Consider the following 951956-nt stretch of genomic DNA (forward strand, 5'->3'; position numbering starts at 1 on the left):
ACTCCTATCTCCACTGCTCATGGCTCTCCTATCTCCACCGTTCACCTCATCCTCTTATCTCTACTGGTCACCTCACCCTTTTAGATTCACCGCTCACGGCTCTTCTGCCTCCACCGCTCATCACTCAAGACTTCCTCCTATCTCCACCGCTCACAGCTTCTATCGCCGCTCACTCTCTGGTTCCATCTCTAGCTATCAATCGAGATTCAATCCCCTCAGGCTCCGGAATCCCGCCAAGAGAGACGGTCTTGAAGCGACCGGAGCAAAATGACGACACTTCAGTCCCAGGCATACCTTGACGGCGCAAGACAACGAAGTCGCATGAAGATTTTTTATTTTTTTTTAGGTGTAGGTTTGTATTGTAATCCATTTTATGTTTAAACCGGTTTAGTTTGTTAACCAAATTTAATTGTAAACCAGATTTTATTTATAAACTAATTTTAATTATTTATTTTGCAAACCAATTCCATTTCTGTAATTGGTTTAATCTGAAAGTTTTTAGTTACATAATTTAAAACAAAATTTTCAAATACCACATTTAGGCATTGCATCGTTAATTATTGACATTTAGAAAGTGAAGCTAATTAGCAACATATGGGTACGTTGTTACTTAGCATCAGAAACAAATGTCGTAATTGATCAAAAAAAAAAAAAAAAAAAACAAATGTCGTAAATAAGTGGTATATTAGCGTCGACAGGTCGTCGGTTCAATATAGGATCCTCCTAAATGGACACCCACGAGGTCTCATTATGCCACACAGAGGTTTACAACAGGGAAATCCTTTATCCCCCTATTTATTTATTTTGTGCACTCAAGCGCTGATTGCAAATATTAGGAAGGCGGAGAGAAAAAAACAGTTAACAGGAATTAAGGTAGCCAGAGCATGTCCATCGGTCTCCCATCTGCTTTTTGCGGATAATAGTTTGTTCTTTTGCAAAGCTCAAAGGGAGGAATGTCATACTATTCTCAAGATTTTAAAGGAATACGAGGTGACTTCTGGTCAATTGATAAATTTTGAAAAGTTTTCAATTCAATTTGGACATAAGATCGAGGACTCGCTCAGGCAGAAGTTAAGAGATATTTGGGGTATACAGAATTTGGGAGGGATGAGATCTTATTTAGGATTACCAGAAAATCTTGGAGGTTCTAAGATTCGAGTTTTTAGTTTTGTGCAGGATCGTCTAAATAATAGGGTCAATGGCTGGACTTTTAAATTTTTCACGAAAGGAGGAAAGGAAGTGATCATCAAATCAGTGATTACGACACTGCCGAACCATACGATGTCTTGTTATCGTTTGCCTAAGGCAACTGCAAAAAAATTGACGAGTGCAGTAGCACAATTTTGGTGGAGTCCTGGGGGCAGTACAAGAGGGTTACATTGGAAATCATGGGACAAGGTATGTGTCAGCAAGGAAGATGGACGACTAGGTTTCAAGGATATAACTGATTTCAATACAGCTATGCTTGGTAAGCAGTTGTGGAGGCTAATAGAAAAGCCAAACACTTTATTTTCTCGAGTTTTCAAGGGTAGGTATTATAGGAACGCCTCACCCCTGGAACCGATTCGATCATACTCTCTGTCATACGGCTGGAGGAGTATTGTATCTGCTAGATCTCTGGTAAGCAAAGGACTAATCAAAAGGGTGGAAACAGGATCTTCTATATCTGTATGGAACGATCCTTGGCTCCCAACCACTCGCCCGAGACCAGCCAATAAAAATCAACACAATTTGTATCCAGACCTTACTGTGGATTCCCTTATTGATTCCACTTCGCGAAAATGGAATTCGCAGGTTATTCGTACTTTGGTAGACCCACAGGATGTGAAAATCATAGAGAGCATACCACTGAGCAGAAACCAGTTGGTTGATAGGGAAGGATGGCATTTCACAAATAATGAAAAATTTACGGTTAAATCAGGATATCAAGTAGAGAGGATTTACCCGGATAGGGAAAGATCACCAGTATTAATTAGACCTACAGTTGATGTTTTGAAGGCATTTTGTTGGAAACTAGGGTGCCTACCAAAAATAAAACATTTTCTTTGGCAATTGGTTTCAGGGTGTGTTGCAGTTAAGAAGAATTTGCAGGTGCGAGGGATCCAAGGAGATATATGTTATGCAAGATGTGGAGCGGATGAGGAGTCGATTAACCATGTGTTTTTTTAGTGTCCTCTAGCAATTCAGGTTTGGGCGCTGTCAAAGATACCAACAAATCCAATTATTTTCCCCAGCAAGCTCTATATTTACAAACATGGATCACCTTTTCTGGAGAGTTGTTCCACCGATGGAGGATCATCACTTTGCTTGGATACTTTGGTACATCTGGAAAGGAAGAAATAATAAAGTTTTTAGTAATCTGGATATGGACCCTAGGGACACTCTTAAGTTGGCAGAAACGGAATCCACACTCTGGGCAGAGGCACAGATTTTGAAGGACCAGAACACGGGAACACAGGTTCATGCATCTCTGCTGTCACTTCCTGGAAGATGGTGTTTTACTGATGGATCATGGAAAGAGGGGGATATGTTCTCTGGTCAGGGTTGGTTCAGTACTTTAGAAGGTTTTGAAAGTCTAATGGGAACCAGGAATGTAAGAGCTTCTTTAACTCCCTTGCATGCAGAGATGGAGGCGCTACTATGGGCTATGGAATGTATGAAGAATTTACGTCAATTCCAGGTTGCGTTTGCAACAGATTGTTCTCAATTGGTGAAGATGGTTTCGGAACCAGAAGAGTGACCAGCTTTTGCAAATTATTTGGAAGATATCAAGAGTCTGAAAGAGAGCTTCACACGATCAGAGATTATATATGTACCAAGAACGCAAAATACAAAGGCGGATAACCTAGCACGCAGTGTCAGGAAACAAACGTCTTTCGTCGTTCACATGGATCAATATCTTCCGGTGTGGTTTACAGAGTCAATATGAGTCTGTAATGTTGTCGACAAAAAAAAAAAAAAAAAAAAAGGACAAAAGAAACACGCATAGAAATCTGTCACTAATTAACGACATTTTAACGACACGCGATTAAGGACATTTATTAGGATGTTGTAAATGCGACTCAAATCATGGATAACGACATAAAAGGGACGTTTTTGACCGTCATTAACGATGTGTTTTCTTGTAGCGATGGTGGACCGGGGGAGATTCTTGTGGAATCTAATGGTACAAAGTAATGTTTTCGGTTATCATAATGAATAATTTGAACCTCATTTTTCATATATATTCAAATATTTAACTCTTTAATCTATGTTATGAAGAATATATCGGAAAAAAAAAAGAAAATAGTCAAGAAGAAGAATGTATTGAAGAAAATACTTTTTTTTTTCTGTGATCTATCAGTATGATGGTATCTGCATCAGGTATGTAACTTTTTGATGCAGTTACACTACTACAAAACTGAAGATACTCGTGGGTTGAAACAAAGATATTGTTATATATCATTTGATCTTACAATATTATTATGTTGACTCAATACTTAATTTTCATAATCATACATCTACTCAATACTTTTTTCTAAGAGGAAAAACTTACTATATTTCACATATATAACACAACCAACCAAAGAGATAGAAGAAGATGCATAGATATCAAAGATTTTTAAATCCTAATTCATGTTAACAAGCGTATGCGAGATGATAATAAAAAAAGGTCAACGGATAAACACTACAAGAAAACAGCGGTATTCTGACGGACATTCCGACGGAAAATGAAATTCTCAGAATATCCCGAGGAATTTCCGAGGAAACACAAAATTTGATTTCCTCGGAATTTCCTCGGAATATACCGACGGAATTCCGAGGAAATACTAATCCGTCGGAATATTCTTATGGAATACCGAGAAAAAACGTATTCCTCGGAAAAAATTGATGAATTCCGAGGATATATTATAGTCGTTAGAGAGCCGTTGGGGGATTTTTAAAATTCCGAGGAAATTCCGACGAACTAGCCGTTGGCGTCGGAATTCCGTCGGAATTTCCTCGGACTGTCGGTAGGATTTCAACTATAAATACAAGCACCCCTCTTCCTCTTCATTCACTCCATATCTTCATCCTCCCTATTACTCTCTTTACACACGAATTTGATTCATAAAAAACATGTCTTCTTCAAATTATTTTCGTTCTTGGATCGATCGACCTCATTTAAATCCTAACACGAGATTGCTTACGGAAGAATACCAACGAGGTATAACCGAATTCATGGGTTAGTTCACCGACAACCGGAAGCAAAAACAGGTATGTTAAGATGTCCTTGCTCTAATTGTAAAAATAGAAAGGTTATTAAAGAGTGGGATGTTTGGACACATCTATATTTGAGTGGGTTTACACGAAGTTACAAAATTTAGAATCATCATGGGGAAACTGATTATGAACATGGTAGTACTAGCGAACCTCAGCCAGCGGTTAGATTAGAAGAACCAATTAGAACGGATGTAGATTATGGTGTAGGTACTGAGCAGATGGTAAATAATCATTTTAGAGGGGAAGATTTACCCAATGCACAAGCTAAGAGATTTTATGATATGTTGGATGCTGGAAAGCAACCATTGTACGAAGGTTGCAGAGATGGTCATTCACCTTTATCATCTGCTACAAGATTGATGGGCATTAAAATAGATTATAATTTGGCTGAAGACTGTGTGGATGCGATTGCTGATTTTGTAAAAGGTATTGTACCCGAGGATAATGTAGCTCCTGGTTCATACTACGAGGTATATCGTATCAGGTAATAGATGTATGCAGCGACAACTGCATGATTTATTGGAGGGCGGATGAACAGCGGGTTACATGCAAATTTTGTGGAAAGCCTCGTTACAAAGATACGAGTGGAAGAGTTCCAGTGCCATATAAAAGGATGTGGTATTTGCCTTTGACGGAAAGGTTGCAGAGGTTGTATCTGTCTGCATGATTTATTGGAGGGCGGATGAACAGCGGGTTACATGCAAATTTTGTGGAAAGCCTCGTTACAAAGATACGAGTGGAAGAGTTCCAGTGCCATATAAAAGGATGTGGTATTTGCCTTTGACGGAAATGTTGCAGAGGTTGTATCTGTCTGAACGCACAGCGCAACCAATGAGATGGCATGCGGAGCACTCAACAGATGGTGAGATCAGACATCCTTCAGATGCAAAAGCGTGGAAGCATTTCCAATCAAAGTATCCCGACTTTGCGTATGAGAGAAGAAATGTCTACCTTGGATTATGTACTGATGGTTTCAGCCCGTTTGGCAAGAGTGGAAGACAGTATTCTCTATGGCCCGTCATTCTTACACCATACAACCTACCCCCAAACTTGTGCTTGCGACGATAGTTTTTGTTTCTCTCGATTCTCGTTCCCGGACCAGAGCATCCTAAGAGATCACTTGATGTGTTTCTTCAGCCACTAGTATATGAGTTGCAACAACTATGGGCTCAAGGTGCTGAAACATACGATGTTTCATGTAAAGAAAACTTTCAAATGTGGGCAGTACTAATGTGGACAATAAGTGATTTTACAGCATATGGTATGTTATCTGGATGGACAACGCATGGAAGGCTATCATGTCCATATTGTCAAGATAACACTGATGCTTTCCAACTAAAACACGGAAGGAAAACGTGTTGGTTTGACTGTCACTGGAGATTCCTACCACCTGATCATCCATATCGTAGGAGTAGAAATTTGTTTACGAAGAACAAGAGGGTGTTTGACAGTCCACCTCCGGAAATTTGTGGGAAGGATTTGAAGATACAACTAAGAGATTTTGGTGCAGAAAAGACGCCAGACGTCGGTGGACATGAGCGTTTTCCGGTAGATGCTGTTGGAGACCTACATAACTGGCACAAAAAAAGTATTTTCTGGGATCTGCCATACTGGGAGGATCATCTGCTAAGGCATAATTTAGATGTCATGCATATTGAGAAGAACTTTTTTGACAATCTCATGAACACGATCCTTAATGTTCAAGGTAAAACAAAGGATAATTTGAAGTCAAGACTGGATTTAGTCGATATATGTGCTCGTTCAGAACTTCATGTTGATGAGAATGGTAGGGCTCCTTTTCCCATATACCGACTTGATGCTGAGGGAAAAGATGCGTTCTTTGATTGAATTTCAAACGATGTGGAATTTCCAGACGGTTACGCATCAAATTTGCGTAACTGTATCGACAGAAAGAAAGGAAAGTTTACTTGCTTGAAAAGCCACGATTGCCATGTAATGATTCAGCGCCTCCTTCCGTTTGCCTTCAAGGAACTATTACCACGAAATGTTCATGAAGCAGTTGCAGGGATAAGTGGTTTCTTCCGCGATTTATGCACGAGATCAGTGACTCTTGAAGGTATTGAAAATTTGAAGACTAACATAGCCGTGATTCAGTGCAACCGTGAGAAGATATTTCCTCCCTCATTTTTTGATGTTATGGAGCATCTTGTTATTCACCTGGCAAGAGAATTCGAACTTGGTGGTCCTATGCAGTATAGATGGATGTATCTGTATGAGCGGTATATGTTCCATTTGAAGAAGATGGTGAAAAATTTAAGTAGGGTGGAAGGTTCTATAGTCGCACAGATGATCAATGAAGAAACTTCAAACTTTGCCGAGTTCTACTTTCCAGCAGAAGTTCAGACCAAAAACAGAAGACCTGCTCGGCATGATGATAGAGGCGAACGGGCAACATATCATGTTACGGTTCCAGACATTTTCACAGACGTTGGACGACTTAGCGGAAAACCAAAGGACCGTCGACTTACTGAGCAGCAGCGCAGTAATTTGCAAACATATTTGCTCACCAACTGCGAAGATGTTTTCTTCAATATGAGAGGTAATTAAATTAGCTTACAAATTTTTATTTTAATAAGTTGAAATTTAAATCTTAATTAATTACATTATTGTCATCATATGTGCAGGATTTTCATGGCAGAAAAGCGGTTCGAATATAGATACGCTACAGAGGACGAGCTAGAAGAAATGAAGCAGAGAGAATTTTCTGGATGGATGTTTACTTATGTGAGTGCTTTAAACAAATTAAAATATCATTTATCACATATTTATACTAATTCACATTTATTGATATAACATATATATGTGCTATTAATATAGGTGTCTGCTGGTTTGGCCAGAGGTGAAACATTTGACGATTGGATACGCGAGATAGTCGTTGGACCAAAATTTGTTGTGAAGTCATATTCGAGATTTTGTACTCGAGGATATGCATTCACAACTCAGAAGAGGAGACGTCCGAGTACGACTTATGATGTTGGCGTTTGTTCTGCATCAGGAGATGATGTATACTACGGACACATACGTGAGATTTTGGAAATCAAGGGCATGGTTGGATTGCGCTGTACTGTTTTCTATTGTGATTGGCACGACAACACTCTAGATCGAGGTGTGAGAACAGATGCATTTGGTGTTACATCAGTAAATTCGAGGCGAAAGCTGCAATATTATGATCTTTTCATTCTTGCTTCCCAGGCCGATCAGGTAATTAAATGTTAATTATTTAGAATGATTCATCATCATGTGTATTAATTTATAATTTTACTAATAATTTTTTAAATGTTACAGGTTTGTTATATCAAGTACCCCCGGGTAAGGAACATAGATGATCCATGGGTTACTGTTACAAGACTCAACCCGAGAGGCCGAGTTCAGGGATGTTCTGAGCTGGAAGACCCACTACAACCAAGCACATCCGGCAACTTAAGTGCAGCAGAAGATTTAGCTGGAGTTGGCCTTGTAGTCGATTTAACCGACTTCGGAGAGGAAGCCGTCGTTCACGTAGAGGATGAACCAGTGATTGGAGAGTTTCACCAAAATCCAGATTCAGATTCATCTGGTGATGATAACTCGGAAACAGACTAGCATCAATTTTTTTTTTAATAAATATTCCGACGGAATTCCGAGGAAGATAAGGGTTTCCTCGGAATTCCCTCGGAATATTCCGAGAAAACTCCGAGGAAATAGGGTTTTTAAACCGAAAACAACGTTTTGCGGTTTGAATAACACTATATAACCCTTATTAAGTGTCTTAGACTGGTTATGAAGTCAAAAATTTGTTTCTTACCCTATAATAAACACTTTTCCGATTGTATGAACGAAATCCCCACAACATAAGAGAAACACTTATACACTTTAATGAACGGTAAAGGGAATACTTTCAATTCGTTTTGAAATTTGTTATTTCATGGTTTATGATCATCTATACAAAAAATCCTCAATGTTATGCATTACAATTGTATAAGAAATGAATACGACAAAAAAATTGATGTTTTGAAACCCCAAACACTAGTTCCTCGGTATTTCCCCTAGGTTTTATAACCATGAGCCGCTTCTTCTTCCTTCGCGCGGCTTCTCTCTCCTCTCCGGCGATTTCCCCATGAATTCCGACGATATCTCCGGCGATCTCCCCATTCTCTTACACAAATCATGAAAGGACCCTATCCCACTCTCTTAGATTCTATTTGTTAGATTTTTGTGTAGATTTGATAGATTTTTGTTAGGGTGATTGGTTAGGATTGTGATTTGGTTGTATAATAGATTTAGAATTGTGATTTGGTTGAATAATTTGTTTTGTTGATTGAATTGATTTAGAATTTTTTATATTTTTTTATTTTTTTGTATTTATAAAATAGATTTTTGTATATAAATTCGTTTTTTGTGTATAAATTCGATTTTTGTATTTTACAAAACGCTTTTTGTATATAAATTCGATTTTTTGGATTTTACAAAACGTTTTTTGTATATAAATTTTATTTTTTGGATTTTACAAAACATTTTTAATATCTATAAAACTTTTTTTGTGATTAAAAACAATTATTTGGGATTTAAAATATATATATATATATATATATATATTATAAATTTCTATATTTATTAAACAATTTTAATATTATTAAAACTATTTTTGTAATTATTAAACTATTTTTTATTTATTAAAACTATTTTTTGTTTATTAGAACTATTTTTATATATTTATTAAACATTTTTAATATCTATAAAACTTTTTTTGTGATTAAAAACTATTATTTGGGATTTTTGTTTTTTTTTTAAAAATATATATATTTATATTATATAAATTTCTATATTTATTAAACATTTTTAATATCTATAAAACTTTTTTGTGATTAAAAACTATTATTTGGGATTTAAAAAAAAATAATTTATATATTTTTATATTTATTAAATATATTTTTTTTAATTTACAAGTCTCATGATGATCAGACCTGGCCTCGACAGCGTCGTGGTCGTGGTGGTACGGGGAGTCAGTCTCAGGATTCCAGCCATTTTCAGGATTCCCCTACGCCCCACAGCTCCTACCATATATCTCCCTCTGCTGCACCCGCTCCTGCTCCTCTCGCTCCCGCTGCTGCACCCGCTCCTGCGGGTCCTCCGGGAGTGATGAGTGTTGCGGAGTTGGTTCGACAGCCCGGTCGTGACCATCTTCCCTATCTCACTCCGTATCCACATGGACGGAGTCAAACATGGTAATTAAACATATTTTTTTTTCTTTAAAATTTGATTCATTATTAACCGTTTGTTTTTTTTATTAGGTTCAACCGATCCGGGAACGAGATCAACGCATGGATCCGCCGTATGATGTACTCGGCCCTCGACAGGGGACATCCGACTTTCACTCACTTCCCTACCGACAAACAGCATCTGTGGTTTCGTCAGTTTGCGGTAAGTATTCTAATTTTTTACTTATATTTTTAATTTTTAATATAAATTTTCTACTAATTGTGTTTTTTTTTCAGCAAGAGTTCAACTGGAATTCCGATGAGACGCTCTTTATCTATCACCACTTCGTCCATAAAGTTATGGACAACTATGGGAAGCAGATCCACGAGTGGAAGAAGAAGTGGGAAATCAACAATGTTTGTTTTTAATTTATTAAACAATTTTTTAAATTTATTAAATGATTTTTTAATTTATTTAACTATTTTCGTTTTTTTTTATTAAAAGGTCCCAAAGTCGATAAACAACACGGTCTGGACGGAGTTGTGTGCGCATTGGGATAAGGAAGAGACGAAAGAAACTTCTTCCACCAACTCCACCAACCGCAGGAGCGACCGTAAAGGGAAGGGCGTCTTCAAGCATAACTTGGGTGCTCAATCTATTGCCTCTCTGGGAGATCGCATGGTAAGTTCAGTCGCTTTTTCTTCAATTATTTAAATTTTGAAATTTTATTTTTTTTGTGCATTTCTTCTAATTTCTAATGTTTCTTTAATTTATGTTTTTTCAAGGCGGAAGAAAATGATGGCGAGCCGGTTGATGATCTCGCCCTAATGAAGAGGGCGTATACCAACAAGAAGACCGGCCAGATTGATGACGGTCTTGTGAGGGAAGTGGTCACCCTGGTCCAAACTCAGGTGCAGGACGAAGTGTCTCAGCTTCAAACCGAGGATGACACTTCGACGGCTTCGACCAACTTGTCCCGCTTTCGAATCAACGAAATCGTTGAATCCGTAAGTTCTTTTTTTTTTTAAGTTTAATTCATTTATTTCTTGATTTAAATTTGGCTATTTTCTATTTCAGACGGTTCCAAAGAAGAAGGGACGTTTGGTCGGTTTGGGTCGTCGCACCCGGTCGGTTCCTCCTTCTTCTGCACCACCGCCCTTTATTGATCCAGAAGTACTTACGGCTCAGTTGAAGGACAAGGATGATCGCATATCTTTGTTGGAGACCCAGATGGCGGTTCAATAGGCGGGGTATGAGGCACATAGGAGGTTGAACCAGCAAATGATGGAGATGATGCAGAGGATGTACCCGAACGAGGTGTTCCCGGACGTGCCAGACCCGTAGTTTTTTTTCTTTCTAAAACTCGGAATGTTTTATTTTTATTTGTACAACTTTGAATATTAACTAATATGATTTCAATTTTAATTTTAATTTTATATTTTAGAATTTAAATTTCAAAAAATTATTTTTTTAAAAAAAATATTTTTTTTTTAAATTCCGAGGAAATGAACCCTCGGAATATACCGAGGGACTAGTTCCTCGGAAAATTCTGAGGGTTCAAATTCCGAGGAAATGAACCCTCGGAATATACCGAGGGACCAGTTCCTCGGAATTTTCCGAGGGTTCAAATTCCGAGGAAATAAACCCTCGGAATATACCGAGGGACATGTTCCTCGGAATATACCGAGGGACCCTTGTTCCTCGGAATTTTCCGATGAAAATTCCGAGGAACATTTCGTCGGAACTTCCGAGGTAAATTCCGAGGACGTTCTCCCTCGGTATATTCCGAGGAGATTTCCGACGAACTGGTGGTCTTCGGAGTTTCCTCGAAAATTTGTTTCCTCGGAATTCCATCGGAAAATTCAGAGGGATTTCCGAGGAAAATGGAATTTTAGAGGAGTTATTTCCGAGGACTTGTTTTGTCGGTATGTCGTCGGAATAACGTTATTCCGACGACATACCGACGATTTTTTTCCTCAGTCGATGTTTTTTTGTAGTGAAAGTAGAAAAGGTAAATTTTAAAGTGTAAGAGTTGGTGAAAAACAACACTTTAGAATCGATGATTCCTACGATACGTTTTAGAAAATAAAATTTTTGATCGACTATTTAGCAAAAAAAAAAAAATAGATCGACTATATATACGGTCCATGTTAGTTTACTTTTGTTTGACCACAAGAAAACATGAAAGACTTAAAAAACAAGAGAAAAGAGACTGTGACAACTGACAACAATCAAAGGTGAGCAGCTACACTTTTGAATTTTGACGAACCCAAGTGAGGAATATGTAAATGAACCATACAAAATTGGCACAGAAACTTATTATAAAAGCTAACATGCGTGGTTATGAGTTATGAATAATAAATTCAGGGACTATGAATCCATATTCATAATGGTTATAGATTAAACTAATCAATAGACAAAACATTCCTTGCATACACCAGTTGGTACCCTATTGGGGGTGGGTTTTGTTCTTTCTAATAAAAGTAAATGTCTTGTTGGTAAAATAATCAGGCTGGGGTCCAATACGGCTGCCAAATTTGATTATTTGACATATCTCCGCAGCCTCGAATAAATTAAGTGTTTATTTTTTCTGATTTGTCTCCGAATACAATTATTGATTATTGTTTGTTTTCAACATCTTTCTGCATACAAGACCCGACTGGTTTAAACGCAACAGTTGCGGTTGCAGTTGTGGGAATTTACGGATGCGGATAATTGCAGTTCTAGCGGTTGCGGTTGCAGTATATGACTGGTTCTGCGGTTAAAAATTAATGCGTTTGTGGGATACTTATGACTGGTTAACTACCAAATACACCTGCAGTTAAATAATAAATTAACAATATTTACATTTTATATAATTATAAAAATATCAAAATCATAATAGTATAATAAATATGAAAATCATATTTAGAAAGTTATAGTTTTAAATTTTTAAAAAATTTAGAAAAAATTTTTATTTTAAAATTTTATAATATTAATTAAAATATAATAGATATATTCTATTATTTTATAATTCCAATTTAATTTTCTTATTGAATATTTTTATTTTTGTATTTATATGGTTTTTGAAAAAAAAAATTATCCTCCCGCAACCGCCCGCAACCGCAAACGCTAGTTAGAACCAGCTTTTGATTTTAAGAGGTTCGGAACGGTTTGAAACGATTTGTAGCGGTTTATATGATTGTTTTGAAGCGCTGACAACCGATACCAACCACAAAAACTGCGTTTGTAGGTGGTAGCGAGAAAATCAGTCATGACCTATATAAAAGGAAAAAGACTCATCTATATACATTTTTGTCATCAAGACTCGAGAGAATCAATTTATTTAACAATTCAGAATATTCCATTGCACAAAAGTCTACAAAAGCCTTATTATTCTCAATTATTGTGTGTTTGTCACTCATGTTCTTTTATCCATTAAAAAATATATCTCTATCAAGGACCATCAACTTGATTTATTTATAACATAATGCGTGTACTTATCTAATGGACGACACTACTTCTAGTCTATCTTACATTCTCATTCTATATTATTTACTTTAAAAACAACTACATGCAGTTACAAAGTTTAATCACATTAGAAGAATTCATAACCTATGAAAACACCATATATATATTTAAGGTTATCCATTTCGACTGACTATGTATATATTTGACTATGATCATCTAACATGTCTATACATTCCTTGTACTACTTGGGACATGTTAAACTTTGGATTTTGACTATTCAAAACTCCGGCTCACGTGTTCTTTCTGTATTTTATTAGACAACAGTTTTATAAATCTGAAGGAAATGTATCTAATTTGTACACGCTATATTACGGAATACTGAACACACACACATACACAGACTTGCAATTATCTTAAGACTCAAATGAATTTGATTCTGAACTTAGTGGAGTAGTTGGGGTAAAAGAGGAAAATCATTATAAAGGTAATAAAGTTGTTAAAAACGAAAAAAACGAGATAAATAATAATATTACAGACAAGAGTAACAAAGAACATAGAAAGAGGTAATGAAAGAAGAGAGGGGCCTACCTACACGATGGAGGATGTCTCCTTCCACCTTCTTCTCATTTTAACGACTTTTCAATTTTTTTTTCCTCAAAAATGGTCATTTTCATCAGCCTATATAATTACACTATCATCCTCTTATGTCATTCACCCTTCACAATTATCTTCGAACCCAATCATTCACCAAAGCTCTCTGTAGACCTTTTGATTTTCACCGTCGTTGTGTTAGCTCGTAAGAGAGAGATATGGGAAGTACTCCGGCTGAAGTACCCTGCGAGGATGTCGCCGATAACAGGTCCGGCGTAGGAGGTGGTATCTCCGACGTCTACGGCGAGGATTTAGCCACCTTGGACCAGCTCGTCACTCCTTGGGTTACCTCCGTGGCCAGGTCAGTGTCATTACTCTGTTTTGAACTTTGGTCTATGAGAATCGCTTGCTTTTAGGTTTCCTCTGTTTCTAACTAACTTCAGCTAAGTTAGTTTACTAAACTTGGGAGCCAAGAAAACTGTGGCTGATGTTTCTTGTGGTTGAAGTAAGGGAATGTATAAATAACTTATTGTGGGAAATGGAAAAATGTTTCAGTGGATACTCGTTGATGCGTGACCCAAGATACAACAAGGGACTTGCGTTCACTGATAAAGAGAGAGATGCTCATTACTTAACTGGTCTTCTTCCCCCTGTTGTCATTAGCCAGGAAGTTCAGGTGATTTTAGTGAGATTTAAATAAAGAAAAAATTCACTTCTGTTTAGCTTTGATTTTTGGTTTGTTTTGTGTGTTAACTAGTGGTTTTGTTGTTGTCTTGATTTGATTAGGAGAGGAAGCTGATGCATAATCTCCGTCAGTACACTGTTCCTCTTCAGCGTTACATGGCCCTCATGGATCTTCAGGTTATTCATTGCTCCTTCGAACTAAGTGAAATGTGTCCAAGATTTTTTCAGTTAGTCTTTGTCAACGGTGGCTCATGTATATGAATGTTTCAGGAAAGGAACGAGAGGTTGTTCTATAAGCTTTTGATTGATAACGTGGAGGAGCTGCTTCCAGTTGTGTACACACCAACAGTTGGTGAGGCTTGCCAGAAGTATGGTAGCATTTTCAGGAAGCCACAGGGTCTTTACATCAGCTTGAATGAGAAGTGTGTTTTCTTTAATCTCTCACTTCCATTTTGTTTCTTTAAAAAGTACTAAAAGTGAATGTATGCTCTTTTAGGGGAAAGATTCTTGAAGTGTTGAAGAACTGGCCTCAGAGAGGGATTCAAGTTATTGTTGTCACTGATGGTGAGCGCATTCTCGGTCTGGGAGATCTTGGTTGCCAGGGAATGGGAATTCCAGTGGGGAAGCTTTCTCTTTACACAGCTTTGGGAGGAATCCGTCCATCAGCAGTAAGCATCATCTAAAACAAAACCTACAACATTTTGTTTTTGTCTTTAAATTTGATACTAAATGCAAAATGTGGTTTCAAATATGCAGTGCCTTCCAATCACTATTGATGTGGGTACAAACAACCAGAAGTTGCTGGATGATGAATTCTACATTGGCCTTAAACAGAGAAGGGCAACTGGGCAGGTTCTTACCACTCTCTTCCCTATTTTTTGTTTTCTCTTGTTATAACTAATACAATGGTTTGTGATTCAGGAGTATGCAGACTTTCTACACGAGTTCATGTGCGCTGTGAAACAGAACTACGGAGAGAAAGTGTTGGTGCAGGTAGCCATATGATAAAAGAGATATTATTATTTTTTTTCATTTTTTTTTTAAGATGTCCTGATACATACTCTTTTTTTTTTCAGTTTGAAGATTTTGCAAACCACAATGCGTTTGACCTTCTGTCTAAGTACATGGATAGTCATCTTGTCTTTAATGACGATATCCAGGTAAAGATCATTTTCCTAAAAACTGATCTATTTTTGTTACATTTTGTTTTGAGGTGTTAGCTATCGAGAAACTTGCGTCTTGTGTTGCAGGGTACTGCATCCGTGGTGCTTGCTGGGCTTATTGCGGCTCAGAAAGTGCTTGGTAAAAGCCTTGCTGACCATACCTTCTTGTTCTTAGGTGCCGGAGAGGTGAGTTCAGGAATCATTAATACTCTAAAATATACAATTTTTTAAAAAAACACTCTAAAATATCTAAATTATCTTAATATATATAAAAAAATAATATATTTAACTAATTTTTGATATTTTCAGCTCCTACCTTGGTTTTTGGTTCGGTTTGATTTTTTTATAATCGTTGAGTGTGGATCGGATTTTAGTTTTTCTGTTCGGTTTGGGTAAAAACGCCCAAACCTATTCTAAAAGCTTATCATCTACCTTGCATATATGTTTTGCTGATTGGGTAACGCTTGTTCTTTGTAGGCTGGAACCGGTATAGCTGAGCTAATTGCTCTTAAAATTTCGAAAGAGGTTAGTAACTCTGAGAAGTTAATTATATTTTCTCTGTTTTCTGGCTTAATCATTTCTTTTTGTAGACCGGAGCTCCCATCGAGGAGACCAGGAAGAAGATTTGGCTCGTGGACTCCAAGGTATTGTTAACAACCACCAAGACCAATCTCATCCTCTTTAGCTTAAACCTGTTTTTTATCACTTATGTTTCTCTTTTGAACTTTATTTCCCAGGGACTTATCGTTAGCTCACGCAAAGAATCGCTTCAGCACTTCAAGCAGCCATGGGCGCATGAGTACGAACCTGTCAAGGACCTCATTGGTGCTGTGAATGTACGCAATGAACTTTTCTTTAAAAATCTCTTGATTTTAGTTTTTTTTTTTAATTTTTGTATTCACTCTTGGTTGATTTTTTTTTTTCAAACAGGCAATCAAACCAACTGTTCTCATTGGAACCTCTGGTGTGGGTCAAACTTTCACAAAGGAAGTGGTTGAGGCCATGGCTACCAACAACGAGGTTTCTCCTTGTCTTCTTCTTCACAGCTTTTCTCAACTAACACGCCATCTATTGCTATTGTTCTAATACCCGTCTTGGTGCTGGTTTATAGAAACCGTTGATTCTTGCTCTCTCAAACCCTACTTCTCAAGCTGAGTGTACCGCAGAACAGGCTTACACATGGACCGAGGTATATAATCTCTCTAATATGACATCGGAAAATGATTCATATCCTGGTTATAACAAAGCTTAATGTATGCTTAAAAATAGGGTCGTGCAATCTTTGGTAGTGGAAGCCCGTTTGATCCTGTTGAGTACAACGGCAAAACTTACTTGCCTGGCCAGGTCTGTGTTACTTCCATATTATTTTCTCTGTCACTTAATCTGAATGCTGACGTCAGAACCCTACTTCACTTCACAGGCAAACAACTGTTACATTTTCCCGGGTCTGGGACTTGGTTTGATCATGTCCGGTGCTATTCGTGTCCGTGATGACATGCTCCTCGCAGCTTGTAAGTATAAATTTGTGACGGAGTAAAAGATTCTCAGTGGAACTCTTTATTTAACTTCTCTCTCTCTCTCTCTCTCAACAGCTGAAGCATTGGCGGCTCAAGTCACTGAAGAGAACTTCGCCAACGGTCTGATCTACCCACCATTCTCAAACATCAGAGAGATATCTGCTAACATTGCCGCCAGTGTGGCAGCAACAACCTATGACCTCGGTTAGTTCCATTTATCTCTGCCTACTAATAAAACTGTCTTTAGTTCTTAACCTAAGTTCTTGAGTTGTATAAAAAAGTTGTTCGGATGATAAATTTTGTGGGGATATAGGATTGGCGTCGAACCTACCACGTGCAAAGGATCTGGTGAAGTTTGCCGAGAGCTGCATGTACAGCCCTGTCTACAGAAACTACCGTTAAAAAAAGAAGTGGTGTTGAAGAAACATGCAGATTCTTGTGCTATTCACAACCTTCTTGAGGCTTTTGTTTAAGTGTTGTTTGGTTGTATTCTACTTTCTTCTACACTATGATGTTTCGAGCACTCTCTCTCCTTTTGTCTTTGCTTCTTGTTTTGTGGAATAATAAATCCAATCTAAAAAGCTACGTTTTCACCCACACAACCAACGTGTCTAAATATGGGAACATGCTTTGTTGTCTCTTGGATTCTTTTGAAATAATTATTTGCACTGCAGTGTCACATAGTAAATAGTCATTTTCCACTAAATAAATAGATGAACCAAAAGATGTGAAAACCCCATTATGTTTCTATGCTAAGAACCAACCATGTGATATGTAAGTGAGGCATCAAATATTATAGCATTTTTTTGTAATCGACCAATTCATACAAACAAACATGTTCAGAAAATGTAAAAATCTTATTAAGAAGAGAACAAAATCACAGTTACTGGAAATAAAATAGAAAATCAGTCCAGTAAAAAACAGTTTCAACCCAACTTTGTTAAAACAAAATTCACTTGAATACACACCACAGAAGCCAAATGGGCTTAGTAGTCCTGAGCTTTAGCCTTAAAAAAGCCCATATAGCATTCGGTTGAAATTGGGTAAATAATTTTTATTCTCGGCAAAATCGGAACAAATGATAAGTTAGAGGGACGAATAGGTAAAGAATAAACACGTTTTCTTCGCATCTGGAACAAGCGAGAAGCTCTGATCCCTTAAATTAAATTTACACTTTTCTCGTCTTCTTCGTCAAAAATCCTCTTCGCCAAGCTATATCTTCTTTCCGATCAAAAAGTCAATCAAGGTATGTTCTTTCATAATCCAATCGAATGATCTCATTACAAACACGTTCTCCCGATGAGATTACTCTCCTCATGCTTTACTTAAAATTTAACTTGGGAATGTTTTTGTGAAATGTTTTCTGATTGCTCTGGGGTTTTTGATTCTCTTATATATACTTAATTTCTGCCTCTGATTGATTTGTTTGTCGGTTATAATGAATCTAGGTTTTGTACAAGCGGTTTTGGTTTCGAACTATATACAAATCTCAGTGTGGTTTTGTTCTTGTATTATGTCTTGAATTACGAAAGTAGCAGTCTTTGGTTTAGGGTTTCATGTTTTTTTTTTTTTTTTTTTTTTTTTGAGCTTACGTCCATGACGAACCTTTGCATTGACTTGTGAATGATTAGACTGTGTTGGAATGTGTGTGTACGAGAAAATAATAGCTTTTATTGTCTGTCTAGTGATCAGGTTACGCAGGAAGTGAGATTTGAGGTTTGAGAAGCGCAACAGAACAAGAAGGAACCTAAATCAGTTGAAACTGCAGCCAATGGCGCTTAACCCTCAGTTGATGCCCAATGGGATGCCTGTTCCCTTTGTTAATGAGATGTTTGTTCTCGTCCGAGACGGGGTTGAGTTTGAAGTCGACAAGATTCCTGGGTTCGTCTTTCCTTCTCATCTGCTCTATTGTTTTATTGATTGTGGGGTTTTGGCTTTATATTTACTCCGCACGAGTTTTCTTTTTTGCACTGGTTTGGATCTGTTCATCTAGCACACAATTGAAAGGTACCATAATTGAGTAGACACACACAAAGGTCATAAACACTTTACTGACGTTGTTCTGTGTTTGTTTGATACAGAGGACATGGAGGGCATGTTAAGGCCAAGGGAGTGATATACTTGTCTAATATTCGGATGGTCTTTGTTGCTACCAAGCCTGTTGAGAACTTTGTTGCTTTTGACATGCCTCTGGTACTCTCAATTGATCTTACTTCTTCTTATTCAGTTAATACATGGCACTAAGTATATTTCTATGAGTATAGTTAAAAAGGGCTTCATGTTACATACATAGGAGCGACTAGTAAAATCTCTAATGATATATACTCAGATCTGGCAAATAATGGACTATATGTTACTCTATTTTGTAGCTTTACATCCACGCCGAGAAATTCAATCAGCCAATCTTCCACTGCAACAATATATCTGGACAAGTCGAGCCTGTAAGTAAACAATCTTCATGTGGGATTTACATTTTTCCTTGTCAGAAAATTATCACATAGAACTTACACATCTCTTTGAGTATGTAATAAAAATTTACAGGTGGTACCAGAGAACGAGCACAGAGCGCTGTATTCAACACACAGTTTCAAGATCTTGTTCAAGGAAGGTGGTTGCGGGACGTTTGTTCCTCTCTTCTTGAATCTTATATCATCAGTGAGACAATACAACAGACAAATGCAGCAAGCAGCAGAAGCACCACGTGTTGATCCTCTTCAAGCCGCTCAGACCCCTGTTGATGAGATGATGAGACATGCGTAAGCCCCCTCCCTCTCTATCATACGAAGGCTTTGATAAAAAAAAAAAATGGCTGTTGTTTCTCAAAATCTTGTGTATTTGCAGGTACGTGGACCCAAACGATCCAACGAAGATATATCTGCAGCAGCCATCTGGGGAGTCTCAGTTGAGGCGGCGAGCTTACCATTCCAGTGCAGCGGAACATTGATGAGACATATACACCGAATCTACTACATGAGGGTGGTGCGATACACATAAGCAGCAACACATTAAGTGTTGCAAATAAGTTAAAAAGCGTTGTTGGTTTGTTGATCAAACATAAAAACTAAAACTACTTTGTGTAATGAGAAAGAAAAGACTTGTTGGTTATGTTGTATATGTGAAAATTTGGATTCTCGTAAAAGTGTTTCAAGGCTCAACTGAAAAAAAAAATCCCTAATTCTATTACAAGACACTTAACACAACAAGTTCGAGTTTGAAAATTAAACAATTAAAGTTGTTTTTGTCGTGCTTATATTTATATATATGTGTTTCAACTAAAATAACAAAGAGGAGAGGGGAGCGAAACATACAAAGGGATTCGAGCGAGCGAGGGAGCTAATCGTCCAAAGCTTTGACCTAACCCTAGTATCGGGGGCTCTGTGCCGTCGGAGCACCCTCTTTGAATCAGAAGCGAGTTCGTATTAGCTCACTTGAGTCTGTTTCTTTCTGGTTAGTGTTGTTCGGTCTTTGTTCTGTTTGTTCTTTAATCGAATCAAAGTTCCAGTTACTCGTAGGTTAAGTTTTTTTGTTATGTATTTCTGGTATTGTGATTCTTGTGCTGAGCTCAATCATTAGCGCGATAACCTTCGATTAGTTGATAAAATGTAATTTTGAAGTTGTGATTTGTGGAATGTTTGGTACTTCTATAGCTAACTAGGTTTTGTTGTGTTGTGTCTCTGAACTCTGATGATATGACCCTTCAACTGTTACCAGCATTATAATTGTGTTTGTAATAAAACTGATTGATTGATGATGTATTAGCTCGATTGGAATGAAGTCCTCTTCAGCTTCTTCCTCTTATGATCTTACTTCAGATCAAGATCATAATGAATAATAATAATAATACTCTTTTGACAGTGTTTTGCAGAAATAAATAAGAGTGATGAAGAAAACTAGGGAACATAGCCTACACCATATAGTCGATGATATCGGTGCTGCATTTGGAATGGGAGCTATTGGAGGTTCTGTGGTCCACTTCATAAAAGGAACACAAAGTTCCCCGAAAGGCCGTCGTTTCGTTGGGGGAGCACAAGCTGTGAGCATGAATGCTCCTCGTATAGGAGGTAGTTTTGCTGTGTTCGGAGGCCTTTTCTCTGCGTTTGACTACACGATGGTGTACATTAGGAAGAAGGAAGATCCGTGGAACTCTATCGTAGCAGGTGCTGCTACAGGAGGGTTTCTGTCAATGCGACAAGGGCTTGCTGCTGCTTCAAGATCAGCTCTTATGGGAGGGCTCTTGCTTGCTTTGATCAAAGGGGTCCATTAATGTTAAAACAATATTAGCTTATTGGATTGTGTTTATTGAGCTTTCTCTGCTCAATCTTGGAACCTATTTACTCTTTTGTTTAAATCATTCTACAGTAATTCATGTATTGGTGGTATATTATGCCAACTGTTTAAGTAGAAAGACCATTGTGACAAGGGAAGGCCAAAGAGTAAGATTGGCAATGAGTCTGTCAAAATATACACCAAAAACAACTGAAGTTAAGAGGAGTATTGAGGCAGATATAATAAATACAGCCCCAAAAGTAGTTTGATCTTTGGTTTCTTCTCACTTATTTACATACAAAACCTTAACAAGGATCTTCACCAATACGACCAACAGCGTTAAAAGAAATCTCCAAAAAAAAAAAGAAAAAAAAGGCAAAACAAAAAATGAAATTTAGCGAAATCTCTAGTTCCAAAACAAGAAAACAGACGTAATAAGATTAAACTTGTTATTCTGGTTCATCTCTTTGACCTCGAGGAACCGGGACCAAGCTGGGAAAACAAGTGCAATGCAAAGGCCAAGGATCAGCCACAGAATCTAAGTGGACTTTGCTGATCAACTTATTATCCCCCATAACATAGATCCAAGGTTTGCCAGTTTTATCCCAACAACACACGACAAGCCTTTCATTGTTGTCAATGAAGTAACTCGGCTGCTGATAGTAGGTGGCCTGTGCTAAACGGGGAAAGTTAGGAATTGAAAAATTCATCAAACGCATCCAACCCACACTTTTACCATCCTCAACGTTGACCTTGTTCTTAGTCACCCAAATCTCAATCTTCTTTGTTACCTTGCTTTGCTTTAACACCGAAAACCTATCTCCCTTAAAGACCCTAAGGACTAGAGCATCGAGAGGATGTCTCTTCCGACATGGGAGAGATCACAAAATCTGTAGAATCCTTCCCTCGAAAAATGGAAGGTTTCTAGGTGATACTTTGTCTCGTCAAAAGAAATAATCCAAAACAAATTTCCATTCATCAAGACACCACTTAGAGAATGTGACAGTGCAATTTGATTTTTTTCCTTGTTAGCACGTACCTGAGGCAAGGTCGTGGATTTTCCACTTGGTATAATTATACCAAATTGTCTTGTACGCTCTTTTCTCACCTTTACTATTCGTATGAGGATAACCTACGCCATGGAATCTAAATCTAGTTTCCCTAATCCATGTAATTTGTTTCAACCACGGGTTACAAACTGCGGCTCCTGTATCCGTGCTACATATCAAGAACTCGTCGCAATTAACCAGTTTTTGAGATTCCAAACCGGGAATATCCAATGATAACTCACGCACCACTATCTTGGGATCAATGCTTACCGAATAAATCTTTGATTTAGTTGTTAGGATGAATCGAAACGTGTCCTTGTGGTTGTATACGATCGTCTTGTCGTCCAATATAGCTTTCCATCGTTTGCAAACAACTGTGAAGCGCACAAGAGATTTTGGAGAGGCCCGAGATAGTATCTCTTCAATCAAATCCCATGGAAGTTTCTCCTCTCGCGGCGCTATCTCTGACTTTTGTTTTTTTGTCTTTGATTCCATTGTCTTTTTTAGGTTTCAACAGAATGCTCGTAAATATATATATATGATTGTAAGTAGTGTTATGAAGGCAAGTTTTAGTAACGTATTATTACTCAATCATAAAGTGTACTTATATATGAGAGAGTTATAAATAGATAAAACTAAAAACATAAATATGGAAAGTGTACAAATACAAGAAAAAGAAAATAGAGTTTCCTTTTCTCTAAAGCTTAAGCCGTCTCTATCTTCTTCATGCGGCCGCCTCTTTCTGTAGGGTTGGACCGTCTTTCTCTCTTGGTATTGAACCGGTTATAGACCGGACTGGTTATGGACATCTATCGTATAGTTTATAACATTCTCTCTTAGATGTCATAACCATACAGAGCTCGTAATATGTTTTGGATGTTGACTCGTTAAAATATAGATAATGATGTTCATAATCTTTGATTGCCAAAATATGGTAGAAGTCAATGAGACCGTACACAATTTCAAAAACCAAACTCGGACACAAAAAATCATAACTGATTTAAAAGATATTACACTTGATCCGCAAAATAAGTGAGTTATTCAACCAGTGCATGTGCTTTTAGACAGAGCCGGACTTGAACATATGTTTTCGAAACATATGAATGGGGCTCACCCTACCTTGAGGGGGCCCCCAATTTACAAAAAATGGTAGCCTGTTTTGTATTTATATTTAACATTATTATATTTATATTTTAATTTTTCCGGTTTGGACAAAAATAAAATCTTATATGTTTTGTAGCCTGTTTCTTTTGATTTAGTTAATTTTACTAAAATTCAAAAAAAGTTAAAACTACATTTTTCCCTTTGATCAGGCCACATTGTAAACACGTTGTATACTATATGGTAACACTGACCACTCTCTTTCTTTCCAACATTCCACGTCTTTGGCCATTGGACTGCTTGATGCTGTTCTTGACCTCTTTCTTTCTCCTTGACCAACGAGACCAATTCTTTTTTTCCCCAAACAGGATCTTCAGAGAACAAGTTTTGTTGCCCCTCTAATTATATCCATCAAATAAACTTGTTGTCCCTTGACAATCACAGTTCCTTCTCTTTTGTATCCCTAATTCGATTCACCTAAGAGTAGTAATAGAATTACAAGAGAAACAAAATAAAAACAAACTGGGGCTGGGCTGTTTTAATTTGTGCTCCGAAATATTACCTGACAAGACTTGGTCACGACTGCCAAAACAGCTGATAATCCTTACTATACAAAGAGCGGTCTTGTATCTCCAGGTTTGCTACATGCCGGTTTATGAGCTGCGACTGCATTATCTTACACACGACCAGTCCCGCTGGAAATATCCACCACTCACTTTCACCCCTGCATCCCCCCAAAACACATCATAAACCCAATAGACCAAAACGTAAGATTGACAAAAGTATTCCTTTGTAGTGATACTCACATGTTTATATTCCACGGCTGAAATGGGATTTTCTTGCTTGCTGATGATTCGCTGTTATAATGAACATATCCGCAGAGGAAAGCAACAAACTGTCACAGAACCAAAAAACTTGTCAAATAACGTTAAGACATGTAACATCTTCTAAAGAATCAACACCTACTGATATAACTGTTAAAATCCATCCTCATGTGACAGAAGTTCACATTTGCATTTGTAATCGAAACAAGTTATCAACAACAAAAGAACAAGAACAAAAAGAACTTACCACATTAACCAAGGACATGATATTCCACAAAGCGTAAACACGTGCTAAGCCAGCAGAGCGTCTGGGTCCATGACTGAATAAGGCATTGATCCCAGCGGGGAATGGCAAAAGCAAGCCGAGAGGTAATATAGACAAAGCCAAAAGTACATCCACCAACGAAATCGAATACAGCTGGAGCAGGGTGAGCAAGACTAGACTAAAATCTCCTAGAAGTATCATCGATATAACTAAGCCAACCATATCCTGTAATATCACAAAAAGATAACATAGGGAAGAGAAATTAAAATTATTGAAAAGTTGGACGGCACAACATATAATAAGACATTCATATTATAAGGATTTTGATTGGAGAGGTACCTGGTGACCCACAGGTTTCGTGTTGTGAACTAAGAAAGAGAGAAGGAAAAACATATCTCTCTTCTCTTTCAGACTCGGTAAGCTGTCAAGGTCGATTATTCCTCCGTAGTTCTTTCTTCGCGTTGTATTATCCTCAGCGTTTGTGTGGTTTTGATTGTAGAGCATAGTCTCTCTTAAATGTGCCGGAGAATTCTCTTTATGTACAGTCACACCGAAACTAAAGATTACAAGAATAAGACATCAAAACCCCGCATAACTAAAGATAAGTGTATAACGGAAACATGCTTAAGTGTGTGACATAAGCAAAAAACAACCTTAAACTTCTAAAGTGATCATCTTATTTATCTAGAATCCTCAAGTTCATATTTTATATTCAACTCAAGACAATACAGCGCATTCAGAAGAAAGAATGGTATCATGACTGTTGTCACTAAAATTGACCGTATGAAAGGATGTAATTTCTCATTTATTTACCGTGGCTGGATCTCAGTCCATGATGTTTCACTGACAGACTGAGGTGATGTTGGTTCACAATCCTCATCAGCATGAATCAAGAGACCGTATTGGTAGTAACCACAAGCTGTGGTCTGGAACCAGGCTAGATCAACCCGTATGCCATGTGTTTCCAGAGCAGGATTAGCATGAGTTTCTAACCATCTCAGAACAGAAAGAAACGTTGATCTCAGACGCCCACGGCGAACAAGGCGCAATTGAGCATTCACACCAGCCACCAGTCTGTACCAAGTAGTGGGAGGAACGAGCTGGGAAAAATAAACAATGACAAAAATCAGTACAACCTATAACATGGCAGCTAAAACTGCTTTTCGTTAACTAAGGAACCAACCTGACTCATCAGGCTAGTAAGAATGTTGTCATTTTGAAGTGAGAAAGGAGCCATGTAACTGCCATCACCACCAAACAATATGGGCATTGGAAACCTTTGGTGAATCCCAGGTGGAAGGTCTGTCCTTTTCTCATCCCCGCCAAGGAAGAAATCCAGATATGCAAGCATCAAATCGGGGGTGGCAGCGACCTAAATTTGGGGAAAAAGAGTATGAATACCAACGATTAAGACAACAAATCCTTGTAAAACGAATCAGAGATTCTGAAAAATCTGTAGTCCTGTTAAGCAGTTATGAGATCAAATAAATCCCACAAAAGTTACCTTCAGGCCCTCGTATAAAGCGCGGGAGCGACAGGAGCGCAAACAGGAATGATCATACTCTGAACGTACAAACTCACGCAATTTTTGCAACTTCAACTTCCGCCGCCATTGCTGCCATGACCACGCAAGCGGATATGCAACCACCGAAAGAATACTATATATTGCACCTTCCCACCATTGATATGCAGCTATAGAGTTGATTTCGTCGACAAACGTGTTAAATGCAGCCTCGTATCTAAAGAACCAAAACCAAGAAGGGCAACTTATTTAGATAACTATAGACAAAACAATGAAACACAATTCGCAATAAACCAGGCAATAAAGAAGAAACAACTAACACTATCTCTTTTATCTCTTCTGGGGGAATATGCGAGAGATGCCATGGCTCACTGAATGTATTAGGACCCATGAAGTACATTCTATGCACATGACTCTGTGATTGCTCTGCTCTATTTGTTTCCAACACCTGAAAAAAGGAACAGCATTATAATCAATAACACTGTATTATAAGGAATATTTTGCAGGTTCTTTTGCTCAGTTATGTCTGCTAGCCATATATTAGTTGCATCCCAGAAAATACATAAATCATTCTTCATTTGCTTCCAGAAAGTACGACAACCAAACAATTTTGGATCTAATGTTCGAAGACAAAGAAAATCATCTAACCTCATTCAGTGATTCAAGGAAAGGGAAGGAATGATCTATTTGAGAGCCATGATGCGTGGGTGCTGGGCCAGGTAAATCATCAACTCCAACAAATTTCATCCGTGCAACACTAAGTACAAGTGCTAATAGGATGAGGAGACCCATCAGAAGAAGACCAAACAACCAAGGCCCACCAAATGTGTAAATTAACTCCTCCAGAGCGGTGTAACAGTGTGGCATGTGATACCTTTCCGATATGCATCGATATGGACATGGTGTCTCAGAAACACCACCTGTTATTAAGCATAGAAATTCCAAGGTTTATAGTTGAGACATAAACATGTTCGGCACCGATTTACAGGCACAGAATGAGTAAGCAAAATTATTCATAACCGTGGGAAATAAAAAGTAAAAAGTTTAGGCTTGGTAGTTGAACGGGAAACAAAACTTATATCACCCAAAAATAGGAATTTTTTATAGCATATATGTAATATACAAGAGCTCCAGATTTATGCGAAAGGCTATTTATACCTCGAACTGGGACGTAGACAGCACGAGATGGAAGTTCATCAACGGGACAAGGAAGGCAAAGAGACCTGTCAGATCCAGTAACATTCTTGAATGTACCAGATGGACATTCCTGGAGAAAGAGTAGAATTGTGAATATAATGAGAACTACATTAATAATTCAATCGTAATAAGGGAACAAAAGACAAATAGAAAATTTCAGCCCTGATATTATAGAGCAGGAAAATGTTGAGCAAAGTTTTTCTAACCTTGCAAAATATACCGTGGAGTCCCTTTGGACAAGGCTTCCCAGTTATGGTGCCATTTTTACCGTGAAAACCATCATCTACTGCCGCTCCCCCCCTACAATTACAAAAAGAAACAGTGTGTTAATGCGACAGGCTGGAAAGCGATATCAAATAATAGCGTAGAAGTGTTAAATGCAGTCAATGACGGGAAAACATACTAATGCCATGGAAAACTGGTCAAAGATATGGGAATGCACAGGTATTTAGAGGACAGACCTTGCATGGATTATTCCTTTTACACTAGCAATAGGTTGGTATATGTCCCCAGTGGGAATGTTTGACCAATGAAAATGGATCCTCCCACCTCCGCCACCACCACCACCAGCAGGACTGCCTGACCCACCACCACTTGAGAGAAGAGACGACTCTCCCAAAATAAGATAACGCAGGAACAAAAGAACTGTTCCGCCAGAACCACCACCAGGTGCTACAACAGAACCATTTTCATCTCTGCTCGAACGTTTGACACTTTCTCCATCAGCCCTAATTGACCCTTCAAGTGATAAACCAGATAGAGGCTGCTCCATTGAACCAATCACTGACCAGATTCAAAGGCAAAGAAAGAACATGTTAAACGGTATCATCATGAATGCTAAAGCTTTCATGGCAACTACATGCATGCACAACAGTGTATGGCCTAAACCATGACAAGCTTCTACAATGTTAACTACCTATGAATCATAAACTTGTAACAAATAACAAAATACAATTCGCCAAATATATTCGACACACGAAATACGAATAGTCAGCAGTCTACATCATACATTTTGCATCAAATTCCTATGACAACACAGCCTAATCTCTCAAGTTTAATAGAACTCCAAAATCATCAAAATCTCAGACATTTCATACCTACAATACCACCACCAGAAGATGAATAGTCCGGGCTATAATCGCCACTTCCACTGCCAAGCTCGCAAGGGAGTTCTGCATTTCCATACGTAATTCCACCTTCAACACAACTGTTATTGTAACATACACGGCCACCTTTACCGCCATGCCCACCACCACTACCAAAGCCATTTCCAAGCAATTTACCTTCACCTACACCACCTCTACAACCTGTGATAACACAAAAAAATTGCATAAGTGTGATGCTAAAAACACACTAAAAAGTATAAGAACATATCTTCTTTCTCCCTATGAATGGGTAGCACCTAATATATTATAATTAGGGAGTAAGCCAAGGACATGCCCATACGAAATGTAGAGGATGCGCGATCAAAACAAAATCCAAAGGGAAAATAGTTATTGTTACCCATTCCACTGGCACTAATCTCTCCAGAAGGTTCAAGGGTTACTGTTTTTGCACGGTGGAAATGAACTACTGATCCTTTGATGAAACCTTCGACGATAATATCCTCAACGCGGCATATCTAGAAAGAAAGAAACGTTATCAGAATTTTCATGCTAGAGCATGCGAGTTTAAACACAGCAGAAATACCTGTAGCGTAAAGGATAGAGAAGAATTAACATTGCAATCCTCTGGAGGATGCAGTAGCTCATAGGGGCAATCTTGCCGATCACAATAGAGCTTTGGCGTACTGCAAAGAATGAGAGTTTAATTATTGTCAGCTGATATTATCTTCGAAGACTATGGAATCAAACTAAGCATAATAAGGCATTTCCCATAAACTTACACAGCATCTCGGGATGCATTCTGTAGAGGACCACGCAAAATAGATCCAGGCCCAACCTACAATTTTGAGGAAAAAAAAAGTCATTATCTCCTGAACTGCCACATCAAGCACCTTTTGACATTTATTATTTAAAAACTAATATGGCCTCTAAAGGAGACCGATTGTCAAACTATGCCTGTTTCATTGCATTTTCGTAGCTATAAACACCACCGACTATTTTTCATCAGCATAGAATAGTATCTGATGCAGGAATGTCATTAAAATAAGCACTAGGAATCCACTTACATAAATCTGGTAAAACAGTGACAAAACAAGCCGTTGTGCTTCAATCGAATCCCCTGGTCCAGTTAGGTTCAGGAGACCTTGTCCATGGACTCCAAGATTTGCATTTGACCGAATGACAGATGATTCCTAATTTAGATTGAGAGGTCAAACAAACAAATTAGATGAAACGGTTTGTCACAAATTATTTGAAGGAGGAAAACAATGATATGAATTTGTGAGTACCCTAAGAACGAATAAATTGCTAGCTTCGAGTATGGAAGTCGAAACAGTTGTATCTCCTCCTCCTCCATCTATATGCAATTCTGAATTCCACATCAAGAACATCTTGACAGTCATGCGTAAAGCCCCATAAACCTGGTACATTCCACAAAGAGTGACGAACAAATGATTTACATGAGAACCAAAATAGAATATGGAATATGAAGAATGGCCAGGCAAACCAAGAATTAAGCAGATAGTAGCACCACAGAAATAATCGTATCTAGCGCAGACGTAGCGCAGACAGACATGATGTTGTATCAGAATTTCTGAAAAGTGGAGAACAATGAATAGACTCACCTTGATAGTGGAATCACTCATTAAGAGTTCTTCGGCCAATAATTCAAATACTGATGTACCATAATGAGCCAATCCGAAGCTCAAAACACCTCCACACAACAAACTAATTTGCCCTTGAACCTGCATATTGAGTATTTGAGTACTATATCATTAACTGTACAAAATAATATGCTGAAAACTGGAAATCCCACTGAATACCTAGATTTTATATACAGAGGCAAGACTAAAATGTACAGAAAAGACACTAGAGTTGCAGAAAAAGGAAACAATATCATTTTATATGAGATCACAAATAGTCCTAGCATTACAACTGTGGAAGGTGATCAAATAGTTGACCTACAAAGCCCATGCACTGGAAATTCACTTTTGAAATACCTGAACACGACTCCATAGCAGAGGACAAGTTGCCCGTGCTTTATCCTGAATATAAACATTGGTCCAAAGAGGCTGGAAGGGGAATTCTAAGAGAAGCGTGTAAGTATCTGTCGTCAGATTGTAGTTGCTAACGAAAAGGCTTCGGGGAACAGCATCGTATAGAGTCCCAGCAGCACCTGAGTTATCTGGACATCCGATACTGTATCCGCCTGCATGTGGTTCATGAAATTGGTTCACATGATTGTCGATGTTAAGCAAGTACGGAAATACTCGCTGGAAACAAAGTAACTAAGTAAAGATCTGAATGTAAATTTTTGCTGTGATGATCTATCAGCTGAGAAAATGGAATTATAGCATGAAACCTATTGGTTCATATTTTAGGACCCAATAAAATTTTGCAACACACAAGTTCTTGAAATGTGGATATATTTACGATGGCCTGAAAAAAACAGTGACTTCCTAGGGAAGAAAATCTAACCATGCACAAAGATCTTTGGGTCATCATGCCTGCTAAAAATATTGACAGATACTCTTCCACCACCTCCACCACCGTAACCATTCCCACCACATGCACTAATCTGTCCAATTCCAGTCCTGCACTTCAAATAACAGCAAAGCAGAAGATGCTAACTGAGATCAATTTACCAAGAATCTGAGAATACAAAAGACATGAGGTGTTTCATGTGTACCATACAATAACAAACAGCAAATTTCAGAGAGTTATAAGCAAGATCGGAAATATTTAAAAATACATATGCCGTAAATAAGATGAATTCTTAATCACATCTCCTAATGAGAACAGAGACCCTATAAAGCACTGTCCTAGCATACAATATTCAACCATGAGAGGATCGTGCAACTCTGTTCATTCCTCAAAACTCAACTTGCGCTAGTGATTACGTTCTTAAGATAATCATCTGGACCAAGCAAGTAGTGCTTAATCTAATGCAAATCTTGCCTTCTCTGCTGACTAAAACGACTTAAAAATCCATGGAAAAACAGCATAGAATCGAAAGTACGTTACATCTTATATGCCGTGATGTAGATGCTGCCACCAGACCCACCACCACCTTTAGCTCCTCCATAACCTCCGTCCGCCAAAAGGCTCCCATTAACATCCAAAAACTGCGTAACATTCATCTTCACTCTCCCGCCACCACCTCCCCCATAATCAATCTCCCTACTCGTCGACCCACCTTTACTACCATAACTCCACGGCTCATCCAGAGTCGACCACGAGTACGCATCCCCTCCCCACACATCTTCCGCAAGCTTCTTAGTATCAGTCAAACAACAAGCCCCCCTCCCACCATGCCCTCCACCAGCACCGTCAATCCCCTGCGGCGTCCCGCTAGTCTGCGGCGGAGGGCTCCCAGCCAAACCCGTCGTGTTCACAGCCGATCCATCCGCAAAGCTAGCGTTACCAGCCGAAAGCTCAAAGGTTCCAGCAACAATCGTGGATTCAGCTCCCAGAGAGAAGTTCCCAGAGACATTGATAGCAATAGAGCACCCAGGGATCGAGCAGTGGAACTTAACCCCAGGTAAGATAATGAAATTACCTTTACCAGCTATATACACATCTTTAGTAAGATTCAGATCGGCGACGATCTTGCAGGTAGTATCCAAAAACCCAACGCCGCCGAGATCCTCGCTGCAGGACACCGAGGGCCCGTGCGGAGGCGGCGGCGGCGGAGCAGGAGGCGAGTAATCCTGGTGGAAAAGCAGCGACTCTGAATCCGAATCCGGGTCTGGACCCGAATCGAAACCCGGATTGGGCTCGACAATGGCGAATCGGTAGCTTGAGCTAGGGTTTACGGCAAAAACCGCAACAGCTACGAAGAAGAAGAGGAATTGAAATCGAGCCATCTAGTAGTTTCGTCAACAGTCATCACAGACGAAGTATAGTGAGGTTTTCGATTCGATCCCAATTCGGATCATTGAGCTTAGGGTTGACGCGTAATTGAAAACCCAGAGACCCAATTAAACACACGCGCCTATGCAGAATGTGTGTGCATGTGTATGTATAGTCGTCTTGCTCGAGAAGATTTGGAGAAAAAAGCGTATAAACCCCCACACCGAAAACTGCTCTTGTAGAGAGAGAAATGTTGATTTTTCCTTGCTCGGGTAGAGAGAGAAAGAGAGAGGGAAGAGAGAGCTCTTACAGGTTGGAACGGAGAGTAGTTACGTTCAGGTGCGTGCGGCCTCACCGTAGTCGCGAAGAAATCAGCTAAATCTTTCTTTTGGATATAGCAAATCGTATTTTGCCACGTCATTCCTTAGATTGGTCTCGAAGGTAAATGCTACTCTGTGTTGTGGTTCACATACAACTGGAAGTGTCAGGTGAATATTTATTTCACTAACTATCGAATAGGAGTGTGACGTCTGTCATATCACGTTTTATTTACTCTCTTTGCTGTGTAACTAACGGTGTTCAGATTGGGCTCGATAGGCCCTGATTCCTATGGAGTTTTATGGACACGTGCTAAGCTGGAGTGTGAGTGTTCAACTTTGAGAAACAGAAAAAGAAAGTCGTGTGAGTCAAAAAATAACAAATCTGGCTGGCCCAATACCAATAGAAAGCTAACGGCATTATCAATTCAAGACCCAATTTTTATTTAACAAATCCAGATTCACGTTTTTTATCAAAATATTTATATTGGTGTGTATGAACAACAGCTACAGCTTCAAAGTATATGAAAAATACAAATTTAACTTTAGTGATGAGGATATGTATTACATGGATCACATGGCTTATGGACATTCTACATGTTCAAAGTAAGAAATTGCGATCAGAAAAGACCAATTTGAATCTGTGGGATACATTCTAAAATGCAATGTGGCGTGACTCATCACAAGGCATCTCTGCTGCTGCGTACTACTCAGGGTGGTCGCAGGATCCGGGCTCGGTAAAACCGGACTATACATACAGTGCACAGCAACAACAAAAACCTGAAATCTCAGATGATTTCTTCTCCAGCCTCAGTAACCACAGTTACCAAACTAGAGGCTTTAAGCAGTGAATATGTCTGGGGTTATCAGGTTTAATTCTACATTCAAACTAGAAGTCAATGTTTGTCGTTCTTGCTCTCGATTGATGGGACAGTCCTATCGGTGGCTGATGTGCCCATTGTTGTTGTGGCAATTACTCTGCGTTTTAAATGAGTGAGAATTGTTTATGGTTTCTTGGTAAGAGTATGGTTTCAAACTTTCAATAGTGTCTTGTAGAACGTATAATCTCAATTTTTCATCGACTCTACAGAGAATATATCGTGTGTGATTCTTCTTCTTAGCTTTTTATAATTCAACTTTGTCATTATTTAATGAAACTGTATATCACATTGACCACGACTTTGGGAGGCTCACTCACTGGTCACAAATTCATAAAATATATTAATTAATCTTATCTACAAAAGGCGTACACTTTACGAAGAGAAAACAAAAAAAAAAAATGTCGGAAACCAAAATCAAGATGTCACTTACGCAGTGGCTACCCACTATCCTCACCGTTGTCTTCTTCTTCTGGAGCGTAGCTCTACCCTCACATGGAAGTTCACAAGTTGGATACGGCTACGTCGTTAGCTCAGTGGCCGTTGACTCAAACCAGAAAGTCTTGACGGCGAAGCTTGATCTGATCAAACCATCGTCCGTTTACGCACCAGACGTTCAAACGCTGAACCTTCATGTCAGGTCATATAAATAATCTCCTCTCTCTCTAATCTATCCACTGAACAGTATTGATTTGTATATTATAAGATATGTATTTACATTTACATATAATTATATGTCACAGCTTGGAGACAAGTGAGCGTTTGAGAATCAGAGTAACAGACTCAACTCAACAAAGATGGGAGATACCGGAAACCGTTATCCCTCGCACCGTAAACCACTCTCCTCGCCGTTACTTAACGGAAGAGAACAATACCTTGGAAGATCCATCATCGGACTTAGTTTTCACACTCCACAAAACGACGCCGTTCGGTTTCTCCGTCTCCAGACGCTCCTCCGGCGACGTCCTCTTCGACGCGTCGCCGGATCCATCGGATCCGAACACCTACTTCGTCTTCAAGGACCAGTTCCTCCAACTAACCTCCGCCTTACCGGAATCCCGATCGAATCTGTACGGTCTCGGAGAACACACGAAGCGATCGTTCAAGCTGATCCCGGGAGATACACTGACTCTGTGGAACGCTGACATCGGGAGCGAGAATGCGGATGTTAACCTCTACGGATCGCATCCGTTCTACATGGATGTGAGAGGATCTAACGGTCACGATGAAGCGGGGACGAGTCACGGCGTTCTCTTGCTGAACAGTAATGGGATGGATGTGAGGTATGATGGAAGTCGGATTACGTATAATGTGATCGGAGGTATCATCGATCTCTACGTGTTCGCCGGACCGTCGCCTGAGATGGTGATGAATCAGTATACAGAGTTTGTTGGACGACCTGCACCTATGCCTTATTGGTCATTTGGTAAAAGCTCTTTGCTCTCTGTGCATTTTTAAGATACAATGGTAGGGCTCTGAGGTCACAGGTTCGAACTCCTTTGAGAGAGATTTGATCTCCAAAAATAGTTTAATTACATGATTTGATCTACGGATCAAGAACTCTTCGTAGACACTAAAAGAAATTGAGATGTTGTTTTGCTTTGAAAATATTTCTATAAATACTTACTTTATTGGGGGTTTATTCTTTTTGGAAGGATTCCATCAGTGTCGGTATGGATACAACAATGTTTCAGACCTTGAATCCGTGGTTGATGGATATGCAAAAGCTGGAATACCTCTTGAAGTTATGTGGACAGACATTGATTACATGGATGGCTACCAAGACTTCACTTTGGACCCCGTGAACTTCCCTGAGGACAAGATGAAATCATTCGTGGATACACTTCACAAGAACGGTCAGAAGTACGTGCTGATCTTGGATCCAGGTATAAAGTTTAATACAGTTCTCTTAGAGTCTCTGAAAGTTTGGTTCAAGACATGAAAATTTTGGTTTGCTTGTTGTAGGCATTGGTGTGAATAGCTCCTCTTACGGGACGTTTACTAGAGGAATGGAAGCTGATGTGTTCATAAAACGAGATGGTGAGCCTTATCTCGGCGACGTTTGGCCTGGGAAAGTATATTACCCTGACTTCTTGAATCCAGCTGCTGCAACTTACTGGAGCAACGAAATCAAGTTGTTCCTGGAAACTCTCCCTTTGGATGGTCTGTGGCTTGACATGAACGAGTTGTCAAATTTCATAACTTCACCTCCATCCCCTGGATCTTCACTCGATGATCCTCCTTACCAGATTAACAACTTAGGGGGCAGAGCTTCTATCAATAAGAAGACAGTACCAGCAACAGCTATCCATTTTGGGAACGTTAGTGAATACGATGCGCATAATATGTATGGACTCTTGGAAGCTAAAGCCACTCACCAAGCTATGGAGGATATAACTGGAAAGAGACCGTTTCTTTTGTCGAGATCCACGTTCGTAAGCTCCGGGAAGTACACAGCTCATTGGACAGGAGATAACGCTGCGAAATGGGAGGACTTGGCTTACTCGATCCCGGGGATACTCAACTTTGGACTGTTTGGGATCCCAATGGTTGGAGCTGATATCTGTGGTTTCGCAGATGATACCACCGAGGAGCTATGTCGTCGATGGATTCAGGTAGAGTGATTTATTCATGTTCATGTTCTTACTGAGTTCAATGTTCTAACATTGGCTCTTAGCTTATCAGCTTGGAGCGTTTTACCCTTTTGCAAGAGATCATTCGTCCAAAGGTACTGCTAGACAAGAACTATACCTATGGGATTCGGTTGCTTCTTCCGCAAGAAAGGTTCTCGGCCTTCGTATGAGACTCCTCCCGCATCTCTACACACTAATGTACGAGGCTCACGTTAGCGGCGTCCCTATAGCGCGGCCACTCTTCTTCTCCTTCCCTAGAGACACCAACACCTATGAGATCAGTTCACAGTTCTTGATCGGTAAAAGCATAATGATATCTCCGGCGCTGGAGAAAGGGACAGTCTCCGTCGATGCATATTTCCCCGCAGGGAACTGGTTCGACATGTTTAACTATTCGTTTGCCGTCGGTGGAAGTTCCGGCAAGCGTGTTAGTCTTGATACTCCCGCTGATCACGTCAATGTTCATGTTCGAGAAGGTAGTGCTAGTGTTCCCGTTTTGATAAGGAAGTTGAGCTTGAACAGAACTTGGTATTAACTATTTGTAACAGGTAGCATTGTGGCTATGCAAGGAGAAGCAATGACAACTAGAGAAGCCAGAACGAAACCATTTGAGCTTCTAGTTGTAGCCAGCAAGCTTGAGAACATCTCGGGCCAACTGTTTCTAGATGATGGCGAAAACATACGGATGGGAGAGGAAGGAGGGAACCGTGACTGGACCCTGGTGAAGTTCCGCTGCTACGTAAACGGAAAATCCGTGGTGCTGAGATCAGAAGTGGTGAACCCAGAGTACGCGTCTAGGATGAAATGGAGCATCGGGAAAGTGACGTTCGTCGGGTTTGAGAACGTGGAGAGCGTGAAAACGTACGAGGTTAGGACAGGGGAGAGGTTGAGAGGGCCGAGAATCTCTCTTCTCAAGACGGTTGTGGACGATGATGATCCCAAGTTTATGAGTGTGGAGGTTTCTAGACTGTCGCTGCTTGTTGGGAAGAAGTTCGAGATGCGATTGAAATTGACTTAAAGAAAAGGTATCTATTTTATAAACCCAATAAGATGATAAATTTGTGGATGCTTAATGAATAAAAAGAGTAAAGATTTCGCAACGTTATTACATCAATCAAGTTCATAAACGTTGGAGAAAATTTTCAGACAAGAGGCTTCAGTTTGTTTCATAGACACTGTACTAATAGCAGCGCAAGTCAATCAAAGAGCTAAAGTAGTTACCTCTATCTTGCGAATCCAACATCAGCAAGATCATTCTCCAGAGCTTTCACCAGAGTTTCGAAGTGAGATTTGGTTACACTGGTCAAAGTAGTTAGTTTTGTCCGAAAACCCTTGAAGTCTTGTTTTGGAGCGTCTTCAGGATATTGAAACACCTCTGATTCCAACTCAACGCATTTGTGGAGCCTCTCCAGACCAGACTCAGCCTCTCCTTGCATATACTCGAAAAACTGTCTCTTTTCCTGTTCAGATTCAAGTAGATAGTACCCGTATGCATATGTCCATTTCAGCACCCTTCTGCATTCAATGATCTGAAGCCACGCATCTGTGATGAACCCGAGCTCAGTTTCTGGTATGCATTGTTTGTCACTAAGCTTCATAACATCCACTGATAGGAACTTCTGTAGATCCCCTATAGCTTTTTGCCTCGACATTTGATTACCTGCCCAGCGCTCATAATAATGAGTGTATTTCTCTAGCGAGTGCTTTGCCATCTCTCGCTTCATTTCAGCCTCATCATGCAGTCCTTGTCCCTTAGCCTTCGAATACCGGTTGCATGTATAAGGCCCGCCAGTGCCTTCCCCGTGTTCCGACCATGCGCCAAGGCAAAGCCAACAAAACTGATGTCTGCAAGGTGGTGTGCATGACATGTGCATGCATCCATGGTTCTTTTCAATTGGACGCTTGCACTTGGGACAAGGCTTGGAATTGTCGAGTATCCACTTGGTATTTTCAGCTTCAACGCTGTTCTTGCGTATCCATTGCGAAACCCTGTCACAATCCACAGGACGGTGAGCGTCTTCGGTGCAGTTCCAGCAGAAGCTATGCGAACACAAGCATGAAACATCGTAACTACTTCCGGTCCCGGTGGCAGAAAACTCAATGGCATGCTCACATCCTGGGGCAGGACACCACTTGGTCTTTTTGTTTTCTTCCACATAAGATCTAAGAAAATACCTATCATACTTGTCCTTGGCTTCAAAGGAAGCCAGTTTCTCGACCATGTCTGGACCAACAGCAACTGGACAAGATGGCTCAGGACATTTTTGCATCAAACATCCTGGGCCATCGTTGATGGCTATGCTGATGTAACTTGTCCAGCATGTAGAACAGAAAGCATGGCCACACAGAATCAGTACAATATCTATAGGAAAGAAGTAGTCAAAGCATATTCCACAAGCAACTTTTCCGCCTTTAGAATATGGAACAATAACAGATCCTCCTTCCAAGCCAGCACTTGTCCGAACTCTCCTCTCATCCGCAAACCATTCATCATTAACTTTACCAACATTCCAGTGATAGTGAAGAAGCAGAACACTAGCTTCGACCTTGCTTACGGAGAGTATCATGGAAACTTGTGCAATATCACTCTCCTGTTTTCTACGTATATCTTCTTCCTTGAGAACGACATAATTTATATCGGAGCGAGGCGAGGAGATCATCGAGGAATCGTCATCGTCATCCCCAAGGAAACCCGTGTCATCTTTATCATCATCATGATCAGCCCCGTCGTTGTAATCATCTGCACCGTCGCTGTAAAGATCTTCCTCTCCAGATTCCATATAGTAGTCATCGGAATCCATAATCCTCTTCCCTTAGTCGCTACGGCAGAGTATGGTGTTGATTGATATGCACATATACGTTTGTGTCAAAAGATATTATTCCATATTTTCCTATTTTTGTTTTACCATTTGCATAATGAATTTAGGAGGAGTCTTTGTGTCAGTTTTCTAAAATACAGTTGGTACGGTCATATACGGTGTATATGTTTTTAACTATACGGTAGAAACCAACTGCCCTTGGGCTAGTGGCACTTGAAAGATAACTCCAATACGGTGAACCCGCAGTTCAATCCCCGTTGATCACCAGAATTTAATATTGCACTTCTGGGGCCCACAGAATAGTCGGTTGACCTCGATCGCCGGACACTGTGGTAAAATCAAAAAAGAAACTATATGGTAGAATAATAGGATGATGGTTTAGATGGACACAAATAGAGCGTTTATACCGTGTTTATACGGCCGTTTATACCCTCACAATTTATAAACTATATTTTAAAGAAAATTTTAGTAAAAAATTATAATTTACTCATTTGATTTTTTTTATTTCATTTGATCGCACCAGTTTATTTTTTTTTCAATATTCCATAAATAGTTATAATGTATAATTTTAGTTATGTTTGCTATATATATTTTATTATTTACATATAACTTATATATTTATTTTATTTAATACTATAATATTTATTTAGAATATAACTATCGTATATACTACGTCTGTACCATACAGTAAACAACTGTCCGGTTAGCATATTTTAAAACACTGGTATTTACATATATCTTTCCTTTTGTTTTTTAACACATCCTTTTTCCTTTATTCTCTTTCTCTTATTTTTATTTTAGATAACATTCCATATTAATATATTCTAACAAGATTTTATGAAGCTTTTAAAACCTCAAGAGATTTCATTACCTTTTTTAATATTCCAGCTAATTATTGTAATAATTTAATTTAAGGGAATAATAATATTTTATCTTCTTAATAAAATATTAATATTATTTTATATAGTTTATTAGCATATTTGACCTCAATTGTTTTGCATTCATATCACGAGTCTTTTGCATTCGATTAGTTTTAAATTTTTAATTGCCCTCGTTTAACCCAAAAATTTTAAGAACATTTTTTTTTGTCACACACACGTTTAATTTAAAAAAACGTTAAAACCACATAATTCTAGATATTATAATCGCTTTATATATCAAACCAACCACGAGAGCAGACCAGCGGGTGAACTCCAGAAAAATCTTTACCCGACAACCGAAGTCGCACCCGAACCCGATCCGAAAAACTCGAACATAAATCCGAACCGAAGTAACAAAATATCCGAACAGGTATTAAGTTAGGAGAGATTGGATATCCGAACCCGAATAGATATCCGAAAATAACCAAACATATATATATTTACCTTTATATTTCTAGTTTACATCTCTTATTTTTTAAAAAATATTTATATTGATGTTACACATACTTTATGATCATAAGTATATATATAATTATGGAGAAAATTATTTGATATTCATTTAAAATGCATGTCAAATTTTTTGTTTCATGTATTAACAAAAGTTACATTCAAAATTTAAAAACAATACCCAAATTAATATCTCTTTGTTTTTAAATATTATCTCCACACCTATTAATCATCCAATCTATGAAAAATAAAAAAATCAATTAAGTGAAATCTATATTTTTAAATACAAGAAACTTAAAAAATGAAAAAAACTAATTTTTTTCTTTTAAAATCTATATATCCGAACCCGATTCAAAATAACCGAACCCGAACTAAAAATATCCAAACCCGACCCAAAGTATAGAAATTCTCGAACGGGTCCTCTATCCTCTATACCGAAATATCTCAAAAATCCGAAATATCCGATCCGAACCTAAATGGTTATCCGAACGCCCGGCCTACTCTGTCTTGTCGATTTGTCAAAGTCCGTCTTTCTCAAGGCTTCGAGACAGATTCGTAACTTCTCAGTGTTTTTCCTCTTAATCTTCACACTATTTGATTTTCTTTTTGCCTCTAAACTCGACACGTGGACTATCCGCCACTTAGTTTTCATCAAGTAGCTATTAGCTCAGGGTCCGCTTACGTTCTCAGATCAACTCTCCGACGGTTGCATAGGTGATCGCTCATTGCCTTTTTCCGGTGAAGTAATTAGCGATTGAATCAAAGCTACTTCAGTGACTAGCGACGAGATCTAAGTAAATTAGGATTGATAATAGTGTTCAAAGGATGCAGACTATCTCTAGGGTTCTACAAGAAGGTAAAGAGAACGGAATCTTGGTTAGGACAGGACAGTATAACTCGTTTAGACCCAAACTGCTTCTTCTCCTAGGTCTTTTTCTTGCTGTTGTTGTCACTATCTTCATCATTAGTGTCTCTACGATCAAGTACACTGAACTACAAAGTGTAGTAACCACGGTCACTTCCACCTTTGTCCCATGCCGTGAGGATGAGTCCAACAGTTTGATACAACCTCCTGGGGTTCTGATGCACAACATGAGCGATGAAGAGCTTCTTTGGCGTGCCTCTTTCTGGGCTCGGAGAAAAGGATATCCTTTTAAAAGGGTTCCAAAGATCGCGTTTATGTTCTTGACCAAAGGCCCCTTGCCACTTGCTTCGCTTTGGGAGAGGTTCTTGAAGGGTCACAAGGGGCTTTACTCTGTTTACGTTCATCCGGATCCGTCTTTTAATGCCAAGTTTCCAGCTGATTCTGTTTTCCACAAGAGGCAGATACCAAGTCAGGTACGGTTCTTATGAGTCTCTTTCTGTTGGTTGGTCGAGTGATTAGTTAGGACAGATCCTGAGATTTTGAGAGCTATAGACGGGTTTAATAAAGATTTCAATAGTTGAGGTATTCTGGGGCTGCGGTGAATGTTTCGTCAGGCTTGGCCCAGGACCCGATCACTTGGGATTACTAATCACATAGAGTATCAGAAAACGTTACTCTTGAATTAGACTTGTGTGTCTTTAGTAACTCTTGGTTATGTATTTGATTTGGTTGTAACTTGAATGTGTGTACATCAATGAGCAGGTTGCAGAATGGGGGAGAATGACCATGTGCGATGCAGAGAAGCGGCTCCTCGCCAACGCGCTTCTCGATATCTCCAACGAATGGTTTGTTCTAGTCTCAGAGTCGTGCATTCCACTCTACAACTTCACAACGATCTACACCTACTTAAGCCAATCAAAACACAGCTTCATCGGTGCTGTTGACGACCCTGGACCCTTCGGTCGAGGCCGGTACAACGAGAAGATGGAGCCTGAAGTTCCCATCACCAAATGGCGAAAAGGGCCACAATGGTTTGAGGTAGACCGGGACCTGGCAGCTACCATTGTCAAAGACACATTGTATCACCATAAATTCAGAGAGTTTTGTAGACCCGCTTGCTATTCAGACGAGCATTATTTCCCTACGATGCTGACTATTGAGAAACCGACGGCGTTGGCTAACAGGAGCGTGACGTGGACGGACTGGTCTAGAGGCGGGCCCCACCCGGCTACGTTTGGGAGATCGGATATTACAGAGGAGTTCTTTGGAAAGATCTTTGATGGAGAGAACTGCAGTTACAATGGTCGTAACACTTCCATGTGTTATCTTTTTGCGAGGAAGTTTGCTCCTAGTGCATTGGAGCCGCTGCTTCACATTGCTCCCAAGATTATGGGGTTTTGAGTTAGTATAGTAGTGTCTATGAACTGAAATCAAATAGAGATCATGATACGGATTATATGATAGATTATAAGCCAATATCATTTTATTTTGTTTGTTTACACAAGTTTGGAATAAACGAGATATTATAAGAGAGAGAGAACGTTGCACAACAGGATCTTATAACTTTCGACGTCAAAGGAAAACTATGTATAGCTCAATTTTGTTGGTTCCTAACGTTAAGCCTGATGCTTAAATTGGATAAGAAACTATAGGGTTAGGTCATAAGACTAGTAGTAATTTGGTTACCGACCAAGGTTTTTGTTTGAATACTGAAACACTACTACAGCACAAGTGGCAATGGGAACATAACACGGACACAGGTGTGTAAACACATTTTTAACACATTCACTCTCTTTTCCTTTATTTTCTTGTTGTTATTTTTTTTTTTAGATAAAATTCCATATTCAAATATTCTAATAAGATTTTATTAAATTTTATAGAACTCAAAGAAATTTTCATTACCATTTTTAATATTCTAACGAATTAGTTTAATCATTTTAGTATATGAAAAATTAATCTGAGCTTATTAAACATTCTGTGGTTTTAAGGGAATATTTATATTATATTTTATTTAATAAATATTAATATTATATATAAATGGTAAACAATACTAATATATTTTTCTTTTTGCACAGTTTTTTAAAGCTGATTATGATATTACAATTATAAATCATATTAAATAGATGATTCCATAACCGATAATATTATTTCTGAGGATTCATGTTTAAATGCATTATCTCAACCGTCTTATAAAAATTTGACCATGTTTATTTGCACAATGCTAAAAAAAGTCTGTAAGCATTCTCACCGATAATGTGTCTACTTGTTTAATAATCCGGAACTGGAAAAAAGAGAGCTTACCCACTGTTTAGTAGCCTGTTTGACCTCAATTGTTTTTGCATCAACATATCGCCACGAGTCTTCTGCATTCATTATTCGATTATTTTTAGTTGCCCTCGTTTAACTCAAAAACTTTATACTAGAGATTGATATACAGGCTCTTTATAATGTTCAAAGGCTGCAGACTATAGTGTTCAAATTGATACTTAAAGATTGATATAGAGGCTCTCTATAGTGTTCAAAGGATGCAGTCTATGGTTGTACAGTTGGAAGAAGGGAAAGAGAACGGAATCTCGGTTAGGACAGAACAGTATAAGTCATTTAGACCGCAACTGCTTCTTGTCCTAGGTCTTTTTCTTGCTGGTGTTGTTACTATCTTCATCGTTAGTACAAACAAGTATACTGGACTACAAAGTGTAGTAACCACAGTCACTTCAAGCTTTGTCCCACGCCGCGAGGAGGAGCCTGACGGTTTAAGTAAATGGATACAACCTCATGCGGTTCTGATGCATAACATGAGCGATGAAGAGCTTCTTTGGCGTGCCTCTTTCTGGCCTCGGAGAAAAGGATATCCTTTTAAAAGGGTTCCAAAGATTGCCTTCATGTTCTTGACTAGAGGCCCCTTGCCTCTTGCTTCGCTCTGGGAGAGGTTTTTTAAGGGTCACAATGGGCTTTACTCGGTTTATATTCATCCGCATCCATCTTTTACATCCAAGTTTCCAGCTGATTCTGTTTTCTACCAGAGGCAGATACCGAGTCAGGTCCGGTTCTTATGACACTCTTTCTGTTTCATAGTCGGTAAAGTTTTGTTAATGCTTTTTTAACATTTTAATAGTTAATGGCCTATAATTATTTTAATTTGTATTTATTAAAAATTATTTATAAAATTTAATAATATTTAAGTTTAAATATTTTGCTTCCAGTAACAATTATTTCTGGATCGGCCACTAATATCTACATCATTCCGCAGCTTGCAAAATGGGGGAGAATGACCATGTGCGAGGCGGAGAGGCGGCTTCTCGCCAACGCCCTCCTAGATATCTCCAACGAATGGTTTGTTCTAGTCTCCGAGTCATGCATCCATCTCTTCAACTTCACAACAATCTACACCTACTTAAGCCAATCAAAACACAGTTTCATGGATGCTTTCGATGACCCTGGACCCTTCCGTCGAGGCCGCTACAACGAGAGAATGGAGCCTGAAGTTCCCATCGCCAAATGGAGAAAAGGGTCTCAATGGTTTGAGGTCGACCGGGACCTGGCAGCTACCATCGTCAGAGACACGTTGTACCACCCGGCTACGTTCGGGGAATCAGACATTACAGAGAACTTTTTTCAAAAGATATTTGATGGTGTGAACTGCACTTACAATGGTCGTTTAACACTTCTATGTGTTATCTTTTTGCAAGGAAGTTTGCTCCTAGTGCTTTGGAGCCGTTGCTTCACATTTCTCCCAAGATTTTGGGATTTTAGAGATTTTACGCCAATATCATTTTATTTTGTTTATTTTTTTATACAAGTTTGGAAGTTAAAGCATGATGCTAAAGTCAGATAAGAAACTAAAAGTTTGGTCATAAAACCATATAGACAATAGGACAAATGCTGATAAGGCAGGCTCTTGTCTCCAACTCATCTCCTTATGTCTTATGATTCTTAGAAGTTAGTAGTAATTTGCTAACCGGCCAAGGTTTTGTTTGGTTTGAATGTGAATACTTAATACTCGGCAAAAGTGGCACTGTGGCAATGGGAACAGAAAACGGCCAGGTGTAGACGCACTTTTACACCTACGGAAACTTCTCGAACCCATCAAGAGCCTTGCCATTTGCCAACACTTCAACCATCTGTCTGTCTTTCTCTTAATAAAAAAATAATCCAATGGGAAAAAATCATTAAAGTTGTTTAAAAGATTTCAGCAGGCTAATGTTTATTTTATTGGAATGCAGAAAGGATACAATAATGCGGAATTTATTTATTCGTTATTGTTTACCACGTATATAACCTATGGCTTATAAGAATAGAGAGAAATTCAAGAGAGTCCACCAACTTATTGAAAGCTAATGAAGAAAGTAGTTTTTGTCCTTCTTCAAATTGATGTTCACCACCACACACAAAAAGGAAGAAAAATTTTCTATCCATTCAACTAATTTTCCGCAATTTTTTTCAAAAGGTAGAAAAATCAGAACGTATACGTTTTAAATGCTGTTTTACTTTGAACAAAAATGGCAATTATGGAAAATTCGTTATAAATATCCCAATCACAAAAATAGAATATTTAATCACCAAGTTTACAAAAATCCCTAAAATGTAATGAAAAATCAACATTGCTTGGAGAAATTAAGGACCGCCTATTCTTCTAGACATGTCTTCTACGTAATTAAAATGCTCTTTACCACTAAACCGTGTTACACCATCATCTTATTACAATGTGATTCCCACTCTCTCCAACAAATACATGTCTGCCTGCACATCTCGCACGTTTCCTTCACCGCGCCGCGTGACTTTTATAAAAAATGGACAGCGCATCATATTTTTTTTCACGCGCTAAACCACCATCACATTCTCACCGACCGTTGTGCTTTTAGATGCACGCGCCTGGGTGAGCGTTCAAAAGACGGCCCATATGTTTAAAACGACGCCGTAACATAGAGATGACGACCTGTCGAAATCCACGCTGGAAGAATATGAACCGTTGATCGTCATGATTCGCGGGACCCGCAGGTGGACCAGTTGTAATTATTGCAAGGATTTCTAATGCTGGAAAGTCCGGTTACCTAAACCCAGCTAAACCGGATATGCTCAGCCTCTTTATATACTACGCCTCATCACATTTGCTAATTTCACCAAAAAACCTTGAGAGCTTTAAAACATTTCGAATCAACAAAAACCCTAGCCTCCTCCTCTCTCTCTACAAATCTCTGAAATGGCGATCTCAAAGGCTTCCGTTGTTGCTCTCGTCGCGGTGATCGTCTCCGTCGTTGCTACCGTCGCTTCGGCTCAGTCTGAGTCTCCGGCTCCAAGCCCTACTTCTGGATCTGGTGCCTTCTCGCCGTCCATCGTGTCAGCTGGTGTTGCAGCCGTCGCGGCTCTTGTTTTCGGCTCTGCTCTTCGGATCTAAGTCTTTGCGATGGGTGATTCGTACAGAGTGGATTGTTTTTGAAAACTTTATAGCATTATTGGTGTGTATTCTTATACCTTCATATATATATATATATGAGGATGAGTATTTGTGTCTTTGTCATTTCTAGATGATTTTGCGATATTGTTCTTTTGATATAATATGATTTTATTATATTCTATTTATGGATGTTTCTCAGATTGTTCTTGTCCTTCTTCGCTTATCGAAATTTAACCAGAAATTTGATTATAATCTGTGGAGATAAAAGTGATGGCTACTTGGATTAATTTGAACCGAATAAGAATATGATATAAGCTAAACTGAAATACATAAATACAAGAACTGATAATAGAAGTTTATACAAGTACCGAACTAGAAGTTAGTAGTACATAAACCATGTGGTACGAAAATCATTACACACTACTTCCAATTGTAACGCTCCAATGTTCAATAGCTTGGTGCATGGTTCAGTTTTGCTTCGGGCTAATAACATCCGGTTTTTAAAATTCCATGTAGTTTCGGAATCAGTCAGAACTACAGTGCCCATTTAGATATAGTGATATATGAATCCGACATTGTTTTGAAATTTTGCGGATGATTTTGTAAGAAAAGCACATTTTGCGTGTAAAATCAATATGCAGAATGAGACTTTAGGCTACAGAAACGTGTGTTTTTTTTGTTCTCATTACAAAGACAAGACAGCAAAAGAAACCGTTATTAACGGATTCAACGTTTCCTTAATGGAATTGAGAAAAATTAGTTGTGAATTAATTTGATGATAGGAAAAGTTGAAGACTTTTTTTCATTGCAGCAAAATTAGAAAGTTCAAATCATTTTTTTTTTCAGACGGTGAAGAATAATAAACTGTTGATTAGTTGTACATTTAGCATTTGGATGTGATAAAGGAAAACTAAAACGCGTTGGGATTACTAATTAATGTTCTATAATTAGTTAATTACCTTAATGTTATAAATCCATGATATGGATATGTGGATTGCCATTAACCATCAGGGAGGTTTACATCTGACCCGACTATCCGGTCCGTCTACACCCGTCTCCGGTTTGTCTCATCCGTCCAAGACTAGTCAAGATGAAGACTCATTCAACCGGAGCATTTATGAGCTTTGACCAAGACTATATCTTTGTGGTCAATATGTAATAAATGTGTAGATACTCTCCTTGTTGTAAACTCTTATGAACCTCCACTATATATTGATAGTGAGAGCTAATGAGAAAGACACAACTTTCACAACAACACTTCTCTCATATTTCTAACACGTTATCAGCACGATTGTGCTCTCCACCTGAGAAATCTCTCTCAGCCGGCGATCCCCTTTCCGGCCAGCTCCTCCGGTGCTCAGCCTTTGCTCCACCGGCGCTCAGCCTCCGCTCCACCAGGCCAGCTCTCTCTCTCCGCCGGAAAACTCCTCTCTCTCTCAAATTCCGGCCAACTCTCACGGTGGTCCTCTCAGATTCTTGTGGTGAAAAAGGTAAACAAATCAAAACCTTGAAATCTAAAGAACACCATTATATCTGAAACAAATCTATGATCTATATGAATCCATAACTTATAAACAATCTATGGATTTAAAATATTGATCTTGTTTCTATGATCCATATGATCCATATGAAACTTGATTCTAAAAGTATCTTGAATCCATAAAACTTAAAATTCTCTAAAGGTTATATGTTTCTCTAAAAATTATAAACTTATCAAAATACCTAAAGATCTACATGAATCTTGTTAATAAAAACTTATGAATCATAAAATTATTAGAGAAAGCTTAAACCTTATGATTCAATCCTTTTGTTTGGCCATTTTACCAGATGTGATAAACATAAGTGTATAATCTGGCCAAAACAAAATTCCATCAATCCCTTGTTGTGCCATTTTCGGCCAGAACTCCTAAAATCAGTCAACCCATCAATAAAATCGAAATTAAAATCATTCATTGCATATCCTTGACTATTAATATTTATTTTGTAATTATCAAAGTTTTAAAAACCTTTTATGATTTTATAAATGCATAATCGATTTTATAAATGCTTGTTTGATTTTATTAAAAGCATATCTTTGACTGAAAATTATTTCTAAAGTTTTATAAGCCATAGTCTTTATATGTCACAAGGTAGAATAAAATCTGGTTGAAATCATTTGATCATATTGTTAATTAAACCAACCATGAACCGATTTCATATCATACTGAATTTTGATCACATAGTTTGCTAGTTAAAATAAAACTTGATCTAGTTTCATCCTTGAACTTGATTCTATGATTAAATTATGTACTGATCATTTGCATACCTGATAGCATCATTTAGTAAATCATTAGATCGAACTTGAATCATCCATGAACTGACCTTTGCATGCATCCAACTATCATATTGTTAAAACTGGACATAAGTATCACATAATTGAAACCAAACATACATGTTCGCATAGCTTTAGCAATGATGATACTAGTGCGTCTGAAGTGGTTCATGTTGTTTGCATCTAAATGATTCACACTATTTGCATATAGTTAGACAAAATCGGTTTCCATTTAAAATTTAGTACATTTGCTTTATTCAAAATTTATAAACCAAGTTTTAACCGATTTTGAAAATCTACTTTGGTTTACAAATATCTTGAACATTATAAAAGTTATTTGTCTTGTCCATGATGCATTTTTAAATCCATCCACATTGATTGACAAAATTTTTATCTTAATACATATAAAATATTTTCTGAAAATAAAATGCATAATAAATCATCAATCTCCTTGGCATATAAATTCAAGTCCTGAATTATATTATGAATCCTTACTCCTTTATGGATATTTGATTCAGATGTCGAAAATCAACAACCTTGAATATGCTTCCCTCAATCTCTCCGGAGATAATTACCTCCAATGGGAGCTTGATACCAAAATCCTCTTAAGGTCCAGAAACCTTGGTGATACTATCACTGAAGGCACTGAGCCATCAGACAAGGATAATTACAAGGCACTTGTTGTCATTCGCCATCACCTTGCTGAAGGTCTCAAGGACCAGTATCTCACAATTGAGAATCCTCTGGAACTTTGGACAGAGTTGAAAACCAGATTTAATCATCAGAAAACTGTGATATTGCCAAAAGCCCTTTATGATTGGAGAAACCTGAGAATCCAAGACTATAAGTCTGTGGAAGAATATAACTCGGCTTTGTTCAAAATAGTCTCAAAGTTGAAACTTTGTGGTGAGACTATTACTGATGCTGATATGTTGGAGAAAACATTCTCCACATTCCACACCAGCAATGTTGTGCTTCAGCAACAGTACCGAGAGAAGGGTTTCTCCACTTATGCTGCCTTAATCTCTTGTTTGTTGCTAGCTGAGCAAAACAATGAGTTGCTCATGATGAACAGTGAGCTAAGGCCTCCTGGTGCTAAAGCATTGCCTGAGGCACATGCGGCCGTAGAGCCAAAGGATGAGACTCCAAGAGAGTCATACCATGGTCGCATGAGAGGCCGTGGTAGATGGCAAGGTCGTAACCGTGGATTTCAACCACGTGGCCGTGGATTTCAACCACGAGACCATCTTGGTCGCAGCCGAGGCCGAGGCTACAGCCGAGGTCATCAAGCTAACCGTGGGTATAAGTTCGACTTCAAAACCCATGGCTCGAGCTCGACCAAATCTGCTTGCTATCGTTGTGGGATGACCAATCATTGGGCTAATAAATGCAAAACTCCCCAACACCTTGTTAAGCTCTACCAGGAGAGCATAAAAGGCAAGAACTCTGAGGCAAATTTCGTCCATTATGATAATGAGAATGATCTGGACCATGAGGATGATCAAGCCCATGGCAGAGATGATCATGAGGACTTTGAGACTTCAGACCTCCTTACAAGTGGCTGAATATGAAAATTTCGATATCATATTGCTTTTGTCTTTGCATTTTGAATTCTTGATTTGGCTTTATGTTCTATGACTTTGGCAATTCTATTTATGAAATAAAGTTTTTACTTTATATATATGCCTTATACAAAGTCGAAATTATTAAGAACATGAAAAAAAAAAAAAGCCATTAAAACATACTTTAAACCTTATGTAATATCTAAGGTGTTGACTCTTGTCTATTTTTCAGAAATGAAAGAAGACAAGAACCAGCTAGTAGTGGATAGTGGATCAAGTCACACTATATTAAAAGACAAAAGATATTTTGTTAACCTCATTTTAAAGAGTGCCAATATCAATACTATAGCAGGCACGGCCAGCCTTATTGAAGGCCATGGCCCGGCTCACTTAGTGATGCCTAAAGGCACGCATTTAGAAATTTCTAATGCATTATATTCTCCAAAATCAAAGAGAAATCTGTTAAGTTTCAAAGACATTCGCATGAATGATCTACATGTTGAAACTAGGGGCGAGGGAAAGAAAGAATTCCTCTTGATTTATGAAAATGCCCAAGGCCATAAGAAAGTCCTAGAGACTATCCCTGCTATATCAATAGGCCTCTATTGTGCCAATATAAAATCGAGTGAGGCTAACACTTCAATTCCTAATGAGTTCAGAGAAGCCTTTAAACAATGGCATGAAAGGCTTGGCCATCCTGGCAGATCCATGATGCGCAAAATAATCTCGAGCTCAACTGGCCATTCCTTGAAAGATAGGATAACTATCCCTATGAGCATTACATGTATTCCATGCTCACAAGAAAAATTAATACTAAATTATGAATGCACTGGAGAGGATAGAAACATGCTAACAGGAGTGGTGACAGTGGAAGAAGTGAGGAAAGTATTATTCTCCATGGCAGCGGACAAATCACCGGGTCCTGACGGGTATACAAGTGAGTTTTTTAAAGCTACATGGGCGATAACAGGAAGAGACTTTGTAGTTGCCGTGCAGTCTTTCTTTGATAAAGGATTTCTACCAAAAGGTATTAATTCAACGATTCTGGCGCTTATTCCGAAGAACACTGAAGCTGTAAGCATAAAAGACTACAGGCCTATTTCATGTTGTAATGTCATTTATAAGGTCATATCAAAGATTCTGGCAAACCGTATGAAAGAACTGCTTCCTCTATTTATATCTCTGAACCAGTCAGCTTTCGTCAAAGATAGACTGCTCATGGAGAATGTATTGCTTGCCTCTGAATTAGTGAAGAGTTATCACAAAGAGACTGTGACTGAGCGATGTGCAGTAAAGGTGGATATTTCAAAAGCATTTGATTCAGTGCAGTGGGATTTTATGCTGAAGGTTCTTGAAGCTATGAATCTACCTGAAAAGTTTATCCTTTGGATCAAAAGGTGTATTGAGATGGCATCTTTCTCTATTCAGATTAATGGCGAGTTGGCGGGATATTTCAATAGCAAGAGGGGTTTGCGTCAAGGCTGTGCACTATCTCCATACCTATTCGTGATAAGCATGCAAGTTTTGTCAAAGCTTCTTGATCAAGCTGCAAAGGAAAAGCAAATAGGTTACCACCCGTATTGTAAAGAGTTGAACCTGACTCACATTTGCTTTGCGGATGATGTATTGGTGTTCTCAGATGGAAAGAAGAGATCTATTGAAGGCATTTTGGCGGTTTTTAAAGAATTTGCGAGAATGTCGGGGCTTAATATCAGTTTAGAGAAGTCTACTATATATCTGGCTGGAGTTAAAGCAGAGGATAGTGCTTCTATACTGGATCAATTCCCTTTTGAAGCAGGCTCTCTTCCGGTAAGATATCTCGGTTTACCTCTATTAACTAAAAGAATGACGGTGCGAGACTATAGTCCTCTTATAGCTAGAATAAGAGCTCGGGTATCTTCCTGGACTGCAAGGCATCTCACCTTTGCGGGTCGTCTGCAGTTGATTGGTTCCGTCTTATATAGCATCATCAATTTCTGGATGGCAGCGTTCCGTTTGCCAAATATGTGTATACAGGAAATTAATAGTATATGCTCTGCGTTCCTCTGGTCTGGCCCGGCACTGTTAGCTCAGAAAGCAAAGATTGCATGGATAGACGTATGTAAACCGAAAGAAGAGGGAGGATTAGGTTTGAGAAATCTTTTGGAAGCAAATAGAGTCTCTTGTTTGAAGCTGATTGGGAGAATTTTGACTGCAAGATCATCTTTATGGGTGCAGTGGATTTGGAAGTATCTTATACGTAAAGGATCGTTCTGGAGTGTGAAGGAGAAGAGTAGTCTTGGATCATGGATGTGGAAGAAGTTATTACAGCTCAGACCGTTGGCTCTGCAGCTAACTAAAGTGGAGATTAACAGTGGTTCTACTACATTTTTTTGGTTTGAAAGATGGTCCCAATTGGGTAAATTGATTGAATTAACTGGAGAGAGAGGGTGTCTCATGCTTGGCATACCTATAAATTCTACAGTTGAGAGGGTTGTTCAGACATACAGAGCTAGGGATCACAGAGACCCTGTTTCCCGACAAATAGAGCAGGAAATTATGGCTTTGCGAAACCGAGGCCTTAATCAGATGGAAGATGTATGTCTGTGGAAAAGGGAGACAGGCTACTATAAGGAAGGTTTCCTCACGTCTCAAACATGGGAGATGATCAGAATTAAATCGCCAAGAGTGATGTGGCACAAAGGCATTTGGTTCCAGGAAGGTACTCCTAAATTCTCTTTCATAACATGGCTTGCAGTTCATGATAGGCTAGCAACGGGTGATAGGATTCTTCGCTGGAATCCTAGAGCCATATCATCCTGCTGGCTATGTAACTCGGCAACTGAATCTAGAGACCATTTATTCTTTGAGTGTCTTTACTCTAGAGAAGTTTGGTATGGAACTATTGGTGATTTGGCGGGCAATAGAAGTCTACATAGATGGTCTCAGATCATTCAGTTCTTGGCAAATGGTCTACATGAGAGAAATCTGACACTTCTACTGAGGTATAGCTTCCAAGTAGTGCTATATGCAGTTTGGCATGAGAGAAATGTGAGAAGGGTTGGTGAAACATCTCAGCCAGCAGCTTGTTTGATTGCAAGATTAGACAAGTTGGTTAGGAATAGAATCACATCATTGAGAAGGAAAAATGGTAGAAAGTATGAGAAGACCATGGAAGTGTGGTTTGGAAGAAGATAGAGTTTGAGTTTATGAAATTTTTAAAAAAAAAGTTTAATCTATAAGTCTTATGTATAGAAAAGGAAGCAGATTTTTCTGTAAACAGATTTTTTTGATTTGAATAAATTTAAAATTCTTTCAAAAAAAAAAAAGATATATGTGGACCAATACACCCACCTTGTGGGACATTTCGATATTTTATGGTCCTCATTGACGCATCGACCAGATGGTCGCATGTTTGTCTATTATCATCTAGAAACTTAGCATTGGCAAGACTATTGGCACATATCATAAGACTGCGAGCCCATTTTCCAGATTTTCCACTAAAGACTATACGTCTTGACAATGCAAGTGAATTTAGTTCCCAAGCTTTTAATGATTACTGTATGTCCATGGGGGTAAGTGTGGAACACTCCGTGGCACATGTACATACACAGAATGGATTGGCCGAATCCTTCATTAAAAGAATCCAGTTGATTGCTCGACCATTACTCATGAGGTCGAAGCTACCAGTATCAGCTTGGGGACATGCGGTATTACATGCTGCTGAATTAATACGCATAAGGCCATCCAGTGAACATAAATATTCTCCATCCCAATTACTCTCGGGTCATGAGCCAGACGTATCCCATATCAAAATATTTGGATGTTCTGTGTACATCCCTATTGCACCACCACAGAGAACAAAAATGGGACCTCAAAGGAGGATGGGAATATATGTTGGTTTTGATTCTCCAACCATTATTAAATATCTTGAGCCTACTACTGGAGATTTATTTAAGGCCAGATATGCTGATTGTCATTTTGATGAATCAGAGTACCCAACATTAGGGGGAGAAAATAACAAGCTGGGCAAAGAAATTGTATGGAATCAAACATCCTTATCATGGCAAGATCCTCGGACTCAATCATGTGATTTAGAGGTCCAGAAAATAATTCATATGCAAAAGCTAGCTAATCAATTGCTTGATTCCTTTGCTGACCCGAAAAGAGTGACTAAGTCCTATATACCAGCTTGTAATGCACCAATAAGTATTGATGTCCAAGATGGACACAATCAAGTGGCTACAGAGTCTAAAGCACGTCTTAAGCGTGGTAGACCAATTGGTTCCAAAGATAAAAGACCTCGGAAACTAAAAAAAGGTGCAAAAGAAACCGAGGTCATAGATTGTCCAGACAAGGCCGAAATGGCCATGCCTAAGGTACCAACCAATGAGACTCGGGACGCCGAGCCTCATGGTACTGAAGGTGCTAATGATGAGATCTCAATTAATTATTTAATGTCTGGGACAAGATGGAACCGGAATGATGTCGACATCAATGATATATTTGCATACCAAGTAGCCCTTGATGTTATGGACTTAGATGAGGATCATGAACCCACGTCTATACTAGAGTGCACTCAAAGATCAGATTGGCTCAAATGGAAAGAAGCCATAAACGTGGAGTTAGAATCTTTTAAGAAAAGGAATGTCTTTGGATCGATTATCCGGACACCTTATAATGTTAAACCAGTGGGATATAAGTGGGTATTTGTGAGGAAGAGAAATGAATATGGTGAAATTGTAAGATACAAAGCACGGCTTGTTGCACAAGGATTCTCACGAATACCAGGCATCGATTATGAGGAGACATACTCCCCTGTGGTGGATGCAACTACATTTCGATTTTTAATAAGTCTGGCCATCAAAGAAAATTTGGATATGCGGTTAATGGATGTTGTAACCGCATACCTTTATGGTCCACTGGATAACGAAATATATATGAGATTACCAGAGGGTGTTGAGCTCAAAGCTAATAAAGGTTCTCGAGAAGAACACTGCATAAGGCTGAAAAATCCTTATATGGACTTAAGCAAAGTGGTCGAATGTGGTATAATCGTTTAAGCGAATACCTTGCCAAAGTTGGCTATAAGAACGACCCTATCAGTCCATGTATCTTTATAAAGAAGTTTGCAAACAAAGGATTTGTTATCATAGCAGTGTATGTTGATGATTTGAACATCATTGGAACCCCTGGGGAAATCGCCCAAACAGTTGAATATCTCAAGAAAGAGTTTGAAATGAAAGACCTAGGTAAAACTAAAGTCTGTTTGGGGTTACAACTTGAGTACATAAAAGGAGGAATCCTTGTGCATCAAAAGGCATATACAGAAAAAGTACTCAAGAGATTTAACATGGACCAGGCTCACCCATTGACCAGCCCAATGGTCGTGAGGTCCCTTGGAGTGGACACTGACCCATTTCGTCCTAAGGACGAGAATGAGAATGTCCTGGGTCCAGAAGTGCCTTACCTCAGTGCCATAGGAGCGTTACTGTATTTGGCTAGCCACACTAGACCAGATATATGTTTTGCCGTGAGTCTCCTAGCCCGTTTTAGTTCATGTCCGACCCAAAGGCACTGGAATGGAATTAAACATATCCTACGTTACCTTCAAGGAACTAAGGATTTGGGTCTATTTTATACCAATGAAACCAAAGATGGTTTAGTAGGCTTTGCTGATGCAGGCTACTTATCTGATCCACACCATGCTCGGTCCAAAACCAGATATGTGTTCACTCATGGTGGTACTGCAATATCATGGCGTTCCATGAAACAAACTATAGCAGCCACATCATCAAATCACTCAGAAATCTTAGCCATGCATGAGGCAAGTCGTGAGTGTGTATGGTTGAGGTCTATGACTCAACACATCCGATCAGATAGTGGAATGGTCGAGGACAATGGTCCGACCATCATATATGAGGATAATGCAGCCTGCATTGCTCAACTCAAAGATGGGTATATCAAAGGTGACCGAACCAAACATATACTACCCAAGTTCTTCTTCACACATGAGTTGCAGAAAGCCAAGGAGGTCAGCGTCACTCAAATCCGGTCAAGTGAGAACTCAGCCGACCTCTTCACCAAGTCACTTCCCACCAGCACATTCAGGAAGCTCACGCAGCAGATTGGCATGCAGAGACTCAAGGACCTTCAGTGATGTCCAAATCAGAGGGAGTAATGTGTGTTGTACTCTTTTTCCTGTCCTTGGTTTCCCTTTTTACCACATTGGGTTTTGGGTTTTCCGGGAGAGGTTTTAATGAGGCAACGTTAGCACATTACAAGCCCGATATGGTTATGGCATCCAAGGGGGAGTGTTATAAATCCATGATATGGATATGTGGATTGCCATTAACCATCAGGGAGGTTTACATCTGACCCGACTATCCGGTCCGTCTACACCCGTCTCCGGTTTGTCTCATCCGTCCAAGACTAGTCAAGATGAAGACTCATTCAACCGGAGCATTTATGAGCTTTGACCAAGACTATATCTTTGTGGTCAATATGTAATAAATGTGTAGATACTCTCCTTGTTGTAAACCCTTATGAACCTCCACTATATATTGATAGTGAGAGCTAATGAGAAAGACACAACTTTCACAACAACACTTCTCTCATATTTCTAACACTTAAACAAATCAGCCAGGGCACAAAAATTACAAATGAAAAGAGGAAAAAGTAAAGGGTTCATTTGACGTAAATCATAAAACATCAGGGGTTAATATGCAAATTACCAATAAAGAAAAGAACCCTGAAGAAGATGGCGAGGGTTTTTGGCTTTAGCTCAAACTCCGCTGTAAACCTTTCCAAACTACAGATTTGGATCACTTCAGGGGCATTGGATCGAATTCCCCCTCTTTGCGGAGAAGATGCAATCGATTCGCAGCAGTACAAGGTTGCTCCACAGGAACCGTTTCTCAATCGCCAACACTCTTCCTCGTTTCACTTCGTCTTCTTCTCCAACCTTGCCTGCTAATGAATCGAGGAGTGTACGAGGGTTTGATTCTTCCCGTTCCACCAGAGCTTTTGATTCGCCAGCGAAGTATCTCATTAGTTCGTTGACAAAGGCTGTTTCTTTCTCTTCCGCACTACCTGTAAGCAAGCCACTTCTCTCATTTCAGCTAATCATGGTGTATTGATATTGTTATCGGTTTGTAGAAATGTGGAGGGTGATTAGTTGCCAATAGAGATCTATTTACCAAATGGGTTGTGTAAAAGGAAGAAACTTTGCTACTGGATTGGTCTTGCTGAACACTGATGAGTAGCAAATTTAGCTCAGATTGCTTATGTGTGGGGGGCTTTTGATCGCTATGGTAATCACAGAATAGAAAATGATGATCGTTAGGTGAAACTGAAAGTATAAATGTCTCAAGCATCATTGATTTTTGTTTGTTTTCTTATTTGCTGGTTCTCTTGGGTCTATCTCGATTGGTAGTATAGGTTATGTAGATGTAGAGGAACCAGTTTCGTGCTCTTGTTATTTCAATTCAAAGTTTTATGCTTTCACAAATTGTTCTGCTTTATAGCTTTCCTGGATGTTTGGGTCACACTGGCATTTAGTTTAGGCTTCTTTGCGTTTGCGACACTCTCTGACTGTCAATGGCGGCTGGCAAATGTTTGGCAGAAACATAACTTTATGTTGTCATCGAGATGCTTTTCTACCGTTGGAGATTCTGTTCAGTCTGTTCCTCAAGGATTCCCTGTGTCAGCTCCTGATGCGCCTCCGAGAATCAAGTTCAAGCGGCTTGATAAAACCGCCAAGCATATCATGCAGGTACAATTCAATCTTTAACGATTGGTCATTAATATATTAATCACTTCACGTTTACTGAAGTCACAACCTTCTGCAGATTGTAGACAAGGAGGCTGTGGAGGAAGTGAGAACTCGTAGAGAGATACCGGAGATAAGGCCCGGTTACATTGTTCAGCTTAAAGTGGTAACTACTATTGAAACTCGTAGAGAGATAACCAGATTGTATTCTCACAGGCTTTGTTTCTTTTAACTTCGTTGGTTTGAAACAGGAAGTGCCTGAGAACAAGAGACGTGTTTCAATCGTAAAGGGCATTGTCATTGCAAGGCGTAATGCTGGTCTTAACTCTACATTTAGGATTAGAAGGCTTGTGGCTGGAGTGGGAGTCGAATCCATGTTCCCTTTGTAAGTATCTAAACCTTTTGGCCTCCCTCTCTCTCTCTCTCTCTCTCTCTCTCTTGGGATAAAGGCAAAGATTGATTTACATTTCTAGAGCCTCATATAGCATGCACCAAAGGCTCATTTTATGAGAACAGATGCTGATATGTGAGTGGGGGTGTTTTGATGACAGGTATTCGCCAAACCTGAGGGAGATCAAGGTCCTGGACAAGAAGAGGGTAAGAAGAGCGAAACTTTATTACCTCAGAGACAAGATGAACGCTCTCAAGAAGCATTAGCACCTGAATAATCAATCATACAAAAGAGAGTACTCTACGCTCTTAAACAAAATCTTGAGTGTTTTTTTCTTTAGTGACAGACCTGGCTTTGAGTCACATATTGGACTGTGTAATGTAATGAATAATGATGGATCATTCAAGCTATTTGTTTCTTTAAGGTTCCAATAAATTGGCTTTTGAAGATGACAAAGTTTATTATGCTCTCAACTGTCAAAGCAACAAAGTTAGGCTCTAACTTCTTAGCATATATGTTTCCCAAATGAAACAACAAGCACAAATGTAGATATTTGCGTTTGAAACAACTCAGGGGAATAGTAAGGTATCTGGTAGTGGTAGTACTAATAGACCTCCTCCATGTTGCTATTTCTTCTTACCTTTGCTTCTGTCATTCTTCTTCTTCTCGTTGTGCTTGTGCTTGTCATTCTCATTCCTCCCTTGTGTCTCCTTGTCATTCTCACTCTTATTCTTACTCTTCCCCGGAAGCTCCATGGGAGCAATATCTGTCTCTGAACCTGAAACAACCAACAAGATGAAGAATAAGACTTGCAAAGAAGAAAGACTAGACACAGAATGCTCTATAGAGGATAACAAGAAGAAACTGAACCAACCTTTTAAGTAGATGGAGTTGTAATGGACCCCAACCAAATGGCTCAAGTAAACAACTCTCTCGAGCGTCAAAGACTTGGGAACAATCTCCATGGAAGGTACTTCTTTCTCTGACGTAATGACTACTATCTTCACCCCAAACTGCATAATCGCGAATACTTGTTCATTGAGCTAAAAACGAGCGAGAGAATAAAAAAACCAAAGTGAAGAGATTATTATATAGAAGTTAACCGTATCAGCAGCAGCCTGCAACGTAACGCTATCACCCCACACGCCGCTTTTGGACATGTTCTTGACATACTCGGAGTAGTCTTTGGGAAGATCGTTTGCTCTTTTTTTACTCGAGTCCATCTCAACAAACTCTCTATAAATTTTTGGACAAGTTTTAAGCTGAAACAATTCAATATAACATCATCATGAGATGTTAACAAATAAAAAAAAAATAACAATCTGCAAACTTGATTGATACCTGTTTAACTATTCTTTCTCGAACTTTCTCATGATACTCGGGGCACCTGAAGAGCTGATCAGCTAAGGAGCTAAACTGTAACATAATAATTAACAAACATTAACGATGTGATAAAGGAGGGATTAAGAAAACATTAATTAATTAGTATTTATTACCTGGCAATTTCCATCACTTTTGATCTTCGTCTCGATGAAACCTTCCCACTCTAACCTAACAATCCGGAAGAGTAATCAGTTAAAACACTGATGATTAAACAAGATTTGAAAAGAATAATCGATCGTTAGTTCGTTTACCTTGACTCGAGTCTTTTCTTGTGCTCGTTAGACATTGCTTACGTCTTTTCTCGGCGACGATCGATTAACAATACTGTGTCGCTGGCTCGAAGATCTCTCTCTCTCTCTAAACAATTTTTTCTCTCTCGATTGATATTTATAGATTTTCTATAATATATGAAGGAAAAGATGGGCTCGTTCAATTTTTTATGGTTAGGGTTGTTATGGGCCTAATGTTAACGGCCCTATTAATCAAAAGAATCTTTAGGCCCACTGGCTCGTCTATGCATAAATTACACACACACATGCGAATAATTTAACAAGAATCAGAAGAATCTTTTAGCTGATAAACTGGTAGATATAACAAAAAGGAGTCGGACAACAGAATTTTTATGTTTATTCAAGTTTCCACAAACAAACTTAAAAGTGCACTCTTTCACATGGCATCTCCACCATAAACGTTGCATTGAAACGTCCACGTTTTATTTAGCCCCAAGCTTTGGCATTGGTAAGAAGGGTTTTGATCACTTGTTCCACCAGTGCAAGAAATCCTTGCGCCTGTTGATTTTCTTCTGAAGCTGGAGTAGTCCATAGAGCAATGCCTCAGCGGTTGGAGGGCATCCAGGGACGTAGATGTCGACTGGCACGATTCTGTCACAGCCTCGAACCACTGAGTAGGAGTAGTGGTAGTATCCACCTCCGTTGGCGCAGCTTCCCATCGATATCACCCACCTTGGCTCCGGCATTTGGTCATAAACCCTATCATTGTTTCGAGATATTAGAAAACTAAGAACTTCTTTTAAACAGGATAAACAAGAACAGAAGCATTAAAACATTTGAACTGATCCACATATAAGACTTCTGCCAGATTCAAGACTTGATTTGTGTGTGGGTTGAAGAGAGAGTTTTATCCCTAAATACTAGTTCGATCACTAATAGATAATTCAGCATAAGAGCAAAGCCACACCAACATCAATCATCTATCAAATGCATCAAAAAGTTGCACGTCTCGGTGGTTGATGTTTTGAGAACCCGTGGTTACTTGTAGCTAGTAGATTGACTTGGTGTATATTCTATCTATAGTGTCTGGGGCCTAAAAGCATCATATTAGTATATAAGCTCAGCTGCCTACCATTTAAAAAAAAAAAACATAGACATACGTTTCTTGACAACAAGATTCTAATTTCAAGAAAATAGGCTCTGCAGCTGAATGAAAGCTTCATAACATCAAACAAGAAAAATAAGGAATCTTGTCAAAGTGTGTCGGCTATCAATTTTCCATTAACAACACACCTCGCAATAAAATGGAAATCAGGTCCCAATTACAACCAAGCAAGGAAGATTCTAAACAGTGAGCAGAAGGAGCTACATATAAGATCAAACAAAACAAAATAATAAACAATGAATCTCCAACCTCTAATTAGTAAGACCAACCCATGATCACATGTTTCCCCAAGCTAGATAATCTAAAATCCTTTTATCTCCCTCACAAAAGACAAGCACAGAGGTTACACGAAACGAGTTACATAACTCACTGCATAGTGCAGCAGCTACTCTTCATCTCTGTATACTGAAGGTATGGTCAGTCTTACAATCAATCATACAGTAACTCTCAATTTGACGCAAATCAAGCAGCACAATCAGAATACATGAACCCTAAATCGCCAGGAAAGAGATAATTCCAAAACCAAATCACTCAAATCACAATATCTCGAAACTCTAATTCTGACGAAAGAAGACGTACTTGCGAAGAGCAGGAGCCATCTTGTTAGTAAGCGTCCCGGCGACAATCATACAATCCGATTGACGAGGACTAGGCCTGAAGATGATACCGAATCGATCCAGATCGTAGCGAGCAGCACCCGTATGCATCATTTCCACGGCGCAGCACGCGAGGCCGAAGGTCATGGGCCAGATCGATCCCCTGCGAGCCCAGTTCATGAGGTCATCGACCTTCGAGATCACGAACTCCGCCGTCTTCGAGAGACCCGGCGGAGGAGGAGATGAGGTCGAAGGAGGACCTGGTCTGGTGTAGGAAGTCGGCGACGTCGATGGGGAGAGAGCGGGTAGGGACGTGTGGATGTGAGAGACCGCGGCGGCGGCGCGTTGAGATCGGAGGAGGAGAGGGAGGCGCGTGGCGGTGTTGCGCGTGATCATGGCCATTTGATTGTTGTCTCTCTGAGTTTTTTTTTTTTCCTCTCGTCGTGGAGTTGTGGTTAGTTACCAGGTGGATAAACTATTTATATTAATTATTACCATCCTTTTCATCTTCTTTTTAACTTTTTACAGTAATTTTTAATTGTTTTGGTTTAATTTTAAGACCATTAGATTATTAAATATTATTATATTCTTATCCATTTGCCAAAGAATTATTCTTGGGTTCACCAACCAATATGATTGTGTTATTTCATATTCGATATTTTTTTTAAAAAAAAAAAATATATTGTCAAATTATATTATGTTTTTAAAATTTAAAGATAAAAAGAAAAAAAAATATTAGTAATTACAAAAAAAAAAATTTAACTTCGTGAGAAAAACACTAAATCCCTAAATACTAATCCCTAAACCCTCGAGTGTTTTAGTGTTTAGTGATTTTGATTTAGAGTTTAGGATTTATTCAAGGGTTTAGAGTTTATCCAAGGGTTTAGGGTTTACTAAAGGGTTAGGGTTTAGGGATTATGATTTAAGATTTAGTGTTTTGCTAACGACGTCAAAAATATTTTTTTTTTAAATTCTTTTTGTAACTATTTTTTTTTTACTTTTTTTATTTTAAAAACATAATATAACTTGACAATATTTTATTTTTTTTTAAAAGATATCGAATTTGAAATAATGAAATAACGACCTGCAAAATCTTGTTCAATAGATTTAAGACCGTTAGATCAGATAAAAGCTTCTCTAAGGTATGCATATAGTTATTGGATATACTAGGTAATAGTGTAATTGATTCAGTTACTAGATAGTTTTGCTTGGTTCTCTAAACTATGGCTCATGAGAAATAGAGATCAAGAGGAAAACCAGCAGGTGCATGAACATGTTCTCCAGTTCAGGTATTACTTATCACGTTATCAGTTGGGTAATTAGTCAAGGTGAAGTAGTCAGAGATGCAGGCACACTGCTACAACTGGAAATGATTCAGAGTTTGAGATATAACAAGGAGCTTCGATAAGTTCAATTATTGGGCTTTTATTGTTTTTATCATTGCATTGCTCTGTCAATATTAATGGGCCTTCGTGTTCTCCTTTCTGAGCTTTTATCCCATTAATTGTATTTTCACAACTTCAGAGATATTGATGGAGTTTTGGTTGTGGCAAAATAGTTCAAATGGTAAAATGAGTAAAATTTTGTAAGTTGATGTAGCTTTTTGGCTGTGGAAACTGAAAAGGATACCTTGATATGGTTTTGATGACATGAGATTTCAAGATTGGTTCTATAATATTCGTCGTATGAAACCACTATTTACAACACAACAGTAACCCTTCTTTACGCAAGAAATAACAACACACACACAAGAAAAACTATCTCAGGAATATTCTAAAATTGTAGGATTCACTTCGAGAAGTACGAATGTTTTAATCTCAACTTCTTTAAACTTGAAGTAATGGAAGTGTCTACGGATGGACACGTGGTTAACATTTGCAACAACTTCCATGTAAGACAATAGCCATGATGTAATGAATTGGATTAAAAGCAAAGAAATGTCACTAGATAATGTAAGAAACAAAACTAATGTACGTAACTTTTGAATATGCCTTTTGGTGATATATTCTACACAATTTCACTACAAAACAGTATGCTTCTTTCAGCGTGTGGACGTATCTATATACTACTATTTACTACACAAATGTTGTCGGCGAAGATTTCGTGTAGAAGCATATGCATATCTACATAATGGGAAGATTCGTATATCAGATTGATGAGTGATGGTGGCGAGATGGAGACAGCAACAAAATTATTTATTTATTTAATATTAACCAAATCTTAAGCTAAGCTTTAAAGTTGAGTACTATGGCGTCACACGTGCCCTCATTAATCAGAAATTAGGGCAACAGTTACTGTTGGTCACTTGATTCATCAAACAACCACTGCATGGTTCTTAAATGAAATCGAAAGTCTCCCCTCTTTTAAAAAAATAAAAGCTGAAAACAACAATTCAATCATATGCAAGGAAACTGCCTGGCATTTTAGAAGGAAATTAAAAATAAGCATTTTTTTTTGTAATCAGTAGTGCGACCAATAGATCGAAATCAGAATACCCCATAAAATAAATAACCGACTTTTATACTTTTTTTTTTTTTTTTTTTTTTTTGAAGATTAACCGACTTTTATACTTTATTCCTTAATTTGTTATAAACTATTTCAAATCATTATTTCCACTACTCCTTCTGGCAGTTGAGAATGTTAAATTGTTAATCAAATAACAATATGTTATAATAGAATTGAACATGAACTCTAGAAAGAAGAAAAATGAACATACGCTGAAATACATGATTTCCAAGTCTCCTAGGTGATGATTACATCATCTGATGATAGGAACATACATATTAAAATGGTATCCTAAATGTAAAGATTAAGAAACATGTTTGGTGGGTTAATCATTAAAATATTTCCATGGCAAGCATAAGATAAAACAAAAGCTGGTGATAGATGCTAAGAATGCAATGACACTAACATGTAATTATTACTTAGAAAATAAAATATAGGTACATTAATTCGGTGACTAATGAGCTTTTCATTTTGAATTCGTCGCCCTTTTGATTTTGATATCTAAATATTAAATTAAACAAACTTTTAAATGTGACTTAAGTTGTTGCGTTGCAATCAATCATATAATTTGAAAATAAGAATACACTAGTATATAAAAAATGCCATAAGCACAACACAATGTGATTGAGAATCTTCCATCGAGTTTGTCATTACCACCATTCAAGTCAATACACGTTTGATAAATCAATGAACTTTAACTAGCACGATTAAAATAAATGAGTATTTATTACGCCGTAATAAAGATTGTGTGCTTGCTATATCAATTAGTCAATGTATATCCTACGTTTCCGAAAAAGTAAATAAATCAGTCAATCAAATGAAGTTGATTTAAGAGATACGGATTCTTCTATTAAAAATTTAAAATAATTTACTACGTTTTTACATGTTTAAAAGCTGGAATCCCAATAAATCTTAGGTTTTAAATATTTCCCTGATCATTAAAAACTGATTAAATGTCTTTGTTTGTTTTCTATTTTTATGTCATGGTCAACTTAATTATGATGCTCAGATATGGAAAATGAATTATAATAAAGAAAATTTGAAAATTGTGAAAATAAAAATTATAATTTTGACCAAAGGAAAATGAAATTTCAAAGTTTTAGCCGGATTTATAATTAAGCAAAAGGGACTTATGGTTTCACGCTCTCGTTGGGTGCAAATGACACATACCAACTCGACAAGAAAACGACATGTGTGTTCTCACTCTCCAATGCAATGGGCCCCGTTTTTTGCTATAGCAAAACCACACGGTGTTCATATTTCACAATAGGGAGAAAGAAGACTAAACATAAAAAGGAAAGACGACAAAAATAAGTTAAAATCCAACGGCTGAGGATTCATCATCCTGTCTCCTGGATACACCGTGTCCCGTCTAAAACCAATGTAAAGTCATAAAGTCAACAGTACGCGGACTTTTATTTCTAAAACCACGTTTCTTTATTTTCGCCCCTTTACTATTATATGAATCACTATTGCCCCTCCATTCGTAGAGAAAGTTTTTACTCTCTTCTTTTAACCTCACTCTTCATATTCATAAAGTTCTATTTAATTTTCTGATGAAAATATAAATAAGGTACACATACGGTGTCCATGAAAGCAACAGAAAATAAAGTATGAAAAAGAGGTCGCCGACATGTTTTGGGTTAATAGAGTAGAATAAAAAGTGCGTGGGATCAATTTGAACGATTAAGAAAATATAGGGGTGAAAATGTAAAATATAGAAGAGGAATAAAAAACTGTCGGTCCCTTAACCAAGGTTAAGTTGATCATGGTATCTAGTTAGTCCCCTGTGATTTTATATTTTTAAGCTGGTCCGTCATCCTACATTAAACCCGAGTCGACCGTCGGTGACTCAGTACGGGTCGCGCAACGAGTTTTCTGTTATTTTTAAAAAATATATTTTAAGTCACAAGTCTTCTATTTATAAACAGAAAAAACGAAGATAGCCATCGTTTTGGCGAGAGAGAGGAGAGAAGTTCATGGAAAGATAGATAAAACTCTCAGCTTATTTTTAAAATATACAGAGGAGAGAGATAGAGATAGAGAGAGAGAGGGAGATGGGGGATTCAAGCGGTTCTGTCTCCATTGATATGGAGGCAATGTCTCTTGGAGGACAGGTAAATGATCTTACGAGCTTATGTGTTCTGTTAAGAGCTTTTAGGATTCTGTTTGGTTTATGTTACGGGAAGAACAAGATAGGAGAAATGGTTCTTTATTGGTTTTTTTTCTTGCTTTCTGCATTCTTTGAGCTGCTTTATTTAAGTTATTATTTATCATTATTTATATGGATTTTATTTATTATTATTATTATTATCCCCTGCTTTGGTTTTGATTATGATAAGAGGTTTTAGCAAATTTCTGGAATCGTTTTGTAATAAAACAATGGCTGGGGAGATGTTTCATTATTGTTTGGAGCTGAAACTGGAATGATGCTTTTGTTGTGTCGGTAAAATATCGAAATGGAGTTGTCTGATCTTCTGGTTCGTTGATTCTGCTTTAGGTTTGGTCTTTTCATGTCTTTCTCCAATGCATGTCTCAGTTTATCTGGAACGTGTGTATATTTTGATCTACTAATCCATATATAATACAACACTTCTTGGATCACTTTTAAAAAATAATTCTAAGGATTGTATTTTTATTCTCATTGTTTTGGTTCTTATGGTAATTTTTTGTATGATCCCTTTTGATGTATCCGTATCTACTGGTTATGAGTATGCGATTTTAATGGGAAGCGTTGGTACTCATTTTTAAAATTATTTGTTTTTTTCTAAATCAAGTAAATAATATCACAAGAGGAATGAACGTTATAGGTGAAGGTGGTCCTAATCTATGCAATATTCATTTATTTCATGGAGTAATTGATTACTGAATTAAATTCTACTTTCACAGGAACACCTTGTGGAGACTACCTATGGCCCGGTATGTGTTGCCGTTTGTGGAGATCCTGATAAACCTGCTCTTATCACATATCCTGATGTTGCTCTTAATTGTAAGCACTATAATTCTTCATCTCTAGCTACTTATGTTCAGTTCTGCTTGTTTGTAATATTTTGAGTTGGTGCTTGATTGTAATATTTTGCGTTCGTCTTGATGCAGATATGTTCTCCTTTCAAGGGTTGTTGTTTTGTCCAGAAGCTAGTTCCTTGTTGCTCCACAACTTTTGCATTTATCACATCAGTCCTATTGGCCATGAGGTTGGTAACTCATGTTTAACTGCTATGACATTCCATTTTGTAAAATGCAATTCATATCCCTTATTACATCGATTTTTTCAAGAGTCATTGCAGTTGGGAGCTCCAGTGATCGGTGTTGATGCTCCTTTGCTCTCAGCTGATGACTTAGCAGACCAGATAGTCGAGGTTCTTAACTATTTCGGGTAAAAATTCACATAAGCTTTATTTGTGAGTGTTTAGTTTATTAAGCTGCTTATATTCTTGTTGTTTTTTTAAATTTTTTTTCTAATTTCCTTTTACTTTATTGCTTATTGGCTCTTATCCAGACTTGGTGCAGTAATGTGTATGGGTGTCACGGCAGGAGCTTACATTCTGACCTTATTTGCTGTAAGTACTTATGATCTGATAGTAAAAGTACATTTCTTACGCATATAATTTTTGATATCTAGTTTTTTAAATTTTCCTTGAAACTTTAATTCTAACAGATGAAGTACAGGCAGAGAGTTCTGGGATTAATACTCGTCTCTCCACTGTGCCAAGCGCCTTCTTGGTCTGAATGGTTGTGCAATAAGGTTTGTTTCTTCTCACAATGGCATCTTCGTTGGTGGTTACGAACTTGATTATCTAATTCTCATATCATATATTTTCATAATTTTATGCAGGTTATGTCTAATTTACTTTACTACTATGGCATGTGCGGAGTGGTTAAAGAATTGTTACTTAAACGGTACTTCAGCAAGGTATTATCTCAGTTCTCATGTACTAATACTATAAAGTTTCTTGTAAATATTTTTTTGCATTTGTATAATGCATCAGAAAAATAATATGATTTTGACATATGTTGTCATAGGAAGTTCGTGGTAATGCTCAAGTTCCAGAATCTGATATTGTTCAAGAATGCAGAAGAGTTAGTGAATACCTTTCTTCTCTTCTCCTTTGTTTTTCTTTGCAAGTCTCTGACATTTTTGGAAATTAAAATTTGAATGTTGTGTTCTCTCAACTATACAGTTGCTTTGCGAGCGGCAGAGTACAAATGTATGGAGATACCTTGAAGCAATCAACGGGTAGTTATCATCGTTCCTCACTATTGTTTTCATTAATAACCTGAAAAAATATCATCTTATATTTACACTGGTTTGGTGTTGTGTGAATAACAGGAGAGTGGATCTAAGCGAAGGGTTAAGGAAACTACAATGCAGAACTTTAATATTCATCGGCGAAAACTCAGCTTACCACTCTGAAGCCGTTCACATGACCACAAAGCTAGACAGACGATACGGCGCACTAGTCGAGGTACAAGGAAGCGGATCACTGGTGACAGAAGAACAGCCACAGGCGATGGTAATACCGATGGAATACTTTTTGATGGGATACGGTTTGTACCGTCCGACACAGAGCGTAAGCCCAAGAAGTCCTTTGAGTCCAACGAGAATCTCGCCCGAGCTTCTCTCCCCTGAAAACATGGGGTTGAAGCTCAAGCCTATTAAGACAAGACTCGCGCTATGACACTCTGCCTCCTCCTCTTGTGCTATAGAAATTATTGCAAACATATATATACATTACGTAAAAATAGACATTGGTTTGGAGTTTGAGATGCTCTTTGTGTTATGTGATTGAAGTTGTAGATATAGACAGGGATACAGATGTTTTATGTTTTTGAGAATTTTTGTGGTAGCTGTTGTTTGTTCTGTCTGTACATTCTGTTGAATAAATTATTTATGGAAAATATCCATTATATACAAAAATATACCTTTTTTTTTAATAGATTCTTTATCAGTTAATATTGGTAAATTGTAAATTTTTTTAAAAATTTTAGTTATGTTTATTAATTTTTAATTGATTAAAAATCGTAAAAATAATTAATTAACAAATTTTAATATGTGTGAAATTTTTAGTATATATATTTTTTGAAGCGGAGAAAATATTTATTAAATTTTATTATTACAAGACTTATATATAAGTATTACATTTGTCGGGAGATCAAATTTGGTCTTCCCTTCTCTTTCTCTCCCACAATCGATTCCTCTCGTCGAGCTTTTTGACAAGAATGGCGGACAAACCAAGCAAAGCACTTGTTCTGTACGGTGACGGCTTGGCTCGAGTCGTCGACTCGTCACATACTCACATTCATTCTCTCGCTTCCGTCGCTAGCTGCGGCTTCTTGAGCCTCCCTCATGCACCTCCAGGTCTCTCTCTCTCTCTTCCTTTCGTTGATTCGTCAAACAGTTTCGGTCATAATTGCTATAGTTTCTTCGGATTGTGTTGGCGATCCTTTGATTGGGAGTAGTGTCGATCAGAATTGAGCTGGATCAGACCTTGATTTTTATGAGTCACTTGTGATCCCTTTGATTAGAGATCCAGACCATTCTGATAAGGATGGCATTTTAGACTTTTCATGCATCATTTGAATCTTCTCTCGTGCTACATTGCCTGCGCTTTTTTGCTATTTTGCTACTGGAATATTTACACGCTCGTGTGTTATTCAATTGTTGCAGAAACTGAGAAGGAGAGGATAGTTCGAGAGTTCTCCCATTTGCTGGATGCTTCAGAAGCTTATTCTATTGTTGTGAGAGATACATACTTCTTTACTCTCTGTTATATCACCTTTTTTTTTTTTTTTATTGACAGATAATCAACAATACGAGTGTGTATATTGATTGACACATGTGTTTGCATTCTTGTATTCATGAGGCACTAGAGGTTAAACATCCTATAATTTGTTTGTTTTATTGTAACAGAGTGGCCTTAAAGCTAAGGGAAGTGAACATGAGATCTCTTCTTTGTCTCAAAGGTTTGACCTTTTCTCTCATCTCCATAGTTTTTTTTCTACTCTCTTCAATAATTAATTGTGAAGATGATGATGATGCAGGTTTATGGGACTCAAGGCTGCTTTGGTCACGGATAGTTCTACTCTGACTTCTTTCGGAAAACTGATTGGCTTACAACTCAGTGAAACATACCAAAAGAGTGATTCATCTCCTTCTGAAGCCACAGCAACTGAACTACTAAAGCTGCTTGGATTCGAAGGAGGAAAGTGCTTGGACGTGAGCCTGTACGACTCGGTTTTTGTGCATATAGATGGTGATAACGTTGGAATGATCGACTCTTTGATCGGTAGTATCATGAAAATGGCTCAGCCGGGTTCAGAGATTGCTCCTCGCTTGCATCTCTCCGTTGTTCTCAGCTATGGCTCTGTCACAGACAAAGATGCTTCACTTTTTCCTGTCAAGACTCCACAAGAAGGTTTTAACTCCGCGTTTGCAGGGCTTGTCCCGCGTCAGAGCTACACCATGCGTGGTGAAAAGACACGTGATGATGTTCGGTAAGAATTTTGATTAAGAACGTTTCTGAAAGTTAGTTAACTGTTTTTTGTTCACGGCTGAGTTTGGTTCAACCTACAGGGACTACTGCCCTATGTTGGTAGCTCAATGGCAAGATGGGGTGACTCGGAGAGACTTAGTTGATACATTATCATTCGAAGCTCTCAAAAAGGTATATATGGCTTCAACGTTATGCAAGTTCAGCTGTAATATATAGTACATGGCTTGTCTGAAGAGTTTTTTTTTGTTCTCTTTTTCTTCATTGTAGCTCTCTGGAAATCTAGTTATACCAGCTGATCGGTTCATCCATGAAGTTGCTTTCAAACTCTGGAAGGCCCCAAAATATGGAGCTTAAGCAAAAAAAAAAAAACAAATTAATAACATAACTCTTCCTGCTGTTGGAGTTGATTCTGTAATGATCTCAAAGTTGCCAAGTTTACATAAAGGGAAAGAAATAAAACATGTTTCTTTCTGAACTCTGCATCTTGTTATCTTGTTTTCATATACATATATGATCATTTAAACACGAAAAATTAAGAAAACTTAGAAAGAACACAATTGAGAAAAAATGGAATGTCCTATGATTTGTATATTGATTATGTAAATGAATAATTTACAAACTTTCAGATTTTTTGTTCCTTTCTGACAACTTTCTTATCTACTAAATTTGATCTAATTCAACTGATGTTCTTTTTTTTACCGGTGCAGCGAGATTTAAGTCATTCCGTGTAATCAACAATATTTAATGTAGTCAAATATATGTATGATCAATGATGGTAGTCCTTGCTACGGTGCAAAGCTTTGAGCTGTTGCGGTGACCATGGCGTCCACGGCTCGACCAGCTTCTCCACGGGCCTCGACAATTCTATAAACACTCCAAACGGATAATACAACTCGTATCCAATAAAATAAATCCCGTTACGTCTAACCGCGTATTCGCATATATGCCCGTCGCACAGAATCGCAGTCGTGGACAACGTGTCAATCTCAATATTCGCTGTTCCTAGCCTCGACCTGAACTCACATTTGTGGATCATCACGCCGTTACCGAACTTGGGGACTTTGAAGCTCCAATGATACTCTGTCGACGGGACCGATCTGTGCCACCCCATGTCTTTCTTTTTCGATGTGCAATGGTAGAAAACCGCTGGTTTTTTGAAGTGGTGCATTTCGTTTTTTATGACTATGGTGAAATCGACGTCTCCTCTTCCTGAGCCGGCTGAGTTGCACGTTAGGATGATTGCTTGAGAGACAAGGCACCATATTATTAGGGTTTTCATTTTTTTCTTTTTCTTTATAGCGGATTCTTGTTTTAGATCCTCCTTTCTCCCTCTCAGGTGTTGGTTGAATGTAAGGTAGAATGGAGACGAGACACTAGTTTTTATTGATGCGGTTTGACAATAATAGAAATGGGTGTGTAATTGTGATTTATAAGATAAAATGATTGTTTGTTATTAAATACTAATCTTGTTATGTTTGACTCAGTTGTTTATTATCAATTTGTTAGTTATCTGATTGACTCACCGAAACTCATTCTAGAAGCACAAAATGCATTTGCTAATTTAAGCTCTTAGATTCATAATTTGAAAAAAAAAGATTCATAATTTCAGTATTTTGGTACATGACATCCAGGCAGAATTAAAACGGTTTAATTATGATTCCTATTTTCTTTTTAAAAAAATCTTGGTGATATACTGATATTATGGAGGCAAGCAAAGAGTTTCAGAGTTGAAAGTATCAATGTGTCATCTTTTCAGTATCCATGAACCGACCTTGTCTAACAACTGATATTGCTAATTTCGAAACCTAGTAATGAGTTTTGATTTATCAAGAGACAATCTACAAGAATGTACAAGATATATTTACTATGACAAGTCTTGTATTTGTATTTAAGATTAAGAGATTTTTACAGAAGATCTGAAGAAGGTTCATCTGAAGACGGTCCACAGAAAGCTTCTGGTTCGAACGTTCTCGCGGTTTCGTCATTGTAGGCTCCTGGGATTGGCATCGAGGATCTATCCCTAGGATCCTTATACGTCTTGTAAGATGATGCAATCGGAGAATTACCAAGGTTCACGACAAGAATGAGCGATAACCCGAGGATAACTAACGTGTTTTTCAATCTGGTAAGGACTGGTTTCACCTAAGAGACCAAACCACACAAACATAAAAAAAAGATCATTCAAAACATCTCATAAACAATATTAATTTCTTTTTATGGATTTCTATGATCATAGCTTAGCTTTACCGAGAAAGAACCAAGAAGACGGTCACGTGCTAAGACTTGAGGTGTTTTCACCCATACCTGTAAAAACCAACACAAATGATGTCTTCTTCTACACAGAGCTCAACCAAAATAAAGAGAGAGACATGATCTTAACCTGACCATCATACCACCCAGTTTCTTCATCTGCAACGAGATAACGTTAAACCCAGATTCATTACAAGACAACAATGAAGAACACAATCGAAAAACTACTTCTTGAGCTAAATATATATATGCAAGAAGAGTTTTTTTTCATATTTTTCAGACATAATCATATGTTGTTTCGCTAACTTTCAGACAAGAGTTTAAAGTAAAACATACACTCGACGGTGGCGCTGAGGAGACGGTTTCCGACATAAGCCCAACCGAGATACATCCTCACGACAGCGAGCGTGACGACGAAGATCCCGCTGGAGCTTGCGGCGAGTATCCTCTTGACGGGCTCGTATTCGGGTCCGACGGATCCGAACCAGGAAACGGGCAACCCGACGAAAATTGCGAAAGAAGCTCCGGTGATGAAGAGCCTTGAAGAGTACTCGACTAGGTCTCCCGAGGCCCAGGAGAAAGGGAAAGAGGAGGAGAGGGATTGGTACTCGTTGATCGGCTGCTGTTCCGGCGGGACAGGACAATCGGTCTCCGGGAGAGACGGTGGAGGTTGGGGCTCGGAGTTTTCGGCGCCGAATTTGAGGAGAGAAGGGGGAGAGTGTAAGGGTAGTTTGGGGAATAAGCTGTGGTGGAGGAATCGGCGGTGGTGGCGAGACGGCGGTTTGAGGGAGGATGAGATTGGCGTGAAATGGCGGAGCACCGTCGCAGCAGCCATCGCAGCTTTTGTTTTTCTTTTTACTTACAAAAAATTTAATTTTTCAATTTCAAGTGTATGCTTCTCTCCTTTATTATATTGATGAGCTTTCAGAATTCAACTTCTCTTTTACTTAATAAAAAGATTAAAAAATGTGTTCAAATAATAGTTGCTGAATCTCACCATGCCACTCACTCAGAATCTGTTAGCAATGTTCAAGTGTGAGATTAAAGAAAATTTACATAAACATAAACAGATCAAACGTTTCTCCGTTTCTTTTGAAGGTCATATCTTCATCTTTTTTTTACACTTCATTTTAACTTTTACAAGAGTTAGCAGAGCTTAGGTAAAAAAAGCTCTTACAATAACCCCCACATGTTTTTTCTTACATTTACCAGATTTTGGGGGCAAATCACAAACCAAAAAGAAAAAAAAAAAGAACTCGGTAGGCTTACTTGTATTCTTTTCTTCCTTTTTTTCTTCTGTTCATTCTCCTAATTTTTGTTGTTACAAGTAACAACAACAATAATAATAGTACTAGTTACAAATGGGGTTGTAATAGGGATTTGTTTGTTTGTTTGTTTGTTGTTGAGCTCCCACTTCGATTGAACTCCACAAGCTTTTCCCTAAACCCCACAATCTTTCATCATCTGACCGTAAAAGAGCAAAAGCAAAAGGAAAAAAAAAATGGCACTCCTCCACCCATTTGGCTCTTTGAACCAGACCAGGTGATGTAACCAGCTTCTGTCTAAAAATATCTTTACATCAAACTTTCACTTGTGTTCCCTCTCTTGCTTTTGTTTAGACCCTGTAGCCGCTTCAGACTTCGCATCAGTTGCGTAAACGATGGCCGTAAATGCGGTTCCCTTCACACAAAATAAAATAAATAATCTCACACCTTATAGCTTACTCCACCCAAATGCATGCTAACAGATGATGATTCCAATCAAAACCTAAACACTGACCCATTTCTATGGAAATTTCTTTTACCACTCAAGCTAGCTGAACATAAGGTTCGGAGCTATCTTCAGAACATGGATTCATACTATCATACAGCTACTTGCTAGATTTTAAGGATTTTAGAGTGAGGAAGTGGACTTACGTTTGCCAACAATCACGGATTATCTGTGCAACGGTTGGATCAATATCATCTGTGATTTCAAGGCGACGATTTTGGAATCCCACAGCTCCAACGACTTGCATCGGGTTTAAACCTTTCCAGGGTATGCGTGATGTAGCTAGCTCCCACAATATAACACCAAAGCTGTACACGTCACATCTGCGCAAGCACACCACTCAATACTTCTGTACTAACATGTATATGATTCTCGTAAATAAAATTTCACTCACTTTTCATTAGCTGGTTCATTCCTCAACACTTCTGGAGCCATCCACTCGGGCTGCACAGCCATTAGCAGGGTATTTTATCTAGTAAGTTGCTACGTTTAACTTTGCCACAGAGATTTATGATTCAGAGAAATAAGGAATGGTTCCATTAGAGTTAGTAACTGACCGTTCCTGCAGTTGATTTTGAGGACAAATACGTGTGATGTTTCATGCGTGACAATCCAAAATCACAAACCTTCACGACCCAATTTTTATCAACAAGAAGGTTTGGAGATTTCAAATCCCTATGTACTACAGTTGGGTGGCTGGTGTGCAAGTAGTTCATCCCCTTTGCCTGCAATACAATCACATAGAGGGCAAGTATTTAGGTGAACTTTGGCAATATAGCAGTAACGCCTAGAGCCTTTTATTCAAACAATGAAACTCATGCTTACCACATCAAGTGCCATCCGCATTCGTCTCTTCTCATCAAGCTGATGATTTGGTCGATGGAGTAATCTATACAAACTCCCTCTGCATAGTATCATGAAAGTCTAACCCATTAGTTTATGTACAAAAGAGGACCAGAAATCAACTAGCAGTCCACGTGGTCCATTCAGGAATTTTAAAAAGAAGAGCATGAGGATTAACCTGGGTAGAAACTCTGTCAAAATGGAAAAATTTGGCGGCCGAGTAACTGCTCCCATGAAAAGAACAACATTTGGATGCCGCAACCTCAACATTATTTCAATCTATCAGAACAAAATAAAACATTTATGAGTAAATAGATTGCAAGTAACTCTACAGAAACATATATGTCTATGATTAAATGATCTGGAGTTACTTCAGATCTGAACTGTGTCAATGCATCACCAGAGAAATCTTGGTCCAGAAACTTCTTAACAGCCACTTCCTGAAATTAGAAACACAAATCAGTCCAAGAAATCCATGTGTAAGATAGCAATCCCCGGGTTTTAGAAAGCGCAGACTAAGCCTCATTTCTAAGAATTAGTGGATTAAGACTCCGAAACATAACTCACAGTTCCATTCCACTCTGCACGGTAAACTTCTCCATATGAACCTGCAATAAAAACAACACCGAGAAGGAGCACATTAGATCTTGTAATCCGGGATACTAAGGGCTAGTTTAGTAGACCAAACTGAAAATCATTGGTGTTTAGATTTTAGCTACAAGCATAAGGCTAGAAGACAATTCCTAAGTATCAAGGGTCATCAAAAGTTCCTCACGGATACCACTACAGGGTATAGAGAGTTTGTAAGCTTCTATGGAAATCTAATGTTTGATAGACCAAACCTTACCAACACCAATCCGCTCGCCAATCTGAAGATCTTCCCACATAATTTCCCATTTTGCAGCCTCGCCAAGAAATGGATTAATTCCTTGTTCATGACTGTCAGAAACAGAAGGCTCGCCATCAGCAGTGCCGATCTCCATCTTTTCCGGTGAAGAAACTTTACCCATATTATCCACATCAAAGTTTTTCTTCATTGAAAAATCGACCTCCCCTGAAGTACAAACAGCTGACAGTTGCAGTGCTGTGGGGTTCCTTTCAGATTCTCTCATTTGTTCAGCTAACTGATCTCCGACCTATTCAGCGTGGATGGAAATAAACAAAGACTTCAGATTTTTAAGATAAATCAAGTGTGCAGGTGGGAGAGAATTAAAAGAAACTTGTGCTAATTTAGTAAAAGGAAGTGTATCCTAAAATTACCTTTTCTGGGTTGCGTGGAACAGCAGAATTCATAGCATTGCTACTTTCTTGCCAGAAGTCTTGAAGAAAACTCTTCTCCCTCAAGTTCTGTGGATTAACATCCATAAACAAATCTGGGGGAGGTGATGCACCACTTTCTAACAAGACAGCATGTAATTTCTGCGCAAACTCAGGGTTCTTTGCTGCACTTATGACATACTTTGAGACATTCTTGACTTTTACTTTCTGTGCACAAGTCGGTTTCCCAGAAAACGGCGGCAAGTTTTCACCAGATATCTGCTGTGATTGCATTAGCTTTCCAAAATCATGCTCAAACCTCTCAGTCTGATGCTTTTCAACAGCACATCTGTCTCTGTTTTCTTCATGGCTTCCATTAAACAAGTTTGCCACAATACCAGAATATCTGGAATCTGTTTCCTCCAAAACTGAAAATGCTGGCGTTTCAATTTCTTTCTCAGGTACAGGGCAAGAATGTTGCAACGTGTCCAGATCATCAGGAAATACTCTCGTATCAGTGCCAGAAACTGGAAGAAAACTACTTGGAACTTCCGAAGGAATCAGAGCACCCGGAGCACCCATTAAATCAATAATGTATTCACTGCAATGTAAAGATTGAATTAGGGCTCTGCAAAATATCAGTACCATCACATAAAAACTGAGCCCAATATCAGGAAGCTAGAATCATAACATAAAAACCATCCCTTACTTTTAATCAAGTTGGACTACAACAGTCAATGAATACCTTTTGTTGTCTAGTTTAATCAAGTTCACAGCCCCATCGTCAGTTCCAGTGTAATAGCTGCCTTTTACCAGCATGCACGGGAGATCAATCCTATCAGCAAGCACCTAGAAAAAAAGAAAAGATAACTATTTAGCTTCACCCTGTATCCTATAGCAGTGATCAAAATAAAATAACTAAGACCAAAGCTAGTAACAAGTAAAAACAAGTTGTTATAACCTTGAATAGCAAAGCCCTGTGACGTGCAAGACCAAAATTAACTCGTCCAAGTGGAATAACAGTGGTGTTCAAAGAATTCCTGAGTTCATAGCTTCGATGCATCCACCTTCTCAATGCCTCATCCGCATTCTCAACTGGGCCACCCATCTGCTCTACAACAATATTTGCAATCTTCTGAGTCAAATCACTTGACACCTGACCACGAGCAAAGTCTGGACATTCCAAAGACAAAGCAAATGCTCTCCTCTCTAGCTCTTGAAGTTCAGGATCAAGCAACCGGTTCACCAAAACCACCTCATAATCAACATTGTCTGAAACAGAGATGCCTTGAAGATCCACGAGAAGTGGCATCTTCCCTTGTGAAAGAGAATTGGATGTAACCCCATACACATCGTAAAAACCATCCCTGACTTTCTGGTCATAGTTAATAACCTTATGTCCCTACAAAAAAAACAAGAAAAGTAAACACCAGCTTAAGTCCAAGCAGTAAGAGTGATCAACTACAGCAGAATCCTAACTTCTCTTAACCCTAAAGGCCTAAACTCCATTAGACAAAATTAATCTAATAATTAGTCAATGTACAGTATATAGTATGTCCCTACAAAATGGCATGATACACAGTGATCAATTACAGCAAAACCCTAATTTCTCTAAACCACCAGACTCTCTAGACAAATTAATCTAACAATTAGTCAATTTATATAGTGTATATACCCAATAGCGAAGCGACAAAAAGTCAACGGTGGAGTCAGCGTTAGTGACCGGAGCCTTAACGCCAAGGCTAATCCGCTTAGCTGCATCAAGCTGAGCCGTATCTGCATTCTCTCTCGGATCGGGATCAGAAACGCTGATCGCCATAGCTAGCTGGACTTGATACTCCTCCTCCATCAAACTAAAATCGATACCGTCCACAGCCGCCGCCAGATCACGCCCCGCAGGCTCAAACGGTTCCAGCCTCGGCAATGTCGCGGCGGCGTTACCGAAACCTGATGACGAAGAGACGGAGGGAGTGGAAGCTGGGCTAGGGCTAGAGCTACGAATAGAGGTGGGATCGATCATCGGTCGAGTCGATTCGTCTAGCCTGTGATGATGGTCTCCGAATCCGTTACTGCTACTTCCTCCGATGTGGAGCTTACGGAGAAGATGCTTCATCTTCGGCATCGATCGTCAACGAACGATGGACTGATCGAATCTCTCTTTCTCTCTCTAAAAAAATCCAGTTTATCTCTCTAGTCTTTTTCCGCTATTTTTGTTTTTTTTTTAAATAATTATTATCAATAAAATAAATGGATAAATATAACTCAGCTTAACGTGCGCCGACATCTGCGTAAAGTTAGCAAATTCTACTAACACGCGCACTATCACTCTTCCTCTTCACAAGTAATCTCCATTTGGTAAGAATAGCTTCTACTGGAGACTGTCACAATTATTCAAAAATATATTAAAAAAAATTATAATAATTATTCTGTGACTTCTTCTTGTATACCAAGGTTCTTTAAACTAATAAGAAAACAACATTTGATATATAATATAATATAATATATCTTCCAACTTCTAATCCCTCCAACCTCAAAAGAAGAGAAACTTTCCACAGCATTCTCCCAAAGAGCAAGTCTTCTCCTTTGTGTAGCTTTTATGCCAGATTCTGCCTTTTGAAAAGACTTTACCTTTCGAAAGGATCACCTGCCTCAGCAGGATACTCAGGTGCATCTACAGCTGCCTCAATCTTCTCCTTTAGATTGAACTTCTTGGCGATCATCGGCCTCACATCTTCAGCTCCTATTAAGCTTTCAAGAAACGGCAGCAAGTGGAGGAGCTCTTTATCTGAAGGGTCGTTAAACCAGCTCTCTATTGGCACACCGTTCTCCACTTGAAACCCAAATGCCTATATAAAATTACACACAAAGAATAACCACAGAGAAGATTCCTCATAAATATATACTAATGAGACTATGCAATATGATACCTGTGGGGAGTTATCGACGATGATGACACGAGACAAGTCACGTCCAAGGACGGACAAATCCTTAAGGTAGTTACCGTCAAAGAAAACACACGAGTCACGGTACACTCTATGGCGAAAGAGCTTCCTCTTGGGGTCAAGCACATTCAGAAGCTGCTCGGCGTAGATACTCTGGCTAGCTGTGAAAATAATGATCTCGAAAAGACGGGACACTCTCTCCATAAACTCTTGTAGGTGAGGACGGCACCGCACGTAGACCGTATGCTCTTCTTCGTTGAAATGCACAGGGAATGTGAAGTCCACCTCGTCACACGGTTCTAGAGTAGAGTGCACAAGCGTTTCTGTCGCAAATCAAACAAAAGATATAACAAACTCTTATATGGATCACATCAAGTGCTTGTTGAGTAGCGTTACCGTCGAGGTCAAGGACTAGAGAGATGGGAGGGCAGCTTCGGGTCTGTTTAGGAAGCAAGACGGGTCTGAAAGTAGGGACAACGGAGGACAAGTGGGGCAAGTTTTTGATGAAGAGATAAGGATCGAACTCGTCGAGCTCCTCCTCATCCTCTTCTTCGTCCTCCATGTTGCATACGGAGGTTATAAGAGAGTCTTGGCCACGCTCGTCGACGCACTCCAGCTTCGAGCTCGTCATCGCTAGATAAATAGCAGAAACCGAATCCAAGTTACAATTTGAATCAACGGGACTTGCATTTAGAGCAAGCAATCGATCATAACGGTTCTGTGCATCCAAATCTCGAGAAGAAGAGGAAGAAGCAGAGCCATCGTCTTCCATTACAACAACCTATTAACATCAACTGTATAAGTGTAGAAACTCTCTCACACTGACTCAAAGCCAAATGCAACTACCCCAATTGATTAACTTTCACATTCATACTCAACACACAATGCTCAAGAAGCAAGCTACAATTAGAGATCTAAAAGTCCAAACTTTCACATTCATTCTCAGCACACAATGCTCAAGTACTACACAATCTACAATTAGGGTTCTAAAAATCCCAACTTTCACATTCATACTCGACACACAATGCTGAGAACTACACAATCTACAATTAGAGTTCTAAGAATCCAAACTCTCAGATTCATACTCAACACTAGGTATGCTCAAGAACTACACAACTACAATTATAGTTCTAAAAGATCCAAACTTTTACAGTGAGGGGTTGTGTTATAGCACTAACCTGGTAAAGGAACTGTCTTTCGCCCAGTAGAAACCCACGAAACGAGATGAACCGGAGCTAGCTCAAATAGAAGGATAGGACTCTGGAGAAAGAAAAACAGATCTGGGATTAGAAAAGAGGAGCAAGCCCTAGATGAAATCACAAGTATAGAATAAAAAGGGTCAAAGATTTAAACTTTGGAGCCCAAAAGAGGCAAATTCGAAATCTCCCGCTCGTGGAAAGTGACAGAAATCAATATTCTATCCCACGGAACCGAACCGGAAACCCAAAACCCACGAAATCGAATTCAGGAATTTTATTGGGTTTTCTTACAGAAACAGAACAGGTAATACTAGAAGATACAAAAGGCTAGTTTAGTTTCTGTCTGAAAAAAAATAAAGCTTTGACTGAAAAAAACGACGATTAAATCGCAAAATTCTCAGCAACGAAGCTTCCACACTCAGATTCTATCCGAGAAGACTCGAGCTAAGAAGAAGAAACGGAGAGAGAACACACAAAAAAAAAACCCTAGAGACAGTGAAGCTGATCGGAGAAAGAAGAGTACCTCCGATCAAAACGATTTTTTTCTTTCTTCGTCTTCTTCTCTCTCTCTCTCTCCTTGCGAAATAAAAAGTAAAATATTTTCTGGTAATGAATGAGAGTCGATTATACGTAAGGGGTGAGAATTTGCAACTAAATGCCCTCGTACTTTTAAATATTTTTATTAGTAGCTTGATAGTTTTTTCATTACTCAATAAAACCCATGCATTTGGGGGGGAGTTGGCCGGGAAATGGTGACGGCTGACGGCATCGCCGGTTCAATGAGAGGAACCATGTCGTACTATTAGCTTTCTGGTTTTACTCTTACAGTTATGATTATTAAATTACTAATTATGACTTTTCTCTAAATAAAGAATATTTAAACTTTTAAAGTGTTTAAAGAATCTTTGTACAGTACAAGATTATTTTATTTGACTTAAATCTAGTATCAGAAACTCAGCTAGTCAAGTATTCTATTTAGTCGTATACTATTATATAGGATGGTCTTTACTCTTTAATTTCATTTTATTTGTTTCTATAAGTTGGATTACTGTAGAATAGAGGTATGTTGTTTCATGTCATGCATGTTTCTGCAGATTTGTTGCCGCATATAGACACTAGAAAAAGAAACATATAAACTAGGAATGCAGACGTTTTAACATCATCACTGAGAAGTGAGGTATAAATCCAGTCCAGTTTTTTTTTCTCTCAATCCTATCCAAAAATGGAAAATAAGTAAAGCAAATGAAAAGTGCACAAAAAAGAGTAAAGCAAATGGAAAAGATGTTGAAGGGCAATTCTGAAAAGAGAGGTAGACATAGGGCTGTTTGTTTATCCATCTGGATGGGCCATGTGGATGAAGATTAGAGTTTTGTTTGTTTAGGCACTAAAAGTGCAACCCATTCAGATGGATCATCCGGATGACTTTTGAAAATTTAGGCTTAATTTTAAAGTTCATTCAGCTGAACCAATTTGGATCATTTGAATGGAGATGGTTCATTTAAAATTGTATAATGTCTATTATACCCCTAATGTAATTCACAAATTACAAACCTAGACATAATATCATTTTTGACACAAACAAAAACTCATAAAACTACAAAAACACTTTTTCCCGTGCTAAAAACTATTTTTTCACGCCAAAACCCCAAAACGCATTTTCCCGCTAAAATTGCAAAAAATGTTTTCACGTCAAAAATGCAAAAACGTGTTTTTCCGCAAAAACTGAAAACATGTTTTCATGCCAAAATCACAAAAAAATGTTTTCACGCCAACACTCCCAAAATACATTTTTCCGTCAAAACACAAAAAAACATGTTTTCTCGCCAAAGTCGAAAACCGTGTTTTCCCGCCAAAATTGCAAAAACGTGTTTTCCCGCCAAAACCAAAAAATGTGTTTTCCCGCCAAAACCAAAAAACGTGTTTTCTCGCCAAAACAGAAAATTTGTATTTTCCCGCCAAAACCGAAAAATCTTGTTTTCCCGCGAAAACCGTAAAATGTGTTCCCACCAAAAACGCGTTTTCCCGCCAAAATCGCAAAAACGTGGTTCCCTCCAAAACCGCAAAAACGTGTTTTCTCACAAAAAATGTGTTTTCCCGCCAAAACCGCAAAAACTTGTTTTCTCGCCAAAACCAAAAAATTGTATTTTCCCGCCAAAACCGGAAAATATCGTTTTCCCGCCAGAACCGAAAAATCTTGTTTTCCGCCAAAACATAAAAAATGTGTTTTCTCGCTAAAACCGAAAAAACTTGTTTTCCCGCCCAAACCGCAAAAAGAAAACTCGTTAATTTTGAAATAATTCTAATGTAAATATATTAAACTAAATAATTAAATGTAATATAGTTAAAATTAATATTAAACATATGATTAAATCAACACAAGGATATTTTGGTAATTTTTTTACTAAACTCATTTGAATGGGAATGAAAATATAAAAAACAAACATAAGATCCATTTAGATGATTCATCTAGATGAGCTATATAGATGGACAAGCAAACAATCACAAAAATCTGAATGGATCATTTGAATAGATCATACAAATGAATCATTTGGATGGAGATGGCAAATGGTAAAACAAAGAGCCCCATACTAGAAAAAAAAGTTTTAGAAGCTTTAGCAAAACAGTAGAGTTTTTTTTTTCCTCGAGTATTTTCTTTTTCTCTGTAGTTCAGCTGCTTCTATATGGTTCCTCTCATTGAACCGGCAAGCTAATAGTACGACATGGTTCCTCTCATTGAACCGGCGCTGGCGTCAGCGCTGGTTTTCTCGAGTACTATTAACAGCAAACTTTGTTAGAGCATGATTAACCCGGGGTTTTTAGAGTGGGGTTCTTAGCGGAAGTTAAGAAATTGTTTCTTAACTTTTAAATAAAAAAGGTAAGAACCGGTTTTTAAAGTCTTTATTTAATAACCGGTTCTTAACTTTTTTATTTAAAAGTTAAAAAACAGTTTCTTAACTTTCGCTAAGAACTTCATCCGAAGAACCCCGGGTTAATCATGCTCTTAGGTTACTAAATAGATTTTGAACCATTATGACACCCAACACTGAGTTCTGTTCTTTAACATGACTGACATCGTTGTTCTGTGCAAACTTGACACGGATTTGGTATTTTGATTTAGCTTCTGAGTTTAGTTTTCAAGTCTTTTGTGTCTGAACAAGGGACTCACTTTGGACTAAGAATAACCAAAAGCAAAAAAAAAAAAAAACTCCCCACAAAATCACTGTCTTGTATTGAATTGTCTTTTTTTTTTTTCTTATTCATCAACTTATTGAAGGTTTCGGATACAACAGGGAATATATGAAAAATCTAACACAGCAAATAGCATTACAATAATGATTATGAACATCAATAAAGTAAAACTAAAATAGCGACAAGCAAATGATCAGAGGAAATCAAAGAGTTTATAGACCTTCAAAGAAACGCAAATGGTCTTCGAATGTCTCAGCGTGCCTGATCTTAGTGATCGACCCATCATCTTCAACCTGCAAAGGACAAACACATTCATCAATTGTCCTCCAAACAGAAAGAACTCTATTGTCTAACATTCACATCATGGAAGTTTCTAATAGGATCTTATAGATTGTTTTACCCAGTATTCCGGAGGACGCATCTTGAGATTGTAAGTGGAAGCCATGCTCATACAGTATGCACCAGCATCATGAACCACCAGACCAGCTCCCTGTAACAAATAACATTCACTCATTACATTCTACATTACTTGAGAACTTTCAAACATAGTCAGATCCTGATTCTCACCTTCGGAGGAGTAGGAAGCTCTCTATCTTTGCCCAAGAAATCAGCAGATTCACAAACAGGACCCACTACATCGAACTTGGAAACCTCTGCTTCAGGCGGTGTAGGAGAGACCAACTCAATATGCTTTTGTTGTTACAAGAAACAAGACCAAGAAGATGTTTAGCTACAACTCCAAGGGTGCTAAAAGCAATTTGTAGCATTTACCTGATATGCATCATAAAGACTAGGACGGATTAGCTCAGCCATACTTCCATCGATCACTATAAAGTTTTTAGTTCCATTCGTCTTCACTCCAGTCACATGGTTGACGAAACAGCACGTGTTTGCAATCAGCGACCTCCCTGGCTCTATTATTAGATTCAGTCCACGTGACAGAACAAGCTCTCTCACCTGGAAACACATCAAAGGATTGTAAAGTTTCTTACAATTCAAGACTCTTGAGATCAGATGAAGGAGAGAGTGTTCTTACGGTGTTGATGAGATCCATGGGTGTAGGAAGGATAGCTCCTGCATGGTAATAATCTATCCCTAAGCCACCACCAATGTTCAAGTAGCTAACTTCAAAGCCTTGACGCCTGATCTCATCAATGTATTCCACCATGAGAACCGCAGCATCTCTGAATATATCCACCTGGAATCAACACAACGTTCATCAGATTAACACACCAAAACATAACGTTCAACATTGATTATATTTATATAAATTTTATAAACACTAATTATTAATTTATATATATTGGAACCATATATTTACATTAAAATTTTTCTATCTTATTATTTTATCGAATTGTAACATATTTTAGTCTAGCTTGGGCCGACAAAAAATTATTAATTTATAGTGTTTATCTACTGTATAGCGAAAGCTACCTTTGTAATGGTAGAGCCTAGATGGCAATGAGCTCCAACAAGCTTGAGCTCATTAGGATGCGCCTTCACCTCGTCGAGAAACCACTGAAGCTTCTCGTTCCTGATACCAAACTTTGAGTTCTTGTTCCCGGTAGCTACGTATGGATGCACCTGACACATAATGTAACAGCTCACTCATATCCAATCTAAGTAGAACTATTATGTTAACGAGAAACTAGAACATAACCATACCTGAGGATCAACATCAGGATTGATACGCAGTAGAACATTGACCTGTTTACCGGAGATTCTTGAAGCTTCCACAATATTATCCAAGTCGAACTCACTATCCACGTTCACGAAAACACCTGCCTGAGCAGCTATAACTAAATCCTCCAACAGCTTCCCATTTCCATTGAAGATACACCTATTCATTATATATACCAAGAACATAGTCAACATGTAGTGTTCTACAAATCGGTATACGCAGCGCCTAGTCAGCAAATTTGATCTAAACCGAAACGATTATAACAGTCTAGGCGCCACCGAAACAATAATCTTCTATAAAACGCCTAACCACCACCAAGCCATTTCTTCTTGAACATTGTCAAGAACTAATACAACACCACTAGACAAAATCAAACAAAGCATATCAATCTTCTCATATTCTAACTCCATCAACCTACTGAATTCAAATTCTAAAAGCTCTCCAAATTGGCATTTGATTGTAGGAGTCAAGCTAAACAGACATTACATCAATGGGTTTAAGGAAAAAAAACATTACTTTGTGGGATCGAAACCAGCACGAAGAGCAAGCCTGAGCTCATTCCCACTAACAAGCACAGCACCACATCCCAAACTCCTCAAATGCTCCAGAATCTTGAGGTTGTTATTAGCCTTGATGGCGTAGCCAATGACGGAGCTCACACCTTCCAAGGCCTCTTTGTACGCCTCGACGTTCCTCGTGATCTGAGGCTTGCTGTACAAGTAAAAAGGTCTTCTCTCCACGCTCTCCATGATGTCCTCGACCTTGGTTCCCTCGCAGTAGAGGAACCCATCTGATGATTTCTTGAAACAGTGGTTGAAGGAAGACTGATCGCTTGATTCCTTCGTCACGGTTTTTACAGAGTTTGGGGATGATGCGGCGGCTTTGACGGAGAGGCGTTGCAGTGGCTTCAAGGTTGACTTGAGAGACAGGACCGGGATTCTGGAGAGGGGAGATCGGTTCGATTGGTATTGGTTTAGGTTTCTTCGGAGAGATGATGAAGGTTGGGAGAGGAGGTGAGTAGCTGACGCCATGGCTGGCAAGATTGTGAGCGTTTGGGATGAGACGGAACAGGTGGCGTTGAGACTAGGGTTTTGTCCGAGAATTATGTTAACACGTGCGAAGTGTGAATGGGTGGATCCTGTCGGATCCGGTTCAGACAGAACAGTAGTTTTACTTTTATCCAAAAGGGTAGATGCAAAAAGTTTAAAGCCCAATGGTTATTTAAAAGAAAAGGTCACATATAAGGCCCATACTATATTATTTTTGTTTATATGTATTTTAAAAAGGCTTATGTTAGTTTCGATTAAAAGCCCAATAAACAATACTTTGGAACACACACATAACTTGCACTTTTTCTTATATTTTTTTTTAGCAACTATTTTATTTATATAAAATATAGCATTACACATAAAATAACACAAATCCCTTATATATTAATTGAGGAACATTTGAAAAGATATAACTTCAATTTTGTATTAATTAAAAGAGGCCTCAATGCATAGGTGGCACTCAATTAGGTAGTCAATTACATTCAATTGAAAAATAAGTAGGTCCACATTCGATTTTTATATGTTGTTAGATACATAAGTTGGTCAAACTATATGATATAATGATATGATATGCTATTTGCTTTCCATAAATAAAACCGACGGAATTACCATAAATGACTAATATATATATATGACAATTAATGATTTTAATAATAAAGATTTGATAACAATTTATATCTCCTCCATCATTTTTTGTTTAATTTTATATTATTAAAATAAATTAAACAATCAAATTAGCTATAAAAGTAAAATTTATATTTTTTCGTATATGTTATATTTTGAATTTTTAAAAACAACAATAAATGACTAAAACTATTAAAATTATTATGTTAAAAATTAATGATCAATGGTTTAACATTTTTATTATAAGAAGATACACATGATTTTAAAACCATATGAGTAAAAAATATCATTTAATAATAAAATAAATATATATATATATATATATAGATTAAACACTATATACCATAAGATTACATAAATATTTTAATATTAAAACTTTCAATGAATTTGCAAGAACATTGGTAAATTATAAACTTATTAAAGATTCAGATTGAAAATTTTGTTATCGATGATTTAAATATTTTGTTATAAAACGATAAGAATGATCATAGAACCGTATGATTATAAATTCTTGTTTAATAAATAACTATATAAAATATACTATTCTTAGAAAAATAGGTTGGTCTATCTTAACTTATATTACACTTTTTATTAAATTAACTATCGAATTGATAAATAACTTACCAAAAATGTTTTGCACTTTCCTTAAATAAAAGCTACGAAATTACCTAATATGATTAACGTATATGTGAAAATTAATTATTATGAATAATAAATAATTGATAACAATTTTTGTAACTTAGTTCTTTTTTAATTTTATATTATTAAAAGATATTAAAAAATCACATTAAATATATAATAAAAACATTTATATTTTTTCTTATATGTTATATTTTGAATTTTTCAAAACGTCTATAAATTATTAGAAATTTGAAGATCTCCACTCTGAAAATTTTGTGATCAATAGATTATTTTTTTGTCATAATAAGTTACAAATGATCATAAAATTGAATTAATATGAACTTTTATTTAATATTATAAGAAGATACACATGATTTTAAAACCATATGAGTAAAAAATATCATTTAATAATAAAACATATATATATATATATATATATATATATATATATATATATATATATATATAGATTAAACTATATACCATAAGATTACATAAATATTTTAATATTAAAACTTTCAATGAATTTTCAAAAACATTTATAAATTATAAACTTATTAAAGATTTCACATTGAAAATTTTGTTATCGATGATTTAAATATTCAGTTATAAAACGATATGAATGATCATAGAACTGTATGATTATAAATTCTCATTTAATAAATGACTATATAAAATATACTATTCTTAGAAAAATAGGTTGATTCATCTTAACTTACATTATATTTTTATTAAACTAACTATCGAATTGATAAATAATCTACCAAATTTTTTTTGCACTTTCCTTAATTAGAAGCTACGAAATTACCTAATATGATTAACGTATATATGAAAATTAATTATTATGAATAATAAATATTTGATAACAATTTTGGTATCTTAGTTCTTTTTTTTTTTAATTTTATATTATTGAAAGATATTAAAAAACCACATTAAATATATAATAAAAACATTTATATTTTTTCTTATATGTTATATTTTGAATTTTTCAAAACGTCTATATATTATTAGAAATTTGAAGATTTCCACTCTGAAAATTTTGTGATCAATAGATTATTTTTTTTGTTATAAAAAGTTACAAATGATCATAAAATATAACGCATATGAATTTTTATCTAATAAATATTCAAACTAAATAATATATATATATATATATATATATATATATATATATATATATATATATATATATATATATATATAAATACTAATGATTTAAAGACAAGATTGGCTGATCAATTTTGTCGTCCACTTGAAATCTTTCAAAAGTATGTGAAAGACTAAAGTCAAAGTAAATATGGATTTAGAATAGTAGTTATATTTTACTAACCGAAATACCGAAAAAAACCGAAACCAACTCGATATCCGGATTGAACACCCTTAATCCAAATGAAACCAAACTATTGTTTCATTCTTCAAAATATAATAAAAATAATAACTTAATCCCGCGCAAGGCGTGGGTCTTATCCTAGTGCATATCTAAAATAAAAGACAATATTACAATACATAAAATAAAATTTGAAGAAGCTTTTTTTCTGAGCGTTCTTCATGCAATCTTCATGTTCGGATATCGATAATGCGATGAAACTTCAAACTTTTCTTCATTGTTTTTTTGTTGTATAACATTAGTCAACTTCCAATTTGGATCTATAGATATCCATCGATAATGAATTCAATATAATAATTCTATCGAAAGAAATATAAATTGAAAGGACCAATCTTCAACAATTCTAAGAACATCTCCATACAACAACAAAAAATATTAGTTCCTTATCTCTGACATACTCTTTCCACGGTGGTTTCCATGGCAATTGTTTCCAAAGTAAAGCGGTCAAGATAAGTTCTTTACTGGTTAAATCTGAATTCAATTTGTCATTGATCGTGGTCGTGAATCTCATGATATCCACTCCGGAGATGGAAACAACGAAGTGGAAAATAAGATAAATAACAACCAAATCATCGAGAGTAAATATGAACGTCTTCTCCATCATAGAGAAGAACAAAACACAAATAAAATTATAAGAAACGAAACTAGAATCAACATCTCTTGGAAAGAGATGCAGAAGAAACATAGGTTACGTGAAATCGCCTTGTAACGACTATGTGATTGTCTGCATATCTCCATACTTTTTTTTATATCTTATATATTTATCCATGTGATTACCGACCGCAATACTTTGAAATACACGCATAATTTACACATTTTCTTATATATTAATCCCTCCGTTTTATATTGTAAGTATTTTTAGAATTTTTTTTTTTGTTTCAACATGCAAGTAGTTTTCAAATTTTGAAGTAATTTTTACATTTATTGAATATAGTTTGATCAATCAAATTAAATAAACTTATTTTTGATTGGTTAAATTATATCTAATCTATTTATTATACAATATTTTTTTAAATTTTTGTGCTTTTAGCCGTATGATTACCGGCTATGTGATTGTCTGCATGTCTGTATGTCGATGACCATATGAAGCCTTTGTGATTTTTTATTACTTTTTTTTTTTGTAAAATGCTATAGCAAAAGAAACATTAAGATTTGTAATCAGGTAGACACTCGACGCTATAGACTTTTTTTCAGGTAGACACTCGACGGGTGATAGTTAGTGAAGAGTGGGAATATAGGGGAATTACTAACCATAGTCAAAGCTAATGGAGTTGTTTAATAATCTTGGGAATTGAAGGCACGAAAATAAAGGATTAACAAAAATGAAATCAGAGCAGTTATTGACTTTGGGGTTTACTCTCTGAACAGAAGAGATTAGTCTAATTATATATCACAACTTTCGGATCCCTAATCTATTAGTATTACTCTATACACTCGCTTAATTTTCTTTTCTTTCTTCTTGTAAACCCTACACTGACTTAAATTCAAACGTATTCAACTGCGTGCACTCTTTTTTATAAGAAAAACAAGAGTGAACGAACTGCTACTACTATTTGTCGGTGGATGATTATTTCCCTTATTTTCGTACATTGTTTTTTTATTACATTGATTATGTTACTCTTCTCTGTTCATCATTTGTTTTAGTTGATACATTATTTTCCAAACATTTCATACTAGTATTATCTACACTTTACTATTTAAAACTTGAAAAATTAAGCTGTGAATTTACATTGAACATTTTGTAAAGTAATTCACTAATTCATTGCAAATTACTATTTCATTAACACCCAATGAAGATTCCATAGACTTGTAATGGAAGTCATGAAGGAAACTTCACAGCAATGTAAGAAAAACTGAAAACCAAAAACAATAAAAAAAAATTCTACAATTAAATATATAAAAAAACTCAGTGTTATCACTCTCTCTCTCTCTCTCTCTCTCTCTATATCCTTCCCCACACTCTCTCCATCTTTTATGTACTCCTCAGATCTGACCAGAGGAGAAAGAACCAGAGAAAGAACATGACTGATCGAGTCTTCCCAGCTTCAAAGCCACCAACCGCCGCTAACGGAGCTCCAACTCCAACCGGTGGTGCCTTACCACCTCCTCCGTCTGTTAACGGTAACGGAACAGCTAACCAGAAACCTCAAATCTACATTCCGGCTAACCGCCTGGTTTACCGTCCACAGCCGTACAGCCGCCACCACCACCACCAAACTCGACCGAGCTGCCGGAGAGTCTGCTGCTGCTGCTGTTTCTGGTCCATCCTCATCCTCCTCGTCCTCGCTCTCATGGCCTCCATCGCCGCCACCGCCGTGTACGTCATCTACCACCCGCGCCCGCCGCTGTTCTCCGTCCCGTCGCTTCGTATCGGCCGCGTGAACCTCACCACCTCCTTGGACACTTCCGTCTCGCACCTCTCTTCCTTCTTCAACTTCACGCTGATCTCCGTGAACCCCAACCAGCACCTCACCTTCTCTTACGATCACTTCGCCGTCGCCGTTAAATCCGTTAAATCTAACGAGATGCTAGCGAACGGAACGGTTCCCGGTTTTTTCAGCGGCAACGGGAACAAGACGTCGTTTAGGAGCGTGATCGCGACGTCTACTTCGGCGCGTGAGCTGGATCCGGAGGAAGCGAGGCGTTTGAAGTCGGATCTGACGCGGACGCGCGTGGGGTTGGAGATCGAGATGCGGACGAAGGTGAAGATGCAGATGGGGAAGCTGAAGAGTGAAGGGGTTGAGATCAAAGTGACGTGTGGAGGGTTCGAAGGGACAGTGCCTAAAGGTAAAGTTCCGACCGTGGCGACTTCGAAACAGACTAAGTGTAAGTCTGATCTGAGTGTTAAGGTCTGGAAATGGTGTTTGTAATGGAATTTTATTATTTTTGGTTGTTTCTAAATTTGTGAAACTTTTGGAATGATCCAAAAGAAGATTTTTATTTCTCAGTTGTTCGTTAAAAGTTTGCAGAGGAGAGTCAGAGAGATGAGATAAGATAGTGTTGTTTAGTAGTGAAGGCCCGGAGAATTTACTCACGGCTTCTAAAATTTTCTTGGATTTTTTTGTTTTGTTTTGGGAGTGTCTTGTTTAAATTATAATGAAGACAAACATATACATAATAATAGGAATTGAGTTGAGTACTAAAAAGCTGGAGATGGCAGTGACTGTTGCATTAGATGAGAGGAGGGACTAACAGTGAGCATTGAAGTGAGATCATCATAGTATACAAACATTAACAGAACCTCAAAAATGTAAAAAGAAAGAGACAATATTGAATAACACAATGGAAAAAAAAAAGATGTGTTAAATGTTAGATGTTGAACTATGTGATCTCAGATAACATCACTCATTTAAGAGAACGTGCATCACCTGTCTCTCTTTACTTTTGGTTCCCTGATGCAATACACAAGATCAGCAGAAAGATCTTATTGCAGCTTATTAGTCCAAGGTGGGGATATAGATTCAGTGCATATACTATTTATCTAGCAGCTGCATGTTATATAATCAATGTAGGCTTCATTCAGGTACTATGTAGATTAACTTAAAAATCAGATTTCTATACTGCCATCAGAATTTGCGGCCTGAAAGATAAGAAGAGTTTACCAAACCATACATGCTTGTAAATGTTAACCAAGTAGTGTTTGTAAATGTTAACCGTGTAGTGTAGCCTAATGGTAAAGACTAACTTGGGGGTACAACTTAAATATGTATGGAATGGGTTCGAAGCTTGAGCTTCATCAGCCAGGTATATTAAATAAAATGTTTGAAAATGTTAAAAATGGTTCATTGAGGTAACTTTTGAACGAGTCACTTTACCATGTAAAACCAATAAATTAAGAAATTGACTAGATATTAACCCGGATATATATTATATTTTTAAATTAACATTTAAAATATGTTATAAAGATATATATATCTAATATCAATTTTATATATATATATAATTTTTATTTTGAAAATTTGTATTTGTTGAAATTTGTTTGATGATATTGTACAAATCAAATATTAATGAAGTATTTTTGTTTATTTATTAAAAATGCAACATCAATATTAATAGTTTAATTTTAAACATTAGTTTTATACGAATTAATAAAAAATTATTAGCTTCTTTGTTTAGAAATTTTTATTCTCGAAATGTTTTTATGTGAATAAATTAAATTATTTTTGTTATATTTTAAAATATTATTTTATTTAATATATTATATTTCAGTTTAATGTTTTTATTTTTACTAAAAATATCAAACATAAAATGTTACAACCAATAAAATATTATTTATTTTATTTTATATAAAAATTTAATTTGATAATTTAAAATGAATTGGGCTATACTATTTAATTTCAGAATTAGTTATTGAATATATAAAATATGGTTTATATTAAATATGATAAACAGTCAAATGATAATTACCTAATGACAATATATTTATCTTTTCTTAAAAATGTTAATGTTTAGATGTATATTGTTTTTGTTTGGAGAATATCATATATGAGTAATTTTAGGATGTTTAGTTAAATTTCTGTTGAATGGTCTAATATAGATTTGTGTATGGTAGATAAAAATAGAATAGAGTAGATACAGAAGTTAAATGTTAAAACTGAAGAAAAGTCGAGGCCCAAATCGAACAAAGATGGCCCAATACGATTTATCTTAATTACCAATTAAATTTAGAAGCCCAACAACAACACATGTCCTAAGCCTTTTTCACTTTTCTCTCTCTTCCGGTTTCCGACATCAGTTGCCTCGTGGGGGCAGCATAGAAAATTTAGAAATCAGATTCTCTCTTTAACTTTCTACACTTTGCTACCAAAGAACCTCGTTTTGGGCTTCTAGAAAGGGAATATCATCACAATCTATGGCGGAGAAGCTCGAGCCGGCGAAGGTTTTGTACTGCGGAGTTTGCTCTCTTCCCGCCGAATACTGCGAGTTCGGTCCCGATTTCGCGAGATGTAAGCCTTGGCTCATTGAAAACGCCCCTGACCTCTATCCTGATCTCCTCAAAGGTAAATTACCAAACCCTAATTTTTTAAATGTTCCGACCACTTGATTTCAGATTGTGTAATGACATATGTTGGTCTGTTCACTTTTGTCAAATCTTCTGGTAGCATTCGATAATCATGTCTTAATAAGATATCACGTGTTCACTTTCGTATGAATAATCTTGTTTTTGTATCTTCGATTTGTGTTACTAACATGTACATATGGTTATGACAATAACTTTAATCTGATTTTTGATATGGATTATACTATCAATTGTTATGTTACAGAAGCTAATGAGAAGGGAGTAGATAATGTTTCTGACAAGCTCCAGTCCGTGGGAATCTCTGGCGCTGATGGTGCACCCTCTTCTTCTCAGACTGGTATGTATCCCATTGATGCGTAATGCGTTACACATATTTGTTACTGAGCATTATTAGTATGTTGAATCCCAAATATGTAATGCTTAATGGCTGGAAGCCATCTGTAATGTTTTTCTTCTGCTGATGAATCTGTTAAAACATGAATGATACAATGTTTTTTAGCGTTACTGATTACTGTTGATGCATGTAGAAAGGATTCATCATTTTTTGTTTTTGAATTTAGGAGGGACATCCAAGAAGGAGGAAGTGAAACGCCTTCCTGGGGGAAAAGTTAAAAAGAAAGTAAGTAGCATTGTGTAGCCTTCCTCCTGCCTTTTTCTAGAATATTTAACGCACTACCACACTTTTGGATTAACTACATATTAGCGTTTTACTCAGCGAACCTATTTGTCTGGTTGTCTAATTATCTAATGCTTGAGGATTCTGTATAGGAGAGGCAAGAAGTTATTATTGAAAAGGTTGTCCGCAACAAGCGCAAGTGTATCACCATTGTGAAAGGACTAGAACTCTTTGGTGAGTTATTTGGGTGGATCATCTTAGTATTCTTTATTGGCTGAAACAAACCTCATTCTATTGACCCTTTAAAATTTGTTTCATCAGGGATAAAACTCAGTGACGCGTCTAAAAAGCTTGGGAAGAAGTTTGCTACCGGAGCATCAGTTGTCAAGGTATGCAGAATATGGATTTCAATTCAAAAATGAATAATAGGTTATGTGCTTAGATATAGCAGTAATCTTGTGATCAATGGGAACAAGTATGATCTAGGTTGTTGAGCAGCCTATCGTTTTGTAGAGTTACCTTTTGGATCTCTGATTTCAAAATATGCATATACAGAACTTTTGACACTTCACCGCATTTGAACCACTCTGTTTGCTTCCTTTTATGCTTAGGCTTTTCTATGTTTATTCGTTGCAGGGACCAACTGAGAAGGAGCAAATTGATGTTCAAGGAGATATAATCTATGACATCGTTGAATTCATTACAGACACTTGGCCCGACGTAACATAATCTATCCCTTTTTTTTTTGTTGTTTCTCTGCGTTCATTTGTATGAGTAGCTTCCTAATAACACTATTGACCGTTGCATTACCTATTTACAGGTACCTGAAAGATCTATTTTCTTCATTGAAGATGGGAAGAAGGTTCAGGCTGGTTGATGATTCACCCTTTGTCCTTGGAGTTTTTTTTGGCATGGAAGGTTCATGTAGACGAACTAGTTTCCGAGTCCTCCCATGTGTTTTTTCTTATTACCAAACGTCTCTGTTTCTCTTTGTGGATCTAAGCATTTCAAAACGATTTTTTTTAATCTTTCTAATTAATTTAGTGTATAAACATATTACCAGACTGCATTAGTAACTGACATGAAGATTTTATCAATGATAAGAACATTTTGATAATCTTAATGTGCTTAACTGATATACAAAACCAGACCACCTAAAAAGACTTAGCAGTCTGTATTGAACAAATACTTTTAAATTCGTGAAGTAATCGGAACAACTGATCTCATGGGGACTTGGTCACTTGTACTGACAACACCATCATTATCATCATCTTTCTTGAAGAATGATAAAACAGTAGAAGCAAGCTGATGCTGGTGAGAAGTGAACTCATGATCAGCTCCTTCAATAAGACAGAGTTTATGATTCTTTATGTACTTAGCGAATTCAGATGCTTCTGTTACAGACACGATCCTATCGTCTGAACCATGAACTGTCAACACCCTGGAGTTTTTATGAGAGAGTCATTAATTCAGCCATCATACTGAAAACCAAAAGAGACTAATCCTTATAGAGTTTCACCTGCAGTTTTCATGAATTGAGAGACAAGCTTCATGAGTATTGGTTGTTAGACGGTCCTTTAGACTCTCTTCGGTTACTCTATATTCAAACTTTCCTGCAACGAAAAACGGCAAGGAGTTTAAACTCCATGCTCATTGGTTATAACAATCATACAAAACTAAAAAACTGAAAAAGATTATACCCTTTCTGTTCCTAACATCGATGAACCCATTCTCTTTGATTCTCTTCATGTAGTCCTTACCAAGCCGCCCTTCTATCGCTCTCTCTAGAAAAAACCGTCCTGAGATGTTCACAACAATCTCCACAGCCTTGTACTTTGCTGCATACAAAAGCACCACATTCCCACCTGACAACAACAACAACAACAACAACAATAATGATTACCCTTCTCTTGAAATCTACAAACAAGAAATCCACCTTACTTACCTTTACTATGTCCGATTATTGCAGAGATTACACGGTTCTCCCCACGCAAGTGTTGGAGAACAGAGCGGAGATCTTCAGCTTCGCGGCGATAGTTACCATACTGAAACGATCCTTGGCTTTCCCTGAAGAAGCTCATGAACATGAGTAAAGCAAGCAACATACACTTCATAATCAAAAGAAGGTACACTTCATTCACCCACCCGTTGCCAGCGAAATCAAACCGGAAAGTAGTGATCTTTGCGCTTTCAAAGACATTGGCTATTGTCCTCATGGGGATACGATCCTAGAAGATTATTAAACAAACAAATCAAATTACAAACGATGAATAAGGACTGATGAGAATGCTACAAAAAGAAAAAAGAGCAAACCTTTGATGATTGAAAGCCATGGCAGATGACAACAGTCTCGGTTGAGCCTGTATCTTGCAAAACTCCAACGAGTTTCTCACCGTGACTGTTCTCTATCACAACTCTTCGGTGTTGATTCTCTTCAGACAAAACAAAAAGATCACACCCCATCACCAATAATGTTTCAAGCAGCTATAAACACAATAGAAACATTCGGAGATCTCTATGATCAATACAATCGAATTGCTTGTTCTGTGGTACAACTTAAAAGGGTCATGGATCGAGAAAAGAGAAGCTACCGGAGTTTTCGATTCGTTCGTTGTTAGATTGACTCCGGTGAGTCTCCGACATCGTTCCGCGGAGGAGAAACCTGGAAGCTTATGGCTCTCGTGGTGTGTGGCCCGCGTCCGTACAATCAGAATACCTCCGGGCGACTGAAGTTAATTGTTTGCCGATTAGTCTGAAAAATCACGCCGGTGTTTCGGACAAAGATATGTCTTTTTGTATTTACAATAAATAAATAAAATATTTACAAAAAAGTACCAATATTTTGAATTATTTTCATTTATTTTTTAAAAGATCATCAATCTGAATTTTCATTTATGTTGTCTGTGAGCTCCTAATATAGTAATCATACCCTTGTTTTGTAATTAACCATTAGTTGTTCCATTTATTTGAACTGTAATTAGCAACAGATAAAACCAGTTTATTTCTCCAAAACATATAGTATTACTAAGAAAATGAGTGCATGAATAATGCTGTCTCATAGTTCTAATTACAGATTTTAAGGCCTTAACTCTTAAGTGATTGGATACTGAAAGGAGAATTCTTTTAATATGTAAACAAAGACCCATAGACCAAGTTGATTAACAAAATACAGTATAATAAACTAAACCCTGCCTGCAGAAGTGTCCTCGATCATAGAAATGAACAATTAATGAATAATCCAAATACTCTTTCACTGCAAAGACTTTATTAACAAAGACTCATAAACCAAATTTATCACAATTAACAACTATATTCAGAGTTTCTTTTCTTTCCACGATATTTTGTTGTTAATGTCAACGCTAATGGCATTATAATGACAACCAAGTTTCATAACGACTCTATAATCATTTTCTTGGCAAGATCCCAAGGACACTTATATACAAGCCGCACATACATACATATCACACATCATTTTCGATTCAATTATTCCCGTACCGAAGTAATATTATCAATCAATGGCTGAAGATGGAAACGTCGAGAATCTTCCGGTTCAAAACCAAGTGCTTAACCGGACCTCCTTCCATTTCCAACCTCAGAGAAATTGGCTCAACGGTTATGATTAATTATTTATTTTGCATTACATTTTACATTGGAAGAAGCTATTAGTTTTGATAATGATATTGTGATGTGGGATTAAAGTAACTAACTGTTGTCTTTATCTTTTTTTATGTCGCTTCTAATCCTTGGATGCATCTTGGAATCTAAAGATCCAAACGGTAATTAAACCTAAACAAACTTTTAACTTGTGATAGAAGGAACCTCTTACATTTATTTATGTTAAAAATGTTGTTTCAGCGCCAATGTATTACAAAGGATTCTACCATCTGTTCTACCAGCACAACCCTTTGTCTCCCGTGTTCAGTAGGAGAATCATATGGGGCCACTCTGTTTCACAAGACATGGTCAACTGGATCAACGACATCAACAGCTGCTGGTCAGGATCCGCTACGATCCTCCCCGATGGCAAACCTGTGATCTTGTACACCGGAATCGACAACCAAGAGAGACGGGAAGACAGACGGCAAGTCACAGTTCTTGCTGTACCTAAAGATGCTTCCGACCCTTTGCTTCGTGAGTGGGAAAGCCAAAGCAAAACCCTGTCATGGATCCATCAGAGGACGTACTTCATTACTGTTTCCGTGACCCTACAACCGCATGGAAAGGTCAAGATGGGAGATGGAGAGTTCTCACAGGAGCTAAGGAGAGAGATACTCGAAGAGGAGTAGCCCTTTTGTACCACAGTACTGATGATTGTGAGCAATGGGAAAGGCATCCAGAACCTTTACTTGTAGCACAAGCCAACGAAATGTTGGAGTGCGTTGACTTTTTCCCGGTTAAGCTCACGGAAAAAGAAGGTGTAGATACTTCGGTGAACAATGCTAGTGTGAGGCATGTGTTGAAAGTTAGTTTTGAGGAAGAACTTGGAGGCAAAGATTGTTATGTACTTATGTTATTGGCTCATATTGTTCCGAGACTGATAGATTTGTGCCGGACTCAGAGCTCACTTACACACGTGCTGATCTGAGATATGATGATGGATGGTTTTACGCCTCCAAGTCGTTCTTTGATAGTGCTAAGAATAGGAGGATCAACTGGGGATGGGTTGTGGAGACTGATAGTAGAGAAGATGATATTGAGAAAGGATGGGCTGGCCTTCTGGTAAATATAAATATATAGTTTTATAGGTTTAATACTAGTGGTTAATAGAGATAATTATTGTCAATAAATTTTTGATGAATTGTTTTGTTTTTGGTTTTAGGCTCTTCCTAGGCAAATGTGGCTGGACACAAGTGGAAAGAGGCTGATGCAATGGCCAATCCAAGAGATCAATAATCTCCGGACTAGACAAGTTAGCTTCCATAACAGGCAACTCGAAGGCGGCTCGATGTTTGAAATCACAGGCATTACTGCAGCACAAGTAAGTTTTTGCTATGCTTATCTTATGATAGATTTGTGTATTTAGTTGATTTAGGAACTTCATGTAAAATTAGTTTTTTTTTTGTGTGTAAATTTCACTCATGGTCCTAAATCATTTATGTGAACATTAAGTAGTTTATTAGAATTTTAGTCGAAATAACAAGGCTCCTTATCATGTTTGAGCATATATATTTTTCATCTAAAATAATTTCTGATTTTTTTTATGAAAAAAAAAATCCAATTTATGATTTCAAATATTTGTTAAATTCTATATAAAATTAAATACTTTATCACACTGGGTTTAAGTAGTTCCTAATATCTGTGAATGAATAAAGTTTGTTAAATATTTTGAATCAGTGATCCAATAACACAAAAAACTGTATTGTGGATTAGCAAACCGTTCAATCAATAATATATACTGGTTTCTAGAATCAATCGGCTAGTATTTTACTTTGTTTTACACCATATATTTCTCTTGTTGTTATTAAAGGCAGACGTTGAAGTGACTTTTGACCTGCCTGTTCTGGAAGATAACCCCCGGATACGGGACTCAACGCACGTTGCTGATGCGGTTTTGTTCAATCGTGGCAACTCGCTTGGATGTGTTTGCGGGCCTTTTGGGTTGCTAGCATTAGCTTCCAATGATCTATCCGAACAAACTGCGATCTTCTTCAAGATTATTCGTCGCGGAAATGGATATTCGGTTATAATGGGCAGCGATGAGAATAGGTAACATTTCGACTTTAGCCTCTATATATTTAAAACAAGAAACCAAATGTTTCTTTCTCTTGTGTAAACTTAATGTTTTATTTTAACAAATGGTAATGTAGATCTTCGTTGAGAGACAACGTACACAAAATTCCGCATGGAACATTCCTAGACATTGATCCAAGACATGAGAAGATCTCATTAAGATGTTTGGTAAGATATATTTGGCCTTCTTTTCGATGCTATTTGTTATTTTTGGGTAAAATCAATGCTATTTGTTTTATTTTTACCCTAAGACTTTTCTTATCTAAAACAATTTCTACTTTGTTATATAGATCGATCACTCGATTATAGAGAGCTATGGAGCAGGAGGAAGAAATGTAATAACTTCTAGGGTTTATCCCAAATTGGCAATTGGTGAAGCAGCTAAGCTTTTCGCGTTTAATAATGGAAAGAAGGGTGTGACCATGTCGTCTCTGGATGCTTGGAGCATGAGAAATGCCCAAATCAATACAAATGCAATAATTATCACTAATAGTGATGATAATTAATAATAATAATATTTGGACTGCCCTAAAGATGATTAGTGTCTTTTCATGAACTCCTGAACTGTTTCGAGATTTATAATCCGTATTTTTAGAATGATATTATTGATATTTCATGAAATTTATCTTCTCGAGTTATATATTAAAATCATGCTCGTCAGCAAATTTCTCTTTCTATCAATCATTTTGCTGTAAGCAAAATGAAGTAAAATAGTTTAGAGAATAGTGACCAACGACCAAACAAATTAAAAGTACAGTATCCTATTAGCAGCTGTAAATGTTTCCACAAATTAAATTAAAAGAAAATGAAGGCAGGTAAAGAAAATTAATAATTTATGAGCTACTTGGTCCAAGTAATATACTTAACAAAGACCAAAAACTACAAACCTTAAATTTTGTAACAAAAGTTCAATTAACAAATACTTAAAAAAATTCTTCTTCTTTGCTTCAACCTTTGGAAAGATCGAAGAGGTACTAAACACTAATGGCACTATAAGTACAATGAAAGTTTCTCACAACTCTATAACGTTTTTGTTGACAAGATCAAATTAAAATATAAGAGAAAAGATCAACATGGAAGCTGCTTCTTGTGATGAACATGGAAACTTCCAGCCTTACCGAACTTCCTTCCATTTTCAAGCTCATAATAATTGGCTCAACGGTTATTATTCACTATGTTTTAATTCTTATCTGATTCTATGTGCAATAGTACTCTTACATATCTATTACCTAAACAAGAAAATTAATCTTTGTCTTTATTTTTTGTAACATTTGTTCATTGGTTTATAAACCTACGTTGCATCTTGGAATATAAAGATCCGAACGGTAAAAACTCCACTATACTTTTACTTGACTCACATATGGATGTTGAATCTGGATGCAACAAGACCCAAAATATTCTTGATATATTGTTTCAGGGCCATTGTACTACAAAGGATTCTACCATCTGTTCTACCAACACAACCCTTTGAATCCATTTTTCGGTGATATTATGGTATGGGGACACTCTGTTTCACAAGATTTAGTCAACTGGATCAAACTAGAACCAGCCCTTTCTCCCTCAGTTCCCTCTGACATCAACAGCTGCTGGTCAGGATCCACCACCATCCTCCCTGAAGGCAAACCTGTAATTTTGTACACCGGAAGCGACACCAATAAACATCAGGTCACAGTTCTTGCTGAGCCTAAGGATCCTTCCGACCCTTTGCTTCGTGAATGGGTAAAACCTAAAGGCAATCCTGTTATGGTTCCACCTAGTAACGTCCCGGTTGATTGTTTCCGTGACCCAACGACGGCGTGGCAAGGGCATGATGGGAAGTGGAGAGCGCTTGTAGGAGCTAAGGAGAAAGATAGTAACAAAGGAATGGCGATTTTGTACCACAGTGATGATTTTGTGCAATGGACAAAGTTTCTAGTGCCTTTACTTGAGTCACAAGTCACCGGAATGTGGGAGTGTGTGGACTTTTTCCCTGTTGCGGTCACTGGTAAAGAGGGTTTAGATACTTCGGTGAATAATTCTAGTGTGAGGCATGTGTTAAAGGCAAGTTATGGAGGCAATGATTGCTATGTCATTGGCACATACTCTTCAGAGACTGATGTATTTTCTGCGGATTCCGAGTTTACTAACACAGCTGAAGATCTGAGATATGATTATGGCAATCTGTTTGCGTCCAAGGCTTTCTTTGATAGTGCTAAGAATCGAAGGATCTCATGGGGATGGATTATGGAAAGAGATAGCAATGAAGATGATATTGTCAAAGGATGGGCTGGAATTATGGTAAAAAAATAACAGTTTAATTTCAATTTTTTAGTGTTTCAAGAAACTTCATGATGACCCTTTTTTTTCCTTAGGCTATTCCAAGGGAGATTTGGCTGGAAAAAAGTGGAAAGAAGCTGATGCAGTGGCCAGTTGAAGAAATCAACAATCTCAGAGCCAAAAATGTTAGCTTGGATAGCAAGCAACTCGAAGGCGGCTCCATCCTTGAGATATCTGGCATTACTGCTTCACAAGTGAGTTTTCTCACCATGTTTTGTTAGCATTCTCACATGAATTAGGTTAAATTATATAATCAAGTGCTAGTCATAAATCATTTTATTCATTAATTCATATATAATGTTCTGAGATGATATTTTGTTTTAACGAATTGTTTTTTTTTTTCTGTTCAAGGCCGACATAGAAGTAGCTTTTGATCTACCTGATCTAGAAAATGATACCGAGGCTTTGGATTCAGAGGAAGTTGATCAAGCGACTATAATCGATGGTTATAGCGCATCGGTTAAAGGTTTTTATGGACCTTTTGGATTGTTAGCATTGGCTAGCAATGATTTATCAGAGCACACTGCAATCTTCTTTAGAGTTATTCGTCGTGGGAATGGATATGCGGTTTTAATGTGCAGCGATGAGAGCAAGTAAAAAATATTGACTTTGATCATATAGCTCACTCATGTTTCTGACATTTTGTGATATATTTGATGTTTTTATTTTAATTATTTGTTATGTAGGTCTTCCTTGAGAGACAACATAGAAAAAGCTACCCTTGGAACATCCTTAGACATTGATCCAAGACATGAGAAGATATCATTAAGATGTTTGGTGAGTTGAATTTTATCTTTTTGCAAATATCATTTCTTTTGTATTTTCACCTTAACACATTTTACCTTTGTGATGAACTTTTTTTTATAAAAGAATGACAAATGTTTTTGGTTTGTAGATTGATCACTCGGTTATAGAGAGCTATGGGGGAGGAGGAAGAAGTGTGATAACATCTAGGGTTTATCCGAAAATGGCAATTGGTGAAGAAGCTAGGCTTTACGTGTTCAATCATGGAACAAAGGCTGTGACCATGTCATCTTTGGAAGCTTGGAGCATGAGAAAAGCCCAAATCAATTCAAACGAAACCTAATTAGCGAAATGTTTGTAATGACTGCAATATCCTATCTTTGGACAACCAAAATGAGCAAGATGTTTTATCATTTCTTATGACTGTTGAAATGTGTAAGATTTATGTGAGTAAAGAGATATTAAAGTGTGGATTTTATGTCACTTCTCAGAGTTGTGGTGGAGATGTGTCAAGATCATTAGAAAAGATAAACTGCATACATTAATCTATACACTAGTCTTTCAGTATACTTTAAATTGTGGCCATTGTAACTCATCAGCACTTATGTTGCCTTTAATCATTTCGTTTCTTTCGGTATACCACTTTCTAATCTTGTCGTTATTATATATAACGTTTGAGCATTACATCACCCGACCCTCATTGGTTATTGCCACTCTTTTTTTCAATTATTAAACACATCGATCGAAATCATGTGGTTACCAAAGTTGGTCTAGCTTTTCTCTTGCCTATATACTTTGATTGGTGATATGCCGTTGCTGCGGTTAGAGCACAAAAGCAACGACTGTATTAGAAAAACTAGAGTAACTATTGTCTGAGTTAAACAAAGAAGAGAAGAAATGATCATTAACTCATAAAAACGGTCGATGCTTCAAAATAAAAAGCAACTTGTTTTCCTTAAAGGCTGACCAAAACCCACCACTGAGGAGCTCCTAAATCTAAGGGTAGGTTTGTTTTTAGTTGAAATTTGAAATTTGTTGTTCAAAATAAAATATTGTTATCTGTAAATATAAAACATGGTTAACATTAGAAAATGTCACAATTAGAGAAAATTTAAACCCAAGATAAAAACATTTAACGCATAAACATAACTATCCTCTCAAAACTCCTATAAGCTTGGGTACATGGTGTTACCGACGAGATGATTCAGCTGCGAAATAACTTCTTAATTCGGTATGAGTAGTTGAGAGATACTATTTGTTACTACTAACTTTTGATGAATTTTATTCTTAATACAAAAATTAATTAATGAATTACCCAATAAATATGTGTGAGTTGCAAATCAATCAATCAAAAACCATAAAATAATGTAGCGCGCGGTATTGAAGAATCCGACGGCAGTGATTGTGCAATAATTGCGAGTGACACCTACTTTCAGAGCCTAAAGATTCTTGGGAGAGAATACATATACTCAATTACCCAAACTGTTCAAAGGAAAGATAGTAGTCAGATTCCGTGGTAATCAATGGATTCTAGAATATTCCCTCCACGTTAAATATCGTTTTAAAAAAAAACTTCATTACAAAATAAGTGTCGTTTTCGATTTTCAATGCAAAATTTATTAATTTTATGCAAAATTTATTTTTCTATTAGTTAAAATATGGTTAAGTGTATAGGTAATAGTATTTTTTAACATTATAAATGTCGTTTTAGGTTTCGGCACACGGATTAAGAAAACTTTATTAACTTCGAGGTCACTATTTAAATAAAGAACGGTCATCGATGACCTATTGTACTGCTAATGACTCCTTTTCACTTCAGTTTGCTTCCCTAGATTAACCCAAAAATGGCCAAATCAGTACTTTATGTTAATTAATCATCATAGATAATTGGAGTATTACTTGAAATATCATGATCAATCGGATTCTTCACATCAACACAATTTTCATATTTTCAACCCACATCAACATTATACAATTCAATACGGAAATTAAAGAAATATGGAAATAATTTACAAATCTGATAATTTATGATGAAATAAATCACACACGTGATAATCTAAAACAACATGAACTTAAGTGGTGAAAGATATTAAAAAAAATTACACAAGGGAAAACGAAAAGTACATTTTAATGTTTCAGAATCAAGAACAGAAAGAGTAGTAGATCATGAGATTTACAGTGGATATTATTACCAGATTTTCTTAAATAGTTATAAGTTAAACATACACAATTATTCCCACAAGGCTCCAACCTCGACGAGTCTAGGAATAAGATGACCACTAAGGTGAAGTGCCACAAGAGACTCAAACCCACCGACACAAGCACCACCGATGAAAAGCACCGGAGCGGCTTGAACGGCGAGGCAAGCGATCTCTTCCTCGTCGATCTCAATCACTGTTGGGTGGACTCCAACGGTTGATAGAAGCTTCTTCATGACGTGACACATGCAACATGAGGAGGATCTAGTGAATATGATGACCGGGTGCTCAGATATCAGCCGTTCGATCTTCGACTCTGACGTCTCCTCCTCATCGAAGGATAGGCTCGTGGAGGCGGTGGAGGAGGAGATGGGTGGTGGTGCTGGGGGAGGAAACGTCAGGTCTAGCGAAACGTTGTCGTTTGTGAAGTTCCGTAAACCTTGCATCGTCTTCATTTGGAGAGAGAGAAAGAGAGAGTGGGAGAGTTTGGTTGATGTCAACGCGAAATGAGGACCATAAATGGAGAGATTGGGTGTCACTATAATGACGTAACCATTAGCTAATTATTTATTATTTTATTTTATTTTTACTATTTTTTTTTAAATCATTAATCTTTGACCTTGAGGTCAGCTAGGTGACATCTAAACGTGAAACTAAATTCTATCAAGCAAAGTTGTACACAACTTATGGCTTGAAAATATCCTTTAGAAAAACTGTTCCCAAGTATATTAGAACATGATTATTGGGGGTTCTTAGGACGTAATTCTTAGCAGAATATAAGAACATGTTTTAACTTTTAATTAAAAAAATTAAGAACCGGTTCTTAAATAAGAGTTTTAAGAACTGGTTCTTAACTTTTTTAGTTAAAAATTAAGAGACGAATTCTTATATTCCAATAAGAATCTCACTCTAGGAACCTCCCAATAATCATGCTATAAGTATACATAGTTGTCTGATATATTAAAATTTAGACATATAATTTTGACTACAACAACATCTGTAAACATGTATATAAATACAATATTACAAATATTTAATAGAGGAAGAAAATAATATATATTTTATTTTGAGTTTTCCATGAAATCTGCCGTACGTGGTGAACGAGAGATTCGAAATATTTGTATATATAGCTTGGTATATACGCTATATGGGCAGCAGCATCATCGTCAGTCTTACGACATCTTGTTGTTTACTGCTTGAATCCCATGACGTAAAGAATGGTTTTACCAAATGCTCTAATAACGACAAAACACACATAAATTGAATATGATTCTCTGCTCCTGGCAACAAAAAGTTGTTATTATATACTTATTTCTTATTCAATATTTTTGTTGGCACATATAGGCTAGGACCATCTCCATGTTTAACTAATGACATCATTTGAATAATTGTTTAAACACACAAAAACTATTCGGGCTACACAAAAGCTAACTGATATCAGCACTTTAGATTTCATGAGGTAGTTGATGAGATATATATTGAATACTTATGGCACATGTCATTTTTCTACCTTACATGAAATACTTATTTTAAAAAAACACTGTAAAATTTTCGAACTTTCAGTACTGGTATAGTTAATTTATAGTATTTTTTTGTGTGCAACTTATTTATAGTATTATTTATTGTTCGACATTATAGTGATTGGTTTATTGCAAGTGTGAAAATAGCACGTTGAGTGGGACATGGATGGAGCGTGTAGCACACGGAGAGGATGCAAAGTACAAAATGGGAGAGTAGAATTAGTGGTCACATGGCAGATGGCACATATGTGATAAATAAATGATGCTGACGTCTTATATTTGTTTTAACTTTAGGTAAACTGGAGCCACTTGACGTCATCAGTATCAGATTGATCAGACTATGTCTCTGCTAACGTCGACAACGCTATCTTACCAATATATATATATATATATGTATTATACTTACATATTTGAAGGATAGATTGATTATGGTATCATAAAAAAAGTGTTGGTGAAGTTGATGATCATACGTATCATAATTATGTTGGTGAAGTAATTAGTGATGAATAATTCACACACATATCTATCGCCATTATGCCATTACTGACAACCTGAACGTGGAATTTGCTAATGTTATTTTATTTTTGATGAAATCTTGTATCTAACCAGACTGAGAAGATAGTATTGAGTACTATAGTCTCTGCTTTTTCCTAATCCTATGCAGCCATCAAGAGATAGTACTTTCACTTGATATCTCAAAATGAGGGGATATGTAAGCAGCCCGAGAGAGAATGAGAGTTCCAGTTTAGAAACTGCAACATGGAGATCTCCAAGCCCGGCGCAACAATTGAAATCTAACAATGTAGGTGTTTTGTGAAGAATCCCTATTGACATATGAACCAGAACCAGTGACGAATCCATAACGTTTTCTTACCGGGTGCACAATGCTATAATTAATGAGTATAAACTTATAAATTGTAATAGACATATATACGTTAATTTTTTTTTGTAAGAAATATACAAATTTTTAAATATATTATGGTTGCAGGTGCACCCCTAGTCTCTTTACCGGCTTCGCCACCGACCAGACCAATCTTTTACAATATATCAAGAGAAGCTTTTCAAAGGTTTTGGGAGATGAGAGAAGTATGCGAGTTTCTGCGATCTGAACAGATTGACTAAGGTCAAATGGTCAATCTATCTTAGCTTCTTCAAGGGCTGAGGTTGCTACAAAGAGAGCACAAAAGCATGTTTCTGTCTGTAATTATAATTATCCTACGTCCACGATCAAAGCAATTTGGATATTTCGCTGGTGTTAAAGCTCGTAGAATCTACTTCAACGTTGGTTCTAGTCTCGGGTTCAAATTGTATCTTGATTCTCATTGTTATTATGTTTTTCTTTTTAATTTGTAAGACATTTTTTTGTCAATCAACAAAAATCCAACATTTCAACTCACAAAAGAGTAATACGAGTTTTTATTTAATTATGTAAAAATATGTCTTAGTTAATATTCTTGTTTGAACAAACACAAATAAACTTTCTAGAAGACTTAATACGTTTGTTCATTTCAGCACAATGCCTCACACAATTACCGAAAAAAACAACTGGATCGATCGGGCCGTCAATTCGAAAGAGAAGTCGCATCAATTATTACTGCAAAATCCAATTGGAATATAGTCTTTTACACAAAGCTTTTAGTTGATGAGATTCCAAACTCAATGGTCGAAATACATAAGCAGTTGAGTCCTAACAGATATTGAGATGGTGACCTTGTGAGAAGTATCGGTCCAGGTCAAGCTCCCAAATTAATAGATGGAATTGGCTTTGTGAGTGGTGGATACCATGAAACTGAAGCTGAGTTGCTTGACAGATGAGGAAAAGATCAATATGTTGGGTGTGACAATGATTTTGACACCCAAAGGAGGCTGGATGTTGACTTTGTAGACTGAGTTGACAGCTCCAACATTGGTGAATGGTGACGGTCCTAATGACTGTCACATCTTCTTTGAGAAAATTGATGGTGATGGAAGGCAAGTTGAGGTCGAGCACGGACGGCAATAGACTAGGGAATTCATATTCCGTTCTGTTTGCTATGTTCTTGATGGATGTCTGGTCGTAACCGGAAGCACAGAAAAAGTGTAGATCGTCCTCTGCGCCTGCGTCGTAGACAAGACCATTATCTGCTGCTCTGTTAGGGTTCACCAACCATCCACCAAAATCAAACAGGTCAACCAAATTCCGTGACAATCCATCCGAAAAGATTGGTTCAATGTATGCGTCCGTTATAAAAGCTTTAGAAAATACATTATAAAATACAAGGTCGTGGATATAATCTAAAAAAGTATAACATTTTATCATTTTCTTGTAGTGTCAGGTGACCCCACTATTCTACAAGTGGGTCCACTCCTGACTAGAGCTGATGTATCGGGCTGCAATTACGATTTCATCAATGTTTAATATATGTTTAATGAATCAATTCTAACTAAAATCATGTATGTTGTTTGTCACTTTGTTTGATTAATGTGTATTTTTAAATTGCTCATTTTTGCTTATTTTTTAGATATATTATTTTTTTTATCTACTTATATCATTTTTTTTTATAATCTTTGAATGCTAAAAAACCTTATGACACGATTGGTAAACAACTCAAACAAAATAATAGTTGCTAAACTGATATTTTCGAGATTTGCTCACAATTTGCTCATGTTTTGCTTATTTTTATTTATATTATGTTTATTTTTCGCCGTACTTCGATCAGCTCTTGTCACTACATATTCAAATATCTCATAAGTTTAATAAGTTAAAATCAACAACTATATTTGTTTTCTTTGAAATGTTAATAAATAACTAGGAACTGAGGTATTTATAATAGTTATTACTTGAATTTTAATCAATTATAACTGTCATATATATATATATATATATATATATACAAATTAGCTAAAAACATATTTAAACTTAAAAAGATAATTTCTGTATATATTATGTTGTTATCCAAAAATAAAGTTTTTTTTATCATAGAGAACTAAAATTAAGAAATAGAAAAGGGTATAAAAACTAATTAAGTAAAAAGTAATCAACCTTTGTAATAATTTTTAATAATAGATTAATAATGAATATGTTAATATAGTAAAAAATATTCATGGCATGATTATATCTGCATCCGCAGATAAAACACCTAGTTGTTTCGTGCTTAAGTTACAAAAGAGAAGGAGGTGTTATTGGTTTATATATTTTGATTGATTTAGAAATCCATATAGTATTTATAAATCCAAGTAAAATATGCAAATCCGGAGGTTTTCCCTCGGATTTGAGTCTTTGTATTTTTAACTAAAAAATCCAAACAAATCCATTCAAATCTATTATTAAATAAAATATATTAGTAAATCCGTACGATTGAATAACACTTGATTTGATATAGAATTTATGAATCATTAAACCAATAACACATGATTTTAATACAGATTTGAAAATCATAGAACCAATAACACTAGATTTAGTTCGGATTTTCAAATCCATTAAAATACAACAACCAATAACCCCTACTTAATTTTCAGCGACCGCAGTTGTTTTAGAATTGAAATTAGGAAACATATACTCTTAACGAAAATTTTAATGTGAAGTATTAATTAAAGAACAGTTATGATTATCTTTAGTAGCCAATTTAATAGTTTAGATGGAAATATTTACTGAGATTACGTCGCTTATATATATTTATAAATGTGTAAATTAGTTGGAATTCTCAATTTACCCAAAACAATGTTGAAATTCAGTATTGATCTCTCTAAAATACATTAACGTAGAAGTTTTTTTAGTCAAACGGACCCTAAATAGATCGATTGTCCATGCAACTCTTAACTAATGGGCCTATTGCAAGTTTGCAACCATGGGTATGACCAAGCGATATCAGAGACTAATGGTAACGTGTGTTCGTAAATCGTAATAGTGATGTTTCTTATTTCGTTCGCTTTCTGGTCGTTCGGAAGGTTCAAAGTGACTGTAGTAGAAAAAAAATATTTTATCTTTTAAGAACTACTTAGAATTATTTTTTGATTTTCAAAAAGATTCTTTACATAAGTTAAAAAAATACTATTTTATATGAATTTTAATATATTTAGTTATGAAATTATATAATACGAAATTTAGTTTATAAAATATCTAAATCTAATTTTTTGTTTGTTAATCTTCGAGAACACTCACTCGTCAATTAAATGTAATTACGATATTGTAATGAGCTTCCTCCTCTACACAGTACACATCCACTCCTTTATGCCTACATGTACTGTTTTTTAAGTCCCCATTGAATGTGCCAGAACCCATTTCTTAGACCATGATTAACCCGAGGTTCTTATCGGAAATTAAGAAACTGTTTCTTAACTTTTAACTAAAAAGGCTAAGAGCCGGTTCTTAAAGTCCTTATTTAAGAACCGGTTCTTAGCTTTTTTAGTTAAAAGTTAAGAACCAGTTTCTTAACTTCCGCTAAGGACCCCATCCTAAGAACCTCGGGTTAATCATGCTCTTACGATCTATAAAAACAAGTTCTCTAGGTTTTGGAAGATGAAAGAAGACTGAGAGCGATCTGGTCAGAATAATAGTGATCATTGTATTTTTAGCTTCTTTAAACGCTGAGGTTGCTACAAAGAGCACAACGCCTGGTTCTTTATGTAACTATTTTTACCCTACTTCCACGTCCAAAGCAATTTGGATCTCGTTGCTGAATAAGCTGGTTGAATCTATTGCAACGTTGGTTCCAATCTTGGGGAAGGATTTAAGCTATGTTAAAAGTTACCAACTCAAAAGCTGTACCTTGGTTCTCATTATATATTTTTTAAATTTCTATACAACTATTTTGTTGATCTATAATTCAACATTTCAACCCAAAAGATAATAATCATAATGTAATGCTGTTTTTATGAAGTTTTCCTTACAAATTATATGGCTTAGTTAAAATTTTGAGTTGAACAAAGACAAATAAATTTTCTACAAGATTTTAAAAATTTGTTCGTTCGGACGACACAATGCCGCGCACATTCATGACAAAACCAATTGCATCTTCCTCATGAAGTTGATAGTCATATACAAACTCATCTTTTCTGTGGACATCAGTTTGAGGACTTTCCACCAAATTGGAAGGTGATTTCTCCTGTATTTAGATTTTTGCTATAATAGTTGATGCACCTATTAAAATCAAAAATAAATACAATCAATGCATTATTAGTAATTTTTTTTTTTTTTGAAAAATAAATACAATCAATGCATTATTAGTAAATATAAACTATTATATATGTATTCCAAGTAAATGAGAGTGAATAGAGAAAAATAGTAAATGGAAATAAGTTTACATGTAGAAATAATAATAAGAAACATGAAAAACAAATCTGTCTTCATTTCTTTTTGGAAACTTTGGTGTTTTATTTTATTTTTGTCTCTTGCTAGTTATGTTTGAGTTTTGGTGGTATACTACTATTAACTGAAGTCTTCATTTCGTGTTAAGTTACACAAGATTTAATGTTCACTTTTGTTTAAAAAATTGAAGTTAGAAATCATATATATACCACGTTATAATTGAATGTGAAAGTATTAACCATAGAACAGTTATAACTATCTTATACAATAAAGGAGGGTTGTCTCTCTCCTCCTTCCTCCACATCACAATCTAGCATGGGGCATTTTGAGCCACGTGGCACCTAAAAAAAATTAACTAAACCGATTTTTTTTTTCCTGCGTTCTTTTATTTGTCTTTGTCTCAAAACAGAATTTGGTTCATGAATTTTCTTAGGCCACAAAGATAGATCGGTCCATCGACGGCGATGCCAAGCGGTGGAAACGGAGTCGGTAACAGCGCAGGCACAAGCGGAGGTAGTCAGACGTTCAAGCCTTACCGTCACCTGAAAACCCTAGAAGGGCACACGGCGGCGATCTCGTGCGTGAAATACTCCAACGAGGGAAACCTTCTGGCATCCGCCTCCCTAGACAAGAGCATGATTCTATGGTCCGCAACGAACTACTCCCTGATCCATCGATACGAAGGACACTCGAGTGGTGTCTCCGATCTAGCATGGTCCTCCGATTCGCACTACACCTGCTCGGCCTCCGACGACTGCACGCTTCGAATCTGGGACGCTAGGGCTCCCTACGAGTGTCTCAAGGTGCTGAGAGGCCACACCAACTTCGTCTTCTGCGTTAACTTCAACCCTCCCTCGAATCTGATCGTGTCTGGTTCGTTCGATGAGACGATTCGGATCTGGGAGGTGAAGACGGGCAGGTGCGTGCGCGTCATTAAGGAGTTTATTCTCTACTTGAAGTATAAGTAGTATATTTGAAGTCTCTTCTTCTCATCATCTCACTCTTTTTTGTTTCAATCTGAAACATAGAACTAAGTTTCAGTCTAGCAGTTTTGGTTCTAAGAAGAAATTGTCGTGTGAAAACGAACTACTCCTCTGCAAAAATAAGAGGAATTCAAAATTGCATAACTGATGATAATTAAAAACTTTATCACTTACTCATTTGCTAAACAACTATAGGAACTCGTCTGAACCACTAACCAATGAACACCAGCGAATTTCCGGAAGCCATCTTTTAACTTTCGCTTCTTCATTTTTAAAATCGTTTTATACACAACATCGATCGTTGATGCAACTTCAAAAAAATTCTTAAGATAAGAAAAATCAAAAATCTTTCTTCAAAAAGAAGATAAGAAAAATCAATTTATAGGAAAGCACAAGCATCAGTTGTGGAAGAAATTAAACTATTTGGAATAATTTTGTAAACAACCACAACTCTGTTATGAGAGTGATTTTAGTGTTCATTTAAAGTTGATGTAATATGGAAAGTTGAGATCGTGCTGTAATGGTCAGGTAGTTTAAAGTTTTTTACTTTCTTTTTCATTCTACGTGGAGAACAAATAAACTGTTTTAATTTTTTAATTGTTTTTGTTTTATTATTTTTTTGATATAATTGGTCGAGTTGCAGAAAATATAGGAAATAAAAAGAAATCAATTGTTTTTTTTTAAGCTTTGCCAAGTGTCAGATTCTGATTGGTCAGACGACTTGCGATTTAGTCTTTGAAGTATTAAAACATACTTTATATTAGAAACCGCTGATAGATAGAGGCTACGCAACTGATTAAGACGTGTTTGTAATGGTTAATTTGCTATTTAATTAATAATAATAACAGTATAACTATACTAAAGCAGTAGATTCACATAATTTTACAATTATCCGTTTAAAAGCGCGTGAATAACAAAACAGAGCCAAGAGGAATCGGAATCAGAATCTTCAAAACCAAGAAGGTATCTGATGAGAGAATCTGAATCAGCATGTTGAATCAACAAAACAGAAGCTGCTGCAATTTGAGTATCAAAGAATCCATTTCACTTTTATAGTGTTTCTGAGTGTCATGACAAAACATCTGCGAGGAAAGAGGCTTTGATCAACAAAGATTGACTCTTTCCAGTTCGGTACCGGTTTGACCATATACATAGATCCTATATACATGTCCAAACCCAAAAATTGTTTTTGTGAAGCTAAGCGACCTTTGTTGTATATATTTTTGTTTCAAAGACTTGAGTGTAACGTTATTGATCCAAGCATCCCGTACTCTGTGTAATTCTGGTTCATATCATATAAACAAATAATTCTGGTTCATACCGTATAAACAAATGTTTTCCTTTAGTTTCACAGATTTTTTTTTTGTTTTTGTAAGTTATAATTAATCAATTTCCCTTTACTACGGTCTGAATTGTTGAACTTTGGAAGTGGTTAATTTTGTTTGATTTATATTGTTTTCTTGAATATTGAACTTTAAAGTTTTTCTTTTTTGAACTTTGCAAGTTATTAATTTTGTGTGATTTATATTGTTTTTGGATATTGTTACGGTTTGATTAAGTACATATAATTTTTTTTCTAAAATATCTTAATTAAATATATTTCATTTTTTAAAATAAAAGAAAAGAAATACATGGGGTAATGTATTAAATTTAGAAGCTAAAGGGATTTAATTCTAAGAGGATAAACAAATTTATTATCTCCCTTCAAACAAGAAAATAACAAAACAAACACATGCATTTACATTTTTTTCCTTTTGGAACATCAATTTTACTTTATATTTTAAATTCAAATATATTTACTTTGATGTAATTATTAGCTATTTATTCTATTTTTATTGAATCGGTTAGTAAAAACCACTTACACTCTAGCACTAACCACTATCAAATAGATCAAAAATACAATTATGAACTCATTAGAAAATATAATATACGAACCCGGCGCGTAGCGCCGGAATACCACTAGTCTTTAGTAAACTTAGTAAACCATTGAATACTAGATGGAAACTTTCACTAAAATTACGTATTTTATTTATTCTTAAATATGTTTAAACTAGAAGCCCAAAATATGTATAATTTTTTTTCTATTTTGGTGGTGTTTTTTTTGTAAGTTTGATTTACAGAGCGGATACTGACGGTCGGGAAGCTAACCCAGTTTGGAAGGCTTGATCCCCATGGGGTTTTTTGCCAAAACTAACCCACAACTTGATTTTAATCCCAAACCTATACCCAAACTTGAATCAAATGCAAAACTAACCTAAAAGCCTAATGAAATTACAGCTCAACCCCTTGTGACCAAACAAAAAAACAGAAGCCATTTTTACGAATATAGCCCCAGTAAATCATCTGAGTCGTCTGAGATGTTGGAAGTCGTCTGGACGACTGAAGTGTAAGTCGTCTGGTACCAGTTTATTTTAAAAATAATTTATAAATCTTGTAAAAAAATATTTTGATGCGTGAAAAATAAAAATCAAGTAATTATAAACAGTTTTAAGTGATATAAATTAAGATATGATAAAATTGATTTGTTTTGAAGATAGATGAGTGGAAGTAGTGAATCATGAAATACTTTGGTTTAGGAGTTTGGCAAACATATGTTGTAGTATTGTATGTATTGTTAGGGTTAGATTTTGGAAAACTAAAATGTTTTTTTTCAAAAATTAGTTTTCACCTATATGTGTTTATTTCTGTGTATAGTAAACACTTTTCAAGTTTGATTTGGTTTTATGAAGTGCTTAATTAGATAAATAAGTTTAGGGGTTATGTTTAGGGTGTGGACGACTTATATTTCAGTCGTCTGTTGAATAATTTACCCGGACGACGTATATTTCAGTCGTCCACATCGTACCGAACCTTTAATTTTACCAATGTACGTTTTAACCTAACCGGATCATTTTACTCGGACGACTTACATTTCAGTCGTCTGGTGAAGAAATTAAAACAGACGACTTACATGTAAGTCGTCCAAATATTCCCGCCTAAATTTTTTTTTAAAAATTATTTTCCCGCTTAAATAATTTAAACCAGACGACTTACTTGTAACTCGTCTGGAAAGTCTTCTATTTTAGTTTCCCGCTAAAAATATTTAATTTCCCACTAAAAATATTAAACTCTTCTAGACGACTTACATGTGAGTCGTCTGTTTTAATTTCTTCAACAGACGACTGAAATGTAAGTCGTCTAGGAAGTCGTCTGAGTCAAAAATATTTAACCTAATTGGATTTTTTGTCTCCCTATATAAAGAAAAAATTACACATTCTCTCTCCTCCTCTCAAATGGCTGCAACAAAAATGTAATGTTCATCATTCTAAAACTCTCCAACCTCTCTCTAATCTCTTTGACTTGAAAACACCAAACTTTATATGAATTTTTCAGTTTTGTCTCATGTATTTCTTACTAATCTATCTCTTTTGCAGGTTTTTAATCAAATGGTACTCATCTTCCACTGATTTAAAGGTAAATCTATTAATTTTAGATATGTATTTTTGTGTGTTCTATAAATGTAGATTTATCTAATTTTCCACTCATTTTCTCTATTTTTAAGTCATTTGAACGTTTTTGGATATGCAGGTTTTTCAGATCTGGATTAGATATGCAAGTTTTTCAGATCTGGAAGACTTTTGAGACGACTTACTTGTTAGTCGTCTGGAAGTCGTCTGGACTTCTTGGAAGTCTTCTGACAAAGTCGTCTGGACTTCCAGGAAGTCGTCTGGACTTCCAGGAAGTCGTCTGGACTTCCAGGAAGTCGTCTGGACTTCCAGGAAGTCGTCTGGACTTCCAGGAAGTCGTCTGGACTTCCAGGAAGTCGTCTGGATTTTTCTGAGCGTTTTGGTAAGTTCTTATATCTGATTTTTCTTCATTTGGTAACTTCTTGTTGTATAAAGTTCTTACTTTTTTCCCAAACTAAAACTCTCCAAACCCACTCTAATCTCTTTGACTTGAAAACACCAAACTTTATATGAATTTTTCAGTTTTGTCTCATGTCTTTCTTACTAATCTATCTTTTTTGCAGGTTTTTAATTAGATGGTACTCATCTTCCACTAATTTAAAGGTAGATCTATTATTTTTAGATATGTATTTTTGTGTGTTCTGTAAAGGTAGATTTATCTAATCTTCCACTCATTTTTCTGTTTTTAAGCCATTTGAACGTTTTTGAATATGCAGGTTTTTCAGATCTGGATTTAATATGCAGGTTTTTCAGATCTGGAAGACTTCTGGGACGACTTACTTGTTAGTCGTCTGGAAGTCGTCTGGAAGTCGTCTGAAAGTCGTCTGGAAGTCGTCTGGAAGTCGTCTGGAAGTCGTCTGGAAGTCGTCCGGAAGTCGTCTGAAAGTCGTCTGGACTTCCTAAAAGTCGTCTGGACTTCCTGTAAAGTCGTCTGGAAGTCGTCTGAACTTCCTGGAAGTCGTCTGGACTTCTTAGAAGTCGTCTGGACTTCTTAAAAGTCGTCTGGTCTTGTCTACTCAAGTGGAATCCAAGCTTGTCTTTGTAGAGGAATGATCTATAATAGTTTTGTTTGTGGTCTGTTTTGTGAATTGCATGTCTACTCTTTTAGTTGTGAATTTTTTGTAAAATCAGTAATAATGTTTTCCAAGATGTATTAAATGTGCTAACAATGTGTTTACACATTTACAAATCAATGAAATAATAGACTTCAGTAGCCTTTTTCTTATCTTTGGATCTCTCATATGCAATAATAAACTCCAATGGCCTTTTCTCATCTTAATAAACAAGAATGTTGGTAGCTTCATATTGATACAACATTTTAAGAAGCATTTAACCCTTCTTCCAACTCATAACAATAGTCATCATTATTGTCTATAACAATAATACTTAAGAGATAGAAACAAACAATAGTAACTAGTCAAAGCATATCATATTTTTTTATAAGTTTGCGTTGAAAAACTTAGTCAAATTTAGTAAAACTAAGGGAGAGAACATATTTTGTAAATATGAGTTTTACATATCTTGAAGTTACTTATCACTCTTAAAAATACAAGTTATTCAAAAACTAACGTAGAAGACTTAAAAACTAGCGGAGAAGACGCGAACGACTTCAATCTAAGTTGTCCAGACGACTAAACTATACGTCGTCTGGTCAACGCAGAGGTTATTTTTGCAATTGACTTTGAAATCTGTTATTTCGGACGACTGAAAAATAAGTCGTCTACTATTGTTTGGTTAAAAAAAAACTCCAAAAAAGCTAGACGACTTACATTTCAGTCGTCATAGGTTAGTTTTGCATTTGACTGAATTACTTCAGAAGTTTGACTTTTCTGGACGACTTACATTTCAGTCGTCTAGTGAAAATTAAAATAATAATATTTTTTTTAAAGTAGACGACTTACAGTTAAGTCGTCATAGGTTAGTTTTGCAATTGAAAAAAAAACTTCAAGATTTAATTATATACAGACGACTTATAATTCAGTCGTCCGCGAGACGACTGAAATGTAAGTCGTCCAGGATTTACGAGGTTTGACCAGAATCTCGGAAAAAAATCCTCGAAAACTTACAAGTAAGTCGTCTGGTGGATGACTGAATTATAAGTCGTCTGTGTATAATTAAATCTTGAAGTTTTTTTTTTCAATTGCAAAACTAACCTATGACTACTTAATTGTAAGTCGTTTACTTTTAAAAAAATATTATTATTTTAATTTTTGACAGACGACTGAAATGTAAGTCGTCTGGGGAAGTCAAACTTCTGTAATTATCCAGTCAAATGCAAAACTAACCTATGACGACTGAAATGTAAGTCGTCTAGGCTCTTTGGAAATTTTTTTGAAACCAAACAATAGTAGACGACTTAACTTTCAGTCGTCTCAGGTTACAGATTTCAAAGTCAATTGCAAAAATAACCTTTGCATTGACCAGACGACTTCCAGGTAAGTCGTCTACAGCCAGACGACTTCCAGTTAAGTCGTCTACAGCCAGACGACTTCTCAAGTAAGTCGTCTGACGAACAGATCTGGAAAAAAACTTGATGTCATACCTTAAATTGGTGAGATAAGTTCCTTAGCATACATAAGGCTTCTCCAAGCACACAGAATCACAAACGAAAGTCACCCACCCAGAATCGTTAGCTTCTATGACTCTATGAACCATAAAAATTTTAGAATCAAAATCTTGGGTTTTTTAGCTCATTGTGGAGAGAAAGTGAGAGATATGTTGTGTTTAGTTCACAAGAATGGAAAAAGAAGAAGGGTAAATCGATTTTGGGAGCATTAAGAGCTTCAAATTGGTTGTTCATGGTGGTTGTGGTATTGATGACAATGACAATCTTGTAATTACTTGAAGATGATGAGGGTGAAAGAGTAAAGATGTCATTTTCGAAAAAAAAAAAGAAAAAAGAAATTGATGGCATTTTCGTAAATTATATGAACTTGTGGGGTGAATAGGGCAAAACCAATTTTCAAAAAAAAAAAAAGGTTAGTTTTGTGTTTGACTTTAAGTTGTAGGTCAATTTTGCAAAAATCCCTCGTTTCAAATGCTAATTGCTTTTACATAACTTTGTCATGTTCTTACAATATATATTTTTGTTAATATAAAATACAAATGACAAGTGCAAATACATATTGGATTTAGCCAAGCAAAAAATGGTGTGACAATAGAAACCATAGACATAGAAAATAAAACAACAACAAAATCAAGACCTAACAACGTGTTTTGGCTATTATGCGAATTGATTATCATCAAAATGATGTGAACATAATTTTATGAAAACCAGCGACGGAGAAATTTATTCATCCCCGGATGTGATTAGTCAAACACACAAACTCAACCATAGCCAAGTCTAATGGCAAACCAGATTATAAAACAAGAATGGATCATATCTCATGAACTTGAAGCAACACAAGAGAGACCTGTCACAATCTACTTTAAGCAAGACTTTAGCAAATCAATAATCTTACCAAAGGGTCATCAAGTTTATGCAAGAGATTAATTCTCCATCTCAGGAAAATATATGTAAACTTATAATTTACGGCCATCACAATTACATAGAAGAATACAACACAAATAGATATATAAGATAGAGAACACAATTATAATTACTTGAGGAAATTAAAAATTAAAAATTAAAAAACAAGATAGAAACAACACTCAAAGCTCAAGTAAGAGATAAAAAGGTGAAATTTTTTTGATCACCACCAGCCATAAACGACCTGTGTGTACCTCTGCTTAAGCCATCTGAAACTTTTTCTAAAAGAGCCTTTGACTTTGCCTTCAACACTATACATCTTGTAGCTCGCGACCCTTTTCTTCCTCTGGAGCTCCGGGTCCGTTATACCCCAAGACTTCGACCTCGCTATCGATTTCTCCTTCTTGATATTGTAGATGTTGGTCTCCGTCGCGTACGAGGCGCTGTAGCTCCTGAAGTCGCCGGTTCCCGGACCGCCGCCGTGGTAAGGCTGGATCTGCATCCCTCCGTCTCCGTAGGCTCTTTGACGGTTGTAGTCTTCCATTGAAGAGCCGGCGAGAGAGAGTTGGAGAGAATCTTTTTTTTTTTACAGCTCAGAGAAGAATAATTGAAGAGACAAAAAGGGAGGGAGGAGAATAATAGTGTCACGCAACGCCGTTTCTTTTGAGCTGGTCTCAATTCCACTCTCGGACATTTATGTTTTTTTATCACTGTTTTTATTTTATTGTATTTTATTATAATGCGTATAGAAATAGCGATAAGAAAAAGCAAAAAAAAGAAACAAAATTATACAGATATTGAAAATTGGTAAGAAATAAGTTTTCTGGTAGTTGACCGTTGACTTCTGTATGTCAAGAAACGATCAATGGCAAGTTTTTGTGTAGTAATGTTCACGAATCCAAAATTAATTGGTGTGATGTTGGTATTCACATATTCGTGGGAACGTGACTACCAGCAAAAAATACAAAGGCCATCATTTCCCCACATGAACGTATATTTTATATTATACGTTATGGAGTATGTGGACTTGGGCTTGTGCTCAGCGGAAAAACCATGGAGAATATGAAACACCAAAATATCAGTAATTTGAGCCCAAGTCTACAGACTCCTTTGACATTTCTTGTCGACTACTTAACCGGGAAACGGATAAGCCCTATACCGAGGATCAAATCTCAAGCGAATCGAAATTTTAAATCTAGAAGAAGACATAAATGATGAAGATACCAACGTGGTTCTGTTGTCCACTTACGATGTGGGGTTTGGTCTGAAAATTCCTTTTGACCACGTGTCTCCTCAGGGTCTCTCACGTGATTCCCACGCCGAAAGTGAGAGAACCAGAGTATCGGTGGAATCTTAACAGTAGTAATATTACAATAAGGTAACTGTGGTCACTCATATATCTCTACTTTTTTTAATCGATCAAAAAGTACTAAATACACATCTGTATTACCACACACTCATATGTCAAAACTTTAATTAGTATTGTCATTTGTCCCACGAACATGCCTTTCTTGATCTCTAACACCAACACTAACGCAACACTTTATCCCCAAAAAAACGCCAAGGCTGAACTAGTTTTTTATGATTCGATACGGATGTATATATTGAATAATGTTACACAGTGTAGTTTGTCTAGTACACTACTGTACACAACAAATTGATAACTACCGCTCTTACTCTTTGACTAAATATGTGATTTAGAGTGAAGAAAGCAAAGAAAGAAGACTTAGATATGTGATTCACTGATCAGTGGTAAACTGGTAATCAATTTTGATTAAATAGATGAAGTGTTTAAAAAAAAAACAACTCTTATCTATTTTCTTTCCCACTCTATTAACGTCTCCATAGATTTTCCGTATTAGTCGAAGTGTCTAAATGCATTCGATGTTAACTCACTTTCACTTTTTGTTCGTCTAGCCTGTCTAAATGCATTAGTTGACTTCAACTCTCTTTTACTTGTAGTTCTTTTTAACCTTTTGTTGAGGCTTCGACTTCACGCAACACCGAATCAATAATGGATCCAAACTAGAAGTCAAAGTGAATATGTCCCTCAAAAATCGATTCCCTTATCGTTTAATATATACATTATTACATAGATTTGCCAATAGAGAGATATATATGAGTGTGACCCACACAGACGTAATTAATACTAGAATCAATTTTTGAGTGCATAAAAATTAAAACATTATAAACACAAGTTTATCTAATCGCTAGGTGACAAGTATAATGATATTTAAATAAAATTATTAAAATTGCATTAGAAAACCAGAAAGAAAGAAAAAATTATAAATTTATAGTCATTTTGTGTGTTTTGCCCATAAAGGAAAGTTGTTAAGGATTAGGACACACGTATGCGCACTTCCATATTCGGAATTACTAGTTTATTGTTTATTTTTCTAGTGGTAGATATTCTCCCTCTTAACTTGCAGAAACATTGCGCACCAATGCTGCAATGCAGCAGGTCAGGTGTCACATCACTACATGTTCGCATTCTCAGAAAATCTCATCTCACCGTGGCTTTTGAGATACAGAAAAAGGTAAAATGAGGTAACAATTTTTGTTTACGTAAAATAAGAAAGTATAGCCAAGACAAAAAGAGAGAAATAATTAAACAACTATGACAATAATAAAATAATCTTAGCAGAAGAAAATTAAGAAAATTTGAACTTAAAACTAATTAGCAATAAAATGACGTATATTATTTATATTATATAGTATTATCTTATGTATTTTATTATCAAATTATTAACATAGAAATCTTATAAAAATTATACAAACTATTTGGTTATATATGAAATTTATGTTTCGATGGAAGATTCTTGTAACTATATTAATATTAATTTTGATGGAATCAAAGACGAATTGGATGGAGGAAATTTTATTTTGAATAGAAAATATGCCTGCAGTTTTAAAATGTTTCTGGAAAAGCATGCATGGTTTAAGATGCTTTAGCGCCGTATTGAATATTTGGGTGTGGTTGATTTTTTTCATGATGAGGCCCTGTTGATTTGTAATTGGTCTGCCCAGTTGTTTATTCCATTGGATTGCATAAAAACGAAAAATATTATATGCTTTGCACTAAAATTCTCAAATTAATCTATTTTAATATGAGAGCCGAACGTCATCCAACGTTTTTTGTTTGACAAACCATCCAAATTTTATTCCAAAGTTATGGGACCATTAGTTATAAATGTGAATTATTAGTTTATCTTCTTCACATTAAACATTGTTATTCATTTTGGGATATTCCGTAAGTAACTTGCCACCAAGAGCATTTTTGTATTCTTTTGGTGTGTGCATATTTGTGGTATTATGATTATATGTTGACAATTAATTTCAGTATTGTAATATGTATAAATAATAAATAAATAACTGTATATATACGATATGCTAATGAGATGTACGCGTGAAATAGTGAATCTTTTTTAAAGGGGCAGAATTTTTATTTGATTACCAAAAGCAAAAGATGACTTTGAAAAATCAAGTAGTAAGTCGGCATCTTGATAGATAGATAACAATTCACGTGGTAATAAAATGGAACAATCTTTATCAATAATTAATGAGAGAGATTTTGAGTTATGTATCCCGTTCTCTCTCTTCCTTCGGCTATAAAAAGGCCCGGCAGGTCTCAGTTTCTTCCCACATCCAAAGATAGAAAGATGTAAGGTCTAGAGTCTTGCCTTAATTCCCTAATAAAACATATAACATATTAGAGTAGCTAGATTTATCGGTTGAATTGCTTGTTTTGGACAAGCTAATGACTTTCATGAGTCAAGTCACATGCGCATAGTATATCAAAGGTAAGAGGACGTGACAGAAGAGAGTGAGCACACATGGTGGCTTTCTTGCATGCGTTTTTAATTAGGGTTTTATGCTTGAAGCTATGTGTGCTTACTCTCTCTCTGTCACCTCTTCTCTCTCTTTCTCTCTCTAACATGATAAACCATAGCTGATAAAAGATCTCGATTTCGTTTGATTATCTTTAAGGTTTTGTACTTATACTATCATCAACTGGGTAAGACTAATTTGAAGCTCGAAATTTCTCATTAACAAAAAATAATAGTTTGCAACTCTGGTTTTAATTGTTAAGCTATTTTTTTCATTTATGTGTCAATTATTTTGTTTCATGATGATGCAGTTGGTCTTATACTAAGGCTTATAACTAGGTGCGGCCAATCAACTAGGGCATACACTCAAATATTACACAAAGAGAGATAGGACTACAGAAAGTTTGAGAACTTGTATGCCGGAACAAACGATCCGGACTGAGTTGCAAAAATTAACGGCATCAAAGTTGTACTTCATTTCTCATAAATACAGAACATTTGAAACATAAGAATACAGAATATTTGGATTGATTAGCTAAGTGGTTGGAGATATGAGATATAGTTTATAGCCTGTATAATGGCAATGATATCTATATAATAATTAGGGGCAGTCAAATGTTTTCCAGTATGTTTCGTATAAATAGTTAAATATGTATATAAAAGATCATGTATATATTGTAGCTCTTCAATAAAACTGTAAGCTCTTGTCATCACATCTCAAAGTTGATCTAGACTGTAGCTATTTCAGTTCTCCATCTTGTAAAATTGCTCTTCGATTTTCAACAACAAAGTTGTATTTTCAGTTCTGTTAAAACTTTATTTTTAAGATAAATATGTTATAACCATATACACTATTTCATGGTGATTAATTTTCATTTTGGATAGGAAAAAAATGTTGGGAAATACTTGTGTTATGCAGTTAGATGTATCATATGCCTCATCAAGCTGATTATTTGCGTCCAATGAATTCGATATTCCAATGTTATTCTTCGATTTTACATCAGAGTACACACTAAAACAAACAAAAAAACATCTGGATCCAAGTCTCAAAACTAGTGCATATAAATACAATCAACACAATAGTGAAGCAAGGTTCTCTCCAGAGACTTACACATCAGCTTTTTAGATTCAAATTAGAATGACATGTCATTAACTGAAAAAACTTGAAAGACTAATGAGAACATTTCACTTGCCCACATCATAATACACATAAACTTTATCTCCGGAAGAGTATTCTCGTCGATATCTTATTCTTCTTCGCCGAATCGAAAATCTTTTCTAAGAGGGTACCAACAGAAATATTCTTCTTCTCCGACACCAAATCGACGATTCCATCACAGATTGAACTGAGTTACGATACTTTTTTTGTAGGGTTCGAACTTGAAGCTGCACCTGATCATAAGTCGAATTTAATGGGGAACTACGAGGCAAAGCTAAAGATAACTAGGGTTCAATCTGAGAAACGGAAAAATATAAAACAACTAAAGTTGTGTATTACTGTCTCAGCAAGTGTATCCAGCTACAAATATCTCTCCTCTAGGTTATCATTAGTGATGGACCTAACTCACACCCAAAAGCTACCTCAAGAGTGGAGGATTGCCACATCACATAAATATTGTCCAAGGAACCAACACCCACACGATGTGGGATTCTAATAGCTCCTCTCGAGATGTGGGTGGGAAGCCACTTGTACAGACTACATAGGTAGAAAACTGTTTATGTGGGAAATCATATGTTGGGCTTTCACCATGGACTCTGATACGATATTAATGATGGACATAACTCACACCTAAAAGCTAGCTCAAGAGTGGAGAATTGCCACATGTCATATATATTGCCCAAGGAACCAACACCCACACGATGTGGGATGTTAATAATCATGAAGTAACACTTTCCTCGAGTTTAGCCCTTTTTCTAAAAAAAAAAAAAACACTTTCCTCAAGTTTCTGGCCCTCTAAAAGTAAAAGCACATCTCCAGATTCTGCCATTAATAAGCTCTGACACCAATTTTACCACTTCCTTATATTTCCTCACTTCTCGGAAAAAGCTTAGTGAAATCAGAATATGAACCTGAGAATTTCTCTGTTTCTACTAAACATCAAGATTTCGTTTAACGGAGAGGAGAAGATTGAAACCAGTTCAGAATTTGCCTGAGACAATCCATACATTGATCGGTTTGAAATCTCATTTAACTTCAGCTTGGGTTAAATCTGCCGGTAAAATCGCCAAAAACGTATCTTCTTCTGAATTTCTTCAACGTCAAAAGAAGAAGATGTCTCTGCTTTCATCGAGGTACAAAGCATTATAGGTCTTCTCTCTGTGTCTTCCCAGTCTCTTGATTGTGTATTACTATTTTCATATATCAATGTAAAATTCTTAATTTAAAGCTTTGTTAGATTTCAAGGAGGGTCGGGATGATGATGGCGACACTCTACGGAAGATTTCATTATGCACGATTTCAGAGAAACGTTTACCAAAAAAAAAATATATCTTATTATTTTTTCCGTGGGGACTTGGTAAGCTTGAGCAAATAACAAATATTATCAAGAAGCTAAGGTTTATGTTAGACCGTTCCAACAAGTGGTTGGAACCCATATTGTCCATGAGAAGGAAACTTTGTTTTTCTTTGGAATCTGCAGAGAAAAAATGCAGTGACGCATGTGACTTCGATTTCGAAGAGGATTAAGATGCTGATGAAGACATCAAGAGTTCTCTTCTCCAGACCTAATTGCATTTTGAGCTCCACTTTCTCTTTATTGTTTTATATGTGAAATGAGTTTGTTAAAACTGATGTTTATAGACTTATCCAAAACTGATGAACATCAAGTGATGCAAAGTTGCAAAAGAATTATGTCTCTTTATTCTAATATATCAGAAATCAGGTTGATGCTTAGTTTAGGAATGGATTTGTGTGATGACTATGTGTGCTTGATGAGAAAAGATGTTAATGGTTTCAACGTAAACATCTCAGCTAAGATTCACTTCAAGGGTAGGAAGATAGGAGAAGGAGTGCCTCTATAAATCTTTTGCCAAGTGCCTTACAAACACTGATGATATGAGTTTTTTGAAGATGTAGCTTATATACTAAATGATATTAAGGCCAGTAGATGAAGGGGCTAAAAACGGATTGTATTTTGACCGGAAAGAAGTTTAGTAAATCAGGGATAAGTCATATGCTTTGAACCTGATGATTCTAACAGTATTGTTTCCATTTTCATATTCGGAAAAGATTGATAATTCTGGTAGAAGTTAGCTCCATTTTAAACATGAACTATATAAACAAAATCAATTCGTGTTATAATATCTCGCGGCGTAGAGCGGGTTTCTACCTAGTATAGATAATAATTTATTGTCGTTCTTCGATTAATTTTCCCTCTTGTTTATTTTTTTCATGCCGTTATAAGAAAAAATTAAGAAAACTTTCAAGACTCGTGTGGTGTTGTCTCAGGGATCTGCAAGGGAATGTGACTGTCCTCTTCTTTTTTGTTCGGACTCTCGACTTGTTTTTCTTCGACTTGGGAGGCGACACCATTCTCTGATGCACTCGTTGCGTCGGTGCTGATGGTCTTTACTAGTTTGTTGGATGGTTCTGGAGAGGAAGAAGCGGCTAATATGCGACTTAGACCTTCGTACGCGCTCTTGGCATCCATAACGATACTGGCACCACCTGGATAACACCGGCCAAAGCATGTGGCGCAATGTGGAAAAACCACCTGTAACAACAACGAACCAAAAAAAGAGAGGGCAATGTTGAGTTAGACAGAGATTGGATTACTTCAAGTTAGACAAGTAAACTGTGGCTAATGACTTGTTACTTATTGATACAAGATTGAGATGAGATATGATGTGAAACTGTACCTCGACAAAAGCTCGGCAAAGTGAGAGGAAAAGATTGGATTCGTTGAGTCGAAGCATCCGAGTTGTGTTGTATCTAAGTAAGGAGTCAGACCCCGCTTGAAGCCCTTTGATCAATTCATGAGCAATAACATTCTTCAGACTTAGTGGGGCACACGGACGTAGTTCGTTCAAAGCAGCAGATACACCTGCCGACATAGACGGGATTATCAATTGCAATCAGACTGGGAAAAAAACATGCAAAAAGATTTACATTTATATGTCCAACATCTGTTATGATCCTAACACTTAACACGGTTACATCATCCATAATATTAGAAACTGATACTGTATAACTGTCACCGTTTGTGAAAACTGCAAGAGGCGGGTGCTCCATCAAGTATGATGGAGGTGTGACGTCATCTTTGCTATCGTCATTGAAACCAGTTGATGGGAAGCCAACAGATGGTAACGGAACCCATCGATGCGAATCCAAAACCAACTGAAAGTAAAACATCATGAAGTTGATAAACATGTGATTGATAGGAGTAGGTGTTTTGTGTCTGAGTTGAGCTAGAGAAAAAAAAAATGAAGTTTTTTGTTTACTCACCTGGAAATTCTCAACTGCTGTGTTCATGTTCTTGGAAAACAAGTTCAGAACCGCCCTGTAGGAAGTATGTAAGTTAAATACAGATGAGCTTATAAAGAAACAAGTAAAGATTAAGACAGAAAGACAGAAAGAAGTTGCTTTGATTTTTATACAATTTTGTATAGAAAATCTTAGAGAAAAGACACTAGTTTGTAAAAAAGGTTTTTCTTTTGAATTCAATTTAACATTCAATTCAAAAAAAAAAAAAAAGAAACAAAGAATATATATTATATAATAAGAAGAATCGTTACTTACTCTTCAAAAAGAGGAGGAAGCAGACCACGGAAGTCTAGCCCAACCCAACCAAGTCCCATAGCACAGTACTGTATTGTCATGAGAAGAAGGTATATGTCAATCAAAGTAGCACAGAGTACTCGAAATGGAGAATATGAGATGCAAAAGAACTCAACCATGCACTGATCCAGAATATTCGATAGAGATCCTCCTTCGGTAATCTTTGGGAGCATGACTTTCAGAGTCTTCAGGTGCGATGTTATTTGATGCATGGCCCAGCTAAACAGAAGTCCACCATCATAATTTTCTTCACTCCCCGATGTATCATCAGCAAAAATAGCTCGATATTGATTAACCACATCGAATAGGTGCATCCTATGGCAGTTTATCATGCCTTTTAAATACTCATATGCATTTTTCTGGTCAAGATCCTCAAGAATTCCAGTGAGCCATGCCTCACGGCATCTTAAGAACTGCACAAACAAGAAGAGTCATTCAGAAATGTAGGCATAGCTTCCAGCATACTACAGACAAAGGAATACAAATGTAATGGAAGGATGAATTCAGATGGTTATAACTTATGTCAACACAATTCACCTGTAACCGCATTTCATACTCGCCAAAGACTCCTATTCGGCGCAAGTAGCCAATAATTCGGAGACATTCTGGCAACTGAAATAGAGAGCAACAACAAAACATTGAGCCTCCTAGATTTCTAAACCTAACTATAGTTCACTGAAACGGAAACAAACTATATTCACATGAGACCTGTATATTGGAGCGTAGTTTCTGGAGAAGCTGTGAGAGAAGTGACTGAGTTGTTTGTCTAACCTCAGCTGCAAGTGCTTGGATAACGGGCAATCTTGACAATGACAGAAGATGAATTCTTAACATCTAAAGCTTCCTTAAGAAGCCAAAAAAAGTTGGATAACAAAAGAAAAACTCACTTGGGATGCATGGTTGCAAGTTTCGATACAAATGCTTCCAGGTCAAGAGCTTCATCAAAATTTCCATTTCTCACGCATCTGATAAAAACACATTTCAATTTGAGAACACTTGGAAGTTGCTTAATGTCAGGATAAAAATCACTTCTCTCATGAAAGGACATGAGAAGAAATTTTACTAGCTAGAGGTCTAGTATCTTACGTGTCCATAAGTTGAGGAATCTCAAGCAAGTCAAGAAGAGTGCTGTGATTTGCCAGCAAAGCTTGGTTCATCTTCCTCTTCACCAGAATATTCTCAGCAGACTCAATAAACTCTGTGCAACCAGACGTCAGTTTTGGGACTTCATTAATCTGCAGAAGTACAAATTTCCCACATAAAGATTCTGAGAAATTTAAAAAAAACATCTCCAAGGATGCTATGCAGATGGAAGCTCATGCTATATTCCTAATCCAATGATTCATTCACCTATCCTCAAGAAAAGTTAGCTTTCTGCTAGACTACATCACAAACAAGATCAATCTCACAACGCTGAGTCACTAAAGGACCTAATACAACATGGTTCTGCAACTTGACTAATACCAATCGATTTTCCTCACTCGAATTTAGATTCCAAAAACGATCCTTAGTAAGTACTCATCCAACATTAACCACAACAAATTCAAAACAAGGCAGAGATAATAACCAAAAGTGGATCAGTAGAACTCGATTCGAAATGGAACGAGAAGGTCTAACTCACCAGAGACTCGAGATGCTTATCGATGGAGGATACCTCCTGGCGGATCGCAAGCAAAGCATCAGCGGCGGTGATAAACGCGCGGTAGTTACCAACAGCAACCTCTTGCATTTGCCTCTGAATCCGCTCCGCGTCCACTCGAAGCAGCTCCGGCTCCTTCAAATTCAGTAACCGTTAATAATCAGAGATCCATTCGCACAGGGAGAAGATAATAGACGAGAATATAAGAGAGAGACCTTGTGGAGACGATCGAGAGTGAAGGAGAGGAGCTCGGACACGTACGGTTGCTGAGAGGCGGAAGCGAGGGAGAGAAGGCTCGCCGTCGCCTCCGGCGGAGACATCTCCACGACCTCCGTCGCCATTCAGAATGTTCTAGAAGAATGTGTACAGATCCCAGGATGAACACAGAAGGAGGAGATTTCAAGATTTTTCTCAGTTTGGATCTGAAATCAATCGCTCTTTCAATTTTTATTTTATTTATTTACTCTTGTTCTTTGTTTTTCACCGCGTTAACCAAAGGATTAAACGAACATTAATAAAATAATTATTTTGAATAAAGTAAAATTTAATCGGTGACATTTTTTTGTTCTTCACATCATTCGTACCCTCTCGTATATTTATGAAAATTTTATACAAGTCGATTTAAATATGTAATCGACGTAAAAATGGATTTGTCACATTTTGAACTGAACATAAGGCATTAAAAAAAAAATTGAAAATGTTTTACCGGCACTGTACATTTGTAAGAGATAAATGAGAAATATGGTTCTAGACTTAAAGTCGATAGCCTATGTCCCATGTCCGACTTGGTCATGGACACAATCAGCTAGATTAGGTCGTTGGAGTAGCTCGTTTTTCACATTCCTAATTTCAAATACTGCTCTGTTTTATTGGCGTCTGCTTTTGATGATCGACATAGCATCTGATGGAAAGGCAATCTTATATTACACCAAAAAATGAATGAACAATAGTATTTGAGTAGTATGTTACAAACTTACAAAAGAGTAGAGTCTTTTATACTAACTAAGCGTTATTAAGCAAAATAGAGAGACCAAATATAAAAAGAGAAATTAAGAAAGAGGAAGAAAGGAGAGAAGTGGCATTTGATGCCGTGTAGAAATAGAAATAAGGATATGGGTAAGGAGGCTGCTGCCCCTGTGACTGCCCCTTTGGGGACGGAGGCGGCGATGGCGATGATGGTGGTGAACCTTTTCCATTGGAAGAAAGCGGTGGAGGTGGCGGTGTGGACTCAAAATAGTAAAATCTTGGTGGTGGCGGTTGGATGACTGTGATTAACGGTGGAGGTGAACCCGGTTGTGGAGAACGTTTGCGAGGCGGTGGTGGTGTTGGTGGCGGAGAAGATAACGGCAATGAGGGAGGCGGAGGTGGCGGCAGTGGGGGAGAGGATGACGGTAATGAGGGAGACGGAGGTGGTGACGTGGAGGGTGGCGGTTTGGAGGGAGGAGGAGAGCAAATGGTGGGACAAGTGGAGCATTCACTGATGCAAAGAGGAGTGAGGACATCTATTTGGTCGGACGATGTTGATGCAACTTGTATGATCATGACCATCAGGGTGATGATAATGAGACCCATTTTGATGATGTAAAATTGGTTTTGGAGTGAAATGTTCATTGCTTAGTTAGTTGGTTGAACATATATAAACCACTTAGGTGGTTTGATACAAAGATGCTTTCTTGATAAATTGTGTTTTGCTGGAAAGTTAAACATTAGAGAATATTAAAAAGTTCAAAATGACAATGTATGTTAAGTTACGTCACATACTCTTTTTTAGGGTAAATATATAAGCATAATATTTAGAAATAGTTTTACAAATTTACAAATAATAGGTGATAACCCATATACAAATATTAATTTGTTTATTTTGACTATTACATACAAACATTGTGCTTGAAAAATCAAACTGATTATGTGGGATAATATGTTTCTGCTTAGATGACAACCATATGCTAAGAATATGATATTCCTTTCTCAATGTTTACTCAACAACCTATTTAACGCGAAATAATTCTAGAACCAAAAAGTGTCACACTCTCCACTTCCTTTTTTGTTCTGCCATTGTTCTTTTATACTTTGCTTTCAGAGTTGGCTTTGGATCAATTTCATTTCTATGATATCGGCATTGGATTGATTCTTTCAACTTTAATACATTATTTCTTATATTTTTATACTCTCTATCTCTTTACTCTGAGAACAAAGTTAAGTTGATATATATGTAGTCATAATTCGGTGATTTCATATGTTAGATCCCAAATTAACGTCTGGAGGTAATTGCAAATATACAATGACAATATATATTCATTATGTTCCCGATACAACCAACGATATTATTAGGAGCTAATTCGTGATATGTCACGAGAGTTGATCACTTAACATATTGTTTAAAAAATTTAATAGTACCTTTGGTCATATTAAAACTCCTTTACAGAAAAGCATAAGAGAGCTGATATCTTATTAACTCCTTTAACAGAAAAGAAAGAAAAGTTAGAAAACTGATACCTTAATTACTATGTGAAAGGGTTTATTTATAAGCAATTAAACATGCTCAATGGTTTTTGTCAAAAGACATTAGTTTCAATAACATATGCCCATACCTCCTATTTTATACTTTCAAATTTTTACGTTGTGTATATCTACCAAAATTATCTAACCCGATCAACTGAAGTAGCATCAAAGTATGTTGTTATTTGAATCACTATAACACAAAAGGCAAAAAAAAACACCTTAGTGGTTCATCTTACATTCCACATTACCTTAGTGATATCTCATTCAGCTATTACACAATCTTGCTTATAGTATGTATATTTTGCATCTTATACATGCTTCATATAGCATATGTGATCTAAATGTACAATACAATATGATAAATTGAAATTGGGTTACAAAAATGACAATAGTATGTATATTTTGTATCTTCTAAATTGGGCATGCTTTATCACATTTAGCTGGACATCTCTTATGAAGTTTATTTTCTATCTTTTAATCAAAAGGAAAATGAATGGTCATGTAAACTTATCTGTGTTATTAATTTTCTGAAAGGCAGGATGCCTACTATTGCAGTCTACGAAAATGGTGAGGAAACTAGTTAGGGTTTTGTTGTCTTTGAGAGAGTATGATTTGGCTGCATGCAGAGGGGTGATGAAATAACGGTACCATCGTTTATTGTCTTTCATCATACCTCTCATTGGACCACATGAATGTATCCATCTTGTTCACAAGAATGATTAACTTTGACACACCAAAAACGTTGGCAAGTAGAACATGTTCTCATGTCTGTCCAATCATCTCAACATTGGCTACATGTTTTAGGATGTGTTAGTTTGATTCACAAAGATTCATAAAAACTTTGATTTCCAACAGTGTTTCATTTTCCATTTTTTAATTTATTTCTTGTTCTATTGATACTTCATTTTTTCTTCATTTCTTCAAATTTTCAAGAATTGAACAGTATTTGTTCATTTTTCATTTTTTGAAAATAAACTTTTTTATTTACAGACTAATCTTTAAATTTAATTTGTTGTTGTCTGTACTTAAATAAATTATAATTGTCGATGTCACCTAATTAATTTCAAAGTTTATATTATTATTTTTTATCAAATTAGATGCTAATAACGAAAAACATGAAAATGTTAATTTCTAAAAAATTTATGTTTGATTTGGAAGAATTTTAAGCTATTTTTTTTGTTATGAAATGCTTTGGTTAATTACAAAAGAGAAATGTCTATTAAGTGTTTCTTTATAAAATTTTATATTTCTTTTTTATTTATTTACTTGTATCATTTAATAGTGTTTAACTTATAATAAATAGTAATTGTGTCATATTACTAATAAAACAAAATAATTGGGTTAATTTAATAAATATAAAAGTATAAGGTATTATTAATAATTAATCTTAAAGTGGTGATAGAATATATTTAGAATTTTTTTTTTTGAAGAATGAAACAAACCATTAGAAAATATGTTATTTCAGTTTTTGAAAATTTTCAAAGCAAAAAATGAAGTTAACCATTAGAAATGTCCTAATAGAAAAGTCTAAAAAAACTGATATCGTAATTACTGTGTGAGAGGGTTTCTTTATAAGCAATTACACTTGCTCTGTAGTTTTGTCAAAATGCATTAGTTTCAGTAACATATGCACATACCTCCTAGTATTTTATATTTTCAAACTTTTTACGTTGTGTGTGTATTTACCAAAACTATCTAAACCGGTCAAACTGAAGTAGCATCAAAGCATGTCGTTATTTGAATCAATATAACACAAAAGGCAAAAAAAAAAAACACCTTGGTGGTTCATCTCACATTTCACACTACCATAGTAATATCTCATTCAGCTATTACCCATTCTTGCTTATATAGTGTGTATATTTTGTATGTTCTACCTGCTTCATATACCATATGTGATCTAAAGGTACAATACAATATCCATAAACAAAAGAATCAAAGTGAGTTAAGCCTTATATCTTATAGAGGAGACACCAAAATAACATTTCCACAATCCTCTTTTCATAAGAAAGAAGTACCAGCGAGTCCATGATGCAATAGATTATGTGAGATAGCATCTCTTGCCTTCATTGCATTAACCGATCTCAATGCGTTTTCAGGCAAAACCTCATCATCAACCACTTCAACCATCAGCTCCCTCTCCATCTTCTCCCCTCTCATCTCACATATATTGTGAAGCACACAGCACGCTCCCAAAACCGTAGGCAAATCCTGAAGCTTCACTTCAGTCCGCTTCTGCAGACACGCCCACCTTCCTTTCAACCTCCCAAACGCTTCTTTAGCCACTCTCTGCACCTCACTCATCTTCTCGTTAAACGCGTGCTGCGTCCACGTCAAGTTCTGCTGCGTGTACGGAACCAACACCCAGTCTAACAACGGGTGACCAACCCCACCAGCGACCCATAACCCTTTCAAAAGACCTCCGTTGTTAGCTCTTTGATACAACAACGACTTCTCCAACACCTTATCATCAGACATCGACCCGGGCCATCCGATACACAAGTCGGTAAAAACACCCCTCGGGTTCACAACGGCTTGGATAGTGATCGAATACGAAGTCTTCTGGTTCCTCTCGGTATGTCTCTTATTAAAATAAGCAGCTACACTAATCTTAGGAGCTATGATCGGAACATGAGTAGTGTACATAGATCCAACAACGTTCGGAATACCAGACATGGCCTCGTACGTCTCTCTAATGCTTCTCAAAGACTCATCATCAGGCCACTGAAGATACTTAGGCATCAAAACATCTTTAATCGCTTTACATACCTCGAGAACAAGCTTGTGACAAGTCGAGATACCTAAACCGAACTTCTTCGAGACTAGACGTAGCGGCTCTCCGGTGGCTAACCTCCATATGCAGACCGCGACTCGCTGCCTCACGGGAATCGCGTTTCGTAACGCGGTGTCTTCTTTCGCGACCGCTGCGTTCAGCTCATCGCAGATTAGCTCAAACGTGGATTTGGACATTCGAAACGCTTTTTTGAAGTCTTCTTCCGGGTAGTCTGAACGGTTACATTCTTCCCACCACGCTCTGCTTCGGTCCTTAACCCATAACCGCCTCTGCTGACCCGTACCGATTGAACCGGATCCGGTTATCTCGCTGCTCTCCATCTCAGAACACTCTGTCGCAGCGGCAGAGACACAAGCGACGGCGCGTGAAGCGCGTGAGGCGCGTGGCTTCTTTGTTTTGATGTCTCCGTTTTCCTCGTAGTGAGCGTTGAGATCGGAGTAGTATTCCGACATGGTTCTTGCTCTTTTCCGGTAATTAGACTGGAGTTCGGACAATTCGCGGCGGGAAGCGGCGCTGCGAGCTTCCTGGTCCTGCTTCTCGTGCTCCTCCATCAAGAGCAATGAAGTGAAGAAGCCCTTGAGGTTGTTTTTCGTGTCGTGGGCCGGCGTCGTTTCTACATCGCCGTCGAAGACATTACAGACTGATTCTTCTTCTTCCTCCTCCTCCTCCTCGTCTCCGGCTTCGTTGCGGAAAACGGCGGCTTTCATTGATCACGTTTTAGTGAGGTTGCTTCGAGAAAAGGTATCTGCTTTGGATTGGAGGAGAAGATATCTTTCCTTTTGGTTCATAAATAGAAAATCTCGACGGATTTTGAGGTGAGACAGAACCATGTGGTACGAGTGTGAACACGCAAGTTGACTTTACTTGTCTTTTCCAGTATTTATTTTAATTATTTTTATTTTCTAGTACTCGTTTTATTCTTGTTTAGGCTTTAATTTAATTTATACATAAAATGCAGGACCAGTTTTTTCTACTTTACTAGAACAATTACAAAATTAAATTTTAAATAGTAGAAGTATTTTTTATAAATATATATTATTAATCAATCCGTAAATATCTGATTAATCAGATTCGGTTACAAGTTAGTTTTGAACAAAAATTTCTAAATCATTTAAAAAATAGTAGAAGTTATTGAACCAACACACATGTGATCTGTGAAGTTTCTCACAATTGCTTATTTGAGATACGGATTCTCAGTTTCTTCTTTTACATTATTTTTTAATGATGAAATACTATAAGAGAACTCACCATTCGAAATACTCTTTTGGGTGATTCGAATTTGGAAGCAAACTAGTATGTGAATACGTTTCTTTAAGTTGGCTAAATTGGGAAGCAAGCTACTTTGATCATGATCGAGCCAATAAAATACTTTTCAACTAGATTTGCGTGCTTCGTGCTATTCAAAGAGAATTATTGACCACGTTTTTACTCTATTCTTTTTAACACTAGTGTAGCATGCCTGATGAAGGACTCTAGACATCAATTTCCTATTGAATTTTTTGTCAAACTCAATAATTATTTTGGCAATTTATAAAATTTAAATGTAAAATGACAAATTAAACATTAATCACAGTAGGCTCTGGGTGAAATTTCTAAAGTGACGAATATAAAAGCACTAATTTTGGAAATTAATCTTAAAAATAACTGATATGTTTGAAGAATGATTTTGTGAATAGTGGTGATAAAAATAATTTAGTGAATATTTGTGTGTGTGTTTTTATACACCACATGAACCACCAAGTTATGTATGTGCTATTTAACATATAGACTAACTATAAAAGGTAGCTATAGTTATGAATTAAATATGTTTTGCTACTTTTTTTTTTTTTAATAACTCTGGTATCTGGACAGCCACATTCCCAACTATTCCCCGAAAGGAGTCTAGTGCCCCAACGGAAAGGATATTAAATCCGTTGTGGCCAAGGCTCGAACCCGGGTGGCGGACAGTACAGCTGTACCTCCACCTCCTTTACCACCAAGCTACGAGCGCTTGGTTACGTTCGGCTACTTGACAATGTGAACTAACATTTTTAAATGGTAGTCACAATTTTTATATTCTTACATACTAATATCTTCTACCTTATTTATGAATTGAAATAGTTTGTCTTTACATCATATTACTTTGTTTGTTATACACTTGTGGAGTAGATGTGAACACACATATCTCGTGAAGGAATCGAACATTCGCAATTTTTTTTTAATTTTTACATACTAATATCTTTTACGTTATTTATAAACTGAGATAGTTTGTGTTTACATCATATTACACTCGTGGAGTAGGTGTGAACACACATATCTTACGAAGGAACCGAATAATGTTTATTAAGATCTCAAAGGTATGAGAGGAAAGAGTGTGAACACGTAAAGGAAGTATCGGACACATTAGGTGGCCGATGCAGACTTTTGGTCCCACGCTTTTGTTTCTTTTTCCTTTTTGTGTTTACTTCAGTTCCCAAATGAAGGCACTAGTCATGAGGCCAATCTCCTAGTTTTTAGTTGTTTATTCATGCATCTTACATAGTGGCCTCTTCCCTTCACATGTTTGTTTAATCAGAAATCACACATCATTGTTTTTAATCATGAATCACACATGTTTTCTAATCTAAATAAAACAATAACGCAATTGACCATGCATTTTATTTAAATAACTCAATGTTTCGAAATTCGAACATAAGTAGTTCTTGTTAGTTTGCCCTTATCATGTGATTCGAGAAACAAAAGAGAAATTCTAAACTAATTTTCTTCAGTGGTTTTAGCCATCAACTTGTTCTATATCCTGATGCGTCGCTATGAGCACTACATGCATTTGAAATATACCTGCTATTCTCTACATCAGACTCGTAATTAGAAAGTTTTTTTAGGTAGATGATAAACAATAAAAATATCTGCATCGGATCTTTAAAAATGCAAAAAAAAGCAAGACATGTGACACGACATCTAATGCCTACATGCAGATGAATAGATGATCATCCAACTCACAGCCTCACAGACTTGCCATGTAGAATTGTAAGAAAAGTCTTAGAAGATTAACAAACTGGTTAGATTTATGATTTATCTAAGGGGCTAAATAGTCGTCTGGATTTCACTGTGACCTCCAACAAGAAAAATAATTTTAAAACGGAGAAACAACTTTTATTTAATCATAAACCACAACACTCAGGCTCTTACATTCCGATCACACTCAACCCGCAAATCAGACAAAACATTATCATGAAACAAACATTGCCATGAACAGAATGGAAATACGGAAACTTAACCAACTTGGACCTGAATAGTCTTTGGCTTCTTAGGCTCAGGAGGAGGAAGCTTCTGAACTGTCACCTTCAGTACACCATCATGACAAACAGCAGAGATCTTCTCCAAGTCAGCATTCTCAGGCAACTGAAACTTCCTCATGAACTTCCCCATTCTCCTCTCCATCCTCACATACTTCACACCCTCGTTCTCCTTGTTCTCTCTCTGCCTCTCCCCGCTCACCACAAGCACATTCTCGTTCTCCACCTGAACCTTGATATCCTCTCCTTTGATTCCAGGCATGTCCACCACGAAAACATATGAGCTAGGGTGCTCGATCACGTCAGCTGGTGTAGCCGCCATTGCCTTTGCGTCCCGCATGTAAGCTCTTGAAGGATTGTTGCGGCTCTTCTCGTTGTGCTCTTCGGGAACTTCTAGCATGTCTTCGAGGATTGAGACTATCGGAAACCTTACAAATTCCATTGTTCAAACTTCTTGTTTTGCTTTCTTGATGACTTGACTTTGATTCTTGCTTTTTGTTTTCGTTGATGGAGATTGTTTGAGATTCATGTCATTTAAATAGGGAGTGCAGAGATTTTTCTAGAGAGATGTAGACAGAGTGAACAGTTCGGTCTGATAATTTTCAGTTTGAAGTTCCAGAAGCGTCTTGATCGTTCTCTGAAATTGTAACACGTTTTAAACAAACGTGGGCCATCTCTAGCTATGTGGGCTTTTAAATCAGGCCTACTAAGGCCCATCGTTTACTCAAAATTGAAAAATTCAATTTATCCGGTTTGGTACAACTTTCGAATCATTGAACGAACCATAGTTGGAAAAACCTAACAAATTCCAATAAATTTTGCACAATTTGGGATAATTAAAACGATTTTTCAGGTATTAATCTTGTAAACTCATTTTAAACCGCACTGCGTGTTTCTAATTGAACGGGTTAAGTAATGATAAAAAAAAAACGGTCGAACCGGAACCGTACATTTGTAACACAACATTAGTTTGCTTTTTGTCATCTGTCTGAATCATCATAAACTAAAGTGAAAACGCAAAATGAAGTCAGCAGTTTCATCGTCACTCTTCTTCCATTCGAAGAATCTTTTAAAACCTAATCCTCTTTCTCGTCTCGAATCCGTTTGTCTCCCTAAACCATCACGAAGATCGATCGTGAAACTCCCATCGTCGTCAACATCAGGTTTAAGATCCATCTCCTCCTCCTCCTCCTCCTCCTCCATGGCATCCTCTTTCAAACCTGAACAAGCCAGAGTTCCCTCTGCTCTTCCCCTCCCAGCTCCTCCGTTGACCAAAGTTAGCTCCTTTTTAAAATTTCTTCTAGTTTTCGATTAAATTCGTGATCTGATTGATAAATTATGGAATTGTAGTTCAACATCGGATTGTGTCAGCTATCTGTGACGGCTGACAAATCAAGAAACATCTCTCACGCCAAAAACGCTATTGAAGAAGCTGCTTCCAAGGGAGCTAAGCTTGTTCTCTTGCCCGTAAGTTAAGAGAAAGTAGAAAGCTTTTAGTGATCTCTTCTTCTTCTCAAACGAGTTTTGTTTTCAGGAGATTTGGAACAGTCCGTATTCAAATGATAGTTTCCCGGTTTACGCGGAAGAGATTGATGCAGGTGGTGATGCTTCTCCTTCAACCGCAATGCTTTCCGAAGTTTCTAAACGTCTCAAGATCACTATCATTGGTGGCTCTATCCCCGAAAGAGTCGGGGATCGTTTGTATAACACTTGCTGTGTCTTTGGTTCTGATGGTGAGCTCAAAGCTAAGCATCGAAAGGTTAGAACTTTCATCTCAAAACTTCCTTGTTTAGGCAATATAATCTCTGTTAAAAGGATGCTAAAGCTCACTCCTAAAATATCAATTCATTAATACATAATCAGTAATAAGAATAATGTGTTAGTTTATTTATGTTCTGAACCGACTTATTCCTCATGGAGTCTTGAGCGAGCATGTTTATATTATCAGTTCTCAGAACATCTTGTTCTTGATTTTATTTGTACTTGTGCCGACAGATACATTTATTTGATATAGACATTCCCGGGAAGATCACTTTCATGGAATCAAAGACTCTCACTGCCGGAGAGACACCAACAATCGTTGACACAGGTTTCATTCTGGTTCTGCCAAATCTCTTTGTCATAAACAATCATGATGTATCTTTTATAAACTTATTATTCTAGCATCTAAAAAATAATTGACAATAAAATTTGGGGTACTCTTGGCTCAATAATGGTGAAATTATTCTTTTTCATATAAAGAAGAACTTGTTCCCATCACCTCTCACTTTCTAGTTTATAGTAAAAATCTCCAGTGCATTGCAGCGCCTGAGAGTACTGGTTTTGTTGATTGTTGCAGATGTGGGGCGTATTGGAATAGGCATCTGCTATGACATCCGATTCCAGGAGCTAGCTATGATATATGCTGCAAGAGGTGAACTCTCTTATATATTATATGCTTTATCCAAATGGTCTTTTTTCTCGACTCCCATTAAAGAACCTCATCATCATCATCATCTACTACATGCTTGTTCTATTACTTTCAGGGGCTCATTTGCTGTGCTATCCAGGAGCATTTAACATGACAACTGGACCTCTCCATTGGGAACTACTACAAAGAGCAAGGTACGTTTTCACAGTCTCCTACTTTATGAAAACTTGCTTGGGTGTAGTTTCACAAGGCTGACTCGATCTGTTTTGTTTCATTTCAGGGCTACGGATAATCAGGTACTTTCTTCTGCTCTCTCTGGGAGTTTTAAATTATTGGAGCATTTGATAGAACTACATATGCTGTGTATCCAGTTATATGTGGCGACATGCTCACCTGCCAGAGATTCAGGAGCTGGCTACACTGCTTGGGGACACTCTACACTCATTGGGCCTGTAAGCATACTAACCCTTTTCCATGCTGGTTGTTTGGTAATGAAGCTTCACTAAACTCGTAAACATCTGACAGTTTGGAGAAGTTCTAGCGACGACTGAGCATGAGGAAGCAATCATCATAGCAGAGATTGATCACTCTATTCTTGAACAACGAAGGTACTCCACAAGAAGAGTACCGCTAACTTTCTTGATTTTTTTTTTTTGGTTTATCCGCTAATTGAATCTCGGTTATGATTATGTTAGGACAAGTCTTCCACTGAATAAACAGCGGAGGGGAGATCTTTACCAGCTCGTAGACGTGCAGCGCCTGAACTCTAAATGAATGCAGCAGAGAGTGTGTGTACGTACATCTTGAGATGTTGTCTTTAGATTGTGAGTTTCTTGGTTACGTGCAACTTCTTAGAGGTTATTTCTCTGCAACTTTGTAGAGATGAAATAAATAAAAACTTGATGCTTGTGTTTAAATTAATCGAAATAAATGACTTGTTCTCAAAGTTATTATCATCTCCACCCCACTTGTCATGTCGACTATTGATCTAAGCTTATGTTGACTGTTCATAAACTTTAAATGCATATTGTGACCACCATATCGTCGTATATGATAATTCATTCATTCCTACCGAATTGCATAAAAAAAGAGACATGAAAACGATATTACATAAGACTTTGTCAGACTGTACATACTTTGAATTTTAGATGATCCGTGAACTGATGGTTGAATGATAAAATGACGGGACGATAGAATGTAGTTATAGCGAGGGAGCTTATAGAACATTCACAGTGTGGTTTCGTCTTTGGAGGAGACACGGCCCAAACCTATAGAGTAGAGTGGTCCATTCCTCTATAACCCGTCCGTGAAAGAACAAATGCCGTACGCATGGGGTGAGGAGGCCCACACGTGCGAGGGGTCCCATATGGGGAGAACAACAACAATGGTTCACGTGGCAGGTCACGTGTGGGAGCCCCACACAGACACCAGTTCAGAGAGGTTCACCGCGTGAATGAATGAATGAATCTTTCTTTTTCTTTTTTGTGTCAGTTCTTATTGTCTCTCCCTGAGCAACTCATTCTCTGACTCCCCCGTGCCATTATCTTTCCTTTTAATAGTATGTTTCTCACACTGTGTGTCTCACACATCCCTAAAACTTAACAGTTGTATCCATTAGCTGACAAAAAAAAAACAGTTGTATCCATCCTAACTAAGATTCATTTCCATTGAAAATTAGATTGCAAGGTTACTTTTATTTTGCAAATTGAGCATTCATACTTTTTCAACAGCATTCACCTACCATATTTTAATGTGGATAATGCCACAACAATGACATTGATACATTTATCAATTATCTATGTCACTGTAGTAAACTATATAACATTGTCTAGCAAACTTGATCATATAAAATGAAAAGAACATAGACCGAAGTGTGACAAAAATATAGGATGGAAACAAGAAGACATACAAGTGTTTTTAACAACAAAAGAAAGACACAAGTGTTGATGAAACGAGGAACAGCCAAGGAACAAGAAAGGAAGGAAGCATGTGAGAGAACTGAAAAAGACGCAAAACAGGTACAGTTCCTTAACCTGTCCTTGTCTAGACAACTCCAACCAATGAGCAATGTGGGTGTAGTAGAGAGTCCTATGCTTAAAGTTAAACACGCACATGATCGTTTAATTAAATCATTAAGAGCTTGCTAAATGAACACCGCACTAGCGTGGTCCATCTGGTTAAGTATACGTGAAGAACACGCGCCGAGATCGCCAGTTATATATAAGTCCTCTCCGTGTTCTCTCTCATTCGTCGTCTTCCTCTATAACATCCGACAAAGAAGAAGAAAAACACCAAAACAGTTAAGACGTTATCTCTTTCTTCTTTTGTCTTCTCCTTCAGAACAAATCATGCATAGATCCGAAGCACAGTCCAGAAACCCGTCATTCTCCTCCACTCTCCTCGATGAAATCTACAATTCCATCGATCCCAAAACCAAAAAGACTCAACCTTTTGTCGGCTCTGTTAAGAAACAGAGCATCAGCGTAACCAGATCAGTTCCTGACCGGAAACTCCACCAAGATCGGTTCTTTGGCTCTGCATCCTCTTCCTCTGATTCCAACTCAAGTATTTTCTCATCTTCCGATACCGAACCAAGTCATGGTACTAAGAAGATAACTTCTTCAAGGCCGTTATGTTTCGGCCCATCGAAGACAAAACAGAGTAAAACAGAGGACAAAGCTCTGTTTCACCAAAACAGAGCAACCCGAGTGTTTCACGACTACGATTACGCCTCAAGTAATCAAAAGAAGCTCAAAACTCCATCTTCACCTGGAGTACGAATCGTTAACTTCATCAATGCCTTGTTCAGCAAACAATCAACGGCGGTTAAGAGATATCCGAGGAATACGAGCTACGAAGAGACTGCATTCTCTAGAAAACCAACTGATTATTACTATCCATCTACGACGTGTTCTTCAGCTTCTTCCTTCTCCAGGTCTTGTTTGAACAAACGCTCCGAGAAATCATCCGACAGTACCAAGCCAAGCGTTAGATTCTCTCCGGTCAATGTGATCGTCCCTGAGATTGAAGAAGAAGACTATCTCAGCAGCGGCTATGTTAGAAAGTCGGTGAAGAAGAATGTGGAAGATGGAGTGAGGAGATCAGTGGAGGAGATTGCGAGAGAGTTTTTGAGAGATTACCACAAGAAACATGAAAACAGTTTGGTCAAGAATAATAATGATCTCGAGGATTATGAAGATGAAGATGATGATGTTGGAAGTGATTCGAGCTCGGATTTGTTTGAGCTGGATTTAGTTGGAACTCATCATCATAATCTGTACCAAGATGAACTTCCTGTGTATGAAACCACTTTTGCTGGTTTGATATTGTGAAGCTTTTGTTACTTTTTCTTTAGGTTTTTCGGTTTTATTTTAAAGTTTTTGTATCATGGTGATTGTTTCTCCACATCTGTGTTTGGTTTTTGTAACTATATGTTGTGTTATAAATTTTGTGCTTGTGAAACTATAATCGGATCATATTTCTTATAACTTCATTTTACCTTTTTTACTGTTCTGTTGACTATTTAAGGTAAGATAATACAGTATGTAATATGCCCTTTTAAAAAAGATAAATATATAATATTAAAAAATTAACTATTTCCCTTCACATTTAGACCAAAAAAAAAGCTTCAACTATTTCTAGTTTTCTACCTGACATAATGGTTAGGTTTAGATGTACAGTAGTTCAATATGCCTTTGTTCTGTTCATAAGCCAAAGATCGGGTATGATGGAACACTCTTATTGAGATCAAAAACATCTCAACTTTTACATGTATGTATTGAAACAAATGGCCATTGTAAAAGTAGAGAATTTTGAGTTTCAAGTCCGGTCCTGACCACAATCAAATGAAACATTAGTTTTGAATCTTCAAATATTTAAGAGTCAAATTTTAGCAACAAATGGCTAAAATATATTTAAGAATCAATATATATATATATATATATATATATATATATATAATCTCAAATTGATAGAAAAATATATTTTTAAAAATAAATTGTTATGGTCCCTAAAATTCTATCGCGGTCCAGTGACATTAACGAAAATGATCCGTTACGTGCACATATAAATGATTTGTGGAGGATATTATGATACTAGTAATTGTTAGTGGTTGATGATCTCAAAGCTACCAACTTACTCTTTTCCTATGTATCTATCACATGCTTTTTTTTTGTAAACTATCTATCACATGCTTTAAATCCAAATTTTCATCAATGCAAACACTTTTAGGTGATTTTAAGTTTAAGCCATTATGAAAATCTATTATGATGATCTTTTTTTCCCTTAGATCAAACGCGTGAAACCGAGATCATCGCTGGAGTAGTTGGAAATGAATTAATTAAGTCAGTATTTAAAAAATCTCACGTACTATGTAGTAAAAACTGTATAGTTATTTTAGTTACCTGGGAGACTTTCTATATAGTTTGAATATAAACTTCAACTTCAACTCTCCAACTATAAATAATCATGTATACTAAAGTAACACACGCATATATTTAAGATACATAAAGCGTGTCAATTCATAAAACATAGAATCGATGATATGTGAAAGTGTTTGTTATGTATAAAAAGAAAAAAAAAAGTCAAGAAATTCGATATCCAAATGAGAAGCAAAGGGTGATTTAAGCTGCTATCGTGAATGGACATATTAAAGTTTAATAAATTTGCAAAAAAATGAAGAAAGAAAGTGTAATTTTAAAATAAAGTGAAAGTGTTGTAACGATTGATGAACGTGAAGTACTGATGCTTCAATTGGAACAGAGAAAGTCGAGAGCTTTTGCTTTACTTCTCCTTTTTTCACTTTGATCATCTTTAAAAGTTTCGATTACAACCTTCCTCATTACTTCTCTCAACAACAAAAGCTAATTTACATAAATAAATATATATCACACGCACGGTTGCAGCTTCACTATCCACACTCCAAACATGCATGTCGCAGATTTACTTGTGTTTTGCTTCCTCATATTAAATATTCTTCGCCTCAAATACATGCATGGTTCTGTGTTGCCAGTGGGCTCATCATAACACTGTTGAGATTTTGCATGGCCCAGAGATGAACGGATTCTTGACAAGGCTTCCAAATTACAGTGCTGTATCAGCGATTCTGGTAATTCTAATATTAATTTAAGGTAAAACTATCCAAATCAAAGTAAAATATTTTATGGTAGATGTCCGAATTTTCAATTCACAATATATTCTAAAAATGTATTTCTTTAAATTTAGAAAGACTTAATTTATTTGATTACATACATTATAAAAATTGATTAAGATGACATCTAATATTCGTTTAGGTAGGCGCTAAATCATTTATAAGTGAAACCAATATTCTACTGTGATTTTGAAATATATTGGTCTAGACATCATTTAGGTGTTCGAATAGAAGATAATCTTTTACAAAGCATCTAATTATCATCTAACGATTTTTTTTTTTTTGAATATTGATTACACAAACAATTCGCTGGCCAATTTCATTTCCTATTAATGTTTAACACACTGCCATACATGTTTTTCTTCATAATTACTCATAAACGTAAATCCAAGTTGAAATGATCTAAATGAAATAAATGATTATATTTAATTAATTGATATATTTCGTATCTTATATTTTGTTTCCTTGTACCTTTCCCAAACGATTATGAAACATTCATTCTTTATTAAAAAAATCGCGCAACACAAGAAAATAAAAAGTTAAAAAAGCACACGAATAATAATAATAAGACAAAACTATTGTTTTGGATCGCCGTTCCAATAATAACATATATCAAAAGCATCAGTTACTTCGTTGAACCTGCATGGCCCATCTTTGCTTATATCCCAGAAACAGTAGATACAAGGAATACCCCTATGAACACCATCTCTGATATCATCGTATATATAAAAGTGTGTTGAGTGTCCTCGAGGCCATGTGAAATGACAGTAAAATACTGTCGTCCCCCAAATATTTGGTCTAAACGTAAATGACCAAGACTTATTCGGAGCTAGTATTTTGAGACCGAGATTGTCGTCTGGGGACTTACAGTGGAGGTTTAATATCGAACCATCACCGAGGCGATTTGTTATCCTCACTATTGATTTGAGAGTAGAGATATTTGGATGAACATCTGAAGCAATGGTTTCAGCTTGTAAGAGAGATATTTGGATGAGTAGAGATATTATCATTACCACAAGAACTTGTGTTCTTTGGATATTTGCCATTTCTTTAAGAATTGAATGTTGTGAATGATCTTTGTTTCTTTTGCATTGATATATATAACAACTCTTCGATGAGATGTACATGAGGACATTGATTCTGTTCCAATTTAGAATTGGTTGAATACATTGTATTGTGTTACAAAAAAACATTGTATTGAATCAAAGGAATATTCACGGTTTATTAGATTTTGAACAGGGTTTTCAAAGTGTATAAATTTTTTTTTTTGACCAAAAATTTATTGAATATAATTATAAATTTTGTACTTGTACTTTTACTTTGTATGCATAATTTATTTTAATAATATTATGTATGTTAAATATTAGAGTTTTGAGAAGAATTATGATGTGCATTAACATATTTGTGCGTTTAGAATACATTTAACTAGATCTTGACCCGCCCGACCGGACGGATATTTATTTTATGTTTTTAGTTTTTTTTTTTATATTAAATGATTTATTTGTAATATTTAAACATAAATTTATATTAAAAATTAATCTTTCCAGTTATAAATAAATTAAAATTAAAAGTTTAATAAAACATTCTGATATAAATTTTATCCTAGTTAAAATAATATAGAGGTGAGTCATAATTTTTTCCAATTCCAAAATCTTAGCATCCCTTAACATCAAAGAAAATAAATTTATAAATACATAAAATAAATAAACATATTTGGAACTATAATTTCTATTAAAATAAATTTGTTAAAGAAAAATAATTTTGCGATATTGTTGTTTATTTCTAGAGCTTGACCCGTGACCGTATAAATATTTGCTTTCACTTAAATTTTTTTCTTTGTACTAATGGTATAATATATATATATATATAGTTTCAAATTAAAATGAATTACATAATTGTTAATATAAAATTTTAAAACATAACAATTTTATTTATTACTTTGAATAATTATATTTTGTGATTTTAAATGTCTATTATATCACAATGTATCTTATAAAAAACCCAATATTATATGAATAAACTATTTTATATTTTATTTATATGTTATATAAATTGATTATGATGTGTAATTTTTTATTTTATTATTTATTACTAACAAATATTAAAGATATTTAATATGTTAATATGAAATATATTAGGAAATATTTTGGTTAAGATTTGATTAAGGAAATCTATTATTTAAATTAGGAAAATACATTAGGAAAAGACAAGTATACTTAAATTATTTAAGTTCAATAAATATCTCAATGGCATTCTAATATAAATAAATGGTAAAATTAAGGGGTATCTCTATTTTGTACTTCTCTTTTTTTTAATATAGATAGATGAAACAAATGATTGTTTATGTATGCTAACTGTTAGAATTTTGAGAAGAATTATGATGTGCATTAATAATCCTTATACATATTTGTGAGTTTTGAATACATTTACTGAAACAAAGTAATACTATTAATGGTTTATGGTTGAAAAATGAAAATCAATATTTACGCATTGTCCATTCAAAGCTGGATTAGTCTTATATTTACGCAAGGTTTGCAATATGGATTTCAATCTAACTTTAAACTTTGGTTCAATGTGTTCCGTTTATTTCTAAAAACTTTCTTTGCATCACAAGAAAATAATAATAATAATAAGAAAACCTATTCTTTCTGATCGCCGTTCCAATTATAACATATATCAAAGAGATTAGCATGTACATGCATGACAACATTAGATTTCGCTTCCAAAATATAATTGATTGAATACGTTTTTTGGTCAACTTGTTGAATACGTTTTTTTGAAGGGTTTTTAGTGATAAATCTCCTCAACTAAAGATTTTTTCGTAAAAAATCCCTCCAACTTATTATCTTCTAATTTAACCCCTCAAATTATATTCCGTTAGATTTTGTTACCTTCTTCCATCTATTGTTCTGTTATTTATGGACGTATATCGTTTACACACAAACGCATAGTTTCATTTTAGTGATAAATCCTCCCAATTAAATTTTTTTCATAGAAAATCCCCTTAACTTGTTATTTTGTAATTTAACCTCTCAAGTTCTATTATGTTAGATTTTGTTACCTCCATCTATTTTTCCATTATTTATAAACGTATACCGTTTACACACAAACGTAGAGTTTCATTTAAACTATACAACATGTTTTCTTTATTAAATGAAATATAGCAGACAGTGAATCTCAAAATCCCAAATCCAAAGTTAGGTATTTTAAAATAGCAATACAAAGACCATAAAAGACCATAAAACATTGAAAAAGACCATAAAACAGAACAATGATAAAGACAATGCTAATTTAGACAAAAATTAGTGTTATCTGCTCTTTATTTATGGTCTTTTTCAATGCTCTGTTTTTATTAGGGATGGGCAAGAAAAACCCAAACAGAACCGTATCAAATCGAACGAACCGAAACGAAAACGATTCAAACCAAACTAAACTAATTATGGTTTACTTTGGTTGAAATTTTTTTTCTAGAAACGAATTAACCAAACCAAACCGAATCTATAAAATAACCGAAGTGCCACTCCTACAACTTATAATATTTATATTAGGTTCAAAGATAATAATTTAAAATAATAAAATTACATCTTTATGTTTGGTTTCACATTTAAATACAAAAAATTAATGATATAGTGTCAAACGATGATTTATTTTATGTTTTACAAATTAAATTTTCATAACCAAACTAGAACAAAAATAAAAATCAACTCGACTAAACACGTTTAAAAAAGAAAACATGTTTTTTTAAGGTTTAAATGATACTTTGCGTTTGTGTGTAAACAGTATCTATTCATAAATAACATAACAATAGACCGAGGTAACAAAATCTAACATATTAGAACTTGAGGGGTTAAATTACAAGATAACAAGTTGAGGGGATTTTCTTCGAAAAATCTTTAGTTGGAGGGATTTATCACTAAAATGAAACTTTGCGTAAACGATATCCGTCCATAAATAACGGAACAATAGAAGGGGGGGGGGGGTAACAAAATCTAACGGAATAGAACTTGAGAGATTAAATTACAAGATAACAAGTTGGAGGTATTTTTTACGAAAAATATTTAGTTGAGAGGATTTATCACTAAAAACCCTTTTTCGAAACAAAGGAATATTCATGGTTTATGGTCAATATTAATATTAAAGTATTGTCAAATTAAAGTTGGATTACTCTTATTTAAGGTTTGCAATGGATTCCAGTTGTTCGGATATTTTTTCTAAAAAATGTTATTTAAAATAAACAGTATCTTATATATATAAAGTAGAGTTGTGTTCTGCACACAACCCTACACCTCATCTACTAGCATAGGGCAAATTAAGCCACGTGGCAGCTATAAAAACATCGAACTAAAGTTTTTGTTTCTTTATCTGTGCTGGGATTTTTATTACTACTTCCGATTGAACTTTTAGAAAACATTAGGTCAAGTCCATACTAACAAGAGACTTGTCTTCTTAGCCTTTGATGTTAAAACCGACGAGTTTCTTGAACTACTTCAATACAATCATCACTTGCAAAAGCCTCAGTTTCGGTTCTGAGAACTTCTCTGTTGCCAAAGATCTAAACCTCTCACCTTTGGTAAAGCAGCCTGCTCTAGCTAACCGGTACAACACGTTGGTGAACAGCTGCCTCAAAGCCAACAATCTTGATGCTCACTTTCTTAAAGGTATGCTTGAATACTTCCAATCTCAAAATCAGTTCCTAGGTTTACATCACATCCGCATAGCCTCCAAGAGTGGTCACCTCCAAGGAAGGTACGTTTATGGGGTTCTCCTCAGTGGCGGAGCGACAACTTGGTGAGGGTGGTCATATGACCCATATGAAATTGTATCAAAATAAATTTTTCCTTGTATTTTACAGAATAGTTACTAAAAATTTATCTTATTGACCCATATAGCATATATGTTTATTATGCATTTGACCCCTGTAAAAACCGAGCTGGCTCCGCCACTGGTTCTCCTCATGGCCATCGGCCACACTGAGAAAGAGGTGAAAATCATCAACAAAACTCACTGATGAGCAAGGTATTTCAGTGGTGGAAGATTGCCTGGCACATTTTCACCGCTCTCTGGAACGCACCCTTCTTCACATGAAGGATATCTATGTGAGTTCAGTTCTGAAGATGTGGCCAGATCTAAACTGCCACCCTCAAGAGGGAGCGGACAACACAGTCTGCTCCAACTGTTTCCACTTCTTTTTGCTGACTAAATTCTACAAGATGATGCTGGGTTTCAATGATCTCCTGGATTAAAGAACATGCAATACCCCAAACGTTCTTGATTAGCGTTTACACGTTCACGTTCTCCATTACCTTTTAATTTCTCATTTTGCATTTGTGGTATACCTTAAAGATTTATGTTGATCTTCAATTTGTAACCCTTGCTTTGTTCCACTTTCCATTTTAATTTTTTTACAAAAAACTTAAAAAATAATAGGAAAAAAAACCTTCATAGCTCCAACACACACTAAAACTATATTTTCTTCCCATGCCATGAAATATGAATGCTTATCACGATCGATTAAAAACTATAAGTTCCTTTTAGTATTAAAAAAAAAAGAATCACTTATGTTTTAGGAATTTTCTTATTAACAAATTCCATATTGCTGTACAATCAAATGCAAAAAAAAAACATAATTGCTTGACAAACAAGTTAATACTCACACAACTTTGCCTAATAAAAAACCACACATATCCAACAGACTTTTCCACATAGAAAGAAGACCTTAACCACAACGCACACAGCTAACTACTACATACAAGAACACAAGATTTTGATGTTTCAATCAAATAAAATATCTGAAACCGGCGCGTAGCGCCGGAATACCCGTAGTACAAAATAAAATCTGAATATAGTTAATTTTATATGATCTCGGTTCAAAGTTTAATCAAATCTACAATTAATTTTAAAAGAAATTCACGTTTTAAAAATCTAATAAAACCTGTATCCGACACTAGTAATTATAATATTTGTTTTTATTTACCTTTTCTTCATGGAAAAAATAATTTAAATAAAAATATCTAAAATAAAACAAAATATTTTAGGGTAGATGTCTAAGTTCTAAAATGTGTTTCTTTAAATTTGGATTTTTAATTTACTTGATTATACATGTTATAAAAATTGATTTAGACGGCATCTAGTCGTTCATATAGGCGCCAAATCGATCATAACGTACGAAATGAGTTTTCTACGATAATTTAAAAAAAAAAAACTGGTTAAAAAGACATTTAAAAGTCCAGGTAGACGCTAAGCGTCTAATTTATCATCTAACGGTTTTTTTGAATAATGATTACACAAACACACTGGCCAAATTTCATTTCATGTTGTTTAATACACTTCCATACATGTTTTTCTTCACAATTACAAACAAACATATATACAAATTGAAATGACTCAAATGATTATATTTAAATGGTATAGTTCGTATCTTGTATTTTATTTCTTTGTTTTTCCCAAACGATTATAAAACATTCATTCTTTACTAGAACTAGAGGCTGTGCCGGGCTACGCCGGGGTATTTATATATATATATATATAAAATTATCAGACGAACTTAAAACTATTTTAAGCCTTTTTCAAAAGATAAAAACTTAAAACTATTTTCTTTTGTATTGTTTTAAGAACAGTGATATGAAATTATCAAGGGAAAAAAAATTTTAGAGCAAAAAAATGATAAATATGTCCCTTTAGACTAATATCATATACTTTATGTCCCATTAAGCTAATTATTTTCAAAATGACAATAATACCCTTAAAATTGTAATTTTTAAATATAATAAATAATGAGTTTGTTTTTTTTTTGTTTTTTTTTTAAATGACTTTTTCAAAATATGAAAGTGAATATTCCCAAATATTTTGTTTCCATATTTTTAGGAACTGATTTCTTATCCGTAGAATACAACTAATATGTAGAAATCGGTTTCTACATGTTTTTAGAATTATAGTAATGTGTAGATTTTGATTTCTACATGTTTTAGATATACTGTAAATCCGTAGAAGTCAGTTTCTACGTGTTTTAGATTTATATTAATGTGTAGATTTTGATTTCTAAAGATTTTAGATCGGTAAATTAATCACGGAATGTGTATTCTAAATATTTTTAGAATACTCTTATTTACGTAGATCACGTATTCTAAACATTGTAGATCCAATGAAAAAAGTGGATTTTGTTTTCTACTTCGTAGAATGTCATTTCTACTTTATTTAGAACAAAAATCGAAATTTATGATTTAAACATTTTTAGAACTGAAAAAAACACCACTAAATTTATATAGGTATTTTATCAATAGTTACCATTTTTCCAAAAAAAAATTGTTTGTAAAACTATTTATTAAATTTATTTTCAAAAATATTAAATGGTATTATAAGTAAAACTGACACAAAATATATATTAGTCTAAAAGAACATAGTTATCATTATTTTTCTCTAAAAAAACAATTTTCCCAATTATTAATTGGAACAATTCATCCTGGAGCAGTGTTGTTACATGGTGAGGTCCTGGGTTCGAGACTCACCTTATTATCTGTAATATTAATATATATATATATATATATAAATAATGGTGAAAAGGTTGAATATATAATTAATTAAAAATTAATTGTTACTCACTCATTTTGTTTGTTTGGATTTTTTTTTTTGAATTTTTTAAATCTACAAATAGTTAAATTAGTTTTTAATTTAAAAATCAACTAATATCTATGTTTTTTTTACTAACAATCAAATGGAGGAGTTCTCTGTATCATAAGTTACTGACACTATGCAACCCACAGACTAATGTTATATGTACATTTTCTTCTTTTGTTATGAAAATTTAAGTATTTTTTTTCTAGTAAAAGTGATTCTGTTTTTAGAGTATATGCTTATTTAAATGATTTGCTAGATTGAAAATTTAAATTTGATTGATCTAAAATATGCGAGCTTTTGAAAAAGCACCAAATGTTTATCAATAAATAAAACATTGGGCCAACAGTTCTGTTGTTTGAAATAATTGTTTCTCTTATTTGTTTTAACTAATTAATTTTCAAGAATATGTTGATTAATAGAATTTTTTATTGAGAGTTTATAGTTGCACTTTCTAGCTTCATACAGTTATTATTTACTTTGCCAACCTATTAATCCTCTCTTACTTGTGCAAAAAAAAAAGATAACTGGAAACCAATCCGAATTGTGGAAATTCATTATGGTAAAGTCATTTGGGCTGTCACAAAAAAAAAACTGACACAAATGATCATCAGAAGCTAATAACTCAGATGCCTCCACATATTTCAGAAGCACTACTTTTTTCGGGCAGTATACCAGTAAGTCAGGGACTTGAGAGCCTTGTATGAGTTTGTTTCATTGATTCATGAACTCAAAAGAACAACCTGTCTTCTTTCACAGAGGTCAGCATTCTCGATACCAGCTTAAAGTGATCAGCTTCAATGGGATTATGCTAACATGGAAAACCTGGTTGCTTGTTGATCAGGGAAGAAGTTGAGCACCCATCTGATTACTTCTTTTTGGATGGTCTCTGCTAGTTCTATCAACACCTGAAGACTATTTGAAAAGGGAAAAGTTAACTGAAAGAGAGTTATGTATTCACCTTATTTGCTTTTTTGAACATAAACTTTGAGATCAACATTTGTCTTGGTCTTTCAGGCGAATCAAAATTGGAGATTTTATATTTCATCTGAAGAAGAATCTAACTCATCAGAAGGGTCCACTTCTGTAAACTGATTTCCTCCCCCCGTTGCTAATATATAGTCATATGTTTTCATCCTCTGCAAGTATTTAAACACTACCTGTTAAACAATAAATTTAAGCAGAGTAATTCTGCTAGCTTTAATTATGGCTTGGAGACTGTATAAGAATTACCTTTTTGATAAGAACCAGATAGAAGAGGAAAAATTTCCCCATGGCTGCTGAAACATAGGCTGCTAACCAAACCAACATAACCTGTAAAACACAAAATATTACAAACTTCATAAGGCAAGAGAAACTGCATTATATTTCGTGAGAAATAAGTAAGTGTGAAGAGCATACAGATATTGGAGCAAGAGACCATCTAGGAAACACTACATGAAGCCTTCTCTTGAGTTCAGTTTCCATCCCTTTCTTGGCCACAAAACTCCTGAAAAATATGGCAATGGCTGTTACACCTTCTAAAATTAGCTTTTGCAACAAAGGCCAATCAGTTCTGTCACGTGAATGAGCTATATAGGTAGGTGAGAAAGACAATACAAACCACGAGCAAGACGAAAACCATTAGAAGTATGAAAGTATTGTAGTTCCTTTTCCCAAGGCAGTTATTGAGCCACTGATTACACCAAACATCCAAAGAGAAAGCTTATGGATAAACAAAAAAACAAACAAAACAGTCTAGAGAAGTCCCAATTTTCTGAAAAAGGCAAACCTCTAAATCACAAATTGAGCAATAAAAGATCTCATCTTCCTCCTCATTAGGATCTGGTTTAACAACATCATCTTTCATAGTGAAATAGTCCCACATACACACACCAGTCAGTAGTCACTGCATTATAAGAAATAGTTGGGAAAAATTACTAATATATCGAAGACAACTGACGCTAACGGAATTGAATTAGGAATAGCATATCAAAGTATATATTCCAATCTATCTAACAAAAACAATCTAGAGAGATGGCAATATAGTTTCAGAAGCATTTCTTACAGGTGTTGTTTCCAGGACGAAAGGGAGCCTACCTGATAATCAGCAAGACCCATTAGTTAAGTTTCACATTTTCAGACATATTACCACTGCAGCGAAAGACGGTTCGGTGGATGCGTTTCAGACGTATTGAGACGGCGCTGAAGCAGCAGCGTTGGGATTCCAGCTCGCCAATTATATTCCTTCACCGTATTTCATGAAGTTTCGTACGGATCTTAACATCAAACCTAGAATCTGAACAAAGTGGCTTAAATTCAAATTCAGAAACATGATGATATCGAACGGAGAGTCTGATCCACTCGCGATGAGTTTCTTCAGAAATTTATTGTACGCCGAAATATCATTGAGATTGGTCTTCAATCAACCGATATTTGATTGCTTCTCTGCAACTTCCGATTCAAGCTTCTTTGTTGTATATGTTTTTCTGGTGAATTTTGATGAGGAGCAGAGATTTGTGGTGAAGGGGTTTATATAATGTAACAAACAAAAGGAGTCGGAACGATAACGTCTGTTCCGATATAAGGAGTAAAGAACAGAATTGAATGATCGAGATGGGTGATAAATTCAGATATACGTAACGGTTCCGACGAAGTGGAAGTGCCGGAGTCGATCTTTGCTTCAGTTGAATGGGAGAGGTGTGCTTGGAATGCGCAATATGTCAAATTATTTTGAGCCCATACGAATAGCCCAGTATTTTTCTTGTATCGATTGGAGCAAGTGTGATGTGGCAAAATAAAGTAATCCTATTGGCCGAATTAACAATCCGACGTGGATAGGTTAGAATCTCTCCATGTCGGGCTTTTAGTAGTGTTAGATTATTCATGCAACACAAGAAAAATAATAACAATAAGAAAACCTATTCTTTTCGATCGCCGTTCCAATAATAACATACATCAAAGGCATTAGTAGCTTGGTTGAACCTGCATGGCCCATCTTTGCTTATTCGGAGCAAGATTTTTGAAGACGAAATCAGTTCCTGACCGGAAACTTCACTAAGATCGGTTCTTTGGCTCTGTGTCGTCTTCTTCTGATTCCAACTCCAGTATCTTCTCATCTTCTGACACTCAACTAACTCAACGTTAAGAAGATAACTTCTTCAAGGCCGTTTAAGACAAAACAGAGAAAAACAGAGGATAAAGCTCTGTTTCAAGATTTTCTCCGGTAAATAATGTGATCGTCCCGAGAGCAGATCCTATGCCGAAGACGAAGACTACCTCAGCAACGGTTACATTAGAAAGACGGTAAAGAAGAATGTGGAAGATGGAGGTAAATGCATGATCGTCCCCGAGAGCAGCTCGTGAATGTACATATTAAAGCTTAATACAATTACAACAAGAAAAACAAATAAAGAAAAAGTGTAATTTTAAAATAAAGTGAAAGTGTTGTAACGATGGATGAACATGAAGCACTGATGCTTCAATGGGAACAGAGAAAGTCGAGAGCTTTTGCTTTACTTCTCTTATTCACTTTGATCATCTTTAAAAGTTTCGATTACAATCTTCATCATTACTTCTCTCAACAACAAAAGCTAATTTACATAAATAAATATATCTCACACGCACGGTTCCAGCTTTACTATCCAAACTCCTAACTATGCATGTCGCAGTTCCTACAGACTAATGTTTGTGTTTTGCCTCCTCATATTTATATTCTTCAACTCAAATACGTGCATGGTTCTGTGTGGCCAGTGGGCTCATTATAACACTGTTGAGATCTTGCATGGCCCAGAGATGAAGTGATTCTTAACAATGCTTCCAAATTCCAATGCTGTATCAACGACTCTGGTAATTCTTATATTAATTTAAGATAAAGCTATCCTAATCAAAGTAAAATATTTTATGGTAGATGTCCGAATTTTTATTCACAATATGTTCTAAAAATATAATTCTTTAAATTTAGAAAAAAACTTAATATATTTGATTGCACACATTATGAAAATCGATTAATATGACATCTATTCGTTTACGTAGCCGTTTGAAACAATTTTTTTAGAGCGATTTTTTAAAATTTGGTCTAGACATCATTTAGGTGTTCGACTAGAAGCTAATCTTTTACAAGCGTCTAATTATCATCTAACAATTTTTTTGAATATTGATTACACAAAACAATTTGCTGACCAATTTCATTTCCTATGGTTTAACACACTGCCATACATGTTTTTCTTCAAAATTACTCGTAAACGTCTCCAAGTTGAAATGATCTAAATGATTATATTTAATTGATATATTTCGTATCTTATACTTTAATTTCTTGTTTTCCCAAACGATTATGAAACATTCTTTCTTTATTAAAAAAAATTCGTCCAGCACAAGAAAATAAAAAGATAAAAAAACACAAAAAATAATAATAAGAAAAAACTATTGTTTTGGATCCCCGATCCAATAATAACATATATCAAAAGCATTAGTTGCTTCGTTGTGTTGGAACTCGTTTTTGACAAAGTGGTGTAGACCAATTTTCTGATGGATTTTTCGACGGAGACGTCTGTCGGAAAGACCGGAATTTGGACACGATGCAATCGTCACCGTGAACACTATGAGTTAGTGTATTTGGTTGTCAAAATCAGAGTTATGTTGAATGAGAAATGGGGGTCCAAAGTGATTGATATGCAAAGCTTATAAAGCTTTTTAATTTGGGTAAATATAAAATATTTAGCAAATGGTTCACTTTGGATATTTGGGTTAGAATTTGAATTTAAATGTGTTAATGAGACATTATGTCAATTAACTTATTTATTCTTATTCATAATAATTTTTATATATATGTTTATTTAAATATAAAAATTACAAACCCAAGCAAGTATATTGAAGTTTGTTGACTTGGTCAAAAACCATAATGTTACTTTGCAAAGTTGACGTACGTGAGTCATGGAGATCAATTCCATTTATCACAATTGATTCATACGTTTGCTGACTCCATTAATTTCATAACGTGTACTAATCTCTTTATGTTATAAATAAGAGAGCACTTGTGTAGTGTAAGACACACATAGAAAACGAATCAATCATTCACATGTCTTTTATCTTTCTCTTTGATTTTCTTTTGAGTCTGAGAATATACACAAAACTAATTTCGTCAGGTTTCTGATAGAACGACTCAAATCAGAAGATTTTTTGCAGTTGTATCTTGGGACTCATTACGTTATCGAACGGTCGCACTACGGGACGTATTTTGAGTTAAGAAAAGAGATAATATCTCGCCTCTGCAGTTGTATCATCCTTTGCTTAATCTTTTATAATTTTATCAAATTTATTCTTTACAATATTCAGTTCTCCGTAGTTTATATAATACGGTCCTATCACGTTGAACCTGCATGGCCCATCTTTGCTTATATCCCAGAAACAGTAGATACAAGGAATACCCCTGTGAACATCATCTCTAATATCTCGTAGTATATATAAAAGTGTGTTGAGTGTCCTCGAAGCCATATGAAATGACAATAAAATACTGCCGTCCCCCAAATATTTGGTCTAAACGTAAATGACCAAGATTTATTCGGAGCTAGAATTTTGAGACCGAGATTGTCGTCTGGGGACTTACAGTGGAGGTTTAATGTGGAACCATCACCGAGGCGATTTGTTATCCTCACTATTGATTTGAGTGTAGAGATATTTGAATGAACATCTGAAGCAATGGTTTCAGCTTGTAAGAGAGATATTCGGCTGAGTAAAGATATTATTATTACCACAAGAACTTGTGTTCTTTGGATATTTGCCATTTTTAAAAGAATTGAATGTTGTGAATCATGTTTGTTTCTTTTGCATTGGTATATATAACAATGAGATGTACATGAGGACATTGATTGTGTTCCAAATTATAATTGGTTGAATACATTGTATTGTGTTACAAAAAATAAAATATAACATTATATTGAAACAAAAGAATATTCACGGTTTACTAGATTTTGACCTCAGTTTTCAAAGTGAAAAAATATTTTTATTGACCGGAATTTTATTGAATATAATTATAAATGTTGTACATAATTTTTGTAATTTAAATTTGTATACATAATTAATTTTATGTATGATAAATGTTAGAGTTTTGAGAAAAATTATGATGTGCATTATAAAATATTTGTTAACTGTTAGTTTTGAGAAAAAAAATGATGTGCGTTAATAATCGTTATACATAATTGTGAGTTTTGAATACATTTATTGAAACAAAGTAATATTAATGGTTTCTGGTTCAAAAATGAAAATCAATATGCATTGTTCATTTATCAAAAAGTTGGATTAGTCTTATATTATAAGGTTTGCAATATGGATTCCAATCTAATTTTGGTTCAGTGTGTTCCGATTTATTTCTAAAAAAATTATGTTTATGAATAAATAGTATACAATGTAAAATCTGAATATGGTTAATTTACGCATAGTCCATTCAAAGTTGGATTAGTCTTATATTATAAGGTCTGCAATATGGATTAGAATCTAATTTTGGTTCAATGTGTTCCAATTTATTTCTAAAAATTATGTCTATGAATAAATCGTATACAATGTAAAATCTGAATATGGTTAATTTTGCATGTTCTCGGTTTAGAGTTTAATCAAACCTATCATTAATTTTCAAATAAATTCAAGTTGTTCATCTTCAGCTATAATTTTGTATATCTTTTCGACTAGGCATCTTCAGCTTGTTCATGTTCTCTATATCCTTAACCACCACTAGGTGACCAATGATGCGGATTCTGCTCCAACTAACTGATTGTTTCCACACAACAAACCAAATCAAGAACTCTCTCAGTGTTTGATCTAGAACAGTTTCAAATGAATGAAGGGTGGTAACTTACTCAGTGATTCTTTCTTTGAGATGTGCGGTCTTTGAGATTGGTGTTGAAAATGCGATAGAGAACTCCACTGTTTCACTCATATCAGGACTTCTGAAGTAGTTGCTTATCGGCTTCGTGGCTAAAAGTGCGTTAGGATAGTACACTTTATCGTTGTCAAGCTTCAAAAACACTGTAGACAACAGATTCATTTCTTCAACCAGCATGTGAAAATACATTTGGTCTTTTGGTTAGATCTGCATGGCCTATTCTGGTCTATATTCGACGTACAGTCGACACATGGATTACTCTTACGAACACCATCTTTGTAATCATTATAAATATTAAACGAATATCCTTCTCGAGCCCATATAAAACGACAATAAAAGAGGGTTGTTCCAAAAACATTTGGTCTAAAATCAAATGACCAAGAACTATCTGGTTGGAGAGTTCTGACACCAAAATCGTTATTCTTAAACTTACAGTAGAGGATTAGTGTTAAGCCACCACGTAGACGATTGCTAATTAATATAATTTGTTCTTTTATAAAAATAAATAATTGGTTCACTACATTAATGTATTGAAACAAAAGTATATTATTGCTTTATGGTTGAATATCAATATTTACGCATTGTCCATTTAAAGATGGGTTAGTCGTCTTATATAAGGCTTGCAAGGCGGATTTCAGTCTTATTTTGGTTCACTTTGTTCAGATTTTTTTTTCTAAAAAAGCATCCAAAGTAAATTATCACGGAATATGGATAATTTTGTATGATTTTACAGTTCAGAGTTTAATCAAATCTATCATCAATCGTCAAATAAATTGTAATAAAATAAAATAAACAATATATATGTAAATTACTTATTCCAATCATAACATTGTTTGACAAATCTATTGGTATCAGCTCTGCATGGATGACTACGGTTTATATTCCACCGACATAAGTAGCATGGAAAATCTCTACCATCACCATCTCTGTTATCATCATAGATATCAAACCAATGGGATTCTCCACCCCACTTAAAATTACAAAAAAAGAGTGTTGTTTTGAAAACAGCCGGTGAAAACTTGAATGACCAACTACTATCCGGTGCGAAAGTTTGGACACCGAGATCGTCATCCTTAGACTTACAATGGAGTGTTAGTGTTAAGCCACCACCAAGCTTATTGGTAATCTCCACCTTTCTCTCCCTATCAAAAATACTTTCCGCCCGTGACGCCGCCAAATGGACGAATATGGATATGACCATCACATAAACTTGCCATTTCTTCATTTCTGCTGTACCTTTTTAAGTTCAAAGTGTATTCTACGAATACTATTTGTAGTATAGTACTCATAAGAAGCCTTTGATGAGCCCATCTCGGTGTTGATTCTATTTTGGAAATTTTTAGGGTCAATAGTACAATGTATATTGATACAAAAGTCAAAGCTAATACCTAATCAAAACATACATATATATCACTTTACAGATTAACATATATGTAAAGATATTTCCCATAATTGTTTAATTCATGGTCTAGTGGATGTGCATCGCTAAAAATCTTATTATAAAAGATAAAATCATTGATAAAATCATGGATCTGCAAATTAAACTGACACTATGTCAAAACTATTGGTTAGAAATCTTGTAATATATGTGATTGTGCTACCAAATAAAAATGTACGTTTGTAAGAAACTCAAACAAAAAAATAAATTAAAAATTTATAGATACATATATTGGTTCAAAACTTTATACTCAGAAAAATTAAATTTAAAACTAATCCAAATGGAACCAGATTCAATAAGAATTTAAGAATTATATAGTTTTTATTTTATGTAAATAATTCTTTTAGATATTTAATGTAATATTGAAATTTTGTATTCAGTTAAAAAATTTCTTAATCCAATGATTTCATGTGTTTATTTTTTTCTATACTTTTATTTATTTTTTTATCGTTCATCAACTCAGTTCCATACATATTTTTCTTCACAATTACTCACAAACGTAAGTCCAAATTCATTATTTAAAAAGATACTGTACATTCTATTACCTTGTTTTGCCTAAACGATTTTGAAAAATTAATTATTTATTAAAAATTACTTAACTACTAATTCCTTTGCAACACCTGAATTTTTTTTATTCTTTTGGATCTCCATCTCAGTAATAAATTAATCAAAGGCAATATTTTTCTTCCTTGAAATTCTCAAAAATCACTAGGTGGTAAGTATACACTTTATATGAACTTATTTTTTCTGTTTAGGTCATGCAGACTAAGCGGACGACTAGAGAGACGCTTATACCGATTTTTAGAACACTGAACTTGTAGCCCATTTTTGCTAATGGTTGAATATCAATATTTGGGAATTGTCCATTTAAGTTGACTTAGTCATATACAAGGTTAGCAATATATATTTAATCTGATTTTGGTTCATTTTTCAGTTTTTTTTCTTTAGAAAATCTGTTTATAAATAAATTGTATCCAAATTAAAATCTAAGCGAATATGAATAATTGTGTATGATTTTTGTTAAGAGTTTTTTCAAATCTATCATTAATTTTCAAAAATATTTAAAAATATACTAAAATAAATAAAAATAAATAAATTAGGGCTTGACACAGATCAAATATCCGGATTTTTGAAAGTATTTGTGATTTGCTTCGTATGTTATGGATATCTAAAATTTTTATTTGGTTTGCTCTGGGAAACATATATCCGGAAAAACCGATATCCGAAAATTAATAGATATTTGCAGATATTTATGAATACTTATAGATATCTCATCCGTTTTGATTAATACAAATAATCTTAAAAAAATTGATACAAATTTGTTTGTATAATATTTTTTTGCATGATATATAAAAAAAATTAAAAGAAGTAATGTATCTACATATTTTGTAAATTTTTTTAAACTTAGTTAGCAATTCTAATAACACAAAACTTAAGAAAAAAATTATAATTGTCATAAACGTTTTCTCTTCTTTTTATGTACGTAATATTTTATATTAGTAATATTTTAAAGAGAATTTGTCAAATCATATGTTAGAATAATAATTATATAGTTTTATACATTTGAAACTTTAAATATAATCAAGATATACAAGTATTTATATATTGCCGGATCGGAGCGGATATCTGTTTCCCAAAATTTTAATATCTGTGTTTTGCTTCGATTTTAACGGATATTGATTTTTAGTATTTTCTTCGATTCGAAAGTTTACGGATATCCATAATTTTCAGATCGAATCGAAACGAATAATAAATCAAATCAAATTTAACAGATAACATGCCCAACCCTAATATAAATTACTTATTCCAATCATAACACAAATCAAATAAATTGGTCTTTTGGTTAAATCTGCATGGCCTATTCTGGTCTATATGCCACGTACAGTCGATGCATGGATTACCCTTACGAACACCCGTCTCTATAATCATCATAAATATCAAACGAATGTGTTTCTTGAGCCCACATAAAACGACAGAAAAAGAGTATTGTTCCAAAATATTTGGTCTAAAATGAAATGACCAAGAACTATCCGGTGCGAGAGTTTGGACACCGAGATCGTTATTCTTAGATTTACAATGGAGTATTAGTGTTAAGCCACCACTGAGACGATTGCTAATCTGCACCGTTGTTTTCATAAAAGCCCATTTTCCTCTATATGCCGGAGCGTCTACAACAACATCTTCCACTCGTGACGCTGCCAAATGAATGATCAGCGAGATGACCATTACATGAACCTGCGTTTTCTTCATATATTGTTGTTACCCCTTTTAAGTTAAGAGTGTTTTTTTTTTTTTTTTTTTTTTTGGTAACTCTGGTATCTGGGCAGCCACATTCCCAACTATCCCCTCGTAAGGGGTCCAGCGCCCCAACGGAAGAGATGTTAAATCCGTTGTGGCCAAGGCTCGAACCCGGGTGGCGGGCAGTACAGCTGTACCTCCTTTACCACCAAGCTACGAGCGCTTGGTTTAAGTTCAGAGTGTTTACTACGAATAATATTTTTTCAGTGGTAACGATGATGAGAAGTATTTGATGAGTCCACATCTCGTTGTTGATTCTGTTTTAAAAGAAAAAATAGTACAACGTGTATTGAAAACTGGAAGTTAATATCTAATCAAAACATGCATATTACGTTTACAGAATTTACATTACTTCGTTTATATATATGAAGATAATTTCCCATAATATGTAATCCCCTTACCATTTTAAGTTGTATCCTTTAAAAATTAGGATAATAAGAATATTTCTCCATAGATGAATATTATTTAAGAAATTTTCATCAATAGCTTGTATTTTAATTTATTTTCTTAAAAGCTGCTATGTTTGGAAAGTTTTCATTTATTAGAAGAATACTGTAGATTTGAGTTTATGATTTAGAAATTAAGATAACAAAAATATTTGTGGATAGTTGAGTATTATTTAAGAAATTTTCATCAATAGCTTGTATTTTAAATTATTTTCTTAAAAGCTACTATGTTAGGAAAGTTTTCATTTATTAGAAAAATACTGTAGATTTGAGTTTATGATTTACAAATTAGGATAACAAGAATATTTGTGATTTGGATTTTGTGATTAAGAAATTAGGATAACAAGAATATTTGTGGAAGGATGAGTATTATTTAAGAATTTTTCATCAATAGTTTGTATTTTTAATCATTTTTGTAAAAAGTGCTATTTTTGGAAAGTTTTCATTTTTTTGAGAAATATTGTAGATTTGGGTTTATGATATAGAAATTCAGATAACAAGAATATTTGTAGATATATGAGTATTGTTTAAGAATTTTTCATCAATATGTTGTATTTTTAAATAGTTTTTTTAAATACTGCTATTTTTGAAAAGTTTTCATGTTTTTGAGAAATATTGTAGATTTGGGTTTGTGATTTAGAAATTAAGATAACAAGAATATTTCCGGATAGATGAGTATTTTTTTAAGAATTTTTTTTATCTATATAATGTATTTTTAAATAATTTTCCTAAAAACTGCTATCTTTAGAAAGTTTCATTTTTTTGAAAAAATATTTTAGATTTGGGTTTTGTGATTTAGAAATTAGGATCACAAGAATATTTGTGGATAGATGAGTATTCTTTAAAAAATATTCATCAATAGATTGTGTTTTTAATCATTTTTTGTAAAAACTGTTATTTTGGAAAGTTTTCATTTTTTAGAGAAATATTGTAGATTTGAGTTTGTGATTTAGGTTGTATTTTAAATAATTTTCTTAAAAGCTGTTATTTTTAGAAAGTTTTCATTTATTAGAGAAATATTGTAGATTTTGGGTTTGTGATTTAAAAATTAGGATAACAAAAATATTTGTGGATACATGAGCATTCTTTAAGAATTTTTATCAATAGCTTGTATTTTAAATAATTTTCTTAAAAGCTGTTATTTTTGGAAAGTTTTCATTTTTAACAACAATATTTGTGGATATATCAGTATTGTTTAAGATTTTTTCATCAATAACTTGTATTTTAAATAATTTTCTTAAAAGGTGCTATTTTTGGAAAGTTTTCATTTTTTGAGAAATATTTGATTTGGGTTTATGATTAAGAAACTAGGTTAAAAGAATATTTGTGGATAGATGAGTATTCTTTCAGAATTTTTCATCAATAGGTTGTATTTTTAAATAATTTTTGTAAAAACTGATATTTTTGAAAAGTTTTCATTTTTTGAGAAACATTGTAAATTTGGATTTCTGATTTAGAAATTATGATAACAAGAATATATCTAGATAAATGAATATTCTTTAAGAATTTTTCATCAATAAGTTGTATTTTTGGATTGTTTTTATTTTTCAGAGAAAGTTTATAGATTTGAGTTTATGATTAAGAAATTAGGATAACAAGAATATTTGTGTATTGCTGAGTATTCTTTCGGAGTTTTTCGCGAATATGGTTTATTTTTAAATAATTTTCTTAAAAACTGCTATTTTTAGAAAGTTTTCATTTATTAGAATAATACAATAGATTTGAGTTTATGGTTTAGAAATTAGGATAACAAAAATAATTGTGGATTTTTGAGTACTTTTTTTATTTTTTCATCAATGGGTTGTACCTCTAAATAATTTTTTTTAAAACTGCTATTTTCGGAAAATATACATAGAGAAAATATTGTAGATTTGTGTTTCCGGTTTAGAAATTAAGATAACAAGAATATTTGTGGATAGTTGAGTATTATTTAAGAAATTTTCATCAATAGCTTGTATTTTTAAATAATTTTTGTAAAAACTACTATTTTTGGAAAGTTTTATTTTTTTTGAGAAATGTTGTAGATTTATGTTTGTGATTTAGAAATTAGGATAACAAGAATATTTCTGGATAGATGAGTATTCTTTAAGAAATTTTCATCAATATGTTGTATCTTTAATTAATTTTCTTAAAAACTGGTATTTTTGGAAAGTTTTCATTTATTAGAGAAATATTGTTGATTTGGGTTTTGTGATTTAGATATTAGGATAACAAGAATATTTGTGGATAGATGAGTATCCTTTAAGAATTTTTTATCAATAAGTTGTATTTTTAATCATTTTCGTAAAAATTGCTATTTTTGGAAAGTTTTCATTTTATTAGAAATATTGTAGATTTGGGTTTGCGATTTAGAAATTCGGATAACAAGAATATTTGTAGGTATATGAGTATTTTTTAAGAATTTTTCATCTATATGTTGTATTTTTAAATAATTTACCTAAAAACTTTTATCGTTGGAAAGTTTTGATTTTTTTAAAGAAATATTGTAGATTTGGGTTTTGTGATTTAGAAATTAGGATAACAAGAATATTTTCGGATATATGAGTATTCTTTAAGAAATTTTCATCAATAGGTTGTATTTTAATCATTTTTGTAAAAATGTTATTTTGGAAATTTTTCATTTTTTAGAAAAATCTTGTAAATTTGGGTTTGTGATTTAGGTTGTATTTTAAGTAATTTTCTTAAAAGCTTCTATTTTTAGAAAGTTTTCATTTACTAAAGAAATATTGTAGATTTTAGTTTTGTGATTAAGAAATTAGGATAACAAAAATATTTGTGAATAGATGAGTATTCTTTAAGATTTTTTTCTACAATAGATTGTATTTTAAATAATTTTCTTAAAAGCTGTTATTTTTTGCAAAGTTTTTCATTTTTTTTAGAAACATTGTAGATTTAGGTTTATGATTTAGAAATTAGGATAACAAGAATATTTGTGGATATATGAGTATTCTTTAAGAATTTTTCATCAATATGTTGTATTTTTAAATAAATTTCTTAAAAGATGCTATTTTTGAAAAGTTATCATTTATTAGAGAAATATTGTTGATTTGAGTTTTGTGTTTTAGAAATTAGGATACAAGAATATTTGTGGATAGTCGCGTATTCTTGAGAAACATTGTAGATTTGCTTTGTGATTTAGAAATTAGGATACCAAAAATATTTTTGGATAGTTGAGTATTCTTTCAGATTTTTTCATCAATTTGTTTTATTTTTAAATATTTTTCTTAAAAATTGGTATTTTTAGAAAATTTTCATTTTTAGAATAATATTGCAGATTTGGGTTTTGTGATTTAGAAATTAGAATAACAAGAACATTTGTGGATATATTAGTATTCTTTCAAATTTTTTCATCTATATGTTGTATTTTTAATTACTTTTCTTAAAAATTGCTATTTTTGGAAAAAAATTATTTTATAGAGAAATTTTGTATATTTGAGATTTTGATTTAGAAATTATGATAACATAAATATTTATGGATAAATGAGTATTCTTTCAAAATATTTCATCAACATGTTGTATTTTAAAATAATTTGCTTAAAAACTGATATTTTTAAAAGTTTTCATTTAGTAGAGAAATATTTTTGATTAGGGTTTTTGATTTAAAAATTAGGATAAAAAAAATATTTGTGGATAGAAGAGAATTCTTTCTGTTTTTTTCATCAATATGTTGTATTGTGAAATATTTTTCTTAAAACTGCTATTTTTGGAAAGTTTTCGTTTTTACAGAAATATTGTAAATTTGGGTATGTGATTTAGAAATTAGGATAAAAATAATTTTTGTAGATGGTTGAGTATTCTTTCAGAAATTTTCATCAATATGTTGCATTTTTAATTATTTTTCTTAAAACATACTATTTTTGGAATGTTTTCCTTTTTCGAGAAATATCGTAGATTTGGATTTGTGATATAGGAATTAGGATAACAAGTATTTTTGTGGATAGATAGATGGGTATTCTTTCGCAATTTTTCATCAATATATTGTATTTTTAAATATTTTTCTTAAAAAATCTATTATTGGAAAGTTTTCGTTTTTTAGAAAAATATTGTAGATTTGGGTTTGTGATTTTAAAATTAAGATAACATGAATATTTGTGGATGAATGAGTATTTTTTCAGGAAATTTTCATCAAAATGATGTATTTTTAAATAATTTTCTTAATAACTGATATTTTTGGAAAGTTTTCATCTTTTAGAGAAATATTGTAGATTTGGGTTTGTGATTTTAAAACGATATTTTTGGATGGATGAGTATTCTTTTAGGAAATTTTCATCAAAATGTTATTTTTTATATAATTTTCTTAAAAACTGCTATTTTTGGAAAGTTTTCATTTTTTTGAGAAATATTGTAGATTTGGGTTTGTCATTTAAAAATTAGGATAATAAGATTATTTGTGGATAGATGAGTATTCTTTCATATTTTTTTATCAATATGTTGTATTTTGAAATAATTTTCTTAAAACTGCTATTTTTGAAAAGTTTTATTTTTCACAGAAATATTGTAGATTTGGATATGTGATTTAGAAATTAGGATAAAAATAATTTTTATAGATAGATGAATATTCTTTCATAAATTTTCATCAATATATTGTATTTTTAATTAATTTTCATAAGCATACTATTTTTGGAAAGTTTTCCCTTTTTAGTGAGATATTAAAGAATTGAGTTTGTGATTTCCAAATTAGGATAACAAGTATTTTTTGGATAGATAGATGACTGTTCTTTTACAGTTTTTCATCAATATATTGTATTTTTAAATAATTTTCTTAAAAGTTGCTAATTTTGGAAAAATTTCATTTTTTTAGAGTAATATTCTAGATTTAGGTTTGTGATTTAGAAATTAAGATAAAACGAATATTTGTTATGGATGAGTATTCTTTGAGAAAATTTTCATCAAAATGTTGTATTTTTAAATAATTTTCGTAAAAACTGTTATTTTTGGAAAGCTTTCATTTTTTAAAGAAATATTGTAGATTTGAGTTTTAGATTTTTGAAATTGGTAGATACAAGGAATACCCCTATGAACACCATCTCTGATATCATCGTATATATAAAAGTGTGTTGAGTGTCCTCGAGGCCATGTGAAATGACAGTAAAATACTGTCGTCCCCCAAATATTTGGTCTAAACGTAAATGACCAAGACTTATTCGGAGCTAGAATTTTGAGACCGAGATTGTCGTCTGGGGACTTACAGTGGAGGTTTAATGTGGAACCATCACCGAGGCGATTTGTTATCCTCACTATTGATTTGAGAGTAGAGATATTTGGATGAACATATGAAGCAATGGTTTCAGCTTGTAAGAGAGCTATTTGGATGCGTAGAGATATTATCATTACCACAAGAACTTGTATTCTTTGGATATTTGCCATTTTTTAAGAACTGAATGTTGTGAATGATGTTTGTTTCTTTTGCATTGATATATATAACAAGCGTTCGATGAGATGTGCATGAGGACATTGATTTTGTTCCAAATCATAATGGGTTGAATACATTGTATTGTGTTACAAAAAAGAAGAAGAAAATAATATATAACTGTGTCACAAAAAAAAGATATATATATAACATTGTATTGAAACAAAGGAATATTCACAACTTACTAGATTTTAATCCAGGTTTTCAAAGTGAAAAATATTTTTTATCAACCGAATTTTGATTAAATTATTTCTAAATTTTGTACATAATTTTGTAATTTAAAATTTTATACATAATTAATTTTATGTAGGTTAAATGTTAGAGTTTTGAGAAGAATTATGATGTGCGTTATATATATTTGTGTGTTTTAAACATTTATTGAAACATAGGAATGTTGATGTATGTTAACTGTTAGTTTTGAGAAGAATTATGATGTGCGTTAATAATCGTTATACATATTTGTGAATTTTGAATAAATGTATTGAAACAGAGTAATATTATGGTTTCTGGTTGAAAAATGAAATCAATATTACCATTGTCCATTCAAAGTTGGATTAGTCTTATATTATTAGGTTTGCAATATGGATTTTAATCTAATTTTGGTTCGATGTGTTCCGATTTATTTCTAAAAATTATGTTTATGAATAAATACTATACAATGTAAAATCTGAATATGGTTAATTTTGTATGATCTCGGTTTAGAGTTTAATCAAATCTATCATTATTTTCAAATAAGTTCAAGTTGTAGAAATTTAAGTAAAATAATGAAAAAAGTATACATATGAAAATTACTTGCTCCAATTCTAACATAGGTCAAATACATTTGGTCTTTTGGTTAAATCTGCACGGCCTATTTCGGCCTATATTCCACGTACAATCGACGCATGGGTTACTCTTATGAACACCATCTCTCTAATCATTATAAATATCAAACGAATGTGCTTCTCGAGCCCACATTAAACGACAATAAAAGAGGGTTGTTCCAAAAATATTTGGTCTAAAATCAAATGACCAAGAACTATCCGGTGCGAGAGTTCTGACACGGAAATCGTTATTCTTAGACTTACAATAGAGGATTAGTGTTAAGCTACCACCTAGACGATTGCTAATATAATTTGTTCTTTTATAAAATATATACAATTGGTTCACTACATTGTCTTGAAACAAAAGTATATTAATGCTTTATGGTTGAATTTCAATATTTACGCATTGTTTATTTAAAGTTGGATTAGTCTTATATAAGGTTTGCAATATGGATTTCAGTCTTATTTTGGTTTACTTACTATTTGTTCGGATTTTTGTTTCTGAAAAAGCATCCAAAGTAAATTATCACCAAATATGGATAATTCGATATATCACCAAATATGGTTTCGGAAATGTAATAAAAAAAATATAGATATATATATGTAAATTACTTATTCCAATCATAACATTGGTCAAATCTATTGGTATTCTCGTCCAATCTGCATGGAAGACTACGGTTTATATTCCACCAACATAAGTAGCATGGATTATCAGTCACACGATCTCTGTCATCAACATAGATATCAAACCAATGGGATTCTCCACTCCAATTAAAATTACAAAAAAAGAGTGTTCCGCCGAAAAAAGCTGGTTTAAACTTGAATGACCAACTATTATTCGGTGCGAGAGTTTGGACACCGAGATCGTCATCCTTAGACTTACAATGGAGTGTTAGTTTTAAGCCGCCATCAAGCTTATTGGTAATCTTCACCGTTCTCTCCTCACCAAACATACTTTCCACCCGTGACGCCGCCAAATGGACGAATAGGAGTATGACCACCACGTAAACTTCCATCTTCATTTTTGCTATATTTTTTTTTAATTCAAAAGTGTATTATACGAATATTATTTATAGTGGTATTCAAAAGAAACCTTTGATGAGCACATCTTGTTGTTGATTCTGTTTGGATTTTTTAGGGTCAATAGTACAATGTATATTTAAACAAAAGTTAAAGCTAATATATAATCAAAACGTTACATATCACGTTACAGATTTTACATTACCATATATAAAGATATTTTTCCATAATTATGTAATTCATGTTTAGTGAATGTGCATTGCCAAATATCTTATCATAAAAGAAAAATCATTGATATCATATTGTAAAATTTGCAAGATATTTGTTTATCTTACAAAATATTGCATTTTAGTAATGATAACATGCAGCAAATATTGTGATTGTGATTTTCCAATAAATGTGTAACAAAACTGTAACGAATATTTGTTATTGCAAAAATGTTGCAATAATCATAGCAAATAACTATTGGCATAAATAGAAGTTGCAATCTTTTTGTTGCAATATGACAAAACTATTAACATTCGTTAGTCGTCGTCTTTTTGTATATATCTTATATTCTTTTAATCCTAGTGTAATATAATAATATATTTTTTTTTTGGTAGGTATATAATAATATATTTGATGTATGTTAACTGTTACTTTTGAGAAGAATTATGATGTGCATTAATAATCAGTATACCTATTTGTGAGTTTTGAATAAATTTATTGTAACAAAGTAATATTAGTTTTTGAAAAATGAAAATCAATATTTACGTGTCCATTCAAAGTTGGATTAGTCTTATATTATAAGGTTTGCAATATGGATTCCAATCTAATTTTGGTTCAATGTGTTCGATTTATTTCTAAAAATTATGTTTATGATTAATTAGTACACAATGTAAAATATGAATATGGTTAATTTTGTATGATCTCAGTTTACAGATTTTATATTACTGTCGTTTATAAATATACAGATATTTTCCTATAAATATGTAATCCCTCACCATTTTGGGGCTGCATCCTTTAAATCGCCAGCTAGTCTCTGGCATCGTATATGACAGCCATCTCAGAGATATCTTGTATATCATTCTGACGTTTAGTATAAAATCTTTCCTGATTTTGTTTTTTTAATCCACCACCAATAAATGATATGATCGCGTAGTGAATGCATTGCTAAAAAAGTTTAGAATATGTGTTGGATTAATTTCAGACGTCAAAACTATTGGTTAAAAATCTTTATAATATGTGGGGTGTTGTATACCTTATATCTAGTATGATTCATTAACATTAGTCATTAGTTAATCTTATATTCTTTAATCCTAGTGTAATCTAATAATAGTTTTTCCGTCCTTGGATAACAAATTATTGATAAACCACGTTAACTTTTTTTTTTTGTAATTCTTCTGTTTTGGTATTAACTAGAATTTAGCCCGCACATTCGTGCGGGTATTTATCATTTTATAAACTTTGAAATTATCATACAATTTGTGAATATATGATTTATATTTTAGTGTTATGTATTATATAACTATTAAATTTTATTGCTTAGGTTTCTTATTATTTTATTAATATATAGTGATTTATTTATATCTTTTACTCTTTTATTAATTGTTATTACATTTTCAAGTTTGGTACAATTAATATATAATTTTAAATAATCAAATTAAGAATCTTCTTCAACATATGATTTTTTTGAAAAATATATAGCTGTAGAAATAAATTTTTAACATATGTTAATAACTTTATTTTGGTACAAAATATTATGTAGTTAACTAATTTTAACCCGTTTAAAGGTAAATGATAATTTATTTATATGAAAGCTTTTCTAAAAAATAATTAAGTTAATACCAGTTTAATATATTTTTTCATATTTTTATATAATACTTGTATTTTAATATTAAATTTGTTAAAAATAGCATAGAATTTTTTTTGTTTTATAATAAAATTTAATTAATATTAATTTACATTATATCCTTAATTACGAAATTAATTAAACAATATTTAATTAAAAAATATTTTAAAAGCTTAATAAGATTTTGTTAGATTTTTCTCAACATATTTTGCTATAACTAAAAATAAAATTAAAATTTATAGTTAAAATTGATTTATTATTATATTTTTATTGATTATTATGTTATATTATGTTATTAATGAAATGAATCTATTGTGACTTTTTTAAGGTGGATAAAAATAGTACTTCTCTTTTAATGGAGAAGATGTATCCACTATAATAATGTGGTAATGTGAGTCTCTGACTGATGTGAAATAAAAATGTTGGAATACTGATTTCCTCTTCTATTATTATTAAAAAATAGTTTAGAACTTGCAGTATTGATTTCATCTTATAAACAAACTCTTTTTTTCAACGACTGATGTGAAATAAAAATGTTGAAATAAGTTAAGAACAACGTCCATTTCATTAAGAACTTGGAATACTGATTTCATCTTCTATTCTTAAAAAAAAATAGTTTAGAACTTGCAGTATTGATTTCATCTTATAATCTAACAGTCTAACATAAAACAATTCGCACAACATTTGATAATAATATCTAAGAAACGGTTTAGTAAAAAAAAAACCAAACCGGTGCTTTTAATTTTTGTCGGACTTGGTGAGATGAACATGTTGAGGAAGGAGACTATAATCGATGTGAAGATCGTCCAATATTTTCTTAATAGCCAAAGCCTGTTCGGACCTTCTGATATTCCTCTCACTGTATTCCTGAAACGTGATGGTGTGGTTGCTGTATAGAGCCATCTTCATCTTGTTCATGTTCTCTATCTCCTTAACCACCACCGTGTGTATAGGTGACCAATGATGCGGATTCTGCGCTCCAAGTAACTGATAGTTTTCCATACAAGCAAAACCAAATCAAGAACTCTTTCAAGATTTGATCAAGAACAGTATCAAACGAGTGAAGGGTGGTAACTTACTCAGCGATTCTTTCTTTGAGATTGGTGTTGAAAACGCTATAGAGAACTCCACTGTTTCACTCATATCTGAAATAGTTGCTTATCGGTTTCGTGGCTAAAACTGCGTTAGGATAGTACACTTTCTCGTTGTCAAGCTTCAAGAACACTGTAGATAACAGATTCATCTCTTCAACCAGCATCTGAAAAGATCGCAAAACTGTGAAGCCGAAGACATATAGTATACGAAAAAAATGTAATGGATTCTTTTGGTGGTGAGTGTTTTAACCGGGACACCATCGACAACGAAGCGATCACCAACATCATAAGGATGCATAACGAAGACAAATATAATGGATTCGAAGAGATTTTTGCAAGTGTTTCTGATAATAAAAGCCAGAGCCACCATTTGAGTGGAGAAGAAGAGCAAAACTTTAGTAGTTGCTACTTCAAGAAGCAGGAGCCAAATGACAAGGGTAACCACCATCAAGATCGCTGTTACAAGTTTGTTTAACTGCTTAACCGCTGTTTTTGTGTCGTTTAAGGAATGCGCTAGAGCTTTCCTGCTAGTGTACACCTTGACCTGATCATATAGCAACAACAACACGAGTGGTTGAACTCAAGAAATACAGACTCTCATTGGTAGTAGCCAGTCCAATATTTTTGAATGCCCTAAATAAATTTTCAACAATATACTTTTTACATTTTTACTTAATATAATATAAATTACATTAAAATTTTACAAACTAATTTAATACTATTGTCGACTGATTAAGCTAATTTCATGAAATTAACTGTACTGCAATGTTAGTCAATATTATCATAACATTTGACTATAATTGAGCATGTTAAAACAGATTTTCTATTTTAGAAATCATAACTATTTAATAATACACTTACTTAATATGTTTATTAATAATTTTTTTATAAACAATGTTAAAAATTCTTGCAAATATTACTACTATAAATATATTATAAATTCTATTTAAATACTAACAAAAAGTTTAATATGTAAAAAGTAAATAAAAATATACCCCTCAAATTATGTGTTTTAATCAATCACTTGCTCTCTGGCCCTGCCTTGGTAATAACTAATCTTTAAGAACAAAGTGTTTGGGGAGACTTACCACCCACTCTGTGAAAGCTTTTCTGGTGATTTTACCAGTCTCAGCAGCACCATCAAACAATGGATACACAAGATCAACCTCTTCCTTAATCATTTGATGATACTAATTGACGAATGCTTCTTCGATAGGGAAGGAGGAGATGGGTAATCCATTTTCGAGCTCACGTTCTTGATCAGATTCTTTCTGATTGCTCATGTTGAATTATTGCTCCGACAACTACATAGTTGGCTTCCATCTTCTCGATGGTTCCTCCAACATCAACGCTGCAGTTTCCACCGGTTCCATCTTTGGTGTCTATAGCCCCTCCGCTGTAAATGAACTACTCTCCCTCACCTTCCACATGGCCACTCAGAAAAGATACACAATGTTCATAATGTTGTTGATCTACTGCTGTGTGTTCCTTGCAGCTTTGGTCAGAAGAACAAATATGTATAGTAAACGCGTGACAACCTGGGCACAACTTGCTATATAGCAGCCAGCTGCTGTATGTATTCGAGCTCAGTCATCTTCGTTCTTACTCTAGGGAAAGACGTCTGCAATGTACGGCGAGTTTGTCCTCACGCAAGAGAACATTGAGATCCCCAGAGCCGGGAAAATATATTCTTTCAATGAAGGAAACTACCAGATGTGGGATGAGAGTCTGAGGAAGTACATTGATGAACTCAATTTGACCCTGGTCCAAGTGGGAAATCTTACTCGGCAAGGTACATTGGAAGTTTGGTCGGAGACTTTGTTGTACAGTGGGATTTACGGGTTCTGCCAAGAGCAAAAACGGAATGCTTAGGCTTTAGTATGAGTGTGTACCGAAGAGTTTCATGTTGAACAAGGTTGGGGAAAAGGTAACTCAAAACACATGCCATGTTTAGTTTATTACAGTAGCTTATATCCAAAGTTTGGGTGTCATCAGACAAAAAAAGTCATAGGGATTCCTGACAGATACATCAATGGGTTCCGCTTTACAATGGAGCCTAAGAAGAAGTGAAGATGCTGGAGAAGTGTACTTGGCTCGAGTCATGTACCAAACATAAGCCCTTAGACTTCTAATGTAAGCCATTTTCTGACTACATGGTACATCTGAAGTTCCCAGTATATGCATAACTGATGACAGTTCTATTTTGTTATCTATGTCAATACGTATCCGATGTTTTACTACAGAGCCAAAACCAAGTTAAATTTATACAGAAGCTTAGTACTAGGTAAGGAAAAGTCACGTGTTGTATTTCCAAGATTCATGATTTTTATTTCTGTAACTATTATTGTATTTTCGAGATCAATGAACTAACCCCGATTAGCCAAAACCAAGTTTTTTTTTTCTTCTAAAAAAGCATCAAAAGTAAATTTTATCATCGAATATGGATAATTATGTATGATTACAGTCCAGAGTAATCAAATCATGAATATTCAGAGAAATTCAGGTTTCAGAAATGTAATAAAAAAATATTCTATACTCATCATTCTAACTCAGAAATGTAATCGAATCTATACTATACTAAAAGGAGGATATAAGCTCATCTTAGAGTGTCCACGTAGGCACAAAAAATCGTCCAATCAGAGAGTCCGAAGTTGCCACGTCATCTCATTTATTTTTTCGCAAAAAATGAAAAACCAATGCAAAGGAAAGGATCGAACCCGGGTTAGAATGACATGAATATATGAGAGATACCACTAAGCCATTGAGACTTTCTTGGACACATATACAAGAATCACTAAATATGTAATCACACTCTTACGTACATTTACAATAATATGGATTCAACTTTCAAGACTCCAATACATTGTTTTGTAAGAAAAAATAAGTAAGTGACTAAGCTAATATATTCTTTGAAAGTGTGAGAACATTGACATATACCGCAAAGAAATAGATTTTTGTTTTCGTGACAAAGTTAAGAATTTTGTAAAAGTAATTTTAACATATAAATTTTCGTGACAAATATGAAAAAGCAAAGATTTTTGTACAATTTTGACAAAACAACTCAAAACATAGTTCTCTAAAGTCTTAATAAAATATTATTTAAGGGTGCAATAATTAAATATATCAATTCAATAAATTTTGTAATTTATAAACAAAACAATAACACAACAAATTTTGAAACATTTGTTTAACCTATCGATTTCTTTTCATGAGAATCCAACTAAATTCAATTTTGATTAAATTCAAATTGTAATAATGTATCTTTTTGAAGTTACAAAAAATAATGTTTTTTCTTTATTACACTTGCATTATATATAGATTTCATATACACAAATAAATATAATATAACAACATAAGCTTGCTTTCCCCGATTCATATGAAAACTTTTTAAGTTATCTACCAAAACAAATTAATTAAATAAATCAAATTGTTAGAATACAACAAATTAAAATATAATTTTATTTTAAATTAAATTATTTAAAAACTGATTTGATGGTAATTTTTATGACATATATATATTATGTGAAAGAAATATAAGCTTAATATGGAAAAAAATCTTAAATACAAAAAACTCTAAAATTAACAAAAAAAACTAATAAAAATTAAACTATGATATCAATTGAAAGCTTCTTAGAAAATATTAATAAAATATTTAAGCGATAATAAGACAAATTTGATTTTTTTTTTCAGCCAAAAGTTTATTATTAATTAGCATCAATTATATCAAAATATTTAAGAAATGATGGACTTAAATGATATATGAATAGTAGTACTTTGTAAAGCTAACTTAGATAACACATCTGCACATCATTTCCCGTCCTTTTTGATGTCTAAATTCAAAATTTTCAGAGCAGTTATTCCACAAAGAGATCGTATGAGAAATTATTTTGATATTCATATTTGTTTCTTGACTGTTAAGAAGATTGATAACCGTAAAAATGTCTCTTTCGAATATTATATGTCTATAATCGAATCCCCACCATGAGACAACTTTGTTTAAAAAGTAAATAATTTCATTTTTTATATTATATAATAAATATATATATATTATTTACTGATAATAAAAATATAGTTATTCATCTATCACAAATATCTATGCAAATATGTGAATCAAGTACAACAATCAAACAACATAACGATTTCCACAAAGAAAATTTAAAATAAATATATTTATGTTATGTAGTCTTATTGTATATTCTTTAAATAATGTAATACAATATTATACATTATTTTTTTAGAATTGAGAAATACATATATATCAGTTAGACAAATTAAGCGATAATTAGACAAATTTTTATTTTTTTGCTAGCCAAAAGTTTATTATTAATTAGCATCAGTTATTTCAAGATGTTTAAGAAATGATTGACAAAAAGATAGAATGGACATAAATGATATATGAACTATGAATAGTATTTTGTAAAGCTGACTTAGATAACACATCTACACATCCATTTTCAGTCCTTTTGATGCTTAAATTCAATTTATTCAGAGCAGTTATTCTACAAAGAGATCGTATGAGATTGTTTTGATATTCAGATTTGTTTCTTGACTGTTAAGAAGATTGATAACTGTAAAAATGTCTCATTCGAATATGATATGTCTATAACCGAGTCCCCAACATGAGACAAGTTTGTTTTAAAAGTAAATAATTTTATTTTTCTTATATTATATAATAAATATATATTCTTTACTGATAATAAAAATATAGTTATTCATCTATCACAAATAACTATGCAAATATGTGAGTCAAATAGAACAATCAAACAACATAATGATTTCCAAAAAGAAAATTTAAAAAATATATTTATATTCTGTAGTCTTATTTTATATTCTTTAAATAATGTAATACAATATTATACATTATTTTTTTAGAATTGAGAAATACATATAAAATCTTGTTAAAAAATCTAGTATGGATAATTACTCATCATTCTAACTCAGGGTCATCTCGAATTATTTATGGGTCCTGTTCAAAAATTATTAATGGTATATTTAATAATGTATTAAAGTAGTTTTAAAAATTTATAGCTTTATTTATTTATATATTTGACGTCTCTTTATTTAATTTATATATTTATTTTTAAAAATTCTTAATTTTTCTTTTATCTGTTAAACTGTTCCACTTTTTTCTTTTTTTTTTTGAAAAAGGGCATTAAACTGTTCCACTTGCACGTAACGTGCTGTTAGACGGCATTTTTCCAACCATAACATATATCTCTACCGGAACTGTCTTCAAGTCTGCATACCTCACTACGGTTTATATCCCACAAACAAATATGCCATAAGCATGGTTTATGACCATCACCATCTCTGTCATCATCATAGATATCAAACCAATGGGATTCTCCAGCCCACATAAACTTACAAAAAAAGAGTGTTGTGCCGAAAAACGATGTTTTAAACTTGAATGACCAACTACTATCCGGTGCGAGAGTTTGGACACCGAGATCGTCATCCTTAGACTTACAATGGAATGTTAGTGTTAAGCCACCACCAAGCTTATTGGTAATCTCCACCGTTCTCTTACTAGAAAAATCAAAAAGTTTATTGGTAATCTCCACCGTTCTCCCCTCGATAATAGTTTCCACTCGAGACGCCGCCAAATGGACGAATAGGGATATGACCACCACATAAACTTGCCATTTCTTCATTTTTGCTATACTTTTTTTTAAGTTCAAAGTGTCTTCTACGAATACTATCTGTAGTGGTACTCATAAGAAGCCTTTTTTGATGAACCCATCTCCTTGTTGATTCTATTTTGGTATTTTTAGGGTAAAATAGTACAATGTATATTGAATCAAAAGTCAAAGCTAATACCTAATCAAAACGTTACATATCACTTTACAGATTTACATCAACATATATTTAAAGATATTTTCCCATAATTGTTTAATTCATGGTCTACTGGATGTGCATCGCTAAAAATCTTATCATAAAAGAAACATCATTGATATTTTTTTTTGTTTTAGGTTTGCAAATTAAACTGACACTACGTCAAAACTATTGGTTAGAAATCTTGTAATATATTTCCTTCGTACCACTTTAAGTGGTGTTTAGAGAAAAAAATTTGTTTCAAAATGCGGAGTTTTTTCTTATTGATTGAATGAGTTTTATTTAATGATATTTTATGTAACCAAGATAAATTATATAGAAGTTTGTATTTTCTTAATCTATGTACAAAAACCTTAAAAACCAGTTAAAGTTGTACGGAGGGAATATGTGATTGTGCTGCCAAATAAAAATGTTGAGATATGTTTGTAAGAAACTCTAACAAAATAAATAAATTAAAATTTTATAGATACATATATTGGTTCAAAACTTTTTACTCAGATATATTAAATCTAAAACTAATCCAAATAGAACCAGATTCAATAAGAATTTAAGAACTAATCCCAATAGATCCGATCGATGATCCACACCTAACATGAAAACATGAATATGTAAGATCAGGAGCGGATCTACCTTATATAAGAGTGCAATTGCGCTCACCCACAATTTAGTGATCAATCTAATTTTGTTAAAGATCAATTTGTTGCATCCACAAAAGAATATGATTCCGCATCCATTGTTTATTTTTTGTTCCTTAAAATCAAAATTAGAGATGACTTTAAAATGGATATTTGATTACAAGAAGTATTTTGGTTGAGTCCATATGTATTAATGTCACACAGATATGTATAGTATACATCTGGGTTAGAAATGTAAATAAGTCAAAAATAATTTTTTAAACACTAGCTAAATTATTATATAATTTTTATTACAAATGATGGAGTATTTTTTCTTGAAAAAAAACTAAACTACAATCAATATATACAATATTACTGAATAATTTTTTGGATAATTTCACGACAAACTCTCTCTATAATACTCAGACCGACATATAGTTCTGCATGTACAACATTATCTATGGACATATTATTTGCAGGATGCGATCACAATAAGCGGCTCTGCATGCATCACTCTGAAACTTCCAATAAGCATGCATATAATATACAAGAAAATGTATCCTCTAGGAAACTAACCCCAAACATAGTAAAGAGACCAGAATGTTTCTATGGTAAAAAAATAATTAATATATGGATTAGAAATAGAGAACGCAAAAATATTTGATAAATAACTAAGTTTTAATAACATACTAGATTATGACTTGTCCTAAAAGGGCGGATATATTTTTTGTTTTATATTTTTTTAAAAATGGTAGGTATATTTTTGTTTTATATTTTTTTTTAAAAAATGGATTTATGTTTTAGTTATATTTGTGTTTTCCTTTGTACTGTATAGTATTTTTTTAAAAATGATTAATAAGAGATTTTTACAATTATATTAAACTGTATCTAAAGCCGGTTATAACCAGTTCAGGCACTGAAAAGGGATTACGTTTTTAGAAACAAATAATTAAGGATTAGACAGTCTTTTCAATTCGTCGTCTTCCCCTTGGCCCTGTAACCCTAAATATTCAGCCATTCTATTTTTTTCAAGATCTGTTTTTTAATTCTTTCATCAATTCTTTTTCGCTGTTCTTAAGTTTGTTAAATTCCACAAAACTATCAACCATTCATCGGCTTTAACACAAAACTAACATTATAAAAAGATTTATCAAAATTTCCAGTCAATCATTTTTACTCCGGTTAATCGGCAATAGAATCTCGTTTTAGAACAAAATCTTGCTGATTCTCTACACTGAGAGTATAAACCTTAAACTTTGCAGTTAATCTTCCTCGTTAACTGTTCAAATCAATTTCAAAATGAAATACAACAAAATTTATTTTGGAACAAAACATTTTAGAGAAATATCAATGAAAAATAAAATTTTAAAAGTTGGAAACGCAGAAAATTATAATCATAAAACTTTCTTTGCCATGTTTTTAAAATTCCAGGGTCAGTTTAGTTTGATCATAATCCTGTCATCGTTCTGGAATTAAGTGTCGTGGTCATAATTTTTGTTTGTTAGTGATAATTAATTGATGAAAATAAAAAGTGTTTGGAAAGAGAATGTGGTAACTGTTTTTGGTAGAAAAAAAATATAACGTGGCTTGAATTTGTTTTGATGTAAATAGATACAGTTATATATAAATCAGTAGATTGCATGGAAAAATAACAAATAACTAGATTTTGACCCGCGGCGGGTATATTTTTGTTTTAATTATTGTTTTAGAAATTTAAGTTTTATAATTTGTTTTTTTCTGTATTTGTATTTGTGTTTTTATTTGTAATCAAATTTGTGTATAAATTTTAAACAAAATCAATTTAATAAAATAATAGCAATTTAAAAGTTAACCAACATATACATGTTTCTTTGTAATCATATTTTTCTGTTTTATATTTTCATATTAGTTACCTAATATAATCAGTCAAGAATATTTCGTAATCAACTTGAAAATCAAAATGTTATATTCTATTAAACATTACATATATATATTCGAATGGTTTTAAAGTGTTAAATTTGAAAACCAATATCAAATCCAACCCGCACCAAAACCCGAAGAAAGTTTTTGAAAAATGTTTGATAAAAATAATTTTTAAAATATTATGTTAAATACATATATATATTTATCTATATACATATGGTTTAATATGTTTTTCACTAACTTTAAGTAAAATCACATTTAATAAAAAAAATTAATCGAATAATCTATTTAAAACCTGTTAAACCCGTCATCCTTAGAGTTTAGACTAAAAATTAAGCGAAGAACACCATGCATGGATGGATGCTGAGGTCCCATATTGACTATTATTAGATCTTTTATTTTTTATCGTTCATCAACACACTTCCATGTTTTCTTCACAATCACTCACAAATGTAAGTCCAAATTCATTATTCATTAAAATTAATTATTTAAAAATATATTTATATTTTATTACCTTTTTTTCCATAAACGATTATGAAAAATTCATTACTTATTAAAAAAATACTTAACTAATATTTTCCTTCGCAACACATGAAAAAAAAATCATTCTTCTGAATCTCCATCTCAATATTAGAAAAATTATATCGTTTAGATCCGATTTGCGGAATACGCAGATGCCTAGAGAGACGCGTAGACCAATTTTTAAAACACTAAACTTATGGCCAATTTTTGCTTATGGTTGAATGCCAATATTTGGGCATTGTCTATTTAAGTTGTGTTAGTCATATACAAGGTTAGCAATATAGATTTTAATCTGATTTTGGTTCATTTTCTCAGTTTTTTTTTCTCTAGAAAATCTGTTTATAAATAAATTGTATCCAAATTAAAACCTAATAGAGTATGAATAATTGTGTATGATTTCTGTCAAGAGTTTAGACAAATCTATCATTAATTTTCAAAGATATTTAAAAAATCAACTAAAATAAATAAAAATATATAAATTACTTATTCCAATCATAAACAAATCAAATAAATTGGTCTTTTGGTTAAATCTGCATGGCCTATTCTTGTCTGTATTCCACGTACAGTCGATGCATGGACTACCCTTACGAACACCATCTCTATAAAAAAAATTTTGTAAACTACACCACATCTATAATCATCATAAATATCCAACGAATGTGATTCTTGAGTCCACATAAAACGACGTCAGAAAATGAGTGTTGTTCCAAAAATATTTGGTCTAAAATAAAATGACCAAGAAACTATCCGGTGCGAGAGTTTGGACACCGAGATCGTTATTCTTAGATTTACAATGGAGTGTTAGTGTTAAGCCACCACCGAGGCGATTGCTGATCTGCCCCGTTGTTTTCATAAAAGCCCAATGACAACTACATGAACTTGCGTTTTCTTCATAGTTGCTACCCTTTTTAAGTTCAAAGTGTTTAATTACTACGAATAATATTTTTGATACTACGAATAATATTTTTGCAGTGGTAATGATAAGAAGTCTTTGATGAGTCCACATCTCGTTGTTGATTCTGTTTAACAAAAAAAATTGCTCAATAGTACAACGTATATTAAAACATGCATATTACATTTACAGATTTTACATTACTGTCGTATACATTTTTTTTTTCCTCAAATTGAAATTTATATATAAACGAAACCAACATAAATTGAATCTTCAGAAGTTCAAAGATGACATACCATCTGGATCACAAAAACCAATCAGAAGTTCAAAGATGACATTACTGTCGTTTACATATATTAAGATATTTTCCCATAAATATGTAGTCCCTCACCATTTTGGGGTTGTATCCTCTAAATCGCCAGCTACTCTGCTAGTCTCTGGCATCGTATATGACAGCCATCTCAAAGGTATCTTGTATATCATTCTAACGTCTAGTATAAAATCTTTACTGAAATTTTTTTTAATCCATCAACAATAAATGATATGATCGCGTAGTGAATGCATTGCTAAAAAAAAATTAGAATATGTGTTGGATTAATTCTACGTCAAAATTATTGGTTAAAAATCTTTATAATATGTGGGGTGTTGTATACCTTATATCTAGTATGATTCATTAACATTAGTTAATGTTATATTCTTTCAATCCTATTGTAATCTAGCAAGAGGTTCAAAGTATAGTTTTTCTGTCCTTGGACATAAGTTCATAAAGTTGTTCAAAAAAAAAACGGACATGAGTTCATAACAAATTGATAAACCATGTTAACTTTTTTTGTAGTTCTTTTTTTTTGTATTAATGTATCCATTATAATAATATAGTATGTGACTGATGTCAAATAAAAATATTGAAATAAGTTTGGAACAACGTCTATGATTTCATCTTCTATTCATAAAAAAAAAAAAAAAGTTTAGAACTTGCAATATTGATTTCATCTTATAATCTAACAGTCTAAGATAAACAATTCACCACAACATTTGATAAAAATAACTTAAAAACGGTTTGGTAAAAAAAACCAAACCGGTGTTTTTAATTTTTGTCGGACTTGGTGAGATGAACATGTTGAGGAAGGAGACTATAGTCAATGTGAAGATCCTCCAATATTTTCTTAATAGCCAAAGCCTGTTCGGTCCTTCTGATATTCCTCTCACTGTATTCCTGAAACGTGATGGTGTGGTTGCTGTATAGAGCCATCTTCAGCTTGTTCATGTTCTCTATCTCCTTAACCACCACCGTGTGTATAGGTGACCAATGATGCGGATTCTGCTCCAAGTAACTGATTGTTTTCCATAGAACAAAACCAAATCAAGAACTCTTTCAAGATTTGATCAAGAAGAGTTTCAAATGAGTGAAGGGTGGTAACTTACTCAGCGATTCTTTCTTTGAGATGTGCGATCTTGGAGATTGGTGTTGAAAACGCTATAGAGAACTCCACTGTTTCACTCATATCAGGACTTCTGAAGTAGTTGCTTATCGGTTTCGTGGCTAAAACTGCGTTAGGATAATACACTTTCTCGTTGTCAAGCTTCAAGAACACTGTAGATAACAGATTCATCTCTTCAACCAGCAACTGAAAAAATCGCAAAAATGTGAAGCCGAAGACATATGGAAAAAATGTAATGGATTCTTTTGGTGGTGAGTGTTTTTACCGGGACACCGTCGACAACGCAGCGATCACCAACATCATAAGGATGCATAACGAAGACAAAGATAATGGATTCGAAGAGATTTTTGCAAGTACTTCCGATTATAAAAGCTAGAGCCACCATTTGAGTGGAGAAGAAGAGCAAAACCTTGGTCGTTGCTACTTCTAGAAGCAGCAGCCAAATGATAAGGGTAACCACCATCAAGATCGCTGTCACAAGTTTGTTTAACTGCTTAACCGCCGTTTTTGTGTCGTTTAAGGAATGCGCTAGAGCTTTCCTGCTAGTGTACACCTTAACCTGATCATATAACAGCAACAACAACACAAGTGGTTAAACACAAGAAACACAGACTCTGATTCGTAATAACCAGTACCAGTCCATATTTCTGAATGTATTAAACAAATTTTCAACAATGTTCTTTTTTACGTTTTTTAAATATAACATAAATTACATTACAATTTCATATCCTAATTCAATTCTATTAATGACTGATTAAGATAATTGCATGATTAGTCAATACTTATCATTAACATTTGACTATAATTGAGCATGTTAATACAAAATTTTATATTTAAGAATCATATTTTTTAATAAAACACGTACTCAATATATTTATAAATTAAAAAAATTCCATAAGCAATATTAAAGTCCTACAAATATTACTATTATTATAAATGAATTATAAACTCTATTCACATAAATACTAACAAAAAAAATAATATGAAAAATAAATAAATATATATCCCTCAAGCTATATATAATCAATAACTTTGCCCTCTTGGTCCAGCCTTGGTAATAACTAATCTCTAAGAACAGAAAGCATGAAAGTGTTTAAGGAGACGTACCACCCATTCTGTGAAAGCTTTTCTGGTGATTTTACCAGTCTCAGCAGCACCATCAAACAAAGGAAACACAAGATCAACCTCTTCCTTAATCATGAACCTAAGCAAGTCTTCCTCCTCTATGAAACTAAAACAATAACCAAAAAAGCAGAGATCTCCATTAGAGAATGCACAGAGAAAAAAAGTATATGTATATTGGTTATTTACTCACTCGAAGCAAGGCTGAGCAACATTTCTAAAGACATGATAAGCAGCAGCCAAAGCCTCCATCTCACTAGTAATCTCCCCTCTATCACCTTTCTCTTTCCCATCGCCAAAAGCCGCCGTCTGATCCAACGTGTCAGAGATAGTAGACAGACCCGAAGTCCTAACCGCTTCCATCAAAACCCTCATCGTCCAAGCAGAGACTTTCTCACGCTTCATCTTGTGAACTTTCCCCATATCAATCACTTTCTTCTCCTTAACCTCTCCCTTCTTCACCACGCTAGCGAAACTCAAATGCCCTGTCCCCGGCTCCCGCCCCACCCTCTGGGCCTCCTCGATGAGCGGAGGCCCAGAGAGCGTCTGGAGGACGTACTGGTGGAACACGGAGTCTTGAATCCTATCGAAAAAGTTAACCACGTTGAAGTTCGCCGCGAGGATCTTTAATAAAAGAGTTTTTACCAGCCAGAGGAATGATCCGGTTAGAAGAGAGATGAGAGTTCTCGTGATAGCGGTGAGGATCTTGGTGGCCCCGGGGGAACGATCCACGTCGCGGTTGAAGAGGAACACCCACGCAACAAGAATCAAACTAAGCCATATAAAGACTTGAACGCTCTTCTTTAACCCGTGGACGAAGTAGAGCACTTTTCTTCTTAAGAGAAAGTTTGTTTCTATGAGGAAGACGACGAATCGCATGAACCAGTTCGTCACCAGCATCCCGCTGAACGTGACCATCACGAGCACGCACCATTTCCAAACTTCTAGCCCCCAGAAGGTGTGTTTCTTCAGGGAGTCGATGGTTAAGCTACAAACCAAAGAGGCTAAGACCGCTAAGAAGAAAGCTATCTCTATTAAAGTCAATAAGCTGATCTTTCTACGCATCTCTTTGCTCAGCTTCACCTTCTTGTAGATCTCTTCGTCTTCGTCCTTCTCCGCAGCCTCGACGGCTTTGCTTGGAGTGAGAGGTGTCGTTGAGCCGATGCTCCTTGTGGAGTTGTTGTTAGGAGAAGCTCTTCTGAAAGAGAAACGAGCGCCAAGCTGTTCTTTAACTTCCTCCTCTAGGTTGCTTGTGTCTACAGGACAAGGTGGTTCAACAAAACGGGATTTGGATTTGGAGTAAACCGACCTCGCAAAAGATTTTCTCTGAATTAAACCGGCGTTGCTCAGATTGGGAGATCTGGGAGGCTTGTGAGGGCTACCAGTAAGCTTAGAGATCTCAGGAGAAGAGGTTTTATTGATGGCAGAGTCTGGTGAAGCCATCTTTGATGAAAGCTCACCTGAGACGTTGATAACAACTTCTGTTTTTCCATTGCTACTCTTGCTTCCTGTCATTCCTACACTACTAGCATCCATTTGACAACAAACCGCTCTGAAAAATTCTACAAAAAGACAAGGATTAAGAACACTGTTGGGGTGATAAAAACCTTAAAGGCCAAGGGTTTAAGAAACTCTAAGCTCTTTCTTCTTAGTTAAAAAAAAACTTAAAATCTTCTAGCAGAGATGTGTAAGAAAGTAAGTGGATTTACACAGGAAGATTAATCTAGAGAAACTTACTAAATAAAGATCTAAACCCTCAAATAAACATATACAAATCTGTTACACCAAAAAAAAACATATAAAAATCTGTACTTACCAGTAGTGTTCTTCTTCTTGCTCAATCAGCTCATTCTTGAGAAGAAGGTCCCAGAGAAGAGCTGAAGATAAAGGGAGCTGTTAGGAGTTTCAGTACACACACAACTACCACTTTTAAAGAGAGAGAATTCAATTATTTCGAAAAAAGGAGAGAAGAAAGTCGATAATGACCTCAAAGAGAAGATGATAATAGCAACTGAACAAGAGAGGTCATGGCAAAAGTTTTGCCTGAGAAAATGGCTTAAACCCCAGAAGCCAACAAAAACAAAAAGCCAAATGTTTTAGTATGAAGCGATGAAAGATTAGAAAAAGGGAGGTTTGAGAAGACAGTACATGAACAGAACACTAATTAATAATTACCTCTAAAAGCCGGTCCAAAGAGTGAGTGAGAGAGATCTCGAGACTTTTCAAGCCTAATAACTTGATAAACTATTTACAGTAAATTGGAAACTGTGATTTAACATTCTTTTTATCATTGAAGATGCTAAGATGGTGGTGGAGTAAGTAGCAATGATAAAAGTATTTAGAATAGTAATTGCTAACTCCTGACAATATCGTTTACAGCAAAACTATAGTTCAATATTATTATATATGTATTGGGGTAAATGTCCACACACTTTAACTTTTTTCTTTTGTCAAAGTACTTAGATAACCTAAGTACTATTTATTATTAAATACTTTTCAGAACTCCTATGGTACTGCTAAGCTGACACACAAAAAGACAATGCTCTGTGCTAAAATGTCAAAAAATAAAATATGAATTTTGTAAAAAATTTATGTTTTCCACAATTTCAAACTTCGGGCAAGAAAATTCAAAACTGAAGTTGCCAACCGAAAAGTAATCAAAACTGAAGTTCCAAAAGGATTAATAAACTATAATTTCCAGCTTTCTAATTAAAACACAACTTTTATTTATTTATGGGGTTAAAAGACACCAAATAAACATAATGATTTTTTCGTTTGACTGTGACAAGTGTGGACAGTGGCCATACCACTCACTGTCTCAATCGATTAGCAGCAATTCCATTACATCTTGCTGGAGAGCTATTATTAGTCATTCCGGTAATTAACGCGCGTGCATGGCATGACTAATATCTATTATTACTACTATTACTATATAACTAATTGTACTTGGTGGCTGCTCTTTTCTTCATCATTGGTGTCTGGTCTCGTGGAAGATTATATATTGTTTAATTAATAAGCTTTATTTTTCAACATCTAAATAACGTGACTATTATCGTTATGGGTTAATTAAGTTTGACTAGTGAGGTTCATTCGAGACCATCCAAAGCCTAAAACGAGTACATCCAAAGTGTCGGCATCGTCGCTTTAACAAGATTTTTTTTTTTTTTGACAAGATTTAGAGACTCAAACCATTCCACATGATGATGTCTCGAGTAACCAGTTTTAGTGCCATTCATGGTCTTCTTCCTTTCCTTTTGTTCTTCATACGGTTCCCGGCTTCCCGTATGTTTCTTTAAGTCGTTTCCTTCACGTTTGCAAGACCAATGTTGGAGTTTAAGACCTTTGAGATAGCTCTCCGTGGTAGATACGTTGGGGATAAAATATTAGGAAATTTTGAAAAGATCCATTATGATTGAGCAAACAAGCAAGAAACTCGCTCTTGATAAAACTAGTAACCACAAACACATACCCATCGATCATCATCTTTATTATAGAAGCAACTTTCACCTTCAAAGAGAAGGAGGCACGTACTGTCTAGACAAACTAAACAGATCTTTACCCTCAAATGGCGATGTCCATTCTCTCCCATTCCCCACTAAAGCAGCTTCCTGCACTCCCATTGCCATGCCCATCGTTCTTGTCCTTCCATTCATGTTTGCTTCATATGGGGATGATGCCGCTACGTACTGTTGTTGGTTTGGTCTCGGACAAGCTAGGCCTCTGTCTAAACTCCAATCAATGTTGTTGTAATCCGAATATCCCGCTGATCCATCCGTGTTCCAGTCCACCCCAGATGAAGATGTTGATCCATACCCCGAGAAGAGCCCAAGAGAAGCAGCTGGTGCCACAGCATGCTGTGAAGAAGCAGAACCTCCTGCCGTTCTGTGACCGTTGTTCCCCTGGCCTTGATATTGTCGGTACTGAAGCTGCTGGTACATCAGATTTGAATTCAGATCACTAGGAGGCAGAGTTCTTGTGGGCAAGTAACCGTTAGATTGTGCCGCCTCAGATCTATTTGCAGAGTACCATTCGCTGCCTCCTGATACAGTAAAGGATGAATTCATGGTAGAGACAGGTAACTGAGTGCGTTGTTGTTGCTGGTGCATCGCCATAACTGGTTCCCTCTGCTGAAGTCTCTTGAATTGACTACCTTGAGCCGCCACATAATGCGTTTCTTCTCTTGGCCGTGGCAGTTGTGTCTGTTGATTTAACATGCGTTTCTTCTCTTCCATGGCAGCATTCTGTTGCATTTTCAACCACTGCAATTCCGTGTGAATTCTATCTACTCTTTCGTTTCCGGATTCTCCATTAACATAGCTGGATCCTCTGAGGTAACCGAGACTCTTTCGGTCTTCTTCTCCCCCTGCAGTATACATACCTGAGTTAGGTTGCAACTGGGCGGCTACTCTGTTTTGGCTTTCCTGCACAGAAGGGACTCCGCTAACGGACGCATTATCACTAACATCCTCTGCTTTTACTGAAGCAGTAGATTGCTCTTCCTTCTGTCTTCTTAACGATTCCTCTGCTTTCTCAATATCCCCTTCCGCTGTAACCACAGCCTTTTCTACATCCTGCTTTGCGCACTTATATTCCCTTTCCAACTCCAAGATTCTCCCCAGCTCTTGCGATATGTCAAGCTTCAAGCTCCCAGAGGCGGGATCTAGTTTCGTATCAGCTACACTCGCCCCACTAGCATCAAGCAGCCAATTAACAGACTCTTCTAGCTTCCCTTCATTCAACATCAGAGCGTAAGTCGCACGCTCATGAGAAATCCCCATCACTATGACCTGCACCTGCTGAACAAGGACTTCGAGTTTCCTCGACATCAGAAACTGACAGCACCGCTCATGCAACTCCTGAGCTCGCTTCTCCTTCTGCCGCTGGTGCTTTCTTTCGTTCTTCAGCCGCATCTTCTCTCGCTTATCGTTGTCAGCTGCTCCGGGAATGGCTTCTTGCTTTGCGGTAGCTGTCGTAGGTGGTACTTTCTCTTTGTGATCTTCCGAATCGCCTGACCAGCTACCGTTATTAGAGACGGAATCGCAGTCGGCTCCGGTTGAATCTGAATCATCAATGCTTCTGAAACGGCCGTTGTTGTGAAGCGATGAGGAAAGAGTTGACTCAACGGTCCCCAAAAGAAGATTGTAAGCACCACCAGTAGTTGCACCTATGGATCCAGAGGCTTGGCTTGGTGCCTTCTGTGAATCGTTCACGATCTTCTTGTCTCTTGATTTGGTCTTGGATACAGTAGACATCTTCTAAAACACAAAGTTAATCCTGCAATTCACAGAGAAAACAAGAATAGTCAATACATAGCAGTAATCTTCTCGTTGAACATCAAAGATCAATGAAGAGCATCAACCTAATAGCGAATATCGAAAACGCATAGATTCATCGGAAGAGCGAAACAAGAAATCAAACAACATTTCTATAAATACTTCCATCGAATATGGTTCAAAGAGCAAAATCTCGAGGCGGAGGATGATCTAAGCAGGCGAATCCGAACCATAAGTCATTGATTGAGCAACGAAGGGACGAAATTCGAGCGAATCAAGAAAACCTAAAGGCGATTCTGATGAATAATAATCTAAGTCGTGGTATAGATCAGTGACGAGAGGTTGCCAGAGAGAGAGAGAGAGAGAGAGGGAGGGAGGGAGAGAACCTGATTGATCTTGATCGGCGTCGTTGACGGAGATGCAGATCCGGAGAAAAAGAAGAAGCTGAGCTAAGGCGATGAGGATGAGGAACGAGAGGAGTGCGATGTTATTATGAGAATAATACCAAATGTCTCGGCGTTTCGATTCCCCCCAAATCGATTGTTACGAGGGAAAATAAACCAATTTTTTTTAACAGAGTGTATAGTAAATCATTTTTAACGATTCTGAGCCATTTGATTTATGTTCTTCTACATTTTCAGTTATTATTTTTTTCTTTTTCATGATCATTTCAAGTTGTACTTGTTTGATTTCAGTTGTCACAAACTGATTAATAAAACAAATTTACATTAAAATAAAGTGTAAATCTAAAAATACATACTTACGAAGTTATGATCATAACGAAGAAAGCAGAGTCTAGGTCTGGGACGGATCGGGTATCCGGACAATTTTAAAGTATCTGGATTCGGATTCTTATCCGGCGGATCCATAATTTTACTATCTTTATCCGGATCCGGGGTTTTCGGATATCAGGGTGTCAGATATTTTTCTAAAAATTGTAATATCCGGCAGATATCCGGATTTGGATCCTTAAAATAAATAAAAAATAATATTAATATATATATAAAGTATTAACAATAATTTTAAAAATATATATATTGTCTTTAATTATTTCTATGTATAATATCACAAAATTTACATAAAATTTATATATACTATTATAAAAATGAAAATATATTAAATAAAATTAATTTATATATATATATATATATTACTATTTTTGAAATATTTATTAATAAAACTTACGGATCTGGATATCCGGGCTTAAAAATTAAGATATCTGGATCCGGATCCGGCTTTGACGGATCCAACATTTTACTATCCGGATCCGGATTTGACCCCTTCGGATATCCGGATTTTCGGAACGGAGATCCGGATCTCGGATAAAAGTCCTAAGCCTAAGCAGAGGTGAGTATTGAGCATAAATTTCCTCTTCCGTGGTTATTTATACTTTACTGAGGCTGTTTTGTTTCAGCCAGTAGAAACAGTGAAAAAGATGGAACTTACCAACATTCAAATCATGCACATTCATCCAAGCTGTCACACCATGGGAAGGACCTCTATCTTGTGTCCTAACTTACATAGATTTATGCTTTTTTTTAACACAACATAGATTTATAATGTATATAAACTTACTATATAACTTAATTATTTTTAGACTGTAACTGGAAATAGATTTTATGAATGTTCGGAATGAAAGGAATTAGAAAAAATGGAATGTTAACATTGGAATGGTAGCAGTTATGGAATAACTTAAAATTAAATGAACTTTATCGTAGAAAATATTTTTCTAACATAAATGGTAATATTTTATAGGAATGGAATGTAATGACATTAACTGTAATTTTAATTAAATTATTAAGACTATTCTCGTTATACTAAGTAAATGCATCTGACAAAAATATAGTTGCTTCTTCTGATGATTTGTAAGTTTGATCACTACAGAGTGTTTAAATAAGAAAATATGTTGTTATTTTTAGTTTAAGGTTGTAACAAATCATAGAATCTACTAGAATTTTTAAATTTAAAATCATAACAAATCTACCATTTGACTGCAAAAAACTAAGTACCATCTAAACATAATTAAAAATATCTAATTTTGTTTCATTCCATCCATTCTTGTAACTTTTTTCTTCTGAATGATTTATTATTGTATTTCTTATGTTTCTATTTATCCCATAGGAATTATTGGAATATGATCTTTTTATTTTATTTTATGTAACTGGTAATTTTATTTTGGAATCAAATGGAATGACCCATTCCACATATTACAATTCCAAATTTTGTTGATCCAGTTACATCCTTAATGTGTATGTTGATTTGTTGACATAAAAAAACTACTATCTCTTAGTTGTTCACTTTGCTTTGTTTGATAACAGTAACTAATTCACTAAAATTTTTGTATAAGGAATTTCAAAAACACACTAATTTCCTTATTTTGTATAAGTTTCTGATTTAATTATTTTTAATATTTACTTGTAATTTACTTATTTTTTACTTTACTTTTCATGAACACATTTATATGTAATATATGCATCTATCTCGTCTCTAGATGTCTTTGTACGGCATTGAATTTAGCGATGTCAACTATCATTCTTCTGGTCACCTAATTACAACAACGTTATGAACCAAACATATGTCAACTGTGAACGTGCTATCATTGTCCTCCACTTTACCTCATTTAGATGTAGTTAGAAACCAGAACGTTTTTCTTCACTTTTACAAAGTGAATTTTCTTGGACAGAGTTAGATAAAAGGGTACTTTGTGTTGGGTCTTTTACATCTTTAAGCACTTTATACTTAAGGTGTACTATTGGACTTGCTTTTGTTTTTTCTCTCCCTAAAATGTCCTTTCTCACAGATAAAGATTTTCTTTCTAGTTAATGTTAAAGTGAGGGATTAATGAGTCGTTAGTTTCTTGTGGTCAAGAGATGGACGAGCATTATATAGTCATGGCAGGTGAATGGGTCTGTCGAGACGAAGGAAACTGGGATTTTGTCGTAGACAAAACGCAGATGTCTCGCAAGTTTCTTGTGGTCAAGAGATGGACAAGCATTCTACGGTTAATTACTTGTGGTCAAGAGATGGACGAGCATTGTATGGTCATGGCAGGTGAATGGATATGCCGAGACGAAAGAAACTGGGATTTTGTGGTAGACAAAACGCAGATGTCTCGCATGGTCCCGTTCCGTGATGGCATTACATTGAGCAAGTTGGAGCAAAACGTCATGAAGGAGTTCTGTTACGGCGAGAAGGTGGGGAGTGTAGCCTTAAGATGATATCTTAACGGCGGTGATTCTTGAAGATTGAAGCAAATTAAGGGTAGTTTGTGGCTTCATCTAGACGGAGGAAAGATGCATCGACGTTACATGTCCCGCAACGAGAGAAGGAAAGAATCGCAGATCTGAGATTAACTAGGCGGTAAAGAAGGTTTGATTCTTGAGTTGCGGCGGAAGCACATTAGGGTTCCGAAGAAGAGCGAGATAAGCTGGTGGATTATGGTGGGGATAAGTAAAAGAAATAAAATAAAAAGAAATATGAGTTAAAAAGGTAACTAAGCTAGTTTGTATTTTTGGAGGTAGTTGAGTCATTTGAATCTAACAAAGTACTGGATAATTGGGAAGTATCTCTAAGTGATATGGAAGAAGGAAAAAATATGTCTAAGTGTAAAAATTTCATTTTCTTGCGCACTCGGTTATATAAATGGACTCATTTGCTTGACAAACTGTCAAAAGAAACAAAATGGGCTTAATACAATTGCCAAAGCTAAACACTAGTTTCTTAATCATAATGTTGGTGTTTGTAGGTATTTTCGTGATGGTTCTGCTGGTTTTCGGGTTCTATTGGTTTACCTTGTCAGTGCAATTGTCTATATTGTTTGTGTAGTAAAAGATGGTGGTTTCATCTCTTGCATCAACAGTGTCAGTACCATGAATTGTCATGTTGTCATTACCGTACCTTGGAGTTGCATCACCACTTCCAAAATGGTTCCTGTTTTGGCACCACCAAGACTTAACCGTTCTCATACTGATTCAGTCATTCCTTCACCTACTCCCACTGGATTTAAACTACGGCTTTTGTTGTTACCAATATATTTGAGAGATTTATATGAAAAGCCGAACTGAAAAAGATAATATAAGATATATGAATGTCATATCAAAAAATATTTCAATGATGTTAAATGGAAAATATGACATTTTTGTATGTAGCCAGCTGGATTTTCATATTATTATCTGGTCATGATTTGCTCATAAAATAACTAATGACGATTTTCAATAAATTAAATTAGTTTTAATTGTGTCATACATGTCAAAATCCCACGAATTAGAACTTAGTTTTCCCACATATCAGATCTGATGAATAGATTTTTGCAACATGTCAACTTCAAGGTCAATTATATATTAAAATATATGACATGTGGAAGATAAGAAGAACATACAGTTCTGTAACAAATAGACATCCCTAGGATTAGCTCTCAACCTTTGTCTTAACTCCTAAACCTCTTTCTGTTTTACTTTAAATAACCAAGTTACAGACAAGCTTTGGTCCTAAACTTCCTCTCTATCAACAAAACCTATAACCCTTTGAACCCAAAGGCCAAAAACATTCTATTCATAGCCATTCACAACCAAAACACCTTAACTTCCTTGCTAATCAAGAAACACAAACCAGAGGAAGAAAACAAGAGAAAAAAAACACACAAAGAACACAACCTTTCTAATTCTCCTCCTCTCCCCCACCCTTTAATGCAACAATGGGGAATTGTTGCTCCGGACGGGACTCAGAAGATGGACACACACAAGACAAGGGCCTAACCGATTCAAACGCTGTTGGTCCAACCGCTGAACCTCCTGTAGCACAATCCAAACACGCCCCTCCTTCACCACCTCCCGCAACAAAACAAGGCCCTATAGGACCTGTCTTAGGTCGCCCCATGGAAGATGTAAAATCTTCATATTCTCTAGGCAAAGAGCTAGGCCGAGGGCAGTTTGGTGTCACGCACCTCTGCACGCAGAAGGCAACAGGTCAGCAGTTCGCTTGCAAGACCATTGCCAAAAGAAAGCTTGTGAACAAAGAAGACATAGAGGATGTAAGAAGGGAAGTGCAGATAATGCATCACATGACTGGTCAGCCAAACATTGTGGAGCTTAAAGGAGCTTACGAGGATAAGCATTCTGTGCATTTGGTCATGGAGCTTTGCGCTGGTGGAGAGTTGTTCGATAGGATTATTGCTAAAGGACATTACTCTGAGAGAGCAGCTGCTTCTTTGTTGCGAACAATTGTTCAGATTATTCATACTTGCCATTCAATGGGGGTTATCCACAGAGACTTGAAGCCTGAGAATTTTCTGTTGCTGAACAAAGATGAGAACTCTCCTCTCAAAGCCACTGACTTTGGGCTCTCCGTTTTTTACAAGCCAGGAGAGGTGTTTAAAGACATAGTGGGTAGTGCTTATTACATAGCACCAGAGGTTTTGAAAAGAAAGTATGGACCAGAAGCTGATATTTGGAGTATTGGTGTCATGTTGTATATCCTCTTGTGTGGTGTCCCACCCTTCTGGGCTGGTAAAGTTTTTATAAACATATCTAGATATGTTTATTTTTTTAATATATATATTCATGTGTTTTGATTACCTGATGATGATAGAATCGGAGAATGGAATATTCAACGCCATCCTAAAGAGTCATGTTGATTTCTCAAGTGATCCATGGCCATCCATCTCACCTCAGGCGAAGGATCTTGTTAAGAAGATGCTCAACTCTGATCCTAAGCAAAGACTAACTGCTGCTCAAGTTCTCAGTAAGCATAACTAATAACCACAAAGCATAACAGTCTTTCTCTCCATAACAATTAATGTTTTTCTCTCTTTTTTTTGTAAAGACCATCCATGGATTAAGGAGGATGGAGAAGCACCAGATGTTCCTCTTGACAACGCGGTGATGTCCAGGCTCAAGCAATTCAAAGCAATGAACAATTTCAAGAAAGTTGCGTTACGGGTGATAGCAGGTTGCTTATCAGAGGAAGAGATCATGGGGTTGAAAGAGATGTTTAAAGGTATGGACACTGACAGCAGTGGAACAATTACACTCGAGGAGCTAAGACAGGGACTAGCTAAGCAAGGTACAAGGTTGTCAGAATACGAAGTCCAGCAGTTAATGGAAGCTGTAAGTCCTTTTGCGTGCTAACTACAGTTTTAGATTTTGTGATATGCTGAGCAACAAGGAAGGAGGACTTACCACTGATTTTACTTTGATTCTACAGGCCGATGCTGATGGTAATGGAACAATAGACTATGGTGAGTTTATCGCAGCCACAATGCATATTAACAGACTTGACAGAGAAGAACATCTCTACTCAGCCTTCCAGCACTTTGACAAAGACAACAGCGGGTAAGCACTCAACACTTTTGTGATAATGGTTGCTGTGAAGTCAAATGTTCACTTCAAATAATGCTTGCTCTTCCCAGATATATCACAATGGAAGAGCTGGAGCAAGCCCTCCGGGAATTTGGGATGAGTGATGGCAGAGACATTAAAGAGATAATTTCAGAGGTTGATGGAGACAATGTAAGAAACAACAGCCCCCTTGAAACTGAAACAAAAGTATTTAACAATCTCGATATTAATAACCAAATTTCTGATGCAGGATGGTCGGATCAACTATGATGAGTTTGTGGCAATGATGAGAAAAGGAAACCCGGATCCTATCCCAAAGAAACGGCGTGAACTTTCATTTAAATGACCCAATTGTTGAAGTAGAGGAAGAGAGAAGATAGAAAGAGAGCAGATGAAGACAAAAGGCACATCGAAAGTTGCTAATCATTGAACTGGAGGAGAGATCTTTAAGGGTGGAGAAGGAAAACAAATTCATTAATTGGGGATTTGAGGGAGGTGTTTGATTTGTATGTACATTTTCTTTCTGGTTGTTTACTACTACAGCTTCTTAAAGGTGCCATGGGTTTCTCAATGTACTTAAAACTTCTTTTTCAATTCTCTTGTATGTGTTAGTGTTATTTGTTCTTTACTTCCTAGCAAGCCACCTGAAACCAGTCCTGAAAAAGATCAACAATGGTGTAAACCCAAAACCAAATCTACTTAGACCCTGGTGGCCAAAATAGCCTTGAGAAACTAATGTGTTGTGTTGCAGCAAAATCTAAGCAGATTGATATGAAACAACAGACAGTGTCGTTATCCAAGATCATTCATCAAAGCTACAAACTTTCATAACAGCAATAGCTATTTGAAGTCAAAAAGAGTTTCTTTTTCATTACTTTGTCGATATAAAGGACACGAGAGCAAACAACTTCAACATACAAACCAAATCCACCAAACACATACAGATAAGAAATCAAAGTTTCCCAATTAAAAACCCTAAATCGCAATACAACCATGATACCATCGAATCGAATCAAGGACACGTGTTTTACTTATCTTTGGTAGAGACACCATACTTCTCCTGCAACTTAGCAACCTCTTCTTCGTTCTTCTTCTGGTCGAACTTCTTGCTCATCTTCGCGTGCTGGTAGTAGAGCACGATCAGGTACCGATTCGCCACGTTGAAGCCCGAGAGATGGTCGACGGCGTTCTTAGCATCGTAGATATCCTCGTACACGACAAAGGCAGTTCCTTTCGTGTCCTTGTTGCATCCGATGCGAATCTGGCGAATCGCGCCGTACTTGCCGAAGATATCGTACATCTCCTCGCTCGTTATGTTGAAGGGGAGGTTACGGACGTAGAGCACGCGGTTCACCTCAGGTGGGAGCCTCGTGTTTTGCTTGCGGAGACTGATTGTCGTCATAGCTTCGCCGGAGATTTCGCTAAACCGTCGCCGAGAATAAAGAAATCTTCAATCAGTGAGGAAAACTCCATATAAGGGGATGGCTTTCTAAGCCCAATGGGCTTAACAATTATAAGCTTGATAGTAAAGGCCCACTGGAAAAAGGAAACATGAGTTGTATTCATATCCGGTATGAGTTCTAACCAAAACGAATTAATTCAATAGAACCGGTTCAATAACATGACTTGTAATAATGTTTTAGACGAAAAGGTTAAGAAGTTTCTCTTCGATCTTCATACCCAGTAGCTTGATTTGATGAGCTCTACGTCTTCTTCCTTTCAGGTAACCAGTTTTACTCTCAATGATGTTTCTAATTTCTAGTTAAGGTTGGCTTTTGCTTGGGTCTCACTTCGTTATCTGAATTTGAAAGTTGTTTAAAAAAAAAAAAAGAAATCTAAATTCGAGCTATGGAGGTTTGAAAAAAAAAACTGTGCGTCTTGATCGATCTCGTCATATATGGCTTATGCTATTTGAATTTTCTATGATTTGGGTTTAAAAACGTATACTTTCGTGTTTTGTGATGGTTCCTGTAGATTACTAAGCATTGAGCGCCAAGTTAAACTCTTTTAATGGTGATTATTTCATTTGTGTATCAAGTAACTGAATCTGCTGTGAATAATTTTATGGCAGATGGGTGAGCTTGTAGCTGACAAGCATGTTCGTTACATTCTCATGACAGAAAAGGTAACGTTTTATTTTCGTTATGATTATTGTAATTTACTCTTCTCACTTTTTAATTGGTGTGGGGATTATATATGTTAGAAGAAAGAGAGTTTTGACTCTGTGATGATGGATCATTTAAGGATGAACGGTGCATACTGGGGACTCACCACTCTAGCCTTACTTGAGAAGCTTGGCTCTGTTTCTGTAGATGAAGTTGTTTCATGGCTCATGACGTGCCAGCACGAATCTGGTGTGTACCATATAGTACTAATATATTTCTTTACCATACAGTTTGCATATCAGCTATTTTTAGTTACCACTAGAATAATAACGATAGAAAGGATATAATCTACCAAAAAAGATCTGTGGAGATCATTGGACTTGCTATAGGATTTCACATTTTTTTTTATCCCCAATCATAAGATATCGCTTCAGTATAAAGTTTACTAACGAGTGTTGCTTCTCTGAGCAGGTGGCTTTGCTGGCAACACTGGACATGATCCACATGTTTTGTACACACTAAGTGCTGTACAAATCTTGGCTCTCTTTGACAAACTAGACAATTCTCATATTATTATGCAATGAAAAATGCTCTGAAAAATTGCTTATATAGATATTATTATGGTTTCCTATATACAAAATTAGATATTGCTGGTTTACAGAATGAAGATGGATCTTTCTCAGGAGATATATGGGGAGAAGTAGATACGAGGTATTACTCTTCATGGCCATGTAGTCCCAAAGACATTTATATATCTCCTATTGTTGCTTTCACTATGATGAACTTTAACTGCAAGGCTATTTATGTAGGTTTTCGTACATCTCTATATGCTGTCTGTCAATATTGAAATGTCTTGACAAGAGCAATGTGAAGAAGGCTGTTGATTACATTGTTAGCTGCAAAAACCGTGACGGTGGTTTCGGGTGCACACCTGGAGCTGAATCACATGCAGCACAGAGTATGTTTATGCTATTTGAGTATTGGAAAGTTTCATGGTAGCAGGACGTTTATTGTTTGTTTTCGTTTCTTCTGTTCCTTGTAGTTTTCTGTTGCGTGGGTGCTCTTGCTATCACTGGGAGTCTTCACCATGTTGATATTGATAAGGACTTGCTTGGTTGGTGGTTGTGTGAGAGACAAGTCAAGTCTGGGGGTTTAAATGGAGAAACTACCTGATGTAGGCGTTAAAGCTTCTCTCTGATTATAAACATTTGTATACTTTCCTTAGTTCTTTACACACTTTTGATTGTTCTTTATTGCCAAGGTTTGCTATTCTTGGTGGGTGTTGTCGAGCCTAATCATGATAGATAGAGTTCACTGGATCAACAAAGCAAAGCTTGTCAAGTTCATCTTGGACTGTCAGGTTTGTCTCTCAACATTTTGTTGCTAATTTGATTTAAAAGCTCTCATCTTTCCTGATTTGATTAAGATATGGAGAACGGAGGCATCTCAGACCGACCAGAAGATGCTGTTGATATCTACCACACCTACTTAGGAGTTGCAGGTGATTACTAACTTAGTTATGTCTCTTTAAGCTCATCTTTATTGAATCAAATCTCATTTTCATCAAAAATTTGGTCCAGGGCTTTCCCTTCTTGAGTACCCTGGAGTCCAAGCAATTGATCCAGCCTACGCTTTACCTGTTGATGTCATCAACCGGATCATCATCAACAAATGAAGGCAGATAATTGCACTGATATAATTACTAATATGGTCAGTATGAAGGAAGATCCTCGATCACTAGCTTCAACAGCCGCTTCTGCAAGTTCTAGTTGAAGATCTGACTCCCTCAAGTGTTTCTCAAGCGATGCTAACTTCTCCAGAGTGAAACCTTTTTGCTCTGAAACTCTCCAACTCGTCTTGAAGGCTCCTTTTTGCTTTCTTGTAATGTTTTTGTATTTGGATTCTGTTTCCTCAGCCCTTGCTTCAGTCTTGGCTAATTTATCTTTCAGGTCCTCGATGATACGTTCAAGATAGTTGTTCCTAAAGAGAGTTAACTTTTTCACGTAATGTATAATTTTCAGTGTTCAACAAAATCAATTTTTTCCTCGGCTAGTTTTGCATTTCCGCTATCAAGCTTGTTGTGCAAGGCACATTCCTTAGCTTCTAAACGTTCATTGGAACAAGGATTCATTCCGAAAGAATAACAAGGATTCATATAGGCTTCTAGGTTCTGTAACGAGAGGTTATAGAGGTTCATATATATAACAAGGATTCATTCCGAAAGAACTAACAGTTTAGAAGTTGTGACATGAACAAGTGGAGAAAAGCAAGACAATGGGAATAATTCCAAGATAGAAGAGTAGAGGATGGGGTTCCAGAGAAGCGAGCTCCCTAATCTGTTCCCTGAAATGACTCTCATCTAGATTTCTTCCAGGTATATAAGGAGCTAAGATAAGCTTGAGATTAATTCGAAAATGTATGTAGTAGTTACTTCAATGGTTCTTGTTATGTTTATGGTTTTTGCTGTTCAACTGGTGGAGTAGATGAGAACGCAAAGTTTTTCTTTTCTGCGTGTTTAACAAGTTTTGGGTTGTTTTTGCGTGCATGCAGATTCTGAAGAACACAACAGGAAACAAGAGAGGAGGTGGTGGTTGTTGTCTTGTTTAAGCTTTCTGATTTCTGATTATTAATCTTCATTTTTACACTTTATTATCATTATGTATTTTCTTGAATCTCATATTTACTAAGATTCATTTCCTGCTACTTGCTCTTCTAGGGCCTCCTCTATTATTGTCGTTCTTGTAATTTTCTGTGTGAAAATATCAGGGAAGTTGGTATACGGAAAAAAACAACAGTCGATCCACGTTTTTTTTGCTCGTGATTTCAACTTCCTAGTCAGTGTATGTATACAAACCTTCTTTATAGTTTCTTCCTCCACATAACTCTCTGTAATACTTATCCTCTTTCCATCATACTCAATAATGGATTCTTCTTTGTTCCTCACCACTGTTGCTTCTGCAATAAGACTCTTAACTCATTTGGGTGTTTTCCTAACCACTGTTGCTGCTGCAATGGTGCTCTTAACTCTTTTGAGTGTTTTCCTCACCACTGTTGCTGCTGCAATAGGGGTCTTAACTCTTTTGAGAAAACTTAGATTCCATCAAGAAGATAACAGAGAAGAGGATTCTTCTTCTTCTTCTTCTTCTTCTTCTTCTTCTTCTTCTCCTTCTTCTTCTTCTTCAACAGTTCCTCCACCTTCTTCTTCTCGCATCTGGACGCATGATGTCTTTCCCAGCTTCCGCGGGGAAGATGTCCGCAAAGATTTTTTTAGTCATATTCAGATGGAGTTTCAAAGAAAAGGAATCACCCCATTCATTGATAATGAAATCAAAAGAGGAGCATCTATCGGTCCTGAGCTCATTAGTGCGATAAGGAGATCTAAGATTGCAATCATCTTGCTCTCTAGGAACTATGCCTCCTCAAAATGGTGTCTTGATGAACTGGTGGAGATTATCAAGTGCAGAGAAGAGTTGGGTCAAACTGTATTGGCTGTTTTCTACGAAGTGGATCCATCTGATGTGAAAAAGCTAGCAGGAGATTTTGGGAGAGTCTTTAGAAAAACTTGTGCTGGTAAAACAAATGAATGCATTGAGAGATGGAGACAAGCTTTGGCAAAAGTGTCCACAGTCGCTGGCTATCATTCAGGCAGCTGGTTAGTTCCTTTTTTAATTCCCACTTTCTCCATAAATTTTTTATACAAAAGACATCCCACAAATTCATACTTATTTATGAATGTGCATGAATTTTAGGGATAATGAAGCTGCCATGATCGAGAAAATCGCCACTGATATTTCGAAACGTCTGAATAATTTCACACCCTCAAATGATTTCGGCGGGTTAGTTGGGATGGAGCTCGTTTAAAAAAGATGGAACCATTGTTATGCCTAGACTCAGATGAGGTGAGGATGATTGGGATTTGGGGTCCTCCTGGGATTGGGAAGACCACAATCGCTAGAGTCGCATACAGCCAACTCTCTGACAGTTTTCAACTGAGTGTCTTTATGGATGATCTCAAAGCAAACTATACAAGACTGTGTTCTGATGACTACAGCGCAAAGTTGCAACTACAACAACAGTTTATGTCTCAGATAACAAACCATAAGGATATGGTGGTTTCTCATTTGGGAGTTGCCTCAAATAGGTTGAAGGACAAGAAAGTTCTTGTTGTTCTTGATGGCGTGGACCCGTCACTACAATTAGATGCGATAGCCAAAGAGCCTTGTTGGTTTGGTCCGGGGAGTCGGATTATAATCACAACACAAGATCAGAGACTCTTTAAAGCACATGGAGTCAACCTGATTTACAAGGTGGATTTTCCAACGGATGATGAGTCTCTCCAAATCTTTTGTACATATTCTTTTGGTCAAAAGTTTCCTAAAGATGGTTTTGAGGAGCTTGCTTTGGAAGTTACAAAACTTGCTGGTGAACTTCCTTTGGGGCTAAGGGTGATGGGTTCCTACTTTCGGGGAATGTCTAAGGAAGAGTGGATAACTGCGCTACCAAGATTAAGGACTAGTCTTGATGCTGATATTCGAAGCATTTTGAAGTTCAGCTATGATGCTTTAGATGATGAAGATAAAGATCTATTTCTTCATATAGCCTGCTTCTTCAACTCTGAATGGATTAACAAAGCGGAAGAGTATCTTGCAAAGAAATTTTTGGAAGTGAGGCAAAGACTTAAAGTCTTAGCTAAGAAATCTCTCATATCTATTGACTGGGGAGTTATAAGGATGCATAGTTTGCTAGAAAAACTGGGTAGAGAAATTGTTTGTAAACAATCTATTCATGAGCCTGGACAGCGCCAGTTTCTGTACGACAAAAGAGAGATTTCTGAAGTACTGACTGGTGATGCAACCGTAAGTGTCTTTCATTGCATTGCTCCCTGGAAATTTTAGTTTGTTTGATAACTGACAAACTCTAGTTTCTTGTTTGTTCCTTTATTTCAGGGTAGTACAAGTGTCATAGGCATAAAATTAGAGTACGGCAGAGAGGATGAAGAAATAGATATAAGTGAGAAAGCCTTTGAAGGAATGTCAAATCTCCAATTCTTAAAAGTCCACGGTTATCGCGATTCACTGCAATTAACTGGAGGTCTGAGCTATATATCTCATAAACTTCGATTACTACACTGGAAGTATTTTCCAGTGACATGTTTCCCTTGCACTGTAAACTTGGAGTTCCTTGTCGAACTAATCATGCCTCACAGCAAGCTTGAGAAGTTATGGGGAGGAATAAAAGTAAGTGGTTTTTATTTATTTCACTTTCTTTCAAATATAGTATTTGTATATTTTTGAGTTTGACAAATCTGGTATTGTCACACCCGTTTATGAAAGACCTGTTTGTTTCACCATCAAGTTTTGTTTGTTTAGAATTTAAATTACAAGTCTTATCGATGGTTCATCTGGATGAATTTTATAAATTTAGGTTTAATTTTTAAAATCAACTAGCTGAACCAAATTGAACCATTTGGACGGAGATGGTTGAGTCAAAATAGTATAATGTCTATTATATCTATAATATAATTCACAAATTAAACCTAATATCATTTTGTCACTTATGAAAAATTGACAAAACTGCAAAAATGATTTTTTCCGCCAAAACCGTCAAAACACATTTTTCCGTCAAGACCACAAAAACGCATTTTTCCGCCAAAACCGCAAAATATATTTATGTCAAAAACGCAAAAACATATTTTTCCACCAAAAACGCACAAACGCATCTTCCCGCTAAAACCAAAAAATCCATTTTCCGCCAAAATCACAAAAAAACGCATTTTTCCGCCAAAAACACAAAAATGCATTTTCCCGCCAAAAACATTAAAAAAAAAAATTCCCGCCAAAAACGCAAAAACACTTTTTCGCCAAAAGCCAAAACGTAAAAACGAATTTTCCCACCAAAAATACAAAAAAAAAACTTTTTCCACTAAAACCACAAAAACACATTTTTCCGCCACAACGTAAAATCATTTTTCCCGCCAAAATTGCAAAACGTATCTTCCTGCCAAAACCGCATAAAAATACATTTTCCCGCCAAAACCTACAAAAAAAAAACGCTTTTACCGCAAAAACGCATTGTCCCGCCAAAACCGCATAAACGATTTTTTCCCGCCATAAACGCAAAATATAGTTTTCCATCAAAAACTTAAAAAAACATTTTCTCGCCAAAATGGCAAAAATGCATTTTCCCCAGCCAAAACGTAAAAATGGATTTTCCCGCCAAAACCTGAAAAATATTTTTTTTCCGCCAAAACGCAAAAACACAAATACGTATTTTCCGCCAAAAAAACAGAAACACATTTTCTCGTTAAAATCGCAAAATCAATTTTCTTGCCAAAATCATGAATATGTATTTTCCGCTAAAACTGTAACATTATATTTTCCGTCAAAATCATATTTTAAAAAAATTATATTTTAGACTAGATAATAAAAGTTAATATATTTAAAATTAATATCAAACATATAATCAAAATAATGGTATTTTAGTAATTTATTTTTATTTTTATTTTTTTGTAAACTAAAATAAAGAGAACAAGATTAATTTATTTTAGTAATTTATTTACTAAACTCTTTTGCATGGAAATAAAAATAAAGAAACAACACATAAATATTTAGATGATTCATCTAGATGAATCTTTTGGATGGACAAACGAATAATCCTATAAAATCTGGATCGATCATATAAATAGATCAGTTGGATGGAGATAGAGATGGTGAAACAAAGGCCCCAATTTTTTGTTTTTGTTTAAAAGTTCTGTTTCATTACTAAAGTGTATAGAACAACAATGTTTTAATGTTTTTTTGTTATTTGTCTGTACAGTCGCTTCGAAGTCTCAAGAGGATGGATTTGAGTGATTCTGTAAACTTGAAGGAGCTTCCTGAACTATCAACTGCCACTAACCTTGAGAAAATGAATCTACGTAATTGCTCGAGTCTAATCAAACTCCCTTCCTTGAATGGAAATAGTCTGGAGGAATTAGATATCGGTGGATGCTCAAGTCTTGTGGAGTTTCCCTCCTTTATTGGGAATACCGTTAATCTCCAAATAATGGATCTTCGTTATTGCTCGAGTCTAATCAGTCTCCCTTCCCTGAGTGTTAATAGTCTGGAGAAACTAGAAATCAGTGGATGCTCAAGTCTTGTAGAATTTCCCTCCTGTACTGGGAATGCAGTTAATCTCCGAGAATTGGATCTTAGTAGTTTCCAAAATCTGTTGGAGCTCCCTTCCTATGTTGGGAATGCCACCAACTTGGAGAAGTTGGATCTTAGCAATTGCTTGAATCTGGTGGAACTTCCTCTCTCTCTTGGAAACCTTCAGAAGTTGCAGAGACTGATACTAAAAGGATGTAGTAAGCTAGAGGTTCTTCCCACAAACATCATCTTGGAATCTTTGAAGAAACTTGATCTTGCTGGATGCTCAAGTCTTGATCTCGCTGGATGCTCCATCATCGAAAATGCCGTCAATCTCCAAGAATTGGATATAAGTAGTCTACCACAATTGTCGGAGCTCCCTTCCTTTATTGGGAAGGCCACCAACTTAAAGAAGTTGGACCTTAGATTTTGTTCAAACCTGGTGGAACTTCCTCTCTCTCTTGGAAACCTTCAGAAGCTGCAGCGGCTGATATTAAAAGGATGCAGTAAGCTAGAGGTTCTTCCGGCCAAAATCAACTTGGAATCTTTGAATGTACTTAATCTTTCTGATTGCTCCAGGTTGACACGTTTTCCCCAGATCTCCACGAACATTATATGTCTCGACCTCATAGGAACTGCAATAGAACAAGTGCCTCCCTCGATCACGTCATGGCCTCGTCTTGAAGAGTTGAAGATGTCATACTTTGAAAACCTTCAGGAATTCCCTCATGCTCTTGAAAGAATCACAGAACTGTGCTTGACCGACACAGAGATACAAGAGCTTCCTCCGTGGGTCAAGAAAATGTCTAGTCTGAATAGGTTCGTGCTCATGGGATGCCGAAAGTTGGTATCAGTCCCACCGATTTCAGATTCCATCAGTTCCATAAATGCAAGTGACTGTGAGTCCCTGGAGATACTAGAGTGTTCCTTTCACAATTCAAAAGTTCGGCTCAACTTCGCCAACTGCTTCAAACTGAATCAAGAGGCGAGAGGCCTCATCATCAAGACAAATAGTAGATATGCAGTCTTACCAGGTGGAAAAGTGCCGGAATACTTCACTCACCGAGCTACTGGTGGAGGTCCATGTAAAAATGAAGCAATAAGAAACAAGATGGTGGGTTAAGGTCTCAAGACAATGGAGATACCACTACAAGGGACAAACATGCATGGTTGGTTAAGGTCTCAAGACAATGGAGATGCCACTACAAGGGACAAGCATGCATGGTGGGTTAAGGTCTCAAAACAATGGGTTATTAGTTTATCATATCTCATCTACCATTTACCATACTTGTAACCACTATATATATGAGATGTTCTCATAAGCAAATCAATCAAGTGAATAAGATTATCTTTCTTTACTCTCTCTCTCTCTTGTTCTTCACTATGTTCTTTAATTTCTAACATGGTATCAGAGCATCAAAGCTCTTGAACACCAAACTGCTTCCGCAAATCTATTCTATTCACCTTACTCTTTCACTTGTTTGGTTTACTTTCTTCAGAATCTCTTTCATTTTCTTTTACCCAATAGCAAGCAAAGATGGAGCAACACCAGCTAGTGAGGATTCCAGTCACCATGAAGGGTCCTAACTACATTACTTGGTCGAGATTGACCAGGACAGCTCTTGGAGGAAGAGGTCTATGGGAGCACATCACCACAAGTGAAACCCCAAGACAAATCACCCAAGGAGAAGATGGCAAGGAGGTTGTAGTGGTAGATGAAGGCAAATGGGGTCAGGAGGATCTCATGGTGCTGTCTATCTTGCAAGGCTCACTTGATACTCCTATCATGGAGTCTTACTCACACTGTGAGACTGCAAAGAAGCTATGGGATACCTTATACAAGGTATATGGCAACACTTCAAACCTCACCAGAATATTTGAGGTTAAGAGGGCAATCAACAACTTGCAGCAAGAGGAGATGGACTTCACCAAACACCTTGGAAAGTACAGCCAGTTGTGGTCTGAACTTGAGATGCTGAGACCAAGTACCACTGATCCTAGTACACTAGAAGAGAGGCGTGAGCAAGACAAGGTCTTTGGATTGCTTCTCACACTCAACCCAAGCTTCAATGATGTACTTAAACACATATTGAGAGCTAAAGAGCTTCCAAGCTATGATGATGTGTGTGCTCAACTTTGGAAGGAGCTAGGCTCAGATGGTCTCTTTGGTGGAAAAGAGGAGCTGTCTATGGCAAACAAAGCTGAGAAGATGGAGAGTGCTTCAGGCAACAAAGCACACTTCAAATCAAGAAGAGGAGGAGACAAGTCTGTGACTTGTGAGCACTGCAAGAATCTAGGCCACTCAAAAACCAATTGTTGGATCCTCCATCCTCACCTCAGACCTGCTTCAACCAACAGATACAACCAGGCCAAAGCACATGAAGCAAGAGCTCACGAAACCACAATATCAGGCTCCATGCACATAGGAGAAGATGGAAGAGCTATGATCTCAACCACCCACACTGGTGGATCCACATCCCATGCCATGTCTCAGCCATCCCCTGATGATGCCTTCATCCGCAAGTCAGACATTGAAGCGCTTATCAAGGCTATCAATGCAAACTCTGGTAACATCAGTGTCAATGCTTTAAATTCTATTCACAGTGCTTCACATACTACTAGACCTTTGATCATTGATTCTGGAGCTTCTCATCATATGATTAGGGATGCTAGACTGATTAGTGATGTTAAACCTGCTCTAGGGAGTGTAGTGATTGCTAATGGTGATAGAATTCCAATTGAAGGAGTAGGAAACTTGAAACTGTTTGATAAGGAGTCTCAAGCTTTTTATATGCCTACTTTCACATCCAACTTATTATCTGTCAAGAGAGCAACCAATGATTTAAATTGCAATGTTATTTTCAGTCCTAATGATGTGTGCTTTCAGGATATTAAGACCAGGAAGATGCTGGGAAAGGGTGTGAGCAAGGGAGAGCTTTACTTGCTTGAAAACACCAAGCTTTCAGATTTATCTTGTGCTTTCAATTCTGCTTCTGTGTTAGCTAGTGATGTTTTATGGCATGCTAGATTAGGTCATCCTCATTCTCGTGCATTAGGATTGATGTTACCTAATTATCTTTAAAGAATGGAAGTTGTGAGGCTTGTATTCTTGGTAAACATCAGAGATCTGTTTTCCTTAATTCTAAGACTATTTATGAAAATTGCTTTGATCTTGTGCACTCTGATGTTTGGACAGCACCTTGTGTGTCTAGGGAGAACCATAAATATTTTGTTACATTCATAGATGAAAAATCAAAATATACATGGATCACCTTGATTCAAACTAAAGATAGAGTTTTAGAAGCTTTTATTAACTTCCAAAACTATGTATCTAACCATTTCAATTCCAAGATCAAAATTTTTAGGTCTGATAATGGCGGGGAATACACAAGCACTGCTTTCAAACATCACTTAGCAAAACATGGCATAATCCATCAAACAAGTTGCCCATACACACCACAACAGAATGGAGTTGCTGAAAGGAAGAATCGCCATCTTATGGAGGTTGCAAGGAGCATGATGTTCCATACCAATGTTCCAAAGAGGTTCTGGGGAGATGCTGTGGTCTCAGCATGTTATTTGATCAACAGGATTCCCACCAAAGTCCTCCAAGATATCTCTCCCTTTCAGGTATTAAACAAAATAAAACCTCCAATTGATCACTTGCGTGTTTTTGGGTGTGTGTGCTATGTCTTGATACCAGGGGAACAAAGAAACAAGCTTGAAGCCAAGAGTGCCAAAGGCATGTTCATAGGATATACTCATGCGCAGAAGGGGTACAAGTGCTACATACCTGAATCAAGAAGAGTTATGGTCTCAAGGGATGTTAAGTTTGTGGAATCAAAGGGATACTATGATGAGAAGAATTGGGACAGTCTTCAGGATCTCCCACAAGGATCTTCAGATAGGGCAAACAACTTGAGAATCATTCTGGAAAACCTAGGCATCAGCCAGCCTCAAACAAGTGGCATACCGAGCACTTCACTTATACCTCCAGTTGTGGATGAAGCTGCATCAGTTGAAGAAGCAGTCCATCCTGATCATGAGGGGGGAAATCAACCTAATTTGCAAATCCATGAAGAAGCTATCATCCATGAGGAAGCTATCCATGAAGAAGCTATCCATGACGAAGCCATCCACGAGAAAGCTATCCAAGAAAAAGATATCCAAGAAGAAGTTGTTAATGATCAAGATGGAATGCAACAAGAAGTTCAACCATTAAGGAGGAGTACAAGGGTGAAGAAACCATCTCAGTGGATGGACACCAAAGTATACTTCAACAACAATGCAGTAGCTCATCCTATCCAAGCAACATGTTCTTTTGCGAGACTATCTGAAGAGCATGTAGTCTTCATCAGCAACCTGGATCAAGAGTATGTACCAAAGACTTATGAAGAAGCCATGAAGCATGAAGAATGGAGAGATTCAGTTGGGGATGAAGTTGGTGCCATGATCAAGAATGATACTTGGTATGAAATCGAGCTCCCCAAAGGAAAGAAAGCTGTTACAAGCCGTCTACTCTTCACCATCAAGTACCTTGCCAATGGGAAACCAGAAAGAAAGAAAACAAGGCTAGTTGCAAGAGGATACACCCAAGTCTATGGAGAAGACTATCTCGATACATTTGCACCAGTAGCTAAACTCCACACCATAAGGATTCTACTCTCATTGGCAGTAAACTTGGAATGGGATTTATGGCAGATGGATGTCAAGAATGCTTTTCTTCAAGGAGAGCTGGAGGATGAGGTTTACATGAGGCCACCTCCGGGTATGGAAGACATGGTCAAGCCAGGGAATGTCCTAAGGTTGAAGAAAGCAATCTATGGATTAAAACAGTCACCAAGAGCTTGGTACCACAAATTGAGTACAACTCTCAATGGAAGAGGGTTTGTAAAATCAGAAGCTGATCATACACTCTTCACACTCACAAGCAAGCAAGGAATTGTGGTGATTCTTATTTATGTAGATGATATTATCATCACAGGAAGTGACAAGGAAGGTATTATCTCAACCAAAGTATTTCTTAAGTCTACTTTTGATATTAAAGATTTGGGTGAGCTAAAGTACTTTCTAGGGATAGAAATATGCCGCTCTAAAGAGGGGCTTTTCTTATCTCAAAGGAAGTACACACTTGATCTTTTGAATGAGGCAGGAAAGCTTGGAGCGAGAGTAGCCAAGACTCCACTAGAAGATGGGTATAAGGTGCTGCGTGAGGGGGAGATTGAAGATAAGCCTTATGCTGACGTTAAACACTATAGAAGAATGGTAGGAAAGCTGATATACCTCACCATCACCAGGCCTGATGTATGCTTTGCAGTTAACCAAGTAAGCCAGAATATGCAAGCTCCCAAGATACACCATTGGAACATGGTTGAAAGGATCCTAAGATACCTAAGAGAGGCGCCAGGGCAAGGAGTGTGGATGGGATGCAACAAAAATACAGAGATAGTTGGGTATTGTGATGCTGATTGGGCAGGAGACAGAGTGGATAGGAGATCCACTACCGGTTATTGTACATTCATTGGAGGCAATCTTGTCACTTGGAAGAGCAAGAAACAGAAGATAGTGTCATGCTCAAGTGCTGAAGCTGAATATAGGGCAATGAGGAAGCTCACTAGTGAGTTGATTTGGATCAGAAACCTACTTCAAGACTTTGGTATAGAGACATCAACTCCAATCACCATGCATTGTGATAATCAAGCGGCAATACACATAGCCTCCAACAATGTGTTCCATGAGAGGACTAAACACATTGAGGTGGATTGTCATAAAGTTAGGCAAGCAGTGGAACAAAGGATCATCTTACCCTGCTATACAAGAAGTGAGGATCAACTAGCTGATATCTTCACCAAGGCTGCAAGCACCAAGGTTTGCGAGTTCATACATTCCAAGTTAGGACTCGTAGATTTTTCATCACACTGATCCTCTTAGTCATGAAGTGTTCTACTCTTTTTCCTTGGCTTGGTTTTTATCCCATGAGGTTTTTCCAAGCTAAAGGTTTTAATGAGGGAATGCTTCATGGTTTCCAAGCTTGACCAGTTCCTATGGTCAAGCTTGAGGGGGAGTGTAAAAATGAAGCAATAAGAAACAAGATGGTGGGTTAAGGTCTCAAGACAATGGAGATACCACTACAAGGGACAAACATGCATGGTTGGTTAAGGTCTCAAGACAATGGAGATGCCACTACAAGGGACAAGCATGCATGGTGGGTTAAGGTCTCAAAACAATGGGTTATTAGTTTATCATATCTCATCTACCATTTACCATACTTGTAACCACTATATATATGAGATGTTCTCATAAGCAAATCAATCAAGTGAATAAGATTATCTTTCTTTACTCTCTCTCTCTCTTGTTCTTCACTATGTTCTTTAATTTCTAACAGTCCATTGACAATCAAGTTGAATGAAAAGCCTCTTTCCAAATCCATGAGATTTATAGCATGCATCTTGCTGGTTGATAAAGGTGACCACGACGCTTGCTCTGAAAAGAAATCGACGGAAGTGTTTTGTCAGTATAATAATAGCATGCATATGCTACATCCGGCTTTAGCAGAGCATCTGTACATATTTCGAGTCAAAGCGGAGGTTACATCCAGCGAGCTTCTCTCTGACTTCAAGTTGAAAAGTGATGACGTTTGGAAGATTGGAGAATGTGGGCTAGTCCAAGACTTGGAGATCCCTTGATATTGATGAACACGATGTGAGCTTGAGGGGTGGTGACCATGGCGGATGTGAAACATACTCTAAAGTTAATTGGTCTTTCTGTTTATTGTTCTCTAGTGTATTCCTCTGTTTTTTTTGGATGTGGTGGTTTTTCCTGACAGAAGACAGACATGTTGCCTACGGTGTGCTTTCTCTCTCTCTCTCTCTCCCTCTCTCTCTCTCTTCTCATTGTTCATCTACTTAAGAATACATCCTTAACCATATATGCTTTTGTCATATAAATTCCCTGAGGATTGTTTACACAATGTACTTATAAAGGACTTCCATTGTGGCTTATGATTGTAACCAATTGATTTTCAAGTACTCTGAATGTTTATGATTCCTTTAACGCTTTTGATTATTTGTTCATATAACACTATCGTCCCTCTTTAAGCATTTTTTTTTAAGGCTATGGCATGGAAATTTTGAAAATTGTAATGTTAGAAATTAAGGATTTGAATGTTTTTGTTAAAGAGGTTGTTTTAAGATCATTTGCAATGACTTTGGTGCTTTATTAGGTCGAGGCTGGAAAGGGATGATCTTCAGAGGTTCTGGTACGTTCTTCTGAAAGAAAAGAGCTATGTGATGAGCTAGAACATGATGTTCCCAAAACCCTGAACGCGTTCCAAAGGTATTTACAACTCTTGTAGTTTTTGTCTTGAAAAGTTGATGGGTCCTAATGTGATCCTTTCCTAAACAAAATGGATGTATCTGAAACGCATATTTAGATGAGGAGAGATCATTGTGCGGCATAAAGCATGTGTTGATGGAGAGAAGATCAGCCGAACACTTGTTTGTTTGTTTGTACTGGTCTGTTGCTTGATACTGTCATGTTGCAGTTTGTTAGAGCGATGTGCACAATTTTTATTTAACTCATATGTTAATCTTTTTTTATCGTTGGAAACTTAATCCAATGTCTAACGATCAGAGAGCAAATAAAAAAGTTTTGTAGTAACTGTTGATATGTAACCTGAGCTGTAATCGCCCAGATAACTGTAGTAACTGTTGAAGTGCTGTTCCTCGGAACTTGGTTATCTGGAAGAACAATATTACTGACTTAAAACCAAGCTAATTTTACAGAACTAACAAATATCATTGGCTCCACTCTTACCTTAAGCAGCTGTTGTTTTTTTAGGTTCTTGGGACACGATGTAATGACTATGGTTCACCATTATGCTGTATATCCATGTAAGAAGATACCTCCCTCCCACCACGTTCCCTGTTTTAAAAAATATTGCAAATGTGTTAGGACCAGAGCAACAAGAATGGTCTCGATCATTATCATGAGCTATATATTAAACGAAAGAAGCACATCATTGAAGATTTAACTTATTAAGTTATTATCAATTAGTAAGAACTTACGACTTAAAATGCTCTATTAAACACAAGTCTATGTACATTGGATACAGATTAGTAAATGAAGATAATGTTAATCAATGGATTTCGATATGCAAATAATCGGAGAAAATAGGGTTGTTGTTTTAGATCAAAGCTTGGGTCAGTATTCAGTATTCATAATCGGAGAAAATAGGGTTGTGTTTAAGAGTGTTCCAATGCAAATTAACCGAACCAACTTATAATAATTTCAGTTCCATGGACGACCCGAGAAACTACCTGATGTAGGCGTTAAGCTTCTCTCTGATGATAAACATTTGTATACTTTCCTTAGGGCTTAACACACTTTTGACTCTGCTTCTTATTGCCAAGGTTTGCTACTCTTGGTGGGTCCTATTGAGTCTAATCATTATAGATAGAGTTCATATTAGACTGTCAGGTTTGTCTCTTCCAACATGTCAAGAGAAGTCGTATCATTGCTAATTTGATTTAAAGCTTTTATTTTCCTGATTTGTTTTAGGATTTGGAGAATGGAGGCATCTCAGACCGACCAGACGATGCTGTTGATATCTACCACACCTACTTTGGAGTGGCAGGTGATTACTAACTTAGTTAAATGTCTCTTTTAAGCCTTCTGTTTGCGCCATAAGAAAGTTATGAAGTCTTGCATTGCTGCTATCAAGCTTGTGCTATGACTTTCTTTATTTTACTATTTTTCTTACTAACAAGAAAAAAAATGTTTTGTGTTTTGTGTTGTCTTTTATTTATGCTTCCTGAATCTCATATTTACTAAGGAAGTTTCCTCTCTTGTCACTTGCTCTTGTAGGGCCTCCTCTATTATTGTCGGTTCTGTAATTTTCTGTGTGGAAATTTCAAAGGAATTAGGTATATGGTGAAAAAGCGACAGTCGATCCACGTTTTTTTTGCTCGTAATTCAACTTTCTAGTCAATGGAGTCAACGTTCTGTGTTCATGTATACAAACCTTCTTTATAGTTTCTTCCTGCTCTTGTAGGACCTCCTCTACTATTGTCCGGTTGTAATTTTCTGTGAGGAAATATCAAGGAAATAGTTAACCAGGGGGAGGAAATATCCTCTATTATTGCTACTAGTATAGTTTCAACATTCCTAGTCGACCTTCTGCGTTCAATGTACACACGGCATCGAAATAATTTCTTCCTCCACATAGCTCCCTTTAAAGCTCTGTGTTTATCCTAATAATTTATTCATCTACATAGCTCCTTTTAAAGCTCTGTGTTTATCCTAAAAACTTCTTCCTCTACATAGCTCCCTTTAAAGCTCTGTAATACTGATCCTCTTTTTTATCATATTAACCTTATGACAAAACGTAAATTCCATGAAGTGGATAACGGAGAAAATAATTATTTTTCTTCTTCTTCTTCACCTTCGTCTTCTTTGTCTCCTTCAAGAGTTCCTCCACCTTCTTCTTCTGTCATCTGGACGCATGATGTATTTCCTAGCTTCCGCGGGGAAGATGTGCGGAAACACTTTCTAAGTCACATTCAGATGGAGTTCGAAAGAAAAGGAATCACTCCGTTCGTTGATAATGAAATCAAAAGAGGAGAATCTATTGGTCCCGAGCTGATCAAGGCCATCAGAGGATCTAAGATTGCAATCATCTTGCTCTCTAGGAACTATGCCTCCTCAAAATGGTGTCTTGATGAACTTGTGGAGATTATGAAGTGCAGAGAAGAGTTGGGTCAAACTGTATTGGCTGTTTTCTACGAAGTGGATCCATCTGATGTGAAAAATCTAGCAGGAGATTTTGGGAGAGTCTTTAGAAAAACTTGTGCTGGTAAAACAAATGAATGCATTGAGAGATGGAGACAAGCTTTTGCAAAAGTTGCTACAATCGCTGGCTATCATTCAGGCAGCTGGTTAGTTCTTGTTTTACCACTTGGTCTTTGTAAACATACACATCCCACAAATTGAAATATGAATATGATTATTTAATGGATGCATTGAACTCTACCATTTTTAGGGATAATGAAGCGGCCATGATCGAGAAAATCACCACTGATATTTTGGACATGCTGAATAATTTCACACCATCAAATGATTTCAACGGCTTAGTTGGCATGGAAGCTCATTTGCAAAAGATGGAACCATTGTTATGCCTAGATTCGAATGAGGTGAGGATGATTGGGATTTGGGGTCCTCCTGGGATTGGGAAGACCACAATCGCTAGAGTTGCATTCAACCAATTCTCCAACAGTTTTCAACTGAGTGTCTTTATGGATGATCTCAAAGCAAACTATTCAAGACTGTGTTCCGATGACTACAGCTTAAAGTTGCAACTACAACAACAGTTTATGTCTCAGATAACAAACCATAAGGATATGGTGGTTTCTCATTTGGGAGTTGCCTCAAATAGGTTGAAGGACAAGAAAGTTCTTGTTGTTCTTGATGGCGTGGACCGGTCACTACAACTAGATGCGATAGCCAAAGAGCCTTGTTGGTTTGGTCCCGGGAGTCGGATCATAATCACAACACAAGATCAGAAAAATTTTAGAGCACATGGGATTAACCATATTTACAAGGTTGATTTTCCAACAAATGATGAGGCTCTTCAAATCTTTTGTACGTATTCTTTTGGTCAAAAGTTCCCTAAAGATGGTTTTGAGGAGCTTGCTTGGGAAGTTACACAACTTGCTGGTGAACTCCCTTTGGGGCTACGGGTTATGGGTTCCTACTGTCGTGGAATGTCCAAGCAAGAGTGGAAAAATTCGCTACCAAGATTAAGGACTAGCCTTGATGCTGATATTCGAAGCATTTTGAAGTTCAGCTACGATGCCTTAGATGATGAAGATAAAGATTTATTCCTTCATATAGCCTGCTTCTTCAACTATGAAAGGATTCACAAAGTGGAAGAGTATCTTGCAAAGAAGTTCTTGGAAGTGAGGCAAAGACTTAACGTCTTGGCTGAGAAATCTCTCATATGGATCGACGAATGGGGATATATAGAGATGCATGGTTTGCTAGAAAAACTAGGTAGAGAAATTGTTTGTAAACAATCTATTTATGAGCCTGGACAGCGCCAGTTTATGTATGACGAAAGAGAGATTTATGAAGTACTAACTGGTGCTGCAACAGTAAGAGTCTTTCATTGCATTATTCCCTGCAATTTTTTGTTTATTTGATAACTAACAACTCTAGTTTCTTGTTTGGTCATTTATTTCAGGGTAGTAAAAGTGTCATAGGCATAGATTTAGACTACAGCAGAGAGGGTAAAGAAATAGATATAACTGAGAAAGCCTTTGAAGGAATGTCAAATCTCCAATTCTTAAAAGTATATGGTGCTCCCGATACACTGCAATTAACTCGAGGTCTTAACTATTTGTCTCATAAACTTCGATTACTACACTGGAGTCATTTTCCAATGTCATGTTTTCCTTGCAATGCAAACTTGGAGTTCCTTGTCGAACTAATCATGATTGGCAGCAAGCTTGAGAAGTTATGGGAAGGAATTAAAGTAAGCTGTTTTTATTTATTTCACTTTGTTTCGATTCTACTTTTTTTTTTTTATGCTTAGAATCTATCATTTGTGCATTTTTAGCTATATAAAAAGAACTGGTCTTGCCACACCCGTCTATGTAGTTGTTTTTTTTTAAGTCTGATTCTTTTATGTTTCATTAAAGTGTATAAACAACCATGTTTTTGTTATTTGTCTGTACAGCCGCTTCGAAGTCTGAAATGGATGAATTTGAGTGGTTCTGTAAACTTGAAGGAGCTTCCTGATCTCTCAACTGCCACCAACCTTGAGAAATTGAATCTGAATGATTGCTCAAGCCTGGTGAAGCTCCCGCCCGCTATTGGGTATACAAATAATCTTGAGAAATTGTATCTTCGTCATTGCTCGAGTCTAATCAAACTCCCTTCTCTGAGTGGAAACAGTCTGGAGAAACTAGATATCAGTGGATGCTCAAGTCTTGTGGAGTTTCCCTCCTTTATTGGGAATGCAGTTAATCTCCGAGAATTGGATCTTAGTAGTTTTCAAAATCTGTTGGAGCTCCCTTCCTATGTTGGGAATGCCACCAACTTGGAGAATTTAAATCTTGGTCATTGCTCAAATCTGGTGGATCTTCCTCTCTCTCTTGGAAACCTTCAGAAGCTGAAAGAACTGAGATTAAAAGGATGCAGTAAGCTAGAGGTTCTCCCCACCAACATCAAATTGGAATCTTTGGATCTACTTGATCTCAGTGAGTGCTCAAGTCTTGATCTCGGTGGATGCTCCATTATCGGAAATGCTGTCGATCTCAGAACATTGGCCATTAACAATCTACCACAATTGTTGGATCTCCATTCCTTTATTGAGAATGCCATTAATCTCAAGAACTTAGAACTTAGTTTCTCAAATCTGGTAGAACTTCCTCTCTCTCTTGGAAACCTTCAGAAGTTGCAGCGGCTGATGTTAGTAGGTTGCAGTAAGCTAGAGGTTCTTCCCACCAGCATCAACTTGGAATCTTTGGATGAACTTAGTCTCTGTGATTGCTCCATGTTGAAAAGCTTTCCCCATATCTCCACAAACATTAGATATCTTAACCTCAAAGGAACTGCGATAGAACAAGTGCCTCCCTCTATCAGGTCATGGCCTCGTCTTAAAGTGTTTCAGATGTCATACTTTGAAAACCTCAAGGAATTCCCTCATGCTCTTGAAAGAATCACATGTCTGTCTTTGACCGACACAAAGATACAAGAGGTTCCTCCGTGGGTCAAGAAAATCTCTCGTCTAAGGGATTTCGAGCTCAATGGATGCCGAAAGTTGGTATCACTCCCGCCGATTTCAGAGTCCATCAATTCCATTGATGCAAGTGACTGTGAGTCCCTGGAGATGATAGAGTGCTCCTTTTCCAATCCACATGCTTGGTTCCACTTTTCCAACTGCTTGAAACTGAATCAAGAGGCGAGAGACCTCATCATCCAGACTAGTAGTAGATATGCAGTCTTACCAGGTGGACAAGTGCCTGAATACTTCACTCACCGAGCTACTGGTGGAGGTCCATTGACAATCAAGTTGAATGAAAAGCCTCTTTCCAAATCCATGAGATTTATAGCATGCATCTTGCTGGTTGATAAAGGTGACCACGACGCTTGCTCTGAAAAGAAATCGACGCAAGTGTTTGTTATGTATAAAAATAACAGTGAAGTTTTGTTTCCGGCTTTAGCAGAGCACCTGTACACATTCCGAATCGAAGCCGAGGTTACTTCAAGCGAGCTTCTCTTTGAGTTCAAGCTGAAAACGGATGACGTTTGGAAGATAGGAGAATGCGGACTAGTCCTAGACTTGTAAGTGGTCCCTTGATATTGATGTGAGCTTGAGCGGTGGTGACCATGGCGGATGTGAAACATACTCTAATGTTAATTGGTCTCTCTGTTTATTGTTCTCTAGCGTATTCCTCTGTTTTTTTTTATTTTGGGATGTGGTGGTTTTTCCCGACAGAACAGAGACATGTTATCTACTTTTTCTCTCTCTTCTCATTGTTCATTTAATTCAGAATCCATACTTTACCTACCATATATGATTTTGTCATATAATTCCCTGAGTACATTTTTACACAATGTACTTAATTGATAAAAGACTTTCATTGTGGCTTATGATTTGTAACCAATTGATTTTCTAGTACTCTGAATGTTTATGATTCCTTTTGATGATTTGTTCATATAACACTATTGTCCCTCTCTAAGCTTTTTTTTTTAAGGCTATGGGATGGAAATTTTGCTCAAAAAAAAAGGGATGGACATTTTGAAAATTATAATGCTAAGATTAAGGATTTGAATGTTTTTGTTAACGAGATTGTTATAAGATCATTTGCAATGACTTTGGTGCTTCATTAGGTCGAGGCTGGAAAGCTTCGGAGTCTAAAGTCAAGGGATGATCTTCAGAGGTTCTGGTACGTTCTTCTGAAAGAAAAGAGATATGTTGATGAGCTAGATCACATGATGTTTCCAAACCATGAACGCATTCCAAAGGTAAATACAATGCTGGCTTTTTCTCAACTCTTGAAGTTTTTGTTTTCAAAAGTTGATCATGGGTGCTATGAAATGAAGTGTGATCCTTTCCTCAACCAAATGGATGTATTTGAAACGCAAATTTAGATGAGGAGAGATCATTGGTGCGGCATAAAGCATGTGTTTGATGGAGAGAAGATGAGTGTTGTGTTGTGTTTAAGAGTATTCCAATGCAAATTAACCGAACCAACTTATAATAATTTCAGTTCCATGGACTATAACTTAACAAAAAGAAAATAGGGGGATTAAATCGAAAAATATTAAACACAATAACCCAAATTTTGCAATTATGTCCATTTTTTCATAAACCCTAATCCGACATTGAAGGTGGGTTTTAGTTCAGCTGTTCTGTCTTCCTTTCTGCCAAGTTTGTTATCGAGCCGAGTCCCTCTTCAATGGAGTCTCTACAGGGTATTGAAGCAGACTTCGAGTCGTATCTCAACAACGAACATGATCAACAGAGACCATCATCGGACGGCTGTAAACAAGTCCCGTGGCTGAACTGGGAAGAGTGGGACTCCGTCAGAGAGTCTCTCTTCTCTTCTTCTCCTGATCGATTCGCGTTTGCCCTGCAAAGGGTATGTGTAAAGCACTGACCTTTATATGAAATCGTTTATCAAAGCTTACTGCTTTAGACCCAAGGAGCTTAATTGAAGTTGAAAGTTTTGATTTTTATATGAAACTGTTTAGTAAAGCTTACTGCTTGAGACCCAAGGAGCTTAATTGAAGTTGAGATTTCTGTAAAGTTTTGATTTTTATATGAAAACGAGCTTAATGGAAGTTGAGATTCCTGTAAAGTTTTGATTTTTATATGAAACTGTTTATTAAAGCTTACTCCTTTGGACCCAACGAGGTTAATTGAAGTTAGAGATTCTTGAAACAGTTTTGATTTTTATATGAAACTGTGTGGTAAAGCTTACTCCTTTAGACCCTAGGAGCTTAATAGAAGTTGAGATTCCTGTAAAGTTTTAAACTTTATATGTTTTTGATCGAATTTATGTTGTGGGTGTTTCAGGTTGAGACATGGAGAAGTAGAGGGTCTATTCCAGGGCCTGTGGATGTTACTTGCACCCTTCTTGAAATCCAGCTCAAAGATGGCTTTATTGAGTTAGTCTCTATAATCTTTTCTGGTATCTTTCATAAAGCTTTTTGGATGTTTATTTATTTTCTGTTATTGTGATTGGAAAAAAAGGCGAGAGGAACAACCACCAGATGCATTGTATTCAGAGCATTTACTTCAGATGCTTTACACAATGGGAATACTCAGGTGACTATGAGTTTTTCCACTCTTCTTCTTGATATGTTTTGGTTTCATGGAACTTTTATTGTTTTGACTCACGTCTTTATATTTGAAGGCTTGTGAACTGTCTCATAGAGAAGACAAGAAAGAGAGACGAAGTTTCAATTGCGGTTGCAGCTAGAGCAATGGGTATCCCACGTAAATTGATCGATCTTCGTCATGGTAAGAATCTTTAAGGTTGCCTTTCCTTCGCTGTGTACTTTAACTTTTTGGATTCTGCTGCTTTGTGCTTATGCTTTGATTTGATTGTTCTGTTTGTAGAGGGTTCTCACCGTGAGCTCCCTTCTCTCCTTGTGCTCCGAGATGCTTCATATGAGGTAAAATTTCTTTACTTCCTAATTCTATTTTGGCGTTTTAGATTCAATAAAGGTCTTGATATCAAAAAGTCTGCTCAACTTTTTTTTTTGGAGTGGTGTAGTATTGAACAATTGATTTAGCATACTTCCTTGGTTCATTGTAGGCGCTTGAATGGTTGAAATCTTTTTATTGGGTTCCTCAAAAGGCACAGATTCCGTTGAAGAGAGATGGAACTGCTAGCATCAGAAGAGAAGTCAAATCCAAACTCAGGAAACTCTCTTTCTGCTTCCAACTTAAGCAGAATCCTCAATATGACTCCCCTTTGGTCAAAGAAAAATGTAAGACATCTGGATTTAATTCTCAGCTTCATCCCCTTTGTTTTCACATTGCATTTGTGTAATTTTGTGTGTTTCAGGTTCTAATAAAAGGACAAGGAAGATTGTGAGCAGCCTTGTTGAGCTATACCCTTCTTTCTCAGCAGAGATCTCATCTGTGCTACTTGAGTTCTTACTCAAGGCATTGGATTCTTCAAAGTCGGCAGAACTTGAGAATCAGTCTGGCCAAGATATCAGGGTCTTTCTAGATGTGTGGAAGCCTGTAATCATGGTGTTATCCAACAGAGAACCTGAGTTGCTTTTGACTCTACTCAAGTCAGTTATTGATATGATCCAAAATAATGAACAGAGAAGATATGAAACAGGTAACTATTGGTTTGTCCTAAATGGTTGTTGCCAGATTGTTTTTAAGCTTCTTAAGTTGCTTTGTTGTTTCTTTCAGATGTGAATCTTACAGATAAGTCAGCAGAAGAAGTTTCTCAAGCTGGGCAGCTCCCTGTCTTATTTGCATGGCTTGTGGGTCTTCTCACTGTGTCAAAGCATTTTCAGAGGAACAGTTCTGTTGAAGTGACACCACCAAGCACTTTCCTTATGGAACTTATACGCAAATGTTTGCTACTAGGAGCCTTGGGACATGAGCTGGTTTTGAAATCAGGTTGTGTGCTTGGGGATATTGTGGGAGGGCGTGTCTTGAAGGAGAAGCTCAAAAGCCTCCCTCTCGTGGATAAAAGCTCCACAAGTGTTCCATCGAAACAGACTTCTCCTACGATGCTCCTTGAGCAACAAGAGAAGAATCTAAGAAGTGCAGGCAAGAGACTTGAGTCTGTCAAACTTCAGCTCTCAAGGAAGAAAGGAAATGAGACGGAGAAAGCTAATAAGAGATGGAAAAAGGCGACAACATGGAGCACTTGTCCAATTGGTATGTTGCCTCGGATCATTGGATCTTCTGGACGTTTACCTCTTCTGGACAACCAGGATGCTCATATGATCTCAAAACAAGCACAAGGGAACAACAATGCCAAAAGAGTAGCAGAGTGCAGTACTCAGGAACTGGAGAACTCAGCATTCAAGAGAGCAAGGAAGAGTACAGAGGATCACAACTCAAATGAAGCGACATTGGAAGCACATGAGGAAGAAGCCGAGATGGATAAAGAACAGACGGATGAGGAAACTGAAAGTGAATCAGAAGGGAATCTGATGTTGGAGGATGAAGAGGAAGGCATAGGCTACCTTAGGATAGGTGATGTGTGGAAAAGAGTAAAAGATGGAGAGCAATTGGTGATGGCTTCTCAAGTTAAAATTTGTGTTTGATTGAAAATTTTTGGTAGTCTTCCAAGCATTTACTATAACCTTTATTTTTAATGTGACATCCTTTTTAAGAAAATAGTTTATATTATAGTTGATCAATTTTTACAATTATATAGTGGCATATACAGATAAGATAATAGTTAATAATTGAATTAACAGCTCTTTATTCAGCAACACTAATTGGATAACTAATTATTTTACATGAATAATAAACATTCAGAGTAGTGTTGATTTTATAGACAGAAAATAGATGGAATAAAAAAACTCCAGACCAAAATGTTACAAAGTGTCACCAAATCAAATGAAATACAAGTTCTGCTTCTTCTTCTTCTTAACAAATTTCACCACCTTCAACAAATGAATCCACCATTTTTGAAATTTTTAACCTGCAAAGAAAATCCTCTTGTTCAGTATCAAATACAAGCTGGACAAGAACGTTAAGCTAATTGAGCAAAGATGCTTACCTAATATATAGTCTACAGTGAGTTGAAAAGTGCTTCTAAACCTCTTCCGTGAGACCTACAGGATTGCAGAATACAAAAATTGGGAACTGTCTACCAATTTTAGCCAGCAACCCTTATAGCACCCATCTCATCAAGCTTTGAGCTCCTATGCTGCAACGAGACAAATCTGCTAATCAATAAATTTACCAAAGACGTACTATGGTTGGAACTTCAAGTCACTACCATTACCTTGTTTTTCTTGTGCCTATGAACGTCATTTAGATCCTCGTCCCCATCGTGTTTCCTTTTCTGAAATATCAGCGCACCATGTGATTTCCATCGGATCAAATAACAAACGATATACATAAAGAGCAGCCTAAGATCTGCTAAATTTTATGTCAAAGCAATATTTAACCAAGCTTCCCAACTCCAAAGCAAAAAACTTTCATAAGACCACTTTTCTATGGTAAGACAGACAGGTTCAACAAATAGACATGTCTTACCTTATCATGATGTTTCTTAGCGTGATCACCCGAATCGTGGTGGCCATTTTTTCCCTTTTTCCTGTCTCGGTCCTTGTCTTTATCTTTGCTTCTGTCTTTATGCCTGTGCTTGTGCTTCTTATGCTCTCTATCTTTGTCCTTATCCCTGTCCTTGTGTTTTTTATGTTTCCTGTCCTTATCTTTGGACTCACGTTTTGACTTTGGTGGAATTGTTGGAGCCCCCTTCTCTGCCTGAAAGAAAATAACAGTAATCATCTATAAAGGATATCCAGATGTAATTCACCTTATCAGGCAATGATTCTTAATTAACTAAAGAACTAGATGTTACAGGACACAGTCATTACTGACCCCATTTCCAAGTTTATGCAATTGCAAATATCGATTCTCGTATGGAGAAAAAAACTTAAAGGCACCAAGAGAGAGAGAGCAGATGCTTACTGGAGGCAATTCAACAGGAGTCATATCATTAAGTTGGAAAGCCTCCTTAAGCTTATCCATATCAAAAGGTTGGATGCGGGTATTATTACTCTCCCGGCTCTGTGACGTATTATTCTGAATAAGCTGGTCTAACTGCATTCCATCTCCTTTTCTGATCTCAGTGTCCCCAACCACATCATGAAGATAATGGGAATCTGACAGAGACGCGGAAAGCGATCTTTTGCAAAAGAAGTCATGGTATTGCAGTAGTTTGTACTGAGATATAAGATCCACTGCACCACACAACTCTCTCGGACCTGCACTTATATAACCAACCACCACCACATTGACCTCAACAGTGACATGATTGAAGAAGCTCCAAATTTGAAAACTAGTTTACCTCCAAAATTGGTACGTTCAGGTTCCATCTTCTTTATCGAACAGCTCTCAATTGCTCATGCATGATCACTCTGATATGTATGAAAAAAAATCAAAATGAGTGCGCCAAGATTAGTACACGAAAGCATTTGCAAATTTAGATTCTTTAATGCATAAACTAACAATACACATCACCAGCTCACATTGCATTAGTGACCGAAACTGTTAAACAGTCTCAACAACCCTAAGAGCTAAAAAATAATATCTGAATTTAGCATAAATTGCTAATCAAAACTCTCCCAAATCAACTGGAAACTAATAATCCTAGCTCGATAGTAAGCAAGTCAACAAGAAAGTTTCTTCCTTTTTGTGTTATTATTCTACGAAAGCTATCGATAACCTAAAGGTGATACCTTTATAGTTTGACAGAACGAAAATGATCAAAGGATTCGAATTCGAAAGGGAAACTAGACAAAACCCATCAATTAAACACAATCTCAGACTCAATTGAATACGAGAAAGAGACGGAGCTGAGAGAAACACGAATACGTACACGTTGGAACAAGCCCAGATCTCGTGGAGAAATCAATTCTAGCTACGGAGCTTGTATCTAAGCACCTCTGCGAATCCCAGAAGCGGGGAAACGGGAGAAAGTGGTTTGTCCGATTTCCCGCGCGAATTTGAGAAAGCAAAGGCAAAGTGATGGAGGAGGGAGAGAGGAGGAGGGACTACGTCTTCCTTAGGGTTTCAGAGTTTTCTCTCTGTTTCTTCTTAACCAATCGGGTAGCTATATCATTCTTTTTTGTTTTTTTTTGCTTCTCAATAATAAATAATATTCTGCCTTCTTTTATTTATTTTTATAAAATATTATGTATGGGCTTCACCGCCCTGGACTCGGCCCAGTTAGACTGTGACTCAATCTAGAAGCTCCATAACCGTGCACATTTTTATACGGTTGACACTAAATCGCTAACAACCATCAAAGGATTTGGATAACAATCTTCTACTGTTAAAACAATTTAACTGAACCTCTTGCGGTTTCTTTATTTGTGCTTTTAATTTAAGAAAATAAAGTAGTTTCATTAATTAGTATCTGAAATACATATGTACCACCATTGAGATATGCTTCAAAATTGATAACAAAATTAAGGTCATCAAACTACCATTGATTTGTGTCTTCTTATTTATGATCTTTGAAAAAAATATTCTTTTGGAAAAAAAAAGAAGGTTGATCCATGATTTAATAAAATAAAAAATTCGAAATTCAACAAATGTTTTTTTTTTTTGTCAAATGTGTTGATGTGTATATAGTCATTTCCTCCTAATTCGTAATAAAACAAAAAAAGGAGTTTAATATTCCACAAAGACAAGATGGAAAATGATAAAAGCAGATGTATATATAAATAAGAGGGGGACATTCAAGTGGGAAGTGGATTTTTTTTTCATGTGTGTGAGTGTAGATATGGGTGAGGAATAACACAATGACAAAAGGGAGTGAAGACAGACAACATCATTCTCCCCAAAGAAAGCCAAGTCTTAGAATCATCACTCCAATTCCCCTTTTTGGCCCCTTCTTCTTCCTTTTTGTATTTCTTTCTTCTTTGACCCTTCACTTAATTACTCTCTACATGCTTTTTGACACCCTCGTTACTCTCCCCCTAAGTTAACCACTACAAGTAAAAAGATTAACCACACTTAATTAATACCACTGATCAATTTAATCCAGCTAATATCTTTTGAAATGATCCAACCAAAGCTTAGTTAGAAAAAGAATAATGATAATTACAAAAACTCTAATTTTATTCTCTTTGTTATTTTTATAAAGGTATTGTTGGAGAAAAAGGAAAGGAGAGCAGCAAACTTTTGGAGCAAGTCATATGTTAAAAGCTCCCTAGCTTTTCTTCCATCACTTTCATTCTTCTCTTCTCATTCAATGAGACTTTCACAGAGAATTTAAGAGATCTTGATCAGAACTTTTGATTATTTCTTCCCTCTTATATTTTCTAAAAATCAATTCTAACACTCATCTCTCATAGTTATAGAGAAACTCTATATATCTTGAAGATGAGAAATAACTACTCCAGAAGAAAACCTAGGGAACACATCACTACTGTTGCCTTTATCATCCTTCTTCTTTTGTTTCTGTTTCTTTACGCTAAAGCTTCATCGTCCTCCTCTCCTGCTGGTATTCATCATCCCTCAACTCATGGAAGCTTAAAGAAACCTAGAGTTTTGGATCCAAAGCCTGATGATCTTAATGGCAATGCTGCGTTAAGAGGATCAAGAATATATACATATGAAGGTGGTGAGAATGTTTTTGAAGATGGAAAGAGAAGGGTCTTCACAGGTCCTAATCCTTTGCACAATTGATAAATATTTTTTTGCTTTTCCAAGTTTTGTGAATTTTTGTCTGAATAAAAATATATATGTGCAAACAAAACCCAAAACCTTATTTATTTACTTTTGTATTACACTGATATACATTATATCGTACGTGATCTGCCGTGATTTGTAACTCTTTCTATGTGGAGGAATGAGATTTCAAGACTGTTGTTGAACGAGTCTTTCAGAAATAGAAAATGCTGCTTATTTGTTCATCTCTCTCTCTATGATATTCATCTAATTAATATAAATACGTTTAGTTTATTACTGATACGCATGATTATCTCATCTTTCCTTTGAAAAGATTATGAAACTGGTGGAAATTTCGTGTGGTGCGAATATTTTTGATGATTATAAAATGAGCATCATTGTTGAGGCGAAAGGAAAAGAAAAGAACTAACATCATTGTTCAATTGAAATTATGATACAGCTAGTCTCTTACAGAGATGGATGTGAAAGATACAGACTACAATTCATGCTTAAACTATTAACTACAATGGGTCCCCAAAACTAATCAAATTATATTTCTGTTCAACGCAATAATTAAACACTATCACAGAATTAACCTCAGGTCAGGTGTAAGGAAAACCAAAAATACAAAATGTGAGCTTCATCTTTAAACAGAAACGACAGTTCTTAGATTCAACCTGAAACAGCTTGCTAGTATACAGTTAAAATTTAGTTACCACAAATCATACACGATGCTTTTTGCTATGACTTTACATTTTACTAGGTGTGGTTAATATGTAAGAAATAGGATGGGAGCTGTCGGAACAAGATATGACCGGAAATGAAGACAGAAAAAAACATATCTTACTACATTCTCATTGAAGACACTAGATGAAATGTAGGAACAAGAAATAGATTTTGAGAAATAAACATTTGAGTGTTACAAAAAAAAAAAAAAAAAAGAAAAAAAGAGAAATAAACATTTGTAGATAATACAAAATTAATTTTAAAAATCCCGATTAAGTAAATGGAGAATTTGAGAAAGACTTGCTGTTTCCACATAGGAAGAGAAATCATGTCTCAAACATCACTTTCTCTACCATATAAGATGAGAATCATAATTAGATGAACACGAGAAGAGATTTTTGACCACTCATACCTAATTGTGATAATCAAAAAGCAAAGAAAAAGAGAGTCGAAATATCTCCACGCAATCAAAACCTTTGGAAGCATATAGTAATTAAGACGTGAATTTAAGAATTTAATAAGTATCGCTTTGCAGCTTCTGGATTCAGCTCTTCATACACCTGAAACCAAAACACACATGATAAGAAAACGTCCTCGGTAATTAGTAGTGATCTGCAGAGAACGTCTTTAGTAGATGAAGTGTGAGTGTGTGAAACATACAAGTTTCTTGTGAAGTTTCTCGAAAGCCTTGCAAAATCTCTCTGCTTCAACCTCACCAACCTGCAACGATGTTAATTAAGGTTTCATAATCAGTTTAACAACCCGAATATAAATAGTGGAATCAAAGATGAACAAGAGTCAGTTCTGTCAGTAGAAGACTAGAAGTATCTAAGTTATAAACTTGGTTTACTAAACTATTAGCTACAACTCTAAAGACAAACAGTAGACTATAAATCTCCTTGCAACAACAGAAACGTTTGAAAAAGCCAGTGGTGATCATTTACCTTCTTCTCAGCAGCCGCTTTCAACTGATCCCAGAATGTATCTGTATAAAAATGTCAAGAAATTAGGACAGTCGATACAAAATCATGCCGAAAAAAAAAACGACAACTATGTGTTAAGCAAAAAAAAAAAACATGTATGGAATATGTTGAGATTTTGATTCGGCTAAAAAGGAGCAGGGATGGTTTCATTACATTGGTCAGATCACGTTAAAACCATATCCAAAGTAAGCTGAGGAAAACACAGATGACATACACAAAAATTACAAAAATAAAATGCTATAAATTGGATCAAATGTCTCTAAGGTAATCAGACAGGACAACTTTGCCAAATTATTAACGAATGAGTTCACCTCGTCTGTCTTGAAAACACACCAAAAGCTAACAAAGTAAGCAACTTGCAATATTCTTGATCCAATAATCCAAAAAAAAAAAAAAAAAACAAATCACATAGATTTCCTATTATCACCAATGAACTTTGTGAGAAGCTGATTTCCTGATTTCTTATCGCTTAATACAGTTAGACACATTTGAGTAACTGGGTATTAGAGTTGTTTCAAGTTAATTTACCTAACAAAAAAAAAAAATATCAGTTTCAGAGAGAAAGCGAAGAGATATTTGCTTTCCTTCATTAGAGAGAAAAAGAGGCATACCTTGATTAGTCTTCCGATCTTTCAAGTCTTCCGGCTCAACAACACTGGGTGCATCGTGCCATTCACTTACCTCCTGTAAAATGGTTCCAAGTTTCATCAAAATTACAAGCATTTAACACCTTAAATCAAATAAAGAAGAAAAAAAAAAGACCTCAGAAATGTACCTCTCGCTCAACAACTGAGAGTGAAGTTGATTGCTTTGAACTTGAAGAATCTAAATCAGCCTGCACCAGAACAAAAACAGACAATAGTTATGAATACATTCTAGCTACAATTGTAATTTTGCATTCAAACAATCTTAAGAACACTCTTATCACTATATCTACTCCCAATCTCAGGAACGTCAAAGATGTTTGACTACATGACTAGACTACTACTAAAGATCAGATTAAAAGACGGATACCAAGTTTGCTAGTAATAGCCCTTTTGAACCAACTAAATAAACTAACAGTGGCAATCAATCAACAAAAGAGATTGTCCAGAGAGAAGAGAGATTTTTACACGGTAGTCGCGAGAGCGCACGACGGGGTATAGTTGGAGACGGCTGCGAAACTCTTGCTCGTCCATCGCTTCCTTTTTCTCCTCCGATTCTCTCTCTCTTTTCAGGCTTTGGGAAATTTCATAAATAAGAAACTTAACATTGCAAGATCGTCCTTTTAATTTTAATCTGTTTTTAATTAGCCCACAATAATTACATAATTGACAATCAAACCCATGGCAGATTGCAAAAATCATACCGAACTAACCGAGCGACAAGCATAATAATAAACACTCACTTTTACACACAGACAATCACATGAAACTCAATAAAAACATATACGGGCGAGGACATAAGAACATGAAATGGTGACTGATAAAAACCGTTAATCTCAGCAGCATTTTCACTCGTTATATTCCACTTCTTCATCCTCCTCTATTAGAGTATAAAGTCGGTTAAGAGTCAATTAGATTGAACCGGTGGTTATGTGATATAAACCGGGTAGTATAAATATGTGAAGATACATTGTATACTGTACAAGATAATATACATTTTTACACTTTTGGATCGTAACAAACTCTGAATCATCTTCTTGAGCTCAAGCTCTAATATCCTCCTCTTCATACTCCCCTTCTTCATCTGCAGTTGCGTCTTGGTATTGCTGGTACTCCGACACCAAATCGTTCATGTTGCTCTCCGCTTCCGTAAACTCCATCTCGTCCATCCCTTCCCCCGTGTACCAATGCAAGAAAGCTTTCCTCCTGAACATGGCAGTAAACTGCTCGCTCACCCGCCTAAACATCTCTTGGATCGACGTGGAGTTTCCAACGAAAGTCGACGCCATGGAGAGACCTCGAGGCGCTATGTCACAGACGCTTGACTTCACGTTGTTCGGTATCCATTCCACGAAGTAGGATGAGTTTTTGTTCTGCACGTTTATCATCTGCTCCTCCACTTCCTTTGTGCTCATTTTGCCGCGGAACATAGCTGAGGCTGTTAAGTATCTGCCGTGGGCGCGGGTCTGCTGCGCACATCATGTTCTTTGAATCCCACATCTGTTGGGTTAGCTCAGGGACGGTGAGTGCTCGGTACTGCTGGGAGCCACGGGAGGTGAGACCATGAAAAAGTGGAGACGAGGGAAAGGGATGATGGGAGCGGCTTACAGCTAGGAGTAATAAGCTTAAGTGTTCTAAAACAGATGTCGTAGAGAGCTTCATTGTCCAGAACCATACACTCATCAGCATTTTCAACCAGCTAGTGAACTGAAAGCGTCGCATTGTATGGCTCCACCACTGTGTCTGAGACCTTAGGTGATGGGAAGACAGAGAAAGTAAGCATCATTCGATCAGGATACTCTTCCCTGATCTTAGATATCAGCAGCGTTCCCATTCCAGACCCAGTGCCTCCACCAAGCGAGTGACATCACACATTAGGTATTGATGAAAAATTCTGAAGTAATACTCAACTATCCAAAAATATTCTTGTTATCTTTATTTCTAAATCATAAACCCAAATCTATAATATTTCTCTATAAAATGAAAATCTGCCAAAAATAGCAGCTTTTAAGATAATTATATAAAATACAACATATTGATGAAAAAACTGAAAGAATACTCATATATCCACAAATATTCATTTTATCCTAATTTCTAAACATAAACCTAAATCTATAATATTTCTCGATAAAATGAAAATTTTCCAAAAATAGCAGTTTTAAGAAAATTATTTAAAAATACAGCATATTGATGAAAATTCTGAAAGAATACTCAACTATCCACAAATATTTTTTATATGCCAATTTATAAACCATAAACCCAAATGTACAATATTTGTCTAAAAAAATAGCAGTTTTTAAAAAAATTATTTAAAAATACAATATTGATGAAAAATTCTGAAAAAATACTCATCTTCCACAAATATTTTTTTTTATCCTAATTTTCAAATAACAAAGCCGAAATCTACAATATTTCGCTAATAAATAAAAACTTTCCAAAACTAGTAACTTTTAAGAAAATTATTTAAAATACAGCCTATTGATGCACATTCCTGAAAAAAATACTCAACTATCCACAAATATTATTGCTTTACTAATTTCTAAATCATAAACTCAAATCTACAATATTTCTCTATAAAATGAAAACTTTTCAAAAATAGCAGTTATTAACAAATATATTTAAAATTACAACATATTGATGAAAAATTCTGAAAGACTCGTCTATCCACAAATATTCTTTTTATCCTAATTTTTAAATCACAAAACCCAAATCTACTATATTTCTCTAATAAGTGAAAACTATCCAAAAATAACAGTTTTTAAGAAAATTATTTAAAAATAAAACATATTGATGAAAAATTCAAAAATAATACTCATCTCTCCACAAATATTCTCGTTATTCTAATTTCTAAATCACAAATCCCAAATCTAGAATACTTCTCTAATAAATGAAAACTTTCCAAAAATAGCAGATTGTAAGAAAATTATTTAAAACACACAACATAATGATGAAAAAAAGTGAAAGAATACTCAACTATCAGCAAATATTCTTGTTATTCTAATTTCTAAATCATAAACTCAAATCTACAATATTTCTCTAAAAAAATGTAAACTTTCCAAAAATAACAGTTTTAAAGAAAATTATTTAAAAATACAACATATTGACAAAATATTCTGAAAGAATACTTAACTATCCACAAATACTCTTGTTATCCTAATTTCTAAATCACAAAACCCAAATCAAGAGAATTTATCTAATAAATGAAAACTTTCCAAAAATATCAGTTTTTAAGAAAAAAATTATTTAAAAATAGAACATATTGATGAATAATTCTGAAAGACCACTCAACTATCCACAAATATTCTTGTTATCTTAATTTCTAAACCACAAACCAAAATCTACAATATTGTTTCTAAAAAAATGAAAACTTTCAAAAAATAATAGTTTGTAAGAACATTATTTAAAAATACAACATATTGATGAAAAATCTGAAAGAATACTCAACTATCCGCAAATATTCTTGTTATCCTAATTTCTAAATCATAAACTCAAATTAACAGTATTTCTCTAAAAAATGTAAACTTTCCAAAAATAGCAGTTTATAAAAAAAATATTTAAAAATACAACCTACAAATGAATTTTTTTGAAAGAACACTCAACTATCCACAAATATTCTTGTTATCATATGAAAGAACTCAAAACTACAATATTTCTCTATCAAATGAAAAGTTTCTAAAATAACAGTTTTTAAGAAAATTATTTAAAAATACAACATATTGATGAAATCTAAAATAATACTCAACTATTCACAAATATTCTTTTAATCTCAATTTCTAAATCACAAACCCTAAACTACAATATTTCTCTATAAAATGAAAATTTTCCAATAATAGCCGTTTTAAAGAAAATTATTTAAAATACAACTTATTGATGAAAATTTCTGAAATAATACTCAACAATCCACAAATATTCTTGTTATCTTAATTTCAAAACCACAAACTCAAATCTACAACATTTCTCTAAAAAATGTAATCTTTCCAAAAATATCAGTTTTTAAAAATATATTTTAAAAATACAACATATTGATGAATAATTCTGAAAGACTACCCAACTATCAACAAATATTCTTGTTATCTTAATTTCTAAACACAAACCCAAATCTACAATATTTCTCTTAAAAATGAAAACTTTCCAAAAACAGCAGTTTGTAAAAAAATTATTTAAATATAAAACATATTGATGAATAATTCTGAAACAATACTCAACTATCCATAAACATTCTTGTTATCTTAATTTCTAAACCAAAAACTCAAATATACAATATTTCTCTAAGAAAATGTAAACATTCTAAAAATAGCAATTTTTAAGAAAATTATTTAAAAATACAATCTATTGATGAAAACTTCTGAAAGAATACTCAACTACCCAAAAATATTTTTGTTATCATAATTTCTAAATTATAAACTCAAACCTACAATATTTATCTACAAAAATGAAAAATTTCCAAAAATAACAGTTTTTAAGAAAACTATTTGAAAATACAACATATTGATGAATAATTCTGAAAGATTACTCAACTATCCACAAATATTCTTGTTATCTTAATTTCTAAACCACAAACCCAAATCTACAATATTTCTCTAAAAAAATGTAAACTTTCCAAAAACAGCAGTAACATAACATATTGATGAAAAAATCTGAAAGAATACTCAACTATCCGCAAATATTCTTGTTATCCTAATTTCGAAATAAGAAACTCAAATCTTCAATATTTCTCTAAAATATGCAAACTTTCCAAAAATAGCAGTTTTTAAGAAAATTATTCAAAAATACAACATTGATGAATATTTCTGAAAGAATACTCATCTATCCACAAATATTCTTGTTATCTTAATTTTTAAACCACAAACTCAAATCTACTATATAGATGAAAAATTCTGAAAGAATACTCAACTATGCAAAAATATATTTGTTATCTTAATTTCTAAATCACAATCTCAAATCTACAATATTTCTCCAAATATTGTAATCTTTAAAAAAATAGCAGTTTCTAAGAAAATTATTTAAAAATACAACATATTGATGAAAAAATATGAAAGAATACTCAATTATCCCTAAATATTCTTGTTATCCTAATTTCTAAATCAAAAATTCAAATCTACAATATTTCTCTAAAAAAATGTAAACTTTCCAAAAATAGCAGTTTATAAGAAAATTAATTAAAAGTAAAACATATTGATGAATAATTCCGAAATAATACTCAATTATCCTCAAATATTCTTGTTACCCTAATTTCTAAACCACAAACCAAAATTTACAATATTTCTCTAAAAAAACTAAAAACTTTATAAAAATAGCAGTTTGCAAGAAAATTATTTAAAAATATAACATATTGATGAATAATTCTGAAAGACTACTTAACTATTCTTGTTATCTTAATTTCTCAACCAGAAACCCAAATCTACAATATTTTTCTAAAAAAATAAAAACTTTCCAAAAATAGCAGTTTGTAAGAAAATTATTCAAAGATACAACATATTGATGAAAAATCTGAAATAATACTCATCTATCCACAAATATTTTTGTTATCCTAATTCCTAAATCACAAACCCAAAACTACAATATTTCTAAATAAAATGAAAACTTTTCAAAAACAGTAGCTTTTAAGGAAATTATATAAAAATTCAACATAATGATAAAAAAACTGAAAGAATACTCATCTATCCACAAATATTCTTTTTATCCAAATTTCTAAATCACAAAACCTAAATCTACAATATTTCTCTAATAAATGAAAACTTTCCAAAAATAGCAAGTTTTAAGAAAATTATTTAAAAATACAACATATTGATGAATAATTCTGAAAGACTACCCAACTATTCACAAATATTCTTGTTATCTTAATTTCTAAACCACGAACCTAAATCTATAATATTTCTCTAAAAAAATGTAAACTTTCCAAAAATAGCAGTTTGTAAATAAATTAATTAAAAATACAACATATTGATGAATAATTCCGAAAGAATACTCAACTATCCTCAAATATTCTTGTTATCTTAATTTCTAAACCACAAACCAAAATCTAGCATATATCTCTAAAATACTAAAAACTTTCAAAAAATAGCAGTTTGTAAGAAAATTATTTAAAAATACAACATATTGATGAATAATTTTAAAAGACTACTCAACTATCCACAAATATTCTTGTTATCTTAATTTCTCAACCAGAAACCCAAATCTATAATATTTTTCTAAAAAATGAAACAATATCCATCTCTCCACAAATATTCTTATTATCCTAATTTCTAAATCACAAAACCCCAATCTACAATATTTCTCTTTGAAATGAAAACTTTCCAAAAATAGCAGTTTTAAGAAAATTATTTAAGAATACAACATATTGATTAAAATTTCTGAAAGAATACTCAACTATCCTCAGATATTCTTGTTATCTTAATTTCTAAACCACAAACGCAAATCAACAATATTTCTCTAAAAAAAAACTAAAAACTTTCCAAAAATAGCAGTTTGAAAGAAAATTATTTAAAAATACATCATATTGATGAATAATTCTAAAAGACTACTCAATTATCCACAAATATTCTTGTTATCTTAATTTATAAACCAGAAACCCCAAAATAGCAGTTTGTAAGAAAATTATCTATAGATACAACATATTGATGAAAAATTTGAAATAATACTCATCTATCCACAAATATTTTCGTTATCCTAATTTCTAAATCACAAACCCAAAACTACAATACTTCTCAAGAAAATGAAAACTTTTCAAAAATATCAGTTTTTAAGGAAATTATATAAAAAATTCAACATAGTGATGAAAAATATGACAGAATACTCACTTATCCACAAATATTCTTTTTATCCTAATTTCTACGTCACAAAACCCAAGTCTACAATATTTTTCTAATAAATGAAAACTTTCCAAAAATAGCAGGTTTTAAGAAAATTATTTTAAATTACAACTTATTGATGAAAATTTCGGAAAGACTACCCAACTATCCACAAATATTCATTTTATCCTAATTTCTACATCACAAAACCCAAGTCTACAATATTTCTCTAATAAATGAAAACTTTCCAAAAATAGCAGGTTTTAAGAAAATTATTTTAAAATACAACCTATTGATGAAAATTTCTGAAAGACTACCCAACTATCCACAAATATTCTTGTCATCTTAATTTCTTAACCACAAACCCAAATCTACAATATTTCTCTAAAAAACGTAAACTTTCCAAAATAGCAGTTTGTAAGAAAACTAATTAAAAATACAACATATTGATGAATAATTCTGAAAGAAAACTCAACTATCCACAAATATTCTTTTTATCCTAATTTTTAACTCATAAACTCAAATATACAATATTTCTCTAAAAATATGAAGACTTTCCAATAATAATATTTTTTTAAAAAAGTATTTAAAAATACAACATAATGATGAATAATTCCGAAAGAATACTCAACTATCCACAAATATTCCTGTTATCTTAATTTTTAAATCACAAGCCCAAATCTAAAATATTTCTCTAAAAATGTAATCTTTCTAAAAATAGCTGTTTTTAAGAAAATTATTAAAAAATACAACATATTGATGAAAAAATCTGAAAGAATACTCAACTATCCCCAACTTATTCTTGTTATCCTAATTTCTAATTTCTAAATCATAAACTCAAATCTACAATATTTCTCTAAAAAAATGTAAACTTTCCAAAAATAGCAGTTTGTAAGAAAATTAACTAAAAATACAACATATTGATGAACAATTTCGAGAGAATACTCAACTATCCTCAAATATTCTTGTTATCTTAATTTCTAAACCACAAACCCAAATCTACAATATTTCTCTAAAATACTAAAAACTTTCCAAAAATAGCAGTTTGTAAGAAAATTATTTAAAAATACAACATATTGATAAATAATTCTGAAATACTACTCAACTATCCACAAAATATTCTTGTTATCTTAATTTCTCAACCAGAAACCCAAATCTATAATATTTTCTGAAAAATGAAACAATACCTATCTCTCCACAAATATTCTTATTATCCTAATTTCTAAATCACAAAACTCCATTCTACAATATTTCTCTTTGAAATGAAAACTTTCCAAAAATAGCAGTTTTTAAGAAAATTATTTAAGAATACAACATATTGATGAAAAATTTTAAAAGAATACTCAACTATCCTCAGATATTCTTGTGATCTTAATTTCTAAACCACAAACCCAAATCTACAATATTTCTATAAAAAACTAAAAACTTTCCAAAAATAGCGGTTTTTAAGAAAATTATTTAAGAATACAACATATTGATGAATAATTCTGAAAGACTACTCAATTTTCCACAAATATTCTTGTTATCTTAATTTCTAAACCAGAAACCCAAAAATAGCAGTTTGTAAGAAAATTATTTATAAATACAACGTATTGATGAAAAATTTGAAATAATACTCATCTATCCACAAATATTTTTGTTATCCTAATTTCTAAATCACAAACCAAAAACTACAATATTTCTCAATAAAATGAAAACTTTCCAAAAATATTAGTTTTTAAGGAAATTATATAAAAATTCAACATAGTGATGAAAAAATATGACAGAATACTCATCTATCCACAAATATTCTTTTTATCCTAATTTCTACATCACAAAACCCAAATCTACAATATTTCTCTAATAAATGAAAACTTTCCAAAAATAGCAGGTTTTAACAAAATTATTTTAAAATACAACCTATTGATGAAAATTTCTGAAAGACTACCCAACTATCCACAAATATTCTATTTATCTTAATTTCTAAACCACAAATCATAATCTACAATATTTCTCTAAAAAAATGTAAACTTTCCAAAAATACCAGTTTTCAAAAAAATCAATTAAAAATACAACATATTGATGAATAATTCCGAAAGAATACTCAACTATCCTCAAATATTCTTGTTATCATAATTTCTAAATCATAAACTCAAACCTACAATATTTCCCTAAAAAACTGAAAACTTTCTAAAAATAGCAGTTTTCAAGAAAATTAATTTAAAATACAAGATACTAATGAAAAATTCTGAAAGAATACTCAAATATCGAAAATTATTTTTGTTATCATAATATCTAAATCATAAACGCAAACCTACAATATTTCTCTAAAAAACTGAAAACTTTCCTAAATATAATAGTTTTTTAAAAAATTAATTAAAAATGAAACATATTGATGAATAATTCCGAAAGAATACTCAACTATCCGTAAATATTCTTGTTATCTTAATTTCTAAATCACAATCTCAAATCTATAATATTTCTCCAAAAATTGTAATCTTTAAAAAAATAGCAGTTTCTAAGAAAATTATTTTAAAAATACAACATATTGATGAAAAAATATGAAAGAATACTCAACTATCCCTAAATATTCTTGTTATCCTAATTTCTAAAGCAAAAACTCAAATCTACAATATTTCTCTAAAAAAATGTAAACTTTCCAAAAATAGCAGGTTATAAGAAAATTAATTAAAAATAAAACATATTGATGAATAATTCGGAAATAATACTCAATTATCCTCAAATATACTTGTTACCCTAATTTCTAAACCACAAACCAAAATCTACAATATTTCTCTAAAAAAATTAAAAACTTTATAAAAATAGCAGTTTGTAAGAAAATTATTTAAAAATATAACATATTGATGAATAATTCCGAAAGAATACTCAACTATCCGAAAATATTCTTGTTATCTTAATTTCTAAATCACAAACCAAAATCTACAATATTTATCTAAAAAATGTAATATTTCCAAAAATAGCAGTTTTTAAGAAAATTATTTAAAACTACAACATATTGATAAAAAAAATCTGAAAGAATACTCAACTATCCCCAAATATTCTTGTTATCCTAATTTCTAAATCATAAACTCAAATCTACAATATTTCTCTTAAAAAATGTAAACTTTCCAAAAATAGCAGTTTGTAAGAAAATTAATTAAAAATATAACATATTGATGAATAATTCTGAAAGAATACTCAACTATCCTCAAATATTCTTGTTATCTTAATTTCTAAACCACAAACCCAAATCTACAATATTTCTCTAAAATACTAAAAACTTTCCAAAAATAGCAGTTTGTAAGAAAATTATTTAAAAATACAACATATTGATGAATAATTTTGAAAGACTACTTAACTATCCACAAATATTCTCGTTATCTTAATTTCTAAACCAAAAACTCAAACCTATAATATTTTTCAAAAAAAAATGAAACAATACTCATCTCTCTACAAATATCCTTGTTATCTAAATTTCTAAACCAGAAACCCAAATCTACAATAGTTGTTTGTAAGAAAATTATTTAAAGATACAACATATTGACGAAAAATCTGAAATATTCTTGTTATCCTTACTTCTAAATCACAAACCCAAAACTACAATATTTCTCAATAAAATGAAAACTTTCCAAAAATATAAGTTTTTAAGGAAATTATATTAAAATTCAACAAAGTGATGAAAAAATATGACAGAATACTCATCCAAAAATAAAAAATGAAAAAAAAATTAAACTTTCCGAAAATAGGAATTTTTAAGAAAATTATTTAAAATACAACCTATTGATAAAAAAACTCTGAAGAAATACTGATCTATCCACAATATTCTTGTTATCATTATTTCGAAATCATAAACTCAAATCTACAATATTTCTCCAAAAAGCTGTAAACTTTCCAAAAATAGCAGTTTGTAAGAAAATTAATTAAAAATACAATATATTGATGAATAATTCCGAAGGAATACTCAATTATCCTCAAATATTCTTGTTATCATAATTTCTAAGTCATAAACTGAAACCTACAATATTTCTCTAAAATACTAAAAACTTTCTAAAAATAGAAGTTTGTAAGAAAATTATTTAAAAATACATCATATTGATGAATAATCCCGAAAGAATACTCGACTATCCGTAAATATTCTTGTTATCTTAATTTCTAAATCACAAACTCAAATCTACAATATTTCTCTAAAAAATGTAATCTTTCCAAAAATAGCAGTTTTTAAGAAAATTATTTTAAATACAACATATTGATGAAAAAATCTGAAAGAATACTCAACTATCCCCAAATATTCTTGTTATCCTAATTTCTAAATCATAAACTCAAACCTACAACATTTCTCTAAAAAACTGAAAACTTTCCAAAAATAGCAGTTTTTTAAAAAATTATTTAAAAATATAATCAATTGATGAAAAGTTCCGAAAGACTACCCAACTATCCACAAATATTCTTGTTATCTTAATTTCTATATCACAAACCCAAATCAATAATATTTCTCTAAAAAAATGTAAACTTTCCAAAAATAGCAGTTTTTGAAAAAATATATTTAAAAATACAACATATAGATGAATAATTCTAAAAGAATACTTAACTATCCGCAAATATTCTTGTTATCTTAATTTCTAAATCACAAACCCAAATCTACAATGTTTCTCTAAAAAATGTAATCTTTCCAAAAATAGCAGTTTTTAAGAAAATTATTTTAAATACAACATATTGATAAAAAAATCTGAAAGAATACTCAACTATCCCCAAATATTCTTTTATCCTAATTCCTAAATCATAAACTCAAATATACAATATTTCCCTCAAAAAATGTAAACTTTCCAAAAATAGAATTTGTAAAAAAATTAATTAAAAATACAACATTTTGATGAATAATTCCGAAAGAGTACTTAACTATCCTCAAATATTCTTGTTATCATAATTTCTAAATTATAAACTCAAACCTACAATATTTCTCTATAAAACTGAAAACTTTCCAAAAATAACAGGTTTTAAGAAAATTATTTTAAAATACAATATATTGATGAAAAATTATGAAAGAATACTCAAATATCTAAAAAAATTTTTGCTATCGTAATTTCTAAATTATAAACTCAAACCTACAATATTTCTCTAAAAAACTGAAAACTTTCCAAAAATAACTGTTTTTAAGAAAATTATTTAAAAATACAACATATTGATGAATAATTCTGAAAGAATACTCAACTATCCACAAATATTCTTGTTATCCTAATTTTTAAATCATAAACTCAAATCTACATTATTTCTCTAAAAATATAAAAACTTTAAAAAAGTAGCAGTTTTTTAAAAAATTATTTGAAAATACAACATATTGATGAATAATTCCGAAAGAATACTCAACTATCCGCAAATATTCTTGTTATCTTAATTTCTAAATCGCAAACCCAAATCTACTATATTTCTCTAAAAAATGTAATCTTTCCAAAAATAGCACTTTTTAAGAAAATTATTTAAAAATACAAAATATTGATGAATTATTCTGAAAGAATACTCAACTATCCCCAAATATTTTTGTTATCCTAATTTCTAAATCATAAACTCAAATCTACAATATTTTTCTAAACAAATGAAAATTTTCCAAAAATAGCAGTTTGTAAGAAAATTATTTAAAGATACAACATCTTGATGAAAAACGTGAAATAATACTCATCTATCCACAAATATTCTTGTTATCCAAATTTCTAAATCACAAACCCAAAACTACAATATTTCTCTAAAATACTAAAAACTTTCCAAAAATAGCAATTTGTAAGAAAATTATTTAAAATTACAACTTATTGATCAATAAAATGAAAACTTTCCATAAATAGCAGTTTTAAAAGATATTATATAAAAATTCAACATAGTGATGAAAAAAATCTGAAAGAATACTCATCTATCCACAAATATTTTTGTTATTCTAATTTCTAAATCACAAAACCCAAATCTACAATATTTCTCAAATAAATGAAAACTTTCCAAAAATAGCAGGTTTTAAAAAAATTATTTTAAAATATAACCTATTGATGAATATTTTTGAAAGAATACTCAACAAATATTCTTGTTATCTTAATTTCTAAACCACAAACTCAAATCTACAATATTTATCTAAGAAAATGTAAACTTTCCAAAAATAGCAGTTTTAAAAAAATTATTTTAAAATACAACTTATTGATGAAAAACTCTGAAAGAATACTCAACTATCCACAAATATTCTTGTTATCGTAATTTCTAAATCGTAAACTCAAATCTACAATATTTCTCTATCAAATGAAAAGTTTCCAAAATAGCAGAATTTAAGAAAATTATTTAAAAATACAATTTATTGATGAAAAATTTTAAAACACTACTCATCAATCCACAAATATTCTTGTAATTCCAATGTCTAAATCAGAAACCTAAAACTACAATATTTGTCTATAAAATGAAAACTTTCCAAAAATAGATGTTTTAAAGAAAATTATTTAAAATACAACCTATTGATGAAAGTTTCTGAAATAATACTCAACTATCCACAAATATTCTTGTTATCTTAATTTCTAAACCACAAACTCAAATATACAATATTTCTCTTAAAAATGTAATCTTTCCAAAAAAAAAGCATGTTTTAAGAAAATTATTTTAAAATACAGCCTATTGATAAAATTTCTAAAAGAATACTCAACTATCCACAAATATTCTTGTTATCTTAATTTCTGAATCATAAACTCAAAACTACAATATTTCTCTATAAAATGAAAAGTTTCCAAAAATAACAGTTTTAAAGAAAATTAATTAAAAATACAACATATTGATGAAAAAAACTGAAAGAATACTCATCTCTCCATAGATATTCATATTATCATAATTTCTAAATCACAAAACCCCAATCTACAATATATCTCTTTGAAATGAAAACTATTCAAAAATAGCAGTTTTTAAGAAAATTATTTAAAAATACAACATATTGATGAAAATTTCTGGAAAAATACTCATCTATCCACAAATATTCTTGTTATCATAATTTCTAAATCATAAACTCAAATCTACAATATTTCTCTATCAAATGAAAAGTTTCAAAAATAGCAGAATTTAAGAAAAATATTTAAAAACATAACTTATTGATGAAAATTTCTTAAATACTACTCATCTATCCATTAATATTCTTGTAATCTCAATTTCTAAATCACAAAACAAAAACTACATTATTTGTCTATAAAATGAAAACTTACCAAAAATAGCCGTTTTAAAGAAAAATATTTAAAATACAACCTATTGATGAAAGTTTCTGAAATAATACTCAACTATCCACAAATATTCCTGTTATCTTAATTTCTGAACCACAAACTCAAATCTACAATATTTCTCTAAAAAATGTAATTTTTCAAAAATAGGAGTTTTTAAGAAAAAAATATTTAAAAATACAACATATTGATGAATAATTCTGAAAGACTACCCAACTATCCACAAATATTTTTGTTATCTTAATTTCTAAACCACAAACCCAAATCTACAATATTTCTCTAAAAAAATGTAAACTTTCCAAAAACAACAGTTTTTAAGAAAATTATTTAAAAATACAACATATTGATGAATAATTCCGAAAGAATACTCAACTATCCGCAAATATTCTTGTTATCTTAGTTTCTAAACCACAAACCCAAGTCTACAATATTTCTCTAAGAAATGAAAACTTTCTAATAATAGCAGTTTGTAAGAAAATTATTTAAAAATACAATATATTGATAAAAAATCTGAAAGAATACTCAACTATCCCCAAATATTCTTGTTATCCTCATTTCTAAATCATAAACTCAAATCTACAATATTTCTCTAAAAAAATGTAAACTTTCCAAAAATAGCAATTTTTAAGAAAATTATTTAAAATACAACCTATTGATAAAAAAAGTCTGAAGAAATACTGAACTGTCCACAATATTCTTGTTATCATAATTTCTAAATCATAAACTCAAATCTACGATATTTCTCCAAAAAATTGTAACCTTTCCAAAAATAGCAGTTTGTAAGAAAATTAATTAAAAATACAACATATTGATGAATTATTCTGAAGGAATACTCAATTATCCTCAAATATTTTTGTTATCATAATTTCTAAGTCATAAACTCAAACCTACAATATTTCTCTAAAAAACTGAAAACTTTCCAAAAATAGCAGTTTTTAAGACAAATTATTTAAAAATACAACATATTGATGAATAATTCCGAAAGAATATTCAACTATCCTCAAATATTCTTATTATCTTAATTTCTAAACCACAAACCCAAATTTACAATATTTCTCTAAAAAAATGAAAACTTTCCAATAATAGCAGTTTTTAAGAAAATTATTTTAAAATACAACATATTGATGAAAAATTCTGAAAGAATACTCAACTATCCAAAAATATTTTTGTTATCATAATTTCTAAATCATAAACTCAAATCTACAATATTTCTCTAAAAAACTGAACACTTTCCAAAAATAGCAGTTTTTAAGAAAATCATTTAAAAATACAATATATTGATGAATAATTATGAAATAATACTCAACTATCCACAAATATTCTTGTTATCCTAATTTTTAAATCATAAACTCAAATCTACAATACTTCTCTAAAAATATGAAAACTTTCCAAAATAGCAGTTTTTAAGAAAATTATTTAGTAATACAACATATTGATGAATAATTCCAAAACAATATTACAATATTTTTGTTATCTTAATTTCTAAACCAAACTCAAATCTACATTTTTTTCTCTAAAAAATCAAAACTTTACAATAATAGCAGTTTAGAATAAAATTATTTAAAAATACAACATATTGATGAAAAAATCTGAAAAATACTAAACTATCCCCATATATTCTTGTTATCCTAATTTCTAAATCATAAACTCAAATCTACAATATTTCTCTAAAAAACTGAAAATTTTCCAAAAATAGCAGTTTTTAAGAAAAAATTATTTAAAAATATAACATATTGATGAATAATTTTGAATGAATACTCAACTATCCACAAATATTCTTGTTATCCTAATTTTTAAATCATAAACTCAAATCTACAATATTTCTCTAAAAATATGAAAACTTTCCAAAAATATGAAAATTTTCTAAAAATAGCATTTTTTAAGAAAATTATTATAAAATACAAAATATTGATGAATAATTCCGAAAGAATACTCAACTATTCGCAAATATTCTTGTTATCTTAATTTCTAAACCACATACCTAAATCTACAATTTTTCTCTAAGAAATGAAAACTTTCCAATAATAACAGTTTGTAAGAAAATTATTTAAAAATATAATATATTGATGAAAAATCTGAAAGAATACTCAAACTATCCCCAAATATTCTTGTTATTCTCATTTATAAATCATAAACTCAAATCTACAATATTTCTCTAAAAAAATGTAAACTTTCCAAAATAGCAATTTTTAAGAAAATTATTTAAAAATACAACCTATTGATAAAAAAAACTCCGAAGAAATAATCAACTATCCACAAATATTCTTGTTATCTTAATTTGTAAATCACAACCTCAAATCTACAATATTTCTCTAAAAATCTAAAAACTTTCCAAAAATAGCAGTTTTTAAGAAATTTTTTTAATAGTACAACATATTGATGAATAATTCTGAAAGACTACTCAACTATCCACAAATATTCTTGTTATCTTTATTTCCAAACCACGAACTCATATCTACAATATTTCTCTAAAGAACTAAAAACTTTCCAAAAATAGCAGTTTCTTTAAAAAATATTTAAAAATAGAACATATTGATGAATAATTCTGAAAGATTACCCAACTATCCACAAATATTCTTGTTATCTTAATTTCTAAACCACAAACCCAAATCTACAATATTTTTCTAAAAAAATGAAAGTTTTCCAAAAATATCAGTTTGTAAGAAAATTATTTAAATATACAACATATTGATGAAAAATCTGAAATAATACTCATCTATCAAAAAATATTCTTGTTATCCTAATTTATGAATCACAAACCCAAAAATACAATATTTCTCTATAAAATGAAAACTTAAAAAATAGCAGTTCTTAAAGAAAATATATATAAAATTCAACATAGTGATGAAAAATCTAAAAGAATACTCATATATCCACAAATATTCTCTTTATCCTAATTTCTTAATCACAAAACCCAAATCTACAATATTTTTCTAATAAATGAAAACTTTCCAAAAATAGCAGGTTTTTAGAAAATTATTTAAAAATATAACCTATTGAAGAAAATTTCTGAAAGAATACTCAACTAATATTCTTGTTATCTTAATTTCTAAACCACAAACTCAAATTTACAATATTTCTCTAAGAAAATGTAAACTTTCCAAAAATAACAGTTTTAAGAAAATTATTTAAAAATACAACTTATTGATGAAAAACTCTGAAAGAATACTCAACTATCCACAAATATTCTTGTTATCCTAATTTCTAAATCCTAAACTCAAATCTACAATATTTCTCAATCAAATGAAAAGTTTTCAAAATAATAGATTTTAATAAAATTATTTAAAAATACAACTTATTGATGAAAAATTCTGAAATACTATTTATCTATCCACAAATATTCTTGTAATCCCAATTTCTAAATCACAAACCTAAAAATACAATTTTTGTCTATAAAATGAAAACTTTCTAAAAATAGTCGTTTTAAAGAAAATTATTTAAAATACAACCTATTGATGAAAATTTCAACGGCTGTGATTAAATCTATCTCTGAGAAGGTAGATGCCGTTGGATGGTGAGATATCAACGTTGCAGATGGGTGTTGGGTGAGATGTATACATAAATGTGGGGACTAGTTGTGTTATAAGTTGAATTGTGATTGTTGGTTTACTTCTCCCATATCAAAATTAATTTTGTAGTATGGCTTCTAGCCTGTGTTTGATTTTATTATCAGCTGTGTTTAATTTTATTGTCAGTGTTGTGTTGTCACACATCTCAGTTCCATAGATCTTAATTTTTATACGTCATTGTCTCCACGCATACGTTAAAATAGACGTTTTATAGGCTCCATATACATGTGGTCATACGACGAAAAAGGATGATGACATCTCAAGTCAAATATTATCAGATTCATTTCCTGTTTGGGACATATTTTGGTGTTGAATACTTGTTTTTTTCTTTTATCAGATTCATTGACTGGTTCTGATATGTTCAATTCTCATGATATAGTCTTTTTTTTTTGGTCAACTACTCTCATGATATAGTCATTGACTCATTTTGTTACCCAAAAAAATAGACATTGACTCATTTATCATTTTACCCACAAATTTATACATGAAATTAGTTATCCAATCTTCTATATTAAAATAGAAGTTACAACCTTGATTCATGTGTAATTTTTTTTTAAATGAACCTAATTGACATATTCATAGAAAGTCATGTTACATTTAATCTCTAATTTTATCATTTAAATTTTGGGCCTACCAGAAATTTTTATTGGGCTATCAATAATTAAATTTAAACAATAGATGATCCATTGGATTTATAGATATCATAAATTAAATAGATATAATTTAATGTTGTAATACTATACCTCCATATGTTAATTATTTAAATATTTGTCGATGTTAACTTTTAAAATTATACCGATTTTTTTTAAATAACAAAAATCATATTATCTAACGATGATTAATCTTTACTACCTTAAACCAATGAAAACAAATTTTAAACTATATAGTTTATTTTAAATATTAAACAAAAACTAAATGTTTAATTATTTACTCGATAATATAAATCTATGAAGCGAAAATTTTAATATTTTAAAAACTTTCTAAATTTGTGAAATGTTACAATATTTTTGAATATGACAATAAAAAAATATTTTACTAATATTTATATATATGGTTACGATTTTAATAATGAAATAATAATCCGAAAATATATATATAGAAGAAGATACAAATACATGTGAAAGTTTGAAACAATCTATTCAATGAAAAAAATATATCGTAAACTTATTATATTTTAAAAATTGATAGACACATATATATTATAATATATAGTAATTTAGAATTGAAAACAAAATGTTTATATAAAAATAAATGAAAACAAAAATCGGCGCGGCTGCGCGGATCGAGATCTAGTTTATTTTAAATCTTCAATTTTGCGGTAAGTATGAAAATAATCAGTAAACATAAATAACGTCAAATTTCAGATGATATATTTACAAAATTAGTTGAATTACAATAAATATTTGTAAACACAAGAGTCAAAAACATTAAATTTCAATATATTGTAATAAATAAGTAAAAGATCCAATAATTAAGGTTAAAGTTGATCGAAAAAAACACTTTTTTTTTTAACGCTGGAAAAAAAAACACCTTAAACCAATGATTAAATTAAAACTCCTTCTAAAAAAAAATAACAATAATAACAGCCCATATAGAAACGAAGTTAAATCTCAAATAAACTGCACTTTCTCTCCCATTTATATCTTCAAATGATTTGTTTCTAGTTTTCTCCCAACATATAAAATATCTGAATCACATTTCATTTAAAAAAGTTATTAAACAAGAAACCTGTGAATCCATGCATGGCTATGATGGGACTTGCCCAACACAAGAAGAACGTACGTTTTCTCATTCTTCTCCTCTTCTGCATGTCCATCATCATTCTCCTGCTTCTCGTCTCCGAGACCACACACTCTCTCACCAAACCAGGAACTAGTTTCCGACAGAACCCTCCTTTCACTTTCCTCATCAAAGTCCTCACCTTTAACCGCCTCCACTCTCTCTCCCGCTGTCTCAAATCTCTCTCCGCCGCCAAATACGGCGTCGCAGGCCACACAGGACGCGTTCACCTACACGTCTATATAGATCATTTCTCACTCGACCTGAATGATACAACGGTGGAAGATAGCTTGAGGAGCACGAAAGAGATCCTGGACTTTGTGGTTAAGTTCGAGTGGAGATATGGGGAGAAACTGGTTCATTACCGGACCGGTAACGCTGGCTTGCAGGGACAGTGGCTGGAGGCGTGGTGGCCGAGCTCAGATCATGAGTTTGCGTTTGTAGTTGAAGATGATCTTGAGGTTTCTCCGCTTTACTACTGGTTTCTTGAGCGCGTGATTCGTGACTACTACTATGATGCTTCTAATGTCAACCCTTCTATCTATGGAGCTTCGCTTCAGAGACCATGGCTCGTTCCAGGTACCATTTTCTTGTCTGTGATTAACAGGGTCAGGGTCCGTCCTGAGATTTTGAGGAATATAGACAATTTAATAATGGTTTATATAATTTTTCTTTATAAATTTGGGGGTTCATATAAATGTAATTTTTTCCAAATTTTGGGGACTATAGACCAATACTTCATCGGCCTAGGGCCGGCCCTGGTAGGGATTTGATGTGCTGGTTACTGGTTAGTGTTTGTCAGTTCTTAGAAATGTCTGAAACAGTCACTTATTGCTCTAGTGATTCAGTAGCTCAGGTTGTAGAGACATGAAGTAGGGATTCATGTGCTTATATGGTTAGTATTTGTCCGTTCCTAGAAATGTCTGAACTAGTCACTTACTGATGTAATAGTGATTCACAGCAGCTCAGGTTGTAGAGACAAGAAGTAGGGACTCATGTGCTCATGGTTACTGTTTGTCAGTTCCTAGAAATGTCTCTAAAATATTCACTTGTTAATGTAGTGATTCAGCAGCTCAGGTTATAATGGTAGGTTCTGAGTGAGTATCTAAACAATAAAAATAATAGAAAATGAAAAAAAAAATCAGAAAAGAGATGATGAGAAAAGTTCTTAAATGAGATGCTTTTTGAACCTTATAAGATACTCTTATTGACAATGTCACCTTGTCCTTCATTTGGCTATTTAAAAGAAAAAATATTTTAATACAATAAATAAGTTGTGTTAGAAATTAGAATAGTGATATTAATCTGCTGAGACCCCTTTGAGAAACTTTGGCGTTATGCTCTTAATCTTACAGAGACATGAATTACGCTTTCATGTGCTTATATGTTTAGTGTCTGTCAGCTACTATAACTGTCTCAAACAGTCACTCATTGATGTAGTGATCAAATGCAGGTGAAAATGGAAATAAACTACAAGTAGATCCCAAAACAAATATTTTCTTGTACCAATTGGTGGGAACTTGGGGACAGCTTAGCTTCTCTTTCCAAAACCATGGAAAGAGTTCAGACTATGGTACGACGAGCACAAATCAAAGGACCAGAAGCCTTACCTTAGTGGCATGGTATGTCTTCCTCATGGGTTTCACTAGCTATAAAATTCCAAGTTTTATGCCATTTTTATCTGTTTATGCTTGCTCAGGTGACAGATGAATGGTACCGGGCGTTAGAAGAACGAATATGGACACCATGGTTCATAAAGTTTGTCCACTCTCGTGGCTACTTCAACATCTACACCAACTTCCCAAACGAAAGTGCCTTAAGCGTCTCTCACAGGGATGCTGGTGTTAACAATAGAGAAACCGTTGGACCGGACTCTCAGCTACTGAACCAAAGCTTCATCGGCTCTGATTTTCTGAAACTCCAACCTTTGACCAACCTCAAGTGGTATGATTACTGTTTCAGTGAAGTAGTTCCTGGTATAATTGTGAGGAGCTTGAATGAACTTGAGGCCATTCTTCCTTCTTCTGTGCAGAGAGATAAAACTATAGTTCTTGTCAGTCTATTTGATGCAGAGAAGATGTTTATCAGGAACTTACTCTGTCATTTCGAGAACCTTGCCATATTTTTATAGGCTCTGGATCAGAGTTGTTCTATGATCTTGCAAGAAGGGGACATCCTGTGATTGATGCGGATATGTTTATAAAAAGCAAAGCTTCGTACACAGACTCGGTCAAGGAGGCTTATGTTGTTGAGAAATGCTTACAGCTTGGATACAGCACATGGGTGTTTTCGAGTAATGTGCTTTTGGTGGATAAAGGTCTCCTCCTTGACAGAATCAGATCAGAAGAATATGACTTCTATATAGGTGAAAGCTCTGGAGTTTTGATTGTTCAGTCTTCATTGGCCACTCAAAAGCTATGGAGCAATGAGCTTATGCCTAGCATTGTATCCTCTGCAACGAAGAATCCATCCCCGCAACATGGTCTAGATTTTATTCATCTAGTGAAAGAGCTACTGGAGCAAAAGGGGAAAAAGGTAAAGACTGTAGAGACGATGAGTATTGCAGAGAATATCAATGTCAGGAGCGTAAACCAGTGGTTGGAAGATGGTTTAGATGGCAAACCGGTGGTGTATTGGTCACATGAGGTTGATTCCAATACCATTCAGACAAAGCTTGTGGAGTTGGACTTGTGGCTCGTTGATGATGATCTCTCATGCAAGGCTGTGATCAGAGAATATAAACAGGTTTGGATATGTTGAATTACAACAAAGGAGAAAACCAGTTGGTGAACTCATAACAATCTTCTAACTGTAACTTTGTTTTACCATATCTCAAGTAAAAAAAAAGAAGGCATTTTCCGCAAAGGCAGCCAAGCAAGAGTTGCTGGAGGAATAATTGAATAAAATTGGTTTTCACAAAAGGGAGATCAACAACCCGTGATAAGTTATTGTCGCTTCAGAGAGGGAAGCAAGCAGTCGTAAACCGTTACTAGACGCTGTGTCACGGTTAGCTTGTACAATGTTTGCTGTTGTGGCCTTCCTAATTCGATCAGATCTTGTTTCACTCTGTTTATACAAACACATCAGTCAGCTCTGGCACACATAACCAAACACACAATAATCTAAAAGGAGGACATAACGACCGTGAATTAGCGTTTTGTATCATGAACACTTTTGGTTATTTTTTTTTAGCTAAACGTTTAATGGGATCAGAGTGAAAACTTACAAATCCCACTCCCCGATAGTCTTTGCAGGAATCTCAACAACCCGGTACAAACGCTCAAGGCTGTATATCAGCAAACCAAATACGGTTTCTGCATCCTTATCCTGCAACAGCATTAACAAACGTCCAGAAAATTTTCACATGGTTTCTTCAAAGAACCCATTCGTAGAATGATAATGATCAAAAATAAAATAGTGGACATCTTACACGTCCTTGTTCAACGTAGCTCTGATACTGCATAATTCTCTTCTCGATTTCAACGACAAGTAGCCTCCTGTGAATACGCGCAATTCTTCCGCGTCCTTGAGCTTTGCTATCCTATTCATACCAGTGAAATCAAACGGAATAAAGATAACAATGAGTCTCATAAATATAAAGTTGAACAACATATATGTATCATTATCAACTGGTTTGGCTTGATTTATCAATTTTTATCACCTGTTTAAGCCATGTCCGAAGCAATGCGAGCATACCAAGGCTAAGAAAGAATGCTGGTAACGCAGCTAGAATGGCAAAGTTTATCTCATTCGCTCGAAGTATCTGTTCCAGTTCAAGCATGGCTCTGCAGGAGAAGAATATTCAGTTATATACAAAATGATTAGGCGATCTGTATTACACAGTTAACTTAGAGCTACTGGTATTACGTTTCTATATCCAGTTTAAGCTTCTGGACCTGAAAAACAAAACAATGTTGATGTGATTAGAAGCTAACAAACAGTAATCTACAGCTTTATGCCAAATTTTGAAATTACCTGGATAAGCATACCCCGGGCAAGCTCTCCGCTAAGGAGGTTGTGAATAGGGTGCACAAGTTCCTTTTCATACCTGAAATTAGATGGAAAAATTCATTGTAAATGCAGTTTAATGTGCCTTTAGCTGCCTAAAAAGGATTAATGTTCAGACTTGTACCGGTGCATAACAACTTCAAGCATCTCCTGATCGGTTGCATTGTCTGATACCTTTTCAGCCGTGGCCTGCTCGCAGAAATTCCTCAGCATTCTACATAGCAAGTAGAAAATTAGGAGTGCAGCCAAAGACATTTTGGGTTCTGGTTACTTGACTCCCTATATTAGTGAATTCCATATAAATGTACCAATTGCTATAATGAAAAAGGAGCTATGCAGGAACATATAAAATAGCAAGCAAATAGAACCAGGGTAAAAAGTATCAAGAAGGAAATGAATATCAACCTATGCAGTGAGTCTTGCGTCAGCTGCACTTCTTCAGCTTCCATGACACCCTTGTGTCTTTTCCGGAAAGTATCAAAAAGCTCATCCCTAATGGCAAGCAGCTGCAAGATCAGGAGAGACTAATTCAGAAATTTCAAAGCTAACAAAATGCCAAGAAACAGACTAATAACTCGATCATCTTAACTTGCCACGCATCCATTTTGGATAAGAACCAAAAGGAGAGTTGCATTAGCCATCACATTTTACTTTATTTCTATTCCTTTAACAGAGTTTTACTCAACAAGCCATTTGGACCAAAATTTGAGAAAGGCTAAAAAAACAAACCGGTTGCTCAACGTGATCACTGAAGAAGCTCACGGTTGCTTCTTTTGCATCATGAATCCAATTCTCGATGTCAGAACTTCCCATCAAACTACTGTGACGTAGTAGCCATATAGAAAAGACAGAAAGTCCAACAGCACCACATGTATACCGGACCCAGTACAGGGTCATCCACCTTGGCTTTCGATGTTTGCCTACCTTTTTTTTAAAAAAAAGAAGGAAAATCTTAAAGAGTTGTTTTCAAATAAAGATATTCGTCATTACATGGCTGTGGCAACTATAAAATAAACTACATCCACACCTACCATAACTGATAAGTATGAGTTAAGTTTCTCCAAATTCTTATGAACCAGATTGATCGCATCCGTAAGTTCACAATCAGTCCACTGGGATCCCTCTTCGTTAACCTCCGGCAGTCGATCAAACACAAGAGGCATTGAGTAACTTCCATCAATAGAAGAATCAGACTGTAAATGTGATACAAGTCAGTAAAATCAAAGTAAAAATCAAGCAAGTAGAGAAACCAGGGTGTTTTACCTCACGCGCAGCATGTAAATGGCTGAAAGAGCCCTCCAAATTCAAAAACAATCGATCAACAACAACCAACAACGACGGCAGTGACTTCTTCGGATTCTTCAAAAGATCTTCACCACGCTTATCCAACTCAACATAAAGCTAAAGAAAACCCATTGAAAGTAGTGAGTCACAAGCACATAACTTCACAATGAAAATTTTTGATTGATGATAAACCTGAGCAAGAAAGGAAGCTAGTGAAGATCTCAACTCCATCAAAACCCTCGTCCTATTAAACATGTGAGACGAAGACGACTGACAAAGATGCTGCATAGCAGAATCCTCACTAAGACCTTTGCGGACGAGCTTCACACTCTCATCAACAAAAGCTACAGGTCCTCTCTCAAAAACCATGAAGTAAGCTTTCCGAGCATTAGAGCCCTGTAGTACTCAAAACGATCCCAAAAAACGTCGTTTTACAAACATAATCAAGTGAAAGACATGTATTGATTGATTTCACCTCAGCTCTAGATTGCCAAAACTCCAAACTCTTCTGGATATCATGCAAGTTCGAGAGAACGTCGGCCATTATCTCCTCCAACGCAACGTAAACACTAGACGTATCCGCCGAGATGTTGCTGAAGATAATCAAACAAAAGTCAAAAAAACAGTATCAGATTGCAACGATCAATCAGAGAAGATGAGATGAACCTTACGTAGAGGAGCATGGGAAGTCAGACGGCAGAGGAAGAGGAAAAGAGACATGTCGTTTCTTGGCGAAGGTTTGGCGATAGAGACTGGAGAATTTTCCGGGGAAAATGGAATTGGAAGTTGGAATCAAGGAGGCGACGCGATTCCAAAGGTCTCCTCCGATCGTCGACGGGGAGGACCCGTTCGCCGGAGGTTGAGAATCCATCAAAGTGGCAAACGTTGGAGATTTGACTTGGGAGGATGTTGAAAGATTGAATGACTTATTGGGCCGTTATTGGGCTAGGGTGACTTAAAATACTGGGCCAATATGTATGCCCTTTCGTTTCTTAGTATGATCGATTTTCACAAGTCTACAACTTCAAAAGCAGAGTCAAGAAGATGAGACATGGGTCTGCTGGTGTATTTGGACAACAGAACACTAAACCCAAGTGATGTCATCTGTAATGCAATGCGGTTAGCAAGGGAATGGCAGGAAGCACATACACACATAACAAAAGGCCAACACAGAAGGAACAACCTAGACGTTAACAATGGGACTGGGGCTATCTCTCTGATTACGAATGCAGCTTGGAGATCTCAAGATAGGATTGCAGGGTGCGGCTGGATCAGCAACGACCAGCGGACTGGAGAAACGAGAGAAGGCACCTCAACGGAACTCTTCCTCGCCTCACCCCTGATGGCCGAAGCACTAGCGGTACGGGAAGCACTTCTGCAAGCTAGGGCCCTTCATCTATCCAATATCTGTCTCAAATCAGATAATCAGGTGCTTATCAAAGCACTCATCTCGAAACAACATCCGGTGGAGCTCTACGGAATCAACTTGGATATCGAGAATATATCATCATCTTTCTTGTCTATTTCTTTTGTTTATGTCCCTCGAGAATCAAACTATGCTGCAGACGCTCTAGCGAAATCTGCCTTGTATCCGCAAACTCTATGCTTCGCATTTAATCTTATGAATGGAATGTTTTGGTTGTTCAAAAAAAAAGTAGATGAGACATGTTTAAACCATTTTTGTAACGAAAAAAATCAATTTATATGGTACTACATGTAATGTTAGTGAATAGATTTGACGTAACCAATGTCCAAAATCACATTCATCTAAAAAAAATGCTAATATGCTAATCCCGTGGAGTAAAATTTTAAATTATTCCCATTATTATGGTTATTCAGATTCTGAATCTGAGTTTCTTTGTTGTTAGGAGAATCCATCTCGTCACCAGGGCCGTGCCTAGGCTAATCAAGTATTTGCTTGAGGGCTAACAAGTTTTAAATTAATTTTGGGGCTAATTTTCAAAATAATTATGTAGCGGAGATGGTGTAAGCAGCTGTTAGCTAGTCTTCTTCAAATGCCCTGGTTCGAATGCCTAGTCTAATGTTTTGTTTATAGTTAGTACTTTTTAATAAACGAAAATAAAGAAAAACTAACTTTACTTATTAAAAAAGGAAAAAATTAAAAAGGAAATTGGTTAATGATCAGCATTAACTATATAGATTCCTAAAAAGAAAAATAAAACCAGTTACCAAAACCTAATCAATTGTTTTCCGATACTGACAAAAAAAATCGATTGTGTTTTAATTATTTTCTTAACTCTCAATTAACAAAGCCACAAAGTCTTTTGTTTCTCCAACATCATCTACGATTACACTGGGAGAGTTTTGTTAATCTATTACTTTCAATCTGTTAGTTTCATTCAGTCTCTTTATTTACTTATGGGGCCAATTTTTTTTTTCTTGCTTCTAGTTTGGCAAATGTCAGGCACGGCCCTTGATTACGCGTTTAAGCACACACCAATTAACCTAATGTGCCAACAATACCACAATCGAATGGTATATCATTGTAGCATTTTAGGATCGAATCCATAGGGAACTAATGATCTATAACACCAAGAATACACAAACCTTCCTAATCTAAGCAAACAAGAAGATAGATGATTTGTAACAAACTAATATCCTAGAAATATAGACAAGGTGATCTCAAATCCAATCAAGAAATAAGTGCAAGAATTCAATCAAATACTAAGGATGGATCCATGGTAAGGATAATTGATATAAAGTGATCAAGGTTCAATCTAAAGGTGGCAACATTCAATCAATCTATCAACCTTAGACCTAGACACAATCCTAAACAAACTCTATCTCTAGATGGATGTTCATTCACTAAGATAACTCAAGCATCAAATCTCTTTGGTTGAATATTATCTAAGCAATCATTAAAATCAAGTCTATTAGCCATCTTAACACCTTTAACAACAAATCTCTTTGGTAAAGAGTGTTAAAAGCTTAGGAGAGTTGGTTCAGACATTTCATCAAGCACCTTTCGGGTATGAAATGTCTAGAGCTCAATTTTAGAGAGGCCAACTCTAAAATAGCATTAAAATCACTCAACAAGCAAGAAATATGAAGGATCTACAATAAAACACCCTAAATCTACACTTAATCACCCTAATCTACCTTAACCCATGAATCCAAGGAGTGTCTACTCTCTAATCTCCATGAGAAACCTCAAACCCATGATGGATTCAAGGCTCATCATGTTTATGAGAAGGAGAAACAAGATATAATATGAAGAACATCCTTAGATTATGATATAAAGATTCAAGCTTTTTACAAAGGAGGCAATGTTCTTGAGAGAAAAATTGATATCTCCTCAGATTAGGTCTTAAAGGTGTTTATAGATGTCTAAAAACGAGCTGGGTTAACCCAACAAACCTGGGTTAACCCACAAAAACATAGATATTTTTCTCCATAGTGACCAGAAAAGGTCGCTACCAGAGGTCACTACGCTCTGTAGCGACTTGTCATGTCCGCTACGTGTGGCCGCTAGGATACTTGGGAAATTTTAGAAGTCTTGAACGCATAGCGACCTCGTAAAGTCGCTATGTCTGGCCGCTGTAGAAGGCGCTTCAAATATAGCGGCCTCTACATCCCGCTACACATGCCCGCTACGGTACTTATCTTCTGTAGCGACCAGCCTTTGCCGCTACGCCTGGCCGCTAGGATCCTTCAACGACTCATCTACATTTTTTGGGCATCAAAACACTCCTTGGGGCACAGAGTTCATCATGAAACTCCCTCCAACACCTGATAAGGACTAATGCATGGAAATGCAACCTAAACATATGTAAATGCTATTCCTAAAGACCAATGTGCACAAGAAAGGATAATTAAAACAATGTAAATATGCAAGATATCAACTCCCCCGAACTTGTTCTTTACTTGTCCTCAAGTAAACATTCAAGATCAATTAAACATGAGGGAATTGAAAATGGAAACACATAACCAAAAGAGACACTTTCTAGCCTTCAACCCAACATCCTAAAAGAAACATAGCAAATAGCATGAGCAACTCTCTAGTACACTCTAGTTTCTCAAGGCCTATTAAGACTCTTTTATCTCTACACAAGGCTCATTTTCATCCAACCAACAAGTTCCTTAGTCAACTCTCACATTCATTCACACACACACAAGGTGAATTCTTGCAAATGGATATTTGATCTCAATCATTTAGTTTGGTGAGAAAGAGTGGTCTAGTGTGAAGAAAAATGAGTTTCAATTGCATCATTTATAGTGGCTCACACTCAAGAATATGAGCAAGATCATTATGCAAAATTTATCTAAGAAAAGGAGCAATTCATGCATACAATGCTTGTTCTCATCATTCTACCCTTTTCTTAAGTAGCTTTAAGTTCTACAATTCCTTTCTTTCTTTCCTTTGATTTAACTAACTAGGGACCTGTTCTTTTGAATTTAAAATTTTAGACTTAGCTCTCTTCTTTTCTTTTCCCCCACTCAACTATTGTTTCTTTTTCCTTTTTTTTTTTATATTTGGGAGGGGGTTCTATTGATACTTTAGAGCTTTTCCTTTCTAACTTTCTTTGTCCCTAGGGGTTCCTTACCTTAAACACTCTTTTTGGTTCATCTCTTTCGCTCAATCTCTCTCATTCCCAAGATCAAAAGAATTTAAGCTTACAAACCCAAAAACAATCCTAGAGGCTAGCTCAAATGAAGTCCCAATGCTAGCCAAAGATTAGAACAACCCCATTGTCGCTCCTAATACTCTAAAGATTTTGCACATGACATGCTATCAATAAAAGACCTCACTCAAGCAAATTAATGTTGGCTTCAAAGAATGGTGAGGGTTAATGGGTATGAGAGTGCCATTTGGGTTAACAAAGATTGGTACAAGGAGAGAAAGATAACCCAAATGTGTATAATATCCACGATCAAATATGCAAATGCCCATATGCAAGAGATATTAAGTTCATTAAGCTTTAGTTCATTTGGAGTTGGTTTCAAAAACAATGTCAATCATCAAGCAAGCAACATGTTTCAAGAAGAGTTTTCAAGGCTCGAAGCTTACAAGCTTTTTCAAAAGATGCTTAAGCTACTTGATATATTTAGCTAGGATGTCAAATCGAGTTCTAGACATGTGTTCTTTACAAGGTTTCTCCCTATGCGTGAATGCAATCTAAATGCTTCTAGACTCAATCCTACAGATGCAAATGATGCAACTAAATGCTTCTTTTTGTGATTTTTGAATTTTTTTTTATTTTTTTTTATTTTTTAGGTATGCACAATGGAATGCATGAGACTCAATGACAAGTAGACAAAACAAAACACAATATGAGATAGTAGACTCTCCCCCAAACTTACTTCACACAGTCTCTTGTGTGAGAGTAAACTTGAAAGAGAGATCAAGGGAGAAATAAAAGATGAAAGAGCTAAGTATTTACAAGGGTGGAATGCACTTACTTGAAGTTGGCTGTCATGATAGAAGGGAAATGAGGAGGGAGGACTTGTTGTCGCTTTGGAATTTTCGACATGATCTTTGGGAATTTTTGAGAATTCCCCCAAACTTGTCCCTAAGCTTATTCAAACACACTAAAACAAGAAAAAGATATATAAAAATATATACAAAGGATACCATGGGACTTCCTCCCAAGTGAGCTTGTTTTAAGTCTCTAGCTTGACTTTGTGTGCTTGCTAATCATAAGTATCAAAAGGCTGAGCCAATGCACCTTTGGTCTTTCTCCTACAAGAATAAGAAACCAAGTGTGCAAAGAAACACACTACTGTCCATAGAAAATAGACAGATTTTTCCTCAAAGAGCTTCACTAAAGATATGACATGAGTTATGAAATGCTCCTTGAGGTTCAGATGATCATGAGAATCAAAAGCATTAGGTGGAAACACAAAATCAACTACAGGTTCAAACGAGGTTTTAACAAAGTAGTCAACTTTATCTCCATCAATCAAATAATACACAATGTTCACATTCTCATGATAGTTTTCAGCATGGGGGTTTTCTATCTCAAGCAAGAGCTTATCCACATCAAGTTCATCCCCTAAATCAGCAAGTTCAAGAAGAGGTCTAGAATTCTCAAGCAGCAAAAAATTGGACTCAAGATCAAATGAAGCACAAATATAGTTTTTGACAAAGCAAACTTCAATGTGATCTTTAGCAAGCTTTTCTACTCTCAATTCATCTAGTTTCCTAGTTTCACATATCAGATCAAGACATTCATTTATGAGCACAAGAGAATCAAGATCAGGGGCGTTATTCTCACCACAAGGCAAGCAAATTTCCTCAAGTTTAAGTTCTAAAGTGGAAATGCTTATACCTTCCAGCTGGGGTGGTGGAACCCAATACATTACCTCATCAAGGGCACAAGCAGCATCAAACTCATACTGGTTAACATCTCTTCCTTCAAACTCTGCTCTATCCCTAATAAGGTGTATCCGGACCATTTGTGCTAGGTGTCTTATTGGCTTGCCCCAATACTCTTTCGTTCTCTGAAGCCGGTGTAACTCCACTCTTTGATCTGGTGTGAGTATGCGTATATCAAAGGGTGGTGGCTTCACATATGGATGATCTTCAATGCGATCTTCAAATGTCTCTTCCTCTTCTTGTGACTTCTCAGAGTAGCTTGAAGCCATCTCTACAAATAACAAAAGCTAGAAGAAGAGGTTAGTAGCTATACAAAAGCAAAACAAAGCATAAGAAAATAAAGCTTAATCTCAAGAAAGTTTGAAATCTTAATGACAAATCTACTTAGTTCCCCGGCAACGGCGCCAAATTGATTACGCGTTTAAGCACACACCAATTAACCTAATGTGCCAACAATACCACAATCGAATGGTATGTCATTGTAGCATTTTAGGATCGAATCCACAGGGAACTAATGATCTATAACACCAAGAATACACAAACCTTCCTAATCTAAGCAAACAAGAAGATAGATGATTTGTAACAAACTAATATCCTAGAAATATAGACAAGGTGATCTTAAATCCAATCAAGAAATAAGTGCAAGAATTCAATCAAATACTAAGGATGGATCCATGGTAAGGATAATTGATATAAAGTGATCAAGGTTCAATCTAAAGGTGGCAACATTCAATCAATCTATCAACCTTAGACCTAGACACAGTCCTAAACAAACTCTATCTCTAGATGGATGTTCATTCACTAAGATAACTCAAGCATCAAATCTCTTTGGTTGAATATTATCTAAGCAATCATTAAAATCAAGTCTATTAGCCATCTTAACACCTTTAACAACAAATCTCTTTGGTAAAGAGTGTTAAAAGCTTAGGAGAGTTGGTTCAGACATTTCATCAAGCACCTTTCGGGTATGAAATGTCTAGAGCTCAATTTTAGAGAGGCCAACTCTAAAATAGCATTAAGATCACTCAACAAGCAAGAAATAAGAAGGATCTACACTAAAACACCCTAAATCTACACTTAATCACCCTAATCTACCTTAACCCATGAATCCAAGGAGTGTCTACTCTCTAATCTCCATGAGAAACCTCAAACCCATGATGGATTCAAGGCTCATCATGTTTATGAGAAGGAGAAACAAGATATAATATGAAGAACTTCCTTAGATTATGATATAAAGATTCAAGCTTTTTACAAAGGAGGCAATGTTCTTGAGAGAAAAATTGATATCTCCTCAGATTAGGTCTTAAAGGTGTTTATAGATGTCTAAAAACGAGCTGGGTTAACCCAACAAACCTGGGTTAACCCACAAAAACATAGATATTTTTCTCCGTAGTGACCAGAAAAGGTCGCTACCAGAGGTCACTACGCTGTGTAGCGACTTGTCATGCCCGCTACGTGTGGCCGCTAGGATACTTGGGAAATTTTAGAAGTCTTGAACGCATAGCGACCTCGTAAAGTCGCTATGTCTGGCCGCTGTAGAAGGCGCTTCAAATATAGCGGCCTCTACATCCCGCTACACATGCCCGCTACGGTACTTATCTTCTGTAGCGACCAGCCTTTGCCGCTACGCCTGGCCGCTAGGATCCTTCAACGACTCATCTACATTCTTTGGGCATCAAAACACTCCTTGGGGCACAGAGTTCATCATGAAACTCCCTCCAACACCTGATAAGGACTAATGCATGGAAATGCAACATAAACATGTGTAAATGCTATTCCAAAAGACCAATGTGCACAAGAAAGGATAATTAAAACAATGTAAATATGCAAGATATCAGCCCTGTTCATCACAAATCATTACTTGTGACATTAGAAAATTATAGATAGAAGTAATTAGTTCTTACATCTTTTCTTTTGATATTATAACAAAATGATGTTTACTCTTGTAATTAGTTTATAAATAGTTTTTAGAGCTTTTTCCAACTGTGAGTTGTATAGTGGGTATCTAATAATTTTAGAAAAAATACAAAAATTAGGAGAGAGAAGACACAAAGGTTCGGGGTAAAAATATTTTTCATATATTTCTAATATTCAAAATCATTTGCTTCTCATCTATTAGTCTATCTATTTAAAATAAATTAAATCTAATAATAACAACAGAATATCAAATTTTTAGAAACAAAAAGAGTTTCTCAGGTTGCTCTTACGTCTCTTGATTTAACGAACTGAAAAAACTACCGAGAGAATCATAGTTGATAGGTTTTTGATTAATAAAATATAAAGTATGTATAATAATAACACTAGTCGGGATAATAAGAAAAATTAAGTCGACTTGATGAATCCAACTTTACCAGTCTGGTAGTCATAAACGGTCATCCTCTTGCCTAGTATTTTATAGGCTCAAAAAATATATTTTAAAATGTTTATGAAAATATAATTAATATAAACCAACAAAAAATATCCAAAATTTTTATATACATTAATATTAGCAAATAGACAAAACTATAATAATAAAGTTAATATAAAATTATATAGGTGATGTGAATATCTTAATCATTTATATATGTTAATTTAAATATATAAAATGTAGATGTGAAATTTCAATTGATAAACTAATATAACAAATGTAAAAATACAATATTAATAAATATATTGATAAAAATATGAAAAAGCAAAAAATCAGCAAAATATAATGAAATTATAATAATAAATAAATTAAAAATATAAATTTCATAAAATAAATAGTATTTCAAACAGATTAAACGAAATAAATATCAATATTTATTATTAGTTAGTTAACTAATATAAATATAGAAGTAAAATATACTTGTTTAACTATTTGAGTAAAGTAAAAAATAAATGTCGGAACTCTTAAAATTTGTCATGTGAAAAATGATTGGGAGCATGCATCAACCTTTTTTTCTTTAAGGCATTGAGCACAGCTCTGAAAACAGTATGAAATGCTCGAATGTATGGTCTGCCTAGTACATAAAGACTTACCGGTGGACCACGAATGTATGTACTCCCCGAGTCCACAAGAACTTTGCATCCATTGGAACAAACTTTGGTGTCAATTTTGCCCACAAAAAGGAGTACAACTTGAAGATGTTATGTGGCCCTTCAGCTTCAAAGTAGGTATGGGCTCCTGTGAAGTGCTCTTGGTCTGTACCTCCAAAGACTATTTCCACACATTTACCAGAATCACTGTACCGTCGAAGCCATATCGAGAACACTTTCGTTGTAACTACCCCTTGCTCCATCATCGTTCTCCAGATGGGACGAGTTCCTGTAACGACGATTTGAATAGGCCTGAAAGTCCAAATATGCCATCCCATGGCCTTTCGTAAATCCGTCTACTTGGAGCTTCAGTTGCCTCGATGAACGGTTACTGCCTGATGCGTAACCCGCTGATCTCGGCCATTTTTTTGCTTATGGACCCCTTCAGAGAACTTGCTCCATATCTGATTTCTATTTTCCTCCCTATAAAACATTTATGAAAATATAATTTATATACATTAGTTTTAGCAAAGAGACAAAACTAGAATAGTAAAAATTTAATATAAAATTATATAGGTGATTGTGAATATCTTCATCATTTATATATGTTAATTTAAATATATTAAATGTAGATGCGAAATTTCAAGTGATAAACTAATATAACAAATGTAAGAATACAATATTAAAGAAAAATATTTGATAAAAATATGAAAAGAGCAAAAAATCATCAAATATACTAAAATTACAATAATGAATAAATTCAAAATATAAAATATCATAAAATAAATATTATGCAAAACAGATTAAACTAAATAAATATAAATAATAATTATTAATTAGTTAGTTTACTGAAAATATAGAAGTAAAATATACTTGGTTAAAAATTCACACACACAAAACCCCCAAATTATTTATATATATATATATATATATATATATATAACTATACGTACATAAAATTATACAATAATCATATTTACGGAAATTTATACAGCTTACCACCGATAGATGGTGTTCGCCATGTCGATGGAGGATATGTCCGGAAAGTCTTTTTTCTCTTGGCCTCCGTGGCCCATTTGACGCAGCTACTGCTGGCTACTCCTAGTGTCAAACAACACATGCTCAACCAGAATTCCTACCTTCATTTGCCTGAAGTAAGTTTAATCGTTATCATTTGTTAAAGACACATCGTCCTTGATCGACAAAGTTTTCGTTTAGAGGGGGATTCTCACTAAGGCTTGAGCTAGCAAAAAATTAAAATAAAAGAAAAAGATTACTAATACAAATGAAATAGTCATATATATTAATTTAGTTTATTTTTAATTATCTTAAACGTATTAAGAGACAAGGAAAAGAATAAGAACAACAACTATAAAAATATTCTACCAATAGTATATAGAGAAAAGTTCTCATCATTTAAAAAAAAAATTAAAATAAGAGAACGAATAGAAAAAAGTTCTCATTACATAACCTTTAAAAATCAGTTGAGGCTGAGAACTTCCAAGAATAGATGTCAGTCCACTAACATTTCAAATCATTTTAAAATTTTAAATCAAACTAGACAAATATAATATATTATCAATTTCTTGTTTTAGAAACGGTCACTATTTCTAACCAATAATCCTGCTCTAATTTTTTTTTGGGTGAAATCCTTCTCTAAACTTTAAGCTGGTTTCTCTCTTTCTTCTGTTTTAAAATTTGATTATGCTATGCTTGCAAATCAAGAGAGGAAATAGAAACGGAGATGGTAGAGGAGAGATGAACAATTAATATTTATTTTCTCATTTAAAAACTTTAACTGCAGACGGAAAAGTAAATTGAATTATATAAATTGTTCTTGTGATCTCATATATGATATAAATCGTGTATACCAACTTGGATGGTTTTTCCGTGAAATTGTTGCATGTTTCTACGTGGCATATTTATTTATCATTTCAAACTTTACTAGACATAGTAATTTTTTTCTTTTCTGAATCACTGTATTTTTATTTTAAAAGCAGGGTTAAGTTAGTTTGTTGAGTGTAAAGAAATGAAGATACAAACTGCTTAAAGCAATCAGAAATTAATGGCGATCGAGAGATGTACTCGAAATAATAAATGTTCATACAAGTAATTAATGTCCAGGATTAATAATGAAAGAAGTTAAGTGTAATTTAGTCGGATTAAAATCTAGTCGTAATTGCCACGCAGCATAATAATAGCAATAGTTTTATACTCTCTTGTAAGTAGTTTATAATAAGTTCATACATCTCTTGATTTAACAACCGAAAAGAAAATACAAGAGAAATATTGCCGATATTTCTTTTTTATTTTAATTTAATAAATTATAGAGTATACCACCAGAGGGTGGGAGATAATAAGAGAAATTATTTGGACTTGGCGAATCCGACTTTAACAGTTCCTGGAGTCTGGTAGTCCCAAACAGTATGAAATGCTCGAATGAATGGCGTGCCAAGTTGCCTACACAATCAAAAACCACAGAAATAATTTTAAAGAGTTTTTCTTTTTAAAAAAGACGAAGTTAAAGATATATACTAAAAAATTAAATATGAAAAACTTACCAGAAATCAGTTACTGCATCCGCGAATACACTCTTGCATTTCCCATTCTTTCTCTCAATGTACTAGGATATTTTATATAAAATAAGTAAAAAGAATAGTGAAAGGAAAAATAGTAGTAATATATACGTGTATTGTCTGGCGACTTACATCGCGTGGTATGAGGGTAAAAGTCTTTGCAGCTATTGTGAAACTTATAACTTCAGACAGCTTGTCATAATTAGAGCAGTCTGCTGCTACTCCGATTTGCTTATTAATCTTGACGATCAAATTCTAAGAATTACAATTACGGAGAAAAGGGTTAAAATTTAATTTAACAAATGAAATGATGAGAGATAATTAATTAAAAAAGAAAGACTTACCGGTGGACCACGAATGTATGTACTCCCCGAGTCCACAACAACTTTGCATCCCTTGGAGCAAACTTTTGTGTCAATTTTGCCCACAAAAAAGGAGTACATCATAAATTTGTTAAGCGGCCCTTCAGCATCAACGTAGGTATGAGCTCCCGTAAAGTGCTCTTGGTCTATACCTCCAAATACTATCTCCCCACCATCTTCAGCAGAATCACTGTACCGTCGAAGCCATATCGAGAACACTTTCTTTGTAACCAACCCTTCATCCATCATCGTTCTCCAGACGGGACGAGCTCCTGTGATGGTCGATTTCGATATGCCTGAAAGTCCAAATATGCCATCCCATGGCCTTTCGTAAATCCGTCTACCCGGAGCTTCAGTTGCCTCGATGAACGCTTGCTGCTTGATGCGTAACCCGCCTATCTCGACCGCATCGTTGCTCATGAACCCCTTCAGAGAACCTGTTCCGTATCTGATTTCTGCTTTCTTCCCTGTATATATATAATAGATAGGTTTAAAATTCACAGACACAAAACCCACCGATTATATATAACTATACATGCATAAAATATTACACGATAATCGTATTTACGGAATATTATACAGCTTACCATTGGGTTTATAAGTTTTTGATGCGCTTGATCTATACCTTTTGCTTCCCGGTTTAGGCCATTTTAAAGAAGGAACCCACAGGTCGAAACTCCCGGTGTCAAACAACACGTTGAAAGGCTGACCCGGAGTTCCTACCATAATTTGCCCGAAGTAAGTATTGTCATTAACATTTGTTAAAGTTACATCGTCCTTGCTCCACAAAGTTTTCGTACTTTTCAGTGGGATTCTCATCATGGCTTGACCTAGCAAAAGAAATGAATTATTTATACATGTGAAATATCATATACACACACATATATCAAATATTGTTTTAAGAAAAAACTACCTGTAGCATATCGAGAGACAAGGAAAAGAATAAGACCAGCAGCTATAATAAACCTTAAGCTAATAGTCATGGTTTCTCTCTTTCTTCTGTTTTTTTTTCTTTTCAAAATTTAACTATGCTATGCTGCAACTCAAGAGTTAAGACCGTATTTATAGAAACAGAAACCGAGAGGGGAGAGAGGATAGTTGAACACTTAGTATATTTTTCATTTGGAAATGTAGACCAAAAATTTTGCATGTTTGTACTTATAGAATAATATTATTTTATCCTATTTTTGTCTTTATTTATTTGACCAATTTTGTCTTTTTGTCATTTCTCTTATCAAAGATAATGAAACAAATAGTTTTACAAAACAAAAAATTACGAAAAATAGGAACAATTCAAAACAAAAACTCATGTCAATGTATTAGTATTTTGTCAAAAACTAAAACTTGTTCAATAAAAATTTAAAATTTTGTTCCACGCATTATAAATTTTATATTCTACAAAAATGACACAGAAAAAAATGAATATTTTGTTAGATAATATACTTATATTAGTATAAGTAATCTATATATCTCAAAGCTTTCATTTTTTTAATGTATTATATTCTTAACTTATCACTGTAAATTTGTAGGAATATGCAATCTACAAACATCTCAATGTTCTAAGATTAGTTAATTTTGAGTTCGAACCTCTTATCTTGTTTCTAGACTGAGTAGAATTTGTAATCCATGGATAATCATAACCAAATATCTTAAAATATGGAAAGTACACTTACCAAATATTTTGAAGATATATACAAATCTTTTCTATTTCCATATTTGAGTCATTTTTTGTTAACAAAAAAAAATTGAAAAACCACTTGTATAATCATGACCAAATATCATAAAATATGGAAATTATAGTTACCAAACATTTCGAAGATATATGCAAATCTTTCATATTCCATATTTTTAATCGATTTTCTTAACATTTTTTTTGAAATATCGATTCTATTTTTTTTTTAAATTATATAGTGGTATCCTGGTCCCCATAAAAGTGGGTGAAAACTAGCCATGTGTTAGTAGGCTATGTTTTCTGCCCACATATCTCATGTTTCTGGTAATGCTGAAATGTTAATTTCACAGTGGCCGGGACTTAAACCCGGATGGTTTCACCGTATTGGACTTTGACCTCAAATTAATCACCACCAAACCACAAGTCCTGGTTTGAAATATCAGTTCGTTCTAGCGTAAGAATCCCAATGATTTTAAGTTTTTAACACCATCTTCTTCTCTATTATGCATATCTATACAAGCATATCTATATGTCATGTGGTGCATGGGAACTGGGTGAAGCTACATGATGGGGATTTCTCGGTTGAGGGTATTGTTTTGGGTTAGGGTGTTTAAGGTAATGTTTTCGGTTTGAAAAATTGTGTTCCAACAGGAGGGTGTTGTGTTCAGGACATCAAAACATACTTGAGAAAAAAAAAAGATATTTTTAAGACCATGTCCCTAAACAGAGCATGCATTCGTTACAGGTCTCAACTAAGAAAGCTCGTTTATCTCAAAGCACATAAATTTCATCGCCAAAATGCTGATGGCGTTTACTCACAGACACATTCAACACATAAACCAACTAAATAAACTCACAATTGTAATTTAACAACCATAAACTTAAGATTTGATAACTAAGACGTTGCACATAGCACAAACCAAATCCAAGATGATGTATATGAGAAAATTATAGCAGGAAGATAAATATGTTTGAAATTGAGACTACAACAACCCATAGAGTAATCCAAAACTCATTTTAAATCTCCTAGAAAAAACGAAACAGAGAGAGCTGAATATATAGATAAAGCAGAAGGCAGATCGATCTTCTCATAGGTGAACATGGTAAATTTAACGCTCTCACTTGCAAAATAATTGAAAAGGTACACTAATAGAGTTGAGATTCCCAATCACATTTGTTTGAAATTTGGGACAGACCATTGAGCATTAGATAATTGAATGGACGAAAAGATACTTGGATGTGGTCTTTTAATTTCTTGTGTGCCAAGATTGAAGATAAGTATATCTTTTTCACTCCAAAAATGATCCAAAACAGAATCACAATAGTTATTATGATTGCCACTGAAATATATTGAATTTCCATCGATTTCTTGGATGGTGTTGGCATGCACGGTGATACCAAGATCCAAAATTATCGCTTCTTGCTCTCCCAAAGAATCAAATTTCTCCCACTCACTATTTGATGAATCCAACTTGTAGATGCGGAAGTACCAAACATCAGAATTGTACGAAACTATGCTCTTAACCCTCAGAACTTCACCAGTCACTCTGACTACAAGATTTTCATTCTTGATCCTACATATATGAGTATTAAAACACCACTTTCCCATATCATCATAGTTAACTTGCGTCTCAAAGATTTGTCGCGGAATGTCTTGAGAAAAATCCAAGACTTTGACATCACGAGACCAACTAGTATACAAATAAAGATTATGATCTTTGTATAGCATGTCAGCAAAAAAGTCAAAAATCTCAATTTGTTTCCAAAATTTATCACCTTTTCTGGAATATACCAAAAATCGGAGTTGGATTATCCACATAACCACATAATCTTTGGTTTTCTCGTCGAACCAGAATAAAACATAACTGTTGTTATCGAATCTTACAAGAAACATATCATTTTCAGTCTCCTCAATGTCAAGTTGAGATCGATCTTCTCACAGGTGAATATATTCAAAATGTATATTATATTGTATTGATGATCGTCTTGCATCAAGGGACAACTTCCATAAGTAGCCAAGCAATTACTATTTGCAAAGTTGACACCTAGATTTTGAATTCTATATAACTTGTCTTCTTTTTCCTTGGGATTAAACAAGAGGCAGTAATCTTTACCTTTTTCTGGAAATAGAATCAACCATGGGTTTTGATTGTTTGGTGAAGATTGTTTGGATGCATAGTGCCAAGATGAACAAACAGATTTAGCCCTTTGAAAATCTGCAAAACTAAGACGTTCAAAAACTAACTGCATGAGATCTGAAGGGAGCTTTGACCACATGCTTGGTTCCATCTCACCACAACTCACTACTTGATAAATTTTAGAAATTACAAAGCTCTATCTCTTTTTTTTTGGGTCATTACATTTGAGAGCTCCGTCTCTTTATATTACTTTGAGCATGTATACTACTCCAATCTATACAAAATGTAATATCTCACGGTAATCAATTTTTTTCAAAAGAAAAATATATTCTTTCTTAATTTAATAATATATTTGGAAATCATAATTTGGATGCATGTCCATAAGAAATGTGTAGACAGTAAGTAATTCTTTAATTTGTTTAAACAAGTAATTTTTATAAAGAAAAAAAATCCTAGTTTGATATTTGATTAAAAAGAAAGAAAATCAGGATGCCTGCATGCATATATTAAGTTTATAATTTAGAAGGAAAAAATATCAACATCATACGTAATATATAAGCGAATTACAAATATATATATATATATATATATATATATATATATATATAAATTGTTAAACAATTACAAACTGATTAAAATATTACTAAAATCAACGTTACTTCGGATTCGTTACTCTTCATGATCATCTCACTCATAAGATCAATGACTAAGAAATTTGTATAGATTAAACGAATAAACTCTTAACAAAGGATCTTCGACTTCAAAGATAAAGCAAGTTTTGTCATTCGACCATTAAAGCCCGGTGGGAAGATTCTGCGACTCTCAGATATATACAAAAATGATTTAGTATCTAATAATTTATTAGTAGATACTACCTCTTGCTGTACAGATTCTCAAGTAAGGAAGTTAGTGCATTTAGAGGTTGTGGCTTTTGATTTAAATTACAGAGATACAACCATCACTCACTTCCTTCCCAACCTAACCAAAATAGCCTCATGCTTTGCAGCTCCCCATTTGTCATGATTTAAGTGGTTCATCATAAATTTAAATAAATATATATTATATTAAATTATTATTATTTGTGGATTTAGATATTGATTTTAAGAACTTTACCAATATTACTATTTTAAACTTAAAAAAATTTAGAGCAATCATTGGTGGATATCTATATGGGTATCTCACTAATATTAATGTAATATTTTTAATATAATATAATTATGTTATTAAAATTTAAATGAAATAAGAGTTTAAACAATGAATATAAAGACAAGTGCTATAGATTTTTTTTGGGTTTCTTCATGAAAAAAAACTCGTCTCGTTCTATTTTACCTACTTTAATTATTTTTTGCTTGTTTAATAGAAAGAAACCCATTTTGATATCCTCCATAAAGATGTTCTTATAATTAGTTCTTACATCTCTTCTTTAATATTATAATAAAATGATGTTTATTCTTTTGTAGGTAGTTTATAGTTAGTTCTTACATCTCTTGATTTAACGAACTGAAAAAAAACTAATAGATAAAACATATTTGATACTTTTTAATTAATAAAATATATAGTATGTCTCATAATAACACAAGACGGAGATAATAAGAGAAATTAAGTCGACTTGGCGAATCCAAATTAACAGTTCCTAGAGTCTGGTAGTCTTAAATAGTCAGCGCCTAACATTTTAGAGGTTCAAAACAAACATTTTAAAATTTTACTATGAAATATAATAAATATATATACCAACAAAAATATATCCAAAATTGTATATACATTAAATTTAGCAAAGAGACAAAACTATAATAGTAAAAACTTAATATAAAATTATATAGGTGATTGTGAATATCTTCATCACTTATATATGTTATTAAAATATATACAATCTAGATAAAATATTTTAAGTGATAAAATAATATAAAAATGTAAAATATAATATTAAAAAAATATTTGATAAAATATGAAAAAAGCAAAAAATCATCAAAATATAATAAATTATGATAATAAATAAGTTTAAAATATAAAAGCAATAGTAATAGTTATACATCTCTTGATAATAAGTTCATACTTCTCTTGATTTAATGAACCGAAAAGAAACTACAAGAGAAATATTGCCAATTTTTCTTTTTATTTTAATTAATAATTTATAGAGTATGTATCATGATACCACCAGAGGGTAGGAGATAATAAGATAAATTATTTGGACTTGGCGAATCCGACTTTAATAGTTCCTGGAGTCTGGTAGTCCCAAACAGTATGAAATGCTCGAATTAATGGCGTGCCAAGTTGCCTACACAATCAAAAACACACATAAATAATTTTAGGGCATATTTGCCAAATAATCAAAAAATAAGAAAAATTAAAATTTTGGAGAAATAGTAGAGAGAGATTGGAAGAGAAAATAGGAGAGAGAAGATGTTTTTAGTTAGTTAGTGAATTTAAAATAATTTTGTGTATATTGGGGCAAATTTCTCATAATTTTAAAGATTTTCTTTTTAAAAAGACGAAGTAAAAGATATATACTAAAAGATATTAAAGATGAAAAACTTACCATAAATCAGTCGTACCATCCGGGAATACACTCTTGCATTTCCCATTCTTTCTCTCAATGTACTAGGATTTTTTTTATAGAAAATAAGTAAAGAAAATAGTGAAAGGAAAAATAAGAATATATATGTGTATTGTCTGGCGACTTACATCGCGTGGTGTGAGGGTAAAAGTCTTTGCGGCTATTGTGAAGCTTATAACTTCAGACAGCTTGTCATAATTAGAGCAGTCTGCTGCTATTCCGATTTGCTTATTAATTTTGACGATCAAATTCTAAGAATTACAATTATGGAGAAAAGGGTTAAAATTTAATTTAACAAATGAAATGATGAGAGATAATTAATTAAAACAGAAAGACTTACCGGTGGACCACGAATGTATGTACTCCCCGAGTCCACAAGAACTTTGCATCCCTTGGAGCAAACTTTCGTGTCAATTTTGCCCACAAAAAAGGAGTGCACCTTGAAGGTGTTATGCGGCCCTTCAGCATCAACGTAGGTATGAGCTCCGGTGAAGTGCTCTTGGTCTATACCTCCAAAGACTATTTCTCCACCGTTTTCACCAGAATCACTGTACCGTCGAAGCCATATCGAGAACACTTTGTTTGTAACCACCCCTTCATCCATCATCGTTCTCCAGATGGGACGAGCTCCTGTGATGGTTGATTTCGATAGGCCTGAAAGTCCAAATATGCCATCCCACGGCCTTTGGTAAATCCGTTTACCCCGGAGCTTCAGTTGCCTCGATGAACGCTTGCTGCTTGATGCGTAACCCGCCTATCTCGACCGCATCGTTGCTCATGAACCCCTTCAGAGAACCTGCTCCGTATCTGATTTCTTTTTTCGTCCCTGTATATATATAGCAGATAGATTTAAAATTCACAGGCACAAAACCCACCAATTATATATATAGCTATATACATGTATCATATTTATGGAAAATTATTCAGCTTACCATCGCGTTTGTAAGTCTTTGATGCGCTTGATCTATACTTTTTGCCTCGCGGTTTAGGCCATTCTAAAGAAGGAACCCACAGGTCGAAACTCCCGGTGTCAAACAACACGTTGAAAGGCTGACCCGGAGTTCCTACCATAATTTGCCCGAAGTAAGTATTGTCATTATCATTTGTTAAAGACACATCGTCCTTGTTCCACAAGGTTTTCGTTTTGAGTGGGATTCTCATTATGGCTTGACCTAGAAAAAGATAAAATAAAACAAAATGAATTATTTATACGTATGAAATAGTCATATACATATAGATATGGGATATATATCTAATCTAATCTAACAATACTAAAAGCAGGATATCAACCTCTCTAAACGCGTCCACGTGGATTGGAAATTCAGACCAATCAAATGCAAGTTTTATGACATGTCATTAGGTCAACACATTAACATACTGAACTTCAATTTTATTCGGCAAAATCGATTCCTTTTTTTTTCTTCTCAGTTTCTCTGCAAAACGTATTCTGAACTTTTGATTTCCTATCCAAGAGTCCGCTCATTGATTCCTCTTCCTTTCTTCTCTCCTTCTCTACAAAACCTTTACCATACCCAAGAGTCACTTTTTTTTTAAACTTCAGGCTTGTGAACTCTTATTCTCGAATTCGACTTTTGTGTGGTTCTCTTAGAAATCCTATTTCTGTATTTATGATTCTGGAAATTGGAATTTTGTTTTTCGTAGTTGTAAGATGGGGAACATATGAGAAAGCTGTTATAGGCGTTTCAGATAAAAAAAAAAAAGAAACAAGAGCTAAAGAAGGAGAATCACGATAAGTTACAAAGAGATTTACGGCAAAGATCAAATTGATGTGATCTCCTCTGAACTCTGATGGTATCATGGTAAAAATATTTGATTCAAAAGCACTAAAATTATAGTGTTTTGTTTTGTTTTGTCTCTAAACATGATATAAACGTCTAAACATGATATAAACATCTGATTTGTTCGACGTGATTTTGTGCATTTAACATCTGATTTTTTCGACGTGATTTTGTGCACTTATGATCCAGAGAGAGACATAAGGCTTGCTACAAGGTCTTGAATGGGGAAGGAAAAACCTCGAAAAACTGAAGGTTTCCGTTGGATCTCTTGCATTCTCTGAACCATTTGGTTGTTGTAAGGGAACTTATTGTTCATCTGTGCGTTTTCTTCTTCCAAAGGGTTTTGTTTTTGTTATCATACATTTTCACTTTCAATATTGTTATCATTTTTGAGTTTTAGCAGGGTAAGTATGATAATATGAAACTGAGGAAACTTCATGATAAAACCCACCGCGAGGAACATAGAATCAGAGGTGGAAAAATTAAAGAATGGACATTTGACAAAAAGTAAAACTGCTTCCCTTAATTCATCACATCTAGGATCAGACTGTTGCAATATATATCAGGATATATCGCGTTGCAGTGTTTATTATCTTTTATTGTTCCTGCTCATATATTTTTTTCTGGCCTTTTTTTCTTTATAGGAAGATATTTCCATTTGAAAACTATATACTTTTAATTAGTAAACTCTAAGTATGCTTCAAGATTTTCATGTCTTTTTAGTTTCTATTCTTGAGCGTTTAACCTTTTACTAACGATCTTTTGTTAAAACCCTTGATTTTAGTGGCAGCTTCAGTATGTTTCTGGAGGTAAGCACAGTTCATCATCATTCTAATGTATTTTGTGTCCATTTTTCCACGTCTCTAAAAGACCTAAAACTAAATCTCACTGAACCAACCTCATATCTTAACCTTTTTGGAGTTCTGTGTGATCATGATTTTGTGGTTTCTTTCTCACAGGTTAGCACATTGGGGTACTTTGCATCACATTACCGTGTTATGAGGTATGTGATATTTTTCTTTGTCTAATACTCTGTGATCTGCGGGAGTGGTTTCACTAATTCACCAACAACAAAATGCAGGAGGAAGCTTGACGAGATTTATGACTTGGTAACTGCTTTGATTTTTAGGGGGTTTCAGAGGCTTACAGAAGAAACCGGTAAGGAAGAAAATTTTAAAGTAGAAGTATGTTTATCAAATGATTTCATTGGTTTGGATTTCATTATCTATAGTGTATAGTCCCGGGAATAAACTACACATTCTTTTGTGGGTTTGGTGAGATGTGAAAATTATGAGTGGAGCTCAAGTTTCGGCCGTATGATGCTCTCTTAATTTTCTATACTTTTGTACTTCTTCTATGTATCAACATGCACTTAGAATTCACGTGTTGCATGGAGTTATGCCAGATGATGTTTCTCGGTAACTCAATTTTGCTGACCACTATTCAGCTTTTGGCTTAATTGATATGGTATGTACTCTCACATAGTAATTTGTGCTTCCCCTGAGCTATAAACCATACAAGAGTATGTTGCCAGCAATCCAGGTATTCCTCCCAGTTAATGGTTTCTTCACTTCTTTAAATTTGTAGCAATCTAGAGTTGATATATTGATGGTTTTGTTTTGGTAGTTGCTTGCGGCTGGAGGTGCAATGTATGTGGAAGTTTTCAACAGAGTGATTCAATTGGCTTACAACATCATAAAGAGGAATAAAGTCGGAGAAACTAACACTTACTTGGATGGAACCTACTATTGTTTCACTTAACCAAACTTGAATCCATTACTCCAGTAGAGACTGCTCTACTTCCCGTAACGACGTTATCCGAGAATTAGCATAGTTTAATAAGTATAAAATTGTTTTTGTTATAGCTGGATGAGTTAGATGCAACGATTTTTGAATTGTGACTTTATCATTATGCACATGTTACATTTCCTTTCTTCTTCTTTTTTGACTAATGCATGTCATATTTCTTGAGTCATGAGATTCTCTGTTTCTTTGAGGTTTATTTCTCTGTAAGATTCAACAAAGCTGCTCGGATTGTGGTATGTCTACATCTGTGTGACTTTCTTTGATTCAAGAGTTTTCAATTTGAATTCCAAGTTGTGTTTCCTTCTCTGAAGGGCAGAAGCTAGGTGCTTTTTTGACATCCACCAAACCAGGAATGAAATTCTTTTATTCGTATTTGTTTTTTTTTAAGTTTAATTATATGATTGATTCTACCCAAAAAAATAAATATGTGTATACACAACAGACTGCCCATGAATGAAAATATTACAATTGCTAACAAAATAAAATAAATAGATATTATGTATAACTAAAATATAAATAAGTTGAGTTTTTTTTGAGAAAAAAATAAATGAAGTTAAACCGTTTTTAGTAAAAACTCAAATATAAAAATATATGAGTAATGAATCACAACTAAAGTTTAATTAACTTTTCATTGAATTGCTTACCAGTCTATATATTTTCTGGTATTAACAAACAAGTTTACAATTTTGATACTTCCAAATTGTTGTGCAAGACAAAAAAAGAATAATTTAACATTTTTAATGATTTATATTTTCATAATCGTTCCACATATATATACTCTATATATATATATTCAAATATAAATGTCAAAATATTATAAACTTAATAAAATTATGCAAATAAATCTGAGTCGGAAGATAACTGGTAGAATAAATTTATGACCCTATTTACATATATGTCAGAAAACATCAACCAAAGCAATTTTTAATATTATCTACTTTGCCAAATAGTATATAATTTTAAGAAAATCAAAACGCATGCGCGGAAACGGACCAAGTACTTTTAAAAAGAAATTACATGTAGCGTATCGGGAGACAAGGAAAAGAGTAAGACCAGCAACTATAAACCTTAAGCTAATACTCATGGTTTCTCTCTTTCTTCTGTTTTTTTTTTTTTTTTGAATTTGATTATACTATGCTGCAACATCAAGAGCCAAGACGGTATTTATAGACCATGAAATATTTTTCATTTGGAAATATTTTTCAAATTGATCCAAATTGAAGAGTGTGTTGAATTTGATCCAAATTGTAATATTTTTCATGTGGAAATATTGACCAAAAATTTAGCATGTTTGTACTTATAAGATAATATCTTTTTGTTCTCTTTCTGTCTATATTTTTTTTTGACCAATTTTGTCTTTATTGTCCTTTGTATTTATCAAAATTAATGAAATAAAATAGTTCTACAAACCCCAAAAAATATGAAAATAGGAACAATTCAAAATATTCTCAATTGTAGTAGCATTTTGTTGGAAACTAAAACTTGTTAAATAAAATTTTCAAATTTTGTTATAGTAGATTTTATATTATACAGAAGATGACATTGTAAAAATTGAATTATACGTTTTGTTAGCTAATCTGTTTTTATTAGAATAAGTAATCTATAATTTTTTTATACTGTTTTTAACGCCTGTAATTCAATGTTCTAAGATTAGTCGATTTTGATTTAGAACCTCTTCTCTTATTTCTACACTGAGTAGAAATTGTAATCTATGGATAATCATTATCCTAAAATATGGAAAGTACCGTTATCTAATATTTTGAAGATATATGAAGATCTTTTCTATTTCCATATTTGAGTAAGATCAATTTTCTTAGCAAAAAAAAATGATAAATCACTTGTATAATCATGACCAAATATCATAATATATGAAATGTACAGTTACCAAATATTTTGAAGATATATACAAATCTTTCATATTTTCATATTTGAGTACAATCAATTCTTAATAAAAAATTGTAAATCACTTATACAATCATGACTTTAGGTCTTGATTGGTAAAGCATTAACGTTAGCAGTATGCTATAGAAGCAATATGCTGCAGGAACTGTATGTTTTTGCTAAAATGTTTAGTAGGATGATTGGTAGAGCAGTATGAGTATGATATTTAAAATTATTATAAAAATTAGTATATAATATATGTATTTAAATGAATATATTTATAATATATATATATATATTAACATATAAAATTAAAAAGATATATAATTAATTTATTTTATTTAATAACTTAAAAATTATGTTTATATCAAAAAATATTATTTTAAAATAAATTTTATAATTAAAATATTAATTTTTAAAAATAATTTTTCATATTTAAAATAAATTAATTTATAGAAATTAAATTTATTTTAAATGTAGAATACTATTTAAAAAAATAAATTATTGTAAATTAATTTTAAAAATCAAAAATTTATTTTTTGGATATAAAAATAATTCTATGATATTATTAAATAAAATAAATAAATTAATTATATATTTTATTTAATTTTATAAATTATAAATGCAAATGATTTTCTAAATGCTTCATATGAGAACATTAGCTAGAGATCATTTTAAGAGCATAGCATTTAGTAGATGCTTCTTTAAATGTTTTTCTAACAATTGGTGATTGGATAATGTAGAGCATAATGCTAATGCTAATGCTCTACCGATCAAAGCCTAAATATCCAAAAATATGAAAAATATAGTTACCAAACATTTTGAATTTAAGATATATGCAAATTTTTTTTATTTTCATATTTGAGTACAATCAATTTTCTTATTACTATTTTTTTTTTGGAAAGATCACTTTTTCTTCATTCTAGCGTACTAATCCCATTGATTTTAAGTTTTTAACACACTCTTCTTTTTTTTAATGATACATATCTATGCGTCATGTGGTGCATGAGCACGGGTGAATCAACAAGACGAGGATTCTCCATTGAGAGTATTATTTTGGGTTAGGATGTCGTGTTTAGAGTCTAGATTTAGAGAATCAGAGTGTTCATTCAGGCCGGGTTTAAGAAACTATTTTCGGGTTTAGCGAACTGTTTTCGGTTTGAAAATTGTGTTCAAACAGAAGGTATTGTGTTTAAGCCAAGGCATCAATTGAAAATCTATTGGTTATTCAAAAAAGTAAAAATATACTGCTATTCAAAAAAAATTATTTACCAACCATAAACAAAAGATTTGATAACGAAGACTGTGCATATAGCACAAACCAAATCCAAGATGATGTATATGAGAATATTATAGCAGGAAGATAAGTGTGTTGGGGTTGAGACTACAACAACCCATATAGTAATCCAAAACTCATTTTTAATCTCCTAGAAAAACGAAACAGAGAGAGCTGAATATAGAGATAAAAACGAAAGGCAGATCAATCTTCTCACAGGTGAACATGGTAAATTTAACGCTCTCACTTGCAAAATAATTGAGAAGGTACACTAATAGAGTTGAGATTCCCAATCACATTTGTTTGAAATTTGGGACAAACCATCGAGCATTAGATAATTGAATGGACGAAAAGATACTTGGATGTGGTCTTTCAATTTCTTGTGTGCCAAAATTGAAGATAAGTATATCTTTTTTACTCCAAAAATGACCCAAATCAGAATCACAATAGTTATTATGATTGCCGCTGAAATATATTGAGTTTCCATCGACTCCTTGGATGGTGTTGGCAAGCGTAACGGTGATACCAAGATCCAAAAATATTGCTTCTTCCTCTCCCAAAGAATCAAGTTTCTCCCACTCGCTATTTGATGAATTCATCTTGTAGATACGGAAGTACCAAACGTCAGAATTGCACGAAACTATGCTCTTAACCCTCAGAACTTCACCAGTCACTCTCACTACAAGATTTTCAGTCTTGATCTTCCTACATACATGAAGAGGAGCATCATAGTAGAAAACATCCTCTGGCTTTCTCGAATAATCATAGTTAACTTGTGTCTCAAATACTTGTCGCGGGATAAGTTGTGAAAAATCCAAGACTTTGACATCACGAGAGCTAGTATACAAGTAAAGTCTATGATCTTTGTATACCATGTCAAAATTAAAGTTGAAAAGCTCAATTCGTTTCCAATATTTATCACCTTTTCTGGAATAAACCAAAAAACGGGCTTGGATTATCCATATAACCACGTAATCTTTGGTTTTCTCGTCAAACCAGAATAGAACATCTCTGTTGTCTTGTAATCTTACAAGAAACATATCATCTTCAGTCTCCACAATGCGAAGTTGAGACTTCATGGAAGGCAGATCGATCTTCTCACAGGTGAATATATTCAAAATGTATAATATATTGTATTGATGATCGTCTTGCATCAAGAGCCAACTTCCATAAGTAGCCAAACAATTACTATTTGCAAAGTTGACACCTAGATTTTAAATTCTATATAACTTGTCTTCTTTTTCCTCGGGATCAAACGAGAGGCAGTAATCTTTACCTTTTTCTGGAAATAGAATCAACCAAGGGTTTTGATTGTTTGGTGAAGATTGTTTGGATGCATAGCGCCAAGATGAACAAACAGATTTAGCCCTTTGAAAATCTGCAAAACCAAGACGTTCAAAAATCAACAGAATGAGATCTGAAGGAAGCTTGGACCACAAGCTTGGTTCCATCTCACCACAACTCACTACTTGAGACATTTTAGAAATTACAAAGCTCTATCCCTCTTTTTTTTTGGGTCATTACATTTGAGAGCTCCATCTCTTTATATTACTTTGAGCATGTACTACTCCAATCTATACAAAATGTAATATCTCACGGTAATCAATATTTTTCAGAAGAAAAATATATTCTTTCTTAATTTAATAATATATTTGGAAATCATAATTTGGATGCATGTTCCATAAGAAATGTGTAGACAGTAAGTAATTCTTTAATTTGTTTAAATAAGTCAATTTTCATAAAGAAACAAATCCTAGTTTGATATTTGATTAAGAAAAAGAAAAATCAGGATGCATGCATGCATATATTAAGTTTATAATTTAGAAGGAAAAAATATGTTCATAACTTTTGACCTTAATTTTGATTTTAAATAAATAGATAATATCTGAACCTAATTAACTACATATTTGTTATATTGACCGTATACAACTCAAATTTCCCAACTGTAAAAGAAGATCTTGTAGGTGTGTGATTCTTGTCTTTTTTTTTTGAAGTAAGTTTTCCGAGCATTTAGAGCCCTATAGTTCAAGACGATACAAAAAACGCCGTTTTACTACATAATCAAGTGAAAAAGACAAGGAACATTGTTGTGTTGATTGATTGATTCACCTCAGCTCTAGATTGCCAAAACCCCAAACTCTTTTGGATATCATGCAAGTTGGAGAGAACGTCAGCCATTATCTCCTCCAACGCAAGGTAAACCCTAGACGTATCGGCCGAGATGTTGCTGAAGATAATCAAACAATGTATGCTCACAGAGTCAAACACAGTGTTCTAAAAAGCGGTCTAGGTTAACAAAACAATAAGCAATTCCTAAAAAAACAGTCTAGAGGCTCAAAAATCCGGTTAGGCGCCAGCTTAATCAATAATCCTATATAAACCCCTAACTAGTGTCTAACTATTTCTTGAACATTGTTCAAATATAATCAAACAATGTATGCTCATAAAGTGAAAATCAGTCAAGACGCTCAAAAATTCGGTCTAGCTAGGCACCAGCTTAATCAATAATCCTATATAAACGCTTAACTAGTGCCTAACTATTTCTTGAAGATTGGTCAAATATAATCAATAAACACGAAACACCAGTGTCAGAGGAGATGAAGCTTACGTAGACGAGCATGGGAAGTCAGACGGTAGAGGAAGAGGAAAAGAGATATGTCGTTTCTTGGTGAAAGTTTTGCGATAGAGATTGGAGAATTTTCCTGGTAAAATGGAATTGGAAGTAGGAATCAAGGAAGGTAACTGGAATAGAAAGGAACTAGGTCTCCGATCGTCGACGGGGAGGACCCGGTCGCCGGAGGTTGAGAATCAAAGGGTATACTGGGTAATATGTATACCCTTTGGTTTCTTAAGATTTTTTTGTTTGCTTTTAATGGATTAGTTACCCTTTGCGTATCACAAGTATGATCGATTTTCAAAAATTTCTACGTGTATGGACACTACAACTTCAAAAGCAGATTCAAGAAGATGAGACATGTTTAAAGCATTTTTCTAACGTAAAAATTTAATTTAAATGGTACTACATGCAATATTAGTGAATAGATTTGACATCACCACTGTCCAAAATCACAGACATCTATAAAAAAAAAGTTTGCTAATAAGCTAATCCCACGGAGTAAATTATTAAATTATTACTACTAGGTGATTTTTCTGTGCTCATGCACGGATATAAATATTTCTAAAGTAAATATACTATAATAATTTATTGCTATTTACTTTTAGTTTTAAATTAATTTTTAATTTGTATGCATCATTTATATTAATAATATTATATTACTTTAATTATACATATGATTATATATATGTTATATCTAATCGATTTTGTTGTTTACAGTCGATTTAGTTACTCATTTGGGTAAATTGGATTGCATTTCTGAATTCAAATGCAATATTTTTTATTCTAAATATATTAAAATTTTGATTAATTTCTTATTTGCATTTAGGTGGTTGTTGTCTTAGATATGTAAATATATTTTATAAAGATTATGTATAACTTAAGATATATTGTGCTTATAATAAAAAAAAAATAAACAAAAGTGTCTTATTCCATATTACATAAATTAATATAATGATAATATTCTGAAATCTCATGCATATATCTAAATTTTACAAAAGAACTAAATTGTAACATTTGGTTAATATTTTATTTCCATTTTTAATATGTTCTGAGTTGTCCTATGATTTATATTTATAAAATAAATTATCATTCTTATAAAATTATATATTCTTATCGTAGTTAAATCTATGACTTTAGATATAAGTTGTATTATAGAGATTATTATTGTTTTCAGATTCTGAATCTGAGTTTCAGTGTTGTTAAGAGAATCCATCTCATCACAAACCATTACTTGAGACATTGGAGCATGCCCAACGGAGATATTTAGATGGGATTCTCAAAATTTATAAATACTAAAATAATTTTAAAAAGTGAGAGAGTGGCAAACAAAGTTCTCGAAATAAGATTATTTAGAACCCCTTTAGAAACTATCTAGTCATTTGTCGTGATTCATCATCAAAAACAAAATAAATTTAAATAAAAATAATTATTATATTGAATTATTATTATTATTATCTGTGGATTTAGATACTGATTTTGTGAATTTTACCCATAAGGTTGCTTTTAGAAACATAGAGAAAGAAGTTTAGAGCATCATTAGTAGTAAGATATCCGTATGACATAAATATAAATATAAATATAATATTTTTAATATGACATAAATATGTTACTAAGTTTTAAACAAAAAAAAGAGTTTAAACCACTAATATCAAGACAAATGCTTTCAATTTTTTCTGGGTCTCTTCATGAAGAAACTCATCTCACTCTATTTCATCTACTTTAATTATTTTTTTGTTTGTTTAATGGGGAGAAACCCGTTGAGATATCCTCGATAAGAATGTTCTTATAATTAGTTCTTATATCTCTTCTTTAATATTACAATAAAATATTTATTTTATAATATTTATATTTTAAATTTATTTATTATCGTAACTTTATTATATTTTGATGAATTTTTGCTGATTGTTTTTCATATTTTTATCAAAAAAAAATTAATATTGTATTTTTACATTTTTTGTATTAGTTTATCACTTGTAGTTTTACCAAGTATATTTTACCAAGCATAACATCTTCAAGATTAACTCTTTTTTTGTGGGTAAAATTGACACGAAAGTTTGCTCCAAGGGATGAAAAGTTCTTGTGGACTCGGGGAGTACATATTCTTTGTAATTGTAATTCTTAGAATTTGATCCTCAAGATTAATAAGCAAATCGGACTAGCAGCAGACTGCTCTAATTATGACAAGCTGTCTGAAGTTATAAGCTTCACAATAGCCGCAAAGACTTTACCCTCACACCACGTGATGTAAGTCGTCAGACAATACACATATATATTATTATTTTTTTCTTTTCACTATTCTTTTTAGTTATTTTCTATCAAAAAATTCCTAGTACATTGAGAGAAAGAACGGGAAATGCAAGAGTGTATTCGCGGATGGTATGACTGATTTATGGTAATTTTGATAGTCCAAAAATTAAATTGCTAGGAAATGTTATATTATATAGTATATTCGTTATAGACAATTCATTTATCAAATTAAAATTGTTATATATTTTTCCCTTAAATAAAACCTATGAAATTACCTAATGTAATTAAGATATATATGACAATTACCTAATTGTGATCAAAGTTTAAATTTTATCTATAATAAGATACAATGATTATAAAATCATATGAATAAATAATTTTATTTTAATAGGTGTTTATGTTAAAATATATATATATATATATATATCATATCGTTTAAATTAAACTATACATCATATGAAAATACATACTTATATTTGATATATGCGTTGAACATATATTGAAAAGTTAATACTTTAATTTTGAAATCTTCATTGTTTTTTTCTTAAATGATTATGAATTATTGAGATCACTAAATTAACATTCCACATTAAAAAAAATTCTTGGTGTAAAATTTTGTTACACAAAAATATAAATAATCATAAAATCTTATGAGCTGAAACCTCATTTAATAAATATCCATATTAAAATATACTATATATCTATGTTAATTTCATTTAAATTCGATCAAGAATATAATTTTTTTATTTTATGATATTTATATTTTAAATTTATTTATTATCGTAATTTTATTATATTTTGATAATATTTTGCTGATTTTTTTCATTTTGTATCAAATATTTTTTTAACATTGTATTTTTACATTTGTTATATTAGTGATGACACGTGGCTACAAAAAATGTTATAATGCTCCATGATTAATATATAGGGGATGATAGAAGTAATTAATTTCCAGGTTTAATAATGAAAGAAGTTAAGTGTAATTTAGTCGGATTAAACTCTAGTTGTAATTGCCATGCCGCATATAATAGCAGTAGTTATACTCTCTTGTAAGTAGTTTATAATAAGTTCATATATTTCTTGATTTAACGAACCGAAAAAAACTACAAGAGAAATATAGCCGATATTTCTTTTTATTTTAGTTAATAATTTATAGAGTGCATATCATAATACCACAAAAAGGTAGGAGATAATAAGAGAAATTATTTGGACTTGGCGAATCCGACTTTAACAATTCCTGGAGTCTGGTAGTCCCAAACAGTATGAAATGCTCGAATGAATGGCGTGCCAAGTTGCCTACACAATCAAAAACCGCAGAAATAATTTTAAAGATTTTTTTTAAAAAAATAAGAAGTTAAAGATATATAATAAAAAGTTTAAAGATGAAAAACTTACCATAAATCACTCTTAGCATCCGCGAATACACTCTTGCATTTCCCATTCTTTCTCTCAATGTACTAGGAATTTTTTGATAGAAAATAAATAAAGAAGAATAGTGAAAGGAAAAATAATAATAATAATAATAATAATAATATATGTGTATTGTCTGGCGTCTTACATCACGTGGTGTGAGGGTAAAAGTCTTTGCTGCAATTGTGAAGCTTATAACTTCAGACAGCTTGTCATAATTAGAGCAGTCTGCTGCTATTCCGATTTGCTTATTAATCTTGACGATCAAATTCTAAGAATTACAATTATGGAGAAAAGAGTTAAAATTTAATTTAACAAATGAAATGATGAGAGATAATTAATTAAAACAGAAAGACTTACCGGTGGACCACGAATGTATGTACTCCCCGAGTCCACAAGAACTTTGCATCCCTTGGAGCAAACTTTCGTGTCAATTTTGCCCACAAGAAAGGAGTTAATCTTGAAGGTGTTATGCGGCCCTTCCGCATCAACGTAGGTATGAGCTCCGGTGAAGTGCTCTTGGTCTATACCTCCAAAGACTATTTCTCCACCGTTTTCACCAGAATCACTGTACCGTCGAAGCCATATCGAGAACACTTTCTTTGTAACTACCCCTTCATCCATCATCGTTCTCCAGATGGGACGAGCTCCTGTGATGGTCGATTTCGATAGGCCGGAAAGTCCAAATATGCCATCCCACGGCCTTTCGTAAATCCGTCTACCTGGAGCTTCAGTTGCCTCGATGAACGCTTGCTGTTTGATGCGTAACCCGCCTATCTCGACCGCATCGTTGCTCATGAACCCCTTCAGAGAACCTGATCCGTATCTGATTTCTTTTTTCGTCCCTGTATATATATAGCAGATAGGTTTAAAATTCACAGACACAAAACCCACCGATTATATATAACTATACATGCATAAAATATTACCATTGGGTTTATAAGTTTTTGATGCGCTTGATCTATACCTTTTGCTTCCCGGTTTAGGCCATTTTAAAGAAGGAACCCACAGGTCGAAACTCCCGGTGTCAAACAACACGTTGAAAGGCTGACCCGGAGTTCCTACCGTAATTTGCCCGAAGTAAGTATTGTCATTATCATTTGTCAAAGACACATCGTCCTTGTTCCACAAGGTTTTCGTTTTGAGTGGGATTCTCATTATGGCTTGACCTAGAAAAAGATAAAATAAAACAAAATGAATTATTTATACGTATGAAATAGTCATATACATATATATATATATATGGGATATATATCTAGTACTTTTAAAATGAAATTACATGTAGCGTATCGGGAGACAAGGAAAAGAATAAGACCAGCAACTATAAACCTTAAGCTAATACTCATGGTTTCTCTCTTTCTTCTGTTTTTTTTTTTGAATTTGATTATACTATGCTGCAACTCAAGAGCCAAGACGGTATTTATAGACCATGAAATATTTTTCATTTGGAAATATTTTTCAAATTGATCCAAATTGAAGAATGTTGAATTTGATCCAAATTGTAATATTTTTCATGTGGAAATATTGACCAAAAATTTAGCATGTTTGTACTTATAAGATAATATCATTTTGTTCTATTTCTGTCTATATATTTTTTTGACCAATTTTGTCTTTATTGTCCTTTGTATTTATCAAAATTAATGAAATAAAATAGTTCTACAAACCCCCAAAAATATGAAAATATGAACAATTTAAAATATTCTCATCATTGTAGTAGCATTTTGTCGGAAACTAAAACTTGTTAAATAAAAATTTCAAATTTTGTTATAGTAGATTTTATATAATACAGAAAATGACATTTTGTAAAAATTGAATTCTACGTTTTGCTAGCTAATCTGTTTTTATTAGAATAAGTAATCTATAGATTTTTTTTTTACCGTTTTTAACGCTTGTAATTCAATGTTCTAAGATTAGTTGATTTTGATTTAGAACCTCTTTGTCTTATTTCTACACCGAGTAGAAATTGTAATATATGGATAATATTTATCCTAAAATATGGAAAGTACCGTTATCTAATATTTTGAAGATATATGAAAATATTTTCTATTTCCATATTTGAGTAAGATCAATTTTCTTAACAAAAAAAATTGAAAAATCACTTGTATAATCTTGACCAAATATCCTAATATATGGAATGTACAGTTACCAAATATTTTGAAGATATATACAAATCTTTCCTATTTTCATATTTGAGTACAATCAATTCTTAATAAAAAAATTGTAAATCCTTTATACAATCATGACTAAATATCCTAAAATATGAAAAGTATAGTTACCAAACATTTTGAATTTAAGATATATGCAAATCTTTTTTATTTTCATATTTGAGTACAACCAATTTTCTTATTACTATTTATTGGAAAAATCACTTTTTCTTCATTCTAGCATAATAATCCCATTGATTTTAAGTTTTTAACACACTCTTCTTCTTTTTTAATGATGCACTAGGTGATTTTTCCGCGCTCATGCACGTGTACAAATATTTATAAAATAAATATACTATAATAATAGATTGTTATTTATTTTAAATTTTAAATTAATTTATAATTTGTATGCATAATTTATATTAATAATATTATATTACTTAATTAGACATATAATTTTAGATATGTTATATCTAGTTGATTTTGTTGTTTTTATAGTCGATTTAGTTTTCATTTTGGTATATTAGATTGCATCTATTTCTCTGAATTTAATTAAATATATTAAAAATATGATTAATTTTCTTATTTGCATTTATTTTAAGTATATTACGTAAAGATATATAAATATATTTGAGGAAAATTATGTATAACTTAAGATATATTGTGCTTAGAATGAAATATAAAATAAACTATAATATATGTAACTTAATATATGTAAACTATAATATACGTAAATTAATATAACGATAATATTCTACAGTCTCATGCATATATATAAATTTTACAAAAGAACTAAATTATAACAGTTGGTTAATATATTTTTTTTTATATATGTTTTGAGTCATCTTCTAATTTACATTTATAAAGTAAATTATTATTATAAAATTATATATTTTTATTGTAGTTAAATTTATGATTTTAGATATAAGTTGTAGTGTTGTTAAGAGAATCCATCTCATCACAAATCATTACTTGAGACATTGGAGCATGCCCAACGGAGATATTTAGATGGGATTCTCAAAATTTATAAATACTAAAATAATTTTAAAAAGTGAGAGAGTGACAAACAAAGTTCTGGAAATAAGATTATTTAGAACCCCTTTAGAAAACTATCTAGTCATTTGTCGTGATTCATCATCAAAAACAAAATAAATTTAAATAAAAATAATTATTATATTGAATTATTATTATTATTATCTGTGGATTTAGATACTGATTCTGTGAATTTTACCCATAAGGTTGCTTTTAGAAACATAGAGAAAGAAGTTTAGAGCATCATTAGTGGTAAGATATCCATATGACATAAATATGAATATAAATATAATATTTTTAATATGACATAGATATGTTACTAAGTTTTAAACAAAAAAAGAGTTTAAACCACTAATATCAAGACAAATGCTTTCAATTTTTCTGGGTCTCTTCGTGAAGAAACTCATCTCACTCTATTTCTTCTACTTTAATTATTTTTTGTTTGTTTAATGGGGAGAAACCCGTTGAGATATCCTCGATAAGAATGCTCTTATAATTAGTTCTTATATCTTTCTTTAATATTACAATAAAATATTTATTTTAAGATATTTATATTTTAAATTTATTTATTATCGTAATTTTATTATATTTTGATGATTTTTTGCTGATTTTTGCTGAATTGTTTTTCATATTTTTATCAAAAGAAAATTAATATTGTATTTTTACATTTTTTATATTTGTTTATCACTTGTAGTTTTACCAAGTATATTTTACCAAGCATAACATCTTCAAGATTAACTCCTTTTTGTGGGCAAAATTGACACGAAAGTTTGCTCCAAGGGATGAAAAGTTCTTGTGGACTCGGGGAGTACATATTCTTTGTAATTGTAATTCTTAGAATTTGATCCTCAAGATTAATAAGCAAATCGGACTAGCAGCAGACTGCTCTAATTATGACAAGCTGTCTGGAGTTATAAGCTTCACAATAGCCGGAAAGACTTTACCCTTACACCACGTGATGTAAGTCGTCAGACAATACACATATATATTATTATTTTTTTCCTTTCACTATTCTTTCTAGTTATTTTCTATCAAAAAAGAATGGGAAATGCAAGAGTGTATTCGCTGATGGTATGACTGATTTATGGTAATTTTGTTAGTCCAAAAATTAAATTGCTAGGGAATGTTATATTATATAGTATATTCGTTATAGACAATTCATTTATCAAATTAAAATCATTATATATTTTTTCCTTAAATAAAACCTATAGAATTACCTAATGTGATTAAGATATATATGACAATTACCTAATTGTGATCAAAGTTTAAATTTTATCTATAATAAGATACAATGATTATAAAATCATATGAATAAATAATTTTATTTTAATAGGTGTTTATGTTAAAATATATATATATATATCATATCGTTTAAATTAAACTATACATCATATGAAAATACGTACTTATATTTTGATATCTGCGTTGAACATATATTGAAAAGTTAATATTTTAATTTTGAAATCTTCATTGTTTTTTCTTAAATGATTTGAAATTATTGAAACCACTAAATTAACATTCCACATTAAAAAAAAAATTCTTGGTGTAAAATTTTGTTACACAAATATATAAATAATCATAAAATCATATGAATAGAAACCTCATTTAATAAATATCCATATTAAAATATACTATATATCTATGTTAATTTCATTTAAATTCGATCAAGAATATAAATTTTTTTTTACGATATTTTTTAAAATAATTTTTATATAAACTCACCATGCGAAAAACACGTGTCTTATCCTAATTTCATACTGTTTGGGACTACCAGACTCCAGGAACCGTTAAAGTCGGATTCGCCAAGTCCAAATAATTTATCTTATTATCTCCTACTCTCTGGTGGCATTATGATATATACTCTATAAATTATCATCTAGTCATTTATTATTTTGAATATATCTCTTGATCTCCACTAATTTCTGATTTCTATAACCGGTTTATCTTCATTTCTTTACTCTCAACAAACTAACTTAACCCTGCTTTTTAAATAAAATACTGTGATTCAGAAAAGAAAAAAAAATTTACTATGTATAGAAAGTTTGAAATGATAAATTAATATGCCACGTAGAAACATGCAACAATTTCAAGGGAAAACCATCCAAGTTGGTATACACAATCTCTTTATATCATACACGAGAATCAAAAGAACAATTTCTATAGTTCAACTCACTTTTCTGTTTGCAGTTAGAAAAAGTTTTGAAACGAGAAAATAAATATTAATTGTTCACCTCTCCTCTACCATCTCCGCTTCCATTTCTATAAATCTGGTCTTCACTCTTGAGTTGCAAGCATACATAATCAAATTTCAAAACAGAAGAAAGAGAGGAACCATGAGTGTTCTTAAGGTTTAGAGCAGGATGATTGGTTAGAAAAAAAACCCATAGATGGGTTCCTTCGTTAAAATGGCCTAAAACGAGAAGCAATAAGTATGATTCAAGCGCATCAAGCACTTACAGAGACGGTGGTAAGCTGTATAAATTTCCGTAAATAGGATTATTGTCTAATTTTATGTATATATATACTGTATATATAATTTGTGGCTTTTGTGTGTGTGAATTTTTAACCAAGTATATCTACACTATTAAAGCAGGATCCTATTGTCATAATTACCTTAGGGGCATGTTTCCTTCAGTAACATTGCATGTTTCATTAAGGGCAATTAAGTAATATTAATAACAAATCTATATTGGGTCATTATTTTTGGATCCAGCCCAAATCAAATTTCTCTTGGGCCATTTGGGCCTATTAAAAAATCAGATTCAATTCTCACTTTTTTTTTTCCCTTTGGACCATTGAGTCCAAGTTCAAATAATATTTTTTCAACTATTCTTAATTATTATTTTTTTCTTTTCTTAATATAATTTAAGCATTCATAAAAATAATTGAATTTTTTTATTGAAAAATATAAATCTTTATTAAAAGTATACAATTTTTTAATTAAAATATTAACCCCATAATAAAATTAATTTATCAGAGTTATACCAACTTAATTCATTGAAAAAATAAAGTTTAATTTTTTTAACATAAATAGTCATTTAAAATGAAATACGATAAATAAAGATAAAATTTTTAAGTCTTTTATAAAATAAAACACAAATATATGAAAATGTGACATTTACTAAATATTTGTCAATTGAAAAAAAAAACAAAAATAAACCCGCGCTTTGAAAGCGCGGATCAAAATCTAGTCTATACTATTAAAGCAAGATCCTATTTTTAAAATTTTGGATTCTACCCTTAGATTTTCATCATATTTACATTAAATTACTTAATATTTAGATCATTTAAAAATTGTAGTCTTTCGATCATTTAATACTTAACAAAAGCGATTTTATAACATATATATACACAATCATATCTAATTTTAAACTTATTGAATGTTCTCAAATCTAGGTTAAAAATTATTGTGAATAATTATTTGATTTTGTTTGACCTATGTGGAAGCCGGTTCACTTTCACAATGTTAATTTTCACGTGTATCATTTTTTTTACTAACTTTTCTCTTATGGTTTTTAACTAAATTTACATTGTTTTGAACCCACTAAGCATGACAACCGTAGAAACTAAGATTTTTATATATGAATTACATTGATTTAATTTTCCTTTTTTCAAAAAAAAAATCTAAACATTGTTTTCAAATTTTTAGATATGAATTAAATATTTCTTACGAAAAATACAATACAAATATATTTTCTAAAAATTAAATGATTTTGGTCACTCAAAATAAACCCAAACCGGTCTAAATAGATGATTAATACAATTACATGAATCTAAATGAATAAAATTACTAAGAAGTTAAAATTAAAAACGGTCGAGATGTAAATGTGTTCGCCAAAAATGAGACGGGTTTAAATAAGGTGGATCTACCATTTTATCATTCTTAACAAAACATTTGGTCAATTTCTATTAAATTTTTACAATGTATAATATTCCGCGCTTTTGAATCGCATGTCTAAATCTTGTTTTACTTTTATATTTACAGTAATTAACTAATTAATAATAATTATATATATTTCTTTGGTTAAATCTGCTTTACATAATATTTATTTTATGATATTTATATTTTAAATTTATTTATTATCGTAATTTTATTATATTTTGATAATATTTTGCTGATTTTTTTTAATTTTTTTATCGAATTTTTTTTAATATTGTATTTTTACATTTGTTATATTAGTGATGACACGTGGCTACGAAAAATGTTATAATGCTCCATGATTAATATATAGGGGATGATAGAAGTAATTAATTTCCAGGTTTAATAATGAAACTAGATTTTGACCTGCGCTTTCAAAGCGCGGGATTATCTTATTTGAAATATATTTTATCGATCACGTTTTTACCTATTAGCAGTTTTTCATCAAAGAGTTTCAGATAAAACGCTTTGAAAATCGACCAAATTAAGATATAACTCATCATTCATGAAATTGGACCGAGTAACGACTGTTGCTTGATTGAATGAAATCTCGTAGATATGGTTTGTTGTGCGATATGCTCCTCCAGCAGGCCTGACTTGGAAGTTTCTGATGTTGCGCCATACTCCAACCAGAAGAAGTCTTCCTTTACTCTCAAAGTAAGTCTTTTTGCAGCTTGCATGAATTTTATGCCCCTTGTACATGTTACAATTAAATAAATTAGAAATATTAACATCAATTAATATCAATGCTCAAATTACACAATTTTTATATAAAAAACTCTATTCTATTGAAAAAGTTTGGATTTCTTACATTCTCATCAGCCAATACGAATTCCAAGGTTTCCCCTCCCCCCCCCCCCCCCCCAGCAGGCCTGACTTGGAAGTTTCTGATGTTGCGCCATACTCCAACCAAGAAGAAGTCTTCCTTTACTCTCAAAGTAAGTCTTTTTGCAGCTTGCATGAATTTTATGCCCCTTGTACATGTTACAATTAAATAAATTAGAAATATTAACATCAATTAATATCAATGCTCAAATTACACAATTTTTATATAAAAAACTCTATTCTATTGAAAAAGTTTGGATTTCTTACATTCTCATCAGCCAATACGAATTCCAAGGTTTCCCCTCCCCCCCCCCCCGTGATTGATGTTCAAGTCGCTGATGGCGGTGATTTGTTGTTTAGAATCATTTGCTGTGTTGTTGAGCGCTTTAGAAGCCATTCTTTTGGTTTTGCGGTATGAGTGTTTTAGGAAGAGGCGTGGGTATTTATAATAGGAAGAGGTTATAGGAAGAGTAGATTAGGTTATTTGAAAACTTGTAGGCTACTCTAAATATTTGCGAGATCTTTATCGTTAATAGTACTAAATGCAGTGACCAGAAATTTTTAAAATATATTCTGTGAGTAAGTTACACGCAATCTAGATTATAGAAAGATATTTTGAACTTTGAATGTAGCCAATTGTGTATCTTCATTTTCTAAATTTGGTTGTACATTTATTTGCACCGTGATTGTAGGCGCTACATACCTTCCACCTTTTTAATCGGAAAATCTTATAGGGAATATTATGTTGTTAAAATTATAGTTAGAATAGATATAGTATCGATACTCTATATTATGAAAAAAAATCAGTTATTTTAAAATAAATCGTATCTATTAGATATGGGATTGGTTAATTTTTAAAATAATTGATTTCTCATAGATATATATATACATTTAACAAATATTAAATATGTTTTTTATAATATGGAATAAACTAACCATTAGGTTATGTTTTTAAAATCTTTTTCTGTAAAAAACATGAGAATGCGTATGAATACGTTCGGGTATAAGGTTTGAAAAATATTATTAGTAAAAATAAGTCATATTTTTATTTGCACACGTGAGTTGTTCGGAAGTTATTTTCATCTTTTAAGCCTTTTCATTTTAGGGTATAGGGTTTGAGAAAAGATGAAGATGGTTTCATGTTATAGGACATTGATGATGTTTTAAAAAATAAGGATTATTCAGGTATGCATACGGTTTGGGCCTTTATAGTATGCATTCGGCTTGGGCCTTAAGTCATTGACGATTTTTTTAAAAAAAAATAAAAGGGAATGACATTTGGTGGTAAATAACTTGAAAAGCCAGGGGCAGAATCCTATTAGGGATTTTGCTTTAATAGTATAGATAGGTTAAGTGTAATTTAGTCGGATTAAACTCTAGTCGTAATTGCCATGCCGCATATAATAGCAGTAGTTATACTCTCTTGTAAGTATTTTATAATAAGTTCATACATTTCTTGATTTAACGAACCGAAAAAACTACAAGAGAAGTATAGCCCATATTTCTTTTTGTTTTAGTTAATAATTTATAGAGTACATATCATAATACCACAAACAGGTAGGAGATAATAAGAGAAATTATTTGGACTTGGCGAATCCGACTTTAACAATTCCCGGAGTCTGGTAGTTCCAAACAGTATGAAATGCTCGAATGAATGGCGTGCCAAGTTGCCTACACAATCAAAAACCGCAGAAATAATTTTAAAGATTTTTTTTTTAAAAAATAAGAAGTTAAAGATATATAATAAAAAGTTTAAAGATGAAAAAATTACCATAAATCAGTCGTAGCATCCGCGAATACACTCTTGCATTTCCCATTCTTTCTCTCAATGTACTAGGAATTTTTTGATAGAAAATAAATAAAGAAGAATAGTGAAAGAAATAATAATAATAATAATAATAATAATAATAATATATATATATGTGTATTGTCTAGCGTCTTACATCACGTGGTGTGAGGGTAAAAGTTTTTGCGGCTATTGTGAAGCTTATAACTTCAGACAGCTTGTCATAATTAGAGCAGTCTGCTGCTATTCCGATTTGCTTATTAATCTTGACGATCAAATTCTAAGAATTACAATTATGGAGAAAAGGGTTAAAATTTAATTTAACAAATGAAATGATGAGAGATAATTAATTAAAACAGAAAGACTTACCGGTGGACCACGAATGTATGTACTCCCCGAGTCCACAAGAACTTTGCATCCCTTGGAGCAAACTTTCGTGTCAATTTTGCCCACAAAAAAGGAGTTAATCTTGAAGGTGTTATGCGGCCCTTCCGCATCAACGTAGGTATGAGCTCCGGTGAAGTGCTCTTGGTCTATACCTCCAAAGACTATTTCTCCACCGTTTTCACCAGAATCACTGTACCGTCGAAGCCATATCGAGAACACTTTCTTTGTAACTACCCCTTCATCCATCATCGTTCTCCAGATGGGACGAGCTCCTGTGATGGCCGATTTCGATAGGCCGGAAAGTCCAAATATGCCATCCCACGGCCTTTCGTAAATCCGTCTACCTGGAGCTTCAGTTGCCTCGATGAACGCTTGCTGTTTGATGCGTAACCCGCCTATCTCGACCGCATCGTTGCTCATGAACCCCTTCAGAGAACCTGATCCGTATCTGATTTCTTTTTTCGTCCCTGTATATGTATATATATATAGCAGATATGTTTAAAATTCACAGACACAAAACCCACCAATTATATATATATAGCTATATACATGTATCATATTTATGGAAAATTATTCAGCTTACCATCGCGTTTGTAAGTCTTTGATGCGCTTGATCTATACTTTTTGCTTCCCGGTTTAGGCCATATTGAAGAAGGAACCCACAGGTCGAAACTCCCGGTGTCAAACAACACGTTGAAAGGCTGACCCGGAGTTCCTACCATAATTTGCCCGAAGTAAGTATTGTCATTATCATTTGTCAAAGACACATCGTCCTTGTTCCACAAGGTTTTCGTTTTGAGTGGGATTCTCATTATGGCTTGACCTAGAAAAAGATAAAATAAAACAAAATGAATTATTTATACATATGAAATAGTCATATACATATATATAGAAGTGATATATATCTAATACTTTTAAAATGAAATTACATGTAGCGTATCAGGAGACAAGGAAAAGAATAAGACCAGCAACTATAAACCTTAAGCTAATACTCATGGTTTCTCTCTTTCTTCTGTTTTTTTTTTTTTTGAATTTGATTATACTATGCTGCAACTCAAGAGCCAAGACGGTATTTATAGACCATGAAATATTTTTCATTTGGAATTTTTTTCAGATTGATCCAAATTGAATTGCGTGTGTTGAATTTGATCCAAATTGTAATATTTTTCATGTGGAAATATTGACCAAAAATTCAGCATGTTTGTACTTATAAGATAATATCATTTTGTTCTATTTCTGTCTATATATTTTTTTGACCAATTTTGTCTTTATTGTCCTTTGTATTTATCAAAATTAATGAAATAAAATAGTTCTACAAACCCCCAAAAATATGAAAATAGGAACAATTCAAAATATTCTCATCATTGTAAGTAGCATTTTGTCGGAAACTTAAACTTGTTAAATAAAAATTTCAAACTTTGTTATAGTAGATTTTATATTATACAGAAAATGACATTGTAAAAATTAAATTCTACGTTTTTTTAGCTAATCTGATTTTATTAGAATAAGTAATCTCTAGATTTTTTTTTTACTTTTTTTAACGCTTGTAATTCAATGTTCTAAGATTAGTTGATTTTAATTTAGAACCTCTTGTCTTATTTCTACACCGAGTAGAAATTGTAATCTATGGATAATCATTATCCGAAAATATGAAAAGTACCGTTATCTAATCACTTGTATAATCATGACCAAATATCCTAATATATGGAATGTACAGTTACCAAATATTTTGAAGATATATACAAATCTTTCCTATTTTCATATTTGAGTACAATCAATTCTTAATAAAAAATTTTAAATCACTTATACAATCATGACTAAATATCCTAAAATATGAAAAGTATAGTTACCAAACATTTTGAATTTAAGATATATGCAAATCTTTTTTATTTTCATATTTGAGTACAATCAATTTTCGTATTACAATTTTTTGAAAAAATCGCTTTTCTTCATTCTAGTGAAATAATCCCATTGATTTTAAGTTTTTAACACACTCTTCTTCTTTTTTTAATGATGTACTATGTGATTTTCCCGCACTCATGCACAGGTATAAATATTTATAAAATAAATATACTATAATAATAGATTTTCTTTTTAATTTTAAATCAATTTATAATTTGTATGCATAATTTAAATTAATAATACTATATTACATTAATTAGACATATGATTTTAGATATGTTATATCTAGTCGGTTTAGTTGTTTTTATTGTCGATTTAGTTATCATTTGGGTATATTATATTGCATCTATTTGTATGGATTCAATTATAATATTTTTATTTTAAATATATTAAAATTATGATTAATTTCCTTATTTGCATTTATTTTAAGTATATTAGATTGCATCTGCTTTTAATTTACGTAAAGATATATAAATATATTTGAGCAAAATTATGTATAACTTAAAATATATTATGCTTAGCATGAAATATAAAATAAACTTTAATATATGTAACTTAATATATGTAAACTATGATATACGTAAATTAATATAACGATAATATTCTACAGTCTCATGCATATATATACATTTTACAAAAGAACTAAATTATAACAGTTAGTAAATATTTTATTTTATTTTTAATATGTTTTGAGTCATCATATAATTTACATTTATAAAATAAATTATTATTATAAAATTATATATTCTTATTGTAGTTAAGTTTATGATTTTAGATATAAGTTGGAGTAGTCGAGTCACTCATGTTGTGAGTATATTGAGTTAAATATATTCTTTCAAATTCAAACTGAAATATAATTATTTTTATTATAATTATGTAAAATTAAATTAATTTTATTTATCGTTTAAATGTGCATGTAGTTTCATAATATTTATCAAATTATATGTTTATGTTTTTTAAAACGAAATATCAAAAAATAAAGCGATGATCAATATGAATTTACATACATAAGTAACTAATACAATTTTGGAAGCTCATTAACATATATCAATATTTATAATAATTAAAATATTTTATAAACTATAATTAATTTTATGTCATACATTTATTAAATGGTAAACTCAAATTTATTTTAAATAAAAATGAGAATTCAGATTTGCTCTGATATTGTAATTATATCATATTAACTTCCTCAAACATAAAATTTAAAACCAAATTGAATATCATGAAAACAAATAATTTTAATAATGATAAAATATAATACATCTACCTCGTTAAAGCATATAGTGTTATGTTATTTTAAAATATTTTTTAATTATTTGATCAAAAGATATTTATTGTTGATTTTTTTTAATATCACTTAAAAATAAGCAGTTTAAAAAAATTGTGTGATTATACTTTAAAAATCATATTATATAAGTAAAACATAATTGATAAAAAATTTTACAGTAATTGAATGATATTATTGTCAACTAAATATATGAAAAATAAATTAAATATTTTAATAATACTAATTATAAACTATTTTTTGTCAACTAAACATATATCAGTTTATTTTACTTAATTATTTTATGTAATCATTTAAGAAAATAGATAGATATATAAAAATTATTTCTATTACTTTGAAAATATATATTTTTTGTATTGTTCAAAATTACGTTTTAAAATAAATATTAATGTCAAGATTATGTGTGTGAATGTTGTTTTATGAAATCACATTATATGCAATTATATTTTTTCATCTAACAAAATATAGATATAAAGAAATATTTTATTACTTCAAAAGTATATTTTATGTTATTTAAAAATATTTTTAAATGGAATATTTCTATTTTGTGAATTTTCTTTTTTAATGAAATCTTATTATATATACATATATTTTCGTTTTTTAATTTATTTTTTTAATTTTATTAATGTTTCCTTTTTATTATATATGTGATTTGGAAAATTTAAAACATGAAACTAAATAAAAAATTCAATAATAGTATTTAAATGTAATATTGTTAATATAAAATACAAGAAAAATAAATAATAAGTAAATATAGTATAAAAGAAATAAAAAAATATTACATTAAATATATATCGTAATATTATCATTGATAAAAAACCAAGAAATTTAGAATAAATAAATATAAAAATAAGAAAAATAAACATTAAGTAAATATACAATATAAAAAATGAAAAAAGTAAATTAAATATATATCTGAAAAATGTATAGTTAAATAAATAAAAGTGAATTTACATTATAAAAATATTAAATTAAAAATCAATTATAATGTTATAATAATTAAATATTAAATATAAAAAACAAAATTATAAGTAAATATACAATATAAAAAATACAAAAAATACATTAAACCTCGGTTCGAAAATATATAATAATATAAATAATAATTAAATATATAATATAAGAAATATTACATTAAATATCTATCGTAATATTAAAATTTGATATAAAACAAAACAATTAGATAAGTAAATATACAATATAAAAAATTAAAAAAACTACATTAAACGTCTATCAGAAAATGTATAGTTTAACATTTTATTATTTTCAAATATTTTTGTAAGTAAATATACAATATAAGAAAAATAAGCATATAATATAAGATCATATTTTTATCACATTAAACATCTATCATAATATTATCATTTGATATAAAAACAAGAAAATTAGAATAAGTAAATATACTGTATAAGAAAAAAAAGGTAAAATACAATTAAGAAATGAAAAGACTAAATTAAACATATCTCTGAAAAAAAATATAGTAAAATAAATAATAAGTAAATATACAATATAAGAAATACAAATATTATATTAAACATCTACCGTAATATTAGAATAAGTAAATATACAATATAAAGAAAAATGCACAATAAGTAAATATACAATATGAGAACTGAAAAAACTAAATTAAACATCTGTCTGAAAAAAGTATAGTAAAATAAATAATTAGTAAATATAGACTATAAGACAAAAAATATTAGTATAAAAATAAATAATAAGTAATATTATTATGATATTTTATTTTTATTCTAATATTCTAATAGATATATATAGTATATAAGAAAAAATAAATAATAAGTAAATAGTATATAAAAAATAAAATATTATATTAAATATATATAGTAATATTATGATTGATATAAAAGCAAGAAATTTAGAATAAATAAGTATACAAAATAAGAGAAGATAAACAATAAGTAAATATACAATATAAAAAATAGAAAAACTAAATTAAACATTTATCTGAGTTAAACATTTATTAAAGAGTAAAAATACATCTATGCTATAAGGTTAAATAAACTAGACTTAGGGTTTAGAGTTATGGGGTGGAGTTTTGTGGATATGATTTCAAATTTTGAAAAATAAAAAAAGAAATATTAAAATTTTCAAAATAAAATGGGTTATTTTGGTCATTTTTTTATTGATGACTATTTTGTGACAAAAACTTAAAAACGACTATTTGAAAGAATTTCCCTACAAATTAAGAAAAATTAAATAATAAGTAAATATATGATATAAAAAATGGAAAACTATATGAAACATCTATATGAAAAAATGTGTAGTTTTCTGTTTTTTCTAAAGAAATAACTATTCACACAAACATACAATTTAGAATTTTGTTGTTATTCAGAATACAACATCCAAATGAATAGCTATATAGTTAACATTTAAAAATCAAAATAGCTCCGCGCGTAGCGCGGATTAACTCATAGTTCATTAAAAGTATCAACGTAATCAACCGTCGTGAGAGTTAACGTGAGCGCGACACATAAAAAACTGACTTCTCAAATAATATTATAGAGATATCTATGCGTCATGTGGTGCATGAGCACGGGTGAATCAACAAGACGAGGATTCTCCGTTGAGGGTATTATTTTGGGTTAGGATGTCGTGTTTAGAGTCTAGATTTGGAGAATTAGAGATTTCATTCAGGCCGGGTTTAAGAAACTATTTTCGGGTTTAGCGAACTGTTTTCGGTTTGAAAATTGTGTTCAAACAGAAGGTATTGTGTTTAAGCCAAGGCATCAATTCAAAATCTATTGGTTATTCAAAACAGTAAAAATATACTGGTTATTCAAAAATAATAATTTACCAACCATAAACAAAAGATTTGATAACGAAGACGCTGCACATAGCACAAACCAAATCCAAGATGATGTATATGAGAAAATTATAGCAGGAAGATAAATATGTTTGGAGTTGAGACTACAACAACCCATAGAGTAATCCAAAACTCGTTTTTAATCTCCTAGAAAAAACGAAACAGAGAGAGCTGAATATAGAGATAAAGCAGAAGGCAGATCGATCTTCTCATAGGTGAACATGGTAAATTTAACGCTCACTTGCAAAATAATTGAAAAGGTACACTAATAGAGTTGAGATTCCCAATCACATTTGTTTGAAATTTGGGACAAACCATCGAGCATTAGATAATTGAATGGACGAAAAGATACTTGGATGTGGTCTTTCAATTTCTTGTGTGCCAAAATTGAAGATAAGTATATCTTTTTTACTCCAAAAATGACCCAAATCAGAATCACAATAGTTATTATGATTGCCGCTGAAATATATTGAGTTTCCATTGACTCCTTCGATGGTGTTGGCAAGCGTAACGGTGATACCAAGATCCAAAAATATTGCTTCTTCCTCTTCCAAAGAATCAAGTTTCTCCCACTCGCTATTTGATGAATTCATCTTGTAGATGCGGAAGTACCAAACGTCAGAATTGCACAAAACTATGCTCTTAACCCTCAGAACTTCACCAGTCACTCTGACTACAAGATTTTCAGTCTTGATCTTCCTACATACATGAAGAGGAGCATCATAGTAGAAAACATCCTCTGGTTTTTTCGAATAATCATAGTTAACTTGCGTCTCGAATACTTGTCGCGGGATATCTTGTGAAAAATCCAAGACTTTGACATCACGAGAGCTAGTATACAAGTAGAGTCTATGATCTGTGTATACCATGTCAAAATTAAAGTTGAAAAGCTCAATTCGTTTCCAATATTTATCACCTTTTCTGGAATAAACCAAAAAACGGGCTTGGATTATCCATATAATCACATAATCTTTGGTTTTCTCGTCAAACCAGAATAGAACATCTCTGTTGTCTTGTAATCTTACAAGAAACATATCATCTTCAGTCTCTACAATTCTAAGTTGAGACTTCATGGAAGGCAGATCGATCTTCTCACAGGTGAATATATTCAAAATGTATAATATATTGTATTGATGATCGTCTTGCATCAAGAGCCAACTTCCATAAGTAGCCAAACAATTACTATTTGCAAAGTTGACCCCTAGATTTTGAATTCTATATAACTTGTCATCCTTTTCCTCGGAATCAAACAAGAGGCAGCAATCTTTACCTTCTTCTGGAAATAGAATCAACCAAGGGTTTTGATTGTTTGGTGAAGTTTGTTTGGATGCATAGTGCCAAGATGAACAAACAGATTTAGCCCTTTGAAAATCTGCAAAACCAAGATGTTCTAAAACCAACTGCATGAGATCTGAAGGAAGTTTGGACCACCTGCTTGGTTCCATCTCACCACAACTCACTACTTGGGACATTTTAGAAACTAGGAAAGATCTACCTATCTCTCCTTTTTTTTGGGTCATTACATTTGAGAGCTCCATCTCTTTATATAACTTTAAGCATGCACTACTCCAATCTATAAAAAGATGTAATATCTCACGGTAATCAATTTTATGAAAAGCAAAATTTAATTCTTTCTCGATTTAATAATATACTTGGAAATCATAAATTGGATGCATGTCCACAAGAAATGTGTAGATAGTAATTTTTAATTTGTTTAATTAAGTAAATTTTCATAAAGAAAAAATTGTAATTTAATATTTTGATAAAAAAATCACGGATGCATTATGTAAGATATACATCCATATATTAAGTTTATAATTTAGAAGGAAAAAATATTTTCATAACTTTTGACTTTCATTTTGATTTTAAAAAAAATAGATAATCTGATATCTGAACCTAATTAACTACACAATTTGGTCATACAACTCAAATTTTCCAACTGTAAAAGAAAGATCTTGTAGGTGTGTGATTGGATTCGTTACTCTTCATGATCATCTTTACCATTACCACTCAATCCTCATTCCATACGATCAATTTTCACATCATTAACCAATAGTACATCTCACTCATCAAATCAATGACAAAGAAATTTGTTATATTGACCGTATACAACTCAATCCCAACTGTAAAAGAAGATCTTGTAGGTGTGTGATTCTTGTCTTTTTTTTAGATTTGAGATTATATGTGGATAGTCTGACGTATACCGCAAAAAGTATCAACATCTATACTATTATTTGAAAAGTGATTTGACTTATTTGTCATGTTTTCCATGATTTTAGTATATTTTGATTATTATCATATTTTCAATAATTTTAGTTAATAATTTTTTTTATTTGTTATATTTTAATTATCTTAATTGAATCATTAGTTTGAATAATGGATCTATATTATTATTTAAAGCTTAAAAATCATAATCTATATAAATATTTGATATTATTTTATTTATTGTAAACTAAATGCTTAATGTCTGATTTTGCTGATTATATAATATTTGACGTTAAGTTTATATGGGAAATCTGCTTTAAACTATTACAAAAGTTTAACCATGCTAAGGGACATAATATAATGATACCTTTGATTTTGTATTGGTGGATGTTAGCGTCAGTAGATACATGTATATATGTATTTTCTGTTCATTGATGGACATAATGAAACCTTTGATTTTGCAATACATATTGATATTCATTGACTATTTTGAAACCCTTGATTTTTCAATACGTATTGACATGTTCTTGACTCTTGAAATTTAATAGTTAGTTATACTATTATATTATAAAGTTTTGAAATATTGATTGTTTTCTAATAATATACGGTGAGAAGATAGATCAGAAATTAAAGAGGAATATTGCTGATGGCACTAAAAGAAAATTTGCTAATCCCCTATATCCCCTATATATTATTTGTGAAACATTACAACTTCTTTTTGTAGTCACATGTCATCACTAGGATCATTCTTAGAATTACTAGAGAAATAGGTTGGTCCATCTAATTATATAATAAACTTTTTATTAAACTAACCATAAATTCATTATTAATGTCAATTATTATTTTCTTAAATAAAGATTACGGAATTGCCTAATGTGGGTAAAGTATATATGACAATTAATGATTTTAAATAAAAAAGATCTGATAAAAAAATGTATCTTCTATCAAATTTGTTTAATTTAAAACTATTAAAATAACTTTAAAAAAAACAAAATAACCATATTATAAAAATTTAGATTTTTCTGTATATTTTATATTTTGAATTTTAAAAAATGACTATAAATTACTAAAATTGTTAAAAGTCTCACATTCAAATTTTGCGATCCATGGTTTAAAATTTTTGTTATGACAAAATACAAATGATTACAAAATCATATAAGTAAAAGTCTAATTTAATTAATCATTAAGATTTAAAATATATATGTATATATATATCATTCTAAATTAAACTATAAACCATATTGAATAAATAAATATTTTAGTTTCAAAATTTACTTTGAATAATTTTTTTGATAAAAGTTTTGAACCAACATTGATAATTTTTTTTAAATTATCAATTACTAAAATTATTAGTCCCACAATGAAAATTTTGTTATCAGTAATTTAAAGTTTTTTCTATTAAAGATACACATGATAAAAAAAACATATGAGTAGAAAACACCATTAAAAAAAAATAAACATTAATATTAAAAATATACTATGTATGTTAATATCATTTAAATTTAATTACATATCCTATCAAATTTTTTTAAAAAAATGTTTGTATTAATAAAATTGATTTATACATTCGCACTAATTTTATTATATATGTAATAGTTACTGACTTTTAATCATTTAATATATATTTATTATTTCATAATATGTAAAAACATATAATACATAAAATAATTTATATATATATATAACTTTTATCCCGCGCAAGGTGCGGTTCTTAATCTAGTGTTTACTATATCCAGTGAATTGAATGAAAGTGATTGGATGACTAATTGACCATCAAAAATTTTCATATTGACATGTTGAAGAAAGTTATAGGTTAACGTTTCATGATTTTAAAATAATGTGGAAATCCAATATTTTTTTTTGTAACTTAAATCCAATACTTCTTTAAACCCTATTTAGTGAATCATGATTATATTTAAGTTGTTTGAAAACATATTTCTCATTCACGGGATATAAGGATATACACATTGGATTAGGTTTAGTTATATTTTATGCTCAATTATTAATTTTAATAAATAGTTTTAGTAACTTAGCTGATAATTTATTCTTATCTTCAAAGTAATAAAAAAATTGTGACAATATTATCATAGTTAAATTTATATTATATTTAGTGTAATAATATTAAAATATTATATATATGTTTACATTTGGTTTAGTAATATTAAATCGGTTCTAATTTTAGTATATATATCATATAAGATAGAATGAATCATCTATCTTTTAAGATAAATTTATTAGGATAATCAAAATCACTCATTTTGATAATTTTTGACAAAAGTTGGCAAATATTCGAAAATATTTATAAATTATTTACGAAGTGATTTTTTTGCTCTCCTGTTGAAAGTTAGAGCAAAAAAATATCCAAAAATATTTTACATCATAATATTTTAAAAATAAATATAAATCCACATATATAGTTTTATGTATATATATGAATGTTTTCAAGTTGTTTTATATTTTATTAAAACAGAAAAAAAATTATCCTATATAAAGACTTATTAATACATCTATTTACAAATATTTGTAAGATTATTAAATCCGTAAGTACGGACAAATCACCTAGTATATATATATTACAAACTGATTAAAATATTGCTAAAATCTACATTACTTTGGATTCGTTACTCTTCATGATCATCTTTACCATTACCACTCGATCCTCATTCCATATTATCAATTTTCACATCATAAACCAATACTACATCTCACTCATCAAAATCAATGACAAAGAAATTTGTAAAGATTAAACGAATTAACTCTTAACAAAGGATCTTCGACGACAAAAGATAAAGCAAGTTTTGTCGTTCGACCATTATTAGATACTACAACTTGCTGTACAGATTCTCAAGTAAGGAAGTTAGTGCATTTAGAGGTCGTGATTTGATTTTAATTACATAGATACAACCAATCACTCACTTCCTTCCCAACCTAACCAAAAGAGCCTCGTGCTTCGCAGCTGCAACTACTTCTGCAGCTTTGTTTGCAGCTTCACGCTTCATAGCCCTCTTGGCGCGCCTGCCAGTTGCAGCACTGTTGTTAGTCTTCTCCTCCTTTGCCTCACGCGAGGAAGAAGAGGAGCCGGACTCAGAGCCAGAGGCTTGGCCACCTCGGTGGTGCTTATGTTGGGCCTGGGCCTGGGCCGGCCTTGCTTCTTGGCGGCCTGACCTGACGAATCCATTGTCGCCCCACCTCCTGTTCCCTAAACGAAGATTCGAACCGTGCAGATAAAACTCGTCGAGGTCGTCATCTTCGTCTTCCTCTTCATACTCTGGTGGAATATACTCAGGTGGAATGTCGAAGTCGTAGTTGTCATTGCCGTTGTATGAAACCCGCTCCACTGCTTCCAGTGGAAGAAACCAAGATGCTCTTAGGAGGAGGCAGACGCTCTCCTCGAACATGAAATCTTCAACGCTGCAGTGAAACATAACAGACAAAACTAGTTAGAAAGGACAAGCAAGTAGAGTCACGCTAAACAATGGTGCAAAATATAAATAAAGATTGAAAATTTTTTTTGTACCTTCCATCAAGAGTGCGGTGGACATTGAGAAAATCAAATGGGTGCTTACATTGTGGGCAGGTTGGTTTCTCTTTGTAACTTGCCCAACGGAGTATGCATGTCACACTATATATGAATACAAAAAAATGAATCATATCTCTTAAAAATGAAATGAAAATGTACATAAAAGCAATAAGACGTTACCAGTAAGCATGTTCACAGCCTTTGACCATAGCAGTTTCTTGGAGAGGTATTGTATCCAAACATATTGCACAGCATCCGCCATGGTTCCCGAAACTCAGCTCGTTGCTCACTATTTCAATCTTCTTTTCATCCTAAACAACACACAGAAAACTACATCTTCAATCAACCTCGTCAAGGTATAATAATGAGAGAGAGTCAAGTCAACATCATCCTAAACTTAAGGAGTTGCCTAGGATTGTAATAAGAAATGGAAAAGAAACCAAATTCGGACACAAGTAAACCAAATTCGGACACAAGTAACAGATTCAACATCAGGCAAGAAAAACATTTAATCCAACCAAAGATCCGAAATTTAAACTAAACCACGTACATTAAGCACAAATCAGAACCAAAACTCACGAACCCATTAATCAATTCTAAGAGCACATATAGATCAATTCGGACAGCAAAACACACGGATTGACCGAGTCAACGCAAAAGATAAACGCAGATAGATTGAATCAATCAGGGATAATACGAGAACAAAAACCTGATCTTTAAGAGACAAAGCTTCCACTTGCGTCTCAACAACGATCTGGATCGAGGAACTCATGGCGGCGAAAGGTAAGAAAATAAAAAAGAAGAAGAAAATTGGATCCGATCCCCCAGAATCTGAGAACGAAAGATTAGATGATAAGAAGAAAAAAAAAATGATTCCTTTTGAAATCTATTCACACGAACAAAAAAACTAATCGAGTAATCTGACGAAGAAGAAGAGTCTATAAAGCTCAGAGATAGATAGAAAGAGAGGAAAGTGATAATATGAGAATGATTCGAAGACCTAAAAGGAGAGCAAAGAACAGAGGAATCGGGAGGAACCGCCGCGGACAAAGACCACCGCTTCTCCACCAGATATCGAGCGGTGTTAAGAAAAAACAAAACCTAGCGGCTAGCGCTTTTATTTATTTCTTTAATTTATATGAGGTTGAACGTCATAAAAATCGTGGACTGGATATTTTATTTATATATACGACAAAAATGATTTATTTATATATTTCTACATTTCAACAAAATCCATGTTGTAGTATTAAAAGGCATTTATTTGGATTCGAAATAACCAAAATGTTATGAAAATAGTCAGAAGAGATTAAAAGTTGCTCAAAACAAGAGCATTGTTGCATATAGTTGAAAGAGTATTTGCAAAATAAGGAAGGGGAAGCTAATCATACATTAACAAGGTTTAAACTGGTTCATACAAAGTACTTCAAATTTGTTTTTGTAAAACTGGTTATAAGAATCAACTAACAAAGGAGTGTGACTGGTCCAAAGTGTTTGATGCACTCATACAAAATAAGGATTCAAAATTAAACGAGGGCATAGTTTATTATTATTCAAGTTAATATACATAAAATATCTCTTTAAACATTGGTATCATCAGCTCAAGCTTGGCCACAAGGAGCTGAGTCTTGTTGCCAGCTTTGCACTCTTATAGTCTTCCCGCAGTTGTATAAACCTGTCAACACATAACATTCCAAAATGCCATTAACAAACATTGCTTTCTCTACTCTGCTCTCTCGTTTTAACTTTTTCAAGTTCTATCTTAATGTTATTCCTTTCTCCTCTTACCTTTGCGCGTCTTTGCGAATGCTTGGACTACCCTCGAACAAAGTAGCCAGACTTTCTGGAGCAACGATGAATACGTTCGCCATTCTACACTCACACAAGTTGTTACTATAATTATTCTAAGAAATTTTAAGTGACTGAATAAATAAGAATCAAGAATGTTATTACATTCCCAGAAGCTCAAATTTCTCCTCCACAGATGGAACACTGAATCTCTTTACAAAATCTCCATACTCGTTTATGTCACGCTTCAGCCGCAGTCCTCCACTATTCACACCACACACAAAACAGAACCAAGGTTCATTCACACAAAACCACTGTTTTTTTTTTTACTTTTTACTTTTTGCAATGGAAGGGATATGTTAGTTAGTGCGGATAGAGTTTGATCAGAAAAAAATTCTATACCAAATTTGGCATGTTTATCTCTGTTTGGTTTATACCTGGGATTGAATGTGAACTTCTGCCAGTGAGTTAGTAGTAGTTTGTCTAGCCTGTTTCCCTGAAAATAACAAAGAAAATTCACTTCAAATCCTCACCCTTCTCAATATAAAGCATCGAGTCATATGATGCAGAAAACAATTTTGAAGCAGCAACATTCGGGGATCAGATCATTCAGTTGTAATAATGCTAAACTACCACCAATCAGGTGAAAAGGTACTAGTATATGGCAAAATCAAAGACAGCGAACCGAAATCATTAGGGAGAGTACGCTTTTCGAATAAACAAAATAGTAAAGCAAAAGGCTTAATAAGATCTTTGGTGATACAAATCATACCAGTTCAGTCAGGAAGGCTTGCTTATTAAGACCTTCCAAAGCAGTGAAGGCTGACTCAAGTACCCGGGAGAGATAAGCCACGACTCTACACACAAATGAGTGGAGTTAGATATCAAAGTACCAAGTTCATTGGAAATGATATTAAAAAGAGCATGGCGTTGAGAGATAATCAATAGATGTCATATAAAATGGTTTCGTAAACTACAAAGTATACTAGGAACAAGTACACTTCTGGCTTTTCACACGGGGAAAAAAGTGATAAGACTCCATGACCATTAGAGGAAGGTAGAGTTTGAGATTGACCAACCTTATGCAGGCATTTGTTGGGCGGTGATCAGGAGAAAATCCATCATCAGGTGATTTATAATCGGTAGCCATCTGCTCAGCTGAAAGCAGTCTTTCAACCTAATAAAAAGACATGATTAAGAATGACTCTTGACCTGTTCAGCATATATCCTCAAGGATCTCTGCTTGTAGATTACACACCCAAAAAAACAACTAACCTCAGATATCACAGTTTCAATGCACTGTTGGAGTCCTTTGTAAGCAGCAACCTCTGCTTTAGACAAAGCAGTTGACATTTCTTCACATGAAGCAGCATGTGCACCATCCACTGGTAGGAGAAGCCGAGAAATAGAATTCGCAAAATACTGGAAAAAAAACAAATTTATATGATTCGAATAGGGTGCCAAAATATAGAATTTCAATAGCAAAAGACTAAACTATTGAATATTTCTATTAAATAATTGAAACAAACTGATAACCATAAAACGTACCTGCTGGACTATAGCAACACTGCTACCACAACGTTGCACAGCAACCATGAAGGCTTTAAAGCTACTTTCACCAGCAGCAGCTGCTGCTTCTGCCTGAGAAATAATCAAAAGGAATTATAAGTAGCTCTTCCTAACAACTGGAATAATGAAGACTTTAAATAGTGGGAAAGAGTGAGTAATTACAGCAGAAGCAGCTGCTGCGGCCACTCTTCTGCTAAGTGTGCCCAAAACAAATCTCTCCCTCAGTCCTGCAGCTTCAGACAGGCCATCCCTTGCCCGTTCAAGTCCCTCAGTTATGTATACACTCACCTGCAAGAACTCATAATGTATTAGCATAATGTATATGAGTGATTCTAGAATCTTATTGAACAGCATACCTGATCTAGCAGGCAAGTAAATATGGCTTTAGCATTGGCTGCAAGTGTGGCTGGCTGCACAAAGAAAATATTATATAGTATATCAGATAATTTTGCCAAAATCAATATTTTATAACTATTTGTTCGTCAATGTCCTAATTATTCTCATTAATTGTTAACTTGAGTCACCTGAGATGACAACAGCGTGCATCTGGATATTGCTTCTTCACTCCATCTAACAAACTCCGTCACAACGGTGACTGCTATCTGCTGCTGAGAAGATGATATTGAAGCACCCTTAGAGCGTCCTATTGTCCCAGATGATTCCGAGCCTTGCTGACTCTCAGCACGTAATTCTTCCATCTGTAGAGAAACACACACATATCTAATCACTTAACACTAATAAACAAAATAAAAAACTGACTTCAATGAGAAATTGAAAAAAAAAATCTTATTAAACCTTTGCTTGATACAGTTGTTTTAAGGAGGCACGTTCATGCTCAGGGTATTCATCCTTGTGCGATGAAAACAAGGACTCTGTCAAATCTGCACACTTAAAATAAAGACTCTTAGCACCAACGAAACAAAATTCTATCACTCAGAATAACAAGAGGGACCAAAATGACCTTCAACATCCAGGTCACCGCATCCAACAGCTCGGAGGTCTTTAGCTAGTTCTTGGGTTTTCTCATATGCAACCGCAAACATTCTAAGATACTGAAGACAAAAACCAAGAGTTAACTTTCTTATCCCATTTATACTAGGCAGAAAGACAAGAAAAAAGATAAGAAGGTAATCTACACACTAGTAATAGCCCGCCTTCTTGCACAGGTGGTGGACTCGAAAGAGAGGGCTTCACCAAAATTTTGTCAAGAATTCCTGTGACACGCTGCTCGAGAACTCTCTGCGTAAAATAAAAGAGGAGTTGGTATAGCTGGGGGTCACACTACGGTGTACAATTCATCAGTTCCCGTTTACCTGAACTAAGATCGCCATAACTTCATTTGGAGCGGGGAAAACAGCTGTAATGGTCGCTGCTTCTTTGCGTACAGTGTCTACAAATGAGAAGTAACAAAAGATATGAATCAGCATAGTAAGCATGTTTCAAGTATTGCATCTAGATCACATGGCAATCCTTCAGACCTGTGATTTGTTTGTATAACGAAGAAAGTCCACGGGCTACATTGCTAGGACTAGGCTGAGAACCGTCGTCACCAAGCACCAACCTAATGTCTGAATTCATGACTTCCACATCAATAAACATTGGACGTGTTGCCACATAATGTTGCATAGCACTTGTACCCCTGTTAAACTGAAAATCAAGAAGAAGAAAACTAAATATCAAAACCAGTATGTACCCCTGGATAAAGTAAAGGTGCATGCTTTTGGATAAAGTAATTCACCTGTGACAAAATCTTAGCACACTCTGACATGGTGGATAAATCTCTCCGCTGTGATGCAGCATCAAAACGAGATAAAAGCCTGTTTTCCAATTCTACAACATTGGATTCAAATGTCACAAAAGGTTAAATTTGAGAATAAACTAAATCCTCTTCACTCATAATGAATATTCAAACAACACAGCATAAACAAAATAGTTTACCATTACAGTAATCCTGAAGATTAGCAACTGCAACTTCCAGTCCTCTGCCAGGGGTTGCATTGCCTGCAGCACCTTGCCTTCCAATGTCTTCCTCAGCAAAGGATCCTGATATTGACAAGGCAAGAGCATCAAAATAAATTATAGCCTTCTTTAACTGTAAAACTTTCAAAAATAGAATATAGCAATCACATCATACGTAGTTTCTGAGCGATAGAAGCAGCCTCAGCTACACGGCTATCATCAGAAAACAAAGCGGAAAGCTCCATAAGATCCCCTGGACTGCCGTTGAACTCCATCAGGTACTGTATTTGTTAAACAATGATTAACTTTAAGCATCCATCTAACTAATTAACCAACCTTTCAACATAGAAGCGGTCTTCTTACCTTTATAAGCTCTATCGTCTGGCTAGCAGTTTCCCGCTGAGCATCTGCACTCTGAGATATGAAGCATGGGTCAATATTGGTATACATCACCAAATAGTTCGTTAAATGGAGGACTAACTTTACCTGCAAATGATCTCCTATTTTTGCAGCGGTCTGTCCAACACTAGAAATACGACCGTCCAGCCTTGCAAAGCTCTCAAACAAACCATCCACACCTTTCTCTATCTAAAAGGACAATCCTTTTAATCCAATTCAAAAAATATAATGAAAGAAGAAGTGTTTGTTCTAACAAACCTCAGTCAATGTCTTCCGGTGTTTGGCATCTTGGGTTGAAACTTCCTTCTTTAGTGTATTAAGCCTTCCATCAACCTTTCAAAAACATGTTAACAAAAGCTTAAATTTTCAGAAGGATGGAAAGAAAGAAAGAAACCAATTACACACAAACTCACCTGCTTACGAAGATCAATCAACTCCTTGCAAGAATCTTTGAAGAGAGACAAGAGACCATCTACTTCAGGGAAAAAAGGAGCAGAAGACATCTGAGAGAACCTGGACGCATCAGACTGCCCCCCGCGTAAATGCCCGTTTGCCAAACCATCAATGTTGCCGTGACCATCACCTGAATCTGCTTCTTCTTCCAGGAAAGAAGGCAAAAGATCGTTCACCAGGTTCCCAAATAACGCATCAAATGAAAAGTCACCCTGCGAGAGTGGTAACCAATAAAAATCAGAATCCTTTTAATGATTCAAAACATAAAGCAACACAAAAGGTGAAGCCTTTACCTTGAAATCTTCAATGTCGAGTATTACAGGAGCAGAGGATGATGATCTGGGACCTCTTGCTCCTCTCGTACCTTCTGTCATCTGATGAAATTAGAAAGAAAAAAAAAAATGAAAATTGAAGAATAAGTCTGAGAGAGAGAGATCATATGAACGAACATTCAAGCATTGACGTCTAACAAAAAACGACTGAAGCATCAAAGTCAGAACATTTAAATAACTTTCTCAGAAGAATGCTACAAAGTCAGAAACTTAGGACGACCCATCTCGCTGATAACGATGCGGGAGAGGAAAGTTTAATAGGGAGGAACTTACCGAGGGTGAAGAGCGAGATCTAGCCGGCGGAGACCGGTAGCTTTAGGGGGAGAGAAAGACGGAGAGAGAGATAGAGAGAGAGAGACGGTCAGCTTTGGCGGAGTTCTTCACAACTTCGACATTGTAATGAGCTGTTAATTTATCATTAGTAGCAGGTTATTTTTTTAACCCCCCGGTTTAAAGTTGTTGTTTCAGGTTTAGATTTTTTTTGTTTAAGCGCATCTACAGATTTGCTTTTTACTACTGACTGTAAACAGAAACGCCAAAATCCAAACGCAATTCTTTTTGCTAAGTAAAAATTCAACTTTTTGTGAAATTTATCATTTGTAAACGTTTAATTTTGAAAAATTACTTAAAATACAATTTAATTGAAAACACTTTAGCATTTGAATTATAGTTTAATGATTATTCTAGTTTATATGGGATTGGGTTTATAAAATTAAAATTCTTCTAAATATTCATTAAGAAATACTCATTCCCGTTCCATTAAGATAGATTTTTTAGAAAAAAAATTATTCCACAAAAAAGTATTTTTTGTGTTTTCTATAAAAAATTGTAAATTTCGAAAAAATTAGTTGACTTTATTGAATTATTATTGGTTAAAAAATTATTAAAAATTGGAAATTACAGAAAAAATACATTTATTATGGTAGTTTAATGTGTTTTTTTAATATGTGTGAAAATACTTAAAAGTCTATCTTTGTAAAACAGAGGAAATACAAAACAAATATATTATATAATTATATTTAAAGTTCAATGATTAAAATCTAAGGTTTGATATTTATAAGTGGAACTTAAATAAAATTTTTAAAATGTAAGGTAATTTGATATTTTATTTAATTAATAAATACTATTTTATAAAAATAAATTTGGGATGCTATTTTGTGATAAAAATAAAAATATATTTTTGAAATTTGCCCTATATAAAATATACTAGAAAAATAATTCAGAGAAATTATATTTTTTATCATGCAATTTTTAAATTATCATAGCTTAATTATAAATGATTTATCAATGAAAGGTAAATAAGGCCAAAAATAAAAACATATCACACACACTTTGACCAGAGAATTCGTTAATAAGCGTTACTCTGTAAAGAGATCTCTCTCTTTCTACTTTCCTTCTTCCCCGAAGAGAGAGAAACAAAGAAAAGAAGAGAGAGAATCTCTATCCGTCCCTCTCTCTCTCTCTCTCTCTCCTGCACGTTATAAGCGTTCTCCTCTTTATCGCCATCCCCTTTCATACTTTAGCCAATGAGTTCGCTTCGCTTCGTTGGTTCATCATAGATTCGCTCTCCCCGTTTCCGTTAAGCGAAAGCAAAGCTCACCACCACATCGAAATGGAGTTGGTGGGGAAAGTCGTTAGGAAAGAGATCGAAGGGGTTGGGCTTTGCTCCGGGACGGTTCGATCTCGCGACGATTCGTCTGGATTCTTCGAGATCGTTTACGAGAATGGCGCTACGGAGATCTCGGATTCAGCTGAGGTTGCTGCTCTCGTTGGTTTGAGAGGGAATGTTGATTTGAATCGTGGTCCTGTGGAAACCCTAGGTATGGATTTGAATAGGGGGTTTGATGTCACTACGGGATTGGATTTGAATTTGAATGAGGGTTTAGGTTTGGTTGATGTGAGTATCGATTATGAGGAGGATTGTGGTGGTAAAAAGAGGGGCTTTATTGATCTGAACATGGATGCGAGCTGTGATTTGGAGAGGGAGGGAGGATTTGATTTGAACCTTGAGGTTAATGTGGAGAACACCAAGGATGGAGGTGACATAGTTCAAGAAACCAACATGCAGGTTGAAAATGGTTTCGAGGAGGCTGGAGAATGTAAAGAAGTTCATGTTTCTGAAGTGTCCAGCGTTCAGCTTTTGGAGGAGATAGGGAAGCAGAACGGTGTTTCTCTGCAGGATCTCAATACTCCCAATTCTAATGGGGCTCCTGAGCATGATGGTAAGACTGTTGATAAGTCTCTCTCTGATAGGGAAATGTCGAATGAATACACAAGTGGTAGGAGGAAAAGAAGAAAAGGCTCGGAGAATCCAGAGTTCACGAGTCAGCCTCGGTTGAGAAGAAGCGCTCGTAGACTGTCAGCTCGATCCACTCTCAGCAGCACTGTTTCAGCTTGCTTAGCTGATGAGGTATCCCCTTCTCCGTCAGTTAGTAGTCTGACAGACGAGAAAGCTTGGATCGTTGATGAAAAACCTGAGAATGTGTCTGTGCTTCCGCCAAAGCCACAGTTACCTCCATCCTCGCATATTTTGAATTTAGATGGTCTTCCCGTACTTAATGTCTTCACTGCTTACTCGTGCCTGAGGTCCTTCAGCACTTTGCTGTTTCTGAGTCCCTTTGAGTTGAAGGATTTTGTGGAAGCGCTGAGGTCCATGTCTCCTAGTCTATTACTTGATAGCATCCATGTTTCGGTCTTGCAACTATTAAGAAAACGTTTGAAACAACTCGTTAATGAAGGTGACCGATCTGCGTCTGCTTGCCTGAGGTATGGTTAATAGTTTCTGTCTTGAGTCATGAATACTTTACTTTTACTACTGTTTTATGGACATAAGCTTCTCCGGTTTTGGTTCTCATCTTCTGATCGTGTGTTAAATGCAGGAGTCTTGATTGGGATACGTTGGATGTGGTTAATTATCCCCTTTTTGTGCTCGAATACCTGCTGTTTTCTTGGTCTGAGGACAAACCCGGAGTGGATCTAACTCGATTTAACTATTTGAGAAATGAGTATTTCAGACAGCCCATGAATCTGAAAATTGAGATACTTAGCCGTTTGTGTGATGATATGACCGATGCTGAAGTTGTGAGATCAGAGCTTGATAAAAGATCTTTTGCAGCTGAGTCTGAAATGGAAACTGACAGGAAGACAAATTCAGAAGTGAGACGCAGAAAGCGAACTATGACGGAGCTGGCAGATGATCTTTCTTTGAACGATGAGGTCATTGATTTCTCGTTTGACCGGAACAGTGACTACTGTTGTCTTTGTAAAATTGATGGGAACTTACTTTGCTGTGATGGTTGTCCGGCTGCCTATCATTCTAAGTGTGTCGGTGTTGCCAGTGACCTTTTGCCTGAGGGTGACTGGTACTGTCCTGAATGTGCATTCGATCGGCTTGTACCAGGATTAAAGCCTGAAAAGCAAATTCGAGGAGCAGAGTTTATAGATATTGATCCCCATGGCCGAAGATACTACAGCAGTTGTGGCTACTTATTGGTGTAAGTTTCTTCTTTTTTTTGATCCTGTTGTTCTAAGAAGGGTTAGTGCATGATCTCAGTGGAATCATTTTAGTAGAGTCACCGCTAGATATTTTTGCTTAGTAAATAAATATACCTTTGTAATGATAGTTTAAATTTTTGCCGTCTTACCTTACCTCAGTGGTACAACTTTGTGATGATGTCTTGCGAGCACTGTAGACACATGTTGATTATATGCCAGAGCTCGTAAGTGAAGGTTTTAGCTTTAAAAACAACCCCTATTTAGCCTTAACTAAACCACGTAGGATTAACTAGAATATGCATATAACATGATAAAACTGTCATTCCTGTAAATATTCCAGTAAGTTGAGCTGCATGTTTCGACATTTGAATTGGTTTTTTTTTTGTTATTTAGGCTCTAACTGGTAACCATTAAAGGAATTTGAGTTCCTGTAAATATTTACCCTTCGTTTGGAATTTCATGTTTTTTACCCTCGATGTATGACGATATGGAATGTTTCTTATCATCTACTTCTAGGAACTTCTTTCCTATGCTGATTGTAGGAACTGCTATGTCTATTCATATGTTGGCTGATGTTGTCCACTATGAATTTGCAGAATCGATACAGACGGCCCAGGCTCAGTGAACTACTACCATGTGAATGATGTGATCCTTGTATTGGAGCAGCTCAAGTCATGCGGTAGTTTCTATCTTGGCGTAATAAATGCAATTAAAAAGCACTGGAATATCCCTGTTGGGCTGAAAAGGACCATCAGCGGTGTGAATTCGCAAATGTCCGTATGCTTGGATAAGTCAGCCAAAGGAATGGTTTCTTCTATTGATGGGTCTAAGGCTTCTTTACCAGCTCCAGAAAAACAGCCAACGTCTGGAGATAAGAAAAGGCTGGACGAAACATCTAGCAATGGAGGTCCACATAATCATTGTCATAGGACTCGTCGGAAAGTATTAAATTCAGCTACTGGACTAGATGTCCATAGTTTGAGTTCCGAAGGCTCTGCTGAAACTGTACAAAATGGATTGGATGTCATGAAGGAGCCAAATTTGAATATCCATGCATCTTCCCATGATTTGGCTAGAATAAACACAAGGAAAGGAATTAAACAGAATGTGCAGAGCGAAACAGGCTACCGAAACCAGTACATATTTGCTCAGATGACTACAGCAATTTCTGAAGAGCTGGCGCGTAAGTCAGTTAGCCGTACCAATGATATGCGATCTGATGAAGAGATAACTTCTACCCAGGTGAAGACTATATTGATGAAGACCACTAAATTTCAATGGCGAAACATCCAAGACCTCTACCTAGATGCATGGAAAGAAAAATGTGGGTGGTGTCATTCTTGCAAATCTGAGGATGCCGGGAGTGAGACAGATTGTTTGTTTAACATGAGTCTCGGGGCTTTACGGAGTCCTTCGGAAACTGAAGTTGCTAACAGTCAATCCATTGATAAGAAAAGTCATCTTATGGCTATCATTTGCCAAATGTTATCCATGGAAAGTCGATTGCAAGGTCTTTTGGTGGGTCCATGGTTGAATCCACAGCACTCCAGAATTTGGCGTGAACACATTCTGAGCGCATCAAGTATATCAAATTTGAGACATTTATTAGTTGAAGTAAGTTTTTCTCAAGCTTTCATTTTGCAATGGCAATGTTTCTAAGTTGAATCATTTTTTGGCGAAAGTCAAATCTTATTCATTAAATCCCGGGGCGTGCCCCAACTTTTTGGTTCCTAATGATTTTTTTGTGAACTACCTCTGCAGTTAGAGGCAAATTTGCATCATCGTGTTCTTTCACTTCAGTGGCTAAACCATGTCGATTCTTCCGTAGAAATGGGCTCCTCTAGGCATATCATTGCTTCGGCATCAAAGACTGCTAAAAGGCGGGGGACATTGTTGGAGTCGGGTGTTAACCCTACTGCAAAGAAAAATGGTGCACTGGCCATGTGCTGGTGGAGAGGCGGCCGAATTTCACGGGAACTATTCAACTGGAAGGTTTTACCTCGCTCTTTGGTCTCGAAGGCTGCTAGACAAGGTTTATATTTTCTCTTTTGTTCTTGGTTTCACGTTTGTTTTTCTACTGTGTTTAACTTTTCTTTTGTTCTTTTCACTTCCATTTAGATTTTACATTTTCCATGCACTCTGCACTATGCAGGTGGAAGTATGAGTATTCCAGGAATACTGTATCCTGAGAATTCAGAGCCCGCTAAGAGAAGCCGACGTGTTGCCTGGGAAGCTGCGGTTGACTCATCTACGACTACAGAGCAGCTCGGTTTTCAGGTAATATTAACTTGGGCAAACTGAATGTAAATCTTGTTTCGCTGCTATTGGCAAGCAATAAGGGTTAATTGGTAATGCACGTTCTGACAAGAATTTCGGTTTCCATTTGCCCTACGCATGAGTGTTGATGGTCAAACTAACGAGATCTTTAAGTTTTTTTGTCTACTCTAACTGTCAAATTGCGGTGAAGTAGATTTAATTTTAGTGTTTGTCATCCACATTTTATTTCACTGTTCTATACACTTATCACTTGTCTTGTTCCATATCTCGATAAATATCTCTCTACTTGTGGGATGAGCCTTGGACGACTTTCAGCTAACAGTTCAGTGATTTATAGGTGAGGACACTCCATTCTTACATAAACTGGGATGATATCGAAAACAGTCATCTTCTTCCTGCATCAGACAAAGAGTCCAAAAAATCTGCCAGGCTGTTCAAAAAAGCAATTGTCCGTAGGAAGGGCGTAGAGGAAGAAACTGTGAAATATCTCCTTGACTTCGGCAAGAGGAGAAATATTCCGGATGTTGTGTTGAAGAATGGTCGCATGATTGAAGAATCCTCGAGTGAAAGAAAAAAGTTCTGGCTGAATGAATCATATGTGCCTTTACATCTTCTGAAAGGGTTTGAAGAGAAAAAAGCTGTACGTAAAGCTAGTAAGCCGGGAGGCTCCTTCAGGCCCTCTGAGATAGACAAAGCAAGGAAAATGTCCTCAGAGAGAAAAGGATTCTCATACCTATTTGAAAGAGCAGAAAGACCTGAGGCCTCTTTGTGTGAGCAATGTAAGAAAGATGTGCTTTTGAGGTATGTACTATCACAACCCTTTTTGCTTTCAAAGGTCCGTGTCTTGATTAGCGTAGCAATCTTATCTTGACTAAGCTTGAAAAGGATTGTCGCTTGGACTCTGCGTAGAACCTGATAGCATGGCATTTGATCTACAAAACATATATTTTAGTTTTTTTTGTTTGTTTGTTGGGTTCTTTCTTAACTGCCTTTTAATGGTGTTTGTTTTCCTTCATTGACAGTGATGCTGCGTGCTGCCACATCTGCAAAGGTGAGTCTCTTTTGCTGTTTTTTCTTCTTAAAGAGTTTTTTTTTTTCGTTGCAAAAGCTATGATAGGTAATAAGAACCTAGCCCTTACATAACACAAACAAACTCCACAAAACTATCTTGAATTGAAAGGGGTAGACACAAGAAATAATTAAACATTTTGGATGTATTGACCTGCGGTACAGCCGCTTTAACCAGTTCACTAACCAATGTGATCCCCCTTAAGACCATAGAATTGTTAGTAGTTAGACTCAATCCTAATCAAGAGTTAGCTCCTAACATGATGTTTCAGAAAATATTTATTTAGTGAGAGCTTGTTATTGACATTACCTATTTCAGGATTATTTCACAAAAAGCATATCAGGAAAGCGGATAAAGAAGGCAACTACATCTGCCTTGCATGCAGAAGTGAAGTGCTAGCAAAAGAACAACCCATCGTACGTAAAAGAGGGCGGCCCCCAGGGAGTTTCCGTAAAAAAATTGGAGTTCAGACACAAAAACGTAAAAAGGTCATCATACCTGCTCGCAAATCAGTTCGGCTAAAGAAGACTAAAAAAACGTCACTGGCAGAGAGAATTTCTGTTAGGTCAAAGAATCGTAAAAAGGTTGTTGCAAACAAACCATTGCGACGTTCGGGCAGGAGACCGAAGCATGTTATTCGGCTGCAGGATGAAAGTCCAGTTCCTGGAGGGAGTAAGAAACGGAAACTGGAAACCAAAAGAGGCAGAGGCAGGCCTAAGAAAATGAAACAAGAGATTTCCATAAGAAGTAAGAGAACAGAAAGGAGCTTTAGCTATTGGTTGGATGGACTCCGCTTATCAAGAAAGCCTGATGATGAACGGGTCAGTAAGTTCTCGAGAGATGGATGTTCAAAACCCTTGAAGAACTCGGATTCTGATCAAGTTCAACGTCAGTGTCGTTTATGCGGCTCGATGGACTCTGAATCCGGATCAACATTCATCGCTTGCGAACTCTGTGAAAGTAAATCCATTTTTCTAACCTTCTTTTGGTTCACCATGATTAAAATTGCAGGAGTTGGTTTCCTTTTCTCTCAGCCTTATTTTTTCTCTTTTTGTCTGTAATGTTTGTTAGAATGGTACCATGGAGATGCATGTGGGATTAACGAGAAGAACTCAAGTATGGTGATTGGATTCCGGTGTCATCTCTGTCGAGAAAAGCCTTCTCCTACCTGTCCACATGAGAGATCTACTACATCCCCTGTCCCATCCTAAGCTGTGAATTTGTTAAAGGCTGGTAGAGTATTATTAAGCTGGGGATCAAGTTAGAAGAATCAGAGTTAGAGAATCAAAACAGAGGAGCAAAATGTTTGGTGGTAGTATGAAGTTATGTTTGGCTTGTTGGGGATGCAACTTGGATGAGTAGGTACTAAAGTGAAGTGGTCGACTTAGAATTAGATTGAACAAAAAAAAAGGGGATTCAAGAACCAGAGTTAATTTTAACATTAATTTCGTTTTTCTTTTCAGACTGGAGGGAGTTAGTAAACATGTGACTGTATGTAAAGAATATGTTGAATCCATTTTCTACCAAAATCCATTGGTAGTGGTGTTTGTTACCAAGTGTAATTTGTACCCTTGTGTCTTCATCACAAATGCAATTTACTTCTGCTCCCATTAGCGTTATCATTGGTGTGCATGTTGGTTCTTCTCTCACCTTATATAGCCTATAGACCATGTTGGTCATGTGCTTGAGATCATTAGCTAACTGTGGAGGTTATCTCAACTCTTTAACTTGATTTTCTTCTTAAACTCTATGTATAGGCGACAGACAAGATGCGGTGAACAACTCAAATTTACCTTTTTGAAACCTGTGATTTTGTTTGATTGAGACACCATTCAAATCTGTGTTATTGCACTGAACCAAACATGTTCAATGCTGATAGGCGGCCAAACTTCATCAAATAGAAAATTTTATTGATCATCAGACATTGGATCTAACTAACAATTTCAACCATTTTCATAAGTTATAATCCAGAATAATCTATAACACTACCAGTAAACATAGAAGCATCCTAGTCTTGGACTCTTGAGAAACAAAACAGAAAATGAGATTGTCACTTGGTCGACGTGAGCTGCCTGAGATTGTACTTTGCCAGCTCCTTGTACTTCTCTACCACCCCAATTAAGCATACTGTCTGCAAATTGCAACACAAAATCCCAAAACCAAACCAGTTTGTTAATGCAAAAACTCAAGACATTAACACTTATCCTTGTTCTCACCTTAACAATTTCAACTACGATCGACATCTCCGGATTGCTCAGATCAACTTTGTGAGGGGCAGGTACAGATTTCGCCACCGTGTTTATTATTTTCATCCTATCAACGCCTGTGTTTGCACGCGCTCCATACAACACAGCAAACTGCAATAATAGTGAAAGAGAGAGGATAAGCCTCTCAGAATCCAGGAAGGGATACACAATAATGGTGGTAATAGTATTATTACTTTCCGAGGGTTATCAGTCTCAACGGGAAAATACTGTTCTACAAGAGGCTTGATGGCCCTTGAGATCTCTTCCTCTGAAGGATAACACGACACTTCAATTGGCACAAGTCTTAGGATGAACCTAAGCGTTACAAGATATATATTAGCAAAACAAAAGCATAGCAGTTATGAAAATGATTGGTACGATGGAGTTTTTAAAAAGTGAGATCAAACCTTGACATATGCTTGTTAGTTGCAGCAGCAGAAGTCAATCCATGCTGTACAATATCTTTAGGACTTGGGTCACCATCTCTTCTTTTCATTTGGATGAAGGCAATACCGTTGCAACCAGGGTCTAACTTCATAAACCGTCTCTGTCATAATATGGATAATAAGACACATAGGATCCACAAAGAGATATAAACATACACTTGAAGAAACTCATAGATAGTAGCTTTACCTTACTCTTGTCTCCAAGCTCTTTTAGCTCAGCATCAATCAGCTTATCAATAGACTTCTCTGCATTTCCACTTACTTTTGTTGATTCACTTGCTTCTTCCGTGCACGTCTTCTTCCTTGGAGGTTCTTCGACACTGTTCTGATCTTTCACTTCATCTTCTTGGTTCTTTTCAGTCTTATTTTCTTCCAGTTGTTTGACTTCAAATGAACCTTCGCTTGCTATTTCTTGATTATTACCGCCTTCAATCACTTCGTTCTTATCCCCATCCCCTTTGGTTTCCTCTTCCTCACCATTATCATCCTCATCTTCCTCTTCATCGTCGCTATAGGAAAATGTAACCTTTTTGTTTACTGGGTTCTCAAGCAACCCAGAAGAGTTTACTTTCAAGCCAGTTCCAAGCATTAGCTCCTCAAAAAACTATAACACGTTACAATTAGTAAACACTTCAATAAAAAAATCACATTTAGTAAACACTTCAATTAAGCACAACAGGAACAGTTAGTAGGAGATTAAATCAATTAAAGGGGAAAAAGAGATAAACTTTACGGAATCTATGACGTTAATAGCTTCCTGAGAAGCTTGGTATTCGCGTCCGCCATCGCAGGAGATGAAGAAGCCTTGTACCCCTGGCTTCAAAGGGTAAGCTCCCTTCTTCTTCGCTGGTCTCTGCAACAACGATCAAGGAGAATTAGCTGCAGATTCGTAGAATAACGTAAATTGGGAGCATAAGAAAGAGAATGAGATACAGAAGGAATACATTTTGAGGGAGATAACGCTGCTTTCTCTTCTTGCTCTGGTCGCCGGTAGTCATCGTCGGAGACGGAGAAAGGAATTTTTTTTATTGAGTTTCAGACAAAACACAGTGAGTGGACAAGCAAACGTTAACTTAGGTCATGCCGGTTGGGGCCTATTGGGCTTTGTCTCGGCCCATTGGAATAAAACCTCTACGTTGCTCTTTTTTTTTTCCCAAAAATATTTCATTTTCAGGCTTTAATTCAAATACATGATTAATTAGTAGGGGTTATTGGTTGTTATATTTTAATGGATTTGAAAATCCGAACTAAATCTAGTGTTATTGGTTTCTATGATTTTAAAATCTGTATTAAAATCATGTGTTATTGGTTTAATGATTCATAAATTTTATATCAAATCAAGTGTTATTCAATCGTACGAATTTACTAATATATTTGATTTTATAATGGATTTGAATGGATTTGTTTGGATTTTTTAGTTAAAAATACAAAACTCAAATCCGAGGGAAAACCTTCGGATTTGTATATTTTACTTGGATTTATAAATACTATATGAATTTCTAAATCAATCAAAATATATAAACCAATAACACTTTTAAACTTTTGATTCTTGATTTTTTGGTATAAAAAATTAATACAGAAATGATTTTTACATAGGGCATATATTAAAGTATTTTTTTCGTAATTAAAAAAGTAGTAAAATCGTTTGTTATAAACTCAATTCTACGAGTTGATCTTAAACTATATCAAACGATCATTCAAAGTGTTACACAGACTGTTATTTGGCTATAACTTCGATAATCATCGGTATTACAAAAAAAAAGAACACTTAAACTTCCACACGCCTGCGGATTATTTAAAATGGATGCTAATAGTAATGGGCTAATGGCTCACGGCGAGCCTTAGAGTAATCCTCTTTCCCAAAGAGCAGCTTTCATCTCTTTCAATGACTGTTCCATATCATCACATATCTTGTGAGGATCTGGAATGATTGTAGGATCAACAGCTAACGAGATTGTCATCTTCCCCGCATAGCTCATGAAATGCATCAACAATGCCTATCAACACACAGAAACACATGTGTGGGACGGAAAAAATAACGATTTATTTAAGCTATATACGTACAATTTATTTAGTTTATGCAACGAAGAAGAAGTAAAGAAGCTACATACTTGTGAGTGTCCGTAACCGCTTGTAGCAATGTAAGTGATTGGATTGCCATCGAAACTGATTTCTTCCTTGGGACCAATAACGTTCGAGAGACTTGTTGTTGTGTTGATCACTGTTCTATTGAACAGTTTTGCTGCTACCTAGAGTGACAAAGAGCTGTGTTATATTTTCATGACAGTTACGAACAAATCTTTTAATGATCAAAGATCACTTTATTTTACCTTAGCTCCGAACGATTTTTGGCAGATTTTGATCATCATATACGCTAGATGGGCATGATAAGAATGCTTCTTTCGATCCATCATGGATTTGGATAACTTTAGATAAACCAACGGATCAGATTGTAAACCGATGGAGAAGGGCAAAACAATATAGCTGAAGTAATTGCCCCATCTGCATTTTGAATCTTTGACCATCATATCTGCCAAAGGCTTTATACAACAACAACAACAACAAAATATATGAAGTGTACATTAAACATATTGTTTGTTGACATATAAAGAGTTTAGATTAAATTTGAGGTGTTTGTCTCTAACCTTGAACCCTATTTCTGACCTCAAATTAACCGTACAGCCTGCACGAAATCGTATTCCATCTGGAAGATTGTTCGGATATGCTATCAATACTCCATCCTCCTCATTCTTATTGTCTAGTTTGTCAAGAAGCAAGATATACATTAGATGTAGATCCAACATGCAGATTCTCTTTATTGTATCATAATAAAATTATGCTTAGGATATTATACGGCAAGCAAATTGTTACAACTCCTAATAAAACATATAATATATATTGAAGTTAACGTTTATACCATATCGTCGGTTCAAATAGCTAGAAAGAGAGGCTTGTGTAATTCCGACCAGAACATCGTTGATAGTCTAGCAGCACACAAAAGAGGAAATAAATATCCACTGAAATAAAATCAAAGAGAAACCCTCAAATTATAGTTATGAATTACATAAAGTGTAACGTACCATATTCATAGTGTTCTTTATAAGTTTAATGTCATCCAAAGAGACAGTTCTGTGATAAAATCTCTTTGGATTACTCCCGACATCTGCGCCGCCTTTGAGATGTGTTTTTGTATCCTTCAAAAACAATAGAGTAGCAAAAAGCAGCAACATATCCACAATTGTATTCCAAATCAGCGTCATTGTAGAACCAATGGTGAACATCGACCTTAACAACCATCCTTTGTTTTTATGTCTTTCACGCCGTTTCAACGAAGGAATAGTAGTTGAAACTCTGTTGGGGTTTGGTGTTTTATGTGTACATGCGAGCAAGAGGGACACCATGGACGTTCCATCTCCCAACGTGTGGTGAGTTCTCACAACACCGACTGCTTCACCATCTGAGGTTTTGACGTTAAGGATGTGAATGTCCCATAATGGTCTTGATCTATCCAGAGGATTCATCGTTAGACGTGAAGTATAGTCATCGATGAAGCCTTCCCCATCTTCACCTATCTCTTCTGGATCTATGTATGGTACAACTACATGGTCTTTTACATTGACTTCCGTCTCGATCCATTTTGCACCATCACTAGACTGTGAAGTTAAAGGCAAATGTAGACAAAACACTTTTAAATCCTACATAGAATTTAGGTACGATCTGTGCATATATCAGTCTAAAAGAACAGAACAACAAGAAAAGCTACGAGAAATCTAAACCGATAAAGCAATATATAAACCAGATGATACTCAAATTATCAGAAACAGGCTTATTGAAGTGAAACAATAGTCTTGAACCCCTCAAAATCTCAAAAATAACCATGCTTGGCTACGTAATAAACGTGTCTATATTGTACGTCGACCGCTGGTTCCAAGATATGTAGATATGCATAAGTGTGTACCAGTTTGCTGGAGAAACGAGGATGCTTGTAGACATTATGATTCAAGGCATCAAGGACGACGCCAAGTTTGATCTTGGTTTTGAACCCTATCATGGTGACGGCACAGTAGTCTATGCCTCGCGACTGGAATACGCGAGCCATCGGGCTGAGGGGCTCCTCTTCCTCCTCTCTCATTCTCTCTTTCCTCATTGATGTATGTTTCTTTGCTCATGTCTTCAGTGTTATTTAAGGAGAACGTAAATTTTTAGTGGTACAATTGGTGGGGAAGAAAAATGTTGTTTTTTTTCTCACAACTATACGATTACATTTTTTTAATGTTAGTATAGATTTAATGTTAATACTTTGATTGACGAGAAACATCATCCAATAAAATAGTTTCATTCAATTCTGTTTGGTATGTCACTGGACTCAAAAGCTCAACTTGTGCCATGAGAAACAAAATTTAGTATGATCATGTGCATGTGTCTTATCATCTTATTAAATGGTGATATGGAGCGTGGTTGCGAAAAGTCACCCAAAATGGTGCCGCTGCTGCTTTGCACATTCAAACATATCTACATGTTCATCTATTTAATACATTGGTTTGCTAAAAACTGCCACCAGTGTCGTTGGAAAAGAGTAATATTTCATTTGGGGAACTATCAATAACTCTGCCTGCAATTGGCAAGGATTTTTTGTCCACCACCTAGAATTGGAAATTAAATACCAGTAAAATTGGTTACGGAAGCGACAACGATTTCAGGTGTCTGATTATGTAAGTTGTGAACGACTTTGTAATACATCAAAGGTTTGTTTTTAATTAAGCTAAGGTATCATGAGTTTATGGAATGGTCCAGAGTAATTAGCGCAATCCACATATAGTCATTCTCTCCAGGTATTTCAAAAAAAGAAAAGACATATCAAAAGTTTACCATAAAATTTTATTAATCTGCATATTAGAGTTTTAATTCAATTTTGTGTAATATCTATACATATATAATACAATAGTTCACATGATTTAATTGTTAGATCACAATTATATTTCACACATTAGAATCTACATGGCTTATGTATGATTTGTATGTACACTTTAAAATCTTTGTCATTTTCTAAACACTTTTTTCATTGTTTAACAACTATGACCGGTCCCCTTGGTATTACTCTGCACTTCTGCAGACATGTATTTATATAAACATATACTCCCTCCGTTTTTTTATATTTGACGTTTTAGAGGAATTCTTTTGTTCCAAATTATTTGACGTTTTTAATTTTCTATGTAAAATTTATTACTAATTAATGTTAGATGACCAATGATATTATAGTTTCTATTTTATTATTGGTTAAATTGTGGTTAGATAAACAATTAATGATGTTTTGTTTAGAAAATTAAATATTTCTTAATTTATGTGCACAATCCTAAAGCGTCGTATATAAAAAACGGAGGGAGTATATTTTTGGTCTAAAATGCTATAAACATTTCTATCGGTAGATTTCAGCAACTATCTTAATGAATATTGTATAATAAATCAAATGAAATAATAATTATAAAAAAGACGAGATGTTAAATGAAAAATATGAGAATCCATAAAATACTTTTATAACAGCTGTTTTCTTATAAAAAGTTTAAATTGATTTATAATACAAACTTTAGAAATATGATAAAACAAGATTAAAATATTAGTACGATCATATAAAATGAGATATACACGCTTTAAATGCTCACAAGCCTTTAGAGTAACCGTCTTTCCCACAGAACAGCTTTCATCGCTTTCAATGACTGTTCCATATCATCACATAACTTGTGAGGATTCGGTATGATTGTAGGATCAACCGCTAACGAGATCATCATCTTCCCCGCATAGCTTATGTAATGTACCAATAATGCCTATCAAACACAAATACATAAGTTTAGGAATAGCAAAAGTTGCCTATCATTTGATTAAATCATGCAACAACCCAAAAAAAAAAAGAATAACTACGTACTTGTGAGTGTCCGTAAGAGCTAAAAGCGATATAAGCGATAGGATGGCCACGGAAACTGATTTCATTTGGGACCAACGACGTTTGAAACACATGCAGTTAAATTCTTCACGGGTTCATTGAATAATGTTGCTGCTGCCTAATAACAGAATGTGGACAATGTATTTTGATGCTGTCATATGGATATTATATCATGGATGACATTGTATGTATAAATTTAAAATTTTAATTCTGTAAGTTGTAAACGATTTTGTAACCTAAAAAAAATTGCACATAATTTTTCTTTTTTGCTAACAAAAATTGCACATAATTTAAACCTGCATATTTAGAGTTTGTATTTCTTTTCAATGCCGTTGATATAATATCTATACGTATAATACAATAGTTTTCACGTTATTTGCAAATATATTTCACATATTAGAAGATCAGGCTGTTGTATGAATTGCATGTAATCTCAGACATTTCGTAACACTTTTTGTTGTTCAATAACTATGACCGGCCGACCTTGACATTACTCTGCAGACATGTGTATATGTATATTTGTAATAAAATCTGAAAATAATTAAAGAAAAAATAGAGATAAGAGATGAAAGCCTCAAATGATTTTTTTTTAAATTATTATATGCTTTTACGACACATGTATTTCTATAAAAAAATTAAATTTCATTTATAATTTTTAATTTAAATAATATAATAAAACTAGATTAAAATACAGATTCATTCGTATAAATGAGATATACACGCTTTAATTTAAATGCCCACAACTCACGATTCAGAAAGAGCAGCTTTCATTGACTTGAGTGACCGTTCCATATCATCACATATCTTGTGAGGATCCGGTATGATTGTAGGATCAACCGCTAACGAGATTATCATCTTCCCCGCATAACTTACGTAATGTACCAACAACGGCTATCAAACACAAATACGCAGAAAACAAGTTCATAAAAAACAGCCTATCCTTTGATTATTAAATTATGCAATAACCAACAAAAAAAAAACTACGTACTTGTGAATGTCCGTAAGAGCTTAAAGCGATATAAGTGATAGGATGGCCACGGAAACTGATTTCCTCCATGGGACCAACGATGTTTGAAACGCATGTAGTTAAATTCTTCACGGGTCGGTTCAATATTGTTGCTGCTGCCTAATATAATAACAATATTGCGATACATTGTTATTATTGTCCGGATAATAGCAAGCAAATCTCTAGTTAATTAAGTTCATTAGTCACCTTATTTACCTTAGTTCCAAACACTTTTATGGTGATTTTGATACTAAAATACACTAGTAAAGCGTGATAAGAATGCTTCTTTCGAGCCATCATGGATTTAGATAGTTTTAGATAGACCAATGGATCGGTTTGTAAACCCATGTGAAAAGGCAAGATGATAAAGCCGAAGTAGTTTCCCCATCTGCATTTAGAATCCTTGGCCATCATATCTGCCAAAGGCTTTTATACATAACATATTGCTTGTCATTTTTCGTTATTAGCCAAAGAGAGAACCTGCATCAGCCTCTTCTAGCTTAGGTTTCTTGATTCTCACATCAGCCTCATTTTCCACTTTTTGTTTTATTTCTTGTTCTATTGGTACTTCATTTTTTTCTTTCATTTCTTGAAATTTTGAAGAATTGAGCACTGCTTGTTCAGTTTTCATTTTTTTTGAAACGAAACTGTTTATTTACAAACTAATCCTTAACTTTAATTTGTTATTATTTTGTATTTACATAAATTATGTGTCTACGTCACCTAATTAATTTCAAATTTTATATTATTATTTTTTATTGGTTAATTAACGGTTCACTAACTCCGTTTAACTCAACTAGTCATGATAAAGCATCAATTTATCATGACTAGCAATTTAAGGCCTCGACTAAGTTCGATGAAGTCAATTTTAATATGTTGTTAGTTCGATTAACAAAGGGATTAAACGGGGTTATATGCCGTTATTATCTCTGTTAAACACCAAACGACGTCGTTCTAAAATTAGAAAACCCCAAAATCGAAATCCCTAAATCTAAACCGAAATCGAAATCCCTTAATTCTCATAAATTCAAATCGAAATCAGACACTTTCTCTTGAAGAATGATAAGGTAAAGTGGTGTGTTTAACTCTCAGAAAACCCCCAAATCGAAATCACTAACTCCGTTTAACTCCACTCATATTTAAGCACTAAAATTAAAGTTCAGATGTTTTATTTGAATTTTTTGATAATTCAGGTTGGATAAAGCACTAATTGTAGTTCAGATAGGAATAGTCACGATGGCAATATTACAGAGTGAAATACGCACTTTTCTCCGGCTTAATATATAAAGTCACAGAACCTTCTATTTTTCTTTGGTACATCAGAGACACTTGTGGGTTTATTAACCATATGAGTAACCCAAAGCAAAGATAAATAATAGCAGAAAAGAAAGTTATCATATAGATTTGTCTTTCTTTTAAGTATATCCAACGCATCCGATTGTTAATAGTACACCACACGCGTTTACCATGTTATCATCACTCCTACATTCTTTCTCTTCTCCATATATATAACTTGGCTATACATAATACATCATCCTACTTCCTTGTGTATGCCTTTTTTAATTTGTCTGCACAAATCCAAAACCAAGAAAAAGTTATGAGCATCAGCAATAAACACTGTGTATGAACTCATTCCCGGCTTCTGTAATATCGATGATCAAAGATGCTTACCGTTATTACATACACACTCCAGTAGCCTCATCTTATCCATAAGAAAAAAAATCAACCTGAGACCAAATTAAAAGGGTTTGTTATATATCCATATATAGCTTGAAAGAAAATCGGGAGAATTAATTAGAGAGAGTGCACTGACCCTTGGCATTTATAAGGTGAAATAGCCTACTGCATCAGGCTACTGGTAGTGGCTGGTGGTTCATGGTCATTTCCGTTACCAGAGGAGACGGAGACTCCATCTTTTGCACTAGTATCGGAAGAATCATCGGTGGCTGTTGCAGAAGGGAAGAGGTTACTAGGAAAAACAAGCTCTATAGTGCTTCCAATGTCAGGTTCACTCTCATTGTTCCTTACTTTTGCACCGTTTGAATCCTTATCGTGGTTAATACGCCTTGGGCCGGTTACTGGGTAAGAATGCACCACCGTGGCGTCATCAACTACTGCCACAACACAAAGCAACAACAATAAAGAGACTGAATGCTTCTTCCATTCAAAACTAAGAGTGTTCACACTTCACCAACCTTCAAAAGCATCACTATTGAGTTCAGATTGAATATCAGGGCTTAGGTTGCTGGCAGATGGAAAACAACCAGGAGACCCCACAGAGAAGCTGCGGTGATGATTCAGCACTACACTATTCTTGAACTCAGGAAGCTGCAAATTAATGAGGCGTCTTCTTTCAAACTCAATAGCTCTCTCCAGATCAGCTTGCTCCATTTTCCTTCTCATCATCTCCCGTCTCTGATAGAACATCTTCGAATCTACCACATAGAAACGAAACAAGTTAGTTAACAACAAATGCAAAAATTAACAACAAACAAAGGATACTAACCAAGTTGGAAGTCAGACTGCTCTCTAGGATCAAGCCCAGATGGACTGGAACATGGGGAGTAGTTCCCAAGCTCAATCTGCTGTTGTAGCAGATGATGATGTTTCCTGTGATCATTTCATTTACAATAAATGACACATTGAAACACAGAGAAGAAAGACAACAAAGGGAAAAAAGCAACATACTTGTCCAACGCTTTGCCTTTTTCTTTGTAAGGTTTGACAAGTACACGTGAGTCGCAAATGAAATGGGGATTCCCTCTAGCTAGTACAACCTTCACAGTCTCAGGATGGGCAAATGAAACAAAGCCAAACATACGCTTTTGTTGGTATGGGATCCGCACATCTTGCACTGTTCCGAAAAGGCTTCATACACACAAAAAAAAATAACAAGTCCATAATGACTGTTTAATCTGATTCTTCCATATAAACCTACAAGAAGCATAATCTTCATCCAACACTAGTTGAACAGAGATGGTTAACCTGAAGTAAGCTGCAACGTCCTCATCCTTAAACGTGCTCTCAGCCGGGAACGTCAAGTAGATCTGTCTTGCCACAGAGTTTGACAGATCATTAAAATGCGTTGCCATTAGCTCCATCCTCTCAAGCCTCCCTGGGCTGCTGCTCCAATACCTTTCATCACCAATACGCAGTCCACCATCTCTGCATCAAAGGAGAAAGAAAGCACAAAGCTCAATACTTTAAAATAAACTAAACCAAAAAATTACCCAAAAATCTCAAACATAGTTCTATTATTACCTATGAGCATGTTGATGCAGAAGAAAGTCTGTTCTTTTCTCGCATGGGAACTGTTGAGCCCTATTCAAGATCTGAGAAGAAGCAAGCCTCTGACGCTGATAAGCCATTTTCAACCTCATCATCTCCTCTTGCCTCATAAAGTCTTCAACTTTCCTCGGAGAATCAGTGGCAATGTCATTACCATCGACGTTATCAGCGGAGAAACTCCTCCTGTGGAGATGGGTTTCTCCGTTATCGATAGGATCAGCAACATCCTCTGTTTTCTCACATGAATCGTCGAGAAACGAAAGGCAATCGTTTAGCTGCTGATCATCCAGCAAATCAGTAGCAGAGTCTCCGTTGATTGACCAGGGAGAGGTGGAAGAAGGAGACGACGGGGAGTTTCGTCGGAAACCCATGAACCCATTAGAGTGAGAGAGCCCTCCTCCTCCTACTCCTCTTCCGTTGATAGGTGGTCGAGAGATAGGGTAAGGAGACGGGGGAGTAGAAGGTGCAGATAAGTTGTTCGATAAAAGTCCTAACTGAGTTTTCACCTTCGAGATAATGGAGTGAAGGACTGATTCAGGTCCAAGAGCGAGATGCATCAGGGCTTTCTCGGAGAAATCTTGTAAGAGAAGGTATCCGATGATCTTCGTAGCGTAGTCTGGCTCCAAGCTTCTGATTTTCGTTAAAAGCAAAGCTGTCGGGTCGCCGGAATCCATGGCTTCTCCGACCAAGTAAAGCAATCAACTTTGGATGCTGCTCTTAGTGTTTCTAACGAGAAGAAGAGAAAGATCAGAGCTTTTGAAGCAAAATTGAGAATCTTCCCTACTCTTCGCTCGCTTCTTGTTTTGATTTTTTTTTTTTTTGAAACACAGTTCAGTCTCACTTCTATCTTTTATCGCTCCAGTTGGTGGTCTCTCCTCACTGGAAAGACCACTTGGGGAAATGTTTGTTCTTTTAATATTATTCAAACTTTCTAGGAAACCGTAATTTCCTTCAATTCAAATTTGATTTTGTAGTAGTATTTTGTTACACAGACTGTGTTTTTAGTTTAGTAAAAGATGGATTGTCTTCTTAATTCTTATGTTGAGATTTGTGTCATTAGTATAGGTTTGACAATCTATAGACTAATTAGGTCGGATTTATTTTAAGTCTTCTAGATGGAAAATAAAATTATAAAAAAAACAAATAATTTGCTGTCAGGAAATAAATCCACATTATACACCTCAGCATATTATATTCATGTTTTGTCAACATTTTTATTCTAGTTAAATGCAAATAAGGAATTTAAGATTGCAAAGATCTTTATTCGGTACTTGCATTCCTTATTTTCATTAGTTGAATTTAGTAATTACGAGGGCTTCATAAAGAAAATTGTGTTGCGCCTTTTCTCAACGATGAAAATATATATTGTTGTAAAGGGAATAAAGGGGATAATTAAGAAAAAGGAATGATTTTAAAAAAAATTATGAGAAAATCTACAGGTACTGTTAAATCATTGCCAACTTTTTAGACAGCCTTTTCAGTCACAGGCAGTGTATATTACAGCTGCTCCGTAAGATTTCTTTTGTTGATAACTGTGTGATGTGATATTATTGACGGTCGTGATTAACGGAACAAGAAAATAATGCACCTCTTTCTGTCTCCACGATTGTTGTGGTGGTGCTTTGTTTTTTCTGAGTCTATGTTATAGGTTCTAACATGGTAAATGGTAATGACAGTAAAAGCATTTGCTAGCAATACGAGAGATTAGTTCCCAACAGTTAAGCTGCTTTTCTAAGTATGGCATTAGAATCATCATCATATCACACTGAACCACAAAGTAAAAGTACTACATAATGTATAATTGTATATGTTATAAAAGTATCTAAGTTAGACCTACACACTCACATGGATCCAGGAAGGACATATGCACTAGCATACGACTCCATGGATTAATCATAGAGAGATGAAGCCATAAAATATGAGACAAAAGAGTCCTTCGAAAGTTCAACCTTTATGCACATGACCATACATAACTTTTTCAGTTTTTATATTTCCATTTTACGATAATTTCAAAAATATTTTATGACTTTTCTTGTTTCGTCTCCAAATGAAGTAAGAAATTATCCTCAAAATCAGATTTAAAATATGAAGGGAAGCCAAAAGTGGAACTCAAAACGCTACCTTGATATATCATGTGTACCGAAACAGCATGCTTAGCCAATGAAAGAAGACATCAACCAGCAATGTTGGTAGAGTCAGTGAGACCAAGAAGCAGTATACAGAATCCAATCAATTGGATACTATATAACTTTTTTTTTTGGACTAGAGAAGGAAGACTCCTTATAATGTGAAACCAACTTCTATTTAAATAAAACCATTACAAGTCCACCTGATATTACAATCCCTACATGAATATAACAAGAATGATAAACAAACAAACACCTGATATTGAACAACAAAGAGTGTGTGTGTGTGTACCTGTCATTAAATTGTCAGAGAGCAGAAACAGTTTTGAGACTACAGCTGCAAACACAAATTCAAAGAAGGAAATGGAACCAATAATCACTTAGAGGCATCCCCAAAACTCCATTTTTCTCAAGACCACAAATGTCAATGTTTCATTTAAAGCATTATGTTGTACTATAAAGTGATGATCGAGAGGATCTGAAACAAGTGAGGAAGAGGGTTAAGTCATGAGTATAGAGTAATACTATATGTTAATCATCATTTCCCATAAAACCTACAATCTGCACAAACATCATTTTCATTTTGGCAAGAAAAATGAAAGTAGTAATATTTGATTTATTCTTGGACATTGTAAATGCATTAAGTGGTCGAAATATTCAGACTTTTAAATTAGTCGTCTGGATTGAGTATTATGATGATATATCGTGTTACAGAATAGTATGTATACTAGATTAAGATCCGCGCCTTGCGCGGAATAAACATTATATATATAAATTATTTTATGTATTATATGTTCTTACATATTATGAAATAATAAATATATATTGAATAATTAAAAGTCAGTAACTATTACATATATAATTAAATTGGTGCGACCGTATAAATCAATTTTATTAATCCGAACATTTTAAAAAAAAAAATTTGATAGGATATGTAATTAAATTTAAATGATATTAACATACACAATATATTTTTAATATTAATGTCTATTTTATTTTTTTATTTTTTAAAAATGATGTTTTCTACTTATATGTTTTTTTTATCATATGTATTTTTAATAGCAAAAACTTTAAATTACTAATAACAAAATTTTCATTGTGGGATCAATAATTTTAGTAATTGATAATTTAAAAAAAATTATCAATGTTAGTTCAAAACTTTTATCAAAAAAAATTATTCAAAGTAAATTTTGAAACTAAAATATTTATTTATTCAATATGGTTTATAGTTTAATTTAGAATGATATATATACATATATATTTTAAATCTTAATGATTAATTAAATTAGACTTTTACTTATATGATTTTGTAATCATTTGTATTTTGTCATAACAAAAATTTTAAACCATGGATCGCAAAATTTGAATGTGAGACTTTTAACAGTTTTGGTAATTTATAGTCATTTTTTAAAATTCAAAATATAAAATGTACAGAAAAATCTAAATTTTTATAATATGGTTATTGTGTTTTTTTAAAAATTATTTTAATAGTTTTAAATTAAACAAATTTGATAGAGGATACATTTTTTTTATCAGATCTTTATTATTCAAAATCATTAATTGTCATATATACTTTACCCACATTAGGCAATTCCGTAATCTTTATTTAAGGAAATAATAAATGACATTAATAATGAATTTATGGTTAGTTTAATAAAAAGCTTATTATATAATTAGATGGACCAACCTATTTCTCTAATAATTCTAAGAATCATCCTAGTGATGACACGTGGGTACAAAAAGAAGTTGTAATGTTTCACAAATAATATATAGGGGATAAATACTATTTCTATTATGACTTCAAACTAAAGACACCAAAACTTTCTCTTATTAGCCTATTCACTAATTTCTTTGTTCAACCACCCTAAACCTCTACTCTCAAGTCTCAACCTTAAAATCTCCTTCATCAACTTTTGCTATTAGAAATCTCGATACAATGTCGTCTCCAAGTTACCACACAAACATCTTCTGCAAGTATCTCGTGATCTTATGCGTGATCGCAATCTTCTTCATTCTCGTCTTTTATGACCAAACCTACATCAATTCATTCGACAGTAACATATCCACCATAAAATGTCAAGAGGGGCTCTTACAGCCTAAGGGGACAACTACGAACTTGAGCCACTTGATGTTTGTGTTGGTAGGGAGCTCATGTACGTGGAAGAATCGCAGAACTTACACAGAATCATGGTGGAGACCAAACGTCACACGAGGAAATCTCTTTTTGGACGTGGAGCCGTCGAAGGAGTTCCAGCCTTGGTCTCCGACCTTACCGCCGTTTAAAGTCAACGAAGACCTCAAGAAACTGAGAATCTACCCGAAGCTTGCAAACCCAGTTCACGTTCGTATCTATAGATCTATTCTCGACACTTATTACAAGCTCAAACAAAACGATGGTGTGAGATGGTACGTCATTTAATTTAATATATTATACTCACTACTTAAATCTTCTTACCAAATTGAGATATATTTCTATTTTAGGATATTCAACTCTGAATTTTATACAATCACAAATTTTTATATTCAATATCAGGTTGATTAAACAATAATTTTCTGTTACACAAATAAATTTTTTTTTACTGAATTAAGAGTAATGTTACAAATTTAGTTAAATTATTATATAAACATATTCGAACAAATATTAGTCAAATAAATTTGAACATTTGTTTTTACATCCCATTTTTTTTTTAAAAACTTTTCTTTTTCAATCTTTATCAGAAAACTTGTGATCTTAAAACTCTAAAAAACTTATCATCTAACTTCAATCTTGTCCAAAATAGGTATGTGATGGGTGATGACGATAGTCTTTTATTCGTAGACAACATAGTGGATGTGTTATCGAAATACGACCACACCAAAAAACATTACATTGGAACGTTTTCGGAGACGATAAAATCAAATGTTCGCTTCTCTTTTGACATGGCATACGGAGGAGCAGGATATGCTCTAAGTTATCCTCTGGTGGAAGCTTTGGTGGCAAAACTAGATGAATGTATTGAAAGGTATCATTTTATTTGGGCAGGTGACCAATTACAAAGCTTTTGTTTAGCTGATATGGGCGTCGATGTTATACACGAGAAAGGATTTCATCAGGTAGTAACAAATAATTCATCCGTTAGTTTTAGTTTTTTTTTGTTTAACGTGATAATTTTTACGTTTTATGCATTAAGAAACAATGGTAAATGGACAATTCTCTCAGATAGTCATTTTAAGTTTTTTTCACAAAAATAGCTTTCAGAAAAGAAAATGACCAAATAGCTCATTTTTGTTTTGGAAATTTTAATTTTTTTTTAATTTGAAACTATATCCCTAAAACTCCACCCTTTAACTCTAAACCCTAAGTCTAGATTAATTAATCATAGGGTAAAAACATATTTTTACCCTTTAATAAAATTTATTTTAGTCATTTTTTCCTTGATTGCTATTTTTGTGACAAAAACTTAAAAATGTGCTATTTTTGTGACAAAAACTTAAAAATGACTATCATAAGAAATTTTTCATGGTTAAATTGTAAATTTCAAAAAATAAGTTTTCTTATAAATTAAAATTTTGGAAAACAGTTAGTTATAAAAAATGCTATATTTGTAATCTAAATTAATATGTTTTTAATATATATGAAAACACCAAAACATATATTTTTTGTATGGTTTTCACAAGAAAATGTATCTGACGAAAGAATGTGACAGATTGATCTACTCGGTGACTTGTCCGGTTTACTCTCGTCCCACCCAACGCCTCCTCTTCTCAGCCTCCACCACTTTGAGAGCGTTGCACCAATTTTCCCAAACATGAGCCGTCCTGGTTCAGTCCTTCACATCATGAAAGCGGCAAACGTGGACCAATCACGGATGCTACAACAGTCTATTTGCCACGTTAGAGCTAGTAACTGGACCTTCTCGGTCTCGTGGGGATACTCAGCTCATATCTACGAGAACATATTCCCACGAAGCTACTTGAAGCGTCCTATTGAAACATTCCGTCCCTGGCTCCGAGGACGGCCTCCGTTTTACATGTTTAACACGAGACCGGTTTCTAGAGATCCATGTGAAGCTCCTCACTGGTTCTTCTTCGATTCGGTTGAAGAAGAGAAGGAAAGAGTTGTTACTTCCTACACAAGGAAGTTTCCTAGAAACATGACTTCTTGTTCTTTCTCTGGTAATATATCTGCTGATCCTCTCGCTTTGATCAGAGTCTTCTCTCCCAAAACTCCCAAAGAGGTTCGCTCATATTATGAGAATATGCATTTTTACAAATTATGGCAATTAATACAGTTTGATTGTTGTGTTTCTAGGAGAGAAAAGTGGAATGTTGCGACGTGGAATATGATGGTGCAGATGTTGCAACCATGAGGCTTAGAGATTGTAGATAAATCAAAGACGTTTCAAACCCCAAATGCATAATGTTTTTTTTTTACATGCTTTGTGAAAATAGCATAGGTTTTGCATGGAATCGTCGAAACAATTGCGAGTGAAGACACATGTAGTTTCGTATAACATTAAGTCAGAAAGCAGATCACGTTCTTTCTTCTGCTTCTAACTCATCAATGAGATTTCTGTATCCCTATGAGACGCGCATAATCCACCCATCTGGGACAACAACAATAAAACAAAGAACATGTGAGGGAGTAAAAAATTTGCTACGACAGGGAGGGAGCAAGAACCAAGACTTGGTGTGCTTACAATAGAGAGCCCAGGAATGTGTTGCCTGTTCTAACAGCGAAACACATAGCACTGAGCGCAAGTTTGTGTTGGTGTAGCATTGGCTCCAGGAAACGTTGTTCTATCACACCAGCTACTACTTGGTACCTGTTTTATTGCCAAAACCATACCTCATCACTCTAAATGCTAAAACTGCAGTATGTGTTTGTTAGAAAGAATTAAACACAGACAGTACCTTAGGTTGGCAGAAACCGCCATATAGACACCATATGCAACGCTTGTGGAGACTATTGGAACAGTCTCGACTTCCCCTTCAGAAGTCTTGTCCACGGCTCCTTTTGCTTTTATAAATGCGTTTGTAACAGCAGTGCCAACCTAACCAATTTACACAGATTCAGTTAAGTCAGTGCAGAAACAAAACGTGAAGCAACAGACAACAGGTTTTGTGATGTGAACAGAAACTAGAAAATGTTCTCGCTCACCAGCGATGACGTGGTACCTACGGCAAACAGCTTAGCACCATTGCGCTACGCAACATATACAAACGAATATTAATTATCCAGAAACTGAGATCATAACGGAAGAAATTGACAAGAAAGAACAACCACACACCGCTATAGCACCAAGCCTTTGCAAGAGAGAGTACGAGGTTCCAGAGATAGCAATCTGCAGCAAACATGTTGGATAGTTAGAACAGAGAGAGCTTATCCTGCATGTCCCAAACAATCATTTTACAAAAGAGTGATACCTGGAAGGCGTTATCAGGGCAGTTGTGGAAAAACTTGGATATACCACCAGCAGTAAGTGCGAGAGGTGGTCTAAGAGACACCGTAGGAGCAGGTAGATAAACTAACATGAAATCAGCAATGATAGCCATCACCTGATCAAAAAAAAAAAGGAAAAAAGAAGCAAAAATGACAGTGAGTCCACTTATCCACACACACAAAAAAAAATCAAGATCCAAAAACATATAGTAACAGCAGATCGCAATAAACAGAAGTGACAAAACTTACGAGTATCTCTACTTGCCATATAGTTCAAAGAGCTTTCACTTACAAAGTGGCATAGCAGAAAAGGTTGACCGTTAATTTAAAAAACAAAAAACAAAAAACAAAAAGAAGCCAGAGATATTAAAAGTTGAAAACAAATGAGACTATTGTACAGTTCAACATTTGGTTCTGACCTCAGAGACAAAGCAAATCTAAACTGGTTTGTCAATGTCATGGAAAAAACTAATGGTGAAAAATGGGAGACCCCATCACACAAGTCACAACCACAAACTACACAACCTTTCCTCTACCTGAATGGGTCATCTAAAAGAATACTATTCTCATCCATCTCTCCTACCATCTAACAAAAATTCCTAACAATAAGTTTTTAGACTTGTTACAAAAAAAAAAAAAAAAAAAAGTTTTCAGACCATTCCTGTGATCTGACAGGAACACTATAGTAAAAAAGCCACCACTAAAAAAAAGAGGCAAGAGAAAAATGATTACCACATCGGCAAAGACAACTTCAAGTTCATTGAAGAAGTTTTCTCTACGCCGTTCATACTCAGCAGCAGTCTGTAAACAAAAAAATATCAAAAATACATATATTAGCTAAAATTAAAACACTTTCCATCTCCAGAAATCACTAAAAGTCTAAAAGTTCCAAACTTTCTAATGGATAAGACAGCAATTACCTTGGTGAAGACACCAACACCACACTCCATGGCGAGTTTAGCCAAGAAGAGATCATCAGCCAACAACCTCTCCCTAAACCCAGCAAACTGCATCAGCCACCTCATCACAGCCGACCTCTGAAGCTCGAGGAACCTCGTGATAACCGAACCAGGAATCCGACCAGACTCAATAGCAGCCGCTAGATCCTTGGGAAGACTCTCCAGTTCGGTTCCAGACTCCGCCAATAGCATCATCGCCTCGCTCCTGTTCCTATCCCTATCCTCACCGTCACCGTCTCCATCGCCGCTTCCACCACCACCATCCCCTCCTCCGTTGTTGTTGTCAGAGCCGCCGTTGTCGATAGAGGCGGAGAAAACAGGGGAAATAGTGACGCGGCGGTGGAAAGAGATGGCCTTTGCGGAGATAACGCCGGTGAAGTAGGAGGAGGAAGGGAGTCTAGGAGAGAAAGCTAGGTGGGGCCGTGTGAGATTGGATTCAGAGATTGGAACAGTGAAGAAACATGAGGTCATTGCCATTGATGCGACTCCTCCCTCTCTCTGTTAAAGTCGTCTCCTTTAGTTCAGGGGAGGCGGTAGATAGATTGAGAGCAGTGGAGAGAATCAGTGGAAAGGAAGATTCTTTCTTTCAAGGGTTTTTGTTTTGGTGGGGCCCTCACTATAGATTCCAACTAGCGCGTGTTTCTCACGGTAGATTCACATCTCGTTATCTTGGTCATGTCTAAAGAGAATAAAGACCAGAAGCTTCAGTTTTGAACAAAAGAAAAGAAAAAAAAGACAAGAAACTTCAGTTCTGTAATAACAGTGTCGGCTCAACGATTCAACAAACGTTTGTATTTTCCAAAAGAATATAAACAAAGACCTACTGACTATTCCCCTGTCTCTCGTCTCCGAATCTAACACCTTAACATAACTCGTCTCTCTTTGTACATTGTAATATGAGACTCTGACAAGAACAACTAAGCAACACACAACACCTAAAAGCCAAGAATGATTTGCCAGTTTGGGGGCAATGGATTATATAAGCCAAAGCGTGTCCCTCCCTCTATCTCTGAGCTTTGGTTAACTATGCTGCACGTGAAGAATTCAGGGTCTCGTTGGAGTTTGTCTCAACTGGTTCAGAGCCTGGCGAGTTGGTTGCTGAACCCCTTTCTCTTTTTCTTTCTCTCTCAGCTGCTGCTTCAGCCTCAGTTTTCTTGGCAAACCGGCCTCCACTAGCCCTTGCCCTTCTCATTGCATGCTTGTGTCTTGACTCATGAAGATATGGCTGTCACATAAAGACGCCACAAGTTAACCGAGGGACAATTATAGATTCTACATACAGAGTGACCTTCACTTTTAATGGGTACCTTTTTGTTGATAACTTTCCTTTCTAGCTCGGCCTTGGCGCGTGCTTTTCTTCGCCTTAGAATTCCCTGGTACTGTTTCGCATTCACATAAACAGGCTCTTGTGTCATGTCCAGCGGTAGTGCTGTTCTTTCACCAGGCATTCCAAGATATGGACGAAAACCCTGCTTAAACAAATGCAACAAACAGAGTCATATGATCGAAGTCACTCAACTCATCAAGATTTTTTTAAGGATCATTAAGATGAGTTTAAAAATATATCACTAACTCTAACAAACAGAACTACTGAATCCAGAATCATCCCAGACAGCAAACAAGATCACCACAAAGGGTGATTAATGGCAAGAGCATACATCAAATAAACACTGCACCACCATATGGAACCATTGTAAAGATTGAGAGATGTTTCGACAAAGATACCAATTGCTGATGTCCATATGCTTCCACCATTCCCCCATAATACGGATCCTGATACGGATTTGGGACACAAGCCTACAAAATGTAGATTGAGTTTATCATACATATTAAGAGCTGAAACAAGACTAAGAGGAAAGCACATACAATGTAGTGTCCAACAAGCTCTGGTGGTTGTACAAGTTGCTGGTGATCATGCATGTTACCCACAGAAGCCGCCGGATCATTCCCTTCCACTCCATGGTTATCTACTGAAATTAATGAGAGACGCTATTATACATACAGAAAAAATGATGTCGCCTAGTAACCACTTAACAAGTAACTGTAATCCACACGCATCCCAAGAGATCAGGCATCAAAACGATACTGCATTAGAAGAATGACTATGTCTACTCACAAAAACCAAGAAGAAGAAGACAAACCTGAAGGGGACGAAGTTGCAGCTTGTGTATCCTTCCAAGCGCCATCGTCTCCAGACGCTGAGTGAACATCGTTTGATTCTAAAGACGAGGACTTTGAAGGAACTACGGAAGGTATCTTATGAGGAACGACGCCAAAAGAGTTATTCTTCTTCCACCAAGGCTCTGCATACATCATTGGCTGCTGACCAGGATGCTGATTGACTTCCACTTCATTCCCACTTCCCGATTCTGATTGCATCTCTTCAAAACAAAGTTAACAACCAATTCAACACCGAATCAAAGAAAGTAAAATTCATCAATTTAAAAGAGTATAAGCTTTTTGTGTTATTAAGCATTGCACTAACATAAGCTCTTATTATTAATATGTTCAAGCAATTATTTGATGGCACGTGTCTCTGTTTAATTTTCTGAATCTTCATATTCAGAGATAAAATTCAAAAAATACACAAAATAGAGAAGACAAAAGCAGCATACCCAGAGGATATTCACGAGGAAGTTTTTTTGCAATCGTCTTCGTGTTCCTATGATGATGACTTAAGACCCTGAAAGTTATGCAATCGATGGAGCTCAGCGTGAGACAAAACAAAAAGAATCAGAATTTGAACAGAGCCAGAGAAGAACTTGGAGAAGAGAAGTGATTCCGGAGCACCCGACAGTTGTGTAAGACGAATACGATTGGGCAGAAGAAACCCTAATTTTTGGGGAATTTTTGTTTTCCAAAATTGTTTTTTCTTTGTATTTTTTAGTAAGTGTATAAATTTAGAAGAAGAAAAAAAAAACATTTGGTCTCGTGGCGCCCTATTGAAGATGCCAGCTGGCGCAGATCTGGGACGTTACCGTATCTCATTTTCTTAAATTTGTTTTCGGGAAAAAAAAAAGTAAATTAATATGAGAAATGTGGGTCAAAATGACACGCAATTGATCGGCTGGGACGTGGAAAATGTAGGGACCACCCACGGTTTCATTTTTGGAAAATACTAAAATTATTCTGTTCTTTTTTACTCTTTTCACAAGTGATTTATATTTGTTATCTGTCGAATTAAAGAGGATGAGGTCAATCATATTGTCTGCAAATACGTAATCTAACTCACTGAAACAAGTACAAATCAGTCATAAACTTACAAGATCATATGATTATTAATCTGTGTGCATAAAATTGAAATGGAAACGGAAGATCAATTGGTTAAAAATTATTAAAAATTAAAAATTACAGAAAACGATACATTAATATAGTGATTTAATGTATTTTCTTAATAGGTGTAAAAACACTAAAAATTATATTTTTGTAAAACCGAAAAAGTAGTATATATCAACGATAAGGTTTTGGGTCAAAACGAATAACCCAATCTAAAATTGACAGACTGATATCCCTGTTCGGGAACGCGCTAGGCGCTAGTGGGGCGGTCGGGTTGGGCCTAGCGCCTAAAGAGAAAATCGGGGATTAATCAGAAATTATGCGGGCGTAATTTTTAGACTGTTTACTATGTTATAAAACATGTTAATCTTTAATTGTGTATAACATTAATACATTTTCATGTTTAAAATTGTATAAAACATACAAATATAATATATAAACTTAATATAGTGTAATTTTCATCAAAATTATGAATATAAATGATATTTATAAAATTTTAGATCAAATAAATAAATAAAAATATTATTAAAAATAATTAAAAAAAAAAAAAAAAAAGATTAGGCGGTTAGGCGGCCGTCTAAGCGGCTAGGCGGTCTAGGCGGAGAAAATCGGATATCTGATTTTTTTAACCGATTTGGCATAAATCCGGGTGGAAGAGTGACGCGTAGCGCCCAGGCGGCCGCCTAGGCGGCCGATTTTTAGAACACGGACCGATATACAACCAATGTTCTAAGACTATCTCAAATGGAACTTTAGTTTTTCTTCTATAAATGACCTACATAGCAAATGTGTCTATTGGAATGGGTTTACTTATACAATAGCACAACTTCTGGGTCGGGTTAAGAGAGAATATAAAATATTAGTCGCCTCCGAAGCTTCTCCGCCAATGAATATCTCTCACCGGTGCAGCCCCTCCTCTTCCTCCTCATGAAAGGCGAGGTATCCTCCACCGCGTCGGTGCTTGGGTCACACACCGGCGTGAAGTCTCTGTCTCCCTCCATGGCGTTAACTGTAGCTGGCTCAACTTCTCCTCCTCTCCCGCCCTCTGAACCTCCAGATCCAGACATCGGCGTAGCTTTTCCGGTGGACCTCCTGACCTTCCAGTCCCTCCTGACCCCCACCGTCTCTCATCCTCCATGACCCCATGTTTCACCCCTGTCCCACATGTGCTTCACGGTTACTTCGAGCAACACTATCTCCAGATCTGAGCATGGCGTTCACAAAACTTGACAAATCTCTGGATATGAAACCACTGAAGCTGATTCTAACTCATCTGGCCCTAGTCTCTTCAATCCATCGTTATGAGCTCATGAGATCTAGAAGCGGGCCTTCCATCGGTTGGAAACCGGATCTACAATGAACAACTTCCAAGTACTCAAAAATCTCAGATTTAAATGGGAAGTCTCCTCAGCCACCGATATGTCCTTCTCAGAAGATGCCGCTGGAGCCCTTTAAAAAGCTGCAAGTCATAGTTATGCAGGCTCCTCCTCATCACCAAGCCGTTCCGGCGAGGAATGCCCAGAATGAACGTTTGCCAAACCCATCCTTATGGGCTTTGATTCTCCCTCTACAAGATGTGTATGTTGATGTGAATGTCTTGGAGGAAAATAGAATCGTCGCCAAGCTTGCCTCTCTCCAATACGCAACAAACCGAAGTCTCGAGGACTGGCTTTGATTGTTAAAATATTGGTGGTGATTGGCTCTGTGGATGGTATCCATTTCTCACCTATGCGCTTTCACTGTTCTTATCGACCGGATCTGGTACCATGTGTTTGTGCTCTTAGCTTTCGACCAGATTGGGATTCACGAAACTCAACCATCATCTCCATGCCGTTAACATCTTGCGTTGGTGGCTGTCTCTGCTATTCCGGGGAAGAGCCCGCTCTTCATGTCGCAGTCGTTGGATTTATTCCAAAAATGTATAGTCAAGTTCATCATCAGAGGTCAACCCCGACAAGAGTAATTATCAAGCCAATATCAACATCGTTCATCAATCAACCACCGAAGGCCAACAAAATCACAAGCTCAAGCGCTACATTGTTTCACAATCCGAAAAGACAAAAGCTTACTCCTACCAGCCCAGTAACTTTAACCATTATTGTTAAGTTTACTCAAACTTCCTCTCGTCAGGGCCGAGAGAGATCGTCATCCACTTCCTCCTTTCAGGAGAGAATCTTTTCACCACAGTCCCTCTTTGTAAGAGGTAATTCTCACCCGGTATCCAAAACGTGGACCATCGATGATGCTCTGGAACATCCACATCTCACTCAACGACAGCTTCTTTTGTGGCGTCGCCCCTAATTGCGGAAAATTTGGCAATGCAAAACGCCATGATCTCTGCTCACAGTTGTGGGATAAAGTCTCTCAGCTTAGAAGCTCTTTTTAAGAAGCTTCCGGTTTTTTACCTATGATTCAAACCGTTTAACCTATCCTTTTAATGCTTTAGTTTCTTTTAATGTAACAAGTGAGTTTCATTCTCTGGCACTAAGCTCTCTACTTGTAATCTTCAATTAAGCTTAATATAATCCTCTGATTCAAAAAAAAAAGGAATGGGTTTACTTTTCAAGCCCAAACGAACGTGATTTTATATCACATTTAGTGCCATGTTACAAATTCGCATCCTGTTTAACAATTTCAGCTCAAAAGTGTTGTTTTCTTATGTTTTTTTTTGTAAACTATTTACTTATTTTACGTTATCTATATATTTCGTTTTTTTTTCGCTGAAAAAAATAACTGCCAACTAACATTTCGATACAATATTCTTCAGATATTCGGCAATGTTTACAAATTTATGTTTTTATTTCATATTTTATTAAGGGATATATGGTTTACATTGACTAATCAATATCATTACATTTGGCCCGTCAAGCTATATAGCCCTTGTACGAGACAGTTATTCGAAATACAAAAGACTTTCTAACTTTTCAATATCTATCTATGACAATGTATATATATCAGTATTTGCATTTACGTGTGGCTATGAATCTCTCGAGTATAATTCCGCAACCGAAAAAAGTGACGTAAACAAAAAATCATGTGCTTTGTTTGAAGTTGAAGTGAAACGAAGGAACCTCAGTGCTCATCAACTGGTCAAGGTCCCAATATTCTTCCATTCTCATACTTTCCGGTACATTTTCAGCTCCATTAGTGTTCATGACCTCTAAGTGGTTGTTAATATCTGCCTTGTACCAGTCACCTTCTTGACACTCCAAAGGTGGAAAATAGATTTCCCCTTGTAACCCTGTGTTTACTCCATAGAAACCATCTGCATACTTGTTAAAATCGTCATTACAAGGGTGGCTGATCATGTGTGGTGCTGGGAATGGATTGTTGTTGGTTATTGGTGTGTTGGTGAAAGAGGGGTTGATGAATCCTTGTTCTTGTAAGGACATGAAGCTTCCTATAATATCCTTAAGCTCCAAAGAAGAGGTGGTATTATTAGACAAATCACTTGTGTCGGGTGATGAGGATGAATTGTTGACGAGGTTGGATGTATCGGACATCTTCTTTAGCCTTTTCTTTATTGTTGAGTTCCAAAAATTCTTGATCTCGTTGTCCGTCCGACCAGGCAACCGTGCTGCAATCTGAGACCATCTATGAAACCCAATAAGAAGAAAGAGAGGACAGTAGTTTAATGGGACGTACGATGCTATGTAAAATTGATACATGCATGGTTTGCATGGGAATTAGAAACTGATCTAAGTACATGAAAAGTGAAAACAAAGCACTACCACTACTAAAAATCACACAATAACTATATATAGTTTTAGAACTTTTACTTTTTCTCTAAACAAAGTGTCGTTGACATAGGTTTTGACAACAATGGAATTTATCTCTATTTAAAATTAACTAATAAGTATAAAAGATAAACATTATAAGTCCAGGAGTCAATTAGTTTATATATGCACAATAAAATCAAATAAAGTTTTTGTATGTATAAAAATGGTCGAAAATTTAGCAGAAGTATACAGTATAAAATATACAAAAATTTATGTTATGTCCAACGTAAAACATAAATTTTAAAATGTATCTTTAGAGAAAGTGACAGTAAAATAAAAAACCTTATAAATGTATAAATAGAAAATGAAAGTTGAAGTACCTAAAGAAGAGAAGAAAAGGTGCTAAAGAGAAGTCCCTTTCATTAAAAAACAAGGTTTTTTTTATAAGAAGCATTCTTAAGTCTTTGCACCCACGATTAACCATCTTTGACTACTCACATACTGACATAATTACATGTAATGTACTCATTCCTAGTTTGGTTTTTGCATCTATTTTCTAATGTTACTATTATTATGTCAACTTTCAATTGGGTCAATTTTCTTCACAAACAATCATTCATCCCTTTGAACAACAGTTATTGTGCCAATGAAATTTCAAACCAAACTCTATCCTTCATCATGAAGTTCGATTATACATTTCTACGATCTATAGAGATCATGTATCTTATATAGTCATATTCACAGGTGAGCAGTATACACATTGTTTATGTATAATCGAACTTTCACGTTGTATTAATTGGCTTTCTATGCGATTTTACTATTTACCCATTACCCCCCCCCCCCCCAAAAAAAAAAGTTAGACAATCTAAAAACAAGATTCACCTGAAAAATAATAGTATTCTTGAAGAATTTTATCCACCATGGCTAGCTTATTAATTTATTTAATTGTCAACAAACCAAAACGACGGTGAAAATATAAACCTGTTGCCGAGAATGGAATGAAAACGAATAATGAGTTCCTCTTCTTGAGGAGAGAAAGCACCACGTTTGAGGTCAGGACGAAGATAGTTGATCCAACGAAGACGGCAGCTCTTGCCACATCGTTGAAGACCTGCGTTTTTGGCTACATCGCTCCAACACCCTTGCCCACTGCTTATCATATATTGCATCAGCCTTGAGTCTTCTTCTGGAGACCATAACCCCTTCTTCATCTTCTTTACTTGATGAGTGGCTGCACTTGCTACCTCTGGTTTCCTCATTCTTGTTGAGTTAATTGTTCTCTTGTCTTTCTCAAGGCTCAGCTTATTGACGTGAACAAGTGAAGTTTGTTTTTATAATAGAGAGAGGAAATAGAGAAGACTTGATGAAGGGAGAATGATGATGATGATGAAAGGGATGGTTGTATGGTTTGCTTACAATTCTGGGAAGAAAAAACATTACACCAATTTTCTTCTTCCTCCTTTTCAATATTTATTCCTTATTTTAAACATTGATATATATATTATACTATTATATAATATATAGTGTGTTGCTTTGTTTTAAAACTTAACGAACACAGGCTCTTTTTCAAATTATTTATACATTTTGAGTCGATACAAATATTGTTTGTGGTAAATAAAATACACCAACAACAAATGTATGTTTGTAATTTCACCAAGTGAAGAAACGTTAGTTGATCGGTCATGGACGAAAACGGTTTTGAGAGAGACACAAAATACAAACATCAAGACGAAAAGAAGAAGTGATCTTCACTTGTTCTTTTTTTTAATATATTAACCATTTCCATTAGTTTCTTCATTTACAAGGTACATATTACAGACATGTCTAATCCGTTAACCTTAGTGTATATATAATACTATATAACATTAATATATATTCATCCATCAGAGCATAATATATTTTCTATTCAAGATGTCTTCATTGTCTTCATTTTCAAGGTAAGCAAATGTTACGTTATTTCAGTAAATTGTTTACGTATATAAGCATATTTTGATTTGTAATAAGTCGACGAGTGTCATAACCCTTTTAGTTTGTTTTATAATAGGCTTAGCCGAACAAAAGTTTTGCTTCGGCTTCACACAACTACCTCTCGCGCACCAACACGTATACTTGAAGAAATCGAATTATTGTTATGGAGAAAATATTATTACCTTTATCCATATTTTTATCTTTTCATTGATATGCCGACAAAAAAAATGAAAATCGGCCACCTCTCGATTTACACTCGTATATACATGAGTTATAGGCCGACAAAAAAATGTACATGATTTATTAGTATTAATATCTTTTGTCATCGATCCATACGGAAATAATATACATAACTTTTATATAATCATAAATAAATCATTCACATATAAATTATATAAAAGAAGTTAGAATACTGAATCTTGAACATGATTTCTAATGGAGAAGGCCAAAGTCTTAGGGAAGATATTCGTTTTTTTTTTTTCAAAATGCTACTTCTTAAGCGACAGGAATGCATATTAAACATAATTCTTATTTAAAAAGAAATAGATATTATAGTAGTATATTAACTAAACTTCAAATATATCGCTCCTAAAATGAAATGTATAAAATAACTTTATGCAGACGTCTCCTAACACTAACCCTAAACTGAAGCGTTAGTGTGACTCTAAACACAGAAAACACATAAAATAATCGCATAAAAATAACAATACAAGGGGGTGATTGGTAGCGGTTGTAGGTGATGTCCACGTCCCTATTTATTTCTACAGCACCAAATTCAGACTAATCAACCTTTAATTTTTTTTTTGAAACTACAGCTCTTGAAATAACCTATAACTGTACAAGTACTCTGCAGAGCCAAATATCCAAAACAATTTTTAGTGTTTTCCATAAAATTCTACAGCACTAAAATCTAAAGCCACAGCAAAAAAGTCTACAGATTTTTTTCTACAACAAAAATTTTAAACTTACAGCTATTACCAATCGGACCAACAGCTATTACCTACGGTAGCGTGAGGTTAATCACTGTGTACAAGTGTAGGGTCATGTGTATTAAACTCCTTTGAGACAAGAACGGAATGAAAACATCAAGTTTATTTATTTGAAACATTAATCATGCATATACAATTATATCATTTTCTAAATGAAGACAAAGTGGTTACTAACTAAGAAAGCAATTATCACCCATGAGAACAGAGCTCCAAATAAAGGAAATAAACAAAATACCATTGAATCAAAGCATTAGCTTAAACTTGAATCTTACTTTACATGGTGATGTATCTTAGCCTATAATTTTATATGTGTATTATATATTTGTTTTTAATAATAACGAAAAGATTACTATAAATAATTTTTCACTTCAGGGACCATCTTCTTACTAAAAAAATTCTAATTGGTTAATCATTATATATGCATTACATGAAATTTGTGGTGAACATTTTTGTTACACTTTGTCTCTGATTAGAATGTCTTTGAAGAAACACACATTGAAAATGGCCTTCATGCAATGTCAATTATATCACAATCGGACATTTCCACATCTACATTATCAGCAATTGTTATCTTTTAACCTAACCCATCCCGCCCTGTTGGATCGGTAGATAGTAGTTGTTGGTTAGAGTCACTTATAAAAGTGAATACCACAAAATGTCATAGAAGAAATTATAGATGTTAATTTTTCTTGGGATAATTCTATAGAATATGCTATTTTAGATGTTGTTAATTTTTTCTTTAGTTCTTTGTTTTTGTTGTTTAGACAATAGTTTTGCAACTATTTTCTAGGTTAGGAAGACTATACTCTTGCAATCCCCTGTTTTATATTTTAGTTATACGAATTGATCAAGAAAATATAAAATGTTCATTTTATTGTTTCTTTGATCCGCTAACATTGTTTTCTCTAAAGATAAAAGTCTTACATTCATGGTTGTGTGGTCAAATAGTAGACAAGATCAGGAATATGCTAAAAAAAATTTTCCGGGATTCAAACTTGGTCTGAAACAAAATCATAGTTATGTGATAGTTTGAATTTGAGTTTCCGTCCAAACTATTTATTTGATAATCTTGTAATAAGTGATTTGATTACTTATTAGTCGGAAGACATTCAAAATCCCAGTTAAGTACTGTGACGGTTTTTTTAGGCCTGAGCATAAAATCCGGAATCCGAAATCCGAACCGAACCCGAACCGAAAAACCCGACCTGTTATCTGACCCGAAACGTAAAAATATCTGAATGGGTCTTGTAGGGTGGTACAAAAAATATCCGAACCCGAAGTGTTATTAACCGAACCCGAACGGGTAACCCGAAAAATCCAAAATTAATAGTCAATATAAATATTTTGAAATATATATAAGTATTTCAATTATTAAATTCAATATTTGTGGTAATATTATATATAATAATAAATATTAAAATTCTAATAAATGCTTTAAGTACACAATTAGTTATAAATAAGTATTTTATAATTTGCTCATTGAAATAAAAAGTCTACTCTCTATAAGGTAATACATATTTTTTACAAATGATGTTTGTTTTCATGCTTGATTTAACATTTTATTGTTATTTTATCAATTTTATATGTGATAGATTAATTTTTATTTAATTTAGATGTTTTTCTTTATGTTTTACTTCAAAAATTTCGTTTTTTAACCGAACCGATATAACCCGAATCCGTACGATATATGATTACTTTATGGGTTTTATGATGCAATACAATTTTGAACCAAACTCAAAGTGTTATTATCCGAACCCGACCCGTACTAATAAAATTTTAGTATGGGACCTAGAAGCGTAAATCCGAAAACCCGAAAAACCCGACCCGAACGCCAACGGATACCCGAATGCCAACGGGTACCCGAACGCCCAGTCCTATTTTCAAAGAAAAATCTACTATTTAGTACTAAATGTGTTCCTATCAAACTAACTGATTCAGCCGATAGGATGTATTTTAAAAAGTCCTCCGATCAATCTTTTTTCATTCAAATGAAAATGATGGGCCTTACTAACAATCTAGTTATCAGATATTAAAGTTACACAAATTACTTGACTAGACTAGAGAGTGACTATCATTCACCCTAATGACTTGTACCTGCAAAGAACCTTACATCTCAAAACCCTATCTTGAACATAAAACCCAGGCATCACCATAACCTTAACCCATGCTGGTCCACGTGACGCTAACGATCTCTGCCTGTCTCTATCCGCACCCATATCTTCCATATAACTCGTCTCAAACTCTCTGTTCTCCTCAACCCTCAAGATCCCTAACGCTGGCTTGAACGAGAAGGCAAGCAAATGAAGCAGCCACACACATTTCGCAGCTACAAAGAACGCTTGAAGCATTTCTTCAGACCAAGGTCTTGTCCACTTCAACGTTGTAATGATCAAACTCATCTTCTCATCGCAGAAGCTGCTGAACTCTTCGCTGTAGTACTTTGTACCCTTCTTCAACACCTCGCTCCAGCTCAAGTTCCTCAAGGAAGCAAAAGACGAGAAGTTCGCTTGTCGTTCTTGTTCTTGATCAAGAAGTTTCGGTTTACCGTTCTTCTGGAAGACGCAGTTCTCGAAGTCTTGGTGTACTGATTGGCTTACGATGGCTTCTAAGTGGTACTGAATGGTCTTGGAGTGCTTAGAGGTGAATGATAAGTTGTGTGGTTGTAGGAGAGCGTTGATGTTACTAATCAGATTCGAGTCTTCTTCGTCTATCTCGGTAACTAACGTTTTCAAGAACTGCTTTATGGATAATCTTGATTCTGAGACAATCTGCAAGAACCCTTCAACCATCACATCTTCACTCACTGGCATCATCTCTGAGTTCTTTTCTCGTGACACTGCTTCTCTCAGAGCTTTCTTTAAACCGACACAGTAACTTTCCAAGTACTGAAGCTTTTCGTTGAACTCTCCCAATGAAGTTCTCATCTCTGAGACTTGTGTTAACGCAGCTTCTCTGCTTCTGTTTGCTTCCATCAGCTCTAACTTCCACTTCTCAATATCCGAACCAGAGTCCTTGAACACCTCTTCTGATATGTCTGTTCTATTAGGGTTCCTCTTTAACTTGGGGAACAACCAAGACATCACTCTGCCTCCACGGTTTCTTGGGTGAGAAGAAACAACAACGGAGTGCGAATCAGTCAAGGGAACAACAAGATTAGAGTTATTCAAGCTCATGGTGTCGAAGCCTCTTTGTTTGTACTCATTACAAGAAGAGACCGGGCCACAGTTGCTTCTAGCGGATGTACAAAAATGTAAAGGTGGGGATCTGAGAGCGTCTGACATGGTGTAAACATGAGACTGATGGTGGTGATGAGAATCTTGCTGAGGGGTTGAAGTGTTTCTTGAAGCTGAGGTTTTGTAGGAATCAGAGTGATAAGTGTGTCTCAAGTCAAGATCTTCATCTCCTTCCACTAAACCAACATCTGATTCATCCCAATGCTCAGATAGAGTGAGATTCTTGTGATAATATGTAGAGGCAGGCTCATCCTCATAGCTCTGTTTCAAGAACAGTAGAGAAGTTTAGCACAGAAAATGTGTAAAGTGGAAAACCAAGAGTAGGTTTAAATTACTTCAGTGGTTTAAATTACTAAATTGATTAACCAAATCACATAATGTATTTTGATATTTGTTTTGGAAAATGAATGTTATATGAAGTAACCAAAATCATGTAATGTATTTTGATATTTTTTTGGAAAATGAATGTTATGTGAAGCTCCAAATTGCATAAAGACATGTACAATAAATAAAGAAATATATAAGCTGACTGTTCAGAACAAATTGGATACTGAAATGCAATTAATTAGCAAGCCTAAACCGGATTAAACCAATAAATCTCGGGTTTGATGAAATTTACAAAAGAATGTCTTTTTTAAAAAAAATTCAACAAACCCAGTCCCATAATGTCTGGAACCAAATCAAGTTAGAGACAAGAAAATGTGAAGAAAACACATGGAACTCGAAGAAGAAACATAATGAGAGAGAGTAGAGAGAGAGTAGTTACAGGAGTGAAAACAGGATAGTCATGGGCAGAGAGGTTGGGGAGAGGACGAGAAGCTGAGCAAGAAGAAGGGTAAGTTGAGGATGGGCTTGACTTCTGCATAAAACCAGCTTGAAGTGACCTCACCTTCACTCCGTTTGCTATGGCTTCTTCTTTTTCTCTTCCCTTTTTCATTCTTGTTTCAGAAGAAGCCATGAAAGAAGAATAGAAGAGAGGTGGTGAATGTGAGCGTGCGAGGAAAGGGTGTGATGAGGATGATGTCTGTGAGAGAGAGAGAGAGAGAGAGAAAAAGCCGAAGAATGTTCCGTCTCTTTTCTCTATAAAGGACCTATAAAGAGAGCGCATGTGAAGGGCAGAGACTAAGTTCACGAAAATACCCCTTGTTTTCCTTTATTTTCATCTCCTCTTTTTTTTTTAGCATAGATTTGTTAGCATAAGATAGATTTGCCTGTGGGATTGATCATTTCTTAAGATTTGTTTTTTCCAATAATGTTGTAAAGTCAACGAGAAAATGGCAAGACACATAAGAGAAAAGTGTTGAACTGTTCATAATATAATGATGATAAAATCATTGTTAAATAAAATGTATGTTTGTTGGTTGTGTTCTACGATCGATCAGCTTTGAGCCTATTGTTTCTGTTGCTTATAAATCTTGTTATTAATACACAACACGAACTTTAGCATTTAAGAGCATTTCCATGAGTATCCTGTCCTCATTTTGGAACCCATTTAAGCAGAACTTATAATCTCGTGAATGTTACAAACTTACAACGCCTAGAAGCCTACTCCAGCTAGTAGATGCTACAGTTCACCTTCTACAGTTTCTGATGTTGATGAGCAATGTCTCTGCGCGATCAATAGCAGCGACGATTTCTGCAGAATCATCAATTTTTTTATTCAGAAATCCACTTATCATTTATTAACACCTTTCAGATATAATGCACAATGCCAGTTAGACCTTTCTACGACTCACAAAACAAGTCCATTTGCTTCACTGGTTCATTTTCTTAGCCCAACACTAATCCAAAATCATGGTCTCCATGAAAGACTAAGACTGAAGCAATTTTAATTAATACCTGAGTTCCAGCTACGATCATGCTGTTGAGAGGATGCGCAGCACAACCCGTGACAGATTCAGACAGTGAAACAAACTTGTTACTGTGATTACACTTGTCTCTCTTCTCGTCTCTCTGCGAATCCTCACTGCAACAAGATAGGAATGTATCCCATTAAGTTTAGATACAACATCACACATATGGGGAGTTTCCAAGAAATCCTTACTCGTAGTCAACGTGACAAGGGGACCTAGAGCTTGGATGAAAATCAAGAAAATGAATCCCTTTCTCGCTCATGGACCCAGCCACATAAATCTGGAATAAGAAACACGTAACTTTGTAAGCAAAAGCCAGATAAGGTCATAAAATATGAAGTTATGACAGTAAACGGTAGTACAAAGTGCAAAGCTTACAGATGATGTTGGCAGCCATGTTGGTTTCCGCAAGATCAAATCAGCTGAACTGTTGGAACCATCCCTAGTGAAACAAAAATTCAATATTACCAATCAAATATTCAAATCAGTTTAATCGCTTCTTGTTACAAGTTAAGCTGCAAGTTCCTGAGTTTGCTTATTAACTTACAACCAAGCTGGAGGAGGGCAATGTACATGAGTAACTTCAGATTTATAAATGTCAAGAACACCGGACCTGCAATGGAGAAATCACATCAGAAAAAAAAAAAGATATAAAAATGAAAACAGCGTTTTGTTTACCGAGGCGAAATGAGTTGTTGATGAGAGAGTGACGTACCAACCATCGTCAAGGTGAAATGCCAGTTGATGAGGAGCAGATGGGTTTACATTGATGGAATGGATTTCCTTGGGGACGATTTCTGACTGTGCCTGCAAACGGATTCAAATTCTTACAAGAAAATACCAAAGAAGCCTCAAACGTCGCTGGAATGATGGCACAAGAGAGAGATGCAAAACAAAGAACTTACCTTAAGAGATGCAATCTTCTGTAGCATCGGTGCAAGATGTAAAGATGCTAAAGGCAAGTGGCTCATCTGAACGTGACACCAATATCAGAACGAGATGATAAAATACATTTTTAGCAGAACCACGAGAATAAAGGTATCATTCATGCAGAGTTTGTTACAGATAAATTATATCCCGTGGAAGACTTACATCTTTGCGGCTCTGAAAAGCAGTAGAGTTTGTTCCTCCACGAAGGTCCCAAATATGAATGATTCCTTCTTTACCAGCTCCAAAAATAGTCTACATGGCAAATGAAAGAAACATAGTCACTAGGACGAAACAAAACTTTGGGGCCTAACTAAATCTGATACCAAAAGCTTACTGCGGTTTTATGATTACCTGATTATCAACGTGTATCTGAATACTCTTGAGCGAATCATATCTGTTTGTTGAAAGTTCAATGCATGGAGACACGCCTGCTCTTCTATCCCACACATGAACTGTACCAAGCGTATCTGGAGAAAATATTCTGCATAATGAACAACAAGTTAAGAAAAAAATGATGAAGAAAGAAGCTAAAACAGACGCTATAATAGTTTTGCATCCAGAGATGAGCCATTGTACAAACCTTGAATCTCCATTGCTAGTAATTGCAACATCAGATAAACCACTAGAAGTTTTGCGGCCAATAATCGAGAGCTTCTGTCTAGTTTGTAATTCCTGAATCAAATTTAGAAACATAACTCAAATATGTGTGGAAGGATATGAATATTTAACAGAAGTAGCCTACGTAGAACAGACTAAGACTTGATGAACCATGGCCATGTGTACTTTCCATAAAAAAAAATTCCTGGATCTTATAATCGTGATGGGAATCATCAGACATTATTTCCTATATTCGCTATTTTCTTGAAACCATACTGGAAAAGGAAATTTTGCTATGCCTAAGAAAGAAAAAACAGAGATACGTATGCCTAATTCGTGATGACGTTGTCTCAGGAGTTGTAACAATGTATAGCTAAATCCATGCAATCTCAAAATCAGATGTTTCAAAGCATACCTCAGTTGGTTTGGGAGACATGTAACTGATGTCGAAGATAGAGACTTTATCACGTTTCCTCGATGTGCAAGCTACCTAAATAGGAATTATAATTGCTCACTAAAACATGTTTTAGAATGATGTTTGTGAGAAGGAATTGTTAGAAGTCCATACCTCATTCTGGTTTGTGGGATTCCATCTAGCCACATTGAATTCCCTACCCGGAGGGAAAGACAAATGAACAACATGCTTACTCTCATCTTCCACAGAACCTGTTAATGACAATGACTCAGCAAAATTAGCTCAGGATTTAAAATATGTGATGATGTACAAAGGTACAGACACTTGAATAAGAAGCATAATATAAGGAAACAAATAATAGCTTAACTAAAAATTGGAAACCGTTTTCGAATGAAGACAAAATTTTCGAATGAAGAGCAGTGTTTGAAGAATCATAATCACCTGGGGGAAGCTTACTGTGGCAATATAGAGAGTCAAAATCATGGACGGTCAAGCATCCTGATCTTGTAACAGAGACTATATATATTCCCTGAAAAACAATACCTTTTACCTTTACAAACGGAAACAAGAGAAACCAAAGAAGTATACAAACACAAGGACTTGACACAAGACACAAAAGTTAATTGGTGGAGAGAGGTAAACCTGGCTGTCAAACTCAAGCCCAGCAACGCCTCCCCTGGAAGTGATTCAATTTTACAAAATCACTCAGTTAAAAAAAAAAATCAAAATTGTAAAATATTAGAAACAAAAGAGAGAGACTAACGTTGAGGAGGAATCTATGCCGTGTAGGATCTCGCTAATCTGAAAATTTACAAAAAATTTAGCTCTCGGTCAAAAAACACACTGAGAGGGAAAAAAAAAAAAAAAAAAAAACTTAAATACAAAATCGTACGTACATGGGTATGACACGGTCCCTCGTTCAGGTGATAAAGGTGTGGAAATTTCCCAATCTTCTCCACCACACAAAAACACAAAATCGAATTAGCCTTTTTAAAAACTGTAAATTCAAATGAGAGATGGAGAGAGAGAGAGAGTAGACCTCGGAGTAGGAATGAGCAAGGAGAGTGTACAATTCGTGTCGGTAGTGTGATTCCAATCGTCCGTTCAATTCGATTAGAGATCGCTTCCATGGTCGCCGCCTTCTAAGGATCGATCAATCAATCACCATAAGAAGATGACGGATGAAGAAAGAAGAAGCCCAAGTAGATCAGATCGAATTACCTTTTTACAGTTGTGGGTTTTGGCGGCGACGGCTCTCTCGGAACCAAGAATTTCTCCATTGCTTCGTTGATGAATTGGGATTGTCCTTAATTTTCCCGCCTTTTCCCTGAGAAGCGGATTCCCCCCCAGATTTAAAGTTGGATGTTCGCACCCGCCCCGCATTTATCAAGTGGGCCTAGTGGGCCACGTATAATAAAAACGGACCCTGTTAAATTATATAATGATACAAGTGCAACATAAGTTTTAAATGGTAAGTTAATTGCATAGAATAAAATATAAGATTTTTTTTTCCCTGTAGAGTTTCTCACTTTATCTAATTGGTAAATAAAATATACAAGGTAGTTACTAGTAAGTAATTTCATTATTTCAATATAAATATATTTTCAAGTAAGTAATTTCAACATAAAAAAAAATCGACTCTCTAATCGTTGGACATGTTGTGATGTGTTTGTTTTTTCAGTGTTCTCACCCAAATTCAAATCAGGTAGATGACATCATGTTTCTTTTTCTTGGAGTGATTGAGCAGAAACTCTGATGTTTTTCATAACCTCTTGAAGAATTTATTTTCAAACTCAATGAGCCCAATTCAAAACTCAGTTTTGAGAGAGTTACTGATAATGAAGTCATCATCCTGAAAATAAATAATTATGGAATATATCATACATTTAGCTACATACATAACATGTTCTTTTCTCTCTCGGAAATGGCAAATGATACTACCAAATTTACTAAACCCATCTCTTACTTGAACCAAAGGAAGCTCTTGGGACAACCTGAACTGGCCTTCTATGTTTCTTTGAATCACCACTAGAAGAAGAAGCCCGTCTCACACTTGGAGAAGAATAAGAAACTGAAACAGGCTTCTGAATAGGCGATGGACTAACTACTGAAGGCGGCTCCACAGCTTTCACAAGTGAGACCAATGATTTATCTGGCGCTGACTTTTGGGATTGTCCCAAAGCTGAGGGCTTTTCCTTGATGGAATCAACTGGAACATCCTCCAACACAGTTCTTCGAGGTGTGTTTGCAGGAGTTTCCGAATCAGAGGCTGAAGAAGCTGTGGAAACATCCATATCATAAAGAAGATTGTCCAGTCTCATTGGGAATTCACGGGTGCTCGGGATTGCAGCTGAACAAGACCACCTCCGTGGCCTAGTGAGCTGTGAAACCTACACATTTGACAATGAATGGACGGTAATATCTTTAATGCTGAAGTTGTTACAAGGAACACTTTAGAATGAAAGATTGAAACTTTTAAGTCAGTTTCTCACCTTTTCTTCTAACACTAGTACGTCCCTCTTGAGCTTCTTGATAATTGTCTTCTTCCTGCGAATAATCTCTTCAAGCTCTGTTTCTCGCTGTTATAGAGATAACATAAACATGTTTATCCATGTCATAAGGAGAAAAAACAAAGGGCCTTTTGGAAAGAAAGAAAAAAGGTCTTACTTTTGAACCAGCTTTGTTGGTTAACTGAAGAAATGAAGTTAGGTCCTTTATCGTTTCATCTTTCTCTTGACACTCCTTTCTGAGAGAAAGCATGTCTTGGTCGAGTGAAAGATTATCAAACTGCAATAAACATTTCAAACAAATGATCTTCATTTGCAACAACAAAAAAAAAAAAAAAAAAAAAAAAGATCCACCACAAAGATTGATTCAGCAAGTCACATACATGCATTTCTGCAGCAGTAGTGTCACTAGAACACCAATCTGACAAGTAAGACATACGCCTCTCCTCTGGCTCAGCGTCAATCACCATACCTGCGGGAGCTTTATCCTAAACAGCAAAAACAATAAAGTCATACATAGATAGCTCAGTGACTTCCATTGAAACGCAAGAGTATACACACACACACACACACACACACCTGAAGAGAAGGTGAGGAGTGATGATGTTGATCACATAGCCAGCAACCACACTCTACAATTTTTTTAACATTCTCAGATCCAAACTTCTCTCTGAAAGCTGACTGTAAATCATCATCAAGATCTACCACCTTGGATCCATTCCCAGACTGATCCTTGGTATGATTTAGCTGTTTACACAAAGCATCAAGCTTCTGTTGCATGCCTGAAAGAAGCTGGTCCTGAAACAAATCCACACCATTTGTTACGGTAAGAGTCTCTCTCCTAAGAGTTTAACTGAGATCTAATTAATGAGATCTCTCATGAGTTAAAAACATTGAGATCTAAACAGATGAACACGAGATTTGTGTAACGGAAACACTTATGAAGGCAAATTCAAAAACAAATAACGTAAAATTAAAAAAAAAAAATTCATGATCCGAGATTAACGCTCTATTTTAACTGAGAGATATAAAAAGAAGGATTACGAACCCTGAGATCAACCGAGTTCTGGAGCTGAGCAATCACACCGTTCTTCTTCGACTCGGCGGCGGCCACGCCGATAACCGCCACAATCAGGAACCTCTGGTACGGTGTAAAGAGCTCCCACGCGAGAGCTTCCTCTCGGCTCAGTCCACCGCCGCCGATGGATCGCGCCGAGCTGGCTTCATCGAGCAAACCCTGAAGAGATAGGTAAGCTAGGGGCGGAGACGATTGGAGTGGGCGCGTACGACGAGTGACGTGGCGTGAGAGGAGGAGACGAGCAGGAGGAGGCGGAGTGAGAGATGAGAAGGATGCGAGATGAACCGAAGCGGGCGGGATTGGGTAGGATCCAGGATCCGAATCGGATTCATCCATGGGATCGAGGTTGGTTACAGAGAACGTTTCGTCAAAGACGTTTTGGACTTTTTTGTGATTGATTTCAAAATTGGGAATTTTCCCTCCTTAGGGATTTACAGAAGGCGAAGAGACTGAAAGGGGTTAACGTTGGGCTTGACCAATCATCACTCATGGGCTTGTTCATGCATATGATTCAAGGGACTTGTAACATATACAAAGGTATACAAAAAAATGATCTAAATGTTAAACATTCATCTCTTTGATCCGTCACGGCACACATTGATATTTCGAAAGTTAAATGTTAAAAATAATAATTAAAAAAAGTAACTCGTGTATGATGATGTACGATGTATCATTTGCATACTCTAAAAAGCTAGAGACGTTGGGGTTGTTAACATTGACGTGTAGATAGTGCTCTTTTCTTGAAGCAACAAAAAAACTAAACCGTCATCAGTAATTTACCTTTAATTTTTAACCATTGGCTTTTCCAGCAAAAATAGTTGTAAAATTAAGAGCAACAACCATAAAAAAAAAATTAAGAAAATAAGTAACCATATGAGACTAATGGTTAGAATATAGCAAAAAACTAAACTGTCATCAGTGATTTACCTTTAACTTTTAACCATTGGCTTTCCCAGCAAAAATAGTTAGAAAATTAGGAGCAACAACCATAAAAAAAATAAGAAAGTAAGTAACCATACGAGACTAATGGTTAGACTATAGCACATATAACATGTATTAATTTTATTAATGCCCCTAAAAATTCACACACACATATTTCTATTTTTTTTTGGAAGAATTTCTAAAACGACGAATCGAAAGAGACAAAAAAATAATGAAAATGCAAGAATATTTTGTTTTTTTGGTAAAAAAGAATATTTTGTTTCATACTACATATCTAATAAATATAGTATAATATAATTAATATATGTATTTGTCACACGTTCACATGCTGAAAATGAGAAAATGGTTCATATTTGTGTTAAAATGTCACATCGAAAATTCTACTTTATTACATGGTTATTCACTTAATATTTTTCTCAATGTGGACATTTCTACCAATTAACCCAAGATAGTTCTAACTTTACGGATATATAATTCTTTGTCAAGATAAAGTGTTTTAATAATTTCTGGAGTTGTCCAAACAGAAAAAAAAAATTAAAGTTTTCTTGGTCATATCTATGCTCGTTTTAAGGGTTATCAGTATTGTAATGGGTTTGTTCGTAATCAAATTAATGGCTTGCCATTTGCAATATGTATATCTTTTATTTTGAATATCTCGTTCATGCTAAGCGTTTATCTTTGAATATTTGAAAAAACTTGAAAGGTTTTTTATTTTGCCAAAAAAAAACTTGAAAGGTTGCTGTATTTTATCACCCTTAATATTCATTCAGTTTATATGTTTTTTCTTAAAACAAATTGACATCTATCTTTTCATGAGAAATTCTCATTTTTATAATCCGACTGTTCATGTGGCAAAGAATTATATATCCGTAAAGTTAGAACTATAATCTAACTTGTGTTAGGGTTTAAAAACCCATGTTTTATCATTTTATGCTAACACTAATTCACCTTAGCCAACTTCCAGAATATTCACAAATTTATATGTATATGGATATATTATATTATATTAATTTATTTATAATACGACTGGAAAGATACTCATAAAGGCCAACACTCTTAATGAATAAATTTGTATAAATATTTGTAACAAGCAAAGTTATCAAATGGCCCGTACAGCTCAGTGGTAGAGCGTCAGTCTTGTAAACTGAAGGTCCGTAGTTAGATCCTTCGTGTGGACACTTTTTAAAAAGCGTTATTACTATTTTACGACTCTTGTTTGTCACAAAAACAGAGTACTGAACGCATAAGGATCCAGAAGCTTGAGCCATATTGTTCAAGAATAACTCGTTAATTTTGGGTAGAGCGCCAGTCTTGTAAACGTGTATGATGTATGATGTAATATGTATCATTTGCATACTCGAAAAAGCTAGAGACGTTGGGGTTGTTAACATTGACGTGTATATAATGCTCTTTTCTTGAAGCAACAAAAAACTAAACCGTCATCGGTGATTTACCTTAACTTTTAACCTTTGGCTTTCCCAACAAAGATTGACAACCTGATCCAATCACTGACGGCATCGAATACATTGAGCCCAGATGAAAATAACAAATATTGTTGGAATGTCCATAAGATTTCTCTTCTCAATTGACAAAATGACGAGTACATCTAACTAACCAGCCATCACTCTCCACAAGTACTACACAACAAGTCATTTCAGTGTATATCTTTTGGAGCATTTATTTATATCTAATACTCACGATTCTTTAGATCTACATACATGGAGTACATAACAATGCAAGTTTTATTCTTTTCAATAACATGCATTAACACAAACCACATGTCTTCTTCTCTTGAAACATATTTCAAAGTTGATTTGAGTAAAGATGCTTATGATTTATATTAGTAATTTTATCTTCACGTGTTTTTCTTCTTTTCAAAACGGGCTTCTTTGACATAGATTTGTTATTGTTTGCATGACATCCCGTTATATGTATCTCTCTCTAGGACTTGATAGAACGTCGGACACGTTACGCGTTGTAATCATCGAGGCAGCCTTCACAGGCCAGACTATGTATGTACAAGAGATATGTATTCCCTTTTTTATTTTTTAAAGAGATATGTATTCCTAAGAAGTAAAAAAAATCATTTGCTACTTGCATATTAGTATATATTTTTTGATTTTAAAACAAGAAAAGCTTTAAGTCACACAACAAATAAAGTGTAGCAAAAAAAAAATCGGCATCGTTGGGATCCATAGAATCGGTCGCTAAAAATTCTTCGGTTAAGTTAAAAAAGAAAGAGTTGATTACATAATAGAACACTTTTTCTTTTTCTCTTGCATTGAAAGACACTTTTTACATGGGAGACAGATTCTGGTGGGACCAACCTATTCTTTGGACAATAATACTCTGAAAGGGAAGAACGGGCGGTGAGGAATCAGTTGTTTTTCAAGTGAGTTTTTTTTCTTCTTTTCTTTGATCAATCTTTGAGGCATTTAAGTTTGTAGGTTTATAAATAAAAATATATTATTTATTACATTAAATTATATTTTTTCCTTTATATTTCAACATCCACTTTTGATATATTTTAAAATATTTTAATATTTATATAAAAATGTGTGGATGTGGACGATGGAAGTGTGGACGTAAAACATGTGGACATGGATGAAAAATATGCGAAAGAAAAAGACATGGACATGTTCTTGTGACTATGTGGATGGATGGTTGTGGACGGTTATTTGTGAACGAGTAGGCATAGACATAGATGATAGTGTGAACGCATAAGATGTAAACATGGATGAAAAATGTTAGAAAGAAAAATACATAAACTTGTTCATGTGGCTATGTGGGTGGATGTTTGCAGACGGCTAATGAAAATAATCAATAAAAAATCCAGTCAATCCTACAATTGTACGAGAGGTAAAGAGCTTCTATCATGCTCAACTTCATCAGAATCGAATCGGGAGCAGGAAGCTATTAAGTTTGACACATACCATCACCAGCAATTGTCAACAACATAGATAACTAAAGATAACCAAAGTCTAAAACTTTAGAGTAAATTCCTATTAACTATAGATAACCAAAGTGTGAGACTTTGACTAAATTTTTTTCACAACTTGGAGATCTTATAAAATGCAGTGCAACAACATGAATTTTGGAAATGGCCATCAACTATAGATTACTAATGTCCGGAGCTTTGACTAATAATATAACAACTTGGAGATGTTATAAAATGCAGAGTAACAACATGACATCTAGAAAAGTCTAGTAACTATGGATTACCAAAGTCTAAGACTTTACACCAGATAGTTCCTGATACAGAGCTCTATTATTTTGACCATGAAACCAATCACAAGAGCTCAATGTGATTTGATTTCTACATGAAGTACAAGTGACTTGCAAACATAGTAATAAAAAGGATGTTTTCAGATTATCATAGACAAAGATGTGTACTTCAAAATGTAAATTATAAACCCTAAAGAATCCAATTCGATCAGATCCAAATCAGAACTTACCTGCTGGTCGAAACAGATGCCGAGAACCTTCTTCTTCTTCATATCATCAAGTTTCTGACAAAGTGAGCAAGCTTGAAGATCCAAATCAGTGTCTGCGAAGACATCATGTGGGCTACCACTAATAACGAAACCACTTGTCGAGATCTTTTTCATCGGTCGATGACTCTGAAGCGATCCAATTGATGGCCGTCGTCGCCAAAGTGGAGACAAAGACATTGAAGTAGCTACCGTAAGCCACGAACTCGGAGTCGCAGTGGCGAGAAACAGGGCGAACCTCTTCTTCTTTTACTGCTCCACCATGTTTGATTCTCGGAGATAATTGAAAAAGAAATCAAATTTGACAATTGTGAACTCTCTCACTCTCTTAGCAAAGCTCTCATCACCTCAACATCAGAACTGATATAACCCTAATCTCGACGAGTGCCACACACCAGAAGAAACCCATTTTTATCTCCCATCCGATAACAACTTTGCTTCCCCAGCCTTCTCTTCCTTTCCTGTTTCTGATCTTTAGCTCTTAATATCCAAAATCAGATCTTTGTCGTTCCATTCTTCAGACAATTCTAGCTGAAATAAGTGAATTCTATTTCTGAGTTTTATTGAAAAACACCCTTTTTTTAGCTCTTATTATCTGATTTGAGATTGTTTGAGAGAAGAGATAAGAAAGACGGAGATGAGTTTGATTTCCAATCCAGAAAATGATATATTTTACATTTTGTTAAAACAAAAACATAAAAAGAGAATAAATATCTAGTTACTAAGATGAAGGGTATAAGAGACAAAGCACATGTAAAATGTGTGTCTTAGGCAAGAAGTGCCTTCTAGTATAATTGTAAAGTGAAAATGTGTTCTAAGATGTAATTTTTTCAAAAAGAAAAATAACTTGTGGCAAAAAGAAAAAAAGAACCTATTACTGTTAGAAATGAGTCACGTGTCACCCTATTCCAGTTACTTAAATACTATTGTTATATAAATCCAGCTGTCAAACAAATTAGTATATTAATTCGTGAACCTAGTATGTTAGTTTTCTTCAAAATTAAACAGTGTTAAATAAGTTTGAATAATACATCTCTACAGAATATTAAAAAGCTTTAGAATCTTAGTTATTTTTTCAGACAGTTAAACACAACAAAAGCATACATTTTCAAGTCAACATTTATTAATAGTATACAGTTTTTAAAATATATTTATTAATTATATACAGTTTTGGACATGGTGTTCCTTTTGTTTAGTGGTCCATTATTCTTCAACATCTCGAGAAAAACCAGAAACATCCCACTGATCTCTCATCGAAACAGAAACATTTCTTCCCTTTTACAGAGTCAAAATACAAACACACAAGGCAACGTAAGCGACAAAGCATCCGTGACCTCCTCCTCGATTCCTTTTATTGTTTTTTCTCGGAATTGTTATCCACATTACCCTCTTTTTTCTCCTTCACGTGATCATATTACATCTTTTGTTCTGTTTTCTTTTGTGGCAGACATTGCTTAAATCTTCAAAACTCTATTTGCTTTCTTACACTTTATATATATCCACTCTCATTACTCTCTTCTTCCAACTCTCTCTAACTGTTAATGTGTGTTTGAGTCTTTTCTTTCTCATTCTTGGAATCTGAATTTGTCATTCTTGGTTTTTGAGTTTGGTCTTTCTTTAAGACAAAAGAGATGAAGTCTAGTCTCACCATAACGATTGCTTTATTATTACTATACATAATCTCTGTTCTTTGTTTAGCAAAAGAGTGCACAAACACTCCTTCACAGCTCTCCTCACACACTTTCCGCAACGCGCTTCTCCAATCAAAGAACGAATCTCTAAAGACAGAGATGTTCTCTCATTACCATCTAACACCAACTGACGACACAGCTTGGTCTACTTTACTACCAAGAAAGATGTTGAGGGAAGAGGAAGATGAATACGGTTGGACTATGATGTACAGGAAAATCAAGAACTCGGATAACTTCCTCAAGGAAGTTTCTTTGCACGACGTTAGGCTGGACCCAAACACCTTCCACTGGGGAGCTCAGCAGACAAATCTCGAGTATCTGTTGATGTTGGATGTTGATAGTTTGGCCTGGAGCTTCCGTAAAGCAGCTGGTCTTGACGCTCCAGGAAGTTACTATGGAGGATGGGAGAGACCAGATAGTGAACTCCGTGGCCATTTCGTCGGTATAGAGCTACCTCACTTCCTCAATTTAGATACAGTTTCTTTAGTACAAGTTGTTCCTAGTATGCAAGAAAATAAGTTTATAGATTTGATGTCTGATTTTTTTTGTTTTGAAGGTCACTATCTGAGTGCAACAGCTTACATGTGGGCAAGTACTCATAACAACACTCTCAAGGAGAAGATGTCAGCTCTTGTCTCAGCTTTATCTACTTGCCAACAGAAACTTGGCACTGGTTATCTTTCTGCTTTCCCTTCCAGCTTTTTCGACCGGTTTGAAGCTATAACTCCTGTATGGGCTCCATACTACACCATTCACAAGGTGAATACTCATAACCTCCGATATAGATTGTAGATTAGACCAGAGGTCGTTAGCTCAACTGGAAATGACCCTTGGCCATTGTGTCAGAGGTCCCTAGTTCGAGTGACCAATAGGACGAAACTAATATTACATGTTCTGGTTTATTCAAAAAGAAAAAAGATTGTAGATTAGTATGCTTGTCAGCTTGTGTTTATACTGAAAGGTTTCAACTCTATGTCTTAATAGATTTTAGCTGGTCTAGTGGATCAATACAAGTTAGCTGGGAACACTCAAGCTCTGAAAATGGCAACATGGATGGGTGATTACTTCTACGGCCGTGTACGTAATGTGATAAAGACTTACAGTGTTGGAAGACATTGGCAATCACTAAACGAGGAGACTGGTGGCATGAATGATGTTCTCTATCAGATATACAGCATTACTGTGAGTTCAAACATCTTATAAGACTCTTAGATTTCTACATAGCTTTGTGTTCATATCATAGTTTTTTATTGGAATCTGCAGGGAGATTCCAAGTATTTGCTCCTGGCACATCTCTTTGACAAGCCTTGCTTTCTTGGAGTGCTTGCAGTTCAGGTAGTTTGTTTAACTTGATGGTTAGCTTGAATAAGTATGTGAATGGTAACATAACAGAGTTTCTTTTCAGGCTGATGATATAAGTGGATTCCACTCTAACACACATATTCCTATTGTGGTTGGATCTCAACTCCGGTATGAAATCACTGGTGATCCACTCCATAAGGTACTGAGGCATTATCAAAAAAAGTGTGAGACTTAATAAAGATAACATTTGTTTTTTTTTAATTATTATTTAATCTGTATTTTTCAGGAAATCTCAATGTTTTTTATGGATATAGTCAATGCTTCTCACAGCTATGCAACTGGTGGAACATCAGTCAATGAGTTCTGGTACTACTACTAACATTACTTAACTTTAGAGTTTGGTTTGTTTTAATATGACCTTAACATGATCTTGAGATGTTGTTTCCAGGCAAGATCCAAAGAGAATGGCTACTACGTTGCAAACTGAAAACGAGGAGTCATGTACAACTTATAACATGCTCAAGGTATGGTTTTAAAACTTGTTTTTTTTTTTAATGTTTGCTTCTCTTTATTATTTAGCTTAAGGTGGTAAGATATCAATTTTTCAGGTGTCTAGGAATCTGTTCAGGTGGACAAAAGAAGTTAGTTATGCAGACTATTATGAGCGTGCTTTGACAAACGGTGTGCTTGGGATTCAAAGAGGAACTGAGCCTGGACTGATGATATACATGCTCCCATTGGGTAGAGGTGTTTCTAAGGCCGTGACTTATCACGGTTGGGGTACACCTTATGATTCCTTCTGGTGTTGCTATGGCACTGGTAAAACTCTCTTTAACCATTGCTACATCGTTTTAGTTAGAAAAACAGATAAAATTTTGAGTGTTTTGTTTGTTTGTTTGTGTTTACAGGTATTGAATCTTTCTCAAAACTGGGAGACTCTATATATTTTCAAGAAGATGGGGAATCTCCAGCTCTATATGTCATACAGTATATATCAAGCTCACTTGATTGGAAGTCTACTGGTCTTACACTATCTCAGAGAGTTAAACCTGTTGTGTCATCGGATCCTTACATGCGTGTGACATTTACTTTCTCTTCTTCCAAAGGGGTAAGCTTCTGGCAGAAACTCAGATGCAACTGGTTCATGTGAATAGAGAGTCCGATGGATTTGATTTTCTTGCAGGGAATGGGGAAGGAGTCTACATTGAATCTAAGAATACCTATTTGGACTAACTCTGAAAGTGCTAAAGTATCTTTTAATGGACAACCTCTGAAAGTACCAGCTTCAGGTGATTTGAGCATTATGTATTTTTAACATATTTATCTATCATCAGAACCTAATAAAAGCTGAAACTGCTAGACTCCACTGTCCTTTATTTCTATTATAGTCTCTAGAAGGTGAAAATGAGAGATCACATTGGACCTGACTTTTGCTTTGCAGGTAACTTTCTATCAATCAAACAGAACTGGAAATCCGGAGATCAAGTAACCATGGAGCTACCGTTGAGTATCAGAACCGAAGCTATAAAAGGTGTAGTCACCATTCCTCCAACTTAAAATCAATTGGCGATAAATGGACTAGCTGAAATCCCTTATATATTACTAAGTCCCATTTTAAGTTTTCAATGTGTGATCTTTTCTCCAACATAAATCTTTTGAAATCACTGTCCTCACTCTGCCAAATTATAAGTGTATAAAAATAGGATACTAGATATACTGTATCATAGTGTATAAAAATTTGTATACAACTCTGTTCTGACAACAGAAACTTATTTCACCATTTTTTCCTTTTTATGGTGACTACTTCAGATGATCGGCCTGAGTACTCATCACTTCAAGCCATACTATATGGCCCCTACTTGTTAGCTGGACTCACAAGCAGGGACTGGAGCATCACAACTCAACCTAAAGATGGGAAATGGATAAGCTCTATACCTGAAACTCACAACACTCACCTTGTCACGCTCTCGCAACAATCTGGTAACCTATCTTACGTGTTGTCAAATAACAACCAAACCATCACGATGGAAGTATCACCCGAACCAGGGACACAAGCCGCTGTTGCAGCAACTTTCAGGCTCGTGACCGCTGATTCTAAAGGGAAGGTTTCGATTCCAGAGGAACTAATTGGAAGTGTGGTTATGATAGAACCGTTTGATTTCCCTGGGATGCTTGTGGCGCAAGCAACTGACAGTTCCCTTGCGGTTCAAGATTCTTCTTCTACAGACCAAGAAGCCTCGAGCTTTCGGTTAGTAGATGGAGTTGATGGGAATCCAGGAAGCGTTTCTTTGAGGCTAGAGAGCAAGAAGGGTTGTTTTGTGTACAGTGATGAAACCCTAAAGGGGGGAATGAAACTGAGGCTTAAATGTGATTCGGATGTGGCTGATGACAAGTTTAAACAGGCGGCAAGCTTTAGGTTAAGGAAGGGAATGAGTCAATACAATCCGATGAGTTTCGTGATGAGTGGAACACAGAGGAACTTTGTGTTATCACCATTGTTCAGCTTAAGAGATGAAACATACAATGTCTACTTCAGTGTACAAACTTGAAGAAAAAAATATTCAACAAAAAGAAACTCCTTAAGTACATTGGGAGGAAAATAAGAAAAAGTCTTATCAAATAGCTATCAGGGTTGTGTTTAGTCTGTTAGACCATCTGCAACCGTGAATTCGGTAAAGAATCCTTAAAAATTCATTTTTTTATTTTTTTTTATTATTATTTATTTTTCAACAAAAAAAAAAGATAACCAATGGCAAATCGCTACTTAACAGCGGAACCTGCAAACAGTGACAATATTTCTCACGGATTGATCTTTATATAAGGATAAGAAGAGGCTAATCCTTAATATAGTGTGGAACCCATCAAATTTTTTATAATTTTTTACCTAGGTTTTGGAGTTAAAAGGCTCCACTGCAGATTATGCAATTTGATCTACAAATGTATGTTGCAAGTTATTAATAAAAATAGATAAAAGGTTTTATAAATTGGCATGGTAATTTATTGCACATCTTATTGAATGTGAAACATTCTTACGAGAGCAGTGTAGGCTGCAGAAAGCATAGTCCCGTGCAATGAAATAAGCCGTAGACAAGAAAACAAACAAGTTCTCTACAACATTGATTCAACCAAGAGCTTTTGGTCTAGTGGTAATGGAACTCCAGCTGGAGTGCCTGCCCTGGGTTCGAGTCGCCTTGGCCACCTTCCCGCCTATAAACGTGCGTGTCCGGATAGAAGGCCTCGTAGGGATTAGTCTGGGCTTACCGCCTGGGAATCCCACGGTCATCAAAAAAAAAAAAAAAAAAAAATAGGAAAGGCGTGAAAATGGAAGTAGCAAATAGAAAATTAAGAAAAGTGAGAATGGTGAATAAAATAAAAGAAGAGGTCAAAAGGAGTAGGTCCACAAAAAGCAGCAAGATCTTAGCACTCACATGTCCCCATATATTCTATTTTTTTTACTGTACACTCTCTTCTTCATTCACTCTCACTCTGCTTCTCCATCTCAGTTTCAATATCTTCTATTTCTTCTAAACTTTCCATTCAAGAAGGGGAAATTATGCATTTCTGAATTAATCTCTCCGTTTTTCATTAGATCCCTACCCTGAGGTACATTACCTTACCATGTCAACATTTTTGTAAGTTGGTTTTTGTTTGTAGATATTATATTATGTGTAGTTGTATTGCTGTTTTGTTCAGTTGCTCAAGTAACAGCGACAGTGAAGACTAAAGACATGAACACAAAAACATTTCTTGTGGGGTTTACCTATGTCCATTTCTTGTGGGGTTTACCTATGTCCCTCAAAAATTAATTTCTTTTTTTTTGGGTCACATAGTGAATCTTCATATTCACTCTCTTTTAAAAAAAAAAAACTTTCTAGCTTTGCTCGGATCAGATTAAGTGAAAGGAAACAAGGGTCGCTTTTTATGTTATTGAAGAAAAAGCTAAATACAATTTTTTGGGAATATTTATTTGTAGGGAAATGTGTGTCAACTTTTATTGGTCTTGGTAGCTGCTTATTTGGTGAGAAAACTTCAACAAGAGTCCATATAATTAACATATTCTGTTTCTACCTTACTTCATTTTCCATTAACTAATACTTATATTATTCTCAGTAGAGTGTAGATCTCAGACTCCTTTCTAATTAACCTTACCTTGATTCCAGAGATATTTTATGTTACTAATATGTTGTCGCCATATTTGTGAACTGTTAAAATCTCTCTGATCCATTGTTTTTGCCTTCTTATCTTTTGTTTAACCAGAAGGTTTTCTTAAAGATAACAGAACCAAGCAGCTTCCCACTGAAACTGCCTCTCATTAGTTTCAAGATTCAGACAAGATGGAGAAACCAGGGCAAAATATAGACTTTGCACTCAAGGAGACTTCACCAAAGATTGGCGCAGGAGCCGTGACAGGTGATAAACTCTCCTGCACTTATGATTTGGTTGAGCAGATGCATTACCTCTACGTCCGGGTCGTGAAGGCGAAAGAGCTACCAGGAAAAGACGTGACCGGAAGCTGCGACCCTTACGTTGAAGTGAAGCTAGGCAACTACAGAGGAATGACCAAGCATTTTGAGAAGAAGTCGAATCCAGAGTGGAGGCAAGTGTTTGCGTTTTCAAAAGAGAGGATCCAAGCATCAATCCTGGAGGTTATAGTGAAAGACAAAAACGTTATGTTGGATGATTTCATCGGCGGAATCATGTTTGATCTCAACGAGATTCCTAAGCGAGTTCCTCCCGATAGCCCGTTGGCTCCTCAGTGGTACCGCTTGGAGGATCGACATGGGCGTAAGGTTAAAGGAGAGCTTATGTTAGCTGTTTGGATGGGAACACAAGCTGATGAAGCTTTCTCTGACGCTTGGCACTCGGATGCAGCCACGGTTGGACCGGAAGGTGTGACGAATATCCGGTCCAAAGTTTATCTTTCACCAAAGCTTTGGTATGTGAGAGTCAATGTCATCGAGGCTCAAGATTTGATACCTCATGATAAAACTAAGTTTTCTGAGGTTTACGTGAAGGCTATGCTGGGGAACCAGACTCTAAGAACTCGGGTTTCTCAGAACAAAACATTGAATCCTATGTGGAATGAAGATCTGATGTTCGTTGTTGCTGAGCCTTTTGAAGAGCCGTTGATTCTCGCTGTCGAAAACAGAGTTGCACCTAACAATGATGAAACGTTGGGACGGTGTGCGATCCCGTTGCAGAGTGTCCAGAGGAGGTTAGACCACAGGCCGCTTCACTCGAGGTGGTTCAACCTAGAGAAACATATAATGGTGGACGGAGAGAAGAAAGAGATCAAGTTCGCTAGCAGGATTCATCTAAGAATCTTTCTTGAAGGAGGATACCATGTTCTTGACGAATCGACTCACTACAGCAGCGACTTGAGACCAACGGCGAAACAGCTGTGGAAACCGAGCATTGGACTGCTTGAAGTAGGGATCATCAGCGCTCACGGACTGATGCCGATGAAGACTAAAGACGGTAAGGGGACAACAGATGCGTACTGTGTGGCTAAGTACGGGCAAAAATGGATCAGAACAAGAACTATTGTCGATAGTTTGATGCCTAAATGGAACGAGCAGTACACGTGGGAAGTGTTTGATACCTGCACTGTCATAACTTTTGGAGCATTCGACAACGGACACATACCAGGAGGAAGCGGAAAAGATACGAGAATCGGGAAAGTGAGGATCCGTCTCTCAACGCTTGAATCTGACCGCATCTACACACATTCATATCCACTCCTCGTCTTTCATCCTTCAGGGATCAAGAAAACTGGCGAAATACAGTTAGCCGTGCGGTTCACTTGCTTATCTGTCATCAACATGCTTCATATGTATTCTCAGCCGCTGCTACCCAAGATGCATTACATTCACCCGTTATCAGTTCTTCAGCTGGACAGCCTGAGATACCAGGCGATGAACATTGTCTCGGCGAGGCTGAACAGAGCAGAGCCGCCGCTTCGCAAGGAGGTTGTGGAGTACATGCTCGACGTGGACTCGCATATGTGGAGCATGAGGAGGAGTAAAGCTAACTTCTTCAGGATCATGAATGTTCTGAGCGGTCTCGTAGCTGTGACGAAATGGTTTGATCAGATCTGCCACTGGAGAAACCCAATAACCACAGTTCTCATTCACGTTCTATTCATAATCTTAGTTCTCTACCCGGAACTCATCCTCCCGACAGTGTTCTTGTACCTTTTCTTGATCGGGATATGGAACTTCCGGTGGAGACCGAGGCACCCTCCACACATGGACACACGGTTGTCTCACGCAGACGCTGTCCACCCCGACGAGCTAGATGAAGAGTTTGACACTTTCCCGACTTCCAGATCCCCTGCGATAGTACGGATGCGGTATGACCGGCTCAGGAGCATAGGAGGACGTGTTCAGACGGTGATAGGCGATCTAGCTACACAGGGAGAGCGGTTTTTATCGCTGCTGAGCTGGCGAGACCCGAGAGCAACCACGTTGTTTCTATTCTTCTGTCTCATAGCTGCTGTTGTGTTGTATGTTACACCGTTTCAGGTTGTGGCACTACTTACTGGGATCTATCTGCTGAGGCATCCAAGGTTCAGACACAAGCTCCCCTCTGTGCCGCTCAATCTCTTCAGGAGGCTACCTGCAAGATCTGACAGTCTAATATAGACTTCATATTATATTATTATCTACATCTGCTTTCACAAAACTGTTTGTTAACATTTTCATAAACTTGGGTGGTTTAATGCTTTGATTCAGTTTTTTTTTTATTTGATTTTTTAAGATATCAACTGCAAATCCAAATACATATCCAAAAATCCTCAAAATCTTTGGTTATGTGTTGCTTTTCTTCATTTGTAAATTCTGATTCCGCCTAACTTTTTGTCCAGTGAGTAAAAGTTTTTGCGCAGAATATAAACTCGGGGGTTCCATTTACTTCACACACGCATTTGCTCGAACCCTCGAGGTGCTGGATGGCCAACTCTAATGTTGTGGATCAGCTGCTGCAGCCATTGCCTTGCAGATGGATCATCCTGTAAAAAGAAGTAAGAAGATTAGCTATAACAGCCATGTCCCAATTTTACCAAAAGAACTGAGACAAGATAACAACTAAACTGATAGATAATAAATTGTTATTGGTTAATATGCTATCAAAGAGACATAAAACTTACACAGAGACAGCTGCTGAATGAGGGATCCCTTAGAAGATCTGGGAGGCAGTTTCTGAGTGCTTCGCAGGCCCTGAATTTAATCAATAATTGTATCGTGTAAGCAAGCACTAGTGTGTATATATTATGTTTTGAATGAAGGAAAGTAGGGATATATATTGGACTTTTGGTTGTCTGTCAAGCGGAGATAACAGCGTATGATGTGCTTTAACAGTCTAGGAGAAGGTCCTTCTGCAAGTGAAGTAACCATATTCCCCAATACTCGACCCAGAGCAAAGAACCTCTCCGCTGTGGTGCACATGTACTCAAGCCCGACATCGTCCAGCAAAACTTTCTGAACAATGAAGGTAGCAACCTGACATAACGGGCTCAAACCAAATCAATCAGAATCATTAGTTGCGGAAGCAATGGTTATACAAGTTATTTGTATAAAGCAACGATTATGGTAACTGAAACGAAACTTGATAAACATGTGTCAAGCATGTGAATATAAAGATAAACATCCAAGAGTAGACAAACTTACAGTCTTCGATAACTCGCTGCCCATTTCCATTGTCCGGAGGCACAATGGGACAATTTCAGTCTTAAGAAGGAACTTGATTACTTCTGTATCATCAACCTACAAAACCGAATGAACAAAGTTGCAACACCAATATCACAAAAAATACAATGATTAGGTGATGTCTTATTAACAGTATTCACTAAAAGGTCTTCACATGTTAAAATGGTTGTTTCTCAAACTGACAAAAAAAATATATTTACCAGGACAATGTGGTTTACGTAGTTAAACAGTTGCAGGCAAGCAGAAGGAAGGTTCCTGCCTTATGAGAATGAACACAGTTTTTATAACTAGAAATACCTTGACAAGTGCGCCAATAACCCCCAAGCTAGTCAGCCTCAGGTATTCAAAGGGTTTTGACTTGCTTGATGTGTTCAAGAAAGCGTACAGGTACAGTGGCATCTGAGCTGTAATTTGAAAAGCAATGGCCTTAAGCATATTTTAACCAAAAAAATCCTATCTAAAATTGTGTTCAATTAAAAAGAGACCGACAAGGTGGCCATTAAAACCAGTTTTGGTAGGAAAATTTCATCATCAGCTAATGTAATCTAAACATGTAGATCAGTAACAGAGAAACACCGGAAACGTTTTTAAATGAATTGGAAAAATTTGGCGAGTTGAAACACAGGCTTCCAACAAAACAATAAATCTACATATAGTCATACACACCGAGCAGGAAAATATTGTAATTATTTGCGGGGATAGGATTGTACCGTTAAGGAACAACATTCTCGTTTCGGGATGAGAAGCAACACACTGGATGTCAAAAAAAGAAGTGTGGAATCAATAGAAATTAGATTCATCTAAATTAAATGTCATTTCCCAAAACAAAGAGAAAGAGAGCAAGATTTTAACGCACCTGGAGAAGCGCAAGGGCATTGCAGACCCTGTTTGATTGAGCAGAAGTCATATTCGGAGGAGTCAAGAGACGGTAAACTGAGGTGATCTCCTGAAACAGTTGAAAATGAATACATAGAAATGAATCAAGACCCCTGAAGATAGAGGAGACTGTGCCCAATAAAGTACCTGTGTAAGAGCAGCAATGGTTCCAAAAGAATGCCACAGAAGCGGAGCCAGATCTTGAAAGATTTCTCTCCTCTAAAAAAATTGAAAGAAAAGCCCAAAAAAATAAATAAACAGGAGGTCGCATATGTTATATATGTTACTGGTAAACATGAATTTCAATGAAAAGAACATATAGATCAATATACGAAAATTAATATTTATAAGTTCAGCAAACATCAAAACCATTAAACTTCTTATAATCGTATCAGAGTCTCGACGATTATCATACAAATCGTTCACCGCACAAAAGAACATATACATCATCTGCCTAATGAGTTCAGCAAACATCAAAACCATTAAACTTTTCATAATCGTATTAGAGCCTCGACGATTAGCCTAAAAATCTCAAAGCACGTCTTATACAACTCGATTGCGAAAACGAAAAACCTAACGACGATTAAACTTCATAACAAAGCGAGTCCAATTGCATTAGAGTCTCGACGATTATCCCCTACAAATCTGAAAGCACGTCCTACACTCACCGCCACAATTCGATTACGAAAACGAAACAACCTAACGACGATCGAACTTCCTAACCCAAAGCAAGTCCAAATCACGTAGAGAGAAACGACGAAACGACCTTGGAGAGCTCGAGGAGAGCATTCTCCCTGAGGTTGGGATCGCAGATGTCGAGCACCAGCTGCTCCGCCGTCAAAAGCCTGCGATTGTTGCTGGAAGAAGAAGCTCCGGGGGAAGCGAGTGTAGGAGGAAGATTGGCCATAGCTTTCACCGTCTCCACGCGCCGCAACAGAATCGCTTACTGAATATGATAGCGGAGGGGGAACCCTTGTTTATATAGTAGGCCCGGGCGTGTTTGTCACGTGCCTCGCTTGGTCCGTTACGGCTTGTGTTATTTATTTGTTTATTTTTATTTTTATTTGCCGTTACGGCTTTGTTTAAATCTAAACGTTCCCCCGTTTTAAGGATATGTATATTGTGTAGAGAAATATATATGTGATCTTTAGCTTATATATCATTCACATGGAAAACACAATCTTAAAATATTTAGTATAAGCAAAAGGAAAAAGATTTGGAATATTTAAGGGTATAATATGTTTTTGTGTTCCCGCGTTAAATAGACTATTTTAACACTTTTAATTTAAATTGTCAAATAGATTCAGCAAAATATTTTTTTCTTTTACTTTTTTTTTACCAGAATGTCAATATAAATTCTTTGTCAAAAAAATCAATAAAATTTAACTTTATTTACCAAGTCCAAATAAATTACACTTTAAAAATAAGTTACACTATTTAAAACTATGTTACAAATTTTATTTAATCACATTCAATTTTATTATCTAGTTTATATATCATATTATATATATGTTTTGTGGACCTATTATATATTTATCATAAATCGCATTTAAATAAAAGATAGAGTTCTAATTAATGTTTTCAAAATTCGTGATTTACACTCAGATTTAGGATTCTGGTTTTGGCTCGTGAAAATAACCATCGAAGGTTTAGTTGTATTAGGTGTTAATAATTTTTGACCAATATATTAGGTAAGCAATTTTTTTGAAAATTGACCAGAATTTTAGGTACAATGTGTTTTAAGATTTCATAAGGACTTCCTACCACAAATCTTATCTTCTTGTATTCCACCTTAGATAAGAGGATAATAGCCTAATTATGGCTTTTAATTTATAGTTTAAAATACAAATTAAGGTTGTTTAAATTAAAATCAGATCTCATAGATATGGTTGTCATTTTCAGATGACAATATTTCTCAGCATCCACAAATATTTCGCCTACATATTTCTCAGAAGATGACAAAATGATTGGTACGATTCTTGATCAATTGAAATGTTATACACTAACGAAGTTCATCATTTAAAAACCTGAAATTAATTTAAGACTCGGACGAAAAAGTGAACGTAGAAGTGTTACAAACTACTAAGAATTATGTGAAACAGAAGATGTAGAAGCAATTAATCTACGGAGAAGTAAATGGAATGCGTTTATGATGAAGAGGGTCAGATCCAGGGCCGGCCTTGAGGGGGAGCCACTCAAGCCAAGGATTAGGGCATTCAAAATTAGTGGGGCATATTTAAAAAAAAAAAATTATTAGTATATACATAAAAGAAAAATCTGTAGATTATTTTGTTAAAATATTATCTATTGGGCATATTTAGTTATAATAAGATTTGTCAAACTTTTAAATATATTAGTAAATTTATATTTTAGATAATAGTTAAAACCTTAATTCTAAAATAGAAACGTAACAATTGAGACTGCTATGGTCGAAAAACTTGATTATAAGAGTTTAATGGATGATTTTGCAGGGAAAAATGCAAGAAGATCTATATTTCAGCAATAAGTGTTTTTATATCAATGTTTTTTATGAACATATTATGAAATTTGATTTTTTTTAATGAAAATTTAAGTTATTTTTTATACTGTTTTGTGATCTTGATAAAACATGTACGAGGGCATAGTTTTAAATTTTGATCGGGGCAATATAAAAGGTTGGTCCGGCACTGGTCAGATCCAGTAGGAACTTGTCTTTCTTCAACTTCATTAGCTGATCCAACAACACCAATCTCATTCTCCTGTCGTCCAAAATTTAATTAAATGATATTTATTTTGTCATCAAACTAAAACGAATACAAAGCTAGCTAAGCTAATGTTCATTCAGCTCAAAAGGTCGCTTAATAATCATTATGTTTTTCTACACGAAGAATATGATATAATTGGACATAAAGCATTAATACCTTCTTCATGGCTTTCATATCTTCTCTTTCTCCTAGCCAAAAGAACGCTAGAAAAACAAAAGATGAGTCGTCATATATATAGGAAGAACCAAGGATCGAGAAAACATTATATATCGATCGAGAGCGGCTTACATTTTGTAGAAGAAGAGTGAGCAAGTGAGCATGGAGAAAGAACGATGGAGAAGAAGATGATTGTGATGAGAACGCCTCCTTTGTATCTCATCGCCGCCATTTTCAAAAATGACAAACTCTCTTGTGGAAGCAAAAGAATGACGAGCTTCGCGTCAAGAGTTGTCGTGTAATAAGGTAGATGTAGAGCAGATGGGTAAATCCGTCATTTTCGTTATTCTTATAGGATGACGGGTGAGCTTTTAACCTGTACGGACACTGATTACCGTTTGCAGGCTGGACCGAGTCGGACAAATATCATTCTCGTACAAATGTCGTGGAGCTATAATCTGGCGCCACCTCGCTGCTTATTTGGCACTAAGTGTAGCCTTTTTCTTCTTTAATTAAATAAAAGAACGCAAAAAGCGTACGAGTCTAGTGGGCCTTCGTTAGAGCCCTATATGGGCCCATATTTAAACCTCGTTTATAATTCAAAACTAATAATTATCCAAAAAACCTTCAGGAATCGCAACCTCACACCTCAAAGAGGAGCTCAAGTAACCGAAGCTAAAGCTAATTAAATCTCACCGCCGTGAAGAACGGACGGCTAACGTTTGGTGAATACATTGGTTTGAGCATATAACGTTTGCTACCTCTCTCATCCTTGTAACAATGAGTTTTACAAGTCTATGCAACATTCTACATTTATATGAAGTCTTGGTGAATTTTACAATGCTCAAGACCTAATTTGCAGATCCAGTTACTGGAGTTATGTGGCACACAGAGGTCACTACAAATCATCTTCCTAAACAAAATACAATTTGCTTTTTAACCATACAAGTTTCCAAAATCTCCCTCATCGATTCACATTGCCACCACCATCTACACCTTTTGGCCAGACTTCATCTGCGTTAGTAGTGAACCTGAGAAGATTATAAGGCCCTGACTCAAATATTACCGCTTTCTCCGTCTGACATTTCTTCAAGCTTTGCAATTGCATCCACAAGAGCTTGCTCATGATCCTAACATTTCCAAGTAAAAACTATAGTCAGCTTCTCTTTTTGTGTAGTCAAAGACCAAAACTCAACAACACATTCATGAACAATGGTTCTTACTCTTAGCACTCTCTTTGCTTTCTCTACCTCTGCTGGGTTGGGGTTAACTGATCCAAAAACTTTTTCTATCTGTAACAAATATTATATAAAAATCAATACTTAGATGTGAACCTTCGTTCTCTAATAATCCAAAAAACTTGGATGAATACCTCTTTTATTAGTGTATCAGTGTGGAGTATTTCGATATCGCCTAAAGCTTTCTTCCCAATGCCATTCTGTGCCTTGTGCGGCTGTATCTTCATGTTTCCCCTACCTCTGCCTGTAGGACCACCACGAGGCATGGCCTTTGCACTTCCACGGCCTTGCCCAGGATGTCCTCCTTTACGAGAAACCCCAGAATCCTCACCTTCCCATCTGATATCTCCCGGAGATATCTATACAAAGAGCAATCAGAATCCAAGAATGAGACTGAGCTCTTTGAGAAAATATAGAATTTAGCACTAATGATACAATTATATTATTAATCAAATGAAGCAGTTCAATCATTATTCATTGACTATACTGAGTGGCAGTCAACAAAGTAAAAAAACTAATCAATCTCTTATTACTGATAGTGTAATAACTGACAAGCCTTTTCATTGACGAGTATTGCTGTAATAATAGTTATTACCTCTTTAAGATTTACCCATTCCCAAGTTTCATTCGGAGTGCTAATGTCATACACTAAAGCATGCCGCCCCTTTATCAATGTTCAAGGAAAATAAAATAAAATATCAGAAAGTGGAGTTTTGGCACTAAAACATTAAACATATATATAGGAATGAAAGATAAGATACCTCAATGGGGTTGTAGTTGGTAATAACGGCTTCATAGAAATGGTTGTCCTCAGGCCACTTTGTCCATACCTTCTTTCCAATCAACGGGTCATATGATCCTTCTTCACCTGGTTCATTGGTCAATGCACCTCCCTGGGGCCTCCCAGCAATGCCTGTAGCTGGGAACTGCATTGCCTTATCATTTGTTAGTCAATTAAAAATTTGAGAACAAGAGTCATCATCATAGTAACGAAAATTAGAGAGTCGCTCAGAACTGTGACTTACAGTCTTTGGCTTCTTGGTCTTTGGACCTGGTGGAGGAGGGCCTCCCCTTCTTAGCGCAGAAGAAGACGGTTGCATTGATGGGTGCAGAGCAGGAGATGGAGGGCCCATTGATTGTGATGTCTTTTGCTTCTTACGTGATCCTGAAACAGCTGGACTCGGAGCATTATCATGAACCATCTGAGGAACACTGTTACCCTTTCTCCATTCCCTTACATGATTTTAAATTAAACATCATTAGCTCTAAATATTTGCTGTCGATTAATTGAAGAAAAATATCAAAAAGCAGACCTTATTCGCCTGATCATTTCATCAGCGTTAACCCTTGATAACAGCTCTCTGTGTTCCTCATCAGACACTCGAAGTTCTTTTCTGAGCTCAGTGATCAAACTTTCTTTCTCCTGAATAATTTTTTTAATAGATGGTTAAGTTACATAAGCGTGGAGTTAGTAATGCAGAAGAGAAGTAGAATAATCACCCAAGTGATAGCATCAGACTGGGCTTTGAATGCACGGAGTATTGAGCTATAGGCTTCTTGCTCGATGAGATGAATTTGAGTTTCCATGTCACTGTGCACTCTTGATAAAGGAGCAGAGTTGAGAACCGAAGGCCTGCCGTTACCAGCAGGTCTCCCGCTTCTTTGATATCTACTTTGATGTGATGGAGGTAGGTCATCATCCGTACCTGAGTCCCAAAAGAAAAAACAACATATCAACCCAAAACATAGTAGATCAGTTTGTAAATCCAAATAATAATAAACTATTCTAACCAATGGAACACAATTACAATAAAAAGAACATCACATTGATGAGAACACAAACTAACACCAGCTTAGTTAAGAAACGGCTAGTCTAGAGAGAACATTCTTTGAAAGAAGACAAGACTCACCACTACTATCAGAAGGTCGGTAATCCATTTGTTGTTATTTCCCGGTGATGCTTCACAGGGAACCTAAAGAATCAAAACGTGGTATGAGAACCTGGTCTAGTTGCACCAAAGCACGACCTGCAAAACCAAGAAAAAAACAAAAAAAAAAATTAACTGATGAAAGAAGCTAAAACACTCGCTCTTCAACAAAACAAAACAAAAAACTTCACATTTTTAGATCAAAGCTGAGAATCCACAGTGTACGAAGAGTACTAACTTTCGTTGACAAAAGTCAACTACCAAACCTACACAAAAACTCAGTAGTGACAACACTCATAGAACAAACAATGTCACAGTTCTTCAACTCTAGCTCAGTAACCAAACATGACGAGATTCCAACTTCAGAAACTTTGTTACAAGCAAAATCCTAATCATGAAAGGAATCCACTTTTAGCTAAATTTCTGAAAAAAAAAATCTCCAATTCAAAAACTACACTTTCCTAAACCCTAATCGCGACGGAACAAATCTCAAATTGCACATTTATAGAATACAACATCAAAAAGCAAATACCTTTTTCGTGGGCGCTCTTTATATCTTCTCTCGAAAACTTGGCATCAACCAAAACTTTTCATAACTCTCGAAAGATCATAGATTTGATCGAAACATCACAAGATCGACTCAAGTAAGAAACTTTCCCACCGCCCAATTCAATTTCGGAAAACGTTAGATCTCCAGGAAGCTAATACTACGCAGCGGAATTGAGAATCACTGAACAAACCGTGAACAATTTTCCGAGAAATCTATGAGCCGCGGACGTGAAGCCGATCCCTAATTTTTTCCCCAGGTGATAGGTTGGTTTGAGTTACGCAAAACGACGGCAAAATTTGTCGTTTTTTGGTTTCACTTCTATCTCTTTCGGTTCTGTCTTAAAACCCGGTTTAAAAATAATTCAATATTATTTCTGTTTTATTTACCAACAAAAAAGACAACAAACGACAAAAAAAAAAAAGCAAGTGAACCGACATTGGTCTGAATCAGATAAAACCAAGGAAGCCGGTTCGGTCCGAAATTAAATTGTAACAAAACTTGGAATAGGAAAATCTGAAGAGTGGAGGAGGAGAGATGTCGTTGCGTGTGTGTCCGTCGTCTCTCTTCCATCTCCGACCACTTCATCTCTTCACTTCCTCTGCGAAATTCCCTTTTTACCCCTCTCTTCGCCGAGAGTTTCGATTTGCCCCTTCCCGATCTTCTTCTTCTTCTTCTTCGTTCCGTCTGATGGACTCTTCCGCGGCTTCCTCTCCGACGCCGGTAACTGCTTCGGAAACTGATTCCTTAGGGGAAGAGACGCAGAGTCAAACTGATGAAGGTGATAAGATCAAAAGGAAGCTCGAAGAGTTTAACTGGGACCACTCCTTTGTCAAGGAGTTGCCTGGTGATCCAAGAAGCGATGTTATCTCGCGTAAGGTAAATAATATTCTTGTGGTTGAGGTTAAAGGAGGAAACTTTATTTGATTTCATTCTTTGTCTGCGTCAATACTTGTTTTTATATGGTTTAAACTGGAATCAAGTTTGTATTTTTACGTGTTAGTTGAGTGGATTGTTCTCTGATGTGTTGATATAGCTCATTGTTGCTATTTATTCTGCTCACTGTTGTTATTTATTATTCTAATTAACTTGGCCATCAGGATTTTTGATTTGTTTATTGTAATTGGGCAGGTACTGCATGCTTGCTATTCAAAAGTTTCCCCATCAGTACAAGTAGATGATCCTCGGCTTGTATCATGGTCTGAATCTATTGCAGAGCTATTGGATCTACATCCTAAAGAGTGAGTTTGATTCTTCACATCTATGGTCAGACCAAATTCTTGAGTTCATTTCGTCTAATAGTTATATCACTTTTTGAATCTTTAGTTATAAGGAGTGTTATTTGTTGTTGTTTTTTTGTCTCCTTCTACTTGTGACTTTTGGTTTTAACTTTTTGAGAATATTCTGCTGGGAATTTTCAGATTTGAAAGGCTAGATTTCCCTCTCCTACTCTCTGGTGCTAAACCTTTGCCAGGAGCGTACGTAATCCTTACCCAATTTTTATTTTAGGTTCAACCTTTTTAAAACCGTTCTAATAGTCTTTGTCTACAGAATGCCTTATGCTCAATGCTACGGAGGCCACCAGTTCGGCAGGTGGGCTGGACAGCTAGGCGACGGTCGCGCCATTACCCTCGGAGAAGTTCTGAACTCCAAAGGCGAAAGATGGGAGCTTCAGCTCAAAGGCGCTGGTAGAACTCCTTACAGCCGTTTTTCAGATGGCCTCGCAGTGCTTCGTAGTAGCATCAGGGAGTTCCTCTGCAGTGAAGCCATGCATTGTCTTGGAATCCCCACCACTCGCGCCCTTTGTCTCCTCACGACAGGTCAAGGTGTCATTCGCGACATGTTTTATGAGTAATGTCCCAAAAAACCTTAACAAACATACATGCATGTCTAGGTGGTTTTGACTAAGCTCCTATCGTTTTTGCAGTGGCAATGCGAAGGAGGAACCTGGTGCTATCGTTTGCAGGGTTTCTCAGTCATTTATCCGCTTCGGCTCGTACCAAATACATGCTTCTAGAGGAAAAGAGGACCTTGAGATTGTTGGGAAGCTAGCAGACTATGCCATTAGACATCATTTCCCACGTATAGAGAAGAGCATGAACAGAAGTGATGGCTTATCTTTCAAAACCGGTGATGATGATGATGATTCTGTTTTGGATCTAACATCAAACAAGTATGCAGGTAACTTTCCTAACGAAGTGTTCATCAAAATGCTGCATGAGACGCCATTCAAATCACTGATGATACTAGGCTTGGGCGTTCAACGTCCAGTTTAGATTCGGTATTATACTCATAAGTCCCATTCAGGCTTTACTATTTTTCGGATCGGATTCGGTTTGTATCTTTTTCGGGTTCGTTTTGGATATAATCTTTTAAAAAATTTTAAAATTGACCAAAAACTCAAAATATAATTATTCAACAAATCTAATTAAAACTAGTTAAACTACCTAAACTAATTAATAAATATTTAAAATAAAAAATAAAACAAACTACAAAATATCTCTAAAATACTCTAGAATTTCTAAATTACTTTTAACATATTGAACTAATTCAGATTTTGGTTTGGTTTGGGTTGTCCCCAACCCCGAAAGTATTTACTTTTAAGTCCCGTTCCGATATTTTTGTATAACGGTTTGGTCGGATTTTGGGTTTGGTTAAGGTTCGGAAGTCTGTTTGGGGTAAAAGCGCTGATGCCTAGATGATATACTCTCGCTAGTAACCAATAGTTAGTTACATTAACGGTGAATATTGAACTAACTATTTTACTTCTTTAACTTATATTAGCATGGGTTGTTGAAGTTGCGGAGCGTACAGCTACCTTATTTGCAAGATGGCAAGGTGTAGGATTCACACATGGAGTGCTCAACACTGACAACATGAGCATTTTGGGTCAAACCATTGACTATGGCCCGTTTGGGTTCTTAGATGCTTTTGATCCAAGTTACACCCCAAACACAACAGACCTCCCTGGAAGAAGATACTGTTTTGCTAATCAGCCTGACATCGGCTTGTGGAATATTGCTCAATTTGCTGAGGCTCTGGCTGCTGCTCAGCTGATAAATGAAAAGGTGGCTAATTACGCCATGGAGAGGTAACTAAGTGCTATTCTTGGTTATATGCTAGGAGGCGGTTAAGTAAGGGACTTGTGATGTCAGGTACGGTGATAAGTTCATGGATGAGTATGAAGCCATAATGACAAAGAAGCTTGGTCTTTCGAAGTACAACAAGGAGATGATTAGTGAACTTCTGAACAACATGGCTGTTGATAAAGTCGATTACACAAACTTCTTCCGGCTTCTTTCGAATGTAAAAGCAAACCCCAGCACATCTGATGATGAGTTATTAAACCCCTTGAAAGCTGCGCTTTTGGACATTGGAAAGGAAAGAAAAGAAGAATGGATCAAATGGGTGCGAGGGTATATACATGAGGTATCACATTGTCTATTTCCTGTATCTAGCTTTCTGGTTGATGCAACTTCCTTGTTTATGTGTGTGCGGGTTTGAAACTGTAGGTGAGTGGTGGTGACACATCATCAGATGAAGAAAGAAAAGCAAGAATGGACTCAGTGAACCCAAAGTATATTTTAAGGAACTATCTTTGCCAAAGCGCAATAGATGCAGCTGAGCAAGGAGATTTCTCGGAGGTCAACAACTTGTTACGTCTCATGAAACGGCCTTACGATGAACAGCCAGGGATGGAGAAGTATGCTAGGTTGCCTCCAGCTTGGGCTTACAGGCCAGGCGTCTGCATGCTTTCTTGCTCCTCCTAGTTCCCCTTCATGCTACTTTCGTTTTGCCATTATAAAAAGGAAGAGGAAAACGAAGAACACTCCTATACATGTATGGTTGTAACGCAATGAATTGACATGAAAAATTTGGTATAGCTTCACTATATTGTTTTTACGTTGAATAAAGATTTGAGTACATATAGATAGATCTCAATTGACAAAGCTCAGGAAAAGGAGTGACAGAGAACAAATAGCTTATTTTATATCACCGGTCTAAAAATCGATTTGAATCGATCTTTAACAGAAACGATATTCTTAAAATCTTATTTAAATCAATTTAAATTAGTATGATTTTTAAAAAATTAAATAATAATGTAGTACAAATCTAGAAATTTATCTAATTTTTTTTTTGTTTTATATATATATATAAATCAATAATTCACTAAGGCTTGGTCGCTAATTCTTTATAAATTGTCTAATTAGTGCCTATCGATTTCTAGAACATTGTTTTATATGTATGTGTATGGATGTATTTTTAATTTATTTAGTGTATGGGGAAGTTTAATGACTTGCATGAGTTTAATAAAATAATAACCGTCAAGGGCCACGTCCTCTACATCACAATCGTGATGAAACCCCACTCTCTCCTACAAACACTCAAGAGTTCATCTTTGAAGCTTGTGAGATACATACGAACAGAGAAACAAACCATGTTTGGTTTTCTGTTTGGATGGCGAAAGGCCTCGAAGTGCAAGAGAGCGTTGAAGCAGCTTCAGCGTCGTCTAAACCTTCTCGAGAACAAGAAACACGCCATTTCTTCACACTTACGGCACGACATAGTCCAGTTACTCCGCATTGGCGAACGAGACCGTGCTCTTCGCCGCGCTCATGATCTCTTCCTCGATGAGAACCTCGTGTCGCTCTACCACTTGCTTCTCCAGTTCTCTGACGTCATCCTCCTCAACCTCTCTTACATTCGGAGGCATAGAGAACTTTCTGATGGCGTCAACGAAGCGGTTTCAACGCTTATCTTTGCCTCTGCGAGGTGTGGTGACTTGCCTGAGCTACGGACCTTGAGGGCTCTTTTTGGAGAGAGGTATGGGAAACTCCTTGTCTCAATGGCTCTATATCTTCTGCCTGGTAATCGTGTCAACCCTCAGGTTTGTCCCATGTCTTCTTCCTCTCTTCTCTTTATTTGTAAGAGCCTTGCAAGTACTAAACATACTTGCATTCTAGATTATAGAGAAACTCTCAAGAATCTCAGTATCTGATGACGCCAAGTCCAAGTTGTTGGCTGAGATAGCAGCGGAGTTCGGCCTCAGCCTACACGTTTTGGCACTCGAATACACTCCTGAATCTCACAAAGAGGTGAGTCTTTGAATCTTCTCTGCATCTTAATGTTGTTGGAGTTGAGAGTATATAATCTCGTACTTGTTTGGTGTGTGTGTGTTTGTGTGTGTGTCTGTAGGCTGAAAGCGAAGCAGAAGTGTATAAGTTCACTCTCACAGACGCGGACTTAGAGGTAAAACAAGAAGAGAGTCTTAGTAAACCATCAAGGGAAAAAATAAAAGTATGTGATGAGTATGATTGCATAGAGGAGCAAGTGGTGGGAAAAGATCAGAGGATATTCAGATTCATAGAGTCTAAAGAAGAGACAAGACAGAAAAAGAGGTCAAGGAGGAGATCAGCAAGAAGCAGTCCAATGGCCAAAGACGTGGAATGTTGGAGGTACTACAACATGGGAAACAAAAGGCGTCAAAAGAAAGGGAGTTGTCAGTGTTACCATATAGTATACAACGTGTTTACAATGCGGCCTGATCAAAAGGTAAAAGGAGAAAGAGGTTTAAAGGAAGCTAAGCATGTTCATCCTAAGCTTCCTGACTATGATCAGCTTGCTGCTCACTTCACTGCCCTTAGGAAACAACACCAACAACAAGTGCCTTGACCTTAACTCCTTGTTCTTAGTTTTGCTCTCTTACAAACAAAAAGTATAATCATTCTATTGGTAGGTTGATGGAAATGATTTTACAGTTTTTGATCTAATGCTAAGCTTATGACGCCTATGCATATTTTTACATCCAGTTCAACTCCTTGTTTCAAAAAGATTCGATAATAGACTAAAAAACTCTAAAAAAACATTTTGACTTGATAAAAGATTTTAAATATTGGTTAGAAATCAGTAAAAACCAAGATATATCAGTAAGTTGTTAGAGATAATGAAATATTTAGGCCTAAGTATTTTGTTTCTAAATGAATATTTATAAAATTTAGATGACTATTGTTTTTCTTTTAACATGCATACAATGTAATATTATACTTTTTATATAAGTATAATTTACAACACGAGCTCTCAGAATTATACGCTACAAAAGGTATAAAAGATTGAGAGTTTAATTAAAAGAAGAGTAGATTTGCATTTGGGTGAGGATATGCTCGAAATTTTCTGTAGATTTTTCGATGGCATGCGAGTGCACTCCTTCGTAGGTTGTGACTACAACTTCTTGGTCCGACGTTAATCTTTGCACTTGTTTCTTTACATTGCATCCTGCATATGTGCACCTATAGTAGCTCCTGCGCATATATTTAAACCATTAGTATATATAGTAGAAGAAAAAAAAACACTTCAGTTCTCCTAATAGCGAACTGCTTTTGAGTCATTAACAGTCAGATTTGTTCCCAAATTCACTTTTAGATAAATCTTTCATGTTAGGCACTGTTTTTTAGATAGACTAGAAAATAATGCATAGAAGATATTCAATCTATATGCAGATTAGCTAATATGTTACATCAATCAAGACTTGATGTGAATGATATGAAGATGTACTCTTGAGTTATTCACAAGAGCAATAAGTCATCAAAAATTTTATTCCTAGATGCACATTTAATTGATTTTCTACCAAAAGACTTTTATCTTAATCATTGGTTTTGACATAAAGAAAAATAGATCATTGATCTCGTTCTAGAACTAGTCAAATTATATGTGCAAGCTAGTTACAATCAGTCTACACTCGATCTAAATGAAATATGTACCTTAATTTGAGGTTTGTTCAAGATTGGCTTAACCACATATGTACAGTGTAACTTTTCTTTCTATGTCAAGAATATAAAGAAAAGGAGATGAATAAATAAGCTAATCATCAAGGGAAGAGTGAATATGAACCTAGGGAACGTGTTGTTCTTGACGGCCTTTTGACCATACTTTCTCCATCTATAACCATCATCAAGGATATCAACTTGGCTCCTTGTCTGAAACGCAAACCTTTGTTTCTTCCCCTTCTTTTTCACCTCCAAGCTTCTTGAAGAACCTTCTCTAACCTTCGAGGCCTCTTCTTCTCCTTGATGGAACTCAGATTTAGCAAGGTTTTGATGCGATGTCAGCGACAAAAACGGAGCGTAGGACGATCCATTTTGATATCCCTCCATATTCCTAACTAATTGTGGAATCGACCTAAATTCCAAAAGAAGAGAATATTTTTATGCCTTTCTTTGTTTGTTTGGTATTATATAGATCTTGTGTGAAAACAAGCATATAAATAATACTATAATCTATATTTTTTAGGAATTTTAAGGCAGACTGCCAAGTCAAAGACGAAGAGGCGGCCCGCTGTTAGTTGTAAAACCAGAACTAGAAGGGGCAGTGTCGTAGACGACACGTAAGAATCAAGCTTTATACGAAACTAATAATGACACTATTTGTTTTTTGACAAACAATAATGACACTATATTAACCCGTTAATCCATATTTTGTTACAAGATATACTTATACTCTATTCATCTGATGACAGCTAGCTTATATATCTAACTAGTTATTGTAAAAGGAAGGATACGAATCAGTTAGTATTCTGCTTTTTAAGATTTTCTGAAGTAGATGAAAAATCGATGCATGCACGTGCACGTACGAACATAGTTTTGTTTTATGAAGAACATAGAATTTTTACAAATGGACTGTGGAATATCATTACGAACGAAAGATACCCGTCGATTTTATCTCTAATGACGTCTTATTGGATCACGTTTTTCTTTTCGCCGAACGTCATCTGGTTTTATGTTTTTCCTTTTTCGAACGTCATGTTACATATTATTCGTATATAATAATAATAATAATAATAAAAAAATATATATTATCATGATTCATAATTGCTTTGATCAAGCAAAGTCTACTATGTTTGAATCAAATATATATATATAGAGAGAGAGAGAGAGAAAACTCGTTGATAATAATTGATGAACTGGCTCTTTTCCGAATTTTGAATACGAATTACTTTGTGGACCACCGAATTCTATTGACTAGTTACACGTGAAATAATCAGAATCGGTTCTTCGTTCCATGCTACAGATGATAAACAAAGGTTTTGATGTACATGGGAAGACATATAATATTGTTAATATCAGTTGTAAGGCGAATATACCATTATTGCTTGGTTTGTTGCATAAATATCGTGGATGTGTATCGATGGAGATTAATGAATATAACTTGTGACGTATATTGATTACTTTTTTGCGTTTTCTTGGCAAGATGATGAAAAGTCAATAATCCATGGTTTGATTTTTACATCAGTAAATAGTAAATACGCGTATTTACGTTGATTGGTCAAACTTTAATTAAACTCTTGTAGAAGATAAGCAAAAGAATTTAACTTGGCGCAGACGCGGTTGATAATACCTTGGCCTAGTATCTTCCGAGGTTGAACATGAGACCATTTCACAATTATTAATTAGTTTCAAATAGGAAAAAACAAAGTAGCTCACCATCCACTGTTGCTCGTCCATGCTTGTTTGACCAATTACAGTGCGAAGGAAAAAAATGAAAAAGAGGGACAATTATTAAGAAGGTAGATGATGTTTGAATATTATAAAAAAGAAAAGCTAAGAAAAATATTGCAAAACGCACGTTTTTCTCTACAATGTTTACTATCCATTTCTTGATGCTACTCCATGCTTTCTTGACCCATTATGATTTGGGCCTAAATTTATGGATCAAGGGATATTGGGTTTGAGAAGTAGAAGAAGAAAGTTTGGGCCTAGAGGAGCAAGGCATGGGGGTACTAAAGCCATTGGTGAGAATAAAGAAAAGGACGTGTACGGAGAGTGGTGTAGAAAGATGTTAAGGTTTGTGACTACTGACAAAGAGCATGTTCAAAAACGGGATTAAAGTACGGTATGGATTGGGAGCTACGTCGACTTAATTGCAGCCGACTAAAGGTTTGTTCTAAATCTTGGCTTAGATTCAGTTGCATTACTAAAAAGAGTAACATTACAAAAAGTAGACTAGATTATGTTATCCCACTATATTGAGAAAAAAGGTTTTGGTTGACAAAAACTGATGAATCTTTGTTTCGTAGTAGATCACAGCACTAAATGAAGTACTTTCTAGAGTACGCATTGATGATGTCCAGGCATTAATGACTGTAAACCTAATCTTTTTTTTTTTTGTAACACGTAAACCTAATCTAGCTTATAAGGATAAGGCAAAGACATAAACACGAGGATGCTAGAATATTGTATAGTCTATATAGAATATGATAGAATGAGACACTCTCTCATCACTTAAGAGGATGCCTTATTCAAAAGGAAAGATATTTGTTGGCCCACCCTTCCTCTGAAACAGTCTACCTAATCCACAGACTTTGTTCCTAAGCAAACGAAAAAACATTGAAGTCGCTGTACTACGCCTAGAGAGAGTAGAGCCTCACCAAACCAAATGCACAAGAAACTAAAGAGTTTGAAACTGCTAAACCTTGACTCCATTGCATAAACTTCTCATGTAATCTTTTTTTAAGCTCCATTCACAAAGACTTGAGCTATGACTTGAACATTTTAGCGAATTTAGTTCCCAATTTAGTCAACACAAAGAAAGCTAATAATGCCTGCATTTTTTTAAAAACCAAGAATATCAAACATAACAACGTAGTGATTGATATACTCTAGAGACATGAAAGAAAGAAAGAAAAAATTAAAGCATAGTGATTGGATTATCTCTTTTTTTTTCTTATGAAAAAACATCAGAAGAAAAAAATAAAGCACAGCTTTTGGTCTGATGGATGCTTTTACGCGTTCGGATTCCAAAGCCGCCAAAAACTGGAGTTAAGCAGACCCAACACGTCCGGTAGTACCTTCCTCGCTAATCCCTTTTGATCAGCCCCAGCGGCCGCCGGAATCTCCACCGTCGATTCCTCCTCCACATCTTGCGGCTCTCGTTCCACCACCTCAGCTTCACTCAACCTCCCCAACGAGTTATCTGGAGTCGACACGTGGCTCTCCGACACTGAACTTTCGGACACTAACTCGACCCGACGACCCGGTTTCTCTTTCTTCTTACCTCTCTTGGACTTGTTCCTCGAGACCGAGTTTTCGCCTTGATGATTCTCGAACGCCTCGATGACTTCGTGGATGAGCTCGCGGTTCGGAGACGAGTCCCAGCGGAGCCAGTAGCTAGTGTAGCAGTCGAAACACTCGCAGTCGAAGACGGGTGGCTTGTGGTGGTTCTTGCTGGATTTGTTCTTCTTCGTTGTCGTCGAGGCTCTCCCGCAGTTTCCTCTCGTGATCAAGTAAGCGAGAACCTCTCGGTCTTCGGTCGAGAGAACCGAGACTAGAACCAGAATCGTCGCTGGGAGAAGACTCAGCACAGAGAGAGACTCATCTTCGTTGAGGTAGCGAGAGGAGGAGGAGGAGGATGATGGTGGTTGAGTAGGAGGAGGAGATGGGTAGACTTTCCCTTTCTTCTTCATTTGCAATGACGAATTGTTTTTCTTGGGGGTAGACGAGAGGAGGATGGATGAACAGTCTTTTCTCTGCCTTAAACAAATGTGAGAGCTTTGTTTATTGTTTTTTTTATGTTTATTTTTATTCTTAAGATAAGGAGGAGGAGACAGAAAAGTATTATAGCGTTTTAATTTATTATTTATTTTGGACTCCAATTATACGGCCCACCTCACCTATCTTTTCTGCATCAGCCATTAGCAAGTTTTGCTTTTTTATTCTTTCGATGCTTTTGTCCTCTGTTTCGTCGCATCCTCTGGGTAGAGTTGAAAAATAAATAAATAAAATTACTACATTATGGTCTAGCATGCTGTATGCATATGAACATTAAACATAGATGTTAATAAGTTGATATTGAACCTCAAAAAGGAAAAAAAAAGTTGATATGGTAGTTATAAGTTCTTTGTTTCTTACTAATAAATATGTGAACTGTTTTTGCTTTCTTTTTTTTGTCAACGAACTGTTTTTGCTTTACCTTTCCAAGATTCTAAAAATAATTCATAGCTACTCGTAATGATTAGCTTGTCTGTTCAAATATTCTCTTTTATCTTTGGATGCACTTTTCACTTTTTTAAGATTCGGAGGGATTTGAGTTTCTTACATCTACCTGGACTTCATAGGCATAAAGGCCCATTTATCTATGGGCTTTCCAACACAAACCCATCATATTCTGATTTCTTAACATCGCGTTGGGCCATCATTATTTATTTCATCGTCTTATTGAACAACAAGTGCAAGTTTGCAACCATAGCCTACTGATGGGGTCCACAGCTCCTTTTTTGGGGAGTTAAATGCAACTATAACATAAAATATTTTAAAAGCACTTGCATTATACTTTTGAAATATTGATAGTCTTTTTTTTCTCAGTGCTTTAAAAATTTATGCTGGAAAAACTTGTCCTTGTCTTAAACTATTGGGACATAAAAAAAAAAAGAAGGTTTTACCCAGCTATTTTCAAGTGAAATAGTCACCTCAGATTTTCATATCAAATTCATATAAATGCAATAATATCATTTTATTTCAATTACAACATTAAATCCGGTCCTTTACTCCTTAGGTTATTATTACACACACGCCAATGGGAAAGCAAAGATTTATCATTTTCTAGCCGTTACAGGTGAAATAAAAAAAAAAACCGTTAACTTTAACGCGCGATTCATGACATTGTTCACGCCGTCCAAGACAAATCCGCACATGTGTTGCAGCTCTCCCCATCCCTGACACAACTCATACGTGTGAGCAAGCTCTCTCATTGGTCAAATCCCTTACAAAAGCTGATGTGGCTAACTCTAATTGGTAATCTACCAAAAAGGCTACATCATGTGTGCGCCAGCTAATAACGACAGCTAAGGGGACAAATTTAACAAATAAGGAAACGAGAGAGGATTAAAATCGAAATTTTTTATATTAAAATAAAATGACAATAATAAAAAAGGTAGGTTACTGTTTTCGAGTGGCGTGGTCCACCATAGCGCGGTCAAACCTCAGCCATTCGTTAGTCAGAGGACTTAAGTAATCCACTATGATTACGACACGTGTTACTCTCCCCTCCCGCGTTATAGTCATAACAGATCTGACCGTTAACTCCAACAAACGCATTTCTCTTACATCCCTTATCTAGCCGTTGAGACAAAGCGCTCTCTCTCTCTCTCTCCTAATCTGTAATAATGGGAAAGCTTCTTTGCGATTCAACGGCGACATTGCAATCTCCGTCACCGACCGTCCAATGGAGAGAACCCCCGACAGCCTCCGCACCTCTCGATGACGTGGATCTCGTCGACCAATCCACGGCAGCCGCAGCCGTCGAAGCGGTGGAGAAAACCATGTCCGCCGCCGCCGCCACGACCGCGTGGGACGAGGTCTACGGTCTCGAGGAGCAGCAAAGACGGCACCTTCAGCGTCTCCACGCGATGGGCGTGCTGTGGAAGCATCCCGGGAAAGGGCAAACCTCGTCGCCGCCCGTCGTTTTCCGCCTCTCTCACGGCGGAGAGGTTTCCTCCGACGGGAACTGCCTCTTCACCGCGTCGCAGAAGGCCATGGGGGCGTGCGGGATCGACGCTCGTGACCTACGGCGGAGGACCGTGAGGAGGTTTTTGGAGGATTACGGATCCGCGGGAGAGGTGGAGAAGGAGGCTATCGCGGAGGCGATTAGGCATATGTACTCGCCGGATCTGAAGAGTGGGTGGGGGATTCATATCGTTCAGGAGGAGAAGCTGCTCGCGAAAAAGGACGAGCGTGAGAGTCTAGATTCCGCCATTGAAGAACTCATGCAAATCGGAATGCAAAGGTACTTCCTTTTGGTTGTTTTCTTACAACAAGTTCAGATCTGGTTCTGTTGTCGGGACGTATAGAGGCTTATGAATGCATTTGTCTTATGTTTAAATTGTTTGCTTCATTGCAGAGAAACAGCTGCAGAGTCGATCTACAGAGAGAGGTGTCTACCGGTGAACGATGGGCCTAGTTGGGCCAAGTACATGTCGATATCAGGGTCATCAGAAGACGAGCATGATATCATCACCTTGCAGTACACGGAAGACGGTTTGTTATCCGTAGATGAGAACAGACAAGGGTATGCAGCTGCTTTTGGGGATGATATTGCTATTGAATGTCTCGCCACAGAGTTCAAACGAGAAATCTATGTGGTGAGTGAGTATATTAGTCGTATCAAAGTTTTTTTTTTGTGTTACTAAATTACATTAAAACTAAGGCTGTGTATTATAATGATAGGTGCAAGCGCATGGAGCAGATGGGATGGTGGAGGAAGAGAACTGTGTGTTCTTCCTTCCTCACAAGCCGAGAAGTGAGGTTATTGAGTCTCCACTCTTTCTATTCATGAAAGGGACAGGTATAATAATAAAGAAACACCATTTGATTCATTCTCAGATCTAATTTGAATTTGGTAATTGACGAAATCGTCTATGCTCGTTTTTTTAGGTTGGTGTGGTGGTGGAGCAGATCATTACGAGCCATTAATAGCAAACGCATCTCCGATGATATCTCACGAGAAAGTCGCCCTCGTTCTGTGATTTTTTAGCTTCTTGAAGAGCACAGTTTTGGAGGGTTTTTGATAGTTTTGTTGTTGTTGGTAGAAAGAGAATCATGATAGGGAGATTTGAATTTTGTGCAGGCTATTGGCCTGCGAGTTAAGCTTCTTCTTACCACATTTGTAGTAGTGTTTTGAGAGAGTATTCATTGTCATTGCCTTTGTCTTTTTTTTTTTTGTTGTAAGAGTTGAAGATGCTGTAAGTTTTTTCTGAGCAATTTTGATTTGACAGTTCCCAAAAAAAAAAGAGAGAATCTTTTTTGAGAAAACGTATAATATATTCGGACATCTCTTGTAATGAAATGGAACAAACAAAAAGAGAAAGTAAAAGTCCACTTGTGTGGGTGTTTGGTTGAATTGAATATTATTTTTGTGCAGACGGGACGCCCTTCACGTTGCCATACCCATTAACAGTAGTTGGTGTGTGAACCTTTGGGGGATCTCAAAAGGTTTCTTATTTGCAGAAATGCCCTTTCGATGTTTCTTATGTTCTTTAAATTTTCTTTAGCCTAAATCCTCCTTTATCTCTCTGTAGTACTAGTACGTTTGATGATGGCGTCGTTGTCTTCCTCCGTCACCTCCCGGTCATATCGTACCGGTTATTCTGCTTCTTTGTCACCGGTTAACGGTAACCGACATCGATCACTCTCCTTCCTATCTGCTTCTCCTCAAGGACTTAAAGCTCATGAGCTCTGTGTTAGATTCCAGAGGAAGTCTGGTCGTAGTTCTGTCTTTATGCAAGATGGTTAGTTTTTTTTTATTCTCTTCCTCCTTTATTGGATTTGATCAAGCCTTAAAAAAACAAGCTTATTAACTGCAAATTCAACTTGTGAAAAATTAAAACTTTTAATTCTTATGTTATCATTACTGTATAAATTGTATTTGTGAAAGATTGGAACTTTGAAGTCTCATGAAATCATTTAGATGTAACTTTAAAATCTTAAATGAAAATGTTCACATCAGTAGAAGGACTTGCTGTGACATTTATATTGGTTTTCTTAGGTGCAATAGTCACCAATTCAGATTCAACAGAGAGTAGTAAATCTTCTTTCAAGGGATTGAAAGATGAGGTGTTATCAGTTCTATCTGAAGAAGCAGCCAAGGTTGGATCAGAATCTGATGGTCAAAACCAGTCAACTGTTAGTATCACGGTGGTTGGAGCCTCTGGTGATCTTGCCAAGAAGAAGATTTTCCCTGCTCTTTTCGCTCTTTACTATGAAGACTGTCTTCCTGAGGTTGTATATCGTTACCTTCTTAACGTTTAATTCTCTGCTATTTTGGTTGACTGTGTCTTTGTGGTTTGCATACTAAAGCCTAATGTTGTTGTCACAGCATTTTACAATATACGGTTACTCTAGGAGTAAAATGACAGATGTTGAACTTAGAAACATGGTCAGCAAAACTCTCACCTGCAGGATTGATAAGAGGTGAGCAGTTCTAGCTCCATCTTCATGCTTCTTTTTAGTTGGAGATAGTTTGTTGAAGGTTATGGTTCCATCTGGATCTCAGGGCAAACTGTGGTGAGAAGATGGAAGAATTTCTCAAGAGATGTTTTTACCATTCTGGTCAATATGATTCTCAGGAACATTTTACTGAATTAGACAAGAAGCTCAAGGAACATGAGGTATGTTTGCATTTAGAAGATTGGAGTAGACTTGGTTCTGTTTATTAGGGATACTTAAATCCTTTCTCTCTCTTTCTGCAGGCTGGAAGAATCTCAAACCGCCTCTTTTACTTGTCTATCCCTCCAAATATATTTGTAGACGCTGTGAAATGTGCAAGCTCCTCAGCTTCATCTGTCAATGGCTGGACTAGAGTCATCGTAGAGAAACCTTTTGGCCGAGATTCTGAAACCTCTGCTGCTTTAACCAAATCTCTCAAGCAGTATTTGGAGGAAGATCAAATATTTAGGTAGGAGATACAAGATATTGCACTTTTAGCTTTCTTGTTGTGCTGATATGATTGATTACATTTGTGTTCTTCTTTACAGGATAGACCATTACTTAGGAAAGGAGCTAGTGGAGAACTTATCTGTTCTTAGATTCTCAAACCTTATATTTGAACCGTTATGGTCAAGGCAGTACATAAGGAACGTGCAGTTCATATTCTCTGAGGACTTTGGCACTGAAGGACGTGGAGGGTAAGTAAACTCATCAGTACTCTTAATATCTCTGATGTATTGGATTGAAAGCTTAATGTTTTTGATTCAGGTACTTTGACCACTACGGAATCATAAGAGATATAATGCAGAATCATCTCCTTCAAATCTTAGCACTCTTTGCCATGGAAACACCTGTTAGCTTAGACGCAGAGGACATCAGAAACGAAAAGGTTTGGTTCAAGAAAGAATGTTAGCCTCTTTTATAAGTTGTGTTTGATTCAAGAAAGAATGTTATGAAAGAGTATATACCAATCCAGGTTAAGGTTCTACGCTCAATGAGGCCAATTCAAATGGAAGATGTGGTGATAGGACAGTACAAGAGCCACACAAAGGGAGGAGTGACACATCCAGGCTACACCGATGATAAGACTGTACCAAAAGACAGTCTGACACCGACGTTTGCAGCCGCTGCTCTTTTCATTGATAATGCAAGATGGGACGGTGTGCCTTTTTTAATGAAAGCTGGTAAAGCACTACACACAAGGAGGTATGTGCATATATAACTTCAAACTTGTGAACCCTTTTGCTTATTGACTCTTTGACTCTTATTGATATGCACAGGGCAGAGATAAGGGTGCAGTTCAGGCATGTTCCGGGGAATTTGTATAACAGGAACACTGGTTGTGATCTTGATAAAGCTACAAACGAGCTTGTGATCCGTGTCCAACCGGATGAAGCAATCTATTTGAAGATAAACAACAAGGTCCCTGGTTTAGGAATGAGATTGGATCGCAGTAACTTGAATCTTCTGTATTCCGCAAGGTAAGTGAGTGTGACTTTAGAATTGAAAGATGAAGTTTTGCTCTAGTAATAACTGATCTTAACTTTTGAACTTTCCCCTTCCCCTCAGGTATTCAAAGGAGATACCAGATGCATATGAGAGGCTTCTGCTGGATGCAATAGAAGGAGAGAGAAGGTTGTTTATAAGAAGTGACGAGCTTGATGCAGCTTGGTCACTATTCACTCCTTTGCTTAAAGAGATTGAAGAGAAGAAGAGAATCCCTGAGTACTATCCTTATGGGAGTCGTGGTCCAGTCGGTGCTCATTATCTAGCTGCTAAGCACAAGGTTCAATGGGGTGACATGAGTCTTGACCAGTAAAAGAGTCTCATCAAAAGATTTGTTTGTGTTGTCATACAACTTTGCCTTCTAAGGATTGGGCTGTTGGCTCTGTACCATTAATAATAGCAGCATGAAGCTCTGTTTGATTCATTTGTTTCTTCTGTAGCTTCTGCGAGTGCTACTGTTTGCTTCATTAGCAAAACCTAAGTAGCTAAACCTCTCAAGTGATCACAAAGCAGGAACTGAAATTGATATTATTATAAAGGGACTTGTATCCATTTCACAAAAGAAAGCGTGTAAAAATTGCAAACGCATAATACAACTCAATCTCATTGTCACAAGGTTTTGGGGTTTTGGATGTTGTTACTTAAGCTTCAGACATTGGAAGTTGACCACAGTCTGCAATGACCACTTTCTTTCTGGGACGGTCTCCTCTATCTGTCTCTTGTTCCTCTATCAGCCTCACGACATCCATTCCTTCTATAACTTGCCCGAACACCACATGCCTCCCGTCCAACCATGAAGTCTGTTCATATTAATTTGATATAGACTCAACTTAGCATCAAAAACTTGGCTGGTTTTTCATTTCAATGTACATCCAATGTCATCGCTAGGTTGTATAATTGGGTTCTATATGATATAGAGGGAGGATATTTGCAAGTTTTACCTTAACAGTGCAGATGAAGAACTGACTTCCATTTGTATTAGGGCCAGCATTTGCCATACTCACAACTCCGGGTCCGACATGGGATACTGCAGTGTATATTTCACATCATTACTTTCATGAAATTTATAAAATGGAAGGTATGTGTTATATACTCATGTCAATAAAAATAGAATACGGAAAATGCATCACAACTGACAAGTTTAGATTGCAAGAGTGCACAAGAGATAAGAAATGCATCACAACTGACAAGTTTAGATTGCAAGAGTGCACAAGAGATAAGGATAGACTTACAATTGAAATTCTCATCCTTAAATGTCCGACCATATACACTTTTACCTCCAGTTCCCTGCTCAACAATTAGACTTCTATTTCATTATACTGAAACTAGTTACTAGAAGGAACATACAGTCATATAGAACCTCAGCGAACTTAGTATCCAAGAACAGTTCCCTAACCGCAACTATGATGTTCAGTCCAGATATTACTTATAGAGAAGAAGAAAAAAGGCCTATAAAAAGATTGTGAAGAGTGTTTCCTTCAAAAGATCAACCAAGTAGATAGATAGAAACACAAATGAAGCTATGAAAACAAAACTAGAGAAGCATGGATCCAGCAAGAAAAAACTCACATTGCCCTTGTCAAAGTCTCCACCCTGAATCATGAAATCTCGGATGACACGGTGGAATGTTGAGCCCTTGTAGCCAAACCCCTTCTCACCTGAGTGAGCAAAGATGATCAAACCTTGCCAACACTGACTATAAAAACCACAACTAGTACAACAAGGAACATACCTGTGCAAAGAGCACGGAAGTTCTCAACAGTTTGGGGAACATCATCACCAAACAAACCAATAACAATCCTCCCAGCCAATTTCCCAACTGGGTTCCCAACACTTATATCGAAATACACCTTATGCGTTATCTTCGATTGTGGCTCCGCTAAAGGCTATAAATACATACCAAAAACCAAGAAATCAAATCCAAAGGCCAAAGCTTTTCGCAAATCTAGTGACAACCCTAGAGTAATAAGCTCGAATTCAACTCAAAGCCAGTCTCTTTCTAATCAAATGACTCAATCCCACATGCACATTTTCTAAACAACAACCTCAGCACTGGATTGAACCGATAAGCAGCTGCGGCGGTTTCTCTTGGTGGAAGATGTATGGAGGAGGAGAGATGATGCGGTTAAAGACGGAAACTTGATGAAGTTGACGGTAGATTTGGTGTTCAATCGGAAAGTGGTGGAAGAGGGAGCGGAGGCGTTGATCGGAGAAAGTCTTCGTGGAGCAGCTGAGAAAGCCTTCGGATTTGACTATGTATGATGATGACAACAACAAAGAGGAGAGCGTGAGAGGAGTTACTAACACAAATTACGAAAACTTGAGAGAGAAAAAAGGGAAACGCACCAGAGTCATCGAGAAGGCCGCCATTGAGAGCTCAGTCTTGGTAAGGTGCTGATGAGTTTGTAAGGAAAGGAGAAATCAATCTGTTAATAAATATTATTGTCCACATAAATCACTGTTGGGCCCTTGCCTGATGACGTGGATTCTAATCATGAGTGGCCCAGTCCCGGCCCAAAAGGCAAAGCCGCAGAAGCTATCAATACACCAAATAAAAATAGTTGCTACCACATTATCTATCAAGTAATTCCAAAAGCTGAACTATATAACCAAATAAAAAAGGTTGCAAAAAAAATTAGTGAAACAAAACCAATTTTGGCTGGTCGAGATGATTTTGACATATGGTGTTTCACATTTGCTCCAAATACTGTACTTAGATCTGTAAGAAAAAATTAGTTATACAGATCCAAGTTTAACCCAACAGATTAAGATCCAAATCCGCAAATTATTGATTTGTGTTTTTTTTTCATTACTGGAATAGTGCTATTTGTCAATACCCTTGTCTTGGTTGATAAAAGGGTTTGGTTGGTTTCTTGTGATCCAAGTCTGCAAAACTTGCATCGTCAATAGTCCATCAAAACTTTCTTCCTCAAACCAAGTCTTTACCTTCAGCTGGAATTTACGCATTCATAAGTAAATCAATCACACGCATTAAGAAGTTTGTTGTCTATGTACTTTTTGAAATAGTGCCTCTTGCTTAAATGGTTTATTTCTTTCTTGGAATCCAAGTCTGCAAATCATGCATTGATATTAAGTTACTTCTCTCCACTCTCAGGAATATTTGAAATTCTGATAAATCCAAACTTGTGTACATATCTTGCCTCTCTATATACAATCTCTGAAGTGTTGTATGTGGCTTCAGTAGATCCAAGTTTCTAGTTTCTACAACATCCCTACACATTTTTACGTACAACTGTTATGGAAATACCCATTACACAATAGTATACCACAAGATCAACTTATCATGAATCAAAATCATCACTTAAACATACAAAGATTCAAATACATTTTGAAGATAATTTTGTGCCTTCAACCCTAGATAATTTTGAAGGAATTTAAAACATAAGACGTTAAATAAAATAAAAATTCCCAAACTTTTAAAAGAGAAAACAATAAGTAAAACAAAAAGTTTCCATGGTAGTCTCATATCAAGAACGGTTCTATGAACATAATCAAAATGGAACATAATAGAAGAAAATGAGAAGAAGCAAAAGGAACCAGATCATATGTCACACACTCATAGTTTTTTTCAAGTCCTCTTACGTGCCATAGAAGGTGGATTCCCATCAAACAAGTCATCAATATAAGTCTCAATATCTTCAGGCTGATACTTAACATACTTATCCGAATGCCTCCCAGAATCAATATGCTGCTTATACCTCCCAAAGAAAGACCTATAAGCCGGAATCACCAACGCCGCGATAGAAACCCTTAGCTCCGATTGCATCTGCTCATCACTCACAATCCAAGTACTCTGCGTCTTGTGAATCTCATCAAACATAGCATTGAACACCTTGAACCTCTCTTTCAAAACCGGTTTAGAAACTTTCCCATTCACCTGGATCCCTTCTTGGTTCATACATTGCAACACTTTCCCCCAAGTCTCTCTCTGGTAGCTCTTGTGGTACTGTCTAAGCTCCGTTGATCTCTTCCTCGTCCACGCTTGTCCCATCAAGTCCCTAATCTCTGTCGACCCTTTGATCTTTTGTAGAATGTATCTACCGTTGTTCATGAGGAATATGGATCGTAGTGCTGGATCTCTGTATAGTCTTGATTTGACTTCAAGATTTGCGTCAAGATGTTCCATCACTTTTATCATTTGTCTACCAAAGGCTGAGACTTTGTACTCCTCGTCGTCTTCTCTTTGGTTCCGTTTGGTCTCTTGTTCGGGTTCTGTTTGGAACACTTGGTCTAAAGTGTCTTTGTACTCGCAAGCGTACTTGAGGTAGTTCATGGTGTAACGAGTCAACGGGTGGACCGCTCCGCTCGGGACAGCGGTCCTCCCTTGATCGGTCTTGATCGAGTTCTCCAGCTCTCCGAATATAGTCACCGCCGCTTCTCCCAGCCTCGTCTGAGCCAGCTTAATCTCCTCGATGAGATCCGAGTCCGATTGCTCAACGGCAGGGACCAAGTCTCTCAGCGTTTCGTACATGTCAAGGAACTTGAAAAGCTTCTCGGAGGACCGTTTCGTGAGCACCACGGCACCCGAGAAATCAAGAAACCGGATCGTCACGGCGGAGACGAGCCCCGTGAAGAGGCGTTTGCGAGTCGCGGCGTGGTCCTCTGAGGAGAACACGGCGGTGCAGAGAGAAAGCTCGCCGGGGAAAAGCACGGTGGAGCAGCGGCGGACGATGGAGATCCAGCTGGCGATCTCTCCCTCGAGAGACTCCCAGGGGATTCTCTGCACGTCCTCCACGTTGATCCCTTCGAACCCGACCTCGCTCAGCTCCTCCTTGAACGCGTGGCGCCTCGACATCTCGTACGACATGCAGCACTCCGCTTCGTAGCCGGCGGAGATCATGGCTCCGGCGATCTTCTCCAAGGTGGAGATCGATTCCGGTGGAAAGTCCGGGAATGTTTCTTCCTCCTGCAAGACGCATCGGTCCGATTCGTGAGTCGAATCGGACGACACGTCAGCGTTGTTGTTTTTCTTATTCTTCTCTCTGGAACGATCGAGGAGGTGACGAAACTCTTCGTCGAGGAGGGACGCTGCACGGTTCTGAACCGAGCTCGCCCGGTTTAGCCACGAGGAAACCGGGGTTGAATCGAGCCGGAGCTCTCTCAATGTCATAACCGATTTTGAAATCCGGTTAACGGCGAGGATGAATGCAGAGTCCTCTGCTTCGTCACGGCCCAGACCGGAGGATTCCATTTTTGAGACCAAGGAATCGACCGTCTCCGGGAATGGCTCCACCGTTGGGGGAATCTCTCGTAGCGGATCCGTGGAGGAGGAGAGGGATTGGATGAAATCGTCTACGGCCTCCATTACCTGGGTGAGGCTGAGCTGGGAAGAGTCTGATTTGGGAGTCTCCGTCGCCAATTGTTGTTCCGATTCATCGGAATGCTGTGTGTTTTCGGATTTGTGGTGATCAAGAGTTTCGGATTCCATTGCGTGGTTTTCAGGTTTCTCCATTTTCGCCGGGAAAAATTACAAAACCTATCTAACTGTCCCAATTTTCTGTCTTTTTTTTCTTCGTGTTCTGTCTTTTTTTTCTCTTTCTTGGTTATATATTTTTACTCTAATTTTTGAGGTTCTTTTTTGGTAGGGATCTATTGTCCGTTGACCGAGCGGGGGAATGATTATGCGTCTCACGATCTCTCTTTTTTATATTTTGTTTGTAAATTTTGTCAACATGACCGAACTTGAGGTTTTCATTTTCAATGTTGGGATTGAGCAATTTTAGCTTAAATTTGGGCTAATTATTAATTTGTTTGAGAAGTATAGTGTAATTCAGGGCCGGGCCTTGCTCTCGAAGAAGCATATAACTTGAAAATGAGGCCCATGTTTTCTAATTTTAGCCAATTATCTTTGAACTTCCAAATCCCATTGCCAGGACATGACTATTGACTGACTACACAAAAGTGGACTCAATCCTCAACAGATTGGGCCTGTTTGTTTCTCCATCTGAATGGGTCATCTGGATGAAGATGAGAGTTTTGTTTGTTTAGGCACTAAAAGTGCAACTCATTCAGATGGATCATCCGGATGACTTTTGGAAATTTAGGCTTAATTTTAAAGTCCATTCAGCTGAACCAATTTGGATCATTTGAATGGAGATGGTTCATTCAAAATGGTATAATGTCTATTATACCCCTAATGTAATTTACAAATTACAAACCTAAACATAATATCATTTTTGTGACAAACGAAAACAGACAAAACTATAAAAACACTTTTTCCCGTGCTAAAAACTACTTTTTCACGCCAAAACCCCAAAACGCATTTTCCCGCTAAAATTGCAAAAAAATGTTTTCCCGTCAAAATTGCAAAAACGTGTTCTTCCGCAAAAACCGAAAATATGTTTTCATGCCAAAATCACAAAAAAAATGTTTTCACGCCAACACCCCAAAATACATTTTTCCGTCGAAACACAAAAAAAACACGTTTTCCCGCCAAAGTCGCAAACCGTGTTTTCCCGCCAAAATTGCAAAAACGTGTTTTCCCGCCAAAACCAAAAAATGTGTTTTCCCGCCAAAACCAAAAAACGTGTTTTCCCGCCAAAACCAAAAAACGTGTTTTCTTGCCAAAACCGAAAATTTGTATTTTCCCGCCAAAACCGAAAAATCTCGTTTTCCCGCGAAAATTGTAAAAATGTGTTCCCGCCAAAAACGCGTTTTTCCGCCAAAACCGCAAAACCGCGTTTTCCCGCCAAAATCGCAAAAACGCGTTTTCCCGCCAAAACCGCAAAAACGCGTTTTCCCGCCAAAACCGCAAAAACGCGTTTTCCCGCCAAAACCGCAAAAACGCGTTTTCCCGCCAAAACCGCAAAAACGCGTTTTCCTGCGGTTTCCCGCCAAAACCGCAAAATCATGTTTTCCCGCCAAAATCGCAAAAATGTGTTTTTCTCCAAAAACGCAAAAAATGTGTTTTCCCGCCAAAAACGTGTTTTCCCGACAAAACCGCAAAAACGTGTTTTCCCGACAAAACCGCAAAAACGTGTTTTCCCGACAAAACCGCAAAAACGTGTTTTCCCGCCAAAATCGCAAAAATGCATTTTCCCGCTAAAATCGCAAAAACGTGGTTCCCTCCATAACCGCAAAAACGTGTTTTCTCGCCAAAAACGTGTTTTCCCGCCAAAACCGCAAAAACTTGTTTTCTCGCCAAAACCAAAAATTTGTATTTTCCCGCCAAAATCGAAAAATATCGTTTTCCCGCCATAACCGAAAAATCTTGTTTTCCACCAAAACATAAAAAATGTGTTTTCTTGCTAAAACCGAAAAAACTTGTTTTTCCGCCCAAACCGCAAAAAGAAAACTCGTTAATTTTGAAATAATTCTAATGTAAATATATTAAACTAAATAATTAATTGTAATATAGTTAAAATTAATATTAAACATATGATTAAATCAATACAAAGATATTTTGGTAATTTCTTTACTAAACTCATTTGAATGGAAATGAAAATAATGAAACAAACATAAGATCCATTTAGATGATTCATCTAGATGAGCTATGTGTATGGACAAACAAACAATCACAAAAATCTGAATGAATCATTTGAATAGATCATACAAATGAATCATTTGGATGGAGATGGCAAATGGTGAAACAAACAGCCCCATTATAGAACAAATTATCAAATATAGTCTTTGATTGTTAACCTTACGGAATGGCGGAACACGCAAGTATTTTACCATTCATAAAAATGTTGCAAAATGAAAAAACGTAAAAACGCAAGCTTTCGTTACATGAAAGAAAATTTCATTAAGCGAAAAAGTGAGTTTTAGTTTATTATTGACAAAATCAACATTTTCATGCTATTAAATTATATGATAATATTATTTTTAAATTTAAAATAAATAGCAATAAATTTTGTAATAATAAATAGTTATGTTGTAAATAAAAACATACTATAATTGTTTTATAATATTATAAGATGTAAATATATTATTAAAAACATATTGAAAAATAAGTTAAATATTTGTAATACAAAGTAAAATATTTTAAATAGATTTTAGTTATTTTCAAAATTTGTAGTAATTAGTTTAGTTATTGATCTTTGTTTATTTCATTTAATAAGTTTTTTAATCAATCTAGTATGTATTCTGTTATTCCGCAAATTTAAAAAAATTTCCGCAGCTTAATTAATTTTTTCCACAACTTAACTAATTTTTTTACGGTTTCGTCATTAAACAATATTTACCGATCGGAACCATAGTTTTAACCATTTTTCTTGCCAAATATTACAACACGAATCCTTCAAATCTTTGTGCAAAAAAAAAAAAAAATCCTTCAAATCTACATTCCACCGTTTTTGCTATTTTTTGTAACATATTATTTGCTATCTTTTTATAACTAGTAGCAATGAAATCGATTAAAAAAATGTCGGTGATAGTGATACAAAAAAGTATGAAGTTGACAAAAAAACGTAATTCCGCTTTTTATCACAGTGGATAAAAAAAAGAAGAAACAAATCTGAGAAATATCTTGTCTTGACCCAGACAAATCACTGTAATATAAAATTAACTTATAAAAAGTATTAACGTGTTATATCAGTATTAACTTATAAAAAAGTATGAAGTTGACAAAAAAACGTAATATAAAATTAACTTATAAAAAGTATTAACGTGTTATATAAAATTAACTTATAAAAAAGTATGAAGTTGACAAAAAAACGTAATTCCAGTGATTTTATATAAAAAAACGGAATTGTTACGAAAGACAAAAGAAAAGATGACCCGCTTTCGTTGAAAATATAAAAAAATGTGGGGTCCGCTGTACTATTTGGACAGTAAATTTCTTTCCTTCAACAACACATCCTCTCTTCTTATCAGTATTATCTTCTTCGTACGGGTATAAAATTTTACTTTATTTAAATTCCTGCGATATAATAAAATTTCAGTTCTTTTTATAACACGTTATCAGCACGATCACTCTGCGATTCGGAAAAATTTATTTGTATCATTTATACCCTGTTATAATGGTCGGAATACCGCCTATATTATTTACTATTAATTTAATTTATTTATTGGTCGGCCGAGCCGCCTTATATTCTGTTTATTATTTCTTGGTCGGCCGAGACGCCTTATATCCTGTTTATTATTTATTGGTCGGCCGAACCGCCTTATATTCTGTTTGTTATTAATTGGTCGGCCGAGCCGCCGTATAATTTATTTATTACTCTGCATTGATCAGCTGAGCCGTCGCATGATTTGTTGTCATAACATAAATATTTCATTGCCATAATTTTTACTTTTATGAAATTTTATAGATTTGATTGACTGTTTAATACGATATTTTCAGACTGATTTTTAGTGCACTCGATTTAACCCCAACGGTCACAAACAAATTTTTTCAAAAATTTCCCCTTTCTCCAACGGTCATGAACAGTATTTTTCATCTATAAATACAACTCATTTTCACTCCATTTCATCATCCAAAACATTTCATCTTCCCTCAAAAAATTTCAAATCGCTCTCATCCGATTTTTCATTTCAAGAAAGATGATTCGCGCACTTTTGTTTTTATGTGCCATTTTTGTTTGTGTTTCTATTTATGGTTTATTCGTTGGAGAATTTACTCCGAGTGAATTTAAGATGAATATCGGTTTAATTTTCTTTACATCACTTCTCCTTGTAATTGCTTGCATGATTAATGTAAACGGTTTTTAAATTATGAAGGTCTAATAAAATTATTATTTTGTGTTTTAGAAATACAAATGGCAAACATCGAGAAACTCCAGTTCCCGGCCCTGAAAATAACTGGCGAAAATTACGTCGGGTGGGTCACAAACGTGAAACCATATCTGGTGATGAAAAAGATAACCGAAACAATTGTAATCGGTAACAAATCACCACCCGAGCATATAGCCGAAGCGATAATCTTCCTGAAGAAGCATTTAGATGAAAATCTAACGCACGACTATGCAAACGTCGAGGACCCAGCTGAACTGTGGCAAACTTTAAAAGAAAGGTTCGATAACTAGAGACAAATCAACCTCCCTCACGCTGTAGAAGAGTGGAAAAATCTGAGGTTCCAAGATTTTCAAAAGGTTGAGGATTACAATTCCGCTGTCCTGAGGATAGTTGCACTCCTGAAGTATTGTGGTAATCATGTCTCTGAGGCAGAAATGATGAATAAAACATATATCACTTTCCACAAACAGTTTCACTTCTTGCCCGAAATTTACAGAAAATGCAGGTACACGAGATTTTCTGAACTGATGGTTGCGCTCATGTTAGCTGAAAAGAACAATGAGCTTTTGATCAAAAACCACAATTCCCGACCTACGGGAGCCAAAGCATTCCCTGAAGTGAATGCTACGGCGATAGAAAATTCGGAAAGGAGAAACCAAGCCAATCGAGGTCATGGCCGCCGTTTCAACAACAAACGTGGAAAAACTTACAATCCCAAATGGAGGGGATCTAACAAGTGGGTTAGACCCGGGCAAGTTTCCAAGGGTAAAGAAACTCAAGAAGATACCACCCAGAAGCGTGAGACAGTGTGTTACAGATGTGGTTGTAAAGGACATTGGTCTCGTACCTGTCGTACTCCTTCACATCTCTGTAAGTTATATCAAGAGTCCACGAAAGGCAAAGCTAAAGAAGTGAACCTCACTAAAAACTTTGAAGGGACATCGTACCTCGATGCCTCCGACTTCGCCAATGAGCTGGACTAGATTACTCCTGAAGAGAGCCGAAATGCTTATAATAAGACTATTGAATAGTTTTCAATATTGTCATGTATAATTATTACATTTCCTGTTTTAAACAAATAATGGTGTTTTAACATCACCTTAATGTATAATTATTGTGTTTTTTCTTATATGAATGAATTTTATGTTTCCTTTTATATTTATGACAATTTCAGAAATTGATCAGAATGCTAATGGAGCAAAATCTAAGAAACGGATTCGTGAAATATGCATACCAGATAGTGGAACGACGCACACTATTCTGAGACAAAAGAGATATTTCTCTGATATAAAACCGACAAGAATTTTCGTCAATACAATATCAGGTCCTGCAGACATGATTGATGGAACTGGTAAAGCAAACTTTACGTTACCAAATGGAACAAAATTTTCCATAAATAATGCTATATATTCTCCAAGTTCTAAAAGGAATTTGTTGAGTTTCAAAGACATATATCTTCACGGATATGATACTCAGTCTGCAACTGAGGATGGAAAGAAATACATGTATGTAACTTCTGAAAAATGTGGCAAAAAACACATATTGGAAAAGTTTCCAGAACTTCCTTCAGGACTACATCTACTTATATCGATGAGATCAAATCAAATCTTGTAGTAAAACGAAACCCAGAAGAGTTCACAGTATGGCATGATCGCCTTGGCCATCCAGACACTACAATGATGCGTAAAATCATAGAAAGTTCACATGGTCATTCACTGAAAATCCATGAGATTTCTCAAGGGAATAAAATGACATGTGTTGCATGCTCTCTAGGAAAATTGATCGTAAGGCCATCGCCAACCAAAATCGATAAAGAATCACCAAAGTTCCTTGAAAGAATTCAAGGCGATATATGTGGACCTATACACCCACCTTGTGGACCATTCCACTATATTATGGTATTAATTGACGTATCCAGTAGATGGTCACACGTTTGTCTATTATCATCTCGAAATGTGGCATTTGCGAGATTTCTAACTCAGATAATCAAACTGCGAGCACAGTTTCCTGATTATACTATTAAAAGAGTTAGACTAGACAACGCTGGTGAATTCACATCCCAAGCATTCAATGACTATTGTATGGTAATGGGAATTGAAGTTGAACATTCGGTTTCTCATGTTCATACGCAAAATGGTTTGGCTGAATCTTTAATTAAGCGTCTGCAATTGATTGCAAGACCATTGATCATGAGATCAAAACTTCCAACCTCTGTATGGGGACATGTCATTTTGCATGCAGAAGCACTCATTCGGATCAGACCGAGTGCATACCATAAGTATTCCCCACTACAGTTAGCGTTTGGTCGAGAAACAAACATTTCCCACTTTAGAATCTTTGGTTGTGAGGTATATGTGCCTGTAGCACCACCACAACGTACAAAGATGGGACCACAAAGAAGATTGGAAATATATGTTGGTTTTGATTCCCCATCAATTATAAGATACCTAGAACCACAGACTGGTGACGTCTTTACAGCACGTTTTGCTGATTGTCATTTTGACGAAAATGTATTCCCAGTTCTAGGGGGAGAAAACAAAAATGTTGGAAGTGATATAAAATGGAGTGTACCATCATTGTTATATCTTGATCCTCCCACTAAAGAGTCAGAACTAGAAGTTCGACGAATTATGCATTTACAGAGTATAGCTAACCAGCTACCTGATGCATTTGTAGATACCAAGACGGTAACTAAATCTCATATACCAGCTGCAAATGCTCCTGCTCGTATCAAAATGCCAAATGAACAAGAAAAGGAGGATGACACACGAAAGCCAAAAACACGCCTGAAGCGTGGTAGACCTGTTGGTTCTAAGGATAAGAATCCTAGGAAACAGAAGAAAGCTGAAATATATGATGCACCCAAAATAGCAGAAAATATTTTGGAAGAAATAAATGATAAGGATTATGATGAATCAGAGCATCATGAATCAGAGCATCATGAATCGAAAGATAATCATGAGATTTCTATTAATTACATCCATAATAAAATGATATGGAATAGAAATGAACAAAATGACCTTGATGATGCTTTCTCATATATTGTGTCAAGTGAAATAAATGAAGAAATCGATGATCCAGAACCAAAATCTGTCTATGAATGTCAAAAGAGACATGATTGGGAACAATGGAAAAATGCAATACAAGCTGAACTTGATTCGCTTAATAAACGAAAAGTATTTGGATCTATTGTGCTCACACCTGCAGATGTGAGACCAGTTGGGTACAAATGGGTTTTCGTTCGAAAGCGAAATGAGAAAAATGAGATTACGAGATACAAAGCTCGTCTAGTGGCTCAAGGTTTTTCTCAAAGACCTGGAATCGATTATGAAGAAACATATTCTCCAGTTATGGATGCCATAACATTTAGATTCCTGATGAGTCTAGCAGCTGATAAAAATCTAGAGATGCGTCTCATGGATGTTGTTACAGCTTATCTATATGGATCATTAGATATTGATATCTACATGAAAGTTCCTGATGGATTTAAAATTCCAGAAGCATTAAGTTCCAAACCTAAAGAGTTATGTGCAATAAAATTGCAAAGATCATTATATGGGTTAAAGCAATCTGGACGTATGTGGTATAATCGTCTCAGTGATCATTTAACAAAAGAAGGATATGTGAATGATCCTATATGCCCATGTGTTTTCATCAAGAAAACAATATCCGGATTTGTAATAATCGCGGTATATGTTGATGATCTTAAGATTATCGGAACTCAAAAGGAAATACAAAAGGCATTAGACGATCTCAAGGGAGAATTTGAGATGAAAGATCTTGGACAGACACAATATTGTCTTGTCCTACAAATAGAACATTCACAAAATGGTATATTTGTGCATCAATCCACATACACTAAAAGAGTGTTGAAACGATTTAACATGGATAAATCAACTCCTCTTAGCACCCCAATGGTCGTTAGATCACTTAATATTGAAAGTGATCCATTTCGACCACCTGAGGAAAAAGAAGAGATACTTGGTCCGGAAGTACCATATCTAAGTGCAATTGGAGCACTGATGTACCTTGCAAATTGTACACGGCCTGATATATCATTTGCTGTGAATCTTTTGGCAAGATTCAGCTCATCCCCAACTCGAAGACATTGGAATGGGATTAAGCATGTTTTTCGTTATCTCCAAGGGACCATTGATTTAGGCTTGTTTTATCCTAAAAGTTCAAAAGGTCAAATGGTTGGTTTTGCAGATGCAGGATATCTTTCAGATCCACACAAAGCCCGATCGCAAACAGGATACGTTTTTACGATCGGAGGCACTGCTATATCTTGGCGTTCTCAGAAACAAACGCTCGTGGCTACTTCTTCAAATCATGCTGAGATCATTGCACTCCATGAAGCAAGTAGAGAATGTGTATGGCTAAGATCAATAAGCCGACACATCTGTTCAAGCAGTGGAATTGACGAAAATACAGTACCAACTATTTTATATGAAGATAATGCAGCATGTGTTGCTCAAACAAAGGACGGATATATCAAAAGCGATAGAACGAAGCATATTCATCCGAAGTTCTTCTCATACACTCAAGAGCTCGTGAAGAAGAAAGAGATTGAAGTAAGATATGTCCAATCATGCGACAATACAGCTGACCTCTTCACAAAATCACTTCCGACTTCGATATTCAGAAAACATGTTCGTAACATTGGAATGCGTCATCAGAAGGATCTATGACTGCTCATTCGAGGGGGAGCTTACGTAGTTGTACTCTTTTTACCTTACTATGGTTTTTCCCATTGGGTTTTCCTAAAAAGGTTTTTAACGAGGCAACAAAGACGTTAAGCGAGAGCGGATAATGACACCGGCCCCCAAGGGGGAGTGTTACGAAAGACAAAAGAAAAGATGAGCCGCTTTCGTTGAAAATATAAAAAGATGTGGGGCCCGGTGCACTATTTGCACAGTAAATTTCCTTCTATATATACGAACGTTTGCGTTCGTTTGTAAACATTGTAAACACACCATCCTTCTCCTTCAATAACACATCCTCTCTTCTTATCAATATTATCTTCTTCGTACGGGTATAAAATTTTACTTTATTTAAATTCCTGCGATATAATAAAATTCCAGTTCTTTTTATTTGAATTTTTTTGAGAGAAGATGAAATGTTTTTAACGAGGCAACAAAGACGTTAAGCGAGAGCGGATAGTGACACCGGCCCCCAAGGGGGAGTGTTACGAAAGACAAAAGAAAAGATGAGCCGCTTTCGTTGAAAATATAAAAAGATGTGGGGTCCGCTGCACTATTTGCACAGTAAATTTCCTTCTATATATACGAACGTTTGCGTTCATTTGTAAACACACCATCCTTCTCATTCAATAACACATCATTTCTTTTTATCAGTATTATCTTTTTCGTACGGATATAAAATTTTACTTTATTTAAATTCGTATGATATAATAAAATTCCAATTCTTTTTATAACACGTTATTAGTGATATAAAAAGAACTTTTTATATTACAGTGATTTGTCTGGGTCAAGACAAAAAAGTATGAAGTTGACAAAAAAACGTAATTCCGCTTATTATCACAGTGGAATTAACTTATAAAAAAGTATGAAGTTGACAAAAAACGTCAAATCTCATATTACAGTGATTTTATATTACAGTGATTTGTCAACTTATATAAAATTAACTTATAAAAAAGTATGAAGTTGACAAAAAAACGTCAAATCTTATATTACAGTGATTTTATATTACAGTGATTTGTCTGGGTCAAGACAAAAAAGTATGAAGTTGACAAAAAAACGTAATTCCGCTTTTTATCACAGTGGATAAAAAGAAGAAGAAACAAATCTGAAAATTATCTTGTCTTGACCCAGACAAATCACTGTAATATAAAATTAAATATTTGCAGAAATAAGTTTTTTTTTGGTCAATTAAAAAGGAAGTTTCGTTTCCTTGAATGGAAGATTATCTCCGTCAACAAGAAAAAAGTTATGAGGAAGAATTTACAGAGTCTCCGCAACACGCATCATTGTTAATTTTTGCAAATGGTTGACAAAGAAAAAAAAAAGACTTTTCTTTTGCGAATGGTAATAGCGTGACACTCGTGAACGACGAAAATAAGCTGCTTCATCTCTCTCTCTCCTTCCTCTTAACTTCCATTTCGAAATCTGAAACAGAGTTAGGAATCTCAATTCCCTTCCTTTCTTTCTGGGTATAGCCAAAGTTTCTGGCTTTTTCGTTCCTGTTCAAAGGGACTTTGCAAGTTTTTGATTACTATCCTTCATCCCTTGTGTCAAACTTTGAGTGGAAGGAGATGGGTTGTTTCTCGTGTTTTCATTCGAGTGAAGGAATCCAAGCCTCAGAAACAATCACAAACGATAGTGTCCAATAACTTCTCTACACTTCCTTCAGGTTTCTCTCATCTCTTTTACTCGTGTTACTTATCTTCAGTTTCACTTGTTTTGATCTGATTGGGAAGTCCCAAGTTCGTCCTCAGTGTAAAGTTTCTAGCTTTGTGGAGAAAGATAAAGATCACATGATCCTACTGAATCAGTATCAGAATCTTACATTTGTTTGTCTTTGGGTTGTGCCCTGAAGACATTGATATTTAATATAAGTTTTTGTGATTTTAGGGTGATTTTGTTCTTGGAGTTTATGTTTAGTATTAGACACTAGAAGACTCTGGATGGATGCCTTTTGGTGAATTGAATTGGTCTTAGTGATGTTTCAGGTGGGGAGAAGAAGCTTAGCTCAAAGAGCAATGTAAGGTCAAAAAGAGAGCTGCTACTTCCAAGAGATGGGCTTGAGCAAATTGCTGCTCATACATTTGCTTTCCGTGAGCTCGTTGCTGCAACTATGAACTTTCATCCTGACACTTTCTTAGGAGAAGGTGGATTCGGATGTGTCTACAAAGGAAGGCTTGAAAGCACCGGTCAGGTACATTTCTACATTTATGTTAGTTAGCTTGATGACATTGCAATGCATATCTCTGATCTACTTTTCTTTCATCTTTATCAGGTTGTTGCTGTTAAACAATTAGACCGGAATGGTTTGCAAGGGAACAGAGAGTTTCTTGTAGAAGTTCTCATGCTCAGCCTTCTTCATCATCCCAACTTAGTCAACCTTATTGGTTACTGTGCTGATGGAGATCAACGCCTCTTGGTCTATGAGTTTATGCCCTTGGGATCATTGGAAGATCACCTCCACGGTAATTAAATCTCCTGTATTTTTTTCCTAATCTTTAGACCCCAAAGATTCTTGGTGACCAGAGGTCGTTAGCTCAACTGGAAAGGATTCCAGACCACTGTCTGTGTTAGAGGTCCCCAGTTCGAATGATCGCTGGGACGAAACTAATATTACATATTGTGGTTACGGGCTTCGGCCCAAACCTCTTGATATTCAAAAATAAATTACTGGTGATCTCAGTCAAAGTCAAGTCTAACTTTAGCAGATTCTTTATTCATTTGTTTATACGTAGACTTATGTTGTAGTTGATGGTCTATTTGGCAGATCTTCCACCAGATAAGGAGGCATTGGATTGGAACACAAGAATGAAGATAGCTGCTGGTGCGGCCAAAGGTTTGGAGTTTCTACATGACAAAGCCAACCCTCCGGTTATCTACAGAGATTTCAAGTCGTCAAACATTCTACTGGGCGAAGGTTTCCACCCAAAGCTTTCTGATTTTGGACTGGCTAAACTAGGACCAACGGGAGACAAGTCTCACGTCTCCACTAGAGTCATGGGCACTTATGGATACTGTGCTCCAGAGTACGCGATGACCGGTCAGTTGACTGTAAAGTCAGATGTCTACAGCTTCGGTGTGGTGTTTCTGGAGCTCATTACTGGTAGAAAAGCAATAGATAGTGAGATGCCTCATGGAGAACAGAACCTAGTGGCTTGGGTAAATAACTAACTTCATCATCGTCAACTTACTTTTACTTCACTAACCCTCTGGTTATATTCATTCATTCAGTTTCTTATTCTGTTATTTTTTGGGTTTTAACAGGCTCGTCCAATGTTCAACGACAGGAGAAAGTTTATAAAACTGGCGGATCCTAAGTTAAAGGGGAGGTTTCCAACACGAGCACTGTATCAAGCATTATCTGTGGCTTCAATGTGCATCCAAGAGGAGGCAGCTACGCGTCCTCTTATAGCAGATGTGGTAACTGCATTGTCATATCTTGCAAACCAAGCTTATGATCCAAACAAGAATGAAAGAGGTGGGGGGAAGTTAATAACAAGGGACGATGAAGGAGGTGGTTCAGAGAAGGAGGATTCACCTAGAGAGACGGCTCGGATATTGAACCGAGACATTGATAGGGAGCGTGCGGTTGCAGAGGCTAAAATGTGGGGAGAGAGTTTGAGGGAGAAGCGAAGACAGAGTGAGCAAGGAACTTCAGAGAGCAACAGTACCGGTTAAAACCGGTTTGGGTCTTGATACTCTTTTTGGTCTTATTTATTTTGAAACATAGAAAGAAAAAAACATTGTGACGAAGAGTTGACAATGTACATTATCTATATGATGTAGGGTCAAAGTAGGTCTATTTAATACTAACAAAACTATAATTGAAGATTCTGGAGAGTTGATGTAGGGTCTTTTCTAGTTTTGTGATGTGTCAAATGTGGCATTTTTGACGTTTGGTCGATGATTAAATTGCAAAGATCCAAGAATCAAGATTAGTGTTTAGATAGACCTTTTTTCTTCCGAGTGTTATGTGGTGTGGCTAATGTCCACCGTCGCTTAGTTTTGGACAACGTGGGTCACATGCCCTCGCATTCTGACAATAATTTTAAGGATAGGCTATTGAGATTGTGAGAGTATGGTTGGTCTTATCAAAGTTTATGTCGGGACTTGTTTTTTAACCTTTGAGAGTGTCCTCTCTTGAAAAGGATTTTCTTATCTAACTTTTGCTTCTTTTTTTCTTTCTGTCAATCACGTTCTATTACCTCTAAAATGACTTAAACTAGCAATCTTGTATATGATTCTTTTATATTTTGTAGATTACGAATTACGGAAATTTACAATCTATAGTTATAACTTGTCATAAACCGCAACCATTCATTTGTTCTTTAACAATTTTTGTTATATTATCGGATTATATATGTCGTTAATGTCCAAAACATAACTTGATTAACAAATATTTGATCATGCTATTCTTTTTTTTGCAAATAAATGAGTCACTTATTAATGGGATATTAATAAATGACCCAAAAATCGTTACTTTGTTAATTCTCAAAATCATGGGATATTATGTCGTCAATGGTCTCCTTGTACAATTTGTTTACTAATTGACGATGACATCTTGAAGACAAATGTAATCATAAAAACATGGACAAACGGCTTATTAGTAGAAGTAATCTAGCTACTGAGGTTTGCTGCATCAAATTATGTAGAGCACTATAGTTTCAACTTTCAACTTACGAACAACAATTTTTTATTTGGCCGGCCAACGAGGCAAGAAAGAGAGATATATTTTTTTGCTTCTGACATATCAACACTTCAAACATATTCAAGACGGTAAGTCTTCATGTGGCATTTTCCATCTTCAATTGATGGCTCCTCTTGTTTGGATGGATCTTCATGATGAACGGCGTCAGAGAGTGGGTCCACCGTGATGTCAACTGGGTGCACTTCCGACACACCTAACTGACTAATTACGACAATAGTCTTAAGTTGTTGATCTAATGAATTTATCTTTTTCTCAGCATCTATTTTCACTCCTGAGTTTCTGTAAACTCCGTACAGAACCATTTGTAACATCCCTAGTATGAATCCCACCACGTTTGGAATCTACAAAATCATTATTAAAACGAAATCTCACGAACCTTCTCTAACAAAAAAATATACACTCTATGAAAATAAATGCTTACTGCTATGCATATGTCGTGGAGGAATGCGCCATAAGCGAACCACATAACGGCACTTATAGTGAGGAAGAGCGAGAGGGTGAAGGGCATGAATTCTACACTCTTTGTCTTTATCACACGAGCCTTTTCACACCAACAAGAAAATTTAAAATTATTTTTGCCCAAAATTTGTATACGTTTTGAAATAAGTTTGTGAAGTTAATTTAATAAAATGCTTTTACCACGATCATTAGAGGAGCAGCGAAAACAGAAACAGAAATGGCAACACAAATCCAGCCAATAATAGAGACTTGGAGGCTAGGGCTTTTAACCGCAAAATGTGTAACCATTAGGATCAACGAGAAGAAAGCAACGTTTATCGTGAAGAACAACTTCATAGCTGCGATCTGCAATGTATAAGAGATAGTTCAGAGCAATGATTCCTTATTATCCATGCTTATCTACATACTAAGAAAATTACCCGTTTTCCCCTGGTGGCATAAGCGAAAAATAAGGCGATGTATATAGTCTCCACGATACAGCCAAAAGAGTTGATGGTAATCAGGAGAAAAGCGTCTTGCTTAATCAATGCGTAATAGAGCCATAGCATGCAACTAAATAGCGACACTTGGTACGGTAGTGATTGGAAACTTTCCGTCGATTTATTCTTGTATATTCTATAAAACGTTGGCCTTCAAAAATTCACAACAAAAATCAGAGAAACATTTTCGTTGCTAATCATTCTCAAATAATTATTTTCTTACATAACCAATATCGATAGTATAATAGTATACAGAAATTGGTATGTACTTACAATGGAGCGAGGAATACACAGAAGGATATTGCGTTTCCTGTAATTTCGTGAAATATAACCAACAAAAAGAAATGAGTTGATTGTAGACATAAAAGACTTCTAGTTTTGTGGAGACATGAGTAAATGTAAATGAACCAATCGGAGTTCCCTAACCAACCTCAACGGGGAGTTGAATGGGTGCATTAACCTCACTACACGTACCGAGTATATTATATGGACAATATTGCGTGACGATTTCAATTTGTAAAGCTTTCGTATTGATTCATTTTTGGGTAGTTTGGGATTTAAATACAGGATTAGGAGATCATTAATGATTCCAAATTATGAATAAAAACTTGAAACAAAGTAAGAAATATATATACATATATAAGTAGGTGGTTCATGAATCATGATAAATTAACTTCCCATCAGTTAAATTTGGTTTCTTAATTAGTACCTTTCTGTTTAATTCACGTCTACTAATACAGTGCATGGAACCTTACACATTATTGTTGCTGCCGCAAGTTCTTTAGCAAAAAGAGAATAGCTGAGGAACAAACTAGGATTTAGCTTTGTGGATGTATCATTAAAACGTTACCTAAGATGCCGAAGATGATAGCGAGCAAATGGTGATTGATCATGATGCCCATTTTAAAGAGTCTCAGTCTTTTTGAAACCCTAAAGCTTTTCTATCCCTCTCACTCTTTCTTTTTCTCTCTCTAAGATGTTTCTTTTTATTTCATGGAGGAAACTAATGAGTCTCAGGTGGTTTATATATACCTCCAAATTACTATTCATGTAGTCGAAATATTTTAATTTTAATTTTTGAGTTATTTGAAGCGTGTGACGTGTAGAGTATAATAAAATAATAATAAGAATCGAAAAGGCAAACGAACTCAGACTGGTTGTATGACAAGTGGAAAAATTAGTAGGAAGCGTTGCATTTTCTCATTCACTAAACTCTGCTCCTTTTCTTCCCCACTCGCATCTCACATGCACATCTACACAATTTCATTTCCTTCACGGCTTCTTCTTTAATTAACTTTCAAAAATCAGATTACCATAGTAAGTTTGCACTTTATAGTTTATAACCATACATGAATATCACGGTGACCAAAAGTCTACCCAACTTCGACCAACATAGTGGAAATCATCACTAGATTACAATGCAATGCGAATATTTTCTTCTCATCTTTCTTTTCTAACTCACATATGATTTGATTTGGACGATCCAAAATATCCACCTCGCTATTTGATGAAATATATTAAATATAGACCTAACTTACCATAATATAGGATTGTAGGCTTCATCATTGGCTATGTTTTTCAAAATTGTTTATTGTGAATTAAGTGTTGAGCAAATCTTTTACATAATTCAAAAAATATACTCCTAACATAATAATAGCACACACATTTTTTTTCTTCTAAAATCGCATTAATTAAAAGATAAAATAACTAAAACTACTCCAAATTCAATGTTTTTAATTACTCTAACTCTACTTTATAAATACGAAATTATAAACTTTAATCACAAAACTAAAATATAAAATGAAATATATTTTCAACTTTTTAAACTAATGCTATTTTGTAAGAAAAAAAATCTTGAGTGCTATTTTAAATAAAAATGTATTTTAGTACTATTTTAAAGTATATTTCTCTTATTATTATCTTACATGTATTCTCTCTGTTGTCCAAAAAGTATGCATTCTCTTTATATAAATAGATGACGTAAATGAAACAGTGAGGGTACGTTTAATATGAACTAGAATTTGACAATTGTAAAGAAGTCTAGGTGAAATTGATCATCAAAGAACAAAAATATCTAAAAATTGTAGATGATGACTAAGTTAAACCAATGCAATTTATAGGTGAAAGCATCTACGCTCAGATAATAGACGCCGTTTTCTTTAACATTATGGTATTTTCAATGATTAGTTAAAGTTGAAAGAAAAGAAAAAATTCCATTTGCATTTTCTGATCATAATTGTTTAGAAGAACACGTTTTTAAGCCTTGTACACAGAGAAATCGATAAATCATGCATGTATTAGGCACAAATCTATGCGTCAAAAGGAGCGTCGCGCGTGAGAACAATTAATTAAGTTGATAAACAAAAAATGATGCGTTATGAAGAGGCGTAATTAATACTAATTGCATGAAAATGAAATTCTTGTGCATATCACGTGACCTCTCCAAGCGTTTCTTTATAGTTTGTAGACACCCTGGAGAGCTATAGAGCGCGTCATCATATGCTGGCTGGACACTTCTCCCTCACTGTGCTTTCGTGTCTTGGGTATATTTTATGTCTCTGCTATTCTTCTCCTTTTTAATTCACATTTTCAGGACTCGATCGTTTTTTATATTGAACTTAATTTAATCTGAGTTAACACTCAGTCTTTTTGGTTAATGACATTTGATTTTCAGCGTACTTAAAAAACAAATATTTCAAATAAGGATGCATGTATCTATCACTTTTGGTAACTGTCTAGCGTAGTAAGTAATATCCACCAGTAGTGAGAAACTGGTTGAATATACATCCTCTTCTTTCGTTTGTTTCAGTAATATGATAAAAGGAATCAGATTTTTATTTTTTATTTTTTGACTGAAGGAAACAAATTATTTCGGAAATTTTTTGAAGAAAATGCAAAACAGTTCTCCATTTTCAAGGAAATGACTGGTTGGTTGTAGGTATTTTCTTTAACTTCTAAAGTTACAACCAACAAATTAGAAAATGACGGTAAAACTCCCATATTTTTTTTTAATGCTAAAAGAAAGGTAAAACTCCTACTATATATTAAGCAATTTATGAGCTGTAGAAAAATATACAACTACAACAGATAAAATTTTATTGCACAAAATTTAGAAGTAAATCTCAATCAATCACCCCCTAAAGAAATAGACAAGAGACGAGTGAAATGGTAGGCGAATGATAACAATGAACATCGGTTTTGTTAAATCATTCTTGTTCTCATTCGTTCTTTGTTCTCCCTCTCTCTATATCTCTAAAAATTTTTGGGTCGTGAATTTACTAAAATATGAGAGGTGCCACTTTTGTGGTTCTCCTCCACCTTAGTTTTTCCATCACTTGTTTAATATTTTTATTGAAACATTTTTCTAGTTTATCTTACAATTGTTTTTATTGATTTGTACCTAATATGTTTTTGGTTCACGTACGTTCTCATGCTGTATTTGCATGCATTTTTGCAATCACATTCCCGGCCCCTAACTTCTCTATTTATTATCTATTTTCATACGATCATATAGACCTACATATAATCACGAACGTTCAAATACATAAAAGAAAAAGAACTTACATAAACGACATATGTTATTTTCACTGACATGTATTATTTCATTCAATAATATAGATTTATCCCAAACCGATTGTGTTTATTTTTCATTTTTATTTATATATGCGAGTTTTTATGTACAGTACATCTTACTATAAAAAAGTAGACGCGTTCCATCATCGTGTAACACCTGACATAAATATAAATCACAGAATTTGTAACATCTCAATTAACTAGAATTTTCATATATCAGTGACTGTTATTGTCATATCTATTTTAAATCTCCACACATTAACTTTACATTATGTTATTTGTTTTTCAATGTATATCCATCGGGGGTTTTAATGGAAAATAGAAACTGAAGAATTTCACAAAAACAATGGAAATTCTAGCCTGGATTTTTGCTTACTTGCCCCCAAATAAATAAAAAGCAAAAAACAAAAATACCATCGGCTGATCAGACCTCAATAATTCAATTAACCTAGGTGACCCACGTTAATAAATGATGCTGGCGTATAAATCTGTATATGTTGCTACCACATAAAGGAATAATGACAAGCATGTGGGTGAAATTAAATCTCCCCGATCCTATCGTTTTCTGATTTACTCGGTCCAGGGAAGTCTTTTATTACGTACAAATGAAGCGGTCGAACGGAGTCTAAAATTTTAGAGGGTCTATATTTTTTTTGTTTTAATAATAGTTATAAATTTAGAATCATATATTTATAAAAAAGTCAGAATAACTATATTTTAGTTTAATCTTCGTATTTGTAACCTATAAATATAAATTAAACTTCTTTATTTTGTTTATATAACCAACTAAAATGCAATAAATTAGAAAATAATTAGTATTTATATCAATTATATATTGGAAAGTAAGAAATAGTTGTTGATGTGTGTTTGGATATTCAATGGTAGTATAGAAAGTTAGTATTTTAATTTTATTATGTTTAGGAAATAATTATCAATTAGTGATTATAAATAGGGAGAACAAGATATATTTTCTTCACCGTTTTTTAAATAAAAAATAGCAAACACAAAAAAGAAAACAATTAGCTTACAACTTCTGCCGACAAGCAAAAAAAAGAGTACCTTACCTATTAAAAGAGTATATTATAGCTTTATGTCTAACTATTATCCAGATTTTGTTACTTTATTATATTTATAGATTATAATTTCTGATTGTGGATAATAAACGTAAAAAAAACTGAAAAAAAGCTAGAAGAGTGGATAGAAGAATGATCAAATTTGATGATTTGATCAATAACTTTGCATTGAAAAATGCCAAATGATCAAGTTCAATGATTTGATAATTATTTTGTATTAAAAACTAGAAAATAGTGTTATTTAGATATAAAATAATTAAATTGATGTATTTATTTTATATTATAATGATACTTTGTTAAAATATCTAAATTATTTCAAATTATTAAAAATTGTCTTTTTTTTTCCGGAACAGGGTATGTATAAAGTTTGAAACGGCCCTGACTCCGTTCATACGAATCTAGTTTTACCACACACGCATACATTAATATAACTAAGTCAATAATGGATACGTATCTCTGGTTTGTTGAAGAATTGATATATTAATGTTCACCAGATATATACTACTACTTCCTAATGATCGCTCTATTGAACCTATATTAACTTGTCGGTATAACAGAAGCTTCTATGTATTTAGTATTATCATGAACATGGATTCATTACGATCGCTTGATGATTAAATGAATCAGTATTAATCAGGATAACATAAGTTTGTATGTATCAGTATTAATTATGAACATAGGCTTAGTGGAGATAAGCCAATATTACTCACTGTTCAGGCGAATGACTTGCATAAACTATTTAAATGATTGTACACTGTAAAGTTTTTTAACATTTGGCCAAATTGATCAACCGTTAACGAAAAAAAAAACTAATCAACATATCACTTACGTGTATTAGGCTATTAACTAAGGGTATGAATGGTGACCAAAGAACGACGAGGAATAATGCATTCTCTAACGTTCCTAAAAAAATTTACCTTTCATAAGGAATAATTTTTCTTTCTCATTCCCTGTCATTTCTTTTTTTGTAAAAAAATAAAAAATAAAATTATTCCTTGTTAAATATGGGATGAAACAACATTTTCTTTCATTTATGTAATTTTATTCCTCACCGTTCATTTCCTATTCGTTCTTCTTGTTCCCAGAATCGCTCTTTAAATAGTCTTAAGAATGGTGTGTTTCTAAAGAAATTCCAATCGTACATATGAGTACATATGAATAATAAAAAACCTTAGAAAAAAAAGAATTCTGAAATGTTAGAAACCTAATGTGTTGTAAATTTGCATGTATAAAGTACGTATTTTGCCGTGTACTACATTAGTATATCAGTGACCAAACAGTATATCTTGATAAAATTTACAAAACTAGCCGATGAAGTATACTCATTGGTGGACAAGTATTTATGTAACCATAAGTGATGTGTAGATGTCTAGATGACATTAATACAATCAAACAGACATCCCTTCTGCCTGGAGGATGTTCAAGAACACATTTAATACTTTGAAAATGTACATTGGTAATTATGAAATTTTGGTCAGATAAATTAATTAAGGAGTAATAAAAGGGAGAAGAAAGCTAATGTACGTTGGTAGTGACTAATGACTGAAGATCGATTCTACTCCTGAAACTCCTTTTTTGTCGTTTTCTATGTTTTCATCTTCTCAAAAGGATCAATCATGTAGACCCATTTCTCAGGTTCCTATATTTGATAACAACCTCTTATTGAAAACCACCTTTTTATGGAAGTATGTAAATATAAGAAAATAAAGATAAGTTGCAATTTCCCTACTACAATTGTCGAAAACAAGTAAACCAATACGTGTATTTGTAATCGGATTGAACTTCAAATAAAATAATTATTATTATATTTTTTGTTTCTTAAGAATCGATGTTTTAGCTAGGAAGTAAATAAAATGTGTTTCAAAAAGAAGGAAGTAAATAAAATGGCAGGCAAGAGTATTACAATTCTAAGAAATTTAAAGTGAATATCTCAATCATAAAATATTAATAGTTTAATATATTTTTAAAAATTATTTTAAGATTTCGGAAAAAATATCTTATGGGGTTTTATTTTAAAATTCATATATTCTCTTATATTTATATTATTTTATTTATGAGATAAAATGTTTGTGTTACAGATTTAGACTGCAAAACAATGTGAAATTTATATTTATTCATCCCTAACAATCAGTATTATTTTGTTGAAGTATTTTATATAAACCTTTATTTAGGATATCAAATGTATATCGTAAATAAATACCGGCAGATAAATATATTTAAAATATTCGAGGTATTTAAGTATAATTATTTATTTTTTTATTTTTTTTGTTAACCGTAGGGATCCGGCGACCGAGGTCAACCGACTAATCCCACGAGACCCGCAGCAGCCACGTAATTTCCTCCCCAGGAATTAGCAGGGAGGGCCCGGGTGGCCAACACGAGTCGAACCTGCGGGGAGAGTATTGGATTTTCTTCCTCAACTACTACTAGGCCAACCTCGTTGGTTAAGTATAATTATTCTTTTCACAAGTAAAGATGACTTTAAACAGATTTTTAGAGGTTTGCATGAAATAGCTGTTTATTAACTCCTAGTCTGTCATCTCAATCATATTGTATGTGCTTTTGATGTATTCATTCAGCCTTTGGCACGTCTCTTTTTTTGCATATATATGTTGTGTAATTAGGCGATGGTGTCCATGAATATGTTGATTTTCAGATGACATTTTGAGATAAAAAATTCAGATGATCTTTCTAATTCTTTTGTTTCCCATTGGATATCTAGCTCCGCTACTTTTCAAGTGTGTATCTTCAACCCCTTATGAACTTTTATGCACCTACCACTCCGCCATAATTTCATTTTATCCATATTTTCTGTTTTCAATATAAATAATTCGACCAAGAAAATAAATAGTATTTACCTATATATGGATAAAATGAAATATGGCTGAGTGTCACCCTCGAGTCAAATTTGGAAATGACTACACAGACACAGAGATATAATGACTCAAAGTTTGAAGGGCCCGATAAATTTTGGGCTCTATAGAATTTCATTAGAACTTGATACATATGTTTCAGACACAAAGAAATGTTGATCAAGTGGTCAGAAGATTCCACACGTACCCCTTAGTTATTGTCTTTTGGAAACACCTAGAACTAGAAACATCTGAACTCTAATTACATCACCTTTATGCTATATCTTTACAATTACCAGACAAACTTCCTAAGCTCCTTTTTCCGCTTAATATCTCGAGTGTTGAAGTCTACCTAAATCTTAACTTGAACAAATATCTGCAACAAAATGATAAAATTATGTTTTGATCAGTATCTATATTATTTGATAGCAATAATAATTTTGAAATTCATTACGTGTGTTACCGTTCTGGCTATTAATATGCATAATTGGCAGGACCTCGTTTCTTTCAAGTTTGGTATATGCTTATTGTCAAATAGAGAGCCCAACAAGTCATAATGGGTACATCACTTGACCTAAAGTATTGTCTATTGATAACATCAAAACCTCAGCTTCCACACAATAATTCTCAAATATTTAATTAAGTACTACACCAAAGACCTCAAAAAAGGCCCAACCTAAACAACACACATTCCTCCTTTTTTATCTTTGTGTACGAATTATTACGGCCTCAAAAAATAAATATAAAACCCAAACTAAGATGGCTAAACCCAAAATGATGTTTGATTTATAGTGTGGTCATTTGACTCTCAAGCCGAAAGTAAGCCAGTATCCAAACCCAAATTAAATAAACCAAATTTACATACTACCAAACTAAAATAAATAATCTAAAATGATAAAATACATACCAATTGGATAAGCCAAACGAAACAGTATTGCTCTTATTTATGTAGATTTCCATTGAATTAAACTAGACCAAACCAAAAGAAAATCATATCACATTCAATTTTAAACTAAAATGTCAATCTCTACTGAGAATAAACATATAATCCCATTGTATTTTATTTTATTTTCAAGATTTGAGAGAGAGAAAAAAAGAAAGTAAAAAAGAAAAGGATGATGAAAGTATAACCTTTAATATGCAGGAACTTTTGTCTTTCAAGTTTGGAATAAGCATCAGAGAAACAACTTTTCTCCCTTCTCAAAAGCACAACTATTTTCTTTTCCCCTACAAAAGAAGAGAAAGTTGGCACACGGATTGGTAGCAACACACGTGAGAGAATTTTTTCTTAAAACATCTTTTGATAAGTTTATAAGTTGTTCAGTCACATGCCATAAAAAGCCATACATGTTCAAGGCCACACCAAAAACTCATGAAAAGTAATCAATTAAAACATATTTCAGGTTGCTTCACTTAAAAGGATTCTCTTTCCTTTAGTGGGTTTTTCTTCAACTTCCAAGCTCACATATATGACATAAGCAGCAGACTTGCTGTATATTTAGGTTTCGTATAGAAAACGAGTCTAAGTAAAAGTAACTTGTTTTTGGTTTCATACCTAAGTATTGAAGAAAGATGAGTAGATAACGGAAACAGTAGTATTTTATAAGAGCATAGTGACGTTATCCTGAATAGTATTTTGTGAGTAAATATATTTAGATATTTATGGTTAGTCACATATATCATAGGATTTGGATCCATCATGAAGACGAATTTTATATTTCGATTCTTAATCTATTATAACCATACATATTGATAGTCTACTATACATGATGCTTTGTGCAAAGAGTTGAATTAAAAATCAAAATTAAACTATTTTGGTCGAGAGGCTTTAGAGCATGAGTAGTGGGAGTAATTCTCATGATCTCTCAACATAAAAATGGTTAAAAAAGTAGAAAATAATGAAAGAGAAAGAGGAAATCAAAGGTACGATTCTTGAGGAGGAGACTTCTCTTAATAATTCATGACAATTGTCATGTTGTGAGTGGTTACAAATTTATTGTGTTTAAAATTTAATTACGTTATTCAATGACATTAATAAAATAAGTCAAGAGGCTCTTGTTAGAGATGCATCCGATGTGGATGCTGCGCTACATTGAAATATTATAATACTCCATTTGTTTTTATATGTAAGTAGTTTTAGCAAAATAAGTTTGTTTCACAATATAAGATGTTTACACAATCCAAAGCAACTTTTACACAATTCAAAGCAGCTTTTACATTTATTACGTATGTTGTGACCAATCTAATAATTCATGTTTTTTTATTATTGGTTAAATTTATGTATTAAATGTTATTTTTTCAAAAGTAACAATTTTCTTAATATCATCACTTTTAACTAAAACTATTTACATATAAAAACAGAGGGAGTATATAATAATCACAAGTTCTGAACTATGATATGCTCATATGCTCACTTTATACTATGTTGTTGTTCTATCAGAGTTTATTTGAAGGCATAATTCCAGGGTAATTGAAGAGAGTTTTGAAACTTTTCCATGTTTTGGTTAAAAAGCATATTTGAAACTAATTAATACTAGCTATATATATAGATCAAGAATATTAATAAAAGTTTCTTTATGCAAGGATGCAACTTTGAGTTTGACAAAGTGTAGCTTCAAAATGAAGAAACTGAGATCATTTCGATAGGATAAAAGCAAAACCTATCTCATCCTTAAATATAGAAAATAAATTATAGTCAGCTCCGATATCGATTATGAGTGATGACTTTGAATTTTCAGTATATTTATTTTATTTGTCAAGAAAAATGCATTATTCGATTCTAGAAACTAAAATGTTTTAATCCTTGCAGTTTTTCTTTTCTTGTTCCAAACAGTTAAAACTCAAATCATGTACTTTCTTCAATCCATTTATTTCCAACGGGGACGTGAAAATATAAAATCTCTTTCAAATTAGAATAGCGGTTTCTATATATATATATAACCATATAGATGTTACTAGCATACTTGGGTAGGCGTTATACTAAATTGGATCGGTCATAAATGGCATATGATTGCTGCTTGTACGTGTTTTATGCAGGGTTTATGAATCATTACATATTTTTTATTATTTTGCCTGAATCTCGAACCAAGCACGAAACTTTCCAAACAACTGGGCGGGCAATTAATTTTATACGACCATCATCACGCGTTTGACAAGTGAGTAAATTAATACTCCATATATCAATTTCTGAAAATAAGATTTTTTTTAAAAAAAATTATGCTATAAAAAAAATTTGTATACTTTTAAAGTATTTTTGTAAATTTTTTAAAAAAATATTAATTATGAATATTTGAATTGATTAACTGTAATTGGTTGATAGTTATTAAAAATGTAGAGTAAAAATAAAATAATAAATTTAATATGAACATTCGTTGTATTCTTAACAAACGTGAATACTCTAAAAACCCTATTTTTTAGAAACAGAAAAATTATACTTTACAATATATATTTTTTCCGTGAATGTATTGTTTATATAACTATGAAAGTTACATTGTTTATATAACTATGAAAGTTCTAGTAACTCGCTTTTTCGCTAAAACAATATAAGAGTTTCTATATAGTATTCAAATATTTTTTCAAGGACTAAATGTTGGCATGTATGATAGATTTCCTATCTAGAAATAGTTCATTTTTCATCGTATAGGTGATAAATATTACTTATAAAGCGAAGGGGAGAAACGTAAAGAAAAGAGAGATTGGATCTTCAACTATTAGAAAACTGAGTCTAGGACGAAACCAGATGCATGGAACATCTAGTTCAAGTAACTTGTAAGTATATTTGGGATTCAAAACCATTTAGTTATAGTTGCAACCTTTGACGTTTCTCACTTTCTCTCCTACATCCTTCTCTCCTACATCCCCACGCAAACTCCGTTGACGCTCTCACACGAATTTTCATATCACACATTTATTATTATACGGTAACGCCTAAACTAAATAGAAAAAATGTAATATCACAAAGTGAAATTCTTAATAACATGGTAAGAGAAAAAAAAACGAGAGCCGCAAAATTACTTACGAAATCCTAATTTGATTTTTCATTATGTAGACCATTGATGACCAAGTCGCAAGTGGAGTGCGTGTGCTCGCCTTTTTTTTGGTTGTAGGAACCCTCCTATATATATTTTCCCTATACTCCAACTTATTTTTTCAATAACATATATAAAAGTAAAAATATAGGAGGACAAGCAATACTAAAAAAAATATTTTATAAAACGTTTGAAAGCAATCATTTTGAATAAATTGAAACAAATTTGCGAATAAAATAGATTTATTATTGGGCATTTTGTCAATTTTGAAAGGGACCATTCATTGAATGTGATTAGAAAATTTGAGACAAAGAAGATTTGGGAAAATCAGGAGAGAGGGAGAGATGATAAGTGGTTTGGTTGCATTGCATTTTGTGTCTCCAATACTTCAGTCTGATGTGTTTGGCTGTCGTTTTGGAATCATATTTATCATAGTACCGGTCATCACTCATGTTTAAATCTATACTGCATGTTATTTACAGCGAACAAAAAACATATATGTAAATTTATTTAATTATTGATAAGCCTTTCTAAATGGTAGATACTTGAGACGTTGAGATCTGTTTTGCCATTTTTGTTTAACTTCATTCGAAAATAATAAACCATTCTAGAATTGAGTTTATATCCATTATAACTATAGTATAAATGAAGTTCAAAAAAGCAATAATATAAATTGCTAACCAATACCGATTTATTTGATATATACTATCGTTTCGAATTTAGAGATCAAAACTATAAGATTATCAACAATGGGTCTGATGGATAAATTAACAGCTTAAACCAATGTAAGGTAAGTGTTGAATTGAAAAAAATCATATGTAGATTCACAAGTATTGAATCCTTTCAACTAGTTAAAAGCAAATAAATTGGACTACACGCTTACACATTTTTTTATTATTATTGGTTATCTAGTTTTTGTTCTTTTTGTTTTCACCCAATAATTTAAATAATTATTTTATCGTAAAACATATTCTTAGAAAATAAAAACTATACCAGAATTTAACATTTTTAATGATCTATTAATAGAGACTGGTTTTATTTCATTTGGATATAGAATAAAAATATCAATTTTTTTTATAATTTATATTTTTATTAATATTAATTTTCTGAATTTAGTTATGTCATTGTATATTTGCTATAAAAATATTATTTTAATATCATTTTCTGAAAATAGTAAAGAATATAAATAAAAATAAAATAAAATATATTTAAACTATGTCATTTTTAATTATTTACTTTAATTACAATCAATTTTTGAATTAATATGTGGCTATTAAGTTATATAAATAAGAAATATAAATAAGAACATAAATTAGGGTGTTGAATTGTTTTACATAAAACCATTGCAGAAATAAAATTTGTATAAGTATTGAATTAATAGGTGGAAGAAAAAGAAGATGATGTGAATTGTGAAAATTGTAAATTAGGGTGTTGAATTCGTATAGCCATAGTACATGGTCTAATACGAGAATCAACTGTTGAATGAAACCAAGAACAGCACATGAAAATATATATTAAAAAAACAACAACATATAAAACAGGTAGAAAATGCTATGTACATATAAATACCTTATTATCCTGTCTCATATTTATATTAGATCGTCGAAAACGACTGGTGGTACAAAGCTATATATGTTATTCTATTCAAGTAAAACTAAAAGAGTGGAAGTTATCGTTTTAAGTTTTAATATAACAGCGACGATGGTATCTTTAATAACCATGTTTTGTGTTAGGCCTTGGTCTCAATAAAGAGGTAACTTGTAGTGGCAATAGTGAATATTATTATACCGACAATAACGTCACGCCTTTGTTATTTTAAAGATAACGTATATTTGGACGAAATCGATCATTTATCTTATTTAATTATAAAGAACAATGTCATGTGATCTAGCAAACAGGAAGGTTGACAACGGGATTGGAGGAACTTACAGCACACTGTCAGCTTCACGGACCCCTTGACATTGATTTTATTTTATTTATCTATATTAATATGAATTAGTTTTAATTATAAACCGCATTTGTAATAGTTATTTTGTTGCCGGTCCTTGATTTCTATCTAACGTACTTTCTACATATATATTATACATGGATATTGTTGTCTCACGTCTGTATGTATGCAGCGCAGGGTCCATACACCAATAATTTATCAAATTGGTGTTCCAATTTATATGCATACGTGTATATTTTGTTCTTTCAATTTGTAAGAAACCATTGACTTGTCTGGGGTATTTCATATGGTTATCAAATACCAGGAGTTCCGTAATTTCTTCTTTCGGTGGTGGTCTGAGTTGTCAATATTAAATAATAAGATTGATGTCTATCATTTGGCCAAGCGGTATATATGCTTTGCTAGTATTCAATTATGTAAAACTTTTTTTAAGACTAGACAGGATAGATCATATATTTCAATATACTGATAAATAAGAGCAACCACTTCGTAAAAATGGACTAACTAAATATATCAAAGTAATCCATAATCATTTATATTTTATATACATGATAATTATATAGAAAAACGTATATTATATATTTCGATGGACGAAAAGGAGAAATAATTGCCTTAGCGAAGAACATTAACCACAAATTCCAATCTCCACAACACGATAAAAACACATATATTAGTGACAATGGATTGCGTTAAGATATCCATATAAATTTGATATACATATATATATGTATATATGTATGTCGTCCATTATTACAGGTTTTTTAAGATATACCAAATCAGCCTAAGTAAGAACGCATCAGCTTATCTTCATTCTGCAAAGGGAACATCGGAAACAAATAGTCTATGCATGTTCGTGAATTAGGATGATGACGAATATCTAAAAATATACTGTGATTTACGTTACATTGTTATCTAGAGAAAGCATGCCAGCGAAAATTATGAATTTTCTAGGATATATATGGCATTTTTATCATCAGATATGACATGTTATAGAGTATGTTATATAATATATGATTGTAACTAAAATATTTGGATGAATATTGTTGGACTTGTATGTAACGTGTTGAACATTGTATAAAACATTATCGTAGTTCCAGAAGCCTTTGCCCAAAGTACTTTCATCGTAAAATATTAGTGGAATCTGTTATAATTTAGAATCTCAAAAGGGCTATGTATACGTGAAACCCAGAGGGCAATCTCTGGTTGTCAGCGTGACATAAGCTGACCTCATTATCGACTGGCCTGAACGGACCTGCCTTCGCAATTTAAAACCTTCTCGGACTCTCTCAAGCCGAAAGCACGCAATGAGGATGGTGCCCTTGCAGTGGCGGAGATATAAACAATTGCTATAGGGGGTCGTGAAAAACAAGTTTGATACATTTTACGCAAAAAAACAAGTTTGATAAATAAACTTATACTAGTATACAACCATAGATGGGAAAAACAAGAAGATAATGGGTGCATTTAAAATATTGAACACAAATTAATTTGATCTTGATATTTCACCAAATTTAAAGAAATTTAAACAAAATATAAAATATAGATTAATTTCATAGGGGCCTTCATTACCCTCGCCGCTGTGGCCTTGGATAGTACAACACCAAAAAGAATACGTCGTTCAAACCTAACCTAACAAGCAAATTAGAGAATTAATGGGCGACTTAATTAGGTTGGTTGATGTCTGACGTAAAAAATTATCACGTCCCCCCGTTACTTTGTTTGAGTGGATGATTACGCTATAATTTCTTAAAACGAATTAAAAATGGAGTTGTTGTTTTAATAAAGTAGTCCTTTTCAATTTGCATATACAATGATTTCTAGTAAAAAAATATGTTTGAAGAGTTTTCACTTTACAGATGAAAAGATACAAAAAGGTGAGGAGGTAGATACCGACTAGAAATAATAATAATTGAGAGACAAGAAAAATATAGTAATGAATATTAAAAAGAAAATATAGATTTTATGAAAATGCCGTCAAAAAGAGGAAGCAGGTTGAGTATGGTTTACGCCAGAAATAATAATAAAGAAAAGGAGTTGTTCGTATCGTCTTCTACCTTATAAAAACACACCATCCTTGTTTCCCTCTACCTACACCGCACTCTCTCTTCTTTTTCCTGTCTCTCTCCTCTGTTTGTATCCATGGATAAGACTAATCTCGCTAAGAATGGTGTTTTGAGACTGCCACCTGGTTTCAGGTTTCATCCTACTGATGAGGAGCTTGTAGTTCAGTATCTCAAGAGAAAAGTCTTTTCTTCTCCATTACCAGCTTCCATCATCCCTGATGTCGATGTTTGCAGAGCTGATCCTTGGGACTTACCTGGTTGGTTTTCTGCTATAACTCATTAATTAGTTTCCACTTATTTCTCGAACCAGCGACCTTAAACTTATGCAAGACCGGTTACGAGCACAACCGGATAAAACATTCACAGCCTCTAAATTTGTAAAGACCTATTATACATATGTTTAATGGTCTTCAAATTATCAAAATATTTGATTAAGATTAACATAAGTATATTTACAGCTTTTCAAATCTCAACTCAAAGCTTAAGACTTATGAAACCCTCTTTCTATTTTTTCTATATGCAGGCAACTTAGAAAAGGAGAGGTACTTCTTCAGCACAAGGGAAGCCAAGTACCCAAATGGGAACCGGTCCAATAGGGCAGCTGAGTCCGGTTATTGGAAAGCTACTGGTATTGATAAACGGGTTGTGACCTCTAGAGGAAACCAAATCGTTGGTTTAAAGAAAACTCTTGTCTTCTACAGAGGCAAGCCACCTCATGGCTCAAGAACCGATTGGATCATGCACGAATATCGGCTCTCTTCCTCTCCTCCGGTACAAATTTCTTTCTTTCAATTTCCCGGTTTATTCTCCGGTTATCTCCACACCATGTCGTTTCACCAAACTTATAAGTTATAATTCCCTTTTCTCTGCAGAGTTCTATAGGCCCCACTCAGAACTGGGTTCTTTGTCGTATCTTCCTTAAGAAGAGAGCCGGTGACAAGAACGAAGACGAGGGAGATAGCCGGAATCTTAGATATAATAATGACCAACTTGAAATAATTACAACAAACCAAACCGAAGATAAAACCAAACCAATCTTCTTCGACTTCATGAGAAAAGAAAGGACTACGGATTTGAACCTTTTGCCGAGCTCTCCTTCTTCCGGTCACGCTTCGAGTGGAGTCACGATGGAGATCTTCTCTTCTGATGAAGAGACCAGTAGTTGCAATAGTTTAAGAAGAAATCTTTAATTTAGTTTTAATGTTGACTATCTTATATAATAATTTTATATTAATACGACTCTCCTTTGGTATTTTCCATGTTACTTGAAAACGAATCTGTTTCTTGAACTAGTTGAATTTTATCAAAGTAACTAACCACCTTATTCAAGAACAATGCATTAACTTCATTCCCAACTAACATTTCAATTCTTCTCCCAGCGCGGTCCACTTATTGCAATAAATATATGTTTGCAAGTCATTGCACGTATGCACTTTACTTGGAGATTCTACCACAAACTGAAAATATATTTTCATTTTGGAAATAAGGAAAAAGAAGAAGACGCGATAGCTTATTTTACACGTTGGTTTGTTTTTACATTTTTTGCTCCATGAATGACAATCTCATGCCGAAAAGTAATTCAAGTAAAACTATAGCAATCCCCTATATATTATTTGAGAAGCATTACAACTTTTTTTTGTAGCCACATGTCATCACTAAGATGATTCTTAGAATCATTAGAGAAATATGTTGGTCAATCTAATTATATAATAAGGTTTTTATTAAACTAACAATAAATTCATCATTAATGTACTTTATAATTTCCTTAAATAAAATTTACGGAATTGCCTAATGTGACTAAAGTATATATGACAATTAATGATTTTGAATAATAAAGATTTGATAAAAAAAATAGTGTATCTTCTATCATATTTGTTTAATTTTAAATCATTAAATAAATTAAACAACCACAATAACCATATAATAAAAATTTAGATTTTTTATGTATATGTTATATTTTGAATTTTTACAAACGGCTATAAATTACTAAAACTGTTAAGAGTCTCACATTCAAATTTTATGATCCATGATTTAAAAATTTTGTTATGACAAAATACAAATGATTACAAAAATTATATAAGTAAAAAGTCTAATTTAATTAATTATTAAGATTAATATATATATATATATATATATATATCATTTTAAATTAAACTATAAACCATATAAAATATAATATTTTAGTTTCAAAATTTACTTTGAACAATTTTTTTGATAAAAGTTTTGAACGATCATTGACAACTTATTTTTTTTTAAATTATAAATTACTAAAACTATTAATCCCACAATGAAAATTTTGTTATCAGTATTTTAATTTTTTTTTACAAAAGATATAAATGATCAAAAAAATTATATGAGTAGAAATCATCATTTAATAGACATTAATATTAAAAATATACTAAAATATATTATCTATGTTAGTATCATTTAAATTTAATTACATATCCTATCAAATATAAAAAAAAAAATTTTGGATTAATAAAATTGATTTATATGTTTGCACCAATTTAATTATATATTTAATAGTTACTGAACTTTAATTATTTAATATATATTAATTATTTCATAATATGTAAAAATATTTAATACATAAAATAATTTATATATATAATGTTGATTCCGCGCAAGGCGCGGATCTTAACCTAGTCTCGTTATTATTAATGAAAAGGTATTAGCGTTAGTATTAGGAAAGTGGAAATTATTACGGTTGAAATTTATTTACTCTCTTTTGTCAAAAAAAAAAATAAATTATTTACTCTCTGCACGTGACCGTGAAACTATTGATATTTGTTTAGAGCATCTCCGATGTATACTTCTATATTTTCCCCTAAAATAGAGATATCTATTATAGATGTTAAAATGCTCCAATGTATGTCTTTATAATAGAGTTCCTCTATTTTAGAGAAAAATATAGAGGAAAGTTATTTTTTGCCTCTATTTTTAGAGGTAGAAATATCATATCTATATATTTTCTCCTATAAATAGAGAAACTCTATTATAAAGGCATATATTGAAACATTTTTACCTCTATAATAGAATTTCTCTATTTTAGGGAAAAATATAGAGATAGAAATAGGGGTGGGTTAGAGATGGTCTTAGGTGTATTTTTATTGATTGACGGCATTCGGTGTATTTATGCAGTGGAGTCACTGAGTGAGTGTATATGATTACATATATGCATGGAGGATTACAACTAAAAAGGGTAACAATGGCATGGAGAGGCTTGTCAAAGAGAGCTTTTTGTCAAAAGTGTCGAAACCGTAATTAGAGTGTCATGAGTATTTATCACTTTAATGTCAAAAAGGTCATAATTATTCGGTGGAAACGACACAATCGTAGATTTTTACTCATTCCAAATTGAGATCCTAAGAAGAAGAAAAAAACATTCGTTGTTTACAATGATGTGATTTGATTTCAAATAAGGTCCCCACTTATTGAAATTCTTTAACTTAGATTTAATCTTCTGTAACATTAAGATTTAACCATTCCGGAATTCTTTATATATATTAAAGGAAAAACATTTTTAAAATTTACTTAAAAAATTTATTGGCAAGAAATGTGGTGTGGTGACATGGCTTCACGAGAAGCTTTTATTTAAGAAAACGTTTAGGTGTCACGCAGAGAACGTTTCTCACCAAAACTGTGGATTCAATGCGTTCACACCAACATTCCTTTAAAAAAACTTCATACCATCTATACTTTTCTCAACGAACACTTTTACGTGATAAATCTTCAGCTTCAAGTTCGATTAGTTGATTTATCAATTCTCTCAACATAATCATAGCATCAATTAATATTCCTTATTTCTCTGTACGTTTCTGTTAAAAACGCTAACCCATCTGATATATCGCTATTAATTCGACAGATCCGTAGAGACGATAAAGCGATGAAACTTTAGTACGATGCCAAGTGTTAATGAAAAAAACATTTTCTCCATACCTGCTTTCATGCATTTAGCAGAGCACTCACGTTCTTGAGAACCGCCACTCATTGCTGAAAGAGGACGTTGAAAATCTATTTCTAGATAAATGTGTCGTATTCGGTTTTGTTATTGCTCGATGAGGTGATCTCTGTTTCGAAGAGACCGAATCAGTGTAAATCATCTCGGCTTAGTGTATTAGTCTTTTCGAGCAAGCAATATAAGCATGTGAGTGTCACCACCTTCGCCGCCATGAGAGTTCTGCATTAGACGACTTGAAGATGAGAAGAAACTTACAGGAACGAACCACCAGCAAGTCTCACGTGCTGGTCGCATCTGGAACAACATTTACAATTTAGAGGTCAAATAACTTTCAATTTCTTTTATTATGCAACTATGTTTTCGGAATTTAAATGAGCTATGCTTTTTTTATTTCACATAGTTATTGTTTTGCTTATAATATGTTATTGATCCACTTTTTCCGATTTTATGTGTTAAACCCCTAAGTCCATAACTACTACAACGTGATAGACGAAATATAAAAAATATATTTTCCAAAGCTTCTTCTCAAATTTGCAATCATCTTATATTAAAATTTAATATTAGTAAACTCATTATAAAAATCTCTGGCTTCACCCCTGATGATAATCATACCTTTAGTTCTATCTAACTATCGTTTAAAGTATATCTTATGTTATACATAATCATAATATATAATTTCAACATTAATATAGATATTTTATCCCGCGCAAAGCATGAATTACTATTGTTATGTATTTTACTGTGTACAAGTAGTTCATTTAATGTAAGGTCTATTAAGTTCAGGATTATTATAAGTTTCAAATTTAAAATTAATTGGCCATAAGTGCATTACACTATTTTTTAGATTAGTTAATTATTTTTTTAACTACCAACGTGAAATTTTTATTTTTTATTAACACTTTATATCACGTTAATTATAGAAATAATATTAATGGAGTGATCCAACATCGGAAAGTTATGATACCATGTTAAATTTAAATTTATTATAAATTTTGCATTTAAAATTAAAAATGAATTGAAATTTTTGTTTAATATATTAGTCAAAATTTCTGTAACTACTAATGTAAAACTTTAATTCAGTGATGAGGCAAGTAGGGCTATGAATAATTGTGATACATACTTTATTTACTAAATAACCTTATTGTTTTTGGCTCCATAACTCAACGTACGTATATCGATCAGCGTGACATTTGGCTCCACAATTCAACAAACCGTGTGCCAAAAAACTTGGTGCATTGTTTTGTGTGTTTAAAAAATATTTGAGCGTTTGACCAAAAAAAAAAAAAAAAAATTGAGCATATTGAATCCTACTTCACTTTCATATTAAATTATGTTTTAAATAATTTATTTCTATTCAATTATATATTTAATTCAAAATAAAAATATATTAAAAGATATATTATATTAATCTTTTTGTTACATCTTGTACTATTTAATAACATATTTGTTTTAAAAAAAAACTGTTTTGGAAAAACCAGTATAGAGTGATTTGTTGTAAACGAGAGAAAGTTTAGTACTTTTTTGTTAACATCGACTATTCAATCTTCTTGAAATTGTATTACTAGGACATATATAAAAAAGATAGAAACTCAAGATTATATATATTTTAAGTTCAAAAAGAAAAAGATTATATATATTTTTGATGATTATTTTCTTAACAAAAAGGAGAAACAATCCCTGTCGTCATAGGATTCTAACATGGAAGGACTACAAGGAAAGTTTACGCAGGAATAGATTCAAACAAAAAAAGTAGATAGAAAGTTATAACTAAATTTATGAGCAAAAGGAAGAAACACGCATAAGTAAGAGCTTCAAAGAATCAAAAATAAGAACAAGATTCCGCGAGGATAATATATTCGAAGAGTATCAAATCTCTCTCTATCTATCTAAGATTCCATTCCAATCTTCAAACCTACTCCAAACTGAAAAAAAAAACATTCTATGTGAGTTACTGAGTTGTGTGTTCGACAGCATATGTTAATGTTGTCTCCATCCAATTACTATGCCTTACGTAACTGAATTGGAAAGTTAGGTAACGGTCTGGTAAGTGTCCGACCTAGCTAGTGAGACACAAAACCTACCAAAGAAAACTGCGCAATTTTTTTTTTCAACTACGCAATTATATATTCGAATTAATGAAACAACCAAGTTAAAGGAAAGATACATTTATTAAGTCTTACATTCATCTCCACTATTTTTATTTCATATAAACCGATATTGTTTTTAAGACATAAATCTTTAAGAAAATATATTAAATTACCCCAATAACTAGGTTTTCAAGTAAACAAACATGGCCAGGTTACCCCAATAATATCTTAAATTTGCTAATTCACACGACTCGCATATTCGATATTAGTGGTGGTAAGCATATAGTTGCGAGTTCTTGTACTTGCAAGCAATCTTAATCATCTTACTGACTATCGATTGAGTCCAGGGGCGGATGCTGAAATCTTTCTGGTTGGGGGCACAATACAAAAAATTCCCAAAAAAGTACACAACCGGAGGCACTTTACCCTTCTGTTGACTAAAACTAAGAACATATGATCAAATTTACTTAAAACTATATATGAAAAACCAGAAAATAGTAGGGCGTATCATAAAGCCTCGGTCCTCCCCTGATTGAGTCATATTTATCAGTAACTTTTTTATAATGTTATGATATTTTAAGGATGGTTTTCATGTACCGTATGCCACAAGGAAACGTAGAGAATATTTTTCCCGACCCATAGAGAAAATATAGGTCGTACGCCATTATTGCTATTCGATAGTTGATAGTGGATTTGTTCAAATATTTTTGTTCGGTTTTCCCCACAAGTTACTTCTTTGACTCGGATTATGCGTAGTGATAATATATATTGGATTTGGCCCGCATTTTACACCGAATTTTGCAATATAATACTCTTTCATAACAAATACGATTCAACAATTAAACATTGTAAATTAAAAAGAGAATAAGTTTCATAAGAAAATAAAATAATAATAAGAGAATAAACATGTGTGGCGTAACGTATATATATACTCTAAGTGATATGAAATATATATATATATATATATATATATATATATATATATTCTAACTTGTTGTTATATCAAAATCATAGGGTATAAACAGTAACGGTAAAATCTGTCAAAAAATAATTATATTATTTCGCTAGAGTTCTATTTTTATTATATTAGAACAACATATATATAGAGAAAAAAGAACGTTGTATTAATAATTCTGTTAGCAAAACAATTATTTCTATAGCTAACATAACATTATTTTTCTATGAAAAATTCCATTGAATGGCTATGAAATTTTAATGATTTTATTTGGACAAAATAAAAAGAAATTCTACCATATGGAAAAAGTGATATCTCTTTCTTGAAGGACATAATCTTTTTAGTTAACTGGTTAGTGGTTGTCTAGTTTCCAAACTTATATAACCATTCAATTCCACTATAATTAAGTTTGTAGTTATCCAACCTATATTTTCATGAAAAAAAAAATTCCAATATGGTATTAATTTTGATATCTGATATATATTATATATGTGATATTTTTAGTCGTTCCTTTTTTAACACAAATACAGTAAGGCTGTAACTGGATGTTAATAAAAAGAATAAGTGGAATTACATGAATGATAATTAGTGGAATTGAATGGAATGGAATTAATATTCCATTTGTTCCAAAACTATTTTGATGTGGAATGGTTTTTCAAAAGAATGTTGATATTTTTTTTGGAATGAAAAGAAATAATATGAAATGAGATGGAATAGTCATTCCTTCTTTTCATTGCAATTGGTGAATATTTTATGAAATGAGAAAGAATTAAGTATTCAGAAAGTTTTTATTCCAAAAAAATGCATTCCAGTTGCATCCTAAGAGTGATATACAAATACAATAGTAGTCCGATAATGAGAGCCGACTTTCATCCCCCGTAGTTCGCAGTCACAATGACGATCGTGGTAGTGACATGTATATATATATATATATATGTTTATGTGCGGATATCTTACCCATATAATATCCGAACTCCATTTTAGTTCTTCGAGACGCAAGTTTCCCTGTTTGAAACACAACCCCGTTCTGGTTACAGACTTAAGAAGTAGAAGATCATAACATTTTGATAAAAAAAAAAAAAGAGAAGAAGATCAAAACATAAGTTATTCAGCTTAGCAAGAAGAATCAAAGTGCATCTCAAATTTACCTTTTTAGCGGTTTAATTAGATTATTAGAAAGTAAAACCCACACAAATACATGTGTATATTCATGAAAATAAAAATTAAGAAAATAAAAGAAGCAAGAGAAGGTAGAATCTGGAAAGAGTCGTATAATGGTGACTTGTTTTTGTGAAATTCAAATTTGCATAAAATTCCAAGTGGGCTGCGGCTTAGGAGACGTGGGAGATCCACACGCTTTCACAAATCATCATTGCACACACGCCCTTTTCACTCGTATTGCATAGTTATGTGTCACTTCCACCAACCAAATTCAATATATATGTATGTATATTTCCGCTTAGATTTACTTAACCGTAACCTTTGCCTTTAATGTTAACTTATAGCACTAAAAAGGAAAACATACCTACTCTAGCAGTTAATAACCAAATTGGTAATAGCAAATGTGCATAATAACAAACCAAAGCTGCACGCAAACAAAAAATACAAATACAAAACGTTGAAATTAAATGCTAATGCAGATGATTTAGCAGCTAAAGTTTTTCTTTATGCAAATATACATATGCAAAACGACAATTCTCTCGAATATCTATTTTTAAGTTTTTGTCACAAAATAGCCTTAATTTTTTTTTTATCAAAATAGTTTCTTTTTATTTTGAAATTTTTAATATTTATTTTTTATTTTTTTAAATTTAAAACTCTATCCCCAAAACTCCACTCCTTAACTCTAAACCCTAATTCTAGATTAGTTAACTATTTTTACCATTTAATAAAACTTATTTTGGTCATTTTTTTTTTTACTCGTTAATAAAACTTATTTTGGTCATTTTCTTTATTAAAGTTTATTTTTATGAAAATAAACTAAAAAGATTATCCTAAGGAATTTCTCTATGCAAAAGACAATCGCAAACGCAAATAAATAACAACAAATATATACTATCAAAAAAATAAAATCTATATTATAATGATTGAGTTTTTGCTCTCCCCTCAGCGCGCCACGTCGGTATTTTGTGGATCTCACTTTTAAAAAATGTGAAAAAGTGTCAAGTCCATGGCTCGAACCTGAGTTATTGAGATATAAACACCAACATTTATACTACTAAACTAAAAGATACTTTGTACATTGATGGCCGAAACTAATATATATTTATGAAAGTCGAAAACCCTTGCTTCTTCGGCTTTCTCTGTGGACCGGGCCTAGGGAAGAAAAATAATGTAGATTGTTTTTAATTGATTTTCTGATTCTTTGTTGAATAATATTATTTGCAGATTCTGTGATTCATGGGTTTATTCCCGCCGGACGTGCTAATCATTACATGACATCTTTGAAAGCCGGTTCCATTGTGTAAGTCGATCGTTTTGAGGTTGATAGGTGCTCAAGCATGTACAAGATAACTGATCATCCATTCCTCATTCGTTTCATCTCACCAAGTATTATTGATGAAGTCATCATGGATGCTCCTAAGATCAATCTCCAGTCATAATTAAACTGTTCGACAATTTCCAAGTGATTGCGAACACAAACCTAGAACTCCCAGGTATATTATCATATTCCATCTGGGTTTATATTATGTTTTGATATCATAATTGATATTTAAACTCGCAGATGTGGTTGGACAAATCCGTTATGTCCAGGGCTCTATCCGTAAGAAACAATCAACACACAATTCTCTTTATATTATTATCTATATTGTGCTAACATCAATAATCAAAAATATTTCCTACCCAAAATCTGTGGTCGTCTATTTATCTCTCTTACTTATCAAACTAATTTTACACAAACCTTTATTTTACAGCTTAAAAGAAACCACAACATCCCAAACAATCAAAACACCAAAAACTAGAATTCCAAAAAAGACAAATCATTAATGATCACCTCTCTTTTTTGTCTAATCTTAAAAATAAACTTCAAAACAAATATACCAAACCAATCACTTCAACTAAAAGTCAACGACACATACATCGAGTCAGGTAAGCAAATACAAACTACACGACCAACTATTTAACAATTTACAAGCTTACTTTCGCAACGAAAAAGACTGAAGACGACAACCAAGATCAGTGAAATTACCTAAACAAAAAAGCAGAGTAAGTTACGAACTCTGATAAATACAACTAACAATGATTTTTGTTTACATATTACCCATCAAATAAAAGAAAAACAAACACAACCAAACCAGAAGATACAAGAAAAAATCTCGACACACACAAAGGTGACAACAACATCTCCACCTGCTCACTCCTCTTGTCTTATAAAAGTAGCTTACATGCCCAATGTCAACAAGCCAATACTATTGTATTCTTATGAGAAATACATAAATTCGTTTAAAGACCATTAAGGCTCAAATACTCAGAACTGTCACTCATTTTATAGTTATTTATATAAATCTTCATGTATTTGTTTTAAATGTCCGGTAAGAGCAACACGTTTAAAAATAAAAAAGAAACATATAACAAATATAATAAGGATAATAAAAATTATAACTTAATACACAAAACATACACAACTAAACTTGAGAAAAAATATCCAGAAACAAAAGGTACTCTCAACAACTTTAATATAATTTATGTATTCTTAATAGTACAAGAAACAAATTAAAAAGACAAACAAACAATAAGTCTCAATGACACATCAAACAACACCACGAACTATATCAATCACATTACTAACACAGTTTAGTACTTCATAAGTGGAGAACATTGCATACATAATTCATCATCACAACTCTAACCCTATAACAATAAAAAAAATTGAAAAATAACTCAAAACGCAAAATTCACAACTACAATAACACCAGCAAATATTGAGATGAAACAAAAACTAGCGCGGGGACAATGCCCCTAGCAAGAAGATAAAGACGCACTCGTAAGCATATACTTGAACTTTACACGTTAAAGAGAAACTACGAAAGACAAACAAAAATACAAAGTGATATTTTCTAGGAAAAATCACAAATAAGAAAGGCTAAACATAATGTGATATAAAAGCTATTGAGCAATAAATCATAGACTTGGTTTGATCATTACTCTGGACTCTGGAGTAGCCAAAATTTTTGAGAGAAAACAATAGGCGAGATTTATTAACAAGATTAAGAACATTTTCACAAGAAACACTACGAAGGTGGAGAAAGTGCATATCAAAAGAACTATATAAATCTCTTGAATCCAATCCTTTTATTTTTTTTCTCCCAACCACCACACCATAATTAAACTACATAAAACAAGAAGGAACCTAGTTGGGTAAACAAACTCAAATAAACACAAGAGAATATATTTATAATTTTGTTTCATCAAATTTTCTTTATTTAGTTCAAGAGCCGGAATATCTTTATGGGTCTTGCCTGTTCCCATAAGACTTCTAACAAAGCATTAAAAGAAGAGAATGAGGTCAGTCATCAAAGACATGTTGCCTAGACTCTAAGCAAAACTATAGATGTGAAACTCCCCATATTCATTTCTTGATGACAACACAAACCTAAACCCCCATAATTAATTACTAAACATTTAATAATCATCATCAACCTTATCCTATTGTCTATTTTGACACCCTTTACGAAAAAAATAATCTGAAGTTGGTAATAAAACTGGTCGAAACTACTATGGGGAAGTATACGTGAACTAGGTCTCTAAATTGCATGCTCTAGTACCCTGTCTGAAGAGATTTCGGTCCAAAAGATCTGGAAGTTTTGGCAATATATTAAAATATAGGTAAAATACCCAAAAAAGAGTTTGATACTTTGTGCAGAGGTTGCGTGTGAAGAAGCAAAACCCCTTGTGAGGGAGTGACTCGAGGATCAGCTTCAGCTTTCTGAGACAAAATGATAAATAACAAATGGGTTTGATATAGGAGCAGTTTTACTCGCATCACATGTTCTGTTTTCCTCTTGTGGTCCTCTTCTTCTCCAAACTCTAAGCAAATCCTACACGTATCTTGAAAAGAACTGTCAATCATGGACCCCATCAAAGATTCAGTTGTATCTTCCTTAATTGACCTTTATTTGAGACATGATTAGACATTTATAACTAAGAACTAATCCCAAGACTTCGTCAAAGGGATTAAAATTCTTGCTATTGATAGACATCTAAATGGTCCCAAAGAACCTAACCAATTAAGCCACTTCACACTCTGAAGAGGCAACTATGACTGTTCCCTGATTCCAACAAAACAGAGGAGTATAAGAGCGTTTTTATCCCTAAACTCCATTAAGAATCTTTTTTTTTCCTGATTTAAAAAAAAATAAAAAATTAAAAAACGCATCAATACAGTGCAAAAAACACACAAGACACGTTTCTTATTTTGCACACATAACATACCGTTTTCTTCTGAACCGTGGGCCCTCTCCCCTAAGAGACGCTCAAAAGTGAGCGATAAAGATGCTCTAAGCTTTGAACACTGAAACCAGCAGACAAGGCATATGCTTGGTGACAACTACAGTTACATATCTGTATTGCACTAAAAATTTATCTGCCTTTCCACCTTTCACGCAACTCCCTATTTATCAGTTTACCAGTCTCCATTTTTAAAAAGAATGAACTTATTCAAGTTGCTAAAGGATTATTCACATGACTTGATGTTTCCCTAATCAAAGACCTATCAGATAAATGTTATGCTTTTGTAAACCCAAACAGAACAGGGAGCAAATTAATGACAACAAAGAGAAAACAAAACAAAAGCAGTGGCGTATTTTAAACATAAGTTGCTATTATCTACATGATCTCGATTGACTGGGAAGTATACCAGAATACTCACTGTCTAGGAGTTTAAGAAACACAACCAATATTACAATCTTGACATGTCTACACCATGACTATGAATCACATTTTGTTCAGTTTGGGACCATCTTTAGATAAAATCTTGGAAAAGACATAAATACATGAATAGTTATGTTTTTTAAAGAAAAAACTCTGGAAACAATAGTGATATTTATAAACTTCAATTGATTAAGATTTTTGCATATCAAACCCTGCTGATTTATCTAATAGATGAACTAAACATATATATTATCACTATTGTGATAATAGTGACATTATCAATTTAAGCAAATTCGAGGATCTCCACAAATGTTCTTGTGCCGTATGCCGTCTACTATATATTGAAGTTTTCCATTAAACTAAGTACTATGTTTAAGCAAAAAAAAAAAGTAAGTGCATGTGAGTGAGCCAAGGAGGAGAGGGAAGAAATGTGATGATTTTAGGGAGCCCATTTCACAAACCAGAGTAGAGCTTGAAAACCTTAAAGCAGAACAAGCCGGGCTACCGAGCAGCTTAGCTTAAAGTATGGCGGGCTCAAACGGGTCAGAACAGCCCATCACACCGTCATTACCTTTGTGTTCTTAAAGAGTGCAAAACATCTACGTGAAGAGTCTTGTTTCATAACGAAGAAGGGGCAAGAGTCGAGACATGGACTGTTCAATTGATGAATCACTAGACAATTGTATATACTCCGTTTAACACACATTTTATAGGGGTGATTCTTAATCTTTCAATTTAGTTCTGTACATGCAAGATGCAACAGAACGACTCACCTTCACATGCAATATTTAACAAGAAAAATAAAAAAGTGCATTTTATCAAGCAGGGAGTGCGAAGCTTGGTTGCTTCCACTGTGGCGGATTCATCACAGTCAGCAACCTGCATGACATATCAATCACGTGAATGGAACTACCTTTAATACAGAGGAAAAAACATAGAATCACAAGAGTTACAGGCATGAAAAGACGACAACATTTAATTTAACAAAGATCTACCATTAGCGATAATAGCTAAATCGGTGAACCACTTTAAATCTTTGTTTCTTTTGTTTATTATATTAATATGTTTTTCAGTTATCTTCTCATATCCCTTATAACATGAACAAATCAACTTCATCAATGTCCGCATCAGTGGACAGATCCAAGTACATGATCAATAGAAATAGATCACTAAATGCCGAATTGCAGATGCACATAGATGATGATTACGTGCAAACTTTATATATGTATGCCTGATGGTCGTGAGACCAGTAATGCCGCAATAGAGACACCTGAACGGAGCAGGAGTGTCCCGATATATCGTTTGATGGATCAGAGCACCCAACGGATCTCCATAGATAGCGTTCGGCGTCACGATTCCGTCCTGGTACAGGTTCTGTCCCACTTAATAGGGAACTCCGATCACTGTTTGTCCCTCTTTCGACATCCGTATTGGTTGGTACCGTCAATGCTCAAGATGAATCAAATACACAGCGAGAAGAAGTATTAAGAAGGTGTGAAGCTGATTCAACGCACTCTTTTTTGCTTCAGTGAGGAAGAAGACACGATTATATGCCTTCTCTGTAAAACAGATTTTTTGTTTGAATTAATTTAACATTTTTCAAAAAAAAAAATAATAATAAGGAAAACAAGCTTTGAATTTGCCGTCAAGAAGATAGACTCACATTTAATGGGCTTTATAATTAAGAACGTAAAACCAATATTGGGCTTAAAAGGTCCAATAGTTGATTCTTCTCTGTTGAATTCTAGGTCTCCTTCATATGTGTCCATCCATAACTCGACTAAAACAAACAAGCACTCCAAAACAAAACAAGATAAGAACATGTCTTTTTAGGCTTTGGGGGACGAACAAACTTTTGGGCTTACGTTTCTTTAAGCCCACCAAAAATTAAATACTTGGGCCAGACAAAACCATTTAGTTCCTCATACTTTTGTAATTTATTTAAATACGCATATTTTGTGAAAATTGCAAGAAAAAAAATCTTTACTTGTGAAATGGATTTTCTTCAAAATAAAAAATGCTTGTATAATATTGGGATTTAGTTGAGTATCTAAGGAAACTTTACTTACTCGAGCTTAAACGTCTCACATTGACACATTCCATGTAAAAGTGTTATATTTGTATTTGACATGTTAAAAATATCTAGACTGATATTAGTATATTACCTTCATTTATTTTTTCTACTTCGATTGTGTGTCAGTCTAATTGTGATACGTTTTTGAATTTTAGTTCTATTTATTGCTCAATATTTGAGTAGGAATTAGCACGTTTAAAGGTACGAATCTTGACACTAAAACAGAAAAGAAAAAAAGATATATATAGACCATCAATTTATTTCAACTTTTTAAAATGACACATTTAATGTGTTGAGACAAAAAAAATGTTTTTTTTTTTTGTTTTTACAATTAGTTTAGATGTGAGACTTTTTTTTTTTTTTTAACACAATTAGATGTGAGACTAAAGACCAAAAGAAGGGAAGTTGGTATGTGGAAGGTAGGCGAATTGGTTAGCTTGAAAAGTAATATCGACAGAAAAAACGTGAGATGCATGAATCAATTATCTTATTCACGGAATATAAGAGAAGCGTATTAACTTTATTAAGAGGGAGAGAGGCTGGGTCAAAACAGAATTGTTAGGAAACGAGAGAAAGCGACGAAAACCTTAAAGACTTATGGAGAAATGCACCTTGCCTGGTAGTGATGTCTTAACATTAACTACATCTCATCACGTGAAAGACATGCATCTCTGACTCTTTCTCTTTCGATTTTTTTATTCGTTATGTTTATTTATTTAACTTCTTTTGCTAAATTTTTCATTTATATTTATTTTCACAAGTCTCCGGACTGTATATGATACAAGCACGAAAAAAAGTTAATTTTTATAAGGTTTTTAGAAAATACAATATTGTAGTAGGGAACGTACAATGTCAGAAGCCATGGTGAACACTATGAGAAAAGACATGTTTAGTTTGGTCACCAAAGCTGTATTGTTCTATTTGCAGGTCTTCTGTAATGTAAATTCTAAATTCAAGTACATGTTGTACATTACAAGCAAATACGGAAAGAACATTGCCAAAGAAAAGCAGTTGTGCTCCTGTTTAATAAATAGAAAATTCATAAAAGAAAAGAAAGTAAAAAAAAAAAAAAATCAAATCCAAAAACATGCTTTAGAAACGTTATGGATCTTGAAGTCACAATAGAAAAACGTAAACCGTGCACACATCTAAGGTACACACTATTTATATAGGATTACTAGGAGTTTTCATGCGCCATGCGCAGAAATAATAATTTTTAACATAACATTTTTTATTTCAAAAAAAAATTTGATTTATATTTCAACATTATTAATTTATATTTTAACTTCAATAGTTATTAAAAATCAGTCTTTTTTTCAAAAAAAAAGTTATAAAAAATCATAAACATATTTTTGTAATCTTATTTCTTTTGATTTGGTATAACTATTTAAATTTGATTTTATTTAAATTTTAATAAAGATAAAATTAGATTTTATAAAAATAGTTTTAATTATATTATTGTGTTTAATGATTATTTATTTTAAATATATATATATATATATATATATATATATTTACATATTAATATAAATTCTAATAAATTTGAGACTTTGTTTGTTTTAGTTAAACTGAAAAATATTTTTTTTTAATTTAAATGATGAATATGAACAGATAAATTTAAATAATGTTTAAATATTTAACTATCAATTTTTTTTTGGATTAGTGTTACTTTATTTAGTTTATTTTTATTAATGTGAGATACATATATACATATATATTATTATTTTAATTGTGATATATGAATTATTAATATATTTAATAGGTTACCATATATAAATATTTATATGGAAAATTGACATTAAAGATGATATATGAGTTATTTTTATTATCATATTTAAAATCCCTGCAAAAAAATTTAAATTTTTATAAGGAAATTTTACATCTCACAATTAATACGATGCCATGTCACTATTTTCTAAAACCATGTCATCTATTTTAAGTGTCATGTCATTTTTTTTTCAGCGAGAATGATTATAGTGACGACATGTGTATAAATCACTTCGCAAATATAGTCTAGGGATGTCACATAATAACTGCTGCGATCCAATAGGAATTAAAGATATTTTCTTAGTTAAAACATTACCATTTTGATTGGACTTCTGCTATTTTCCGGGTGACTGATAAACAAATTCTAAAAATATTAAGTTGTTAGCATGTGTTTTGGTCATTAAAATAATCATTTTGTTTCAAAATACATGAAGAAGTTTTAGGATTGTGTACAATTATTAAGAAATTTATTTTTTAAATCTTAAAACTATCATTAAAATATAAATTAAAAGTTATTCAACCAATCACAAAACACACTATAAATAATCATTGATTACATAGTTTTTGATAAAATTAAAAAGTCCATTGATATATGAAAATATCATCTATTAACAAACATCAAAAATTTCCTAAAACATTACCTATTTATAAACGAAGGGAGTATTAGTTAAGAAAGAGGTTGGGGTCTAAAAAAAAATGGATTTGAATATAGGATAGAAAACAGAAAATAAACAAAAAAGAAAGTGGATGAGTAAGAGTTTTGCCTATTTGCCCTGAAAGGAAAGAGAAAACATGAACCTCGTGCGTTATACTATCTTACGGATACACATCATTTATTATTTTTAAAACTCACATGAAAAAATCTCTTTATCGTTACTTCTTCCTCTCGCGCCTCTTCGTCTACAAAAAAACATATCCTTCATTTTTCTCTTTCCTCTCCATCTCAGTTTTAGCTAGCAAGAACGATCAGATCAAAGATGTCTAGAGTTACCACAGAGCTAGACTTCTTCGGTCTCGAGAAGAAGCAGACCAACAACGTTCCAAAGCCTAAGTTCAAGAAATTTCTCGACCGTCGTCGCAGTTTCCGAGGTTCGTTTTACTTCTCTTTTCTCTTTATTTTTTGTCACGAACCATTTTATCGATTTTTATTTGGTATTATTATTTTTATTACAGATATTCAAGGTGCGATTTCTAAGATCAATCCGGAGATTATCAAATCGTTGTTAGCTTCTGGTGCTAACCATGCAGATTCATCGACTATATCTCCTTCGGTTCCGTCTACTCCAAAGGCAGATCATCCTCAGATCCCTATTTCTCCGGTCCAAGCGCCTCTCACCATGTTAGTTTCTTTCATTATTATTTTTGCCATCTTGGCGCAACCAGTAAGCAAACAAAATAATATTATAAAATTTTAATAACTCTTTTCAGGCAAACGGAACATAGCTCTGGAACTGTTCCTATGACCATCTTCTACAATGGAACCGTCTCCGTTTACCAAGTGTCTCCTAACCAGGCTGATGATATTCTGAAGGTTGTCATGGAAACAGCACCAAAGAAAGACAAATCGATTGTGAAAGATCATTCGGTAATTCCTCCGACCACCCTAAGGACAAAGCTCTTTGGCAAGAATCTAGAAGGAGGTTAGTAGAAATTAACAATGAGCCACCCGGTAGCTGATTCTTCTAGAGTATACTAGACATTAATTGCATGTAGAGGTTTGCATGTAGAAGTCAGACAGAAAAAATTGACCGGACCGATCCATTAACTATTGTTCAGGAACTAAAACAAAGTGTAAATATTTGTTTTCTGATAGGGAGGTGTGTTTTTGTTTTTTTTTTGTGTGTGTACAGATCTTCCCATCCAAAGGACAAGGTCACTGCAAAGGTTTCTTGAGAAGCGCAAGGAGAGGTAATTGTTCTCCTACCATCCAAGGGTCTAACTCTAACCCCCAAAAAATAACATTAAAAGATTTTTTCCTAATCCTTTTTTTTTAACGCTGATTTTTTCCTAATCCTTTATTTATAATTATTGCATTAAAACCATGAAAATGATTAGAATTCGAGCCTTTTTTTAGGTCATACAACTTTCAGATATGCCTCTGTTAGTTCAACAAAGTACATGCATGTAGTTATACGTAGATATCGGAGATTGTATACGAGGATATAAAAACGTGTAGATTATTTGTGGTTGTAATCAAAACGCGTTGACTTATAGTGTCTCTTTTCTTGTATACTTCCAAAAATTGTCAATTGACAAAATGATGAGGAAATGAGGAGAAATATCGAAAGAAACTGAGCATCTGTCGGTTTGTTTTATTCGTAACATACGGCCCAAGAAAGATATTGACGTGTTCTCAATAAGTTACGCTATATAACACGTTTTCACATTTTTCTTTTTCTTTTCTTTGTGTGTTGCAGATTAGTATCAATATCTCCTTACTTCCCCACATCAGGCTAAACGAAACTCTCATCTCTTTGTTGATTGGGACTTGAAACCAAATGTTCATTTCACCTTCCAATACATCAACGTTCGTTTTGCGTTTGGCTTCTCTCCATTCCCTTGGAATGACGACATCCTTTAAACGTTACTTTCTATGAATTAATATACAGTATGTTATATAAATATGTTTGTTAATTTCTTAAATGATTATTCTCTCTAGTGTCATTTACCTTTTGCGCTATACTTCCACTACGTTTGTTGTATTTTTAGTATTTTGAAAAGAAAATTAACACCCATCTTGACTCCTCATGAAGCTTCCGTTTGCGCATTAGAGAAAATGTGACTATAAACACCGTCTTCGATTAGGGCATCATTATCGGTAGGGATTTTTCGGGGTTCTTAAATTTTTTTTTTTTTTTTGTGATTTAAAAAAAATATATATATGAACTAATCGTGGGCCGCCACGCATCAGTGGGATCCGCAAACATTACAAAGACTAAATGAAAATGTCTCTTAATTAAGAAATTTCTCTCCTCGATTTTACAATTTTTGTGGTCTTCCCCTTAAAATTTCACCTAAGATACACCAATAATGTTGCTTTTATAAGTATATTTGTTTGGTTTAGTTCTTGTCCCTATATATGTATTATAATGGAAATAAGTTGAAGAAACACGTGAGTGTATGTTTGTTATTATAATACGAACGGTTGAGTCTTGCCGACTAATGTGACTTATTTGCTTAAAGTCTTTAGTCATAGCACGAGTTTGGTGGAATTATAAATAGGGAAGAGAAATAAGAGACAGATAAAGTGGGCGTTACAGTGTGTGCCTTCGTTTTAACCCATGGGTTTTAACCATTACCGCTTTAATTGAATAGTATCAATCACTATCGATCTAACATTAACAAAGCACGGCTTGTCCGGATTAAAGAAACAATAGCCCCCAGTTAATGTCGTCTTTACAGTTGAAATGAAAGTACCGTATCATCTTTTGTTATTAGAATTTCTGAAAATGACATCATGATCATCTATTGTACTAGCATATATATTTTGCATTCATTTAAATCATACCACCATTAATTGTACAATCAGATGATTTGCATCCGTATCCGTGTATATTTGAAGTGAAATCATGATCATTATCTAAGTACGTAGTCTTTTAATAACATAGCATATTCTGCATATTTAAAATGACATATTAAATGAAAATACAAACACACATTAGCACACACATTAGCTTTGTTATTTAGAATTTATGGAGGTGGTTAATTCTTGGAAGGCTAAGATCACACAGGGACTTGAATATTTAATTCTTTAAATAAGCACAAGATTGCGCGGGTTTTTGTTTTCATTTATTTTTATATAAATATTTTGTTTTCAATTCTAAATTGGTATATATTATAATATATATGTGTCTATCAATTTTTAAAATATAATAAGTTTACGGTATATTTTTTTATTGAATAGATTGTTTCAAACTTTCACATGTATTTGTATCTTCTTCTATATATATATTTTTGGATTATTATTTTATTATTAAAATCGTAACTATATATATAAAGATTGGTAAAATATTATTTTATTGTCATATTCAAAGATACTGTAGCATTTCAGAAATTTAGAAAGTTTTTAAAAAATTAAGCTTTTCGCTTTATAGATTTATATTATCGAGTAAATAATTAAACATTTACTTTTTGTTTAATTTTTAAAATAAATTATACAGTTTAAATTTTGTTTTCATTGGTTTAAGATAATAAAGATTAATCATTGTTAGATAATATGATTTTTGTTATTTAAAAATAAATATTTATAATTTTAAAAGTTAACATCGATAAATATTTAAATATCTGACATATGGAGTTATAGTATTACAACATTAAATTATATCTATTTAATTTATAGTATCTATAAATCCAATGTATCATCTATTGTTTAAATCCAATTATTAATAGCCCAATAAAAATTTCTGGTATGTCCAAAATTTAAATGATAAGAATATAAATTAAATGTAACCTGACTTTCTAGGAATATGTGCATTAGGTCTATTTTTAAAAAAAATCACACATAAATTAATGTTGTAACTTCTGTTTTAATATATAAGATTATTGAGATCTTTAAAAAAGTATTAATAATTTCGATATGGTTAAACTTATCCGGCTAATAATGCAACTGCGGATCACTGTTTTGATTTGATCTATGTATCAAAGATAACAATCGTAATCTGAGCTACTCATCAATAATTGTCATTACAGCTCCACTACATGACAATCAATAGGTGATATACAATAACTAAAGTCTAATACTAGGGCATTTTAACCTGGACCCGAAGATCCGAACCGGAACTAACCCAAAAATATCCGATCCGAAATCGGACCGAAAATTTACAAGTACCTTTTGGGTCTAGATTTTTTTTACCCGAAAAAACCGGAACCGAAAAAGAACTGACCTGAATAGACTCGGACTCGAATAGACTCGGACCCGAAAAAAACCGATCCGAATAGATCCGACCCGATAAAAACCGATTTGTACCCGACTTAAAAACATGTATATCTAAAACTATGATGTTTTTGTGTTATATTTTATATATATTATTTTATGATTTAGCTGAAATATCTTTTGTTAACAACATTTGTTATTATTTTTTAACATTTTTAAAGTAATATAAAGTTTTAAAATGTAAAATTTAGAGTTTTAAAATGTTTTATCTTAATTATTAATAGTTTCATTTAAGTCGTTTTGTAAAATTTTAGATATATATGACAAATATTCAACTAAAGTTGATAAAATTGAGTATATAATGTCCTTTTCAAATCCTAAATACCCGAACCCGACCCAGACCCGATATGGACCCGAAAAATTACGGGTATTTTATGGATATTTTAATTATAGACCCAAACCGACCCGGACCCAAGAAGAACCGATCCGAAGCCGAACCGAAAATTTCTAAGTACCTATTGGGTCTAAATATTTAGGACCCAAAAAGACCCGAAAAAAATCGGCCCGAATCCGACCCGAACGCCCAGGCCAATCTAATACATCTAAACTATTACAACTCCACTAGTTTAAATTGGATTCGATATAGATTTAAAGCGACAAGGCAAGTATCACCATTCATGAAACCGCTGATTTGTAGCATCAGCATTTGTTGATTAAACATATTTGGTTAAGTATACACTCTACAATGCAGAAGTATTCGATATCTAATATATTTTCCCCATCAATCTTCTTTGTTCAAACTTGGATTTTTTGAAGAATCTATAATTCCTTTTTAAACATTCATGATTTGAGTGAAAAAATTGATTCTATCGTTTCAACCAAATAATGAATCATGCTCATTAGCCAAGCTTTGTTCACTCTTTTAAACTCCTTTGGATATGGAACGATTTTTTTAGTACTACTATAGGGCACCAGGTCAGAATCAATTCAAATTACATCTTTGTGTAATATGTTCAGAAACATTTTGATCAAAATACATCAAAATCAATCAAGATTTCCAAATTCAATAGCGCCAGATTTATATTAAATCAAGTGTCAAAATACGGAATCTGAACTAAGCAGTCATGATACAGCAACAGTCCCAAGAGAATATTTAATTACTAACAAATTCACATTGGTTCAACTTTCACACTAGTTTGAGAAATACCATTACTAATTGTTATGCGTTTCTTTTGTACAAGAACAAATGATCACAAGATGTTACATTCCTAATTGGCATCGGTTGAAAACAATCCAATCTACTGAACCAGGAGATTAAATCCATTATAAATCAATTTAAGCAAGTAGCAAACGTTTTAAGCGGAAGTTTATGAAATTGCAAAAGAAGAAAAATCTATAGATTGGTGAATGGGAGCATCAGTTTTAAAAAGCTCGATTTACATAATCCGCATGGTTAATCGGAAGCACCGTTGTAGTGCATAAAAAAATCATCATCTGCTCCGATTCATTCAATCGAAATTAAAATATTAGATTTCGAAAAGTCGAAAGCAAAGACAGAACAAAACACTAGCAATAATCCATCCGACATGCAAACCTTAAATAGAGACATTTAAAACAGCAGATAGTCAAGAGACTGAAGATGAAAAAAACTAAAGAGAAGGAACTGCGAGATAGCGTCTGAAAGCTAAGATGGCTAAAATTTTATTTTATAGGCCACGACTCACAGAAACCCTAGTTTGCGCCGAACAGGGCTTTTAGTTATCGAATATAGTTTAGAAATATCGGATCACATATGTTTATACCCATGTCATATTGGGCCAGCCTAAAGTTCATGGGCTGATGCTTATCTATCTAATGGGCAACGAAGAGGATCCTACTTAGGCTTAGCATTTATATTTGAAACTCGTGTTCCGGGTTTTCAAATGGGCTTTTCATCTTTGAACTAGTAATTTCAGCTGAGAAGTGAGTCCATGTTTCAGCCGAAAGCCATCAAGGTTTTTACACACCTATATCATACTGTATCAATTGTAAACTTTTAAAGTCGCAACATCTTATAGGGAGTAAAATAATGTGTACACGAAAAGCAAGAGAATGTGCACATTTTAAAAAATAGCATGGAAGTGGATCATGATTGCAATTCTGGAAGGACAGTCTCTGCGTGACAGGTTCAGTGCGAAATAGCAACCGAAGAAATGTAATTTTAGATTATGGTTTTGTGTGTTTAGTTCGTTTCTTGTCCTTTTTATGTCTTCCAAATATTCTCACCGGTTATATATATGTATGTACACACTATTCATATGAAAAAAGTGATGCATGTTCGAACAACAAAACACTTTAGAAAAAAAAACGCAAAAGCATCAGTTTCAAGTAGATAGAAAGCATATGTTGTGAGCCATCAACAATCAAACAACAAAATTCTGAAGACGGCGTTTTGTTTTTTCATTGTTGTCAAATAACCATGATGAGAGTCTAATCCTTGAAAATTAGAATGCTGGAATATATATATATATATCAGCATTGTTCTTGCTATTATTAAATCTCATCTTCTGAACATAAAAATATACGTATATCTTTAGTTTTACTTTTATTTTCGTATCTTATCAGTGATTTTTGTCATTATTTAACCAGTTCCCATGACTTATAGCCAAATTGCTTATTTGAAATGTTTACTTATCTTGCTTTGCTATGTTTTGATTCTCAAGTTATTTAGGCCAACTTATATACACTCAGCATATATAATAACTAGAAATAAATGAATAGGGCATTTAGCTCTAACATATGTCAGAAACTGAATACTTAGTTTAGTGGTGTTTATGTATATATGAAAAACGAAAAATGAGAATCTCGCGTGGGCTGCAACTCAAAACCATATGAAAATACTTGGAATCGGGAGAAAGAGAAGTAGGTTGACGCAGAAATTTGATTTTGACCAATGAACGAGAGAATGATGATAATATTCTATGTCTGCACATGTATAGGTATGTCTCTATGTATTAAATTTGTAAAGGAGAATATTCGTTAAGACGTGAAGAGGAAGAGGTGGTTGTAGATAAAGGGGACATGCAATGCAGAAAGAGAGAGAAAGTCATGTTTCTTTTGCAACATTGGAATGATAACTCTTCCACTCACTCTTCACTATATGCCTCAGAATTTACTTGTCCCAATAAGCCTGCCTAAAGGCATCTTTCTTCCAGTATGCATGTCCATGTTTATACATTATACAACAAACATTCTAATTAAAAATTTACCAAGTGATACTGTTACGTGTATGGCTGGCTAGATATAGTTTTCTTTATATAAATGGACTACAACTCATACACAATTATACAATAAGTTAACATTTTAACTTTTACTTGTTCTAATGGAATATGGAATATGAATCTTGAGTCGAGAGAAACAAACATTGTGTAGTGATGAACTGATGATTTTATACAATTATATACTCGATTTAGTAATATGTTAGCAATAAAATTATGACGAAATCAGTATGTTATACCAATCCAGTGGAATAACAACCTATTTTGTATGCGGGACTACGATTCCGTCACGGGACTTATCACCTCTATTTCGGCCGGAGTCTGAACATGAAAGACTTTCATATTTGTGCTTATAAACCATCTAAGAAAAATTAGAGGAAAAACTAACCAACCATCGTGACTATGCTGCAAGAAATTTTTTGAGACAAAATGAAAATGTAAGTTGGGCTCAACTCCAAAAGATTTAAAAATCACATGCAAAGGTTTATGGAATGATAGATAGTCTGTTATCCCATTTATACTAGAAAAGAAATCGCCAAACAAGACATTTCAGTTAATAAGTATAGTGGCTATTCGTTAGAGAAGGTTATGTATATGTATTGGATACTAATATCAAAAGTCCACTGAAATATATTAAGTCTCCTGCTTGACAGGATCTTCAACAACAAGGTGCTGACTCCACTGGATCGCTTCAAGCTTGTTGATAAGACTCTCAGGAACATAATTTCTGCTCGAAAGACCAAGAAAAAGAGTTCAAGCATCTCATGGCCCTTTGGTTGGTTTAAACTAAGCGCCTTCTAAATAATTTTCAGTTTGTTAGCATGCATGTTTTTTCTCTGTTTTTGTCATGTCTAACAAAAGCTCGTTTATAAACTCTGAGCTTGTAAACCTATTCATTTATATGATATTCACAATTAAGCAAAAAAAAAAGTCCGAGTTAGCTAGTTATTCTTTCTACCATATTAAAAACTAACCCCACTCCAATAGATGTAAAATGCATTTTTACGTTGACAAAAACAAATGAACAAACCATACAAAAGTAAAATCGAAGCAAAAAGCCATTGTTGGTGTACTCACCTAAGCTCAAAGAATTTACATAATTCCATTTTTGGTTTCCTCTATAGTTAAAAAAACTTGGACATCATAAATTTGTTTCTAAAGACAAAAGGTATAAAACTTCTTAATGGAAAAAAAAACTTTTTATGGTTTGATTCAAAGGCTAAGTCATTTCATGCCCCATGCAGTCACTAGAGAGGCCACGCCTCTGGACCTTTTCACTTCCTCTTTTCCACCAAAAGCTGAGTCTCTCCCTCTATATGCATGGATGTATGTCCTTTTGATGGAGTATACTTTTTATGGACCATGCACTAATTAATGTTGACATCCAAGTGTGTCTTAGAACAAAATTTTAGGAGTTATGGTTGAACATAAGATCACCATCACGCTTGAGTGCTTCTTGGTGGAACCCACCATAAAACAAGAAAACGGAGTGTTTAAAACGCCTGACTAGGCGTCACTTAAACTGTTTCGCGGGTCCCATTGACACGTGGCGACCCGCGATTGGTTCGTTTTTAATTTTTAATATTTAATTTTTTTTAAACAGAGAAAAAACCAAAAATAAAAATAAAAAAAATTAAGCACCCCTAGGGTTAATGATGGTCTAACGGTGTAACATTGTCTAACGGTGTAACATGGTCACGGCTAAATAGCATGCTGGAATATGCATACCGGCGAGAATGGGAGCATTCAAAGACGTTAAGAGCATCATTATCCTAGAGACCATTAAGGGTCTCTTAATTTATTTTTTAATAGTATTTAAAGAGTAAATTTGGTTAAGAGACTATGTTAAGAACCTTGATCATTTTATGCCTCCATTGCAAGTTTCTTATATTAAGGTTCTTAAAAAAATTATTAAACATTTTTATTAAAATTAAAACAAAAATGCCATATCATGCAATTAGAACAAAAAAAAATTCATATTTTCAGTTCAAGAACCACAATTCCTCTTATAGACATGTCTAATTCATTCAAAGATTCGTACTTTGCATACATATGTTTGTATGTGTCTATATGTACCTGATTTGAAGAAGTGGTACCTGATTTGAAGAAGTGGCAGAATCACCATGGCTTGAATCAATAGGCTTCTCCATAGTAGCCATCACTATAACAAACAACCAGAGATTGAATCAATAGACTTCTCCATAGTAAACACTTTATATAAATTCCACAAAGAGAAGAGAAAGCAAAAACCTGTTCATAAAGGTCTTCTAGTTTATTCATGTGAAGCTTAAGCTGAGACACTTGAGAAAGAACAGAGTCCCATCTCCTAAGGTACCTCACGTGATCTTCAATCTTCACTTCATCATTCCCAACTAACTTTTTGAATTCATCACTCATCACTTCTCTTCTCACTTCATCCAAACAAACAATATGCCCACTCTCCACATAAGGCTCATACACTTTATAAATCGAGTTCACTACCTCCAAACTCCTTTAAGTTCAAGCCCTTTAGATGTTCTGAAAGATAGCATTATAACATCTGGGGCAACATCCTTGAGATCAACACTACCGTCTCCACACCAGTTGGCTGCGCCGTTCTCCAAGTCGGCGACGTAGTTTGTGTATTCCTTAAGCTTCCTTGGCCTTGAAAACCTCAACCCACCAACGTAACTCGCCGAACCCAAACCGAATGCATAGAAGGGTTTGTGTTTGCACTTGAACCCGTCTTTCGAGTAACTGCTGACTTCATAGTGCTCATAACCTGCACCACGGAGCATCGATGAGGCTGTTTTGTAAAACTCTGCTGATTGGGTTTCTGAAGGAAGAGGAGACTGGCCTGGAGTGTACCTAAACAAGTTCATACTATTCAGATTACAGAATTAAAATATAAAAGCAAATTTAGGCACACGTTTCCAAAACTTTGTGCCTTGTTCCACTTGCAGATCATACACAGAGACATGACCAGACTGAGATTTAATAGCTAATCTCAAACTCTCTTCGCACATCACCAAAGTCTGGTGAGGCAAAGAAGATATAAGATCCATACTCTTTGTAGTGTCTGGAACGTTTGATTCAAGGAGTTCTCTTTGCAGAACTGAAGCACAATCTTTATTACACTGAGATATAAAACACACAACAGAGCTCTGTTAATGAAACCAAGAATTAATACATCGCATCACAACAGATTCTTCTGGCTTTTATCAAGGCACTACATAAGAACCAAAGATATGAACATGTTGATCAATTTAGTTCAACACCTTTAAGCATGAGGTTTTCTAATATGTTTACCTCGGCGACATCTTGAGCTGCTGAGAACAAAGCATGATAGTCTGCTCTAACCAAGCGATCAATACAAGGAGTTTTCGATGGCAGCCCACCCAGGACAGCACATAGAGTAAGGTTGGGATGACATTGCAGCTTCGAGCATCGCAATGAGGTAACTGCAACTCAAACATTAAAGAAGATAACTTAATGGTTTTTTCTTATTCTAAAGATGATACATTTAAACAAATGTTACCTCAGGTTCTGGTTCAGGCGTAGATTTGAACGCTTAAGTGCGCTCTTGAGAGCAGGAGGAGCTGTGAGATTTGAGCGTTTAGTAAGATCAGTCAAAACAACATCAAAGTTTTGTTTTTTAAGTTCAAAGACGTAATCTTTATGGCATAAGAAGTTCAATAAAGTTACAGAATGAATCGAATTCAGATAGAATATATCATAAACTGAATTAATCTTACCTGAGACATTGGGTGCAGATTCTGCTGGTTTAGATCGCTTCAGGGAGCTCTTGAGAACCAGAGTCGGAGCTGGGGAGCGACTTTCATCTTTCGACTCGTTTGGATTTGAAGAATTCGAAAGCTCTTGCTGTTGAGAAGACGGAGGAGGTAGACCTTTGAAGATATTGTCCGTCATCTCTCCCTCTCTCTCTTCGATTCGTCGACGGTCGCGTGTGGGAAAGAGACTCAAAATCAATCGATCGAGAAAGAGAAAGAAACGGGGAGCGGAATGTCCAACACGTGGACATAAGACACGGCTCTTGTGGAGCTTAATTAAGAGACGTGCCTTCTGTAATTACATAATTTTCTTTTTTTTTTCATCTTAAAAACTTTAAAAACCCCCTTAAGCGACTGCGATAAGGCTGCTCTAACTGTCAAGGTGGAAGAGACGGTTAGTTTCCATATTTTATTAAATAGAAAACGTACTCGCATTAAATTGTTGGGGAGCACATGGTTCTTATTAGAAGTACAATTCGGTGAGAAACAATGTCTTGCAACGCACCACAAAGTCTGTATGTTTTGCTGTATGATCTGGGGAAATGAGCTTTTAACCGAAAACATCATCATTTTCGGTGCATGCCGAATTCCCCTTGGCGTTTATTTTTCGTATTTTTAATCACTGACTTAAATATTCGTAGTTTTTTCATTTATGAATAATTAATCATCATTCTTGGGATTATTAAAACACTTCATATCTAAATAATTGAAATTTGACAGGTCTAATGCAATCATGCCTCGCACTCCACTCGTCTCATTTTCTGGCTTTACTGAAAATCCCAGCTTTTATTTAACCCCAGAATTACCAAAACACATGTTTAAAAGGGTAACTTCTTAATCTATTTTAAAGAGTAAGACAACACAAGTAAGTAAAAATAAAAACAAACGTACGTAATATGCTATTTACAGTTTGACTCGGTCAACCCGTTGAATATTTTTTTTCCCTATTTAGAATATATGTAGATGGTCACTATACATAATACATGCCACCTTTTCTATTCGTAAAGTACAGCAGTGATTGCTATATCTTTTAGTTACAAGTTCAGCTGTTCAGGTATATACGGATTTAATTTTGAATGTTCAAGCTGTAACATTATATAACTTGTGTAGTATTTTCAGTTTTTTTTCTTTCATTTACAAAAGAATTACAAATGCCGAATTTTAACTAAAATCAAAAAGAGTTATATTGTTTTGTATAAAATAGAATAAGAGTAACTTAATTATTTCAGCTAGAATTTGTTTATTTTCTGATTTTTAATCTGCATAAATAATTATAGAACTAGCGAATTAGTGCGATTTAAAATTTACAGATATACATATATATACACGTTATGATATGCCATTGAGAAAGATGGTTTTGCATCTGCTGAACCATGTACGACGAATAAGACAGAGTTTGGCCTAATAATAAGATTTTTTGGGGGACAGCCAATAACATATATATAAGAAATTCGAAGATATAAATGGTAGCTGTCGAGTAATGCATGAGCATAGATATGTAATCTGTTGCATATACGTGATATAAGTTGTATTCTGTGTCTCGCATGATGTGTTAGATAAAAGAATACTAGTTGTAATGACAAGATACATTAGAGTATATACAACTATGGTTCTTCTCGTGTAGTATTTATATCTTATATACGTTGAATAACTGTGCGAAATATCTCAAAAATTTGTTGGCTTGATGACGTATGTAATATGCTGGTTTTATTTAATTTTATTATGTTATTGTGGATTAAGTCCTCCATGCAGCTAGGTTGGACCGATAAAAATTAAACGATAATATTAGAGGTTAGCATATGCCATATGATGCACATATATATATATATATTAACAAATTTATGGTGATTAGTAATTTGAGGTTTCGTCGTGTGGATGGAAGGCATTGTTCAATTCATTATATTAGATTTTAATCATAGTTTGTCCACACTTTTTAGGTTTACAAGTCTTTGAATCCTGATAATTATCTTCCAGTTTTTTTGTTTGTTTAACGCTACGTATATGTGATGAAGAGAAAAAGAAAATACGTATGTGTATAATAATTAACTAGATGATGACCCGCACACTTGTGCGGATTAATATATATCCAAGTAATTCAAATTTTAACATAATTTTTAATTTAAATTTAATTTATCTAATTAATTTCAAATATTAAATTAAGTAGAAGATATAATTTGCCTTATTTACTACAACATATATAATATTTTGATATTTACAAAATCTTTTATTTATTCTATCACCAAACTACACATATAAAAATATCATCATCATAATAATATAATAAAACTTTATTGATACTGTAAACTAACATAAAAATAAATCTATAAAACCTATGAAATCAATCCACTCTTCATCAAAAATTTAATTGTATTTTATATAAATTTTCTTTTGTCGGGGTTCGTAGTGACACCTATTAAAAAAATCTACAATGATTAAAAACAAATTTATATTTAACTAAAATTTTATAAACAAAAATGAATAATTATATATGTCTAATAAAAGCTGTTTTGTTAAAAAAAATATTGGCTAAAGATTGTATTTTGGATTCATATTTCTGATTGGTAAGATAATTTGATGATATAAAATAGAAGCAAACATCCTTTAAAAATGATGACAAAAAACATCCTTTAAAAATAATTAATACAAACATTAAACAATTTTATATAACTAAAGTAAACATAAGATGAAAAACTATAAAATTATTGCTAAAATTTGATAATATTCGTTAATAATAATTATCTCTGGATATAATGTGAATATTTATTAAATAATTACTAAAACGTTTTAAAACTAATAATTTAAAAAATATTTATCAAAAATAATGATTCAACCTAAATCATGAAATATGACAAAGAAGTTTTTAAAAAGAATAAAACATAAAATATAAGAAAAATATCCTAAAATCATAGAGAACACGATAAGTAAACAAAATTAAATTATCACCTAAAATTATTTATGACAAATAAATAAATTTATCATTATTAAGAATATGACAAATAAATAAATAATTTAAATATGAAAAGCATAAAAAACAAACAAAATTAAAATTATCAAAACATAACAAATAACTAAATTGCCTAAGATTATGGAAAACAAGATAAATAATCAATATGATAAATAATCAAAATTACATAAAATCATGAAAAATATGACAAATAAGCAAAATCTCACATAGAATTATTTATTACAAATAAATCAAATTATCAATTAAATTATTAAGAATATGAAAAAGAAATATATAATTTAAACTGTGGAAAGCATGGCAAATAAACAAAATTAAAATTATTAAAACATAAAAATAATTAAATTTCCTAAAATTATGGAAAATAAGATAAATAAATAATAAACAATGACATATAATCAAAATTAACTAAAATCATGGAAAATATGACAAGTAAGCAAATCACTTCATAAATAATAGTATAGATAACACCAAAATATATGTTTTCTTTTTGAAAATAAAAATTGCCTTCAAATAAAAATATATATACTGAGATTTTGACCTTATAAGTTATAAGAAGCTTTTCATATTAATGTCCATAACTCTATATAATTGCAGGATTGACCTCTCTCTCTCTCTCTCTCTCTCTCTCTCTCTCTTTCTTTCTCTCTGGAGCAATTTAATTTCCACAAGATTCCAAACAAAGAGAATTGATAGAAAGTGAGATTTGCAAAATTTTATTATCTTCCTCCTCTAATCCTCTCCTATTATTAAGGCGCATATACTCTATCCATCTATCTCTCTCTAACTAGCTTCATGGCTGCTTCGGTCTCCGACCATTCATTGACTTCTTGATCTCTGGTCTCCATCTAACAAGTAAGAAACCCTAATTTATTCTTCTCCTCCTTCTCCCCTCATGTTGAGATCATCAGAAACGCTTCGTCTCCCTCATCTCCTGCTGTCTTTGGCTATTCCGGTCATCAGATTCTGCCATGGTTCGTGATGCTGAATCCTCCACAACGCTTCTTCTTTCATGTGGGTTTTCTAGTAGTTTCGCTTTTATGAGGTTATTACAAAGGGCTCATCACTTCTCTGCCGTCTCTGAGGACGACGACAACGAAGACATTCGCTTAGGATCTGATCATCAAGTAAAAGATAAACATCACCAAGTTTGTAGGAGAGATCGTAGTTTCATGGCCGATCAAGAAGAGCCGAGGAGTACAACTTCTAGGTTAAGCTCCAAGGAAGACGACGACAACAACAAGAATAATACCATCAACAATGAAGCGGAAGATCATGAGATGAGACAAGAAGGGTGGCTCCGGTTAAGCACTGGCCACGAGGATGATGTTAAACTGAATATTGACCATGTGCAACAACATCAAACCGATCCAGCGGATAGGAGAGACTCTTTTCTAGAGCTTAATCTTTTCTCTGGCGGTTCAAATAGAGAAGAAGGAGTTGGTCTTACATCAATGTCATCTCTCTTACATCATCAGCATCAGCCAAGAGGGATGATGATTAATCCATTGATGTTCCCTACCAGGCCTGATCAGGAGATGATTGGTTCTTGGGCGGCTGCCTTTAAAACGCCTTTTGTCCCACAAAACCTAGTGCAACCATCATCATCATCTGCTTCTTTGATGCCGTTGCTAAGACCCTACTTTGGCCGCTCCAATTTTCAGCAGCAGTTAATAGGGAATAATAATAATAATCCGGATGCGTTGGCTGGTCCAAGCTCAAGTTTTCGAGTCATTGATCCTTCTAGACGACCCCATTCCGGCGTTTGGTTCCTCCTTCAAGCTTCTCAAAACCAGTAAGTGCTAAATGTTCACTTCCTAGACACTGTTATGTAAGGTCCATAATTTCTTGATCACACAACCAAAGTTTACTAGATTGGATTTTTTAGATTATTTCTTTTTGGTTGTAATCATAAGGTGTTCACAAGATTCTATATTTTTATATTTTAAGTTCTTGGTTTTATCTTTGGATAAACGTTTTAGGACAAGAGAACCATTCTTGCCTCAGATCCCCAAGAGCTACTTGCGAATCAAGTAAGTACTCGTTAATTATTAAAATTCTAGCACTCATTATTTCTTGGCTAACCAGCTAGGTAAATTAGTATACAAGAATGACAGATAAAAGGACGTGAGTTTTATCTAAACTTTATATATGGCTGATTAATTTTGGTGTTCTTGGATTGCGTAGGGACGGGAATATGACTGTTCGACTATTGAAAAAATATTTGGTGAATAAGTTGCGATTAGAGCACGAATCCCAGGTATTTTTTATTAATCTCATCAACTCTTTAATTTCTAGTATTTCTTTAACTCTAGTGTTCTAGATTCTATGAACACATTGCTTGCCGTAACTACAATCGTCTAAGTTGTTTTCAAAAAGAAAAAAAAATCTAAAACGTTACATAATTACTTTTTTGATAAAGGAAATTTATGTTACATAATTACTTTATAAAGCATAAAGATGATATGATAATAGTACGACAAAACATAAAACATATAGTAAAAGAAAAGAAGAAATCGTGGAGAGGGTACATTCATGGGGGTTGGTGTACTGAGGAACATGACAATAACATTGGAACTAGATTGCCTCAAAAGTGTCTCCATGTTAATTAGGTCACAAGTAGATGTCGTTGCTAGGTATAAGCCGTTTTGTTATTTCTTTGTTTTATATGCTTATTATCCATAAATTGATTTTCAACCTTTTTGAGTTTGTCTTACTTGCTCCTTTTTATAGTTTAGGGGTAATTGATTAACGGTCGGGCCACGAGTTAGTGCCTAGTGTGATCAACTTAATCGTCATGAAGTCAAGTGCACCAACCTACTAATTTATACACAAATAATAGTTTAATTTAGGAAACCGATTCCTTTATAAAAATATTTTGTGCTTGCGCTTTAAAATGTTTTGAGTACATTTTAAAACAGCATACTTTGGAAACTAGAAACCCGAACTTCCAAAAACAAAACGTGTTTTCGGTATATAGTTGGAAAGAAAAATTTGGCTCATCCGTTTCCTATACATATACCTTTTCTAGAACCAATTGTGAAACATTTTCAAAACACTGTTTCCTTATAATATAGGATACTGTAGGGATAAATCACATCTACAAAACTTTCATATGTATAAATCATCAGTTTATTGTTTTCGGATATATATAAACCAAAATAATAATCTCCATAGCTAGCTTGGTTTGGGTTGGAAATGCTCTTGCTAGTATTTTTAACCAGTTTGGAAAGATACTGATTATGACTCGTTAGAAAGACCAGTTCATGAAAACCAGATGTAGATATGCATACAGCATACCATCATATAATTACAAGAACATGACATATATATATTACATAAAACTTTTACTATAGCTATATCGCACGCTTCTTCTAGAGCTAGTTATTATCTCAAATGATGAATACAATAAAGTAAGTTCTTATCATATACAGACTTATTAAAATCTTACGAGTCGAATTCGTGAAACAAAGGGTGGCGTTCCGTTTATTTTTTGGTGAAAATAGATTTCTATCCCTAAAGTTACGTACGATGCTTCTCGTGCAAATTTTAATCATTGATATATGTGCATTTATGCGCTCGTTTCTCATAATACGCTATAACTTTTATGATTCCTGAATTAATAATTACAATTTCTATTGCCAAAGAATAATTACACACGCAAAACTTGAACTTCTTTTCTAGGCTAAGGGATCATTCAATAATTCAGTAACTATAATGTGCTTGAAAACGTCATTAATTGTGTGCTTAAATAATTAGCAGACGATGAAATATTGATTTTAATACGTGAGCCCTTTCTCTCTTTCTCGTATTTTTTTCCATTTCCTCCTTATATTTCCAAACATATTGAAAGCCACAGACAGATGAGTCTTTTGGACGCCGTCCGAAATTTTTTTTTTTGTTAAAGGGTTTACGCCGTCCGAAATTGCATGAGACTTTTAAATAAACATAAATAAAACCCAACCCTATACGGCTAATACGTGTGTATATCTTCTTAAAGAATTTGCGCTGATTTGATCCATGCATATATATATAACAATGCATATAAATTACTTAGAAATATATACAGTGTATATACCCATTTACATAAAACAAAATCCTTGAAAAGGAGAAGAAAACAGATTCAATTGAGATAATGATCTTCGATTGTTTAGAATATACGCCACGTTGGTGTAAGCATGTTTTCCTGCAACATTATTTAGAAGCTTAGAGGTCTATTAAACTTAATTAATCTAAACCTGATAAATTAAACTATAATATATAATATTTACGTCAACTCAATATTTAACATCTACTCAAATCACAAAATTTTATCTGTTTATTGCATTAAGCTACGCCATGAAGTATGAAATTTTTAATTCTCAAACAAAAAAGAAGTATGAGATGGGGGTATGCATATCTTTGTTTTCTAATTCGCATTAGTTACGATGTGTGACATGTCCATATCTTGATCAATAATAAAATTTTCATTGACAAGATGTGTTTATTTATTGTCCGTTTCTCCTGAACTATTCAAAAGGAATTGATAGCATAGAAATCAGTTTGAGTTACAATATTTTACAAATATTTTATATTAATTTTACAGTTTATAAAATTAGCTCATACGGCACATATAATTGTAATTTAACCATAAAATATCATATTAGTGCGTATATGAATAAATGCAAAAGGGAAACATCAGGCATCATATCAGTTCAGATATAGATCTAAAGACTTTTTATTTGAAATTTATTTAGGGATTGATTTGAATATTTTTAACCCGGAAATAGGGTTACGTCCACACGGTCATCATGGTTTATTCCTTTTTGGATGATCATTAATTTCTTTTGGGACAACAAGATGATCATTAATCAAAGTTGCAATTATATGCATTTCATATATGTGTGCGCGCGTGTATATATTTATATAAATATAAAAATAATATAATGATGTGAATGTGTGTATAATACTCCGATTTGAGTAGGGCATAGGTATCAAGAGTGCATAATAAATACTCCATGAATGTAATGATTAGCCAGCCATAATCTGACTTCGTGGAGGCATTGTCTTCCATTTTTGTCTCTCTCCCTCTTTTTAAGTTTCCTTTGACTTTTTAGACGTAAGAGAACAAAAAGCTTTAAAAGCAAAAAGTATTTCAGAAATTTCAAATTTCCTTTTGGCCCCGTGATTTTTTTTTGTCAACTACTCATCCTTCATTCCATAAAATAAATAAATAGACAATTCCTTATATTTGGTAAAAATATTAATTACCCCATGTTTCTCTCCTTTTCTGAATAATAAAATAACTTGAATATTTATTCCCACTTGTTATTTTATAAAAAAAATTAATCGTAATTCACTACAAATATAAAAATGTCCTAAAAAATATAGATCTGATTTATTTTCATGACGAGCTTTTAGTTAATACTCTATCTGTTTCAAAATACTTGATGTTTTAAATGAATACACAAGAATTAAAACATATATTTTTTCTTAAAAAGTAACATTAAAAATATAAAGTAAAACTAATTCAGCCAATTAATGTAAAAATATCAAAACATCAAGTGTTTTAAAATATTTTAAACTCTCCAAAACATCATCTATTTTAAAACGAAGGGAGTATAACACTTTCTTGGGTTAGAAACTTAGAATGCTGGTTACGTTATTTATTTATTTATATATTTTGTATATAGACTATGGTTCTACTCTTCTACCTTTGATATAGAAAACATCCCAAAACGAAAAAGCTTTTGATGGTCACTTATTATTATAAAATGTTTTATTTCTTTCCTTTTTTTGTTTATTATTCTAAAATGCTATAGCAGGAGATGCCTATAAATATGACTTAAAAATATTTTCACAGATTAAACGCATTTGTTCGTTCTACCACATACAGTAAACCGTCATGCTTATGTTAGAAGTGGCTCATCAACACCAACAGTATATTTCTCTCGCCTTGGTTTAGCTAATTAGTGTCTCGTGTAGGACCATTTCTTTACAAAACCCCTAATGAATTTGGTGCTTGAAAAGCCTTTTCCATATCAATCATATTCATATCCTCTTTAAGTGCTGCACTTTCTTAATTATTTCCTTATCATCCATCCACTGCAGCCTATCTAAATGTTAGATGTTTTCCTTTTGTTTCGAATCAACATGTGTCTTTATCAGCAAGACTTTGTTTAATTAAATTCTCCACTATATTTTCTTCTTCAATTCATTGGTATTGATCCGGGTACTTGTAAACTAAGAGCTGGATGTAATGAACCTCTAAATTTTCGTAGGCTGATGTTTGGTCCATGAATGCATCACTCCATGCTTATTGAGAATTTGCATTTTGTGGGAAAACTACTTACAAAATTTATATATTTGTCAGCATACCGTAGAAGTGTTTTTACAGTACTTTATGTTCTTGAATGAATGTATTACTAATTAATGGGTCAACCATAAATTTATGATAATCTATCTTTAAGTGTGAAAAAACTTATAACGCTGACCTTCGTCGTATGTAGTCCAAGATCTCTCGGCCTAGGATAGGATCAGTAAACTATTCACTTTCTCACGACTAGCTAGTTAACTATTTTGAAAATTACACAATTTTCCCGATTGGTTTTACACCTCACAAAAATCATGTTTTTCTCACATCACTTCCATTTGTACTAACATTTTATAGCCACATTCTCCCTTTTTATATATATTTTTAAAAAGCACATCATCTTTCTGTTGTTTTTTTTGACTGAACATATCATCTTTGTATAGTGATATAATCAATTCCGTTAAATTTATTAATATTTTTACAACTAAGCACTTTAATTTCCTTCAAGAAACTTAATATGCATCATAAAATATAAAGCACGTCTCGAAAAAGTCAATTCGAACGTCCAAAATCTTGGTACCATACGTTGTTAAATATATAGAGGCCAAGGTATATTCGTACGCTAGTAAATGTTTTTAAGCTGCAAGTTGGCATGCAACTTATATATAGGCATATATTGATGATAAATACATATTTTACGTCGGTAAAAAGTAATACATGAAGTCGCCCTCAACAACAGAATCATTGTTGCTGAAAGAAATTGCATTTAAAAAAGAAACACTAAAGGGCAGATAAGAAGCCATGAACATGATCTCCTTTAAGTTAGTGATGCGATGCATGCAAAACATTTAAATATATATGCATATCCGACTACGACTTTCATGGTCCCTATTTTATATTCAATTTTAAATTACGTTATTATTTATGCATGTAGGTCCTTTAATAACAAAATATAAATATTAAGATGTTGATATGTGAGATAACACCACTTTTTTTTTGTGCACAGAACACCACTTTCATATGCTAGTTGTTGTATAATACTAAACAAAGAATATGGTAATTATAATGAAATTATTATTATATATATAAATTCACACTAAGAAAAATAAACACAAAGTTTGTGACTTAATATGATTTGTGGATCGTAAACCTTAGTCATCAAAACGTAAGGAGAAGACGTGCACGAGATGATGGTAAAGTTTTCATGGGTTAGTTTATATTTTCTCGGCACAATATCCTTTTATACTATAACATCAATCTATTCTGCAACTACTTTTTCCTTTTTGGAATCTAGATTTTTTCATTTCACATGTACCAAAATATTATAAAAAGAAAGCTATATAGATATATATTACTAGAGAATGAGTTAGGATGATTTGGCACGGTGGAAAACATATTCTGGATCCAACGAGAAAACTTAGATTTAATGATTGATTTGCTTTGTGTACATTAGATTAATAACTTGAAACTCTCAGCTCTAGATTTTGACCAAAAATACTTTTAACCATGAGTTGAATACTGGACATTACGGCATAACATTAAAGTCTATTTGGAAAGTCACTGAAAATACATTACGGGTAGAAGAAAAAGGGTGGGCAACGAAATGATTAAGATTTTGGACATCGTGGGTGCCATTCGAATTTCAAAACTATTATCAAAGTTAATTACTTATATTGTGTGTATGTGTTGCATATTTTCTTGAACTTATTTCAAATAAGTGGTGGAGTCATTGTTGGTGTTGCTATTGTTTGAAAAGCAATTTGCGTTAGAAAATGAGGAATCTCTTTGAAGTAAAGTATAGATGACATAATTACAGCATTGCGTAGCCACCTTGACACTTGGCATTTTCCATCACTCTATCCGTCACCCCTACGAAGTAATGATCTCATTAAACCCAATATTTACTCTATTTTATCACACGTTCACATGCCCACCATATACTTATACACTAATACTATATACCTAAAAACAGTAGCTTTGTTCAATGTTTTTGCGGGTATCACTAATCACGTATTTAATTTTGATTGTGATAATAATACTATGATTATTCATACGACTAATAGGACATTTATTTTGTAAAATGGAGAGCAGGTAGAGATAAGATGCAGAGGGCAAGAACTGGAGCAAGTGTTGACACTACAACACGTGAGAGATACAATATGGAGAGGAAGCAGAGAAAGTTCTTCTACTATTTCACAAAACCTTACTTTGCTTCCAAATTCATCTACCTCTGATCATCTCATGGTCCTCCATTATGGTAGGAGTACTCTTTCTTAATTATATGTTTCTATAATACTTATTCTCTATTTTATTATAACACCTTATTATTCTCAAGAGAAATAACTGCCCACCCTTTCTTTCAACTCAACATCCCACCTTCTTCAACTGTTTTTCCCCTCTCTTCATTTTTTTCGGCGACTGCTTCGATTATTTATATCAGTGGTGAGATTTGTGGAATGAAAGAGTTATCTAATTCTTTAGGAGTATGCATGTCCCGGTTGGTGTTTTTATTGTTGTATCTTCTGGGGTTGTGAGTAACATTAACGCATGGAAAAAATGTATTCGTATTTATATACAATATTTTCATGCTATCGTTCTATTGTTAGCCCATAGCTGACTTCTTTTTGAAAAACAAGTGTTTGAAAAAAAAAAGCTGACTTCTTTTTGACATTATTGTTGGAGTTATTCTTGGGGGTGAACATCTAGGTTCACCAGCCAATAAAATTTTATTATTTTAAATTTGATATCTTTTAAAAATGAAACAAAATATTATCAAGTTATATTATGTTTTTTTTTTAAAAAGTAAAAAAAAAATAGCAGCAAAACACTAAACCCTAAATCCTAATCCCTAAACTCTAAACCCTTGGGTAAACTCTAAACTCTTGGGTAAACCCTAAACTCTTGGGTAAACCCTAAACTCTTGGGTAAACCCTAAACTCTTGGATAAATCCTAAACTCTAAATAAAAACATTAAACCCTAAAACTCTAAACCCTAAATTCTAAACCTTGAGTGTTTTAGTGTTTAGTGATTTTGATTTAGAGTTTAGTGATTTTGATTTAGAGTTTAAGATTTATCCTAGAGTTTAGAGTTTACCCAAAGGTTTAGGATTTAGGGTTTAGAGATTAGAGTTTAGGGTTTAATGTTTTGCTGACGACGTTAAAAATATTTTTTTTGTAATTACTACTATTTTTTATCTTTTTACCTTTTAATTTTAAAAAGATAATATAATTTGGCAATATTTTGTTTTTTTTTAAAAGATATTGAATATGAAATAACAAAATCTTATTAACTTAGGGGGTGAACCCAAAAATAATTCTTATTGTTGCTGCTTTTGTGTGTGTTTAGTTGTTTAACGTTTTGCCTGAAAATATGGGCCTTATTCAGAGTTATCATCGGCCCAAACAGGTATCAAACTGGCTAGTTATAAATTTCAGGCCCTCTGGGAAGCTTTAATGCTCTATGCTAACCAAAACCATAAATGGACCAATATCCAATATGGCCACATATTTTGATTAACTACATTTTAGTCCAAGCACTGCTCTGATTCTGTGCCTTTTACCAGCTGTGTGTATCAAGCTTAGGAACAATCTGCAACACACCAATTAACTTCTCAAGCGTTTAGTAACATGTAGATAGTAGAAAACCATGCATTAGGCTAAAAGCTGTGAATTTGTGTAAGCATGTGGACAAGCTCATCACTCGAAGGCCGGTCTGCTGGAAAGTCAGAAAGGCAGATGATGGTGATTCGTAATGCCATTAACATCTCATCTTCTTCCACTTCCTCTCCAAGAATACTCTTATCTAATGCTTCTCGTGCTTCCCCAGACTGCTGCAAATGCTTCAGCCACTGTCCTAAGCTGCCTCCACTTGCACCATCTACACAAAAAGGTTGTGTCGGGTCTCTTCCAGTTAAAAGAAGACCCAAGATCATCCCAAAGCTGAATATGTCGCTTTTGTCTGTATATCTGTCAAAAAGATATACATACCATATTAGCACGGCTGGTCATAGGCATAGTCAAGTGAAACATTGACCTATAATTTCAAAATTTTAAATAAAATTACATAAACATAAGCTTTCAAATTTTTATATATAAAAAATTAATAAAAACATTACTACTGCCTCCAAAATTTAGGGACCGGCCCTGCGTGTTAGTAAAGGAGAAGAACTAGGAGTGAACTCAAAGGCAAGCACCTGTTACTTTGTGAAGACTCAGGAGCAGAGTAGCAAGACAATCCTGTGTGTGAAGCAGCCATGATCTTGGCCAATCCGCAATCAGCAAGCCTCGGCTCAAACTCAGAGTCCAGCATCACATTTGTAGGTTTCAAGTTATAATGAAGAACTTGATGATCACAGCTGAAATGTAGATACTGAAGCCCTTGAACAATTCCAACAGCAACTCTTAGCCTAACTTCCCATCCTAGCTCTAGCTCTTTAGCCCTAACCTTAGTCATCACATCCTCAAGACTACCATTCGGCATGTAATCATAGACGAGAGAGAACTCATTGGATTCAGGAACATAAGCTCTTAGACTCATAAGGTTCATGTGCCTTAAGATAGCAAGAAGCTCAAGTTCCTTCTGCAACCTTCTCTTAACTGAGTTGCGACTAGTACTACTACCACTTGCTTCTGGTGAGCATAGTCTCTTAACTGCAACCACTAGACCATTATCAAGTACAACTTTGTGGTATTTACCGTTAGGGCCTGAGCCAAGCAACTGAATACCATTACCAAGGGCTCCATAAAGAGACTTGGGTGTAAGCTCAGGGGAAAAAACTACAGGACCTTTGAGAATTGGCGTTTGTTGCATGTATTTGACGATGCAACGGACCAAGAAAGCTAAGACTAAGGCAGAGACCAACCCGATTAAGATCCCTGAAGCGATGCTGAATACTATAACCTTGGAAGTGATACTGGACTGGAGTGGTGTAGATGAAGGTGGAGTTGTGGATAAGTGTTTCACTGTTCTCCGCCGACAACTTGCGCTTGTGTTTGTTCTTGAAGTGAAGACTAAGAAGAAGAATAAGAGGAGGAGATAGATAGTGTTGCTTCTTCTTCTTTGCTCCATTGCTGCGCTCAAGAGCCAGATCTGAAAAGCCCCAATAAGGTTTGTTTCTAGCACATCTATGGTTGAAAAGATGTAACAAACAAAACTAACCAAAACTGTTTCAGCTCACTAATCCAGCAACCAAACAAACGCACACTCAGACACTCTCTCTCTAGACTCTCTTTCCAAGGCACGGTATCTGTCTGTGACTCTTTATCTCATGACCAAATCTATCAACAGCCAAAAAAAAGAGAAAAATTGCGTTCCCGCCTTACAAGTGTGGGACCCCATTTATGTCAGAAGGTCAGGGTAAGTACGGGTCCCACCGCCACGTATGCGGATAAAAGGCAGCTCTCGTTGCTTTCATGAGTGACCGAAAGCAAGACATCGAGTTCCGAGAAGAGGGGTTTTTTGCCAAAAAGGAGAGTTCAACAGTTGGTTTAGATAAGCTACGTGAGATGAGAACCGTTGGATGTGAAGGAGGCTCGGGGATGTGCGCACTTTGTCTTAGCGTGTGAGATTATTACACAAAAGGTAGTTAATTCCCTTCGTCTCTGTCTGAGTATAATTTGCTTTCTCCTTCCATATAATATTCAAAAGCTTTTATGTGTAGTAGTGCTTTTATTCAATAGTGATCAAGTGCGAAGTCTTGTTTTCAGATTTGAACACAATTAAAATATATAACTTGGGACCGACGTCTCTGTAAACCTAACTGAGAAAAATAATTAGGGATTATAGCTATTGATCAAAAGACTCAAAAACTAGTAATATTGTGAATAAGTAGGCTGTAGGGGCAGATTCAATCATTTAAAAGAAAAAAACAAAACACAAAACTTTATAGCTAATAATGAATACTTTATGGTTAACACTTCTGCAGAAATGAACAATCCACAAGCTGAGGTTGCTATAGTCTTCTTACATCAAATACACACAACACAATCCACTATAACTTTCCAATAAGCAGCTTATATCCATCACAAAACATCAATACATAAACTTAATTTGGGGGGCTTAGCTTGCTCAGAGTCCAGTGTACATTAGGTTCTTTTAGTGTTGATTGGCTCTTAAAGCTCTGAAAGTAATGATGGGGAAACGTAGCTCCCAAGACTTCATGAGCTTATGTTATCTTTATCATCACTGTCTGTGATTGTAACCGTTTGCAGCTTCTGAAAGGAGAGCCAAGACTTCTGCATTAGTAAACTTCGACTCCGCAGCAATGTCAAGAGCTGTTTTTCCTTCTCCATTAACAGCTTCCGGGTCTGCTCCCCTGCAAAATATACACACACTTTGTGTTATTACCAAAAAGGATATAGCACAAGAAGATGTTATAAAGCGGTTCTTCTTAAGTCACCTCGTGAGAAGCAGTCTTGCTACTACCGCTTTGCCTCTGAGAATAGAACAGTGCAGCGGCGTTTGACCACTTGAATCTTTAGCGTTCACATTTGCACCGTACTGCAGCAAAAGCTCCACCATCCCAATGTCTGCCTTCTCACAAGCACAGTGAAGCAGAGAACAACCTCCTCCAGTTTCCTCAGGAGGAATACTCGAAGAACAACAGCCTGAAGAGGTTCTATCGAGTAACTCGTTTCTTAATCTGAGTAGCACGTCCTCGCGCGTTGGTGGCTTCTCCGGTATTAACATTACTCTTGAAAGCGTTAACGAAGAGGTGGAAGATGATTGGCCATCATACACTGAGTTCACATCCGCTTCACCGTTTACAATAAGCCTGTAAACTGCCTTCTTATCGTTGCCACTCACTGCATCCCACATCTGTTGTGCAACTGATTGTGGGAAGTCACAGTATCTCGATCTCCGAACAAAAAGCTTCTCAGCATACTGAGAAATGATACAACAGAAAGTTTTAATGCACTCCAACATAAGTATTCAAATAAAGGGTAAGAAGCTTAAAGAACCTTAGCTTGTATATACTTCTCCTTGATAGATATCATATCAGCATAGCTTGGTTTCCCAGTGACCATGACCCTTGATTTATCAGACCTGACAATTATTGTGTCTAGGTGATTAAAGGTTCTTATAGCTTTGGATGAGTGAGATGGTAAATATTTTAATTTATAAACATAGTTTTTTACCCTGTTAAGCCTGGCTCAACGTGGAAGGCGCTCCTTGAATGAAGCAACTCCTCCCAGACTGTGTTTGCAAATGTGTTTCCAAGAGCTTGGAACAAAGTTATAACGGAAGGCTCCCATACTTTCACGTCAAGTGTGAGTGATCTAACCTGTATTAACAGCCAAGTTCAGGTTAAGCTCTAACAATCTGAATTGCAAATGAACATCAAAGCTAAGTGTCACTTTCAAGATCCTGATGGACTTCTTCACTCTATATATGGACTAGTTACTATAGAACCAACATATAATTTTTTTTTTCATCAAAAGATCATTCTATTACTGGGCTGCGTAACCAGATCGGAATAGAACAACCAACAAAGGGTTCTATGAAAAGTGCGGTTCTAGCTAAAAAAATCTGCAGTTTCATTCTGTCCCCGAGGAGTATAGCATATCCTGAAATCTCGAAATCAACATATAACTAAGGGTTTTAGTGATTTACCTTAGATATATGCACACCAAGGTTTCTGTGAACACCAGAACATTCTATACAGACAAGAACCCCTAGATTTAAAGAAGCCCAGTCTGGTTCCGGAGCTCCACAATCTGCACATTTGTCATTCCCAGAGACTTTTTTCAGAACGTCAATGGGCTTCTCACCCTTTCTAATGGACCGTTGTGGCTGGAAGTTTCTTGATGGCCTTTCATTGTACCCCAAAAAGCTCCTCTCACATACAAACTCTTCAGTGTTAGGAATGTCATACTCAGAGCTTTCGTATGAGCTGCTTTCACTAGCGGACCGGTGGTGGCCACTTCCCATGGGACTACCAAAGAGACACTGAATTGCAGCGGAAGGGCAATCATCAAAAACTGCATTGGTCAATGCAAAGGGATTATAAAAATAACACTTACCCGTTCAGGGACCTGAGAGCTAAGTAGTGATGCAATAACTCCAGTGATCTTTTCTATCCAATCCATTTGGTCTAGTGCACTCTCAGCCTGCACTGACAAACATAAGTAAACACTGAGTGAAAACTATTCAAAGTTGAAGGTCTAAGGCAGTAACAAAAACTCTGAATCAAACCTGCAATGTGTAGTTTTTTGAAGGTGAAATGATCCTAAAGCAAAACCTCAGATCTGACTGATCAGCGTCGACTTTAATAGTTGAGGTAAGCAAGTTCACTGTATGACGAGCTACAGACTTCTCATCATGAACTCCACCATGATTATTAGACGAGAGCCACCTACTGAGAAGTCCAGACCCAAGCTCTGAGCTGTTTCTCTGTCCAGAAAGCTGGCTGCTAGCACCCTAAACATCAAATCAACTAACTCAGTGTCTGCAAATAATAGTTCAAGAAGATAAATACAAACTTACAGATGGTTTGCTACATTGCTTTCTGTAATAGTACAGCATTCCCCGGCTGTCAAGAACAAAAAACCGTCGTTTCCAGTCTCCTCTCAGGTTTGAAGAACGTTTAGAGAGATAACCTTGACGTATTGTTTGCACCTGAAGAACCAAAGAAGTGTTAATAGCACTCTTTTAAATATGTTCTCATTCATATATGTACAAAAAAATTTATCAACCTTTCCCCTTGCAGCAGATTGCATTACAGCGTCTATCATTTTGTGAGAGCTTCTACCAATGGCTTGTATGCCATCTCCATTTGGGGATCCATTGGAACCGTTTGAACCAAACCTGCTCTCTCGATCAACTTGTCTTTTGAACTCCTGCATCTTTTCGTCGAGTGCTGCTTGTTCATAGTTTGATCTTTCTCTAGACTGTTTTGCATAGGTCAAGACCTGCCAAAAAAAAGAGTTGAGGTATAGTTATAACTCACATGTGAAACATATATAATCTTAGAAGAGAATTATAGAATTAAACTGACCTGATTGATATATGGTTCCATCTGATGAAGTAACTCATAACCCTGAAAGCAGCCACATTCAGATTTTAAACAAACCTTTTTTAAAATTCTGAAGAAGCTAAGAAACTTACCTGTTTAAAGTACCTAAGATGTGCATCCATAGTTCCACTGACTGCTTCTAAAAATTCAAACCTTTTCTTAGCTTCAACATTTGAAAGAGTAGTCACCTGAGCATTAATTAGGGAAACAAAAGATTACTCCACCAGTAGCTTTAATATAGACTTAAAAAATGTATAATAAAAGATCAAACAAGAGAGTATTACAAGGTTGAACCGAGCTTGCTCAAACATAGACCTCGAAGTGTGAAGTTCCTGACAATGTCAATGTTAGTTATGACACAAAGGAATAAAAAAGTACATGGTATGCCAAAAAAAAATTTGGAATGCACCATACCTGTTCTAAAGCAGCAGCAACGTCACTTCTTGTACCTTTCCTCAACGAAAGAAACTTCTCACGGGCCTAAACCACAAAAAAAAGTTATCAGTTAATCTGTCCAGGTAAGCGAAGACCCACCCCACTGTCACGATAAGATATAAATTATCTTCTACAAATTTGATTCCTAGTAAGAGTTGGTGCTTAGAAAAGTAACATGAACAATTACAACCTAGGTTTTAGTCTTTCCAAACCATCGTATTAGTTCAAACCATGTCAACAGAGTGAGAATACGAAAAAAAAACTCTTGAGCAAACGTATACCTGATCATAGGTAAGACTAGCCTTGTCAAAGCGCTTCCGAGCTTCCTGTGGCAAAAATTATCTCTCAGGATTGCATATCCAAATATAACCTTGTCATGTTATCTATCCTTCCTTGAGAAAATGGAATAAGGAAAATCTAGACTAGCCACAATGTATAAGCAGTCCTAAGAAACTTAACCATTAGCTTTCTCATTGATTGGACCTTCTACAGTGCTAAACCAAACCAGAAATAAATAAACTGGCTATTAAACAAAATGCCTCTCGGCACACCTCGGGTCGGTACTACTACCTCAGTGATGCATAGTATTACTCAGAAAGTAAGTATCCAGCCAAGAAGAAAGCAAGCAGGTTGTACCTTAACCTCATGCAAGTCCATATTGGCAAATTGAAGTAATCTGTCATTCAGTATATGTTCCACCTGACAAAGAGAACTCATCAAAACGAATAACTGGAGTGATAAGACTTGATCTAATTTGCATATACAATGTCTTAAGCTAAAGCAGTCTATGTAGAGGCTATTTCTGCTGAATGAAAACAAAACTATCCTAAGCTGATACCACAGAGGTGTTATCAGAGAGAAGGCTGGAGGTGAGGAAACGGAGAGAATGTCAACAGTAACAAACTAGCATACCTGTGAGCGAAGAACCTCCTTATAAGTCCCAATCTCCCTCAACGCAATGGTAAATTTCGTCATTACAGGTCCTGGCACAGCAAGGTAGAGTCTATTATGAGAAGTGAATGCAAAAAGTATGTAGGCAAACAGACAAAACGCTACTGAGAGTTTTCAATAGGCTAAGTGAAGTCAGTCATAGATACCTCCAAAGGCCACACTAATAGGATCATTATGGCCTCCACCAAATGTTTCAAGCGCACTAGCAAAAGCAATGTCTCCATCATACGCCTCTCCTAACCCTTCCCTGAAAAAAAAAATGAAACACAACCTATACGTTACAAGATATATTCTCAAAGAAAACTCTGGATGTACATTTACAATGTGAATAGTTTAGAGCATACGTGTATTTCCGGCAGCCTTTGTAAAACTTGAGACTTCTTTCCCTCAATATTTCTGCACTCTCCTCCATGCTTTGTAACTGTTTCAGACAAAAGGATAAAGCACAAGACTAGAAGGAAAAGTACATAACACAAAGAAAACAGCAAAACACAATCCTATGGTGGACAACGCTGTAATTATACTCAAGTATTTGGAGAATTTGAGATAAACAAGGAACTTCCTTTACACTTAAAGTTGCAATCTTTTTTTACTTGTCCTCTAGAGTGTATATAGAGAAGAACTCTGACTAAATCAGTGAGTATGAGAATTGCTAGCTAAGTGTACACCTTTCTAATCTAGTGTTGGGGGGGGGTATAGGTGTCAGTCGGTGGACACTCAAAATTCCGGATAAATCTTGCCTAATATAACCACCAAACTCTAACCTGAGACGCTAAAGGACTCGAGAGATGAGGACAAAGGTGGAAAGAGACCAACAAGATAAGTAGAAACAAAACCTGTTTGCGGAACATGGGAGAGTCATCAAGCTTGGTGAAATGCATTCTGAGCTAATCTTTACTCCCTCTTCTTCTTCTTGTTCCAAACAAACATCAAAGGCAAGACCTTTATCTCTCACACCGACTCCATAAACGAAGTACAGACAGATAAGTGAAAAAAGAAAAAGAGATCTTCTTTCCCTCTTCCACCTAAGTTTCCAGAAATATCAATAAAAGGACCAAAGCACGATGATCTCTTCCCTAAGTCTCGAGCCTAGCTTGTTTTTTTTCTTACGGAACACTCAGTGAAATCAAGAAAAAACAGTGGAGAAGCGTGTCGGGAGATGAGAAGAGAGACAAAAGAAAAGAAAAGAAAAGAAAAGACTTCACCGTCTTCGTGAAAGTTTTTGTTACCGTAAAGACGGCGAACTATCTAGTTTAGTTACCGCCGGAGATAGATGAAGGTTGGTAAGAGACGGCGTCGTTTCAAGGAGGTTTAAGTTGAAAAGAAAGAGGACTGAGACTGTGCTTTTTTTCTGTAAACAGTGGTCTTCTTCTGAGAAAACAAAGACTGTGGATATACCCCACGCGCTTTGAGTCACGTAATGTAAGATAACTTGGTGCGTGTAGTTAACGCGATGCTTAACGGGGTGGATTAATTTAGAACGGGTGGTGGGACCCGTACCTCTTGTTGCTTCTCCATTACCTTTTGTTCTGGAGAGAGTGGGGGAATAAATGATTAAAATGATTTATTTAAATAATCTATAATATAAAATAAAACTCTTAGGATGGAAAAAAATTGTAAAAGCAAAAAGAAAAGAGGGATAATTTGGAAAAAAAGAACACCAAGATCTTTACCTTTTTTCTCTTATTTTGCAGACTTTACAGATTCAACATCCTACCGTATTGTTTAATCAAATTGTATGATCTCTTCTCCAGCTACCAGAAAAGTCAGAAAAATATTCGGTATTGAATTTCTCCGGACCCAGACAGGACACCTGCTTCTGGGTCCTCGCTAAGAGTCATCCCGGTTCCTTGCTACGAAGTATTCCGGGTCCGGTCCATGGGATCGTCCCCTTCCCCCGGGAAAAAAAAACTTCTGATAAAGAGAACTTTCCATATTTTCGAATATGGAAGAGTTTAACCTACTTCAACCGACTAAGGTCCGCCTTAAAAAAACCATATAAAAGGGACCTAAACCCTAAAGCAAGGAATCAACACTTCAAGACTTAGAAATTAGAGCTAGACGGCTAGAACTATGGTTCATACTCAATACTTTGTAGTTCCGGCGTGTTTACTCAATAAAACATCTCTTCAAATCTATTTCTCTCAAACTCATACGAAATCAATACAAATACTAAGTTTTATCCGTCATTCTGTGGTATTCACAAAGATCCTATACAAAAATCTCCTAACAGTATCTTTACTAGCCAAAATCGCCTTATATCTTCTTGTTCGCAACTGTGGTTTTACAGTGTTGTTCAACTCGGTTGTAAAAGGGTGTACTCCGTAACAATAATCAGATACCATTGTTTATCAGTAGATGAAAGCGTTTAGTTATCTTTAGGTACTTCAGAGTTAGACTAGTCGTGTTGAACGATATCGTTATGACCAACATGTTTAATATTTTGTAAAATGTCGTGATTTATTCTATCTGATTCTTGGTTTTCTTATCAGATTCTCGCATCATTGTATATCTCTCATATGATTTCCGACCTAGTATACTCTAATAAAAAGGACTCATTCGATATCTTTTTTTCCTTTTTAGCTGTCCCCTCTTTCGTCTCCTTTTTGACCTGAGACAGGCCTACTACGGCTCTCGTAAAATCTATTTTTTTATCCTACCTTAAAATATATTATAACCCACACAAATTCTTTCCGAGGATTTTAAAAAGGCCCAAACTAGGAAGTTCCATAATGTCAGGCCCAATTTGTAAAAGTCCATTAGATGAAACAGATGTCTGATCTTTCGGTTTGCTTAGATCTCATCCGTAATTATACCTCCCTTGGAAAATTAATGAGATGGAGGCATGGAGCTACGTACTTACGTAGTACCAAGTTGGTTACACACGGATATGAGATTAAAGCCCATCTAGCATCTTTAGCAGCATATGTAAAGATAGTTTTGATTCCCTTTTTTATTTTCTTCCACCAGTGTAGAGACAACGTAGTACAGTACTACCAAACTGGAAGCAATAATTTGCCTTTGAGACTGGTTGGTAGATTACGCTGAATAGCTATCTTGATAAATGGGGTTTCTTTAAAAAGATTCTGAACACATTCACACTCAAATCCGCCAAAAAAATTTTTTTGCCAAACAACTAGAAAAATAGACATATAATGTTAACATCTTCTAAAGTTTTAGGCGAGGCTGAGAGCATTTGACAGAGAATGAAAGAAAGATGGTTATACCAAATGGTCCTAAATATTTTATAAGAGCAGATGAGGCCTGACTTACAAAATATATTCGAACTCTCTGGCTGTTCAAAGAGATGTTATTGAAGAGTTCATTGACATTGAAAAATAAGGTATCCTCTTCTTACTTTCTTTCGATTCATGTCAACAAGTTTTTTACTCTTCGACTGCTGATAAATCATATCATGGGTACCATTTCATTTCTTCAAAGATTTTATTAAAACTCTTGTTGAGTCTTAAAAGGCTTTTACAAGCTTTCGGTACATATGTGAACATAAATCGTAGCACATTTATCCTTTTGTGAAATATGGTTATAGACAAATCCATGGGAAACTCTCACAAGTTAGATATTTTAGTCATTTTACTCACGTTTTCTTTAGTTTAAGTTTGGTGACTTGGTTCAGGTTATGCATATTAAACTAAAAAAATAGAGACTTATAGTAGAAGATGGAGACGACCTTACCTGACACAAGTCACCATACTAAACTGAAAGTCACTAAGAAATGATCTTTAACTCCCTGTTGCTAATTAAGAAATACCTTTCAACGCTGAAATTTACCTGGAAATTCGTTTTCTTTTTCCAGTGTGTTTCTAGGCAATATCCCTCTACACAAAGTCCACTAATATAAGGTTTTCTTTATTAAATAAATGTAAATTTAAGGTTTTAGTTGGAAGGTCAAAATCGTTTTTGTCGTTAGGAAAATGTAGTATATAAATCCCGAAGTAGTTTTGTTGGGAAGACGTAATTTTAAAAGTTACTAAAATATCTAGCTTTTTAACAAAATTATTATATGTTGATAAATGATCAAATGTTAATTTCTAAATATATTAACTTCAAACTAGTTAATAAATACTCCCTTCTTATACAAAAGATTGATGTTTTAACTTTTGCTTTTATATTTTTCAAAATTGGTGTTTTAACTTTAATTAATGTATCTGCTTTAAAAGTAAAATATAAATTAGAATCTAAAATATGAATGGTATAACTTTTTGAAAAGCAAGCAAAACTTGGAAAAAAAAACTAAAAATCAATAGATAATGTGTATTTATTTTTTGGGGAAATTAGACCTAATATACAAGAAAAAATCACAAATTCACTAACTAACCAAAGTCACCCCCTTTCTCCTTATTTCTCTTCCTATCTCTCCATACATTCTTACTAAAAATCTAATTTCTCATTATTTTTTTGGTTATTTCACAAATAATCCCTTTATTTTTTTCGTTAATATGTTTGCAATTTCTATAAGAACAATTTTTCTAATACATAGAGAGTATACAATTGGTGTTCTATAATTCTTTTGTATATTTTATTGAAATATTTATTAAAAATAAGTATGTCAAAAATATAATTTGAATTGAGAAAAAAAAACGGTCGTATACATTAGAACAAAAAGAGAATAGACTTGGTGGAATAGGAAAACAGATGTTATGTGATTTATAATTATAGAAAATAGAGAGGATAATAAAGTAAGAGAGGAAAAGACAAGAATTGTTTTCCTCTTTTGAGCTAAACACGCATTTGTATTATTAGTTTAAGATGATTTAACCATGTTCGAGTTGCTTAGTTAAAAATTAAAACATAGTACCACTGAACTGGATAAGACTACGAATGGAGCTAACGCGAGAACCACATAATATCAATAACATTACCAAATTGTATCGTACTATGCTACTGTGTTCTTGATTTTTATTTTTAACCTTTGTTTTGGTCTTGTGCATTTACACTAAATTTCCAAAACAAAAAAAAGTCCATTGAATCGAGTGAATCAAATCTGGAAACGAGAGAAGAGTCTGCTGCAGGTAAGTTTAAAAGTCTTGTGTTCAGTTGAAACTGTTCCAGTTTTAATCCTATGTGTTGTTCTTTAAGATTATTTTTTTCACTTTTTTAGTCTTAAAGAACTAATGTATCATCTTTCATTTTCACTAGTGAATATTTACAATTTAACAAAAAAGGTATACTTATCACACAAAAAAAACTATATGGTTTCCCATTAGTTATTACTATACTGAAACTTCGTCTGTAATTTCTAGTCGCCAACACTTTCGTCATGACTCACAAGAGTCGCAACTAAATAGTTTTTTATCGGTTGACAAACAAAAAAGACAAGAATTATATTGAACTCTCCATGTAGAGTCTTTCTGGTCCCTGTCTCTGTCTATGAATATTGTTTTCTTGAGCAAGAGTTTCAACTTAATGTGGAAGAATGTTTCGTGGCAGAAATTTCTTGTTGAATTTCCTTTTAATTTTCCACGTTTTCCTGACTCTATTGATCTTCTTCATATCTTACTCTATTAAAAGGGCGATATGCAGGCTCCTTAAGGGTGCCACGTCGGATCGGAAATTCCACCAATGATAGTGCAGCAAAGAGACATGTCATCTCTTAATAATTTCGTTTGGGCTTCGTGTTTGGTATAATTGATTTTGGGCTTCTGGTTTTAGATTTTTTCGATTATTAGGGCTTCGTCTTTCTTTCTCAATCATTCCTTCTTCCGACTTCGGTGATCTTGCCGTTCTTCTCTTCGACTTCCTCCTCTTCTCTTACTCTTCTCTCTGGATCCGTTTCATCCCATACTCTCTTTACTTCACGCTCTAATCAAACCTTGATTGATTTCATTGAATGGATTCTTTTCATCTTCCTCTCTATCTCTCTATTTATAAATCTTTTCACTTGAGTTATGTGTCGATCAAAATTGAAAATTCTCTCTCAAACAATCGTCGCGATGGAACCCAAAGGACACTCTCCGATCTCAAGCCTCCGCACTACCAACAAAAAGACCGTCGCATCTTCCGCGTCCACTAAGCCAAACGGGAAGTCCGTCGATTCCTCCGCCACTGCGATGAAGCGTAACGGGAAGTCTGCTGTTTCGTCTGCTATTCCGATGAAGTCAAACACTTCTGCCGCCGTCTCCTCCGCGCATGACGATAAAATGATGTTCTTCAGAGATGTGAAACTCGGCCCACAAGAGGTCGACTTGAGGTTCCGTCTGATTCATTACTGGGAGGCTCGAAATCCAAATACGAAAACTCTCATTGGACAGGAAATGCTCCTTATCGATGAAGAGGTTCGTCTTCAACTATTTTGCTACTCTTGATCCTTATTTATAATTGCTCGACATTGTTAGATTTCTATTGATCGTGAATTTGAAATCATCTATAGGGAGCTGTTATTCAAGGTTATGTTCCATCGGGACGGGTTGGGTCATATGAGCTGATATCGGGTTGTGTTTACAAACTGAAGAATTTTTTCGGCTCCAGAAACAAAACTCAGTATCGTGTTTCTGATCATAACGCAACCGTCACCTTCGCTTGGAATTCTGAGCTATCCGTTGTTGATAACCCCCCGGTTTCAATCCCTGAGGATAGGTTCAGGTTTCATAACTACGAGGAGTTCCAGGCTAATTGTGACCACAAAATTGATCTTTATGGTAATCTCTGTTTAACTACTCAAGTGTTTATACTTAAATCTTTAGGTTTTATATATTTACATCTACTGAATATACTACTATGAAATATTTTATCCTAGACTATGTTGGCCACATGAAGCTGGTGAATGGGCAGACTATCACTGATCATATTGTTCTCGACGAAGCCGGCATAGCAGAGAAGCGGCATCTTTGTGTTCATGTTCAGACACACGAGTAAGTCTGTCCAAATAGAGTTAGATTCTGTGTGAGTTATGGTTGACACATGGTTTTAATGTTATGCAGCGGGCCAGTAATGAAGCTCTATCTATGGGACAAAGCGGCATCGGACTTCTGTGAGAAATTCAAATCTTATGGAAGCACTCCAAGCGTTATTTTGGTCACCACAGTCAACCCTAAGCATCTTGGAGGTAACATTTACTTAGTAATGTATAGCTTAGGTGTGGTGATTCGAACTGAAATGTATTTGGACATTTTTATTGTTAAGTGAGCCAGATCTATAGTACGAAATTCTGTTTTAATGCTTTTGTGGCATCGTTAAGTATTTGGTTGGTAATAATCAAATCATGTGGTCTGATCAGGAACCCTTGCTCTGACTTCGATGGCATCATCTCGAGTGTTTATGGATACTGATGTTCAGCCTAGCAGGGATTACCTCGGGTGGTGAGCATTTTTTGTATTTATATTTTACAAGCGACCTCTGTTTGCCATTTCATGCGATTTGACCTTGCCATACTTTTCGCGCTTCCATTTTTCTCAGGTTGGGATCCAACTCGGAAATTGCTAACAAGATTAATGCAGAGGTTGTCACTAAGCCTGAGACAGCTACTCTTGAGGAACTCTTCTCCTACATAAAGCTGCCAACTGCTAAGGTACAAGATTTGTTCTGTTTCCAAATTAGTTGTCGTATGCTTCTGTATTGATATAGTTTTTTCTAATTTCCACTATGGTAGGTTGCTTGGTTTGAATGCACAGCAACTATAGATGATGTTATCCAGGGTTCGGCTTGGTATTATATTTCATGCGATGGGTGTAACAGCAAGGCGTTCAAAGGGCCTACCTCCCTGATTTGTAACAATAAGAAGTGTATGAAGAGTGAAGTCACGGGCGTTGCTCAGTAAGTGATGTCTACACAGTTTCATCTACTTTTTGCCTGCACTAATAAATTATCTTCTCTCATTGCAGATACCTAACCAGGATATCTGTTTATGATAAGAGTGAGCAAGCAGTTTTTGTCATTCTTGGTGATGCTGGCAAAGAGTTGACTGGAAAGCATGCTTCAGAATTAGTTGCCAGATACTTTGAGGTAATTAAGAATCTGTGTATATATAGCCCCATAATATTTGAACTCACATAAATTTTTCTTGAATGTTAGTCTAATGAGAGCGTGGAAGCTGACCATTGCGTGCCGGTACCGCAAGATTTGCTTGATACAATCGGGCAGACACACAGGTTCATAGTGAAAGTCTCCGATCATAACTTGAAAGGGAAGACACGGACCATAACCGTCACCAAGATACTTCCACCAGAAGCTCCACATCCTATAGAACCATTGGTCGAAGACGCTATTCCAGCTACGTCCGATGGTTTCTTGAAGACTGGAAGTGAAGTATCCGGTTCCTCCAGTGGGTTAGTGGATGCCGCTGGTGGTCGGGTTAGAAAAGCGTCTGAGGGTATTGAATCAGACGAAGCCAAGCGTTCCAAGAGTGGCTAATGCAGCTTCAGCTATCTTCATACGCAGTGACTGTTTTTTGCTGCAGTATGAGTTCGGTTTGATGTTTACGTAACGACTTTGCGTTTTTCTATTTCTATCTTCATACTTTCCGTTTTTTGGTCGGTCTTTATGTTTCTTTGAATACATTTTTCGTTAGTTGGATACACTCATCTCTTTAAACAATTTGGTTATCCTCATCTCTTTAAAGAATTTACTTGGCATTATTCCATACTACTACTCATATAATTCAGAGTTTATGATTAGAATTGGTCAACATCTACTTAAGATCAGAACAAGTGCTAACATTTTGACAGTCAGAACAGAACAAACTCCATCAATTAATACTCTTTTATGTAATACTCAATAAATTAATAAAACTCACCGGTCCCAAATTAGGCCGGCTAAATTTATCACGAATTGATAAATAATAAGATAATATTTTTAGAAAATTTTAACCAAATATATGGTCTCATCAAAATTATAAATTAGTGATTTACATATTTACATAATTTATATAAGTAGAACCTGTTATTAAATTATTTGATCTATATTCAAAAATAAAATATCTTTATATTTTATTATCACTTGATACATTTTTTATGGGCTTTACTAATATTATATCTAAGACCGCATTGTATGTTCTATTCAATATATATTATATATCGAATAATATAATATGATTGAGATAAATGTCTAATCTCAAAAAATAACAACCAATAACTATACAGTAAATCAAATATTTTATTTTTTTATAATTAGAGAATGGCCCGTTTTATGTGAAAAGCAATATAAAGTAGTGACAATAATTTCATGTATTTCCTTTGCATTGAGTAAAGCTTGTGGCTAAAGCCTATAATATTACATAAAACGGGCAAGATGGTAAATCAAATAATAATAATCAAGTTCTACTTCGCAGTCAAGGAATCTAACAAGTTCTAATAATCCTTAATACATACGCACTCATGTTCTACTTACAATACAAATTATAATTTAAAAGTATATTTCCTAAAAATCTACAAGTTTTGCAACTAAACATTCCAAATCAATCAGTTTTGCAACCAATCAACCAGCAAATGTTTCATTATCCAATGTGCTACATCTATAGAAATGCGTTTATGAAACTTAACAGCCTAGAACAAGAAAAAACTACATTATAATATTCAATGATATATAGTAAATGATATAAACTTTGTGACTTAATATAGCAATATAAAAAGCTATAGGACCGCATTTCATAATACCCAACCTATTTATTTAAAAATGATATACATATGAGCACAAAAAAATTTAACTTCAGCAAGAACAGAGTATAATTTAAACAAAATCATTATTATAATTTAAACAAAATATGATTATTAATCATTTTACAATATAATTTAAACATAATAATCTTCAGAGTTAAATTGCTCTCATTTTACAAATATTTAATATAAATTATTAATAATAATAAAATATTTCAAATCAAACACAAAATTAAAATAGCCCATATTTCTTAATATAAAAATTACTAATAATAAGAAAAAATTTCAAATGAACACAAAATTGAAATAGCCCATTTTCCGCGCGTAGCGCGGACAAAGACTCTAGTTTAATGTAATGACAGGTGCAAAACGTTGACTGTTGAATAATCAGTACTAAATAACTTGTCTAAATTATTTTAAATAATTAAAAATAATTTTGAAGTTCTAAAAGGGGAAAAATATATCGAACAAAATACACCAATTCAGAATTTGCAGGGGATATTTTCTGCATTTTTGTTATAGCAATTGCAGCCGCTGAAGCAGCTATTAGATTAGCTATAGTCTCGTCAATTTATCGTAACAGAAAATCAACTCGCATCAACCAATCGACCTTATTAAATAAGTAGCATAAATAACAACAAAAGAAAATTCAAAGATATAGAGATTTTATTTTAAAATATCCAGTAACTAAACGTTTTGACACATTGAGGATCAGTTTATACGAAGAGTTTATCAGAATATTTTTAATTTTAAAACATGAATGGTGTAAAAATGAAATCATATTTCAAAAAGTGAATGCATGAAAAACTTATGCACCAAAGATCTACATATTTTTCTATAAACTTGTAGCATTATTAATTTATTGCTCTCACAATCAAATCATATATTTTCCATGATTCAGTTTAGTTTAACAACGTTTTAAGATTCGTATCACTAGCGTTCTCACATACAATTACACAATTATTAAGCTATGCAAAAAAAAACAATTATTTCTTTCCTGATTCCTATTCTATATCATTACATTTCTCATATATTATACGTATATTATTATTCTACGTAGCACGGTTCACACGGTAAGGTCTGAGTCTAGTATTCAATCAAAATATCATCCAAACAATGTCTGCTTTCCAAACCGAATATTTAGTTATTTTATCGCTATATATATGACCAAGTATTCACTCTATATTCTCATCTGAATTAGAGAGAAGCAAGCATGAAGCCAATATCCAACAACAACGAGAGATGGGAGGAGAAGCTGAAAGATTTATCTTTCAACGTGAAGCAAATACAAGACAACCTTTTGGAGGAGATACTCACACCTAACCTAAAAACTGAGTACCTCCAACGTTTTCACATGGATAGGTTTGATAAAGAGCTTTTCAAGAAGAACGTACCCGTCGTGACCTATGAAGATATTAAGCCTTATATTGATCGTGTCGTCAATGGAGAGTCATCAGATGTCATATCAAACCGCCCTATTACCGGTTTCTTGCTAAGGTACATAAAGAACCTCTTTCTATTGATTAGTTCTTCTTTCTTATACAAAAAAAAAAACTAAACTCTTGATTTTGTATTTTTGAAGCTCGGGAACTTCAGGAGGTGCACAAAAGATGATGCCATGGAACCACAAGTACTTGGACAATTTAACATTCGCATACGATCTTCGTATGCACGTTATAACCAAGTAGGTCAATTTATTATTTTATTTTTTTTGGAACAGTAGGTCAATTTATTTATTTTCTTGTTTGGTTGGTGATAACAATTCTCTGTATTGATATTTGGTTATAACAAATCTCCTCTTTGTTATTTTTAGGCATGTGAAAGGTTTGGAGGAAGGAAAAGGGATGATGTTTCTCTTCACTAAACAAGAATCCATTACACCTTCTGGCTTGCCTGCTCGAGTCGCAACTAGCAGCTATTTCAAGAGCGACTATTTCAAGAACCGTCCATCTAACTGGTATTACTCGTACACAAGCCCTGATGAAGTCATATTATGTTCTAACAACACACAAAGTCTATACTGCCATTTGCTATGTGGCTTGGTCCAAAGAGACGAGGTTGTGAGAATGGGTTCCATCTTCGCCTCAGTCATGGTCCGAGCAATCAAGTTTCTTGAAACTTATTGGGAAGAGTTGTGTTCAAACATCAGATCAGGCCATCTCAGCGAGTGGATCACAGACCACGGTTGTCGAAGTTCGGTGTCTTTAGTCCTTGGAGGGCCACGTTTAGACCTAGCAGACACAATTGAAACAATATGCAACAAGAACTCTTGGGAAGGTATAGTCAAAAGACTCTGGCCAAACACCAAGTATATTGAAACCGTTGTTACTGGTTCGATGGGTCAGTACGTTCCAACGTTGAACTATTACTGCAGCGACTTGCCTCTCGTTTCAACAACTTACGGTTCTTCGGAGACCACGTTTGGGATCAATGTAGATCCTCTATGCAAACCTGAAGATGTTTCTTACGCTTTCATGCCTAACATGTCTTACTTTGAGTTCATAACAATGGATGGAGACAAGCGTGATGTGGTTGACCTTCAAGATGTAAAACTTGGGTGCACTTATGAACCAGTAGTCACCAACTTCTCCGGTGAGATTAATAAACATGACAAAATTCCATATATTTTACTTATATGGTTTAACTAAATATTTTGAATTTTTTTTTCCAGGATTGTATAGAATGAGAGTGGGAGATGTTCTTGTGGTGACTGGTTTCTACAACAACGCGCCTCAGTTTAAGTTTGTAAGAAGAGAGAACGTGGTCTTAAGCATCGATAGCGATAAAACCAATGAAGAAGATTTGTTTAAGGCGTTGAGTCAAGCGAAGCTCGTTCTGGAGTCATCTGATCTCATTCTGGTGGACTTCACCAGCTATGCTGACACCTCAACATTTCCGGGTCACTACGTGATTTACTTAGAAATAAAGGAAAAAGAGGGAGAGAACAAGAAGAATAATGTGGAGCTCAGTGAAGAGGTGTTCTCAAAGTGTTGTTCAGTGATGGAGGATTCGCTTGACAATGTTTACAAGAGATGTCGGTTCAAAGACGGTTCGGTCGGGCCACTGGAGATAAGAGTGGTGCGTCAAGGGATGTTCGATTCACTCATGGACTTCTTCATCTCACAAGGTGCTTCCATTGGTCAGTACAAGACTCCTAGATGCATTAAATCAGTAAAGGCCTTGGAATTTATGGAGGAGTGTGTGGTTGCCAGGTTCTTTAGTACTTGAAATTGTTGTTTCTTTGATTATAGGTCCAAGATTTACTTATAAATATGTTTGTTGGGGGATGTATAGAATGGTGTTGCGGTAGTATTGTATTTCTACATGTGCCTATGCTGTGTATTAGTTTGTCTGAATGGGAAGTGTCATAAAAAGTAAAAACAAAACAATATCGAAGGTGGAAATGGCTTTCAAGAGTAACAGGCTTTGTGCACACACAAAAAAAGAGTATCAGGCTTTAATAAAGCCCAATTATCTTTGTAATGAAACCCAAAGCCTTCTTTAACACTTAAAAGTAATCACAACCAAAGAGTAGACTTTAGAGGACAATCCGCTTAGTTTCGTTTTTTTTTTTTTTTAAACGTCTGAACTCAAATAAGAGGAAGTATCAAGAAACATAAGAGATAAGGGAAAAAGACAAAAACCAAAACAAGATAACAACTCAATCCGCTTAGTTTCGTTTCAGTTCAGTATTTTTTTTCGGATTTTTATATGTATTTGACGTTCTAGAGAATCATTAGAAATGTTTTAACCGAAAAAGAAATAAAATTGTTTGTAATTTGATTGGTTTTGGGTTCGGCTTGATGTCGTTACGGTTTGGTCAATATACTTTCTCTTTCGAAACTAAACAATATACATGACAAATACTCTAGTAACATTTCTATTTACTATAGATGCCTACATCTATATTTAATATGTATATTTAAGATAAAGTTTAATGAATTTTAATTTATTATGTTTAGTTTATTTTTGGGTATATGTTAAATTAATTCGACAGCTGAGTTGAAATTTTAAACTTATAGATAAAAGACAAATAGAAGTGTTTTTGTATCGGTTTGGTTTGATTTGTCCTTAGTTATTTTTACTCAGTTTTCTATTTATAAAACATCTTAAATATAATTTACGAATCAGTACGATAACATATGCACTAAATAGATATAAAATTTTAATAAATTTGTTGATCAAGAAAAAGTTTTGTAAAAAAAAATGTTTTGTAGATTTGATTGTATTTTTATTGGATGTGGCTCGGTAGTACTCGAAGGTATTTGGTTCAGCTTTGGTTGTTTCTTTCTTCTATATTTAAAATTTTAAATATTAATTAATAAATATTAATTTGACTTGATTGGATTTGACTATTTGAGTAATATCGAATTGTGTTAATCGTGGAGAAAGAAGAAGCGGATTTTGAGATTTCGACTGGGACGGGTTCCATTATATATAATTTAGTTATTTTACTTCATTTTCTCTACTGGCCATTTTTGGATTCACGAATCACGCCGCTTTTGTTCCTTTTCAAAAAAATAAAACTGCCTTTGTTTCTCTTTTACTTTGCGTCATCAACCTCGGATATGTTCTCTTTAACTTCACAAGGAAAACTACAAATATGCACATAGTAAGATCGAAATAGAATTCGAATTTCAGGTGGTTTTTGTTCATAACATTTGACTTATTGTGATATGGCTGAGCGATAATATCGTGATATCATTACAAAAATCAGTGATTTTAATGATGCTACATTTATGAAGAAATCATATACTACTAGCTGTTTTGCCCGCACTTGCGGGCTTAATAATTTTATAAAATTTTGTAAAGAAATATATTATCAATTCAAAAAAAAAATTGAATAAGTTATTTTCATGCTTTTTAAATATTTAATAATTAATTTAATATTAAATTTTATATATACGCTAAAGTTTTTTATTTTAATAAAATATCTATTATTATGTAAAATAATCTTCAAAACATTTATAAACACATAAAAATATACATAAAACTATATACATGAATTTATATTTATTTTAATATAATATAGTAAAAGATAGAAGATTTATGAGGTTTTAACCTTAAAACCCCTCAACTAAATTTTTTTTATATTGACATGTAATAAAAATTATCTAAAATTATTTTTTGAATAATATTAAGATATATTTTTTCTGTGTGTTTTTAGTTTAAAATTTTTAGTATTTAAATTTTTTATTAAAATATGTTTTCGGATAACAACAAAAAAATATAGGAATTATATTTTATTTTAAAATATATATTTCAGATTTTGGATAAGTTTTTTTTATTATTAATAATAACTTATCTAACCAAATAATTTTAAATTCGTTTTTATGTTTTAGTTAATTTATAGATTTTATTCATTAAGGGTATAAACGATATTAACCACTCTAACTTTTAACGTGAGAGCTCGATTCCAAAAATTTACTTCGCAAATAATATGATATTCAAAAAAAAATTGAATAAGTTATTTTCATGCTTTTTAAATATTTAATAATTAATTTAATATTAAATTTTATATATACGCTAAAGTTTTTTATTTTAATAAAATATCTATTATTATGTAAAATAATCTTCAAAACATTTATAAACACATAAAAATATACATAAAACTATATACATGAATTTATATTTATTTTAATATAATATAGTAAAAGATAGAAGATTTATGAGGTTTTAACCTTAAAACCCCTCAACTAAATTTTTTTTATATTGACATGTAATAAAAATTATCTAAAATTATTTTTTGAATAATATTAAGATATATTTTTTCTGTGTGTTTTTTGTTTTAAATTTTTAGTATTTAAATTTTTTATTAAAATATGTTTTCGGATAACAACAAAAAAATATAGGAATTATATTTTATTTTAAAATATATATTTCAGATTTTGGATAAGTTTTTTTTATTATTAATAATAACTTATCTAACCAAATAATTTTAAATTCGTTTTTATGTTTTAGTTAATTTATAGATTTTATTCATTAAGGGTATAAACGATATTAACCACTCTAACTTTTAACGTGAGAGCTCGATTCCAAAAATTTACTTCGCAAATAATATGATAGATCTCTATTTCTGCAGAGCAGTCGTTTCCATTGTGTTATGGCACAATGTCATCCCCCTCGTTTTCTCTTTATGTTTGAAAGCTGTAATGTGTGTTTCTCTTCTTTGTGCATTTTTGTACTCCCCTTTAATAATATAGATGAAAACCTTTTAAAAAAGAAAAAAATCAAATACTATAAACAGTTACCGGTAAAACAAACATAACAAATCATATATGTGTACCATATGTGAATATCCGCTCCAAAAAATTTCTTATACACTTTTTTGTAATATATTAGATTATATTCTCTCTGTTCTGAAATGTAACATGTTTTGGGTAGTATATACTTATTAAGAAAATTACTTTTTACCTAGAAAGTATCATTAAAATTATAAACTAAAAACTATTCAACCAATTACAAAATAGAAATATTAAATTTGATTGGCTACAGAATCTTATATATTGAAATATAAAATTATTCTAAACATCTTACATTTCAGAACAGAGGAAGTATATATTATATATCTTCTAGGTTTTGATAGCTTATTTATCAAATTAATTATTATACTATCAAAATTCACAAATAAAGAATTTGAATCTTTAACTTTAGTCTCATTTATATAATTTCCTTAAATTTTTAATTATTTTCCAACTAACTTTGAATTGAACATGGATAAAAACAAATATAAACAAAAAAAAAACCAGAATAATGACTAGTTCCGTTTTCATTCCAAATTTGTGCGTAACACTGCTCCAAAACATGCGAAGCTTAAGCTCCCAAGAATAAAGATTGAGAAAAAGAAAAAGAGAACTACGAACTCAAATGAACGAACGGTCCCACCCCGCACCATTCCAAAGATTTTATTTATTAATTATTATATCCTCTTTTCTTGTAGATCCTTCTCTTTAAAAACCCTCTATTTCTTGACCTCTTCTTAATTTCCTCATAATATCAATAGCCTAGAGTAAAGAAAACCCTTGATTGCTTCCAACTTGTTCATCACCAAGCCAAGCTCCATGTTCTAGTCGCTCCCTAGAATACTAAGCTTACAATCAATTTGTTCAAACTAGTTGGTTCCTTCCAAGGTCTTGTACACATACGTACCACAAACACGGGTTGTTCTTTCTGTGTGTGTGTGTGCGCGCGCGTGAATTGTAAAAGTGGATCGAAGGTATGGAAAGGGATTGGGTCCACCGGAAACGTCGGCGGCGGAGAACCCTTCTTGGAACGAGTCAGATGTCACCGCCATGATCTCCTCTCTAAGTCGTGCCATCGAGTATCCAACAGCCGACGGACACGACCCGGTCAAAGAAGAGCTTGATAAATCGGATCAACTACAACAAGACCAAGGTAATTAAGTAGTTACATATTAAATCCATATGTTTCTTCACCATATGTCTCTAATAACAGGTTAATCTTTTAGCTAGCTGATGTAACTTGTTAGAATATGTTAAGTAACTTAACTTGCTATTAATAACTCTTTCAATAGTTGCTTGCTTAATAATAAAATTAGGGGGAAAAAGGAATTGGTATGTTAGGCTCAAGTTCAGGTTCAAGTTCAATGCATCTGTCATTTAATTTACTTTCCGTAAAGAACTTTACTTCTGTCTTTGAATTGAACCACCGATCTGGTTACTACGTGTCTGTCTTTTTTTAATACATGTAGACTTCTTTTTTGTTTCTTTTGAAAGTACTAGTTAGATGATATTTTATCAACGTAGGCTTTTAACTCATCAAACATATATATAGTCTACATATGGCTTCTTACCTAACTAGATGTGAGTAATTTTAACCACGCACGGTTCTTTGATTCATTTCAATCAATTAGTACTAATTGTTGTCTTTGATCGATTATTTTTTATCAACTTTATGAGTGTCCTTTATTCTATATTTTGATTTATGTAAACACGATTAACTTGTGTTTAAGGTGAGTTTAACGACCAAAAATGTCATACGACTCATACTCAAAAGTAGTTATCAAAAGTCAAGTCTTAGTTTATATTTTTGTTGATTGATATTCACAACATCACATTTTGTTCTTTGAATTCTAAATTGTATTTATAGATGTGTCATGTCATCCTGTATGCACAATAATACAACTGAAACTAATCATTCATAGAAATAAAAACTCATGTATTCTTTCTAGTTTTTGATGCATTCTTTCATTAAATCGTCTTTTGTTCCTTTCAAGTTAATGAACATTTAAACTAATTTTTCTCAAATTATTTCCTTGCTGTAACTACAATTAAAATCACAGGTATACTATCTTCTCATGCATGTAGTGCACACATGCAGTATTATTATTATTATTATTATTATTATTATTATTTCTGTGTTACATGCAATAATAATTATTTTATTACAACGTTCTTCAAGATCAACCAAGAAAAAGACACTATAGAGGGGTAAGGCAGCGACCATGGGGAAAATGGGCGGCCGAGATCCGTGACCCAAAGAAAGCAGCCCGTGTATGGCTCGGAACTTTCGAGACAGCAGAAGACGCCGCTTTAGCCTACGACCGAGCCGCCCTCAAATTCAAAGGCACCAAGGCTAAACTCAACTTCCCTGAACGTGTTCAAGGCCCATCAACCACAAGCTATGTTGCATCTCAATCTGGCACTGATCATGCCCCAAGAGGAGGTAGTGAGTTAATGAACTCACCTCCTCAGCTTGGTCCATCATCTACTACTACCACTACTACCTCGTGGCCAGTGAATTATAACCAGGACATACTTCAGTACGCTCAGTTGCTTACAAGTAACAATGACGTTGATTTGTCTTACTACACGTCAAGTCTCTTCAGTCAGCAGCAGCAGCCTTTCTCAACGCCAGCTTCGTCTTCTTCTTCCTCCTTAGCTTTCCAACAAACGCAGCAGCAACAACAGCAGCAGCGTGAAGACGAGAAGAGCTATGGTTACCACTATTATAACTACCCAAGAGAATAATACAGTTATTATTGCCTGTCGAATAAGTTTTATAAATCTCTACTGTATTTTCATTTCGGTTTTTACTTCCGTAACCGACGTTGCACCAAAAATGAATGAACGAGACGCATGTGTATCGTTTTTTTTTTCGTTTTTTCTTCGTTTTTTCCTTAATTGTTAGTATGATTTGGATTTGTTGAAGTTCAATTTTGACACATGTAATTCCTAGAATTTAAATTCGGAGAAGGCATATACAATGTTGAAAACATATTTTATTTTATGGACATATTTTTAGATGATCAGTTAAAGACGATAATCTCAGAAAAAAACGATATATAGTTAGATCTATAGTTATATTAATAGTATATATAGTCTATGTCATTAAAATAAGAACCAAATATGTAAATAAACCTCTAAAAGAAAACAAGTATGCATGAGAACTGATAGTGTATTTTTATATAATGGTGTTCGAAGGAATTAGTTTTGTCCTAGGGTGGATTGCTAATCTAGAGGTAATTAGTCCAGGCGTTTAGACCACGAACGTATAACTTAGCTGAGAAACCGAGACATTAAGGTTTAGGAGGAGTTATTGGAACATGAATTTCTATGGAATTTGATGATTTTAATAGTTGAGAGGATTTTACAAGTTAACTAGATTTAACAAATTTTATCAAATACTTTTACATAGATTTTCATTACTTGTGTATAGAATTCTATTGATTGTTATTAACTTTTAAAATAAGAAATAAATGGTGGTAGAAAAAAACCGGAAAGAAAATCATTTCAATTAAGGCAATTCTTAAACAACTTTTAAAAAAAAATTTGTCACAAAAAAGATCTCAAGAAATAAAATGACCAAAAAATTTAATTTATATTTCTAACTATATAGATATATAAATAATAAAAATAAAAAATATTTTTATATAATTTCGAAATATATGTTTTAAATTTGAATTTTTGTAAAAAAAATTTGAATTATTATTTTTGAAATGTTTTTTTTTTAATTCGAAAGTGCTTTTTAAACTAATTTTACAATTTTTATTTTAAATTTTTAATATTCTTTTTCTATTTTTTTAAGTTGTGAATTGTATTATGTTAAAGTTTTGATTTGTATATTATTTCATTCTTCAATTTGAGTTTTTGTATGTGAGAGTATTTTATTACATTGATTTCAAAAATCTTATGGATATAGATGATATTCTCAAAGTTGAGTACTATGAGTAAAAACAAAGAAAATTTACATCCCAATAACAATATATTTTAATAGAATATTAAAATCAATGAAAATTAAACTTTTCCAATAACAAAGAATTTTGAGTGGAATTTAAAAATCATCACCCCAATAACAATGAATTCAATTTAGATTTTAAAAATTCACAAACCAATAACAATGGAATCTCAAAATTTAATAATTTCTCTAGAATTCTTTGTCCAATAACCCCCTAAGTATTTAGTGGCCTCTCTTTACTTGATCGATCAAGAAAAGAGTTAGTTTTTTTTTGAACAAAGAAAAGAGTTAGGTTCTAACATATTTTTTTAAACTAAATAGGTTTAACCTAAAAGTTTTAACAAGGTAATCTTAAATATCTAGAATCATAAATCTTAATGATCATTCATACATTCCAGTTGCAAGCGGTCCTATATACAACTATCATAAACGACCTATAGTAAATCCGAACAAAAATATGTAATAATGCAACTAAAATATAAATTCACTCGACGGAAATTAGTTCAATAATTTAACTAGCATTTCTTCCGTTTTAATAGAAAGAAAATGTTTTAACATTTTTTTATTTTACAATATACGATATTTTTAAACATCTTGTTAATTTAACCTTTAGAAAACCTTTTATTTTAAATTTTATTTTAGTGATACATTTAAAAATAATTTATTAATTTATATGTATTGAGACAAAAATCATATATTATAAAAAATAGAAGAAGTATAGTATATTTCAGGTTTATAAGAAATCTGGAAACTATTTGAGAATTTGATTCATTCATTCTAAAGAATCTTATAAGAAAAAAAGATAGGTAAGCATTGAGTAAATAGGGTCAAACATTTTTTTTCTTGTTGGTTTAAGTGTGATTAAACAATCACAAACGATCACAGTAGGAATATCGCAATCGCTAATCATTTAAAAAAACAAAAACCGTGTTCAACTGTGAAAATATTCCCAAACCCAAAAAGTGTGTGTAGAATATAGTGAGACTTATCTTTCCACATATTCATGTGTCTTCTTTAGAACGCATTTATGTAAATACATGCATCTATATGTGAATCGGCCCACTAGTTTTTATTATTTATACTCTTTTCACGAAATGACGTTTATTTGGATTATTGGCACATGTGAGAGTAAGACAAACAAACTTGGTCTCGAGATGTACATCGAGCTTGGCCCACCAAAGATAGTAGTTTGAACACCGTGCAACGCTCATTATTTTATTTGATTGGTCTTTCTTCTGATCGTCTCAGCACTTTTCAGCATACATTCCTCACCAGTTATACTATTCATTTAATCGAATATATTAATACACAATAACATTTACATTATAATATCCACACATGTTCATCTGAAAGGTACTGGATAATATATACAAAAAAGTGAAACTTTTATAAATTGAGTAAATACATAGATATATTCCCGGTATCTTGATCCTAGATAGTTGATGTATGAGATTAGATGCGATGGTGTAGAACGATAAGTGAAGAGCTTCTTGAGAGTTACGCATGCGGAAAGGCAGAAGGAAATGGGTCCCATCCCACTTGGGTTACGTCAAGTGGTGTTATTTTGAGAGGGCTATCTTCGAGATCCTATGACCCAGTTTTAATCATCTGCAAATCCCGATACATATCTTTCTCAATTCTTTATTTGTTTATGTAGTATAAAATTTCTACAGTCAAATTTCTAACTCGATTATGATACTACAGTTTAACACACAATCTCTACTCTACACTACGTCTAGCAGGGTGTTGTTTTATGTGATCAATCTGACCAAGTGTTCTATGAGCCATTTTCGGTAATTACCTAATTTCTATCAGCTTCAAAAAAAGATATTTTATATTTTATACTATTGTAAACAAACATTGATTAACACGGAAAAATAAAAAAAAATTAGAGAAAAAGACGATTTAAAAAAAATACTAATTTTAGAATTTGTATATTGATAATGTGAATAAATCAATTTACAAGTCTTTACAGTTTACACATATATATACAATCTCAAAATTTAATATTTTTTCCGTTTATGAAAATTTCATTATCTACCAAAGACAGTTTTTCTAATCGATTAAAACATATTGTACAACAAACATTTTGGATACATACCCCCAAATGTTAGTCTTATAACGATTTAATCCGCCTTATATATGTCTATGATGACCAAATCATTTTATTAATATACTCTAAGTCACTCCATAATCAGTATTTACTTCTAATTTTAACTATTTTTATTTCTCCCGAAATGTTATTTTTCTGAAAGTGATAGGCCATTACTAAGAATCAAAACAATACCCATAAAATGATAACACGAGAGAAGTTGAAAGGGATATGATGAAGTTCCGGATCTATATATCTTTATCGATCTATAGCTATTTTCAACAGTCTTCGGGTATCTATGACACACGAAGACTTTAAGCATGCTTTCGGCTTCAATAAATTCAAACATTGCGGCTGCTTTGCGATGATTCCATATAGTGGAACTTCCCCAGATACAATAATGATCTTCGCATGCACATGCACTCTTATTATTATGTGCATGGATTGATTTCAATATACTGTCAGTCATCTACGTGCATCTTTACTGCTTTGTTCATTTTCTTTCTCACTGGTATTCATATATATTTATTATTTATTTTCTTAAACACTAATAATTCAACCTTTTGTTTTTAATTGCTAAACGAACGGTGGGCAAAATTATGGTTTCACAAAAAAAAACTACTCCATCCGTTCCCGAAAGTAAGATGTTTTAGATTTTTTTCTTGTTCCGCAAAGATAGATTTTCTATATGTTTAAGGTATTTTTTAATATTTTTAAGAAACATTAAATAAAATTATTTGAATTGATTAAATTTCATTGGTGAAAAGTTATTGGAAAGTGTATAATAAAATAAAAGAACAATTAAATTATAAACATTGATTGAATTCTTAATAAACGTGAACACTTTAGAAAATTTTATTTTCGGAAATAGAGAGAGTACTAAACAATTTTTTTGAAACGTGGAATATCGTGAATCTACGGAAGAATCCATACTAATTTTTATGAAAATGTACAGTTCACGGATAGCTCTTTCTTTCTCCATATATACAACTAAGCCGAAAGCAAAAACATATACATTCGTATAAGTGTCCAATAACCAATACTGCTCCTGGCAGAAGTAAAGAAAGCACGTGCTTTCGTACCGGTTTTGATTAACAAAATACTCGTATCATTAAAGTTGAAATAAACACAAGAGAGAGATGCATGGTTCAGAACTCTTGTTACTATATAAATTTTTTGGGTGTTTAATTGTAGACTAATAATTGATGTTTGCTTCTAGATCAGTTTTTCGTAATCGGACCTGCCAATGCCAAGAGCGATATAACTAAGTTTTGCGCATGAAATATATCAAATTTGAAACATATTAGTGTCTAAGTCCGTTTTCTTACCGCTTAACCAACCACAAGATCTGTTTTTGATTATTAAAATTTGTGTAAAACCGATTTTTTTTATATAGTGTAAAATCATCTCCAACCCATCTCTACTTTCATCTCTATATTTTTCTATAAAATAGAGAAATTATATTATAGAAGTGAATTTACTTCAATGTGCCTCCATAATAGAATTTCTCTATTTACAGGAGAAATATATAGAGATAAAAAATAACTTTCATCTATATTTTTCTCTAAAATAGAAGAATTCTACTATAGAAGTGTACATTGAAGCAATTCCAAATCTATAATAGAAATCTCTATTTTAGATCAAAATACAGAGACATGCATCGGCATGCTCTATGGTTGGAAATAAGTTGCATGTTATATGTACCTCTATCCGTTTTAAAGATTTTAATTGGTTAATATCAAAAATTAAAAGAATGGTTTTGTACACATGTATATACGTTTTCTTTGTCAAGGCTTTGATGAGATGATGCTACGTAAGGGAAAAAGCTCATGGCTCATGCAATGGCTGTCAAAATCATTGAACACAAATTAAAGCCTTTTTACGCACCTAAAGTCCAAGATAAGTTTACGGGAGGAATAAGCCCAAAATAAGTGTAATCTAAATCAAAATCTGAAAAACAGTGAAAATTATAAACCCAAGAAGAGATTAGGCTTTGATTCTTAGAGCATCTCCAACCCTTCCCTATATTTACCTCTAAATGCTATAATAGAGTAAAATCAGCTCCAATTCACCCCTATTTCTTCCTCTAAAATAGAGATTGCTATTTTTTCCTCTATATTTAGGGGAAAAAATAGCATTCCTCTATAATAGAGACAAACTTTTTTATTTACAAAATAGTTCTCTAATATTTTATGATTGTAACTAAAATACTTATGTATGAAGAAATACAATTCTTACATATAAAATCACACCTTTTTGATTACGTACTAATTATTAATTTTTATAACTATAGTTATAATTAAAATAAAAAAATATTATTTATTTAAAAGTCAATTATAATTATAATTAAAATAAAATAAAAAAAAATATTATTTTATTTAAAAGTCAAAGACTTTTTATTTAAATATTAATCAATACAACATATTAATATGGGTTATTACTTGGCCGATGGTATATATCCGAAATGGTCAACCATAGTGCAAACTATTCATGAGCCAGTAGGTCCAAAGAAAAAATATTTTGCAGCACAACAAGAAGCATGTAGAAAAGATGTAGAACGTGCATTCGGAGTTTTACAATCACGTTTTGCGATTGTGAAAGGACCGATACGTTTTTGGAAAAAAAAGTACTACATGATATAATGACTACATGTATAATTTTACATAATATGATTATTGAGGATGAGCGTGATCTCGATGCACCGATTGGAATTGGAAGAGAAGCTCCACCTCCGGAAGTCCAAATACCAGATAATGAAGATAACCAATTCCAAGAGTTTCTAAGTCGATTCAGAAAAATCAAAGATTAAGAAGCTCATTTCTCACTTCGTAATGCATTAATTGATCATTTATGGGAAAAATTTAGTAATAATGATTGTTAGATAATGATACTTTGTTTTATTTTTTTTTGTCTAATGTATTTTTGTAATAAAATGTTTAATTTAAATATTTTTGCAATATTATGAAAAAATTTCAAAAAGTATAATGAATGAGTTAATTTTCAACATTTACAAGTTAGAGGTGTAAAATGTAAAATAAAAAAAGAATCTTTCAAGAATATTCTTTTTTAGATGAAAAAATAGAGGAATACATTGGAGAGAAACTCATCTCTGTTATAGAGTTCCTCTATTATAGAGGAAAAAATAGGGAAATACATTGGAGATGGTATTAAGTGCAACTTGGAACGTGAACTGTTTCCATTTGATAACTTGATGAATATGGTTATCGGCTGCGATCTCCCTAGTACGATGTCTGTGAGTGAACGGCGAGCGAGATTAGTGTCGGCGGTGAGACGGAACCTAGATCGCGAGTGTTTCGAGCCATTGGCAACCTATAATGATTTGATTGGTCAATGGATCTGGAGCTTTTGTTCCACAACTCATCGGTTCAATGTGTTTGCTTAGTCGGGCAGATGAACCGGTACATCAAATTAAACCGGCTTTGTTTGCCGTTCAATTCAAGCATTTTGATCCAAATTAGTTTTCAATTAAAGATTTCTTTCCTTGAGAGAGTTTTCAGGACAAATAATTCTACGAATGGCAAGAAATCATCTAATCCTAACCACCACTGCAATCTTAAATAAATTAAAGTGGCAATCTGAGATCATAGCATTTCTAGTAGAAGTTTTGAATACATATAAAAAATAATTGGATTTCTCAAATAATTTTAACTTATATAAAAGGTTTTTTTGGTAAAAGTTATATATATAGGACTTAATCATACAAAACAAAAGTTTGTTTTTGTTGTTTCAAAAGTTACGTAATACATTTTTAATCAAAAACACAAAGTTACGTAATACATTGTTAAAGACTAGAGAATGAAATAAAAAAAAACTAGAGAATGGACAAAAAAGTTGCATTGTCGGACGAAATTAAAGAAAAAAGAAGAAAAAAGCCCTGTTATAGTCGTCGAGTCACATAAACTGAGAGAAAGTAGATAGAGAGAGAAAGTAGATCTCCGGCGATCGGCCGGCGCGTGAGCGTGCGTGTCGTCGCCGGAGACCGTCACCCTTCAGCAAAAAGTTCTCGATTGTGTCTCATCCTCGATTCTAACGACTTCCGCCTTGCCTCAGCTCTGGTCAGTCATCCTATATGGTGGTTCTGTCACTGGTGTGAAGACGCGGAGGTCTGCATGAGCGGAGAGGTGATGATGTTTGTGTATTCGGTTCCGGGAGGTGGAGGCTAAGTTAGCTCCGCCGCCGCCGGTTTTAGTCGTTGAGAGGCGGAAGTTCCTACAACTTCATCGTCGTCAGCTCAAGTTCCCGGGAGGTTAAGGCTCCGTCAGTCTTACGTCGCCGGTTTCAGCGTCTCGAGGGTGTTTGTTTGCTCGAGTATGGGCTCTGGTCATGGAGCGGAAGAGGTTTCTCGGTTTGTGAGATTTAGGGTTTGTAGCTTCGCCGTCGGATGAGCTCTCCACAGTGGGATAATGCTCTCCGACAAGGTTTCAGTATGGTGAAGAAGAGATTTGGTTTCGGTGGAGGCTCGAAGGGATTAAGAGCTCCGGTGAAACGAGGTTTTCAGCGGTTGGGTACGGCGGCTTGGTGAGGCGGTGAAGGTTGGGTCGAGGCGGAGCGATGCGTGGCGCACTGACGGTCAGGATCTCCACACGTGTCTCGCTTCAGCCTCCTCGACGCACGCGTTCCAGAGCCGGTCGGTGCTGGGCTCGAGGATGTGGGCTTTGGGCCGGTGTAGCCAATTTGGGCTTAGGCTTTTGTTTGTTTTTTGGTTGACCGATTAGTAATGTGGGCCTTTGTATTTGAGATTCGGCCATTTCCTTTTATTAAATCAAAATTTGGTGGAAAAAAAAAAATAGTCTTCGAGTCATATTCTACAAATTTTTGTACCTACAATTTACAAATATCATGACTTGCTTTTATGAAGACGTGTTGAACCACAAATCTTTTACTACACAATCCAGCTAGATATCTAACATTAATGGCTATAGAAATGTCCTTTGAAACCACCAAAGGTCCAAAAGTAAAGTTTCAAAGCAGTTGCTGGTACATGTACCAATCATGAAATCAAAAATGAAATTGCTTACTACTACTATTAGGCTAGATTTTTTACTCAAATCCTCTTTCTTGAAAAAGAAAAGAATATTATCATTTGGGATATTCTGGCACAGTTCTCCACGCCACACTTTTTGACACGTTTTGTCTGCTTCCTCCAAGATCTCATCCAAAGTTATGGGTAGAGAGACATATCTCATTCACTTCTCCTGAACAGAGCTCTTCACTCTTTTGTAAGTGATTTCTCTATCCACAAGTGATAAGACTTTGCTTTAACATACGTAAGCGAGAATCAGTGTTTTGCATTCTGTTATTACTGTTGCAGGCAATTATGTTGCCAAAGTTCGATCCAACAAACTCAAAAGCGTGCCTGTCTATTCTTGAGGATGTGACAACCAACGCAAAGCAGGTTCAAGATTCCGTGTTGGAAGCAATACTGTCACGCAATGCTCAAACCGAGTATCTCAAAGGCTTCCTCAACGGTCAACTCGATAAGCAAAGCTTCAAGAACAACCTACCCGTTGTGACCTACGAAGATTATAGACCTTATATTGATCGTATTGCCAATGGAGAGTCCTCTGATCTCATCTGTGATCAACTCATCATTGTTCTTTTGGTCAGGTATACCTTTTTGAATCTAAAAAAAAAACTATGCGGATTCAGAGAAAATATTGAGGTTGAAGGAAGCAATTGTGTGTGTGTTGCAGCTCAGGTACTTCAGGAGGAGTTCCGAAGTTGATACCTATGACAGCAGAGGAACTTGAACAGAGGATGTTGTTTTCATCTCTACATAGACCTCTAATCTCCAAGTAATGAGTTCCAAAACTCCATGTTATGTCTTTATTTGTTAGTTGTTATGAAAACTCAAACCCGTTCTTGGTAACGTTTTGCAAAATGCAGGCAAATAGAAGGGATTAGTGAAGGAAAATCTCTCAGCTTTTTCTTTGTTACCAGAGAAGGCAAGACAGCCTCTGGTTTGATGGTCAGGACTATGGTTACTTGTGTTATAAAAATGGCGGGCTCAGCCAACAAAGATATCTGGTAAACCTTTGCTCCCACTATTACATTCAATATTCTAAAGAAGATGTTGTGACGGACCAGATGTTCCCCTGGACTAGATGCTCTACTAGAGCCAAACCAGATGCATGTTCAACTACAGCCAGATGTACGTCACCAGATGTTCAACCCTTTGCTTAGTACGATATTGTCTGCTTTGGGCATAAACCCTCACGGATTTGTTTGTGGGAAGGCTTCTCCCTAAAAAGCCTCATACGAAGTGAAGTTAGACCATCTATATATATATATATATATTAGACTTTCTTTTATCTAATATTCGATGTGAAACTTGGATTGCCAATCTCTTCTAACAAGACGCCTAATCACTGCCTAACATTTCTTAAACATTGATTACATTCACTCTTTCTACTAGTGTTTTTATTATTCAGGAGTGAACATGCCTCTTGGTGCTGCTAGTGTTTATTTATTGTGTTTCTTACATGATCTACAGGGATCAAGTACAGATAAGCCCACATGGCATTTATACTTGTGACGACACTACCCAAAGCATGTACTGCCAATTGCTTTGTGGACTTCTACAACGAGAAAGTGTATCTCGCCTTGGTGCACCATTTGCTTCGTCCTTCCTCAAAGTAATCAAGTTCTTGGAAGATCACTGGAAGGAGTTATGCTCCAACATAAGGACAGGTCATGTCAGCGACTGGATCACGGACCCTCAATGCCTTTCAGGGGTCGGTAAGTTCCTCACCGCTCCAAATCCAGAACTAGCGAGCCTAATCGAGCAAGAATGTGGTAAAAAATCATGGGAGGCAATAGTGAGGAGACTATGGCCAAATGCAAAATGCATTGAAGCCGTTGTTACCGGCTCCATGGCACAGTATATACCGATGATGGACTTCTATTGCGGTGGTCTTCCTTTAATTTCATCGTTCTATGCCAGCTCTGAATGTTTCCTAGGTCTTAATTTAAATACTCTGAGAAAGCCTAGTGATGCGGCCTACACCATTATTCCAAGTATGGCATATTTTGAGTTCATAGAGGTCGAGAAAGACCATCAAGAAACTAGTCACGATCCCACAAAGAACATTGTGGATCTTGTTGATGTTAAAGTTGGACATGACTATGAACCTGTTATAACAACCTTTTCAGGTAAGTCTATTTTCAATTATTTTCTTAATGTGTGTCAATAACAAGTGCAGTCTCAAATTATTTTAAGTTCCATTATATTTATCGATATAATAAAATAGTTTCAAAAGAATAACTTTCTTATATATGTTTGGCGTTTTTTTTTCTTGAAATTATAAGCTGTAAATTTAGCAGTATATCTAAGAGTTTAAAGTTTTAGACCTATAATTTATGTATATATTTTTTTATTTTTATTATAATTTTGTACTTCGAGATTCGGATCATGTTCGACCGTTTATTTACACTATCAATTAACTTATATTATTTGATTTACAGGTCTGTATAGATACCGTTTGGGTGATGTTTTACGTGTGACTGGTTTCTACAACAACGCGCCAGAGTTTCAAGTCGCGGGAAGAAAAAAAGTTGTCCTGAGCATCGACATGGACAAGACCTACGAAGAAGATCTCCTCAAAGCCGTAACAAACGCAAAACTCCTCCTCGAGCCACATGACCTAATGCTCATTGACTTCACCAGCCGTGTGGATTCCTCTTCATTTCCAGGACACTACGTGCTCTACTGGGAACTAGGGGAGCAAAGTTAAAGACGCGAAGCTTGAGCCTGACGCTGAGGTTATGGAGGAATGCTGCTTCACCATGGAGGAGTCTCTTGACTCCATTTATAGAAAAGGACGTAAGAATGATAAGAACATTGGACCGCTTGAGATTAAGGTTGTCAAGAGTGGTGCCTTTGATGAGCTTATGAACTTCTTTGTGGCTCGAGGCTCTTCTGTGAGTCAGTACAAGACGCCGAGATCAGTGACGGATGAAGAAGCGGTGAAGGTGTTGGAGGCGAGTGTGGTTTCCAAGTTTGTTAGTAGGAAGACTCCGTCTTGGGAGCTACATGAGCTGCATTCCAGTCGATAAAACCGGTGTTACAACATACGTGGTGGCATTTGAGAGGAGGGGTAATCACAATACTAAAAGGAAAATAACTAGAGCAGGGAGAGTGTCCACGTCAGTAAATTTAATCAGTCAATCATATGTCTCTAATTTGCCACGTCATTCGCTCATCTCCCCAACACAGAATTGCCTCGACCTCTCCGCTTCGTCTTCTTCCAAAGCGACGGAAGCAAACCGCCATTGCATCACTTCTGATTCTCCTTCGCCTCCACATCTAAGTCTCATAAAGTTCATGTATTTATCGTAACCCAAACGACATGAATCTTTTCCCCTCCCCTCCCATCCCATCATCTCCACACTTATATATCTCCCTTCTTCCTGGCTTCTCATTCTCACCCTATTCAGGCAAACGAAATTTTCAGAGAAAAACGATGACCGAATGAAGAAATCAACCGGCTCTGTTCTAAAATGATATCGCTCATGTCCAGAGATACTCAGAGCTACTACAGTTTCAGTTAATCAATTTCTGGGAAGCGAGGAACACAACGAAAGGTAGCTTCCTAATTGGTCTGGATCTTCTTTTATAGATGATCATCTGTGAAATCATGTTCTAACCCGATAATTTTGTCCATTTTGTAATATTAGTTTCTTTCAATTTTTGTGAAGCTGCTTCATGTTCTTTCTCGATTCATTCTTCAATCAAAAGATGGGTCAATGTGTGTTTCTTTCTCTTCTTCTAATTGTCAATTAGGTTTGCCCACAGCTGTTGGAGTACTTTAGATATGTAAGATCGAGACTTTTGCTTTTCAATGATTGTGGTGAGTCTGGTGGCCGAGCCGCACAATTGCTATATGTAAAATCAGTTCTTCCTTACAGTATGATGCTCACCAACAAGTTATAATCATCAACACTCATTTGCTCTGTCCTCATGATTCAACATTGTCTATGGTAAGAGATTGCAGCATGTACAATGTTTCACTCTTATTCACTATCACTGCTGATGATTTGCATCTTTCTGAACAAGACTGTTTTTGACAGGTTTATAAGATTCTCCAGTAGAACGATGAAAACATTTCCAAGTTTGATGCTTTTGTTCTGTTTGTATCGTAAAAGCTGTTTCTTTCTTTCACATGATGGCTTATTTACTTAAAAGTTATTTGTTTGTGTAGCTAATGAGGGCTCCTTGATGGTGTTATAGTCTACTGAAATCTCAGTTGATTATATTAGTTTCTTTGAAGATTGCAGGATGCCTTCATGAAACCGGTAAGATTAAAATCAGTAATCTTATTAAAGCCTTGAAGCGATAGATTCAGTTTTATGTTTATAAATGAACAATCAATTTGAACTGTTTTTCCTGTGTTGTATGAATTTGCAGATCTAGATGCTGCCACTAAAGGGAACCGATACATCCACTCTTGCCTCAGGTACTTCTATAATGATCTTGATGTTAGTCTTATCTGAACAGAGAGAACACTGCCTATTTACCAAATAATTTTTCTTCATATGGCTCCTTAGCCTTGACGTCTACATTTCAAATGCATTCACATTTGTGATTTTGAACAAGTTCTTCTGTGGTACAATTAGTAGACTGAACGAGGAGATTAAAGGCTTTGTGAAATCTGGCTTCTTGGTTGTGTCCTTAATATGGTTCTGTGGTTCAATTAGTAGACTGAACGAGGAGATTAAGTTTTTTTTGCTAACCACCATTACATGACAATGTTTTCTATATATAGAGGAAGACAAGCGTTAGGATCACAAGCCAAAGATCCAAATCTGAGTCAGTCAGTGCATTTCTCTGCTTTATTTACCTTTAAGCATATACAAACTTCACCAAAAACTCTAATTTAAGGCACCTTTTCCTATCTACACAGATAATATGTCAGAGATCTAACCAGATTCAGACAAGGCCAGCCATAGTTTGGTTCTTGGCTCATGCTTGGAGGCAGCGCACAGGGGAACAACGAAAATAATTCTTTAACTGTACACTAGACAACATTCAAGGTATTTTCTCTGTATTAACCTCCAAAATGAAACTAACTCACCTCTGAAACTTTATCACTTACCGCCAGCCTCTTCTTACTTCTTTCAGATTTTTTTCGACAAAGAGGAATGTGTAGAGTAAGTGAGCAAATCTTAAATATGCCGAAGAGATTTTCAATGCAACCAACGTGAAGGATGTTGTGGTTTACAATGCAATGGTTGAGGTTGTTAGCCGATCAGTTGAAACTATATTTTGTGTGGTGAATAAGAGAATAAAAGGAAATATTTACAAAACTGATGATTAATAAACATTTTGTATTATTCAGTTCAAATACAGCGAGCTCGAATATATATGGTTCTGTGAAACCAACAAGTTATTAAAATGTTTGATGATTTGTGTGTTTGTGTTCCTGTTTTGTTGGTGCGTTTGTAGAGGTTCCTTTGTCGGTAACTAAGTGAACACAAAGTCACCCTTCAAGAACTTATCCATGGATCTTGAACTCATTCATTGAAAATTGGCATTCATGGCAAGAATACATGATTCCATACTCCAAGCAACGTGTCTGATAATAGAAACACCGTCGACACCCACAATCTGAAATCAATCGTTGAATGCATAAGCATCCTCAGTCCGTGAATAAGTCACTCCTGTTTTTATAATCCCAGAAAAACATGAGATTTTGTTTTGAGTTCTCAGTTTACAGTAACAAATTGTGATGTTTTATTTACCTAAACCGGCTTTTGGAAATCAATAAAAGAGCTAATCTATTCGCAAATGTCTTCATATAAAATATAATTGTTATAAATATATTTATAATCAATGAGATCTTTTTAGTCTACAATAATTTAAATTTTCAAATCATAATGACAAAATCAACATAATGTTTAAACAGAGAATACAATTAATAAATTTGGTTATACTAATATTATTATATTTTAATCAGCCAATAAAGAAGAGTTATTCTGCCACGTTCCTACTGCTTCGTAGATCAAAGAAAACAAATGGGCCTTTCTTTTTTATCCCATTGAAACCCATATCCTGATCCAGAATTGATCTCAACTAAAACTCTATCGTTCATCGCCAAACACTCTTCATCTTCCTCGCTCCTATCTGCGTAACCCATCCGTTGCAGCCTGTTCCGATTCTCCCTAACTTCGGCATCCAACTTTATAACGTCATAAAGTCTCATTAGTCTCATTAGTGACAGAAGAAATCAATAACCGAGGTGATCTTACAATCAACAACCGAAGAGATTTTACCACTATATGAAGAACTTGAGGAGGAAACAGAGGCCAATGAAACTGAAGGTGAGTTTACTGACGACATTGGAAATTATACGGAGGAGCTAGAAAACAATATATTTCAGTTTATAAATACTATTGGGTTAATCTTAATTTTGATATGCATATATATTGTATAATCCATATAATCAAATATTTATATCAACATAAATTAATATAAAAGCTTAAGAAAATTTGGCGATAATATAAATATGATATTTTTCTTAAGAAAATTTGTATATCTTAGTTTTATTTTTCTTACTTATCTTTTTTTGCTATTTTATAGTGTGTTCTATTATAAGTAATATATATTAACCAGTTATGTAATGTTAGAACCAAAACCTTCGTGATACTAATATTAGTGAGTTTTGTTTGTTGTGAAGCTTAAGTTAGAAATTCCTTCTTTATTATTACTAGATGTTCCTATTTTCATATAGTTTGCAAACATGTTGTATTACTTCAGTCATTATTTAAATTTTGTGACCTGGTTATATGTGTGTGTTATGCAGAACAATGGTCACTTGCTAGGAAGGTGATTAGATATTTGATAACTGTAAATTTATGGTCAGTTGTGATAAAGTGTCTGGGATCAGACATGTGCGGTGCGGGAGAGGAATTGTAATTTGTAAATAAGTTGCAGGAATTTCAGAGGGAGAAACACTCATATTTGCTTAACTTATTTGTTAGTTTTTATTAAAATAAGAATTTTTAGAGACTTACAAATCTTATGTTGGAAAAACTATTGCACCTATCATATTAATGATTATATAAGGCACTATTTTAGGTTTCGTCTTTCTTTATTTATGTGAAGTTACATTGGTATACCTTAAATTATCTACATCTTTTATTCGCTTTTACTTGCAGCTGAGATTTAGGTAAAGATTTCGAAAGAGATGACAGATTGGATTTAGATGACAGACTATTGTCCTGAATTAAAGCAGCCAACTGTTTTTTAATCGGTTTAGTGATGAGTTAAAAGCATTTTATAAAGCCATTGATAAAACACTACACTTGCATGGTTAACGTGTTGGATGAAGTATATCTATTGGAGAAAGCCAGAACAATGATAAAGCAGATATATAACAGTGGAAGAAGCCACTATTATATGGAGCTCTTTTCTTTCTACGTGCAGGAAACCTGGTGATGTTGAGATGGCTGAAGGAGTAGTAAAATGTTTGATAAAGCGGATCTAGATGAAACGTGTGCTTATGTGCACATTATCTAATGCACATAAGAACCGGAATTTCCAGTAGTGAGCATGAATGTCGATTAAAAGACATAAATTGTCAATCATTTTTGAAACATCAACAACATTATTTTGATTTTCTTAAGGAAAACATACAAATAGCTATTAGAGAATATTATTATATTTTAATTTTTTATATTTTGTTTTGTTGGATGGAAACAAATGTATTTGACATAATTTCAGGATTCTTTTGATATACATCACTTTAAAATATCAATTGTTCTTCATTTCATTACTGCCTTAACACTTAATAACACATTCATATAAGTTTTCTTATCACCAAATAATAAATAATCAATATTAAAAATTTAAAATATATATTGGTTGATTTTAACGTTAAGAATGTTTAGATTATATGTTAATTTAACCATATGTTCATAAACTCAAATAAATAAGATAAAATAATAATTGAATGTGAACTAATTTTTCATTTATTTTGGTTACCAACTTATATGTATTTTGATATTGAAAAAAATGAGTTTTCATAATTTTAAAATTTTAGTCACCAAATACAATACGAAAATTGCAAATTTATTTGATAATTCATACAGGATATTCAGTCTAAGTATAAAATATGTAGTCAAATACAAACTCTATTATAAACTAAATAAAACTAAAATATAGAGGAAAAATCCGGGCGTAGCCCGGAAAAAATCTCTAGTAATAAATAAAGAGAACACAGAACCTTGTAACGAATATGTAATCGAGTGCAATAAGTCCATCACATTCGTCAGAGTTATGTTCTATAAATTGGACCCAATTTGATTTCAATTCAATTTCTGTTTTTTGAATAATTCGGGTTTGAAATCAATTTTTCTGATTTTTTTGGATAAAATATCCAAAACTGATTTCAAACGGAAAACTGATAACAAAGAGGAGGGGTAGTTTTTTGAATAATTCGGGTTTGATAATCAGTTTTCCTATAAAAATATTTGAGTAATTCAGATAATTTTAATTTTTTTGAATAAAAAATGGATAATAACTTTAATTCTAAATACTCGATCATTTTAAAAATCATTTATATCTTTAGGTATATAAATTATATTTTATATATTTAGATATCTATTCGGTTTTTTGGGTTTGGATTTATAAGCCCCGGCCTATTTCACAAATTCCCTCACCGCATGGTTAATTTTAAAGAATACACAATCTAATGTGGTTCAAGAACAAAGCCGAAAGGCTCTTCTTTTATTTTTACTACAGTAAACAAAATGAAGAACCAAACTCTTCAGTGGCTGGCTAGTTTGAGAGTGTTGGCCTTGTCTTGAAGTGTAGCAAGCAGACTCTCGAAACTCTTCTTGAACGAGTCTACACCTTCTTCTTCCAACTGTTCTCCCACCTTGTTCCAGTCTATTCCCAGCTTCTCTATTGCACTGTAAACCCCTTCTGCTTCTGACACATTCGCATCTATCGTCCTCTTCACCGTTCCATGATCAATGAATGCTTCAAGGGCTTGATCAGGCATCGTTGACACCTAAACCCAAACCAAAAATAAAAACACTTGTTCACAACTGGGCAAGTGAAACACTAGAGAGCAAACAAAAACGGATGACTCACAGTGTCAGGTCCAATGAGAGGAGCGACATATAAGGTGTCAGAGTAAGCTGGGTTCTTAACACTTGTCGATGCCCAGAGAAGCCTCTGCTTCTTGGCACCTTTCTTCACCAAAGCTTCCCATCTTGGGCCTGAGAACTTTTTCTGGTATAGTTGATATGCTAATGCAGCTTGAGCCACAGCCGCCTGCAAGAACAACACATCAGGTGTTCACAAACTCATAAACTCATTCTCAGCAATGAACCGAGCTTTTACCTTGCCGCGGAGGTCTAGTGCTTCTGGTGTACCAATCTTCTCCAGCATCTTGTCCATGAGTGTATCCACACGACTAACAAAGAAGGAAGCAACACTTGTAACTCTTGAGAGGTCATCAAGTCCAGACGCCTCAAGTCCATCCAAATAAGCATCAATCACTGCCTCATATCTAGCTATTGAGAATATAAGCTGTAACAGAACAGAACAAGGATGTATCATATAAGAACATAACCGTTAATTCCTGGAAATGTCTTAAATCTTTTGTGCACCAATATGAGTCTAATCAGTTGTAAAGTTATTCATTCATGTAATAATATACAAATTCTAAAAACGGGTATTTGCCTCAATATGTTTTGCTCTGGAGTTATTTGCTTTCTTCAAGTTTGATTCGTGTTTGTTCACAACACACTACAATTTTTTTAAGTATTATAACTCAGTTTAGGACAAGTTACTTACCGTGACATTGACACTTATTCCAGAAGCAATGACATCTCTGATGGAAGGAATACATGGAGCAGTAGCAGGGATCTTAATATAAACATTACGACGGTTCACAGACTTGTGAAGAAGTTTAGCAGCTTTAATAGTGGTTTTGGTATCATCAGCAAGAAGAGGCGAAACTTCAACCGAGACGTAGCCATCCTCAGCTTCAGTCTGGTCATAGATTGGCTCGAAAAGCTTGCAAGCATCCTGAATATCCTTCACCACAAGCTCCCAGTACGCTTTTTTAATGGCCGTTCCAGACTCCACAAGTGTCCTAATAAAAACAAAAAGAAACTGATTCTAATACAGCCAAAAAAGTATCATAAAGATATGCATCCACACTAAGACCTGAACTGATCATTATAAGCATCTGAAGTGGATATGGCTTTCTGGAAGATCTACAAAGGTTTTAATAGAGTGGAGGATTTTTAAGTCAAAATGAAACAACCAGAGTAAAGCAAAGGGTAAAAGAGGACACACAGAGAGAGATGGTTATAAAAAATTACCGCAGGGTTGCTAGTTACACCTCGAACGCCACGGGCAATAAAGGGGATAAGATCAGTGACAGGACGGCATAGATTATCATACCAAGGACTCTGGCCTTCCTTTTCATATAGATCGTGAAGAGTAGTTCTCTTAGCAGTACTTCCGTTTCCACCAGAGGCTGAACACCTCACACTGAGCAAATCAACCAAAGCAAAAAAAAACAGTACACCAAAAATCAGATTCTGCTGCACTTACAAAAGAATGAGAAACATTTGCTTTTTCTTACTTTTCTACTTTAGATCAAGTTAGTACCAACATGAATTGCAAGATCAACTTTATAGCAAGAAGCAGACTATACAGAGACAAGAGACATGCACCAGTTAAGTTGATATATGTATACTTACAAAAGGGAAGGTCTGTATTGTGGGTTATAACGAAGGGAAAGATGGGAAGCAGAAGAAAGCTTGGCGTTAAAACTTCGGAGGTTGACGGAGGATCTTGGTAAGACGGAGGAAGATCTAGAGCCGGCAGAAGTGGTGGCGGGTGTAAGGTTGGTGAGATTGGTAACAGACGCCATTTTTTCAGCTGGGGAAGTATGAAAAGTATTATTCTTGGTTTGATCGGATGATAAAAACAAGAAAAAGGGGAAAAAATGGGGGTTTGGTGGAATGGTGAGCTACGTGGAAGAGTAAATATGATTATGGTGATGGATTGCTGCTTTAAGAGAGTTGTCTGAGACAAAAACATGTATTTAGAGTAATAAATGATGTCTTATGATACACATGAGAGGCTTGCTTTAGGTCTTGTAATTTGTAATGGCTGTTGTTAGTTTGAAAGGGTCAAATTTTGACTTTTATATGTGTACAATCAGGACACCTAAGTTTAGATAAAGGTCAAACGTTTAGAAGACAAAATGAATTGAGATACGGAACTCCTTGTGGCACATAGAGCTTTTTATTTGTGATGATGACGCCTAGAAACTTAAAAGAGAGATGCCAACGGATCTGTTTCATACAATAAGAACAGACACTATTGAACAGTCTTTCACCATCATCATTGAAAAACAGAACATCATGGAAAAACAGAACATGAGTACACGTTCAATAAATACGACAAAGTTTCTTATTATTCAGCAAAAAAAAAAAAACGAGACAATCTTGCTCTAAATTGCCTGAATATTAAAAAAAAAAATAGAAGAGAATCTTTGAGAAACAGACAGACTGTTGTGTTTTTATTCGTCATTAACCAATGAGTAACTTGTTTTCTTCCAAGAAGCTGTAGGTTGGTACCTCCAGGTTGTATGGAGCAGGACCTTTCCTAATCCTTCCAGAGATGTCATAATGCGAACCATGACACGGGCAAAACCAGCCACCGTAGTCACCAGCATTCGGCAAAGGGATGCATCCCAGGTGAGTGCAGACTCCAACCACCACTAACCATTCCGGATTCTTGACCCTGACGGCATCTTCTTGCGGGTCTCTCAGAGAACCGAGATCCACACTATTGGCCAGCTTGATGTCATCTTCTGTTCTTCTCCTGATGAAGACAGGCTTTCCACGCCACTTAACCGTCACAGTAGTTCCTGGTTCGATGCTCCCTAAGTCAACCTCGAGGGATGCAAGGGCAAGGACGTCCTTACTTGCGGACATGCTGACAATGAGCTTGAGAACAAGAAGGCGGAGAACAGAGGCGTAGACAAACCTCCCACCGGAGAGGACGAAATACGCGAAAGCACGTTTGCTAGGGTCACCAGGTGGGTAACGCTCATGGTTATGGTCGTCATAGACGATCTTTGAGTTAGGTGTCTTGACCGCCTCCACGGTGGCGGGTTCCGAACCAAAACCTACCTCGTTCCCTTGAGTAAGGACTTGAGAAGAGAAACCTGAAAATAGCAAGAAAACATTAATACATTCACATCAAATCAAACTTTTCGGGGTCAAATATTCTATGACAATAAAGCAACAAAAGGCAAAACTACCAAGATGTGACACCATTAATAACGAGTACATAAAAAATGGAATCCACCCATTGGTATAAGAACAGTGGAGGGAGTAAAAGAGACTCATCGGAACAATATCCTACCACAGTATCAAACAAACTCAGTGAAAACTAAACTAGTCTAATCAAGTGATCAGATACTGTATATTACAGAAATGCTTACAACACAACAAAATTTCCTAAGGAAAAACTGCAACCATAGTGAATGAAGAAATAAATGGATACAAAAGATCAAAACTTTAGAAACCAATAACAAGCAGCCAGAGTGAATCACACAAAAGATTATACAAAAAGAGACCTATTAAGGAACAAAGGATAATCTCATTTGGTATTCGATCAATTAACTCAAAAGTCCATTCCTTTCTACAAGAAAGAAGGCAAAACTATCCAGGCAAGGAGAAGACATCAATCTCTAATTCATGGGGAATCAAAACCTATAACACGTCCGTTCTAGTTCATTCCGGAACTCATTCATATAAGCAAACATAAAAAATCGAAGCTTTTTGATAGCATTCAAATCAACACCTGAAATGAAAACTAAAATCAATCCAGAGAACAGGGGAGGGGGGCAGACCTCTTACAAGGTGGTAAGAACCGAAACGAGAAAGGTCAGGTGAGGGGACAGATCTGGTGGCGGAAGAGGAGGAGTCGCCGCCGCCATCGGAGAGGGTATGGTCTCGGGAGAGGGCGAAGGAGGTCGCATTCGTAGATCTCTGCGAAACAGAGAAAAGCCTCCTCCCTGCTACTCGCAGCATCTCTGCTCTCAGGGTTACGCTCTAGCGAGAACAGAGTCCTAAAGGTTAAGGACACGGCCGATGCAACAGGGGAGAAGAGTTCCGTAAAATTAGTCTTTCATGGAAGAAAAGGTCAGCTTGATTTTACTATATACTACTATTTAAAGTTATATTTTTTTCCATATATTTTGAATATTTTTGTTTATTTGTTTTTTCAGAAGATATTCAACATGAATTTTATTTAACATGACATAAAAAAAATAGAGTTCATGTTTAAATAGAGTGCCATAAATTTAAAAATAGAGTTCATGTTTCTATTTCTTTTTTTAAAGGTTTTGAATAAAGGAAATATTAATAATTATGTACATTGTTAAATTTATGCGCAGACAAAAATTTTAGGCATAAATTTTCATAAGGAAAATTAGAGTAATGCAAATAGAACCTATTAGATATAAATATTTAGATTGTCAATTGTGAAAAATATATTTACAACATAATAATAATTTATTTTATTAAAAATAGGTAATTCAAATACAAAAATTATTTTCAAACGATAAAGACAGATATATGAACGGTGTTTTCACCGGTCATACAAGTAACAAAAGTTTGTATTATTCAGGCACAACCAAGACAATCTTTTACTTTCTGAGAGACCGAAGTGTGAGGCAAGCGAGCTTGCAGGCTAAAATTTTAGCCGGAATATATATAAAACAAAAACAAAAACAAAAAAAACATATAAGTATCTTCTGAGACACAGACACTGTGTGTAGTGCTATTATTCATCAACCAATGAGTAACTTGTTCTCTTCCAAGAAGCTGTAGGTTGGTACTTCCAGGTTATACGGCGCAGGACCTTTCCTAATCCTTCCAGAGATATCATAATGCGAACCATGACACGGACAAAACCAACCACCGTAGTCACCAGCATTCGGCAACGGGATGCATCCCAAGTGAGTGCAGACTCCAACCACGACTAGCCACTCCGGATTCTTAACTCTAACCGCATCTTCTTGCGGGTCTCTCAGAGAACCAAGATCCACGCTATTGGCAAGCTTGATGTCATCTTCTGTTCTTCTCCTGATGAAGACGGGCTTACCACGCCACTTCACAGTAACCGTAGTTCCCGGTTCGATGCTCCCGAGGTCAACCTCGAGGGAAGCAAGGGCAAGGACATCTTTACTTGCGGACATGCTGACTATAAGCTTCAGAACAAGAAGGCGGAGAACAGAGGCGTAGACAAACCTCCCACCTGAGAGGACGAAATAGGCGAATGCACGCTTGCTAGGGTCACCAGGTGGGTAACGCTCATGGTTATGGTTGTCATAAACAATCTTCGAGTTGGGTGTTTTGACAGCCTCGACAGTGGCTGGGACTTCAGAGGCAAAACCTATCTCGTTCCCTTGAGTAATGACTTGAGATGAGAAACCTGAAAACAGCAAGAAAACATTAATAAAACATTAATGCATAGGCTTCTAAAGAAAAACAAATACTGGCATAAGAATGATGCAGGATAGTAACAGATTCATCCAAAGAATTCTATCAAGAAACCAAATTCAATAATCAAATGCATCAGAGGGTTCCCTAGAACGCAGCAAACTCCAAAAGCATAGCTCCTCCTTTGCCAAACAAAACTACATTCCAGATTCCTATACCGATGCAAGTTCCTCATAGCTATTGAAAATCCTCCAAACCAAGAATATAGTTAACGTTCTGTGCTCACAGACGGAAAATAACATCCATCTTAACACTCACGAATGCATTGACACACAAGATTCAAACTTTAGAAATTGGAAAACTTTTCACATCAAACAGAAGGATTATCTCGGCACAGGTCAATTCATATCTGATCAATAAACTCAACACAGTAACACGTTTTTTACTCACAGATCATCGCGTAGATACGAGGACCGGAATCTAAATCATTCCCGCGACTCATACGAGGAAAAAGAAATGATTTTTCAAGAATTATCTTACAATCAACACCTAAAATGAAAATTGAAATCAATCCAGAGAAAGAGAAAGACCTCTTATAAGGCTCCGGTGGTAAGAGTTGAAAGATGAAAGATCTGCAGAGGGAACAGATCTGGGGGTGGAAGACGAGTCGCCTCCATTGGAGATGGTGGTATAATCTCGGGCAAGGACGACGGATGTCGCTGTCGACGATCTCTGTGAAACCGAGAAAAGCCTCCGCCCTGCAACTCGCAGCATCTTCGCTCAATCCTAAGGTTAGGGGATGATGAAGGCTTGGCCTGCCGATGAAACAAAACGAAAAAGATTAGTCCTTTTGTTCGAGAAAACGTCAATCAACTTGGTTTTTAACTATTCTTTTATTACATATATGCTTCGTGGCACCTTTTATGCACTTGTATTTTGTTTTCGTGGCTCTCTCACCTTGAGTCCTCCTGACTCTTCCTTTTACCAATTTGCCCATTTATTCTCAAAAGGTAAACCCAAATATCATTGAAATTTGATGGCTTCAAAAAAGCTTATTTCGAATCAAAACAACAACTGTTAAATGAAATGATAAATTTTCAAAAAAACGACACAAGTGTCATGTTGTTTCTCATATTTATTTGTTAATTGAAGGTAGCATCACAAACACGTTTCTTTTAGGGGAAGTCTTCAAAGGTTGCTGAGGTCAACAGGTTCACGGAGGAGCCTCTCCATCTGCTGTGCCCTTGTCCTGATAGACATGTCCAACACCTTTTGTTGGAACTCTACTATTAGCCCTCCATAGATACTCGGATCAATCTGCCAACAAAACAACCATGTATTAGATTCCAGCTTCATAATCACAAGCCAGTAATCACATTTTACATACCTTTTGTTCCACAGTTACTTTCTTCCCTTCTCCGATTATCTCTTGGAGTGTCTCCTTCAGTTCCTTCTCCTCAGCAGGGGGAAGTGGCTGTTTGTCACAAAACATTTCTTATTTTAAATCCACAATCCTGAGTTTATATTATTCTAACAGTATTAGAAGAACTCTTAGCTTACCATGACTGTGGTAACCAAAACCTTGACGTCTCCCCTATGTGCTGTTGTCAGCTGCATGAATTTCTTCACAATCACGTCTAAATTCTTCAGCTTCCCATTCTCAGCTAACAAAGCTGTTCGGAAAGTAAACAACTTTTGATCAAAATCGAAACATGGTCACTCAAAGTCATAGACTTTCAGGAACTCAATTGACATACAGAGGAAGTTCTTGGTGGGTTCTGCAAACTTGGCTTTATCACAAACATCCACAATAGCAGCGAGTCTCGTCTCTCTAGGAACAGAGGGATCCTTAGTAAACTGCGAAAAAGTAGGACTTGTCTTCATAGCCTCAACCAGCTCAGAGAGATCAGACTCAATCTTCTCCAAGGAGTTCATTTTCACAGCTGCAATATACAGCCACGAGGCAAAGTTCCCAGATTCACCAACTAAAGCCACAGGCACCTGAAACAACAACAACATATCACAATGCATAAGTCTTACCTTAACATTGCCGGTTAATATTTATAGATGCAATCACGCTTACCTTAACATTCCGAGTTTCCTGAGCCGAAGCTGTAGCATAATCTCTCAACTGCGATAACGAACAACAAAAATCAAAGAACAAAATTGATCCATAACGTTCTGTGGAGGACGATTAACAGCTACAATCAGGAAGGAGCTTCAAAATACAAAACAACATAAACTCGAAACGACGACGATTCAATACTCTTACTGTTTGTAAAAAATTGATTCATAACATTTGACTTTAAATTCGTTTTCTAAGAATGCGATTACCGCGGGGATAAGCGGCGCTCCACGTGAGTGAGATCTCGCGGAGGAGAAGGTCTTGAAGAAGGATAAGGAGATCCCGGATCTGATACGACCAGCCAACGCCATTTTTTTTTGTTGTTGCAGATAATCTGATTCGAACCCTAGCAAATGATAAAAAGTGCGATGAGCTGTTTTGTCGAGAGTATAGAGAAGAAGACTGGTCAGAGGAGGACGGTAACTTGGGCTTCTCTTATTCGGCCATCCTGGGTTTACTATCGCTTGTTTTATTGCGCTTAAATGGGCTTACTCGCGCTCTTTTTGGGCTTACTTCCCGTAATTTAAGAACAAAACAAAACAGTGAAGAAGTCTTTGTGTTGTTATATTTTGTTTTTACTCAAAATTCTTTTTTTTTTTATTATTATTTATTTGATTTCGTTGGAACTGTTATGGTTAGTGCTTTACATAAATTGTATTTATTTTTGTGTATACTACAAGAAAAAAGAAATAATTATTTATAGAAAGATGCGGTTACATTTGTGCAGATGAAGTCTATTGAGAGCGATAACAGTTGGATCATTTGTTTGCTAGCCATGTGAACAAACATGCAGTGCGTTGTCAGTTTCATTTGACCATTTTTATAAGTTTCGCCATCATACATACCTAATTATTATCACAAATAAGCCTTCAATTTTGACTTGATATAGAAGCGTCAAAGACGCAAAAAAGGAGGATGATTAGGTTAGGTAAGAAGAGAAACATAATGGTCATATACCAAAGTTAGTTAAGCATGCTTAGCTATTCATGGTTGGTCGCTAATCTCATCTTAACATCTATAATGCAGTCGTGTCCGAGTCAGTAACTGTCAGAGGATATTTATATAGAACTTGTGATTGACAGTTAATGACAAATCGATAGCGATGCAGCAGATCTCAAAAAACAGTTTTTCAACTTTTTTAATAAATGATGGGGAACAAAGATTAGAGGAGAGAGTATGGGAGGAAGTGGGAGGGGTAAAAGCATAATTTCGAGTGCAAAAAATGAAGTGTCACGTTACCTTGTCGGCACAGTGGTGAGAAGAGAACAACCTTCTCTCTTGTCTGTTCACATACATCATTTGTGATGAACAGTCACATATCTTCGCTGTCTGAATCTGCACTCTGTTGATTTTTCTGCAATTTCGTTTTAGCTATAACCTTTTTGATAGACATTTAACACCACCATTTCACCAAGTAAGTTTTATTTTTCTTTTCTTTCTTAAATGCTTTGTTTCAAATCTTGGAGACAAGACTTTCAATTTTCTAGGTAGATCTTTATCAGTTTTTTCATGAAAGATTTGGTGTTTTTATTTATCCTTGAATCAAACTATTATAGAGTATTGATCTGAAATATGTGATTTGGAAAATGGAACTCAGAGATTTGGCCCTCAATATGTGATTTGTTTTGAATCATTGGTTCAGATTTGGTTGATTGTGTTTTCAGATCAATATATCAAAGGTGATGATTGTGCAACAATGACAAACAAGAAGGGATTGTTCACTCTACTGAAAAGAGTTTTTATTTCAGAAGCTAACTCAGAAAAGGTAATTAAAAAGATCTCATTCTTCTGCTGGTGAGAGTTTTGATGTTCTTGTTTCAGTCTTTTGTTATGTATTACTTATTGCAGAAAGAGAAGAGAAGAAGATGGACATTTTGGAAGCTTAAGGTAAGAAAAAGATTACCTACCATTACTGCACCACCACCTGAGAATGGGACAAGAAACGAATCCCATGAGGAGCAGAAAGAGGAAAGCGTGTCAGAGGTTGGTGAGGTCAGCCAAGTATCTTCTAGTCAAAAGTTAGATTCCATAGAGAAGTTAGAAGGTTCAACATCCCCGGAGACTGCTCATCTGGTAGCCCAGTATCAACTGTTTCTAAATAGAGAGGAAGAAGCTCTTGCTGCTACTCGGATTCAGACAGCTTTCCGTGGTCATCTTGTAAGATTCTGTTCCCTTTATCTCACGTGATGGCCTTGTGTTAGTCTAGTACTGTAGTTGATGTGATTGTGGTAACTGCTCAGGAACAAGAGTTAGCCTTGTGTTAGTCTAGTACTGTAGTTGATGTAATTGTATTATCTATAGGGCCAGACACAGCCCAATGAAACATTAGCCTCGGCTTTCCAAATTTTCAGAGGTTATATACATAACATAGCCCTCAAAATTCTAGGAAAAATAAATAAATTCGGTTAAAGTTTTTATTAAATGTTTATTGCCTCCAAAATCTCAGTTCTGGCCAATGCTCAGGCACTAGAGTTTAGTAGATTAACTACATGTTAGATGGAAGTTTAGGCAGAAACAGCTAGGGATTTCTAGATTGGTTTAGGATCTTTGTTTCTGGACAGTATTTGAGTGTGAACTGCTACCAATCATATATGTGTGAACTACTATGTAGTTTTCAGAAGTAGATGTGCTTTTTTTGTAAGCCAATTGTCTTTCTTTCCTTTTGTTGGTTTCTGGTTAAGTTAATAATGTTTTTTTGAAACTTCATCATCAGGCAAGGAAAGCTCTACGTGCCTTGAAGGGAATAGTGAAGCTCCAAGCATATATAAGAGGTCGTGCAGTGAGACGCCAAGCGATGACTACACTAAAATGCTTGCAATCCGTTGTGAACATTCAGTCACAGGTCTGCGGTAAGAGAACACAAATTCCTCCCAGAGGATCTCAGAGAGATTACGAAGAGAGCCACATGTTCAGCGAGAACATACTCAAGGTACGTTACGTGATCTGATATTAAAAAAGGGGGGAAGGACTGTACTAGTAGTAGTTAAGAGGATATGATGATTATCAGGTGGACACAAACGGTCAGAAGAGATGGGACGATAGTCTACTGACAAAGGAAGAGGCGAGAGCTGTGGTCATGGGCAAGAGAGAAGCTGCGTTAAGAAGAGAAAGGATCAAAGAATATGCAGTCACTCACCGGGTATTCTATCTATCTAAACAGCTTTGTTGGTTTTGATTGCGTTACAAGTTTCATAATGTCACCTGAAAACTGTTTTATTTAGAAATCCGCGGAGTCATACCAGAAACGGAGTAACACGAAGTGGAAGTACTGGTTAGATGAATGGGTAGATACTCAAAGAACCAAGAGCAAGGAGTTAGAAGATCTCGACTTGTCTTTAAGAACAAAAACTAAAGACGAAACTATGAATAAAACTCCAAGGAACTCATCGCCGAGAAGATTGGTGAGTAATAGTAATAATCATAGAAGACAAGCTTCAATAAGTGAAGAGGAACAACAGAACCCTGTGGCTGCTGTCACTGTCAATACACCAACTTACATGGTTGCAACAGAGTCAGCAAAGGCAAAGTCAAGATCTCTGAGCTCCCCAAGGATAAGACCAAGAAGTTTCGACACGCAGTCTGAGAGTTACTCGCCGTATAAGAATAAGCTATGCTTGACGACTTCGGTGATGAGCGAAGCACCAAGCAGAGTGAGAGTTGGGAATAGCAATGGCAATAACAGTAGGGCAAGTGCATACCAGCAAAGGTCTCCAGGGTTAAGGGGATTTAGCATAGGCCCTTTGAAATCATGCAATAATGGTGGTCTACTGAACGATCTCAGCATTAACTCGGAACGATCTCTACCCAGCTGGAGCAAGCAGAGCAGCTTGAGATGATGAGTGGGACTTTGAGCCCTGTATATACCCTTACATACTTTCCAATGTTTCTTTGTTGAGAGGGCTTCTTTCGTTTCTCTTTTTGTTTTTACACTGTTTCACTCAATTTCATTTGATTAAGTTGCCCAAGGACAATGTAATGACTATCAATCTTTATGTAGAAAAGAAAAAAAAGAACTATGAAATAAAAGAAGTTTTCCTTAAGTTTTGTTAAACGAAAACCAATCTGGAGTACTTGACATGTGAAGTCACTAAAACTTCCTTACAGTAACTTGTTCAGCTAAGAAGAATCAAACATAACAGCAAAACCATTTCACAGCTTTGACAAATCTTAGAACCAACTTCTTGTAAGAATTGGTCTACAAACAGAATATATACTGTTACAACGGTGGTCTACTGATGTTGTTGATTGGTGTTTGGTGGAGGGCCTCCAGGCAAAGGCGGTTGCGGCTGCTGCACAAAGCAAAAACAAAGAGAATGGATTAGTCGATGAATTTTCATTCAGCTCTACCTTTGCAACATCTACTCATACCATAGAAACTATTAGCCAGTATGTTTCAAACGATGCCTATCTGTAGTATACTAACTAACAGTAGTAGAAAAGTGTTTAAAGAGACCTGTTGGAAAGGGTTGTTGTACCCTGGCATCATCTGTGGACGGTTGAAACCACGTCCTTGAGGATACATTGGTCCACCACTGGTTGGTGGTCCTTGAAATGCTCCAGAAGCAGGACCCATATAATGGCCTTGCGACATCTGAGGATTCATACCCCCTTGCATTCCCTGATCCAACAACAAGTGACGATATTAATCTCTCTTTCAGTAGAAAAGTATGAGAATACTAATGTCACTCAAACAAAAAGAACGATCCAAAGGCTTAAGTTGTGGTCGAATTACAAGATATCAAAGAGCCATACCATTGGTCCGGGTATCTGATGAGGCATAGGCATTGATGAAGGTGGCATGTGACCGTGAGGAGGCATTTGCATAGGCCGGGGATGATGAGCATGCAATGGCATATGAGACGACGGTGGTCGCTGAAGATGAGGCATATTGGGCATTGGAGGGATTTGCTGGGGATGACCTTGGTGGTGGTGGTGTTGTTGCTGATACCCTTGCTGCTGGCCACTCCCTATAAGCGATGGGTGGGGACCAGGTGGCAGCGGAGGAGCCATGCCACCTGGAAGAGGCTGTTTATGTTCCCCTTGTGAGGATGCATCAAATGGCATTGCTATTCCGATTCCCGGGATGGTCCCCTCCTTCCGTGTCAGCCCAGGAACAAATGCTCCAGGAGTTGGCGATGCCTCGGATGGTTGGAAATTATCAAGCATGCGATTGCCAAAACCTTGATCATTATAGCCTGATACAAATTACACTAATTAGTACACACAAACTACAAACTACAGTTCATAAACAAAAAATAAAGAAAACACTAGTTTCTGGCGATAATACAACTTGAAAGTACGAGCTCAACCAGTTAAGCCTATCAGAACATCCATACTATTTACTCAATTACTCATATGGATAAGGGTATAATATTTGCACACCAACTATACACTTATGCCTAGAAAAAATATCAGAGATTAATAGCACATAAGAACCTTGGTTCTGCATAGTAAGGGCATCTCGAGGATTATCTCCAGGCCTGTTTCTGCACCAAAACTTGGTTGTGTGATCGTTGCTACCACTGAACATATAGGGGGGGTCAGTAATCTGGTGCTAACCACAGACCATCATAAAACAAAACTGTTAAAGAACTCTGGCATCAGATTATCGTACTACCTGGAAAGAAGATATCCAATAGGATGCCATGCAAGATCCCAAACACTGTTATCATGAGCATTTGAGATTTCAATCTGCGGGTTTTCATGCCTGAAAATTAAGAGTAGTTTCATACTTAGACACACATCAAACAAAACCACAAAATAAAAGGTAGAGAAAATTCTAATAGCATGCAGATGCGACATGACTGGATAAAAGATGTAGACAAGAAACATGATTTGACAAATTCTAATAAACGAATAAAGCAACTGCAGCATGACCGGATAATTATAACAGTATATTGCGTCACAACAGTACCTACCCCACAATCCAATGACAAATTGATCCGTCAAGGCTCCCACTGACAAAGTACTCTTCGTGGGATGGATGCCACGCCAAAGCTTCAAAAGAGGTCGACAACTTTTGATAAGAAACAGTTGAAACTAAGGAATGTCGACGAAAGTAATGAGAACCGTCATGGGACATTAACAAAAGAATGGGTACGATAATAATATTTTGACGGCATATACACTTTTAGAGTCCTAGCCAATGTACAGAAACACAATGTCTACAGGCAATTTGCCTGCTATCACGTGTTTGAGAAGTCATAACCATTACAGAATTTGACAGCTTACATGTTACATCTTTCGTGTGCCCACGGAAGGATTCAAGCTCTTTCATAGTCCTTATATCATACAGCTGCAGATTACATGGATAGGTGTCACACAAATGCAAGGAAAATATCTTGTTCACAAATCGACACACCCAAAGAAAATGAGCTCACCTTAATTATTTGATCTTTCGAGGCTGTTAAAAGCAAATTGCCATTTTGGTTCCACTTCACACTAAGCACCATGTTTTTGTGACCATGACTGCAAAAGTGAGAATAACGATCAAATTCGTCAAAGCTTTGACCCTGAAATTATTAATAGGATAAAAATACATTTTGTATCACTTACAGTGAGCAAAGCTCTCTCGCAGTTCTGGCATCCCAGATTTTGACAAGTTGATCTTTTCCACCTGAAAATAAAAAACCTAAACCAGTTAACAACCTATTGATACGCCAACGAGAAATGGTCAAAAATATACAACTGTATCCTTAATTACGGATTATTCGAAATCAGAAGTCTATAAATAATGTACCAGAAACTAGTAGGGATTTTGTGGGGTGCCAGTCGACGCACTTGACATCCCAACCATGGCCTGCCTGAGTTCAAAATATAAAGAACCCTTTGGTCACACTTCAATAATTCTCAGAATTCATACAAATTAAAAAACAGCAACATCACGCCTTTAAAATGATATAAAACTTGTCTAGAACACAAGTTTTACATGGCGACACCAAAGCAAATCTCAATATCACCTTATTCTATGAAGCCTAAGGGTCCAGTTCTTATAACACAGAACTAAATTACATCTCAACTGGACTCTAAATTAGTAACAAAGGAGCATTCGACTTAGAGGTTCGCCAATCTGTGCAAATCACATTACCGGTTAATGTAATTTCTTCTTGGCACTTGGTAAAATCCCAAACTTTAACAGTTGTATCATCAGAACACGAACAGAACTTCAAATCTGTTTTACAGAAACTGTTTGACACACAATGTTAATTTTTTAAAAATATATTTCATTAAATGCAATTTAGATATCGAACTTTTTACCTTAGATCACGAATAGATTCCTTGTGAGCAGTTCTATTGGCTTTCACATTATTCATGTTGCTCTGCCAATACCTGTTAAATAAGGAGCAAATGATCCTCATTATCACAACAAACACTAAATTTGAGTCATATACTTTTGCGCTTCTCCTTTACATGGCATAAATTAGGGGTTGAAAGAGAAAACATACTTTAGTGTGCCTCCATCATCACCAGAAACCATCCAAATGTCATTGTGGCTCCATACCATCGACCTTATAGGTTGATCATGCGCCTGATATTAACAACAGATTTCAACAGTCAATACAAGGAGCAACAACTACAGAGGAAACAAAACAGGAGCCCCCATTCATATACAAAATCTAAAAACTGAACCTGAAGAATCATCTCGAAATTGAAAGACTGCCCATTCCAAAGAGTAAACTCCCCACTTTGGGAGCCAGTGATAAGACGTCTTCCTGAAGGTGTCCACTATATACAACAAACAACAAACCAGTAAGCAATGATAGCAATAAGCTACCATAAAGTTCAACTGATAAACATGGCAAACAGAGTATAATACAGTTCAAGGGATATACCAATACACAGTTGATTGAGCAACGGTTCTTGTTTAGAGACGAGTGAACAAACTTTGCAGCAAAGCTTGTAGAAGGATTATCTGAATAGGCAACTGGAGGAAGCATCTGAAACATCCATACAAAAAAAAAAAAAATCAAACAGGAAACAGTGATACTAAGATCAATAAAACTATTGCATAATCCAGAAAACAAAAAGGAATCTAACATCAACTGCAGCAGCTGGGGTTGGTTGCAAAGAGGTCACATCCCTTGAGTCTCGCTGCCAAGTTCGAGCCTGAACAAAAACATTCACAAAGTGTAAGAGCTAATGAGTATTGATACCGATCAGTGACAAAAAAGGGTCTAACTTTGTGACGTTACCTGAATGTATCTCACAACGGTACTCGTGTAATCAACAGCCTTTCTCTGTGTGTGCTTCCTCATTCGTTTCGCCCCAAAACTGTCTACATGCGCTGCAGCATCACACAAGAGAGATCAGATCTGTTAGTCATCGCTAATTGAAAACAAAAGCGAGTGTCTTTGTGAACAAATACAACTACTTACAGTCGAAGGGATTTGGGGCAGAGGGATGGTGGTAGTCGGGATTGAGATTAGTGGAAGAGGCTGAGGGATGACGCATCATCGGTGGTGGATGCATCGGTGGACCTCCGGCGGCTACATGGTGTTGATTCTGCATCGGTGGGAGCTGCTGCTGCTGCTGCATCGAATCTCCTCCGTACATTGTTGCAGATAAGATGCAAATAACAGTCGAAAGGTTAGGGTTTGCTTCTTCTCGGCAAGCCAAACCCCTCCAGATTCCTCGACTCCTCGAGAAGAAAGTATCGATCGGTTCGCCGGTCGGTTTTATCTGAGTCCTTAATAATCCGGTTCGACGGTTAAACCGTTCCCTTTTTTTTAACCCGCCGAAAATAAAAATATAAGACTTGGTTTAATCTCAAAAGTACTGTACTTGGTTTATTTAGCTTAATTTGCACAAATGTTAGGTGCTTGAAGTTATACGTAACAATGGAACATACTGAAACGCTCTAATCCAGTGTTCGTTCAAACAAATTACACTTATATAGCACAAAATATGATTAAGAACATGAACTGAAGAAAGTAATTTCCGCACGTACATAACACTAAACCAATTAAGACTAAACCATAATCTATGCGATCATACACATAGGCAAAGTCCCCAAAATCCATATACTATATTGAATTCTAGAAACATGGGCAAAATACAGAAACGGGAGCCCATAACTCTTAGAGCCCAATATTAAACAAATCCGGCAAGATCTAGGGCCATTAAAATAGTCTTTCATTTAGTAATCATAATCAAGGGCTTAAAATCTATCCATAGCAATCTCGATGATCTAACGGACCAAACAGTTTCTGAGCGCGTCACACCAGATCATTTCTAATCACTACTTGCGGCCCTATTTCTCGAACCAATAAAAGGCCCTCATCGCCACCATAGAAAATTCTCTCCTTCTTCTTCGCTCAGCTCCTACAATAAAGGGCGAAGAGTCTCACCTCCTTGACTTTTGCTTTGCCATCGCTTCCTTTTTGGTAAGTTTAGATCTCTGTTCCGCTTTATATCTCCTTGTCTCTCCCGTTTCGTTCATCTGACTTTATCGATCTGCTTTTTATTATTTCAACAAGGTAAAATGACGATGATCTGATGGTTTAGCTGCGTATTTCTCGATTGAATTGAATCTATTATCATGAGCTAGAGTGTGAATGTTTCGATAAAATAGATCTGAATTATGATTCTCCGATCTGCTTGTGTAGATCTAGAAATGATTCGTCTCTGTTGCTTATATCTTATGCCATTCTTTTACTCGTGTATGGATCTGTTACGAAAATCTCTACTTGTGAAAGTCGCATTTGTATCATATTCGTATTTGATTCATTATGATACCGTATCATATAGTAAAATTGATTTTGATATAGCATTAGATCTCTAATGACATGAACGTCTTTTTATTATAGTTGCTTTCTTTATTTTAATCTTTTACGTGTGTTAAAAATGTACCTTCCCTCAACTGAGTGTTGTTTTCGCTTGCAGAGGTCAAAATGGTTGAACAGACTCAGCAGCCCACGATTTTCCAGAAGGCTTCTGGCCAGATCTTGCGTTCCGGTGTTTCTCAGGACATCCATGGCTACACATCTGGTTTCCAGAGGCGTGCAACGTACGGAAACTACTCCAACGCTGCGTTCCAGTACCCTCTTGCCGCCACTTCCAGGATTGTGACAACTACTTCCCCTGTGTTCGTCCAGGCTCCAGGAGAGAAAGGATTCTCTAGCTTTGCTATTGATTTCTTGATGGGTGGTGTTTCCGCTGCTGTCTCCAAGACTGCTGCTGCTCCCATTGAGCGTGTTAAGCTTTTGATTCAGAATCAGGATGAGATGCTTAAGGCTGGTAGGCTCTCTGAGCCTTACAAGGGTATTGGTGACTGTTTCGGCAGGACTATTAAGGATGAGGGTTTTGGTTCCTTGTGGAGAGGAAACACTGCTAACGTTATCCGTTACTTCCCCACTCAGGTTGGTTATATTTCACATCTCTGCTCTATTACTTGATGATGCGTTGGTGTACTGATCTATCTTTTGATTTTGTAGGCCTTGAACTTTGCCTTCAAAGATTACTTCAAGAGGCTTTTCAACTTCAAGAAGGACAAGGATGGCTACTGGAAGTGGTTTGCTGGTAACTTGGGATCTGGAGGTGCTGCTGGTGCCTCTTCCCTTCTCTTTGTGTACTCTCTTGACTACGCACGTACCCGTCTCGCCAATGACTCTAAGGCAGCCAAGAAGGGAGGTGAAAGGCAGTTCAATGGTCTTGTCGATGTCTACAAGAAGACCCTCAAGTCTGATGGTATCGCTGGACTTTACCGTGGATTCAACATCTCCTGTGTTGGTATCATTGTCTACCGTGGTCTCTACTTTGGACTCTACGACTCTTTGAAGCCTCTTCTCCCTGCTGACCTACAGGTTTGTTTATTTGATTCCATAAATTGACCAATATAGAAACCCAATCCTGACTTTGTTTCTGATGTTGTTATCTTTCTTTCCTTTCTGGGAAATTTCAGGACAGCTTCTTCGCTAGCTTTGCCCTTGGATGGCTCATCACCAACGGTGCAGGTCTTGCATCATACCCCATTGACACTGTCCGTAGAAGAATGATGATGACGTCAGGTGAAGCCGTGAAGTACAAGAGTTCGATGGATGCCTTCCAGCAGATTCTCAAGAAGGAAGGACCCAAGTCACTCTTCAAGGGTGCTGGTGCCAACATTCTGCGTGCCATTGCAGGTGCTGGTGTGCTCTCTGGATACGACAAGCTGCAGTTACTTCTTCTCGGAAAGAAGTACGGATCTGGATCTGGTTAAGTAATACTATTCACCAGTCGCCACCACCATAAAGCTGTGGCTTTATTTTTTTTCTTTTTATCTCGATTTATTTGCAGTTTCAGACTTTTTAAAAAGATAAAGACGTTGATGAAACCTTTTGCCATAAAACTAGAGAGTAGCATGGAAAAAGTTTTATCATTTCGAAATAAGTTTTGTGTGTGCTGGAGATTTTGACTCCAAACTAACTTACAGTTATGATTTTTTTGCTTGTTTATGTTCAACTTGCTTTAAATATTTTGAGGGCTTCTTTGTTGCTGATAACATATGTCATAGTATATTATTTCCTGAGTTGCATAAAGAAACGTCATGTGAAGACTAATAACTAGTTTTAGTTACCGGTGGTTGTATATAATTGAAGCTTTGGCACCTTCTGAATAGTGATCATGTCAACGTGATCAACATTGCAATCACTAGATTCGTCGCTTAGTTCGTTGATTACGTGTTAATCTTTGAGAAAAACATGCCAGGGCCCAGGAGTAGATGAAAGAAAGAGTTGTGCCAAACCAAGTTTGAAACGTATACTTTTCAGCTAATAGCGTCAGCTGAAAGCTACAGTCAGAAACTGACAGGCACAATAGCGATGAGCACGTTTCCAAAAGCACATTGATACAAATACAAATCAAACCAAATCACGCGCCGTATTTAATTTTAAACCATAGTTTTCCATCTGGTAAGAACTCCTCCTCCTACAGTAAACTAGGGTAAAATCTTCTCCTTTCTCCAACTAAATGTTCAAATGTTCAAAAAGGAAAAAAAATCTAATGCTGATGAATTTTTATTCATGTTCCAAGTTATTTTCTTTTTTCCTTTCCGAAGACGTGCCTCCACATACACTGCACCTTCCTCTAACAATAATTGTTTTTTTTTTCTTCCCTCTTTGTTTTCATTGGCACGATCCTAACACCATTTTGTCATATGCGTAGTCAGTGTTAGAATAAATCGTTAACGATGGCTCCGTTAGTCAACTCTTCTTCGCATTAAAATCACTCCTCCGATCTCTTATTCCTCTCTTCTCCGGCGACTTTCATACACCTTCGAATCTGTAAGCTCCCAACCTCTCACTCCCAAATTCGCTCGTCTATGGTGTCTGCTCCTCCAGATCTTATAGTATAGTTAATAGTTGATGATTAATTGATGATTGTCTTCAGTTAGAAATTGATCCGGTCAAATCAATGCGTTACTGGAACTTAGCCGATTTCGTTTTGTTTACTCTCTTCCCCGATTGATTCTCTAAATAGTTTTTGGTGGCTGGATCCAGAGCGAGCCTCAAAATATTTGTGTATTATACCATTTAGCTCCCAAATTGATTAAGAAAAGTATATTTATTAATTGTTTCGAACCCCATAGATCAATTTAGCTTTGCTTCTAAACAATTTCACATTAAATTCCTTTCACTGTATATGCAGGAATGAGTTTGTGAGTGGAGGAGGAGGAGGGGGTCCACCAAATACCTGAGCCAGTGCTTTGTATTTTTATTTTAGTTTTTGATCAATTAGAATATAAACAACAATGGGAAAAGCATCGTCTCTGCTTCTCTTTCTGTTAGGTTTCGGTTTCTTTGTTGTCACATACAATCTTATGACCCTTATAGTCCACAATAGATCTGGTGTGATGAGTAGTAGTCCACTTCTAGATCCCGTTGTTCAGATGCCTCACAGAAAGACCAAAAGCTCTCCTGCGCCGCCCTTTCACGTTGCATTGACAGCTACGGACGCTCCTTATAACAAGTGGCAGTGTCGTATTATGTATTATTGGTATAAGCAGAAGAAGGCTCTTCCTGGTTCTGACATGGGAGGGTTCACTCGCATTTTGCATTCAGGGAATCGTGATAACTTGATGGATGAGATACCGACGTTTGTTGTTGATCCTCTTCCTCCAGGTCTTGATAGGGTGAGAAGAAGAACTTTGTTTCCCTCTCTTCGTTGGATGTGAGTTTATCTGATGCTATTGATTCACTCTTTGTGTGTGTTTAGGGGTATGTTGTGTTGAATAGACCGTGGGCGTTCGTGCAATGGCTTGAAAGAGCTACCATCGAGGAAGAGTAAGTCATGTCTCACTTCGTACCAAAAAAAACATTATTTAACTGTTTGCTGAATCTCCTGGTTGTTGTTAATTATGGTGTAGCTATGTGCTGATGGCAGAGCCTGATCATGTATTTGTTAACCCTCTTCCCAATTTGGCTGTTGGAGGATACCCAGCCGCTTTTCCGTTTTTCTATATTACGCCTGAAAAGTACGAGAACATAGTCAGAAAGTATTATCCTGTGGAGATGGGCCCGGTTTCAAACATCGACCCGATTGGGAATTCTCCTGTTATTATAAGCAAGGTGAGATTTGATTACATGTGCTACAATGATATATGTTGGTTATCTCTGCCTCACACATATGAATTGAACCTCAAACATTTATAGAGAGATTTAGCTAAGATGTGATGTTGGTGTCAAGGAGCATGTTGTTTTGGTTCTTTATGCATTAACAGCAGTTACTTTCTTATGCAGGAATCACTTGAAAAGATTGCTCCTACATGGATGAATGTCTCGCTAACAATGAAAAACGATCCGGATACTGATAAGGCATTTGGATGGGTGTTGGAAATGTTAGCACTTTGTCTATTCATAAATTGACTCCTCTAGCCTTTTTGAATCCCATCCTTGTTTACTGAGATAGCTTTGCCTCTTCTCTTTTCTGTTTGATAAGGTACGGTTACGCAGTTGCATCTGCTCTGCATGGCGTGAGGCACATACTTCGGAAGGACTTCATGCTTCAGGTAAGAATGGACCGTGTGCTGATTACTGTTGTTTAAATCCTTTTCGGTGTCGAAGTTATTTTATTTCCTCCGTATTCGTAAGTGCTCTCACCATATCTTTCAGCCTCCATGGGATTTGTCTACAAAGGGGAAGTTTATCATCCATTATACTTATGGATGCGACTACAACATGAAGGTGATTTTGAGACGATTGTTTAATTTTATTCTGGCAGATAGACTAGAGAACATAATTTTACACCTTACTTTTTTTGCTCTTGAGACTACTAAGTTTTGTCGCAACCTTATACAAGGTCCATGTTAGTTTTACTTATATCAGCTTCCTATGGTATTCTAATAGAAGTACTTTACCGACTGTTATACACAGGGTGAGCTGACATATGGCAAAATAGGAGAGTGGCGATTCGATAAGAGATCACATCTACGAGGTCCTCCTCCGAGGAACATTTCCATGCCGCCTCCCGGTGTTCCAGAAAGTGTGGTATGTTATATATTTACCACTTAGTCTAATCCTATATACAACGAGATACTGTTGTAAGGTTCACAAGGGAACTTATCCGCATCATGTCAATTGAGATTTGAGACTATATAGCAACGAGATACTAATGTAGTTTATCAACTTCCAAGAATTGTATGCACAAGTCGGTTTAGTAGTTTCCAGTATCTTTAGGAGTTTAAGGTTTCTCACACATTGTACCTTATGTTTCTGATGAATGCATATGTGTGTTGTGTTTCTGATGGTGCATATGTGTGTTGTGTTTCTGATGGTGGTGATGCAGGTGACTCTAGTGAAGATGGTGAATGAAGCTACTGCAAATATCCCTAACTGGGACACTCTCTAACTCACATCCACAAGACACAAATCATAGAAAGGACAACAACCCATTACAGCTTATTTTGCCAAATGAAGAGATTTGTTTTTTTCCTTTTACTTCTTTTCTTTCTGTTAAATGATGAACTCAAGAGTAAATTATGGAATCTGGTTTCAGAAAATGTTCAAGAAATGGTTAGATGATAATATGATAGTTAGATGGCGAAAACTGTCAACTGCAACTCGAGCAGCAAGTTGTTATTATAGTCATTGGGTTTTATATAAGATGATCTTGTTCCGATGAGCTATGGAGTGGTAAGTCTCTTGAGCTTCTGCAAAGACCAGTGAAGAGTGGGACTCATATAGCTTCATCCTTCCCACCGCTTTTAGAGATTTCTCTACTTCTCCATGGTACCCTCTGCCCTCAGATGATATTGCAAGTTGAAGAAACTGACACCTACACTTCGTAGTCCTTTGATTCTCCTAGTCTATATTACTTGTCCAAGGCCATGACCTGATCTACCAATAATCAAACTGGGTGTTAGTCATTGGTTTGACTAAAACCCATTTAGTTATTGACAAAAGCCCACTTTTGCTCTTAACGAAGGCCCGTTTTATTAATTTATTGTTTTTCGTATAAAGTCCAAATATCTTAGTTTTCGGGCGGACGTTCGGGTTTGAATCGGGGATTTCGGATTTTCGGGTATTTCGGATTTTCGGGTATTTCGATATAGAGGTATAGAACCTGTTTGTATATTTCTGTACTTTGGATCGGGTTCGGATATTTTTAGTTCGGGTTCGGTCATTTCGGATCGGGTTCAGATATTTAGATTTTGAAAAAAAATTTAAAATTTAAAATTTTCATTTCTCAAATTTCTTGTATTTAAATATATAACTTTCACTTCACTAATTTTTTAATTTTAATAGATTAAGTGGTTAATAGATTTGGACATAACATTTTGAAACTAAAAAAAACATTAATTTGGTTATTGTTTTTAAATTTTGGACATAATTTTTTTGTTAATTCTTGAAATAAAAAGTTTGACATGCATTTTAAGGAAGTAGCAAATCATTTTTTCCGTAATTCTATGTATATCATATGAACTTAAAATATGTGTAGTATCAATATAAATATTTTATATAAAATAAGATATGTAAACTAAAAATATATGGTTAATTATACATATGTTCGATTATCTTCGGATATCCATTCGAGTTCAGATATTACCCGTTCGGGTTTGGATATCCAATCTTTCCTAATTCAATACCCGTTCGGATATTTTGCTACTTCGGTTCGGATTTCAGTTTGGGTTTTTTGAATCGGATTCGGATGCAGCTTCAGATATCAGGTAAAATGCCCACCCCTACTGCTTACTACCATAAACCTTACGGTTAAGATTGGTTCGTATAAAAAATCAAGATGGTTGACAACAATTAGTCAAAAAACGGGTTCTGCCCACCACCAAAGGCACCCACCCGTCAAACCTAAACGGACGAGCCAACACAACATCCACCATTAAAAAATTAAAAAAAAAAAATCATCCTACAGTAAATAATTTTCTAATAAAAAAACAAAAATCATAATCATCCAACAGTAAATAATTTTCTAACAAAAAAACAAAAAATCATCCTACAGTAAATAAATAATTATTTCGAGCATTAATCATAATATCCTAGAGTATAAAACCTTGAAGAAGAACCTTTTTCACATTTTCTTACATTATTTTTTTCTTTTCATCTTGCTCGATAACTCAACGTGTCTGGTTCCTCAGCAATTGTTGATCTACCTTTTCCTTCTTCTACTACTCCATGGATCTGCTCTTCTCTTCTTGATCCAGATCGAAAGTCCCTAGAATTTCTTATTTTTTTTTTTTTAATTTGTTTGTTTGTTGTCGTTATGTCCTAAAGCAACTCTCTCTCTCTCTCTCTCTCTCTCTCCTCAAGTGATTGAGATTTTTCACACACTTCCTTCCTTCTACTATCCTCTCTGATCTCTCGCGATTCTAGGGCTTTCTCTAAATGGTTGCGGCGAAGATGAAGGTCCCCTGTTGTTCCGTGTGCCACACGCGGTACAACGAGGACGAGAGAGTCCCTCTCCTGCTCCAATGCGGCCACGGCTTCTGCAAAGACTGCCTCTCCAAGATGTTCTCCTCCTCCTCCGACACCTCCCTCGCTTGCCCCCGGTGCCGCCACGTGTCCGTCGTGGGGAACTCCGTCCAGGGCCTCCGGAAGAACTTCGCTATGCTCGCCCTCGTCGGCGGCGGAAACTTCGATTGCGATTACACGGACTCCGACGAAGACGACGAGGATGATGGTGATGATGGTGGAGCTGCTTCTAGCTCGCGTCTTGATAAGAGCAGCTCGTGTGGGCCTGTGATTGAGGTCGGAGCTCACCCGGAGATGAAGCTTGTGAAGCGGATTGGGGAAGATGGGAGTGGAGGGGTTGAGATGTGGGATGCGACGGTTGCGGGCGGCGGGGGGAGGTGTAAGCACCGCGTGGCGGTGAAGAAGATGTGTTTGACGGAGGATATGGATGTGGATTGGATGCAGGGACAGCTCGAGAGTTTGAGGAAGGCTTCCATGTGGTGTAGGAATGTTTGTACTTTCCATGGGGTTGTCAAGATGGATGGATCTATGTGTCTGTTGATGGACAGGTGTTATGGTTCTGTTCAGTCTGAGATGGAACGCAATGAAGGGAGGCTCACTTTAGAGCAGATCTTAAGGTTACTTCTTTACCTTCTCTTATGCTTTGTGCCTAATCTCATTACTCAGTTTATTTGCATGAAGCTTCAAACTTTGATCACCTGTGCTAATTTGAAATTACTAGACTAAACCAGACTTGTGTTTTTTTGTTTGTGTGATTACTGGTCTAAATTCTATAGGAAGTGCGCAAGTTTTCAGATTCTAGTGAAACAGGCAACTTAAACTGAGTTTTGGATGTTTTAGTGCTGAGCACTCTGATTATCTTGAAATTAGGAGAAAACTTGAAGTAGTTGTCATCTCTCTTTGTCGGACTAGTGAGAGTTCATAGTATGTTTCTGGTTCCAACTCCAAGGTTATGTTTAGTCTGGGCCGGCCCTGAGATTTGGGGGCTGTAGGCGATTTAGTAAGAGTTTCAATATTTATTTCTATATAAATTTGGGGGCATTTCTATTTAATTTTCTTCAAAAATTTCGAGGTCCATAGGCCAGTGCCCAGGACCAGCGCTGCCTTTAGTTCACTTGTTTGTCTTTCTTCCCATTTTATGTTGTTAACTGAATAATATCATTTTGGAACTGCTAACTTAAAGAACAAGTGAGTAAATGAATATCTTTGTATTATTTTCATATTAAAAATTACCTCCAGTACCTATGTATTATTTCATTGCTCTTGTTGTGATATTGAATTATTTTTTTTACCAACTGAAGATATGGGGCGGATGTTGCTCGAGGGGTTGCAGAGCTACACGCAGCAGGTGTTATATGTATGAATATAAAGCCTTCTAATCTTCTATTGGACGCAAGTGGCAACGCTGTGGTTTCTGATTACGGCCTCGCTCCCATCCTGAAGAAGCCAATATGCCAGAAAACTCGACCAGAGTTTGATTCTTCCAAAATCACTCCATACACCGACTGTGTAACGCTCAGTCCACACTACACTGCGCCGGAGGCTTGGGGGCCAGTGAAAAAGCTCTTTTGGGAGGACGCAAGTGGCGTGTCTCCGGAGTCAGACGCCTGGAGTTTTGGTTGTACGTTGGTTGAGATGTGCACTGGCTCCACACCGTACGTGAAGAAGCCTCTTCCTACTTGCAGATTATTCACTTTGTGTGTTTTGTGTCCGCCGTTGTGATGTAACTATCATTTGAATTTTGGCAGGTGGGATGGTCTTAGTAGAGAAGAGATTTTTCAAGCTGTTGTGAAAGCAAGGAAAGTGCCACCACAGTATGAACGTATAGTGGGTGTGGGGATTCCTCGAGAATTATGGAAAATGATTGGTGAATGTCTTCAGTTTAAGCCGTCAAAGAGACCTACTTTTAATGCAATGCTTGCTACATTTCTTCGTCATTTACAGGAGATACCACGTAGCCCTTCAGCGAGTCCTGATAAGTAAGAGTGCCCTTTCACTTGTGCTAAAAAGTTCATGAATTGATATTAGCATCAATGCCTAAGATTGTTTGTGTCATTATGCCTTATATTCTTTCTCCTAACAATTTTTACAAATTGTGGATGATGTAGTGGCTTTATCAAAGTGTGTGGAGTAAATGTTGTAGAAGAACCTCGCGCTACTAACATGGGGGTCTTACCAGATAACCCTATCAACCTACATCGGGTTGTTCTGGAGGGAGACTCTGAGGGTGTAAGGTTGGTATCTGTAACGAATATTTAGCTAATCCTTTTGTTAAACAACCTTTTTCTAAACTACATTGGTTTGATATTTGTTTTGGAGTAGAAATATACTAGCAAAGGCTGCAACTGGAAGCGGTGGAAGCTCTGTGAGATTCCTATTAGAGGCGCAAAACGCTGACGGTCAATCTGCTCTTCACTTAGCCTGCAGACGTGGCAGTGTCGAGCTTGTGGAGGCTATATTGGAGTATGGGGAGGCGAATGTAGATATTGTGGACAAAGATGGGGATCCTCCTCTTGTATTTGCTTTGGCAGCTGGATCTCCACAATGTGTTCATGTTCTCATTAAAAAGGGGGCTAATGTTAGGTCTAGACTGCGGGAAGGATCAGGTCCGTCTGTTGCTCATGTGTGTTCGTACCATGGACAGCCTGATTGTATGCGTGTAAGTCTCTGCTCCTGAGGAATTTATCTATCGCTTTAAAGCTTCCATTTATCTGAAGTATATTGTAACTTAGGCTAGTCTTATATTTATTATCTTTTTAATTCTTATTGATACTATTAATAGGAATTGCTGGTAGCTGGAGCTGATCCAAATGCAGTAGATGATGAAGGTGAAACTGTGCTTCATCGAGCTGTTACCAAGAAGTACACAGATTGTGCCATTGTTATATTGGAAAATGGGGGATCTAGATCAATGGCCGTTTCAAATGGAAAGGGTCTGACGTAAGTACATAACTGAACCCTCATATGCTGCGTATACGCTTCCATAAGATCTGGCACTGACTAGGTTACTACTGGGCCTTCTAGAAACCAGTTCTGATTACAGAAACGGATTCTATTTGTTTTTCTTCTTAGTTCTTGTGCTCTGTTTTACATCTACATTAGAACTTATCTTAATTAGTAGCATTGTACCTACTAAAACATGTCCGCTACGTTGACCTGTTTGGATAAGCCATAATGAGGTAGCTGCCACCATACTCCGTAAAGTGGTTCATGGATTTTTTTTCTTAGGAAAACATATTCCATTTGTAAACCTATGTTTCCACTATTTATGCTTTAGGTCTTTATACTTTTTTTTTGTTTCAGACCGTTACATATGTGTGTATCAACATGGAATGTTGCTGTTATCAAGCGATGGGTGGAAGTTTCCAGCCCAGAAGAAATTTCGCAGGCAATAAACATCCCAAGTCCAGTTGGCACTGCTCTATGTATGGCTGCTGCTATAAGGAAAGATCATGAAAAGGGTAATGAATTATAGTATCTTTTGTAGAGTAAATTGCTTCATATAAGTATGAAGAGATTTTCGTGTTGTCTACTCGAGTCCTGTGCTTTTTTTGTAGTGCCATTTTTCTAGCTATTTTGACTTTTGTATTATTATGAATATCTTTTAGACACGATGGTTACTCTCACCCCTCAATGATTAGAATGTTTTCACGCTCCATTTCTAACAATTTGTTTAGTACAGTACCAAAAATATGTTATTTGAACTTTTTCCTCTACTAATTCTTACAATTGTGTCCTGTCAAGTTTGAATATTGGATGCTATGTTTTATTCAATTTGTTATATATATATATATATCAGTTTACTTAGCATGTATGCTGCTGCAGAAGGTAGAGAGCTAGTCCAAATATTGCTTGCGGCTGGGGCAGATCCAACTGCGCAAGATGCTCAGCATGGGCGAACAGCGTTGCATACTGCTGCTATGGCTAACAACGTGGAACTTGTGAGGGTAAGATGCTTTCCTTCCAAGAACATATTCAAGTTTATGTTTCAAAGAAAAAGAGTAGTATTATGTTTTCGTCAGTGATGATAGATATGTTGTTGCGGTAGTTTTGAGGGAAGAGAGTAACTTTCGTAAATTTTACTCATATCTTTCATTTATATTGTGTCTTACATAGGTCATCCTAGATGCTGGTGTGAATGCGAACATCCGGAATGTTCACAATACAATTCCCCTCCACATGGCTTTGGCAAGAGGGGCGAACGCATGTGTTAGCCTACTTCTAGAGTCTGGCTCGGACTGCAATATACAGGTAATATTATTTTAAGTCTTTAGTCATAGAGAAGGCTAAGCTAATAATATGCTAGTGCTTTAATCTCTAGTCAAGTCGCATGAGAATGTTGAACTGTTGATATAAATAGAAATAGTTCTTTGTGGCTCGTTTCCTATTGATGTATAATGATGATCAGTTTATTGTAAGTAAGTGAGCGTTTGATATGAATAACATGGTTAGGAATATATATGTTCGTTGCATAAGTAGTGGCAAAGCTTTGTGCATTTGATGTTTGTTTTTTTCCACATTGGGTCAATAGATGCTGTTCTTACTTTGTCACTTGACTTGTCTTGTTCTGTTTTCGTTTTATTATAAGGATGATGAAGGTGACAACGCATTGCATATAGCAGCAGATGCAGCAAAGATGATACGTGAAAACCTTGATTGGTTAATTGTGATGCTTAAGAGACCTGATGCTGCTGTGGATGTCAGAAACCACAGGCAAGCACTAATTTGATGCTATCATATATACTAAATAGTTAGAAAGAAGGCTATACTCATTACACTGGGGTAATGTTAGTTTCCTGTCTACGATCATAATTTATATAATTTGCTTAACAGTGGGAAGACAGTACGTGACTTCTTAGAAGCCCTTCCAAGAGAATGGATCTCCGAGGATCTGATGGAAGCACTTTTAAAAAGGGGAGTTCATCTATCACCTACAATGTGAGGACTTCCTCTGAAAAACCTTTCTGCTGAAATGCACCTTTACTCACTTAATTGACGCTGGTTTCAAATTCTCAGCTATGAGATAGGGGATTGGGTGAAGTTCAAGAGACGCATAACAACACCCTTACATGGATGGCAAGGTGCTAAGCCTAAGAGCGTTGGGTTTGTGCAAACCATTCTTGAGAAGGAGGACATGATTGTCGCGTTTTGTTCTGGCGAAGCTCATGTGCTGGCAAGTGAAGTTGTTAAGTTGATTCCGTTGGACAGGGGCCAGCATGTAAGACTCAGAAAAGATGTTAAAGAGCCAAGGTTTGTGATTGCTCTCCACTGTGAATTTTTCTCTGAAGATGCTACAAAAGCTGTTAAAATGTTTGTTGATTGATATTATTTTAGGTTTGGTTGGCGTGGCCAGTCACGTGATAGTGTCGGCACTGTTCTATGCGTTGATGAGGATGGAATCTTACGAGTTGGGTTTCCTGGAGCCTCTCGAGGCTGGAAAGCTGATCCTGCCGAAATGGAACGTGTGGAAGAGTTCAAAGTTGGGGACTGGGTCCGTATCCGTCAGAATCTGACGTCAGCAAAACATGGTTTTGGATCTGTTGTCCCAGGGAGTATGGGGATTGTTTATTGTGTGAGGCCAGATAGTAGCCTCCTCGTGGAGCTGAGCTACCTTCCAAATCCATGGCACTGTGAGCCTGAGGAAGTTGAACCCGCTACTCCCTTTAGGGTAATGTACTTGATTAAATTTATTACAAACAGTTCTTACTTAATATGAGAAGTTTAATGCGAAATTTTCTTTATATTTTATAGATTGGTGATCGGGTTTGTGTAAAGCGTTCAGTTGCTGAACCTCGTTATGCTTGGGGTGGTGAGACTCACCACAGTGTTGGCAAGATTAGTGAAATAGAGAATGATGGTCTCCTTATAATTGAAATACCAAACCGGCCTATACCGTGGCAGGCAGATCCTTCAGACATGGAGAAGATTGATGATTTCAAGGTAAAACTGGTTTTCTCATGCAGCATCTCAGGAGCTTTGATTCCTTTTAACATTGAGCCTTTTGTACTACGAGCAGGTTGGTGACTGGGTCAGAGTGAAGGCGTCAGTTTCTTCTCCGAAATATGGATGGGAAGACATTACTCGAAACAGCATTGGCGTGATGCACAGCTCAGACGAAGATGGTGATGTGGGGATAGCGTTCTGTTTCAGGAGCAAGCCGTTTTCATGTTCGGTGACAGATGTTGAGAAAGTTGTACCGTTTCATGTTGGGCAAGAGATTCATATGATACCATCTATCGCCCAACCACGGCTTGGATGGTCAAATGAGACTCCAGCAACTATTGGTAAAATTATGAGAATCGACATGGATGGGACTTTGAGTGTAAGTTTCGCAAATTGATGGAGCTACCCTCAGCTCTGAGTGTAAGTTTATGGATTTTTTTGTTCTCTTATAGGCACAGGTGACTGGTAGACAGACATTGTGGAAGGTCTCACCTGGGGATGCAGAGATGCTATCAGGTTTCGAAGTCGGTGACTGGGTGCGCTCAAAGCCAAGCCTAGGAAGCAGACCAAGCTATGATTGGTTTAGTGTAGGAAGAGACAGCATTGCCGTTGTTCACAGCATACAAGAAGCAGGTTACTTGGAGCTAGCTTGCTGTTTCCGGAAAGGAAGATGGAGTACTCATTACACAGATTTAGAGAAGATCCCATCTCTGAAAGCCGGCCAGTTTGTGCATTTCCAAAAGGGCTTAACAGAACCGAGATGGGGCTGGAGAGGAGCTAAGCCTGATTCTCGTGGCATCATAACGACCGTTCACGCTGATGGAGAGGTGAGAGTTGCTTTCTTTGGGTTGCCTGGGCTGTGGAAAGGAGATCCCGCGGATTTAGAAGTGGAGCGTATGTTTGAGGTTGGAGAATGGGTGAGGCTTAAAGAAGGTGTTCCTAGTTGGAAGTCCATTGGACCAGGAAGCGTTGGTGTAGTCCATGGAGTAGGATATGAGGGAGACGAGTGGGACGGAACCATCTCCGTTTCGTTTTGTGGAGAGCAAGAGAGATGGACAGGGTCCTTTACGCATCTAGATAAAGCAAAGAAGCTTGTAGTTGGACAAAAAACTCGTGTCAAACTAGCGGTGAAGCAGCCTAGGTTCGGGTGGTCAGGTCACAGCCACGGGAGTGTAGGAACCATAGCAGCCATCGACGCGGATGGTAAGCTAAGGATATACACACCAGCCGGTTCCAAAACATGGATGCTTGACCCATCGGAAGTGGAAACCATAGAGGAAGAAGAGCTCAAGATTGGGAACTGGGTCAGGGTGAAGCCGAGCATCACAACACCTACTTACCAGTGGGGAGAAGTGAACCCTTCAAGCATAGGAGTGATTCACAGAATGGAGGATGGAGACTTGTGGGTATCTTTCTGTTTCCTAGACAGGCTATGGCTCTGCAAAGCCGTGGAAATGGAACGTATAAGACCGTTTGGGATTGGAGACAAGGTTAAGATAAAGAACGGTCTGGTCACACCTCGGTGGGGCTGGGGAATGGAGACGCATGCAAGTAAAGGACACGTTGTGGGAGTTGATGCAAATGGGAAGCTGAGAATAAAATTCCTCTGGAGAGAAGGGAGGCCATGGATTGGTGATCCTGCTGACATCGTTCTAGATGAACCTTCTGGCTGAGTGTATGATTATGTTTTTGAATTCTGGAAGATTTGATCATTAGGGCTGATCTGTGCATTACAAAAAGACATAAAGAGCTCTCTCAAGCCCTTGTGCCAACCATGTAATCTATCTATATCTCTTGTCTCTCTCTCTCATGATATGATTTATTAATACTTTTGTTAATAAAGTTAAAAACTATAGAGTGATAGGAGATATTTAGGAGTTGTATCATCTATTATCTTTTTCTTTGTTTGTTGTTTGTATAAAATAATGAGTCCTTTCTTCAGTATTATTAACAAGCCTTTTGAATGGTCTTAGCCTCTGATATTAGTGTGTTAAGAGGAAAAATAATAACAGTATATTTTGTTGTTTACAAAATGGCAACAACTATACACAGATACTTATACATTTCATGATGCTTTATTTCTCCACTGGCAACAATGGCTCCTTCAACAAAGTGTTGTAGGATTGGAGATCATTGTATGATGATGAACCGTTATTGTTGCTAAACCTTCTCAAGAAACTTGGTTTCTTGTCTTCCAAGCTAGAGCTTTGTAAGTAATTAAGACACACTTGTACTGCGTCGTGTACTCTCACAAAGTACCATTCTTTTCCAACAAGCTCAACCATTCCTGATCTTGCTATTGTCATGTGAACATCTTTATTCGGATTTGAGATCGCTAGCTGAATGTCCCTTGCTTTGTACTCTTGGTACAATTCTTTCAATGCTTCCACCGCGCTAGAGTCTATGTGAGTAACAGCTGCCATTGTTTATATTTTATGTTTAGCGATTCTGTACTATTACATGAGTCATTCAGATTCAATAGAGGGTCTTACGTGACATTTCCAGGATAACAAAAGAGATTCTCTCCACCTCTGGTCCCTTGGTTGTGTATTTGTCTACAGCAACTTCATATTCTCGAAGTCTACACTTTGCAAAATAAACGGCTTGTTAGTATTTCTATAAAGTCACACACCAACAAGGAATAAGTATGTGACTCTCACCTGTCTTTAATGTAGCTTATGTTGGCAAAGTAAATAGGAGCATCGATTCTGACAATCACAATCCCGTTGTATGTGTAAGCCTCTGGATACTGCTTCACGTTTCTGTACACTGTGGTGCCTGGAAGACGCCCCAAGACAGCTACCAGGAGAATAATCATGACAAGCAATTAAACTAAGTTAGAAAAATAGGCACTCTTAAAACGCATTTGACCAAGAGGAAATTGAACAGAGATTCCTCCTACCAATATGAGGGTTTGCAGACTCGTGGATAACGAATGCTAGTGAAAAACCAACCTACAAAAATTGAATCCTTAGATAGTATAGGAGAACTCTAAATAAAAACTTTAGTTAGGTGAATCCGAGTATGCTAAGAGTCTTTAAATACTTACACCAACAAGGACACCAATCTCTATTCCGAAGAACAAAGTTGTGGTGCTGGTGATGGTCCAAAGTGTAAAGTCCCTCTTGTCCACACGCCATAGGAAGATAGCTTCATCATAGTCAACCTATATTGATAAAAATCCGGAAAGTGTAAATGAAAAAAAAAGAAGCAAGTTCATCTTCACTCCTTGGCAGGTGGGTTGTTATGAACTTACCAAGCCACTAACAGCAGAGATCACTATTGCTGCCAAAGCACACTGAGGATTCAAGAGAGATAAGCAACAACGTGAAATTTAGAAGCCAGAATCTAGTTTCACAATATTCACCACAGGCAGAGACAGACCTGTGGTATGTATTTGAAAACTGGTGTCAAGAACAGTAGAGAACATCCAATGATTATTCCTGTTATAAGTCCTGATAAGCCTGTCTTAGCTTCACTTTCATTACTCACAGCTGACCTAGAAAATGATCCTAATTTTTGCATTTAGGACATTCACAGATTCGTCAAACTAAGGTTATTAACTCCAAAATGATATTATTAGAAAAAGTGGTACATGTATTTGGAATTGTTGATGGCTTTGATCATATCAAGATAATATACCTGTAGATGGGTATGCTGAAAATAATGACCCCAATATATTTGCAACACCAAGACCAAACAACTGTCAAGTGAGGGGAGAAACAGTTTGATCTTTCAGTTAAAGTTGATCTTTCATATACTACTCAATTATTCTATAGACAAGCAGAATACCTCTGAATTTGAATCCAACTCATATCTGTTTTTTGCTGCAAGCGCTTTGGCAATACCCACAGATTCCTGGATAGAAAAATATAGAACTACTTCTATTAGCTAACAACGAAACATAATATTAAGTGACATGCGTTACTGCACCTAAATCTAAACAAGAAATTATATTTTTCTTTATTTCATTAGGAAGTAACTATCCATTTATGGTTCCACATGATTAGGTTCAGTTGGAGTTCCCATTTGCCCACTCTGATAAAAAGTAATGATATTGATGTCTCACCAAGATGGCAACACCGGTAATGAGAGCTGATGTTGGAAGCAATGTTTTTGCATGATCAAAGCTTCTTGGGAAAGAAAAAGTTGGAAGTCCTTGAGGTATTTCTCCCACCTGGAATATACTAAGACTTTTACAATTACTGCAGACACTCAACCACTATGCATCTCAACAAGAAAACTACAGCGATCTGACCAGAGAGATGGAAGGTGGATGGAACACTTTTGCAATGGTTGTACCGAGAACTATCCCTGTGAGTGGCGCTGCTGCTCTTAAGAACTGAAGTTCCTTCTTTGCTTTCCCCTGCCAAGCAACACCATGACCTTATAATCACCTCAATAATAAAATTAAAGTTTCAATAGAAAGAACAAGGCTCATACCACATGCTTCATCACTTGAAGGATTACTAGAATGAGAGATCCCATCAAGAAAGGTGGCCATTGAAACTACAAAAAAAAAGAAAAAAGATCCATCTAAATAAAGTATAAGTAGAATAAGTTTTTTTATCACTATTTGAAGCTGCTATTGGAAGTTTCACCTTGTCAGCTCCAGCTATAATGCTCTCAACTAGTGGCACAATCTTGCTGCTCCTAGCAATGTTATATCCAAGGAAATATTTCACTTGAGATAATCCAATGACAATGGCCGAAGCACTTGTAAATCCAGATATGACCGAGTGACTAATGAAACGAATGAGCCATCCAAGCCTGTATTGAAATCCCAAAACAAGGGAGATATGCTCATGAAACAGCAATAAACAGAGGACTTTTAAATTGTCTGAATCCAAGAAAAACTAATGTTATTATTACCTTAAGAGCCCCATGATGCACTCCAATATTCCGACCAAAAGCGCCAGCAAAATAGCAAGTTCAATATGTAATTCTTCCTCAGACGAATCAGCGATTCCTCCCAAAGCATTGGAGACGAGGAGTGAGACCAATGCTACAGGTCCAATAGCAAGCTGACGGGATGAGCCGAATATGGCATAGACAAATATCGGCACAAATGATGAGTCTGCATCAAAGGTTACAAAACTGAATTACATTTCATTAAAAATCAAGAGCACAAGAATTTGTATGAGAATAAAACTCACATAGACCATATATTGGTGGAAGGCCAGCTAATTTTGCATACGACATTGCCTGCTCAAATCCATCAAACGTTAATTAAATAAAAAAATGCATATTGTTACTGAAAGAAAAAAAAATTAGTAATCCTCTTAAGCTACACAAAGTGTTGTAATGGATACCATAATATAGAGATTTAACGTGGTTCGCCAAATTGGCTACGGATAAAACAAGGATCTCTAGCTAACTAATGCCACTGATTCAGACCATAGTCATGATATCAAATTCAAGGCATATAACACATGTAAGGTAAGGTCTGTTTGATGATTCAAGCTTCTTAAAGCTTCAATACGATACAAAAAAAAAAAAGAAGAAGCTAAGATAATACCTGAGGAACAAGCATTATACCGACGGTGATACCAGCCATGAGATCAAGCTTAAAATACTCACTCCATCTATAAGTTCGAATCCATCTGAAGCAAGGAAACAAAGTCTCAACCCAATCCACGAGGCTCATCCGCTTGATCTTCGCCCTCCATCCGGATAAGATATCGTCGAAAGGGATCGAGGGAGGACGAGCATCATCGGAGGTGTCAGGGTGCTGGAGCGTGATGACCTTAACGGGTCTGGTCTGACCCGGAAGCTTGGGTGAAGAAGACGAACCCGTTCCGGATCTTGATACAAGGCTGGTCAGGTCCTTGACGCTGAGGGATGCGTAGGACATGGCTCTGCGCGCACCGTTGGTTGGCGCACGTTAGATTACAAGGTAATGTATTGTATGTATGTATGTGAAAGAGCAATCGTATCGTATCATATCATATCATATCATTGTTTATTCCATGTTCCAACAAACTTAATATAGAAAATTATATAAGTATAATCAATTTTTATGCAGCTGTTAATTACATCCACGTAAATTTGATTAATTTAATTCACGTATAGTAAAACCATTCGAATGACGTACTTACGTATTTAATCAGTAGTTAACTGCAAAGAACAACTTGGTGTCACTTGTTTGTTTCGTCACGTTCAAATACTACAAAACAGTCATCCACTACTAGTGGCTTATTACGTGCCAGTTTGGAAGATTTTCTTAAAGTGATGGAAACTCATGAAAAATGTGTTTGGAAGTAAGAAAACAAGATTAGGGATGAAGATGGACGTTAAACCGTCTAGATCCACGATGTTGATGAGTAAAGTAGGTCAACTCTCATGTCGGGTCCATCATTATTCACAAACAATTACGGGTGGGCGCAAGGGGGTTACTTGCTTTTTTTATGTATACTTGATACTTGGCTTGATTTGAATTGAGTATTGAATTTTTCGACTTGTACTTGATTTGTCGGAAACGAGTACTTGTTATTTTGAGTACTTGTCTAAAAATATGTTACTTGCAAGTTAATTGTCTTGTTCGATTACTTGTTACTTACAAGTATTTATTAATTAATTGAATATATTTCCAAGTTTCTAAAAATTACTTGATATATAATATTTTACGAGAGAAAGTTATGAATTTTTTTTTTATTTACTCAACTTGGTAAAAACATGAAAGTTATTTTAAATAAAATATTTGCACCTAAAAAAAGAAAATGGAATTCAATAAAAAAGTATTGTTTACTTCTTACAACAAAGGAATATTTGTTTAAGGCTTTGGTTTTTATGGTTTAGTTATCATTTTTTGGTCGTAAAACAAGTAACGAGTAATATCAAGGCGAGTCGTAACTTTTTTTGTGATACTTGTTACTTACCTTGTACTTGCAAGTAGCAAAACTCAACGACTTAATACTTGACTTGGCAACGACGAGTGCTTGAAAAAACGAGACGAGTACGGCTCAAGTAGCGGGTGGCAAGTAACGAGTATTTTTGCCCAGCCCTACAAACAATAACTAAAAAAAACTATTCACGAAACATACCCCTAAGCTTTTCAATGTTTCTATTTTAAGCCCCCAGCTTTACTTACCACACATATCCAGCAGTAGTAGACGGTTCCTCGGAAGGATTGCTCAACTCTGGTTTCTGGGTCAAAATAGTAGATCCAGTAGGAGCATCAATGCTACTGCTGGGAATGGGGATTTGGGTGGTGAAGCATTATTGCTTTTAAGGTTCATTAATTACAAAAATTGTTATTACATTTTTGAAAATTTTAAATGGTTTTCGTCGACATTAATTGCACCAGTCAGAAACAAGTATTTTAAAAACGAATTTACAAGTCTATTTCGGCAGTAAAAAAAGTTTGGGACTTTCAAGTCCATTTCGACTTTATTAGAAACTCAATCATATTATAATCATTTTTACGTATACTTTAAAGATCTATACTAAAATCGATTTATGACAGATATGCTATTTACATTATATTAACACTTTAACCATGCCAAAAATCTGAATATAATTTTTTATTCTTACTTTCCGTTTCATTTTTTTTGGTAAGACCGTCGAAAAAGCTGGATTACTTGTGGGTGAGTTTCACGAATTTATAGACCGAAGCTCATTTAAATACTTGATTTTTGATAAAAGAAATTAGAAAACTCATTTTAAAATAGTAAAACATAAAAATGGATTCAAATTTTTATTTGTATTTCTTTTAATCACCTTTTAAAATATGCTACGAAAAAGATATTTGGGATTTAATAGTTTACAATAAACTAAAAATATTAATACAAGGAACTCTAACTCTTCGGAATTACTTTGTAAAATATTTATTTTTTTTACAATAAAACATCAACACTATTAAAAAAATTAGTTATCAGATAACACATAAGGTTACAATTAACAAATATTTAATTTTAAAAAAAACAAATCTCGTGCTTTTAAAATGTGATTTATTATATATATTATTATATTTATATCTCAATACATATCATCCTAAATATATAAAACAACTACTACACATATAACAAAAAACAATTATTAAAATATAAATGTTATAAAATAATATATTTAAGAAATAGATAATCTCGCGCTTTGAAAGTGCGGGTCAAAATCTAGTTGATTTTTAAAGCTACAACCAAAAAAATAAAAAATAAAAGCTCTAACAACCTTACTTTATAAATCTCCATATTTTTAGCGGTGAGAAAATTTAAAACTAGGGGTGGGCAAAAAAACCGAACCGAACCGAGTCGAACCGAACCGAAACCGATTCAAACCAAACCGAAGTCTATTTCAAACCATTCGGTTGAAGATTTCTCCAACCCGAATGGTTTGGTTCGGTTCGGTTTTAAACCGAACCGAACCGAAAAACTGATGTGTTTTTGTAATTATTTAAATTAAAAATATTTCTAATACCAATATACTAAAATTCTTATACTAAACCCACATATTTTCCATTTTTTAATTCATTAGCATATATTCTTCTAACCTAATATGTAATCATCAAAAACATTTGATTTAAAAAATAAATAAAGATATAAATAAATGGTTGTATAGTTTGTGAATAACATATACAAGTTATTGATTTGTTGTAGGTTTTTTTTTATGATATCACATGGAAGATGATTCACTGAAAACTTTTTGATGATATAAGAGACATTACCAATGATGTTGTTTTTTTAACTTTAGTTAACTTTCATTTGTTTTAATTCTTACATATTTTTTGTAAACATTTTAAAGATTTTTGTTTCACTTTTATATTGAATTTAGTTCACACAAATTTTGTTTACATAATTTATGTTTTAAAATATAAATTTTCTTTAAAAAAACTAAACTAGGAAAAACCTAATTAAACCGATCTAAAAACAAACGAAACCGAACTGAATACAAACCGAACCGAATATAAACCGAACCGAACACAAACCGAACCAAACTAACTATGGTTTACTTCAGTTGGAAAAATACTATAACCGAACTAACCAAACCGAACCGAACCCAGACCGAACCGAGAAAATAACCGAAGTGTCCACCCCTATTTAAAACTACATCCTTTAAAGTTAAATAAAAAAAAAACTACAGCCCAAATTCTATAATAAATTTTTTACAGTTACAACCGAACCAATTGCCTCTGGTCTCTTCAAAAAAATGTCTTTTGTTTTAAGAAGTGGTATTAACATATTATTAATACCATATATAATGTAAACTTACTTAATCCAAATCTAACACATATGTAAATATATAGTAATAATGTACATATGCTAGAATGATATCGACTTGCTCTCCAAGTGTCTCCATTTATTCTTTAATTTTTTTATGGGTTTTAAAGGGCTTTTATTATTTGGGTCCGTAAGATAGATCTAAAATATATCTAATACCATATAATATAAGAAGAGAAGGGTTAAGAGGCAATCCCTCTCTCTCTCTCTCTCGATACATCCCTCTCCCAAGTTTAGGTCAGCAAAGTTCCCCACCTTTCTCCACTCCATGGCCACCCGTCTTCAGTTTGAGAACAACTGCGAAGTTGGCCTCTTTTCAAAACTCACTAATGCCTATTGCTTAGTTGCTGTTGGAGCCTCTGAGAACTTTTATAGTGCTTTTGAGTCAGAGTTAGCTGATGATATCCCTATCGTTAAGACCTCTATTGGAGGAACACGGATCATTGGGCGCCTATGCGTTGGAAACAGGAACGGGCTTCTTGTGCCTCATACAACTACTGACCAAGAGCTTCAACACTTGAGGAACAGTCTACCTGATCAAGTTGTGGTCCAGCGAATCGAGGCGCGTCTGTCTGCTCTTGGAGACTGCATCGTCTGCAACGACCATGTTGCTCTTGCTCACATCGATCTCGATGAGGAGACTGAGGAAATAATATCGGACGTTCTCGGTGTCGAAGTTTTCCGTCAGACGATTGCACGCAACATTCTTGTAGGCTGTTACTGCGCCTTGTCCAACAGAGGTGGCATCGTCCATGCTTACACCTCGGAGAAAGAGTTGGACGAGCTCTCGGCGCTGCTTCGAGTCCCGCTCGTTGCGGGGACTGTGAACCGTGGTAGTGAAGTTATAGCTGGGGGAATGACCGTCAATGACTGGACTGCTTTCTGTGGCTCAGCCACAACTGAAACAGAGCTCTCTGTTATAGACAGCGTCTTCGAGCTAAGTGAAGCTTGTGATATAAACAAGGTCTCAACATCGGAATGGGATTTGCTTGTGACCAAGTCAGAAGTCCCGGTGTTGGTTATGTTCATACAAGATTGGCTCCCCTCATGTCGATACGTGAGGCATGTAATGGACGAATTCGACTCGAAATACACTGGTCGGTTCAAATTCTACACACTCAACGTTCATGAAGAGAGAGGCATCGCAATACGCTACGACATATTCAATGTCCCGGCTAGTATTGTCTTCAAAGGCGGAGACGAGGTGGCTAGAGTATATGGATTCCATCTTTATGAATTAGAAAGACTAGTGAAGCAGTACGATTACTTGGTCTATGCATCCAAGCTTAAGGGTAACTTAGCAAAAGAAAATAATTTGCTAATCAAGACAATAAATCACCAGAAAATCAAAGCAGAACTGATAAATTCATTTGCATATGTAGGCATGTGTGTTTTGGTATTCAGCTCTGTTCTTTACTTTTCTTTTCTTTTTGTTCTCGGATACTCTGAGTAACCGCAAGTAGATTTAGATGAGTTTTTTCTTTTCTGGTTTTGTTTATTTGTGATTTGGTTTGGTAAGTTATCTATACTATTTTTTTGCTAAGTAAATTTTCACAATTGAGCCTTCAAGTTACAAGTTAGAGTGATCAAAATTGATGATATATATAATTAATTATATAATCAAAAACAAAATTTTATTAATAATATTATTATTTTTTTAAAATAAGATAATTCTTATATATTTTGTTGTTATCTTAAAATAATTTTTTTCGATTATAAAAGGTAGAAAATAACATATAAAAATTTATAGTTAAATATTAATCAACTAAAAATATTTTATATAAAGATATTTTCTAAAATGTTTATAATATGTGAATATTTTCTTTTAAAAATTCAATACAGTAATAACATATATATTTTAGTGATTTTTTTTGTCATATATATATATATATATATATATATAATTTGATGTTTGATTTGATTTTTTTGAAAACATAAATAATAAGTTATCATGTTAATTTTTAATTTATAAAATAGAAACTATTAAATATTTGTAAAACATTAAGAGAATGATTGGTTGGGCCGTAGATGCTCTGTACATCTAAAATTTAGTATACAGCTATATATGTCAACCAATGGAGCTTTGCTTTCTTTAAAGAAATTCACATCAAAAAAATCTCTGCAAAATCAAAATATGGCTGTAAAAAATTTTATTTTCAAAGTAAAAAATTAGTGCTTTAGAAATCTATCTAAAAAAATACATCAGATAAATCTACCGATTAAATTCTCCTCAGGCACTTACCAATCATCCAGTAAGTCTGCAAAACACTAGTTCACCATTACAAGGTGAGAAGAGACCACTAAATTAATGTCGAATCTCCACCGATCGTGAAACTCATCGAAGAACGTCGGAAACTGCCTCCCCCTCTAAGGAGCTTCTTCACGATCTCTGCAGGTACTTTAATCATCATCACATATATAATGTTTTTTTTTTGTTCACGAATCATTAATTTCGATTTGGTCTTTGTTTCCAGCCGATTTGTTTTGAATGTACCTGAAGAAGACCAACAATCGTTCGAGAGGATTCTGTTTCTGGTGGAGTATGCTTACTATGAAGACAATGCTGTCGAGAATGATCCAACTTTAAAGTCTCTGTCTTTGAAGGAGTTCACTTCTCTCTGTATCCTTTTCTCATTTGCTTTGAGCTTAATTTCAAAGTTGGCTGATCTGGTCCCTTGACATGTGAACTACTTTTTCCATTTCATTTTACTTGTGTTTCTAAACTTGGACACGCACCTTAATAAAACATTTAAGTTTATCTATTTACTATATAAAAACATCATTACCAGTATATCTAACCAGATTTCAACCAATAAAAAAGTAGATTAGAATAAAAAGTCAATAAATTTTGTATTGAAATCATAAAACCACACTAATTTTGAAACGAAAATTTTGCTCTAAAACGACATCTAATTCGAAACGGAGGGAGTAGTATTCAACAGCTGTGATGTGTTGAGACCGTATGTCTCTAACGTTGATGACATTTTCAAAGACTATGCTTGTGCCATGCGTGAGGTTAGTTTCGGATTTGTTTGCTTTATTGTCTCTTTTGCGTGATTCATTTGTTTTGGTTATTTTTATGTCTTGATATCTCCTACAAACGCCACTTGTTATCATAAGTGCATATTGAATTGAATACTGTGTGATTAGAATAAGAACGCTTATTGGCTAAGACTAAATCTACTATTATTTAGTCATTGTACTTTATGAGATAGCCTGTCGTGTCACATGTTAATCTCACGCAATGGGTGCATTGGTTATACTTTGACATTTGAATAGAAGAGAAAACATCTCTTATATATTATGTTCTGGACTACAAGGTGTTATGCTAATTTAACAATTTGTAATTGTCCTGCTGATTGTATGTATAAACTTGGACCGTGGGTTAATGATGATTGATGAAAGATCTGAATGTTTTGTCACACTTGATTTGGCTGTGTTCTGTAACTAGCTAACCGCTCTTCTATGCTAAAACACAGGTCTTGGAGGAAACTGGATTTGATATCTCAAAGCTACTCAAGAAAGAAGAATATATCGAGTTCACATTCAGACAGCAAAGACTGCGCCTTTACATAGTTGCTGGGGTGGCAGATGATACAGCTTTTGCACCACAAACAAAGAAGGAAATCAGTGTGTATGTATTTAACAAACAGGGCCTTGTGGGTTGTGGTCTTATCTGCGGTTTTGTATGATGAATGAGTCTCTTAATGTTTCAGTTGTTGTGGAATACTTAATAGGAAATTGCATGGCATTGGGTTGATCATCTTCAGCCAGCAAGCAATGAGGTGATAACTCATGGAGTTGCTGGTCTCAAGTTGTATATGGTGGCTCCTTTTCTTGCGTGAGTAGTGTCTTTTTTTTATTTGGGTGATTATCATTGTTAGTGCATAGCATTAGAGATTACAAACATGTGCAGGTCGTTGAAGTCGTGGATATCCAAGCATCCGGCACCTGTAGCACGGAGACCTGATAAGCCCCTTAGAGGTTTGACTTAGTCTTTTTTTTTCACCAATAGAAAGAGAGTTGTTTTTGGCAGAGATCTGACTTCTTAGGCTTTGTACAGCACTTTCCGTATGGAATGCAAAGACTAGTATTGGTGGAGGAAACGGAACAACAACAACAACAACGGAAAGCTACAATAAAAAGCCAGAAGAACAGGACACAATATCTGGAAACGCATTCAGAAGCTTCAAGTTCAACATGTCAGCTATCTTGCAGGCGGTGGAACTAGGTTAGTCGTATGTAGGTATGATAAGGTTAGGATTAATGGTTTTGTGTATAGCAAAACCGTTGGATATGTTCATACGCTTGTCCTTGTAAGTGAAAGATGTTTGAAAAGCGACCAACTTGAGTCTATGCAAATATTATTGTGAAATACAACCAAATGCAATCACCAAACATAATAGTCCTCCCTTCAAAATAAAACAGGTCTCAAATTTTTATAAGTTGGCACATGCCCTTCACAAGTCCTTGATATGAAACAAGAAGATTGCATATGTAATTAGAGAGACTCCATAATTTGTGATTAGGATTTGAATTTTCTAGCGAAAACATGTTTTCCATTAATGGTGATTTTTTTATAAAAGAGCTAGTGACAGCCTTGGTCTTGCATGCATGAATAGTTTAAAATGGATTCAGTACCTGGTGAAGTAGGCATGCAATTCTTCTTTAGAGACTCTGTATCCTCCAGAAAATGTGAGGAAAATAGCCCTATCATCTGCATTTACTTGCTCACCCTCAACTTTGTTTGTTCCTGTTACATGATTAGTTGTTTCTTGCTGACCACTTAAGAACAACTGGTTAGTACTTGATTCAGCGTCTTTCGTGATGAATCCTGCGGGTGAAGATGATGAGGAATCCATTACTTATTTTTCACAAATGCAGATAAGAGTTAATTTTCTTTTTCTTTTGACAGCAAGCAAGTATTATATATGAGTTTACTAACTGGTAAGATAAAAGGAATCTGGTGAATACATATCTGGTGGACACAGCTCCTTTTCTTTATTAAAGACTCTTAATTTAAGAGTCACCATATTCATGAACTAAATCTATATTTTATATTTCTTTTCTGTAGATGTTCTCTCGTTTCCTTGTTTATTATTTTCTCATATGGAACAAACAGCCATTCCTTCTTTCATGTTATTATACTACTCTATCCAATTGATAATCTTCATCTCATCATCCTTGCAAGTTAATCAAGATTCAGGCATACATACAATGTGATAGTTAACGAAAAATGGATCAAGAAGACTAAAGGTGTTCAGTCTCCAAATGAGAAAGAACATCATATACTGCCTCTTAGGCTTAGAATAAAAAACCTATGTTACATGGAAACTTGGTTGAAGGTTCGTTTCACGTTTCGAAAACGTTTCGGAATCGGAATTTCTCGGAAACTCGCGGAAACGCATTGGAAACTCGTTTCTTAAAAATTTCAGTCTGGAAACTCAGTGCAAACTTGCGTTTCTATTTTGGAAACTCGCGTTTATGTTCTGGAAACGCTATAACTTTTCAATTGGTTATGACTTGATGTTATTATTTTTATTTTAGTTAAATTATTTAATATTTAAGTACAAGGTTTTTGTTATTTTAAATTTTTTATATGATTTTGATGTTTCATCATGACTTATTTTATTTTCGTATAATTAAATAGAATGGCTATTTGTTCATTTGTATTATATGATATACTAAACATAATAAAAATGAATGCAAATATTAATCAGTTACATATATATATATATATATATATATTTATTTATAGACGTTTCTAAAACATTTCCAAAGTAAGAAAAAAATTAAAAATCACGTTTCCACGTTTCGTTTTCGCGTATCCGTTTCCATGCAACCTAGTAAAAAACTCTCACAACATTCATTTAAAGTCAGAAAATGTCAGCAAAAACATTCTCTTATTCACATAGAGATGATGTCATTGTTTGAAAAATAAAACATCAATGCAGTTTGTTTCCATTTACTTAAAAGAAATAGGCTTCACATTGTTTATCTATCGATCGATCCCTTCAATCTTGTCTTCGACCTGAGAGTACAAGTCCTTGAGCTTCTCGATGTTATCCTCTGAAGTTTCCCAGTAGCCACGACCATTGGCTTCCAGGAAAGTTTGGATCATCTTCCTGAAGGAGTTTGGATTAGTGTTCATGAGACGGTTAAGCATCTCCTCGTCTTTGATGAAAGTTGTGTTGGCCTCCTCGTACACCCAGTTGTCTACTTGGCCTGAGGTTGCACTCCATCCAACAGTGTTGGTAAGTCTCTTCTCTATCTCACGAACTCCTTCGTATCCACTTGACATCATCCCTTCGTACCACTTTGGATTCAGCAGCTTTGTTCTTGCATCCAGCCTCACTGTCTCAGATAGTGACCTCACCTGACAAAATATCAGACATAGCATAAGCAAATGTTTTATGTTTTAATAGTGTTCAAGTCCTTAACATTGTTACAAAAAAAAAGTCCTTAACAGTTAGTTTGCGGATTCAAAATTTTGGTTAGTCAGGCTCGAAATTTGGTAACAATTTTTTCTTTTTTTTTTGAAAAAAAGAATTAACTGATTACCAAACCGAAAACCCAAGTTTTTTTATAAACTTGCCGAATTGAACCAAACTCATTACCGAACTAAGCAAAATTTAGGTTTGGTTCGGTTAAAAACATCAGGCCTAACTTCATGTCCAGTTCTTGCATCCAACCATAGACAAAAGATATCGCATGAAGAAAATAGAGGAGAGAAGTTTCACTAACCTGAGCGTTTGCGGTTGTTGTATCAGCAATGTAAGCGCTAGGCTTCTTCTTGTCTTTCCTCAAACTCTGAACCAGGTTCGTCGGGTCAGAGTCAAAGTAGTGGCTCACGTCAGTCAACGAAATCTCGGAAGAATCCAGGTTCTGGAACGTGACTTCTGCAGTCATAAGAGCCATCTCAAAGACCTGCTTCTTCTCAGCCATCCCTGCTCCAGGAGCATCGCTGTCAAACGCAAACGACTTGCGGCTCAAGTACATGTCCTGAAGCTGTTTCTCATCGTTCCATGAAGAGTTCTCAACAGCGAGACTGATGTTTGACGAGTATGATCCCGACGCGTTTGAGAAAACTCTTGTCGCTGCCTCTCTGATATCAACGCCAAGCGTTGCTGCTTGTTCCATGGCGTGTTTTCTCACATAGTTCATCTCAACTGGCTCGTCTAGCTCAGCCACCATCTTGATTGCTCGGTCAAGAAGATTCATCTGCCAAAGACAAATTCAAGAAACATGAGATTACCAAGCAACAAGAAACTAAAAGGGAATGAATGTTTTTTTGAAATCTATGTTTACCTGATTGATAAAGAGATCACGGAAGACTCCTGAGCAGTTAACAACAACATCAATCCTCGGCCTTCCAAGCTCTTCCAAGCTCACAGGCTCAACACGGTTCACTCTTCCGAGACCATCAGCAACTGGTCTAGCACCAATCATCCATAGAACCTGTCCAAGAGACTCACCATACGTCTTGATATTATCAGTTCCCCAAAGGACAAGGGCTATTGTCTCTGGATACTTCCCTTCGTTCTCCATCTTCTGTCTCTCCACCAACCTATCCACCACAATCTTGGCACTCGCCATCGCTGCTGTTGTGGGAATAGCCTGAGGGTCCAACGCGTGAATGTTTTTACCAGTTGGTAGAACTTTGGGGTTTCTGATGGGATCACCTCCTGGACCTGGCTCAACATACTTCCCTTCCAACGCTTGCATCAAGCTCCCGAGCTCGTTGTCCATCACCACCAGCTTTAGGCACTCTCCGAGGAAAGCGAACACCGTTCTGAGCTTATCTCTGTTGGCACGGTAGAATTTCGTGTTGGACAAGTACTCAACCCACGGCTCGTTGATTCCAAACCCTAGAATCGATGTAAGCTTGTCGGACACGTTAACAACCTGTCCTTTGCTGTTTGTGGTTTTCTCAACGAAGGCTGACACCGCGCCGCGCGAGGCGTCGGTTATCTGTTTGAGAAGCTCAACGTCGCTCAAGATCCCCTTGTCGCTTCCTCTGTACACATCTTCAATCTGCCTTCCAACACACTCAGCTAATATAGAAGGAAGAGATGAGATCTCCTCCTCCGCTCGGTCCAACGCAGCGATGTTGACGAGAGTAGCTACAGCTTCCATGGCGGACGGAGGCTCTCCAATGACGTGGAGCCCACACGGCAAGAGCCTAGACTCAATCTCCATAATCTTGGAGTAGACTTTACCAACCACGAGGTCCCTCTCTTTAACCGAAAGATCTGTTCCTTCTTCAGGAAGATCCACGTCTTTGTCAAGATTACACTGCTTAGCAGTGCTGATGATGGAGCTCACAATCTGTGGACCTCTTCCAGTGTCCTTGAGAGACTGGTACGAGGAGATAAGCTCGCTCAACTGCTTCAGACCTTTGTAGAGACCAGCGTTCTCAGCTGGTGGAGTCAGGTAACTGATTGTATTAGCATAACTTCTCCTCTTTGCGATGGTTGCTTCTGAAGGGTTGTTAGCTGCATAGTAGTAAACATTCGGAATGTTCCCAATGAGACTGTCCGGGAAACAAGCATCACTCATCCCTACTTGCTTCCCTGGCATAAACTCAAGCGAGCCGTGTGTGCCAAAATGAAGAACAGCATCAGCTTTGAAGATCTTCTCAACGTAAGAGTAGTAAGCTGCAAAGCCGTGATGAGGACTCGCTGATTTGGAGAAGAGGAGCCTCATGGGATCACCTTCGTACCCAAACGTCGGCTGCACGCCGATGAAAACGTTACCGTACGTTTTGCCAAAGACAAGGAGATTCTCTCCGTCTGAGTTAAGGTTCCCTGGAGGCTTCCCCCAGTTTTCTTCCAAGGCGGCTGCGTAAGGAGTGAGGCTCTGGTACTCGCGGACTCCCATTTTGTAAGCAACGTTCAGGTTGGGGCTGCTGAACTGAGCCTCCTTGTCGTGGAGGATCTCTTCGATGAGAGTCTCTGCAGTCTCGGGTAGCCCCTCTACGTTGTAACCGTCTCTTTTGAGGTCTTTTAGGACCGAGTAGATGGAAGCAAACACGTTGAGGTAAGCTGCGGTTCCTACGTTTCCTTTGTCCGGTGGGAAACTGAAAACAGTGATAGCCACTCTCTTTTCTGCCTGCAATGAGTCATATTTATACTCATTAGAACATTCATTGCATGTTTTGATAAAGTCACAAAGGATGAGTGTTAATGATTACCTTAGTTTTTCTTTTGAGCTCTCCCCATCTAATAGCCCTGATGCAGAGTTGTTCCACTCTCTTGTGAAGAGCATGTGACTTCCCTGCAGCAAATGGTGACAAACTTCTTCAGTAAAAAAAAAAAAACATTTCTACACTTGTAGTGAAAACTGACTGATATGCAATATACAAACCATAACACCTCAATCATGCAGTTAATTTGCTTTCCTCGAATTAGTTAAATTAGCGTTTGTTCATAACAGTTCATAGATGGACTAACCTGTTCTAGGGTCGCGACCAGCGAAAACGATTGGTTCCATTCCTCCATCAAGCTCAGGGAGAGCAACCTGGAGAGCCACCTGGATGGGATGAAGACCAAGCGTGCTGTTAAGCCACTCCTCCGTCGTCTGAAACACCAGCGGCACTCCCACAAGATAAGGAACATCAAGCGTCTTCAACGCCTCGATAGCCCTCGGATGATCCTGCCTCGCCGGTCCACCCACCAACGCAAAACCGGTTAAAGAGACAGCAGAGTTTATAATAGGCTGCTTCGTAACCGGATCAACAAAATATCTCTCGACCGGACCCGAAAAGTCCAACCCTCCAGCGAAGATAGGAATGACCTTAGCGCCTCTAGCCTCAAGCTCCATGATCACAGCCACGTAGTGACTATCATCCCCAGTCACAATGTGACTCCTCTGAAGGACTAGACCAATAACCGTCGCGTCTTTCCTCTTGAGAGAAGCGTTGGTGTCTCTCCTAGTATCATACCAATTTAAATACTCCTTAACATCATCGTACATCGTTGGAGCAAGTGGATGCCAAATACCAGTATCCAAGAACAAAACCGGATCCGAATACTCGATCTTGACACCTTTTAAAGCCGGGATGTAAGATCCGGAGATCATCTTAACAAAGTTCTGGAGATTATCCGGAGAACCACCAAGCCAAAACTGCAGACTCAAGATGTAGAGACGCGCGTCTTGAGCCTTGTCGCTAGGTAAGTACTTCAAAACCTTAGGCAAGGTTCTAACGAGCTTCAACATACTGTCGGCGAAGCCCGCCGAGCCCGCTCCCTTCTTCCTCTTGAAGAGCTGGAAGAAGGGAGACTTGGACTGGCCCAGCTGAGACATGCTGAACGATCCGAGCTTGTTGAGTCTCATCACCTCGGGCATCGAAGGGAAGACGAGGACCGCGTCCATCCTGTCTCTCTCTTTCTCCACAGCGTCTTTTACTTTGAGCGCGAGCTCCTCGACGAAGATCAGAGAACCTATGAAGATGTTGGCGTCTTCGAGGTCTTTGCAGAAGCTTTTGTACGTGTTCTTGTCGCGGAGCTCTTCGACTAAGTACCCCACGACTTCGTAGGAGGCGAATCTTGAAGTTTTGTTGAGTTGTTGAACAGCTTCGGAGAGGGATGACTGGTACTGCGCCTCGAGGACGACGTAGACGATTTTCACGGTGGGGACGTTGTCTCTCTTGACGGGGACTATACGGCGGACCTCGGGGTTTGTCTGAGTGAAGAGGCCGTTGCCGGAGACAGAGGACTTCACTTTGAATATGGATGTGGCTGGTTTGGTTGGTTTGGACTTTCTCCGGAGGAATGAGTGTTTGGTGGTAGTGTTGGAGAGGGAAGAGAGGTGCTCTGCTCTGGAAGCAGACAGAGTGAATGGAGAATACATAAGTGATGAAGCCATAGTCCTGGCAGATAGATGGGAGAAGAGATTGAGAACTGATCTCGGTTAGTTGTTTGTCGTTTGATCTTCTGGCTTCAGTGGGGAAGAAGGATAGGCAACTAAAAAAGAAGCGATGGTTGTGATTTGTGAAGGTAAGTGGTGGGAGGGAGGACCACGTGGACGAATGAGTACTTAAGAGTTGTGAGGTTGAGTTTTGTTGCATCTATATCCGCTTAGGACAATGCGATGGAGTTTACTGGCTTCTCATTGGCTCATTGAGATTTCTAATCAAATTTTCATGGCTTTGGGCGCGTGGATATTGAGTGTGTAACTATTATTTTAATATTTTTTGTGTAGTTGTCTGGAGATTTTATTTCGGTTTCAGCCATGTAAAAGATTATTCGGCCTTATCCTAGCCCATTTAAGTGCTCTCTTACAAACAAGGACCGGACCGGTCGGTTTGCATTTGCAATTAGCCGGTACTCTGAAATGTGTCCCACTGAAAACCTTAGGCATAGTTTTTTGAGTACTTTGTAATACGAAAATCAATACTATTAAAAGGAAATAAGTTATAAAAAAATCTATTTATACAAGTTGTGTATAGTTGTTTGGACCATTTCCTTAGATTTAACTATTTTTTTGGTTATACCTTATAATTCTTTAAATATATGATAGTAAAAATTCTTATTTATTATTCACATTGAAAGCAAGAGATATTTTAGGGCTGAACATGAATAAAAAAATAGATATTACCATAAAAATTAATTGAATTATATTCTCTGATTAATAAATGGACTACGAATTTACCATACTAATATTTAATGCTATGACTTAATTTAATCATACCAAACATTTCACGTGCTAACATTAACGTCTTACTATTATAATTAATTTAATATTATAGCTACCGGCTTACAATTTTTTTTTTTGTAACTTAACCGGCTTACAATTTTGGTATGTTGTTCACATATTTGTTTTTGACTAAATTATTTTCATTATTTACACCCATTTATATTAAAATAGTATGATTATATTATTATTGCATGAAAGTTTATGTTAATTGTACACACGATTTCATATTTGGTTTGTTATTCTAATATATTTTACGTAACTAAGTTTAAAGAATCACGAATCAAAAAATTATATTAAAATTTGGATCATTTTTTTAAATTTCCTTTTCAAATTTAAATGGGTTTTTATCGTATCAACCAATTTTAGATCCCCGGTTAACAATGAGTTGTTGGATTATTACCAAGTTTTATCTGGTTTATAAATATTTAAATTTAACTAAATCCAAACTGGATTATATACATATCACCGAATCTATGGTTTCGACCGCAAATCTGGTATAAGAATGAAAAAATTGTTAAAAATATTAAAATTCCTATAAATATATATTATTAAATTAATCAAAAATCTAAAGATTAGTAAATTTTATGTCTCATTGACTCCAATAAATGTAATTTTTTTTTAAATGCACACAGTTATATAAAGATGACAATCTAATATACATATAAAATCTTAAATGAACTAACTGATCAATTATATAATTTTAAATAAAAAATTATTTGCTTCCTTTGTAATTTAATAATGTACGTAAAATCAAAACACTAATTCATATAAAATATTTTTATTTATTTGAAAACTTTTTTATGTTTTACCGACTCAACAAATGTAACTCTTTTAAAATGCACACAGATATAAAGATGATAATCTAATATACATATAAAATCTTAAATGAACTAACTGATCAATTATATAATTTTAAATAAAAAAGTATTTGCTTCTTCGATGTAGTATATATTTGTAATTCAATAATGTCCATAAAATCAAAACACTAGTTCATATATTATTTTTTATTTATTCGAAAAATCTATCATTTAAAAGTGCGGATCAAAATCTAGTCATACTCAATTCTCTAGGATGAGCTTGGTCTTGGCATGACCTTTGTGCCCTAAAATAGGGTGATGGAGACGATATAAAATCTCATTGCATCCCCTAGAACTGATAAAATATCGCCGCTCATGGAAAACCTAGCAAGCGAAGACGCCCTTCTCAACTTGTCGGGTCGGATTTAATTTGAATTTCGTGACCTTCTCGATTCAGACCCATTTGCTTAGGTCACGGAATTCAAATCAAATCCGACCCGACAAAAATGAGTCTGAATCGATCAAACCCCGATATAAATACCAAATGGAACTTGTTTTATGGTATTTCGGAATATGAGTTTTACCCGAACCCAAATAGATATCCGAAAAAGTCCAAAAATAAAAAAAAAAAATCCAAAAAACTTGTATCAAACCAGACCTTAGTCCCTATGTATTATCTTAGTGAGTACCCAAAATAATTATCTATTACATGAATAATTAATTCAATAATCGAATATATTTTTATTTGGTCAATGTTAATGTTTTCATGTTTTTTTGACAATTGCATAGTTTAAACAATGTTGTTGTTTTTAAGTTTAAATAGTGTTTCTTATGTTTATAGAGTTGTTAGAATTTCTTATGTTTAACTTCAATTTGCTTACGTTTCATTATTTATGATTTTCATTCGTTTAAGGTTTCGGTTTTTCATGAATGATGATTTGTCTGATGTTGTCACATATAGTTCAAGTATGAGTCTCGTATTGTTGATAGAAGATTCTTCCAGAGTTATTTTGAAGGACAACAATATGGTTTAAGGAAGCTAAGTATACAAATTTATTGAAAAGATTGGAAATATATTGAGTTTTAATAAATATAAATTGATAATTTTAGAACCCAGAACCCAATTAATATCTTAAACCAAAACAATTTTGGATTCAAACATGTAACTAAACCTGAACAGAACCCGGCCCAAACTTTTATAATAACGGAATGAGGCTAAAACTCATGAACCTGAAATCCGACTGGGACCCCGATTGTCCAGCCTTGGATAACCTTCTTGTCCATTTTATTTGGTCATGAGTTTTATAGAGGCCATACTGGTGCAGAGCATATGACTTCCCTTCTTCATATTATAAAAAGAATTCAGCCCAGTCTTGTGACCTATATTATAAAACGAATTGGGCCTAATAAGAAATATGGGCCATTTGTTTTATAATATGGAAAGCCCGAATCCCATACTTCAAGGCTTTGCTTATTTGTCTTGGCTAAAGCATCAATTTCATGGGTTGGTTTTAACTTTTAAGAGAAGGATGATGCGAACTAGCATCTTGCAGTTCTGGTGAGCAGCGTAGAAACTGGTTATGAGCCACTTGTAATCTGATTGGTGTTTTTGGAAAAGACTCCACATCCCATCTGTACTACTTCCCATCTTTGATCATTATGTTACATGAAAATTGTACAACTTGTAAATAGACCACTAACAAAATAAGGATGGATGTTAAGTTAAAATGGTAAAAATCACTTTATCCTAAATGTCCTTGCGACAACCCTATGGAGAAAGAAATGAGATACTGTGTGGGGCCAGTATCATAATTGATAAGTTGACCCAATCTGTCAAACATTTTTCACACATATCATCATCATGTTAAATTTTCTTCATCTAATAGTCACACTCACACCAAATGATTCCCTACCAAACAAGAAAAAAGAACAATCGTCAAGTAATCTGACAAGGGGCATTACTTGTAAATTGTAACTCTCTACATACTCGTAACGACCGGACGATTCGTGTCCCTTTAGAGTTTTTGATGATCCTCTCTCTCTCTCTCTCTCTTGTGTTCACTCTTCCCCTCAACCTTTGGATTCTCCTCGCGACTTCTCTCTTTTGGATTCGCCGTTGGAGACTTTAAGAACAGCTCTGCCATTTCATTTCTATAGTTGCAAAAGGTAAAGACTCGAGATCGTCTCGTGGTGGTTCATGGTTTTAGGGTTCAAAGTTCCTAATTTTACTGTTCATTTGAACCAAAGTTATCGATGACGTCATGCTCACACTCCAATCTGCATTTTATAGAAACCTTTAGTTTTTTTTTTTTCTACTCCTCTTCTTATTGGTTATAGACTATTTCATTGCGAGTGAGTGTGTGTGTTGTTGATTATTTCTCTTGCTGGTTTGTTGACAGAGGATGAGTACAGATCTTGTTAGAGAAGATGATGTTGAGGAGAATCCTTCTTCTGTCTCTTCGAGAATGGACCTAAAACGGATTCATCAGTGGCTGACACAAGAAGAGTCCTCCGGTTCAGAACTATTCAGTAATAAGAGACAAGTGGTTGAGACTGATAGTGGTTCCCGGACGAGTTTCTTAACTCCTCCTCTTATGTCTGCTTGGGACAGCTCACTTGTGCCTAACTGCTTATTCGATCCTGCTAATCCACAGCATACATCACATCTCCTTGGTAGATATATCTCTCCTGTAGACCAGGAGGTGCTTCATGGTAGCTCATTTAATCTTGACACCATTAGAAAGGTCACAGTCAATAATCAAGTGTGTGAATCTCAAAACATGCCCCAATCCATGCTTCAGTTTTATGATAGCACCCCCTCTTTTGGCCAAACCTGCAGCAGTATTGACAAGAGCTTCACCTTGCCAGGGCCAAACTTGAGTTATGATAAAGGAGATGAAAATGTCTTCTCAACATTCCATCCATTTGGGAAAGGAGTAGAAAGCTTTGCGTTGATGGGTCAGTCTCTTCAAAAGGCTGATTATAACATCTTCTCTTATAACAAGGGACATGAGAACGTCATGTCTAATGCCAATGTTGTGTTCTCACAAGGCTGTGAGATGGCATTTATGGTTCCTAGCCAAGAAAAAGCAGACAAGAACAGTGATCAAACTAGTCAAGAGGTTAGAAGACAGACCATATCTTTTGGAAATTATCAGAAAGAAACCACAATGGTGTCTCCAGTTCCTGTTATTACCAGTTTTGAGAACTTCAGCCATTCTCCTGCAGAGGACAACATGTCTTCTCAATATCCTCCTTACGCCAGTACCTCTAGAGTTGATACATTGCTCGCCCCCAAAAGTAAAGACTCAAAGACAGCTAAGAAGGGTTCCACCACAAACACATTTCCTTCAAATGTAAAGTCCTTGTTGTCAACAGGAATGTTTGATGGGGTTACTGTCAAGTACTACTCCTGGTCACGCGAGGTCAGTCTCTTCTTTTAACCTGGAATCAACCTTTCACCTTTACCATGTGCTAAAAACGTTATCTGGCAGAAAAATCTCAAAGGAGTTATAAAGGGGACTGGGTATCTATGTGGCTGCAGCGACTGTAACCTTAATAAAGTAAGCAACGTGATACCAACACTCTTAGAGTCATTTACTGGCATGTCTATCTAATACAAAATCTAATGCAACAGGTTCTTAATGCATATGAGTTCGAGCAGCATGCTAACTGCAAGACGAAGCATCCAAACAATCACATATACTTTGAGAATGGAAAGACCATTTATGGAGTTGTTCAAGAGCTGAAGAATACGCCTCAGGAGAAGCTGTTCGATGCTATTCAAAACGTAACGGGATCTGATATCAACCGTAAAAATTTCAACACCTGGAAAGGTAATGTTTCGACAGAGATATTTTAATTCAATATAGCAGCTTAAAGCATGGCAATACAGAACAAGATACAAAAGTTATTGTGTGTTATATTGTCTTACAGCATCGTATCACGTCGCTAGCCTTGAACTTCAGCGCATCTATGGGAAGGATGCTGTAGTCACTTTGGCATAGAAGTTATCAACTGGGAGGCCTTTTTGTTGTAAGAGTAATCAGTTCTTGTTCTCTGTAACTATGGCTTTTAATTATAAATCAGAACCTTGAAATGCTGCTATGATGCCTTGTCTGGTGAGTCTAGTTCTTGGCAACTTAATACAGCGCATTGCTTGCTCTAGTTCTGGCCAATTGTACTATTAATACTATCAAAAATGTTCTTCCTATTTTTTTTTATTAATAGGAGTTTTAGGTATCAGTTTATATGGTTCTTGCAATATATAGAGAGATATTGCAACAAAATCAGCATCTCAGACAGACTCATGAGACTGAGTTGCTGCCTTTGGGCTCGTTAACTGGTCACTATTGAGTGATATGTTGTTCTTATCAGGCTAGTTGGAATGATCTGTTCGTCATTTTTTACCAGTCTTTGTCTTTGCTTTTACCACATAGTACCAAATATATTCCAATGACAATGACTAACACATGCACTCTCTCCTTTGCTGTCCATCCAATATCATAGTATGCCTTGGTCGTCTTTCAAATAACATATATCCACAAGTTCTGAAGTAGATTTTTCTTGAAGACTACTACTTGCCCTGAACGACAATGTGTTTCAATAAAATGCTCAAAAGCTCACGAGATAAGAAAACGCTTGAGATAAATAAATGGCAAAGAGAATGGATAAGAATGTCACACAAGTTCATCAGAGTTTATCCGGTTAATGCAAAAGGAAACACCTTGTCTATTTCAAGGCGTGTGTTATGTTATAAGTACTTCACATGAGTTGCCAAAAGTAGATCAAAAAGAATAATAAAAAGGGGCTATAGGTGGTCTAGCTTCTCCCTGATATTAAATTGACATTAGTGTACATTTGAGGATTAGAGCGCTGGTCTGTTTGTGTTAAAGACTCGGTGAAGGCGAGTAAAGGTTGCAACAACAAACTCTGCTTCATCTCTTCCAACAAAGTCTTACTTGTGTCCATACCCGCAAGGTATCCTCCATGCACATATCCACTGAACTTTTCACTTGTGTGTTCTCCTGTGAATAATATCCTTCCAAATGGAGCCTGATGAATCACAAAAACCAAATCATAAATTCCCACATAAGTGCTAAAAACAACAAAAGGTGCTGTAAAAATACCTTGACATTTCGTTGAAGCTGATTATCAGATATCATAGGGTAATTGCTGTAGCTACCGCGCTGAAACCGGTTGTTCCACCATCTAGGGACAAGAATATCAGTTGCGTAAGGAATAGTGGGACCAAACATGTCCCTCAGAACACTCATCGCCTCTTTCAGTGTCTCCTCGTCTGATTGGGACTCCACGCGCTTTGACTGCTCGTTGGTCAACGTCACGACCAGAATGTTAGACCCCGGGTACGCATTTTCCATGTGCTGATTTAAAACAGGAGCAACAACAGTTAGATTTACAGACTGCAAGCTGGAGAGTAGAGAGCAAGCAAACTTGTAATAATATAACAAGCTACATGGACCATGCAGCTGGTTAGACACTCGAGATAATTTAAAGCAATGATGATAATAATCAAAGGGACCCCCCAGGTGATTAATAATAAGATTAGTAGGGAGTGCATGTGCCACGTTTCTCACGTATGTGGACTGAATAAAAAGATGCATTGAGATTAACAAACTACTGATAATATTTTAATTTTTTTAAGGTAATCAACCTGCCAAAAGGTGAAGTAGCCGCGTTGTTCGTGCGCATAGATGAAAAACTCTTGGCCAGGACCACATGGCCAGAAACAATGAGGGAATTTGAGGAAGATCTTGGTGTACACCATCACATCACATTTTTGTATAGCTTCAGTTTTCCATTTCTGTCACCAATAATAGTACTGGTTAGTAAGATCACTTGAATAAAGATAAAAAGAAAAATATTCTGACTTCTGAGACAAAGTTTAACATGCATGTTTGTTAATTGTTTATGTTATCTTAAAGGACTCCTTCTTGAATTATGTGGATCAACCATGCATAACCAACCCATTGTATTTGATGTATGGTTTTGATAAAAATAAAAAAAAATGAATTCTGACTTTCTTTACCTAATGGCTAACGCAATTTTATATTTCCTAGGTTCACGTACATTGAATGATTAAAAAACCTCCCCCTTTTTGTGTTATCTTTAGCGTTAAATAAGCATAAAAGATAAGACAAATAAGTAGTTGATTATAAACTAGTAATAATAGGAGAAGAGGAGAAAGTAAGCTAACCGGTAAAGGAGGCTGGAATGAGATAAGATTGGATTGGAGAACACCAATACTAGCAGACACGATCACATAATTGGCCTCGTATTCGGAACCATCCTCTGTTTTCACCACAACACCATTCCTCGACTGTTGCACCTCCCTAACCACCTGCCATTAATTCACCACTAATATAAGATTACTAATACTACTATAGCAATAGGTGCCAAAAACTAAGCCAGCTGGTTTCTGAGAGGCAATAAATAAAAACAATGACCCCACACAACTTGAAATCAATTTTCACTACAAAACAAATGCTGAGACTGAAGAGAAACCTAGCAGCTGTGGTTTAGTTGTCAAACTTAGCAGGAAAATGCAAATCAACAACAGCTAAAAGGCAAAAAGGAGCTTTTCCAAAATAACGTCATAATATACTCCTTTTAACTCAAGTAAAAGAGGTCCATCAAAACCTCATCGTTTAACAACAGTCGAAAGATATTTTTTGTGCACAGGTGTTGAAGAAGAAATAGTTTAAAAAAAATCTACAGTACCTTGTTTAGTTTGAGGCGGTTGTCCAAAATGTTACCATCTGAGGTATAGAGAAAGCCCTCGGCCATTTTGTAAAGCAATGATTCGTAACCTCTTTCATCAGCAACCAAATATTCCCTTTCACCGAAGTCCACGTAAGTCGATATTGGCTCAACCTCTGAACAACACGGTAACGAATACAATGTCAAGAAATTGCTAGGCGGTAATTATACGTTTTGTTGATTAGACGGACTTTTTTTTTTTTAATGTTTAGATCGATTTTTCAAAAATCCGTTAAAAAAATTATTTCCTTTAAATCCGATTTACCGTGTCAGTACTATTAGATGTAATGATGAAAAACACTGTTATAAAACAGACAAAATATTAGATGTAATGATTACCTGCCATCTCGAAATCATGCAGGATGAAGTCAATAGCGAGTTCTATTGGCGTCTTTGGTGACCTGAAACCAAACCAAAGCACCACATTAATAATCGCATTATTTTCATGAAAAAATATACTTAAAGAAAAACAGAGAGGAAGAAGACTCACGAAGGAGCTTCTTCAGCTTCTTGGCCATCACATTCAGCTTCAAGGCTCTTTAGCTTCTGAATCGCCGAGTCAACCGCCTTCTTATACGAGTCAGCAGCGAATCCAGTCGGGAAGATTTCTCCACTGGAGAAAACATAAACCATCAAAACTGAGTAAGCTCGGGAGTTAATTAAAAACAAAATAAAATAAAAAGACTCAGGAGGAGGAGGAGGAAGAAGCTAATCAAGATTGAGATAACCTTCGATCGTATATATTGTAACGAGCATTGGTGTAGTCAGAGAAGCATGTACGGAGGTTAAGACGAGAAGCGAGCTCCCAAACAGGGTTAGACTCTTTACCACCGACGCCGGCAATCCAGCCAGCACCGAGCTCCACCGACACGTCACCGAAACTCTGCTTTTGTATTCTCCCTCCGATCCGGTCCGTCGCCTCGAGGATCAACACGTCTTCTACTCCCTTCTCGGCCAGCTCCTTCGCCGCGGTTATTCCTGAAAAAAAAAAAGCCGTTTAAAAAAATTCAAGCTACCGATAATTACAAGAGCAACAAGTTATGACTTATGAATGAGTACGGGTTGATTCTCACCGGAGATTCCGGCGCCGATGATAATTACGGAGGCGGTCGTCATGGCGAGCGAGGGTGAAGGAAGAAGAGGTGTTTTGTTTGTTGGGGGCGAGAGGAGAGGAGATAGGTTGTTGTTGTTACGTTTTCGTTTTGTTTTTGGTCTTTGTATATTTATAGAGGCAGGAGGAATTATACTTGGACAACAACTCGAACTCGAAATTAAATTAAGTGTGGAACGCGTGTGTTGGACGCGCTTGAGGACACGGTGTCGAGCTAGTTGCCATGATTGGTCGTATTTTTAATGGGCTGCAACCTCAATTGAGTTTGTATCCTTAGTAAGTACGAGGGTATGTTTTCAGGTGTATCTTATTAGGCCTGCTCTACATTTATACTAAGGCCCACTACTTAGTGTTATTTTAAAATAAAAACCAAAATCGAAGTAAAAATTGCCAACAAATCATTTTTTTTTTTTATAACAATCCCAAAAGTTTTCTAGATCCAATCACTAATCAACACGAGACCCACATAATCCGCGTTTTCTTACCAGTTAAGACGTTCCGGATGACCAATAGAAATTGAAACCAGGACGGTACTCATAGCTGTGAACCTTTTACAACTAGACCAAAACCACTTGGTTACGAATCAATATAATTGGTCGGGTAGATTCCAGACTTCCCGCTCGTAATCCCAACATATTATGCATATTTAAAAAATCAATCACGTTTATATTGTTGCAAAGGAAAAGGAAAGCTCTAAGAAACACGGCTGGCTAACTCATCAAAGCTTTACTTGCTTGCATTATTTGTGAGAACCAAACTTATTTTTCATGTGTTGTTTGCAATTGTGAAAGTTGGCTCTTGACTAAAACCATAAAATACCAATTTAGACGGTACAATTTTATATAGAACTTTAAGATCAATAGATCATCAATCTGTTTTTAGTGCAGTGGTTTTTTTTTAACAATAGTGTAATGGTTTATGTACAAATATTATTTTGCGTGTTTTGATGTCTAAGGACCTTAAGAGGGAGAACACATTATCTTTGAAGAGCATCTCCAATAGTTAACTTCATTTTTTCTTCGAAATTTGAAGTTCTTCAGAAAATAAAGCAACATGCTCTCTAATGGTTTGCTTCATATTTTTTTTTCAAAATGGAATATTCTAAATATATTCTACCACCAATTTATAATTAATTATTAATTTTACCTATATGTTTTGTTTTAACATTAATTCGACCTAATTACTATTTATTATAAATTATTAATTATTATATAATACAATTATTAAACATAACATAAATAAATAAACAAAAGATTTTATAAAAAACACTAAATACATATATCTCTTAAGTGATTAAAAATGTATTTTAACAAAAATGAGCTTATTTTATTCTAAATTCTTTTAAATCGAACATAAAATTCTTAGAAATCAATAATTTCATGTTTTTGTTATTAACATTCAATTAGATAAAAATAATAATGTAAAATTTGAAGTTAATTGGATGTCTTTTAATAGCTTAAGTAAAAAATAACAAGGATTAGTTTGTAAATAAAAGAGTTCATTTTTAAAAAACAAAGAAGTGAAGAAAAAAATGAAATAAGTAAAAAATAAAGCAAAAACCGAAAAATAAAGTACCGTTGAAGATGCTCTGACCATTTGTCTCAGCCAATCTTAGTAAATCCAAAAAAGAATCCAAGGACCACGTCTGTTTGTGGAAGTGGTTCCACGTTTGGATCATAACAGATGTCGACAAATAAAGTTTCTGAGATCTAAAATAGAAAGAGATAAAGGATTCCAAGATATTTTGCGCATATGCACGTGACTCAGTGACAGAGTTGCACAGCACGTGACATGTTAAGACTTATCCAAAACAAAGTTGCAACAAGGTTTTTCTTTTTAGGAATGCAGGAGAGAAACACTGCAACAAAAGGAGATGAAACAGAACAAACTTCACTCGACCTAACGGATAATCATCTCTCACCAGGCTCATTCTGGCTTCCGGGCCAAGAAGAAATACATTGGCGTGAATATCTCTCTCCTGTTATAACACACACATAGATTTAGCATTTTCGCCTTAGGAAAACAGATCTATTTTAAATCTTGAAGGGGAATGATATATAAGTTGGGATTCTCTCACCTTCCACCGTCGACTAATCCTTCTGCTGCCTTCTCCAGAAAATTTGAAACCCTTTGGCTTCCTTTAGGTGCCAGTCTTATGTACTCAAGGAGCTTCACCTATAAACAACAATGACAAGTTGGGATATATGAACAACTAACAGTATTAGCTGGTGAGACATGACAGATGAGTCGGAGCAAGTTTTTTCTTCTTACCATGTTTTTGGTTATGAATCGTCCAACAGCTGTTAGGCGGAAGCTACTGAGCGAAAAGTGGTTTTTGTCCAGAGGTAAGTACCATGGGACTGGCGAGTCCTTGGCCAGATCCTTTTCCCATATTACCTTTACAACAACGCAGATGATAATAGTATCTTTAGATATTGAACTGTTTGGCTTAGGAAATAGAGAGGATCTGTAGTTAGATGATACTTACTTCAAAACCGGCCTGCTTCAGAGCTTCCAGGCACTTTGAAGTCAGCCTAATGTCAGGGAGACCATCTCCAATCTCTATCTCTGCCTGCACAATGGAGGCTTTGTTTATGTTCATGACGATAATAGATCACACATGGTATGGATAGATGCAAGAGACCACACTAGACCTTTATTTTCTGATGTTGAGCGTTATCAGGGTCAAATGCATCAGTCATGCACCACTCATAGGCAGCAAAACATTGCCCCGGCTTTAGCACTCTGTAGATCTCTTTGTAGCATCCATACTGTTGTTGAGATCATAATGACGAATTATAAATGCAAGGAAGAAAACAAACAAATAGATGTTTATAATTTGACATACTGCATCAGGCGCGTGACAGGTTGCCTCTATAGCATAAACAGCATCAAAAGTGTTTTCAGGGAATGGCATCTTCATGAAGTCAGCCTACAAATTCATCACGTTGCCCGTTACAAGGTTTTTTTCTTATCAACCCAGGATTTTACAACTTATGTAGTAAGTACAAGAAACTTGAATTAAACTGACCTTGACAAAGTTACATGTCTTGTCGACACCTGCAAGTCGGTTTAGCTCCTGCGAGGAAGAGGGATGCCAATATGAATTATACAAGACACCAAGGAAAAAAACCAGATATCAATCATGGAATTTATAGTCATATAATCCACATTCTGAAATCAATCAAAATCAAGTTCAAAGAGACGGGAAATAACACTTGCAAGAAATTCCAGCAACCAATTATATGACAGAAAATGCATTATATTCCACAAATATAGATATGTTACCTTGCCCCTGGTGATCTGGTATTCATTATTGTTGATCCCGGTAACAGATGAATTGCTGTAACAGAGCAAACACAAACAGAATCTATATTATTGAAATATTTTCCTAACCATGACATGTACTCTAAATCTAATGTAGAGAGGATGTAAATAATAACGTGTGATCATTTTACCTGAATCGTGCAATTTCTCTCAGTGGTCCACCAATTCCACACCCTACATCCAGTACCTGTTGAGAAACATAAAGGGATGAAATGAGCAACTGATGGTGAAGGTTCCACTTTTCGAGCGCTCAGCTGAACTTATCAAACCTTTTGTCCTGGTTTAACGCCAAGCTGAAGAGCAAGAAAGTGCTCGTGACGTTTGATACTCTCTCGAAGTGATTCTCCATTCCATCTGCAAGACCAAAACAGGGATGCTAATTAAATATAACTAGACAAGTATCCAGTGTCTGTGGCTGCAAGAAAGAAAGATTTATCGGTAGAACTTCAAACGGAGTTGTAGAAAAGTGGAAAACGGTCTAAGATAACTGACCTGTGTGCAAAATGGAAGGACTCTCCCCATCCGTACTCATAAAAGCTAGTAGCAAGATCATAGTACTTATTAACCTGCAATATTGTTAGTAGTTGATTAGTCAGCATGATTCATTTCAATATCTGGCTTACTACTATTATTATATCTGTAAAGAAGATGAACACTAATGATAAGCTCATTCAAAATGCATATACGCTTGTCATCAAAGCAGAGAGAGAGAGAGAGAGAGACGTAATCAGGCATTAGTAGGAATTATTAAGTAAACGACATGTCTTAAAGTGCTGAAAACATATATTAGTAGGATTATATACCATGTCAGTGTAGTTAGCTTTTCGCTCTTCCTCGTCTCCTCCGTGGAATTCATGATATTGCTCATACCTGAATCATCGTCGAATCACTAAAAGTTACTATAATGTCCAGTAATAAAATCATCGTACTGACGCATACATTTCTACATCTTCAGAGAGATGAAACTAGAAGCAACCCAATATTATTAAAAAAAAATATATATATCAATCTTTTTAATGTCGTTAAAGGCCAAGAGAAAACAACAAGTCGGGCCCTCCAGAGCGTGACAACAGCCGAAACACACGTCAAAAATATCAAGAACAGGGACCACATAGGCGCGAGAGACTATTCAATGCATTATTATTATTCGATCAATAGATTTTTCGTAACGATATAGTGGATCCACAATATCAATATATGCATGGTAAAGGAAACGAGTGTTGTTAAAGTGAATCGGAGAACGAAACTACGTTTACGATCGAGAGGGAACAAACGTACTTTTCGACGGCGGCGAGGACATCGGATTTATCGATCTTTCCACCAAGGTTCGAGGCGAGATCCATAGCTCCGGACTTCGACATTGTGCAACGAACGGAGATCTGAAAATCACGGGATGGAGTATGAGAATCGTAGGAGAAGATGTATCGACGGAGGAGAAGACTTTACCTGAAACTCTTTCGGATGAATCGGAGTAGTAAACAGTAGTGGGGAAGAGAGCTTACCTGTGACTTGGCTTCACCTTTATATAATAATAAAATAAGAGATGATGACAAATATCCGTCAAATCTCACAGCGTGGCACAGTGTCACAGTGTGTCACACATGTGACTAGTCTGCTATACGTTAAAAGCCCACCAACAATTAGTAAGTAGTGTTTTTTTTTTGGGGCCGTTAGGCCATGATTAATCCAGAGTTATAGTTTCTTAACGGAAGTTAAGAACCCCATCCTAAAAACTTCGGGTTAATTATGTTCTTAGAGCACTATTATTGGAGGTTTTAAAAGGAGGTTTCTTTCAAAAAAACAATGGCCCCACAAACCATGAAAACCAGTCTCCAAAGTTATGAAATAAGGATCCCTTATTTACAGGCCCCACCGACATGTGGCGATCCGCGATTGGTGCGATTTTAATTTTTTTTTAACCAGACAAAAATATATATTTTTTTTAGAAACTCTTAAGTAGGTTTCAGGGATAATGCTGCTCTTACGTTAATGATTCGTAAACTAATTTTTTAACTTTTTTTTTGTTGCTAAAATGTAAATATCATATAATGAAAAAAAGATTTTACAAAGAAGATCTTAAGTTTGAGCCATCTTGGCAAAAAAAAAAAAAAAAAAAAACAAGATGGACCATAGAGATTACAAATTACAAGGAAGAACCTTATCTAAACAAAATCGCCATGAGCAAATGAAAATGCTTACTAACTTTCCTAGCTGATATAATGTTTCTCATATTTTTATCAATGCCATTGAAGATAGCTTCTGGTGAGATCGATGTCTGGTTATGCATTAGGTTGTTTTTTTGTTTCCAAAGAAGGAAGATAGTGGTCTGAGTAGTAGCCAACTTTCGGTTTTTAACTTAAAACCAAAGATTTCCCGTAATCATCAACAAAGAACCATTGTCTAAATTAATTTCACTCCCGGTTTTTACAATTATTTCTCTCTCTCTCTTTGGAATGTTTGCCATGAAGGAGAGACTAAAATGGATGAAGATCAGCTCACTGGATGAGCTGAAAACCGAAGTTGGACATGTTTATTGTTATGATTCTTCTAGCGAAGATGTTCGAAGCAAGATGGTTTACCATCACCACCGGACTAGATAGTTTTCGAAGAAATTAATTAGCATAATAAGATCGTTTGGGAAATCTTATGAAAGTCCAAAACTTGGACTGGATATCTTATGCTTGTTGCCCAAAATTTTCAATGGTTTTTTGGGCCCAAATAAAAGGCCCATCCAAATTGGAGACTATTTTTTTTACATGAACGGGTTACCCACGTAGTATCGAGTGTCACTGTCTTTGACCCCACGTGCTGGAGGGTGGGAGCAACGCGCGGTTGTAGGCAAGCTGTGTGGGCAACACGCGTATCTCTTTGGCTCCTCATTATGGGCTCCACTAATATCGCTGACGTGGAAATTTTTCCACTTACCTATCACTATCGTCGCTTTTGGACGAACTGTTAGATCCATTAAGCTTTAATGAAAATTGTGAAAAATAAATGGCATAGGCTTCAACAGCCCAAAAAATAATAATAATGAAAAGAAGATAAGGTGTTTATATATGGTCACTTGATATATCATGTGTTAAACAGCTTGTAGAGAGAGGAAGGCTCTCCGCGCGCCGCCGTCGCCGCCTGGCTAGGCTCGGCGTGGGTCTTGGGTTTTGGTGGAGGGCCTCCGGCCCGATAAAAATATTCTTTTTGAACCAAATTAAGCTCAACATTTTGCCATTGAAACGACAAGCAGTTTGTCTAGAAAATAAAAACGTCATGATGTTTATCCTCTCGAGATATTTAAACGAGATAAGAAAGAGAGAGATAGCGAGTCTTGGGGAATAAGTTCGTAATTTGAACTTTCCGAGATTTTTGCCAAATCCCCACTAACGAGCGCACGTTATGCAACAGTTACGGGAAGTCGCTCCTCGTCCATCTCTTTAAATACAACTCGTCTATCTTCTCATTTCTCTAACGTTTTACACATCAAACCAACATCGAAAATCCCTTACCGTAAGTCTTAAATACGAGAGTGTTTCGTAGAGATTATAGTTCGATAGGGCGATCACGAGTGAGGCGTGATTCGTCTGCCATGGTTGTATCTTGGGACTCTATATTCGTACAGTCCCGTCTCACTAACGGAGCGAATATTTTGAGTTAAGGAAAGAGATCATATCTCGACTCCATGTCTCTTCGCAAATACGATTTCTTATCGTTCTTGTATTCGTTTTTACATTCGTTTATTTCCTTAACATCGTTTTTATTTTATGGTTTATGTCAGTCCGGTTTTCCGGCTTCTACACGAACAACACAACACACCGAGTCAACTTAGTACACACCGAGTCAACTTAGTACACTACTATCTTATCTATACATGCATGGAATTGGTAAAGCAGTCTATTCGTAATAAGAGTCTCAAAGCACTAAAAGGCGTCAGTCGTCACGCATAGAACGTCAGGCATTGGATGTCATAGATAATACATAATCAGTGTTTTATAGCTTTTTTTTTTTTAAAGTAGACTTTTCGACCTTGGAGGCGGCTTAGTTAATGCAATTGCGAAAGCCTTTCAGTTTTGATTCCGAAGCAGGCTTGTACGTCCTTCTATGACGTTTTTTTTTCGAAGGTCCACGAATGTATCATTCTCGCAGTGCATCAAAAGTAATCTCAAAGCAGGATGGTGCATCTTATCCCTAACAGCACAAACGATCATTGTTGAAACAAACATTAGAGAAAGATATAGATCCAGTGCACAATAATGTACAAAAATCAAAAATATTATAATACACACACGTGGTGGAATTTGATTTGCACAATGGGATCCGATAAAGCATTCCAAGTAGATGAGGCTGACAACATTGTTTTGTTTTTTTATATTGTGATATCCACGAACTTTCAATTGTCTCTTTCTTCCTGTCTCCATTATCTCTCATGTGACTCCAAAAAAACATTCCTACCAACGGTTCCTGTATCCCTTAACTATATATTATCATACGTATATAATAAGATTTACGTATTACTTTAAATAAACTAATTACTTTTCAAAATTTGAAAATTAACTTTGTAATTTTCTGTGAGGAAATTGATGAGTGAATTGTACAGAAAGGAGTGTAGAGGGACCTTCCTTAGGTCCGTGAACATTTTGAAGAGCTTAAGATGACACTTGTGTGACCACCTTTTTTTGCCCTTTAGCTCCATTCTGTATTATATATATAGGCACTCTTAATACATATATGTATTCACTAGAGAATCCGTCTTTCTACTCCAGGACGATAGGGAGAATCTGTGTGGTACTCATTGAATCTTCCTTTACGGTTATGAATATACTACGTTGCCGTTTTCGATTCTATTCTACATTAATTCTTCTCTTTATTTCCATATTTCTTAGGTTACTTCTCATTGAATTATAAGGCGATTTCCTGAGTTGAATCGGAGAGTGGAGAAAAATGGCAGATGAATACAAGGAGGCGTTGTTAGAGAAGCAGACGACGTACCACGAGGGATGTCCTGGATGCAAGGTCGAGAAGATGAAGCAGCTCCGGAAAGGATATCCTTATTTGGAGCTCTCCTTCGTTTGGATCGTCGTCCTCTCCACTTGTAAGTGCTTCTTTGTTTCTCAAACCGCTTTCATTCTGTTAAACTTTGTCTCTTCTATGAGTTTTGGTGTCAGAGGGACAAGACTAGTTTTGTTTATTTAAACATGACCTTGTCGACTAGTTCGAACAAGAGATTAAGGAAAATGATTGGCTAATTGGTTTCTTGCTAATGGTGTGGATAACTGTGAGAAATTAAGCTCTTGTGTGTTGAAAGCTATGTGATGATTCATTATACAATTTCTCATTGCTTTCTCTCATTTGAACTCATATGTGTTGCAGCTCTGCCCATCTCCTCATTGTATCCCTTCCTCTATTACATGGTGCGTAATTTGATTACAGAGCTTAACAACCATACCACATCGCTTCCAAGTCAATAATATGGCTTCTTTGTTTTCATAGATTGAGGATTTTGGTGTTGCAAAGACAGAGAAAGATATTGGGTTCTACGCTGGATTTATAGGTGAGATAACATTTCCTCAGTCACTTGTAACTATGCATTACCATTTGTTCTAATTGGTCTCTTTCTTTCTGCTTTGTAGCGTGCTCCTTTATGTTTGGCAGAGCATTAACGTCAGTTTTCTGGGGCATTGTGGCTGATCGTTATGGAAGAAAACCTATCATACTCTTGGGAACTATCTCCATGTTAGTAGATTGTTTTGACTATGTTATCTATCTCGCTTTTGTGTTTAATTAACTGTTTATGTTTTTTTTTTTGTAGTGCCGTTTTCAATGCTCTCTTTGGCTTGAGCTTAAACTTCTGGATGGCAATTGGCACGAGGTTTCTTCTAGGTAGTTTCAACTGTTTGCTTGGAACAATGAAGGTGACCTCTTTGCTGCCACTTTCAACACTTGGTTTATAATTTTGTTCTGCACACCAAATTGTCATTTGCAATTTTCTAATATCGTTAATGTGAAATTCTTTAGGCATATGCGTCAGAGATATTTCGTGATGAATATCAAGCAACAGCAATGTCAGCTGTGAGCTTTTCCTGTCAGATATATTTTCTTTCATGTTTTGACTGTTGTGGTGCCATGACGCTGGCAACTTTATCTACTTCAGGTTAGTACTGCTTGGGGCATTGGCCTGATCATTGGCCCTGCACTAGGAGGCTTTTTAGCACAGGTAAGTTTGATCATCACATCCATTCCTTACCATCTAAATGCTTGAAGGCTATATATCAGGTCTCAATCTCGCCTTGCTTCATTTTAAACTTTAAACCGCTCTGATTAATGCATTTTCAAATGTTCTCAGCCGGCAGACAAATATCCAAATGTGTTCTCTAAAGAATCCATTTTTGGGAGGTGTGTATTCTTACTCCTCTAATTTAACAGTTAAGTGGAACCTCATGATTTAAATATGTGAACCGCAATGCAGGTTCCCGTATGCGTTGCCTTGCTTTACCATATCAGCTTTTGCATTGGTTGTGACAGTACTATGTTGCTTCATTCCGGTATTCATTGTCTACTCTTATTTGTTTCTATTTTTCTCATAGAGTTCTCTAACGAGAGCGAGTGTCTTTATGTCTCTCTCTCTCTGAGTAGGAAACACTGCACAATCATAAACAAGACAACACTTTAGATGATGACTCGTATGAAATAATTGAAGCTGCAGCTCGTGACTCTACTGCTTCTACCGGGAAGACAGAAAAACACGAAAAGGCTTCTCAAGGGCCACTTTTGAAGAATTGGCCCCTAATGTCATCTATCATTGTCTATTGTGTGTTGTGTCTACATGATACTGCATACTCTGAGGTAAGTATTAGATCCTTTATTATTTCATAGTCTTGTGCCTTTTGTCTGAACAAAAAAATCTTCATCACTTGGGATTTGACTATGCAGATATTTGCTTTATGGGCTAATAGTCCAAGGAAATATGGAGGTCTGAGCTACTCAACCAATGATGTCGGTACAGTTCTTGCAATCTCAGGTATGCATAACATCCTTACTCTTCATGTCTCGTGTTTTAGTGATAAGAACTTGTGATAATGACGATTAGAGAGTCTGCTTTGATTTGTATTAGTACGAGAGTAGTTAAGCAGTCATGAATGAGTAGAATCCTTACTAATCAAAAAATCTGCTATAGGTCTCGGCCTATTCTGCTTTCAAGTCTTTGTTTATCCTTTGGTGGAGAGACTGCTAGGACCTGTGCTGGTCACCCGTTTTGCTGGGGTTAGTTGATATTCTCTTTGATGCTTATCTGCATATTATACTAGTGCATTTGAGTGCAACAAGAGGCATATCTTATTCTGACAATTTCTTTTGTTTCAGGCATTGATGATACCAATACAAATGAGTTATCCATTTATAGCTAACTTATCAGGTCTCAGTCAAAGCTTAATGTTGAACTGTGCATCAATCCTCGTCAATGTACTAAGTGTAAGTTCAAAACAAAGCTGGTTTACATCAATGTTGAACCTAATCCTTTCCTTCTTTCTCCTTTGTGTGTATGTGGTTTACATATTAAAAAAAAGAAGAGGCCATAATAAAACATTTCTTGCCTGCTTATGATCCTTTCAGGTGTCTGCCATAACTGGCTTGTTGATCCTACAAAACAAAGCTGTGGTAAAACAAATAAAACATTATTTTATCTTTCTCCGTGGAGCAACTCTCTCTTTACTTAAAACTTTTACTACATTTTTGTGTAATAAAACAACAGGATCAGAGGCAAAGAGGGGCGGCTAATGGAATTGCTATGACTGCGATGTCTCTCTTTAAGACCGTTGGACCAGCTGGAGCTGGCATCTTGTAAGTGACTCTTCTTAAATAACACATTCTACGTGGATTTAAAGCAGTAATAAAGCCTTGAACACACAAATCTCTATTGATGGCAGATTTTCGTTGAGCGAGAGGAGACTGAACGCCTCGTTTCTACCAGGTATCATGCACATAAGTTTTTTTAGCCATGGTTTATGATGCTCAAATAATACTTATGCTTAAACAAAAATAAATTGAACACATGTGCAGGATCGCATATGGTATTCTTCGTCCTGAATGTGATAGTCCTGGTCGGTGTAGCTCTCACGTTCAAGCCATTTCTTAAAACAGCTAGAAGTTGAAATTTATTGGAATTGGTGGTGATAGTGGAATGTATGTGGCTCGCTTTTAAGTTTAGATTGAATAAAAAAATTATCGAATTTCACTAACCTTAGGATTTCAGTTTTTTTTTCACTTTTGTTTTGCATTGTCTGATTTTGGACCAAAAGATTACAGAAACATCAATGACATGATAAGGCACATCAAATGTAAGTACAATAGTACTGTTCCTTATTAAATCCATTGCACGGTTGAGTCGTGGTGGTTGCGTTGGTCAAGAACTTTAAAACGCTACCAGTAGTTGGGTGAAGGATCAGATCTACCGGATAGATTGGCATAAGCGTGAGAGTTATTATCCGACATCCGGATTCGATCCGAAATCCGCTCCGGATCCGCTCCGAAAATATGATATTCGGGGTGTCCGGATCTGAATATATTTATAAATATATTTATAAATATTTAATTTATGTATTATATTAAAAAATTAGTATTTAAAAAAAATATATTATTTTTAATTATTTTTACGGATCCGGATCCGGATATCCGCGGGTAATAGAATATCGGGACGGATATCCGAAATTCGGATATCCGGAAACCACGAATCCGGATCCGGATATTAAATTCACGGATCCGATGGATCCGGATTCGGATCCGGATACCCTGAATTTTCCAGATATCCGGATCCGTCTCAGGCCTAGATTTATCGATCTAGGCCAGAGAGATCAATTATTGGGAGATTCTATATGGATTTGATTTCACGTGTTGCATGAACGAAACCTTTCTCCAACACTACGATAAATTACATAGTGAGAATTTAATAAATGTAAGAAAAGAAAGTTGGTTAGATAACTTTATGGAAAACGCGTTGGAGTCAAAGTTATTGAACTGAGATGCGTTTGGGAGTCAGAATTAGAAGAGAAGAAAGCATAGTTTTAACTTGTAGTATTGAATGTTAAGAGAATGAAAAAACGTGGAGAATAAAAAAATAAAGTTGACTTTTACAATATAATCACAAAAAAGAACGTTTGACCCATAATTAAAGCCAGGCCATCAAAAAGGTAAATAATCTCTCTTTTAATCAAGTTTCGAAATATGGGCGCCGAACCTTTACATTCCTTGGATGCATAACTCACATTTTGTTTTCACCAAACATATCTCATATATTACCACCACATAACCATTGTTACCTAATTACAATTATTTGAAACAAATATTTCATGGATGCAGTGTGGTCTTATAATTTCTATGGATGTCATTATAATTTATAGGGTTGAAACTTGAAAGGTGACGAGGAAATAAATTTACTGAAAACAATATAAATTCGAAAGAGATTAATAAGTTGACATTATTAATTCAGATACTCACATATGTCCCTCGACCTCGAGGACTCTATAATAAAATATTATTCCGTCATTTCTGTTTTGACAGAATTTAATAGAACGTGACAATCTTGTGTCCTGGGATCCTCCCATAGAAAAACAAATACATCCCATCTTCCCATTTTTTCTGGATTCATTTCGATCCCGAGGTGGGTTTTGATTTGAAAAAAAATGGCGGAAGAGTATACAGAATGTTTGCTGGAGAATAATAAGTACCATGAGCATTGCCCTGGCTGCAAGGTTGATCAGATGAAGAAGTCTCGCAGAGGATTCCCTTTCTCCGAGCTTTTGTCCGTTTGGATCATCGTCCTCTGCACCGGTACATTATTTCTCCATACCATACTGTGTTCCGTAGAAGAACATGTTGTTTCCTTTCCTACTTTTGTCTAACAAATAGTTTTTGTTTTGGTTCATCGTTTCAGCTCTGCCCATCTCCTCTCTTTTCCCATTCCTTTACTTTATGGTGAGTAGTTCACTTAAATTTTAATAATGTGTATCTGTTACACGCTTAGTTGAGTTTGGTAATGATTAGTAAGACTTGTAACCATAATATCTGGTGTGCTTTTTTGTTGTTGTTGGTAGATTAGTGATTTTGACATAGCAAAGAAGGAAGAGGACATTGGGTTTTATGCTGGATTTGTTGGTGAGCCATCTTCATGTTGATCTCTTTAATGTTATATATAACCAAGTTCTTGACCACCTCAGGCTATTTCAAGTGTTACAATAAACTCACAATGTCTACTTTGAAGGTTGCTCTTTCATGCTCGGACGAACGTTAACATCTGTCATCTGGGGAATCATGGCTGATCGTTATGGTAGAAAACCAGTAATCCTCATAGGAACTGCGTCAGTGTTAGTAATCTTTACATTCTTGATTCGTGCATCTTCCTCTCATAATTTTTGTTTTATTTATTATCTAAAAAGTGCTTCAAAATTTTCTTGTCGTAGGGTCATTTTCAATACTCTCTTTGGTCTAAGTGTAAATTTCTGGATGGCCATCATCACCAGGTTCTGCCTCGGTAGTTTCAACGGCTTACTTGGTCCTATAAAGGTTGTTTCACGTCCTCCTCTTTAACATTTTTAACTTCTTGAAGTTCATCACCCCGATAACTTTGATGAAATTTCAGGCATACGCAATAGAAATATTCCGTGATGAATATCAAGGTTTAGCACTCTCAGCTGTAAGCACAGCATGGGGCATTGGACTCATCATTGGCCCTGCTATGGGAGGTTTTCTTGCTCAGGTTTTTCTTCATTAACAAAATGCATTTCAATCTTTTTGTTTCACTCTTCTTGATTGCCTCTTGTTTCATCTCTGGACCGTGTAGCCTGCCAAGCAATATCCAAGTTTATTCTCAGAGGAATCAGTTTTTGGGAAGTAAGTAATTACTTTCATTACCTCCTCTTCACTTTCATTCAACTTAGTCTCATTGGTCTATAAATCATAATGCAGGTTTCCCTACTTCTTGCCCTGCTTAGTAATATCTTGTTTTGCACTTTTGGTGACCATTGCCTCACTGAGGATTCCGGTAAGCTCTTTACTTCTTCATGCTCCATTGAGATTTCTAGTTAACGTGCGTTAGCTTAATCCTATAAATGGTTGTTTTTATTCTTCAGGAAACATTGCACAATCACAAGATTGGTGATGATGCATCATCACATGATGAGTCTATCAAATTTTTGTCCCATGACCCTGAGTCTCATAAAGTGACAGAGAGAAATGAAAAAAACTCTCTCCTGAAGAACTGGCCATTGATTTCATCTATTATTGTATACTGCATCTTGTCACTTCATGATATGGCTTACACAGAGGTTTGACTCCACTTCCTCCACATTCATATTTGTTTATTTCCCCCAAACATAATATCTTCGTTCTTTGCTAGGTCTTTTCATTGTGGGCAAACAGCCCCAGGAAATATGGAGGCTTGGGATACACCTCTGCAGATGTTGGTTCCGTTCTTGCATTTTCTGGTGTGTTCATACTCCTCAATGCTTAGCCTTTTCAACAGAAATGAACTGTTCTGATCACCTAAACACTACTACTACTTTCTTTCTAGGGTTTGGTCTCCTTGTCTTTCAGCTTTCACTCTACTCTTATGCGGAGAGGCTTTTAGGACCAATCGTTGTTACTCGTATATCTGGGGTAGCCACTATCCTCTCTTGTTCTTACTGACAAACCATGTGACATTGAGCAGGAACGTTCTAATCTTGTGCTTGTTTTGGATATCTCAACAGAGTCTGGGTTTAGTTCTCTTATCAAGTTACCCTCTAATAGCAAAGTTATCTGGTTTAGTCCTTACCCTGACGCTAAACTGTGCATCCGTAGCAAAGAATGTTTTAAGCGTAAGTTTCTCATTATAAGTTTAGAATAATGTGTTATTATGGATTTTAGTATCTCATCTCAACAGTTGTGCAGGTTTCTGCTATAACTGGCTTATTCATACTTCAAAACAATGCCGTAGTAAGTATTTTCAGAACGTTGATTCAATTTAAATTTTAGGTAACACGGGAACTAAGACTAACCTGCCTCATTCTTTAATAAAAAAAAACAGGGACAAGACCAAAGAGGAGCAGCCAATGGGCTTGCCATGACAGGGATGTCTCTTTTTAAAGCAATAGGTCCAGCCGCAGCAGGAATCATGTAATGCTTCAAATGAACATAACTTCTCACCGACAAGAACTTGTTTGTTAAGCGATGTATAGGTTTCTCACTTATGTTCACTCATTTTTGGGTTTGGTGGCAGATATTCTTGGAGTGAGAAACATCAGGATGCTGCTTTTCTTCCTGGTAATATGATCTCTTGGTATTCATGTGCATATTGTGCTCATTAGCTTACATGAGTTCAGGGCTATAAAGAATAACATTGTACTTTGAATGTGCAGGCACACAAATGGTATTCTTTATTCTGAATACGGTCTTGGCACTGGGAGTTGTATTAACGTTCAAACCATTTCTAGCTGAAACAAAGCAGTAGATTTCGATGAAATTTTGATGGTATTCAAATTATACGTCCGATTTTTATTTTTATTTTAGATCGTATTATAGCCTGATGTCAAGTTAGATCAGAGCCTTGTTCAAACAATATCACAAGAGACAACTTGTTAGAATGTTTTACCATATTATTATTCAACTTATAGAGTAAAAACATTAACACTCTTAGCTTTGTCATTGTCATGGTTCTGGGCCTTCGTGCATGGAGAGTGTGGATTGTGTCTAAGAGTTTTATCCATTATGCCAACTTAATTGTACAAATATTATATAGTTGGAAGGCAATGCACTCGCATAATGTGATTCCAGATCCAAGCTCTAGTAGCTACTGTTAATTAATAGTGCACAAAGTTGACTTGTAAAGATTATGGATATTATTAAACACTCTCAACTAATTTAATAAAAAGATAAAGGACAAAGAGTGAGGTTAGACGATATTCTCTTGTTTTCTTCAAGTATCACACTACAGAGGATACATAATGTACCTCACTTCCATATTTCGCTACGGGCTAAAAAGAGAACCATTTGGATTTTGTTTTTTTTTTCAGATAGAATATTTTCTAAACGAGACTGATCCTTTGTGCGGTTGCTCTGGTCGTGCTCGTTGTCACTGAATCACTTGATGGGCTCTCTCTGTCTCCTTCGTTCTTCCTTGTATCATGTGCTTCTCCCGGCAACCTTCAAGAAAACAACACATGTGAGAATTAATAAGTCCAATAGTGTTAATGCATATGTATACTAGAAGAGGACAAAAGGCTAACTATAGTGCAACCAATGGTAGCAAAAAGAGTTAAAAGAGCACATACCCTAGTTGCAAAGTTGTGTCTGAGTTGGTGTTCTGGAGGCTGCAGTTAATGTCGCCCAAGCAAGTGTTGCTTAAGAGTGATTTCTTAGGATCTATAGCGAAGCATTTGATGTAGGATGGAACATAGTGTTGGTTAATCGACGGGAGAAAACTCCTGAGTTCTTGAACCTATATATTTCCAAGAGAAGATGATTAGAAGTAGTAGAAAGAAGACTTAGTGATATGTGATGATTTAACACAAATCATAAGAATGGTTTCATTCACCTGTCTACGTAAGGTCTCATTTTCCAGCTCCGCTCGTTGTTCCTGCAAAATTTAAGTGGTCTGGATGATCAATTATTGCGTCATACGCAGTTAAGATAGCTAGCTACAACATGAACCCTCTCAAAGGATACAATAGGCAGTAAAGAGGGGACATGCATTTTTAAAAGGGTTCATCAGAATCATGTGATCACATAAGCTTGCATGCTTAGAAGCTAATCAGGAAAAATCAAGTGTTTCATATAACTCAAGAATTACCTTAAGCCGTGACTCTTCAAGTTGTTTAGTCAGCAATAGTTCCTGAAATCACATAAACTTGTATTCAGAAAAATGCAAATATGTTTTATGAGAAAAGAAATGGGGAAGAGAGATATTACTAGTTTTTACCTTTCGCTCTCTCACAGATATCAATGAGAAATTTAGTTGCTTCTCAAGGTGTTGCAGCTCTTTCAAGCTCAGAAGATTCAAGCGCTTACCCTGCATCTGTCTACAAACACACACAAAGACAAACCATATAAGACATAAAAGTGGTGGATGGTCGGGGGACACAATAAAAATAAGAACATAGTTTGGATTAAGTTGCATACAAGTGTTTCTCTTGAAGCATTGAAATCTCATCCTTTAAAAGGTCCACCTCTGTACACTCCTGGTTCTAAACAGCATGTCAGGTTATAATGTATCAAGACAAAACAGTCAAAACACTTGAGTATCATCTAACCTCTGCTTTACGGTTAATCCCAGGAACATCTGAAGAGATCTGGTAATTGCCGTATCTCAAAAGCGTTTTCTTCATGCTGAAAACCAAATGACAAATTAGATCTAAGAAGTATACGTAATGTGAGATTAATTACGACTAATGAATCCGAACAAACATGCAAGAACCAATTCCACCAAGAGCAACATATCTAAACCCTCAACAGCTAACAAATGTTGACATGCAGATACGAAATATGGAATTAACAAAATGATTGATTAATTACCATCTAGTACTTGAGAACTCGAAGAGCTTGCCAGACTTGGAGAAGACAATGACGGCAACCTCAGCGTCACAAAGAACAGAGAGCTCATGAGCTTTCTTGAGCAAACCAGCACGCCTCTTGGAGAAGGTAACTTGCCTGCTATTGGCATTCTCAATCCTCTTTATCTCAATTTTTCCACGACCCATCTTCAAGCACAGAAGAGAAAAAAGAAGAAGAAAGAGAATGAGTTTCAATCTCTCTACCTAAAATGGATATTGAAACTCCTTTTTTGGGGTTACAATCTATAAAAGGAAGACATAAAGATTGCTATATTTGGATGTAATATACTCCATATAAAAAGAGAGATTAGTACAAACTACAAAGAAACATAAGTGTGTTTGTGTTTGCATGAGCACTGTTTTGCGTGCTCCTCTCTCTCTCTCTTTTAGAGTATTTGCATGACACCTTTTTGCCACATTTAGAGGGTTTGCCAGTTCCTCTGGGACCCACGTTTCCTTTTGTTGCCATAAACAGTTGTGATTCTTCTTCTTTTTTCCATTGTTTAAAAAATATATTTATTGCTTTACCAATTGTCTTTTTTATATTTCTTTTTATTCTGCCGACAAAAAAATATTTCTTTTTATTTTATTTTAAGCTATATTTATTAAAAAAGCTGTACTTGATGTCGATGGTATAAATCAGACCAAGACTTGGTAAAAAACTAAACAAATAACAAATCAGTTAATTGATTTTTGTACAGAGCAAGAAGTGAACACATAATTTTTATTAACGAAGGAAAATGTGATTTTGAAATGACTCAGAAATTTAAACGAACGAAGAATTCAGATCATATACTCTCAAACACAATTCTAACTGGCGCAGATCATATGATATAAGTAGGAAAATCATCTATACACAACTGTTTTTTTTTTCTTCAACGTTTTCTTTTTGACCATTTAGAAATTTGATTCCATAGCACCACTGATTACAACTATCTACATTAGACAAGGACAACATGTTCTGCTTGCTACTTTCTATACAGACTTCCCTCGGAGAACCTTTACTAAACTGGCTCTGAAGGATTCTCCAACTCCACCCCAGAACGAATACTTTGACCCGTACAACCAAAGCTTCACTGACTTCTTCCAACCTTCTCCTCTCGGAAACTCCATCTCCCTAGCAATGCTGGACTGCTCCCAGTCTTCTTCACCGTCTTCCAAAAGCGGCAGCGCTTCAAACCCACCAGACTCCAGGTGCTTGATCCACCCGCGCATCAGATAGTTCACCACCTACTCAAAGGGGGTTCATTATTCATATCCACAGCTTTTTTTTTTTTTTGAGAAAAGTTTTTAACTTGTTCATTTTGTACCTCAGGGACTTCATCGTGTGGGCAATGACCCGCTGGGCTGATCTCGTAGTAAGGAGCGTTGGGCAATTCCTTCTTTATCTTCTTTCCCCATATAGGTCCCACCCATGGATCTTCTCTTCCATACATTAGACATATCTGAACATTGTTCTCCTTACACCTAGCAAACACAATCAAATATAAGACCAAACACACAGAGGGAAAAGCATATAGAACCATGCTGTCTTATACCTAGATAAAGCTTCGGAGAAAGACAGCTCTCCACCAGGAGCAAACATAATCGACGCAAAGGACGCTGCAGCAGCCGGGTGCTGCGTGATCTCCACAATACGTGAGAATACTTTATCCACATCAGTGGAATGGTCTTTGTACACCTGTTTAAGTATCTCAGCTATGCTTTCAGGATCACTTATCTTTTGCCACCTGGCGGATTCATAGAAGATATTACTCAGACTGTGCTAGAAAAATATTACTTTTGCAGGTAGGTAAGAAGAAGAGTTACACTTACACCAACTCTGTGAGTTTTTTAACTCTTGCCGGTAAAGGGAATGTTCCAGACCATGGAAAGAGACGTGCTAGCCGTGGGGATCTTACTGGATTAGGGAAGAAACCCCAGAAAGGTGTCGCGTTAAGCAACGTAACACCTTTCACCAGATGAGGATGGGTTGCCGCAAAGTAGAGAGCTACATAGCCTCCAAGCGAGTTCCCTGCAATGTACACTGGCTCACCGATAACCTGTACAACAAAAACCACATACTCACCCACTCAGTAACTTATAGTGTCCGAGACAAGACAGTGTGAACTTATAACTAAAGTTGATAAAGACCCCAAAGTATATTTTGAAATTTTCATAATACAAGTAGTTTTCATATTTCAATTCAGTTTTTTCACTTATTGTATATACAAACTTATTGTATATTGTATGACCAATTAATACTATAAAGTTTTTTTTATAATTGGTTGAATTTATCAATTAAATGCTACTTTTTTTTAAAAAATAACAACTTTCTTAAGAAAAGTGGTAGAGAGTATTGTTTACCTCTTCTACAATATATTGAACTTGTTCCCTCCAGAGATCAAGGGAGTATACAAGTTGATCAGCCCATGGTTGAGCTTCATTACCAAACCCCCAAAACGATTCACTATCTTCCAAGGAACTTGTTTCTTCAGACATAGTAGTGGTAGTAGGATCTTGAGTGGGGAGAGACAAACCCTGACCAACAAAATCAACCGCCCACACTCGATAATCCCTTCCCAGATCAGTAAGCTGCTTCTCGTAGTGAAACGAACCAACACCAAACCCAGGAAGAAACAACACCGCGGGAGCCTCCACGTTTTCACATCCAGATTTCTCGTAGTGTACCGTGAGGTTAGGCTTCCACTCGCACTGAGAAGGAGTGATTCGAGCAGCAGAGGCTTCGCCGTTGGATTGGTCAGGCAGACCAGGAATCAAAAGCTTTGATTTTGAGTCTCCTCGTCTGGCTAAACTCCCCAAGTCCTCATTCTCACCGACCACGTAACCATCTGAAGTTCCGTTCCGAATCACAAATCTTGATTTCTTGATCCCAGAGCTAGATAATAAGATGTTCGATCGATTTGGGACTAGTCTGTTACTACTCCAAGTCACAAGAGAGCAGTGAGGCAGGAAGTTCTGTGAGATTATCTCCATAACAAAATTTAAAAAAATCCTGTAACGAGACAAAGTTTAATAGAGAGTGATTATGTTTGAATTGCAGATTTAAAATTCAGCACATAGCAATTCAAGTTTCGAGCAATCTTCGGTCGAATTGAAATCAAACAACAACCGATTAATCAAACTAATAAATTAACACAAACAAAAGAGAGATAGCGAGCGAGAGCTGTAGCTTGTACCTTCTTTCAGATTGCGGATGCTAGAAGCTTCATATAATGATTGGGGGGTTTTAGCACGCTTTGTATAAATTAAAACCGTCGATTTTATTACAAGGACGGTGAGGAAAGAAGGTTTGCTTGTTGCCTTGGTTAACGTTCGGTGCAAACCGACAACAACGTTTTTTGTCGAGCTCTTATTATTTTCCAAGGATTCCAAAATTCGTGCTGGCCCTGGGCCTGGGGGGGTCTCATTTCTTCCACAATATGACATTTTTGCTAACTTGACAATACGAGGGGGCAAGTGTGTCGCAACAAAAACGTTTTGAGTTATTTGTTAGGTGGATTTTGTCACAAGCCATCTAAATCCAAAGGCGACAGTTTTACTTGTTAATTTCGCATGTTCTTTCTGTTGGTGTTCAATTAGATTCGATTTAATGCGGTTTAGACGGGTATAAAGTGGCACAAGGCTATATTAAACGATTGGTATAACTGTGGTTATGAATCTTCTAACAAACACAAACAGAAAAAAAAACAATCAACACAACTCACCCTCAGTCTTTACTAACCTTTCTCTTTTCTTGTTACAACAACCATAGATAATATGGTTACATCTCCTAGGCCCAAATAAGAAGACCCATTACTAAACCCAACTATATGACCGTAAAATCCGGTTCGTCCAATACCGTTGACAATTTCGAATAAAGTTTTAAATACGCAAACCGCGTTTTTTTTTTTGTTTTTTTTAGTCCCATTTCTTCTCGTAAGGGAATCGAGTAAAAAGAGAGAAGATAATAATAATTGTGAAAAGATAATAATTTGTTTGACAGGAAAAAAAAAATAAGAAAAAAAGAAAAGAAACAGAAAACTTATTTTTGCTTTACAACGAAGGCAAAAGGCTAATTCAGAGCTCCTTCTCCTCCACAATCTTCTTCTTCTCCACCAGAATCACCATCATCATCATCGTTTATTCATTCCATCGATTTAGCGTTCTTCTGATCATAGGTGAGATATCGTTTCCTTGAAAACGTAGTGCCGATCGTTCACGACTCAAATCAGATAAGCTGATATCGTTTTTTTTTTTTTTTTTAATTTTCTCTGCAGACGTTGAGCGAAATCATCAATTTCCATTTCTGATCGATCGGTGAGGATGCGATTGTTCTCTTAAATGTCTTGAGATTTCATCTATTTGTTCGAATTTTGATCGTAGGGGTTTTGATTATGTTAGGTCATCGTTGTTTTCGTTGATCGTGAATCAATGGCGGGGTTAGAGAAAAACGCGGAGCTGAAGAAGACGACGACGAGATCGAGTTTCTTCAGCAGGTCGATGACAACTCATCACGGGAGGCCAGTAGCTTCGTCCCTCAACCCTTCCCTGAATCGCACCACCTCCATCACCAAATACTACACCCCCGTGGAATCAGTCGGAAGCTCTCTCAAAGGCAAAGTCAAGGACCTTTGCAGATTATTCGAAGGCTCCAAATCAGTCAAACCGACCTCAACCGATCCTACTCCTCAGAAACAGCAGAAGCTAGGCAAATCGGTTTTATCCGAATCGCGGTTATCTCCGTTCCTGAGCTTAAGCAATTCCGTGACTCGCCTCCCCGGGACGGAGGACAGGATCGTGGTGTTTTTCACGAGCTTGAGAGGGATTAGACGGACGTATGAGGATTGTTACTCCGTTAGGATGATTTTTAGAGGGTTTAGGGTTTGGATCGATGAGCGTGATGTCTCGATGGACGCTGCTTACAGGAAGGAGCTCCAGATTGCGATGGGAGAGAAGAGTTGTGTGTCGTTGCCTCAGGTATTTATCATGGGGAAGTATGTTGGTGGTGCTGATGTGATTAAGAGCTTGTTTGAGATTGGTGAGCTCGCTAAGATTCTTAAGGCTTTCCCTGTTAGAGAGCCGGGGTTTGTGTGTCGTTGCTGTGGGGATGTTAGGTTTATTCCGTGTTTGAATTGTAGTGGGAGTAAGAAACTGTATGATGAGGATGAAGATAGGGTCAGGAGATGTCCGGATTGTAATGAGAATGGGTTGATACGGTGTCCTGATTGCTCTTCTTGAGGGGAAGAGAAGACAACCTGAAAAAAGAAAAGAAAATAGAGATGTATTTTATTTTGTGTTGTGATGTGATGTAATCCGTTGGTGTGTAGATCAAAGTGAATGATGATGATGCTGCAAGTATCTGAAAATCTCTTTTGGATCAGCAGCTTACATTTCACTTTCGGCTTTTAAGATTTGTTGTGATCATCGGTCTTGGGAGTGCTGATGATCGTTGATTTAGATAATGTGTGTTTGCTTGCTACTGAGGACTAATGTAATTTGTGTTTGTCGAAATGTCTGAAACGGGTAGTAAGCATTTCGGCTCTTGTGTGTCAATGTTGTGAAAAAAACAACTCTGTTCGTGTGCTATGTATTTGAGTGTAGATACTTAGTGTGTTTACTGGTATTGTGTTTGATTACGACCGTAGTTGTCTTCTATATGATCCATTAAGTTGTTCGCATGATAGTCTGTTCATGACAACTTGGTAAGAACTGAGAAGTGTTCTACAATCACACGCCTCGATCTTGTTTGCTCGTTTGCAAGAGATTTATGAACTCTTTCTTACAGTGTCGAGAGTTATTGACTTATTGCGCATACATTTCTAAAATGGCCCAACTATTATCTTTGAAACCGAAAGCAAGTTCTACTCTTGAAAAGCCTATATGTAATAGTGATGAGCCCATCCAATGTTTCGTTTTCCTTCTGCCATCCCTTGCAATTGAGCCGATGCTCACAGATCTGATGTTTTCATTTTAATTTTCCGCAATGCATTCGAGAATTTTTCAAAAGCAAAATTTCAAATAATTCAAAAGATGAATTAAAATTCAAAACCGTATAGATGTTGTGAAAATTGTATTTTTTTTTTCTTTTGTTAAAACTGACATTACCGTCTCACAGGAAACGATTATACGCAGATAAAAACTAATTTACTTATTTATCGTAAAAATGTCATTTTTGGAAAAGAGAAAAATTTGTTATAAACTTATAATGGTCGTTTTGCATTTGATCCTTTTTACTCAGCTAATCCAAATATCCAATATATAAATATCAGTTTTTCTTTCGGCACGAGGCAATCCTCTTTACGTTAGAATTAGCATATTTCCTATCTTTTATAGTTTAGTCAGAATTGACGGTTATAGATTGTTTTTCACGCAACGCTTTCCACTTTAGTCACAAGCTTACGTGAACAGTTGAGCTACTGTAGGTATCTTCTTTACTCACGCATCCCTCCTCCAGTTGAATGCACACCTTAATTTACTATCCACTAGATATATAACTTTATTAGTTTTTCGTTTTTTGAAAATCATACTATCTCTTCTATCCACAAAATTTCATTCATGGTATAGGTTGGGATATAATTTCCACGCAAAAGAAATTTGATCGGGGAACTATTCCAATTTCCAAGTTGACAATGTCAAGTAAGTTTTACGTCGAACACTACATCAACATATATATGTATATATATATATATATATATATATATATATATATATACGGCCGTCGAGCATAGGAAACCATGTCAAAGTCTCTGCTGGATAATTAAAAAATTAAAAATATTTTTTTAAAAATAGTGTAGACGATAGGGTATAGTGTAAGATATTGAGACTCTTTGGCCTAACGGAATATTATATCAATGAGAACCATGTGATCACTCGTGATTGCTTTACTTTAACTTGGCGAGAGCCGAGAGGAGAGATAAATAAAGGAGCGAAAGCTGTTCAACCAAGCAAACTCGCAAATGAGTAAATACCAGATCTATTCCTCTTCGGTTTCTCTTATACATATATACACTACATCTTCTTCCTTGCGATATGTAGTAGATAATAAACTAAAAAAAGAGTGAAATTCTTGGTAATGCAAGTTTGTAGCCAATTAGAATGCCCTTTTTTCAAAAAAAAAAAATGTTTGTAGCCAATTAATTCTCCAAAAAAAATTATGTAACCAACTCATGGTGACTGAATCGTTGAGAGAATCACTACTAGCTAGCTAGTTAATTAATCCACATAGCTAGATGGAAGATTGGTATAATATTCTCCATGCCAAAAATCAAAAATAACTGGACGCTTATTAGTTTACTATAACATGTAAATGTTTCTGCATGGTTAACAAAATTATAATTCATGCACTTTTTACGTAGAATAGAAGATTTCTCTGCTTTTAAGTTTTAACCCAAAATGGTTTGGAACCCAACCGTAATTTTCCCAGTTATTAATTACCACTCTTTTGGATATTTCCGCCACATACGTTGTCTATATCCAAAAACATTGGGATCTATTTTAATTAGATATACCAAAACATGTAGAAGGGACATGTTACCAACAGAGAAGTTTTCCTGTAAAAATTATATATATGTGTAAAGTTCTGAAATAAAGTACAATGCACATGAAACACTAAATACATGTATTTCTTTCATACACAACGACATGGATATAAATCCAACATTATCTGCGTATTTAAAAAAACTAGACAATGTATGAGGGGGGCTTGAGTGTGACAATCAACCATGTGAAATCTTGCTGTTTTATATATTATCTTAGTCTTTTTGCTTTATTTAATTGTTATTTTACTATATCTGGCGATAAGCTTATGCCAACTGACTTTCAAATTAAATTGAATATCCTGGATTTGTAGGTTGTTGGATCTAATGTACGTTATAAATAATAAAACAACAAGACACAAATTAATATTTTATTTTGTATATCCAGTGATTTAACAACTAGAAATACGCTTTTTCCATCCAGTTAGGAATAGATGCTTAACAGAAAAAAAAAACAATAAAATGTCTATTAAAAACTAATGGATGATTATTATGTTTTACAAGATGTTTAAACTTTGGAAAGATTCTACTCTTGTGTTGTCTCCTTCCGGACACACTAGTAGTATTATTTAAAAGAGGATCTCAAACTACATATGGAATACGGTGACTAATCAATTGTGGCTATATTATTAGCCTGGGAATATAAATTACTAGGATAAGATCTGCGCCTTGCGCAGAGTGAGTTTATTTGTATATATTATCGATAGTTTCTTTTATATATTTGATCATTTTATTTATATATATATAATTTTTTTGTTGTTATTATATAATTTCTTTCCGATGGATCATTTCAATTTTTATTAAAAATAATGAAACAAAACTATAATTAATACATCATGGGTTGATCGAATTGGACATTAAACAAATTATGACATAAAAACCTTATTTTTTCCATCAAACACATTCTTGAAAAAAGTGAACAGTATTGTTTTCACAGTTGAATTATTTTAACTTTTATCTTCCATATGATTTTGAAAGCTTTCAAATCAACCATCGAATTGATACATGTCATTCTAATGTTAGGAAAATTTACATTTTTGTAATTTAAAGTCGTTTTAAAAAATTCAAAATATAACATATAAGAAAAAAATCAAACATATAAGAAAGTTATAACATATAAGGTGTCCTCATTTTTGTATTTTAAAGTCGTTTAAAAAAATATATAACATATAAGGTTTCCTCATTTTTGTAATTTAAAGTCATTTTAAAAAATTTAAAATATAACATATAAGAAAAAATCTAAGATTTGATAACATTTTTGCATCATTCTTCATTTTTGTTTAATTTTATATTATTAAAAAAATAATCACATTAACCATATAATAAAAAAAATTGATTTTTTCTTATATGTTATATTTTGAATTTTTTTAAATGACTTTAAATTACAAAAATGGGGAAACCTTATATGTTATATATATTTTTTTAAATGACTTTAAAATAAAAAAATGAGGACACCTTATATGTTATATTTTTCTTATATGTTAGAATTTTCTTATATGTTATATTTTGCATTTTTTTAAAACGACTTTAAATTACAAAAATGTAAATTTTCCTTAAGTATAGGACTAAAAACATTAAAATGACATGTATCAATTCGATGGTTGATTTGAAAGCTTTCAAAACCATATGAAAGATAAAAATCAAAATAATTTAATTGTGGAAACAATACTGTTCACTTTTTTCAAGAATGTATTCGATGGAAAAAATAAGGTTTTTATCTCATAATTTGTTTACTGTCCACTAGAGAACATTATATTAACCTAAAATATAAGAAGTGTGTATTCTTTCCTTAAATAAAAGTTACTGAATTACCTAATATGATTTACATATATATGACAATTAATGATTATGAATAATAAATATTTGATAACAATTTTTGCATCCTTCTTCATTTTTGTTTAATTTTATATTATTAAAAAATAAACAATCACATTAACCATATAATAAAAAAAATAGATTTTTTCTTATATGTTATATTTTGATTTTTTTTAAAATGACTTTAAATTACAAAAATGAGGAAACCTTATATGTTATATTTTTTTTAAACGATTTTAAAATACAAAAATGAGGACACCTTATATGTTATATTTTTTTTATATGTTAGATTTTTTCTTATATGTTATATTTTGAATTTTTTAAAACGACTTTAAATTACAAAAATGTAAGTTTTCCTTAAGTATACGACTAAAAACATTAAAATGACATGTATCAGTTCGATGGTTGATTTGAAAGCTTTCAAAACCATATGTAAGATAAAAGTAAAAATACTTCAACTGTGAAAACAATACTGTTCACTTTTTCAAGAATGTGTTCGAGAGAAAAAATAAGGTTTTTATGTCATAAATTATTTAATGTCCACTATAGAACATTATATTAACCTAAAATATAAGAAGTGTGTATTCTTTCTCTAAATAAAAGCTACGAAATTACCTAATATGATTTACGTATATATGATAATTAATGATTATGAATAATAAAGATTTGATAACAATTTTTGCATTCTTCTTCATTTTGTTTAATTTTATATTATTAAAAAAATAAACAATCACATTAACCATATAATAAAATAATCATTAATTGTCATATATATGTAAATCATATTAGGTAATTCCGTAGCTTTTATTTAAGGAAAGAATACACACTTCCTATATTTTAGGCTAATATAATGTTCTCTAGTGTTATATAATTATGAAATAATGTGACACCATTAGATTAAACTATACTTTATATTAGATGCTGTAGAATTCTTTGAAATTGAATTTAGAAGACATTTAAAGTACCACATAAGATTTGTTTTTTTTTAATTAATACAAAATTAAAGTTCTAATTTTTCAAATGCTTCTCAATTAATATAAAGGTGATTTTTTGTTTGTAATGACGTAAAATGAGAAAATTGAAGATCTTTGCACGAAGAAAAAAAAATTAACTTGTCTTTGGCCTCCAGTCAATATTAAACGATTTCGCATTTTAAACCATTTATTAATACTCTAAATAAACTTACAATATTGACATTTGACCCCAATAAAAAGGCATAAATAGAGCTTTGAAAAATATTAATGGGGAAGAAATCAAATCTAATAAACTTACTCCTCCTACCTTACACGACCTTACTAATTAGACAAAGATTTGACTTCAATATTAAGAACCACAAAAAAAAAAAAAAATCTGAATCGAAAAATTCCAGATAATCTGCTAGAAAATGACGTGGACCAATGAGGTTTAAACGTGCACGGATCAGTATCATAATAAATAATATTCCCTGAAACGGAATATTTTTTTTTATCCGATCCCGAAATTAACTCGCTTTCGGACAATAGCATTGGAAAATAGGTTTCGTGTAATGAGAGGATGCTCCACGTGTCGTTAATAAAGATGGAGAAGTTAGAAAAGCGACCGGCTTCAGCCGGTAAAACCAATATCCGCGAACCACCATACCCGGTTGTGTGGTTAATATTTTTTATTTTTTTTCCGGAAAAAGAATAATAAAATGGGGGTTTAAGCCATTGTTTTCGGTTGTGGTATCTTTTGAGAGGGTTTTATGTCTTCTTTCTTCTTCGTTACTTCTATTCTAAAAGAGAGAGAGAGAGAGAACGAGAGGAGTAAAACGAAACAAAACAAAAACAGAGGATGATCGCGAAATCATCATCCTAAGATCTTCGAGAAATTCTGTGTAAATTTGTGTTTGTTAATTTCTCCATTGTAGAGGTAGCTATCCTTCTGAATCAGATCCGTGAAAGGGTTAGTGACTTCTCATGATCACAATTAATGATCACGATTCTTTTTTTTCCTTTTTTTTTTGATTAGTATCAACGTGTTTTTACGTGAATTGTGATGGTAAATTATTTGAATCTGACGTAAAAAAATTCGAATTTTTGAATAAAATGTTTTCGTGTCTGGTCTGAAAGTTGGCATTTTTCAGCGAGATCTGATCAGTTTTTTTTTTCTTTTGTTTGTTTGTTTCTACGTAAATTGTTTTTAAAAAGTTCATATATTTGAGTTTTATGTTTCGTTGTTAATTCTGATCTGTATACTCTGTCGTTTCATCAGACCTTCAACATTCATTAAACTCTACCTGAATCTGTAGAGTTATTAGTTTCACAATTGCTTAAAAATTATACTCTTTATTTTGGTGGAGATTTAGAAGATTTATGCTGAATCTTTGCAGATTGTCTGAGAGATGGTGGTCAAGAGGAGGTTAAACTGTGGCTTTGATTTCTCGAGTGTTCCCAAGGCTCCTCGTTCAACCAGGGTAATGAATATTCGTGTGCTTCATTTCGATTAGTTTAATGTTTTTCTTTTTTTATTAATTTGTGTCTGATGACTTGTGGTTGATATTTTTATAGATGAAGGTCTCAAGTAAGAGAGATGACGTTGACAGTCAGCTCACTGCCTTTGATTTGCTCGCTTCTCTTGCTGGAAAGCTACTGGAAGAAAGCGAAAGCTCCTCAACCTCTACCTATGGTGACAGTCAAGAGGATCATCATCTGGTTGTAAATATCAAACAAGAAAATGTCTATAATAATAAGCCTTGTAAATCTGAGCTTTCCCATCAAGGAAACCTTTCCTCAAAGTCGCCTAGTGAGAACACTAGCGAGACGTGTTTGCAAGTTTCCTCTTTGGAAAATGATTGCGTTTTGGATAAGGCACCTGTTTCTGATTGTGGTAAGATAGCTCTTGGTCTGAAGCAGCCCCTTGTAGGTTGTGGAAACAAGAACGAAGATTGTGCTGTCCATGTTGAACAAGGAGAAGCGACCAATGGCTTGATGATCCCTGATACTATCAGCTTAAAGGATCCAAGCCACGAATCAGTCCACCTGGATGGTGTCCTTAATGGTTCTTTGGGAGGATATATGAATCAATCTAAGTTAGTTTGCAGAGATGATGATGACGAAAACTATTGTAAATTCTTTAAATTTAGTGACAAATGTAATAAGTCATATAGGCCTATGACTCGTGTTGGACATCGAAGAATCAAGAAGTCAAAATACGGTAGAGCATTCCCCAGATCGAAATGCTTTGAAGACACTAGAACAGGTTAGTATAAGATCTTACCGTGTTTCTCTTTTACACATCCTTTTTTAGCTCTTTCTCTCTTCTTACTCTGCTTTGGTGTGTATCTGTCTAGATGGTTGTTTAAAGGCTCTATACCGCAAGAGAAAACTATGTTATGGCTACAACCAATGGAAGCATGAGACAGTTCATAGGAAGAGAAGATTGTCTGACAAAGGGTTAGTAGTTACTTCTGATGGAGGACTCAGTAGCGAAAGTGTTACCAATTCACCTCAGAAGGGAGAGTCAGGTACCTATCACTCTATATGATCCAGATGCTTCGTTATCTGCCTGGATTGGTGCTCATGTTTATTTTCATTGTATTCAGTAAAGTTAAGCATCAAGTCCTTTAGGATTCCAGAGCTTTTTATTGAAGTTCCGGAAACAGCAACAGTAGGCTCACTCAAGGTGTGTGTGATTAAATTGTCATGAAGTGTTATAATTTCATAGCACTAGTTGTGACACTTGACACCTTTTGGTTACAGAGGACGGTGATGGAGGCTGTCACTGCTTTACTCGGTGATGGGATACATATTGGGGTGTTAGTCCAAGGGAAGAAGGTTAGAGATGACAACAACACTCTCTCACAGACTGGTCTCTCGTGTAGAGAGAATCTAGACAACCTTGGCTTTACCTTGGAGCCTGGTTCCTCTAAAAATCCTGTCAATATTATGCCAACTGATTCAACAAATTTGTCAGAAAGGTAGTAACATCTTTTTTTTTCTTTTCTTTTTTTGAGAGTATTCCTAAGTAAAATCATTTGATCTTGCCAGGTCCGCAGCTTCTCTAGAGTTAGATTCTAGAATCCCTCTCTGTCTCCAAGATGCTGATCACGTGATTAATTATGGAACATGTGTGGAGTATAGCCAGGAGTTAGTTCCATATCAGAGTGACATAACAGCTGATGAACAACAACCACTTTCATCAGATTCAAGAGCTATAGTTCCAGTTCCACCATTGGAACCTGAGGCTCTTGCAGTTGTCCCACTTAGCGAGAAACCTAAGCGTACAGAGCTTTCACAGCGCAGAACCAGGAGACCATTCTCTGTTACCGAGGTAGAAGCTCTAGTGCATGCAGTTGAGGAGCTTGGGACCGGAAGGTAAGCAGACTAGTTCAGTTACTATTAACTTGGTTGTGTATCAACTAATGATCGACACTCTTTTATCCCACAGATGGCGTGATGTGAAACTGCGTTCTTTTGATGATGCAAGTCATCGAACCTACGTGGACTTGAAGGTATACAACACTTTGAATCTTAGCCCCTACAAATTGTAGCTTACTGAACTTTGTGTTTTTTTTTTTGCAGGATAAATGGAAAACTCTTGTTCACACGGCGAGTATATCACCGCAGCAGCGAAGAGGACAACCAGTGCCTCAAGAACTGCTAGATAGAGTCTTGGCAGCACATAGGTATTGGTCACAGCACCAAGTGAAACAGAACGGGAAACTTCAAGCGGCTGCAATGATGGTGGTTGAATGAATCAGGTTTGTCAATGTAAAGATGGGAGAAAGGTAATTACAATAACTTTCACTGGAAGACTAAGGAATCATTGTGGGGGCAACTGTACAAAAGGCAAAACAACAGAAGCATAGTTTGATTCTTTTTATCCAACTTGAGTTTTTAAGCTGCCAGAAACAAGTACTTTTGGTTACTTGTAAGTTACTTCTGTTCATTTCATTTTCTAATTGATTTGATTCTGTAATATAGTATTGGTGGTAGGTCCCTTGAATACATTCTTTTATTTATTTGTAATATTGACATGTAATTTTAGACAAAATCTTGCTGTTCATTATTCAGTCCATGGCAGTGTAATTGTTAACGTCATCTACCTTCTTATTTTCTTAGATAATGATTTCATCAAATCTCAAATCATTTGACATATCTTTTTATCCTGAAATATTAATCAATTATATATACATTATATCTGGTTATTATATATGGATTCTTGTTTCTCTCCCTGCAACTACAGATTCAAAAACAGTATAAGCTCATCAAACCAAGCTCCTCTGTTCTGACCTCAGTGTACTTCTAGAAAGTGAGGATGCTCAAGGTACCAAGGGAACAAACGAACAACGGTAAGAACAGAGTCCAATTTATATACAAGTGAAATAAATGATGCATCCTTGCTTACAAATGTACATTGTTCCTTTTAGTTTTAGATTTTGCCCGGATAGTGCAAGCCCATCTTTAACAAGACATCTTGCTTGAGGCCAAAAGCTAAAATATCATTATCTAGAGAAGTCTTGAATTGCCAGAAATTTCATTCATAAAAAAGCATCTCACCCAATGGTAACTCTGTTTACAAAGGATCAGAAAAAAAGAATAAATAAAATAGAATGCAGATTTTGCGGATTACATTGCAGCTTCTCTATATATATGTCTCTCTCATACCCAAATGAATAACAAATTTAAAGGTTGATTGAAATGACTGTTATCGGATCTGTGTCCTCCCTAATGACCATAGGCCTGTGTCCCTCACCGGTGTCTGCAAACATAAAAACTAGTCATCAATCAACTGACCAGAAACAACCAGCTAGAAGATCTGATTTAAAGGAATCTCGAAGAAGGAATACAAACCTGCATTTTCACTGAAGGGAAGACATTCCAAAACCGCAGGGTCTCATCTCCTGCTCCGGTCACTATAGTCTGTCCATCAGGTGATGTAGCCAAGTAAAGTACTCTCATACTGTGCCCTGTAAGCGTTGCAACCTAAACAACACACAATCATCGGTTGACGCATCAGTTTAGAAGATAGAAAATCAAGTAATGGGATTTCAAGTTAGAAAAAATCTATGTACCTTTGCCATGGATGGATACTTCCAGAGCATGATTTGGTTTTGAGAGTATCCATGAGTGCTCACTATCTCATTGACATTCTTGCTCCACGCCAGATTGCAGACCTGGCTTCCAGTGTCGATGCTGTTTAACTGATGCCCATTTGTTGTGTTCCAGAATCTAATGCACCTGTCTGCCGTTCCACCTCCTGAAGCAAGGAGGCTGCTCTGATGAGGAGACCATGTAATCGCCTTGACTGCTGCTGTATGCTCAGTCAGCTTCAGAATAGGTTGTTGTGAATGATTGTTCCACACTAACAACTGTTACAAAAGAACAAGCACCAACCAGTGTTATGATAAGCCTAGGACTGATCTGTGAATAGCTTAGGTTTCAAGATGACCTGATTATCGTTGCCTCCAGACGCAAGCTCTCTATCATCATGAGACCACTTCAGCCCGCAGACTTCAGATTTGTGTCCCACGAGCTTGCTGACGTAGTCGCTCTGGACTCGGATATCATGTTGGAGGATGTTTCTGTCTCTGCTCCCTGATGATAAGATCCTCGAGTTCCATGCCAAGACACCAGTTCTCGTTTGATGACCTCCCATTGTTCTGACTCTCTTGCACTGTGTTCCATCCCAAACCTGCCAACACAAAATAAATCTTTTATTTTAACTTCAATGCATCCAATCAAAACTTCCCACAACCAAGTAAAAAAAAAAAAAAACACACCTGAACTTGACCATGACTTGTACCAACAGATATATATGAACCCTCACGTGTCCACTGAAGCGAACACACGCTATCATTAGGTCCCAAGTCACATAACTTCGTCACCTGACCCATCATAACCACCACACAGTTCAATGCCTCCACCACACAAAATAACATTTATGCATAAAAAAAGTAGTAGTCAAGGTTGAAAACTCACTTTGCTATTGGAAGCACTCCAGAGATAGACACAAGTACCAAGCCCAACCGCAAGAACATTCTGTGAGCTCCAGTCTACAACGTTCAAGTAGAAGTCATCTTGTAATGAAGGTGCATCCAACACCTGAGACAATCAAAACAAACAATCAATATTTCATTTACAAACAAACCTTTGGCAAAAAAAAAAAATTCATTTACAAATCCCAAGAATATATAAGCAAGGAGGACTTAAAAATCTGAAGATAAAAAAAAGATTATGAATATTTTGGAAGACTTTTATAAGAAAATTTCCACAATTTAGGGTCCATCAAATCAAAACTATGTATAAGAAAAATAATAATTTCATTTACAAACTCCAAGAATATATAAGCAGGGAGAACTTAAAATCTGAAGATAATAATAAAAAAATTATGAATATTTTGAAAGACATTTATAAGAAAAATTTCCACAATTTTCAGGTCCATCAAATCAAAACTATGTATATTGGTTCTTTGAAATTCTGGGGCCAATACGAATGTTTTATTCAGCTCGGCTACGAATCAGTCTATCTATTTATCTATCTATCGATCTCTAACCATATCACATCAAATGCTAAAGATTGTTATACCTTGTGAGGAGTTTTAGGAACCTTGCGAGGCGGCTTAGGAGGAGGAGACGAGTCACTGGAGAGACCATTATCGTTTCCTAGAATCGAAGGAGAGAACGGAGAACACGGACTCGAATTGGAACGATCCGTCTTGAACCTCAACATGTTACTAGTACACGGACTCATGGGAGAAGAAGCAGATCCTTGACCACCACCACCACCTGCAGGAGACAATGAATTAGAAACGAAATCAGATCCGAAAAGCTCAGATTTCAAGAGTCTCGAGTACGCTTCGTTCCCTCCCTCTTTCACCGGCGTCGCCGGCTCCTTGTCCTGCAGATCGAAGGCGTGGAGACGCGATGAGGATCTGCAGGGGATGAATCTGTCGCTGCAGGTGGATTTTGAGGGAGAGGATAAGGTCGAGATCCCGCGGAACGAGCTCGAGAACGTCTCGAGACGTAAAGAGGTCTGGTTCATCCCCGCGGGGAGGTTCAAACCGGTTTTGGTTTTCTGTGGGGATTCCATTTTCTCTGATCACAGTTTGATTGTTGTGATCGATTGATAGATATAAGAAAGAAAACTAACAACCGAAGGAGAAGATTGCAGAAGAAGCTTAATAATCTTTTAAATTAGTTTTCTTCTTTTTTTTGCAAAAGAGAGATGTTCTTCTCCAACGGTCAAATTCTAGTGGTGGTAGTAGAGATCAGTTATATAATGTTGTTGAAGCGTCGTCGTCTGGGTCCCTTTTTTTTTATTTTCTTTTTAATTCATACCTAAATATAGTGTCCCTCATTAAATTATTACAGTGATTTATGGAACCGTGTGTCTTGTCTCATATGGATAACTACTGATTTGGTGTTCGCTCTAACGGTCAAATTCTTATACAATGTATTAAAGATTTTGATTTTACGATAGTTAGAGATGTCAACAAAGCCGTCTTAGCTCAGTGGTAGAGCGCGTGACTTTTAATCCCGTGGCCGTGGGTTCGATCCCCACAGACGGCGAGACGATGACATAATGGTTATTTTCTTTTTGATTATGGGGTGTGGAGGCAAATGACATTGAGCTTGTGATGACCCAAGCATGAGTGTAAAGCTCTCAAGACCGTTGATGGAGTGGAGATATAGTCTCTGCCATCATGGAGCTTACCACCTGAATCCGAAAACCTTTTTCTTTACTAAGATCGGCGTTTTTTCTTTGTCTCTTTTCATTTAAGCGACTTTGTATGTTGTATGACTTTGTATCGTTCTACACCATTAGTTTGGACGCATTGACTTTTAATGAATGGTTATTATTAGTTTACATCACAAGTACCAACCATTGTAACAATTCAAGTTTCTCTAGCTCGCAAGCTTGTGGATACAACAACTGGGAAAATATATAAAGATGAACTCTGAAAAAACACTAGATGTCACGGTCTCTGCGGCACTCAGGAGGAGGCTTACGAAACCTGACACAGTCAGTACAATAGTTATAGATAGTGTATCTCTTACGAACCCATTTGAGACGCTTGTACTGTTTAGCATCCAAGTCTTGAAACTCCTTCTTATCCCACCAACGTTTCTGTAACGGCCCGATCCCCCGGCGTCCGACCGGGGTTATCGAAGGGGCGTTATGGACATGTGTCTACTCATTTAGACAACCCTACGTGTCCCGTTACTGGTCCCGAGAGACGAGCGCATAACCTTCTTTGAAATACCGTCACACCCACATCCATATACTTCTACTTACAGTCCTGTGCACAGGGAAAAAATGGAAATGGAGGGGTGAACAACAAGTTACTCAGTGAAGTGGTTCTAGACCAGCCTGCCCGCATGACACTCTATACTACTCTATGCGGGAACTAGGGCTGACTAGCCACTACAATCAGTTAATGCATTTTATCATTTCCTAACGTCATCTATGATTTTCCACATTCACTTCCATTCATTTCTAACAACCTAGTGATCAATCAATACAATGATCTCACTCATTGCCACACACGTCAAACCCTAGACTTAACCGACTCATCTTACCAGTCCGACTCGATCCTATGACACCTTTAACTCCCTGTTACCCAACCATGAGCTAAAAACCCTACAATGCACATCCTTTTCATCTTTTCGTCCTTTTCAACAGTGGGTAGCCCCAACTAGGCTTCTACCCCATATTCTTGTGGATTGGCCACATCTCCTATGGGTGCTTCCATATTCTTGTGGATTGGCCACATCTCCTATGGATACCTAGCGTGGACTACTACCCCACATACTTTCCTTAGACCCTCTATATGCTTTCCCACCCATGCTTAACCTTAACATCATTCTCTCATACTTTTTCTTATCCTTTCACTTCCTTATCATTTTCACTTATCCCTTCCCATTCTCATTTACCTTCCTTATTCATTCATACTTGTACTTGGACTCAATTCACTAGACGCCACCCGTTATCGGTGCCACACACAATACACATCGCATTCAAGTTCTCCTTCAATAACTTTTATAATCATTACTCATCTATCGTTCTAGCATTTATTTCTCTCTAGCATCCTAACTTCAATCACAACAACACATGGGACAACACATCCAGACATACAAGAATCAACTACCAATCAATCATCACCACAACCATTCAATTCAGTTCATCGAGTCCCATTTATCAGTATGAGGGTTCTTATGCATCATGATCCATTCATCTATCATCCTAGCAATACCATGTCCTATCAACCTAACTCCCAATCAGGGTCTAATCAAACCTAACTCCAACATAAAGGAGTATACAGAATCATGAAAGAAGGTTGGGTTCGAGACACTCCACCTTAGTCTAGATCTGGATCTGGATCTGGAAACAAGAATTTAAGAAGATGGAGATCTGGTCACCACCACCACTTCACGGCGCCGGCGAGAGGGAGAGAGAGAGAGCGTGCGACGGCGAGGAGAGAGAGAGGGTGAGAGAGGCGGCGCAGGAGAGAAGGAGAGAGAGCTCGACGGCTAGGGTTTTCGGCCTCCGGGAATTCTCTGCAGAGCTTCGCTTCAGATTTGTGCTGAGGCAAAAAAGGAGGCTGCATCTCTTTTTATAGGAAAGGGGAAGGGAAGCCTTAGGTTTTTGCCAAATGTTCCGTAGAGAAGCCCATATTCTTTAGGAAATTTTATGGGCCAGGAACCGGGCCGTTACAGTTTCCCTTGCGTCTCACAGAACTTAGCATTCACCGAAGCCTCACATCCATCGATATGGAAGCCTCTGTAGGAGGCGACGAAAGGAGCCTTTGCCCAGTTAGTCTTCTCTAACCCTCCCCTTGTGGCCCAGTCATCTGCGTTCCACAGACTCGAATATATCTTCATCGGCTGGTTGAATGGATCGGAAACTTCACCCCAATGTCTTTGCTATTCTTGAACACTCTTATGGGAACATCATCCACAAAGAACCTGTTGTTACAACTATACACTTAGCTTTGATTTTTTTTTTTTTTGAATAAATGTTAAATTTATTCAGATCAAAATTTTCTTTTACAAATAATGCGACATTGTGTGAAAGTGTTCCTATAATGATTCCTATACACTTAGCTTTGAAATCTTTATAGAGTAGAGACTAGTGTTGACTTACACAATCTGATGCATATTCCAGAGAACTGAATAGGAATGATAGTTCTTGGAAGGGTCAAACCAGAGGTTGATCCTCTGCTCTCTGTTTCCTTTGCCTCCTGTAAACACATTTGTTTGTAAAATGTAAGGCTGGCCGGTTCTGTTCCCTAGGAACTCAAAATCTATCTCATCATGTTCTGAGTTCTGTGATGACAACTGCAAGAAACATCAAGCATTTTTTCAGTTGACAACTTAAAGATGTTCCAGATGATTTAGTTAATGACTTTTACTTACATAGAAGGCGGTCACAGTTCCGGCGGAGTCCCCAGGAACCATCTTTATGTGCATACTGAAGTGGCCAAACAAGTATGAACCTTTTGACTGAAAGCCAGTGCCTGTTGCGCATTGAACAAGAACAATCAGAAGGAGGGAGTTAGATACATTCTTTTTTTTAATGAATGTTAAATTATATTCAAAACAAAAAAAAAAAATGCTTTGCACCTAGTGCTACATCTGTGTGAGTTAGATACATTCGTGTCAGAGAAACATATAAAATAAGGCAAATAAACTCACCAGTGTGCTTGTCAAGGACGAGATGCACTTCAGAACCACCATTGAGATACTTAATGTGATCAAAAGCCCAAGTGGGAAAATAGTTCCTGCCAAAAGGAACATCAATGGACTTTTTAGGAGGTGCACCAAAAGTAACCGTGGCCATAAGCAGAAAGGTGAGGCAAAAAGTAAGTGGAAGACGACCCATTTTGATCACTCTCATTGCACCAAACAAACATTGTGCGGACGTTTCTATTTATAGCCATATCAGCTAGGTAGCTAGCTAGGCTTAGCATAATATATGGTTTATTAATTATTATTAATCAGAGCACTTTGGGGTTACTTTCAATGTTTGCAACAGCCTTGTTAGTAACTTAGGGAGTGTTCCAGATGCACATGGACTGACTAGTCTTATGCTGACATGATAAAATTGATAATAAGGTCCTCATCCCCATGTTCTCGCTAATTAATGCATCTTTGGATCCTTTAACCTTTAGATCTATGGGCTGAACATAATAAACAAACACTATTTGACTCCAATTTGCTGATAATCTTTTCCATTTAGACTCCAAACTGACCTAAAAATTAGAAACATTTCACAGAATGAATCAGAAGAGAGATAGTAGGAGAAATATTTGGGGGGAGAAATAAACAAAAATAAAAGGTTCAAATTCCAAAAAAGGGATACAGAGACATAATCACATGACTAGAGAAGAATCATGTGCAGTTAACCATATATTTCACTACTATTTACTCTTTTTTTTGGAATGAATATAAAATTTATTCAATCAAATACTTTGTACATCAAGTGCTTCTAAGGCTAAAGTTTTTTTAGAAAATAAAAAATAAAACAAGACTTAAGCAGATTTGGGCTCTGTTATCATATATCATGTAGTTCACTCCTCTATAATCTTCACTGTGTGACCTTACATGGTGAGTTATATTGGTGAATGGGCCTTAACAGGATTTAAAAGCTGAAAATATGCGTGCAATTCGTATATATACAAGCCCGTAAAAAATTTAATGGACCATGAAACGATACATAAACGGTCGTTATGGTGTAGTCAAAGTGCTTAGATGATGATGTGGTGTGGTGCTCAGGGTGTATCTTGAATATTCTCTAGAGAGATCTGCTTCTGCAACCACATCTGTTGGTGAAACCTTGAAATGAAAAGATCAGCCACTTTGTCGATCTCGTCTTCCAACTTAAACTCTTCTCCCTTGTCCTCTTTAGAGTGTTTCACCATGTCTATCACCGAACCCTCTGCCTCAAAAAGCGAGTGTCTCGGGTCTGGATACTTTCCCTCCCCCTTCTCTTCCTCTTCTTCTTCTGAATATTGTACATATTGTGGAGAGGCAGCAGGAGTGCTAGACATGGCGTTGTGGCTATAAACCACCACCAAGTTTTGATCTTGTTCCTGATCCTTACCACCACCATCTAGCTTTCTTGATGTTGGTTTGGCCTTAAGCTTGTGAGACCACGAGCTCACCATCATGTTTCTGTCGTGGAGCAGCGAGAATATTACAAGACGAGTCTTAAACGCTCTTGTCTTCCTCTTCAACATGTTTACTATATCCTTCACGAATTCTGCTACCTTCTTCATTATTGTATGTTTGCTTGCCTTTCCTTTTGAATCCTATGTATATGTTTTTTTTTTATATCTGTGTGGTGTTAAAAAATGTGTATGGAGAATGGCAAATGGAAGAGACGGAGGTAGGGTTACATTTATACAATCACAATCAAGGTGATGGCTAAGGAAATCTATAAAGCTAGGATGACACGTGTCAGTTCCTGGCTGGTTTAAATTATCACAATTCATAATCATCTTTTTTTTTGGACAATTCACAATTCATAATCATCTTGGGACCACTCCTTTCACACTACTCACCCCATCTTTTTGTTCACAATCTTATCCTTTTAAATGAAGTTTTTGTAATGGATGATGATGAAGACGTACGTTTGAAGTTGATGAACAAGGTTTGGTTCAACGTTAAGGAAACAATGTGAAGCTGTAAGCAATATTCTCCCATATTGTTTGCTACTTCTGTTCTCATGCATAACTAGTCAACCATTGCCGCAAACTCTCGTGTGACAAAAGTAAAAGAAAGAAGAACCTCATAAATTAAGATACGTTCCCGTTGATTGAGGCTAAATCACTTTACTTTTTTTCTCTCTTTATTTAGCTTTTGTTGCCTTTTACTATTATCATATTCGCGCTCCTCCTTTTTCTGTTGTGTAATGTCTGGAGAAAGATCTTCAGACAAGTCTCGATATATTTTGAATTTTTGACCAAACACCAATAACTTGCGTGAATGTAATGTACTCATCATCATCTGTCTCGGTGTTTCTAGAGTAGATATATATTATTGACAAAGAAAGTAGTAGATTATGTGACTTACGGAAACGATATCTTAAGACATGTACGTAACTTTCAGCAATAAAAAGAGTGGAAAATTACACATAAATATTCGCACCACCACCATAACGTAGCTTTTTCGGCCGTTTTAAGCTCTCATTTGATTGTTTAACCTTTTTCTTTTTTTCTCCATGACTTAACCACTAAGGAGGTTTCACCACTTCCCTTCCCACACGTACTTCAGATTTCAAATTATCGAAGCGTGCAGATGCATTACATGATACATCTGGGCCTAAGTTTGAGCCTATTATAGCAAATGACTCGAGGGCCAAGTTTTCTTGATTAACTAGTCGGCCTCCCTAATTAGTATGCCTAGGGGTGTTCAATCCGGATATCGGTTCGGTTTCGGTTCGGTTTTTTCGGTTTTTCGGTATTAGTAAAATATAACTACCATTCTAAATCCATATTTACTTCGGTTCGGTTCGGTTTATATACCGTCGGTTTTCGGTTTATTCGGTTTTATACCAAAAAACATAATTCTTTATTTTGGGATCATATTATATGAATTTTAGAGTCTTGTTGTCAACACATTCATTTATTAAAAAATATTATAAGTTTAAATAAAAGAAAAAAAAATAAAAAATGTTTCTATCATCTAATAAAATAATCAAATCTATAATTAAAATCAAATCTCAAAATTTTGATGATAAAAATAAAAAACAAAAAATAAAACAGAAACACGAAGCACAAAAAATAAGTTATTATATTCTTTCATATTTAGCGTTTATCAAAGTCATGTTTCTTCTATTAAACACGAAACTCTATTCGTCTATAGATAATAAAAAAATTGTGAAGAATTTCCACTAATTGTTATCATCAAATTTATAATCTTTATTTCAATTTAGTCAATGCTAAATTAAAGCAAAAAGATCAAAAGAAGACTAAGAAAATAAGAAGCATGTTTGCAATGAATTGTTATTTAATTATAGTTCAAGTGTTTTACAAATCAGGACTATTTTATTACTGTAAAAAATATGGTAATAGTTATTAGCAAAAAAATTAACTTATGATTTTCATACGTTGTTATAAAATATATACATATTTACATGTTTCTATTTTTTGATCGGTTTTATTCGGTTTATTCGGTTTTATCGGTTATATACCGAACCATATCCAAATCCTACGGTTTTTTAAAATCATATCCATTCGGTTTGTATGGTATATACCAAATCCAAACCATATTATCTATTTCGGTTCGGTTCGGTTCGGTACGGTTCGGTTTTGCCATATTGAACAACCCTAAGTATGCCAGACATGGAACATTTCGGATTACATTAGCTTATACACACCAAAAAACCACAAATGTAGTATGTCAAACCTATAAATCTAGTATGACATACTCTGTTTATATTATTTACATGAAACATTTCGGATTACATTAGCTAATATACACCAAAAAACCACAAATGTAGTATGTCATGTCAAGCCATAGCCCATCAGGCATTTTGGGGCCGTTGAATTCTAAGGCCCATATCTATTATGCAGGTAAATTTGTGAAGGATATAAGGAGAGATTTTGGTTCCAATTGGTTAAGACCATGATTAACCCGGGGTTCTTAAAGTGGAGTTCTTATCGAAAGTTAAGAAACTGTTTCTTAACTTTTAACTAAAAAAGCTAAGAACCGGTTCTTAAAGTCCTTATTTAAGAACCGGTTCTTATCTTTTTTAGTTAAAAGTTAAAAAACAGTTTCTTAACTTCCGCTAAGAACCTCATCCTAAAAGCCTCGGGTTAATCATGCTCTAAGATACAAAAGGGATAAGGGCATAATCAACGGAAGTCCTTAGTGGATTTTTTAGGTGATGGATCCCACTTTTCTTGTAAAAACCGATTCCAAAAGTCATGAATTAAGAAACGATTGTGAAGGGTTTTTTGCACTGTTCGCGGGCCCCACCGACACGTGGCGGCCCGCGATTGGTTCGTTTTTTATTTTTATTTTTTTCGGACAAAAAAAAATAAAATAAAAAAATTTGCCTAAGAATACCGTGAATGGTTTTTAGCGATAATGATGGTCTAAACTCCTTACTGAAAGACAAACAGTCACTTTGATCATAGAAAGAGATCAAGGACGGCTAAACATAATGAAATACAAAAATAAAGATACAAATGTGAAAATAAATTAAATATGGATGAGAAGATGTTTAATTATATGAACCAAAGTGGTTGAAACCATGAGTCAAAGAGTCAGAAACCGAAGGCATTCTACTGAACATTGGGCTGTGGACGTACTCACCCTCGAAATAGTTAGCGGAGGAGAAATCTCCCACGCTCCATTGTTGTTGGCTGTAACAAGAACTAGACAAGTCGCTCGGCAGAGGAGGCAGCTCGCAGCTGCTGTTAGAATAACAAGAAGGGGAGCCACCAAACATGTAACTACTACTGTCCACTTGATCAGACTGAGGCTGCAGCATTGGCGAGTCAGTAGATGAATATTGGTTAAACATCAGCATGTAATCGACAGGATCATTTGGACAAGTAGGAGAAGCAGCAGGAGGTGGAGGAGGAGGATCGTCAGGAGAAACAATGGAGGTGACGGAGGAGGAATGAGGCATGTCTGAGTAGACAAAGTTGGTTCGGGCACGAGTACCACGCATGGACCGAGAAGCTCTGTCGTAAGCCAAGGCAGCTTCCTCGGCCGTATCAAAAGTTCCAAGCCAGTGACGTTCCTTTGTAGTTGGGTCTCTTATCTCAGCTGCGTATCTTCCCCAAGGCCTCCTTCTCACCCCAAGAAACCTTGTACCAACCTCTTCTTGCTTCTTCTTGGTCTTGGATGTGTTCATCGTTCTGTATCCGGTTTATATTCTTGATATCCGGTTTAGATTATTTATTCTAGTTGAAGGAGAAGAAAAATGAGGGAAGGAATGTGTGTTGGTATCCCTTTGACAACCCTTTTATATAAGAGCATGCATGCACCTTTCCTTTTCTCATTTTTATATTCTATAAATATATTTTTATCTTTATTCCAATATGAACATCATTTAAAAAATAGCACTGCCGTTGAGTTAATTGTGGCCTATGAGGCTATGATATAACAATTATCAGTCAATCAAAATATATAATTATCAAATGATTTGCCACTTGGTAACATGTTTTATTCATTTCTCAAGGATTGTATACTAGTGATTTCATAAATGGTTCTGCTCAAATCTGATGCTTAGATCGGACTGACTTTGATCATAGCTGCTAGTATATTAACTTAATTATTTAAAATACAAAGGAGTTTGGTTTTGTTACAAATGAGAGTGAACAAATAATAAGAAAAATCATTAAAAATAAATGCATGTACCAAAGAGTTAACATTATAATTAGATACATTTCTGTGTACTCATCACTCGTCAACAATAATAAGCTGAAAATAAAAGATGGTGAATGACAAGGGAGCCACGATTAGCATGTTACTTTAGCTACCAACTTTACTTGTCTAATAATATGATCTCGCAGTTGATAGATAAACAAAAATTATAGATAAATAACGTAGTCGGTAGTAGTAAACTATTAAATTCGGAGAATATCCAAATACTATTGCATGTGATGGTCCAAGTTAAATGATGATGGAATATGCATGAACTGCGATTGTAATCATACACTCTCTAGAGAAAAAGAGAAGCAAACCCTAATTATTTCATGAAACGTAAACAGTTTTCCTCTTATCAATCATACAACACAAAAAAACAATGAGTTTGGTGTTTCAAAAATAATAAAACAATTGGGAAAGAAAGGGCGCAATGATGGCCGCATGATTGAAGGTAGTCGACTTAATCATGGGATCATGAAGTCATTACTTAAGCATCTATTATATGCGTATAAATCTTGTAAAACTAATTAATCACCCAGTGTCGGTTTTGATTTTTGACCTACACAAATTAAAAGAGAAAGTCTTTGAGAAAGATCACATATTTGATACGAGAGTATCTAAGGATGCAAGTGGTAGCCTTTCTAAGACGATCTTATTCTGTGTCAGAAAAAGAAGACCAAAGACCATTTATGCATGGCTACACGACCAACGTTAGGGACGGTGATGGTGGATCGCATATTTCTTATTCTCTTTTGTAATATACTCCCATTAGTCTACATGTACAATAATCTAAAGTGGGTGTCATATAAACTATAGAATAATTAAAAACAACAAGGGGTGATGCATGTGCTCTCAATTTTATAGGCCACACCCTTTTTCATCTCCCTATTCTTTTAGTCCCCAAGGCATCTATCAATTTTTTTTAACATTTACTTTTCTAATAGTCTCTTCCTAAATTCGATTTCTTAATATATATTCTGACCAAATTAATCCATTCAAATTCGTTTGCTCTGTATTACTTTATTTTAAAACATTATTTATAACCATGCATTATTAAGAACAAATGAATTTGGGTTGCATTGCATGTGAGCAATCTTTCATGCTTTTGAGTTTCATAGTTAATCTTAATTTCATTGGAGAAAACAAGTCCTATCATTTTATGTTCCCCCTTTTGACCAACTCTCATTTGTTTCGTTTAGTTCTATATCTAATTCAAAGCCTTGATGCATTGAATCTTGTTTACATTTTACGATTCCACTCTATATCTCCTTTTGATTTTATTCCCCTATCCTATATTCTAGTTTTCTGTACAAAATTAATACTGACTTCTCATGGTTTACAGTGAAATATAAATTCATTTACAATTGTTTAAACTTACATATAAGTACTTTTATACAAAAAAGCTCTCAGGCCCGACTATCGAGACTCCCTTGCAGCAGCCGCCTCTCGACGCCGGTGAGGCCTCTGGCTGCCAGCGTCGGGCCCTCCGCTCTGGCTCTCTTCGTCTTCCATGTCTCTGTTTTATTTTCACCGTCTACACCAGTTCTCCGACCTGGTGCTCTGTTAATGTCAAGATCTCTGCTCACGCCAACATTTCTCTTTGGAGAAAGCTATTTGGTACTAGTCGAAGCTTTTGTTTGTCTCACTACAGATCTGGTTCCACCGGATCTGACATTTTCTGGGGGGTTCCCCAACCCATCGAGTCTCTCGCCGGTTACAGTCGCCATACTTCATCAATCTCGGTTTGCGACCACGCTTACCTTCTTCTCGACGAATTCTCACCCCTTGTTGGGGTCGACGCCGTTCATTCACTGAGAGTTGCACCTCACCAGCCAGATCTGCCATCATCTCAGCCACAAGACCTCTCCGTTCTCTCGTCGAAGCTCTGTCCTCATCGGGTTAAGGAAACCTTCAGCTATCTTTCTTCGTCGCGTCTCATCCTGCCAGCTGTTGGTCGGAGGCCTGAGCCAACGATCCCCCACTCACCAAGCCTATCCTGGTCGCTCACCGGTCGCCGCACTTCATCCGCCAGGCTTTCATCTTCCCGACGAGGTTACGTTTCAAATTTGCTCGGGATGGGCTTACATTTACTGAAATTGGGCTTGGGTAGTCCAATAGTTTTTAATTATCAGTGGCCCAGACCTTTGCTTTCACAGCCCACAATGTTGTGGGGGTATTTAGTCTCCTTGATTAATTGCCTAAAGGTTATCTACGAGTTTACCGGAGTCGGTACCGAAGCAGGTTTACATATAACGATGCATCTCTCTTGTACGAAGAGCTTACTATCCTCCCCATTACCGGTTGGTCTACCGGGATCGTCTTCATCACCACTAGCATCCTTCTCTTTAGAGAAGCGAACCACTATATCCACTACCTCCTTGTTAAGGAGTGTTATCCCTTCCAAACGTTAAATGGAAGTGTCCACCCATATTTATAGCCGTTTTGCTATCTTGTGTAGCGGTCCGTTTGGGGCCTGAAGATGCATCGGATTTCGTTTCGACGATTCTCCGAGGTGCGGATTGGGTGTTAACGTCACATGTGACTATCTTTCAGCTATTCGACTTTGTCGTTAAAGCTTTATCGACGTATTCGAGCTTCGTCTTGAATTCGCTGTCATCTTCTCTTGAAGTACTATCTTGTCGATCTGCTTGTGTTATTGTAGTTTTATCTTTTGAATCAAAGAGGATGGTCTTTCCCTCTTTTTGTTGTAATCGAAAGAGTTGAGTTTGAATGAAATTAAGTTGTGTTAAAAAAAAAAAAAATTCATTTACAATGTCGAAGTATCTATCATGTAACTATTGATGATCAAGTGTCTATGGGTTTGGACCTCTAATGGTGTTTTAGTAGGCAAGTAAGAAAGACGAGAACGCATGTGCGCCCAACGTGGAAAGACACTCTCTTGGACGGTTAACATCATTAATCCTTTTCCTAATCATTACCTATCCTGTCTTATTCACATCTAATTACTCTTTTAATCAAGCGACCATGTGATGAGCGCACTATGTAGATTCACAATTCTCAGCGACATTAAGAAGTTTTAAAACAAAGGAAATGTGTTTTTGGCTTATCTAAAACCTGAAAGTCAATCAATCCCTTGATACAACTAGTTGTATGATCTGATATAGTTGAAACTTGAATGTGTGTGAATTAAGGAGTTAAATGAATTTATTAATTACTTGGCTAAAACAAAGTGTAACCAGTAATAGTTACATTCCAACAATTACAATGACACTCACGAGTAAGCTCAACATCTTCTTCTCTTCCTACCAACAAACTCTTTCTGCTTCAATAATTCCACTTCATCTCCTAGTATCGCTGCCATCACCTGCATCCTATTCTGAGCCTCAGCCATCTCTCCAGCCACTTCCCGGCAACTCGCTCCAAGCTCCAATGCCTCGGCCTCACAACGAGCCATCTCCTTCTCCGTCTCAAGCAACAGTTTCCTCAAATTACCAGTTTTCTCGTGAAGTAGCCTTAGTCGACTGTATGAACTCATAAACTCACTCAACACCTGCACATGTTTCGCTGAAACACTCTCCAGCTGAAGCTTCTCTGAGTTGTACTGCTCCATTAGGTCATCCAAATCGGGGAATGACCACTCAGCTTCTTCAACAGGTTGCTCATAGCATATCATCTCACGTTTCGCAACGGAACCGTTAGAGACCGTATCTCTTCCCAAACCACTCGTTGCTTCTTCATCCACACTCAACTTGGAAAGAGGCTGATCACCATGTAGTTGCTCAATCACAACGGGTTCAGACATAAGGATACCTAATAAACAACATGAGAGTAGAAAGTACATCCCAGGGCAACAATACATCAAAAAGAATCAAACTTTGAACATAACTGAATCAATCACCTTGGTTCACAGCAGCAGAAGCAGAATGTACATCAGAAACAGAAGAGTTATCCTCTGTATTCTCCGGTACACCAGCAGCAGCAGCAAGGAAGCTGCTTTCCACATCACTCAAAACAAGATCAGCTTCCTCCCAGAAACCAATCTCATCAGCTGCATCACACCTCACCTCAACATCATCCACCCATTTGAAGAATCCACAAGCCCCAAAACCCTAAAAACACTAACTTTCTTAAAACCATACACTCAGTGAAACCTTTTAAAATTGATCAAATCAAAAACCTTTTTGACGCCACATTGCAAGTAAGCTCGTCCAGAATCAGCTACGACTCTCCGGCAAGGTCCAGAACCGCAGGGGCAATCGGGGATGGTGAAAGCAGGGCGGAATCTGATATCTTCGTCGGTTGCTTTGTCACACCACTTGAAGAAGGTGCACTTCTGAGCCTGAGAGACATTCAAATCGTTAGCAAGAGAATTCAATTCGCGTTTGATTCGATGGAATCGTGAAAGAAGTACGAACGGCAGGGCATTTGTAGAATCTTCTTCCGGGATTCTCTTTAGTGTTCGAGAGCTTGGTTTCGCAGAGACCTCCGCCGCAAGGGCAGTGGATCGACGGTGGAGGAGGATCGTCATCGGCGTTGGATTTGAGAGGGCAATCGCTGATCCAGTGGCCGGTTTGACGGCATCGGAAGCAGTTGCCGGTTTGCATCCCGTCGTCGTCACGCTCTCGGAGACATCCAACCTCCGTCTCATTCTCAATGATGTTGTTATGGGCCTTAAGCTTATGGTAATTGGTTTTTGAAGCCCAATGATTTGCTCGTTAATGTGGGCCATTACATGTTTAAGCGGGCCATATTAGATTAAAAAATTTAAACCCATCAAATTAAAGCTAAGCAGATTTTATTTTCTTCTAAATTATAAAATATCAAAATTCGAAATAAATAAGAATTCAGATGTTACAACTTGTGGTTACAAATTCCTTAACCTAACTATCTAATCAACGTTGATTACCTAACTTTGTTAGATCTAAATCTAAGATGAGATTACACTAGCCAGAAGAGGCTACTAACACTCTATTCATCCGATGATGGTTAAGTACACATAGACAAGCGCCGAAGTTCAAAGTCAGCTAACTAAGTGGATTCAATTATTCAAATATCATTATGATGGATGAGGAGAGAAACAATAATTGTGCTAACGTAATCTTTGTTAGTTAGTTAGTTGTAGGATTCGAAGGTAAATGAAGAAGGAGAATTAGATTAGTACGAGCTAATGATGCAGTTAAGTATGCATGTGTAGGAAGTATGGTGGAGAAACTACGCACACCTAACCCCTCATCTAGTCCTGGGCGTTCGGGTACCCGTTGGCGTTCGGATCGGGTTTTTCAGATTTCGGTTCTTTTTTATAACACCACTTAGGTCTCATTCTAATAAATTTACAAGTACGGGTCGGGTTCAGATATAACACATCGGGTTCGGCTCGGTTTTGTATCACATCATAGAACCCATAAAGTAACAATATATCATTCGGATTCGGGTTATATCGGATCGGTTCGGATATATCCGATATAAAATCTAAAATTTAAAAGCAAAACATAAAAAATATATACTTATGTATATATAATTAAGTATTTAAAGTAGTTATTTAAATTTTAAATACTTATCGTTAGATACCATATCAAAATAAATATGAAATTGAATATTTGAAGTATATATTCATGTTTCATATAATTATATTGTATATTAGTTTGGACATTCGGAACAGTTTCTTTGGATATCTTTTCGGATTTTTTGGTTTTTTCGGTTTTTCGGGTTACCCGTTCGGGTTCGGTTAATAACACTTCGGGTTCGAATATGTTTTGTACCACCTTACAAGATCCATTCGGGTATTTTTTACATTTCGGACCGGGTTTTTTGGTTCGGTTCGGATTATGAATTTTATGCTCAGTCCTACCCTCGTCTTTGACTAGCTCTACGTATCCTTTGATGTATACATCGAATAATATAATAAATACACACATATTAATAAATATGTCTTTTTTGTTGTGAATAAACGTAAAATCAATCAAACCAAGTAACCAACCATTCAATTTTCTTGGTAAGTAACGAAACAAAAGGGAAGCAATAAAGAGAGCCACAGAAAAGAGACCTAACAGAGAAACACGTAATGTTTCATCTGCCCATCCATTCAACCTACCACACTCCCATCCCCCTTCTCCTTTGTCCTCTTGTTATATAATTTCACTCACCGTTTGCTATCTAAATATATACACACAACTTGCATACTACACAAGATCACACATCTATCAACTCTTGTAAAACATGGTGATGAGTAGGCCGTCATCATCGTTGGATGAGATCAGAAAGGCACAAAGAGCTGATGGTCCCGCAGGTATCTTGGCTATAGGCACGGCCAACCCTGCGAACCATGTGATCCAAGCGGAGTATCCTGACTACTACTTCCGCATCACCAACAGTGAACACATGACTGACCTCAAGGAGAAGTTCAAGCGCATGTGTATGTCTTAATAATTTGTATTCTGTTATTATTCAGATAGTAGTGTTCAAAAAATAAGAAGTTGTTATTCACTTAAGGGCGTCCGGCTCTGAAATTTTGGAAACCATTTATTAAGTGTGATTAATAAATGTTTAAAAATAATTTTGAAACTTAATTATGCTTATGTATATTATTTTTAAAAATATAAATTTGAAGCTTATGTTTATGTATATTATTTTTTTAAAAAAATTGGGGTTCAACCGATTTTTCATTTGGTTATGCCCTGAAACAACTAACAACTGTATTGTTACTATAACAGGTGACAAGTCGATGATAAGGAAACGACACATGCACCTAACCGAGGAGTTCTTGAAGGAGAATCCGAACATGTGCGCCTACATGGCTCCTTCTCTCGACGTCAGACAAGACATCGTGGTGGTTGAAGTCCCTAAGCTAGGTAAAGAAGCTGCAGTGAAGGCCATCAAGGAGTGGGGCCAGCCCAAGTCCAAGATCACACACGTTGTCTTCTGTACAACCTCAGGAGTCGACATGCCTGGTGCTGACTACCAGCTCACCAAGCTCCTTGGTCTTCGTCCCTCCGTAAAGCGTCTCATGATGTACCAGCAAGGCTGCTTCGCCGGCGGCACTGTCCTCCGTCTCGCCAAGGACCTCGCTGAGAACAACCGTGGCGCACGTGTCCTCGTTGTCTGCTCCGAGATCACAGCCGTCACGTTCCGTGGCCCCTCTGACACTCATCTTGACTCCCTCGTTGGACAGGCTCTCTTCAGTGACGGCGCCGCGGCGCTTATTGTTGGGTCGGATCCTGATGCATCCGTAGGGGAGAAGCCAATCTTTGAGATGGTGTCTGCGGCGCAGACCATTCTTCCCGACTCGGATGGAGCCATAGATGGACACTTGAGGGAAGTGGGACTCACCTTCCATCTCCTCAAGGACGTCCCTGGGCTCATCTCCAAGAACATAGAGAAGAGTCTTGAAGAAGCGTTTAAACCGCTAGGGATAAGTGACTGGAACTCCCTCTTTTGGATCGCTCACCCTGGTGGTCCAGCGATCCTTGACGAGGTTGAGAAGAAGCTTGGACTCAAGGCAGAGAAGATGAGAGCCACGCGTCAGGTCTTGAGCGAGTACGGAAACATGTCTAGCGCGTGCGTTCTCTTTATATTGGACGAGATGAGGAGGAAGTCTGCGAAAGATGGTGTGGCTACGACGGGAGAAGGTCTGGAGTGGGGTGTCTTGTTTGGTTTCGGACCTGGTCTCACCGTAGAGACTGTTGTCTTGCACAGCGTTCCTGTTTGAACAGATCTCTTTCTATCTATATGCCTTACCAACCTACTACACATACTTCCCAGCATCGTGTCTTTTTAATGTATTTCAGTTTGATATGGAATATGTAATGCCAATAACTAATGAAGAATTCATTTAGTGTGAAGTGTGTGGACTTGCTGAGATAGGTTCTTTCAATTTAATTGTCTTTCTGTCTTTTTGATACAATATCAAATGTCCAATGGAGTAAGACCTGGATTTTTCTTCTCTGGCTGTGTCATTATGGACAATCAAATAAGTAGTATTCATACGAAGAAGTAAGCTTTCATATGATCTTATCTTAAACCCACATCTGAATATTCTATATACTTAGACGATCTCTAACCCATTCCTATTTTTTTCTCTACAAAATAGAATAACTATATTATAGAAATGAAATTGCACCAATATATGGTTTTACAATATTTTCCTCTATTATAGAAGAAAATACAAAACAAATGTTTTTTTTTACTAAGTGGAAAGTAGAGAGTGTAGACATGTTTACTCCAAAAAAAATGGAATGAGACTTTAGATGCTATTAAAGAAAGTTCATAATTTGTTGGATTCATGATACATCAACTATTAGAAAACGGTATTGTCCTACACTTCTTATGTGAAAACGAATTGAACATTCAGTAACTTGAGAGAGAAGGTGAAAGGGCAATGTAAAAACCAAATATAAAAAGGTAGCTGAAGTATCCTCACCTTTTTCCTAGTTCATATCTCAAAACCTAAATATGTACGAAACAAAAGTTCCTCTGTATCTTTCTATGTACATGAACAGATTAAAAAAAAATAGAAACTTAGAAACCCATGTTGGGTTTTGTATAATCTTAAAGATGACCCCAAGTGCGTTTTCTGCATTTCAAAACTTCAAAAACATGGTTATGGATTCCATGACCTTGGATAAAACTTGCCTAGTGGGTCATGGAGACCCGAGTTCTGGCGACTCTGGTTGTTCATCCACGTTACATCCTCTGGCATCAAAGATGCTACCGGGTTGCTACTGCTCAAATAATCAAGCGGGTTGTGAGTAGGCTGAACCAAACTGCTGCCTACCTGAGTTGTGCCTCCCCCCATCAGCATTTCATAGTTACCACTCGAACTTTCTGGCTCAAAAGGAGAGCTGGAGCGGCGCAATTGACTGCACTGGGAGAAAACAGAGAACAAGCTTTGATCTGAACTCATTTCCCTATGAATGATCGGCTCAGCGTTAGTACTAGCACCCCTGAGAAGGTTCAGATCTCTCTCGGTCGTCCCGGTATGATTGCTAACACCGTTTGTGTTTGTGCACATGCTCTTAAATTGCCAGTTCTGATTTAACAAAGGACCAGTGTTCAACAGGGGCTGCTGTGTGGTGACTCCCATCTGAGCGACACTGGTGTTCCAGTCAGGCCGCTGCATCAATAATCCACGTCCATCACAGTAAACGTTCTCTGAAACGCTCCCCTGGCCATAGATATCAACATGTCTGTGCTGGTCCTGAGACAGTCCCTGTGGTGCAGTCATCTGATGCTGGAACTGACCATGAAATTGACTCCTCTCCATCAGATTGCTGCTTCCGTCCTGCTGAAAACCAATGTTCATAATTTGTTTATGCTCCGGGACATTAAGAAGAGAGTGAAGCTGCTCAGTGGTGGTACGAGATGCCACACCTTGGCCTTTAAATAGAGACTGGAGCAGTTCATTTTGGTTGTTGTTAGGGAAAGAGCCAAAACTGTTGTTTGCTTTCGGCTGCAACATCTTCCTTCCATCAACTTCTTCAAGGTGTATGAAACCGTTTTTCTCTTCTTCACCACTACCTTCAGGATGGTGTATAATTGACAATCCACCACTGGGGGTGTAAGCTTGGTGGCCAATGTAGGACTGCCTGATTCCGCCCACTGGCTGCCACACATCTCCACCAGAAAGAAACTGCAACTCTTCTCCATGGCTTGAAGCATTCTCCACCTCTGGTACACAGTTTTTGCCTACAGGAATTGTATCTTCGAGATCTGAAGGGTGGGGGTCACTAGAAAATGAAGTTTGTGGGAGAGACTGGCTTTGTATTGAGCTGGAATAGTCATTTGCTTCAGCATTTTTTCGATTAAGGTGATGATACCTGCTGGGAGAAGAATATTGTTTTTCCTCTGTATCCGCTGGATTGCCATTGTCACAATCTGGTGACGAAACCTGTGAGGGATAGGTACCAACTTGCACGCAGCGACCTGAATCTGTGATTTGGTCGACGTCAGACGAAGAATCCTCTGAAAGGGAGTGATTCTTGGCGTTAACTTGACCAAAACTTCCAGAATCTTCATCGTCCGGTGCTAAATCACCACTCTGGTTTGGATTCAAACTTTCTGCAGAGTGCAGTTGTTTATCCTGTGCCCGAGAAAGGAGTTAATAACATGGGAATGCATATACAATATAACACATCTATACGGAGAAATCAAACCTCCATCAACGGATTGAGTTTGTCCTTTAATTCTCTTTCCACAGAGTTGATTACATCTCGTTTCTGTGACTGCAACTTTTTCCAGATTGCATATGCTGCAGGAAGATCTTTAACCAGCTGCAGCCTGCATGAAACATCTGACGTTTAACAAAAAAAAAAGAAAACAGAACTAAAGGCATTATGAAGGAAGCTGCTTGTTCAACAAGTAACACTGACCAGTGCGTGTTCAGTTTCTTCTGTTCTTCTTCCACAAACAATCCGTATGGTTGAACATCCAAATTGTCGATGTTGCCTAAGATTCGATTAAGTGCTCTCAACTGAATGCTTTTACCAGACTGCTTCATGCTTGCGACAATCTGATGGTGCTTCTTGCTTATCTGAATATATACAATGCAGTTAAATGCTTGATCAATAACCATATATGTTACATGAACGACAAATGCACATTCAGCCAAAAAAAAGTATAACTAACCTTAAGGTAGGACATGTATTTAGCACCATCAGTTTGCTGAATGCTATGCTTCGGTAGCTTATCCTTTTTTCCAGCTTTCACTCCCACGTTTACAACATTCTCTGGAGCAATCAAGGGACTTTGAGATTTTTCTTTCTCTATAGCAGTACTCTTGGGCCTGTAATGGACTGGAAATTTTAGTATGCAGATTTGATATAAGGAAAGAATACTAACAGCAACAGCATATACATGTGAAAGAGTATGTTCAGCACCTTCTCTTAACCTCTCCACTCCTATCACTATTGCATGGTTTATCATCTGCATCCCGGGAACTAGACTCCGATGCAGCAGCTAGATCATGGCACCTACCATTTACATGTGCATTGCCTTCACTTGATCTCCTAAAAGAAACAATGTAAGCAACAGACAATCGGTGAATCAAATATACTAGGCTACACGATTTTCTAATGTATCTGTTTGTTTACATTACACTCTTAACAGATCTCCTTATATATATACAATTCTAAAGCACTGACCCCCACATCTTAACAGCATCCTTCTCTGGATCTTTGCAGCTTTCCCATTTCTCCTTCAACATCTGCAAAGAGTCTATAATACTACCAGAAACAACGAAAAGAGGAGTTACAATCATCACAAGTGCTCATATAATCTGAATAAAGAAAACTGCACATACTCATTATGGTACTTCTCTAGATCCGCGTAATAACTCCTTTTAGCAGCCCTCAGGCATTCCTCCTGAGAAACAATTTGATCTGGATGAGCTTTGCCGGAGCAGACACTTGTTCCCCTGAAACAAAAACTTACATTCAAGGTCACAGATTTCATTGCAGGGATCCACAAAAGTCCAGTCTCGTGTCACTAACCAATCAAGAAAAGGATTGCCAAAATGAAAATTCTCCCCATCAAGCAATTGCTCTACAACTTCCTCCACATCAATTCCCTCAGGGAGGAACTGCTTTAGATAATTTCTTTCGCCATCAGATAGACAACTCCGCCACACCTGGTGGAGATAAAAGGTGAAAAGTCTTAACATCTCAAAGGTGTAAGCATATACGCTTTACGCAAGTATTACCTCAGTAGAAAGCACCTCTGAGAGATTTTCCAGCTGGAAAGTTTCGTGAGGGACGGGGCATACTTGTGCCAGAAGACTCCGCCTAGGAGGAACATAGTTAACAAATTCTCGAAGATGCCTCAAACTTAGCCCAACTTGTTCCCTCTTAGATACCACTCTACTTCGGTTGCCGTCCCATTCAAGACTGATGTGATCTCTCAAACGCAAAGCACCATCTGGTGGTGAACCAACTTTTTTCCTTTTGGCTCTGTAATGCTCCTTGGAACTGAAACTAATCACATTGGCACTGCTCATCCTCTTTCTCCTCTGATCAGCTGCCATTCTGACAAAGTCCACAAGCGATTGCAAAGAATTGAACTTTACAGACAGTCTCTAACAAGAGAGACCAAGATGAAGTAACAACATCTGATTCATGAATCGAATTGAAACAAAAAAAAAATACTGACCTTTACGGCTTGAATACGAAGAGAGCGGTATTGATGATTGATTGGGTAGGTAAAAATTCAATCTCTTGGTCTATCTCTGACAAAACCCAGAAGGAGAAAGTGAAGATCAAGGTAAGAAACCAATGCAATAGAGCAATAAACCAAAGTCTAATGAATTGGAGAAGAGAGTGATGAGATTGAGGATAAACCTAGAAGCAGGGAAGCAAAGGGAGGAGGAGTATACCTATACAGAGAGAGAGAGAGAGAGAGTCAATGGCCGCAGAGAAGAGAATGGAGCGAGAGATTTGTATGGGAGGAAGATAAGACGGAGAGGATTTTGGGTCTCCGTCAACACACCTTGCTGCGTAGTTGCCACCATGGACCACTGGTTCGGTTTACACATAACCGAACCGAACAGATCTTTCCTTTATTGGAATAAAACTAGGCCTTTGGGAATATGGGCTTTATAAAGCCCAATAGAAACTATTTATATTTTTTTTTGTTTCGTCGTCCGCCAAAATTTTTATCTTTGGAGGGAAACTGAAAGGTTGCAACAGCTGGAAAAAGGACATAATTGTCCGAAAAAAAAACAAAAACAAAATCCACAAGGGCGAAAATATCTCCTTCTTGTCTCCACACGCCTTCGTCTGGTGACAGCTTCTCATCAGTCTCTCCAGTCCCTAATCTCCTGACAACAATTTACAGGTTCGTTAATTTTCTCCGTTTCATCTCCTGATTATTGAATCCCGTCCTTGTCTTGTCTCGATCGTGTCTCGATCTACCCTAACGTGTCAGGATTGTGATTCTCGTGGTTTCGTTTAGGGTTAAAATCAAATGGCTGGAAGAAGGAAGAGAGCGAAGAGTCCCGAGCCAAAGGAGCGTCGGTCGAGCTCACGTGTTCAGGAGCTGAGACAAAAGGAGCGTGACGAGAAGGAACAGTTAGCACGCGAGAGGGTTAAGTTCCTCAGCGATCAAGGCTCTGAGCTTTGTGACGACGCCAAGGAAGATGATGTTAGCCCCAACGAGGGAACTTTAACTACAATGCGGAATGGGGAGGATAAAAATTTGGACTTTTACGCTAATGAAGAGGATCCTCACCTCAAAGTCAGGAGGAATCTGAGGTTCTTCAACACACAGTATCTCCTCATGGTCCAGGTCTGTGCATTTTCCTCGCAATTGTTTCTGATGTGTTGTTGTTGACTTGTGTTGGTTCATTGTTGTCTATAGGCTAAGCTGAGCAGACCTGACTTGAAGGGGATCACTGAGGCAAGTATTGTTGGTTCAATTTGTTTATTTTCTTGCAATTATTTATTCTGTAACCTTCAATGTAATTTTGTTTCCAGGTGATGAAAGCCAATGCGGTGTTGTACCCAAGAAAAATGATTGGTGACCTTCCAGGTTGGTTGTTGTTTATTCTTTTACAGCTTTGTTTCTTTTCCCACATTTTACCTTCTTGTTCAAGGGTTTGATGTGATACTCCCTGATCACACTTGCTTGTTGCAGGTATTGACGTTGGACACCGTTTCTTCTCAAGAGCCGAAATGGTTGCTGTAGGCTTCCATAGCCACTGGCTAAACGGCATCGATTATATGGGAGCAGTCGAATACCAAAGAGTACCCTTTTTTTTATCATATTTATAAGGTACATTGTAACCTCTCTTTTATTCATTGATTTTCGCTATTTTTCTTTCTCCTGCAGGACTATGCTAACTACCAGTTTCCGCTCGCTGTTTCTATCGTTATGTCGGGGCAGTATGAGGATGATCTAGACAATGCAGATGTGGTGACTTATACTGGTCAGGGAGGGCATAACTTAACTGGTGATAAACGTCAGTTTAAGGATCAAGAGTTAGTTCGAGGGAATTTGGGCTTAAAGGTCTGCTTTCTCTCTAATATTCGAATGCAATCTATTTTTTTTTTATAATGTAAGATTTTATTTTTAACTCTCCTTACTTATGTATTACTTGCTTCCATTTCTCAGAATTGCTTTGAACATGAGGTGCCTGTCAGAGTGATTCGTGGTCACGATTGCAAAAGCAGCTATAGCAAACGAGTATACACTTATGATGGATTGTACACGGTACTTGTGCATATATATATCCCTTTATTATTTGTTCTTGAGTTCCTTTTTATCTGTAATGTTATTTTAAAGGTGACTCTGGTCCTATCTTCTTACCTTCTTCGTGTAGGTTGTAAAGTACTGGGCAGAGAAAGGCGTTTCAGGATTTACGGTGTACAAATATCAGTTGAAACGAAAGGAGGGACAACCAGAACTAACTACTAATCAGGTATGTCTGTCTTGTCTTATGATTGATGATAGCTAGCTGCTATTTTTTTTATAGGTCATTCTGTATTCTATTTACTTAGTGTGGGTTGTGATATTGTGTCGATAAGTTACCTCAAGTTTGCACAGTTCCTGCTTGTTACGAACAATAAACGTAGATCATTCAAAAGAACAGCTCACAAACTAAATAAATCCCTTCAAAACTTGTATTTGAATGATTTGGATTGTGAGATTTCTTCTGTTTCTTTGGCAATATTTATTATGTTCTAAATGCATACGATTTCTACAGATTGATCTATTTTTATGCACTTTACTTTTGTTTCTTGTGATTGCAGGTCAATTTTATGTACGGACGCATACCAAAGTCTACTTCCGAGATTCAAGGGTATCTGTTTAGCTTTTATCCATGTAGTATTATTACACATTTAATTTCATTTTATCATTAAATAATGCCGATGGTTTTTTGTGAAGCTTGGTGTGCGAGGACATCTCTAATGGGCTAGAATCTAAGCGCATTCCAGCCACTAATCGTGTGGATGAGACACCATTTTCATCATCAGGCAAGTTGAAGCAGATCTAGAAAGTAATAATTTTCATTATTATTTAATTACACGAGCTGAGTTATCCTCTTTTGGTGTCTCAGGGTTCACATATATCAATTCTTTGAAGATTGAGCCTAATGTCAAAATTCCAAAGAGCTCAACGGGGTGTAACTGCCGAGGCAACTGCACTGACCCAAAGAAATGTGCCTGTGCTAGGCTTAATGGTGGAAACTTTCCATATGTCGACCTTAATGATGGCAGGTGATATTCCTTGTTCAGTCGTTGTTCGTTAGTTTGTGTGACCTACTCGTAATGTATTGAACTAAAGCCTGAAATGAGAAGAGTAAATATTACGATTGTTACTTCAGTCTTATACTTCTTTTCCATGAGTATTGATTCTTGATTTTGTATCTTTCCTATTCAGATTGATTGAGCCTCGTGACGTTGTATTTGAATGTGGTCCAAACTGTGGGTGTGGGCCTGAATGTGTCAACAGAACCTCTCAGAAACGATTAAGATTTCATCTGGAGGTATGTTATGGATAACTAACTAAAGCTGGATTTTGTTTTGTTTTAGTAGAAAGAACCAAAGTTCATTTCGATTTCATTATATTGTCTGTTATTTTTTGACGTTTTTTGGAACCAAAGCTTATTTTATGTCTAGTAGAGTAGACAAATTACAATCTGAAGCCTGATTGCCTCCCTTTGGTTTATTTTGCTGTGGCTTTATTAAATAGGTCTTTCGTTCTCCAAAGAAGGGCTGGGCAGTTAGATCATGGGACTTCATACCAGCTGGATCACCAGTATGTGAGTACATAGGAGTCCTCCGTAGAACTGACGATGTGGATACTCTTACTGACAACGACTACATATTTGAGATTGACTGTCAACAGACAATGCAAGGTCTTGATGGAAGACAGGTAACATAGAGAAAATATTACTTTGCTTTGTGATCATTACTGAATCAATCATGTTTTAGTTTTGAGGAATATATTGTTTTATTCTTGCAAACAGAGAAGGCTAGGGGACGTAGCTGTACCAACGGATAACAAAGCCAGTGAAAGCAATGGAGATGAGAATGTCCCTGAGTTCTGCATCGATGCCGGTTCAACAGGGAACTTTGCTAGGTTCATTAATCACAGCTGTGAACCAAACCTCTTTGTCCAGTGCGTCCTGAGCTCTCACCAGGATATCAAGCTTGCCCGTGTGGTTCTTTTCGCAGCTGACAACATTCCACCACTGCAGGTACTAAAATACTCATCCCCTGTGGTGACTAACTCGAACATATGCTCTTTATATTCAGAAACTTGAAGCATTCTCGTCTTCTATTGCAGGAGCTGACTTACGACTATGGATACACGCTTGATAGCGTTCATGGACCTGATGGGAAGGTGAAAAAGCTTACTTGCTACTGTGGAGCAGTTAATTGTAGAAAACGCCTCTACTAGCAAGGAGTAGAAGAATCTATATGGCTATTGGTAACATATTTTGTAGTATGAAACTTCATTAAGACTGAACATATTTTTTGGGGAGTACATGGCAAAACTATCTCCCAAGCGGATCCCCTTGACAATGTTGTTTTAGGGACTTAGGCATATTCGTCTGCAGCGTACATTAACTATTGCTGCCTTGTTGGGAATTGTTGCCCCTTCCTGAACCCTTTTATGTCAGTGGCATATAAACTTGTAAGGCCAACAGTATATAAACTTATATCTACTGCTGGTTTAAGAACTTGGTATTTGTCTATTTCTTTTGTTAACCTAACTCCCAGAGTTAGATTTGACTCTGCTCCTCCCATTTATCTGCTTCTGCCTCATCCAGATAACGGGCTAGATTGAGGCCCAGTTAACATAGTGGGCTTATTGGTAGGTTGGGCCCTTTTAACATAAAGTTCCACGCGTCCGCGTGCTTGCTGCTTCAATATGGAAATCATATGGCAGATGCAAGCTGCAGAATGATGTTGTTTTCTGGGATGATTTTGTTTGATATGATGATGTGTATGTTGGACCGTAACCTAACCTCCCTTGTAAGCTTTCTCTATGGATAAGGGTCACTTATTATAAAGTAAGCAATGTGAATTATTAAAGAACAGTGAAAAAAGGACAACAGTTTCGGAAATAAAAAGATTAGCCTTGAGGGTTATTTAAAGGGTAACTCATTTCTTCGGGCTTCATCGCCACTCTAACTGGGGAGTTGACTGAGCACAGTTCGAGTCTGAGAGAATGGATCTTGACAAGTTTCTGTGTTGGGTTGTTTTGCTACTGGGAATCTTCTTCTCAACGGTGGAATCAAGATACATGGTCTACAATACTTCACATACCATGGTCCAAGGTAAACTTAATGTCCATGTGGTTCCTCATTCCCACGATGACGTTGGTTGGCTCAAGACTGTTGACCAGTACTACGTCGGCTCTAACAACTCCATCCAGGTCAACCCCTTTCTCTTATATGATTCTTATGGATCAGATTATGATCTACACTTAACCTTGTTTTGTTTTTTTTTTCTTGTAGGTTGCTTGTGTTCAGAATGTGCTGGATTCGATTGTTCCTGCACTGTTGGCTGATAAGAATCGCAGATTCGTTTATGTTGAACAGGTAAATTTAGTTTCTTTATTATTGTTTCCTAATTGAAGTTGTTAGCTTTTATGAAATGAAGATTAGGGCAGAACACTCGCAAATTCACAATCTTTCTCTAGTTGAATGAGGGCTAATTTGTTGTGATGAATGCAGGCGTTTTTTCAGCGATGGTGGAGAGAACAAAGTGAGGAAATCAAAACCATTGTGAAGGGACTTATACGCTCAGGCCAGCTAGAGCACATGTATGCGTCTCTTCACCTTGCTCTTGTCCCTTGTAACTTGTAAGTTAACATTGCCTCTTTTTGTAGAAATGGTGGTATGTGTATGCATGATGAAGCAGCGCCACACTACATAGACATGATTGATCAGACGACTCTCGGGCATCGTTTCATCATCAGAGAGTTCAATGTGACTCCAAGAATCGGTTGGCAGATCGATCCGTTTGGACATTCTGCAGTGCAGGCTTACTTGCTAGGCGCTGAAGTAAGAGCTCCCCTCCTTTTAGTTTTTATGTTCTGTGTATTGATCTTAGAGGTGTGAAGATGTTGGTTTACTGATTTAAACACCAGGTTGGATTCGACTCAGTCTTTTTCGGTCGGATAGATTACCAAGATAGGGAGAAGCGTAAAGGGGACAAGAGTCTTGAAGTTGTCTGGCGAGGCTCCCAGAGTCTCGGTTCTTCTTCACAGATTTTTGCTGGTGCTTTCCCTAAGAACTACGAACCTCCACCTGGTGGATTTTACTATGAAATCACCGATGATTCCCCCGTTGTCCAAGTACTTTCCTCGCCAGTTGATTACTATTTTTCTTGTATTTATTCTGTTCTTATGAATTATAATAAGTTTGGTTCTTAATCCATGAAGGATGATCCGGACCTGTTTGATTTCAATGTTCAAGAGCGAGTGAATGCCTTTGTAGCTGCAGCTTTAGATCAGGTAGATTTGGAGAGTGTCCTTTTTTTATTGGTTTACGTTTTTTGTGACATGTTTTTTTGTGTCTGCAGGCCAACATTACTCGAACGAATCACATCATGTTCACCATGGGAACAGATTTTAGGTACCAGTATGCACACACCTGGTTTCGACAAATGGACAAGCTTCTTCATTATGTTAACCTCGTAAGTCCAATGAGCTGTCTAAACTATAATGTTCCTCTTTGTAGCCTGATTGGTAACATTGCGGAATAGTGGAATGGCGTTTTAAGTTCTTTTGCCAATTAACAAAAGTTGCGGAATGAAGAAAAAAAAACTCAAGATTAAGTGAAAATTTTCATTAAGTGCAAAAGTGAGTTTTAGTAGATTATTTACAACAAACGAGATATTTGTAACTCGTGGACCGTTAATTATTGCAGGATGGGCGTATCAATGCACTCTACTCTACTCCTTCGATATACACAGATGCAAAACACGCTGCGAATGAGGCTTGGCCTCTGAAAACAGAGGACTATTTCCCGTGAGTAATTATCTAACTACGTGATACAGGTTTTGCTTAGAGACTGAACCAATCTTTACTTTCAGTTACGCAGACCGTGTAAATGCTTACTGGACTGGATATTTTACAAGTAGGCCAGCACTTAAGCGTTATGTCAGAGTGATGAGTGGCTACTACTTGGTACTTTTTCTTCCACGTTCCAAATAATACTTTGCTGAAGTTTTGTAATATTTATTCATGTGTGGGACTTTGGAGAGTTTAGGCGGCAAGGCAGCTCGAGTTTTTCAAAGGGAGAAGTGAGAAGGGTCCTAATACAGATTCGCTAGCAGATGCCTTAGCAATTGCTCAGCATCATGACGCTGTTTCTGGTACATCGAAACAGCATGTGGCTAATGATTATGCCAAAAGACTAGCAATAGGCTATGTGGAGGTAGTGTGCCAAATCGCTCTGTGGATTGTGGTTCTCTAATGGCCTTGTTTGCACAAGTTAATAAAATCTGTTCACCTTGCAGGCTGAGAGTGTGGTTGCTACTTCTCTTGCTCATTTGACTAAACTAGATCCTGCAACGTTCCAACAGGTAAAACTAATCTCCTTGCTAATACTTTTTTTTCTCAGAAGAATCTTATCAATATATTGTGAAGAAATCAGAGGTCATTAGCTCAACTGGAAAGGACCTTTGGCTGGTTCGAGTGACCGTTGGGACCAAACTAATATTACAAAATAATATATTGTGAAGACTTACATTACATCTATTCTTCTTTCAGTGTTTGCTGCTGAACATAAGTTACTGCCCCTCGAGCGAAATCAACTTATCCGAGGGAAAAAGTTTGGTAAGTATAAAATTATTGTTCCCATCAGTTTTGTTCTCATCTATTATAGCTATATGTGCCTCCTTCCTGACTTCTTTTTCTTCTCTGCAGACCGTATTGGCTTATAACCCACTTGGATGGAAGCGAGTGGACATTGTCCGGCTTCCTGTGAGTCAATCAAGTTCTTGTTCGTTAAAATCACTTTATGTGTGTGAAACAACTATTTGACAGATCTTTGATTAGGTTGTGAGCGGAGACATTGCGGTGCATGACTCTGAGGGACACGAAGTTGAGTCTCAGCTCGTTCCATTTACGGATGAATATGCGGCCTTAAGGAGCTATCATGCGGAGGCATACTTAGGTCATGCCCCTACACAGGTGCCTAAGTATTGGCTTGTGTTTTCGGTTTCTGTGCCTCCTCTTGGTTTCACTACTTACACTATCTCCACTGCTAAGAAAACAGGTACAATGGTGCAGACATATATCTATTTGGTTTAATGGAACAAGCTTTTGACCTTGATCATTATCACTTTTTGTTCCTAGGTGGATATTCTAGCAAATCACATGTCTCCAGATACCAAAAAGGCGAACAGTCAACTGTTGACGTTGGTCATGAGCATCTGAAGCTTAGTTTCTCCACTGATCAAGGGAAAGCAATCAATTATGTTAACAGCAGAACCTCGGTATGTCGTTATTTTTTAGCATTATCTGGCAATGATCCTTACAGTTGCTGATAAATCTTTTTTTTTTCTTGTAAAGATGACAGAACCACTAAAACAGACGTTTAGCTACTACTCTTCATACAATGGAACAAAGGACAAAGAACCTCAGGTAAGCAGATATCTTTTATTTTCTTCTTTTTCCACACTAAGGCTCAGTACACTTACTCCATGTTTCCATGGTCTTTTTGTCTGTGTTTGCAAAACCACTAGAACTCGGGTGCGTATGTTTTCCGTCCAAATGGCACATTCCCAATCAAACCCGAAGGACAGGTTCATACTCACTTCTAAAAGATATTAATCTTTAAAAGAATCATAGAAAAGAGATTCAATGTTAACAAACGTCTCAAGTTTCAGGTTCCTTTGACTGTTATACGTGGACCACTGGTGGATGAAGTTCATCAACAGATAAATCCGTGGATCTCTCAGGTGCCTACGCTTCACGGTGTTCTCTTTTCCGACTAAATTGTCTCTCAGGTACCCAGCTTGGCTGACTTTATCAATGCATGTAGGTCACTAGAGTTTACAAGGGCAAGGAGCATGTGGAAGTTGAATTTATTGTGAGACCTGATACATTTAACTATCACTTTACCACTTTTCATGTCTTAAATTCCATCGTAAAAGGCTTTAGCATTATCTTGGGTATGTAGGTTGGTAACATACCGATTAAAGATGGAGTTGGCAAAGAAGTCGTGACTCAGATCTCAAGCTCCCTGAAAAGTGACAAGACTTTCTACACAGACTCAAGTGGCCGTGACTACATCAAAAGGGTATGATGTCCATTTTCTCTTCTTTTGTGTCATTGAGTAAACTAAAACATTGTTTTGCAGATCCGTGATTATCGGTCAGACTGGAAGCTAGAAGTCAACCAACCTGTTGCAGGAAATTACTACCCGGTATGGAGATCACTGACACTGATCCAGTAGTTTTTACAATTCTCTGCAAATGACCAGTTAAACTATAAATTATATTTCCTTCTCAGATAAATCATGGAATATACCTGCAAGATAGTCAGAAGGAGTTCTCGGTGATGGTGGACAGAGCGATTGGAGGGTCCAGCATTGTGGACGGGCAAGTTGAGCTTATGCTTCATAGGTATTGAACATAGTGAATATCAAAAAAAATTCATTACCGTTCTCTCCATGGGTCTAATCAGACTATATCACCTCAAATCACAGGAGACTGCTCCTTGATGACTCTAGAGGTGTTGCGGAGTCTCTAAACGAGACAACGTGTGTTAAAGACAAGTGTACTGGACTTACTGTAAGGACATACACTATAAAAAAATTATGCACTTTAAGAACACATTCTGTTTCTCCTGGTCTAAGTTGCGGAGTCTGAAAATTATTACAGATCCAAGGAAAATATTACTACAGAATCGATCCATCTGGAGAAGGTGCAAAATGGCGAAGAACTTTCGGACAAGAGATCTACTCGCCACTCCTCTTGGCCTTTGCTCATCAGGTGAAAGCAAGAGTAAAATGAATAACCAGTGTGTTACTATATAGCTGTCTAATGCATTTATAAAACGTATGTTTAAAATGTTTTAGGATGATGGAAAGCCGATGAGTTTTGGTGCAGCATCATTCTCCGGGATGGATTCATCCTACAGTTTACCAGACAATGTCGCACTTCTTACTCTTCAGGTGCCTCTTTTGTAGACTCAAAAGTGATAAATCTTTTTGGATGAACTGAGTAGATAACGTTTTATTCACAATTTTCAGGAACTGGATGATGGGAACGTGCTCCTGCGTCTAGCTCATCTTTACGAGGTATTAATAAATTAATATCAAGTTCTCTCTGTGGGTTTGGTAGAAGAATGATACATCTGAGGTTTGTGGAATCAGGTGGGAGAGGACAAAGATCTTTCAGGAGTGGCAACCGTGGAGCTGAAGAAGCTTTTCCCTGGGAAAAAGGTAACAAGCATTTTTAAAAAGATGGTGTTGTTTTGAGGTGGAAAATAATTGAAAAAACGTGTGTTACAGATAGCGAAAGTGACTGAGATGAGCCTGTCAGCAAATCAAGAAAGAAGTGTAATGGAGAAGAAGAGGTTGGTGTGGAAAGTAGAAGGTGAAGGATCTAATGGAGAAATGAAGAATGTGAAGAGAGGAAGAGAAATAGATCCAAGAAAGCTAGTGATGGAGCTTTACCCTATGGAGATTAGGACAGTGTTGATCCGCTTGGAGCGACCACCTTCCCACTCTCATGTATACAGATTCGATGCTTGAGGAGTCAAGCAAAGCTTAATAAGTGTTTTAAGAATAAGAGTCTCCTTCCTCATGTATTTCTACTTTAGACGTTTAGTAACTTTAATAAAAGTGAGTTGCGTTCACATAACTTACCATTATGCTATCAACAAAGAATACATCGATTTTTTATTCATAAGAAAGTGTTGCTTGCAAAACAAGAAAGAAAGAATGAAGCTACTACGTTCTTCGCTTGGCGGTGGCGGTTGAAGAGGAGGACGTGTTGCCTTCAAAGAGCTGGTCGATGAGATCCTCGATATCCTCAGGCTGGTACTTGACATACTTCTCTGTCTGACGACCAGGATCCAAGTACTGTCCAAACCTAGCCATGAAAGCCCTGTAGGCAGGTATCATAACCGCGGTTATAGACACTCTCAGCTCACTCTGCAGCTGCTCATCATTAACCACCCACGTTGTCTGCGTCTTGTGTATCTCGTCAAACGTCGCGTTAAAGCTCTTGAACCTCTCCTTCAAATTAGGCTTCACTATCTTGTTGTTGTGCATCAGCCCCTCGTGCCCTAAGAATCCAAGCAGCTTCCCCCACGTCTCTCTCTGGTAGTTCTTGTGATAAGTCCTCAGCTCAGACGACCTCTTCCTGCACCATGTGTCTCCCATCACCTCGTATATCTCCGCAGAGCCTTTGATCTTCTGCACTATGTATCTCCCGTTGTTCATCATGAAGATGCAGCTCAGTGGTATGTCCTTGTACAGCTTCGACTTCGCCTCCATGTTCCCGTCCAACAGGTCCATGATCCTCATCAGCTGGTTCGCGAAGGCCCTCTCCGTAGACTCCTCCTCCTCCATCTTGGAGTGAGACTTGAACACTTGCTCCAGCGTGTCTTTGTATTCGCACGAGTACTTGAGGTAGTTCATGGTGTACCTGGTCAGGGGATGCACCGCGCCCCCTGGCACAGGGGTCTTGCTAGAATCTGATTTGATAGAGTTCTCGAGATCAGAGAATATGTTGATAGCTGTCTCTCCTAAGCGGGAGCGAGCGCTGGTCACCTCGCTCCTCAGCTCGCTGCGGAGCTCTTCAGTGAAGAGCTCCTCAATGGCTGGGAAGCCGTCTCTAAGAGTCTCGTAGATGTCAAGGATCTTGAAGAGCTTCTCGGTGGACCGTTTGGTCATGGCCACGGCCTCCGCGAAGCCCAAGAACTGGATGGCTAACCCGTGCGTGACGATGTTGAACAAGCTCCCCTCGTCCCCTGGGAAGATCTTCTCCGCGAGTTTGAGCTCCCCAGGGAAGAAGAGGGAAGAGCAGTCTTTAACAGTCTTGTTCCAGATAGGTATCTCTCTCTCCAGCTCTCCCCAGCTCATCTTCTGCACCTCGTCTATGCTCACTTTCTCAAACTCGCAGTCCTGTTTCAACGTACGCATCAAGATATTCCTTCTCCCGACCAAGTAAGCCTCTTTGCATTCGCATCCGTACCCTGCTCCTTTCATCTTCTCAACTATCTTCCTCAGCAGCACAACCATCTCTTCAGAGTAGCCAGGGTATTCAATCTTCTCATCGTCGCCTTCAGGAACGTTGTTTACATTGTCCTGATCTTGCGAGTCGTTGTGGTGATCTTGTTGATCCTCCGTGACCACCGCAGGCTCCTTGATCACGGACTCTTCTAGAAGGACACGAAACTCGTCTTCCAAGAAGGCCATTGCACGCTGCTGGATCGATCCAGCGTGGTTGATCAACGACTCGTGATGGTCCAAACAAGATTTGGTGTTGAGCAACAGCTCCATAAGCTTTGAGACACGATCAACAGCTTCGAGAAGCGAAGATACCTCCTCTGGATCTTGATACCAAGTCGTTTTAGGGTCGACGGTGTCGTGTTTGGAGAGTTTGTCCTCGAAGAGATCCAAGAACTTGCCAACGAACTGTGGGATCTGAAAATAATTACCATCCTCTCCTTTCTCCTCCTCGGTGACGTCTTTTTGTTCCTCTTTGTGCAGGGAGAGGCTCGTGAGAAGCTGGTCGAGTTCTTCGGATAAGGACTCTATGGTTTGAGGAATCTCTGGTGGTGCGTCTTCTTGTCCTAATGGTGAATTAACAACCTTTTCGGCATTGTCTCCTGGATCGACGTGATCTGTCTCAGCATTACTAACATCGACATTCTCTTTTTTATCAACATCGACATCATCTGAAACGGTGTCTCCTTTCTCCTCTTCTTTAGATTTGTCATTATTATGATCATCATCATGATGAAGATCAGGGTCCTTGTCGTTCTTCTCCATAGCTTATTAGTATTATTATTTACGTAAAGCTTAAAAATTGTTAAGAAAAGAGAGACTCATGTGTTGTGTTTTCGTTTAGACATTAGGCTTTGTGGTTTGTGTGGTTAGAGAGGCGATGAAGATGGTCGCAATGGATGAATCGAAGAAGTAGGGGAGCCTTGACTTTTTCTTTCATCTCAACACCAATACCGTGTGTTCTATTTTTAACCGGCAAATATAAAGAAAAATACCTCGTAATTATTTAACTTTTGTTTAAAATTGTATATAGATTAGCCGATATATTAACGATTTAAATGGAAGGTATATATATATGAACAATGATTTGATAAAAAAAAAGAGGATAACGTGGGATATGGTGCGCACGCATGTTCCTCACACAACTCTATTTATATACGTGCATGCATAAACCATTTTCATTTCTTTATAAGAAAAAAAAGAAATATCAGTCAAATAAGAGGATAGCTTGTGGAGGAGAAAGAAAAGGCTCATTAGAAACCCAAATAATAATTAGGCCTAGTAAACTTCGATGTTAAATGGTCCTTAATCAAGTCTGCCCTGACTTGCTTGCTTCAATAAAATAACCAGTAGGGGGAACAAGTAGGCGGTGTTGTGTCTCATATTTTCACACGTAAAAATAAATGCGATTAAGCACACTTTTACAAAAGAAAGAAATTAACTTTTTTTCTTTCAAAAAAAAGAAAGGAAGAAATTAACATTTAGATCAGGCTAGAGTACTGTATATTGTAAATTATTAATTGAATAGGCGGACGTGGGGTGGCTCACAACTGTCAAAAGAGATCTAACTTTTACTGTGTTAGATTTAATGGTTTGGTTGAAGATCGTTGGAATGTAAAACTGAAGGGAATAAATGATCAAATGGTAACAAGTGAAAGGAACCTTTTGCATATGGAGTAAACACCAAACTTGTACGTTTCTCTCTTCCTTCCATCTCTTCTTTTTTTTTCTAATTTTTTGAATATGTATATGACATTTTCTTGTAACTTTATAAGTCAATAAACATCCCTCAAATGCACCTTCCTTTTCTCTTACTCATGTAATCATCTTTCTTCTTATTATGAACTAACGAAATGTTCAGACAGAGAAGCCATTTCTACCTTTTTGTGTTTTTTGTTTTTAACACTCAAACCATTTATATTACAAAATTATATAATATATATATGTGTAGTGTGTACCCATGGGAATCTATACATATATATAGAACCCTCTCCTACTGTCATTTAGCCTCACAAACAAAAGGCTACACGAATCTTCTTTCTCTCTCCCTCTCTCCCTCCCTTGTTTCCTCTTTTTAGATGTAATGATGCATACATGCTTGTAAAGAATTTTAAAATTTTAATCAATATTTGAAGAAACAGTTTATAAGAATAAGAAGAAGAGACAAGATATGGAGGTGGAGAAGAGGATAATGGTCAATGGAAGCATGAAACTACCAGTTGGATACAGATTTCACCCAACGGAGCAGGAGCTTATCCTTCATTACTTGCTCCCAAAGGCCTTTTCTTCTCCTTTGCCTTCCTCCATCATCCCTGTCTTTGACGTCTTCTTCTCTCATCCTCTCACTTTCCCAGGTCTCTATCTCTCTGTATTCCTTCTGTTTTAGAATATGTATCATGTTATTCTTTATATATTCAAATGGGATGATAGAAGGGTTGTAACTTTACATCAGATTATGTTTTCCTTTTTATCATATTATAGTGTTTGGGTTTTTCATTTTTCAGGGGATCAAGAGGAGAGGCAGAGGTACTTCTTCAGCAAGAAGAGACAAGAAGTCTCAAGTAATGACCATAGAATCAAGATTTCATCTGGTAACGGTTATTGGAAACCTATTAGGAAAGAAAGAGGAGTCATTGTTTGTGGTAGAACAGTTGGGATTAGAAGAACACTTGTTTTCTATGGAACAAACAACACTTCTTCTAGTTCCAACAAAACCAGATGGTGCATGACAGAGTATTGCCTTGCTGGGTTTTCATCAACTAAGGTAATGCTAGACCATAATAAGAAATAAGACTCTGGACTTTTAGACTAATAGGTTTGATTTTGTATTGTAAAACAGGTGTTTGGAGAATGGGCGGTGTACAAAGTGTATAAGAGGAAAGAACCAAAAGGAAGAAGACAGAGGAAATCAAGAGTGAGAGATGCTGAAGAAAAAGAATTTACTATTGGGTCCAATCATGAAATTGGTCCTCCACCGGCATCTCCTCCTACCTCAGCTGATGAGTCAGGGAGCATTATTTAAACGTTGCTCCTTAGCCCTAACCTACTCCACTTACGTTTCTGTCACGTCTTGATTCATTTGTTTGAGAAACAAGTAAAAGGAGGCTAGAGAGGGGTCAATTTTTATCAGAAAGTGTTGTGTGAGTGGAGATTTGTTGAACAAACCACATATATGTCAAACTTGTTAACTTTTACTTGAAGTTGTTTTAACAATATCAGAGTTAAAAGTGACATTAGCCGTGTAAGAGGAAGTAAAGTTGAATTGAAAGAAAAAAAGATGTATTCTTGGATGAGAACCTGATTCCCTTTCTTTTCATATAGAATAAGAATATATATAGACTTGTTTTATAATATCAATATGTATGGAAAATTGATTTACTCATATAAGATGGAGATGCATTTTGCATTTAGTTATAAGTTATAACAAGTTGATGCACATACAGATATCTTACGTGTTAAAATAAAATAAAAATATAGATTGGAGACTTCCAAATAAAGATGTGTTAGATAGCACAGAGAGACAAAAGAAATAGTTGAAATTGAAATTAAAAATAAATGGGATAACCAAAGAAGCCATCGCATGTGGTGTCGACCATTTTTAAATAACCAAAAATATTTTTTATATATATTTATTGTCATTGACACAATTTTTAAAATGTTTAAGAACCAATTTCTTGGACATGATTGTTTTAATTAGTAATCTGTGTGTGATTTGTATACTTGTATACCATAAAAACAATGCGAGTATTATATAAGAGCTTTATACTTGATTGAATGAATTTCATGATTCGTTAGAGAAAATATGTACCCAAAACTTTCTCAACTATCTATATATAACAATGAAAGAAAACTTTTTCTTACAAAAAGGAACAATGAAAGAAAACTAAACATGTAGTATCATGTATTCATGTGTGCCAACAAAAAGGCTCGATCGATGAGAAAAGACAAAATATTGAACTTGGTTTATACAAGAACAGAGTAGGGACATAACATAGGTGTATGTATGTGAACATTATAAATTTATAATGATTGAAAATACAACAAATCTTGAATCAGTTTTATAATATACATTTCTAACAATTGTAAAATAATTATTAGAAAATGGAGTAGAAGGTCAACGACAAGTTACATGTGCACTGTGCACCATCTTCCAATGTACAATCCACAAAAAGACAACATCGATTAAGGTAATCTAGGTTTCTCCTCTTTCCCACACAAATACACATATTACCATAAACATGTCCTCTAATGCTTTTAATCGAAGCAATCCTTGGTTTTCAAATGTAATCAAAAAAAAAAAAAATGTAATAAAGTTACCTTGCCTGCACTAAATAAAAGAAATAAGCAATGAAATGATGAGGAGGTACTAAGTGAATGTGAACAAGTCTGTGTATTGTGTGTGAGAAGAGGTAACTAGGTGCCAATGAGCTTTTAGAATATGCTTGACAGAGAAAGCAATTTTACTTTTTCAGCACACAAAAGGTAAATTAGATGTGGGATTGCTTCATTTTCAAGCAAACGTTTATTACTTTGACCAAGACTTAACTACACCCTAATTATAGATATCCAAAGATCATTTAGACAGATGATACTGTGAGAATTAATTAAGTAATAAGTTTTCTTAGTTAAAAAGAAAGTACATAGCTGGAGTGATATATCTCCGAATAACTTGGTTGCATAAAAACACACCATGTTGATCTTATTATCTATATGTAATCTATTATAGGAAATAGCATTCGTTTTGGTGTTTTTGCAACCAAAACAAGTTTATATATGCTTTTAGATAAAGTAATAGATGGTCCCTGTTATTAAGTACAATCACCCTAAAACACCTAAGTTCCTTAATTTGAAAAGAAAAGAAAAATAAGTACTATTGTTGAAACTTGTAAAGAAAATTTTGGCCCTCTAACAGAGTGGTTTGGAATTTGGATGAAGCTATGGACTGTAAACATAAAAGCTTTGTTGTTGTTTTTCTTAATTAAGAGCTACTTGAAGTCAATAAGCCTTGTGTTGTGTGTATTCCTTGTGTATATGGGCCTTAGAAGGAACTATAATGATGTTGGGCTAAGAGTGTATGGAGATAGAGAGATTTTGTAAATTCAATAAGTAAATGAGAGAAAGAATAAGAAAAGGGAAAATGCAATGATGTGAGAAGAGGGGAGAGAGAGAGTTGTGATAGATTGATGATAGGTAAGTAGTGAGAGAATGGAAAGAATAAATAGGGTTAGAGAAACATAGAAACCTTCCATGTTTGGCAATTCCATCTTGGAACTTGGCCCTCTTTCTTTGATTCTTGTCTTCTTTAGCATCACAACAACAAGGTACTATCATATCATATCACTCAAACAAACACTCTCACTAATAAAGAGTATTGTTAAGGATTTCAAACTTTTAATGACTTCAGTCAAGTGTGAGGGTGTGTATTCACTTGTGTTGTATGTGTACTGTGTACCGTGCACACAACTGTCTAGTCAGAACGTGTCGTTACCAGATTATCTCTCGTTACAGGATGTAACAGTCCAAACACAAAAAGCAACCAATCTCTATTTTTCTTTATACTTTGTATTTTTTTTTTTTTTTGAACTACTATACTTTGTATTCCAAAAGCAAATAAAAGAGAGAAGTCCTGATCCCATCAACAACTTCAAGTCACTTTTCCACACGGTTCTCTTATTTATCTTAGCGACGCAAATTTCGATATAGATCCTCTTTAATTAGTATCTCATCAATCACTGTATAGTGTATCAGACTCTACGTTCATTACTATTTTCACAAGATAATTAAACGAGATTAACAACACGCACTCACCATTAACATTATTATTTATCACCAAAAAAAAACATTATTCAACTAAACGAATTTTCTGTACCATCTCATCTCAAATTCTCAATCCTACCCCTTCATTATGACTTGGAGAGGAAGTACAAGTTTAAGTTTCACTCGAGATATTTTTTTTGTATATATATTGAAAACGAGTGTATACATACACATATGTACATGCATACATGGATGGAGCAAAAAGGATTACTTGGGATCTGTGAAATTAGTTAAAGAGAGAGAGAGAAGAAACTGAGGGCAAAATAGTAATTTAAAAAGCAGATATTATTCTCTGCAACAAACGAGACGCAAACAAACAAATATAGAGAGACAGCTTAAACCCTTCCATAAAACCTCACAAACACACACACACAGTCTCTCTCTCTCTCTCTCTCTCTCTCTCTCTGTGTTGAAAATGGCGGAGCCACCACCGTCGTCTTTCCATCACCACTTCATGTGTCCTCCTCCTCCACCAAAACACCTTCGATCATCAAACAAGAAACACTACTCCTTCCCCGGATCTCATCACCCTCCCTCCATCCACCGCCTCTTCCCGTGCCAGTACTGTCCACGCAAGTTCTACACCTCTCAAGCTCTAGGCGGTCACCAGAACGCTCACAAACGCGAACGCGCCGCTGCTCGCCGCAACCTCGGCGTCGATCATCATCATCATCCTCCTCCGTCGTCAATCCTCCACGACGAAGCTGCTTTCGTTTGTCCTAACTTCTACCCTAACCAACCTCCTCAAGTATCCGTCACAGCAACCGGATGGTCCGGATCAACCTGGATCGTACCTGATAATCAACAGACGACGATGATGGTGGGTGGTGGTGGTGGTGGTTACGTCGATCCGTATCCGTATCCGTTTGGTTACTACCCGTTTGGAGTTTCCTCCGGATACATTGAAGACGAGCCACAGCTCGATCTTTCTCTCCATCTCTGAAAGTAATCTTTGCTTTTAATTTCTGTTTCGTCTGTTTTTGTCTTTGTTCAGGTCTATTGTAAGTACTACTTTTGGACCTGTATAACGTTTCTATCTCTCTGTCGTTTTAGTGTTCATCTTCTTACTTGAAAGATAAACTAGCTGCCTGCTACTTTTGGATAATATATATATCGTTTCGGTTTCGGTTTTAGTTTTATAATCATGCATCAGTCTCTGCTTAAATGTAGAACTGATACTGTTTTTAATCGTTGATGGATCGATAATGCATTTTATCAAACATTAATTTAAGTTTAAGATGGACAAAAACATCATCCATCGGAGGTTTCTATCTCCGTCTTCTGATCTGCTGAATAATCCTCCAAGAAAGTTGGTACATGCGGAATCCAACATCTCATCATTACCCCCCACGTCACTCACTCTCACGTGACGCTCATGCTATATAAATATTTCCAAATTGAAACAACTAAACTGCGTGCCGTTTTTAAGAGCCTCAAACAACAACCACTTTTTTCACTCAAACGTATGTAAAAACGTTTTCTTTACCAAACATCATTTTCTTAGACCTTCCAAGTTCTTATTATTAGAACAAATAATTAGTCACTCAGATTCATATTACATACTATACTCAAAAATCAAAAGTGAAACAAGTATCAGACGTTTGTTTGACACGAGTACTGTAAAAGGAGTAACTCTATTACATTACAATGGGTTTTCGAGATGTTCACTAAGCAAATGGGTTTGGTTTCCTTCAGAAGAGTCAGCTTCTATCTCAGGCAGTTCAAACTCTTCCGGTCTCAATGAGAATTGAAAGTCTGGGAGCTCTGGTAAACACGCTTCTTGCTTTCTTCTGGGCTGGATAGTTATTTTTATGAGTAGCACATACTGGTGTGATTTTGCACTGTAGACGGTGCAATGAATGAGAAAGCTATATATGGTTAAGTTTCTTAAGCCTGCATATACATTGTGGCTAGTCCAGATAAATCTTTATTCCATTTTTTGGAGGAAGGCTATGACAAGGTTATATATGGATATATGCAAATCCTGAGAGATTACTTTTTGCCACAGGAAACAAAAAGAAGATGGAAAAAAGAAACTAAATATATATATATATGAGTAATAGTCAATCATAGGAAACAAAGAGAGATAACAATAATAGTAATAGGTGGAGGGACTAGTTGAGTTGCACTAAGCTTGGAACATAATAGCAAGCACGTGAATAACAAAATGGGTATGCAGATTCTTTAACAACTTGTTGTGTCAAGGAGGATGATCCATCATCCACTCCTCCTCCAACAAAGATGTAAGCTATATCACGAGTGGCGGCACCACTACGGGCGTTTTTATCAAAAACCACCGCGACTTTCTTCTCCTGGTCAATGAAGAAACACGCAGATTTCCGAAGAAACTGCCAATGGGGGTGAATGAGTTGTTTGATATTGGCCGATAAGAAAACCTTGCTGTCCCAGGACAGGGCTGCGTTGGGCTTCTCGATCGTATTGGAAATCCAGATCTCCAATGTATCCATAGACTGGAATAAAACCACAAGCTGCGGAGGATATTCTCCTCCAACACTAGATGATGATAGAATCAAAGTATCGTCAGGGAAAGCCTCAAAGGGGAGAGGCAAAGGCGGGGAGAATGTCTCTGTTGTGAAATCAAAACAGACTAAGAAACAAATGGCATCAAAATTCAAAGCTTCTGATGCAAACCAGTAGGTATTTCCCTTCAAAGATAGGCCGCGTTCATCAAGTTTTATATTCCAGTTGTCTGGACGAGGAGGGAGATCAAGAACCCTCCATGAATCAGAGTTGAAGTCGTAGATTTTGAACTCAACGAAATTTGGGGGATAATCAATAAATCTCAGGATTTTGTAGTGGCTACTACTATCGTATCCGAGACCATACGAATACCTGTCCAAACGACCAAAGAGATGCGTGTCCACTAAGTCGTGATTATGTGTGTGCTCGATCCACCTGGGTTGCCCCCGCCCCCAATAGGGATTCCAAACCAATAGCCTATAGTGGTCTTCTTTGGGAATGCATAACAATAAACCGTCGCAATGAAAGATTTCACGCACATCGATTTGATCTAGGCCAGCAAGTTTAGCTTCAGGATTTACAACAGCAACGTCGTCTTCGCTGTTGGAAAGATCCAATCTCATCAACTCAACCCTATAATTCATCATCGTAACCACAAGAGGGTGGTCCTTCTTCTTTGCTTCTTCTGCTGCTAGATGAGCAAGGTGCTTGTTCGCAAATAAGTGATCGCATCTGGACAACATGTTCCACCTTTTGCAAGTAGATCGGACAAGTCCCAGAGATGTCAACGGAATTCGACACAGCACCTCTTCCTCGACATCCCTTGGAAGATCCGACATCTTCTTCTTCTTCATAAAATCTATTTAATCCAAAAAACCTTGTCAATATATATATATTCCTTCTTTATCCGAACAAATTAGGCCAACGGAAAAAACAAAAAAGCAACTTACTTCTTATCCTCGTTCTGTCTTGAGATTACAGATTTAATTCTTCCGCCTCTCCTCTCGATATATATATTACGATTCGATTACGATAGAAGAACCCAAATTAAATTAGGAAAAGGGAAAAAGAAAAAACAGAAACCCTCAAGGAACAGGATTCGAATTAAGACACAAGGAAGAGGATTAGTTCAAAAGGCTACCGACAGAACAAAATAAAGACCACAAATAACTAGACCTAAAATCCCAAATACCTTGTGTTCAAAAAAAAAAAAAAAAAATCCCAAAAACCTTACATAATTTGGACCGCTAGATTTCTTATCTTACCGCTCTACTTTGGGAATCTTTCTTGTTATATAAAACTTATTTTTTCAAAATTGCTAATTAACATCGTAACTACCCATTACAATTATATATTTTATGATTGTAACATGTGTTAATTTATCTCATAACTAAAAATATATATACTAAGATATTAACAAAAACGAATTTATCAAAAAGTAATTAAAATATTATTTAATAATAATTTTCCTTTTTAAAAATCTTAAAAGATAATTGCAAAAAACGATTTGATAATAATTTTCCTTATAATTAGCAAAAATAATTAGCCACTTAGATAGATATTACATACTATACTCAAAAGTGAAACAAGTATGAGAGGTTTCTCTGACATGAAAGAAACTAGTACTGTAAAAGAAGTAACTCTAGAGTAACAATATTACATTACAATTATAAGTGGTAAAATACTCAAAAGAATAGCTGTAGAGAGTGCTGCTCAATGATCAAGTTCATCATCATCATCTTCATCATCATGATTATCAGAGTAGTCTTCGAGATGTTCACTAAGCAAATGAGTTTGGTTTCCTTCAGAAGAGCCCGCTTCTATCTCAGGTAGCTCAAACTCTTCTGGTCTCAATGACAATTGAAAGTCTGGGAGCTCTGGTAAACACCGCATTGCCCTGTGGTTTATTATCATACCATCAGCTTTATTTTTAACCAGTTTAATTAATGCTAACAAGATCAACACTCTTAACGTTTACTTTTCTTCTTCTTCAAGCAAGTATCCATACGTTTGAGATTTCCTAAAAGCAACTTCTGGAATCTTCTGGCTCAAATGCTTCATAACACCCCACATAGGAGGAGCCCTGATAAAAAAACATACTGATTCAATTCACACTTCACTTTATAAGTGTGTGTGTTTTGATATCTTTATACCAAAACACAAACCTGGTGACAGGAGGAGCTAAGCAGAAGCTGAAACAAGCCTTCTTGCTTTCTGCTAGGAGCTCTGCAGCTGCAAGGAAACAGCACACCGCGCTCACATGGCAAGCTGGCTCGTTTCCTTTGTCTATTACCAGTCCATGGTAGTAGTATGCCGCAGCCTGTTATGTAAAAGAAAAAACAGAACATAACAGAGAAGTTAAATGAACTGTAACATGTATGATCACTTTCCAAAAGTTTATATTTCATACATACCTTTGCTTCAAGAAACTCCCAGTAGATAAACCGGAGAAGCTTTTTGGCGCATCCATGGCTGACTACTTCACAACCAGACAAGCATTGATATGCCTGAAATGATAATGAGATCATTTAAAGAAGTTAATACAGAGATTAGGGAAAACCCTATGATTGACCTAAAAGTATGCCACAAGTAATGTATTAAACTAAGAGGAGGACCTGAGAGAAGTAGATTACTTGCTCACAGGCAAGTCTCCTCTTCACAGAGAGTGTAGCTTTCTGGCTATCAACTGCTAATCCTAGTTGAATCTCAGTTCCCTGCAGTGATATTCAATGAGATTAAACAAATTAAAACCCATACAAGGTTCAGATTTAGGAGTCAATGTTTCAAAGTGTGTAACCTGTCCAAGTGCTTGGATAGAGAGAGTTTGTAAAACACTCTCCTGCATGTCATCTGGCAATTTACACCTGCACATTTCACCTATGTAAGTATATATATGTATGGTCTGATCCTAGATTTTTTTTGTGTGATTCATACTTTATATCAGGAGGAAAGCGAGTTAATATCTCTCGGATACAGAACTCCAAGTATCCAGACGCCTTGAGCAGCAAGTCAACCGCATCTCTCCTGCAATCTGATTGATAGTGACATAGTAATTAGTTTTGTAACAAACAGGAAAAGAGATGTGTGAAGATTCAAGAAGCCAAACCACTAGAGACCACACGGACGCTATTGCTAGAATCAGAGCAAGCCCTTGGAATCATGAGAGAGTTAGCTTCAGTCAATGCCAAAGCAGCCATCATGTGGATCACTGTCAGCATCTCCATCCAAAGGTTTGTGAAACATAGCTCTGCCTGTTTCAAACATTTTGATTAACCCCTCCTACACAAAAAACTAACAAATCCAAATCCTAAAGAGAACTTACTCTTCGACCATCTCCAAGAGTTTTCCATTTGAACTCTACGCATCCCTCCATGCCATCATTCTCTACAAATTCATATGAACATTTGATTTTACAACACACTTATCTATTTAACTTAATCAAAATTTTGAGAAGCCATACTTTTCTTGATAATACCGGTGAGAAGAGATAAGTACTCCTCTTGGCATGTGTTTTCGGTTTCTGTGCCTCCTCTTGGCTTCACTACTTACACTATCTCCACTGCTAAGAGATCAGGTACATACAATGGTGCAGACATATCCATTTGGTTTTAATGGAACAAGCTTTTTGACCTTGACCACTATCACTTTTTTGTTCGAAATTTTAGGTGGATACTCTAGCAAATCACATGTCTCCAGATACCAAAAAGGAGAACAGTCAATTGTTGACGTAGGTCAAGGGAATCTAAAGCTTAGTTTTTCCACTGATCAAGGGAAAACAATCAATTATTTTAACAGCAGAACCTCGGTATGTCGTTGTGTTTAAGCATTATCTGGCAATGGTGTCCTTAATGTTGCTGATAAATTGATAAATCTCTTTTTTTCATTTTATAAAAGATGACAGAACCACTAAAACAGACGTTTAGCTACTACTCTTCATACAATGGAACAAATGACAAAGAGCCTCAGGTAATAAGCGGAGATCTTTTATTTTCTTCTATTTCCACACTAAAAGTTCAGTACACTTACTCCATGTTTTCTCTGGTCTTCTTGTCTGTGTTTGCAAAACCACTAGAACTCGGGTGCGTCGGCCACAAGTTAATATATATATATTATATTTTAAATGTGTTCAAATATTAAACAAGACTTATGAGTTAATCACTTTTGAATTAAAAAGCACTCCGCGTAAAGCTTTGGAATCATATTACCAAATTATTCTCGAGCCTACCAATCCAACGGTTCACATCTCACGTGGATTTAAACCTACGGCTGAGATCTCTCTAAGATCCAACGGTTCACATATTATAAGGAGAAAGCAAATTATCCTCGAGCCTACCCATCCAACGGTTCACATCTCACGTGGATTTAAACTTACGGCTGAGATCTCTTTAAAACCTACGGCTGAGATCTCTTAAAATATAGTTTTTTTTTTTATTTACAATATAAAGAAAACTTGCATCTCACGTCTTTGCTTACAAACGCGAGAGAGAGCAAGAAATAGCGATCAAGAAAATACAGTATGGCCGACTCTAATCTACAGCAGCAAATGGTCGGCGTCGGCGGGGCTTTGGCCGGTATTCTCCAGATATCGGCGCAACGGTGGCTCGAGTACGACGAATTAAACGCCATCTTCCTGCGGCAATTCCAGCCGAATCCGCCGTTCATTGTGACGGAGGAGCGATTCGGCCCTGGGCCGCCTTACAGAGAGGGGCTTTATCTCTACCTTGAGGCTCGTCGGTTCGCCGATAATCACAACTGGACCCCGGTCGACGAACCAAGACGCAGGAACTGCCGATCCATGAAACTGGGAGAATTCATCGGCTGCACCCTGGCGGAACTTGTGGCTGAGGACGGCGGTGGCGGGTTCTTCTGGCGCCGTACCCATCACCACCAACACGATGCCGAAGTGGCGCTAGTCCACTACCTACGCGAGATTCCGTTTGCCGCCGCCGAAGACGAAGACGAAGAAGACGATGAGGAAGAAGACGAGGCGGAGGCGGAGACGGAGGCCGAGTCCGAGTCCGAGTCCGAGGAGGAAGCGGCGGCGGAGGACGAGACGGAGGACGAGGGCGGGGAAAGTACCGATGACGATCTCGTCAATGATCCGACTTACCTACCAGGTTAGGTTCGATGCTCTTTCTTGATTATGTATATATTGGAAACCCTTTCTGATCTTTTTTTTTTTAATTTCCATAGGATTAGGACTGAGGGAGATTCAACAGGTATGAGTTCTAGCCCAAGATTCCATCATAAAGTTGGAGTTTTTGACTTGTGATTCCAACATTTTCGCTGGAGCCTAGTCTGTTCCATACTTAAAACGTTTCATATGTGTGTTCTGTAGGGATCAACGCTTGTCAGTAGGGTCATGGACAAGATGCTTGAGAAGATCGGTACACCAGAAGCTCTAGACCTCCGTGGCAAGGTATAAAAAGTTTGGTTTATTTGCTGTGAATAGAGTTTGGTTTATGACACACCTGATGTGTTGTTGTTTCTTGCAGGCGGCTGTGTCTCAAGCTGCATTAGCACACCAGCTATACCAGAAGAAGTTCTCAGGCCCAAGATGGGAAGCTCTGGTGAAGAAAGGCGCCAAGAAGCTGAGGTTTCTCTGGGCATCGACTAGTGTTAATAACCCAGCTTACTCTGACACCTTATATGTTGCTCCTCTCATTGGACCTGACACTGTGAGAAGTCATCTTTTTGTTTTTCTTGTCATGATGTTTCACTTGCCCACTTGTGAACAAGTGTTTCTGTTTGTTTCGTTTTGGTTAACTACTGTCTCATGTTTCAGGTTCCTTTGACTGTTATACGTGGGCCACTGGTGGATGAAGTTCATCAACAGCTAAATCCGTGGATCTCTCAGGTACCTACCGACGCTCTCAGTGTGTTCCTGCATTTACAGACTCGTGCATATCGTAGATTTTTAATACCGTTCTGACTTTATAATTGTCTGTAGGTCACAATAGTTTACAAGGGCAAGGAGCATGTGGAAGTTGAATTTATTGTAAGCCTCATACATTAACTATTATCACTTTTCATGTCTTATAATCCATTATAAAGTCTTCGGCATCATCTGTGTACGTAGGTTGGTAACATACCGATTAAAGATGGAGTTGGCAAAGAAGTCGTGACTCAGATCTCAAGCTCCCTGAAAAGTGACAAGACTTTCTACACAGACTCAAGTGGCCGTGACTATCTCAAAAGGGTATGATGTCCATTTTCTCTTCTTTTGTGTCATTGAATAAACTTTAAACTTGTTTTGCAGATCCGTGATTATCGGTCAGACTGGAAGCTAGAAGTCACCCAACCTGTTGCAGGAAATTACTACCCGGTATGGAGATCACTGACACTTGATCCAGTAGTTTTTACAATTCTCTGCTAATGATCAGTTGAATAAAAAATTTATATTCTTTTCAGATAAATCATGGAATATACCTGCAAGACAGTCAGAAGGAGTTCTCAGTCGAGCATTGTGGACGGACAAGTTGAGCTTATGCTTCACAGGTATCGAGCATAGTCATCAATATCAAAAACATTTCATTACCCTTCTCTCCATGGCTCTAATCAGACTTTCAACCTCAAATCACAGGATTGATTCATCCTACAGTTTACCACCAGACCATGTCGCACTTCTGACTCTGCAGGTGCCTCTTTTGCAGACTCAAAAGTGATAAAGATCGTTTTCAAGAGCTGAGTTGATAACATTTTGTTCACAATTGGTTTTTTGGTTGAGATGATTTCAGGAACTTGATGATGGGAACGTGCTCCTGCGTCTAGCTCATCTTTACGAGGTATTAATAAATTAATCACCAGTTCTGTCTGTGGGTTTGGTAGTTGAATGAAGCGTTTGAGGTTTTGGAATCAGGTGGGAGAGAACAAAGATCTTTCAGGAGTGTCAACCGTGGAACTGAAGAAGCTTTTCTGTCACATCTTGATTCATTTGTTTGATTCATTTGTTTGAGAAACAAGTAAAAGGAGGCTAGAGAGGGGTCAACTTTTATCAGAAAGTGTTATGTGAGTGGAGATTTGTTGAACAAACCACATATATGTCAAACGTGTAAACTTTTACTTGAAGTTGTTTTAACAATATCAGAGTTAAAAGTGACATTAGCCGTGTAAGAGGAAGTAAAGTTGAATTGAAAGAAAAAAAGATGTATTCTTGGATGAAAACCTGATTACCTTTCTTTTCATATAGAATAAGAATATATGGACTTGTTTTATAGTATTAATATGTATGGAAAATTGATTTACTCATATAAGATGGAGATTCATTTTGTATTTAGTTATAAGTTATAACAAGTTGATGCACATACAGATATCTTACGTGTTAAAATAAAATAAAAATATAGATTTGCGACTTACATAATAAAGATGTGTTAGATAGCACAGAGAGACAAAAAAAAAGAGTTGAAATTGAAATTAAAAATAAATGGGATAACCGAAGAAGCCATCGCATGTGGTGTTGATGAGAAGCTAAGTTCTTGGTGTCGACCATTTTTAAATAACCAAAAATATTTTTTATATATTTATTGTCATTGACACAATTTTTAAAATGTTTAAGGACCAATTTCTTGGACATGATTGTTTTAATTTGTAATGTGTGTGTGAGTTATCCCTTATATATTAATCGAGGAACATTTGAAAAGATGTAACCTCAATTTTGTATTAATTAAAAGAGGCTCCAATGCATAGGTGGCACTCAATTAGGTAGTCAATTACATTCAATTGAAAAATAAGTAGGTCCACATTCGATTTTTATATGTTGTTAGATACATAAGTTGGTCAAACTATATGATATAATGATATGATATGATATTTTCTTTCCTTAAATAAAACCTACGGAATTACCATAAATGACTAATATATATATGACAATTAATGAGTTTAATAATAAAGATTTGATAACAATGTATATCTCCTCCATCATTTTTTGTTTAATTTTATATTATTAAAATAAATTAAACAATCAAATTAGCTATAAAAATAAAATTTATATTTTTTCGTATATGTTATATTTTGAATTTTTAAAAACGACAATAAATGACTAAAACTATTAAAATTATTATGTTAAAAATTAATGATCAATTGGTTTAACATTTTTATTATAAGAAGATACACATGATTTTAAAACCATATGAGTAAAAAATATCATTTAATAATAAAATAAATAAATATATATATATATATTAAACACTATATACCATAAGATTACATAAATATTTTAATATTAAAACTTTCAATGAATTTTCAAGAACATTTATAAATTATAAATTTATTAAAGATTTCAGATTGAAAATTTTGTTATCGATGATTTAAATATTTTGTTATAAAACGATATGAACGATCATAGAACTGTATGATTATAAATTCTTATTTAATAAATAACTATACAAAATATACTATTCCTAGAAAAATAGGTTGGTTCATCTTAACTTATATTACACTTTTTATTAAACTAACTATCGAATTGATAAATAACGTACCAAAAAATATTTTGCACTTTCCTTAAATAAAAACTACGAAATTACCTAATATGATTAACGTATATGTGAAAATTAATTATAATGAATAATAAATATTTGATAACAATTTTTGTATCTTAGTTCTTTTTTTAATTTTATATTATTAAAATATATTTAAAAATCATATTAAATATATAATAAAAACATTTATAATTTTTCTTATATGTTATATTATGAATTTTTCAAAACGTCTATAAATTATTAGAAATTTGAATATCCCCACTCTGAAAATTTTGTGATCAATAGATTATTTTTTTGTCATAATAAATTACAAATGATCATAAAATTGTATTAATATGAACTTTTATTTAATATTATAAAAAGATACACATTATTTTAAAACCATATGAGTAAAAAAAATCATTTAATAATAAAACATATATATTTATATATATATAGATTATACTATATACCATAAGATTACATAAATATTTTAATATTAAAACTTTCAATGAATTTTCAAAAACATTTATAAATTATAAACTTATTAAAGATTTCACATTGAAATTTTTGTTATCGATTATTTAAATATTCAGTTATAAAATGATATGAATGATCATAGAACTGTATGATTATAAATTCTCATTTAATAAATGACTATATAAAATATACTATTCTTAGAAAAATAGGTTGGTCCATCTTGACTTACATTATATTTTTTATTAAACTAACTATCTAATTGATAAATAATCTACCAAAATTGTTTTTGCACTTTCCTTAATTAGAAGCTACGAAATTACCTAATATGATTAACGTATATATGAAAATTAATTATTATGAATAATAAATATTTGATAACAATTTTTGTGTCTTAGTTCTTTTTTTTAATTTTATATTATTGAAAGATATTAAAAAATCACATTAAATATATAATAAAAACATTTATATTTTTTCTTATATGTTATATTTGAATTTTTCAAAATGTCTATATATTATTAGAAATTTGAATATTCCCACTCTGAAAATTTTGTGATCAATAGATTATTTTTTTGTTATAATAAGTTACAAATGATCATAAAATATAACGCATATGAATAACATAATAGCAAGCACGTGAATAACAAAATGGGTATTTAGATTCTTTAACAAGTTGTTGTTTAAAGGAGGATGATCCATCATCCACTCCTCCTCCAACAAAGATGTAAGCCATATCACGAGTGGCGGCACCCCTACGGGCGTCTTTATCAAAAACAACCACGACTTTCTTCTCCTGGTCAATGAAGAAACACGCAGATTTCCGAAGAAAATTATAACGGGGGTGAATGAGTTGTTTGATATTGGCCGATAAGAAAACCTTGCTGTTCCATGACAGGGCTGCGTTGGGCTTCTCGGTCGTATTGGAAATCCAGATCTCCATCTCCAATGTATCCGCGGACTGGAATAAAACCACAAGCTGCTGCAGAGGATATTCTCCTCCAACACTAGATGATGATGATGATGATAGAATCAAAGCATCGTCAGGGAAAGCCTCAAAGGGGAGAGGCAAAGGCGGGGAGAATGTCTCTGTTGTGAAATCAAAACAGACTAAGAAACAAATGGCATCAAAATTCATAGCTTCTGCTGCAAACCAGTAGGTACTTCCTTTCAAAGATAGCCCGCGTTCATCAAGTATTATATTCCAGTTGTCTGGACGAGGAGGGAGATCAAGAATCCTCCATGAATCAGAGTTGAAGTCGTAGATTTTGAACTCAACGAAATTTGGGGGATAATCAATAAATCTCAGGATTTTGTAGTGGCTACTACTATTGTTGTATCCGAGACCATACGAGTACCTGTCCAAACGACCAGAGAGACGTTTGTCCAGTAAGTTGTGATTATGTGTGTGCTCGATCCACCTCCGTCCCAAATATGGATTCCAAACCAATAGCCTATAGTGGTCTTCTTTGGGAATGCATAACAATAGACCGTCGCAATGAAAGATTTCACGCACATCGATTTGATCTAGGCCAGCAAGTTTAGCTTCAGGATTTACAACAGCAACTTTGTCTTCGCTGTTGGAAAGATCCAATCTCATCAACTCAACCCTATAATTCATCATCGTAACCACAAGAGGCTCCTTCCTCTTTGCTTCTGCTGCTAGATGAGCAAGGAGGTGCTTGTTTGCAAATAAGTGATCACATCTGGACAACATGTTCCACCTTCTGCAAGTAGATCGGACAAGTCCCAGAGATGTCAACGGAATTCGACACAGCACCTCTTCCTCGACATCCCTTGGAAGATCCGACATCTTCTTCTTCTTCATAAAATCTATTTAACCAAATCACTATATTCCTTCTTGTCCGAACAAATTAGGTCAACGGAAAAACAAAAAAAAAGCAACTTATTTCTTGTCCTCTCTGTCTCGAGATTACATTTTTCTCCAAATTCATTAGGAGAAGAAAAAAAAAAACAGAAACTAGGAGATAAAAAACCAAAAAGAAAAAGAAACTTTCCTTTTCCTGTTTGTGATTCTCGTAGATAAAAAAACAACCGAAGACACAAGGAAGAGGATAGTTCAAAAGGCTACCTTTTTGATAAATGATCGTTTCGATTTTAGTTTAAAATCCATGCATCAGTCTTTTTGATAAACTATACTATTTTATCGTTGATGGATGATGCATTTGTGATCAAACATTAATTTAACTTTTAAAAGATGGATGAACATATAGATCGTCTCTAGCTCGGCGAGATTCTATCACCATTTTCCGTTCAGTGCTGAATAATCCTTAACCGCCTCTACAACAGTTGGTACGTGCGGAATCCAACATCTCATCATTACTCAATGACGTGACGCTCATGCTATATAGCTCTTTCCGATTTTACAGTATACTGTGTGCCGTTTTTAAGTGCCTCACACGACAGCCACTTTTTTACTCACAACGTATAGGCTAAAACTGGTTTGGGTTTCTTAAATTTTTTTTTTTTTTGGTTTGATTTTTTTTTTTAAAAAGAACCGATCGCGGTCCGCCACGTGTCAGTGGGGCACGCAAACAGTACAATAAACAGACCAAAAGCGATTCTTATCTCGCAACTTCTGCAACAGGTTTTAATAAAATCTGCGGGATCCACCCCTTATGAACCTTTAATAAGACGGCGATAATCATGGCCTAACAACATCATTTCTCTTAGTTCTTCCAAATTCTTATTAGCAAAAAGTAATTAGTCACTCATTTCTCTTAGTTCTTCCAAATTCTTATTAGCAGAAAGTAATTAGTCACTCAGATAGAGAATAATGCATACTATACTAAAAACTGAAACAAGTATCATACGTTTGTTTGGCACGAAAGAAACTAGTACTGCAAAAGAAGTAACTCTATTACATTACAATTATATAACTGGTAAGATACTCAAAGAATATGTGTAGAGAGTGCTGCTCAATGATCAAGCTCATCATTATCTTCATCATCATCATGATTATCGGAGTAGTCTTCGAGATGTTCACTAAGCAAATGGGTTTGATTTCCTTCAGAAGAGCCAGCTTCTATCTCAGGTAGCTCAAACTCTTCTGGTCTCAATGACAATTGAAAGTCTGGGAGCTCTGGTAAACACTGCATTGCCCTGTGGTTTATTAACATACCATCAGCTTTAATTTAAATCAGTTTAAATAATGCTAACAAGATCAATACTCTTGACGCTTACTTTTCTTCTTCTTCAAGCAAGTATCCATACGTTTGAGATTTCCTAAAAGCAACTTCTGGAATCTTCTGGCTCAAGTGCTTCATGACACCCCACATAGGAGGAGCCCTGATAAAAAAACATACTGGTTCAATTCATAGTTCACTTGATAAGTATGTGTGTTTGATATCTGTGATAAAAACACAAACCTAGTGACAGGAAGAGCTAAGCAGAAGCTGAAACAAGCCTTCTTGCTTTCTGCTAGGAGCTCTGCAGCTGCAAGGAAACAACACACCGCACTCACGTGGCAAGCTGGCTCGTTTCCTTTGTCTGTTACCAGTCCATGGTAGTAGTATGCCGCAGCCTGTTATGAACAAAAACAGAACATAAAAGAGAGGTTAAATGAATTGTAACTGTATGATCACTTTCCAACAGTAGATCTTTCATACATACCTTTGCTTCAAGAAACTTCCAGTATATGAACCGGAGAAGCTTTTTGGCGCATCCGTGGCTGACTACTTCACAACCAGACAAGCATTGATATGCCTGAAATCATAATTGGACCATTTACGTAAGTTAATAGAGAGATTAGGGCAAAAACATATGAATGTCTTAAAAGCATGCCACAAGTAATCAAGATGTATTATAAACTATGAGGAGGACCTGGGAGAAATAGATGACTTGCTCACAGGCAAGTCTCCTCTTCACAGAGAGTGTAGCTTTCTGGCTATCAACTGCTAATCCTAGTTGAATCTCAGTTCCCTGAAGTGATATTCAATGAGACTAACACATTAAAACCCATACATGGTTCAGTTTTAGGAGTCAATGTTTCAAAGTGTGTAACCTGGCCTAGTGCTTGGATAGATAGAGTTTGTAAAACACTCTCCTGCATATCATCTGGCAATTTACTCCTGCACATTTTCACCTATGTAAGTATATATATTTACGGTCTGATCCTAGATTTTTCTTTGTGATTCATACTTAATATCAGGAGGAAAGCGAGTCAATATCTCTCGGATGCAGAACTCTAAGTATCCAGACGCCTTGAGCAGCAAGTCAACTGCATCTCTCCTGCAATCTGATTGATAGCGACATAGTAATTAGTTTTGTAACAAACAGCAAAAGATAAGTGTGAAGATTCAAGAAGACAGACCACTGGAGACCACACGGACGCTATTGCTAGAATCAGAGCAGGCCTTCGGAATCATGAGAGAGTTAGCTTCAGTCAATGCCAAAGCAGCCATCATGTGGATCACTGTCAGCATCTCCATCCAAATGTTTGTGAAACATAACTCTGCCTGTTTCAACATTTTAATCAACTCATACACAAAACAATTCTAACAAATCCAAAACCTAACAAGAACTTACTCTTCGACCATCTCCAAGGATTTTCCATTTGAACTCTACACATCCCTCCATGCCATCATTCTCTACAAAGTTAAAAATTCGGATATGAACATTTGATTTTTTTACAGCACAGTAATCTAAAAAATCATTTCATTTTTTACAGCAAAAAAAAACATTTGACTTTTTACAACACATTAATCTATAACTTTCAAAAATTTGAGAAGCCATACTTTTCTTGACAATACCGGTGAGGAGAGATAAGTACTCCTCCAAAGCTGTACGCAGCTCAGAAATGGCAGAACCACCTGCAAATTTTTAACCTAAACTTTGAATATCCGTTTCTTGCCTAACAAGAAAAGGGGGAAAATATGTTGTGATTACTTCAATACCTGTGTCCTCAGCTACCAACTGAATCTGATTCCTTAGACATGCCAAACGCTCAACGGTGGTCTTGGGAGCAACACCTTTGAGCTGACGCTGAAGATCAGACTGAACAGGAACACGGAGCTGTAGAACAAACACTACAGATTCTTGAACGATCCTCTTCTTCTTGCCCACAGAAGCATAAACAGATGTAGCACACCCCATGCTCCCTCTCTCTCTCTCTCTCTTCTACGCTTTTGCTTCACAAGATATCATCATCTTCCTAAATACATACTCAACAATGAAAAACATAAGCTAAAATATGGATGTTTTGGAACAACCTGAACACAGATAGATCCTGATATTAGAAGCTTAAGATTAAATATAAAAAGGAGGATAATCTCAGAGAGCTATACAGAGGGAGCATGTGAGGGAAGGTTGGTTTGAAGGTTCCAAAGCAGAGAAGAAGGTGGAAACAGATTCACTTAGGTCTCTCATAGTTCGATGCAATCCACCCACATGCTTCACTATTTAATGTCAAATGGGGTAGATACTATATGATTAAACTAAAACCATAAAAGAAACCTCACATGCCTTTCGGTTTAATCCAAGTTTTAACTATGTTTCTTATGGAACTATGTGAATTCTCATTCCCACTTGCTTCATTTTAATTGGCTGTCCGGTTCTTAGTTTTAGAATTTCGCTTGGTTTCTTTCCTTAACTGTTCCGCCACCTTGATTAACTGAATCAAATCACTTTTTTTACACTGTTTTCTTACTCCAACCAATAAATAATTAGTTGAATATGAAATTGTGGTAATAAAAAACCGTTGGCTTGTCCGTGCTAGTCTTGAATGAACAAACCGTTAGCTTGCACATTATCAGATTTGCAAGCGCGTAGACTTTATTATTAGATAATCATGTTAATAAATATCAGGGAATATCTGACTCCAATGGTAATGTGGTGGTGTTAGAGAAGAAACATGTTCTATATAGATTGTGGCAGGAGACAGTCTGTGTCTTACAACGTGTATTGTACAATAAAACTTTTATAAATTACTAATACTGAAGCCATAATATTTTATTAGTTTATCAAAAAAAATAATTAAAATATAATTCAGAATCGAAATTTGTTTTGTCAACTCCGAAAATTTATTAATGTACGGATGTATTAATTTATGGCGGTTTTTTGTCAATAATTTATGAGAGTTTTTTTTCCCAAGAAAATGCAATTAACTAATTAATTAGAATGGGCCTCTTTTAATGGCCCATTATCAGGTGAAACGTAAATTAGGCCCATCGTTGACCTTTTTCATGTCAGAATGTGGTAATATCGTCGTCGTCGGAGTGTTCACGAGCGGAGAGAAATCAATCAATCAATCACAGATCTGTTTTCGCATCTGCATCTTATTCGAAAGATCAAACACCATGGCGATCCCCTCAGCTAAGCTTCTGATCTCCGCCGTTGCGGTTTTCATGCTCGTCTCCGCTTCGTTCGCGACCTCTGAAATGCCGTTCATGGTGGTTCACAAGAAAGCTACTCTAAACAGGCTCAAATCTGGCGCCGAGCGTGTCCTCGTTTCCTTCGATATCTACAACCAAGGATCTGCGTAAGTTCTCTACCTCTTCTCTAGTTTTTTTTTCCGCAATCCATCTGATGTATATGATCTCGTTTCCGATCGTCTATTTGCATGAAGAGATTAGCTACTGTAGAATCATGACGTTGTACTTGAGCTATCGTTAGATCTATCGTATGGATGAGTGACGTGCGATTGTGTATCGGTAGCTTGTAAACGAACCGCAATTTTGATCTGATTCATATGCTTGCATTTTCCGATCTAGTGTAGTCTGTGATCGTCTATTTGCATGAAGAGATTAGCTACTGTAGAATCATGACGTTGTACTTGAGCTATCGTTAGATCTATCGTATGGATGAGTGACGTGCGATTGTGTATCGGTAGCTTGTAAACGAACCGCAATTTTGATCTGATCCTTTGAGTTTCGTATTTTAAATGAATTTCGGCTAAAAGCGTGAGATGGCTTTGGTGTTTGCTCTCAGGGCGGCGTATGATGTGACTCTGACTGACAATACCTGGGATAAGAAAACTTTCGAAGTTGTGAATGGAAACACTTCAAGAACATGGGAGAGACTTGATGCGTGAGTTCTTCCTCCTTTAATCATAAATGTTTTTGTAGCTTGCTACTTCCTTTCGTTGTTACTAATCTGATATTTGTATGCAGAGGAGGTATTCTGTCTCACTCTTTCGAATTAGAGGCCAGGGTTAAAGGACGCTTCCATGGTGCTCCTGCTCTTGTTACTTTCCGCATCCCCACAAAGGCAGCTCTACAGGTTTGCCTTTTATAAGCGCCCTTCGTGCTTTACTTTAGTGAATTTTGTTTTTGTATCGTTAGAGCCATACATAATACACCCGGAACTGGTAAAAAAGCAACAAAGCTTCATAAAGTTTATAAACCATCGACTTAATTTTCTAATAAGAAATACTTAAGTCTTATCGTGACTATTGTTACGTAAAATCTGCGTATTGATGTCATCATGTGCTATGTGTTTTGTTTGTAGCAAGCGTACTCAACTCCATTACTACCTCTAGACATCCTCGCAGACGTGCCTCCAACAGACCTGCTTGCTCTGGTAAATCTGATTTCTTAAGGGTTGTTCTTTCAATCATATCCTGAATGTATTTTTTCCATCTCATTATTAACTTTCATTGTTGTCTTGTGTTGTGTATTGGATGCTTCTCTTGGGGCTTCTTTAATAATCTCAGGCAAAGGTAACTTGATGTGTAATTCTCCCCTCCCAGTGAAATCATTGAAGATAACCGTTTATAATCTATCTGTGTTTCAATTGTTCCAGAGGATGTTGGCAAAATATGGATCACTCGTTTCAGTGATCTCCATGGTGGTTTTGTTCGTACACTTGGTAGCAACACCTTCATCGAAGTCCAATGCAGCAAAAGGGAGCAGCAAGAAGAAACGCTAAATTAGTGAAACGATGGTGAGAAAGGTTTGCATGGTGCTTTGTTGTGTTTAGCAGTTAAGCACTGTTTCAGAACTTGTACGAATTAGAGAATATACTTTAATTTTGGTGTTTCAGAGGACTATCTTAAAGAGTTATTTTGGTTTTGCGTGATAAGAGCATAGTCATGAAGGTCTTTATTTTACTCTCATTCTGTCTCCTGCTTCATATGGCTTTGTCTGCACTCTCTTCTGCATAGTCATGAAGTTCTCTTTTTCTTGTTATGGTTTTCTGATCAAAGTTTAGATAAGAGGTTCTATGTGTAAAATAGAAAGAGCGAGCTCGTGTACCTGCAAGCTCCTTATGAGTGATGATTCGAGCCCGACCTTCTTCCAATTTCATTACAATCAATAGGTTCGTTAGTACGATAGCTTTTAATCATATGATATGCAGACATGTCAGCTTCCATTTACGCTGTCTGGAAACATAAATTTAGTGGCATGTAAGACTGTAAGTGAACTTACTAAACCTAAAAAATCGTAATTAAAATCTTAGGATAAACAAGAACAGCAAAGCCCGTCTAGCTCAGTTGGTAGAGCGCAAGGCTCTTAACCTTGTGGTCGTGGGTTCGAGCCCCACGGTGGGCGATATTAACTTTTTTTGTCAATTAGTAAACTATTTGTCCATCTAGAATAAGCATAATCATTCATTCAGTTACGGAGTATGCAGAATCACAAGATAATTTGATGCTTCTATAAGCAGAAACAAAGCAAATGAAAATGAAACAAGAGATTTTAAAATGAAATATAACCAAAAGTAGTAAGTGGGAGTGCTCACTCTCCCTATCTTGCAATGTGTCCCTCTCATCTTTTTATGATTACAATCCCAAAAACCCAAAAGAAACAATGATAGGGAAAAGAGTCTGTGAAAGAGAGAGCACTATCCTGAATTCAGGAACATAAAATTCAAAAAAGAAAAAATAATAAAGTTGGAACCGGGAGGATGAGCTCACTCTTCCTCACTACAATACGTTTCTCTTTATTTTGTCAAAAAAAAATCCTAAGCCTTTTCATCATCATTTAGTCTTTAGGCTTTGGCTTCAGCAGCAACGATGGCAGGCGCTGGAGCAACACCACCGGTGGTTGGACTGAATCAAATCAAAAGAATTGAGAGTTAGCATTTTTGAGGAAGGGAATGAAAGGAAGTGAGGTGAGACTGAGAGAGAGAGGATCTTACAGGCCAACGAAAACTTTAAAGGCATCGTACAAACCCCATTGTGCTCCAGTCAACGTCCCTATCATCACAATCCTAAGAGGAAGTCCTCTTGTGAACAGTCCCAAGAGCCCTATCTTCTTCACCGCCTGCAACAACATTTCATTACATCAAAACTTCAATGTTGATCCTATGGCAACACAAAAATCAATAGTTTCTCGCAATTGTGTTAAACATAGACTTACATCTCCAACGGTTGCTCCCTTAGCATTGTTGAGGAACGAAACTAGGTTATCAGCAGGGTGAGAGACGATTGCACAAAACACTCCAGCAACATATCCTCCAGCGAAACTCACACCAAGTTGAAGACCTTTGCTGCACTCGTGTTTCGGGTTGGGGATTGCGTACTTGTAGATCATCTCAACAATAGTCTCAAAAGAAGCAAACTTCATCATGGTGTCTGTCACATTTGCAGATATCAATCAGCACTCTGTTGCGTTTAAAGAATCATGCAATGCTTAAAGAAAGATATACTGCAACAGAAACTTACAAGGAATCTGACGTCCCCAAAGTGGACCAAGACCCTTATACAAGCTGCAACAAAAAAAACAAGAAAATCAGAAACAAATAGCTTTAGCTGTAACAAAGAGAGAGAATATTATTGGTGCCCAAACACTCACCCTCCGTATCCTTCAGACTTGACAAACTTGGGAAACCCATCAGACATTCCCCTCGCAAACCCAGGCTGAGTCTGAACCCTAACCTTAACAGCTTCAAACGGGCAAAGAGCAATATCGGCAATAACCTCAGCAGAGGCAGAACCAGCAAGGTAGATGAGGGTCTTGTACTTGGCAGTGAACTCAGGTCCAGCAAGATCAGAGTAGTACTTCTTAAAGAACTCGTAGAATCCAAACTTGCAAGCACCCTGAGCACTGTAACCCAACAAAGTAGGAACCCACCCACGGAAAAATCCTTTAACTCCTTGTTCCTTCATCAAGATCCCAAAACCAGAGGAGATGCTCTTGTACTTCGCTGGATCAATCTAGATGCCAATGAACATATCAGTGTTAAGTGAATCAATCCACAAACACGCATAATCACGTACATCAAGCAGCACAAGAATGGCGTCTATTCAATTTTAGATTCAATGTGGAACTCGATGAACGATTATACGTATAACAGAGATCAAGAAGGTTAAACATATCAATCACCGAACAAGGCTAAAACGTAGATCTCAACACCTAAGCAACACAGGGACGTAGATCGGAGGAAACGAGTCTTGATAACATACGAAGCGTAATGGATCAAAACGGTTACGTAGATAGATACCTGCATATTGCACTTGACGAGATCGAGAGGAGTAACGGTCATGTGAGTGAGACCACAGCTGAGAATCCCACCGACGGTACACGCGGCGTAGAAGGCAGGCGAGTACATCTCGATCCCTTTCCCTGGCTCCGTGGGAGACGCGATCAAGAAATTCTTCCGAGACACCATCGTCGTCGTCTTCGCCGGAGAAGGAGAAGGCGATTTCTCGAGATTGGTGGACGCGAATGCAGCGTTGGAGTTGGAGTTGAGGACCTGGTCGAGGAGGAGGGATCTCGGCGATGAGGAAGATGAATAGAGGAAGCTAGGGATCAGAGAATGCTTGGGAGAGTCCATCGCGGTGGCGGTGAACGGAGAAAAAAGGTTTGCGTAGGAAATGAGCTGCGGTGGCGATGTCCGATCTGCGATCTCTTCACGCTGGCCTAATGAGAACACCAATGGTATTATTGACTCGAGAATCTCAGCGCTTTATTGGGCAATTTGATTCGGATGAAACAGGGCATATACTTAGAAATAATCACGGAAATGCCATTATTTAAATATATATGTAATATATATATATATATATATATATATATATTTTAGATTTTGAATTTTTTAAATATATATAAATTTTAAATAATTTAAATCGGTTATTCGAACCTAGTGAACCCGCACTGATTTGAATCAATTACGAATCAGAATTTATAATATCAATGAGATTAAAATCTTTAACTTCGTAATTCGAAACGCAAATAGGTCGAACCAGTTCCTACCCGTATCCTAAACCTCTTAAATAAACTTCTGAAACCCGTTTCTTTTGTCACATTACGCTTCTGTTATCAAATATATGCTTACATTTATCGATCATTGCATTATCGTCTTTGTGATTATTGAAATTGAGTGGGGCCAAGTCTTTCTCACGTTGTGTCACTGTCGAGACTATTCTCATATCTAAAATAAGTGCACGAGAAGAAGAAGTAACATGTCGTCATTGTTTCACTAAATAACACATTCAAAAAAATGTTAGTGGCTTACCCGAGGCTGAAAGGGTATCTCGAATCAGAGATTGAATCTGGACCGTGCAATTCTGAGAAGGGCAACACAACCACAGTGTTGTGTCTCCACGTCCTCTTAATTGTGTCTTAAGCGCCGTTTTCACTTCTTAAACACAAAAGAATCATTATTTCCTTCGGAGCCTGGCCGGCGAATCCGACCGGTCGATACAGCTGTGTCCGAAGGAATCAAAGAGGTTGAGTTGAGGTACTTGCCTACATTCATCGTCTTCATTTGGATGCATGCTCTTAACAGTGTTTTGATCTTTGTTACAATCACCATTTGCTATTTTCTTTTTAATTTGTCAAATGATTTATAAGTTCTTCCATTTAGGTGATGAAGAAACAGATTTTCTTGTTGTGCATGCCTTAGATTCTTGATTATAACAGATCCATTTGAGTTTTGACTCCTTACCAAAGAACTCTGTAAAAAAAAGTGTTCCTCTTTTTGTTTTTTTGAACAAAAGTGTTACTCTTATTACTTATTATGATCGCTTGTATAATTGGTTGTTTGATTTTATTTGAGAAGTAGTCTTCATGTGTCTCTCCTAGTCAACTCACATTGTCCTAAATGGTTAAAGAAAGAGTTTTTCATAATCAACCCGTGACAGAGTTCTACCTAATTGTTAAATCATTATAATATTTAGATCCCATGAGAAAGACATGATCTTTTACTTCTTATTCTATTACTTTCTGTAGTTGCAGGCTCTCCATTTGAACAGTCACAGCTGTATCATTCGTCGAGATCACAACACTGAGTTTAAGCAAGCTTCACTGTTAAGTTAATGGCGGCTTCATTGCAGTTGTATGGAGTTCAAACTCCAGGGCTTGCTTTAAGTTCAAAAAGGCTTGAGTTTGGCACAAAGGGGATCTGTAACTTCTCAGTCACTCCCACCTCGAGTAGCGCAATCTTTAGAACCGTAGAGCATTCTTGTAGGAACACACCTTTGAGAGTTAGCTGTGAAGCTGCAAGAGTCGATTTGATTGAGAGAAAACAGACTGAGACGAGGAGTGTAAGCGGAACCGGCAAAGAGCTGACGTGTGTGATGAAGTTCGGAGGCTCATCGGTGGAGTCAGCAGAGAGGATGAAAGAAGTTGCCAATCTTATACTCAGCTTTCCTGATGAGAGGCCTGTTATTGTGTTATCAGCAATGGGCAAGACTACTAATAAGCTTTTGAAGGTACCAAAAAAAAAACATTCTTAATCTTTTCTACTTCCTATTGGTATAGTTAGTTAATTATTTTCTTGGACTTTTGGGTTTCATTAGGCTGGGGAGAAGGCTGTTACTTGTGGTGTCACAAATGTAGAAAGTATTGAAGAACTGAGCTTTATTAAGGAACTCCATTTAAGGTAGTATGAAAACAATGTTTGTCATGTTCTTGTGATTGTTATTTAGTGCTCACAGTAAAACAAAACTCTGTGTGTGTTCAGAACTGCTCATGAGCTTGGAGTGGAAACAACGGTTATTGCACGTAAGTGTCTTGTTTCTTGTTTCTATCTGTTAAATTTTTGTTTCTGAATCAACTTTCATGGTTAATCAATGGCAGAACACCTAGAAGGACTACACCAGCTACTGAAAGGCATATCGATGATGAAAGAGTTAACCTTACGTACAAGGGACTACTTGGTTTCGTTCGGAGAGTGCATGTCCACAAGGCTCTTCTCTGCGTACCTCAACAAAATTGGCCACAAAGCTCGTCAAGTATGTTTGATTTATATAGTTTCCTTGTTTGTCAAACATATTAAAGTGTCATTACTTTGATGAGTTGTGTTCTTGTTTGTTGTTGGCAGTATGATGCATTTGAGATTGGGTTTATAACCACAGACGATTTCACAAACGCTGATATACTTGAAGCAACGTACCCTGCAGTCTCCAAGACACTACTTAATAACTGGAGCAAGGACAAGGCAGTCCCTGTAGTTACTGGCTTCCTCGGAAAGGTTTTCATAATTTTTCTGAATGTTTCACTTACTGTTACTGTGTGACTATTGCAAGGCTTTTTGCTCATGAGTTGTATCAACAGGGATGGAGGTCTTGTGCTATAACGACGTTGGGAAGGGGTGGTAGTGATTTGACAGCCACAACGATTGGTAAAGCGTTAGGACTGAGAGAGATTCAGGTATAGGTTTAAGCCAAGATTGCATCATACAGATCGAATTTTGATGATCAAATATTACTCTGGTGTAGGTTTGGAAAGATGTGGATGGAGTTTTGACTTGTGATCCCAACATATACTCTGGAGCTCAGTCTGTTCCATACTTAACGTTCGATGAGGCAGCTGAGCTTGCTTACTTTGGTGCTCAGGTAGATTATCTAAATTGCTGATGAGATCTTTTTCTGTCTGAATGGCTGATCAGATTTCTTCATTCACTGCAGGTGTTGCATCCACTGTCCATGAGGCCAGCAAGAGACGGTGACATTCCCGTTAGAGTTAAGAACTCGTACAACCCCAATGCTCCAGGAACTGTCATCACCAGATCCAGAGACATGAGTAAGGTTTGTGAAACAATGGTAATTTTTAAACTCAATTATATCAAAAACTATCAATCACCTCTTCTTCTCACTCCTTCTCGTAGGCTGTGCTGACAAGCATCGTTCTGAAACGTAATGTGACCATGCTGGACATAGCAAGCACTCGAATGCTCGGTCAATATGGTTTCCTCGCCAAGGTAATCTACCTAGATAATGATTAGTATTACACTACAATCATACATATTGTCTCTGTGTGCAGGTGTTTACCACATTTGAAGATTTAGGCATATCAGTGGATGTTGTGGCAACAAGTGAAGTTAGTATATCTCTGACATTGGATCCAGCAAAGCTCTGGGGTAGAGAGTTAGTTCAGCGGGCAAACGTAAGTCTCCGTTGATACTTTTTTTGTGAGGGTCATTGTAATATCTGTAAAATGATTTGGTGTGTGAAACAGGAGCTGGATCATGTGGTGGAGGAGCTAGAGAAGATTGCTGTTGTTAAGCTGCTTCAGCGGAGATCAATCATCTCTCTCATAGGAAACGTTCAGAAATCATCACTCATATTAGAGAAGGTGAGTGATCTAGTCTTTGCGGTTGGCTTTTGATTATGAAGTTAATGTGAATGGAATGAATGATCGAAACAGGTTTTCAAAGTACTTAGAAGCAATGGAGTGAACGTGCAGATGATCTCACAGGGTGCATCTAAGGTTTGAAACTCTACTGCTACATGTGTATATAGTATTGTTATGGTTTGATAATGAGTGTGGAATGTGTGTTTTTTTACAGGTAAACATTTCATTGATAGTGAATGATGAAGAGGCAGAGCAATGTGTGAGGGCTCTTCACTCCGCCTTCTTTGAGACCTCTTCTTAATGCAAACGCAGAGCTTAGAATGTGTCTACTAAAGACTTGGAACTACTTCACATTCTTCTTGTTCTAGTTGTTGTTGTGGTACGGTTATATTGTGTTTCAAACTCTATAATCAATAAATTTCTTTCAACAAACATAACGGTCAACAAAAAAGAACAAAGAGTGTGGAAAAGTGGGGGTTAATCAAGAAGGTGCAGACTTTGAATGAGAATTAAATTCCGGAAATACCCTTCCTCAAAAGCATATACACAACCTGACTCTCTATAACTGGGATTCTCTTTATTGCTTGGATGCTCACTGACACGCCAGGCCTCTCAGCAACTCTAAAGAAGCTTCTTGTTCGGGCGGTAGTTTTCCTCCTATGGGGAGAAAGGAACAGCAGACTCCACAATGGTTCTCCAGCATCCACATCCGTCTTGTTCAGTAAGATCGACAGGACTTTGAGAGACACCCTCTTTGTTCGCTTATTCCATAAGCGTTGTCAAGGACTCTTATCTTAGTGGTTTAGGTTCGCCTAGACCATATTGCCTAATCCATAGTTTGTTCTAGTTCCATTTTGGTTTTTTTTTTCTTTTTAGTCATATGTAATCTTGCTTTAAAGCCCTTGTAAATCTATTTTTGTTCTTTTTTGGTATAATATTCACATTTTATCAAAAAAAAAAAAAAAAAAAACATATCCACACCTCTTGTTTCATCAAGGGTTATATAACCGTCTAATTAACCGAGCAGCTGGTCAACAAAAAATACACATGTAACACATCTGATGACATGTGTGTTACGGAAGGCTTCTTCTGTTAAGAGCACCATTAACCCTAGCACCCCAAATGGGGTGCTTATTTTTTTTTTTTTTTGGTTTTTTCTCTGATTTAAAAATAAAAAATTTAAAACGAACCAATCGCGGGCTGCCACGTGTCAGTGGGGCCCGCAAAACAGTTCAAGCATCGACTCCAGATATGGCGTGTTTGGCGTCTCTTCTTCTCCTTTTGTGGTGGAACCCACCCCTAAGCACTTCTCTTAGCTCCTGCATTAATCCTGCTCTAACGACTTTCGATTTTTATTTTATTGTCCGACAAGCGTAATCCCACGAGATTGTTTTTTAAGTACTACCTTGAGCTAAAGATTTAGTCCTAACCTAAATCAGCTTCTTCTTTTTTCTTTTTTTTTAAACCTAAATCAGCTTAATTTTTTTTTTTTTTTGCTAAAATTTGGTGCATTAAATATAAAACAGGCAAAAGCATACAATAGGTCCTATTAGGTCTGGGCGTTCGGATACCCGTTGGCGTTCAGATCGGGTTTTTCGGATTTCGGTTCTTTTTGATACACCTCTTAGGTCTCATTCTTGTAAATTTGCAAGTACGGGTCGGGTTCGGATATAACACACCGGGTTCGGGTCGGTTTTGTATCACATCATAGAACCTATAAAGGAACCATATATCATTCGGATTCGGGTTATATCAGATCGGTTTGGATATACCCGAAATCAAATCTAAAATTTAAAAGCAAAACATAAGAAATATATACTTATTTATATATAATTAAGTATTTAAAGTAGTTATTTAAATTTTAAATAATTATTGTTAGATACCATATCAAAATAAATATGAAATTGAATATTTGAAATATATATTCATGTTTTATATAATTACATTGTATATTAGTTTGAACATTCGGACCGGTTTCTTCGGATATCTTTTCAGATTTTTTTGATTTTTTCGGTTTTTCGGGTTCGGTTAATAACACTTCGGGTTCGGATATGTTTTGTACCACCTTACAAGATCCATTCGGGTATTTTTTACATTTCGGACCGAGTACGAATCGGATTTTTCGGTTCAGGTTCGGTTCGGATTTCGGATTATGGATTTGATGCCCATGTCTAGGTCCTGTTACATCACTTTAGAAGCTTTTTAATTAAATCTAATTGGGGTTGGATTAAGAGAGATGGTTTTTGGGCCTGATAGCAAATAAGAATAATGGCCCAAATCAGCTTTAGTTAATTCACCAAATCTAAAAACCGATGAAGAGACATATAAGAGCATGATTATCCCTAGAAATCCATTAGGTTTCTTAATGACTATTTAAGTATTAAATTTTAGTTAAGAGTCACCTAATTTTCTTGCTCCAATGGGAGTTTCTTAATAAGGGGTTTCTTAAAAAAAAAAAAAATTAAAGATAAGATTGGAGAAAGAAGAAACACATGAGGAAGGATTCAAGAATGAAGAGAAGTGTTATTGGGAGGTTCTTCATCAATATACACTTCAGTTCTTATCAGTATACATATAGTTTGTACTATATAAATCATACTAAAGAGAAGTATTCTCAACCATTTGTGTGATGTAGTTTTTATTACCATACAAAAACAATTCTAATACAAGCGTGTCTCAAGAACACAAGAATACAAGTTTTTATTACCTCTCGAGCAGCTTGTACCGAGTGTCGTTCAAGTAAAACGACTGAGCGGTCTCCATGATCCATTTCGCCTCCTCGTCAGTGAGTTTGCTTATGAACACAACATCACCTCGGATAAACACCAAGTCTTTTGTCTCTGAAAGCTCGATGTAGAAGGTGCTAGTCAGGTAAGGAGCCGCTTGAGTTCCTCTTGCTTTGTAGTCTTCGAGCCTGTGGAAATAATGTGTGGCGCTTCAACTGCCACATTAACGATCAAAGATCAAATGATGTATCTAGCAAAGATTCAGCTTCACATACCCACCACCATATCAGGTAAATAAACTTTTCAAGACTAACTAGTTTGCTAGCGTTGGTCCTAACTAAGTAGTAAAGAATGTCTTTTTCAAGTAAACCCATCTCAATCATTGACTCTAACTGTCAGATAAAGTTACCACACACCTTGACCAAAAATTGTAACATAACCATTTCCTCTCCACAATAGAATGACAAAGTATCGGCTGCAATTACAACATCAAACCGATAAACGTGGAGAAGATCTTTGACCCACTGCACACACAAATTAAAAGTTCTTAACTGGAAGTTACAAATTTTCAGCCAAGAAAACTATTAGGTACACAACATAGGACTGAGAAATTACACTGAAGCCTTTTCGGGTGGGGTTGCTAGAGGAGGCTCAGGGTACTTGTCTTCCAAAGTCTGTGTTATCACATCAGAATCCGGAACCCATTTCTCATCAAACTTCACCACTGGGACTTTTCCTTCTGCACTAATTTTCAAGAACCTGTAAACATTTAAACAAGAATACAAGTAAGGAAACCACTGTCATTTAATCAAGAATCATGTAATCTTTAAACACATTAAAAGGAGATCCCAAGCACTCACCACTCAGGCTTGTTACTCAAATCCACCATTTTCATGTCATAAGGCACATGCTTCTCCTCCATAGTCAACAACACCCTTTGGCAAAAAGGGCCTACCAACAAAAATTATGCATATACTCAATTCGTGAAGTAAAAAATAACCCTCGAGACTAGACTAGAAGCAATCAAGTTTGCATTTTTATATTTCTAAATTTGTTTTGATAGTTTCAGATTTCTAAACTAAGAAACAGTCTAAGCACAGTTTGACAAAAAAAAAAAAACAGTCTAAGCACTAATTAAGGTAACACACAAAATGCTTTAAGTATCTATCTGCAAGGGAAAATTAAGGAAAACATGAATAAAAATTGCAGCTTTATCATCTACATTTTCCGAGAGAAAGAGAGCTAACAGTCTCCGAGCTTGTTGGGTGTAGTGATGGAAGCTTTGACGCAGATTTCGAGAGGAGCAACCGCCATAGCCATCGTCCCGAACCGGGCGGTTCTTCTCGGCTTAATCAAACCGCACCGCTTGATAAATCCTGCGCGACTGACCGGCGCCGATAAAACAACGGCGGTGCTTGGTTGAAACCTAAGGCTTATCAGAGAGGGAGAGAGTGATTTGGTAGCTGAAGAAACGAAAGGAGAGTGCTTTTGTTGTTAACTTAGGAAAGATTGTATCGTCCAGCGGAGAAGCCAGAGGAGATGGAGACGACGACAGAAGACGGAGAACACGAGAGAAACATAAGAAAAAAAAAAGAAAAAAAAAATGAAACTTAGGGAAGATTGACACGTGTTCTAAAAAACCCATTCTAAATCGGTTACCAAAGTCACCTATTAAGGATCGATTACTCTTATTTTAATTACTTTTGATTTAATTAAATCCCTGATTTTCTTAAAAACCCCACTTAAGGATCTGGGATAATGATGGTCTAGTGTTCTAACTCTTCCCTTGATTTTAGTTAAAAACTAAGAAATAGTTTCTTATATTCTCCTAAGAACCCCGCCCTAAAAAACCCGGGATAATGATGCTCTAACTCTTCCCACACACTTTAAACTCTACTTATGTCCTAATAAGCATGCTTTTAATTTATTTAAATGTGTAAAAGAAAATCAGAAATGTAACCTATGAATATCTTTTTAGGAGTTATATTATTTTATTGCAGATTAGTACCTATGAATTTTCGTAACAAGTTGTTTGTGCTGACAACAATAATATTCTAATTTGACCTTTTTCTTTTTTGGGGAGAAGTGGTTGGTCAAACATGAGAAACAAGAAGGCGAATTCGCAGATAATAAAAGGCAGACGCATGCATGGAAGCTAAAGTTGCATGTGACGACCAACTTTGTCAAACTCCCGACCTTTTTCAGGCTTTTTGTGAGCTTGCGATCTAAAACTATATGAATTAGACAGTTTTTATCTAACTGAACATGCTATTTAATTTATCACATATACATATAAAGATGTGGTAATTTCCATACATCCAAAGAAGACTCTACATTCTGCTGGTAGCAACTAAACGCTGGTTGCAACCATATTATTAATAATATGATAACTACTAGGAGATTTAGATAAATTCTATTAATGTCTTGATAATGATGTATTTACTCCATCTCCTTATGAGATTAGGATCTCTCAACCTTGTATATAAGTAGCCTATTGACCGTACATAATGACACACAAAAACTATTACTTCTACGTTCATTCCGTTATATGGTATCAGAGCAGAAAGATTCTTTGACCTAAAAAAAAAAAAACAACGATTTTTTTCTTGCCGTGTTTCTAAAAAAATATGGCGGACACTACTTCTACTTTATCTTCTACGCCAGCTCCGGTGATTACTACTTCAGAACTCTCTAATTCTTCTCTGTACTACCTTCATCCATCTGATAACCCTGGAGCTCTCATCACCTCAGTTTTGCTTCGCGGTGATAACTATACAGAATGGGCCACTGAACTTTCTAACTCAATTCAAGCCAAACGGAAGCTTGGATTTCTCAATGGTTCGATACTCAAACCAACGACTGAACCTGACCTCTCTCGATGGCTTGCAACGAACTCTATGCTCGTTGGTTGGATACGAACTTCCATTGATCCTAAAATACGCTCGACAGTAACCTTTGTTCCGGATGCTCATAAACTCTGGGAGACTCTACAACGTCGCTTCTCTGTCCGCAATGGAGTTCGGATCCATCAGCTACGCGATGCAATTGGTTCATGTCAACAGAATGGCCAATCTGTTATAGACTATTATGGTCGGCTTACCAAACTTTGGGAAGAGCTTGACAATCTTGCGACAACTCGTGCGTGTACCTGCGAAGCTGCACCAGATATTGAAAAAGAACGAGAAGAGATTCGGGTTCATAAATTCCTCTTTGGACTCGATGAATCTCGTTTTCGAACTATACGATCTCAGATTATTGATGAAGATCCTCTACCTGATATGAACAATGTTTATTCACGCATAATTTGGGAAGAGCAACACAACAACTCCGCTCGTACTACAGAAGTTAAGAATGACGCTATTGGATTCTCTGTTCATTCTGAGACACCGAAACAGGACTCATCACCAACTGCAGTAGCTCCCCGAAGCCGTGATCCAAATAGACTTTGCACTCATTGTTCTCGAACAGGTCATGCCCAGACTGAATGTTTTCTTCTTCACGGATACCCTGATTGGTGGTATGAACTACAAAAGACTACTGGAGCAAATTTTTCTGGCCAACGAGGACGTGGAGGCCGGTTCTCTAATACTGGAAACAGAGGTCGTGGTCGTGGTCGTACTAATCATACCCGAGCTGTGACCAACAATGCAACGTCTGCACCACTAAACAATCTCAACAACGACCAGATCTCGCAAATCATTCATCTACTTCAATCTTCTCAGCAAAATTCTAGCATCTCTACTGAGAAACTAGCTGGTAAACCTATATTTAGTGATGTGATCATTGACACAGGTGCTTCGCACCATATGACAGGAAACCTGTCTCTTCTAATCGATGTTGTTGACATACTACCATCGTCAATCCGATTTCCTGATGGACGATATTCTAAAGCACAGAAGAAGGGCACTATTAAACTCAGTCGTGACTATTACTTGACTGATGTGTTATTTGTTCCTGATTTCAACTGCACATTGATCTCAGTGTCGTGTTTACTCAAACAAACATGATGCATAGCTATATTTACTGATACTTTGTGTGTATTGCAGGACCGTTTTACGAAGACCCTGATTGGAACGGGTGAAGAACGTGAGGGGGTTTATCATTTTACTGGAGTCACAGCTGCAAGTGTCCACCGAACTGTGTTGAAGAATTCTTCTACCTCAGAACTCTGGCATCGACGGCTTGGTCATCCATCTTTCCGTGTTTTATCATCCTTACCGTTTTTAGATAACTTAGTTTTTGATTCAGAACAAGCTACGTCTTGTGAAATTTGCTTTAGGGCCAAACAAACCAGTTGTGTTTTTCCTGATAGTTCAAATAAAACTTCTTCTCCATTCTCTTTGATACATTGTGATGTTTGGGGACCTTACCGTATTCCATCTTCGTGTGGAGCAAGATATTTTTTAACCATCGTCGATGACTACTCTAGAGCCGTATGGATTTATTTAATGCTTGAGAAGTCAGAGGTCTCTGGTCTTTTACAGTAGTTCCTTGCCCTTTGTCAACGCCAGTTTAATCGAGCAGTTCAGAAGATACGGACTGATAATAGGTCTAAATTTATGTGTCTTGCGTCTTACTTCAAGAAACAGGGCATTGAGCATCAAACCTCCTGTGTCGACACACCTCAGCAAAATGGCCGCGTCGAACGGAAACATCGCCACATACTCAATGTAGCGCGAGCATGTCTCTTCCAAGCACGCCTACCTTCCACTTTCTGGGGCGAGAGCATACTAACGGCGGCTCACTTGATCAATCACACGCCATCACAGGTCTTACATGGCAAAACACCATACGAGCTCTTGTTTAACAAGAAACCAGATTTTGATCGACTTAGAGTTTTTGGATGCTTGTGTTATGCACACCGACGGTCCAGAGTTAAAGACAAGTTTGGTAATCGTAGCAGAAAATGTATCTTTGTTGGTTACCCATATGGCAAGAAAGCATGAAATCTATATGACTTGGATACACAAGATTTTTTCACTAGTCGAGACGTGATTTTCTCCGAGTCTAAATTTCCTGGAGTCGACTCTGATGATTACGTTCGACCACCTACCAACTACTATGATGCATCAATTGATGATTGGCTTTCACCTGCTGATGAATCTAGGGGGAGTTTGCCATCTTCTCCAGCTGTGCCTGCACCTATGACTACTCCTCCTGATACTACGAACGAAACTACTCCCACTTCTCCTCCTGTGCGCTCTTCGATCCCTGTTACTACTCCTACCCTGCCTTCTATGATTCCTGATCCTTCCAGACACAATAATATACCTGAACCATCCTCTCCACCTCCATATACCTCGTCTGAACAGGCTGATGCTCCCTCACCAGGCATACCTGAGATACTTGGCCGTGGCTTGCGCCACAAGACTCCTTCTATTCTTCTCAAGGACTATGTTACACACTCTGTACAACAGGAAAATAATAAACTTTCTCACGATCTCTCCTCACCTGATCATGGTCCTCTACGAACGGTTTCAGGTACCACTCCGTATCCTATCTCTAGCTATGTTTTTGACCATTTGTTTTCAGATACCCATCGAGCATACATGACATCTATTGTTCACGACGAGGTTCCAAAGTCTTTTAAAGAGGCAGTTAAACTTAAAATTTGGAACGATGCTATGGGTAAGGAGGTCACTGCGTTTGAAGAAACTAATACTTGGGAGGTTGCTACTCTTCCTCCTGGAAAGAAAGCTCTTGGAAACATGTGGATATATTCTAATAAATATCATGTTGACGGAACGCTGGAACGACCCAAAGCTCGACTTGTGGTGCTTGGAAATCATCAAACAGAAGGAGAGGATTTCACTGAAACATTCGCCCCTGTTGCCAAACTCTCAACTGTTCGTATCATACTTAAGTTAGCAGCAGCGAATGGATGGTTAGTACATCAGATGGACGTCAGTAATGCGTTCTTACATGGGGATCTAGAGGAAGAAATTTATATGAAACTCCCACAAGGTTTCACTAGCTCGGATCCAACTAAAGTCTGCCGACTAAAGAAGTCTCTATATGGATTACGACAGTCTCCACGGTGCTGGTATGCTAAACTATCGGATGCCTTGGAAAAATTTGGCTTCTCTCATGATTATGCTGACCATTCTCTGTTCTCAAAGATACGAGGATCTGTAATTCTTCACATTCTGGTATATGTGGATGATTTTGTGATAGCCTGCAATGATGCCACTGCTCTACAAGAATTCAAAGATTATCTGCAACGGTGCTTTCGTATGAAAGATCTTGGCAAACTTAAATATTTTTTGGGAATTGAGGTTGCTCGCAATGCTTCTGGTCTTTACTTGTCCCAACGAAAGTACGCCCTGGATATTATTGCTGAGACTGGCTTATTGGGATGTAAACCGTGCTATGTACCAGTGGAGCTCAATCACAAACTTGCAGAGGCCACTGGTCCACTAGCTAATGCGAGGCAGTACCGGAGATTGGTTGGTCGACTGATATATTTGACCAACACTCGACCAGAACTTGGCTATATCGTGCACATTCTTTCTACATTTATGCAGAAACCTCTCCTGCCTCATTGGGAGGCGGCTCTCCGAGTTGTTCGCTATCTGAAAGGCTGTCCGGGTCAAGGCATTTTCTTAAAAGCCAACGACTCCCTCCATATTAGTGCCTATTGTGATTCGGATTGGTCATCTTGTCCTGCTACACGACGTTCTATCAGTGCCTACATCATCTTCCTTGGCGACTCTCCGGTTATATGGCGGGCCAAGAAACAGGATAATGTCTCCTTATCATCCGCAGAAGCTGAATATTGTGCTATGTCTGAAACTGTCAAGGAATTGAAGTGGTTAAAGGAGCTCTTTGAATCATTTCGTATGCCAAATCCTACTCCTATGCGCCTATTTTGTGATAGCAAGTCAGCCATTTATATTGCTGCAAATCCTGTTTTTCATGAACGTACTAAACACATTGAGCGCGACTGTCATCACGTGCGCGATGCTGTTAAAAAGAAGCTCATCACTACAAAACATGTTACCTCGAAGAATCAACTAGCAGACATCCTTACTAAAGCTCTACCTAGACCACTCTTTGAAGATTTGTTGTCCAAGTTAGGTGTTCGACATCTCACACTTCCAACTTGAGGGGGAGTAATATGATAACTACTAGGAGATTTAGATAAATCCTATTAATGTCTTGATAATGATGTATTTACTCTATCTCCTTATGAGATTAGGATCTCTCAACCTTGTATATAAGGAGCCTATTGACCGTACATAATGACACACAAAAACTATTACTTCTACATTCATTCAGTTATAATTAACAGTGTCTTCTTTTTTAAAAAGCTCATTCCAAGCATATTGCTGACTCCTTTATTTCCTTTTTAATAAAAATTGCCAATTTTATATATCGCCATTGGTCTATGATAAATGATTATACGAAATTCGGTTCTGATTTACATATTCCAAGTTCCAACTCATTATATGTATATATACATATATTTATGCCTAGCTATATTAGTGGGATTGATTCTCTACTTGGATCACATTCCAAACAAAATATTCCACCTCCTTCTAAGATCATAATGATCAATCATATTATTATATGTAGCTTGATTATAGAGATCTGATTAGAGGATTTGAGCATAAAGCGAAAATGGAATATAATGGATAACCACCGGCCATATCCAAACATTCTACTTCATCTCAACGTTACGGCTTTGCTCATATAATGTTGGCAGCATCAAAGTTCTAACTCAGCGTGACAAGAAGAATAGATATCTATAACAAAATTCCCTTATTGTTTTAACCTATTTAACTAAAAATATATATACGACAAAAATATTGTACTTGTATATTGCAAAGCAAAATTTGACAACATTATAAACATTAAAATATCATATATCACGAAAGCTAAACACGGCCATCAAATCAATTACTTTGTTATCATTTGGCATTTTTTTATTTTTTTTTTAAATGTACCAACTTAACTGTAGAGAAGCTCACCTTCTATAAATAGCATGCATGCGTCTCGCTCTCCCTATCCCAACCAACTCATACTCCATCTCTCTAACTTAGAAAGACAAAATGCAATACAAAACCGAAACTCGCAGCTCCTTATCCTTCAACAAGGTGAACAACATGGGAGTGTTTCCATTGGATACTCTGGTCAGGGTAGAGTCTATGGCTTCAGAAAACGCAGTGGTTATATTCAGCGTGAGCACTTGCTGCATGTGCCACGCCGTCAGTGGTCTCTTCCGCGGAATGGGAGTGAGTCCCGGCGTCCACGAGCTGGACCTCCACCCTTATGGCGTTGAAATCAACCGGGCTCTCCTTCGTCTCCTTGGACGTTCAAGCGGCACTTCCACTTCTCGGGGGGGACTTCCGGTGGTATTCATCGGTGGGAAGATGGTGGGGTCAATGGAGAGAGTGATGGCTTCTCATATCAACGGCTCACTTGTCCCTCTTCTGAAAGATGCTGGTGCTCTCTGTCTCTAATCCCAACCTAAGTCCACCGTTTTTTTCTTTCTTTCTCTTTTTATGTTGTTCTTTTTGACTCTTTTTTTGGGTTTAAAAACAAAAAAGATTAGGTTAATCATCATAGTGTTGAATTAGAGAGAGTGAGAGAGAGACGTGCATTTGTATTAAGCATAGCTCCTTGTATCCATCTTAATCACACTTTAATATAAAAATTTAGTAATATCTCGTTTTACAAGTTTGACTGTTAAAATAGCAAAATTGTATGGTCAAGTTAAGACAAGAGTAAGGTTCTTTCATGACCTATAATTATAAGATCTTAACCGTAATAACTGTTACTGTGGGGAAAAACAATAAGTCCCCCACTCCAGATTACGTGGACATCCACCAGCAATAGTCTGTGATTTTGACCGACCATTGCATCAGAAATGAGCTATATAGCCCGTAGGGCCCGCCCGTACATGCTGGTCCAATATAGCTTCACAGATTTTCTTTTTTTTTCTGACAATTATGAATACATCAAATCGCTGCAGGAGAACTAGATGAGCTTATATCTTTTAAACTATTAGAACGAGAAGTTCATCGCATTCTTTTTTGCTAAACCGTAAATATCACAAATGAATAAGAGTTCTTACGATAGTAATAACTAGAAATTGAACCATCTTGGCAAAAAAGAAGCAAAAAAACAAGATAGAGCCTATTTTTTTTACAGAGATCAACTATCTCAGCTACATAATCCCGAAGGAGTCAAATCTCTTCATGTGTCTCTTTGCTGAGATGATGTTCCTCAGCTCTCTATCGATGCCGTGGAACACAGTTGCAGCCGGTATTGATGTTTGATTGTGAACCAGATTGTTCCTCTGCTTCCACAGGTGGTAGAGCACTGATTGTGTTGCAAGCTTCCTTAGTAGATTTAGCTTTGAAGATCGGGCAACTCTGATCCAAGAAATAAGCTCAGCCCAGTTTGCGAAAGGCGATGCAGGCGGTTGGCACCTGATGAAGATCTCCCTCCAGATGGCTTGGCTGTACTCACATGAGAGGAGGAGGTGGTCTCTAGTTTCTTCGTAGTTGGAGCAGAAAGGGCAGTTTGCGGAGATAGGTAGTCCCCATGATGCAAGCCTGGAGCGTGTTGGCAGCCTATCATAGTTCGCAACCCACATGTTGAAGCTTAGCTTGGGGATTGCTCCTTTGAACCAAACGACATCCACCCAGCTCTTTGTCTCCTGTCTCGGCCTCAGCACTTCCCACGTTGTTGAGGACCTGAAATCATCACATTCGTGAGTCAGAAAGGTTTACGTTAACCTTTTAGATCAGTAAGACATTAAAGGCCTCATCATGAAAAAGAAGCAAAGTCACATATAACTAAGAAAAATATTCTATTCATTACGTAGACATTAAAACGACATGTAACGTATACATTGATTATGTTTGCTGAAGTATACGGAATCAGGATCATATGATTAACATAAAGACGCCGGACAGGTCAGAAGCAATAGTGTGAACAAGAGATGGCTATACCTCCTTGATCCATTTCAACCTCTACTGAATCAGCTACACATCTCAGTAACACTACATGTGCATCTACGTGTTCTAAATGTTCTCACTCGCACAGGATTTGCGACGCCTCACCAAAATGGCCTACGCCCAAACACACACACACCAAAAGAATCAGCCAGAAAGTTGACTTAAAACAATAAAACACACAATAAGACTTCCTTCACCATTTTGAATCAGCCAAGTCCATTAGCAGTCAAACTCATTCTGGCCCATCCCATTTTGATCCTCATCTGGCCCAATATATAACAGGTTAAAACATCTGTAATTGCTTCACAATAAGCCCCTTTATTTTCTAAATAATATCTACCTGGGGATGATACCTTGTGATATAATAAGGCAAGTGAAAACGTTGGATATATACCAAAAGAAGATATGATTGAGGAACATGAAAGGACATTGACTAACACAGAATCAGTTTGTACCATCCAATCACGATTGACTATCTAACTAAATTTTAAACAGAATACATACTCCCTTCTAGCATAATGAGATTGTTGGATTACATTATCAAACGTACGTCGAAGGAAAGAATGTCGGATAAATGGCTCATGTATATCGTATTTATGGATTCATTTTGCATCCACTGTTTATGCATATCGTATGTAAAATGACTAGTTAAATTAGCATCAATGGCTCATGAATGCCGAACAAATCTACAACGTTTTATGAATATAGAAACTCAAATCAAGCTCAAATTGTGATATCTTGGATGATTGATGGCTGTTATTAATATTGGCTCACGAACGCCACATATAATCCATAAGGTTTTATGAAATAGAAACTAAAATCAAGATCAAATCTATATTATAATAAAAGAGTTTATGCTCACTCCCCACCGCGCCATGTTAGCGTTTTGTGTACCCCACTTTAAAAAAGTGTGAAAAAATATCAAGTCCATGGCTCGAACCCGGATTATTGAGATATAAACACCAACATTTATACCACTAAGCTAAATAATACTTTGTACATTGATGGGCGAACCTAATATATATTTATGAAGGTCGGAAGCTCTTGCTTCTTCGGCTTCCTCTGAGGGTCGGACCTACAAGTGCGTTACGGGTTTCATTTTTAAATGAGATTCATCACGTTATATGAAAAAAACTCAAGTTTTCAACAATTATAGTTTTCTCATATTGTAAACTGTTGTCGTTTAACATGAGTTTGGGTTATTTTCATCACTGTCTCAAACAAGTCTGAGTTACAGAGTTGCGCCATGTGTCTGTTCGTAATCTATTTTTTCACCGGTGAACTCTTCATGTCCACATCTTAAATCGCTTGATCATAAATGTTCCTGATTTGTAGCCCCTATATAAACCATATATATATGATTCTCATCTTTGATGAACCCAATCTGCATCTCCACAAAACTCATTGATTCCTCTTTGATTTAACCAACTTCTAGAAAATGTTTCTCTCTGCCTCTCCAATTCGTCAAACCGGCGTCCCGGCGTCCGTCACTCAACCTTCGAATCTCTCCGTCTTGGTCGTAGTAGTCAGAGCATAGCCTCTGGCTTCCTCGCTTCTGGGATTCCCTGAACTTCAAGAAAGACAGGGAGTTTGTGGAAATCAAGGTTCTCTTCCTTGATGAAAAGGTAAGTTAATCTTCGATCTATAACACTTATTTAACATAATTGTTTTAATTTATTTCTTGATTCTTTGTTGAATAATATTATTTGTAGATTATGTGATTCATGGGTTTACTCCCGTCGGACGTGCTAATCATTACATGTCATCTTTGAAAGCTGGTTCCATTGTGAAAGTCGATCGTTTTGAGGTTTCTAGGTGCTCAAGCATGTACAAGATAACTGATCATCCATTCCTCATTCGTTTCATCTCACTAACCATTATTGATGAAGTCATCACAGGTGCTCCTGAGATCAATCTTCAGTCAAGATTAGACTGTTCGACAATCTCCAAGTGATTGCGAACACAAACCTAGAACTCTCAGGTATATTATCATATTGCATCTGAGTTTATATTATGTTTTGATATCATAACTGATATTTAAACTCACAGATGTGGTTGAGAAAATTCGTTCTGTCCAAGGCTCTGGCCTCACCAAAGAAACAACTCGAGTCGTTATCCGTCTCCTCATTGATCCGTAAGAAACAATCAACACATAATTCTCTTTATATTACTGTCTATATTGTGCTAACATCAATAATCAAAAATATTTCATACCCAAGATTTGTGGTCGTCTATTTATCTCCATTACTTATCAATCTAATTTTACACAAATCTTTATTTTATTGTTTAAAAGAAACCACAATAACCCAAACAATCAAACACCAAAAACTAGAATCTCAAAAAAGACGAATCATTAATGATCACCTCTCTTTTTGTCTAATCTTACAAATAAACTTCAAAACAAATATACCAAACCAATCAACTCAACTAAAAATCAACGACACATACATTGAGCCAGCTAAACAAATATAAACTACACGGCCAAATATTTAACAATTTACAAACTTACTTTCACAGATGCTTACGAAAAAGATGAAAACGACAACCAAGATCAGTGAAATTACCTAAACAAAAAAGCAGAGTAAGTTACAAACTCTGATAAATACAACTACTAATGATTTTTGTTTACATATTACCCATCAAATAAAAGAGAAACAAACACAACCACACCAGGAGATACAAGAGACAATCCCAACAGACACAAAGGCGGCAACAACATCTCCACATGCTCACTCCTCTTGTCTTATAAAAATAGCTTACATGCTCAATGTCAACATGCCAACGCTATTGTTTTCTTATGAGAAATACATATATTCGTTTAAAACTCATTAAGACCCAAATACTAATTGTCACTCATTTTATAGTTATTTATACAAGTCTTCATATATTTGTTTTAAATGTTCGGTAAAAACAACAAGTTTAAAACTAAAAAAACATATAACCAATATAATAAAAAAAAATATTATTTAATACACACAACTTACACAACTAAACTGGAGAAAAAAATATCCAGAAACAAAAGGTACTCTCAACAACCTTAATATAATTTATGTAATCTCAACAGTACAAGTAACAAATTAAAAAGACAAACAAACAATAAGTCTCAGTGACACAACAAGCAACACCACGAACTATATCAATCATATTACTAACACAGTTTAGTCTTTCATGAGTGGAGAACATTGCATACACAGTAGATCATCACAACTCTAACCCTATAACAATAAAAAAAAACTTAAAAAACATTGATCAACCCAAAACGCAAAATTCACAGTTACAATAATTCTAACAAATATTGAGATGAAACAAAAAATATGTCTACAACCCCACGCAAGCGCGGGGGCAGTGCCCCTAGTTAATAGTAATACCTGAGATGATTGGTGAATGTAATTATGGAAAGCTACTCCAATAAATGTGTGTGTCATGTAACCACAATAGTAATGGCCCTCGAACTTGTTCTTGATGTGATCTTGAAAGAGAATGGCCAACCAAAGTTTTGTAGCTTTCTTGGTGTTGGTCTCCACTGTCATCAACCTAAAAGTTTAGAGATGCTGTCAGCAACAACTAGTTCACTGCTATATGAAGGCCTTTGAAGGTTCTCAATAAAGTCACTTTCCACTAGTATTGTGTAGTATCGAGAAAATGATGGTACGTTCTATGTTTAAGCACACTTTTACAAAAGAAAGTAATTAACATTTAGATCAGGCTAGAGCATATTGTATTATTGTGATTGTAAATTATTAATAGGCGGACGTCGGCTGGCTCACAACGGTCAAAAGAGATCTAACTTTTACTGTGTTAGATTTAACTGAAAGGAATAAATGATCAAATGGTAACAAGTGAAAGGAACCTCTTGCAAATGGAGTAACACACCAAACTTGTACGTTTCTCTCTTCCTTCCGTCTCTCTTTTTTTTGTAATTTTTTGAATATGTATATGACATTTTCTTGTAACTTTATAAGTCAATGAACATCCCTCAAATGCACCTTCCTTTTTCCTTACTCATGTAATCATCTTTCTTCTTTTTATGAACTAACGAAATGTTCAGACAAAGAAGCGTTTTCTACAGTTTATATTACAAAAACTATATATGTATTTATATATGTGTGTAGTGTGTACCCGTGGGAATTATACATATATAAAGAACCCTCTCCTACTGTCATTTAGCCTCGCAAACAAAAGGCTACACGAATCTTCTTTCTCTCTCTCTCTCTCTTTAGATGGAATGATGGATCCATGCTTGGAAAGGTTTTTAAAATTTGATCAATATTTGAAGAAACAGTTTATAAGAAGAAGAAGAAGAGACAAAGTATGGAGGTGGAGAAGAGAATAATGGTCAATGGAGGCATGAAACTACCAGTTGGATACATATTTCACCCAACCGAGCAGGAGCAGGGCACTGTACAATGTGTATAAGAGGAAAGAATATATCAAAAGGAAGAAATCAGAGGAAATCAAGAGTGAGAGATGATGATGAAGAAGACTTTACTATTGGTTCCGATCATGAAACCGGTCCTCTACCGTCAGGAAGCATTATTTAAACGTTCCTCCCTAAACCTAACCTACTCCACTTACGTTTCTACCACGTCTTGATTCATTTGTTAGAGAAACAAGTAAAAGGAGGCTAGAGGAGGGTCATTTTATGAGAAAGTGTTGTGTGAGTGGAGAATTTGTTGAACAAACCAAATATATGTCAAACTTTTTAACTTTTACTTGAAGTTCTTTTAAAAATTTCAGAGTTCAAAGTGACATAGCCGTGTAAGAAGAAGTAAAGTTGAATTAAAAAAAAGAGATGTATTCTTGGATAAGAATTTGATTCCCATTTCTTTTCATACAGAATAAGAATATATAGACTTGTTTATATTAATATTTATGGGAAAATGATTTACTAATATGAGATGGAGATGAATCATTTTGTATTAAGTTATAACAAGTTGATGCACAAAAAGATTATCTTACGTGTTAAAATAAAATAAAATTATAGACTGGCGACTTATATAATAAAGATGTGTTAGATAGCATAGAGAGACAAAGTGTGTCTTAAAGTATTTGGTTACACATACCGTCTTCCCTGAGGCACGTACATTGGACCTTAACATCATCTCCATTAACCTCAGTAGCTTCACCATCTAACCAAGCCTCTTCCGGATCTTCCAGTTCCACCCATACGAAGGAGCCAACTTCATCTGTTTCTGTTTCTTCTTTTCTTCTTGTCTTGTTGGGTTGTTATGTGTTTGAAGTTCTCTCTCAATAAGTTGTTAATGCAACATGTAAACTCTTGAAAATGGTATGAAATTTAACATGATTACTGAAAAAAAACTTTAACTGTAGAAGAAGCCTGAAGAGAAGCAAGAAACTCTTAATGGTGACAAAATCATTTAATTTGTGAAAGTTGAAGACACAAGACTATATGAAAAATGAAGACACATAAGCACTAGTGGGCCTAGGTATTAAGATTTACTATGTGTTTGGGCTTATTAATATCAATTGTATGACACATAAAAAAGAGGAGAGGTTGTATTGAAATCGAAACAGATTTTATCGTCCATAATAAAAAACGAGAGAAAGAACGAGAGATCAAGAAACAATGGCGGAATCCACCTTACAACTCATAGTCGGCGACAGAGCGATGGCAGATATTTTCCAGCGATCCACCGACTACGACGACGTAGCTGCGATATTCCATAGACAGTTTCAACCTCATCCTCCGTTCAATTTCACCATTGGTAGATTCGGACACGAAAGCCTCTTTCTCTATCTCGCTCCCAGATTTGAAGACGGGACTGACATGGCGCCTAAAGCGCACCTAAAATTTGATGCCTTTTAGTTATAATTAATTTTTTACCATATTTTCATTTTTAAATATATAATCAAAACAACAATGTGTTATTAAAACTTAATTTGTCTTAAAAAACAGATTATAAAAGCATTATTCATTAATATAATTTTTGAGATAAGTATTTTCAAAATAGCTAAGTATTTTAGCCAACTTGTGTGTTTAATGATATCATCAGAATTCATTTAGTTGGTTCGGAGTTCTATTTTTAGCAGCATTTTATACAAATCTAAAAAGTAAGAAAAATCATATATTGTACAGTATAGCAGCACATATCATAAAATCATGTTAACATTAGCATCAACGTCGATTTCACTTTGTGAAATGCCTCACATAATATTGAACCAAATTTATGATAATTCTTTTTATTCAGATTTTAGAAATTCTTTTAAACATTTTATAAGAACATACTAAAGAAAAAAAAGAAGTGAGAGAGAAAAAATGTTACATTGGAGACCTGGAAACACCAAAAACTATAAATGCATACTTTTAAAAATAACTAGAATTTGCTTATTAAATGATTTAGTTGATAACATACAATTGAATAAACGTTAACGAACTGAATTGCCAATCGAGGGAATGAGCTAAAACATCATATATACTCTGGCGAATCTTGAACCTCAAGACAGTGGCAGTGGCCGTTTCGTGAGAAAGACTCATCACCACAATACCAACCCGCGACGAGGAAGAGGCGGAGGCCGATGGCGATGAAGTGGATGGGGAAAGTACAACCGATGAGTTTGATGATGATCTTGATAAAGATCCGACTTATGAACCAGGTTCGATGCTATTGATTTTTTTAATCTTGATTATGACCCTACGATGATATTGAAAACATTTTAAAATCGATCTTTATTGTTTTATTTCCATGATTTTAGAATCCGATTCTGTTAAAGGTGGTGATAAGACTGAAGACATGGTTGAAGATGTGGCGTTCAAACTTACTAGGTAACTTACAGTCTCCTCTTTTTTTGATATCTGTGGTTTTTTTGTAACGTAAAATTCTGAATTTTTTCATGCTTTCTTGTGTGGTAAAGTGCACAAGAGTTATGCAGTGTTGGTGATCATTCTTGCCTTAGACTATGCACAATGAGCATGTTGAATATTTGATTCAACTACTTAACCTTTACAATGAAGTTGTTGAAAAAAATTAAACAATGACATGGCATTATTGAATTTATTCAACATGTTGAAAGCAAAAAGAAATGGATCCCAAAAAGCGAGATGTCTATTTTGTATTGGATGTTTGTGATTTTTGATTTTTTATACTACTCTAGTTATTTGACTTTGATTATTTATAACAAATTAATTTAAAGTTTAAAGATTTTTATTTCAAAACTCATAAAATTTTATATTCTATTAATAGACACTTGTTTCGTTTGATTTGGATATAAAAACTTTTTCTAATTTTTAGTTATGTGTTTTATTTGTTGTTTTGTATGTTTGTATTTGAAGTTTAGTAATTTTATTTGTTTTACTAATACTAATTTTAGTATTATTAAAAAAATTATCTAAGAATAGAAATTCAAAATTTAATTAAAATTATTTAAAATTATGTCATTTAGTTCTTTAAGTTAATTATAATCAACATTATTATTAATATTTAGTTGTAAATTATAAAAATAAAAATGAATTGAAAATAGTGGGGGTATGGTATTGAATTTTATTAAAAACTATTGTAAAAGTTTAGAAATGAAGTAAGTGTTGAATAATTAGGTAGAAGAGAGAAAAGATGATGTGAAGTGTTAAAAAAAGAGGAGGGTGTTGAACAGTGGAAACCATTGTTGATAGTCTTGGTACAAGGGACTACTTAGTTTCATTTATAGTTCCCTTGTTTGAACATATTAAAGTGTCATCAGTTGATGAGTTCATTTTGTTGCTGGAAGTATGATGCATTAGAAATATGGTTTATAACCAGTGACGGAAACTTCAAATATAGAGTTTCACTCCTCAAAACTTCAAATTTGAAGTTTTGAAGTTCTTTTTTGGAGAGCAAAAAAACTTTATATTTTGAGTTATAGAGTGTCTTTTGGAGATGCTCTGATAGTTCCCTTGTTTGAACATATTAAAGTGTCATCAGTTGATGAGTTCATTTGCTTTTGTTGCTGGCAGTATGATGCATTTGAGATATGGTTTATAACCAGTGACGATTTTACAAATGCTGATATACTTGAAGCAACGTACCCTGCAGTCTCCAAAATGCTACTTATTAGTAACTGGAGCAAGGACAAGGCAGTCCCTGTAGCTACTGGCTTCCTCGGAAATGTTTTTATAATTTTCTGACTGTTTCACAATCATGTTATTGTGTGAATATTGCAAGGCTTTTGCTCATTAGTTTTATGTGTGTTTTGATCTCACAGGGTGCATCTAAGGTTGAAACTCTACTGCTACATGTTTATACAGATGAATATAGGTTTTATAATGAGTGGGTTTTTTTCAGGTGAACATTTCATTGATAGTGAATGATGAAGAGGCAGAGCAATGTGTGAGGGCTCTTCCCTCCGCCTTCTTTGAGACATTTTCTTAATGCAAACACAAGCTAAGAATGTGTCTTCTAAGACTTGGAACTACTTCACATTTTTTACCAACAAAAACTACTTCACATTCTTATTGTTCTAGTTGATGTTGTGATACGGTTATAATGTGTTTCAAACTCTATAATCAATAAATGTCTTTCAACCAACATACCGGTCAAGAAAAAGTAAAAAGAACAAGGGATGTGGAAAAGCGGGCGTTATTCAAGAAGGTGCAGGCTTTGAATGAAATGAAAACTCCGAAAATACCCTTCCTCAAAAGCATATACACATGTTTCATCCAGGGTTATAACCGTCTAACTAACCGACTAGTCAACAAAAGATAAACATCTGATGACATGTGTTACGTAAGGCTTCTGTAACGACCTTCGATTCTATTTTATTTAAATAAATAAAGTGGTCCGACAAGCGTAATCCCACGAGATTGTTTTTTTAAGTACTACCTTGAGACAAAGATTTAGTCCTAAAACCGATGAAGGGACATATAACTCTTCGGAAACATTTTAAACTATATACTTATGTCCTAATAAGCGTGCTTTTTATTCATTTAAATATGTAAAAGAAAATCAGAAATGTGATCAGGTGATGGAGAATATGAATATTTTTAAGAGCTTTATTATTTTATCGCAGATTAGTACCTATGAATTTCGTAACAAGTTGTGACAACAATAATATTCTTATGCCCTTTTTCAAAAAAAAAAAAAAAAAAAAAAACAATAATATTCTTATTTGACCTTTTTCTTTTTTGGGAGGAGTGGTTGGTCAAACATGAGAAACAAGAAGGCGAATTCGCAGATAATAAAAGGCAGACGCATGCATGGAAGCTAAAGTTGCATGTGACGACCAACTTCGTCAAACTCTCTACCTTTTTCAGGCTTTTCGTAAACTTATCTAACATTTCCGATCTAAACTATATGAGCTATACAGTTTTTCTCTAGAGGAACTTACTACTTTAAATTTAACATATATAAAATATAAAGATGCTAGCATGAACGCATGCCATGCCAATTTGTAAATTTCCATACATCAAGAACACTCTACATTCTGTTGGTAGCAAGTAAACACTGGTTAGGAGCTATATCACAATGAATGGTGTCTTCTTTTTAATAATCTTATTCCAAGCATATTGATGACTCCTTTATTTCCTTTTTAATACAAATTGCCAGTTTTATATATCCCAATTGGTCTAATGATAAATGATTATACGAAATTCGATTCCGATTACATGTTCCAAGTTCCAACTCATGTATATATATATATATGCCTAGCTATGTTAGTGGGATCGATGCTCTAATTGGATTACATTCCAAACAAAATATTCCTCCTCTCTTATGATCGTTTGATAATGATATTATATGTATAGCTTGTTTATAGAGGGTTTTTGTTGTTGTTTGTTGTTGTTGTTTATAGAGGTTGATTAGAGGATTTGAGCATAAAGCAAAAATGGAATATAAATGGAATATAATGGATAACCACCGGCCATATCCAAACATTCGACCTCATCTCAACGTTATGGCTTGATCATATAATGTTGGCAGCATCAGAGTTCTAATTCGGCGTGACAAGAAGGATAGATATCTCTTACAAATTCCTTTATTCTTTTAACCTATTTAAGTGAAAATTATATAAAAAAAATATTCGACTTTTACACTGCAGAACAAAATTTGAAAAACATTATGTAAACATTAAAAATATCATAATATCCCGAAAGCTAACAACCACGGCTATCAAATCAATTACTTTGTGTTATCATTTGGCATTTAAATTAAATAAAAAATATAGAAGCTCACCCTCTATAAATAGCATGCATGCCTCTTGTTCTCTCCCCATTCCAACCTACTCACACACATTCTCTATCTCGCTAACTTAGAAACACAAAATGCAATACAGAACCGAAACTCGTAGCTCGTTGTCCTACAACAAGGTGAACAACATGGGAGTGTTTCCGTCGGACAGTCTTGTTAGGATAGAGTCCATGGCTGCAGAAAGTGCGGTGGTTATATTCAGCGTGAGCACTTGCTGCATGTGCCACGCCGTCAAGGGTCTCTTCCGCGGAATGGGAGTCAGCCCCGCCGTCCACGAGCTGGACCTCCACCCTTACGGCGTCGATATCCACCGAGCTCTCCTTCGTCTCCTCGGCTGTTCCAACGGCGCTTCCACTTCTCCGGGGGGACTTCCAGTGGTATTCATCGGTGGGAAGATGGTGGGGTCAATGGAGAGAGTGATGGCTTCTCATATCAACGGCTCACTTGTCCCTCTTCTCAAAGATGCTGGTGCTCTCTGGCTCTGATCCCAACCAAAGTCTACCTTCTTCCTGCGTTTTAATCTCCTTTTTGTTGTGGTTTCTTTACCTTTTTCTGTTTAAGGAACTATAAAAAAAAAGATTAGGCTAATCATAGTGTTGAATTAGAGATAGTGAGGGGAGAAGTGCGTTTGTATTAAGCATAGCTCCTTGTCCATCTTAATCACACTAATATATAAATCTAGTAATCTCCGTTAGCTTTCGAATCTCTTGTTTTACAAGTTTGACTGTTAAAATAGCAAAATTGTATGGTCAAATTAAGACAAGAGTAAGGTCTTAACCGCAATAACTGTTAACTGTGGGGAAAAATAATTGCCTCAGGGGTCCCCACTTCAGATTACGTGGACACCCACCAGCAATAGTCTGTGATTTTGACCCGACCATTGCATCAGATGAGCTCTATATAGCCCGTAGGGCCCGCACATGCTGGTCCAATAGCTTCACTTTTTCCTCTTTTATTTGACAATTATGAACTCATCGAATCGTTCGTTGTTAGAGAACTAGACAAGCTCCTTTTTTTCAAACTAGAGAGCTAGAAGATCACCTTATCTAGAAAGCTTTATTTTTACCTTTTAGATCAATAACACATTAAGGGCTCATCATGAAAAATATATATTATATTCATTAGAATATGTAGACAATAAACGAGTTGTAACGTATACACCCCCACCCATAGAACTCGGTTACATCATAGGGGAATAGGATCTACACAGAATAAAGGGAAATACGATTTGGGGAATCTATGGTGTAGTTGTGGGCTCAAGTGCATGAATAAACGGAAAGATAGAATCAGGACCAGATGGTGAACATAGAGACGTCGCGACAGGTCATAAGAAATGGTGAGAACAAGAGATGGTGATACCTCCTTGATCCATTTCATATGTCTGGTTCCAGTCTCAACTTCTTTCGCATAAGCCATGAGTCTAAGCAACATTACATGTGCACCTGTGTGTTCTGAATGTTATCGTCCGCACAGCAGTTGCGACGCCTCACCAAAATGGCCTACACACACCCAAAGAATCAGCCAGAAACTTGACTTATGACAATAAAATAAACACACTAATTTTGAATCCCTCACTATTTTGAATCAGCCAGTCCATTAGTTAACAGTGAAACTCATTCTAGCCCAGCCCAATAACAGGTTAAGACATCTGTAATTGCTTCACAATGTCCTTTAATTTCTAAATAATAGATATCATCCACCTGGGAATAATACCTTGTGATATAATAAGAAAAGTGAAAACGTTGGAGATAGACCAAAAGAAGTTATGATTGAGGAACATGAAAGGACATTGACAAAGAAGAATGTCCACGTGAATTTGACACAAGTAGATCACATTCTAAGAAATCTAACATAAGATAATGTGTGTGGGAGCAATGGAAATGACTCTAGATTGCAAAACTTAGCATTTGTATGTTTGCTTTAATCTGGAACAAAAGTGCACTGCTTGCTTCCCTCTTGGTCCCATACCCAATACTAACTACTTCTGTTTGTTCCTTTGTCCCTTGTTCCTTTGTTTCACCTCCAGATTCTTCCTTCCTTTTTTTCATCCTAATTAACAACCTTTGTTTTCCCATTTATAATTTTCCTCATCATTGTCTATTTGTCTTTGTTCCCCGCTAATCTAATCAAATCAATTATGATCTAATATAATCTAATCCAATCTGCATTGTCCTGTCTATGGAGTTTCACACATACGCCTAAGTTCACAGTCTAGTTTCTAGCAAGTTCCTACTTGATCTACCACAGCAATTTGCTTCTCCGGCTAAGGAAACGGGCATATGATAATTTAATTGAGGAGAATAAACCCATTAATTAAATTTAGTTGTGATATTATAATGCTTCAAGACATGAAAGCGAAACTATAGTACCTGATGTCGTTGACAGCTTCACTTGTCTGAATCAGCTAGTACGAAAGCAGTTGTTGTTGTTTTGTCACGGAGCTTTCCATATGCTTCCTGGAGAAAGCACTCTCTTTACTTTTCTGGCCATCATCTATCTGCCTTTTCTTCTTGTGCAGAGACAGCCAAGTCAACAAAGGCAAAACGAAACAGTACTCTTTTCATTGGAAATTATTTCAACATAATGCATTGTCAATCACTCTATAAATGACCAAGGAGCCAGCATTAATTATTCTTTCAGATAAAAATCAATTAATCTATCTATGGAAAGCAGCACCAATGTAAAAACAGAGTTTACAGTTCTTCTATAACTACCGCAGACATAATACATGTTCCCTTCTAGCGTAAATGAGATTGTTGGATTATCAAAAGTTGCAGGAAAAAAAATGTCTTGGCTACACAACACAATGCAATGGCAATATTCATTTTGCATCCACTATTTATGTATATCGAATGTAAAATGACTAGTTAATTTACTATCAATGGCTCATGAACGCCGGATAAAATCTACAACGTTTTATGATACAGAAACTCAAATCAAGCTCAATTTGTGATACCAGGAACGCCACATAAAATCCATAAAGTTTTATGATATTTAGAAACTAAAATCAAGATCAAATAGCAATACCTGAGATGATTGATGATTGTAACTACGGATAGCTACTCCAATAAATGTGCGTGTCATGTAACCACAACAGTAGACTTATGTCTGTAATGGCCCTCCAACTTGTTCTTGATGTGATCTTGAAAGAGAATGGCCAACCAAAGTTTTGTAGCTTTCTTGGTGTTGGTCTTCCACTGTCATCAACCTAAAAGTTTAGAGATACTGTTAGCAACTAGTTCACTGCTATTAGTATAAAGTCACTTTCTCCATTAGTATTGTGTGGTAACGAGAAAATGAAGGTACGTTCTATATTTACAAATATATCAACTAACTTTGTAGCCAATACTTACCAATGCTTAATTTTCTGGCAGTTTTGGGGCTGGATTCATCATCATAAGTTCCCGGAGAATAGCAAAGAGCAATTCAAAGATGCTACAACTGGTAACTTCTCTATATGCTTTCTTTTCCTGTCAAAATATGTAGGAACAAAAATAGTTAGCGTGTTAAAATTCTAGGAGAATAGCAATAGGACTTAGCAAGCACTTTAGGCCCTAGTAATTGTCTCACCACTTTCAACTCCATTGGTAGAAAATTAAACTGCTGACATGATAAAAAGCTTAAGTTTGTCTTGGCTGTATGTAAATGTCATGCCTCCACCTGCCTGTTGCAACAAACTCAAATGCATATTTTTTTTTCCAACCTTGAGCAATCAGTGGCTGTTTGTTCATACTTTCTGAACAAACATTTCTTTCAGGTAACAGCCGTTTCTCCCTTTCATCTCATCCATCCCTTGATAGCCACGATGTTTACCCCGCAGCATGTACTGGCCCTAGATACAGTACTGGAATATCCAAGCAGCTTAACCGTTTCCAGGAAAACTCCTTCCCAGGACCCAAGGATAATACAGAAACCAAGGATGAGAGAAACAGTGATTTCTTTGATGGGTTTCTTGCCATTGGAACCCTTGGTGGAGAGACATATCTGGATGAACCAGCAACACCGACATTTGGGGACCCGGCGACAGATAATGCAGAAGTGACAGAGAATGATCTGAAGCTCATCAGTGATGAACTGGAGAAGTTCCTTGGGGCTGAAGCCAAAGAAGGGCACAACCAGCCATCAGGAAGGAACAGCGACACTAACACCATTGCATCCACCATTGAGGCTGCTGAGGGACTTGATGCGGAAGAAGATAATCAGCCAATGAAGTTCCCACTCCAAGAGTATCTTTTTGGTTCTCTAATCGAATTATCTGAAACAAAGGTTGCAGGGAAGAAGGAACGGGCATCACTTGGAGAACTGTTTCAGGCAGCAGAGATGCAAGATAAACATTCAGAAAGCAAATATGGAGAGAAAAAGAAGCAAACCAGTACAACCCACAAATCTGCAAAGCATCTTGTGAAGAAGGTACTGAAGAAGCTACACCCATCCTCCAATAGTCCTGGCAGTGGTAAAACTGAAGTGGCTTCCACAAAGAAGAAGTTCCAAAAGGTTTGGTTTCCTCTGGCTCAGCTTTTCAAGAACCTACTATCAAAAGCGCCTGCATGAAATATTCACCAAACTTAAGATGATTAATCCCTTACTTTGATAGCATTAACTAGAGCACATCTATAGTACAGTTTGCATAATTAGCTGTAATGAAAAGCTTGCTTCTAACAAACATTTATTGTGAGAGCAGATGGCACAAGTTTTTCAGAGAAAAGTATATCCAGAAGACTCCATCATGGAAAGCGAAATACACAGCAGCATGACAGATCCAAAAAACAGCCAAGCGAATTCTACTGGATTAACGTCGGAGAAGGTGAGCACCTGTAACGAGGCAAGTAAACCATGGATCCAGTATGAGCTAGGGAGTTCCGATTCAGCTAAAAATGGAGAACATTGGATCAAAACAGACGAAGACTGTAAGTTCACCATCATACGCAATTTACTTGATATATTTATTTCAAAGGAATAATCTGATCCATTGGCATGTTAGGCATCCACTAGTTTTCTGCTTGTGGTCGAACCAGATAATAATAATAAGAATCCATAATTGCTTTTGCAGACTTCGTGTTGGAGCTGTAGAAAAGGAAAGAAAAACGCAAAGTAAGAAGTGTGAGTGTATTATGTCACTTCATGCATGTGTGAACTGTGTGGTATGATTTAAGTAAAAATGTGGTCAAGACTTAGCGGGAATGTTTCATTACGCCCCCTCTATGTAATAATTTAAACGCAGCAAGATATCTCATATCCATCGTTTGGAGTACTTAAATGAAGAGAAAACAATCTTGTAACCATTTGCTTCAAAATCCAGCTATATGTTTTAATCTCATAAGAAAGACACTATTTCTCTCTCAACTAATAAGCCATAACATGTCATTATTATCTCCTATACAAAAGAACTTAGATATTCTACCTTAAAAGAGCTATCTCAAAACTTTCAGTTCAAAAAAAAAAAAGAGCTATCTCAAAACTTCATGCAATAAGAAACGCATGCATGTGTAAAAGAGCCAAACCTGGAATATACTTCATATACAACTGATAATCACAAATAAAACTACAGTTTCGTTTGAATATATCGTTAAGTATCTCTAGTCGGAAAACTTGGATACAAATTCTATCAAAGATTACTTCAAAACTAGCAGCTGTGGATGATTACAAAATGATTCTCGTATAATAGTATAGACTTGTTATAATTATCACAAAGTATATGTGTAAATGGAGAACAAACTAATCTTAATCAGCTGTATAAGGTACTTTAAAATGCAACTTCTATGCACGATTATTACCAACGCTCAACACAAAAAGGTATCTCGCCATTACTCTTGACCCAAGCCGACTCGCACAGGAGATTCCAGGCAAAACAGGAAGCAGTTCCCAAACCACTTGAGATACATCTACTACATGTTTTATGATAATGAACACACATACACAAGTTCAGAGGTCTGGTAGTACAGAGACTGGTTCTCAATGATATGAAAAGGTCCACGAGAGATTTATGAAATTAACCTAAACAATAACAGTACATGACAGAAGTCTTAAATGTAGATATCAATATTCAATACAATCACAGGAATATTAAAATAAACAAACAAAGAGACAATGAGTGTTAGCAATCACAACAAACCAATCATGAAGTTCACATATCATTTTTTTTTTTTTTTGGCTCGGAAAGGGATATTGTTTAGTTCACATATCATTTTTTAATCACACATGTAGCCAAAACAAATGAAAACTAATTGTTATTGATCTTAAACATAAATATATTGCAATATAGTAAAGATTCCAACATCCAATAATCAAACACTTGAATACATACACTAATATATTCAATCAACATGTCTGATTTAAACTTTAACGCAACATCTGTCAAAGTTATGTTGATCATAATATACAGAGTCATTGACTTTCTTGTTGAGTATATCCACTTCTAGTAAGCAGAGATCATGTCCCAACAACAAGAACTCACTGCTTTCACCACAAACTCTGATCTTATTCCTTAGAATGATCAAAACATTGGACAAAGAGAGGCACTCTAAAAGCAAGATGCTGTGAAGCAAAGTCAAATACGGCAAACAGAAAGAAGGATGGAAAAAAAAACAAAAACTTAATAGTCAATCTTAGGAAACAAACAGAGATAACAACAATAGGTGGACGGACTAGTTGAGTTGCACTAAGCTTGGAACATAATAGCAAGCACGTGAATAACAAAATGGGTATTTAGATTCTTTAACAACTTGTTGTTTCAAGGAGGATGATCCATCATCATCCACTCCTCCTCCAACAAAGATGTAAGCCATATCACGAGTGGCGGCACCCCTACGGGCGTCTTTATCAAAAACAACCGCGACTTTCTTCTCCTGGTCAATGAAGAAACACGCAGATTTCCGAAGAAAATTATAACGGGGGTGAATGAGTTGTTTGATATTGGCCGATAAGAAAACCTTGCTGTTCCAGGACATGGCTGCGTTGGGCTGCTCAATCGTATTGGAAATCCAGATCTCCATCTCCAATGTATCCGCGGACTGGAATAAAACCACAAGCTGCTGCGGAGGATATTCTCCTCCAACACTAGATGATGATGATGATGATAGAATCAAAGTATCGTCAGGGAAAGCCTCAAAGGGGAGAGGCAAAGGCGGGGAGAATGTCTCTGTTGTGAAATCAAAACAGACTAAGAAACAAATGGCATCAAAATTCAAAGCTTCTGATGCAAACCAGTAGGTATTGCCATTCAAAGATAGCCCGCGTTCACCAAGTTTTATATTCCAGTTGTCTGGACGAGGAGGGAGATCAAGAATCCTCCATGAATCAGAGTTGAAGTCATAGATTTTGAACTCAACGAAATTTGGGGGATAATCAATAAATCTCAGGATTTTGTACTGGGAACTACTATTGTTGTATCCGAGACCATACGAGTACCTGTCCAAACGACCAGAGAGACGTTTGTCCAGTAAGTCGTGATTATGTGTGTGCTCGATCCACCTCCGTCCCAAATATGGATTCCAAACCAATAGCCTATAGTGGTCTTCTTTGGGAATGCATAACAATAGACCGTCGCAATGAAAGATTTCACGCACATCGATTTGATCTAGGCCAGCAAGTTTAGCTTCAGGATTTACAACAGCAACTTTGTCTTCGCTGTTGGAAAGATCCAATCTCATCAACTCAACCCTATAATTCATCATCGTAACCACAAGAGGCTCCTTCCTCTGTGCTTCTGCTGCTAGATGAGCAAGGAGGTGCTTGTTTGCAAATAAGTGATCACATCTGGACAACATGTTCCACCTTCTGCAAGTAGATCGGACAAGTCCCAGAGATGTCAACGGAATTCGACACAGCACCTCTTCCTCGACATCCCTTGGAAGATCCGACATCTTCCTCTTCTTCATAAAATCTATTTAACCCTAAAAAAACACTTGTCACTATATTCCCTCCTTCTTGTCCGAACAAATTAGGTCAACGGAAAAACAAACAAAAGCAACTTACTTCTTGTCCTCGTTCTCCTCTTGATATATATTACGATTCTATTACGACAGAAAAACCCAAATTAAATTAGGAGAAGGAAAAAAAAGGAAAACAGAAACCCTCAAGGAACAGGGTTCGAATTAAGACAGAAGAACCTCAGGAGATGAAAACAAAACAAAAAGAAAATTTCCTTTTCCTGTTTGTGATTCTCGTAGATAAAAACAAGACAACCGAAGAATACATACACAGGGAAGAGGATTAGTTCAAAAGGCTAAACCGACAGAACAAAATAAAGACCCAAAAAGCTCAATCCGGCTGGTTCATGTCCACAAATAAATTAGATCTAAATACCAAACAAAGTATTTATGGACTGCGCTGCCCTGAAAAAACCCGAATCAAACTCATCAGTAACAAACACTGATATATCATCAAAACCAATCACACTCCTCTTATGCACACCTAAACCTCAGAAGATACTTTGTATACAACAGATTGTATACAACAGATAATCACAAAAGAACTAAGCTAGCTGAGACAAATATATTCAAAATAACATAATCACGCTCGAGGAGATCAAAAGGAAGTATACTCGAAGAGAGAGAGGACTAACTTGGAGGCGGATGAAGTTTCTTCTTCGAGCCAGTGGCGGATGTGCTTGACGTTACGCTTGAAGACGGTGGCGGATTGCTTGACCTCGCTCCTCAGTAGCATCACCACGGCCCTTACTCCGGCCACCGTCAGTATGAAATTCGTCAATACCCATTGTTTCGATTTAAGGATCAGATTCTCAGATAGCAATGTTTTTGTGTGGATGCTAGGGGATTTAAAGAGGGTTTATGTTTTTACTTGGAGAAGCAACCAAGGCAAGTGATTCGTTCGTTCATCGTGATTTACTCACTGTTCTGGTATCCCGTTTTATATGGGCCATTGTTTTTGCAATTATTTGGGCCCTTTTGAAAGCCCAAATGGCTACGGAGTTAAATAAAGTTAATGTAGTGGCGTAGTTATAAAAAAAAAAAAAACTTTATGACGTGACGCACTGACGTTGAAATTCAAAAATAACAAAGCTACAACTTGATAAGATGTACTACATTTGACGTGAGGATAGCTGGTTCTAGCGATGTTAATATAGGCTCAATCTAACAGGGTCGAACTCATTTGTAATCCTAACCCTCGTTTTTAAACAGGATTGGCTCTAATAGGACCAGAGTTAAAATTCTAACTCTTTTATTTTGATTCACCCAACTATTATGCAATATTTAATGATGTTTTTTCACCAAAAAAACTTAAAGTCGAGTTTTCTCGCCAAAAACTAAACAACGAAATTTTTCGTCGAAACCGCAAAATCGAGTTTTCAACCAAAACAACAAAATCGAGTTTTCCCTCCAAAAATGCAAAATCGAGTTTTTCGTCAAAACTTCAAAATCGAGTATTCCCGCCAAAAAAATCAAAATCGAGTTTTTTTGCCAAAACCTCAAAATCGAGTTTTCCCTTTAAAACGTAAAATTAAGTTTTCTGAAAACCCGGAAAACTCGATTTGCCGGTTTTGGCGGAAAAACTCGATATTCCGGTTTTAGTTTTGGCGGAAAAACCAGCCGGTTCTTATTGAGTGCAAGTTAATGGGGAGGGATACTAATTAATTAACATATGTTGCTTCTTGAAGATATCATCAGCATATATTTACTCGCATGTTGTTTTCATACGTTAATAACTCTTACTATCAAGTGTAAAGTTGATGCTATTATATAATATATCTTAATATTATACTTTTATCTGATTAGTTTTCAACAATGTTACTAATACAATAATACTGTTTCTGTATCCTATTCATAATTGTAGATTTTAATTAGGAAAATGATTAGTACACTCGTCCACGCATGCAATGATGGTGCATATTTAAAAATTAAATGATATAATTATAGAGGGTGCTAACAAAAAAATAAGGAAATGAAATCAAAGAATCTATATTATTAAAACAGAACTAGATTTTAACCCGCGCTTGAAAAGCGCGAGTTTGTTTTCGAAATTAAATATTTTAAATGAATTTTTATATAAGATAGTGTATAGGTTTGACGTGAACCGAACCGTACTAAACTGAAAAAAAAAACGAAATCAAAAGTGAATTGAATTTCATAAATAACAGAACATATCATATATTTTTAAAACCGTAAAATTGAAACCGAACTGAGAACCAAATGGATATCTGAATTTTTAAAATAAAATTATATGCTTACAATTATTAATTATATTTAATTTTTAAATACCCAAATATCATAAAATAATATTTTTATATTCTGAATTATCTGAATCACCGAATTAATCAGATATTTTGTATTAAAAAACCATCTGAATTATCAGTTACTTTATATGAACAACTCGAATTACCTGATATCTAAACTGAAAACTCAAATTATCCGATATTTTTAACTACCAATCTGTAATTACCCAAAAAACCAGAATCGAACAGAATTGAATTGGATTTTTTTTTTTGCATATTAGCCATTTCCCAATTTTTCTACTTTACCGAACCAAAAACCAAAATAACCCAACTGAAACCAAATCAAACTTTGTAAACACATGAACGGTTCCTAAATTTTTAGAACCAAAATATCAAAACCCAAAAATACATCAACCGAAAACGAATCCTGATGACTAATAGTGCATATACATTTAAATGGTGCGAATAAAGCAATCTATTTTTTACAAATTATTTAACTCTTTTTAGTCTGGGTACATATATGGTTTATAGACGAAATAAGACATAAGAAATATTCTTATATCCAAACCAGATCCGCGGTTAAACAAATAAATTCGGTTGTCGTATATAATATAGGCTGGTTTATATTTTTCATATAACATTTTATCAAAGGTTCTATCAACTGATATGTTTTCACAAAATTCAGATTTAATGAAAACCTATTAATTAAAAATCCGATAAAACCTATAAAGCTGCCATTAAACCATAAACTAACACCTGGAAAGAATTCAGAATTCATAAAATTTTCATATACTTTATAATAGTACATGAAACTAAAAATATTTTATTTTTCATATAAAGTGAATATATTGTATTTATATTATGCATTTTAAGTTATAGGTTTGTAGTGATCAATAACATTAAATTTTTAATGTAGATAATTTATTTTTTCTATTTAGAAACATACAACGGGTTTAGATCTATTAATAAAATTACATTTATGATTGCTAAAATGGACGTACGAATAATATTATATTTTATTAATAGGTTTAAGCGAATTTAATATTATTCTGCATGTGTCATTTATAAAGGATATACTGGAATGCATACACTATTCTGCATGTATCATATTAATTTTATTAATAGGCTTAGGCGAATTTAATATTATTCTGCATGTGTCGTTAATATTATTACACTATCATTATTTAATTTTAAATAATTAATAACTCTATATACATGAATTATGAAATAAATTGCTATATTGGATATCAATAAAAAGTCATTTATTGTTTCTTGAAAGAATGCAATAATATGTTTTAATCAAAGAAGTTCATTATATTATTAATGTAATAAAAATATATTTTTAAATTAATAAATCGCATGCAACATAGTTGAAAAAGGATTATGTGTGATATGCTCATTTAAATACCATGCAATGCGGAAATATATTGGTGAGGAGGTTACGGGAAGTTGAAAATATATTGTTATAGATTTTGTTAACAAAGAGTTAAGAAGAATATAATATGTGATAGAATAGGGAAGGAAAGTATAAGAGAATATGTCCATTACATTGCATTATGTACGGTTGCAGTCATGCTTTTAAATTAAAGATAAAAACATATGCGGTTGTTATAGTGGTTAATTCACCAAAAGAGTAAAAATCGGATAAATATATGGTATAATATTATTGAGCAACGTAGTGTTACAAATATATAAGATAAGACCAAAATAAAAATTTAATCTAATAAAAAAGTCCAACAACCTTGCATAAGTAGATTTTTTCAGAATGTTTCTCTTTTAATAGTATAGATCCCTACTAGGATTATGCCCTTGGTTTTTCAAGTTAATTACAAGGGAATGCCACTGCCTTTCTTTTAAAAAAAACTAGATCTCGATCCGCGCAACCGTGCGGATTTTTGTTTTCATTTATTTTTATATAAACATTTTGTTTTCAATTCTAAATTGGTATATATTATAATATATATGTGTCTATCAATTTTTAAAACATAATAAGTTTACGGTATATTTTTCCATTAAAACATTTTGTTGGGTATGTTTCTACTATTGGGCTTTATTAATTATGAAATTAAGTTTTGTCGTTTCAAACTTTGTTTTCATCGTTCAAGTTAATTGTTTTGATAAGAAATTGTTTTATGAGAAATAGAAGAAGTCAAAGCTTGCGGCTAAATTTTCTGAACGAGCTTCCAAAAGCGTTAACGGAACGTGATTGTGGGGGAGATGGGCAAGGATTTCTCCTGAGCAGTTACGATCTTTTGACTATAAAGAGAAAAGTTTGGAGCTTGAAAGAGGGGCACAATTTGATCATCTCTTCTTCTTTCTCTAAGTTTTCTGGTTTTCAAATTGAGAGTTTCATCTCTCCTGGATTGAGTGCACAATTCAGGTGAGAGCAGAGTTAACCCTGGAGTGACCCGCCTTGGTTATCTTGCACCCGGGATTAGGCGGTTTTTTCGCTCAAGTGCAGTAGATCTTTCTACGGCTCTGCAACTTGTTTTCCTTTGTGTTCTGGTTTCTGAATCTTTTAAAGATTTATTTATAACATTCTTGAGCGAAAAAAAAAAAAAAAAAAAAAAAAAAAAAAAAAAATTATATATAATTCTTACGATTCAGAATGCCGAAGAACTCTGCAGTACCGGATCTGTCCAAACTTCAACCTCTGACTGGTTCTAATTACCGTAGGTGGTCAGAGGAACTCATGTTCTTCTTCCAAGAGATTGGTCTTGACTATGTTCTCAACGAGGACAAGTCCTTTGCGACTTCAGCGACTCCGACTTCCGACAACTCTCAAGGTGAGACTGGCTCGCAGTCTGGTAAGAAGAAACCAGAAGGCACTCTTGAAGATCACAACCGAACTTGCCGTGGTCATATTATCCGACACCTTTCGGAGAAGCTCTTTGACATATATGTCAACTATGACTCAGCAAAAGAAATCTGGAACAACTTGAAGAAAAGATACGGAGCTGAAGATGAAGGGAAAAAGCAGTATGTCACCTCCAAATGGACCTCCTTTCAGATGAAGGATGACGTACCAGTGCTGGATCAACTCCATGAGTATGAAGCCATTGTTTCCAAGATTCAGGCTGAGGGCTTACCAATTGATGAGCAGCTGGCGGCCTTGGTGCTCATCGACAAGCTGTCTCCATCATGGAATGACTATCGCTCCAAGCTGAAGCATGAGAAAAAGAAGATGTCTCTTGACGAGCTGATCGCTGACATTATGATCGAAGATGCAAACAGAAAGTATTTAGGTAAAAACACCAACGCTCGTTCATTTCCTAATAATGCTAATGTGGTGGAAAGTTCTGGTGAAAAGAACAGGTTACAATCTTACAAAAACCATGGCGCAAAAGCTCTTAAGCCATCTGCTGATTTCAAGAAAAAGATGAAGTGTTGGAACTGCAACAAAACTGGCCACAAGAAGCAAGACTGTCGTCTGCCACCACAACGAAAGGACTCAAACAAAGCTCATCTTACGGAGGAGTTAATTGCTGTCACGACTGAGGTAAACGCTGCAATTGACGTTGTGGAATGGATCATTGACTCGGGCTCCACACGTCATATTTGCAGCAGGAAGTCTCTGTTCAAAACTCTTGATGAGTCTCCACGTGATAGTGTCTTCTTAGGTGATGCTAGTGCTTTGCACGTTGCTGGAATTGGTGAACTTGATTTGAAATTGTCATCTGGAAGAGTTTTAACTTTGACTAAGGTTTTGTTTGTTCCAAACATGCGTAGAAATCTGATTTCTAGTGCTTTGTTGATGATTGCTGGGTTTAAACAAACTCTTGATGCTGGAAAGTTAGTGATTACTAAAAATGGGGGGTACGTGGGAAAGGCTTTTTGTAATGGGAATCTCTTTGTTCTTGATGTTATGAATGAAATAAGTGGTAGTGCTTCTGCTTACTTTGTGTGTGCTCTGGACACTTGGCATGGTAGACTAGGACATTTAAATGTGAACTCTATCAAACGTTTGAAGCATGCAAATCTGATTTCTGATAACTTGGAGAAAGATATTTCAAAATGTGAAATTTGTGTAGAAGCAAAACACGCTAGAAAGCCTTTTTCTCATCCCATTGATCAAAAATCTGAATTGCTTGAACTCATTCATTCTGATTTGGCTGATTTTAAAAACACTCCTAGCAGAGGTGGTAAACATTATTATATTACCTTTGTTGATGATTTTTCTAGATATACGAGAGTTTATCTATTAAGAACAAAGGATGAGGCATGTGAAATGTTTATGCAATATAAAGCTGAAGTAGAAAATCAGTTAGATAGAAAAGTTAAGAGGTTAAGGACTGATAGAGGTGGAGAATATGAATCTGAAATTCTGAAGTCTTTGTGTTTAAAAGAAGGAATTATTCATGAGAAAACTGCACCTTATACCCCCCAGCAAAATGGTATAGCTGAAAGAAAAAATCGTACTCTTAAGGAAATGATGAATGCTATGCTTATTAGTTCTGGGTTACCTGATCAAATGTGGGGGGAAGCTGTTCTTTCTGCTTGTTATATCTTGAATAAAGTGCCTCATAAAAGAATTCCAGCTACTCCATATGAACTTTGGAAAGGTCATTCTCCTAATTTGAATTATTTAAGAGTGTGGGGGTGTCTTGCTAAAGTAGGATTGCCTAGTTTTAAGAAGAATAACATTGGTCCTAAGACTGTGGATGCTGTTTTTATTGGATATGCTTTGAACAGTGCTGCTTATCGTTGCTTGACAGCATTACTGAGTCTAGAGATGTTGAATTTTTTGAAAATGTGTTTCCTTTTAAGAGAAATTTAGAATCTGGTTCTTCTAGTAATACATCTACTAAAAGAACTCTTGAGGATAATAATGAAGAGCTTAGAAGGAGTAAGAGAATAAGAACCGAAACTGATTTTGGTCCTGATTTCATTACTACATTCTTAGCTGAATATGATGAGTTTAGTGAAGAGTTTGTGTATGCTTTCTTGATAGAAGAAGATCCTAAAACGTTTTCTGAAGCTATGAAATCCATTGATGCTGTTTTTTGGAAAGAGGCTGTTAACGTTGAATTTGATTCTATTATGGCTAACCACACTTTTGAGCTTGTTGATCTACCTAGGGGCTGCAAGGTTATCAGATGCAAGTGGCTTATGAAAAAGAAGCTGAAAGCTGATGGTACTCTAGACAAATTTAAGGCAAGGCTTGTGGCGCAAGGAAATTCTCAAAAACAGGGAGTAGACTATTTTGATACTTACGCTCCTGTTACTAAGATTGCATCCATTCGCATATTGTTTGCCCTTGCATCTATTCATAAGTTAGTTGTCCAACAAATGGATGTGAAAACTGCATTTTTGAATGGTGATTTACATGAGGAAATTTATATGATGCAACCTGAGGGATTTATTGTGCCTGGTCAAGAACATAAAGTGTGCAAACTAATTAAATCTCTTTATGGTCTTAAGCAGGCTCCTAAGCAATGGTTTGAAAAATTTAGTAACACTTTGCATGAAAATGGTTTTGTTTCAAACTTTGGAGATACGTGTGTGTTTTCTAAGATGCATGAGCAAGGATATGTTATTATATGTTTATATGTTGATGACATGCTTATTCTTGGCACATCTCTGCAAATTGTTTGTGATACAAAAGTTTTCTTGAGTTCTAAATTTGATATGAAAGATTTAGGTGAAGTTGATGTCATTCTTGGGATAAAAGTTGTAAAAACTGACTCTGGTTTTTCATTAAATCAATCTCATTATGTTGAAAAGATTCTTAAGAAATTTGGATATTGGGATGAAACTAGTGCTAAATCTCCTTATGATTCATCTCTGCATTTGTGTAAAAATAGAGGAGAAAGTGTGAACCAGTCTGAATATGCTAAGATCATGGGAAGTATAATGTATTTGATGAATAGTACAAGACCTGATATTGCATATGCTGTGAGTAGATTAAGTAGATATACTCATAATCCTGGTTCTAATCACTGGACAGCACTTGGTCGTTTAATGAGATATTTGAAAGGAACTCTTGATTGGAACTTATGCTATAGTGGTTCTCCATGTGTACTTGAAGCTTACTGTGATGCTAATTGGGTGTCAGACAATGATGAAGTAAACTCTACCAGTGGTTTTGTATTTACTTTAGGTGGAGGAGCTGTAGCATGGAAATCTACTAAACAATCTTGCATTGCTCGCTCCACCATGGAATCTGAACTAATTGCCCTCGAATTGGCAGGTCAAGAAGCTGATTGGTTGAGAAACTTGCTTGCTGATATCCCAATGATAGGAAGACCATGTCCTTCTGTGTCCATGAGATGTGATTCTCAAGCTGCTATAGCAGTGGCTATGAATGTATTGTATAATGGGAAGAAACGGCATATCCGTATGAGACATAAAGTGATACGCAGCTTAATTGAAGCAGGTGTGATATCACTTGAGTTTGTGAGATCAGGGAAGAATATAGCTGATCCACTAACGAAAGGCTTGTGTGGACGAATGGTCCTGGACACAGCAAAGGAAATGGGATTAACACCTCTTTCAGGTTAGATCATTTTGGATACCCTACCAAGAATTTCATTTATATTTGAGTTCTTGGTTCAAAGTGGTCAAACGAAAAAATGATCATAATCTGATGGCATTTAAAATCTCTTAATGTTGTATGTGGCAGGTTGAGACATATGGTCTCTTAATGAACTTATTCCCGTATGGGGGTGTGAGACAACACACACTTGATAAGTCACCTAATAAGTGTTGAGGTAAATATTGCCTAACTAGATGAGTTGTGGGTTAACTCACTAGAACACTTATGACACAGGGTTGAAAGAACAAGTTAGAAAGAAGAAAAAAAAAAAAAAAAAACGCTTTGTATAGAATTTGCGAAACTCTCAAATTATTTTGTTGATTCAAGTCTGTAAAGGACATCAACTTGTGTTTTTTAGTTTCAATTTTTGTTCTCGAAACATGTGGGGGATTGTTGGGTATGTTTCTACTATTGGGCTTTATTAATTATGAAATTAAGTTTTGTCGTTTCAAACTTTGTTTTCATCGTTCAAGTTAATTGTTTTGATAAGAAATTGTTTTATGAGAAATAGAAGAAGTCAAAGCTTGCGGCTAAATTTTCTGAACGAGCTTCCAAAAGCGTTAACGGAACGTGATTGTGGGGGAGATGGGCAAGGATTTCTCCTGAGCAGTTACGATCTTTTGACTATAAAGAGAAAAGTTTGGAGCTTGAAAGAGGGGCACAATTTGATCATCTCTTCTTCTTTCTCTAAGTTTTCTGGTTTTCAAATTGAGAGTTTCATCTCTCCTGGATTGAGTGCACAATTCAGGTGAGAGCAGAGTTAACCCTGGAGTGACCCGCCTTGGTTATCTTGCACCCGGGATTAGGCGGTTTTTTCGCTCAAGTGCAGTAGATCTTTCTACGGCTCTGCAACTTGTTTTCCTTTGTGTTCTGGTTTCTGAATCTTTTAAAGATTTATTTATAACAAAGAGCGATAAGTGAGACGGTGATACATGCAAAGAATACGAGAGTGTGTATGACAATGGCTGCGCCGCTTGTCTGAAAACCGCCAAACTCAACCACTTTGGTCTTCCCCGGAAGCTGAAACAATACTCCGGGAATCAATACGATGAACAGAAACACCGACATTAACACTGGTCCCCAATTCAACGCCATCTCGATATCTATAAACAACCAAGTTGGTATGTGAAACTACGAGTTAATTGTGGGAGATGTAGCAAGTGGATGTATCAAATACACCCATCACCCATGTGGCCATGTATGTCACTTTATAGAATGCTTGAATCAAGATTGAGATCTTGATGAAACAGTGGCTTGAACCGTAGGACATTAGAAGGTTGCGAGGTGAAGAAAAGAACGATTCTCTGCAGCTACTCGACCGTATCAAAACTATGTATAATAATACTGTCACACTTTATTGAGTGTTTTTTTTTTTTTTTTTTTTTTTGATTAACCTGGAGGGATCTCAACCCCCAGGGGACTAACCCCTCGGCGCGAGGCAGTCCATTTGTTACTATGGGAATTAGATACCCAATTATCTGGTCAAACACTTGGGCATATCTGAGGGGGAGGATCGAACCCGCGGCCCTTAGGACCAACGAATTCGCCTCGCGCCACTCGACCACAAGCGCTTGGTTTTTATTGAGTGTTGTATGTAGCATCTCTTGTTTCTTATATGTTTTGTTAGAAGAGACACTTGGCCTCTTTTTCTTTTGTTGTAAGGCCATTTGCCCTTTGAGAATTGCGATTCTGTCTTTATCAATGAAGGTTCATTTATATTTAAAATAGCGGCAACCCCTGAGTTATTTGAATACAGTATCAAATGGATAAGTTGTGCGAAAATATTTAGGAGACGACATAATTTGCCAGAAAACAAAGAAGATAAAATCAATTCTTGTCCACATAATTTTTGTAACTTATCCATATCCTAGTCAGGCCGTAGCATGTTTAACGCATGTTATTTTATAGCATGTTGGTCTACTCTACAGCTTTTTATATATTTATCTCATATAAGCACACGGGAAAACGGCTCTTCACCGTATTATTATTGATTTACAAATGCGATTCTTGACAAGAAATAGTGTAAACACGTAAACCAATCATATCAGTTACTTGAGTTAATGCGAAATAAGAAAACAGACTCGTGCCAGTTGCAAAGAAGGCATGCATGCATGCAAGTTGCCTTCATATGTTTCTCAAAAAAAAAAATTTATTGCCTTCATATAAATCAACAGAAAAAGACATCATACAAGTTGTGTATAGACATCATTTTTATATTATATATGTAAACAAATATCTTTTACAACATTTTACCTCGCTAAAAGGGGATGGATTGAACTTTAACTAAGCCACAATAACAGCTCCGTGGATTACAAAGTAAGTAGGTCGTTAGAATCAAACATAATAAGCTCTTTCTGTAGAAAGTAGATTGGAAATAATAGTTGAGACGTTATGATCTTTAAATTGATAAGGACACAAGTCACACCATCCATCATGCATTAATTTACAGACGTTATGATTGGATTTCCTTAAATGAAAATAGGGTATGTGTTCCTTGATAAATTTTCAGCAAATAATGATAGCTCATTGATAAATAGGAGTTTAGAACCGTTCATATTTTCTCACATTTATCTCGTTTCTTGTCTCAACTAATTTCAGCCAGAAAAAAAGACAATCGTGATAAGATTCAATTCAACTTATCGGTACTGACAGTGACTTTAAGGTAATTACTTTTCAAGCATCCACTAATGTTCGCTTTCATTATTCAAATTATTCAAATCATACTAGTCGTAATTTATACTCCATTTTTAATAGAAAATTTATAAAACATACTACATACTAAAGACAGACAAGAAATATCAACGTTACTTAAAAAGACCGGACGTAGGCCCGTGGCATTAAAATATTATAATGACCAATCACACAACAATTCTACATTGACTGCTCATGATTATTATCATCGAGCCTTTTGTTTTACAAGTTGTACACGTCTCCCTTATCAACAATAGATCTATATGTTCTAATCATCTTATTTAAATGTAAATCAAGAAACTTAATCACCCTATTACAGTATCTACCCGTCACTGTCTTCTTGTCTTTTTTAATTTAAGACTATAAAGGGATTTAAAACCATATCTAAAAGGCAGACGGATAGACAAAACATATACCCAAAAAAAAAACTTTTTAAAAATTTTTGTTTCTCAGACAACAACAATACCTCACCGATCGTACTTTTGATCTGATTCTTTTCAATGGCGTCAACAACGCGAGAAAAGTTCTTATCTTTCATAAATAACAGATGGCTTGTCTTCGTAGCCGCCATGTGGATACAGTCTTGCGCTGGCAACGGTTACTTGTTCGGTAGCATTTCTCCGGTCATCAAAAGCTCCCTTAACTACAACCAGAAGGAACTTGCTAGACTCGGAGTCGCCAAGGATCTTGGAGACAGTGTTGGCTTCATCGCCGGGTCTCTCTCTGAGAATTTTCCTCTCTGGGTTGCTCTTCTAGTCGGCGCAGTTCAGAACCTCGTCGGTTACGGATGGGTTTGGCTTATCGTCACCGGCCGAGCTCCGGTTCTTCCGTTATGGGCTGTAAGTACTGAATAAAGTTTGACACTTTCTGTTACTGTGTAGGAGAATCTTGCAAAGCGTATGCTTTTGTTGTTGTTCACTTACTCAGAAGTAACTCCATACTATATCCGATTATACGACTTAAATTAAATTAATTTAAACTATTAGAAATTGGTTAGAATCGATTATAATTGGTCTAAATTGATTGAAATTAATTGTAAATCTATTAAATTAAGCAATAATGTTAATACAAGTCCATTAGTTTGTCTAATTGTTTTTGTTTTGTATATCTAATTTTGATAATTCATCAAGATAATTTTATTATTAAATCCAAAACTTAAAATATGCATAGAATAAATCAATAACTAGTTAAGTCTTGATTTGGCATAGCTCCAGATAATCTGTTTAGTCAATAGTTCTTACAAAGCGTCTAACTACTAGCTAGTGGTTTTTTTTACTTTTTTACCAGCTAATGATTTCTTGAACATTGTTGTTTCTCATTTCTCTTGAAAAACTATATTTTACGATGATAATGCAGTAGCTTGGTTGGTTTAGTGGAATAAGTGTTAGAGAATCTCTAAGAACTAGTATATACTGTGCTGACACGACCTCTCTCTTTTAATTTCAGATGTGCTTTCTCATATTCGCTGGGAACAATGGAGAAACCTACTTCAATACAGGGTCACTAGTCTCTGGTGTTCAAAACTTCCCCAAGAGCAGAGGTCCAGTGGTGGGTATCCTCAAAGGGTTTGCTGGACTAGGCGGTGCCATCCTCTCTCAGATATACACAATGATCCACTCTCCTGACCCTGCTTCTATCATTCTGATGGTTGCTGTTGCGCCTGCGGTTGTTGCTGTCTCCCTTATGTTCTTCATCAGACCCGTTGGTGGTCACAGGCAGCTCCGTCCCACCGATGGAGCCAGCTTCACTTTCATCTACGGTGTCTGCATTCTCCTCGCCGTCTATCTCATGGCCGTTATGCTTATTGAAGATCTCGTCGTTGTCAGCCACAACATTGTCACCATTTTCACCATTGTCTTGTTTGTTATTCTCGTTGTACCGGTCTTGGTACCGATCATGACGAGTTTCTTCATGGACTCAAACGGTCCTGTTGATACGGTAGAAGAACCTCTTGTCCCTAAACCGGAAGAAGACCAAGATCCAGGACTGCGGACACCTGACTTGATCTTGAGTGAAGTGGAAGATGAGAAGCCAAGCGATGTGGATTTGCTTCCTGCCTCAGAGAGGCATAAGAGAATCGCTCAGTTGCAAGCGCAGCTGATGCAGGCAGCTGCTAGAGGAGCTGTCCGTGTGAAGGGGCGCAGAGGGCCGCACAGAGGGGAAGATTTCACTCTGATGCAGGCACTAGTGAAGGCAGACTTCTGGCTCATTTTCATCTCCCTGCTCCTCGGTGGTGGTTCCGGTTTGACTGTGATTGACAATCTTGGTCAGATGAGTCAGTCTCTTGGTTATAACAACACTCATGTGTTTGTGTCTATGATTAGCATTTGGAACTTCCTTGGACGTATCTCAGGCGGTTATTTCTCTGAGCTCGTTGTCAGGTTTGTTAAGATCCTCATTTTCATCTGTTTATTGTGCTCTGTGAGCTGAATCTTGAGGATAGAATTAGTGATCGGTTGATTCTGAGAATACCCGAAAGTTTATCCGCTTAGTCTTTGAATCCCCGAAAAATAAGTTTTCTTAAATTCGTCGAGATTTTTGTAGATCTACCGAAAACATCAACAAAAATAATGATTTCTAACTTTTATTAATCAAATTATAAACCGAATACAAATTTAAACATATACGGAAATTTATCCTATTAATAAATATTAAACTAGATAAATTATTTGACATATTTTCCATATATTCTATCTACATCACTCTGTTTCTGATCGAGATACATGATGTGCAGAGACTATGCGTACCCAAGACCAGTAGCATTAGCCGTGGCTCAGGTAGTAATGGCTATAGGAAACGTCTTCTTTGCTTTCGGATGGCCTGGAGCTATGTACATTGGCACTCTCTTGATAGGACTAGGGTACGGTGCTCACTGGGCTATTGTACCAGCTACTGCCTCTGAGCTCTTTGGCCTTAAAAACTTTGGAGCTTTATACAACTTCTTGACTCTAGCCAATCCAGCTGGGTCCCTAGTCTTCTCTGGTATGATTGCAAGCACTATATACGATATGGAAGCAGAGAAACAAGCACACGGGTCTGTTTTTAATCCCGATGATGTCCTTAAATGCGATGGGTACATATGTTACTTCTTGACGTCACTCATAATGTCTGGGTTCTGCATCATCGCTTGCATCTTGAGCTTGATTCTGGTGCGTCGTACCAAGCCTGTTTACACTCAGCTCTATGGCAAGACCCGCGTCTGATATGTTAAGTTGTTTTATATCTGTGTATGATCATGCTCTTAGCTTCTTTATTCTTTGGTTTTGTCTTTGCGGATACAGATGTTTTTATTCTGTGTCAATTTTTGTTGTTGATGTTGTCAATTTTTGTTTGTTGATTTCATTTAAAAAAATTATAAAAATTGAAGTTGTAAGGATTTGAACCAAAAAAAAATAAAAAAAAAATTGAAGTTGTAAGGAAGGAAAATATTGAGATTCTATACAAAGTATATTTAAATATATTATGTAATCAAATTTTTGTGAGATGGGCCTTTATTTTATTTTTGCAAAAAATTAACCAACTTTATATTCGTCCTCCCACATTGGAAGAAGCAGAAATAATAGAGTCTCATATATAGCTAAGAAAACAATAGTTGAGTCGCCGAGCTTAGTAACGCAAGCTTGTCATCCTAGTGGAGGCTCTAAAGGTAATTAGCACAGTTGGGATCTCTATGTCGGCCCCGTGAGAAGAGTTACCCCAAGGTCCCCCAAGCCTGTTCCAAGCCCTGAGCCTGCGCATCGTAACACTGTTTCACTTAGGCTGCGTGCGGGAGTGTTGGGTGAGCCGACAAGTCCCTTATCCGAGTCTAATAAACAGGGCCACAGGGGCTGTGGGCTTTCGGTAAGCGAAGCACGCAAACAGGTTCGTAACACTGTTTCAACCACGGTATCTCACTTAGGCTGCGTGCGGGAGTGTTGGTCCCTGATCCGAGTCTAATAAAGAGAGATGTGTGGGCTTTGGGTAAGGAAGAGGCAAACAGGCAAATCATTGTGAACGTACCAAGAAACTCTCACGGAGAGATGACAACTGTACTAATTACCTTTTTTGTTCTTTATTAAATTTTAAGTAAATCAACAATGGAGACTTCTTTTCAAGCATTACCTAAACCAATTTAGGTATAAATAAGAAAGAGGCCGATACTATGTTTAGGCTCTTAACTTTTTTGATTCATTGAACTTGAGTTATCAAAATTGGACCAATCAAATTAAGTTTGGTGTTGTTTTAGCACAAATAACTCGGCTTATAGGTAGTTTAATTTAATTTAATTTTATTATAGCAATGGGCCTTAGTTGGGCCGGAGCCGAGCAAATGTTCAGTTTGGTGAGACGAAAACGAAGTTAGTTTGAATTTACACTTGAGAGCTAACGGGGAGGGCGATGGCTATGGGGATGGCGGTGGGGGAGTTAGGCTTTCCGTACTGGAATCCTCTCCGGCGAAGGTTTCCTCCCGATTCTCCTTTCTTCGCTTCCGGAAACGTCGAGCGCGAACTACTCGCTAAACAGGTACGGAACGTACTCCTTGTGGCTTCTGAATCGGATGCTGTTCTTAGGTTATAATAATACTCTACCATGATCCGATGTTCAATCTAATTTAGCTTATCGTTTACTCATTGATGATGATGATGTTATTCGTATTAGCTTTGGCTGGAAGAAACTTTCAATTTTTGGTCTTCTAAGTTTGGATTTCATCTCATTGTTCTATTTCGATTTTGATGAACCGTTTAGCATATTTGTCATCTACAAAATTATATGCTTGCAAGAGTTGAGTTCTAAGGAGGATTTGAATATGCAGGTGGCTTTGGACTTCACAGAAGATGAGATCACCAATCTGCAAACTATAGTGGAAACGGAAAGCAGGTTTTTTTTTTTATTACTATTCTATTCACTGATGAGCTCGTTGGCTGTGATTGTTTTATCGTTTTAGTAATGTAAAGAATTGATTTTTCAGATTACATTGTTTTTTTAGTGACCAGTAAAAAATATAGCAATTGTTGTTTTTTTTCACTGATCAAGTTCATGTAGACTAGTTTCATTTTCAAATTTGGTTTACAATTCTCCGCAATGGTCATGAGCTTTGATTGTTTTGAGCAGAAGAATCTCCTGTCCCATTGTTGGCTGCCCTGAGCGTCTGAAGTCTCTGGATAATTTTGAAGATCACTATAAGACACGGCACACTGCGTCTTGTTCAGTATGCTCAAGGGTCTACCCTACTTCTCGCTTACTAAGTATCCACATCTCCGAAGCGCATGACTCTTTCTTTCAAGCTAAAGTTGCTCGTGGTTATGACATGGTATGCACTTATCTCCTTGTGTAGCGTTTTGAGGCAGAGTTATCAAACTGTAGTGACTGTGATAGCGCTCCTGTCATTGTTTTATATGGATGGCTTTTAACCTTCACCTGATATCCAATCCTGAATCTTCCTTTTTATGCTCTCATGAACATAATTTTGCAGTACGAGTGCCTCGTGGAAGGGTGTGGATTGAAGTTCAAAAGCTACAAAGCACGGCATCGCCACTTAATTGACAAACACAAGTTCCCAACGACGTTCGAATTCTTCAAGAGGACCCAACTCTCTAAGAAGCGAAGAGAGAAACTCCAGAGGCAACGTGTACCAAAGCTGAAGCACGAGGAAGACAAAGAAGAAGCTTCGTCAGATGCCATGGAAGTGGAAGACAAAGCCAGTCTTGACGGTCTTGTCTCAGCACTGTCCACGCTCACCACCTCAGACACAACTCCTTCGAATGTCAGCTTCGGGAGACGCCATGGTCGTGGGCTGACCTTTGTTCCACGCTCTGTTCATAGGGAAAAACCAACCAACTCTTCGTCTACACCCGGGTCAAAGACTTAACTATGGTCTTATGGTTCCTCCTAGTCTAAGGCTTATGTAAGATGGTGAAGAAAAAAATTTCTTTCTCTACTAACATTGTTAACGTTTGAGTGAGTCTATGAAGAATGCATTTGAGTACCAAACGATATAAATCAATGTGTTCACATCTCCTTGCGAAAAAAAGTGTTTATGATCTCTCTCAAACAGATTCAATCAGAGAACTGCAACATACAACAAAGCGAAAACAAGTAGCAGCCATGTGGGTTTTAACGAGGCTGTTCCACTAAGAGGATGCACAATCACTTCATCAATCACAGGTCCACAAAGAACATCCTCTTTTGTTATTGTAACAGAGTAGCTGGTGAAACTTATCTGCGCTGCAGCTTTGTCTGCTACAAACACTAACCCAAACTTCTCACCGGAGCCAGTCCCATTGCTCTGCAATGTGAAGTTCTGAGCTGCGGATCCAGCTTCGACACCGACCAAGAAATTTCCTATGCACGCATCGTTGGCATCTCCTAATGTAAATGTGAGGTTGTATCTCGAACCTTCACTTGTGTCTGTTGTTGCTGTCTGTATGCCTGATGGAGTTGTGTCAGCCAGAATTTCTATCGCAGCTTTGCCTTCTGGGACATGGAAGTGCTCCGAGTCTATGTATCTGACTGTTCCTATGACAGACCACTGCGTTAATGCTGACTGGATCAGACTTGGTACTGCGTCAATCAGAACTCCCTCGGTTGAGTTTGGTAAGAAACCCGGTCCAGATTCAAATCCACCATTGGTTAAGAGGTTACCTACACCAACAAAATCAGAATCAATGAATCTATGCAACTATGAATTCAGCTATAGCAGTCTCTGATTTGATGACTTGAGAAAGAAGAGAAAGTAACTTACCACTGTCCTGATCCAGTGTTACACCAACAGTCTTGATGAGCAATGTGTCAACGATAGGCCAACATGTGGAGTTTGATTCAGAATCTATAGTCTGGCTTTCAAGAACTAAGTTGAGAGGCTCACTATTCCCCCATTTACCCAAGTTATGACTGTAACTCTGCCACGGAACCTTACTGTAGTTCTGCCTGTAAGAAAAAACCGCATTGCTGTCTGGCCCTGAGACACTGAGACCAGAAGAGCTGGAACAGTTCTCGCCTCCTGGGATCAGCGCAAACGTGAGGATGTAGTTCAAATCATCGCCTCTGGCAATGAATGTTTGATTGATCTTGCCGTCTTCACCGAGCTGAACCGCGTGTCCAGAATCAGGCAGGTCAGGTGAAGTAACATATTGTACCGTTCCTTGGAATGTCCATCCAGGGAGTGTAGTGTTCTGATCCAGCAACACGAACGCGCCATTTGAAGATAAGTTTAATGGTGGAGATTCGAAGTCTGGATTTTCCAGAAAATCTGCGTATCAAAATGTACAAACTTTTAGTTTATCAACACAATGACATGTATACTACAACAGATCCTGTAGAAATAGAAATACTTAAGCATTTGAGGTTTCAATGTACCTGAAGAGGCGCAACTAGAAACGAGAAGCAACAAGAAAATTCTGTGAAACCAAATGGCCATTTTGCTTCAGACAAAACTTTGAATGTCAACGCTTCTTGGATCAAGATCAAGTGATTGTGTCTTAGTAAATTATAAGTATAAAAGAGAAGAATGATGCTGTAATCTTTGACAAAAGAGAATGATTGATGTTGTATCATGTGTTAAGCTGGCATACATTTGACCATTCATTATAAAACAAAACTGAATGTACTTGGCATCTATTTTACACAATACTAAAGCTTTAACAAAATCTTTATCGAGTCTGGCACATTTTATCAGAATATAAATAAGAATTGACTAAAGTCAAAGCTACAAATTAAAGCTAGATCATAAATACTAATGTTTCACCATTCAAAAGATTACAATACACTACTACTTTCCTTTCAAACCAGATTGATCTTGTTTCATTATACAAAAGATTACAATACAATACTACTTTCCTTTTAAACCAGTTTGATCTTCAACACTTCTTTTGAAAGAGCTCAAACAGCTGAATAGACTTCTACCTATGGTACCCAGCAAGTAAACTCACCAGCTCCCTGGCCCCTAGTTCCCAGCTGCTGGCCTCCGGTTCAAGTAACGTATCACTGCATCTTCGACCCTGCAACATTTCATAATTCAGAAACCTATCATCAATGAATGCACTTTCATAACTGTAGTACATATAATTCGAGTGAATTTAAGAGCCTAGAAACCTGTTGTCAAATAAAAATACAAACTAGAAACAAGAGTGAGCAGATGATGAGCTTACCAAGGTTGGTTGAAGAAGTCTGATCCACGCTCTCTCTCAGCATTTCGACTGGCTTCTCCCGCTACAACCTTCAGATCCTTGCTCTGCGATTCCATCAGCGCGTTTACGAATTCAACTGGTGATTGGCTGAACCCCAAGAAAAATGCCCTTCTCCTCCTATGCTCATGGATCTTCCTTATGGCTGCACATATCGCTTCATCACAAGCCTCAATCTCTTTATTCTTCTCTGCCTTAGCCAACAAGTTGTTCAAGTCCCTTTGGATAGTGACGGGTACATCCACTAGGACATCGTAACACGCTGATACGGCCGGGCTACTTCCTGACAGCTTGATCTTGTGTTCCAAGTGAATCGGTGGTGGAGGTGACAAGTGATGAGATAACTTCTGAGAGACCATTGTGAACTTCAACTTCTGTTCCCCAAAAACTTTCTGAAGTGCAGCGTCGCAGTTGAAGAAAGAAGGGTCGTTTGGGCTCTGCAGTTTCCTCGCCTTGACGTAATGCCAAATCGCAGCGATGATTCTTGGCCTTGTCTCAACCTCAATCCCGAGAACATCCATCAATGCAGTAGAGAGCTTGAACTTTTCAGGGAGGTAGTTCATCTCCAACCGAATAGTAGCTGCAAACTCCTGATTCCCTTTCCTCTTTATCTCAAACCCTTCCTGAGGGGCAGGTGAACGAGAGTTCTCCCATGTGATCAACGGGCTATCAGGGTACAGCCTCTGATCAAGGCTAACTTGTACCTTCTTGAAGAAAGACGAGAACTTTGGAAGCAATGGGTTAGCTTTCTCAACAAAACCTGGCTGGTCCGGATCCACCCCATCTTCCAAGATCCTACCAACGATTTTAAGAGTCCATGTTGGAGGGTCAGCGTTTGGATTGTTGTTTTGGTTAGCATATGTGTTGAACACGTAGACCCTAAGCGTCTTCTGTACGCAAGGAGGGTTCTTGAGAGCCTCCTGGATGTCAACCTTCTTTCTACTCAACGCAGCATCAACACGAGACTCGAACTCAAGAAGCTGCGTGTATAAGGCAGACTCAGGCAAGATCGCCGCCACACGTTCCTGCAAAGACTTTTCGGGAAGCTTCTGTTTCTTCTTCCGTGGAGCAGGAGTTAACTCCATTGTTCTCATGGGGGAGATAGTGTTGTTAGGGAAACCAGAAGGAGGTCTCATTAACCTCTTCACGTTTGAACTAGTTCCAGGAGTGGTCATAGAAGGCGAAGAAGACTGACCCAACCCAACAATCTCCTGGGGGGCTTGAGCTTGGTTTATCCCCATGCCCGCTTGCATCTGTGCATGAACTTTAGACTGTGCTTGAGCCATGGCCTGAGCTTGAGTGAACTGAAACGGAGCTTGAAAGTTAGTTGCCATATGAGACTGAGCAAAGCCTCCAGGGACAGACGCAGAGGGCATCATCCCAGGGCTCCTGAACGGCGAAGGCGCAGAGCCTTGAGGATTATTGTTGTTACCAGACATCGGTGTCCTGTAAAATTCAGAATAAAATAACACTTTTTTGAAAAATCTGCTTAGAACCACGTAAAGAGAAGACCTTTACTAATGATTTTCCAGTAAACATCTTCAGTATCGATTAATCTAACAATTGAGATGAATGCAGACGCGATAGATCAGCTACCAAGACAGATCGGGAGGCTAAAACCCTAATTTTTTTCAAAGTTTGATGCACAGTTTAATGAGTAAGAATTGATCCCAAGAGGTTATTTACCAAATGTGACGAGACGAAAAGAAGAAGATTCGCAGCTTTGTTTCTTCTTCTGAATCTTCTTCGCCGGTGTTCCGCCGCTTCTCAGTCGAGAAAGGAAATAAATTGTTCACCGGAGATATTTTATTTATAAACCGTGTTCAGACCCGACCCGACCCGTAATTTCAGAGCCCACAGCGACTGTTAAATGTTTGAGACCATTGGGCCTTTGGCCCAATTTAATATACTTTTTCGTCGATTGTAATGGCTTTTTTTTTGTTCTTGTGGATTACAAACCCGGTTGAACCGAACAATTAACCGGTTACTCGTAGATTTTCCGCTTTATGATCCGGTCCAATTTTCAGAACACTGATAAAATTACTTGTAACCAATTAACATTTGATAATATGGAAACTATAATAGTTATGGTACATAATTAGACATTTTCTCCTACATGAGTTTTACCTTGTTTTCGAAGATTGAGAACTGAGAAGTTCTCTCCACCTACTACAAACTCAATATGATTTTTTTTTACTCGCGAAAACTTACTTTTTCAATGATAAACCAAACTTATAAAACTTTACAACTTTGAAGACTGAAAACTAAAAACTTATCAATCAGATTCACAAGGACGTGTCAGATTTGCGTTCAGCGTCAGCGGCAGACTGCATTTGAGCTGCGTACTGCAAGTTCCATAGAACATCTTCAAAGGAAGGTCTTGCCGAAGGTTCAAGCAAAACGCACTTGTTGGCTATTGAGATGGCAATAGCTAAAGACTCCTGCGAACTAGTTGTTAGCACCGTTGGATTCACTATCTTCTGTCTACCGTCTTGGCTCCCAAATGACGTCTGCCAAAAACGTTAACATATATCACAACTAACACTTACGTTTCAGTCAAATAAAAAATGATAGAATGTTACTACTAGTATCTCTCGTTGTTACCATTTCGTTGAGAAGAAAGGCCTCTCCTTTTGTAGTGGGCAACGGTCCTACGAGAGATTCCAGAAGTACGAATCCAAAGTTGTACACATCATCCTCTCGTTTAGCCACGTTGTACTTTGACTTATGTCCTTCTGACTTTATCTGCAAAGTTGAGTCCTGACTTATTAGTATCAAAGAAAAGAATACAAACTTAAGATAAAAAGAGCAAACCTCAAGCTTTTCGTTCTCTTCAGTGATGGCAGATACTCCATAATCACTAAGCTTAGCAATCTTGTGTCCATCCAACAAAATGTTATTCGTCTTCAGCTGATTGTTGAAGGAGCCAGGCATAACACCGGTGTGAAGAAAATGAACTGCCTTTGCTATCTCTATCAGAATCGCTAGTCTATCTGGCCACGTTAGGATCTTCTCCGGACAAGACTCTACAAGATTATAACAACACTGAGTTTCTAAGTACTTATCAGATCAAGTTTTAACTTTTGAGTTTACTAAATATGTCAAGCTGACCTGATAGATGTGCACGGTAAGTCCCCTTGGGCATGTACTCGTATACAAGGTAGAGTACGGTCGCTGCAGGCTCGTATTCTCCGTTGGTTTGAGTGCAATGATGGCCTAAGAAGCCAAGGAGATGAGGATGGTTGAGCTTAGACATCCAGTCTAAGTGACTTCTGATACTTTGGCTAGAGAACTTTTTTGATAAGACCATACATCTTATAGCTACGGAACTTCCATTTTCTAACGTTCCTCTGTATAGCTGCAAAGAAAACAAAACAAGCAGTGTCAACCAAATGGACGATGATGAGGCTATTGCGTTAGATGAACTAAGCATGGGATTTTGGACCGAACCGAAATTTTGGTTAACACGGTACTTTGGTTAGAAGTTCGGTTAGATTCGGTAGGTTCTTTTAAAAAAGAAATAATAATTACCCAAGTCATACCAAAACCCGAACCAAATTTATCTAAATTTTTAACAAACTAAACCAAAATCTAACTGAAATCAAAAGCTTTGGCAGGATTTTCAAAAACCGAACTAACCAAAAAACTGAATGTGAATTCGGCAAGATTTATGTTGAACCGAACTAACCGAAAACCAAACTACCCGAACCGAGTAACCCAAACTAACCGAACCCCCAAGCCTAAGTGAACCACACCTTTCCAAGGGAGCCTTCACCTAAGAAACGTGATGAATCGAAATCATCTGTGGCTTCCTTTAACTCTTCAAAAGAAAACGACCTGCATGAGGGCACACCTTGTGCAGCTAGCTTTGCTGTTTGAGAGATTAACCCTGCAAGACCATAACGTGCAAGGACATTAAACTCATGAAAGATAATTAATAGCAAGAAGAGAAAGTCTATATTCCACTCGTACGAATGTTTCGGGCCTAGAGGATTAGGGGCTTCGGCGGCCCTGAACATCCTGGTATTATTAAAAAAAAAAAAAAAAGTCTACATTTTGAGTCAAAGCTACTCACTTGCACTAGCAAGAACTTGAGAAGAGAGACTGGTCTGTGTATTATTATCAGTCACAGCCTTAAGCCTAGCTTGAGGCACTGACTTGTCTTTTGAACAACAACACGAGCGGCGCTTTGTGCATAACATGAGTAGTCCAAACGCAAACAAAACAAGAACTAGAACAGCTCCACTAACCACAGCAACTAAAGTCCCAATCTTTCTACTTTGGAACCCTTTCCTCTTAGCTTCAGCCTCTTCACATAACAGTTCCTGATGCTGCTCATGAACTCCATTTATAGACAAACAGTTCCCACCGAGCTTAACAACTCTCTCACCAGAAGACCCTCCCAAGCAACCAGGAATCGTCCCAACCAATCTGTTATTAGACAAATCCACGAACCCAAGTTTGCCTCCACATGTCAGATCAACCGGTAGCTTCCCGCTCAGCTTGTTAGACGCCAAGTCTAAGTAACTAATGTTAGCCAATGAGAACAAGAACCGAGATGGAGCTCCAGTGAGTTGATTAAACGACAAGTCAAGATGCTGAAGCTGAGACAAACCGTCAAAACATCTGGAAACTTCGCCAGAGAATGAGTTCTTGCTCAGTAGAACAGTAACCAAACTCTTAGGCAGCAGAGGTAGCTCAGAATCAAACCGGTTCTCTCTTAGATCCAGCATATGGAGATGATCTAACTTACTAAGATCAGGCAACTCACCAGAGATCTCATTGTGGGACAGAGCAAGAACAGTGAGATTACTCAGCGAGTTCAACGCCTCGGGAACGCTGCCGTTTAAGTAGTTTCCATCAAGGATCAGACTCTGAAGCCTAACCAATCTTGAAACATCAGGAGGGACGGAACCAAAGAGGTAATTCGAGCTCAAATCCAAGGACTCGAGCCAACACAAGCGATGGATCTTCCCTGGGAGCTCACCAAAGATGCCTAGAGAGACTAAGGTGAGAGACTTCAAGCTCGTGAGCCTCGTCAGCGTCGTGGCGAAGGAATCTATCAAGAAGGCTTTGGAGAGAGTGCGGTTCGGGAGGGGAGATCCATGGAACATAATACCAGCTGGTTTTGAAAGCTTGTCTCCCATGACTTTAAGCTCTGTGACGGAGTTGCCTTCGCAGGAGATGCTCATGTGGGGAGTTGGAGGGATTTGGCATAAGTCTCCGTAGTAGCTTCCCCAAGATTCGAGAGCTTTGGGGGATTCTAGATGTTTTCTGAGCTGGTAGAGGACTTGGGTCTGAGAGTTTTGAAGCTGGTGGGTGTTTTGTAAGAACAGGGCACATGAGAGAAGGAGTAAAGGTAAGACCTTTGAATGAGCCATGATGAGTTAGCATAAAGGAGACAAAACCCTAGAAGGAGAAGCAGATTTGGAGACACATCACACACACAATGTCTGCAAAGACTCTGGAGACAATGAACTTAACTCAGAGAGGTTAAGGAAGTGAGGACAAATGGAGGAACCGTGGATGAGAGAGAATGTTTGGTTGTCGGATTAACACATAGACTGGAAAGCTAAGAGAAGAAGGTGATAAGGACATTAAAGACAGAGAGGTGAGACAGCATTAATGGTGGCTTCTGTGATCTTTATAACTGAGAAGACTTGACAAAAAGAGAGATTAGAAAGAATCTTCTTCTTCTTCTCTTTAGGAAAGGAGGAGTAAGTTGAGAGTGTGGGTCACACCAGAAACAAAAAATGTGCACTCAATTTGATGAAAGTTTGTTACTTTAATGAGCAATTTGGTCTTGATTTCACCTTTCTCTTTAGTGTAAAACAACAGTAATAAAACAATGTTAACTTGGACCAGAGAAAATAAAATGATCTTTGAATTTTAAATTTGGTATTAGATAGAGTATGATTGTTGTATGGATGATAATATGTTTACTAATTATATATAATATGTAAAAATGCAGTGTGGAACTTTGGTTGACTGACTCATGGAAGCAGTCCTGCATCATGGAAGATGCCGTGACACATGTGTGGTGATTAGATTCCATGTCTTTTGCTAATTCACCGAACTGCCCTTCTTATACGATACCAAATACATGACAAAAAGAAGCTTTTGCTTAAACGGAACAATTCAGTAGAAGTAGCTTTCGTTGAAGGGCAAATGTGACCATAGATAATATCATTTCTAAACATACAATAGTATTTCTAGAAAGATAATTCCATCAGTGACCTAAACCACAAATCGACCATGTTTAAACTGTTGTGTAGACCAGAGTCTAGACTTGGAGCGTTATAAGGGTCAAGTGTGTATTTTCATTGCAGGTAAAGGTAGTACTGATTATGCTTTGTTTAAAGGTTAAAGGGAAAACAACAATGGTTGAATCCCACTTTAGTGGGCCCCACGTGTAGATCCCACTGGTCTGACCCTCAAAGACCGGACCATCATATTAATTAACTTTTTGTCTCTCATGCCTAAATTAAATATATGAAAATTAATATGTTTGAAAATTACTAATAAGAACTAGGTATTACACCATGTTCGTTTACGTGTCGCGCGACTTGCGACATGCGACCAATCGCAGGTCGCATGTTACGTGACAGCAAAACGAACAACAAACTGCGACCTGCGATCAGTCGCATGTCGCAAGTCGCAGGTTGTTGTTCGTTTTGATGTCGCGCGACTGATCGCGCGACCAGTCGCGGGTTCCCATTCAAGTCGCCCGAAAAAACAGCGACTAAAAATTAAGAAAATTTTGATCGCGCGACTGGTCGCATGTCGCGCGACACGTAAACGAACATAGTTTTAGTCGCAGGTCGCAGGTTTAGTCGCAGGTCGCAAGTCGCAGGTCGCGCGACACGTAAACGAACGTAATCTTAGTCGCAAGTCGCAGGTCGGAGGTCGCGCGACACGTAAACTAACATGACGAATATCAAAATGAGACTTTTTTTTTGACGAATATCAAAATGAGACTTAACACTGCAAAACTGGGGTTTAAGACAGAGGACGCTTTAGAGGAGGAAGATAAGACAAACCAGAAGACTCCATGGAATGGGAATGACAGAGCATGTGAGATGAAGAGACCTGGATATTAAGATACTACCATTTAACACTAGGACAACCTTTTCTGGGACCAGTTACGGTTTTGGTTTTGGAGAAGAAACAAGCAAAACATCAACATCGCATTCTAACCAGAAACCAAAAATGTTTCTCTCCAAACTTGTCTTAGTTGTCTAGAGAACAGAAATGATATCTTCGAGATAAGAAACGATCAGAAATTTGCGGAGTCCACAAGAATCTGGGGTTTGTTGAGTTTGTTCACTAATTTTCCACTGCTTATTGCATTTTACAAGTTTACAAGCTGAGGGATTAAAAATAACTAACCTTACCAATGTTCATAAGGTGTCATTTGAACAAGACTCCAAGTATGAGATCACGAGATCAGTTGTGTATAGATGGTCACACGGGAAACGATCTGGAAATACTATTGATGAAAAGAGTGTACCTGTGTATAGATGATTGTGAAGTGGCACCAACAAGCTACCTAGAGTTTTGAAACCATGCTTTTGCTCCTTAGATGAAAATAAGTACCTCGGTCAAAACGTTTTGAATGTAGTGATTATAACCGGGTGGTGCATATAATTAATCTGAGTAATGAGGAAGATCAACATCATGATGCAAATACTTTCGGTTTAAACTTCAAAACAGAGAAGTTATAGTACTTTCTAGTGAAACACCTTGGATTGAGTAGAGAGCACACTACTTGTGACCAACGCTATGGGATTGGTGGTGGGTATCTAGCATGAAAAACAGAGAACAACTCATCATCATAATTATATAAAGAATCAAACATCCTTAAGAACAAGGAAACAAGTATGCTTACTCAGTTAACTTATTCCGCACAATATACCGTTTTCTGTTAAATTGGCTGAAACAATATAGAAACTCAGTGAAAATCACACATATGTCTCTTAATGAGCAAGGGATGATCATCAACGACCAAGGAAAGTATTCACAAACTGCTGTTCCTCGCGAATCCCAAGATCATCTAGCAAACTCTCAAGTAACCATGCCCCATCATCTAAACCACAGAAACAAATGTGTCTAATGAACTAAAACGACAAGTTACCATAGTGTTTGCTCCTTCGTCCCAGACCTAGCCATTATGCATCACACTTCTGCTTCTTAAAACGATACTAAAGGGTACCGATTCAATTTTTCAGGCCCACGAATCCACTATCATCAGTAATATGTCTAACGGGCTTTGGTTTATTGCTACTCAGTGTAAACTTTCTTTTCTTTCCTGCAATCCATAATTGTAGAGAAAAATATGTACTTTTTTTTTTATGTGGGTTTAGCCGTTTAGGCATTTAAATCTAAAGGCTAATCTTGTTGGTAGTTATCGTGGTAGTTAATTTAATCGATGAAATGAATAACGCTTTTTCGATAAGATCATAATTTGGTTTTATTATGAGAAAAGTATGCAACAGTACTACCCACAATCGCTTTTTAGAGCAGCATACCAACTTTGAATATTAACTTAACACATATATATGCTCAAAAGCAAAAGAAAACTTTCTGTGATTAGGAGAACATTATGTGGCCCATTTGTACAAATTCGAATCTCAAATTTCAATAGATTGGAGATTATCGCATGGTTAGTGAAGGCAATGGATTAGTCATTTTGCTTTAAGGTAAGACTAAATGTCTTTTTGAAGATTAACTTTAGATCATTAGAGACATGATATTTGCTTGCGCCGTGGACCATTAAGATTGAAGCAAACCAATTCATTAAATATTTAATCTCTGCCCCAAATATGAATTTGAAATATTTCATTACACGTATAATCAATTCATGCTTGTCTTCTGGTATCCTTTTCAAATTCAAAACTGAAAAGGTCACAAGGCCTAAGATGTTGGGTGCAAGTTGTTTTCCTTTTGGCACCTTGATCATTTTTCATCGCCTTTCTTTGCTTACACTGTCTTAATTACGAAGAAAAAATGTGAGGATTTGATTTCTGAATATTTTATATGTGTTTGATGTCTCGACGAGTAGTGTTTTATAAACAAAATAAGTTGGATATTTTTACACAATTATATAATATCGCACTTGTTAAAAAGGAATCAAACATGTAAGTTTCACGTGGCAGCCTGGATCACGGGATCTTTCGGCGACATGAACCTCCAAACTAGATGAATCACGTTTTTTTTTTTTTTTTTTTTTGTTAATCAGGATGGGTTCGGACCTTCGGCCTTAATCCCCCCCTGAACCCGGAACCAGCCTACGTCTGTACCCTCCAGGGAGCCTAAGTCATTCTGTGGCCGGGGCTCGAACTCGTGATGACGGGCACCTCAGCCGAGGTTCTTTTACCATCAGACCACGAGGCCCGGTTAATCACGATATTTTGGTCAGCTCGTTTTCATGCAAGGGTCCTAAAATAATTAACATATTATTTGATTGAGCTCAGCTCATACGAGCATGCGGCATGTCGTCAATTCAGATACAGCTAGATGTGGGCAGCATCCAGTAAAGCAAAATAGTCATATCTAGATAGACGTATTGCACGAGTGAGTACTGTTAATGGTTGATAAGGAGTCAACCTTATGACGAGTCTCGTCTTTGCCGTACGTACGACTACCGAAGGTATATGGTCCTCTATATCCCTTATATATCTCCACCGACTTCTCTACCACACTTGATAACATTCCTTTCATCATCCTCCAAAGATCTCACTTACATCACTTCTATATCTCTTCTTGCATTTAATTTTAATCGCCCAACGATTTTATTACTATGATCTGTATTCTACTCGAGTCACATCGTCCACGACAAAAACACAAGAGTAATAATTGTGAAGATATTTATCTGATTATAAAACTATTGGTTATTTTGGCATGTCACATATAATTTAAAAAAAAACACCATTAATTCACTGCGATGCATCTAACATAAGGCCAAAAGACACATGGCCAAATATCGCAATTTAATACCCAAACAATATAAAATAGATAGATACCAAAAAAACATAGCCTGAGACATTTAGCTGGACTGGGATTGTAGCTGGAGGAGTAAACAAATGAGTATGGACTCATTGAACAAATCAACAAAACAAGTAAATACTGTTTCGATTTGATGAGTTTCTATATTACCAAAATCAACAATGTCGGTATAGGAGCTCCAGCTGGAGTGTCCGCCCCTGGGTTCGAGCCTTGGCCACTGCGGAATTTACATGTGGGCTGCAGCATCCGAGACCGAAGACCGTTACACGGTGAGCCACATGGTGACGCCCTGGCAGCGTACATGCTCACTTCGGTCTCTAGTCTGGACCACCTCGGTGGGACCAGGATATTCGGTTAGCAAAAAAAAAAAATCTAACAATGTCTTAACAGTTCTATCTAACTTTCCTTTGTGTACCACACTCCAATATTATTCCACTTCTGCCTTATTTCCCAGCTAATATTTACCTAAATTTGATATGAACTAGTTTTTTAAAACTGCCAATTGTAAGAAAGCTAATATTGTTTGTATGCATTTATATAGAATATATATCATTATCAGTTAGATGATTTCATACCAACTCCAACCCAAAAGGTTGACACTTATAATTTAAGTTGTTTTTATTCTAAATATCATATATTCGTTAATATTCCTGCTCATATTTATTTTAAAGTGTAAATAATTCGAATTAACCTATTCCAAAGTCTGCAATCAAGTCTTAAACTGTTTAGGTTTTTTTTTAACACTGAAATCAAGTGGGGACAACGCACTATGTACCCACGGTTAAAACTGAGAGACGCACAAGGTTCGGTTCTCTCATTTATCACCTCATTTTTAACCGCGGTTAATGGTGTAAAAAATCTGTTTCAATAAATTCTCCACACTCTTCCTCATCCCTGGCGCTCACTTCTTTTCAAGTCCTCCCCTCTCTTTCTCTCTCGAGCCTCGCGTCTGTATAAAAAAAAAACAAAACAAAAACACGATCTTCTAAAGCCGACGACGTTTTGGTTAGCTTCTAGCATTGGTCAACGACCTGTAACGATCTCAACTCCGACAATGACGGTTTTCTCCGGTAAAGTCGTTCCCATGGATTACGAGGCAGTTACATCGCAGCGTCTCCTCGACGCCATCCTCGTCGGAGACACCAAAACGGCGTCGGATTACATCTCCGATCCGCTCGTCGACGTGAACTTCGTCGGCGCCGTCAGCTTGAAGACGAGGAGGAGCGAGGTCGTGCTCCGCGACGAATCGGCCAGCGATGTCCGAGTGGAGTACGAGGAATTCAAAACCGACGTGACGGCGTTGTTCCTCGCCGTTAATTTCGGAAACGTGACTCTCGTGAAGAGCTTACTGGTAACGTCTCTAAGCTTTAGATTTTGAAACCGATCAAACACATAACTTGCGTTGACCGTTTACACGATTCGCCGTTATTTCTTTCAGTTTCGCATTTACATTTTGATTTGAATCAGAAAAAAAAAAAAAAACATTTTCTTTCGTTGAGTTAAAACTGTTTTTACTCTGTTTTACTTTACTTTTCCTATTTTTCGAAATTTAAATTTTAGACCCTGCTTTTAGTTTTTTATCAATTAGATCCGACGTGTTAAATTATCTCTGCTTTTCATACGAAAGAACTTGTTCTCTGCAAATTTTGATTAATATCTGCGCACATTAAAATTACTTATACTTAGCTTAGCTCTAACCATTTTCTTTTAATTTTTAAAAACGTGGATTGGATTCCGTGCGAGTGTTTTATAATTAATACTATGTTGACTAGCTTCACTCTCACTGGGGAGGGGTGTTACTAGGTAGGAATCTTCCAAGATGCTTAAAAATGTAAATAGAAAATACAGAAAGATTGCATCTTTAAGCGAGTCAGATTTGCATGTTAGACTGGCATCATTATCAAGATTCAAGTCAGACATCTTTATCTTTTGCTCCTTTTTACCAAATTCTGATTATAAATGCTTGATTTGTGATTAGTTGTTTAATCCTCGGAGTTAATTATAGCTTAAATCTGGGGGAAAAGTATAAATCTTGGATCTTCTTTGATGAATATTATGAGACAAAATAGTTCCAAAGCTTTACTGTTTTGTCTGCTGTGATAATTGATTAGTATGATTTGACTCTCTTGTTTCTTGAAAGGAACTGATGATATTTAGTACGACAAGTGTTGTGTCATAATTCATAAACAGAACCTGAGGCCCCTCCCATATGGTCCTGTCACTTGTCATTGGCTGCATCTCAAGTACATGAATACTTTATTCGCATACTCCCTCTCTTTCCATTTATATCATCATCATACGTCTGTGATCAAGCCAAGCCATGTTCCTTTTTGCGTCAGTGTTGTTCCCTCATGTTCTTGTAAATTCATTTCAATTATTCACATGACTTGCTATTATACACTGTATTTTTGTTGTTGTCTTCTTCTGGCTCTTGTTCTCACCCATACGTGGGGTCCTTAGTACTTAGTATGGCTTTTAAAAATTACTGTATAGTATTTACAGTGATTTGACTTTTACTACAATATGATATCACAGAACATTGGAGCTGATGTGAACCAGAAGCTCTTCAGGGGATTTGCAACGACTGTAGCTGTAAGGGAAGGTCATTTCGAGGTACTTGAGATCTTACTCAAAGCTGGCGCTTCTCAGCCGGCTTGTGAGGAAGCTCTAATGGGAGCGAGCTATCACGGACGCCCCAGGCTCACTGAGCTGCTTATGGGAACTGATCTTATCCGGCCTCAGGTCGCTGTGCACGCTCTAGCCACTGCTTGTTGCAGAGGTTTTGTGGACGTTGTAGGGACCTTGCTCAAAGTAAGTTCTTCATACTGGACCAGTTCAGAGTTGTTCAATAGACATCTTACAGATTTTTTTTGTTCTTGATTCATTACAGTGCGGTGTAAATGCTGATTCAACGGATAGGCTTCTGCTTCAATCTTCAAAGCCTTCTCTATACACAAACGTGGACTGCACAGCTCTTGTCGCTGCCATTGTCAACAGGCAGGTCTCTGCCGTCCGCTTGCTACTTCAGGTACTTTTATCTCATTACCTTTTTAACACAATGTCCTTGCAAGGAGAGTAGGTATCTAAGACATGATTTGCAACAGGCTGGCGTGAAGACAGATATCATGGTGAGGCTTGGAGCATGGTCATGGGACACCAACACTGGAGAAGAGTTCCGTGTGGGAGCTGGAGTGGCTGAGCCATACCCTTTAACCTGGTGTGCTGTAGAATTCTTTGAAACCAGCGGTGACATATTGCGTTTGCTTCTCAAAGTCCAATCTCCAAACGCTACTCACAACGGTCGGACTCTGCTTCACCATGCCGTCCTCTGCGGTAGCCAGGCAGCGGTCAGAGTCCTCCTCAACTGTGGCGCAGATCCAGAAACTCCTATTAGAACTTCACGAGGGGTTGAGCTCCGACCGGTTCATATCGCTGCACGTTACGGATCGGTCGAGATCATACAAGAACTGGTTGGCTTTGGCTGCGATATAAACTCAAAGACTGATGATGAGGACACGGCTCTGCTGATCTCAACTAGACGCAAACATTCAGAGTGCGTAAAGGTACTAGCCTTAGCTGGTGCTGACTTCGGCTTAGTGAACAAGTTTGGCCACTCTGTTGTTTCGGTCGCGGAGTCAAGCAAGTGGCGTCTTGGATTAGAACGAGTAGTTCTTGAACTGATCCGGTTTGGTGTGGTTCCATATTCGAGCAACGCTTCGCTCTTCTCTCCGTTGCTGTACGTAGCTAAAGCAGGAGACTCCGAGGCGCTTAAAACGCTTGTAAAAGCTCAAGGAGTCTTTATAGATTATCAAGACGAGGAAGGCTTCTCGGCTGCAATGCTAGCTTCCATGAACGGGCACGTTGAAGCATTCAGAGTCTTGGTCTACGCAGGTGCAGACGTGAAGCTGGTAAACAAATCAGGTGACACGGTGGTTTCTCTGTCCGAGAAGAACGGGTACCTTGACATGGTCGAGAAGGTGATGCTGGAGTTTGCTCTCGAGAAAGACAACAGGAACATGGCGGGTGGGTTCTACGCTCTACACTGTGCTGCAAGGCGCGGAGACGTCAAAGCGGTGGAGCTTTTGAATGGGAAAGGATACGGTCTTGACGTCCCTGATGGAGATGGGTACACTCCTTTGATGTTTGCGGCTATAGAAGGCCATGGAAAGATGTGTGAGTTCTTAATCTCTCACGGCGCAAACTGCAGCGCTAAGAATGGGAAGGGGAAGACGTTGCTGGATCTCGCGGTTGGTGATGCTGAGAAGGTGATTCGTAACGAGTTGTCTCGGAGGTTTGTGGTAAAGGGAAGTACTGTGATGAAACACACCAAGGGAGGGAAAGGTAAGAAGCATGTGAAGGGATTGAAGATGTTGGAGTCAAGTGGAGTTCTAAGTTGGGGGAAGTCTGGAAAGAGAAACGTGGTGTGCAAGGAAGTAGAGATGGGGATGAGCCAGCGGTTCAGGAGGAACCGCAAGGGGAAAGGCGATGCGGTGGTGGAGGAAGAAGGGACTTTCCGGGTGGTGACTACGGCTAACAAAGAAGTACATTTTGTGTGTGAAGGTGGCTTGGTGGGTGCAGAGATGTGGGTGAGGGGAATAAGACTTGTGACAAGAGAGGCTATTTGTGGGTGAACTCAGACTCAGAATTAAAGCGTTGTGTTTGTATATATAAAGAAGTTTTGATAAAGAGAGCTTGGTTTTGAAGGTAGTGTGCTTGTGTCTATAGTTGTTGGTTTGCTTAATAAGAAGATTGGTTCATTTGAAAAAAAAAAAAAACACAAGTGAAGTCATCACTTTTGTTTACCAGTCACAAAAGACAACAAGCATAACCAACAGAGAAAAATAGAGAAGCTTCTAATCGCTATTGTAACCATCATCATCGTTATCCTTATCTTCATGGTCTTTCACCACTCGTTCTATGAACTGTCTTCGTACTCCAGCCATCACAGCCTCCCTTGAGGAGTCATCGTCTCCACTTTTACCATCGTTAAGAACCGGCTCCGACTGACACAAAACTAAGGCTACACCTGCAAAAGCAACAAGCATGTTAAAACATCATTTACATCAGACAAATGTTAGAGAGACATTGACATAGTTATCAAAGACTGAATCAGACATCAAAAAACAAGAAGGGCTACAAACTTACTCTCAGGGGTGCACCTACGGCCAACACTCTTCAACCCTACATGTGTTCCTTTAACAGCACCATGACGGTACACCACCAAGGTAGGAAGATTGCAATCAGGGTAGTTAGGAATACAATCAGTGGATATAATCTTAACAAACTTCGTTGCCGGGTATCTACTAGCCAATTCATCTAGACAGCCCAGTAGCAAGCCACACTCTGCAAAACTATCAGATCAAACAAGTAAATGAACAAAAAGGTTAGTGTCTCAAGCATGTAATAAGATTTGACTATATCAAAATACATACCCATCTTTGTAGAGACAAACAACAACCCAATCTTCATCAGAGGCTTGTGTAACCTCCCGCATGAAATCAGAGCTTGAGATGGGAGTCACTGATCCATACCTTTTAACTTTAGCAGCTTCTCTCAGCTCTGTTAACCTCTTCTTCCTATCAAAGCACCAAAACATTATAGACAGGCATTACGAAACGATGCGTTTCATATCCAAAAAAATAAACAAATCGATAAAAAACAGAGCATGATCCAGAAAAACAGAGGATGCAATAACTAGCGAGCTACGTGACTACAGATCCAAGAAAGGGTTCACTAGCGTTTCAAATAAGATGGTAAATTCAAAATCAGAATGTTGGATTTGATCTGGAAACCTGTATTCTTCGAGGAAGCGATCATCGTCGAGATCTTTGTCGTCCTCGAGATCCTCGAGCTCCTCCTCTGTCATCTTATCGAACCAAGCTTGGTCCTTTGGATCGTCTTGCTCCGGAGTATAAGCCGGAGGTTTGAATGCCGGAGCCTTCGCCGGGAGGTTTCCCAGCTTCCGCTGGATATCGTCCCATTGCGTCGACGTTCCTTCGACGTCCTTGTAGACGAAATGATAATCCGCCATTGATTTCACAACTTACGAAGCTTCAACTAATCTCCGTTTAAAGAGAAGCTTTGGTAAAAAAGCAGATTGCTTTGACACTCTGTTATCGCAATCTCGTCGCCGGTGGTAAAAGTCAGACCCGCTAATGGTTTGGCTAAACCAAACAATACCGATGGTATTATATCTGATTTATAATACAGTTAGCAATCGGTTAATGCATTTGGACCTCATGGCTAATTCTTTTTAACTGATTTACTATCACTTATATACTAAAGCACAAGTCACTTGACAAATGAAATTTTGACAAATGAAAAATATTTTACAAAAATAATTAAAAATAATCAACTAAAGAAAAAACATTTTCGATCCCTAATTTTTAGGTACTCCTTCCTAATTTTTCTCAGAATATTAGGTTCACGTCAAAGTTAACTAACCACCATTTCAAACTGTTTTGTTCTCTTATATAATTTCTTATATTATCTACAAATTTAGTTTATGTATTTTTTTTGCTTTTTCTATTTTCTCCGTTATCAAACAACAGATCATTTCATCATCTTTCCTAAATTTTCAATTTTGATCTCGACCGGCTCTTTCATATCTACTTTCTTTTGTCTAATACCCAATTCAAAGTTTTATTATTCATCACCTGGATAAATACTTAAAAGTTCATGATCGACATTTTTTTTATATATAACAGTGGAATGCAGTCATCTTTGAACTTTTCTCAAAGCCACAGTTGGATTTGCTTTACGTGGAAAAATTCTAGGAATCTTTAGGATTTTGTTGCAGGTATTCATGGTACCTTTTTTTTTTAACTCAATGAGTTCATAACTTTTTCTACAAAAGCCGAGTAACAATATAGCATAAAATCGTGTATTGATCAGTTTAGAAATCATCTTTGTTTACTGCAGACTTATATAAGAAATAAAATAATTATTTTGGACATATCTGCTCTACATTATACTTGGCGAAGGTTGAAGACGATGATGGATGACAAAAGTGATGCAAAACGCGTGATAATTAGAAAGTGAAATAATTATTTACTTTATAGTAGTCCTTAACAATTAGGGACATTTTAACACATTCTTAGCAACAGAGCCACTTAAAATCTACACCAAAAATTAGGACCTTGATCTTTGATACTGAAAATCTACGCCATTTAAGTGGTGAATATGGGTAAGTCACATCATGTGTTAACTCATAAATAATTTTTAGTTTTAAAACAATTTTCTAAAATTAAATTTGCAATTTCTAACATTTTTATTGGATAGTTGTCACAGTTATCTAAAAAATTAAAAGTAATATATTTGCAAACCTTTAAATTGTCTGGAAGAATTAAATAATAAGTCAAGAAAATGTTTTTTTTAATAAAGCAAAGTAAATTTGCAAAACATTAATAAAAAATTCAACAAACTATCAAAAGAAGTAATGTAGGTTTTTTTTTTTTAGTGTGTGCTTTTTTAAAAAAATCTTAGATAATTAACCATGAAATGTCAACAACATTGTTATTTAAAACTATAAATTTAATAACTTAGATTCATTACATCTAAATTTATACTATGTTAAAATTAAATATTTGTTAAATTTAATGGATCAAAATAATAATTTACTTTAATTGAAAATTATGATAAAAATCAAAGCATTTTAGAACAATGAATTAATCGGTGCGTAGCACCGGGTAAATACTAGTTTTATTATAAACTATAAAAAAATATTTATATTATAGACGATTTTATAACTGAAATCACTATACTAAACATCCTATGCAAAAAAACAATAGCTCATGTTTTTATGGTCTTATTTGCACCATTATAAACTTAAGATTTTTTTAAAAAATTATATAAATAATTTTTGTCTAAACTTAAAATTAAGACTTTATGGTATAAAAATATTAGTTGATTTTTTTAATCAAATCACTGAGTTAAAAAGAATTTTCACTATATAAAAGTTACCAGAAGAACCATAGATAATTAAACAAACCGGTTGGATAATTCGATGGTGGTAAAGGCCAAATCCACGAATGGTCTAGTTAAACTGAAACATACCGAGGCGGTTCTTTCTTATCTGATTCAAACCGGTCGATTTGATTCCGGTTAGCAATCGGTTTATGAATTTACGGGAGATAACTTCTCCAAATTTATTTTACTGTTCTTTCTTCTTGGAGATCATGAATCTTTAAAATTTTCCATTTTTTTCAACAAAAATATGATGAATAGATCAGGAAGATTGGTTTGGTTTTCTTTATGTCCTTTCAACTTTGGTTTCCTATGTTTTGTTTGACAGGTGTGCGCGACGAAATGTGCTTCTTCTGTGAATTTGAAACCCACGTCGAGAGAGCGAGCCAAAGCAGATTTCCTTTTTCACCGGTAAATAATGTTTAATTTTTTTTTTAAGAATCCCTAAATAAAAGACTTCCATTCGAGCACAAAAATGTTGATGTCTCTTATCTAGGTCTCTTATATAACATTTAATACTTAAAAATTAATAAGAAATCCAAAATGAGTTTTTGGGTTAATAATGCTCTTAGTAACTGAACTTTTGGTTGTATGTTATTTAGTTATTAAGTTGTAATGTTGTACTAAAAGGTGTGTGTGAGAGTCGTTACTTTAGATTGGATAGTTGTGTCTTAGATTAATAGTCATGTCTCTTCAAAATAATAACGTTTGATCTCAATATAAAGATCAAACAAACATGATCCGTAGAAATTACTGTGTGTGTGAACAACAATAAATTAATAAAATCTTGTGTGTTGTCTTAATAAAGTAAAAGTTTTCAGTAATAATCTTGTTATCAAAAAATTGAGATATTGATAAACAGTAAATTGTGATATCAATATCTTTCCAACAACGGTGATGGGTGTCTTTAACGTCAATAAGTAAACTGCAACATAAATTTTTATCAAGGCTTAATGCAAAATCCAGAGATAAGACATGAACAAAAACAACTAGGTACTAATTAGGGGAATAATAACTAAGTAGCTTCTTAAACAGAGGAACAAGTGCGGCCATAGCATGTTCGAGCTGTTCAAAGATGTTTGCCCGGATGCTTACTTGCACTGCCCCTCTGCTGTTCAGATTAGCACGAGCAGTTAGATCAGATGAACGTCCTATGTGCACTTGGGTCTGTATATTCCCTCCGATAGCAAGACCCCCATGTCCATCCACCACAGAAAGTCCCAGAGTAGATAAAAAAAACCTACCAAGCAACTGAGCTTCTAAACTACCCCCATAAGCAGCATCACCTCGACAAGTCATTGCCCCACCACCACACACATCCATTCCGAACCTTTTATTAGCAATCAATTTACGTTCTGCTTTCATCCCCGCAGACACCGAATCACCCAAGAGCGTTACAGCGAGACCAGCCGCAGCTTTGTGTTTCATAAAATTGGAATCACTTCGAAGAGTGCAAGACAATTCATCCCAAGTTTTTTTTTGCATCTCGAAACCTAGGGAGGTTGATCTATTACCCTCCTCTCCATGTACAACCAAGCTGGCCATTTCCAGCTGCACGTTTGCACCTTTCTTCATGAAGTTCTCTGTCGCTTGGCCCGAGTAAGACATATGTATCTTTTCTTTAACATTAACCAAAGTCCCTTCAGCACTTAGGCCATCATAGCCAATATCATGATCCCACCCCGGAAGTACCAGGACTGGAGTAACAAGTAGCGACGGGTTGGAGAGATCAATAGGTGGATGGGTGCGAACAGGATGATTGTTAGTGTCATACCATATCGGTATAGGTACTGGCATGGTAGGTGGAAGAGTAATATGAGGTCGACGTCTCTCGTTTTCCTCTTCCATCTCTAGTTCCGCCTGGTGCTCAAACTCAACACGATATTGCTCACTAAGCCTAGAAATCTCAGCTTCAGTCAATCGCTTAAAAGGAGGAGGAAGCTGATCTGATTCCAGAAGAGATGAGAGAAAAAGTGACAGTGGAGGTTGAGCCTTGGATCGAGCTTCTACAACTAATGGTGGACTATTATAATTAACATCATATGCATTTTCTTGTGCTAGAATCTTGGATGCAAACGAGAGTAACAGCAAATGAGGCTTCCACGCTTGGCCATTGGGTAACACTCTCTGACCCGCCCGGTTGGTCCTGCAAGCAGGGTGGTTCTCAACTAAAGACACAGGGTTCAGCCGCACATCTCCAGCTGCTTGGCGAATGTCCAGCTGAATGGCATGACAACGTCGTGTTACAAACATGTCGTAGCTAGAGGCAGCGCCATCTGGTGGAGCGGAAGCGGCGTGAGTCAAACCCACGATGGCGTTAGACCATATCGACGGTCCAAGAACATGGGTAATGGTGCGCAAAAGAAGCATGTCGTCATCTATGCTTTGCGTTTGCGTATCCAACCTATCGAGATATAATACAACATCAGGTGGACTTTTTTTGATGAAAGCCCTAATAGACTTGAGGGTTTTCACGTTCTTGTGTTGATCAAACCATGATGGTGAGAGGCCTGGAGTGTCGATCACCCGGACTTTGATTCCCTGAACAAAACCCTCAACAAGCTGAACCCTCTTCGTCCCCATCTGGAACGCATCGGTGGTACACATCTTCTTCACTTGATGATCATCATCGAAAATAGAATTAATCGTAGCACTCTTGCCAACACCGCTTTTACCGAGCAACATAATCGTACAAGAAAAATCAAGCGGATGATCCTGTTTCTGTCCCTCAAGCTGTTCCGCCATGGAAATGGCACGATTAATACTACTAATAAAGGCACCAACACCACGGCTGCTTCCCCTAGACAGCTCAGGCAATCCAAGCCTATACAAAAACTGAGCAACGACAACGTTGTTACGTGGAGTTTGCCCTAACCTGTGTGAAAGCCTCAGAAACTTGACCCTGGTCTCGTCGGTCTCTGCAGTGGTAGTAGTGGTAGGGTGCTGAGACACGTTGCCATTGACACGGCGTCGTGGAGTGGGTTTCAAAGGAGGAGCACCACGCCCAAGGCCTAGTACTGGGGGAGCAGGAGGTAACGAACTTGTAGGTGAAACACAACTTGCTTCCTCGGATTTTCTTACGCTTTCCTGAATCTCTCGACTTATATTCAATCTGCTGCTGCCTTCTTGCTGCTTCTCAAAATCCTCGTCATCAGCATGGACATCAGATATCATCAATATATTGTCGTTGATGATTCTATCGTCGTCTGCATTCTTCTTCTCTTCCATATCTTCTGACCTGCTCGCTCACAAAACCTAACCAAAACGAAATCACCAACCAAACAAAAACATGTACGCTTTATGCTTTGATATAAAGTTCCAACAACCCTAACACTAAAAATAGCTCAGAAACTAAACCCTAGCTAGCTCGGGATTATCGCCAAAAACTTCTGACAGCGGGAAGGTGAAGATTGTTTAGGACTTTGACTGTGAACACTTTTAAACTTATAATGACTTTACAAAAAAATGTTGGCTGTGGCTTTAGAAAAAGAAAAAGTAAAAGTCACAAATTAACGTGAAGGGAATATGGAAGGTGAGGCTTTTAAACTGCATGTCTATATTGCTTAAGAAAGAATGGAAAGAATATAGAAGTTTTGATATTTATATTAATTGCATAATTGAACTCCAAACCTCAACTCAGTGGCTAAGTAGAAAAGCTAAGTCACTGAAAGATTGGTTCTAAGAAAAAAGAAAAGAATTGCTTCATAAAAACACTGTTCTTGCAGGCACATGAAAGATAATGTTTTGCAAGAACAATGCCTTAGAAAATCATCTAACAACAAGGCTCTGGTTGAGTGGGACGCTGCAACTAGGCTTTGGCATGCTTTCTCTCCTAGTTAACTTACATAACTATTTATGCTCCTTCCACTTTTGCTTTAACGGGACGCTGCAAAGTTTCAGCTGATAGAAAAGCTCAACTGATTGTTGGAGAACTCCAAATACTTCCCTCTCTCTCTCCCTGGCACATCTAGAAGTGCTGCAGGTCAAAATAACACACTGACAACAATGTGCTTATATAAACCTTATTGACAGTCTTTATCAGCCCGGTTCTAATCATTTTGAGACGTATAGCTGCCTGAAACCGCAATGCCCCCCGTACGGAAATATAAAATGATTAGTTTTCTTTTATGTTAAAGCAATATGATTTGTAACAAAATTGATTGTCAGGATGTTAATTTTCCATGTATTCTATTGCAATATATGTATACTTGAGTTCTATTACAATTATGAATTAACAGATTTGTTAAATTTGTAAAGAGTATTTAATTGTTTTTATATTAAAAATCAATGAATCTATTTATTATTATGATTTTTAAAATATTTAAGATATATGCAATATTTTAAAATTTTGTTTTATAGTTTAAATTGTTAATAATTCAAATTTCAACAACATTAGATTTTGATAAAATTATAAAATCATTAAAATTGATAAAATAATTATATAATTTCAAAGATAATAAAAGTTAAATAGTTTTAAGATAATCATTCGTATTGGGCCACGTGATAGCATTCAAACCCAAAGCTTAATAGTTTTAAGAATCATTCGTATCTTATACAATAAAGTCAAGTTATCTGTCTGCTTAGGCTATCCACGTCCTTTTTTAGAATGGGGCAAATGATGACACGTGTAGATCCGGTAGTGGATAGGTGTTTGTCATGTGTTCTCTTTCCCATTAATTTTCACTTTTAATCTGACCATTAACATCTTCATCCCACTCGCCGTACCATTAATTCGAGCTCAGCCTCTTCACAGGAACCGTCAACGTACTAGCAATTTTTTTCTTCGTTTCTACTGCTTCAGATTCTCTCAACTCCTAATATCATCAAAAATTTCAATGATTTGATCTCTCTGGCAGAGAAAAAAGGAGTACGGGGATCCAAAGGGAAGGAAATCTAAACCTGACCAGCTCTTATAGAAAGAGGATGTAGCTCGCCTCCAACCTATGAAGATTTGGACAATTCTGAGGCTGAGGACAGTTTCAAGGTTTAGTTTTTGCAATCCTTTTGTTTATTTTTCTTTTGTTATTGTTCCTTGAAGAAGTAATATGTCTTCCAACAAGTCGATTTTGTCTTGTCTAGGCAATTTTTGTTTACCTATCATCTTGGTAAGAGACCGATACCAAGATCTTATAAATGTAAAGTACAGAACTTTCTCAGCTGTTGTGGGACCCTTAGTCATCGTTGAAAAAGTGAAGGTATACACATTGATACGAGAAGATTTGCCATTGATATATTGAATTAAAGCTTTGCTATATAGATTCAATGTCCTCAATAACTTATTTTCTTTTTGTTTCAGGTTTTTGAAAAAATTGGCACCGTTCAATCCACTGGAGAGGTATTTACTATGAAAGTCTCTTCTTTTAAACACTTATAATGTTTTGTTTAACCTTCGATTTTTCTGGTGAGTGTTGATTGTGTTCATTGTCTGATCTCTAAAACAAAACAAAAAAGTTGTTGTTGTTTTGAGTTGTGTCGGTAATACTTATAGGAAGCTGAATCAACCTCAGTGAAAGAACTTACCCTGAAGAAATGATTTTTTACCATTGATGTCATGAACTTATACTGTTCCTTGAAGATATGCATGAGACCATTCATGAAGACATCAATATCTGTATAGTCGGGGATACCAGCTGTGATAAATCCACATTCCTAAGGTAGTGGTTCTCATTGGATATTAAGTGTTACTTTTTATATTTTATAAAACATGTCCGCCCATCAGTGTCGCTTTGTTGACACCGCAGGCATATTGCCAAGGTCAGTGTATACATCTAGGAAGTCTTCTTCTGCAGCTGCGTTGACTGCAACTGTGGCTAAATGTAAAGTACAGAACTATCTCAGCTGAAACTGGTGAGTTTTGCATTGTAATTTCTGAATTGATGAATTGTTCCTCACAATAAAGTTTACAAGTAACCTAGACTTTATAGGTTTCAATAAACAGAGATGGCCTCTGTTGATGATGTTATTTCTATGTTTTGACTATGACTAAATGCCATCTTACTCTTTAACAGGCTGGTGCTTTGATGCTTGATAATAGATTAGGTTGCGTTCACGAGTTTGACAACCTGAATATCAAAAACCAGGTCAGTGATCATCAATTAGTATAGAGAATTAGTTTCCTGGAGTGTTGCTAACTTGAGATTAATGTTACATTTGGGGACTAAGGCTGCTATTCGAGAAGCCATGGAGCAGCCACAATAACCACCTTTCTGTGCGTAGATCCGTCTACTCTCCATGCTCGAGGAATATAACTTATCAGGCAGTCAAGAGAGGAAGAACACCGAGACCTATGGGTGTGTACTTATCTTCATTCCATCAGAAAGTTTTGGCCAATATAATATTTTCAAGCTATAGGTTTCTGCATGTTAAAAGATCTGATGAAGCTCCAGGAAACAGCTCATAGCAGAATGCACCAATCAAAGACTTTCCTGGAATGTCAACTGGTGCAGGTGGTGCTGCAACCAACGAAGACTTTCCTTGAGAGCCAGAATACACCAGATTCTTAAACCTAACAAGAAAGCCAATCAGCGCTAGATAGTGGACCTATACCAACCGGTAATTTAGTCTTATAATAAACATTAACTAATATATCATCATAATGAGTATACATCATCATCTTGGTTTGTTACTTTATTTTGAGTTAATCTCTTGTGGATTTATTCTAATTCCTTTAATCGCAAATAGTCATGTAGCATCTCAATGGATCCTTCAGCAGAGGACTTGAAATTGTTGGCGTACAAGTTTAAGAGCAATCTGTTAATAAACCAGTATAATTTCAGATTGCTTGGCATCCAAGTTAAAAAGTTTTGTACTATATTTAGCGAACTTACCTTACGAAAAAAAAATTCAATCTGCTTCTGGAGATTTCTAACTCCTGCTAAAACAGAGGATCACGATGGACAGTCCAAAATATTAACACCTAAACAAAACTTAGTAAGCCAATGCTGCATACGACGGCCTAGGTGATACAACCAATTAAACATTATGAAAATATAAATATAGTTTATCTATTTAAAATATTAATTATATTTAGTTTTAAAATTATCAAATATTCTAAAAATATTACATATAAATTAAACTCAAAAGAATCAAACTACCGAATACTTTTTTATCCGAAGTAATTAAAAATATAACCAAGAACATTTTAATCTAAAATATCTAAAATTTATCCAAATTATCTGATATTTTAATTGAAAAATACAAAAAAACTTTGATTTACCGAATTATCCAAAATTGCACCAAAAAAACAAACCAAAACAGAACTGAAGTAGACCCAAAATTTATTGGATATTAGTCGGTTTCTCCCATTTTTAAATAAATAGGAACAGAACCAAAATAGTAAAACTAAAATTTATAAATAACCAAACAGTTCCTCTTTAGAACCAAAAAAATCATAAATCAAAATACCAAAAACCGAAAAAATAAATCGAAATCGAGCTAAAACCTGAATACCATAGAGGCAACCAAAATGTTTCAGGTGGCATTTAGACAAACTGAAATACTTGAAAATATAGTTGGCCGAACCATACATGAACCAATCAGGTTGTAGTTTTAGTGTAAACTCACCCGCCCGTAGGGCGGGCCAACCACTAGTACTACAAATAAAACTAAATTTTAGTTATATATATACACAACTAAAATTACAAGTATATAAAATTTAGCTAAAGAAAATAAAAATAAACATAAAAATATTTACACATTTATCACTGATCAACAAAAACCTATAAAAACTAAGTTATATTTGTTTCAATTTTTATACTGTTATAAATTAGTTATCTGCATGCAAATATTAGTTTGAAATTTTCTTGATTTACTTATGTCTTGTTCTTCCTTCCAGTACCTTTTTCTAATAATTAACATGCTTCGTGAGCGATCTATGTATGGCTTTTTACATCCATTTATTCATTCAATATCTGCAAATAAGCTTACAAATTCAGTCTAAACAATTAAAGCAGTACAAACATATAACATTTAACACATAAACATCATTCTACGAAAACATATCAGTACATAAATTTAAATAATCAAATTTACTTACTTTAATTTGAGAATATGTGATCTTTACTATATATTTACTTTGTACTGCTATAGTTTTTAAATCTAAGTGACATGAATCACTAAAACATTGATTAGAACTCTAAACGAAAATGATGTTCTGAACAAAAAATATGTTCCTAATGGACAATTGAATCAAGTAAAGCTTGCCAAAATTATCCACATTTACGTAATCAGAAGATCATATATTAATTGACACTTACATAAACTCGGAAGAATTATATTCATATGAGTTAGCGATAGATGCCAATTCACATATGGGTTTGCAGCGCTCTGATTAGCAGAAAGCCATGAATTTTCAAGAGCTTTTGGCTGTCATTTGTCTATTGAAGGGTACGTATTGTTCAAGAAGAAGAAGAAGAAGAAGAAGAAGGGTCGTGGGTAATGGGATGCAGTTTTTTGTCATTATCTTTTTTCTTCTTCTTAATTTCTTCTTTTTCAATTGTTTTTATTTATTTATTGTTTTCTATATAAATTCCATGTCATTTTTTGATTCGCCAAGCGATCTGCGCTTTAGTATACAAGTAACAGAACGCTGCACGTTTGTGGTCGTGACATTATCTTATAAACTATTAATTAACGTAAACTACCAATTATTGTCTAGTATGTGCAACAAATACAATCATGTTTTGCCCGCACATGCGAACATAACCATATTACGAATATTTATTATTTTATGTCTTATTAATCCAAAAATCGGTATTATAAAACTCTAATTGGTGAACATGTTGAAGGAAAAAAATTATGGTGAATTTTTTGTTCTTCAAAATTTATACCAGTTATGTTAGAATTTTAGTCAAATTATTGAACGGTATATCCCACTTTTTTCTTCTAAATTCCCCATGGAGGAATGAATTTATAAGAAAAAGTTTCCCTATGCAATTTTGATAAGGAACAAATTGAACAAAAAATCATATTTTTTTTATTTTTTCAATTCCTCAAATGAAATTTTATTTTTATTTTGTTTATTTTTTTCATTCTTCTAGTGGTCACCAACTGAACCTATAGTGTTTTACGGAATAAACTTAAACTGATTTAAAGTAAAAGCAAGAAAACTTGTTTTGAACTCAGTCACAAGTTAACTTATTATTTATGATTTTAAATAGTTAAATAAAACATCAAATTATTTATATATGTCAAAAAAACGTTCGTCAAACTATGTACTTATTATTGTGTTAAAAGTTTTAAAACACTCATATATCAGAAATAGTTTAGAAAATATCTTTATATCAATATTTTTGTTTGACTAATATTTAATATAAATTGTTTTATATCTTAGTTTTTTAACTTTATAATAAAAAATATTGTTTTCAGATGGCAACACAATATATATAAGAATTCTCTTAATTTTTAAATATATTTTCACAATTTTATTATATTAGTTTATGATTAATTATTTAATATAACATATAAATTTAATATTATTAAAATAAAATGCGTTTTTATTATATATAAAATTTATTACGGGTTTTGTGAAAATTAATAAATACTTAGTTAAAAACTAATAATAAATCTGAGCCGTCCTATGAAGATTCGCTCTTGACCAGATTTATTTGCACCATGTTGAAGATCTCTTTGTAAACCTTTCGTCTGTAGTTTTCATTAATAAATCGCTTTTTCCGAGACTTGAAACCTGGATTTCCTATAATCTGCAAGAAATTGCATAGTCTGGGATTCGAACCCAGACCTGGGTGTAGAAGTTTTTAGACTTTAGCCAGTAGGCTACGGTGCTTCCACAAACTCTTTATTTTGAATGACAATTAGTGCGAGTTTAATATTCCCTCGTTCTATAAAGATATTTTTTTTTGTATTTTCACACATATTAAGAAAAAACACATTAAACTGCCGTATTAAATGTATTTTTTTCTGTAATTTTCAGTTTTTCAAAAGTTTTTAACCGATAGTAATTCAATAAAATCAATTAATTTTCTTGAAATTTATATTTTTTTCATACAAAACACAAAAAATACATCTTTTTGAAACAATTTTTTTCTAAAAAATCTATCGGAAAGGAGACAGGAGGGAGTATTGAGTATGTCTTACTCATTTGTCTCTAGAGTCTTTGATTTTTAACGCAGGGTCAAGTTCGCCAGGAGCGACCAAAGTTCTTGGAATTTTTCAAGGTTTTCTTTCTTTTCTTTTCTTTTCTCGTAATTTTTTTTGGCAAGAGTTTCATTTGAATATTGAATAAAATTATCAACCATTTAACTCCTTGAGCAAGATGGTCAGACAATTATTCAAAAACTAATTCAGGGTAGTATCCTTTGTTACATTCCCAAATTTACGTTAACTTTTGATTAACAAAAACAAAAGATTTCAGCTTCAAAAATGAATATAACCAAGATGGGCTAGTAATGGATTTTATAATAAGATAAATTAATTTCTAGAGCTGTCTTTATGCCAAATAAGTCCATGATTGAAACATAATGAAATGGTGCGAGTCTCTATGATTAATAGTGTGGAATCTCATTCCATAATTTTACATAATCAGTGAACAAACATATAAACGCTAAGAAAAATACTTTTAGCAAATGTACGTATCTAGAACGTACAGAACTCAAAAAGCGAGACAGAACTTTCTAACTTACGGTAAACGCGTTGCAGGTGATAACTTTCTCCTCTCCTACCAATAGGCAACGACACTTCCTCCACAATCATCTCTCTCTCTCTCTCTTCTTCTTCCTCTGAACAAAACAATCAAACTACTGTAAGACTAACCTCAATGACATCATTAATGGAAACACAAGAGGTGCTAGCCCAATCAGGCAATAAATCCGTTAACACTCAAAAGCCGAAACGTTGAAGGTAACTTGGAATTGCCTCCACATCATCACTGTCATCTCCTTCCTAGAACCAATTTCATCACATCAAACAAAGCCTACAATTAAAAAATAAAGATCCATTCTTTAGTGAGGCCAAGTAAGTAAGTAACCTTCCGAGCTTTCTTAGCAGATCTTTCATGGCTTCCTGGCAACACTAGCTGATGACCAGGGATCAATTCAATAAGATCATCATTAGCTAATGAGACCTCTCCACGAGGGTTAACTTTCTTCCTCTCTCCGGAAGACCTAACAACCCACAGGGTTCGTTCCTTCCTACCCAATAGAGAAAGATACAAACTTTGATTTACGAAGAAGCTAATTGGCTATTAAAAAAAGTTTAGGGTTTGTGGTTTTATTATATACCACGGATAAGGAGGCTGAGCCGGAGGTGGAAGTTGTGATGGTGATGTGTTTGCGGCTGAGACGCTTATCGGTGATTGAAACGTTGCCGCGTCCGATGGTGTTTGGACCTTCGGATAAGGTTATCCTGGGGGATGAATTGTCTTCCTTTAGGTCTCGTTTCAATGGAATCAGAGAAATAGAAGTTCAATTTTCGGCAATTGGAAGAGAGAGAGCGGGGATTAGGGTTTCGTTTCGAGTACCTGAGAGAGCGCCATTAAGGAAAGCTTCGACGAGTTTCTGAGGTCGGTTTTTGCAGTGAAGCGTAGAGGAAGAAGAAGAAAAGCAAAAAGCAGCTTTTTGCAGGAGTAAACCTTTTTGATTCAGCGACATCCTCCAAACAAGAGCACGTGAGGTGTCGGTGACGTGGAAGAGGGCAAATAAGTAAAATACCATGACTTGGAGAGTAGGAAAACAAAACTCATGCATGTATGTCACTCCTTCTTCTTCAGACGAACAAAGACATGGCGATTTGCCCTCTCCCTCTCCCTCTCCGCCTCGCCCTCCCCCAGACCCCTCCGGTGCCGCCACGCTGGCCTCCCGCCCCGCCGTGCTCTCCTCCCTCCCTCCGGCGACGTACCCATGCTTTTTCCAAGAAAGAAAAACCCATTCAATCTTACAAAACCACCACCGTTCATCTCCTTCGCACGAATCTACAAGTTTCCCTGTCTCTCCTACAACGTCAAGGATCCGATGATGAAGATCACGTACTCGCCGAAACCGTGACTAAAAGTGAATAACAAACAACCAAATCAGAGTGTGGTTCGAGTCGGTTCTGCTTCTTAGTTTTGCTCTCTGTTTCTTAGTTTTGTTCTCTGTTTCTTAGTTTCCAGTTTGTAAGAAAATCAAAAAAACTGTAATAACAAACAACTTTTCTTCAGACTGTGGTTTCAAAAAAGCTGTTTTATAAAAACAAAATCAGAGTGTACGATTCGATCTGCAAACCTGTATTCTTCGAGATCCTCCTCACCAAGCTTTGTCCTTCCGGAGTATATGCCGGAGGTTTGACCGCCGGGAGATTCCCCAGCTTCCGCTTAAACTTAAAATTAAGACTTTATATGATATAAAAATATTAATTATTTTTTTAATCAAATCATTCAGTTAAAAAGATTTTTCATACCGGTCGATTAGATTACGGTTAAAGGAGAAAGCTTGTGATGTAGTTCTGTTAATCGCTCGGTTCATCAACGCTTGCGATGCTGTGCAGATTCGTTTAGCGAGCGAGAAATGTAATCTCGAGTCTCTCCCACAAAGCCGCCGCCAAGCTCCTTCTAGCGGTGGCCGCTGGAGTCTCGTCTCCGTTTTAAGCGCGCCGCCTCCTCCTCCTTGTTCGTATGTCTGGGTTCGATGGGTCTCTCCGTCGAAACAAACTGAAACCAAAAGGCGTCTTTGGTCTCTCTGGAGCATGAACGATGTCTGATTAGTCGAGGTAAGCTTCGGGAGGCCTGAATCTACCTTTAGTCACCGATTGCGCTTGGATCTGGGTCAGACATTTACAATTTAGCAACCAAAAAAAAAAAAAGAAATGTAATCTCGTCCTCTCTCTCTCTGTGTTGTTATCTTTAGTGTTATGATGATGATGGTAAGATGTTCTTATTTTGATTCTTCTTGCACTTGTTTCTCTTTGTAAGAGATTCAAAGACAAAGCTTTGGAGCTCAGAGAATCCGTTACGAGGAGTGGCGCCACTGTTGGCAGCTGTTCATAAGGTTCAGGTCTCCACCAAACGTTTGACTGCGTTGCATCCGGATTGTCTTCAGCTGTGTTTGCTGGCGAAGTGCTCTAAAGCTGGTTTCTCCGTTCTTAGTGATGATGATATCTTGGAGGTTGACCAGCCTAGAGATTTTTATCTCCATTGCTATTATGGGTAAGCCTAGAGATTCTCGTTCTTGACCCCTATGTTAGTATACCAGAAGTAACTTATAGTCTACTATGCACTTTTGTCAGGGGAATGATATGCATTGGGTTGAAGAGATTCCAGAAAGCATTGGAGCTTCTTTACAATGTAAGCCATTCTGTTTACTTTTTCACATGTTTTAAGCCATCATGGACTTTTGCTTTTGTTTTAAACTTGATCCAAGTGCTTTTTCTCAGGTTGTCACTGCTCCAATGCATGTTGTCAACGCCATAGCTCTCGAGGCGTACAAAAAGTATATACTGGTGACTCTCATTCACTCTGGACAGGTAAGGCTGCGTTCATGTTTCGGTTTTTTGTTTATCTAGTTTTCTGTCGTGATAGCTAGCATATTACATGAGCCTGATCCATGTGATGTTTTGGCTAATGTTGGTTTCACTAGTTATAACCTGTTTCTGATTTTCTCTTCAAGAATTGGTTTATCTTATGATGTTTTTAATTATATTGTGTTATTTTGACTTGTGCAGTTTACAATCAGTCTCCCCAAGTGCGCTTCTACAACAGCTAAGAGTAGCTTCAAAACCTGGTGTACAGTAAGTTTGAACCGTATCAGTTGTACATTTATCATTTGTATACGTTGTGATGTCTTCATTTTTCCCATATGCTGAGTTCTTTTCAGTTCAGACCAGTTTATTCAGCTGCTTTGTACCCATATACTAGCTAGATCTATATATAAGCTTATAATTTTATCATTCACTCTTTTCTCAGCCTTACATTGATGTGGGTATGCGTTACAACGACGGGAAGATCAGTGAACTAGAGGCAGTTGTTGTGGCCAACAGCTCAGATTTTGAAAAGGTAAAATCTCCCCTAAAGTCTCACTGTAGTTTTGATATTAACTCAGAAGTACTGGACCTTGTCGCTTCAAGATATAGCCAACATGGTCCAACTTGCTAATGCTAAGGAGGCGGAAATGGTACTGTATCTTTTGTGTCCCACACTTGATTTTTTGAAGCTAGCTTTGTTACTGTATCTGTTATGTGACAATGTGATGTTTTCTTTCCAAACTTGCAGATCCAGGATGGTCAGATACATGCCCTTATCAACCAGAAAGATGGAATGGTCAGATTCTTAGAGGACCCTGAGCAGTACAAAACCAGTGAGATGATAGAGATCATGGATTCTGTCATTCAAAGGTCTGTCTACAAACCTAGTAGTTTACTGTCACATGGAATCAAATTGATAGAGAAATCAATTGTTTGGCCTGAATAGAGTAATAGCATTAAATGAGCTTTATGTTATATGATTTTCAGAACTATTGGGGTGTCGAAGAACCTCATAGCCATGGATGAGAGCTTGTCATGTGATCCTTTATACTTGGGAAAGGTAACTTAATGCCATGTTTTATAGACTGTTCGGTCCTGGAACCCAAGTTTCTCAGACTAAACCGTTGACTTACTTTATCTCAGGTTGGAAGGGAAAGGCAGAGGTATGACTTTGGAGACGATTTTGATACTGTCCCTCAGAAGTTCTCCATGTAAACCTGAAGAAACAAAACTTGGCTCAAAGACAACTGTAGTTGTGAATGGGGACCACGTTTCTTTGTTCTTTTGTGTTGGTTATGAAGTTTAATATTATTTTTTTCTCACAATGGCCAACAAGTAGAGAACATTTTGGACCGCCGCTAATCTTTATCATTACGTAAAATTGCCATTAGTTGTCTCTCTTGCTGAACTGCATTATTGATTGTCCACTGTCCAGAGAGGACAGTAAACTATCCTTTCTACCTTATAAAGATTTGAACTGCGTGTCGTTTTCTGGTAAGTCTGATACGTAGTCGTCCCATTGTGTTTTGGGTTTGGGCTAGTTTCGGCCCATTACCCAGAAATTAAAAGGCTCTCCCGTCGCGCCATTTTCTTAATCATTTTTGTATGTCGGGTCGCTATGGTACACTAGCCCTTCCCGACCGAGTTTTTTTTTTTTTTTGGTAACACTTTCCCGACCGAGTCTATAGTATTGGAAATTAGTGTCAAAACTCTTTATTTTGAATGACAATTAGTGGGAGTTTAATATTCATTCAGTATGTCTTGCTCATTTCTCTCTAGAGTCTTTGATTTTTAACGCAGGGTCAAGTTCGCCAGGAGCGACCAAAGTTCTTGGAATTTTTCAAGGTTTTCTTTCTTTTCTTTTCTCGTAATTTTTTTTGGCAAGAGTTTCATTTGAATATTGAATAAAATTATCAACCATTTTAACTCCTTAAGCAAGATGGTCAGACAATTATTCAAAGACTAATTCAAGGTAACATCCTTTGTTACATTCCCAATTTCACGTTAACTTTTGATTAACAAAAACAAAAGATTTCAGCTTCAAAAATGAATATAACCAAGATGGGCTAGTAATGGATTTTATAATAAGATAAATTAATTTCTAGAGCTGTCTTTATGCCAAATAAATCCATGATTGAAACATAATGAAATGGCGCCAGTCTCTATGATTAATAGTGTGGAATCTCATTCCATAATTTTACATAATCAGTGAACAAACATATAAACGCTAAGAAAAATACTTTTAGCAAATGTACGTATCTAGAACGTACAGAACTCAAAAAGCGAGACAGAACTTTCTAACTTACGGTAAACGCGTTGCAGGTGATAACTTTCTCCTCTCCTACCAATAGGCAACGACACTTCCTCCACAATCATCTCTCTCTCTCTATCTTCTTCCTCGTCGTCATCATCATTTCATATTCTCTGTAAACTAATCACAGAACCCAGAAACCGGGTTCATCAATTTTGAATCTTTCCAACAAATTCGATCTCAGTCTCCGTTCAATTTCAACTTGGAGGAGCCCTAAGCGAGACCTCCATAAATTTCAATTTCAATTTCAATGCCAAGCGTAGCTGTGAAACTCTACAGCGTCTTCTTCAAGCTCCTCCTCAAACACCGTCTCCAGAGCCTGATCTCGATCTCACCCGACCATGCCCCACCCGACTCCTTCGGCGTCTCGACCCGATCCGACGAATCCGTCGCCGCCGCGAACCCTTCCTTCGCCGACGGGGTCGCGACCAAAGACATCCACATCGATCCGATGACGTCGCTCACGGTCCGCATCTTCCTCCCCGAATCGGCCCTCTCCCCGACCGAGCCCAGATCCGATCGGAGACACAGCCTCACCCCTCCTCTCAACCACTCCTCCTCTCCGGCGGCGCCGGAGTCTCGGAGGAACAGCTACGGAAACGAGAACCTGGAGCCTTACGGAGGGTACGCGCCGTCTCCGAAGAGGAGCTCGCGGAAACTGCCGGTGATGCTGCAGTTTCACGGCGGAGGGTGGGTGAGCGGGGGTTCGGACTCGGCGGCGAACGACTTCTTTTGCCGGAGGATCGCGAAAGTGTGCGATGTGATTGTGTTGGCCGTTGGGTATAGGCTTGCTCCCGAGAATAGGTATCCTGCTGCGTTTGAGGATGGTGTTAAGGTGCTGCATTGGCTTGGGAAGCAGGCTAACTTGGCTGATTGTTGTAAGTCCTTGGGGAATAATAATAGACGTTTGAATGGCGTTGAGTTGAAGAAAGTGAATGTTCAGGGGCATATTGTTGATGCTTTTGGTGCTTCTATGGTTGAGCCTTGGCTCGCTGCTCACGCCGATCCTTCCAGGTTTGTGATCGTTACAGCAATATTGATTTCTGGAATTTAGACACATTTAGCAAAATTAGATCTTTAGAATAGTTTTTGAGATTATCTGTGGAGAAGTAGGAACAAATTCACGGTTCTGCGTAGAGCTGGTTAGATGGACTTAGATAAGCCGATCTTCCGTTGGTTGCAATCTCACATCAAGAGCTGTTTCTCTCCTTATGGTTTTGAAACAGATGTGTTGCTGTGTATCTTTCGTTTTCACAAGTTTGTGTTTGCTTAAGACAAACAAAGTATAAAAATTTAAGCTCGAGACAGCTAAAGTAAAGCTGTAATGGACTATAGAGTGAGTTGCTCTCAAGGTTTTAGATAACGTCCACTTTAAATATTTGGGCTTTGATGTGTTACTGAACTTAGAACACGCTTTGGTTTAGATTGTTTCGGCAATATTGATATTTGTTTGCAGAAATTGATTATTGGAATTTAGACCAGTTACGGCAGATGAGATGTTTAGAATAGTTCCAAGTTGATGTAAGATTAACTATGAACAAAAGTTCTAAGGAGAACTAGTTAGATACCCTTATCTAGCTTTGCAATTTGTGTTTCTCAACATGTTGCATTTTTTTTACTCTTAACACAGATGTGTTCTTCTGGGGGTGAGCTGTGGTGGGAACATAGCAGACTACGTAGCACGGAAAGCAGTGGAAGCTGGGAAACTTCTAGATCCCGTTAAAGTCGTTGCACAGGTTCTAATGTACCCATTTTTCATCGGAAACAACCCAACGCAATCCGAGATAAAGCTGGCAAACTCCTACTTCTACGATAAACCAGTCTCCGTCCTCGCCTGGAAACTCTTCTTACCAGAGAAAGAGTTCGACTTTGACCACCCGGCAGCAAACCCACTTGCCCATAACCGCAGCGGACCGCCTCTGAAACTAATGCCTCCAACTCTCACGGTAGTGGCTGAACACGACTGGATGAGAGATCGAGCCATTGCTTACGCAGAGGAGCTTAGGAAGGTAAACGTAGATTCACCAGTTTTAGAATACAAAGACGCGGTCCATGAGTTTGCAACGCTTGATATGCTTCTCAAGACTCCTCAGGCGCAGGCTTGCGCCGAAGATATTGCTATATGGGTCAAGAAATATATTTCTCTCCGAGGACATGAGTTCTCTTACTGAGGATTTTTACCATGTTATTATTATCATTCATTCTCTTCCTTTTTTTGTATGTAGAAAGATTTTGTGAATAGGATTACGGACGACTTAAGATTTTGCAAAATGTCATCAATTTTTTTATTTCTTGGGGGTGTTCTATGATGTAGTCATATGTACGTATTCTGAATAAACCATTTTTGGTACAATCAGACATTCAGGTTTGTTCTTGATTTGATATCAATATCAGCTCCTCATCATCTTTGATATTAGAAATACTAGAATCTGGAACTTAAGATAAAGATAATCTGGAAAGGGCTCAATTTGAACCAAGTTTCAGGGATTACAAATCACATTTTAAACAGAGAAACTAGACAAAGTGAAAAAAGAGTATTACAGAACAAGAAGATGGTTACTTGGAAACCTTCTTCTTGCCAGCAATGGCAATTTTCTTGCCTTTAAGAGTCCTGCAGTTGTTCTTGGTTCTCTGTCCACGACATGGCAGCCCTTGGATGTGCCTTACCCCACGGTAACACTGTATCTCCTTCAACCTCTTGATAGCAAGAGCATTGAACCTCCTCTGCACAAACACAAAGTAAAAACAATCTAACAGTTAAGTCTAAACTTCTTCCCCAATCTCTAAAGAGATGATAAGAGACAAACCATTTATTATGAACATATTAAAAAAAAAACAAATCTTTAGGAGGAAAAGAGTGAATGTACCAGATCACCCTCGATCATATACTTGGAGACTTCATCACGAAGAACGATGAGCTCTTCCTCAGCCATGTCTTTAGTAATCTTGTTCTCCATCTGAAGATCAACGAGGATCTGGCGAGCTCTGGTTCGACCAATCCCATGAATGTACTGAAGAGAGTACTCAATCCTCTTGTTACTCGGAATCTCCACACCTCCTACACGAGCACACCTGATGCTTAAGCTCTGCTTCTGCAATTTCGACAAACAAGAAATAAAAGTTGAGAACTTCTCAATCACAACAATCATACGCGCGAGAGAGAGAGAAAGAGAGAGTCTTTTGAGAAATGATTACATTGGGAGCGTTTGAAGCTGGAAGGGCAAGAGTGTTGCGAGTGAGAGGATTGGGTTTTGTCCAGTTACAAATGAGGGAGAGCGAGTGCGCTACGGGCATCGCAACCATCTGCGCCATTGTTCTCTATCCTCTTCCTTTGGATTTTTGAAACTTCAGAGGCGAGGAAGAAGATGACGATGAGCTGAACGGATAAGGCAAACGTCGAGTCAAAATAAATACTTATTGGGGCTGGCCCATTATAGTATCGAAAGGTCTGGAATGATTTAATCCCCTTTTTATATATTTTTTTTTATTCACGAATATTTTCTTTTTCAGTCCTCGATTTCAATATTTATTCAATTATCTCTCTGTGTTTTTAAACGAGGGGGAAGGAGGCTACAATATTAGAGCATCAGCGTCCCAAGATCTTTAGAGAGTTTTTTAACAAAATGTGGGATTTACTGACGCATGTGTCCCACAAAATTTTTAAAAACAGCTACCAACAAACATCAAATAAAGATTGGTAATTGGGGGGTTTTGACAATGTTTGCGGATCCCACCGACACGTGACGATCCGCAATTGGTTCATTTTTAATTTTATTTTTATTTTTTAAGAAAAAAAAAAAACCTAAGGATCGCTTATGCGATAATCATGGTCTTAGTTAAATCAGAGAGAAAGAGTCAGAGATAGAGAGATTGAATGTATAAAAGAATGGTTAGTGGACTAACACAAAGTCTACCTAGAAAGAAAAAACAGGCATGAATACACACCCTTTACTTTGTTGAGGCCTAATTACTTTCATTATTTATTCAATTATCCATGTCTTTTGAGTGAGCTAAGGCCACAACATCAATCAAAAATGGCGAGAAAGAGTCGGAGATAAAGAGATTGTATACTAATGGTAAGTGGGTAGCTGCAAAGTCAGCGGAGAAGAATGAGTCTTGTATACTATTGAGATGGTCGTTAACGTTACATGTTGTTCTACTGAATTCCAAGTTGTCTAGCTTTTATTCATTTTGCTCATTTGATTCAGTGGAGTTTGTACTTATAATTTCGGCTGCAAATTCAGCATTCTAGTGTTTTTTCTCTTTATCTCGTTTCGTGATGCTTGGAGACAATATCCGTGAAACTATATAAAAAGCTTATTATAGTAGCTGAAATAGGGATACTCATTGCTTACAAAACCAATGTCTGAAATGCACTTTTAAGTTTTATCACAAACATATACTCACAAAAACATTTGAAAGCAACCTTTAATTTGTTGAGTCATTCCCATTATTGCAACTTAAGGCTTGCATTTCATTAAATTAATCTTTAATTTAGATATTTATAGACTCCTTAATACTTTTAAATTTGTGCAAGGCTATAGAATTAATTAAAGGCATTTAAAAAGTCCAAGGGTAACATGCTTAAACGTCTTCAGTAAAAATTATGAAACAAAGCATGCCTGGACGATCAGTTATAATGCATTGGTCAGAAGAAGATCTGGTTTAAATGAGATGAATATGATAAAACATAAGACGAGAAATGTTTTTAACAGATATAGGATTTATTGTAATAGACACAGAACATCACAGTCTTTTTTTGGTTAATGAACAAACAAAAAACAAGGATGACATTAAAATATAAAAGTAATTAACAACTCAGAAGAGCAAACACTCGGAAGAAGATTGGAAACACATCTTAGAGGACGAAAGACAAGGCACCGACCAACGCGGTTGCAATGAGCTGAGGATAGGCGGAGAAAGTGGCAGCACTTGGAGCCGGAGCACCTGGAGCCGGAGTATGAGCATGTGGCATCGGAGCCATAGCTGGACCATGGTGGTGCCCGGCGTGTGACTCGGCACTCATGACCAATACGGCCAAGACAATGCAGACGAAGGCAAAGCGGATCAAAGAACTTCTTGCTGCCATTTGAATTCTTCTTTCTCCTTTTTCTTCTTCTTGTTCTGTGGTGACTTTCTTTGCTATCTGTGGGATCTATCAAGAAAGGGGACTCAATTTATAGAGAGTGAATGGTTGTAAAAAAATGGTTAGTATATTTAAAAGTCAGCGCGTAAGAACGAGTCTTGGTGTCAAATTGATCATTAAGTCATTATCATTACATGTTAATCGCTTAGACATTTTTTTAAAAAAAATGAAAGGACAAAGAGGTGAACGTGGTGATGTGTCTGAATTTGTTAGTGGCATCCATTTATATGAAATATGTTGGTTCATGTTCTGGAACAGGTATTTTACTTGTTCGTCATATAACGAGGAACCTGTCTTGACTAAACCAAATAGTTTCGGATTGATTAGGGATCGATTCTAGCTCAACCGGTTTTGTTAAACTGCTACCAAATAGCAATTGCGGTAATGCACATTCTATGAGGCCGGTCAGCTTTTTTTGGCTAGTGGTGTGGTATAAAATGGACTTGATGGAATAAAAATGGATAAAACCACATGAAATGGAAAAGATTCATTCTATTCATTTTTTCATAGATTTTCTTTTGGTAATTTTTTAAAATAGATTTAAAATTGTAAAAAAAGTGTATATTGAATGTTTTTTTGTATTTTGTAGAATTAATGGAATGATAAAAAAGAATATAGAATAAGCCATTCCAAAAGCTTTTACCCGACAAATTTACAATCCAGTTGCAGCCAATATATAATATTGGTTTGGTTCAGTTTCATGGCTTTGATTACATTTTCACCAATTTCCAAGTTCCGGCAACAAGTTTGATAGCAAACAAGTTAATGAAGATATGGGATTAGGTTGGAACTAATGGGCTACAAACGTAAATTTGTTTATTAGTGGGCTTAAAGTTGATGACTTTTTGACTTTGGTCCCTCGTATTAATACTTTTCTGACCCATCTCTTGTATACTTTTTAGCCAACGGTCCCTCGCGTATTTAATACTCTATACTAGATTAGATTAAGATCCGCACCTTGCGCGGAATAAAAATTATATATATAAATTATTTTATGTATTATATGTTCTTACATATTATGAAATAATAAATATATATTAAATAATTAAAAGTCAGTAACTATTACATATATAATAAAATTGGTGCGAACGTATAAATCAATTTTATTAATACAAACAATTTTTTAAAAAAATTTGATAGGATATGTAATTAAATTTAAATGATATTAACATACATAGTATATTTTTAATATTAATGTCTATTTTTTTTAATGGTGTTTTCTACTCATATGTTTTTTTGATCATGTGTATCTTTAATAGCAAAAACTTTAAATTACTGATAACAAAATTTTCATTGTGGGACTAATAATTTTAGTAATTGATAATTTAAAAAAATTTATCAATGTTAGTTCAAAACTTTTATCAAAAAAATTATTCAAAGTAAATTTTGAAACTAAAATATTTATTTATTCAATATGGTTTATAGTTTAATTTAGAATGATATATATATACATATATATTTTAAATCTTAATGATTAATTAAATTAGACTTTTACTTATATGATTTTGTAATCATTTGTATTTTGTCATAACAAAAATTTTAAACCATGGATCGCAAAATTTGAATGTGAGACTTTTAACAATTTTAGTAATTTATAGTCATTTTTTAAAATTCAAAATATAAAATATACAGAAAAATCTAAATTTTTATAATATGGTTATTTTGTTTTTTTAAAGTTATTTTAATAGTTTTAAATTAAACAAATTTGATAGAAGATACATTTTTTTATCAGATCTTTTTTATTCAAAATCATTAATTGTCATATATACTTTACCCACATTAGGCAATTCCGTAATCTTTATTTAAGGAAATAATAATTGACATTAATAATGAATTTATGGTTAGTTTAATAAAAAGTTTATTATATAATTAGATGGACCAACCTATTTCTCTAGTAATTCTAAGAATCATCCTAGTGATGACATGTGGTTACAAAAAGAAGTTGTAATGTTTCACAAAAATAATATATAGGGGATTAGTCTAAAATGTAGTTCAGTTCAGTGAACCGAAAAAAAATGGAAATCGAATATTTGGTTAGCTACAATCTTGTTTTCGTCAAGATTATGATGCACCTCGCAAATGATAAGTAATTAAAATATAGTTATTCTGTTGACTAAGGCCGTATAAAGTCACATAGCAGTATTGTAATACATAATACAAACAGTAGAATATAGTTTTCTATAGTAGTTTGATGCAAAATGAATGTTCACATACCATTATGAGGTATACGGGATTAAGTATTTAATAAAGGAAATAAGAATAATAAAATTTAGATACATATGATCGGTTTTCTCTTTTAAAATCATTTGGGTTGGTAGTTCACGATTAAATAGTAGATTATGACATATAGCCTGATAACCTTCAGTATTGTTTTACAACATATTAGATAGATTTCTATTTATTTGATATATGCATATATATACCTTGGAGTACTTCGAGAATATTCCTTCGTGCATGAACCCGAAACCCCTCCAGTTTTAGTATTTTTAATGCAATTGTGGATTTATTTCAGTACGACTGAACATACCAGTTCTATATAAACTATGAAATGAAAATATTACTTAAATTAATAGCTATTGCAAACTAGTTTATGGTGATACATTGATATTGTGCTTGAAGCTTTACCTTGATGACTAAAGTATTTGCACTACATTTTCAGTCACTAGTGTATACATCTTAAATAGTAAAATAATATGCGCCTGCGCGGGATATGATTATTAGTTTCGTTATTTTTAATAAAAAGACATTAAATCTGTTAAATCTGGATATTGGTTCGGTTTTAAATTTTTTTTTTTGGTTTTTAATGTTCTAAAATATAACTATTGTTTTAAATTAATATTCATTTTAGTTTATTCGGTTAAATTGTTTGATTTTTTTGTTTTTTCCGGTAAAAACCAAAAATTAATATTATTTATTTATTTTCATGTTATGAATTTTAAATAGTCATCATGTTGAACCAATAATTTCATATTATAGTTTCTGAACGGATAATAGTTTCAGAAAAAGAAAAGAAAATTATTAAGACAAATTATTTCACTACAATTTGGTCGGTAGTGAAAGAAGCATTAAGAAAAAAATATTTCAACTTTAAAAAAAATATATACTTCAGTTGTGGTAAATACTTAGTTACACGGTGCTCACATCAAGGTGCACATGTATGTGTATGTAAAAAGTATATATAAATAGTTGACATTTTTGTTTAAAATAATACATGAAATATAAAATAAAAATTAGTTTAAAATAAAAAAAGCCTTGACATTAGTCATTTTTTCATATAAAGAAAATAAAATTATATCCGTAAATAGGGGTGGGCACAGATCGAATATCTGGGTATTTGGAAGCATTTATGTCGATTCGATCTTTAGCCACCTAGATATTCGGTGATTCGGATATCCGAAATGTTTTAGAGTTTTAAAGAATATCTGATTTTATTCGTAAATAAAATTTTAAAAATAATTGATTTTTTTAATAATATTTTATTACAAAAATAAAACATTATTTAACTTTTTAATTCTAGTACCTAATATAATTAATTTAATTCATAAAAATATTGTAAAACTGATATAAAGTATAATATATATAACGTATATATATAATTCTTTACATATATGTATATATATGCATATAACAGATCAGATTAGATATATGTTCCTAAAAATATTGGTATTTGTGATTTGGTTTTTTTTTGGATATGTATTTTAGTATTTGATTTGTTTCGTAGAGTTACAGATATCTAGATTTTTTTAGTTCAAATCAAAACGGATAACGAACCGAATCAAAATTTATGAATATTTTGCTCAACTTTATCCGTAAACAATAAAAATAATATATATGTATAGTTTGGCTTTTGATTCGTCATCTATTTTTATTCGAACCGAAAAATCCAGAGTTTTATTAGAACAATCTATGTGAGTTTTATATTAAAAAAACGCAAAGTAACACATTTATGAATATAGTGTGAACGCGTAAACATATTTATTATCAAATCATTGTGAAGTTAGAACATCTCTATTATAGTATGAATGTATTTATTACGATGATTCTTTTTTAATATACAAGGGATCTGTTTTTTTTTTAAAGTTTCGGGTATAGTATAATTTTGACCCAAACTATATTTTATTAAAAACATTTGTTCCAATCAGTGTAGCTTAATTAATAACATCTAATATTGCAAACATGTAATATTAGATGATGACATAAAACAATAATCTTAAACTGTTTTCTTTTAATCATGAATTGTGGATTTATTTCAGTACGACTGAACAGAACATACCAGTTCTACTTTTCTTAACTGAGAGCGTTAAACTTATAGTAACTAGTAAATTGATCTTAGCAATGACATTCTATATTAAGCAAGTTGCCTAATCATGAATTGCAAACTTAACAAATGATGACGTAAAAAGTGGAGTCATCAAATGTTCACAACAACTATTCAAAATGTTTACAGAAAATAGTTGAAAAATAAAAGATGCCTTGATGACAGAATAAGCACAACGTCCTGGAGGAGGGGACCGATAGATCAAAACAAATCTTAAACTGTTTTCTTTTAATCAAACTTTTAACAAAACAATAATCAGTTAATTCATAGTAACCAATTAAAGTAAACAAACCATTTATATATCATCAACTCAACAATAAGAATTTTTTATTACAATAAAGCAAACAAATTAATAACTTGCAATCGCTATATACTACTACAACATATTGATGCAAGAATTTATTTATAAAGTTAAAAAAAAATTACTTATACGCATTCAGTTTAATATTGCTTTACCGCAGCCTTTGATAACTAATTGATTATAAGCTAAATTTGTCGACTAGTTCATAATACTTTAAAACAACCTCACACACTTCTCACTAAATCTTTGTTTATGCGTCTCCGTAATCATTGTTTACTGCTTCACTTATTAGTGTTTTGCATTAATTTTGGATTTATTTGTCTTTTAGTCTGTAAGTGACCTGTCAAAAGAGAGAATCTTTCCCTACCCAACTCACCTCTTATTATTTATAGGTATTGCCCATGACCTGATTCAAAGCTCTCTTCTTTATATTTTCTGGCTAACACATCAACCTCTCTCGCTTTGCTTTATATTAGCATTATAGCTATATGCATTACATTTGATAAATGTCATTATAGAGCTTGTTTTTTAGTAAAAGAAAAAATCGATGGGGAGGAGACCTTGCTGTGAGAAAATTGGATTGAAGAGAGGTCCATGGACTATAGAAGAAGATCATAGACTCATGAACTTCATTCTTAACAATGGCATCCACTGCTGGAGAATTGTCCCCAAACTCGCAGGTTGTCTGCTTATACCTACAGATATATGTATATATTTATGCTTATTTAAGCATCCATAATTAGGCCTATTTCTTATGTTATTTGTGTTTATTTAAATGTTTACGTGTGCATGAAGGTTTGTTGAGATGTGGTAAGAGCTGTAGACTGAGATGGATTAATTATCTGAGACCGGATCTCAAGAGAGGTGGGTTTACTGATGCTGAAGAAGAACGTATTATGGAACTTCACTCTCAACTTGGCAACCGGTATACGATCATTTCATTTTTATAATATATTACCGCTACTCTATATCATAAATTATGAGATAAAACTGAGCTTGACGCATATACTTCTGCATGGACTTATAAATATAAAAAACTTCTGCATGGTAAGTTGATTTTTTTGGGGTAAAATGGTAAGTTGATTTGGAGACGTAATATAAAGTGTTTGATATAATCACGTTATATGCTGAACCCTTTAATCACGCCTTCAACTTATTACATGTTTAATGAATGTTTTGGACGTTGCAGGTGGTCTAAAATTGCCTCTCATTTCCCTGGTCGAACGGATAACGAGATAAAAAACCATTGGAATACGAAGATCAAGAAGAAGATGAAACATCTTGGTTTAGATCCGGCTACACACGAACCAATGAATAATATTACCGACCAAACCGAATCTAACCAGATAACAAAACCAAACATGTGTTCTACCATCAAGGAAGGAGAAGAAACCAAAGAACAGACTCTCAAAGATGAAGTAGACATCGGATCTCTATTCGAAATGCAAGGCAACGAGATATCTATCTCGTCTTCTTCTTTATATAGTAATATTTCAAGAAGCGAATCTTCATCAAATTTTGCAGAAGATTCGATCTCTTTAGAGCAATGGGACTTGACCTATATGACGGATCCTTTGGTACCATGGGACTTCTTCACCAATCTTGATGATAATATTTTCCTTTAATGACAGAATGTGATATAACATTGTAATATATCTGAATATATCTATAAATATATAAATAATCTTAAGTAATTTGTAGCTTAGTTTCATGTATGTACGTAAGATGTGGATTATGCATGGCGGCCGCGCGATGATGTATATTTTCTCATACAAGATGTATGCATATATATATTTCTCAAAGTTCAAACTATATATGGAGACGTAGAAACCAGTACTGGTAGAAACTGTAAAATTCTTGGAATAAAACGGGTATAACATATACCGCAAATCAATTCTACATGTGCAACAAAATAAGTTTTGGATTAATTAATAGTATATGACATTATGCTGTCAAAGTGTTATTTATAGTTAGGTGAATTAGGTCAATGCGGCCTTTCATGAAATGAAATAGACATATACTATATCTGTAAAGAAAACATATGAAAATTGACCCGTTTCAAATTAACAATGAGTTCCAAAATAAATTGAACCTACCTCTACTTTTACAAAAAAAAAAAAAAAAACTATACCAACTTCATTCGAAAGCATGTATTTGATTTGATTTTTCTTTTTGAATAAAAAACAAAAACAACTAAAGTAATCACTTCTTCCATAATTTTGAGAACTATTATAATTTTTCTTAAGAAGATTTGATTTGATCGGGCCGACATAAATTAAGTTGAAACATATTATTAAAATCCCGGTGACTGTAGTTGTTGGGATAAAAGACAGTGACGACAATGTTGCTTCCGTCAAGTGTTTGGAGTTTTGCAATCATTGTATTAATTCTTATAATTATATTACTAGTTGTCTTACAAGACCTTGAGTGCGATAAATATAACTTAATTCCATCTATAAACTAATAAATTTTTTTAATAACAATATACTGTTATATACTTATATTAAAATTACATTGTTATAAAGAACTATTTACTGCTTAACCGATAAAAGACATAACTCACTATGTAATGTAATCAAGGGCAGAAAGCAGTAGAACACTGTCAAATTTGAAAGACGGCCACGCCAAAGGTCTTTCCAAAAAAACTTGAAATCACAGTATCTTCAATTCCAAACACCACATTATTGACCACACCAAAGTGGAAAGTGAAGTTGGAAGCTAGGCAGACTAATAGAGGAGCCTTTCTTATTGCGAAGAGAGCAACTCTTGATCAGTTTGGTCAATCTTATGTTGCTGTGGATTCCCCTCTTTGGTTATTTGATTTTTTTTGCTAATGAGAAAGGCTAGTAGTCTTCTATCTATGTCTCCTTTGTATTTTTTGATTGGTTTCCTTCTGGGTAGATATGATGGTCTTCGTGTTGACGATGCTTGTGGCTAGGCTTGGGCGTTTTTACCTCAAGCCGAAATACCTACCTAAATCTGAATCGAAAAAACCGAAATCGGATCCAAAGTATTATATAAAAATATCCGAACGAGACTTATGAGTTTAGTACTTTGGGGTTTGAGTATAACCCGAACCGAATCGAAATCCGAATTAGGATCCGAAGATATATGAAATTAGTTAAATATGTGAATGTTTTTATATATGTTAAGGTAATTTAAATATTTTATAGTATTCTAAGATTTTGGTAGTTTGTTTTATTTGTTATTTTGAATAATTTTTATTAGTTTAGATAATTTAATTAATTTTTAATTGGATTTGTGAATAATTTATATATTTTGAATTTTTTGGGTCAATTTTTCAGATTTAAAGAAATATATTTTAGATGATTTCAGACATTGATTACAATCCGATCCGAATCGAACTCGGAAAGAACCGAACTCGACCCAATAATTAGTAAAATCTGAATGAGACTTATGAGCATAATACTAAAAACCCAAAAATCCAAATCAGCAGAACCGGAACCGATGGCCCCTTAACTCCCATGCCTACTTGTGGCTCTATGAACACCTTTTGTACTTGTAAATTTTCTTGTGCTAATATATTTATTCTGAGGGAAACAAAAAAATACAGAACTCACTAACGTATAGTACTAATCAAGAGCCGATTTTGACAAAATAATAATAATCAAGAACCGGTTGAAGCCTGGTTCAAATTCGGTTTACAGTTATCCAACTAAGACACTTAAAACTTAACGGTGTATTCAAGTACTGTGGCTCTTGCACAAATGTTCGTTACATCATCGAATATAAACTCTGTTGCATCATCTTGTCTCGTGTACATGTTCGTTACATCAATTTAACATGAAACCTGTTTCATCATCTTCTCTCGAAATCTAACGTAAACACTGCTTAACCTCTCTTCTCCTTCTCTGGTCTAGGGCCCAACAGATTAACATCAATAGTCGCTCCATAACTCTCAGCAGCTCTAACAACCGCATCATACGGCTTAGCAGACAACTTAAGCCCTTCGCTCTGAGCCTTCAAATGCAACTCATAAGCAAGCCTCGGCTTCCCATCATCAGCAAGAGCCTCAATCAACACCTCGTAAGTAATCTCATTAGCCTCAACTTTCTCTCCTCTCATACGCCCAAACCACTCGTAAGCCTCACCGCTCAGCCCGTTCCTCGCGCACGCGCTTATAACCGCGTTGTACGTCACAACGCTAGGCTCAACACCCTTGGAAACCATTTCTTTAAAAAGCGTATCCAAGAGATTGAACTTCCCCTGTCCCGTTAGCACAGAAGCCATGATGGTATAAGCGTGAAGATTAGGCTCGATCCCCACTTTAATCATATGGTTCCAAACCTTAAACGCTTCATCATACAACTTCCCTTTCTCAAGCGCGCTAAGGAGAGCACCGTACGAGATAACCGTTGGCTTCTCCCCGTTCTCAACCATCGCTTTAAAGATCTGTATCGCCGCCGCTGTCTCTGAGGCCTTAGAGCAGGCAACAAGAACTGCGTTCCAGTGCCTGCTCTGCGGTTTTATTCCTTTATCTTCCATTTTGTTAAGCAGCTTAACTCCCCACCTCCATATCCCTCTCTTGCTAGCTGCCCCCAGCAAGATGCTGAAGTGAGAGACAACCAGCTCGTAAGACAAGTTGTTAGGCTCAGGTCCTTCTTCCAAAAGATCCTCGTAAATCTCCAGCGCCGCCCACCATCTCTTGGCTTTCCCCATCAGCCAGATCAAGTGGTTGCAGACGGATAAGCTTATCTCATCGTCGGGGAACCTCTCTCTAACTCTTTTGTAGAGCTCCTTTCCAACCACGTGGTGATGCTCTCCCCGCGTGCACGCCCATATGAGCCTCTCGTGCTCTTCCTTACTCGGTTTAACACCCGCATTGTCCATTTCGTTCAGAAGTTTTAGCACTTTGGTGGTTAAGTTCTCGTCTCTCACCAGCCAGCGTCTCATCACTTGGTAGCAGATTCTACCGACGAAGTTCTCGAGCTTGATAAACTCAAACTCCCAATCGTGATCATTATCGTTCCCTATCTCCTTCCTAGAGTATCTCTCTCTGAGTTCGCTAAAGAACTCTAGAGCTCCCATTCCATCTTCCATTCTTCTGTACACCAGCAAAGCAGTTGAGTAAGTTACAGGTGAAGGCTCAAAGCCTTTCTCCTCGATTAAATCAAGAACCTCGAGGGCTTTGCGAAACTCTCCTTGTTCCATGTAAATAGCCATCAGAGTGTTGTAAGTGACGATGTTTGCTACAATGCCTTCTTCCTCCATGTCCCTCAGTATCTTCTCCGTTTCTCCAAACTCATTAGACTCTTTCACCGCGCCCAAGAGACTGTTGTATATGAAAAGGTTTGGACCGCTCTTCTTCCTCTTGAGCCATTCTACTACAGCCATTGCTGGCGTCAGTCTCTTGTCCTTGCCGAAACCTCTTATCATAGCGCAGTAGACTTGAAGTGGCAGCTCTCCTTTCTCCTTGAGAACAACATCTACATCATCAGCAGTCTTAGCAGCTCGTAAACTATACGCTAGCTCTCTTACGTTAACTCTTGAATTGGTTTTGTCCCTGGAGACTTCCTCTTCTCGTTGCTCCGTGGCCCATCCTACTCCAACGGATGTTCTCAACGAACCTCTCTTTGGCTCACACAGAAACAAGACTCTTGAGGTATTACTCGAATCCAAGATCAAGCTAGAGATACTACCAAAGTTACAATGTCTCTTTCTAATCTTACGGCTAACTAAGAAACAAGAACAATCCAACTCAAATTCCAATCTTGATCCAACCAAAAGACCAGACTTTAACGGCCAGATGCTTAAAGCTTGCATCTTTTTACAGCACGATTTCACCAGCTAGATCAACCAATGATAACCCATGAACTTAAACTCCTCAAGGTCGCACCTTTGCGATACAGTTCACACGTTTCATGCAACAATCAGCAAAACAAGATGACCCTTAACAGAGAAGAATCTTTGTGTGAGAAACAGATAGTGAGTATCAAACGCAACCAATCATTATACAATCGCTCGATATATATTCATGCCACTGCTTATCAATGAAGCATGATAAAGTCAGACGCAGCCACACCGGAGATGGTTTAGTGATGGTGTGGTGCGCTTGTGGCCATTCAATTTTCTGTGAGCGGGTAAGCTTCAACTGTTGCAAGAGAGAAACATGTAAACGGTGTCGTTTCACTCAATACAAGTCCATAATTTGGCCCAAAATCTTCTTTTGGGCCTTTAAGAATTATGAAAGTTTTTTCTATCTAATCTTTTTATTTTATCAACAAATGCTGGCAATTATGCATTGTTTTTTTTCCATTATAAATTATTTTCGAAAATTTAAATCAATAAAACTAAAATATATTCAAAATATTGATCTAATATTTGTGCATAAACATGTGTTAGTTTTGATCAGTTAATTTTGTCAATGTGATAACTAGAAGTGGTTTTCTTTTCTTGCAAGCAGAAATGGAATTAGAAGTTCCATATGATCTACTCGACACAATTCCATTGAAGACCATACTTAACGGTTGGGTACAAGGGATATATGTCCCTTAGTAAAAATCCAATAAACATGTCTGGCCCATGCAGATAGACATGTAAATAATACAAGTATAAACTTCCACAAACACATTATTGTGTGCATAGATAAATATCAAAACAATTTGTTTATATTTTTAATGTGTTATATATGGGCAACCATGTTGGTGGGGCGAGAAATATAATTGTGGATTCACCATATCTCAGATACCGTCTTCTAGCTACTGCAACATGTTGATGTGTCATATCACCTTGTCCATTAATAATCAAATAGTAGATGGTCTTGATTTCATACATGTGCCTGCATGTTTACGATTGAAGATCCATAATATGATTGGAGATTAGTGTTACGTAACATACAAGGAGACGAACACTAATCTGGTGGCTAAGACGACGTAAAAAAAATAGGCCAAGAACTCGATGGACAATGGAAAAACTATTAACACCGAATATAAAACTTGTTAAAGTTAATTAGAATAACTTTAATGCTGAAAATGATTTACAATTGTTGGGAATGCAATCGAAAGATTGATATTCCACTAATAACTTCTACATGATCAGATTTGGCAAATCTTATGTAACTATAAGCTGAGTTGTTTGACCTCTTACATATAAGAAATATCTTGTCGAAGATTTTATTTTAGATTCATCATATTTATATGACTTTTTCGGGTTCACCCCCTATTGGTGAACCTTTCACCAACCAATAGAAAGTTGTCATTTTAGATCTAGTATCTTTTAATTAAGGAAACAAAATAACTTGCCAAATTATATTATGCTTTTAAAATAAAAAATAAAAAATTAAATAAATAAAAATAACAATAGTTCTAAAAAAATATTATTTAAAAAAATATTTATTTTTAAGATTTAGAGTTTAGTGTTTAAGATTTATAATTTAGAATTTATCCAAATGTTTAGTGTTTTTCCAAGGGTTTAGGGTTTACCTAAGGGTTTAGGGTTTACCCAAGGGTTTAGGGTTTACCCAAGGGTTTAAGGTTTTCCCAAGGGTTTAGGGTTTAGGATTAGAGTTTAGGGTTTAGTGTTTTGTTGACAACATGTTTAGTGTTTTTCCAAGGGTTTAGGGGTTTACCCAAGGATTTAGGGTTTACCCAAGAATTTAGGGTTTAGGATTTGAGTTTAGGGTTTAGTATTAGAGTTTAGGGTTTAGTGTTTTGTTGACAACATTTTTTTTTTTGAATTCGTTTTTTATATATTATTTTTATTTATTTTTAAATTTTATTTTGAAAAAATAATATAATTTGCCAAGTTATTTGGTTTCCTTAATTAAAAAATACTAGATTTAAAATGACAATTTTCTATTGGTTGGTGAACCTAAAGGTTCACCCTAGGGGGTGAACCCAAGAATAACTCTATTTATATACAAGCTCACTATGATATTTTCTTGTGACTTATTCTTGGGTTCACCCCCTAGGTGAACCTCTAGGTTCACAAACCAATAGGATTGTGTTATTTTATATTCGATATCTTTTAAAAAAGGAAACAAAATATTGTCAAATTATATTATCTTTTTTAAATTAAAAGGTAAAAATAAATAAATAAAAAATAGTAGTAATTACAAAAAAAAAAAAAAATTTAACGTCGTAAACAGAACATTAAACCCTAAATCCTAATCTCTAAACCCTAAATCTTAAATCTTAAACCCTTGGGTAAACCCTAAACTCTAGGATAAATCTTAAATTCTAGGATAAATCTTAAACTTTAAATCAAAATCACTAAACACTAAAACACTCAAGGGTTTAGGGTTTAGGATTTAGGGTTTAGAGTTTTAGGGTTTAGTGTTTTTAATTAGAGTTTAAGATTTATCCAAGGGTTTAGGGTTTACCCAAGGGTTTAGAGTTTACCTAAGGGTTTAGGGTTTACCCAAGGGTTTAGGTTTACCCAAGGGTTTAGGGTTTACCCAAGGGTTTAGGTTTACCCAAGGGTTTAGGGTTTAGGATTTAGGGTTTAGGGATTAGGATTTAGGGTTTAGTGTTTTGCTGACGACGTTAAAAAAAATTTTTTTAATTCTTTTTTCTGTAAGTGCTATTTTTTTTTGTTTTTTTTAAATATAATATAACTTGATAATATTTTGTTTATTTTTTTAAAAAATATCGAATTTGAAATAATGAAATCCTATTGAACCTAGGGGGTGAACCCAACAATAACACTTTTCTTGTACTTTATAACTCTGAGCTAATCAATAAGTTATCTTTTATAATTTGTGAATTTGTCGTTATTTCAAAAGTTTTCATGCATTATTAATTTTCCAAATTGGTCCTACCACATGGGATGTTTACACCAAGATTCAAGTTCACCCGAGAATCGTAATCACCTTGATTGGGACTACAGAACAAGTTAAACTACTGTCCGTTTTACTTGATTAGCTATATGATTAAACAACTATCATCGCCACTTTTTCTATGTTTTTCTTTTATCATCTATGACCATCTTTTGTACATTCAATATATAAATAGTATTGACAAACAAAAAAGCAAATTATGAAATTAATTCGTCAAACTGAGATAAATTTTAATACAACAAGGTCGGTCCCCGAAAAATTTAAATAAAATACAGCCTACCCATAATAACTTATAACTAATTAACAATCCTATAGTTTTGATTGTTTTTGCTTGCATTTTTTTCGTGTTCGATCCTTCAATCAAGGAACCATTGTTTATTATCAGTCGAACCATCGCCCATGTGCCTGAAGCTCTTCTCTTAACAAACTCGATTAATCATATTTAAATCTGATTTATCCTTTGTCGGCACATATTCATGGCTTTTCTTATTGTATATTAAGTGACTCCACATTATTACTTTACAAGCATTATTAAAAGAGGAAGACTTGTAAATTGCAAAAGGCAGCTTGCACATGCAAGCATGTATGTGGGTTTGTCCTTTTCTTAACCTCTTGTCTCCTATAAAAACTACCTAAATGTTTCCATGTTTATGTATCCCAAAGCTCGAGAGAAAACAGAAGAAAATATTAAAAAGAAAACACCAGAAATCTAAGTAGAAAGAGATGATGAAGTTCAAGTCTAAGAGATTTGGGATTAGATTTGGTTTTGGTAAAAGAACCAACAACAAAGGCACACAACAAGATCAGCAACAAAAGGGATTGGGTAATAGCAACAACAATATTAGCTGCTGCAATAATGAAATCAAATGGGAACTTAGACCAGGAGGTATGCTTGTTCAAAAAAGACAAGAGAGCATTGGTGATGACTTGATCTCCATTAGAGTCTCTACTTTTGCTACTTTTCATGATCTATCCATTGAAGCAACCTCCACTTTTGGTCAATTTCTCATCTCTCAACTTATTTATAATTTGGTTGAATTACAGAATTTGTTAAAATTTTGGATTAATATATGCAAGTTCGCAAAAGCTATCCTTTATTAAAATCAAAAAAAAAAAATTTGGAACGATGGCATTTCTCTTATTTCAAAAACTAGAAAACCATTCTAAAAGATGAAAATCTAAACTAGAATGTCAAATTTATTTTTCTTATGAAAAATTATCGATCATACAAATATTCATGATATTTAACTAATTTATACTTATGGATTTACAGGAGAACTTAAGATGGTACTATCACTGCTCACTGGTCTAGAGCCAAAACAACAAAGGCTATTATTCAAAGGGAAAGAAAGAGAGGATGATGAATATCTACACATGGTTGGTGTTGGAGAAAAAGACAAGGTGTTGTTGTTAGAAGATCCTGCCTTCAAAGAGAAAAAGCTTCTTGATCGTAACAACATTTCCGCTTCTTGTCTCACTATAATCGTATAAACAACTAAACAAATTTGTCAAATTAGTTGCTTGTTAAGTACTTCTAGGTAAAATATAAAATCAGCCAAGAAATAGTTGCTTGATAGGATTGTCATGCATAATGCACTATACTATTATATAAATTTCTATATTGAATTTGTAAAATTAATGTTTGCATGTAATACTCCATGTGTTCCTAAATATAGGATGTTTAGAATAGTTTTTATGTTCCAATATGTAGGATGTTCTCGTATTTTTATGTAACTTTAAATTTATCAAAAATTGTGTAATCAATCAAATTTAATAGTTCTATTTTGTAATTGGTTGAATAATTTTTAATGATACTTTTTAGATAAAAAGTAATTTTCTTAATAAGTGTGTTTTATCTAAAAAATCTTATATTTAGGAACAGATGGAGTATATTTTAAGGTTTTCAGAAAGTTTCATACTCTTAGTTTGTTTTATTTACTTAGTATGAGATATTTAGTTACATGCTGAAAACGATAACACAAGAAATATGATGCACTCCATTATCTCTAAACGTTAATATCCACTTTCATTATTATTATTCGTTCAGATGATTTGGTACAAGATTAGTTAAAAGTTTTCTATGATAATAGAACTAAAACGGGCAAACAAACCGAAACTTCTGCATAACCGAGCTGGTCAATACCCCTATACAGACCAACACCTTTCATATCTCGGTATTCTCCGGTTCGGCCCTACCGTCTCTAATATTATACTACCAAACATCCGCTGCTTGGTTATTTCGAAAAGACTAGTAGTTTGTCCAACAACCCGCAAGTCCAAACCACCAGTTTTTAGTGGTCTATAAATCATCTCTCTTCACAAACCGGCCCTGAAAAGAGACGAACCAAAACCATAATTAGAACCAGCAGTTCCACGCATCAAACCAGTTCTTGTTCTCAGTGAGTTCAGTCAATTACTTATTATAGCCTAATAGTTTGTATTAGTACAGCCATCGCGTTCATAACCCAAAATTAAATACAGACTAATTATCCAGTAGTGTACGTATGTAAATTGTTGAAAAGAAAAGAAGGTGAGCTTACTTTAATACGAGGACGTTTCTCAGCGTTGAGCTTACGAACTTGGTATCGAATCCGCTTAGAGAAAAGGAGGCTTTGCCGTTTCTCTTTATACCGAAGCAAACTAGCTTCTCTATGCACTCTCCATAACCTCTCCATTGTCTCCATCTCCGGCACCGCCCATAATGCCTCTCCGCCGCTTGTAAACACCTAAACCATCATCAAATACACACTTGCCTAGTATCAAATCTTTGAACCAGCTTAACTAATAACAACGATAAAAAAAACCATACTGTTACTTTCCCGTTACATTTATTTATTTCTAGTCAACGCGATAATACTGTGACAACTTGTCAAAAAGTTAGTTTGTCATTATTACAGTTTCAAGAAAGTACCCATGATCTCATTAATATTTCACCGGTAATTAGTTACGTTAACCTTTGATTACGATATATAATAAATAACCAAAAGAGATGTTTACTTACGTCAGCGGAAGCATGCAAGTCCGGCACCGTCTGCGGCGGTTCTCCGTCGACATAAAGAGTCCCTTTATCCAACCAAGCCTCCATGATCTGCTCATAATCAAGCTTCAAAGCCAGCGAGGACCGTCCGTCGTTTCCATCTCCGCCGCAACACCGTGGAGTTCCGCTCCGACTCATCACCTCCGAATAACTCACCCACCGCTCCTCCGTCGTCTCTCCCTCCTCGCTCGCTCCTTTCTTCATCGCCGTCCTTAGAAGCGAAGAAGAAGAAGAAGACGACACGTGCTCCTGCCTATCGTACGGAGACAGGTTCTTTTCTCCGTCGCAGTCTAACCGGACGGCCGAGGAGGAGGAAGGGAGGAGATCGTTGATCGAAGAGAATGTACTGTCGTTGGCGGAGTTAAAGAGGTAAGCTGCAAGCTCTTCTTCTTTCTCTTCTCCCACAGTCTCCGCTCTTTTCTTCTCCTTAGACGGCGTCGTATCAGCTCCTTTCGTCTTGCTCTGTTTCGTGAGTTCGAGCTTGAGGCTGAGAAATTTGAGCTTTTTCGTGTTCTTTCTGAGCTTACGAGTACGAGACGTTTCGAGATTTGAAGGAGACTTGTATATGGAAGTTGATTCCATGTGTTTCGTCTTCTTGATCCTATTAGATGTTATCGTACTCTGTTTCTCATCGCCGACCGGACTGAGTTTGTCACAGAGCTCTCTCTAACTGTGTTTCTCATTCCTTTCTATTTCTCTCTCTAGTATGTAGGTGAGGGTAAAAGAAAGCTGACCGTGATTGTACCTTGACGCGTGTCGATCAATCATTGGATAAAGGTATTGTAATTTTGGATTGTGTTTGGATGTGTAGGGAGGGAGTAATGTTGAGTAGACTTGACTTTTGATTAACTATGAGTAACTCCAAGTTTTTTTCAACTTTTCGAGAGAGCACTTTGTTTTTAATTTTTAGATACCACACAGCATTTATCTTATACAATAAAGGAGAGTCGTCTCTCTCCTCCTTCCTCCACATCACCATCTAGCATGGGGCAATTTGTGACACCTGTCCTCTCCTCTTTACGTGATCACTGAGAGTTTTTTTCAAAACTTTTTGGGCTACTAATTTTTATTTTTCTGTGGGCTCTTACCAACTGGCCCATCTTCTTTAGGGTTTCTAGCTCCTGCTATCAGGATTTGGCTCCTCCACTCACTCTTCGTCTCTTTGAAAGTCAAAGGAGAGACTCTGTAAGTTTTAACGTCGTATGTTTCTTCTTTCAGTCTCATCATTTATTGCTTACCCACTACTCATCCCACTCTCTCTGAATTAAACATCATCATTATCATCAATGGTAGCCGCTTGAGACTCTCAACTATAAAACGGTCCCTTCTCTGCGATGAATAGCCACAGTTATACGGGATCCCTAATATGTTTTTCCTGGATGAGAAGGTAAGTCCGGCGAGCTCTGTCTTCGTTTTTATAGATTCTTACATAGATTACGAGTCCTCTCTTGGAATTCAATTACGTTTTCTCCCCACGAAGACTATGTCTTTGGTTTTATCTTCTATCTAAGTCATATGGAGTTTGCGTCTCCGACTACGTAACGCTTTTACTTTTTCGCCATAGACCACCATATGTGCACCTTGGACGACGTTACCATTATATTTCAGTTAAGTGATTGCTCTTGATGACTTCATTCAATCCAAGCAGCTCACTATTTGCTCATCCATTCATCTTCTCTGCCTTCATTAGATATTTTATTCAGTATATATATTCACCCGTAGGGCGTCTTAGCCACAACTCATCATTTTGCAGTCTACCTTTCTAACCATTAAATCATTAGTTCTAGATTTTTTTTTTGGATTTCAGAGTCCCAGATTCTCATGTCCTGCAAATTCCAATTGTTTATTATATTCCTGTGAAAAAAGAGACTGATGATTGTTTTGAACAAAAGCTTCGCAAATAAAGTTTCAAGTTTCAATCTTTATCCTTTTTCTCTCCTTAATACTATAAATATGGCTTTTTCTCCAAATTAGTAAAATGATGCTAAGTGGTCACGGTAGCGGTTGATGCATCTTTTTCTGTTTTATTGACGCTTTGTTTAGACTTCATGATGATTTGTTTTTGGACTTGAGGAAAGAATCGTTCACATGTGCGTGACTGCCCAAAATTATGTTATGTATCTAAGCATAGATAAAATATTTTTCCCTCAAAGCTTGGTTTGTTTCCGTCACATCACAATCTTCATGTCCCATTTCTTCATTGAACAACTCTTCTATCTAAGTCATATGGATCTCGCGTCTCTATCTACTTTGAGAGTCATATATTGATATATATTAGATTAACTTTGTATTCCATCCTCTAGAATGAAGTTACCTTATACAGTGATACTTGTCTTCTCTTCATTTTTGGTCTCAGTTTCTTTTTCTGTGAATCGACTTGATATAAATTTTTCCTTTACACATGTAGATTGTTTTCCTGACTGGTGCTTAAAGATATAGCTCTGGTGTATTGAATTCTCTTTATGCAAGATTTACTCTCTTAAAAGGATAGTAGGTAAGATTAATTATTTAGATTTCAAGTATTCTTAGTTGTTAAATCTTTTAACTGTTTTTTACGTTGTAGCTTTAAAGGCGTTTTTGATGTTCGTTGTAATTTTAAGATGAAGGGTTTTTCAATTTTCAGACAAAGGTCATGACGGTTGGAAACTCGGTAGAGAGTTGCAAAGATGAGTCTAAGCCTCAAAACTGTTTTGAATAGAAGTGGGAAGATGCAGAGCCAAGGGCCCGGAAAATAGGAAGAAGATAACAATGTCCGTGAGCTGTTCTATGATACAAGAACCAGTGAGGACTCGGAAAAATAAAATGATGGAAACCATTCTTGTGGAGTTCTGATTGAGACTGGAAAGAAGCTACGATTTTATAACATCAATGCTAATAGTTGTTCTCCTGAGATAGTTTTCAGGCGTTTTATATAGACAAGCATGTTATAAGGAGAACACTTATCATGTTGTGAAAGGACATGTGTCCATGAAGGTGTGACAGTCCAGGAGAAGTTCAATATTCGTTGAGAAAGATTCTTTGTATTGTACCTTTTTGGGGATTTGTAATATAAAGCTAACATATTCTTTGATTATTTTATTTCATTTAATTATGTGATCTATATATGTTTAACAAAGTTTTTGATGGTACTATGTAATAAAAACTGAGACCGGAACGTTTGATGAGATATGAGTTATAGGCTTTCATTCAATACAAATCCAACACAAAAATTACAGGATAGATTCACTATCGATGAAAAGAAAAGCAAATTTCAATCAACATGTATATTTTTTTGGTTCATCTTGATTTCTAGATTATTAGTGGTTACACTATATTTAAATTTTTTTTTGTTTAGTTACGTTTCGCTCATATTAATTTTTTGATTAAATTATTTGATATAAAGCGGTATGTAACTAAAGTAAACAAAACTTCCAACAAATAATTTGTTATTACACAGTTTGGCTCATACTTTGAAGTATCATGTTTTATTAGTTTATAAAATATTAATTTTTAAAAATATATTAAATATCAGAGAAAAAATTTCAACATATAATCTTGTTATTAAATAGAGTTCATCAAAAGCTATAATAATTAACAAAACATAATCAGTAAAACATTAATTGACTTTTCATTCAAAATATAATTATTCCCTCAAACAAATATATATTCTAAAACATCATTTTCTGTTAAATTAAAATATACTAATTATTATTTTGATATTATTGAAACTATTTATATAGTACTTAAAAATTAGGTTTAATTATTTTATTAAATTTCTCTATTATATTTTTATTGATTTAGTTTGCACGTGGATTAATTTATTATCATGTAAAGAATTTTAAACTTGAGAGTTCTTGAAATAAATAATTTTTTATTAATTTAAATTTCAGATTTTCTTTTCTTAAGTCAAAGTAAAAAGAAAAGAAAAGAAAATGTCATTACATTTTTCTGAATCACTTCTGTTACTTTTGTATTATGTATACAAAATGATGAATATTACTGTTATTCTTAATTCAAACCAAAAAACGTTTATTGAAAAAAACAATATGTTCTCAAAAACTCTGTTTATTATTTGTTAGTTTATGGTATTGCTTTTTATTTAGAATAGTTTATATAATGTTTCATAAAAATTAAAAAATTCATATAAAATAACTTTTAGTATAATATCCCGCCCGTAGGGCGGACTAACCACTAGTAATTTATAAAGTTCACGGATTTATATAAAAAGGTTAGATATTTTTTTTGTTCTAGAGGTTAGATATTGCTAAGTGAGCAATATATAAAGGGTTTTCTGCAAAAAAACCCTCAATGTGGTTTTTTTTTGCAAATTAATCCGCGAACTCAAAAACCCACGGGTCAACCTTCCAAGTGCCAGTCAAACCGCAATATAACCCTCGGCCGTATTTATGTGTATTTGACTGTATATAATTTTAACATTTTTTCAATACTAGGTCGTTTTGGCGCTAATTTTTTAATGAAAAAAATTTGTTGAACTCGTGGTTTGAAATTTGAACCTTAAATACCATGTGCATGCTATATAACCATCTCGGCCAACAAATATATTTGTTTACTTAACAAACGCAATTATATAGATTTCTAAAACGAAATGACCTTGTTTTTCTCAGACATGGGAGTTTGCGTAAATGCACAATGAAGGTGGAGTTCAACAAATTTTTTTCATTAAAAAATTAGCGCCAAAATGACCTAGTATTGAAAAAATGTTAAAATTATACACAGTCAAATACACATAAATATGGCCGAGGGTTATATTGCGGTTTGACTGGCACTTGGAGGGTTGACCTGTGGGTTTTTGAGTTCGCGGATTAATTTGCAAAAAAAAACCACATTGAGGGTTTTTTTGCAGAAAACCCATATATAAAAGGTTAGATATTTTTGGAGGCACCAACAAATATATTTCGTAAATGGGAATTATTATTATTTTTTTTTTTTAACTTGTGTTCATCTTAAATTTCCTTCCATCGACAGCAATGGCACGAAGTGATTTTGTAGTACAGTAGCATCCTGAACCATTGCTGTCATTTGATGACATCTTTCGCATGTACTCCAGTTTTCTTTTTTTTTTATAGCATTCACGTGAAATAAAAGATTTATATACTTATTTTATCTTTACCTTTGCTTTAGGCTGCAATTATGTAAGGTTACACGAACAGTAATTAGTTTATACAAACTTAAGTACTTTAGGAGATTGGGGCTACACTTTGCAAAATCATGGTTATCTTGTTAAATCACGGTGTACTCTAGTAAATATAAAGTTCATGGTTAAATACTATTTTAATGTGTTAGAATAGTAAACATTTTTAGGATGTCGCATCAAAGTTCAAGTTCATATAACATATATAAGTTATATTTATTTTTCACATAAAAAGAAAAACTGGACATAGCAATCTTGTATGAATTAACTTGAGCAAGAAGTCAATAACATATATATAAGAAATATAATTTTTAAAATTATATACAGGATATTCTCAAGGATATTTTAAAAGATGCCATTTTCAAAAGCAATTTTTCTTTATGTTATTTTGTGAAACTACTTTCGAAAATTCTGGTTAATACTAGTTGTTAGATTATTATTTTTTCGAGCAAAATACTAGTAACTAGTTGTTAGATTTGACTAGTATTATTACAGGTGAAACCGTGAAATTATAACGTGGACAGACACTGGAGTTACAAATGAGCCATTTAAAGAGACCTGACGTTGGCAAGAAGAAAATGCTGAAGAGGAAACAATAAAGCATGTCAGAGAGAGTAGGGGAACCAATCAGAGCAAAACATACGTGGAAAAAGAGCAATTGTAAGGGTCCCATCTACACTGACTAATTGTCTTTTTAACACTTTTTCTTCTGTATTAAAAAATATCAATGTATAGTTAAGCGACGGAAGACCATTTCCGCAACATTTAATTTTATTAACAAAATTCCATATAGATAGTTAAGTTTTTATTAACTCCAATAAACCTCGATTTATAAACGTATACATTTACGGCCTCATCTCAAAAAATTGTATGGTAATCCCTTGAAACAAAACTTGAACTCCTTTTAACTTAGAGAGAAAAGAAAAGGAAGCTAACGGCGGTGATGATAGTGCCGGCAACAGAGAGCTTGACGGTGGTCACGGCGCTGCTACTTGGTGCCTCTGCCTCACTTGGTCCATCGGCGGATGTGCTATCGGGTGTGGGAGCCGGAGGAGAGGCAGCAGAGTCGGTGGGTGCCTCGCCAGAATCACTGGGACTAGCCGCGGAGTAGTCATCCTCAGCAGCGGGTCCTTCTGCAGCAGGGGAAGATGCTTTGGGTGAAGAAGCTGAGGTTGACTTAGGTGCGGCGGCCGGAGCTTTGGTTGGTGTGGTGGGAGCCTTGGTTGGGGCAGTGGTGGGTGATGGAGATTTTTGGGGAGAGGCTGAGGGAGCGTCAGCAGCGAAAACGGTGGCCACGGTTAAAGCCAATAGGGCCAATGTGACAAATTGACGTGCCATTTTTATAGGTTTTTTTATTGAGATTTAAAAGGAATATATTCCAAAAGCTAGAGCAGTATTTTTTATTTTAACTTGTTTTTTTTTTTCTTACTGCAAAAGCTCTAGGATGCAAGAATAAGACATGGGGGAAGTCAATTTAAATGTTTTGGAAGATGAGAAAATTTAGGAAAATTGATGGATTAGAGGAGAAATGAAGCTTGTAATCTATTTTTATAAATTATATTAAAATGATCTGACCAAAAATAGTTTCTAAAAAAAACACAAACCAATTCTCTTGTTTAAAAATTATCCACACAAACTATTTATTAAATATACTAATATAAGCAACTCAGATTATGACGTTTGTTTGATTGTATTTAGAAAATAAGAATTGGACCACAAAAATACATTTTAGGCTTTTGATCTTCAAGAGTTTATTGTGCTGTTGAACCAACCCGAATTAATAATATCCAATACTTTAGCTGCACCGAGATAAATATAAGTCTCACACACACACTGACACACACACACTGAATTGGTAACACATAGAAAGTCCCGCATGGTGAAGTCTTCTGCAGCTTAGGGATTCAAAGACACTTGTTAATGTTTTGACAGAGTTACAAAACAGAACATCTCTTTGATTCTATCATTTTGTTTGTATTGTTGGCCAAGTTAATATAGAGAAAACAAACAACATTACATTTTCATATTTAGCTAAAAAGGAAGGGAGTAGGTAAATGGTATCTACTACTGGTGTATACCCAATTTCAGGACTCAAATTTATTAGAAAAAAATCATCAAAAGAACTGAAAAACGGACAAAGGATCAAGCATTGATAGCAACATTTTAGTTCCAAGCAAAGAAGACAAAAGATTTTGGAACAAGATCAAGTTAGAAAAGTAAATCAACGAACAAAACTAACACGAGAGAGAAGTGTAGTCCATCTTGGCCTGCTTGCTTGTTAGTAGAGCTTTATTCTTGTCTGGATCGGTGCACGGCAAATCGGACACATTTCAAGATCCGGTCCACACTCGCAACAAGTCTTGCATCCAGAACAGAAACCAAGTTAGTTCCATGTTTCAATCGAGTTAGTAAAATAATAAGAAGTTTAAAACTGTGTTCTTAAAGTTTACCTGATGGCCACAACCAAAGGCCATGTCTTTAGGATTGCTCAGACAAATCGGACATAGCTGTTACAAAGAACCAAGAACATGAAGTTTCAAAACTTTCTAAACAACATTTCAAAACAGATTTTGATACATACCTGGTTTTCAGAAGCAGAGGTTGTAGCTGGTGGTGGTGCAGGACTAGACCTTACGGGATAGCTTTCAGTTGGATAAGGAGGCACACTCGGTTTGAAACTTGGAACACGATTAGCCTTTGGCTTGTTGTTGTAGGATGATCCTCCACCATGCATTGGAGGTGGAAGAGGGAATCGTTCCTGGATATTCCCATTTCTTCTTCTGCAACGAGCAAGAAAAAAGTTGAGAACTAGATTGAAGCCAAGCTGATAAAGATTATGTTTGGGGATTTACCCTAAAAGGTTAAGCTCTAACGTCGCCTTGTACTGTTGAGGAATCTCCATGAGAGCAGAAAGTGCAAACTCTGTTTCCTTCAAGGACTGAGCTTTGTTCTTTGACATGATCTCTGTGAAGTTCACAAACTAGAAACAGAACATCATATCAGAACATCAAAAATATCTTTGATGGTTTTAGCTCAAAAGATAACTTACTTGGAAGTTATCAAAAGCTCTGGATGGAATATTATCGTCAAACTCCCTCATCATATCCCATGGTCCATCCCCAACCCCCACTAAGACTATTGATAGAGGAAGCTTACTAAACCATAGAAAAAAAATAAAAGCATATAATCAGCTAACAAAGAGAGATACTTTCAAAGATCAGACAATGTTCAAACCTCGCTTGCACGATAGCTTCCACAGTCTTCTGCTCTTGTGGACTTAACTGTCCATTCTCAGTGTCAACACTTCTTGTAACCTGCCCATCTGCTATTATCACTAAGACGTGGTACTGTCCACCACTCTGCTCAACAATGGTCATAGCCATATCGATAATCGGAGCAAACGAAGTTGGCCCTGCGAGCTTAAGCTGAGGCACGATCTCTTTATACCGACCAAGAACTTCCTCAAACCCATTACAGAACCTATCCTCTGGATTGAAACTAAACACATCTTGATCATGTGTTGACGCATCTCCAAAACCGTAACATGGAATCAAGTTGTCCTCGTCAAATGCGGCTAAGGTTCTTCCTATGATAGTTATCGCTTGTTCATAAGGGTTGGGATTATTGCCTATGTAATGTAAGCTTTTCCTATTGAAAGACCTGGCCCCTGTTATCAACAACAACAACACAATAATAAATTGCTTTTGAATGTGATGCATTACACTATAGACAGAATCTTGAATCTCACTGACCTGTCCACTCGTTGCTCTTAGTGAAATCAATACCAACAATGAGATTTGAAGATTCTAGACCAGCACGTGCAAGAGCCTCTGTCACCTAAATGAAAAAGAACAATAACGTGAAGCTATTTTTTTTCTGTTAACCACACAAGAATCTACTTCTAATCATCAAGATTCAGCTTACCTGCTCCAAAGAGGAGTAATCATCAGAAATTTTAGAATACTTCCGCTCCAGTCTCTTTTTATCATTGCCATGACTATAAGAAGGCGGCTGAGAATAAGGCTGAGTGCTATAAGAAGGTGCAGGAGGAGGCTGAGCATACTCAGGAGGTGGAGGAGGAGCATATGAAGGTGTAGGAGGATAGTTATAGCTTTCTGGACCGTACTGAGGATAGCTTTGATGAGAAGCCCATGAAGATGAAGACGGTGATGCTGATGAAGCTGAAGCTGACCTAAACGATGATGAAGAAGACTCCTGTCTCCAGCTTTCCTTTGAGTTCCCTGTCCCCATCAAACCCTTTTGATTCAAATCAAAACCCTCTCAAGTCAGTTTAGTAACCTACAAAACAAAAGATTCAGACAGATTAGTATATTCATGAAACTTGGTGGAGATTGTTGGTAAACACAAAAGGTGAAAAGCTTTGATCTTTGGGGATAGATGTTGAAGTTTCTAACCGCTTACGAAATTGGTGTGGTGTTCTATATAAAGAAAGGAGAGATTCAAACACGTAAGTTTCCTCATAAGACTGGGCAAAACAATAATGACGCGATTAAGTGTTTTTCTAGATTGAGATAAAGTCCAAACTTTGCTGCACATACTCTATGTCTAACCCCAGATTTAGACGAAACTACGACCGTTCTAATTAGTACTAATCAGATTAAAAGACAGAAACCAAAACATAATGTTCAGAGGCTGAATCTACCGACATTCTGTTGAAACAGTATTAACACAAATGCCTATTTTTGATCGAGGAGTGTGATAGAGAGGATAAAGTGTCTACCTTTAACTTGAGAGGAAGATGATGAATAAAAGAGTGAACGAGCTTCAATGGCGGATTGAATCTTGCAGAGTTCGCCTTAAAAGAAAAAAGAAAAAAAAGTTGCTTTTGCTCGAAAGCAATTTCACTTTCTTCTCTGTTGTGTTTTTGTTTTTTTGTTGCTATCATCAAATCATTAAGAGAATAATCACTTTTCTTTTGTCAAGCACGCTAATCCTATTATATTTGGTTTGTGATAATTAGAAGTTAATTAAAACAATATTTATTTAGTGGAAAAATGGATGGTTGGTAGAAGTTTCTGTCCACGTGGTAACCCTGTGATATTTATCTCTCTTTCGTGGTACAGTCAAATTCGTTGCTCTTTCGAGGTTAATACGGGAGGATATATTCACCTTATAAAATTGAAAAAAAAATTGACTTTCGAATTATTCTCCACTAGTATTTTGGTCAATGCTATGCATGTGCAGGTACCTTTGCTTGTGCAGTGTCTTTCATTTGGCTCTCCCGACGAACATGTTTCTTACATATATGCTTCAGTGCTATTCTTTGTGACGTAGATAGATATTTACAAATATTTTAAATATTTATAGTTTATTTTAGATAATTATCGTTATTGTTTTAGGAATTTTATGTTTTTATATATATATAACCATCTAGACTTACGTTTGTATTCAGTGTATTGATTAATAAAAAAAAAAAGGTTTGAAACCTTTATTTTCTTTGTTACGGTTAGAATTTGAGAGTTCTCAACGAATCAAGAAGACTTTGATTTTAGAAATTTTCATATTAAATATGATTATTGTGGTATCAGAGTTGGTGTTTTTTGTTTCTTCATCAAAACTCGATTATGGAATCATGGCGAATTTGTTTTTTTCAAAGTGAAGAAACTGTTTACATAGAGATTACTGGAGATCCGGTTTACGATACTTATGATGATGACTATGCACACTTTATCAAATATAAAGTACCGCAAGACGTCTTCGTGCACGAAGGCGCCCATAACTTCAACTCAACCAATTCATAATTTGTTCTATATTTCCCTTTTTTGTTTGTTTACGTGAAGATCAAGGATGCTAAGTTTCATCAATGGAAGGGAAGAAGAAAAATTGACGACCATAGTTAAAATTCGAAGACGAATCTTTTCCAACCCGAAGTGAATGATGCAGATAAATATTTGAGATATTTCCAAATATTTATTATTTATTTTATTTGTTATTTGGATAATTTTCTTTATTGTTTTAGGGTCTTACGATTTTATTATATATAACCGTCTAGGCTTAAGTTTGTATTCAGTTTATGATTTGATTAATAAAATTGAGAGTTCTCTCTTTGTTCCTTGTTTTTGGTAGATCATTGGTGATCTTTACGAATTGAAGAAGACATCGATCTTAGGTATTCTTAGACTAAATAGGATCTTTGTAGTTATCGTAGCTTCCGCTACATCACTTTGTTATTGCATTCACTTACATATATATTTGCTCAGCACTTTAGTGTAGATTTTGAATATTTCAGGTCTGTTTGTAGAGATTTATTTTAAGTTAGATATAATATCAAGCAACCAATATGCATTGGAATAGGATATTAAGTAGACTTGTGATATTTTCATCTCATTTTAAATTCCCTGTCCCCGAACCCTTTTGATTCAAATCAAAACCCTCTCAAGTCAGTTTAGTAACCTACAGAACAAAAGATTCAGAAAGATTAGCATATTCATGAAACTTGGTGGAGATTATTGGTAAGAACAAAAGGTGAAAGCTTTGATCTTTGGGGAAAGATGTTGAAGTTAGAAGTTTCTAACCGCTTACAAAATAGCTTCTTTTTAAAAAAAAAATCGAAGATTGGTGGTGTTCTATATAAAGAAATGAGAGTTTCAAACATGCCATGTAAGTTTCCTCATAAGACTGGTCAAAACAATAATGACGTGATTAAGTGTTTTTCTAGATTGAGATAAAGTCCAAACTTGCCGCACATACTCTAGTCTAACCCCAGATTTAGACGAAACTACGACCGTTCTAATTAGTTCTAATCAGATTAAAAGACGAACCAAAACATAATGTTCAGAGGCTGAATCTACCGACATTCTGTAGAAACAATATTAACACAAATGACCTGTTTTTCGATCGAGGAGTGTGATAGAGAAGATAAAGTGTATACTTTTAACTTGAGGAAGAAGATGAATAAGAGAGTGAAGGAGCTTCAATGGCGGACTGAATCTTGCAGAGTTCGCCTTTAAAAAAAAGTTGCTTGCCCCTTTTTGCTCGAAAGCAATTTCACTTTCTTCTCTGTTGTGTTTTCATTTTTGTTGCTATCATCAAATCATTAGGAGGATGTATTGAATTAAGGATTTTAGTAGATTTTGGAGTGTTTTAATTTTGGTGGGATCTAAGTGAGTTTTGAAGTTATTTGAAAGATTTTAGTGAAAGTTGGTAAATAAAAACAAAATTTATAGTTGAGTTGGTAAGATATTTTTCAAAACTTTCAAAGTTGTTTAGGTGATTTAAAATGATAATTTATTAACTTTCAGTTTTAGTTAAAAATCCCAAAATATATTAAAACACTTGATTCAATCCCAAGAGACTTTTTTTTCAAGGTTTTAAGATATTGAATCAAGTGTTTTAAGAGCAATAGCTGCATTTTTGTAAGGTGTTAATGCGCTGCAAGCTAGTCACATTTGATCGTTCGCGAGATTTGTTCGTATGTGCTCGTTTACAAGGAAAATGGGAAAATGGCACACTCCGAAGGCGATGGATTGATGCCACATGTTCTATTCTGAAACTATTAAGATTTTAAGGTGATAAGGCATACGAGAATATGTAACCAGCTGTAGACTTTTTGGCCTCAACCTGGAAACAAGCAATGATTCTTCTTAACAGTCTAATGTGCATTTCATGTGCATAGCAATACTGTTTAATGTTTATTTCAATCTAAATTCCAGCTGAACCAAAATATTTGTTTGTATATGATCAAAATCAGAAATAAAATTAACAACTTTTTTTCTCAAAATCAATAAAACTGAAAATATTGTATTGAAACATACCTCGAAGAAGTTTACACGGTGCACAAAGGGATGTTCTTTGCTGATATCGTTTAACGATGACATGTCCATCACACAAGCTGTTCAGAATTGTATCATCCAGATTACTGAGCGTATAAACAGTCACATTGTTGCTCTTCAGGTTGAGGGGCCGAAGCAGTATCTATCTCAGTGCTCTCCAAATCAATGAAAGCATGTACAACTTCATTATCCTTTATCAGCAACTTCTCAGAACTTTCACCAGCTTCGGACACTATGGGACCTCTCACTGGTTTTGGTTTTCGTTGGTAAGTCCATCCCTCATCATCAACATGAATCTTGGAGGTTAAAAAAAAAATTGAATGACACATGAGAATTGTTAACTTCCATTTTATAGTATAAAAGATTTGTATTGATCCTGAGTTTAAATTCTTTTTTTTTATCAAATAATTAGAGGATTAATGTAATCTATTATATACTAAATCACAAATCACTCAAGTAATAAGATTTTGACATGTGTAATTGTTTTTACAAAAAAAAATTAGACCAAATTCTTTGATTTCAAATATTTATGTAATTGCAAAATTATTAAATCATTGTTTTTCCTCAGATTGCCTATCATCACACGTTCCATGAATTCAGTAACTCTTGATACCAACTGCCCATCTCATATATATCGTTCAGTTAACTATCTTTATCTTTCGATTCTTCTTTTTTTATTCTTCTCAACAGTTTCACTTTCTTTGTCTTTTATGTAGGTTTTGAGTGTAGCAGATATCTTTATTCAAATCGATCATTTAAAAAACAGTTTCTATGATTCTTTCTACATGATTCAAGTTGATATCATAGTTTACTTCTATTTTGTATTCTATTTTTAACAAAAGAGTGAAAACCAGATTTGTTTCAAAGGATATTACTATTAGAATCATAAAGTTATTTGATTTTCAGCGTGGTTATTCCTGTGAAAGAGGTAAACAGATTACAATTAAAATTGTAATTATCTAAAATATGTTTAGATAGATGAAACTTTGTAGACATTTTTAAAAAAGTTAGAAGAAAACTAGAAAAACAGGGTGCGATTAATTTGTATTAAGACAAATGTGAAGCTGTATATACTTATTTATAGTTTGTTGATTTTACTATCTTTTTAACATCACTAATTTTACTAATCTATCAATGAAATTTCTACGAGAAACATATTTTAATATGAAAATGGGTGCAAGTAAATATTCAGTGAAGATATTTAATCACGTTTTACATGTGTTATCTTGGTTTATAAAATATGACTAAAATAAAAAATTATTGTTATGATTTGAATCGTTATAACTTATGATCAGATAATTTAGAAAATAATGAAAGTGGGGATAATACTAGTCTTTATAAATAAAGGAACAAATAGAAAGCCTAATAGATGACAAGGAAACTCTTTTAAAATATCAAAGCCCAATAGTATCCACAGGCCCATGAATTTTAACCGCATTAACAGAAACATTCGTAGTCCTGGTCGCAGAGGATTACAACTACCACAAATATTCCCTTGAGCATAAAATCCCGACACTGGTCATCTAACCTTCCGCGGGAATCTACTGTCACTCACACACTATCCTTCTCTCGACCCGCAGCTCATTTCCGGGTCAGATCTAGATCCGGATCCGGAGACACGCTTAACTATGAAGCACTCCAGGAGCGAGCGAGTCCGCGCGACTCATCCGAAGCTCTTCACCTACGTCCTCGTCGGCTTCATCGCTCTTCTCGGTTTGACTTGCCTCTACTATGGCTCTTCCTTCGCTCCCGGATCCAGAAAGTCCGACGAGTTTGACGGATCTAGCCGCGCAAGCGCCGGATTCGCGAGCAATCGAGATGGAGAGAGCCGCGTCGAAGTTCCCAGAAGCATTCCGGTTCGTATCCAAGCATCGATTCGTATCTTTTTTAGAAATTTTGAGTGGAAATCTCCAGATTCCTAGTGTTTGAGTGAGGTTTTGTGCAGATTAGCTCGTTCTTATCTATGTATCACTCTGTTGAAATTGGTAGTGGATGAGAGAGTGATCGTTCCAGATTCGCTCATTCTTTTAGTGATCACTCTGTTGAAATTGGTAGTGGATGAGAGGGTGATCGTTCCAGATTCGCTCATTCTTCTAGTGATCACTCTGTTGATATTGGTAGTGGGTGAGTGAGTGATCGTTCCAGATTCGTGGAGTAGTTTCAGATTCGTAGTGTTTAAGTGAAATTTGTGCAGATTCGCTCGTTCTTCTAGTGATTACTCTGTTGAAATTGGTAGTGGATAAGTGAGTGATCGTTCCAGATTCGTAGAGTAGTTCAAGATTCGTAGCGTTTAAGTGAGATTTTGTGGAGATTAGCTCGTTCTTCTAGTGATTGCTCTGTTGGAATTGCTAGTGGATGATGAGTGAGTGATCTTTGTGGATTTTGAGTGAGTTTAGGTTGATCTTGTGGTCTTCGTGTTCGTTGCTCTCTCGTTCTTGATCCTGTTTTGGTGTATATTTTGGCAGATATGTGATTCGAAACACTCGGATCTTATACCGTGTTTGGATAGAGATCTTCACCACCAGCTGAAACTGAGACTAAACTTAACGTTAATGGAGCACTATGAGCATCACTGCCCTCCACCGGAACGCCGTTTCAATTGCCTTGTTCCTCCTCCAGCTGGTTATAAGGTCGGACTTTCTGTCTCTTTCTCTTGTTTTGAGCATTCTTGCATATGTTATGGGTCTTATGGCTCTGGTGTTAAGTGGTTGATGATGATTTTGTTTATGGAGTTGTTTTCAGATACCTATAAAGTGGCCTGGTAGTAGAGACGAGGTGTGGAAGGCGAATATTCCGCACACACACCTTGCGCAAGAGAAATCTGATCAGAATTGGATGGTTGTGAATGGTGATAAGATCAATTTTCCCGGGGGAGGAACGCATTTCCACTACGGAGCTGACAAATACATTGTTTCCCTTGCTCAGGTACTACTATATCATTATTTTTTACTTCTTTGAATCTCAAAGGCACAAAGCCATTTGATTTTTGCTACCGAAGTTGCATTAGTGAGCAAAATTTTATGGTAGAAGCGCATGCGGCATGGACCGACCAATAGGAGTTGAGTATTGGGTTGTCTGTTATTGCAAATGAATCATGTTAACTTAAGGATCTGAACTTAAGGTTCTTATATTTACTGAGAGTTATGTGGGTAGTATGTTGACCATAGTTCGTTAAACATACCAGGGAGAGTAGTTCTGCAATCAACAGGAGGTTTTGGCTCTGTTTTTTACCGTTTTTAGTTCTTTCAGATGACCAAAAAAACTGCTTATTGCTTTAGATGCTGAAATTCCCCGGTGACAAACTCAACAATGGAGGAAGCATTCGGAATGTTCTTGATGTTGGTTGTGGGGTAGCTAGCTTCGGAGCTTATCTTCTCTCACATGACATCATAGCCATGTCTCTTGCTCCTAATGATGTCCACCAGAACCAGATCCAGTTTGCTCTAGAACGAGGTATCCCATCTACACTTGGTGTTCTTGGGACTAAGCGGCTTCCATACCCAAGCAGATCATTTGAACTTGCTCACTGCTCTAGATGTCGGATAGATTGGCTTCAAAGAGATGGGATCTTGTTGCTGGAACTTGATAGGTTGCTCAGACCCGGCGGTTACTTTGTATACTCGTCCCCTGAAGCTTACGCACACGACCCAGAAAACAGGAAGATTGGGACTGCGATGCATGATCTCTTCAGGAGAATGTGTTGGAGGGTTGTGGCCAAACGAGACCAATCTGTTATATGGGGAAAACCGATATCCAACAGTTGTTACTTGAAGAGGGGTCCAGGTGTCCAACCTCCGCTTTGCCCTTCTGGAGATGACCCAGATGTAACTTGGAACGTTTCCATGAAAGCTTGCATAACACCGTACTCAGTTAGTAAGTATACATATCTTAACCTCAACTTATATAGTATCAAGTCTCATTAAGTTGATACTATTTGTTATCCGTTACATACTCTTTGCTATATTTTATCCAGGGATGCATAAAGAAAGATGGAGTGGGCTTGTTCCCTGGCCACGGAGACTGACAGCTCCTCCACCACGTCTTGAAGAAATCGGTGTCACTCCCGAGCAATTTCGTGAAGATACGGTAAGTTTGCTGTCCCTACATCGAAAGCTTTGTTTCATAAAATAGCAATGCCTCTGTACGTCGAAACACTTTCATTGTTCACTAAACTATGTGTGTTGGTGCAGGAAACATGGCGGCATAGAGTGATGGAATACTGGAAGCTGCTTAAACCAATGGTGCAAAAGAACTCTATTAGAAACGTGATGGACATGAGCTCAAACCTCGGCGGTTTTGCAGCTGCTCTAAACGATAAAGATGTATGGGTAATGAACGTCATACCCGTACAATCCCAACCGAGAATGAAGATCATCTACGACCGTGGCCTTATCGGAGCCACTCATGATTGGTATGTTAATGAGCTTTAACCTCTAAACATTGAGCACATAATCCGATCAGGTTCTTCTTCGTTGCTTGATGGTGATCTCTGCAGGTGTGAAGCCTTTGACACATACCCACGAACATTTGACCTTATCCACGCGTGGAACACATTCACAGAAACCGAAGCACGTGGATGCAGCATCGAAGACCTGCTTATCGAGATGGACAGGATACTACGGCCAGAAGGGTTTGTCATAATTCGTGACACAACAGAGAATATTAGCTACATCAAGAAGTATCTGACATTGTTGAAATGGGACAAATGGTTCACAGAGACGACTCCAAAAGGTGACTCTCTGTCGGCGGCCAAAGACGAGAGAGTTTTGATAGCCAGAAAGAAACTTTGGAGCGTGGCAGCCATTTCAGAGTTGTGAAAAGGTTTACTTCTATTGCAAGCCATCTATCTACTTGATATGAGGAACTGTAAATTGCACAAAATTCACACGTAGTTATGATTTTGATTTTGTTGTAGGAAAAAATGCCAAAGCTTCGTATTTTCGATTTTCTAGTCCAAATTTAAAATTTAAAATTTAAAATTGTTTTCTCGAAAAGAATTTGCTTTGTGAATGTAATGGCCGAATCATCGACTCATTAGAGGAATCATTAACCTGTTTATTCTCACCATTAAATACTATCAAAACTGAACACATAAAGGTGAATGAAACACGTAGCACTAAGTGAAAATGCAGAAAACAGGAAGAGAATAAGAGAGAGATCAGATTTATGAAGCTGTTGTATTGATCTTCTTCTTCTTGTTCTTCTTGGAACTGAGTTCTTCAGGCTTCCTCTTTTTACTGCTAAAGAACACAAACGTTATATCATTAAACCGATTTTGCTTCAACACAGTTCATTCGCTGTTTATAAGCATACATTACAATCTAAACTAAAACTCCCAAAGTCAGCTAATTTTCTGATTTAAACAAAACTTTTTTTGTCAGCCATTTAAAGAAAACTTATATGCTCTTCAACATTAACAGCAAACTTGAGATGATTACTTGGATGTCAAAAACTATTTTATCTAGTACACATAAAAAAAAACCAATGAAAATTCATGGTACCTTTCGAGAGTTTCATCCAAACTATTTTCGCCATCTTCATCAACTTCACCTATTATGCAGTCATCCAAGCTACTATTTCCATCTTCATCCATTTCATCTACTTCCCAATGTTACAATAACAAAAAGAAACTCACAACTTGAGATTTGAAGCATGAATACACAATACCAGAGCAGTAGTAATGGGATACATAAGTGAAAAACAAACCTATTGGATCTTCTTCCCCATTCTTTTCTTCTTCCTCTTCTGAATCTGATCCCCACCGGTCTCCTCCATCATCAAAGTCCCACCTCTCTCCATCTGGTGGCATCCAAAAGTCAAGCTCCTCCTGCCCTCCAACATCTTCATCATTCTCATGTTGGAGTTCATCCATAACAACATCCTCTCCATTCTCTTCCTTCTTGTTTTTCTTCTTATTCTTCTTATTCTTCTTCTTCTTCTTTTTATTCTTCTTCTTTTCTTCCTTTACGCCATTCTCCTTCACCACAGTTTCTCCACCTTCCTCTGGAATAGCTCCAGACTCTTTCTCTCTCTCCTTCTCCTCTGTTAGATAACCAACAAAACAACCGTTAACACGTTTTGCAACACAAAGAACAATCATCAAGCTTCAAAGTCACAAACCTAACTTGTTGAGGAAACGTCGTCCATTGATATGCTTCCAAATATGTTCCTCAGTCTTGTTCACCGTATCACCCGTCAGCTTACATTTCAGTTTCGAACTGAAACAACCAAAGCCAAATAACAATAGTCTAAAACCTTAAACCCCAAAAGCTTTCGAGGAGGAGAGACAGAACAATATGCAATAGATTACCTAGAGCTCGGGTCTTGTTCGAACAAGTTAAGTGGTGGCTTGTTGTGGGATAAGGCATGATCGATAAGCCCTAAACGGCACCGTTTACTCTCTGAATACACCTTCTTGTCTTTCTCGAGGAGCTCGTGACCTGTTTGTACGCATCTGAATCTCCCGTTTTCGATTTTCTTGTACTTTGGCTTCCCCAACAGGTTGGCGCCTTCCTTAACCGTCGTCGTCATCTCTTCCCCTGCAGCCGCCATTGATGTGCGGTTTGTGTTCACTGAAACGAGACTGCAAGTAGTATGAATGAGACGACTTGCCGTTTAATGTTTCTAAAATCAGTTGCACGCCGTTTTGTTTATATGGGCTTATCAAAGTTTAAGCAATATATGGGCCTATTGGTCTTAATATTGGCCCTCTAAATACAAAAGAACAATTTCAATGTACAATGATAACCGTTAGCGCCTTTTCTGCGTTCTGACTAGAACACAGCTCATGACTCTGGTCCGGTCCGGTCCAACCCTCATGACACAAGACACAGCTCATTTCTGTTTCTGTATCACTGATTCGTTCTGGTGTTTTTAGTTGCTCACAATGTGGAATGGTCCAATGAAACATAGAGTTTGGCCCCCAAATTTTTTTGAGATTTTTTACATAAGCGTAAGTTCTCAAATTATGAAAAAAAATTGTATAGAAGTTCATAAAAAAAAAAATTTATGGTTCTCAAATTTTCAGATCATGTACTGCTGGATATGAACCTAAATGATTTGAATCTATATTAAATAACATAATGATTGGTGGATTTTTTTTAACCTGGTCAAACTGAATTGAAACTAAAATAGTCTAGTAGACACAAATAAATATATTTGTCAAATTATAAGAAAACAATTAAGTTTCTTTTGTTTTTTCTAATTATTTTATCTTTCTGATTATCACTCAAAACAAAATTAAAACTCACCATTCCAGTTCAGAACAGATTAGTCCTTAAGAACCAAAAAGCATACCCAAGACCACATAATATTAGAGATAACATATTATATACATAGTTCTCACTTCTCAGATTCCTATCTTATGGTTCAAAACATGTTAGAAAATATTACAGCTTAGTTTAGTTAATTTCCCAACCAATTGGCTCTAACTCAATAAGAGTACTAACAAGTAACCACAGAAGACAAAAGTTTTGAAAAACCCTAAAGGGACAAACCATGTTACTACAAAACTGGTGGGTGCGATCGTTAATAAAAAAACAGATGGACCAGGTTCTAATTCTTCGTGAACGCGTGTTTTGTGAACTGTGGTCGATAGGTATGAAATAAATATATGTGTAGAATACGTAATTATTAGCAATGAAAGAGGGTTGGATATCTAATCTAACTTGTTGGGTCAACAAACCACTCTGTTCGAGTCTAGGTCCAGGGTTGTTGCAGGGTCAACGGTCCCGTTTATATATTTTCAGCCCTAACAATGTTGTAGACAAATCCTTCATCATATCATGAACATGAATGTTTATTAAATTTAGTAATACGGTATTTTCCTTAGAAGTTTCCTATACATTTTCCTCCTTTTTCTTGCTTGTTCCTCGACATTGACATCACGCTTTTCATTTATTTAGTTGATAATTTTTAGGATTGAAAGTTGAAACAAAGAGAAAACAAGCTATGCCACGTAGTTATAGTCAAACTTTGAATATATAATCAAATGTTAATGCAGAGTCATATCATTTTCAATGTTTAGATTTCCAAATAGTTGAGAAGATATTAGCATAATTAATGTTATGTTTAAAAAAAATTAATGTTATGTTTAGGAAAAGGAGAGGAAACTGTAAAGAGATAAGATATAAAAGTCCATATATATGTACACTTGGTTGAAGAAACTCGTCCTCCTTATCATGCATTCAAGTTCTTTGTCTTCATATATACATCAAGATACTAATACTTGGTCCCCTGGAACATGTAACATTGACTAGCTAGAATAGAGGAGACGAAGACCCAGTTCAAATAATAGTATTAACTATTATTTGACATTGCAAGTAATCACTAAAATAAAAAAGTATATTCCTAACATATTTAGAAATCAAATTGTTATTCATCCAATATTCTACGCTTTTCTTACTTATAACACTTTTTCAAAATAGTATTCTACAAAACCGGCTGAGCATGTAATATAGAAATACAAAAAAAAAACTCAAAATAGATATTCAAAATTTCTAGTAATTAGTAGTATGTGATACTAGTAATTAGCAACAAAAAATCATAAAAATATATTTGTTTGATTTATACCAAGTAGCATATAAAACTACTACTAGTATTTTTTATTTTTTTTTGATCAACTGACTACTACTAGTGTATATCACCAAAAATATGTATTCACTTTGACAAGAAATCAGAATATATATTGAATGTAAAAAGGAGAAAAATAAAGTATTTTAGATACGGATCTCTAGTAATATTTTTGATTATATATATATATATATATATTTTTTTTTTTTTTGCTGTTTAAAAAAGCTGATAAAACCTTAATGAAAGTCAAATAAAATTATATTAATTAGAGCAGTTTTGGGAATATATAAACACAAAAGGTATCATCAAACGGCTATAATTGGCGTTACAGTTTTCCAAAGACGAGAGGGATTAAGATTATTATTTTCTCGGATATTTATTTATACTCAAAGAGGCACTTCTCTGTTTTTTTTATTGTTCGAGTTTCTGAGGATTACTTTTGATCTCTGGGTTCGAAATCTCTTCTTCCTCGCATAAAGTTCCATCCTTTTTACTGTGGGTTAGAAGAATCATGTCAGATGGGTACTATAGTTGTAAAAAGACGGACGATATCTGCGAAGATGTTTGTGGTCAGGTGAGTCCTAATCTCCTTATCGATTTCGTGTTGAATCGTTTTTTGGTGTCTGATACCAATTTGATTAGTTTAGAATCGGTTGTAATGCGGTTGTGATTCTGATTGTTTATTACATATCGTCATAGGGTTTTGTAGTTCTTGTCTGGATTAGATGATTTGTCTGAAACATAGTTTGTTTGATCTCTGTATCAGTTACAAAGGATTGATTTTTATGAAGAGACATTGCTTTGTTTTGTTTTCACAGGATGGTTCACGAGCAGCGAAGGCCTTCTCAAGAGTCAGATGCGTACTACGCGGACTCGATTTCAAGACATACATCATCTTCCTCACCATCATCCCCATCTTCATCCTCGGAGTCTACTTGCACGGACAGAAACTCACTTACTTCCTGAGACCCCTCTGGGAATCACCTCCCAAGCCCTTTCAAACCCTCCCGCATTACTACCACCACAACGCCTCTATGGAGACTCTCTGCAGCCTCCACGGGTGGACACACCGCGAGTCTCCTCGGCGAGTCTTCGACGCCGTCCTGTTCAGCAACGAGGTCGACATGCTCACCATCCGCTGGAAAGAGCTTTACCCTTACGTGACGCAGTTCGTGGTCCTCGAATCTAACTCGACGTTCACCGGTTTGCCTAAACCGCTGGTTTTCGCCGCGAACCGAGATAAGTTTGACTTTGTGGAGCCGAGGCTGACGTATGGGAACATAGGAGGGAGGTTCAAGAGAGGGGAGAACCCTTTCGTTGAAGAAGCTTACCAGAGGATTGCGTTAGATCAGTTAATAGGACTCGCGGGGATTCAAGAAGATGATCTGTTGATAATGTCTGACGTGGACGAGATCCCCAGCGCTCACACCATCAACCTCCTTAGATGGTGCGATGGATACCCTCCCGTTCTCCATCTCCAGCTCAAGAACTACCTCTACTCGTTCGAGTATTACCTCGATAACAAGAGCTGGAGAGCTTCTGTTCATCGTTACAAGCCCGGGAAGACGCGGTACGCTCATTTCCGACGAGGGGACACTCTTTTGGCGGATGCTGGTTGGCATTGCAGTTTCTGTTTCAGGCGTATAAGCGAGTTTGTGTTCAAGATGAAAGCGTACAGTCACAACGATAGGGTGAGATTCTCTCATTATCTGAATCCGAAGAGGATACAGGATGTGGTATGTAGAGGGACTGATCTGTTTGACATGCTTCCTGAAGAGCATACGTTCAGGGAGATCATTGGGAAGCTGGGGCCGATCCCTAGGTCTTACTCGGCTGTTCATCTCCCGGGGCATTTGATTGAGAAAGCTGAGAGTTATAAGTACTTGTTGCCTGGGAATTGCGTTAGGGACAGCGGCTGATAAGGGTTTGTGCTTATCATCATCAGTCTTTTTAGTGGGAGTCTGAAACAGAGATTAGAGGGATCTGATAAGTGGAGTCTCTTTGGTTTCAGCATATCACTCGGTGAGGGTATATAACAATACTGACTTCATGTTCCCATGTTGTTTTGGGAAGTTTTGTTGGAATAGTCTTTCTCTCTCTATCTCTCTTTACTTCAAAACTCTTTTCATAAGCTCTTTTTAGTCTGTACAATCTATTAGTGAGTTCTTTTACATTATCCTCAGATTCTTTGTAATCTTTATTCTTAAAAATTCTTAATTTGATCTCCTATTGTTGGTTCCTTTAATTTATGTTGAAGAGAGAGCTTATACTATTTGTTTAGAGGCATTTTACTAATTAGCTTCTATATACTCTTCTACAACTCATAAAATAGGTGAGCTTCTGGCCGTGCAAGGTTACCTAAGACTATAGAATTATAACGTTTCCATTCTCCAAATCAAATGAGTATTTGTTCAGTTGTCTCTTTAAGCATTGAACTGTATCATCTCACAAAGAGAGGTACATAGAAAGTGCACTTATCTTTTCAGTCACTTATACAAAAAGAACTTCATGATTAACCATCCTTTGAACTGGAGCCATTTACTGTTAAATGATTTATCATAAAGTCATTTCAGATTACATTGGACAGCAAACACGCTGAAGATAGACATAGGTAGAACATGCGGTAGAGGATTTACACGAACTTAACAAAGAACAAGGAACATAGCAAATGAGAGGAAAAAAAAAAGAACTGTAGTAAAATAAAATTAACAATTAATTAGAATATTAAAATCAATAATATATAATATTATTTTACTGTTGAAATTGGTGTTATAATTGGAGATGAAAAATAAAAAGTAAATATACATTTATACCATATGATTAACTAATATAGAATTAGGGTTTAGAGTTGGGAGAAGTTTTAGAGCATCTTCAATGTACACTTCTATATTTTCTTCTAAAATATAGATCTCTATTATAGAGCTGAAAATGCTCCAATGTATGCTTCTACAATAGAGTTCCTCTATTTTAGAAGAAAATATAAAGAAAAATTACTTTTTACCTCTATATTTAGAGGTAGAAATATCATATCTCTATATTTTCCTCTATAAATAGATTAAATCTATTATAAAGACATACATTGGAGCATTTTCACCTCTATAATAGAGTTTCTCTATTTTAGGAAAAAATATAGAGATAGAAATAGAGGTGGGTTGGAGATGGTTATAGCAACTCCAACTCTACTCAATTTTTTACTCCAAAGTATAGTTTATAATAAAATATTGGATAATTCTCTTAAATAGTCATTTTAATTTTTTTTAATCACCAAAATAACCTTTTAAAAAATGACCAAAATAACTTTTTTATTTTACAATTTTAATATATATTTTTTTAAATTGAAACCCCACCCTCAAACCCCCCCTCTCCCTTCTCTCACCATTTAACTCTAAATCTTAAATCTAGATTAGTTAACCCTAAGGTATAAATGTATATTTACCCTTTAATAAAACTTCTTTTAGCAATTTTGTTTTTTTATGAACTATTTTGTGAAAATAAACTAATAAATATTTTTCTTGTAAAATAAGTGTTACTTTGAAGTCTTTTTCTCTTTCATGTTATTTTTATGATAACTTATTTTAAAATGTTTTTTTTTTTGGAAATTTACCTTTTATAAAAATAAATTGTTACCTCGAAGGTTTTGAGGGTGAGTGTAATTGATATCATCCACTGAGAAGAAAAAGTCTTGGATAAAAGGATCTAGTTTTGAGCCATCAATCCCACACTTGGCTTCTAAATGCTCGATCACTTCCTCATCGGTTGGCTGGAACTTTACACCTTTAGGAAGGCCTGGCCATGGAGTCAGTACCTGAAAAAAACAAACTCAAGTGTTCACGTTAGACATGACCATTAACTTGCATCATTACAGATGTTGGAAATAGTTCTTCACATTTCTGTTGTCGTTCCGGTAACCGCAGTTGGGACAGTTTATATATGCTCCGCAGTCTTCAATCTGCAGATCTGATGACACAGACACATTCTTTACATTCTTCACAATCCATGGACCATCCACAATCCAAGTCCTGTCAAGAGTTAATTTTCCATTGTTTTAGTAACATGTTTATGAACTTATGGTACTAGATTCAAACATCTCTTGTCGGAAACAAGACAGATGAGCTTTCATGAATCACTCAAAAAAAATTTCTCTAGATTATTAAGCTGAAAACAGAGTAAAAGATACATATAATGCCTAAAATAGAATGCAAGTAGCTGAAAGTTTGCATGATTAATCACAAAACAGATATAAAGGTTCATTCTTTTCGAGGCTTTGAACAAAGATAAGACCTTTCTGAGTTATAAGAGAAGAAACTTAATAGAATATAGTCACTGGAATCAGCTTAGGGTTAGAGTGAAGTCATATCAGAAAGATCTGTTTCTTAGAAGATCTTTTTTTTTTTTTTGAAAAAGGGCATTCAATTTAAAAAGACAAGTTACAAGATGTGATTTGTTAGATCACATAGTTTAAAAAAGTTGGATACATAATGTAAGTAATGAAAGAGCTATTAAACCAAGAATTTGGTAATAATACTCTTTACTTTGACCAAATTAAGAAGGATACTTGTGCACTTGATTTAGGAACCTCGACCCTTACGGCCTCGTTTCCCTCTTCCTCGCGCTGTCATCCATTCCATTCCTTAGTACTTTTGTGCAGGCTTGATCAACCTACCTTTTCTTGTCACACTTCCAAATTCATCCATTTGCTCGGTAATATGAAAATCACTTTCCATACCATCAACCTCTTGGTTGGACTCGGTTGAAAGAAAGGTCATGGTTAAAGGATCATTTCTTGAGTGTGTAATACCCTCATTAATGATAATATCTGATGGAACATCGTCCATAATCTGTAAAGAAGTGTGAGCAGATGACGAACCTGCTAGTGTAGAGGCTAATGTAAATTTGGCATCCGAAGATAAATGGCAGAAAATAGTAGAGCTATCCTCTTGAGAAGTAGCTACCCGAATAGAGAAAAAACCTGCTGATGGAGGTAAAGTCGACTGAGAGTTGGAGCCTGTGGCTATTGTTACCGAAGAGTATGTGGGGCAGCTAGGTGGCATTAAATGATCCTTTGGCTCAACACCAGCTTGTGTTTCCGTTTCTGAGTTTTCAACTTGTACCATCTTTTCATCTGATACAACATTGATCTGAGCTTGTTCCCTTTCAGTTTCAATCTCTGGTGCTCCATTTGACATATCTTCAGTAAAGCATGTATCCACACACGTTTGGGGAGCTGGCAGGAGGCATCTCTTTTCTTTATGCCCTAACTGTCCACATCTGCCACACATACTCGGAATCCAAGTGTATTCAACATCCACCAAAAATATATTACCTTGTTTGTCATCCAAGGCAATTTGCTTTGGGAAGGGCTTGTCAAGTTCTACTTCAACTAGTAACTTTGCTTCTCCCAAAGTAGTCGGATCAAGGCGAGGTTTGTGCGTTTGCATAGGCTCACCAAGTCCTGATGCAACGTGACTGAGACCTAATCTTGAGTAGCAACAATCCGGGACATTTTTGAGGTTTACCCAAACCGGAATAGTTGAAATTTCAGGGACTTTGATGAGTGAGTTCACTGGTTTCCAAGGTGAAACGAACAACAAGCAGTCATCAACGTGCCATACACCTCTCTGAACTACCCATTGTCGAGTTGATTCATGGGGAATGTGAAACATATAAGACGACTCACTTATCTTACGACAACCTATTCTACAGGATCTTCCCCACAACCTATTCACTACGGCATGAATTAAACCTCCAGGCGGAAGAGAGCAACGATGAAACTGACCAATAACATACTCTTTTTTATTCTCCGGTCCTAAGGTTAGTACTTGTGAAGGAATTGAAACCTGAGGAGTTCCGTCGAGTCTGAATGTAGGCTTGGCAGCTCTATAAAGATTCCTGGTGGCCGGGTATATTCTAGCAGCCCATGGAAATCTTAGCGTTCCATCATATTTAAGCTCCGGAACCGGTATCTTCTGAACCGGTATAAGAGGAAACTCTCTAACAGCAGTTTGGTGATCTTTTTTCTTCTGGTTTTGACCAAGTCCATCATTCAATGATGGCCAGAAGGAGTCAAGGAGATTGTTGAGGTATTTTGGGTCAAAATCAGATGGTGTTGGAGGAGTAGCAGGCGGAGCAAATGCCAGAGGTTTAGCCCATGCTCCCATTGATGGAAAGAAACTTGGTGGGTTAGATAATTGCTCTCCAACATCCTCCAAAGAATGGACAACTGCAGTGTCTCTCTTAGATTCTTCATCCAAGGTATGAGCTTTTGCTATCTCAGAGATTACCAATGGCAATGATTCTTCAACTACGGCAATGGACTCATGGGTGATAGAGGAATCAGCAGGACGAAGATTTTCGGCGGTTGATTGAATGGTGGTTGCAGGAGGAGTGTCAGAGAACTCGTCGTCGCAGGGAGCCGCATTTACAGAAGAAGCTTCGGCTGTTTGAATCGAAGCTTCGATTGCAGAGGAGTAAGCCGGCGAGGAGCAGTTAGAGACGTTGATTGGAGACGTCGTTTTCGTTAGAGCTTCGATTTCATCTGGGGGTTTCAGAGCCATGTGAAAGAACAGAGCACGAGACAGAGAGACGTTAAGTTTGTTGGGTTCGTAAAGAGGAGACGAGGCCGGATCTGGAACTCGTGGTGGGCGACGCGCCGGAGCAACGTCGGGGATCGAGCGACTGGCCGGTGAGCTTTTTCTCTTTTTTTTCTTCTTTTTTTTTTTTTCAACTAAAGATGGTATTCTTAGAAGATCTTGACATTGGTGTTTTACACGTTTCTAGCTTACCTGTCCATCGTTGGTGAATAGTGAAAACCAAGACAAAGAACGCTGAAGCGAGAGAAGAATAGAGAAGGAGAGAGAGAGAGGAGAAAGAGCTTTCTCCACTAGGCTAAGTTAAATGGATTGAAGACCAGAGAGAAAAGGTCTAGACTTTGGAGAGAGAGAGAGAGAAGAAGTATATACGTGTGTTGATGAGCGGGAAAGTGGACTAAGTTCGTTTACTCCCGAACCTAAAAGCTTCTCAAGAACACAATTAGACCGTGTCCAATCCATCTCTATAATAGAGATCTCTAAAATAGAGGTAAAAATATAGATGATATTTTTGCTCCAATGTGTTCCTCTATAATAGAGGAATGCTATATTTGCTTCTATAAATAGAGGAATGCTATTTTTTTCTCTATATTTAGGGGGAAAAAATAGTATTTCTCTATTTATAAAGGTAAATATAGTATTCCTCTATTATAGAAAAACACATTGGAGCAAAAATATCATCTATATTTTTTTCTCTATTTTAGAGATCTCTATTGTAGAGATGAGTTGGAGATGCTCTTAAAAAACGTCAGGTTCAGATATTTGGTTCGGATAACAAACCTGACGTTTGTAAGGTTCTGTGCAACTTCTAAGCATTGGGAGAGCTATTATATGTACGTATGTGGTTTCCATAGGGCCAGGCTACCTTGTTCACCAAGCTTAAAAAGTTCACGTTTTAACGATTTACGTTGTAGCTGTAATGTTGTTTATACTCGGTGAAGAAATACCTCAATAAGTGGTAAAAATGGCAATTTATGAAACTTCACCTGGACTTCAAAAGAGAATATGATTGGTAAACATAAAAGTAACTGAGAGATTAAATTAGGATAGTTAAAAGAGAAAGTCAACATTAAAGAACATAATAAAAATTAAAACCAGTTTAACTGATATAGTCATTCAAAATCAAGAGAAAAGAAGTAATTTTTTAAAAAATATATTTTTTCTCTATCAAATACAAAAGAGTAATAAATTTATAACTCTGCTTATGACAATCGGTCATATCTAACTTGTTAAATTTGTTGACAATTTTAAACAGTTTCATCATTATTTCTAGAAATTTAAAGATGATGTGATTATTCACTGAGTAATCACATCATCTCATTTAAAAATCTATCTATTATTAGTTTTAATATTCAAAATAATTAAAATATGATAAATGAATTATTTTACAATATAATAGTTGATGAAAATAAAAATAAATTTGTTTTAAATCACTGATTTATCTTTAGTAGTTATACATTTGTTTTTACTAGTAACCAGTAAAAACAATTATTTTTCACTTAATTGGTTAGCCTATTAAAAAATAATGGCATTGCAGTCGCATAGATTACGTTCATGCTGTAACGTTATTTTACGTTCCTACTAATGGATTACGATATAGCACTTTACGTTCTACCATGTTGTTTATACTTAGGTGAATAAAAACTTAATCAAAAAAGGACAATCACCTTACTAAGTAGTAAAAATGGCAAACCTTTTATCAACAAAAAAAGTAGTGAAAAATGGCAATTTACTAACCTCAACTGCAAAAATATATATATATATATATATATTCGGAGAAAGGGTGGGAAGTGGACCTATCATCTCAAGTGAGAGTTTTTATTTTTTTTGGACCAAAAGTTATATCTCTATCTGTGACACTCAGTCATATCTAACTTGTTAAATTTTGTTGACAAATTAAAACAGTTTCATCATTACTTTTATAAATTTAAAGATGATGTGATAGTGTTTCAAAAAAAAAAAGAAAGATGATGTGATCATTCATTTGTTGTTGATCTTAAATGAGCGTTGTTGATTTATATCTAGATTTAATCGAAATGTTCTGGCTAACATGTCAGAATAAATATATATATATATATTTTTTTTGATAAACCGTGTGTTTCCGGTGGCCGTGGTCAACCGACTATTCCCACGAGGCCCACGGCACTCCACGTATTCTTGGGATTTAACCCTAGCCCGGGTGGCCAACGCGAGTCGAATCTGCGGGGAGCGTATTGGTTCTGGACCTCAACTACCTCTAGACCAACCGCGTTGGTTAGAATAAATATATTTTCTAACCCCTTTATTTAAAATGAAAAATGGATGTTCTCACGGAGTCCTGAACTAGCTGTTGCTTGTAAAGTATGGAAGGCTTTGAATGACAGCCAGTCATATTTAATTGTTCTGATTTATTATGTTAATTTTAATAACCATTTAAACAATAATTTTATATAATAGTAAGTTTAGATAAGATGTTCGCATCCATTTATTATTAGTTGTAATATTAGAAATAATTTAAAAGTGATTAAAAGAATTTTACTTAAAAATAATCATTAACAAAATTTATCCAATATAATAATCAATGAAAATGAAAAGAAACTTGTTTTAAATCACTCATGCGTAGTTAATATTTTTGAAAATGTTATACGAACCATTAACGAAAAATAACTTACACGCAATCTACACTAAAAAGTGTCGTTGTAGTACAGTGGTATGTATTCCCGCCTGTCACGCGGGTGACCCGGGTTCGATACACGGCAGCGGCTATTTTTATTTTAAACGTTTTTTTTGGGTTAAAATTTATTCGATGTTACTTGAGCTTCTTACTAAGAGAGATTGAGTCCACGGACCTATCTTTTAAGGCCCATGTTGTTCTCGAGAATCTCCTTTTTTATCATTTTGTTAAATGAAAAAGGTGCAGAAGTCCTTTGCATATTTGTCGTAAGCATCATCAACTTTTGTCACAAAGAAAAAGGTGCGAATGGAATTATATTATATGGAATGGGAACACTAAGCAACCACCCAAAAAAAGAATCAAGAACACTTTAAGTAATGTGATTAAGTGGTGAGAGTAAACGTTTCATCGGCTTCTAGACTAGAAGCAATTCTCTCCATGATATCAGAAACAAGAACCATTGAGTGACTACAAAGACCATTCAGTGCAATGAAGAAGACAAAATGTTCTTATGAAGAAGACAAAATTCATTTATAAGACTGATGTTTCTGGGGGGTAAAACCATACACATTCATGAGTCCCTGACAGTCACACAGAAGGCAACGTTACATAAATACTACACATTTGCCAATCTCTCTCTCTGTATGTCAGTCAGGAACTCATTATCATAGATTTGTTTGGGCATTATTATTGCTTTTATCCATGAAGACAGATTAAATATTTATTGTTTTATATATTAGTTTGTAGTGCTTGATGAATATCAGTGATCCCCGTAAAGAACCTTACGTGGATCAAGCTGACCACTGCAGTAGCTTGATGAGACGATAGAGAGTTCCTGCCTGCCTCTCCATTCCTCACATGGTTTCAACAAGATTGGAGTTTCTATAGCACCAGAGTCTACACATAGCATTGTTGTGTAGTCCTCGTCCCCCATGTCAGCAATACTCTTTGCCTTCTTGTCCCATGGGTTCCACACAACTGCTCACACCAAACATAACATTAGTATCACATTAGAACTTATTAAGCTTATTTGAATCATGTCTGGACTAAAGAAATCTCTCTATATCAACCTGCATTTGGCATGCCTTCCTTTCGCAACTCGATAGTTCTCTTTCTCTCATGATCTATGATTGCAATCTTTGTCGGCGTGTTCAAGTACACTCTATCAATCTGCAAGGAAGGCAGAGAGTAGTAGGTTGAGATTCTGTTCTGTTTTTAGTAGTTAGCGCTGAGAACAAAAGGAATGGACTGAATCACCTACCTCACCGTCAAAGGTTATTGCATCTGCCTGCTCAGTGAATCTTTCTCTACGCATCAAGTTGTCCAGATAATCAAGAGTCTCCAAACCTTCAACCCTAACTTCACTGCAAAATCATGATGTTACAATAACTCATGATGCTTTTAATTGAGCCCACAGATAAAACAGAGGAAAAGAGACACACCTTATGTCAGATACATATAAGTAGTTACGAAGTGCAAACATAAAGGAGAATGCCTTGGGGTCCGTGTTCCTCACACGCGGGATTATAGTAAGTTTGCCAGGACTGATAGATATGCGAACACGAAGCTCAAAGCTGCAACAACATAAGCAAACATGGAATTGTATATTAAGCCAAGAGATGAAGACATGAAATGGACTAACGGACGATACAAACCTATGAGGCCATATTTTCAGATCATCTTCAGTAGACTTCAACACTAAATCAACAGTTGATTGCTGGTTAGCAGGAGGGAGAGGCGAAGGATCGTTATCAAAAGACCAGAACCTGTTCCTGGCAAATCCATGTCGCTCGAGTGCACCGAAGTTACCAAACTGTGGAAAACAGATAGGTAACCCTCCCCTGATCGCCTTAGGCGGCTTCATTTGCGCCTAAAAAATGAAACAAAGTTAATTATAAAAAACATCTGATACATGAACTCATTCTTCTTCTTCTTCTCCTCTAAAAGCATAATTTTAAACATTATCTGATACATGCCGGAAAATAAAGCTGGCTAAGAAGAAGAAGAAGAATAGAATCATTTTTTCATCTCTATCAACACACCAAAGTTTATAGATAAAGATATGAAAGCGACAAACCAAAGATATTAAATGCTGCCAAGATTGAGTTTGGAGTTTGGTTTATACCTTGGTGCTCATATAGAGCAACTGCTCTCTCCTTTCATTCTTCCAAGAAACAACTTGTCCTCCATATAGACTCACCTGAAACCATTTCCACCACAACAAAAAAAGAACAACCTCTTAAAGAGAGTCTTCTCAAACCATACTGAGACTGCATAAAGCTAAAGCCTTTTCTAGCCCAGACAAAGATAATCATTAACAAAGTCAACATATAAGCTCATAGTAACTAGTACTCAGGAGAGTCTCTCAAATAAATAAATAAATAAATAAATTGAAAGAGTGAAAACCTCAGCACGAGATCCGCTAGGCTCGGACAAAACAATACGAGAGGAACCGTCACGACCGTTGACAACAGTATTCAAAGGCATCGACTTGGGCCTTGACAACCTCGATCTTATTCCCCTCACCAACGGGTTCCCTCCTGTCCCTCTCTTCCACTCCAGCTACACACACACACATTAAATTCCCCCAAACATTCAGATGCATGCTTCAATCAAAAACGATGATTCACACAACACCAACCACATATGATCAACACTAATCATGATTCATAAAACTGAGAAGACAAAAAAAAAGCTTGATGATCGAGAGAGGACATGGACGGAGATCGAGAGTGATGGAGAAACATAGAGATCGTTAGAAAAAATGCTGACCTTGAATTGTTCGAAGATGGCTCTGTTTGATTCTCGGAAAATTTTGTTTCAGTGGGGAGAGAGCTTGACGAGGAAGAAGAAGAAGAAGGAAGGCCTGTTGCGCATTTGTAGTTGTTCTCTTGGTAACTGCGTAAGCTTTTGATGTTGACACGTGTCCATTTGTAATTTGTTTTTGGAAAACGATTTTTTGTGTATTTTCTCCTCATATTAACTCTTTATTTTTTGTAGATAATTAGAATATATATATACACTTAAACAAAGTCGTTTAGACAAAAATGCAATAATAAAAATAAAAACAATGGAATATACTTACTAACCTATATAATAAATCCACTTGTCTTAATACAACTATCACTTAATTATGATAGATTAATAACCGCATATCTCTTCATTGTAATATCTAGTTATGTGTGTGACGACGGATTATTATTAAATTATCCACCCAATCTTAATCTGTGGTCATGTTCTCCTCTTGCAAACAAAAATAATATTCCTTTCCTTTTGTGACGTTTTTATTCCATTCCAACAGTAATTAAGAGGAAAATTATATTCACGTTTACAGCTTTCACTCCCCCCACACCCTATTTTATAAAAGTTTCATTTTGCATATCAAATTAGAGCTTAACCGGATCAATTTAACAACAGCTAAAATTCTCGCAAAGGAATAATTTAATACTCCCTCTTTTCCCGAAAGTAAGATTTTATAAAGTGTTTACGCTTATTAAAAAATCAATAAATGTTTATAATTTAATTTTTTTTTACTTTATTATACACTTTCCAATAACTTGTTACCAATGAAATTTAATCAATTCAAATATTTTCATTTAATGTTTTTTAAAAGTATAAAAAAGTACCTTAAACATATAGAAAATATATCTTTGTGAAACAAGTAAAAAATCTAAAACATCTTACTTTTGGAAATGGAGGGAGTATAAACTAATTCATATTTTGGAAGTATTTTATGGAGGTTCAAAAGCAAATTAAAAGCTATATGGCATAATTTTTCATGCATTTCACATCTTAAATCTAGTTTATGTTTGCTAATCAGTTTTATATGAAATTAAAGAGGTTGTTTAGTTACAAGAACAAAAATGAGCTTCTAGTTGTTAAAGGAACCTAAGTAAAGCTTTCAAACCTAAATATAAGGTGCTAATTAAGAGTTGATATAGTGCCGTAGCTTCTTATAATCAGAAGTCAGAACCATGTTCGAATGATGCTTGAACTCCACTTTGAATCACGTCGAGTTGGTGCCAATGCTTTGTCACAAATCTAACACTATTGCCTGCCAAGCGATACGTTACGTAAAAGTACGTTTTACAAAGAAAACATCGAAAGAGGAAGCCATTGAATGATCAATATCTATCATTTTTGTTGAAGACATCCCATATCTATTATACCAACTATGTTATATATTCATAGTCACATCAATATACAAAGAAAACAAGTCTAGTTAGTATTAAATAGTATGCAATGGTGTTCAAACTGCTTTTGATTCACGCCACATTAAGTAAGAGGAGAAAAATAAATAAAATGAGACTAGCAATCTTTATATTAATCTATATAATTTCTTTTTTGAGAATTAAATTACACTATATGATGCTAAATTGAATGTAAATAAGTAGACGGTTCACATTGCACTATAGTATTTAAACTATACAGAGAATGGTGGGGACTGGAAAAATGCGTTCTATATTTTTCTTAAATAAACGAATATTAACTGATAAACTAAAAGTATGAAATAAACTAAAATAAAAGGCAAACCGAAAGACTAGATGCCAAATGCAACATGCATTATGTATCGTTTTATATTATCGTAGGCTTAATTCTTATACATGATTATAGTTTAAATTCGTTTTCTAAACTTTGTTTTATTGAAGCTGATCTAAAATATATTATATATAAAGATTTATTAGCTCTTACAAGTGTGAAGCAAATATATCCACGTAGCGAATCTGATTTCGATCAGCTTGATCTCGTTTATGAATTTGGTGGTATAGACAATCATTTCTTGTACTAGTATTAGTGTGGTTTACCTGATTTACTGCTTTGCTTGGTACACAAGAAAGGGTTTAAATCATCAGTGAGATCAAAAGCAATAAGATGGTAACAATTATTCCTAAGAAGAAGATTTTCTTTATGAGAACACAAAGTACATGGCTTAAATATATACAAGACCATGGATTCAAACCACAAGTAACTATGTGCTGAGTTTGGAGATCATCTCTTCCACCAACTTCAACATAGTTCCAGGTATCCTCTCCCCTTCTTGATCAATCTCCCTCATAATCTGCTCAACAATCTCAATCTTTGACTGTTTGTCTTTAATAACATATCCAGAGCAATCCCTCAGCAGAAGCAACAACTCTCTAGCCATTTCTTTACCCCTCCTCGTCCCATCTACACTCACTTGAAGCAGCCCTGGCATCACTCCTTCTCTCAGTATCATTCCTCTGTTCGTCTCTCTATCGAAGCTGCACACACCGAGTAATATCCCCACCGCGTGCTCCTTACACTGAGCCGACCCTTCTTCAATGGCTTCAACCAGAACCTCTATTGCTCCACCGATGCCTGAGATCGATTCTGGTGAATGATGAACTATGTTTTCTAGCAATGATGATGCCTTTTCAGCCAGTTCAGAGGATTTATCACAAGAGTTGATGACTTGAAGCAAAGCGTAGGGTGCTCCTGAAGATACAACGAGGGGGACAATCTGTTGGAGAGTTGATAGGTTGTGTAGTGTTGCTATGCCATCAAGCTTGGCCTGAACCGTTAGTTGATCGAGCCCGATGAGTCCAACTAGTAACTGAATCAACTTGGTTGATGCTATCTTGATCTTGTTTCTGTTGCAAGAAGAGAGGATCAGAAGAAAGGCCATGGCTAGTTCAACTATTACCATCTTGGTTTCTGACTGGAGGATCTCTAGTAACATTTGTACTGCTCCAGCTTTCACAATTCTAACTTTGTTCCTGTAAGATCAATGCAGCAACAGGCCCATGTTGTTACTTTCTATGTTACAAAAAGATATATAGGGCAACAAGCCAATGTTGTTATTTTCTATGTTTTTTAGAACAGTTAGTTTCTATGTTACAAAAAGATATATAGGGTAACACACAAACAAACTAACCTTTCACTGCCAAAGGCAAGGCTGAGTAATGCAGATAGAGAAACTTCTGTTGTGAGGGAATCTTGAGATTGTAACATTGAGAGCAAAGGAGAAATTATGTCTTTTTCTGCAACCTTTTGTCTTTGCTTCCTGCTTAGATTACTCAGCTCAATAGCTGCTTCTATTTGAGCCTCTCTGTTACCTCTAAGAAGACTCTCCACCACAATCTCTTCCATTGTAGCAGAGCACTCTTCTTCCTCTCTCTGTAAATTTTGGTTGATAACTTTACTTGGAAGAAGAGTGAGGGAAGGTGTGGTGGTGATTGGTGTAGTAAATATAATAGGGGAAAAAAACTTGGTTAGTATTTGGTTGCTTTAACAAGCAATGTTATGCTTTTTTTTGAGCATCCATTGTTTCATGTTGAAGCAAACTCACCTAAAGCTTTTTTCTTTCTTTTTGTTTGTTTGTTTAGCTTGTAGATATATTAAGTTTATTATTTATAGGATCTTAAAAACCATAAGGGAAAGCAAGTATCTGTTTGAATATTTTGTTCTTGATTGCATGAGATCTATCCAATGTTGATTCCAGAAGATTGAATCTTTTGCTTTCCTCATGTAGACGCAAGGTAAAAGCTTATCTATATTAATTATTAGTGTCATTGAATACCAATAAGTAATATTATCATTGTTATTTAAGCAATGACCAGGTTAATTCTTTATACTAATGCATTTATAATGTGATTTATTCACGTTATTATAATCTGATTAACCATCTTTGAACCGTTTCACTTTTAACCCAAAAAAACAAAATCCTAGAACTGGCTCTTAAACATTGACTACATTGACATAGTTGATGTGAATGTGCATCTTTCTTGCTTTAAAAGCACAAATTATATAGTAATATCTAATAATTATGTCAACTTTTTCATTAATGCAAATCAAGTGTCTCTAATCTACATAATCTGACACATCATACACATTAATGGATATTTTAATAATGTAAACGACCTTGATTTTGTAATCTAATAAATATTGACCGAGTGACCCATGCATGAAACGAGTTTTTGAATATGATATCTACATAAACAAAGTGTTAAACATCTTTATCCTTTTCGTTAGGACAGAATATGATCAAGCTTTCTCTCCACATTGGTCCCCGCTCCTAATATGTGTGTAAGAGAAAAAATGCTTTAATTTCCTTCAGTAAGAAGAATAGAATACAAAAAAAAAAGAAATATAGTCTGTATAGCCTTCTTTAAAATATATCGTGTAATCTTGCTGACTAAAACATTTGTAGAAAATCAATTACATATTATAAACTACGCTAAGTTTGTAAAGAACATCTACAACTAGAAAGAAACATGCACTCAAGTTTACAATGCGAAACCTGTGATTTAATATTTTACTGTTTTCTTAGAATTTATTAGGTGGATAATATTATTTCTTTAGGTGTACTCATGGATCAGAAAAAGAGATCGAGTATGATAAAAAACTGGAATTTCAATGTTCCTTTGATTTCCATGATATACGGCGCCTTTGTCTTTAAGAAAATTCTTGTTTCACTTTTTTTGTTGTTGTTATTATTACTCATGCGTGTAAAACGCTAAATATATATTTGTATACTTAGTATGTGTAAATAGCTTCTGCAATTATGAAAAAATAATAATTCTAGAACCAATGTTTATGGCTTGGAATTATTACAAGAACGTTTACTGTATGTGTTGATCTTAAACAAAATGAAGTCAGGCACGGTGAACTGATGATCTTATTATTGTCTTCGGATGCACAACAGTCTTTTAACCTTATATGCGTTCTGGACTTGCGGTTACTTGTTAGTAGATTACCGGTGAACCGTCATAGACAACGAAACAAACACTGGTCGATTCTAAGGAAAGTCCGTCGACTTCACATCTACATAGTCTTGAATATTTCCTACGCTAACATTTATACCCTTTATACAATGGCTTGCTATTTGGTTACAGAGGTAGAGCTAATCTTCATTATTGTCCTAGTCTACAAGATGTGCATATAATAATGGAGAAATTCCGAAAGACATTATGCTAGTTTTGAAAAATTCATAACTTTTAAATTTGGCAGTACATGAAGCAAAAGACAAGTAAAATAGCATGAGAAAATAGAAAGGTAAACAAAAATTTAACAAGTTTATCACTGATCAGCTTTCAAGTTTTTCTTGCGCTGCTTGATTCGCTCAACACTTTCACTCTTCTTCTTCTGCCCAATCTGCACAACATTTCACCAAATTAAACATTAGCTTAAACAAACACACAAAGATGGAGACTCAGGCTAATAATGAAAATGGTAAAAATGTAAATGGTAAGTACCTTCATGGCATCGTAGAGCTTCCTCTTTTTACGGGACATCATCAATGTCGGCATATCAGCAGTATCTTGGGCAATTTGAGCTGCATCAGGAACTGATGATTCTTCACCATCACCTCCTTCCACCACAGGTGCTGCTGCTACATCATCTACTGCACTTCCCGTCACTTCTTTTTTCAGCTCCTCATGGTATTGCTTCTCCAGCTCAGCCATCTACATTAAATAACCCAGACACAACAAAGTTAACAACAAACACAAAGTTGGTCACTATTCAACATATTATTTATACGTAGAAAGTCAAACCTTCTTCTTGGTTTTAGCAGCTTCAGCTTCCTCAGCGCGGCTCATAACACCAGCGTACAACAAGTTCTGGGGATCTTCAAGATCTTCTTTGCCAACACCTGGCAACGGAAGAACATCGTTCCTGGCTGCTGCTTGTAGCCTTTTGATGGTTTCAGCGTAATCAGGAACGTATCCTTCTGCTTCATTGTCCACAAATGGCGACAAGTGAGGTGGTGGAATCCTGCTTGCACACAAAACAGAAGGTGAGAAAAAAAAAATGGTAGCATAAGAAGAAATAAGTAAGGCTTGTGAATGAGGCTACCTTCCGACCAAATACTTTTCCGTTGGCAAGATAATGCGGGCGTTGACACAGTCATAGATCCACTGTGGTTGAACATATTCCCTTGAGAGATACATGTGACCAGCACTTGGCTTATCAATGATCTACAAAACAGAATTGATGTTATTAAGATCTATCTACCAATACTTTAGGAGATATAAGTTAAATATTAGACCACAAGCTAAATGGCTTACATGATGTGTAATACTCTCATCATCCTCCTTGAAAGGCGCACCTTCTCCTTCCCAAGACACCGTCCCACCGAAAGCAGGAAGAACAAAAAGCAGTGACTCTCTTGGAACCTACATGAGAATACAAAATTATCAAACAAGAGAAGGAATGATGTATAGTGAGCCAGAAGGAATGAATGGGTAACATACCTCACGGCTCAAGAAAAACTTGAGATCCTTGAAGAGTGACTTGCAGGCTCTTGTTTCTTCATCCTCTTCAACCTCTTTATCTGCAACGAGATGCATCAACGCACCAGGTTCACTGGAAGGTAGCTGGTGCTGAAGTTGGGCAAGTCTCAGTTCAGACTCTGCACGGTCGTTTGACTGTGAGCTAGATGAAGCATCAGCTTTAGCTTCCACAGTCATGCCTCTTGAGCTAGCATCTATGTATCTTGACAGAGCATAGAGATCTACAAACATTGAAGACATGTCCAAAAGTGTTAATCACAGTAGCTTGGATTATTATGAGCTCCCAATGTGATATCTCTAAGGAAAACAATCAAACATACCAGCAGCCAAAGCTTCCAGGCGAGAATCAAGGATTGGCGGGTATTTCACATTCAGAGAATGGTAAAGCTTAAAGTTTGTAAAGGCAAGAAGAGTCTGCAAAGAAAGGTGAATAAAAACTCGTCAGAATAAACTGATGGATTAGTTTAAACGACAGGGGAGAAAAGAGAATAGGAGTTGTCACCTCATAGAACTCCAAGAAGGTTAGCAGAACACCAAAGTCAACATCAGTCGTGAAGACTTGTTGTATTGCATGAGGGGTCAACCAAGTGATCTTTTGACCTTCTAGTTCAGCCTATCAAGATAATTAAGAAAGTTTCATCAAAGAGGAATTACTCCACAAATATATATTTTTTTAAATCAAAATAAAGTTAGCACAATACCTGATAGTATATGCCCTTAACAGACACAAACACTTTCCGTAACGCATGGGTACGAGAAATGTAAGCTTGCCATTCATGACTCAATCTGATTCACAAAAGAAGCGTAAAGTAAGCTTATGGATATGAGAACACGAGACGGTTCGGATAAGTAAAGACAAAAGGGACTTGTAAGTGGATGTATATATAAGATTCAGACCTTCTGCAGTTGTGGACTCGTTTAACTTCAAGATTCTCCCTGTCTGAAGCAGGCAACACCGCAAAGAGATGAACCATCGTAAGACAGTCATCCAAGTCGCGTAGCGCATCAATGAATGTGGGATACCTAAGAAGAAACAGGTGTGAAATCGTGGATCTCCAGACACAATCATAAAGACTAAAGCGTGTGCAGCAAAGCAAACCTTTCACGGATCAATCTATCAAGCTTGTAAGTAGGTTGGCGGGTGAGCAAGAGGCGTGCAAGCTCCTCGTTCTTCTTGGCTTTGGCTTTCTGAACCTTCTTTTGGTATGTTTTGATTTCCCTGAACTTCTCAAGAAGAGGCTCGTGCTGAAGGAAAGAAATGTCCTTCACATGGTAGTAAGTGTGGTGGTTTCCCTTCACCTTCTTCTTCGGTTCTCTGGGGAATATACCTTTCACAATACATAGTCTCCTGTAAAAACCCAAAATCAACAGATAAAGTTGAGAAGTCATGAAAACAAATATATAAACAAAAAACAAAAAAAAATCAACTAGAGATAACAACTAAGCCACCTATTGAAAATATATTTTAAACGCAATACAGAATGAGTATAGCAATTTTTTTAAAAGAAAATTAAATAAATTTTAGACGGAAACATTAATACAAGAACCACCAATCGTAAAATCTTAGCCATTAATATTTTTAATATCGGAAAATTATAAGAACATTACAGAACCTCAAAACCTAGCGCAGACATATGCTTGTCCCGACAATGATTCGAATAAAAAAACATGTAAGGTGAAGAGGGCAAAGAAGTAAGAGAGGTGAACCTGAAGAGGTTTAAGTTAACTTGAAGGCTCTTAAGAGCTTGCGACCTGGTCATATACCTCGCCGCATTTCCTTCCTTCTTCTTTCCCTGAAGAAGACCAACGGAGAAATAATTTAACGAGACGAATCTTCATCAACAAAGTCCAGCGAAAAGATTCTCGAGAAAACGAAACTCGATTGAAACAGCTATAAATCAATGAATACACGGATCAATACAGCTTAGATTACAGCAGAAACACTCACCGCTGGTCTGTAATGCTTCGGCATGGTTAAACGGCTCCAAAGAGGGGAAGGAGGAGACGACGGTTGAGAGAGGAAGAAAGAAGTAGGGTTTTAGGCAAAACTAGTCGATAAAAGGACTTTATAATGGGCTATTGCTTCCGCGTATCTTGTGTGGTTTGTTACTATAATGGGCTTTTACAGGCCCAATAGCTTCATTGTCAGAACCAAAATGGGAAGAAGCCGAAGTAATTTTATAAAATTCTTGTAGTTTGTTTTTAAATGCAAAAAAAATTAGTTGGCGCATTTTTCCGGTTGCTGTCTTTTTTTTTTTTTTGTGCGTGTCTCAATGTGTAAATGTGCAGTACACAAAGGCAAAATTAGTAAATGTAACCAGCACCAAAACGAAAAAGAAAAATCTAGTAGATCTTTGTATTTTTGTGATTTGTTAACACTGATGATTCCTGTTTGTTCTTAATTGTCAAATAAAATCATGATACACAAAGTGCACTATTGAACAATGAAGTCGTCTCTGAGAATAAGGTTGTTGGTCGACAGGAGCTGGTGGTTCACTGACGTTGGGGATGGAGAAAGTGAGAACCATAGATAGCTACACTTTTTCTTAGAATATTATCTTCCATTATAAAGTAAAAAAAATGTTGGCTTCGCTTTTTGTAGTAGTTAGTACTCTTCTGGTGTGGGACTAGCTAGCTAACATGTAACAGCTCAGATTAATTTACGTTTAGCTTTTACAAAAAATAGCAACTCAGACGCTGTCCATGATAAGTTTCTAGTCAAAAGGAAAAGTTCCTTAACACAAATTTCAAGCTATGAATTGATAGAGTTGATCTCATATGAGACAACCCCTCCAAAAATAGGCGTATGCCGCTTGGTACGACAAGCACACGGTATTCTTTAGTAAAAGGCGAAAGAATAGTTCGCTATGTGCTTATCGCACGGCTCCGTGACCACTGACAATAGGCTCGCTCCATATTATATATGTCTATCTCTCAGTGCCTTGCTCCGTATATTTACGATGTGGGACTAAAACCTATGCAAAAAATATATGGCCTCTCCTTTCTTCATTTACGCATGTCATTAAACCCAATTGAATAACTATGTCCCTTTATATAACTTTCCCGGTTTCCCCTTCTCATAGTTGTGTGGTGTCACTTAGAACTAAATTTAGAATAATAAGACTAGGGACGATACAGACACTGTGTAAAAATCCGAAAACTTTGCTAGTACATAGGTTTCCGTCGTACTTTCAGAGAAGTACACTGTTGATATTCTTTTTCTTTCTTTAATCAATTTTGCAGTACACAAAGTCTCTGTCGTTTTATTTGTACTACACAAAACGTTAATGATTGTAACTAAACTTGTGTACTACACACTCCTTTCGTAATGTGTGTATATAACAAGTTCACATAAGTTACGAAGAACATTATTGCTGGTTTAAAAGAGAGAAAAATATCTTCGAGGGTAGAGGACCTCGACAGGGTGGACATGAGAACACATGTGTATTCAAAGGCTGTAATGACGCCACGTCACTGTAACGTACATCTCTCTTTTCATGTGTTCTCAGGTCACCCCTGCTGAGCTCTTTCTCTACCATCCATCTTTATCAATGCTCGGTGGCTTCACTCATTCACCAAATGGTGAGTTTCTATGTAGTTTCCATCTTTATATTATACAAAACCTTTTTTTTTTTTGTTAGACATTTATTTTGAACCAAAAACTATAAATTCAAGATTGATAAACCTGCTGATATTGTGGTGTAGGGACAAATAATTCTGGAGTACGTAGTTTCTATCTGCAGTGTGGTTACAAGTTAAATGGGACAAAGAAGATGAAACTCACGTTACGCACCTACCTTAACTTCACAAGTCATCAACACACCTTTACCAAATCATACCATCCACAAATCCCCCCACCCAAAAAAGAGAAACAAAATGGCACAACAGAATCACCGGTTTGGTTCACTTTCTCTTCCATCCAAACTCTCCGATTCCAACAACTAAACCTAACCTAGGCCAAACTAAAAGACTAAGCCCTGCAAGAACAAACAGAACACACTACTAATTAACTCCATTTTTCTTCAAAGGAAAATCTTCGCGAAGCCAATGAACCTATCTATCTAGAATTGTTCACCAATCACCACAGAAACAGCAAACAATATCTCTTGATACCATCCATATGATAAACCGTTTCAAACTAAACTCTCATATGATCCATATAATTGATTCTTAGCGATGCCTCCGGTTTAAGATACTTCTAGATAGGAAAAAGAGCTCACCACTAAAGCTCCTCGTCATCAACCAAAGCCATCACAGGGATTCCTTTAGTAGTAAAACTTGTACATTTCACCTGCAACGCGTCTCCAATCTCAAACTCTGTCTCTTCCTCTCCCTGTACTCATTCATACATAATACTAGTAAGCAAACAACACAAGACAAGTATTAACCATGTGGGAGAACAAAGTGAAAGAGGATGATGTTTTAAAACATACCTCAAATTTGTACATCCCGCGGATTCCACCACCTAAATCAAGAACTAATCCATGCGTTCGAACCTGGTGGACTTTAGCTGTCATCTCTGTTCCTATCTTCAGTTTCCGAGCACTAACCGAGGCACTCTCTCCAGCCTCGTCCCCTGATTGTTTCTTCTTCCTAGAAGGTTTCTTCAGTGTCTCACCATAGTTAGCCATAGTTTCTTCTGGACCAGTGGACTTGAATACCTCCACTTCCTTCTGTGTCACAGTCTGCTTAGAGGCAGTGGATTTGAGTTTCCGGTCAGGCTTCATCGTAGCAGCGCGTTTAGGTTTAGCGTTCTTTTCCACAAGAGAAGACTTCTCTGCCTCATCACACTCTACAGCGGTGCGGATTACAACTGCAGGAACTGCTAATTTAGATTTCTGAGGCGGCTCTACGACACTGGGCAGACTTGCAACTGTCTCTCCAAGACTAGACGTTTCTACAGAGACTGTGTCTTTCACCACAGGGACTTTTTCAGGACCAGATGCTGGTTTCGGTTCAGGTTTGGGTAACAGCGCCTTGAGAGATAACTTAATGTTACCGCGGACATCGGTGTCAATGCACATCATAGTGATGTACTTGCCAATATGTAATACATCTGAAACCTTCGAGACCTGATAAAATTGTAATAAGACAGTAGTAAGTTAAACGGAAAATAAGCGACCACAGTTTATCATTATCACTAGAAAAAGCTTACTGGTTCATGAGATAACTCAGACATATGCAGTAAACCCTGTTGACCACCGTTGAACTCAACAAATGCGCCGTACTCTTTTATAGATGTCACTGTGCCTTTGTACACACCACCAACAACTATTTCACGACCAATGATGAAGTCAACCTAAGGACATGCATAGGTAAAAAATTAAATCTCTGGTACATCTTCTATCAATTAAAAAAGCTCAGTTGACTGAAAGATACCTTTTCTTGAGCCTTATCCATCACAGCCTGGTTCTTGGCGACTATAGTTAATGTTCCATCATCAAAATACAATCTTGCACCTGAACAATAGAAACTTATTTATCAGAAGAAAAGCTTCAAATCAAACTATATAAAGTCAAACAGATAGTACTCATAAGCTTCAAATTAAACTATATAAAGTCAAGTGTGAAAAGGTCACAGGAAAGAAGATTTCGAGATTAAAGTCGAAGTCAGTAAATAACCTGTTTCTTCTTCAATCTTTCTCTTGAGGGCGGCCATAGGTCCGATCAAGCTACGAAGTGCATCGTTGGTGTACTTCAAAGTTGCTGCAAGACAGACGTAACTGTTTAGTTTGAAGAGAGGAAGTTTTATCAGCTAAGCTTAACAAAAATTAAGTGGGAAAGGAAACCTAGCCGAGGGGAATAAGTCCCATCCTGGACTCGTGGGGAGTTGATTTCTCTCTCCATATGATCAAGAATCTGAAGACGGGCTTCACGTGCATTTTCTAAGGATTCACAGACAATGTCCAATGGTATTCCAGCTGGCTTGATATCCAGTTGAATTGCCGTCACACCATTTCGTGTCCCGGCAATCTTGAAATCCATATCTCCAAGATGATCTTCCAAACCCTGTAGAAGCAATGCATGTATCTCTATAAAATCTAGTTCACCAACGTAATACAACCAATGCATCCCAAGATAAATGTTAATATTGAAATGCCTCACAGACTAATCACATTATAAACAAGAGGAAACTCACCAATATATCAGTTACTATACGGTAGTCTTTGATTTCTCCACTTGATGGGTCAACGTCAGTGACAAGACCAACGGAGACACCCGCAACGTGAGCTCGTAGAGGAATCCCGGCATCCATTAAAGCCATGCTACCTGAGACACAACCATTCATTATGAACTTATGGCTTTGCCAAAAAAAAAAAAAACAACTTATTTGGGAGGAAGAGGATATAATTACCTCCACAAACGCTTGCCATAGACGTGGAGCCATCTGAGGCCATCACTTCTGAATTTATGCGAACAGTGTAAGGAAAGTCCTCTTCAGGTGGCATGACAGCAAGCAATGCTTTCTCAGCCAGTGTTCCTACAGAAAAAGTAAAACACAGTCAAAGAAAAACACTAATATGTCTAAGCCAATTAAACTCTAAAAACGTGACGAAAAGATGCACCAAATTGTTCCATTACAAACTAGAAAGAAGTTGACAACCCCGACCAGATAAGGAAACTCAAAGGTATTATATCAGCAATACTTAATTTGGAAAAAAGTTACCAAGGATATTACACACAAATAGAGAAAGACTACAAAGAAATTTACCATGACCAACTTCACGCCTGTTAAGGCCTCCTTTTTTCCCGACTTCATTTGTACAAAACGGAGGAAAGGAGTAGTGAAGCATAAATCTCTTTTTCGGGGGGCCAGCAATAGAATCCAAGTTTTGAGCATCTCCTGGGGCTCCAAGTGTAACAGCACAAAGCACCTTTCAACACATAAACGCAAAACATATTTAAGAAGGTTTCTCATTAAATGAACTGAAACTGAGCTTCCTAGAGGGAAATCAACTCAAAGGAAAGCAGCCAACCTGTGTATCTCCACGTGAGAAAAGTGCTGAACCATGAGTTGCAGGTAGGTGATGTGATTCGCAATAGATGGACCTAACTTCATCAAGATGTCTCCCGTCAACCCTAAATCCGTCTGATATCATTCTTGAACGAACTACCTGACATTTCAATCAAATGGACAAATTAGTAACCCAAGGAGCAAAAAGGACAAATCCAAAAGCCTATAACACATTACTTGTGATCTTTTAACCAATCTCGGAAAGTCAAAGATCAGTAAGTCTTAATGCATCTCAAAGTGAAAAAGGGCACATCAACTATCTAAGAGACAAAGAACGCAACCAGCTATTTTAACAAAACATCGAAGAGTCTGGCTTCTATAGAATAGGCAACGATTCCATAATAAAACATATTAAATAATATGATTCAAGCACCAAGTTCTATGTCCAGATTTTCAGAACAAGATAAGCAAAAAGAAAAGAGGAACAAGAGCATGTATCCAAATGTTGATTTACAAAGATCACCTTCTTTCTCACAGTATCAACAGCCTTTGGAAGGATGCTCAAGCTTTCTTGATCGCCCTCGTCTTCAAATACTTTTATCACATCTTTTCCAATGTCATCTAGAGCTTCTCCACGTTCAAACTGTATATATAAAAGTATCAAGCACACTGAGATTACAATCTTGAGGCAGAAACAAATTAGCCCGCACCTTCCCCTTTGAAGGATCGGTGAAGATAGATTCGATACGCGTTGCAGCCAACTCAGCCACTTTTTCTAAAGTTTTCTCAGAGAGCATGGACAATTTGTACTCTTTCTTTTGTTTCCCAGCTTTAGCGGCCAATCTGATTTGGGGATCGATGTACTTAACAGCCTGTGTAGACAAAAGATATAAGACTCCATATAGTATTGCATTGTATTAAAAAAATCCAACAAAGTTGTCAAAACATACCTCTGGATGAGCTAGCCTCAGAGCAGCTGCTAGATCTTTTTCCGTGATTTCACGGGCTTGAACATCAATCATCATAGTCTTATCCCTTGTGCAAGCGTATATCAAACTGAGATCACTTGAGCTAAGCTACACAAGGTTTGACCACAAACAATTTGTAAATTTGAGGAATATACCAATATTACAACTCTTTTTTTTTTTACCTCATCCATAGTTGGATTGACGACAATTTGCCCATCTATCCTTCCTAATCTGACGACTCCAATGGGCCCTCCCCATGGAACATCCGATAGCATAAGCGCAGCCGATGCCGCATTAGCTGCCAGTATATCAGGATCCTGCTTCCCATCTAACGACAGAACACTTGCCATTATCTGCAAGTGAAAAGATTTAAAAAATGAAGATACCCAAAAAAAGAATACTTCCACATATATCTAACTCCATACCTGAACCTCATGGTAAAACCCTGAAGGAAACAACGGTCTGATAGGCCTATCAATGAGCCGCCCACATAAAAGCTCCCTCTCCTTTGGTGCACCTTCTCTCCGCATATACGTGTTCGGAATCAAGCCTTGAGCGTATAGCTTCTCTTGATAGTCAACCTTAACAGTATATAACAAAGTTTAAACAAAACACCATCAACCCATTACATCAAAAAAGCAAGATAAAAAAATGACAAAAAGCTCTTGTATAAAGATCACAGATTCCTCAGAGAATTCTATAAACATATCTACACCATTTTCTTCATTCGTCTCACTAAGAATCCTCCAAAAAAAAAAAATGTTTTCACTCTTTGTGGAGAACTCAAACAATGGAAATAGTCTATCCCAACGAAAATTGACTGTTAGACACTCATTTACCACTAGACCAAGGCTCATTCAGAGGATCATAACTAACATATGCATACAACCATAACAGCTATAAAATAGAAAACGAAAAGATTTGAAACATACAGTGAGAGGCAAGAAGTCTCCAGGAGAGTTAGACTTGGCACAAGTAACGGTGGAGAGGACTTTGGTCTCGTCCATGCCGAGCACTACGGAACCATTGGCGAAGCGTGCGATTTTCCCCGTCTCGAGAGTGATCACTCCGGATCCGACTTCGAATTCCTCCTTGAAAGATTCCAGTATTTTGGTTCCCGCCGGCGCCGGAGAGTGTGGACTAGACGGCGCCAAACCCAGGCGGCCGGAGCAGATGGTGCGAAAACCTAAAGCACGCCATGCGAGTAGATTGGGCAGAGGAGTAGACCTAGCTCGGCTCACGATCAGTGACATTTACAGAGATGCGGAGAGAAGAGGGAGAGAGAACGGAAATGGCTTAAAGCGAAGGTTTTAAAACTCACCGGTGAGCCGACAGCTAAATACAAAATAAGAAGGGTTTTAGCGATTCCGGTACGGTACGGTTCTGCTACAGTCGATTTCTCTTTAACATTTAACCGGAATATTTGCGTGTGTTTACATATTTGTTAGCGAAAGTAATTTTTTTCTTTTTGGTCTTTAAATAACGAAAGTGAAATTAGTAAATCCAAATTAGAAATCGTTCTTAAACTTGGGAAACACAGTTTTCGACTTTTTATTGTATGATCGTATAAATTGAAATTCATATTTTGGTAAGAAAAAACGAAGTTTTCAACTTAAACAAACGTGTAATTCCAAAAGAAAAATCATTGGACCCGCCATTGCTAGTTTTTTTTGTTTGTTCATTACATGAAATAGTGGCGAGTATTATTTTTTTGTATTGTTGGCAGAAATGGTCAGACAACAGCAGGCTCAATTGAGCTGTGACTGGAGATTGGAGGCTACTGCATCAATGAACTCTTCTGTGTTCAAGTACACATCTCTACTCACCCTGCATTACAAGTTATTAAAACCATCAAATACCAAACATAGAACTTGGTCATAAAACCAGCTCAAGCTCTTTCGTACCTCAAGCAAATGACTAGATTGTAGCGGAAAAGTTGCTGCTAGTGAGAAAAAGGAGAGGTTACTTACTTGGGACCATGGACCAGAAGGGCAAGATCCTTGGTCATTTTCCCTGTCTCAACAGTGTTAACACACGACGACTCGAGCTTCTTGACAAAATCCATCAATTTTTCGTTCTTATCGAGTTTTGCCCTTTAATAAGCAAAAAGGAAAACAATAATCAATCAGGATGGTGATCAAGAGAAAACAATAATGCCACGAGGACGTTGTAAGTGGATAAGGTAAATGGATTAAGGAACAAAGGTTGAAAAAGCCTTGCGTGAAAGAAGCTAGAGAGACCTGTGTTCTAAGCCGCGTGTCCATGCAAATATGGAGGCGATGCTGTTAGTACTGGTCTCTTGTCCCTTTTGGTGCAGTCGGAAATGCCGAGTTACGGTTCCATGAGCCGCCTCTGACTCGAGTGTTTTCCCATCAGAGGATAACTGAACAAAACATCATATCATGTAAAAAGACTTTATTTGCAAAACATATCATGTAAAGATTTTCGGTTTACGATACAAACCAAAACGGAGGTCATGAGGCCTAATGAGCCAAACCCTACATTTGAAAACAGAAAAAACGAGTGTTAAGCATGTCTATTGACTTTCAAATACGCAAATAAATTATAATTTTCAAATTTATACCTTGTGCAAGAAGATCGCTCTGAACATCACCATCGTAATTTTTGCAAGCCCACACATATCCACCTTCGCTTTTTACTGCATAAGCCACCATGTCATCGATTAAACGATGTTCATACCTGGAATAACAAATGACAAATACGTATTACCTTCACGGTATATGAAAATAAAGAGGAAGGCATAAAGCCAAATTTAAGTAGATAAGAGAAAGTATATATAAACCATATTGAGTGCTCTTCAAACTTTTGCTTCCAATTCGCCTCGTAGACTTCTTGAAATATGTCCTTGAACCTGTATTGTTCCACCACAATTTAGACCAACTTGCTTACGCAAAATCCAGACTTGGAAATTAACACGAAGGTAAAAAAACAAACCTGCCATCATATTTTTTAAGAATTGTGTTCTTGGTGCTCAAGTATAGTGGCCACTTCTTTGCAAGTGCCATCGCCATAGATGACTCAGCAAAAGCACGAATTGACTGAAATGTCACAAAACACAGCATGCTTGTTACAATTTAATCTTCACAATCACAAAGAAGAACAGCAAAACCATTTTAAAAGAGACATACCTCATCTACGTTGTACATAGCCAGAGCTACACCTGGGCCTTTGAAATCATATACGTCTAGTTCCTCAGGTGCGCTCCCATCTTCTGGGACTATTTAGACAATGAAATATACGCACTTACAATCTCCATTATGTGATGGAAGAATCTATATTGTTTAATGGATCAAGTTAGTATGACCTTACCAAAAACCATTTTCAACTTTCCTGGCCCTTTAATTACTGTATCGGTGGCACGATACTGGTCACCAAAGGCATGTCTACCAATGCATATTGGTTTTCTCCAACCTGTAAAGACAAAACATTGGAGTCCTCATGTGGTATCTCAATACATATCCAAACACAAATTCATACTAATGCAAAATAACTTACCAGGAACAAGCCGAGGGATATTGCCACACATGATAGGTTCACGGAAAACAGTTCCTAAAAAACATTGAACGTGTGTTAACAAACTGAAAATTGGAATCTTCAAAGAACTTGCTAACTGGATAAAAAAACATGTTGCAAAGCAATTTACTGTCCCCCAGTAATACAGAGGACATACCATCTAAAATGTTTCTGATTGTCCCATTAGGACTCCTCCACATTGATTTCAGTCCAAACTCCTTCACTCTGCCCTCATCTGCAAAAAAAAAAAAGAAGAATCATAAGGAATATACAAAAATGCTTCCTCCAAAGAGAAAAAGACAGCATGTGTTGCAAATATAAGGATATCACTCACCAGGAGTTATAGTGGCACATTTGATAGCAACGTTGTACCTGCACGCAGACAAGGTTTAAGCGCTGAATCAGCTTAATGTCACATAGAGAAAGAGTAATATAGAGAGTTCATGCCACAAAAAGCAACAATTTGTTGATAAAAGAGTCTGCTAAGGCAAAAATGATAGGCCAACACCTAGCAATTTAAGTTCAGGAATGCAGACGTTTCTTAAAAAAAAGAAGATGCAAAGAATCAACAGCACTTACTTAAGAGCAGCTTCAGCACTTTCAACCGTAACTCTGTCATCAGTAGCATCACGATTCAGAATCCCCAAGTCAAAGTACTTAATGTCAAGATCCAGATAAGGCAAAATAAGCTGCAAACATACGAAAACGACATGTGAGCTCTTTAAGAAAACGTAATCAAAAGGCGCAGACTTGGTCACAGCTGATGAAGTTCATCCTTACTTTATCCTTTATCATACTCCATATCACCCTCGTCATTTCATCACCTATTGTCACAATAAAAAAAAAAAAAAAAAAAACTTAGACATCACAAAGTTACCATGAACACAAGAGAATGAAATTAAGATAGTATTCTAACCAATTACAACTAATCAAATCAATTCAAAAGACCTCAAGCTTATGTTCGTATTGGAACTTCATATAAATCAACCGTTGAATCAACGTGAGTTTCGAATTTAGAGAATCTCACCGTCCATTTCGACGATAGGGTTCTGAACCTGAATCCTATCAGAGCCACCAGAAGAGGCAAAACACCGAACAGCTGAAGCGCGATGAAACCGAACGGCAAAGGCCACGCGATTCCTCGACGCACCACCGGAGAACACACCGGAGCGGAGAAATCGCGGAGACTTCCACGAAGACGATAAAGCAGCAGAGGAGGAAGAAGAAGTAGACGAAGATAACATCGTGACGCCGGCACGGTAGACGAAACCGCCGCGGGTGAGGTTGTTGAGCATCCGAGACTCCCCGCTACGCTTTCTTTCTCAACTTCCGATCACTGAACACGAAGCTTCGGCAAGTTTATTGCAAAAAGCCGTGTGAAGCGTGAGAAAAAATGATTCCGGCGAAAAGGAAGAGAGGAGAGGACCGTATAGATAATTTCGGTGGGCCCAAATAAACACTTAAGAAAAGGCCCATTTAAAATGTAAGAGCTAATTAGGGAAACATATTTAGGCCTGTTTTAATGGGCTGAGTTTAATTTTTAGATTCAACAAAGCGAAATTTAAGCCCGTTTCAGGTGTAGATATATCAATCATTCCGAGTACTAATAATTTTGGCTGTGTTACAAAAAAAAATAAAAAAATAATAATAATAATTTTGGCTAGAACCAAAGGTATGACAAGTTTTTACACACATGCTCCCCCATTCAACTGCAGCAAGGCAAAGACCGTTACATACATTAGTCATACAGAGTACATAGCTATTTTAATTTAAAAAAATGTCTAATCATCCGTGGGACTTGTGACAAGTGACAATAAACGACACAAATTAATAATCTTGAGAAGGCTAACTCCATTACTTAACATATGCATGTGTGTGTACATTACACACAGGTTTTTTAGTCACTTAGACAGCGAGGAAGGAACACTGCTTTCGGGCGTGGTCAGGTATAAGCTTGGACAACAGCTCCACGCTTGCTCCTTTAAGCTCTACAAATTTAAAAGAAGATCACAAAAATTACACAACACACACTTTAGTAGGTACGAAATTAGAAAACAAACAAATGCATATTCAACATTTTGAGGAGACATACCTTGAGGTTTAAAGTTGAAGAGAGGAGGCAAGGGACGACCATTAGGTAGACGTGTGTTGGGATCACGTAGCTCATCGAAGAACGGGTGTACTATTGCCTCCATCTACAATCAACAAAGTTATATTAAACACTCTGAAATCAACCAAAACGGATATGAGAATAATAAGAAACAGTAATGGTTTCATGGACTTACAGCGGTTGATCTTAGGTTTGGAGAATACTGGAGAAGTCTTGAGGCGAGATCTACAGCTTCTGGAGGTGTACGCTTATGGAATATCTTATGAACCAACCAACAGTTTTTATTCAATCAGTGAGACTTCAAAAAATATGTAAAAATGTTGAGAAACTGATTAAGTTTAATTTACTTACTTTGTGCCAAGGGTGAGCCTTAATCTGAGGGAATTTGAATTCAGTGTAGTTTGGATTCATACATTTGATTTCCTCTCGAGTTGGTGTTCCAAGAACCTGTAAACACACGGTAAGACTCTTCACTGTTAGTGTTCAATATAGCAAATAGCTTTGATTATGGGTGTTCAAACCATACCTTAATGATCTCTACTAGTTGGTCGACTCCACTCTCACCTGGAAACAAAGGCTAACCCAGCCAAAGAATGGTAAACACATAGCTTCAGACATCATTCAAACATTCACAGAAGATAAATGGTGGAAAAATAATTAGGACAATCAAAGCACCTGTCCAAGGAGCAATTCAGCAAGAACACAGCCTGCAGACCATATGTCAATAGCTGTTGTGTATTCTGTGGCTCCAAATATAAGCTCAGGTGCTCGGTAGTAACGGGAGCAGATGTATGAGATGTTTGGTTCGCCTTTGACCTGCAACAAAGTGCCAAAGATTAAAACAGGTTATATTCAGTTTACACTTCATTTTTTCATATTAAAACATATTCAAAACTCATAATAGAAGCTGTACCAGAACTTTAGCGCTACCAAAGTCGCATAACTTGACTTGATGTGTATGAGGATTAACCTGCAAGAAGCACAAGGTTAATCAAGCAGCAGCACATAGACAATAAAATGTTTTTAACCAACATCTTGAAATGGTACACGAACCAGAAGATTCTGTGGTTTTATGTCTCTGTGGCAGACTCCTACTCCTCCATGAATGTATGCTAGAGCTCTGCAAATCTGCATCCACCGTAGCAAGGCAGAAACAAATTTAATAATGAACCAAACCATAGTGTTCTAAATTATTATTGTTATTATTGTTATTTTTTTTTTTAGTGTTATAAATTATGAGAACATATTATTCTCATGGGATGAGTGAGAAAACATTACCTGATATGTATAGAGTTTGACGTATATCATAGGCATCCTCTGGTTCGCCCGACTGTAATGCTTTGAGACGCGATAGACAGTCTCGGGAACGTATTCAAGGACCAAATTGAGATACAGCTCATCTTTCTCGGTCGTTGAGAAAAAGCAATGCTTGAGGGAGACGACATTAGGGTGATCAAGAAGGCGCATGGTTTGCAGCTCACGGTTCTTGTATCTCTTGTCCTGTAAAACTTTCTTTATTGCAACAGTTTCTCCTGTTTCCAAACACTTCGCCTGCAGACAAGTAACAAAACCAGAAGAAAAAAAGTTATATCACGCAGTCAGTAAAATCAACTGTTAACGGTATGTAATCAAAACGCCGACCTGAAAAACGATTCCAAATGAGCCTTGTCCAACGACGCGCTCTGCCATATAGCTTATGGTCTGAAAGGGGCACAAACCAAAAGAAATATCAGTGATTTTAGTATTTAAATAACACATTAGACAACACTACAGCAACTGCAAGTTCTCTAGCTTTCATGTAAAATATTTAGTCCTTGCGCCATTAATGTATACTAATAATCTTTCTAAATAAACAAAGAAAATAAGGATATTCAGTGTTAGGGAAGCTAACCTGTTTAGGCTGACCATCTTTGCCACCAATGGTTGTAACAATGATGTGACCTGTCTCAGTTCCATTCCCATCGACCACAGCTGCTTCCATTTCCTAAAGAGTCCAGAAACACACATTAGTAACAAACTAAAGAGACCATTAGTATGTCCACAGGATTGGAAATGTAAAGATTCTTCGAACCTTATCATCTTTAATCTTCATCTCATTAATCCCTTCAGGTAGTTTATCAACACATACAGAATCATTCATTTTTCTTGTAGCCGTTGAAGAAGGTAATGTTCCCACAGAAGCCATTCTCAGCAACTTCAAATCCCCAATTCGTGTAAATCTGTGAAGGCCAAAACACACAATACAAAGCTTTTAGAACAAAACACACAGAGACAATGAATGAAGATCTACAAAAGTTAAAAAATAGATTCAGACACAAAACAGTTATAAACATTCGCGGTCCTAACGAGAATCACACTCATCTACAAAACTAAAAGTTTTCAGCTAAACAAAGAGGAAACCGCCGACTCTGTCGAGACGGCGTCGTACCTGAATGTCTCCGCCGCAGTTTCACTCCAACATCTTGCTTCAGAAGCAACTATAAACCCTAGAAAGCTCTCTTCCTTGCCGAAAATAGCAAAATCTCTCTCTTGAGTTCTCTCTCTCTCTCTCTCTCTCTCTCTCTCTCTCTGTGTTCTGATAGGCAGAGGAAGCGGACCCCAAAAGGCAGTTTCAGAGTTATAGTTGATAGTTAGTTTTGGCGTCCGCGCTAGAGGAAGAGTGCTTCGCTCACGTGGCGTGTTTTGGTTGGAATAAACTTAGACTCACGTCATTTGTGTTGACTGCTTTTAATGTTTTTTAAAAGTATTTCCTGTGGTTGGGTGTATGGTAAGCTTCTTTTATAAACGGTTAGATTTTGGATAAGGTAAAATCGTACGGTTAAAATCGAGAGGAGTAGGAAACGTATTGTGAAGCATGGCGTAGGTTGATTCTCGTTCCTCGCTTTTTCGGTATTTGTTTTTTTTTGTCAGAGAAAAAAGGGAAATCTGAGTTTACGAAACCGCCAAGTCAGCATATAAACGACAAAACAAAGGTTCGTTCAACGATGTCGTGACCGTTGGCGAAATGGGCCTTAAATCTGGTATAGGCTAAATTGGTTGAAAATTAGTTGGGCTTTCTAATGATATAAGTTTACTTAGCGTGTATTATTGGGCTTAATATTCATAAGCTTTTATCTTAAACGGTGTCGTTTTTGGCTGGAGAGCGCTTCAGCTTCTTCTCGTCGGAGTCAAGGAGGCCGAAGACAGAGAGAGACTCAGCGGAGGAAGGAGTTGGCAAAGACTGAGGATGGAAAGTTTGGACGCTAATTTTCCTGTGCGCCATAGAAAGGTCTCACTAGAAACTAAGGTAATTTTCAAATCCTAATCGAATAATTTTCTTTGGATTTTTCTTTAACTCGATTCTTAATGTGAAGGTTATTTGATCAAATACTGTGTGTAATCTGTTATTTTAATCAGGTTTTCGATTTCTACATCCATTCAGCATGTTAATAAAGTACTTTACTGTTGTCAAAGATATTGTTTGTTTAAATTTTGTTTTGAAAGGGAAACAAGACAGAGATTGTGATCTGCAGCTACGAAGATCATATCCTTGTGAGTGTGTCTGTTTCTAAGACCTTACTTCGTCTGATGTCTAAGTCTTAGTGTCTGAAGCTCGACATAACTTTGTTTCAGGTCATAGCAACACAGATTGGAGCCATGGGAACTATATTGCACGCAAGGTGTCTCTCATTAAAAACATCTTTCTACTAGTTCTTGAGGAGTGAACTTGAAAGTTCTTGATTTAATACATCTCTTGTTTTCTTTATAAATCTAGTGGTTGGTAATGAACATCTGGGTTATATATGTTTTTTGTTGACAGGAAGGAAGAAGGGATGTCTGTTGAACCAACATTTAGTGTCTCGGTGATATTTGGAAAGCGTGATGAGGTAATAATCTTAATTATATTGTAGTACATTTGTATTGTTAATACCTACAAAAATCTCACAGTAGATTTTGCTCACTATGTTTTGTTGAAGCCAATGATGATAGCAACTGCTCGAAGGCTCATTGACCACATAAGGTCTCTCTCACACCTTCAATTATTGATTCTTGCTCCTCCTCCGTTGTGAATTTTCTAATGTCTGATAAAGCTGATAGCAATCTCATTTGATTTCTTCAGTTCTTATGTTCCCTCGAAGACGCTGGTTCTCTCACTTGGTCTCAAAGATCATTCCTCGGTAATTTACACTTTTCTTGGAAACAATTGATTTAGTTATGGAAAAGAGTCTGCATAAAACCATTAATAAGATTCTGTGTTTCTTTCATTGTAGGAGACGTTGAAGGAAATAGTAGCGGCTGTGATCGAGAATCGTCTTTGGTAATACATTTTAATCCGTTGAAAGGATAACGAGAAGATGGTTTATGTTTTGCTCTTGGTTGATATAACTAGTGAGTTGTGGTGTCATTCAACGATATAAAGACCTTGTTTTGATGATTACCAGAAAAGAAAATACACAAACTGAGTACCAGAGAGCAGTGATGATTAATACAAATAAAATGGCATCATTATAACTTTACTTTCATTGGCGGATACTTGGAAAATGGGGCATGACCATGTGCAAGTTCAAGTGCCGTTATTCCAAATGACCATACATCTGCTCTGTGACAGGGAAGAAATGTATCAGACAATACACCTAAGTGATACCATGAAGGGAGGCAATGTTTTAGCCTGAATGCAGAGTTTAGAATTTACAGCGTATCAACTTACTTGAAATCATATCCATGTAGTTGCTGCATGACTTCAGGAGCCATCCTATGTAAAACATATATGAATCATAAATAATGTCTAAGATGTATATTCACATATGCCAGGAGAACATGGCACTACTAAAGTTGGAAGAAAAAAAAAAGTACCAGCATGGAGTCCCAACGAATGTATTTCTGGAACGTTGTCTATCTCCTGTATCGAACATGCAAGCTGATACTCCAAAGTCTGCTAACTTAACCGCACCGTTGAAGTCCAATAATATGTTTCCAGCCAGCACAGGAAGCCATATGTATTGGTAATGCATCCTCATCACTCAACAATAAACCAAAACGACCTTCGCCGCAGTAAAGGGAATTATTGCAGCCATATACCTTGACATCCCTATGGATATGTCCATGAGCATAAAGATACACAAAGCTTTCAAAGTCTCACGGAGTAAAGTAGCGATAACAGGCTCCTCGAATCCATCTTGATAAGAAGACTTTATTATATGGAGACAGGATCCTCCAGCAATGTAAGGCATCACAACCCATAGCTGGTGGCCCGCGGTAAAGGAGCAATGAGCTTGTAACAAATTCGGATGGTTGATCAGACTCATTGTTTGCACCTCTCTCCTGATCCCATTCCTACATACCAATTCAATCTCTACTCATTCACATTAACAGTGACAAATAAAAAAAATCACAATTCAATTTCTACTCATATATTATCAAGAACCTTGATAGGAACTACCTCGTTAAGCGGTATGCATGAAGCTCTGTACACAGTGGCACTAACACCATCTCCAATCTCTTCGTTTAACTTGTAGTCTATTGCATCGAGAGGAAACTTCTTCTCTGAACCAGACTTTATAGTTTTTCTATACTATGCAACCTTTGACACCGTAAGTTCCAATTCGCCAGCATTTTACGCAGAACAAACCTGAAGATATCATCAATCGCATATAACCTAATGAATCTATAATCAGCAAGTATAAATTACGAAGAGAAGATAAAAACTCTTTCGATAACTCCTTACGAATTCGAGATAAACAACAAACGCAAATCTGGGAGAAGAAACGACGCTGAACTCAATTGCGATCAAAAGAAACGGCGTTACTTAAGATGACTTCTCCTGTTGATGTCACGCACAAGCAAAAGAGACTGTATACACCGCCGTCAATTACGGCGAAAACAGCGGCGGAGATAGATAAATTGCGATCGATCTGCTAAGGAAAACAAATCATTTGAATTCGTAGCACGAGAGTATCGCTTTCTCGTCTTCTTCGTTTTCGAGTTTTCTCCTCCTCTTGTGTTGCTTTTTTTTTTTTTTTTTTTCTGTCGTCTGGTTTTCGCTTAGCAGAATTGATCTCGAGCGTCAAGCCCAGAGAAACGGTTTAACCGTGTCAATATCAGAAAGCCGGTTTTGCTGGTTAATTTGTGTACCGGTTTCGGAACAAGTTACCAACAAGGAAAGAACACGCGCTCAACCCTTTTTCTCTCTCGCGGCGAACTTCAAACCCTTGTCTCCTCTGCATCAAATCGACGGCACAACCGTCGACTCTGGCCTCCGTCGACTTTCCAGACTCGACTGAAGCCTCTCTCTCCCCAGATCGAAGATCCAATGACTCCTCCGCCGACGGATTTGGTTGACCAACTCCGCCACGAGATCGATGAAGAAGCTCCTTCTCCGGCCATCGTTCTTCCTCCTGTCTCTGGGCCTCTCAGTAATGCTGCTGCCAGTGTTGTTAACACCATAGAAGAAGAAGCGGGTGATAACGAGACTGATGAAGAAGCGAGTGATGACGATTCAGATAAAGGTCCCACCTTTATTCGCTCCTTGGGTGCGTGGTCAAAGCCACTTCATTTCACGCCACCACCGACTCCTCCAGAACCTGCAACTCCAAGGTTCGGAGATACAGAGATGCTACAAAGTCAAATAGATTCATTCTGGCCTTCAATTAGCGAAGCTATTGTCAACGGTCCTAAGAAGAAGGGTCATCTGATGTTTCCTAAGAAATCAGTGACGCAAATGCCGGTAGATAAAATTCCACCTCCAGCTCTCAAGGAAGATGGTAGTCTTCGGTTTCCATGGGCTGCCCGAATGAACCAATCTTCTAGAAACTTATTTCGTGCCACTGAACCAACATACCGACTGGATGGAACTCCTCAAGTGACAATCCCCTCCAAGGTACTTAAGCTAGGACCTGAGAATAAGGAAGAATATGTTGTAGGACAGTTTCATAGGTGTTCTAGCCCGCCTGGAGGTCTTATTCATGCTGTGTTGAATAGGTTATGGGGTCGAGAATGTAGGATAACCTGCCGAAAGTTAGGGGATTCGTCGTTTTTGTTCCATATTCCTCATGAAAATACTCGTAAATGGGTTATCCAGCGAGGTGTGTGGCATGTTGATGATTGCCTCCTCTTTGTGTCTCCTTGGAATCCGGTAACCTCTTTCAAAATCCCAGAGATTTCTACGCTACCAGTGTGGGTCAACCTCAAGAATATCCCAGATTCATGTTTTTCTAGGTTAGGCATTAGTCACATAGCATCGGGTTTGGGAGAGCCAATGCTTACGCACAAGCCTCGCTTAGATCCAGCAAATATGGGAGAAGCAAAAATTTTAGTTGAAGTTGAGTTAGATAAGCCATTTCCGAAGCTAATTGCGCTTGATGACAAGCAAGGCAATATCTTTTTAGTGGAGGTGGAGTATTCTTGGATTCCAAGTGCTTGTGATAGATGTGGAGCACTTGGCCATAAAGAGAAAAGGTGTTTACTGCCTCCTAAGCCTCATGATTCTGCTACTGTTACTAAGGAACCTCAGGTTACCAACGAAGAGATTCCAGTGGTGAATATAGTTCATTTGGCACAGAATTCCTTCAGTACACTTGTCGAAAATTTGGAGCCATGTTCGGGCTCGCTCTCTACCCAACAAGAACTTGAGACTCCAGAAAAGTCTTTGATTACTACACCTTCTGAGGCTGCAGTTGTCACTCCTTTCACAGATTCGCATGAGGTACATTCTACTTCTTGCTCAGAGATTGATGTCACTATCCCTATGTTAGCAGCTGCAAATGTTGCTCCCTCTAATTCACCTATTATGGAAGCCATTCCATCACAATCTATCATTGTGGAAGACCCTAGCTTTTCTGCAAATGAGCAAAAAATTGACCCTACCACTCCTCCCACTCACAATCAACAACAATTCTATAGAGAATCGGAGATTCCGGTTACTTATGGAAAAGGAGCTGGTTTTGATGTGGTTGGAGAGTCTTCTGGTTATAACTTAACTAGAGGCGGAAGGGAAATAAAACCAACACAAAAGTTTCAAGATATGGAATGGACAAATGTTAGTGGAAGAGGTAAAAGAGGCCGTCGTGGCCGAGGGAACCACAATCACTAGTTAGTGTCTTTTTGTTTCTGTCCTTCTAAGATTCAAATGTGAATCTTCCTCTAGAGTTTCTCTAACTCTATGCTTGTTGCAAACTTTTCCAAACTTGTGAGTTAAACCTCATACTTGTATTTTCTTATGCATTTTAATTGAAAGCCCTTTTTCAAAAAAAAAAAGTTACCAACAAGGATTAGATTAATTTTGCATGATACCCGGAAAATAATAGAAAAAATTACATCTACACATACTTCTGTCTATTTACACTTACACATATTTTTAAATATAACTTGACAATATATATATATATTTTTTTAAAAATATATCAAAAATAAAATAATGAAATTTTATTGATTAATGAACCTAAAGATTCATTAATGAACTTAGAACATGAGGAGAGGTAGATAGGAGATTGTGGGATCAGATGACCCCACTCAGATTGGAGAAAAAAAATTAGTCAATTTTTTTCTTAAGTTATTACAATATTTAGTTAAAATATAGCATTTGACTCTACTAATTTATGTATAAGTTTTCATATGTCTCCATTAAATTTGTAAAAAAAAATATTTTTGTAATAATAATATATACATATTAAATTTTAATATTAAATTTACATATTAAAACTCCAGTTAAAAATAGTTCTGACTCTGCCACTGCCCTATGAGGTGAACCGAAGAATAACTCCACATAAAATATTTAATGAGGGAAAGTTAGGTTGTTGAGAGACACAAGACTCTCAATATGATTAGGGAAACAATAAGCAAATACCCATTGTTTGAGTTTATAACCACGCTTAAAATTGTCAACGTACCCAGTTCCTTCAAATCTGATCTTCCTCGTACATTTTTTCTTTGGATCATAACAAAAGACATACGCCTCTTTGTCACCACACCACATTGTTAATGGTATGAAAATAAATTCACCAGTGTCATCATTAATACCACTTAGAATATATTTCACTAATTCACCAGTGTCATCATCGATACCATTTAGAATGTAGTTCTCGTTTTGTTGTGATAGTATATTTATACTATAGTCACATGCTTCAATTGGATCTTCTGGGGGAAAAGGCACATGGAACTCTTTGTATGACCATTTTTCTTTGTCAACATCTTCAAGGATCCATAAAATTATAAAAGATGATTCTTGACAAATACGTGCCACTTTGCCCTCGTAATTTACCAGAGCATGCCTTGTTTTGTGACTAAAATGCGGGGGCATTTGGATTGGTTTAAACTCCTCAGACCTCACATCAAAACGCATTATGGTTTTTCTATCTAGACCTTCGCGATAAATATACAAAGGACATCCACGATCAACAAGAGTTCCATAATATTCATATCGTAAATACGCTTCATAAAAGATGAACCCGTTGATGTATTTTCCATTATTCGTCTTGTAATGCATAGGACTGTTTTTAATCAATCTCCATGATTCTTGAGCTCCTAATGTAAGAACTTGAGGTCTGGAATCAGAAGTATTTGACATACAAAGTAGCTTATATGTATCTCCAATAGGATCATATCCTAAATAGCTTCTTGTATGCCATGAATCTTTGGGTTTGGGTATGGTTACATGTTGTCTTATGGTAGGATTCCAGATCACAAAATAATTTAAATATTGGAAGGAGATCAAGCCAAGTATGGACTCAAAATCATTGATGAACCGGTCTTCTTTTGGGAGGGTGATATGGTCCATATGATGATGAGATAAAGACTTTTGCGCTAATGAGAAAAATAACCAGTTGTCCTCTTTTGTAAAACAGAGTTCAAGATACGGACGAGTTGATGACTGAGTGGCGAACGAATTAATGAAACTTGGATCTGTAGTGGTAGAGAACCATAACTTTGATACACATCGAAACCTTAGCAATGATTTCGCTGGAAGTCTCAGTAATATCTCCCTCATGAGATCATGAGGAATATCACACTCACCATCTCTTTCATAATTTTTCTTGTCCTCTTTATTTTTCATCACTCCTAGTTTTAAGCCCATACTTTAATTTCTCAATGATCTCTTTGTCCGTTTAAACCTCTTTATAATGACATTATACAATTATGTAAGTATACATAGAGATCTTTTCTATAAAATTTGATATTGACATAGTATAAATTAATGTACTAATCTAATTTAAAGAATGTATCAAATCTTTGTTTTCAAAATATGTTAATTATAGTTTTATTTCTTTATAGATTTAACTGTAACTAAATCTATAAGAAATCTTTTACTGGTGTTGTTATGAAAAGTATTTTATAGGTATATCATATATGTTAGATTTTCTGAACAGATTTTTTATAAGTTTTAGGGGTTAGTCTTTAATCTAAATTAGATTACAATTTATTTTTATTTTTTGATAATGTAAGCTAACTTTCCCATAAAAGTTTATAAGTATAATATTAAACTTTTTTATATAATTTTTAAGAATTACCTAGTCTATCTTAAGTATTTTTAATGATTATTTAATCAAAAGAAACTCTTTTTTTTTTCTCAAATAGTGCAAGTATCATCATTGCTTTTGGACAAACCTTCTTGTTGTGTGTGTGTGTGAAAGGAGAGTCATAGTGGATTAATACAACCCAATCCAGCCGACGACTCTAATGAGTTAAGCTCATAATGGGTCAATGGTGAAAGGCCAAGCATATTTATATAGCAAATTGGTTAAATGGTTGAAAACATATATCAATAAATCCGAAAAGATGAATTAGTCATATATCTGATCCAGAAACTGGAGTACAAATTAAAATTAACCCTCAGTTTTCTTTAAATATTACAAGTTTATGCCACTAGCTTAAACCATGTTTAACACTTAAATCAAACCATTTAAATCTAATTTAAATAACTAACCAAACCGTACGTAGTAGTTAACCCAAACAAACGTCAATTCAATAATATTACTAAAACCAGAATTAATTAAAAATATTAACTATTCATCACCTCTTCCTTTAAGGAATCCAAACTCTTATAAATTTGGAATCACACCAAAAATAGAATGGCATCTTATTATCGTACACTGCTCCACTATAAATTTTTAACCTTCGTACGGCAAACATAATCGTACACTGCTCCACTATAAATTTTTAACCTTCCTATGGCAAACATAAACCATATAATTATCATATATTCAGTCAATGAAAATTCAACAAATAATATATTATTAGTTCGTTATTTTTCGGATTACAAAGTGAGCATAAAAACTAAGAATTGTTTTTTTTTATCATTTGAATAGGATAACTCCAATTATTATAATATATCAATCATTTGGTCAATATCGACCAACAAACCTTTTCTATATCACAAGCATTTGGTCAATATCGACCAACAAACCTTCTCACGATACAATTTGTTTAAATATAATAATATATAATTAGTTATATGGTAAATATTAAAATATATATTTACTAATTATAAAAACAAATAATTATTTTGAATCAAAAATAAAAATAAACACCCGCACGGGTGTGCGGGTCGAAATCTAGTAATATATTAAACTCGCAATGGAATAGAACGGATCAAAGTATGTCGGGTGAGTCAATTTTTACCATAAGTATAAGGAGTAGGAGGCGTAGAATATGCTTTTCTGATTGTGTTTTAAAATCTTAAAATTAACTTTTGTTTATCAAGCAAGGGATACAAGCAATCCGACGATTTCATTCATCAGTCCAATAGAAAACTAAACCATTTCGACTCAATCCACACGACGAACCATAGATATTAAATTAACTTTTGTTTATTATAAATACTAAGCATGTCATGCCGCCGACTTTTATTTCTTTAGATAAATGTAAAACTATAGAAATTATAGTAACTTAGTTGGTGCTGGAGAAGGTTACGCGGAGGACGCCGTAAGTGATGTTGTAGGTGATGTCGTTGTTCTTGTACGCCTTGTACTTGAAGAGAATAGAGCCGTCGTACTCCCTCGCCGCAAACTTGAAACTCAAGCCAACCGCACCAGGTTGAACTTCCTTCGCGGTAAACCGAACTTTGTTGAGATGGATATCGAATGTGTCCAACTTCGTGCAACCGGGTATATCGATTTTCACCACAATCTTCCTCTCAGTGGCCGCCTTTATCGCATATGCTTTTCGGCTACCTTGTGTTACACAGGGATTGAAATCTAACAAACCAAAATGTAAATCAATTTAACATTTTGGAAAAAGAAAACAGAAAGAGATTTTGACAGCAGATCGAACTTACGCGCAGCAGGGTCATTTACGATATCATTTTCCTCCTCTAGATCAATCACAAAGTGATTTGGCTCTTCAGCGGAGCTGCTGGAAAATTCATTTTTTTCTAGACCAGATTTAGGGAAAAACATTGTGTTTTTGTTTGTTTAAGAAAAGATATTAGTGATATAGATCGATGAATATGAGTAATGCGTATATATATAGGATTTTGGTACATACAATTTAATGCTTTTTTTCCTTTTCATTTTGTTATTAAGATTTTGCTAATTCAGAAATTTTTATGATTAACATGGCAGGTACACTTGGTTTAATTTGATTGGTAGGTATATTTGGAATCATGTGGTTATTACGTTTGAGTTTAATTTGATTGGTTCAATGCTCAACAACATGTTATTTTATTTTCATGCAACGTTTTTGTTTAATGTATTTTTATTGGTTCGTGTACTCATATTTCCTTTTTGGTCTTTGCCTACGTACATGTTCAGAGTCTTCAGACCTTCTTCTCGATTTGGCTTTCCCTTTTCTTTTTTTTTTTGTGTGAGTGAGAGAGAGTTTAAGTATATATGAACATTTTAGTAATACCTACAAACATAAATTATGAATGTTTAACCAACTCTTCAAACCTTCTTCTTGATTTGGTTTTCCCTTTTCTTTTTTTGTGTGTGTGACAGAGAGTCTCAGTATAAATGAACATTTTAGTAATACCTACAACATAAATTAGAATGTGCTTTAACCAACTCTTCGAACCTTCTTCTCGATTTGGTTTCCCTTTTCTTTTTGTGTGTGTGTGACAGAGAGTCTCAGTATATATGAACATTTTAGTAATACCTACAACATAAATTAGAATGCGCTTTAACCAACTCTTCGAACCTTCTTCTCGATTTGGTTTTCCCTTTTCTTTTTGTGTGTGTGTGTGTGTGTGAGAGACTTTCAGTATGAACATTTTTAGTAATTCCTACAAACACAAGTTATGAATGCACTTTAACCAACTGTTTTCTTGCAACTCCAAGCCCTCAACAACCTGTCTTGGTTTTTGTAAGAATGAAGACTTGTAGTTGGTACTAGATATATAGTTCTACTATATATAAATGTACCCCGAAAACTCATTTTCACTCATCTCTCTATCATAGCATATAGCATCCTCAAAGAAAAAACAAAAGGAAAACTTCTCAAAATGAGTACTATCACGGTTGAAGTGCCGGATCATCTAGTATTGATTTGCAGGACAACCAACTGACGACGTGTAAGTTCTCATTTTCTCTTAGGACGAGCTATTGATTTTGACCCGACCGTTGCATCGTACACGCTGATCAACCAGCTTCACACATTTTACGCTTTTTATGAATACATCAAACCGTTTGTAAATTTCTTTTGATTCGAGTAAAAATGGAGAATACGTTTTCCTTAATGCGATCGTCTCACCAATCATGCATTTTCATTCACCCTCTTTTTCTTTTTTTTTTTTCCTTTTTTTTTTCCAAACTAAGAGAACGAGAAGATCATCACATGTCCTCTGAGTTTTCGCGTTTTCGATCCATAAAAGTTGAAGGGCTCATCATGAAAATAAATAAAAGTTGAACAGTAAACGACTTGTCCTCTGAGTTATAGTATTTTAGATCCATTAACATATTATATACATCAAAAGGCTCATCATGAAAAGACATAAAAGTTGAAGCTAAGTTGCATGTAATTCATACGTATACAGTAAACGACTTGTAACGTTTATAATATAAATAATTATGGCAGGTGAGAATCCCTTCGTCAAAAGCGGGTGTAAAGGGATGATAGAGATTATGAAGGGAAATGGGATTATGCTTCGGATTGACCTCCCGGGGAGCAGGCTTAGGATTGATCTCCCTGGGAATGATTTGGAATTCACCAAAGAAGGGGGAAGGCTAATGCTCACTGCCACCGAAGATAACGACGTGGACTTCACCCCCCGCACATATCGTATCGAGGTTGTCTACGACCCGGCCCATAAAAAAGTTAACGTTATCGGCGGCGGCAGCACCAACGGTGTGATGTGGATCCATTTTAACATATAAAGTTTGATTAAATTCTATGTTCGATGATATCATCTATTTACAAATAAAAAAAGAGAGTGTGAAAATAGTTTGCTTAATTACTTTGTGCCAAGGATGAGCCTTGTGAATTCAGTGTAGTTTGGATTCATGCAGTTGATTTCCTCTCGAGTTGGTGTTCCAAGAACCTATAAACACACAATAAGAAATAGTAACTGCATGTAATCAATGGATTTAACATGATTACCAAAAAAAAACTTTATTATTATTGTTATTATTTTCTTTAGTGTTCTAAATTATGAGAACATATTCTCATGGGATGAGTGAGAGAACATCATTACCTGATATGTATAGAGTTTGACGTATATCATGGGCATCCTCTGGTTAGCCCGACTGTAATGCTTTGAGACGCGATAGACAGTCTCAGGAAAGTATTCAAGGACCAAATTGAGATACAACTCATCTTTCTTGGTCGTTGAGAAAAAGCAATGCTTGAGGGACACAACATTAGAGCAATTACAACAGTTTCTGTTGTTTCTAAAGACTCTGCCTGTGTACAAGTAACAAGACCCATGAAACAAAGTTAACGAACTTTGAGTCTTTGCACCAATCTCTCCGCTCAGTAAAATCAACTATTAAATGTATGTAATCAAAACACCACCTGAAAAACGATTCCAAATGAACCTTGTCCAACGATGCGGTCTTCCATGTAACTTAATTATGGTCTGAAAAACAAAAAACCTATCAGAGATTTTAATTTTAAATAAAAAAAATTAGACACTACCGCAACTGCAAGTTCTTTAATTTTAAATGATCTTTCTCTCAAGTTTCTAATAAACAGTGTTTTAGGCTGACCATTTTTACCACCAATTAATGAATAAAGGTACAATTTAAACACTTAACTAACAAATATATTTACAATTAACTTTGAACAATATAAATAGTTACATATTTTTATTTTTTGTTCTAAGTTAATGTAAAAATTTATATATTTACAATTCAATTACTAGTTTATCATTTTCATTAATAGTGAATATATAATAGAATTGAAAATGTACATTATAATATGTCATAATAAAAATTAAAACATGTCATCATTTTCTCTTCTCATAGTAAAAATGAGCATGAGGCATAACCAAAATGGGATTTTCCTTAATTTATATTTGAAGGTCTGCGACTTCCGAGTCCACGGCGTTTCCCTATCGTACTCAGAAGCTCCTACGTTTTCGCCGACGCGTGATTCGCCGGTAAAAATTGCTAACGAATTGAGATCTTTCTGAGAGTGAGATCGTGTTTTATTGTTGTTAACGGTAAATTGCTCGAAGCTCGAAATGTAGATCTATGCCGTATTCCTCTGTTGAATCGTTCCGCTTTGATCTTATTTCAGCAGTCTGTGAAGTTGACAAGTAGACTTACTCCGATAGATTCTTAATCTGATGTTTTTTTCCGGTGTGAGTTAGGCTTTATTCACTTGAATTCATCGAGATCTGTGTGAAATTTCGAGGATCTATTGTTAGGTTGATGAGCTAGAACTCAGTCTCAGTCTAGGCTTAGTGTGAATGTATTACTACGAAGATTCAGTATCCTCTAAGCTGTGTGTGTGAAGAAATTAGAGAATGTGTTTGTGCAAAGTAGATTATTAATCTTCCATTGATTAATAACTATTCTTAGGTGACTTATTTCTACTTTTTTCACGCAGGTAACTTCACATATGGCCAGTAATACGTTAAAAGATTTGAATACTCTTTCCTTTAACTGAGAAGATGAGTGAATGTAAACCAATTTTAGCCAAGCCTTGTGTTGGCAAAATGAATGGACCATTACCAAGCTCTGTTGCTTTGCCTCCTAGCGTTGGAGAATCAGAGAAGCCCGAGGCAGAGAAAGCTGCTACCGTGGAAGTTGAATACATTGAGTCCGAGAACTTGGATAACGTAGACGATGCTGATGCAGTTCTCAAGGTATTTTTTTTTTTCCTGTTTGTTGCTTATGTGTTATGGTTTCATCAAATCTCATTTTTCATTAGTATAACCCATAGGTTATTATAACTGTGATATGAAGCTGTTTACTGGTGTATCTATGTATTTAGAGATTGGAAGTATGATTTTTTTTTTTTTTTTATGCAAGACGAATCAGTTTGATTGATCTCATTTTTTTTTCTTTCAGTCGGTTCTAGCTGGTCTGGACTCAAAGGATTGGGTATCTGTCTGTGATGCTCTTAATAACGTTCGTCGCCTTTCGATATTCCACAAGGAAGCAATGCTGCATCTGCTGTAAGCCTTTTTCTCTTTATTATCTCTTAGAGTAGATTGTAAAATGGAAGTTTCATGATGATATCCCATTTCACAGCGAGAAAGTGATCCCACTCGTCGTGAAATCACTGAAAAATCCAAGAAGTGCGGTGTGTAAAACGGCGTGCATGACGTCTGCAGACATCTTCAGTGCATACAACGACCATATAACAGATCTGTTGGATTCTCTGGTAGCTCTTTATTCATTCTCTTTATTGTGTTCGTTGATTGGATTTTACTTGTTGTTCTTACAAACGTTTCATACTCTCTCAGCTTACTCAACTCCTCCTCAAGTCTTCGCAAGATAAAAGGTTTGTCTGCGAGGCAGCAGAGAAGGCTTTAACATCAATGACCAAATACGTTTCCCCAACTTTGCTGTTACCAAAGCTGCAACCCTGTCTCAAGAACAGGAATCCTCGGATCCGTGCAAAAGCATCGTTATGCTTTTCCCGAAGTGTACCTCGACTGGTAATACAAGCTCCTTTCCAGATATATCTCTAAGGCATCACGTGTTATGTAACAATTCAAACAACTCATTGGATTATGCTATACATGTTCCAGGGCGTGGAAGGTATTAAAAAGTATGGAATCGACAAATTAGTTCAAGCAGCTGCGTCTCAGCTTAGTGATCAGCTCCCTGAATCTCGGGAGGCTGCGCGGACTGTCCTACTAGAGCTTCAGACCGTGTACGAAAAATCTCATCCTCTCATCAAACCAGAGACATCGTCATCATCATCGCCAGAGGAAGAGCAAATCTCAGAGGCAGAGCCAATTACATGGGAAATCTTCTGCCAGTCAAAGCTGTCCGCTCTAAGCGCACAAGCCGTTCTTCGTGTCACCAATGTTGTGGCAATGCCTGCTAGGGAGGGGATGGTTACTACAGGTTCATCTTCTACATCATAGTTATAAGCCTTCTCTACTACATTTTCATTTTTTTTAAAAGTTTGCTACGGATCATACGGTTACATGGGATTCTCCGGCCATGATCAACCAAATTGGCAAATTATGGACCGGTAAAGAGAGTGAAAATCGGTTATTAAAAATCTTTATTATTTTTCTGGTTGCGAGTCTTCTTTTGTCTCGAGTCTTCATCAGTGTTTTGCATCTATTTTTTTTTTTTTTTCTTTTCTTATGTGTATATATTCATACCAATGTTTGGTTAGATAGTCCGAGTATTTTGTTTTAATGCAATTTGGTCGTACCCTGTGACGATTCAAGTCTGATTCTTCGCAACATTATTGTTTTTTACTTTTTGTATATATGCATCTTCCTTGTCGGAGTTTTTTCCCTAGATTAAGCCTTGACTAATTGTATTAGATAGTTTAGCTAAGTCAATCCACCTTAGTCATTTACAAGCTTCCAACCCGAGTTTGGATCCACCCACCCAACACCGGAAGTTGACTTTTATTAGAAATAAGAACAATATAGAGTCAAAATACATAGCTTTCACCTCTACCAAGGAGGGTGAAACAATAAGGGCAACATTCTCTAATAATTCAGCTCTGCGAGAGCTCGCGGCTTCGATTAGCTGCAGCAACAACAGCATTCATAAGTGTTGCACGGAAAGAACCCTTCTCTAGTTCATGAACTCCGGCTATAGTAGTTCCGCCTGGTGAAGTAACATCATCTTTCAACACACCTGGATGCTTCCCTGTCTTGCTCACCATGGTTGCAGCTCCAAGAACCTGCCAGAGACCAACACCTCAGTTATTCAATACCACACAAACAAGAAAAGAAAATGAATAAAGAAGCTGTATGGGTCTGTTCACTGACCGTTTGTGAAGCTAAGCCAAGTGCGAGTTCTCGGGGTAAACCAGCAGCTACTCCCCCATCAGCTAAAGCTTCAATGGCTAAGAATATGTATGCTGGTCCACTTCCACTGTATGGTGTGCATGGTTAGTTGATTAGTGGGCGACTTGAACAACTTAAGCATTGAGAAACCGTTACGTACCTGAGACCAGTAACAGCATCAAACATTTTCTCATCGGCTTTAAACATCTTCCCCACCGAGCCAAACAACTTAGCAACAAGTGCTCCATCTTCTTCACTTGCCGCTGTTCCGAGGCTCATTACTGTTTTACACAAAGACATAATTTTCAGCAACCGTATGCATATCATAATTTCAAAGAGAAAAGCAACCACACGCAATTTCAGAAGAAGAAGAAAAAAAACACAAATAGGGACTCTTAGAGAAACGACCTGAAGCTCCCTCACCAACTGCTGCTGGTGTGTTAGGCATCACCCTTATGAACCGATCTTGGCCAGACCATTCCTAGCATGAAAGGAAAAAAAAAAGAAGAAGAGATCTTTCAGCGTTTCAACCAAAAACGGAAGTCTAGAAACTAACACTGCAACGCCATTGATAGTGATAATAACCATTTGTTTCTATACAAAAGAATGCAAACCTGTAGATCTTTCAGCGTAATTCCAGCTGCAACTGAAACCAGAAGCTTATCCTTCGTGAGCTTAGACCTTAACTCCGTGATGGCCTTCTTAACTGCAATACAACAGGCACAGCTTTAAATCAGTACAAAGATATTCCCCAACTGTAATTCATAGATCATAGATCTTAAACAGCTTTCTTTTAATTCGGTCGTGATTCGACAGAGAGGTAGACAAACATACCAACTTGAGGTTTCACAGAGAAAATCACAACATCGCTTTCTTCAACGACCTGTCCATTATTGAAGATGGTCAGTTTAACACGGCGACAACGTACCACTAACGTTCATGATAGTTGTATAGACAAAGTTAAAGAGAGAGATCGGCTTACTTCTTCATTACTGGAGAAGACATTGACGCCAAAGGATTGGAAGACTTCATGGCGATCGGGATTCGAGTGAACGGCGGTTGAGATATGATGCGGAGGAAGCACACCAGAGGCGACGATACCTCTGGCTATGCTCTCCGCCATCTTTCCAGCTCCGATGAACCCAACCGTCAAGTACTCCATCGGTATCTGATGTTTCTCCATCGGAAAGTAACGGATTTGGGTTGCCACTGGTTTCAAGTTAAAAGTGACAAAGTGTTGAAGCGTGCACGTGCACATCACGTGGCCCATTCGCTTACCAAGGCCCAATAAAACACAAAAGATACAAACTTATAAGAAACGGCCCGCTTTAAAAATTATACAATCGTGTCGTTCATGCAAAGAACAGTAGAACATCATGGCGTATTTTTTCTGTCTAAACCAACCGAGAAAACGACACGAACACCTTAAATCAGAGTCTTGTACACAAGCAGAGCTGGGAATTTTGGTCATTACCCGCGGGTCCCGCCCCGTCTGATCCGCCGCGGGGCGGGTAAGGGTCGATCGATTTACAAATTTCAGCATGCGGATGCGGGTGAGGGTTGAGTCGATTTTTAGCGGGGCGGGTGCGGGTCAACCAAATTTGAGTCGCGGATACGCGCCGATCCGCAAAATAAAAAAAAATATTATTTTTTTTCTAAATTTTTTTAAAATAATTAAAAATAAAAATAAAAATATGTAAAAAATATATAAATTAATGAAAATTATATAATTTAAATTATAAATATATAATTTTTATTATAAAAAGTAATTAATTGATGATAAAAATAATTATTTATTAAATTTAATATTATCTGCGGGCCCCGCGGGTTACCCGCAATCTTAGCGGGGCGGGTGCGGGTTTACGATTTTTCTTTCGCGGGTTATGCGGGTCGGAGTTTTGAGTTTAAAAAATAGAGTCGATCCGCGGGTTGGCGGGTCGTGCGGGGCGGGTTGACCCGCGAACCCAGCCCTGTACATAGAGCTGGGAATTTGGGTCATTACCCGTGGGTCCCGCCCCGTTTGATCCGCCGCGGGGCGGGTGCGGATCGATCGATTTACAAATTTCAGCATGCGGGTGCGGGTGCGGGTTGAGTCAATTTTTAGCGGGGCGGGTGCGGGTCAACCAAATTTGAGTCGCGGGTACCCGCCGACCCGCAAAATAAAAAAAAATATTATTTTTTTTCTAAATTTTTTTAAAATACATAAAAATAAAAATAAAAATATGTAAAAAATATATAAATTAATGAAAATTATATAATTTAAATTATAAATGTATAATTTTTATTATAAAAAGTAATTAATTGATAATAAAAATAATTTTTTATTAAATTTAATATTATCTGCGGGCCCCGCGGGTTACCCGCAATCTTAGCGGGGCGGGTGCGGGTTTACGATTTTTCTTTCGCGGGTTATGCGGGTCGGAATTTTGAGTTTAAAAAACAGAGTCGATCCGCGGGTTGGCGGGTCATGCGGGGCGGATTGACCCGCGAACCCAGCCCTATTTTTGACACCAAGCAAAAGGGTTACAATTCTTCATTATTTTCTTTTCTCTTTGATTTTCTTTTGAGTATGAGAATATACACAAAATTAGATTCGTCAGGTTTATGATAGAGTGACGCAAATCAGAAGATTTTTGCAGTTGTATCCTGGGACTCATTAGGTTATCGAATCGTCGCATTACGGAACGTATTTTGAGTTAAGGAAAGAGATAATATCTTGACTCTGCAGTTATATCATTTTTTTTAATCTTTGGTATAATCTTATCATATTCTTTACAATAATCAGCTTAGTTTATATAATATGTTAGTTTATATAATATGGTTCTAACGGTTTGGATTAGTTCACTGTTTAGCTATACACATATACAGACTACAGTAGTATGCTAAGAAAAGGCCTAATATAGAATAAGTAATCACGTACACTACTAATACTGTTTTTTCAATGTATGAAATCTATGAAAACGTCAAAATTTCATTTCCGGCATTATTTTTTCTAATCAAATACAGTATTGCTGAATAACATATGAGTTATTAGAAATTTTTTATTCCATCTTTTATTTGAATTATTGAATTAAATAACGAGCTAGTTAATAGTATCCTCCATGAGGTTTGACAAGAATTAACTTCTAGAAAGAAAGAAAAAATGTGTATACGACAAAATTTTGCGTAACGCCTTGATGCAATGCAACAAGTTTCGTCTCTATTTTCCTAAGACGCTCAGTTTAGGAGAAGGACACATGGCCAAACACGACTAACGAGGACGGCTTGTTTACAAAATTTAGTCTGTAACGCTTATCCTTCTCCTGAATCCATGAACCATGCATTAAATATAGTATCACATACTGACATACGCCTCATATATAAATAACACTTGCAAACACACATGTATTTGTTTTGTAACGTAAAATGTTTTTTCTTGTTGTTTAGCTTAGAGCATTTACAGTAGATAATAAAATGATAAAATTTATATTAAAGTAAGCACGGAATCATAAAATTGAATCTATTGTAGGATGATATTACTAGGTAAGAGTTGTATTAGTTTCCGAGTGAAATGATATCAACTATAAGAGGCAAATTTGAATAAGTGGAGATTTCTTGTTCTTCAGTTTGTTCCTTAATTTATTATTTTAGCAGGGTTTCTAGAGTAAAATTTATCACGCTATGGACTTTTATTACCAGAGAAACTGATACGAAACACGTGTCCAAAAAGCTGTAAATGAATGAAAGAAAACGTTTGCCTGGTACAGTCTTAACTCTTTAATATTACTCCCATATTTATCACTTAATGTGTTAACACTGTTTTTTAAAAGTGCATATATTAATAAATCATTTAGGATCTGAATGGTTTACGAACCACACCGCCGTTAACCAGTAACAAAAATCTCTAAATATGCATACATATTTATATGTTTTTATGACTATTAGAACCACAGCGCAATTGTTCCGCAATTTATATGTTACCACTGGAACTCTTAGTAAAGTTTGGGTGACTGTATCAAGAGTATCTCCGATCTAAAACTTTATTTTTCGTATTTCTATAATGAAGTTGTGTTTATTCATATTTTATTATATTTTGGAGTAAAAAATAGGGCGATGAACAAAAAACAAAACTGTTACTTCATTTATGGAGTAAATCCATGCTTATTCAATTATGAAATAAAAAATAGAATGAAATTAATTATTTCTTACTTAAATTATATTTTAAAGTAAATTACGAAGTTGAGGTGGAACACATCATTAAAACATATATCAATTTAGGTGCCACATTTTCAATGTTTCATTTTTTATTTGCAAACATGTAAATTTCTATGTTCATTTTCTTGAGTTCATAGCTTCAAGCCTTCACTTCATATGTTTTTACTTTTCACTAAACAAAGGCAGTTCAGATCTAGTCTACAATGAATTGATTTTTTTTCCTACAATGATTATTTTCTGTGTGCTGTTTTATTACCTGTCTAACCGCTGATTCCATCGAAAGAATGCTCTGATGTCCTCTTTTTTTATCAGCAAAATAACTAAAGAAACATCCATATGGAATGTTACAATGAAAAATTACTTTCTGAAGTTCAAGTCATAAAACAATAACTAGCTACATGCATGTTGGAACCATAAAAACAATGACATTCAAGTTAAAAAAAAATGTTTTCTACGACTATACTAATATTTACTTTCTTGAACCATAAGTCAAAAACGTAATAACTATTTTTGGAAACAGAATCAAGTAAAAGTCAGTCGGCCCTATAAATAGACTTGTAAAAATCAACGTAAAGAAAACAAAAACTATGGCAGTTTCATCACCTCATCACGTGGTTCTCTGCCCTTACATGTCAAAGGGCCACACCATCCCTCTCCTCCAATTCGCCCGTCTCCTCCTCCTCCGTCACCGCCGTGTCATCTCCCCCTGTGACCAAAGCAAAGAACCAACCATTTCCATCACCGTCTTCACCACACCACAAAACCACCCCTTCATCTCAAACTTCCTCTCCGACGTCTCATCATCCACCAAAATAATCTCCCTCCCTTTCCCGGAAAACATCGCCGGTATCCCTCCCGGCGTCGAGACCACCGACAAGCTCCCTTCCATGTCGCTCTTCGTGCCCTTCACGCGCGCAACAAAGTCTCTCCAGACTCTCTTCGAAGAAACACTCAAGAATCTTCCACACGTTTCTTTCATCGTCGCCGATGGGTTCCTCTGGTGGACGCTGGACTCCGCCGCTAAGCTCGGTATCCCGAGCCTCGCGTTCTACGGCATGAACAACTACGCGTCAGCTCTCTTCTCCTCCGTATACGTACACCAACTCTTTACTAAACAGGAAATTATTAAATCCGAAACCGAACCGGTTACTGTACCGGATTTCCCATGGATATCGGTTAAGAAGTGTGAGTTCTCACCTATTTTTACCCACCCGGATAGATCGGGTCCAGAGTTTGAGCTATTCATGGACCAGATAGTGTCCACGGGGAAAAGCCGTGGAGTCATAGTTAACAGTTTTTACGAGCTCGAATCAACGTTCGTTGACTTCCGGCTCCGTGATAGCGATGGCCCCAAACCGTGGTATATTGGACCTTTGTGTTTGGTGAATCCAGATAAACCGGAAAGTGATAAACCGAGTTGGATTCATTGGTTGGACCGGAAACAAGAGGACAAATGTCCGGTTTTATATTTGGCGTTTGGAACGCAGACGGAGATTTCAAAAGAGCAGCTCAAGGAAATAGCATTAGGGTTAGAAGATTCCAAGGTACGTATGTATAACCGTCGATGCCAAAATATGAATAACTAATGGTTACAAAAAGTATTATATCATGTTCTAATAATAATTTACTAGTAGATGCTAAAAAAATAATATTTACAAGTATATTGTACTCCCTCTGTTCCTGAAAGTAAGATTTTCTAGAGTATACACGCTTATTAAGAATTTAATAAATGTTTATAATTTAATTTATTTTTTACTTGATTATACACTTTCCAATAACTTTCCACCAATGAAATTTAATCAATTCAAATATTCTCAATTAATGTTCCTCAAAAGTATAAAAAAAATATTTTAACAATATAGAAAATCTATCTTTGTGGAACAGGAAAAAATCTAAAACATTTTACTTTCAGGAACAATTTAATATTTCTGAATGCGAAAAACATACTAGTGGTTGACATTAACTGTCACCGTTGTATTCATTAATGCATGTATGGACAGAACATGCATTATTTTGTTAATTTACGTGGCCTTTGATTGATTAATGCAAAGGTTAACTTCTTGTGGGTCACGAGAGTGGACGTGGAGGAATTGACTGGAGAATTAGGGTTCGAAAAGAGAGTGAAAGATCATGGGATGATTGTGAGAGATTGGGTGGATCAATGGGAGATATTGTCACATGAAAGTGTCAAAGGGTTTTTGAGTCATTGCGGATGGAACTCGGCGCAAGAGAGTATTTGCACTGGAGTTCCGTTGCTGGCTTGGCCAATGATGGCTGAACAGCCACTCAATGCGAAGTTGGTAGTGGAAGAGCTAAAGGTTGGTGTAAGGATCGAAACGGTAGATGGAAGTGTGGAAGGGCTAGTGACAAGAGAAGAACTTAGTCGAAAGGTATACATATCAAATTGTTTTCAATGAATTTAATATTAGATTATGGCACTAATTATACTTGTCTTTAACTATTTCATTTTTTATTTGTACCATTTTAGGTTAAAGAGTTAATGGATGGAGATATGGGGAAGACTGTGAGGAAGAATGTGAAAGAATATGCAGAAATGGCGAAAGAAGCTTTGGCTCAAGGGACTGGTTCGTCTTGGAAGAATTTAAATTCACTCCTTGAAAAACTGTGTGTGAGTAGAGAGACTAATGATGTTAATAAATTGTCAAGCGATAACTAGAGAGATTTAGCAGCGCTAGACAACCAAACCTGATTGTACCATGGTGCTCATTACTCATTAATTAGAACGTAATTTGGTTTGGTATGGGACTTGTTCATAGTAATAACGTTATGATCTTTTTCAATTCACAGTAATGACACTACAAAGCGGTGGGGTTTATGAGCCTTGTCAGTTGTCACAGTAATAACGTTATGATCTATTTCAATTCACAGAAATATCAGGAGAGATTGAGAAAGCCTTTTTTGCTAATAAGCTAAAACATGTAGCGATTTACGTTCCATAATGCCGGTCCAACATTTTCAAAATTTTCTTGATGCCCCAAACTCACTTAAAATTTCATATCCTTGTTATTCATGCAAATTTTTTTAATAATACCTCCTTATATACAACTAAAATTATCGGTTAAAATCATGATGTCCTAAACATTCGGTTCATTTGCCAATGCTCCAGACCGGCCATGAGTTCCACCATTCATCCAAAAGATGGAGATGTTGCCATGGAAGGTCTTAATTATGTCTCAGCCGTGATTGACACTAACTATACAGCCCCAGAATACGTTGTCCCTTCCTACCATAAAGTTGTTAATGTTGATATTGATGTTCAACAAAATCCCACAATGTCCACTCTACTCTTAACCAGCTGAGGTGTATGTGTGGGCTTTTACTTCAGATGGCCCAACTACTTAACACGCTTCGACCCATTTAGTGGAGTCGTGTCGTTTTGAGGCCCAGCTTTGGAATTTCTCGAGGGTGTTTATGTCTTTGGACATGCGGGTGGATAATGTGAGCATAGAGAAACAGAGTAACCTTATCGAGTGAAGAAGATTGGGTTAGTAGTAGTAAGCAAAAATGGCGTCGATTGCAGCATCTCCTAGCTTTCACTCGCTTTCAACATTCAAAAGCCCTAACCTTTCTTCGACCCATCTTCTTCCTCTATCGAAAAACCTCACCTTTCGAACCAGACCCATCGGGAACAGCAGAGTTTGCAGCTTTTCTGCGTTTACGAAACAGAGCCGCCTTGGGTTGATGAAGCTTTCGTGCCTTGGAGAAGGAGGAGGAGAAGACGGCGTTGCAATTGCAGATGAAGAGCAACAACAACAACAACAGCAAGAGACTGTCTCTGTTCCTGTCTCTCCTTCAGACATGCTCACCATGTTCTTTCAGGTACATTGTTATATAAGAGCTTAGAAACGAATATTAATGCACAGCCGTATTTAAATTGCCTTGAGGATCATGCTAAGTACTACACTCTTGCAATTTCAAGTGTGGCCTCATATTGAGTCTGACCATTGTTGGCTTTTTTTGGGGGTTGATTCCGAAGGCTGATGGAACTTTGAACGAAGCAGCTATTCCTAATGTCACAAAGGCCTTACAGGTAAAATGCTTTGCAAGAAGATCTCTCACTGAACTAGCGAATCTGTTCAGAGCTAGAGGAGAATCTTTGTTGAATGCATCTGTTTCTCTTCTGTTTCTTGGCTTATATAAAACCATTTTGGTTACTTGTTTAGATTCACTCCAATCTCTGTGTTCACTTTACTCTTGATGTCTTCTAGCTCTTCCTTAACTCCAAGTTTAGATTTTAATAGCACTGAATAAAGGCAAATATCAAATCGTGTTTGTTCTCTCAGGACATAGATGGAGTTTCCAACTTAAAAGTTCAAGTTTCTGAAGGTGTTGCCGTTGTTGAGGTATGTCCACATCCAACATTCTCTTGATACATTGCCTTTACATGCCTAAGCAGTAAGCACACACAAGGATAGACTTTGAATATGTATGGCAATGGCATAGATGTATGCTGAGTATGGGGTTTTGTTTTAGATATTAGTAGTGGTTAACCACGGGATTAGTCTTCAGGGCCGCATAAGAAAGTTGGATCGGGCCTGAACCTTGAAAAGCTGAGGGCTTTTTATAGGAATAGTTATGTTATGGCTGCATGAAAATCAGAACATCTCTGTGTTTAATGTTTGGATTAGACTATGGAATCTGACTTGTGTTATGTTATATGTGTGTGTATTTGAAGCTTTCAAAGCAAACAACGGTTCAAGCAACAGGAGTGGCGTCAAGCTTGGTGGAGACTATACAAGGAGCTGGCTTTAAGTTACAAACTTTGAATCTGAGCTTTGAAGACGAAGACGAGGTTCTTGTCTAATAATTGAATCATGTTTCTCCTGCTCCATTTTGTGATTAAAGCAAACACATTAATGTTCAATGTTAGGATCACTTTCTTTAATTCATTTGTTCCTCGCAAGAAGACAACGTAGTAGATTAGAAAAAGTGGGAATTTAATATTTTCGTTTGCTTAAAAGAAGAAATATAAAAACAAGAAAATATAATAATTCATATGTCAGAATGGGTTCCCACAAAGCATGGAGGTTTAGAATTTTATAGACTTTTGGGTTCCATGCTTTAAACAATGCATGTGGTTGTGTGTCAGTGTGTACATAGTAAAATATATAGTGAATTACAGCTCAAACATTGTTGTACTTGCATCTCTCGTAATGATACATTTCTGTATCTTTTTCTATTAGTTGTACATTGCATTTTATAGTTTATGATGTCGTAAAATCTATTTTATCACATACAATAACAGTTTTAAAAGGTATGATTAAGAAGAAGAAAGCATTCATTCCTGAAATTATTTTTGTAATCACGCACGACCCTATAATGATAAAATCTTTACGCGTGTCGACTTCGCTATAATTAACTGTTACCTTGTTTCCGATTTATTAGAAAAAAGTTAATCGAAACAATGTAAATGACCCATGTGCTCTGGTCCATCTTTGATTTGATAACACTTCAGATTTTTATAAGGACATGTAAAAGCATACTATAACGTAGATATTTGAAATCACTTTGCTGCATGTTAGCAAAGCTAGATAAAACGACAAGGGGTTTTTCACTGGTGCAATAATATAAGCGACACAGCTTTATGGGCAAATTGAATGCTATTTACTGTTTATCCTAAAAACAAGTTTATTAATGTCAAATTGCCTTCCACTGGTTTCTTGGGGTACGCAAACATATCCCAATATTTTCACCATAGTTCATAGAGTTAATAAAATTAATTATTTGTATTGGTAAAAGTACTCCAAGTTGCTACACGAATAAAAAGGAAAGTTCACCTATTACTCCTTCCGTTTTTTTATATAATTCGTTTTAAAATTTTACACATAAATTAAAAAAACATTAATTTTTTATATTTTCTAAACAAAAATATTATTAATTATTTATCTAACTACAAATTAACCAATAATAAAATAGAAAGTATATTATCATTGGTCATATAATATTAAATATTAATAAATTTTACATAGAAAATCAAAAATGTTATATAATTCAAAACATATTTTTTTATTTAAAACGATTTATATTAAAAAACTGACGAGTATGATAAATTATCCTTTTCATGTACTATTTATTATCTATACAACCCATTTTGGGAATCTGATATGTTGTTCCTCGGGGTCTGAGAAATTATGATGCAGTGAAAGTTCAAAGCTGGCATCCATATACAATAACTACTCTGGGCCTAGCACTTGGTATGGATTAAAATTATTTCTTTGTATTTTATGGATAATAACAGGAATTAATATTATTTTAATGAAAGAACTTCTATTTATAGCACAAAAGGCCATTGCTCTTCAACATGAGACTTCATCACTTCCTCACCTCACACAGAATGGCTCTCTCGCTTCTTTTAGTCTTCACCTTTCTTCAAGTCTTTACCAATGTAAGTTATTAGTAATTTTAATGTTTTCAATTCTATTTAGTGTGTGAAAGACTAGAAATAGACCTCAAATAGTATCTATTTACCCGCATTATGTGTTTGTACATTTCAACTAACTATATATTTTGATTAATCACCGAGCAGGTTGTTTCTGCTGCTTCAAAAGAGGAGTCCAATGCATTAGTATGTTTCTAAATTTCTTATTTCCGCTCTAACTATTTAAATGTGTATACTCTAAGCATTGGTTAGGCTAATATACTATTTATTACATAATAAAGGTAAAACTGCTTTTCTAAAAAAAAAGGTTTTTAAACTTGGTATTCCAATGCAATTGACAGGTTTCTTTACCTACGTCACCGACGTCCCCGGCAATCAAACCACCGTCTCCGTCATACAAGCCACCATCATTTCCTACTACTCCGATTAAACCACCGACCATTACACCACCAGTCAAACCCCCAACCACTCCGGTTCCACCCACATCACCACCTACGTACAAACCTCCAACTGTTAAACCACCTACAACAACACCAGTTAAACCACCACCGGTTCAACCACCTTACAAACCCCCAACTCCACCGGTTAAGCCACCAACGTTATCACCAGTCAAACCACCACCTGCCTACAAACCCCCTACACCAACGGTTAAACCACCAACAACACCATCGGTTCAACCACCTATGTACAAACCCCCAACGCCACCTGTTAAGCCACCCACGATACCACCAGTCAAACCACCTACAGCGCCGGTTAAACCAACCCCAATACCTCCATATAAGGCACCACCGGTCAAACCAACCCCACCACCGCCAGCTAAACCACCAGTCAACCCAATCCCATCACCTCCGGTCAATGCACCACCTGTTAAGCCACCGTCCAAACCTCCGACACCGCCTCCCGTTAGACCTCGGATTAGTAAGTTAAGCTAATAATATATTTTTTTGTAATAGTGTAATGATAATTGATTAAAAAATGTAACAATGGACTACTTTTTTGGACGGTATAGATTGCGTGTCTTTATGTGGGACTCGATGTGGCCAACACTCAAGGAAGAACGTATGTATGAGAGCGTGCGTCACGTGCTGCTACCGCTGCAAGTGCGTTCCTCCTGGCACGTACGGTAATAAGGAGAAGTGTGGAGCTTGTTACGTCAACATGAAGACACGTGGTGGCAGACCCAAGTGTCCTTAAACCTTTTTATTAACGATGGTTATTAATGTGAAAAGGGTATCACTAAATCAATGATGTTTGAGAAAAAATGGTGTTTTCATATAAGTTCGCAATGCGTTTTATTTTTGTCCTTTATTTGTTTTAGTAATATTATTGATACTATCAGAAGATGCAGAACATATGAGTGTTGAACTTTATTTGGGTATAACTAAAAGATGGAAAATTTGCCCCTATAATCACAAAAAACAATACAAATTCACTATCTAACAAAATTGACACCCTCTCTTCCTTTCTCTTCCTATATCTCTCTATCCTCTTTCTACAAAACAAATTTTTTTTTTGGTTATTTCAAGCCTTTAAAAGATTAGCCGGGAAGTTCTTGAAGATGAAAGATACATGGCTTATCAAATGATTAAATGGTCCAATACCTTCTAAAATAGAACCGGTGGCACGTCTTATGGGTATCTATTGTCTACGTAAGTGACGAGAGTCGACAATACTAAACAAATCATCAACCAGTATTGATACTGTCATGCTACTGTATTAAAATGCAAATGTGATTATAGTATATACACTTGTTTCAACGTCAACGAGAAGATATCGCCCCTCGTAATCGTGTGTGCTGAACGAATCTTGGCTTCTTTGTGATTTTTCGCGGAAAAGAGAAAAAGAGGAATAATTAACTCTATTTATCTGCTTCTATCTTATTGTTAATCATTAGTCTACTTTCGATGATGCATCCCTTCCCTTTATAACTTTCCTCTCTACAGAACATTTCTAGCTCAAGCCATGGATTCCTCTTCACTGTAAGTATTTAACTGTATTACAATCACTCCTTTTCTCTTTCTTTTAGCTACTCAGTTGCTCAGCGCTTGCGTTCAATATTGTTAATAGTTTTTTCTTGGACATTTGATTAAATTTCAAGGATTTTTTTAGAAAATGTTTGGAGCTTGGGGAGCTTGTGTTGAACTCCGGTCTCTTACACAAATCATGGAATAGGATCTCTGAGGTATACGAATCAACCCATCAAAATCAAGATTCAGGTCTACAAATCAAGATTTACCAAGAAGCCATACACACAGTCGTGGTTTTCGTCGCGCCATCGATCCGCAAAAACACCCCATTGAACTCTGCTTCCACTCTTCTTTCCGGGCCACAAGACCAGAATCCCTTTCATTTTCTATGTTCGGAGAAGATCTCCTCGTTCTCCATTCACACACCTACTAATCAGCTTTTTAACTCTGCATACAAGAATGATCTCATTCAGCTCAAATCAGAGGTAGTATTCAGTTCTACTATACTCTCTTGAGTATCTGTTTACAAGTCAACAACTTAATATGAAACATCATACCAAAAAAAAACTTAATATGAAACAGTTTCCAAAGTAAAGACTAATTCAAATTCTTGAAAGCAAGGCTATGTTCAAACATATATTCCCTCTCTTCCATATTACATGGTATTTTACCTAAATGCACATTAAAAATCCACTTTTCTTTACAAAAATATCACTAAAAATGTAATTTTAAATTAATTCATTTATTTATAAGTAAACAAAATAAAATATAATTGATTGTACATGTTTTGACAAGTTTAAAATTGCTTATATATGTTAAAACATTTTATTTTGTGGAACAAAAAAAAATTCCTAAAACATCATTCATATTCATATCCTAAAATATAATTAAGTCATACTTGTTGTTTCGCAGTTGCTCGGTTTGCTCAAGTCCAAGAAACATGTCATCATAACCGGAACTGCGATAGGAGGATCGGTCGCATCTCTCTTTACGCTATGGCTTCTAGAGACAGTCGAGCCAAAACTAAAACGTCCCTTGTGCATCACGTTTGGCTCGCCTTTAATCGGAGACGCTTCTCTACAACAAATCCTCGAGAACTCCTTGAGGAGTTCATGTTTCCTTCACGTGGCTGATGCTACACAAACTCCCATAACGCAAGGTTTCAAGCCTTTTGGAACGTTCTTGATTTGTTTCGACTCCGAATATATTTGCATCGATGATCCTGATGCCGTCACGGAGTTGCTAGGGAGTACTGCTTATACGGATATACTAAGCTGGAGAGACTACGGACGAGTTCTTGATCGTCTAACTCAACAGGAGGCGGGGGATTCAAAACTTATGATCGATGAAGACGTTATAAGTCGCATGGCAGAACGTGCTGAGAAGACGAAGCAGCGTTTTGATCAGCTTAAGAAGCTAAACGAGATTAAAATATCAATGATATTTTTAGAGTGGTACAAAAAGAAGAGCAAGATGGAAAAAACAGGTTACTACGATCGGTTCAAGACACACGTGGCGTGTCCTGTTTCACCGTTCGATATGGATATAGAGAAGCGCAAAAGAGAGCTAAACGATTACTGGATATCATTGGTTGAAGAAGTGGAGAAGAAGCCTCAGAGTAGAAAAGCGCTTCTCAAGACTCGGTCTCTCTACTCCGGGAACAATTACAAACGTATGGTCGAGCCGTTAGACATTGCTGAGTGTTACCTAAGTGGTCGGACAGGGTACAGAGCCTCGGGAAGGGCGCGACACTATGATGTGCTTGAGAAATGGTTTAAGGCTGAAGGGCTAGAACCGGCTAGATGTGAGAAGAGAGATTTGAGTGATCTTTTGACGTTTGATTCTTGTTTCTGGTCTGAAGTTGAGGAAGCTATGCTTGTAATAAATACTATGAAAACAAAAGTGGTGGGGAGAGATGTGTTGATGGAGAAACTCGTGAGGTTTGAGGAGTACGTGTGGGATATGATCAGAAAACGTGAGGTTTCGCCGGAGATTTTTTTGGAGGGAAGCAGTTTCATGAAGTGGTGGAGAGAGTACAAGGAGATCAGAGGCTTTAGTTCTTCACGTTCAGACTTCACTGAGTTTATGAACAATAGGATGTACGAGAGTTATGGTCAAGCCTGCTGATGAAGAATTGTTTATTTTAAAACCGCTATTACCAACTGCTGTTTTCGGACCAACATATATTTCAGATCTTTCTTGTTCAAGAAGAAACAAAAGTTATGGTCAATATGGAAAAGTGTGGATCTTGTTCAACATTAAAACACGTGGTGACCAGGCCCGGCCTAGTATATATTGATGCCTAAAGCCTCGTGGAGGCGAACCTTGCAATCTAAACACATGGAAATAGGCGCACAACCGCCTACACAAATTTTGGCAATTTGAATGCCTTTAAATTTTGACCCAAAAAAAAAAAAAAAAAGAATGCCTTTAAATTTTTATTTTAATTTGACGCCTAAAATTCTAACTTTACCAGTTTTAGTTTTAGATCATGGCCGGCAATGGTGGCAGACCCAAGTGTACTTAAACCTTTTTATAAACGATGGTTAATGTGAAAGGATATCACTACATCAATGATGATGTTAGAGGAAAAATGGTGTTTTCGTATAAGTTTGCAATGCGTTTTATTTTTTTCTTTTATTTTGTTTACCAATATGACTTTTTTTTTTTGTCAGCTGTCTATCTTAACTAGATCAAGTTGTGGCAGACGAGCTGATTCTCCGAGAAGCATTTTCGTAGTCTCTGTTTCTTGCTTCATTTGCTAGTGCGTCTGCCCGACCATTCCTATTCCGAAGAATACGAGACAATCTCGCATACTCGAAATCTTCGTGTAATCTATGGTACATCACAATATCTGTAGGTTATTCATGTCTACTAGGTCTGAGCAGACCGACTTTGAGGGGGTGCCCAGAGTGCTTTTGCAATGGGCCCAACATTGGTTTTGCTAATTTTCTATAGAATTTAGCGATAATGATGGTTAACAAGTATTGAAACTGGACACTGTCACCAACATGATACAGTAACGAAATGCAAATGTGTTTATTGTATTGTTACACTTGTGTCGAAGAATTAGTATTAGTTTTTTTTTTTGAGAAAAGAAGTAGTATTAGTTGTTTGCATGAGTTAACAATACTATACAAATCGTCAACAAGTATTGACATTGTCGCCACCATGATACTGTAATGAAACGCAAATGTGTTTATTGTATTATTACACTTGTGTCGAATAAGCAGTATTAATTGTGTATTTGTGTGCATGTGATAACAACACTACACAAATCGTCAACAAGTATTGACATTATCGCCACCATGATACTGTAATGAAATGCAAATGTGTTTATTGTATTATTACACTTGTGTCGAATAAGTAGTATTAATTGTGTGCATGAGATAACAACACTACACAAATCGTAAACAAGTATTGACATTGTCGCCACCATGATACTGTAATGAAATGCAAATGTGTTTATTGTATTATTACACTTGTGTCGAATAAGTAGTATTAATTATGTGCATGAGTTAACAATACTATACAAATCGTCAACAAGTATTTGACATTGTCATCATGATAATGTATTGAAATGCAAATGTGTGCTATTGTATCGAAGGATATCGTATCGAAAGCGTGGACCGAATCTGGGTTTTCTGCGATTTTCGCGGAAAAGTGAAAAAGAGGAATTAATAATTTTATAAAAGCGAACTAATTAGCTCTTTTTGAAAAATTATTATCGCGGAATAATAAGCTACTATTTGGGTTCTCTTTATTGTGGAAAAATGAATGCTCTCATTTTCAACATCGTTTGTCTTCTTTCAATAATATCCAGGCCTCTCTTATAAACTTTCTTCTCTACAGAACATCCCCACCTCAAGCCATGGATTCATCTTCACTGTAAGTATTACTGATACTCTTTTTCGCTTAATTACTCATTTGCTCAACTCAAGGCTGATCATTAGATCTATAGAAATTTTAACAATCACGGATCAGAAGCTAGCATAATCTATACATATAATTTTTTTTTAATAAACAGAGATTAAATAATCTAAACATGTAACTACTTACATTTTGGTGGCAAGACTAATGTTTATCCAGAGCTCAATATTTTCATTTAACATATATGTTGTTTTCTTGAAATCTTGTTATTTAGACAGTTAACTAAATTCTCAAGTTTTTTTTATAGAAAATGTTTAGAGTTTGGGAAGCTTGTGTTGAAGTCCGATCTCTTACCCAACTCTTGGAGTAAGATCTCTGAGGTATATGAATCAACCAATCGCAATCAAGATTCAAGTCTAAAAATCAAGATTTACCCAGAAACCAAGTACACAACTGTGGTTTTCGACGCACCGTTGCTTCGCACAAACTATCCTTCAGATTCTGCTTCCACTACTCTTTCTGGGACACCAGATCAGAATCCATTTCATTTTCTATACCTTGAGAAGATCCCCTCATTCTCCATTCACGCACCTGCTTATCAGCTTTTTGACTCTGCCAAAAACGATCTCATTCACCTCAAATCAGAGGTAATTTTCAATCCAGTTCTTACTATCTTTGACTATTTGTTAACAGGTCAACAATTTTATATGAAAACACTTTCTAAAGTACAAGACTAATTCAAATTCTTGAAAGTTAGGCTATGTTTAAAAGTCATATATCGGAGATAACTTGAGAGCAAGATGTGTATTTTGGAGACTATCTATTATGGAATGTTAATGTCCGATTATGAGGTGAAATACGTGAATTATATAAAACACAAACCGAAGAATTATAGTATAAGTTGTGTTCTAATAAAGACTAGATTCAGGATAAACATTATATATATAAATTATTTTATGTATTATATGTTATTACATATTATGAAATAATAAATATATATTGAATAATAAAAAGTCAGTAACTATTACATATATAATTAAATTGGTGCAAACGTATAAATCAATTTTATTAATCCAAACAATTTTTTAAAAAATTTGATAGGATATTTAATTAAATTTAAATGATATTAATATACATAGTATATTTTTAATATTAATGTCTATTAAATGATGTTTTCTACTCATATGTTTTTTTGATCATGTGTATCTTTAATAGCAAAAACTTTAAATTACTGATAACAAAAATTTCATTGTGGGATTAACAAATTTAGTAATTTATAATTTAAAAAAAATTATCAATGTTAGTTCAAAACTTTTATAAAAAAAAAATTATTCAAAGTAAATTTTGAAATTAAAATATTTATTTATTCAATATGGTTTATAGTTTAATTTAGAATGATATATATACATATATATATTAAATATTAATGATTAATTAAATTAGACTTTTATTTATATGATTTTGTAATCATTTTTATTTTGTCATAACAAAAATTTTAAACCATGGATCGCAAAATTTGAATGTGAGACTTTTAACAGTTTTAGTAATTTATAGTCTTTTTTTTTAAATTCAAAATATAACATATACAGAAAAATCTAAATTTTTACAATATGGTTATTGTGATTTTTTTAAATTATTTTAATAGTTTAAAATTAAACAAATTTGATAGAAGATACATTATTTTTTTATCAGATCTTTATTATTCAAAATCATTAATTGTCATATATACTTTAGCCACATTAGGCAATTCTGTAATCTTTATTTAAGGAAATAATAAATGACATTAATAATGAATTTGTGGTTAGTTTAATAAAAAGTTTATTATATAATTAGATGGACCAACATATTTCTCTAATAATTCTAAGAATTATTTTAGTGATGACACATGACTACAAAAAGAAGTTGTAATGTTTCACAAATAATATATAGGGGATTAGTTGATTTAGATAGGAAAAATTCCATAAAATTAATCCAACTAAATTTTGATAGCTTTTTAATAATCAAACTTTTTCATTATCCAGTTTAATATCCCAACTAATTATTTTGCTCATTATAGTATACAAACTTTTAAAACTATGTCATTTTAATACCCAAACTTTGTTTATTTTAATTAAAAATAGTAATAGATTTCAAACGAAACTTAAAAAATCTTTAAAATTTACAAAAAAATATGAGAAATTTCTAATTTTATTTCCTGTTTGAGAAATAAAAGTAACTAGATTGTCTAAAATCTTAAATTTTAAGTTTTAAATATTGATTTTAATATATTTTCTGAAATGGAAAACAAATTTATTTATTTTCTCCTTATTTATTTACCTTCTTTCCTAAATCTGAAAATAAAATTAGAAAATTTTAGTATTTTTTTCTTAGGTTTTGGAGATTTTTTAAATTTCGTTTGAAACTTATTAGTATTTTCATTTAAAATAAATAAAGTTTGAGTATTAAAAAGGGTACAGTTTTAAAAGTTGGTGCATTAAAATGAACAAGATAATTAGTTGGAGTAGTAAAGTGAGTAGCAAAAAAAGTTTGGGCATTAAAAAGCTTAATGAATTTTAGTTGGGATATTTTTATGGAATTTTGTCATTTAGATATATAAATTTTGGTTTTGTTTCAAATTAGGACAGATTTAATTTTTGTATATAAGTAACTTCACGTAGTTTGTTAAAGGATTTTTAACGTTACCCTTCAACTAAGTTTGTTTTGGGTAAAAACCCTCGAACTAAGTATTTAACGAAAAAATCTTCAGACTAACTTTATTTAATGAACTAAACCCTACCAGATCATAATTACCATTACTACCGGTAAATCTTTAGTTTAGGGGTTTCTATATTAAGTAAACATAGTTGAGAGGTTTTACCATTAAAAATTAAAAAGAATCAAAACTTTAATATTATCTAAAAATTAGTAACTTAAATTTTCAAAATTAGCATTTAATTTTTTTTTTGTAAATATATGAGTTTGATGTGTTTTTAACATCAACATTATATATGTATAAATTAAAAATGTAAAAACTCAGAAAATATAATAAAAATTAAAAGATTTATTATTACATTTTATTAGATAAGATATAATTTTTATTATATTTTTTTTGTTTTTTACATTTTTAATCTTTTAGTAATTTTATTACAGGTAAATCTTTAGATAATTTTAATTATATTTTCTGGGTGTTTATATTTTTAATTTATACATATATAATGTTGATGTTAAAAACATATCAAACTCATATATTCTAATTTTAAAAATTTAAGTTACTAATTTTTAGATAATAATATAAAATTTTAAATGTTTTTTATTTATTTTTATTTTTAATGGTAAAACCCCTCAATTATGTTTACTTAATGTGGAAACCCCTAAACTAAAGATTTACCGGTAGTAATGGTAATTATGAACTGTTAGGGTTTAATTCATTAAATAAAGTTAGTTTGAAGTTTTTTTCTTTAAATATTCAGTGTGAGAGTTTTTACACAAAACAAACTTAGTTGAGGGATTTTAACATTATAAATCTTTTGTTAAAGGATAATACAACTCAATAATATCATTATTCTCTAATTTTACGTCATATTTTCCGTAGTTGCTCAAGTCCAAGAAACAAGTGATCCTAACCGGAGCTGCGTTAGGAGGATCGGTCGCATCTCTGTTTACGCTTTGGCTTGTAGACACAGTCGACCCGAAACTGAGACGTCCCTTGTGCATCGCTTTTGGCTCTCCTTTAATAGGAGACGCTTCTCTGCAGCAGATTCTTGAGAACTCCTTGAGGAACTCATGTTTCCTTCACGTGGCTGACGCTGCACAAACTCTCCTAACGCAAGCTTTCAAGCCTTTTGGAACGTTCTTGATTTGTTTCGACTCCCAATGCATTTGCATCGATGACCCTGAGACGGTCACGGAGCTGCTAGGCGGTGCTAACACGGATGAAGTAGTCTGGAGGGACTACAGCGAAGTTCTCGGTCGTCTGGTTCAACCGTTAGCCGTGGAAACAAGACTGATAGTTGATGATGGAATTATCAACCGGATGGCGGATCGTGCTGCGAACAAGAAACTGCGTTTTGATCCGCTTATAAAGCTAAACCACATGAAGATAGAAATGATGCATTTAGAAAAGTACAAAAAGAAAAGCACGATGGGTTACTACGACCGGTTCAAGACAAATATGAAGTCTCCTGATTCAATAGTCGATGTGGTTACTGAGAAGCGCAAGAAAGAGCTAAACGATTACTGGATATCATTGGTCAAAGAAGTGGAGAAGATGCCTCAGAGCGAAAAGTCACTTCTCAAGACCCGGTCTCTCTTCGCGGGGCACAACTACAGACGGCTGGTCGAGCCACTCGACATTGCTGAGTATTACCTCAGGGGTAAAAGAGAGTATCGAACCACTGGAAGGTCTCGCCACTATGAAATGCTCGAGAAATGGTTTAAGGCGGAAAATATTAAACCGACTAGATGGGAAGGGAGAGACCTGAGTGATCTTTTGACGTTTGATTCTTGTTTCTGGGCTGATGTTGAGGAAGCTATGCTTGTAAACAATGCTCTGAGAACACAATTGGTGGGGAGAGAGGTGTTGTTTGAGAAGCTCATGAAGTTTGAAGAATACGTGTGGAAGATGATAGAAAAGCGCGAGGTTTCGCCGGAGATTTTCTTGGAGGGAAGCAGTTTCATGAAGTGGTGGAAAGAGTACAAGGAGATCAAAGGCTTACATGCTCCACCTACCCACTTCACCGAGTTTATGAACAATAACAAGCACGAGAGTTATGGCAAGCCTGCTGATAAAGAATGATGTACTGAGAGTTATGGTCAGTAAAATAATCAGTTACATTGCATGTTAAGTTGATGATTGATTGTATTTGTATCCAACTATTTATTTCCATGAAAATAAAAAAAGTACATTTTAAGGAAAATTATGTAACTAAGGTCTTACAGTAGTTTTTACATGGCCACACAAAGGCTCTCCAGCTTTCTACTCTCTCTTTTGTCAGCTTTACGTTTCCCCAACAGCTTTTTTAGCAAGAAGCCGATTCTGAGCTCAACCTCTTCGTCAACGATCTTATGACGTTGTAACCAGCCAAATAGTCAATGATCAGTAGTCATGACTGTGATATATTTTTTTTACTTGTGAGGTCGTAGCTCAAGCTTGTAAGCTCGTATTTCCATGGGAGAGATCGAGACACGTCCTTGTGAACCATCTCGGGGTGGTTCTTGATCGTCGTACTCGAAAATCTCCATGTCTTCTTGCAAAAGATTCAATGAAGTTGGTTTCACCTTTGTAGCTGCAAGATCTTTAAACATGTCGGAGAAGTTCACTGGTTCATCAGCCACGCTTGTGCAGTTCGCTCTTCTTCCTTTATGGCGAACATTTTAAGCCTGCTGATGAAGAATATTTACCTTTTCAGACCAGCAAATATTTCAGATCTTTCTTGTGTCACAAGAAACAAAGTTGGTTTATAAACTGTGTTGCAACTTGCAAGTATTTATTTTCAGTTCTACATTTTTTATATATTCAATTCACACTTAATGTCAAATATGTCGGCTCGAAGTGCTGAGCGAATCTATGCTTTTTCTTTTTGCGATCTTCGCGGAAAAAGAGAAAGAGGAGTTGTTAGTTCTTTTTTTTAAAAAGAATTGATTTCTCTCATTTTCAACATCGTTTGTTTGTCCTACTTTCTATAATACAATCCTCTCTTTGCAACTTTCTTCTCTATAGAACATTTCCAGCTCAAGCCATGGATTCTTCATCACTGTAAGTATTAGAAATGACTCTTTCTTTTTAATTTTTGTTACTCAGTTGCTCAACTCATGGCTGATCCTCATTCTATAGAACTTTTTAAAAAAAAGTTACAGATCAGAAGATAACATAATCGATATATATATATATATATATATATTCATAGTTTTATATACATTGTATTCTTGAAAATCTTGCTCTTTGGACATTTGACTAAATTCATAGTTTTCTTTCTTTATAGAAAATGCTTGGAGCTCGGGAAGCTTGTGTCCAACTCCGGTGTCTTAGACAAGGCATGGAGTAAGATCTCAGCAGCCCATGGAAATCAAGTTTCAGGTTTAGAGTTCAAGCCTTACCATGAAGGCATATACACAATTGTGGTTTTCGTGGCACCGAGTTTCCCTTTTGATTCTGCTGCTTCCACTCCTCTATCTGGGCCAGAAGGTCAGAATCCGTTTCATTTTCTACGCTCCGAGAACATCTTCTCATTCTCCCTTCACAAACCTGCTTACCAGCTCTTTGTCTCTGCCAACAAGAACAACCTCACCGAACTCAAATTAGAGGTAACTTTCAACTCGCACTCTACTCTCTTTTGTTTACAAGCAACAACTTTGGGTGTGACAGTTGTTTACTCTCTTTTGTTTAATCTGGTTTGGTGTTTCCCAAGTCAATAACTTTTATAGATCTTTTAGTAAGTCATTATGTGTTGTTGTTTTGTAGTTGCTCGGCTTGCTCAAGTCCAAGAAGCATGTGATCATAACCGGAGCTGCGTTAGGAGGATCTGTCGCATCTCTCTTTACGCTGTGGCTTCTAGAGTCAGTCGAGCCTAATTTCAAACGTCCCTTGTGCATCACTTTTGGCTCGCCTTTACTTGGAGACGCTTCTCTGCAACAGATTCTTGAGAACTCCTTGTGGAACTCATGTTTCCTTCACGTGGTGGCCGACGCTGCACAAACTCCCGTGAACACAAATTTCAAGCCTTTTGGAACGTTCTTGATTTGGGTCGGCTCCCAATGCGTCTGCATCGACGACCCTGTGACTGTCACGGAGTTGCTAGGCGGTGCTAACGCGGATGAAATAGTCTGGAGAGACTACAGTGAAGTTCTTGGTCGTCTGGTTCAGCCTGTTGCGGTGGAAACAAGACTGATGGTTGATGATGGCGTTTTCAACCGGATGGCGGAACGTGCTGAGAACAAGAAGCCGCGTTTTGATCCGCTTATAAAGCTAAACGACATGAAGATACACATGATATATTTTGAATGGTACAAAAAGATATGCAAGAAGATGAAGATCGGTTACTATGATCACTTCAAGACGCAACTAGTTTTTTCTTACGAGAATCGCAGGAGAGAGCTAAACGATTACTGGAAAGAATTGGTTGAAGAAGTGGAGAAGACGCCTCAGAGTGAGAAGTCACTACTCAAGACCCGGTCTCTCCTCTCCGGGCACAACTACAGACGAATGATCGAGCCGCTTGACATTGCTACATATTACCGGGATGGTGGGAAAGAGTATCGAAACTCAAGGCCTCGCCACTATGTTACGCTCGAGAAATGGTTTAAGGCGGGAGTGGAAGATGAGAAAATCCCCTCTCCGGCTAGACCCCCTGGGAGTGATCTGAGTGATCTTTTGACGTTTGATTCTTGTTTCTGGGCTGATGTTCAGGAAGCTATGCGTGTAACCGATGCTCTTGCTCTGAAAACACAAGTGGTGGGGAGAGAGGAGTTGCTGGAAAAACTCATGAGGTTTGAAGAATACGTGGGGGAGATGCTCAAAAAGCGTGAGGTTTCGCCGGAGATTTTCTTGGAGGGAAGCAGTTTCATGAAGTGGTGGAGAGAGTACAAGGAGATCAGAGCCCTTCATTCTCCACCTTCTTACTTCACCCAGTTTATGATCCAGAGGAAGTACGAGAGTTATGGCAAGCCTGCTGATAAAGAATGATGTACTGAGAGTTATGGTCAGTAAAATAATCAAGTTTTATTGCATGTTAAGTTGATTGTATTCAACTATTTATTTCCATGAAAATTAAAAGTTTATTTTTAAGGAAACTTATGTAACTAAGGTCTTACAGTAGTTTTACATGGACACACAAAGGCTCTCCAGCTTTCTACTCTCTCTTTTGTCAGCTTTACGTTTCCACGAACAGCTTTTTTTAGCAAGAAGCCGATTCTGACCCCAACCTCTTAGTCAACGATCTTGTGACGCTGTAACCAGCCAAAGAGTCAAACGACCAGTCTTGACTGTGATATCTTTTTTTACTTGTGAGGTCGTAGCTCAAGCTTGTAAGCTCGTATTTCCATGGGAGAAATCGAGACACGTCCTTGTGAACCATCTCGGGGTGGTTCTTGTTCGTCGTACCCGAGACTCTCCATGTCTTCTTGCAAAAGATTCAATGAAGTTGGTTTCACCTTTGTAGCTGCAAGATCTTTGAACAAGTCGGAGAAGTTCACTGGTTCAACAGCCACGCTTGTGCAGTTTGCTCTTCTTCCTTTATGGCAATAAGCTTTGTCATAAGCTCGTCGGTTGATGATAAGGGCGAACCTTGAGTTGTCCTCTTCCAATGGCTGAGAGTATTTTGATGGACGTGGAACCTTGAAATTCACAATGTGGAGGTCACACGGTAATGGTTTGGCTAAAGGAGCAAACGAACCGTACTGCGGAACACGCACCGATATGTCTTGCGGTTTCTTGGCAATGAATGTGTTTATGGGATAGTTCAAGTGAGCACCTACGAGGTGAGAGAGAAGGGAAGGGTTAGACACAGAGTCCGCCTGAGAGATGTTGGAGTCCACAAGAAGGTGAAAAACAACGGTCATTGGGCGGTTATCCATCACGCCTTGCCCTAGGCCACGTCCATCGTCCCGAACCAAGCGTCTGTCCAGCATAATCTCCAACCAACCATCTTCAAGACTTGCAACGCCAAGAGATTGGCGAGAGTGTACAGAGAATCTCTGGCCGCTGGATCCTTGGATGAATGCGAGAGATGGCATTGGGTAGTAGTTTCCTTGAAGGGGTATCTTATCATACGTTTCCCTCCTGCTCATTTGGAAACCGTTGAGATCAGAGTAGAAGACCTTTTTGTTGTCGATATCACTCTTGTACCGGACAATTAGTTCCTGGTCATTGAAGTCTTCTCCGAGTAGCTCAACATGATATTCCATCTCAACCACTAGATCCTGAAGCGTGTTGCCTCCAGTGTATACTCGGGTGCTGTGAGAGATGGGAGATTTCTCCCATCTGGTTTTAGGGTACGAGAAGACTTCTTGGACTAGCAGTCCCTCGGAGATGACTAGATGTCCACCGGATTTAACAATCGGTTGAGCTTCACCTTTTGGTTTGAACAGGTAAGCTCCACTATCTGGACTAAAGTACATACCAATCTCTTCTCTCACGACAGTCTCCGGTCCATTTCTATGGACTATCTTCTGGAGTAAGCCGTTCTTAACGTCAAACACAAGAGTCTGATGTTCGTTTCGGATCTCAGTCACATCGCTGTCAAGTTTTGAGCAGGAATATGGAGAGGGACAAGGGAATGGGTCTAACTCAGAAGCGTATTTGAGTTTAGACTGTATCGCTTTCTCGCATTCCACATTCCCGTTAGCAATGTAATAAGTTCTCAGACCAAGAGCTGGAATGGAAGCTTTCCAGTAAAGGCGGTGTCTGCCGGTGAACAGTTTGGTTTTGTCATGCTGCACTTCAGGAGAAATCTGGCTAGGGACACAAGTCCAGTTCGAGTCGAGAACCGAGATTTCAGCACGGTTGACGACTACATTCACTACCTCCTCTCTCCTCTGTTCCGATGGATTGAAGAGTATAACTGCGTGTACGTTTCCTTCACGCGCAGCAATTGGCTTGTGAACCGGCTGAGCATCATACTTGGATCGCACTTGCTCTGCCTCGAATAACGATGGGGACTGATCGGATTTTTCTTTCCCTTGGCGGATCCCAAGGAGAACTTCGATTGCTTTAGACATAAAAATCTGAAGGTCTTGCAGTGAAGTATGCATCCGGGAGCCGTAATCTTGAACCACATGATCCTTAGCAGTTCCGGTAACCCCATCATGGTGCTGGAAAAGAGCTAGATTCCTTCTAGCAGCAGTTAACTTATACGCAAAACTTGTCGGAAATTTCTCACACTGAACTCGATGGCAATAACCTAACAGAAACGACATCATGATCTCAGCTCCACGAAGGGTATGCTCGAGCACACGATCAACAGCTTTGAAGAAAGGCCTTGAAACGTAATAGCCACTCCAGTAGTCTTGTTGCCTATCTGCATATGTAAAGAAGTCACCTGACAGAGAAGGAAAGCCAACAACCTGACCAGAGCCAACCTCACCAGGAAGAGAATAATTTACTCTATCAGCTTCTTCTCGAAGTGTTCTGAAGTAATCATCAAGAGTGCCAAACTTTGCCTCTGCGTTCAGACTAGGATCAGAGTTGATGTGATCAAACAACATCTGGTAGTTACGGAACTGAGCCTCGGCTTCATCCATACTGATGTACCGAAAATCATCTCCAAGAGGTATAAGAAGGGTATTGGTTCTATAAAGGGTGGACTTTTTCCTGTACTGATCCAGAAGCTTTGATGCTCTCTCCTGAACATTTTCTTGTGTGGTCTCCACTGGGTGCTTTCCCCATGGACAAAGTTCATACTTGAACCCCCGCTTCCGAGCAAAATCAAACTGACAGCAAATTGCAGGCTCTGGACCACAAGTGTGTGGGATATCGTATGAATAGAAAGGCATCATATGAACAAAAATATCTGTTGTCTCCATAGTATCCCAACTCTGTCGCCAAATGTATTCAAGATTCTTGTGCAGGGCAAGCTCTTTCTTGAGCTCGTAATGAGTCCTCTGAATAAGCATGTTCTCGAAACCCATACGCCGGAGGAGATAAGCCATAGTTGACGAATAGCCAAAGGGATCTATGGCCCATGAGTTCTTAGGAATAACCCCAATTGTGTCATTAAGCCACATATTACCCTCTGCGATCTGCAGAAGAAGCGGTCCAGAACAAAATCAGATACAAAAGTAGAGCCAGTTTAATAAGAAAACATAGTTTACACACAAAAAGCTTGGAATCCTAACTCTTAGAAGATGCTTTACCCAAAAAGGAAAAAAAAACACATGTTACAAACACAATGCAACAAGCAGCTGGTTAAACTAGCATTATATTTCTAGCTAATTAATATTCTAACATCACATGCTCTTGTTTACACACAACCAAAAGGAGGGTTTTGAGCTCAAACGAGGTCTTAGGTACTGTTGAACTATAACCAACCAGATGTGACATAATAAATACAAACGAATAGGAAACATAAAATGAGAAATACAGTACCACTGTCATCATCTTCATCTTTATTTCAGTAAAAGTCAAAAACTTCTAAAAACAAACAGAAGCAGAAAGTTTAAGTGCATAAAAAATGGAAAGTCAAGAGATGAAGAAACATACCTGCTCAATTATGGCAAAATAATGTGAATTAGCCTGCACACACGACATCAAAGAAAACACTTAGCTCATCTCAACATATCTCATTTTTCATTTTTTTTTATCAAGGAAACATTACCTCATCATTCATCACCCAGCCACCACCAACGATCTCTAACTGCCCGTTCTTAACCAAGCTACTCAAAGCTTCCTGCTTACTAGGTGAAGCGTCTCTCCACCATCTCTCCAGATACGACATCTCCTCCCATATAAACTTCCGTCTAGAATCCTACACAAAAAAAAAATGCGATCACTAAAATAAATAAAAAATTAAAATGCAATTCACGCTGACGTCACTAGAGATATTAGTCATTTCGTCACCTTGGATAAAGTCTCGACGATGGTGTCGAGGATATGCCTCGACTGCAACTGATAATACTCCTCCACCGTAAGCTTCCACCCAGGATCGTTATGCGAGTGAGGCACCACGAAGATCTTCAGCTTCTCTCTCTCCCACTCGTCTCCTCTGTACGTCACTTGCCACCCTTGCTTCCACGGACCTCCGTCTACGTCCTTGAACTCGATCCTATCGTACAGATCCTTGGTAGTGATGTCCACGACGGCGGCGACGGAGAGTGAACTGTTTACGTGTCGTCGATTGATGATGCTCTTACGCGGCTTTGCGAATCGGTTGGATCTGGAGGAGGAGGAGGAGAGGAAGCGGGAGGAGATCGGTTTTGGGACGCCGAAGTGGAAGAGCGTGAGGAGAAGGAAGAGGAGGGAGAAGACGAGGAGAGCGATGAGGAGGAAGTTCGTGAAGAGGAAGTTGATGAGAGCTGTTCGTTGTTTTCGTGGTTTTCGATTGATCGGGAGTTTTGATTTGGATGAGGATGTTGTTGGGAGAAGGGATTGACGCCAGCCGCTTCCGCTTCCGCTGCCGGGGGGACTACGGCGGGTGTTGCCGCCGATGAAGGGCATGTCTCTCCTCCTCGGAAATTCCGAAGTCTTTTGCTAATGAAACTACGTCGTTTTTTACCTGATCCGTTTAGTTTCTTTCGGCTCTGAGTTTTATATAACTGAATGACGGTGGACTTTTCTTGTGGTTTTACGGTAGATTCGAGTAGTGCGTCAGTGGTAGTATTGTCTTTTAATCAAGAGCTAGATTCCGGTCAACTTTGGTCAACCGTATAATTTAATCATCAACCGGGTATGTATATTTTGAGAAGTCCCCGCCAAACAAGTTCAGAACAAAGCTTGATATCCAAACACACCTTTTAGTTTCTTGAGACTGCACGATGTTGATCTGATTGAGCTCGATGATGCCGCCGGGACTAGAGTTTTCGATAGCTAGACGAGGTAAAAGTAAAACACACTATGCGCATTCTCCTAATTTTTGTAAACAGCAGGAGTTGAAATGGTCAAATAAACTAAATGGGCTGGCGAAATTTAATGGCCCAACAAAATTTGGAAGGAAGAAGAAGCCCATGTATGAATAAACGGCAGCTTCATCTTTTCTCATTCACAGACGGATAGTTCTGGTTAGGTTTTGATCAAAACAGGTTGATTTTTCTTTGAGAAGAGTTATACAAATAGGTGTTCTTGGTGAATGATTCTCTCCGTACGAGAAGAAACTAACAAGAAACGTTGAAAAATCATTTATTTATATAAAAGAGAGAATCTCTCCTTTGAACTTTTCTATGTCTGTAGATACAAACCAACCACGTATGTGTTTTCATTATTTACATCCACACATTTTTTTTGGTAAACCTAAGTCATCAAGATACAAATTAGATAAATACACACTACTGTGCAAGGAACTTCTTCACAGAATACTAACGAGAAAGTACTTGAAAGTTCTTTTTATTCCTGAGAAAGTTGTAGGGAGAACTTGGTCTGCCTCTAACCTTCCTTGTGTTGAAGTAAATGATAAAAGATCCGTTTTGATGTTCTTCTTCTTGTTGCTGTCATCTTGAAGCTGAGAGAAACTTGTGGAATCTTTCTACTCTGTACAACTTGCGTTGCTCCGATGATGATTTTTCATGTGACGGCTTCTTCTGCTTCTTCTTCTTCCTATGGAAGAAATCCTCCGTGTCCAAGACATACGAGATCTACAACAAGAGATGTTTTGAAGCAATCAGCACTTATTGATGTGTAGATTGGTTCTAGTTCTAGATTCTCAAAACATGAAACCTGTACCGGTTTGGTTTAAGACTAGATTCGCTGTTACCTTGTAGGAAGAGCAAGACATCTTGCACTCAAGGCCATTAATTACTTCTACACCTTCCATTGCCTTGCAGGCGACTGCAAGATCATCCAGACCAGAGTATCCACGCATGTTCCTGCACAATAAGAATTCAGCGGAACAACTTGGTTTTATGTACCTAATGTCTTGAATCATTCCAAAAGTAATGGAACTGTACCAAATTATACAGTAAGAGATGGGTTTATATGTGATTAGAGACATGTAAAAAGGTACTGAAACTCGATATACCTTTTTAACACAATGGCCTGTGGGGCTACTTTTTTCCCTGATGAGTTGGAAAGGAACTCCTTTTGCAGATAACTTGCAAACGTGGGATCCATGGAGACTGCATAAGCCTCAGGCTTTTCGATTATACTATCCATAAGCTGGATTGACAAACGGGATGGAGAGGACGACTGCATATGAATTAGAACACACAGAAAACAAGTTTCAGGGTCAATGAACAATCGTAATACCCCAATGAAGAGAGAGAGTGAAATGAGAATTGGTTTAGGGTTCTTACACATTCCAACCGATAAATATTTTCCTCGTGAAGGAGAATCCTCGCGTTTTCATAATACACCGAGTCAATGACCCTCCCAGGTTTCCGAGACTTCTCATACTCATACAACTGGAGAAGCTTATTATCCATATCGTCTGCTACAACAGCTTGAAGCTGCAGTACATGAAATGAAGTCAGAAATGAATATAATGTCTGGAAAGTATAAATGATCAAATCTAAAACCAAGAAAGCAGGTGACGAGAATTACCTGTTTAACTAGTTTGTATATCAGTTTTTCCAACGTGAATAAAACATATGATTGGTTTCCAATAATAGCTCGACATTCATCCTCAAACTTGGAACTTTCAGCTGAGCCATTAAGCAGACTAAACAGAGCACTCATAAACCTTCACAATATACACAAAACGAATTTATAACTTCAATACGCTCCATGGTCTATATCTACATCAATTTGGTTGACGACTGTACCTTGCATAAGGATCAGGTGAACTAGTATCTTTCGTGTTTCTCCGATTCAGTTCACTGCCTGTGCAATATGTTTTTGCAGACAAAATTCTCTCGTACAGGGTCTGGAAATTCAAACCCAATAAAAAAACAAAAAGGTAAAACCTACGTTTTCAAACTTTTAATCTGAGAAAAGCAAATCATAAGAAACGATTGAACTCACTCGATGAAGCCTGAAAAGAACATAAAAGTCGTCATTCCCGTAGAACACTCTGGAATCTTTTTGTCTCTCATCAAGCAACGCTGCTGCGGCTACATGCTTTGAAAGAGGCTTAACGGATAATAGAACACGTTCTGACAATGGAAGCAACCGATTGTCCTCTTCTATAAGATGCGAATCCATCCCCTCTGCCTCTCCTTCACTCTCAGCTTTACCATCAATCTCATCATGCTCGCCCTCTTCCTCCATACCGTTACCGTCTTGTGAACATTCGTCACCAATAGATTCAGTTCCCGACGCGTCCTCACCACCCTCTGAAGCATCATCGCCATCTTCATCGTCAGCATCATCATTTTCTCCTTCAGCTTCAACGGAATGTTCTGGCTTGGCAGTAGTCTTCAAATCACGATCTTCATAAACAACAAAGTTGTCTTCAGAATCACCAATAGGTGACAATTCACCTTCCTCCTTCTCAACATTGGATGGACCACCAGGTTCATCATAATTACTGTTGGCTTTAGAAGCATCTGGTAGCACTCCATTTGCTATAACTATGGTGTCAGCGTTCTCTATAGCGTCACCTTGTTTGGATAAAATGCCACGTGAACCTTTCAAATAAAAGTAAAGAATCACTGACATGATAAGGTAGATATATTACACACAAACTGAAGAAAAGAAAATCAGGTTCATTCTTGAAAGTACCTGAGGAATCGCCACTCCCTACTTTACCAATATTGTTTTCTACCCCACTTGGGAATGTGGCTACTCTGTCATCAACATCTCCAAATCGTTTATCGGCTCCATTTCCATTTTCTTGGTCTTTCTGAGGTTTTACAGCAGAACAGGTGGCAACATCTTTATTAGCAGGCTCACCATCCTTACAATTTTCTTTCGCTGAAGAATCCCTCTTTAACAGACCAGTCGCGCCATGTTTGGAGACCCCAGATGAAGCATACTCATCTCCATTGGCAGCAAACTTTAGTTGCCTCGAAACCAAATTTGTCGAGTCAGAGCTCACATTAACCTCCCCACTCGTCAATGCACCGTGATGCTTGGTTTCTACAACATCTTCAACAGAATTTGACCCCTTGGCCCTGGGTGGAACACCAAGCATCATTTCCAGGAAACTTTTCCAGAGCCTCAGAACTTTACCGATCTGCTCCTTTGTAGAACATATCTCCTCACACGAAAATTGGACTAGTTTGAATAAATCTTCATGAATAGTCCTGTCCAAATATTCATACTCGAAGTGAGGAATTATGGGTTGTCTGTGACCAGCAGCTACAGACAGAAGAACATCATCTTCTTCCTGAGACTTCTCTTTCAGGTCCTTGATTTCAGTCACCAGCGCTGGTATTAAATAAAAAAAATTATGAGAACAAATACGTAAATGAAAGAATAGACACGTGGCAAATGGATGCATGCAATAAAATGTGAGGAAGAACTATCGTGGTTACTTATATACAAACTTCTTGATGGACCAAACATATTCCAAGAGTTTATTTACCTTTTGCACTCAAGTTCTTAGAATCTTGCTGCTTAAAATAGAAGCTGCGGTGATCAAGTGACTTGTAATGATTCTTCGCATACACATCCGCCCAGACCGCATTAAAATCTTCACGGCACTTTGTCCATTCTTCTTGTTTCTGCTTCAAACGAGTAAGAATTACAGGAAGTGCAGCGGTTGGATTCTTACGTATTAGGTCAGTCACGTCAAGACCATGGTCGCCATAAAGTCTCTCTATGCACCGTAAATTTAGGGCTGTAATAAGTCAATAACAAAATAGCAAGTGTAAGACAAGAGATGAGAGCTCAAAGATAGGGGAAAGAGATGAAACAGAGGGTGCTACAATCACTAAACGCCAACAGACCTGTGAAGTGGTCTTCAACCCGGAAGGAGCCCTCTATACTTATTTTCTTCTCAATTATATTATTCAACAACTCTTCGGCGCTTTTCGCAGCAGAACCCACAGATTCCAACAGCATATCCAACTCAAATCTGTAACAAGAAGCAAGTAAACCACAACGTACAAATCACTCAAAACTACAAAATATATAATCTCAGTAAAACGTACCTGTCATCTTCACATCTAAACAGACTTTCTTCATATTGGTTTCTGCGCATGTGCTTAAAAGAGTAGTCTTCACTTCCTGAGGTGACAGAAACCCAGTGATCATTTAAAACAGCAGCCCCTAATTTTTGTCTGTGGCGGACGGAAGGTATTGGATACTGCAAATAAGATATGATAGTAAGTACAGTTAAAATGCCTCGGATGCAATATAGAACTCTAAAAATATTTTTACATCCGATGGGAGGAGTCGGTAGCTAGGAGTGCAACGCTCGCAATCAGATAGATCAAGCTCTTGAATAGATTTCCCCATGTACTTGTCGTTAGGACGCTCCTTTTCCTTAGCAGCATCAAGGTCGCGTTTGTGTTCTCTTTCCGTTTCCTTTTCCTCCCCCTTCACTGGCCTAGATAAACGTTCTTCACTGCTAAGTGATTCTGCAGCAAGTGTACCCAACAGTGTTAGTAATTCCAATGACGTAGAAAGTCAAGAGAAAAAGCATATAAGAAGGTACGAAAGTGCTGCTTACTTTTGCTCATAACGCCAGCGAGGTGCTGGAAACCATCTGCAAAATAGGATGATGATCAGAAACAGCTAGACATCTTCACTAGAAAAAAGACAGTAGGCAGTTTTAAATACCATTACTCTCACAACGCTCAAAGAACTGATTAAACTCATCCATGAGATCAGGGAATTTTCCAAGCAGATCAGAAACCTGAATGAAAGAGAGTGGAGTTAATACAAATTTTACGCCCCTATCCATCAACAATAAACTATTTGTACACCTACCAAATTCTGCAGCTCTTTCCTGTGGATAATTCCATTGCTGAAAATATTGAGACACTTCAAGAATGTCTGATAATCATCTTGGCTGCATAGTCTCTCCTTGACTTTCTCACAAAACACAAATGCTTGGTTGTACATACCTAAAAAAGTGAAAGAAGCACAGAAAACAAGATTATGCCGTAAGTATCAGAAAACAGGAATAGACTAGTTGAACCCTAACATACTTGTCGACAAGTAATTAGAAAATCAGCTTGTATTAAATATTCACATAATTTAAAAAATCAACAATCCATCAACTTATATATTGGAAGTGATGATAATAGCGTGACGACGTGTAGCATGTTATTAAACTCCTGTATAAAGCATTATAATTGTTGAGCCTAGAAAACAGAAAAGGTGTGAATCTCCATATAGTTCAAAAGCTGCTTACTCTTTAGATTGTTTTTCTCAGAATGTGAAGCAGGACCGGAATAAGCTTCAAAACCCTCAGTTCTTCTGGATGACTTCCTTTTCTCTGAGAAATGGTGCAAGTTATCTTGCTCTGCTTCTGCATCGTCCAAATCACGGCTTCTCCTTTCTCTTTCTCTTTCTCTTTCTCTTTCTCTTTCTCTGTTCTCCTTATCGACTCGTTTCTTCGGCTCTCTGTGCATCTTAACCATTGCTTTATCATCATTAAGGTCAGAACGGTCAACACTATGATCACGGTCACCCCGAGAAGCAACAGCCCTTTCTCGTCGGCGATCCTGATGATGAAAAATGTATCAGCTGAGAAACGAGAGACGTGACAACAGTGATAAACAGGAAAACAAAAGTAACAACACAATACCTTCTCTATTAACATTGGACGCACAAGAGGAGGACCTGATCCTCGGTCACGATACCGTTGGGCCTGACTCCGGATTAACTGAGCTGCTGAATGAGCCGCCAAAGACTCTGGCAAGAACCTAGTAAACTCTTCAAGCAAATCCAGGTGGTCCTCAAAAAGAGCCGATACCTAACAAACAGATATTAGAGCCACAAAAAAATTGATAAACTTCAACTGTAACAGTGTAAGATAGATAAAGTGACTCCAGCTGTGACACTACCTCATTGTAAACCTCAGTGATGTCCTTATCATCCTTCCGATACATATTTAAGATCTCCAAGAAAGACTTATAGACATCTTCATCGTTCTGGAACCGTTTCTACAGAGATAAAACAAACAAATACAAATACAATGAGACACTAGGTTTAAGAGCACTTGGAAAGAAAAAATCAATATACGAGAAACTTCTTGCATACCTTAATTTTATTAACAAAAGATATGGCTTCTTCAAATTCAACAGTTTTCTTAGGTGGAGCTTCTTCTTCTACTTCATCAAGCGTTATTTCAAACCCCTTAGGCAGAAACGTGTTAAACCCGAAAATCAAATTGTTATGCCCTTTAAACAACTCCTTGACTCGTGCAATCACACCAGATGTATCGGTCCTGTAAAACGCAAGATCAAGAACGTTTCCAGAAGCTACAAAAAAAAAAAAAAAAAAAAAATCAATCTGATGATAATAGGAAAGCAAAAGGTCTCACCTTTGTGCCTTGAAGTCTTTCATAACCTCAAGAAACATATCATACTTGTCCCTCTGATCCTGAAACATCTCCTTAACGTCCTTCAAGTAAGACAAAGCATCATCGGTAGTCAGCTTCTGAGAGTTCACTCCCCCATCACCAGGTACTGGAGACTGCACATATCTGCACCAAAAACAAGCTCTTACAACTCAAGATCGCGTTGAACCAAAACTGAATTACACTATGCATGTGATGGAAAAATTCAAAATTGATCACCAACTAAAACCTAGAATTCTAAATTGTTACAATCGAATTGGATTTTAAAAGAGGAACTCACGATTCGCCACGAGAAGAGGGCAAAGGACGTTTGAATTGAGACCCGGAGGAGTACACGTCATCTCTAATCCGCTTCATTGCTGCTGAAACATAAAAAGATCATCAATTAGTAAAATAAAAATTCTAAAAGTTTGAAATTCAGATGGAAGTTTAATGATACCTAACCAAATAGCCCAGATCTCTCAAAATCGAGAAGAAACAACTTCGATCACCGGCGACTAATTCACATGAATTCTCTCAGATTGTGTGCAAGCACCAAAGAAGAATTGCGATGACAACAGAGTTAAATCAAAAAAAAAAAAAAGCAAGACGGAGTTAAAGAGATTGTCCAAAGGAGCTGCTACGACTGAGAGAGGAGAGAGGAGAGAGGAGAGAGGAGAGAGAGGAGAGAATATGAAGAAGAGGAGAAACAACGACGGCAAAATGCTTCCCTTATTGATTTGTTTCAGCGGCAGAGCAAATATTTCTTTTTTTTGTTGGCTGATAAGTAAAAAATGGACCTCAAATTTATAATGGGCTTTATAAAAGGCCCAAATTAAGACCATAGCAACCTTCGTTAGTTTTGGGCCTGATAGGCGTAAAAGGCCGATAAAAAAGTAAATACAAATTAGGGTTTGCTGCTTCTTATAACTCGTTGGCGAAGATATATATAAGGAAGACTCGGATAAAGCAGTTACGCAGACATTAATTAGCTCTACTATGGTTCGGACATGACATCCTCTTTCTTGCTTTTGTTTTGTAAGTTTTTTTTTTTTGGATTTTGATGCATAGTGAGATCAGCTGATGAGCAAATACTGCAACAATATGAAGGAGAAATCTATATGATTCTTAGTATTTTTATTCTCTGATGATCCTCTTATTCTTCTCGATGATATCCTTCTTCGATTTTTGGTTTTCGTTTATTGGATTAGCAGTAAGAGATGTGATGAGCAACAAATTGGTCCGTGTTTCTGATTTAACCGTGACCGAAAATTTTAAACCAAACTCTGATCTCTTAAGCTTTGATGTTTCAGTCAATAGCTTTGGTATTGGCTCTGTGATTACTTTGCCTTTATGGCAGTATACGCTATTCTGAAAACAGTATGAAGAGAATTACTTTTACACTTAATGAGAGCCACTGATTGCGCTAGTTTTGAAATTGACATTTATGTATATACTTTATATAGTCTTGCAAAACTTCTGCTATGATGATCTTTTGAATAATATTCACATGTCAGACTTCAGAGATGTAAATTGATGAGAATAAATATTCATAATTCTGAGCACAAGTTAAATATCTTCTCCATCATCCGACCATTAGAAAGATTGTTTTTTTCTATTTTGTTCGTAGCATCTTTCATTCATATTTTTTTTTCAGTTTCAAAATTTTTAAATTGTAACTAAAGATGTGATGAGTAACAATTTGGTCAGATCAACCGTGACCGAGAATTTATACCAAACTCTGATCTTAATTTGTTTTCAGTATTTGTGTTTCAAAAATATATTTATTTTTTGTGGAAAATACAGTTTACTATTTTGATCACTAGCAATACCCTGATAAAAACTAAAACTTAATTGGTGCTTCATATGAATTAAAAAATCTATTTGACCTTAATCACATGGACTGCATAGACAACTCGTGTAAAATGTACCCAGTCACGTGTACATCTGTTATTCAGAAAAACAATAAATTCTATCTGACCTTAATAACATGAAGATATAGATGGAGGATTTGACCAATGTACTAATGTGTGACAAAACTATGATCATGGATTTTATCAATTTTATGTACCATCAACGTCTCGCACTCACTAACATCAACGCACATTCACTGCAGCATTTTTATGCCAACTGTATTGACAAAATATAAATTTCTAGTTCCTGCATTGCCGTGATAGTACTCTCATTTGATACGTGACTAGTTTCTCAACCCGTTAGCTTCAGGACCAGGTTTAACAACCGAAGGGAGGAAGTAATCACATCAAGAAACACTAGATCCTAGGATTTGTTGTTAATATCTCATACATTCAGAGGTGTGCCTGAGATTTATTGGCCTCGAGCAAAAAAAAAAATTTGGCCCACTGTCTATATGTAGTTATGAAATAAAATTGAAAGAATCCATGCTAAAGGAACTCGAAACATCTATTTACACAAATTAACTCATAGCCACTTGTGCCGCTGAATATTTCACGTCACAGATTGACCCTCTAAATATATAAACTCCATCTGGATTAGAATCTCATGCTTTGATATGCTTTGTGTCAGGCACGGCCATTTAAGGAAGATGCACTAGGATCATATCCTACACTTGTATGATGGATAACGATATCTATACTTTATACATATTCCCAATATGTTAATTACCCAAATGGGAAGATTATGAAAATGAGATCACCTGTGAAGAGAGACATACTCTATCCTGTGAAACCCATAAGACATCTGCTTTCTTTGACATACAAACCATAATCAATGATTATCGGCTTCGCCTAATCTTTGTAGAATAGACATTGTTGAAAAAATGACATACATTTAAATAAATTCATATAATGTCAGGGTTAATGAAGAGCATTAAATTTAGTCTTGCAGTTCAATTTGTTCCAATATTAGTTGACTAGTCTGTCATGTTAACCCCTTCACATGTTAATGTTAGGGCAGGCGTTACCCATGGAAGGCCGTATGTAAACACAGATCCCTAAATTAAAGGCATCGATCGCCTTTGATCACAAACTATAAAACTATTAGTATATATATATATATATATATGTTTTATGCTTAAACGTGTATGTGATTATGTAGCCTTTCGTAGTTTTTTGCTATTTTGTAAGTGTTCGATTCGGCTCCATAAGAATGGAACAAAACTATCTAAAGTGGAAGAGCTGGCGACGAAGACGGCGCTATGAGCTATTGTTGGAGGTGGACTGCACATCCTTATCAATGTTCGACCCGAGTGTGAAAAAGGCCCATTCAAGATCAAAACCCATGGAACAAGGTCGGGGTTTTGATCATTCATTAATCATTCCTTAATCATAAATCCGAACTCACACTTCAACAGCCATGTATCCTTAAAAATCCAAAGACTTAATTGACGACGGAGTGTCTTCTCCACTTGCTCAGGTGAGTATCGAGTAGATTGAGGGTTGAATTGGGTCGATTTTGTGGTCGAAACTCGAAACCGTTTTCTCGGATTTCAAATCAATTTGGGGCTTTCGAGTTTGGGATGTAAATCGATATCTGGGTTACGAATAATTGCTGTAAATCGTCATGGTCGTTTCATTTAGGGTTCGTTTCTCTGAGATTTCAAATCGATAGAGGGATTTCGAGTTAGGGTTCTAAATTGATTCGGGGGTTTCGTTTAATAATTGTAAATCCTCAAGAGGGTTCGATATAGGGGTCGTTTATTATATTGTTTGGATTTTAATGTTCTAAAATAGATTCGATTTGTTTTACAGATGAATCTCTCAGAAGAGAGAAAGCATTCAAAGAGGCAAAAGGACTACATCAACATGCTTTCATACACTTGCGATTCAGAATACGGGATTCCGAGAAGGTGTTCCTGTGGTGGGAGAATCATCGACGAGGTTCGAGTGAAGCAGGAGTACGACACTCTTCCTGGGAAGCATTTCTTCACCTGCGCCAACTACGAGGTAAGACTCTGAAGAACATTTTCATTCATTATGTTTATAACACATACGTATGCTGAATTTTTTTGGTTCTAAACAAGGCTGATGGGTTTCACTATCGTCAGCCTTGGGTGATTGGTGTCCAGGAGCAGATCGAAAGCTTGACTAAGCGTCTGGAGGAGGCTGAGGAGGTGATGAAGTTCGTACCGAGTCTGAAAAAAACAGATTGAGACACTAGAGGTTAGTAAAGAAATTTTTTTTTTTTGTCACATTTTTCTCTACATATTTTTTTTAATAACTTATTATGTGAATAAGACCACCCAATGTCTTCCTCATCAAGTGATGAAGTTGATGAAGCTTTAGAAGAAATGGTCGACCAAGTAGTTGATAATTTCATCGACTCAGTGATTCATCCTCACCCCAACAAGCCGAGGAGACGAGCTTATATCGAAAGAGATCGGGAACAAGGACACAATCAACTATGGAACGATTATTTCAAGGAAAATCCTACATACCCACCGGAAATGTTTAGGAGGCGTTTTCGAATGAACAAGCCATTGTTCCTTAGCATTGTCGAACGTATAAGTAATGAAGTTCCATAATTTCAGCAAATACGAAATGCTTGCGGAAGGAACGGGCTATCTGCACTTCAAAAATGTACGGCAACTATACGTATGCTTGCATATGGTCAATCCGGAGATACATATGACGAATATCTCCGACTTAGTGACAGTACAACACATTTATGTTTGCAAAATTTCACTAATGCAATAATACAATTGTTTGGAGATGAGTATCTACGAAGACCTACACCTGAGGATCTTCAACGATTACTCGATGTTGGAGAGGTACGCGGGTTTCCAGGGATGATAGACATCATCGATTGTATGCATTGGGAGTGGAAAAACTGCCCAACGGCTTGGAAAGGTCAGTACACACGTGGTTCAGGAAAGCCGACAATTATCTTAGAAGCCGTGGCATCACAGAATCTTTGGATATGACACGCATTTTTCGGATTACCAGGTACCCTCAACGATATCAATGTTCTTGATCGGTCACCAGTTTTTTATGACATCTTACAAGGTCGAGCACCTAAAGTTAAGTTCAAAGTCAACAACCACACTTATCGTATGGCCTACTACCTTACGGACGAAATTTATCCGAATTGGGCAACATTTATCCAATCCATCCCACTTCCTTAAGGTCCTAAAGCAGAACTATTTGCTGAACGTCAAGAATCCACCAGAAAAGATGTCGAACGGGCTTTTGGAGTATTGCAATCGAGGTTTGCAATTGTTAAAAACCCAGCTCTACTATGGGACAAGGAAAAGATAGGAAAGATAATGAGAACTTGTGTCATATTGCACAATATGATAATAGAGAACGAACGACACGGATACGCTCAAATTGATACATTTGAGTTCGAGTCAGGAGAGTCAAGCAGAAGTTTGAAGGTGAAAAGGAGAGAAAGTATCCATGTCGGTGATATGTTAGGCATTCGCAGAGAAGTTTGAGATACAGAGAAGCATGATCGTTTGAAAGCTGATTTAATGGAAAATATATAGCAAAAGTTTGGTAATGAAGATAAATAATGTTTGTATGTTTGTATGTTCTCGATTTATGTAATCTACTCTTAATGTATTGAATAAAAAGTTTTAAAATATTTATAATATATTTTAATATTTTATTCCTGTATTCTCAATAATTTGATTTTTTAAAAAAAAAATATAAATATTATTATTTTATTCCTATGAACTTCTTCTTCAGGTTCACTAATGCAGAAAACAATAGATAGAGATTCATAACTATTCATGGAACCACCAAAAAATATTAAAAAACTCTTATGAACCCCATATGCTCCCCATATGCTCTTGCGCTTACAGTTCCATTTGTTCCACTATTAGTTGACTAGTCTGTCATGCTAACCCCTTCACATGTTAACGTTAGGGCAGACATTACCCATGAAAGCCCGTATGTAAACACGTAGCAGGCATCGATCGCCTTTGATCACAAACTATAGAACCACTAGAATATATATTTTATTCTTAAACTAGTATGTGATTATGTAGCTATTTGGTAAGTGTTCGATTCGGCTCCATAAGAATGTAACAAAACTATCTAAAGTGGAAGCGCTGGCCATGAAGGCGGCGCTGATGACTGATGAGCCATTGTCGGAGCGCAGTCCTATCAATGTCCAATCTAGTTCTGAAAAATCCCATTTAAGATTAAAGCCCAAATAATACCCTGATTCACATTAAATACTTAGGGGCAAAATGAGTCGAATCCCCATCGCATCGAATATGTGATCTTATTATGACAAAGATTGAATAAGTGATCTCATCACAAATCAAGATGAGCTATCTTTTGTTTTATATGGAGTGCCTTTTTTATAGCAAAGGATCGATTTTTCTCTCCATCTGCAAAAAATATAATTTACTCAAAGCTTTTAATGTTTTTAGCAGAGCGGGCTCGATTCGAATATCAAACATGTTTAACCTTTGTAATCTCCTTTTACTTCTATTTACTTATAATACAAACGAGATTTCTGACCTACTTATTATCTTAATCATTATTTAATCATAAATCCAAACTCACCCTTCAACAACCATGTGTCTTTAAAAATTCAAAAATTTGATGTCTTTTGGGACTACAAGGTGTTAGTCTTCTTAGTTACATCGAATGCCTCAACAGTCGCTCTATGATAGTTGTTTGATGATATTAGAGGCTTGGTCTCATTCATCCTTTTGTTCTATTAATTTGTGTTTGTTTTCTCTTGTTTCATTCCACGTTTTCTTAACTCTGAGGCTGATGGCCTAGTCAAATCAGCCATGCTTCATGTGAACAATTACTCCATTCTTGGAGATGTGTTAAGCTTTTATAAAAAGTATACTTGGATCAATAACTATCTAAAGTCTCAATTAAAAGGTATTAAGTGTCCGGTATCTAAGAGCATGATTATTGGAGAGCTTTTAGGGTGGGGTTTTTAGCGGAATATAAAAACTCGTCTCTTAACTTTTAACTACAAAAGCTAAGAACCGGCTCTTAAAACTCTTATTTAAAAACTGGTTCTTAGCTTTTTTTAGTTAAAAGTTAAGAGACGGGCTCTTATATTCCGCTAAGAAGTTTACCTTAAGAATCCCCAATAATCATACTCTAACAACACTAATCATAGTATTTATGATCTCGTCAGTACATTTTTCTTAATTTCGTTTTCCATTGTTTCTTCTCTCCAGATTTGATACAATTACAAGAAACCTAATTCAAAAATAATTAGTGGACGAGCCAGTCTAACCATTCGTCAACAACATTGATTTGAATTATAGCTTCAACCAACAAACAAATGTCTCTAGCTTATTAAACACACAATTTTTTTTTTTAAATATAAGCTCCACCCGCTATAGTTTTTTTTTTTTAAAATATAAGCTCCACCTGCTATATAGTACTGCTATATTTCTTCAACATTTGCTCTTTTTTTACATTGACTGGATTACAATATATTTTGACGAGAGACACCGTGGAGCATTTCGATTACTTTTACAAGTTTATGGCTGCTAAAGAGAATAAAATAATTAAACTATTTTAATACGCGTTATATTGACTTTACTCATTTAGACATTTAAGAGAACTTCCTAAAAAGAACAGCGTGAATATTATTATGTAGTACACCACTATTCAATATTTTCCCAAATAGTTTTTGCATAGTTGGTTTTGCTTGTGGGTCGGTGACTAATTAAAATATTCGTAAGCTTACTTTTTAATAACAAACAAAATCTATATATATATATACCCTCTAACAATATGCTAAAATCAAATAATTATTATTTTAGTCAATTCAATGCAACGCCCCTGACGCCTGAATCTCCTCTCTCTCTCTCTCTCTCCTCGTGCCTTTACAGCACTACTGTCTATTGCTCTGCTTGCGTTTATCGTTTTCCCCAGTAACGTCTCTTCCGACTTTTTCTCCGCGAGATCTCGCATTTGCTCTCTCTCGATTGATCCTATCTTAGTCGCGTCCATGATTCACGTGATTTCGTCTCTGTTTGTGCTTTTTCTTCGATATAACCGAACGAATTTCTGATTGCGTGTTTGCGAATCCCCGAGACAAGAGAGTGAATTGTTGAACGAAAGGGGAGAAGAGGTGGTGCGTATAGGTGATCTCGAGTTAAGAATGGGGATGGAAGAAGGAGCTGGTGTTGATAAGAAGATAACGGTTGGAGTTTGCGTCATGGAAAAGAAGGTGAAATGCAGCCCCGAGGTTTTCTTTCCCTTTCGTGCTCGTGTTTTCGCTCTGATGAACAGATGATTGCGATTGATTTTGTTTGAATCCTCACTCCCCCCCGAGCAAATCTGATACCGAGCTTGATTTTTTTTTTCACTCATAGATTGTTCGTTGCAGGTTTTCTCGGCTCCCATGGGACAAATCATGGATAGATTGCAAGCGTTTGGCGAATTTGAGGTAACTCTCACTTTCTCTCGATTGATGAACAGAATCACTGATTTTTTTCTTTCTCAGGGTGTGATTTGATGATTCAGAGCCTGTAGTTTGTTCTTCCACTTAGAGAAATGAATATGCCTTTAGTTTTGTGATTCCAATTCGTTGTCGTTTTTGGTCGTCACAGATTCTATGGTGTAGACTTTTTTTAATTATTTTTATTACCCCCTTTTGCTTGTGGGACGTGATCTCATGGAAACTCTGTTACAACTTTATTGCTAGATCATTCATTTTGGGGACAAGGTTATTCTTGAAGATCCTGTAGAAAGGTATGTGTGTGAACGTTTGCGTTTTTTAACATTTGGTTTTGTGCTATTTTGTATCATATTTATATTTTAATTGGCCTGATGCATGGATTTGTTAACACTTTAATTTATTTAATTAATTAGTTCATTAGGAGAATGTTTACTTAAAGGTTATTTAAGTACAGTTAGATTCTGGGACCAATACCTCACCAGGGATTTTCCTGTTTCAGTTGGCCGATTTGTGATTGTCTGATTGCTTTCCATTCCTCTGGATATCCTCTTGAGAAAGTTCAAGCATATTCTTCTTTAAGAAAGTGAGTTATATACCTTTTTGACTTTTGTTGATAGTTCAGTAAACTGCTCTCTTTTACCGGTCGGATTTAGTTGAGTTTAGATTTTGAGGTCGTCTTTTTCAATCTTCTTATGATTCAGGCCCTTTTTAGTGAATGATTTGGACCCGCAATACCTTCTTCATGATCGCCGGAAAGTGTATGAGGTATGCGTTTTAGACTGCATAAGAGTGCATCTCGAATCACCATATTATTTCTACTTTTCATGCCTCCCACTCATTTCTTTTTTCCTACAGATTTCCATTGTTCATGAAAACGAATATCTACATGCTTTCTTCTTAAAATAATAAATTATTGTATTTATGTGCACCCTGTAGCATCTGGAGATGTATGGTATCCCAGTTCCTAGATATGCTTGTGTCAATAGAAAAGTACCCAACCAAGACCTTGATTATTTCGTCGAGGATGAAGATTTTGTTGAGGTTAAAGGTGAACGATTCTGGAAGCCATTTGTGGAGAAGCCCGTCAATGGTCAGTTTCTCTTTTCACATCTTTGATCTCTCTAATTGTTTGCTGTTTCTCTGAATTTTTTTCGTTTTTATTTGGGGGGGGGGGGGGGGGGGGTAATCTTTTTTTTCATATATTGTACTTCAGTGTTCTCTCTTCAATATGCACCGTATGTAAATGATAAATGAATCTTAAATTGGTCGAGATTCCTTGTTTTGATGGTATTAGGTTAGTCTAATCGTTTTTGGCTATCAGCCTTGATCCTCTTTTTTTTTTCCTTTTCTGACTTGCAGTTATTTTTACTGTCCACTAATAATTGACATTTTTTGTGCTTGTAAAGGAGATGACCATAGCATAATGATATACTACCCTAGCTCAGCAGGTGGAGGAATGAAAGAATTGTTTCGTAAGGTACTCCATCTTTCTTCCGAACTTGGCTATTCTAGGATTGAACTGTGTAGTTGAACATATTGTAATAATTTATGGCCCATAACTGTGGCTTTTCTAGGATTGAACTATCTTTCTGACCCAAGTTTTTGTTTTAGGTTGGGAATCGTTCAAGTGAATTTCATCCTGAGGTCAGAAGAGTAAGGAGAGAAGGTTCTTATATATATGAGGAGTTTATGCCTACTGGAGGAACTGATGTCAAGGTTGTGATTCTGATTCTTCTAGATAAGAGAATTCTGTTATAGTCTAAGTTCCAGGCAACTTAATCTTTTTAATGCATTGCAATGTGTTTTTAGACTCTTGTCGTTATCCAGGAAGTTTATATTTTGAAAGTTTCTGTTTACCCTGAAATGCAGGTCTACACTGTGGGTCCCGAATATGCACACGCTGAAGCAAGAAAGTCGCCTGTTGTTGATGGTGTTGTTATGAGAAACCCAGATGGAAAGGAAGTAAGTCTGCCGATCATTATGAAACCGTTCCACATATGAAACCTAACGTGGCTCTTCTCTCATTAAGAATGGAGCTACGGTTAACAGGGTACCAAAGGCTGTCGATTAAATAAGAGGAATCGTAGCTTGTGTTTCATGAACGTATAGAAACGCTGATGTTCAAACTTTGATCTGGTATTGTAATTTAATTGGACAGGTGAGGTATCCAGTTTTGCTTACACCTGCTGAGAAGCAAATGGCGAGAGAAGTTTGCATTGCATTTAGGCAAGCGGTATGTTGGAATTCCAGTTATCTGGCTGTCATTGTGTCTTCACTTCCTCATTATTCTCTATCATAATTCTTAGATTTAAGATCGCTGAGTTGAAATGTAAATTACCATTGAACTGATTTAAATGCTCTTTTTCATACTCGCCTCCACAATAGCATCCGTGGTAACTACTTACTTCCAGTGTAATTTGTTAGCAGGAATGATTACTTAGTGTGACTAAAAGATACTCTAATTTAATTTCTCTATTGGTCAGTTACTGCTTCCAACTAAATGCTTGGGAACGTGATACAAATTATCTTCTAATAGAAGGACAAGCATACACACATGTTGTTGGTTTTTCCAGGAAAAACGGAAGATGTTATTGCTTGATGACATGCTTAACGCAGTCATTTTCATGTTACCAGGTCTGTGGATTTGATCTCTTACGATCTGAGGGAAGTTCATACGTTTGTGACGTTAATGGATGGAGTTTTGTGAAGAACTCTTATAAGTGAGTACTAGTCTGGACTTTTATTTCGCTTCGGACTGTTGTTTCAATTATATCTTCATAGGGAAAATCACAAATCATAATTCTATCATACTCCATTGAAGTCTTTAGTTCTCTTTCTCTGTAAGGTACTACGACGATGCTGCTTGTGTGCTGCGGAAAATGTTTTTGGATGCAAAGGCTCCTCATCTTTCTTCGACAGTTCCTCCCATTCTGCCATGGAAGATCAATGAACCTGTCCTATCTAACGAAGGTTTAACTCGCCAAGGAAGTGGCATCATTGGAACATTTGGGCAGTCGGAAGAGCTACGCTGTGTCATTGCTGTTATTCGGCAGTATGTCTAAGCATATGATCACCTGTCCTCTTTAAACTCCTCTATATTCACCCAGGCTCTGAGTTGTGTTTAACTTCTCTTGGCAGCGGTGATAGAACCCCTAAGCAAAAAGTGAAACTAAAAGTTACAGAGGAAAAACTGTTAAACCTGATGCTGAAGTACAATGGAGGAAAGCCAAGAGCTGAGGTAAGAGGCGCAGGCTTTTTCTATCTTCATATTCTTTCGTTTACAGTGATTTTCTTATTCTGTGCATTTTTATTCTGACTTGCAGACAAAACTTAAAAGTGCCGTCGAATTGCAAGATCTATTGGATGCTACAAGAATGTTAATTCCTCGTACAGGGTACACCTCTGATAGTGATCTTATGACTTCCTGTATTGATCATTTTCCTTGCGTGAGTCCTTACTACTGACCATAGCCAATGGATCCATGGATTTCCTGTCTAGGTTGATAGATATGAAAGAGCTTACCTCATTCTTGGAACAGTCCTGATGTTTCTGTTAAATATTCTCCAGCTGCGTCCCTACTACCTAGTTACCTAATTACCTTATTGTATTTCTGTTTGATGTTTAGACCAGGTGAAACTGATAGTGATGCAGAAGACCTTGAACATGCTGACAAGCTTCGGCAAGTGAAAGCTGTTCTTGAAGAGGTTAAAAATTATTTTCCTTTTCTCTGAGCTGTATCTTTATGCAGCCCATTGTCGTTCTGTTGAATATAGTCCTTCTACCCAATAGCAGCTACATTGTTACCTCCGTCTCATGTCGTAGATGTGTAAAACGTGCAGGGTGGACATTTCTCTGGCATATACAGAAAGGTTCAGCTAAAGCCGCTGAAATGGGAAAAAGTAACAAAAGGTGATGGTGAAGGTGAAGAAGAACGCCCAGTGGAGGCTCTTATGGTTCTGAAATATGGGGGTGTTCTAACTCATGCTGGTCGAAAGCAGGTAAAAATGTTTTTTGGTATCGGAAGATGATGTTAAATTCAAACTTCAGTGATGGTATTGCTAATGGACTTCGAACGTAGGACATTTAAACATCATTGCAGAGGGTTGACGTATTCCTTAATGTTTGCTTGCTTCTTTCCACAGGCAGAAGAACTTGGTAGATACTTTCGGAACAATATGTATCCAGGTGACAACAGGCACTTGATTTGCTTCCATTTGTCCGATCATTTCATGTTCCTTTTTCCATATATCTCATACAATTTTGAAATAATTCATTCATTGTATGTTTTATTTCTTACTGGTTTAGAACTAAACTGGACATGCTTGCAGGTGAAGGTACCGGTTTGCTCCGTCTCCATAGTACATACCGTCATGACCTTAAAATTTACAGTTCTGACGAGGGACGTGTTCAGGTACAACTTTATACGGATTTAGTAGTGAAGATGGACCATAGAGGATTGAGATATTACACTCAGTCTTTTGTATATTCTTCATCTGTTGCACTGCTTGCAGATGTCTGCCGCTGCTTTTGCTAAAGGCCTGCTTGACCTAGAAGGGCAGCTGACCCCAATCCTGGTTTGCCGTTTTCTTTTACCAGGGTAGTACCGTACTTGGCATTCTCATAATCATTAAATTTTTTAATTTCTTATTTTAGGTTTCTCTGGTTAGCAAGGACTCTTCCATGTTGGATGGCCTTGATACTGCGAGCACTGAAATGGAAGAAGCCAAGGTTTTTCCCTCTCTTTATTGACAACTTAATTGTGGATACAGCAGATATGAGACGAACGAAAGCCTGTTTTGGTACACGTTTTTGGTGTACGTCTGAAGCATCAACCAATAATCAATAGTGACATGCATAGCGTTCTAGATTGCTCATCTGATGTTTGAACCTTTTTTTCATGCATGCTTTGGATTGTGGAATTTCATCTGCGTAAAATAGGGTGAACTATACTCTCAAATATGCATTAAACAGTCATGTGTAACTAAGCTTTGAATTCCTTTCCTAACTTGTCTTTCAGGCTCAGTTGAATGAGATCATTACCGCTGGCACAAAGTTGGTACATGATTACGTCTCTTCTGAATTACCTTGGATGATCGATGGGGCTGGACTTCCTCCTCACGCTGATGAGCACCTGCCTGAATTGGTACTCACATTTTTTCTGCAAACTTAAGTCTATTAGCATCTTCTAATCTGAAGATCTTTCTGGCATATCTACTGTTAATGGCATATTTCAAAGGCCATCGTCAGTATCATTTGCATGTTTCTTCCATTTTTTACTAGTATTATCCTCTTATCTTCTGAAAGCGAGTGCACATCGATAGAAAAAGGTTTTGCTGGAGATCACAAAATATATACTAAACGTTACTTGTCTCTTTACTTTCTAAATAAATAGATAAAACTAGCTAAAAAGGTGACTGAACAAGTGAGGCTACTTGCAAAAGATGAAGAGGAGAATCACACTGAGCCTAGTGCTTATGATTTAGCCCCTCCCTATGATCAAGCAAAGGCCCTTGGCAAGTCAAACATTGACGTTGGCCGGATTGCTGCTGGACTACCTTGTGGTAGTGAAGGATTCCTTTTGATGTATGCTCGGTGGAAAAAACTCGAAAGGGATCTCTACAACGAAAGAAGAGAGTAAGTGTATATATATTAGGACTTACCAATATGCTTGTTTGTCATCCTTATTTCTGCATGAGGTTTTCTGAATGACACTGATGGTTGGGATTAAATGCAGCCGGTTTGACATAACGCAGATTCCTGATGTTTACGATTCATGCAAGTAAGCTTTGCATTTCAGTTTATTATATACTAGTGCTAGCTTATAACTTCTCCATTCTGAGTATCCTACAATGTGTTATTAATACCAGGTATGACCTGTTACATAATTCTCATCTCGACCTGAAAGGACTAGACGAACTCTTCAAAATTGCTCAGGTATGAACTGAATAAAAACTTGATGTCTTCTCTCTCACTTTCTGAAACTTAAATGGTACTTACCAATGTACCGCTTTACTACCAATACCGAGCCATGCATCGTAGATTTCCAGATTCAAATTGTGCAATTGTTACATCTCTGTTTATCTCTGTTTTGCATTTCGATCATGGACTATGTTGATTAGAGCCAGTTATGTGTTGTGGTTGCAGTTACTTGCAGACGGTGTAATACCAAATGAGTATGGGATCAATCCACAGCAGAAGCTCAAAATCGGTTCAAAGGTGGGCTTCTCAACGTGGAATTCTAATTCCCACAAAGGCATATAATGTCTAATCTTTCACTCATGGGGGATCCATGGTTTTTGCAGATGGTCTAATTGCTTAATTTCTTTTTATTTTCTGTCTTTAAAGATTGCTCGTCGCTTGCTTGGCAAAATCTTGATCGATTTGAGGAATACTCGAGAAGAGGCCATGAGTGTTGCTGAACTGAAGAACAGTCAAGACCAAGTCTCAGTGTCATTATATTCGTCGAAAAAGGAGGATAGATATAGTCAACCGAAACTTTACATTAAAAGCGATGAGTTGAAACGGCCTACCAACGGAGAGAATAAAGATGAAGATGATGATAAAGAAACCAAATATCGACTAGATCCAAAGTAACTCAAAATTCTCTTTCCTGCTTAAATGTCTTCATATCTTGTCTATATTTCTCAGTTTTATCGTTTTCCCTTTAGGTATGCAAATGTCATGACGCCTGAACGTCATGTGAGGACACGCCTTTACTTCACATCTGTGAGTTCCTTCTTCCATTCCTTATTTACTGGACATGCAAAGCTTCCGGCTAGAAGAAATAGAAAAACTTAATTTTCATTTCATGTGACTTTATGCTCTTTTGGCATGAGACTGATATATTGCTAGATCATGCAACTATGTAGCATTATAATCAGTGTGACACAAGTGGGTTCATTTATACATAACTTTTTTGGTATGTAATGATTAACAGGAATCACATATTCATTCTCTGATGAACGTTCTACGGTATTGTAACCTGGACGAATCTCTTCAAGGAGAAGAAAGTCTCGTCTGCCAAAGCGCACTGGAACGCCTTTGTAAGACCAAAGAACTTGATTACATGAGCTACATTGTCCTACGGCTGTTCGAGAACACTGAGGTTTACAATGCACCTGCCTTTTTCTCATTTTTTTACACTCATGATTTCAAGTTATTATACTTATATGTCACCGAAACATATAACACCGTTGTTACCTGCAGGAATCTCTGGAAGACCCGGAACGATTCAGAATCGAACTTACATGTAGCCGTGGCGCAGATTTGTCTCCCTTAGAGGTATGTAAAAGCAAAGACTAGACTCTTGTTCATGGTGGTTTCTTATTGTGGGCATTCAATGAAGTGGATAACAACCTGCCTACTTTGTTGTTTTATTGACAAAAAATGGTTTGAATGTATGCTTTGTTGCAACAGAAGAAGGACGAGGAAGCTAAGTCGTTACTAAGGGAACACACACTTCCAATAATGGGACCAGAGAGGCTTCAAGAGGTTGGTTCGTGTTTGACACTGGAGACAATGGAGAAGATGATACGTCCATTTGCAATGCCGCCAGAGGATTTTCCTCCGCCGTCAATTCCGGCTGGTTTCTCCGGTTACTTTTCGAAAAGCGCCGCCGTGCTCGAGCGTCTTGTAAAACTCTGGCCCTTCAACAAGAACTAAACCTCTAATAGACAAAGCTAAAAATAGGCAACAAATTAGACGACTGGCCGACTAATCCATTTCCTTTTAAATTTAGACAATTTTTGTTTTTATTTTCTAATTGAGTAAACTAAAATCTTCAATTTTTTGGTTTTGATCTTTAGTTGATAATTGTTCTGAATAATTCCTGTTTTGGGTTAGCAATATATGCAATTTCGAAGCTAGTATATTCTCAAAACAAAGATCATTTTAATTGGATGCATCACGTATACGCAACACGTATACCGAAAAAGAGGAAAGAAAAGGGAATGGAATACGTTTCGTACCTAATAATATCCCAAAGAATAATAAGCAGTGTTTGATAAATTGGTGGTTCCAAGCAGACAAAAATAAAACACACCAAACGCATATCCCAGGACCAGGAGATTTGAAACCAATAATCACTCTTGTAGGTAGCTAATAATTACTGAATTAATTAATCAATAAACGGGTCATTAAACTGTTTATAATTTCAACTATGTTTACTGTAGAAGCATATGTGAAAAAAATTCTCACTTTTCCTTAAGCTTCTCTCTCTCTCCTCTCTTCTGCACATCTTCTCTCTCTCACCGGAGACATCAATTCCTCCTTTTTGACTAAAATTGCGCGACTTGGGGCTTTGATCCATTCCCTTAGTGAATCTCACTTCCTCTCTCTCTCTCTCTCTAGTTCCCCTTTAGGGTTTGTTCTTCTTCGATTCTTCCAAAGCTATACTATGTTGGTCTGATCAAAACAAATCATCTGCGTAACTGTGTTTGGTGAGATGGCTTTGAACGATACTGATCCTGTCAAAGCTCAATCGAAGAAGAAAGCTAACGAGACCGAGCATCAGAAAAGGAAGAAGAACGATGTCGTTAGCAAAAGTAAAGGCGAAACCTTTGAAGAAGAAGATGAAGAAAGAGAAGAACCAAGTGGGTGCTGGGTCAAGTTCAGGTTCATGATTGGCTGCTTACCTTCGAAATCAGACCTTGATGCTTCATCTTCTTCTCTCTACGCCACTACCAGCACAGGTAAAACTCAAAGTCTTGACCTTCGAATCGAAAAATGAAAACTTTCGTTGTGGGTTTTTTTTTTTTAATTTCCATATTTATCTTTCCATCTAGGGTTTGACAACTTGTGTTATTACCAAAGTTAGGAACTTTGGAGTTAAGGGTCACTTTATTCACTTGACTTGTGGGATGATCTGTGGTTATGTTTTTTGTTTTTGTTTTTAGTGACTACAATGGAAAGTAAATCAGCAAATGAGAAATCAACTGATCAACCAGCTGGTCCTGTTTCCTCAACCACAACGACCAGCAACGCAGGAAGCTCTTCATCGACACCAATGATCAGCGAAGAGCTCAAGGCTTATTCTAACCTGAGGAACTTTACTTTCAATGACCTTAAGCTAGCTACTAGAAACTTCAGACCAGAGAGTCTTCTCGGAGAAGGAGGTTTTGGTTGCGTCTTTAAAGGATGGATCGAAGAAAACGGTACTGCTCCTGTTAAACCCGGTACTGGGCTTACTGTTGCTGTCAAAACGTTGAATCCTGATGGACTTCAAGGTCACAAAGAGTGGCTTGTAAGAGAACAATCTCTTCTCTTTTTCTTTCTTTGTTATCACTTTTAATGTGTGGTCTTGCATTTGTAGGCTGAGATCAATTTCCTTGGTAACCTTCTTCATCCGAATCTAGTGAAGCTGGTTGGTTATTGCATTGAAGATGATCAAAGGCTGCTTGTTTACGAGTTCATGCCTCGAGGAAGCTTGGAGAATCATCTTTTCAGAAGTATGTGAAACCCACACAGCCTCATATAGATTCACAAACCATTTCATTGTTGTTCAATGTTTAATCCTTTTTTTTTCTTGTGTTCCAAAGGGTCGTTGCCTCTTCCTTGGTCTATCCGGATGAAGATTGCAGTAGGTGCTGCAAAAGGTCTCAGCTTCCTCCATGAAGAAGCTTTAAAGCCTGTCATTTATCGAGATTTCAAAACCTCAAACATCTTACTTGATGCAGTATGTATCCTTTACTCTTATCCATTTACATGAGAACACTTTTAGATTTATTATTTTTTCTCATTTTTTTTAAGGACTACAATGCAAAACTATCTGATTTTGGACTTGCCAAAGACGCTCCTGATGAAGGCAAAACACATGTCTCTACTCGAGTTATGGGTACATATGGTTACGCTGCTCCTGAGTATGTAATGACTGGTGAGTGTCCTATCTGTTTGCATCCATTTACTTAGTTTTGTTTCCATCTTTATTGATTTGCTTTCCCATTGAACTCTTTAAGGTCACTTGACATCAAAGAGCGATGTGTATAGTTTCGGTGTGGTTCTCCTCGAAATGCTGACTGGACGACGTTCCATGGACAAGAACCGCCCAAACGGCGAACACAACTTAGTGGAATGGGCAAGACCGCATCTACTCGACAAAAGAAGGTTTTACCGGTTGCTCGATCCAAGACTCGAGGGCCATTTCTCGATCAAAGGCGCTCAAAAGGTGACTCAGCTCGCTGCACAGTGTCTGAGCCGTGACCCCAAGATTAGGCCAAAGATGAGTGACGTCGTCGAAGCGCTCAAACCACTTCCTCATCTTAAAGACATGGCGAGCTCTTCTTACTACTTTCAGACGATGCAAGCCGAGCGTTTGAAAAACGGGTCGGGTCGGTCTCAGGGAGGAGGAAACGGGTTTGGATCAAGAAACGGGCAGCCGCAGCCTGTGTTTAGGACGCTGTCTAGTCCTCATGGTCAACATGGTTCTTCGCCTTATCGGCATCAGGTGCCTTCTCCAAAGCCTAAAGGAGCAACTACATAAAGCTCTCTTGTGTGGACAAAAGCCTAAATGGTCAAAAAAGCTTTTATCGTTTTTTTTCTAAGCGGCAAGGAGATAAATTTTTAACTAATGATGTTATGGTAAACTCTTTGATGGATTAATGTAAAAAAAACGATGGAGAACGGTGAATCCAATTGGGTTGTTATGGAAGTCTGATTTTAATGTGAAACTATAGTTATCTAATTTGGTTCAGAATATTTTAAGATTTGATTCATACATAGGTCAAAGTTTCATAACCCATAAAACATTCAATTAATTTTTAGTTCTTGTTAATATAAATTAATAATATGAAATGAATGACCTTTATGAACAAAGAAATATAAGTCTAGATTTTTTATTGAAATAATAATAGATCATAGTTAATGTAAAATTTATCCAAAATATGGGAGCATTTAAAACAAATCCTATTTATGTCCCAACAAACCTAAAACTAAAAATAAATTGGGTGCTAAATATAATAATTAAAAAATAAAATATAGAAATTGCCCACAAATAAAAATGACCCATCATTAGCGGTAACTTTCTAAAACTAGAGAGTGCTTCTCGAGCAAGTTTATCTAAACACCACTCGTTCACGTTTCTAAAAACTCGCAGTACGGTCCATCATCTAAAGGCTATATAGGCTTCCAAAGAAGTAGATAAATTAAACAGAAAACGATCAATGTTTTAAAGCTTAATAATTCCCCATTTTAATCTTAATCCCTTAAGAAAACAGGGGAAAACTTATATCTAAAAATAAAACTGTTTCTTTCTTAGAGAAAAAAGAGACCAAACAAATATTTTTAAAGATGGTTATGGCTAGCCTGTTAAAGTTGATGTTAGTGTTTTGTATTGCTGGTCTGATTCCGACCATACAAGCCGACATGTCTGAGTTGGACGAATATTGGTCCCAAAGAGCCGACGAGGCCCGAGAGTTTACTCTTCAAGCTTATCATTCTGATCCTTATGAAATCATCGATCACTTTCACGAAAGTCATTACGAGTAAGTCAAAGTTTATATACCAAAAAAACATTACTAATGTTTGATTCTTGTGTTTTGGTTTGGTGTGTAATAAAGCAACTCTACTGATATTACACCGACCGAGGAAGCTAGCAACGCTAAGCCTGAAGAGGTGGAAAATGAAGTCATTGAAATGGTCGGATCCGGAGATAACTCGACGAACAGCACGAGACGAAGCTTAAGAGGCAAAGGCAAAGGAAAATGGAGTAAGCTCAAGGGACCGTGTACCGCAAGTAACCCTATAGATAAATGTTGGCGTTGCCGTAAGAACTGGGCTAAGCGTCGCAAGAAGCTTGTCAAATGTGTACGTGGGTTCGGACACATGACGGTCGGTGGAAAACATGGACGCATCTACGTGGTCACAAGCAACCTCGACGAGGACGTGGTGAACCCTGAACCCGGGACGTTGCGTCACGCCGTGATTCAGGAGGAGCCTCTCTGGATCATTTTCAAGAACGATATGAGCATTCGTTTAAACCAAGAGCTTATGATTAATAGCTTCAAGACCATCGATGCGCGAGGAGCTAATGTCCATATCGCGCATGGCGCGGGGGTCACGATGCAGTTTGTTAGACATGTTATTATCCATGGGTTGCATATTCACCACATATCTGAGAGTAGCGGTGGTATGATCCGTGACTCGGCGGACCATTTCGGAATGAGGACTAGAGCCGATGGGGACGGTTTGTCTATATACGGTTCGTCTAACATTTGGCTTGACCATGTCTCCATGTCGCAATGTCAAGATGGACTCATTGATGCCATTGTTGGATCCACTGCCATTACAATCTCCAACTCTCACTTCACTCACCACAACGACGTAAACATTCATTATCCATATAATCTAAATTATTTTATTCCATCATTAAAAACAATATTTACTGAATTATAAACATTTTTAGGTTATTCTTAATATTTTTTATAATTTTGAGGTCATACGATTTAAATATAATAACTTTTAAAATATTTGGAGCTAAGATAAATATTTCATCCGATTGTACCCAAAACTGGTAGTGCCTAGAACCAGTTCTGCTACTAGCCTATCGTAAGTTATAAACTAGTATTTGTTATTTTATTGGGATTTTTTGCTTGTGTAGGTGATGTTGCTTGGTGCTCAAAACACTTATGACTTAGACAAAAAGATGCAAGTCACAGTGGCTTATAACCATTTTGGTAAAGGACTTGTGCAGAGGATGCCAAGGATCAGGTGGGGATTTGTTCATGTTGTGAACAATGACTACACTCATTGGGAGCTGTACGCTATCGGAGGCAGTCAAAGTCCGACAATTCTCAGCCAAGGAAACCGATTCATTGCTCCTCCACACTTACCTCATTACAGAGAGGTAACTAAAACATTATAATAATGTGTAACAGTGCATAAATAAAAGTTCGGTTATAAGATTGTAAACTTAATGAAAAAATGTAACGTATGTAGGTGACAAAGAGAGACTATGCACCGGAAGAAGAGTGGAAACACTGGAACTGGAGATCTGAAAAAGATATATTCATGAACGGAGCTTATTTTAGACAATCTGGAAATCCTAATTACGAAACTGATCACACCAGACGAAACATGATTAAACCGAAAAATGGATACGCTGTTTCAAAGCTGACCAAATACGCAGGAGCACTTGATTGCAGAGTCGGAAGACGCTGTTAGACCATTTCCTTTTTGATTACTTGTCTGAATTAAAGACAACAAACGTTTTTGATTTTTTTTTGCTTCTATCTAGTTCAGGAAATAATGAATTAAGGGGTGAAAATGAAAAACGTTATAACTTGTAAATGTATTTTGTATTTTTCTGTATAAGAACAAAAAAAGAGATGTAAAAAAAGTAAGTAAATATAGCTAATTCTTGTACTACGTTTGATTTTGTGGTGATTTCTCTCTTCTTTGGTTCCTGTAGCTAATTAGGGACCCTTTTACATCTAATGAAGAGAAGCAAAAGATGAGAGATGATCCCATTAAGATAGGAAGATGGAATTACAAAAAACAACTGAAAGGAAAAGCTATAGGAACCTCATAAGTGACTCATGAAGCATTTCTCTTGAACATTACTAGTCCCTAGTGGCAGAACAAATCCATCTGCTCACCTAATAAACATACAATCGGAAAATGCACCAAAGAAAGTTAAACTTACATGTTATGGAAACATGGCATCAGCCAATGAGACCACATTGTATGGATGTACCACCCTCTCAGCTTCATTGACAAAATGCTGAATAGTGGATAAAGAAATGTTGCCAAAGAAGCCATAGTGAAAGTGGAACACAGAAAGATGTGTACTAGCCTCCATTCGCTATATAATTAGGTCTACTGCTTTTAAAATCTTTCAAACAACCTAAAAAAATATCTCACGCATTAAGTATTGTTGTCCACAAAACGTGTTGAAAAAGGGACGGATGTAAATGACATTCGAGGTTTCTAAACGTTAATATAATTGCTAGTTGCTTGCTCTTTATTAAAATAATAAATTTCAGCAGAGTCGGCAAGCAATACCAGGTTGTTGTGGGTTTTCAAGACTCAAAGATCTCAAATTATCAATATATATAGTTTGTAAATGGATAATTATAGTACCTACCAAAATAATACAAATAAATAAAATTGCCAAAGATATGAACTAATATATTTATAAGAAAAATAAAAATAATAAGAGCAAAGATTCCTAGTACAAACTACTAGCATTCCCATATAAACCGGGGGGGGGGGGGGGGGGGGGGGGGGGGGGGGAGGGGCAAGTACAAAAAATTTCAGGGATAACCCCGGCATTTCCCTAAAAATACATATGAATGCTTTCAGTTAAAGCAAACATACAAAACAATTATAAGGTTCAACAGAAAAACCCAAATTAAATACTATAGTTTTTATATTCACACATGTGGAATTAATAAAATACAAACCAATAATTATATTTTTCTAAAAACACCATAACTGATGAATCAGCAATTCTGCGACCAAAATAAGTAATAAAAACTGGATCTCCGGTTAAGAATAACCGGATTTAAACGACCAAGCAAGTAGCACCTACGTATATGCCATAAATATATTTCTTTTTTGTTATGTATGCGTATTTCCATTTTGCCCCTTTGAGAAGACCGAAACGGATAAAAAAAGGAATCCGCTGTTTGAGACAAAACATAAGCCCATAGTAAGAAAAAGAACAGCCCCTGGTTTTGTCTCGATAATGGTATCTCTATCTTTTTTTCCCTGTTTTATATCTCATTCTTTCTCCTTAATCCCATTTTCATTACCAGATTCAGATTTTGATTTCGTGAACAAAGTCTCTGTCTTTCGGTGAGGGGGTTTGTGAGATTCATGGGGTTTGAAATGAAACCAGAGAAAGATGTTTTGAGTAAAGATCAATGTAAAGTTAAAAGCCCTAATCCAAACTCTGTTAATTCACCTCATATCAAAAAGAAGAAGAAGAAGAAGAAGAGGGGGATGCGACGGAAGAGGAGTGATTCTCCGGCGTATGAGATCACTCCGGTGCGGCGGCTGTTTGATACCTGCAAGGAAGTGTTCTCCAATGGCGGCCCTGGAGTCATTCCTTCTGAAGATAAAATCCAACAGCTACGAGACATTCTTGGTATTGTAATTTCGATTCAAATCTCATTGATTTTGTTCTGGGTTTTCTATTTTGATTTGAGTTTGATTATGTAATATGTAGATAATATGAAACCAGAGGATGTCGGGTTAGCTCCGACCATGCCGTATTTCCGACCAGACTACGGACCAGAGGATGGGTCTTCGCCACCAATAACGTACCTGCATCTACACCAATGCGAACAATTCTCGGTAATGTCACCAAACACACAACACACTCACGGTTTTGTCCTTTTTCTTGTGGTGTAAGTAATCATGATTAGGGTTTTTTTTATTGGCAGATTGGGATTTTTTGTTTGCCGCCTTCGGGTGTCATTCCTCTTCATAACCATCCAGGGATGACAGTTTTTAGCAAGCTTCTCTTTGGTACAATGCACATCAAGTCCTATGATTGGGTGGCTGATGCTCCAAGTAAGTTTACTTTCTTCCCAAGAAAACTTATTAGGGTTCATTAGATATTTGAAGATAAGTAAGTCACTTTTAACTTCTTACCTCTTAAGATATAATCCCAATTTAGCAAAAAAGGTTATAGGTTTTGATTAGTGATAATACTTGGAATGGTAGCGTTGAAGTTTTTTTTTATGCTGTTTCTACTCAAAAAGTCAAAAACGAATCTCAATGAAATAGATTGGTCCATCTACCTTAAATAGTATTATAGGTCTCATCTCACTGATGTGATGATGACTCAAATCTCACTTTAGGACCGACCACATACTCTTTATGTAGGTCATCATCCTACTTTTGTCAAAAATTTGGATTGGTCTCAATAGGAACTAAAGATTAATTCTCTGTCCCTTTTTCTATAGGTGCTGAATGTTATACAATTCCATTTTCACGTTTTAAATTATTACAGTTCAAGACATTTATCGTTTAGTGATATCTCAATTCGCAGTGAGGGATCCGAAAACCAGGCTGGCGAAACTGAAGATGGACTCAGCGTTAACCGCACCATGCAACGCCTCCATTTTGTACCCGGAAGATGGTGGGAACATGCATAGGTTCACAGCCAGAACAGCGTGCGCGGTTCTAGACGTGCTTGGCCCTCCTTATTGCAATCCAGAAGGCAGACATTGTACTTACTTCCTAGAGTTCCCTTTGGACAACTTCTCATCAGGTCAGCTTTTTTTATACTTACTAGTCATAATAGCCTGTACACTGAGTTACATGTAACTAGACCAGATTGATAAAAAAAGTTTATCATGTTTTTTTTCAGAAAGAGATGACGTTTTGAGAGGTGGAGTTGAGAAAGAAGGTCATGCATGGTTGCAAGAAAGAGGTGATAATCCAGAGGATCTTAACGTAGTTGGAGCTTTATACACAGGCCCAAAGGTTGAGGATTGAGAGCTTTTCTATCTATTGCACTTTTCAGATTTGGAATCAGTTTTTTTTTATTTGTTGGACTTCTTAGTTTAAATTCTTCTTTGTACATAAAAAAGGAAAGGGAAACGAGAAAAATAATATATATTTTCTATTTTTAGCCAAAATAAAATAGACTTCGTATAGATTTGGCTTTGATATTTTCCGAGTTAGTGTTTAGAATCTGTTTTAGTTTACTTTAAATTTTGATTTATTCTTTCATTTTGATTAATTTGGTTTGGATCTCGATATACATGGTAGAATCCCATTTAAACTAAAAAGATTATTTTGTAAAATGGAATGAGATAAATAATGATTAGTGGAATAAAAATAGTGATGGTAAGCGAAAAAAGTTGTTCCCTCTGTTTCTCTCTTCTTATGAGGATGGATGGATAATATTCAGCTAAAAATGCTTTGTTTTCCCATCTATTATCTGAACTCTGCTGATTCTTCAACAAATACAATATATTTGTAGATGGTGTATTTTTTGGCTGAAACTAACAGAAATATATACCGAGATGTAATTTATTTCTCTATTCAGCCAACAGTATATTTGCAGCCTAAATTAGTTTCCAAACTGTTGGGGAAAATTGAGAATAACTGTTGGGGAAAATTGAGAATAATTAAGAGTGAATGTGTGGAATATACCCAATTAAAGTCCAAATTAGCAGAATGCCCATAATTATGGATAATCCAAAAATGAGTAACTTTTTGACACTGTGCGGACGAAAATATTCTCATGCTTTATCGAAAACAAGTAACTCTAGATTTATCAGCTAAATATTTATATAGTAGGTAACAATCTACATATCAACTAACATATCAGCTAATAATTTCAGTGTCTTCTAACAATCTATGTATCAAACAAATGTATCGACTAACAAATCATATATCAGTTAATGAAACTATTAACAATTAATTAGTTATCTATCAAATAGCCCCAAAACTATTTGTAATAGCTAATAGTAATACTTCATGTATCGATTAAGAATCCATTAAAATCTAAATAATAGCAGGTAAGTAATAAAATACCTACTAACGTATATATTATCTAAAAGTTGTATATATTATCTAAAAGTTGATTGTGAGTCGAAATTAGGAACATTGGAATTATGGTGAGATAATAAGATTAGCATTATGGATGTCAAAAGAATCAGAATAAAAAAATAAAGATTTGTGTTGAATTAGAAGATGATTTGAAGAATCTATACGAGAGATAAAAAGATTAGAACACATAAAAGGAAAAAGGAGAGAGATAGAGATAAGGGTATTATAGTCATAAAAAATATTAAAAAGAAACAAAGATATATGACAAATTATATGGGCTTTTGGGTGCATTCTTGTCAATTACTCAATAATTAAACTAAGTACCAATGTGGGAGCTCCTCGACAAGGCCATGAACTATGTTCCACACAGTACTAACATCAACTGACTTATGTTCAAACTCTTTCAGTATGATCTCAACGACAATGGCTCCTTCGTTTTTCTCATCTGGCCGTGGATTCACTTCGATGTTAGAGAAGAGCCGTAAGGGTTTGATGTTCGTCAAAGCTTGCTTCCCAGCTTCAATGTTAAAGACATATCCTTGGCGAAGCTGTCAATATATGTATATATAACTGTCACTAAAACTAAATGATACACACAAGATTTGTCAAGAAAAAAAAAAGACAAATTAAACTACTTTATCGCCTCTAAGGTTTAACAAACCAATGCATCAATCCTGATAAAGTAAGTTCATTTAAGCTAAGCAAAACCTTTCACATTCATTAGAACTAATAGGCAAGCTCAAGTCAAAGACCATCAATTTTTCACGATACTGCCATAATCAAAGCTCACATCAAACAACGAACTAAAATCTACTAAAGCAACATACCCGCTTGGGCAACTCCATGAGCACGACAGGAACTTGAGTGTTACCTTCAACCACATTACCAAGCTCATCTTGAAACTGAATAACTAGCTGAGTAATATCTCCTTCCACAACTTCACAAACAACCTCGTTAGTGTTCAATTCCCAAAATTAACAACCTGAGCACAAGCATACCCTTCATCATGGTACCAGATTAAAAATTTGAGTCATTCTACTAATAACACAATTAATTTGTGTCAAATTCCCAAAATTAACATTGTAGTCGTTTTGGATTGTGTATATTTGTAGTAGGGACAAGTACTTAGATATAGTCCATAAGATGCTCTACCAATTTGAAATTTATAAATCAGGTATATATATTCAACAAATAACAGGTAACCGGATAGTTGGTACAAAATTGAATAAGAACCGGCCTATATGATCAATTTCAACGGAGGAGAATAAGTAGTGGTACTACTAGCTGTATGTGGACATGTACTCCTTCTACTTAATCACTATTTTCTGCGAGAAAAAACGATCAAATTTGAATATAAATCTCTTGGATAATGCATAGAGATGGGAGTCTAACCCCAAGAACAATAATAAACTAATCACTCATTCAATGACAAATCTGAAACCATTGACCTAAATTTCAATGGAGAATCTCCAAGCTGGCTTTAAACGTATAAATCTTTTGATAATTGTTGAATTTCAATGTCTACATCTAAACCATTGACCTTAGGTCAGTAGTAGAAATTGTAAAATCTAGTCGCAAGTTGATGACCCAAATATTATATATAAGTCTATTATAGTTGTATTTCGTGTGGAAGACCTCTTCGTTACTCTGCATATAAATACATTTTATACCAACTAACAGAATTATACATATCTCAAGCTGGATATATGTATTGATATTTTCCAAAAACTCTTGGTAGAATTAGAAATATTGATTATTTCTATAAGAGTTATCATGTGTAAAACAAACTCTTGGTAGAACTGGAAATATTGATGATTTCTGATAATAATAATAATAATAATAATAATTATTATTATTATTATTATTATTATTATATATATATTGAATAATGAGGCCAAGAAACTATATATGTTCTCAGTTTGATTTAATTATTCTGATTTTTTAATCCAGTTCACTAATTATTATTATAATGTGTGACATATAATCAATATTCATTTGAGATCATATATTATAGATACCATATAGACTATTCAAAAAAAAAAAGATACCGTAGAGACTTACGTAAGAAGTAATAAAATCAAGAAGATCATTGACTCATTTCCATTTACTTTTGTGAAATATTCTTGAAATATTATATATATATATATATTATAATTTTGAGAGTAATTCAAATACAAACCGTAATTAGAAAACTAGCAAACGTCGGGTCAAGATCTGATCTGTCTTGCGAGTCGCAGAGACATGGTAGTAATTGACCCTTTCATTCACTCATTTGCTGAAAAAAGATCAAAAACTTTCTCCTTGCTGATTTTATTGAACTGGTGCGGCCATATGAACATAACTAATTACACTGGAACTGAAATAAACAAACTTATCGCAAATTAGTAGAAAAATAATCAATACAGTTTTTTTTTTTTTTTTTTTGGCAAACATGTTAAAAATCAATACAGTTGACCAAAGACTTCTAATGTCTAAACAAGACCAAATGTTGATAATCGTCCTGTCTTATTATAGATGATTAAGCCATCAATAATTTCCACATCAAAATATTAAACTTTCATCACCAGTCTTTAAAATGAATTGAAAGATTATTAGTTATCAAAAGGGTATGAAGCAGTTTTAGATTTAAAAAATGGAAATTATATTTATGGATTAGTCCGACGGTAGTCGAAATGACATAAACATAACAAAATATTAGACAAATCTTTAATTTCCGTGTCGCTAGTAACTACTAATTAATTTTACTTAGTTAATGGAGTTAATGTGAGACGTGTTAATTTTATATCTCATTGCTTATATGGTTAAACAATAACCACATTGCGACCACGATTGTTTACTTAACCATATAATGAACTGTACATATTTATAATAGTTACAAGAAAGTCTTTGTTTATATTAAATAATTTAGCAAATGAATAATGTAAGTTGAGTTGATCAAAATGTTTACTATAAGAATTTTTATTATAAAAGCTGCGGCAGCTCAGATCCCAAAAACAAAAGAAATTGGAAACTTAGATCGAGACCGAATTAAGTATTCAAGATTCAACTTGGTCTAAGGAAATAAAATTATTTAAAATTGTGTCATCAAAAACTAAACCAGTTCTCTTATAATTAATTATGTACTGGCACCTCAAAAATATTAGTATTGATTTGAAATAATTGTCTAGTTTGAAAAATTGGAGACAGGAAAGACGACAATTTGCTAGTATATAGATTAATGAGAAAGTGGCTAGCTAATTAATACTCTTCGGTTCCAAAATAGATATTAATGTTTTGAAGAATTTTTAATGTTTCAAAATACATAATATTTTGATATTAGTTTTAATTTTATTGAAAACTGTATGACTAATAATATTTTATAATTTTTTTATTGGCTAAATTAATATTAGTTTATATTTTTATGTTATTTTCCAGAATAAAAATATAGCTTCATTCTCGTGTTTCAAGTTTCAACCAAAAAAATCAACTATTTTAAAACACAAATCAATGTTTTCTCTTCGATAATAGTGTATACGACCGAAGCTCATTTGTACAATTATAAATAATATAAATTATTTCGTTGTTTCTTAAAAAAAAAACTAGAACATTTATTAGAATTTTATAAAAAATTGAGCAAATAATAAAAAAATTGAGCAAATAATGCATGTTCGCTTTTCAACGCCATGCAGCCGTACGCCACTGATGAAATATGACAACTATGTGAAGCATTTTGACATTCATGTAAATAATGAAATGAAATTAGATGTGACACAAATATGATAATAACATTGGAAAACCATTAGTTTTCTGTCCAAAGTTGACAAAATCATATAATTACCGTGTGTGACCTGCGTATTGACCGGTATACGCACCCTTTGGCCTAACCATATGACTAGGTTTACATATACACCACTATAATAAAATGCCTGATATTTTTGTTTGCTTTCTGATCATATATGTTACATAATTTTTAATATAAATTTGCTTTTTTAAGTATTGATAGCCTAAATATCTTGTTTTTTCTTGTTCCTTTTAGTAAAGATTGCTAATTATAAACGAACTTGTGATTGAAATTTTGTGAAAATAATACACAGAAAAAAATATTCGAAACACTAATTGAGAAAATAACTTTTGTCACTAGAATGGTGGAACATAAAAGCTGACGAACTATACCGTTGTTATGCAACAATGTCGATTGTTGACCAGACATGTGATACACTTAGATAAATTTAATGCATTGATTGTATGTATATGAATGTGCAACCTTATTCATGTTTAGAATATATATCATATATGTATATATATATATATATATATATATATATAACATGTTTTCGATGATGATGGACTGCTAAGAAACTCACTAACTAAACAAGTAATATAAGATTTAAAGAGTTGACGAATGCTCATGTGATGTCAGGCCAAGAGATAGAAGAAGTCTTCTTCCATGAAGCTTCAAGGATATCTCCCTTCACATTATACAATCTCTATTTGGCGCCGTAAAATTAGGCTCTTATATTAATTTCATTTACTGCATTAGGATATTTTCATAATACCCTAACATTTAAATAACCAAGATCCATGTATAACTTTATCTACAAATGGTTCAGTTAAGAAAAAAACAAGAAATACAACTTTATGTGAAATCATCAGATTTTTTCTTTTGAAAACTATTCATTAAATTATTTTTTTGAAAGAATTTTAAATTTATTCATCTAAAAAAAAACATTTGTACAAAGAGGACTGCTATAGTTCTTTAAAAACAGAAAATTCAAACTTTACTCCTATGCTTATCTTCTTCCAAACCAAACCTCCATTAAATTCAGTAATGTCATACTTGTAATTTTACTTTAAATATTGGCTCAAGAAAATTGAATTATAAATATTGTGGGATTAGTGTTAAATATTTATATATTGGGAATCATTTTTATTGAAAAATGAGTTTTCTTAATGTTCAAACATATGAAACAATGATATTTAATTACTGTTTTAAAAAGAAATTTTGATTACAAAACTTATACTTACTTTGATCATTTATTTTCTTTGTTCAGGGGTTATATTCTTTGTGTCCCTATTACAACAGAGAAGTAGTATTATCACCAACAAAGTCAGGAAATAAATTATTTATATTCCGCTAGTTAGTGTAAAATAAATAACACAGATATGATTGTAGGAAAATGTCCGAAATTCAATAAAAATAGAAAAAAAAAATTGAACATGTTGAAGTGTTGGCGTTTTGGGTCCCCTAGAAGAAACTACACAAATGGCTATAAGTAAAAGAGTTTTATCAAGTCTGTGGAGAAGAAACAGACAACAAAAGAAGAACAAAATTCAAAGAAGAAGATAACATTCTTCTTATTTCTAAAAATGGAGGTTCTTCTGAAATTACCCACTTCAGATTCTCTTCTTAAGGATAAAGTTCTTGGATCTGCTCAAATCCTTGAAGCTAGTAAGGTACCAACTCATATGTGCACATATTTAAAATTCTATATGTATACGGAAGGCAAACAGATTTGTTATTTTCTTGTATGCGATTATGTAATTCTGAGATAGATCTTATACTCTGTATAAATTGGCTGTGCGTATCGTAATTAATATTAAAAGACTCAATATTTTCCGTTCATTAAAAAAATTAGAAGATTATATATTCTTCATCTGAAGTTTATTTTTGATATAGGATTTGAATAATTCGTTAAAATTTAGTATGGACCGCCATGATTATCATTTATGTAAAAAAGAATTCTCTTGGAACAAATTAGATTTAGTTGGGATCTTAAAATATATATATTCAATGATCTTAGGGTGACGACGATCATCAAGAACTTGAATCTGCCAAGGCCGAGATGAGCGAGGTAAAGGAAGAGAACGAGAAGCTTAAAGGGATGCTCGAACGTATTGAAAGTGATTACAAGTCTCTCAAACTCAGATTCTTCGACATAGTTCAACAAGAACCTTCAAACAACCTAACTCGAGATCAAAACGTGAATGGTCTTCAGAAGGCAACGACCGACTTGAGTTCTTTTGATCAAGAACACGAGCTTGTGTCTCTTTCACTCGGGAGAAGAAGTTCTTCTCCAAGTGATAACACCTCTAAAAAGGAAGATAAAGAAGTCAACGCTGACGAAGAGTTGACCAAGGCTGGCTTGACGTTAGGATTCAGTAACGGGAGTTTATCTAGCCAGGAAAATAGCTCCGGAGAAACTTGGCCGTCAGGTAAAGTGACCGGGAAGAGAAGCTCTCCAGCACCTGCCTCCGGTGGCGATGTTGAAGGAGAGGCCGGTCAGCAGAATAATGTAAAGAGAGCTAGAGTTTGCGTTAGAGCGAGATGTGACACACCAACGGTACGTCCTTTAATTTATATATTCTTTCTAATATGATCTATAACTTTAAGCACTGCAAACTATTTGATTATGATTTATAACTGATTAGGACAAATTGTATTATATGATGTGTAGATGAATGATGGTTGTCAATGGAGAAAATATGGTCAGAAAATCGCAAAAGGAAACCCATGTCCACGAGCATACTATCGATGCACTGTTGCACCTGGATGTCCCGTTAGAAAACAGGTACGTATACTAAACAAAACAATCAATTATTCCTAGCATTTTAATCATGATTTCATAATTATGGAGGAACAATAATATGATACAGAAACTATATCAAGCCAAAGACATGTCCTCTATTGTGTGTTTTAATTATTTGTTTTCAATTATATTGGATATTTTAGGTTCAAAGATGTGCAGACGACATGTCTATACTAATCACAACCTATGAAGGAACACACAGCCACCCTCTTCCTCTCTCAGCCACCACCATGGCCTCCACTACTTCAGCCGCCGCCTCCATGCTCCTCTCCGGCTCCTCCTCCTCCTCGTCATCAGCCGCTGAAATGATCGGAAACAACCTCTACGACAATTCAAGATTCATCAACAACAAATCCTTCTACTCACCCACACTTCATTCTCCATTACATCCTACAGTCACGCTAGACCTCACTACACCACAACACTCTTCCTCTTCTTCATTGCCTTCTTTAAATTTCAACAAATACTCCAACTCTTTCCAAAACTTCCCATCCACAAGCCTAAATTTCTCTTCTAATCCATCATTATCATCATCAACTACTCTCAGCATACCCACGGTTTGGGGCAGTGGGTATTCTTCTTATAATCCATATCCTTACAACAATGTGCAATTTGGGACGTCCAACCAAGGAAAAACAGTCCAAAATAGCATGTCCTTAACTGAAACCCTAACGAAAGCGCTTACTTCCGACCCAAGTTTCCAGACCGTGATTGCTGCTGCGATCTCATCCATGGTTGGATCCAACGGGGAGAAACAGATCGTGAATCCTATTAGCAACAATGTTCAGCAAACCGCCACGACGAATAACATCAAAGGATGTGGAAGCTATTTTAGCAGCTTATTGATGTCTAACATAGTAGCAAATAATCAAACGGGTGCGTCTTTGGATCAACCACCGTCGCAACCTCCGTTATCTATGTTCAAGAACTCTTCTTCTTCATCTTCCACGACTAGTTTCGTGAACAAGGAAGAGAAAAGCTAGTAGCTGTATCAAAAGAAACTCCATTGTTAATTTTTGGGGTGTTTTTTTTAATTAGGTGTTGTAGTATTGTATCAGAAGATGTTAATTCTTGTTAGTCCGTTTCTCATAAGTGTTTTTATTTGAGTTAGTGTGGTGCCTATTCATATAGACCAAATTAAATGTACAACTGATGTGAACGTAGTTTAAGCAATGCATTAATATGAAATTCTGAATGCTTTCCTTCTACTTCTAGGTACTCAACCTTAGTGGGCCTAAGAAAATGGGCCTAAATGAGAAATATTCAACGAAAAGGCCCAAATGATTATGTGAGGCTGAGGCACATAGAAACGATTGTGTGTTTGTGCTTATCTTTTAAAAGCTTGATGCAAACCGGTTTTATCTCCTAACTTCTCTACGAATCACCAATTCTTCGCAATTTCCTATTTTTGTCTTCTTTTATCTAATAACATTCAACCTATAAATACTCGCATAGCATTCATCTTTGTTCAGTTCATATTACTTTTAGTTTGTTCCAATAAAAAAAATAAAAAAATCATATTACTTTTAATTTTTTTTTCTTCTTTTTCTTGATCATGGCGAGAGTTTCTATTTTATTATGTTTGGTTATATTGGTTACATTAGGATTTGTGGAAAGTTTGTCATATGCACACGACACGGAAGTGACATCAAAAGATGTGGAGAGTAGTCAGAAAGAGACTGAAGTTGTTCATAAAAGTAAACATGAAGAGAAAGGAGGAGAAAAGGTGAATGATGATCACAAATCCGGTTCTGATGTTGATAAAAAGGACAAAAAGAAAGAGCATGATGTGCATAAAAAGGATGATCATCATGAAAAGAAAGAGCATGATGTGCATAAAAAAGATGATGAACATGAAAAGAAAGAGCATGGTGTGCATAAAAAGGGTGATCACCATGAAAAGAAAGAGCATAAGGTGCATAAAAAGGGTGATCACGAGAAGGATGGTGATAAGAAGAAGAGCGCTCATCATCATAAACATGGTAGTGAGAACGATGATGATGAGGAGGATGATGAAAAGAAGCATAAGGATAAAAAGAAGGGTGAACATGATGACGATGAAGATGAATCTGATACCGATGATGACACTGATGATGACACCGATGATGATGATGACGATGACGATGATGATAAAGATGAGGTTGATGCGGATGATAATGAAAAAGATAATATTGGATTATATGAGCTCAAGAAGGGAAATATAACCATCAAGCTCACAAACTGGGGTGCTTCAATCATGTCTCTTCATTTCCCGGACAAAAATGGTTAGTCAACCAAAATCAAATAACAAAGTCATATTTTATAAACACTTTATTTAAATTTTATCACTAAATTTTCAGGAAAAACTGGTGATATTGTTCTTGGTTATGATAGCGTCAAAAGCTACAAGGTACGTAGAAAAAGTGAAAAAAAAACTTTTTTCCATGTATTTTATATTTTCATGCTTGATGTTATTTTATTATGAATTTTATTTTACTTTTGTATTATGCTACATTAACATACCTTTCAATGGCAAATCAGACCGACAAGGTCTATTTTGGCGCAACCGTGGGACGAGTAGCGAATAGAATAGGAAAGGCCCAGTTCAAATTGAATGGTAAAGAGTACAAGACTACCGCCAACGATGGCAAAAACACACTTCATGGTAAATTAATTATAAGTACTAAAACATAATTAGTTAATTTAATTACGATTTTGAGAGTATAATGATAGATGATTAATTAACATTTTTGTTTAATATAGGTGGAAAGAAAGGGTTTGGCGATGTTGTGTGGGGAGTTAAAAAACATAAGTATGATGGCAAGAAACCTCATATTGTATTCACTTACACAAGTCCTGATGGAGATCAAGGTCTTTTTTCTTTTCAGTTGTTTCATTCCACGCCAAGGCTATTTTGGAAAGTACATTTAATGATTACTAGTTTATTTCTTTTTTGTATCAATAGGGTTTCCCGGAGAAGTCAATGTCACAGTGACTTATAAGCTTGACAAAGAAAATGAATTGAGTGTGGTGATGGAGGCAAAGCCTAAAGATAAAGCAACTCCGATAAACTTGGCTCATCATAGTTATTGGAATCTTGGTGGTCATAACGCTGGAGACATTTTGTCTGAAGAAATACAGATCCTCGGGTCAAGTTACACTCCTGTCGACAGTGAACTTATTCCCACCGGAGAAATATCTCCGGTGAAAGGAACATCGTACGATTTTCTCCAACTCCGTCCTATTAAAGATAATATGAAGGATCTCAAAACAGGGTGAGTACATATACTTTGCGAAAACATAAGTTTAGGTCGATTTTGGAGACTATTAAACATTTATGATCAATCTTAATTATTAAAAGAATTATGGTTTGGAGGCTATAAAACATATGACTAATAGCTCTTTAGAGTTTAGAAGTCAAGACGAATGTTTCATTGTGTTTTGATCGAAACTAGCTCTGTCTAATGGTATATTTGTATTTATTGATTTTTCTTTTCTTGCAGATATGATATAAACTATTGCTTAGATGGTAAAGCTGATAAGATGAGGAAGATCGTGGAACTCGTAGATAAGAAATCTGGGAGAAAAATGGAGTTATCCGGAAACCAACCCGGTTTGCAATTCTATACCGGTGGACTGTTAAAGGACATCAAGGGAAAGAATGGGACGACTTACCAAGCTTTCGCGGGACTATGTCTAGAGACACAAGGTTATCCAAACTCAGTAAATAATCCTAAGTTTCCTTCACAGATTGTTGAACCAGGGAAAACATACAAACACACCATGCTCTTCAAGTTTTCTATTGTTTCATAGAGTGCCTTTGGAACTATAATCAATATTCACCTGACAAAAAAATCAATATTCACAAAGATGAAACTAGATAGATTGTAAGTCTATAATAGCTCTCGATCTTTCAAATTTCATGGAACTATAACGTGTAATTAATTCATCTGTACAAAGTTTATGCATACATTTGTAACACTAGTTTATTTATTTATTTTCTTTTTGTTTTGGTATGCAAAATTCATTTCATAAGTAATCTTTGGTTTTAAAAATATCGTTTCTTTCCCATAACCATATAAAGATCATAGATTAAAAAATTCCATCAATACCTCAAAGGGTTTAATTGTATGTGAGAGACACATTGAATGTCGTCAAAAAAGGAGCCACATTAGCAACTATCAATTTCAAGAAGATGCGCTCACATGCACAAAGTGTTTTCAAGAATCTTGTACGTCTTTTACCAAAAAAAAGAAAGAATCTTGACGTCTTTTTTTATACAAAGCATAGTCTTGGAGAGTTTATTCACTTATTAGCCAATCAAATACAAATTACCTTTTAGGCAGATGTTGAGATGTTGCTCGTGGGAGTGGACTTTCTCGTCTCCCCCCTTAGCTTTTGTTATTTTTCAAACTGTGATTAAGAATAGAATATTCTGAGATTTTTTTGTTTGGTAATTAGAGACCTTTTGAACGAAATAATCAAAGTATATAAGAAGAATGAGTTTATAATTTACCAATTTACAGATGTTGAATGAAATGTGATGTATAGAATCCTTTGCGGATGTTTCATTATTGGCCATCAATTTGTACATTCTGTTGTTCAAAGTTATATGTATACGTACACGTTATTATTAGGTACATTTCACAAGCAATTATATTTAAAATGGTATAAATTAATGTCCTCCACGCTGTGTTTAATGGGAATGTCAGAATTTTTCGTAAGATTTTGTCACAAATGGTGGTATCTGGTAAGGATGAAATATCAATATTTGAATGAAATCTTATTACTTCTAACTTTAAGATCATAGATTAAAATACATTTAAATGCCATTAACGCGGGTCTATTCGTTATGACGGTGTTTACTAATGAAACGATAGAAAACAGAGAATTTAGCAGTTGACCTATCCATTATCATCAACATAAACATGTGCGCTTAACCAAAATTCTAATACAAACCATATAAAATATATGAAGACCCCCATGATCTCACATGCTATCTAGCTATATATATTCCATAAAGTTGCGTATGCAAGTACGTGGGACATATTACGTATGTACGTAAATATGGATCACATCTGAATATATTAGCGAGCGCAGTTGGCAAATGATTTTAGGATCTGATCATAAATTTACTATCTTTCAGTAACTTTGGTCTCACACAAACGATCCGTTACAGATTATTTGGTGAAAAGTTCGCTCGGATGCTTTGTCGTATTAAAAAATTGGATGCAACACCAAACGGAGTAACGAACACTGCGTGGGTTCAAAACAAATAAATGTATATTGTGTATTTTAAAATGATGCGGCTAAGCTAAAACTTTCACAGTCGCAAGTTTTGAGTTTTCTGTGGGAAGTGAAGTGGTGGTGGCAGTGAGGTCACATGGAGAGCCCACAAAGAAGAGAAATATTCGGTACTCTGTTTGTTTTCTTGTATAATGATAAAATATATGAATATTGCATTTTAGCATAGTTTTAAAATTAAACCCAAAAGCATCCAAAGATCCGAAAAGCTAGCTAGATGAATGAACGATTCTCCTAAACACTGTTTCAAATCTGTTCTCTTCCTCTCTCTCATCTGCCAGAGTACCAGTTAGGCATTTACCACTATCATTATTATCTACAATTGTCAAATAATAACTTCCTTCCATATTACATGTTCCTCTTCTGGTCTTGTAATATTCTAAATTTACTAAAATAATTTTGGAAATTTTACCGAAATAATTAATTAGGTTAAAAAGTGGATGGAAAATATCAGATATAATAAAATACTTCATGGCATTTGGTCAAAAAAATATATATGTTTCATGACTATGTTGTGTCGAACTGTCAATGACAGAGCTGGAACCCCACTCGAAAGCACATGCATCTGATTTATTCTCTTTATTCTTTTATCAATTTTTGTTTGTCAATTATGCATTTCAACTTCTCAAGTTTGTCACAATATTAACTTAGCAATTACTATTAATCAATACTGGCAAAAATCTCTAGTTATATATTTCAACTAATAAGTAGTGATCATTCAGAAATAATTTAATAAGTAATGGGTTGTTATATAAGATACATATACTTGATCTCAAAAAATATTAAGGAAGACACAAAATTCCATTTATTAAACAAGAAGTTATCATTCTAAAAAATTGTTGAATATCCTCTCTATACACCCCACTTTCTACAAACCCAAAAGAAACAGCAAAAGAGAGAAAAAAAAAACGATGCAATGTCATTTGATACAATAACAAATAATTTCAATACTCAAATTAAAAAAAAAAAATCAACGAAAATTTCTTTTGATGATGGTAATGATGATATCATGAGGATGTTGATCAGGATTATGATGTTCTTCTTGGACGATATAATCAATTGAAATGATGATGATTGTGATGTTGTTGTTGCTGGTCAGGCCATGCCCAATAACCAGCCGACGTCGTTTCATCAATACCATTGAACATATTGCAAAATCCTTGATCCTGAACCATCTGATGTTCAATATGAGCCGAGGTCGTGCTCGTTGTCACAGATCGAATTGTAGAAGGGAAAAGATCTTTCAACCCCTCTGAACTATTATTATTATTTTCCGTGCTTTCATTGTTGCTCCATGAAGCTTCTGCTGATTCTCTCTTGATCTTTCCTGACTCTTTAAGGTCTTGTTTCTTCAATGCTACAACCTGTTTTTGTGTGTACCAATATCACCACACGTAAACTTAAGTTAGTGGAGAAATTTATTCTCGCATAAATTTATTAATTTGTTAAATACTAAAATAACTTATCGTAAATGTCAACTCCACAAGCACATGGGAATTTTATTAATTTAAAATTTATGTACACAAGAATCTTATTTTAAAGAAATAAAAAAATAATGTATCTTTAATGTTATTTTGACAAACATCTTTGCGTTGGATCAAGAGCCTGTCAACAATCTAATTGCATTTTATATTACATATACTCCGTGTTAATCCATGAAGAATTTCTTTTAGTAAATGCTTGATGAATGATAGTAATTCATGATTAATCATATACATATGAACCTAGTTATATTCATAGTCTAGTGGCTTGTTAAAAACTTGCGTATCATTTTTAATTTTATTTTATGTTACATTCATCTCATTTTTATCGAAAATCTTTAGCTTTTGGAATTTACGTGATGAAATATAAAATATACCTCAGCATGGAGTTTCTTGTTGTGGGCTTGAAGAGAATCATTGTCCGATTTCAAAACATCGAATAGTTGCTTGAGAGAATCATAGTCTCTCTGAAGCTGCTTTGTCTTCCACCTAGCTCTCCTGTTCTGAAACCATATCGCAATTTGCCTAGGCTGCAACCCTAAGGCCTTAGCAAGCTGCATCTTCCTCTCAGGCTCCAGCTTGTTCCCTAGCTCGAAGCTCTTCTCTAATGCCCTAACTTGCTCTAAATTAAGCCTCTTCTTCTTCTCTCCCAACATCATATGGGACCCATCATCTGATAGATTGTCTTCATCTCCCACCTGGTCCTGATCATTCATGTTCATCGTGGTCGGGCTTTTTTGAGTTAGATGATGGTGATCTGATACTCCCGTGAACGACATTGATCTGTTCATCATGTAGTTTCCTCCTCCTCCTACACTCAAAAAAAGAAGGTAAAATCAAGTTCAAAATCCAGACTAATCTCCTAACATGTATTCATTATGTGAATTCCGCAGTGATGAGAGTCCATAAAAGGTTTACAACTCCAAATCATTATTTGGTAGTCTTTAACCTTTTTCACACTATTATATACATGTGTAATTGTGTATATGTATAGAGATGAGGTACTTACCGTAGAAAAGATGAGGAGGGCAAGAAGAGAGAGAGGTAGGGGAAGGCAAGTGATGAGCATTGTCTTCATGAAGTTGCTGAAACATGAATCCATGCTGTGGAAAGGCCATCTCCAATCTCAGTCCTTCTTGACTATTAACAATATTGTTCTTTTCCTCCTCATACATATACATATAAGTATATGTTACACACGCACAAAGCCCACCAAATGATTAACTCTTCCTAGGAATTGTTATTAGATCAAGGACTTGTTTGGAGGATCTTGAAGTTCTCTTGTTGGGGATAGTTTGGTGAGAAGGAGAAAAAGAATGATGAAGAGATCAGTTCATGAGAGGTTTGTATAGGACCCACCCTTTTATACCATTTAGGCTCTAGGGCATATGCTGATCTTTCTTTTGATCTAATTTGTATACGACACTTGGGAAAATTTAATTTAAAAATGTTAAATACCACATGGATCTTTGACATATACATTTTCCACTTCATTTATGCACTGTTTAATTTTGTGATATTAAGATACAACTTAGCTTATACATACATGTACAACTTTTTCTGTGTGCACCATACACATACAACCTCTGTTCTAAAACTCGGCCGCCTAGCCGATTCAGCGGCCGAGTAAACGCTCAACGGTGACCAAGCGTAGCGGTTTGAAGCTATGCGGTCAAAAAATTGGATTTGAAAAAAAAAATTGAAGTTTTGCTCATTTTGACCTAGAAATCGAATAATATCTCTAATATCAATGAAATGTTAGCAAAAACAAAAAAAAACTATGAAAATTGCTTCTAAAACCGTTAAAGTACCGAGCTTTCGGGTCTGAAACTGCAGAAAACCAGAAACAGAAGGAGGAAGAAGAACGGTAAATGACATGTTTGCCCTTCATTAAAGAAAAAATATTAAAAAAGGAAAAAGACGCACCCTCCAAGCGTCGAACATGTGTTGTCGCGTTCTTTTAGAGACGCCATGTTTACTTTACTACATAATCATTGAAATATGTTGTATATAACAAAAACAACGCGCCGATTAATCGGCCGCTTTATCTCCGATTTATGATTTGGCGCTAGGCCCTACCCAACCGTACGCGTTACGCCTAGCGAGTTTCCGAACAGAGCATACAACTATGAAACCACCTAACACAGTGGATTTGACATTTTTTTAATTACATTTACTTTGCCACCCAGTTAAAATCCTTAGGATCACTGTCAGCGCGGGTCGAGTTTGGGCTATGTATCTTCTTCGAAAAAATTAGTTATAAATTGTGTATGATTAAATAAATTCAGATCAAAAGATAAATAATCAATGTTAATTTTTGAACTCTTTCCTAATTTTTAAGATGTACTCATATCCATAATTGGTACTATTTACAAACCTGTAATCTTTTAAGAATAGAAGCCAAAAATAAGCAAAAATAATGACACACATTACGCTTAATCCTCGAATATAGGCGTAGTATCAGGAAAATTGCCATCAATACTAATAGTGTTGGGAGAGTTGGAGTGGTATGCTGGACTAAATTCGTTTATTAAGGCAATTAACTAACATAAATGAATATAAATAACAAATCAATCATTCATTAATCATACTATACTTCTCGAATTTCTCACTGTAATCTGTACGTACAAGGTTTGGGACTTGATAGTGCGTAGATCACCGTTATATTCTTGAATTTATCAACTATTAGGTTTTACGTACCGTCGCATATTTATATTAAGTTTCTTAAAATGTTTGAATGCTTTTTACAATCGCTGACTCAATGGTTTTCGGAAGAACATTCCACAGTAGACCTTAAAGGCACGTGGATTCTCCTCACCGGGTAAATGCGTTCACACGATGCACACCGACCTAGACCTATGTATGTTCTAAGACCATCTCCAATGTATTCTCTTATTTTTACCTTTAAAATAGAGCATACTCATCTCTATTATCTCTAAAATAGAGATGAATTTCTCTCCAATGTATTTATCTATTTTTGCCTCTATAAAGGAATATTCTCAAAAAATTATATTTTAATTTTACAAAAGATATATTTTGTTTATAAAAGTTGATAACTAACCCTATTTATTTTTAACTTTTAAAATATTTTCATAAACTTATGAATTTTTTTAAACTAAAGTTTTGTTAAAAGACTATTATGTAAATAAAAATTGTTATTATACTCCTACAAAAACTGTATTTCTCTATAAATATAAATATTTTGGTTACAACTATAAAAATTTAAAAGTTAAAGGACTATAATAGAGGAATGATATGCTTTCCTCTATAAATAGAGGAAAAATAACAATCTCTATTTTAGAAGTGGAAATAGAGATGAGATGGAGCACTTTTACCTCTATTATAGCATATACAGGTGAAAATAGCGAGGGATTGGAGATGCTCTAACAACCAAACGTATAGCCTTTAATTATTATTCAGACTCATGGTAATCAATACTCAGTAGTAACTCAATTATATCAACAGAAAAACATAAACCATTTCAAACATGTAAGTTATAACAAAACTATAGTATAATTATAATTAAAGTTTGGATCAAAATAAATATGTTAACATAACTACTGAAATTGTATATATATATATATATATATTTATTTTTTTTTGCACTCGACCTAAATATTTTCTAAATATATTTCTATAACTCATATTGTAAAGATAAAAAGCTTATATGAATTTCCGCTAAAGATATAAACAAGAAAAAGTTGTTATAAAATACAGTTGAGTTAGCTATTAATGGATACTTTTTCTAAACCACTCAAACTTAAATAAAAGTCGTTTTACTTTTCAAATTAGATTTTCATATATTTTCAATTTGGATCAGACTAGTTTGGATTACCCGAGTAAAAAAAGATTTTTGACTATAATGATATTAGAAATGTGTTTTTTTCTGAACTGTATGTTAGTAGAAATGTTGATTGAGTTGAAAAAATGATGATTGAGATGCTCTTTCTTTCACTCTACTATATTTTGTTGGTAAGAGTCTTTATGAGTATCTAAGGTATATGAGAAAAAGATATAAGACCCGTCACTAATGTTTTCCAGTTCTCCTATCTATGTGGTATTGTGGTGGCTTTAGCAGTATCAAATTATATTTAAAATTTGATCTTATTTGTTAGTATATGTTAGTATTTAGGAACGGGTCCTACAGTATAGTGTCACAGACCTGTCCTACAACAAGGTCTTTCACATGCTTGTATAAGGAAGATTTGAGAGTATTAACACCTATCTATCTATCCTCTTTGGCAATATGCTTTTGTTGCAGAAAATTATTGAATGCTTTTAGATGTTACTATAAAGAAAAATCTAAATACATGATCTGAAGCTTCTCCAACTAGCTCCACTCCACTGCTCCCATGTGCTCTGCTTCTTTTCTACCTCTCTGCTTCTCTCTTGGGACACTTAACTCTCCAATCTCTATTTCAATAAAAATATTTGATGGGTTTATATTATATATATATATATATATATATATATATATATTTTTTTTTTTTTGTATTTTTCATCTGGTTTTACAGAATTAAGAAAGGAATATATGAGATCCAATTACAAAGCCTACTCCCAAAGAAACTGGCAATCACCAGACACCCAGACAAGCACGAAACCATCAAAAAGTTTATAGAGACTGAAAAAACAACTCGTTGGCAAACAGAAGGCCGACCAAAAATTACATTTACCTCGAAAACTTTTTGTTATAGACTTTTATCACCTTTGACCAAAAAAAAAAGACTTTTATCACCGCGGAACAAAAACTAGAAACTTTGTCAAAGAAACTAGAAACTTTGTCAAAGAAACTAGAAACTATTTTACAATAAATATAAAAAATTTATTTATATTTATAAAATCAAAATAGCTTACAAACTTTATTTTTTTAATTTTTAAATAAGTCAAACACAAAAATACGCACTCAAGTACACAAAACCGCACCTCTTTACGTGTATTGTAATTGTAAGTGCGGATTTCACTTTTGAAGTGTATCATAACTGCATCGGTTTGTGTGAACGGATTTACTTTTTGTCTACGGAAAAATCAAAAGAGTCTACGTAATGTTGATTGTGTAACATTTGGGGTTTTGTAAGAAGTTGCAAAATACCGCACCGCATTTAAGTCACCATTCACGGGTACAATCCTGTATGAGGACTGACTATTTGTTGCTAAAAAAAAGAGGACTAACTATTTATCACTTTCAAGAGATACATATTAGTATTGAAAAAGGTTGGGGAAAAAACACAAAACAATTACTAAGTATTTTTGTTTTTGTGCACTAAACAATTTACCAAGGCTTCGAATGTTTTAATCCGCCATGCACTGCACCGCAGTTAACAGTGACAAAAATCTTTACATATACCATATATTTATACCGCTTGTGTCGCACCGCTCATTAATCAGCTGTCCCGCACCGCTCACCATTCGGGAGCTTAAGTATTCCATTCAAATTCTAGTTTGTGCGTGAAAGTAGTGGAGGAAAAAAAAATTTGTCAACAGTGCACCGGGCTGAAAACAATTGAGCCAGTGTGCTTTGACTGTCCCCCCCCCCCCTTGACAATTACTAAGTATTTTTGTTTTTGTGCACTAAACAATTTACCAAGGCTTCGAATGTTTTAATCCGCCATTCACTGCACCGCAGTTAACAGTGACAAAAATCTTGACATATACCATATATTTATACCGTTTGTGTCGTACCGCTTGTGTCGCACCGCTCATTAATCAGTTGTCCCGCACCGCTCACCATTCGGGAGCTTAAGTATTCCATTCAAATTCTAGTTTGTGCGTGAAAGTAGTGGAGGAAAAAAAAATTTGTCAACAGTGCACCGGGCTGAAAACAATTGAGCCAGTGTGCTTTGACTGTGTCCCCCCCCCCCCCCCCCTTTATTTCCTTGTCGCGTGAGAGTTATGGGCCTCATTATTGAGCCCTTGAGAGACTTAGTAAATCACTAATAAATACGACTTGGGTTCTGTAGCCCAGAATAATGCTAAAGGCTATATCCTATATGTCATCAAATTATATTTCTTTCATATATATATATTTTTTTGAACAGGTTTTTCTTTTATTTTCTTGGTAAGTAAAGTGCGATATTTAACAACTTAAATAGAGTAAAACAGATATAAGATAATGTATTAAATATAACTAGATGTTCATCCGCGCATCCGCGCATGTGTTGGATCTACATTTTTATACACTAATATTTGTTCTTCATAATTCTTGTTATATATTTTAGATGGGTAGTAATATAACTAATTGAATTCAAAAGACATGAACCGAATCCGGTAATATTGTTATTTTTTTGTCCAAATATCCGAACCCGCTTCAGATACATTTGTTATTTAGATATTTTTAGGTTCATATACATCAGAGTCGAACTCATCCAGACCCAATATGATTCAATTCAAAATCCACTCATAAATTTAAAATATTCAAACGGGGTTTAATTTATAAAAAATGATCCCAAAAAGAACAACATGTACCTAATTGGATCGCCAATGTTCATGCCTAACTGATTTTATAAACTAATAAAAAAAACTCTTTCTATGTTTTTGGCTAAACTAAGTGAAATAGAAATAGTTTTTTATTTAGTAAAATAATTATATGGAGTAAAAAAAATTTAGTAACAATAAATATAATATATTTTTATTATTTTGATTTAAGTTATTATTTTATACATTAAAACATGTCGTTGAATTATGTTTTTGGCTACGTCATTTTCCACCGATTGAAACTAAAATTTTTTTTAGTACAACAAACTAAACCGAGCGTTTAACTATATACAAAACCCATTTGTTTTATATTTTATAATTGGCACAAATTTAATGTTGATTAACTAATAAATAAAATTTGCACTAATATTATTATGGTAATATAAGTAATGATGTGATGTATTGTTAAGGTAATATAATTAATAAAATTGTTAAACTGAGTGAAATATAAAAAGACTGATAATGTAATTATATTAATGAAATTATTAAAAAGACACTATACTTTCTTTTTTATATTGTTATTCATGTTTTCAAACAATTCTCATTTATACTACTATCCATGTTTTCAAACAGTTTGTTCCAAAAGGTACTTCAGTTTTAATAATATAAATAAACTAGAGTTTGTATATATTTTTTACTTTTTAATACATTGATATTTTTTCCATAATTAGTGTTATATATTTTAGACGGGTCATAATATAACTAATTGTATTCAAAAAACATGGACCGAATAAAGTAATATGACTATTTTTGGTACATATATCCGAACCCCTTTCAGATAAATTTGTTATTTAGATATTTTTAGATCATATACATCAGAACCAAACTCATCAAGGCCTAGAATGATCCAATTCAAAACCCACACATAAATTAATAATATTCAAGCGGAGCCTAATTTCAAAACAAAAAATAAGGATACCCAAAAAGAACAATTTGTACCTAAATGGATAGTCAATGTTCACGCATAACTGATTTTATAAACTAATAAAAGGACTATTTCTATGTGTTTGGCTAAATTAATTGAAATAGAAAGAATTTTTTATTTAGTAAAATAATTATATGGAGTGAATAATTAAGTGACAATAAATGTAATACATTTTTATTATTTTGATTTAAATTATCTTTGAATTATGTTTTTGGCTACGTAATTTTTCACTGATTAAAACTAAAATATAAAAAAAAAAATTAGTAAAACAAACTAAACCGATCGTTTAACCATATGCAAAATCCAGTTATTTTACATTTTTTGATTTTATAATTGGTACAAAATTACTAAAAAGAAACTATATTTTTTTTCATATTATTATCTATGTTTTCAAACAGTTATCATTTATACTGCTATTTATGTTTTCAAACAGTATCAAATGTACTTCAGTTTTAGTCATATAGATAGATAAAACAAATAGGAGATAATGTTACGTTTCATTGAAAACTTGGTAATTGCTACTTGCTAATCCAAGCTATCGTAATTAATTTTTGTTATATAATTATGAAAACAAATTAGGTTTTGAAAAGTCAAACAACGCGGGAAAGGACAATACCGTTAAACAGTGATAACGACCTTAACCGTGATGTAAAATCTTTTCATCTCCCCTTTCTCTCTTCTTTTTTCTTTTCACTTTTCTTTTTTTTTTTTCCCAAATTGTTGATATAAATGGAGAAGGGGCAAGCCCAATTACAAGACCGAAGTCCACATACACTACAAATCCGAAAAAGACAACAAGCCCACAGGCCGTCCAAGAACAGTTAATGGGCCAACGACCCAACACCCAAACCACGAGACACCCGACGACTTCGGCTGGTCCACGCGTCGAGGAGACCGGATACGTGGAATGATCAGGACCGTCGGAGTGACACGCATCGCTTCCGTCTCCACTCAACCGTCACCGCTTGGAAACATCGCCGGAACTGCCTCGCCGGAACTGCCTCGCCGCAAAACTCGTTCCGACGGAGCTCATAAGACCGAAGAGCCTCCGTCGAAACCACCACCTTTCTTCAACGCTAGATCTTCTTCCCGGAGAGATGCATCGAACCAATCGAGATCTCCTCCGCTTAAAGCAAGCCGACAACCACTTGAAACGCACAAAGCCACCAGAGCGCATCAATCGTCCTCCGACGAGAGCACCTCCATCAGATCAATCTCGACATCGCACAAACGAAAATGATACCCTAAAAAAACGCAACTAGGAAACAAACAAGAGCCGGCGACGCAAGGCAAAGAACACCTTCACCCCCCCGGAGACTAGAGCCGGCGAAAGCGGAGCTGAGGAAGCCTCCACCTCCCGGAAACAAGGCCGGCGGCGATAGAGCTCTAGAAGCCTCTACCTCACGGAAACGAAACCTACTCTAAAACAGCCAGCTTCACCACCCAATCCTCCACACGATTGCGTTGTTACTCCAGACGCCGCGCCCCCAAAGATGATGGTTCACTCCCGGAGGTGACGACGACGGAAAAGACCCGGACCAGAGCTTCGCCAAGGCAAAAGGAAGAGGACGCGTAATATAAACCGGGGAACTTTCTCATCGGAAGAATGGAGGGCTCCGGCGATGGCACGCTCGCTCACGCGCCGGCCGTCCGCCGGACCCTCGATCAGATCTACTTTCTCTTTCTTTCTTTCTCTCTCTTTCTTTCTTTCTCTCTACACCTTGAGTCTATTTTTGCTATTATTTTCACTTTTCTATTTTTGCTATTATTTACTGTATTTTCTAAATCGCAGAAAGAAAACAAAAGAGAGATTTAGTGTTTCCTTTGACCAACGGTGAGAACAATTGTGTCGGTAGTCACAATAAAAATGTAGGGTATGGTTTTACCCCCCAAAAAAAAAGTAGGGTATGGCAACATTCACTATTTTATGACGGGTGCTCATCAGTTACGTATAGATTTGTTTTAAAACAATTAATTATATAAGTATTTTGTTTTTTTTTCCAGTGTCTTAAATATGTTTCTTAATGGAACATCTCACCTATTTATATTTTTTTTTAGATGAGAAACCCTATTATAAATGTAAGAGCATCTTTAGTGGTAAATCACTCAAAACTGAATTTCTCATATTATTTTATTAATATGTTAACTAAATAATTAAATTGGTAATTAAATTGGAAAATTTAAAATGAATTATAGTGTGGATGAGAGACAGTCAGATTATTACGGAGGTCCTCTGCCAAGGAGCGTCTTTATTCTTTCGCTTTCCATTTCTCCTACTATTTTTTTATTAGTTTTTCTAGATAAAAACTCGCTTAGAAAAACACTGTTGCGCATGCCCTAAATTTAGAACATCTCAAATCAAACTTTTTTTATTTTATAATAGAATAAAAATAGGTTTATTCTATAAATAAATGATTTTTTGGGTGGTTTGACAAAACACGTCTCGATTACAAAAACTGCCTATTTAGTAATTCATTTTTTTTGTTCATTACTTTATTTTTGTTCTAAAATAAAATATTATTTAAATATAACTTAACTCCATTATAAAGTTGTTATATTTTGAAAAATATATATTGAACCATTTGAAATGGTCTTAATTTAGTTGTATGTGCATATTATTGCTTCTATAATATAGTTCATCTACTTTTACGGAAAAAATGGAGAAATGTTATTAAACATCTATATCTAGAGATGAAACTAGCATTATTCTATATTTTGAAAAAACTTATTATAAAAGTAAAATACATTTTCTATATTTTCCCTAAAATAGAATTAAGAATTCTATTGTAAAAAAGAACATTAGAGTGAACTTATATTAAAAAAAAATTAAAAAAAATAGAGAAATCACAATACTAAAAGGGCAATATGCTGAGTTTCTAGGCTGCCACGTCACCAAAAATAATCAGCCAATCAGAACATTTCGTTTGAACACGTCAGCCAGGCCTCACAATTGTTTTTTTAATTGGTCCAACTGGACCCAAAACACACAAAGAAACACGGGATGAGGCTTTGCTTCACCTCTACCAGTTCGTCTTCTCCAATTGAAGAGCAAAGAAACCAAGTAGTAATCGAGCCATTTCTACACAATCAATACGTTCTTAATGATTTCGTTCCATCTTCCTCTCTTTTTCCTTCTTTGGATTTGTCCGATCGATTAGATCTGAAATTCGCGAGCTTTAGGTCAACTGGTTTCGTCTATGTGCAGTTCAAGGAGCTAGCTCAGGCTTATGAGGTTCTCAGCGATCCGGAGAAGCGTGAGATCTATGATCAGTACGGTGAGGATGCGCTCAAGGAAGGAATGGGTGGTGGAGGCGGTGGTCATGACCCCTTTGATATCTTCTCATCCTTCTTTGGTGATGGTGGTGGACACCCTTTCGAAGGTTAGTCTCTCATCTCCCAATCGGTTTTGAGTTTTTGACTTTTGAATAGATGATAAAGGTTTGATTTTTTTGGTTTTGATTAGGTAGCAGCAGCTGTGGAAGGAGGCAGAGGTGTGGTGAAGATGTTGTTCACCCTCTGAAGGTTTCCCTTGAGGATCTTTATCTCGGGATAACGAAGAAGCTCTCGCTTTCTAGGAAGGCTTTGTGCTCAAAGTGTAACGGGTTAATACTTTTTTAGGTTTATGAAAGAGTTGTTTGGTGACGTTAATTTGATTTTTATGATGGCAGAAAGGGTTTGAAGTCTGGAGCTTCGATGACTTGCGGTGGATGCCAGGGATCTGGAATGAAGGTTTCTGCAGAACGATGAAAACATTGCCAAGTCTAAGTCTGATGCTTTTGATCTGTGTGTGGTCATAAAAGCTGTTTCTTTCTTTCTTTCTCCGGACGGCTTATTTGCTTAAAGTTCTTTTTTTTGTGTAGGTAATGAGGGATCTTTCATGGTGTTATAGTGTACTGGGAGCTCAGTTGATCATATGAGTTGCGTTGGAGATCTTGCATGACGTCTTCAGGAAACCAGTAAGATTAATCTTATTAAGGTCTTGAAGCGATAGATTCCGTTTTCTCTTTATAAATAAACAATCAACTTGAAGCTTGCTCTGCTGCAATCAGCTTCTACTTTGTTAATCATGGACGCACAGTGAAAGCTGTATAAACTTTTTCTTTTTTTTTTTTGCTGTAGAAGCAGTTCCAGAAGTTGGATTAGCATTAAAGAGGGTAAGAGTTTGTATGTGAGGAAATTGCAAGAAGTAGGATGATTTGTGTTGTTGGATGACTCAGAAGGCAATGACAAGCATGAAAAGATCTGATTGACTTGCAAATGCATGGGAAAGTATCAAGATGGTCCAAACGTTAGAGTCGTGAACGACACTGATAATGTGATGAGTGATGACTGATTCAGATAGAGAACACCTTCCAAAGACCGTTTGTGCAGTATGTGAAAACAACTGTTACAAGTTTCTTTTGCTAAAGAATATTGTAGAGAAGGTCTTGAGATCTTTGCTAAAGACTGTCATAGAGAGTCGTGAGTATGTCTCATATTGAAAGTCTTAAAAATGATCAAATTGAAATATGCATTATGTGGTCTCTCTCATTGTAAACATGTCTTCGTGTGCATTTTAGAGTGGAATATTAGTTAAAAAAGGCAACTTTATTAGTTAAGATATACATATTTTATGTACTTGGTCCTGATGAAAACAAATATATTGTGCTAAGGCTTGCAAATATCAACTTAAGCAAAAAGCCTTTTTGAAAGGTACGAATCCTACAATCCTATTATATTAAAGAATGAAACTACAGAAGACTATTTTTATTTTAAACTAGGGGTTTTTTAAATTTCTGTCCCAAATTTTGTTTACATTTTGTTTCCTTCTATCTAGAAGACGTTATGGCAAAACAAAAGATAGCTTTTTCTTTAATTTTGTTACTTCCGACTTAATTTAATACCAGTTTTATAATTAATCCAACTACATTTTTTCTCTAAAATTTTTAGTATATCTTTCCTTCAGTGTTTTCCAATCAATAGGAAGGAAACTGCATATCTTCCGATAAAAATTTTAAATAGAATCATGAAGTTTTGGCTGTCAACAACTAACAAACCATATATATATTTGGACTATGCAGAGATATCTAAACGAATATTCAAGATGCGAGAAATATGACTATGCAGAGATATCTAAACGAGTATTCAAGATGCGAGAAAGATGATGAGATCATCTCTGTTCAAAATACTTCATTTTCTCAGCAAACTGAGGTACCAAAACAACAAGCTCCCCTCAATGTAATCTGTATTTTTAGACCCGTCGGTCCGTGACACATATAATCATATGAAAAATCTCACTATGAATTTGTTTTCACTTTTTGTGTGTACATGTTAAGAGAGAAGGTGATGAATCATAGGATGATGAATTGATGATTCTCTAGAGCGGAACATGAGCATACTCGGTAAACATGTTTTCTAACCCATTAGAATTAATAATTTTCAGTTAAATAATAAATAGTCCAGCTATTACACTTTCAAATTGTCATGCATATATTTAAACTTAAATTTTTTTTATAATAACTATGCACAAACTACAATCAAATTAATATACTTCCATATGATCTATACATATTTTGTTTTCTAAAATGTTGTTGAAAATGTTCTTGATTATAAAATTATAGATAAACCATATCAATGTTAGCAAAACCGGCGCGTAGCGCCGGCAAACCCCTAGTGAATATAGATGTGGATTAGAAATGGTTTTAAAGATGTAGTTGCCATTATAAATTAAATATGAGCATATCTCAACTTTTTAATCGGAGATTATAAATCAAATATTCATACATATTAATTTTAAATTATTTTAATGCAGGTTTCAGCTGTAAGGACCCATCCCTAGGCACCACCAACTTTTCTGTAGAAGTTTATAATTTTGATTCGTATGCCAGTCACAATTGCAAAACTATCACATTCATTTTCCATGCAGAAAAAAACAAACCATATTTGCAACTATATATAGGGACCCCTATAAAGATAGGGTGAATTTCCTATCTAGCCAAGTTTGGAGTCAAAATTAAATAAATAACTTTGATTTTAACGTTATTAAATTGATAACATTTCATACACCTTTTATCTGGTTATGTCATTATCCTTTCTAAGTTACCGGTGACAGTGGGACCAAGGATTAACGTCGCCGAGAGCACATGTCCAAGAGAAATTGAGATTTAATATGGTCCACGTACGGAATAACTATTATAAGTAAGTGTTCTATTCCATTTATAAAAGTACTGCGTCAGATAAAACAAACAGAACATATTCATACGAAACAGAATCATAAACTCTAAACCTAACCTGCACACCTAAATACTAAACCATAAATTCGAGTCTCTAAACCCGAACCCAAATGTTAAATTTAATTTAAAGTTATAATATTTTAAAGAAAACAACAAATATAATAAATATATAAATTTTGAATTATTATTCTATACTATCTAACATGGAATGAATACTACTCTTGTAATTCAACCCCAACCCACCTCCAACCCTAAACCCAACACACCTCCAAGACTGAAATACTAAACCCTAAACTTGAATTCCTAAACCCAAATCTAAATGTAAAATAT

The 951956-nt window shown here is 35.6% G+C and overlaps 171 protein-coding genes, 9 long non-coding RNA genes, 9 other non-coding genes and 16 pseudogenes across 258 annotated transcripts; 102 read left to right on the forward strand and 103 right to left on the reverse strand.

The window, feature by feature from the left end:
* The first annotated feature begins 13558 nt into the window (after nucleotides 1-13558).
* LOC106358527 (NADP-dependent malic enzyme 2) lies at nucleotides 13559-17445 on the forward strand. Its single transcript, XM_013798343.3, has 18 exons — nucleotides 13559-13843; nucleotides 14038-14158; nucleotides 14269-14343; nucleotides 14437-14588; nucleotides 14663-14834; nucleotides 14923-15018; nucleotides 15088-15159; nucleotides 15243-15326; nucleotides 15417-15515; nucleotides 15807-15854; nucleotides 15920-15973; nucleotides 16067-16165; nucleotides 16260-16349; nucleotides 16441-16518; nucleotides 16599-16673; nucleotides 16750-16840; nucleotides 16922-17050; nucleotides 17160-17445. Exons 1-18 carry the CDS (start codon nucleotides 13701-13703, stop codon nucleotides 17246-17248), a joined length of 1767 nt encoding a protein of 588 aa, XP_013653797.1. The 5' UTR covers nucleotides 13559-13700; the 3' UTR covers nucleotides 17249-17445.
* Nucleotides 17446-17899: 454 nt separating this feature from the next.
* LOC106358526 (UPF0664 stress-induced protein C29B12.11c) lies at nucleotides 17900-19985 on the forward strand. 2 transcript variants are annotated; one of them, XM_013798341.3, is made up of 6 exons: nucleotides 17900-18092; nucleotides 18532-18727; nucleotides 18928-19039; nucleotides 19216-19287; nucleotides 19388-19602; nucleotides 19688-19985. In XM_013798341.3, exons 2-6 carry the CDS (start codon nucleotides 18618-18620, stop codon nucleotides 19788-19790), a joined length of 612 nt encoding a protein of 203 aa, XP_013653795.1. In that variant the 5' UTR covers nucleotides 17900-18092; nucleotides 18532-18617; the 3' UTR covers nucleotides 19791-19985. The 2 variants fall into 2 exon arrangements, with proteins under 2 accessions (XP_013653795.1, XP_013653796.1); XM_013798342.3 differs by having other exon boundaries at nucleotides 17929-18092; nucleotides 18539-18727.
* An 80-nt stretch (nucleotides 19986-20065) lies between these two features.
* On the forward strand, nucleotides 20066-21265 carry LOC106356560 (mitochondrial import inner membrane translocase subunit TIM17-2). 2 transcript variants are annotated; one of them, XM_013796297.3, is made up of 2 exons: nucleotides 20066-20293; nucleotides 20702-21265. In XM_013796297.3, the coding sequence occupies exon 2, from the start codon at nucleotides 20727-20729 to the stop codon at nucleotides 21108-21110; it is 384 nt and encodes a 127-aa protein (XP_013651751.1). In that variant the 5' UTR covers nucleotides 20066-20293; nucleotides 20702-20726; the 3' UTR covers nucleotides 21111-21265. The 2 variants fall into 2 exon arrangements, with proteins under 2 accessions (XP_013651751.1, XP_013651752.1); XM_013796298.3 differs by having other exon boundaries at nucleotides 20131-20293; nucleotides 20712-21265.
* Nucleotides 21266-21431: 166 nt separating this feature from the next.
* On the reverse strand, nucleotides 21432-22660 carry LOC106355380 (annotated as a pseudogene).
* Nucleotides 22661-23367: 707 nt separating this feature from the next.
* Nucleotides 23368-32332, reverse strand: LOC106358525. The gene is made up of 23 exons (XM_013798340.3): nucleotides 31198-32332; nucleotides 30652-30767; nucleotides 30174-30382; nucleotides 29799-29918; nucleotides 29463-29594; nucleotides 29241-29366; nucleotides 28956-29011; nucleotides 28760-28859; nucleotides 28574-28691; nucleotides 28168-28377; nucleotides 27532-27853; nucleotides 27277-27370; nucleotides 27032-27140; nucleotides 26522-26793; nucleotides 26194-26321; nucleotides 25856-26090; nucleotides 25535-25723; nucleotides 25165-25451; nucleotides 24691-24907; nucleotides 24334-24576; nucleotides 24069-24157; nucleotides 23825-23986; nucleotides 23368-23739 (listed from the first exon to the last, which is right to left on the reverse strand). The coding sequence occupies exons 1-22, from the start codon at nucleotides 32037-32039 to the stop codon at nucleotides 23839-23841; spliced, it is 4362 nt and encodes a 1453-aa protein (XP_013653794.1). The 5' UTR covers nucleotides 32040-32332; the 3' UTR covers nucleotides 23368-23739; nucleotides 23825-23838.
* A 1106-nt stretch (nucleotides 32333-33438) lies between these two features.
* LOC106358523 (alpha-glucosidase) lies at nucleotides 33439-36958 on the forward strand. The gene is made up of 6 exons (XM_013798338.3): nucleotides 33439-33860; nucleotides 33964-34646; nucleotides 34876-35106; nucleotides 35186-35835; nucleotides 35906-36329; nucleotides 36402-36958. Exons 1-6 carry the CDS (start codon nucleotides 33622-33624, stop codon nucleotides 36869-36871), a joined length of 2697 nt encoding a protein of 898 aa, XP_013653792.1. The 5' UTR covers nucleotides 33439-33621; the 3' UTR covers nucleotides 36872-36958.
* A 55-nt stretch (nucleotides 36959-37013) lies between these two features.
* LOC106358524 (probable E3 ubiquitin-protein ligase ARI5) lies at nucleotides 37014-40419 on the reverse strand. The gene has a single exon (XM_013798339.3). It carries the CDS (start codon nucleotides 38652-38654, stop codon nucleotides 37077-37079), a length of 1578 nt encoding a protein of 525 aa, XP_013653793.2. The 5' UTR covers nucleotides 38655-40419; the 3' UTR covers nucleotides 37014-37076.
* A 137-nt stretch (nucleotides 40420-40556) lies between these two features.
* Nucleotides 40557-42456, forward strand: LOC106358522 (glycosyltransferase BC10-like). Its single transcript, XM_013798337.3, has 2 exons — nucleotides 40557-41377; nucleotides 41667-42456. The coding sequence occupies exons 1-2, from the start codon at nucleotides 40865-40867 to the stop codon at nucleotides 42303-42305; spliced, it is 1152 nt and encodes a 383-aa protein (XP_013653791.2). The 5' UTR covers nucleotides 40557-40864; the 3' UTR covers nucleotides 42306-42456.
* Nucleotides 42457-43035: 579 nt separating this feature from the next.
* On the forward strand, nucleotides 43036-45203 carry LOC106355378 (annotated as a pseudogene).
* Nucleotides 45204-56870: 11667 nt separating this feature from the next.
* On the forward strand, nucleotides 56871-58762 carry LOC106358520 (50S ribosomal protein L19-1, chloroplastic-like). Its single transcript, XM_013798335.3, has 5 exons — nucleotides 56871-57245; nucleotides 57776-57925; nucleotides 58002-58088; nucleotides 58174-58307; nucleotides 58474-58762. Exons 1-5 carry the CDS (start codon nucleotides 57021-57023, stop codon nucleotides 58577-58579), a joined length of 702 nt encoding a protein of 233 aa, XP_013653789.1. The 5' UTR covers nucleotides 56871-57020; the 3' UTR covers nucleotides 58580-58762.
* Nucleotides 58695-60086, reverse strand: LOC106358521 (OVARIAN TUMOR DOMAIN-containing deubiquitinating enzyme 10). The gene is made up of 6 exons (XM_013798336.3): nucleotides 59948-60086; nucleotides 59810-59864; nucleotides 59655-59729; nucleotides 59417-59575; nucleotides 59188-59326; nucleotides 58695-59091 (listed from the first exon to the last, which is right to left on the reverse strand). Exons 1-6 carry the CDS (start codon nucleotides 59980-59982, stop codon nucleotides 58940-58942), a joined length of 615 nt encoding a protein of 204 aa, XP_013653790.1. The 5' UTR covers nucleotides 59983-60086; the 3' UTR covers nucleotides 58695-58939.
* A 155-nt stretch (nucleotides 60087-60241) lies between these two features.
* Nucleotides 60242-62154, reverse strand: LOC106358519 (NADH dehydrogenase [ubiquinone] iron-sulfur protein 7, mitochondrial-like). Its single transcript, XM_013798334.3, has 2 exons — nucleotides 61671-62154; nucleotides 60242-60685 (listed from the first exon to the last, which is right to left on the reverse strand). The coding sequence occupies exons 1-2, from the start codon at nucleotides 62087-62089 to the stop codon at nucleotides 60451-60453; spliced, it is 654 nt and encodes a 217-aa protein (XP_013653788.1). The 5' UTR covers nucleotides 62090-62154; the 3' UTR covers nucleotides 60242-60450.
* Nucleotides 62155-66020: 3866 nt separating this feature from the next.
* LOC106358518 (protein NDL2) lies at nucleotides 66021-69127 on the forward strand. Of its 2 annotated transcripts, none has more exons than XM_048751907.1 (10): nucleotides 66021-66309; nucleotides 67082-67181; nucleotides 67289-67386; nucleotides 67471-67568; nucleotides 67692-67752; nucleotides 67851-67937; nucleotides 68028-68105; nucleotides 68216-68272; nucleotides 68374-68429; nucleotides 68523-69127. In XM_048751907.1, the coding sequence occupies exons 1-10, from the start codon at nucleotides 66250-66252 to the stop codon at nucleotides 68869-68871; spliced, it is 1044 nt and encodes a 347-aa protein (XP_048607864.1). In that variant the 5' UTR covers nucleotides 66021-66249; the 3' UTR covers nucleotides 68872-69127. The 2 variants fall into 2 exon arrangements, with proteins under 2 accessions (XP_048607864.1, XP_048607865.1); XM_048751908.1 differs by having other exon boundaries at nucleotides 67480-67568.
* Nucleotides 69128-69296: 169 nt separating this feature from the next.
* LOC106358517 lies at nucleotides 69297-71218 on the forward strand. Its single transcript, XM_048751910.1, has 6 exons — nucleotides 69297-69551; nucleotides 69861-69931; nucleotides 70104-70156; nucleotides 70235-70687; nucleotides 70767-70857; nucleotides 70954-71218. Exons 1-6 carry the CDS (start codon nucleotides 69413-69415, stop codon nucleotides 71038-71040), a joined length of 894 nt encoding a protein of 297 aa, XP_048607867.1. The 5' UTR covers nucleotides 69297-69412; the 3' UTR covers nucleotides 71041-71218.
* On the reverse strand, nucleotides 70975-72106 carry LOC106355375 (the record flags this gene model as incomplete). The annotated part of the gene is made up of 1 exon (XM_013795341.3): nucleotides 70975-72106. A coding segment is annotated over one exon (654 nt), but the record flags the coding sequence as incomplete, so codon positions are not given.
* Nucleotides 72107-72482: 376 nt separating this feature from the next.
* LOC106420235 (uncharacterized protein ycf36-like) lies at nucleotides 72483-73850 on the reverse strand. Its single transcript, XM_048751911.1, has 4 exons — nucleotides 73273-73850; nucleotides 73067-73095; nucleotides 72934-72990; nucleotides 72483-72828 (listed from the first exon to the last, which is right to left on the reverse strand). The coding sequence occupies exons 1-4, from the start codon at nucleotides 73769-73771 to the stop codon at nucleotides 72592-72594; spliced, it is 822 nt and encodes a 273-aa protein (XP_048607868.1). The 5' UTR covers nucleotides 73772-73850; the 3' UTR covers nucleotides 72483-72591.
* Nucleotides 73851-74196: 346 nt separating this feature from the next.
* On the reverse strand, nucleotides 74197-79037 carry LOC106358515 (probable serine/threonine-protein kinase SIS8). Of its 3 annotated transcripts, none has more exons than XM_013798329.3 (13): nucleotides 78482-79037; nucleotides 77768-78208; nucleotides 77552-77655; nucleotides 76810-77407; nucleotides 76397-76685; nucleotides 76117-76157; nucleotides 75921-75989; nucleotides 75728-75828; nucleotides 75532-75610; nucleotides 75264-75431; nucleotides 75101-75150; nucleotides 74853-75029; nucleotides 74197-74616 (listed from the first exon to the last, which is right to left on the reverse strand). In XM_013798329.3, exons 1-13 carry the CDS (start codon nucleotides 78926-78928, stop codon nucleotides 74511-74513), a joined length of 2670 nt encoding a protein of 889 aa, XP_013653783.1. In that variant the 5' UTR covers nucleotides 78929-79037; the 3' UTR covers nucleotides 74197-74510. The 3 variants fall into 3 exon arrangements, with proteins under 3 accessions (XP_013653783.1, XP_048607863.1, XP_013653784.1); XM_048751906.1 differs by having other exon boundaries at nucleotides 75950-75989; nucleotides 76112-76157; XM_013798330.3 differs by having other exon boundaries at nucleotides 75950-75989; nucleotides 76392-76685.
* Nucleotides 79038-79193: 156 nt separating this feature from the next.
* Nucleotides 79194-81584, reverse strand: LOC106358512 (CTD small phosphatase-like protein 2). Of its 2 annotated transcripts, none has more exons than XM_022698597.2 (5): nucleotides 81471-81584; nucleotides 80927-81008; nucleotides 80145-80529; nucleotides 79734-80071; nucleotides 79194-79652 (listed from the first exon to the last, which is right to left on the reverse strand). In XM_022698597.2, the coding sequence occupies exons 3-5, from the start codon at nucleotides 80518-80520 to the stop codon at nucleotides 79431-79433; spliced, it is 936 nt and encodes a 311-aa protein (XP_022554318.1). In that variant the 5' UTR covers nucleotides 80521-80529; nucleotides 80927-81008; nucleotides 81471-81584; the 3' UTR covers nucleotides 79194-79430. The 2 variants fall into 2 exon arrangements, with proteins under 2 accessions (XP_022554318.1, XP_013653779.1); XM_013798325.3 differs by having other exon boundaries at nucleotides 80145-80381; nucleotides 81471-81570.
* A 2588-nt stretch (nucleotides 81585-84172) lies between these two features.
* On the reverse strand, nucleotides 84173-86951 carry LOC106358514 (diaminopimelate decarboxylase 2, chloroplastic). The gene is made up of 8 exons (XM_013798328.3): nucleotides 86334-86951; nucleotides 85802-85976; nucleotides 85571-85720; nucleotides 85173-85334; nucleotides 84908-85093; nucleotides 84704-84826; nucleotides 84537-84626; nucleotides 84173-84429 (listed from the first exon to the last, which is right to left on the reverse strand). The coding sequence occupies exons 1-8, from the start codon at nucleotides 86846-86848 to the stop codon at nucleotides 84349-84351; spliced, it is 1482 nt and encodes a 493-aa protein (XP_013653782.1). The 5' UTR covers nucleotides 86849-86951; the 3' UTR covers nucleotides 84173-84348.
* Nucleotides 86952-91177: 4226 nt separating this feature from the next.
* On the forward strand, nucleotides 91178-92644 carry LOC106358513 (NDR1/HIN1-like protein 6). Its single transcript, XM_013798326.3, has one exon. The coding sequence runs from the start codon at nucleotides 91520-91522 to the stop codon at nucleotides 92366-92368; it is 849 nt and encodes a 282-aa protein (XP_013653780.1). The 5' UTR covers nucleotides 91178-91519; the 3' UTR covers nucleotides 92369-92644.
* Nucleotides 92645-94236: 1592 nt separating this feature from the next.
* On the forward strand, nucleotides 94237-96251 carry LOC106358511 (translation machinery-associated protein 22). The gene is made up of 7 exons (XM_013798323.3): nucleotides 94237-94498; nucleotides 94763-94855; nucleotides 95079-95137; nucleotides 95287-95368; nucleotides 95456-95523; nucleotides 95771-95854; nucleotides 95955-96251. The coding sequence occupies exons 1-7, from the start codon at nucleotides 94351-94353 to the stop codon at nucleotides 96009-96011; spliced, it is 591 nt and encodes a 196-aa protein (XP_013653777.1). The 5' UTR covers nucleotides 94237-94350; the 3' UTR covers nucleotides 96012-96251.
* On the reverse strand, nucleotides 96204-97946 carry BNAC03G05140D. 2 transcript variants are annotated; one of them, XM_013798322.3, is made up of 7 exons: nucleotides 97726-97946; nucleotides 97448-97566; nucleotides 97280-97362; nucleotides 97080-97201; nucleotides 96835-96999; nucleotides 96654-96747; nucleotides 96204-96575 (listed from the first exon to the last, which is right to left on the reverse strand). In XM_013798322.3, the coding sequence occupies exons 1-7, from the start codon at nucleotides 97775-97777 to the stop codon at nucleotides 96326-96328; spliced, it is 885 nt and encodes a 294-aa protein (XP_013653776.1). In that variant the 5' UTR covers nucleotides 97778-97946; the 3' UTR covers nucleotides 96204-96325. The 2 variants fall into 2 exon arrangements, with proteins under 2 accessions (XP_013653776.1, XP_022554320.1); XM_022698599.2 differs by having other exon boundaries at nucleotides 97448-97618; nucleotides 97726-97928.
* A 401-nt stretch (nucleotides 97947-98347) lies between these two features.
* LOC106355374 lies at nucleotides 98348-101370 on the forward strand (annotated as a pseudogene).
* A 264-nt stretch (nucleotides 101371-101634) lies between these two features.
* On the forward strand, nucleotides 101635-106141 carry LOC106356559 (beta-fructofuranosidase, insoluble isoenzyme CWINV6). Its single transcript, XM_022697381.2, has 7 exons — nucleotides 101635-102025; nucleotides 102181-102189; nucleotides 102282-103141; nucleotides 103216-103374; nucleotides 103532-103773; nucleotides 103867-103957; nucleotides 104076-106141. Exons 1-7 carry the CDS (start codon nucleotides 101938-101940, stop codon nucleotides 104265-104267), a joined length of 1641 nt encoding a protein of 546 aa, XP_022553102.2. The 5' UTR covers nucleotides 101635-101937; the 3' UTR covers nucleotides 104268-106141.
* LOC106356558 (glutaredoxin-C10) lies at nucleotides 105930-106653 on the reverse strand. Its single transcript, XM_013796295.3, has one exon. The coding sequence runs from the start codon at nucleotides 106575-106577 to the stop codon at nucleotides 106155-106157; it is 423 nt and encodes a 140-aa protein (XP_013651749.1). The 5' UTR covers nucleotides 106578-106653; the 3' UTR covers nucleotides 105930-106154.
* A 6740-nt stretch (nucleotides 106654-113393) lies between these two features.
* Nucleotides 113394-113897, forward strand: LOC106355373 (COMPASS-like H3K4 histone methylase component WDR5B). The gene has a single exon (XM_013795340.1). The coding sequence runs from the start codon at nucleotides 113394-113396 to the stop codon at nucleotides 113895-113897; it is 504 nt and encodes a 167-aa protein (XP_013650794.1).
* Nucleotides 113898-120860: 6963 nt separating this feature from the next.
* Nucleotides 120861-121527, reverse strand: BNAC03G05210D. The gene has a single exon (XM_013796294.3). It carries the CDS (start codon nucleotides 121369-121371, stop codon nucleotides 121051-121053), a length of 321 nt encoding a protein of 106 aa, XP_013651748.1. The 5' UTR covers nucleotides 121372-121527; the 3' UTR covers nucleotides 120861-121050.
* Nucleotides 121528-123683: 2156 nt separating this feature from the next.
* Nucleotides 123684-125142, forward strand: LOC111204011. The gene is made up of 2 exons (XR_002656429.2): nucleotides 123684-124627; nucleotides 124966-125142. It is a non-coding gene; the product is annotated as an uncharacterized LOC111204011 (long non-coding RNA).
* A 2749-nt stretch (nucleotides 125143-127891) lies between these two features.
* LOC106358508 (conserved oligomeric Golgi complex subunit 8) lies at nucleotides 127892-131545 on the reverse strand. The gene is made up of 12 exons (XM_013798321.3): nucleotides 131286-131545; nucleotides 131053-131205; nucleotides 130518-130666; nucleotides 130319-130396; nucleotides 130140-130233; nucleotides 129969-130043; nucleotides 129548-129844; nucleotides 129393-129460; nucleotides 129099-129153; nucleotides 128852-128990; nucleotides 128513-128697; nucleotides 127892-128367 (listed from the first exon to the last, which is right to left on the reverse strand). The coding sequence occupies exons 1-12, from the start codon at nucleotides 131409-131411 to the stop codon at nucleotides 128077-128079; spliced, it is 1710 nt and encodes a 569-aa protein (XP_013653775.1). The 5' UTR covers nucleotides 131412-131545; the 3' UTR covers nucleotides 127892-128076.
* Nucleotides 131546-131972: 427 nt separating this feature from the next.
* On the reverse strand, nucleotides 131973-132716 carry LOC106356555 (extensin). Its single transcript, XM_013796293.3, has one exon. It carries the CDS (start codon nucleotides 132679-132681, stop codon nucleotides 132073-132075), a length of 609 nt encoding a protein of 202 aa, XP_013651747.2. The 5' UTR covers nucleotides 132682-132716; the 3' UTR covers nucleotides 131973-132072.
* A 2659-nt stretch (nucleotides 132717-135375) lies between these two features.
* Nucleotides 135376-137174, reverse strand: LOC106358507 (protein ALP1-like). The gene has a single exon (XM_013798320.3). It carries the CDS (start codon nucleotides 137068-137070, stop codon nucleotides 135571-135573), a length of 1500 nt encoding a protein of 499 aa, XP_013653774.2. The 5' UTR covers nucleotides 137071-137174; the 3' UTR covers nucleotides 135376-135570.
* A 2296-nt stretch (nucleotides 137175-139470) lies between these two features.
* LOC106355372 (17.6 kDa class II heat shock protein-like) lies at nucleotides 139471-140249 on the reverse strand. The gene has a single exon (XM_013795339.3). It carries the CDS (start codon nucleotides 140078-140080, stop codon nucleotides 139616-139618), a length of 465 nt encoding a protein of 154 aa, XP_013650793.2. The 5' UTR covers nucleotides 140081-140249; the 3' UTR covers nucleotides 139471-139615.
* A 383-nt stretch (nucleotides 140250-140632) lies between these two features.
* On the forward strand, nucleotides 140633-145513 carry LOC106358506 (omega-amidase, chloroplastic). 4 transcript variants are annotated; one of them, XM_048751914.1, is made up of 11 exons: nucleotides 140633-140914; nucleotides 140989-141105; nucleotides 141173-141397; nucleotides 141634-141727; nucleotides 141977-142051; nucleotides 142164-142242; nucleotides 142329-142344; nucleotides 142420-142500; nucleotides 142574-142656; nucleotides 142744-142842; nucleotides 142878-145513. In XM_048751914.1, the coding sequence occupies exons 1-10, from the start codon at nucleotides 140660-140662 to the stop codon at nucleotides 142820-142822; spliced, it is 1104 nt and encodes a 367-aa protein (XP_048607871.1). In that variant the 5' UTR covers nucleotides 140633-140659; the 3' UTR covers nucleotides 142823-142842; nucleotides 142878-145513. The 4 variants fall into 4 exon arrangements, with proteins under 4 accessions (XP_048607871.1, XP_048607870.1, XP_013653773.1 ...); XM_048751913.1 differs by having other exon boundaries at nucleotides 142329-142500; XM_013798319.3 differs by having other exon boundaries at nucleotides 142744-145513.
* On the forward strand, nucleotides 144397-145380 carry LOC106356554 (protein BIG GRAIN 1-like D). Its single transcript, XM_013796292.3, has one exon. The coding sequence runs from the start codon at nucleotides 144397-144399 to the stop codon at nucleotides 145378-145380; it is 984 nt and encodes a 327-aa protein (XP_013651746.2).
* A 1793-nt stretch (nucleotides 145514-147306) lies between the features above and the next one.
* Nucleotides 147307-148305, reverse strand: LOC106355371 (S-protein homolog 4-like). Its single transcript, XM_013795338.2, has one exon. The coding sequence runs from the start codon at nucleotides 148241-148243 to the stop codon at nucleotides 147773-147775; it is 471 nt and encodes a 156-aa protein (XP_013650792.1). The 5' UTR covers nucleotides 148244-148305; the 3' UTR covers nucleotides 147307-147772.
* Nucleotides 148306-170664: 22359 nt separating this feature from the next.
* LOC125584063 (S-protein homolog 4-like) lies at nucleotides 170665-172233 on the reverse strand. The gene has a single exon (XM_048751917.1). The coding sequence runs from the start codon at nucleotides 171211-171213 to the stop codon at nucleotides 170752-170754; it is 462 nt and encodes a 153-aa protein (XP_048607874.1). The 5' UTR covers nucleotides 171214-172233; the 3' UTR covers nucleotides 170665-170751.
* A 5052-nt stretch (nucleotides 172234-177285) lies between these two features.
* On the forward strand, nucleotides 177286-178136 carry LOC106355896 (annotated as a pseudogene).
* An 8591-nt stretch (nucleotides 178137-186727) lies between these two features.
* On the reverse strand, nucleotides 186728-190383 carry LOC125584064 (mechanosensitive ion channel protein 10-like). Of its 2 annotated transcripts, none has more exons than XM_048751919.1 (7): nucleotides 190314-190383; nucleotides 190144-190204; nucleotides 188521-189889; nucleotides 188313-188436; nucleotides 187471-187764; nucleotides 187189-187391; nucleotides 186728-187097 (listed from the first exon to the last, which is right to left on the reverse strand). In XM_048751919.1, the coding sequence occupies exons 3-7, from the start codon at nucleotides 189861-189863 to the stop codon at nucleotides 186851-186853; spliced, it is 2211 nt and encodes a 736-aa protein (XP_048607876.1). In that variant the 5' UTR covers nucleotides 189864-189889; nucleotides 190144-190204; nucleotides 190314-190383; the 3' UTR covers nucleotides 186728-186850. The 2 variants fall into 2 exon arrangements, with proteins under 2 accessions (XP_048607876.1, XP_048607875.1); XM_048751918.1 differs by having other exon boundaries at nucleotides 188521-189879; nucleotides 190314-190377.
* Nucleotides 190384-191718: 1335 nt separating this feature from the next.
* LOC125584065 lies at nucleotides 191719-194188 on the reverse strand. The gene is made up of 2 exons (XM_048751920.1): nucleotides 193987-194188; nucleotides 191719-193601 (listed from the first exon to the last, which is right to left on the reverse strand). The coding sequence occupies exon 2, from the start codon at nucleotides 193577-193579 to the stop codon at nucleotides 191837-191839; it is 1743 nt and encodes a 580-aa protein (XP_048607877.1). The 5' UTR covers nucleotides 193580-193601; nucleotides 193987-194188; the 3' UTR covers nucleotides 191719-191836.
* A 3819-nt stretch (nucleotides 194189-198007) lies between these two features.
* Nucleotides 198008-200563, forward strand: LOC125584067 (calcium-dependent protein kinase 17-like). The gene is made up of 6 exons (XM_048751922.1): nucleotides 198008-199104; nucleotides 199187-199339; nucleotides 199421-199704; nucleotides 199802-199929; nucleotides 200007-200106; nucleotides 200186-200563. The coding sequence occupies exons 1-6, from the start codon at nucleotides 198294-198296 to the stop codon at nucleotides 200279-200281; spliced, it is 1572 nt and encodes a 523-aa protein (XP_048607879.1). The 5' UTR covers nucleotides 198008-198293; the 3' UTR covers nucleotides 200282-200563.
* A 215-nt stretch (nucleotides 200564-200778) lies between these two features.
* Nucleotides 200779-201393, reverse strand: LOC125584068 (splicing factor 3B subunit 6-like protein). Its single transcript, XM_048751923.1, has one exon. It carries the CDS (start codon nucleotides 201335-201337, stop codon nucleotides 200963-200965), a length of 375 nt encoding a protein of 124 aa, XP_048607880.1. The 5' UTR covers nucleotides 201338-201393; the 3' UTR covers nucleotides 200779-200962.
* On the forward strand, nucleotides 201183-204092 carry LOC125584069 (annotated as a pseudogene).
* A 499-nt stretch (nucleotides 204093-204591) lies between these two features.
* LOC125584066 lies at nucleotides 204592-210530 on the forward strand (annotated as a pseudogene).
* A 7799-nt stretch (nucleotides 210531-218329) lies between these two features.
* LOC125584070 (disease resistance protein TAO1-like) lies at nucleotides 218330-222818 on the forward strand. 3 transcript variants are annotated; one of them, XM_048751926.1, is made up of 5 exons: nucleotides 218330-219102; nucleotides 219207-220317; nucleotides 220407-220697; nucleotides 220902-222303; nucleotides 222394-222818. In XM_048751926.1, the coding sequence occupies exons 1-5, from the start codon at nucleotides 218543-218545 to the stop codon at nucleotides 222513-222515; spliced, it is 3486 nt and encodes a 1161-aa protein (XP_048607883.1). In that variant the 5' UTR covers nucleotides 218330-218542; the 3' UTR covers nucleotides 222516-222818. The 3 variants fall into 3 exon arrangements, with proteins under 3 accessions (XP_048607883.1, XP_048607882.1, XP_048607881.1); XM_048751925.1 differs by having other exon boundaries at nucleotides 220902-221041; nucleotides 221120-222818; XM_048751924.1 differs by having other exon boundaries at nucleotides 220902-222818.
* A 649-nt stretch (nucleotides 222819-223467) lies between these two features.
* LOC125584071 lies at nucleotides 223468-226582 on the forward strand. The gene is made up of 8 exons (XM_048751927.1): nucleotides 223468-223812; nucleotides 224250-224341; nucleotides 224427-224501; nucleotides 224590-224696; nucleotides 224796-224851; nucleotides 224995-225169; nucleotides 225247-225531; nucleotides 225609-226582. The coding sequence occupies exons 1-8, from the start codon at nucleotides 223630-223632 to the stop codon at nucleotides 226475-226477; spliced, it is 1842 nt and encodes a 613-aa protein (XP_048607884.1). The 5' UTR covers nucleotides 223468-223629; the 3' UTR covers nucleotides 226478-226582.
* A 32-nt stretch (nucleotides 226583-226614) lies between these two features.
* Nucleotides 226615-229031, reverse strand: LOC125584072 (mediator of RNA polymerase II transcription subunit 19a-like). Of its 2 annotated transcripts, XR_007321080.1 has the most exons (7): nucleotides 228769-229031; nucleotides 228238-228307; nucleotides 227859-228154; nucleotides 227421-227651; nucleotides 227167-227226; nucleotides 226939-227088; nucleotides 226615-226860 (listed from the first exon to the last, which is right to left on the reverse strand). XR_007321080.1 is itself a non-coding variant. In XM_048751928.1 (6 exons), the coding sequence occupies exons 2-6, from the start codon at nucleotides 228263-228265 to the stop codon at nucleotides 227038-227040; spliced, it is 666 nt and encodes a 221-aa protein (XP_048607885.1). In that variant the 5' UTR covers nucleotides 228266-228307; nucleotides 228769-229024; the 3' UTR covers nucleotides 226937-227037. The 2 variants fall into 2 exon arrangements, 1 of the variants encoding a protein (XP_048607885.1); XM_048751928.1 differs by lacking the exon at nucleotides 226615-226860 and having other exon boundaries at nucleotides 226937-227088; nucleotides 228769-229024.
* Nucleotides 229032-229552: 521 nt separating this feature from the next.
* Nucleotides 229553-230812, forward strand: LOC106420078 (CLAVATA3/ESR (CLE)-related protein 22). The gene has a single exon (XM_013860909.3). It carries the CDS (start codon nucleotides 230280-230282, stop codon nucleotides 230583-230585), a length of 306 nt encoding a protein of 101 aa, XP_013716363.2. The 5' UTR covers nucleotides 229553-230279; the 3' UTR covers nucleotides 230586-230812.
* A 734-nt stretch (nucleotides 230813-231546) lies between these two features.
* On the reverse strand, nucleotides 231547-233518 carry LOC125584073. Its single transcript, XM_048751929.1, has 6 exons — nucleotides 233389-233518; nucleotides 233052-233111; nucleotides 232888-232960; nucleotides 232238-232278; nucleotides 231954-232013; nucleotides 231547-231853 (listed from the first exon to the last, which is right to left on the reverse strand). The coding sequence occupies exons 1-6, from the start codon at nucleotides 233452-233454 to the stop codon at nucleotides 231800-231802; spliced, it is 354 nt and encodes a 117-aa protein (XP_048607886.1). The 5' UTR covers nucleotides 233455-233518; the 3' UTR covers nucleotides 231547-231799.
* A 533-nt stretch (nucleotides 233519-234051) lies between these two features.
* On the forward strand, nucleotides 234052-234925 carry LOC125584074 (annotated as a pseudogene).
* Nucleotides 234926-251801: 16876 nt separating this feature from the next.
* On the forward strand, nucleotides 251802-255024 carry LOC106365478 (annotated as a pseudogene).
* On the reverse strand, nucleotides 254993-258484 carry LOC106454575 (protein DGS1, mitochondrial). 2 transcript variants are annotated; one of them, XM_013896696.3, is made up of 14 exons: nucleotides 258228-258484; nucleotides 258032-258149; nucleotides 257749-257952; nucleotides 257536-257673; nucleotides 257304-257465; nucleotides 257002-257196; nucleotides 256678-256778; nucleotides 256397-256486; nucleotides 256240-256312; nucleotides 256132-256160; nucleotides 255926-256049; nucleotides 255695-255805; nucleotides 255491-255591; nucleotides 254993-255330 (listed from the first exon to the last, which is right to left on the reverse strand). In XM_013896696.3, exons 1-14 carry the CDS (start codon nucleotides 258425-258427, stop codon nucleotides 255210-255212), a joined length of 1767 nt encoding a protein of 588 aa, XP_013752150.1. In that variant the 5' UTR covers nucleotides 258428-258484; the 3' UTR covers nucleotides 254993-255209. The 2 variants fall into 2 exon arrangements, with proteins under 2 accessions (XP_013752150.1, XP_013752156.1); XM_013896702.3 differs by having other exon boundaries at nucleotides 258223-258448.
* A 10603-nt stretch (nucleotides 258485-269087) lies between these two features.
* Nucleotides 269088-270985, reverse strand: LOC106379037 (cardosin-F-like). The gene is made up of 6 exons (XM_013819065.3): nucleotides 270742-270985; nucleotides 270416-270658; nucleotides 269811-270295; nucleotides 269599-269721; nucleotides 269452-269513; nucleotides 269088-269350 (listed from the first exon to the last, which is right to left on the reverse strand). Exons 1-6 carry the CDS (start codon nucleotides 270809-270811, stop codon nucleotides 269257-269259), a joined length of 1077 nt encoding a protein of 358 aa, XP_013674519.2. The 5' UTR covers nucleotides 270812-270985; the 3' UTR covers nucleotides 269088-269256.
* A 288-nt stretch (nucleotides 270986-271273) lies between these two features.
* On the reverse strand, nucleotides 271274-274099 carry LOC125584075 (annotated as a pseudogene).
* Nucleotides 274100-275819: 1720 nt separating this feature from the next.
* Nucleotides 275820-276796, reverse strand: LOC125584437 (aspartic proteinase oryzasin-1-like). Its single transcript, XM_048752910.1, has 4 exons — nucleotides 276533-276796; nucleotides 276321-276443; nucleotides 276175-276236; nucleotides 275820-275913 (listed from the first exon to the last, which is right to left on the reverse strand). The coding sequence occupies exons 1-4, from the start codon at nucleotides 276794-276796 to the stop codon at nucleotides 275820-275822; spliced, it is 543 nt and encodes a 180-aa protein (XP_048608867.1).
* Nucleotides 276421-281095, reverse strand: LOC125584076 (cardosin-H-like). The gene is made up of 2 exons (XM_048751930.1): nucleotides 280815-281095; nucleotides 276421-277364 (listed from the first exon to the last, which is right to left on the reverse strand). The coding sequence occupies exons 1-2, from the start codon at nucleotides 280879-280881 to the stop codon at nucleotides 277102-277104; spliced, it is 330 nt and encodes a 109-aa protein (XP_048607887.1). The 5' UTR covers nucleotides 280882-281095; the 3' UTR covers nucleotides 276421-277101.
* LOC125584077 lies at nucleotides 277346-280172 on the forward strand. Its single transcript, XR_007321081.1, has 2 exons — nucleotides 277346-278994; nucleotides 279073-280172. It is a non-coding gene; the product is annotated as an uncharacterized LOC125584077 (long non-coding RNA).
* Nucleotides 281096-282322: 1227 nt separating the features above from the next.
* On the reverse strand, nucleotides 282323-286426 carry LOC106379044 (annotated as a pseudogene).
* A 2509-nt stretch (nucleotides 286427-288935) lies between these two features.
* On the reverse strand, nucleotides 288936-290908 carry LOC125584078 (aspartic proteinase oryzasin-1-like). Its single transcript, XM_048751931.1, has 6 exons — nucleotides 290508-290908; nucleotides 290158-290397; nucleotides 289589-290073; nucleotides 289377-289499; nucleotides 289214-289275; nucleotides 288936-289114 (listed from the first exon to the last, which is right to left on the reverse strand). Exons 1-6 carry the CDS (start codon nucleotides 290671-290673, stop codon nucleotides 289021-289023), a joined length of 1170 nt encoding a protein of 389 aa, XP_048607888.1. The 5' UTR covers nucleotides 290674-290908; the 3' UTR covers nucleotides 288936-289020.
* A 3096-nt stretch (nucleotides 290909-294004) lies between these two features.
* Nucleotides 294005-300650, forward strand: LOC125584079. The gene is made up of 2 exons (XR_007321082.1): nucleotides 294005-294871; nucleotides 296880-300650. It is a non-coding gene; the product is annotated as an uncharacterized LOC125584079 (long non-coding RNA).
* Nucleotides 300651-304339: 3689 nt separating this feature from the next.
* LOC125584080 (probable F-box protein At4g22060) lies at nucleotides 304340-308284 on the reverse strand. The gene has a single exon (XM_048751932.1). It carries the CDS (start codon nucleotides 306868-306870, stop codon nucleotides 305620-305622), a length of 1251 nt encoding a protein of 416 aa, XP_048607889.1. The 5' UTR covers nucleotides 306871-308284; the 3' UTR covers nucleotides 304340-305619.
* A 1975-nt stretch (nucleotides 308285-310259) lies between these two features.
* On the reverse strand, nucleotides 310260-312213 carry BNAC03G05550D. Of its 2 annotated transcripts, XM_013896713.3 has the most exons (5): nucleotides 312058-312213; nucleotides 311767-311888; nucleotides 311238-311368; nucleotides 311055-311159; nucleotides 310260-310948 (listed from the first exon to the last, which is right to left on the reverse strand). In XM_013896713.3, exons 2-5 carry the CDS (start codon nucleotides 311827-311829, stop codon nucleotides 310450-310452), a joined length of 798 nt encoding a protein of 265 aa, XP_013752167.1. In that variant the 5' UTR covers nucleotides 311830-311888; nucleotides 312058-312213; the 3' UTR covers nucleotides 310260-310449. The 2 variants fall into 2 exon arrangements, with proteins under 2 accessions (XP_013752167.1, XP_022554321.1); XM_022698600.2 differs by having other exon boundaries at nucleotides 311767-312190.
* A 212-nt stretch (nucleotides 312214-312425) lies between these two features.
* LOC106454602 (exocyst complex component SEC10a) lies at nucleotides 312426-317985 on the reverse strand. The gene is made up of 25 exons (XM_013896721.3): nucleotides 317828-317985; nucleotides 317516-317596; nucleotides 317183-317434; nucleotides 317028-317102; nucleotides 316857-316958; nucleotides 316734-316784; nucleotides 316546-316651; nucleotides 316350-316454; nucleotides 316150-316241; nucleotides 315890-316058; nucleotides 315725-315801; nucleotides 315552-315650; nucleotides 315373-315463; nucleotides 315207-315292; nucleotides 314936-315109; nucleotides 314768-314821; nucleotides 314574-314699; nucleotides 314391-314483; nucleotides 314118-314264; nucleotides 313922-314019; nucleotides 313615-313699; nucleotides 313280-313338; nucleotides 313008-313106; nucleotides 312843-312926; nucleotides 312426-312729 (listed from the first exon to the last, which is right to left on the reverse strand). The coding sequence occupies exons 2-25, from the start codon at nucleotides 317594-317596 to the stop codon at nucleotides 312651-312653; spliced, it is 2484 nt and encodes an 827-aa protein (XP_013752175.1). The 5' UTR covers nucleotides 317828-317985; the 3' UTR covers nucleotides 312426-312650.
* Nucleotides 317986-318928: 943 nt separating this feature from the next.
* LOC106454614 (DDT domain-containing protein PTM) lies at nucleotides 318929-326014 on the forward strand. The gene is made up of 9 exons (XM_013896730.3): nucleotides 318929-320320; nucleotides 320434-321048; nucleotides 321646-322663; nucleotides 322811-323081; nucleotides 323202-323326; nucleotides 323664-324127; nucleotides 324349-324377; nucleotides 324714-325355; nucleotides 325467-326014. The coding sequence occupies exons 1-9, from the start codon at nucleotides 319167-319169 to the stop codon at nucleotides 325604-325606; spliced, it is 4458 nt and encodes a 1485-aa protein (XP_013752184.1). The 5' UTR covers nucleotides 318929-319166; the 3' UTR covers nucleotides 325607-326014.
* Nucleotides 326015-326284: 270 nt separating this feature from the next.
* Nucleotides 326285-328164, reverse strand: LOC106454627 (THUMP domain-containing protein 1 homolog). Its single transcript, XM_013896739.2, has 7 exons — nucleotides 328032-328164; nucleotides 327821-327940; nucleotides 327275-327691; nucleotides 327049-327188; nucleotides 326836-326956; nucleotides 326612-326752; nucleotides 326285-326526 (listed from the first exon to the last, which is right to left on the reverse strand). The coding sequence occupies exons 1-7, from the start codon at nucleotides 328083-328085 to the stop codon at nucleotides 326446-326448; spliced, it is 1074 nt and encodes a 357-aa protein (XP_013752193.1). The 5' UTR covers nucleotides 328086-328164; the 3' UTR covers nucleotides 326285-326445.
* A 554-nt stretch (nucleotides 328165-328718) lies between these two features.
* LOC106379052 (wax ester synthase/diacylglycerol acyltransferase 7-like) lies at nucleotides 328719-331411 on the reverse strand. Its single transcript, XM_013819077.3, has 7 exons — nucleotides 331046-331411; nucleotides 330168-330740; nucleotides 330005-330071; nucleotides 329733-329845; nucleotides 329418-329627; nucleotides 329199-329336; nucleotides 328719-329084 (listed from the first exon to the last, which is right to left on the reverse strand). The coding sequence occupies exons 1-7, from the start codon at nucleotides 331232-331234 to the stop codon at nucleotides 328929-328931; spliced, it is 1446 nt and encodes a 481-aa protein (XP_013674531.2). The 5' UTR covers nucleotides 331235-331411; the 3' UTR covers nucleotides 328719-328928.
* Nucleotides 331412-335404: 3993 nt separating this feature from the next.
* LOC106454636 (zinc finger CCCH domain-containing protein 55) lies at nucleotides 335405-338293 on the reverse strand. Of its 4 annotated transcripts, none has more exons than XM_048751934.1 (9): nucleotides 337293-338293; nucleotides 337017-337196; nucleotides 336720-336899; nucleotides 336538-336641; nucleotides 336227-336466; nucleotides 336060-336142; nucleotides 335845-335977; nucleotides 335703-335758; nucleotides 335405-335599 (listed from the first exon to the last, which is right to left on the reverse strand). In XM_048751934.1, the coding sequence occupies exons 1-7, from the start codon at nucleotides 337991-337993 to the stop codon at nucleotides 335879-335881; spliced, it is 1587 nt and encodes a 528-aa protein (XP_048607891.1). In that variant the 5' UTR covers nucleotides 337994-338293; the 3' UTR covers nucleotides 335405-335599; nucleotides 335703-335758; nucleotides 335845-335878. The 4 variants fall into 4 exon arrangements, with proteins under 4 accessions (XP_048607891.1, XP_048607890.1, XP_013752210.1 ...); XM_048751933.1 differs by having other exon boundaries at nucleotides 336060-336145; XM_013896756.3 differs by having other exon boundaries at nucleotides 335845-336142.
* Nucleotides 338294-341142: 2849 nt separating this feature from the next.
* LOC125584081 lies at nucleotides 341143-342775 on the forward strand. The gene has a single exon (XM_048751940.1). It carries the CDS (start codon nucleotides 341382-341384, stop codon nucleotides 341862-341864), a length of 483 nt encoding a protein of 160 aa, XP_048607897.1. The 5' UTR covers nucleotides 341143-341381; the 3' UTR covers nucleotides 341865-342775.
* BNAC03G05620D lies at nucleotides 342233-344031 on the forward strand. Its single transcript, XM_048752911.1, has 2 exons — nucleotides 342233-342538; nucleotides 343132-344031. The coding sequence occupies exons 1-2, from the start codon at nucleotides 342233-342235 to the stop codon at nucleotides 343792-343794; spliced, it is 969 nt and encodes a 322-aa protein (XP_048608868.1). The 3' UTR covers nucleotides 343795-344031.
* Nucleotides 343812-346466, reverse strand: LOC106454653 (protein RETICULATA-RELATED 4, chloroplastic). The gene is made up of 8 exons (XM_013896765.3): nucleotides 345788-346466; nucleotides 345600-345668; nucleotides 344852-344983; nucleotides 344716-344769; nucleotides 344586-344630; nucleotides 344339-344478; nucleotides 344125-344250; nucleotides 343812-344031 (listed from the first exon to the last, which is right to left on the reverse strand). The coding sequence occupies exons 1-8, from the start codon at nucleotides 346301-346303 to the stop codon at nucleotides 343986-343988; spliced, it is 1128 nt and encodes a 375-aa protein (XP_013752219.1). The 5' UTR covers nucleotides 346304-346466; the 3' UTR covers nucleotides 343812-343985.
* A 94-nt stretch (nucleotides 346467-346560) lies between these two features.
* LOC106454664 (nuclear transcription factor Y subunit A-1) lies at nucleotides 346561-348776 on the reverse strand. 9 transcript variants are annotated; one of them, XM_048751935.1, is made up of 7 exons: nucleotides 348589-348776; nucleotides 348442-348509; nucleotides 347968-348195; nucleotides 347693-347796; nucleotides 347552-347623; nucleotides 347134-347295; nucleotides 346561-347051 (listed from the first exon to the last, which is right to left on the reverse strand). In XM_048751935.1, the coding sequence occupies exons 1-7, from the start codon at nucleotides 348747-348749 to the stop codon at nucleotides 346851-346853; spliced, it is 996 nt and encodes a 331-aa protein (XP_048607892.1). In that variant the 5' UTR covers nucleotides 348750-348776; the 3' UTR covers nucleotides 346561-346850. The 9 variants fall into 9 exon arrangements, 7 of the variants coding, with proteins under 7 accessions (XP_048607892.1, XP_013752242.2, XP_013752235.2 ...); XM_013896788.3 differs by having other exon boundaries at nucleotides 347693-347793; nucleotides 347968-348207; XM_013896781.3 differs by having other exon boundaries at nucleotides 347968-348207.
* Nucleotides 348777-351880: 3104 nt separating this feature from the next.
* On the reverse strand, nucleotides 351881-354135 carry LOC106379067 (transcription factor MYB46-like). Its single transcript, XM_013819089.3, has 2 exons — nucleotides 353803-354135; nucleotides 351881-352696 (listed from the first exon to the last, which is right to left on the reverse strand). The coding sequence occupies exons 1-2, from the start codon at nucleotides 354078-354080 to the stop codon at nucleotides 352135-352137; spliced, it is 840 nt and encodes a 279-aa protein (XP_013674543.1). The 5' UTR covers nucleotides 354081-354135; the 3' UTR covers nucleotides 351881-352134.
* A 3596-nt stretch (nucleotides 354136-357731) lies between these two features.
* LOC106454685 (IRK-interacting protein-like) lies at nucleotides 357732-360085 on the reverse strand. Its single transcript, XM_013896800.3, has 2 exons — nucleotides 359778-360085; nucleotides 357732-359272 (listed from the first exon to the last, which is right to left on the reverse strand). The coding sequence occupies exons 1-2, from the start codon at nucleotides 359967-359969 to the stop codon at nucleotides 357854-357856; spliced, it is 1611 nt and encodes a 536-aa protein (XP_013752254.1). The 5' UTR covers nucleotides 359970-360085; the 3' UTR covers nucleotides 357732-357853.
* Nucleotides 360086-360321: 236 nt separating this feature from the next.
* Nucleotides 360322-364189, reverse strand: LOC106379076. Of its 2 annotated transcripts, none has more exons than XM_013819097.3 (18): nucleotides 364028-364189; nucleotides 363846-363948; nucleotides 363703-363756; nucleotides 363570-363607; nucleotides 363449-363482; nucleotides 363248-363335; nucleotides 362960-363057; nucleotides 362807-362881; nucleotides 362375-362466; nucleotides 362146-362275; nucleotides 361957-362046; nucleotides 361770-361835; nucleotides 361580-361671; nucleotides 361412-361477; nucleotides 361243-361306; nucleotides 361056-361144; nucleotides 360851-360977; nucleotides 360322-360647 (listed from the first exon to the last, which is right to left on the reverse strand). In XM_013819097.3, the coding sequence occupies exons 1-18, from the start codon at nucleotides 364084-364086 to the stop codon at nucleotides 360576-360578; spliced, it is 1437 nt and encodes a 478-aa protein (XP_013674551.1). In that variant the 5' UTR covers nucleotides 364087-364189; the 3' UTR covers nucleotides 360322-360575. The 2 variants fall into 2 exon arrangements, with proteins under 2 accessions (XP_013674551.1, XP_022553644.1); XM_022697923.2 differs by having other exon boundaries at nucleotides 363846-363945; nucleotides 364028-364166.
* Nucleotides 364190-364629: 440 nt separating this feature from the next.
* LOC106379084 lies at nucleotides 364630-367010 on the reverse strand. Of its 2 annotated transcripts, none has more exons than XM_048751941.1 (6): nucleotides 366362-367010; nucleotides 365893-366111; nucleotides 365697-365801; nucleotides 365474-365593; nucleotides 365299-365385; nucleotides 364630-365187 (listed from the first exon to the last, which is right to left on the reverse strand). In XM_048751941.1, the coding sequence occupies exons 1-6, from the start codon at nucleotides 366725-366727 to the stop codon at nucleotides 364756-364758; spliced, it is 1329 nt and encodes a 442-aa protein (XP_048607898.1). In that variant the 5' UTR covers nucleotides 366728-367010; the 3' UTR covers nucleotides 364630-364755. The 2 variants fall into 2 exon arrangements, with proteins under 2 accessions (XP_048607898.1, XP_013674556.2); XM_013819102.3 differs by having other exon boundaries at nucleotides 364630-365196; nucleotides 366362-367008.
* Nucleotides 367011-367105: 95 nt separating this feature from the next.
* Nucleotides 367106-370164, forward strand: LOC111204271. Its single transcript, XR_002656655.2, has 3 exons — nucleotides 367106-369345; nucleotides 369644-369725; nucleotides 369912-370164. It is a non-coding gene; the product is annotated as an uncharacterized LOC111204271 (long non-coding RNA).
* Nucleotides 368440-368511, forward strand: TRNAT-UGU. The gene has a single exon. It is a non-coding gene; the product is annotated as a tRNA-Thr (tRNA).
* Nucleotides 370165-372099: 1935 nt separating the features above from the next.
* On the forward strand, nucleotides 372100-376522 carry LOC106454693. The gene is made up of 12 exons (XM_013896811.3): nucleotides 372100-372957; nucleotides 373072-373274; nucleotides 373500-373697; nucleotides 373779-373850; nucleotides 373921-374016; nucleotides 374104-374183; nucleotides 374266-374341; nucleotides 374426-374636; nucleotides 374726-374925; nucleotides 375001-375106; nucleotides 375259-375348; nucleotides 375627-376522. The coding sequence occupies exons 1-12, from the start codon at nucleotides 372456-372458 to the stop codon at nucleotides 376364-376366; spliced, it is 2574 nt and encodes an 857-aa protein (XP_013752265.1). The 5' UTR covers nucleotides 372100-372455; the 3' UTR covers nucleotides 376367-376522.
* Nucleotides 376523-377236: 714 nt separating this feature from the next.
* On the forward strand, nucleotides 377237-380577 carry LOC106454704 (FT-interacting protein 3). 2 transcript variants are annotated; one of them, XM_022698602.2, is made up of 2 exons: nucleotides 377237-377420; nucleotides 378075-380577. In XM_022698602.2, exon 2 carries the CDS (start codon nucleotides 378152-378154, stop codon nucleotides 380459-380461), a length of 2310 nt encoding a protein of 769 aa, XP_022554323.1. In that variant the 5' UTR covers nucleotides 377237-377420; nucleotides 378075-378151; the 3' UTR covers nucleotides 380462-380577. The 2 variants fall into 2 exon arrangements, with proteins under 2 accessions (XP_022554323.1, XP_022554325.1); XM_022698604.2 differs by having other exon boundaries at nucleotides 378078-380577.
* Nucleotides 380492-383399, reverse strand: LOC106454713 (CCR4-NOT transcription complex subunit 9). Its single transcript, XM_048751942.1, has 9 exons — nucleotides 383166-383399; nucleotides 382547-382618; nucleotides 382380-382469; nucleotides 382234-382276; nucleotides 381821-381927; nucleotides 381485-381580; nucleotides 381126-381316; nucleotides 380965-381034; nucleotides 380492-380826 (listed from the first exon to the last, which is right to left on the reverse strand). The coding sequence occupies exons 1-9, from the start codon at nucleotides 383304-383306 to the stop codon at nucleotides 380731-380733; spliced, it is 906 nt and encodes a 301-aa protein (XP_048607899.1). The 5' UTR covers nucleotides 383307-383399; the 3' UTR covers nucleotides 380492-380730.
* Nucleotides 383400-384521: 1122 nt separating this feature from the next.
* LOC106379096 (CLAVATA3/ESR (CLE)-related protein 40) lies at nucleotides 384522-385918 on the reverse strand. Its single transcript, XM_013819112.3, has 4 exons — nucleotides 385432-385918; nucleotides 385300-385346; nucleotides 385087-385137; nucleotides 384522-384578 (listed from the first exon to the last, which is right to left on the reverse strand). The coding sequence occupies exons 1-4, from the start codon at nucleotides 385529-385531 to the stop codon at nucleotides 384522-384524; spliced, it is 255 nt and encodes an 84-aa protein (XP_013674566.1). The 5' UTR covers nucleotides 385532-385918.
* A 119-nt stretch (nucleotides 385919-386037) lies between these two features.
* On the reverse strand, nucleotides 386038-389324 carry LOC106454725 (protein EMSY-LIKE 3). Of its 2 annotated transcripts, none has more exons than XM_013896842.1 (10): nucleotides 388998-389324; nucleotides 388448-388564; nucleotides 388038-388243; nucleotides 387851-387960; nucleotides 387563-387770; nucleotides 387299-387463; nucleotides 387133-387201; nucleotides 386672-386896; nucleotides 386523-386591; nucleotides 386038-386429 (listed from the first exon to the last, which is right to left on the reverse strand). In XM_013896842.1, the coding sequence occupies exons 2-10, from the start codon at nucleotides 388473-388475 to the stop codon at nucleotides 386355-386357; spliced, it is 1155 nt and encodes a 384-aa protein (XP_013752296.1). In that variant the 5' UTR covers nucleotides 388476-388564; nucleotides 388998-389324; the 3' UTR covers nucleotides 386038-386354. The 2 variants fall into 2 exon arrangements, with proteins under 2 accessions (XP_013752296.1, XP_022554327.1); XM_022698606.1 differs by having other exon boundaries at nucleotides 387299-387472.
* A 183-nt stretch (nucleotides 389325-389507) lies between these two features.
* Nucleotides 389508-392942, forward strand: LOC106431936 (protein adenylyltransferase SelO-like). The gene is made up of 8 exons (XM_048751943.1): nucleotides 389508-389891; nucleotides 390144-390253; nucleotides 390434-390490; nucleotides 390564-390863; nucleotides 390940-391193; nucleotides 391797-392103; nucleotides 392168-392441; nucleotides 392525-392942. Exons 1-8 carry the CDS (start codon nucleotides 389550-389552, stop codon nucleotides 392780-392782), a joined length of 1902 nt encoding a protein of 633 aa, XP_048607900.1. The 5' UTR covers nucleotides 389508-389549; the 3' UTR covers nucleotides 392783-392942.
* Nucleotides 392943-393097: 155 nt separating this feature from the next.
* Nucleotides 393098-394740, forward strand: LOC106431911 (annotated as a pseudogene).
* A 238-nt stretch (nucleotides 394741-394978) lies between these two features.
* On the reverse strand, nucleotides 394979-396264 carry LOC106431908 (probable WRKY transcription factor 75). Its single transcript, XM_013872749.3, has 2 exons — nucleotides 395901-396264; nucleotides 394979-395311 (listed from the first exon to the last, which is right to left on the reverse strand). The coding sequence occupies exons 1-2, from the start codon at nucleotides 396161-396163 to the stop codon at nucleotides 395131-395133; spliced, it is 444 nt and encodes a 147-aa protein (XP_013728203.2). The 5' UTR covers nucleotides 396164-396264; the 3' UTR covers nucleotides 394979-395130.
* Nucleotides 396265-398592: 2328 nt separating this feature from the next.
* Nucleotides 398593-399675, reverse strand: LOC106454746. Its single transcript, XM_013896860.3, has one exon. It carries the CDS (start codon nucleotides 399466-399468, stop codon nucleotides 398788-398790), a length of 681 nt encoding a protein of 226 aa, XP_013752314.3. The 5' UTR covers nucleotides 399469-399675; the 3' UTR covers nucleotides 398593-398787.
* Nucleotides 399676-401079: 1404 nt separating this feature from the next.
* On the forward strand, nucleotides 401080-402760 carry LOC106454765. The gene is made up of 4 exons (XM_022698607.2): nucleotides 401080-401786; nucleotides 401901-402141; nucleotides 402227-402344; nucleotides 402434-402760. Exons 1-4 carry the CDS (start codon nucleotides 401167-401169, stop codon nucleotides 402523-402525), a joined length of 1071 nt encoding a protein of 356 aa, XP_022554328.1. The 5' UTR covers nucleotides 401080-401166; the 3' UTR covers nucleotides 402526-402760.
* A 99-nt stretch (nucleotides 402761-402859) lies between these two features.
* On the forward strand, nucleotides 402860-405914 carry LOC106454755 (glucose-6-phosphate 1-dehydrogenase 2, chloroplastic). Its single transcript, XM_013896871.3, has 11 exons — nucleotides 402860-402991; nucleotides 403078-403287; nucleotides 403545-403777; nucleotides 403875-403969; nucleotides 404052-404166; nucleotides 404248-404453; nucleotides 404533-404682; nucleotides 404753-404873; nucleotides 404961-405190; nucleotides 405265-405465; nucleotides 405554-405914. The coding sequence occupies exons 2-11, from the start codon at nucleotides 403092-403094 to the stop codon at nucleotides 405801-405803; spliced, it is 1797 nt and encodes a 598-aa protein (XP_013752325.1). The 5' UTR covers nucleotides 402860-402991; nucleotides 403078-403091; the 3' UTR covers nucleotides 405804-405914.
* Nucleotides 405915-406003: 89 nt separating this feature from the next.
* On the reverse strand, nucleotides 406004-407947 carry LOC106454776 (photosynthetic NDH subunit of lumenal location 5, chloroplastic). Its single transcript, XM_013896885.2, has 7 exons — nucleotides 407837-407947; nucleotides 407536-407742; nucleotides 407223-407376; nucleotides 407060-407148; nucleotides 406723-406777; nucleotides 406432-406517; nucleotides 406004-406290 (listed from the first exon to the last, which is right to left on the reverse strand). Exons 1-7 carry the CDS (start codon nucleotides 407858-407860, stop codon nucleotides 406132-406134), a joined length of 774 nt encoding a protein of 257 aa, XP_013752339.1. The 5' UTR covers nucleotides 407861-407947; the 3' UTR covers nucleotides 406004-406131.
* A 196-nt stretch (nucleotides 407948-408143) lies between these two features.
* On the reverse strand, nucleotides 408144-411336 carry LOC106379117 (exocyst complex component EXO70B1). Its single transcript, XM_013819130.3, has one exon. It carries the CDS (start codon nucleotides 410961-410963, stop codon nucleotides 409080-409082), a length of 1884 nt encoding a protein of 627 aa, XP_013674584.1. The 5' UTR covers nucleotides 410964-411336; the 3' UTR covers nucleotides 408144-409079.
* A 9652-nt stretch (nucleotides 411337-420988) lies between these two features.
* LOC106454788 lies at nucleotides 420989-423750 on the forward strand (annotated as a pseudogene).
* A 783-nt stretch (nucleotides 423751-424533) lies between these two features.
* LOC106379128 (bidirectional sugar transporter SWEET15) lies at nucleotides 424534-426536 on the reverse strand. Its single transcript, XM_013819138.3, has 6 exons — nucleotides 426386-426536; nucleotides 425809-425845; nucleotides 425476-425686; nucleotides 425237-425401; nucleotides 425019-425138; nucleotides 424534-424938 (listed from the first exon to the last, which is right to left on the reverse strand). Exons 1-6 carry the CDS (start codon nucleotides 426435-426437, stop codon nucleotides 424648-424650), a joined length of 876 nt encoding a protein of 291 aa, XP_013674592.1. The 5' UTR covers nucleotides 426438-426536; the 3' UTR covers nucleotides 424534-424647.
* Nucleotides 426537-440978: 14442 nt separating this feature from the next.
* LOC106431895 (NAC domain-containing protein 83) lies at nucleotides 440979-442324 on the forward strand. The gene is made up of 3 exons (XM_013872732.3): nucleotides 440979-441329; nucleotides 441596-441843; nucleotides 441945-442324. Exons 1-3 carry the CDS (start codon nucleotides 441149-441151, stop codon nucleotides 442260-442262), a joined length of 747 nt encoding a protein of 248 aa, XP_013728186.2. The 5' UTR covers nucleotides 440979-441148; the 3' UTR covers nucleotides 442263-442324.
* A 16303-nt stretch (nucleotides 442325-458627) lies between these two features.
* Nucleotides 458628-460522, forward strand: LOC106454811 (protein TIFY 9). 2 transcript variants are annotated; one of them, XM_013896914.3, is made up of 5 exons: nucleotides 458628-458876; nucleotides 458961-459126; nucleotides 459216-459372; nucleotides 459638-459695; nucleotides 460205-460522. In XM_013896914.3, exons 1-5 carry the CDS (start codon nucleotides 458765-458767, stop codon nucleotides 460207-460209), a joined length of 498 nt encoding a protein of 165 aa, XP_013752368.1. In that variant the 5' UTR covers nucleotides 458628-458764; the 3' UTR covers nucleotides 460210-460522. The 2 variants fall into 2 exon arrangements, with proteins under 2 accessions (XP_013752368.1, XP_013752363.1); XM_013896909.3 differs by having other exon boundaries at nucleotides 458639-458876; nucleotides 459216-459427.
* Nucleotides 460523-467824: 7302 nt separating this feature from the next.
* Nucleotides 467825-469826, reverse strand: LOC106365509. Its single transcript, XM_048752912.1, has 6 exons — nucleotides 469652-469826; nucleotides 469466-469570; nucleotides 469206-469357; nucleotides 468921-469033; nucleotides 468168-468764; nucleotides 467825-468078 (listed from the first exon to the last, which is right to left on the reverse strand). The coding sequence occupies exons 1-5, from the start codon at nucleotides 469824-469826 to the stop codon at nucleotides 468395-468397; spliced, it is 915 nt and encodes a 304-aa protein (XP_048608869.1). The 3' UTR covers nucleotides 467825-468078; nucleotides 468168-468394.
* A 3204-nt stretch (nucleotides 469827-473030) lies between these two features.
* Nucleotides 473031-481532, forward strand: LOC106379137 (protein LAX PANICLE 2). Its single transcript, XM_048751944.1, has 5 exons — nucleotides 473031-473504; nucleotides 473613-474444; nucleotides 474632-474682; nucleotides 474837-474909; nucleotides 481033-481532. Exons 2-5 carry the CDS (start codon nucleotides 473621-473623, stop codon nucleotides 481216-481218), a joined length of 1134 nt encoding a protein of 377 aa, XP_048607901.1. The 5' UTR covers nucleotides 473031-473504; nucleotides 473613-473620; the 3' UTR covers nucleotides 481219-481532.
* A 610-nt stretch (nucleotides 481533-482142) lies between these two features.
* LOC106379152 (inactive leucine-rich repeat receptor-like protein kinase CORYNE) lies at nucleotides 482143-484555 on the reverse strand. Its single transcript, XM_013819169.3, has 2 exons — nucleotides 483135-484555; nucleotides 482143-482907 (listed from the first exon to the last, which is right to left on the reverse strand). Exons 1-2 carry the CDS (start codon nucleotides 484007-484009, stop codon nucleotides 482598-482600), a joined length of 1185 nt encoding a protein of 394 aa, XP_013674623.1. The 5' UTR covers nucleotides 484010-484555; the 3' UTR covers nucleotides 482143-482597.
* A 252-nt stretch (nucleotides 484556-484807) lies between these two features.
* LOC106454828 (ADP-ribosylation factor GTPase-activating protein AGD3-like) lies at nucleotides 484808-490872 on the reverse strand. Its single transcript, XM_013896923.3, has 19 exons — nucleotides 490178-490872; nucleotides 489686-489762; nucleotides 489488-489588; nucleotides 489303-489373; nucleotides 489027-489089; nucleotides 488672-488716; nucleotides 488370-488435; nucleotides 488240-488287; nucleotides 488048-488143; nucleotides 487938-487979; nucleotides 487636-487851; nucleotides 487427-487558; nucleotides 487136-487360; nucleotides 486964-487050; nucleotides 486554-486889; nucleotides 486079-486224; nucleotides 485902-485986; nucleotides 485340-485824; nucleotides 484808-485255 (listed from the first exon to the last, which is right to left on the reverse strand). The coding sequence occupies exons 1-19, from the start codon at nucleotides 490220-490222 to the stop codon at nucleotides 485123-485125; spliced, it is 2499 nt and encodes an 832-aa protein (XP_013752377.1). The 5' UTR covers nucleotides 490223-490872; the 3' UTR covers nucleotides 484808-485122.
* A 1494-nt stretch (nucleotides 490873-492366) lies between these two features.
* Nucleotides 492367-502369, forward strand: LOC106454850 (4-substituted benzoates-glutamate ligase GH3.12). Of its 4 annotated transcripts, none has more exons than XM_022698613.2 (9): nucleotides 492367-492684; nucleotides 494320-494371; nucleotides 496096-496210; nucleotides 496280-496404; nucleotides 496576-496657; nucleotides 496755-496866; nucleotides 496948-497111; nucleotides 497180-497300; nucleotides 497370-498040. In XM_022698613.2, exons 1-9 carry the CDS (start codon nucleotides 492649-492651, stop codon nucleotides 497706-497708), a joined length of 1146 nt encoding a protein of 381 aa, XP_022554334.1. In that variant the 5' UTR covers nucleotides 492367-492648; the 3' UTR covers nucleotides 497709-498040. The 4 variants fall into 4 exon arrangements, with proteins under 4 accessions (XP_022554334.1, XP_022554335.1, XP_013752387.1 ...); XM_013896943.3 differs by lacking the exons at nucleotides 492367-492684; nucleotides 494320-494371 and adding exons at nucleotides 494378-495634; nucleotides 495730-495997; XM_022698614.2 differs by lacking the exon at nucleotides 494320-494371 and having other exon boundaries at nucleotides 492377-492684.
* A 3373-nt stretch (nucleotides 502370-505742) lies between these two features.
* On the forward strand, nucleotides 505743-508220 carry LOC106454869 (ethylene-responsive transcription factor ERF113). Its single transcript, XM_013896960.3, has 2 exons — nucleotides 505743-506344; nucleotides 507371-508220. The coding sequence occupies exons 1-2, from the start codon at nucleotides 506242-506244 to the stop codon at nucleotides 507937-507939; spliced, it is 672 nt and encodes a 223-aa protein (XP_013752414.1). The 5' UTR covers nucleotides 505743-506241; the 3' UTR covers nucleotides 507940-508220.
* An 8052-nt stretch (nucleotides 508221-516272) lies between these two features.
* Nucleotides 516273-524591, forward strand: LOC106454878 (annotated as a pseudogene).
* A 235-nt stretch (nucleotides 524592-524826) lies between these two features.
* Nucleotides 524827-527379, reverse strand: LOC111204272 (transaldolase-like). Its single transcript, XM_022698615.2, has 7 exons — nucleotides 526980-527379; nucleotides 526596-526767; nucleotides 526438-526487; nucleotides 526063-526363; nucleotides 525607-525795; nucleotides 525355-525537; nucleotides 524827-525271 (listed from the first exon to the last, which is right to left on the reverse strand). Exons 1-7 carry the CDS (start codon nucleotides 527150-527152, stop codon nucleotides 525026-525028), a joined length of 1314 nt encoding a protein of 437 aa, XP_022554336.1. The 5' UTR covers nucleotides 527153-527379; the 3' UTR covers nucleotides 524827-525025.
* A 184-nt stretch (nucleotides 527380-527563) lies between these two features.
* Nucleotides 527564-529446, reverse strand: LOC111204273 (cytochrome b-c1 complex subunit Rieske-2, mitochondrial-like). The gene is made up of 2 exons (XM_022698616.2): nucleotides 529148-529446; nucleotides 527564-528457 (listed from the first exon to the last, which is right to left on the reverse strand). The coding sequence occupies exons 1-2, from the start codon at nucleotides 529326-529328 to the stop codon at nucleotides 527817-527819; spliced, it is 822 nt and encodes a 273-aa protein (XP_022554337.1). The 5' UTR covers nucleotides 529329-529446; the 3' UTR covers nucleotides 527564-527816.
* A 346-nt stretch (nucleotides 529447-529792) lies between these two features.
* On the reverse strand, nucleotides 529793-531638 carry LOC111204274 (cytochrome b-c1 complex subunit Rieske-2, mitochondrial). The gene is made up of 2 exons (XM_022698617.2): nucleotides 531332-531638; nucleotides 529793-530733 (listed from the first exon to the last, which is right to left on the reverse strand). Exons 1-2 carry the CDS (start codon nucleotides 531513-531515, stop codon nucleotides 530090-530092), a joined length of 828 nt encoding a protein of 275 aa, XP_022554338.1. The 5' UTR covers nucleotides 531516-531638; the 3' UTR covers nucleotides 529793-530089.
* A 114-nt stretch (nucleotides 531639-531752) lies between these two features.
* On the reverse strand, nucleotides 531753-533312 carry LOC111204275 (ATP synthase subunit O, mitochondrial). Its single transcript, XM_022698618.2, has 6 exons — nucleotides 533076-533312; nucleotides 532825-532872; nucleotides 532499-532742; nucleotides 532302-532414; nucleotides 532129-532215; nucleotides 531753-532058 (listed from the first exon to the last, which is right to left on the reverse strand). The coding sequence occupies exons 1-6, from the start codon at nucleotides 533175-533177 to the stop codon at nucleotides 531930-531932; spliced, it is 723 nt and encodes a 240-aa protein (XP_022554339.1). The 5' UTR covers nucleotides 533178-533312; the 3' UTR covers nucleotides 531753-531929.
* Nucleotides 533313-534048: 736 nt separating this feature from the next.
* LOC111197964 (protein IQ-DOMAIN 11-like) lies at nucleotides 534049-536906 on the forward strand. Of its 3 annotated transcripts, none has more exons than XM_022698621.2 (6): nucleotides 534049-534280; nucleotides 534531-534631; nucleotides 534715-535023; nucleotides 535580-535795; nucleotides 535874-536005; nucleotides 536088-536906. In XM_022698621.2, the coding sequence occupies exons 2-6, from the start codon at nucleotides 534563-534565 to the stop codon at nucleotides 536700-536702; spliced, it is 1341 nt and encodes a 446-aa protein (XP_022554342.1). In that variant the 5' UTR covers nucleotides 534049-534280; nucleotides 534531-534562; the 3' UTR covers nucleotides 536703-536906. The 3 variants fall into 3 exon arrangements, with proteins under 3 accessions (XP_022554342.1, XP_048607902.1, XP_022554343.1); XM_048751945.1 differs by having other exon boundaries at nucleotides 534097-534120; XM_022698622.2 differs by having other exon boundaries at nucleotides 534277-534353.
* On the reverse strand, nucleotides 536883-541581 carry LOC111204276 (flowering time control protein FY). 2 transcript variants are annotated; one of them, XM_022698619.2, is made up of 18 exons: nucleotides 541242-541581; nucleotides 541059-541150; nucleotides 540904-540972; nucleotides 540699-540803; nucleotides 540496-540591; nucleotides 540312-540394; nucleotides 540124-540195; nucleotides 539954-540051; nucleotides 539606-539665; nucleotides 539422-539482; nucleotides 539247-539334; nucleotides 539098-539161; nucleotides 538785-538863; nucleotides 538484-538573; nucleotides 538303-538388; nucleotides 537619-538061; nucleotides 537320-537484; nucleotides 536883-537155 (listed from the first exon to the last, which is right to left on the reverse strand). In XM_022698619.2, the coding sequence occupies exons 1-18, from the start codon at nucleotides 541417-541419 to the stop codon at nucleotides 537096-537098; spliced, it is 1989 nt and encodes a 662-aa protein (XP_022554340.1). In that variant the 5' UTR covers nucleotides 541420-541581; the 3' UTR covers nucleotides 536883-537095. The 2 variants fall into 2 exon arrangements, with proteins under 2 accessions (XP_022554340.1, XP_022554341.1); XM_022698620.2 differs by having other exon boundaries at nucleotides 536883-537152; nucleotides 541242-541529.
* Nucleotides 541582-542179: 598 nt separating this feature from the next.
* On the forward strand, nucleotides 542180-544318 carry LOC111204277 (ADP,ATP carrier protein 2, mitochondrial). Of its 2 annotated transcripts, none has more exons than XM_048751946.1 (4): nucleotides 542180-542247; nucleotides 542748-543224; nucleotides 543300-543668; nucleotides 543767-544318. In XM_048751946.1, exons 2-4 carry the CDS (start codon nucleotides 542757-542759, stop codon nucleotides 544061-544063), a joined length of 1134 nt encoding a protein of 377 aa, XP_048607903.1. In that variant the 5' UTR covers nucleotides 542180-542247; nucleotides 542748-542756; the 3' UTR covers nucleotides 544064-544318. The 2 variants fall into 2 exon arrangements, with proteins under 2 accessions (XP_048607903.1, XP_022554345.1); XM_022698624.2 differs by lacking the exon at nucleotides 542180-542247 and adding an exon at nucleotides 542309-542342 and having other exon boundaries at nucleotides 542749-543224.
* Nucleotides 544319-544852: 534 nt separating this feature from the next.
* LOC111204278 (hydroxyproline O-arabinosyltransferase 3) lies at nucleotides 544853-547865 on the forward strand. Its single transcript, XM_022698625.2, has 9 exons — nucleotides 544853-545126; nucleotides 545491-545974; nucleotides 546058-546125; nucleotides 546209-546410; nucleotides 546582-546679; nucleotides 546781-546850; nucleotides 546954-547025; nucleotides 547215-547328; nucleotides 547627-547865. The coding sequence occupies exons 2-9, from the start codon at nucleotides 545594-545596 to the stop codon at nucleotides 547687-547689; spliced, it is 1068 nt and encodes a 355-aa protein (XP_022554346.1). The 5' UTR covers nucleotides 544853-545126; nucleotides 545491-545593; the 3' UTR covers nucleotides 547690-547865.
* Nucleotides 547866-549379: 1514 nt separating this feature from the next.
* On the forward strand, nucleotides 549380-557671 carry LOC106431916 (E3 ubiquitin-protein ligase KEG). 2 transcript variants are annotated; one of them, XM_013872757.3, is made up of 16 exons: nucleotides 549380-550381; nucleotides 551066-551419; nucleotides 551513-551743; nucleotides 551873-551998; nucleotides 552087-552423; nucleotides 552547-552704; nucleotides 553068-553225; nucleotides 553590-553711; nucleotides 553881-554015; nucleotides 554353-554477; nucleotides 554598-554702; nucleotides 554781-555014; nucleotides 555099-555432; nucleotides 555516-555704; nucleotides 555781-556086; nucleotides 556160-557671. In XM_013872757.3, exons 1-16 carry the CDS (start codon nucleotides 549678-549680, stop codon nucleotides 557378-557380), a joined length of 4839 nt encoding a protein of 1612 aa, XP_013728211.3. In that variant the 5' UTR covers nucleotides 549380-549677; the 3' UTR covers nucleotides 557381-557671. The 2 variants fall into 2 exon arrangements, with proteins under 2 accessions (XP_013728211.3, XP_013728212.3); XM_013872758.3 differs by having other exon boundaries at nucleotides 553593-553711.
* On the reverse strand, nucleotides 557631-561676 carry LOC111204279 (sulfate transporter 4.1, chloroplastic). Its single transcript, XM_022698626.2, has 16 exons — nucleotides 561226-561676; nucleotides 560864-560912; nucleotides 560580-560784; nucleotides 560309-560477; nucleotides 560151-560216; nucleotides 559966-560073; nucleotides 559777-559884; nucleotides 559500-559565; nucleotides 559350-559410; nucleotides 559092-559219; nucleotides 558964-559005; nucleotides 558757-558873; nucleotides 558610-558661; nucleotides 558368-558506; nucleotides 558200-558288; nucleotides 557631-558123 (listed from the first exon to the last, which is right to left on the reverse strand). The coding sequence occupies exons 1-16, from the start codon at nucleotides 561559-561561 to the stop codon at nucleotides 557783-557785; spliced, it is 2076 nt and encodes a 691-aa protein (XP_022554347.1). The 5' UTR covers nucleotides 561562-561676; the 3' UTR covers nucleotides 557631-557782.
* A 2930-nt stretch (nucleotides 561677-564606) lies between these two features.
* LOC111204280 (eukaryotic translation initiation factor 6-2-like) lies at nucleotides 564607-566392 on the forward strand. The gene has a single exon (XM_022698627.2). The coding sequence runs from the start codon at nucleotides 565188-565190 to the stop codon at nucleotides 566370-566372; it is 1185 nt and encodes a 394-aa protein (XP_022554348.1). The 5' UTR covers nucleotides 564607-565187; the 3' UTR covers nucleotides 566373-566392.
* Nucleotides 566393-567212: 820 nt separating this feature from the next.
* LOC111204281 lies at nucleotides 567213-569294 on the forward strand (annotated as a pseudogene).
* A 1509-nt stretch (nucleotides 569295-570803) lies between these two features.
* LOC106431009 (magnesium-chelatase subunit ChlH, chloroplastic-like) lies at nucleotides 570804-575945 on the reverse strand. The gene is made up of 5 exons (XM_013871809.3): nucleotides 574372-575945; nucleotides 574113-574195; nucleotides 572228-574030; nucleotides 571664-572140; nucleotides 570804-571295 (listed from the first exon to the last, which is right to left on the reverse strand). Exons 1-5 carry the CDS (start codon nucleotides 575783-575785, stop codon nucleotides 570918-570920), a joined length of 4155 nt encoding a protein of 1384 aa, XP_013727263.1. The 5' UTR covers nucleotides 575786-575945; the 3' UTR covers nucleotides 570804-570917.
* Nucleotides 575946-579229: 3284 nt separating this feature from the next.
* Nucleotides 579230-581658, forward strand: LOC106431023. The gene is made up of 5 exons (XM_013871821.3): nucleotides 579230-579579; nucleotides 579813-580838; nucleotides 580908-580976; nucleotides 581051-581249; nucleotides 581350-581658. The coding sequence occupies exons 2-5, from the start codon at nucleotides 579816-579818 to the stop codon at nucleotides 581418-581420; spliced, it is 1362 nt and encodes a 453-aa protein (XP_013727275.1). The 5' UTR covers nucleotides 579230-579579; nucleotides 579813-579815; the 3' UTR covers nucleotides 581421-581658.
* A 385-nt stretch (nucleotides 581659-582043) lies between these two features.
* LOC106431049 (polyamine oxidase 1) lies at nucleotides 582044-585458 on the reverse strand. The gene is made up of 9 exons (XM_013871847.3): nucleotides 585267-585458; nucleotides 584922-585171; nucleotides 584684-584806; nucleotides 584533-584594; nucleotides 584155-584309; nucleotides 583631-583774; nucleotides 583088-583237; nucleotides 582543-582797; nucleotides 582044-582468 (listed from the first exon to the last, which is right to left on the reverse strand). The coding sequence occupies exons 1-9, from the start codon at nucleotides 585307-585309 to the stop codon at nucleotides 582235-582237; spliced, it is 1416 nt and encodes a 471-aa protein (XP_013727301.1). The 5' UTR covers nucleotides 585310-585458; the 3' UTR covers nucleotides 582044-582234.
* Nucleotides 585459-586988: 1530 nt separating this feature from the next.
* On the reverse strand, nucleotides 586989-590205 carry LOC106431054 (cycloartenol-C-24-methyltransferase). The gene is made up of 14 exons (XM_013871852.3): nucleotides 590078-590205; nucleotides 589910-590010; nucleotides 589435-589501; nucleotides 589124-589197; nucleotides 588901-588985; nucleotides 588763-588818; nucleotides 588593-588647; nucleotides 588336-588383; nucleotides 588153-588236; nucleotides 587959-588075; nucleotides 587793-587876; nucleotides 587576-587701; nucleotides 587382-587479; nucleotides 586989-587282 (listed from the first exon to the last, which is right to left on the reverse strand). The coding sequence occupies exons 2-14, from the start codon at nucleotides 589990-589992 to the stop codon at nucleotides 587231-587233; spliced, it is 1029 nt and encodes a 342-aa protein (XP_013727306.1). The 5' UTR covers nucleotides 589993-590010; nucleotides 590078-590205; the 3' UTR covers nucleotides 586989-587230.
* A 2930-nt stretch (nucleotides 590206-593135) lies between these two features.
* LOC106431060 (protein ZINC INDUCED FACILITATOR 1) lies at nucleotides 593136-597005 on the forward strand. 2 transcript variants are annotated; one of them, XM_013871873.3, is made up of 18 exons: nucleotides 593136-593407; nucleotides 593506-593714; nucleotides 593993-594033; nucleotides 594113-594173; nucleotides 594253-594355; nucleotides 594432-594534; nucleotides 594638-594691; nucleotides 594774-594836; nucleotides 594966-595015; nucleotides 595089-595164; nucleotides 595256-595465; nucleotides 595553-595640; nucleotides 595797-595882; nucleotides 595982-596089; nucleotides 596231-596275; nucleotides 596370-596458; nucleotides 596545-596588; nucleotides 596678-597005. In XM_013871873.3, exons 2-18 carry the CDS (start codon nucleotides 593564-593566, stop codon nucleotides 596767-596769), a joined length of 1464 nt encoding a protein of 487 aa, XP_013727327.1. In that variant the 5' UTR covers nucleotides 593136-593407; nucleotides 593506-593563; the 3' UTR covers nucleotides 596770-597005. The 2 variants fall into 2 exon arrangements, with proteins under 2 accessions (XP_013727327.1, XP_013727319.1); XM_013871865.3 differs by having other exon boundaries at nucleotides 593310-593431.
* A 246-nt stretch (nucleotides 597006-597251) lies between these two features.
* Nucleotides 597252-601281, forward strand: LOC106431073 (protein ZINC INDUCED FACILITATOR-LIKE 1). The gene is made up of 16 exons (XM_013871884.3): nucleotides 597252-598444; nucleotides 598548-598588; nucleotides 598708-598768; nucleotides 598875-598977; nucleotides 599074-599176; nucleotides 599253-599369; nucleotides 599454-599503; nucleotides 599579-599654; nucleotides 599743-599937; nucleotides 600009-600096; nucleotides 600183-600268; nucleotides 600361-600468; nucleotides 600542-600586; nucleotides 600678-600766; nucleotides 600870-600913; nucleotides 601009-601281. The coding sequence occupies exons 1-16, from the start codon at nucleotides 598297-598299 to the stop codon at nucleotides 601098-601100; spliced, it is 1446 nt and encodes a 481-aa protein (XP_013727338.1). The 5' UTR covers nucleotides 597252-598296; the 3' UTR covers nucleotides 601101-601281.
* Nucleotides 601282-601470: 189 nt separating this feature from the next.
* On the reverse strand, nucleotides 601471-603583 carry LOC106431084 (agamous-like MADS-box protein AGL15). 2 transcript variants are annotated; one of them, XM_013871903.3, is made up of 8 exons: nucleotides 603161-603583; nucleotides 602899-602974; nucleotides 602768-602826; nucleotides 602568-602667; nucleotides 602439-602480; nucleotides 602184-602225; nucleotides 601921-602087; nucleotides 601471-601792 (listed from the first exon to the last, which is right to left on the reverse strand). In XM_013871903.3, exons 1-8 carry the CDS (start codon nucleotides 603343-603345, stop codon nucleotides 601675-601677), a joined length of 789 nt encoding a protein of 262 aa, XP_013727357.1. In that variant the 5' UTR covers nucleotides 603346-603583; the 3' UTR covers nucleotides 601471-601674. The 2 variants fall into 2 exon arrangements, with proteins under 2 accessions (XP_013727357.1, XP_013727349.1); XM_013871895.3 differs by having other exon boundaries at nucleotides 602768-602832; nucleotides 603161-603581.
* Nucleotides 603584-604013: 430 nt separating this feature from the next.
* On the reverse strand, nucleotides 604014-606620 carry LOC106431102 (pheophytinase, chloroplastic). Of its 2 annotated transcripts, XM_013871914.3 has the most exons (6): nucleotides 606378-606620; nucleotides 605545-606193; nucleotides 605014-605240; nucleotides 604737-604928; nucleotides 604509-604665; nucleotides 604014-604428 (listed from the first exon to the last, which is right to left on the reverse strand). In XM_013871914.3, exons 2-6 carry the CDS (start codon nucleotides 606172-606174, stop codon nucleotides 604174-604176), a joined length of 1461 nt encoding a protein of 486 aa, XP_013727368.1. In that variant the 5' UTR covers nucleotides 606175-606193; nucleotides 606378-606620; the 3' UTR covers nucleotides 604014-604173. The 2 variants fall into 2 exon arrangements, with proteins under 2 accessions (XP_013727368.1, XP_048607905.1); XM_048751948.1 differs by having other exon boundaries at nucleotides 605545-606381.
* Nucleotides 606621-607085: 465 nt separating this feature from the next.
* Nucleotides 607086-608803, forward strand: BNAC03G06050D (uncharacterized protein At5g39865). Its single transcript, XM_013871933.3, has 3 exons — nucleotides 607086-607358; nucleotides 607458-607497; nucleotides 607582-608803. The coding sequence occupies exon 3, from the start codon at nucleotides 607612-607614 to the stop codon at nucleotides 608416-608418; it is 807 nt and encodes a 268-aa protein (XP_013727387.1). The 5' UTR covers nucleotides 607086-607358; nucleotides 607458-607497; nucleotides 607582-607611; the 3' UTR covers nucleotides 608419-608803.
* Nucleotides 608804-614215: 5412 nt separating this feature from the next.
* On the forward strand, nucleotides 614216-617590 carry LOC111204284 (telomere repeat-binding protein 4). Its single transcript, XM_022698629.2, has 9 exons — nucleotides 614216-614453; nucleotides 614881-614964; nucleotides 615059-615749; nucleotides 615841-616014; nucleotides 616093-616172; nucleotides 616250-616467; nucleotides 616538-616864; nucleotides 616938-617001; nucleotides 617072-617590. Exons 2-9 carry the CDS (start codon nucleotides 614893-614895, stop codon nucleotides 617243-617245), a joined length of 1800 nt encoding a protein of 599 aa, XP_022554350.1. The 5' UTR covers nucleotides 614216-614453; nucleotides 614881-614892; the 3' UTR covers nucleotides 617246-617590.
* A 424-nt stretch (nucleotides 617591-618014) lies between these two features.
* LOC106431141 (protein FIZZY-RELATED 3) lies at nucleotides 618015-620737 on the reverse strand. Its single transcript, XM_013871959.3, has 7 exons — nucleotides 620078-620737; nucleotides 619472-619594; nucleotides 619273-619377; nucleotides 618942-619184; nucleotides 618565-618861; nucleotides 618344-618475; nucleotides 618015-618251 (listed from the first exon to the last, which is right to left on the reverse strand). Exons 1-7 carry the CDS (start codon nucleotides 620579-620581, stop codon nucleotides 618198-618200), a joined length of 1458 nt encoding a protein of 485 aa, XP_013727413.1. The 5' UTR covers nucleotides 620582-620737; the 3' UTR covers nucleotides 618015-618197.
* Nucleotides 620738-620963: 226 nt separating this feature from the next.
* LOC106443103 (probable xyloglucan endotransglucosylase/hydrolase protein 5) lies at nucleotides 620964-624421 on the reverse strand. The gene is given in 6 exon segments (XM_022697949.2): nucleotides 620964-621620; nucleotides 623213-623388; nucleotides 623391-623457; nucleotides 623636-623829; nucleotides 623908-624008; nucleotides 624187-624421. Coding segments are annotated over 6 exon segments (900 nt in total). The 5' UTR covers nucleotides 624389-624421; the 3' UTR covers nucleotides 620964-621460.
* On the forward strand, nucleotides 620989-621060 carry TRNAK-UUU. The gene has a single exon. It is a non-coding gene; the product is annotated as a tRNA-Lys (tRNA).
* Nucleotides 624422-625011: 590 nt separating the features above from the next.
* LOC106431152 lies at nucleotides 625012-626628 on the reverse strand. Its single transcript, XM_048751950.1, has one exon. The coding sequence runs from the start codon at nucleotides 625767-625769 to the stop codon at nucleotides 625263-625265; it is 507 nt and encodes a 168-aa protein (XP_048607907.1). The 5' UTR covers nucleotides 625770-626628; the 3' UTR covers nucleotides 625012-625262.
* A 1932-nt stretch (nucleotides 626629-628560) lies between these two features.
* LOC106443104 (ethylene-responsive transcription factor LEP-like) lies at nucleotides 628561-630415 on the reverse strand. Its single transcript, XM_013884704.3, has one exon. The coding sequence runs from the start codon at nucleotides 629357-629359 to the stop codon at nucleotides 628721-628723; it is 639 nt and encodes a 212-aa protein (XP_013740158.1). The 5' UTR covers nucleotides 629360-630415; the 3' UTR covers nucleotides 628561-628720.
* A 2606-nt stretch (nucleotides 630416-633021) lies between these two features.
* LOC106431170 lies at nucleotides 633022-634510 on the reverse strand. Its single transcript, XM_013871983.3, has 4 exons — nucleotides 634251-634510; nucleotides 634013-634174; nucleotides 633734-633944; nucleotides 633022-633645 (listed from the first exon to the last, which is right to left on the reverse strand). The coding sequence occupies exons 1-4, from the start codon at nucleotides 634437-634439 to the stop codon at nucleotides 633119-633121; spliced, it is 1089 nt and encodes a 362-aa protein (XP_013727437.1). The 5' UTR covers nucleotides 634440-634510; the 3' UTR covers nucleotides 633022-633118.
* Nucleotides 634511-635901: 1391 nt separating this feature from the next.
* Nucleotides 635902-637673, forward strand: LOC111204286 (chalcone synthase 3-like). The gene is made up of 2 exons (XM_022698630.2): nucleotides 635902-636247; nucleotides 636546-637673. The coding sequence occupies exons 1-2, from the start codon at nucleotides 636052-636054 to the stop codon at nucleotides 637538-637540; spliced, it is 1191 nt and encodes a 396-aa protein (XP_022554351.1). The 5' UTR covers nucleotides 635902-636051; the 3' UTR covers nucleotides 637541-637673.
* Nucleotides 637674-638199: 526 nt separating this feature from the next.
* LOC106431203 lies at nucleotides 638200-642351 on the reverse strand. Of its 3 annotated transcripts, none has more exons than XM_013872017.3 (11): nucleotides 642197-642351; nucleotides 641974-642049; nucleotides 641528-641849; nucleotides 641319-641455; nucleotides 641129-641242; nucleotides 640971-641051; nucleotides 640707-640835; nucleotides 640456-640612; nucleotides 640200-640360; nucleotides 639984-640107; nucleotides 638200-639910 (listed from the first exon to the last, which is right to left on the reverse strand). In XM_013872017.3, exons 3-11 carry the CDS (start codon nucleotides 641846-641848, stop codon nucleotides 638432-638434), a joined length of 2703 nt encoding a protein of 900 aa, XP_013727471.2. In that variant the 5' UTR covers nucleotide 641849; nucleotides 641974-642049; nucleotides 642197-642351; the 3' UTR covers nucleotides 638200-638431. The 3 variants fall into 3 exon arrangements, with proteins under 3 accessions (XP_013727471.2, XP_013727479.2, XP_013727466.2); XM_013872025.3 differs by having other exon boundaries at nucleotides 642162-642259; XM_013872012.3 differs by having other exon boundaries at nucleotides 641974-642230.
* Nucleotides 642352-642468: 117 nt separating this feature from the next.
* Nucleotides 642469-646522, forward strand: LOC111204287 (histone-lysine N-methyltransferase, H3 lysine-9 specific SUVH4). Its single transcript, XM_022698631.2, has 15 exons — nucleotides 642469-642657; nucleotides 642775-643107; nucleotides 643180-643218; nucleotides 643296-643350; nucleotides 643456-643565; nucleotides 643651-643827; nucleotides 643933-644031; nucleotides 644141-644239; nucleotides 644571-644620; nucleotides 644707-644795; nucleotides 644879-645038; nucleotides 645202-645307; nucleotides 645514-645696; nucleotides 645791-646021; nucleotides 646111-646522. Exons 2-15 carry the CDS (start codon nucleotides 642787-642789, stop codon nucleotides 646222-646224), a joined length of 1833 nt encoding a protein of 610 aa, XP_022554352.1. The 5' UTR covers nucleotides 642469-642657; nucleotides 642775-642786; the 3' UTR covers nucleotides 646225-646522.
* A 339-nt stretch (nucleotides 646523-646861) lies between these two features.
* Nucleotides 646862-652649, forward strand: LOC111204288 (probable alpha-mannosidase At5g13980). Its single transcript, XM_022698632.2, has 28 exons — nucleotides 646862-647205; nucleotides 647288-647371; nucleotides 647507-647595; nucleotides 647662-647836; nucleotides 647923-648129; nucleotides 648217-648288; nucleotides 648357-648470; nucleotides 648704-648804; nucleotides 648870-648963; nucleotides 649046-649213; nucleotides 649296-649361; nucleotides 649549-649614; nucleotides 649705-649761; nucleotides 649837-650056; nucleotides 650137-650276; nucleotides 650353-650424; nucleotides 650526-650585; nucleotides 650670-650741; nucleotides 650825-650872; nucleotides 650963-651082; nucleotides 651143-651208; nucleotides 651295-651407; nucleotides 651491-651575; nucleotides 651666-651776; nucleotides 651863-651958; nucleotides 652037-652084; nucleotides 652160-652228; nucleotides 652298-652649. Exons 1-28 carry the CDS (start codon nucleotides 646999-647001, stop codon nucleotides 652538-652540), a joined length of 3063 nt encoding a protein of 1020 aa, XP_022554353.1. The 5' UTR covers nucleotides 646862-646998; the 3' UTR covers nucleotides 652541-652649.
* Nucleotides 652590-655317, reverse strand: LOC111214309 (exocyst complex component EXO70B1-like). The gene has a single exon (XM_022716950.2). It carries the CDS (start codon nucleotides 654785-654787, stop codon nucleotides 652739-652741), a length of 2049 nt encoding a protein of 682 aa, XP_022572671.2. The 5' UTR covers nucleotides 654788-655317; the 3' UTR covers nucleotides 652590-652738.
* Nucleotides 655318-656013: 696 nt separating this feature from the next.
* On the forward strand, nucleotides 656014-657318 carry LOC106431267 (NAC domain-containing protein 41). Its single transcript, XM_013872082.3, has 3 exons — nucleotides 656014-656376; nucleotides 656527-656786; nucleotides 656862-657318. The coding sequence occupies exons 1-3, from the start codon at nucleotides 656193-656195 to the stop codon at nucleotides 657042-657044; spliced, it is 627 nt and encodes a 208-aa protein (XP_013727536.1). The 5' UTR covers nucleotides 656014-656192; the 3' UTR covers nucleotides 657045-657318.
* Nucleotides 657319-659508: 2190 nt separating this feature from the next.
* LOC106431269 (zinc finger protein KNUCKLES-like) lies at nucleotides 659509-660972 on the forward strand. The gene has a single exon (XM_013872085.3). It carries the CDS (start codon nucleotides 660255-660257, stop codon nucleotides 660780-660782), a length of 528 nt encoding a protein of 175 aa, XP_013727539.1. The 5' UTR covers nucleotides 659509-660254; the 3' UTR covers nucleotides 660783-660972.
* Nucleotides 660973-661862: 890 nt separating this feature from the next.
* On the reverse strand, nucleotides 661863-663606 carry LOC106431253 (putative F-box protein At3g23420). Its single transcript, XM_013872067.3, has 2 exons — nucleotides 663271-663606; nucleotides 661863-663179 (listed from the first exon to the last, which is right to left on the reverse strand). The coding sequence occupies exon 2, from the start codon at nucleotides 663172-663174 to the stop codon at nucleotides 661954-661956; it is 1221 nt and encodes a 406-aa protein (XP_013727521.1). The 5' UTR covers nucleotides 663175-663179; nucleotides 663271-663606; the 3' UTR covers nucleotides 661863-661953.
* A 427-nt stretch (nucleotides 663607-664033) lies between these two features.
* Nucleotides 664034-665922, reverse strand: LOC106441434. Its single transcript, XM_013883253.1, has 11 exons — nucleotides 665903-665922; nucleotides 665781-665851; nucleotides 665643-665704; nucleotides 665427-665571; nucleotides 665255-665351; nucleotides 665118-665184; nucleotides 664936-665034; nucleotides 664735-664827; nucleotides 664486-664640; nucleotides 664299-664403; nucleotides 664034-664217 (listed from the first exon to the last, which is right to left on the reverse strand). Exons 1-11 carry the CDS (start codon nucleotides 665920-665922, stop codon nucleotides 664034-664036), a joined length of 1098 nt encoding a protein of 365 aa, XP_013738707.1.
* An 859-nt stretch (nucleotides 665923-666781) lies between these two features.
* Nucleotides 666782-669497, forward strand: LOC106431277. The gene is made up of 12 exons (XM_013872093.3): nucleotides 666782-667437; nucleotides 667514-667539; nucleotides 667659-667739; nucleotides 667816-667998; nucleotides 668106-668177; nucleotides 668271-668318; nucleotides 668400-668519; nucleotides 668580-668645; nucleotides 668732-668818; nucleotides 668904-668958; nucleotides 669058-669105; nucleotides 669180-669497. The coding sequence occupies exons 1-9, from the start codon at nucleotides 666837-666839 to the stop codon at nucleotides 668801-668803; spliced, it is 1269 nt and encodes a 422-aa protein (XP_013727547.2). The 5' UTR covers nucleotides 666782-666836; the 3' UTR covers nucleotides 668804-668818; nucleotides 668904-668958; nucleotides 669058-669105; nucleotides 669180-669497.
* Nucleotides 669498-671848: 2351 nt separating this feature from the next.
* Nucleotides 671849-673218, reverse strand: LOC106441436 (putative F-box protein At3g23420). The gene has a single exon (XM_013883255.3). The coding sequence runs from the start codon at nucleotides 673076-673078 to the stop codon at nucleotides 671849-671851; it is 1230 nt and encodes a 409-aa protein (XP_013738709.1). The 5' UTR covers nucleotides 673079-673218.
* Nucleotides 673219-674011: 793 nt separating this feature from the next.
* Nucleotides 674012-676908, reverse strand: LOC106431242. Of its 2 annotated transcripts, XM_022698633.2 has the most exons (12): nucleotides 676557-676908; nucleotides 676167-676423; nucleotides 676008-676082; nucleotides 675799-675860; nucleotides 675584-675728; nucleotides 675412-675508; nucleotides 675275-675341; nucleotides 675094-675192; nucleotides 674884-674976; nucleotides 674640-674794; nucleotides 674455-674559; nucleotides 674012-674373 (listed from the first exon to the last, which is right to left on the reverse strand). In XM_022698633.2, the coding sequence occupies exons 2-12, from the start codon at nucleotides 676363-676365 to the stop codon at nucleotides 674190-674192; spliced, it is 1281 nt and encodes a 426-aa protein (XP_022554354.2). In that variant the 5' UTR covers nucleotides 676366-676423; nucleotides 676557-676908; the 3' UTR covers nucleotides 674012-674189. The 2 variants fall into 2 exon arrangements, with proteins under 2 accessions (XP_022554354.2, XP_013727512.2); XM_013872058.3 differs by having other exon boundaries at nucleotides 676167-676908.
* Nucleotides 676909-677467: 559 nt separating this feature from the next.
* Nucleotides 677468-679287, forward strand: LOC106431306 (translocon-associated protein subunit beta). The gene is made up of 6 exons (XM_013872116.3): nucleotides 677468-677749; nucleotides 678199-678297; nucleotides 678381-678489; nucleotides 678718-678789; nucleotides 678923-678928; nucleotides 679012-679287. The coding sequence occupies exons 1-6, from the start codon at nucleotides 677568-677570 to the stop codon at nucleotides 679135-679137; spliced, it is 594 nt and encodes a 197-aa protein (XP_013727570.1). The 5' UTR covers nucleotides 677468-677567; the 3' UTR covers nucleotides 679138-679287.
* A 400-nt stretch (nucleotides 679288-679687) lies between these two features.
* TRNAK-CUU lies at nucleotides 679688-679760 on the forward strand. Its single transcript has one exon. It is a non-coding gene; the product is annotated as a tRNA-Lys (tRNA).
* Nucleotides 679761-679887: 127 nt separating this feature from the next.
* On the reverse strand, nucleotides 679888-682100 carry LOC106431316 (mitochondrial phosphate carrier protein 3, mitochondrial). Its single transcript, XM_013872125.3, has 6 exons — nucleotides 681655-682100; nucleotides 681006-681367; nucleotides 680876-680919; nucleotides 680571-680785; nucleotides 680350-680474; nucleotides 679888-680260 (listed from the first exon to the last, which is right to left on the reverse strand). Exons 1-6 carry the CDS (start codon nucleotides 681985-681987, stop codon nucleotides 680200-680202), a joined length of 1140 nt encoding a protein of 379 aa, XP_013727579.1. The 5' UTR covers nucleotides 681988-682100; the 3' UTR covers nucleotides 679888-680199.
* Nucleotides 680291-680752, forward strand: LOC125584085. Its single transcript, XR_007321085.1, has 2 exons — nucleotides 680291-680508; nucleotides 680540-680752. It is a non-coding gene; the product is annotated as an uncharacterized LOC125584085 (long non-coding RNA).
* A 536-nt stretch (nucleotides 682101-682636) lies between the features above and the next one.
* Nucleotides 682637-706806, forward strand: LOC106431327 (aspartokinase 2, chloroplastic). 3 transcript variants are annotated; one of them, XM_048751953.1, is made up of 14 exons: nucleotides 682637-682893; nucleotides 683385-683866; nucleotides 683954-684036; nucleotides 684118-684158; nucleotides 684234-684388; nucleotides 684478-684627; nucleotides 684711-684806; nucleotides 684875-684991; nucleotides 685064-685183; nucleotides 685264-685356; nucleotides 685419-685541; nucleotides 685614-685730; nucleotides 685803-685865; nucleotides 706698-706806. In XM_048751953.1, the coding sequence occupies exons 2-14, from the start codon at nucleotides 683471-683473 to the stop codon at nucleotides 706782-706784; spliced, it is 1641 nt and encodes a 546-aa protein (XP_048607910.1). In that variant the 5' UTR covers nucleotides 682637-682893; nucleotides 683385-683470; the 3' UTR covers nucleotides 706785-706806. The 3 variants fall into 3 exon arrangements, with proteins under 3 accessions (XP_048607910.1, XP_013727589.1, XP_013727597.1); XM_013872135.3 differs by lacking the exon at nucleotides 706698-706806 and adding an exon at nucleotides 685945-686162; XM_013872143.3 differs by lacking the exon at nucleotides 706698-706806 and adding an exon at nucleotides 685945-686162 and having other exon boundaries at nucleotides 682645-682893; nucleotides 683391-683866.
* LOC111205171 (glutathione S-transferase DHAR3, chloroplastic-like) lies at nucleotides 689053-689917 on the reverse strand. The gene is made up of 3 exons (XM_048751954.1): nucleotides 689704-689917; nucleotides 689317-689407; nucleotides 689053-689215 (listed from the first exon to the last, which is right to left on the reverse strand). Exons 1-3 carry the CDS (start codon nucleotides 689774-689776, stop codon nucleotides 689068-689070), a joined length of 312 nt encoding a protein of 103 aa, XP_048607911.1. The 5' UTR covers nucleotides 689777-689917; the 3' UTR covers nucleotides 689053-689067.
* On the forward strand, nucleotides 696409-697280 carry LOC106431381 (glutaredoxin-C8-like). Its single transcript, XM_013872182.3, has one exon. The coding sequence runs from the start codon at nucleotides 696508-696510 to the stop codon at nucleotides 696916-696918; it is 411 nt and encodes a 136-aa protein (XP_013727636.1). The 5' UTR covers nucleotides 696409-696507; the 3' UTR covers nucleotides 696919-697280.
* A 1586-nt stretch (nucleotides 706807-708392) lies between the features above and the next one.
* On the forward strand, nucleotides 708393-709353 carry LOC106431372 (glutaredoxin-C8-like). Its single transcript, XM_013872171.3, has one exon. It carries the CDS (start codon nucleotides 708671-708673, stop codon nucleotides 709079-709081), a length of 411 nt encoding a protein of 136 aa, XP_013727625.1. The 5' UTR covers nucleotides 708393-708670; the 3' UTR covers nucleotides 709082-709353.
* Nucleotides 709354-709697: 344 nt separating this feature from the next.
* Nucleotides 709698-712380, reverse strand: LOC106431390. Of its 3 annotated transcripts, none has more exons than XR_001286188.3 (5): nucleotides 712167-712380; nucleotides 711950-712066; nucleotides 711624-711804; nucleotides 710966-711097; nucleotides 709698-710095 (listed from the first exon to the last, which is right to left on the reverse strand). It is a non-coding gene; the product is annotated as an uncharacterized LOC106431390 (long non-coding RNA). The 3 variants fall into 3 exon arrangements; XR_001286186.3 differs by having other exon boundaries at nucleotides 710966-711102; XR_001286187.3 differs by having other exon boundaries at nucleotides 710966-711105.
* On the forward strand, nucleotides 711820-713939 carry LOC106431361 (protein LAZY 1-like). Its single transcript, XM_013872162.3, has 5 exons — nucleotides 711820-711898; nucleotides 711971-712040; nucleotides 712354-713090; nucleotides 713278-713503; nucleotides 713647-713939. Exons 1-5 carry the CDS (start codon nucleotides 711893-711895, stop codon nucleotides 713664-713666), a joined length of 1059 nt encoding a protein of 352 aa, XP_013727616.1. The 5' UTR covers nucleotides 711820-711892; the 3' UTR covers nucleotides 713667-713939.
* LOC106431344 (putative F-box protein At3g23420) lies at nucleotides 712843-717651 on the reverse strand. 3 transcript variants are annotated; one of them, XR_007321086.1, is made up of 3 exons: nucleotides 717160-717651; nucleotides 713409-713660; nucleotides 712843-713139 (listed from the first exon to the last, which is right to left on the reverse strand). XR_007321086.1 is itself a non-coding variant. In XM_013872146.3 (3 exons), exons 1-3 carry the CDS (start codon nucleotides 717258-717260, stop codon nucleotides 715241-715243), a joined length of 1377 nt encoding a protein of 458 aa, XP_013727600.2. In that variant the 5' UTR covers nucleotides 717261-717616; the 3' UTR covers nucleotides 715165-715240. The 3 variants fall into 3 exon arrangements, 2 of the variants coding, with proteins under 2 accessions (XP_013727600.2, XP_022554356.2); XM_013872146.3 differs by lacking the exons at nucleotides 712843-713139; nucleotides 713409-713660 and adding exons at nucleotides 715165-716478; nucleotides 716571-716608 and having other exon boundaries at nucleotides 717160-717616; XM_022698635.2 differs by lacking the exons at nucleotides 712843-713139; nucleotides 713409-713660 and adding exons at nucleotides 715165-716488; nucleotides 716571-716608 and having other exon boundaries at nucleotides 717160-717611.
* Nucleotides 717652-728370: 10719 nt separating this feature from the next.
* Nucleotides 728371-731369, forward strand: LOC106418450 (protein NUCLEAR FUSION DEFECTIVE 4-like). The gene is made up of 3 exons (XM_013859164.3): nucleotides 728371-728832; nucleotides 729440-730374; nucleotides 730728-731369. The coding sequence occupies exons 1-3, from the start codon at nucleotides 728494-728496 to the stop codon at nucleotides 731194-731196; spliced, it is 1743 nt and encodes a 580-aa protein (XP_013714618.1). The 5' UTR covers nucleotides 728371-728493; the 3' UTR covers nucleotides 731197-731369.
* Nucleotides 731370-732291: 922 nt separating this feature from the next.
* Nucleotides 732292-733962, forward strand: LOC106418517 (zinc finger protein 511-like). Its single transcript, XM_013859239.3, has 4 exons — nucleotides 732292-732495; nucleotides 732785-732849; nucleotides 733084-733282; nucleotides 733445-733962. The coding sequence occupies exons 1-4, from the start codon at nucleotides 732370-732372 to the stop codon at nucleotides 733838-733840; spliced, it is 786 nt and encodes a 261-aa protein (XP_013714693.1). The 5' UTR covers nucleotides 732292-732369; the 3' UTR covers nucleotides 733841-733962.
* A 1-nt stretch (nucleotide 733963) lies between these two features.
* On the reverse strand, nucleotides 733964-735554 carry BNAC03G06290D. Its single transcript, XM_048751955.1, has 3 exons — nucleotides 735328-735554; nucleotides 734714-735220; nucleotides 733964-734613 (listed from the first exon to the last, which is right to left on the reverse strand). Exons 1-3 carry the CDS (start codon nucleotides 735386-735388, stop codon nucleotides 734033-734035), a joined length of 1149 nt encoding a protein of 382 aa, XP_048607912.1. The 5' UTR covers nucleotides 735389-735554; the 3' UTR covers nucleotides 733964-734032.
* Nucleotides 735555-735665: 111 nt separating this feature from the next.
* On the reverse strand, nucleotides 735666-738052 carry LOC106430859 (SWI/SNF complex component SNF12 homolog). The gene is made up of 3 exons (XM_013871660.3): nucleotides 737841-738052; nucleotides 736119-737600; nucleotides 735666-735968 (listed from the first exon to the last, which is right to left on the reverse strand). Exons 2-3 carry the CDS (start codon nucleotides 737591-737593, stop codon nucleotides 735914-735916), a joined length of 1530 nt encoding a protein of 509 aa, XP_013727114.2. The 5' UTR covers nucleotides 737594-737600; nucleotides 737841-738052; the 3' UTR covers nucleotides 735666-735913.
* A 142-nt stretch (nucleotides 738053-738194) lies between these two features.
* Nucleotides 738195-741848, reverse strand: LOC106416414 (probable inactive leucine-rich repeat receptor-like protein kinase At3g03770). 2 transcript variants are annotated; one of them, XM_013857286.3, is made up of 6 exons: nucleotides 740230-741842; nucleotides 739910-740043; nucleotides 739266-739512; nucleotides 738969-739180; nucleotides 738759-738899; nucleotides 738195-738664 (listed from the first exon to the last, which is right to left on the reverse strand). In XM_013857286.3, exons 1-6 carry the CDS (start codon nucleotides 741533-741535, stop codon nucleotides 738440-738442), a joined length of 2265 nt encoding a protein of 754 aa, XP_013712740.1. In that variant the 5' UTR covers nucleotides 741536-741842; the 3' UTR covers nucleotides 738195-738439. The 2 variants fall into 2 exon arrangements, with proteins under 2 accessions (XP_013712740.1, XP_022554372.1); XM_022698651.2 differs by having other exon boundaries at nucleotides 738759-739180; nucleotides 740230-741848.
* Nucleotides 741849-746900: 5052 nt separating this feature from the next.
* LOC106416539 (ankyrin-3-like) lies at nucleotides 746901-750939 on the forward strand. Its single transcript, XM_013857457.3, has 4 exons — nucleotides 746901-747510; nucleotides 748695-748970; nucleotides 749050-749187; nucleotides 749264-750939. Exons 1-4 carry the CDS (start codon nucleotides 747214-747216, stop codon nucleotides 750788-750790), a joined length of 2238 nt encoding a protein of 745 aa, XP_013712911.1. The 5' UTR covers nucleotides 746901-747213; the 3' UTR covers nucleotides 750791-750939.
* LOC106416540 (phosducin-like protein 3) lies at nucleotides 750856-752325 on the reverse strand. The gene is made up of 4 exons (XM_013857458.3): nucleotides 751952-752325; nucleotides 751592-751735; nucleotides 751305-751510; nucleotides 750856-751185 (listed from the first exon to the last, which is right to left on the reverse strand). The coding sequence occupies exons 1-4, from the start codon at nucleotides 752188-752190 to the stop codon at nucleotides 751013-751015; spliced, it is 762 nt and encodes a 253-aa protein (XP_013712912.1). The 5' UTR covers nucleotides 752191-752325; the 3' UTR covers nucleotides 750856-751012.
* A 1552-nt stretch (nucleotides 752326-753877) lies between these two features.
* LOC106373154 (translocase of chloroplast 120, chloroplastic-like) lies at nucleotides 753878-758403 on the reverse strand. Its single transcript, XM_013813371.3, has one exon. It carries the CDS (start codon nucleotides 757350-757352, stop codon nucleotides 755121-755123), a length of 2232 nt encoding a protein of 743 aa, XP_013668825.2. The 5' UTR covers nucleotides 757353-758403; the 3' UTR covers nucleotides 753878-755120.
* A 297-nt stretch (nucleotides 758404-758700) lies between these two features.
* On the forward strand, nucleotides 758701-761378 carry LOC106416696. Its single transcript, XR_002656426.2, has 7 exons — nucleotides 758701-759108; nucleotides 759204-759319; nucleotides 759421-759778; nucleotides 759866-759971; nucleotides 760133-760204; nucleotides 760287-760676; nucleotides 760814-761378. It is a non-coding gene; the product is annotated as an uncharacterized LOC106416696 (long non-coding RNA).
* Nucleotides 761379-764592: 3214 nt separating this feature from the next.
* LOC106416695 (tyrosyl-DNA phosphodiesterase 1-like) lies at nucleotides 764593-765690 on the reverse strand. Of its 7 annotated transcripts, none has more exons than XR_007321087.1 (4): nucleotides 765601-765690; nucleotides 765362-765513; nucleotides 765109-765271; nucleotides 764593-765023 (listed from the first exon to the last, which is right to left on the reverse strand). XR_007321087.1 is itself a non-coding variant. In XM_013857614.3 (4 exons), exons 1-4 carry the CDS (start codon nucleotides 765613-765615, stop codon nucleotides 764961-764963), a joined length of 381 nt encoding a protein of 126 aa, XP_013713068.1. In that variant the 5' UTR covers nucleotides 765616-765677; the 3' UTR covers nucleotides 764593-764960. The 7 variants fall into 7 exon arrangements, 1 of the variants encoding a protein (XP_013713068.1); XR_007321090.1 differs by having other exon boundaries at nucleotides 765109-765267; nucleotides 765362-765485; nucleotides 765601-765688; XR_001283258.3 differs by having other exon boundaries at nucleotides 765362-765485; nucleotides 765601-765685.
* A 171-nt stretch (nucleotides 765691-765861) lies between these two features.
* Nucleotides 765862-769074, forward strand: LOC106417092 (annotated as a pseudogene).
* A 741-nt stretch (nucleotides 769075-769815) lies between these two features.
* On the forward strand, nucleotides 769816-772262 carry LOC106418397 (probable carboxylesterase 16). The gene is made up of 2 exons (XM_013859097.3): nucleotides 769816-770901; nucleotides 771518-772262. Exons 1-2 carry the CDS (start codon nucleotides 770138-770140, stop codon nucleotides 772056-772058), a joined length of 1305 nt encoding a protein of 434 aa, XP_013714551.1. The 5' UTR covers nucleotides 769816-770137; the 3' UTR covers nucleotides 772059-772262.
* Nucleotides 772263-772307: 45 nt separating this feature from the next.
* Nucleotides 772308-773403, reverse strand: LOC106418399 (30S ribosomal protein S13, chloroplastic). The gene is made up of 3 exons (XM_013859098.3): nucleotides 773083-773403; nucleotides 772755-772979; nucleotides 772308-772611 (listed from the first exon to the last, which is right to left on the reverse strand). Exons 1-3 carry the CDS (start codon nucleotides 773197-773199, stop codon nucleotides 772444-772446), a joined length of 510 nt encoding a protein of 169 aa, XP_013714552.1. The 5' UTR covers nucleotides 773200-773403; the 3' UTR covers nucleotides 772308-772443.
* Nucleotides 773404-779553: 6150 nt separating this feature from the next.
* On the forward strand, nucleotides 779554-781398 carry LOC106418045 (transcription factor MYB20-like). The gene is made up of 3 exons (XM_013858727.3): nucleotides 779554-780332; nucleotides 780448-780577; nucleotides 780842-781398. The coding sequence occupies exons 1-3, from the start codon at nucleotides 780200-780202 to the stop codon at nucleotides 781275-781277; spliced, it is 699 nt and encodes a 232-aa protein (XP_013714181.1). The 5' UTR covers nucleotides 779554-780199; the 3' UTR covers nucleotides 781278-781398.
* Nucleotides 781399-783329: 1931 nt separating this feature from the next.
* LOC106418350 (protein LOW PHOTOSYNTHETIC EFFICIENCY 1, chloroplastic-like) lies at nucleotides 783330-785756 on the reverse strand. The gene has a single exon (XM_013859040.3). It carries the CDS (start codon nucleotides 785434-785436, stop codon nucleotides 783505-783507), a length of 1932 nt encoding a protein of 643 aa, XP_013714494.1. The 5' UTR covers nucleotides 785437-785756; the 3' UTR covers nucleotides 783330-783504.
* A 3245-nt stretch (nucleotides 785757-789001) lies between these two features.
* LOC106417673 (BAG family molecular chaperone regulator 2) lies at nucleotides 789002-790239 on the forward strand. Of its 3 annotated transcripts, none has more exons than XM_048751957.1 (2): nucleotides 789002-789368; nucleotides 789723-790239. In XM_048751957.1, exons 1-2 carry the CDS (start codon nucleotides 789173-789175, stop codon nucleotides 789938-789940), a joined length of 414 nt encoding a protein of 137 aa, XP_048607914.1. In that variant the 5' UTR covers nucleotides 789002-789172; the 3' UTR covers nucleotides 789941-790239. The 3 variants fall into 3 exon arrangements, with proteins under 3 accessions (XP_048607914.1, XP_022554373.1, XP_013713905.1); XM_022698652.2 differs by having other exon boundaries at nucleotides 789003-789335; XM_013858451.3 differs by having other exon boundaries at nucleotides 789086-789446.
* Nucleotides 790240-790449: 210 nt separating this feature from the next.
* On the reverse strand, nucleotides 790450-792352 carry LOC106416680 (zinc finger protein CONSTANS-LIKE 6-like). The gene is made up of 3 exons (XM_013857596.3): nucleotides 791451-792352; nucleotides 790990-791175; nucleotides 790450-790778 (listed from the first exon to the last, which is right to left on the reverse strand). The coding sequence occupies exons 1-3, from the start codon at nucleotides 792066-792068 to the stop codon at nucleotides 790749-790751; spliced, it is 834 nt and encodes a 277-aa protein (XP_013713050.1). The 5' UTR covers nucleotides 792069-792352; the 3' UTR covers nucleotides 790450-790748.
* A 94-nt stretch (nucleotides 792353-792446) lies between these two features.
* On the forward strand, nucleotides 792447-794559 carry LOC106417672. Of its 4 annotated transcripts, none has more exons than XR_007321091.1 (3): nucleotides 792447-792671; nucleotides 792780-793980; nucleotides 794110-794559. It is a non-coding gene; the product is annotated as an uncharacterized LOC106417672 (long non-coding RNA). The 4 variants fall into 4 exon arrangements; XR_001283377.3 differs by having other exon boundaries at nucleotides 792632-792873; nucleotides 793894-793980; XR_007321092.1 differs by lacking the exon at nucleotides 792447-792671 and having other exon boundaries at nucleotides 792678-793093; nucleotides 793894-793980.
* A 2848-nt stretch (nucleotides 794560-797407) lies between these two features.
* On the reverse strand, nucleotides 797408-798074 carry LOC106417913 (classical arabinogalactan protein 6). Its single transcript, XM_013858628.3, has one exon. It carries the CDS (start codon nucleotides 797953-797955, stop codon nucleotides 797527-797529), a length of 429 nt encoding a protein of 142 aa, XP_013714082.1. The 5' UTR covers nucleotides 797956-798074; the 3' UTR covers nucleotides 797408-797526.
* Nucleotides 798075-798692: 618 nt separating this feature from the next.
* On the reverse strand, nucleotides 798693-801537 carry LOC106416541 (E3 ubiquitin-protein ligase RGLG2). The gene is made up of 9 exons (XM_013857459.3): nucleotides 801359-801537; nucleotides 800542-800916; nucleotides 800370-800454; nucleotides 799852-800284; nucleotides 799667-799772; nucleotides 799470-799597; nucleotides 799199-799397; nucleotides 799068-799124; nucleotides 798693-798976 (listed from the first exon to the last, which is right to left on the reverse strand). The coding sequence occupies exons 2-9, from the start codon at nucleotides 800866-800868 to the stop codon at nucleotides 798896-798898; spliced, it is 1416 nt and encodes a 471-aa protein (XP_013712913.1). The 5' UTR covers nucleotides 800869-800916; nucleotides 801359-801537; the 3' UTR covers nucleotides 798693-798895.
* A 4366-nt stretch (nucleotides 801538-805903) lies between these two features.
* On the forward strand, nucleotides 805904-809354 carry LOC106418368 (probable methyltransferase PMT9). Its single transcript, XM_013859057.3, has 7 exons — nucleotides 805904-806266; nucleotides 806876-807040; nucleotides 807153-807335; nucleotides 807689-808283; nucleotides 808384-808496; nucleotides 808601-808821; nucleotides 808906-809354. The coding sequence occupies exons 1-7, from the start codon at nucleotides 806039-806041 to the stop codon at nucleotides 809225-809227; spliced, it is 1827 nt and encodes a 608-aa protein (XP_013714511.1). The 5' UTR covers nucleotides 805904-806038; the 3' UTR covers nucleotides 809228-809354.
* Nucleotides 809355-813253: 3899 nt separating this feature from the next.
* Nucleotides 813254-815210, forward strand: BNAC03G06510D. The gene is made up of 2 exons (XM_013857353.3): nucleotides 813254-813555; nucleotides 813800-815210. The coding sequence occupies exons 1-2, from the start codon at nucleotides 813493-813495 to the stop codon at nucleotides 814898-814900; spliced, it is 1164 nt and encodes a 387-aa protein (XP_013712807.1). The 5' UTR covers nucleotides 813254-813492; the 3' UTR covers nucleotides 814901-815210.
* A 7520-nt stretch (nucleotides 815211-822730) lies between these two features.
* On the reverse strand, nucleotides 822731-825136 carry LOC106416505 (putative glucose-6-phosphate 1-epimerase). 2 transcript variants are annotated; one of them, XM_013857401.3, is made up of 8 exons: nucleotides 824994-825135; nucleotides 824628-824783; nucleotides 824347-824421; nucleotides 823877-824091; nucleotides 823664-823795; nucleotides 823483-823585; nucleotides 823292-823391; nucleotides 822731-823199 (listed from the first exon to the last, which is right to left on the reverse strand). In XM_013857401.3, exons 2-8 carry the CDS (start codon nucleotides 824706-824708, stop codon nucleotides 822982-822984), a joined length of 924 nt encoding a protein of 307 aa, XP_013712855.1. In that variant the 5' UTR covers nucleotides 824709-824783; nucleotides 824994-825135; the 3' UTR covers nucleotides 822731-822981. The 2 variants fall into 2 exon arrangements, with proteins under 2 accessions (XP_013712855.1, XP_022554374.1); XM_022698653.2 differs by having other exon boundaries at nucleotides 823664-824091; nucleotides 824994-825136.
* A 1967-nt stretch (nucleotides 825137-827103) lies between these two features.
* Nucleotides 827104-828443, reverse strand: LOC106417658 (U-box domain-containing protein 2). The gene is made up of 2 exons (XM_013858438.3): nucleotides 828118-828443; nucleotides 827104-827959 (listed from the first exon to the last, which is right to left on the reverse strand). The coding sequence occupies exons 1-2, from the start codon at nucleotides 828330-828332 to the stop codon at nucleotides 827191-827193; spliced, it is 984 nt and encodes a 327-aa protein (XP_013713892.1). The 5' UTR covers nucleotides 828333-828443; the 3' UTR covers nucleotides 827104-827190.
* Nucleotides 828444-830156: 1713 nt separating this feature from the next.
* LOC106418518 (pescadillo homolog) lies at nucleotides 830157-833562 on the reverse strand. The gene is made up of 13 exons (XM_013859240.3): nucleotides 833424-833562; nucleotides 833183-833268; nucleotides 832575-832823; nucleotides 832373-832498; nucleotides 832177-832261; nucleotides 831978-832088; nucleotides 831796-831889; nucleotides 831437-831696; nucleotides 831251-831358; nucleotides 831039-831160; nucleotides 830738-830957; nucleotides 830438-830647; nucleotides 830157-830336 (listed from the first exon to the last, which is right to left on the reverse strand). Exons 1-13 carry the CDS (start codon nucleotides 833445-833447, stop codon nucleotides 830262-830264), a joined length of 1770 nt encoding a protein of 589 aa, XP_013714694.1. The 5' UTR covers nucleotides 833448-833562; the 3' UTR covers nucleotides 830157-830261.
* A 205-nt stretch (nucleotides 833563-833767) lies between these two features.
* LOC111204292 lies at nucleotides 833768-836615 on the forward strand. Its single transcript, XR_002656669.2, has 2 exons — nucleotides 833768-835057; nucleotides 835181-836615. It is a non-coding gene; the product is annotated as an uncharacterized LOC111204292 (long non-coding RNA).
* LOC125584859 lies at nucleotides 834245-834361 on the reverse strand. Its single transcript, XR_007321766.1, has one exon. It is a non-coding gene; the product is annotated as a U5 spliceosomal RNA (small nuclear RNA).
* On the reverse strand, nucleotides 835139-840870 carry LOC106416607 (polyribonucleotide nucleotidyltransferase 2, mitochondrial). 2 transcript variants are annotated; one of them, XM_022698654.2, is made up of 17 exons: nucleotides 840330-840870; nucleotides 839823-839978; nucleotides 839580-839750; nucleotides 839380-839505; nucleotides 839140-839301; nucleotides 838953-839072; nucleotides 838452-838589; nucleotides 838187-838349; nucleotides 837830-837955; nucleotides 837614-837744; nucleotides 837264-837483; nucleotides 837097-837180; nucleotides 836855-836934; nucleotides 836631-836774; nucleotides 835909-836547; nucleotides 835696-835808; nucleotides 835139-835452 (listed from the first exon to the last, which is right to left on the reverse strand). In XM_022698654.2, exons 1-16 carry the CDS (start codon nucleotides 840648-840650, stop codon nucleotides 835698-835700), a joined length of 2892 nt encoding a protein of 963 aa, XP_022554375.1. In that variant the 5' UTR covers nucleotides 840651-840870; the 3' UTR covers nucleotides 835139-835452; nucleotides 835696-835697. The 2 variants fall into 2 exon arrangements, with proteins under 2 accessions (XP_022554375.1, XP_013712984.1); XM_013857530.3 differs by having other exon boundaries at nucleotides 835139-835808.
* A 54-nt stretch (nucleotides 840871-840924) lies between these two features.
* On the reverse strand, nucleotides 840925-844341 carry LOC106418263 (isocitrate dehydrogenase [NADP], chloroplastic/mitochondrial). The gene is made up of 15 exons (XM_013858929.3): nucleotides 843959-844341; nucleotides 843712-843755; nucleotides 843511-843620; nucleotides 843266-843303; nucleotides 843089-843166; nucleotides 842914-842967; nucleotides 842728-842829; nucleotides 842547-842635; nucleotides 842353-842456; nucleotides 842201-842269; nucleotides 841982-842097; nucleotides 841861-841895; nucleotides 841638-841780; nucleotides 841368-841490; nucleotides 840925-841224 (listed from the first exon to the last, which is right to left on the reverse strand). The coding sequence occupies exons 1-15, from the start codon at nucleotides 844224-844226 to the stop codon at nucleotides 841146-841148; spliced, it is 1452 nt and encodes a 483-aa protein (XP_013714383.1). The 5' UTR covers nucleotides 844227-844341; the 3' UTR covers nucleotides 840925-841145.
* Nucleotides 844342-844565: 224 nt separating this feature from the next.
* Nucleotides 844566-847737, reverse strand: LOC106418264 (shaggy-related protein kinase epsilon). Its single transcript, XM_013858930.3, has 13 exons — nucleotides 847470-847737; nucleotides 847113-847260; nucleotides 846933-847025; nucleotides 846683-846742; nucleotides 846320-846592; nucleotides 846095-846169; nucleotides 845955-846011; nucleotides 845717-845857; nucleotides 845568-845618; nucleotides 845393-845488; nucleotides 845217-845300; nucleotides 845024-845126; nucleotides 844566-844919 (listed from the first exon to the last, which is right to left on the reverse strand). The coding sequence occupies exons 2-13, from the start codon at nucleotides 847224-847226 to the stop codon at nucleotides 844837-844839; spliced, it is 1230 nt and encodes a 409-aa protein (XP_013714384.1). The 5' UTR covers nucleotides 847227-847260; nucleotides 847470-847737; the 3' UTR covers nucleotides 844566-844836.
* Nucleotides 847738-848136: 399 nt separating this feature from the next.
* Nucleotides 848137-849537, forward strand: BNAC03G06590D. Its single transcript, XM_013858932.3, has 7 exons — nucleotides 848137-848327; nucleotides 848525-848572; nucleotides 848654-848700; nucleotides 848841-848907; nucleotides 848998-849041; nucleotides 849141-849198; nucleotides 849292-849537. The coding sequence occupies exons 1-7, from the start codon at nucleotides 848268-848270 to the stop codon at nucleotides 849340-849342; spliced, it is 375 nt and encodes a 124-aa protein (XP_013714386.1). The 5' UTR covers nucleotides 848137-848267; the 3' UTR covers nucleotides 849343-849537.
* A 3888-nt stretch (nucleotides 849538-853425) lies between these two features.
* Nucleotides 853426-857430, reverse strand: LOC106418266. The gene is made up of 2 exons (XR_007321093.1): nucleotides 857289-857430; nucleotides 853426-857208 (listed from the first exon to the last, which is right to left on the reverse strand). It is a non-coding gene; the product is annotated as a putative F-box protein At4g21240 (transcript).
* Nucleotides 857431-861010: 3580 nt separating this feature from the next.
* Nucleotides 861011-862678, forward strand: LOC106418623 (annotated as a pseudogene).
* A 297-nt stretch (nucleotides 862679-862975) lies between these two features.
* LOC106417090 (pyrroline-5-carboxylate reductase-like) lies at nucleotides 862976-864663 on the reverse strand. Its single transcript, XM_013857949.3, has 7 exons — nucleotides 864361-864663; nucleotides 864213-864261; nucleotides 863993-864084; nucleotides 863787-863859; nucleotides 863539-863659; nucleotides 863361-863466; nucleotides 862976-863272 (listed from the first exon to the last, which is right to left on the reverse strand). The coding sequence occupies exons 1-7, from the start codon at nucleotides 864646-864648 to the stop codon at nucleotides 863084-863086; spliced, it is 918 nt and encodes a 305-aa protein (XP_013713403.3). The 5' UTR covers nucleotides 864649-864663; the 3' UTR covers nucleotides 862976-863083.
* A 3469-nt stretch (nucleotides 864664-868132) lies between these two features.
* LOC111204293 (UDP-glycosyltransferase 90A1) lies at nucleotides 868133-870333 on the forward strand. Its single transcript, XM_022698655.2, has 3 exons — nucleotides 868133-869116; nucleotides 869624-869962; nucleotides 870061-870333. The coding sequence occupies exons 1-3, from the start codon at nucleotides 868160-868162 to the stop codon at nucleotides 870247-870249; spliced, it is 1485 nt and encodes a 494-aa protein (XP_022554376.1). The 5' UTR covers nucleotides 868133-868159; the 3' UTR covers nucleotides 870250-870333.
* Nucleotides 870334-871001: 668 nt separating this feature from the next.
* On the forward strand, nucleotides 871002-872496 carry LOC111204294. The gene is made up of 4 exons (XM_022698656.2): nucleotides 871002-871412; nucleotides 871570-871623; nucleotides 871877-871936; nucleotides 872269-872496. The coding sequence occupies exons 1-4, from the start codon at nucleotides 871098-871100 to the stop codon at nucleotides 872395-872397; spliced, it is 558 nt and encodes a 185-aa protein (XP_022554377.1). The 5' UTR covers nucleotides 871002-871097; the 3' UTR covers nucleotides 872398-872496.
* Nucleotides 872497-873927: 1431 nt separating this feature from the next.
* LOC111204295 (gibberellin-regulated protein 14) lies at nucleotides 873928-875166 on the forward strand. The gene is made up of 3 exons (XM_048752914.1): nucleotides 873928-873978; nucleotides 874314-874890; nucleotides 874982-875166. The coding sequence occupies exons 1-3, from the start codon at nucleotides 873928-873930 to the stop codon at nucleotides 875164-875166; spliced, it is 813 nt and encodes a 270-aa protein (XP_048608871.1).
* A 372-nt stretch (nucleotides 875167-875538) lies between these two features.
* LOC111204296 (senescence-associated carboxylesterase 101) lies at nucleotides 875539-878171 on the forward strand. The gene is made up of 3 exons (XM_022698659.2): nucleotides 875539-875951; nucleotides 876082-876424; nucleotides 876852-878171. The coding sequence occupies exons 1-3, from the start codon at nucleotides 875935-875937 to the stop codon at nucleotides 878064-878066; spliced, it is 1575 nt and encodes a 524-aa protein (XP_022554380.1). The 5' UTR covers nucleotides 875539-875934; the 3' UTR covers nucleotides 878067-878171.
* Nucleotides 878172-879660: 1489 nt separating this feature from the next.
* Nucleotides 879661-884704, forward strand: LOC111204297 (senescence-associated carboxylesterase 101). The gene is made up of 3 exons (XM_022698660.2): nucleotides 879661-879827; nucleotides 880117-880456; nucleotides 883381-884704. The coding sequence occupies exons 1-3, from the start codon at nucleotides 879811-879813 to the stop codon at nucleotides 884581-884583; spliced, it is 1560 nt and encodes a 519-aa protein (XP_022554381.1). The 5' UTR covers nucleotides 879661-879810; the 3' UTR covers nucleotides 884584-884704.
* Nucleotides 884705-885336: 632 nt separating this feature from the next.
* LOC111204300 (senescence-associated carboxylesterase 101) lies at nucleotides 885337-887640 on the forward strand. Its single transcript, XM_048751961.1, has 3 exons — nucleotides 885337-885543; nucleotides 885770-886091; nucleotides 886249-887640. The coding sequence occupies exons 1-3, from the start codon at nucleotides 885527-885529 to the stop codon at nucleotides 887467-887469; spliced, it is 1560 nt and encodes a 519-aa protein (XP_048607918.1). The 5' UTR covers nucleotides 885337-885526; the 3' UTR covers nucleotides 887470-887640.
* Nucleotides 887292-892100, reverse strand: LOC111204299 (alpha-mannosidase 2-like). Of its 2 annotated transcripts, XR_007321094.1 has the most exons (5): nucleotides 891340-892100; nucleotides 891098-891247; nucleotides 890983-891015; nucleotides 887598-890522; nucleotides 887292-887473 (listed from the first exon to the last, which is right to left on the reverse strand). XR_007321094.1 is itself a non-coding variant. In XM_048751960.1 (4 exons), the coding sequence occupies exons 1-4, from the start codon at nucleotides 891934-891936 to the stop codon at nucleotides 887784-887786; spliced, it is 3519 nt and encodes a 1172-aa protein (XP_048607917.1). In that variant the 5' UTR covers nucleotides 891937-892100; the 3' UTR covers nucleotides 887487-887783. The 2 variants fall into 2 exon arrangements, 1 of the variants encoding a protein (XP_048607917.1); XM_048751960.1 differs by lacking the exon at nucleotides 887292-887473 and having other exon boundaries at nucleotides 887487-890522.
* Nucleotides 892101-892597: 497 nt separating this feature from the next.
* Nucleotides 892598-899552, reverse strand: LOC111204298 (paired amphipathic helix protein Sin3-like 2). Of its 2 annotated transcripts, none has more exons than XM_022698661.2 (22): nucleotides 899280-899552; nucleotides 899121-899199; nucleotides 898805-898966; nucleotides 898522-898708; nucleotides 898326-898424; nucleotides 898067-898234; nucleotides 897671-897983; nucleotides 897244-897380; nucleotides 897094-897169; nucleotides 896984-897019; nucleotides 896692-896891; nucleotides 896463-896617; nucleotides 896259-896386; nucleotides 895895-896149; nucleotides 895090-895737; nucleotides 894391-894995; nucleotides 894192-894292; nucleotides 893971-894109; nucleotides 893724-893876; nucleotides 893450-893616; nucleotides 893186-893297; nucleotides 892598-893066 (listed from the first exon to the last, which is right to left on the reverse strand). In XM_022698661.2, the coding sequence occupies exons 2-22, from the start codon at nucleotides 899195-899197 to the stop codon at nucleotides 892923-892925; spliced, it is 4062 nt and encodes a 1353-aa protein (XP_022554382.1). In that variant the 5' UTR covers nucleotides 899198-899199; nucleotides 899280-899552; the 3' UTR covers nucleotides 892598-892922. The 2 variants fall into 2 exon arrangements, with proteins under 2 accessions (XP_022554382.1, XP_048607916.1); XM_048751959.1 differs by having other exon boundaries at nucleotides 899121-899202.
* A 341-nt stretch (nucleotides 899553-899893) lies between these two features.
* LOC125584887 lies at nucleotides 899894-899972 on the forward strand. The gene has a single exon (XR_007321794.1). It is a non-coding gene; the product is annotated as a small nucleolar RNA Z199 (small nucleolar RNA).
* A 64-nt stretch (nucleotides 899973-900036) lies between these two features.
* Nucleotides 900037-900113, forward strand: LOC125584581. Its single transcript, XR_007321494.1, has one exon. It is a non-coding gene; the product is annotated as a small nucleolar RNA SNORD18 (small nucleolar RNA).
* A 36-nt stretch (nucleotides 900114-900149) lies between these two features.
* Nucleotides 900150-900235, forward strand: LOC125584895. The gene has a single exon (XR_007321801.1). It is a non-coding gene; the product is annotated as a small nucleolar RNA U54 (small nucleolar RNA).
* A 60-nt stretch (nucleotides 900236-900295) lies between these two features.
* LOC125584901 lies at nucleotides 900296-900388 on the forward strand. Its single transcript, XR_007321806.1, has one exon. It is a non-coding gene; the product is annotated as a small nucleolar RNA R64/Z200 family (small nucleolar RNA).
* A 6143-nt stretch (nucleotides 900389-906531) lies between these two features.
* On the forward strand, nucleotides 906532-915051 carry LOC106370766 (inositol hexakisphosphate and diphosphoinositol-pentakisphosphate kinase VIP2). Of its 2 annotated transcripts, none has more exons than XM_022698663.2 (30): nucleotides 906532-906973; nucleotides 907115-907174; nucleotides 907433-907479; nucleotides 907686-907769; nucleotides 907888-907951; nucleotides 908123-908276; nucleotides 908593-908663; nucleotides 908798-908902; nucleotides 909056-909148; nucleotides 909345-909419; nucleotides 909821-909906; nucleotides 910032-910238; nucleotides 910325-910424; nucleotides 910510-910580; nucleotides 910812-910890; nucleotides 911026-911184; nucleotides 911329-911371; nucleotides 911515-911597; nucleotides 911698-911760; nucleotides 911840-911914; nucleotides 912204-912329; nucleotides 912579-912820; nucleotides 912921-912965; nucleotides 913054-913120; nucleotides 913331-913402; nucleotides 913532-913776; nucleotides 913855-913912; nucleotides 914124-914291; nucleotides 914393-914467; nucleotides 914603-915051. In XM_022698663.2, the coding sequence occupies exons 1-30, from the start codon at nucleotides 906887-906889 to the stop codon at nucleotides 914846-914848; spliced, it is 3150 nt and encodes a 1049-aa protein (XP_022554384.2). In that variant the 5' UTR covers nucleotides 906532-906886; the 3' UTR covers nucleotides 914849-915051. The 2 variants fall into 2 exon arrangements, with proteins under 2 accessions (XP_022554384.2, XP_022554385.2); XM_022698664.2 differs by having other exon boundaries at nucleotides 906533-906955.
* A 304-nt stretch (nucleotides 915052-915355) lies between these two features.
* LOC106431807 (serine/threonine-protein kinase PBL34) lies at nucleotides 915356-917864 on the forward strand. Its single transcript, XM_013872635.3, has 6 exons — nucleotides 915356-915876; nucleotides 916081-916427; nucleotides 916497-916632; nucleotides 916723-916859; nucleotides 916934-917057; nucleotides 917140-917864. The coding sequence occupies exons 1-6, from the start codon at nucleotides 915630-915632 to the stop codon at nucleotides 917661-917663; spliced, it is 1515 nt and encodes a 504-aa protein (XP_013728089.2). The 5' UTR covers nucleotides 915356-915629; the 3' UTR covers nucleotides 917664-917864.
* A 452-nt stretch (nucleotides 917865-918316) lies between these two features.
* Nucleotides 918317-920542, forward strand: LOC125584086 (probable pectate lyase 19). Its single transcript, XM_048751962.1, has 4 exons — nucleotides 918317-918663; nucleotides 918739-919501; nucleotides 919779-920024; nucleotides 920117-920542. The coding sequence occupies exons 1-4, from the start codon at nucleotides 918470-918472 to the stop codon at nucleotides 920339-920341; spliced, it is 1428 nt and encodes a 475-aa protein (XP_048607919.1). The 5' UTR covers nucleotides 918317-918469; the 3' UTR covers nucleotides 920342-920542.
* Nucleotides 920543-921850: 1308 nt separating this feature from the next.
* On the forward strand, nucleotides 921851-923787 carry LOC106432756 (plant cysteine oxidase 1). The gene is made up of 5 exons (XM_013873603.3): nucleotides 921851-922268; nucleotides 922350-922477; nucleotides 922567-922696; nucleotides 923178-923399; nucleotides 923499-923787. Exons 1-5 carry the CDS (start codon nucleotides 921998-922000, stop codon nucleotides 923624-923626), a joined length of 879 nt encoding a protein of 292 aa, XP_013729057.1. The 5' UTR covers nucleotides 921851-921997; the 3' UTR covers nucleotides 923627-923787.
* Nucleotides 923788-930033: 6246 nt separating this feature from the next.
* LOC106432749 (probable WRKY transcription factor 72) lies at nucleotides 930034-932237 on the forward strand. The gene is given in 4 exon segments (NM_001316258.1): nucleotides 930034-930121; nucleotides 930469-931008; nucleotides 931123-931236; nucleotides 931398-932237. Coding segments are annotated over 4 exon segments (1581 nt in total). The 5' UTR covers nucleotide 930034.
* A 484-nt stretch (nucleotides 932238-932721) lies between these two features.
* On the forward strand, nucleotides 932722-935230 carry LOC106443147 (galactose mutarotase-like). The gene is made up of 6 exons (XM_022698666.2): nucleotides 932722-933518; nucleotides 933594-933643; nucleotides 933775-933898; nucleotides 933997-934104; nucleotides 934199-934508; nucleotides 934737-935230. The coding sequence occupies exons 1-6, from the start codon at nucleotides 932810-932812 to the stop codon at nucleotides 935044-935046; spliced, it is 1611 nt and encodes a 536-aa protein (XP_022554387.1). The 5' UTR covers nucleotides 932722-932809; the 3' UTR covers nucleotides 935047-935230.
* A 2089-nt stretch (nucleotides 935231-937319) lies between these two features.
* LOC106443146 (homeobox-leucine zipper protein HAT7-like) lies at nucleotides 937320-939364 on the reverse strand. The gene is made up of 3 exons (XM_013884739.3): nucleotides 939028-939364; nucleotides 938396-938829; nucleotides 937320-937901 (listed from the first exon to the last, which is right to left on the reverse strand). The coding sequence occupies exons 1-3, from the start codon at nucleotides 939197-939199 to the stop codon at nucleotides 937593-937595; spliced, it is 915 nt and encodes a 304-aa protein (XP_013740193.2). The 5' UTR covers nucleotides 939200-939364; the 3' UTR covers nucleotides 937320-937592.
* Nucleotides 939365-948273: 8909 nt separating this feature from the next.
* On the forward strand, nucleotides 948274-949939 carry LOC106448009 (chaperone protein dnaJ 2-like). The gene is made up of 5 exons (XM_013889947.3): nucleotides 948274-948794; nucleotides 948878-949016; nucleotides 949083-949197; nucleotides 949275-949370; nucleotides 949534-949939. The coding sequence occupies exons 1-3, from the start codon at nucleotides 948416-948418 to the stop codon at nucleotides 949159-949161; spliced, it is 597 nt and encodes a 198-aa protein (XP_013745401.1). The 5' UTR covers nucleotides 948274-948415; the 3' UTR covers nucleotides 949162-949197; nucleotides 949275-949370; nucleotides 949534-949939.
* Nucleotides 949940-951956: the final 2017 nt, after the last annotated feature.

This window comes from Brassica napus, chromosome C3 (genome assembly GCF_020379485.1).
Source record: "Brassica napus cultivar Da-Ae chromosome C3, Da-Ae, whole genome shotgun sequence".
Classification (NCBI taxonomy): Eukaryota; Viridiplantae; Streptophyta; class Magnoliopsida; order Brassicales; family Brassicaceae; genus Brassica; species Brassica napus.

Bases quoted from the DNA above. Each gene is read 5' to 3' on its own strand.
- LOC106358527 (XM_013798343.3), top strand. From the start codon at position 13,701: ATGGGAAGTACTCCGGCTGAAGTACCCTGCGAGGATGTCGCCGATAAC. The intron at 15,019-15,087 runs GTTCTTACCACT...TTTGTGATTCAG, and splicing joins AGAGAAGGGCAACTGGGCAG to GAGTATGCAGACTTTCTACA. The intron at 16,841-16,921 runs GTAAGTATAAAT...CTCTCTCAACAG, and splicing joins TGACATGCTCCTCGCAGCTT to CTGAAGCATTGGCGGCTCAA.
- LOC106358526 (XM_013798341.3), top strand. From the start codon at position 18,618: ATGGCGCTTAACCCTCAGTTGATGCCCAATGGGATGCCTGTTCCCTTT. The intron at 18,728-18,927 runs GTTCGTCTTTCC...TGTTTGATACAG, and splicing joins GAAGTCGACAAGATTCCTGG to AGGACATGGAGGGCATGTTA. The intron at 19,040-19,215 runs GTACTCTCAATT...TCTATTTTGTAG, and splicing joins TTGCTTTTGACATGCCTCTG to CTTTACATCCACGCCGAGAA.
- LOC106356560 (XM_013796297.3), top strand. From the start codon at position 20,727: ATGAAGAAAACTAGGGAACATAGCCTACACCATATAGTCGATGATATC.
- LOC106358525 (XM_013798340.3), bottom strand. From the start codon at position 32,039: ATGGCTCGATTTCAATTCCTCTTCTTCTTCGTAGCTGTTGCGGTTTTT. The intron at 26,322-26,521 runs GTTAGATGATTT...TCCTTTTTTCAG, and splicing joins TCCTTGAATCACTGAATGAG to GTGTTGGAAACAAATAGAGC. The intron at 26,091-26,193 runs GTTAGTTGTTTC...TTGGTTCTTTAG, and splicing joins GAAGAGATAAAAGAGATAGT to ATACGAGGCTGCATTTAACA.
- LOC106358523 (XM_013798338.3), top strand. From the start codon at position 33,622: ATGTCGGAAACCAAAATCAAGATGTCACTTACGCAGTGGCTACCCACT. The intron at 35,107-35,185 runs GTATAAAGTTTA...TGCTTGTTGTAG, and splicing joins CGTGCTGATCTTGGATCCAG to GCATTGGTGTGAATAGCTCC. The intron at 35,836-35,905 runs GTAGAGTGATTT...TTAGCTTATCAG, and splicing joins TATGTCGTCGATGGATTCAG to CTTGGAGCGTTTTACCCTTT.
- LOC106358524 (XM_013798339.3), bottom strand. From the start codon at position 38,654: ATGGATTCCGATGACTACTATATGGAATCTGGAGAGGAAGATCTTTAC.
- LOC106358522 (XM_013798337.3), top strand. From the start codon at position 40,865: ATGCAGACTATCTCTAGGGTTCTACAAGAAGGTAAAGAGAACGGAATC. The intron at 41,378-41,666 runs GTACGGTTCTTA...ATCAATGAGCAG, and splicing joins AGAGGCAGATACCAAGTCAG to GTTGCAGAATGGGGGAGAAT.
- LOC106358520 (XM_013798335.3), top strand. From the start codon at position 57,021: ATGCAATCGATTCGCAGCAGTACAAGGTTGCTCCACAGGAACCGTTTC. The intron at 58,089-58,173 runs GTAACTACTATT...GGTTTGAAACAG, and splicing joins ACATTGTTCAGCTTAAAGTG to GAAGTGCCTGAGAACAAGAG. The intron at 58,308-58,473 runs GTAAGTATCTAA...TTTTGATGACAG, and splicing joins GTCGAATCCATGTTCCCTTT to GTATTCGCCAAACCTGAGGG.
- LOC106358521 (XM_013798336.3), bottom strand. From the start codon at position 59,982: ATGTCTAACGAGCACAAGAAAAGACTCGAGTCAAG. The intron at 59,730-59,809 runs GTAATAAATACT...ATTATGTTACAG, and splicing joins AAAGTGATGGAAATTGCCAG to TTTAGCTCCTTAGCTGATCA. The intron at 59,576-59,654 runs GTATCAATCAAG...GAATTGTTTCAG, and splicing joins GAGAAAGAATAGTTAAACAG to CTTAAAACTTGTCCAAAAAT.
- LOC106358519 (XM_013798334.3), bottom strand. From the start codon at position 62,089: ATGGCCATGATCACGCGCAACACCGCCACGCGCCTCCCTCTCCTCCTC. The intron at 60,686-61,670 runs GTACGTCTTCTT...AAACAATGATAG, and splicing joins ATGGCTCCTGCTCTTCGCAA to GGTTTATGACCAAATGCCGG.
- LOC106358518 (XM_048751907.1), top strand. From the start codon at position 66,250: ATGGGGGATTCAAGCGGTTCTGTCTCCATTGATATGGAGGCAATGTCT. The intron at 67,938-68,027 runs GTTTGTTTCTTC...AATTTTATGCAG, and splicing joins CTGAATGGTTGTGCAATAAG to GTTATGTCTAATTTACTTTA. The intron at 68,430-68,522 runs GTAGTTATCATC...TGTGAATAACAG, and splicing joins TACCTTGAAGCAATCAACGG to GAGAGTGGATCTAAGCGAAG.
- LOC106358517 (XM_048751910.1), top strand. From the start codon at position 69,413: ATGGCGGACAAACCAAGCAAAGCACTTGTTCTGTACGGTGACGGCTTG. The intron at 69,932-70,103 runs GTGAGAGATACA...TTATTGTAACAG, and splicing joins CAGAAGCTTATTCTATTGTT to AGTGGCCTTAAAGCTAAGGG. The intron at 70,157-70,234 runs GTTTGACCTTTT...ATGATGATGCAG, and splicing joins ATCTCTTCTTTGTCTCAAAG to GTTTATGGGACTCAAGGCTG.
- LOC106420235 (XM_048751911.1), bottom strand. From the start codon at position 73,771: ATGGCTGCTGCGACGGTGCTCCGCCATTTCACGCCAATCTCATCCTCC. The intron at 73,096-73,272 runs GTATGTTTTACT...ATCTCGTTGCAG, and splicing joins CCTCAGCGCCACCGTCGAGT to ATGAAGAAACTGGGTGGTAT. The intron at 72,991-73,066 runs GTTAAGATCATG...TGGTTTTTACAG, and splicing joins CTGGGTGGTATGATGGTCAG to GTATGGGTGAAAACACCTCA.
- LOC106358515 (XM_013798329.3), bottom strand. From the start codon at position 78,928: ATGCCGAAGATGAAGCATCTTCTCCGTAAGCTCCACATCGGAGGAAGT. The intron at 75,990-76,116 runs GTGAGTTATGTT...TTCTAATTTCAG, and splicing joins GTGCAGAGTGGAATGGAACT to GAAGTGGCTGTTAAGAAGTT. The intron at 75,829-75,920 runs GTAACTCCAGAT...TTGTTCTGATAG, and splicing joins TGACACAGTTCAGATCTGAA to ATTGAAATAATGTTGAGGTT.
- LOC106358512 (XM_022698597.2), bottom strand. From the start codon at position 80,520: ATGGAAGACGATGGCTCTGCTTCTTCCTCTTCTTCTCGAGATTTGGAT. The intron at 80,072-80,144 runs GTAACGCTACTC...GATTTGCGACAG, and splicing joins TCTAGTCCTTGACCTCGACG to AAACGCTTGTGCACTCTACT. The intron at 79,653-79,733 runs GTATCATATTGC...AATTTTATATAG, and splicing joins TCGTCGATAACTCCCCACAG to GCATTTGGGTTTCAAGTGGA.
- LOC106358514 (XM_013798328.3), bottom strand. From the start codon at position 86,848: ATGGCGTCAGCTACTCACCTCCTCTCCCAACCTTCATCATCTCTCCGA. The intron at 85,335-85,570 runs GTAGCTTTCGCT...TGTTGATTCCAG, and splicing joins TAGGCTCTACCATTACAAAG to GTGGATATATTCAGAGATGC. The intron at 84,627-84,703 runs GTGAGAATCAGG...TATTTGTTACAG, and splicing joins AGCTTCCTACTCCTCCGAAG to GGAGCTGGTCTGGTGGTTCA.
- LOC106358513 (XM_013798326.3), top strand. From the start codon at position 91,520: ATGACTGATCGAGTCTTCCCAGCTTCAAAGCCACCAACCGCCGCTAAC.
- LOC106358511 (XM_013798323.3), top strand. From the start codon at position 94,351: ATGGCGGAGAAGCTCGAGCCGGCGAAGGTTTTGTACTGCGGAGTTTGC. The intron at 94,499-94,762 runs GTAAATTACCAA...GTTATGTTACAG, and splicing joins CTATCCTGATCTCCTCAAAG to AAGCTAATGAGAAGGGAGTA. The intron at 94,856-95,078 runs GTATGTATCCCA...TTTTGAATTTAG, and splicing joins ACCCTCTTCTTCTCAGACTG to GAGGGACATCCAAGAAGGAG.
- BNAC03G05140D (XM_013798322.3), bottom strand. From the start codon at position 97,777: ATGTCGGAGACTCACCGGAGTCAATCTAACAACGAACGAATCGAAAAC. The intron at 97,363-97,447 runs GTTTGCTCTTTT...ATAATCTTCTAG, and splicing joins ATGGCTTTCAATCATCAAAG to GATCGTATCCCCATGAGGAC. The intron at 97,000-97,079 runs GTAAGTAAGGTG...TGTTGTTGTCAG, and splicing joins AATAATCGGACATAGTAAAG to GTGGGAATGTGGTGCTTTTG.
- LOC106356559 (XM_022697381.2), top strand. From the start codon at position 101,938: ATGGAAGCTGCTTCTTGTGATGAACATGGAAACTTCCAGCCTTACCGA. The intron at 103,142-103,215 runs GTAAAAAAATAA...TTTTTTCCTTAG, and splicing joins AAGGATGGGCTGGAATTATG to GCTATTCCAAGGGAGATTTG. The intron at 103,774-103,866 runs GTAAAAAATATT...TTTGTTATGTAG, and splicing joins ATGTGCAGCGATGAGAGCAA to GTCTTCCTTGAGAGACAACA.
- LOC106356558 (XM_013796295.3), bottom strand. From the start codon at position 106,577: ATGAAGACGATGCAAGGTTTACGGAACTTCACAAACGACAACGTTTCG.
- LOC106355373 (XM_013795340.1), top strand. From the start codon at position 113,394: ATGCCAAGCGGTGGAAACGGAGTCGGTAACAGCGCAGGCACAAGCGGA.
- BNAC03G05210D (XM_013796294.3), bottom strand. From the start codon at position 121,371: ATGGAAGACTACAACCGTCAAAGAGCCTACGGAGACGGAGGGATGCAG.
- LOC106358508 (XM_013798321.3), bottom strand. From the start codon at position 131,411: ATGGCGACGGAGGTCGTGGAGATGTCTCCGCCGGAGGCGACGGCGAGC. The intron at 129,845-129,968 runs GTGAATTGTGTT...TTGTTTGTGCAG, and splicing joins AGTATGAAATGCGGTTACAG to TTCTTAAGATGCCGTGAGGC. The intron at 128,698-128,851 runs GTGACAGTTATA...CTATGTCGGCAG, and splicing joins TCTTGCAGTTTTCACAAACG to GTGTATCTGCTGCTTTGAAC.
- LOC106356555 (XM_013796293.3), bottom strand. From the start codon at position 132,681: ATGAACATTTCACTCCAAAACCAATTTTACATCATCAAAATGGGTCTC.
- LOC106358507 (XM_013798320.3), bottom strand. From the start codon at position 137,070: ATGAAAGCCGCCGTTTTCCGCAACGAAGCCGGAGACGAGGAGGAGGAG.
- LOC106355372 (XM_013795339.3), bottom strand. From the start codon at position 140,080: ATGGAATTTGTAAGGTTTCCGATAGTCTCAATCCTCGAAGACATGCTA.
- LOC106358506 (XM_048751912.1), top strand. From the start codon at position 140,660: ATGAAGTCAGCAGTTTCATCGTCACTCTTCTTCCATTCGAAGAATCTT. The intron at 140,915-140,988 runs GTTAGCTCCTTT...ATGGAATTGTAG, and splicing joins CAGCTCCTCCGTTGACCAAA to TTCAACATCGGATTGTGTCA. The intron at 141,106-141,172 runs GTAAGTTAAGAG...TTTTGTTTTCAG, and splicing joins CTAAGCTTGTTCTCTTGCCC to GAGATTTGGAACAGTCCGTA.
- LOC106356554 (XM_013796292.3), top strand. From the start codon at position 144,397: ATGCATAGATCCGAAGCACAGTCCAGAAACCCGTCATTCTCCTCCACT.
- LOC106355371 (XM_013795338.2), bottom strand. From the start codon at position 148,243: ATGGCAAATATCCAAAGAACACAAGTTCTTGTGGTAATGATAATATCT.
- LOC125584063 (XM_048751917.1), bottom strand. From the start codon at position 171,213: ATGGCAAATATCCAAAGAATACAAGTTCTTGTGGTAATGATAATATCT.
- LOC125584064 (XM_048751919.1), bottom strand. From the start codon at position 189,863: ATGGATGCTAGTAGTGTAGGAATGACAGGAAGCAAGAGTAGCAATGGA. The intron at 187,392-187,470 runs GTAAAAACACTC...CGATTTTTTCAG, and splicing joins GCGTTGTCGACGGTGTCCCG to TTGCTGGTTGAAGAGATGAA. The intron at 187,098-187,188 runs GTAAGTTACCAC...GAAAACAATCAG, and splicing joins CTCAAAGAAAGAATCGCTGA to TTACTTGGAGCAGAATCCGC.
- LOC125584065 (XM_048751920.1), bottom strand. From the start codon at position 193,579: ATGTCTACTGTATCCAAGACCAAATCAAGAGACAAGAAGATCGTGAAC.
- LOC125584067 (XM_048751922.1), top strand. From the start codon at position 198,294: ATGGGGAATTGTTGCTCCGGACGGGACTCAGAAGATGGACACACACAA. The intron at 199,105-199,186 runs GTAAAGTTTTTA...TGATGATGATAG, and splicing joins TGTCCCACCCTTCTGGGCTG to AATCGGAGAATGGAATATTC. The intron at 199,930-200,006 runs GTAAGCACTCAA...TGCTCTTCCCAG, and splicing joins TTTGACAAAGACAACAGCGG to ATATATCACAATGGAAGAGC.
- LOC125584068 (XM_048751923.1), bottom strand. From the start codon at position 201,337: ATGACGACAATCAGTCTCCGCAAGCAAAACACGAGGCTCCCACCTGAG.
- LOC125584070 (XM_048751924.1), top strand. From the start codon at position 218,543: ATGACAAAACGTAAATTCCATGAAGTGGATAACGGAGAAAATAATTAT. The intron at 219,103-219,206 runs GTTAGTTCTTGT...TACCATTTTTAG, and splicing joins GGCTATCATTCAGGCAGCTG to GGATAATGAAGCGGCCATGA. The intron at 220,318-220,406 runs GTAAGAGTCTTT...CATTTATTTCAG, and splicing joins TACTAACTGGTGCTGCAACA to GGTAGTAAAAGTGTCATAGG.
- LOC125584071 (XM_048751927.1), top strand. From the start codon at position 223,630: ATGGAGTCTCTACAGGGTATTGAAGCAGACTTCGAGTCGTATCTCAAC. The intron at 224,697-224,795 runs GTAAGAATCTTT...TTCTGTTTGTAG, and splicing joins ATTGATCGATCTTCGTCATG to AGGGTTCTCACCGTGAGCTC. The intron at 225,532-225,608 runs GTAACTATTGGT...TGTTTCTTTCAG, and splicing joins ACAGAGAAGATATGAAACAG to ATGTGAATCTTACAGATAAG.
- LOC125584072 (XM_048751928.1), bottom strand. From the start codon at position 228,265: ATGGAACCTGAACGTACCAATTTTGGAG. The intron at 228,155-228,237 runs GTAAACTAGTTT...ATATAAGTGCAG, and splicing joins TGAACGTACCAATTTTGGAG to GTCCGAGAGAGTTGTGTGGT. The intron at 227,652-227,858 runs GTAAGCATCTGC...ATTTTCTTTCAG, and splicing joins CTCCTGTTGAATTGCCTCCA to GCAGAGAAGGGGGCTCCAAC.
- LOC106420078 (XM_013860909.3), top strand. From the start codon at position 230,280: ATGAGAAATAACTACTCCAGAAGAAAACCTAGGGAACACATCACTACT.
- LOC125584073 (XM_048751929.1), bottom strand. From the start codon at position 233,454: ATGGACGAGCAAGAGTTTCGCAGCCGTCTCCAACTATACCCCGTCGTG. The intron at 232,961-233,051 runs GTACATTTCTGA...ACCATTTTACAG, and splicing joins TCTCAGTTGTTGAGCGAGAG to GAGGTAAGTGAATGGCACGA. The intron at 232,014-232,237 runs GTAAATGATCAC...ACATCGTTGCAG, and splicing joins AAGCGGCTGCTGAGAAGAAG to GTTGGTGAGGTTGAAGCAGA.
- LOC106454575 (XM_013896696.3), bottom strand. From the start codon at position 258,427: ATGGATTCTCAACCTCCGGCGAACGGGTCCTCCCCGTCGACGATCGGA. The intron at 257,953-258,031 runs GTGAAATCAATC...TGAGTACTACAG, and splicing joins TTTGGCAATCTAGAGCTGAG to GGCTCTAATGCTCGGAAAGC. The intron at 255,806-255,925 runs GTGATAAAAATT...TGGTATGAATAG, and splicing joins TTCGGACATGGCTTAAACAG to GATAGCAAAGCTCAAGGACG.
- LOC106379037 (XM_013819065.3), bottom strand. From the start codon at position 270,811: ATGACTATTAGCTTAAGGTTTATTATAGCTGCTGGTCTTATTCTTTTC. The intron at 270,296-270,415 runs GTAAGCTGTATA...ATATATATACAG, and splicing joins AAAAACTTATAAACCCAATG to GGAAGAAAGCAGAAATCAGA. The intron at 269,722-269,810 runs GTAAGTCTTTCT...TGTAATTCTTAG, and splicing joins CATACATTCGTGGTCCACCG to AATTTGATCGTCAAGATTAA.
- LOC125584437 (XM_048752910.1), bottom strand. From the start codon at position 276,796: ATGGATGAAGGGGTGGTTACAAACAAAGTGTTCTCGATATGGCTTCGA. The intron at 276,237-276,320 runs GTAAGTCGCCAG...AAAAAATCCTAG, and splicing joins TTACCCTCACACCACGCGAT to TACATTGAGAGAAAGAATGG. The intron at 275,914-276,174 runs GTAAGTTTTTCA...TTGATTGTGTAG, and splicing joins GATGGTACGACTGATTTATG to GCAACTTGGCACGCCATTAA.
- LOC125584076 (XM_048751930.1), bottom strand. From the start codon at position 280,881: ATGAGTATTAGCTTAAGGTTTATAGTTGCTGGTCTTACTCTTTTCCTT. The intron at 277,365-280,814 runs GTAATTTCTTTT...ATCTTTTTCTAG, and splicing joins TGTCTCCCGATACGCTACAT to GTCAAGCCATAATGAGAATC.
- LOC125584078 (XM_048751931.1), bottom strand. From the start codon at position 290,673: ATGAAAAATATTTCATGGTCTATAAATACCGTCTTGGCTCTTGAGTTG. The intron at 290,398-290,507 runs GTAATTTCATTT...ATCTTTTTCTAG, and splicing joins TGTCTCCCGATACGCTACAT to GTCAAGCCATAATGAGAATC. The intron at 289,115-289,213 runs GTAAGTTTTTCA...TTGATTGTGTAG, and splicing joins GATGCTAAGAGTGATTTATG to GCAACTTGGCACGCCATTCA.
- LOC125584080 (XM_048751932.1), bottom strand. From the start codon at position 306,870: ATGGAGCTCTCAAATGTAATGACCCAAAAAAAAGGAGAGATAGGTAGA.
- BNAC03G05550D (XM_013896713.3), bottom strand. From the start codon at position 311,829: ATGAGTTCCTCGATCCAGATCGTTGTTGAGACGCAAGTGGAAGCTTTG. The intron at 311,160-311,237 runs GTAACGTCTTAT...ATTCATATATAG, and splicing joins GGCTGTGAACATGCTTACTG to TGTGACATGCATACTCCGTT. The intron at 310,949-311,054 runs GTACAAAAAAAA...GTTTCACTGCAG, and splicing joins CACCGCACTCTTGATGGAAG to CGTTGAAGATTTCATGTTCG.
- LOC106454602 (XM_013896721.3), bottom strand. From the start codon at position 317,596: ATGACAGAAGGTACGAGAGGAGCAAGAGGTCCCAGATCATCATCCTCT. The intron at 316,242-316,349 runs GTAAACTATTTT...CCAATGTTGTAG, and splicing joins TCTTCAGGATTACTGTAATG to AATTGGAAAACAGGCTTTTA. The intron at 315,110-315,206 runs GTTTAATAAGAT...GTTTCTCTACAG, and splicing joins AACAACTGTATCAAGCAAAG to ATGGAAGAATTACGTGCTGA.
- LOC106454614 (XM_013896730.3), top strand. From the start codon at position 319,167: ATGGAGTTGGTGGGGAAAGTCGTTAGGAAAGAGATCGAAGGGGTTGGG. The intron at 323,082-323,201 runs GTTTATATTTTC...TGCACTATGCAG, and splicing joins CTCGAAGGCTGCTAGACAAG to GTGGAAGTATGAGTATTCCA. The intron at 323,327-323,663 runs GTAATATTAACT...AGTGATTTATAG, and splicing joins CAGAGCAGCTCGGTTTTCAG to GTGAGGACACTCCATTCTTA.
- LOC106454627 (XM_013896739.2), bottom strand. From the start codon at position 328,085: ATGACTACCGGCGACCAGAGCAAGAAGAGAAAGCAGCGTTATCTCCCT. The intron at 327,692-327,820 runs GTAAAGTTTATC...AACGTGTTATAG, and splicing joins CTATTAACGTCATAGATTCC to TTTTTTGAGGAGCTAATGCT. The intron at 326,753-326,835 runs GTAATAATACTA...CTATTATTGCAG, and splicing joins AGACTGATAACCCTCGGAAA to TTTGCTGTGTTGTATGGAGC.
- LOC106379052 (XM_013819077.3), bottom strand. From the start codon at position 331,234: ATGAGGAAAGAGAGAATGAGAGAGGAGGAAGAGGAGCCCCTCAGCCCG. The intron at 330,741-331,045 runs GTACACACTTAT...TTAACTTCACAG, and splicing joins CTCGTTTCTCCAGCAAACTG to TCTAGTGATGGTGCAAAATG. The intron at 329,846-330,004 runs GTATAAACGTTA...TTGACAAACTAG, and splicing joins CTATTTGAACCGACGATATG to ACAATAAGAATGAGGAGGAT.
- LOC106454636 (XM_013896749.3), bottom strand. From the start codon at position 337,993: ATGGATTCCGGCGACCCGACAGCTTTGCTTTTAACGAAAATCAGAAGC. The intron at 336,467-336,537 runs GTTAGTATCCTT...TCTATGTGGTAG, and splicing joins GCAGTCTGACTTCCAACTTG to ATTCGAAGATGTTCTATCAG. The intron at 336,146-336,226 runs GTTGGTGAAGTG...GTGTTGTGGCAG, and splicing joins CAATAGTGATGCTTTTGAAG to TAGTTGATGACGCCACGGTG.
- LOC125584081 (XM_048751940.1), top strand. From the start codon at position 341,382: ATGTCGTCTCCAAGTTACCACACAAACATCTTCTGCAAGTATCTCGTG.
- BNAC03G05620D (XM_048752911.1), top strand. From the start codon at position 342,233: ATGGGTGATGACGATAGTCTTTTATTCGTAGACAACATAGTGGATGTG. The intron at 342,539-343,131 runs GTAGTAACAAAT...AGAATGTGACAG, and splicing joins ACGAGAAAGGATTTCATCAG to ATTGATCTACTCGGTGACTT.
- LOC106454653 (XM_013896765.3), bottom strand. From the start codon at position 346,303: ATGGCAATGACCTCATGTTTCTTCACTGTTCCAATCTCTGAATCCAAT. The intron at 345,669-345,787 runs GTAATTGCTGTC...TTTTGTTTACAG, and splicing joins GTGTTGGTGTCTTCACCAAG to ACTGCTGCTGAGTATGAACG. The intron at 344,032-344,124 runs GTAAGCACACCA...TTGTTGTCCCAG, and splicing joins ACATTCCTGGGCTCTCTATT to ATGGGTGGATTATGCGCGTC.
- LOC106454664 (XM_013896781.3), bottom strand. From the start codon at position 348,749: ATGTTTTTTTTTTCTTCTTCTAAATTTATACACTTACTAAAAAATACA. The intron at 347,797-347,967 runs GTTTGTCTTCTT...CATTAATTTCAG, and splicing joins TGCAACTTCGTCCCCTTCAG to TAGATAACCATGGAGTGGAA. The intron at 347,296-347,551 runs GTATCTTTGTCG...TTGTTTAAGCAG, and splicing joins CATATGGACATCAGCAATTG to GGTTTTCGTCCATATCTTGG.
- LOC106379067 (XM_013819089.3), bottom strand. From the start codon at position 354,080: ATGAGGAAACCAGAGGTAGCAAGTGCAGCCACTCATCAAGTAAAGAAG. The intron at 352,697-353,802 runs GTTTATATTTTC...TGGGTTTCATAG, and splicing joins CATTCCATTCTCGGCAACAG to ATGGTCTCAGATTGCAGCAC.
- LOC106454685 (XM_013896800.3), bottom strand. From the start codon at position 359,969: ATGGCTTCTTCTGAAACAAGAATGAAAAAGGGAAGAGAAAAAGAAGAA. The intron at 359,273-359,777 runs GTAACTACTCTC...TTCTTGAAACAG, and splicing joins ACTATCCTGTTTTCACTCCT to AGCTATGAGGATGAGCCTGC.
- LOC106379076 (XM_013819097.3), bottom strand. From the start codon at position 364,086: ATGGAGAAATTCTTGGTTCCGAGAGAGCCGTCGCCGCCAAAACCCACA. The intron at 362,276-362,374 runs GTTTGTACAATG...TTCATTATGCAG, and splicing joins ACTAGCAATGGAGATTCAAG to AATATTTTCTCCAGATACGC. The intron at 362,047-362,145 runs GTAATCATAAAA...TTTGCCATGTAG, and splicing joins AGATACACGTTGATAATCAG to ACTATTTTTGGAGCTGGTAA.
- LOC106379084 (XM_013819102.3), bottom strand. From the start codon at position 366,727: ATGGATGAATCCGATTCGGATCCTGGATCCTACCCAATCCCGCCCGCT. The intron at 365,802-365,892 runs GTGTGTGTGTGT...TTTGCTGTTTAG, and splicing joins ACTCCTCACCTTCTCTTCAG to GATAAAGCTCCCGCAGGTAT. The intron at 365,594-365,696 runs GTATGTGACTTG...TGTTTATTGCAG, and splicing joins CTACTGCTGCAGAAATGCAT to TTTGATAATCTTTCACTCGA.
- LOC106454693 (XM_013896811.3), top strand. From the start codon at position 372,456: ATGAAGTCTAGTCTCACCATAACGATTGCTTTATTATTACTATACATA. The intron at 373,275-373,499 runs GTGAATACTCAT...ATGTCTTAATAG, and splicing joins CATACTACACCATTCACAAG to ATTTTAGCTGGTCTAGTGGA. The intron at 375,107-375,258 runs GTGATTTGAGCA...TTTGCTTTGCAG, and splicing joins TCTGAAAGTACCAGCTTCAG to GTAACTTTCTATCAATCAAA.
- LOC106454704 (XM_022698602.2), top strand. From the start codon at position 378,152: ATGGAGAAACCAGGGCAAAATATAGACTTTGCACTCAAGGAGACTTCA.
- LOC106454713 (XM_048751942.1), bottom strand. From the start codon at position 383,306: ATGGCCAATCTTCCTCCTACACTCGCTTCCCCCGGAGCTTCTTCTTCC. The intron at 382,619-383,165 runs GTCGTTTCGTCG...CAATTTTTTTAG, and splicing joins CTCTCCTCGAGCTCTCCAAG to AGGAGAGAAATCTTTCAAGA. The intron at 381,928-382,233 runs GTACAATCCTAT...TTCAAATTACAG, and splicing joins GAGAATGTTGTTCCTTAACG to CTCAGATGCCACTGTACCTG.
- LOC106379096 (XM_013819112.3), bottom strand. From the start codon at position 385,531: ATGGCGGCGATGAGATACAAAGGAGGCGTTCTCATCACAATCATCTTC. The intron at 385,347-385,431 runs GTAAGCCGCTCT...TTGTTTTTCTAG, and splicing joins TCACTCTTCTTCTACAAAAT to CGTTCTTTTGGCTAGGAGAA. The intron at 384,579-385,086 runs GTTCCTACTGGA...CTCCCCCTCAAG, and splicing joins ATGAAGTTGAAGAAAGACAA to GCCGGCCCTGGATCTGACCC.
- LOC106454725 (XM_022698606.1), bottom strand. From the start codon at position 388,475: ATGGATTACCGACCTTCTGATAGTAGTG. The intron at 387,961-388,037 runs GTGATTATTCTA...AAAATTATTCAG, and splicing joins AGTCTGATGCTATCACTTGG to GAGAAAGAAAGTTTGATCAC. The intron at 386,897-387,132 runs GTAATAACTATT...CTCTTTGTATAG, and splicing joins AATGGGTAAATCTTAAAGAG to ATATCTCCGGGAGATATCAG.
- LOC106431936 (XM_048751943.1), top strand. From the start codon at position 389,550: ATGTCGTTGCGTGTGTGTCCGTCGTCTCTCTTCCATCTCCGACCACTT. The intron at 390,491-390,563 runs GTACGTAATCCT...CTTTGTCTACAG, and splicing joins GCTAAACCTTTGCCAGGAGC to AATGCCTTATGCTCAATGCT. The intron at 392,104-392,167 runs GTAACTAAGTGC...TTGTGATGTCAG, and splicing joins GCTAATTACGCCATGGAGAG to GTACGGTGATAAGTTCATGG.
- LOC106431908 (XM_013872749.3), bottom strand. From the start codon at position 396,163: ATGGAGGGATATCAAAATGGATCGTCCTACGCTCCGTTTTTGTCGCTG. The intron at 395,312-395,900 runs GTTCATATTCAC...ATATATGCGCAG, and splicing joins AAGAACAACACGTTCCCTAG to GAGCTACTATAGGTGCACAT.
- LOC106454746 (XM_013896860.3), bottom strand. From the start codon at position 399,468: ATGAAGAAGAAAGGGAAAGTCTACCCATCTCCTCCTCCTACTCAACCA.
- LOC106454765 (XM_022698607.2), top strand. From the start codon at position 401,167: ATGGGAAAGCTTCTTTGCGATTCAACGGCGACATTGCAATCTCCGTCA. The intron at 402,142-402,226 runs GTGAGTGAGTAT...TTATAATGATAG, and splicing joins TCAAACGAGAAATCTATGTG to GTGCAAGCGCATGGAGCAGA. The intron at 402,345-402,433 runs GTATAATAATAA...TCGTTTTTTTAG, and splicing joins TCTATTCATGAAAGGGACAG to GTTGGTGTGGTGGTGGAGCA.
- LOC106454755 (XM_013896871.3), top strand. From the start codon at position 403,092: ATGATGGCGTCGTTGTCTTCCTCCGTCACCTCCCGGTCATATCGTACC. The intron at 404,167-404,247 runs GTATGTTTGCAT...CTCTTTCTGCAG, and splicing joins AGAAGCTCAAGGAACATGAG to GCTGGAAGAATCTCAAACCG. The intron at 405,191-405,264 runs GTATGTGCATAT...TGATATGCACAG, and splicing joins AAAGCACTACACACAAGGAG to GGCAGAGATAAGGGTGCAGT.
- LOC106454776 (XM_013896885.2), bottom strand. From the start codon at position 407,860: ATGGCGGCCTTCTCGATGACTCTG. The intron at 406,778-407,059 runs GTGAGTTTTTTC...ATTGTTGAGCAG, and splicing joins GAGACTTTGACAAGGGCAAT to GGAACTGGAGGTAAAAGTGT. The intron at 406,518-406,722 runs GTAAGTCTATCC...TATACACTGCAG, and splicing joins TAAGGATGAGAATTTCAATT to TATCCCATGTCGGACCCGGA.
- LOC106379117 (XM_013819130.3), bottom strand. From the start codon at position 410,963: ATGGAGAAACCTGAAAACCACGCAATGGAATCCGAAACTCTTGATCAC.
- LOC106379128 (XM_013819138.3), bottom strand. From the start codon at position 426,437: ATGGGCATCATGATCAATCACCATTTGCTCGCTATCATCTTCGGCATC. The intron at 425,402-425,475 runs GTAATTTTCTTA...TATACATTGCAG, and splicing joins ATGCCACCAGGGGAAAACGG to ATCGCAGCTATGAAGTTGTT. The intron at 424,939-425,018 runs GTAAGCATTTAT...ATGATTTTGTAG, and splicing joins TCCACGACATATGCATAGCA to ATTCCAAACGTGGTGGGATT.
- LOC106431895 (XM_013872732.3), top strand. From the start codon at position 441,149: ATGGATAAGACTAATCTCGCTAAGAATGGTGTTTTGAGACTGCCACCT. The intron at 441,330-441,595 runs GTTGGTTTTCTG...TTCTATATGCAG, and splicing joins TGATCCTTGGGACTTACCTG to GCAACTTAGAAAAGGAGAGG. The intron at 441,844-441,944 runs GTACAAATTTCT...TTTTCTCTGCAG, and splicing joins GGCTCTCTTCCTCTCCTCCG to AGTTCTATAGGCCCCACTCA.
- LOC106454811 (XM_013896909.3), top strand. From the start codon at position 458,765: ATGTCTAGAGTTACCACAGAGCTAGACTTCTTCGGTCTCGAGAAGAAG. The intron at 458,877-458,960 runs GTTCGTTTTACT...TTTTTATTACAG, and splicing joins CCGTCGTCGCAGTTTCCGAG to ATATTCAAGGTGCGATTTCT. The intron at 459,696-460,204 runs GTAATTGTTCTC...TGTGTGTTGCAG, and splicing joins CTTGAGAAGCGCAAGGAGAG to ATTAGTATCAATATCTCCTT.
- LOC106365509 (XM_048752912.1), bottom strand. From the start codon at position 469,826: ATGACGGACAATATCTTCAAAGGTCTACCTCCTCCGTCTTCTCAACAG. The intron at 469,571-469,651 runs GTAAGATTAATT...TATGCCATAAAG, and splicing joins ATCTGCACCCAATGTCTCAG to ATTACGTCTTTGAACTTAAA. The intron at 469,034-469,205 runs GTAAACATATTA...TTTATATCTCAG, and splicing joins CAGCTCAAGATGTCGCCGAG to TGTAATAAAGATTGTGCTTC.
- LOC106379137 (XM_048751944.1), top strand. From the start codon at position 473,621: ATGGTTCGTGATGCTGAATCCTCCACAACGCTTCTTCTTTCATGTGGG. The intron at 474,683-474,836 runs GTAAGTACTCGT...TGGATTGCGTAG, and splicing joins AAGAGCTACTTGCGAATCAA to GGACGGGAATATGACTGTTC. The intron at 474,910-481,032 runs GTATTTTTTATT...AATGGAGAGCAG, and splicing joins GATTAGAGCACGAATCCCAG to GTAGAGATAAGATGCAGAGG.
- LOC106379152 (XM_013819169.3), bottom strand. From the start codon at position 484,009: ATGGAGCAAAGAAGAAGAAGCAACACTATCTATCTCCTCCTCTTATTC. The intron at 482,908-483,134 runs GTGCTTGCCTTT...TCTTTTTGACAG, and splicing joins GAGTCTTCACAAAGTAACAG to ATATACAGACAAAAGCGACA.
- LOC106454828 (XM_013896923.3), bottom strand. From the start codon at position 490,222: ATGCATTTCACCAAGCTTGATGACTCTCCCATGTTCCGCAAACAG. The intron at 488,288-488,369 runs GTATGGTGCATT...TGACATTGTCAG, and splicing joins TTGCTGCTGCTTTAGAACAG to GAACTTCACACTTCGAGGTC. The intron at 486,225-486,553 runs GTAAATCACTAA...CTGTTAATACAG, and splicing joins TTGGTGTGCATATATCTAAG to GTTAGATCACTCACACTTGA.
- LOC106454850 (XM_013896933.3), top strand. From the start codon at position 492,649: ATGTTATTGAAGAGTTCATTGACATTGAAAAATAAG. The intron at 500,447-500,531 runs GTACATAAAGAA...GTATTTTTGAAG, and splicing joins ATTACCGGTTTCTTGCTAAG to CTCGGGAACTTCAGGAGGTG. The intron at 500,634-500,762 runs GTAGGTCAATTT...TGTTATTTTTAG, and splicing joins CGTATGCACGTTATAACCAA to GCATGTGAAAGGTTTGGAGG.
- LOC106454869 (XM_013896960.3), top strand. From the start codon at position 506,242: ATGATCTCCTCTCTAAGTCGTGCCATCGAGTATCCAACAGCCGACGGA. The intron at 506,345-507,370 runs GTAATTAAGTAG...ACGTTCTTCAAG, and splicing joins TCAACTACAACAAGACCAAG to ATCAACCAAGAAAAAGACAC.
- LOC111204272 (XM_022698615.2), bottom strand. From the start codon at position 527,152: ATGGCGTCTGTTACCAATCTCACCAACCTTACACCCGCCACCACTTCT. The intron at 526,364-526,437 runs GTCTTAGTGTGG...TGTTTTTATTAG, and splicing joins GCTTATAATGATCAGTTCAG to GACACTTGTGGAGTCTGGAA. The intron at 525,538-525,606 runs GTAAAAGCTCGG...TTGTTCTTGCAG, and splicing joins CACTAGACCTCCGCGGCAAG to GCGGCTGTGGCTCAAGCTGC.
- LOC111204273 (XM_022698616.2), bottom strand. From the start codon at position 529,328: ATGCTGCGAGTAGCAGGGAGGAGGCTTTTCTCTGTTTCGCAGAGATCT. The intron at 528,458-529,147 runs GTCTGCCCCCCT...TGCTATTTTCAG, and splicing joins TTCTTACCACCTTGTAAGAG to GTTTCTCTTCTCAAGTCCTT.
- LOC111204274 (XM_022698617.2), bottom strand. From the start codon at position 531,515: ATGCTGCGAGTTGCAGGGCGGAGGCTTTTCTCGGTTTCACAGAGATCG. The intron at 530,734-531,331 runs GTCTTTCTCTTT...TGCTGTTTTCAG, and splicing joins CCACCGGAGCCTTATAAGAG to GTTTCTCATCTCAAGTCATT.
- LOC111204275 (XM_022698618.2), bottom strand. From the start codon at position 533,177: ATGGCGTTGGCTGGTCGTATCAGATCCGGGATCTCCTTATCCTTCTTC. The intron at 532,873-533,075 runs GTAATCGCATTC...TCGTTATCGCAG, and splicing joins GAGCGCCGCTTATCCCCGCG to TTGAGAGATTATGCTACAGC. The intron at 532,059-532,128 runs GTATGTAAAATG...TTTTGTTGGCAG, and splicing joins AAGTAACTGTGGAACAAAAG to ATTGATCCGAGTATCTATGG.
- LOC111197964 (XM_022698621.2), top strand. From the start codon at position 534,563: ATGACAAACAAGAAGGGATTGTTCACTCTACTGAAAAGAGTTTTTATT. The intron at 535,796-535,873 runs GTACGTTACGTG...GATGATTATCAG, and splicing joins TCAGCGAGAACATACTCAAG to GTGGACACAAACGGTCAGAA. The intron at 536,006-536,087 runs GTATTCTATCTA...TGTTTTATTTAG, and splicing joins AATATGCAGTCACTCACCGG to AAATCCGCGGAGTCATACCA.
- LOC111204276 (XM_022698619.2), bottom strand. From the start codon at position 541,419: ATGTACGGAGGAGATTCGATGCAGCAGCAGCAGCAGCTCCCACCGATG. The intron at 539,666-539,953 runs GTAATGTGATTT...GAACTCAGGCAG, and splicing joins AGAAGAAATTACATTAACCG to GCCATGGTTGGGATGTCAAG. The intron at 539,162-539,246 runs GTGAGCTCATTT...TGTAATCTGCAG, and splicing joins CGAAAGATCAAATAATTAAG to CTGTATGATATAAGGACTAT.
- LOC111204277 (XM_048751946.1), top strand. From the start codon at position 542,757: ATGGTTGAACAGACTCAGCAGCCCACGATTTTCCAGAAGGCTTCTGGC. The intron at 543,225-543,299 runs GTTGGTTATATT...TTGATTTTGTAG, and splicing joins TCCGTTACTTCCCCACTCAG to GCCTTGAACTTTGCCTTCAA. The intron at 543,669-543,766 runs GTTTGTTTATTT...GGGAAATTTCAG, and splicing joins TTCTCCCTGCTGACCTACAG to GACAGCTTCTTCGCTAGCTT.
- LOC111204278 (XM_022698625.2), top strand. From the start codon at position 545,594: ATGGGAAAAGCATCGTCTCTGCTTCTCTTTCTGTTAGGTTTCGGTTTC. The intron at 547,026-547,214 runs GTGATTTTGAGA...TGTTATACACAG, and splicing joins GATGCGACTACAACATGAAG to GGTGAGCTGACATATGGCAA. The intron at 547,329-547,626 runs GTATGTTATATA...GTGGTGATGCAG, and splicing joins CCGGTGTTCCAGAAAGTGTG to GTGACTCTAGTGAAGATGGT.
- LOC106431916 (XM_013872757.3), top strand. From the start codon at position 549,678: ATGGTTGCGGCGAAGATGAAGGTCCCCTGTTGTTCCGTGTGCCACACG. The intron at 554,478-554,597 runs GCAAGCACTAAT...TTTGCTTAACAG, and splicing joins GTGGATGTCAGAAACCACAG to TGGGAAGACAGTACGTGACT. The intron at 555,433-555,515 runs GTAATGTACTTG...TATATTTTATAG, and splicing joins AACCCGCTACTCCCTTTAGG to ATTGGTGATCGGGTTTGTGT.
- LOC111204279 (XM_022698626.2), bottom strand. From the start codon at position 561,561: ATGTCCTACGCATCCCTCAGCGTCAAGGACCTGACCAGCCTTGTATCA. The intron at 560,217-560,308 runs GTGAAACTTCCA...TTTTTTTTGTAG, and splicing joins TTATAGCTGGAGCTGACAAG to TTTCAATGGCCACCTTTCTT. The intron at 558,124-558,199 runs GTAAGACCCTCT...AAACAATGGCAG, and splicing joins TGTTATCCTGGAAATGTCAC to CTGTTACTCACATAGACTCT.
- LOC111204280 (XM_022698627.2), top strand. From the start codon at position 565,188: ATGGCCACCCGTCTTCAGTTTGAGAACAACTGCGAAGTTGGCCTCTTT.
- LOC106431009 (XM_013871809.3), bottom strand. From the start codon at position 575,785: ATGGCTTCATCACTTATGTATTCTCCATTCACTCTGTCTGCTTCCAGA. The intron at 574,031-574,112 runs GTAATCATTAAC...GACTCATTGCAG, and splicing joins AGCTCAAAAGAAAAACTAAG to GCAGAAAAGAGAGTGGCTAT. The intron at 571,296-571,663 runs GTTAGTGAAACT...ATATTTTGTCAG, and splicing joins CAACAACCGCAAACGCTCAG to GTGAGGTCACTATCTGAGAC.
- LOC106431023 (XM_013871821.3), top strand. From the start codon at position 579,816: ATGAGTACAGATCTTGTTAGAGAAGATGATGTTGAGGAGAATCCTTCT. The intron at 580,839-580,907 runs GTCAGTCTCTTC...GTTATCTGGCAG, and splicing joins ACTACTCCTGGTCACGCGAG to AAAAATCTCAAAGGAGTTAT. The intron at 581,250-581,349 runs GTAATGTTTCGA...ATTGTCTTACAG, and splicing joins AAATTTCAACACCTGGAAAG to CATCGTATCACGTCGCTAGC.
- LOC106431049 (XM_013871847.3), bottom strand. From the start codon at position 585,309: ATGACGACCGCCTCCGTAATTATCATCGGCGCCGGAATCTCCG. The intron at 584,595-584,683 runs GTGAGTCTTCTT...GTTTGGTTTCAG, and splicing joins GAAGCTGAAGAAGCTCCTTC to GTCACCAAAGACGCCAATAG. The intron at 583,775-584,154 runs GTACTGTAGATT...AATTAATGGCAG, and splicing joins ACCGCCTCAAACTAAACAAG to GTGGTTAGGGAGGTGCAACA.
- LOC106431054 (XM_013871852.3), bottom strand. From the start codon at position 589,992: ATGTCGAAGTCCGGAGCTATGGATCTCGCCTCGAACCTTGGTGGAAAG. The intron at 588,819-588,900 runs GTTTGATAAGTT...GTTTCTCAACAG, and splicing joins GCGTTAAACCAGGACAAAAG to GTACTGGATGTAGGGTGTGG. The intron at 588,384-588,592 runs GTAACATATCTA...TCTTCCTCGCAG, and splicing joins ACCAGATCACCAGGGGCAAG to GAGCTAAACCGACTTGCAGG.
- LOC106431060 (XM_013871873.3), top strand. From the start codon at position 593,564: ATGGCAGATGAATACAAGGAGGCGTTGTTAGAGAAGCAGACGACGTAC. The intron at 595,641-595,796 runs GTATGCATAACA...AATCTGCTATAG, and splicing joins TACAGTTCTTGCAATCTCAG to GTCTCGGCCTATTCTGCTTT. The intron at 596,459-596,544 runs GTAAGTGACTCT...TATTGATGGCAG, and splicing joins CCAGCTGGAGCTGGCATCTT to ATTTTCGTTGAGCGAGAGGA.
- LOC106431073 (XM_013871884.3), top strand. From the start codon at position 598,297: ATGGCGGAAGAGTATACAGAATGTTTGCTGGAGAATAATAAGTACCAT. The intron at 598,445-598,547 runs GTACATTATTTC...TCATCGTTTCAG, and splicing joins GATCATCGTCCTCTGCACCG to CTCTGCCCATCTCCTCTCTT. The intron at 599,177-599,252 runs GTTGTTTCACGT...ATGAAATTTCAG, and splicing joins GCTTACTTGGTCCTATAAAG to GCATACGCAATAGAAATATT.
- LOC106431084 (XM_013871895.3), bottom strand. From the start codon at position 603,345: ATGGGTCGTGGAAAAATTGAGATAAAGAGGATTGAGAATGCCAATAGC. The intron at 602,833-602,898 runs GTTAGATGATAC...CATGCTGTTTAG, and splicing joins GGATTAACCGTAAAGCAGAG to AACCAGGAGTGTACAGAGGT. The intron at 602,668-602,767 runs GTATGCAACTTA...GTGTGTTTGTAG, and splicing joins ATGCTTCAAGAGAAACACTT to ACAGATGCAGGGTAAGCGCT.
- LOC106431102 (XM_013871914.3), bottom strand. From the start codon at position 606,174: ATGGAGATAATCTCACAGAACTTCCTGCCTCACTGCTCTCTTGTGACT. The intron at 604,929-605,013 runs GTAAGTGTAACT...TGAATCCGCCAG, and splicing joins AAAAAACTCACAGAGTTGGT to GTGGCAAAAGATAAGTGATC. The intron at 604,666-604,736 runs GTATAAGACAGC...TGTGTTTGCTAG, and splicing joins TTCTCCGAAGCTTTATCTAG to GTGTAAGGAGAACAATGTTC.
- BNAC03G06050D (XM_013871933.3), top strand. From the start codon at position 607,612: ATGGCGGGGTTAGAGAAAAACGCGGAGCTGAAGAAGACGACGACGAGA.
- LOC111204284 (XM_022698629.2), top strand. From the start codon at position 614,893: ATGGTGGTCAAGAGGAGGTTAAACTGTGGCTTTGATTTCTCGAGTGTT. The intron at 615,750-615,840 runs GTTAGTATAAGA...GTATCTGTCTAG, and splicing joins CTTTGAAGACACTAGAACAG to ATGGTTGTTTAAAGGCTCTA. The intron at 616,865-616,937 runs GTAAGCAGACTA...TTTATCCCACAG, and splicing joins GAGGAGCTTGGGACCGGAAG to ATGGCGTGATGTGAAACTGC.
- LOC106431141 (XM_013871959.3), bottom strand. From the start codon at position 620,581: ATGGAATCCCCACAGAAAACCAAAACCGGTTTGAACCTCCCCGCGGGG. The intron at 618,862-618,941 runs GTCATCTTGAAA...CTTTTGTAACAG, and splicing joins CTGGAGGCAACGATAATCAG to TTGTTAGTGTGGAACAATCA. The intron at 618,476-618,564 runs GTACATAGATTT...TGTGTTGTTTAG, and splicing joins AGTATCCATCCATGGCAAAG to GTTGCAACGCTTACAGGGCA.
- LOC106431152 (XM_048751950.1), bottom strand. From the start codon at position 625,769: ATGAAGAAGGTAGCAGAATTCGTGAAGGATATAGTAAACATGTTGAAG.
- LOC106443104 (XM_013884704.3), bottom strand. From the start codon at position 629,359: ATGAACACATCCAAGACCAAGAAGAAGCAAGAAGAGGTTGGTACAAGG.
- LOC106431170 (XM_013871983.3), bottom strand. From the start codon at position 634,439: ATGCAAACCGGCAACTGCTTCCGATGCCGTCAAACCGGCCACTGGATC. The intron at 634,175-634,250 runs GTTCGTACTTCT...AATGTCTCTCAG, and splicing joins GATTCTACAAATGCCCTGCC to GCTCAGAAGTGCACCTTCTT. The intron at 633,646-633,733 runs GTGATTGATTCA...GTTGTTTATTAG, and splicing joins TTCTGCTGCTGTGAACCAAG to GTATCCTTATGTCTGAACCC.
- LOC111204286 (XM_022698630.2), top strand. From the start codon at position 636,052: ATGGTGATGAGTAGGCCGTCATCATCGTTGGATGAGATCAGAAAGGCA. The intron at 636,248-636,545 runs GTATGTCTTAAT...TTACTATAACAG, and splicing joins GGAGAAGTTCAAGCGCATGT to GTGACAAGTCGATGATAAGG.
- LOC106431203 (XM_013872017.3), bottom strand. From the start codon at position 641,848: ATGGCAGCTGATCAGAGGAGAAAGAGGATGAGCAGTGCCAATGTGATT. The intron at 641,052-641,128 runs GTATGTGCAGTT...TGTTTCTGGTAG, and splicing joins CTAGAGAAGTACCATAATGA to TATTATAGACTCTTTGCAGA. The intron at 640,836-640,970 runs GTCAGTGCTTTA...TGTTTCTTTTAG, and splicing joins GATGCTGTTAAGATGTGGGG to GAGATCAAGTGAAGGCAATG.
- LOC111204287 (XM_022698631.2), top strand. From the start codon at position 642,787: ATGGCTGGAAGAAGGAAGAGAGCGAAGAGTCCCGAGCCAAAGGAGCGT. The intron at 643,108-643,179 runs GTCTGTGCATTT...TGTTGTCTATAG, and splicing joins AGTATCTCCTCATGGTCCAG to GCTAAGCTGAGCAGACCTGA. The intron at 646,022-646,110 runs GTACTAAAATAC...CTTCTATTGCAG, and splicing joins ACAACATTCCACCACTGCAG to GAGCTGACTTACGACTATGG.
- LOC111204288 (XM_022698632.2), top strand. From the start codon at position 646,999: ATGGATCTTGACAAGTTTCTGTGTTGGGTTGTTTTGCTACTGGGAATC. The intron at 647,206-647,287 runs GTCAACCCCTTT...TTTTTCTTGTAG, and splicing joins GCTCTAACAACTCCATCCAG to GTTGCTTGTGTTCAGAATGT. The intron at 650,742-650,824 runs GTGCCTACGCTT...CAATGCATGTAG, and splicing joins TAAATCCGTGGATCTCTCAG to GTCACTAGAGTTTACAAGGG.
- LOC111214309 (XM_022716950.2), bottom strand. From the start codon at position 654,787: ATGGAGAAGAACGACAAGGACCCTGATCTTCATCATGATGATGATCAT.
- LOC106431267 (XM_013872082.3), top strand. From the start codon at position 656,193: ATGGAGGTGGAGAAGAGGATAATGGTCAATGGAAGCATGAAACTACCA. The intron at 656,377-656,526 runs GTCTCTATCTCT...TTCATTTTTCAG, and splicing joins TCATCCTCTCACTTTCCCAG to GGGATCAAGAGGAGAGGCAG. The intron at 656,787-656,861 runs GTAATGCTAGAC...ATTGTAAAACAG, and splicing joins CTGGGTTTTCATCAACTAAG to GTGTTTGGAGAATGGGCGGT.
- LOC106431269 (XM_013872085.3), top strand. From the start codon at position 660,255: ATGGCGGAGCCACCACCGTCGTCTTTCCATCACCACTTCATGTGTCCT.
- LOC106431253 (XM_013872067.3), bottom strand. From the start codon at position 663,174: ATGAAGAAGAAGAAGATGTCGGATCTTCCAAGGGATGTCGAGGAAGAG.
- LOC106441434 (XM_013883253.1), bottom strand. From the start codon at position 665,922: ATGGATATGTCTGCACCATT. The intron at 665,705-665,780 runs GTATGGCTTCTC...ATGAATTTGTAG, and splicing joins CACCGGTATTATCAAGAAAA to AGAATGATGGCATGGAGGGA. The intron at 665,352-665,426 runs GTTTGGCTTCTT...ACTATCAATCAG, and splicing joins CGTCCGTGTGGTCTCTAGTG to ATTGCAGGAGAGATGCGGTT.
- LOC106431277 (XM_013872093.3), top strand. From the start codon at position 666,837: ATGGCCGACTCTAATCTACAGCAGCAAATGGTCGGCGTCGGCGGGGCT. The intron at 667,438-667,513 runs GTTAGGTTCGAT...TAATTTCCATAG, and splicing joins TGATCCGACTTACCTACCAG to GATTAGGACTGAGGGAGATT. The intron at 667,999-668,105 runs GTGAGAAGTCAT...CTCATGTTTCAG, and splicing joins CTCTCATTGGACCTGACACT to GTTCCTTTGACTGTTATACG.
- LOC106441436 (XM_013883255.3), bottom strand. From the start codon at position 673,078: ATGAAGAAGAAGAAGATGTCGGATCTTCCAAGGGATGTCGAGGAAGAG.
- LOC106431242 (XM_022698633.2), bottom strand. From the start codon at position 676,365: ATGGGGTGTGCTACATCTGTTTATGCTTCTGTGGGCAAGAAGAAGAGG. The intron at 674,977-675,093 runs GTCCTCCTCATA...TTATGATTTCAG, and splicing joins AAGTCATCTATTTCTCCCAG to GCATATCAATGCTTGTCTGG. The intron at 674,795-674,883 runs GTATGTATGAAA...TGTTCATAACAG, and splicing joins GGAAGTTTCTTGAAGCAAAG to GCTGCGGCATACTACTACCA.
- LOC106431306 (XM_013872116.3), top strand. From the start codon at position 677,568: ATGGCGATCCCCTCAGCTAAGCTTCTGATCTCCGCCGTTGCGGTTTTC. The intron at 677,750-678,198 runs GTAAGTTCTCTA...GTTTGCTCTCAG, and splicing joins ATCTACAACCAAGGATCTGC to GGCGGCGTATGATGTGACTC. The intron at 678,298-678,380 runs GTGAGTTCTTCC...ATTTGTATGCAG, and splicing joins ACATGGGAGAGACTTGATGC to AGGAGGTATTCTGTCTCACT.
- LOC106431316 (XM_013872125.3), bottom strand. From the start codon at position 681,987: ATGGACTCTCCCAAGCATTCTCTGATCCCTAGCTTCCTCTATTCATCT. The intron at 680,920-681,005 runs GTGAGTGTTTGG...TTTTTGTTGCAG, and splicing joins AAGTCTGAAGGATACGGAGG to CTTGTATAAGGGTCTTGGTC. The intron at 680,261-680,349 runs GTAAGATCCTCT...GATTTGATTCAG, and splicing joins TTTAAAGTTTTCGTTGGCCT to TCCAACCACCGGTGGTGTTG.
- LOC106431327 (XM_048751953.1), top strand. From the start codon at position 683,471: ATGGCGGCTTCATTGCAGTTGTATGGAGTTCAAACTCCAGGGCTTGCT. The intron at 685,184-685,263 runs GTTTGTGAAACA...TCCTTCTCGTAG, and splicing joins GATCCAGAGACATGAGTAAG to GCTGTGCTGACAAGCATCGT. The intron at 685,866-706,697 runs GTTTGAAACTCT...GGTTTTTTTCAG, and splicing joins TCTCACAGGGTGCATCTAAG to GTGAACATTTCATTGATAGT.
- LOC111205171 (XM_048751954.1), bottom strand. From the start codon at position 689,776: ATGGCTATGGCGGTTGCTCCTCTCGAAATCTGCGTCAAAGCTTCCATC. The intron at 689,408-689,703 runs GTTAGCTCTCTT...TTTTGTTGGTAG, and splicing joins ACCCAACAAGCTCGGAGACT to GCCCTTTTTGCCAAAGGGTG. The intron at 689,216-689,316 runs GTGAGTGCTTGG...AAATGTTTACAG, and splicing joins TTGAGTAACAAGCCTGAGTG to GTTCTTGAAAATTAGTGCAG.
- LOC106431381 (XM_013872182.3), top strand. From the start codon at position 696,508: ATGCAATACAAAACCGAAACTCGCAGCTCCTTATCCTTCAACAAGGTG.
- LOC106431372 (XM_013872171.3), top strand. From the start codon at position 708,671: ATGCAATACAGAACCGAAACTCGTAGCTCGTTGTCCTACAACAAGGTG.
- LOC106431361 (XM_013872162.3), top strand. The intron at 712,041-712,353 runs GTAACTTCTCTA...CATTTCTTTCAG, and splicing joins ATTCAAAGATGCTACAACTG to GTAACAGCCGTTTCTCCCTT. The intron at 713,091-713,277 runs GTTTGGTTTCCT...TTGTGAGAGCAG, and splicing joins CAAAGAAGAAGTTCCAAAAG to ATGGCACAAGTTTTTCAGAG.
- LOC106431344 (XM_013872146.3), bottom strand. From the start codon at position 717,260: ATGCTACTGAGGAGCGAGGTCAAGCAATCCGCCACCGTCTTCAAGCGT. The intron at 716,609-717,159 runs GTTAGTCCTCTC...CTGTCGTAATAG, and splicing joins GAAACTTCATCCGCCTCCAA to AATCGTAATATATATCAAGA. The intron at 716,479-716,570 runs GTAAGTTGCTTT...AGGGTTAAATAG, and splicing joins GAGGAGAACGAGGACAAGAA to ATTTTATGAAGAAGAGGAAG.
- LOC106418450 (XM_013859164.3), top strand. From the start codon at position 728,494: ATGGCGTCAACAACGCGAGAAAAGTTCTTATCTTTCATAAATAACAGA. The intron at 728,833-729,439 runs GTAAGTACTGAA...TTTTAATTTCAG, and splicing joins CGGTTCTTCCGTTATGGGCT to ATGTGCTTTCTCATATTCGC. The intron at 730,375-730,727 runs GTTTGTTAAGAT...CATGATGTGCAG, and splicing joins TTCTCTGAGCTCGTTGTCAG to AGACTATGCGTACCCAAGAC.
- LOC106418517 (XM_013859239.3), top strand. From the start codon at position 732,370: ATGGCTATGGGGATGGCGGTGGGGGAGTTAGGCTTTCCGTACTGGAAT. The intron at 732,496-732,784 runs GTACGGAACGTA...TTGAATATGCAG, and splicing joins GCGAACTACTCGCTAAACAG to GTGGCTTTGGACTTCACAGA. The intron at 732,850-733,083 runs GTTTTTTTTTTT...TGTTTTGAGCAG, and splicing joins ATAGTGGAAACGGAAAGCAG to AAGAATCTCCTGTCCCATTG.
- BNAC03G06290D (XM_048751955.1), bottom strand. From the start codon at position 735,388: ATGGCCATTTGGTTTCACAGAATTTTCTTGTTGCTTCTCGTTTCTAGT. The intron at 735,221-735,327 runs GTACATTGAAAC...TTTGATACGCAG, and splicing joins TTCTAGTTGCGCCTCTTCAG to ATTTTCTGGAAAATCCAGAC. The intron at 734,614-734,713 runs GTAAGTTACTTT...TTGTTGGTGTAG, and splicing joins AACACTGGATCAGGACAGTG to GTAACCTCTTAACCAATGGT.
- LOC106430859 (XM_013871660.3), bottom strand. From the start codon at position 737,593: ATGTCTGGTAACAACAATAATCCTCAAGGCTCTGCGCCTTCGCCGTTC. The intron at 735,969-736,118 runs GTAAGCTCATCA...GAAATGTTGCAG, and splicing joins GACTTCTTCAACCAACCTTG to GGTCGAAGATGCAGTGATAC.
- LOC106416414 (XM_022698651.2), bottom strand. From the start codon at position 741,535: ATGGCTCATTCAAAGGTCTTACCTTTACTCCTTCTCTCATGTGCCCTG. The intron at 739,181-739,265 runs GTCAGCTTGACA...ATAATCTTGTAG, and splicing joins TTACCGTGCACATCTATCAG to AGTCTTGTCCGGAGAAGATC. The intron at 738,665-738,758 runs GTAACAACGAGA...CGTTTTTGGCAG, and splicing joins CCTTTCTTCTCAACGAAATG to ACGTCATTTGGGAGCCAAGA.
- LOC106416539 (XM_013857457.3), top strand. From the start codon at position 747,214: ATGACGGTTTTCTCCGGTAAAGTCGTTCCCATGGATTACGAGGCAGTT. The intron at 748,971-749,049 runs GTAAGTTCTTCA...GATTCATTACAG, and splicing joins TTGTAGGGACCTTGCTCAAA to TGCGGTGTAAATGCTGATTC. The intron at 749,188-749,263 runs GTACTTTTATCT...GATTTGCAACAG, and splicing joins CCGTCCGCTTGCTACTTCAG to GCTGGCGTGAAGACAGATAT.
- LOC106416540 (XM_013857458.3), bottom strand. From the start codon at position 752,190: ATGGCGGATTATCATTTCGTCTACAAGGACGTCGAAGGAACGTCGACG. The intron at 751,736-751,951 runs GTTTCCAGATCA...GTGCTTTGATAG, and splicing joins CGCTTCCTCGAAGAATACAG to GAAGAAGAGGTTAACAGAGC. The intron at 751,186-751,304 runs GTAAGTTTGTAG...TTGCTTTTGCAG, and splicing joins CCGTAGGTGCACCCCTGAGA to GTGTAGCCTTAGTTTTGTGT.
- LOC106373154 (XM_013813371.3), bottom strand. From the start codon at position 757,352: ATGGAAGAGAAGAAGAATGCAGACGACGATAGAATCATCAACGACAAT.
- LOC106416695 (XM_013857614.3), bottom strand. The intron at 765,268-765,361 runs GTATATAATAAA...TTGGGTAGGAAG, and splicing joins GCTCAGCCTCCTTATCCGTG to GAACGAACCCTGTGGGTTGT. The intron at 765,024-765,108 runs GTTACTTACTTA...AATTGGTTCTAG, and splicing joins CTGCTAAGAAAGCTCGGAAG to GAAGGAGATGACAGTGATGA.
- LOC106418397 (XM_013859097.3), top strand. From the start codon at position 770,138: ATGCCAAGCGTAGCTGTGAAACTCTACAGCGTCTTCTTCAAGCTCCTC. The intron at 770,902-771,517 runs GTTTGTGATCGT...CTCTTAACACAG, and splicing joins GCTCACGCCGATCCTTCCAG to ATGTGTTCTTCTGGGGGTGA.
- LOC106418399 (XM_013859098.3), bottom strand. From the start codon at position 773,199: ATGGCGCAGATGGTTGCGATGCCCGTAGCGCACTCGCTCTCCCTCATT. The intron at 772,980-773,082 runs GTAATCATTTCT...TCGAAATTGCAG, and splicing joins CAGCTTCAAACGCTCCCAAT to AAGCAGAGCTTAAGCATCAG. The intron at 772,612-772,754 runs GTACATTCACTC...GTGTTTGTGCAG, and splicing joins ATATGATCGAGGGTGATCTG to AGGAGGTTCAATGCTCTTGC.
- LOC106418045 (XM_013858727.3), top strand. From the start codon at position 780,200: ATGGGGAGGAGACCTTGCTGTGAGAAAATTGGATTGAAGAGAGGTCCA. The intron at 780,333-780,447 runs GTTGTCTGCTTA...GTGTGCATGAAG, and splicing joins AATTGTCCCCAAACTCGCAG to GTTTGTTGAGATGTGGTAAG. The intron at 780,578-780,841 runs GTATACGATCAT...TGGACGTTGCAG, and splicing joins CACTCTCAACTTGGCAACCG to GTGGTCTAAAATTGCCTCTC.
- LOC106418350 (XM_013859040.3), bottom strand. From the start codon at position 785,436: ATGCAAGCTTTAAGCATCTGGCCGTTAAAGTCTGGTCTTTTGGTTGGA.
- LOC106417673 (XM_013858451.3), top strand. From the start codon at position 789,173: ATGATGAAGTTCAAGTCTAAGAGATTTGGGATTAGATTTGGTTTTGGT. The intron at 789,447-789,722 runs GTCAATTTCTCA...ATGGATTTACAG, and splicing joins TGAAGCAACCTCCACTTTTG to GAGAACTTAAGATGGTACTA.
- LOC106416680 (XM_013857596.3), bottom strand. From the start codon at position 792,068: ATGGAATCAACTTCCATATACAAGTCTCCTTCAAATCTCGAAACGTCT. The intron at 791,176-791,450 runs GTAAGTAAACAT...ATGATGGTTTAG, and splicing joins ACTTGCATGCTTCCGCTGAC to GTGTTTACAAGCGGCGGAGA. The intron at 790,779-790,989 runs GTAAGCTCACCT...GTCTCTTTTCAG, and splicing joins AGAAACGTCCTCGTATTAAA to GGCCGGTTTGTGAAGAGAGA.
- LOC106417913 (XM_013858628.3), bottom strand. From the start codon at position 797,955: ATGGCACGTCAATTTGTCACATTGGCCCTATTGGCTTTAACCGTGGCC.
- LOC106416541 (XM_013857459.3), bottom strand. From the start codon at position 800,868: ATGGGGACAGGGAACTCAAAGGAAAGCTGGAGACAGGAGTCTTCTTCA. The intron at 800,455-800,541 runs GTAAGCTGAATC...TTTTTCATTTAG, and splicing joins ATTACTCCTCTTTGGAGCAG to GTGACAGAGGCTCTTGCACG. The intron at 799,773-799,851 runs GTTTGAACATTG...TCTATGGTTTAG, and splicing joins GAAGCTATCGTGCAAGCGAG to TAAGCTTCCTCTATCAATAG.
- LOC106418368 (XM_013859057.3), top strand. From the start codon at position 806,039: ATGAAGCACTCCAGGAGCGAGCGAGTCCGCGCGACTCATCCGAAGCTC. The intron at 808,284-808,383 runs GTAAGTATACAT...TATTTTATCCAG, and splicing joins CATAACACCGTACTCAGTTA to GGATGCATAAAGAAAGATGG. The intron at 808,497-808,600 runs GTAAGTTTGCTG...GTGTTGGTGCAG, and splicing joins AGCAATTTCGTGAAGATACG to GAAACATGGCGGCATAGAGT.
- BNAC03G06510D (XM_013857353.3), top strand. From the start codon at position 813,493: ATGTCAGATGGGTACTATAGTTGTAAAAAGACGGACGATATCTGCGAA. The intron at 813,556-813,799 runs GTGAGTCCTAAT...TTGTTTTCACAG, and splicing joins GCGAAGATGTTTGTGGTCAG to GATGGTTCACGAGCAGCGAA.
- LOC106416505 (XM_022698653.2), bottom strand. From the start codon at position 824,708: ATGCCTTTGAATACTGTTGTCAACGGTCGTGACGGTTCCTCTCGTATT. The intron at 823,586-823,663 runs GTGTGTCTCTTT...ATGATTTTGCAG, and splicing joins TTATATGTATCTGACATAAG to TGAAGTTAGGGTTGAAGGTT. The intron at 823,392-823,482 runs GTAGGTGATTCA...CCTTCCTTGCAG, and splicing joins CAATAACCTTTGACGGTGAG to ATTGATAGAGTGTACTTGAA.
- LOC106417658 (XM_013858438.3), bottom strand. From the start codon at position 828,332: ATGGAAGAGATTGTGGTGGAGAGTCTTCTTAGAGGTAACAGAGAGGCT. The intron at 827,960-828,117 runs GTTAGTTTGTTT...TTGATCTTACAG, and splicing joins CTTGCCTTTGGCAGTGAAAG to GAACAAAGTTAGAATTGTGA.
- LOC106418518 (XM_013859240.3), bottom strand. From the start codon at position 833,447: ATGCCGAAGCATTACAGACCAGCG. The intron at 832,089-832,176 runs GTATTGTGCTAA...TTATCTTGATAG, and splicing joins TTAAGGGCATATACTATCAG to GCTGAACTAGAAGGTCAAAA. The intron at 830,648-830,737 runs GTTTGACTTTCT...TATTTAATGTAG, and splicing joins CTGCTAAAACCAAGAAGAAG to ATGGCTGAGCTGGAGAAGCA.
- LOC106416607 (XM_022698654.2), bottom strand. From the start codon at position 840,650: ATGTCACTGATCGTGAGCCGAGCTAGGTCTACTCCTCTGCCCAATCTA. The intron at 839,506-839,579 runs GTAAAAAAAAAA...AACCTTGTGTAG, and splicing joins TCAATCCAACTATGGATGAG to CTTAGCTCAAGTGATCTCAG. The intron at 836,775-836,854 runs GTATCTTTCAGT...GCATGTCCTTAG, and splicing joins TGGATAAGGCTCAAGAAAAG to GTTGACTTCATCATTGGTCG.
- LOC106418263 (XM_013858929.3), bottom strand. From the start codon at position 844,226: ATGCTCAACAACCTCACCCGCGGCGGTTTCGTCTACCGTGCCGGCGTC. The intron at 842,636-842,727 runs GTAAGGTCATAC...TTGTCTAAATAG, and splicing joins AAAGTTGAAAATGGTTTTTG to TCCCAGAAGATGGGAGCGCA. The intron at 842,457-842,546 runs GTATGTCTCTTT...GTGACATTTCAG, and splicing joins CTATGTACAACGTAGATGAG to TCAATTCGTGCTTTTGCTGA.
- LOC106418264 (XM_013858930.3), bottom strand. From the start codon at position 847,226: ATGGCTTCTGTGGGAACATTACCTTCTTCAACGGCTACAAGAAAAATG. The intron at 845,489-845,567 runs GTATGGTTTGAA...GTGTGTTTACAG, and splicing joins AACTAGTAGAGATCATTAAG to GTTCTTGGAACACCAACTCG. The intron at 845,301-845,392 runs GTAAGTAAATTA...TTGGTTCATAAG, and splicing joins AGGCTCACCCTTGGCACAAA to ATATTCCATAAGCGTACACC.
- BNAC03G06590D (XM_013858932.3), top strand. From the start codon at position 848,268: ATGGAAAGTTTGGACGCTAATTTTCCTGTGCGCCATAGAAAGGTCTCA. The intron at 848,908-848,997 runs GTAATAATCTTA...GTTTTGTTGAAG, and splicing joins TATTTGGAAAGCGTGATGAG to CCAATGATGATAGCAACTGC. The intron at 849,042-849,140 runs GTCTCTCTCACA...TGATTTCTTCAG, and splicing joins AGGCTCATTGACCACATAAG to TTCTTATGTTCCCTCGAAGA.
- LOC106417090 (XM_013857949.3), bottom strand. From the start codon at position 864,648: ATGGGCCACGTGATGTGCACGTGCACGCTTCAACACTTTGTCACTTTT. The intron at 864,085-864,212 runs GTATGTTTGTCT...GTTGTATTGCAG, and splicing joins CTCTGTGAAACCTCAAGTTG to TTAAGAAGGCCATCACGGAG. The intron at 863,660-863,786 runs GTCGTTTCTCTA...TGTGTAAAACAG, and splicing joins AGTTGGTGAGGGAGCTTCAG to TAATGAGCCTCGGAACAGCG.
- LOC111204293 (XM_022698655.2), top strand. From the start codon at position 868,160: ATGGCAGTTTCATCACCTCATCACGTGGTTCTCTGCCCTTACATGTCA. The intron at 869,117-869,623 runs GTACGTATGTAT...ATTAATGCAAAG, and splicing joins TAGGGTTAGAAGATTCCAAG to GTTAACTTCTTGTGGGTCAC. The intron at 869,963-870,060 runs GTATACATATCA...GTACCATTTTAG, and splicing joins GAGAAGAACTTAGTCGAAAG to GTTAAAGAGTTAATGGATGG.
- LOC111204294 (XM_022698656.2), top strand. From the start codon at position 871,098: ATGGCGTCGATTGCAGCATCTCCTAGCTTTCACTCGCTTTCAACATTC. The intron at 871,413-871,569 runs GTACATTGTTAT...TTGATTCCGAAG, and splicing joins TGCTCACCATGTTCTTTCAG to GCTGATGGAACTTTGAACGA. The intron at 871,937-872,268 runs GTATGTCCACAT...GTGTATTTGAAG, and splicing joins AAGGTGTTGCCGTTGTTGAG to CTTTCAAAGCAAACAACGGT.
- LOC111204295 (XM_048752914.1), top strand. From the start codon at position 873,928: ATGGCTCTCTCGCTTCTTTTAGTCTTCACCTTTCTTCAAGTCTTTACC. The intron at 873,979-874,313 runs GTAAGTTATTAG...TGCAATTGACAG, and splicing joins TTCTTCAAGTCTTTACCAAT to GTTTCTTTACCTACGTCACC. The intron at 874,891-874,981 runs GTAAGTTAAGCT...TGGACGGTATAG, and splicing joins TCCCGTTAGACCTCGGATTA to ATTGCGTGTCTTTATGTGGG.
- LOC111204296 (XM_022698659.2), top strand. The intron at 876,425-876,851 runs GTAGTATTCAGT...GTTGTTTCGCAG, and splicing joins TCATTCAGCTCAAATCAGAG to TTGCTCGGTTTGCTCAAGTC.
- LOC111204297 (XM_022698660.2), top strand. The intron at 880,457-883,380 runs GTAATTTTCAAT...TATTTTCCGTAG, and splicing joins TCATTCACCTCAAATCAGAG to TTGCTCAAGTCCAAGAAACA.
- LOC111204300 (XM_048751961.1), top strand. The intron at 886,092-886,248 runs GTAACTTTCAAC...GTTGTTTTGTAG, and splicing joins TCACCGAACTCAAATTAGAG to TTGCTCGGCTTGCTCAAGTC.
- LOC111204299 (XM_048751960.1), bottom strand. From the start codon at position 891,936: ATGCCCTTCATCGGCGGCAACACCCGCCGTAGTCCCCCCGGCAGCGGA. The intron at 891,248-891,339 runs GTGACGAAATGA...TTTTTTGTGTAG, and splicing joins TCGTCGAGACTTTATCCAAG to GATTCTAGACGGAAGTTTAT. The intron at 890,523-890,982 runs GTATGTTTCTTC...CTTCTTCTGCAG, and splicing joins ATTTTGCCATAATTGAGCAG to ATCGCAGAGGGTAATATGTG.
- LOC111204298 (XM_022698661.2), bottom strand. From the start codon at position 899,197: ATGAAGCGGATTAGAGATGACGTGTACTCCTCCGGGTCTCAATTCAAA. The intron at 894,293-894,390 runs GTGAGTTCAATC...TTGAATTTCCAG, and splicing joins TTCTTTTCAGGCTTCATCGA to ACCCTGTACGAGAGAATTTT. The intron at 894,110-894,191 runs GTACAGTCGTCA...TATATTGTGAAG, and splicing joins TCACCTGATCCTTATGCAAG to GTTTATGAGTGCTCTGTTTA.
- LOC106370766 (XM_022698663.2), top strand. From the start codon at position 906,887: ATGGGGATGGAAGAAGGAGCTGGTGTTGATAAGAAGATAACGGTTGGA. The intron at 911,915-912,203 runs GTTTTTCCCTCT...CTTGTCTTTCAG, and splicing joins CTGAAATGGAAGAAGCCAAG to GCTCAGTTGAATGAGATCAT. The intron at 912,330-912,578 runs GTACTCACATTT...CTAAATAAATAG, and splicing joins ATGAGCACCTGCCTGAATTG to ATAAAACTAGCTAAAAAGGT.
- LOC106431807 (XM_013872635.3), top strand. From the start codon at position 915,630: ATGGCTTTGAACGATACTGATCCTGTCAAAGCTCAATCGAAGAAGAAA. The intron at 916,428-916,496 runs GTAAGAGAACAA...TTGCATTTGTAG, and splicing joins AAGGTCACAAAGAGTGGCTT to GCTGAGATCAATTTCCTTGG. The intron at 916,633-916,722 runs GTATGTGAAACC...TGTGTTCCAAAG, and splicing joins GGAGAATCATCTTTTCAGAA to GGTCGTTGCCTCTTCCTTGG.
- LOC125584086 (XM_048751962.1), top strand. From the start codon at position 918,470: ATGGTTATGGCTAGCCTGTTAAAGTTGATGTTAGTGTTTTGTATTGCT. The intron at 918,664-918,738 runs GTAAGTCAAAGT...TGTGTAATAAAG, and splicing joins TTTCACGAAAGTCATTACGA to CAACTCTACTGATATTACAC. The intron at 920,025-920,116 runs GTAACTAAAACA...TAACGTATGTAG, and splicing joins ACTTACCTCATTACAGAGAG to GTGACAAAGAGAGACTATGC.
- LOC106432756 (XM_013873603.3), top strand. From the start codon at position 921,998: ATGGGGTTTGAAATGAAACCAGAGAAAGATGTTTTGAGTAAAGATCAA. The intron at 922,269-922,349 runs GTATTGTAATTT...TGTAATATGTAG, and splicing joins ACAGCTACGAGACATTCTTG to ATAATATGAAACCAGAGGAT. The intron at 922,478-922,566 runs GTAATGTCACCA...TTTTATTGGCAG, and splicing joins ACCAATGCGAACAATTCTCG to ATTGGGATTTTTTGTTTGCC.
- LOC106443147 (XM_022698666.2), top strand. From the start codon at position 932,810: ATGGCGAGAGTTTCTATTTTATTATGTTTGGTTATATTGGTTACATTA. The intron at 933,519-933,593 runs GTTAGTCAACCA...CTAAATTTTCAG, and splicing joins TCATTTCCCGGACAAAAATG to GAAAAACTGGTGATATTGTT. The intron at 933,644-933,774 runs GTACGTAGAAAA...ATGGCAAATCAG, and splicing joins ATAGCGTCAAAAGCTACAAG to ACCGACAAGGTCTATTTTGG.
- LOC106443146 (XM_013884739.3), bottom strand. From the start codon at position 939,199: ATGTATATGTATGAGGAGGAAAAGAACAATATTGTTAATAGTCAAGAA. The intron at 938,830-939,027 runs GTAAGTACCTCA...TTTTGAGTGTAG, and splicing joins CCCTCCTCATCTTTTCTACG to GAGGAGGAGGAAACTACATG. The intron at 937,902-938,395 runs GTATATTTTATA...ACACAAAAACAG, and splicing joins ACAAGAAACTCCATGCTGAG to GTTGTAGCATTGAAGAAACA.
- LOC106448009 (XM_013889947.3), top strand. From the start codon at position 948,416: ATGAGGCTTTGCTTCACCTCTACCAGTTCGTCTTCTCCAATTGAAGAG. The intron at 948,795-948,877 runs GTTAGTCTCTCA...GGTTTTGATTAG, and splicing joins TGGTGGACACCCTTTCGAAG to GTAGCAGCAGCTGTGGAAGG. The intron at 949,017-949,082 runs GTTAATACTTTT...TTATGATGGCAG, and splicing joins TTGTGCTCAAAGTGTAACGG to AAAGGGTTTGAAGTCTGGAG.